The following is a 939681-nucleotide window of genomic DNA, read 5'->3' as shown; positions in this document are numbered from 1 at the left end:
ACATTTGTTTTAATTACATTAAAATAGAAAGCCAAACTGTATTCTATACAAAAATAGCCTTTTAAGCTTTCCATTCCCTTAAGTATCAGAGATCATCCTGTGGACTCCCTTGGTGGGGGCAGTGCTGTTTCCTCAGTTTTCCCATGCCTGGCTCTCTCTCAGCAGTGGTATAAGGGTCTGAACTAATCACTTAATCTCTCTCTGCCTTAAAGTCCCAAATGGCCTGGGACTATTCGCTACAATCTGGCTGGAACATTTCAAATTGCTTGTTAGTCCACAGTGCCTCTTCTATGGCCGCTTCCCATGGGTCGATTTCATATTTCAAGGTGGGAGTGAGCAGTAGGTCCAGGTGGAGTGAGGTTGCTTCCAGGAGGCCGGTGTGCTGGGGGAGCGCATACTGCTGTTGTCCTTCCCCCCAGGGAAGGATGTGCCTGCGTTCACAGGTGCCCTGCCCTCATTCCCCAGCCCCATGAGGGGCACAGAACAGGGCAGCCTCACACCCCTCTTCTTTGCCCGCAACTCCTGCCCTCCGGAGCAGAGGACGTGGCTGCGCGCAACAGAACTACAACACCCAGCAGGCCCCAGGTGCGATCGTTTCCATTGCGCATGCGCCCTGCCCTCCCCCGTGGGTCTGTCAGCTGAGGCTGGGTTGGCCTGGGGCTGAGATGCTGGCGGCGCGAGGAGCCATGGCCAGTGAGTGACTCTCCCTCGTGGGGCAGGGGGGCCGACTGCGCCGCCCGTGAGTGCGCGTGCGCGGGGTGAGGGGTCTCCAAGAGCAGCTCCCACCCCGGAGGCGCAGGGGCGGGGGCGCTTCCTGTGTGTGCCTGTAATATCGGGTTCCCATCCCCCCGCACGGCCCAGGGGGCTTGGCTGCCTCTGGGAGGGAGAATACATGTAAATCTACCTGCTGCCCCCCAGTCTCCTTCCCCCCATGGGGCTCCTGGCTTCCTGCTCCCCCACAGCACCTCCCTCTCTACCCCCTAACCTCTTCCCCCCCATGGGGCTCCTGGCTTTCTGTGCCCCAACAGCACCTCCCCCCTTTCCCTCCCAACCTCTTCCCCCCCATGGGGCTCCTGGCTTTCTGTGCCCCAACAGCACCTCCCCCCTTTCCCTCCCAACCTCTTCCCCCCCATAGGGCTCCTGGCTTTCTGCTCCCCCACAGCACCTCCCTCTCTGCCCCCCAACCTCTTTCCCCTCCATGGGGCTCCTGGCTTTCTGCACCCCAACAGCACCTCCCCCCCTGCCCCCCAACCTCTTCCTCCCCATGGGGATCCTGGCTTTCTGCGCCCTAACAGCACCTTCCCCTCCGCCCCCAAACCTCTTTCTCCTCCATGGGGCTCCTGGCTTTCTGCGCCCCAACAGCATCTGGCTCTCTGCCTGCTTCCCCCACCAACCTCCTTTCCCTCGCCCCCCCATGGGGCTCCTGGTTTCCAGTTCCCACATAGCACCTCCCTCTCTGTCTGCTTCCCCCACCAACCACCTTTCCCTCCTCCCCATGGGGCTACTGGCTTCCGGCTCCAGCTGCCCGATGTGCCCGATCTGTCTCCCAGCCTGCCGTCTTTGGTACTTTTTTCCTCTCCTCTCTTCTCCCCTGGTAGACCACAGTCAGCTATGTGGTGGGAGGGGGAAAGTGGGTCTGAGAGTCTATAATCTACTTGAGTCTCATTGTGTTCTCTTCCTCTCACACCAAGTTCTTATTTTTTACTTTCAGTTGTATGGGATGTTGGATGCTGCCAAAGGCAGGATCCTGAACTAGATCATCTGATAATCTGATCGGGTGTGTTAGATGTTGATAATTTTAAGCCTTCAAACCATTTCACAGACTGTTACACTAAGGTTTGTGAAATATTAAAGGCACACAGGATTAAGCAGGCTTGTGCATTCTGCATTTAGCAACAGAGTGGTAGAAGGTTATTGGGCTATATATTGGTAGTTCTGAACATGAAGTGTTTTCAAAGACTTGGTCTCCAATTTGTTTAGCTTCTGATATTTCATAAAGCTGAAGGATGCTTTGTAGGGATGCAAAGATGAAGCAGGGTTGGCTTGTGCCGGCAGCTGAGCAGTCTGCATACCTGGAGACCTGAATCCATCCCTTATGATTTCTTTTGGTGTATTTTCTGTAGATGCCAAGACATAGAAAATTAATATAATTGTCTGTACTTCTATTAGTCTTCCATCTAAAGATCTTAATATGCTTAAGAACATTAATTTAATTTATGAAGTCTCATAACTCATAGTGAGGTAGGTAAGCTTTATTATCTCCATTTCACAAACTGAGAAACTGAGGGCACAGAAAGGTTAACTCAAGTGACTTGCCCAATGTTTCACAGTTTGGCACTTAAACACCATGCCAGGCTATTCAATTTCTGCACTGTGTACACTCTTGCTCTCTCTGTTATTCTGTCTGAATAACTGAGATTTTGTTGAGGTATAAAGTCTGTTTTTATTTCAGTGAGCAAATTTTCTAAAATTGTTTTCTGAACTTTCAGAGGAAGGGAGAGGAGTTGAGAACACCACAAATTCTTGCCATTGTTAAACAGACTCTGAGGTCGGATGCATTCCTGTGTGTTTAAAAATTCATTGAAGTTTTATTTACTCAGTAAAACAAATATTAAAACAGCCTCCAGTGTGAACTGTGACATAGTGAGGATTTTATCATTTGCTTGACCTTTAGCACTCATGAGCTTGGCTAGTAATGGGTGACTGAAGGTGAAAGAAGGTCTTTGACTGAAGATATGTTACATTTTACAAGCAGCACAGCTGCAGGTACGCCATGGTAGCATAGACACTTGCTGCAGTGACAGGGTTTTTCTCTTGCTATAGTAAATCCACCCCCTAAGAATTCTTCTGTTGACCTAAGTGTGGGTATGTCTATACTACAAGCATTTCAGTAGCAGCACTGCCTGAGCTCTGCCACTGTAGTGTAGATACTTACTATAGCAACAAAAGAGGTTTTTCCATCACTGTAACAAATCCACCTCTCTAAGAGACACCACCTAGGTCAATGGAAAAATTCTTTGGTCAGCCTAACTGCATCTACAGTGGGGGTTAGTTCAACCTAAGTAAGGCCATGTCTATGCTTACAAGCTTACAGCAGTACCAATATAGCTGTGCCTATGTAAGCGCGCATGTGTAGCCATGTTATGCCGATGAGAGCTCTTCCATCGACATAACGCCAGTTCAACGAGAGTGCCTCCCGCCAACATAGCACTGTGCACACGAGCGCTTATTCTGGCAAAATTTATGTCACTCACGGGCGTGTTTTTCACCCCCCTGAGCGACAAAAGTTTTGCCAACATAAGCGCTCGTGTAGACATGGCCTATGTGGCACAGGGGGCCTGAGTGTTGTAGCTAGGTCAACCTAAGTTTTAGGTGTAGACCAGGCCAGTATCTATACCACGGCTTAGGTCAGCTTAACTATGTCTTTCAGGGGTGTCAGTTTTTCACATCTCTGAGCAATGTAGCTAAGATGACCTAAGTTTTAGGTGTAGACCAGGCCTGACTCTTCTTGGCCCAGTCCTCTATTCTCTGGGACCGGTTTTTGCTCTCTCTCACCTTTTTGAAGTGAGGTTTATCATTGCTCTTTCCTGACCCTGTACTTATCTTCCACAATGGGGATGGAAGGGGTGGGAGGCAGTTCTTTGAGGTATTTTTCTTCTCCCGGTTCTGGTCTATTTCCTTTCAATGTCTATGGGCATTTTTATTGTCAGTAGGCTGGACAAACGTTTTTCTGAAGCCTGAGTTGTTTTTTGCGAATACAGACTAACACGGCTGTTACTCTGAAACCTGAGTTGTTCTGAGACTCAAGCTAATGGTGGAAGGAATTCTAAAGAAAGCTAATGAACTCTGCATAACACTTGATTAAGGACTGGCTTTGTGGAGTGTCTGCTGGACTAGAAAAAAGCACAGTAAATAAAAGTCTGCTAACCCACATCATTCAGAGGACCCTGTTAAGGTGTCATCTAGTAGAAGTTCAAACAAGCACAGTTTTGCTTGCCAACTACACAAACTAACATTGCTGTGTAACTCCTGGGTCAATCTTCTGTCTTGATAGGGGTATAACTGAATTGAAAATGTGTTATCTTTACTGTTAGATATGTTTTTGCATTAATTTTGCCAAGGATGAGAGGGGGAAAGAAAGCCATTAATTTTGTATAAGACTTTGTGCTTAGCCCAAAATATGAGTTCACTATCTCTGTATACAATGCCAGTTCAGTTGACATGTTCCGAAAAGGTAGTTCTTAAGCAGAGGAGGTAGGCTGGGAGGGAAGAAGCAGACTCAGAAGAGACCAATTGTTGTGAAATGGATAGAAAAGACAAGAAAAACACCATTAGGACTGGCATCTGACCACTGCTAAACTGAAAGAGACAAGACAGGTGAGGTAATATCTTTTATTGGACCAACTTCTATTGGTGAGAGGGGCAAGCTTTCAGGCTCCACTGAGCTTTTCTTCAGGTCTGGGAAAGGTACTCTGAGTGTCAGAGCTAAATACAAGGTGGAACAGATTGGTAAGCATAAGAAGTTAACACATGTTGCAAGAAACAATTGCCCACTTCATTTTGAATGATTTCTTGCAATATGTGTAACTTTCCTGTACCTGAAGAAGAGCTCTGTGGCGCTTGAAAGCTTGTCTCTTTCACCAGCAGAAGTTGGTCCAATAAAAGATATTTCCTCACCCACCTTGTATCTCTCATCCTGGGACTGATATGGCTATAGCAACACTGCAAACACTATTAAACTCTCATTTTTGGACTCGTGCACTTAAAAGCTCCCCATTCCTTATACAGGATTTTCCCTGAGAACTTGGACAGAGCGTGGTCCGGTGTTTAGTGGGTTTCCTTCCTACGGGTCTGTCCAGTTTGAATTGTTAAACTGACGGAAGTCTTGGTGCTGTGCAGCTCCTACCTATTGGAAGAGCTGGTTGCCGCTCACATGCATGACTCCTCTTGGTACAGTGGTATCTCCAGAGGCAGCTGCAGGATCCTCCCCACACTTATTTGGAAGTGGTCTGTGTAGTAATTAAGTACATCAGGATAGGTGCAAATTTTATTATTTGTTCAACTCCTTTTTAAAAGCTCTAATTTATAAGTGTTTTAGCAAAGCTGCATTGGCTAATTATTTGTCTTCTCTGTCTTTAGACTTCCGTCTGGCGCTAATCCAACTTCATGTATCTACTGTCAAATCAGATAATCTGAACAAAGCTTGTGACTTGATAAGAAAAGCAACAGCACAAGGAGCAAAAGTTGTCGCTCTGCCTGTGAGTATTGACCAAATCTCAAACTATTATGCCACACCCCCCCCCCAGACACCTGTTTTTCTTGGGCCAACTGTGCACTAAAAAGTTAGGTCAACTCAACTATGTTGCTATGGGGTGTGAAAAATCCACCCCCTTGAGCAATGTAGTTAAAGTGACCTAATCCCCAGTGTAGACAGAAGAATTCTCCCGTCGTTGTAGCTACAGCCTCTCTGGGAGATGGGTTAACTTCAGCAATAGGAGAACCCCTCCTATCACTGTAGTGTCCACACTTAAGCACTACAGTGGTGCAGCTGCAGCGGTTTCAGTGTAAACATAGTCTTGAATTGGTCAAGTACTAATTTCTGTCTCATTCCTGGTATGCTAAGGTTCTCTGAAGTAATAGAGTTAAATAATAATGAGCCTTGTTAGGTGTTAATGTCACATGTAAGAAACTTAAGCGTACAACGAGAGTTGGCTGGAACTAGCAGGTCTTCTTTACATGGGGCCAGATTCTGATCTCCATTAAACTAATTTAAATCCAGAGTAACTCCATTAACTTAAATCAATTTACTATGGATTGATAATGGTGTAGTCAAGATGCGAACCTGGACCTTTTTGTTCGTTTCCTTTTCTGTTTTTCTTTTTGTCACTCTGCTGGTGCAGACGTATTATGTACTGCAGCAGCAGAGAGAGAAGGTGGTTCTCCAAAAGAAGAATATTTCTACACAGGTGGGAGAACATGAGATTCCCATGATTCTGTGCCACATTCCCTTTTGCTTCTCTCTCCAAATGCACGCTCAGAATGAAGAAGTGAAACCAAATGGATTCAGATCTTTCTTGTGGCTCTTTAGTTGCAGAATTTCCTGGCCCTAACATTCATACAAAAAATGCCTTTTAAAACATGAGAGCTGTGTTTGCTCCCAGGAAGAATACACAGTTAAAAATAGGTTTTGAGACTTGCATCCAGCTAGGGAAATGTGTTCTGATCCAGATATTTCACCATCCTATGCTTGAACTCTTTTTTTGTGGTTGATCTCCATGGGCGGGGTCATGATTTCCTTAAAACCTACTAATGGCTCCTGATCTTTCTAATTTGTATCCTCTTACCCGTCCTTTTGCCTTCTTTTGTTCCTCATCTAAGGCCATGTCTATATGTACAGCGCTGCAGCGGCTGTTGCCGATGGGAGAGAGCTCTCCCGTCAGCATAAAAAACCCCATCTCTTTGAGTGGCAGAAGCTATGTCAGTAGGAGAAGCTCTCCCATTGTGCACACAAGCGTTTATGTCAGTGTAACTTACGTCGCTTGGGGGGTAGTTTATTCACACCCCTGATCGACATAAATTATGCCGACATAGGCTGAGTGTGGATATAGCCTAAGGGACAGCACTTGCAGCAGTGACTTTTCTAATGCATCTATGAGCTTTTTTCTCTTACAAGGCCTATGTGTTAATCCTCTGCTGGGCAATGAATGCAGGACTCAACAGTACAAAGTTCTTGGCAGAGTGGACTCTAAATCTAACTTTTTGATTGGAAACGTTTAGCTCTCCTATTATTCGGAGAGTAAGTGTTACAGGCAAACTTCCCTGCTCAGTTGTGCCAATGCAGCTCTCACATAACAAATATGACTTTTGATTTTGCTGTACTTGGCCTCCTACACTGAGTTTACCAAATGTTGGCTAGTTTTGCATGTGTGCAAATGCTAAGACCACCAGATTAATTTCTTTAAAGTGAAGGTGTAAGAGAGCATAGCTCACTGTGGGCTTGTCTTCCCGTACGGTGCTATAGCAGTGTAGCTGGACTGGTGCATCTGCACTGCCATAGCAGTACGTGAAGATGCTACTACATCAGGAGAGCATCTCCTGTTGACAGAGTTAATCCACCTCCCCAAAAGGCAGTAGCTATGTCGATGGGAGAAGCTCTCCTGTTGACATACCACTGTCTATATTGGGGGGGGGGGGGTTAGGTCAGTATAACTACGTCGCTCAAGGGCGTGGATTTTTCACACTCCTGAGCAACGTAGTTCTACCGGTATAGATTTGTTGTGTAGACCTGGCCTTGAATTGCTCATCAGTTGTGTCTGACAATTCCAAAGCACTGTACAAATGTAATTGAATTAAGCCTCATGGTACCACTGGAACGTAGGCAAAACATATTATTCCCTCACCATTTTTTTTTTTTTTTTTTTCATTTTAAACAGATGGGGAAACTGGTACACAGAGAGCTGAAGGGACTGTCTCAGGTTCACATAGTAATTCTGTGCAGAGCTGGGCCCGGCACTGATGGCTGACTCCCGGTCTCGTGCTTACACAGCAAGACCACTTTCATCAGTCCTACACCCCTTCTAGTGGACTTTAGAGCTGCATTGGGCTGTTTGCCACGTGGCATAAAACATTTGACTTTGTGGGGAGAGGGCCACTGTTCTCATTACACATTGACTGCTTGTTAACTTTTTTCCCTTTCAGTCCTGAACAGAGAAATGTCAAGGCCAAAATCAAGTAATAATATTTATAAATAAATATTAAAAATTTAAATACAGCTGCAGCTGTTGCAATTTTGTTACAGCATTGAGTTATTGTATAACCCTATAACTTATCCCATTCTCACCGGTATGTAGCTCCTGTGTTACTCAGCTCCTCATTCTGGTGCTTTGATTCTTGTTGCCCTAGCAGCACTAGTTGGGTTGATAATATCAATATAATAGTAAAGATCTGCTATCCAAGGAGGAATCAGCAATGAGGGAAAAAAGGGTTGGGTTGTACAACAATTAGTCCAGTGTTGGCTCATGGGTTATAAGGCTGGAAGTGACCACTGTGATAATCTAGTCCAGCGTTTTCCAAATTGGGTATCGGGAGTGGGGCATGGACAGACATTTGAATTGCTCTCCACAGTCTCAGCTTTTTTTTTTTTTTAAAAAGTTAGTCTCTTGAGTCACAGATTGTTAAGGCCAGAAGAGACCACGATGTTCATCTAGTCTGACCACCTACATAGACATAGAACTTCACACAGTGATTCCTGCGTGAAGCTACATAATGTGTGAATTTTCTAGATTGGTGACTTCAGCATTCATATATATGTCACAAAATTTTAGAAGGATATTCCAGTCTTGACTTCAAGACCTCAAGTGCTGGAGAATCTAGCACAATCCTTGGGCAGCTTTCCCAGTGATTAATTTACCCTGAGTGTTAAGAATTTGTACCTTGTTTCCAATTTGAATTTTTCTAGTTTCAACTTCCAGTCATTGGAGGTCAAAGGAGAGCAGAAACTTGGTCCAACTAACCAAAGGGTACATAACTCTCTCTCTGGCTGACAGTAAATCTTAGCGATGGACTAAGGACACAGCTTGCTGGGCAAATAGTATTTAACAGATTGCTTTGGAAGGCCTAGAGGAAGGAAAAACACCTTAGAAAATAACTTGTGTTTGTAAAAGCACTCTTTAGAACGTGGGCTATGTACAGCCACAAATTCCACAATGCTGATGGGGTCTTCAACCATAACTTTTCAAACTAGCCACTGGGGGGACCAGATAGCTTAGAGTAACAGTAACAGGAGATGTTTCAGAGTAACAGCCGTGTTAGTCTGTATTCGCAAAAAGAAAAGGAGTACTTGTGGCACCTTAGATACTAACCAATTTATTTGAGGATAAGCTTTCATGAGCTACAGCTCACTTCATCGGATGCATACTGTGGAAAGTTTAGAAGATCTTATATACACACAAAGCATGAAAAAATACCTCCTCCCACCCCACTCTCCTGCTGGTAATAGCTTATCTAAAGTGATCACTCTCCTTACAATGTGTATGATAATCAAGTTGGGCCATTTCCAGAACAAATCCAGGTTTTCTCACACACACACACCCCCCCCCCCCCACACACACACAAACTCACTCTTCTGCTGGAATAGCTTATCTAAAGTGACCACTCTCCTTACAATGTGTATGATAATCAAGGTGGGCCATTTCCAGCACAAATCCAGGGTTTAACAAGAACGTCTTGGGGGGGGGGGGGTTAGGAAAAAACAAGGGGAAATAGGCTGCCTTGCATAATGACTAAGCCACTCCCAGTCTCTATTCAAGCCTAAGTTAATTGTATCCAATTTGCAAATGAATTCCAATTCAGCAGTTTCTCGCTGGAGTCTGGATTTGAAGTTTTTTTGTTTTAAGATAGCGACTTTCATGTCTGTAATCGCGTGACCAGAGAGATTGAAGTGTTCTCTGAGTGGTTTATGAATGTTATAATTCTTGACATCTGATTTGTGTCCATTTACTCTTTTACGTAGACTGTCCAGTTTGACCAATGTACATGGCAGAGGGGCATTGCTGGCACATGATGGCATATATCACATTGGTGGATGTGCAGGTGAACGAGCCTCTGATAGTGTGGCTGATGTTATTAGGCCCTGTGATGGTGTCCCCTGAATAGATATGTGGGCACAATTGGCAACGGGCTTTGTTGCAAGGATAGGTTCCTGGGTTAGTGGCTCTGTTGTGTGGTATGTGGTTGCTGGTTAGTATTTGCTTCAGGTTGGGGGGCTGTTTGTAGGCAAGGACTGGCCTGTCTCCCAAGATTTGTGAGAGTGTTGGGTCATCTTTCAGGATAGGTTGTAGATCCTTAATAATGCGTTGGAGGGGTTTTAGTTGGGGGCTGAAGGTGACAGCTAGTGGCGTTCTGTTATTTTCATTGTTAGGCCTGTCGTGTAGTAGGTGACTTCTGGGAACTCTTCTGGCTCTATCAATCTGTTTCTTCACTTCCACAGGTGCGTATTGTAGTTGTAAGAATGTTTGATAGAGATCTTGTAGGTGTTTGTCTCTGTCTGAGGGGTTGGAGCAAATGCGGTTGTATCGCAGAGCTTGGCTGTAGACGATGGATCGTGTGGTGTGGTCAGGGTGAAAGCTGGAGGCATGTAGGTAGGAATAGCGGTCAGTAGGTTTTCGGTATAGGGTGGTGTTTATGTGACCATCGTTTATTAGCACTGTAGTGTCCAGGAAGTGGATCTCTTGTGTGGACTGGACCAGGCTGAGGTTGATGGTGGGATGGAAATTGTTGAAATCATGGTGGAATTCCTCAAGGGCTTCTTTTCCATGGGTCCAGATGATGAAGATGTCATTGATATAACACAAGTAGAGTAGGGGCGTTAGGGGATGAGAGCTGAGGAAGCGTTGTTCTAAATCAGCCATAAAAATGTTGGCATATTGTGGGGCCATGCGCGTACCCATAGCAGTGCCGCTGATCTGAAGGTATACATTGTCCCTGTCACGGTTCCTCCCCCACTCTGAACTCTAGGGTACAGATGTGGGGACCTGCATGAAAAACCTCCTAAGCTTATCTTTACCAGCTTAGGTCAAAACTTCCCCAAGGTACAAAATATTACATCCGTTATCCTTGGACTGGCCGCTACCACCACCAAACTAATACTGGTTACTGGGGAAGAGCTGTTTGGACGCGTCCTTCCCCCCAAAATACTTCCCAAAACCTTGCACCCCACTTCCTGGACAAGGTTTGGTAAAAAGCCTCACCAATTTGCTTAGGTGACTACAGATCCAGACCCTTGGATCTTAAGAACAATGAACAAGCCTCCCAACCCTTGCACCCCCCCTTTCCTGGGAAATGTTGGATAAAAAGCCTCACCAATTTGCATAGGTGACCACAGACCCAAACCCTTGGATCTGAGAACAATGAAAAAGCATTCAGTGTTTTACAAGAAGACTTTTAATAAAAAATAGAAGTAAATAGAAATAAAGAAATCCCCCCTGTAAAATCAGGATGGTAGATATCTTACAGGGTAATTAGATTCAAAAACATAGAGAACCCCTCTAGGCAAAACCTTAAGTTACAAAAAAGATACACAGACAGAAATAGTTATTCTATTCAGCACAATTCTTTTCTCAGCCATTTAAAGAAATCATAATCTAACACATACCTAGCTAGATTACTTACTAAAAGTTCTAAGACTCCATTCCTGTTCTGTCCCCGGCCAAGAGGACTACAGACAGACACAGACCCTTTGTTTCTCTCCCTCCTCCCAGCTTTTGAAAGTATCTTGTCTCCTCATTGGTCATTTTGGTCAGGTGCCAGCGAGGTTACCTTTAGCTTCTTAACCCTTTACAGGTGAGAGGAGCTTTCCCCTGGCCAGGAGGGATTTCAAAGGGGTTTACCCTTCCTTTTATATTTATGACACGCCCCCCAAATCTCAGCTAGCGTGAAACACTGGCTGGGATTTCTTCCTGGAGCTCTAGGAAAACAGAGTTAATAAGACACATGCATCTCTAAATATACTACCAAGTACATAAAGACTAACAATATTTTCCACATCTCAAGGACGATTTTAACCAGTTGATTCTGGGAAACTTTCACGGGAGAGTGCATCAGCCACTTTGTTAGAAGTTCCTGAGATGTGTTGGATGTCGAAATCAAAATCTTGGAGAGCTAAACTCCACCGAAGAAGTTTTTTGTTAGTTTCTTTGATGGTGTGAAGCCAATTTAGTGCAGCATGGTCGGTTTGCAGGTGGAAACGCCGTCCCCAAACATATGGGCGTAGCTTTTCCAGAGCGTAGACAATGGCATAACATTCTTTTTCAGTGACTGACCAGTTGCTTTCCCTCTCAGACAGTTTTTTGCTGAGAAACACTACAGGGTGGAATTCTTGATCAGGTCCTTTCTGCATTAAAACTGCTCCCACACCACGCTCGGATGCATCTGTGGTTACTAGGAACGGTTTGTCAAAGTCTGGGGCCCTTAGTTCAGGGTCAGACATGAGTGTCGCTTTAAGCTTGTTAAAGGCCTTCTGACACTTTCCGGTCCACTGAACAGCATTTGGCTGTTTCTTTTTGGTTAGGTCTGTCAGTGGGGCAGCAATTTGGCTGTAGTGCGGTACAAATCGTCTGTAATAACTGGCCAAGCCTAAGAAGGATTGAACCTGTTTCTTTGACTTTGGGACAGGCCACTTTTGGATAGCATCCACTTTGGCCTGTAGGGGGCTGATAGTTCCTTGACCCACCTGGTGTCCAAGGTAAGTCACTCTGTTTAGGCCTATTTGACACTTCTTAGCCTTAACAGTTAGTCCTGCCTCCCTTATGCGCTCAAGGACTTTTTGTAGATGTTCCAGGTGGTCTGCCCAGGAATCCGAAAATATGGCCACATCGTCAAGGTAGGCGACTGCATATTCTCCTAATCCCGCTAGGAGACCATCTACAAGTCTTTGGAAAGTGGCGGGTGCATTTCGCAGCCCGAAAGGGAGTACATTAAATTCATACAGCCCGAGATGTGTGATGAAGGCTGACCTTTCCTTGGCAGATTCATCTAGCGGTACCTGCCAGTACCCCTTGGTTAAGTCCAAGGTAGAGATGAACTGGGCCCGTCCCAGTTTCTCTAATAGTTCATCAGTGCATGGCATTGGATAGTTGTCTGGGCGAGTTACAGCATTTAGCTTACGGTAGTCCACGCAAAAACGTATTTCCCCATCTGGTTTGGGAACTAGAACCACTGGAGATGCCCATGGACTTTCAGAGGGGCGGATTACACCCATCTGTAACATATCCTGGATCTCCCGTTCTATAGCAGTTTTAGCTTGAGGAGACACCCGGTAAGGGTGGACCCTAATTGGGTGAGCATTACCTGTGTCAATGGAGTGGTATGCCCGTTCAGTCAGTCCTGGGGTGGCTGAGAACGTTGGCGCGTAGCTAGTGCACAGCTCCTGGATCTGCTGTCGCTGCATACGCCCAAGGGTCATGGAGAGGTTCACCTCTTCCACACCACCAGCACATTTCCCTTCGTAATAGACACCTTCAGGCCACTCAGCGTCGTCTCCTCCCTGGGCTGTAAACTGACAAACCTTTAATTCTCTGGAATAAAAGGGCTTTAGAGAACTAATATGATACACCTTAGGCTTTCGGTTGGAGGTGGGGAATGCTATGAGATAATTAACAGCTCCCAGGCGCTCCTGGACCACGAATGGCCCTTCCCACGATGCTTCCATTTTATGGGCCTGGAGCACCTTTAAGACCATGACCTGGTCTCCTACTTTGAAGGAACGCTCTCTGGCATGTTTATCATACCAGGCTTTTTGCTCTTTTTGAGCATCCTGTAAGTTTTCTCTAGCAAGGGCTAAAGAGGTTCGGAGGGTGTTTTGTAGGTTGGTTACAAAGTCCAGAATGTTAGTTCCTGGAGAAGGTGTAAATCCCTCCCATTGCTGCTTCACGAACTGCAATGGCCCCTTAACCTCACGGCCATATACAAGTTCAAATGGGGAAAACCCTAAACTGGGATGTGGTACAGCTCTGTAGGCAAAGAGCAACTGCTGCAATACTAGGTCCCAATCCTTGGAGTGCTCATTTACGAATTTACGTATCATGGCCCCCAAAGTTCCATTAAACTTCTCCACCATGCCATTTGTTTGATGATGGTAAGGAGTGGCAACCAAGTGATTTACCCCATGAGCTTCCCAAAGGTTTTTCATAGTTCCTGCCAGGAAATTAGTCCCTGCATCTGTGAGGATGTCGGAGGGCCAACCTACCCTGGCAAAAATGTCTGCTAGTGCCTCGCACACACTTTTAGCCCTGGTGTTGCTTAGAGCTACTGCTTCCGGCCATCGGGTGGCAAAATCCATGAAAGTCAGTATGTACTGCTTTCCTCTGGGTGTCTTTTTCGGAAAAGGACCCAGAATATCCACAGCTACTCGCTGAAATGGAACTTCAATGATGGGGAGTGGCTGGAGAGGGGCTTTGACCTGGTCTTGGGGTTTTCCCACTCTTTGGCACACCTCACAAGACTGGACATAGGTAGAAACATCCTTGCCCATTCCCTCCCAGTGGAATGACCCCCCCAAACGGTCTTTGGTCCTGTTCACCCCAGCATGGCCACTAGGGTGATCATGGGCTAAGCTCAAGAGCTTGGCCCGGTATTTAGTTGGAACTACCAACTGTCTCTGAGGATGCCAGTCTTCCTGGTGTCCCCCAGAAAGAGTTTCCTTGTATAAAAGTCCTCTTTCTACAACAAACCTGGATCGATTAGAAGAGCTGAGAGGCAGTGGGTTGCTCCGTGCCGCCGTCCACGCTCTCTGGAGGCTTTCATCTGCTTCCTGTTCGGTCTGGAACTGTTCCCTTGATGCTGGAGACATCAGTTCCTCATTGGATTGGGGACATAGGCTTGGTCCCTCTGGAAGCGATATAGGGGATGGAGCTGTTTCTGTTGACTGTGAACCGCTCTCCGCTGGTGCACTATGTTGGGATTCAGGCTCCGGCTGAGCCTCTTGTGTAGGGTTATCGGCTGCTGCCAGTTCAGGTTCGGTGGGGCCCTCTGGTGTTGAGGTTGCAAGTACTGGATTCAGTGCTGGCACGGGGTCTGGTGTTGGTTGTTTGGCTGGTTCCGGTTCTGGGACTGGTTCCGTCTGGGTCTCTGGGACTGGATCCACTACTGCTGTTGCAGACATTGGCCTGGGGTCCGGGTCCATCACCTCTGACCGGGCCCTGATAGAAGTTTCCGGAACAGAGCTAGGCCCCACGGCTTGTTTAGCCTGGCTGCGGGTGACCGTTCCCACCCTCTTGGCCTGCTTCACATGATTGGCCAAGTCTTCCCCCAACAGCATGGGGATGGGATAATCATCATAGACTGCAAAAGTCCACATTCCTGACCAGCCCTTGTACTGGACAGGCAACTTGGCTGTAGGCAAATTGAAAGAGTTGGACTTGAAGGGTTGAATCGTCACTTGGATCTCTGGGTTGATTAAATTGGGGTCCACTAAGGAAGCATGGATAGCTGACACTTGTGCTCCGGTGTCCCTCCACGCGGTGACCTTCTTCCCGCCCACACTCACAGTTTCCCTCCGCTCCAAGGGTATCTGGGAGGTATCTGGGCCTGTGGACCTCTGGTGTGATTCCGGTGCAATGAACTGTAATCTGTTGGGGTTCTTGGGGCAGTTGGCCTTTACATGCCCCAGCTCGTTACATTTAAAACATCGTCCAGCTGACGGGTCACCGGGGCGAGGTGGTTTGCTGGGGAACGGGGTGGTGGGACGATAAGGGGTCTGGAGGGTTCTTTGGGAGGTAGGTGGGGCTTTGGGCGGCCCCCGGTAATAGGGTGTGGTCTGGGGTGGTCCCTTCTGGTCTCCGCTCCAACTGCGACCAGTTTTCTTCTTCTCTGCCACCTCCACCCATCTGGCTCCAATCTCTCCTGCCTCGATTACAGTTTTGGGTTTCCCATCTAGGATGTATCTTTCTATTTCCTCAGGAACACCCTCTAAGAATTGTTCCATTTGCATTAGGAAGGGCAAATTTACTGGAGATTCAACACTTGCTCCTGATATCCAGGCATCCCAATGTTTCACAATGTGGTAGGCATGTCGGGTAAATGACATGTCTGGTTTCCACCTTAGGGCTCGGAACCTCCGACGAGACTGCTCGGGTGTTATCCCCATTCTGACTCTCGCCTTGGATTTAAACAGTTCATACTTGTTCATATGTTCTTTAGGCATTTCAGCTGCCACCTCAGCTAAGGGTCCACTGAGCTGCGGCCTCAGCTCTACCATGTATTGGTCAGTAGAGATGTTGTACCCAAGGCAGGCCCTTTCGAAGTTTTCTAAGAAGGCCTCAGTATCATCACCTGCCTTGTAGGTGGGGAACTTTCTGGGATGGGAAGTGGTACCTGGAGAAGGATTGCTAGGGTTTGTTGGTATATTCTGCTGGGCCTTTATCCTCTCCATCTCCTCCACATGCTTCCTTGCCTCCATTTCCCTCTTGTGGGCAGCCTCCTGTACCTCCTTCTCCAGCCGCATGACTTCTATCGGTCTTTCATGTTCCCTTTGTTCTTCCTCAGCCTGAAATTTGGCTAATTCCAGCTGTAGTCGAGCCGAGGATTTGGCCATTCTAACCTCTCTGTTTTTAACTAACTTTACACCCGAGGTTTAGAAATAAACAAACAAAACTTGGCTGTAAAATTTTGCTGTGCTGGAATAGAATACCTATTCTCTGATAGTGATTGTCAGCCTACAGAAAAAGACAATTCCCTTGTCTCTGCTCTGGGCCCAAATTAAAGCAAAAAACCTCCAACTACTTGGAAACCTGCTTACCCAGCCCAAAGAAAAAAAAATTTCTTTTCAAACCTGTGCTCCTTGTAAAACAAAAAAAAATCAAAATCCTAAAAAAAAACCCTGCCACTTTTGTCTCCAGGCAAATGGGTAGAGCACACACCCCCTATTTACTTTTAGGAAGAAAAGAAAAAAAAAACCTCTGGGTTGGAAGACTGTGAATTTCCCTGCAGGAGTTAAGTACCCTGCCTCCAGGCAAAGAAAACCTGCAATTCACAAGATAATCCCCTTTTGTCTCTGCTTGGCCACAAAGCAGAGAGAAACCAAGCTGCTTTCAGTTTCAAAGCTGCTTTCTGGACTTCCTAAAAATTCCTTTTTAAAATCTGTATTTCTAGTTCAAAAAATCTCAACTGGATCTCAAAATGATTTCAGGTTAATCCCACCGCTGCCACCATGTCACGGTTCCTCCCCCACTCTGAACTCTAGGGTACAGATGTGGGGACCTGCATGAAAAACCTCCTAAGCTTATCTTTACCAGCTTAGGTCAAAACTTCCCCAAGGTACAAAATATTACATCCGTTATCCTTGGACTGGCCGCTACCACCACCAAACTAATACTGGTTACTGGGGAAGAGCTGTTTGGACGCGTCCTTCCCCCCAAAATACTTCCCAAAACCTTGCACCCCACTTCCTGGACAAGGTTTGGTAAAAAGCCTCACCAATTTGCTTAGGTGACTACAGATCCAGACCCTTGGATCTTAAGAACAATGAACAAGCCTCCCAACCCTTGCACCCCCCCTTTCCTGGGAAATGTTGGATAAAAAGCCTCACCAATTTGCATAGGTGACCACAGACCCAAACCCTTGGATCTGAGAACAATGAAAAAGCATTCAGTGTTTTACAAGAAGACTTTTAATAAAAAATAGAAGTAAATAGAAATAAAGAAATCCCCCCTGTAAAATCAGGATGGTAGATATCTTACAGGGTAATTAGATTCAAAAACATAGAGAACCCCTCTAGGCAAAACCTTAAGTTACAAAAAAGATACACAGACAGAAATAGTTATTCTATTCAGCACAATTCTTTTCTCAGCCATTTAAAGAAATCATAATCTAACACATACCTAGCTAGATTACTTACTAAAAGTTCTAAGACTCCATTCCTGTTCTGTCCCCGGCCAAGAGGACTACAGACAGACACAGACCCTTTGTTTCTCTCCCTCCTCCCAGCTTTTGAAAGTATCTTGTCTCCTCATTGGTCATTTTGGTCAGGTGCCAGCGAGGTTACCTTTAGCTTCTTAACCCTTTACAGGTGAGAGGAGCTTTCCCCTGGCCAGGAGGGATTTCAAAGGGGTTTACCCTTCCCTTTATATTTATGACAGTCCCCAAATGTAAAATAGTTATGGGTAAGGACAAAGTCACAAAGTTCAGCCACCAGGTTAGCCGTGACATTATCGGGGATAGTGTTCCTGACGGCTTGTAGTCCATCTTTGTGTGGAATGTTGGTGTAGAGGGCTTCTACATCCATAGTGGCCAGGATGGTGTTATCAGGAAGATCACCGATGGATTGTAGTTTCCTCAGGAAGTCAGTGGTGCCTCGAAGGTAGCTGGGAGTGCTGGTAGCGTAGGGCATTTCAACTCAAGGTTGCTGATTCAAATTGTTACCAGATTGGGAAATATGCAGAAATTGTTACCATCTGTTTGGCCTTTGTTAAATGAGCTAGTGGTATCTCTTCAGTTTCCAGTGCAAAATTGTTCACATTAAACGACTATCAGGGTTGGTGCCAATTATTAATCTTCCTCTGGCCTGTATATTAGCTTATGAGTAACCTCATAGGCCCTCAGATATTATGTTGATGAGGGCCATTTAAGTACCTAGATAGAGAGGTTTCAAAGGCCACACCTTCCAGTAGTGCTTTCAGATTTTAATTTTGTTTCTTTGTTTTCCACTTCTAGGAATGTTTTAACTCTCCCTATAGTACTAAATATTTTCCTGAATATGCAGAGAAAATCCCTGGCGAATCCACGCAGAAGCTCTCAGAAGTTGCAAAAGAGTGTGGCATCTATCTCATTGGAGGTAGCTTTTTTTCTTAGTGTTTGTCTTCTGAGTTTAAATTCAGGTCTTAGTTTGGGAGCAGCACAAGCATTGCTTGTTTATTTGTGTAGCTGGATTGTCACTATATGTAATTGTTGGAAATCTGTCTTCTCTTCCTAATAAAGGATCCATTCCAGAGGAGGATGCTGGGAAGTTGTATAACACCTGTACTGTTTTTGGACCTGATGGTGCTATGTTGGCTAAGCACAGAAAGGTAAGAGAAGGTAGAAGCGTTTTGTTATCAGTGGGTTTTTCTTGATTTGGCTGTGGCTGATATTTGGCTGTGTTGTGTAGTAGTGATAGCTGCTTTGTTTTTAAGTCTACATCTAGGTTTTTAAAAGGAAGCCAACATCCACAGACTTCACAAATGAATATGAAGAACAAAAGAGGTAGTAGTTATGAGAATACATTGTGCTGTCATTTCATTATTATATATATGTAGTTTTCATCTGAGGATCTAAAAGAACTTTAAAAGGGGGGGTTAATATATTTGTTTTACAGATGAGGTAGGTGAGGGGCAGAAAGGTTAATTAGCTTGCCCAGTGTGACATGGCAAATCAGTGTTAGAACTAGAGTTCACACTGAAGTCAATGGCAAACTTTCCATTGATTTCAATGGGGGTCAGGATTTTACTCTGCCTCTCATTCCATTGCTCTGTCTATCTACAAACCCATGCTGTCACTATTTTTGCTATTACTATAACTGTTTGTTGTAAATAGATTTTTGGATTAATTTAGCCTTTTTTGTGTTCATAGAAGTTTGGATTTTTATGTTCTTATTCACTATTTGGTGAACAATTACAAAGAGTTTGTCAACAAATTTAATCTGCTGGGTTGTTCGCAAGCTGTTCACTTCCGCTCTCTGCTGTCTATGGTGAGCAATAGGTCACCCAAGTCATACTTGTGTATTGTCTGCTCCCTGATTGGATGTTAGAAACTTTCTATACAGGACAATAGCAAATAACAGATCCCCTTGTTTGCACACAGATACCCTGGCTCCCATGAGAATACAAGTGTTTGTCTGAAGAACACCCATTGACCAAACACTTGTGTGAAGAATATCGTTTTCTTATGAATAGTGAATAACAAGAGGCGCACAAACATTGTCACATTGAACAGTAATTCAGAACTTGATTGAATTAGGCACTGTTCAGCTAGGTCTAGTATTCAGCCACTCACCTATTCTGTTGCCCAATACAACATAACTGCTGCACTTGGGCTACCCTGTTAGATGATGTCACTTTAAAGTTATTTTCTTTTCTTCATTATTTTTTTTTTGTAGGTGTTGGGAATGTTTGTGTAGTTGGGTTTGTACTGGGAGTTGAAGCTTGTACTGGGCCATTATTTTTTTATTGTTTAATACCTGTGTAGCATAGCACCAAGAGGCCCCCCTTTTGCTAGGTAGAGGCAGAGCTGGTCTAAGATTTTTGGGGCAAAAGCCCCAGTCCTGCAATCACTTGTGCATGTGACTAGTCAGAATGAGTTTGATGGAACTTCTTGACTGTGGAAAGTTACTTGCCTGGGTAAGTTTTGCAGGATCGGGGTTAAGACCATGTTATCATAATTATCCTTCTCTTTGAACCAAGGTCTCAGATTTTACTTACAACTTCAATGTCAGGGTAATTTAAGTGTCTTTTAATATGTACATATCCCTTTGGAAGGTAGCTCATCTAATCTAATCTAGTATAAATGAGTGAGGACAGAAACTAATAAGTATAATTAAATAGAGGAACAGGTTGCCTATGGAGGTTATGGAATCCCCATCTTTGAAGATTTTTAAGAATAAGTTAGACAAACACTTGTTGGGGATGGCTAGGTCAGCAGTTCTCAAACTGGGCTGGGACCCCAAAGTGGGTCATGACCCCCTTTGAATGGGGTCGCCAGGACTGGCTTGGACTTGCTGAGGCCCGGGGCTGAAGCCGGAGCCCCACTGCCCAGGGCCGAAGCCAAAGCCTGAGGACCTCAGCCCTGGGTGGCGGGGCTAAGGTTGCAGGCCCCCTGCCTGGAGCTGAAGCCCTTGAGCTTCAGCTTTGGCCCCCCTGCCTGGAGCAGTGAGGCTCAGGCTTTGCTCCCCTCTCAGAGCAATGGGGCTCGGGTGGACTCGGGCTTCAGTCCCCCCTCCGGGGTTCGTGTAGTAATTTTGTTGTCAGAAAGGGGTCACGGTGCAATGAAGTTTGAGAACCCCTGGCCTAGGTATACTTAATCTGGCCTCAGCATGGAGGGATGGACTAGTCGTCCCTTCTAGCCCTACATTTCTATGATGAACAGAGTAGATAAAATCCTACTGCTATTTCTGAATGACTCTTTTCATGAAGAAATTAGAGAGCCCCAACAGGAGTTCTTTATTATTTGTTATGTCTTTAGCTAGTTTTACATAGTTTCTATTACTGCATCACACCAAAGACTTCATTTTATCTAGTAAGCAGTATTAAAAACTGGCATATGGATTAACTGGTGCACATTGTTTAAAAGGCATAGACGTTTTTTCAAATAGTTTAGGAAATGTATACACAAATCCAGGACAGGCTTTTGCGCTAAAAAATCTTGCCACAGTCCCAAAATACTAATTCAGTCTAAAAGAATATTTGATTGTGATTCTGATAAGGCACTGGTCTAGGATAATAAAATAGGCTAGAGCCGTGGTTCTCAACAAGGGGTATGTGTATCCTTGGGGTTATGCAAAGGTCTTTCGGGGGTACACTCATCTAGATATTTGCCTAGTTTTACAACAGGCTACATAAAAAGAATTAGCAAAGTCAGTACAAACTACAGTTTCATACAATGACTTGTTTGTACCGCTCTATATACCGTACACTGAAATGTAAGTACAATATTTACATTCCAATTGGTTTATTTTATAATTATATGGTAAAATGAGAAAGTAAGCAATTTTTTTTGTAGTAGTGTGCTGTGACACTTGTATTTTTATGTCTGATTTTGTAAGCAAGTAGATTTTAAGGGAGGTGAAGCTTGGGGGTACACAAGACAAATCAGACTCCTGAAAGGGGTACAGTCTGGAAAGGTTGAGAGCCACTGGGCTAGAGGATCCATAAGTTTAACATAGGCTCATACACAGTAGGGAGAAATCCTTGTTAATATCATTGTGCTGAATAATTTGTAAGGAGTGTCTTGGGTTATTTTTGAAACAGATTCATTTATTTGACATTAACGTTCCTGGGAAAATCCGGTTCCAGGAGTCAGAAACTCTGAGCCCAGGGGACAGTTTCTCTGTGTTTGATACTCGTGAGTATAAGAGAATCAGTTATCTTTCTAATGGGCCCTAATAAAATGACTGCAACCACCATCTTGACATTGTTTTACCGTAGCAGTAGTATTTATGTCAAAGTGTGCTACGCATTTGACAAACAGAGGAAGATAGAGAGTGCATTTTTCAAAAGCATCAAAGTCCTGTTATCAAATTAAGGAGCCTATCTCATTGGGAGTCAATGGGACTTAGGCTCCTAAATCTCCCAGATACTTATTGAAAAGTTTACCCATAGTCAAATCTATGATTTAAAAAGACAAAGACAGAGGGTGGTGGAAAGAGCTGCAACATCCAAACAAAATGATCTGAGCAGCGATAGACATGTATCATGTTGGTTCCATTCATTAAAGAAGATGGTTGTAATATTGTGTAACTAGAAGTCTTATACTTTAGTTGAACAAAAGGGTGAATTCTGTTTTTGTAGGGCCTCGTTTGGAGTGTTACACATGCCATGATCTGTATTTATAAATACAGTGGTATCTCACAGGAGTGATGTTGGTTTGTGGAGCCCTGGCTTTGCTCTTGTGGTTTGGAGTTCTGGTTCCATAATTCCCAGTTGCCTGTTCACAGATGGTGCCTAGACTACTGTAAGATTTCCTCTCCAATTGGAATGGAAAGAATGAGAAAAGTAATTACTGAAGCAGCTTTTCTGTGAGTGCTCAGTATTTCCATAGCACATACTGTCAGTTTACAAAATTAGTTTGAACAATGGAATCATTTTATTTAGGTCGTTTATATGGGCCTCATTACGCCCAAAAGTTGTCTTTGAAAAAAATAAACAAAGTGTTGGACTAGAGCTGACAAATTATATCCTGTGAGGATGGCATGGTAGTGGAGATTTCAAATTTTCAGCTAACATAGCAGAAAGTCCCATGTGATTTGTTTTATATCCACTCCCAAGATGACTTGCTGCCTTAGGTGATGCTTGCACTTGCTATAATCCCCACCAAAATTACCCTGTCCCATTAACTGAGCTCTCTCCAAATTATCAAATATCCCTTGGGCTGTGGTCATCTTCTTGCAACACAATGGGTTGTGTATGGGAGAAATCTCTTAGCAACAACTTTGTTGTTGTTTCAGTGCATGTAGTTTGTGTTTTTTCTTTCCCATCTGTGTGCGTCATTGAGAAGTTGATCAATAATTTTTGAGAAGATACCTATAAAACCAGACAGAGACATAACATGACAAGCTTTTAGTGGATATAGCTGCTTGATAAGGCAGATGTGACAGGGACTTCTTTCTATTCCCTAAAATAACTAACAATATCCACATTTTAAAAAAGAAAATTCTCAGACTGGTGCACTTTCTTGGGTAACACTTGCAGAAATTCACTGCAGGTACAGTGGTTGCAGATAAGAAAACACATGTCTAAAATCAGTGCACGTTTTTTGTGGTGGAAAGTATTGTACAAGAGCTTTCGTGATTGATGGATGAAGACCTGAGATTCCCTTCCTGCATTCAGCATGACAGTGACTTCTGTTTTGTGTCTCTTCTGTTTTGGGAACAGCATACTGTAAAGTGGGACTGGGGATCTGCTATGACATCCGATTTGCTGAGCTTGCTCAGATCTACGCACAGAAAGGTGAGGAAGTGTTGCTGAGTAAACTTGCCCAGATTTTGTACAGCAGGGGCTTGCCATTAATTGAGAGGTGACCCATCCATACAGAACTGTTTCAGAAAAAGTGTTTCTTGCTGTTCAATACACAGCTGCATACATAGGGTCAGACCCCATGATTATCCACAAACTGCATAGATAGCATCAGGAATAGCGCTCATGAGGTTCTGGTCCAAAAATACAGCTATCTGCTTGGCTAGTCAAAGGAGCAGTGTCTCTCATTGAGACAGTAGGGAGGCTCTGGTCCTACATGAATACATCAGAATATCAAAGATTGATGCATGCACCTATTCCTGTGAGCCAGTGCACAAAAGTATTCCCTGTGGTTTACTTGGTATAAGTGCATATACATACCCCTTTGTGGAGGTTCTGCATATTCTAACCTGTTAGGGATACTGATGTCTTTAAGTAAATACATTCAAAGGAACTTCCTCTCCTTTCCTCTTCTCTCCCAGCCCAGCCACACTGTTCCCCCCCCCCCCCCCCCGGCTATGTGCCAGGGTTGATTCCCAGGCACTCAGCTACTGGGGAGGATGGAAAGTTCCTGACTTAAGGGAAGCAGGACAAATCAGGACTCTTAGGAGGAACTGGTCCTGCTTTACCTCCCCGCATGCTGCAAACTACCCTCCAAAAGCCAGATTTGGGGGAGGGGAGTGAAAGGACTGCATGGCTCATGACATAAAAGGGATGATGCACATCTTCATATAATGGTCTCTCTCCCCTTTCTTGCATGCTTTGATGAGCAGTGAAATAGTTAATAATGTTGCCATTTTAAAATGTTAGTACTGGGTTTCAGAATCATTGACCCATTGAGATAAATCAGGCTGTTCATGTCTCTGGGCTGTCACTTTAGGCTGTCTGCAGAGTCCAAGCATCTGATATTTGCTGCACAATATGAAGGTTTTCTTCACAACCATAAGGAGAAGAGACTTTCTCCTCTTTAAGGGAGAACTTAGATTCTGGAGAACAAGATGGCAGCTGCAACAGAAAGATACCAGTTCACTGAGTCACAGTGAACTGGACCAATTCCTCCCTGGCCTGGCTTTTGAAAGGGATGTGGAGGAAACAGGTCACATGAAGAGGTGAGGCTAAAGAGGAATAGTCCTGGATCTTGAGGTTGCCAGGGTGGGGAGGCACTGAGTTTAGCTGAGAGGATCCTGTACAGGAAATCTGAAGAGGACAATATTCTATCCTTGGAGGAAAGCACATCTGTTATAATATCTGGGGAGTGCTCCCAGAGGATGATAGGCAGCAAGCCTGCTGCCAGGCTGCTGTGAAGAGTCAATACCCCCTACACTTCCCAACTGTGTCATGGCTTTTAGCTGACTTGTCCTGTCCTTAATTACATTCATGCAACTTACAAACTTTAGACAATGTAGAAGTTAAAGGCCAGTGACCTACAAAGCATTTTAAAAATGAGAAAATATATCACTCCACGGTGACTGCAGCTGATGGAAGAACGTTGGGCCTTGTGCTACATACAGGAGAGAACTGGGTTTGTTAACAAGTCATGACAGCTGGGATCAGCCCTAGTAGTCCACATTTCTCTAGTGCCTTCCCTCTGAGGGTCTCAAAATACTTTCAAAATATTGATTTGATTTAGCCTCACAGCACACCTGAGAAGATGTATTGCCTACAGATGGGTTAACCAAGGCACGCAGACATTAACTTACTTGCCCAAGACCACACGGGAAGCCTTTAGCTAAGCGAGGACTAAAGCCCTGATTGCCTGTTGCTCAGACCATCCATCCCTGCCTATTACTTGGCAATAAATATAGCACTGAGCAGCATTGGTTTTGAGTGTCTAAACACCAGCTGCCCTCTTTTATTAGAAGGTGGGCCAAGTTTTAATAGCTAAGTACAAGTCAGATTCGTGGTGATCGAAGTGGTCAGGTAGCCTGTGCTGGCTGACTCCTAAAGCCACTACGCTCTTTGACACAACTTACCTGATTGACTGTGCATATTTCAGTGGTGCAGGGAAACTGCAGCTCTGAACTGCGATAACCATGCTTCCCCCATGACCATTCTTTTGTTATCTTATAATACCGAGGCATTCTTTTTTAACCAAGGTTGCCAGCTGCTAGTGTATCCGGGGGCTTTTAATATGACAACTGGACCAGCCCACTGGGAACTGCTGCAAAGAGGACGGTAAGAACTAAATAAAAGCCTTTCCCTCCTCTTCCTGAAAGGGATTGTTGAACTGACTCAGAATTTTGTTTTTAAACTGTATTATTTAATAAACAACTGGGCTTTGGTGTCACATGATTCTTTCTATCCTAACTCCCTTATGTCTGATAGGCCATACACAGCACCAAATCATTCCCACCATCAGTAGGAAAACTCTAATACTTCAGTCGTGATATAAACACCTTTGGGCCAATCTCTCAGATACCAAGCTCTGAGAAAGCACTTTTCATCTGTACACCTCCGAGTGCTTTACACAGAGAGGTAACCCAGATGGGGAAGCTTGAGGCACTGAGAGGGAGAAAGGGGTTAATTCTAAGAGTTGCTTGCTGTGATTTTTCCCAAGATCAAGCTGAGTCAGTGAAAGTCAGGAACAGAACCCATATCTCCTGAATCCCAGCACCGCTTAGTCACTTAGTTGGCATGTTGGCTCCTGTGTTACTGTCTAGATCCTGAAATGTAGGCAGTGGTTGGGATTCAGACTGAGTGTGATTCAACCAGCCATCCCTATTGAGCAAAGGACTTAAACTGGCATTAATGGGAGTTTAAATGCTTTGTGCCATTCAATCTGGTCCACTTGGCGTATAGAGATTTCTCCCATCCTGAGTCTCTGGATTTTTGCCTTGCTGACCTTCATGTTATTTATGGTTTTGGCTATTTTGTATTTCCTAAAATGCAGCAAGATGGAAAATCCACATCACCTCTTTGGCATAATTTTTCCTTCCCTTCTGTTTGTTTTTTTCAAATGCAGCGAATCTGTGGTGTACAAAGATGTGGACAGTAATTTTTTCTTGTCCTTCTTTGAATGCAGAGCGGTTGATAACCAAGTCTACGTGGCTACTGCATCTCCTGCTAGGGATGAGAAAGCATCTTACGTTGCCTGGGGACACAGCACTGTAGTAAACCCATGGTAAATGGAGAAGAATAACTGAATTTTTCTGCTAACCAAACTTTAAGGGATACTGTCAAACTTCTGTCTGAAAATGTTTCTACCTACTCTTAAAAGTATCATCTAAGATTCCTTTAACTGAAAATGACACACAGTTCTCTACTCTATTTTTACCATTAACTTTATGCATCTGACAGCACCTTATGTATAGCCACTTTGCTCTTTGTGGGGGTTTTTCACATAGCAAAAAGGAACGGAGAAACTTAGATAAAATGTGGTTGTAAAAAGACAGAAATTGTCTGGAGAATTCAGAGGTAGGGATTAGGCACCTGGGATTACTTCACCGATAAAAAAACATAGGCTGGATTTCAAGTTGTTCTTGTGTCCATCTAAGGAAATCTGTCATTAGTTTAGTTCCTTAAGCTAATACCCAGCGGAATTGTGAAATAGCCATTAAAAGCAGGATAGTAAGAATATTTAACTTCCTGTGAGCTTGTGCAGCCTTTTTCTAACTAACTGACAGCCAAGTTATATTTTTCCTTTAAGTGTAACAAAAAGACTACAAAAATAAAATTACTGCTCAGTAGAAATATTTTAAAGCTAAAGGGAAGCAAACCTTTTACCGCAATGTGATCATGGCTGCTTAGACCAAACAAACTGGGTTTGGGTGAGTGATCAATATCCAATAACAAATAGGTTTAAAGTTTTCCTCTGAATATAACTGGAGCTGCAGTTGGCCCTTTGAAAGCTTTTTACCTGGATTAAAAACTAATCTCAGTGTATCAAACTCTGCATCATCCACTCTCTAACTAGCTTGATATTTTTAATTTTATTTACAGAGAAGAGAGAAAGATCCAGTTAAAAAACAATTGAGTATATACCATAGTCTTGGGAAGGATAAAACAATATATTCAAGTTGATTATCTCATCACATTCCACAAGAAATCTACTCATTTACGTGACACTTACGATAATTATCTGTATAAGAGTATTAAAAACCAAACCACCATTCAGAAAAGTCGGACTGTGTGCAGAGTATTATGTGGTTAATTCCAAAGCTGAATCACCTTGGGAGCTGTCTACTAGAGACTCCTTAACTAGAGCTTTACAAGGCTTTGGCATCATAATCAAAGAATAAAATGAACTTGATCTTTGAGACAGAATTAGCAGGGTGTAGACCAGATAGCTCAGAGTGTATTCCATAAGCAGCAGTTATTTTCATCGATGAGCCTGAGTAGCTTTGGGTAAAATCAGGAAAAATATGTAACCAAGAATCTTTCTAGGCAATAGTTACCATTTTTCTTCCAAATAATTAACTCCATTCATGTTACTCATCAGCTAGAAAACTGCATTCTAAGTTTTCGTGTAAAGCTGAAACCTGTTTATCTGATTGTTGGTGCCTCAGCCCTTTCACTCAGCACATAGTAATGCCTTTGCAGCTAACAGCAGAGATGGTGAAAAAGAAGTGTCTAGGATCAGTAATGTTTGTTTGTTAATCCGGACTTTAAAATATGCCTGCCTGGCTCCTTGCAATAACACACTAGCAGAATCTGAGATGGGAAGGACTTTTAGCTAGTCAACCCCCAGCATGAGCAGTAGTGCTGGAGTATCAGGGGGCAGCCGTGTTAGTCTGTAGCCACAAAAACAACGAGGAGTCCGGTGGCACCTTAAAGACTAACAAATTTATTTGAGCATAAGCTTTCATGGGTAAAAACCTCACTTCTTCAGATGCCAGTATTGCTGGAGAATATCTGATGCTAAACTGATCCTACAGATAAACTTTGCCTGTGTAGCAAAGACCATTTTTTTCTCCATATAAAGTACTTTTAGATATATAGATTCAATGCTGGTTTGTCTACAGAGGATCCCTTCTTAACAAGAGCTATGTACAGCCTTATTCTACTAGAGAACTTGAACCTTTGAAATGTGAACTCTTTTTTACTTCAGATTGAAGTGGTGCAATGCATTCATGCTAGCCATCCTGTTTTGGTGCTCGCACACATCCATCCACTTGACTCTGTTGCAATGGTATGTTCTTCTAAGTACCTATCCTGCAGCTCCTTAAAGTGGTGGATTGTGGGAGATTGCTTAAGGTCTTGTGCCGTGTCCAGGAGGCTTCTGGGAGTGGGAGATCAAAAACCTGCTGTCTGCTCTGACACTGTAGTGGTGCAGAATGACATAGTGAGGAATACAGGAGTGCTGAGACCTACTCAGAGTGTTAATCATCAAAGTGCGGATACAATTATGGAGGGGAATCTAATGAGGGGCAGTCTTCATAAAGCACTGCAACTCCCGAATGACTTGCAATGTGTGCATTATGCTTGCTGATTTTTTAAAAAAAATCTTCTGATCCAATTTCTCAGTCTTATTACTTAGATTCATTTTACATGTTTCTCAGTTAAAACCAAGTGCCCGTGGTATGCTCGAATCTGAAAGTGCTGTACAGTAGGGGGAACATTCTACTTTTCAGGCTCCCTCAGTCCCAAGAGAACTTGTGGGTGTGACCATGACCATGTGCTTAGATTAACTCTTAGATTGTATAGTGGGGGGACAGGGACCATCTTTTTGTTCTGTGTTTGTACAACACTCAGCACAATGGGGCCCGGGGGCCCGACAGGCTCCTAGGTGTTCCTGCAGTACAAATACTAAATAAATATTGTTTAATTTTGCAGGGGGGAAGTCATAGCCAAAGCTGGCACTGAGGAAACTGTTATCTACACAGATATAGGTAAGCCACTGGGTTTTTTTTTGTTCTTTCTTCCCCACCAAAAAAAGAGGAAAAGAGAAACTGGAGTCAGTGAGGCTAAACCACAGGTCCCCAAACTGTGGGGTGCGCCCCCCTAGGGGGCACTGAGGGGGCCCAGGCCAGCCACCATGGGGGGCAGGAAGTGCCACCCAGCTCAGCTCCTGGCTCCAGCTGCTGACCCTGCACCCAGGATCCCAGCTGCCAGCCCCAGCCTCAGCCCCCTTACCCCTGTCTGCGTCCCCCTCTCCAAGAGCTGTGGCCCCACAGAATGTGGGGCGGGGAGGGTGAACATGGGGGGACAGGAAGTAAGAAGTTTGGGGACAACTGGGCTAAGCAGACCAAAACCCTCTGTAAGCTGGGCATCCTTGGGCTCATCTGACCCTATGCATTTAGATGTGGTATGTTCAAGTTTTATTTTCCTGTTTCTAAAGCCTTTCTGGTGAAAGGTGAGAGCCTCGTGGCTGGCCCTCAGCTTCAGAAACTGAAGGCTTCTAGTCATTCACAGAAACTGGTATAACACGGGTAGCAGCAATGCCAGACCCTGCCAATCTGCCTCAACACCGACCTGGAAGGCTCTCCTCTAGGGGCAGAGGGAGCTCAGTCTCCATGAGCCATTCAGTCCTTAGCCTCTCTGCCAAGACCACTATATATGGTGCCTAGCCTTATCTGTGCCTTCTGGGGAACAGCTCCGCAACTCGACAGGCAATACAAGCGCTCCCCACTAGGCCTAAGTAGGCCCAGCTATCTCTCTACGAGTTTGGGATAGGCACCCTCCGACTGGCACCCTAGAGTGTCCAGCCCTATCCCCCTGGACACTCGCAGTATTCAGCTTCGCTACTTCCAAAGAAGCAGTGCACCCCAACTTATCAGTTACGCCTCCGATCACTGCTCTGCTTAACACACAGCACTTACGTTTGTAGTGAAAACAAGTAAAAGTTTATTTAATGAAGTATAGTGTGCGAGCACAGCAATTGAAGTGGCAGCAGGTTAGAAGTATTGGAAACAAATGGCTACATAGAAAATCATAACACAGATTCTAGAACCTAGACTTACTTAACTGGAGACTTTCCTGTCTTCGAGAGAGCAAAGCTCACGCAAAGTCCTTCCAACATTTTACAGCCTGGGTTGGTTGTGATCTTCCATTCGTGATACAAATCACGCTGCCCGTTTGCTGCCTCGGTGAAGGATCCAGCATGTCTGTTTGCACCCCAGACATATCAGAACAAGCCTTACTGGTAAACCGGATCTCCCCTTTTCCCCCAACTTATTTTGTAAATTTCCTCCCTTGAAGATTTCACAATCTCTTGATCAGCATTTGGCTCAGTATGCAAATAGGCATCCAGTGTGAGACATATGGTGCTCAATACATACGTGACCAGCGAGAGGGACAAGCATATTACCCCCTGCTTTAAAGAAACCTGTCCTAGACGTGTCACCACCTGGGTACCTGCCTTCCAAACATAATTTTTAATATAGACACAACTCCTTAAGTATTATCTGTCCATGCCTTTTGCAGTGATTATGATGGCTACTGGCTCTGAATGGAAACCCCACAGGCCATCCTTTAGTGAATTATTATGCATATATCTGACCCCAGGGATCCCTGTGAAACTCTCTGCACCATGCCCTCTGCCAGTTGGCACCAAGAGATTTTTGGGTCACAGCGTCAGTTGTGATGATGGTTTTTGTGATCTAGCCATTGACCATCCACAAAATGCACAGGCCCAGATTGGTCAAACCCATTCAGACAAGTTCCTGTTTACCTGACTTGTACAAGTCAGATAATGTACATATCTCCTGCCTTGCATAAGCATCAGGCTCTGTGTTTGTGCACGCAAGTCAGGTGTACACAAATGCGTGCAGGTTTGAAAATCTCACTAATCCTTTTTCAGTTCCTCCAGCTCTGGACAGTCCCTTTCTCATGGATGTTTGTGTACAATGTGGTGCACGTGCTTTTTTCCAAGTATCAGTTGGAGTTTGTCTGAACAATTTAACTTTTCACTTTTTACAGACCTGAAGAAGCTTGCAGAAATCCGCCAGCAAATCCCCCTTCATACTCAAAAGCGCTCAGATCTTTACAGCGTAGAGGCAAAGAGAGAGTGAGGCTTCATGCATACAGCTCCATGCTCTTCAAAACTCAGCTTGAGAGCAGCTCCTTTGACATTTGCTTGTATCTTCAGACGGAACAAGACCGTAAAATAATCATTTTCGCAAACTACGACTGACCTTGCATCCAATACCATACTGTTAAGCAAAAAAGCACATGCTGGTCTAATTCTGAAATGAACCCTAAGTGAAGCTGAATAGAGGTGGCTTGTGAGCTGGCTTTTCTCTCCTTTCATACTTTAGCTATTTCCTGGTACTTTACAAAGCCATGAGTTACTGCTGGGGCAGAGACTTGTGACAGACTAGGCTCCCAACTCAGCGATAGCTTTGCATGCAGCTTTTGAACACTGAACCTTGTCTAGCTGAGGAGGAATGCTGGCCAGGACCCTGCACTTTCTGAAAGTGCCATGACGCTTTTAGTTTCTACCCAAACGATTATTGAAGGTTTAGTATCTCAACTGTATTGGATAGGAGTGAGTCCTGCAATGAGGCTTGAACCCACTGTTTTGTGGTCCAGAGGTATGGCTAACACCGCCCCACTGACACATACCGAAGTTATATTTTCTGTATGCAATGATGTAAAATCAAAGGTGTTTCTTCTGTGCCTGTCACTGTCGTATCTAGGCATCAGATTAATAACTGACTTTTCTTCTCCTTCCTTTCTGCCCTGTGCATCCCAGCCCATGCATAGAGGATCCCTTCCTACTACCATTTGCTGCTCCTTGGAAGTTCTCTAGCACTTGCCTCTGTCTTCCTGCCTCAGGTTCTCTCTGGAGCCTATTGCTGTCGGCCCTTAGCTGGCTGCAGAGTGGGAGGGAGCTGCCATTTTATGCAGGATCCTTGCAACTGTGTTCAGCATCAGTATTTACCAAGTTAATTTTTGCACTGTTCTTTATATTAAACACACTATTATTCTAGGCTGGTGCTTGTGTTTAATGCAACAAGAGGAGCTGGCGTGGATTCTTCTGCAACCTGGTGGTGGTGGTACAGCATCCTTTTGACAGGCTATAATAAACTCCAGTTAAACAAGATTGTGACTTTAGATGGCTCCTGGAATATCTTACCACCTTGCAATGTACAATAAAGCACTGATCAGTAGCCCTAATAGAGGGTGTGATCCTGCACCCCTCTGGGTGTGGAATTCCCTCTCATGGGGGAAGGGATTGCATGATTGGGCTTGTTTTAAATTGCAGATAATTAAAGCAAAACTAGTATGTAAACAAGTGTCAGGGTAGCAATTTTGGTAAATAGGGTTAGTGGAAAATCTGTAATAACTCCCCTCAAGAATGTGGGACACCCAGGATGAGAGAGGAGGTCATCACGCCACCTCCTCTCCCCCCCTCATCATATTTGCTTTGGTCTCCCTGACTTCTGGAGTTCTCTGGACAATCTAGACCCATTCCCTTGTCACTTTAATAGCTACTTCTCAAGAGCTTGTAAGCAAGTGCCCAAACTCTCTTATGTAAACGTTTTTTAAAATGTAGTAGATCAGTAGTTTGTCACCATTAGCTCATCTAATAACAAGCTACTCCTCCTCTTTACTGCTGTAAGCAATTGACTCACTCTTAGCCTTTACACAAGTCATTCAATTTAATTTCTAATTGAGTCTGAGTTAGTTTTCGCAAAAAGAAAAGGAGGACTTGTGGCACCTTAGAGACTAACCAATTTATTAGAGCATAAGCTTTCGTGAGCTACAGCTCACAAGCTGTAGCTCACGAAAGCTTATGCTCTAATAAATTGGTTAGTCTCTAAGGTGCCACAAGTCCTCCTTTTCTTTTTGCGAATACAGACTAACACGGCTGCTACTCTGAAACCTGAGTTAGTTTTGTAACTAAAGCCAGACTCCAGTAATGTAAACATACTAAAAATGAGGGGCCAAATTCTGCCCTGTGACACCAAGGAACAGCTAGAATATCTGCAATGGATTAATTCCAGATTTAGAGTAGTGCAACAAAGGTTTTAGGCCATTATGTCTTGTATAACTTCCACTTAGCAGGTAAGTAATTTTCCACCAAAACATGCTAATGATGGTGCAATTCCTGGCTTTGGCAGCTGGTGGTGCAAGTTTAGTGATGTGGAATTCCTTTTCTTTGTGTGGCAGGACTCAATGTGCACAGACTTTGACATACAGTACTACCTAAAGTGGCTTTTTTCTAATGGTTAATTATGGCTCCTGCTATTTTGAACTGAATAATTTGCAAGCAGAAGAGGTGGTTAGAAAGGTACCTTCTGCTGAGGAGCTTTTGGAAACAGGCCTATTGCTGGAATTTGATTTCTAAAGCAGAAAAAACAATTACTATTCTCCAGCAACATGTGCCTATGCCAGAGAGACACTGAGCAACTGAAAACAACTGAACAGGTGTTTGCTGTACTAGCCAGCTGGGAAGAGATGCGGCCTGTCAGCTGCAGAGGATCCTTCATTTCTTCACTGTTCCTCTCACTGAAATGAGTGACAAATTTCAGTAACATGCTTCATCATGACAAACTGGCAGTTTAAGGAGCTAAAATACCTTTGCAACAAAACAATGTCTTTTGTGCTACCAACTCTGAGCATAAGAGACATTATTTGCCGATTTCCAGGGTTTACAGTAGCCACTCTCTCGCTCTCTCAAAAAAAGCACCATAACAGTGGCTGCACGTCACAAGGCCTTTCTAATAGCAATGACAGCAGCTTGCTTCTCAAATACAAAAATAGTTTCAGCACCTTGTTTTCATTAAGTATACACACTACATAAGAATTCCCCAAAACAGACTCTAAGATGAAATGAAGATTTATTAGTTGAAAAATATAAGATTTAGCAAACAATGTACCATTTTGAGTCTAGTTTAATATACATTTCTGCAAGGAGTGACGCCCTGAGCCTTTCCTGTCTTAGAGTGCTGTCTGCCACCCTCAGCATGATGATAACCCAGGTCAGCATATAGGACTTATAAACACACCAGCTATTTGTTTCATTTTTAAACTACAGTGTCTGACAGTAAGAAGGATAAGGTTTTGGGGGGTTTTTTTGCTTCCCATGCAGCAGAATGTAAACTCAAGTTTATTTTTCACCTTTAGAGGATTAAAAGAAGCAGGATTCTACATCGCCTAATTCTTAGTTTTGCAAATGTAAAGTGCAATCTACATCTGGTGGTAGGATAAAGAGAAAATTCACAGAGAGGCAGGGACAATTTTCCTAGAGAGCCAAACTGGAATAACAGTTCTCAGTTTGATAGAGGTCACAAAATGATCATAGCTGAGGCTCAAATATAGCAGTTTTGAGCAGGTGGCAACCTTCTTCCAGCAGCTCTTGCTGTGGCTTATTGCAGCCACTTCAAAAGGATATCAGTGTGATTGGGGGGGGGGGGGTTGGATATTTCTGGTTTTTCACACAATCAAAAAAAAAAAAAGCCTTCCCATACCAGTCTTATGTTATTTAAGAGTTAAAGCAGTCACTAATACTTTCTGTGCTGATGAAAGACACACTTTATTAAGGCGCTGTATTATATACATATGCATCAGAATTCTATAAATATAGAAAACCACCAGCACTGCACCAGGATCAGCATATTCCCCCAAGTTCAGCTGCCAGGGAAAAAGTAGTTTTAGGAATGACAAAAAACAGGGCAATATCTTGCATTTAGACAGAAGGCAGGAAAGCTGGTATGAGCACTGTTGGGAGGTCTGGGCAGAGCTATCCCTAGCAATTCAGCTGCTCTCACGCACCAGTCCAATAGAATATGTAGGCCAGTTGTTGAATAGTAACAATTTAGTTTTGGAAGCCTGCCTTAGTTCTTCACCTTTGAAACCTGGGTTCAAATCCTGCTCATTTAAGTCACAAATGAAGCATGATCTCTTGCTAACCTCCATTTATGCACCTTGTGAACTATTTATTTGGCATGCTTCTCTAAGACTCTTTGCACAAGAACTAGAATAGCAGGGATTTTACAAGATCAGGATTAAGCTATATGGCAGAAACATGTGGGGAAGCTGCTTCTCACAGTACCAGGTGCACCAAGCCTGCATTAAGGTCTGCAGTATCTGTGGCTCACTTTCCCTAATTATGTATTTAAATCAACTATGGAAAACATAGGAATTTTTAAAAGCTGGTTTACATTCCTGGCTTTAAGGCAATCGGTCACCCCTACAGCATGCTATTACTGGGATTTTGAGCAGAAACTGCAGACTGGGGGGTGTGACTGTAAGTGGAACGCAGACTGCTCAATTTCCTCACTAGCAATTGGATGGCCTTTCCTCATGTTAAGTTCTTAACATTGTGCCCAAGGATGTCACAGGTTGGGTTGTTTATTCATCCCACTCATTTTTGGAGGAGAAATGGGGAGAAGACAAAAGGAAGTTTTGAATATTCATTAGTTAGAATCCGTTCCTCCTAGATTCACAGAAACGTTGTTTACACAAAACAAGCTTCCCGATTGGTATATCTTCCCCTTAGCAGGTAAGTAATTTTCCACCAAAACCTGGCCTTATTATGTGAGAGAGAGAGAGATCTGAATGTAATATTTATTTGGTGACTTTACAGGTGATAAGTCATTTACAAAAACAAATTACAGACAAATGCAGCTTCAGCTACCTGAAGAACAGGCAACAGTCCGTGAGGTGGAATGCTGGTAATAGGCACCACATGCTTTTTTCTCTTTAATCTTTTGGAGGAAGAGGAGGAGAAGGAGGAGGAATACCTGGCTCTAGTAGATAAGGCCATGCAAATAGAAACCCTGCTGGAGAACAGGATACAGTCAACCTCAGGAGTCGTTTCTGAGAATTGGGCAGGTTTTTGTTTTCAATTAACAGAAACCCGGATTGAAAGTTTCATAAGCAGCCCAGTGCTGCTCTTTAATGCAGCGTCCTTTGAGACTGCTTGCGTCTTCAACCACCTTTCATTCCAAACCACTACCACTGGTTCAGGAGCAAATGACTTCCTGAATCATGTGTAAATGGGAGGATTAAGCCACTATGTCTCCAGGCCCTCCTCTGTCCCATCATTCAGAGCAATTGCTGGGAGAGAAGAGGAAAGACAGGGAGGCTGAGGTAAAAAAATACAGCTTGCCCATTAGATGCCAGAGCTAGCGGTTAGTGCCTGATAGTTTTGCACTTGGTTAGCTCATTCCTTTAAATGACATAACAGATTAGAAAGTCAGCACAGATTTGCATATATTTTGGGGGTGGAAATAAGACCCAAAATTAAGGGTATGAAATTTGATGAGATGCAAGATATTAAGAGTGCCCTACATCCCATGAAGGTAGTGGGAGGCAATCATGGACTGACTTTGGTTCCAAAGAGTAATGAACAGCATCTACAGTCCCCTTTACAATTCCTAACCAGAGGAAGACTTCGTTTATACTAGTGTTCTAAGAAAAAGTCAATCAGAACGAACGTGCTGTTCACTGAACAATGGTGTTATTTGTATAGAATATTTGTAGTTTTAGCAAATACGGTTTTCTAAGTAACAAAAAAAATTAAATCCAAATCCATTATTGGGCAGTTCAGACTAAGCTTTGTTCATTTTCTCATCCAATCCTGTAATAGGTACTTACAAACACTTGGCGAGAACAAGGATGTATGCATTTCTTGAGTTGAAATTTAAACAGCATCTTATCTGTAACATCTAGGCCAAAAGTCTGAACAGGCCCAAGTTTGAACTCAGACACGACTGTACCTTGGCAGTTGCAGTCTCAGCAGTACGTTCAGTTTCTTGAAAAATTCGCAGCAGCACTGGGAAACTTTTTAACAATTTCCACTGGCATTAGAGTGAGGACAACTGTAGAAGGAAAGGGCGTTTTCCTTTTCAGCATAATCTATGCTTTACGTGGAAAGCTTTTTTAAATAGCTCTCAAATATAGTACACAAGTGCTTTTTGGGGAGAAGGAAAGGACTACCAAAGTAACCTCTTAATAGCTGCCACAGGACCCTTTCTAAGTAGTTATGCAGAGGGTGGAAGAGGTTGTAAGGGAAGATTGTGCATGCTTGGATGTATTTACAGGGTTTGTCTTCACATCTATTGGCTTTTTAAAAATCCCTACAATTAAATAGTTTTGTAAATTAAGTTTTGTTTTTGCAAAACTAAAGTCAAGCCATAGAAATTAATTGCATATAAAAGAAACCTATTTTACAGCACTATTATTAACTATAAAATCAACAGGAAAACATGCTGTAAAATTCTATTTTGATAAAACAAAAATCGCCCACAACATCACCACCCAAAAATTAAAGTCTTTATTTGCATGGCCAAAATATCCTTTATTCCCTTGCAACTTTGTTTTATTTCCCTTAACAGCTGGTAAGGTTTCCACTGCATAGGGAACAAGTCGCAGCACAGCATACTTCCTTGAACAGCCACTCCCACAACACCTAAACATTTAACAGATGTAACAAATGACAACACCACGAACGGGAAAAAACTAAGTTCCACCATTCAACATCGTTTGCAACAGTGTCTTCAAGGCTAGGTTGAAGTGGGCAACTTTACGTTTAAAAGGTCATTCTCTCCCTTCCCCCCCATTGTTTCTTTACAATGTTGGCGGTTTCAGTCCATACTTCTTTGCAACTTCTGTCTGGGCATAGGCAGCATCACAGAGTGAGTAGAGGTGGGCCATCTCCATTTCAGATTTGGCCAGGTTAATAGCTTTGTTGAACATTTCAATGGCTTTATCCAGATTGCCTCTGAAATAAACCAGATCATCATCAAATTAAGACACTAAATAACATCTTACATTTCTATAGAACCTTTATTTCCAGAGAGTTTACCAATCCACAGGTATTGCACGAGTGAAACGCAGCAGCAAGTTTGGCAACCAAAGACAACACAGGGGAGGGAAACACTTGTCTTACGGGTCATGTTTTGAAGTTTTCAGACTAGAACTTTCCATGATTGATGCAGGACAGCACAGATTTAACTAGCTTTGTTATTACTCAGCTACATCATCTAGAGGGACATCTTTCAGTGGACTCTATGACATGCCAAAAAGGGGGAAGTTTAGGGGGATGCCACGGAGAAGTTTTCAATCCATGTCCTTGAGGAAATGGGCTCTGTCGCCCCATAAAAGCAAATGTATTGATCTTGTACTGAAGTAGCTTAGTAGTGGCCTTCTAATCAAGATGGTGGCTCAAGTAACGCAGATTAATTATTCTAAACAAAACTGCTTGCAAATTATTCCCGGCAAAAAATACAACTGTCTGCTTTTCTGATGCCCATGTATCTCATGGACTTTGTCAGAATCTACACTGCCCAAAACACTTACTCCAACATGCTATTCTTTTGTCTTTACCAAGTCAGTTTGTATCCCCTTTGCAATTCTTCCAAGTTCAAAAACTCAAATAACTGGAGGAAGGGGTAACAGGTAAAATACTGTAAGAGGTCCTAGCCAGTTGCCAGCTAACTGTCCTTGTCCATACTAAGAGCAAAATTGTTTCACATTTTCCCAGCATAATGAATTTTCACAGTTGTAATACTAGTTGTTATGTAGCACTTTCTATCAGTAGATCTCAAAGTACTACAAAGGAGGTCAGTATCATTATCCCCCTTTACAGATGGGGAAACTGAGGCACAGCCAGCCAGTGTGACTTGCCATGGTCACCCAGCAGGCCAATAGATCAGCTGGGACTAGAACACAGATCTCCTGACTCTCAATACAGTGCCCTTACCATTAAGACACACTGATTCTTAGACACGGCTTAGAAGGGAAGACAGAAAGAAAGAGGGCAGAGGATGAGACTGATAGGCTTGGTCAGAGGGGAGACAAGAACTCTTTACTGAAACTCAACCAAAGGGGTCCCATGAGTATCTGGCTTAGCTGCCAAGTTTATGACTAGATATTCTGCAAGTAGTTTCAATTTGATTGCTCAGTTTTTAGTTAGACTATTTTGGAATTTCAGGCAAATAGTCCCAGAGAGGTGAAACAACCCTCAACCTCTAAGAAGAGTTAGTCAGGGCCAGGGAGCCTAGTCTGCTCGAGCTTCTTGGGGAAAAGGGCATGGATTAAGGAGTCCTCTCCCATCAAGAGATATTACTTGCAGAACTGTGGTTTAACAGAAACACAGAGAATGCCCATTAGTCTTGGATGTGAAATGAGTTTGAAGAGCAAGAAGGGACATGTAGATGGGAATTTAAGTTCACTAATCAGAGCAGTCTTTTTTGCTTTTCATAGGCGTAGGTATGGATATTTTGAAGGTCATGCCAAGGGATGTGGAGAGGTTATTTTTAAGAAACAACTTTCATCACCGCATTACTACACCCTAATTGACAAAATCCTATCACCTGAACCTTAGCTGATCTATCTGCCCACCAAAAACTGTATAAAAGATGGCCCTTGTATTTAACTTGCTCCTCCCACACTCGGCATGTAAATGTTAAAGGCTGAATTATGACTGGAAAGCAATTCCTTGAATGCAGTGTGTGAAACCTGCACTATATCAATTACAGAAAAAGGGTTACTCCAGACACCATTCTTATCTCAATAGCACAAACTTCTGGGGGAGTTTATGGGGTCACTAGATGGTGAAATGCCAGGGAGAGGGAGGATTTTTCCCAAACTTTACACCAGGTAACTCTTGGGTCCTGCCCCACAGCTTCCTATTGTTCAGAGCTCCTCTCCAATACAAAGAGGTTTTCAAGAGTGATGGAGAAACCTACTGGATTACTATAATTCCAAAGGTAACTTGACAGCTTTAGTCTCTGCAAATGAAAGTGTTATATTTTAAAAAGTTACCTTTGCACTTCAATCGTTCCCATAGTTTCATATGCAAAATCACATTTGTTATCAATTTCGATGGCCTTGCTTATGAGCTCCAAGCCTTTGTCTAGATCCTGCTTCCATTGAAGTTGAAGTAAACTGCAAAAAGACATACCAATTACAGACCAGACTTATTTCTATATATCCCATAGATAGTCCTGTCTATCTTAGGGGAAGTGAATATCCCATATAAAAAAAAACATAGTTGAGTTCCTTATGTAGGGTGGACAATAATTTTCACTTCATATATGAAATGACACTTTCAAAAGTCATTTAAATAACAGACTGTCAGCAGTTTAAGGACAACAAAGAGAAATTATCTCCTCTTCATGTGTATAGAACTCTTTCCATTAGGAGGATCAACCACAAATTGTTTTTGTCAACATGAATATCTGGAGCATTAAGCTCCAATTTAGAGTGATTATCTACTGCATAAAGAAGTTTTAAGATTTGTAAACTAACATTCTTACATTGATATCAAGTGGATATGCCTTTTGGAATTCATGCTAATGAAAACACTGACATTTCAGTTCGATTTACATTTTAGTTGGAAAAAAAAGTCAATTATAATACTTTTTTTCTAACTTTGAAATTACTCAAGTACTTTCAGGGGAGGAGCTAGCTAAAAATGCAGACAGTCCCTTAATTGTAACGGACTCAATAATACATACCCTTTATGAACATACGTAGTAGCATTGTCTGGCTCCAGGTCAATACATTTATCATACATTTCATCAGCCTTACCAAATTGCTGCTGATCTGTTAATGCCTGCACGAGAAGAGAGACTTTTAAAAAAATGAATAAACCAACACACTGAGCAAATCTAGAACTATTTAAAACTGTGTGGGTGCCATTCCCTCCCCACTTGGATGTCTCATGACAGGTATGGGCAGGTGCACACACAAGTTAATCACCATTCTTAATTTCCAGACATCACTATTTTTGGCCTTTTGGTTCATCAGCCCTTTCAGAAACAAGCTGTAGAGCTCTAACTACACAGATTAGTGATCACAATGTGCCTAACTGCAGGTCCACAGTGACCTGTTCTAATTATACTGCATGTGAGGAACAATAAACCAGTGAGCACAAGTCTCAGGTTGTGAGCTATACCCCAGCCTTAAGAATTCTTGTCTTAAGTAACTTCTGCTGCTGAAAACACACAAACGTCATAGGAACTCTATACACCTCCCCACCTGCATTACCTATCTGAAGTCAGAGTACCAGTGAATGCATTCAGATAACTTAAAGCCAGCTGACTATTCATTCCAGTCATACTTTCTTACAATGCAAACCACATAAACAAGTGTACTTAATACAGCGATGCCAAATTCTAGTTGCTTAGGGTACTTTTTATCATCTGAGTAAAACAGAATTAGTTTATAACAGAGATAAGATCAAACATACCTGAGCATAGAGCGCATAACCCTCAGCACACCTTGGAAATATTTTAATGACATCCTCAAAGCCTTTCATGGCTGCCTGAACTTGTAAAGGATTATTTCCAGTATATGCTTGGCGATACTATTAAAGAACAGAGTAAAAACATAAGAAAACAAAATAAGTAGCCAGGACAGGAAATCAGCCTCCTGAGAGAGTTTTAAATGAAATCTAATACCATTACAAACAAATTACACAAAGTGGTATGCGTGCCTACATTCTGCTAAGTCAGTGTCTGTAGGAGTTGGCCACACTTCCAACCATTCAGGGGCATGGACCTTGGGGAAGATGGGGAAGCCTGGGAGCCACCAGCAGCCTCCCTCCTTCCAGAAGGTTTGGATCCCTTCCTACTCCCATTATGCCAGCTCTCCCCTGCAAAGTTTCTCATATGGGTGGAGTATCCGCTTGCTTGAAATAGATACTTTCCCCTTCTAGAAGACTGTCTTGTTTTTTCCAGTTGCATTAATAAAGAACAGCTGCATCTGATGTGATTAATGAGAAAAAATTTCTATTGCTTTATTACAGGATGTTAATAAATGGCTACTTTTAAAAATATTGATATGACAAGATATGAGGTACTTGCCCAAATACAAAAAAATTGGCCAAATGAACAATACTCCCACGCTGAATAAAAAGTTTTCTGTATCACTTCTTGAATTTGATATCAAAGGATTGCAAGATGTATTGATACATGACTTTTCAATTCATTTAAAATGAAAATGGGAAACCAAATAAAAAAAAATAAACCCAGACAAGTTCAGTGAAAACAGCAAAAACACAGACACAAAAATTACAGGACAACACTTACCAATGCAAAACATTTCTGTGCTTGTGCCAAGGCAGAATCCGGCCGTAATCGAATACATTCATCAAAGTCTTCCACAGCCTCTTCAACTTGGTCAAGTAGGATTTTCAGCTAAGGAGAGAGAATAAATCCTAACTCCGCATTTAATCTGTGTTTTATATGCTTAAACAAGATTTCTATAGTTGTTCTAGTTAGTGATATGAAGAGGTTGTTTGTTCAGTCTTACAACTGTAGCTAAACCCTACATGATCTTCAGGAAAGTTCCTGGCACTGAATGTACCAAACAGCTGTCAAAGAACTGAACTTTGGCTTCATTCACAACTGTTCAAATGTAAGCATACAGCCTATAGGTCTGCACATCTTTTTTCTTATTTCTGATGTTGGTTGTCTGCATTAATCCTCTGGCACAGATTTTGTGGGTTTTCATGTTGAACATGCTCTCTGCTTGGTTTTCCAAAGCCACTTAACTTCACTTCATTTGATGCTAATGGATTATCTGGAGGTTAACAATATAATCTTAGTTCTCTAAAGATGTGTTTTAAAACACATCTTCTAACACATAATTAACCAAGTTCAAATTCTTCCTTTTCATTCGCCAGGCATTTATTTTGTTTCCGAAGTCAAGTTGCACAGAAATTTCATTCCTCTCATAAGTAATAAAAGAACTGGGTTTCTTGTTTAGCATGATCAAGGTAGGCAATGCTAAATTATTTCAACAGTTCAGATCCACATTCTGTATTAAACAAACAAAATGTGATCTAACTTGTGAACAGAACCATTTAGTCTTAGTGAGTTCTACCTATGTATTTAACTATTACCATATGCATATTCACTTACTCCCTTTTATTTCTAGTGGATTTAATGTTATGGTTGCAAGCTTATTATTGTTAGAATTCAGTTTTTGCCATGCACTATATCAAGTGTGTATAACAATGTATTAATTTTTGTTCTGTATTTTTCCTTTAGTTCAAGCTAATCAAATATCTAAACTCAAAGAATTAGGTAGAACTCTGTGCAGTACAGCTCTTACCTGTCCTCTGTGGTGGTAAACATCTGCATTCTGAGGATCAATATCAGCAGCCATGTTGAAATCTTGAGTGGACAGCATAGGCTGTTGCTGCTGCATATACATGCTACCTCGTTTGATCAGGGCATTAGCACGGAGCTATAAAAAAGTTCAAACATTTTTATTTTTAATTATTAGATGTTGCTACTTTTCTTGTTGGTCTGAAGATTTTTAGTTGCAATAATGTTAACAACTTTTCATTTTGTTGGTTCCTTCCATGACAAAACAGAAATGTGTTTTTCATTCATTCTAAGCAGTAGTAAATTGTGCTACATAAAGTTTAAAAAAGCATTAATACAATTACATGCAAGGGTCATTTCATACCAGCACAAATGGAAATGGCCCAACTTGATGATCACTTTAGATAAGCTATTACCAGCAGGAGAGTGGGGTGGGCGGAGGTATTGTTTCATGGTCTCTGTGTATATAATGTCTTCTGCAGTTTCCACAGTCTGCATCCTATGAAGTGAGCTGTAGCTCACGAAAGCTCATGCTCAAATAAACTGGTTAGTCTCTAAGGTGCCACAAGTACTCCTTTTCTTTTTCCAAACTACTGTAAAGCTAATTGATACTTAACTTTCTTGGGTAACGTCTACACTCCACACCACTGGCAGTGACAAGTAGCGTACCGGGAGCTACACGCTGCATCCACACGGCGGTGTGTAACTACACGTCAGTGAAAGTTCTGGCAGAGGGGAGGCAATGGGGAAAGGGTTCAGCAGCTTTCCACTCCCAGAGCCTTTCACTGCGGTAGGGAAGGGCTCCAGCAGCGGGGAGCATGCAGAGCCTTTCTCCACTGCCAGAGTCTTTACCTGCACTGGGGAAGGGATTAAGCAGCAGGACAATACACTGCTAAAAATAGCAATGTAGATGGGGAGGCCTGGCTTGAGCGAGTAGAGAGCTGTGTAAGAGCATGTACTCTGGTATATCCCCGCACCCTTCAGCCGGGTCTTTACTCTACTTGCCTAAGCCAGGCGCCACCTTGAACGCTGCTGTTTATACCTGTGCTTGGAAGGCTACTTGAATATGTACTCTATAAACTGCCGAAAAAAACACGCAGTGTAGACATACCCTTAAGCATGCCAATCACATTGTAATGAAAATATCCACCCACTGATAATAAACACACTATGAATAATTAGGCAAAGTGAAAATGTAGGGCTGTCAAGCAAATAAAAAAATTAATCGTGATTAATCGTACTGTTAAACAATAATAAAGCACCTTTTATTTAAATATTTTTGGATGTTTTCCACATTTTAAAATGTATTGATTTTTATTTCAACACATAATACGAAGTGCACAGTGCTCACTTTATATTTATTTTTTATTATAAATATTTGCACTGTAAAACAAATGAAATTGTATTTTTCAATTCACCTTATGCAAGTATTGTAGTGCAAACTCTATCATGAAAGTTGAACTTAACAAACATAATTATTCACAAAAAATAACTGTATTCAAAAATAAAACAACGTCAAACTTTAGAGCCTACCAGTCCATTCAGTCCTACTTCTTGTTCAGCCAATCGCTCAAACATGTTTGTTTACATTTGCAGGAGATAATGCCGCCCACTTCTTGTTTACAATGTCACCTGAAAGTGAGACTAGGCGTTCATGTGGCACTGTTGTAGCCAGCATTGCAAGATATTTACTTGCTAGATGCGCTAAAGATTCATATGTCCCTTCGTGCTTCAACCACCATTCCAGAGGACATGCTTCCATGATGATGACGGGTTCTGCTCGATAACTATCCAAAGCAGTGCAGACTGACGCATGTTCATTTTCATCTTCTCAGTCAGATGCCACCAGCAGAAGGCTGATTTTCTTTTTTGGTGGTTCAGGTTCTGTAGTTTCCGCATCGGAGTGTTGTTCTTTTAAGACTTCTGGAAGCATGCTCCACATCTCGTCCCTCTCAGACTTTGGGCAGCACTTCAGATTCTTAAACCTTGGGTCGAGTGCTGTAGCTATTTTTAGAAGTCTCACATTAGTACCTTCTTTGCATTTTGTCAAATCTGCAGTGAAAGTGTTCTTAAGACGAACAACATGTGCTAGGTCATCATCATCATGAGATTGCTATAACATGAAATATTTGGCAGAATGCGGGTAAAACAAAGAGCAGGAGACATACAACTCTCCCCCAAGGAGTTCAGTCTCAAATTTAAATTAACACATTATTTTTTAATGAGCATCATCAGCATGGAAGCATGTCCTTTGGAATGGTGGCCGAAGTATGAAGAGGCATACGAATGTGTAGCGTATCTGGCATGCGAGTACCTTGCAATACCGGAGACAAAAGAGCCATGCGAACGCCTGTTCTCACTTTCAGGTGACACTGTAAATAAGAAGAGGGCAGCATTATCTCCCGTAAATGTAAACAAACTTGTTTGTCTTAGCGATTGGCTGAACAAGAAGTACGACTGAGTGGACTTGTAGGCTCTAAAGGTTTACATTGTTTTGTTTTTGAATGAATTATGTAACAAAAAAATCTACATTTATAAGTTGCACTTTCACAATAACGAGATTGCATTACAGTATTTCTATGAGGTGAATTGCAAAATACCATTTCTTTTGTTTATCATTTTTACAGTGCAAATATTTGTAATCAAAATAATAGAGTGAGCACTACACACTTCGTACTGTGTTGTAATTGATATCAATATATTTGAAAATGTAGAAAAACATCCAAAATATTTAATAAAGTTCAATTTATATTATATTGTTTAACAGTGTGATTAAAACTGCAATCAATCACGATTAATTTTTTTAATTGTGATTAATTTTTTTGGAGTTAATCACATGAGTTAACTGCGATTAATCGACAGCCCTAGAAAAAAGCTTAACATCTTCCATTAAATATCCAGGGAATTTGAAAATACTGAACTGGTTTGCAAGCATTCACACTTTTTCAGCAGAACCCATGCAAAGTAAAATCTGTCCGTTTTAAGATTTCTTACCTTGACATTAGCATCTTCCATACTGATGACCTGATCTAGATCAGGTTTGGCAGCATTTGCATTGCCAATAAGCAGATAGAAAGTGGCTCGCAGCAGCAAAGCTTCTGCCATATATTTGCCTTGAACATCAATTTCTTTTGTGCTCTCGCTGATGATTTTATCATAGTTTTCTTCTTCCATATACTGCTTTGCCTTTAAATATCCAGAGCTGCAAATTAGGTGTAGAACAGTTAAAATACGTAAAAAAAAATTTCAATGTGAACGTTTCACTAGGAATTCAGATTTCTTGATCACAATACATAGCAAGCTTGCTACACTATAATTTCCAACAATTAGAGATACTGGCACCATGAGTAAAGTTACAAACATGCATAAAATGTTTCCTGGATCAGGGCCATTGTAAACAAATTAGTTTGGAGGAAAATACACAAGTTACATCTGTAGGGGAAGAGAATCCACTCCAGCCCTCAAAATCCACTTCTTTAGAAATGATAAGTTTGGCAGGGGATGACCTTTGGTCAAGGAACAACTATCCTTACACTAGGACTCTGTTTGGCCCTGGTGCTATTCTGAAGTCTTCTGCTTATGTCATCAGGGCAATCATAACCTCTGCCTGAAACCTGGGAGAGTAGGCAGGGGATATAGATCAGGGAATAAAATATTAACAGTAGTGATTTTTAACAAATAATTTTAAAACTTCAGCTAAATTAACACATCAATTTTTATATTTTGAAGAGGATTTGGTGGAAAAAAATCATACTTTAAACAGTGGTGTCTGCTCAACTGTGAGCCTTTGAATCAAAACATTTTCACAGAAGTAAAAAATCCATTAGTTTGCCCCAGCTTGCTCTAAGAAGCTCATAATGCTGCTTGCAAGTTTCCTTATTGAGGGTGAAGACATGATCCAACAATAACTCTAACGCAAAACAATAAAGTACACAAGCACCCCTCATTACATTCAATATGAAAAATATGAGTACTCAGTATTTGTTTTTCTTGGAAAACAAGCATTTAATTTAGGTACATTGTAGATATTACCATTCTGAACAATATCAGATGGTGTTTATTAACTTGTTAAAAACTATAGGTTTTTCGGCCTCCACTGTTTTAGTTCAAAGCTGCTGCTATAAAAGGTGCTAGTTTATACAGCACACTCTTCCCCATCTCCTCCCTCCAGCATTATTACAGACAGCACCAAAGGAAGGAAGGGAAACGCTCCTCCAATCCAGCACTGTTGCAGCTATCCACTTCCTCCCATCCACCAAACCTTACTGCAGCACTGTTGCTGTTCAGTGTCCCTTCTCACTGAGCCAGCTACCCACACCATTACTGCTGTTCTCTACAGAAATAAAATGCTAAGAGAGCTAGTATTTAGGGTGGAGTCAAAGCTAACCAAACTAATATGTCAGATCTAATTAAAATTTTATTTTTCTTTTAAAAAGTTCCTATTTTGTAGGTACATTTACTATTATAAAATTTCCTACCCTAACACTACATTATATAATATACATATAAAATAAAACAGTGCAGAGTATGAGGCTGCGACAAGTTTTACCAACAATTCACATACTCACTTTTCTTTAATGTCTGATGCCTCCCCCTCCTTGTCCTTATCTTCATCAGATTTCTCACCCTTATGCAGAGGTTGGGAGATGATGTCATCTGTGAAAGAGCTGAAGTAAGATTTGATGAACTGTGGAGAGGGCATCAAAGGTTCACGGTTCTGAAATGGGACAGAAAATGTAACATTCACGTGTTAAATACTTGAGATCAGGTGATAAATGAAGAGGTGGATGGCTTTTACTAGTGAAAAAAATCCATTCTTGACTATTCCATTCCTTTTGGATATATTTTTGCACTGACTATTTCTTGTAAGCCTGTTAATAGGCAGAAGGGTTGGGATCAGTATGCACGTACTATAACGCTCTGCCTTAAAAAGGCAGATGCATTTCCCCATCAAAAGGGAAAATGAAAGCAAAGACTAAATGAAGGAAGAAACAGGATATTTTCTCATAGGGTAGGAAATGGGGAATCCCTTTAATCCTGCTTGCTCTTAACACATCTGGGTAGACATACATCTCCTCCTTGTCCCTCCCACAAGAGAAGTTTGTTGATCCCTATGATGGAGGCTCTCTCTTGCTAGGGAACATACTCACTCTGCCTAGCGCTCTGCTCAGACATAGCTCATTTCACCTTTGATCTGACAATTACCAGGGGTGAGCTCCTTTGTATGGCAATACACAGTATCTTGTTCAAAGTGAGGGTAATACATAAGGGTTACAATTCACTCCTTCCTGATATAACAATTCAAATGCACTCGCCTTAATTTAACAAGTCCTAATTAACTTCCAAGAAACGTTTTGTCCATTTCAAACAGCTCTGAACGAAGACTGATAACCCTGTTCAAGATTATTCGCTTACACATTATTTATTATCTTGGCTTCCCAGTCACAGGAACTCTTGGAAAATCGGAACCTTTAACCAAAATAAATCATAGACAGGTGTCTTTCATCCAGTGTTCAACACTGAAACACACCACAAAATATGCAATCTGACTTAGATGTGCCTTTACTCCTCTACCTAGGCCCTCTACCCCATCTCTCAGACTCCCTGGCTCCAGGCCTGGTTCTACAATCAGTTTGTATCTAAACATCTCACAACCTTTACTAGAATAATGAATACGGTGATACTCACAACTCCCCTCTGAGATATTACCACCCCCAATTTACAGATGGGGAAGAGAAGCCAAGAATAAGCAACTGACCAGCCCAAGATCATGCAGGTAATCTGTGATAGAGCTGAGAACCAATCCCAGATCTCCTGACCCAGAGTCCAGAACCTTAATAAGAAAGCCACACTTCCTACTGCATGCCTTTTCCTCATGCAACTCCTTCTCAGTTTTAAATAAGCTCTCAGTTCTTTATACTTTAAAAACAAAACATCTTCCTTGACCCATCTCTTTCTGCTTATTTTGCCCTGGCAGTAGGGAAAGATTTCAGTTTCTAACTTTCTATGTTGATTAAAAAAAAAAAAATCAAGAACGTGTATGAAACACCTTGCCAATGCCCTTTTACATTTTAAATCCATTATTACATCGGGAACAGAACAATTGATCACAACTACTCTTCATCTTTCCAATTCCTGTTGACTGCCTTGCCTAACTTAACAAGCACCATAATTAAACTGATGGCCTGCCATCTAACGGCACATTTAGTTGATAGAACAGCAGCAGAGAAATAGCCTTTGGTGACACTTACTAACAGCCCCTAAAGTAGTTCCCGTCATACTTTAATTCTATTAAAGCCCTGATTCAGGCTACACACCAGCTTAGTCAGGGGTGTTGCCTGTGCATAATAATAAATTAGGCCGAATCGTACAGGTTACTCTCTGAGATGAAACCACCAAACTGTTTTGCTCAAATCTAGAATACATCTTTTTACACATTATGGAAGTTAAAAGGCATCCTTTCCACCTTTCTCACAGGTTGTTTTTTTGTTTTGTTTTTTAATAAAAGCCTATAACAGAGCTCAGTGGAGAACAGCAACAGTAAAACAGCAGCTCAGGATGACAGAGTGCTTATCTCAATTTTAGTATTTTAGCTGGTTAAAATAGTAGCTAATTAATAATCATTGACATAGAATCTGAGCTACCATCAGTGCTTTTGTAATCCAAGCAATGTATCAGATAGAAGCAGAATCTTTAAGTTTGTATTACAGTCATACCTTATATTTCTCTTTGGCCTTTTCTTTTCCAAGGAGTTTAAGAACTTTATCAGCTAATAACATGCTTTGCTGGTTTTGGAAACCTTCTAAAATACAGACCGCAGTGACATCTGGGAAAAACAACACAAAGACAGGATTGTTAGTAATTACCAGTGCAGTGGTCTTTAAAGTGCTACACAAACAGCTATCGTAATGAGCCACTACCGAGGAAACAAAATCACGCATTTGCAGGCTGAAAGTCTTCACATGAAGTTTGCTACATTCTCCAGAATATCAAGTTGTTTATAAAAAGAAATAAGGCTATGTCTCCTTGTTGCAAAGAACCTTAATGAAGACGGATGTAAGCAATTTTGTTGTATCTACAGCCAAACAGTCTCAAACCAATTATCTAGAGGTCTGAACTTCCATTGTTGGTATGAACAATTTGAAGCTCATCTGTGATAATAATCCGCTATGTTCACGGAAACAAGCACTAACGTGGAATTCCTGTTTGGTGACTAGGTCTCTTGTCGCTCTCTAAGATCTCTAATTTTCTACCTTTCCAAGTTCCTATCCTTTCCAGCCCTGTATCCTGCACCTTACCATCTGATCAGTGTTCTTTTTAAGCTCCAACTCAAACTGCACAGCCTTCATCTATGCCTGGGGAAGAGGGCAAGCTTAACAGGAAATCCCACCACTGTGCTACCTCCTTGCCAGTGTTAAGTCCACACTGTATCCACTTCCACCCATGCATGATGCTTCCTCAACACTAATAGCAGCGTGACAGGAGAATCATTGTTCTAATGCTGCCCTGCAGACAGGTTAATATACCTGTATGGACCCATACAGTCACAAGGACTAATTGGACATAAAATAATCTTTTCCCACAGTTCCTCAAGAGATGGGAGACAGATTGAGGGGACAATTTTTTTAAAAAATACTCAATATATGCATGCAATATTGACACAGGTTTTCCCATATTACTATACTTCTGCTCAAGTTTCTCGCTCATTCAAATGAATATATTGGGGGAGAAGGAGGGGAGGGAGACAGTGAAATATTGGAAAGATGCGTACCACAAACGAGCACAAGCCTGGAATATCATTCCCATCAACTCAGCACGCAAGGTTATTAATTTGCAATGAACAGGATTTCTATTTCAAATGTAGGGGTCAATTTGACTTCTGTAGTAAAAACCAAGTTTTCCATCCTTGCCTTTCTCAAGGTTTGTCTATACTACTGTGTAAATCGACCTAAATTATGCTACTCCAGTTAAATGTCTACACTGTGCTGCACTCACCCGTCAACTTCCCTTACTCTTCTCAAAGTGGTACATTACCAGAGTCGACTGGAGAGTGCTCTGCAATCGATTTAGCAGGGAAGACCTGCTAAATCAACACCTGCTGCATTGACTGCCACAGTGCCAATCTACTGGTAAGTGTAGACTACGACTCACTGTAGTTTCTATAATCCTGCATGGTTACAAGGAAAGTGTCCTCCACTAACCCATTATTTTTATAGTTATTCCTATGTAATAGAAAGGCATCTCGCTCAGTGAAGAAAGCGACAAACAACTAATGGTCCTTTTTAACTCAGCTTAAGAAGCCTCTAACGAAACCAACTGATGATTTCTTTACTACACCCACCAAGTAATTTATACCATTGTTTTTTCATCACCTCTTTGGGGATGAGCATCAGTATGATTGAGACCAATTTCATTTTTCATGAACACACATCAGTAGGAATGAAGTGCAGACGTAACCTAAGCAATGGTATTAAAGAGACAGCTTGAAATATTGTCAATTAGTGAAAAAATACTTTCAGGAAATACATTTCAACAGACTTGCCAACTTATATTGTGTTTTGATTAAATGGCATGGAGGAAAACAATTAACACTGTATTCTCACTTATAAGATGATAGCAGACTTGCCCCTCATTTGAAACTGAAGGCAATTTGAAACTCTGCTTAGAGTGAGGTGGGAGTTCTGGAAAATGCTCATAATACCATCCAGTTTGGAAGGGCGACTCCACTTGCCAAATAAACGTATACAAAGGGCACTTGCTGAAATTCCTTATACAACTTTATATACACGAACATATTTTCAGCAGTATACCAAAGAGGTGGGTGCAAATATAGCCCTTTCAGAGGGATGCAGGGTTAAGCAAAGACACAAAATCAACAGAAGTATGTAATAGAATGTCTGCTAGATTAAGGGTGAATGTGTACAGTTAACCTTCTCCTCCTCCAAAGTCTTAAACATTCCCCCAGTACGAAGGGTTGGGGTTCTCAATAGGGTTTTGAGGCAGAGACCTTGAATGAAAAACAAACTTTTCCTATCTTCCTTTTCTTGTAATCTTAGTTGTTATAGGTAATGGTAGACAAAGAGTTTTGTAAGAGTTTTGTTTTTTAAATTGGTGTCCCTTTGAACACCAGACCACAGGATTTAAGGGAATTTAATCGCTATTTTTGGGATGTTTTCCCCACCATTATAATGCACTTCTCTCACATCCCCAAAAAAGAATGTAGGTTTCTAGACTAATTCTGTTCCTCCAGAATGGACAGAAAGGAACATTTTTTTGTTAGGGCATGAAACTAGAAGGACTAACATCTTAATTAACAGTGTATATTCCCTTATTTAACTGAATCTTGCTTTAAAGCATAGGGTGTTTACTGAAACATGAGCATAACGAACAGCTACAGTAAGAACTACTAATTTCTCAGATCTAAACCAATTAATTGCTCATAGATTGAAAGATGCACCTAAGGTTAGAGAAATTTAACTGAAGAAAAAAATTGACATGTAGTAGCTTTGAATTAATAGTTTTAAAGGAGTTACTGTGTATTCCACCACATTTACAGAAATAGAACCAAGAGTTCTATCATGTGCTCCAAAGTTCACGCTCTTAAATATTAACTTAACAACTTCATTTCAAGTACGTACACAGAAAAGTACCCACCTTCTAAACATTCCTTCTTATTATCTAGTTTCTCATACGCCTTTGCACGTCTGAAGAGAGCTTTCACATATTTAGGATTAAGCTCAACTGCCTTTGTGCAATCTTGTGCCACTTCTTTCCATTTTTGCTGCAGGTATAAGAACAGCCTAGTTAAAAAGGTACTGCTCATTCAAAGGGCATTATAATAATAGCTAATTTCTCTCAATTTCAGAGCCCCAGCCAAGTAATTATAGCTGTAAGTCTTATGATGCTGGTGCCTCCTCCTGGTTTCCAGCTACTTCTGCATGTTTTTCTATTAGTCACCTAGGACCACAAGCTGTGGGAGCCACTCACAGAAGAGGACAAAGGATACGGGAAAGGAATTTCCAGGGAAGAAGGGAACCAAGCAGTTAGGCAGCATATGTGGGAGAAGACAATGAAATGGCAGGAAAGCATGTGCAAAGGAGCAGAAGACTAGAACACAGGGACACAACAGATGGAAAGGAAAGATGAAATCAGGAGCAAAAGCATACCATGAGATTAACTTCTTGAAGGAGTTACTTCACAGGGATGTTATGCAATAGCACACAGGAGTAGAGGTGGTCCTCAAGAATCTCTACTAAGGTGTGGTCTACATTACAAAAAATAAGAACCCCCAAATGAGGTCTCATTCTTTATCACCTGTAAAATCAATATTAGACCAACACTGGTGCTTTAAAATAATCAGAAAAGAGGAAACTCATCCGTAACCTGTCACTGGGATAGAACTGTTTATAAAAATGTTTCTCATATAAAACTGTTTTATAATTACAGAGTCAAACAAGTGGTGTTAAGAAAAAAAACAACAACCATATTTATTCCTTCTCTAACTTTCACACCAAATTCACTCAGTTTTCAAGGCGAGACTTTTGTAACTGCCAGAGCCCAAGTCTCTACCTGGTACTTTAAAATACAAAGCTGACATCCACATACAGAAGGCCAGTTCTTAAGCAGCAGGACTCGTGTTTGTCTTCCTCTCCCAAGGCCTATAAGACAGACTAGGGGAAGTCAACAGAAATAACTTTTAATTATATCTTGAATATTTGGGGTTGGGAAGGAATTTCCCTGCAGATCAGATTGGCTAAGACCCTGGATTTGTTGTTTTTTGGTAGGTTTTGTGTGCGTTTTCCTGTGCAGCATGGGTCACTTGCTGGTTTAAACTAAAGTAAATGGTGGATTCTCTTTAACTTGAAGTCTTTAAATCATGATTTCAGAACTTCAGTATCTCAGTCAGAGGTTATGGGTCTATTACAGGAGGGGGTGGGTGACCTGTCCAAGTTCTGTGGCCTGCAATATGCAGGAGGTCAGATTAGATGATCACAGTGGACCCTTCTGGCCTTAACGTCTATGAGTTGGGGGCTAGTGAATATTGAGGGTACAGGTGATAAGATTCTGCTTTCTACATGCAAGAAGGAAGGCAGCACTATTCTGGCACGTGCTGGAGTTGGGGAGGCCAACGGAAGAAGACATAGCACTTTTCGGAGTACAAACGCACTTTAAAGTTCAAGCTTCATACCAGTTGTTCATATGCAGCAGCTCTGTTCTGGTAGAAAGTAGAAAGGTCCATGTTTTTCTCAGGGGGGCATAAACTGATGGCCTCTGTGTAGCACTGAATGGCTTGCTCATATTTTCCTGCTTTAAAATACTTGTTGCCTTTGTTCTTTGCTGCTTGGGCTCTATCAAGAGGGCTCTGAAAAAGAAAAAACAAAGTGACTGGTCAGCCACACTTAGCCCTCAGAGTACAAATAAGAAGAGCTACAGAGTGAGTAATAAATAAATGTGGGGGGCTGAGTCCCAATTATGTCTCTGAACATCCTCCTTTGTGGTTTTCAGGCAGGGCATAATGCAGCCATCTTTTGCAAGAACATAAGATGGCAGAACCACTTCTAAACGGACTTCGAGACACACCATCAACAAACAACATGTTTGTTCTTTATAAAGCTAGGCAGGGTTTTGCGGGGGGTGGGGGTGTGTGTTTAGGCCACATGACTGATGAGCTACAAAAAAACAAGGAGACTGGTTTGTAAAACCTATTTCTGTAGTTTAAATGATAGCATCAATGTGAAAAAAATAGAACAGCCTCAAAACAGCTGAAGAAGGAAATCTGTTCCTTACTAAAGTGCAGACACTTCATTCACCTGTGCTAAATCAATGGTACGTCAAAAGCATGTTGACAAAGAATGTGCTGTGAAAAGTCCTATTAATCAGGAGAAGCAAAACCTGTTTAGGAAAGCAAAGTTTAATCACTTTCTGCACATTGGACAAGCTATTAACCTCTTGAGAGCTTCAAGTGACCTGTTCATTCAACCTCAAGCTGAAAATGAGAACTGGCCTAACACCCTCTGTTGTTTATGGCAGAAGAAAGAGAGATGGCCTTCCCAAGATGGCCTGCTTCCTTACTATATTCCCCCTCTGGCTCTGCTCTGCCTGTTGCATCACACACACTTTGGAAGAACGCCACATGGCCAATTAGGTGTGTCATCTCTCCAAAATACAGAATAAGGTGCCCCTGCCATTCCATGTTCACAAGGAGCCTCAGGTGGAGGCCAGTATTGGCTTTTCAGTCTCATATCATGTATGCCAGATAGAAACCAGCCCAGAATTTGTTACAGTTAAAAGAACAGCATCAACAACCCATACTGTTGATGTTCCCCTCCTACTACTGTTGTTACAATTAACACTTAGATCTGGTCTACACTTAAATATAGGCTGACACAGTTACAGCATTCAGGAGTGTGAAAAATTGACAACCCTGAGCACCTAGCTAGGCCAACCTAACCCCTGGAGTAGACATAGCTAGTTTGATAGAAGAATGCTTCTGTCAGCCTTACTACTGGAGCATGTGGAGGTGGAGTTCCTACAACAGCAGAAAAACCCCTTCCATTGCTATAGTCTGTGTCAACCCTATAGGGTTACAGCAGCATAGCTATGCCGCTGTAGCAGCCAGAGTATAGACATGGCCTTAGACAACTTTAATAGGCTAAAATGAAAAACTTTTCATTTTAATGCATGGGCAACAGTCTAAGCTAGTCAGTTCCCCTTGTTGTTTGTGTGCATCTTTCACCACAATATGACAATATTTTCAGTAATGGAAAAAATATTTGTAAAACTGCAAAAAATGGGCATTGAGGCCTCAGGGCAACTGTAGCACCTGATGCTACTCTAAACTTTTTTTAAATTGACTAGATCTCAAACTGATAGGGCACAATGATTAATAAAACCATAACCAAAACCATAGGTTAAGACACAAAGACTATCACAACTTATTTATTTAAAACCTATCCTTTTGGCTAGATATATGAGGTTTGAGATCCTTTGACAAGTCACCTTAATTTACCTTCATACTGCAAGGAAGGGAACTTTGAATTTCCTGATTTTGTTTTTAAAAGGAGGATTTACGTCCAAGCATAACCCTCTTTTGATGTACCTTTGTGACTATTTAATTATAGGCACATGCATTCACGGAAGCATATGTTTCTGCTAGAGTAAAAAAAAACAGTTTTATCTAATCATATCAAAACGATTACATTTGGTTAGTTTGAAAGTTAAACTGAACCTCAGCCTAATCTGTTACTCATATAAGTGTGAACTTCCTTTCAGATGCAACTCCCAATAACTGTTTTTAGGTTTTACCATTGTTCAAACTGACAGGCATAGAAAAATATTACTGTAAGTACACAGAAAACGTAAGTAACAAAAACAGAACAATGTCATTCACTAGTCTCTGTAGAGATCATCATTTATCTCTTAAACCCATTAACAGCATGCAGGACACTTCTGTATTGATTTCTGATTAAGTCTCTCCAATTGCCATGATATATTTGATAGCGTATAAAGAAAAAGAGTGCAGTTCCACAGAAGATCCCCCCCAGTGAGTTATTCCCAGTAAAACAGGCAACATTGCACAATCACTCTGACAGCCTTCCCACTCTGCACGGCTTATATTTTATTAAAATTACATTCAAAAGATAATACCAACCTATTTTTACACTTGAAAATAAAGAGTAGACCACTGTCTTCAAACTCTTTGGTGATAGTAGACATATAATACATTGGACTAAACAGTCATTTGGCCTGCACTCTGTAAAATGCCAGTGTTAAATGTCTTGATCCCAAATAATGACTTGTCTGATGTTTTACTTTGGCAGGGATTCCTAAATAAGTGTTTGAAAAAGCAGGACCCCAGTTTCTTCATAATTATAGAAGTAACATTTGAGGTAATACAGAATTGTGACAGCACCTGTTACAAAGTATTTTTTCCCATGGGGTTTATAACTCCCATAAAAATGGACTGGGCCAAACTCTGCCATGAGGATAATTTCTCCTGGACAGAGAGATGGATTTACAATACAAATAGTAGAAGGGTCCAAAATACCCCTTTGTACTACTATTGCAAATTGTGATAGGAATTGTTTTGTAAATTTTAACCATCAAATCTATCGTACACTTTTGGAAAGTGCTTTTGGGAAACTAAAGAGAAAAGAGAAATTTAGAACATTAAAAATTGCACTTTATTCTGCATGCAGTCCTCCCTGACACTCCCCCCCCACCCCAAAAAAAAAAGAAAAACTCAAAAGGTTATAGAGATTTAGTCTATAAAAATGGGTAAACAGAACTAACAGGACAAAAGCCTACTTTAAAAGCACCTTTACATTTGTCTACTGAGTTTACTACTTTATAACAAAGTAAACAGAAGTTAGACTGTTACAAGTTAACATTTGCCAAGAAGTATATTCTTTTGAGTGCATATTTTAATGAGTTATATGCACATACTACCAGAAGGATAGTTTACACATTAATAGTATCTCATCCCAAAATCCTTCATATGCTATGTGAGACTGGGAACTAAAGGGGGATGGGGAGGCTGAAACTGGTTGAACAAGGAGACTAGGATGAGGAGCTGTGGGGAAGAAAGAGACTTGGATTGGCTGTACAAAGAGACTGAGATGGGAAGCCTGAGGAGTGGAGAATGGGACTGGGTAGGCAAGAAGAATAGGACCAGGAATTCAGAAGTAAAATCAATAGTGCCAGAAGAAACAATTTTGCTTCTCAGAAATGTGAACTGGCCCACATGGGTGTTAACTCTGAAACTTAAAGAAGGCAATTAAAATGATTGGCAAAATAGTTAATGCTGACATTTAAGTACATCCAGCAAATATACGGTAATAAACAGACATGACAACAAACAAGCACATATGCACTTAAAGCTGGGATAAAATCGGTCAGGAATGTATTCCATATAGGAAGTAAAAACAGGGTCGATTTAAACAAAAAATTGCTCTGAGAACCCGTTTTAAAATTTTAACAACTCAAACTGTATGACAAATTTACTTGAAAATTAATTCTTTACTCATAAACTAAGTGCAGTAAGTTGGAGGATACATTGTTATTTACATATGGCAAAGATTTTTATTCTATGCTTTATGTGAAAATCTTAACACAACCTTAACCATGGAGCAGCTAGGCAGCCTTTACAACAAGACTAAATGAAGTTCATAATCCATGTACTACCAATATATGTTATAGAAAGATCCAGTGTTTGAACCATGCCATAAACTTTTCTGCAGTAATTTGTAGGAGAAGGGAGGGAAACACATGTAAAATCCCAAAATTCAAAACTTAAAGTACATTCACAGCTTCTCTAAACATCTTTAAAGGGTGTTCTTTCATTTTGGTAAATAACCCCTTTCCTTGCATGAAGAACTAGATATTTCAAAGATCTGATTTTTGCAGAGTGTAATTTAGGGGTTTGTTGTTTAAACAGTTTATCTAGTTCTTTTTATTTTTAGTTTTCATTTGATTTAGTTGTCCATGGATAGATTTAGCAGAGCACATGTAAACTGCCAGAGAACCACCAGTGATCTGTGCTATTACACTCCCACTAATGAATAACTTTGTGGAACACAATAATTTACTTCTCTACATTTAAACACAAACTGGTTTTGGCTGCTGTCCCACCAGAAAGATTAGTTTTACAGTTGCTTCTTACTACTAAGCCTTCCTCTCTCCTTCCCAAACCCAGCTAGCATTATGATCAGCTTTTCTAGAGGTCTCTACAAACCTAAAGCAAAAAATAGTTACACTGTCTGAATATGAAAAGGCAGTACTTAGGTAAAATACTTACTGAGTACTAATAGTAATACAAAGGAAAGATTCTTGAGCCAATCACTGGCATCACAGCGTAGCACCACCTTCACAACAAAAATTCATGAGGGTTGTTTGAATTATAGGATTATTTTCAACACACTGACAGAGTGCAGACTAGGGATGTAAAAGGTTAATCGGTTAGCATTAGGCTTACAGTTAACCAGACCTTAACTGTTAACCCCGGTGGCCAGCCTGCCGGATCAGTCCCAGCTTCATCGACCAGCCAGCCAGAGGGACCCCAGCCCCGGCTGAGCAAGCAGGAACCCAGCCACGGTGGGCCAGACAGACCGGAGTTACTTTTGGCTCAACAGAAGGACTGAATCTAGAATGAAGCTGTTCTGATGCAACAAAATAATTTAACTATTTCAACATGTTATGGTCCAAATATGCACCAAATTAAAGCAATCTTGAACTTTGTGACCAATTATGTTATGATTAATCCGCACCTCGATTTACCACAGATTCTAAAAGAGGAACAATGACAACTGCAATAGTACACAGAGCTCCTTATGTCTGAGCCTTAACTAGCTTCAGAGTGGAAGCAGTGTTAGTCTGTATCAGCAAAAACAACAAGGAGTCCTTGTGGCACCTTAGAGACTAACAAATTTATTTGGGTATAAACTTTCGTGGGCTAGAACCCACTTCATTGGATGCATGGAGTGAAAATACAGGAGCAGGTATAAATACATGAACGGATTGGGGGTTGCTTTACCAAGCATGAGGTCAGTCTAACGAGTTAAATCAATTAACAGCAGGATACCAAGGGAGGAAAAATAATTTCTGAAGTGGTAAGAGAGTGGCCCATTACAGACAGTTGACAAGAAGGTGTGAGTAACAGTAGGGAGAAATTAGTATTGGGGAAATTAAGTTTAGGTTTTGTAATGACCCAACCACTCCTAGTCTCTGTTCAGGCCTAATCTGATGGTATCTTCAAAGTAACCTGTCTGAGGAGAAATGGGAACTGCTAAGCAGCAGGGCAGACTAAGCCTGGTCTATGCTAGGAAATTAAGTTGGTATAACTACGTCGCTCAGGGGTGCAAGAAATCCTCCGTTAACCTAGCTACCACCTCTCAGAGAGGTGGATTACTTATGCCGACGGGAGAACCCATCCTGTCTGCATAGGTAGCATCTTCACTGAAGCACTACTATGATGCAGCTGCAGTTTTAAGTGTAGACAAGCCCTAAAAAGGCTTGTCCTGTAGTCAAAGGAATATTAAGCTTAAATAAGGGTATGTTAACACTTAAACCGATGCAGCTGCACTGTTGTAGCACTTTAATGTAGACTCTACCTATTCTGACGAGAAGGATTCTCTTGTCGGCGTAGGTACTCCACCTCCCTGAGAGGTGGTAGCTAGGTTAACTGAAGAATTCTTCCATGGACCTAGCACTGTCTATGCCAGAGGTCACCATAGCTATGTCTCTCAGGGGTGTGGATTTTTCACACCCCTGAGAGCTGTACCTAGGCCAATTTAAGTTCCTAGTATAGATCAAGCCTAAAACAGGGCAGACACCAAACCTTTGTAAAGGGGTTTACAAGTAAATGAGATGGCACTTCAGAAAATAACTGGGTTTTCAAGTGAACAAAAAAGGAATATAAAAGAATGCAACATGCAAGAATGTATGAGATCTAGATCAGTGGTTCTCAAGACACATGGTACATGAACTCATCTAGATATTTGCCTAGTTTTACATCAGGCTACTGAAAAAGCACTAGCGAAGACGGTATAAACTAAAATTTCATACACACAATGACTTTATACTACTCTATTCACTGAAATGAGAGCACAATTTTTTATTCCAATTGATTTATTTTATAATTATATGATAAAAATGAGAAAATAAGTAATTTCTCAGTAAAAGTGTGATGACACTTTTCTATTTTTATGACTGATTTTGTAAGCAAGTAGTTTTTAAGTAAGATGAAATTTAGGGTATGCAAGACAAACCAGACTCTTGAAAGGGGTACAGTAGTCTGGAATGGTTGAGAACCACTGATCTAGATTACACCACAATCTTCTGCCACCCATAAGCATACATTGCCCATTTCGACTGTATAAATATACTACAGATTCTAATTTGTACATTTGGGATTAAACCTGGACTGATTTCAAAGACAAATCCATGATACAAGAACAAAGCATTACAGTAATTCCAATAATCATTAATTTTTCAGTGAAATTAAAGGCTTGTACATTTAAAGCTTTTTAAAAGATTATGCTACCTCACATGGGTGATAGTCAACAATTCAATGCTGCAAGAAGCTAGTGAGTACAATACTGTGGTGGCTGCAGGTAAAAGTGAAATTGTTAATTTTATGACAAAAACATGTATAGCTGTCAAGCTAAGTGTAGCAAAATCTTATGCTTCATAAGCTATTTTTCCACCAGGATCTCAGAAGAAATTCCAGAAAAGCAGCAGTACGGCCAGTCTACTGCTGGCACCACACTGTTTGTTGATGGACTATGCTCATACCTGAGTAGGGAAAATATGATTAACTTTACTCTACCTCTTCTGCAAATTTACCAAATGGTTTCAGTTTCAGGATCTTTTCCCATTACTTTGCGACACCTTTCAAGGAACTATGGATCATGTAGTCGATCAAAACATACGTTTAAAAAACGTGTACAGCTCCAGCAGTAAGATTTCTGTAGCAGAAATCTGAAAAAGTTTGACATTCTAAAGAGAATCTAATGCTTGCAAATTAGGAGATGCTCGGTATTTTCATAGAATCATCATAGGGTTAGAAGGGACCGCAAGGGTCATCTAGTCTAACCCCATAATCCCCACATTTTCCATATATAAAAGATTTAACTCCTACTTCAAGTAAAAGAGTCAACACAACAATAGCTGCAGAGCCATTTTAGGCCCTCCATATTTAGAGGACAAGTGGATTTGAAAACAGTTTTTAGACATCAACACTTGGATTCATGTTATCTGTGTTCATCATCAAGTGGGTTTGCCATTTAAAGTTTTGACATCTAAGACTTTAAATGACTAAATATATTTGTCAATTATATAATCAGATCAGTAAACAAAAGAATCTATGACAAACACTGCACCAAATGCATTTGTCAATTAGACTGACATTTCTGCTAAAGTGGTCAGCAGTGAAATAGTTGTCATTTAGTTGTCATTTATAAACATAACATTTATAAACATGACAACATAAATAGTTGTCATTTAACTAAAATCTAAGAATGGGTTTGACAACCCACTGAGATAATGGGGCAATTCACAACTCAAAAGTATTTTTCCACTGTCTGCACACTTAGGAGAGCAATAGTGTCTTGGTTTGAACTTCTATATTTTAAATTTTTTTTCATAACAAAGAGAGCTAGAAATAGGGTTTTTTCTAAATGAAGGCTTAAGATCTACACTAGGGGAACTTTTATACTGATATAACTGCATCTACACTGGTGCTTTTACCAGCATAACTATGTTAGAGAAAACCCCACACTATCAACCAACATAGCTATCATGGCAAAGCTTTCTAATGCAGACCTGCCTTCAGCTGCTGCAGAGTCCTTTTGATGATGAAAATATTGTATAATAATCACAATGTAAACAAAAACAGTTATGGCTAATGTAAATAAATCAAAATTTAACACTAAGAAACTTACAAACTAGTCCACATCTTACATTTTGCTATAATTTAGAAGTCAATTTTCAAATGTGAAAATTCAGGAATTTGCTAGAGAAATAAAAAAAAGTGCAATTTAAAAAAAGATCACAACCAACCAACTCACTGATTTACTTGAAAATTCTGAAGTTTGGACATCCTACCCACTCATGCATATAGATTTAATCTCTGCTTTGAATGCAAATCTCAATAACTGACTATGGATCAGATATGCTGGCTTCATATTTAAAGAAAATAAGATTTTGCTCCTGATCCTGCGCTCATTTCTACTCTGTTCTACCCAGCACTTCAGAATAAGATGAGTCCCCAAACCAGAGTCAACAGCTATAATTTCCCTTTGCATCTTAGTCTCAGAAGCAATTTGGATGTACATATTTATGGAGCAATAATATATTTCCAGATCCAATTACTTGTAGATAATGCATACTGCATGATGAGATTCTCCAAATCACACTCATAGTCCTTCTCAAAACTGAGTTATCAGCACTGGGAAGCAGCCAAATTAGTGTTTCATAACAAGCCACTCAAAAGACCAAATAAGTAAAGGAAACATGAATAACTAAACAAGCAAAGGGGTCCTGAAAACTAAAAGCTGACCATTTAAGTTAATAAACTAAACATGAAAGCTAGCTGTACACTGATACTAGGTAACAGTGCCAAGTTAAGGCAGGATGATGCAGACTAGTTATGCCCGTCTCAGAACCACTCAACGCCCCCTTGCCCCAGGCAAGAACATAAAGACCGCCACACCAGACTGGACACAGTGGTCCAACCCTAAAATAAAGGGCCAAGTCTCTTCTCGCACCCGTGTAAACCCACTGCTTTCAGCGTGTTACTCCGCATTGACACCAGCGGGAAAAATGCTAAGTCCACACTACAAATTACTTCAGTATAAATTACATCACTCGGGGTTGTGAATAATCCACACCCCTGAGCAATGTGAGTTGTAACAACCTAAGCACCAGTGTGGACAGTGCTGCGTCAGTGAAAGAGCTTCTCCCACCGACAAAGCTACCGCCTCTCGAAGAGGCAGGAGTTACTGTGGCTACAGCTGTGACACTGTAGCACTTGTGGTGGAGATGCTCTAAGAGATGATGGGAGATGGTTTAATAACTCCTGCCTCTGCGATAGCTAAAATGCTGACTATACCAGCACTTAGGTCTTGTAACTTAGGTCTTGTCTACACTATGAGGGGAGATCGATCTAAGTTATGCAACTTCAGGTATGTGAATAATGTAGCTGAAGACGTCATACTTAGATCTACTTACGGCGGGGTCCACACTACACGATGTCAACTGGAAACTCTCTCCCGTCGACTCCCCCTCCACTTCAAGTGGAAAACAGGAGTTGCCGGGAGAGCGATTGGCAATCGGTTTAGTGGGTCTATCGACCGCAGATGTATCGGTGAGTGCAGACAAGGCCTCACATCACTCAGGCGTACGGATTATTCACATCCCTGAACCATGTAAATTATACCGAAGTAACCTCTGGTGAAGACAAGGTCTAAACCGATGGGAGAGCTCCCTACCCTGCGCTCAGTGTCTTTACCAGACGCTACTGCAGAGCAAAGTCGCTTCCTCACCCCAGCCCGGGGGGGGCAGACGTCAGGCTGGTGCCGACAGACAGGCGGACTCGCCCATTCGCCCCCTCAGGCCACGCGCTTTGCTCTGCCAAAAAAACACGACCGTAAAAACCGGTCCCAGGAGCGAGGCCAACTCCCAGGGCGGCTCCTCACCCCGCCCGGGCTGCTCGGCGGAGAGCGGGCCTGGGCGCCGCGGAACCCGCGGGGGGGGGAACCGGGACTGCGACTCCGGCCAGGCCCCGCTGACCCGAGACACGCCCCCGCCCCCTGCAGCCGGGGCCCCGCGCCCCGCCCCCCTCACCATCTCCTCGTGCCCGGGCCCGTCGGGCTGGCTGCTGCCCCCGGGGGCGGCGGGGCCCGGGCTGGCTCTTCCCTCCGGCGTCTTCCTCTCGCTCGGGCCCTTCCCGCGCGCCGGGCGCCGCCGCCGCCCCCACAGGTAGAGGGCGCCGGCCCCGAGCAGCAGCGGCGCCCCCAGCGCCAGCGCCACCTGCCAGCGCGGCAGCCCCGAGCCGCCGCCGCCGCCGCCGCCTCCCCCCGCTGCTGCAGCGGCCTCCACGGGCTTCGAGGCGGCCATGATCCCCGCTCCGCTCGCAGCGCCAGCCGGGGGGGGATGGAGGGAGCAGAGCGAAGGGTCACCGGAAACCCGCGGCATGCCGGGACAGGGTCAGGGGGAAGCACTTCCATGCGCCGCGCGGCCGGGCTCGCCCGCAGACAAGGAGCGGCGGCGCCACCTGCCGGCGGAGAGGGGTAAGCGCAGTGCCCGCCCCCTCCCCTGGGCTCAGACACGGAAGCGGCGGCGCCACCTGCCGGCGGAGAGGGGTAAGTGCAGTGGTTCCCTCTTAGGATCTCAGCGGGGAGAGCAGGGAGCCCGCAGGCTCCTGCTAGCATGAGTGCATCCTACAGGGGAAGTCGGATCCTCCCATCCCAGTTAATGCACCAAGGCAGGGTGAGAACACAAGCTGCTGGGCGTGGATGCTAACACAGTGTGGCTAGCTCCAACCGTCCAAAAATTAGAGTCTGGCCCCCAAACTCAGGAGGTTTTCTTAAAAACAGTGAGTGCTGGGTCCTGTTTATTTGCCTTCTGTCTTTTGAGCCTTTAGGGTTCACGTTTCTCTGTGCAGCCCTGAGCGCTAGAAGCTGACTGGATTGTTGTTGTTGTTTTTCAATGAAAGCAGAGGTTCTTCTGAAATCACATGACTCCAGGACCTGGGACTTTCAGGCAAATCCCAAATATCACAAGATGTGTGATAAAATCACAAGAATTGCCAACCTTGTGCAGTGAGACTTCAGTTGTATTGGGATAGATCCTGAAAGGTGCTGAGCGATTCCCACGCCTATTGAAGTCAAAGGGGCCATTTTTCACATACTTAATTTTAACTCATATGGGGTCAATGGGGCTCTTTAATGATAAAAGTTAAGCATATGAGGTAACCCCAAATATCAAAACAAATCATGATTCAGTTATCAAAATTCATAGGATTGTCTTAAATAACAATAAATTGTGCTGGTGGGGGGATATTATTTGCCTTCTAACTTCTGAGCCTTTACGATACACTCTGATCCCATTTTCAAACTATTCTCTACAACCGTAGAGGATGGAAACTCACTTTTTCCTTAAATAAAAGCTGTGTTGCTCCTGTATTTATATAACGTTATATAACTCAGAGGTTCAGCCCTAATTCATGTCACTGGTGTGAGGTCCATCAGGGACCAGACACCATTGAAGGATCAGAGGTCTGAGAGTCTACTCTGCCATGCCCTCTCCCCAACCCCAATTACAACCAGCCCTGCCGCACCTCTCCTTCTTCTTACGGCTGGACCATGGCTGGCATAGGAGACAGTTCTGGCATCTCCACCAGCTTTACACTAGCAGAGAGTTCCCTAGCTCATGAGGGAATTCTCCACTGGCCTTACCAGGCATTTTATGGCAACTTTGCACTGCTTACCTAGCACAAAGATGTTTTAGCAAACTGGAGAAGCTGGCCCTCCAATCTGTGCTCAGAGAAATCACATACAAAAATTGTTCCGAGCTTTTCAGCATCCTCTTCCCCAACTAGTTCCTATCTCCAAACAACAGAAAGAGAAGGAAAATTAATCACTGCAGCTATTTTTTTTGCCTGGCACCTTCTGTGACATACTGTACCCCCTGTACCCACCTATTCAACACTGTTATATGATTATGATATGTTTTGTACAGAGTATGCCTTGTGAGGTATCATTTGGAAAGTTATAATCTGTTGCACATTACTATCCTGTTGAAATGCATATATCCTCATTATATATGAAGTTATGAGATTTTGCTATATGTTGGTTACTGAAATAGGTTGAGAATCTGGGAAATGCCCACAGATTAGCTCCTCAGAGATAACAGAAGAGTGACCAACATGCAGCCAGGTGTTAAGCGACCATCACCAGCTATTCTCAAGTAGCAGAGTTGTAAACAAAGACAGTTGCTTGAGTATGTACACTATCGGGGCAGCCTAATCCCATGACACAGCATAGATTTTTCTAGCACCGGGAGAAAAGTATAAATGAGGGACAGTGATATCGCTTTCTCCTCCCCATCTCTATACCTGGAAGCAAGATTGTTTGGAAGATAAAGAGACGTCTCCTTGAACTGGGGGAAAGGGATGGACCTAACTAGAAAGCTGTCTAGTTAATATGAACTGTGAACTGAAAACTGCCTGCAACATCCAGTAAGGTGAGAAAAACTGTTTGATTGAAATCTTGCTTAGCCTGATAAAGTTTAGGATTTAGAATGCATGTTTATTTTTTATGTCTTATGTAACCAAGTCTGACCTTTATGCCTACCACTTCTAATCACTTAAACTCTATCTTTCTTTAGTTAATAAACTTATTTTGATGTTTAGTCTAAACTAGTGAGTTTGTTTTAAGTGCTTGAGGGATCTGCCCAGATTACAGAGGCTGGGGCATGCCCAGTACCCTTTGAAGAAGTGGCAAGCTAATAAATGGGCTTACATTGATCTGGGGTGTAAGGCTGGGGTTGTGGGAATTTGCTGGTGTCTCCCTATATACAGTTCATGAGTGGCTTGGGAGAGCCTTTATGCAACTTTGCTGGGTATGCCTGTGCACACCGATGACTGAGTGAACAGAGCCTGGAGGGGTTTGCAGTTCACTGCCATAGCAGTGTAAGAGACAGTCTGGGCAGGAGAGTTAAAGCTGACACAGGGGTTCTACAGTCTGGATTGCACTCCAGGGTATGTCACACCTTCCCCTGAGAAAGGTGCTATTGGGGCTGCCATTGACGTAAAAGGAGCACTCACCTGAAAAGAAAAGTTTGTTGCTGATGCTGTTGATTCTGCATGTTCGATGAAAGAACTCAATGGAGGGAGAAAAGGGGGTTTGATTGTTACTGCTTCTTTCTTGTCTAAAGCATTCAATGGAGGAAGAAAAACCTTTGTGGTCGAGGAGGAGGAGAAAAAGGAGGAAGAAGCTTCCTTGTCTGGAGCTCTTAATGGAGGGAGGGGAGCAGATGCCATAGACGATGATGATGCTGGTGATTGCTTGCTTGACACTCTCAGAGGTGGGAGAGGACCATTGGTCATGGATGATGATGGTACTTCCCTGCTTGGAGGTCTGACTGGAAAAAGTAGAAAGTTTGCCGTTGCTGCCTCCACTTGCTTACATGGAGCACTCACCTAAGGGTAAATAGAAAAGTTCGCTGTGTTATTATTTTTTGCTCAGCTGTACTAAGCATTTTGCACCCTGCAGGTAACTTGTTGGCTTTCTTTATAGGTGGGAGAGAAATGAGCTATTTGAAGAACTTTGATCATTATTCCAAACAAAAGTGCCAACGATTACAAAGATCAAAGTATCAAGTATCAGAGGGGTAGCCGTGTTAGTCTGGATCTGTAAAAGCTTATAGACTAACAGTCGTATTGGAGCATAAGCTTTTCTGGGTGAATACCCACTTCTTCAGATGCATGTAGTGGAAATTTCCAGAAGCAGGTATAAATATGCAAGCAAGAATCAGGCTAGGGATAACGAGGTTAGTTCAATCAGGGAAGATGAGGCCCTCTTCTAGCAGTTGAGGTGTGAACACCGAGGGAGGAGAAACTGCTTTTGTAGTTGGCTAGCCATTCACAGTCTTTGTTTAATCCTGAGCGGATGGTGTCAAATTTGCAAATGAACTGAAGCTCAGCAGTTTCTCTTTGAAGTCTGGTCCTGAAGTTTTTTTGCTGCAGGATGGCTACCTTTAAATCTGCTATTGTGTGTCCAAAAAAATCAAAGTATATTAAGGTTGCAAAGTGAAACACCTGAAAGTCAGGTGACACTAAAATGAAGGTTGCACATGCAACCGTTATTCTGCCCCTTTGTGCTGATGTGTTATGACACTTATTGACATGATCACCATGACAGGGTATTTATTACTCCTCTCTGTTTTTTCCCTGACCAGATTGCATTAACCACTGTTTCTTTTCTTCTCCATTCTTTTCTTTCCTACCAAAACATTGGTCAACATACTCCTGCTTTGTCTTTCCCTTAGTGATTCTGTAGACAAGAAAACTGACTGGACTCTCACTGAAAAGGAGTCAGTTCCCCTTTAGAAGCTGGCACTAAACACCTTGAACCAAGTATGCACTGGCATATAGCCATAAAACAATATTAGTTGCCAACTCATGGTGCGGTTGAGCAGCACAGAATTCGCCCCTTACCTCCCCGCTCCCCAGTACATGCAGAGAGATCCCTGTGGTAGGCAGAGAAGGATTTAGACTGATTTCTCCCTTCTCATAATGAGAAAAGCAGATGCCTGAGACTGAGATGCCAAGGGTTGGCTGTGCTTAAGAGAGAGATTTACAGACCCAAAGAGTGAGACTTTCCAGGTGGTGTGTTAGGTCATTGCTTAAGACAGGGGCTCTCATCTTTGGTCCTTGGCGACATCCAATAGTCCGGGTTTGTAATTCAACCAGCACTTAATACTTTGTTTTAAAATGTACACAGCTTAATATTGCATATGAAACACTTAAATGTCCTGGTTCATATTAGTCTAGAGCACGTGGGAAGTCTATATGCAATGCAAACCAGTGGATTTTAATAAAAACAATTATTCGCTGGTTGGAGCAAAAACCTGGAGGATTGGAGATCTGTGAGGACCAGAACTAATAACTCCTGGTTTAGGCACAAAGTCAGTGGACAGAACAAGAGATATATTAAAAAATAAACTGTTTTTATATAAACTTAACAAAAAAGAAAACATTATTTTGCATATCACCTTGTCTTAGTATCTTTACAGTACAAATATTATTTGGTTTATATATTATTGCTCATATTATATTTACAGGAAACTAAAATAATCAGATTCCAAAATAAATTAATTAAAATAAAACACAACCAATTAATTAATTGAATTGAATTAATTTGAAGCTAAAAACCATAGAAAAAGGACTCAGATTCCATATTTCTTTTAATATCTAATTTGGTGTCACATTTTATTCATGTGCTTTGTTATATTGTATGTGGCTCCCTTTGTTATTTTTATAACTTCTTTTGGTAGCTCAAACTTGAAACGTGGCTCAGGATTTGCCAGCTTTACTTAGATAATAGAGGACAGTGTCCAGTCTAGTCCAAGATTTGGTCTAAATGGTGTCTTATTCTTTTGAACAAGACTGAACCCATTCCCCACTCCCGCATTTGAGTGGGGTAAAATTAAAATGTCTAGCAACCCTGGACAGTAATGGGAAATTGAGAAGACCACTAGTGCTTTTGACATTTCTAAGATATGCCCATACAGTGTCCATCCTGCATTGCACAGTAGCGTTATCTGGGTCAGTCTGTAGTGTTGCCTCATCCCAGACACCAGCGGTCTCCAACCTTTTTACACACAAGATCACTTTTTTAATTTAAGATGAACCCAGGATCTACCATGCCCCTTCCCTGAGGCCCCGCCCACTACATTCCCCCCTCCCTCCATCGCTCGCTTTCCCCCACCCTCACTCACTTTCACCAGGCAAGGGCACGGAGTTGGGGTGGGGGAGGGGGTGCAGGCTCTTGGCTGGGGCCGAGAGGTTCAGAGTGTGGAAAGGGGCTCCGAGCTGAGCCTGGGGCAGGGGTGTGGGGTCTGGGAGTGAGTTTGGGTGCAGGAGGGGGCTCTGGGCTGGGGCAGGGGATTGAAGTGCGGGAGGGGGTGAGGGGTGTGGGCTCTGGGAGGGAGTTTGGGTGCAGGAGGGGGTGTGAGGTGTTGGCTCCAGCCGGGAGGCGTTTACCACAGGGAGCTCCTGGTCAGCTGTGCAGTGGGGATATGGCAGGCTCCCTGCCTGCCCTGGCCCCGCCCCACTCCCGGAAGTGTCTGGCATGTCTCTGCGGCCCCTGGGAGGGCAGAGGCAGCCACACACGCTGCTACTGCCCCCGCTCCCCAGCACCGACTCTGTAGCTCCCATTGGCTGGGAACTGCAGCCAATGGGAGCTGATGGGACGGTGTTTGTGGGTGCAGGCAGCGCGCGGAGACCTTCCCCCAGGGCCGCTAACACGGAGACCTCCCCCGGGGACCACAAGCGCAGCCCCCGCATTGGCCACAGTTCCCGGCGAATGGGAGTTTCAGAGTCGGCGCTGAGGGGGGCGGGGGCAGCAGCAGGGCATGCAGCTGTCTCCCCCCCTTTCCCCTGGGGCCGCAGAGACGTGCCAACCGCTTCCAGGAGTGGCATGGGGCCAGGGCAGGCAGGGAGTCTGCCATAGCCCCACTGCACCACCGGACTTTTAGCACCAGAAATCGCGATCAACTGGCAGAGGCTCCAGGATCAACCAGTCGATCGCGATCTACCAGTTGCTGACCACTGCCATTCACGCTGAGGGATTTCTGCAGCAACTGGTAATCAACAAACTCCTGTTACAACTTCTCTATCTCAGGTGGAGAGAGACTGAACATGAGCTGCTTTCTGCCAACAAAGTGTTCAACATATTTAGAAGTGCAGTTTTCCTTCATATCAAAGTTCAGAAATGCTTCCATCTTTAACATTTCATCATTCAAAGATAGTTTCTCCCGTGCATACTTGGCACGGGCGTAGAATGCTCTGGCTGCACAAAAATAATTTCTGTTTTGCAATTCGGGGCGCCATTTCAGATTTTGGCATGGGGGCACAACTTTAACCATGATTTGTGGGCCTACTTAGACACTTAAACTATTTTTTTTGGCAGATAACTTAGCAATTAGCTGACAGGAGCACTGTATCTAATTTGTATATACAAGAAAGAAAATTAAATAAATATTAGACCCACTCAGCTCTAATACTAACGTGTTCTGACATCTTGTGGTAAGTCACTTAAGGGACACTAGTTAGTTTTAAAATTTTAATGTATATTCTTACTTTGTTACTAATTCTGCAGAGAGAGAGACCCTGTCAGGACTCCTGGATTCTATCCCAGCTCTGGGAGGGGAGTGGGGTCTAGTGGGGCACAGCGCGGGGGAAGATATATCCCGGTTCTATATAAGAACATCAGAATGGCCATACTGGGTAAAACCAGTGGTGCATCTAGCCCAGTATCCTTTCTTCCAACAGTGGCCAATACCAGGTGCTTCACAGGGAATGGACAGAACAGGGCAATCATCAAGTGATTCATCCCCTGTCACACACTCCCAGCTTCTGGCAAACAGAGGCTAGCGACATGCAGAACATGGTGTTGGATCCTTGCTCACCCTAGCTAACAGTCATTGATGGACCTATCCTCCATGCACATATCTAGTTCTTATTGGAATCCTGTTATAGTTTTGGCTTTGACAACATCCCCTGGCAAAGAGTCGCACAGGTTGACTGTGAAGAAATGCTTTCTTTTGTTTGTTTTAAATCTGCTGCCTATTAATTTCATTGGGTGACCCCTAGCTCTTGTGTTATGTGAAGGAGTACAAAACACTTCCTTATTTACTTTCTCCACACCAGTCAAGATTTTATAGACCTCAACCATATCCCCCCGTAGTCGTCTCTTTTCCAAAGTCCCAGTCTTTTTAATCTCTCCTCATACGGAAGCTGTTCCATACCCTTAATCATTTCTGTTTCCCTTCTCTGTACCTTTTCCAATTCCAATATGTCTTTTTTGAACAGGGGCGACCAGATCTGCACATAGTATTCAAGATGTGGGCGTACCATGGATTTATATAGAGGCAATATGATATTTTCTTATTATCTAACCCTTTCCTAATGATTCCCAACAGTCTGTTAGCTTTTTTGACTGCCGCAAAAAACAGATGTTTTCGGAGAACTATCCACACTTATTCCAAGATCTCTTTCTTGATGTGTAACAGCTAATTTAGACCCCCATCATTTTATATGTATATTTGGGATTATGTTTTGCCATGTGCATTATTTTGTATTTATCAGCATTGAATTTCATCTGCCATTTTTTGGCCAGTCACGCAGTTTTGTGAGATACCTTGTAGCTCTTCACAGTCTGCTTTGGACTTAACTATCCTGAGTAATTTTGTATCATCTGCAAATTTTGCAACCTCACTGTTTACCAGATCATTTATGAATATGTTGGACAGCGTTGGGCCCAGTACAGACCCTTGGGGGACACCACTATTTACCTCTCTCCATTCTCATTATTTATTCCTACCCTTTGTTTCCTATCTTTTAACTGGAGTGCCTGGCAATGCTTTCAGGATCATCTAAGGATCCTTAACTTAATTTAGTGACAAGCCTTTTGTTATCTTAATCACCTGGCTGTTTATAACAAACTCCCAAAGGCAGAAGCTGGGAGCAGCACAGAACTCATCACATATCACACTCAAGCTGTGTTGCAGTTAAGAGTGCTGTCTGGGGCTAGACTGTGCGCTGTGAGCGGATCTCAGGTACGAAACTTGGGGGGAAGGGGGGGCTAGAGCCTCCCCTGCCCCCCAATGGCGCCCCTGTTTGCAAGAGGACTACTATCTTCCAACTTCTGTTTTGTGACCAAACCTACAAACAGACATGTGTCTCAAAGGGGATTGTCAGAATTAGCAAAGTCTGCATCTGTAAACAAGACAGCATTTTTGATCACTTGTGCCTGAATAAACTTTTCAAGAAGTTTTCTCACAAAAGTAGAAAGCACCCCATCTACCATGTATATATAAGGATCTTCCCTCTGCAGAAACCTGTTAGTGGTGCTAAACACTGGGAGGATGGTAGGACCCTGGTAAAAGAACAAATAAACCTCTGTCATAGATCCCTGAAAGCAGGGGCGGCAGGTTTGTATGATTTTTGGTGGTGCCCAGAATGGGTCCAAGTCCCGCTCCCCCACACACACCTGCCTATGGCTCTGGGAGGGAGTTTGGGTGCTGGAGAGGGTTTGGGGTGCAGGCTCTGGGTGGAAGTTTGCGTGCGGGAGGGGTGCTGACTCTGGGAGGGAGTTTGGGTGCTGGGTACGGGCTCTGGGCTGGGACAGGGGGTTGGGTGTCAGAGGGGATGTGGGAGGGGGTTTGGGGTGCTGGGTGTGGGAGGGGGTTTGGGTTTTCAACATCACAGACGTGACAGAACTCCTCCAAGAATGACTGTCATTTTGTTCTTTTGTCAAAGTAATGGTAGCAATCAATACATACATCTTTAACATCAAATTCTGACACTTTAGAAAACTGTGTAGCACCAGCACAGCGGTATTGTGGATGAGGTGGCATGGACATCCCATGAAATACACACATGCATTCTTATTTCGAAGCAGTGTCTTAACTGAATTATTCGTACCCATGTTTACACTGGCATTGTCCAAGAAAATCCAACACCGTTATCCCATGGTATCTCATGTGATGTCATTCTCCCATCAATTTTGGAAAAGATTTATTTTGCAGTGGCTGTATGAATGCCAGTAGTGAGGCATAAGTCAAGTAACTGTGTTGTCACAAGATGTTTCTGGATATCAAAAATCCTCACTGTCAGTGGATTCATTTTTTCTAAGTTTTTGTCATATTAGAGCCATCAACAAAAAGAGAAAAGGCTTCAGTCTTTATTTGTCTCACAAGAAACTCTTGGAAATAGGCAGTAATGGCACCATTCAACATACATGTTGACTTGGTTCTTACAGATGCATAATACTGGGCAATCTGGCTGTCAGAAAAGATATCTTTAAACAGGGGGCTCAGGTTGTCTGCGGTTGCAAAAGGAATAGTGTGCTGTGCAAGCAGAGTTGTAACTTTCATTTTTCATTTTTGCATGTGTCACCTAGGGAAAAAACATTTATATTTTGTACATAAAAAAGGTGTAATCTATAAAAAATTGAATATTTTATCAAAGTTAATATCAAAATGGGAAATTAATAGACAAAATACATGCAAACAGTATAACCAAATGTTCACAAGCATATATGTTAATGATATGATACACAAAGTGAGTGGATTTTTTATGTGATATAAGGATTGCAAATTTGTGTCTGGGTAACTTTGTCTGTGTAACGTATGGTATTTTAATAATCCTGTTGCCATGGATAAAGGCATCAGCTCAATAAATTAATGAATATTTAACCCTCATCAGGACACATGGAAAACCAAAAATCTTGGATCCAATAAAAATTAATTCATAAAAACAATCAAAATTTTCTGAAAGAACATTGCAAACAGAGTTTCTGACAAAGTACTAGGAATAAATTACTGTACTACCAAAAAACCCCAAGTCAGCAAGCAAATTATTTCTGGGGAACTCAAGTGCCCCGAAGAGAATTATTAGTATTATTACTATTATTAACAACAACAATAATAATTGATAATAACAACAAATCATAATTATTAAACATATTTGACTTACTTTATCAATGAGGCAATTCGCCACAGGTACAAAAAGAATTTGTAGTTGTGAACACACTGCTCTGCTATTTACAGGTATTTCATTTTCCAGATGACGAGTTACATCTTTTTCTCCTTGATGGCCACAGGACAGCTCTGGGGTGACCCAGCGCACAGTTAAAAAGAGAAGTCTTGCCTGCTACTGGGACAGTGAAGGGCCATGAATTTGTCCAGTGTGGTTTAAATTTTGAACTGTATTTTGCAGAACCTGAAAACTTTTGTTCAAGTGCTGCTTGTTTTTTGGGTGAACTCATATTTTTTTGACCGTCAAGTATTCACACACATGAGCCTGCCACCGCCCTGGATAGCCTCCTGTCCTGTATAGAACAAGGGCCAGCAGTCTCCATGGCTATCACAGTACACAAGCTTGGAAAGCGGCTTTCCAAGCACGAAACCCTGTGCCTGAGGCCCCGGCTGTACTGTTGTCTCTTTCAGTGCCTGAGTAAAAATATTTTAAATCTTTATATATTTACTCAGAATGAGTGAGATAAGCTTAGGGAAGTATGTGAGATTGAGACAGCATGTTAATGAATGAGACTTGACATGTCTCCTGAGAGATCTAAGTATGCAAATAAATACGCTGATGGTATATAGTTCTTAGTGTGAGTTATTCAAACTCAAAAGTCCAATTCAGGAGGTTTGAGGTAGTTTGATATTTTTTTCCCAGTAACCCATAGGCCCCATCAATACTAGGCCAAAAGGCACCGCAGCCAACTCTTGGTTGCCATCACTCACACTTGTGATGCCTTTGGAAGGCTTTGCATCCATACAATGAACCAGTGTAGTCTATAACCCACATGTAGATGGAAAGGCACAGATGTTGCAAATACATTCATTCCTCTGGTCCTTCAAATTCTATCTCAAAATACAGCACCTTGCCTTTCTATCTAAGGCCCCCCATCACCAAAGTATCTGAGCACCTCTTTAATTTATTTATCCTCACAACACTCCCGTGAGGTAGGGAAGTGCAGTTATCCCCCTTATACAGACAGGGAAATGAGACACAGACAGGAGTAACTTGCCCAAGGTCACCCAAGATGTCTGTGGTGGAACAGTGAATCAAATCCAGGTCTCCCAAGTCCTAGACTAATGCCCTAAGCAGTGGACCATGTAACCACTCTGACTCAGAGTCCCACAGCAGTCTCTGCCCCTAGTTTCCCACTGGACAATTCCACAGGGAGTCTCTAGGGCCTGATTCTCCATTGTCCTGCATCTTGTGCAGCCCTTTATACCAGTGCAAAGGGAATATAAAATGCTACCAAATCAGAATGGCAGCTTGTGTTTTAAACCCACCTTGTGCTCAGTTTGAACTGCTGTAAATGACTACACAAGGCCCAGGGCAACACAGAATCAGGCCCACAGGGCCCAGCAATTGTTCTGCCCCATCTGGGGAGGCAGCTTTGGCCTTCAAACAGCTCTGTCACCGCAGAGATCCTTTTACTAGCACTTGCAATTCCTTTGTCAGACTTCATTCCTATACACGCCTCTAGCACAAGGGCATCCCATGGCAGATTTGTCTACAGCTAACATGTGCGCCAGCAACTGGTACTCAGTACAGTATTTGAAGACAGCATGCTACACTCCCAGGTAGAGCGAGACTGTGGTTTTGGGCCGATCTCTCTGTAGAAGCTGAAACTCACCCCAGAGCAGAAGGACCACACATGGTCCTTGCACCATTTGAGCCCTTGAGTAGTAGCCATTTAGAATGGATGGATGCAGTGCTATTGTTTGTGCTCTGTAGGCTCAGTCCCCGCTTGCCAGGAGCGCAGTGAACACGGGGACTGTGCTTGGCCCAGGGCTCAAGTGGGCAGGTTAATGCTCTTTGCACCCTTGCCCTTCATTTCTTTGTGCACTGGAGCAGTGCTAAGCCCATTCTAGCCCTGATTGTGGGAGATGAATTGACCTTGGTGAAAGGTGAGTGATCTGGCCTTAGACTCTAAGATTCTGTGAACCAATGTCACTTCATGTTGTCTGACATTGCTCCCCCACAATAGATCATAAAAAAGATTTATCGGAAGAGCCCTGCTTCCTGCCAGGCAGGGAATATTTTTTAATACCAGCTGGAAGAACACAGCCAAAAGTTATTTCATAAAGTCAGTTAAGCCTCAATAAACAGCTGTGCCAGTTTCTGACCACTGTCAATATATCCATTCTCCTTCTCCAAATTACAAGCCTGTTTCAAATCAGAGCGTGCACCTTCCAGGCATGTTTTTGTGGGCAACTCTCCATTGTTATTGACAGTTGATGCACTCAGCAGCAATGAATATGAATTAGCACACACATTTTCCTTGCCACTCTCCAGGCTGTGTGACATTGGGCATCTCTGTAATGGAAAGATTAAAAGAAACCTCGTTTAAAATAGATTACTAAGGATTGGCTTATATATAAGCAGTGCCTAGGGCTGGATTGTTTTTTTTGTTAATTTGGCAGGGAGTGTTTGAAACTACAGCCCCTTTGCCTCTTTTTGACAGATCATTGTGGGACTATCTGCTTTGCAGTCTGCTCTAACGTACATCTGTCCTGTCTGGTTGGGCGCTCCCCCCAGTTTGGAGTGTCTGTACATGGAATATGAAGAGGATGATGACATTTCCTTTGCAAAATGGATGAGCAGTTTCTGGGGTCACAGCTTGATTGATGAGAATGAGAAAGAGGGTAGAGGCTACAGGAAACGACAGACGCGAGCCTTTAGTGAAAGGAGAGCCTCCCTTCCAGTAAGAAGTGTGTGTGTGTGTGTTGTGGGGAGGGCAGAGATAAGTGCCTCATCAAGGGTATGATCTTGAGATACTGTGGTGATGAGTGTGCTACACATTACTGAGTAAATGTAATTCCTGTTGGCTACATTGGGAGGTGTGGGTGCTCAGCATCTCTCAGCATCAGGCTCCTGGTACCTTTATAACGAAAGAAAGAAAGTTAGGTCCGTGCCAGAAAAACAATTAAGGTATTTCAACTGGATGAGCAAAATGTTTTCACTCCTTAAAAGTTTAAGCCATAGGGGAAGTTAGGAGGTATATATGGGCTGTGCTCACAGCATAAGGGAATGGATGTGCTTTAATTATTTATTGAATGAGGATGAGTTCTGTGAAAGAGGATGAAGGGAAAGTGAGGGGGTTTAGGGTTATTTCCTGATGGGTTTGGTCCTGGAAGATAGGATTAGGTTATCTCAGGTTTCAGAGGGGTAGCCGTGTTAGTCTGTATCAGCAAAAACAACGAGGAATCCTTGTGGCACCTTAGAGGCTAACAAATTTATTTGGGCATAAGCTTTTGTGGGCTAAAACCCACTTCATCAGATGCATGGAGTGAAAAATACAGTAGGCAGGTATATATATTACAGCACATGAAAAGATGGGAGATGCCTTACCAAGTGCGGGGTCAGTGCTAACGAGGCCAATTCAATCAGGGTGGATTGTCGCCCATTCCCAACAGTTGACAAGAAGGTGTGAGTATCAACAGAGGGAAAATTACTTTTTGTAGTGACCCAGCCACCCCAGTCTTTATTCAGGCCTAATTTGATGGTGTCAAGTTTGCAAATTAATTCCAGTTTTGCAGTTTCTTGTTGAAGTCTCTAAGGTGCCACAAGGACTCCTCGTTGTTTTTAGATTATCTCAGATTCTGCTCAAGCTTCGGTGGGTGAGCTATTGTATAGATCCTTTGTTGTTTAAGATTTATTTTTAATGTAACTTTTTACATAGAAATAAAATGACTAATTGTTCGAAAATGCATGACAGGAATGCAGCCAAGGATTAAGCCCATGTGGAAGGAGTATTCCAGAAAGATTTCTGTCCAGGACCCCCTACTTCACTGCTTTTGCTTAGCCATCTCACGTTCTTCTTCTTGTAGGGAACAAACCTGCTCTCCTTTTTTGGGCAAAACTCCCACTGACTTCAATGGAAGACTTTCCTGAGTAAGGAGTGTAAAATTGCACTTACAAAAAAAAAGACAGTAATCTCCTAAAACGCTGCAGTATGGCTAGTGTGGGCTGACGCACCTTTTTATAAGGGTGAGCCAGCACAGAAATCTGTAGTATAATTATGTAAAATATGTTATCAATTTAAGACCCTGATCCTGCAAAGCCTTAAGCACCTGAGTAACTTTGCACACATGAGCAGTCCCACTGACTTCAAAGAGACTACTCTAATATGTAAAGTGATGTAGGTGCCTATATCTTTGTAGGATCAGGGTCTAATTCTGTAACTATTCTGAATCAGACAAATCTGACCCTCTTATCCTTGGCACCACCTGTCTGCGTGTATAACTTCTCCTTGAGGTCAGACTAGATGATCATAATGGTACCTTCTGGTCTTAAAATATATGAATCATTTAAATGAAAGATGCTAAAATATAATAAAGCTTACTATTGTATTGTGGAGATCCAGCTATTTTTGCAAGCAATTTTCTGCATTTACCCCTTATGGAGACTATATTACCTTGCTGAATTTCATCCACCCAAGCTGAATCCTTGGTTCCTTTTCTCTGACGTATATTATGCTGTGGGGGTTTTCATTGTTAGAATAGGTTTTCTTTTTTAAAAACACTCTACTTTGGTACTTTAGTCAAGTTCAGGAGACAGGTTAAAGCTGCAACACAGATTTACCAGTTTTGAACTGTCCAGTCAAGTTCATTCTTGGGCAAGATCCTGGGATGGAGCTATGCTGAGAGAATTCTCCACCTTAGGGTATGACCCGGAATGTATTTATATAACCATAGGTTTAACACAACCTTTCCTAGTACATTAAAAATTTGTCAATTTTGCTGCCTGTGGGTTTTGTCTCTCTCAGAACAGTATACATAGGAGTCACACATCATACTTAAAGTTAAACATGTGCTTAAGTACTTTGCTGAATAGAGATGGTTTCCTGAATCAGAGGTGCCTGGAGTATTTTCTAGATCCCTGTGCTTTTGCAGTAAAGAGAGAGAGGACTGGGATTTTTCCCAGAGGCCACAATAACCAATCAATGAGAATTGTGCTGTTAACTTCAATGGGACTTGGAGTTGCCACTTCTAGTAGTGTCCTTGGATAAATTAATCTCAATTCAGTGGAGTTAGGATACATTTCACCTGTTTTGTTTCTCAGTATCAGAACAATATATATTATTTGAGAATAGAAATTTCTGACCTAGAAACCTGACCAATTTGCAGTGAACAGGATTGAAAAATGAAGCCTGTGATCTATTTCTAAAAATGATCCAAACAGTGGCACTTGTAGTTTCTTAGAATCTTCTCCTTTAGTCATTTCATGCATTCACTGTGTGCCATAATCTCCTATGGCAGACCTGCCATTGCATGCACATGGTCATTTATGCAATGGGCAATACAAGATATCTATGTCTAGCCATGTATGGACCAAGATTTGTAAAACAACTCCCACTGCTAACTGCTATAAGAAAATAAATAATAATTTTCACTTTTCATGTCAGGATCCTAGTATACTTCATAGACATTAATGAGATGAACCTCACAACATGTCTCTATGTATTATTATCATTCCCATTTTGCAGAGAGCAAGCTGAGTCATGGGATAAGAGGGAAGGTCCTCCCATGGATTGGTAACTGGTTAAAAGATAGGAAACAAAGGGTAGGAATAAATGGTCAGTTTTCAGAAAGGAGAGAGGTAAATAGTGGTGTCCCGCAGGGGTCTATACCGGGACCAGTCCTATTTAACATATTAATGAATGATCTGGAAAAGGGGGTAAACAGTGAGATGGCAAAGTTTGCAGATGATACAAAACTACTCAAGATAGTTAAGTCCCAGGCAGACTGCGAAGAGCCTCAAAAGGATCTCTCAAAACTGGGTGACTGGGCAACAAAATGGCAGATGAAATTCAGTGTTGATAAATGCAAAGTAATGCACATTGGAAAACATAATCCCAACTGTATATATAAAATGATGGGGTCTAAATTAGCTGCTACCTCTCAGGAAAGAGATCTTGGAGTCATTGTGGATAGTTTTATGAAAACATCCGTTCAATGTGCAGCGGCAGTCAAAAAAGCTAACAGAATGTTAGGCACTATTAAGAAAGGGATAGATAATAAGATAGAAAATACCACGGTATGCCCACATCTTGAATACTGCGTGCAGATGTGATCACCACATCTCAAAAAAGATATATTGGAATTGGAAAAGGTTCAGAAAAGGGCCACAAAAATTATTAGGGGTATGGAGCGGTTTCTGTATGAGGAGAGATTAATAAGACTGGGACTTTTCAGCTTGGAAAAGAGACAAATAAGGGGGGGATATGATAGAATTCTATAAAATCATGACTGGTGTGGAGAAAGTAAATAAGGAGGTGTTATTTATTCCTCATAGCACAAGAACTAGGGGTCACCAAATGAAATTAATAGGCAGCAGATTTGAAATAAACAAATGGAAGTATTTTTTCACACAACGCACAGTCAACCTGTGGAACTCCTTGTGAAGACCAAGACTATAGTAGAGTTCAAAAAAGATCTAGATAAGTTCATGGAGGATAGCTCTATCAATGGCTATTAGCCAGGATAGTCAGGGATTGTGTCCCTAGCCTCTGTTTGCCAGAAGCTGGGAATGGGCAACAGGGGATGGATCACTTGATAAGTACCTGTGCTGTTCATTTCCTCTGGGGCACCTGGCATTGGCCACTGTTGGAAGACAGAATACTGGGCTAGATGGACCTTGGGTCTGACCCAGTACGGCCATTCTTATGGGGCACATAGAGCTTAAGTGTTCAGTGTCACTCAGTGGGTCATTAGCAGATTTGGGAACAGAACTCAGGAATCCTGGCTCCCACGCCCTGCTCTAACTATTAGGCCTTACCACCTGACTAAAATCTATGCTGCCACTCCTTCCCAAAAAATCTTAGTTGGATACCATGGCATACGCTTGCCTGTACACATGAGTCAGTGCTACACATGAGAACTGCCATCAGAAATTCTAGAGATCTGTTTCAAATCCTTTGATTAACTCAGTGACCACTGCAAACTTTAAATACAGTGGGTTATGATGCCTTGCTGAAGGTCCTGAAATCAGCAGCTGTGATCTTTTTTTACACATTTTACCACCATTTATCATCCATCATTAAATATAATCCAGCTCAGGCCAAATTCCTTTTGCTGAAGCATTTTATGCATGTGTCACACATGCAAAGACAATTAATCTCCTCAGTGCCAGACACAAATGAGACATGTGCCCTGTTCTGGGCATTTGCAAATTTATCTCCTCAGGTTTTCTGAGTGGAAAACTGAGTTATGTGGAAGGCAGAAAAGGAAAGAGGGTTTATTTCTATATAAACATGTTCACTTTCCAGAAGACATTGCTACTCACAGAGATGAATCTGATAAGCAAGCAACATAAGTGCAAGGGTAGAAATCATAGAAATGTAGGGCTAGAAAGGACTTCAAGAGGTCATCTACTCCACCCCCCTGCACCAAGGCAAGACCAAGTAAATCTAGACCATCCCTGACCATACCCTATTCTTAAAATCCTCCAATGGTGAACAGTTTACAACCTCCCTTAGAAGCTTATTCCAGTACTTAACTATTATTATAACGACATTTTTTTCTAATATCTAACAAAAACTGCCTTGCTGCAGATTAAGCCACTTATTTTTTGTCCTATCTTTAGTGGACACAGAAAACAATTGATCATGGTCTTCTTTATAACAGCCCTTAACATATTTGAAGATGTTATCAGGTGGGTCTTCTTTTCTCAAGACTAACCATGCCCAGTTTTTTTAACATTTCCTTACAGGTCAGGTTTGCTGGGTTGCTGCTGTTGAAATTACTGACACTTTATCTATGGCAGATGGTTCTCAGCCTGCAGGCTGTGGGCCGCTTGCACCCCAATCAGCACACAGTTGCGGCCCATGTGACATCATCAGGGCCGCACAGGTAGTATATATAGTGTGTGGACGTGACCCACATAGCACATGGAGAGCTGCATATGCGGCCCACAATGGAAAATAGGCTGAGAACCACTGATCTATGGAGAAGCAAAACCAAGTCAGACTGAAGGTTTGCCTATCACCACCCTATTAAAGAAGACAAACCTGATTCTAGGCTCAAACCATTTTCAGGCACAGAATGCTTGGTTATGAGGTTCTTCAAGGGAAAGAAAGGAATGGACAGATAGTTCTAGATTCTGAATGTCTGATGTGCTGGGGCCTACATGCTCCAAATCTACTGTGATTCTTGAGTAGGCCTCAACAAACAATCAACAGTAACATTGGTACAGTGAAGAGCAACTCTGTCTATGGGAGCTGAGGGAGCTTAGTGCCTCAGAGCATGAATAGTTTTCTTCAACAAAAATCTGTGGCTTATAAAAGGAAAAACATTTTATATTCTGGGCTATCCAGTCAGCATAAATCGTGCTTGTGATGACTGGTGTTCACTGGAGGCATCACCTAGTGGATAGGCAGTCAGACCTTTAGTTGCCACGTCTCTACTCTTTCCCCCAGACCACCTCCATGCCTGGTGTCAGTCTGTCTTCTCTTTGTTTGGGGTGGAGTTGACCCTGGAGTCACAACAATATGATTATATAGATTGGTATTTAATATGGCCCTGACTCAGTGATCTGCACCAAGGCCTACTCAGTGATCTTTAGTGCGGCCTATTCAATGATCTGCTCTGAGGCAGATACACATTTCTGAGGAAGACCTGTTCCTTAGCTGGAGCAATTGTCATGTCTAATATGTGCTTTTCAGTCTGTCTCTTGCTTTAGACCTTATTCTATAATTCCACATTGTGAATACAAATTTTAAAAATGTGTTAATCAAAAAATAGAATATTTTCAAATACTATACAGAAAGAATGATAGAATATAATCCTGGATCTCAAAAGTCCTCCTGTTTTTGCCCAAATCTCCCAAGAATAGTAATTGATGCACGCATTGACCCAGGAAATAGACTCAAAAGCTATAGTTTTGTTTAGCTTAACATAGTATGTTTACTTTCCCCCCAAACTTAATTGATTGCTTTGATGTACTTTTAAACCATAATACAATATGACTTAACAATAAATACAGCCATATCGACCTGTTTGAAACAGCTATGCTTCAAAGTAAAAATAGTTTGACCAGAATCATTACAGCTTTTCTCAAAAGTGATTGTACTGGTGCTTACTGAAGGAAGTTATGTTTGGAAATGAGAACTGAGAGGATACAGTACAAGATGAATAGCCCTGAGAGCAAGGTGGTTCCATCTGTAGTAAAAATGTGGGGAAAAGGTAAAGATTTGCAGAATTCTACTGCAGAAGTGGGATGTACAAGTTAACAATTAGCAGGCCAGTAAGTCACAAGAAACATCTATATAACAAGATTCCAAGAATGTCACTCTATGTGTCGGTCTGAAACCTGTTACATCTATCAAGTCAGTGTGAAATGACTGAAGCAGCTACAAGCATGGATGAGAGCTCTTTTTGTTCACAATATCACCAGGTTCAATCATCACCAGGTTTCATGGTCTGTTAGCATCAAATTTTCAAGTTTTCAGCCATTTTGATTTAACAAATTACGCCCTTGTGGTGTACAGCTACAGTGAGGCATGAATCTATGACATGCCAAGAGTCTTAGACCATTGTAATATTAGAGGTAACTCAACCAATCACCACCCTTCCTCTACAGTTAATTTGCATGCAACAGTTTCATTGGGTGTATAAGGGAGACTGCACAGATGGTGGATTACATGGTCCAAAAGCCCACCTGTGTGTCCAACTGCCACGCGCACAATCCAACACAAATTTCCCTACACAAGCTTAAGCCAGACACAAATCAATGCAATCACCCACACAACACAACCAGCGTACACAATAAACCCAAACACACATAGCGCCTCACTGCAGCACATACCCCTCATTTGCCACGTGCACAAATTTACACATCTTTCTCTGCACAACAACACAATCAGCACACACAATAACCCCAAACATCACTCTGAAGCCTAAAATGTGTTTTGGGTTAGTGTGAAGCTATGGAAAGAACTACGCATGGTTGAGAATATCACCATGTTCAATCGTCACTGGGATTCACAGTCTGTTACTGTCCAATTTTTAAGTTCTCAACCCTTTTGAGTTTGACACACTGACTTTACTAATTACACATGGGCTTCAGCTTGGGATTTTAATTACTGCCAGTGTGTGTAAATCGAAACAACCAATTAAAAAGTTAAAATCCATGTATACGGGACTGTCATATCTTGATGAAAAATGCATAGCTCTGTCTTGCTTCAAATATGGCAGTATCTGGGCCTGCACAAATGTAAATGTCAGTGAGATTATTTAATTATTTATTTATTTTAAGTCCCTTGGAGTCTGAGTGAAATCCACCCATTCCCTGCATTGTTAAAAATCCACTGAAACTGGTTCATGCCACGCTGGTACACCGATTTCTGCAGGCAACCAGTTATTGCTCCCAAGAACAGCCATAATGTGCGAGGTGCTTTCTGTAGTAAGGTCCGTTATTTGTCTAGGATACAGGCGGTTGTAGTTTGGCTTTTCACTGACTCTTCCTGTGTTCAGATAGACCACACCAACATTTGTGGGTTTTATGGATATTTTCTGGGTCTCATGTTTGGGACCATTTTTGTATTGTATGTCAGTATGGATGCTCCCAGTAGGTTTAGCTTTGCGCTACTATTGCTAATAAGAGAGACCGGAAGATCTTTGCAAATAACAGTACCATTATTAGTGCATCAGACCCAGAATGCACAATTCATAAATTCAGTGGGTGTAAGAAATCAGAGAGGTGAGGCTCATAGGTTCTATCATGACTCCAAGAGCTAGAGTCATATTTCGGAGAGGAGAAGGAGGTAAATCACTGGAGTAGGATTAGCCAGAGGCAGCAGATATCAGATTAGGGCCTAATTTTAAGAGGCACAGAACACCAGATGTAGTCAATGGGAGCTGCAGGTGCTCAGCGTATAAGAAAATCAGGCTCCCAATGCCTGTGTGTATATGGGGAATAGGGGAGAGTGAGCTCCACAGTGGCCGTTGCTAGACCATTGCTCTGCAACTGCTTACGAGCACACAGAGGAGTGGGAAAATCAGGTTATGGCCAAGGCCTCAGCCATGCCTGCTCTGGAGCAGAAAGTGCTTCCAGCCTGACTGTGTACCCTCCTGGCTGGGTGCTGCGTGGGATCACTGTGTGGAAAAGGAAGACTATGCATTAAGCCTGTGGATAATGCACAAGCCCCATTCAGAAAATAGACCTCATATTTAATGCTCTTTCTCATCTTTTCTTAGAATATATTTCTAGACTGTGAGACAGATCCTCAGCTAGCATAAATAAGTGCAGCTTCCTTGAAGTCAATGGAGCTACTCTGATTTACAGCAGCCAAGGATCTGGCTCCAACTTCAGAAAGACACTGTTGACGATTTTGAAGGCTACATAATACTTAGTACTTAGATGTCACTTCAATCTCCTTTACAAACATTGAATTAATCTTCACAACATCCTTGTGAGGCAGGTCAGTAAATGTTATCTTCTTTGGACAGCTGAGGAAACTGAGCTACAGAGAGTCCAAATTTTTCAAACTTGGGTGTCTAAACGTAAGGCACCTAAACTAAGGCTACATCTATGCTATGAGCTAGCAGTTTGACTCCCAGTTCACATAGACATACTCGCACAAGCTCTCATCAAGCCGGCAAACTAAAAATACTAGTGTAGCCTCAGTAACACAGGTTCAGGCAGGTTTGTGCACAAGGCGGCCAGCCCATGCTACCCTCGTTGCCCATGCTACCATGGCTATGTTATTGTTTTTAGTGTGCTAACTCAATGGGAGCTAGCACGAGTATGTCTACACAAGCTGGGAATCACTCCCTGAGCTCACAGATAGATGTAGCCACAGTGCCCTGATTTTTAGAGGTGCTGAGCAGCCCCAATTGCAGCTGGAGTCAATGGAAGCAGAGAGTGCTCAGCACCTCTATTAATTAGGATATTTATTTGAATACCTAAGTTTAGGTGTTCACAATTGAAAAATTGGAATAAAGGGCAAATTCTGCTCCAGTCTCTGTGGAGGGTCCCTTGGCAGGGTGGTTCACGGCACAGGGCAGTCGGGCTACAAGAGGCTGTACAGCGTCCTTCATTCGTTCTGTAGCAGAGTTTGATGTACATAAAGGCCGCTCTGCTTTTATATGTAGTACTGAACATTGACGTCTTCTATTGCAGGCCAAGCTTTCGTCCATCCATATGACAAGACTTCATGCATCTACCAAAACCCCATCTTCAAGCCACTTGAGGGGCTGCAAGGAATTTCAAGAGGGCCAAGATGTTAAATGCCATTGTCACATGAAGGCATGCAAAATATCCTCACCAGATGGCTCAGGTTCAACAAGTAGATCAGACTCGATCCAGGAATTTTCAGAATCCTTTGAGAAGCAACTGCATTTCAAAATCAAGCGCTCAGTTTCTTTGGTAGGTAACCACCGTTACAGGGTGCTTAGTCCACATAAGAAACAATGAGCCAAATTCATCCCATTGACTTCAATGGGGATATACCAAAGATGCATTTGGATTAGTCTCTGAAATAAGGCAGTTTGTACTGTAGCACAAATAGGATTTTAGTTTGATAATATATTATTAGCTTGAACACCTTTAATGTAGTGCAGTTCTCTATAGCAGTTGCTGGTGGGATTCCAAAATAAGGCAACTAGCTGGCCTGGACTGACCATGGCAGTAAGATGTTTTAAATGGATTCTCCAGCTGTGGGAATGAAGTGTTACAATATTAAAATGTTCCTGCTTTTTACAGCTGGCCAGGTAGCTGCTCACCTTAGGTGTGAAACTCTGCCCTCTTTCCCATTGCTACTGACCTGTTTAACCATATGGAGTGTTGCTCATAACACTCTCAACCTGAAGCACAGGCATTTTATTATATTTTCTGCTTTTCTTGTCTTGATGACACAACTAGTTTCTGACTTTGCTGTCTTATAGTTCCGTTTCCCAGGATTTAACACATATTCTCCTGCTTTAACTATTCATAAACATGGAGAGAGAATAATACATTTTAGCATTTTTTATTTTTAAGGCCTTTCATTAGAGGAACACAGTCAACTGGGAGAATAACATGAGGGGGAAAGGAGAGCTGGTTGTATTTTAAAGAATCCTTATTGAGGTTACAGGAACAAACCATCCCGATGTGTAGAAAGAATAGTAAATATGGCAGGCACAGGGCAGTCAAGCTTAACAGTGAAATCCTTGCTGACCTTAAACACAAAAAATAAGCTTACAAGAAGTGGAGGATTGGACAAATGACCAGGGAGGAGTATAAAAATATTGCACAGGCATGCAGGAGTGAAATCAGGAAGGCCAAATCACACTTGGAGTTGCAGCTAGCAAGGGCTGTTATGAGTAACAAGAAGGGTTTCTTCAGGTATGTTAGCAACAAAAAGAAAATCAAGGAAAGTGGGGGCCCCTTACTGAATGAGGGAGGCAACCTAGTGACAGAGGATGTGGAAAAAGCTAATGTACTCAATGCTTTTTTTGCCTCTGTCTTCACAAAAAAGATCAGCTCCCAGACTGCTGCACGGGGCAGCACAGCATGGGGAGGAGGTGACCAGCCCACTGTGGAGAAAGAAGTGGTTCGGGACTATTTAGAAAAGCTGGACGAGCACAAGTCCATGGGGCCAGATGCACTGCATCTGAGAGTGCTAAAGGAGTTGGCGGATGTGATTGCAGAGCCATTGGCCATTATCTTTGAAAACTCATGGTGATCGGGGGAGGTCCCGGACGACTGGAAAAAGGCTAATGTAGTGCCCATCTTTAAAAAAGGGAAGAAGGAGAATCCGGGGAACTACAGGCCAGTCAGCTTCACCCCAGGCCCTAGAAAAATCATGGAGCAGGTCCTCAAGGAATCAATTCTGAAGCACTTAGAGGAGAGGAAAGTGATCAGGAACAGTCAGCATGGATTCACCAAGGGCAAATCATGCCTGACTAATCTAATTGCCTTCTATGATGAGATAACTGGTTCTGTGGATGAGGGGAAAGCAGTGGACATGTTATTCCTTGACTTTAGCAAAGCTTTTGATACGGTCTCCCACAGTATTCTTGCCAGCAAGTTAAAGAAGTATGGGCTAGATGAATGGACTATAAGGTGGATAGAAAACTGGCTAGATTGTCGGGCTCAATGGGTAGTGATCAATGGCTCCATGTCTAGTTGGCAGCCGGTATCAAGCAGAGTGCCCCAAGGGTCGGTCCTGGGGCCGGTTTTGTTCAATATCTTCATTAATGATCTGAAGGATGGCATGGACTGCACCCTGAGCAAGTTTGCAGATGACACTAAACTGGGAGGAGTGGTAGATACGCTGGAGGGCAGGGATAGGATACAGAGGGACCTAGACAAATTAGAGGCTTGGGCCAAAAGAAATCTGATGAGGTTCAACAAGGACAAGTGCAGAGTCCTGCACTTTGGACGGAAGAATCCCATGCACTGCTACAGACTAGGGACCGAATGGCTAGGCAGCAGTTCTCCAGAAAAAGACCTAGGGGTTACAGTGGACGAGAAGCTGGACATGAGTCAACAGTGTGCCCTTGTTGCCAAGAAGGCTAATGGCATTTTGGGCTGTATAAGTAGGGGCATTGCCAGCAGATCGAGGGACGTGATCGTTCCCCTCTATTCGACATTGGTGAGGCCTCATTTGGAGTACTGTGTCCAGTTTTGGGCCCCACACTACAAGAAGGATGTGGAAAAATTGGAAAGCGTCCAGCAGAGGGTAACAAAAATGATTAGGGGGCTGGAACACATGACTTATGAGGAGAGGCTGAGGGAACTTGGATTATTTAGTCTGCAGAAGAGAAGAATGAAGGGGGATTTGATAGCTGCTTTCAACTACCTGAAAGGGGGTTCCAAAGAGGATGGATCTAGACTGTTCTCAGTGATAGCAGATGACAGAACAAGGAGTAATGGTCTCAAGTTGCAGTGGGGAGGTTTAGGTTGGATATTAGGAAAAACTTTTTCACTAGAAGGGTGGTGAAGCACTGGAATGCGTTACCTAGGGAGGTGGTTGAATCTCCTTCCTTTGAGGTTTTTAAGGTCAGGCTTGACAAAGCCCTGGCTGGGATGATTTAGTTGGGGATTGGTCCTGCTTTGAGCAGGGGGTTGGACTACATGACCTCCTGAGGTCCCTTCCAACCCTGATATTCTATGATTCTATGAACTTGAATCACACTGCCTGAAAAGGTTTTACTTATTGTTGCAAGTGAAACTTAAGATTACTAGAACTGAATAAACAGAAGGGAAAATATTTCTCTCTTATTTTCCAATTTGTTTACTTTGCATTTAACAATACTTTGTGTATAGTCATTTTCAGCTGTCTGTGTGAGTCTTTCATACAGCAGTATGGGAGAGAAAATCTTCTTTACAAGGAGATGTGATTGTAAAACCACAAAAAATTGGTAGATGGACTCTGGAGCAGATCCAAAACCTGAAATGACTTTTAACTCTTTGTTATTTTTTGTTTTGCTAGATTTCAGGTTGATTCTGTTTCAGCAAGGCATTTAAGCGGGTGTCTTAAGCATGAGACTTCAATAGGACTACTCCCATTCATTACATGCATTGGGCCCACTCACATGCTTCAGGATTAGGCACCTGCTTATATAAGTTACTGAATTCAGCCCCAAAGAGACGAGATTGGCTACCCTATTTCTTTCATAGACAAAAGCGATTTTAAAAGCACTGATTCAATTTCCAAGTTGTGAATTCTTAGGGTCAGATCCTCTTCTGGCATTAATTTGCAAAGCTCCATTAAAGTAAATTTGGCCACACTGGTTTACACCAGCTGATCTGTAGTTTTAAAAAAGTTGTAAAATATCCTTTATTCTGATGACTTAATATAAAGTGGAGTATGGTACATGGAGAAGAAAGGGCTGGCAGTGGGGAACAATATGGGCCAGATTCTGACTGGCTTTGAGTGGTGGGACAGAAAGGAGATATGTCATAAATGTCCTTCGCTTTGCTTGTGCTCCCAGGCAGGAACCAGACACAAAATCACAGTCCTTTGACTCCCTGAACACAAGGACTGCTCCAGGCTCATGAAGATGACAGTTATCATGAGGATGATAATTACAGTGTATAAGACTATTCTTATAACTTTATGTGCACCTCTGTAACCTTTTTTTTCCCTGTAACCTCTTTTTTCCCCTCAGAATTTATTTAATTTAGGACTTTGCACTGTTCCTTTCACTTTTATCCACATAACTATTCTGATTTCTTTATTGTTTATAAGAGTTGCCTGTGACTAGATAGTCTGTACGTGCGTGATACGGTTTGGATAAATGTACTGCATATAATACACAAAGCTCTCACTTCTGACTGTACTTTAGAAGGAAACCAGAATGTGTGTAGATAACAATAGTGTTTCTATGGGGTGTAACTGGGGTATACTTTGGTTCATCTTTCAGGCAGCCCGATCCTTCAAGGTGCTGTTTACGTTCAAAGCCCCTTGAAGCCAGTGGGAGTTGAAGGTGTTCAGCACCTTGCAGTATTGGACGTTAGGTATCCAAAATATGAGAAAAAGAAAAGGAGTACTTGTGGCACCTTAGAGACTAACACATTTATTTGAGCATAAGCTTTCATGAGCTACAGCTCCCTTCATCGGATGCATGCATTGGAAAATACAATGGGGAGATTTTATATACACAGAGAACATGAAACAATGGTTGTTACCATACACACTGTAAGGAGAGTGATCAGGTAAGGTGAGCTATTACCAGCAGGAGAGAAAAAAAATCTTTTGTAGTGATAATCAAGGTGGGCCATTTCCAGCAGTTGATAAGAACATGTGAAGAACAGTAGGGGGTGGAAATAAACATGGGGAAATAGTTTTACTTTGTGTAATGACCCATCCACTCCCAGTCTTTATTCAAGCCTAATATAATGGTGTCCAGTTTGCAAATTAATTCCAATTCAGCAGTGTCTCATTTGAGTCTGTTTTTGAAGTTCTTTTGTTGAAGAATTGTGACTTTTAGGTCTGTAATCGAGTGACCAGAGACATTGAAGTGTTCTCCAACTGGTTTTTGAATGTTATAATTCTTGACGTCTAATTTGTGTCCATTTATTCTTTTACGTAGAGACTGTCCGGTTTGGTCAATGTATATGGCAGAGGGGCATTGCTGGCACATGATGGCATATATCACATTGGTAGATGTGCAGGTGAACGAGCCTCTGATAGTGTGGCTGATGTGATTAGGCCCTATGATAGTGTCCCCTGAATACATACGTGGACACAGTTGGCAATGGGGTATGTTGCAAGGATAGGTTCCTGCTTCAGGTTGGGGGGCCGTCTGTAAGCAAGGACAGGCCAGTCCTTGCTTACAGACAGCCCCCCAACCTGAAGCAAATACTCTCAGGTCACCACACAGCAAAAACACTAACCCAGGAACCTATCCTTGCAACAAAGCCCGTTGCCAACTGTGTCCACATATCTATTCAGGGGACACCATCATAGGGCCTAATCACATCAGCCACACTATCAGAGGCTCGTTCACCTGCACATCTATCAATGTGATATATGCCATCATGTGCCAGCAATGGCCCTCTACCATGTACATTGGCCAAACTGGACAGTCTCTACGTAGAAGAATAAATGGACACAAATCAGACGTCAAGAATTATAACGTTCAAAAACCAGTTGGAGAACACTTCAATCTCCCTGGTCACTCGATTACTGACCTAAAAGTCACAATTCTTCAACAAAAGAACTTCAAAAACAGACTCAAATGAGACACTGCTGAATTGGAATTAATTTGCAAACTGGACACCATTATATTAGGCTTGAATAAAAACTGGGAGTGGATGGGTCATTACACAAAGTAAAACTATTTCCCCATGCTTATTCCCTCCCCCCCGCCCCGCCCCCATTACTCTCACCTTCTTGTCAACTGCTAGAAATGGCCCACCTTGATTATCACTACAAAAGGTTTTTTTTCTCTCCTGCTGGTAATAGCTCACCTTACCTGATCACTCTCCTTACAGTGTGTATGGTAACACCCATTGTTTCATGTTCTCTGTGTATATAAAATCTCCCCACTGTATTTTCCATTGCATGCATCCGATGAAGTGAGCTGTAGGTCACGAAAGCTCATGCTCAAATAAATTGGTTAGTCTCTAAGGTGCCACAAGTACTCCTTTTCTTTTTGCGGATACAGACTAACACGGCTGCTACTCTGAAACCTGTCAAAATATGAGAGAGAATTTGAGAGTGCACTTGAACTTGGATTTCAGGTTTAGCCATGAGAATTCCTATTTCTCTGAACACTATAAAAGTCCTTGAGGTGGCATTCAATCCATCCTTTACAGTGCAACACAGGAAAGATACATGGGAAAGAGGTAATCCTATTCAACCTCATTCTTAATGTATCGCTTCCCTCTTGAAAGTTGCATTGATGACAGCTTATTAACACCTTCAACACCTGTGTCTGGGGAGGTCTTCAGAACCAACAGAGAACATCATCAAGGAATGTGGAGGCTTCATTACAACCTGGATCAAGTGAGAGAGTAGCAAGACAGAGGCTGGTGTGAAATCCCAGGGCTCCTCCTCCCTCATGGCCCTTCAGATGGGTGATCCCAGCCTGTAAGTGTGCAGCATACCAAAGTTATAGGGGAACACATGTTGCACCCTGCTGGGTTTTAGGGTGACTACTCTGGGGCCATGAGTTTGAGACAGTCATTTTAATGCTGATTTGTCACAGGTAGGTGACCAGAATTTTTATAATATCTTTTTGATTAAATAAATTATGAGTTTTTGTCACTCTTTCAGGGATTTGTTTCTAATTTTCTCCATTCTATTTTCCTTTCAGCAACCTGAGGGCATGCAGGAGAGGAGAGCAAGGCTGTGCATGTCCAAGAGCAGATCTCACAAGAGAGAGGGAGGGAAGAGGGAGCCAAAGAAAGAGCAGAAGGAAGAAGAAAGACCAGAGATTCCTGCTGGAAAACAAAGCAAATAGCTTCCATCCTAAGCAGAAATTAAAAAGAGAGATTTCTGCATAAAAGGTTACAGTGTTTTGGAGCCATTTACTGAAAGAGTAAAGTGAGTTTTGTCATTTTGTGTTGACTAGAAGGAAGAGGCCAGTTAGCTGAAGTAAAGTAAACCCTAATTTTTAAAATAAAATGATTACAGTGATACCTTTGAAGCTGTGTTTCTATTGTCCTCTTTTTACTTTCTCCGTTAGAAGCATGACACTTTAAGGAGAGTGGGTGCCTAGCTGGATCAAGGTTTAAGTGAGCCCTGCATCATTTTAATCTGGATTTCAGTCAGATTTAGATTTAGCACAGCAGTGGACATGCTCATTTAAAGGAGAATGCACACAGGTTGCAGAGCCTTGCAAAATCACGTGTAACCCACTTCGTTTCAATTTTTGTTAAAAATTGGAAACTGAGCCCAGCCTTATCAAGAGGTTTGAGAAAGAAAAATGTCACACAAACTGCCAAGCGTCGCATAGCTCTGACAGTTGGTTTGGTTTGTCTTGTAAATGAAACATTTATTTCTTTAACCACCCCCAAAACATTTATTGAAGAATATATCACTGGCTCTGTTTAAATCCAGGCTTGCTGCCACCCCTTCCCTCCCTGTTATACTTCATTGCTTCATCCCACCACATTTCCTTACCCTTTACTATCCCTCCGTGTTACCCTCCACCTCATCTCTCCCCACCATTCCCCCAATGTCAATTTCCGCACCCGTGAACTAATGTGCCCTCCCACTTCTACCTCCCATGCCTCACCCCCTATCTACCTCAATCTCTCTTGTGCTGGTCCCCCCCGCCCCATTTACTATCTCACTTACCCACTCCACACTTCCTGTGAACCCTTGTTGTCTCATTTCTGACTTTACCTCTCTTATACCCCTGTAATCCAAAGAATTCCCCAATAAAACCAGACAGATGGCCTTCCCAACTATCCCTCACCAGTCTGTGTTCTTCAGGGAGGTTGCCAAGAGAGAACACTGCTCCCACAGTCCAACAAAGCAGGAATGTTCAGCAGAAGGGTAGCAGCACTTTACCCTTACCACTTGTTCCCCTTCCACGATTAGTGTCTTTGCCAAATGAAGGGAGCTGGGCTTCTGGTCTGCCTTTTGTAAGCAGGGCCTAGAGAAGCCCCATCTCCCAAGGTGTGAAGTTTCCCTGTACTCAGGGGAAAGTCCCACCAAATATGGACAAGATTTCCTTCTGGGCGTAGGAAAAATCTGCCCAGGTGATGGGACTTCCCTCAGCAGAGGAAAAAAAAAGAACTAGATAAGTTCATGGAGGATAGGTCCATCAATGGCTATTAGCCAGGATGGTCAGGGATGGTGTCCCTATTCTCTGTTTGCCAGAAGCTGGGAATGGGCAATGGGTTGGATCACTTGATGATTACCTGTTCTGTTCATTCCCTCTGGGGCACCTGGCATTGACCACTGTCACAAGACAGGATACAAGGTTAGATGGACCTTTGGTCTGACCCAGTATGGCCATTCTTATGTTCTTATGTAACGCTCCCCATTATGGGAAAGGCTTCCCTAGGTCTTGCCTATAGAAAACAGGGACTGGGTAATACTATTAGGGAAGATGAAAGATAATGACACTACAGGGAAGAGTAAAAAAAATGTTGGTTGTCCTAACTGATTTTTCCATGATTAGCAAAAATCTTGTCACTTTAAAGCAAAGTAGAGCCTTAATTTTGAATTTCCAAACTTTAAAAGTTTAGGTTGTCTGTAAAGCTTTTCAAAAACTTAGCTCCATCTTAATTCCCTTTTTGTTTGGGAGTATAAAAAAGGTTATTGACCTGTAGTTAGTGTCTGTTAAATGTTTTTCCTTTGTATCAAATGTTATAAAATTAATAAACACAAATGAAAGAACTAAAGATGTGCTCATTTATAGTTGTCATTAGTGGGTTCCTTTCAGGTTCAAACTGGAATTTCACACAGTCCTTCTGTCATACAAAACCGCCATGCTGATGCAATTTTCTTTAACTAAAATTTAAAAATTATATTACACAAGAATTTAGGATAGACACTGTCACAGCTACTGGGTGAGCTATGATTTGGACCCCTTTGCAGTCCCTGTTGAGTGTACCCCTCAGGTGGCAGGCTTTACCTCTCTCAGGGGTAGAAACCTGCAGTTCAGCCGCTCTTAGACTGGCTCTCTGGGTTGCAGGCCCCCCTGTTTCCCAACCATGTTAATGTGACAGGGCCAGCTCTATTTGGCACCTGCAAGAAACTTCCCTCCAGGAGCATGAGACCAGTGGCTGATTAAAATTATTCAAAACAGCTTTTTCTTCCAAACCAATGTCTTGCCATTTGTCTTTGACTAAACAAACAATCAGAAAAAAAGGTTAAAGGCCTGTAGGCCGGGGTCTTACCCAAAGCTTAATTATGAATTGCAAATTGAAGTAGATGTTGGAAGCTGATCTGGAAAAAAACAAGTCGTGTTCCCTCAAAATACTCATAACCAACTGACATCGATGAACTGAGCTAATTTTAAAGCAAAGGCCTCTATTACTGAAGCTAATGAAGAACTAGCTAGCTGCAGGAGTAGGTGTTTTAGCTTCTCTGTGGGGCAGTGACTGAAGGGTGACATCACACATTTGTCTATGCACATTTTAAAGCCAGTACACTACACCTCCCCTGGCTCACTGGGGATAGGTTATGTCTATTAAAATAATTTCCTCTGCTGTGTTTCCTGACACCTGAGACTGACTTGTATACTCTCCTCTGGGAAGTGAATCCAGGGGTACACAGATAAATTCTTCTGTAATAGGCATCTCAATAGCAGGATCCATCCGTAACAAGATGATTATCAAGAGAACTATCAAAGATGATTTTCCATCCGTAACAAGAAGACTATCAAACCAGTTTACAGTGTCACTACCCACGCTTTTAGGTTTGTGAATGTTCAGCGTCACAGCACAGTAAAAATACCCTGATGCTTCTGATGTATTGTTTAATCAAAGCATGATTTTGAGGATGGATCAAAGTTCAGCTACATATGTCTATAATTAAATGTAACAGCTGACAAGGACAGCATGAAACCATTGATGCATTTATTTATATACTAGCAACACATTCTAAGAAAAAGGGGGAAATTGGTAACAGAAAATCAAAACCAAACAACTCAGAGCCACTATATACGTAAAAATAGAATATGAAATAAACAGAGTAAAAGAAAAAGTTAATATTAAATATGCAAACATACAAATGAATACATTTTGCATTTGTTCTCAGATGTATGAAATGATACTGATGGACGCCCATGCCAGGCCTGGGTGCTCTCAATGCCCACACATTGCATACAGTCTCTAGATATATTCATATAGACTGTCTAAAATTATCCACTAAGAAAACCAGTCATAATCACAGGATATGCAATTATCCCATCATCCACCAAAGCCCTGGAAAACAGAGAGTTCTTGTAGCATGTCCAGAAGAATAACACATCCAGGGTTGGGTGGACTAAGCTGAGAAGTGAATTCCAAGAATCAGGGAACCTTCACAGAGAATCAGTTCCCTTTCTTTAATATTGTGGCCTTGTGTATACTACGGGGGGAGATTGATCTAAGGGTATGTCTACACTACGAAATTAGGTCGAATTTATAGAAGTCGGTTTTTTTGAAATCGGTTTTATATATTCGAGTGTGTGTGTCCCCACAGAAAATGCTCTAAGTGCATTAAGTGCATTAACTCGGCGGAGCGCTTCCACAGTACCGAGGCAAGCGTCGACTTCCGGAGCGTTGCACTGTGGGTAGCTATCCCACAGTTCCCGCAGTCTCCGCGGCCCATTGGAATTCTGGGTTGATATCCCAATGCCTGATGGGGCTAAAACATTGTCGCGGGTGGTTCTGGGTACATATCGTCAGGACCCCGTTCCCACCCTCCCTCCCCCCGTGAAAGCAAGGGCAGACAATCATTTCGCGCCTTTTTTCCTGAGTTACCTGTGCAGACGCCATACCACGGCAAGCATGGAGCCCGCTCAGGTAACCGTCACCCTATGTCTCCTGGGTGCTGGCAGACGCGGTACGGCTTTGCTGCACAGTAGCAGCAACCCATTGCCTTCTGGCAGCAGACGGTGCAATACGACTGGTAGTCGTCCTCGTCATGTCCGAGGTGCTCCTGGCCACGTCGGCTGGGAGCGCCTGGGCAGACATGGGCGCAGGGACTAAATTTGGAGTGACTTGACCCGGTCATTCTCTTTAGTCCTGCAGTCCTATTGAACCGTCTTATGGTGAGCGGGCAGGCGATACGGACTGCTAGCAGTCGTACTGTACCATCTTCTGCCAGGCAGGCAAGAGATGAGGATTGCTAGCAGTCGTATTGTACCATCTTATGCCAGGCAGGCAAGAGATGAAGATGGCTAGCAGTCGTACTGTACCATCTTCTGCCAAGCAGCCATGAGATGTGGATGGCATGCAGTCCTTCTGCACCGTCTGCTGCCAGCCAAAGATGTAAAGGATAGATGGAGTGGGTCAGAACAAGAAATAGACCAGATTTGTTTTGTACTCATTTTCCTCCTCCCCTGTCTAGATCACACTGCAGTCAGTCACAGAGAAGGCGCAGCGAGGTTAATCTAGCCATGTATCAATCAGAGGCCAGGCTAACCTCCTTGTTCCAATAACAACGATAACTTTGGTGCACCATTTCTTATTGGAACCCTCCATGCAGTCCTGCCTGAAATACTCCTTGATGTACAGGCACACCCTTTGTTGATTTTAGCTCCCTGAAGCCAACCCTGTAAGCCGTGTCGTCAGTCGCCCCTCCCTCCGTCAGAGCAACGGCAGACAATCGTTCCGCGCCTTTTTTCTGTGCGGACGCCATACCAAGGCAAGCATGGAGGCCGCTCAGCTCATTTTGGCAATTAGGAGCACATCAACCACCACACGCATTATCCAGCAGTATATGCAGCACCAGAACATGGCAACGCAATACCAGGCGAGGAGGCAACGTCAGCGCGGTCCCGTGAGTGATCAGGACATGGACACAGATTTCTCTGAAAGCATGGGCCCTGCCAATGCATGCATCATGGTGCTAATGGGGCAGGTTCATGCTGTGGAACGCCGATTCTGGGCTCGGGAAACAAGCACAGACTGGTGGGACCGCATAGTGTTGCAGGTCTGGGACGATTCCCAGTGGCTGCAAAACTTTCGCATGCGTAAGGGCACTTTCATGGAACTTTGTGACTTGCTTTCCCCTGCCCTGAAGCGCATGAATACCAGGATGAGAGCAGCCCTCACAGTTGAGAAGCGAGTGGCGATAGCCCTGTGGAAGCTTGCAACGCCAGACAGCTACCGGTCAGTTGGGAATCAATTTGGAGTGGGCAAATCTACTGTGGGGGCTGCTGTGATGCAAGTAGCTCACGCAATCAAAGATCTGCTGATATCAAGGGTAGTGACCCTGGGAAATGTGCAGGTCATAGTGGATGGCTTTGCTGCAATGGGATTCCCTAACTGTGGTGGGGCTATAGACGGAACCCATATCCCTATCTTGGCACCAGAGCACCAAGCCGGCGAGTACATAAACCGCAAGGGGTACTTTTCGATAGTGCTGCAAGCTCTGGTGGATCACAAGGGACGTTTCACCAACATCAATTTGGGATGGCCGGGAAAGGTGCATGACGCTCGCATCTTCAGGAACTCTGGTCTGTTTCAAAAGCTGCAGGAAGGGACTTTATTCCCAGACCAGAAAATAACTGTTGGGGACGTTGAAATGCCTATATGTATCCTTGGGGACCCAGCCTACCCCTTAATGCCATGGCTCATGAAGCCGTACACAGGCAGCCTGGACAGTGGTCAGGAGCTGTTCAACTACAGGCTGAGCAAGTGCAGAATGGTGGGAGAATGTGCATTTGGACGTTTAAAGGCACGCTGGCGCAGTTTACTGACTCGCTTAGACCTCAGCGAAACCAATATTCCCACTGTTATTACTGCTTGCTGTGTGCTCCACAATATCTGTGAGAGTAAGGGGGAGACGTTTATGGCGGGGTGGGAGGCTGAGGCAAATCGCCTAGCTGCTGGTTACGCGCAGCCAGACACCAGGGCGGTTAGAAGAGCACAGGAGGGCGCGGTACGCATCAGAGAAGCTTTGAAAACCAGTTTCATGACTGGCCAGGCTACGGTGTGAAAGTTCTGTTTGTTTCTCCTTGATGAAACCCCCCGCCCCTTGGTTCACTCTACTTTCCTGTAAGCTAACCACCCTCCCCTCCTCCCTTTAATCACCGCTTGCAGAGGCAATAAAGTCATTGCTGCTTCACAGTCATGCATTCGTTATTCATTCATCACACAAATAGGGAGATGACTACCAAGGTATCCCAGGAGGGGTGGTGGAGGAGGGAAGGAAAATGCCACACAGCACTTTAAGCACAGCACTTTAAAAGTTTACAACTTTAAAATTTATTGAATGCCAGCCTTCTTTTTTTTGGGCAATCCTCTGTGGTGGAGTGGCTGGTTGGCCGGAGGCCCCCCCACCGCGTTCTTGGGCGTCTGGGTGTGGAGGCTATGGAACTTGGGGAGGAGGGCGGTTGGTTACAGAGGGGCAGCAGTGGCAGTCTGTGCTCCAGCTGCCTTTGCTGCAGCTCAACCATACACTGGAGCATTCTGGTTTGGTCCTGCAGCAGCCTCAGCATTGAATCCTGCCTCCTCTCATCACGCTGCCGCCACATTTGAGCTTCAGCCCTGTCTTCAGCCCGCCACTTACTCTCTTCAGCCCGCCACTTACTCTCTTCAGCCCTCCACCTCTCCTCCCGGTCATTTTGTGCTTTCCTGCACTCTGACATTATTTGCCTCCACGCATTCGTCTGTGCTCTGTCAGTGTGGGAGGACAGCATGAGCTCGGAGAACATTTCATCGCGAGTGCGTTTTTTTTTCTTTCTAAGCTTCACTAGCCTCTGGGAAGGAGAAGATCCTGTGATCATTGAAACACATGCAGCTGGTGGAGAAAAAAAAAGGGACAGCGGTATTTAAAAAGACACATTTTATAAAACAGTGGCTACACTCTTTCAGGGTAAACCTTGCTGTTAACATTACATACATAGCACATGTGCTTTCGTTACAAGGTCGCATTTTGCCTCCTCCCACCGCGTGACTACCCCCTCAACCTTCCCCCCTCCCTGTGGCTAACAGCGGCGAACATTTCTGTTCAGCCACAGGCAAACAGCCCAGCAGGAATGGGCTATACTGAGTGTCCCTGAAGAAAAGCACTCTATTTCAACCAGGTGACCATGAATTATATCTCACTCTCCTGAGGATAACACAGAGAGATAAAGAACGGATTTTGGTTGAATGCCAGCAAACATACACTGCAATGCTTTGTTCTACAGTGATTCCCGAGTATGTGTTACTGGCCTGGAGTGATAAAGTGTCCTACCATGAAGGACGAAATAAGGCTGCCCTCCCCAGAAACCTTTTGCAAAGGCTTTAGGACTACATCTAGGAGAACCGCAAATGCCAGGGCAAAGTAATCCTTTCACATGCTTGCTTTTAAACCATGTATAGCATTTTAAAAGGTACACTCACCAGAGGTCCCTTCTCCGCCTGCTGGGTCCAGGAGGCAGCCTTGGGTGGGTTCGGGGGGTACTGGCTCCAGGTCTAGGGTGAGAAACAGTTCCTGGCTGTCGGGAAAACCGGTTTCTCCGCTTGCTTGCTGTGAGCTATCTACAACCTCCTCCTCATCATCATCTTCTTCGTCCCAAAACCTGCTTCCGTATTGCCTCCGTCTCCATTGAAGGAGTCAAACAACACGGCTGGGGTAGTGGTGGCTGAACCCCCTAAAATGGCATGCAGCTCATCATAGAAGCGGCATGTTTGGGGCTCTGACCCAGAGCGGCTGTTCGCCTCTCTGGTTTTCTGGTAGGCTTGCCTCAGCTCCTTCAGTTTCACGCGGCACTGCTTCGGGTCCCTGTTATGGCCTCTGTCCTTCATGCCCTGGGAGATTTTCACAAAGGTTTTGGCATTTCGAAAACTGGAACGGAGTTCTGATAGCACGGATTCCTCTCCCCAAACAGCGATCAGATCCCGTACCTCCCGTTCGGTCCATGCTGGAGCTCTTTTGCGATTCTGGGACTCCATCATGGTCACCTGTGCTGCTGAGCTCTGCATGGTCACCTGCAGCTTGCCACGCTGGCCAAACAGGAAATGAGATTCAAAAGTTTGCGGTTCTTTTCCTGTCTACCTGGCCAGTGCATCTGAGTTGAGAGTGCTGTCCAGAGCGGTCAGAATGGAGCACTCTGGGATAGCTCCCGGAGGCCAATACCATCGAATTGTGTCCACAGTACCCCAAATTCGAGCTGGGAACGTCGATTTAAGCGCTAATCCACTTGTCAGGGGTGGAGTAAGGAAATCGATTTTAAGAGCCCTTTAAGTCGAAATAAAGGGCTTCACTGTGTGGACGGGTGCAGGTTTAAATCGATTTAACGTTGCTAAATTCGACCTAAAGTCCTAGTGTAGACCAGGGCTAGGTTACACAAATTCAGCTAATAACGTAGGTGAATAACGTAGCTGAAGTCGACGTACTTAGATCGACTTACCACAGGGTAAGCTATGTGGAGGGAGTTGCTCTCCTGTTGTCTCCCCTTGCGCTTCTTGTTCAGGTGGAGTACAGGAGTCAACGGGAGAGCAATCTGCGCTTGATTTAGCAGGTCTTTTCACTAGATCCACTAAATTGACCACCAATGTATCGATCGCCGTGTGTCAATCCCCCGGTAAGTGTAGACAAGCCCTGAGGCAGCTCCAGCTTACCCTCTATTTAAATGAATGAGGGAGTAAACTCACTCATCGCAGCACACATCACCAAGGATCTGATTTTCATTTATGGTAAGGCTGCTTTACACTGCTTTGGTTATTTACACCCACTTTAAGGCCTTTTAACACTTCCCAGTGCTTAATTTGTAACAAAAGAGGTGCCAGTGCTCAAGCAATTAGGCGCTGGGGCTAAGGCAATTTTTTTACTTTCATAACTGACGCCACAAGCCCAGAGGTGCCGGGGCTGTGAACTGCCCAAGAGGTGCTGAGGCTCAGCCCTGGCAAGCCCTGGCACAAATTAAACACTGACACTGCCGGAGTGGTATATAGTGACTTTAGGCAAACAAGAACCAGACCAAAAGTGTGACCTAGCATAACACAGTCCATCTGGCTCTTTTCCTTCTCACAGACCTTCCTTTGCTAGTCTATAGGAGGATGTACCCACTCTGTGGAACTGATGGGCCAGACTCCACTCTTCCTGCAAGGAAGATCTCTCTGAATCCAGGTCACCAATCATAAGCCCAGTATGACCCCTCCTGAGCGGTAGGCAAATACAGCTTCCCTCAGCAGTGTCTTGTCTCCACCGCCGTGCAGCAAATAGCCAGGAAGAAGTTGTAAAGGGTGGACCATAGCTTTATCCACAACCAGCTAATATGTTTTCAAACATGACTGTCCTTGTCCATGCTAATGGCACGATTGTGCTTAACATCATGATGTTTAAATTTGGTTAGTTAACGTATTTTCTAACAAGAAAAGGAGTACTTCTGGCACCTTAGAGACTAACCAATTTAATTGAGCATAAGCTTTCGTGAGCTACAGCTCACTTCATCAGATGCATTCAGTGGAAAATACAGCGGGGAGATTTATATACATAGAGAACATGAAACAATAGCTCATGAAAGCTTATGCTCAAATAAATTGGTTAGTCTATAAGGTGCCAAAAGTACTCCTGTTCTTTTTGCGAATACAGACTAACACGGCTGCTACTCTGAAACCCATATTTTCTAACATGATGCATTTTCCCAGTGTAGACAAGAACTTGGAGAAAAGACACAGGTGAGGGATGTATGACAGTTGTACTCAGCAGCAAGGCTATGGAGACCCTCCAGTCCTTCCCACATAGCATGGGGGATCCTAAGCTAACTGAGTTTATTCTACTCATGGTGCTGAAGGTATGAATCAAAGAGAAGCTCTGCTTCTGCTCTGCAGCCCCCAGGGAAGGATTCCTGGATGTCCTTCACTCATACACTTCACCAATGCCTCGCCAAGTTATTCAGGCTGGGTCCTAAGCACAGAATTTGGTCCTTAGGAGATAAATCTGCTCACAGATCTATACAGCAAATCTCAGCTGATATTCTGGGCTCCCTGGATGCGCAGAATGCCAGTAAAAGGGCTGCCATGATGGCCTTAAACCTGATAGATCTGCTCCCTGGAGGCTCTCTCATATGGAGATCCTGGGATAGCAGAGAGCAGCCCTTAATGGTTTCTACAATGGGCAGGAGGGAACCAGCCCAATTAAGGGCAGCCGCAGGATTGGGGTGGTGTGCAAAGGGGATCTTTGTGTCCCTCTCCCCAGCTGTGACAAGTGCTACTCATCTGTAGTTGAGGACCTGGCCATTTAAATTAATAGATTTCTTTATGCATGGGATCAATTAAATCCCAGGTCAATAGAACTCAGATCTCAGCTGTAAGGTAAGTAAACATCATATGTAAAGCCACTCTTTGGTCTGCTAACTTATCCAATACAGTCCAGTTACTCAACCACAAGTAGTTCTGGGTTGGAGTCATCCTATGACTGACAGTAATTTATGTTCCTTTGAAGGATGAAGATTCGGATCCGTGTGTTATTTGTCATGATGATCTCGAGACTGGCAGTATAGTGGAACTTCACTGCATGCACAGCTTTCACAAAGAGGTACTGCAAGAAACTCAAGGGGCCCTATTCCCTGTCAGTGATAGTTACTTGGAAGAGGAAGGATTCCATATATGACCTTCCACAACAGCAACTAGACTTTGACTGAGCCCCTTTTACTGGTGATTGAGATGGTGGGTGGGGGTGTAGAAGCTGCTGCACTACTTGATGCTCCTCCTACACTGGATGAATTCCTCAGTGCCCAGCTAAGCTGCCTCCATGACAGCTTTGTACTAGAGGAATGAGACAAAAATTGCCCTAATGCAGGACCAGATCAGAACCTCTGTATCCAGTGTGTATTTGTTCCTGATATCAATTGGTTGAAAAATAATTATAGCAAAAGAATGGAATCCGGAGGTCTCAGCGGAATTGGTACTGGGATAGGGATAAGAGGGTTTAACTTCTAGGCTCTAGTTCAAATCTCTCCCAGGACAGAAGTGGCCAAGCATTGCTATAAATGTTGGATGCTTGGTGTGAAAGAGTTTGGTGGGTTTGGTACAATCTTCAGTGGACAGCTGATCACATGGCAACAACCAGTAGCATAAATGGCACCCTTATTAGCACTCTCAGCAAAGTGACCAAGGATCAAATTAGCCATAGAAAATGTATCATGTCCCTAGAAATGATCTCCCAAGGTGATGTTTTAGGCATAATGGCTGGGAAGCTTGATACTGCTGCTTATATTATACCTCTTCTGTGGATAAACATAGGACCTTAGTCTCAAGAACTGTCAATCTAACACTAAATTAACTAACTAACTAACTAACTAAAGAGCGAGAGAGAGCTAGAGATCTTATACTCCTGAAAAATTAAAATTGGGTCTGATCCTGATCTTATTGAAGTCATTTAAATGAAAGCAGAATTGAGTCCAATAACTGCATTCATGGAGGAACTCATGGAGGATGGGTGAGATCATGGAGGACCAGAGAAGGGGACCTGGGGAATTACAGACCAGTCAATATAACTTCGATACCTGGGAAGATACTGGAAAAAAATATTAAACAAACCATTTGTAAATACCTAGAGGATAACATAATCATGCCAAACAAACCTAATTTCTTTCTTTGATAGGGTTACTGGCCTAGTGGATGGGGGGAAGCAGTAGCCAAAATATATCTTGATTTTCATAATGCTTTTGACACAATCCCACTTGACATTCTCATAACCAAACTGTGGAAATGTGGTCTAGATTAAATTACTATAAGGTGGGTGAACAACTGGTTGTAATAACAAAGGGTAGTTATTGATGGTTCACTGTCAAGCAGGGAGGGTGTATCTAGTAGGGTCCCACAGGGGTGAGTCCTTGGTCCAATACTATTCAATATTTTCGTGAATGACTTGGATAATGGAGTGGATAATATGCTTATAAAATTTGCGAAATGACATCAGGTTGGGAGGAGTTGCATACACTTTGGAGGACAGGATTAGAATTCAAAATGATCTTGAGAAATTGGAGAATTGGTCTGAAATCAAGGAGACAAAATTCAACAAAATTAAGTGTAAAGTACTACACTTAGGAAGGAAAAATCAAACGCACAACTACAAAATGGGGAATAACTGGATAGGTGATAGTACTGTTGGGGGTTATAGCAGATATAAAATTGAACATGGGTCAACAATGTGATGCAGTTGCAAAAGAGGCTAATATCATTCTGGGGTGTACTGACAGGCGTCATATGTAAGATATGGAAAATAATTGTCTCATTCTACTAGGCACTGGTGAGGCCTCAGCTGGAGTATTGTGTCCAAGTCTCTCTGTCACACTTTAGGAAAGATGTGCATAAACTGAAGAGAATCCAGAGGAAAACCAGAAAAATGTTAAAAGATTTCAAAAACCTCACTTCTGCGGGAAGGTTAAAAAAACTGGGCATGTTTAGTTTTGAGAAAAGAAAACAGAGGGGGGATCCTGACAGCAGTCTTCAAATATGTTAAGGGTTGTTGTAAAGAGGACAGTGATAAATTGTTCTCCATGTCCACTAAAGGTAGGACTTAATCTGCCACAAAAGAGATAGATATTAGATATTAGGAAAAACTTTCTAACTATAAGGATAGTTAAGCCCTGGAATAGGCTTCCAAAAGAGATTGTGGAATCCCCATCACTGGAGGTTTTTAAGAACAGGTTGGACAAACACCTGTCAGGGATGGTCTAGGTTTAGTTGGTCCTGCGTCATTGCAGGGGGCTGGACTTGATAAACTCTTGAGGTCCCTTCCAGCTTTATTTTCTGTGATTCACTGAATACATGGGTTTTTATGCTGCATTTTAAAAAAACGGTTAGATCAAAGCTTTGGTCATGTATGGGAATTTACCAATCATCCCTCTCAAAAATCCTGGTAGTTGAGCGTCAGTGCAACAAGTTTCGATTGCTAACTTTCTCTTTCCCATATTCTTTTCCTCCAACAGTGTATTGAAAAGTGGCTGCTAAAGAAACCAACCTGCCCAACTTGTCGCATCCATGTGCTCATGTCAAACTCTATTTTAGACCTTCATCAACCAGGATGAAAAGGGAGCTCAGAAGGACTCCACAGAGGACTCATTCAAAGCTCCATTTCACTTAGAGAAGAAAAAACAAAAAAGAATTGTCATGCCTTAGATCACAGGGTACAAGGTAGTTATAACAAGTATAGCTTTTTTTAATGTTAGAAATCAACTTTAAAGATCAAAAATGACTTAAATGAAAACCAACTAACACATTCTGCCTGTGCATGCCACTGCAACATGAGAATGTTTGTGGGAAAAGAGTGAAAAAAAATATTTGTTTTTATAATTGTACAGACAACTGTAAATAAAAATCACACATTTGCTACAAAAAGAAATAAATTTAATGGTGAATTTAACTCATTTTTGTTAAATGGCTGGATGATATGATTATTATACAATGGGGGAACTCTTTAATCCATATTGAGAGAATTAAGTGACACACTGGGATGAAGTTAAACATTTATTACAGTGCCACTGAGAGACTCTGGATTGACAGATATTACAATGAAAGCAGGAGCAGTGATGCTGTAATCTTCCATTTTTCTCTAAACTTTCCCCACATTATTCTTTTCAATATCAGTATATTAATCCTATTCATTTTTGGGGTTCTAGGTTCCCATGGCTATTATGAAAATCAGTTGACTAGTTGGTCGATCAGATCATAGTGCTCTGGGCCAGTTGAAGGACCGATTTAAAAAAAACTTGCTTATGCAGAAGACACTTCAAGAAGATATATCAACAGAATATAATTCCACTAGCAGTGTTTAAATTATGGCAGATGTAGTGATACAAAATGAGAAAGGGCAGGAAATTATTGTAACTATAATCATATGCAATACAAATCTAAGGCTGACTCTCATCTCATGTATCCCATAAAGTCAAATTATGCCCTTGAATGTGCATGCAGGAGTCTCACTGGTGTGGATGTGAGCAGCACAGGTTGCGGGGCAGAATTTGGCCTGTTGCTTAGGGATTGCAGCATATACTGAGTTGGTCAGTATGGGATATTGCTGGTATGTCTAGAACTGCCCTCCATCTATATTCTCTAGTCACTAAATCATTATGGAAAGGAATTCCCAAGCCATACATCAAATCCCATAGGCCAAATTCTTCCATATCATCACTGATAGATTTGAAATATTGCATTCCCCAAGAATCAGCCCTATTTTCCATGTTGTTTAATGTACTCTCTATGTGAGGCCTTCTGGGAAGATTGTTCCTTGACACAGGGCAGAACATCATGAGGAGACTGATAGTATACATCTTGTCCCAGGGTCATTGCACATTTGGTCTCTACTCTGAAAGAATCTTTCAAAGGGTGCAGAAATGGTGTCTGATCCTAGAGGTATCTTACTGAGAATAGGGAATATTTATTTTTCAAATAGCAAGTTTTCTTCAACAAATACAGAAGAACCTCAATTTTATGAACACCAATCATTTGAACAGTCAGTTATATGAACAATTTTTCCAGAAAGAAAAAAACCCCACAAAACAAAAGTTATGTTAATGAAGAATAAGTCAACATTCCTTCAAATTCCCATGCCCTCAGTGCATTAGACATCACTTTGCCATGGTTTGAAGGACAAGAAGAAAGCAAGGCATGCACCACACTGCAACTTATGCACCATACTTTTTGTAATCTTGAGATGTTCAGTTTTATAAACATTTTGATTTTATGAACTCTTCAGTCCCCAATTTGTTGATAAAATAGGGGTTCTATTGTACATCTTCAGAAGCAGTTGTTTCTTAAAGCCATCTGCCTTAGCAACACCTTTAAAAAAGAAGAACATTTTCCTACCTGACGATCTAAGTTGAGTATCTGTTGCTTAGTAGATCTATCCATGATTTGTGTGAGAGGGTCACAGTTCTTCTTCTCTTATCAGTCAGGTAGATGGACATTTAGAACTCTGATTTCACTCCACCATCATTCACAGAAAAATTTCATTGCTCATGTTTTCTGGTCACAATATCCTCTCTTAAGAACTAAACACAACAGGCTATTTTTTGTTGTTGTTCTCTAAAAATATAATAGTTGAAAATCAGAAAAGCTCTTCATACTTTCAAAACAACTCCATTAATGAGAATATGAGAGTGAACTTCCCCTCCCTTGCTTAGTCTGTCACCGTTAATATATTTCAGAGAAAATCTCGGAAAATTAAGTTACACTGCACATTAGAACCTTGATTCTGCAAACTCTTGCACACATGCTTAACTTTACTACCTTGAGTAGTTCCAGTGAGTAATTGTTTGCAGGATTGGGGTCTATGCTAAGATTTTTTTCTGTCAGATAAAGTACCAAATCTCTTAAGCAATAAATAGAAGCAAATGGATATATAATACAGTTAACTTTCTTAAAAGACATAATTTTAAAAAGAAATTAGCAAAGTGGAAATCAAAATAAAACAAAAATGATGGAATAAATTTGATAGTGCATCTTTACTTATTTCAGATAGTTTACAGAAGAAGTGTTACCCGGGAGTTGGAGCGGGGACTGAGCATCAGGAGTCATGGCTTTTATTCCTAGCTCTGCCACTTACCAGCTGAATGACTTTGGTCTGGCCATTTCACCTCTCTGGGCCTATTTAGACAATCTGTAAAATGAGCACTAGTCATACCTGTTATTCCAGGGCATTGCAAGGCTTAAAATTCCATCACCAAACTTTGTTAACCAGAAGACATGCTGAAAAACCTAGGCTGTTATAGCACCAGTGATAAAGGTCATAGGGTGTTGCATCAGCTGCACTGTTTTATCATTGGTGATGTCATAAGGCAATGAAGTTCATTCTTCTCTGTAGTATGGCGATATAAATTTTTCTCCCAGTAAAGAAATATCTTTCTTTTATATTGTTAGATGTAGAAAACCCAATTTTGTCCTTAGATGCAGAAATGCAACTTCAGAAGCAGTAGTTCCCAAAAAGTTGGTCTGTCCCCTTTCCTTTAAGAAAGAAATTATCTCCATTTTTTACCCAAGTTGTGTCACTGAGCAGGTGCATCCATCTATAGTAGCGGGTCACAGTGTGAGTGGACTGTAGACAAAGTGAATAACTACACTGCTTATTTCCTTTTTACAGTGAGCATTGGTGGGATATGCAACCTAGCCACATTAACTTATAGTTAATTAATGTTTTTTGCTTCGTTTTTTTTGGGGGGAGGGAGCAGGGATTTCTCGATTTTCTTAATAAGTATCTACATTGACAACTATTCATATGGAACAGGTGTCAACAATGAAATAGATAGATAAGATACCTCAGACATCTCTCAGGCCCCTTCTCTGCTTTGCCTGCTGGGACCCCACACACTTGCACTACTAGTCCAATTGCCTCCATATTTCCCTGAACAGTCCTGTTTCCCCTATTCCCCTAATTTTCTCACTTCAAAACATGGTCCCACCATAGTTCCTACCATTCCTCCTATTTTCCTATCGCGCTGTGTTCTTAAACTGCTGCTTATACCCCTGTATTTGACAGGTTTCAGAGTAGCAGCTGTGTTAGTCTGTATTCGCAAAAAGAAAAGGAGTACATCGGATGAAGTGAGCTGTAGCTCACAAAAGCTTATGCTCAAATAAATTGGTTAGTCTCTAAGGTGCCACAAGTCCTCCTTTTCTTTTTCCCTGTATTTGAGTTACCTAATACAGTATTTTTCTATGTATCCCTGTGTACATGTATACCTGTGTACATGAATCAGTGTTGATACATACTAACACAGAGACAGAGGGAAATGCTAAAACAACTAAATTTGCAAAGGGGGGTATATAGTAGAGAGAAGGAACTGTGTGGAGAGGTGGACAGTAATATGCTGGCAGTGTGCCTAACATACCGACCCTGTGAGCAGTGACTTTAATTCTGGAAAAGAAAGAGTGAAGTGAGTTAGCACTGACTCACTGTTGCAGAATAAACTGAGACTTGGATAGACTGGCCTGCTTTCAGGAGATAATCTGTTGCAAACACCAGCCCTGTTTTGGTTGGGAGGAAGTTGAAGTGGGACTGAGCCTGGAGTCTTGTTTGAAGTGTGATGGGAAACAGGGCCCTGCTTTCAGGGACCATATTATGGAGTAAGATGGGAGAGTACAGGAGCCTCCGAGAGGAAGAGGCTTGCCTGGAATCATAGAATCATAGACTTGGAAGGGACCTCGACAGGTCATCTAGTCCAGTGCCCTGTACTTGTAGCAGGACTAATTATCTAGACCATCCCTGACAGGTGTTTTTCTAACCTGTTCTTAAAAGTCTCCAATGATGGGGATTCCGCAACCTCCCTAGGCAATTTATTCCAATGCTTAACCAGTGCTTAACCACCCTGACAGTTAAGAATTTTTTCCTAATGTCCAACCTAAATCTCCCTGGCTGCAATTTAAGCCCATTGCTTCTTGTCCTATCCTCAGAGGTTAAGAAAAACAATTTTTCTTCCTCCTCCTTGTAACAACCTTTTACATACTTGAAAACTGTTATCATGTCCCCTCTCAGTTCTTTTTCTTTTCCAGACTAAACAATATTCCCTCATAAGTCAGGTTTTCTAGACCTTTAATAATTTTTGTTGCTCTTCTCTGGACTCTTTCCAATTTGCCCACATCTTTCCTGAAATGCGGTGCCCAGAACTGGACACAATACTCCAGCTGAGGTCTAATCAGTGTAGAGTACAGTGGAAGAATTACTTCTTGTGTTTTGCTTACAACATTCCTGCTAATACATCCCAGAATGGTGTTTGCTTTTTCTTCCAACAGCGTTACACTGTTGACTCATATTTAGCTTGTGGTTCACTGTGACCCCCAGATCCCTTTCTGCAGTACTACTTCCTAGGCAGTCATTTCCCATTTTGTATGTGTGCAACTGATTGGTCCTTCCTAAGTGGAGTACTTTGCATTTTTCCTTATTGAATTTCATCCTATTTACTTCAGACCATTTCTCCAGTTTGTCCAGATCATTTTGAATTTTAATCCTATCCTCCAAAGCACTTGCAACCCCTTCCAGCTTGGTATCGTCTGCAGACTTTATAAGTGTACTCAGTATGCCATTATCTAAACCATTGATGAAGAACAGAACCGGACCCAGAAATGATCCCTGCGAGGTTAACCTTCCAGCATGACTGTGAACCACTGATAACTACTCTCTTGGAATGGTTTTCCAACCAGTTTTGCACCCACCTTATAGTAGCTGCATCTAGGTTGCATTTCCCTAGTTTGTGTATGACACAGTCATTCGAGACAGTATCAAAAGCATTTCTAAAGTCAAGATATACCACGTCTACCACTTCTCCCCTATCCACAAGGCTTGTTACCCTGTCAAAGAAAAATATCAGGTTGGTTTGACATGATTTGTTTTTGATAAATCCATGCTGACTGTTACTTATCACTTTATTATCTTCTAGATGTTTGCAAATTGATTGCTTAATTATTTGCTCCATTATCTTTCTGGGTACAGAAGTTAAGCTGACTGGTCTGTAATTCCCTGGGTTGTCCTTATTTCCCTTTTTATAGATGGGCACTATATTCGCCCTTTTCTAGTCTTCTGGAATCTCTCCCGTCTTCCATGACTTTTCAAAAATAATTGCTAATGACACAGATATCTCCTCTAGTATTCTAGGATGCATTTCATCAGGGCCTGCTGACTTGAAGACATCTGATTTGTCCAAGTAATTCTTAACTTGTTCTTTCCCTATTTTAGCCTCTTCTGATCCTACCTCATTTTTACTGGCATTCACTATGTTAGATGTCCAATCACTACTAACCTTCTTGGTGAAAACCGAAACAGAGAAGTCGTTAAGCACCTCTGCCATTTCCACATTTTCTATTATTATTCTCTCCCTCCCTGCCTCTCCCCCCGCCAACCCATTGAGTAATGGGCCCACCCTGTTCTTGGTCTTCCTCTTGCTTCTAATGTATTTGTAGAATGTTTCTTTTTTTTGGTTACCCTTTATGTCTCTAGCTAGTTTGATCTCGTTTTGTGCCTTGGCCTTTCTAATTTTGTCTCTACATACTTGTGTTATTTGTTTATATTCATCCTTTGTAATTTGGCCTAGTTTCCACTTTTTCTAGGACTCTTTTTTGATTTTTAGATCATTGAAGATCTCCTGGTTAAGATAGGGTGGTCTCTTGCCATACTTCCTATCTTTCCTATGCAGTGGGATAGTTTCCTCTTGTGCCCTTAATAATGTCTCTTTGAAAAACTGCCAACTGTCTTTTATTGTTTTTCCCCTTAGACTTGCCTCCCATGGGATCTTACCTACCAGCACCCTGAGTTTGCTAAGGTCTGCCTTCTTGAAATCCATTGTCTTTATTTTGCTATTCTCCCTACTACCATTCCTTAGAATCATGAACTCTTTCATTTCATGATCACTTTCACTCAAGCTGCCTTCTAATTTCAAATTCTCAGCCAGTTCCTCTCTATTTGTCAAAATCAAGTCTAGAACAGCCTCTCCCCTAGTAGCCGTCTCCACCTTCTGAAAAAAAAATTGTCTCCAATACCTTCCAAGAAGTTGTTGGATAATCTGTGCCCTGCTGTGTTATTTTCCCAACAGATGTCTGGGTAGTTGAAGTCCCCCATCACCACCAAGTCCTGTGCTCTGGGTGATTTTGTTAGCTGTTTTTAAAAAAGCCTCATCCACCTCTTCTTTCTGGTTAGGTGGTCTGTAGTAGACTCCTACCAGGATATCACCCTTGTTTTTTACCCCTTTTATCCTTACCCAGAGACTTTCAACAAGTCTGTCTCCTATTTCTATCTCAACCTCAGTCCAATTATATATTTTTAATATATAAGGCAACACCTCCTCCCTTTTTCTGTCTGCCCTTCCTGAGCAAGCTGTACCTGTCTATACCAATATTCCAGTCATGTATTATCCCACCATGTCTCTGTGATGCCAACTATGTCATGGTTTTGTTTATTTACTAGCATTTTGGGTTCTTCCTGCTTATTCCCCAGACTTCTTGCATTAGTATACAGACATCTAAGATACTGATTTGATTCTACTGCCCCCCCACCCAGTTCTGTCTTGTCTCTCCTTTATCCCTGCTAGAACAGCCCATGCTCCCTGCAAATTTCAAACCTCCCAGGTCTCCACGTTCTTGACTTACGTGTGGGCTTTGGTCACCTGCCCCCTGTGAACCTAGTTTAAAGCCCTCCTCACTAGGTTAGCCAGTCTGTATCCAAATATGCTCTTCCCCTTCCTCGATAGGTGGACCCCATCTCTGCTTAGTAGTCCTTCTTCCTGGAACAGCATCCCATGGTCAAGGAAGCCAAAACCCTTCTGGTGATACTATCTTCGCAGCCAGGCATTCACCTCCAGGATGCATCTGTCTCTGCCAGGGCCCCTACCCTTGACCGGAAAGATCGAAGAGATGACCACCTGTGTGCCCAACTCCTTCACCCATACTCCCAGAGCTCTGTAGTCACCTCTAATCTGCTGAGGGTCATATTTCACAGTATCATTATTGCTGACATGGAGGAGTAGCATGGAGTAGTAGTCAGAGGGCCGGATGATCCTCGACTATCCCGCCATAATGTCTCGGATATTGGCCCCTGGCAGGCAGCATACCTCCCAGAATGCCATGTGAGGGTGACAGATGAGTGCCTCTGTCCCTCTCAGAAGAGAGTCACCAACCACAACTACCCTACGTTTCCTCCTGGGAATGGTGGCTACGATCCTTCCAGACTTGGGGGTACATGGCTTCTCCTCCTCCTCTGGGGGTAATTCCTCATCCCTCATTGCCAGGGCAGCATATCGGTTTCCATCACCCATGGTGGGTGGGTTGGGAGTTGGGGTGGAACGCTGCCTGCTGCCAGAAGTAACCAGCTGCCAGTGTCCTTCCTATGACATAGCCACATCCTCCTTCCCCGGTGGTATGCTAGCAATCCTCTGTAGCTGAATAGCTTCCTCAGCCTTTGATGTCTCCATGTAAATTCTCTGGATGCTCCTCAGCCTAGCCACCTCTTCCTGTAGCTCTCCCACCTGCTTCCTGAGAGATTCCACCAGGAGGCACCTTTCGCACTGGATGGTCCCCCCAACTTGGCTTTCTGTGAGTGGGAAATGCAGGCTGCAGTCTCTGCAAATCTACACCAGGATCTGGGTAGAGGCATCCATGGTTAGGTTCTTTGTCTGGATACAGGCGCAGGTGGAGGAGACAGGCACAGCGTTGGCACTGACAATGCGGCCCTTCCTATCAATAGTGACTATATGACAACTACAACTCCCTCTCAAACTCTCCTGTTGGCTAGCTCCCCTTGGTCACTTTGCCTCTGGCTTTTAAGGCATTCTCTCCTAGCTCAGCCCTACCCCCTCGTTAATCACACAGGGAGAGGGTGATCACAAGGCTGACTGAGGCTGATCAAAGATGATCAAGGATGATCCAGGGAACAAAGGCTCAAACAGTCCCCAGACACACAATCCCAACTGACCCAGTAACTGAAATAACCTGAAAGAGAAAGAAAAACACAAACAGCCAAACAAACTCACTCACCCCAAAGTTAGTACTCACACCTTGTTCGTTCAGCAGGGGGATGCCCTGTGCCTCAGTTTTGAGGATGTCATAAATATAAAGGGATGGCTAACCACCTTTAAATCCCTCCTGGCCAGAGGAAAAACCCTTTCATCTGTAAAGGGTTAAGAAGCTAAAGATAACCTTGCTGGCACCTGACCAAAATGACCAATGAGGAGACAAGATTCTTTCAAAGCTGGAGGGCGGGGAAACAAAGGGTTCTCTCTGTCTGTGTGTGGCTTTTGCTGGGACCAGAGCAGGAATGCAGGTCAGAACTCCTGTAAAGGGTTAATAAGCTGTCTAGTTAGATATGTGTTAGATTCTGTTTTGTTTAAATGGCTGAGAAAATAAGTTGTGCTGAATGGAATGTATATTCCTGTTTTTGTGCCTTTTTGTAACTTAAGATTTTGCCTAGAGGGATTCTCTATGTTTTGAATCTGATTACCCTGTAAGTATTTACCATCCTGATTTTACAGAGGTGATTCTTTTACTTTTTCTTCAATTAAAATTTTTCTTTTAAGAACCTGATTGCTTTTTCCTTGTTCTTAAGATCCAAGAGTTTGGGTCTGTGTTCACCAATGCAAATTGGTGAGGATTTTTATCAAGCCTTCCCCAGGAAAGGGGGTGTAGGGCTTGGGGGGATTTTGCAGGTAAAGATGTTTCCAAGCGGGCTCTTTCCCGGTTATATTTTGTTAGACGCTTGGTGGTGGCAGCAATAAAGTCTAGGGACAAAAGGTAAAATAGTTTGTACCTTGGGGAAGTTTTAACCTAAGCTGGTCAAAATAAGCTTAGGGGGTTTTTCATGCAGGTCCCCACATCTGTATCCTAGAGATCAGAGTGGGGAAGGAACCTTGACAGAGGGATAGGCCTTTTTAAGGGATTCTTCAACACCACCACCTCTGTTCCCCTATGCACTTACCCCTTCAGCAGTAGGGGAATCTCTCTAATGCACCTATGCAGAAACCTGGCTCCTTTGGCATTGTTGCCTAGTGCTTGGGGGCGAGGGGGCAGGGAAGACAAGTGCAGCACCAGCCTCTGCTCTGAGGCATTAGCACTAAAGGGCTGTCAATGGCATTGCTGCACTGGTATGCTGGGGAGCTGAGGTGGCAGCTAGAGCTGGGTTACTTTTTTTATGTTACCACTTTTTAGTGAAAAAAAAGGCAGGTTCGGTGACAAGCGTTCTGTGAATTCATCTTGGCTTTGCCAAACTGTCATCATCAAACAAACACAACGTTCACTAACATTGTGATACTTCAGAAATGTTTTGATTTTGCAGCTCAAAATAACTTTTAATCTAAACACTTTGCAATTTTTCATTTTGTCAAAACCAAAAAAAAATGACCCCAAACATTTTTTTTTCCTTTTTGATTCACCAAAATGTTTGAAAAATTGTTTTAATGTGGACCTCACCACGTTTTATTTAAATCGCCAGTGAATGGAACCATCCATTATTTGCCCAGCTCTAGTGGCAGTACCATGAGAAGCCTTTGCTCTGCCTATGTACAGACATAGCACTCTGTCCATCCCTGGCTGCCTGCACAGTTACAGTACTACTCTGGCCCTCCCCAAAAAGTATTTTTACTCTGCTACGCACACACAGATGGAACCTCCCTGATGTTCTCCAAATCACTACTCAACCTCGTATAACCTTCAGGTTCTGCTTTCTCTGTCTGGGTCCCTGCTCACACACATCTCATATCGTCTCAATATCCCTTCTGGCCAGCCTGCTTTCCTGACTCACCAAAAGTACGTGCTGAGGACAGCTAGTGAGTCAGAGGTAAAGCTGGCTGGAGAAAACACTGATGAAAAGGAAACTGCATCATAAAAATACGGTTAAAATAACATTAAGGTTGCAAAGTGAGGAAATGCCTAAACTGAAATCGCCTTGCCAACCATAACATGGTCCCTTTGTATGTATGTACTGTATTATAATACCATCTTTAATTACATGATCAAATCCTATTTTCTCTCCCATAGCACCCTCTCTCCAGTGCTTAGAGAACAAATTGGGTCTCTTGATTCAGTGTGTGGCTTCAGGCCTTATTTGCCATACGCCATCCACATCCCAGTCTGAATACAGAAATATTAATTTTTCCATGGGCATTTGTATGGTATTCTCAGCTGTAGTATATGAGGACTTCATAAACATTAATTAACCTTCACAACACCGTTGGAGTAAGGTGGTATCTCCATTTTTCTGAGGGGGAACTGAGTCACAGAAATTCAGATCAAAATTACCCATAATTTTTGGAATATACCTCAGGCCAGACTCTTCTAAGAGTATTTTGCACTTTATAAGGTTGAAAGCACAGCTCCAAATAATTTCAGTTGGAGTCATGCATACATAGCACTTCTGCAAATCTGACCCCAGATGTCTTTTATTGGGCACTCAAAACAAGAACACACAATTAGTGACCACCTGTGAACATTTTGGTTTAAGGGACTTGCCTACCATCACATAGGAACTTTGTGGCTGAGAGAGGGATAGAATCTAATTCTTCTGTGTGGCATTCTACTTCCTTAGCCAAGAGGCTATCCTTTCTCTTGCTACAATCCTCTGCTTCGCTCACCACACACTTTCCAGTGTTCGCAATAAATAAGCGAGGGGGGCAACAGACAACAGCTCCTTTCACTACACAACCCTGATTCTTCATCAGAGCAGGTTCATCCTGTGCACTGAATAAGGCAGAGGTTCCATGGGCAGAGGGTGGAGTATATTATTTATGAAACTAAAGATTGTATCATAACACACACACAAGGGGGCTGAGTTAAGGTTGCACAGGCAACTGTATATCTGGTATTTCCTAACTTTTAAGTGCTGGTCTTTGCAACCTTAACTTTCTCTTCATGTAGCTATTTTGGGAAGTGATTCCTAAGTCTTTAAAAAAGCAAACTAGGAAGAAAAAAAATTCCAACATATGGAAACTTCAGGAGGATTGGAACCTTTAGATCCACAGCACAACCACTGCCACCTGAGTTAATAGAATATAAATTATAACAGTAATAGGCTATTATTGTGAATGTGGACCAACCACTATGCAAGTGGCCACAGGTATTGGCTGATATCAGAGGGCTTTTGAGATTCATGACTCCACGGTTCAATTCCAGGTTCTGTCTTCCAGTGTTTATTTGCCCTTGTTCTTTTCTCTCTGCTCCTGACCCCTATTCCTCTTCTCCCTCCAGCTCTTGCTCATGCTCCTCACCCTTATGTATTTGAACCAGTGTGCTTCATTGGTCTCCTCCATGCTGCCTGGGTGCCAGCAGGAGGGGGTTTGATGGTACTGGAGAGACAGTCTCCCTGCTCCCAGTTCTGGTGCCCACCATCAGAGCAGCAGCTGGGAAGAGAAAATGCAGAGAAAGTCCTCATTCTGGATTATATCAATTTAGGTTGTGTTACTGTAGCAAAAAATCCAGTGAAGTAAAGGCTGTGTGACTAGGCTGTGATGCTGGTAAACTGTCATGGGGGGCTAGGTTGTGTGGAGATCACTAAACTTTTTAATTTTGATCTAAATCAAATCTCAAGCATGAGAGAGAGAGAGAGAGAACACACCATTTTCACAATGTTGTACAATTTTTCTACTTCTAATAATTTGTATGCTTCTGACCCATGTGTAATACAAGCTACAGCCAACAGAAATGAAGTTCAATTTGCCTTCATTAATTTTCAGTGTTTATATTGGCATTTCACTGAGAAAAATCTGCTTCCTTTTTATGTTCTTGTACACTGTCCAGGTAAGACTCCTTTAAGCTGAAGTCTCATCGGTACCAAACTGGACACTTTCATAGTGGGAAGTGAAGCTCCATATGGCTGAGTAGCTTGCTCTTCCATTTTATAATCCACACTTTTTATTTTAAGGGCATTTGAGAAAGGGAAATCTGATAGTTGAAATCACATGGAATTAATAGGATTTACCATACTGGAGAAGGTACATAGTCTGATTGCATAGTCATCCAATGAGGGAACGGAAACAGTATAATATGCTATCATAATCAGATCTAGCCCATGCAGTTCACATTCTGAATACTCGCACAGAACTCTTCATACCATGAAGTTAAAAATCAGAAAAAAGCCAAACCAAAACAAAAGTCAGACAAGTTTGAATAACCAGTTCACTGGAGGGATTCAATATCATGTTGTCGACTTTCTGCAAGCAGAAAAAAGGTGAAATTCATCCACTAAATTATTCCCTACAAATTAGTCACATAGCCTTAATAACCGATCACATTATTTTACACTTTTTATTGTATTGTAGAGGATAATCTTGAACAAGTTAGGTTGTCTAGTCCACTCCTACAAGTATTTTCTACCTATATAGTAGATTTTACATGCTTAAACTGTCTTGAAAGAATTTGTCCGTCTTTGTAATTATTTAACAGAATACGTCTTATGTTACCCTGGATTCTTCTTTTAAGTGAGAAAAATTTTAAATAATTGTTGTTGCTTCATTTAACCAAATATGATCATGATGAGTATATAACCCATTCAGAGGTTGGCAGAAATGAGCTTACCTATCCCTCTAGCTAGAGAAAGAAACACGGTTGCCTTCTGTGAGTACAGGATTTTTGGGTGGTCGGAGGTGTAGCAAGGTTGGATCAACTGTGTGGAATTAATTCCCTGCCATCACACTGTATAAGAGGAAGGTGTGCACCCTGTGTTCTGGGGTTAGTTGTAACTGAGAGGAGAGCTAAGAAGCATTGGGCCTCCCGTACCTGGCTGAAATTAGTTGTGCTTTTGACCTTTCTTTGGACTTAGCTAAAACAATCATATTCCTACTTTGGCTAAGGGAAGCCCTGTTGTCTCCTAGTCCTTAGACCTTAAAGCAGGGGTAGTCAATAGGCAGACCATGGGCCAAATCCAGACTGCCAGATGCTTTTGAATGGACCCCCAAACCTTTTAATTTACATATTATTATCATTATTTATTTTTTTTAATTTTTCCTGGTGTCTGGACCTTGACCATACCTTGACCAAGAAATCTGGACCTTGACAAAAAATAATGGACTACCCCTGCACTAAAGACGCTACAGGATATTCTTGTTTACTTTTTGGTTTTTACAGTAACACATACCACAAGAGCATTCAGACTCCCCTAGGGGTGCAGAATCCTTTGCTGCCCGGCTGGTTAGAGTATTCTCACAGGGGGAAACACTTTGCTTAAAAGGAAAAGAAAAGAGGTGAGTGTAAAGATGAAGATGGTGAATCCCAGAAGGGCAGAGATCACTGCTGCCAACACAGACTCATCAGACAACTGGTAAACAGATGAGGTAAATGCACTCAGATTGAAGCAGCTTAGCCTGCCTGAAAACTCCCCAGCAGCAGAAGGATATCCATTAGGCAGAGACAGTATCATTACATGAGAAGCACTCTGCTGTCAGTTTTAAAATAAACTGCTAAAGAAGTACCTTGTGACTAGAAAACAGGTCTGGATGCCATACAGGTTGGATCCAGCTGTCGAGTACTCTCAACAGATTTGCCAACTTATAGTGTGGTTTGATTAGATGACCTGGGGGAAGACAATTAACATTGTATTCTCACTTATAGGTTGATACCTTTTATTAAATTCTGACTGCACATGGCAGACTTGCCCCTCATTTGAAACTGTGGACAACTTGAAACTCTGCTTAGAGTGAGGTGGGAGTTCTGGTAAATGCTCATATCACTATGCAGTTTGGAAGGGCAACTCCACTTGCCAAATAAAATTATATAAAAGGCACCTGCAGCAACTACTTATACAATGTTATATGCAAGCAAGCATATTCATAGTAGTATACTAGAGAGGTGGGTATGGATTTAGCCCTCTCAAAAGGATCCAGGGACAACCATAGGCACAAAATCAAACAGAAGCATGTAATAGAATGTCTGCTAGATCCAGGATGAATCTGTATAGCATTAACCTTCTCCCCAAATATCTTAAACCCACCCACAAATAGGAAGGGTTGGGGTTCTTAATAAGGTTTAGAGGCAGAGAACTTGAATGAGGGCAGTTTTAGGGGTGCAAGGATTTAGTCTGGAAAGCCCCATAAAACAGATAATTTAGTAGGCAGAAGAGGTGAGATTAGCATCATAGGCTATTCCGGGAACCTTGGAGGAGAGGGATGGCCACTCCAGCTTGTGTGTTGCTGGCTCTAAGCAGGGACTTTTTAAAATACCTGTTTACCAGAATTTCCTGGTCAACACTTGCAAAGAGAAACTCTCTCTGTTTAAGGCTTTTGAACTGTGTTGATAGTCTCTGCCAGCTGATATTGTGCAAATAGTGTAAGGTATCCTTTATAGTATAATGTATTATTATGCTGTTAACAGACTTTTCAGTTTATAATAATTCCTGGGTTCTATTCCTGGCTCTGCCATATATTTTCTGTGTGACCATGGATAAATCATCTAATTTTTCTGTGCCTCAGTTTCCTCCTCTGTAAAACGGGCACAATAACACTTGCCTACTTTTGTAAAGATCTTTATGATCTAGAAAAGGCACTTCTATTATAAACAAAGTCACTTTTCTAGCTAATTAACCAGAGAGAATGGGGGGATAGGAACAAAAGAACGGCGATACTGGGTCAGATCAATGGTCCATCTAGCCCAGTATCCTGTCTGGTGACAATGGCCAATGCCAGGTGCTTCAGAGGGAATGAACAGAACAGGTAATCATCAAGTGATCCATCCCGTTGTCCACTCGCTGTTTAGGCATATCCACAGCTTGGGGTTGCATCCCTGACCATCTTGGCTAATAGCCATTGATGGATTGAGCCTCCATGAACTTATCTAATTATTTTTTGAGCCCCATTATAGTTTTGGCCTTCACAACGTACCCTGGCAATGAGTTCCACAGGTTGACAGGAGAGGTGACAGTTGCAAGAAAGTGTCATTTTTGTGCTATATTCCATTTTACTTTGGAAAAAAGCCAGCTGTGAAAAGAAAGCATCTCTTAGGGAATGTCTACACTACAAAATTATGTCAACCTAAGTTACATTGACATACAGCCACCGCCGTAATTAAATCACTTTTGTATGTCCACACTGTGCTTCTAGTGTTGTTGGAGCGCATCCTCACCAGGAGCACTTGCACCAATCTAAGGGCTTGTCTACACTACCCGCCAGATCAGCGGGCAGCGATCGATCCAGCGAGGGTTGATTTATCGCGTCTAGTATAGACATGATAAATCGACGGCTGAGCGCTCTCCCATCGACTCCGGTACTCTACCAGAACAAGAAGCGCAAGCGGAGTCGACGGGACAGCGTCAGCTGTCGACTTACCACAGTGAAGACACCGTGGAAAGTAGATCTACGTATGTTGACTTCAGCTATGCTATTCACGCAGCTGAAGTTGCGTCTCTTAGATAGACCCTGCCTGGTAGTGTAGACAAGCCCTAACTGTCTGTCGTACAGGCATTGTGGGATGGTTTCTAAAAGGCAGCAACAGTTGATGTAATCAACACAGTGTCTACACTGATACTGCATCAACATAACTACGTCAAACTAAGCGCTACACCTCTCATGGAGGTGGAGTTATTAGGTCAGCATAGCAAGCAAGTTACGTCAGTGGGAGCGACATTTTAGCGTAGACGCTTACAGAGTTAGGCTGATGTAAGTTGCCTTGCATTGACCTAACTTGGTAGTGTAGACCAGGACTAGTAACTGAGCTGACCCCAAAACAGAGGTGCCTGAGGCACTTAAACTGTGCTAGGCGCTGCCAACCTGTGACTATTCAAACGAGCGCAAAGGGGCAACCAGCAGTGAGAATTCCTAAATCCTGCGGGTTTCAGAGTAACAGCCGTGTTAGTCTGTATTCGCAAAAAGGAGTACTAGTGGCACCTTAGAGACTAACCAATTTATTTGAGCATGAGCTTGCGTGTAGCTCACGAAAGCTTATGCTCAAATAAATTGGTTAGTCTCTAAGGTGCCACAAATACTCTAAATCCTGCAGTGGTTTGAAAGGAGGGCACCAACAGGCTGGTAGGTCTTGGAGGTTGGGCTAGGCTGGGCCCCCTTATTGGGCCCCCTGTGGCCATACCTGTGAGTAAAATACAAATGAAAGAGATACAGGACTAGTGTCCGATTGAAACGCCCTGCAAAATCCATCACCCCCTTCCCAACTGCAAAGGAGTGAGCCTGCCAGTTTACATGTCTGAGCCCGGGGGGCAGAGACCGTGCCGTGAGCCCGCAGTCCGGGATTGGCTCTCTGCACACATTCAAGAGCCCAGAGAAGCGCCCCTGCCCAGACGCTCCCCCCGCCCCGCCGCTCAGTGCCACATCACTCCAGCCTCCGCCGTCCCCGCCCTCCCCCTGCAGAGGGCGGCTGGCCTGAGTGCTGCACGCCGGCCCGGGAGCCCAGAGACTGACGGCGCCGGGAGCCCATGGGAAGGCGCCGAGAAGGCAGCGCTCCCAATGAAAGGCAATCGGGGGGCGGTGCAGACAGGCGGCGCTGGACTTTAGCGCCCAGCGGTGCAGCCAGCTGAGGGACAGCTGGGCAGCTGCGGCGGGGCCCGCATCCTCTGCAGACGACAATTTGAGGCGTTCTCTACGGGCTGCGAAGAGGACGCGGGGCAAGGGGGTGTTAATGTTTCACTCCCACTCGGAGATGGGAGGCGGCGGGGACTCGGCGCACAGCTGGACGGTAAAGGTGGCTGAAGAGCAAGGCACCAGCCGCAGATTGGTCTCAGTTCAAGTTTAAACGGGCAAGAAAGCGGGAGGAAGAGATTGCAAAGAAACAGACCAAGATAGGTAAGGGGTTGCTTAATATATGTTAAAACTTTGTACCGGCTGTGGGGAGGGAAGAAATCGGTCCGTGCCTCAAAGCAGATGCCGCCGGCCCCTGCACGAGAGCTCCGATTTAAAAGCATTTGAGCGGCGGTAAAGGTGTTCCCTTCCTGCATCCCCCAAATTATTTGCTTTTAAATCCTGGTGTGCTGTCTGCTGGGTGGGCAGCATTTCCTTCGAGGAGGAGGGTTGCATCCAGCAACGTGTGCTCTCAAACACTGCCTTCCTTACTCTAGACTAGTGTCTTGCATTCTCTCGCTTGTACAAACACTTTCAAACAAGCCACCCCTGATTAATCAGACTAGTGTGGACTAGTGGTTAGAGCAAAGGACTAGGAGTTTTGTTTCCTAGATTCTTGGGTACTATTCCTGGCTCTGGGTAGTTGCTCTGAGGACTAATCGACATCCTTAACTTTTGTTGAGATCCTCTGCTGAAAAATGAGAAGTGCATAGCCGGAGAATCATAGAATCATAGAATATCAGGGTTGGAAGGGACCCCAGAAGGTCATCTAGTCCAACCCCCTGCTCAAAGCAGGACCAATTCCCAGTTAAATCATCCCAGCCAGGGCTTTGTCAAGCCTGACCTTAAAAACCTCTAAGGAAGGAGATTCTACCACCTCCCTAGGTAACGCATTCCAGTGTTTCACCACCCTCTTAGTGAAAAAGTTTTTCCTAATATCCAATCTAAACCTCCCCCACTTGCAACTTGAGACCATTACTCCTCGTTCTGTCATCTGCTACCATTGAGAACAGTCTAGAGCCATCCTCTTTGGAACCCCCTTTCAGGTAGTTGAAAGCAGCTATCAAATCCCCCCTCATTCTTCTCTTCTGCAGGCTAAACAATCCCAGCTCCCTCAGCCTCTCCTCATAAGTCATGTGTTCTAGACCCCCAATCATTTTTGTTGCCCTTCGCTGGACTCTCTCCAATTTCTCCACATCCTTCTTGAAGTGTGGGGCCCAAAACTGGACACAGTACTCCAGATGAGGCCTCACCAATGTCGAATAGAGGGGAACGATCACGTCCCTCGATCTGCTCGCTATGCCCCTACTTATACATCCCAAAATGCCATTGGCCTTCTTGGCAACAAGGGCACACTGCTGACTCATATCCAGCTTCTCGTCCACTGTCACCCCTAGGTCCTTTTCCGCAGAACTGCTGCCTAGCCATTCGGTCCCTAGTCTGTAGCGGTGCATTGGGTTCTTCCGTCCTAAGTGCAGGACCCTGCACTTATCCTTATTGAACCTCATCAGATTTCTTTTGGCCCAATCCTCCAATTTGTCTAGGTCCTTCTGTATCCTATCCCTCCCCTCCAGCGTATCTACCACTCCTCCCAGTTTAGTATCATCCGCAAATTTGCTGAGAGTGCAATCCACACCATCCTCCAGATCATTTATGAAAATATTGAACAAAACCGGCCCCAGGACCGACCCTTGGGGCACTCCACTTGATACCGGCTGCCAACTAGACATGGAGCCATTGATCACTACCCATTGAGCCCGACAATCTAGCCAGCTTTCTACCCACCTTATAGTGCACTCATCCAGCCCATACTTCCTTAACTTGCTGACAAGAATACTGTGGGAGACCGTGTCAAAAGCTTTGCTAAAGTCAAGAAACAATACATCCACTGCTTTCCCTTCATCCACAGAACCAGTAATCTCATCATAGAAGGCGATTAGATTAGTCAGGCATGACCTTCCCTTGGTGAATCCATGCTGGCTGTTCCTGATCACTTTCCTCTCATGCAAGTGCTTCAGGATTGATTCTTTGAGGACCTGCTCCATGATTTTTCCAGGGACTGAGGAGAGGCTGACTGGCCTGTAGTTCCCAGGATCCTCCTTCTTCCCTTTTTTCAAGATTGGCACTACATTAGCCTTTTTCCAGTCATCCGGGACCTCCCCCGATCACCATGAGTTTTCAAAGATAATGGCCAATGGCTCTGCAATCACAGCCGCCAATTCCTTCAGCACTCTCGGATGCAACCCGTCCGGCCCCATGGACTTGTGCACGTCCAGCTTTTCTAAATAGTCCCTAACCACCTCTATCTCCACAGAGGGCTGGCCATCTCTTCCCCATTTTGTGATGCCCAGCGCAGCAGTCTGGGAGCTGACCTTGTTAGTGAAAACAGAGGCAAAAAAAGCATTGAGTACATTAGCTTTTTCCACATCCTCTGTCACTAGGTTGCCTCCCTCATTCAGTAAGGGGCCCACACATTCCTTGGCTTTCTTCTTGTTGCCAACATACCTGAAGAAACCCTTTTTGTTACTCTTAACATCTCTGGCTAGCTGCAGTTCCAGGTGCGATTTGGCCCTCCTGATATCATTCCTACATGCCCGAGCAATATTTTTATACTCTTCCCTGGTCATAAGTCCCACCTTCCACTTCTTGTAAGCTTCTTTTTTATGTTTAAGATCCGCTAGGATTTCACCATTAAGCCAAGCTGGTCGCCTGCCATATTTACTATTCTTTCGACTCATCGGGATGGTTTGTCCCTGTAACCTCAACAGGGATTCCTTGAAATACAGCCAGCTCTCCTGGACTCCTTTCCCCTTCAAGTTAGTCCCCCAGGGGATCCTGGCCATCCGTTCCCTGAGGGAGTCGAAGTCTGCTTTCCTGAAGTCCAGGGTCCGTATCCTGCTGCTTACCTTTCTTCCCTGCGTCAGGATCCTGAACTCAACCAACTCATGGTCACTGCCTCCCAGATTCCCATCCACTTTTGCTTCCCCCACTAATTCTACCCGGTTTGTGAGCAGCAGGTCAAGAAAAGTGCCCCCCCTAGTTGGCTCCTCTAGGACTTGCGCCAGGAAATTGTCCCCTACGCTTTCCAAAAACTTCCTGGATTGTCTATGCACCGCTGTATTGCTCTCCCAGCAGATATTAGGAAAATTAAAGTCACCCATGAGAATCAGGGCATGCGATCTAGTAGCTTCCGTGAGCTGCCGGAAGAAAGCCTCATCTACCTCATCCCCCTGGTCCGGTGGTCCGGTGGAGAACTGAGGGATAGCAGAGTACCCTCATTTATGACCTGTGCAATGTGTCTGTTATAGGCAAGCGGTACTGACACTCAGTCTAGAGTACTTTCAGATACTACATATCTCTTACTTTGTTATGGGATTCTATAATAATGCGCTTCATTTTAAACCCATAAATATTCTGAACTATTCCATTCAAAGCATGGGTCACTTCTTACTTCAGTTACTATAAATCATTTACTTCAGCAATTCTGAATCATGAAATGGAGGCTGCTGAAAATATTATGGATGTGAGTGAAACAAATCCTACTTAGTTTTAAGTGGCTGGCACTGTTTACCTTTCTCCCTCATTCTTGGGTCTTTCAGGTTGAGAGAAATCTGTGTTTCGTCTTCAGTTTCTAGCTGAAAGAATTGAATTGGAATTTAATAACCATCACTTATTAAATGTTAGAAACTCTCAAACTACCAGGCTCCCTATTTTACTTTATTTTGTTTAAAATCTCTGAGTGCTCCGTGTTATTCCAGTTTTCAGAAATCACTCATTCTCCTCCTCTGATAGTTCTATAACTGTATACATTCAGGTTTCAGAGTAGCAGCCCTGTTAGTCTGTATCCGCAAAAAGAAAAGGAGGACTTGTGGCACCTTAGAGACTAACATTTAAAATTATAAATTTGTTAGTCTCTAAGGTGCCACAAGTCCTCCTTTTCTTTTTGTATATGTTCACTGAATTGCATATTTCAAATATTTTTTTACCTGTTTAGTAGGCAGTTTTTAGAATTTTCAGCAGTTGGCAACTGAAATGTGCAAGAAGTTAAAGTTTTAAAGCATTTTATACCTCTGCATTTTTAAATCAGAGTTTGAGTGATCATTTTGTATTTGCACACCTGCTACTTGTGTTTTGTCCGGTGTTATAACTTTATTCTGATAGTATTATGATCTTATGTAACTGTTTTTGTTCATCTGTTGAATAATGGCACACACTGTAGTTTGAAAGTTACCATAAGTAGGTCACGATTGTAAACAGAAATGTGTTGGTGTTGCTTTTGAGGACAGATTGATCATTCACACTAAAATCACCTTTTCTAATTCAAATTAGAGCTGGATGAAATTTTGTCAGTGAATAGTTTATTTGCTGAAAAACATAGTTTTGGTTGACCTGAAACTAGTCAATGTGTCGAGTTCACTGAATGAATAGTTTTGACCGGACTGAAAAATCAAAATGTTTCAGTAACGTCAAAATGAAAATTTGATTCTGAGCCAACTCAGTTTTTGTTTTACTTCATAATTTGCTGAAAATATTAAAAAGAAGTTGTTTTCAGTTTGACCCAAATGAAACTTTTTTCAATTCTTTGGAATTGCCAGCGAACTGAAAAATCCATTTTTCGCCCTGCTCTAATTCAAATGTCTTACAACATTCAGCATTACTTAGGTAGGCTTTCCCCATATTTATCCTCTGTGGGTGGAGTAGGTTAATATTAGAGATATTTTTGGTCTGTGGAGAATATGGGTGGAAACAAGGAGAATTACTGTAGGGATAGAATAGTAAAATGGAGTGAATGATTGAAGCTATCTTTGGATAAACTTTATTTTTGACTTACTGTTGGCTGTTTTCTATCTTCTCTTGAATATTGTACCTTTCTGTGACTATCCCTTTTTTCATTTACAGCAGCAAGTGGCCAGAGCAGTAGCATCAAAAGATTTAAAGGCTTTCTCCAGTTCATTAGTCTTAAGACACTGTTGAACCAGGATTTGTCAATGGCAAAACTCCTATTGATGCCAGTGGGAACAGGATAGGATGGCCTATCTTCTGCTCCTTAGTCACCACAGAGCCATACCGTATTTAGTTATAGCAGAGAGCAATAGAGATTATTATCCTCCTCCCTTCCTAGATGCTCACTGGACTGGGCAAAACTCTTGTGGCCTTGGTAATTTGCTTGGCAGACTTTCCACACATAAGTAAGCAGTTTCCATTAAAAGCTCTTAGTTTGTACTGTGCAAAGAAATGAGTGGTATGCCCATTCTTTACTACAGGGCAGGGTACAGTACAGGCCATGCTTAAGAGTCCAGCTCCACCTTTCTTCCCAATGGAAAAGAAAAAAAAGCTGTAGGTATGATCATAACAATATGTTCACTTGTTAATCGGAGTGCCAGGCTGATTCTTGGTCACTCTTTTCTCCAGTTCAGGAAGTGGGTTAACACTTCATTCACATTGCTGAGCCTTTGTAATTCTTTTCACCTCACTTCTTCAGCACTAACTTTTTAACTAGGCTAAGCCTGGACTAGGACATCTTATAACTTTGTATTTCCCCATATTGTTGTGCCTGTTGCTTTCTCTACAGGGGCTCAGAGTCAAGACACGTCTAAAATTGGGGTCTGTTGAAGTCAGTGATGATGCTTGGCTGTATCTTGGAGGAACATTTGGCCTATTACTTGTAGCCATTGATTTAGTTAATCTATTAAGACCTTATCCTGTGGCTACTCTGTGGGTAGCATTCTTACTGTCTTCAGTAGGGTTTCTGCCTGAAGAAGGGCTGCAGCATTGAGTCCTCTTATGCTCTAGCCATCATTTTGGAGGATTTTTCATTTCCTACTAATGTTACTATCATTACCAAATGCCCATGTAGTCACTACAATGTCCAAGGTGCTCTGTTAAACAGGGAATATCCCTGCTTCTGGGGTTCATATGCCTGGGGTGCATTGGGCTTACTTACAGGTCAGGTTTTCAGACTTAACAATACTGTTTGTGTGGTGTGCCCAGGCCTTCTTCCTCCAGCTCTCTTCCCTGCCCCATATGGCTTTTTGCATCTCCTCACAGTAGTGCCTGCCAGGGGCAGTATGCTTATTCAGCTACATGAGGGTCAGCACGCTGAGCACACTGTCTCTCACAGGCCTTATCTTGAGGAGAAGACTTCCAACAGCAGAAAAACACGAGTCTCATGGAAGAGGGAGGGGAACAGGCTATGCCACTGGGCCTAGCCTCAGCTCACATGAGTGCTCCTGCTCTCCTCAGCCCAAGTGTTTTGCTGGATGCAGCTGGCCTGATGGCAATTAGCCATATGGCAGTCTCCTGCTCTCCCATTACACTGTGTTGGTTCAGTACCTAGCATAATGGGGTCCTGGTCCATGGCAGGAACTCACAGGAGCTACCATAATACAAATAAATAATAACAGGGCAGTATCACCAGCCTCAAGCATTCAAAACTCATGGGTCAGGCCCCTCAAAATTATGAGACTCAAACATACATTTTTGGTCTTTTTATTTGTCTTCTGTTTTCTGAGCTGTTAGCGTTCATGTTTTTCAGCTTTTCTCCACAGCCATGAAAGTTAGAAATGTTTTCTAAATGAAAGCTGAGATTCTCACATGAGTTTGGAAGCTGGGGCTTTAAGAAAAACACTAAGTATTGTGAGACTTGTTCTGTAATCACAAGAGTTAGCAACACTGCAGTGCAGTCTTCCATGAGGAGTCTAGAATGCATTTGGGGTGGCTTAGGTGTCTCCCTTCTCTCCTGTTCCTAACCTCATTTGCTTTTAGCAGCAGAAGGTGACAGTAATCAAATGGCATGAGCATCACCTGCTGCTCACTCTGCTTTTAGCCTGGTTCACGGCCAGCTGATATAGCCTGTGGTGCGGCAGGGCCATCTTTGAGAATGTTGACAAGAACAGTCAAACAGGCTATGGCCCTGTCTATCTCTGAGGTTAGTCCTGATTCAGCAGTAGCAGCCAGCAACCAGTATAGCTGCTGCCCAGGGAAACCTGAAATGTAGATGAGGAAAGCTGCCAATTGTACAGGATGAGTTAATTTTGCTTGAAACAGGAATAAGAAGAAATGGTGTAAATCATAGCTTTCTTTGTCTTCTCCAGATGCTGGACACAGATTGCTAAATCCCAAGTATTGACAAAGTAATGACATCTCATGCTCTATGTGTTATTGACTGTAGTGTGGTTCAGGAAGGAATTTCTTTTTTCCACTTCTGCTCATAAGTTTCCCATGTTGACTTTTCATCTTTCCCTGCAGCATCATGTGTTGGCCAATCCTGGAGCAAGCATACTGGAGCTGATGGTAAAAAGTTTGTAAAATACTAAGTGTGCAAGTATAAATTGGAATGAATCATCTGGTGAACCTGGAGATAAGAACAGTCATTATATTGTTTATTATAGCCCATAAATGTACTAAGTGCTTCAAAAATGGCTCCTGCTTCATAACACAATCTAAATTGTAGATAGACCACAACCTCTAGGATGACAGACCGAAGCGAGGGATGTGGTGAGGAAGCCAAGGTTTATTGTAATGAGGTTACATGGGTACTCAGTTTATACAAGCCCATATCAGGGATTTGGAGCAATCAAATTTCTGAATTGCTCCACTCCAGCTCCGCTCCAGCACCAATAGTGACTGCTCCAGCTCCGCTCCGACTCCGCTCTGGTGCTCCGACTCAAATTAGTTTTTAACTAAATAAAAAAGTGCATACTGTAATTTTGAAAAAACATTATTTTTATTAAGACTTTTAAAACAATTTAAATTTCATCAACAATGATGCAAACTAGAATCATTCATAATTTATTCTCTAAAAAATTATTGAAGCAATCAAGTCGTCTTTCATAGTCTGCTGCAAATCATTTAAAATTAACTTTAAAGCAAAAAGCAGTCACTCTACACAAGCTTGAGTTGTTGGCATGCTCGAAGGAATTCTACAGGCAGCCTGAATGCGGTGTGGGTAGCTGTGAATGACCTCAAAAACAGACTTAACTTTTAGCCTACCAATAGACTCCATCGCCTCACAATCTTGAATAATGCTTCATTACAATTATGAATCGCAGAAACTCGCCGGCGTCTTTCTTATTTATCCAATTCCTTGTCGAAGGCATCATCTTCTGAAGAATTGGTGCTTGAATTATCTCCATTTCCCAGTGATGGTTGAAGACGTCTCAGGGATGGACGCTCGAACAAGTTCAGAGTGGAGACAGAAATTTGAGAACAGCCTGCTATTTCTGAAGGATGTGAACTTTCTGAAACCGCAAATTCGATTGTTGATGACTCCTTTTGTTGTGTTTCATTTTCTTCAACCGAGTTCAAATGTAGCAATGGATTTTGTTTTTTGAATCATTGAGCAATATCAAGGAGCCCTTCCTTTGCCTTTGGTATTTCCCTTGAGGTAAGAAGAATCCGATACTGTGGGTCAACATAAACTCCATCAAGGAAATGAATATTGTTAAAAAAGCTTCTCTTCGCGTTTCTGCATGGAGGATAGAGTTCCTTCTGCAATTTGTCCACCATTTTCTTGCAAGAATTTGGACAGTTTTCGCCATTCCTTCATTAAAACTCCTGGGGTTACATTGGCAGCTTGAAGATTCACAGTTGTTTGGTTTGGCTTTGCCAAGAGGTCTCGCAGGTTCTTCACTTCGTCCCATTCAGCTTTTGTTAACTTGTGTTCTCTTGTTCCCGCAGCAGACACTTGTTCACAGTAAGATTGAAAAATGAGAAGCCGATCAGTCATTGCAAATGTTGAACCCCAGCGAGTCACAGTATCCAATGATTGAGTTAGCCCATGTGGATCAAGCAGAACTCTTCGAATACTTGGGGTTCGTAGTTTGACAACGACTTGTCTAATTTTTGCCAGAAATTTCTTCGCATGTTCTTTGTTCAGTCCATCCCAGATTGCCAACTGAAGAGTGTGAATACCACACCTCATCAGTTGGACTTTTGAGTCGTCCTCATGAAGCCATGTTGGAAGTATGAGGCTACGGTCATTAACCCATTGCGCAGCAGCATCCATGTTGAGTTCAATTTTATCCATTCCTTTAGTTCCTTCATCAGGCAAAATAGCTTCAGTTCTGTCCACATCGCTGTGCTCAGAGGTAGAAATGGTTTCATTGTCCTAGCTGAAATTTTTGATGGCACACGTCATGTTTGCTGCATTGTCAACGCAGATGTTCAGCACTTGCATTTCATTGATCCCAAATTTTCCTAAAATAGCTTTTACTTGACTTTTCATGTATGAAGAATTGTGACTCCCTTCAGTGTTGATTATGTCCAAGGTTTTTACCACAGCTTTGTCTTTTCCTTCTTCATAGTACTGAGCATTGATTACAAGGAAACTTCTGTTTCCACGCGTTGCCGCATCCATTTTCAGGTAGCACAATTTTTGCTCCAAAGCTTCCTTGAGCTCTTCGCGACCAGACTCAGCTGTGCTGACAACTAAATGACGAACCGCATCGTGCCCCATCGAAATGCCAAGCTGCCGACCCATTTCACCTGCAGTTTTTTGGAATCCTTTGTTCTTTAGCCGGAAGGTAGTGAGCGGTGTTGAACTCAAGCAAACCATTTCCATCAGCCCAGCACGGAAAGTATTGGCATCCATGGTGACTGTAATCTTTGAGGACTTCAGGTCAAGTTTTGTTTGCTCAATTTTGGGTTTCTTTTCAGATGAAGCTCCACAACCTATCTTTTCTCCAGGAGTTTTCAAAGAGCCAGATGAACCTCATTTAGCTGTGTCAGCTTTCTGTTTTTCCTAATCTTCCGGGTCCTTTTTTGTAACCAGAGCTGCATAGTTTTCAGGATGGTTACGTTTTACCTGCCGCCAAAGGTTGAAACTTTTCATGGCACTTGCTTCACTTAACTTGAAGCTACATGGTTTGAGCTTGCCATTCACTTCCTTTTCCACCTTGCACATTGCCAATTTCCTCTTTGCTTTTCCCAAAAGCCAAAATTTGGGCTTTTCAAATTCAAAAGTAAAGACTTTGTTGAGATCCTTTTCCGTAAATCAGCTATCAATCATGGGGGCAGATTTGATTTTTTTGTTGAAGCCATGGCCAAATCTTCTTGTGCTGTTACCGCATCCAAATGTTTCTTGTTATCATCTTCAAAAAGCAATGAACAAAAGCATTACATTTTTTTATAACGTACCTGCTTGTGATATCTTAACCACTTAAGGTACTTTGAATTTATTTTGGATTTTCTGGACAAAAATGATCGCATTTTCTTTTTACACAAAATTATTATTAAAGTATATTTTAATATTTTAACATTTCTTGCCATTTTAATGAAGTAAGAAGTATTTTAATATACATAATATAAATTTTTATTTATAAATTGCAAGTTAGTTTTTCTTATGAAATTTTGTGGTAAAAATATTCGAAATATTTTCCAAGTTTTTAATTAATATCTCAAAAATGCTTTAATATACATATATCAATGAAATTTGGTATGTGCCCTAGCGTTAGTCCGTGCTATCGCTATTCTGCAACATTAATTGTTGGGAAGTAACGAGGCTACATGTTACAAGAAAATAAACTTTAACAGGAAAGCAGATTCAAATTGCAAGCACAGTCCTTTTAGTAAAGAGAGGAAATTTTTGGAAATATGTTTTTGCTTCATCAGCCTGAATAGATTATACAAGATAGAGCAAATAACAGGTTCTATCTTGTATAATGTTTCCAGACTGTTGAAGGAAAAACATATTTCCAAAAATTTGCTGTCTTTACTAAAAGGACTGTGCTTGCAATTTGAATCCGCTTTCCTGTTAAAGTTTATTTCCAACGTTCTATCATACAACAGCATTCAAATAAAATTATTTAAACTACAGGCGCTATGAACTGGGGGGACTAGGCCAAGTTTATTTAACATTTTTTAAATCTTCGACTGTTTAACAGATACGACCCTGGAATATGATTTAATGCTAAAACATGCATTAAAATGGTACTCTTAATTTATTTTGTATAATTAACCGTTTCTGAGAAAACTGTTTAAAAATTTTAATCTGCTTAGATGCTTAGAATGATACAAACAATTTTACTTATTACTTATTTTTCAACTTTGGAACCATAAATTTTAAACGTAATAATAAATAATAAAAAATTATTAACTTATTATGGAACATAATAGTACTGCTCGTAGCCAGGGGCAGTCGACGACAAGCCTTTCTTGAAATATGAAATAAAAATGACCAACCACCAGATCGGGATGCCTATGGTTTTAATAATTTTGGATAATGTAATATGGTAGCACATACTAACGCTAAGACACAGGCATAATTTCATTACTTTATTGAAGTGTTTTTGAGATATTAATCAGAAATTAACTTTTCATCACCTTAGGAAGAAACGTTTTTTCTTAAAATGACCTAAGGATTCACCCCCAAAGTTGTGCTGGACATTTTCCAATCACTCTGGATATATCACAAAAATCACTCCTAATTTATGTAAAAATGTTTACTGTATATTTATATACCTGCTGCACACAACTTTTTCAGTAAATTTAAAATGACAAACAACGCTACCAAAAGACCATTGAACAGATGACATATAAAATAAGTCCACCAGAGTGATATGGGAGCATGTACAAATGAACAATTGTACCGGTAACGGGATCCTGTGTGAGAAATGAGCTTAAGTGGTTAATATCTTTTGTGATACCTTAATATATCAATAAAGAAAAACATTTTTTTGCAATATACCTGTTTGTGATATCTTAAATGTTGCATCTTGCGTCACACTTTTCTGTAATCGCAGTACTCAGCGCGTCTCGTTGATCAACCCTTCAGAAAGAAGTATCTAACTATCTAACTAATCTACACGAGTACGTTCTCGCCTAACCTTGACACAAGGGTGGGAGCAGTCTGCAGCGTTGCTGGGTGTCTCATAATTATCTGATTCTTTAATAAAACATATCTCCAAAAAACTTTGTAATTTTGTATCTGTACATCAAATCTTGATTTCAGCCGAAGTGAGAATAACTGTGATATATTACGTAAAGTGCTAAAGTAGATGTTGATATCAGTTTTTATACCATCTGAAACTTTTTGGCATCTTCAGGACTTTCTTGCTAAATATCATTCATTTTGGATTGAAAATGGGGAAAAAAAAAAAAAAAAACCGGAACAGTGGAGCAGCCAAGATTTTCTGTGCTCCAGCTCTGTTCCAGCTCCGGGCACAAACCTGCAGCTCCACTGCTCTGCGCTCCAGCTCCGGGCTCCGCTCCAAAGCCCTGCTCCACGTAGTGTGTGTTTGTATTGCTTATCACAGAATTAAGTTTTCAGAGATTTAAATGGGGAGAGTAGCAGCTTTGCAGGCCAATGTCAGGCGAGTGTTCTATGAAAAGAGGTTATCATGGGGGTGGGTTGGGAAGAGCAGATGCTTGTGGGAGAAGTGGCTGGAGGGGACACCAAGGCTGGCACCACTGGAGTATCTACATGCAAACTTCATTCAACTTGAACAATGAATATACAGATCAGTTTTACATTCTCGTTCTCATGTACTGTATGATGCTGTAATGTTTAGGTTTCACAGGCTGCAGGGGAATCTTTAAATCCAAACACAGGTTTTTAAACCTTTCTACTTATCTCAGATTTGAAAAAATCTTAATTTTGCAACCTGACATAATATCTTTTTGTTTTAAGATGCTATATTTGCCCTGATAAAACTGATTTAAGAGCTACCGATACCTCCTAGGAAAAATAACAACTAGTTAGAGGCACCTTTGCCTGTCATATCATGAATGTGTCTGATCAGAGATAGTTGCATGAAAATTGGGTCTTCATTCTGAAGAGTGTATGTGTTCCGGCTGCTTATTCTAAGGTGCGTGTACCCTGCAAAATTAAGTATTCCGCACTTGACATCTTAATGCTCTCGCTGGTGTCAGACTCTACAGTAATTAGTTGTGATACTGCAAATAGAGAATTATGATTTCTGGTTAGAAATAAGATGGAATCACCTCTCAATAGATGGAGGTACTTCCTCCTCCAAAAACAGTGCTTCCTAAAGTCTCCCCTTAGACCCTAAAAAATAGCCTGGACTGAAAGTTCAGAACATGTCAAGATTAGTCAGTTTCCTAATGGTTCGTGTTGTATATGCTCATATTTTTTTAAATGGTTGCAGTTCCGTTGTTTTTGTCTTTCCTTTCAGAAAGAACCTGAAAGTGGACATATAAAATGTAATGCCTTTGCTTCAGAGCACTTTACAGACTAACTGTTAAAGTGGCACATGCAGTGTTAACTATACAGGAGGTCTTTGGTGTATTACAGCTACTTGTCACATTTTATTTTTTAAATGAGCTCTCTTGACAGCTGCACTGTCTTATTAGATCCATGCCTCTGAAACACTCATAATATTGTAAATTGGCTGCAAGGGAATTCTGTGGTTCATAAAACTGATTCTAATACTGTCCAAATTATCTGTTCTGTCATATTACTTCTCCCAAGGTGGGCTTTGACTTCAAAGTCATCAGCTGAGATAACAAAGCCTTCTCTTCTCTTGGCATCTTGCTAGCATGTGCACCAGCAATGCTTGGTGTGTGAGCATGCATGGAATTCTAAGGAGTCAGAGGATTATAGTGGCCAACATGGCTTAGTATATTGTTTGTCCTTTTCGTGGCCTGTGTGATTTATGGTTGAGCAAGAGGTATTTATAATGCCACAGAGACTGTTCAGTGAAGTGACTTTCGTTGGATTAGAGGCAAGTAGGAAGACTTATTTCTTCAGGGAGGGAATAGGGAACTGAAATTGCTAGCCCGAGACCCAAACCAGTGTGCCTAATGCAGGTATTGTGAAGAACTCCAAGTTAGCATTTTGTGGCACTTGGAAATAAGTTATTCTGTGAAGGTCCAAGTGATCATCAAATTGTAGAACTGATCAGATTGTAGAGCCATGCTCCTTCTAAATAAAATAAAATATATATAAAAAACCAATAATATTCCGTGAAATCACAAAGTTGAACTTGCTCTTTACATTTTTGTTTCCTATGATAATTTAGTGCTTAATGAAAGGTTCCAAACTGGCAAATTGATTGACATCCTATATCTGCAGAGCAGCAGCTGCTCTGACAATGAGAGCTAATGGAAGAGAAGAAGCTTGTAGTGGAATAAGTCTGTGTTGTCCCTGGATTTCTTCCAGAGATGATGTGGCTATATGGGAACAGGAGCAGATGCGGCAGGGTTGGGTGAAGGTGGACTGAAGAGTTGAGGAGACTTGGAGTGAGGGGCCATCACTGAAGGATGAGGAGTTGATGGATTGGAGGCACTAAAAGGGTTAGGTGATAGATACAGCTATGTGATCTGAGCAGGGAATGAATTATTTTCTTCTGCACAAAGGTGGTGCTGCTGGATTGCAGATCTTTCTTGTACCTAAATTGTAATTGGGGGAGAGAATTTTTTTAATGCAAAGTACATGTTTTGAAAAAAGAGAAAAGGAAGACAACAAACTTCCCCACCCCCTTCAACTGGAAACTTACATGCTGGGACATGGGTATGGACTCACAGAAGTAACTGACTCATGGAGAGGAGCAGTCTGAGCCCAGGACTGGGAGATGAGTGCTTGAGTTCTAATTCTGACACTGATGCTCTCATGGTCGCCTTGGGTAAGTCAGTTAGGCCAAACATTTCAGGAATGTCTAGTGCTTTTCCCTGTCCAACTTGAGGCACCTTGGGCCTCAATTTCATAAGCATATAGCATCTCTCATTCCAACTGAATTTAAAAGGGAGCTACAGATACTCAGCACCTCTGAAAATGTGGCTCAAGGTCTAATAGGCACCCAAAACCTGTGATCCTGTCTAAAAATATGGGCTTCCACCTCTGTGCCACAGTTATCCTTGACCTAGGATCAGTATTACAGGTATTGCCACACTTGTTATCAACTCCAAAGTAGCCCCATGGGAGCACATTTTCAGAACTGTGTGTAGGTGATCAGCAGCATGATGCTCATTGACTTTGAAAGCTTCATCTCTGCTTAATGTATCAGAAACATGGGGTAAAACACACTTTTACTGCTAAGGCATCTTCATCTCCAGTTCATCCGACAGTACTTCATGAACTAGCTGAAGCAATCTTGGAACCATTAGCAATTATATTTGAGAACTCCTGGAAGACAGGTGAGGTCCCAGAAGACCAGAAGAATAATAGGGTTATAAGGAATAGCCAGCATGGATTTGTCAAGAACAAATCATGCCAAACCAACCTAATTTCCTTCTTTGGCAGGTTTATTGGCCTAGTGGATGGGGGAAAGCAGTAGCCATCATATATCTTGATTTTCCTAAGGCTTTTGACACAGTCCTACATGACATTCTCCATAAGTAGGGCTCTGTGTCTGTCACGGAGGTCGTGAAAGTCACTTATTCCATGACTTTCTGCAACCTCCATGACTTCTGCAGTGTGCCTGACCCCAGGGCCGCCCAATCAGCTGGCCGCTGCTGGAGTGAACCCGCAGCCTGCTGCACTGACTGCTGCTCTGGTGGCCTCGGGGCGAGCTGCACCAGCTGCTGCTGGAGCAAATCTGCAGCCAGCCGCCAGGATGTCCCCACAGCTAGCCGTGTCGGCGGCTGCTGCTGGAGCAGCCCCAGAGGCAGCCGCATCGGCTGCTGCTCAGGCGGCCCTGGACAGCTGGCTCTAGGGGCCGTCCCAGCAGCAGCTTCCCTGGGGCGCCTTTTCCCCCCCTGCAGCAGCACCCCCCCACCGCCCCAAGATTTAGTCAGGAGTATTTATAGTATATGTCATGGATAGGTCACAGGCCCTGAATTTTTGGTTATTGCCTGTGACCTGTCTATGACTTACTAAAAATACCCATGACTAAATTAAATCGTAGCCTTATCCATAAGCAAACTCGGGAAATGTGGTCTGGATGAAATTACTATAAGGTGGGTGCACAACTGGTTGAAAGACCATACTCAAAGAGTAGTTATTGATGGTTCATTGTCTAACTGGAGGGATGTATCTGGTGGGGTTCCGCAGGGGTGAGTCCTGGGTCCAATACTATTCAATATTTTCATGAATGACTTGGATAATAGAGTGGAGAGTGTGCTTATAAAATTTGTGGGGTGACATCAGGTTGGGAGGAGTTGCACACTGTGATGGGGTGTACAAACCCCACACTGAGCAACAAGGACTTAAGGGCTCATTTTGGGCTTAGCCAGCCCCGCCCCGCCACACCTGTAGCAAATGCTCCATCTGGTGGAGGAATGAAAAGGCAGCGAATTAGCTCAGTTGGTGAGCAGTGCTGAAGGTGAGCAGATCTGTCGCTCACAGCTCCCGCAGAGCAGAGTGAAACCTAAAGGCTCTGATGGAGCTGCCCAAAGGGGCCCTCTGTGAGGAAAGGGAGGACCCTCGGTAGAGACAAGCAGAGAGGGAAGTATTCTGTGGCCTTGGACAGTGGCGACTCCCTCTTGCTTCCCTGGGATTTGGATTTTCCCATCAGGCGAAGGCCTGGACTGAGGTGACCCCAGCAGGGGAGATGAGAGGAAGAGGCCCAGGGAGGACATCCTTAAGTAGTCTTGGTTGCCAGGTTACTGGTAGCTAAAAGGGCCCTGGGTCAGAGCCCGGTAGATGGGGAGGGCCCAGTCCGGCTCCCCTCCCCACAACTCCCTTGGCAGTCTGCGGTTGTGGCCGTGACCACTAGGCCAGGCTTCCCAACCAGACCCTGAGTAGAGACCATTACAACTGGTGGAGAACACGGATATTTGATCCCACCCCTGAGAGAAGGGGAGATCGACTGACCTAGGCATCCAAGCAGCCTGATTTAGAACAATGTGGGCTGGTCGGCCAGCAACGATGGAGTTGGAACGATTGCTGAAATGGATGCCCGAGAACCAGTAGCAGCACAGCACGTGGCCCAGCAACAGCAGCAACAACAACTCCTGCAGCAAATGACCGCCCAGCAGCAGCAACTGGTTCGGGACTTAGGGGCCCAACAACAGGAACAACAGCAAAGGTTAGTTCAACAAGTTGTGGCGTTGATGCAGTCCCAGGAGTGTCCCCATTAGGGGACCTGGGCCCAAGCCTAGGAGCCTCGCCGGTACCCGTGGAGCTCACAAAGATGGGCCCTGAGAAAGACCCCGAGGCTTTTCTGACAACATTTGAGTGGGTGGCTATGGCTGCGCAATGGCCATCTGACCAGTGGGCCATCCTGCTGGCACCCTACCTAATGGGAACGGCGCAGGCCGCATATTTGGGACTGGATGCAGAGAGCACCCAAGACTACCCCCAGGTCAGAACGGCCGTCTTGGACTACCTCGACATTACTGAGGAGACCTTCACCAGAGGTTCTGGGGGGAAAGGTACCGTCCAGGTGCCCAGCCCCGGGTTGTCACTCAGAAACTGAGATCTGTGTTGGAGATGGCTAAAGCCTGAAGGGCGGACCGGAGTAGTGGTGGCTGAACTCATCCTGGTGGAGCAGTTTGCCCAAATCCTCCTGAAAGGGGGTAGGGACTGGGTACTCAGACATCGACCAGAGTCACTTACTGATACTGTGAGATTGATGGAAAACTATCTGGCAGCTGAGATGGCTCTAACTCCCACTTCCGAGCCATTGCTTGACTCCAGAGGGGCTCCTCGACAAAAGGGGGAAGCCAGCCAGGGAGACAGAAACTAGACAGGGTGCTTCCCAAAGCCCCCACTTATCAGGGGCCCAGCCAGCCTTTGAGCCCAGGGCTAGGAGCCTGGGAGAAGCCCCGGGCCCTCCAGCCCCAGCCTGAACATAAAGTCTGGGGTCCTCAAGCGACTACCCTGCCCAGAGGCCAGGAAGGGTGAGGGGGCCAAGCACCTTGGGGAAGACAGTCCCTGAGACCTGGTCTGGACCAGCAGTCTCAGGGCTAACCAAGGGGGCCTGTTTCTCCTGTGGGTGTCTGGGCCACCATTATCAGGAATGACCCGATATGGAGTGCAGCTATGGGCAAGTATGGACGGCAGAGAGCCGTGCCCAGAAGTGCACCCCAGCAAAATTAACAGTTCCTGTACAAATAAATGGAACTGAGGTAATAGGGCTAGTAGACGTGGGGTGTGGGCAAATCCTGGTCCCCAACTCTGAAGCCCCCAGAGATACCATCTTCCTGCAGAGCATTCACGGGGCTATTAAACCCTATCCCAGTGCCTGGGTAGAGGACACCATAGGGGATAGCACAAGACCGCTCGTAGTAGGGCTAGCCCCAACCCTAGCTACCCTGTTATATTGGGTTGGGATTGGGAGCACTTTTCTGACCTATTGAGGGGATGTAGGCCTGTTCCCTGGAGCCTGAAGGAAGCACCCAGGGGAAGCAGGGCAGACGGGGAACTCCGGCCTGTGACCCTGGCGAGAGTAGGGGAGGAGCAGGACCCCGGAGAGGGGGGTTCCTGCCAAGAGGGATTGCTGCCGGAAGATGCGCCCAATCAGGAGACATTACAAATCCTGCTCCTGGAAGGGGAGTTACTGACCCAAGAGATGGATTTTGTGAAGGACCAGAGGGAGGATGAGACCTTGACCCATGCATATGAACAACTCCGAGTGATTAATGGCGAGGTCATAGATCCCCACTGGGCTGCACAGTACCCCCACTTGAGCTCAAAAAGAAACAATTATATCAGCTGGAAAAGGACCATTGGATGGGCGAAATCCATTCACAATTCCTTGTCCCGCAGCTACATCGGTGAGAAGTCATGTGATTGGCCCATGCCGTCCCTTCCGCAGGCCACCTTGGACAGGAGAAAACTCTGGCTCAGATCTTAGACTGCTTCTTCTGGCTTGGGTACATCAAGAAGTTAAAAACTTCTGTGACTCCTGCCTGGAATGCCAGCTAGTCAGGCCAAAATGGGGGATGAAAGCCCCCCTCGTCCCTCTCCCGGTCATCGATGTCCCCTTCGAACGAATTGGGATGGACCTTGTCGATCCCTGGAAAAACATGCCACTGGATACAAACACCGATTGGTGATAGATGATTTTGCAACTTGCTATCCGGAGGCAATCCCACTCTGTAACACCAATTCAAAGACTATTGCCACGGAACTTTTGAAAATCTTTGCTCGAGTAAGAGTTCCCCAGGAGATTCTCACTGACCAAGGCACCAATTTCCCAGCCCACTTGATGAAACAGGTCTGTGAGCTTTTGAGAATAAGAGCCTCCGTACGTCCGTTTATCACCCGCAAATGGATGGCCTGGTTGAACGCTTCAACCTAACCTTAAAGCAGATGGTGAAAAGGTTTATGTCAGAAGACCTCCCACATTGGGATCAGCTGATCCCCCCCCCCCTCCTGTTTGCCATTCAGGAAGTCCCACAATCCTCTACAGGCTTCTCCCCATTGGAGCTCCTGTATGGGAGACGGCCACGGGGAATCCTCAACCTGGTCCGGGAGATGTGGGAAGGACAATCTCTGAGAACTCAGAATGTCCTACAGTACATGTTGAGACTCAGGGGGAGACTTGAGACTGTGGGAGCTGTGGCTAAAGAAAACCTCCTCACCTCTCAACAAACCCAGGAATGCTCCTATAACAAGGGAGTGCGGGTACACACTTTCAGGCCAGGCGATCGGGTCCTCCTTCTACTCCTGAGCACTGAGTCTAAACTACTGGCCAAGTGACAGGGACCCTATGAAATTGTGCATCAAGTCGGACCAGTCAGTTATGAGGTTAGCCAACCTGACAAATGGAAGCCCACCCAGGTCTATCACATCAACCTGCTCAAGGCGTGGAAAGAACGAGAAAGTCTGTTCATCACCCTGTGCTCCCCAGAGCCAGAACCGGGGCCCCAAGAACGTTACACCCTGTCCCCAGGGGCTATACAGGTGGGGGAACAACTTTGCCCTGAACAAAGAGCCCAGGTGCAGAGCCTAGTGAAGGCCTCCCCAATGGTGTTGTCCTCCCTACCAGGAAGGACCCACCTCACGCACCATCACATCCAGACTGAACCTGGGCAGATTGTCTGGGAGAACCCCTGGCCACTTCCCCAGAAAGTGCATGAAGCAGTAAAACAGGAAGTCCAGACCATGTTGGAGCTTGGGGTCATTGAGGAATCCCACAGCGAGTGGCGAAGCCCTGTCTTATTAGTCCCAAAGCCAGATGGCACTGTCCAGTTTTGCATTGACTTCAGGAAGGTTAATGCGATCTCCAAATTTGATGCCTACCCCATGCCCCGGGTGGATGAATTACTAGACCGGCTGGGTGAAACTCAGTACATCACTACCTTAGTCTTAACAAAGGGGTATTGGCAATTCCTGCCCACACCAGAATCGCACGAAAAAAATGCTTTTGCCATTCCATTTGGTCTGTACCAGTTTTGAACAATGCCCTTTGGACTCCATAGGGCACCCACGACATTCCAGTGCCAGGTGTTGCAGCCCCATAACTCCTACGTGGCAGCCTATTTAGATGATGTAGTCACCTACAGCCGAACCTGGGAAAAATATCTGGTCCAAGTGGCGGCGTTGCTCCATTCCCTGCGACAGGCTGGACTAACAACAAATCCTGCAAAATGTAAAATTGGGAAAGAGGAAACCATCTATCTGGGATACATTTTTGGGAAAGGCCAGATCCGGCCCCTTATAGATAAACTCCAGGCGCTCAAGGACATCCCCATGACCTACCACCAAGAAACAGGTCAGGAGTTTTTTTGGGGCTTGCTGTTTACTACCGCCGGTTTGTACCAAGATTCTCGATGATTGCAGCCCCTCTCACAGACCTCGTCACGAACGACAGCCCCAAGAAAGCACACTGGTCCGAGGTTGTGAAAAGGCCTTTCAAGAATTGAAAGAACGCCTCTGTACAGAACCAGTCCTATTCAGTCCAGACTTCTCCAAAGAATTCATTTTGCAGACAGTTTCTTCCGATGTGGGACTCGGCGCTGATTTATCTCAGGAAATAAAGGGGGAGGAAAACCCAGTGCTCTATTTGAGCCGCAAGCTGTTCCCATGAGAACGAGCCTACTGTGTCATAGAGAAGGAAGGCCTGACAGTGAAATGGGCCGTAGACTCACTCTGATACTATCTCCTGGGAAACCCATTCAAACTCATCACTGACCATGCTGCATTAAGATGGTTAAACACCATGAAGGACACAAACCCCCGACTGGTGTGCTGGTACCTGTCTCTCCAACCCTACGCATTCCAAATTCAGCATTGAATTGGGAAAGCCCACCAGAACGCTGACTTCTTTTCCAGGGAAGAGGGGGCGCAATTGGATGGACAATTGACAAATGCAGACTTTCTAATGGGGACTTCGGTACTGGATGTGCTTCTCTCATAAAGCTGCCTGGATGGATAGAAAAGGAGGGAGGCCTTAGAATTTCACTACTCTACATCATTTTTAAAAGTGTTTTTGGTTGACTGTCCTCTTTAGTGTAACATGCTCCAGGGTTTGATAAACACAGGAAATTACAAGGCATATGATGTAGCAAAGGAATCTGCTGGGAAGGAGAGCTACACGCATATATTGTATCCTCCAACTTGACAGTAGTTTGTATCCTGATCCAGTATAGGATATGTTGTCTCATTTTCCCATTATTAAAAAAAGGTATTAATATAGTACTTCTAAAAACTACTAACAAAGCTTTGTGAATAACCAGGCAGTGTGTTAGCTTCCCTGTTCAGTATGCCTCTGTGCTGTCTGGGGAAGCATGGATCAGCATTCATGTCACACTCCCCATCAATACCTGACCCGAGCTGGGGAAGCTAATGATCCAACCAGCAGACCAAATTTGGTGATGAATCCTGGTCACATGCCACTTGAGGCAAATTGCTCATACACTAAAAAGAAGTGCTGTCTGGCAAACCTAGCCCTGGGACTTGTAACCAGTCCTGTGTACCATATTAGTGCGGTGTGAACAAATAGTCACTAGGGCAGTGATCCCCAAACTTTTAGACTTGTGCCCCACCTTACCCCTGGCTGCCCCCTCCCCCAGAGCTGGGGCCGGGAGTGGGGCCATGGCTCCGGGGGGGGTGGGGGGGGCAAGGGGGCCGAGACTGGGGCCACAGCTTGGGGCAGGGCTGGTAGCCAGGGCCCTGGGCGCAGGGCCGGCAGCCTGGACCCCAAGTACTGTAGCCAGACAGCCAGCCCCCCCCCCCCCCCTCAGACCAGCATTGCTGGAAACACAGGAGGAAGCCCGAACAGGGCACTTAACATATATTCCAGCACAGCCTTTGAAGCTGTGAAAAGCACAGGTGTGCTGCTACAATGTGCCTCTGGGAACAGATACAACGATTAAGCTCACAGCAGGCAGAGGCCCTGTGACAGACATGGCTCTTAGCCTCTACTAAATAGCGTGATGCACACACACCAACATCCTAGGTGGGAAAATATTTACCCTGATAAAAGAAATGTCCAGTAGTCGACACTTATTGTTTCTCTCCCTTGCAAGTGTAAACTACTCTTGCGAAAGCTGGCGTCACCCAGACAGACCAGCCTCAATTTGGCATAAGAAAGGAGAAAGAGAATAAAGGAGTACAGAGGTATAAGTAGGGGACCTACAGCACCATGATTTTTGAGTGCTTTTCACTATCTATCTGCTGGTCAGATAAGTGACAGCCTCCCAAAGCTTCTGCAGCTAAGAGGGTCCCTAAGCCTTGTCCCTTATTCGTCTTTCCGTGGAATTGAGTGACCGATCCTGGCTTGGCACCGCTGGAATCGAGAGATGCAAGGAGGGTAAGAAGCACCCACACCTGATCTCCTATCTTTAGTGTACACATATTTTGAAATAGAGCTCTATACTTTGTTTTCTTTCTTTGGGATTGTGGCTTCAGTTTTGTAACTTGTTTGTGTGTGTAACATCTCTACATTTAAATAAGTAGGCACTAGCAATTTTGTAACCACATGATTAGAATCTAGCTTAATAAATTTTGGTAACCATTTGTGCATAAGCCTGACTTGTTTTCTCTGGTTTACTGTAAAGCAGCCGACACAATTAAAGAACCTCAGCGGTTTTGGCTCTAAAGCCTGGCCATTAGGTGAGAGTACTAAGAGCCTAGCGTTGAGTTGTGCCGCCTCCACGGGGCAAACTCTTGGGGCACCTGTCAGTCAATCCTGGCTTCCCGCTGCGAAGGAGCTCTGAGCTCTAGCAGTTAAAGTCACGGGTGTGGAGAGGCTCTTAGTGCTGCCATTGGGGCACCTGTCAGTCAGTATTGACTGCCCGCTGCGAAGGAGCTCTGAGCTCTAGCAGTTAAAGTCACGGGTGGTTAGGACCTTGGGGCATCCGTCAGCCTAGCCCGGGCTGCCCGCCGCGAAGGGACAGTGCGTTCTAGCGGTTAAAGTCACGGATGGTATAAACGGGCATAGCTGGCACCTCACCAAACATCCTTGGCCGTCGGCTAACAAGTACATGGCCGGGAGCGGAGCCTTGCGTGCGGAGCCTTGGGTGCGGGGCCAGGAGCAGAGCCAGCAGCTGGGGCTGGTGACACGAGTGGAGCTGGGTGGGGCTCCTTCCCTGCCTCCTGTTGGGGCTGGCCCAGTCCCCAGCCACTTCTTCCCGAATGTTCCTCTCTGCCCCCCGAGGGGGGTGCGCCTCATAATTTGGGGACCTCTGCACTAGAGAATAGTCTGAGTGATGTTTTAACTCTGACTGGAGTTTAATTTAGGTCTTCAAAGGCACAAATGAATGCATGAAACCATAATGTTCCACTTACTGCATGGCTTGTTTCATATCCAGAGGATTTTGAATAACAACTGACTCTTTCAAATCTGCTTAAGAGTATTAAAGCATAATTTACCTGACTGCTCCCTAAGTCTACGAGCCGACATCCTTCCTTCCATTGTGTGCTGTGACACCCAGCTGGGAGGGGTATGACATAACAAGGAGCATGTATGCTGTAGCTGATGAATATGGATTTTTGTGGGACCTGGAAGATACAGATTTATAGGGGGTACATCAATTTAAAGCATAATTCTGTTTGATTTTTTTTTTACAAGTGACACCTGACTGTATAACTCAAAGATCAGAGATCATCTATCTTTATGTGTGCTTACTTTGTTTACTTTGTGCATTTGACAGCACTTATGTGTACTCATTTTCTGTTTCCCCTATTTGGAAAAGTGTGATTTCCCCCCTTCTTACTTTGAAAGAGAAATATGAATTGTAAATGGGCTATCTGGACATGTTTTAGGGCAGGAAATAACTTCTGCAATGTCAGTCTTCTTATTACCTTGCTTAATAGCTTATTCTTGTAGTCTCAGGTGTTATTGACTATGTACTAAATATGGCAGTAACATGCTGATCTGCTTTTGAACCAGACATATTGTAATTGTAACCTTTCTTTAATTGAGGGCTTCTTATGGATTTAATTGCATCTCTAATCCGGTATTTTGCTTTGATGTATGGTGTAGAGTAAGGCTTTGCACCTGCAGTGAATGATGAATAAGACTGAATAAAACATTTCTAATGAATGGCATTCAGTGAGATCAAAACACAGAGAGGGATCTCCTGTCCCCAGAATTTCAGATCGTGTTGGTGCTGCAAAGAGTGTAAAACCAAACTAGCAAGGTGCTGCTGAATAGTGGAAAAGATGCATGCACGAGTGAGGAGCTCTTGAATCAGAATCGCTTAAAATTACATAAAAAGAAAAGGAAGACTTGTGGCACCTTAGAGACTAACAATGCATCCGATGAAGTGAGCTGTAGCTCACGAAAGCTTACGCTCAAATAAATTTGTTAGTCTCTAAAGTGCCACAAGTACTCCTTTTCTTTTTGCGGATACAGACTAACACAGCTGCTACTCTGAAACTTAAAATTACATCTCACTCCCAAACTTGAATGGTTAGGCATTGATGCTTGTGGTGATCTCTGCTGGGCAGATCAAGAAATGGACTTGCTTTGGCAGACAATGCCACATCTCCCTGTTCTGATAGTTTGGTAATAACTATCTCACAGATCTTTCCTCTATGTTAGACACATTTTTTTACTTCCTTTGTACACACTCCAGTGTGATTTCTGTGTGGGTCGGGACTCCTTTGTTCTAGCCCAGGGGTTCTCTGTTGCTCTCACAGGGCAGAACAAATGCTAGTAGGCTGCCTCAAGGATCTCTTCCCTTCCTGTTTGTGACTATGTGGGTCTCCTCCCCTCCACATGCAACTGGGCAACATCCTTGTGACCTCTTCAGCCACTGGTTCCATGAAAAGGTAATATTGGGAAGGTATCTGATGTATTTTTAGCGTGTAATGGAGTTTAGCAGTTGGAAACAAGTAGAGCTGACACTACGTGACCAGCCAACATTACGTGTGCAGTCAATGTGTACTTTGTGGATCACAGACCACAGCTGGAAAATGGCTGTATAAGGTGTTATTTAAGAAGGAGAAGGGAAAGATTCTAGAGCCTTCGTTTTCTATTTATATATGATTGACTGCATACGATGGGAATTCTATGATCATTATTGCGAAAGTGAAAAATCTAATCCCTATTTGCTCCAAAATCTGCTGACCTGAATGGCATTGTTGTTTTAGCATTCACTAGTGGGTGGCAGGGGGCAGAAATGGGCTCTAAGTATTTATACTATCTTTCACTGATCTCTTTGCCAGTATAATCTCAACACCTGGAATGTTGTGTGTAACTTTTTTTGTCTTAGAGCTACCAGTTCTGGAAATTTTATAATCCTTCTCATTTTGCAAAATTATGTAAACTTGTAAGACTCGGGCTAGGATTTTTAAAGCAGCCTAAGGGAATTAGGCACCCAAATACCACTGAAATTCAGTGGTATTTGGACAACTAACTCCTTTAGGATCCTTTGAAAATTGAAGCCTGCATATATCAAATTATAACTGATAGTCTTCCTAGAAATACCTTACTCAGCAATCTGTGTTTCTCTTCAGGTTTTTGCATTATAGAGAGACATGGGCAATTTCAAAGGTCATGCTCTGCCTGGAAGTTTTTTCCTCCTCTTTGGCTTGTGGTGGTCAGTGAAGTACCCGCTAAAGTATGTCTGTCGAAAGAACAAGAATGCTTGTTACCTTGGTTCCAGGGCAGGATTTCAGCGCTTGGAATTTATTGAGGGGATCGTCAAAGCAGTATTTGCCCTGATTGGTAAGTCAGACTCTGATTTTAAAGAGAGAATAAAAAGATGAGGGCTATGCTAGTTAATATTTTTATCTTTTAAAATTATCTATTTACTGTCAGTTTTATTATAGAGCTGGTCGTTGTTTTAAAAAAAGAAACTAAAGCCTATGAATTAATGTCATAATAACAGTGAGGGTGATTAACCATTAGAACAAACTACCAAGGGAAGTGGTGGATTCTCCACCTCTTGATGTCTTCAGATCAAGACTGGAGGCCTTTCTAGAAAATATGCTTTAGCCAAACACAAATTATTGGGCTCATACAGGGGTAACTTGGTGAAATTTCATGGCCTGTGGAAGACATATATACAGAGGTCTGACTAGATGATCTAATGGTCCCTTCTGGCCTTATAGTCTATAAATAACTGGAGTCACATTCAGTCATTCCATACTTAAGGTTGTAACATGTTTCCTGTCTAAAGCTGAATTTTGAAGCCCCTTTAAGATCCGCACACTCTCTACACATATCAGTTTGCCAATTCAGGGGTTGGGATAGAGGTTGTGGTACAAATGTGTGGTCATTGACCTGGGGCTCTCATATGCAAACTGGCAACCGCAGGCAGGGTGGGCAGTGCTTGCCCTTTTTGAATGTACTTCATTATGATTTCTGCCCATTGCTGTGAGCACCTACCAGCTTTCAGATGTCACTGGCTTCCACTGAATTATTAATATAACATGTGAATATAGAATGCTGTCTACCAATGCATCCGATGAAGTGAGCTGTAGCTCACGAAAGCTTATGCTCAAATAAATTGGTTAGTCTCTAAGGTGCCACAAGTCCTCCTTTTCTTTTTGTGTCTACCTGGTGAAACTCAGAAGTGAAAATATCTACCCTTTTTTAAAAGAACCAAACCTTCTGAGCAGCAGAATCACTACCTGAGATTGCCACTTAGCATTCTGTTATGAGATGGCTTAGAAACAAAGCAAAATAAAAGCCAGACCGATGGCTTAGTGGACTAAGCAGCTGATTTGAAACCTTTGCCTCGTTCAAATCACAGTACAGTCTAATTTAGCAGTTTTCCCTTAGGAAGCAGGTAACTTGAGTATTTGAGAGCTCACTGTGTGTGGTCTCAAGACTTAGATATTGAAATGGGGCCACAATGTTACTTTTAGCTATTTGCTTTGTAGGGATAATAAAGATTCCATGGTATTTCTAATAAGACATGGGCTTTGTCCTCTTCTGCTCTGTCACAGTCTCCTTCCTGCTTGTCCCCACACTCCACATCTCCAGTTGGCTACTGCCTTCCATCCCAGAGATGGCTGCACTTCAGTGATGCTGTATGTACAGTACATAATTTGAGATACTCTGAGAGCAAATATGTACAATTATATATTATCCCCTGACAGAAAAATTCTCTTCAGATCCACCGTGAGATCTGTAGAGCTGATATTATGTTGGAATGCAAAATACTAAATCAGTGCTTTCTTTTTTGCTGCAGCAATGTATTGTTTTACTGTATTGTAACTTAGCTCTCAGTCCAAAGAATGGAGAGGAAAGACTGAGGGAGAAGGAATGAAAGCACCAGTGTTGGAGTACGTGGATGTGTATGGCACTGAAACAAATTTGGAAAAAATGTGCATTTGCCCCTTAATATAACAACTTGTATCCTGTAGGGGGATAGTGGGATCCATTATGCTGCATATAATCTTCAGTTTAAAATATATATTTACATGTATAGAGTGTCTCAACACAAAGTGCTTCACAAACTACCATGTACACTCAAAATATCACTCAAATGCAGCCTTCACTGGGATGGAGGGTTGTAGCTACACAACTGTGTTCGGGCGGGAGGGGCTGTCCAAAAAAAGCAGTGTAAATCCCTACGTTTAGCAAAAAGTCCCCTTGGAGCTTTAATGCTCATACACAGCAGAGACGGACCCTTGCCTTTAAGGCATCATAGGAAAGGTCCCCTGGAAGTCAACTAATTGTCATACCACTGTATGTACTGCAGAGGGGTGAAAGGCTAAAGTGTCCCTGCTGGGACTTGAACTTGTGGTTCTAATCTAAGGAATTAAGAGATGAGAAACCCATTCTTAAACCACTGTGTATCCAGAGAAAAAGATTGTTAAAGATTTAGTCAGATGATCACCGACTATAGCAAATGTTTGATTAGAAAGCAACATAAAGTGGTGATCTGCACTGTTAATGGCTGCATGATACCAGGACAATAGCAGGACTGGCCTGCTGCTGCTGCTGAGTAAAGTACTGTCTTTACTGAATGGCTAAAGACTTAAAATCCGTCTGTGCCCTAATTAAGCTCCAGGATAGCCACCAATGCTTCCCCTGTTATTTCATATGCAGGTATGCTAGCTGAGCAGTTTGTTCCTGATGGGCCTCATCTGAAGTTGTATAATTATGAGGAAAAACACTGGGATCACTTGATGAACTGGCAGCATGCCACCATGTATCTCTTCTACAGCATCTCAGGGCTGGTTGACATTGTGGCTCATGGCACCAGTGCATTGCCAGTGGCCTTGGATAGGATGATGCTTTCATTAGCAGTTTTCATTGAAGGTGAGTTTACTTGTGTGTTCAGAACCTGGAGGAAAATAAGGAGCCAATCAACCAAATATATTATTATGTATTATTATTAAAGAAGCAATTATTTGGACTGAAACTGAAGCCTAAGGGAGTTAAGTTCCCAAATTTTAATAGGAGTTGGGCACTTAACTCCCTTAAGCTCCTTTGAAAAATCTCAGCCTTGATCTGTCTAGATTTTAACTAAGTGTACGGAAAACAAAATGAGTGTATTATAGCATCACCTTTGTTACGCTTTAGAGACAGTTTAGTAACATTTTATGTTAATCCCGTTTTTAATTAAGGATTATAGGGCAAATCCCCTCCCTGTTTCCCAATCAGAGTAGTGGGCTGGGCTTTGGGGAGAGTCACAGAGGAAATGTGGTGAGGAATCAACACCCTTTTCCTGCTGTCCTCCAAACTGGCTGCACCCAGCCTCAGTGTTATATGGTGTTCTGACTATGTAACTGTAACCTGATTATAAAAGCATGTATGTATGTACAATTACATGTCTCCCCCTCTCCCTCCTTTTGTGTCTGCTTCCGTCTTATAGTACAAAGGAGCCTAATCCCGATTGGGGCCTCTGGGTACTACCATAATATAAATATTACCTTTGTGCATTTCTAAGCTTAACTCACTTTGGAATAAACATTTTAAAGGGAGCTTGGTACAGAAGGAACAGTTCACAGTTTCTAGTGGGAGATTAGGGGAACTGTTGGGCATCATTAAAACAAATGCCTGGTGTTGTACTCTTCTCTCTTAAAAGATTGATCAGTTCCTATGTTGTCACAGGTTTTCTCTTTTATTACCACATACATGGGCGAGCCATGCTGGATTTTCACGTTCATCAGTTACTTTTAGTGGCTATCTTTGGAGCAGCCTTTTGCATATTTCTGGAAGTCTTCTTCCGTGGCAGCATTGTCCTTGAGATGCTCCGGACGAGTCTCTGCATTCTGCAAGGTAGCTGGCTCTGGCAGGTGAGTCAATGTTTCCAGCTATTAGGATTCCCTCCTTTGACTGTAATACTTGCTTTATCCCTTTGCTGCTTCTCCATTGGCATGCTGGTACTTCAGATATGACCTACTATGCATTTACACAGTGCCTTTTATGCACAGATCTCAAACCACTCATAAATAACGACTAATCCTGAATTTCCCTGCAAGGATATAGAAGTGCTTAGTACACATTTTACAGATGGGGAAGCCATTTTACCAGTACATCTCTTTTCCCAAAGCCAGACATTGACTCAATGAGTGAACTAAGAATAGAACCCAGGAGTTCAGCTTCAGTCCTTCGCTGTAATGACTAGATAGTCCCAACCCTAGAAAATACTGTATGAACTATGTAAACCAACAGTTACTTAGTGGTGCTACATGAATGCAATGTTTTTTACAGATAAAGTTAGTCCACAATTCAGAAAATCTGCAGGAAAATTAATAAGTAAATGTTCATCAAAGCACAGTCAAGGTACAAGATGGAGGAAAGGCCATGTGAACAATTCATTGGCATTGCTGTAAAGAGGAAGGAAAGGGAGAAGTATTTTGAATGTGTTGGATTGGTCCCATCTCTCTGTTTCCTAAAAAACATCTCAAGTGATCACTCTAAATCCTGATTCATCACTCCAAGCACAGCTTGCCAGTTTCAAAACTTTGGCAGTGGAACAGGTAAAACAAGTGCCCCAAACTTTAATACTTCAGCAATATGGGCACTAGCATCAGTCACTAGCATTACCTCTTAAAAGTCTAATAAACATTCCTGTCACCATTCTGTCATTCCATATACTTAGTTGGTGTTTAGTAGCCATACACCAGTTACAGTGTACTCAGGACAGTGTACTCGTGTGAGAAATGGTAAATACTCATTGCATAAATCACTGCTGTCTAATAACAGAAGTAGGAATATCAGCAGTCTTATGCTGGAGAACTGTGGTTGCTACAGTAACTTTTCTTTCCACTATGTCTAGACTGGCTTCCTTTTTTTTTTTTTTTTAAACACGTTGGCCGGACATGGTGAATGAAAATGTGTGGGGCTTCTTTAGAAGAACTAGACATTTAGCACCAAATCAAATATTTAAACACTTGCACTAGCAAAAAAAAAAAAACCTCTTCAGTTGCAAACTTTTCCATAATTGAGCTCAAGAAAAATGTCCAGTGTCTCAGAACTTACTGCTGTGTTTTGTTGCTCCATGAGTTTTCTCTCTTGACTAAAAAGTTTCACGACGGAATAGTTAGATGTAGTCATTTAGATTTCCTTGCCTATCTTGTCCTAGACAAGGCAACACAAGGAATTAAATAGAAAAACAGAAGAGTTCTCAGATACAAGGGTGGCTTTTTTCACACTTTTCTGACACTTGCATGACAGACGTGAATTCTTTGTGTGGATCAAATGCCACATACTGACTGCTGAGTAGCAAATTTGTACAAGATGAGCGAGCTTTCCTTTTGTATCGCCAATGCCTTGATTCATCAGATTCTCTGCAGGTGAAGCAAAATAGTCAATCCACCTCAGATGTTCTCAGCCAGACTGTTGAGAGCTGATGCTAGAGGGACTAGATAGCCTAAGGAACCAGTACTGTTTAAGTGAAACCCTGCTCAACAGTAGCAATAGCTAGCATCTGATGTCTGTTGCTCCTAATAGACTGGCGTCCATGCCTCAAAAAAAGGTCACCATCATAAGGGGCACTAGCTTGGATAAGTGTGTTAAATTTTTGTAATATTTTGGAAAGAAATCTCACTCGCTGTCTATAGAACACATACAGTTCTTATTAGTTTTTACTGATTTAATAAAAAGTGACACTGAAACGATGAAAATATGTAAGTTAAAGTCCCCTCTCTTGAAATGAATAAATAATTAAAATCCAACCATTATTGTTTGCAATGTAACCTGATTATTGTCCCCATCCCGCAACAGAAGCTTATTAATAACCAGGCTTTTGAAGAAGGGGAAGTGCAATAAGGGCTAGTATTTGTGCAGTTTTAGAAATAATCTAATTTAAGTATGATGCTGTAAAATTGTTTTGTTATAATGTTCTTAGATGTAATCTTCAATACACTTAAAAACAATCCTCAAACATTTGCCATATGACCTATGCCTGACATATAATGCATGGTATGGCTCAGAACAAATGTCAAATGAATGTTATTAAATAAATTTAATTTAATTACAGATTGGTTTTGTACTTTATCCTCCAAATGGGAGACTGGAATGGAACCAAATGGATCACAATAATATGATGTTCTTGACAATGTGCTATTGCTGGCATTATGCCTTTGCTTTTCTTATACTTGCAGTGAATTACAGTATTGTCAGCTGGTAAGTTAACTATAGAACTAAAATTTTGGAGAACCATGTGTCAGTTGCAGCATGAGTGTAAGACTTTAGGCTCATGGGATAAAATCCGTCCCGGCCCCCCGGCCCCGCCCCGATAAAATAAAGATAGGCTTTGCTCATTCACGGCCATTACATAACTGATCATTCCAGTGAAAGGGAAAATAAGTACTTTGTGAACAGAATGGTATTTCACCACTGTTAACTGGCATCTCATGTAAATTGAGCTACTTTTGACATTGTTTAGAATTGCATTACAAAAATGAGAGCTGGAAAATACCTTCTAAATCAGTGGTTCTTAACCTTTCAAGACTACTGTACCCCTTTCAGGAGTCTGATTTGTCTTTGGTACCCCAAGTTTCACCTCCACTTAAAAACTATTTGCTTACAAAATCATAAAAATACAAAATGTGTCAGAGCACACTATTTCTGAAAAATTGCTTACTTTCTCATTCTGTCTGTATGAAATTTTAGTTTGTATTGACTTTGCTGGTGCTTTTTATGTAGCCTGTCGTAAAACTAGGCAAATATCTAGATGAGTTGATGTACCCCGGAAGACCTCTGCGTACCCCCAGGGATACGCGTACCCCTAGTTGAGAACCACAGTTCCAGATCTCTGAGAGTAAAGATAGGGGCAGTCCCTACAGTGTGGTGACAAATAGTACTTGTCTGTGCCAGTTTTAAATGGCTCAAGACAGATGGCTATTACCACTTCATTTGGAGACTATTGCACAGACCAAACAGACTTCGTTGTTAATATTTTCTCCTGACTAAATTTTCTTTTGGCCAGTTGTATCCCATTATTCCTAACTATAGCCATGTGCCTGGTCTCACAGTGTTTAATCTGACAAAACCCCCACTTAAGTCCTGATTTTCTGTGGAATGGTATATTGGAGGAATCCGGCTTGATCACTGTGACAGCAATGTCTAGCCCATTTACCTGTTGTATCATCTTCCTTGATGTTTATACCCTTTTCCATTCTTGCAGGCAATTATATCCCTGCTTGGTCATCCTTTGGCCATATTTAGTTCTTCCAGTTTTTCCTCATAAATCAGTCGTTTTGGCTCCTTGATGATAAAAATGATTAACTTTGTGTCCCCTGTAACAATAACCAGATCAGCATTTGACTCATTGTTTAGGTTAGAATGTAAAATTATGTGGCAAACCTCTTCTTTTCTGTCCCCCCACTGTCTCCAGGGTAGTTCGTTCAAAGATTAAACAGGCCCAGTCCGTGGAGATGGGATTACTGAAAACATCTGAACGAGATCAGGAATCAGAAGACGAAATCTAGTTTTGTATAAATTCTGTTTTACCACTTTGCCTTCTTTACCATTAAGATAATTTTTACCTCATTTCTAGACTAGTTTACCATTTTGTTTGTTCTTCATATAACTCGCTATGCAAGTATCATCCATAAAGTACTGTATACTTACTTCTACATAATTAGATTCTTATTTGCAGAGTGTAGGCCTGATATTAATTTGTGGTGTTTCCATTAGTACATTATTCATCACACGCTTTAGTGGAAAAATATTTTCCTATTAGCTGAATTTAGATTGGATGGGGTGACATTGTCAAGTAAAAATCAATTCAGCCCATTAATAGCTGAGCAACATGTTCTCCTCCTGCTGTTGGAGAAACTGGTAAATTTCCAAATATAAATATGTCAAAAAAGCTAAATTTGCTGAATTGCCAGCCATGTACATAAAATAACTGTACAGAACTTTAAAACAATGGAATAAGCACATTATTGATGGAGACCTACATCTGCATTGTCAAGTATATTGAAGGATATCTTTGCTTATAGTTTCAAATGAAATTGCAAAAAACTGCAAATTGCAAACCCATGTAGCATTTATCTACACAGTCTATCCTTTGTTCGTTACAACATGTGCTCTACCAAATTTCTGCAAGGAGATCAAATAAGTGTAGAAATGACCACTGGGATTGCTCATCATGAGGGGAAGTTACTCATTGCAGTGATTTGACACTCCTATCACCCCTGTGCTTTGACAAGCAGTACATTGACCCTACTTTACAGCCAGGGGCATTGGAACAATTTTTATAGTGGGGGTGCTGAAAGCCTTTGAACAAAACTGTAAACCCTGTATATGATGGAAACCTTACATCAAGCCGGGGGGGGGGGTGCTGCAGCACTCCCAGCACCCTTAGTTCCACATCGCTGTTCACAGCAAGTATAGCAACCTTTTATAGAAAGGCTTCTGTGTGTCAAACAGAGCAACATCAGGCGTCCAAGTTAACTCTGTACCCTAAATTCAGCTCCTTTCCCATACTGCAATCTGGTGGGATTTCAGTAAGGCACTGGGGCAGTCACATGACTGGATGCAGTGCACAAATCCACATGCTGTGCTCAGCAATGGCAGCATATGTGCTTGGATGCAGTCTGCAGCTGAGGGACCTGATCTGATCTCTGTGCACTCTCTTGGAGGATGTTGATCATTGTAGAACAGAGTGCGGTATGGACACATGCACACAGTGATCATTTTAAAATCAACTCCGCAGGCTTCTTTGGGCATTTCTGAATGTATAGTAATTTGTATTGTACAAATGATTCTGTGAGGTGCCAGGTTTCTTCCACTCCTGCTGCAGTAAGGATACATTCCAATATGAATTGTAGGATTAGGAAATGACTAATACATGGCAAAGAACATTAGTGAGCCTTATTGCATGGAAGCATACTGCCCCCAGGGGGTTCAATACTTGAAGTACATCTGTAACACAACTCATTCTTCAAAAAGCCTATAGTAGTAATTGGTCATGACTGGACATCTGCCATTCAGCAACAATTACTCCTGGGAGAATTCGGCAACAAAAAATTAAAAACTCTGTTCACAATATTTTAAAATTCTGCATATTTTATTTGTCAAAATAATGCAATATAATCACTCTGGTTCCAATTATTTTGGTAATTTATTTAAACTGCAATATAATGGATAGAGAATGGGAGTGGGGAACAGATCGCCTTGCCTAATAGTAATGTAGCTAGGTTTGACCCTTTATTTCAAGTCAACAAATATATGCAGCCATATGCTCAGTGTTACAACATAGGCAAATGAAGACCAAGTAAGGGCAGGGGAATCAAACTCACAATTTATGTTGGCTACTAACCATCTCTGAAAGGTCACTAGCCAACAGTTCATGGAGCACATTGTGATAGGAAATTTTTTCAGTCCAAAAATTTAGAGCAGTTCTAATTACTAAAGCACCATCAGCATTTATAAGGCCATACTGTCTTTTATCCTGGGCACTCTGGCAATGTAAAGAAGCCTTAACACTTTTACACCTGTTTTATACTCCTGGGGAAATTCACAAAGACAATGGGAACACTAAGCAGGCAGGCTGCTACATTCTGCTCTGCCTGAGGGGACAGAGCCTGCCCCATGCTTACCTCCTCAGAAACACCCCGAAGCCTGCCCCTCCATGCTGAGCATGCTGCAACAGCAAGTGAGAGGGACAGAGTGTCTCTCTCTCTCTCTCTCTCACGTGCATCCCCCTCCCGGCAGTGATTTACGTTTCTACCGGCTGCCCAAACTGACCTGCCTGCACTGCTGGGAAGGGGCACATGACCGCTCTTGTGGCTTCCCTGCCAGAAGTCATTTTTCTGTGGAGAAGCAAAGAAATCTGCGGGGGACATGAATTCTGTGCACTCACAGTGACGCAAAATTCTCCCAGGAGTAAACAGTTGCTGTTATTGTAGGTTCCACTGCCAGATAAGTGAGTACAATAGGAATTCTGAAGGCAGTGATACACAGCAGCCATCAACTGTAGGGCAGTTACTCTGCAAAAGGAGCCTCTTGCTTTCAGAATACATCCTTTTAAAATATTAATATTTATATATTATACACATTGCATTTAAAAACAGGATGTTGCACAGTAATGTAATGTAAAAATTCCAGTTGAACAGTAATGTAATGTAAAAATTCCAGCCCACTGAGTCTGAAACTAGAGACATACTTTTTTTTCTCTTAGTGCTCTCATGTTTTCATCAGACACTCCAAGGCAAGATCCCAGTTCTGCAGTCCTTATGTAAGCAGTCATACTCACTGATGGAGGTGAGTAAGGGCGGCAGGATCTGGACCTAAATTTGTGGGCTTCATCTGAATTTATCCTTGTCCCTTCGATATAAAGCAGAAAAAAAGTATAGCTTAAATAAAGCTAATTACAGTAAGCCTATATAAAACTATTATTTAAAGTAGTTTATAGCTGTAAGGAAACCCAAGGATAAGGAGAAAAGCTCAAGACCCTTTGCCTATAGCTACTTTATCTTTAAATGCACACAAATACACTATAGACTAAATTTTTCAGGGAATCTTCCCTTCAGCTGCCAGTTCTTTAAAGGTTGGAGCTGGTCACTTTAGAATTTCCGGCTTTTCAGAGCTTTTCTAATATAAGCTACATTTTAAAATCTTTAACTCTGACCTAAATTTAAAAATGGTGCACATGTTAAATTGACCGTTAAACACTTTGCTCAGGTACAGCACAGGCAGCAGCAATGCAAGCGTTCTCATTGCCCTGCCAATAACCATACTTAGTACTGTAAAACTGTTAATGTGCCTCAAGCCCTGATCTGAAGGGACCATGTAAGCAGGAGAAGAGGGCAGTAACTCACTGAGCACTGGAAACGTTAAAGGATGCAGTTTGCTTGGAGTATTTTTTTCAATATAAAAGATTTTAGATGGTCACTTTGAATTACTTCTGGTCCCCACCAAGTATCTTGCTACTTGTCTCTAGATCTGAGAATAATTATTGATTACTAATAAATATGAACCTGAATCAAAACCTTGGAACAGAACACTCCCAAACTTTCCATCTAAATTCTTATACTACCCATCACTGTGAGATGGGAAAGTTTAGATCCAGATCCAAACTTTACAGTTGGTATCCATTGCTAAATAATCATTTGTTCTTCTGTAGTGCCTTTCACTGGAGGCTTTTGCAACTCTTTGCAAACCTTAATGAAGTCTGCTTCACAATACTCCTGTGAGTTAGGTGTCATTGCTCCCATTTTATATATGGGCATTTCCATATCAGCAGGGCTTAGTCATACTGCAGTCCATGACATTACCTTCATAGTGCAGTTGAAACTCAGGAGGAAGTGATACCTACCCCACTTTGCAAATCTAGGATTTTTGTGGCACTCGAAGGGCCATATTCTCCCATTAATTACACTAGTGGAGCCTCATGAAAATAAAATTTTCTGCGGGCATAAATGAAGGCAGCTCCATTGAGTTCAAAAGAATTTTGTCTGTTTACACCAGCAGAAGATTTGGCTCAGTGTGGTTGTCATTGAACCAGAGACAATGACCATAATAAAAAAAAATGTCCATAGGGCAGCCTGGGGTTGAACTCAAGGTGCTAACCAGAGTTAAAAGCAGCATTGCTGTGTCTTAATTGCTGTTCTAACCTGAGTTATCCAATGTGGATTAGCTAACCAAATGAAGAATACACTTTTCTGGAGGGGCAATGTAGACATACCCTAAAAGTGGATGCCTCTTTGCTCCTCCTTTCCCTGTCTCAGCCCTAGAATTCTGACACTGAACTCTTGGAATTACCAGAGTTCAGGTAATTAAACCCTGGCATAATTCCATCAGTGGTGATAATGCCATAGGCTGTTGTGAGGGAAAAATCAGATATGATTCACAATCTGCTGAGAAGGGACATGTACAGCTCCCTGTGCTAGATTTAGTGAGTGATCCATTCAGGTGTCTGAGAATTGGATGACCAAGTTTGCTGGGTACATTTTGTCTGTTTTAGGCAGATAGAAATCTCCAGAAATGACACTTCCAGAATTCCAGTTTAGAAGTTAGAAGTCAACACTTTTTGTAACTAATCCTATCATTCATTTTATGCACAAAATACCTCCTTTTACTAAAGATGGCATTACAAAGAGGCAAAATAAAAACAGATTTTAAAGTGTTCAGGATGTTCAATAATTTTCCCTCCAAGTTTTTCCTCCCCTAGCTCATGCTGTCTTTACCAAATCTGTCTTGTAGACAAGCTTCTTACTCTACTGTAAAGATGGAACTGAATTTATACCCTACCTCTCAACAAATACAAGCATTGGCATATGTTGGAATCTGAACCTTAATATCAAGGCTGACACGAACTCTGTAATGGACCAAATCAAAACCGCAGAGCTGAATACACCTGCACCCCAAACCTTAAAATGTTCAAAATCCAGATCTGAATCTTTCAGCTCAGGCCCATCTCTACTCTAAAGCTAGTAACTTACTGGCTTCTCATGGTTCATTGTGAGTAGTTGTTAACACATAAGGCTTGATCCTACTAAGTGGTGAGACCTCAACATCCACTGACTTAAGGTGAGAATGATAAATATTATTTCAGTGATGCTTTTGTCTCTTTACCCCACAAATACTGCAGTATAACGCCTACTTTCAAATGATAAGAAAAATAAGAAACTAACTTCAATACATGCACAATTATTTGATGATTTAAATGTCTCAAATTTGGAGACACATGGGAAAAACAGATGCTAAAGCCTCAAATTTTAAGACTTCTTGAATTTCTATACAAATGTCTGGTATTAAAATGATCAAATACAAGTAAAAGCGAAGGGAAAACTCTAATATATTTACAGTATCGATAATATAAAAAGGTGCAGTCACTTTCTCAAACTGTCTAGTATTGTTGTAATAACGAAAGAAACCAAGCAGTATATTTTTAGGAAGAATTTTTTTTTTAAAGCAGAAAGATTCATCGGGTGTCTTCAAAGGCTGTTCCTGATTGGTTATGTTTTGAACACTACTCTCTGTTAACACTAAAGAAATATGACCTTTGCATTCCTTTATCAATAGTTTCAGTTTGAATGCAGGGAAGGGATGGAAGTATGCTGGGTTTACACACATACCATTTGAAAAATACAGTGCTTTACTGAAACCTTAAGTTATTAAATATTGGTGCCTTTAAAAAAAAAAACACAATAGTTCATAACAAACAAGACGTGCCTGTAATTTTATTTAAATAAAACTGATTTATGCATTGCTGAAGTCTGTCATCTCTTTAGTGGAAAGGCTTGACTGCATAGAGGAGTGTGTGTTTTTACAAGTCTGATGCCCTCTGAGGACAGAGTTGATTGACTGGCAACTTCCTGAATGCCAGTTCTGCCTTGATGTCCAGTTCACCTTCCTTGCCGTTCACAGGGATGAAAGAAGGCATTTTGGAGGCAGTGCCACTGGGTTTGTACAAAGCACAAATCCACAAGAGCCAAATACCATGTTAGAGGGGAATGGCAGGCTATGTGTTCTCCTTTCCTGCTCATACCATGCAGCCAGCCAGCAAGGCCACCCAAGCTGAAGACCTTCCGTCACGTGTTGGAACTGAGGATTCCTTTGCTACTGTGCTTCCAAGTACACACTTTGGCATTTCTCCTATTATCAACGTCAAATACTAAAAATCATAGAATCATAGAACTGGAAGGGACCTCGAGAGGTCATATAGTACCGTGCCCTGCACTCATGGCAGGACTAAGTATTATCTAGTATTATCCCTGACGGGTGATTGTCTAACCTGCTCTTAAAAATCTCCAACGATGGAGATTCCACAACCTTTCCCTAGGCAATTTATTCCAGTGCTTAGCCACCCTGACAGGAAGTTTTTCCTAATGTCCAACCTAAACCTCCCTTGCTGCAATTTAAGCCCATAGCTTCTTGTCCTATCCTCAAAGGTTAAGAAAAACAATTTTTATCCCTCCTCATTGTAACAACCTTTTATGTATTTGAAAACTGTTATCCTGTCCCCTCTCAGTCTTCTCTTTTCCAGACTAAACAAACCCAATTTTTACGATCTTCCCTCAATAGATCATGTTTTCTAGACCTTTAATCATTTATGTTGCTCTTCTCTGGACCCTCTCCAATTTGTCCCCTTCCTTCCTGAAATGTGGCTCCCAGAACTGGACACAATACTCCAGTTGAGGCCTAATCAGCGCAGAATAGAGCAGAAGAATTACTTCTCGTGTTTTGCTTACAACATTCCTGCTAATACATCCCAGAATGGTGTTTGCTTTTTTTCCCCAACAGCGTTACACTGTTGACTCATATTTAGCTTGTGGTCCACTGTGACCCCCAGATCCCTTTCTGCAGTACTACTTCCTAGGCAGTCATTTCCCATTTTGTATGTGTGCAACTGATTGGTCCTTCCTAAGTGGAGTACGTTGCATTTTTCCTTATTGAATTTCATCCTATTTACTTCAGACCGTTTCTCCAGTTTGTCCAGATTATTTTGAATTTTAATCCTATCCTCCAAAGCACTTGCAACCCCTTCCAGCTTGGTATCGTCCGCAGACTTTATAAGTATACTCAGTATGCCATTATCTAAACCATTGATGAAGAACAGAACCGGACCCAGAAATGATCCCTGCGAGGTTAACCTTCCAGCATGACTGTGAACCACTGATAACTACTCTCTTGGAATGGTTTTCCAACCAGTTTTGCACCCACCTTATAGTAGCTCCATCTAGGTTGCATTTCCCTAGTTTGTGTATGACACAGTCATACGAGACAGTATCAAAAGCATTCCTAAAGTCAAGATATACCACGTCTACCACTTCCCCCCATCCACAAGGCTTGTTACCCTGTCAAAGAAAAATATCAGGTTGGTTTGACATGATTTGTTTTTGATAAATCCATGCTGACTGTTACTTATCACCTTATTTTCTAGATGTTTGCAAATCGATTGCTTAATTATTTGCTCCATTATCTTTCTGGGTACAGAAGTTAAGCTGACTGGTCTGTAATTCCCTGGGTTGTCCTTTTTTCCCTTTTTATAGATGGGCACTATATTTGCCCTTTTTTTTAATCACGATTAATTTTTTGAGTTGATCACGTGAGTTAACTGCAATTAATTGACAGCCCTAGTTAAAAGGGATAAAGTCAGCACTCAGACCTCTATCTGCCCACATCATACATTGTGAATTCATGAGTCTGAAATAATTGCATATGAGATTTCTAAAAAATACCAGCAGGAATTCCTGAAGCTCTAGAAACAGCCTTCAGTGAATGAGGAGAGTCTGGTACCATACCTGTTGTCTAGTAAAAAAGGGAATGTAGTGCCCATCTTCAAGAAAGGGATAACTGGGAAATTGACAGCCAATTGACCTTAGTGTCTTCAACATACCTGCCAGGTTCCATGGAAGAGTATCAGGGTGGACCTCTTCTGTGCAGCTTTTGGCTCTAGTTGTAAAATTTTTTCACTTACAAATCAACTTCTTTGAGATAAGCAGTGGGGAGTACTAGAGGTTAGGGATAAGTACAGTGTGTAAGGATAGCATTCTGCACCCTCTAAAAGTTACAGATTCTGCTGAAGAGAAATGGAAACTTTTCTAGATGTTAGCAGGCCAAGTAATTGTAGTGACTGTGAGAAAATATTTCTCTAAAGCTGTGCATTGTGTTTGTTCACAATACAGCAGAGGTGGGACAGCAGTGTCTTGAGGCCCCAGAATCTTATCTAATACATCTTTCACCTCAGCATGCAAAGTTTGGGGCTCCTTTAGAGCCCAGAGACTTGGTATTGGACCATTTAACCTTTACATAGTTCTTACTGGATGCTCTAATCTGGTAGAGCTGTCCACTCTAGGGGTTTCCCCCACACCATGTGGGTTCTCAGACCCTGTAACAGGAAGGAGGGTAGTACTTGGGGGAGAAGAGGGAGGGGTGCCACAAGAGGCCAAAAAAAAAATAAAAATTAAAAATGGAGCAAGGTGGCAAGGTCTGAAATTAAAATACTATTACTGAAGCTGCTTCATCCAGATTATGATGGACCAACCACTTTTTGAGACCATTTATAGCCATGGGGAAGGGGGAACCCATCAGTTCCTGGGAAAATCCCCTCGGATGAGCTGCCTTTCCCCACTCCCTGGCCTCCTGGGTTAAGACAATGGGAGCTGCTCCACATACTGAGGGGCTTCTTCCTCCCCCAGTGCATAGAGCAGGGAGAGTTCCCTCTGCAGATGCTCCTCACCTGGCTCTGCAGCTCCTTTGCTCCAACTCGTCCAGGTAGGTCAGGGACCTGGGGGAGAGAGAGAGAGTATGTGTATGTGTGTGCATGTGCATGTGAGAGACAGCGAGCTGAAACTCCTTCCTGCCATCCATGTGCTTGGGGGAGAGGTCAGAGACTTCCTGCTGCACCCCACCCAACCCCACTCAACCTCACACTGGGAACTGAGAGAGCAGCCAAGGAAGAAGCAGGAGCCCAGTGCTGACGGAGCTGCATCAGCATCTGGGGAGAGGTGTGTGTTTGGGGTGTCTGCGAGGGAGTCTATGATGACAGCGTTTGTGGGGGGTGGGAGAAGGGCAAGATGAAATCAGTGTGTATGTGGATGGGAAACAGCAATTAATTGGGGGCAAAATTATTTGATGTGTATGGAATGAATGATTTCAATTTGAGGGTGGAAAAATTAATTGGTGGTGTTTGGGAAGACATTGATTGATTGGGTGGGGAAGGACGAGGGCTTGTCTACACCATGCAGCTTTTAGCGACAAGGCTGTGTGCTCTTTGTTGGTACTTTGTCAGTTCTTTTGTCGACAAAATACTTCCAGGAGAGCGCTCTTGCCGACAAAGCCGCATTCACACTGCCACTTGCATCGGCAAAAATTTTGTCAACAACTTCGCAGCGTAGACATACCCAGAGAATGGAGAAGAGGAGAGAAAGGAAATCTCTTTTCTTCCCTCATCCCCTCCCACCTAATATCTACTTGCCACTCTCCCCCAGTCCACTTCTTGCCTCCATTTCCAGACTCTAACCATTTTTTCTACCCAGGTCATTTTCCTTCCTTTCTTCTCCCCATTTTGTTATATGATAGAGGAGATGTAAAAGGGGCAGGGGGAGGAGAGAGCACTCCCTATCTTCATCCGAGGGAGAGGAACCTGGACTCCTCACAGCACCTACTATACTTACCCAAATCTTAAGTTGCGATACTTGTTGATGGTGTGATGCAACCTACCCGGATCAAGTGAGAATACCATGATGGGTCCTATTGGACTGGTTAAGGACTGAGCCCAGGGAGGGCTGCAGAGAAGGATGCACCAACCGAGGGTACCACAACAGGCCCTGTTGGACTGTTAGAAGACTGAGCCCAGGAAGGGCTGCAGGACACTGAGGACATTTTGGATTTATAGCCCGGAAGGGGTTTGTTTGTTTTGCACACAGACTTGTGACTTGGCTGGAGGGCTGAATGACCAAAAACACACTTGATGAGGGCAGCGGCCAACCGGGGGCACCATGAGCAGAGGAAATTGAGAAAACTGCAGGCATGCACTCACTTGACTAGGGGGAGCTCGTGAGAGGTGAATTCACCCCATTACAGTATCAGACTTGGAACCACATTTATTTTTGTATGAATTTTAAGTTATTTTACAGATACAATTAAAAATACAATTTGAAAATAAGCAACCTTTATCTGCATGGTGTGTAAATTATGTGTTCAGTTAACTTTTTTTTTAAATTGTCATGGCTAAGGTGAGTACAAGCTAAATTTATATTGTAGAAGGATACTATTATTTGATTGTACCACTTTAAATAATGAATGACAAAGCACAATATGGTAATAAAAGTAATAATGATAATGGCTGGCCAGAGCTGGTTAGGCATTTTAGAACTCACTACTCAAATAATTAAATTTAAGCATAAGAGAAATAAAATTATGAAATGCACAGACCAGTCAAAAAATTAAAATAATAGTACTGTAATCCTTTACGAACTTTGAAAGAATAAAATTACAGAGAATATATGTGCACTGTCCATTTCGACAGGAAGTACCAAGAAGTAACGACAACAATAAGAATATAAGTGTGTGTGTGAGAGAGAGAGTATGTGTGTGGGAGACTGCATGTGTGTGGGAGAGAGTGAGTGTGTATGTGTGGGAGATTGTGTGTGCGCCTGAGTGTGTCAGCATGCTGTCTCTTTAAGCAAACAGGAGCCTGAAAGCTTGTTCAGTACAGCAGTAACTGCAGCTCCCACTCCTGAGCCAGAGGCAGCAGCCCAGACAGACTCCTTGTCCCCCCACCCTAACTCAGCAGGGACCAGGTACACCCCGACATCAGCGCCCTCCCAGCTGTGCTCAGCAGATCCAGAGGCTGACTCCCGGCCCACAAGCAGTGTGGCCAGCAGGCTCCATGGTGGGGGGAGAACAGAAGCAGCTAGGCTTCAGAGAGCTGGGGAGCAAGGTGGAGGAGGAGAAGGAGGAGGAGCAGTATCTTCCCTCCTGCTGCAAACTTCACCCCTCTTTCCTTGTCCTTTTCTGTTTATCCAGCCCCCCCCTTCCTTTCCTCTGCCAGTAACACATGGAGCCCATAAGACTTAATGCCAGGAAAACAGCAGAAAAGTGAGCTGTCACATCAGATGGAGAATGCTAGAAAGGTTTGCTTATATGACCTGGTTTTGTCTGCAGGGGTGTTGTAGCCATGTAGGTCCCAGGATATTAGAGAGACAAGGTGGCTGAGGTAACATCTTTTATTGGACCGACTTCTGTTGGTGAGAGAGATAAACTTTTGAGCTTTTCAAAGAGCTCTGTAAGCTCCAAAGCTTGTCTCTCTCACTAACAGAAGTTGTTCCAATAAATGATATTACCTCACCCACCTTGTCTCTGGTTTTGCATGTCAAAAACTTCCTTAAAATGGAACTGAGAGGGTTAAATTTTTACCCTTGAAGGTGAGAAAATAGTTAATAGTTTATCCATCACAAGGAAGTGAATTGATAGTATTATTTTATAGCAGGGCATGCTTAGTGCATACACAAGATGCCTTCGTTCCGCTGGGACAGGAGAGCGTTGATTGTGATTATTTTTGGGATAGTGACTGCAGTGCTTTGGATATTATGCATTTGGCAGCTTGTCCTCAGGTTTAAACCAGGTAATAATAATATCTTTCTGCTTTATCCAGTTTACAAAAGGATATCATTAATACTGACTGAGTTCTTAGTGCCATCAGCTTCCTGAGCAGGAATGTCTCTTCTCATCATTGTTACTATCCTGTGTTGGTCCCAGGATATTAGAGACACAAGGTGAGATAATACTTTTTATTGCTAGGATGACCATATGGCCTGTTTTGGCCAGGACAGTCCCTTTTTTAAGCCCTGCCCTGGTCACCCCAGCTTTTTTGGCAAAAGTGGGCATTTGTCCTGTTTGCTCTTTCCAACTGATTAAATGCCAACTTTTGTCAAAAAAGTGGGGTGCGGTACAGAGGAATGTGTGGGCGGTGATCAGCGATGCCAGCCCCTTGTAGAAGGGGAGGCAGGACTCATGAGGTGAGGGGGCAGGCAGGGTTCCAGCAACCCCAGCCTTGCGGGGGTGGGGCCCTTGGGTGAGTGACTTGGGCGAGCTCGGGCGGAGAGGTGGAAGAGCTCAGACCAGCCCTGGGCTGTGTTCCATTTTCCCATTGGGAAATATGGTCACCCTATTTATTCAAGCAGTTTTCAACCAGGGGTGCGAGACCTCTTAGGGGTCCACAAGCAGGTTTCAGGGGCTCTGCCTAGCAGGGTAGGCATAAGACTCATTGAGGCTCAGAAAGCCAAAGCACCACCACTCCAAGCCCTGCCACCCAGGCCTGAAGCTGAAGCCTGAGCAGCTTAGCTTCGCAGGGCCCCCTGTGGCATGGAGCTCTGGGCAACTGCCCTGCTTGCTACACCCTAATGCTGGCCCTGGCTTTTATATGCAGAAAAACAGTTGTGGCACAGATGGGTCATGGAGTTTTTATAGCATGTTAGGAAGGTCTCAGAAAGAAAAAGACTGAGAACCTCTGTTTTATTGGACCAACTTCTGTTGGTGAGAGAGACAAGCTTACACAGAGCTCTTCTTTAGGTCTGGGAAATTTACTCAAAGTGTCATAGCTAAACACATGGTGGAACAGATTGTTTAGTGTTAGTAGTTAACACATATTTAAGGGACCATTCAAAGGGAAGAGGCCTGTTAACACCTCTCCAGTCATGGGTGCAGTGGTGAGGGGAGGGGAAAAAAAGCTGGGGGGGGTGTGTGTTAAGTGGGTTATAGATTGTTCTATAAGGCCATAAATCCAGTGTCTCTATTCAGTCCATGATTTTATGAATTATGAATTTAAGCTCCAAGCCTCATCTTTTGAAGGTGTGGTGCAGATTTCCTCTGAGGATGAGGATGGCAGAGTCAGATACAGAGTGATCACTTTGTGAAGTGTTCATCCCCTGGTGATACTGTGGTTTTGTCTTTTATCATTTTTTCTGTGTTAGTTCATCTGAGAGCAGAGTAATTGTCTGGTTTCACCCACATAGTAGTTACTGGGGCATTTAGTGCACTGGACGAAGACCACCACATGTTGTGATAGGCATGTGTAGGACCATGGATCTTGAAAGGTGTGCTGTTGGGGGTGTTGATCATTGCAGCAGTGGAGATGTGCCTATAACTTTTGCATCTGTTGTTCTAGCAGGGTCTGAGTTGGTGTGTCTTGGTGTGGGGAACTTGCTTCTCTGATGAGTAGAGCCCTGTGTGGATACAAAATATATATCCATGGGTGCGGATATCCACGGATATAAAGCAGATATCCGTGGAGCTGCAGAACTGTACCAGGAATCACAGCAGTGAAAGCAGCCATAGACCATAAGAATAGGCGCCAACTTTCCCCGGTGCCGGTGGGTGCTCGTGCCCCCCGTCCCTGGCCCTGCCCTGACTCCACCCTTTCCCCGCCCATGGCCTGCCCCCATTCCAACCCCTTCCCCAAAGTCCTTGCCCCAACTCCGCCCCCTCCCTGCTTCTATTGGACCCCTTCCCCAAATCCCTGCCCTGGCCCCACCTCTTCCCTGAGCGCGCCGCATTCCCCCTCCTGCCCCGTGAAACAGCTGTTCTGCGGCGCAAGTGCTGCGAGCTAGGGGGAAAAAGCGGGCACACAGCGTGCTCATGGAGGAGGTGGAGGCGAAGCGGAGGTGAGCTGGAGTGGGGGGGAGGCGGGGGAGGGTGCTGCCGGTGATGCAGAGCACCCACTAATTTTTCTACGGGGGTGCTCCAGACCCAGAGCACCCACGGAGTCAGCACCTATGGCAGCATCATGTTGGGCCACCCCTTGCAGGTGCCAGCACCTAGCCCAGGCAGCTCCTCCAGTGTGGCTGTACTGCTCCCATCCCTGCCCACTGGGGTGTGCACCAGGCTCCCTGGCAGCTGTCCCTGGTCGTGCTAGTGTGTGCAAGTGGCTCCCACTCTCCTGGATGGGAGTCCCTTCCACACAGCAGTCTGTGTTTCCTGTATCTGCACAGGGCTCTAGCGATGAGCTTGGCAAGGTTGGGGGGTTGCTTGAAGACCAGGAAAGTTCAGGAAAGATTTCTTTCAGGATATGGTCCCCATCAAGTCATTGTTTAGTGATATCCCCTATGGGTTCTAGTGGTAGGTGACAACCAGAGGTGTCTGGTCAAAGGGGGTGTTACTTCCATATTGAAGCAGTTTTTCTTGGGGTATTTGGATGGCCCTTCCATGATGCGATCTGCCCCTCCCAGTTTTGAAAGCCAACGGGCTTGGCCCATCCACTTTTCGCCCCTGGCCGTGCTCACTGCCCCTCTTCTTGCCCCTGTGGCCCTACCCCTGGCCAGGCCGGAATCTGGAGCCTACATGGGTAAGAGTGGCCTGGGGAGCTTGGGCAGCTGGGGGGAGCCGCAGACCCTCCACCTGCCCAGGGTGAGGTGCCCAAGAGCAGTCCCCGGCCCATGTCCCCACCCTCTGGGCCCTGTGCCCTGGGCAAATGGAGGGTCCGTGGCTCCCCACAGCTGCTTGGATGGCTCTTACCCTGGCCCGGCTGGGCTCTTCGGCCCCCACCCCCAGGCCAGGCTGGAAGCCAGAGCTGGGTTTAGTTAAGACCTATGCAGGCAGATGTGAGGAGCCACAGACCCTCCACCTGCCGTGGGTGGCAGGCCTGGGAAGCAGGGACATAGGCTGGGGGCTGCTCTTGGGCCCCCCTCCTCCCCCCACCCAGGGCATGTGGAGAGGCCCAGGCTCCCCAGCCCAGCTCCAGCTTCCGACTTGGCCAGGGGGAAGAGGAGGGGAAGGGGCGGGGGCACTGTGTGTGCGGGGCCTTGTGCCCTGCCACTTTTAGGAAGAATTCGTCACCCCTGCATCTACTTCTCTGGTGGGCTGCCCTTGTCTGGTAAAGGTGGTTTTAAGTGTGTTAAGGTGTATATCCCGGACTTTCTCCTCAGAGCGAATACTGTGGATCTGAGTGCCTGGCTGTAGCATTTTAAGTGTAGGTATACCTTCTCTCATCAACAGAAGTGGTCCACTAAAAGATATTACCTCATCCACCTTGTGTTGTTGTCATAACATTTAAAGAGGTACTTTAAACTTTCTTTTAACTTTATTCGTATGCAATGTTCATATACAGAGTATTTTATTTGCAGTGCATTTACGCTATATTTAATTCCTATAAAATAGTCTTGCAGAATTATTAGGAAAGTTTCCAAGCCCTGAATGATATTTAACTTGACTGTACTTTCTGTCCTCTAAAAACAGATTAAAACAACCCCCCACCGTCAACAACCCAAAAAAAACACACATGCCTTGGGCTAGTGGGCAAATAAAGTTTCATAAGGCTGCAGTAACATATAGTATAGATAATACATACCACATTTAAATAAAATATATGCTTTGTAATAGCTATTTGTTACACTATTGTTTTTCTATAAACTCTTTCATGACATTTTCAGATCTTGTTGAATATATAAGAATGACTATATGTATGTAAACACACACACAGGGGCATATGTGGCCAAGAAAATCAGGCCCATATGTGTATGTGTACTTACATACTTTGGCACAAGCATGTTGTCTTAATTCCTTTCTGTGGAGTGCCCTGTACACTGACATTATGCAAAAAATAATGTGTGAACATCTATTCAAAAGTTGATACAAATAGAAAGAATCAGACATTGCTTGGTGCTTTAATAGAAATGTGTTTAAAAGAAATGTGCTTTTAATAGAAATTTAATCACAAATGTGATCTGCAGATACTAGCCTTCTAGGAAACCTATGAAAATGTCCAATAAGGAAATTTTCATGAGAATTACCCACTGGAGTGTCAATGGGAAGGGGAAATGCCTAAGAACAAGAGTTGGCATGTAATTATATACCAGTTGATTAACCTTTGTCAAGTATTATCAGCCTCTGTGAATTTAACTATTCTGTATTTCTTGGATGTCACATCAGAAGCTGAAAGTACACCATAATAATTTACCTATATATGGCCTTCATTCATCAGGGTAAGGAACCCCTTTGTGTGTTTGTGGCTTTGTCTTATTTGGACTTGAGTTCCGCTATCTGTGGCCAGCAACTGGTGTAGCTGCACTAGTGCAAACCCAAGTGTAGATAAGAAAAGCTGCAATTTGCATTGGTACACCTAACTCCTGCTTGAAATTGGAGTAACTAATGCAAATCATGGCTTCTTTTTCTTCTCCCTACACTTAGGGTTTGCACCAGTACGGCAACACTAGCTGCTGGAAACAAAGGGCTGAAATGGAGTGGGGCTAATCTCAAGCATAGACAAGGCCTTAATTCCTATATGCTATGGGATTTGGGCATGCTACATAGAGTTGAGATCAGTGGTTCTCAACCAGGGATTTGGAGCAGGTTTCAGGGGGCCCGCCAAGCAGGGCTGGCATTAGACTTGCTGGGGCCCAAGACAGAGGGCCGAACACCCATCGCCTGCGGCTGATGCTCAGGGCTCCAAGCCCTGCCACCCTGGGTTGAAGCCGAAGCCTGAGCAACTTTAGCTTCACAGGGCCCCAGGCAACTGCCCTGCTTGCTACCCACTAACGCTGGCCCTGGCTTTTATATGCAGAAAAACAGTTGTTGTGGCCCAGACAGGCTGTGGAAATTTTATAGCATGTTGTTGAGGCTTCAGAAAGAAAAAGGTTAAGAACCCCTGGTTTAGATGGTCACTTTTAAAACCTTTTCTGGGAGTTTCAGTATTGCCAACTCTCATGGAAGTTGATGTTTTTCTGAGAACTGCAGCTCATGAAATCGTGATTATATGAGAATCTCAGCTTTCATTAAAAAGGAAAATAAAGATTCTAGGCATCATCAGTTAGGAGAAAAGGTTGAAAAGGTGAACCCTAAAGGCTCAAAAGGCAAACAAAAAGAACCCCCAATTTTTTTTTAATTTCTTGATTTTTAAGCCAATGTCATGATTTTGGAGGCCTGTTTTATGATTTTTGAACACTCGGGCTTGGCAATACTGGAGTATTTTATGTCTGTAGAAGATACAGGTTCCTTTCCCTCAAATAAGGGAGTTTAAAAAGAGGAATCCATGCAAAATAGTTAATGTGGAGACTGAACATTCTAATCATATGAACACAGCAGCGAGGCAGGGGAGAGACTAGACAGCAACAAATACAGCTATAGTCCCCATCTTGGATTTGGCAGAATTTGTGGGATTAAGATTTTGATGCAGAATTAAATATGTTTGAAAATTCTAAAGTAAGCAGACACTCTTTGGTAACTTCTGCTTTTGGATGCCTGGGTGCTATGTTTGTGCAGAAGCTGATCTTTTGTCATCATGGCCTTGTGATTTTCTTGTTTTATTTTAAAATGGTATGATTTCAGGCTGGAATGTCAGCCTTATCTTTTTTCATTCCTTTATACAATTTTTGACTAACACAGCCTCAGCTAGGCCTGCACTATGCACCCTAGATCTGTGTGCAGATCTACTCCCTGTTCCTGCCCCTTCTGTGAATCTATGGAACCTCCCCCTACCACTGCACCTCAGAGAGACCTGGATAAACCAGGAATGGCTGAGTGGGGCTGGGATGAACAGGGATCCTTCACCAGCACTGAGGGGAATCTATTCACAACTTCAATACAGCCTGAGGCTGCACTGGCTTCTGAAAAGAGCCTGTCTGGGTTCTTTGTCTACTAGAGCCTTGCTGCTTGGGAGCCAGGGAGAGCAAAAGGAGAAAATGAATGGAAAGGCAGAGGTCCATGGCCTCCAGCAGGTGCCCTAAAATGTACCAATTCTGAAGGCTAACCCCACTGCTCATTGCATGCCATGTTGTGGGGAATCAAGCTCCTCAGTGCCAATGAAATTATTCAGTTTCTGGACAAGTTTTCCTTCCCTTCTGCAGGTTTTTCCATGGGAGAGGCAATCTGGATTTAATGGTTAACATGATGGCCAGTAGACGCACTACACAGATGCATTGAGTTGTACTAAAAATAAATAAGACAGCGTTCCATATTCTTCATGGACATCTGGGTGTGACACATCTGAGGGCTTGCCTACACAAACATTTTGTTCTCGGCAAGCTGGGTGTAAATCTACCCCACACTAACCTGCCTCAGAGAAACCATCCAATGGACACTGCTGATGTGCATTAACAGTTTGTTATGTGTTAATGCATGTCAACATGCACACTTACTCTGAGGCAGGTTAGTGCAGGGTAGATTCACACCCAGCTTGCAGGGAACGAACTGTTTGTGTACGCAAGCCCTGAGTAAAACCCAAAATAGTAATATTAAATAACAACACATTAGTGTAACACAGATAAGATCACAACAACAAAAATCAAGCAACACCTGTCACTATTCCAAAAATAGAATTAACTCAAGCCATTTTGCACATCCCTTATATTTTATATTGTACTTTCAATGACAAATGGTATTATTTGGTAACGGTAGTATATTAAGTTACTGATTTACTGTAACAAGAAAATCAGAAATAGAAAATAGTGTGTGTGTACATGCTGGCCAAGTTTGCATTGTTGATGGAATTCTTAATTTTTGAATTTTCAGACTTTGCAATTTTTAGCTTGTGCGATATTAACATTGTGTTAACAAGTTTTGCACTTTAGCTTCTTTAGTATTTTTAAATAAAAGAGAGAGACTTGTCCATGCTCAGTTATGTTAGTTGTAATTAGGCTTTGACCATGAGGGCCCATTTAAACGAATGGGTTATAGGCAGGGGTAAACCCCGAATTTTGTTGTAGTTATTGTGTAGCCTAAGATAGTTTTCTATTAGTTGACAGTGTGACAGCTTTGTCTTTATAAAGAAAAAAAGGACAGACATTTATTTTTAAAGAAACCTTAAAGTTTTCAGAACTTCACAGAACGCAGCAAATACTGTGGAGCGTCCTGAAATTTCTGTGATCTGTGATTTTTCTTCCATTCCTGATGTTGTCTCTCTCTCTCTCTCTCTCTCTTTTTTTTGGTAGGATTTTAATGAATAATTTGCATTCTCCTTCCTGCACACTGTTTCATCAAGATTGTGAGAATAACAGTAGGCTCTTTTGCCTGTCAGGCCAGGCACTCGGAGAATATACATTCATGTTATAAATGGGACATGGTTTTATTAGGTTTTGCTAAACATGCTAGCATGATCAGAAGTGATGCACTTGGCAATTCATTGAACATGTTCTGAAGTGATGCATTCAATAGTCTACTGAGTATAATATACTGACTTAGTATGTGTATGTGTCCATGTATATCACCAGTGGCTAGCCTCTTATGTCTACACAGTAATAAAAAAAATGTTCCACCAAGCCTCAGAGCCCAGGCCAATTGACTCAGGCTTGTGCAGCTCAGGCTGGGAGGCTAAAAATAGCAGCGTAACTGATCGGCTTTGGGCTGGAGCCTGGTTCTGAGAGTCACCCCAACTCATGGGGTTCAGAGCCCGGGCTCTAGCCCAAGCCTGAAGGTCTACACAGCAATTTTTAGCCCTGCAGTCAGATGACCCAGGCCAGCTGTGGCCATGGTGCCGTTCTTTTACTGACATGCAGATGTATCAAGGGTATGTCTACATTTGAACTGCGAAGCATGATTCACAACATGTGTCAATGTACCTGTGCCAGCTTGGCTTGACCTAGCACCTAAAAATGCAGTGTGTCCACAGCAGTGCAGGCTGCAGCTCGAGTTAGCTGCCCATGCAGGGACCCAGGAGGTTGAGCAGAATTGTACTTGGGGTGGCTAGCCTGAAGAGCCACCTGGGCGGCTGCAGGCACACTGCTATTTTGAGGCACTACCTTCAGCAGAGCTAGTGCAGGTATATCTTCACAAGTTGGGAAGCACACCTCCCAGCTGAAATGTTGACGTATCCAAAGACTTGCCACAGCTTGCTACTTACTATTTAATTTTATAACTGTACTATTTAGTTCTGCAAAGTATATTAGAATTAATTCATGGAGGTTAAGTTCATTAATGGCTATTAGCCAAGATGGGTCAGGAATGGTGTCCCTAGCCTCTGTTTGTCAGAGGGTGGAGATGGATGGCAGGAGAGAGAGAGAGAGAGAGAGATCGCTTAAGTTACTCAGACCTGAAGGAGTTAGTCCTCTAGCTTAATGGTAGGTGTTGGTGCTGCTACAGGTCCTCAGTTTGATTCCAGTTGATGCTCAAGGTAGTTTACACATGTGGCCACTGTTTGTTTGTTACATGAGCATGCATCAAAGTGATTTTTCAGTTGCTTTATCATGCTTATTAAGCAGCAAAGCCTATTCCTCAGTGAGGGCTCTGTTCATGCCAGGTGTTGTGCTCTCCATTTTTCTTGTGTTGCTGTTCAAAATGTATGTCTAGAATTGTTTTCATTGAAAAAACTGGATTTTTCTTTTCCCAGTCTCCCATGACTCAGAAATAACTGCAGGGATTGTACTCAAATGCCTGAATAAAAAAATCTCTCTTCCGCCAGAGATGAGGTGTGGGAATTTACAGCTCCAAAACTGAATGTGAAAATAAAGCGTATTCATGAAAAGTTTTACAGCCTCCATTATAGTAGGTACTACCAGGTGTCTGTGATAAAAAAAACAACAGCTGATTCCCTATCTGTGCCCTATACTTCCCTTTCTGTACTCTGATGGACCTGATTACATTGTCCTGACCTGGAAGGTACAAATTAAAAAACAGGTGCAGCCATGCTAATTCTTGTTATATGACTTTGGTGGTAGAGTGCCCTGAGCTGCTCCTTTGGATTGCTCTTCCAGTTGCAGGTTAAAAGAAAACAGCGGGTTTAGTTCTGCTGTCAGTTAAAACACTGTAAATCTAGAGTGACGCCACTGAAGTTAGGGGAGTTAACTTGAGATCTGGGACCCAATCTAAAGTCTTTCAATTGATTTGAATGGGAGAGGGATCAGGTCTTTAGAGTGGTGCAATGGAGAGCAAATTTTGGCTCAGTGGGTTTAACCATTTGAAGAAACCGGAACTGATCAAATATTCTACACAAACTGGCTTATAAAAATCTTTCAGCCAAATTCTGCTTTCAATTACACTTGTGTAAATCAGGAGTATCTCCATTGCCTTAATTGGAATTACTACAGATTTAAAGCAGAGTTTGACCCTGTATTGTTTAAATGCCATAATAATACCTAATTCTTATATAACATTTTTAATCTATAGATCTTAAAGTGCTTTACAAAGAAGGTCAGTATTGTTATCCCCATTTTTCAGATGGGGAAACTGAGGCCCGGGGAGGTAAATGAATTGTCCAGCATCACTCAGCAGGCCACTGGCAGGGCCAGGAATAGAACTCCTGAGTCCCTGCAGCCAAGAGCTAGATATTATTACTTATCAATACGCTGGGACATTTGCTATTCCTTCCTGCAATAGTTTTGCAAGTGGAATTCCTGTGACTTTGCGGGAATACTTATTTCCACTAAACTCCATTTTGCTTTATTAAATGGAATTAATTTTTATTTTGAGCTTACAATGTATGATGACATTGTAACCAATATGTGGAAGAGTTTTTTCATATTTTTAGATGTACATGTTTTTCCAGAGTGCAGTTTATGTAAGTCTTGGGTCTTCATTGCAGATCCCAGAGGTTTCGTATACAGTTTCACATTAGGTTTTTGTACGTGTAATAGTGCTAATACTGGAAGGATACAGTAGTGTAGACACAACGACACAGTGACGATACAACATGTAAAGGATTAACATATGGCCACTTTCTTCAAATAAAATAACCTGTTCTGGTTAAGATATCTGGTTTAAATGCAGGGAATAAGGACAAGTGCTGGAACTGGAGTCACCCAAAACAGGCACACTCACAATGCAAAATTAGCACGACTATGTAGTTCTATTTGGGCTGCAGCCTCGATGATGCTGGGTTTGCGGGCATACGAGCATTTTATAAATTACACACTGCATCCACAGCTCAACCTAGAACTCTTCTTAGTGATTCTGGTCTGTGTGATTGTCCCCGTCAGGGTTCCTTCCCCACTCTGAACTCTGGGGTACAGATGAAAGACCCCCTAAGTTTATATTCCACCAGCTTAGGTTAAAAACTTCCCCAAGGCACAAATTCCTCTCTTTGTCTTTGGACGGTATTGCTGCCACTACCAAGTGTTTTAAACAAACATTCAGGGAGGGGCCACTTGGAGTCCTTTTGCTCCCAAAATATCCCCCCAAGTCCCTTCACCTCTTGGGGGGGCTTGAGAATAATATACCAACCAATAGATTAACAAAGTGAGCACAGACCAAATCCCTGGTTTTTAGAACACTGAAAATCAATCAGGTTCTTAAAAGAAGAATTTTATTAAAAAAAAAAGTAAAAGAATCACACCTGCAAAATCAGGATGGACGATAACTTTACAGGGTAAATAAAAAGATTTAAAACCCAGAGGTTTTCCCTCTGATTCTGCTTCCCAGTTACAAAACAGGAATAAAATTACCTCTAGCATAGGGAAAATTCACAAGCTAAAACAAAATATAATCTAACGCATTTCCTTGCTATTACTTACAATTTCTGTAATTTTAGATGTATCATTTCAGGATCTTTTTAGGAGATTTTTTTCCTGCCGTGGTCCCGCTCTCTGTTCGAGAGGGCACACACAAAGAGAGCACAAACAAAACCTCCCCCCAGATTTGAAGGTATCTTCTTTCCCCATGGTCCTTCTGGTCAGGTGCCAACTAGGTTAATTGAACTGATTAACCCCTTACAGTAGTGATTCTGTATTTGTGGCCAAGAGGGATTTTATATTACTGCATACATAAAGGTTGTTACCCTTCCCTTTATATTTATGACAGTCCCCTTGTCTGTAGTATTTCTAGGGCCCTTTACCACCATAGAATCAATGGCTCTCATCTTGCACGGAGCTCCATGTGGAATCTTATTGAAATCATCCAGGCTCTACATGGGTGCAGGAGTTCACTGATGCGGAGTGCCTTGAAGGATTGGGGCCTAAGCAGGTATGCATACACTGCAGCTGGGAGGGGTGATTCCCAGCCCAGGTAGGCAGACTTGCACTAGCTCAGCTCAAGCTAGCATGCTAAAAATAAGTGTGGAGGTTGCAGCATAGGTGGTGGCTCGAGCTACACACCTGAGTCCAAACTCACCCGACTTCCTGGGTCTGAGCATGGGTGGCTAGCTTAAGCCTCCGCCAGTGTTATCGCAACAGCCACACTGCTATTTTTAGCATGCCAGCTCAAATTTGCTACACAAATCTGTCTAGCTGCACTGGGAATCACACCTCCCAGCTGCAGTGTAGATGTATCCTAAATGCCTAAGCCATAGAATCTTAGCTCCTCCTGTTGTGGAGGCTCTACAGAACAGCCTTTTGCCTAAGTTTTTACGAGAGCCCAAAAGCAGAGATGGGACGCTCCTGCACCATCCTCTGATGGCAATATTTTGGTGGGTTGATGGAGATGGGACATCTGTGTCGTATCTACTGGAATCAGAGTAACAGCCGTGTTAGTCTGTATTCGCAAAAAGAAAAGGAGTACTTGTGGCACCTTAGAGACTCACCAATTTATTTGAGCATGAGCTTTCGTGAGCTACAGCTCACTTCATCGGATGCATACCGTGGAAACTGCAGCAGACATTATAAACACACAGAGATCATGAAACAATACCTCCTCCCACCCCACTGTCCTGCTATTAATAGCTTATCTAAAGTGATCATCAAGTTGGGCCATTTCCAGCACAAATCCAGGTTTTCTCACCCTCCGCCCTCTCCCCCCCCAAACTCACTCTCCTGCTGGTAATAGCCCATCCAAAGTGACAACTCTCTTCACAATGTGTATGATAATCAAGGTGGGCCATTTCCTGCATAAATCCAGGTTCTTTCACCCTGCACATTGTAGGGAGAGTGGTCACTTTGGATGAGCTATTACCAGCAGGAGAGTGAGTTTGTGTGTGTGGTTTTTGGAGGGGGGTGAGGGGGTGAGAGAACCTGGATTTGTGCAGGAAATGGCCCACCTTGATTATCATACACATTGTGAAGAGAGTTGTCACTTTGGATGGGCTATTACCAGCAGGAGAGTGAGTTTGTGTGTGTGTGTGTGGGGGGGGGGCGGAGAGTGAGAAAACCTGATTTGTGCTGGAAATGGCCCAACTTGATGATCACTTTAGATAAGCTATTAACAGCAGGACAGTGGGGTGGGAGGAGGTATTGTTTCATGGTCTCTGTGTGTATATAATGTCTTCTGCAGTTTCCACGGTATGCATCCGATGAAGTGAGCTGTAGCTCACGAAAGCTCATGCTCAAATAAATTGGTTAGTCTCTAAGGTGCCACAAGTCCTCCTTTTCTATCTACTGGAATGTGACTCATAGAATATAATGAAAGCATTGTGATGGGTCTTTCATTTGTCAGCTTTTTTCTGTTTTACACAGAAACCTCATCCCCTCTACCCTGTGAAAACAAAGGACACTATGAAAATGGATTCTGCCTTTGCACAGAAGAATGGACAGGACCACGTTGTGAGATAAGTGAGTATGAGCAATGTTATCTTTATGAATCAGTCAGAGAAGCTGGGGGTGCTCAGCCTGTCATGGGATTGGATTCTTGGGCAATAATATTATTCATGTACTAGCTAGGACTGTTTTATTTCAGCCATTTCTGCTGTGTTTTTAAAAGACAAGTATCAGAGGGAAGCATTTAATTTCATCCGACTATGGCCTGTTTCCCAGAAAACTTAGGCTGACTCAGTTCTTGGAATTCTTCTGTTTGAACCACTGAACATCACAATGTTCCATGTAAAACTCTGAATCAGCTGGAGGTGCTGATACCGCTTCATGAAAGAGAGAGCCAATTCCATGGCAAAAGTAATTGGCCAAGATGGGAGCCTATCCCTGGCTTGTGTGCTGAAGGAGGCCAGCCTCTACCCTTGCATCTCTCTCCCCCCGTCACCTGCACCCAGGGAATGGACTGATGGCTCACTCTCAGCTTTCCAGCATGCAAGGAATGTTTAGGTTAAAGTTTTGGGAGCTTTTGGCCTATAACTCAGGTCTAAATATCATCAGATTCACCAGCCCCTATTTTGTTGCTATTCATACATTTGTAGAAGGAGAGAGTAAATAAGGGGTCTTGTTCCCTTCCCCTTCTCCATGTGGAGTCAGAGCATCCCTGAAACATACACTGCCACAGAGTCTAGTAAACAAGAGTCTGAAGAATGCTCACAGCTCTGGACATCCTGCAGCATGATCTGTCTTAGGTATTTGGAATAGGGTACACACTACGCCCCTCTGGATTCGGCCCCTTGGCCCCTCTCCTCCATGAATCAGGGACACTTCAGTCTGGTGCAACACCTGTGTTCTTTATTCGTGATCACTTTCCCACCACCAGTTTCCCACTATATACAGGCTTTGCTACTGCTTGGCCTACCGCAGGCCTGGCCAGCGGCAGACGTGGACATGGAGATGGAGGCTGAGGCTGAGGCTCCGGCTCCCTCTGAGCCTGACCTCCACTCTTAGTCCCCCTCCCTTCCAGCCTTATAGCTCCTGCTAATGAGGCTGGCAGGTGTGGTCAGTAACCAGGTGTGGTTCACCCAGCCCCAATCCATTCTCCCTGATTAAAATTCTCCCTGTTAAAATAAAACAGTGGACCAGATTGTAATTCAGTTCCCACTTCAGTCATTTGTTGGTGGCCTCTCACTTATATCAAGCCTCTTCTGAAGCTACCCATGAACAGCTCCCTTAAAGCAACCCACCCTGCCACAGTATTATACAGTCTCTCTTCCCTTGTCATCTGTGCACCTCCCAAACATCAATGAAACAAAACATCTGTATTATTTCCATATTACAGATGGGAAACTGAGGCACATAGAGATTAAGTGTCTTGCCCAAGGTCATGCAGGAAGTCTGTGGCACAACTGGGAGTTGAACTCAGGTCTTCTGAGTCCCAGTCTAATCCCTTACCCATAAACATACAAATAAAAATAAAATAAAACAGTGGACCAGATTGTAATTCAGTTCCCACTTCAGTCATTTGTTGGTGGCCTCTCACTTATATCAAGCCTCTTCTGAAGCTACCCATGAACAGCTCCCTTAAAGCAACCCAGCCCTGGGCTCCCACCCAGACAGCCAAGTCAACTATGATGAGGATTATTGAAAATCTTTTTCATCATACATAAAGTTCTACCAGTCCCAAGGGATCAGACACATTACCCAACTGGTCAGTGAATATTTCAGATCTTATCCAAATACATGCTTACAGCCAAAACTAAGATTTATAAAAAAAGAAGAAAGAGTATTGTGGTTAAAAGATCATTATACGTACAGATATGAATAGAGTTCTTATGTCAGTTTCATAGTAGAGATGGTGAGCTGCTGAGTTGCAAAAAGTTCTTTTCAGAATCATTTTTTCAGGTTATAGTCCAAATAGGCAGTCCATATATAGAGTTTGTTCAAATTCTTCCATGAGAATTAGCAGGCTAATCCAGACTGGAGCTGGAGACTTCAGCATTCCAACTCAGGTTTCCCCTGACCAAGTTTAAGAAGATCTCAAGTACAGGATCGGGGCCCTAGAGTTCTTTTATAGATCTCTGGCAGGCTCTGATAGCCTTTTGACAGTATAATAACACAGCAGGCGTTCCTTGAATGAAGAGTAGGTAATGCACATCAATTGCTTTGAACTAAAAATCCCTATTTCCTATGTATACACAAGTAAACTAGTAGTATTAATTAACATTTTCTGCGGAAAAGGACCTAGGGGTGACAGTGGACGAGAAGCTGGATATGAGTCAGCAGTGTGCCCTTGTTGCCAAGGCCAATGGCATTTTGGGATGTATAAGTAGGGGCATAGCGAGCAGATCGAGGGACGTGATCGTTCCCCTCTATTCGACATTGGTGAGGCCTCATCTGGAGTACTGTGTCCAGTTTTGGGCCCCACACTACAAGAAGGATGTGGATAAATTGGAGAGAGTCCAGCGAAGGGCAACAAAAATGATTAGGGGTCTAGAACACATGACTTATGAGGAGAGGCTGAGGGAGCTGGGATTGTTTAGCCTGCAGAAGAGAAGAATGAGGGGGGATTTGATAGCTGCTTTCAACTACCTGAAAGGGGGTTCCAAAGAGGATGGCTCTAGACTGTTCTCAATGGTAGCAGATGACAGAACGAGGAGTAATGGTCTCAAGTTGCAGTGGGGGAGGTTTAGATTGGATATTAGGAAAAACTTTTTCACTAAGAGGGTGGTGAAACACTGGAATGCGTTACCTAGGGAGGTGGTAGAATCTCCTTCCTTAGAGGTTTTTAAGGTCAGGCTTGACAAAGCCCTGGCTGGGATGATTTAACTGGGAATTGGTCCTGCTTCGAACAGGGGGTTGGACTAGATGACCTTCTGGGGTCCCTTCCAACCCTGATATTCTATGATTCTATGATTCTATGAACATAAGGCAATTATCCATTCAAACTATCAAGGCATTCCATTATGGCACAGACAATTTAAACTGAAGACAATGTGAGTAATATTATTTCCTGCAATATCTTACATCTTCGATCTTAAGGTTAACTGAACCATCCATAAGCATAATATAATTAAAACACAAAAGGGAGTTAGCATCCACAAGCTAATCTGGTTACATGGTTAACATCTAACGAGAGATAGGTAAACACATACAGTTAGTATTTACCTCTTATTCTCTACAATACAGGTTTGCATTTCAAAGTTCTAGTTTATCTAACATGGCTTTGTTAGCTATTTGTAAGGAATGGTCCTAATGACTATTTTATATATTTTTCTAATAAAGGTTGAATTTGGGTCATTTAGCCTGCTAGTTGCTCAACCCTTTCTGGCTGAGTGTCACAAAAAGACATTGCCTCACCCACTTTGTCTCTGTAATTGTCCCTTTAAGGCAGTGGTTTTCAACCTTTTGTCATTTGTGGACCCCTACAAATTTTGAATGGAGGTGCAGACCCCTTTGAAAATCTTAAACAGTTTGCAGACCCCCAGGAATCCATGGAGCACAGGTTGAAAACCACTGCTTTAAGTCACAAGTCTAAAGTTATAATCACCTCCTTTATAGCTTTATATTTTGTGTTCTTGAAAATTGCTCTACATAATGAGAGTATTTAATCTGAATGTATTTTGTTCCCTATACAGCTAATTTCTGTGCAGATAGTACTTACAAAGTCAAGGAAGAAATATTTACTTTTACAAGAATTGTAGTAGACAGATATGGCTATTCTGCAGAAAAATGTGAAAACTTCACTGCAAACGGTAGGTGTTTCTTTCCTCTCTCCACCCCCCTCTCCCTCCCCCCAAAGGTGAATTTATGGCTGGTGAAAGATGTCAGCTTATCAGACCAGGAAATGGAAGTCCTCTCTTTAAACCCTGAACAGATACAGCCCTCCCCACACTGCATTGCCACTATGTTTTGATGCTGATCCCTATGAAGGTGAAGAGGTAATTTAGTCTCCATATGTCAGTGCAAATAAATATAATTTACTCTTTATGTCTTTGGTCTCCAAGATGGCCAGCAAAAATGCTAGTCCTGAATGGTGAGTTTTGTGCGTGGGATACCTGGCCACTTGGAACTGGACTGAGATCACTAACTCATATCACATAAGCCACTGAACAGTTATTAGGTGGTAATTAAGTCAGCTACTACTGTGCAGAGAATTAATTTAATTGCACCATATGACATAGAAAAAGGTTTCAGGAAAAGTTATTTAAATATCATCCATTTATTCTGATTGGATTGTGGGTATTTTGTAAGTAGAAAACAGGAGTAGGAAAGAGGTTTTTAATGGGGCCAGTTGAATATTATATAACACAGTAAGTTTACACTACTTACAATGTCTGATGATGTGTAGGACATCTTTTTGTTCAGTAATATTTATATTGTTACAGCCTCCGCTATATTTCTTCTGGTAACCTGTGATAAATTTTCAAACCTATTGTGGGGGAAAAAATTACCTACTTAAGGGGTATGATTCTACAATCCTTACTTATGTGACTAATCTTTCCCTTATTTACATGAATAAACCCAATGACATCCATAGCACTACTTGTCCGAATAAGCTTTACTTATATGAGTGAGAGTTACTGGAAACAATTTTAAAAATCTTCAGGGTTAATGGGGACCTGCAAAGAATGCTGACATCATATGACTGTGAAGGGACTTTTTTTTTTTTTTTTTTTTAAATTAAAGGTGGTACTCCAAAAGCAAGCCGGAAGTGCTCCAAAATAAAAGGAAAACCTGAACTAGGCAATGTGAAGTTTGTGAATTGCAGTATGACCCTGAATACCCTAATGGATCAGGTAATCCTATTGTTTAATATGCCGTTTAATATGCCATTGCTACAACTACAGTGAAGGGGGGCTATAATGACCTTCATGGTATAGTTTGGGATATGGATTCCAAATGCAGAGTTGGTTGAAACGAGAAACAGTGGGCTAAAATCACCAGTACATTCTGGCTGCTTTGCTCTTCCCTAGCCCAGTGAGTATTTGCCCACTTTTTAAGAACTAAACTTTTCATTACTGTAAAATGGTATGTCACAGATTTATAAAGATAGGTTCATTAGAAAATAGAATAAATAACAGATTTGTCTTCATCAATAAAACTGATATAAAATATAATGAAGCTTTCAACCTGTTTCAAGACATCAGATATGATTCCATATTACAGTACAGCTGCATATACAGAAACTAAATAAAGGTGGGATTTTCAAAAGCACTCACTTTTGGCCTGCGACTTCCCATTTGAATTGAGTGGGAGCAGAGTTCAATGCTGAACACTCTTGAAAACTCCACCCTAAAATAATTTGGGAGAAAAGAGAGGAGACTTAAGTTTACACATTGTCCCCTAGGTTCTCTCTGAAGTGGATATTCCAAAGTATAGGGTTTTTTTGCTAATTATTTTAAAACCCATGAGCCTGCAAACTTTTATGCCTTCTTAGAGTATAGCTGTGCAGATTTATGAAGTTGCAAGGTTCTAGAACCCATTCCAATATGGAAAGAAAGTCAGTTTTCCTGTCTCCTACTAGGGTTTTGTTCTTGTTGTTGTTTTTAACTTTCTGATTTGCTCGGATGAAGTTTGGCACTTCCAAACCAAAATGTACACCACCTCCTTCCCCTAACTTTCACACTTTCTACCATGTGACTTGCTTTTTAGGAGTATTAGTGATTACTCGACAAATTGTAAAATAATTAGTCTGATAATTGTTCTGATTCAGATCAGCAGAAGCATTGACTCAGATATGACAATTTGATGCTCATCGTAATTTATAGTTAGGTATACACAGAGGTGGGATTTTCAAATGTGCGTAAGGGTTTTGAGCACCCAAATTTCACTGAAAGACAATGGGCGTTGGGTGGCTAACTCCATTAAGCACCTTTGAAAATCCCATTCAGGGTGACTACTTTTTAAAAAAATCCATGAATATTTGTTCATTTAAAATTTAATGTTTTACTTTGGCTCTTCATGCCCTTATGTTTATTTTCTGGGAATATTTGCAAATTTACTGATAGGAACGTTCATGGAAACTATTGTAAGTATACCAGTATATTAGAGAATATTCCTGTAAAATAACTATTGAACTTGCAAACATGAGTATTCAAACAGGAAATCTGATTGTGAGAATTATTCCAGTCCAATGAGGGTACAGAAACATGTATGATCTATGTGTCCAATAAGAATTAAGCATCATAGATGAAATTTTAAATTTTGAATCTTTGCAACAAACTTGTCGCAAACAAGCTAGAGACTAAAAACTTTTCCAAAAGATTTGATTAACAGTTTTGATTAGTGAATAATTATGATTTGTTTCTGGACAATATGAAAAGGGAAATAGAGGCAACATTTGTTGACCAAATGATTTGCAGCAATTTTTTCATCCAGCTCTCATCAGACAATTTGGATTGTAATTAACAACCACACCTGGAATAGTACATTCAGTTTTGGTCTCTACATTGTTCTAAAGATACTGTACTGACATATGGGAAGGATTGTGGAGAAGTCAATAAAAATGGTCAAGGGGATGGATTAAGACTTTAGAAAGGATTAAGACATAAAAGACACATAAGCAATGGAATTCAGCATAGTTGCACCTTTGCACATCTCTGCAGAATCAGGACCAAAATGTTTGTGGTTCAGCTAAGTGATGACTAAGCATAGCAGCATACATGTCTTTGAAGGGCTGGCATAAACATCAAGGATGGAATAGTCTCTCAAAGGAAGTGGTGGAAACTCTGTCACTTGAGATTTTAAACTACACTGGACCAAAACTAGAAAGTGTATTGTAGGAAACAGTTATGCATTGGCTACCAGGTTCCTTTTATGATTCTATGAAAACCCCTGATAATTTTATTTCTAGTAAATGCAGTTGAAAACTATACTTCTGTATTCACCATTAATGTGCACATGAAGAGCTTTTCAAGGAACTATGTAAGTGGGCTATCCTGCTGTGCTTAAATATATTAAAAATTACAGTTACATTTAAGTGGGAAATAGTAGTTTTCACCCTATGAACAAGTGGAATTTTGTGTCCAGGGAGTAAGATTAGTGTTGTCTTTGTTAATCAGCTTGCAGCTATGAAACTTGCTGAGATTGTTACTGGACTACCAATAATGACTCTTACATCTTTGCTGTGTGGAAATCCCTATGCCCTTGAAACTACTGCAGATATATGCAAACCAGGAAAGGAGATACACAGAGAAACCACATCTAGAATATTGTGTTCAGTTCCTGGGCAGCTCAGGGTATGTCTACACTACGGAATAAGGTCGAATTTATAGAAGTCGGTTTTTTAGAAATCAGTTTTATATATTCGAGTGTGTGTGTCCCCACAGAAAATGCTCTAAGTGCATTAAGTGCATTAACTCGGCGGAGTGCTTTCACAGTACCGAGGCTAGAGTCGACTTCCGGAGCATTGCACTGTGGATAGCTATCCCACAATTCCCGCAGTCTCCACTGCCCATTGGAATTCTGGGTTGAGATCCCAATGTCTGATGGGGCTAAAACATTTTCGCGGGTGGTTCTGGGTACATATCGTCAGGCCCCCCTTCCCTCCCTCCTTCCGTGAAAGCAAGGGCAGACAATCGTTTCGCGCCTTTTTTCCTGAGTTACCTGTGCAGATGCCATACCACGGCAAGCATGGAGCCCGCTCAGGTAACCGTCACTGTATGTCTCCTGGGTGCTGGCAGACGCGGTACGGCTTTGCTACACAGTAGCAGCAACCCATTGCCTTCTGGCAGCAGACAGTGCAGTACGACTGGTAGCCGTTCTCGTTGTGTCCGAGGTGTTCCTGGCCACGTCGGCTGGGAGCGCCTGGGCAGACATGGGCGCAGGGACTAAATTTGGAGTGACTTGACCCGGTCATTCTCTTTAGTCCTGCAATCAGTCCTATTGAACAGTCTTATGGTGAGCAGGCAGGTGATATGGATTGCTAGCAGTCGTACTGTACCATCTTCTGCCGGGCAGGCAAGAGATGAGGATGGCTAGCAGTCGTATTGCACCATCTTCTGCCGGGCAGACAAGAGATGAGGATGGCTAGCAGTCGTATTGCACCGTCTGCTGCCAGCCAAAGATGTAAAAGATAGATGGAGTGGATCAAAACAAGAAATAGACCAGATTTGTTTTGTACTCATTTGCCTCCTCCCCTGTCTAGGGGACTCATTCCTCTAGGTCACACGGCAGTCGCTTACAGAGAAGGTGCAGTGAGGTAAATCTAGCCATGTATCAATCAGAGGCCAGGCTATCCTCCTTGTTCCAATAAGAACAATAACTTAGGTGCACCATTTCTTATTGGAACCCTCCGTGAAGTCCTGCCTGAAATACTCCTTGATGGAAAGCCACCCCCTTTGTTGATTTTAGCTCCCTGAAGCCAACCCTGTAAGCCGTGTCCTCAGTCGCCCCTCCCTCCGTCAGAGCAACTGCAGACAATCGTTCCGCGCCTTTTTTCTGTGCGGACGCCATACCAAGGCAAGCATGGAGGCCGCTCAGGTCACTTTGGCAATTAGGAGCACATTAAACACCACACGCATTATCCAGCAGTATATGCAGCACCGGAACCTGGCAAAGCGATACCGGGCGAGGAGGCGACGTCAGCGCGGTCACGTGAGTGATCAGGACATGGACACAGATTTCTCTGAAAGCATGGGCCCTGCCAATGCATGCATCATGGTGCTAATGGGGCAGGTTCATGCTGTGGAACGCCGATTCTGGGCTCGGGAAACAAGCACAGACTGGTGGGACCGCATAGTGTTGCAGGTCTGGGACGATTCCCAGTGACTGCGAAACTTTCGCATGCATAAGGGCACTTTCATAGAACTTTGTGACTTGCTTTCCCCTGCCCTGAGGTGCATGAATACCAAGATGAGAGCAGCCCTCACAGTTGAGAAGCGAGTGGCGATAGCCCTGTGGAAGCTTGCAACGCCAGACAGCTACCGGTCAGTTGGGAATCAATTTGGAGTGGGCAAATCTACTGTGGGGGCTGCTGTGATGCAAGTAGCCCACGCAATCAAAGATGTGCTGATATCAAGGGTAGTGACCCTAGGAAATGTGCAGGTCATAGTGGATGGCTTTGCTGCAATGGGATTCCCTAACTGTGGTGGGACCATAGACGGAACCCATATCCCTATCTTGGCACCGGAGCACCAAGCCGCCGAGTACATAAACCGCAAGGGGTACTTTTCAATAGTGCTGCAAGCTCTGGTGGATCACAAGGGACGTTTCACCAACATCAACGTGGGATGGCCGGGAAAGGTACATGACGCTCGCATCTTCAGGAACTCTGGTCTGTTTCAAAAGCTGCAGGAAGGGACTTTATTCCCAGACCAGAAAATAACTGTTGGGGATGTTGAAATGACTATATGTATCCTTGGGGACCCAGCCTACCCCTTAATGCCATGGCTCATGAAGCCGTACACAGGCAGCCTGGACAGTAGTCAGGAGCTGTTCAACTACAGCCTGAGCAAGTGCAGAATGGTGGTAGAATGTGCATTTGGACGTTTAAAGGCACGCTGGCGCAGTTTACTGACTTGCTTAGACCTCAGCAAAACCAGTATTCCCACTGTTATTACTGCTTGCTGTGTGCTCCACAATATCTGTGAGAGTAAGGGGGAGAAATTTATGGCGGGGTGGGAGGTTGAGGCAAATCGCCTGGCTGCTGGTTACGTGCAGCCAAACACCAGGGCGGTTAGAAGAGCACAGGAGGGCACGGTACGCATCAGAGAAGCTTTGAAAACCAGTTTCATGACTGGCCAGGCTACGGTGTGAAAGTTCTGTTTGTTTCTCCTTGATGAAACCCCCCGCCCCTTGGTTCACTCTACTTCCCTGTAAGCTAACTACCCTCCCCTCCTCCCTTCAATCACCGCTTGCAGAGGCAATAAAGTCATTGTTGCTTCACATTCATGCATTCTTTATTCATTCATCACACAAATAGGGGGATGACTACCAAGGTAGCCCAGGAGGGGTGGTGGAGGAGGGAAGGAAAATGCCACACAGCACTTTAAAAGTTTACAACTTTAAAATTTATTGAATGACAGCCTTCTTTTTTTGGGCAATCCTCTGTGGCGGAGTGGCTGGTTGGCCGGTAGCCCCCCCACCGCATTCTTGGGCATCTGGGTGTGGAGGCTATGGAACTTGGGGAGGAGGGTGGTTGGTTAGACAGGGGCTATAGTGGCAGTCTGTGCTCCAGCTGCCTTTGCTGCAGCTCAACCATACACTGGAGCATACTGGTTTGGTCCTCCAGCAGCCTCAGCATTGAATCCTGCCTCCTCTCATCACGCTGCCGCCACATTTGAGCTTCAGCCCTCTCTTCAGCTCGCCACTTACTCTCTTCAGCCCGCCACTTACCCTCTTCAGCCCGCCACCTCTCCTCCCAGTCATTTTGTGCTTTCCTGCACTCTGACATTATTTGCCTCCACGCATTCGTCTGTGCTCTGTCAGTGTGGGAGGACAGCATGAGCTCGGAGAACATTTCATCTCGAGTGCGTTTTTTTTTCTTTCTAAGCTTCACTAGCCTCTGGGAAGGAGAAGATCCTGTGATCATTGAAACACATGCAGCTGGTGGAGAAAAAAAAAGGGACAGTGGTATTTAAAAAGACACATCTTATAAAACAGTGGCTACACTCTTTCAGGGTAACCCTTGCTGTTAACATTACATACATAGCACATGTGCTTTCATTACAAGGTCGCATTTTGCCTCCCCCCACCGCGTGGCTACCCCCTCAACCTTCCCCCCTCCCTGTGGCTAACAGCGGGGAACATTTCTGTTTAGCCACAGGCAAACAGCCCAGCAGGAATGGGCTCCTCTGAGTGTCCCCTTAAGAAAAGCACTCTATTTCAACCAGGTGACCATGAATTATATCTCATTCTCCTGAGGATAACACAGAGAGATAAAGAACAGATGTTGTTTGAACGCCAGCAAACATACACTGCAATGCTTTGTTCTACAATGATTCCCGAGTACGTGTTACTGGCCTGGAGTGGTAAAGTGTCCTACCATGAAGGACGCAATAAGGCTGCCCTCCCCAGAAACCTTTTGCAAAGGCTTTGGGAGTACATCCAGGAGAGCCGCGAATGCCAGGGCAAAGTAATCCTTTCACATGCTTGCTTTTAAACCATGTATAGTATTTTAAAAGGTACACTCACCGGAGGTCCCTTCTCCGCCTGCTGGGTCCAGGAGGCAGCCTTGGGTGGGTTCGGGGGGTACTGGCTCCAGGTCCAGGGTGAGAAACAGTTCCTGGCTGTCGGGAAAACCGGTTTCTCCGTTTGCTTGCTGTGAGCTATCTACAACCTCATCATCATCATCATCTTCTTCTTCGTCCCCAAAACCTGCTTCCATATTGCCTCCATCTCCATTGAAGGAGTCAAACAACACGGCTGGGGTAGTGGTGGCTGAACCCCCTAAAATGGCATGCAGCTCATCATAGAAGCGGCATGTTTGGGGCTCTGACCCGGAGCGGCTGTTCGCCTCTCTGGTTTTCTGGTAGGCTTGCCTCAGCTCCTTCAGTTTCACGCGGCACTGCTTCGGGTCCCTGTTATGGTCTCTGTCCTTCATGCCCTGGGAGATTTTGACAAAGGTTTTGGCATTTCGAAAACTGGAACGGAGTTCTGATAGCACGGATTCCTCTCCCCATACAGTGATCAGATCCCGTACCTCCCGTTCGGTCCATGCTGGAGCTCTTTTGTGATTCTGGGACTCCATCATGGTCACCTCTGCTGCTGAGCTCTGCACGATCACCTGCAGCTTGCCACGCTGGCCAAACAGGAAATGAGATTCAAAAGTTCGCGGTTCTTTTCCTGTCTACCTGGCCAGTGCATCTGAGTTGAGAGTGCTGTCCAGAGCGGTCACAATGGAGCACTCTGGGATAGCTCCTGGAGGCCAATACCGTTGAATTGTGTCCACAGTACCCCAAATTCGAGCCGGCAAGGCCGATTTAAGCGCTAATCCACTTGTCAGGGGTGGAGTAAGGAAATCGATTTTAAGAGCCCTTTAAGTCGAAATAAAGGGCTTCATCGTGTGGACGGGTACAGGTTTACATCGATTTAATGCTGCTAAATTCGACCTAAAGTTCTAGTGTAGACCAGGGCTCAGTAGCAGGTGGTAGAGAACAAACTGGAGGGGATTTAAAGAACAGAAACAGAACATATCAAGGGGCTGGAAGAACCAATTTATGTTGAAAAATTAAAATCTAATACTAATGTACAGCACAGCCAAATCTGATGTAGAATGGATATTATAAATGCTTACATGTATTTGAAGGGTGTAAACATCAAGGAAGAAAATGACTTGTTCAGGCTGGTCACATCAGGAGTAATGGGATGAATATAGGCAGAATATCAGGATAGTTACCAAATGGTAAGGTCAGATTGTACAATATTTTTCCAAAGGAAGTAGTGAAAGTCACTTGAGCCTCTGAAAGCTAGTGGATATAGCACTGGGGAACATAACGTAAGGAGCAAACACCCACTGGCCTAGGGATGGACTACATTCCCTATTAGGACTCTTTCACATCTTACTCCTTGTTTCAGTTTAGGTTATAGTTTCTTCTGTAAAAGTTCTTGTTTAAAAACATACATTTTTAGGTTTTTTGACTGAAATGTGTTTGGTTTTCAGCTTTTCAGTTTTTTGATGGAAAAGTTAAAAAAAGTCTGTGGAAAGCTGATACTTTCTGTGAAAAATTTCTGTTTTCTCAACCCAATTTTCCATCAAACCTAAATTTTGACGGTAAATTTTTGATCAGCCCTTATATAAGTTACATTAAAAAAAATGATGTTAAAAGAACATTAAGCTTGCAAAATCAAGCACACATAAATTAGGAAATGCCAGGATTAATCACAGTTGCATGTGAAAACCTAATTCAGTCCCATTGTTGTATGTGCATTATGATACAGTCTTTAATTATATGATCACATACTATTTTTCCACATGACCCCTGCATCATTCATTGCACAGGATGGACCTGCTCTGGGGATGAATCAGGGTTATACAGTGAAGGAGACTGTTGTCAATGGGTACATCTACACTTCAAAAACAAACAAACAAACATGGCAGCACATGTCACAGCCTTGGTCAATTGACTTGGGATTAGTCTAGGGGCTAAAAATAGCAGTGTAGACATTTGGGCTAGGGTTGCAACCCTGGCTTTCAGACTCTCCTGTCTGAGCCCAAATGTCTACAGGGCTATGTTTAGCCCTGTAGTGCGAGCTCTGCAAGCATGAGTCAGTTGACCCAAGTTCTGAGATTTGCTGCCATGGGATTTTTTTTGCTGTGTAGATGTACCCTATAAGATCTCTGCCTCAATTATGGTAGAAGTTGGAAAGTGTGTAGTGTGACAAAGTTCCTCCTCTACTTTGGTGGGTCTTGCGCTTATTGGTGGATTTGCTCTCCTTGGAGCTTCACGGCAGCCCTCAGTCTGGCTGTTTTTGTGAACCCACAGTCCAGGTCAACTCCTCCTGTGTCTGACTTGGAGTCAGGAGGTTTGGGGGGAACCCGGGCCTGCCCTCTACTCCGGGTTCCAGCCCTGGGCCCTGTGGAATGCAGCTGTCTAGAGTGCCTCCTGGAACAGCTGTGTGACAGCTACATCTCCCTGGGCTACTTCCCCATGGCCTCCTCCCAACACCTTCTTTATCCTCACCATAGGACCTTCCTCCTGGTGTCTGATAATGCTTGTACTTCTCAGTCCTCCAACAGTCCACGTTCTCACTCTCAGCTCCTAGTGCCTCTTGCTTCCAGCTCCTTACATGCGCACCACAAACTGAAGTGAGCTCCTTTTTAAAACCCAGGTGCCCTGATTAGCCTGCCTTAATTGATTCTAGCTGCTTCTTGATTGGCTGCAGGTGTTCTAATCAGCCTGTCTGTCTTAATTGTCTCCAGAGGTTCCTGATTGTTCCGGAACCTTTCCTGTTACCTTACCCAGGGAAAAGGGACCTACTTAACTGGGGGCTAATATATCTGCCTTCTATTAGTCTCCTGGAGCCATCTGGCCTGACCCTGTCACAGTAGTGAATGAGGGTGTGGATTGCAGGAACAGAAATGATGTTCTCATAGGTAAATACTGTCTTAAAGAATTGGATTCTATCCTTGCCTCTGCCACAGAGTTCCTATGTGATGCTGGGCAAGTCACTGAAACCAGACTTTTCACAGGAGATCCCGAGTTGTGTGTTCCTCTTTTTCTGTTGCCCAGCTTGAGACCGTGGGGTCTGATTTGCAGAAGTGCTGAGCACCCAGAGCTGCAAATTAAAGTCAATGGGATCTGTGCTTTGAACATATAAAGAAACAGCCCTTCTTTTAGAGGTGTTGTACTCTTTTTGCTTTATAGTGTTTTCCCCTTTTTTCTTTTCCTACTCACTACTTCCCTATCTCAACTCCAGTTTAAAACAAAATAAAACAAAACAAAAAAGCTACAATCCATGTAACTAGCAAAGATGTGCCAATTCTTCATCATGTTTATTTGCTCCCAGGTACTATCACCAACGCTATCCTTGTTCTGTTTGCATCTTTAGATCGTGAGCCTATCAGGGCAGGGTTTGTCTCTCTTCTTCTGAACAGTGTCAGACTGGGGCCTCAGGGAGCTACCATAATATAAATTTTTACGACTAGTAATAATAGTAATATCAAAGGCTCTGTACTTGTGTTTTCAGTTTAAATTGTTGCCCACAATATTTTTTTTAATTTTTGAAGTTATACTGCCACATAGTGAATTTTAAAGAAAACTCAGCATTTTTCAGTTACAAATGATGATGGAAAATTCGGGAAATCTATATCTGCAATGATCAGGAATTACCACCTTTTAAAGGCACATAACCCAGACTGTTTCTCCTGTACTCTCAATGGTAAGTACTCTGAAAAAATCAGGTCATAGGAGTCTCAAGTTGGGAACCCCAAATTGGTGGATATTTCTGACCGTAATCTTTGTGTTTCAGTACCCCATCTGTAACATAGGGATAATCTGAAAATAAACTAAGGATTTGGAAGCACACAGATATAATAGTGATAAGTGCCATGAGAAATTAATACTATATCCAGGGCAGGGTTTAAATAGTGTGCAGTAAATAAGGCATACGGGCACATGAATCCAATTATCTAGGTCAGCATTCAGCTGTCATAACCATGAGATCATCCTCTTTTCCGTCAGTCTCCTGCCTCCTTCACTACACCCTTTCCAACTTCTGCAACAAATGAAGCAGGGGTCCTGCAGACAACAACCTCCTTTACTACATAAGCCTGACTCACCCCGCAGAGAAGGTCCAGCCCCTGAATGAGGCAGGGGTCCTGTGCCAAAAATAGTATGTGATCATGTAATTAAAGATTGTATCACAATGGTATCTATCACAAACAGTACATGGGGGTGGGGGGGAAATTAAGTTTGCATGGGCAATGTTAATTCTGACATTTCCTATTTGAGTGCTTAATTTTGCAACCTCAATAATGTTCATGTTTGTATGTAACATGCACATAATGCATTTTATATCTCAGAGCTTCACTCAAGTGTTATCATTTAAAGATTTATCAGTCATACTAGAACTACTTAGAGAAGGACTAAGCTACTCTAGTATGGTGTTTCCTTTGTTCTTCTGGTGGCTTCCTAAAGTCGTTTCAAATCTAATTCTGTTTATGTAGCACACATTGTGAGTGGAAGGGGCTACAGAAGTCCATGGATTCAGAAGCTCAGGGTAGGTCTACAATGATAAAAGACCCGCAAGTTCTCAGAACCTGGGCTCCAGCCCAGCCCAAGCCCAAACACCTACTGTGTAATTTTACAGCTCCACAGCCCAAGGTCCCCTCCCCTCCCCCGCAAGCCCAAGTCAGCTGACCCAGGCCAGCCTTGGGTCTTTTATTGCAGTGTAAACATACCTTTAGTCATCTAGACAAGATCTTATTGTGTTTCTATGAGTGGGAGAAGTGACTGTGTACAGTGGGCCAAATTCTCTGCTTGCTGATGTAAGCTGGCACAGAGCTATTGAGTTAATAGGAGCTGTGTCAGTTTATAGAGCAAATAATTTGGCTGTGAACCTGCTATTCTTTTATTTCATTAGAGAATGGGTATAAAAATGGCCACTGTTTTCCCTCATATTTTCTTTGTGTGATGTACCATTTTTCTAACAGTTACGCAGTCACGTCGACTTAGAGACCATTGCCAGTAATACCCAGATCCTTACTTCTGTGCCGGAGAAACTGACCACCGAGAACATCTCTCGTGCTGCTAATATTGCAGAGCAGATTCTGAAAAATGATTCTAAGGTGAGAATCACCAAGACTAAAAAAGTATTTTGTTTTATGGCTTAATAGGATATAGTAGGATGTTTGGGACACTTTTCCTAGCCCCATGGAAAATCAGTCTTTTTGGTTTCACTTAATAAAAAACAACAACAAAACCCAAGTATCTAATCTAGTTGCGATACATTGAGCTATTAAACAGTGCATCTGAGTTCAGATCTCAAGCATCTTAGTGGAATGTCCCTATCTCAGTTTCTGGGATAACATGGTGGATTCATCTCTATCAATCACTTTAAATTTTGTGCATTTGAAATTCAAATATTGGCATCAACTGAACCTGATGTCCTACATTAACCTTTTTTTTTTTGCCTATCTACATTCGAATAATGTGAGGGGCCTATGCATCCGTTGGCTCAAAGCCTTTTTTCCCTAGTAATAGCTCATTTTTATTTAACATTTTTATTTAACAGGTTTATTACGGTAGTCCCTAAAGGCCAACCAAGAGTGGGGCCCCATTGTGCTAGGCACTTCATAAACAGAGTAGTAAATGGTCCCTGTCCTGAAGAGATTACACTCTAAATAGACAGGATAGACACAACACACAAGGTGGGGGAAAGGGTATAACACATAAGCAAAATGCCTCTAAATGTTATAAGAACAAGGAGAACTTGTGGCACCTTAGAGACTAACAAATTTATTTGGGCATAAGCTTTCGTGGGTTAAAACCCACTTCATAGATGCATGCAGAGGAAAATACAGTAGGAAGATATATATACAGAGAACATGAAAAAATGGGGGTTATTGTACCAACTCTAACGAGACTAATCAATTAAGGTGGGCTATTATCAGCAGGAGGAAAAAAAACTTTTGTAGTGATAATCAGGATGGCCCATTTCAAACAGTTGACAAGAAGGTGTGAGTAACAGTAATGCCCCTCTGCCATGTACATTGGCCAAACCGGACAGTCTCTACGCAAAAGAATGAATGGACACAAATCAGACGTCAAGAATTATAACATTCAAAAACCAGTCAGAGAACACTTCAACCTCCCTGGACACTCAGTTACAGACCTAAAAGTCGCAATTCTTCAACAAAAAAACTTCAAAAACAGACTCCAACGAGAAACTGCGGACCTGGAATTAATTTGCAAACTGGACACCATTAAATTAGGCTTGAATAACAACTGGGAGTGGATGGGTCACTACACAAACTAAAAACTATTTCCCCATGCTAATTTTTCCCCTACTGTTACTCACACCTTCTTGTCAACTGTTTGAAATGGGCCATCCTGATTATCACTACAAAAGATTTTTTTCTCCTGCTGATAATAGCCCACCTTAATTGATTAGTCTCGTTAGAGTTGGTACGACAACCCCCATTTTTTCATGTTCTCTGTATTTTTATCTTCCTACTGTATTTTCCACTGCATGCATCTGATGAAGTGGGTATTAGCCCATGAAAGCTTATGCCCAAATAAATTTGTTAGTCTCTAAGGTGCCACAAGTCCTCCTCGTTCTTTTTGCTGTTACAGACTAACACGGCTACCACTCTGAAACCTGCCGTCACTAAATATTATGTTAGTTCCACATTAGGAGTTTGTTTGTCTTGTTTGTTTGTTCATTTGTTTATTTTGGTGGAATTTATTTAGGAGGGGATCAGCTAAATGGAAAGAAAAAGGAAGGGATGGAAGGCGAGGCAGACAGGGCTGGGGAGAAGAGGGTTACTTATTCTATTTCATTTTGATTAAGGCAAGTGTTAACAAAATATTCTATCACAATACAGCGTATTAAAAGAAGTGAGTTCGTATACCATTCCTACTGAATATTTCCCTCTTTTCTGTTTGTCAGAATGCTATAGAGGCTGCAGTGGCTACAGTTAGCCAACTTTTGGATGCCAGAGTGAGTGAATTCAACTCTGCAAACGAGACCCTTACTAATATTACAGCAGGGTAATTACAATTTCTGTTTCTATTAAATTTGGTAAAACTAAACATGTCCATCCATTTAAGATTAAAAATGGAACATAGTGGGACAAATTAATCTCCAGGGTAACTCCACCAACTCAGAAGAGTTACCCCAGGGATGAATGAAGTTGGCCCAGTTTTCCTAATCTGGAGACAGTGAGGTCTAGAGTTGGGGATGACAAGTCAGGTTACCTGCATTCAGTTCCCAGCTTTGCCAGTGATTTGCTGTGTCACCTTGCGCCAGTCAATTAACCAGTGCCTCGCTTTCCCTGTCTGTACAATGGGAATAGGTGTTCTTACCCTACCTGCTGGGATGATGTGGACCTTAATGAATATTAATAAACACTTAGAGGTTCTTGTATGAAAGGAATCATAGAAGTGGGAAGCATTATTATTACTAGTAGGATATCCAGAGAATGGAAAAGGAGAGTTACTAGCATGCTAGTAAGTTGTCTCCTTGAAGGAGCAGGTTCCTGAACACATCAACACACTTGGAAAAAAATATCCAAGTTATCTAACCAACTATTAACTTGTAGCAATATTCTAGATTTTCCTCCTTGATGCATAAAAGGCCAAATCCTAATTCCACTGAAGTCAAAGGCAAATCTCCCATTGACTTCAACAGTAATGGGATTTGGCCCATTAGAATAAGAGATTTTTGGCCAAATTCTACCCTGTCCTATACTCTATGGAACAAATTTGAAGTCACTGAGGGAGGGCAGACAGGCTCTATATTCTGATATACTTTACAGTGGTAAAGACATTTACACCATTCCTTACTTCAATGCAGCCTCACAAAGACACTGGAAAATTTCTCTTTGAATGACTTTGCTGTTCAGCCCAACATTGCAGTTCAGAACATTTCATTGAATCCAGATTCAACTATAGCTTTTTTCTCTGCACAGACAGGTAAGCTTATTTGCTTTGTGGGAATTATAAGGACAATGAGCACATTTTTACAAATTCTAACAATTCGTACAAATTCTTTGGTGACTCTTGCCTACACAGCATCAGGAAGTTTACAGTCTGAAAATATTAATGTAGCTGAAAATGACTCTAACAATGCCAACAATATAGAAGTTCAAATACTGATCAACCTTACAAAGAACAGTAAGTACACTCTTCTCTTCCCCAAAACCTAGTGCTGGGCAAATTCTGCACAAAAGTGTTCTCACACTCCTTTGACTAAAATCTATGAAAAGATGTCTTTTTATGTACATATATTAGGGCACATATCATAGAACAAGAAGTGTACATGGCAAAGCTAACTGTGTGACCTTATTTGTGAATCACTGCTGACTTACCTGTAACATGGCCTGAGTTTTTATAACTGTAATGAATGTGTGGTTACAGAGCTACAGTCTCCAAAGTGAACCACTAAATTACACATCTCCATTAGAGGTTGGACTAAAAATTTCTGCTCCAAAACTACAGACTACTACCATGTAAGCTTAAAAAGAAAATTCTTTCTTAAAAAGAAAGGCCATTTTGATTGGTAGATATAGATAAGTAATTATTTTCTGCTACAGATAAGTAATTAATTTCTGACATGAGGGAGTCTCTAACTTCAGTTTGTCACTAGTCTGATTCTTTATTAAATTATAAGAAAACTTATTAAATGTAGTGTATATATAGAAAGCAAAAAGGTCATTTTGTTTTTGGTGTACTGCATCTTTAAATATTGAGTAGTCTGTTTGTCTGCTGCAGGGACAGTGGCCACTTTATGTTTCATTAAACTGGGAGTGACCCCTATATTTAGGTTGCCTAAGGTTTTCCTTCATAACATTCCTTAAGACCTTTTTAAAAAACAAGTTCTAACACCTCAATTGTTTGCAGCAGGCTTCTGAAATATGGCAGTGGGAAATGCCTGGGGCTAGAGAGAAATGTCTTTTCTTATTCCTGTGAACATCTGTTCAGGTTTTGCTGAGGTACACATATTTGACAATTGACGCTGCCCTTATGTTCCTCAGGGAAATGATGACAACTTGCCACAATAATGGTGACATGAACATTCCAAAGTGCTAGGCCTCTGCTGCTACCAAAGCATCAGCATCAGCATTACCTCACACACACACGCAGTTCAGCACTGGGAACACCTGGGCGGTGCTGGAGCAGCTGTAAGGATGGTATGGGAGAGAGAGAGAGCTAGGGCAGCCCAGTCCCTCCCCTGAGGATTACAGAGGTAATAGCAGTAAAAGGCTGTTTTAGTCTGGTAGCTCCAGTGGTGTAGAAGTCTGTGCTGTGGTACAGGACAGTCTAGTTTCAAATGATGCACAATAGGGGGATTGTCACAGTTGCACGTAAAAGCGTGGCGTTTTATTTCAAAGTCAAGCACTCAAAAGTTAGGAAATGCCAGATAGACAATTTCCTGTGTAACCGTAATTCTTAATTCTGTGTATATTTATTATGGTATGGACTTTAATTTCATGATTACAATTTGATTAGTTCATGATGAATTTCATAATTACAAACCATTTTTTTCCACAGGACGCCTGCCTCATTCAGTAAACAGGAGGGATGCACAAAAGGACAATATTAAAGTTGTCTTATCAAACATAGATCTGGCATTTCCTAATTTTCAAGTGCTTGACTTTGTAACCTAAATAATAACATTCTTTTAACCATTTTTAATGTAATTTCAGTTGCAGAATGTTACCAATTGAGCTATTGTGTTCTCCTTCAAATACAGACTTTATATCTGTTCTCTCTTTTCTTGTTGTTTTCCTTTATCTGAATAAAATCATCTAGGCTAAAAAAAAAAGTACGTCTTCTGCTCTTTGTGCGGTGGAAGACTTAACAATGAACCCTGGAGAACTGGTTAAAACAGTGTCAAAGTCAGATTCAAGACTCACAGAATTTGTCAGACCACTCTGTTTATTAGCAAAGCGCTTTGGCAATGCACCCAGATATGTGAGCCTCCTGCAAAAGCTCAAGCTAACTTATTTAAACAGATAAGCCAAAGCCAATTTAACATAAGAGACAAAAAGAAGCAGAAACTGACAAATATACATACATATCTTATTAGCATACTAACGTTTACCAATCTCCTAGCTCAGTAGAAGCTCTAAGTTAATTAGTTTGAGGACCCATTGTCTCACACTCCTTGATGTTTCTCTTCCTGACAACTATATTTCAACAAACCCTTCAAGCAGCATTTCTCTAATGAATTATAATTTCAATATAATTCATTCTACTTTCACAACAGCTACTGTCTTTCCTCATCATCATTACAAGTATACAGTTTTTAAAAAATAATTCCACTTTTAGAAGTTCTTTTCACAGATGTCCATCTGTCTCTTAACTTCTATAATGTCACATCTGCTTATTTGCTTATTTGTTGATTTGATACTAGTAAAAGGTGCTATACAAATAATTAAATACACTGGAAGACTCTAAACCAGTGTGATCTAATTGCTCTGTAGCTCTTATTATTTTCACAGTCTTGTTCACCCTAAGAGAGACAATTCTGCAGCACTGCTCTACCTTCCCCATCCTAAAGGAGATGCAGTCTGCAGACTGATATATTAGCATTTTTCTCTGTTTGCAATATTTTTCTCTATTTTTGTTAATATTATGACTTTAATTTGTTGTTTAAGTTAATACATTGTAAAAAGCCTTTTTAAAGTAGTTTTTGTATGTAATTTCCTAGGTTTTCTTAAATTGAAAAGGTAAATACAAATTCTACTATGTGCAACTGTAAAAAACCCCACCCTGAGCCTTCTGCACTGCAGCATAGACTGCAGCAGGAGTTCTTGAGATACAGGTTTAACTATATTAGTTGGCAGAAAGAGAAGGCTTTTATCCCAGAGGGGCAGGATGGACCCCTGGGTGAATGTGCTGTATTGGGAGCAGAAGGATGGAGCTCAGCCTTGCTTAGCTCTTGGGTGAGAACTTGCTCCATGAGGTGTCTCCAGAAAATGGGAATAAACTGCTGGGGCCAGATGCTGTGCAGAGAAGGTGTATATTGGGGGCAGAGCCATCTATCCCCGTTCCTTTCACATATAGTGCATGAGCCACTGAGGCCATGTGCTGGGTCTGAGGGGAAGAGACCAGGACCTCTTCTCCCCCATCCCTATAGCTGCTCTGGCAGTTTTCACGTATTCCCAGCACCATGTCTGATTCTATTGCTGTGGCTTTGTAATCGTTGTGAACCTGGCAATTGGGAATGTTCATGCATATAGTTATTATTTCTTGCAGACTGCCAAAATTGCTCCAGGGCATGCAACTCTGAGAAAGGAAACGGTGATTTTATTTAACAGTTAATGTCTCAGCAAAAGCTGACTAGAATCTCATGGGGTAGAGAAAAGGTACTTCCTTAGCTCAAAGGGTTTCCCTTACAAATATTAAGGCTTGCTGTGTATAATGGAGGCGTAAGAGCTTCTCAAAGGATCTTTTACAATGGAAGTGTTAGGCAAGCTAAATATAGGAGTTGCTATCATCTACTTCTATAATAATCTGTTCCATGAGGTATCTGTGACCCTACATCTCTTTTCTCTTTGCCCAATGTAGGTTCATCTGGAAATAGACGTATTGGCTTTGTCTTGTATCAAAATGACAAATTTTTCCAATCAAAAAATTACAAGACTCATTTTAATCATACTAAACAAGTTATCTCTGGCAATGTTGCTAATGCAACAGTCAACGATGTTAAAATAGTCTTCAAGCCAAAGGTGAGTCCTCTTACAAATAGAACTGAGAGAGAGCGTATTCTAGAGAATGTTGCAGCCCCAATTATTTACCATTTCAATTGCCATAGCACCTACTGCCCACAACCAGACTAGGCAGGCACTAGAGAAACATATAGTAAATGACCATCTCTATCCCCTCAGTGTTGTCGCTGCATTCATAGAAGGTATGAAGTTTACAGTTTTTAAAAGGCTCTAGGGCTCCTTTACCTTTATTCTTTTTTAGTCTTCAAAAGAACAACATAATTCTATCATTGTTCCGTTATTGGCATGGGAGGGATGCCACCCAGACAGAAGAGGACTTGTCTACACTTAAAAGTTCAGCTGCTTTAACTACGCTGGTATAGTTAAAAAGGCAAAGCTGCGTAATGTACACTGGTATAACTGTGCTGATACTGGCATAGCTTTTTCCAGTTAGGTAAAGTGAAATAAACTATACTTGTAGTAAGTGCCTTACACTGGTGATGTTGGTAGTCCATCGGTAACAATGATGATGATATCACGAATCTCATCTGTGGCTACGCATATGACTCTGAAGTCCGAACGCTGATGCAGAGAATCAGCCGCACTGAGGGTTTGGGAAGTCTGTATCCATGATGTTTGATGGTGCAGCTCTATGGCGCCTTTCACATGCAGCCTGGAGACAACTGTGTCAATACTGCTCGAAATTGTTGCAGGCTGATCTTGTCAGAGACTGCCAGTGAGTCCTGTTCTGAGTCATTTGCTCAAGTTCTTTGGGGCTAATGCCAGCCCTCTGGAGACTGCTCTTCAGGCTGTCTTTGAAGGACTTGAACAGATGACCCTTCTTTCTTTTGCCCTGCCTCAGCTCCTCACACAAGATATGTTTTTGGGGAGTGGGTCTTCCATTCTGATGAGATGTCCAGTCCACCTAAGTTGCACTCTCAACAACTTTTCCTCATTGCTGGTTATGTTTGCTCTCTCAAGGACCTTATTGTTGGTCACTCTGTCGTGCCAGCAAATGCTCATTATTGAGTGGAGGGAGCGGATGTGAAATTGCTCAAGGTGTTTAATATGCTGTCTATAAAGAGTCCATGTCTCAGGACTGTACAGGAGAGATGTTAGGACCACCTCACTATAGATCTTCAGTTTGGTGGAGAGGTGGATGTTGTGTTATTGAAGACTTTTGTTTGAAGTCGGCCAAGGGCCTGGCTAGCTTTACTATTCTAAAGGCAATTTCCTTGTCAAGGGAACCATCACTGAAGATGGTACTGCCCAGATACTTGAACTGATCCACATTTTTCAACTTTGTGCCTTGGATGGAGATGGCTGGCACCGGAGCATTGGAATGAAGTGCAGGTTGGAACAAAACCTCTGTCTTACCGAGACTAATGGTGAGGCCAAAGAGCTGGGATGCTTCAGAAAATCTGTCAGCGATTACCTGAAGGCCATTATGTCTGTGGGCCATCAGGGCACAGTCATCTGCAAAGAGTGCTTCAATGAGAAGTCGCTCCGATATCTTGGTTTTAATGTTTAATCTTCAAAGACCAAAGAGGGAGCCATTGAGTCGGTAGCGGATGTATGTTCCCTGAGCCAAGTCCCTTGTGGCATGGCTGAGGATGCAAGTAAAGTACAAGGTGAACGCAGCCTTGCTTTACTCCATTCGAGATTTTGAATGCGTCAGAAGAGTCATCATTGGAGAGCACTTGTCCTGTCATGTGATCATGGAACTGGCCCTTCTTGGGCAGCCCAGTTTATGTAGAATAGCCCGTAGACCCTCTCTGTTGACCATATCAAAGGCTTTGGTCAAGTCGATGAAGACTGAATAAAGGTCCGTGTTTTGCTCTGAACATTTTTCCTGGACCTGCCTTACAACAAAAATAAGTCCATAGAGCTATGACCTGGTCTAAAACCACACTGCACTTTTGACAAATTCTCCTCAGATATATTTGCAAAGAGTCTCTTCAGGAGAATGCGAGCAAGTATTTTCCTTGCTGTACAGAAGAGAGTAATGCCTTTGTAGTTTCCACAGTCAGCTTTGCTGCCTTTGTTTTTGAACAGTGATACAATGGTAGCATCCTTGAAGTCTTGTGGCATTTCTTCTTCCTCCTAGATACTGCTCAAGATGTTGTGGAGCACCTTGATAACCTTTGGGCTTGCTGCTTTGTACAGTTCTGTTGGGATTCCATCCTTTTTGGATGCCTTGCCAGAGTTCAATTGTTTGATGGCTTTTGTGACTTATTCAACTGACAGAGAGAGGTCTAGGTCCTCTTAGATATGTTTCTCAGGTAGTTGATCAAGGGCACGTTGATCAGCTGTGTATACTAACATAACTGCTTCGGCACTCAGCTTTTACTGGCATGTCTACGATAGCAAAAAAATCACATCCCTAAGTGACATAGTTCTGCTGGTAAAACTTCTTAAGTACAGACCAGAGCCTAAATCAGAAATTTGAGAGGGACAAAAATAGTAATTTCTCTACAGAAAATATAATATAATAAATTCTGGGAACACGAAAAGGATAACATACCAAATACAGTCCAACATACCTATTCATTTTTGGGTGTTACCTGAATTCTACTTGCTTTTTTTTTTTTTTTTACCATATCCCTTACACTCTACCTTCTTCAGAGATAACTCCAGGTGCCTCTTGAAATAGCTGCAAGTTTTGCCTCAATTGTCTTCTCCCCAAACTTGTTCTATATGTTTATTACCTTTTGCATGCAGTGATCTGTGTGAATTTCCTATTTGATCGTGATTTCTGAATTTTTAGATTGCATTATCACACGGTCTGGAGTGGCTCAGGACCATAAGTGCCTACCTCAGGGCAGACTGTCAAAAGCAGGGCAGACACCCGAAATTGGTGGTGTGTTCTGTAATTAGACTTCATCAACCCAGTACCAAATGTGAACTCCAAAAGTACTACAATAGTCTTCTCGTGGAGTCACAAAAAGTCCCTACAGACACTCCAGTCTATCTTGCCACCCAGGCAAGCTGGACTGTATGATAAATGGTCACTTACACTGAAAATCACAAAACACCAGGTTACACTCAGTCCCCAGAGACCAGTCTCTCACCCAGGTCGATTTGCATCCTAGATCTCATACCAAAGACAAGACTGGTAGCCAATTCTATAGCAAATTAAGTAAAGTCCTATTAGCTAGGAAAAACAAATAAGAGTTATTGAGAAGTTAAAGCAGGTAAAATATATGTACCGGTGAGTCACAGTCTATAATTCCAAATACTAGCAGAGATGTAGAAATCTGCCAGTTTCCCAAAAGTCTCTCAGGGCTACCCAGAGTAACTCTGGGGATCTCCATCTTCTTGTTCAGTTATTCTGCCCTGTTAGAATCCAAATAGTCCAGAGATCAAGAATTCTTCCTTCTGTCCATACTTATATCTTCCTCTCACAGAAAACAAGCTGACAGGGTCCCTACCCACGTGGGCTCTTTCTTTGACTGGCAGAAAGAGAGGAATGCATTTAGAGTCTTTGATCTCTGGTCATCATACACAATGACCACTTGCCTACAAATGCACAGGAATTAGTGCTTTCCAGTTAAAGTTCTTTATTTGCATTATACAAGACTTCTTCAATGTAAATGTTTGGTATTACATTATAATAGAATACAAAACAGTGAAAAAATGCATGCAGCATGCCATTAGTTTTGATAAAGTTTAAACACCAAATGCATTCTTATAGATTTAACAATCACTTTGATTTACACTAAAACACAAGTGAATTGGCCTGGCATCCAGCTATTCATTTTAAGTGTTCAGTAAGGCCTGGGATGTTGGCATGAGCTGGCACCTCATCTGCCAATGTCACATGCATTTTTTTCTGGAAGGTAACATTTGGCCTCTTCCTACAAGCCTTTCTTATGTGGCTAAGATTTGGAGGATCAAACCCATTAATGTGATGGAGCAAGATTCACTATGATAGATCATAAACTGGGTGGATTGGAAAATAAGTATCACTCATATTGATTCATGTGAGCATTTCAAAGTCCTTTGTATATGTTTGAAGTCCATCTATCATACACAAATAATGCAAAGGGCTGTTTTAATTGCAAATTTCCACAGATGTTATGAAAATGCAAAATTGCAAGCTTTATTTATTAAAAGTATTAAACAGCCATTTGGTATATAGGAGTAGGATTCCCAGTGGAATGCATAAGTTTCTACCTCTTGGTTGTAGTGCAAACCCAATTCACTTTGGCAGCATTTGAGTGTTACTGTTATCTGATGATTGCTGTTTGGCATATGTGAAATTCTGTCCAATTCTGTCCAATTCTCACTGGACATGTGTTTCTGTCATAATTACCAAAACAATTTCAGCAAATTGGCAGTTTGTTGGCAGTCTCAACAATGATGTAAATGGAGACTGAACTATCCTCTTACCCCTCAAATGGAAAGTTGAGGTGTATTGTCAGTTCATGAGGCTTAATTGTCTTCAACATAAGATCTCCCATAAAGTTGACTGGAAACTCCGCAAGCGTCTCAGTATATGTGTTACCTCTCCCTTCAGAAAGAACAGTCTTTACCAAACACAGTTTCATTGGTGTATCTTTGCAAAGTGTTTGTTGCCAGTTTTTCTTCTTGTATTCCCGATCCACAGTACAATGCGTTGGAAATTCTGCTGCATGATTATGCATGTGTCTTTTGGGATTACGGTGCAAATGACTGGAACACAACAGGCTGCACAAAAGAAGGAAACAAACAGGAATTGAGCTGCAGGTGTAATCACACTACTAATTTTGCTGTATTAATGGTAAGACGTTTTGTAACAGCAAATCATTTGTCTTTTCTTCTCTGTTGTTGGTGGCTTTATAATAGCAGAACGTAAGTATAAGGCCTGTTCCAAACATACAGGACGATGCAGTCCCTGCCCCCAAAGAACTAATTATCTAAGAGGAGCAACAGAAGAGCAGGGGAGGGAGAAAGAAAACCATACAATCAAGATTTTTAAAAGATCAGCTATCCCCAACTTCTCCTTTATGCAGACATTGCTAGTTGCCCAATTTCTTATAGGTATCATGGGAGAAGTGACGCTTGAGAGAGCATAGGGACCGACGTTATCAGACTAGTGTTTCACCTAGTCCAGTATCTTGTGCCTGACAGTGGCCAATACCAGATGAAAGGGAGGTGCAAGAAAATTTTTAGTTGACAATTGCAGAATAACCTGCCATAAGGGAAATTTCTTCCTAACCACTTTTAGTTAGAGGCTGGATTATGTCCTGAGGCACGAAGGTTTATATCCCTTCTAAAAAAAATTAAAAAAAAAATCCGATCTTATATAACTGAATTTTCTCATTATCCATATAAACGTCTAACCCTTTGGAGAAGTCTACTAAGCTCTTAGCCTTGGTTATATCTAGTATCAAGGAGTTCAATAGATTGATTTTTTTGGGGGTAAAAATATCTATTTTATTCATTTTAAATTTGTTGCCTCTTAGTTTCATTGAATGTCCCTTTGTTTTAATAACCAGAGAGTAATTAGGAATTAATGGCTTCTCTGTGTCATTCATTATTGTGTATATCTCTGTCATATCATCTCTAAACAAAACAGTTCCAGGGTGAAATCCTGGCCTCGTGGAAGTCAATAATGGGAGTTTTGCAATCAACTTTCAATAGGTCCAGGATTTTACCCCTAATCTTTTAAATCTTTCTTCACAGGCAAGTCTTTCCATGTTTCTAATAATTTTCATCACCCATCTCTCAATTGCCTTTATGTACTATATCCTTTCCTAGATAAGGTGACCAGAAATTAAAACAGTTTTGCACCTAAGGGTGTAACTTTGAATTATGTAATGGCATTATAATATTTTCAGTGTTATCTGTACCCAGGCCCGCCCAGTGTTATCTGTACCTGGGGGAGGAGGGAGGAAGAGGAAGGGGGCAATTGCCCAGGGTCCCGGGCGATTTAAAAGGACCGGGGGCCCCCGGCTGCCACCTGCTCTGCAGCGGGGCTAACGCAGGCTTCCTGTCCGCCCTTGCTCCATGCCGCGGCTGCTCCCGGAAGCGGCCAGCACATCCCTGAGGCCCCTGGGGAGGGGGTCTCCGTGCGCTGCTCCCGCCCCGAGCACCAACGCCGCAGCTCCCATTGCTGCAGGGGCAGTGTCTGTAGGCAGCGGCATGTGGAGACCACGTTGGCCCCCCACCTAGGAGCTGCTGCCAGAGGGATGAGCTGGTATCTTTTGGGAGCCGCCCGAGGTAAGTGCCGACCCCCTGACCCTCTTCTGCACCCCAACCCTCTGCCCCAGCCTTGAGCACACACCATGCACCCCTCCTGCACCCAAACTCCCTCCCAGAGCCCATCCCCACAGCTTCTCCCTCACCCAAACTCCCTCCCAGAGCCTGTGTCCCTCACCCCCTCCCTCACCCAAACTCCCTCCCAGAGCCTGACCCCTCACCCCCTCGCACACCCAAACTCCTTCCCAGAGCCTGGACCCCACACCCTCTCCTGCACCCCAGCCCCCTGCCCCAGCCTGGTGAAAGTGAGTGCGGGTGGGGGACAGCAAGCGAGGGAGGGAGGGGGGATGGAGTTAGCAGGGGGCAGGGCCTCACAGAAGGGGCAGGATGGGGCGTGGTCTCAGGGAAGGGGTGGGACAAGGGTGGAGCAAAGGTGTTTGGGTTTGCGCAATTAGACTATTGGCAACCCTACCGGGTGGGCACGTGGAAGCCCTGGCTGTGCCAGAAGAGCGCGCCCAGCAGTGCAGCCGGTAGCTTGCTGGGCACCAGTCAGTGCGGGCACAGCACCACCCAAATGTCAGGCGGACCGCGTGCACGCGGGCACAGCTTGTGTGTGAGTGGGGCCCATTGACTGTTCTGTCCTGGGGCCCGGAATTTCTGTCGGCAGGCCTGTCTGCACCAGACATAATATATGCTAACATTTTGTTTGCTGCTTTTACTGTAACTATAGAGAGGACAGGTTCTGATTTGCTGTCCATAATATTGCCCAGATATTTTTCCCCAGAGGTCACAATTAATTTAGAATCCAGAATTGTATATGAGTAGGTCAAATTATTTCTTGCAAGGTATATTACATTTCTTAACAATGAATTTCATCTGCCATTGCATTATACATTCACTTAGCTTTGTTAGGTCCCTCTGAAGTTCCTGAAAAACTTCTCTGGTTTTGACTAATTTTGTGTGACCTGCAAATTTTGGCAGTGGCTAGTAGTAGCCATAACATTAAAAAAACACGATTATTCCCATGTCAATCATCCACATAAATTTTAGAGAGAAAACTATCTCCCCCACATCATGCACACCCAACTAGCTGAATATCTTATTTATAATCTATAACAATTATTTTCTAGAGCTTCAAGATCAATTACAAATATGCAAAACCTCTAGAGATTGTCTCAAACATTGGTAGTGGATTCTCCATTGCTGGTCTGGTTATTACCATTCTGTTTCAAATTCTCACCAGGTAAGAGAAAAGACGTAAACTAGACATTATCTGCAAAAATATTTTTATGCTAATTTAACATTATGCTGCTCTGAATATGGCCTGAAAAAAGTGAGTGAAGTCACTTTATAATATAGATAGATACTCTTAATATATTACTATTGCACAGTATCAACAATATGTTAAAATATGTTGTCAGCCTAAGGAGCAGTATTGTCTAGCAGTTAGAGCAAAGGACTGGAAGTCAGGAGACTTGGGTTGTCCTCTGTGCCACTCTCTTGCTGTGTGACCTTGAGCAAATCATGTAACCTTTCTCTGCTGTGGTTTCCTTGTTTTAAAATATGAGGATAACAATGCAGTAAAATTAATTACTAAAAGTCATTAGGACAACTTATATTTGAAAATACTTTAGATTCAAAGAGAAGTGGCACCGCAGAGTTCTGAAGAGTATCTCACAGCCCAATTTGTGAGGTACTGAGCCCTTCCTATGAGATACTGAGTACTACCTACCCGCTCTGACTCACAAAATTTTGCCCTAAGATCCCAATCCTTCAAAGGGATCCACAGAAGCAGGCTTTGGTGACTGTGCAGATCCCATTGAAGGATCATATCCTTGTGTCAGTATGAGTCCATTTGGATTCTGTATAGTTTTGGCTAATTTTACTTAATTATTTTTAAGACAATCAAAAGTAACAAATGACATTTCATTGTATAGACAATAGTATGATAGATACAGAGACTGATGCAGGATAGAAATTTATTTTAGAAAAGATGGTTCTACGGCAGAGGTGGGCAAACTACGGCCTGCGGGACCCTCCTGACCGGCTTCTGAGCTCCTGGCCCGGGAGGCTAGCCTCTGGTCCCTTCCCCGCTGCCCCCCTTCCCCCACAGCCTCACCTCACCACCTCACCACCTCCAGCGCAATGCTCGGGGTGGTGAGCTCCTGGGGCAGCGCAGCTGCAGAGCCTGGCCTGACCCAGTGCTCTGTGCTGTGCAGTGGCATGGCTGGCTCCAGCCGGGCTCCAGCCACCAGTGCTCCAGGCAGCGCAGTAAGGGGGCAGGGAGTGGGGGAGTTGGATAGAGGACAGGGGAGTTCGGGGGGGGGGGGCGTGGACAGGGGTCGGGGCGATCAGAGGGCGGGGAACAGGGGGGTTGAATGGGGGTAGGGGTTCCTGGGGGGAAGTCAGGAAGGAGTGGGGGTTGGATGGGGCAGCGGGGGGCAGTCAGGGGCTGGGGTTCTGGGAGCAGTCAGGGGACACAGGGCAGGAGTCCCGGGGATGGGGCAGTCAGGAAGGAGAGGAGGGGTTGGATGGGGTGGCAGGGGGCAGTCAGGGGACAGGGAGAAGGGGTGGTTGGATGTGGCAGGGGTCCCGGGGGGGCAGTCAGGAAGGAGAGGGGGGGTTGGATGGGGTTCTGGGGGCGGTCAGGGAGAAGGGGTGGTTGGATGGGGCAGGGGTCCTGGGGGGGGCAATCAGGAAGGAGGGGAGGGGTTGGATGGGGTGGCAGGGGGCAGTCAGGGGTGGGGGTTCCGAGGGCGGTCAGAGGACAGGGAGTGGGGGGTGGTGGATGGTGCAGGGGTTCCGGGGGGGCCATCAGGGAACAGGGGGTTGGATGGGGCAGGAGTCCTGGGGGGGGGTGCGTCAGGAGGCAAGAAGTGGGGCGGGGGCTGGGCCACGCCTGGCTGTTTGGTGAGGCACAGCCTCCCCTAACCAGCCCTCCATACAATTTCCGAAACCCAACGCGGCCCTCAGGCCAAAAAGTTTGCCCGCCCCTGTTCTACGGGATTAAAAAGACTGAGAGAGAATGCTAGAAGCTGCTGGTTTTAAGGTATCACTGCATTCAGGAGATAATATTTTCAAACCTTTAGTCTTAACACTCCAGTCCATATGGGCCAAATTCTGAAGTCCTTATTCAATGCAAAACTCTCATTGACTTCCCTAGAACTTTTGCCTGATTAAAGACTAAGTAAAGACCTCAGGTTTTGACCGAGTGTGTTTTGATACATGGTGGAATGCTGTATTTTAACCTAAATGTGCAGTGGCTTCTATAAAGCTCCCGAGACATCAATGTATTAGTTAATATCATGTGATCTTTTCTCAGACAATAGCCAAACTCCAACTCACATAATTGCAGCTATCCTGGGTTAATGACAAAGTCTGTTTCTAGGAGTTGTTCTGATCTTGCTTACATTAGGGTAGTTCAGGTGTAATTCCACCAAAGTCAATGGAGTTATACCAATGCCAGGAAGGAGAGAGTTTTTCATGTGCATTTATAAAATATGTTGATGTGCCCAGCTTGTTGGGCCCCTAAGAGTGTTTAGAAATATTTCTGTTACACTGTTTTCTCCCTCTTACACGGAGACTAACCAGCTTGAAAAGCAGCAGAAAAGTATGGAAATGTGTCCCAAATATTGTACTAAGGGCCCAGTCCTGCAAGGTGTTGAGTGCCCTCAGTTCTCACTGAAGTCAAGGTGAAATTGATAGATAGGTGTGAAAATAAAAGTAATGTAGAACTCTTTGCCAAATGTTTATTGCTGGTTTCTGGCTTTGTAAATCTCAGTTAATACAAAGTTTGTATTAAAAAAAGGTTGCACACCCCCAGGTGACTTCTAGCATGTTAAGAGATTCAGGAAAGGGGGAAATGTATCGTAATTTCTTTTCTTGCTTTGCTACTTTTTTCTCAAATATGTATGGTGCTTACCAACCAATAGGCAAACACGAAAATTCTCAGTTACCTGGGTGCTGGTGAGTCTCTGCACATCAATGCTGATTTTCAACATCATCTTCATCTTTGGAATTGGCAACCCAAATGCCAAGAATAGCGGAGATGTTTCCCCCGAAAACACCGCACTGGCCTCGGACCTTGCAGATGTTCCTGAAAATGCCTCGTGTACTGCTGTAGCCGTCTTGTTGCACTATTTCTTGTTGGCAACATTTATGTGGACAGCGCTCAATTCTGCACATTTGTACTTACTGCTGCTTAAAACCCTGAGGCCCATTCCTGAACACTTCACTTTAATCATGTCAATAATTGGATGGGGTAAGAATTAGAGTCTCATATGCAGAGGGCTTTTCAAAATGTAAGTAGTGCATTCAGTGTAAGCTTTAAACATATTAATCCAATAGACAGAAAATGAAATACAGTCAGTTTCTTTGGGTTAGCTATGTGGTTTAACAGGTAGCCTCCAGCTACTTCTTATGTCCTTTTACTGATTCACCTGGAGTTTACCAGCTGAGTCTGCTGTCACTGCATTAATATGGAGATCAGTAGAATTATAGGATATACATGGCATGTTCATTGTCACAGCAACTCCCGTCTGCTGCATGCAGCAAGAATTTTGGCAATAGTTAAGGGCTTCAAGAATATTTTATCACCTGAAACAAAATTGTTTCTGATAAGTGATTGCATACTTGGAGTCAAATTCTGCCCTAGGAAGAGCATGTGAGATTCCCATTGATTTCAATAGGAGCCATTCAGCCATCCAAAACCAAAAATTGGCTTGTATTATTTATTATGTACTACTTTGTAATAAACATTTAGCACATCTTCAGAGCATAGCAATAAGCAGCAATGCTGCAAGGTTAAGGGGAACTACTGGGAGAACTGAGGGAGGCAGGGGGTACCCACTGAATAAGACAGGAGTCTCTGGGATTCAGCTTCATTCGGTACAGTATTCTAATAAAGTGTGCATGAATATCTTAGTTGTCTTCGCCTCACTGACTATACAGCTGATGTGGGATACAGCTTTCTCGTGGAATCTACTAAATAGTTCTAGATTGTGAAAAGGGGCTAGGATTGCACAGTTGCTGTAAGAGAGCCAACTGCAGCACAGCAGAGGAGTTTGCTGTGCTGCCAGGATGTGGGGAGCCTCTAGAAGGCATGCTCAGGAACTGATGCTCCATGGGTAAACTCAGTAAGGTTTGGCCCTGAGCTTCCCATAGATAACTGCCCTACTCAATCCCAAATCCTGCCTTTTCCTCAAGGACACTCTCACCCCTTAACGGAGTGCAGGACAGATAGAAAATGGGCCTTAACAAGCCTTGAGGGTTTTAGCAGGCAAGTTTCCCCCTTATTTGGGTATTTCTGCAGAAGGGGGTGATCTAGACCTAGGTAATTAAACAATACACTAATGATCTCTCTCTCTCTTTGTCCATTAGGAGTGCCTGCTGTAGTGGTTGCTATAACACTTGGAGCTACCTATAGAAAGGGCAAGCCATTAAACTACCGGCAGGAAGAGTTGTAAGTAGATGAATGATGACACCACTTGTTTTATTGTATCTTTAATGCCCAGCAGTATTAATGATACCCTGGATTTACCCTGGTAGTAATTGTAACTAATTAACAAATACAGTCCTGAACCTCTTAGTCCTTACCCAAGAAAAACTTCTGTTAAACTCAGCTGGAGTTTTGCCTCAGTAAGGACTTCAGGCTTTGGTCCTTTGTTAACAAATGCTGATTAAGGCACTGGCCAAAATTTAACTTGAATGCTCATGCACAATTCCTCATTGACTTCCGTGGCAACTGTGCATGCTCTCAGCCTCTTTGAAATTCAGGCCACTTATTTAGGTGCCTGAATAGGGATTTAAGTGCTTAAATTTAGGCATGTAAGTTTTAAAATTTTGGCCTACGTCACTAAAGTCCACAATTAACCTATATTATTTGGTACCTGCTTTCTGTATGACTGCAGCCACACCATAACAGCCACACCATAACTGTCTTTCTTATAAAATATGCTGGGCTGGGCACGGTCTGTGGTTGGTTCTAGTGGACTGTAAGTATGTAATCAGAGGTAGATTCTTTCAAGTGAGATGTAAAAACAAAACCCCTTCCACCTGGATCATTAAATATCCCATGGTGCTTTTCTCAAGATTTAGGGAGTATTAATGTTCTTATCTGAGATTACTGTTTGTTAAACAAAAACATGACAGTTATACTGAAACCTCATCCTCCCTTCCTTGGCCCCATTTATCTGTTTCAGCTGCTGCCCCTTTCATCTTGCCATGAACATAGATTGTAAACTTTCTGGGGCACGGGCTGTCTTTATACTACATGTATGTACAATCCCAAGTGCAATGGGGCTCTCTGATCCTTGATTGAGAGTCCCGAGGCTGTAGTCTAATATAGACAATAATAATAATAATAATAAATTCCCATGTCCTGGTCAGATTCCAGTTTGGATAATTACATTCTATCTCCCCCAAATTCTCCTGTGAAGTTTCAGCTGATAACATATTCTTCACTTCTCCTGGGGAGAAAAAAAATTAAAATAGCTTTATTAGTGCTGAATGCCTACAGCACTCCATTCTAGATATGGCTGCATTTCACTATAAAGTCCTCTGGGATCCTTCAGGATGAAAGGTGGTGTATTATGTTATGGTTATGCATTTATAATATGTCTGCCAAATCTGTTGAAATGGTCTCTCTTTATGTTTAAGTTGCTGGCTTGCAGTCCTGGATGACGAAGGGAAAGTGAGCACAAAAAAGCCCATGATATGGGCATTCCTTTTGGTTGTGGCAGTCATCCTTCTGTTTAACATTATCATCTTTGTCAAGATCACAGTCCTTGTTATGTGGAAGGAGAACACAAATCTGACAAGGTGAGGGGGTGGCAGAGAACTCAGACCATTTAGAATATTAATATATGTTCTCTTAGATTACATCAACTCAAACGTTTGACAGAAGGCTCTTTCATTTAAAAAAAATATTTTCAAAGAAACTAGAATATCACAGAGTGCAACAGTCTTCATTATCTCATTGACTTAACATAGTGGGCCAAATTCTGCTCTGTGTTACACTGGTACAAGCTGAGAGAAGAATTTGGCCCTGTCTTTCTTTCAGCAGCGGTAGACTTTGTCCTCGGAAAATCTGATTCTTGGTCTCAGAATTATAGGGGGGGAATTAAAACAATGATGTAAACACTTGTTGAAGGCAACGCTTCTTCAGGTTACATAAAAGTAACAGTTCCCTTTCAAACTGATATAAATGCATACTTTCATAATTACCTGGTGTCTTTCATAATTTTTCTTGCCCTTTTAAAAAATGTTCACTGATGATTTTGAGCATGACTTTCCTCCTTTACAGCCCCTTTCCTTCTTTGTTCATGAGGTTGAAATGTTCAAACTTGGGTTGCAAAAGTTAGGCACTTTAACATGTTTTGGGCCCAACTCTCCCCAAAGTGCCTGATCCAAAGGGAGCCATTTCATTGACTTCAGTGGGCTTTGGATCATCCTTTAAACTAGTTTTATATGAGTGTTACTCCGCTGATCTCAGTGGATTAATTCCTGATTTACAGCAGTATAAGTGGAAAAAGAATCAAAGCCACTGTCACAGCCCATTGAGAATTATGGGTACTTATCACCCCAGGAGTCTATAATCAGGCCACTTATTTAGAAATCTAAAAATGGACTTAGATGTCTGATTTTACATAGCCAGATTTCAATATGTTGACTGTAATATATAATGCTGAATTTGGATGTCACTGTTATTCTCATGGTAAATGGTGTTATATTGGAAACTCAGATTCACAGTTACTAAAGGAGAATATGCATTTATATCAGTTTGAAAGGGAACTGTTACTTTTATTTAACCTGAAGAAGCGTTGCCTTCAACAAGTCTTTACATCATTGTTTTAATTCCCCCCCCTATAATTTTTAGAGATGGATCCAAACCCAAAACATCTTGATAATGAAATATACTCAGACTTGGGAGAAGTTGGGATTCGGAGCTGAATCCAGACATCATTGGGGGCCTATGTCTATAATAGGTAGAACACTGTGGAAATTTGAATCAAAATAAGAATTCTTCTAATTTAGTCACATTTCTAATAGTTTTAAACAATAATAGTTTATTTTTTATTTTATTTTATTTTATTATTCCTTCCTGCTTTCTGCTGCATTGGCAGCTTTTTCTCTCTCTGTATCTAGTAAGGCAAAGTACCTCCAGCAGTAATTGTTCTGATGCTATTCTTATTAGTCCTTCAGAGCAGCGTAGGGAGATATCCCTTTTGATCTGCTCAGTTGAGTTCTCTCTGTTCTAGACACAGCTTAGATTACCACTGAATAATCCTTAAATGCAGGACGCTAAATAAAATGGTTGAATAAACCAAGACAATGAGTTGTTTTATCTGTACATTTTTTAACACTTGGAAATGTTACTTTTTTCCCCCCTCTAGCAATAAAAAGAAATCATTCACAACGAAGATACTTGGCACTTTATCTGTAGCTGTAGTGCTTGGAATCACCTGGGTCCTGGGCTATATGATGCTAATAAATCAAGAGGCCACAAATGTTGTCTTCAGCATTTTGTTCTGTATTTTCAATGCCACTCAGGTACAGTATGTAGCTGTTTCAATACTGATGAATGAGACATTGAAAAAATGCATCCCCTTTCCCTCCATAATCCTGTATCTTAGTAAACTGTTGGAAAACCATGTCGCTTCATACAAAAATTCAGAATCTTTGTTTAAAAATGGCTGTGAGTTGACATATATTATTCATAAAACTCTTCTGGTATTACTAGCTAATGTGCTATATTATTCCATAGGATGTGTAAGGTCATCACTGAAAAGACTTGTCCATACGTAGTGGCTTCTCTTTGTACCATACCATACAAAAAGGGATTGTGAGAGTGAATATTAGGAAAAACTTCATTAGCTGTGGAAATGTCAGTCAAGGGAAGTTGTGAAATTTCCATTGCTTTAGGATCTTTAAAACTAGACTGGACAAAGCCCTAGAGAAAAGCACATGCATCTCTATTGCTCATGAGGAATGTGGTAATGCTGGACTTTTGGCTTTAAACTTCATAGCATAGCATACTACACCATTGTATAATCTCTAAAATACTGTTTAGCAGACATAGGTGAAACATAGGTATTTTGCATGAGTAATAAGTGTGCTTACTAAGGGCTTGATCCAAAGTAGAGCAGAATATTTATATTCCCATTAATTTCAATGGGAATTGAGAGTGCTCAACATTCAACAGTATTGGATCCCCAAAGTCTTTATTTAAAAAGTACTTTAGATACTGTATATGCATGGGAATAATTTTTTGAAACCTAAAAATCAACCGGGCTTGGAAACAACTGGCATAATGGCACTTCTATTTTTTTCCTCCAAAATCTCTGACTTAGTTAAAAAAAAAAAAAGGGGTGGGGGTGAGGGTTTGTCTTCATAGGAAGTTATACCAGTATAAGTAAGGCTAAGATTTAGTCATGGGTATTTTTAGTAAAAGTCATGGACAGGTCACGGGCAGTAAACAAAAATTCATGGCCCCTGGCCTGTCCATGACTTTTACTATAAATGTCCCTGATTAAATCTTAGCTGCTCCTGGGGTACGGATGCTCTGGGAGGCCATGGGGGCCAGTGGCTGGCTCCTTCTCCGGCAGTGGGGGCTGACTGCCCCTGCCCATCCGCTGCTCTGAAGCCCCTGGGGACCGCTGCTCTGACAGCCTCCAGGACGGCTCCCGGGACTGCTGCTGCTCAGGGGCCGCCCCTGGGACTGCTGCTGCTTCGGCGGCTCTTGGGGCCAGCCACACCAGCTGCTTCCGGTACGGAAGTCACGTAGGTCCCAGAAAATCACGGAACCCGTGACTTCTGTGACCTCCGTGACAGACTCTTACCCTTAAGTATAAGGTACGTATGGTGTGTGAATTCAAAGCATTATATTTATATTGGTATAATTCCTCATGTGGACACACTTATTCCAGTAAATTTCCCAGAGTTGAAAAGCCCTTATTAACTATTTCATTCTTCATGGAAAAAAGGAAAGGAAGTTGTCAGAGATCTGCACAAATTACTATGAATGAAGTCTCATTTTTGGCGCCCCAAGTGAGATAGCATTTGGGAGAAGCTACCATATTTTTTTCCTCAGTCAAGAAGGAACCTATGACAGTCCATATGTATGTAAGCCCCAGTGAGAGGGAGCCAAGCTCAAGGGACCCAGTGGAGCCAAATGGCACACATGATCACAATTTGAACATCTGTACAATCTACTGTGAGCTGTTTCTCATTCTGATGACTCCCATGGGCTAAGCTTACTTTGTGGCCAGAGCTTGGAAGTTCCACCATTTCCCCGCATCCTAATCTGACTCTTGAAAAGCACACAACAGTCTGTAGAAACTGTTAATTAAAATTTCCGTCAGATGTTTAGTTTCTAAGCATGAAAATAATTATTTGTGTTTCAGAATAATTAAAAATAAAACATCACACCCCTTTCCACTGGAGTTGAGTTCGTTTTTAAACCATGCAGTCAGCTGTCTAGCCCATCTGTTTCAATGGTTCTGCTGTCTGTGAGAGCAGTTTCCCTGAAAGCAACTATTGACTGTATGGCAGATAGACATTATATTATTATTATTATTTATTATTATTTGTATTACAGTAGTGGCTAGGGAAGCCAATCATGGATCAGGGGCCCATTGTGATAGACACTGTACAAACACATAACAATGAGAGTATCCTTCCTTGCACTGAAGAACTTACAATCTAAGGCCAGGTCTACACTAGAAATTTTTGCTGGTATGGCAATGTTAGCTAGGAATGTGCGGTTTTCACAACATTCCTATACCAGCAGAAACCCTCTATTATGCCAGCATAAAAGGGCTTTTGCCAGTATAGCTTATTTTGCTCAGGGAAGTAGTATAAGCTATATTGGCAAAAGCCCTTTTTTGCTGATATAAAAGCTGTGTCTATACCAGGAGGGTTTTCCAATACTGCTATACCAGCAAAGTTTTTAAACGTAGAATGGGCCTAAGTAAAAATGATTGAAAGTAAAGTGAATGAGTTGACATAATCCAGAGGGATGCATCCCAAAGATGTGATATGTTTTTGCAATGGCTTAAAATTTTAAAGTCCCGTCTACCTCCAGTTTTAACTAATGACTGATGCAGACCGTCCTATTTGGTGCCATCCCACGTTGTAGTATTGCAAGGAGACTCTCTTTTACCTATAGTATAGGGTCTTATATAACACATGCTTAAGTAGGCCTTATATTCCATCCAGTAGAGGGCAATACTGCCATTCTTATACATACTAGCAAATGCATTCTTGTAATACCACCCTGTATTTCAAGACATTAATGTTATGGTTAATAATTATAATGGTTAGGGGATTAATCTAGGACTTGGGAGATCTAGGTTCAATTCCCTCCTCTGTCACAGACTTCTTATGTGACTATGGGCAAATCACTTAGTCTCTCTTCCCCACCTAAAATAGGGGTAATAGCACTTCCTTACCTTACAGGGATGTTGAGAGGATAAATACACTGAAGATTGTGAAGTGCTTTAAGATCTACTGATGAAAAGTGCTATATAAGAAATAGGTATTATCATCATTGCAATTATCTTCAAGTCACTACGAAAAGACGCTGGTCAGTTTTACTCTGAGCTTTCATTTCATTACTATGATTAACTCTGAGCTTTCATTTAACCCACAGGGACTTCAGATCTGTATTCTATACACTTTCAAATCACCAATCTTCAAGAAAAAGGTTACTGAGATGCTTTCCTTTGTCTCACTGCCGGATATACCAGTTTACCTGCATTCAAAGACTTATTATCTTTCAAAATTCCGTCTAAAAAAAACCAACACATTTGAGACCTTCAGACCATCTGAGACCTTTTCAGAGGAAACCTCCTTTTCCAGCAATGATCAGACACCTACGAATAAAATGTAAAATCGCAGCTTTCTGAGTTTGTTCTAGATAGAGATCATTGGTGACCACCACTCCTACAACAAGCGCTGGGCACAGATCAGAAGACAGTAGGACAGCTACCAAAAATGTAAGGCAGGATAACAGCTGTGCAGAGCCTATATGTGGCACTTTAATTGTACACAACTAAAAGTTCTTACAAGGGAAGTTGAAGATCGTTACAATATTGCACAAAATAGAAGGGCGTCGGTCTGACTTAGTCATGTCTGTCTGTTCTCCCAGTTATATCTATTCCTGGCCTATCTAATATGCTCTGTCCAGAGGTAGTCTCTTTTCCCTTTTATAAGTAATTCCCGTTTAACTAAAAAACATAAGCAAAAAAATAAACAGTAGAATTCTCATTAGCTGTTTCCATATTCTAAATGCCAGTCCCTTCCCTAATGTAATGGCTATTTGACTGTCTTTTAGAAAAAGATCTTAGAGTTGCCTATTGAGCTTTCCAGCTAAAAGCTTTTTAGGATAAACTGCTGCTATAAATGCTATAAAATATGTCTGACTCCATGTGGTAGAATGAACCAATAAAACAGTGTGGTGACGCTATTGGTATTTGTTGTGAGTATGTAATATGGTCAGTTTATAATGGAAGAAGCTTAAAATCCAATGAGAAGAAGCAGATGATGTCAAAAGTCCTGGGGACAAGTGTCTGGATACTGAAGTCAAGAGTGGGGACAGCATGAACAGCAGATTATCCTTTAGGAAAGAAGCACTGTCTAGTCTAGTGACCTGAGCAGAGGATTGGGGGCCAGAAGCTCTAGTGTTCTCATCCTAGCTCTGACACTGACTCACTCTGTAGCCTTGAGAAAAAGTCAGCTGTGCTATAGTAAGTTCCTTATCTGTAAAATGGGGTTGATAACAATATTGACCCTCCAATCCTATACAGTGTGTTGGGGGAAGTCTGTGAGAATTAGATAGTTCCTGGATAAAAAGAAAATATATTTTCCTGATTCAACAGGCCCTGATATAGAATATTGGTATGATTAGCCATTTCTGGTATTAACAAAAGAATGCTTGTGGTAAAGGTTAAATAGAAGTCTGTCCTTAAACAATTTGTACATTTCTCCCCCCTTCCCTCTTTTGGTTTTTAATTGAACTAAAGTGAAACGAACATGATGGCATGCTTTGCAAACTCCCAAGCTGCCTCATATTGGGTAGTGGTCTTGACCCAATATGATGATCTGAACCTTGGTGGGTAACCTTTGGGGATACACAGAACCATGCCTTGACGGAAGTCTTTCAAAAGACCATACACCTATACACATACTGTGACAGATAATTCTGAAATAGAGCTCAGCCAATAACAAAGAGAGGGTCCTTTTGGCCTGAAAACCTCTCTAGCCTCCAGCAAACCACAGTATTGGTGGGAGGGAGAAGGTAGACATCTCCTTTAGATTGGGGACCCTTTAAACAAAAGCAGTTATGTCAGGTATGAAGCTGGAACCCACTATCACTACTAGGAGGAAGGTGGTGAGGAGCACTTAAACTGCAAGGTAGTTGTCCACATTGTACTATCATGCATACACTCTATCACACTCCCTATGGACAAGACACTTTAATTTTCTGTGTATAAGTTTCTCCGACTGTAAAAGGAGGTCCTTAATACCTAGTGTTGTAAATCCCTTTGATATCATTGGAAGAAGGGTGCTCTGTCAGCAAATTATTATTATTATTGAGGAAAACATTTGTTTTTACTGAAAGCCAGGTAAAGCACACTCATACAGTGGTGATTGGTCTTTATGATGAGTGTAATAATACCGCTCAAGCTTTATTCAAATTTATTTAATTTTTTGGACAAAAATGTAGTTATTCTATAGAATGACATCAGATCATTTTTGCACTGTACATTTGAGAGTAGATTATTTAAATCTAGAAATAATTTTCCTCTCTTTATAGACCCCAAAATGAACAACAAAGTCCCTCAAAAGAATTGGCATGATTCCTTCTGTTCGAGGAATTGGCTTTGGTATTGATGCATGCTGGACACATTGTGGCTACAGACCTGCAGTGTTGAATGAAGTATTGCAACAATTTGTATTCAATGGTTTGGATCCTCCTCACAGTAGCACAATAACCATTTTCAACTCCCTTTGAAAGATGGTAGGGAGTCAATGTTTTTGAACCCAAAGTTTATTCTTTTATAAAATCTTTTCTTAGCAGCATGTGTTTAAGAGCAATATGTTCAACGCTTATCTACAAGTGGAACACAGTGATCTTACTAATGGTGCTGAACTTTGATATGCTCTACAATGTAGATGTTAAAGAGGTAAAGTTTCTTGCTGGTAACTAACAGGAAGTGCTGCGTCCATAAAAGCCACAAATTTGGGCGGAAGGGCTGAATTATCTGACCAAAGGTATGATAAATGAGGGAGGGAGAGAGTCTGACTAGAAGAGAGTGAGTGTGTATGTGTGTCTGGTGGCAGTGACCAACAAAAGAGGTGTGACCTATGTTTGGTGTTGGAAATCTATATTTTCTAACATTTTTTCAGGGGAAGCCACCTGGACTATTAATCCTCTCTTATTAAGTAACATTTAGAATTGAAAACCTATAGCAAATTTAGCTTATTTTTAAAACACTTTTTCTACTTCCTCCCCATTTCAATCTGAGTGACCTGCAGTCCCAGTGCCTCTCCACTACTCTGCTACTAGGGTTTTACTGTTAGACCCTGCTGAGAGCTGGTCAGGTCTACACCTAAAACTTTGGTCAAGCTAGTGACATAGCCCAAGGCTGTGAAAAATTTCACACCCTGAGTGCTGTTATTTAAGTCAATCTATCCTCCACTGTAGATGCAGCTACGGTGACAGAAGAATTCTTCTTGCTTCTGCCTCTAGAACTTCTGTTGCTGTTGTTCAACAAGGACAAGTGCAGAGTCCTGCACTTAGGAAGGAAGAATCCCATGCACGGCTAAAGGCTGGGGACTAACTGGCTAAGCAGCAGTTCTGCAGAAAAGAACCTGGGGATTACAGTAGACGAGAAGCTGGATATGAGTCAGCAGTGTGCCCTTGTTGCCAAGAAGGCCAATGGCATATTGGGCTGTATTAGTAGGAGCATTGCCAGCAGATTGAGGGACGTGATTATTCCCTTCTATTCGGCACTGGTGAGGCCACACCTGGAGTATTGCATCCAATTTTGGTCCCCCCACTACAGAAGGGATGTGGAAAAATTGTAGATAGTCCAGCGGCGGGCAACAAAAATGATTAGGAGGCTGGTGCACATGATTTATGAGGAGAGGCTGAGGAAACTGGGGTTATTTAGTCTGCAGAAGAGAAGGGTGAGGGGGGATTTGATAGCAGCCTTCAACTACCTGAAGAGGGATTCCAAAGAGGATGGACCTAGCCTGTTCTCAGTGGTGGCAGATGACAGAACGAAGAGTAATGGTTTCAAGTTGCAGTGGGGGAGGCCTAGGTTGGATATTAGGAAAAATGATTTCACTAGGAGGGTGGTGAAGCACTGAATGCGTTACTTAGGGAGGTGGTGGAATCTCCATCCTTAGAGGTTTTTAAGGCCCGGCTTGACAAAGCCCTGGCTGGGATGATTTAGTTGGGATTGGTCCTGCTTTGAGCAGGGGGTGGGACTAGATGACTTCCTGAGGTCTCTTCCAACCCCGATAGTCTATGATTCTATGTAGCAATTGTCTGAGACTGCTCCAGGGCACTAGAGCAGACACTCACATGGCAGGCGCAGATTGAACTGGGAAGGTGGGAGAGGGTGGTTTAGTCTGGTAGATGCTGGACACCAGAATGGAGAGCACGTGCTGCCCGCTGCTGGCATGACCATGCCATGTAACCTGCCAGTATGTGGCTCTAGTGCCATGGAGCAGACGCAGATACACACTGTGCATGCAAGGTCACACTTGCATGGTGGGTCCCGCGCCATTCTGGGCAGTACTGGGACGTCTGGTATTCGGGGAATGCACGAGTGGCCACCCTAGCTCCTTCCCAGCCTGGGGCTAGCTGCCTCCTCTGCTCCCACCCCCGCCAGGTCTCAGTACCTCGCCCTCTGCCCCCCAAGCTGTCTCTCTGTGACAGGTTTGTACAGCGCCCAGCACAGAGGCCGCGCCTCTCCACATCACTGTGGCACAAACAATGCGACGGGGCACTCCCCTTGCTACACAATCACCGCCGCTATGGCAGCTGGTGCGGCGCATGCGTGGAACCCGGCGTTGCTCGCTCCCCATAAGGGCAGCCGCAGCTTCGACTGGCGACGGCAGGTTCTCTTACTAGGCATGCGCACTGGTGCCCTTGCCGCGCCGGCGCATGCGTAAAGCTCAGGCCGGCTCTGCTGTGAATGGGACCCTGAGATCACTGACCGCGCACGCGCGGCCTCCTTCGTCTGGTCCGGCCTGCTCAGGCGCTTCGCTCCATCACTGCGCGCGCGCCGTCCGGCCGCCATCAGCCTCCGTCGGGGTGAGTGCGCCTGCGCGACGGCCCGGCAGTGGCACCGGCCGAGATCCAGCCCTTCTCCCCTGCCACGTACGTACGGGCGGCGGCGGCGGCGGCGGCATCGGGATCGGGCCCGGGCCCGGGCCGGAGCCGCGGCTACCACGCGCGCGCCACCGCACACGGAGGAGAAGCCGGAGTAAGCGGGCGGGGAGCGGGGCCTCGTCGCCTGCATCGCCGGGGCTGAATGGGGGGCGGGGACGCGCCAGGGGACCTGACGCGGGCCCCGCCCCCCTTTCCTGGCCCGGCCCGGCCTCCCCCGTGGGGTCTGGGACGCGGGCAGGCCCCTGTAAAATATCCCCCCACCCCCAGCTCTCCGGGGATGAACTCGGCCCCTCCCCCGCCAGGGCAGGGGGGGGTTACCGCCCTGTCGTCCCCCCCCCCCAGGCGCCCCCAGGCGCCCCCAACCGCCCCGGGCCAGGGGAGCCTCCCAGCACAGCCCGCAGTAGCGCTCCGGGGCGAATGGCCTTGGCTGCTGCTCCTGGGATCAGGCCCGCTGGCTGGGGGAGGGGAAAGAGGAGCCAGCTGCTGGCGCCCCCCCCCGCCGCCCCCCAAATCTCTGTGAAGCTCACGTGCATCTGGTCAGTTTGACTTTTCCAGAGCCCCGGGAGCCGCTGTGGGCCTGGCCCCGTTCTTAGGGCCTGTCTACACGGGAGTTGCGTGCTGTGTTCATGTCTGGCCTGATTCGCTACTTCACGCTCCTTCAGAATCAGGCCCTCTTCGGCCAGTCTACACTTAAAGATTAGAGCGACCCAGGTGCCTCACTCAGGGTTGCAACACATTGTGCACCCTGCATGGGGTGGTTAGGGTCACCCCCAACCGCTGGTGTAGATGCTGTGTCTCTCATAAAGGTGGAGTCACTATAGCCCCAGAAAAATTCCTTCCGTTGATGTAGGAAGCGTCTATGCTATGGTGTGTTAGGGCTTGGCTACACTTACATTTTATAGCGCTCTAACTTGCTGGCTCAGGGATGTGAAAAATCACCTCCCTGAGCGGAGCAAGTCAGAGCGCTTTAAAGCGCTAGTGTGAACAGCCTCCCAAGTGCTGGGAGCTAATCCCCTTGTGGAGGTGGATTACCAGGAGCGCTGGCAGAGACACACTGCCACATTCGCAATTCAAACCGCTGTTGCGGGAGCACTCCTGTGACAGCGCTTTGAAGTTTCCAGTGTAGCTATGCTCTTAGTGCCACTGTACTGTAGACATACTCTTACTCCATAATATGAATGTCCATACGTGTAGTTAATAGGGAATAACTAATCTGCTCTGCTTTTACCTCTCACCCCTCCTTGTTCTGGTTCAAATTTCACAAACAATGTAGACAATCCCATATTCATTTTGCTCTTCTGTTGCCTCACTTATCTTTTTAGTTCAGTGAGAAAAGTCTCTCTGACAAGGAGTGTTTTGTCTTTTAATGCTTTGTTTAGCAGGGCTTAATGTTTCCCTGCTCCTAGCTCTGCTTCTGCTATATGAACCTGCAGGCAAATCAGAGGATTATGATATCGGTTTGCTATAGAAATGATTGTGAGGTCACAAATTTAGTATGGATTTAATTACCAGATGCAAATGGGAGATGGGCTATGAAGGAGGGAGAATTCTTAGTCATTAACAAATATGGTAAGAAATTATGGAGAAATATCAAGAAATTTTTGGTGAAAAATTACCTTATTCAAATGTGATGATTTTATCATCTTATTTAGAATGTTTGAATTTTTAAGACAAAGTAGAGAGAGTTTATCACTATCTGAAGCATATCAGCATTCCTTAAGGAAATCTGACATTTAGCTATGTCATAGACACACAGAAAGAAAATACAGTGTGAATGCTGTACATATCAACAGTAAAACAGCTTGCATCATTTTCTATAACAATTAAACAGATCCAATCATCAGGATTTTTCTTTTAAATCCTATATAATTACCTCATGCAGGGTGGAGAACAGTTGGACAACCAACTGCAGTTAGAAGCTTCTTCTTGTTCTCTTTTTGTAAAAAGAAAAGGAGTACTTTCAGCACCTGAGAGACTAACAGATTTATTTGAGCATAAGCTTTCGTGAGCTACAGCTCACATCCAGTGAAGCTGTAGCTCACGAAAGCTTATGCTCAAATAAATCTGTTAGTCTTTAAGGTGCCACAAATACTCCTTTTCTTTTTGCGAATACAGACTAACACAGCTGCTACTCTGAAACTTCTCTTTTTGTGTGAGACATATGAAGTGAATTTCCATGAGTAATCTTAGCAAATAAGCTAAAGTGCTTATGTAAGCATGTTACTGTAGTTGATTTTCCCTAAGAATGTATGCAGTAGTACACTCCATGTATCTGGAGGCCACTTTTAGCTCTGGGATTCCAGGCTACAGAGTTGATTCTTATGGTTGCTAGTAAGGTTAAAGTGTGATTCTCATGCCAGAGCACACTACGTACATACACATGCACATATATAACTTAAAAAAAAGTTAATTTGAGATAAAATTTGTAATTTTATAGTCCTTGTCTCCACTTCCTGGTTGGGAACAAGAGCTGTTGGTGCTGCTCTGACATAATGAAGGAACGTTTTCAGAGCAGCGTGAGGGTTAGACAACTGGAGACCCTACTAAAAACTGAGTGCAATGTGTGGAGTGACACTGCCCTGCCCCCACCCCTTTTCTCTGTATACAAAGAAGCCAGCATTGACTGACTAGAGGGGGCTGGGATCTCTAGTCCCTCTGTCTTCTTGTGAGTCTAGATGGAGACAGCCAGAGAGGCGAGAGTTGGGGCTGCTGACAGTTGTCGTCAGCTTCAGTTAGGGGAGTGAACAAAATGTCCTTGAACTGGTTCATGTTTCATTACCCTTTCCTTGTCTCTGTAGCAGGAGTCATTTATCTTTCACCTTTCTTTAGCAGTAGCACCATGGAACTTTCACTAGCTTCATTCTACCCCTGTAACAGTTGCTTGTCTGTAGAAAGGGAGTTGTAAATCTGTCACTTAGGGAAAGAGCCCATGAGCAGGGCTAGCTGCAGTAACCTACCAAAAGGGAATGAAGGTCTCCTGGTAGTGGGGCAGGAAGGCATTCCTCTCTTGCCCACCTTTCCCTTTGTCCCTTATCTCTCTTTTCTAAAGAGCCATCTTTCTTTCAGTGGCTGTGGCTCTCTGGCCACGATTGCCCCTATACTTCCTTTTGTCCAGTTTAGCTCTCTTTCCTGTGGAAAAGTGACATTAGCACTTCTCTGCTCCAAAGAATCCCTGTCCTCATGCTGTCCTGAAGACTTTCATTTAATGTCAGAGCAGCTCCACCCTTTAATCAGGAAGTTGAGGCCTGGGCTATAATATTGCAAATTCAATCTAAAATTTAAACTTAATTTTTTAAAATCTATTTTTGGATGTTGAGAAGATGGAGGTTACTAGAACAGATGTTTAAACAACGTATGTGTATTTTGGGTGATGACCCCTTTTATCATGTCTTTTTTGAAAGTGTTAGACAGAAAAGTCTAGACTGTTAGCAATTGTCAAGCAAAATTATGAAAGCTGGTATATTATGGGTGAAATACAATCTTCACTGTTACTCAGACTTTAAATATCAAATTGTTAAAGTAAATTCTTTCTGTTTCTTCTCTGTAACATGCCAAGTTGGATGATGTGGAAAGCACGTAGCTGCAGTGAAGGCTCACAATAAGTTAACGCTTCTTGGTTTTCTGATGCAGATTCCATGCCCTATCTATAATCTATCACTGATCAGCATCGCTTCTGGTAGTGCATGGCGGGACCTCTGAACACCAGCTGGAAGTGAAGCAGGGAACCTGAAAAACAGTCTAGCAAATCTGTAAGACAAGGTAATTACTGTTAGATATTGGTGGCAAGGAAGTAAAGAAAGATCTAGAGGTGATATGAATATGTCATAAAAACAGTTTTCATAACACTTCTTTCCAATAACTCATCACATCTCACAAGTCCTGGAGTGTAAATTCCCCTGTCCAAAAAGCATGAACAATGCCATAGCCGTGGTACAAGCTTCAGTATGTTGCTCAGCGAATGTGTCTGAAGGGCACTCTGAGTGCAGTGAAGAGGGCTGTATAATACAGTAGCACACTCTCTGTGCCTGTCTAATTCCCATCCCCTTTTCTGAACTACCAGAAAAAGTGACCTTTGTAAGATAGCTGCTTGTTTGCTTTTTTTTTTTTGAAAGCCGCCATATAGTAAGCACATCAGTCAGAACAATATTATTGCCTTTTGTATAGGAAAACCTGTTAGATTCAGATGAAATCACAAAAGAACAGAAGTCCTGAGTTAAGGCCTTAGTACTCCCACTTGTGTTGTAGCATCACAGTATAGTTTGGTTTCTTGTTAGATGTCAAAACACTGGGCTAAATATGTGGAGAAGCATCAAGATTAACGTACTTAAGGCCTTATTAGAAAAACTTTTCTCTTATTATGTAAAGTGAAAGAGACGTTCTTCATGTTGAAAACTTTTAAAATTGATCAACTTCAGCAAGTTTCTAATAAACACGCTTTAAACAGTATGTTCTTAAGAAGAAAAAAAAAGTGTTTATCTAGTCTTCTGCATGTGCCTATAAGGATTTTTTCAAAGGAAATTGGGAAGAATCAAGAATACCCAAGCCATGGCCCCTCCCTTTCTTCAGTACACCTTCCTGTCTGCCTGCCTCTTTGGCAGCAGGGGTTTTGAATTGTAAGACTTCCTAACTTTCTCAGGTCTCCTCTGAAGATATCAGGATAATGAAGAAATCCCTCTTATTTCCTCCCACTCCGGAGCCTGGCGTTCCCTGACATTATGCAAGGATCTGGAGAGAGAAGAACGGTGTTCCCCAGGCTCTTTTCCCAGGCTTCCTTTGCACGCCTATCCTGAGAAACATTTTTCTGCACAGTGGTATAATGAAATATTTTTGGCAAACAAAACCTTTCCTACTCTATACTTCTTTTGCGTTAACATTTCTTGCTGAGGATTTCTGATTGATGTTTTTCTGAAATTTGGTGTTTCAGGCAAAGTAGTAATTTTCAAGCTGTATATTTTTATTGAAATAAAAATTAACTCAAACCTTAAAGTCCAAACTTTCATTGAAGTTACAACTACTGATTTAGACACTGCTCTCCTAATATAGGAATAGTTATAAGCTTCATAACTACATAAGAAAGCTTTCTACCTTCATTTAACTTCTCAACGAATTTGGGAATTTAAAAAAGGCTGAAAACAAAGCTGAAATTTAAAAATAACTTAAATAGGTTATTTTTTGCTTATTTTAAAAAAAAACCATTGTGAAAAATAGGTTTGATGTAGTTTTCTCTCTTTATTGGTTGCATCCTAAAACATGACACATGCATTAGTAATCAGATGTACTGGTTTTGCAGGAAAGCTTAAGTGTGATCTAGCCACTTACAATGAAACCAGTTTTTAGATGGCACATTTCCTCTTTTTCGCTTGCATCCAGAGTGACACACATCCCAATTTGATCCTCCTTCCAAACTCTCCTTCTGCCAAATCTCCTCCACTCTCCAAAACAATAACAAGCATTGTTGCTTTGCATTTTATCTACATTACTTGTGGCTGTGAGATACCATATTTGTGGGTCCCATAGAAATAACTATAGAGATGATCATACATGCCTTTTTTATTTATCAAGGCAAAGTGCTTTTGCAGTGTTCCTAGTCTCCATGAAATGCACGTATCTCTCAAATACAAACCCTGAATTATTTTACATGTAAATATATCTACTTGAAGGCACACATCATAACATGGTAAAAGCTACATTTTGAACAAAAATAATTTTTTCCCCGTAGCTTTGTGGGCAGTAAAAAGCCTATATTTCATCTCAGAACTTCAAAATTTGGCTTAAAACACAGAGCAAAGATTGTTTTTAAATATCTCATTTTGTAAATCTCCATTTTGCACTTGAACAGTTGTGAAATGGCTAATAAATTAACAATTGAGAGAACATAGTTTTGCATAGATGTACCCAAGAAAGCTGCTCTAGAGCATATTTTCACAATAATGTTTCTGAAATCCAGAAAGTTACAGAACTGTGTATTGTATAGGACTGTGGAGGTTGTGAAACAAATAATCTTCTAAAAGATGTTGTGTAAATGTTTTTTGTTAACAGGTCTATAGGAGATCTGGAGTCCACCATGAACGGACAGCTGGATTTAAGTGGGAAGCTGATTATTAAAGCTCAGCTGGGGGAGGATATTAGGAGAATTCCTATTCATAATGAGGACATCACCTATGATGAGCTAGTGCTGATGATGCAGAGAGTTTTCAGAGGAAAACTTCTGAGCAATGATGAAGTCACAATAAAGTATAAAGATGAAGGTATGGTTTTCTTGGTATTGATTAGATACAATTTATGTGAGACTGCAAACTGTCATAAAACTCACCTTTTGAAAATTACTTCTGGATATTTCCGTTCTTGGGATATATAAACTATTTATATTATGAGATTATGCCAGTCTATAAAAGCTGTTTCTGTTGAGACTGTACTACACATCTCCTCATGTATTTGACAGATTAGAGGGAGGTTACAAAAAGATTCATGGCTCCAACCTCCTGTAGTCTCTCCTTTGTCACAGTAAGATGTTGACATTAGCATAGTATCTGTGGTCTGATACTCTTTCCTGTTATCACACAGCTGCGGATAATTAGAGAGGTAATCAACCTTAACTCAGTCTGGTCTTTTGTGTAGGGATCACTTTTGATTTCTCTGTGGCAGCTGCCTTTTGTTGGAAGAAAACCTTATGGCCTTTCAAAAACAGTTTCAACAGTTTTGAAAATGGCATCTTCTACCTTGGTCACCATGCAAACACCTTTTATATATTAGAATTCTGGAGAATTAGCTAAACATGAATTCCCCACAGGAAGAGGGGCCACGTCCTATAAAACACAAGGAAATCCTCTTGACAATTCCAGAGGAAAAACTTAAGAGGAATTCATTTCTTCCTAAGTACTTCCTCATCAGCAGTGATTGAACCATTGAACATGGTGGTTGGATTCCATGGGAAAAGAGGTTACACAATTACAGTATATCTTAATGTATCCACAGAAAAATCTCATAGATTGATGCTCAACAAATATAGCCTCAAAAATGAATCTGACACTTCAATATCGAAGAAATCCTGTGTATTTGGGGGGGAGCGGAGGTAACCAACTGGATAGCACTGTTCTTGAGTGCAGGATTGATTGTAAACTTACTTTTAATATTGTGTTTTGAGATGAACCCTTACTCGCAGGTACCTTTTGCCAGTGAATTAGTTGTGGAGATGTTTATGTTGCTAAATTACTCCTCTGAAGATAATTGCAGTTTCCAATAATGTGATAACAGCACCATGCAATAAAAGAGTTGTTCTTAATTTAGGCTAGAACCATTTGTAAAGGGGTCTAAGTGAAGGTGGGGATATTATATTTAGGGGAAATACTTTAACATGTAAATTCCATTTTGAAAAGTCTTCTGTTTTTTTTTTTTTTTTTTTTCTCCACGGTATACACTTCCTAAATTTTATAATCCCTTTTTGAGATGTTGAACCAACGGGGACAGTAATTGTGCCACCTTGATTTAGTGGGGTGGGGGTCAGAGATCCTTCAGGATTTATACATACTGTCATGGCCACAAACTACAAAAAAAAAAAAGGGGGATGGGAAGGGAACCCAAGTAAAAGTGGATAACAGCACATCCTGCTTTGCTCATGGGAAAAGGCTTTTCTTCTCTCAGCCACTAATAAACTCTTCTCCCACGCTCCCCAATTAATGAATCATAATAGCCCTTCCCACTTCCTGATTAATAAATACTGGGCTGTTGCTCTTAAAGACACCATTTCCTGTTTTAAAATTGATAGGAATTTTTAATAATTTTTCACTTTATTTTTTGTGAATTTAGTGTTTTGTTTTATCCATTTTATCCCTGTGGGTGTGGGAAGGGTTGGGGTCCTGCCACTGTGAGGGAGGCGGGATGCGGGATTGCCGAGCAAGCCCCCTGCGCTCATTCGGCAGAGGTGACTCTTGTCCTGAGGGGCTGGGCCAGGCTTCCTGCTCTGGGCATCACCTTCCACATGGGGTTGCAGCACCATTCCGGTTTGGGCTGGTTGCCCCTCTTCCATGACAGAGGGACAACTGGGCCAAATTTGAGTGAGTAATGCTGTGACCCTGTGTGCTAGGTCATGAAGCCTGGAGCGGGGAGCTATGCCCAACTTGCTGCAGCCAGCTGTGTGGGTGAGGTTTTTCATTTTATTATTTTGTGTTTGCAAAATAACATGGTGTCATAAATATAAAGGGAAGGCTAACCACCTTTAAATCCCTCCTGGCCAGAGGAAAAACCCTTTCACCTGTAAAGGGTTAAGAAGCTAAAGATAACCTCGCTGGCACCTGACCAAAATGACCAATGAGGAGACAAGATACTTTCAAAGCTGGAGAGCGTGGGGGGGAACAAAGGGTTCTCTCTGTCTGTGTGTGTCTTTTGCCGGGACCAGAGCAGGAATGCAGGTCAGAACTCCTGTAAAGGGTTAATAAGCAGTCTAGTTGGATATGCATTAGGTTCTGTTTTGTTTAAATGGCTGATAAAATAAGTTGTGCTGAATGGAATGTAGATTCCTGTTTTTATGTCTTTTTGTAACTTAAGGTTTAGCTTAGAGGGATTCTCTGTTTTGAATCTGATTACCCTGTAAGGTATTTACCATCCTGATTTTACAGAGGTGATTCTTTTACTTTTTCTTCAATTAAAATTTTTCTTTTAAGAACCTGATTGCTTTTTCCTTGTTCTTAAGATCCAAGGGTTTGGGTCTGTGTTCACCAATGCAAATTGGTGATGATTTTTATCAAGCCTTCCCCAGGAAAGGGGGTGTAGGGCGTGGGGGGATTTTGTGGGTAAAGATGTTTCCAAGCGGGCTCTTTCCCGGTTATTTTTTGTTAGACGCTTGGTGGTGGCAGCAATAAAGTCCAGGGACAAAAGGTAAAATAGTTTGTACCTTGGGGAAGTTTTAACCTAGGCTGGTAAAAATAAGCTTAGGGGGTTTTTCATGCAGGTCCCCACATCTGTACCCTAGAGTTCAGAGTGGGGAAGAAACCTTGACACATGGGTTGCTAGTTACTGATAACCCAGAACCATATGATGTTACATTCATATGGATCAGTGTGCTAACAAACAAAGCCCAGGAGGGGATACCAGTGGGGGTCAAGTTACAGATGACTGAGTCAAACCAGAGAACAGAGTGAGTTACTACTCAAGTATCTGCCCTAATGGAGGGAAAGTAAAATTGCGCTGTAATGGGGGGACTTCAGGTTGGGATACTGTAGTACAGTGGTCTCCTTCAGCATGCCCCACATGGCCTGAAGTGGTGCCCTGCCTCAGTTTCCCTCTCAACCTTTTTCATTCAGGGCCCTCTGGGGTTGGTGTGAGTATTCAGGTAGATTTCTTAGCCAGGTAATAACTCTATTAGTTGTTTTCCAGGAACCAGGAGTCTACAGCCCTTCGCCCCGGGTGGTGTACATTTCAGATCCCTGCTGTTAGTATAGTAGCGTATTACCCTCCTCTGGGAGCTGGGTACAACTAAAGTAGCCTCTTCCCCCTTGCCTCAGGAATCCACAGCTCTATCTCAGAGCATGTTTAGGAGAAAAATGCTTTTCCTCCTTGGATCAGGAATCCATTGCACTCCTGGATTGGGTTAGCTAATTAAACAGTTTCTCCTTTCTTTGACAGGGTTAGAGTTCATTCCTTGGATCAGGAGTTTATCTCTCTCTTTTTGGGGCCAGACTAAAGGACTGGGATCTCTCTCATCTGGGATCAGGAGTCCTCAGCCCTCCTTCCCTGTTCATCTCAGTTGGCTGAGAGAGACAGAAGCCCTGCTGCACCCTACACTGTAGGGCTGCTTGTCCCAGGCCCTTAAAGAGAGCCTGGATTTTCCCTACATGTTAATCCCCTTGGGATCGCTTCCTTTTTCTTGCTCTGTGTTTGGCCACTTCTAGGCTTCTTTTTTTTTTTTGTTTCGGCCTTCCTGAAACAGGGTTCTCTGGCCCTCTCTGTGCTTAAATGACCAGTATAGCCTGTAACAGAGGCATATGGTGGAGATCTCATGAAGTCAGCAGTAAAACATGAATTTCTAAAAATTATAGATGGTTGTCTAACACAAAAAGTATTGTACCCAACATCTCCAAAATAGAGTTGCCGCCTCATGATAGATAAGTGGAAGTTGGTGGGTACAGTGATCGTGACCTGATCACATTCAGTATGGGCAGATGACAGTCCCAATCAGTAACAGATAAACTTGGTACCTCAAAAAGGCTAATTTCCCAAAGATGAGGAAAATTATGAGAGAAATTGACTGGGAGGAAAAATTTAGATAGAAAAATGTGAATGAAAACTGGGTGTTTTTAAACAAGAGTTTATTAGATGGGCAAAATTCCACAATTTCACAAGAAAGAGTATAACTTTGGCAAAAATCCCATCTAGATTCAGTGGTGAAGTTAAGGCAGAAATTGGAAATAGCAATCCGTATAAATTAGAATTTATGAAGTGGAGAAGGTTAATAAGGGAAGCTAAAGACATTAAGGGACAAGCCATGCTTGGCAGAACTAAGGACAATAGAGACGTGTTTAAGTATACTAGGACCAAAGAAATTCTGGCTATTGTATAGGTCCGTTACTAGATAGAGGGTAAAATTATTTGCAGAAAAAGAAGTATTGATAAATATTTTTGTTCTGAATTTGGAAAGAAACAGGATGATATACTCATATTAATAAGGATGATATACTTTCCAGTCCAATAGTAATTTAGGAGGATGTTAGATAATATCTACTAGTGATAAACATTGTTAAATCACTAGGCCTGGATAACATGTACCCATGAGAGTACTAAAAGAGTTTGCTGAGATCATCTCTGGCCTGCTGATAATTTTTAATAAATCTTGTAATACTGTAGAAATTGAAGAAGACTGGAAGAGTGCTAATGTTATACCAGTATTAAGAAAGGGCAAGCAGGATGACCCAGGTAACTATAGGGTGGCTAGCCTGAGCTCAGCGTTGGGCAAAATAATGGAAAAACTGATCTGGGATTCAGCTGATAAAGAATCAAAGGATACGATTAATGGTAGTCCGCATGGTTTTATGGAATATAAGTCTGGTCAAAGAAACCTGATTTTATTCTTTGAGATGACCTTTATCAGTGAAACACACAACTGTCACACAACAGTATGATTAAAAATTTACTATATATAATATTAAAGCACATGTCAAATAGATTAAGAACTGGCTGACAGAGATAAAAATGTAATTGTCAATGGGGAAATATCATTGAGTTGGGTTGCTTCTAGTGACGACCTGTTGGGATTGGTGGTAGGCACAACTTGGCATTTTTTTCATAATGATGTGGGAATAAATGTGAAATCATTGCTGATAAAACTTGCATGTTAAAGACTAGAGTGATAAATAATGATGAGAGGGCAGTCATACAGAGCAATCTGGATTGCAGGGTAAACTATCCCATTCAAACAATGCTTTTTTATTGCAGCCAAATACAAAGTTATATATCTAGGAACAAGGAATGCAGGCCATACCTACAGAATGGGATATTGTATCCTGGAAAGCAGTGACTGAAAAAGATTTAGGGTTCATAGAGGACAAGCAACCGAATGTGAGCTCCCAGTGTTTGGCAAAAAGGGCTAATGGATAAATAATCAGGAGAGGTAATGACTAGGAATAGGGAGGTGATTTTACCTCTCTATAGCATTGGTGAGACAGATGTTGGAATCCTACCTACCGTTCTGCTTTCCACATTTTAAAAAGGATTTTGGAAAAGTGGAGATGATACAGAAATGGACCGTTCAGGGATCTTCCTGGGCACATCAGAAGAGAGGGCCACAGAGGGTGGTGCCCTTGGACACCGTGCAAATAATCAGACAATGGGAGTAGAGGAAAATGACCAGTTCTAGGGAGACTTACTGCATATTTTCTAGGACTGCGAACTCATGACCAGCTGTGAATCTTCTCATGACATCAGAAGGTAGCCCCTAGTTCCCTCCGGACATACCCAGTGACACGCTGTGTTTTTGGGTCTGATAGAGCGTCCCTTACATCCTTCCAGAAATAGGTCTGGTGTCTTTGGGGCAGTGGTAGAATATTAAGATCTTCGGTAGCAAGCACTGCTGCCCGATGGTGGCGGTGCCAAACTGATGCTGCTGGAGGAACTGCAATGCGGGGGGGGGAGGGCTGCTCCTGAACTGGGAAATCAGAACAAGAGCCTTTGGAGGCAAAATATAGGGTAACTTTAAAAAGTTAACCATTTGGGGAAAATATCAAAACAAAGCGATCTGATATTCAATCACTTTTTTTTAGAAAGTGGTAACACATCTGAAAGCTAAAAAGGCCATAATCTTATATTTTGTTACATATGGCAAAATAAAATTTCCAATAAATTCTCAGAACGTAGTGGGGATAACTTCTTGTTTAAGAAAGTGGAAGAAGTAACTAAGGAGACAGCCATTGCTATAGGCTTGAATCTGACTAGGAGGGAGGAATTGCGAATCTTAAGGTGGAAGGCAATCTGGCTAGAAGTAATTGTGGAACAATAGATTTTACAGACTTTAAAAAAGCAGACTTCAAAAAAAAGGTGAAGTGTGTCCCTATTCTGCTGCGTGCACTCCTTTCTTTCCTTTGGAAGCAAGAAATCTATCATTTCATAATCACTTCTAACCAGATTGTCTTCCACCTTCAGATTCGCAACCAATTCCTCCCCGTTAGTCAGAATCCATTCTATAATGGCTGTCCAACTGCTTGAAAGACTTATTTAGAGTAATTATCAATGGCTTGCTGTCAAACTGGGTGTGCATATCTAGTGGGGTCCTACGGGATCAGTCGTGGGTCAGGTACTATTTCATGTTTTCATGTTTGACTTGGATAACAGAATGGAGAGTGTGCTTATAAAGTTTGTTGATGACACCAAGCTGGGATGGCTTGCTAGTACTTTGGAGGACAGGATTAGAATTCAAAATGACCTTGACAAATTGAAGAATTGGTCTGAAATCAACAAGATGAAATTCAGTAAAGACAAGTGCAAAGTAGTATGCTTAGGAAAGAAGAAATAAAACGCAGAACTATGAAATGGGGAATATCTGTCTAGGTTGTACTGTTGGAAAGGATCAGGGAGTAAAAGTTGATCGTAAAGTGAATGAGTCATCAATGTGATGAAATGGCTAATATTCTGGGGTGTATTAACAGGAATGTTGTATGTAAGACACGGCACGTAATTGTCCCACTCTACTGTCATTGGTTGAGGCCCCAGCTGGAGTAGTGTGTCCAATTCTGGTCACCACACTTTAGGAAGGATGTGGATAAACTCGGAGAGTCCAGAGGAGAGCAACAAAAATGCTAAAAGGTATAGAAAACCTGACCTATGGGGAAAGATGGACCTAGGGATGTTTAGTCTTGAGAAGAGAAGACTGACGGGGGACCTGATAAATTTTCAAGTATGTTAAGGGCTGTTCTACAGATGACAGTGATCAATTGTTCTCCATATATGCTGTAAGTAGAACACAACTTAATGGGCTTAATCTGCAGCAAAGGAGATTTAGATTAGGTATTCGGAAAATCTTTCTAACTATAATGGTAGGTTCTCTAGTAGGATTCCAAGGGAGGTTGTGGAACCCCATCATTGGAGGGTTTTAAGAACAGATTGGAAAAACATTTATCAGGGATGGCTTTCTTGGTCCTGCCTCAGCATAGGGGGCTGGGTTTGATCACCTGTTGAGGTCCCTTCCTTCCAGCCCTATGTTTTTATGATTCTATGACACTAGTTAATACTTCAGCATGATTTTTTGTAAGAAGATGGCGCAGCTAGAATATTTAAATCGTCAAACTTCCAGTTTTCAAGCTTATCAGCCTGCAATCAATCTTTACTCAGAATATATATCTAAACGTTAATTAAATTTAAGATGGTTATTATTTTCACCCTTAATTGTTGGCCATTCCCAGTATTTGTGCTGAAAGCTATCTGAATTTTTAGCGTGGCCTCCAAATGAGTTCTTTGGGGAGGAAGCATGATTAGGACAGGGGATTTAGGAGTCAGGACTGCATTCTGTTCCCTGCTTTCTCTTACAATATAACCCTGAATACGTCACTTAGTTTCTCAGTACCTCAGTTTCCCCATCTGTAAACAGAGATCGTCTGAGGCTTAAAGTACTTGTAAAGCACTTCCAGATCTTTGGATGAAAAGCAGTTTATAATTACAAGTTATTCCCTTCCTTCCAGAAAGCTGGGAATGCACACTTATCTTGGAAGTTTTACTGTTTTTGTTGAATAATCTGAGGTCTATTTAAAATGTTACTGCTCTTTTTATTTGGTTTCATATATCATACATATATCATTGCTTGCTGTGAGCATTGGATTAGTTATCTGACAGGGAGAAGTATCTCTCATGACTCATCTGTGAGTGGAAGAAGCTACTGATGTGATTGTCTTGGGGCAGATTATAATCATTAAGGGCTTAATCTGAGGTTTTGTGTCCTTGCATCCTTTGGCTATTAGAAGAGTTGAAAGCACTCAGCATTTCATAACGTTGTCCTAAAAGTTTGAGATCTGTTTAGGATTATCCTTGTAGTTGTGAAGGCAAATGAAGAGGTACAAACTCACAACATCTGTCTTTAACAGGAGACATGTTCAGATCCTCCATGTTGAAATAAATAATTGGGAGCTAAGGTTTTACACCAAACTTCTGGGTTTAGAGATGTCAGAAATGTTATTCTAAGTCAGGGATTCTCAAACTTCATTGCACCGTGACCCCCCCCTTTTGACTACAAAAATTACTACATGACCCCAAGTGCGGGGAGCGCTAAAGCCTGAGCCTCACCGCCTTGGGTAGAGCCCAAGCCCCAGCAAATCTAATGCCGGCCTTGGTGATCCCATAAAAACAGGTTTGCGACCCACTTTAGGGTCCTGACCCACATTTTGAGAACCGCTGTTCTAAGTGCCTTGACCCTTTCAAATCTTCCCACTACTTTTGTTGTAGAGATGCCTGGAATGTTAACCATGCATTTCCTCAGGTACTGGATTCTTAGCTTTTTGAAAGTCACTGAAGTGCCTTCTGTTAATGATGCTACTCTGTGTTGATCAGCTTCACACTCTGATACTCAGATTGCAGTTTCTTGGATTATTTACACCTATCTGATTCTGGCTTCTTGACTCATTTTTTCACTTATGACATTTTGTTTTTGCAATAAACAGAATTGGGTTTGGTTTACACAGTCCCTGGTTATTGAGATTAAGGATTTTCTGCTCCAGAAAACAATCATGATAGACCTGTGTCAACTAATGAAGTTCCGGAGCACTGTTCTGAGCCATTTGAAATGGACATGTAGTAATTCTAACTGGTGGGAGTGAATCACTAGAGCCTCTATTGGAATGTCTTCACTAGCAAAGTTAGAGCGGTGCCGCAGCAGTGATTTAATGTGGCTGTGTAGTCGCGGCAGCAGCGCTGGGAGAGAGCTCCCCCAGCACTATAAAAAACCCCCACTTCCACGAGGGGAGCAGCTCCCAGCACTGGGGCACTGTCTACGCTGCCACTTTACAGCGCTGAAACTTGCAGCGCTCAGGGGGATGTTTTTTCACACCCCTGAGCAAGAAAGTTGCAGCACTGTAAAGTGGCAGTGTAGACATGGCCTAACTCATCCACCCTTTGTGCAAACATTTACAGGGGTAGGTTGATTGTGTGTGGAATTTAAAGTCCTTCCAAAAGTATGGTGTCTGAGTTCCATCTAAATGAGTTATTCTGCCAATTTCTCTTCCTTTTCCTTCTTGCATATCTTGTTGAAAACTTCCTTATATGGTTCCTCTAAAACTCCTTTGTTTATGGAATAAACAAAGCACACTTGAATATCCTTGTTTGTGGAATAATCCACTCTAGAAGTTGTCACTATCAAGCATATTAAAGTTAGAGTGGTTAAAAAAAAATACCACCGAACTTACCTTAGTGACTTCTAAAATGCTCTCTCTGATTAATATCTCTCTCATAATTTGGTGGAAGGAATATCTTTCCTAATCTGATTTAAATAGCAAATTATAAATTACCTTTGGTCATGTCATTAAGACTTAAAGGATGGGGTTATTTAAAAAAAAAAAAAAGCGTTCTTAACTCTGTGCATTTTACATTAGCCCATAATTGTATTTGTCATGTACCATTGTATATGTAAATTGTAATGTAACATGTAAAATTTTTTTCTAGTTGCTTTAAAACGAAGTTTAACAAGTTATGATTAGTTTCTAGAAAGCAAACATCTTACTTTAAATGGGCATTTGAATTATAGATGGGCATTGGGACTTTTTGTGTTACTGTTCAATATTAACTATTTTTAAATTCTTTACAGATGGAGATCTTATAACAATTTTTGATAGCTCAGATCTTTCCTTCGCAATTCAGTGCAGTAGGATACTTAAACTGACATTGTTTGGTAAGTACAGATGTTTTGGGGATCTTCTTTATTTCTTTTAATTCAGGCAATAGGCTCTCTGTATGCTGGTGACATTTCCTTCCATGAAGGCTGTTTATAATTAAAAGGATGCCATACATTTAAAAATTACCTTGCTGCCTGAAATAGCTTTCCCTGTTGTTATAAGAGACATCTAAGCTTACAGAAACTACAGATTAGAAGGAGAAATATTTTTGCAGCTTTATTTAATTCATTTGGGAGAGCATTGTGTTTAGGGAATTTCATTGTTTTCCCCATACAGCCATTCACTTTCCTTGGTTTGTGTGGGTCTTCTAGACAGCAATGTAGGAGAGAAGCATTAGAAACAATAAAATGTGGTTATAAAACTACAAAAAGGGGGCTTCAGACAGGTATAAATCAGAAGGTTCTTAGCTCATTTTCTTGTTTAAAAAACTGAATAGATTTCAAGTTGACTGTGTCCTTTTAAGGAGCTGTTTTTCAGCCAATGGCCACTGTTCAAGCAACTAGTAGGCTTGATATATAGTACTCATACAGCAATTAGCATCCTCTGTCAAGAGACGTAATGAGTCCTTGAGCACTACTGTGGCACTGGCTTTGTGCATTCTGTCCTTTTGTTAATTTTATTGTGGAGCAGAAAGAGGGGAAATGTTTTCCATTTTGATTTGTGATAATTGTATTGTACCATGCACACACACTCGGGAAGTACAGTGGGAAATGAATTGAGCACAGAGGGCAGCCACTCTGGTGCTGGCAGTGCATATAGACCTTCTCTTTGCTTCCACTGTTAATAGGCCTTCTCTAGCGATGCCTCAGGCTTAAATTAAGAGGAAAAACTGTGGGACTGCAAGCATATGAAAAGAGTTTGAATCCAGAGGGTATATCGACACAGGGATAAAAGACCTGTGGGACAGCCATGGCTGGCCTGGATTGGCTGACTCGAGCTCATGGAGTTTGGGCTCGGACTGGAGCCTGAGCTCTGGGACCCTTCACCCTCACAGAGTTTTAGGGCTTGGGCTTCAGCCCGAGTCTGAACGTGTATGCAGCAATTGTTCAGCCTCAGAACGTGAGCCCAAGTCAGCTGACCACGGCTTTTTTATCCCTGTGTAGACATACACTAAGTGGACAGAAAAACATGAGAGAGTTGTGGTGGAAAATTTTTTTGTTCAAAAAGTACATTTTAAAGATTGTTTAAGCAAACCATTTCTTACATGTAGGTTCTTATCACAGCCTTTTTTGCACAGACATTAGAATATGTTAGTTTGTATTTTGTAAACTGTTCCTGACTCTCTTAAGGGACACTGTCAACTTAAACATGACTAAACATTTTTTTACCTGCTGTTTACAATTAACACTTAAATTGCTGCAACTGAAAGATCAGAAAAAATTTGATAACTGAAAAAGAATGAATTCTTGGTTGACCTAAGCATATTGCAGGCTGGTGCATGCAAACTTCTCCATGCAGCTCTGGTAATATGCAATAAGGTGCCAAATTGGGTTGTGGTAAATGTGCATTTTGGACCCGTGTGAGATTATAGTCTGTTTTCACTCCTGATCTACAATGACTGTACAAAGAAAAGGAGTACTTGTGGCACCTCAGAGACTAACAAATTTGTTAGTCTCTGAGGTGCCACAAGTACTCCTTTTCTTTTTGCGAATACAGACTAACATGGCTGCTACTCTGAAAAATGACTGTACAAATACCTACAGTGCCTACAATACACTTGATTTTTAAACTCCCTCCACAAAAGAGAGAGAGAGATGTTCTTCTTTATGCTTGACATCTAGGAATACTACTGTGTAAGAAAGTTGTTTAACCTGTGCCTGCACAAATGTTACTATGTTCCCTCAGAGTTCATTTCTTTAATTACTATTTTATAGTTAATGGGCAGCCAAGACCTCTAGAATCCAATCAGGTGAAATATCTCCGTCGAGAGCTGATAGAACTTCGCAACAAAGTGAATTGCTTGTTGGATTGTTTGGAACCACCTGCTGAACCAGGGCTTTCCACCAGCCTGCCTGAAAATGGTAGGTCAGGCATTTCTACTGTTAAAGAATTGTCTGAGTTAAACTGTGTGCTTTTACATCCAGCAAAAAAGGGAGTCTTGCCTACTAATTCTCTCAGTCTGCAGACTGCTCCTCAGTTGCTGATTTAGAAACTTAAATTGCTAGTGCTCTTCAGATAACTTACTTACTGTGCTTGTCTTAAAGTCTTTCAACTAGTAGGGGTATTGTACCAAGTTAAGAAACGTTGACTGACTTTAACTGGTTACTTTGAAGATAATCAAGTATTATCTTTCAGAGTACTCTTAAATATTATTTAGATCATTTAAACTCCCCTGTGAGCTAGGTAAGTAGTAATATGCTTATTTTGCAGATGGGAGGAGAGAGAGGAGTGGATGCTGGAAAGATAATGACTTACCTAATCATTGCTTGGAACCAAGTTTGGAACTCAAGAATCCCTGGCTTAGTCCTTTGCTTAATACTTTAGATAAAACTGCCTTTCTGATGCCTAAAAGATGTGATGTTCCTTAAATATGAAACAAAACAAATATTGATGTTTAAGCAGCAATTGTCAGGGTGCATGGCATTTTATGGGGATTAATAATCAAATGGGAGAAGTTGATTTGAAGCATCAGCTGCTAATCCCTAGAAAAGGATCTGAGCCTGAGTAGTTGCTCCATTTTTCCTTAATCGCAGCAATGTGTCTGACACATGGATTTTCTGGGGGTAGTGCAATTTCATTTTGATAAATACAAAGAATTGTACCTTACCAGTCAGCTTAACTGAATCCTCCTTTGAGGAATATAATAATACCCAATCAGAGACACAATAACACTTAATATATGGAACTCTCCTGACTGTTTTTCCTCTGTTGGGCAGCTTCATTGGGGGTTCTCTAGTTGTTGTCCTATGCTGGGACAATTTAGAAAAGCAGGCACTTACTGCAGGTGGGGGTAGAAGTCTTGGGATCTCAGGTTTTTTTTTATTATTTGTATTACCGTACAGCCTAGGAGCCCCAGTCAGGAACCAGGAACCCATTATGCTCGGTACTGTACAAATAGAACAAAAATGATCCAAAGAGCTTACAGTCTAAATAAGTTAGTGTACTATCACATTCTGCTACAGAAGTGAGTTAAGACTGAACCAATTTCTATTGACCTCCGTAGCGGGTATGTAGATAAGCTTCATTCTCCAGTTATTCTGACGTCAACTTACAAGTTGTATGTGCAGTTTTTAAAATTTACTATGCAAATTATATACATGAGCAGCCATGGAACATTTAACTTCACTGGTTTCTTGTCACAGAATGGTACTTCAAATTGATACACCAATTAAAAATTCTTGAAAAGGCTTATGTAACAGAAACAAATCTATTGCTGTGTTAGTAGATGCTGTTGATGGTAGTGAAGAAAAACCTGCTGCTGCTGACTCTTCTGTCAAGCCATCTACTCAAGTTATAGCAGCAAGTATGTCTGCTTTTGATCCATTAAAAAATCAAGATGAAATCAGCAAAAATGTCATGTCAGCATTTGGGCTGACAGATGATCAGGTGTCGGGTAAGGATATATATTTTATTGAAAATAAAGCGCAAGAGATTTTCATTGTTGGCAGTTAAAACTTCAGTGTTATGAAATAAAGACTTCATAGTATGATTGTGTTAGGTTACTATTTCCAGTCAGTACTTTGTTTTTACAGAGTTCCATGATATGGTAGTTTTAAACTGCCTGGGTTGAATTGGCTTACAAATTCTGATGGAATATATGGAACAGATTTATATTGCATGACTTCTAGTTATGTGGAGAGCAAAAATAGCTTACAGTAATTTAAACTAAAACAATCAGCTTACTTTTAATAGAAAGTTTTGGGGCCTATACAAGTAAGTGGGCACAACTGTATTTAAATCCAAGGATTTGCACCTGCTTATGCAAGTTGAACTAAAGGCCTAAGGGTTTCGGTCTATTGATGTTACTTAAGTGAGGGGTTTAAACAAAAAAAATAAACCTCTTCCCTTTTTTTTCCGGATAAACTTTCCTCTTCCGCTTTCATTTATAGTGAGCTTTGAGTCAATTTCACTTTCAGAGTTTCTCGCGTTTGCACAAAAAGGCAATGTAGAGTGGTAAATACTGGTCAGAATTTAAAAAAAAACAACCAAACCTCCCCATTACTATTTTAAATAAACATTACTAATGATTATCCTTAATTTACAGCAGCACTAAATTTTGTTTAAAGGATTTAACAAAAGAAGCAATCATTTGCCAGTTTATTTGCTAAGCATCATTGTTAATCATAGCATTGTTACTAAATTAAGTCTTATGGTAATGGTACCTTCAGAGCTAGTACAGTATCAGTGCAAAAGTAGGACAGTACAGGTACTAAATACTGACTATACTTGATCATCACCTGCTTCAAACATGTCAGATGTTCTTGACATGAATACATATAATGTCATCTTAAATCCCCTATATGAAAACTAAGGTAACTTCAAGCAACCACACAACAGCATTGAAATCTGCAATTAGGCTGTCAGTCTACAGGTTTGTTTTCTGTATCTAGATTTTACAGCTCTGATGATACGTTATGTGGGATTATCCAAAGTGCTGAAATTGGGAGTAAAAGAGACTGAGAGCCAAGTGGCAACCCTGGTGCCAGATCCTATAAGGGCCACCACCTGCACTGAGTTTCATTGATTTAACTGCAAGTTGTGGGAGCTCAGTTTAGGCTTTTTAATTTGGAAATTCCGTGTTTTGTTGCCTCAGACATTTAATGTGGGTGCTTTAAATTCAAAACAGCTTAATATCTCCCATTTTTATATTTATTAAAGTGGCAATAAAACCTTTATCCATGCTCACTCAATCCTTTCTAAACTGTAATTTGATATGAAGTAAAATTGGAATCTCATTCTTCTTATGCCCCCAAAAATTTGCCAAACTAAGACCCTCATTTCCTGTAAGCTCTCTAAGCTTCCATTTTAGAACTTTATTCATCACTTCATTAATCCTAACAAAAGGATATGTTAAGTCCTTCAGCAAAAGGATTTTTTAAAGACTCCTTCTGAACAAAGAAATAAGAGTGGAAATATTGACCATATTCATGTGCAGACTGCAGAGAACTCTGTTGTTTGTTAGAAACACAAGTGGACAGATACTGTTAAAACCAGACCTTCACATTAAGACCATTAACAGGATTCTATAAATGCTGGCATCCAGTAATTAATCTTTGATTTTAAAATAATAAAAAAAAGGTTAGCGGTGTTTCCATATAGTTGTAGATGCCTTATAGTAATTCATAAATGTCACTGATGCATACTGATTACTAGAAAACATGATCAACTGTTGCTATTTGCTGCCTGATCTTGCTGCAAAGCGTGTGTCCATGGCACGTGTTTTTGGCCAATGGGAATGTCTTGTACAAGCCTATTTTTTTCCTGTCAGGAGCAAGTACCAATCGTGTTCAATGTTAGCATATATGCTGTTTTTTTTTTCTTGTAGTGAGGATCAACTTTAGACGTTTTTAATTCAAGAATTGCATGAAAACATTGGAAAGAGATTTTAATTAGAAATAAAATTAGAGAATTACATTATGGTAAAGGTGGTGAGCCGTTGTACAGCTGCAGTCTTAAAAATGATAGCTTAGACGTATCTCATGAACTGGCTTTGTATGAACAACTGAAACGATTGACTTCTTTCCACTAATATAACTAGCTAAGAACTCTTCAGAGTTGCTTTTCTGTCCTCGGATAAAGGTGATACTATAGCATTACAAAGCCTTAATCTTAACATTACAGTGCAGCTTGCAAACTTCTGCTTGCTTGGCGCACAACTCTTTTTTTGATTGATTAAACATCTTTGCAAGAAAAGAAGCCACTCGTAATTAGGTTTGGAAGGATTAGATTTTTATCGGTAAATATCAGTAAACATAGATTTCACCGTATACACACAAACCGATTTTAAAAAAAAAATTAGGCAAAGTAAGAAAAATGCTGTTTGAGCACTTAGAGTCAAAATCCAGTGACTTAGACTTTTTGAATTAGGCTAGTTACAAATGGACTAGGGAATGAATAGTTAAATATCCTTAAATCAACAAATCATTTTTTTAATTTTGTAGATTTTGACATGGGACAATGACAATTTGTGATTTTAATGGTTTATAAATCTTTAACTTTTTGAAGGTCAGTCATTAAATTGTCTGACCCTCCTGTAATTTCATGCAACTGTGAAAATATAAATAGATAAAAATCTAAAAAAAAAATTTAAAAATAAACATTGATATCAGTTGAAATTATAAAAAAAAAATCTGCCAGGCTTTTTGATAATGTATTATGTTAGAACAATGTACTACATTTTTGATATAGTAGGCAAAAAAATATACTAAAAATGAGCATGCAGTCTTATCTGTAAGTCTGTTGAACTTTGGCTCTCAAAACTGTTGCTAAATTTCTGTATAATGTAAATCACTTTAAAGTTACAAGTTACTTTTTCTCTTGAGCAGCCTTGTGAGCTGGGTAGGTATTCCATGGGATAGGTTCTTACTGTTACTATAAAAATATTCATTATAAAATACTTTGCTAGCCATATTGGAATAAATGTTGAGACATTATATTGAATGGTCTTATCGTGCTTTTTGTCTAGATGGCGGGGAAGCTATCTTCTTAATAAAAATTAGAAAAATTTCCCTGCTCTTGCTGGGGGCAGTGGAAAAAATGAAAGCTTCTGATGTATATAGGGCTGGCAGAGCAAAAGACATTCTCATTACCAAAGCTGTGCTGATACCACTACATAAACAAGGAAGCCAGCAGAAGGGGACACCTTTGTTTCAAATTTTTAAAACTGTGGAATGTGAAAATAAAACTGAAAAATACTTACCACATTTGTGTCAGTGGAAGTGTATTGTAGGAGTGCCTTTAAGACACAGCAAAAAATTTATGGTTTAGGTCCCAGTCCTGCAAACGCTTAGGCATGTGCTTAACGTTAAGCTCCTTAAGGAGTCGCTTTGAAGTTAGTGGCATTACTCATGCTTTGGGTTGGTAGGATTGGGGCATTAGTTTGCAGGCCTCAGATCAACATGTACATAATTATACGTTACGCTTTTTCAGTTGAGTATTCCAGAACGTTTTACAGACTTAAAATATCCAGAAATCACCGAGTCTTTGTGACTTCAGATTGTTCATTAGCATCCAAGTGACCATTTTCCCCACTATATATTTTTCAAAATTGCCATGGCAGGTAATTATTTTCAAACAGAAACCCGCTATATCCTGGCCAAAAGAGTCTTTAGAATACTGTAAACAAATAAACCCCTCCAATCAAACACATATTTACCCTAGGAAATCATGGAAAATCACTCCAGCAGTTATTTTCCAAGTAGACTGGGTTTTGAATTTAGATGGCATATACTGTGCCGTGAAGTAGAGTTTTTAAACTTTTTTAAATGTAAAGCTGTGAAAAACTGGAAAGTATTTGATGCAGAAAAGACATTGTTAAGTTTAAGGTTATCAAATCTTTTTGCTTTTTTTATTTCCCATGCTTACTATATTCTCTTGCTCCCCCAGGACCACCCAGTGCCCCTGTAGAAGAACGTTCAGGAACACCTGATAGCATTGCTTCCTCCTCTTCTGCAGCCCATCCACCTGGGGTTCAGCCACAGCAGCCAGCATATGCAGGAACTCAGCCACCAACTGGTCAGATAGAAGGTGAGCAGTATCTTCTCGTCATGAAAATTGCAGTCAGACTTCAATAATTGAGGACTGTCACGTTTTACATTAAGAGGTTACGTTAGAACTTCAAATTGCACATCTAATACTATATATGACTAGGAATCTTATAAGGAATATCAGATTCTAAAGGCCACGATTCTCCCCATCAGAATAAATTTTATAAAAGATTCAATATTAAAACAGTAGATGGTGCTGTAGCTTTGTCTTAAAAGCCAGATGGTACTGAAAAATAATAAAAATTACTGTAGTACTTTAGTAGTAAAATTAGTGCAGATGTAAATGTCATTGTAAAAATTGACAGGAATGCTAGCCATTCCAGATGTCACATTAGAACTGTTTGAAAGTCTAACATGTACATATTATTTTACGTGCTGTAATGTGTCACTTACTTTAACAGTAAATACGGGGGAATCTGTTAGAAGTGCTGGTCTGCATACTATAAAGTAAGCAATTATACACTACGTGCAAATTATGTCATTTAGTGCATGTTCCTTAGATGACAGACCAATTTACTCTCCTGTTCAAAAATCCAGGCCAGCTCTGCTGTTAATGCTCTAATATACACTGTATAATACTATATGGCTCTGTCACAGATAGAGTATTGTAATGGCCTTCATAATACCTACCAATAATTCTCCCAATCTGGTTCAGAATCATGTAGCCATTGTGACAGTTCGTAGTTGTTGTTTTCTTGCTGACTTTCTTCAAATGCCTTACTTAGATCTTACTTTAAAAATTCCATGTAAGATTCACGCTTTGGCATTCAAAGCCCTTCCTCGTAACATGTGCCCTTCTTTTTGTGATTTGACTTCTTAATATTCACGTGCTTGAAGTCTCCATTATATTCAAGTTCTTTTTGTTGTACGTTGTCACTTGCAAAAACACTGACACGCCAAACATGCATGTCATCCCTTTGGATAACATCCTATTTCAGGAAGGACCCGCTGTGCTACCTCTACTAAATTTTAAGGTGCAGCTGAAAGATCTTTCTCTAGTACACCTCTACTCCAATATAATGCGGTCCTCGGGAACCAAAAAATCTTACCGTCTTATAGGTGAGACCGCATTATATCGGGGTAGGGAGAGGGAGCTGCTCCCCGCCCCAGCCCGCCTCCACTCCGCCCCCCTCCTCGCCTGAGCGCGTCGCTACCACTCTGCTCCTCTCCCCACCCCCCTTTCAAGCTTGCCGTGCCAATCAGCTGTTTGGCGCAGGGAGGTGGGGGGAGAAGCGGAGTGGCGGGGCGCGCTCGTGGGAGGAGGCGGAGGCAAGCTGGAATGGGGCGGGGGGGGCGCAGAGGAACCGCTTGCAGTAACACGAATTCGGCTGTAACGAGGTAAAGCAGCCCCGCTCCCCGGATTGCTGCTTTACCACATCATATCCAAATTTGGGTTATATTGGACTGCATTATATCGGGGTAGAGGTGTATTCTTAATTTGATTTTTTTTTTTTTTAACTTGTGAGGCAGAATTGCATCCCTGTTTTGCTTTCTGTACTGAATATTGCAATCTACAGATCAGTGTTCAGCAGGTGCGTGTATCGAATACTAAAGAAGTTGATGAAGGTAACCCAATATCATGTGGCTAGCAAGGAAGATTTTAGGACTCAAATATGTAAGGTACCTGTAGAACCATTGAGAGACCTCAGTAAACTTGAAATTGGCTGATAAGAGGCAAGTGCTCATAATATAATTACAAAGTGTCAGATTGTAAACAATGTAACAAAATATATTAATATATGCTGTTTATTAATATTAAGCAAATATTAACACTTTGTTGAGCTGCTGACTTGGATTCAGTTTTTTATATATATTCTTTAGAACTTAAGTGGAAGTAAAATAATTCTGTAAGTTGCATTTAATACTTTTAGTGTGTTCCCTATTTAACACTTTTGGCTCCTGGGACTTGTGCTGTAGATGCTTTTGGACACTAGCAATTTTAGGTCTTTGTTGGCAGCCAGAAAATGTCACTGAAAAGTAAGCATTGTAACTTTGAGCTGCTAACAACTTATTTTGTCAGCAGTTCTGTGGGAAAGGAAGTCAAATGGACAAAAACAAGGTGTGGGTTTTTACATGTTGACTGTTAAAAATAGAATTAAGTAACAAGGTAAAGGTTTTAAACTGCTAATACAGGTCTGGAACTGTTGAGTCATTTGCCCGTGTCAAGTGAGTGAAAAATCACTCACTGACATGTTGGAGAGAGGCAGAAAACACAATGAAAACTGCACCACAAATCCTGGGTTTTCCCACGAAAGGTAATTGGTCCACAGTGAGAATAGCTTTTAAAACAATGTAGCATGGTTTAGAAGTATGTGGAACACACGTTCTTGGTATCATTTACCAAAATTAAATGGAGACCAATACAAGGGTTTGTGTTCGTTAAACTACTCATATATATCTTTTACATCTTTTTTACAGACCTATTTATATTTCATTACATATAGAAGAGTTAAAATAAAAAACTGGAGTTTTCTGTAAGTCCTTTCTTGCCTCTCCCAAATTCTCCTATTTCATTGAATGGAGGTGATTTTATTTTCCTCACATAATTTTATTTTCAAAATAGGATTTTAGTTGGTTTGGTCACTGGAAAGAGGTTAGAGATCACAGCTATTGCACTTTTGGTCATCACAAATATTAGTGTGTACTGTTGCTCATTCCTTGATGCATAAAGAAGGAGCCTTGTCCACTTGCAAATAATGGTCACTCGCTTTATTGCTCATATTTATTTTATTTCCAATATAAATGTTAGATTGATGGGAGTGGAAGCTTTGAATATTTTCTACTTTCAAAAACTGAGTTACTTTTATTGGGGGTGGTGTTGTATTATTCAGTTTCTTTCCAACTAAGCATAGTAAGAATTTTTTCCTTTTGTTTATGTTCTTCTTTTCTACAACAGGGCACTAAATGCTTCAGTTGTAGACTAATTGGAAGCATTGTTTCAGTTTAAACCACCATCTCTTGTTGGTTGGTTGGTTGTTATATCTCTGAATTGCTCTATCACATTTAATTGCATCAGTTTCATCAGTCTACATTTGTCATGTCCTCTGTACCTGAAATATTGAAGTAGTTTAGTCATTCTTGTACATCAAATGGACTCTAACATAGGATTCTTTTGGGTGCTGAGACATGAATGATTTATGAGTTACTGATTTCTAGTCATTCCTTATTTTCTTACTGGAAATTTTCATTAAGCATTTTGTTGATTTCAACTAAGATTCATTTAAACTCACTGTTTATGTGGATGTGGCAGCATTTCTGTGGTGAGTAAAGTGAATCCTGCACTAATAGATCGTAAGTCTGTAAAGCACTTCAGGATCTTCCTGGCTGATAGGTGCTATACAATAAAGATATTATTCGTGTGCCAGGTTTAGTCTAAAGTAACATGAAACAGCTGTCTCTGAACTTCAGAAAATCTGTAACAAATGCAGGAACTGTTAAACTGTAGAATGCTTAACTTGTTAGTGTTTTCATTTGTGCTGTGCAACACTTGGCTTTGTATTATTCAGTGCACTTTGCTTTCAGGCTGGTCATAGTAGGACGTTCCTATAGCTTCAGTAATTATATGCCCACACTAGGATCTTTACCTTACTAGTTTCATTTGTGATTTGTAGAAACAAGACACCAGTAGCAAATTTCATAGAGAGATACTTCTTATGCAGCAGTTTTTCTTGAGGTCAAATACTCCTTGCTGATTCCTCTCGAGTCCCATCCCTGTTAATCCAGTACATTTTCTGTTGACAGAACAGGTGATAAGCCTCCTCATACTTCTCACCAAGGTGTCTCAACCTTGGAGGGACCACTTTAGAGGCGAGAACTTATTTTCCATGTCCATTCAATTTGTGGCTTTCCCAGTGGTTGCATTTCTGGTATGGTCACTTGTAACTGTACAGACACAACCAGCTTCCTTCAAGTGGCCTAGCAAACAGCAGTCTGATAGGAAAGGCTTTCAATAATTACATCTAGGGCTTGATCTGAAATGGTGATAGAGGTGAGTCAGTCTCTCTCTCTCTCCAGTGCCTTCATCAAATACCCTAGTTAGTATTCTTATCTTTTTACATGTCTCCTATTGTTCCCAACTAAATTTTTTTTTGAAGTTTCTTGGACTGAGACAAGAAAAAATGCTTTTAAGTTCCTCAGTTGTAACTTCTAATGATTGATGACAGGTTTAACCTATTTTTCCCCATTCCCCATCAACATGACTGGTGTAGGAGCCTTTTTGGAGAATGGGATGGGGGAGAGGCCTCATGAGTGAGAGGGCTCCCAATTAGAAGGTATTTTAAGGGTCTCTAAGAGGGAATGTTGCTCATAGAAGAAGATGGAAGCTTTCTTCCTAGTGGCAACTACCACAACATGACAGAACCACTTCCTCAAGCTTCCCTCCCTAGATGAGCTTTTTACTTTGGCTTATGGCTCAGTGCTCATGTTTCTAAAGGTCTGTCTTTCTACTATCCACTTTTTAAAAGATGACCAGTACATTCTTCTGTCATTTCTCTTATGAGTCTTTTCTCCTGCTATGTGTATTATCTTACTTGATGTAATCCTGAGTGGAGCTGGGAGCAGCTCGGAAGGCACAGAAATTAATAATTTTGCTGCTTTTTCAGTTTCCCTCAGATTTTTGCAGCAGAAATAGTAAATGGCACACTAACACGTGGTGGACATAGTGCTGTCAGCATGTCTGCCAAAGCTAAGCCAAACATGAGGCTTCGCAGCCACGCCTTGGCTTCTTACTTTGCATAGTATTTGTACAGTGGAGGAGAATTGAAAAGTAGACCCCTCAAGCTCAACAGGGCACAGACCAAGGAAAGTCTGATTCAGTGTTCAATAGCAGATTTAAAAAAAAAAGGAAAGCAAACACTAATGTGCAATGTTAGCCTAAGAAAACTGAAATACAGCACTGAACTTAGCAAATAAAAATATTAAAATGGAACTCCGCATCGTATGTGTATAGCTTTCTTTAAAAGCGTATACCCTGGGCCTCTTGGAAAACCTGGCTTATAGCAAGCCGAATATGCTAAAAGATGTCTGGAATATGAGATTAGAGTGAATAATGTACCATTCTCCTTAGAAAACTGCCCGTAGAACATATTTTAGAACTGTGGTATAAACAGGCAGTCATTGGAGATTTAAAGAGGAAAACACCCTTGTTTTTTTTTAAGCCCCGTTTATTAAGATCCTTTAATAAACAATAAAAATATCACTAGCCCTGAGCTAAACCATGGTTAATTAGGGCACATGATACTTGTTGCATCACAGCCCCTCCAAAACCCACAATCTGTTAAGAAAAAGCTTGTGTTTACTGGGCTTTGCAGATTAAATAAAATGTACTACTACTTAGACCAATATTGTGGGACTTGTACAGACAAGTGCCTTCTGGTAGAGGGAACCTTGTAACTAACCCTTATGCGGAAGCATTCTACAATCTCTTGTCGTAATTCCGTGTTTTTAAAAATGTGCTATAGGATGGGCTCTTTGAGACCCAAATTGCTTCTTAACCATTGGCCCCCAGACCATTGTGTATGATGTCAGGTTTTGGCCTCAGGTACTGTGTTCCTTTACTAAAAAACGTGTTTTTAATTCATAGGCCAGATGTATCAACAGTACCAACAGGCCGGTTATCCTGCTCAGCAGCCACAAGTTCAGCCTCAGCAACAATATGGTGTGCAGTATCCAGGTAAGCCGCTGCTGCTCTCAAATTTCTGTGTAGGTACGCAATATGATCACTAAATTTTTCGTAGTGCCAAAGTATTAATTTCACTTTGTACTTGAGTGGCAGTGCAAGGTGCTGAGCATCCGTCACTTCCATTGACGTCAGTGGGATTAGAGGGCAGTCAGCAGCTCCTTAATTTGTCAGTATTTCTGTTCTCCTAGCACTAACTGTAGATATGTAAAGTTTATCCTGATGTTTGATTTCCTAACATTCAATGCTACTCGATTCTGAACTAGAGAGGATTTTTCAGGGTTACCCAACAGAATGCCTTGTTACAAAGGCAGACAAATGGAAAGAGAATCGTAAGGAGTTAAGAAGCTGTCTCAAGGCAGTGTTTTTAGTTCTGTTGAAAAAAAGATGAAGTACTCCACTCTGATGCCATTGAACCCAGTAAATTGTACAAGAAAATGCCTCAACCTCTCAATACCTTGCAAATCAAATACAGCATGCAAAGTAAGGCTTTCCCATTCCTTTACATTTGGTGTGAACCCTGGATTGTAGCAGTTCTTCTGTATTTATCTAAACTGTCACCCAAAAGAAACTAGTTTCCGGGACTGATTTAAAAAAACTGTAGAAGTCAATAGTACTTGAACTTAACGATCACTGTTTTTTGTTTTCTGTCAGCAGAACACTTTAATGCTGTGACCTTGTGCTACATGATTGAGGGCATGAAACTGAAGAAAAAGCTAGGCTTCTACATGGCCTCCAAATGAAAAAATATTAGGGTTACTTTCAGTTCAAAGACATGGAAAAAGGGAACTTTGAATTTCCTTTTAAATGGCACAATATCTAATAATTGATCCTAGTAATAATTCAGTTTATTCAACTATTTAGTTACTGTGACAGTAATCAATAAAGGTATTTATTCATCCTTTTAGATACTGCAGAGTGACACTGCTCTGATCCTGTAACCCTATAAAAAGTTTAATAAAGGCCAATAGACAAATATCAGTATAAACATCTCTGCCAGTTGTTTTTAAACTTACATTGCAGGAAATTGGCACAGTGTAAATTCAGTGTACGTGTCCTTAGTGTTTAATCACATACCAAGTTTTTATCTCACGCAAAAAACGCAAACCTTTGCAGAACGCTTACAAAGGAATAGGAATTGTTTGTTTATGTATAGATGAAGCTAGAAACTTGTGTAGCAAAGTGCACTAATTTGAAGAGTTTCTATTACTTTCAATAATAGACTGTTTATCCTTTGCATAACTGGTAAGCGAGCCTTGAAAACTTCAAACATGGAGGTTTGTTCTCAGTGTGTCATCTTTTTCCACCTCTCAGCACTCTGCTAAGCTGTGGTTGACTGCTCTGTGCAGACCCCTCCTCCCCACTACAAAATGCATGATTTGAAGACAGTGTCAGACCTCCTGAAACCTAATTTCAGCAGAGGTAGGAGGGTCTGTCTGATGCTTTCTAGTCTTGAGATTTGAATGGTTCTTCTAGTTTCCAAGCTAGTTTTACTTATCCTTAATAATAATACAATAGCAGATTCATCTGGTATTCTACTGGAAGAGTTTCTATGAAGGTTTGGCATATTGTGGGAGTTCTACTTTCTCAAACTCCACAACTTTCTAAAAGTGTCAGTGAAACAAAACAAAAAATTGGAAACCTCAAATTGCAATGAGCTATTTTTCTAAAGAGATTTATTTTCAAGCTTGGATTAATCTGTCAAGGTAGGGCTCCTCATAAATAAACTCTTCACAGATAGTAGTCAAGGTAGATCTATACCTTTTCCCTCTGTAGCTTTCATTCCTTGATCCTCATCAAAGGGATTGGACTTGCTTGGACCTCCATCTACCTCCTTTCAAGCACCACTTCCCCTAAGAGTGGGTGTATAGTTCCCACTTGCCTCTTCTGGCAGATGGGCTTGGCACAGTGCTGACTTTTGGTCATGCCAATGAAAATGGAACCTTTAAAAGGTTTGTTTCATGAGTAAATTTTGAGTCCAGTATCAGGGTGAGTTCAAAATTTACTCCAATGCATTCTTCAGTCCTTATTTTCTATCTTCAGGGATGTGCTTTTTTAATGATTCTTATATCTGGTGTTTAATGCTGACAGGATTCCAGTCAATGGAGAGATTTCATTGCAAGTAGCTGCAGGTGTGTTTCATGATAGAGATAAAAGTAGCTATCACTTTATAGCAGGATTTTTGTTGTTTATATCTCCCGTCTGAGAAATTCCCAGGGAAGCTGCTTTTACATAAATCACATTTGGGACATAGTAAACTGATGCCAGCAGCAGTTGCACCTTAAGAAGTGCTTTCACATTTTTTTAGCTTATGAATACTAAAAGCTGTGAACCAAACAAAACACTAGGCAATGAATTTAGGTGTGAATTCAGTGCAAGTATTCTGCACTGACATACGATCTACTTACTGAATGAAACAAAGTTAAAGCACCTGTCCCAAATGAACTGTTGCCTTTCAGTGTACATTTGAGCCCTTTAAATTCCTTCATAATGTGAAAACCCAGAGTCTGTATACTATTCTCCTCTTGTTTCTCAAATAGAAACCTTAGGAATAATTATCACTATAAAACCTATAATCAGGGTTGTGTCTTTCAGCCTAAATGTGAAAGCTTTATTTTGCCCTGAATTAAAAACTCTTTCCTATTACTAGAGAGTGTTCTATTTTAGCACACCACAGACAGACAAGAAAAACTGCTGTTCATTACCATCCAGCTGTGTGCACTGTCCGTTGCATATCTCAACCCTCCAGGTTCTTTATTGTGCTTATTAGCGATCACTCAGATATCTCTGTTTATAAGGAAATAATCACTTTCTCAAAGTAAATATGCTGCTTTATTTTCAACTAAATATATTGCTGTGTTTGTTTTGTCTTTCTAGCAGGCTACAGCCAGCAGCCTGCTCCTCAACAAGGACAGCAGTTCCAAGGATACAGTCAGCAGCCATCACAGGCTCCAGCTCCTGGCTTTCCTGCTCAGCCTCAGCAGCAGTACCAGGCAAGCTCCTACCCACCACAGAACTATACTACACAAGCCTCCCAGCCTGCTAATTATAACGTGGCCCCTGCTTCCCAAGCTGCAATGGCTCCAAGCCAGCCAGGCGCATATCAACCAAGGCCAGGTTTCACACCACCCCCTGGAAGTACTATAACTCCCCCTCCAGGTGGGCCTAACCCGTACGCACGTAACCGTCCTCCCTTTGCTCAGGGCTATACTCAGCCAGGACCTGGTTACCGCTAAGGAAGCTCAGCTGCTGAATGACACAGGTAAATACAAGCAGCTATTTACTACTACATCCCAACAGATTCCAATATTTAAAATTGGTATTAATGTTCCAAAACGATAAGTCAGAGCATTCGTTCAGTGTTGTTGGAACAAAAGACCAAATAAATCTTATTTCCTGCTTTAAACTATATCTGCTTCCTACTTAGATTTTGGGTTTTTGGAAACACTTCCTAAATGTTTGTAAGGTGATTGACATTCTAGCTTGCCTTGTCTGAAGGAAATTAAAATGCTAGTTGGAAATTTAGCCCACTTATCTGGCTTGTTTTTACTAATAACATGATGTACTAAATTAGACCCACTCTGGAATTAAAACTAGGTATTATGTATAAACTGTAACATTCACATTGAAAGCTAATAAAAATATTGAATCCAGTACTTGTTCTTTAATTATTAAGCACATTTCTTTTTACATGCGTACCTGACAGACTACAAACTATTCTTGCCAGGCCTTAAGGGAAAGGATAATCTTTTTTTAAAAACGTAGTTACCTGCGACACAGACCGGGTAAGTGTTACAAATGCAGACCGCTTTTGCACATGTTATATTCAGGACGAACTCTTGTCACAGATTACCAAATCATGTTAGTTTTCACTGCGTTAATACAGTTCACGTTGAGGGACATAACTGTCATTCAGGGGAAACTTTGACTTGATAGAAACGTTTTGGTGTTTATATTCCTTGTTTTGCCTGGAAACATTATTTTTTTTAACCACAAACCTTTTGCCAGCCAGAGCAACTTGGAGAGAGTAATTCTACAAACTTCTGAGTCCAGAAAAAAACAAGTCATGCCTGTAACAAAACCCAATATTCTTCGGTTGACAGGCACAGGCAAGTATGTAGCGCATCAGTTACAAGGAAAAAGAGTTTAAAGAGCTGTGCAGACCTAATGGAAATATTTCAAGAAACCCTGATACTTCACTTTCTTCTTGCTATAGTGATGGTTCATTCAGAAAAGGATTGACAGAGTAGGTGAGAGACGCATGTAATGTATCCTCTTCTGTTGATTGATAGAAGGCTGCCAGTTTGGTGCTACCTTTCACCCACCATTTTGTCTCAATATACAACACTTGAGTAGAAAACCAATCTATATAAAACAACTTTAAATGATTAAAAAACATTTTATTAGAGTACAGTGTACCTGCAATGTACTTTTTAAGGCATTTTCTACACATGACGTATTTCTTTGGTGTTCCTGTTCATACCTTTATTCATTGTATTAGAAACACCCTGCTTAAAAAAAAAAACCCATCTCTTTATTTAGTTCATAAATGTTCAAGCAATACAACATCTAGCATTTTGGGAGGGGAAGAAAGGGTAAGTAGTTTTTAATGGAACTACTGTAAAAGTAATTCTGAAAAAAATAACTCTACTTTTCCCCTTGTCCCACAACAACAATTCTGTGAAACAGCTTTTTTTTATTTAATAAAGCAAACCTGATTATGCTGTAAAGACTGGTATTGTGAGCATATCCTCCTACACCTTATTAAATTCTGTGGTGCTATACATTTGGCCTGCAAAGTAGTTCATCAATACTTCAGAAAACCCACTGCAGTAGAGGCAGATTTGACTTCTGTTCCCCATGCACAGTGCCCACCTGAAAGCTGGATTAAGTAAAAGTACTATTCAGCAACTGTGTTTAGGGACACAGACTATAATTTTAACCACATCAACAGGCATGGTTTCTCATATTGAGTTTCTTGGTGACAGAATCTACACTTCTGTCATAGAGTTGAAACTATGGTTGCATTTTTTAAACATTAAAATTGCTTTCTTGGGGTTAACGCATTTAAAATACAACAAGCTTTCTTCCAATTTTGGCAAGAGCACAAATTGTCTGTTTAGCTGTAAGGGGAAAAGCTCTTTAATCTGAGTATAAAGTACAGAAGTCAGTTTGAGAGCTTTCCCCATATATTTAAATTAGAAATTGCCAGAGACTTTACAGAATTATCTTGACAGGTAGCATAGGACACTATATACTTCAGTAACAGTGAATATCTAAAATTAAATGTATACTGCAGTTTCATGATCAACTTTGCCATAACTCCCTCAAAATATTTGTTACAACACTGTGATAAATAATATACAAACTGTATCTTTTAAAATACCATATAAACTGTACCTTGATACCCAGAATATAGGGAGCCAGCTTCCCCAGACTTTATCCTATGACGTGCTTATCTTGCTTTGTGGTAAAATGGAGTAACTATAGTAAGCAGTCTATGCTATGAAACACACTTAATGCAGTATTGTCATTAGACTTTTATAAACTTTATACATGGGTAAACATGTTTAAATGACAGGAAGACCATAAACATTTCCATCTCTGAACTTGTTCAGGGTAGGGGCAGGGTAGCGATAGACCTTCTTTCATTTTTAAGTTCATGTAGCAGCTACCATTTACCAGGTATTGAAGTTCCACACTCGTACCAATGAACGTAGGTAATATGGGTCTCTCCACCTATTTTTCCAAACTTGACAGGTTCCTGGCGAACTGCTCTGAAAAAGCCTGATAAACAGTGAGGAAAGGCTTAGTACAGGGTGGGGAGAAAAAGACAATACCTTTCAAAGGTGCTCTTGATTCTCATCGGGAGTTTATCTGACTTCAGAAGCTCAGTGGAAAGTTCAGCTCTTACCAACTGCCTGAATACTGCAAGCTGAATTTAGACACATACCGTAGCAAATAAAAGAAAAGGAGTACTTGTGACACCTTAGAGACTAACCAATTTATTTGAGCATGAGCTTTCGTGAGCTACAGCTCACTTCATGGGATGCATCTGATGAAGTGAGCTGTAGCTCACGAAAGCTCATGCTCAAATAAATTGGTTAGTCTCTAAGGTGCCACAAGTACTCCTTTTCTTTTTGCGAATACAGACTAACACGGCTGTTACTCTGAAACCATAGCAAATAAGAGACAATAGTTTGTCCAGCAGCACATAATAATAATCCATTCTGGACAAGTTGCGGGGGAGAAGAGGTCATTCAGAGGTGGTTGGGGTGGCAAGGCTTGTCTTCTCTGGGGCCTCCCTATCCAGAATACGCAGGGAGAGTAGGCAGGAAGTGGAGAATTCTCTGTCTCTATGTTTCAGAGTAACAGCCGTGTTAGTCTGTATTCGCAAAAAGAAAAGGAGGACTTGTGGCACCTTAGAGACTAACCAATTTATTAGAGCATAAGCTTTCGTGAGCTACAGCTCACTTCCTCAGATGCAGTTTCCACGATATGCATCTGAGGAAGTGAGCTGTAGCTCACGAAAGCTTATGCTCTAATAAATTGGTTAGTCTCTAAGGTGCCACAAGTCCTCCTTTTCTTTTTGCTGTCTCTATGTTGCCACTGAAAGTGCTTGTGGGGGGCATGGGTGAGGAGGGAAGAATGTCTCTCATCCCTCCCTTTTGGATATAGGGAAGCCCTCAAGGCATACAGCAGCCATGTGCAGGGGGTGCTGTGCTGCCCTGCCCTATAATAGAGGCATGTCTGAACTGTATTCCAGATGCTGTGGGGTTTGCCAGTATTGGGGATCAGGAAGGAATTTTCCCTGGGGCAAGAATGACAAGGGATACAGTTGGTGGATTTTTTTTCCCCACTTTTCTTGCAGTATCCTGGAAGCCTGGTGTGAGGTTAATGAGGAGTAAGGACAGAGTTTAAAAGTTGAGTGGAATTTCATTGCAGCTAGCATCTAATGCCTGTGAAGGTGCCAGCTCCCAGAGGTAAACACACCCAGGAGATTATTAGGGAACCCTATGAGCCTGGAAGAAGATGGGGGAGGCTTTCATATGTCCCCTCAATTCCTCTTGCAAGGGGATGGCGAGAGGATTCTGATTGGGTTGAACCCTAGTGGGTAGACTGAAAAGGGCCAGCACAGAATAGTGGTTATTTGGCACCACCCTGGAGTCACAGAAATGCCTCCTGTTGGGGAGAGTGGGACAAAGTTAAAAGTTGCAGCCTTCTGCTTTAAAAGTGAGCAGCTGCTGAAATTGGTTTTACTTCTGGAGAAGAACGGCCAGTAATGTTAACACTGGGAAAAATCCAAGTTAGCTTTTAACATAGCAACTTCAAGTGAAATGCATACTGAACTTGTCTTGTGGAAACTTCTCTAAATATGATCTTTCTGAAGATTTAACAGCTGAGGTATAAACTGTTAAGCTCAATACCTGAAGGCAAACATTAATTCTGTTTTTGTAAGCTTACCAGATACTGTACTTGTGTATAAATGCTTTTAAAAACTAAATCTGGCATTTCTGAGCTTTACTGGCTTGACAATGCCAGCTTGAATACAAACAAACTTATTTATGTGCTCTCAGGAAGGCAATTGCAAGAGGTTCAGATTTATTCTTTTTGGACATAACAGTTCAATTCTGGGGATTTTATTAGTGTTTAGGGCTTAATATGTGCTTTTAATGTGGAAAGCACCTAAAACATTAAGGCCTGGTCTATACTCTGATTTTGTGCTGGTATAAATACCTCAGTTTTTTTACAACATAGATGTGCAACCCGTAATGCGGATGCCTTATGCTGATATAGCTTATTCCAGTTCCCTATAGAGGAAGGGTAATAAGGTATACCAGAGGACTACAGACACCCTATGATCCGTTGTAGTGCTTTAATTACACTGGCATACCTGAATCTTTTCTGTGTAAACAAGGCCAGGTCTACACTTAGGAGAGCTTTGCTGGCATAGTATACTGGTATAGCTACTCTGGCAAAGATTTCCAAGTGCATCAAAAGTGCAGTTTGGCCAGTTGAACTGCATCTGCACATGAGGCTTTCGCTGGTACAGACAGCTATGTCAGTGACAAATCACACCTCACCGTAGCTATGCTGGCAAAAGTCTGAGGTATAGAGTCTCAACTCTTTGTGAGGTTGGTATTGGTAACTAAGGCTTAATTATCCCCATTTTACGGATGACAAATCTGGGGAAGAGAGATTAAGTCACTTGTCCAAGGCTATGCCTCAAGTTCAAAGTTGTGATTAGAAAACAGTTCAAGACATCTAGTCCATGCACAGCTGCTTCTCAGGATTCTAGGCATCTGATTTGAATTGCAGTAGGAATTCCCTCCCCACAATTAATTTTTCCTTTCCAGTTTGTCTTTCGTTATTATCACTAAGCAAAGCTATATAATGCACAACTCTGCTGATTTATAGCACTTTAAAACCAACCATGCCAGCGTGACCATAAAGTTACAGACTGGCAGGAAGGCTAAGACAATGGTTTTCTTTAAAGGCTTTTAATGTGCAACACTGATGAAAAAAATGTTAGTAAGAGCTCTCTCATATTTTAAACTTTCCATCTACCACCATACTAGTTACAATTTCCCTCTATCACAATACTGTTCATCATCAAACCACACCATGCTGCCCGAGATGGAAATACACAACATTAGCTCTGTTATGCAAAATTATGGATGAAATTGAGGCAGAGCACAGAATTCAGTGTCAGAGCCACAATTAGAACTCGGAAGCTCCTGATGCTGTCCCACACTCAGATCATGCTTCTGTCCCCACAAGTGAAGAGCACGTCAAAGGGCTTTCCTTTTCAGGATAAAAGGTTGCATCACTCTTACACCGTCTAACTCCCAGGTGGCTGATAACTGTAGGTTGGCTAATCCTTAATGGTTTTGGGGGCATGTGGTGGAATAGCATCATGCCCAGGCACGAAGGATAGTTTTGATCTGGGAAGATAGCTAAATTTGAGACTCTACCCTGTCTAACTCAGACTGGGTATTAGCCTGAAAGCCATCAGCAGGAGAAAAATCAGACCAAGGGGTTGGGGGAGATTTGGAGAGTTTTGTTACAAGTACAGTCTTTAGAACTTACCATCTTTGGTTGGTAACTGGTCTGGAAAAACTTGCTGCCCTGTCCGTCCATCTAAAAATGAGTCCACAAATTGACAATGATCTTCTCCATGTCCCCTCTCGTCTCCTATGTTGTAAAATTGTCCTGAAAATGGAAAGAAAATATGAGGAAAACTCTTTGAAGAACAACAACATCAAAGCTTTTGTTAGTTCCTTTGTAGTTGAGCAGGTGTTGAGTTCCAGTATTCATTTTGTCTCAATATTAGGTCTGATGCTGCCCCCAATTAAGATCTAACTCTGTTTTTACAGCATTGTGTAAACGCCCAAACACAATGCCAATTAATGAAAAAGGCAACACTTTTGTTTGACAAAAGCACAAATTTCCATGTTTTTTCCTCCTGACATTAGTATATTTTATATAACATCAGTGCTGATCTGATCCTGCTTCTGTTTGCCAGAAGCTGGGAATGGGCAACAGGGGATGGATCACTTGAGGATTACGTTTTCTATTCATTCCCTCTGGGGCACCTGGCATTGACCACTGTCAGAAGACAGGACAGTGTGCTAGATGGACCTTTGGTCTGACCCAGTATGGCCATTCTTAAGTTCTATTGAAAAAGCAATCCAATATTACTCCAGAGAAATTCTTATAGGCCACATCTAACACATAGCAGGCCAGATTCTTCAAGCCTGCTCTCCATTTTTGTGCTTACAATGTGTGTATAATTCACATTCTAGAGATGACTAAATAGCTAATATGTATCCACTCATGCATTAGGTGAGAAGCATGAGAAAAAACACCAAGCTAACTCTTACTGGACCTATAGAAAAAATATTTTCAGATAAATGAATCATTGCTTCATTAATGCTCTCCTACATATTATTCTTAAAATGAGCAAAGATTGATAACATAAAACATCCAATCAATGCATCCGATGAAGTGGGCTGTAGCCCATGAAAGCTTATGCTCAAATAAATTGGTTAGTCTCTAAGGTGCCACAAGTCCTCCTTTTCTTTTTGCGAATACAGACTAACACAGCTGCTACTCTGAAACCAATAAAACATCCAAAGAGCTTAAGGGCTAAATCCTGGTTCCCTTAAACTCAATGATTAGGTTCAAGTTTACAGGTAAAATCCTCCCAAACAAGGACCAACAATTTATCAATGTCTTCCCAAATGAAAGATAAACAATCTTGCTGCATCAGAATAGATCTAAATGTTGACTCTGTGCAGAGGCAGGATACAAACAAAAGCTCCCTTTGGAGGAAATGCCTTGCCAAAATGTTCATCTCTGGTTGACTAGTCTTTGTGCATGAAATTTTGCTATTCCTTTTGAAATATACCAAAGAAGTCCACCGCAGTAGCATTTCACTTCAGAAAGGGGAACTACACGACAATGAGGAAGCCAGTTAAACGGAAATTAAAAGATACAGTCACAAAAGTGAAATGCCTGCAAGCTGCACAGAAACTTTTTAAAATCATCATAATAGAGGTTCAAATTAAATGTATACCCCAAATCAAAAAACATAGTAAGAACAAAGTGCCACCCTGGCTAAACAACAGAGTAAAAGGTTAGAAGCAAAAATAAATCCTTTAAAAAGTGGAAGTTAAATCCTATTGAGGAAAATAGAAAGGAGCATAAACTCTGGCAAGTGAAGTAAAATTAGGTAGATCAAAAAAGAATTTGAAGAGCAACTAGCCAAAGATTTAAAAACTAATAGCAAATTTTTTTTTAAGTACCTCAGAAGCAGGAAGCCTGCTAAACAACCAGTGGGGCCACTGGCCACTCGAGGTAGTAAAGGAGCTCTCAAGGAAGATTAGAGCATTGCAGAGAAGCTAAATCAATTCTTTGCACTCACGGCAGAGGATGTGAGAGAGATTACCTTACCTGACCCGACCCATTTTTTTTTACGTGACAAATCTGAGTAACTGTTTCAGATTGAGATGTCAACAGAGGAGGTTTTGGAACAAACTGATAAATTAAACAGCAATAAGTCACCAGGACCAGATGGCATTCACCCAAGAGTTCTGAAGGAATTCGTATATGAAATTGCAGAACTCCTAACTGTGGTTTGTAACCCATCATTTAAATCAGCTTCTGTTCAGATGACTGGAGGATGGCTAATGTGACACCAATTTTAAAAAAAGGCTCCACAGGTGATCTTGGCTATTACAGGCTGGTAAACCTGACTGCAGTACCTGGCACGCTGGTTGAAACTATAGTAAAGAACAGAATGATCAGACACAGATTAACAAGATTTACTGGGGAAGAGTCAACACAGCTTTTGTAAAAGGAAATCATTCCTCGCCAATCTATTATAATTCTTTGAGGGGGTCAACAAACATGTGGACAAGGGTGATCCAGTGGAGATATTGTACTTGGACTTTTGACAGGGTCTCCCACAAAATGCTCTTAAGCAAAGTAAGCAGTCATGGGATAAGAGGGAAGGTTCTCTCATGGATCGGTAACTGCTTAAAAGACAGAAAACAAAGGGAGGAGTAAATGGTCAGTTCTCAGAAAGGACAGAGGTAAATAGTGGGGTCCCCCAGGGGGCCAGTGCTTTTCAACATGTTTATAAGTGATCTGGAAAAAGCAATAAACAGCAAGATGGCAAAATTTGCAGATGACACAAAATTACTCAAGATACACCGTACCCTTGCTACAATGTGCGTCTATATAGTGTGAATTCACGTATAAAGTGCTCGCGGCCATGGATCCCAAATGTAATTACTTTAATTGGAATTCATTTTAAGACGGTCCCCACGTTAACACGGTGCCGCACATGGATCCCAAATCCCGCGTTCTAGCGAGGGTCTGGTGTAGTTAAGTCCAGAGCAGACTCCAAAGAGTTACAAAGGGAACTCACAAAAGTGGGTGACTGGGCAACTAAAATGGCAGATGAAATTCAATGTTGATAAATGCAAAGTACAGCACATTGGAAAACATAATCCTATCTATCCATACAAAATGATGGGGTCTACCTTAGCTGTTACCATTCAAGAAAGAGATCTTGGAGTCATTCTGGATAGTTCTCTGAAAATATCAGCTCAGAATGCAGCAGCAGTCAAAAAAGCGAATAATGTTATCTGAGGAGAAGTTAAAAAGACTGTGACTTTTCAGCCTGGAAAAGACACGAGTAAGAGGGGATATGATAGAGTCTATAAAATCATGACAGGTGTGGAGAAAGTGAATAAGGAGTTGTTACTCCTTCATATAAAACAAGAACCAGGGGGGTCACCCACTGAAATTAATAGACAACAGATTTAAAACAAACAAAAGGAAGTACTTCTTCACATAACATACAGTCAACCTGTGGAACTCTTTGCCAGGGGATGTTGTGAAGGCCAAAACTATAGTGGGGGTCAAAAAAGAATTATGTAAGTCCATGGCAGATAGGTCCATCAATGGCTAGTAGCCAAGATGGTCAGGGATGCATCCCCATGGTCTGGGTGTCCCTAAACCTCTGTTTGCCAGAAGCTAGCAGTGGATGACAGGTTGGATCACTCAATGATTGCCTGTTTTGTTCATTCTCTGAAGCATCTGGCACAGGCCACTGTCAGAAGACAGGATAGTGGGCTAGATGGATCACTGGTCTGACCCAGTATGGCCATTCTTACGAAAGGCACGTATTACGGTTTTCGTTTTCAGCTGTATTTGTGCTTCTTCCATGGGAGAGTTGGTCTCCGGTGCTCATTAGGAGGGAGTTTCTCTTGGATAAATTTATAAACTGAAATGAAGAATATTCAGGCAGCTCAAAATTGCAGCTGCTGAAGGCCACATTTAAAATTTAAATTTTTAATTATTTTAGCTGACATTATTTGCTGGAATGCTTACACTGCAGTGCTAAGGAGAACTGTTAAATTAGATCAGAAGAGGCTGCTGTTTTATAGGAACAGCATTGGCATGTTTAGAATAGAGCAGTTTTCCTCTTTTATTCAGTGTCTGTATTACTAATACGCAGTCGCTTTCAGCTACTGCAACATAAATACACGCTCCAAAAAAGCTTTTTTTTTTTTTTAGCTTATAAAGAAATCTGTCCATGTGGCTTTCAGGAGGCCTCTGCATAGATAGATCTTTTTTGGAGGATCTACGTTAACATTTCACCATGTATATTACTCACCTTTCAGAATTTTCCTCAGCAGGGAATTTCCCTTTCAGGCTGTCACACACTATCATGATGCTACAATATTTGAATCTGAACAAAAACAGTTGTCATTGGAAATTTTGTTTTTTAAATATCTTGGAGAAAGTGTATATTGATGTTTGGTTTTGTAAAACCTACCAGTATCTCTCTAACATATTTCAGAAGGGGAGAAAAGCAGAGGGAAACTAATAAATGAGCAAAATGGCAACAAAGGAAGTGACTAACTATGATAGTTTGAGGTATTATGACCTTTTGAAATGATCTGCATAACTCACTCATGGCTCAGACGGACAAATAATGGGATCATCCCAAATTTCTGCCAAGACTCCCTTAACAGCCCCTCATATCATCAGATATTATTTTTATATATATTCTGTGTGGGTATTATACATAGCATATATATGTATGTTTTTATTTACACCCACAGTACCAATGGGAAATAACTGAAGCTTATTTCTTCAACTACATTAGCATGGGCAATATGATACTATTTATCATAGTATGATGCATGAGATCAGTTCTGATTCAACAAGGCACTGAAAAGCATGTGATTAAGTGCTCTGCTTAATCAGGAACATATGTGATGGATCCTACCAGAGAAATCTTAGATTGACAAAACTCTAAATATAACCAACTATTTACTAGCAGCTACTCTGTAGTTATCTCTAGCATGTTTTTGTACTAGATATTTTTCAGTGTTCCTCGTCATGGATGGTCTTGCACAGTGTAGGTCTGGCTGTGCTCTGCTTCTTGAGGATTTTGTAACACTCAATACCCAATAAAAAGCCCACAACTTACTACCACATGTTTTATATTACACACATGGGTGCACACAGAGCCATGGAGGCAAAAATATCAAAAAAGGAAAGAGATGAAGTTTCCCAGTAATGACTAGCTAATAGGGTGGATTTCCAACACGTAGATCTCACAGTTGTTTACTGTAAAGAAAATGGGCCCAAAATGTTAACATTTCTGCAATTGAGCATCTTATCTCCACAGATAAAGGTTTTTATGTCTTGCTGTGGCTAGCTTATCCTTCCCAGGCTTTAGTGGGTTTGAAAGAGGGTAAATGGGATTTTTGAGGAGAGAAATGTTGCGTTTTCCTCCCTTCAAAATCTTAGGACCTGATCTAGATATCACTGAAGTTAACAGAACAGGATTGAGCCCCCAGGCTTGCTCATAGTTTGCTATCAGGACTTCCTTTACCAAAAAAAAATTGAAGATCACTAATTTCTTAATATAACTAAGCCTAAATAGGTTCTTTTAGAATACACACTTCAAGATGGAAACCAGACCTCAGTGTGGCTCTGTTAGGTACAGTAACACAAGATGGTTCCTCAGTTTGCTGGACATTACAGGTTCAATTTGGCTCTAATACAGGTGGGCATAGTTCCATTGAATTCAATGGAGTTGTACTGACCTACATCAGGGCTGAGTTTTGCCTTAGAACTGGAAATTTTTCCACTACAGTACACTAGCCTTCGCCATGTGAAAGAATGGTGAAAAATGTAACACAATGTTATATGTATTGGATAAACATTCTAGTTCATTCAAATATTGTGGCAACTGATTTGGTGTCGGTTAAACAATACAAGTGAGAGAGCCATACTTTGTAAATGTAATGAATACAGTCTGGCTGCTTTGGTGATTGTCCTGCCAAGTTAAATCACCATTCTTCCAGCAAGAACAACAACAAAATCAAACAGATAAAAGAAAATTGGCCATTGCTACATTAGATATTTGTTCTGAGATTGAAGCAGCGTTAATTAATCTGATTTAGGACTGTGTTACAGTTTAGATTAGCACGGCTATTTCTTCCACAAACTAGTGTTACAGTGTGCTATGTCTGACTGGCAGTTTTGTCATCTCATAGACTTTAAGGTCGGAAAGGACCATTGTGATCATCTAGTCTGACGACCTGCACATTGCGGGCCACAGAACCCCACCCACCCACTCCTGTATTAGATCCCTAACCTCTGGCTGAATTACGGAAGTCCTCAAATCAGGATTTAAAGACTTCAAGTTACAGAGAATCCACCATTTACACTAGTTTAAAACTGCAAGTGGCCTGTGCTGCATGCTGCAGAGGAAGCTGAAGAACCCCAGGGTCTCTGCCAATCTGATCTGGGGGGAAATTCCTTTCTGACTCCAAATAGAGCGGTCAGTTGGTCTCTCTGATTATAGCTAGTACCATAGCAAAGAATGAATGATTTTTGTTTTAAAATGGTCTATCTTGTTTACTAATTTGTCAAGACACTATTTACATAAAAGATATTAACTTAAAATTACCCACAGGGGTTTCCTCCTGTGTGTTTTGGGGCTGAGGGGAAGAGCCAGGCAGCACAGCTGCTTATTATTTTGGAATGGTCTGTCCAGCATCCCTATATGTTCTCTGCTCTCCTTCCTGCTCCCTACTCTCAACTATGGGTCTTATTCCGTGAGGTGCTAGCTCTGGGGTACTGATTTCAGAAAGGGTGGAAGGGAATTAGCTGCTCATGGGAGGTCTACAGCACCTGACAGGATCAGGCCCTAAAATTTGCATCTTTCAGCGACTGTTTCTGGGTTTTGGTACGACTGCACGTAATAGGCACATCAGCCTACTTCTCACCTTTGGGGGGATAATCCCCCCATAGGTTACACAGGGTCTGTGTTACTCTTCGTATTTTGGGCTCTACAGTGGTACCCCTTGTCATTGAAACACCACAGTGGTGGTGACTGAGACTTTGTCTATACTGAAGTTTTTTGCCTTGGGGCAACTATACTGAAGCAAGGAGGAACCCAGGGATGACCAGGACAGGCTAATGGATTTCTAAACACAACTTGCCCTGCCTACATTAGGTACCAGTGTCCACGTTTAGAAATCACCTCACCCACCACGTTTTAAAACACAACCTATTTTCCTAGTCTATACATGCCCCGTGTCACCTACACCTACTTTTAGCAGAGTTACAGAGCAAGGTGGTAAAACCAGTGACATTTGCACTAGTTCTCCTACTAGTTGTAGCACCAAAGGAGCTGCACCAACAAGTGTTTCCTGATGAGAGGTCTCCCAAAAACTGCCCAACAATTTATCAATAAATAAATGGAAAACTGAAACAAAAGCTTTGTATAACTCTCGAGATGAGTGCACATGTGTATCAAGGCACAACAAACATTTGGAAATAAACCAAACCACTGGCAGACAAAGAAACAAAACAGAGGCCAGCACTTACTAGAGGGTTTCAGTAACCTGAGTGTAATGAGCGAGGGGTAAGAAACTATGTCAAGAAGGCTAGTGTTAATAATGAAAGCGTGTATGTTGGGGTTGAGGGGGAACAGGGCTTTAAAAAAAACCCCCAAAACAAACGGGCATGATTTAAAACAAAAAAGTGAAGGTAGGTGAGGAAAAGATTACAGTGAGATACAAAGCCATGTGTAGAAAATACATTAAAACAATCCCCATAAAAGTCATCATTCAGAAAAGAGCCACAAGGTGTTTACAGGCCAAACTGGGTCCCAGCAGGAGAGTATTGTAATCCCTGCTGCATCGCATCTGCTCCTGTCTTCTCTGTTTCTTATGGCATCCCATCTAATATTAGGCCCCAACTATGCATGAAGAACTGTGCAGGCACAGGGTTTTAATGCCAGACTGACACCACAGAATGTAAGCTCTTCAGGACAGGAGAGGGCCGTTATATTTGTAAATGTTCTGTCAAGTGTCCAGCACTGTTTTGGGTACCATAAAACAGGTAGTATTAATAGTAACTTGTGAATCTTGGAACATCCGTATCCACATTTGCAAGGTAAGTAGCATATGCATTCCTGATCATCCTTTAAAACCATTCAGTCCAGGCCCATGGGTATGACGAACCTAGATGACTGTATGTGTATCGTGTAATTTGGGTCACAGCTATAAAAATACATTAACACTGCCTTGGGTTTCCCTTACCTGTAAGTGAATCACTGAGGTAAATCTTATATCTCAGGGAGTTACACAGTTGAACGCCTACAAACTTCTTGTACCAGGTCCTCTTGACGTACTGTTTCCCTTTGCACTCTGAATAGGAGTCGGAATTGAATGGGACTTCAGTCCAGATGGCATCTTTTCCCACTGCAGGAGAAAAAGAAAGAGGCGAATTAATGATACTGCCATACAAAACTAGGCGTGACAAACACATTCAAATGAGTAGAGAAGACCAGAAACCCAAATGCAAAAGGATGCTACTTGGAACATATTAACAGCACCAGTCACCTGCATTTTGAAGGATATTTTATGGAATTTGTAAGCAGCAAAATATAGGAGTCGTGTGTCCCAGTCCCTGGCAGGCTGCACAGCTGTGCCTTCTGAGAGTCGCACTGAGTCACTCCCACACATGTCAGGCCCCTCTCCACATTTCACCCACTCTCAGACCAGGATCTGGATTACAGCCTCCTACGTATCGACCGTGAATAATTCAGCAAGTCCAGCTGGGATTGGTCCCTGCCAGGGTTTCTCTTTTGGGGACCTCTGTCAGCATACTTTTGCAGTGATACACAAAGAGCTTCTTCAAACAAAGTGTCATTTATTTTGCCCAGAAGGTGTACAGTGCTTAGAGAAGTGGATTTTAAAACAACCAAAACCTACAAGCATATCTCCTTACCTAAGCTTAACCTCTCCATCCACTGCTTAGTGTGGTCTGGGTTATTCACCATCTCTGAGTTGGGAGGAACAGCCTACACTGATTGCAGTCCTCTCCCTGAATGTCTCAGACTGTCAGCCTTTTTTGCTGACAATTCTTGGCCAGGCTCTCAGCTCACCCAACTTTTTAGCACATTTAAGGGGTTAGGTCTCCTTTGACCTCAGGCTTAGTCTTGGGAAGAGAACAGCATCCTACCTTGGATGGAGCCAGCTAGGTAACTTCTCCCCACAACTGATGGCCCAGCACTTATTCTCTTAATTCTTTTGAAGCAGTGGATCCAAGAGGCTGTCTTATCTTTACCATTCCTGGGTTCTTTAACAACCTTTTTATGATTTAACTCTACACACTCAGACAGGCAGCAATACAAAAAATGACCAAGGAAACGGAGTCATAAGAAATTTTACAAACACGTTTCCAAGTTTTTCACAGAAGGAACTGACTTTGGGGTTGGTTCTGGCACTGGTGTAAGTCTGGAATAACTCCACTGAGGCAAACAGTTACTCCAGATTTAGGCTGCTGTAACTCAGATCAAAATCTGGCCCTTTTATGTACAGCGTGCATTGCCATGTCAGGGAGACAAATATTTGTATGTGTATTGAGATACAGCTACAACTTATAAAAGTGGGTAATATACAGTAGTAGTGGGGGAATTGTGATTCCACAGCTTTTCTAACAGAGAGGGTACAAATTAGGGCACCGTTAATTTGCAGCAAACTACATGATAAACAAGATGAGATATTCTTCCTTTCCACAGTGTAGGCTATTTGCAAATTTTTAAAGGCAACTTCAGTACTAAGTGCAAAACACAGGCCCTTAGGCTGAAAGGGGTCTCTTCTGCTCTTTTAGAGCCTGCCCCAACTCCCACTGAAGTCAACAGGAACGTTACCACTGACTTCAGAAGGAACTGGGTTAAAGCCTTTCAAAGCTGACTATTTTTCATGGCATACATTTCAGCACAATGACAGACAAATAGCGGACTTCGACTTGCATTCTGTTAAGTCACTTACTAAGTGAGAAATAGCGTATTCTTTTTACAGAACTTTCTATTGATTTAACAACAGGGCTGAGAAAACACAAGCTGTCCATGGCTCATTTGTGTACGTTGGTTCCAAGCCATTTTAGCTGCCACGGGAATACCAAATCACATTGATTGTGCTGTGCTCAGGTAAACATTTAGACTGGCAGGAATTCCTTACAAGTTACATAGATGGAAGAAGTGAAATCATGTGTGAATGCTGTTCCGTTCCATGGCATGTGTAGCTGGGACAGCACAACCACTCCTGTCATAAAGTAGGACGTTATCTTACTTCAGAAAAACGTTCTGATTAGAGTATGCTATGCATAAAGGGCTTACTTGAAATTGGCTCACTCACTCTTGGGTCCGCTGGGGAGAAAAGCAAACACGCAATCAGACACTGTAAAATAACCTCTCCTGATATTTCTACAGAAGCACACTAGAAAGTGATTTTCTATGATTGACATAAACTATAATCTGTAAAACAGCAACAATTTTGGGAAGTTGAGGTCGCTACATTTTTGTGTAAGTTAAAGAAATAAACTGCTCATGTAACTATTTGGAATTACCGCATCACTGAGCTTTTAAAACATTATTAATGGGTCACTACCAGTAAAATTTGGTTTGGTTAAAAAAAAAAAAAGATTACAAAGCTTATCATCAACCAACATATTTCCATGGCATTTTTAAAATTTCAGTGTAGACAACTGATTATTATTTTAAAGAATTCCTCTGTAGTGCCTGCTGCCCAAATGTTGCAGCTTTACATTAGTCCATGAGAATGAGAAATGGAGAACGTGTGGAAAGTGATTAGGGAAAAGTGAAACCGACCAGTTTATTTCCATTGTCCACACAGAGTGAAAGGAAAAAAATAACCATCCGAAATCATGAAATGGCATTAAAATATAAATGGTTCTTTCAAGTTTAATAATCTAAGATACATTAGTAACACAAGAGGGTATCAATTTTTCTTAACATATGTGGGACATATTCTGAATTCCTTACTCATTTTCCATTTACCTGTTACTCTGTTAAAACGCCCATTAATTTCAGTGAGAAAGCACTGAAGGATTTGACTTAAAAATGTTAAACCTGATAGTGTCCCTTTAAAGAGGCATGGTACACAGTAAGTGCTTACTAGTTCAGAGTACTATCAACAATAGGCAGCTGACTCTAAATATAAGAATAGCTCCTGTTCTATTGCAGTCAATAGCTATTTTGTAATTGGCTTCTAGAGAAGCTGGATCTTGGATAGATAGTGCAATGCCATACTGAGTGATTCTTTCTGTTCCCCATAGCCAAGTCAGGTGGGACTTTGCTTAGGGTGACCAGACAGCAAGTGTAAAAAATAGGGACGGGGGTAGGGGGGTAATAGGAGCCTGTATAAGAAAAAGCCCGCAAAATCAGGATTGTCTCTATAAAATCCGGACATCTGGTCACCCTAACTTTGCTTATTGCACCATTTTACACACATGACAAAGCTCCAAATAGCACTCTAGCTTCCAGATGCATTAGATAGATACATATTTTTGAGGGCCCTATACCAATCTGCTAAATGAGTAATCCTTAATTTTAAAGAATATATTTCCTATGCTCACATTGACCCTATTCCACTAAGCGTCAATCCAGTGGGTAAAACACTGGGATTAGGACCCAGGGCACCTAGATTCTATTCTCAGATCCGCCAGTGACCTGCTGGATGATTTGGGGCAAGTCATTTAATCTCTCTGTGCTTCTGTTTCCTATTCCTGCAGCAAGTATTTATGTTTATGTAGAGTGTAACCCACTTAGGGCAAAAAGAAAAGGAGTACTTGTGGCACCTTAGAGACTAACCAATTTATTTGAGCATAAGCTTTCGTGAGCTACGGCTCACTTCATCCAATGATGAAGGTGCCACAAGTCCTCCTTTTCTTTTTGCAAATACAGACTAACACGGCTGTTACTCTGAAACCTGTCACTTTGGGCAGTGACTCTCTCTCTCTCTCTAGACAGCTATCTATTTACACACACATACAGTGCCTACCACAAAGGGACTCTGATCTCGGTTAAGCCCCAAGGCACTATCGTGATATAAACAGTAATACAATTAAAACAATCCTATATTGCAGACAGTGAGAAAAGCATGGGCAACAAAGCAAAATTGCAAAAGTGTGCTGTGTGTGTAAATCCCTTATATATCACTGTGTGCAAAGGCCTGTCTGTTTGCAGAGCGATCTGATAGAGGGATACAAACATAAACATGGATCTACTATAACAAAGCTTTGGATTTAAGATGCCACACTACCCATTTAAAAAAAATCCCTGGATTCAGTGTAAGCCTTTGTACACCCTCCATAGTTAAACCACAACTGTCTCCTGCGTCCATAAAGGAGTATGGGAATTTGTCATTTACATACGGGGAGGCAGAGACACAGAGTGAAGTAAAGTGAAATGCCCAGGGCCACCCAGCAGGTCAGTGGCAGAGCAGGAAGGGACACCAGGTTTCCCGAGTCTGAGTCCAGCGCCCGGTACACTAGGCTACACTGCATCCATAATCAAAAACACATAGGGGTAAAGTTTACATTGTCTTTTTGGCTGAACGCATTGTCATGGTTTTCACTGATAAACTGATACATCTGTTAAGCTCTTACCTGATTCAGTATTAAATGGGACCTTATTGCTGCTTGGACCTTCACCGAGAGGGTTTTTGGGTTTCACCTGGAATTCATAACTGGAGAATAAAATTAGAAACAAACACACACTGTATTCTTGATTGTCATGGTCAAGCAAACCACCCATGCATACACCCTCTCTGATGCTACTGGCTTCCTGGACGAGCATAAAGTATCAAACTTCTTACTCTGAAAACAGTTAGACACACTGTTCCTAATAATGTAAGACCCCTCTGTCTATGCATAGAGAGCTCGCATGCAGGTCCTTACTGTTTGTTTTAATGCTCCCGTGGTACCTTATCCTGTTGTTCATGCTGGCAGGGGAGCAAGTAATGTATGTCTTTCAGGAGGTGGGGCTGGCGAAAGATCCAACTGTCTGAATATACCTCAGTGCGATATATAGTCCTTTAACAACAACGCACCTCACTTGGGGATGTCTCTCTCTTAACCTTCCCCACAGCAATATTTTATGGCGTAGGCCTAAACACCAATATTTCCTGAACACTCTTCCCCTACCTCCCGAGTGGGGTTGCTACCTCTGGGATGCAAAAGCAGGACATATGGGATGATCCTGAGCCCATAGAACTGGACAGCTGGCAGCATGTACTACTGAGCTCTGTTACCGATTTCCTAGGACAGCTACCTCAAAAAAGGGACAATCCTGGGGAAACCTGGACAGATGGCAGCTCTAGTTGGGACCAAGGCAGAATGCAGGAAAAGTAAAACAAAGTAGAAAAGCAAGAATGATCCCAGTCACACTGCGCCGTTGAGGTCCCTCCTCTGGCTTTGTTGCCTATGTGGCTTTGCAGAAAGCAAAGACCTGCTCCCATCCCCACAACTCAAATCCAGGAGGCTGAACAATTGCTGCCAATTCCCTACTGTTACCGCCTGGGGAGAGCCCGGCTTCTCATTCCTCTTCTCCTTAATGGTGCTCAGGGCCCCTGCCATTTGTGGCTTTCCTATTCTGCTGCTGTGCTGTGAGGAGAGGTGGCCAGAGCATTCCCGTTTCCTTATAGCAGTAAGGCCCGGGGCTGCTACCTGGTACCAAGTGGCTCCTGTACACCCCATACATGGCTGAGCCAAACGTGGCCACTCCACTCAAAGCTGTTTCCCAAATCCCCTCCTCTCCTACACTGATGTCTTTTTGTGTGTGATGCACCCACGCTAATGGATGCAGTCTGAGGTACTGAACTAGCAATATGGGTAAGAATATCAATGTCAGTGCACAATGTGTTTTTTCCTCACCACCCACACAGCCAAGCACTGACCTAAAAACCACGCAGAATCGGCATATTATCAGATACCATCACCTGCCTACATTAACAACTATAACATACACCTCCGTGGTGATCTGCCTGCCTTGGAGCAACGGAAAATTGCACATCTTGCTGATGTTACTGTACAAAGGCTCCTGTTCATGTTCTTTTCCCTTCTTTCTGTTCCAGTTTCAGGTAATGTATCAGTTCCTTCCCTTGAACTGACGACTGTCAGCTTGTGCCTGTCATGCAAACGTGAAAGCTACCCCATTCACTGAGGCCTTTGAGACACATACAGCTCCTGTTGTTTTTTGGTTTGTTTTTTAAATTATTGTAAGGAATGTGGTTGAGAAAAAGAGAAGATACAGAGGTAATTTCCCCAAAGTCTCTAACATTCAAAATCCTTTGTGGTTCACTTTCCAACAGCAGCTTTCCAGGAGCTCTAGGCAGTGTGGGGAGTGTACAGAAAAACAATAGTTTATTCTTTTCCTCATTATCATTATTTGTATTACAGTAAAGCCTAGAGGACTTATTCTGCGGTCACAGCAAGGTAGAGCCCCTGCTTTGGAGGATGTGAGAAACCCTGACATAAATAAGTAGTAGGCAACTGAGTACATTTTAAATTAGCAATTAACGCAAAACAACGGACACATTTTCAAAACAATGAGCAGGCATTTAGGTTTTTTTCTATCTTGAATGTTATATTGGACAATTAAATATTCCCGTTGATTCACAAAGAATCACTTATTAATGGAAGTGGGTGCTTGGTGAATTTATCAAAGTGCTATGAACTGGAGCTGCAAGAGCCTGCTTCCCAAGTAGCAAATTTCCAAGAGATCAAATGATCTGAAGAGACAAAATTTAAAAAACATGCCACTATTCTCATGCTTTGGTTGCCAACACTTCATTTAAAAGTTCCCCACAAAGAGGCTGAATAGTTTAATCCAAACCGTGGAATTTCCAACTGTTTCTTCGTCTCTGAAGACCTGAGCAGCATGCTGATTACCCTCGGTAGGTTCTTTATGGCCAAATACCAAAGGACAGTCTCCCACAGCTACTTGGTAGGATAATTTTTATTTCAAAGTTTAACGCATAAAACTAACAATTGCCTCAATTTTTGTAAATCTTCACACAAAACAGAAATACTCGCAAGTGTTCTCATAATGGGCAAATATTTTGTAAATGAGGCGTCTACATTTGTAAGCATAACCATGGGTTCATTATTTTTATTTTAAAAGCCTATCTAATCTAATTTAAATATTTATTGCATGCTCAGCACTGTGGGTATCCAAGCTGCTTTAAGGTCACTTTAAATAAGCCATATGATGTTTAAATGCAGAAAATCTACCTGGGGGGAGGGAATTTTTTCATCTTATAAAAAAAAGTAAAGGTTCCTTCACTATCACAGAATCGCTAGTGTGAAAACTCTGAAGTAGACGCGAGGAGAGCGTAAGTCCAAGTAGAGCATCTGATGGCGAGTGTTTCTCTATGGCATAGTGCTGTGTGAGGCTGATGGAGAACTAGTCCACTTTGTGGTGGAATGCTGCGATTGCTGCAAGGTGCGCTCTAATGGAGCTCATTGAAAGACCCAGTTTCTTGAATTCCAGGATGTAATCCAAGACCATCGGTGAAGGAGAGGTAGTTGCCATTATTTGCCTATTCTGCCACCAGGGACGGAATCTCTTCCATTTGTAGAAGTAGCTATGTATATCGTGTAGTAGGCCTTTTGCTATTTAAAAGAATGTCCCTTACCTCCTCTGAACAGGTCACTTCACTGTCACGGAACCATGGAGTAGCCATGCCTTCAGGTGGAGTCTTGCTAGGTTCGGGTGGTAGACGTGGCCTGTATCCTGAGACAGGAGATGAGGCACAAGTGGACAAACGTGTGGTGGGCACACAACCATCTTCAGGAGGTAAGGAAACCACCTTTGTCTGGGCCACGTGGGGGCTACCTCTGGAGTTGCTCGTCCTTATCTTGTGCATGACCATGACTAGGAGAAGGGTTGGAGGAAAAGTGTACAGTAGATACGTATCCCATTTGAGGAGAAAAGCATTGCTGAGAGATTGGGATCCCAGTCCTGCTCTGGAGCAGTGCTGAGAGATTGGGATTCTGATCCTGCTCTGGAGCAGAAGTATGGGCATTTGGCATTCTGGTTTGTTGCAAAGAGGTCTATAGTTGGGAAGCCCCAGTGTCTGAATAGGTTCTGCAGTACCCTGCTGTTCATTTCCCACTTGTGGTCCCAGGAAAATTTTCTGCTCAGTGCATCTGCTGTGGTGCTTTGGCAGGTAGGAGGCTGAGATGTTGCAGCAGATGCAACAATTCCATAGTCACATAGTTTCTGTGCATAGGGAGTGTGACTTCTGTGGCTTCCAGAGCGTCGAGGTAGGCCCCGATGGACTCTGCACGAGTGGGAACATTGATTTTTGTTTATCTGTAGACCCAGCTGCATGAAAAGAGCTACTGTCTTCTGAGTAGCTTCTAGCGCCCCTTCTCATGTCGAAGCTTTGAGCAGGGGAAACATTACGACCCCCTGTCTGCATAGGTGAGCCACCACCACTGCAAGGACTACCCGTGGAGCCGTAGACAAGCCAAAAGGAAGTACTTTGTATTGGTAATGATCTGTGCTGAGAACAGATCTGAGAAACCTCCTGTGTGAAGGATGTATCGATACGTGGAAATATGTACTCTGGAAGTTAAGGGTGAGAACCAGTCCCTCACTCTAATGCTGGATTTATTGTTGCAAGTGCGACCATCCTGAATCGCTGGATCTTCACAAATTTGTTGAGGCTTCTTAAGTCAAGAATGGGTCTCCATCCTCTGTTTTTTTTCTGGGTTAGAAAATAATGGGAGTAGAAATGCTTTCCCCTGTGTTGTGTTGGTACTGGTTTTACTGTGTCCACACGTATGAGGTGGTTTACCTCTTGTCGTGGTAAGTGTTCATGAGAAGGGTCCCTGAAGAGGGACAGGGAGGGATGGTGGGTAGGAAGGATGGAGTTAAATTGGATGAAATAACCAGTCTCGATAATCTCTAGTACCCATTTGTCTGTCGTGATGTTTCACCACGCTGGATGGAATGGAGTCAGATGGTCTCCGAATGGATGGATGGTGTCGGATGGTTCCAGCAATAGAAGATGTCCTTGACCAAACTCTCAAAACTGTTGTTTAGTGGGAGGTTGTTGGGATGAGGGCTGAGAAGGGAGTGGTCTCTGTCTACTGCAGGGGTGGACAAACTTTTTGGCCCGAGGGCCACATCGGGGTTGCAAAATGGTATGGAGGGCTGGGTAGTGAAGGCTGTGCCTCCCCAAACAGCCTGGCCCCCGTCCCCTATCTGCCCCCTCCCACTTCCCATCAGTGCCTTGTAATTAGCGATCTTGAGCTGTAGGATCGGGATTCTGGTAGGAACGCTGAAGAGGAAAATCTATGCCCAAAAAGATCCAATCTAGTGCCTGTCATATGGCATGGAACTGAAATCGTCTTGTCTGCCCTGCTTATTCATGGCCTTTACCACCGGAGAGTTTGGTGTAGGGTGTGAAAATAGAAATTCCATCCCCTTGGAAGGGACATAGTATTTTTTTTATCCGCTCTTTTGCAGGTGGGTGGAATTGTTGCTGGGATGTACCAGATGGTTTTGGCCGAGTCCACAAGAGCCTCATTTATTGGGAGGGCAATCTTGGAGGAGGCTGAAGTGTGGAGGATGTCCAGCAACTTGTCTTGGGACCCCGCAACTTCTTCCAGCAGTATATATTCAGGGAATCCGCGATACTCTTAAATAGTTCCTGGAACTGTTTAAAGTTATCCCCCATCATGTGTGGTGGGGGCATGATAGCTTCATCTGTGGAGAAGGATGAAAAATTGGCAGCTGGTGTGACTTCCTGATCCGAAGTCTCCTCCAGTTCCTCCACTGCCTCTTCTGGAGGTTCAGAGGGTCCAGGTACAGAGGGTGATGGGGAATACTTCGACCTCTCCCTGTGTGGACTGGGAAACTTAGGGTAGCGTTGGCGCTCTGCAGCCATGGGTCCCAGTGAGGCCACAGTGATGGAAATGACATAGGTGGCGGCATCCAGGGGTGTCTGTACCATCCTTGAGTTTCAGGTCCGGGGTAGTATTCATGGTGCTCTGGTGATCCTGGTCTAGTAGCTGTGCGGATAGGCGAGGAGTGATGGGAGGAGTAGATTTCCCCTTCATCGTCATCATCCTTGTCGCTGGACAAAGGAGGAGCTGATCTGGGTGGTGTGGTAAGTTGGCAGGGTACCGATTGTGCTGGAGTAAGGTCGGTCTCAAGGATTGGAGATTCTGGTGCTGAGAAGACCAGAAGAGCTTTATGGTGGAGAAACTGCTCCGTTATCGAGAGCATCGGTACGAAGGAGGACGCTGTTGGTGGTACCAATACCTTTATTGCAAGTATCAGTGCTGAGAGTCGTGCACTAGGTGCTGTGGAGGCCAGAGACTGCAGCGCTGCCCAGCTGCTCGGTGCCATATGTTTGAGCGGCTGCATCGGTACCAAGGCAGGGATCGTAAGTTTCCCTTTTTTGACTTTTTCTGAGCCAGCCTGCTTAGGTTCATTTGCTCACACGGTACCGGATGGTCCCAGTACCTCAGTGGTGGATGACCTTGGTGCAGTCGGTACCGATGTGTCTGACAGGTCAGCGAATATCTATTTTTGGCAGGTTCCCAACATAGTGAGGTTGGAGCCTATTTCTTTGTCGCCTTTTTGGGGGAGTGCTTCTTCCTCTGAGAGGGTGGTGGGGAACCTCTTTCAGATGCTGCTGTTGGAGACCATGCCCAGGAGGGGCCCGTGATCCAGGATCAGAGACTGGGTGCAGAGACTTCTTCATCATGAGGAGTTTTAGCTGTAGGTCTCTCATCTTCCTGGCACGGGCTTTCAAAATGTGGCAGTGGGAGCACTTCCGTGGAATGTGCATTTCGCCAAGGTAGTGGACACACTGAATGCCAATCCCAGACCGGGATTGATGACTGGCAAGTGACACAAAGTTTAAAACCCGGGGAACTGGGCATGCCCCTTAGATTAGGGCTTCTCCCGTGAGGGAGGGTAACTACACTACGCTAAGGGGTATACTGATAAAAAAAAATTCTTAGGAGTTTGTTTCAGTTAAGAGAAGAAAAATAAATGGGCAAGAGTTAACTGAACTAACTAATTGGGTTATAAACTTTGTGTTCTGTCTCAAGCTGAGAGCGGCAGACAAGGAACTGAGGGGGGTTGGTCACACAGCACTATGTAACACCAGACGCGGCACAAGATGGGGACAACGTATGTGTGACCCAACCAGGTACTGCTACTAAAAATCTCAGATTACATTTGGCACAGATTCACACAAAGAGGAGCACCCAAAGGGACACTCCTCGAAGAAGAACTCTTGGTGTAGAATGACACTTTTGGTGAAATAGAAGGAATTATTCAGAGTGGAGCAATTCCCGCCTTCCCTATGGCACATGATGTCTATTCCTATTTTATTAATTCATTGTGTGTATTGAAGAAAAGTTGAGTTTGTGGTAACAACAGTTCTAAGCTTTTAAATAAATTTTTTCTTCGGTAGATCACAAAGCACTTCTGTGGAAGATGATAAGGATCATTATCCCCATTTTACAGAGGGAGAAATAGAAGCTCAGAGTGGTGAAGTGACTTGCCCAAAGTCATATACAGCAGGTCAGTTGCACAGCTAAGAAAAGAACTCAACTTTCCTGAGTCCCAAATCCCCTGAAGGGCAGGCTCTGTACTGACATCCTGGGATTCACTAGTGAATAAAAAACACATCATGATTCATGCTACGAGTTTGGCATGGAAATTTTTAGTAAATTTCATGGCGGGGTGCAGGGAAAAATAAGTCAGGGAAAGGTCACCAAATAATGTAGTTTTTTCTACATCAACATACCCAAGAATACAGTGAGGGTGCTGAAAGGCGAGGTCTGGAGGGTAGTTGGAGAATGAGCTCACCTTGCATTAACCCTGCAGTGGTAGCTTCTGTCCCACAGGGCTGGGCCCAGCTCCCCATAGCTGGAGGAGCCGGCAGGACAACCCTGGGTGGCACTGTGACCCCATGCGTCAGGTTGCAACGCTGCTCAGTTTGTGGGGCTAATCAAACAGCCATTTCCAACAGTTCACACGCTATTCAAATTCACAATTTCTGTGACCTCTGTAACAAAATCATAGCCCTAATCATGACCAACAGCATCGGTAGAGATCCCTGATCATCAGGAGGAGACCACCTATCAGAGCCACCAGTGTGGTCTCTATGACATTCCCAGGGTATATGCCAAACTGACAAAGGTCAAGGAGACTTGAGGCAGCCAGATACCACAAGAGTTCTCCAACAGCGGCTTTCTCAACAAACAAACAAAGTGAAGAATGGTTTAGTAATGTGCACCATCAATCCAAGTTTATAACTTAAAAGCTGCAAATGTCTTTCCCTTGATTTACAGTGCAGCAGCATGGTACTAACTGAAACCTATCCGTATGTTTCATGAAAGTTTGGATATAAAACCATGTATTTTATTTATATCTGTTTTATTATATGATGGGTCAAGTCCATGAAAATTCCCCATTAGAGCCAAATCACATATTTTTCACTAGTTATACAATACATCCTGGTTTGCTATTTAAGCCAACCATGCTGATCTATATTTTAAGAAGCTATTGCCGCATGAGGTATTTTATTAATGGAATAATCAACCACACTGATCCCAAGTACACCAAAAAGCATTCTATGTGGCCACTTTTAGTGTACGAAATGTAGGTGAAATGTAGGTGATAAACATTTTATTTTATTCATATTGGATTTGTTGAACACTATTTTTGTTACATTTTGCAGACTTCGAGCAGACAAGATAAAAGCATTTAGATTTCAAATGGCAATAGAGCACTAGACACTTTTTTGACTAACAACGAAAGGCAGAAGCAGAAGTTTAACAAGAAGTTTCATGAACATAAATTAATTATTTGGATTACAGTACCTCCTAGAGCCCCCATATGTCTTAGGCATTGTAGAAACAGATATAAACTCACAGCTACAAGGCTTAGAAGGATGGAATGCTCTGGTTCCCTCACAGGAGAAAGTGTAGCTTAGTTAATATAGTGTTGCATTATTTGGAGTTTGTGTTCTGGTTTTCTGAAGGACAATCGTTTGTTACTGTAACTGGAGTTATGAATGGGCACATGAATTGTGCAAGCTATACCCCGTAGAAAGTTAGTCACCTTGAATGGACATAGAGTGGACTCTGGCTGGGCTGGGAGCTGAGGAGCTCAATAAATGCAACTAAGAAGATCTATCTAGGATGCCTGATCCAGAAATTCCAAGCTCTGCACAGAGCTGACTCTGTGGAGTGGGACTAGGTTGGACAGGACAGCAACTGAGTAAGTGGAGAGGTCTTTTTGACCAGCTGCAGGATGGACCAGAACCCGATGGTGTAGGCTTTGTTGAACTAAAGCAGACAGGAGAGCTGCCCCCACACCCAGTTGACTACCAACGAGTCTATCTGGATTCATGATAGGGTTTAGATGGGTACGGGTTGTTTTGTGAATAAGAGTTATGGGTGTCACCCAGCCAGGTAATTAATACTTAGGACTTTGGGGTTGGCCATACACCTGAAATACTGTTTGGGTTTTGTCAGTTTTGATTTTTTTAGGTGAATATATGGTTATTGTGACGCAACAGTTACTACTGCGAATGACACCTGGCAGAATGGTTACACACATAGTAAGGGACCATACCTGCCCTGAAGCACTCAGTTTGAATAATGGGACCCATCATATCTACAAGTTCCATAACTAGAACAGAAACTGAAGACTGTAAACATTTTAGAGGAAATCCAAATGTCTCCATTTCCCAGGTCTTGTGACAGACATTTCAAAGAAGTATCTAGGCTAGAAGCATCTCTGCTTTCTCCCTCGGCTGCTTCCAGTCAGGAGGCAACACCAGTGGCAGACGCACAAGAACCAGCAGCCACCTTTGGGACACAGGATAGTAACTACCTGATTGACAGCATACTGCACACTAGTGGGAGAAGGAAAATGTTTGGCCAAGAATAAACCGTGGGAGAGAGGCATCAAGCCAAACTGTACTCTAAAGCGTTCATATGGCGTTTTAATAAATGTCCACATAGCCACATGTCAAGTTTTTAAGGTTGCAGGCAAAAGATCTCAGAAGTGACTACTCTATGTATATAAATAAAATGGATGTAAAAATGCTCAAGTGCTCTCTGCTACTTTATTGATTTGTACACAAGCCACAGGACAAAAAAAAAAAAAAAAAAGCCAAAGGGATTAAGAGACTACATAGGCCAGTGTTTAGCAAGATAAATAGGAAACCTATATAATGATTATACCATACCTACATCTTAGCCAGTTTTGATGTTCATAAGAAGCTGTAGTCTATATTCCATCTCATATACAGTGCCCAAAACTCCTCAAGTAACCAGTATAAACAGCAGCTTAAAGCAACCTTTGACTCCAGCCTCTGTTGGAATGTCATTCCATAGGCTCTGGAACAAATAGGCCTCAGAAATCCATCCAAACCACAAAGGACAATAAAAGTACTTGTGCAGATTAAGTTTCTATTTATTTAATTACTGTATGGGCTATTTTTTCCATAGGAAATTGCTATGCCACATGAAACTTTGGCAAGCAAAGGAAATTCCATCATTTTCCAAATCATGCAAAAGGAGAAAAATGTAAGATCACAGAACTTGAAAAGGTGAAATTAAACAGAGCTTTTCAGTGTAGTATTAGCACTTGGACTGCCATCCTACCAGTGGCGGATTAGCTACTGGGCCAACAGGGCCCCAGCCCCACTCCCCCACGACAGCAGCACTGGGCAGGTGGGGGAAGTCCCCGCGCCCTGACCCTGCTCCCCAGCAGAAGCACCAGGAGGGACTGCAGGCAGGAGGGGTCGGGAGGGGTCCCCACTCGCTCTGGGCCAGGGCCCCACAAAAACTGTAATCTACCTCTGCATCCTACAGTTTTCAAGCAGAAAAGGAGTCTATGAGGTCCTCTTATCATCTAGTGCTACGTGCCTTCTGTCTTTCACTTACAAGTATGCACACTTAATATGCAAATTCTATTGTCAGCAGAACTAAAATAATATACAATACAAGGCCTCTGCCTGCCTCCCATCTAGACCCACTGAGGCACAAGGCCCTTACGTGCCACTCTTCCTCAGACATATGGGCTGAGACAGAAAGAAAATTTCCTGGGAGCCAGAAGGCACTGCCACAGAGATTTTGCTCTCTCTCTGTTCACACAGACAGGGGGAGAGAAATTGTTCCACAGCCTTCAGAGCTGTGGGATCCTAACATCAAGAGTGATGTAGAGGGGAGGACTTTCTATTCAACATAGAGTCTTCCACTGCCCTCATCACTGTAGTAGCTGAGCACCTTCCAACAATGTATGCTCCCAGGGGGAGAACTGTGTACACAGCATAAGGTTTTGTACTGGTAGGGTTTTTATTTTTGGTTTTGTTTTTTTAAAATTGAAATGTCATGCTGCTCTGTGTTAAGTTAGAGAACGCAGGTTGAAGAAGTGTGCCTTGTACTCTGAGCAGAAGATGATGAGGTTTGTGATTGTCCTCAGCTCCTGTGGGAGTTTGTTCCAGTTTCCCAACCAGATCCTGAGAAAGCTCTGTTTCCAGCGCAGAACAATCTTCACCCTAACAGTAGAAATTTCTATTGTTTCTGAGAAGCGGAGTGGCTGACCATGGTTCCCATCCTGTGGCTTTAGGTGATGTACTCTGTGGGTTGATGACGGTCACAGGACCACTTGTCCAGGGCTGCCACGTGGAGTGAGTAGAGAGGATGTTGAATGGTAATGGAGGACAGGAGAGGGGAGGAAGTTTGGATAGCGAGGTGGTTGGTTGGATAATTAAGGACATGCTGGAAGGGTTGGTAAGGAGCACTTTGCCCTAAAGAAAACCCTGTGGGTTGGGGGAGTTCTGTGCATACTGGGGAATGCATTTTGTAATAAGACTCATGCAAGTCAACTAACCCGTGTCTGCCTATTTTCCCATCTATTATTGTTGCTCTTGCTGGTGGAGTCATGTTGCCATGAGAGTGAGAGATCTGCGAGGCAGGGAATGTATTTTACTATATGTTTGCCTACCACATTTGGGGCACTAGAGTAATGATAGCATAAGCAGGCAACTATGAACAAAAGGCTATAATATCACTGAAAGCTTCTAGCGATGTAATAAATGATGGAGCTGAAGAATCATTTGCTAGGACCTTGAGGTAAAATTATAGCTTTAACTCAACATTTACCTTTTTTGTTTTATAATTGTATGCATATATTGTATGCACATTCCAGCCTAATTTAACTGCTACGCAAATTTCCCCTGAACTGTTTGGCACATCTCTGATTCTAATAGGACAGCAGTGCAATCGTAACATTTTACTTTAACTTTTGCAAAGTATATAACTTTGTATGGATAACTTTAACTTCTGCGAAGTTATATACTTTCTTACTGTTGCAAAGTTTCCTGGCCACTTATTGTGTGCTCTGTGAATTTATATTACTTGCATTTATGGCTTTGCAAATTAAGGAAACAATGTGGGTATTCAAATCTCATTCTTCAGAGATTAAATTCAATCACCTGAGGTAAATGAGAGTAATTTTCCTTCCCAATGACAACATGGCTTAATTGGAGAAGCATATTAATGGTGTTGGTGGGTTTATCTTCCTTTTAGGTGCTGGCTACTTGCAAAGGGCAAGAGACTAGATGGACCAAAGAGCTAATCTGGCATTAAAAAAAAATCCCATATTTCATTGGAGCTGCACTATAGTATATGGGGCAGCAGAGCATATGGTGTACACAAAGCTTCTTCGGTAGCGAACGAAAAGAAGATCTCACAAGAGGTTAAGATAACTACAACATTTTCCAAGTACATTAGACATAAGAGGCCACAAGGGCCTCTATGCGCCAGCAGGGGATGATTTATAGACAGAAGAGGTTGACATTTCTGAAAATAAATGACATCCTTTGCTTCAGTGTTCACAAAGAAAGACTAGGGGGAGGGAGATGGGGGAAAACAGACTGTACATCTGCCCAGAGGAGGAAGGAAATCAGGATGTCACCACAATAGATGACTGAAAAATTAGACTGAAGACTGACATAATCCTAGGGCAGATATGAACCACGTAGAATTTTAAAGGATATAGTAGAAAAGATAAGACAACCATTAGCAGATAAGTACTAAACTTCTTTGTAAGCAATGGACTGGAGACTAACTAATATAACACCTGTAATTAACATGTGGGCTAGGAAAGATCCAGGAAAAGAACAAAGCTGCAAGACTGACTTTAACTATGGGAAAGATGTTGTTGACAAACAACACTACTACTGTAAAGCAAACACAATGAGGGAAAAGACAACTCATACTAAGGAAATTTCAATTTTCGAGCTTCCAAAGTTTATTAAAACAATGACAGTAAGGAAAAACACTAAAAATTGAGAAAAAACTTTGACTGCATTCTTTTAAAGGAAGCCCTAGGAAGAACAGATTCACAAAGAAGAGATCATGCCAGATAGGACTTTTAAGAAGCCATGGGCATATTTTAGTCAATTCAATGACTGTTTGTGACATAGCATCCTACAAAAGACTAAAAGCTTGGTTTTCAGAAGAGCTGAGCAACTAGGATTCTAATGGGAACAACTCTGACAATTACAAATCCAAATTACAAGTTGAACTGTGCGAACCAATTCTCACTAGTAGGAAAGACTGGCTGGAAATCACATTCTAACTGCTTTAATCAAAACCACCATTTTTGTGGTTTTGCTTCAAATACTTGGGTTGTTTCCCAAAAGGAACAAATGTTGATTTTTCAGGTAACAGCAAGAACTGTTTTTGCTATGTAAAAAGGCAACATTTCCATCTGGTGGCAAATGAGTACATTAATGCTATTGCTCATAGTGGTATTTTTCTCTGCTCAAAAGTGTTGGAAACTGTGACACTAGCATGTGTGTAAAATTAATTTCTCAGAGAAGCCACCACAAAAAATTTTAGCTTTCATTTGTGAAAAAGGGCAAAGTGAAGATTTATAAGATATAACTATCCACCAGACTAATCAGCATAGTAGTTATGGGGACTCAAATCCTGAGGAATTTTGCCTGAGTAAGAAAGGAACAGAAATTGAGTAAGACATCAGGATCTGGCCCAGAGTGAGCTCAAGTGGATGAAAGAATGAGTTCAGATATTAAAATATAGAGGACACTTGTGAGTGAAAGCACATTGGGATGGAAAAGGTTAGAGAAGAACTTCTGTGTGTGTGCAGAGGAGGGCTTGATGAAATATGATCTGGATCTGAAACATCCATGTCTGAAAATTCTACAGTTGATTTTGTAGATGCGTGTCTCAGAAAAAGGTGGATTAAGATGAGTATGAAAAGAGAGTTGCTATGAAATCAGAGAGGGGACAGAGAGTCATTATAAAAGATGAGTGCAATACAAAGTGCAGAATAATTAATAATCATCTTTATGTAACTATTACACAGACTACTCTACTGTAGGAGCACGTGGGCAGAAAAGAAACTGATGCCACGAGAGAAAGTCTTCTGAGAAGCCCCAATGGGGTAATCATCTCCAAAATGGGTAGATTTACCTAACTCACAGTGGAGACTTAATTGTTTCTTAGGTGCTTTGAAATCCGTAGATGAAAACAGCTATGGAAAGGCAAAGCATTTATGAGAATAAGCAGAATATTAGATCCGTAGTCAACACATATTGTTCTAAATGAGGGGGTCACGCACCTAGCTAATTACTCCTTAGTGCCAATAACTTGTAGTAGTTTTGAGAAAGCACAACCCACCAAACACTGCCATTATGATTTGTACTTTCAGGTTATTTGCACTTTTACCAGTCTTCTAGTTATTTTTCCCTTATGCTGAAATTCTGCAAACATTATTTTTGACAGTTCTCCAGGTGCAGAGGCCAAGGCACTAATCATCTTGGGAAAAGTTTTTTAAATGACCAGTGATAAGTGCCAATTGTCAGGCATGTGTGATGATTAGAAAATGGAACAGACAAAACACGTCTGTGTCTTGGGCAAACACGTAGCATTTCCAACAAAATGGAATAATATAAGAACATCAGCACATTTCATGCAGGCTGCTGAGCAGCTGACAGTGCCATGCATTCATTTAAAGGGTGTGCCTTTTACGCAGTAAAACTGGTTTCAAACAGAACATTATGCTCTCATTTCATTGAGTCTGGATGCTTTGGAGTAGTCTGAATTCACACCAAACGAAAAAGCTGAGGTACAGATTACAAGGCAAGCAAAAGATGCTGTAGTTTGGACTGAAGTCCTTGCACCAATCATTGGGTGAATTAAGTAACTATAAACTCCTCGGTTATGAACTAAGTTATAGTTGTTTCTGAAGTTTATTTTGCCGGGCATGTCTAGAGGAGAAAATAGCCAGCATTATTCCTATGAGTCAAAGCAAACAGATGCTTTATACCATGATCTTCAAGGCTTCAGTCTCTCAACAAAAGTCCCTGTTTACTTTACAAGAAGAGCGTGCTAGCAACCACTAGGTTTAAACATGGTAGTCTGTAAGGTACCCCAACCAATGAGGACAGATTTTTGTTTCTTTTAAGAACCATCCAAATCAAATCATGCTGTACATTAAGATCCCATCCTACACAAAGCTAAACTGCCCACCTGAAGGAAGTCCATATTATGGCTTTATGGTACAGTTAAAATACAATTCTTCAAAAAACAAACAAAAAAAAAAAAACCGTTCCCAGTGTAAAATGGTCAGGGAAACCATGTTGCAACTGTGTTCAAATATAGTTGTCATAGAGTGGATGGACTATACATATTTTATTTTAGCTCCTTCCAACAGAAAAAGGATGGACGGGATTCCTTTAGCAGTCCATTATCACTATTCCTTAACTGACTAGGTTTTTGGTTCAGTGACGCAAAGCAATTCCTCAGCTTCTGTCCCTCTCTACCCGGACAAACCCTGCTGCAATGGACAGAGTTCTTAGACCTTGGTGACTTGAGGAATGAGAGATTAGGAGTTGACCAGCCCTGCATCTTGACCACCAAGATGGTCCCAAAATATGATTTTATAGGTGACCTAGAGGGGAAATTTCAGTGCAGTGCATGGAGATTGTTACAACACACATTTCTAAGGCACACATTTCACAACAGTACCATGCAACAATACTGCTCCACAAGTATTAATGAAGTCCCAAGGCTACATCCTTGTTCACTACGAGGAAAACATACTCTTTGGTGATCCATGAATTTTAGCAGATGAGCTTAAAAACCTAAAACACGTTCGCAGAGAATTTTAGTGCTCACAAACCGGGTGAATTTGGCATCTCGGGTCAAACTGTTCAGTTTCATCCATAGAATGGAAAAGGCAGAGACAGTGGCAGCACAAGCTTCCACACAGTGCTAGAAAGACTAAAAAAGCACAAGGCAGTCTGTTCATGCAAACAAACTCATTGTCTTCTCACATTCCCATCTCTGTGCATCATTGCCTGACATTCCCTGTGCATGAAATATCCTTCACGTCTCAGTTCACCAGCCCGCTCCTCTCCTTCCTTGCAGATCCCTCTTAAACGCTCACTTCTTCCACAATGCCCACAAGAAGTGAACAGCTCTCCTCAGAAAGAATTATTAGCAGTTACTCTTTCTGTTGGACTTCCTAGTGAATTTATTATTATTTATTTATGTTCATTACAGTAACACTTAAGAGACGCCAACCCAGAATGGGGCCCTGTTGTGCTAGGTGTGCTAACAGGAGGCAGTTTCTGCCCTAAAGAGTGTACACAACCTAAACAGGAAAGATAGAGGAGAGTGGGAGGGGGAAACAGAGGCACAGAGAAATGAAAAGTCACATAACAGATCAATGGCAGAGTTAGTAATAGAACCCAGGGTCACCAAGCTCCCAGCCCAGCGCCTTTTTCTTTTTCTTCAAGACTGTAAGTATTCTGGAGCAAGGGCTTCCTTCATGCTGTATTTTGTACAGCCCCAGGCACTTGACAAATACCAATAATGTTATGCTGTATACTTTGCTAGGGGAAAATATGAATATTAATGGTATGTTTTTCCTGTTCAGTCACAGCAGACGTACTGAAGATCACCATTTGAAGGAACAAGGAAACTGCTTTATTACTAAGGTACTATTTAATAGCCAGTGACATGCAGGACTAAATGGCTGCTGTTGGGTCTGGAATTCTGATCTAATCCTACTACTGACATAAATTATCATGACTAAAATGGTTGTACAGGATCTCAGACAGAAGGAGTTTAGTTACGTGAGCTGCAATAATGATAGAAAAATCTTCACTTAATTTGTTACAGGTGGGAGTCTGAGTTGCCTTATGTATGCTGACAAATATAATACTTTTGTATTAGCATTAACCATGGGAAAAACCTGACTCTCAGCTTCTGGCAGAGATTTATCAGAATTTACTACTTGTATTGTGGCTGCAATGAAAACACATTCTCTCTTTTATCCTTGACATCGCTTCTAAGGCCCGGTCTACACTACCACTGTAAATTAATCTAAGTTATGTTAGTTAAGTTACGTAAGCAAAGTAACTTACGTCAACATACCTTAGATCGACTTACAGCGGTGTCCACACTATGCTATGTCAACGGGACATGCTCTCCCGGCAAAATAGCTTCTGCCTCTCGGTGAGCTGGATTACAGACGTTGATGGGAGAGTGCTCTCCCATCAATTTAGTGTGTCTTCACCAGACCCGCTAAATCGATGCATCGATTGCAGCTGTGCCAATTTAGCCACGTAGTGTAGACATGGCCTAAGTCTATTCACTTTGAAGACAGATACCCTGAGGCACACTGAGCATGATGCGATTATTCCTCAACATTGAAAATATTCATGCTCCATTCAACTTCAAAATATTTGGATGTTAATTCTTGAATTCTCCCCCCAGACATGAATATTGGATCATTAGCTATGTTTTAATATTGGTATAACAAATTCACATCTGTACACATTTATGTAATTATACACGTATCAAAATAATCTGCCACTCAAACTACAATTATTCATTTAAAAAGGAAGTCACATATGCAGTTTTTGGTGAGATACTCCCACTGGAAATTTTAGTCTCACCCTCTAGATCAGGGGTGGGTAAACCAAGGCCCATGGGCCGGGTGCGGCCCATCAGCCGTTTTAATCCGGCACTCAAGCTCCCGGTGGGGAGTGGGGTCTGGGCGTTGCCCCGCTCTGGCCAGGGAGCAGGATTGGGGGCCGCTCCATGCTGCTCCTGGAAGCAGCAGCATGGCCCCCCTCCAGCTCCTATGTGCAGGGGCAGCCAGGTGGCTCCGCTCTGCACGCTGCCCCCACCCCAAGCACAGCCTCTGCAGCTTCCATTGGCCAGGAACCGCGGCCAATGGGAGCTGCAGGGGCAGTGCCTGTGGACGGGGCAGTGTGCAGAGCTGCCTGGCCACACCTCCATGTAGGAGCTGAAGAAGGAACATGCCGCTGCTTCTGGGAGTTGCTTGAGGTAAGTGCCGCCCAGAGCCTGCACCCCGAGCCTCCCCCCACACCCCAACCCCCTGCCCCAGCCCTGATCCCCCTCCTGCTCTCTGAACCCCTTGGTCCCAGCCTGCAGCACCCTCTTACACCCCAAACTCCTCATCCCCAGCCCCACCCCAGAGCCCGCATCCCCTGCTGGAGTCCTCACCCCCCCACAGACCCACCCCAGCCCGGAGCCCCCTCTTGCATCCTGAACTCCTCATTTCTGGCCCCACCCCAGAGTCCACACCCCCAACCAGAGCCCTCACCCCCTCCCACACCTCAACCCCAATTTTGTGACCGTTCATGGCCCACCATACAATTTCTATTCTCAGATGTGGCCCTTGGGCCAAAAAGTTTGCCCACCCCTGCTCTAGATTCTTGAAACCTGAATTCTATAGGATGGTTAAAAATATGGAAATGTTAGCACATTATTAAAGTCCAGTACTCATGTTTCTACAAAATATAATTCATTTTTCCTATTAAATTCTACAGGATTTTTTTTTCCCATAAGAGGCAGTAGACCTTTAAAAATTAAACTGTGGATCTTTTTGCCAGGAAACCGAATATGTCACCTTTGCACTATACTGAGCTCATGGAGTCTGGACCATCTGCAACATCCTTGGCATGAGATTACTTTCTGTGTTAATTACAGTTTAAAAAAAGTCTGCTTCCCATCAGAATTAGAACAAACTCACTTTGTTCTTATATTTGTATCTTCTTCTTAAACTAGGATATGACTGACAGTCTAAATTAGCTGGATGAATTTGAAAAGTTTTCTTACTGCATTACCTTGTGTTAGGTTTTAGATTTTCCACTGTAGAGTGGGTTTGATTTGTAGTTAGAATGGACGTCCCCTTTCCATTAGGTGCTCCATTTTCAGTTGATACAACCTCATACTCTGAAAAGTTAAAAGAAACAGAAATTTTCCCTTTAATAAAAGCTCTAATTCCTCTATATTTTTCATTCCTCTCTTTTTTCTTGTCTGATTTCCTCCTTTGTGTGGATTTTCCATATTATCTTCTTATAGATCATAATGGTATCCCATATGAACTATTCTTTGTTTATAACCTGAGCTGATTAAAAAAGACAGTTACTCACCTTCTTGTAACTGTTGTTCTTCAAGAGGTGTTGTTCACGTCCATTCCAGTTAGGTGTGTGCGCAGTGTGTACGGTCATCATAACCTTTTCTCCTTAGCAGCTCCCGTTGTGTCGGTCAGGGAGTCCCCTGGAGTGGCACTCTCTTGGTGCTCAATATATGACCCTGCCGACCCGACCCCCCTTTGGTTCCTTCTTGCCGGCTACTCTGACAGAAGGGAAGGAGGGTGGTATTGGAATGGACATGAACAACACATCTCGAAGAACAACAGTTACAAAAGGTAAGTAACCATCTTTTCTTCTTTGAGTGATTGTTCACGTCGATTCTAATTAGGTGACTCCCAAGCTCTCCCACGCGGGGTGGGTTCGGAGTTAAGGAATCACTGACTGGAGCACCACTATACTGAGAGTTGCATCGTCTATAACACGCTGTGTGATGGCATAGTGGGTGGCAAAGATATGCACCAAGGACCAGGTCACCATTCTGAAGATCTCTTAGATAGGCATCTGGGCCAGGAAAGCGGTGGAAGAGGCCTGGGCTCTTGTCGAGTGGCCCGTTATAGCCGGGGCTGGGACCTTGGCAAAGTCATAGCAGGTCCGGATACAGTCCGTAATCCAAAAAGAGATGCGCTGTGCGGAGACCGGAAGTCAAACACCTGGTTTGACTTCCTGAGAGGCTTTGTGCACTCAGTGTAGAACACTAGGGCCCTCTGCACATCTAATGAGTGAAACCTCTGCTCCTGTGTGTTGACATGTGGCTTGGGGTATAAAACAGGTAGAAAAACGTCCTGGCTGAGGTGGAATTGGGATACAACCTTGGGAAGGAAAGCTGGGTGTGGTCTGAGCTGTACCTTATCCTTGTGGAAGATTGTGTGTGTGTGTTGGGGGTGGGGGTGGGTTGGAGATTAGTGCTTTTAGCTCCGACACTCTCCTGGCCGATGCGATGGCAACCAGAAAGGCTACCTTCCACAAGAGATACAGAAGGGAACATGTAGTGAGCAGCTCAAATGGGGCTCCCATCAGCCTAGCTAGGACCTGATTGAGGTCCCAAGTCAGTTCTGGTGGGCAAAAGTGTGGGTATAGCCGTTCCATTCCCTTAAAGAAACTGCCCACCATAGGACTGGCAAAGACTGAACACCCTAACTCTCTGGGGTGGAACGCTGAGATGGCCGCGAAGTGCACCCTGACAAATGATCCAGCCAGGCCTAGCTGCTTCAGGTGCAGTAGATAATCCAGGATGAATGGTATAGATGTGGAGAAATTCGACTGTGGTTACACCAGCATGAGAACCGTTTCCATTTGGCCAGGTAGGTGGCCCTGGTGGAAGGTTTCCTGCTACCAAGGAGTACCTCCCTCACCGATTCTGTGCACTGGAGCACCCTTGCGTTTAAACATGAAGTTTCCAGGCCATGAGATGGAGGCACTGGAGGTCTGGATGAAGCAGGCGGCCGTGGTCCTGTGTAATCAGATGGGGAAGGAGCAGCAGCGCGGGGGCCGGGGCGGGGGGGCCTCTCTGACAGCTCCAGAAGTGTTGTGTACCAATGTTGGCGTGGCCACACTGGAGCAAGCGGAATTACCTATGCCATGTCCCTGTGGATATTTAGGAGAACCTTGTGGATGAGTGGTATCAGAGGGAAGGCATACAGTAGATGGTTCCCACAGTGCATTATGAACGCATCCGAGACTGATCCCGGGCTGTGTTCTTGGAAGGAGCAAAATACTGGACACTTCCTGTTGCTCCTGGTGGTGAATAGGTCTACCTGGGGAAACCCCCACCTTTGGAAGATGGAGTGGATGATGTCCATCCGGATAGAACACTCGTTACTGCAGAACAACCTGCTGAGGTGGTCCGCAAGCTTGTTGCGTGCTCCCAGGAGATAGAATGCCACCAGGTGAATGGAGTGGGCTATACAAAACTCCCACAGGTGGAGAGCCTCCTGACAAAGAGGGGAGGAGTGGGCTCCACCCTACTTGTTTATGTAAAACATGGCAGTGGTGTTGTCGGTCAGCCTGCCACGCACTGACCTTGCAATATGGTATGGAAGGTCTGGCAGGCTAGTCTCACCGCTCTAAGTTCCTTCCTACTGATGTAGAGCAGGATCTTGGTTGCAACCACATGCCCTGAGTCTGTCGGTCTCCTAGGTGTACCCATCAACCAAGGACATGTCCGTTACTAAGGTCATGGATGGTTGAGGGGTGGTGAATGGGACTCCTTCGCAGACCATGCAAGGGTCCAACCACCATCCTACCGTGTCTAGGACTCGTGACGGTACTGTTACTACTGAGTCTAGACTGTCTCGACCCAGGTGATAAACTGAAGCGAGCCACACCTGGCATGCCTCATGACATAGCTGCATGCCGCCATGTGTCCCAAGAGGCTGAGGCATGTCCTTGCGGTGGTGGGAGAGTATTGTCTGAGCATCTGAATGATGTGTGACAGTGTTTGGAATCTGGGCTCTGGCAGGATGGCTTTTGCCTGAACCGAATCTAGCACCACCTCAATGAATTCTATTTGTTGGGTGGCTGACAGCGTCCAGTGCCGGGGAACAGTTCCTGTGTTCCAGTGCCAGGCAATAGAGGGCGATCACAACCGGTGCCGAAGACCCCAAGCATTGCATTCCCTGTGTCTTACTATCTTGTACTGGGACCGGTGCTGGGGGTGAAGTAGATTGTGAACGGTGCCGGTCTGCTGAGGAAGAGGGCCTCATCTCTGCCGGTATGCCTCTAGATGGCACTCGTCTAGGCGGTGCTGGGGGCTTGTCTCTAACAGCAAGGGGCTGAGGTGCAGTACTTTCTATGAGCTCCCTTGCCACCTCGAAAGTATCTGGGGTGGAGAGGGGTTCCTCTTTCCCAAACACCAGACTGCAGACTATTTTATACCATTACATGTATTCCTCTTGAAAGAAAGGACTGAATTTGCCTCTAGTTATATAGATCTGTAAAATGGGTATGACTAAGGGTCCACAGTGGACTTGTGAGTACATCAAGGCTAAGGGAGTCCTTCACTTAGCAATAATGACAATATGCAAGATCATCCATTAGACTAATGAAATACATTGTGTTTTTTATGGGAAGATGAACATGAATGCTAAGTTATCCTCACTATTTTTTAAATCTAAAAACCTGACTTGGGTTTCAGATTTCCAAAGGAAAGGTGTAACTATTTTAGGGCCTGATGATCCTACAAGTATCTACTCTGGGGTGTGATGCTTATTACTGCGAGTACAAGCCCATCGACTTTATTGGTTAGTCGTAAGGCTTTGCTGGATCAGGTCCTTAGCATTACAAACTCCACGTCTGTATTATTGCTGTAAAATGCTATGCACACCTACAATACTGTGCTATTCATAAGTGTTAAATAATAATGTTAAATAACTTGCTTTTCCCTTTTATTGTCAAACAGCTGAATCACCAATATTAGATCCTACCAGACTGTAGAGAATCCACTTACCTACAGTGCACCGAGGAGGCAGAAATAAATAATGGGAAGACACATATTGTATAGGCCTGATTCTACATTGTCTTGCATCTTGTGTAGTCACTGACATCAGTACACAGTGAGTGTGCAGAACTCCACATTTCTGATTTGATAGCATTTTACACCCACCTTCTGCAATTGTCAACAGTTACACAAGATGCTAGGCAGTGAAGAGTCAGGCTCCCTTTGTCTAAATGATACTTTCATCTGTGGACATAAAACAACAACAAACATTTAACTAAAGTAAAAATGAGCATACAGTGTTATATATTGAAGTAGTAGATGATAACTGAAATTAAACTGACCGGTAACGGTGTCATTTTCCGGTTTTGTCCAGTTCAGTACGACAAAGCTTGGACAACCCTCGACTGTCACCACAGTGAGGTTGGAAGGAGGATTTTGTGGAGGGCTAGTAACATCTTCCTTGTTGCTGCCTTCCTCTTCTGGGAAGTACTGGAGAGTGGTTGTAATAGAACATGGCTCACTTACATTCTTTGGCACATACTTGACGTGAGGGCCTAGGAGAAAAGCATCACCAGTTAGTGCTTCGTAGGACAGCAGAATGCAGATACACCTAAAACAAGGAAAAACTTATTTAAGTGCATGAAGTAGGAAATCCTGCTTGATAAATCATGTCCAAAGTCTAACACAAATGCCATTCTGTGATGGTCACATCTACACTTGCGCATTGTATTCGTGCGTATATTTTAACTATTATTTTCCCATTTTTTGTAATTTATCTTCTTTAATGCCTACATGTGAGAGACAGAATAATAAATATCCCAACACCAACATGTTGGTGTGATTTTTGTACACCTTGAGCCTATGCTCATTTCACCCATCTCTCATTCGCAGTGGGCACTCAAAACTGCAGGGACAGTGTTACATAGGAGTCAACACAGGTGAAGGACACAGCTAAATATTCTGAGCAAGTGAATTAGTTTCTATCACAAACTGGGACAAGGACTGACTTTGATTTTTACAGTGCCTAGAAGAATGAAGCCCTGCTCCAAAATGGATTTGTCAAGAATAAATCTTGCCACACGCAACTAACTTCCTTCTCTGACAGGGTTACTGCTCTGGTGGATGGTGGGGGAAGAGGGGAAGCTGTAGACATGATACATCTTGATTTTAGTCAGGCTTTTGACGCAATCCCACATGACATTCTCATAAGAAAACTAGGGATATGCGGTCTAGATGAAAAACCTGGTTGAAAAAACATATTCAAAGAGTAGCTAATAATGGTTTGTTATCAAACTGGGAGGTTGTGTCAGGTACTCTGCAGTTATTCTCTGGTGGCTTGTCTACACTTAAGCGGTACAGCTTTGCCGCTGTAGTGTTCTGAGGTTAGACATGACCTATGCTGATGGAAGGGATTCTCCTACCAGATTGGTCATCCACCTACAAATCCTATTGTAGACCTGGCCTGGGATCAGAGAGTGGAAAGAACCAGAAGAGGGCAGAATGGTGTTTAAGTTTCTACTTTTACTTTGGGATTTTGGTTAGGGGGATTCTGGCCCTGAAAGAAGGAGGAGCCCAGAGAGTTGCGGGGATGAAGGTCTGAGAAAGGAATAAGTCCAAGGAAACAACAGCAAAGAGTTGGATGGAGAATTCCTTGCTGCTGGTTACAGAGTCACTGAGCTAGAATATGGTGTAAGTGGGACAGCCCAGGTTCCTTTACCAGCCACTGCTAAGCAAACATTAAGCAAGAGAAGGGGAGAGGGACGATGGAAAGTCCTGAGAAAAGGGAGTGACAACCATGGGACCCGAGTTGGGTCTGAATACCCGATATATTGCTCAACTGTTCTGTTATGGTAGAAGGGGTGGACTTAAATCATCACCCGGCTGAAGAGCCAAATCATGGGAAGAGATGGACCACCAGAGACCAGAGTGGCTATTGGCAAGGAATGCCAGACTGGGAGAGAACTGCTACACCCTTGCTGGTCAGGAGGAGGCACGCTACTGATGAGTCCAACACTTCTACAGATATAGATAGATAGGTAAATATATAATAACGAAGGATTGTAGCCATTACAGTCATACCTGTGTACCGTGGTTTGCCCAGAGAATCAGTCTCTGATGTAGGACTCGAGCTGAAGACAGTTGCATTAACTGGGGAAGACACAGTCACAATAAAATTCTCAGAAAAGCATCAAGTTGCAGTATAAAAATGACAACACCTCATATTTCATCTGCCATTCTAAATGACCTCTCCATGGTGCATGCTTGCTGTCATTTTTGCTTTCTCCTAGTAGTCACCTGAATTTGGCTGTGATGGAAAATAAAAGCCTATCTTCTCGGCCAAAACCAGGATAATCATTACCCAAATGACTGAGCTCTTATTTTAGCTGCCTATTTTCATTTGTTTTTAAACAAACAAAGACTGTCACTTGTTTGTATCTAGTGGCTTATCATTACTGTAAAGAAGCATACCAAGTTAGGAGCAGAAATTACAACTTTCCAATAGGTTTCACAGTAGCAGCCATGTTAGTCAACTTTCCAATAGTGAACTCAGACTGTGATCTTCTAGCCATACGAAGTAACAATCCTGAAAACTCAATATCTGTTTTTGGGAACAGACCTTGATGGACAGCACACAATGTAAATTCACAGAATGCATTCTTATAAATCTAGCATCAAGCCTGCTTTTGCCAGCAGACTGGGTCATAGAGAGTTCACCAACATTGTTAAGAGCCTGGAACTTTTGTGTTACTACGGAGTGAGTGAAATAAGTAAACTGAACATCCTTTATGATAGTGCAGCCATGCCCGCACACACTGGGGTTGTATTTGGCCCAAGGATAGATTCAAAGCCAAACCCCAAAACACACCTGAACTTTGGGGTCATTCAGAATCTGAATCCAGATCCAAATTTTGAAGCTTGCCCCTCATTTTACAATGTGCCAATCACAACTTTCTCAAACTCAGATGAGTTTAAAAAACAGATCTAGTTGCTTGGACCCATCTTATATTACTTCTTATAGGCAAGGGGGCTGGGTTATCAGAGTAACTAGGTGGATATATACAACACCACCACCACCGTGTAGATCACAGCTTGACATGAATGGCTGGGCATTACATACAGTGAAACTCTCAGAAAAGGAGGCTACATCTTGTGGTGCCTCAACACAATTCAAGTGGCCTATTAGTAAGTATCAAAAGTGTGTGAGGCACGTACAGACTTCTAGGAAGAGAAACGGTCTTATTCTGATCTCACAGAGATGCAAATCAGGAGCAAGTCAGTTGAATTCAATGGAGTTATACCCGTGCAGAAGTGGTGTAAGTGAGATCAGAATCAGAACCAGTCCAGGGGACCTTACATTACATAGATAACATAAACACAAGTGCTTGGGGGAAGGGATGCAACAGAAAATAAGTGATTGATACAATCAGGGGGCTGAATTGCATGGAACTTTAATACAGGAGCTCCCTTAACTTCAGATAAAAACAAACAAAGATAAAACAAAACTGCTCCTAACATGCTTACCATAGTCCTCTGGAGAAGCAGAAACTGTTGGCTTCTTTCTTGGCCTTTCCATCTTCAGAGATATGGTTGGTCCAGTAGGTTTAGCTACAGTAGTCGTGGAAGAAGGTGGAACTCGCGACTTCAAGGCAATTCCTATGTAGAAGAAGCGAGCTTGTTTTCTTTTGAACACAACTCAGGTTTTTGACGACTGTTTAGTCAGCAAAAGAGTGGGATCATGTATTCAGGAGGGAAGCACCTATTTCCATTTTCAAGCATAGCTCCCCCCTCAGCACAGGTACACCATTTTCCAGTAGGACTCAAGAAAGACTGGACAAGTCCTGATTGCGGCTAAAACAATACAGTCTACACCATCAATATTAAAAAAAAAATGCTAGGTCACTCAAATTTTGATTTCTGAGGGATTATAGGCAGATAAAAATGGAATACAATTAGTTGAATATACTACAGGAACAATCCAACACCAATTGGTAAAGAACAAAATTACCCAATAAAACTTTGTTTCTCTCATCTACAATTCTCTGCTACTAGGTTAGTGGTGATGGTTTATGCCTATGACAAGGTACATGATGCGAGAGCTAAATTCAGTAACTGAGACTTGGACTCTTCCACTGTAATACTGTTTTTAAGTTCCTTTCACTGGTGGGCACATTACCGAGTCCAGAGTATGAAAAAGGATTATGGATGTAAACAGAGACAGCCAGCAAGGGTTGTCCTAATTACAGCTGAAGTTACACAGCTGAACAATGGAACCCTAAAAAGTTTGTTACAGTATTTCCATAGGGCAGCTCTAAATCCATTCAAGACAAACATGTAAAACAGCATGACTTTCATTAGTTCTGTCCAACACTTTGTACAACCGATAGCACAATGGTCCCAGAAATCGGGCAGGATGGTTTTATTCTGGGCTGGACAGACCCTTTTTTATAGTAAGCAATATCCATCTTGAGAAGGCGTTGATGAGTAGTGCTATTATTCTCCATTGAAAATAAATGATTAAATTATTTGCCATTTTAAATCATATGATATTGTTTTTATTCTCTCCTGGTATCAACTAAATGATGAAGACAAGTATTTGAAGAGGTGGATGGTTTGCGGCAAAATATTTCTACAGTAGAACATCAGAGTTATGAACACCAGAATTATGAACTGACCAGTCAACCACACACCTCATTTGGAATCGGAAATACTCAATCATGCAGCAGCAGAGACCCGCCCACCCCCAAAAGCCAATACAGTACTGTGCTAAATGTAAACTACTAAAAGAAAAAAAAGGGACAACAACATTTTTCTTCTGCACAGTAAAGTTTCAAATCTGGATTAAGTCAATGTTCAGTTGTAAACTTTTGAAAGAGCCACCATAACGTTTTGTTCAGAGTTCCGAACATTTCAGAGTTCCGAACAACCTCCATTTCCAAGGTGTTTGTAACTCTGAGGTTCTATTGTAGTTTGTTTTCAAAAAGTAAGTGGAAGTCCAAAACTACATTTGAAAAAGGTCAGATATTTTCTAACAAATATTGCATGGTGAATCTCAAAGAGTTCAAATACTATATAATTCAGGCCTGCTCCCTGCTCGTCATGACACTAGAGATAGTCAATATTTTTCACACAAAACATTTTTTTGTTGATAAATGCAGATTTGCCAACATAGAAACATTTTGCAAATTCATTTCAATTTTGCCAAATTTACAATAAAAATAAACAAATCCCCGAAAAAGAAACATTTCACTTTTTTTGGTTCAAAATTATTTCATTTCAAAACTTCCTATAATTTTATAAACACACTGTGACATTCTATACCTTGGGGGAGCAGCCTGGAGCCCCCATATTTCTCATTTTTATATAATCGTGATCTTACATATAAAGCATGCCTTGTAAGGTATAAGGGGAAAGGTTATGACCTACTGAAAGTCATTTCTCTCTCCATATACGTATATTATTAATGTATATGAAGTTATGAGAATTGTGTTGAATGGCTGTCACTAAAACATGCTGTAAGTTGGGGAATCAGCCAGATATTAGCTCCCCAGGGGCAACAGCAAGGAAAGTAACCAACACCTGGGTTGGGTATCAATCAACCCATCAACAACTATTGTCCAGCAAGAGAGCTACAATACAATGACTCACCTGCATGAGGCCACACGGGGGAATTGTTCAACTTTGCCTGGAGACTAGGCAGTGCACCCAGACATGCTTGGACTTGTGCTCCCCAATCACATGGGACTGAGGTTATAAAACAGACACAGTGGCCACATGGTTTGCCTTTTCTCCTGCCCGTACCTATGCTGCAAGCAACAAAGACACTGAGAAGAAGACTGAAGACTCCAATTGAGGGGACTGGCCCAGATTTTAAGGGTGAAATCTGTATACTATGGACTGCAATATCCAGTGGGGTGAGGAAAAACTGCTTAGTCTAGTTGTTGCCCAGTCTAATAGGGTTGAGAGTTTACACTGCGCGCTTATATTTTATTTCTTTTGGTAACTAACTGACTTTTTGCCTATCACTTAATATCACTTAAACAAATGTATTGACTATAAAAGGTAGATTTTAACTGTTTATCTTTACCAGTGAGTTTGTATGAAGTGTGTGGCAAATCTGCTCAGGTTTTGCAAAGGCTGGTGTATATCCACTTTCCACTGATGAAGTGGTGAGCCAATTAGCAAATTTGCACTGCCCATCTTGAGCAGTGTAAGACGGTATATTCCCGAGGTACAGTGCTGGGAGCTGGAGGGATTTGGCTCTGATGCCTTTCTCTGTGGGATTCATGAGTAGCTCTGGGAGCATTCATGCAATCTAGCTGGGTGTAGGGTCTCCACATGCGGTTGTGCTGAGTGATAACAGCACCTGGAGGAGTTTGCTGCTGGTCACTAGCAAGGCTTTGTGAGAGACAGCCCAGGCTGGAGAGAGTTAAGGGGGCAAAGCAGTCCCACAGTCCCAGGCTGCCCCCCAGGGATCCCATCACACGCACATTAAAAAATGCTCTAAATAGAAACCTAACTCTTCATTCAACTCAAAACAAAATGTACTTTGACTTTTCGATTTTCCAAAAATGAAATAAAAAAATTTCAATTTGATCTGAAACACAATTCATTTTTTATTTTTCTGAATTGTAAAATATGTTATTTGCCCAGCTCTGTGTGATACACAAGAACATCGCTTCCAAACGGACAGTGGCTTTGGTCAGACGTAAGGACAGAAATGGAAATTCCCTTAAGGCTTTCATTCTTGCCATCAAATTTCAGGATGTTTATAGAAATCTCTTACTTCCTTTTTGGATATTTTGAATGGCTGAGCAATAACTTCTCCCATAATACTCAGCTTGTATATAAAATGTTACTAATAAGAATTTCCAATGGTGGTACAAGAAAGAACTATGGGACAAACTTATGAAAGGGAAAATCAATGCACATTATATCAGGAGGCAAAAGTTTCCGGATCGTGAGATTAATTAAGGCTGTGGAATAGTCTCTCAAGAGAATTGGTGGAAGCTTCATGATTTGGAACATTTAAAACTAAACTGGACAAAACATTAGGAAATGTATGATAGAAGAAAATCCTGGCCCTGAGAGATGGACTGGATGAGCTAATTGGTTTATTCTATCTTTAACGTCCAGGATTCTATGATAGTTACTAGCTAACATGTAAATTGGCCTTTAAGTTGTGGGAAAAGAGGATGAAAATATGAAACGCTGGTAGATGTATCAGAGATTTAATGAATTAGAGATTTAACAAAGAAAAGTGCAAATGTGGAGTAACTCTTGGACATCAAAGAAGTCTCTCCAGATTTACACTAGTGCATTGGTGCCCAAACTTTTCCTGTCATGCCCCCCCCTTTCCAGCAATGGAATCTATCTGCACTCTCCTCCATTACTGCACGATCAAGGCTTCCTCGACAGAGGAGCTTGGGCTGAAGGCAGACCTGGTTTGGGGGCAGAGAGGGAATGAGGGCAGAGCTGGGCTGGGAGTGGAGCATGGGGTGGACTGGAGCTGCGTATGGGGATGGAGCTGGGTTCGGGACAGAGTGGGGCTGGGTGGCACTCCCTCCCTGCGCCCCTTGTGGGGGCTGACCAGGGCCCCACCGTGCTGTCCATAAACGTTCCTTTGTGCCGCCCCAGGAAGGCGCACCCGACAGTTTGGGGACCACTGCACTAGTGTAACAATGAGCAGAACCTGGACCCAATTCATCCCTGTTCTGAGTCCATTAAATCAACAGAATCGCACCAAGGATGAAACTGCTCCAACATGTTCCAATTACAACATACATTTAAAATATAGATTAATCAACTAACAGCATTAACTCACACCTGGAACTACTACCGTGTCAAGGGGGAAAATAGGCCCACAGCATTTCTTGTGCATTTGTTCTTCTGTGCGGTAAGAGGAGAAACAGGTAATGCAATAGTTTGACGCAATACCAACATTTCAATACTGGAGACCTGGGGCAAATTGGTTAATGTCTCAACAAAGTGAGTTCCTCTACTGAATATAGTGCCCATTGCACACTAGCTTGCACAATTGGCAATCTCTACCTCAGAACTAACATCAGAAGCCAAAATTGAGGTGAATTAGAAGATCTGACTGAGATACATTTGCATCACATTTGCCTGCCTCTAGTCAGACCTAGCAGCAGCCTTTCACACTCATGAATAGTTACATCCACCTAAAAAGTAATATGCATGTATCAATACATCAGACCCTGGAAATAACAATGAAGGCAATATAGTTTGAGCCATTCTTAATTTATTTCTTTTATTTGTAAACCAGTGACCTCTTACAATCATAACCCAGGTTTTCATTTAACACAATTTGGAGTAAGTCACAAAATCATAGAACTAAATCTAATGTTGTCTGTAGTAATGGATTTTATTTCAATAAATATCACACTTTTAGAAAATGCAAATATTTGTGGTATATGCTACAGTTTAACATAAGTATTTCTGCAGTTTGGTCTAAACAGAATTAGAGAATTTGCAATACAGTTATTGGATGCAGGCTCAAGATTGTCTAATAATGTATAGTATTAGTATTCTTTCAGAATAATAAATCACGAAGTATAGTTTTGTTTGGAAGTAGTTATATACAGTTAAGTAACTATCTTCATATTTTGTCTGACTTTTATATTTTATTGTGTGTATGGGAAAATACTATATAGACATAGGAATACTGGACTCACAAAAGTATTAATCATACTAGAACAGATAATCAGTCTTATGGGTCTGATTTCCTGCCTCCAGTAGTAGTAGTAAATAACTGAGCTGCAATTTTCAAAGCAGAGTAGAGGATTTAGCCACACACTTGCCATTAATTTTCAATAGAAGATGTGTGGTCAAATCCACTGAACTGCTTTGCAAATCTCAACCCTGATTATTTATGGGTTGAATTCCTCTGAAAATTCTGTAATGCTGCATATGTTGGACACCATTTTTCCCTTTCTGATTCTCACAGATTCTTACAGATAATCAGTTACAGATATATCCTGAGGCATGATATTTGATTACTTCTATCTGAGGCATGCATGTGATAACTGTAAATGCTATGACTGGTCATAAAATTATCTACTGTAACTCTTTTAAAAGGAAATATTGACTTAACTTGCATCACTCCATTATGCTTTCAGCTGCACCAGTAGGACTGATTATACTGAAATCAGGTTAGAGAAGGACCTGGACTTATGTGTGAAGGCAAAAGAGCATTAGACATATTCATCTTAGGAGGGCAACTTAGGTGCAAGTCATACTCAGCCTGTGCTTCATCAGATCCATTCTTTGTGTGCACAAAACAGATATCCAAGCAAATTCAAGTAGGAACCTTGCAGAACTTGCGTTAGCTAACAAAAAAGGACCTGATCCTGTGAAGTTCTGACTGCGCTCAACTCCCATGGATATCAACAGGGGTTAAGGCTATTCAGCACATCACAGCAACCAAAAGCATTGAAACTGAAAATGAAAAGGCTGAAATACCTGCACTCCCCGGTTTACCAGTCACTGTGCTTGGAGGCAATGGTTTTCTTCGCACCTGTGTGGGCTTAACAGGAGCTAAGGGAGGACGCCGACGGTCAGGTACTGTAGCTACTGTATAAATGTTACAAGACACTACTGTTAGCTGTTTAACCACAAACCATGTAATCAGAAAGAGAAACAGGGCTTTCAGCTTTATTTTGACTTCTCAAACAAAATTTTATGGTATGTGCTTCAGCACACAGAACAGCAGAAACACAGAAAGGGGGATCCTGAAAGAAGTTATGTATTGACCTTAAATTCTCTGCAGGAAAAGTGCATGCCTGCAGGATTAAACCAAGCCTTCATCAAAGCAAGGCGGCCAAGACAGACCATTTGAACCTCTCTTTTCTTTGACAGGTTACACATATGCTTCAGAGATTCATTTAGTGTACACAGTTACTTTTGTCAAGAAGAACATTCCTGCAGGCACACCTGGATATTTTTTCTTCCAAAGGATAACCACCACCTGAGAACATTTGGAATTCTGCAAATTAAGTGTCCTATTCCCAAATCTCATCAATGTTGTATTGTTTTACTACTTTGCATCTCTGCTCATTACAAAGCTGGCATCACCCAAAATACTAAAAGATTATTTTATTTTTAACAAATTTTAAGGAAGATTTACATAGTTTAGCTATGGAACAGGTACAGCCTGGGCAGTGCAAACTTCCCTAAACTGAATGGCCAATATGGCTCAATTTTGATCTTGACAGACCACCTACAGGGGTTAACAGGTTGGACAGTCTGCCTGTCTCATTCTGCCCTTGGCTCTTCCCCTACGGCTACTGACAAGAGTGTCAATTGCGGGGGTAGTTTGTACAGTAGAACCTCTGGTTTATGAACAATTTGGGAAGGGAGGTTGTTTGTAACTCTGAAATGTTCATAACTCTGAACAAAACATTATGGTTGTTCTTTCAAAAGTTTACAACTGAACATTGACTTAATACAGATTTGAAACTTTACTATGCAGAAGAAAAATGCTGCTTTCCCTTTATTTATTTTTAGTAGTTTACTTTCAACACGGTACTGTACTATATTTGCGGAGGTATTTTTTTGTCTCTGCTGCTGCCTGATTGCATACTTCCAACCAAATAAGGTATGTGCAGAATTTATGTCCCCCGCAGATTTCTTTGCTTTCCTGCAGAAAAATGACTTTCTGACAGGGAAGCAAAGGGAAGCCACAAGAGTGGTCATACGATTCTCCCCAGCAGTATGTTTCAGGTGCCCAGGGCAGCCGGCAGAGAGGTAAGTTACTGTGGGGCAGGGGACGGGACTGGGGAAGACCCGGCTGGTGGCTCCTACCCTATGCCAGGCTCAACTGCTAGTTCCTGATGAGGTTGGGGGGGATGGGATTGCCTCTTCCCCGGCACGGCATCTAAGGACATGTCAGACCTACCCCCAGATTTCTCCCCCGGCTCTAGGAAGTTCTGCAAACTCTCTCCTCCCTCCTGCACTTCCTGCCCCCCATGCTCCTCAGCTGCAGGGGGAGAGATCACTGCACAGGGAGCTGCTCCCCCATCTACCCAACCCTTGTGCATCCAGACCTCCTCATACCCAGGCCCTCCCACCGAGCCTCACCCCTCTGCCTGCACCCAGAATGCCCCCCCAACAAGCCCCACTCCCCCTGCACCTGGACCACCCCAACAAGCCACCTGCACCCGGATCCCCGTCCTATCGAGCCCCAACCAGCTGCACATGGTCCCCACCCCACTGAGTCCCACTCCCCCAGCATCTGGAACCCCACACCCAGACCCCCCTGCCGAGCTCTGTTCCCCCCCCCCGACCTCCCTTGCTGAGCCCCAGCCACCCCAGACCTCCCTGCAGAATCCCATTACCATTGTACCCAGAACCCCCAACAAACCCCTGTGCATCCAGATCCCACACTGAACTGCCCACACCCAGATTGCCCCCCACACTAAGCCCCTCCGCACTTGGATCCTGCATTGTTGAGCCTGCCTGTTCACACCTGGTGCACCTGGCATGAAAAGGCAGGGCCCTGGGGTGTTTCTGGGTCAGACCCAGTCCTTGCGCTGTGTCAGGGTTGGGTGCAGCCTCACCGAGTCCATATCCTGAGTGGGAGCTGCACAGTGATCTCCCACCTCTGTGCAGCCAGTGGCCTGTGCTCCCCCATGCCATGCTGGAATCTCCACATTTATTTGACAAATAAAATTTGCAGAATTTTAAAATTGTGCCAGAATTTTTAATTTTTTTGGTGCAGAATGCCCTCAGGGGTAAAATGTATAGCCCCAGGCATAGTCTTAAAAAATATGCAATCCTAAGGGGGAGGAAATTGTTATGTGTGTAAACTACTGTTTAAATTTGCAGTGACATATCAATTGTTTTAAAATAATAAAATAACCAATAGCTGATTCAGTTTCTTCAACTACAGCTGGTGACAATTTCATACAAAATACTGTCTGGTTTTACTTATCAGAATGGCAAAACTGCTTCAACAGAGAGCCCACTTATGCTGATCAACCAGATGTTACCACCTCTGAACTGATAATACGAATACACATCATTACTACAGGAAAAGCTATCTCAATACCCAGTGAGAAGAATGCATTTTTCAGACATTTATAGTACACTGTATGAGTTTTGAAGAGGTGTCTTAGAAAAAGATAATGTACGTATGAATCACAACTGACCAAAACCTTGGAAAACAGGAGAAATCAAATCTAAGTAGAGAGACTTTTCTTCTATTATCCATGTTTAAACTAAGGTTGTCGATTCATTGCAGTTAACTCACGCATTTAACTCAAAAAAATGAATCATGGTTAAAAAAATTAATCACAATTAATCAGTTTTAAGTGCACTGTTAAACAATAGAATACCAATTGAAATTGATTAAATATTTTGGATGATTTTCTACATTTTCATATACAGTTGTATTCTGCGTTGTAATCAAAATCAAAGTGTATATTTTTTATTACAAATATTTGCACTGTAAAAAAACAAAAGAAATAGTATTTTTCCATTCACCTCATACAAGTACTGTAGTGCAATCTCTGTCATGAAAGTGCAACTTACAAATGTAGATTTTTTTTGTTACATAACAGCACGCAAAAACGAAACAATGCAAAACTTCAGAGCCTACAACTTCACTCAGTCCTACTTCTTGTTCAGCCAATCGCAAAGACAAACGAGTCTGTTTACATTTATGGGAGATATTGCTGCCTGCTTCTTATTTACAGTGTCACCAGAAAGTGAGAACAGGAATTCACATGGCACTTTTGTAGCTGGCACTGCAAGGTATTTACGTGTCAAATATGCTAAACAATCATATGGCCCTTCATGCTTTGGCCACCATTCCAGAGGACATGCTTCCATGCTGATGATGCTCGTTAAAAAAATAATGCGTTAATTAAATTAGTGACTGAACTCCTTGGGGGGGAATTGTATGTCCCCTGCTCTGTTTTACCTGCATTCTTACATATATTTCATGTTACAGCAGTCTTGGATGATGATCCAGCACATGTTCATTTTAAGAACGCTTTTACTGTAGATTTCACAAAACGCAAAGAAGGTACCAATGTGAGATTTCTAACCGACCCAAGGTTTAAGAATCTGAAGTATGGTCCAAAATCTGAGAGGGACGAGGTGTGGAGCATGCTTCCAGATGTCTTAAAAGAGCAACACTCCGATGCAGAAACTACAGAACCTGAACCACCAAAAAAGAAAATCACCCTTCTGATGGTGGCATCTGACTCTGATAACGAAAATGAACATGTGTCAGCCCGCTCTGCTTTGGATGGTTATCGAGCAGAACCCGTCATCGGCATGGAGACATGTCCCCTGGAATGGTGGTTGAAGCATGAAGGGACATATGACTCTGTAGCATATCTGCAGGGGTGAAAGTAAAACGTGTCTCTTACTAGTACGGGCCCTGGCAGAAGGGACGGGGCTGGGGGGGTGTCAGGGTCCCCCAGCCAGTCCGCTTGTGCCACCCAGGGCTCCAACCCGGGCCCTTTAAAATCACAGGCCCTGGGGTAGCTGCTCCTTTTGCCCCCCCACCCCCGTTGGTGGCCCGGGAGGGGGTGGGCAAAAAGGAGTAGGGATGTTAAAGCGGCAGCACTTTAACGTCGCTGCAGCCCTGGCGGTAGGGACCTGGCAAGGCCGCCGACAGGGGGTAGCAAAAGGAGCAGCGATGTTCAAGCGCTGCCATTGCAGCACTTTAAAGTCAGTGGTAGGGGCCGGTACAGGAGGCCATTTTTCCCCGGTATGCCGTACTGGCCCGTACCGCCTTACTTATTTATGTGCCTGCATATCTGGCACATACTATCTTGCGATGCCGGCTATAACAGTGCCAGGCGAACATCTGTTCTCACTTTCAGGTGACATTGTAAACAAGAAGCGGGCAGCATTATCTGCAGCAAATGTAAACAAACTTGTTTGTTTTAGCGATTGGCTGAATAAGTAGGACTGAGTGGACTTGCAGGCTCTAAAATTTTACATTGTTTTATTTTTGAATGCAGTTTTTTTGTACGAAATTTTACATTTGTAAGTCCAACTTTTATGATAAAGAGATTGCACTACAGTACTTGTATGAGGTGAACTGAAAAATACTACTACTTTTGTTTTTTTACAGTGCAAATACTTGTAATCAAAAATAAATATAAAGTGAGAACTGTAACTTTGTATTCTGTGTTGTAATTGTAATCAATATATTTAAAAATATAGAAAACATCCAAAAATATTTAAATAAATGGTATTGTGTTATTGTTTAACAGTGCGATTAATCACGATTATTTTTTTTAAATTGTTTGATGGCCCTAGTTTAAACATGTCTGTTTTTTAAAAGAGAGAGTCCATAAGGTTAGAGGAGATATGCATGATTTACGTTAAAAAGAAGACTGCTTGTGTCTAACAGGAGAAACTATTCAAGGGTAAGATAACACTCATAATGTTGCCAGTGTCAATGACACTGTTGGCTGTTGATGTAATATTGGTTGCATGCTGTATTTCATACCGTAAGAAGCATACACAGATTTATAAATGTAGTAAGAGGGATAGGACATGGATTCCACATTAATTTGGGGTAACATTTAGAAATGCCTAAGCTAGACAGACAGCTCCTCCACTTTTTCTTTATTCTTCTTTCATTTTGGACTTGAGCACCAACTCACAAATCATAATGGAAATGTCCCCCAAACCATGTGAAAAAGCAAGACTGGAGACAATCTTGTGCCCAAGTGATTTTAAATTAGGTTATATTTGGAGTCCTTAGCATTTTAAGAATGGCTATTTGAATTTTTTATTTTCGTTTTTAAATCCCAGATGGGAGGAAATGAATACACCCTTTCAAAAAAAAACAATTTTGTGTATAAAGAGGTTATCATCTCCCAACAGCTACTACACAGTGGTATCTGAGATTAATGGAATTTTTCCCTATGCTTAGAATGGGTAATACCTGAGGCAACTGTGTGACGAAAGTTGGCAAATGTTGACTTTTCAGTGGTATCTACTGTACCTTCTAAACACTGTAAAAACCTTTGCTAGTGCCCAGCAGCTACGTACAGGCACAAGCCATTATTACTCAATAGAATTTGTGCATACACTTGAGCCTACTGCAGTGTACTCTGGAAAAACAGCACAAACTACAAAGACACACACTCACCCTGTGATGTTCTTGCACAGTTTGTGGAATTCCCATAACACCACCAAATCTACATCATTTTATTTACCATTTGTAATCAGTTACAAAGAATATCGTTTTAGGGAATATCTCATACATTTTTAATGGACTCAGTTCCATGCAAACTATTAGGGGCTCATTTCTTCTTAATGACATGAATTTTCAAGGTACTCTGTCCCCTCAACTCCCACTGACTTCAATGAAAACTGAGGATGTTCAACTGCTCAAAAAATTTCTGCACAGTGTAACAAGCTCAAAATAACCTGCATATTCCAACTTATTTTGCCTATACTTTATTTAAAAGGCACTAGTGGCAGGGCTTCTGGATTTTTGGAAATGCACCATTTTGTTTCAGAAACCTAAATGATTAAATAAAGTGTATTAAAAGTGAAGCCATGTTTATGCTAACTTATTCCGAGTTCTGATTTACCTTTGAATTTTTATGTAGGTAGGCTTCATGAATAGTACTGAACTAAAAAATTAAATGACAGTCCACTCTTATTTAAGAAAATGAGAAAACAGCGTATATCCAATAGTCTATTTTGACTGCAGTTCAAAGTATTGACGTACTTCAAAGCTCTAAAGGCTTACCATTAAATATATAATGTATCAAAATGAATAACAGCAGATGTAGATATTCTTCAAAAATCATATGTATAATATGTCCTTTCAAACTCTTCAAATCCCAGAAGGGATCTACTTAAATACATACTACTTACCTAAGTTCAGAAAAAGTGGACTAGTCAATTAAAACTGATAGCCATCCTTGGCTTTACCTTACTGCTTGGATGAAGCTACTACTACTAACAGTTTATCATATTGACTTAATCCTTGCTAAGTACAATTTTTAGACTGAATAAACTTTAAGGGACTGAAATGCCAAATCTCAACCGTAAGCCCTGTTTCTCTTTTTTTACCCAAGTAAATTAAGTGCCAGTGTTCTATCTAGGGATTACGAACACACCACAGTTTATAATTAATTTAGGAGGCTTTTCTTTGCATGCATTCTTTGAAGTTTTAACATCAGACAGGATTCAAAAGGAAAAGGCTTTCAAAAACATCAGTAAGAGCATAAAAGTCAATTCATGCACAGCTTCAGAGAGATGCTAATTTTTTTCAGATTAAATGCTAGTGAACAGAAACGCCAAAGTAGCAGTTAGTGTGGATTCTTATAATGAAGGCAGAATGATACCATGTATATATTCGTTTTCATTAAAAGCATGCAATTCCTAATAAGCTTATTGGAATACAGTTAGCTAGATAAAAAGTAATTTGCTGGGTGGGCCACAAAAAACTCCATTAAAGCATGAACAGAGTGATTGTTTTATTATTTTGACAATATGAATGCTTTAAAAAAAACTTAGAATGTTCATGGGAATTTAATTCTTGTGAAAATTGCCAAATTGAGAGCCCTGGACACAGATACAGCACATACAGAGGAATTGCAAGCTTCCTTGTACTGCCTTGCTAATTGTCCTCAATCTTAGCCTGCAGAGTGTATCCTTATCGGTTAGATGGTAATTTAGTTTCATTTAGACCCATTCCATCCTTGGGTCTCTCCTGAGACATCCAACAAGAGTGCCAATCAGTACCAACTGTGATGGTGTTTTTGTAACGTTTCAGAGTAACAGCCGTGTTAGTCTGTATTGGCACCTTAGAGACTAACCAATTTATTTGAGCATAAGCTTTCGTGAGCTACAGCTCACTGCATCGGATGCAAGTGAGCTGTAGCTCACGAAAGCTTATGCTCAAATAAATTGGTTAGTCTCTAAGGTGCCACAAGTCCTCCTTTTCTTTTTGTTTTTGTAATGTGGCTTCTTGACCACTAGGAATTGGTCACCACATGGTTGTTTGACAACAATCAGATGGTAACAACATTTGGTCCCCAGCAACCTGGGCTGGATATGAACTGATGATCTAGAAGTGTAAATTTCTTTATTCTGTCACCAATCTCCCGAGCCATGAGGACATATTTTTCTGATGAGAAATGAGAGATCCTATTTTATCTACTTCAGTAGACATAATGTGTTTTGTTTTGTTTTTTGTCATCTAAAAGGGCAATTTTATCACTAACATCATTTATGAGGAACTGTGACAGGGTCTTCATAATTAATCTTACCGGAATCTGTCTTTTTCTTTGTCATATTGGATTCCAGTGATATGTTTGAGCCCATAAGAAATTTGGTAAAATCCTGAACTGTTTCTTTGTCACCTGTGAAATAAAAGAAAAGAAAGTAAAGGTATACATGACAAAACACATACATAAAACTCATTTTCAAACCCTAGCTAAAACAAACATGAGCCTCATAACATACACCTATCGTTCATTGTTATCATATTTGTTGAACCTCAAAGTGTGCTAGTTGCCTTCTAGTGCAAGCAAGCAGATATTGGCTCTGGCCCTAAAGAGATGGAAATCTAATTTTAGACAGAGCACAATAATGGGGGCAAAGGGGTAGTGAGAGCAAGGGCTGGGTAACAGCAGTGAGATTCCATGGTTACTCAAGAAAAGCTAGGGCTCAACATGATAGAGAAAAAGCTTGTTTCCTTTTTCAATACATAAATTAAATGTACTGACTCTTGTAGAGGGCCAGCTCTTTTTTCCTCCTAGAAAAAGACTGTCTGTTCATCCCCAGTATGAAACCACTGGAGATACACTGAACCAAACAGACCATATTTGGACTACTGAAGGCAAAATGTGGGTAAAATTCAGTTTGTATATAAAGGACTGTCCTACTTACAAGTAATGTAAACAGATTTTAAAAAACCCAAAGTTGAGTGGCACTATAAAGATCTACATAACTATTCTCGGTACATAACTATTTTTGGTACAACCGTTTTACATACTGACAATTAAGACACATGTAGACTAATCTTAAAATGCATTCCCCTAACAAAATGAAGGTACAGTTACAAATCCCATTGGCTGCACAATGGCTAATGTTGGTAAAATGAGGAGATTCACTGCAATTTTGTCACATTTGTGGAAAAACCATCTGTAGAATTCTCCTTACTGTGCTCAGTATGTTACATTAAAAACAATCACAACGAAGTTTTATCACAATTTACTTTCCAAATGACTCAGAACATTGTTTACTTAAACTTAATTTGGATAACATTTCAAAGAAATCAACTAAATTAATATAGCACACTATCTGAAAATGAAAACCAGAGTCGAATAACTATCAATTTAAATTCCAATCAATTCAATTTCCCCATGCTGGCCAGTGATGAGGTTAGCTGAGTGAATGGCAGGTTTGAGCCACTGGCAAAAGTGGCTAAACTGAGGGCTGCTGTGAATCTCTGAGACGAGCAAATCCGCCAATAAGAGCAGGACCCACCAAGGTAGAGGAGGAACTTTGTCACAATATAAATAAAAAGACAGAGAATGTAACACATTTTATTGGATAAATAAAATTCTATGCTTTCAGGCTAAAAAGACCCTTCTTCAGAACACTTGTTCTCAAGAACTAATATGATTATAAACATCTTCTGCTAATGTATATGGTGTTTGGTAACAACGCATGCAACAACAACAAATCTAGTCTCTGCAAAAAACACGGCAATTTTCTCCACTGTCTAATCTTTACTTAGCCACTACTTTAGGGTGAAATTCATCCCTATGCAGAGGGGCAACACAAGGGCTATGTACCATTTTAGCACTTTTTTGAAGGAGCAGAGGGAACTGGCGTGGAGGAAGCAGTGGCACTGGAACGGGGGTGGGGCGGGGCCAGAGGTTATGAGGAACTGTAAGAGGAGCCTCTTTCTTCTGAGGAGAGAGAAGAGCAGCTGCCAGGAGAGTTAGGAAAAGAACAATATACTCATCTTCAGTTCTTCAGTGTATTTCATTAAGAATGACCCCACCTGACTTCAGTCCTCCACACTGAGTCACACTGCCACTCAGCCACATACAGATCCAAAAACTGGAAATGGCTCAAACCAAAAAACGCTGAATCCAATTAACTCTGAACTTCAGGAAGTTTAAAATCCAGATCTGGGTTTTGTGTTCTCAGGCCTGTTTCCCCTGCAAGTATAGAGCATGGTGACATCTGAGAGCGAATGAGTCAAATAGAATTCTTCTGGGTACTCCCACTGCTGCATGCCTCCATCTTTACCTCCCAAAAAGGATTTAGTGACTAAAAAAATACAATTTGACCCTCAGTGTTGGTTAGTCATACCTAATTTTCAATAAAAACTTCCAAGGCACAACTGGATGTGATCTATTCAGCCAATATCCATACTTTCCACTGGTTGGCTTTCCTGTTTAGTTCTTGAAAAATCCTGTCTCCATCCTCAAGTTCTCACCTGCTTTCTCATCTTTTGCCAGTGGGTTCCTGCATAGTTTGGGTAGTTTGAACTAAAAAAGCAACTTCACAATCTCAGAATTTCAATATTTGAAATTAATAAAACTAAAATTTACTGACAATATCCCCAAAGAAAACTCTGTGTCTATGTTCGTTGCCCAAACAGGAGGTAGATCTGTTACTCACTTGACATTCTGCTGGCTCTCATAGTGCTCAATACTTTCTGATTATATTATATATCTAAAGTTATACTCACACACAGCATAATTTTACTCTTAGACAATTAACAAATGATGCATTTCATTTTCCAATTAACTGATTATATATAATATATATAATACTGATACATATACATTTAAATACTGGGGAACGTGTGTGTGTGTGTGTATACATATACATATATACACACACACACACACACGTTCCCCAGTATTTAAATTTCTTGCTGACCTACTGAACCTCCTGTAAATTATCATTATTTAGGGAATCAGACATCCAGTAATCCTCACACTTAGGAAGGTATGATTTCTCTCAAATTCTAATTTAGTTATAAAAGGAGATGGGTTTGGACAATGCATATTCTTTAGATTTCAAAGCACTCTACAAAGGTGGCTCAGAATGATTACTCCCATTTTACAGATAGGGAAACTGGAGCTCCGAAGTGTCAAGTGACTCACCCAAGGTCACACAATTAATCAGTTTCAGAGCTGGGATTAGAACCCGGGTCTCCTAATTCTTAGTCTGGTATCCTGTCACAGAACTGCATTGCCTCTCAAAGCCACCCCATATAACTGATGTGACTGCAGTCTACTTTCAGATTATTGATAGCACTGAAATAACTCTTTATATGATCAAAGCAATGGATATATGTTAACTAACTCTCACACAGTAGAGGACTCAGAATGGCTCTACAGCTCAGGCACGAGATCCATTGGTGGGTCTGTGTGCAGGGCTGTCCCTCGAGGGTGCGGGGCCCGGGACAAATCGGCCCTCGCAGGCTTGGAGGCTCCCCTCTGCATCGGTGGCTGGGCAGAGTCCCGGTTGCGTGGGACGGCAGCTGGGAGCCCGCAGGGGCTGCAGCATCCTCCGCACGCCTAGTTCCCTCGCCTATGTCTCCCAGAACCAACTGCGCCAGGCAATCGCACCAGCCCACGGGGCCTGGAGCGGTTGCCCCGATTTGCCCTACCCAAGGGATGGCTCTGTCTGTGTGAGTAAAGATCACACAGTTCAATATCTGTCTCAAACAGAAAAATATGCTGCACGCCATGAGACACAGGGGAAGTATGTTCTAGTTTACTATGCTATCCCAGAGCTAAATAATCAATACAATGAATGTGTAGGCACATTGACAAAACCATTGAACTGCCCACTATGCCAAACACAGCTAAATTAGGCCAACTTGAAGAAAACAAAGCTAATCTTATATGACAACTTAAATGGTATTTAATTAGGCAGCATGGAAAAACAAATCCAGGGTTTCCAGGAGAAAGGCTGACAGAGCCACAACACTGGCATGGTTGCTGTTTTCCCTGTTGCCTGATTAAATGGAGTTCAAAGTTGCAAGTCAGTGTGGTTTTGTTCGTTACTTCAAGGATTTAGTGGTATCTGGACTACCCAACAGCATGCTGTTTGTCATGGTATCTGTCAGTCTAGTGTAATGGTTTATCAGGAGAATTTCTTCTCAGCACATTCACCCAAACTTTTGAATAGGGATGTGTGTGGTGGACAGTATTTGCTTGTGTATTTATATTTTTCTCTGACTTTAATCATGCCTCCTAGAAACACTCATGCAGCCTGGAATAACACAATATCTAGCATCCCCTACCCCAATAGCAGAAATACCACAAGATGACCAAATCTCACTTTATTGCCATAACATAAATGGCTTTTGCCAGAGGATGGGGTGAGGTGAGTTTATGAAACAACTAACGAAACTACCTAAACACTTGAGACCTGTAGAGCCTGAGCACACAGCTCTAACTTTAAAGGTGGGGAAAAAAGGGCAGCACATACAGTGGGTGGCTACTATGAGAGAAGCAGCCCGTTCAGTTCCGCACAAGGAGAATGCTACTTTGTAGGAGAGTTGTTGAAAACAACAAATATACCATGCTAGTACATTGTGCAGTGCTTTAAATTGTCAGGATCAAATAAATCTAAATGAGGCATTAAAAAAACCACTTTTTCCATTATGGCACAAGCTTTGTAGGTTAAGACAAATAAGCAGGGAATCAAATTCAAAGAAAATTATAGAAAGTGTTGCCTCACATTAGGAAGAGAATTAAAAACAAGTTATTCAAAAGGATGCCATCTGTGTCTCATTCCCATAGTCAGTTTAACACCTGGCACCAGAGCCAAGAATGCAACCAGCCAAAAGTCCGAAAAAAGCCAGCCAGGAAGCCAGCACAGTCTCATATGCTGCTGCTGGAAAAACACATTCCACAGGTTAGCATCTAGATCCTCCAGCTGCCAACCACACTCTGCATGGGGCAGCATATCTTGGCACTGATGCCACAAGTCAATGACGAAGAAGAACTGGAGCACAGTCCAAGAACACTACCAGCAAGAAAGGAGAAAGAAGAAGAGTCCACCTAGTATTCGAATGACAGACTAGCCAAGGTTCTTCAGTAACTGCACTCTTGTTCAGGGGAGAAAAATTATGCAATGTCTAAAGGCTTTATAAAGTACTATTTAAGAACTGTATAAGCACTGCATTTAAACATGCAACATTTAGGCCCCGACTGGCACTACCAGAATAACTATCGTGGCCTAAATGTTGCATATTTAAATGCAGTGAGTTATAGAATACCTAAATAGTACTTTGAAAAGAGAGTTAATATAGAAAACTATATTAAATACATAAAACTACTATATTTATATTACTGATTTAATTAGCTTTTGTCCATATTTGTCTGAAGGACACAAAAGGTGACCTCAACAAAGGGCTAGATATTAGAGGGGAAATGGAAAATTACAATAGGGTCAAAGAATCAATAAGAGGGAATTTAATGGGGGCATCTGCTCAACATCTTAGACGTTTATACACAAATGCAAACAGTATAGGGAGTAAATATGAAGAACTGGAAATCTTGGTACACAAGGTAAACTATGACTTAACTGGCATCACTGAGACTTGGTGGGGTAAATCTCATGACTGAAATATTGGTAGAGGGGTATAGTTTGTTCAGGAAGGACAGGCAGCAGGGAGGTGCTTGCATTATACATCAAGAATATATTGTTGTTCTGAGGTCCACAAAAAACTGAGAAGCAGGCTTGTTGAAAGTCTCCATGTAAAGATAAAAGGGGGGAAGAAAACACAGGATGATATCATGGTAGAGGTCTACTACAGACAACCAAATCAAGAGGAGGAGGTGGATGACGCATTAATCTAGAACAATATAAATGTCCAAAACATAAGACCTGGTAGTAATGGGAGACTTTAACTACCCAGACATCTGTTGGAAAAGTAATATGGCGAAACATAATTGCTGTTAAGTTCTTAGATTGTACTGGGGACAACTTCTTGTTTCAGAAGGTGGAGGAAGTAACCAGGGGGTAGCATTTTAGATTTAATTTAACAAGGAGGAATTGGTACAAATCTGAAGTTAGAAAGCAATTTGGCTGAAAGTAATTAGGAAATGATAGGTTTCATGTTTTTAAGGAAAGGAAAGAGTAAGAACAGCATAATAAGAATAATGGACTTTAAAAAAGCAGACTTTAACAAACTCAGAGAACTGGTAGATAAGGTCCGATGGGAAGAAAATCTAAGGGAAAAAGGCATTCAGGAGAGCTGCAGTTTCTAAAAGAGACAATATTAAGGGCCAAATTGCAAATTATCCCAATGCGAAGGAAAAACAGGAATAATAGTTAGGGGCCAAAATGGCTCCATCAGCGGCAATTTAATGACCTAAAATAAAAAAGGAATCCTAAAAAATGTGGAAACATGGACAAATTGCTACTGATGAATATAAAAGAACAGCACAAGAATTTTGGGACAAAATCAAAAAGGCTAAGGCAGGAAATGAGTCACACCTAACAAGAAACATAAAGCGCAATAAGAAGAGGTTCTATACATATGTCAGCAGCAAGAAAAAGATGAAGAAAAGAGCAGGTCCATCACTTAGTTGGGAAGGAGCACTAATAACTGATGACAGCAAGCAGGCTCTAAGGTGTTTAATGCTTAATTTGCTTCAATGTTCACTAAAGAGGTTAATTATGACCAGATGCGTAACATAATTTATAACAACAAGCAAGGAAGGAATACCAACCAGATTAGGAAAAGAACAGGTTGAAGAATATTTAGATGAGTTTCATCAGGTAGGGCCTGATGAAATTCAACCCAGGGTACTTAAGGAACTAGCTGAACCAATCTAGGAACTGTTAGGAATTATCTTTGAGAACTCCTGGAGGTCAGGTGAGGTCCCAGAAGACTACAGAAGGGCAAACATAGTACCTATCTTTATAAAAGGGAGCAAAGAGGACCCAGGGAATTATAGACCAGTCAGCTGAACTTCAATACCTGGAAGTTCTGCACTGCATCTGAGGGTGCTAAAGGAGTTGGCAGATGTGATTGCAGAGCCATTGGACATCATCTTTGAAAACTCATGGCGATCGGGGGAGGTCCCGGATGACTGGAAAAAGGCTAACGTAGTGCCCATCTTTAAAAAAAGGAAGGAGGAGGATCCGGGGAACTACAAGCCAGTCAGCCTCACCTCAGTCCCTGGAAAAATCATGGAGCAGGTCTTCAATGAATCAATTCTGAAGCACTTAGAGGAGAAGAAAGTGATCAGGAACAGTCAGCCTGGATTCACCAAGGGCAAGTCATGCCTGACTAACCCAATTGCCTTCTATGACAAGATAACTGGCTCGTGGATGAGGAGAAAGTGTTATTCCTTGACTTTAGCAAAGCTTTTGATACAGTCTCCCACAGTATTCCTGCCAGCAAGTTAAAAAGGTATGGGTTGGATGAATGGACTATAAGGTGGATAGAAAGCTGGCTAGATCATCAGGCTCAAAGGGTAGTGATCAATGGCTCCATGTCTAGTTGGCAGCCGGTATCAAGCAGAGTGCCCCAAGGGTCGGTCCTGGGGCCAGTTTTGTTCAATATCTTCATTAATGATTTGGAGGATGGCGTGGATTGCACCCTCCGCAAGTTTGCAGATGACACTAAACTGGGAGGAGTGATAGATACGCTGGAGAGTAGGGATAGGATACAGAGGGACCTAGACAAATTAGAGGATTGGGCCGAAAGAAATCTGATAAGGTTCAACAAGGACAAGTGCAGAGTCCTGCACGTAGGATGGAAGAATCCCATGCACTGCTACAGATTAGGGACTGAATGGCTAGGAAGCAGTTCTGCAGAAAAGGACCAAGGGGTTACAGCGGACGAGAAGCTGGACATGAGTCAACAGTGTGCCATTGTTGCCAAGAAGGCTAACAGCATTTTGGGCTGTATAAGTAGGAGCGTTGCCAGCAGATCGATGGAAGTGATCATTCCCCTCTATTCGGCATTGGTGAGGCCTCATCTGGAGTACTGTGTCCAGTTTTGGGCCCCACACTACAAGGAGGATGTGGATAAATTGGAAAGAGTCCAGCGGACAGCAACAAAAATGATTAGGGGGCTGGAGCACATGACTTATGAAGAGAGGCTGAGGGAACTTGGATTATTTAGTCTGCAGAAGAGAAGAATGAGGGGGGATTTGATAGCTGCTTTCAACTACATGAAAGGGGGTTCCAATGCAAATGGTTCTAGACTGTTCTCAGTAGTAGCAGATCACAGAACAAGGAGTAATGGTCTCAAGTTGCAGTGTGGGAGGTTTAGGTTGGATATTAGGAAAAACTTTTGCACTAGGAGGGTGGTGAAGCACTGGAATGGGTTACCTAGGGAGGTGGTTGAATCTCCTTCCTTAGAGATTTTTAAGGTCAGGCTTGACAAAGACCTGACTGGGATAATTTAGTTGGGGATTGGTTCTGCTTTGAGCAGGGGGTTGGACTAGATGACCTCCTGAGGTCCCTTCCAACCCTGATATTCTATGATTCTATGATACTGGAACAAATGATTAAATAATCAATTTGTTAAAACCCTTAGGTTAATAGGGTGATAAGTAACAGATTTGTCAAGACCTATCATGGCAAATCAACCTAATTTCCTTTTGGCCTAGTGGATGGGGGGAAGCAGTAGACATGATATATATTGATTTTCGTAAGGCTTTTGTCACAGTTCCACATGACATTTTCATACGGAAACTAGGGAAATGTGGTCTAAATGAAATTACTATAAGGTAGGTGCACAACTGATTGAAAAACTGTATTCAAATAGTAGTTATCAGTGGTTCACTGTCAAACTTGGAGGATGTATCTAGTAAGGTCCAGTGTCCGATACTATTAAACATTTTAATTAATAATTTGGATAATGACTTGATGAGTTTGTTTAAAATACGTGCAGATGACACCAAGCTGGGAGGGGGTCACAAGCACTTTGGAGGACAGGATTAAAATACAAAACTATTGTGACAAATTGGAGAAATAGTCTGAAATCAGCAAGATGAAATTCAATGAAGACAAATGAAAAGTACTATACTTAGGAAGGAAAAATCAATTGCACAACTACAAAACGGGGAATAACTGGCTTGGCAATAATACTGCTGAAAAGGATCTGGGAGATTATAGTGGATCACAAATAGAATACGAGCCAACAATGTGATGCAGTTGCGAAAAAGACTAATTTTGGTGTTCATATCTAAGATGTGGGAGATAACCATGCTGTTCTACTTGGCAATGGTGAGGCCTTGGCTGCAGTATTGTGTCCAGCTTTGGGCATCACACTAAGAAAGATACAAAGAAATTGGGCATGTTTAGCCTTGACAAAAGAAGACTGACTGACTACCTGACAACAGTCTTCAAATATATTAAGGACTCTTATAAAGAAGATGGTGATCAATTGTTCTCCATGTCCACTGGAAGGAGGACAAGTAGTAATGGGCTTAAACTGCAGCAAGGGAAGTTTAGATTAGATATTAGGAAAAACTTTCTAATAATAAGGATAGTTAAGTTCTGGAATAGGTTTCAAAGGGAGGTCGTGGAATCCTCATCATTGGAGGTTTTTAACAACAGGTTGGACAAATACCTGTCAGGGATGGCCTAAGTATACTTGGAAGTGCCTCAGTGTGGGAGGGGCTTGACTAGATGACCTCTCAAGGTCCCTTTTAACTCTACATTTCTATGACTCTCTCAGCTGGTATTTGGAATTTCAACAGCTCCAGTAAGAATGGTGACAGGTTTCAGAGTGGTAGCCGTGTTAGTCTGTATCAGCAAAAACAATGAAGTGTCCTTGTGGCACCGTAGAGACTAACAAACTTATTTGGGCATAAGCTTTCGTGGGGTAAAACCCACTTCATCAGATGCATGGAGGGGAAAATACAGTAGAGAGGTACAAATACACAGCATATGAAAAGATGGGAGTTGCCTTACCAAGTTGGGGGAGGGGTCAGTGCTAACGAGCCAATTCAATTAAGGCGGAAGTGGGCTATTCTCAACAGTTGACAAGAAGGGAGGAATAATCACTTCTGTAGTGCTAATGAGTTCAATGTAATCTAGGTGGCCCATTTCAAACAGTTGACAAGAAGGTGTGAGTAACAGCAGGGTGGAAAGTTAGCTATTGTACTGTTGCCATATGCATATTGTGAAGCTTAAAGAGCAGCCCAAGACTACAGTCCAGACCAGTCTCGGATGTTAATGCTGATCTTAAGAAGGTTCTACCAGTTTTCATAATTAGAAATAAAAATCTCCAAACGAATTATAAAAGTTATAGACAGATCACGGCAACTATAGTTTTGAAAGTCTCTGGTCCTGATTTCCCTTTCGAAGAATCAGACACAGTTTCTTTCTCTCTCTCTGTTGATACTTCCATCCACATTCTTCACATGACTGAGATAGGAATGAATCCTTTATGAACCACATTGATTGGAAACAGGGTAGCCAGAGGCTCCTAAGCATTCTTTTTGAAACACCTGGGTCCCTGGATTCTCTGACACACAACCATTTATACAATTAAATAAATTCTAGCAAGCAAGCCACTTAACATTTTCCTAGGGCTTGGCAACTCAAAGTCCCTCAACATTTTTTAGGTTTGGAAACGTAGAAGGAAACATCTTGGTTAACATTCACCATCACAGTCAGATCCCTAACCAAATAGCGCACAGACGTGTTCATTCTAAAAGATGAAGAGTTTATTCTGCAGCACAGCCACTTAGTGACAAGTTAATATTCAGTCTCTTTCTAGTGAGGGTCCATTACAGCCATTCTATTGAATGATGCTTCAGCAAATGGACAACTCCCTGCACAACCCCATTAGCTACTTCAAGCTGTTTAGATGGGGTCTCTCTCTCTCTCTCTCTTTAGTGGCAATGAAGTGTGTTGTTTCACTACAACACGAGAATTTGTCAGTACTTCTCTGGTATAAACCCTAATTTCCGATCTTCAATTTGAATGCTGTTCTAACACTTCTTTACCCTCCAAAATTTCATCCTGCTGCAAACTGATGGATTGACAGTACTGGAGACTGAAGGCCTCTATCAGTTCTTAGAATTGGGACAGCACAGGCAATCATGGTGCAAGTGTCCTCCCAGTGTATGGCCAATGTGTCTCTCAGCCTTGACCTGAAAGGATCATCCTTAAAGGCGACAGGATAGTTCTGTCTCCTTGTCCCAGTTATCACTTGCCACTGGGTCTGGCAAACAATGGTTTCTGTAATGCAGACAACCTGTTTGCTGGGAAATGGACCAATATGTTCAGCTCATTTCACATCAAAGCCAATGAACAAACATTAGATCATGAAAACTTTGGATTACTAACTACTCAAGCAGAAGTGAAACCACAGATTCAGAAGTAAGACTTAATTTCTGTTATCCCTATGTATAGTTTATTTTACAAACAGTTTGATGCTGTATCATCTCTTGTGATTGAATTATAGCATACTTAGTTTAAACAACTCCATTTGAAATTTATCTGCAAAAATGTCTGTGATCTTCTGGGGTTACCATGCAAGCATATAAGACCTTTTTTATTACTTTATGCATTTTACCATTGCTTACCATTATCATCATCATCACTGACATTTCCTCTTGAGTTACAAAAGGACATTCCAAGTACCAATTAAGATTGAACAACTACAGTAATATGATTAAATGGCTGAGGGCAGTGGTTGTTCATGAAACTGTTTTCTCATCATACCCTTAGAGTGATAGGGAACTTGATCCCAGCTTGGAACCCCACGACCGTAATTATACTGTGGTTCTTGTTAACATCCAATTAGCTCAATTTGAAGCTATAAATGGACCATATATAAAACAGTAGGAAATAAATATATGCTTTTTATAGTGATGTTCAGTCATGTTAGGCATAAACTAAGCACCATAACATGATCAGAAAACAGTAAATGAATTACAGTATTCCAGTTAGAGAATTCACTCCCATAATTAAGTAAAACTTGCTCAAACATGAATTCAGAGAAAGCTAGATGGATTGAACAGGTATACTCCTGGCTTTTTACTGATACACTCAAGAAGATTGCAGAGAAAGCATATCTGTAAGCATTACCTGTTGGTGTCCCACCCCATTTCATCACTCCAGCAGTTTTTGTTCTACCAGGTCCTGGTGTTGTCTTGTTTAGCACTGCAGAGACAATAATACTAAATTGCTCAAATCTTTTTTAAATTAAAAAAAGAAAACACTGATAGCCAGGCCACTGCAAACTGAATTCCCTATTGGTTAGAGAGGAAATGACATAATAATGGTATTGTGGCTCATGCATTTGATTAAAAAAAACAAACAACCATGCTATTTTAGTCCACAAATTGCGTCTTCAAAAACCACTTTATCTGAAAGTATGCAAACCTTTTTTAAAAATGGAAACTACGAACAGGGTATGGTTTTATATTCTTTTATTCCACGTTCACAGAATGGCCGCAGAATCCACCAGTTGCAAAATTTGATGGCACAATACAAGCCCTCATTGAGCAAATAATAAAAATTTATGTGAACAAAGTCCCAACTGCTCTCACAAAACTGTGTAGCATGTTGAAAATTGAAATTCTAGGGTAATTAAAAAAATTAAAACTGGTATTTGTATTAAATTTAACATCAACAAGGACCACAGAAGAAATAATGTACTGTTTCTATTACTCATTTACATATTTAATTAAATAAAAATCTTGGTCTTTGAATTTACTTGAAGATGCTGCAGAAATTTCAGTGGACCATACTGTGCCACTAATTCTTAAGCAAAACTCCGCATTTATTTCAACAGGGAATTCTGCTTCAAAACCAGTGTTGTGAAATGGCTCAATGTGTCACAGAAGTTACCACAATGCACTGCAGAAATTGGGAGTCTGACATGAAATATAAACTGAATTTATCAGAGAATATGGGAGCCCTGGTTACTACTGTTGGTTAAGCAGTGTTATAAGGTACTTTCTAGATTATGCTATGTATTATCTGTGTCAACAGCTTCTAGACAAGTTGGAAATAATGAAACATCTTTTTCAAATGGAAAAAAATTAGAAACCAGCTCTTTGAAAGTTTATCTGATTCAAAAAAATTCTCAATAAAATAGATAAAATCAGCAATGGAAAGACTACATCAACAGACCTACTCAACAGAAAAGAAAATACTAACTACTTCACAGCAACACTTAAAAGATACAGCTAAAAGTAAGTGAAGCTGATTAAATAAGGACATTTTAAAAGAATACGTCATTACCAGGTCTGGTCTGTGGCTTATCATATATCTTGGGTCTTGCAGAAGTGAGACGCACTTTATGTGGTGCTGAAAGAGACAAACTGAATTTAAGTGCCAAGGTTGTGAGGAATAGCAATGATCAAGGGAGACAGGCCCTGTCAGTGCATAGAAGCAAAATAAGCATGTGCCAATTCTGTAATTTTCAACATATTAATTTAGCTGCACATCGAAAGCCTGTGCTAGTTTGTTTAGGAGTCAGAAGTTAACTGCAGCCAGTCTGTAGAGTCTAGCTGGCTACATTCATGCTTAGTTTTAAGAGGAGAAGACATGAATTATTTTACACTCAGTTACACAATTGCGTATGGATACAGAGTCAGTTCTGCAGGATGTTTGTGGCCTCAAGAAATTTAATTAGAGTCTGTAAAAAAACCAAAGAGTCAAGTATTCCAGATAAAGGTGTGAAAGTTTTCAGCATCACTCAAGAGATGACGTCTGCAAACAAAATGAAGAAATCCAAAGCAATGAGAGCATGGGCTGGTGAAATGCAGTGACAGCATCAAGTTTAAAAATGTGAAGTGCTGGCCATTACCCAGGGTTGCCTCTGTTTTGCCAAATGGTTTTGATATTTTAGGTTTAATGGTTTCTGTATGAATCACATAGGAAGCTGTAAATGTAAAACAGAAGTCAGTAACAGCTGAGTTAGTCACTATCATCTTACACCCAAAATACAGTCTAATAGGCTCTACAATTCTTTGCACCACAAGCAGAGTTTGTCATTTGGCTGCTGAACCTAGTAGCCATCCTACGCTAGCAACACTGTATAATAGGTTTTTAAGAGTCTAAATAAAGAATAATATCTTTTTCATATGAAACTACAGAGGAAACATTTAAGCAGACAGAATGTCATCGCTCAACTTGGAAAAAGTGTTATAGGCCTAGATCAAATATCTCATCTGAAAGATGGCTGAATATATTAATACTTTGCACTTCTGTAACACTATCCATCTGAGAAACAAAACACAAAGTAAAAAGAAAAGGAGGACTTGTGGCACCTTAGAGACTAACCAATTTATTAGAGCATAAGCTTTCGTGAGCCACAGCTCACTTCCTCAGATGCATATCGTGGAAACTGCAGCAGGCTTTATATATACACAGAGAATATGAAACAATACCTATTCCCACCCCACTGTCCTGCTGGTAATAGCTTATCTAAAGTGATTTCCAGCACAAATCCAGGTTTTCTCACCCTCCACCCCCCCACACAAATTCACTCTCCTGCTGGTGATAGCCCATCCAAAGTGACAACTCTTTACACAATGTGCATGACAATCAAGCTGGGCTATTTCCTGCATAAATCCAGGTTCTCACATCCCCCCCACCCCCATACACACACAAACTCACTCTCCTGCTGGTAATAGCTCATCCAAACTGACCACTCTTCAAGTTAAAATCCAAGTTAAACCAGAACATCTGGGGGGGAGGTAGGAAAAAACAAGAGGAAACAGGCTACCTTGCATAATGACTTAGCCACTCCTTCTCTGTGTATATATAAAGCCTGCTGCAGTTTCCACGATATGCATCTGAGGAAGTGAGCTGTGGCTCACGAAAGCTTATGCTCTAATAAATTGGTTAGTCTCTAAGGTGCCACAAGTCCTTTTCTTTTTGCGAATACAGACTAACACGGCTGTTACTCTAAAACACAAAGTAGTAACATAAATGCATTAAACTTCATATGATCACTGTGAGGCAGATTGTAGATTTTGATTGTACAGAAATAAAGTATACTTAAAGCAAATGCTCCATGGGGGGAAATATCAACTTTCATGTTATGAATATTCCCCCACAAGATTTGGGGAAAATAGACACTTTTTCTTAAATATTTTTTTTAAGAACAGCAACATTCCCTGCAAGTTTCATTTACTTGACTAAAAACATGGAATGAGATAAAATTCTGAAAATTGGTTTCTGAAAGTCCCTGTATTCATTGTCTGAAATACGCACTCAGCTATCTTTTTGTGCCTTCTCCTCAAACAATAAGGTGGTGCTTATGCACCCGTAACTCCCACTGCGGTTCACAGAAGCTGTGTGTATGCAGGGCTACACAGTCAGGAAAAAGGGGGAAGTCATGATTAATCAGGCTAATTTTAATTATTTAAACTCTATCCCACAGAATTCCAATGAAAAGTATCACATGGTAAGTAATGTCTTTCTCAGTCTTGTACAATAACTTCTTCAAGATGTGTTGTCCCTCTTTGCACTCCTCTGTGGGGCATGCATGCACTCCACGTGTCTGAGACCAGAAGATTTTCTGCCTGTGCCATTCTCCTCCTCATGCTCTGAACTGCGAACGTAAGAGGCGGTGCAGACTGACTGCATCTCCAGTTCCTTCTCCACCATGAATCATGTGCAAAGGAACCAAAGCAGAGGGGAAGGAGGGCAGGTAGTGGAATACCTGTAAGGACAACATATCTTGAAGCATTCCAGTTCCTAATTCCCAGTAATTTCTCGTTCTTATTAGAGTGATAGTCCCTCTGTGTATTCCACTGTGGGTGACTGACAAGCAGTATTCATTGTGGAGGACCTCTGTGGTACCAATGACTGGAAGACTGCTGTGCTGGAAGATGCATTAGCTGTTGAAACTTGTATCAGGACGTGTCTCATGAAGGTATGGACAGAACGGCATGTTGCTGCTTTACATATTTCAGTGAGAGGACCATCACAAAATGAGGGTATCCAAGCAGCCTTGGCCCCAGTTGAGTGGGTTCTCACATCTGGGGGGAGGATGGCTGTTAACTTGCAACACAGCACAAGGCAGCCTCATATCCGCTTTGAAAGTCTTTGTGAAAAGATCACTTCCCCTCTCAACCATTCTGCAAAGGACAAAGAGTCTAGACAATATCTTCTTTGTAGGTAGAATGCCAGAGCCTGGTGGATATCTAGAGAATAAAGTATCATGTCCTCACTGGTGACATGTGCTTTTGGGAAGAAAACAGGTGAGTGAATTGTTTGATTCAGATGGAAATCCAAGATTATTTTAGGAATAAATTTAGGGTGAAGTCTTAAAGAAACGTTGCCCTTTTGGAAGATTATGTACAGCAGATCAGCCATAAGGACCCCCAGCTCACCTCATCTTCTAGCTGAGTTGATGGCAACCAGAAAGGCAACCTTTATAGATAGGTGGGTCAAAGAGCATGAGGCCAGGGGATTAAATGGAAGCCTTGTTAATGCTGAGAGGACTGAGGTTTCATCACAGGAGGGAAGGTTCTGAACTGACCAGAAGGTTCTGAAGCTAGGGTGACCATCCTGAATTTCAATCTGCAGATAAAGACACTGAGCTGTTTGAGATCTGAGTCTTCATCCTCCTTTTTGGAGGGGGGATTAGAAAGTATTTTGACTAAATACCCCCTCAACACTGGGCAAAGAGTAGCAGCTTTATGGTTCCTGATGAAGATGGGATTCCACTTCTTGAATGAACAACCTCTTGTGAGAGTGGTTCCTGAAGAAGGGTGGAGAAGGGGTTTTGATGGGGGAGAGGAGATTAACTCTATAGCGTAGCCAGTCTGAATGATGTGAAGAATGCATGTGTCAGTCATTATCATCTACCAAGCGTGGGAGAAACAAGCTACATGGCCACCAAATTGTGTACAAGAAATCTGGGAGGACAGACGTGGCGTCTGGAATGATTTGGTCCCCATCAAAAGTGTTTCTTAGCAGCAGGTTGGGGTTGGATGGAGAGGGGCGGGAATGTTTGCTTGCTCTGCTGCACCTTCTGTCATTCCCATGGTGGTTCATAGCCCCTCTGAACATAAAAGTGGTGAGGTGCCAGTCACTGCTTATACCACTGTGGCTGTGGAATTTCCTCCACGGTACTGGAGTATAGATCCCCACAGAGCAGAGGGCTGCCTTTGAGTCCTTCAATGAGTGTAATGAACTACCGGCCTTCTCACAGAACAGACCGTTGTCTTCAAAGGGAAAATCCTCCACTGTAGGTTGGACTTCCCTGAGGACTGAAGCCATGACACTCTACACCAGACAATAGCCAACACCATCAATTGGAAGGCGTGTACACTGCATCAACTGACGTTTGGAGGAATGATCTGGTAATCAATTTACCTTCCTCAATGAGTACTTGGAGCTACACTCTATCCTACAGCAGCTGGTTAGTAAATTCTGTTAACTTAGAGTAATTCACAAAATTGTATTTAGACATTAATGCCTGGCAGGCTGGTTGAAGTAAAATCTTTTCTCCCATATAGGTTCAGAGAAAAGTTTCTTTATCAGAAGGGGTGGATCTTGGTTGATGTTGCCTGTATCTTTCAGTGACTGCTTGGACTATGAAGGAGTTTGGAGCAAGGTGTGTAAGTAAAAATTCTGCTCCCTAGATTGATACAAAGTACTTCTTTTCTGTCCTCTTTGGAGCGGGGGAATATATGGCTGGGGTATGCCAGACTACCTTAGCAGGTTCTAAGATGGAGTCATTAATGGGGATTGCCACCAACTTGGTAGGCCCCATGCTCTGCAGAACGTTGAGGGGTTTATGAGGGGGGATCTGGGGCATCAGCAACCCTCCTTCATAGGTCTTGGAATTCCAGAGCACAAGAAGGAGAAGGGAGCAGGTGCAGACCAATGGAAACTGCTAGCAAACATTTTTCAGCTTCAGGCAGATGTGCACCCCACAGTAGAATACACGTAGGGACCATCACTTGAAGAAGAGCCCTTGAGTTCCAAGTACAGAACTAAATGAGATTAGCACATTTTGTGCATTTACCAAGCCAAATCTTGCTCATGGATGTGCATGCACAATTTTTTTTTCCAATGGGAGCAGCACATGTCCATTCGAGGGCAGAATTTGGCTCAGACTCTGAGCCCCCTCCTCCCCCTCCAAAAACACAAAGTATGGTATTTGGGCTTCTGAGAAAAACTAAAATGTACCTGGAATATAGTGTTCTAAGTAAAAATGTATACACCATTTGACCTTAAAGTGCAAAGTGCACTCATCCACTCAAAACACTGAATTAAGAAAAACAAATCAGTTACCAGTTTTCAAGTGTGGATTTTCAGTTGTTAGAGCAGTTTGGGGCTTGGCTGAAATCTGGTATGTTTCATTTGGAACTGAAAGTGAAAACGTCAGAACTTATTAAATGTACATCATGTCTTCTTAAAATCAGATGCTACAAATTAAATGCAAGAAGGAGGAGGATTAAAACTCTGTTTGTGTAATCCAGAAGTGAAAAGGTTCAGTACTGGAAACCTGGCTCAAAATCAGGCTTTAATTGAAAATATAATCTTTGAGACTAGGAGGATACAAAGCATTAATAAGACAGGCAACAGAAGATTAGGGGGTCAGGGCAGCGCATTGCAGATGACAGTCCAGCCTTGTGCATCAGATGTGTGTTCCTAGAAAGAACAGCAAACAAACTTACTGGAAAATCAGAAGCAGTATTATGCATGAGCCCTGGAGCATGACCAACAAGTAAACAAAAGGGAGAGAAACAAGAAAAGTTTAGCTATTGATAAAAGAATAATTTCAGTCATCTTCCAAAAGCAGAGGGGAAAGGTAATGACAAAAGCTGGCAAAAAAATTCTCATTGCCCAAAGTCACTTTAGACCCATCAACAACATGAAATGTTACAAGGTTAACTGATCTCAGACGCACTGTTTTTGGAGTAGCAGGAAATAAAATATCAGCGACATTTGGGATAGAAGCAAAGGTCAACTTAGTAGTATGCGGGGTTGGGATCAAAGACCAGGTTTTTCTTTTACAAGATAAAATAGCACTCTAATTAAACAATTGCCAACTACAGAAAGTTCATTTTTCAAATACTTAATTAAAGTATTCACATGTATAGCAATAATGCTTTTCCTATTTGTTGTATATTTTAAATTTCCTTACCATCCTCTTCTCAGATGCACACTTCTTCGCAGTTGTGTTAACACTAATGTCCACTGATGTGACCACTGATAGATCTAGTCAACTGATTCCTCCCGTAAGAGTGACTTGGTTACTTATAAGGATGTCTCTCAAAATCATCCTTTAAAAACTTAACCTTCTCTTTTATTAACTATCTGTTTCAATTTTTATTTGTGAGGTACAACAAAAAATGTACAATTTTCTAAAGAACAGAGTTATTGATAATATTCTCTCACAGTGCTAGAGGATTGAGAAAAAGGAAACGATTAAAAATATCATCATCAATTATATTGTCTGCCTCAAGAGCAAATATAATTGACAATTCAAAGACGAGGGTTGGGGCCACCACTTTGGAAAAATTAAGAACTCCTTTTCCTCCTGTCATTACTCACCCTAAAAGTTTTCCTTATTTAATAATCCAACTAAAACTGAATATTTGGAAGATTCCAAAAGGATTTGGATATCTTTCCCTCATTCTTGTGCACAAATACACTTCAGGATTGTGGCCCAGGGCTAAAGAACCAGGAGTCTCCTCCCTTATAACAGTGCATCTGTATTATCTAATGCACCTATCACAATAGTATCTGAGTCACCACTAGTTTTCCCATCTCTCCTATTATTACTGATTAGAAGAGTCTCTTTTCTTAGGGAAAATGCAGATCTAAAAACTGAACCTTTTGCCTAGAACAAAGTGATCTAGAAAGTACCGTCCCTGACCAGATTCTTCCCTCAGTTAGATGGTGTAAATCTGAAGACATCTTACTGAAGTCCATGGCATTATTCTAGGTTTGCACCTGTTCAACAGAGCAGAAAGTCTCTACTCTTTGCAAGTTCCAGAGAGGAACAGTTGTGTAAAGTCTTACGAGCTTCAGAATAAAATGCAAGGCTCATCTTTTTTTGGCTAAGCCTGAGCTTGGCTAGTGTCACCGGACTCTTTTGGAGTCTGATTCTGAGACCTGAATTCAGAGGATAGTTGAAAAGGTGAGGAAAGCCTTATCAGTTCATGGTTCCCTTTCATACAATAATTTCCATAAGAAGAGTGATGGCCGCTATAGAAATGCATATATATCAAAGATGCATCAAGGGGTTCTATGGGTTAAAAACAATCCACGGATATTACTTAAATTCAACATGAAACGACTGTGAACAAATGGCTGACTTGTCACCTGTTTTCCAGAAGGAGAGATTCAAATCACGCTAGCCTGTTCAATGTCCTCTTCTTTTACAATTCACTATTGTGTGCTCAATTAAATAAAAAGACCTTAACATCTTTCAATATGCCATGTTCGTCAATTCATCAAGGCACTAACCAATGTCAACATGTGTAGCTAAGCTAGTGCCACAATAACATTTTTAAAGATTGTAAGCCTCTATATCGAATTACAGAAATAATGCAATTACCAGGTTTAGTCTGTGGTACTTCTGGCCTGACAGATGTTTTGGGTTTGGATGGAATGAGTCGTGTTTCTTTTGGAGCTGAAAGAAAGGAGAGGGATTATTATTGTATTCTTCAGGAATCATAGTCCAATGCCATGTTTGGCCCACAGAAAATACAAGCCTGCAATAAAGACAATAACAATTACATGATTTTCTGGAAGCTGAAATAAAATGACTGCTCAAAAGGAAGAAAATTAACAGTGCTGCGCTGTGGGATGACTTGATATAGTGATCAAAGTGGCCAAAATTTGATACTCTGAGAAAGCGGGACCACTCAGTTTTGACAGATAAGAAATAATAGGTTAATGGGTGCTTCTGAGCAGGTTTGATAGTGGCAGAGAGATAATTTCTAAGACAGAGCTGTGAGTCTTCCACGGCAAAGGATGTGCATACATGTAGAAGGAGAATGAAAGAGAATGAAATGTTGCAGTACCAAATAACTTTCTAGAAGAGTTTTCTTTGGTGAAAAGGGAAAAATACCAATATAACAATTTCAGTAAGGAAACTTCTTTACCCATTGTTGCCTTTGTCTGTTTAGAGGTGACAGAAGGTTTTGTTATGAGTGGCTGTTGGGACGTTCGATGTATTGCTGTTGGGGAAAAATGCAAAGAATCTTAAAATAAAAAAAGAATTGATGAACTTCAGTTTTGCACACAAGATAAAACAAAAACTGCAATGGAAATAGTTAGCGTTTGGGTTATTCAAAGCAATTGCCTTACCCCCGCCCCAAAAGGGTCAATTTACAAATCACAGAATAACACAATATCAATTATACTGACTGTTGACAGAAACAAATTGACTAAGATCTTCCTTGTAGCTTCTTGCTTTATATTTGTAATACAATATACAAGCAGTGGTGAGATAGATAGAAAAGTATCCATTTTAAAATTGCTTTTTGTTCTAATATAATACTACTACTTAGTTCTTATATAGCACTTCTAATTGGTACATCTCAAAGCACTTTACAAAGGAGGTCATTATAACGATCCCCATAGGGGAAGTGTAAGACACAGATAAGAGAAATGACTAGAAAGTAATTAGAAAGGATTTCATGTATGTAGCCACCCAAACGTTTTTTTAAAAAACAAAACAAAACAGTGAATCTTCCAGTACTGAAACAATGACGGTTCATCACGTGCCATTCCTTGAAAATCCTTTGGAAACGAGAAATAGTGGCATGGGGTTCAGCCTCTCCTTTTTGGGATTATAAATCTGTCAGCTTTAAAGTATTTTTGGTTTTCATATGCAGAGGTGTACATTTTGCCATCACTTACCTCAGCGCAACACAGCTGAATAGAGCTACACAGGAATAACTAAGGAGAAATTGGCTGAATGCTTCTGAAAAGCACAACAACTGAGGTCTGGCTAAATGAATGATTAAACCTTAATATACAGAATTACAAAAATGACTCAATTACCAGGTTTGGTCTGTGGCATTCCTGGCTTGATGGATGTTTTTGGTTTAGTAGGCATGAACTGTTTTTCACTTGAAGCTGAAATAAAAAAAACAAACACCCCTGGACTATAATTGCAAATTTCTATAAGGAAATACACTGTGATTGCGGCCTTCAAGGAAATGTGTGTCCAATAACCTGTGAGGCAAATTATGCAAGCGCAATGCTGAAAATCACTTAGTATGAATGCCCAAAAAAGAAGAAAAAATTATGCTGCATTTTGTTTCAATAATAATTGCTATGTATGAAGTGGGTGGCATTCCCAGTGTTATGAGAACGTCCACCTCTTGATGAAACAGGAGAAAGTTGTTGACAAAAAGAGACACAGAACACGATACAATGAAGGAGCTGCTCAAGCTAACCTGACAAAAGATAACTTATTCGGACACTACTGGCCACATTCTCCTGTATGTGAATGTCTGAGGACAGAATTGGACACTGTTATTTTTCTGTTAGAACTCCCCTCCACCTAACTGGATCTATGGATCAGCCCCCCTGATTCCAGCTACAAAGTTACTCAATTCTAAGTTGTTCTACATATCTTTCAGCCAAGAACTCTTGCCATGCAGCATATCCTCAACTGAAAAAATATTATTAGGAATATGCTTAGTATTTATGGCAATTTTTTTTTTTAGTGATAGTGGTGGGGTCTGTGATCCATATTGGTGTGAAAAAGTAATGGACAGGGACTATCATATCCTCACAATAGGCAAATTTACCACAATGTGGATATTTGGGTGTTAAAGGCAATTCAAATAAAAACATTATAAACCCACACACTGAAGAAATGTTTCACCCCATGTGTGGGATCTCAAGTAACCTAACGAATATACAATAATATCTGGTGAAGATGTAGATAGCTCATAAGTGACTGCTAATGCATACATCAAGTACTGATTCTTTTGCTCTTTCAGAGCAAAAACAGGACATTGTTTTAGTAAAATATTCATATAATAGAAAATTTTAATTTCTGGAGCTACCGAGAAACAGTATAAACCAGCAATTACAATATAGATATTAGTATCTACTTAGATGGAGAAAAGTTGCACCAATTTAATTTTCAAAACATTGGCCAACATCCCTGCCCATCCTGACTAATAGCCATTGATGGATCTATCTTACATGAACTTCTCTAGTTCTTTTTTGAGCCCTATTATATAGTCTTGGCCTTCACAACATCCTCTGGCAAAGAGTTCCTCACGTTGACTGTGCGTGGTCTGAAAAATACTTCCCTTTGTTTCTTTTAAACCTGGGGTGCCTATTAATTTCATTTGGTGGCCCCTAGTTCTTGTATTATGAGAAAGAGTAAATAACAATTCCTTATTTTCTTTCTCCACACCAGTCATGATTTTATAGATCTCTATCATATCCCCCCTTCGTTGTCTCTTTTCCAAGCTGAAAAGTCCCAGTCTTATTAATCTCTCCTCATATGGAAGTCGTTCCAGACCCCTAATAATTTTTTTTACCCGTTTCTGAACCTTTTCCAATTCCAATATATCTTTTTTGAGATGGGGTGACCACATCTGCATGCAGTATTCAAAATGTGCGTGTACCATAGATTTATATAGAGGCAATATGATATTTTCGGTCTTATTATCTAACCCTTTTTTTATGATTCCCAGCATTCTATTAGGTTTTTTGACTGCCGCTGCACATTGAATGGATGTTTTCAGAGAACTATCCACAATGACTCCAAGATCTCTTTCTTGAGTAGTAACAGCCATTTTAGACCCCATCATATAGCATGCTACATTTATGAAATGAGATGTTACAGCTGTTAAACCAGTCTGGTCAGTTCTGGCTTGAAGCATGCTTAGTGTGTTGTGGACAAAGTGTAAAATGAATGTGTTCTGAAAGAAAAAATAACTCTTATTTCTCATAGCTCACAGTAAAAATGAACTGGAATCCACAGAAGCTAGCATAGCACCTACGCCCGAATTACCATTGAACACTCTGGGTAAATACTATGTTTAGGCTACTTTCTTTGCAGAGTGAGGGCTACCATAGACTGCTTTAGTGAAATCTCTCTCCCCTGACTGTGCTTTGTGTGAAGAAATCCTTCCTTTTGTTTGTTTCAAACCTGCTGCCTATTAATTTAATTTGGTGATCCCTAGTTCTTGTGTTAGAAGAAGGAGTGAATAACATGTCCTTATTTACTTTCCCACACCAGTCATGATTTTATAGACCTCTATCATATCCTGCCCCTGCCATCATCTCTTTTCCAAGCTGAAACAGTCTTATTAATCTCTCCTCATATGGAAGCTGTTCCATACCGCTAATCATTTTTGTTGCCCTTTTCTGAACCTTTTCCAATTCCAATATATCTTTTTTGAGATGCGGCGACCACAGCTGCACACAGTATTCAAGTTGTGGGCACCACAGATTTATACAGAGGCATTATGATATCTTCTGTCTTATTCTCTATCCCTTTCCAAATGAGACCCAACATTCTCAACATTTTTGACTCCTGCTGCACACTGAGTGGATGTTTTCAGAGAACTATCCACAATGACTCCAGAATCTCTTTCTTGAGAGGTCACAGTTAATTTAGACCCCATCATTGTAAATGTACAGTTGGGATTATGTTTTCCAATACGCGTTGCTTTGCATTTATGAATACTGAATTTCATCTGACATTTTGTTGCCCAGTCACCCAGTTTTGTGAGGTCCCTTTGTAACTCTTTGCAGTCTGCTTTGGACGTAACTATCTTGATGAGTTGATGTACAGAGTGCTATCCTGCCAGACACTAAGTCACCAAGTAGACCCTACGCACTTAGAAGTTCTGTAGTGTGTGCACCACAGAACTTTTACAGCCTGGTAGCAGAGTCTACATGGCCAGTTCGTGAGTGGCAAGCTAGTGCATTGTGGATTTACATCCCAACTTGTTGCACACTAAGTCTCTGTGTGGACAAGCCCAAAGATTGAGAAGTATCTGTATTCTGGGAAGAAGTCTGAGAGGCAAGTCACCTATCTGAAAAGCTCATAAAGATCCTAAAAAGTACACCACAGCCAGCTAGATCATATTGTACAGTTATCAAAGAGCAATTCTAGTATGTGGTCTTTCCCGAAGTAAGGTAGCAGAACATATGACTGCTATTTTTCCAAAATCAAATGAAACTGAAGCATTTTCTCCATCTGTTATGAATTCAAAAATTCAGATTGGACTGACGGGTCCTGCTGCTGTAAAAAAAGATCTGTTCATGTGAGGAACAGCAAACAACATTGCGTGCTCAGCGTCAAAGGACAAGCATGCATCTAGAAGCAGAGGAAAGTTTGATGATTATATTTAATGGCATAAAATGAGCTTCTCCTGGGAACTTCTTCTCTGATGGGGATGAAAACAAACAAATCAAACCGACTACCTATTGAATAAGTATTATTACCCATTGTTGTTTTTGCTCGTTCAAGAGAATGAGGAGTTGTAGCAGTGACTGGCTCTTGGACGGATGGAATGACTCCTGCTGGAAAAAATGTAGATAAATCCTGAGAGAGATGAAGGGACTCAATGAAGCTACACAATTTATATTAGATGAAGATCTGGCCCAGGAGGTTTTAAAATAGCAAGCATTTGCAATCAGAGACTTACAAGATATAAGTAGCTACTATTAGGCTTTATTTAAAAGGAGTTTTGAGGGGGTTTTTTGTTTTGTTTTTCTAAAGAGAAAAACATTTAAACATGAACAAGAGTACCTGTGGCACCTTAGAGACTAACAAATTTATTAGAGCATAAGCTTTCATGGGCTACAGCCCACTTCATCGGATGCACAGAATGGAACATATAGTAAGAAGATTATCTTCTTACTATATGTTCCATATATATACAGAGAAGGTGGAAGCTGCCATACAAACTGTAAGTGGCTAATTAACTAAACATGGTGGCACATACTCTACATTCATGACAGGTTTCAGAGTAGCAGCTGTGTTAGTCTGTATCCGCAAAAAAGAAAAGGAGTACTTGTGGCATCTTAGAGACTAACAACTTTATTTGAGCTACAGCTCACTTCATCAGATGCATTCAGCTTATGCTCAAATAAATTTGTTAGTCTCTAAGGTGCCACAAGTACTCCTTTTCTTTCTACATTCATGCTGTTCCTTGTTTATATGAAAATTCTCTGTAGTAGGCTCTCTTTACTTTATACACACACAGATGTATCTATAAAAATAGACAGGTATAGGTAGCAAAATTCAGATAGAGATCCAGATTTCCCTGAAGACTGAAAAGCAATTCGATCCAGTGTTTTGGTTCAGGGCTCTGTTAGTACAAAGTAATCATACTGTGCACAAAGATGAAATAGGAGAACTTTTAACACTGCCTGAACATGTGTATTAATTTTCCGATGGTATCATTAATAATATACTTAGCTTTGCAATGGTTGTTACAACAGTTTCTGACTAGGTATGGTTAAAACCAGAGGTGGACAAAATTTTTCACAAGGAAGGTTTTCCCACCAAAAATTATGGATTTTGTCAAAACTGAAATTTTTCACAGTAAAATGTCGATTCCGATTAAAAATTTTGGTTTTCTGCAGGGAATTTCCAAACAAACAATTTTAATTTTGACTTAAAATGTTGTTTTGGTTTGGTTTTGTGGTTTAAAAAAACAAAACAAAATGGAACATTTTAAGTCAGTTTGTCAATTTGAAATGAAAAATTTCATTTAATTTAATTTGACATAATATTTTGTTTTTATATTTTTATACAAAAAAAATTGCCATTTTAAGTCAAACAAAACATTTTTTTTTCTTTCTGAAATGTTCATTAAAAATTCATTTCAAATTGTTCAGACTTCTCATGGGAAAACTGAAATATTTTAATAGACAAATTCTGAAAAAGAAAAAAGATTTTTCATTTGAAATTTGTCACAGGAAAAAATTTGCTTTTTCAATTAGCTCTGGTTAAAACCCATGTGGACCATACAGAGAGGTCTAATGAGAGGTAAGGATCAATGATGATAGTGGAAAGTTTGTGTTATACGACAAAGGATCAGAGTAAGATATATGTGTCAGCACAGTCTTAGTGTTCTCATATTGATTACATTTCTATACTCTGAGAAATTGGGCCACCCTTAAAACCTTATCAATATGATTTCTCATGCTTTATCTATCTTAGACGTTTATAAAATAGCTCCTATCTGTAGTACTTTTAATAAATCTTTTTTTCTTTTAAATTTTACTCTTCAGCCTTTTGTACATTGACTAGAATATTCTGGGTCTTACTGTAATATAAATAATAAATTAGATACACAAAACAATGTAAGGAGAATGTTATGTAAGTGGTAAAGTTACGAAATGCCAGATTCATGTGAACTTAATTGCTGCACGTTTGTTTGTCCTTCCTGTGCTCTAAATCAGGCAGGGGTCATATGGAACAAATAGTGACGATATAATTAAAGAGAGTATATAACAAATGCACATAAGGGGACTTTGCGAGTTAAATAACATTCTTTGAATGTATTTTTGTATGTAATTGCCTAGTTTTTTTTTTCTAGAGGAAAAAGGTAAAAACAAATTCTATTATGTGCAACTGACAGCCTACCATCATGCCATCAGCAGCAGGATCTGAACCCTGAATCTTCAGCCCAGATTTCTACCGTTTGAACTATAGCACTAACTATATTAGCTGGCATCCAGAGAAGGCTGTTATCTCAGAGAGGGTGGAATGGGTCACAGGCACTATATGCTGGTTCCAGGGTGGCTGAAGGGAGCCTGGCCTGGCCCAGCTCTCCTTGTTTCCTGCCCTCCCCACCTCCTGTCCAGGAGTTGGGGCAGCTCTTGCCTTATGTGGTGCCCCAAAGTGGGGGGATATAAAGGACATTGAGTTCCTGTGTTGGGCCTAAAGTGGGGAGCCCGGCTCAGCTCTCTCTCTACACTGACATATCCCGCTGCTACAGCTGTTCTGGCAGGCTCCAGATGTTCCCAAAGCAGTGTGCTCTACTGCTGGTGCTTTGGGGGTGGTGTGAACTGGACACTTTGAATTGTTTGTCTGTTCAGTTATTGTTTTGGCATGCTGCTAGAATTGTCCTGAGGAATGCAACTGACCAGAGAGAAATGATGATTTTTAACCTCAGCTGAACCTGAAAGGACCTTGATGAGACAAGGGAACCACCACTTCCCGAGTCTGAGGCCTTTTTCTCTGCCAAATTCCCAAGGCATCCTGAAAACAATGGAAGTGTGAAAGTTTCTTAAATATAAATTACAAGCATCTTTTATAATGGAAGGTGTTAGGCAACTGAAATAAAGGGGTTGCTACCAGCTCCCCCTGTAGGATATCAAGGCCCCTTTATTACACTGAAAACAACTGATTGTTTTCATCAGACTCACTACTCAACTGCAGTAAAATGGAGACTACTTTAGCTATAATGATAAAATGTTAGTTGCATTTCTGCTGTTACCATTTTCCCCCCCAACAGTCCATTGTAGAAGAGTTGCTAAAAATGTGAACTTAAGCACAATGAAATGCAAAATAATTTACCAGGTTTAATGTGAGGCACATCTGGACTAGGTGATGTTTTACGTTTGGAAGGAACCCGCTGAGTTTCTTTTGGAACTGAAAGAAAGAACCTCTTATCAATGTTTACGGTCTCCAGGAATAAAAGTCTAACCGCAGGTGTAAAGCCACAGACATTGCAAGATTTCTGCCTGCAACAAGGAAACAAAATTTTTATGGGGACAGTGAAGAAGGCTGAAAGTCATATGTGCACAGGCCTTTAAAAGAGAAACGATGGCCTGGCATGTGAAAGCATTTGAAAAATGATCAAGCAAGCAAGGGACAGACGTCCTTGTCCTGTTTGGAGCCAAGCTGACAAGGATTAAGACAAGAATTTATTAACACAGACAGACATGGCTGCAGGATGACTGAGATCTTTCCATTTGTGTTTCAGAGCAGATAGCTGCTGTACCCAGGCACTTCTCGTCATGATATGCATGCTTAACTCCTGTAGATATCAGTGAAATGAGAAAGTACAAGAGAATGGAAGTGAGATTTTCCTGTGAAGAAAACAGAGTGGATAGAAATCCCCAGTTCCAAACAACAGAGGTATCTAAGAACACAAAAAGAATAAAGTTTAATGAATCATTGAAGGATAGAATAATTCTCTTTAGACTGATCTATGCCTTTTCAATGTTAATACACAATAAGTTCTCTTTTAGTGATCAGTAGATATTTAATTAACATATCTTAACTCTAAAAAGTGGGCCAAATGATGGATTGAGCCTAGGTAGGAGCTGCCAGGAGTCAATAGTTGATCAGTACCTCTCAGGACTGGGATAAATCTTTATAGTAGGCATTTTAAGAGTCAAATTCTGCCCTCAGATGCATGCTTGAACACAGGTCTGAGTCTTCCATATAGACATTCAGCATCAATGAGAGTTGTGCTCACATATGAAGGCATAAATTGCTCCTTAAAGCTTTTCCTATCTTTCCCTAGATAACTTTTGAGAGGCGTTAAAGAGAAAAAGTGACTCCAAATTTCCCTCAGAACACTCTTGTATAAAAAAAGCTTTTAGTATAAAATTAACACTGCTGATTTTTGTTCAGTAACAGTTGAAAAATATCAGTCAAATGTGAACAGTGAAACAAAAATAGCTGTGATGGAAAACACACACTGCAAATTTATTTAGGTCACTAAGTTAGTGTGAAGTGTTTTTATTTGGATTTTGCTTCTGGCAATGGCAGTGAGACTGGTAAACTTTCCACATAAAACTACGACCACCAAAAATACCAATCACATGGCAGAAGTACAGCCTTATGAAGGATTTGCAGTCGTTTGGGCTTTGAGCAGCAGTGCTAGGTAGCTTCTGTGAAAGCCAAAATAATTGGCTGAGAGTCAGCTGATGGAAGTATCTTGAATGGTGGCATTCTATAAGCTCTGAATCCAGTTACAGTAAGCATTAATTGTTAGCTGTGTGCTTGGTATTGTACTAGTTCTTGAAGGAGCCATAAAGGAAAATGCAAAGATAAACAATAATTCACAAAGAAGCCTTAAATCTGGTGCATCAGCCATCTAGGCGTTCACCTTGTGTAAGGGGAATTTCTGGGTACCATTGAGATACCATAGCAGCTATATGGCACCCCTTCCTTGGGACCAGGAGCAGCTAGGCATAAGTAAGAGAAGCCTGAACACTGTGGCTATAGGCTAAAACCATCTTTGCCACTCCCTCACTCTCCACAAATCCTCAGCTGGAATACAGAATCTCTATTTCTGGAACAGCTGGAGTACTGCTTTTCATTTACCACTGCACTTATTTAGTTTTCTGCAATAGCTTGGATAAGTACTTTTATGAATAATATTGCTTTTAAAAAGTGCATTGATTTAACGTGAGACTTTCTAAAACTCTAAGTTATCTAATTATACAAAATAATGGAATTATTCACCAAGAAAATATATGAGTTAGACAAGGTGAGTGAGGTCTTATCTTTTATTGGACCAACATCTACTGGTGAGAGATAGAAGCTTTGGAGCTTACGCAAAGCTCGTCTTCAGATCTGGGAAAGGTATTCAGAGTGTCACAGCTAAATACAAGGTGGAACAGAGAGTGTAGCATACGTAGTTACATATTCTAAGCGACTGTTCAAGGTAAAATGGCCTGTTATCACCTCTCCAGTCATAGGACAAAAAAGGGGGTTAGTGTGTTACAGATTGTTGTAGGGTCTTTATTTAGAATATGATTTTTAGTGTCTATCCAATTATGAATTTAAGCTCCAAAGCTCATCTTTTGAAGGTGTCGTGCAAGTTTCTTTTGAAAATGAGGTCTAATAGGTCAAATATGGAGTGATTGTTTTGTGAAAAGTTTTTGTGCATGAGCATAATGGTGTTTTTGTCTTTCATCATTTTTCTGTGAAAGTTCATTCGAGAGCAGAGTGATTGTCTGGTTTCACCCACATAGTTGTTACTGTGGCATTTAGTGCACTGGACGAGGTACACCAAATGCTGTGATAGGCATGTGTAGGACCCATGGATCTTGAAGTACTGTTGTTGGAAGCACAGATCAGCCTGATACCTGATACCAGATACCTGAGATACATCGATAATATTTTCATCCTGTGGACAGACGACCTAAACTCCCTCATGGATTTCCATCACAACTTCAACAGCCACCAGCCATCCATCAAATTCTCTCTCAAACACTCCTGCATCAGCATCATATTCCTGGACACCATGATCAGTTTCAACAATGGAATGCTACAGTCAGCTATACACAAAAAAAACATGGATCACCACTCCTACCTTCACACATCCAGATACACCAAGAAATCTTATTATCTAGAGCCAGGTACTCACCTATCACAGAATATGATCCAAGGAGAAAGTCCAGGATACACACCTAAACACACTTAAAACCACCTTTGCCAAACAAGAGCACTCCACCAGAGATGTAGATTGCATAATAGAACAGGCCACCCAAATACCTGGAGAAAACCTGCTTCAATATGCCCCCTCACACCCCCTGACAGCAAACTCCTGGCTGTCACCTGTCACCTACACTGGAACCCATACAGGGTATCATTAAACAATTACAATCCATACTCGACAGGGACCACATCCTGAAAGAAATCTTTTCTGAACCCCCTCTTCTGGTGCTCAAATGACTCCCAACCTCTCCAGGCTCATCATCAGAAGCAAGCTCCCCACGGGCTAGGACACACCAATTAAAAGCATCATAAGACCCTGCCATAAAAGCAGATGCAAAACCTGCAGACATATCTCTACTGCTACAACGATCAGTACTTTCCACAGCACACCTTTCAAGATCCAGAAGTCCTACACATGCCTATCACAACATGTGGTGTACCCCATCCAGAGCACTAAATGCCCCAGTAACAACTATGTGTATGAAACCAGAAAATCACTCCACTCTCAAATGAACTCTCACAGAAAAATGATAAAAGACAAAAACATGATATCACCCGTGGCTGAACACTTTTCATAAAGCAATCACTGTATATCTGACCTCTCAGTGAAGTGGTGTTAAGGGGCCACTTCCCTTTGAATGGTCCCTTGGAATATGTGTTAACTTTTTATGCTAAACAATTCCATCTTGTATTTAACTGTGACACTCTGAGTACACTTCTCAGACCTGAAGCAGAGCTCTGGTGTGAGCGCCAAAGCTTGTCTCTTTCACCAACAGAAGTTGCTCCAATAAAAGTTGGTCTCACCCACCTTGTCTCTCTAATATCCTGGGACCAACAGGGCTACGCCACCAGTGAGGAAAAAAAAATCTAATTTTCCTCTGAGTTCAGTTTTGTTTCAAGAAGTTTGTCAGTTTTATTTACATCTGAAGTGAATCAGTGGAAATCTAACTTTAGGGGTGACCATCTGGGCTCCAACTTTCCAGGTAGGAAATGTAACTTTTATTTTGATTTCCATGAATAGGTAGTTACTCAAAAAAGTGGAGTTTCTTACCTCTTTGAAAAGATAAGTCTCATAATTTAATTGATAGGTTCCCTAAAGTACATTAACAAGTGTATGTAAACATTTTCATAACATTACTGATAAAAATGAAAATGGTCATTAAATCTCTGTAGTTTTCATCTGTAGGTGTTAAATGTGAGATCGCAGATGCTCACAAGCTGATGGCTGAGAAGTAGAGACTTGCTATGCTACGATGCTAACGTGTTAGTTTAAAAAAAATTCAGTCCCTTGAAGTACAATTGCGAAAAATAAAACCTTGACATTTAAGAATACAAAACAATGATATAATTACCAGATTTTGTTTGTGGTATATCTGGGCTGGGTGATGTTTTTGGTTTAGATGGGACACGTCGATTCTCTTTCGCGGCTGAAAGGATTCACAGAGTTATACATTAAAACAGGTGTGCTGCCAGGGAGCTTTAATTTAGATTTTTCCAATGGAAAATTAAATTTCTTTCAGAAAATAATTCCAACAGAAAATTCCTGAGCAGAGCTAATAATGGCCGATAGCCTGTCATTACAACACAGCATAGATTAGAGAAGAGGTCAGAGGTTGAAGTGACCCCTGCCTGCTCTGCAGATTGTGGCAGTGGAAGAATGGGTTACACCTTTGCTCCTCCCACTCTCAGTTGTGCCAACAGAACTCTTGTGTAGCTGAAGATTCAGTTTGTGTCTAACTGGGATAATGCACGCTACAGAAGGAAGGGGATTTCTAAAGCACTCTAATGCGTTATGCATTAAGTGGTCTATGTAGACCCTGCTGGTATCACTCAAGGTTCTCTAGTGTGCTTTAATATATATTAAAGCATAACACCTATTGATGTGCACCAGCAGGGTCTACATGGACCAGTTAATGTGCAACACATTACTGCGCTTTAGAAATCACACCACCCGCGGTGCGTGCGCATTGCCATACCCCGTACACACGATCTCAGTCTCTACCTTTTCCTGTTGGTGCTGCCCTTGTATGTTGTATTTTCTGAGAATCTTGCCCTCTTCACCCAGCGTTGCATAAAAATATCGCCAGACAAGCAACAGAAACAGCAAAGATGCGGATCTTCACCATTCACCTTCAGATGGAAGGTGATGTACAAGAACAAACTGGAGGGCTTTTTGGTACCTTTGTCTTTTGACACTAGATAAACAAATCCCTTGAAACTATAGATGCCAGTCAGTAGATAAACAATCTCTCTCCCAAACTATGGAAATTAAGACTAAAGTCTTCTGTTGCATAAGGGCACAACCCCCCCCTCCCCACTGAGTAAAATACTGTAAAACAATGACTGTATATTTCATTAACATGTGTACATATTAGGTAGGGCATGACAGCTGTGGAGCAGAGCATTGTTATAGTAATAGACTTCTGCCATTGCCATAAATATGTGTGTGTGTGTATGCATGCGCGTGCACGCATGCACCAACAATTCTTGGTAGAAAAGTTGCAAAATCGTAAGTGTCACTGCACTGAAATATAGAATTAAGATGCACTTACCAGCTTTAGTTGGTGGCACACCTGGGATGGGTGATGTTTTAGGTTTGGAAGGCAGACGCCGCGTCTCTTTTGGAGCTGAAAGGAAACAACTGGTTTATATATTGTTACAGCTTTCCCAAGTACCACAGTCTGACACCAGCCACAACACAAGACTGTATACATAGTCCTGGAGTACCTCAGTATGAGATACAAAACACTGATATATTTACCAGGTTTGGTTTGTGGCACATCTGGGCTTGGTGATGTTTTAGGTTTGGAAGGAACATGCCGTGCCTCTTTTGGAGCTGAAATAAAGAACTCGAGCATGAAAATAATTATCCAGGAATCTGAACCTGACACCATGTACACCTGAACATGAATGAAAGTCAGGTGTGCAAAGGAATTTCAAAGAAAACATTGTGTTGTTGGATGGTATCTGTATCGAGATCAACTAAGCATGGGGTAGGATTACTCGCTGAGTTTGAGCCCAGGAAAAAAACAAGGGACATTAGAGAAACTGCAAACACAAACAAATATGGCTTCAGAAAGATGGAGTATTTCTGGATGCTCTAGAGAGCAAACAACTTAAATGAAACTACATTCCTGTAAAGGAAAATATGCAAAGGTGGATATGAAAATGAAAAAGGTACCTAGAAAAAAAGACTGTTTAATCATGAAAAGTGATGACAGATGACCCCATTGAGCAAGAACCTACCATGCCTACATCTCTAATGAGAAGGAAAAAGAAATATGACCATACCCATAATTACCATGATTACCTAATGGTGTCTTCGGTTGCTCAGTTCTAAAGGTAGCTGCTTCAGGGGCTGTATCAAAAACAAATAAAACATAAAAATAACAATGAAAATCAAAATAGAAGAGAATAATTCTATTTAAAGTCAACTTTATTTATGTCTAAATAACAACTATGCTTTCATCGGTCTGCCAGTAATTAGTAAATATTCAAGAACCTTTATGCTCTAACAACTCTAAACAGCTGAGGAGAGAACCTACCCCTTAAATATGGGCTAATGTTTCCATCTTTTTTTATGGTCTTTAAAAAGAAAGATGATTGAAATTTATCTCAGTCATATACCCAGAAATTGGAGCCTGTGGTACGAAGCTCTTCCCTGACAAGTGCCTTTCATATGGAACTTGTATATAAAATTGGTTTTGGAGAGCCTCCTGCTTGTGGGTACCATCTTATTAAAAGATGTGATTATTTGTGCACGGTGCAATACAAACATCAAAGGCCACTCTTAAGTTATACACTGTTCCATTATTATTTAAATGTAAAACAGATTTTTTACTGTTTTACTCCACAGCCATGCAAACAATAGTATTCCACTCCACAGCCATGCAAACAATAGTATTCCACTCCACAGCCATGCAACGGCATAAAAAAAGTGGCTTCCCCTCCTCACCATAACCACTCGGGTATGCGTGGTATTCAAAAAGGTTAAATATGAAACATTTTCTTGAGATCTTTGCACACAAAGCCAAGAAAATCAGGACACAATGCTGAAACTGACGGAGGTCAGTTAAGAAATAAACTTTCAGTATATTATTGATATTTGTAGAAATTATGATAAATTAATAACTGAAAATGCATACACAGGATAATACAGACATCTCAGTTTTGTGATGGTAGTTCGTACACCATTTTGCAGTATCAGACGGACATAAGAATAATGGAAAAATGACCACAAGGGGAAAATATACAATTAAAACTTATGTATCTAATTTATCAGGAGTTTTGTTTTAACTAGGAGATAGCAGCCAGCCTTTTGCAAACAGCTGCAATGATTTTAAAAATCACTTAGTAGCAAGAGTTAGATTTTTCATACCAGGAGACCATATCTACTTGGTGACTATTGTTTTTGAGAGTGGTAACATAGCACAAAGAATCCATCCAAACATTTAGGTGGGCACTTTGATTAAAGTGATCATCAGTAAGTCATCCACGTTTACCAACAGTTAGCACAGAATGGCGTCAACAGAAAATTACTAGTGTAACAAAACAGAGTGGTATTTCGGACACCACAGTATAGTAATTATTGACTTTTTTTTTTTTTACACTACTCCCACTGAAATCAAGTTAATTGATTGTCTGTATAATTCCTGAATACAGTGTCTTGGAATACTGAATGATAACGTATTGGTATGGTGAATCCAGTTAAACAAGTATTAGTTATATGTTTGGTAATTTACTAATTCTTAAGGAAAAGAGTAATAAGAAGACATACAATAATGGTAAATATAAGAAAAGCTGTGCAGCATCTTTTCTGAAAGTGCAAAGCAAAGTTTGAAGAAATATACAAATACAGTATATCTCTCATAGAACACTAAAGCATTTTTAATATTTGATTTTATTTAATACTGAGTCAAATTTTCCTCTTAATTACACTACTATAACTCAGGAATAACACTAATTCTCATCCATGTGTCTAAACATGAGGTATTATTATGCTACTGCATGATGATAAAGAGCTAGTCAATTTCTGCTATTGCTGTAAATGGCTAACAAACAAAACACCCAACACATTGCAGCAGGGTTGTACCTTGTCACTATGATGCTGAGTGTATTTCAAATTGCTTAGATAATTAAACAGCTGCTTAGTGATAAACTTCAATAGGACACAGAAAATCATTTACCAGGTTTTGTCTGTGGCACATGAGTTTTGGGCGAAGTTTTAGGCTTCAAAGGAACACGTCGTGTCTCTTTTGGTGCTGAAAGAGAGAACCTGGGTTACAGATTATTAAATTTTCCAGGAATCAGAGTCTAATGCCAGGTGTAACACACAGACATGGCACGTTTCAAGCCTGCAATGGAGAAACAAAATCCTTTTACGGGTAACAGAGAAGACAAAGTCAGGTGTACAAAGGAGTTTAAAGAAAATACGGCATTATGAATGTATCTAGATTTGTTTAAGCAGGAAAATGGAATTCCTGATCATTTTGAAGCTCAGTTTAAAAAAAAGTTGGAAAATAAGTTGCAAGCACAGACAGTCATGACTATGATAAAGATGTTTCAGAACTGACAGCCTAATTTGCCTTAAAAAGGAGATAATACATCTGTGTAGAAAACAAAATTCCTAAAAAGCCTTTTGTGCCAAATGACAGACGTATCTAGGAAAAAAAGAGGAATTTTAAGGAAAGAAACTGGTGACATGAGATGACAACTACAATGTGGTTTTCTGTGAAGACAAGAAAAACAAACATGACTGGTCACTAAACAAATTTCTTTACCTATTGTTGACCTTGGTGGTTCAATTCTAAATGTAATATGTTCCAGGACTGCATCAGAAACAAAACAGAAAAAGCATGAGAATCTAAACATGGAACACCCTTTCAAATGATCAAAGCTATTTCCTAGGTAAGCAATAAGTAAAAGATTATGCTAATCTGATCCGTACTAATTCCGTGGATTATCAATTTACCCTTGGATATCTTATTCTGACTTTTAGAAATTGTGGTCAGTTACTTTGAAGACACCATTACCATAAATAAATTGCATGACCTGGATGAAACAAACTCTCAATTTTGAGATAGTAAAAATCAAAGAACCATAGAAGTTAGAGATAGAAGAGATCTAAGAGGTCATCCATTTCATCTTGTAGTTAACACAATACTCTATAGTGCATTATCCAGTCTAATTTTAAAAGACCCAAGCAATTGTGCTTCCAACACTTTCTTTAGTAGACTATTCTACTATTTAATACACCTCATTCTCAGCAAGCTTTTCTGATATTTACGCTAAATTTCCCCCCCCTTTTTTTTTAATCTGCAGCTGGAAGAATACAGCAATAAGATAAAATAAAATAAAAAACTTTAGCAATGCTTATACCTCTTTTGTATTTGCTTTCTGCAAACATTCAAGCTACTGTATCTCACTGCATGGAATTTCACACAAACAAGTGTTCAGTTTGCAAATTCATGGGAAGTGGTATAATCCAGGATGAGGTAGTACACTGTGTGACTCAACAAGATGACACGGTTCCCATGCCCCTACACCCCCAAAGTTTAGAGTAGAAGCAATTAAACAATCAAATCAGACCCAAAAGGAAATTATTTGCAACTACCAAACATCCATGTATGTATACACAAATATATTACGTGACTGAAATGAGATAAAATTAGATTTAAACTCTCCACATAACTAATGTGCCTTACACTAGACTAATTTTATTTTATTTATTTATTTGGGAATGAAGTCTTTGGCAAAGTTGTGTGATTCAGAAAGGCAAAGATTGTAAAATTTCCAAATTCTGCTAATCTACTACCTACTAATCTAGATTCAATATTCCACCAGTGGCTAGTCACGTGCTTGAAATTAAGCATGTATTTATAAAGCTTTACTGAATCAGGGACTACAAGAATTACAGTCATCCAATCAGAAACACCAGGAGATTTGTGACCAATCACCATTAATCAAACCATCTCAAATTCCAAACACTGAGTATCAAGTATTCCTAGCAAACTGATCATAATCAATCCACAGAATAAGAAAAAAATACTGCAAAAAGGGAACTAATTTTGAACAAATAAATTAAAAAACAAACAATTTACTATAGAACATTTGCTATGAATTATTCAGTTGACTCTAGTTATATCCTATTAATCCTACTTATATCACAGGAGCAATAAATAATTCCTCTCAACCTTTAGCAAATTTTACCAACCTTCAAGTATCAGATGACAGAGTCTATAACAAACTCCTGACAGCAAAGTAAAGGAAGCACATTAAATCAATGGGGTTTTGTTAGAACCAGTTGCAAGAACAGGTAATTACCAGGTTTAGAATGGGGTAGTTCTGGCTCTGGGGACGCATTAGGTTTGGAAGGAATGAACTGTGTTTCAGTTGGAGCTGAAAAAAACAAAGAAAAAAACCCTACATTTCTAAACGTCTTAAGGAGTCACAGCCTGACTCTGGCACTATGTTTAAGCCATAAGAAGTGATACCTGCAATGTTGTCAAAAACAAAAATTCAATTAAGTTGGTTTTTATTGTATTCACAATGACTGTGACTCTGAAAGGGGTAAGAAATACTCTTGTGTAGTAGTGCAATTTGGGGGCTTCTGACAATGGGGAAAACCCCTGCAAATGCTTAATTATAGGAGTTGACTTGAATGGCTATATTTGTGAGCCTAAGGACTACTCCCATAAGTGCGAGCGTGTTGAATCGAGCCATGAGGTGACAGGAACAGTAAGTTAGCGGCTAAATTCTGCCCTCAGATAAGTTTGTGGTCTTCCCAGTGACTGCAATAAGAGAGGGACGCATGTTTTGAAGGCAGAATTTGGCACTTAATCTTAAAAGAAAGTTGTACCAATTTTCCTCACATGGTCTTCTAAAAGTTCATGTGGTGAAAAGAATTCCTTGTCATAGATATAACCATTATCTATATTTGAAATGCTTTTGATTAAAAAAATTGGCATTTCTGAGTCTTCTGTTGGTGGTGGTAATCATGCTGAGAACAAAACAACAACACTATTGGAACTAAAACCTTAGAGATCGTTATTTTTTCATATCAACAAATGGCCAGACACTAAATCCAACAATTATTCACAATTCTTTCCAATTTGCTTGCTATATACTCTAGGCTGTGGTGACTTCGCTGTTCAAACTCCCCAGAAGCTTAAAGGTTAACTGAAAAACGGACCTGCACAAATACAGGGACATTTTGGTTTGGAGATCACCTCTGAAGGAGTAATTTTTTTTTAACTAAGAAAATATGAACATATAAAATTCAAGTGTGTTTGAAAAGTCTAACATGAGAATAAAATTAATTAATCCCTATTCTTGGTGCAAAATATTTCCAAGATGGATCTAAGTTTCTTTCTCCTCTCTCAGAACAAGATTGACATAAAAATGTAGTCCTTCTGACATAGATCCTATACAGTAAAACTGGCATCTTTATCTACAATTTCTGTACGAGGTGCACGGTAAGAAGAAAAGTACAGTCTCCTGAGCCACTACAGCTGATATTTTGCCTTTAACTAGGGTAATAGTGAGCCTCAATGTACCAAATTGAAAAAATAAAGGTATTTACCAGGTTTAGATTGAGGCATTTTAGGTTCAGTAGATGATTCGGGCTTCAAAGGTGTGAAATGTATTTCACTGGATTCTGAAACAAAAATTTGGTTTATAACTATCAGCATTTAAACATAAGGATGTAAAAGTGCGTGTATCCCGAAAACACCATATGCCTGCAGTGAAGAAACAGCACTACAATGCAGAACTGGAAAAGTGACTATAATTAATATCAATGACCCACTAAGTAGAAAATTGCGACTGCAGTTTAACAACAGAAAAAAAGTAGCAGATAAGCTCTTTGCTCACAGAAACTATCGAAGAGTTGGGATAAAATGATCTTCTGGAGCAAAATTATAGTTTCTAAATTGGAAGGCAAAAGCAAGGTAGCTATCATAAAACGTAAAGAAAAAACTGTTACCCAATGTTGCCTTGGCCCACTCTAGGTCATAGGAAGAAATTTTACATTTAGCTTCTGGAGTAGCTGGACTTTTTGTTGTTAGAATAAAAATGAATTTAAGTGAAGACTATTAGACCCTGAGTCAGCAAAGTACTTAAGCAGGTATGTAAGTGCTTTGTTGAATAATGCTGGACTTAAATTCGTGCCTAAGCACTTTGCTGAGAGTGGTTTAGAGAGTAGAGGTTTCTCTTAAAAATAGATCACTGTGCTTCCTTGAACATAATCTGCACAGTTAAAGACAGGCAATGTTTTAAAAGAAGAATACTTCCAATGAGATTTGACATTGCAAAGATGAAGTACAACAGATACCACTCTCTTAGTCTGGGTGTGAGAATTTGTGTTTATTTTAAAGACACACACACACACACACACAAATTCATACTAAGAATTCCATTAAGTGCATATTCCCTGGTGCTATACATTCAATAAAATCTCAGTTACATCTCCGGCTAACTACATTCAAGCTTTCCACATCACTAGAATCATTATTTGTTTTTTTTTAAACAGAAGCTTAGTTTCTGTAGCAAATTTTGCAACATCCAGAAAACTAGCTGGAACCCTAAATTTGAAAATGGAGTAATGCTCTGTATATGGAGTGTAGAATTCTTATTACAGAAATTGTGTTTCAATGCTTGCTGTCTTTTAAATATGATTTTAAATGTGCATATTCTTAATAAAAGTAGGCTTTCTGAAATCTTTATAAGAGCAATTATTTCTTGTTCAAAATAATCTGGTTTTTAACATAACATATATGTTATAAAATATATATATAATAATATATAAGTTTTAAAGATGGGCAACCACTAAATGACTCAAACCAAACTCATTTATATAGTCTGCATTTCACTTGTGCCCTAAAACCAGGTTAACTTCTTTGCAGCAATGCCACTGAGTTTTGCTAAAATGATACTCCAAGTTCAAGTAGTGAATTACAGAAGAATAGTTACTGTACCAGGTTTACTATGTGGCATTTCTGGCATGGCACTGGCAGATGCTTTAGGTTTGGAAGAAATGTGTTGTGGTTCATATGAAACTGAAAAAAAAAAAAGCCCAGTTCATAATTGAATTACTGCATGCATCATTATTCAGACCACAGAAAGCATAGACTTGAAGCCTACCCTGGAACAAAAATAACTTAAAAGACTCGAAAAATCAGACTGTAGTTAACATGCATGTTTAAAAAATAAATAAATAAGGTGCGAGGAAAGTATTGCAGTTAAATGTTTAGAGTAGCTAGACAAAAAGAGCAGGAGTGCTTAGCCCTCTGCCAAAACAAGGAGTTCTCTATTATAAACTTATCTTGCCACCAACCAGTCAGCACTCTCTTCATCAAAGTCCTGTACTCTTGTGGCAAGCTGGACCTAAATTTTGTGGCAAAGTTCCCGGATTCTGCGGCACTCTGGTGTTGCAGACAGGAAATTTTTGCAGGAACTTCTTTTAAATTACAGGATTTAGGGGTTTAATGATTCAATATGAAAAAGACTAATACAGTCGGTACAGAAGTTGCCGAGTTATTTATTTTGAGATTAAATTCAAATTTTAGGCAGTCCACACTTTTTCAGTTTTGATACACCAAAGACATTGCTACTGACAATGCCAGGTAAGAAGCTGGAAATTTTGGCAACTGGGTAGGTGGCAATTAGGGCTTCTGGCAGCAGTGGAGGCATGGGAGGCAGTTTGTGATTGTGGGATGAGCACATTAGTCAGATGTATTTACTAAATGAACATCAGTGAAAGAGTTACAGTAGCCATTTAAGTTATCATATTCAAGTTCCATTCATTGCGTAGCGTGGCAAACTGGATAATCTGCACCTCTCAGAGTTGTTGTTTTAAGGTGTCTGCAGACTCAGTACCTGTCTACATGGGGAATATCTGCAGCAGTACAAATACCCTGAAGTAACTATGCTGTGTCAATGTAAAATGCATCTTGCAACATGTAACACTTCTACACGGGCAGTTTGCACCATTGTAGCTACCAGTTTGCACCATTGCAGCTACACCTTAAATATTTCCAATATAAGCAGGACCTCAGGAAGACAACACAGCATTGGTTTTATGTTCTCATAATTTTTCCAAGATTTTCTTCAAAACCATAAAGGCTAGAAACAAATTTCATGAATGTAATGAAAGGTTAGTTTCTACAGCATCTACTGCCTGGGGTAGATTCTGCAGCTAACACCATGGCTGAGAAACCACAGGATACACAGGGAACACATCTTAGTTAATGTTTGTAAAATGCCTTAAAAATGTAAAGCACTAGTATTATCTATCCCAAAACTAACTAGTCACTGTTACATTGCTGCAATTGTTGTCACAAGTGGCACTTGGGATATTTTAATGTGTAGAGACTTGAAATGATGGCAGCATTATTACTTGGGAAATAAAACCCCAATATCACCTCTGTTTAATTCCTGCAAGATGTTTAATTTGTTAAACTGAAATTAAAATAGATAGAATAGAATAGAAATAGGCCTGAACTGAAATTCTGAATCCAAATCCAGATCCCAAGCCAAATATCATAGCTGAACTCTCTCTCTATAAACATTTGAATGTCCTCAGAGTCTTGGGAGGTTTTGAATCCAAACCCAGAATTGGATTGAAATTTCACAACTAGACCTCAAGAGAATAATTTAAAATACAAGCCCGGACAACCTGCAAACTTTCTGGTCTTTGAAATCTGGATCTGAATTGGTTCAAATACATTTGTATCTTGTTGTAAGTTTTATTTCAGACCTGCACACAAATGAAACAAATGATCTATAATGCACTAGGACTGGGGTCTCAAACATGAGGCCCGCAGAGCTATTTGCTGTGGCCCGCCAAGCTCCCCGCATCCCCCCGAGTTATTTCCTGCGTCCGCCAAGCTCCCCTCCCCTGCCGCCTCCCCCACGCCCCAGCACGCCACGTCCCTGCTCCTCTGCCTACCTCCAGGTGCTTCCCACCGCCAAACAGCTGTTTGGCAGCACTTAGTGCTTTCCAGGGTGGAGGAGCAGGGAGCCACGTGCTCAGGGGAGGAGGCGGGGCGGGGGGGGATTTGGGGAAGGTGTTGGAATAGGGGCAGGGAGGGGGTGGAGTTGGGGTGGGGACTTAGGGGAAGGGGTTGGAATAGGGGCAGGGAAGAGGTGGGAAGAGGCAGGGCATCATGGAAGGGGTGGAGTGCGGGCAGTAGCCGCGGGGGAGGGGGGGCGGTGTCAGTGATGCGGCCCTTGGGCCAATGTACTCGTCCTCGTGTGGCCTTTGTGGTAATTTTGAGTTTGAGATCCCTGCACTAGGATATGACTTTGCTTCCACTGGGAAAATACACTCCTGTCCAGAGGGCCTGTACCAAGTCTATATATAATTCAAGTAGCACTTAAACTCTAGTACAAGGATTTTAATGGAACCTGAGAGGTATGTAAGGCCTTGTGTGGGTCTTTTGCACAACAGTGAATTTCATCTTTAATGCTTAACTGTCATGAATGGAGGTCTCCAGCCAACTAAAGGAAAATCGACTCCCTCTTGGGTCAAAGTATCAGAATTGCTCAGCTTGGTTTCATGACTCTTGCACTTAATTTGTTCATTACTCATGATGAGATGTCACTGTTGCCTGATCTGAGGTATTGAGGACTATTTTTATTAATCATTTAAGACTCAATATTACTGTCAGTGTAGTCAATGGGATTTCTGCCACTGATTTCGATGGGAATAAGATTTCACCCTTAACAAGTACAAGAAAAAGCTCTTGGACCCATCCTGGGCAGATATGAACACAGGATGGGATTTCCTCATGATCATTTCCCAAGTCACAGCTTAAGTACAAATTCCTACAAAGAAAAGCAAAAGGAAAGATGAACAGCAGAGAAGGAGACGGCAGCACCAAACCAACTCACAACTAAAATCAGAGTGAAATTCAGTGATTAGTTATGAATAAGGAAACATGAAATGCCCCTTTAGAAGATGAAAAAATCCTCCTTGATGAAAAGGAAAAGAAAAGAGCTGACAATTCACTAAGGAAGAATATTATCATCATTACCCATTGTAGATTTCGGATGTTCAAGAGTCTTAGTAGTAGCAGTAATAGAAGAAATCTTAATAGTGATTGGCACTGGAACAGGTTCCCTGGTTGCTGCTGGAGTAAAGGACATTATCTTGAGAGAGACGAAGGCAGATCTACACCTTTTAAACTGCTGCCCGGTGTCTGGTATGGGTACTTGGACATCAAGATTTTGGGACGGATACTCTACAGGATGACTCAAACCCTATCTTAACAGTGATGCTTTTGGGGAGCTTTTTGTCTACTGCTGATTCCCACATTGTTCAAATGTGAGGGACCCCCTCTATCCCCCCGCCCAATGTATCTTGTGCCTCAGTAGATGTGCAGTCTGGAATGCTCAAGTGCATTGTGGGCTAAAACACAGCTGATCTCTTTACAATAGGCCAAAATATTTGGGAACCAATGCTTTAATGTAACAGGGTTCTATCTTTCTTCAAATGGAGCAGGATGGCAAGCTCTGCAGGACACTGATGGGGCAAGCAAAACCAAACTTTTCTTTTTCAGGCCCTTTTTAGTACATATTTTACAACTAACACATTTGTTTTGCTTCCCTTCAATTAGTTTAGTTCTGAATATTTGAAGCCAGCCAAAAGGAATATGTCTGTGGCAAACTAAATTAAAACACTGTAGGATGAAATCCTCCTTCTACCTCACCAAGTCTGAGTAGCCAGACTTGACGTGAGGACCTGGGTGGAGAGTAATCCTTCAGCTGAGGAGTCTGAGCCTAAGTTACATCATTCTGCATCAGCCACCCTTCCTTTACATACACCGGCTGTGGCAGAGCTCCTTCTCCACCTTGGAGGGTTTCGAGCTTCCCCTTAGCAGCGAGCTGGGCAATTCCTCTCTCCCTGGGAATTTTCCCCACTTTGTCTGAGCAGGGGAGCCTCTTAGTCTCCGGTAGCTCCTTTGGACGTAGTGGTGGCAGGCCAGATACCCAGTTCAATCACTCCACTCTGGTGGGGTCTCTTTCCCCCCAAACCTCTGGGGGCCCAAAAGGGCTGTATGCCCTGTTGGACAGGGTTTCCCCTGTTCTTCACCTCTGTACCTGTGAGGTCTCCCTCCTGGCATTTGCCAGTGTCTGCATTGTCCGGCCCTCCAGTAGCATACCTTCTCCCCATAGCTCCTATTGCGCGCGCCTATCTGACTGGAGGGGAGGCTTTCAACAGGTTCTGGCAGGCCCTTGATTGGCTCCAGGTGACCTAATTAACCTGGAGTAACCCCTGTTCAATTACCAGGGGAAAAGGGACCTGCTTATCCTGGGGCTAATATACCTGCCTTCTACCACTCTCCTATACCTGTCTGGCCTCACACTGCACAGTACAGGAGTCACTGGCCCAATCCCCGCTTCTCATCCATCTTACCACTGTTCCACCCCACACACTCACTAGCATGGGGATACACAGTAAGCCAATGTGGAGCCTGGCTCTGCAGCGTGGAGAGAGCTCCCCAAATCCTGGCCCACTTGCTCACAGCACGTGATCACATTTAACATCCATTTAAGGGGAATGTGTCTTGTTACTTTTTGTGAGTCTTTCTCAGACCATCTTCTCAGTCTTACTGAAACTTTAAACCCTGTCCCATTCTTGAAAAAACTAACTATTTAGGGAATTTAAAATATGAAAGTGACAAGTTATACTGTAGCAGACACAAAATGCAAAATTTGGATCCAAACCTTATGATTCATTTTTATAAGAGAAAGGAGAATTTTCTACCAAAATAATAATGATGTCAAGATAAAGCTAACTCATGTAAACACCTCAAAATAGAAAGTATTACTTAATATATTGCAAAACAATAATCAGGTTAAACCTAGTAAACGAGAAGAATGGCATACTGATCCTGAACCCACTGAAGGCAATGGCAGGGCTGTTGAAAGAGGAAGGGACTTAAAGATAGAGTTGGAGGATTTATTTATGAATAATGCTCTTTAAAAATGTAGCCCCTCTTTTGATTCACAAGGTATTATCTTTAACCCATCTTCATTTTCTTCAACTGTATTCACTATTTCTAAGTATTCATTGAATACTTTTATTTATCCAAATTATCACACTTCATTTTCTGACTCTCTATTTTGATTCTATGCAGCATTTGGTTTATCACCTATGTCCCATGGCACAGCTTCTCCTTCCTGAATAGATGAAAAACCTTTTAAAACAGGAAGGAATAATGCACTCCAACTATGAATTTTTGGACAAGTGATCTTTCCTGTTGAAATTGATGAAGCTTTCAAGACTTGCAAGCATACTCATGAAGATGAGGAAATAATCTACAAACTTATGAATAATAATAGTTAAAGTTTGGCATACTTGATACTTTTCTACCTGAAACTATTCATAAGTCTTTATCTTAAACACTGTTTACCAACTTGTAGTTTAATGGGTCAGTGTTCAGAGTTTTTTCTCCTATCTCATTTATTAATTCGCTACTTTATTTGGTCAGAGTCTGATCCATGTAATAACACTGTAGTTACTCTAACAAAGCAAAATAAAGGCTGGGAGAATAAAGGATTTAGTTTGCAAGACTGCTTATGATGCTAACAGATTTCTACCGTTTCCACAGACACATGTCCAAAAAAAAAAAAGTCAGGAGTCCGCATGTTTGAAACAATATGGAACAAAATGATAATAGCAGAGCATACTGTAATTACCCGGTTTTGTCTTGGGTTCTTCTGGATGGAGAGAGACTTTAGGTTTGGAAGGAATTAGTTTTGTTTTACTGGGTGCTGAAAGGAAGAAAGAGGGAAGATTGTAATCCCAAAGTTTTGAGGAAAGGAGAGAGTACTTACCAGTAACTGTTGCTCTTCGGGAGTCACATTTGTACATTCACAATCGTGGGATGCGGCACCCCTGGCACTGAGCTGGAGAACTGCCTTGGAAAACCATGTCCACTGTGGTGTATATTCATGTGACAGCTCAAGTGAGGGTGATGGCATCACCCTACTCTATATAAGGAAGTGCATCCATCCAGCCAGACGCCTCAATTCCTTTTCCCAAACCGGAGACCTAATGTTATACTGAACTCTGAGGTAGAAGGGAAGGTGGTTGGGTAGTGTGAATACACAGAGGTAATTCTCAAAGAACAAAAATTACTGCAGAGTAACCTCTCTTTTCTCCTTTGAGGGCCTCTGCATATGCCCTATTGTGGCAGATTAGCAAACTTGATGATGATGGGCAAGTTCTTAGATAAATGTTGTCTGTAATCTGCTCTCCCAAACTGGCATCAGAGTACAATGCTAAATCCAACGAGTACCATCTGGTGGAAGTGTGCACCGAACTCCAAGTTGCTGCTTTTGTAAATCTCCACCAGGGGAACCTATCTAAGGCACATCATGGATGCCATGGTGGCTATTGTAAGTCTTTAAACAAGGGGTACTCGGTTGCAATAATGCTCTATACAGCTCCTAATCTCAGGGTGAAACACTCTGTTTGGCAACAGGTTCTCCCTGACATCTCTCCCCTAGGCTAAAAACAACCTAGTTGAACTTCTAAACAGCTCAGTCTTTTCCAGAATTCCAGGTAGAACCAGAATGTCCTTTTTATATTTTGAATATGGAGATGCGATCCCTGTGGGGTCTGGGGAAGAACACAGGGAGGAAAATATATTGAGATAGGTGGTAATCTGAGGCTATCTTTGGCATGAAGCTGTGATGGGACGTCATGGTGACTTTGTCCTTGTGACCAAAGGTAGTGCTGAGGCTGGAGAGACAAAGTGTATCTTGAGTCCCGTGTAAGAGGATCTCAGCAGAGGTTGGTACTGGTACTCTCGATGGGCCCAATTTAGTATCAGCAGTGGGATCCCTGCTATGACCAGTGGGAAAGAGGTGCTGTACCTGAAGCCCTTTCAGGGCCCTTTGTGGTCCCAGTGAGACTCCCAGAATAAAGGCAAGCTGTTAAGGTTAAGGTATCCTACACTACTCTACACTAATTACAAGAAAATAATAAGGTAGACTAAGGAAAGATCTAGCCTGAAGACACAAAGGTGAGTTCCCTTTCCTCTCTGCTGTTGGGGGGAAAGGAACTGAGGTGGTTGAGGGACTGCATTCCCTTCTACAGGGTAGGGTGATGATGTAACCCTTGACTGTGATCTTTAGTACAGCCTCCCAATCAACACAGCTCTTCAAGGCACTTCCACAGCTCAATGCCAGGGCTGCCAAATCCCACAAGTGGTAATGCAGAAAGGTCTTGGGAGAACACAGGATTTATGCCAGAAAGACAAAAGAGAGTTTGTGCATGCTTAAGTCTACATGGGGCAATAGTGGCACAATGTGGGTGCTCAAAATTGAAAGGCACTGTATAAAATGACTATTCAGATGGCAAAACAAACTTGTTATGCAGTTGGATGCAAGGGAGAATGTGTCTCCTAAACACAGCTCTCTTCAACTTCCTGCTCTTTTGTGAAACTGGAGAACGTTCTAGCATTAGCAAGAAGGAAAGCTATTAACACAGGTGAGCACAACGGCTGATTATGGTGGGATTAGCAGAAAGCATATTCTTCATGTAGGCTACATCTTTATTGCCCCAAACACCATAAAAGACTGTTTCCACAAAGAAGAATGAAGATGCACATCTTCAGTGGCTTGTAGAGCTGGTTGGAAAATAGAAAGTCATTGTTGCAGAAATTTTTGGTTTCCATTGAAATTTGGCTTTTTATTACATTTTCAAATTGGCTCCAGGGCAGCAGACAAACACCTTACCAGAAATAGGACAGAGCTTCAGGATTAGCAATGATAGCTTGAAATGGCTGTCAGCCACTTATGCAGTAACCTGACCTGGCTCTTTGGGAAGTCAGCGCCATAATACACGGATCTCAGAGTAGCAGCCCTGTTAGTCTGTATCCGCAAAAAGAAAAGGAGTACTTGTGGCACCTTAGAGCATTGCCCAAATAAATCTGTTAGTCTCTAAGGTGCCACAAGTACTCCTTTTCTTTTTTCATAGTACACGGAATCTACATTAATTTGAGGCATCTTGATTAGAAGCATTTGAACTTCAAGGAAGAAGACAACCATTGCTATTGCACAAGCCCTAATTTTTGGTCAATTTCTAGTGATACTGGGATATTAATGGGAGCTTGATCCATGGGCATCATGCCTCCTGGCTAAAGGCCAGATTGTGATCCTCTTACATTGAATAGTACCTTATCCCCGAAGTAGAGTCACATCTGAATAAGAGTATCCCTATGGAATAAATGCAGAATTCATAATACTTTATATAGAGAAGGGAAGACGCGGCAAATCATTCCAAGTTCAGTGATGAATACATAGTTATTCTCAGGATCCCATCTGGACTGATCAGTGAGACTAGTAATAGAGAGATGATAGACTAGATACACTTGCACAAACATGCAATCATACCGATTTCTCTGTAGTTAAAATGAAAAACAAAGCGACCATACACTGTGGAAACATCATTACCTAGTGTTGTCCTTGGCAGTTCAAGGGGGTTAGAAAATTTAGGTGTATTGCTTTCCAAATGAATTGCTTTTTCTGCTGTTGAAAGAGAAAGAATTTAGAGATACATATATGGAAGGTAGCAGCATCTCTAGAAGAGATAGACAAAATTGTCTTAATAATACAAGAGTTAATTTTGAACAGAGCAAAAAACCTTTCTAAGGAGTTGTCGTTATAGCGAAAATGTTTTAAAAGTTGGCTCATAATAACTGATGCAATTCCAAGACTTAAATACGACTATGTTAACAAGCTTCAGTGGTAACTATTTGCCTTGAAGTGGATAATATTTTTAACCAGCAAGATTTTAACAGAATACTTTGCAGGGAGTCTGGAAAGAATTATAATAATGTTGCTTGGTCTCTTACAATACTGTTTAAATAATATCTTATTACACTATAAAATTATGTATCTTTTTAGCTTTATGACTTCATTATAAACCATGCATTTTTTAAATGTTTTCATGGCTTTATCTTTGTTTATGCAACTCCAGACAAGTCTGGATGTGTGTGATATTTTCTTTCCTTTGATCTACATCACAGGTTAAATTCAACCATGGTGTAAAAACATGGTGCAATTCGACTGCCTTCATTTTGTATCCACCTGCTTATCTCCAGGCCTGAGTTTCACCCCTCAGAGTTCTACAATTTTAGATAAGCCTCAACAGATGCTATCTATCACTGCATCTGTACTCATCCTATAGCAACAGATGAAATGGTAGAGATTGGTAACCTATCCTCAAAAGCAAAGCAAGAGACTTTTGATTAAGAGACTTTTAAATTTATGGGCCAACCAGGGTCCTGTTGAGCAAGCATGGGCCAATTCATGATTTCAGGCGGAAACAATGTAAAAACTTGATTCCAACCCCAAGCCCTGTGCAACTTGGTAATTCAAGCTAAGTTTTGCTTCACGTTTTTTTTTATTTTTCCAAATTAACATTCCAAGTCTAACTCAAGGGACGCAAACCCACACTTTGCATAATCCTCCTGAGAACTCAATCTGCTCAATTTCACTTAGGATGCTTTTAAAACAAAATACATTAAATTACAAAAGTAATAAATTATTATAATACTTGGCATGGAATGCAATTACCAGGTTTAGTTCTTGGCATTTTGGGTTTGGCAGATGGTTTAGGTGTAGAAGGAACAAACTTTGTTTCCCAGGGAGCTGAAAGAAACAGACTAGATTATACAATTTTTCTTCTAATTCTTTTCCTTCTAAAAGGATCACTTTGGTGAAGCAGTGATACTTCAAAATGGCTTCTGGAAATAAAATCAGTTTTAAAAAAGGCCTCGCAAAACTGTCATGAAAACTTACTTGTCCAGGTACAAAAATGATTAGTTTGCCCTTTACTACAATGACTGATACATAATTAAAAATTCTAATTGTGTTTTACTTGTCCATTAAAAAAAATATTCTGGGCAAGCTAGGAAGTTGAATTTTGCAAGAGAAGTCTAAAATATATAATATATATTATATTGTATATATTCTTGAGTTGCCGATCAATTTTATGCAACTGACAGACTTAACTGGATGAGGTTTGAAAAGGTAACATGAATTCTTAGAACTCTCAGCTATTCAAGAAGAGAAAGATTCTGGCAGAGGTAGAAAGCCACGAAATGAATAACATGCAAAAGTGGAATTATCTCACAACTGCAGCCCCTGGATTCTATTTATAAAAAAGCAGCACTGTTTGGAGGAATGGGGGAAATATTAGTACGTCTAAGCAGTTCTGCAAACCTGAAGCTGTCGTCCCATAATTGCAGGGGTTGAAACTGTAGTTAGCCAGTCTGAATGCTAGCCTAAGGCCTTATTCTGGGAGGCGAAGTCTGTGAAAGTTGAAGGTGACCAATCAGCACCTCAGAAGACAGGGCCATTAATTTTGCCTATTTTATAAAACAGGGTAATGAGATTGCTTCCAAGATAGATTCAGGAGGAAGAGCTTCACTGCCATAAACAGAGTGGCAATGCACTCCTATGAATAAGTATATGTGAATTCACTGAGAAGAGGTTTTCAAGCCTAAAGGACTATATGACAAGATACCTAGAAGCAGGATAAAGACTAATGTTTCTAGTGCCACAATAGATCTCCTTAGAGAATATTAGGTTTTTTTAATGTAAAGAAAAACCCAAAACTTTCCTTTGAGAAAGTCTCCTTACCCAGCTTTGCACTTAGTCTTTCAATAGTTATTTTTGACATACGAGTGGACGGTTGTCTTTTTGTGTATGATCTCAACAATTCTCAAATAATGAGAGGCAAATTCTGTTTACAGAGATGCACATATGCCTCCTATTGAGTTTATTCAAGGGCAGATATTTTATCCTTACAATAACATTGATAAAAACCACTATTCTGTGGACAAATTCAACTTAGAAAAGAAACTAAACTCATGAATGTGAGTTTGGGTCTGTTCTTACAGTATTTCTCTCCTAACAATTCTCCTGTATAAAAGAAATAGATCCAGAAACAGAATGAAGTTGGCATGATTAGCAGTGATGGTATGAAATGGTCTTCAGTGATGGAATTCTAATGATGGCTTGAACAGAAATACAGATTGACACACAGCTACTGAAACATTTGTTACCTAGTGTCGCCTTTGGCCTTTCAATAGTCTTTGAAGCTTTAGGTGTACTATGCTCCAAAAGTGGTGGTTTTTGTGCTATAAAATAAAAAGAATCCAAGCATAATTGAATAGTACAATAAAGAACATCAGTAACAAGTTTAAGATGTGGGAGGTTTAAAAGAGCTCATCTAGTATTTCCTACATTCCTTTTTTAATATAAAATTAAGTATACAAAATAATAGAACATAGACTGGATTGTTGAACATCTGGTAACCTATGATCACCAGTACTTGGATCGTGAAGGGGGCTCTCTCCTCTTTTGACCTTGAATAGAACTGTGACAGGGATCCAACTGTTTCTGATCAAAGGAGCAGAAAAGCAAAAAAAGCACCACAAGACACCGGTTATGTCATCATGATCAAACGGCAAGATCCAGCACACAACTATGGACCCTGTAAGGGGCTTCCCCTTCTGTCAATCACAGCTATTTTCACTGAAAGAAAGCTCCCCTGTCATGACATCCTGGAAGCAAATGAGTAGAATGTACAAGGCACCAACATTGTGCTGGGACTAACGATGTGTTGTACGTACCTCATAATTGTACACAGCAAGGCAGAAGTTAATAATATAGTTAAAAACACATGCAAAAAGTATTCCCTGATTTTTTAAGTAATTTTCGAAATTGTGAAAATTCTTTGCATTGTATCACCATACTCATGCTCGCTCAATTGTCTGATGATCTTGAGTCTTGCTCGATATGGATCAGATGCCTTTATTCTGTTTGCTTCCTTTGTAGCAACACCGTAGGATATTTTTTTAAAGTATCTTCCTGATATATTGAATTGAATAAATGGACTACTTAATTACCAGGTTTCACATGCTGCACTTCTGGAAGAGGAGATGGTTTCAGTTTAGAAGGAATAAGTGGTGATTCATTTGGAGCTGAAAGAAAGAGCTTGGTTTATAACTAACTACTTCAGGAATCATTCAAGAAACTGCACATGCCACAAGTTTGCAATGAAGAAGAAACAATTCAGTATGGAATGTGAAAGTCAGCTGAGGACATCAGCATTCAACAGGGGGTCAGGGATGGAGTACTAAATTGTTGTGCATTAATCAGAAATAAAGTCAATGTTCCAAAGATGGATACAATTAAAATCATAGACATGAGGGAGATAGATGATAAAAGGATGATGGAGCTCTCCATGCAAGTTTCATTAGCTGATAGTTTTACTGCTTTAAGAACAGTTTCACTAGCATCAACTACATTCCTACAGAGAAGTGAATCAAAAGGTGTTAGAGTCTTTGGTGACACAGGAAAAACAAGAATCTACAAGTAGGATAAAGGTTAATGATTCAATGCATGAAATGATTTTATGGAAGAAATGCATTCCTGTGGGGATGGGATGTTCTCTGATTAAACAGACACAGTGTGACCATTCGCTGTGACAAACAACAACATTACCCAATGTTTCTCTTGGCCATTCAAGAGGACTAGAAGTTTGAGGTGAGAAAGATTCCAGAGTGGGTTCACTTGTTGCTGCTGGGAGAAATGTTGACAGTTACAAGAGAGCAAAGAGCTTATGGAAGAAAGAAGTTGCTTCATGGGTAAAACAATTTCGTTCTACAAGAAAAACTGAAGTATGCCACTGATTCTTGAACATTATTTTCAGTTTACCAGTTTAGTATATGTTAGAGATGAGCTCAGCTTTTTGAATTGCCTTGTTATGGTAACCATAAATCATGGTATCTGTGAATGTGCAGAGATTTTGGATGTTTGTTTAATTCCTTCCTGCCTTCACAAAAATAAATGTGGACTAAATTCTCATGATCAGATTTTAGGTCCTCACATGGCTTACCTCGTTATTTTGAGTTATGTTGCCGCACTTATTAAGATGACATGGAGTAACACGAAGGAAGAGAATAAAAAGGACATGTTGTGCTGCCAATTACTCAAATACTGACAACAGATGATATTTGGTCCAGAAAGCTGACAACTGATCCAACTATTGTCACAGTTCTGGAGAATCAGGTGTTCAATGAGTTAAATAACTTAATGTGCCTAGGATATTCTTTTCCTTCATATAAAAACTGTAGTAGTTTTACAGTACTTGTCTACAACTTTACCATCTACAACATGATGTTAATAGAATGTTTTGGATAATTATTACAGAATACTATAGTACTTTTTAGTATTTGTTTCATAGTGTTATCTATGCAGCATATCTTTCCAGTTACTGACAGGAAAACTGACTGGTATGTGTTGCCACACACAACATAGCTGTGAGACAACACAAGTTAATGCCAGTTTCTCAACAGCAATACGGTTTGGATGCTTGCTAAAAATTCAGCTGTAAGGGCCTTATCCAAAGTCCACTGAAATCAATTATAAGACTTCCATTTATTTCAATGGGGTTTATATCTGACCGTGAGCCATTGAATGGTAAAGACTCTGTAATAATTATTGTACCTGGTTTGAGATCTGTTATATCAGGCTCATCGGATGTTGCGGGGTTTGAAAAAACAGGATGAGTATCATCGAAAGCTAAAAAAAGAAATGGGTAATAATGTTTATTATTTTTTTAAATTTAGATTTTTATCTTCTGAGGTACTCAGTTAAAAGTCAGTGGTCCAGCCAATCTAATGAGTGAGCATCTCTTACTCTAGCAATGGAGCAGTGCTGATAAGGAATGAGATCTAAAGGCCAGCAATTGAAATTACAGTTCAAATGGAAACACACACAATGCAGTGAAGGCTAATGTTTACTCAGGTGGTTCATTTCATAGGTCTTTAAGCACCCTGAAAAGTACAAAGACAAAAAGCTTCTGACACAATCTGCTAGGATTCTATAAGCATCGAGTATTCAAGGAAGAATGGCAATAACATGTCTTTAGAGCTGGGCAAATATTGCAAAAAATATTCCTGCAAATATCTGATTCAATTCGCACCCCGTTAGTGCTTTGCTTTCTATGGACAGTCTGTGATGGAGTTTTACTAACACAAATGTTCACGGAAAGGAAGCAATATCATGTTAATTATGGAACAAATTATATAACTAAAACACAGCGAAATGTTTGTGACCAATCCATAAAGTTAAAAAATAATGGCCAACAAATTTTTGAACAATTTTCAATTAAGTGTGACCTGCTCATGGATACTCTACCAGCAGAAAAAGAAATGATTAATTCATCAGATAGATAATTCACTACAAATTATGTACTCAGCTCTATGCATGATTCACCAGGCTTCATCAGTTACATGAGAGTTAATAAACAAACAAGAACACCCCAGTAACTGCTCTTGACATTGACAAACAAAAATGCCCCAACCGGTGACAACCTTAGCAGTGAAACACAGACTGGATGTTGGTTCCTTTAAAAAAAAAAAAAAAGCAGTGAGTATAGCTGTGAGATTTACTGATGACAATCAGCATGATTTATTGGTATGGCAGATGACTAAAACAAGGAAAGACTCCCAGAATTAGCTGTGATGACAAAACCAAAGAGTTTAATTAAAGAAAGAAACTGAATGTGTCATTATTACCCATTGTTGTTCCTAGCAAATGAGATATTCTGGAAATTAGAGGCACAGATGTTTCCAGGTCAGCACTATATGTAGCTGCAGGAAAAAAAAAGGAAACAAATCTGAGATGTGGCCGCATACAGTGTAGTGAGGGGTGTATGTGTGTGTGGGGAAAATAAGAGAGAGATTACATTACATTCCTTTGCAAGGGCCTAACAATGCTGTTGATGTTACATAAACAGATTAAAGGGCCTTTTGGCACCCAGGTAAGAAACTCATTTAATAAAGTTTTGCAAAAATGTCATTATCTTAGTATTTGCTAAAAAGAAAAGGAGGACTTGTGGCACCTTAGAGACTAACCAATTTATTTGAGCATAAGCTTTCGTGAGCTACAGCTCACTTCATCGGATGCATTCAGTGGAAAAACATACATAGTATATGCTGTAATTCTTTATAAATAGGTTCAGCAAAGTAGTGTGCAACTGCGTAGACACATTTGCCTTCAACTATATCTAAAGCAACAGACTGGTTCCTTATGCTACACCTTTGCATAAAGGATTAGAATAAGGTTTAGAATGTCTACAGTAAACACTGCATTTTCCAGTTATAGATGCCCCAATATAGCTCTTCATGAAATTACTTAACACTTAGTTTTCAATGTTCAGGTGTTTTTTTCTTTCATGCTGGACTTGTGTCCCTGGTATGAATTAATTAAGTTTAAAATCAATCACTACAAGCAGTACATTTTATATTATAATCTAACAAAAACGTACACATATAAGATCCCAAGGGATGCTGCAGAGCCCAGAGGCAACACAGCAAGGAAGTTCATAATAAACCACAGCTTAATAGTTCATGGGAAGGCTATGACCAGTGTTTCTCCCTCAAACCTTTATTCTGTTCTATTCTATTCAGGCTTTTATACCGTGCTCATCACTGTAGTATCGGAGTACTTTCCTATAGCGCATTAAGCACCGTGACCACACATCTGTCATTTGTTGTTTATTTTCCAAAGGGAGAAATGTGCGGAGTGGAGGGTCTAGCTTTGCATGTGCAAGTTCTGTCTAAGAAAACTAATTGCTAAATAAAGACAAAGTCGTCCCAGGGTAAACAATAATATACCCCCAACAACAAAAGTTAATTTAGTGCTGCTGAAAGGCCTTTACTATATTTACAGGCCTTCACCATATTTTTAGACAGACAGATAGTTAGGGAAACAGTTAGAATAGAAGGTGCTCAGGACAACCTACAAATCCCTCAAATGGTGTAGGGAAAAGATATATATAATACTTCAACAGGAATCCCCTTGTATTGCATCCTCTTTTCAAATGACATTGTCTCAGTCAGTATTTACAAACTGTATTGTGATCACTTAGTCTTGTTTGTAGGGTGTGAACCTCAGTCAAGGCACAGATATCTTTATGGCAAAAGATGTCTTTTCTACTGTACATTGTGTTGAGATCATCCCTTGCTTTTTGGTATCTCCACACAGTATTTCTAGCTATCCTCCTTTCAGTGGAGGAGTGGTCTCAGATTGCTATTTCGCTATCAGCTCTGATACAAAGCTAACCTCCAAAGCCTCTGAAAGGTCTGGATAAACCCTCAGACAGTCAATCTTTCTCTGAACTTTTGATTGTTTATTCTACCTTTGCAGTACTGCAGTGGCCTAAGACTTTTCCCCTCTATATGTAAGTCTCACTTCCCAACAGCTGACAACATACTAATCCACATCTTTTCACCAATAATTTTGTATACCTGATATCTTTTCTTGGGTAAAAGGTCACAATCCCAACTGATCCTAACTCCACCCTGCTTTCCTTTCCTTCTAGCCCTGTAGGTCCTTTCCTGATCCCTCCCTTTGGTAAATACCACACTACACAGGCACAATGCCTTGCCAGGGTTTCTGTCTGAAACCTGCATTGTCTCCAGTACAGAAATAGCCAGGATGCATTTGCTGGACTTGGGGGAACAACATGGAATGTGAAATCACACTGAAATCAGACAGAGCTGAGTAAACCAGTTGAAACCTTCAAAACAGAGACAGTAATAAATAACCTTTTTGGTACAAAATATTAAGCTTCAGAAATAATGCAACTATCATTACCAGATTCTAGCTCAAATATTTCTGGAATTTCAGATGTTTGGGGAGTGGAAGAAACATGTAGAAAGTCATATGAAGCTGGAAAACAAAACAAAAAACTGCGCTTTATTAATTGAAAACACCGAGAACCATCATGGAACAACAGCAGCTTCACTTAAAAATTTAAGTCTGTTTCCAGCCTATACAGAAGTATTAGGAACTGAAGATCAGCAGCAGCTGAAACCTACATTGCTATACAAGAACGATCTAATAAAGAACCATATTTATTTTCCCAGACATGCATGAACACACACTATGTACGTGACAGTGACTGCTGAAATCATAGTAAAAATACCACGAAAGATGTAAGAAAATATTATTGACAACCAGAAAGACAAAAATATAGATGAAAGATGACAAGGTAGATGAAAGGAGATTAAACTTTGTAGACAAGCTGAGTAACAGGCTGAGAAATGACTTGCTGTCTAGTGAGCCACGCACAGGACTGGAAGTCCTGATTCTGAAACAGACTCACTCTAAAAAATGTATGCCTAGAAAATTGCTGAAGAGAACAATCATTCACTGGCACATGGGAGGATGATTTACAATAGGTCCAATCCTTCAGTAATGTATTTGATCATATGATTCTTTGTGGGCTTGGGAAATAAGAAGCCACTCTGCCTTAGTTTTCTCATCTCTAAAATGGAAATGATAACTACCTGACAGAGGTTCAGTGAGGATTAACTAGCTAATGCTTGTAGCTTTATTGGCACAGTATTGTAGTACTATGAAATATGTTATTAAAAGCTGTTAGACTTAGAGCGGAGCCGCTAATGGGCATGTATGCAAGAGATGAAGGAAATTAATACTTCCAAATGATATAATATTCTCCAGTGTCCATGTTTGTAAGAGAAAGGGATATTGTTCAGCACAAGCGGATAACACAAAGTTAATATGTTCTTTGACACAGTTTTAAATGTGATCTACAAAGAAAAATAATCAACATGGTCTGTTCCCTTTGTTTCTTTACGATGTAAAAAGCCTGAAACGCTCCCTCCCCCAACATAATGAGCAAACAATCGTTCTACTTGTTTTTTACCTTACAAATATCAGGAATATCAAGTCTTGCCTTCCCTGTTTTTGCCTAAGGAGTCCTCAGGGGACCATAACTGCATGTGAGCTTTCTCATTACTTTCCTGAATAGCAAGGGGTGTTAAATCTTTAACAAAATGTGTTTTCTTCCTCAGTGTTTGCCAGGAGTTTAAGTTAAATAGGTTTTTAACAAAAACAAACAAAAACATTTTAAACTGAGAAAATAGTATTTCCTCTAAATTGTTCAGGGTTCATTTCCAGGGTGCTAGTGGTATCATAACTAGAATAATTCTCCTGCCATCCATACAACAGTTTTCCAGGGGGGGAAAAAGTTTAAAAGACCTTAATTTCTAATGCTAAAATAAGCGGGGCAGGGGGTGGGGTGGGGGTGATGAGGCCTTCTTCATATATTTTACACATACCAGAAAAACCAAAACTTCTTTTGCAGCTAGCCTTTAATGAACAGACATAGAATCAAGGATGTAACTCTCTCGTGTAAAGGCAGATATCACCATGTGAATGGAATGGGACCTGAAAGCTCAAAACTATAACAAGACACACTACTTTCAGAAAAATCTTCCCCTCAGAACCCAGTTGGCTGGCTGTTTTCTCTATCTAGGCAAGTTTCTAGTGTACTGTAATCCATGTAACCTTTAAATACAGTGCCAGGACTATCGCCAGGGGAAGCTAATGACTAGAATACTCAAGAGAACCCAGAGCTCAGATCTTACCAAAGGAAAAGAAAGATGAAAGTAAACTTGTCTGCTAGAGTATCGGCAGAGAGAAAGCTAGGGACTATCTGGGTAAGTCTACACTGCAAAGTAAAACCGCAACACTGTCTCTGAGACCAGGTCAATAAAAATAGCACTGCAGACATTCCTGCTCAGCCTGGAGCCTGGGCTGAGACCCTCTCCTTTGCCAGGTGCCAGACAGCGCAGATGTACCCTCTGATGCTGCAAAATAGCTGATAAAAGTCATTGTGGTCCCAGACTTGGGCTGAAACTTAAGGTTTACAAGTGGCCATTGTAACAAGTACTGTAAAGTTTATCATTGGTTGGTTAGCTCAGTTAATTAGAGCAAGGTATTAATAATGCCAGCAACCAGGCAGCAATCCTCACAATGTCTGCAGCTTTAAAAAAGAGACTGATCTTGTGGTTAAGGCATAAAGAAAACACAGAAGGGGCTAAGAAGATCTGGGTTCAACTCCTCCCTTTACCGTAGACTTTCTGGGTGACCACAGGAAAAAAAATCACTTAATCGCTCAGTGCCTCAGTTTCCCATCTATAAAATGGGGAATAATATTTCCATTCTCCCACCTCTGGTCTGTCTTGGATGTTTAGATTGTAAACTCTTTGGGAATCAAACTGTGTTTTATTTTATATATATATATACACACATACACACACATGTGCACACACACACACCAGCTACCATAATGTGGACCCAATGTCAGCAGGGTCCTCTATGTATTACAATAATACAAAAAACATCCACAAGTCTGAGGAGGGTCAGGGAGATGCCAATAGATCAGACTTCATCACTTCTATGCCATGAAACTGCACAAAAATCCCCCCCCCCCAAACTAAAGAACAAAAATCCCACAATGTATCACTACTGCTTTTAACAGTTTTGCCAGCAGTATGTTTTTCTGGGTTTGTGAAACAGCAACACGTTTTTCTTTTTTACATTAGGTAAAATGTAGTTTCTGTATGTGGACAACTATCATTTTTCACAGTTGAATCCTCAGCAGGCAAGTAATTAGTAGTTTAGCACAATTTCAACACAAATCTTTTAACTACCTATACTTTTTACATGAAGAAAGAACTATGTGTAGCTCAGATGCTTGTCTCTTTCATCAACAGAAGTTGGTCCAATAAAATATATTATCTCACCCACCTTGTCTCTCTAATGTCCCAGGACCAACACGGCTACAAGAATAGTACAGACTACATTTTTTACACTCATCTTCAAACCCTGCAAGATCAACACTCATTCCTACAATCCTGCAAGATCAACACTCATTCCTACTTTTCATCTATGCAGAGAATTTTTGTAACTGGGTGGGCTGGACTAGTTGAAACAAACACTTAATGCAAACCACATGCAGGCTATATGTGTAAAACTTGACATCTTTAAACTATTTAATTTAATAGTCAACAAATGTTTCTTATCCACAAAAGCCTCTCTATACCACAAAGACAAAAACATGATTGGGGAAGGAAACGCTCTTGAAAGTTATAAATAAGTTTCCATTCCATTCACACAAGGTCAACTGCAAATTAACAGTGTTGGTTATCAAAGTTCATAAGAAGCAAGTATGCTAACGAGTGGCTAACTACACCATAGTTAAATTTCTGTGTAAAAGTGCATTTTCAAAGTGCTGTAATATATTTAGGGCCTGATTAACCATCGCTTTACTACGGTTTTACACTGATGTAACTCCATGGAGTTACAATGGCATAAAACTGGAGTAACATAGTAGTGAAGAAAAGAAAAGGAGTAGTTGTGGCACCTTAGAGACTAACCAATTTATTTGAGCATAAACTTTCGTGAGCTACAGCTCACTTCATCGGACGATGAAGTTGCAGTGGGGGAGGTTTAGGTTGGATATTAGGAAAAACTTTTTCACTAGGAGGGTGGTGAAACACTGGAATGCGTTGCCTAGGGAGGTGGTGGAATCTCCTTCCTTAGAAGTTTTTAAGGTCAGGCTTGACAAAGCCCTGGCTGGGATGATTTAATTGGGGATTGGTCCTGCTTTTGAGCAGGGGGTTGGACTAGATGACCTCCTGAGGTCCCTTCCAACCCCGATATTCTATGATTCTATGATTCTAAAACAAACAAACAAACAAACAAACAAACAAACAAACAAACAAACAAACAAACACCTAGATAAAAGTAATTAAAGACACTGTCATACATTTGGCGCATTAAGGTAAAGAGAAGTGGTGGGTGGCACAAGATTGCTTAATAAAAGATTATGAGCCTTTAGAGAACAACGGGCTGTAATTACCAGATATGGTTAGTGCCTTTTCTGAAGTTTTGGGTCTTGAAGGAAAAAACTGCATTTCTCACAGGGCTGAGAGAAAAACTAGATTGTCGTTTCCGAGATCATAACAGAATGCTTTGTTGAGCACAGAAAACATATGCCATCAACTTAGTGACAAAGCAGTTGGTCAGCTGCTAAGTCTCCTTTTAAATTAAAAGTCAGTACATTCCACAGTGCAGTCTAATGACAGCAACTTGAAATTGCCTCAAAAGTTGGATGGAATTCTCAGCTTTAAAAGGAAACAGAATATTCTGTTCACACAAAGACAACAGCCGTGCACAGTCAGAACCATAAGCATGGGTACAGCTGCATGCTACACGTGTTCAGTGTGTTCTGGAACAGATGACTGATTAAGCAGTTTCATAATGTGCTTGAAAAAGGGAAATAAAAGAAGTGTAAAGAATAAGCTTTGACAGTATGAATGGGAACTGAACTGAATTCTATGATATGGAAATCTAAAAGGTATGATATTATACACCGAGAAAACATCATCCTCATTTACCAACTTCTGCTTTACTAGCTTCAGGTGTAACAGGTTTCAGAGTTGTTTGAATAATTACTGTAAGAAAAAAAAAATCCATTTGAGATGGTCAGATTCTATTGTACACCTCACAAATAATTTCTTTACGTGGTTGCCATTTCGTGTTGCTATGTAGTTTAACAAAATTGCATTTAAGCGTTCTGTACAGTAATGAATGGGACAGAATTGCAGATTATACTTTTTTTCAAATGCAAACGGCCTCGGAACTAAGGAAGCCAGAATTAGTGACATTATAGCCAACCTTACAGGTTATGTGACATCAACTGTGATAGATCTATTTTCCAATAAAGGCTTTAGATCTGATTCTCCACTACTTTGCACTCTGTGCAGTCATTTATCCCTGTGCAAAGTATATGTAACATACCAATATGCACATTTGTTAGCTTTCTCACCCCCTTTGCACTAATTTTTCACAGGGGAAGAGGGCTACACAAGGTAATTTAGTGGAGAATTAGGCCCTTACTCTATTCTACATTTTATTGATTTACATACCATTTTTACTTTCAAATCATTTTCACAGCAGAAACAAGGCATGAGTTATCTGTGAGAAATAGCAGCTTGCTACTGGAGTGAGGTAACTGGTCACTCTGAGCAAAGTTTTCAAACCTGGGTGCTTAAAATTAACTTGCAAATCTATATTGAGACTCCTAAAAAAAATGGCCTGATTTTCATAGGTGCAGAGTGAATGTAGCTACCATGGATTTCAGTGGTGTTTGTCAATGCTTAGCATTTCTTCAGATCACGACACTTAAATGTAGGTGTTGAAACATGTATTTAGATGTTAACTTTAGGTATCCACTGTAAGCCAGGTAAAATTTTAAGGCACTAGGATTGTATACAATAATACTTTGTTATATCCATTTGTATATAATAGGTCAACTGCTACTGTACTTAAAATATGGATGATCTTACAAATCTAATAAACGTATATGGAAATTTAATCATAATGATCCAGGATTCTAAAGGTGTCAAGCAAAATGTTGTAAATAAATATGCTACTTCATACAGCACATACATGTCAACAGTATTCTTGTTCCCAAAGTAAGTTATACAGAGTAAATTAAGCTAACCACTTTGACTAAAAATACAGAGATGTCTTCTAAATTTACCTGCCAAAAAATTAATTTGACAAGAAATATAGTTACCAGATTTGGTTGGTAGCTTTTCTGGGATGCCAGATGGTTTGGATCTTGAAGAAACAAGCTGTGTTTCATCAAAAACTGAAAAGAGAATCTGAGTTTAAAATGTTGAGGGACTTCAGAGGTGATGGGACAGCATGACACTCAGCTACAGCCAAGTTGCACATTTCAAGATGATGCTGACACAGGGGAAAGCAAGATGGTGGATGGGCAGAAAGTGAGCTGTGAGATGATTGTGTAACATGAAGAGTGAGGTTGGTGACAATATGTCCTTTTAGCAGCAAGCCATTAAATCAGTTCAGAAAATGCTTTTCAGGTGATGATTATGAGGAAATGGTTGATACAGCAGGATCAAACGAAAAGTTTTGCATGTGAGGTTTTGAAGCCGAAGTGTTTGAGCAAACCTTAAGACTATCTTTAGCAGATAGAAGATATGCCAAGATGATGGAAAAATAACTGAATCATATACGATTTACCCATCACTGTCCCTGGAGTTTCCATGGAAGGAAAAGATGTAGATTTCAGGGCTGGTTTCTTGGCAGCTAAGAGCAAATATGAAAACAATCCTGAGATATTGGGGTAGGCATTCTTTGCACAAGTGGTACCAACTCATAACTTTAAAACAGAAAAAACATGTTCGTATTTGGTGTTTGTGTTTTTTTAATCATTTGAGTTTTGGAGAAGATCTGAACTCCCTTGATCTATTGCGGTTTATGAAAAAAATCCAAATATTGTGGTTTGGGCTCATTTTTAATGAGGATGACATAAATATATGTTAAAATCAGAACTAATAAACTAAATTGTTTTCTGTTTCATACAGTAGCTGTCTGCTTTCACATCTATTTTCAATCAGATTCTGAATGACTCATTTTATCAACGGATATGATCCCATGTTACCACCTATCAGCAGAAAGGGGAATAGTGATCTTGGACATTATGCAAACAAATACCACATTATTCACAGCTATTGGCAGCAGGACTTTAACTGTATTTACACCCAGTAAGAACTATATGATATTTCCCAAAAGTATCACACTAAACTGCAGGTGTATAAAAAAAGCTGTCTTTTTTAAAAAGTTAAAATTCAAAGTAAATTGGCCATCCACAAAGTTTCTAAATTAAAAAGATGCCTCTCTGTGGTATAATCAGATACAAAAATAAATAAGAAAAACATTCTGGGGGAAAGCAGGGAAAAATTTATGTAAAACACAACTAAAGATATATTCACAGAAACTAAATTTTACTCTATTTGCTGATCTTATGAGAGATCTGACACTTTCTTGATGCAGTTAATATAAAACCCACTTACTAAAATGTAACTTTTAAAAAAATGTAACATTTTAAAAAGCAATTCAGAAGATAGTCACTTGAAACAATAAGTCAGATACTGTGCAGAAAAGCAAGGTGGTATCATAGGCCTTGTAAGTGTCCTGGCCTCTCTAAGAGTATGGGACTTTTCCCATTTATTTCAGTGGAGGCAGGATGAAGCCAAAATAATACTCTTTAAAAAGAGATTCACAAGAATCATGCTCAAGGTTTGGAAAATCCAGGCTAAAGGACCATGGTATTCAAATTCTATAGGCTGGAACACAGTGTCGAGAGCGATAACAAAAGCATCCAAGCCCCAATCCTGCAAAGTTGTTCAGGTGAAAAGCCCTTACCAACCACATGGAATGGCACTGACTTCACCTGGTATGTCTACACTCAGGCGCGCTGGAACAATTTGTATCGTGGGGGTGCTGAGAACCACTGAACGAAGCTGTAAGCCTTGCCTATGATGGAAACCAATTCGAGCCAGGGAGTGCGGTAGCACCTCCAATTCCAGCACCTATGTCTAATCTGTAATGAAAAATCCCGTGGCACCAAGTCTCAGAGCCTGGATCAGATGACTTGGGCTCCCAGGGCTCAGGCTGTGGAGATGAGAATTGCAGTGTAAACATTTGGGCTTGAGCTGAAGCCCAGCCTCTGAGACCTTCCCCCGTCTCAGAGTCTCAGAGCCCAGGGTTCCAGTTCAAGCTTGAATGTCTACACTGAAATTTTATTGCCCTGCAACTTGAGCCCAAGTCAGCTGACCTGGGCCAGCCTTAGCCATGCCACGGGTCTTTTATTGCTTTGTAGATGCGCTCAGTGAGATTCTGACTGTGTAGATCTCCCTCCCAAAATCAGGGTCCAAACCAGAACAATTAAATCACACTTCATGCTATGTGGTCTCAATGGAAGACCTCAAACGTACAATTTAGAGCTAACCCGAAACAAATTATGTGAATGAAATGCTAGCTTTGCCAGGTGTATCACTATTCTATTTTTTTACCTTTAATTTTGGAAAGCACATGTGGGATTAGATTATTAGTAGTATTATCCCTAATAATTTTGAAGTCAGTAGCTATATTTCAACAAACCATGTTCTTAAAAATTACTGAACATCCTCTCTCTTTAATACTCACTTTAATGGCTTTTCAAGACGTACAATTAGTTCACGGGAAGATGGGGTGTAAATCTACCTCATGCTAGCCTGCCGTTCACTAATTGTTCACGTGGACCCTGAAATTGCTCACTAAGATTTCCCTATGCACTTTGATCTAACCCACTTTGAAATGGGAGTAGATCTAAGTGTACTAGGGAACTTTTAGGGCATGACAGCATGGTCCACACATGGTGCGCAGCATGCCAGTGTGAAGTAGATTTACACCCCAGCTTGCTGTGCACTAACTGCTCATCGGGATGAGCCCTAACTGTATCTTACTGGATCTCTTTCACAACAATAGAAATAGATGGCTGTGTTCATTCCATAGGGGAGAGAGCTGCTGGCCTCAAAGCAAATCCAGAAATGCTGTGAGAAATTATAATAAATCAGAAACAAATTCTAAAATCTTTACCAAATTTCTACTCAGCCCTAACTCACGCTGAAGTCTACAGGAGTTTGCTTAAGCATTTCCATGTTAGGGACTTCTTTTGCATGAAGTACATGAACTGAAAAGTACATGCTCTAAATAAACTGCCACTATCACATGATAGGCTGCAGTAGCGTTTAGTGCAAGAATTAACTGAATCAGTACTGTCTCAGGGGAAAGAATACCACTTACCTCACCTGAGTGTTAACTAAGCCTGAGCATACTTAAGCAATGAAATTCATGTTCGCAGCATTACAATGGGGTCTTTTGAGTTCATCTTATCTATAAACTTGCGAGTTAGAATTTAGTTGTGAAATCAGGTAAGAAAAAATGTGCTCTGACACAAATTCAAAATAAAAGATTAAAATAACGTAAGTCAAAAAATCAATCAATCAATAAATATGCTCTAGCTCTTGTTAGTAATCATTAGACTTTTTCACTAAAATAGTAGTGAGGTTCACTAGCTTACTACTCTAACACCTTAGCATGGGCAAGGATAGTTTCCACTGGACTCTATGGGAACCACACAAATGCATCCTGGGACAAAATTATGCCCTACGGCAATTGTGGAAGGGTTGTCAGGTTCTCAAGCACAACAGAAGTGCTATGGTCTAAGGTTAAAAAAAATCAGCTGCCGCTTCTGGGTACCCAGCTGGAGACTTATTAAAGGGGACTGATTATCAAAGGGCAAGCCCTCAACACTTTATGAAAATCAGGCCCTTTTAAAATGTGCCAACAGTTGAAGCAACACAAATAACTATTCACATTTGAAAATTTAGGCCATAGGTACATCTCTAACAAGAAGAAGCTAATAACTTCACTAGACAAATCAACTATTTAACAAAGTCATTACACAGTCCACAACTTTGCTGTTGGATGGAATGACAGTTCAGCTGAGAGATACAAGCCATCTCTGAAACTGAAGGGGCATTTACAAGGAAAATGCTAAACCCATGGAACAGATCTTTCGCAAAAAGAAGTTTTTATAGCTCTACTAACTTAATTGGAGCTGTGACAATTTACATGAGCTGAGGATAGTCTCCATATCTTCACAAGTCTTCTAACAAGATTTGTAAGTAAATCATTTTGAGCATCATGTCACTAAAATCAAAACAAGACTTATGTGGAGCCATAATTTTGCAGTAGAAAAATCTCATGGCTGTAGCATTATAAATCATACAACCACATTATTGTATCTGAGTCATTAAAACCACAAAACCCACCTGGTCATACTACCAACAAATATAACTCAAATAATATTTGTCTCGAAACTCTCAACTTTAGAAATAAGGCAATTACCAGGTTTTGTCTGTAGTATTTTTGGAGTATCAGATATTTTGGATCCAGAAGGAATCAGCTGCATTTCATTAGAAGCTATGGTAAAAGAAATAATGAGGTCTTTATTTGCTATGGGTCATTGGGAAAACATGGCACAGAAATTATTCCAGCACACACAAAGTGCATGCCTGAAGCCAGCAATATAAGAATAGGCTGACCACTGAGATACAATTTCATAAATAATGGAAAGAAACATTGTGGAAAGACAAAAAGGAGACTGGAACATGAATATCCTCGGCTCTGTCCTGAACCATCATATGAAGAATCACCTGTCTAAGGAAGACAGAAATAAATATCCAACAATGAAAGTTTATCTGCTTTGCAGTTAAGCAGAGACAACCATGATTTAGTTCTCTTAAAAGCATCCTCTAAAGCAGTGCAGCCAAACAAAGTTAACCTTGCCAAAGAAACTGCAAAGGAAAAAATTGGATTAAAATAAGCTGCAAACAAAACAAAACAAAAAATCACCATTACACAATATTCCCCTGGGCTTCTGAAATGCAGGAGGTATTTTAGTGTTAGGAAATTCTGGAAGCCTGTTTGGAACTGCGAGGGGGGTGAGGGAAAAAGAGGAAGTACAAAATTGATGGGAGTCAGTAGAAATCTGAAAAAAAAAAGTGTTTGTTAACACTTGCGGTTCTCTTTGTATAGTATAGCAAAAACACCCTTGTCCCTACATTCCAGTGCTAGTGAATTCAATACAATCTTTTCTTTTATTACTCACCCATATACCTACTAAGTACAGAGTTGCATACATCATTCCATGACTATTCATGCCTGCGCCCCTCTTTGGAAAATCAAGTAACTAGGGGCCAAATTTTCAAAAACTATCTCTGGATTTTTGCTGACAATTTTGCATAGATTTGTGTGTATAATACAGGTAGTGAATTTAACATTTTGACATTTCTTAACGCAGAATTGTGACTGCAAGAAGACTGTGGATGCTGCTCCTAACAACAAAACAAAAATGAGTAACTGTTCATGGAGAAAACACAATTTGCAATACAAAGTTTGTGACCAGGATTTTGTATAGGACATTTTTTTCTCCAGGAAGAAAATAAAGATTTCATGCCACGTTAAGCCTTAGTGAGTCATAAGAGTCATACAAATGACATTTATATTTTAATTGATATTTGATGCCATCAGACAATCTTCCTTGAGTTTTTGATGTTTTGAGCATTTATACATTTAAATAATCAGTTTTGTAATATAACACAAACTGTGTAACCTGTCACAACAGGAGGCTAAAGATAATTTCTAACTTCACCTATGTAGATTTGCATTGCTTTTACCTTGAAAATATACAAGTGTTTTTGTGATTTTTTTTTCACACATTAAAAATGGAGCACATGCCATTCTGCAGAGATGTCAGTAGCATAGCATCTCTTATTCTAGAGATACACCTGTTACTGAAGGAATCCAGTCAGGTGAATTTATTATTTTAATGGCACCTACTGTGCATAATAATGTTACAGTACCTGTGGTTTATAGTGAAAATTGTTTCCATGTTATAAGTAATGTATTACCAAGGAGGATTTCCTTGAAGAAGGATCTTGAGAGAAAACCGAGGAGCTGGATGTTTCTCTTGTATCTTTAGAGCATTACTACTAGTGCTACACCTGGTTACAGACAACCCAGAATTTAGTAAAGGGCAGGACAGAATATTAGTTTGAAAATGAGAATACTTGGTATACCTATCAAGAAAACTTTACCAGAGACTATCATCTCACAACGACAGCCTTCTGTACTACATTTCATCTGAGATATATAAATTAGTAGCTGTAAATGTAAAATAACCCAGTAAAATTTAATTAAGATTTTCTTTGGAACAGCTCGCTTCTAAAGTGTTGTAGTAAAAGGTAGGAGAATTCTGGAGCGGAAAAAAGAAGCAAATACTATATATAGAAGCTAAGTAGTCGTCAAATTAGTTACCCAGTATGTTCTGAGTTTGTGCCAGGTCAGGTTTAGGAGTTGATTTTGTTTCTTCAAGTCCACTCTCAGTTTCACTGTGAGCTGGAAAAAAGAATCTAGACTTAATTTTGAATCAAGAACATAAGAACAGCCATATTGGGCCAGACCAATGATCCATCTAGCCTAATTTCCTGTCTTCTGACTGTGGCCAATGCCAGATGCTTCAGAGGGAATGAACAAAACAGGCAATCATCAAGTGATCCATCTCCTTTAGTCCACTCCCAGCTCCTGGCAAGCACATGCTAGGGACGCTCAGTGGAGGGTGTTGCATCCCTGACTATCCTGGCTAATAACCATTGATGGACCTATCCTCCATGAACTTATCTAATTGTTTTTTGAACCCTGTTATAGTCTTGGCCTTCACAACATCTTCTGGCAAAGAGTTCTACAGTTTGACAGTGTGTTGTGTGAAGAAGTACTTGTTTTGTTTGTTTTAAATCAGCTGCCTATTAATTTCATTGGGTGACCCCTATTTCTTGTGTTATGTGAAGGAGTAAATAAACTTTCCTGATTAATTTTCTTCATACCAGTCAAGATTTTATAGACCTCTATCATATTCCGCCCCTCCCACCCCCCTAGCATCTCTTTTTCAAGCTGAAAAGTCCCAGTCTTATTAATCTCTCCTCATATGGAAGCTGGTTCCATATCCCTAATCGTTTTAGTTGCCCTTCTCTGTACCTTTTCCAATTCCAATATATCTTTTTTGCATTGGGGTGTCCAAATCTGCATACAGTAGTCAAGATGTAGGTGTACCATGGATTTATATAGTGGCATTATGATATTTTCTGTCTTCTTACCTTTCCTAATGGTTCCTGACATTATTTAGCTTTTTTGGCTGCTGCTGCACATTGAGTGGATGTTTTCAGAGAACTATCCACAAGGACTCCAAGATCTCTTTCTTGAGTGGTAACAACTAATTTAGACCCCATCATTTTGTATGTATAGTTGGGATTATGTTTGCCAGTGTGTATAACTTTGCATATATCAACATTGAATTTTATCTGCCTCTTTGTTGCTCAGGCACCCAGTTTTGTGAGATCCTTTTGTAGCTCTTCGCCGTCTGCTTTGGACTTAACTATCTTGAGTAATTTTGTATTGTCTGAAAATTTTGCCACCTCACTGTTTACGCCTTTTCGAGATCATTTATTACTATGTTGAACAGGACTGGTCCCAGTACATACCTCTGGGAGACATCACTATTTACTTCTCTCTACTCTGAAAACTGACCATTTATTCCTACCCCTTGTTTCTATCTTTTAACGAGACACTGATCCATAAGAGGACCTTCCCACTTATCCCATGACTGCTTACTTCTTGTAAGACTGTAAGCTTACAAGTTTCAGAGTAGCAGCCGTGTCAGTCTGTACCCGAAAAAGAACAGGAGTACTTGTGGCACCTTAGAGACTAACAAATTTATTTGAGCATAAGCTTTCATGGGCTACAGCCCAATTCATTGGATGCATAGAATGGAACATATAGTAAGAAGATATATATATATACACACACACACAGAGAACATGGAGTAAGAGGCTAATTAATTAAGATGAGCTATTATCAGCAGGAGAAAAAAAACTTCTGTAGTGATAACCGAGATAGCCCATTTAGACAGTTGACAAGAAGGTGTGAGGATACTTAACATGGGGAAATAGATTGAATATGGGTAATGACCCAGCCACTCCCAGTCTCTATTCAAACCCAAGTTAATGGTATCTAGTTTGCGTATTAATTCAAGCTCAGCAGTTTCTCGTTGGAGTCTGTTTTTGAAGCTTTTCTGTTGCCAAATTGCCTTCTTTAAATCCGTTACTGAATGGCCAGAGAGGCTAAAGTGTTCTCCTACCGTTTTTTGAATGTTATGATTCCTGATGTCAGATTTGTGCCCATTTATTCTTTTGCATAGAGACTGTCCGGTTTGGCCAATGTACATGGCAGAGGGGCACTGCTGGCACATGATGGCATATATCACATTGGTAGATGTGCAGGTGAACAAGCCCCTGATGGCGTGGCTAATGTGATTAGGTACTATGATGGTGTCACTTGAGTAAATATGTGGACAGAGCTGGCATTGGGCTTTGTTGCAAGGATAGGTTCCTGGGTTAGTGTTTTTGTTGTGAGGTGTGTGGTTACTGGAGAGTATTTGCCTCAGGTTTGGGGGCTGTCTGTAAGCGAGGACTGGTCCCAAGATCTGAGAGAGTGATGGATCATTTTTCAGGATAGGTTGTAGATCTTTGATGATGCGCTGGAGAGGTTTTAGTTGGGGGCTGAAGGTGACGGCTATTGGCGTTCTGTTATTTTCTTCGTTGGGCCTCTCCTGTAGTAGGTGACTTCTGGGTACTCTTCTGGCTCTGTCAATCTGTTTTTTCACTTCAGCAGGTGGGTATTGTAGTTTTAAGATTGCTTGATAGAGATAGTCTCTGTCTGAGGGATTGGAGCAAATGCGGTTGTATCTTAGAGCTTGACTGTAGACAATGGATAATGTCCTGGATGGAAGCTGGAGGCATGTAGGTAAGTATAGCGGTCAGTAGGTTTCCGGTATAGGGTGGTGTTTATGTGACCATCACATATTAGCATAGTAGTGTCCAGGAAATGGACCGCTTGTGTGGACTGGTCTAGGCTGAGGTCAATGGCAGAATGAAAATTGTTGAAATCACTGTGGAATTCCTCAAGGGCTTCTTTTCCAAGGGTCCAGATGATGAAGATGTCATCAATGTAGCGCAAGTAGAGTAGGGGAGTTAGGGGATGAGAGCTAAGGAAGCATTGTTCTAAGTCAACTATAAAAATGTTGGCATACTGTGGGGCCATGCGGGTACCCATAGCAGTGCCACTGGCTTGAAGGTATATTGTCCCCAAATGTGAAATAGTTGCTGAACACAATGCCATCAACAGCCTCAGAAACAACTCTGACATCATAATCAAAAAGGCTGACAAAGGAGGTGCTGTCGTCGTCATGAATAGGTTGGAATATGAACAAGAGGCTGCTAGGCAGCTCTCTAACTCCACCTTCTACAGGTCATTATCCTCTAATCCCACTGAGGATTACCAAAAGAAATGACACCATCTGTTCAAGAAAGTCCCTGAAAAAGCACAGGAACAGATCTGTGTAGACACATGCCTAGAACCCCGACCAAGGGTATTCTATTTGCTACTCAAGATCCATAAACCTGGAAATCCTGGATGCCCCATCATCTCAGGCATTGGCACCCTACCAGCAGGGTTGTCTGGCTATGTGGACTCTCTCCTTAGGCCCTACGCTACCAGCACTCCCAGCTATCTTTGAGACACCACTGACTTCCTGAGGAAACTACAATCCATCAGTGATCTTCCAGAAAACACCATCCTGGCCACTATGGATGTAGAAGCCCTCTACACCAACAGTCCACACAAAGATGGACTAAAGCCATGAGGAACAATATCCCCGATAATGTCACGGCAAACCTGGTGGCTGACCTTTGCGACTTTGTCCTCACCCACAACTATTTCACATTTGGGGACAATATATACCTTCAAGTCAGTGGCAATCCTTGTAAGCTTTTGTTTAGCCAATGTCCACAGACTGGTTTTTGGGTTTTTTGGGGTTTTTTTTGTTTTTTTTTGAGGCAGCCAACAAGCTATGCTATAGGATTAGAACAACTTCTGCAATAGCACAGCTCCACCATCATTAAAACTTGTAACTTTGATTTGAGAAGTGAAATCCAACATGGATATGATTTTGGATTTCTTTTGTGGCAGTTTTATACAGACAATAGGAAAATAAACCCCCACAAAGAGTAAAATTGAGATCTGGAGCTCATGAAGTGTCTTTGCAAAAGTTTGCCAAATTCAGTACTTAACCTGCTACAAACAAAATGTATAATACCACAGTGATATACATAAAACACTTTTCCCCACCCATATGGGACTGTTTTATTAGTCTAACACTGAAACTTTACAATGGAAAGATTCACCAAGGTTATCCTAAACTCTTCCCTCTGTCCAGTATTATTATTACATTATACTTGTCAGCTGCTGTTCATTACTATTATGTCTACTGATATAAAGTAAAGCACCTGTAGTGTATGGCGTATTTGTTCATCATAATTAACCTCAATTGCTACCCAAATTTTACTGGGCTAGTGCACAACCACGTGCACCCAGTACTCCTGTGGACCTAAATAACTTTTTTGGGTGTGCAAGGACTACAGGGCCAACTTATTAAAGACCAAATTCTGGCAGTTGTTTTGTCTAGCAATAGATGCCATCCAGAAAACTGATGCACAGCAACGGCAGAAGTTTTCTATTTCATTCTGAATCACTCCATGTAACACGAGCTGCAAAGGGACATTCCAAGATAGAATCGAGATGTGAGTCAACAGTGTTGCCAAATCATATTTGGTGTTTTTCTTAAAGCTTCAGTTCATAGATTTTAAGACCAGAAAGGACCATTAGATCATTAGACTCGTAGACTTTCAAGCTAGAAGGGACCATCACAATCATCTAATCTGACCTGCACATTGCAGGCCACAGAACCTCACCCATCCACTCCTGTAATAGATCCACAACCCTAACCTCTGGCTGAGTTACTGAAGTCCTCAAATCTTGATTTAAAGATTTGATTTAAAGTTAAAGAAAATCAAGCACTGACTGTAGTTCAAACCAGCAAGTGAGCCGGGCCCCCTGCTGCAGAGGAAGGCAAACCCCTCCCGCACAGGGTCTCTACAAAACTGACCTGGGGAAAATTCCTTCCCAACCTCAAATACAGTGACCAGTTAGACCCTGAGCATGTGGGCAAGACCCAGAAGCCAGACACCAGGAAAAGAATTCTCTGTAGAAACTCAGTGACCTCCAAATCTCCTCCATCACTGGCCACTGGAGGAATTTACTAACAGCAGTCATGGATAGGATATATGCCATTGTACTGTAGGCAACCTCATCACATCAGCCCCTCCATAAATTTATCAGACTCAGTCTTGAAACAAGTTAGGCTTTTTGCCCCACTTCTCCCCTTGGAAGGCTGTTCCTGAACTTCACTCCTCGGATGGTTAGAAACCTTCATTTAATTTCAAGACTAAACTTCTTAATGGCCAGTTTCTATCTATTGATTCTTGGGTCAATATTGGCGCTTAACTTAAATAACTCCTCCCTTTCCCTGGTATTTATCCCTCTGATATATTTATAGAGAACAATCGTATCTCCCCTCAGCCTTCATTTTGTTAAGCTAAACAAGCCAAGCTCCTTAAGTCTTGTCTCGTAATGCAGGTTCTCCATTCCTCTGATCATCCTACTATCCTTTCTCTGCACTTGTTCCAGTTTGAATTCCTCTTTCTTAAACATGGGAGACCAGAACTGCACATAGTATTCCAGATGAAGTCTCACCAGTACCTTGGGCAATGGTAACAACTCTTCCTTATCTCTACTGGAAATACCTTGGCACAAAATCAGAAAGGCTAAAGCACATAATTAGTTACATCTAACATAAAAGGGACATAAAAGGCAATAAGAAGAAGTTTCTTTAAATACATTAGGAGCAAAAGAAAGAATAAGGAAAGTGTAGATCCTCTGCTTAGTGGGGAAGGAGAGCTAATAATTGATGATGTCAAGAAAGCAGAGGTGTTGAATGCTTATTTTCACTTAAAAGGGTGACCAGATGCTCAATACAATTAATATTAACAATAAGGGAGAAGGAATGCAAACCAAAATAGGAAAAGAACAGGTTAACGAATATTTATATAAGTCAGATGTATTCAAGTCTGCAGGGTCTAAAAAAATTCAACCTACGGTACTTAAGGAGCTAGCTGAAGCTATGTTGGAATCATTGGAAGTTATCTTTGAGAACTCATGGAGGATGGGTGAGGTCCTAGGGGACTGGAGTAGAGCAAACATAGTACCTATCTTTAAAAAGGGGAACAAAGTGAACATGGGGAATTACAGACCAGTCAGCCAATCTTTGATACCTGAAAAGATACTGGAACGAATTATTAAACAATCTATTTGTTAGCTCCTAGATGATAATAAAGAATAGCCACCATGGATTTGTCAAGAACAAATCATGCCAAACCAACCTAATTTCCTTCTGTGACACGGTTACTGGACTAGCTGATAGTGGGGGAAGCAGTCACTGTGATAGATCTTGATCTAATGAGGCTTTTGGCACAGTCCCACATGATGTTCTCATAAACAAAGTAGGGAAATGCACTCTAGATGCAATTTTTATACGGTGGGAGCACAACTGTTGAAAGACCATAAAAAAGTAGTTATCAATAGTTTTCTGTTAAACTAGGAAGGCGTACCTAGTGGGGTCACCCAGGGGCCTGTCCTGGGTCTGGTACTATTCAATATATTCATTAATGACTTGGGTAATGGAGTAGATAGTATGCTTATGAAATGTGCGGATGACAACAAGCTGGGAGGTGTCACAAGCACAGGATTAGAATTCAAAATGACCTTGACAAATTGGAGAATTGGTTTGAAATCAACAAGATGAAATTCAATAAAGACAAGTGCAAAATATTTCATTTAAGAAGGAAAAATCAAGATGGGGAATAACTGGCTAGTGGTAGGTTACAGTGGATGACAAACTGAGTATGAATTAACAATGTAATGCAGTGACAAAAAAGGCCAGTATCATTCTGGGATGTATTAACAGGAGTGTTGTAAGACATGGGAGGAAATAGCCCTGATCTACTCGACACTGGTGAGGCCTCAGCTGGAGTACTGTGTCCAATTCCAGGTGCCACAATTCAGGAGAGATGTGGGCAAACTGGAGAGAGTTTAGAGGACAGCAACAACGATTAAAGGTTCAGAAAACCTGACCTCTGAGGAAAGGTTAAAAAACCTGGGCATGTTCAGTCATCAAATATGTTAAGGGCTGTTATAAAGAGGAGGGATCAATTGTTCTCCATCTCTACTGGAGGTAGGGCAAGAAGTAACGGGCTTAATCTGCAGGAAGGAAGATTTATGTTAAATAGTAGGAAAAACTTTCTAACTAGAAAGGTAGTTAAACTCTTTGGAATAGGTTTCCAAAGGAGGTTGTGGAATCCCTGTTTTAAGAACAGGCTGGACAAACAGTTGTCAAAGGGGTTCTAGGTTTACTCAGTGCAGGGAGCTAGACTTGATAACCTCTCAAGGTCCCTTTAAGCCCCACATTTCTATGATTCTGTGAAATAATCAATGTGTGGCTTATTTCTAATTTGAATTTGTCTGGCTTCAGCTTCTAGACATTGGTTTTTGTTAATACTTTCTTTGCTAGATTAAAGAGTGCTTTAATTTCCAGTATTTTCTCGCCATAAAGGTACTTATATAAAGTAATCAAGTCATCTATCAAACTTCTTTTTGATAAATTAAAGAGTTCCTAGTGTTCTGTGCCACTGTCCATTTAAAAGAAAACGTGAAGGCTCCACACAGAGCAGCTGCTCAGACGCCACAAGGGCCTCCAAAGCAGCAGCAGCTGGAGGACTCCACTGAACAGCCTGGTACCCACAGTAGAGCGCTGAGGGCTAGTTTCAAAATGCCCTAATAAGCTGCCACAGGTAGAGCTAAGGCATATTGCAGTGGTCCACCTACTATTTTTAAAATCTGAAGTAGCCACTGTACAGAGCTGTTTCCAGCCAGAACACAGACTCACAATAACGCTCCATTTTACAATGTAATGTGCTTCTGTTTTGTGGCCAGTGCTAAAGAACTAGAATTTGTCTCTCTATTACTGTCAGCAGTGAGAGAGCTGGAGAGATTATCTTTATTTACGGCACTTACAAAAGTTAAAACAACTATTTAGCCAAACAGAAACCATCATACTGATCACTAAGATATATCACACATTCTAAAAATAAAAAAAGTATTTATTTCTGGCAATTCAGGCTTTTGATTAGTGAAATACTGGATTTTTTCTCTCTCTCTTTTTGAGGGCCTGATCACCACCAGCACAAGGTGCTGGCAAGTGGCAGTCTCAGCTTCAGAAAATGGGGGTTTAATCTTACTCCTACAGATTTCAATCGGAGCAGGGCTGTGCCCTCAGTCAAATGGCAACCATGTCGGTGCTGAGAAGAGCATTAATTCTCTTCAGGGACAGCATTATACTATACCACCTGTGTAGATTTTCAGGAAATATCTTTATATAATTTTATTTTCACTTGAAATAAATAAATGTAGGCAGCATTATAAGAGATTAATCAGAACAACGGGTAAAAGAGATTGCCATAACAGCAGCAATTTGCATTTCATAATTTGGAGATATTATTTTATCTTTTTATTGAATCATGAATTATTCAAGGCAACTTGAACATTTAAGTTAGGGTTTGTTTGTTTTTTAAAGGCACTGAAAAGTATTATAAGTAAATTGCTAGATTTTCAAGTTATATTTATTAGGCCTATTACACATAATATTATGCAGCCTATTGCAAAAGCTCTTTTTTAATACCACATCCGTGAAAGGGAGAGAGATTTCGCTAAGGCAGTCTTTGGTAGCCCTCACTCTACAAAGAAAGTAGCATAAACATAGTATTTACCCAGAGTGTTCAATGGTAATTCAGACGTAGGTGCTATGCTAGCTTCTGCAGATTCCAGTTCATTTTTACTGTGAGCTATGAGAAATAAGAGAGTTATTTTTTTCTTTCAGTACACATTCGCTTTACATTTACATTTTGTCCACAACACGCTAAGCATGCTTCAAGCCAGAACTGACCTGACTGGTTTAACAGCTGTAACATCTCATTTCATAAAGGTAGCATGCTATATGATGGGGTCTAAAATGGCTGTTACCACTCAAGAAAGAGATCTTTGAGTCATTGTGGATAGTTCTCTGAAAAAGTGCAGCAGCAGTCAAAAAATCTAACAGAATACTGGGAATCATTAAGAAAGGGATAGATAATAAGACAGAAAATATCATATTGCCTCTATATAAATCCATGGTATGCCCACATCTTGAATACTGCGTGCAGATGTGGTTGCCCCATCTCAAAAAAGATATATTGGAATTGGAAAAGGTTCAGAAACGGGCAACAAAAATGATTAGGGGTCTGGAACGACTTCCGTATGAGGAGAGATTAATAAGACTGGGACCTTTCAGCTTGGAAAAAGAAACGACAAAGGGGGGATATGATGGAGGTCTATAAAATCATGTCTGGTGTGTAGAAAGTAAATAAGATAGTGTTATTTACTCCTTCTCATAACACAAGAGCTAGGAGACACCAAATGAAACTGATAGGCACCAGGTTTAAAAGAAACAAAAGGAAGTATTTTTCACACAACGCACAGTCAACCTGTGGAACTCTTTGACAGAGGATGTTGTGAAGGGCAAGTCTATGACAGGGTTAAAAAAAACAACTAGATAAGTTCATGGAGGATAGGTCCATCAATGGCTATTAGCCAGGATGGACAAGGATGGTGTCCCTAGCCTCTGTTTGCCAGAAGCTGGGGGCTAAATCACTTGATGATTACCTATTCTGTTCATTCCCTCTGCGGCACCTGGCATTGGCCACTGTTGGAAGACAGGACACTGGGCTAGATGGACCTTTTGTCTGACACAGTACGGTCGTTCTTATGTTCTTATATTTTACCCCTGAGGCCCAAGCAGTTATACGGCCATTATAAAAACTAAATGTTTGGATGTTTTCTGCTGTGGAATGGAAACCAATGCCCCAAAACCAGATATGACAACACATGCTGCTTCTTTAGGACCCAACTCAACTTCCACTGAAGTCAGCAGAAGTGTTGCAACTGACACAAGTGGAAGATGGGTTGGGTCCCTACAGAGAAACAGATGAAGCAAGTTAGCTTTCTGAAAGCTTGTGACAAAAAGTCATTGACAAGAGGGATAGAAAGACAATTTTAAAAAAAGAACCACTGTACTTTTCTGTAGTACTTCAAAAGGTTAGCTTGTTGTATGGTTCAAAAGTAATATAAAAAAGGATAAAACACACTCAGAATTCATCAAGGTGTTTTTTGTTTTTTTTTACAGGCGTCAGCTGTTTTGCCTTTTCATATGATATCTGAAGCTGGCTGCCAAGTTAGCTGAACAATGTATAGAATAAGCTAAGGCATTTCAGGTTTGTCCACAAATAGAATAAAATAAAACAGGCTATTTGATATTTTTTTATTGCACACAGCAGAGACTCAGGCCATTTTTGTAATAAAAGGAGTTCAGGGAGCAGCAAGCTTAAGGGTTAAAATTAACATACAGATGCTTTTACCTGCAGATGCCTCTGATTTTTCTGGGGCAGCAGACATGGTAGGTTTAATGCTTTCCTGAACTGATTCAATGGTAGCTACAAAGCAAAAGGTTAACACAATTGAGTGAGATAAGGCTGCTTAATGTCATGGCATGCAATTACAGTGGTGGTTCTAACGAAACTCATTACATACTTTACCCAATTTTGCACCAAGATTTTAATGTATTTTCTATTATAAGTACAAGCAAGTGCAGAGGACTACTGCAGACTGAAATAACCTACCTATTTATCTTTGAAATAATAACAAATATAGTTTCTTTTGAATAAACGTACATAATGAATTCTTAGATGCAGAGTTTGTTTGTGGTTTTTTTGTATAACCCCTTTGCTAGAATTCCTCTTTGTGGCAGAAGGCATTCAGCAATAAGGGAATGTGTTTAGTGGTCAGAGCAGGGGAGATTTATGTCCAGAAGCTTTTGTGATAACTCTCTGTGAAACATGGGCAAGTTGCTAAACTGTTCTATGCCTCAGTTTTACAATCTGTAAAATAGTGATAAAAATATTTACCCACCTCAAGATGTTGCAAGTTTTAGTTAGCACTTTACAAACTTCACAAACAAATACTTTGTTTGAAAAATGCCATCTAAGAGCAACATGTTATTATTATTCTCACTATGCTGAAGGTGTTCTGTTGGGTAATTAGACCAAGAACATTTACTAGGAAAGAGCCTTAAGGAGATTTATTCATATCAAACAGCATATCCACTTTGATACATAACTTGTGATATCATTCGAAGACAATTCTCCCAAGTCCTAGAACAAATGCAAAGATTCTGCTAACTATTGGCCTGATCCACCTCCCATGGAAGTCCATGAAAAGATTCTCACTGACTTCAAGTGGAGTTCAATTGGGACTTATGAAAGAGAAAAATGTGCTAATTGTTTGAAAAATGCAATTGAAAGGGTGAGGAGACAAGACAGCATTAAGAAATATGGGTTGCAGTGTTAAGAGAAAAAAAATTCCAAAGTGGAAAATACTGAGAAATGAGGCATGGAAGAGATCCGATCATAGAACAATCTCTCTATGGCATCTCAGGCCAAAGGGGACGAGAGATGCAAATGAGAAAATGGTGGGATGCCTGGCTGCCAAAAACACCGAAAAACCCTAACCCTTTTGGTAGAATAGCATTTTCAGTTTTGATGACTAAAATCTGAACCAAAAATACAAACAAAAATCAAGGAGCTAACAAAACGGGCACTCAACTACACAACTCAGTTATCTTGCTTATTGTTATATCCCATCCCTCATGCTTCATTTGTTTGTTGTCTATTTAGATTACAAGATGTTTGGTGCAAGGATCTTATCTTCATTGTACGTGTTTCCATAGCTTGTTGGCAAGACACAATTAAAAGTCCATAAAAGAAAAAAATAAATATAACCACCTCTGAGATGGCCAGCAGTAGTTAATACATGGCACACTGTACAATGTTGGGAAAAGGCAGCATTTTATATTTGGTACACATAGACAAACAGACGTAGTCTATATATAAAGCATCAATGTGAGAGTATAGCACTGAAGGTGAAAAGATGGATTTCTTGAACTGTGTTCTTATGACTTTTTTTTTTTGACACTCACCATTTTCATGGTCAAGGAACTATACAAAGGATTACTTAACATTTTAACTTTGATCTACCCCATTCAACAAGTTAGATTCCTACGTGTATACTGTGCTTCAGAGAGCACTATAACTTTGTCCTATAACACAACAGCTTTTAATCATTGATGAAAGTTGGCATTTATCACGGTCAATTTCAGCTTCACAAGAGAATACACAAAAGAAATTAGACAAATATTTAGGTATTTTTAAAAATGTTGAACACAAGGGAATCAGAACTGAAATTCTTGCTTGAATGCACAATAATTCAAGTAAATATTAACTGTGCTAGACAGAAATGCCACACAAGGAACATTGGCATATCACTTCAAAGTTGTTTTTTTTTAAACTATAATGCTGGCAACATAGAGAAGTGTACATTGTTGAACAGAAACAATGACACAAACAGAAGGTCGAACTACTTGACCCTTTGTGATGCTAGTGTTCTGAACTCGAAAAATATCTGAAAGAAATGATCACTGCATAAAGAAAAAATATGGAAGCAGCTCTCAAGGTGAGCTATGAAAACATGAAAATACATAAAATATTTTAGTAAATAAATGTAGAGAATTTAATGATAATAATAGAAAAGTTTAACAATGTCTTTATTTGGAGCAAATGAACATACAGTCAAACATACAGTCAGCATTTGCCAACAGTTAATATATAATTGTATTTGAAATACTACATTATCCCTCTATTCTTAAATTAGGAAATAACAAATACCACAGAATTATCAGTTAACAGAGGATGATTTTTTTTTGAGTGGCATTGCTGTACATAAGTATACACAACTGCTGGATGTAAAAAGGAAAAAATGAACAGAGGAAATGAAGGACTGGCATATATATGAGCTGCATGCCTATCTGCTTATGCAAGACAACATGCATGAAAGCCATGCATAGGATTTGATTTAAAAGACAAAGGAATTTAAGTGAATGCAGCTGAGGTTGTTTGAGAGAGCAAGCGAGTGAGCTATTCTTTGAGTCACTAGGAAAGGTTGAATAAGAAATAGTGCAATATATTTACCATGATATAATAGTTAGCAAAGATACATATCATCTGAAACCTCAGGAGCTGCACATAAGATGCATGACTTTGCATACACTGACTCAAAAACTGAGTATCTACAAAACTGTGATATTTTTGGAACCCCTCCCCCACCACTGAATTATAAAACTGGAGGTATGACATCATTGTAAAAAGGGCTCTTCATGTGATAGGAAGTTGTTGTAGATCTCATGATTTTTAAAGGACACAAATGGAAGTGGTCTATCATTCAGCCTGTTAGATAGTGAGATGTGCATCTAATAAGCACATAAAAAAGACGTCGATAAGGATTTTATCCTATGATGCTCAAAATTGTCAGCACAAAATATACACCATGGAAAGCTTAACTGTTTAAAAATTACCTGTTGAACTGATTATTTCAAAGTTAAATGACTGCTGAAGTATTCCAGTATTAAGAATGACAACAACACTAAATGAGGTTAAAAAAATATCTGCTGTCACTTGGTTAAAAATAGAAATGGGCAAGTATTTTGTGACAAATAATTTGAAAATCTGTCACTTCTTTTCTGTTCATGGGTCATTTTTCATACAGCTCAATTATTCCTGAATGCATTTATTATTCAAAATTATTTAACAAATAATTTCTATGAATAATTCTGAGACTAGCTTGTTCACAAAAGTGTAGTCAGTTTTCAGTTCCCTACGTCTGAGATGTCTTGAGAGGCCACACAAGGCCACTTCCCCCCCAACCCGTTCCCTGATTGGATGCATATAAATCTTAGGACCAAGTCTCCAGATCCAATAAATACATATAGATTTGAGAAAATAAATTTTCTCTAAATATTTGCAATATGCATTTATAGTTATTTCTGCAATAACTCTGGCTATTGAACTCATTTACTAAAATATCTGTGAAAAATGAGTACAAAAAGGGATGAAACAGTAAAAACTAATTATTTTAAAAAGAACAGTCACTGAATAATTTTTGTGCATCCAACTCTAGTTAAAATCAAGTGTTCCGCATCCGTACCCTGAACGGCTCTGGTTAATGACTATGTGCAGAAGTGTCCTACTTTTTCTTCCAGCATTTTAGGATGAATATAAAGAACAACTGAAAAGCAGACTTCTTTGTCTCAGTACACACTGGAATTTGGCAATAGACTTACCTGGAGGTTGTAGAATAAGAAATCTGCAAACACTTTAAGAGACTAAAAGGTAATAGTTTCATCCAGAAGACAGTTGGCAATCCTTACACATTTTTTCTGCATTACTACAACCTAAATTTCTTTTGTTCCCTACATACTCTCCAGGAGTACAAAAGTCTGGTGAACCACTCAATTTTGAATCTCCATACTGGACTGACTTGAGTTGTAGCTAGTCCAAGGAATTTATTGTCCATAATATTCAACATACTGTTATAGAAATTATTTGTTAAAAGTCCCACAAAATAAATTTAATTTTTAACTTCAATAAATGAGTCTGTTCTACTCTCAAGTCATTTACTGGATCAGAAATTTTAAGTGGAGAATAGAAACTATGTCTTCATGAGAATAAAGTTAGAGGTCTTCAAAAAATAATGAAAATTGACCTAGTCTGATCAGTTGTAAAATGGTGCCTCTTTGATGTACTCTTGTATACAACAAGCACAATGAGATTTAAGGGCCGAATTCTGTGCCTCTTACTCATGCAAGTACTTCCATTCATTTGAAGTCAATCAGCAAGACAAGCAGGATTTGGCCATATATTCTGCTTGGTCAATAATGACATATATTATGAACAAAGTGGAATAGTGACAACAAGACTATACACTAACTACATTAAACCTAAGCAAAATCTTCTTCAAACAATTACTTTTCTAAACTTCTCATTCATTTCAATGCTTCTGTCTTGCCTCTTTTGTAGCTCAGGTCCACACTAATGAAGTCAATGGGAGTTTTGCAACTGACTTTAATGGGAGAATAATCAGGCCCCTCTTCAGTTATAAAAATAGACCAGAAAACGTCAAAGAGGTACAATTTTATTGTAATGCTGTGGGATTCTTAGAGTCAAATCCATACACAATAAAATGAAATTATATTCCCCATTATTTAACACTAGAGACACAATCCTGCCAAAGCTCTATCCTGTGGGAGTGTACATACAAATGCTAAATTTCAGAGTAGCAGCCGTGTTAGTCTGTATTCGCAAAAAGAAAAGGAATACTTGTGGTACCTTAGAGACTAACCAATTTATTTGAGCATACGTTTTTGTGAGCTACAGCTCACATCATCGGATGCATTCAGTGGAAGATACAGCGAGGAGATTTATATACATACAGAACATGAAAAAATGGGTGTTATCATACACACTGTAAGGAGAGTGATCACTTAAGATGAGCTATTACCAGCAGGAGAGTGGTGGTGGGGGGGGAGAAAACCTTTTGTAGTGATAATCACGGTGGGCCATTTCCCGCAGGTAACAAGAACGTCTGAGGAACAGTGGGGGGAGGGAGGGAAATAAACATGGGGAAATAGTTTTACTTTGTGTAATGACCCATCCACTCCCAGTCTCTATTCAAGCCAAAGTTAATTGTATCCAGTTTGCAAATTAATTCCAATTCAGCAGTCTCTCGTTGGAGTCTGTTTTTGACATTTTTTTGTTGTAATATTGCGACTTTTAGGTCTGTAATCGAGTGACCAGAGAGATTGAAGTGTTCTCCGATACTAGGTGAGAGCATTAATGTAGTGCACAGTACCCTCTTTGGAAATATCAGCTCTGACATGCTCTCAACTAGTGTCACCCTTGAGCAGCACAAATCGTAAAACTGCTAATGAGTTCATATATACTGTCTCAGACATGTAGGAAGAAAGACATGATTTAATTAAGCTGCAAATTTATTAACTTCTCATCTGGGAACTATCTGGCAATAACCCATACAGTGCAGGTCAGGATTCCTTCCTTAATCATTTCCAACTGGTGGAGGATAGCCAGTAACCTTTCTCTACCTCATAGCTGGTCCCCAGCCCTTTACTGGGACCCCAGAACCCTCCCTTCATATGAGAGTTAGGGAGCAGGGGAACCCAGGGAAAGCAGATTCTCTCCTCACTGTACCAGACATTAGGAGCCCCAATCCACTCCCAGTTTTTAGGGGAAGCCTTCCCCTAAATCCACTTCCAATTCTGGTTTATCGGTGAACTGGACCCCCTCTGGAACAAGTATATGTACTGGATACCTGCCACCTGTTAAACTGCAACACTGAACTGTATCTCCTCACCAATCCACCAGGTCCCCACTGTGGGGAAGACAAAAAAAACCCCAATCCACCGAAACTGGCAGTGAGGAAAAGGTGTAACACATCATTTATAAAAACCTAAAACAGATCTATAATTACCTGGGAAGGACCGTGGGGAGATTTCTTGCACTTCTGGTGTTTTGGATTCCTCAGGCCATGTTTGGGTTTCATTTGTAACTAAAAAGGCAGAAGTTAGACTGTAAATACCAGAGATACATCTGCCTTGCCTCTGTTTACATTTATCTCTATTCCTGCTGTAGTTTGCCCAAGCAATCCAAAATGAACAAACACGTGAAATCAAATACCTTAGGGAACTGCTGAACTTGCCTTCACCACACACCCAATAACACATGACTAGTTCTCTGAAACCTGCATTGTTTTTAAAATGTCTTTTCTTAGTATTTGGTGTTCAGAACCTTGCAAGATTGGACACCTACTTACCCACTTGACTGAACAAATGCTCCGAACAAAATAAAAAAGGAGGCTTAGCTTGAATGTACATTCTCACACCAAAATACATTTCTTCTGATGATGCTCACCAACTTCATTAACTTAATATAGGAGATGTGTACTTACCCAGTTTTTTCTTTGGTGTTTCAGATATGCCCAGTGTCTCAGGTTTAGGGAGTTTCTGTTGTGGTGTTTCATTGAGACCTGGAATGATAAGGTGCACTACACATAAAGATAAGTGAGCCATTCATTCAAAACATGGTGAGCTGTAATCTGCCCTCAGAGATGTCCATGCAATACCCTCTGAGCCACTGAGAACTAAGCATTAGTAGTATTACACTGGGGATAAATTTGTCTCCAGATATTTTAAGCAGAGTGGTTCCCAATCTTTTCAGACAAGAGTACCCATTTATTATAGTAAGTTGGTACCATCTAGTGCCTGCTACCTGTGTGCTCTAACCTGATACACAATTACCCAAGCTCTACATCAGGCCAGACAACTGACAGGAATGAAGGAAGCTGTGATGCACTGGGGCTTAGTACAGGTCTCAGTAATACAGTGGAGTGGGGAAACTTAGTATACCATTCACAAAAGCCTGAAGTATCAGTACAGGTATATGTGCCAGTGGTTGGAAACCTGTGACCTAATGCACACCTGGAGGGAGCCGAACATATGTTCACTTAACACCTCAAGATTCTCTCTGCAAAATCACTTCTCTCCCATCTCCTGCAATATGAAAGAACTGTTTTTGATAAAACAGTGGCAATAAGTCCTTTAAAATATTCTGACCACGGCATAGTCAATTTTATACTTCAGGTGCATCCTTCCCTTTTCCGCAATTATTGTTAAGATATAATAAAAAAAAATAAGAATGAGCCTCAAGAAAGTAAGAACTAGAAAGGACAGGAAATGTAAAAAGGATTTACACAGATCTTTATCTATTGGCCAGAGAAGTAAGGAATGTCTTAGTCACCTAGTATTGCTCCTGCCAGGGAAGGCCTGTCCGTGGTTCTAGGCAGCATCCGACGTGTGACATTTTGAATTACTGTGGAAACAGCAACAGTGCATTATCAGAGAAATTTACAAAACTTTTAAGCCAGGAAACGAAAAACACACACACAAGAGGACTTTAAACATTCTGAAAGCCTCTTTATTCAGTTTTAGTAGCTCTGAGATATCAGCTTCATATTTTCTTACATTATCTCAAACCTATCTAAGGGTTTGCAAGTTGTCTCTTTTCTAAACCACCCCGAACTGCAAATCTTTCCCATACACTCAGTGTCAATTGTCATGCCATCAACATTAGATTGATTTTCTTTGGGAAAATTATGCTCTATACCAGGGGTTCTCAACCTTTTTCTTTCTGAGCCATGCCCCGCCAACAGGCTATAAAAAAAATCCATGGCCAGCATTAGGGGTAGCAAGCAGAGCAATTGCTCGGGGCTCCATGCCACAGGGGGCCCTGTGATGCTAAGCTGCTCAGGCTTCAGCTTCAGCCCCGCACAGTGGGGCTTTGGCTTTCTGCCTTGGGCTCCAGTGAGTCTAACACTGGTTTTGCTTGACAGACCTCCTGAAAACTGTTCACGCCCCTCCCCCCAGGGGCTCCAGACCCCAGGTAGAGAACCACTGCAGTATACTCAAGATATCACAGGACCAGTTTCAAGAACTGCAGAACTCAGGGCTAATGAGATTTAGGGGAGCTTAAAAAATCCCTAGAAAATGTCTGCTATTTAATGAGACACTACAATATTAAACGATATGTCTGGCCAGGAGACCACTACTATTTGTGTGCTCCCACTCACCTCCTATCACCCCTACCATTCATGTGACCCTGAAGATACACTGGAACATGTCTAGTAAATGTTAGGAGTGGCAGTATTTTTAACAGGTAGAGCTGGGTGAATAATTCATAATTAATAATTTGAGACATTTCACTGTTTTTACTAGTTTTTTCTGTGAATAGTTCTTAATCTGTATCTCATTTGCTAGCAGTTTCTTGCAAGTATTCAATTTTCTAAGTTCTAGTTGCTTTAATTAGACAATGCAGGTTTCATTGTATGTTTCTTTCACATGGCTGGATAAGGATAATTCTAAGAATCAGGTTTTTGGTTCAAATACTCAATTACAAATTCAAAATTTGCTTGCTGCAATATTTGCTTAACATTTATTGTTACCACAAATATTCTTTGCAGTATCCCCATGCACTAGAATATTAATGGAAAAGGGATTTGAACACAGCCAAAGTGAATTTAAACAAAACATTCAAATTAATATTTAGGGGTTTGTAGAATTTGATTAGCAATGGTAATAGATATTTTTAACTCAGCATGAAAACAAGCATTTATAGGAACAAAATAAAAAATGCCACACGGGAATAATGTTCTTTGTAATCCTATATCCTGTTTGACAGTAGCCAGTATCACATGCTTCAGAGGAAGGTATAAATTCACGCAATAGATATTCATACCATAGCATGTTTATGTGGGAAACTTTGTTCTTTACCTTGGATTCATTGATTGGTTTATACCCTGAAGAACTAGGTCTGATATCCCTATTTTATCTTGACTGTTGTAACGGAATATTATGCTTTTACTATACAAACATCTAATCCTTTTTAATCCCTCTTCTTATGCTTCATGTTGGGTGCATCATAAATACTAATTAATATGGAACTTTCCATATGAATTATTTACTTTAAAGGTTAAAAGTGGCATAACAGCATACAAGCATCTTCTACGAAAAGCATATGAAATATCTGCAGTTAAAATAGCCTAAATAAACTGTGTAAGTAAAGACTGATCTTGTGCTTCAGGACATAAACCTCTGTTTGCACTGGCCAGCAGTTGAGGAGCATGCATGCTGCACACACCTCGTTATGAGAGTGTCAGCAGGTGTGGTTCATCTGTATGCTTGGGAGAACTTTAAAAAGGTACACCATGCACCATCATTATTATTTATTATTTGGAGTACCATAGTGCCTAGGAGCCTAAGTTATGGACCAGGACCCCAGTGTACTAGGGGCTGTACAAACACAAAACAAACAGACCCAAAGAGCTTACAATCTAAGAGTATGTCTACACTGATGGTGGCATGTGGAGTACAGACATTGAATGCACAGCTAGTTCGGGTATAAACAGCACAGTCGATGGTGAGGCATGGCTTAGACAAGTGCCCTAAATGCCTGAATCACCAGGGTACGTACCCTACATAGGCTCTCTACAGGCCCAAGCAGTGCCTCCCACTACAGTGTCTGCTGCCAGAGCCTTTCCACTCTGCTGGAGCCTTTCCCTGCTGCAGCAAAAGGCTCCAGCAAAGAGGAAAAACTCTGGCAATGGGGAGGCAGGGGGAAAAGGCTCTGGCAGTGTACAGCTGCCAGAGCCATTTCACGCTCCCTCCCTGCTGCTGAAGCCTTTCACTGAGGCTTGTAGCTACACACATTAGCGACAAGTGGGAATGAAGCCTGCCTTTTACTGTGGGTGTGGTGGCTACATGCGTAGTGCTTGTACTCCAAACGCCACCGTATGTTTAGACATAGGCTATGTAACAATGCATCCTGGAGCATGCTTGCTTACAAACCACATAAGAATGTGTTACTGAGCTTCCACTAGGGCAGTACAATTCCACAGCATCCCAAACCCGAGCCAGTGTCTCACCGACAAGTTTGAACCCAGAGCAAGGACTTCACGTAATAAGTAAAATAAAGGGCTAAATCCTGACCACATGACATGCGTATGTATTCTAGTAATCTGAATGCAGGAATGGGAGCCAAAAACTACTATGCTCTAAACTTGGTTCTGGTACTGACTTGCATCTGTGGCCTTGGGCTTAAATTTCTCTCTCTGCTTAAATTTCACCCATCTGTAAAATGAGGACAATACTACTAATTTATCTCTTAAAATGACTGATGAGGATTCATCAGTTAATGGGCCCAATCCAGCATTCCTATCACACTCAAAACTTCCACTGAGCTTAAATATGATAGGAACATAGGATGAGGCTCTATGTTTATGAAGTGTTCTGAAAATGAAAAGGGCCAAATGTCTTATGGCTAGTATGTCAAAATAAACCTGAGATTTTTACTTAGTTCATGTGTTGCCCTCTTTATATATTGGTGTGTTTAACATTTCTCTGACTTGGGGAGCTCCTGGCTTAAATGCAAAGACAATCATTTTCAGAACATATTAAATAAGCTCCTGTATTTCTGTTTCTATGGAAATTTGCATTTTCAAATTTTGAAGAGCTGGTCCCTTAAAGATGTTTTTCACATGCTTCAAATCCCAATGTATGGCGAGCATGTTGGTTTAAGTCTATTCACATATGGTACTAATTAAATAAATCACACCCGCTCCACAGTCTACTCTATTTTATGGACATGTGGAATTTGTATTTCTCTGAAATAAAAAAGTGACATTTTTTAAACATCTGGAAAACAAGTGCAAGAAGCCATCTCTGAAAACAACTTCTTCTCCAGGAATACATAGTGGAATTATAAAATATTTGGAAGAAGTCATTTGGAACATATTTATTTTTCTAAATCCTTCTCAACTTAGAAATCATACAGGTAAAGTTAAATATTTGTACTTATAAAAAACTGAATTTAACAAGAAATATTATTTCACATTTGTCATAGGCACACCCTATAGGGGGTTTACTAATCTATAAAAGCTTCCCAGAGGAGCGGAGACACACTGACATAGTGATGAAGACTCATCACGTTGGAACATTTCAAAATCCCTGCAGGTGACACCACTGAAAAGATAGCACAAAACTTTCTATGTAAATGCTCCATGTTAGGATTTCTCACAAGTCAGCTCCAGACCCACAAACTTCCCAGGACATCAAGTTATATGAGATTTTTAATCACAGAAAGCCTTATATAACCTAGGACCACTGCACAACAAAAACGTGGTTTCCAATTTTAAACACCACTATTTCAAGGTTACAGAAATAAAATCAACTATGCAATGATCATGTTTTGTAAAAATACAACTAAGGAGGGGGAAAAATCTCTTCCTCGTTTTTTCTCGAAATGCAGCTGTGCAACCTTAACATTTTCTTGGTAAATACATTTCCAGAGGCCAATATTTCCTCTCTTCCACTTGGACTGTAGCTGGCTGTTGTTTATCAGTTTCTGCTGAGACTCTTCACTGAAGTCCAGATGGAAGATAGCACTACCCATACCCAGATATGCTTTCATTTGCTACTTTCATTTCTTTCCTAAAAGCCTTCCCTCTACCTTTATTTTGGTCTAAAGCACACTGAAAACATATGTGTTTTTTAAAAAAGTTTCTAAACATCCTCTGCCCTGCAGCTGGATGTTAAAAATATTTGTTGAGTTTTCCCCAAGTCGTTCTTAAATTTTAGGGAATGTCTTTACTCATCTAAAACTACTAAAGAAGAACTCTGCCTGTTTCCCCACACACACTGCTCAGAAAAAGCTAACATCTGGGCTAATAACTTTTGTGTTTAGTGAATTGCTTGTTGAAGAAATATTCTGAAAATTGTGATAATTTGCGCTTGTATGTGAATACTAAGCTAGGGCTGGATAAAGTCAAGCTTCTTCATAACAGTAGAAACATACTATCAACATTGACTCAACCTTGGTTATTTCTTCTATGGCTCTATATCTGTAACATTGCCCTTCTAAGCCTCCAGCAGTGTACAGGGCAGAGAATATGGATGAGTGTGTATGACACACTGATTGTGGATTTTACTACAGGACTATGCAAGAAAACAGAATACAAGAGGCATGCAAATTTTTCTGTGATCCACACTGACAACACATTAGGGGCCTCAAGGCTGCATCTAACTTGTAGAGTGTTGCCTACAATGTGCAGAGACTACAGGCTCTAGCATGCAATGCTCATATTTAACTAACTAAAGGCTATTTAGATGAAAATGGGGCGTTGATTGCTGGAACCTGCTGTCTCCAAGGGCTAGAACTCTAGATTCTGTATGAGGGAGGCTGCAGATCACATTTTAGAACATCATGGTCTGCAGTTCGATTCATGTTATCTGCCTGAGTACACTATATACACAGTAGCAAAGAGTAGTCACATTGGCATGGATGCCAGGAGGGAACGGGCTTTGCAATTTGAGCAGAGCACACAGATTATATCTAGCTCAACAAATTCTGCACCGTAAGATTTAAAGTAACATTCAGAAAAGTAAAGCCCTAGCAATATCTAATTTTCAAAACACACAGAAGATGCCTATATAAAGGAAGGAAAGAAAGCCCTGAAGGAGGGCAGCAAATGGAGAAAACCAAAGACTAGGTACTGAGGGATGGAACACAATTTGAAGCTTATGCAGAACTGATCAGTGCATGATTCTGTATTGTAAATATCTCACTGTGTAGTACAAATTTAACTCAAGTCACAGATTGCTTCTTTTCATACCTGGCAGCTAGGGGATGCAAGGCAGAGAGAATGACAAATCTGGATACTTTTATAAATATGGCTCACATGGTAACCTGATAGACAGACACTAGCAGAAACTAGAATTGGTAGCCATTCAGCAAATGATTCAATGAAGTAGTTGTGTATGATGCAACAAAATAACACAGTTCAAAAATGAAGAGGGAACCCAGTTTAACTACTTTAACTATAATTTTGATTGTGAAATTCCATTGATTTTCATTAGAAGGAAAGTTTCACTAGACCCTGCATATATTAATTACAGTAAATGTATTGTTTTTCCATTCATTTTCTACTTTTTTTGTGAGATATCTGTGTCCAAGGGGGAACAAAACATGAAAAAACCACATGTTACCTTGTTTGATTCTTGTAATAGGGACAAGTTTTGTAGCATCTCGTAGTATGAGCTATAAAGAGAAAAAATAAATAAGCATTAGGATCTGTGCCATAATAGTAATTGAATTTTTCTTTGTAATGAAAATATAAGGCTTCAATCCAGTGCCTCATTTGTCCCAAGTTAACAATGGATATGGCTCCAGCCCCAATCACTGAAGGTTACACTTCATTTTTGTTGGCGAGAACTGTTATAAAGCATTTTGATCCCTTTCATTTGGCTACAGCCAGTTGTTTTGCTCCATTAGTACAGAAAACCTTACTACTAAGGAATCCTCTAACCTTGGTTCTCTTTGAGAACAATCTCTCCAGCTTGTACTGTGGACCACTAAAGAACCGGAGAAACCTTGACAATAAAACTGTGCAAAGTAATAACAATGAAACCTCCAAAACAACAACAATCACCCAGTTGTGTATTTTGTTACTAACTTTCAACTCAGATCAAGGTTATTGAAAATGTCACAAACGATTCTCATAAACCAGGACTATTTTATGTTTTTTAAATCCAGATCAGATGCTCACTTCTCATCTAAAGTAAAGTATGGATGTAAAAGGCATTTGATGTGGGTTAGCATCTGTGGGATTTATCAGTGGCATCACCTTAATTTCAACAACTGATTTCTCAGGGTGATAACAGGCCAGTAACAAGGGGGCTCCAAATTGAAAGGAATTTATATGCTTTTTATATTTGTATTGCAAATATTTTTGCCTTACACTGGTCTTTGATCCAGAAAGGTTTCCATCCACATACTAATCCTTTACAGACTTTTGAGCAGCATGGAAATAAGCATCTTGAGCACGTGAATTGGCCCTGCATTTCTCAGAATGGAGAAAATAGCAGATCTCTATGACATAAGTAAGCCCTGACCGTCCTTTGGCTCATGCAGGTACAGGAGCCAACATTTCAATAGTACAATGACTGGAAAGGGACCAGGCAGAAGTACTGCCAAATATATACGTATACTAACTGTAGCTATAAAATATAATCCTCTTTCAGCGAAGTCTGAGTTTAAAGGAGGAATAGAACTCAATATACAAATACCTCTTTTGGCTAAGCATATAGCATATAAAGTCCTGCTTCTAGATGAGTGGGGATCAGTCAATGCTACTGGTTTATTCTGTATTTTATAATGTCACTCATTTAACTATTTCATGCAAAAGCATATTTAGGTAAAAAATAATAAAATACTATGCATTTTTTAAATTGTTTCATCTGAGTCAAATTTTTATGAGACCATTTGAGATCTCCTTGTGGATCACATTTTTCTTCTCTGGATTTTTGATCAACCTTTGCTGTCAAGTTCAGGCCATCAAAACATTATTTAAAAATAAACTGTACTGCACTGTACAGAAAACAAATCTAATTAAATAGATTGCAGTTTTATCTGCTGATTTTAATTACAGAAATATATCGTACGTTCTTTCCCTTTAAAAACGCAAAACAGTTTTTTTAAAAACCACAACTGAGCAGCTTCCTGACTGAACAATATCACAAAAAATACTGCTAGTAGGGGTAGTAGTAAATTTGTATAGTTTAGTATATACAGTATGGTATAGCATCTTACCTACTGCAAATGTTTTCAAGTATTTTTCTTTGGCACAAATCATGTTTGGGAATAGTTCAGTTTGTGCAGTGGATACAGGGCCAGACTCACCTAGCATTTATGCATTTTTTTCCTGTTTAAGCTGATGGAAACCTCAGTTTGTGGATAAATCCATGCGGGGACAAGGCTGCAGCGGAGCAGTGTGGCTGCAACTTCGCCTATATGCCAGGGAAGAAAGAATCCCCCAAAATGAGCTGGTTGGAAATGGGCTGTGGCCACAGCTACTGATGCCCTGGATCTTAAGATGCAGGAGGTAGTCCAGAATAAGCTGCAGAGAAGCCCACTTGGGGGATGAACATCTTTGCTGCAATCCAGCAGGTGACCCGTTTCCACTTAACCAGGTAGGTCACTCTGGTGGAGGGCTTCCTACTTCCCAACAGGATGCGCTGAACCTCAGCCGAGCACTGCTTCTCCTGCGCGTTTAGCCACACAGCAGCCAGGCTGTCAGATGAAACACTGCCAGGTTGGGATGCAGAAGACTGCCGTGGCACTCGGCCAACAGGTCCGACCTGAGCGGTAGCTGGAACAGGCTTGCCGCCAAGAGATCCAGCAGAGTGCTGAACCAGTGTTGGTGCGGCCACGCCAGCGCTATGAGGATGACTCTCGCCCTGTTCTGTTTGATTTTCGTGAGAACCCGGGGTAGCAACGGCACTGGAGGGAAGGCGTAGATCAAAGCTTCCGACCACGGGAGCAGAAAGGCATTTGACAGGGATCCTCTGTCCATGCCCCTGATTGAGCAGAAGACGTGGCATTTCCTGTTCTGCCGAGATGCGAACAGGTCCACACGGGGAGTTCCCCACTTGTGGAAGATGGAACTGACCACCTCCGGATGAAGGGACCACTTGTGGAGAGATGAGAATGTCCTGCTGAGGTGATCCACCAAAGTCTTCTTGGTCCCTGGAAGGTGAGCAGCTACGAGATGGATGTTGTGCTGCAGACCGAAGTCCCAAAGCCAGAGGGCTTCCTGGCAGAGGGCAGACGACCTGGCTCTGCCCTGCCTCTTGATATAGAAGACCATAGCCGTGGTGTCTGTCAGGACCTGAACCATCCTGTCTTGAATATGAGGCAGAAATGCTTGGCAGGCTAGTCGAACCGCCCTGAGTTCCCTGACATTGATATGCAGCGAGTGATCATGACTGGACCAAAGAGTCTGAGTGCAGAGAGTGCCCAGGTGGGATTGCCTGCCCAGGTCTGAGGTGTTGGAGACAAGGGTCACTGACGAAGTCAGAGCCACAAAGGGAACTCCTTCCAACACCGACTTGGGATCCTGACCACCTGGTCCATGTTGTGCCAGTTGGGGACATAGACCAAAGCCAGTCACGCCTGAAGGGGTCTGAGGCACAGTCGTGCGCACCGGACCACGTAAATACATGCTGCCATGTGGCCCAACAGTCACAGGCACGTGTGGGTGGTGGTCAGCGAGTGGGCCCCTGTGATGAATTTTGCCATGGCCTGGAATCAAGACTCAGGGAGGAAGGCCCTGGCCTGAGGGGAGTTGAGGATTGCTCCAATTAATGCTATGCATCGTATTGGGATTAAGGTTGACTTTTTCTCGTTTATTATCAATCCTAGGTCTCGACAGGTGGAACATACCAGGTCAAGATGCCTCCACACCTGATCCGGGGACTGGCCCTTATCATCCTGTCATTGAGGTACGTGTATATTTGGACTCCCCGACGCCCCAGTTAAGCGGGCACTGGCACTGTACGCTTTGTGAACATTCTGGGGCCAACAAGAGACCAAAGGGCATCGCCATGAACTGGAAATGGCATCGGCCCAACATGAAGCGAAGGAAGTGCTGGTGCCCTGGCAAGATGGAAATATGGAAGTATGTGTCCTTTAAATTGAGGGCAGCGTACCAGTCTCCCGGATCCAGGGAGGGAATGATGGAGGCTAGGGAGACCATGCGAAACTTCAACTGAAGTCAGAGGTGGGATATTTCCCAGGGAATGCCTTACCGCTAAATGATGAACGATCAATCAGTTGAGCCCTCAAGGGTTAACCCATTGTTGTTAATGTAGCCTCACACTCTACAAGGCAGCACGAATGGAGGGAGGGGAGACAGCATGGCAGACAGAGAGAGAGAGAGAGAGAGAGATGAGCATTGCCCCTTTAAGTATGCTGACCCCACTCTAAGTACACTGCCTTTTTAAGTAGATCAGCAAGCTGAGACAGAAGCTGAGGCCAGGAAGCTCCCTACATCCTGAGCCCTGTCGTGTCCCCCTCCTGCTCTATGGAAATGGGGTAAGCGGGGTGCAGGAGCAGGAAGACACCCTGATGTTAGACCCCCTCTTCCCCCCTTCTACCTCCGCACAGCAAGCAGGAGGCTCCGGGGAGCAGCTCCAAGGCAGAGGGCAGGAGCAGCATATAGCAGTGGGGGGGAGGAACAGCTGAAGTGCCGGCAATTGATAGCCTGCTGGGCGGCTGCCGTACAGGGAACTTAGGGGAACTGATGGGGGGCTGCCGGTCCACCCTGGTTCCATGCCCCCACCAGCTAGCTCCAACGGGCTGCTCTTTTTGCAAGCAGTGGACAAAGCAGGCGGCTGCCAAACGACATTAAAAGGGAGCGTTGTGCAACTTTAAACGAGCATGTTCTCTAATTGATCAGCAATGAAACAACGTTAATCGGGACGACTTTAAGTGAGGAGTTACTGTACTAAAAAGTGGCCTGGGACCACCATTCTCATTTTAGACTGGCCACCAAACAGCTATCACACGGTAACAACTATGATTCAATACCAACCTGGGGTGGATTCAAGGAGAAGTCTACATCATGGTCTTTACTGAGGAACTCAAAAGATTTGTTTTGCTTAATGCTCAATATTTTCCCATCACTAGTGAGCAAGGTTTACCACCAGCACCATTGCTATCAACGTCTGGTCTTTCAGATGCTCACTTGCTAAAGTATCTCTAAAGCTGCTAGTTGCATAACTTTGGGCTCCATCTGACAATGCCTGCCATAATGAATTCTCTCCCTCTTTCTCTCTGAACCTAGGATAGCAAACCTTTATTTTGAGTTGACAAATATTGATGTACCTTTTCCCTCAGGCATTTTAAAGGCATTTTTTCACCACAGTATTTAAGTGCCAAAGTGATACCTACTATTTGTATAGAGCTTTACATTATCAAACCACTTTATAAACATTAACTAAATGATGCTCACACCTGTGAGTAAGGCAAATATTATTCTCATTTTCTAGACTGAGAAAATAAAGAGCTTAGGCACTCAGATACTACAGTGATGGAAGCATTTAAAATAATGTTGATAGATAAGAAATAAATAGAAGTGACTAGCTCAAGGTGATACAAAAAGTTCGTGATGCAGCCACTGTCAAAAGAGAGGTCTCTTGATTTGTAGTCATATACCTAATGCACCTCTCATCTATTTTTGTCCCAGGTATAAAAGAGTTTATATAGCAGTAAAGCTTTTAGCAGCTGCTGTTTACTTATTTCTGATGCTCCTACCTCCCAAAGCCACATAAAGTTAACATATATTTTAAAATGGGAGATATTAGGACATCATTGTTTTCCCTATGGCAGCACTGGATTCAATCCGACTGGACAAGCCTTAAGAAAACAGTCATGTTTTTCTTTGGAGATAAATAAGTGATTGACGCTAAAAGCCTTTCCCTGTTGGACAGAGAATCTAGAGGGAACTCCACCTTGCAGCCTGACATTATATAACTGTTGGATTTTAATCAGCTAAAAGAGGAAGTTATTCTTCTACAGTGTTTCTCCTCTCTCCTCTAGCCCCCACCACATTCCCTGCCCCTTGTTTATGAAGGGGACTGTCCCTAGGATAGTTATTTACTTTCTTCCTTATAACTGCTCCTCATCACCCAGCCCCAAAATTTAGCCAAACTTGCTGGGTCAACCTGCCAAAAGAAACAAAAACTGTTTTGTTGCAATGTTGTTGAAAAGGCAGAAGAATAACTATACATAATGAAAAGGTGGCTATACATGAAATGCAGCAATAAAGACTTTCAAAGGCACTCATTACAGAGAAAAATCAGAACCACTCCAAAAATGAGACTATTGCCTCCAAACAAAATACAAACAACTTTTGGCCTAACTCATTACCAATCTGGCTTTGTAGAAATTGTGTGGTTGCATCATTAAAACATACCCCACCTAACGATTTGTGTGACTGGTTCTCTGCTGTGGAAACTGAAGTAACAATGTAAATGTGGGAGTGATGTAATTGATAGCTGATCACCATCCTTGTTTTGTTTTGTACCACTGGGCTGGGAGTGATGGTGTGTGCACATCAGTACTGAATATTTTCATTACAAATCAGTAGCATGTCTCACAGCAGAGTGACCAATATCTAAGCCCCAGGAAGCTGACAAAAAGAAGACTCACTGGCTCCATTTCTCCCCTATGCTCAGGAAGCACAAAACATCTGGAAAGCCAGCTTAATCAGCTATCTCAGTATTCCCCTTGCATAAGGTGAATCCCTAGGTGGCCCAGAGCCAACATGATGTGCCCAAGATCTAAGAGTAGAGGGCTTGGTCAGAGTTTACTTTCACTCTGTTTATCCCCAGAAGCTGGAATGACTCAACTGGGCCATGGGCTGCCAGGTATTACTTTAGAATAGTCTTGAGACTAGGGGACTCACCATGCCCAGCTTGGGTAATGTTGAGGTGGTCCGTCCTGCAACACACCACCCTGAGCTGCACCAGGGGCAGCTCTGACACATTCAAAGATCTGGCCTATTAGCTTTAAATTAGTGTCCCAAAACTTATACTCCAGTGATTCCAGGCATCCTCATAATGCAAGCTGTTATAGTCAGAATACCTGCTTTCCTAAATGCATGGCCTAACTCTTCCTCCAAGGAGGAAAGGGAATGATTATGTAAGGAGATAACTCCTGAAGGATTTACTGGTCACACGGTAAATGGACAACATGTACTTGCAAACTACCCACTAGCTACCACCGTATGGTTTTATATCAGAGAGTGACAACACAAGGTATCTGAACTTACATACAAAGAAACAATTTAGGACCTATAACCTCTTCTGATAAAAACATAGATTACAGAGACAGAAGAGACATGTGAGGTTAAGCCCTACGGATTATTCTCTACCGTATTCAATCAGGTGTTCTATACAGTGTTTTGTTAAACGAGTGAAGTAATGGGATCTTCTGCCATTTTTTTTGGGGGGGGGGGGCTATTATTGTATTGTCTAATATGTTTTCATTGATAGGATACTTTTTTGGTCCATAGAATAACGATTGCTAAGTGTGACATTCCCTGCAGAGTTATAAAGAAAAACTCCATTAACAGTATTTGTAAAATAGAGGTACCACAGAATGTCATAGAAGACAGGGTATTGTTCATCAGTCTTGAGATGCAATGCTTACTTGACACTGTTTTAAAGATACTAAAGCAGATTTAACTACAAATTTCCCTCTTTCTGTTTTGTGCCTCCTTTGCATTTGTGTCTCAGACACGTCATTTTTTAAAAAAAAATCTGTTTATATGCATATCTATGAACATGTGACATCCACATTTGCGGGCTGCTTTCACGAAGGCCAAATAAAAGATATATGGAAAAATACTAAATATTGATTTTGATTCACATGAAAATTCTGCAAACACACGAGCAGAACAATTTTAACTCCCCTATCTAGCCATCTGTAAAGATATTAGGGATTTCCTAATTATCTAAATGAGAAAGCTATGAGTCCTTCCCTGCCACTCTGATCCTGTAACTATTACACACAAGCAACTTCCCACGTGAGAAGTCATATTGAATTATATGGGACAACTTACATGAATATATGCTTGGAAGATCAGGCTATAAAACTCTAAGCCCCTTACAATATTTATAGAACGCACAGAGGGACAGATAGGCTCAATATCATATCAAAGGATACTCAAAAGAAGGCCCTGCACAACCCATCACAAAACAAATCCTTCCATACGTGCCTCAATTACACCTCCATCACCACATGCGAAGTGCAAGAAAATGTAGATAGGCCTTGCAGCTCAGCAAACTCAAGCACTGTTGGACCAAGGGGGAAGCAAATTCCAAAGTCGAGAACTCACATACTGAAACTATCAGTTCTGTCCCTTTTAAATCAGGGGGCTGTAAACCTTTGCAGTCAATGCACACATAAAAACATGTATTTAAATACAGTATTTGAATTTTAGATATCAAATTTTGATTAAGAGGCTTTAATGATTTTCCAATATTACAATCCTGCTGCCACATTCTCCTCATCCCATATACAGCACCTAAGGGAGAAGAAAAATCTGACATTACAAAACATAAGGCTACATTGAGAATACTATATTCTTTTTGCATACCTGTGTTTGGATATTAGGTTTGACCTTGTAGGTATTCTGGAGCTGACCATTTTCTTTGTTTTTATCTGATTTAACAGGAAAGAAATAAACACACAGAACTATTATTCACATTCTTCAAGACAACGCAAAATAATAATCTAAGTTTTTTCCAGAATATTTTTCAATGGCTATGAAGGCAGCGAGAATTGTGCCTTCTGTCAACCTGCCATAGCTTATTTCACTCTTTCCGCAACTGTTTTAAAATTCATCTTGAACTCCTCTTCTTCTCATATTATTAATGAGGAAAACAAGGTATTCTTGTAATTATACCTGACTGGGTGTATGTACAGGAAGAGTGGAAGGACGGAAAAGGTCTGGGTGAGCTGTTGGAATTTGCTATCATTAAGTATTTTAAATATTATTTATTGGTTGCTGGCTGACACTGTTCTGCTACCGTATATACAGAGAAGAAACAATCCCTTTTCCTTAGGATCTCAGGGCCAGATTTTTAATGGTATTTAGGCACCTACTGGGATTTTCAAAAGCATCTAGATGATTAAATCCCATTGAAATCAGTGAGTGTTAGGCACGTAGATACTTTTAATAATCTCAGTAGGCAGGTATATTCCTTTAAAAATTTGGCGTTAGGATCCAGGTCCCCATTCCTCCAGACAGTAACTACTGCCCAAACCTTCAGTCCCATGTATAGTCCCTTTGATGCTAATGAGCCTACACTGAGAATAAAGTTACATGGGATAATGTGTGTGATCAGTATTGGACCCCAAAGAAACAAACAATAGAAAACAATTTCAAACATGCAAAGCAATATAAATTAGGCCTGATCCTCAGAGAGATGCTGAGTTGAACAGTGTAACACTGTTGCAAAAAACCCATCATTCTGGGATGTATTAGCAGGAGTGTTGTAAGCAAGACACGAGAATTCATTCTTCTGCTCTACTCTGAGCTGATTAGGTCTCAGCTGGCATATTGTGTCCAGTTCTGGGTGCTACATTTCAGAAAAGATGCGGACAAATTGGAGAAAGTCCAAAAGAGAACAACAAAAATGATTAAAGGTCTAGAAAACATGACCTATGAGGGAAGATTGAAAAAACTAGGTTTGTTTAGTCTGGCAAAGAGAAGACAGAGGGGACATGATAACAGATTTAAAGTATATAAAGGGTTTTACAAGGAAAAGGGAGAAGAATTGTTCTCCTTAACCTCTGAGGATAAGACAAGAATCAATGGGTTTAAATTGCAGCAAGGGTGGTTTTGATTGGACATTAGGAAAAGCTTCCTGTCAGGGTGGTCAAGCAGTGGAATAAATTGCCAAGGGAGGCTGTGGAATCTCAGTCATTGGAGATTTTTAAGAGCAGGTTAGACAAACACGAGCGTCAGGGATGATCTAGATCAGTGGTTTTCAAACTTTTTGTATTGGTGACCCCTTTCACACAGTAAGACTCTGAATGTGACACCCCTTATAAATTAAAAATGGGGTGGGGGTAATTTAATGGGAGTTCAGGGTTGTCAGCCCCATGGAGCTCACAACTCATGACCCCCATATACCCACCATGTGACCCACTGAGGGAGTCACAACCCCCAGTTTGAGAACCCCTGGTCTAGATAATACTTAGTCCTGCTTTGAGTGCAGGGGACTAGACTAGATGACCTGCCAAGGTCCATTCTAGTCCTATGTTTCTTTAACTCAAGGTCAATCTAAGTGCTCAGCACCTCTCAGGGTAAGGCCCATTTTTGCCTCGGGCTTTGATTCTGCATTACTGAAGTCAATGGAAGTTTTGCCATTGACGGCAATGGACACAGAACATGGCTGTAATAATTTGAATTCACATCTGTTTATGTATTCTCCAGTAAGGACAGAAAGAATTTATACAAAAGATCCAGTGTACTACTTAGTTTGAGGTTTACTGCAATGTTTTCCTGTGCATACGCAGGCCAGTAGAGGCCACAGGGCAGTTGGTGTGAAGAAGAGGTTACTCATCTTGAGCAGTCACGAGAGTTCTTCAAGGTGAGGGCTCCTATGGGTGTTCTACTTCAGCTGCACAGGAGCACCATGCGCCTTCCATCACAAATGTGCCAGTAGCATTGCCCCACCGGCTTACACACGCACGCTATGCAATCTCTTGCTCCACATTGTGGCTATATAGAGCTGTATGAGCAAGCTTCCCTCAGCGCCTTCTCTACCACAAAGTCCCGCAAAGGAAACTCAGAAGCATAGGCGCTGACTTTTGGTTTTGCTGTGGGTGCCCCACAGTGGTTCCACCCCCTTCCCTGAGGCCCTGCCCCCACTCCACCCCCAGAGCCCACCCAGCTCCACCCCCTCCCCAATACTCCCTCCCCTGAGCGCCTCCCACCTGCTGCTCATTCCTTTCTGTCCCCTCCTGCCTTAAGGGCAATAAGGGGGGAGGTGGCAGAGAGGAGCGAGTGGTGGGGCAGCCCTGCTCAACAGTGAATGTGGGGGGCAGCCCTTCTCAACAGCTGATGGAGCTGCAGGGCCAGCTGCTAAATAGCTGATTGGCAGCCAGCCCCAGGGCTGCTAAGCACCCCCAACTTTTTCTCTATGGGTCTTTGAACCTCTGAGCACCCATGGAGTTAGCACCTATGCTCAGAAGCAGAGGGGAAGGAGAGCTCTTCAAATTTGAGAGACTGGGACATCCTTGAGTAACGTCATAGAAGTAGACTGAAATCTTGCAGAATGGTCTAACAGTGTATAGCGAGGCTGAATGTTGACAGACTCATAACACTAGATAATACACTCAGAAATCCACCCCAAGCATCTTTTGGGAGAGACTGTGGATCCTTTGGATCTGTCTGTAAATTGAAACAAACAGTTGGGGAGACTTGCTGAATCGTTTGGTTGTGTTCAAATAGAAGATTAATGCCCTTCTGACACTGAAGGCATCGAAGACCGCTTCCTGCCTAGTCTGATGTGGTTTCAGGGGGAAAAAATGGAAGATGACTGGTCTGATTAATATGAAATTCAGAAGACACTTAAGGCTGAAATTTAGGATGTGGTCATAACAAGACTTTTTCCTTGAAAAACATTGTAAAGGAGTTGATCTGCCATTAAAACCCCCAGTTCTCCTACCCTTTGGGGCAAAGTGATGGCTATCAAGAAAGCTGTTTTCATGGATAGGTGTAGTAACAAACATGTAGCTGAAGGCAATTAAGGATGAAGTTCAAGAACCATATAGGGGTAGGTTCCCTAATCTGTGGGGAAAGATTCATTTGTCCTTTGAGGAACCTTGACATTTTGGGTGAGCAAAAATTGAAAAAACCTTCCATAGATGAGTAAAAGGCTGCTATTGCAGCCAAAGGAATCTTGAAGGAATTCATAACAAGACCTGATCTTTTAAATTCAATCAGGTATTCCAGGACAGTGGAAACAGGAGAGAGAACAGGAGAAACTTGTTGACAGGTACACCAATGGTGAAACCTCTTCCCCTTCTGAAGGTAAGTACGTTGTGTACATGCTTTCCTGCTATAGAACAATACCTGTTGAACAGGAAATCTCTATTCCTGAGAACCATCTAAGAACCACCTGGAATCACAGAATTTCTAGTTTGAGATGACTGGCATCGGGGCAACAGACAGCACCTGATAAGAAGAATCAGTGGTGGACGGGAAGTGAGTTGAATCTGGTAAGGATACTAAATCTGTTTCAAGCAAGCTTGTGCAAATAAAATGACCTTGTCCTTGTCCTGCGTGATCTTGTTCAGTACCTTCAAGAACAATGGTGTTGGGCCCTTGACCCATGAAATAAGGAAGGCCTCTCCTAGTAATTGAGGCTAGAATTCCCCTCTTAAACAATATTTTTCACCTTTTTGTTGATAGCAGTGGCAAAGAGATCCATTTCTGGAACCCCGCCCCAGGTTAGAAATATGCTGTTGAAGACTCGCGAGGCCAACTCCCATTCGTAATTCTGGGAGAAGTGCCCACTGACGTCATCATCTGTGGCTTTCTGTTTACCCAGGAGGTAAGAAGATGAGATGACTATTTGGTTGGCTCTGCTCCAATTCCAGAGTTTGAATGTTTCAGCACAAGCAACGGAGAGTGCGCTCTGCCCTGACAATTAATGTAGAACATGCAGGCTGTATTGTCACGGTCATGACCGTGACAGATTTGGCTCTGATCAGTGGAAGGAAATGAGTGCAAGCATTCCTGACTGCTCTCAATTCTAGAAGGTTGATGTGAAGAAGATGCTCTTGGGAAGACATTTGTTCTAGATGGTGTTTGACCCTAGATGTGCTCCCCATCCAAAGAAGGATGCATCTGATGTTACAACAATGGTAGGAGGAGATTGAATGAAAGGGACTCCCTCACAGACTTTGGAGGGGTCCTTCCACCAATAATCCAGAACCTGATAGAGAACAGACAACTGCTTGTCTAGACTGTGTGTTCAGTATATAAACTGTCCTAGGCCATCCCTAGAAGCACACAAGATGTAACCTTGCACATTGGGTTACAAAGGTACAAGATGATGTATGTCCTAATAGTTGGAGACAATTTCTCGCTGAGATTTGAGGACTTACCTGAACTATTGAAACCTGTTTTTTTAGGTTCGCAAATCTGTCTATAGGCAAGTAAGCCCTGGCTATCACACCATTGAGAAAAGCTCCTATGAAATCTATCCATTGTCCTGGGGTCAAAGTGGACTTTTCAAGATGGAGACAACGGTCTAAACTGTCAAACAGAGATCTTGTTATTGACAATAAAACATCTTGGTAAGGTTGGTCCTGAGTAACCAAACATTGAGGTAAGGGAAGACAATAATCCCCAGTCAATGTAAGTGGGCAGCTATGACCACTATAACCTTTAAGAATACCCTTGGGCAGAGGAGAAGCTGAATGGGAGCACATGGTACTGTGATCATGGCTGACTGTAAAAAGAAGAAACCTGTTGTCAAAAGGTGAACTGAGACATGAAAATACATGCCCTAAAGGTTAAGGGTTAGATACTGAAAAATTGTTTGCAAGGAAGGAATTATACATGCAACTGTTACCATCCTGAATTTCTGTGGTTTCACATAGTTGTTTAGATACCTGAGATCTAATATTGGTTTCCATCCCCAATTCTTATTGAGGACCACAAAGTATTTTGAATAGAAATCCTTTCCCCTGTGCTGGACTGGAACTTATTATATGGCCCCTCAGCACAGAAGAGAGGTGACTTCCTGTCTCAGCAACTGATTACAAGATGGATCCTCGAAAAAGGGGATAGAAGGAGGGAAGGGATGATATAGATGTTATGACCTCCAAAACCAAATTTGTCAGATGTTATTTTCTCCCATGCACGTTGGAAATGGGAAAGACAGTATCAAAAGTGGGGGGAGGAGAGCAGGATAGTGTAGCTGTAGATTCCTGTAGAGTAGATGATCAAACCATCAAAACTAATGTTTGGAAGAAACGGATGGCTGGGATGAGGTAACTATTGCAGTTGATAGCCTCTTCTTCTAGTACCTACGACTCCTAGGAGGTTGGTTCAGAGGGTCCAAGGAAATTAGAGAAATGAAGATCTTTGAGGTGTCTGAGACCTACTAAATTTTCTTTTATTTCCACATATATAAATCCCAAGGGATCTAAGTGTGGCCCTCAAAGTGCTTAAAGACTGGGGATCCTGGCATACCCAAGAAGAGTCAAGATCCAGAATAACCCCTTAGGCAGGAAAATAAAAATGGGTGGGGGGGAACTAATAACATTCCCCTAAATTAAATACTACAACTAAACTAAGCTAAGAAAAACTAGGAAAAAACCCCTACATTTAATTATGTGTAAGTGAACCAGGCACACTTGATGCTCTTTCTCAGCCTGAAAGCAGCTGAGAAGGAACTGAGGGCATTTTGCCCACACCGCCCTATGCATCCCATGGGGTACAAGAATGTGTAAAGTGCATGTGAGGGACAAACAGGTACTGCTACTGAAAATCTCTGATCAAAGGCTCATGGGCACCTGAAGTGGAGCACCCATAGGGACACTACTCAAAGTACACTTATGCTAATTACTAAACTGATTTGAAACTCGCACTTGAAATTTCTACACAAACTGACCAATCCACTGACTAGAGGTTCCCCACACACACCAGCATACCAGGGCCTGATCCTGCAAGATGCTGTGGGCCTCCTAATTAGTGCTGAGCACTCAACTCCCACTGATATCAAGCTTTTCAAGTTTGCAGGCAGCATGGTCTAGCATATAGGGCACTTGACCAGGAGTCAGAAGACCTAGTTTCTAGTCTCAGCTAGACCTCCTGACCTCCTGGATGGCCCTGAAAAAGTCACTTCCTATTTCTATGCCTCTGTTTCCCCTACCACTTTTTCTCAGGTTTGTCTATTTAGAATGGAAGGCATTTGTGACAGGGACATTCTGTATTTGTATAGAATCTTGAACAATGGGGACCCAATCTCAACTGGAGCCTCAAGGGGTTACTGTAATACATATACAAATAATGTACATTCTAGTACTAGGGGTCACTGAGATATCTATTCACAAAAGACCTGATAAAGAACCAAAATGTTCATTCAGTGCCTCATAAAATGTGTTATCTCCAGGAATTAAAAAAAAATGTACATGCAATTTTGTTTCTCTTTACTGAGGTTGTATTCCCAGGTGACACATGCCCCATTTTCATTAATAACTCCATGACCAGTCTCATGGTCCAAATGTTTCTTCAGAGATTGTACTTCTGTTGGACACTATATGCATAGTATTTGTTTTTTGTCCCTCCACCCCCAAGCAACATGGAATTTCAAATTCCAGATATTTTCTGTAGGAAACTAGATCCACAATAGCTCCTTCTGTTTTTGATAGTTTTTGCTTTGTTTAAGTGTACAGGAAATCTCTCTGTATATGAATGGAACGAGTGGTATTTTTTTGTAGTTTACTTTCTTCCTTTTGTTCCCGTTTTCTTCCTTGGACTGCATTTTATTAGGTCTTTTCTAATATACTATGCTATTAATAATCTTCAACGCAATGTATTTTTATTAGAACTTTCTTCTTCCAAAAACATCATCTCACATGTATGAAATGTTCACTCAACTTACACTTGGACCATTAACTATTTAAACTGCTTCATGGTAATCTGAGTCATGATTTCAAATGTATTGACAAAAATAACCTACACTCATCATTTTTAATAAACTATACTTGAAAAAAAATTGGTCAGCTGCCATTCCTTTCCCACCATCCTGATGAACTATGAATTGAAAACTGGATTTGGCTGGTTAACTTTTCTCTGTCCCCACAGGGTTATCTAGTCCCCAGAGTTTTGTTTTGATAGTTAACTCAGCACATCACTGAAAAGGCTCCTAAATGACTCAGGTTTCTTGCTATTATGGGGTTCTAGACTGCAGAGAGCAACGGCAATGACAACTCCCCAACGTTTAGCTGCTACAGTGGAGTCCACGGAAAAGACGTTAGGATTTCTTTCCCTAAACTCAAATCAAATACAACTTTTGATAAGAAAACATCCCTCACCTCCGCACAAAATCAGTCTCTGAAACCAAGTGCAAACACCCGTCTCTCCCTGCATACAGGAAATGGTCAGTGGATATAAAAGGAAGCTGCCCAAACATCATTGGTGGGCAAATATCAACACTCCAGACATTATAATCTGCAGTCGTTAGAGATACTGGGGACAGATACTGATCATGCTGAACTTCTACTGGCTTGAAGGTGCTCAAGCATCTCTCAGTATTTGTCCCATAGTTCCTTTCTTTCATTAATAAAGATCCCGAAGTGTTTGGGGATCCTTAGAAGTTCAGTAAAAGCAGGCATCTGGGAATTCCCCTGACATAGGGGGTTCCCCTGGGTGATGCAGAGACAGAAGAAAGGCCCTCCAGTGCTTCCCCTGACAGCCCATGCTGTAGAGATGGGACTACTATAGGCTGCTGCAGTGACCTATAAGGATTGTGATAGCCTGCTGTAAATTAGAAGAGTTTCTGGGGCTGCTTTAAGTTATGCTGAGAGTCAGTATGGTCCCCATCCAGAATCTTGGGGACTTTTAGGTGGTGGAAAGTCACCCCACAGTTCCCCCCTCCTTGTCCTGAGCCATGCCAAGCTTCAACTTGGCCACAGTTTGAAATTGGAGCCCAATGTTTTTCTGAATCTCATCCAAAAATTGGACTGAAAATCTTACATAAATAAACTCTCTTATAAGTCTTTCTATTCTTCCTGTTTCCAGTTGAAATAGAAATACTGAATACATATTTCCACGAGTGTTCACGACACTTTCTCTTTACACAAACAGTACTTCAACCAGATATTCACTTTTATAAATGTTTGTGGAAAGTGAATTAAAAGGGGCTGTGAATGAGTGCAAATCAAATCTGTGATTTATTTAAACAAATGTTTGCAAAAAAAATTGTGTGTGTGTGCAGAGTTGGACTTGCTTTCTTTTCCAGTATAAAATTAAAGCTATTGTGCAACAGATGTTCCTATAATCAGCTGTGCAATTACTCATCAACTGGGATTTATTCAAATAAAGAGAAAATCTATTTGAAAATTTACAAGACAATCAACTTCCCTCAGATTTGCTTTTTGTTGGGAACTTGCATAATCCAGTGAAATAAGATTTGGGATAAGTGTCCTAGGTTGGTGGCTCAAATCCTGCCCAGGTAAACAGAGTCTCGTTACTATTTGACAGTTGTTCACTATAAAACAGACATAACACCAACTCCCTACTTTACAGTGGTATTGCAAAGATAAATTAGTTAATGTTTGTGAGGCTTAAACATTAAAGTGATGAGAGCCATTGAAAAGCCACGAAGAAATGACTGGGGATTATTATCTCTGTGTTCAGGGTTTGAATGGTGTGCAGTAAGTCATATTGCAACCCATCAAATGAAGGAGAGCAAAAGAAATATTGAATTGCTGCCCCCATTTACTAAGTGCTATCCATCCTGTGCACTGAATTTGGCAGGGATCCTACAGAGAAAGCAGTAGGCCAGATTCCACAGAATGCTCCACGCTCCTTTTACACTGGTTCAGAGTCATAAGAGATTCAAAAGGGGCAGATTTAACCCTGGGGGAATACTCCCAGATCAGTGTGGTACAGAACTGCTTCAGTGGTAGAGCTGTTTGGGAATTTTTTGACTTAGTGTTTTTTTCATCAGAAAATTTGCTGTCTCTATGAAAATCTGACTAAAGACACATTTGGGAGATACAGAGAAAGCACTTGAGTGCATATACATAAGTGCACTTTGCAAAGTCTCTTCATTTGGCCAAATCAGAGTAAGTTTTCACCAGAGCACTGAAAGGATGTTTCAGTGAAGGGAGAACTATTTGAGAGCCAGAATTCAACTTTATTATTACTACTACTATGTATACTGTGATAGTGCCTAACAGACCAGGACCCCATGGTACTAGGTACTGTACAAACACAGAACAAAAACACAGTCCCTGCCCAACCTACTACCAATTTGAAATAAATAGTGAAATTCCCATTAATAGCACACGGAGCAAGGCTGGCTCCAGCCAACAGCGCAGCGGTACGTGGGCAACACTTCAAATTGCCCCAGTCCCATCACTGTTCCAATTATGCTGACTGGCAACATGTTCTTCTGTTGTTCGTAACTTGAATGGAAAATGTTTCAATTAGGCAGATAACAGCATTTTAAGCAGTATTTCAAGTTTTACAGATTCCTATAAAATATGCTATAGACAGAGCTGAAATTTATTCACATGACTGACTACCCAACATGCCAAAGAACTGGTCTATAATAGATTACTTTAAAAGAATAAAAGAAAGTTTGCTGACAAATTAGATTCATAGATACTAAGGTCAGAAGGGACCATTATGATCATCTAGTCCGACCTCCTGCACAATGCAGGCCACAGAATCTCACCCACCCACTCCTGCGAAAAACCTCACCTATGTCTGAGCTATTGAAGTCCTCAAATCATGGTTTAAAGCCTTCAAGGAGCACAGAATCCTTCAGCAAGTGACCCATGCCCCATGCTACAGAGGAAGGCGAAAAACCTCCAGGGCCTCTTCCAATCTGCCCTGGAGGAAAATTCCTTCCTTACCCCAAATATGGCGATCAGCTAAATCCTGAGCATATGGGCAAGATTCACCAGCCAGATACTACAGAAAATTCTTTCCTGGGTAACTCAGATCCCACCCCATCTAACATCTCATCACAGGCCATTAGGACTATTTACCATGAATATTTAAAGATCAATTAATTACCAAAATCATGTTATCCCATCATACCATCTCCATAAACTTATCGAGTTTATTGTTAATGCCAGATAGATCTTTTGCCCCCACTGCTTCCCTTGGAAGGCTATTCCAAAACTTCACTCCTCTGATGGTTAGAAACCTTTGTCTAATTTCAAGTCTAAACTTCCCAATGACCAGTTTATATCCATTTGTTCTTGTGTCCACATTGGTACTAAGCTTAAATAATTCCGCTCCTCTAAGTTCAAGGAAATACTGCTAAGTACTTACTAGATAGGATGGTTTTGTGATTGAAAATCTTGCTCCAAATCCCATCTTCTGTGTTGTCTTTCACTCCAAATTCATAAGGCGTGTTGGGCTTCAGATTCTCCACCACTGTCTCCGTAATTGGACAAAGCTGAAAACCCCATTTCTTGTTTTTATCCTTTTCCCTGTAGCGAACTGTATAAAATCTGTTCAACAGAAATGAAAGAACTATTCTTCACAAAGAGGAAACCAATTCAAATGAATATTTTCTTAAAAGAAGGTTTTCCACTCTTTCATATATCTATATAATTTGGGATGAGAGATGGTTTTCCTTGTGGGTTTCTAGAGAAAGTGGTATGAAATTTCTTGAACATCCTGAAAGATTTTCTATACAAAAGGCCAGTTCTCTTGTTTTTCCAGCCCCTTTGAGTCACCAGAGCAGCACAAAGATGCTGGGAAAGCCACTGTATCTCCCAAGCTGGGGTAAAGCCAGCTTAGCCAGTTTCTATCTAAGCACGTTCCCCACCCTGCAACTCTCAGCAGAGGGGATGCATTGGGAGTAGGAGTGAGTGTAGCGAGAGTGTTAATGTGTGTAACTAATCTCCTCTTTCGGACAAGACCCTTTGTTGACCATAGCCAGCAGGCTTACTTTATACAGCCCCTGTGGTGCTCTCTAACATACGCCAGAACCAGGGCCAATGCGCTACTGGCCTCTGGAATCAGGGAGGCACAAGCAACTCCTAGCAATCTCTCTCCCCGACAAGAAAATCCTGAATACAGCAGAGAGTCTGGCCCTACATATTTTTAAGAAAGTATAGTAAATAAATAGTATTTTAGGCTTATATATGTTTCATCCAAGGATCTCAGAGAGCTTTAATGTGAAGTTCAATATTATTGCACACACTTTACAAATGGGGAAACTGAGGCATTACCTTCTGCAGTCTAAAATGTAGTATGTAGGGAGGAAGACAGGAGGAACTTTGAAATTAAAAACATATTCCAATAGGATTTGCCAGATTCCTTTCCTACCCAATCCACCATCCTGAAAAATGATGACTGTGATGTTAATGAGTATGAATCACCGTAATATAAACTTTGGAACTAAACTCACATAGCTTGCCATAGCTTCTCATATTTAATATACACACTACTTTACTGCCAAGGTTTGTGGGGGAATGCAAAGATATTTGGCAGCATTTTAACTGAAGTACTGCTGAAACTTGTTAGACATAGCATGAATAAATAAGTTTAATTTCCTCAACAGTCTAACATTTTCATCAACAGGAAAGGCATACATTCTGTCCAGTGGTATTTTTCCTCATTTGAAAAATGACATCAGAAAGAACTTAAGGACATATTAAAAATATTTTCCTACATGACAACGAATCACTCAGAAATCACTAAAAGCAAAAAAAAAAAAAGAGAGATCTGATTTTTGATTTGATTAAGGAGGTTTGATCCATATTATGTACGAAGAAAGGTGGGAGTGAGATCACAGGAAGAAAAGAACCTTAGGAAAACAATACAAATTTCTCTTTAATCTACTGCAAAGGTCTAGTGGTCTCTCTCTCTCTCTCCTGACATCCATCTCCACCCTCTGACAAACAGAGGCTAGGAACACCATTCCTTACCCTTCCTGGCTAATAGCTATTAATGGACATAACCTCCATGAATTTATCCAGTTCTCTTTTAAACCCTGTTATAGTCCTAGCCTTCACAACCTCCTCAGGCAAGGAGCTCCACAGGTTGACTGTACGCTGTGTGAAGAACTTCCTTTTATTTGTTTTAAAACCTGCTACCCATTAATTTCATTTGGTGGCCCCTAGTTTTTATATTATGGAAACAAGTAAATAACTTTTCCTTATTCACTTTCTTTACACCACTCATGATTTTATATACCTCTATCATATCCCCCCTTAGTCTCCTCTTTTCCAAGCTGAAAAGTCCTAGCCTCTTTAATCTCTCCTCATATAGGACCCATTCCAAACTCCTAATCATTTTAGTTGCCCTTTTCTGAACCTTTTCTAATGCCAGTATATCTTTTTTGAGATGAGGGGACCACATCTGTATGCAGTATTCAAGAAGTGGGCATACCATGGATTTATATAAGGGCAATAAGATATTCTCCCTCTTATTCTCTATCCCTTTTTAAATGATTCCTAACGTCCAGTTTGCTTTTTTGATTGCCGCTGCACACTGTGTGGACATCTTCAGAGAACTATCCACGATGACTCCAAGATCTTTCTCCTGATTAGTTGTAATTAAATTAGCCCTCCTCATATTATATGTATAGATGGGGTGATTTTTTCCAATGTGCATTACTTTACATTTATCCACATTACATTTCCTTTGCCATTTTGTTGCCCAGTCACTTAGTTTTGTGAGATCTTTTTGAAGTTCTTCACAGTCTGCTTTGGTCTTAACTATCTTGAGCAGTTTAGTATTGTCTGCAAACTTTGCCACCTCACCGTTTACCCCTTTCTCCAGATCATTTATGAATAAGTTGAATAGGATTGGTCCTAGGACTGACCCTTGGGGAACACCAGTAGTTACCCCTCTCCATTCTGAAGTTTAAAGTCATTGTATCCTAGTTAACTTTATTTCATGGGCCTAAAATAACATCGCCAAGGCATGAACCCTCCCACGCCAATTTTACAGCAGAGTGGCTGTAGAGAGGGTTATTGTGAAAGGTGGCTGCTGAATCTAGGGAACATTTTACTTCATTACTAAAATACACCCAAAGGCAAGCTGCAGTTCACAGCAGTTTCCTTCACAACTTTAAGGAGCTGGGTTGACTTTTTCTGTGTGTTTAACCTGCACACTGTTAATATTTTTTCAACAGATTTAAATGGGATTGGGAATTTAGGTCTACTGATGGCATGTCATATTGCAATCCTTTGCGAACAGCTGACTAGTTTCCTGTCTACAGGATGGCAAATTATGGGCAGGATTCATGATAGGGGTGAGAGTTAGATACACTTCACTGACAAGTTTAGCAACTAAAATGTATTCCTATTTGTTGTACAAACAAGTTCATGACTGCTTGTGGTTATTAGATACCATGAAATTTTTCGTTAGACAAGATCCTCATCAAATTCAAATTCTTAAATTCGCCTAAATTTCTACTGCACTCTCATCTGGGTACAGTATTATTCACATCCACCCTGAAGAGGAGTGGACGTGCCTAATCTGATTGGTGCCAGGTCACAATGCCTGCAGTGCGGACCTGGGCCCACCGTCACGGGACGAGACATGCAGCTGTGGGGTGAGTGCTGGATGCGCTTGGTCTCCAAACCACTTTCAAGATTTCACAGACTTTATTTAAATCCATGCTTTCTGTTCCCATCTGTGACCATCATATCAAAATCGTAGCCTTCTCTATAACAAGTCATCATGGGCTGTTGAGACATTTAATTTATGTTTGTGCAGCACTTTGAAATCCCTGAATGAAAAATACTAAGAACAAAGTATAATTGTTTATGTATTTTCAAATTTTAGAAAGACCTAGTGATATTTATTTTCTATTCCCTGCAACTCATTTGCTGTCTTTTACTCCCACAACAGTTTATAGAACCAATGCTATTTTCATCTTTAAAACATTTAAAACACTAGTAGCTATCTACGGTACTCATACAATCCCCATCACCACAGTATCTGAACACCTCACAATCTTTAACATATTTATCCTCACAACACCCCTGCGAAGTAGGGAAGTGCTACTATCCTCATTTTACAGATGGGCCACAGAGAAACTAAGTGACCTGCCCAAGGTCACACAGGAAGTCAGCAGAAGAACAGGGAATTGAACCCAGTCTTATGGTAGCACCCCAACCACTGGACCAGTCTTTCTCCTTTTAATAATACAGACACAACACACAGCAAGTTAACTTATGAGAGGGGAGGAGATTACTAATTGGTACACTGACCTGACTGTCCCACTCGCATTTTGGCCCAATGTATTTAAAAGCAAAGGGAGGGGTGTCGCTGCCAGAGAGGGTTGGAATAACTGTCCCTCACCAGTCCCTAGTGTTTGACTTAAGAAATTGGTTGACAAAGAAGACCACCACTGCCATCTGCTGTTCTTGTGGCCTGGGGGCTTTCTTTTCACATATGCTGTTAATTAAATCAGCCATCGGAATTGGAGAGAGCGTAGCAGACAGACTAATAGGATGGCTTCAAAGGAACTACTGGGCACAATCCTTGCAGCAGCAGAAACTTTCTTAGAATGGGGGAAAGAATTTCCCACTTTTCTCCATCTCTGTTGGTCCTCTGCCCTTCACCCAGGGACCCTTGCTGCTTAAATTAGCCCTTGATCCCTACAGGACAGAGATGGCAGCCCCAGTGTCAAAGAAGATTTAATTGTCATTTTCATTTCTTTCCTTCATCTTTTTACCCCTCCCTCAATAATTTTTTTGTTTTAGCTAAAATCAGGCAATCAGCAACCACAATTAAAAGGCCTGTATGCAATAAAATTAGACTTATATGAATTTCCTTGTACCACTGATATACACACATGCATAAAGAAAACCTACAGGTTTTGCACTGGAATTTCCAACAGAAGTTGACAACCCAGATTTTGTCTTTTTGGAAAGATATTGGGAGACCACACTGCAGATCCGCATGCTGAATTTGTAATGAAAGAAGTGCTGGGGCTCAAGCAATTAGGTGCCAGGGCTCAAACAATTTTTTTTACATTCATAACTGATACAGCAAGCACAGAGGTGCCAGAGCTATAAACTGCCAAGCCTAGAGGTGCCGGGGCTCAGCCCTGGTAAGCCCTGGCACAAATTAAGCACTGGGTCCAGAAGGATTGATAGGATGAGGGGGTAAAATGGAGGTGTTTCCACAGGAAAGTGTGTGTGGAGTGCACACACGCATACACATACACCTTTGCAGCCACACAGATGAAGCATTGCTCCCTATACACAGCCCCAACACCCCACAAGTTATTCCTACCCCTTAAGCGGGAACAATGGGCCAAAGAGTAGGTAATACATTATATAGAGAGAAAATATATTACTGAATCTTTTGCAGCGTTCCATTCCCCCTCCCCCGCCGCCGCCCACACACATATACTTCCCCTCACCCTCAATAGTTGGAATTTTGGGTTTGTATTTTAAATACATCCCTATTGAAATTCCCTCCTCCCTTCAAAATAAAAGACTTGGAGAGGAATTGGGGTGGAGGGAAGGCAGATTAGTAAATCATTTTAAAAAAAGAAAAAAGTAGAAAGTTATCAGTATTTAACAGCTAAGTATGTGCACATCCCTGTATTTCTCAGGGTAAAGCCTGACATCAGCCCTTGGTGGTACTGCTGTCCCCAATACAACGCAAACAGCAACGGATAATTCAAATAAAACATTACTGTAGCTGTCACAAATCCCTGGCTCTTCCCTGTGTGAACCTGTAATATTTGAAGATAATACTTCAACCACTGTTGCAAAGTCTGGTTTTATTTGTAATCAGCAAGAAGACATACCTCCCTCCCCTTTATCAGGGCTTTCAAAAAGAGACATACTAGGTGGGAGTTTATTTAAGAGCAGGTTTGTTACTGTTTAAAAATCTGTCTATATCTGCCTGCCCACAATTGTTAGATTCACAACTCTGGCATAAGTTTTTCGTTTTTGGAGGGTGCACTTTAATCAGAAAATACTGTATCTTGTGTCCAGAAAATCTATTTCTGTTTCAGTCAACATTGCTTAAAACATCTCAGAGTTCACTCAGTGTTGTATTCCAACTGAATACATTATGATACTTCTGATGCCCCATAATAATGAATCTCTCATAGACAGTATTTTCCCAGGTCTCGGGTTGCACCTAAATAGAGTACTTCAACAGATCTCTTGGAGTGCAGGGGGCAAGGAAGAGGCACTTCACCCTCCACCTACACAGATATTCCATTCCATCAGAAAACAACTAAACCAGGCACCTAAAAAGCCCAGCCACTGCGACAGTACAAAATACAGAAGCTGTAAACAGAAGAGAAGTATTGTCACAGTCAGTTGACAGCTTGATGATGCACACAGCTCCCCAGGAAAATGAGCAGGGTAAAGAAACATACAGCCTAAGAGCATGCAGCAGCATGTTAGTCAGGTTAATGGTCTCCAAGGCCAAGAAGGACCACTGTGATCATCTAGTCCGACCTCCAGTATAACACAAGCCACAGAACCTCAAAAGAAAAATAATTTCTTTTGAACTAGAACGTATCTTTGGAAAAAACATCCAATCTTGATTTAATAACTGGGGTTACTCAAAGTGGCCCTCCTATACATAGGAGGAGTTTTTAAAAATCCAGGAAGTGATCATTCTTGAAATTCCCATCAGCAAGGTGATATTCTGACCTGGGAAAAAGGCACACAGCTCCCATTGAAGGCAATAGTATAAGAGAAAAAGAAAGAAAAGAGGGCAAAAACCACCTCCTCATTCAAAGAAAATCTCTTGGGCCTGATTGTCCTCTGCCTTGCAAACTGTAGAGTCATTTACACCTGTGAAAAGAGAGTGTAAAACATTTCCATTGTGATTAAAAGGCTTTTTACGCTTCTTTAGTATTCAGTGAACACAGAATGTGAATAACTCCACAAGATGCAAAGCACCGGAGATTGAGGCCTCTATTATGTAATACTGAGCTTAGTCCCAGTCTTTATATACCTAATACATAAAATGACTGAATAGCGAGCATTTCAAAAGAGTGCATGCAATACATCCAAGTGATTTGAAATATGTTCCTTTTATCTAGAGACTTACTTTTGCTTCTACCAACACAAGCTCTGCGACTGTTTTGGGGAGCTGAAGTAGGCCCTACATTCTGAAACATGCATACAAACCATTTCGATTCAGCCAGAAAGGCATCGTCTTTCCAATGCGCCAATAATCAATGACTTCACTGCCATGAGCCCAATTAGAGGGACAAGGTGGGCCAGGCAATTTATTGCACCAACTTCTGTTGGTGAGAGAAACAAGCTTGTGAACTTACACAGACCTCTTCTTCAGGTCTGGGCCATAAAATAGTGTAATATTAAACAAATGGAGGTCATTTCAGTGCGATTAAATTTCTGTTCAAAGAAACGTAGTCACATTTTGAAAATATACCACTGAATTATAACACATTTGTGCCTGATTTCTCTTAAACTAGCTGTTGTTACTTGCAATACCTACAATTTATATAACAAAGATTAGAGAAATTATTTACTCTACTTTTATCTGATAAGCGTTTACATATAGTCTCCCCTGCATACATATGTTTCCCCTGTATAGTTGTTCTGTTACAGTAGTCAGTTTTCTGACAGAGTTAGAGCCACATGGTCTGTATATAAGAGACAAAAACTATCAAAGCAGTTCCCAGTGTAACTCCCTATTTTATGTGGCCATTCTAAAACATTCACCTCTTTGGCTAAAATTTTTAGCAAAATGACTTCAATTGTTTATAGTATGAGAGAACTGCAAAAAGCACATTTTCCCCTGCTTAAAAAAACGCTCAACATATTTTCTCCCAAAGCAACATCATAAAAGTCACTGAACATTGAAACTTCAAACTCAGTGTGTTAATAGTCTCCACTGAGGAACTCTGCTTGAGTATGAAAATACAGCAACGGACTAAGTATCTTCAGTAGAAAATTATGTTGTTAGCTGTGCACTTAAAAACACTGTTAGATATTTACAGCTGGATACGTTCAGCTAGCTATTTGGATTTAAAGAGTTTTATAAGTGTTGCTGGTAATGCTGGCAGAATCATTATGCTCCATGAGGCAACAAAATGCTCTGGATCTTTTTTCATTCCTCTCCTTGCCCCCTCCCCCCCCATCCCCTCCTTCTTTAAATATCTACAGGAGGAAATTAAATGAGAGGAAAAAAATCTCTTGCAGATGCAATATTAAGACAGTTAATAGCACAAACAAAAATTTAAGCAACGCAAATTTGTCACAGAGTGTTTTACTCAGCCTTGGTGCATATAATACTCTCTATTCCTATTTTTCTGATCGAAGATCAAACTGTGTCTGTTGGGGACAGGTCTGTGTTGGGCACGGTGTGGAGCTGATCTGACACACTGGGGGATGTTCAGGAAGGGTTGCACCACAGTAGAGACTCTTTCACAGACCTCCAGGGAGAATAAATATATTGCTCACACAATGTGCTCCCCCTCCTTGAACAGCAAGCTCCACCACAGCCCATCCACACCCTTAAATCTTGAGGATGGCTTGTGTCCCCAGAGGCACTAGACAGGAGCTGGGCCTTGCGCTGCCCAGTGTACAAAGACTAGTTGTGCTTAGCACTTTGCCTGGGGAGCACAAAAGGAAGACAGAGGAAGGCACCTTTGACCTCCCCTTCTACTCCACAGAGTGACCTCTTGTATACCATAAAAAATAGGGGATGTGACATGTGGCTGAGTTAACACTACTGGTGGAACCTTAACATGAGCACTTCCTGACTTTGGGTAATGTTTAACTGGGTAACCATAAAACCGCGTTAACAGTTTTTTTTCATTTAAGACATTAAATTAATACTATTGTCTATGTACATCCCTACAGTTTTAAGGCAGTGACCAAAATTTTTCAATCACTTCTGGTAGATCACAGCCTTAGAGATTGACCCTGCAAAGAGCTGAGCGCTACCTAAATGCATCTTCTATCGCTTCTCTGGGCATTGAGGGCACTGATAGCCTTGCAAGAGGCATTCAGCTCCCTGATGGAGCAAGTCCTTAATCTGGTAAATTGTGAAAAAGGTTGGAGGAATATGCAGCAATATGAAAACAATACTAAGAACTGGCACAGATAATGTTCCTGTCAATATGGATACAGAGTGTACAAATATGTATTCATTTGGCTTGTGATTAACATCATGTATCTGCAGAACATGAATGCAAATTTCACTGGAATAAATAAAACAATGCCAATAAAGTCAACGATGTCCCTGGGAATAAAGCACCTATTCATTCAATACTCCAGCATGCCAGCTACTCACAGGGCCAAATTCATCAAATGTGTAATTCCACTGAAGTTGACAGAGTTACGCAATGGATGAACTTGGCCAATGAACTCATGCTTTACCATATGTTTTCCATCTCCAAAGTCAGTGTCCAGTAGCCGGTTCCAAAGCAACTAGCCTATATTATGCACCATTTGTATAACAGCTTAATGTCCATTCGGACATCTGTCAGATGGTAAAATTTGAGACTGAGAACACTGACTCTGTTTCAGATCATTCAAAGGTAGAAATTAAAACCCCTTATGTGGACACTAATGCACATCTCTTGCTAAGAAATCACATTTACCACACAATGCACGTAACCAACCGGCACAGAGGTTAACCACTGCACAGAAACCTTAACACTTCACAGATGATTAGATTTATGTGTTTCAAAATCTGATATTAGCTAGAATTGGCCACAGTGAAACATCTCAAAAATGTATTTTGTAAAGTAAGTCACCCTACACCTGAAATAAAAGCTGATGCCGGTGCGTCACTTGAACAATATTTACTTTGATACTTCTTAAAATGGTATCAACGAGTTATTTATTGGATAACTTTGTGAACAGAGTTGGCAGAAAAAAGTGAACCCCTTTCTGCAAAAAAACTGGTATTTCTGGGGGAAAAATCACCTCAAACCGGTCAAAATGTCAGAAACACAAAGTTTTTCATAGAAGGGGTTCAAAAGAAAAATTCTATTTCAGACGAACTACAATGAACTTTTTCAGCCTGCTGGGAAGAGACTTACAGCTTGGCTGCTGGAGAGGCCAAGAGTATGGGCACTCAACCTCCCTATCTCCCCACTTCCCTCCCACCTGCAAGCTCTGGGTCCTGACAGGCAGAGTGTCTGGGTATTCAGCCTCACCATCAACATCTCTCCAGCTCCAGGAGCCATATAGGTAGAGAGCTATGACTCTGGGGCTTTTTGCCTCACCATCTCCCAGAGCTGGAGGGATGAAGGGAAGCAGCCCTCCGGGAAAGCTTCTGTTAATTTCACTGTGAGAAAGTGAAATTGAGAAAACCCTTCCAGGTGGACATAGCCATGGAGCCATTGTTTGGATTTTTCTTGACAGAATATTGAATTATTTTCCAGTAAAATTCAGGTTTTCTCGTGGGAAATTTCAGTTTAGCAAAAAGGGCATTTTTAGTTGGAAAATCGTTCCAGTGAAGAGTTTTCCAAAAGCTCTACTTCTAAATGCTTTTTTCTAAAAGAGATTATTGGCTTTACTAGCCCTGCACCTGGGAAATGTCTGTGAATCACCCTTATATCTATCGCAATTGTTCTATATGAATGTGACATCTTAACACTTTGTTTTAACATTTTATAGCTGTGAGATCGTAAACCTTGTAAGTTATCTCACAGGACAGCAATTTTAGTTTATTTACTGGAGACTACTACACTATATACAGTTGAATTTGACCTCTGCTTGAAACTATAGAAACATATACTGTATATTAAATCTTCTTCTTTGGCTATCCCTCAATGCAAGGATGATGTCTGCCAAGGGGGTTCATTGGTGGGTTTTTAAGTGGCTGAGGAGCCCAATTCGTGCCCTGCAGATTTTCCCACAGAAGTGACAGGTGTAATCTTGGAGGAGACATAGCTGTTGGCTGGACTGTTGTGCCCTTTCTTTCCTCCTTTGTTGCTTCTCTGTCTCATGAGCACGTCTGTTCTCCTCAAAGTGAACTGTGGCTTGGTGTATGGGGTGATTGCCACTGTGTTCTGTTCCGTGCCGAGTGCTCCCAGTTTGTTGGGTTGATGCCTCCGAGTATGTCTTTGAAGCACTTCCACTGCCCTCCATGACTTAACTGAGAGAAGAGTACTTGTTTCGGGAGGCGAGTGTCAGGCATACATACACAGTGGCCAATCCAGTGGAGTTTGTGTTTTTAATGACCTGCGCTGCTATACTGCTGATGTTGGCTGAAGAGAGAACGCTGTTAGTGCGTCAGCCTTCCCAGCTGATCTTGAGAATCCTTCTGAGGCAGCGCTGTTGGAACCACTCCAGCCACTTGAAATGTCATCTGTGGGTTATCCAGGTCTCACACCCATAAGAGAAAGGTGGAGATGACAACTGCCTTGTAAACCACTATCTTGGTGCCGGTTTGCAGATCCCTATCATTGAAGACTCATTTGAGTAGTCTTCCAAAGGATGTGCTGGCACAATGGATCCTGTATTCAATTTCTGTGTCAATTCTGGCTGTTTGGGATCTGCCAAGGTATGGAAAATGGTCCACATTTTCCAGGGGTTCTCCGTTGATGGTGATTTGTGGAGTACAAAGAGTAGTTTGACGGCTGGTAGAGTACCTTGGTTTTCCCGATGTTGAGAGAGAGAACCAGGCTGTGACAGACATCGGCAAAAAGATTTAGGATACTTTGCAGGTGGGCCTGTGTGTGTGTGTGTGTGTGTGTGTGTAAGAATGACACAGTCATCTGCATTCTCGTAATCTTAGATATTTTTTTGGAGATGTTAGAGATTGAGGTGTATCGTTCATACGATACTCAACCCCGATTCCATCAGGGAGGGATTCATGGATGAGAATCAGGATCACGGCAAGGTAAATGGGGAAGAGTGGAGTCCCTCGGCAAGGGAGAGAAAGTGGTTTAGTAGGATCCGGGCAAAGATCCTACTAGGAGGGAAATACTTCTATAGTTCTCACACAAAAGGTTTGTCCCCTTTCTTGAATATTGTAACAATGTTGGCAGTCTTAAAGTTGGGTGGAATTTCTTCATAGGTCCAGATTTTGTCGAGGAGTTGGTAAAATTTGTGCTTGATAATTGTTCCACCAGCTTTAAAAACCTCAGCTGAGATGCTGTCTGGACCTGGTGCCTTGTGATTTTTTGTCTGGGTGATGGCACAATGGACTTCCCCAGAAGATGGGGGATCAGCAAGGTGTTCAGTTGCTTAGCATTGTGGAATAGACTTGATGGTGTCTTCAGAGACCATGGATTTGCAGTTTACTAGGCTCTCAAAGTGCTCCTTCCAGAGTTGTTTAATGGCTACATTCTCCTTGAGGAGGGTGGATCCATGCTGAGAATGTAAGGGGGTTGGGCCTTTGGAGCTTGGCCAAAATACAGCTTTTGTTGCTTGAAAGAAGCTTCTCATGTCATCCTGCTCTACGAAACCCGGAATCTCAGAGGCCTTCTCTTGCCTCCACTAATTTTTGATGTCACATAGACTCCTTTGGACTTCGGCTTTGAGCAGGTGACAAGCCTCATGTTTTCATTGGTTGGAGGAATCGTTTTGCCAGTTACAGAATGCAGTTCTTTTCTGTTGAATTAATGCTAGGATTTCCTAATTGTTTTCGTCAAACCAGTCTTGGTGCTGATGAGTGGAATACCCTATAGTTTCAGCACATGCCCTGTGAATGGCATTTTTAAGTCGATCCCAGTGCTCTCGAATGTCAATGATGTTATTGACAAGTTTGGGATGTTCGAGAGTTTCTCAGACAGGCTTTGCTGGAACGTCTCGCAGCTGGCTTGGTCTTGAAGTGCTTTGACATACTGCTTTTGATTAGTCTTTGGGTGTTTGCAGTGTGGTGGAGTGAGCAGCAGGTACATGACTGATCTTACTAATGGACAGACTGTTCAACAGTGATCTGCACCTCTCATGGCTCATGTTAAACGGACATCGACATAATGGGCTATGACTATAACATAGTCAAGGAGAAAAGGAGTACTTGTGGCACCTTAAAGACTAAACAATTTATTTGAGCATAAGCTTTCGTGAGCTACAGCTCGCTTCATTGGATGCATAAAGTGGAAAATACAGTGAGGAGATTTATATACGCACAGACCATGAAAAAAAGGGTGTTTATCATGCACATTGTAAGGACAGTGATCACTTAAGATGAGCTATTACCAGCAGGAGAGTGGGGTGGGGGGAGAGAAAATCTTTTGCAGTGATAATCAAGGTGGGCCATTTCCAGGAGTTAACAAGAACATCTGAGGAACGGGGGCGGGGGGGGGGAGGAATAAACAAGGGGAAATAGTTTTACTTTGTATAATGACTCAACCACTCCCAGTCTCTATTCAAGCCTAAGTTAATTGTATCCAATTTGCAAATTAATTCCAATTCAGCAGTCTCTCGTTAGAGTCTGTTTTTGAAGTTTTTTTGTTGAAGAATAGTCACTTTTAGGTCAGAAATTGAGTGACCAGAGAGACTGATGTGTTCTCCGACTGGTTTATGAATGTTATAATTCTTGACATCTGATTTGTGTCCATTTATTCTTTTACGTAGAGACTGTCCAGTTTGACCAATGTACATGGCAGATAGTCAAGGAGGTGCCAGTGTTTGGACAGAGGATGTTTCCAGATGGTCTTAAATTTATTACTCTACCTAAAGATGCTATTTGTGATAAGATGCTCCACACATTCGCTGAGAAGGAGAATACCACTGGCATTTACATTTCCCACCCCTTCTTTGCCTATTGTGCCACTCCAGAGTTGGGAATCCTGGTTGACTCTGGCACTGAAATCTCCCAAGGAGGATGAGTTTGTCTGCCTTAGGTGTGGCTGTGAGGACTGCATTCAAAGCTCTGTAAAATTGCTCCTTGTTGTCTTCCTCATCATCAAGTGTTGAGGCATATGCACTGATGACTGTGGCATATTGGTTGTTGCTGAGCTTGAGCCGAAGAGTCATGAGATGCTTACTGATCCCCATGGGAAGCTCCAAAAGCTGACTAGCGATCTTATTTTTGATGGCAAAGCCAATCCCATGAATGTGTCCCTCTTTAGGTGGCTTTCCTTTCCAAAAGAGGGCATAGCCACCTCCATCCCAGCCCGGGGCACCCACGCTTTCCCCATTCCCTCCCCATGATCCATCCCACACTACCTGTGGGGAGTGGGTGGGCTCTGTCCTCCTCCCGCTGCGCTGGAGACTTCTGAACACAGGGCTCTCCAGAACTGCAGTGGCAAAAGACCCCACACCAGCAGCTCCTCTGGCATGGCTGTACTGCCTCCAACCCCACTCCCCAACCACCCTTGTCCTCCAGCAGGGCTACTGTACAGACCCCAGACAACAGACACAGGCACACCGCTGCATGGAAGGACTCGGGCCGGCAACCCCACATTCTGTTCCTCCTGTGTCTTTCCAGTATGGAGTACTGGCTATAAATATCTTACTGGTATGGTGTACTGTACCTCCCTACTTGCACCACTGTATATTAGAAAGGTACAACATTCACCCACTGCCAGGCATGCCAGCTGCCATTACCACACCAAAACAACAACAACAGAACCTTTCAGAGGAAAAAAAGCAACCAAAAGGTGCATGAACAAGTGCATACAAGTCAGCCATGTGCAAGACAGAAATTCCCTACCATGGTATGTTCCCTGTTCTCCTTTCCCAGTTTGCTGTACAATTGGCAAGGGGGGAGGGTAATGGAGACATCCACAGAGGAGGGAGGAAATACAGAGGATTGCATGGAGTTAAGCTGCCCTGGCTAGCCACTCATGCGACCTGACTACGTGGGCCACAGAGCCATGGAGCTTTCTAAGCTGTTTCTGGACTGAATCCCAGGGTCCCGCACAGGGGACACAGACCGTGGTATAGGCAATTCCGCAGGGGCTGGTACTCTTGTGACCATTAGTGATATCAGCTGCTCAAACAATTCTCTCTGTTGAGCTCTGTCCTCCTCCTTTAGCTGCCATTCCTGTTCCAGGAAATGCAAAGCAAGTGCCTGCTCTCATGCTGAAACCCTGTCCTCAAGCTGTGCAGCCAGCTTCTGCCTTTCCTCCTGCCTCTAGCCTAGGGTGACCAGATGTCCCGATTTTATAGGAACAGTCCCGATTTTGGGGGCTCTCTCTTATACAGGTACCTATTACCCCCAAACCCTGTCCCGATTTTTTACACTTGCTGTCCAGTCACCCTACTCTAGCCACAAGTCTGTCTTTGGTGCTGGATCTGCTTGTTGACTTTGTCCAGAACTTCAATCATAAGTTCACAGAAACACCTCCTCTTGTATTACTATAGAAATTCTCCAGTCTCCACTTTTTTGTTTATTCAGAGTAAAAATCAGAAAAATAGTCACTCAACCCTGATATGGACCCTGAGCACACTCAGTTGAAAACACAGGATTTCTAAAATGGTGCCCTGGCAAAGAGCCAAGTATATATGTGTGTGTGGATCAGCAGAATCACAGCTCTGACGTAAAGGACAACAGTGAACATGTGCAAGACTGGAGGCTAGTGAGCATGTGCAATAAGGGTTGACAGAGAGGTCAGTTAACTGCACAGCTAGCTGGTCATAGCCCACTCATACCAGTCAGAACTCGTTTAGAAGGTCAGAGCTGTTAATCAGAACTCTGAAGTAATGGTTGCTACTGGGCATTTGTAAGTGAGGTAATTGCTTCTAAGAATAGAATTAGGTATATTAGGAAAGAGCCACAATGTAGCATAAAAGGCCAGCTGCCGGCAGACAGTTTCAGAGTTGAAGTTTGAGTCGCGGGGGGGGGGGGTTTGGATTCAATCAGGAGCAGATGGAAGAGCGGGAAACCAGTGAGGAAAGCTAAAGGAAAGAAGTCAGAAAAGTTGTTGCTGAGAGAGAGAGAGAGAGAGAAGAAAACCAGAGCAGAACAAAGCTGGCTGATCAGGAGCTGAACAGCAACAGAGATTAAAGAAAAATACTAAAGAATTTATAAAGCAGCAACAGTGATTTTAAACGGATACCAATTAATTTATAAAGTAAGCTTGCCAATTTTTAGTGTAGTATAGTTTAGCATACATATTTAATATGTATATGCTTTAAGTGTGCATCTGTTTTAATTGTAACTTATGTAAAACTTCAACTCAAATTTAAGATCTGCTGTCAATGATTTGTTACAAACTGGCCACTTGAAACCAATCGCTTTGCTTAGAATCATATGCCATTGTAGTTTGAATGCTCTTTAGCTAGCAATAAAGGATTTGTGTCCGGAACTGTGCATTTTGTTTAGGGTTTTAAAATACGCTGTGTTAGGGATTAATAGTTACAGTAATAAAAAGATTTTGTTTTGGAAAAGAATACTGCCAGTGTCAATTACTTTACTCGTTTATTGGAAGGTTATATCCGTGTTCTTTAATGTTTCCTTAACAACTCCGGAAACGTATACCTCCGCAAGAATAGACTTGGGGAGAGTAGGCAGGTTATTATATCAACATTACAAAATCCTTTTTTCAGGGTAACACTTAGAATGGTCCATGAAAGTATGTTGGGCCAGGCTTGTACTGCAGCGTGGGTGGGCTGTGGAGGTACTGGGTTTGGACTAGGACAAGACACAGAGGGTTATTGTCTCACATACCTCAGTGTATAAGCACAGAAAAAATCCTCATGGAATTTCAAGGACATAAAATGTTACTTTTCCAAATTAAACTTCACTAAGTTGTGAGACGGATACTTCCAACCACAGAAGCTCTCTGGACACAGCCTGGATAATCACAATAAAAAAAAAAATGCAGAGTCCACATTTTGGAGCACATAACTGATCTTGTAGTGCCCAATTGGCAAAGGGAGATGTTATCCAAACTGCCTATGGGAAATCTGCAGTGTATGCAACCAAAATAATCAAACATACAATGACTGAACAGCACATCTATGAGTGGCGTGGGCTGGGCAGCTCTCAAGATGGCCATGGAGAATATGCCCTTCACCGAAATTTGAGTATTTATCTGGAGTTCTTGCTTCTGGAAAAGTTTGCATCTATCAGCACCCAGGATTGGGTCAGAATTCATCGGAGAATCATCAGGATGCTGCATTAGCTTCCATACGGCTTAGACAGTTATGACTGCATGCCAACACATAGAGTTCCATAGGCATCCCCCTTACATCCCCTCCCCTAACCCTGGCACATTTCTGGATATTTTCAATCCCCAGTCAAATCTGGCACAAATTATTTTGTTACCTATGGACTGCATAGGCTACCTTTACCTGAAATGGACCACATTTGCACCTCCCCCCACACTCATCCAGTTCAGTTTTCAGGCGGCTCATTACACCGCTGAGTAGTTATGGATCAGCATACTTACAGGTATGGCAGTGTAACGTTATTATTTTTAAGAAGCAGGAATACCCAACAGGTATTTCCAGGAAAAAAATCACTTTCAAGGAATTTTTACTGCTTGCACTTCCCGGTTGCCATTTTAAATTCCCTGTGGTGGAAGGTGGGGAGGGAGTAGGGAGCCACGCCGCTGGGACACAATCCACCATTAGCAGATCCATGTTGCTAGCTGGGGCTTCTAATAACTTTTGCATTGGTTCATACAATGGAAATTACTCCCATTCCTATATTAACAAACATCATAATGGGAGCCACAAACTTACCAGGCTCTACAGCAGCTTCTGTCCTGTCTGTGTCTGCTGCAGGCTCTGCAGCAGGCTGTTCCTTGGGGGTGGGGGGCATCAAAGAGCTCCTCTGAATATGGGTGCAGAATGTGCTTTTGCTGCTCCTGTGGCAGAGCCTCCTGTGCAACTGGTTTCAGCAATAGTCACTTCGCTGGCTCTGTCTGCACCTGTCGCTGGCTCCCATCAGTCCCCAACCTGTATTCTGGGGCCAGCAGGGCACCATTCCAGCTGACAGGGTCATCATGCACTACCGCTGGCTCCAGGCTGGGAGCAGAGCCCAGCACCTAGTCAAATTCCTCATAAAACGGACATGATGTCAGCAAGTTGCCTGAGGTGCAGTTCTGTCCCTTATTTTCCTGTATTCAGTCTTGAGACACTTAATCTACTCCCTGCACTGGTCACCAGTCCAGTATATTTGCAATGCTGCCAGCTTCTATGCCATTTCCTGATATGGGCGGCTATTCCTGGTACTCTTACCAAAATCCACTATTTTGCTGACCTCACTCCAGAAATTTACCAAAATCTGGTTGTGCTCCCGTGACCATGAAGCAGAGCGCTTTGTAAAAGGCTGCTTCTGGTCAGTGTCAATTGAAAACACAAACGGCTCTCTGATAGCGTGTTTGCACCTTGGCAGTCAGAAGATAATGGAAGGATTAAATGCTGACTCACCAAATTGCTGCACTACACCAATGGGAGTTGCTTCTGTTTCCCCTGCAGTCGATTGGAGATTCTTGGGATAGAGAAGACAAAGAAAGTTGGCCCATATGATGGAGAGATACTTTTAGAGGACTCTCAGGATCTAAGTTTGGGGGAGTGAGGGGGGAGCTGCATCTGCAAAGCAACAGGGTTTGAACCCTGAGTCCTGGCTTGACTTAGGTCTGGTCTACAGAATGCAATTATATCGAAATTAGCCGCGTTATATCGAATTAAAACTAAATTCGTCCACACAACCAAACCTATTTGGTCGACTTTAAGGTCTCTTAAAACCTGTTTCTGTACTCCACCTCAGCAAGGGGAGTAGCGCTAAAATCGACATCGCTGTTCCGGATTTGAGGTACTGTGGACGCAATTCGACAGTATTGGCCTCTGGGAGCTATCCCAGAATGCTCCATTGTGCCCGCTCTGTACAACACTTTCAATTCAGATGCACTAGCCAGGTAGTCAGGAAAAGCCCCGAGAACTTTTGAATTTCATTTCCTGTTTGGCCAGCGTGGCAACCTGATTAGCACAGGTGACCATGCAGAGTCCACCAGCACAGGAGACCATGCAGTTCCAGAAGCGCAAACGAGCTCCAGCATGGACCGAGCGGGAGGTACTGGATCTCATCGCTGTTTGGGGAGAATAATCTGTTCAGGCAGAACTCCGTTCCAAAAAAAAAGGAAAGCAAACTTCTTTGAGAAAATCTCCCGGGGCACGACAGACAGAGGCTACTCCAGGGACACACAGCAATGCCGTGTAAAAATGAAGGAGCTCAGGCAACCTACCAAAAGACTAGAGAGGCAAATGCGCGCTCTGGGTCACAGCCCCATACACGCTGCTTCTACGATGAGCTGCATGCAATTCGGGGGGTGGGGGTGGGGGTGTGACGCCACCACTACCCCACCACTGTCCATGGACACCTGCAAGGGGGCGGGACTCTCATGGAGCGGGGAGGATGATTTTTTTGGGGGAGGAAGAGCAGGAGGAGGAGGAGGAAGGACAGTGGACAGGCAGCAAGCGGTGAATCTGTTCTCCCTGGCAGCCAGGAACTGTTCATCACCCTGGAGCCAATACCCTCCACCCACTCCCAAGGCGGGCTCCGGGACCTTGATGCCGGAGAAGGCACTTCTGGTGAGTGTACTTTTGTAAATATGATACAGGGTTTAAAAGAAAGTGTGTTTCCTGATTCATTTGCCCTGAAGACTTGGGATGCATTCAGGGCCTGTACAACTACAGGAAAAGTCTGTTCACATTTGGCTTAAAGGGTCAGAGCCGTGCGGTGCGGGTGGGGGGAACCCGTCCACGCTGGCCTGTTGGCATTTGGCCTAAATGGTGCGGGGTGGGGTGCATGTGTGTGTGTGTAGCGATCATCCCTGAGAGACCACAGGCCCTCCTTTTAAATGGCCAGCCCACCAGGCATTGCTTGGTATGGGAAAGGAGGGCGCCGCAGTTTGAAAGCATTGAAATGAATGCAGAAGAAGCAGAACCCCGTGTGCCCCTAGGGCTTACCATGGCTGCCTGCAAGCTGAATGCTGTTGCCCAGCCACGTGTGATGCAGTCACACCAATCTGGCAGGCACTCAGTATAAAAGGCAAAATGTGACCTTGTACAGAAATAACATGTGCTGTGTACTTTGAATTGCTTGTTTCCCTGAGAAACAATCTCCCCTTTGTTCTCTAACATGTATCTTTTAAACTTATACCCTCCCCTTTTTCCTCCTGCAGGTGCAAATGTTTCAACGCGCCCCCTATCAACTCTGTCCCAGAGGCTGGCCCAGATTAGAAGGCGGAAAAAACGCACTTGGGACAACATGTTTGCAGAGCTTATGCAGTCCTCCTGCACTGATAGGGCCCAGCTGAATCTGTGGAGGGAAACAATGGCAGAGTCCCGGAAAGCGTTCAATGACTGCGACGAGAGCAGGCAGGATGCCATGCTCAAGCTGATGGGGGAGCAAACTGACATGCTCTGCTGTCTGGTGGATCTTATGAGTGAAAGGCAGCAAGAGCACAGACAGCCGCTGCAGCCCCTGTATAACTGCCCTCCCTCCTCCCCAACTTCCATGTCCTCCTCACCCAGACACCCAAGAACACAGGGTGGGGGGAGGCTCCGGGGACCCACCTACTCCATCCCAGAGGATTGCCTAAGCAGCAGAGGGCTGGCATATCCTAAATTTTGATTTGTAGCGTGGCCTTGTCCTTCTCTCCTTCCCCCCACCCCACCCCACCCGGGCAACCTTGTGATTTATGTCCCTGTGTTTTTAATCAACTAATAAAGAATGCATGGTTTTGAAATAATAGTGACTTTATTTCCTCTGCAAGCTGTGATCGAAGGGGAGGAGGGCGGTTGGCTTACAGGCAATTAGAGTCAAGAAAGGGGGTGGGTAACATCAAAGAGAAACAAACACAACTGTCACACCGTAGCCTGGCCAGTCATGAAATTGGTTTTCAAAGCTTCTCTGATGCACAGCGCGCCCTGCTGTGCTCTTCTAATCGCCCCGTTGTCTGGCTGTGTAAAATTGGCCGGCAGGCGAGTTGCCTCAACCTCCCACTGCTGAATAATGCACGAGGTATTTACAATGGTCACAGCTGCAGTGGTAAGCTGAACGGGCTCCACGCTTGCTGTGTTATGGCACCTGCAAGGGTAATCCAGGAAAAAAGGGGCGAAACGAAGGAGAGCAGAGTTGCAGCGGAAGCGGCGGTGTACGGTTGACAATGGCATACTGCACGAGTTGCAGGAGAGCAGAGTTTTGCAGACCTACTGCACCATCTGCTGCAGGAAAGCAGGAGAGCAGAGTGCCAGCGGAAGCGGCTGTGTACGGTTGACAATAGCAGAAAAAAGGCACGAAACGATTGTCTGCCATACGGACAGGAGGGAGGGAGGGGCGACTGACGACATGCACCCAGAAACACCCGTGAGACTGTTTTTGCCCCATCATGCACTGGGAGCTTAACCCAGAATTTCAATGGGCGGCAGAGACTGTGGGAACTGTGGGATAGCTTCCCGCAGTGCACCGCTCTGAGAGTCGATGCTAGCCTCGGTACTGTGGACGCACTCTGCCAACTTCACGCACTTAGTGGGGACACACACGATCCACTGTATAAAATCTCTTCCGAAAAATCGACTTATATAAATTTGATATAATTTCATACTGTAGACTTACCCTAAGGCTCAGACCCTCCAACCCTACAGGGTCCTAGGACGCCAGGTCTGAGACAGAGTCTGAGCTTGGGTCTCCACTGCAGTGTCGACACATCCGTGGTGACTTGAGAAATGGATATGTTACAAGTGAGCTTATTGCACCATAGAATGGAAGCAGCGAGACATCTTACACTGAATAAAAATACAGGTAGTCCTTGACTTTACAACGTTCAACTTACGACGAATAGTACTAATGATGTTACTGAACTGACACCCTGATTCAACTTACGACATTGGTTTCAATTTTACGATGCTTAGTCCCGCAATGGAGTGGATTGTGGTTCCGAGTTATGACATTTCAACTTACAACACAATTTTCAGGAACCAATTGTGTTGTAAGTCCGAGGGCTGCCTGTAGATGTAAATATGGTTTGACTCCAGTAAATGGTGAGGGGATAGAAATAATTGACTACCTCTAAGACCTAGGAAAGGACTGCTAGGAAGCATGAATTTTAATGTCTGGGTCTAGGAGGCTCCAAGAAAAATACTCTCAGTCACTGGGGAGGAAGTAAGTGTGGACTGAAGGGTGCAAGGAACCATGTGTCATGCTTTTCCTAGTTGCAGGGCCGGCCCTCAATATTTTGGCACCTGAAGCGGGGAGCTCAAATGACATCCCCATGCTCCTTGCTTGGGCCAAAACTTTGAAAGGTCTCAATTCTGCCTTCTTCCTGTTCTACTTCTCTCATGGTACTGCTCTGCTATCTACCCCAAAAAAGGAGAACTAACAACTTAAAATGCCTTGTTCAAAAATTTTAAGTAACACTTAACTTTCAAATGCCTGAACAGCAAATGTAACTTTTCTTGTCTGCATAGTAAACACTGGCATTTTTATCTGTTTGAATAATCAAGGTGGTGCTTTCCATGCCTTCTTGGTTGCAAAGATTTGAACTGCTTCCTGAAGGTCCACAGTCTGGGCCAGCTCATGCTTTATTGAGATGGTTGCAAGGCCGACCAGCTTCTCCTGTGTCATTGTGGAGCGTAAATGTGTTTTTATTAACTTCAGCTTGGAGAAGCTGCATTCTCCTCTGGCAACTGTTACAGGAAGTGTTAGAAGTATGCGCAGAACAACAAAAGCATTTGGAAAGAGGGTGGTCATCTTATTTGTGCACATATATTCCAGAACAGCCTTTGGAGTTGATCCTGCTGAAATGTATCTTGAAAGGGCTTTCAGTTCATCACCTAAATCACTCGCATCAATATCGCACATGTCATCATGTGTCAACACTGTCTCTAGTGCCCTGCATTGCTGGTGTCGGTCTTCTTCAGGTACAGTGAGGAGTTTTGGAATATCCTACAACATCCCAAATATACTGCTGTGTTTGATTTTTGGGCATCTATAGCAGATGCCAGTTGTCATTATTACTCAGTGATTAAGGCATAAAATACAGCCTGGGGATCAAATGTCAATTGGAAAGAGCAGATAATTCTCAGCTGCAACCCTGGCCACTTATCCCATGCTGTCCTGTAATCTTGAGCAAGTGACTTAACCACTCTACTTCAGTTTCCCCATACGTAATGTAAGATAATGACACGTGTACTGAGAAGTTTAAAGAGATGCTGTTAATTTATTACACACCATTGTTATAACATTGCAGACAAAAGGGTGATTTTTTTTAAGTTAACACCTATGATTAGTGTAACAAAGTCTATAGAAAATATTTTTGTTTGTATATTTCAGATTTTGTGTATGGTTAGTGTCACTCTTTTCCTTGTAGTGTTGGTTGTTTTGCTGGGGTCATTCATTCAGCAAGAGGAGAGACAAACACTTGGGCCCAGATCCACAAACATACTTAAGTGCCTAAGTCTTGTGTTTAGGAACCTACATCCCAGTTTTGATTCTGCAATCCACAAAACTCCTGCCAAACCCTGTAGGTGCCTAAACTCACTCGGCACATAGGTTTTCAAGGGTAAAATTTTCTTTGGCACCTACATTTCTGCCTCTCGGCACGTGCACTGCTGCCTCCCTCTTGGTGTGGATAAATAATGAGTGGCTGGTGCAGGGGGCCTTGACTGGGGTTTCCCATCTCTCAGGTTTCAGAGTCATATTTTTTTCTCTCTCATGCTAATTAGAAATAGCTTTCTCTAAATTCCTAAATCACTCGCATCGATATCGCACGTCATCATGTGTCAACACTGTCTCTAATGCCCTGCACTGCTGGTGTAGGCCTTCTTCAGGTATAGTGAGGAGTTTTGGAATATCCTACAACATCCCAAATATACTGCTGTGTTCCTTGAGCTGCATGAAACTTTCTTCAACTGACTGTATTGCACAATCTAGCATCTGGTTAAAGAATTCAACTTTGAATTGTTGTTTGGGGTCTCTTATGGGATTATCCCGTGCCTCATAATCAAAATGTCTTCTTCTTCAGTGACTCTTGTATTCTTGAATGGATGGGAAAATAGGTGTTTGATAGGCTTTATCGCCTCCACTCGACTTTCCCATTGTATGGCACTCAGTAGTTTCAGTGTCAGAGAGGATGTTCCCAGATGTTGCTTCAAAATTTGCCATCGATGAGTTGATACAGAGAAAAATACAAAGATGCTTTGAATTACATTAAAAAATTCAGCAGCCTCACTAGAAGCTGATGCTGCATCACTGACCACCAAGTTCAATGAATGAGAACTGCAAGGGACAAAAAAAGCTCAAGGGTTTAACTCTCGGATCCGTGTCTGCACTCCTCTGTTCTTTCCTCTCATGTTGGCACCATTATCGTAGCCCTGACCTCTCACATCAGCTATCGCAATTCCTGTATCTTTCAGCTTTTTAAGAAGCACATTTGTCATACCAGCTCCTGTATAATCATCAAATGTCAATAAATTCTAGAAAATGCTTTCTGACAGTCACCATTGCAGGGACATTTTCACTAGGTTCTGTTGTTGTTACAAAATGTACCATTAAAGTCATTTGTTCCATATGGCTGATGTCAGGTGTGCAGTCCAGAACAACAGAGTAATATCTTGCTGACTTCAGATCTGCCACAATCTTCTGTTTGCCTTTTTTTTGCCAGTTAACTGTATGATCTCATTTTGAATTGTTTTTCCAAGGTACTGGTGTGTGTACATTCCTTTGGTGGTGACTCTTCTTAGATGTTCCTGGAGTACAGCATCAAACTCAGCCATCAGCTCCACAATTGTAAGGAAGTTTCCATTGTTTGGCACATACAGCTGATCTGAAGTGCCACACAGTGCTAGGTTTTGGGTAGCAAGCAATGAGTCTTTTCAGAACATTTTGTCAGAAAAGAGACTCTGATGCAATCTTCTCTTGATTCTGATCATCTATGGTGGCCCTTAACCTTAGTCTCATCTCAAGCTCTTTCCACCTATGGAATGCTCTCTGATGATTTGCTGCCTTCTCATGGCATGCCAGATTTCTAGCCAGATTTTTCCAGTCCTTTTTTCCTGTAGAACCCAATGTGGCTGGAACTTTAGACTGGAAGAGTTTGCAACAAAAACAGTTTGCAGCATTCTGGGTTTTTGAGTACATAAGGTATGGCCTCTCCACTTTGTCACCATTGGGGATTTCACGCCAGTAATGTGCTGGATGGAAACTTCTATTTTCATTATCTTTGGAGAACATGAAGTTTTTCACTTGCTGTGGCCCATGCAGTACAAGGAAGTCCTCAGGCTACTGCTCAAGTGGGTTCACAGTCCTGGACCATCAAGACTTAAGGAACTAAACTCAGCAGCAGCTGTATCTTGCGCCTCCACCACACTCTTCTCCGATCTACACTTTTCTTCAGGAATGTGCATGGTTACATCCATTTGAGATGGACATATGGATGCTGCAGTAGCTGCCAGGTCACCTGCACTCTGACTAACTGGAAGATCAGGCATCTCCTCTCCACTCACATCCTCATTGGGGCCAGAAGACTCACCGTGAACATTTGTGTCTATGTATCTCAGGAGAGGTCCTTTCTGCGTAGATAGAAAAGCTTCCTTTGCTTTCTTTTTCTGAATGTTGTCACAGAGGGACGTTTTCTTCTTTCACTCATGACTGCTGTTCTGTGCCAGCTATAGTGGCTCTCAACACTCAGTTGAAGGGGACAAATAAGCAGGCTGGTAGCAGGGCCTGAGTGAGGGAAGATATCAGCATCTTAAGGGCCTAACTGGATCCTACTACTTCAGTTGACTGCCCGTTCCCCTCAAGTGGGTTCAGGGAAGCAGCAGGAAACAGGAAGCTCCCTGAGAAGCTGGTGTTAATAAGTCCAGGCTCCTGGGTGTGCTAGAGAGGTACATAAGAGGCTCCTCCTCCTCTCTCTCCTGCAGCTCCTGCTGCTTTCTGTCATTCCCTCTCATCTTTTCTCCTGCCTGCCTGTTATGTGTCTTGTGCCCTCCTTCCTCCAGTACAGCACTCCACCATCTCTGTGCATCTAGAGCAGAGAGAATACACATGCACCAGCAGCAGACACAATTTTCTACACTCTGGGTCCTAGCGGCGCCCCCCCGCCACAGTCTGGCACCTGAGGCATGCCTCAATTCACCTCATGATAAGGCCAGCCCTGCCTAGTTGCTTGTAACTACAGCATCTTTCTCTCCTTCCAGTTGCAGAGTTTGTGCTATGGCTATGGTTGCTGCCCAGGGATGTTGCAAGGGTGTAATCCCTGGTGAAAAAGGTGTCACAAAATTAAAACATGGAAGAAAGACTTAGAATCTTTTGTTAAATCAGCCGGTATTAGAGGTCACTAACTATGTGAAAGGATTTGCTCCTCCAGGGATTAAAAAGGCAACATTAAACCCACAATGAGGTGCCATCCTTTTTTTTTAAACTGTGGGCTGAGTTGCATGAAGTTGAGCTGAGTTGCATCATGAAGCACGATTCCATTAAAAATAAATACAAACAATCTGTTTATATTTAATAGGATTATTTCTTATATTCCATTATAATTGCATATTTTATACCATAAGTATGCATGACACTTTAAAAATATGTAGAAAGATAAGATTCCCTTCCCCCCAAAATTTCCTATTCCATGGTCCTGATCCAAAGCCTACTGGAATTAACTGGAAGATCCCATTGGCTCTAATGGTCTTGGTTCATGCCCTAAAGGCTGGTCCAGTGGGTTAATATCAGTAAGAGTTTTTGTATTTGCTTCACTGGGAGACTGACTGGGTTCTAAGTTAGAAAGATACAACAAAGGATCACCTGCAAGAGTAGGAGCAGATGGTGTCACAGTTATGAGTATTGGGGAGCTAAGCAAAAGAAGAGGGTTATAAGGAGGGATTTCAAGGAGGTTATCAATAGGGAAACTGTTCCAAGCACAAGAAGTGGCAATGAAGTTATATGACGTATAAAAGATGGCAGAATTTGTCCCTCTGTCACACGTAGGAGGATACAAAGGGAGCACCAAGGAGAGAGATCTGGAAGAAACATACATCTTCATACCTACAAGAAAATATTAATTTTATTCATTTGCTGAGCACAGCATACAACTTTATGGCCTGCTCAGTTGACAAACTTACTGACTCTCTGACCTCTCTAGAAATTCCACCCTGTGAATATGCCAGGCCTTTCTGGAGTGCTGACCCTCTCACATAAGTAGTTGGAACGGAACACAGAATTTCATAAAGCAAAAGACTTTTTTTTTGTTAAATAGGTATAATGCTAATCATTCATAGCTTCTATATGTACTGCAATATAAATAAAAATAAAATTCAGAAGATCAAATACAGGAAACAAAAATCCAGTATATTACAAAAGGATTGATTTGTTCTTTCTTCCATCAGCACTTCAATGAAGGCTAATTTTACTCACTTGACCAGTTTTACAGTAGCATATTTCCATTGACTTCAGTAGAGTTACTCCTGATTTATACCAGTGTAACTGAGATAAGACTCAGGCACTGTGGCTCTACAACATAAACGACCCACAGTGAAATCACAAGATCAGCACTTTGGCATGTAAACACTTGCTTAAATCAGAACTTTAGGCAAGAAAGTGCTTGCTAATTGCTGATTTACACATACAGAAGAGAACCTTTGCTTCAATGATGTCACACTATTTGGTAGAATTTGGTCAGCCACTCATCTTCATGCCCTTTTCTTTTAAATGTTAACAAAACATTACATTATTTTCACTTAGCCTGTTTTTTGGTATATTACCTGTCACTAGCACAGCTACTCATTGCAGTCCAGTCATGCTGTGGATTGACTAGGATGCCCCAGGACAGGAAGACAGAGGTTGGGGTCAAAGTGCCAATCACCATCTGGAGAGGCTTTTTAGTCTTGGTCTTACCTGAATAAGAAACATAATTCTATTTACTCTTAGGTTTTCTCTATTCGGGGAGGAGATATCTGTGGCTGGATAAGAGAATGTAAGAATTATGATTTAATTTCTCCTCTAAATTCAAAGGCAAGGTATAATGCAAGTGAATTCAATCGTGACTTGAAGGGATCACCTCCCCACCACCCGCACGTGCCTCTCTTTAGTTATGAGAAAGAATATTCAATTTCCAAGTGAATATAGTTCTCCATATATCCCTAGCAAGGATCATCAATAATAATGAGTTATGGACAGGTCTGAAATAAAACAAAACCTTACAAACTTATTTCACTTAAGATTGATGACAAGCCTTGAGTGGTGCCTCTGTCTGGCGAGGACTGTCCCTCAATAATCAGGTAACTTAACTCCTCATCTCTTACACAATACTTGCAATTTAGCTTTATTCTGAACACAGTGGTGCAAACATCCCTCCAGATCAGAGGTTCCCAACAAGCATGCCCCTCTGGTGGGCACAATGTGGTTATCAGGGGTGTGTGGGGCTGCAGCTGGCCAGGTGTCCAGGCCTGGACAGGACAGCAGCAGGAAAAGCATACAGGGAATCCCCAGTGGTCTGGGAGAGGTGAGGGAGTGCAGCCCAGCTCCAACCCAGCAGCAGCATGCTGCTCTTCCCCTCCTCTCCTCCCTGACTGCTGGGGACTACCTTCGTGCTATTCCCGCTGCTGCCTGCTCTAGCCCAGACACCTGGCCAGTCGCTGTCATATATTTTAAAAAACTCTGGAGCCTGCGGGAGTCAGAGGTTCTGGCCAGGCAGGTGGGGGGGGGGAGAGGGAGGGGTGGTAAGAAGGCAAGGGACTCTATTCTGTACCCCCATGGACTCCTCAGGGAATTGAGCCAGCCATGATTCTGTTGCCCTGAACAGGAGCTGCCTGCTCTGTTCCCCTCAGTGAATCACTTTCTGCCCTGGACAGGAGGTGGCGGGGGCTGTTATGCGACTCCCATGGAGAAGAAGGATACAGCAAAAGAAAGATGACGAACTTTTAAATAAAATTTTAAAAGCTAATACCTGAGGCTAGTGCAGTGATCTGAGGGTAGTGCTCTGCATTACCTGGCAAAAATCTTGGTTCAGTTCTCCGTTCATGCCTCTTGATCCTTAAATTGGAAGTGCTATTCAGCCATTGGTAGGAGTTGCTCACCTCTTTATCAATGATACCTCCAAGGGTTAAGAAGTGTTTTTGCGCTCTAGCGGGATTTCCCAGCAAGTCCACAAGGAAGCGAGATTTGCTTTTCCAAGCAGTTTGCAGGTAGTAGGAAAATCTTGTAGTATGTGTGTTTTACAGTACACCGATTAGGCGCATATTCACAGAAAACAAGTGGGATATTTTTTTCCATTTAGATGAAGTGTGCTGTGATGTAATGTACTGTGGAATGTACAACATTTAAAAAAGAAAAGCAAAACTCCAAACATTTGTCTGATGTGCAGGCTAGCTTCCCCAGTCTCCCTGTTTTCTTAAAGGGTTTTTTGGGGGGGGGCTGTTTTCATAGTTCATTTATTTGTCAAACTTTTTGGCATATATCCTCTTTACAGTGAAATCACTTTCTAAATTTGCTTTCTGGGGAACCAAGGGTCACATGAACATGGAAATACAAGAAGAGAAAGGCCCATTTTTCATCGGCAACTATTGTGTTTTATATAATTTTTAAATATTGATTTATTATATACTAAAGAACAGCCTTGCTATATCTTGAAACAGACATTTTCATTAATAGGAAAGCAATTTTAGGTCATTCTTAGAGGTTTTTAAATCTTTGAAACTCAACCTTTGAACCTTCTGAAGTAATTATAATTCCTCTTTGAGCTCTGTAAAGTTGGGCTCCAGCTTTACAAGTGTTCAGACTAGCCTCAGCCAATCCTGCAAGCATTGGAGATGAACTCTGGTATGTAGTGTCACAGAAGTACAAGAGATCATGTGACCATCATAAAGACTCATTTCTTCCCTGAGGCCCACAAAAGCACATCACATCAGTCCAATGCCTTCTTCAACTTAACACTTGAAGAGAGGAGAGAAAGGGCTGCGGTGGGGGGAATGTCTAAATTAACTCCACTTTTCCTCATTGTCTCCCAGTACATTTTGTCCTTTCTACGTCTGTCTTTCAAGAGCAGGGAATGTCTTTAACTACTGTTTGTCAAATAAACAAAGCTTTTACAACAAGACAACAAGCAGTAATGCTTGAAATTCAAGGATGTTATTTTATCTAAATTAGGTCTTGCAACCATAGTTAAAAAACATTTCATTCTGACATTGCAGAGTGTGGCAATGTTAATTTAAGTTATGTAGTGATGATGTTAAGAATGAGAGAATGCAAGTTTCAGAACTAAGTTTCCCCAGAGATCAAGACTGTTTGCATCTGGAGTTGTGGCTGAGCCCATTACTGCAAAGTTTGGATTAGAATCCAAAGTTATGCATTCTGAGCAGTGTTTGATCAAGGAGCTTGGTTCAGGTCCATCTCTAGTGGGAATGACCCAATTAAAATTCCCCCTGACTGAAGCAGCTATTAAAATTAATACTCCTAAACTGTGGCTTTAGGCAGTTAATATTTTTAAATACTGTACCTGAATAGCTGTTAAATAGCAATCTGTTATCAAATATTTTCTATATACATATAATGGAGAAAAATATTGCTTCATGACTACAAGGGCCCTGGCAAATATATTCGGCCCCAAAAAAATACAGATCATTAAACAAGTTCCATCTGAAAATCTCAAGTACTTTAAAAACATTAATCAATTATTCTTCACCACACCCACGTGAAGCAGAGAGTTATCTCCATTTTAAGATTAGGACCTAAAGTACTGAATGTTGAAATGACTTGCTAAAGGTCATACAGGAAGTCTGTAGCAGAGTCCAGAAACAGAATTCAGATTTTCTTATTATCAGACTTGCAGCTTAGCCAGAAGACCATCCTTTCCCTTAAGCACCGTGTACTGGTGAAGTTGGTGTCTCTAATAATATATATTGTGACAAAGTTCCTCCTCTGCCTTGGTGGGTCCTGCGCTTATTGGCGGATTTTCTCGCCTCAGAGGTATACAGCAGCCCTCAGTTTGGCGTCGCTCAAATCTGCCGTTCACTCAGTTAGCCTCATCACTGGCCAGCATGGGGAAAGGAAGAACAATCCCCGCAGTCTCTGCTAATCCACCTAGTGGATCGGGGAACAGGCCAGAGTCCTTCCCCTCTGGTGGAACCCACAGTCCAGTTCAACTCCTCTGGTATCAAGTAAGAAGTTGGGGGGATAGAGGGATGGGGGGAACCTGAACCTGCCCTCTACTCTGGATTCCAGCCCCAGGCCCTGTGGATTGCAGCTGTCTACAGTGGCTCCTGTAACAGCTGCGTGACAGCTACAACTCCCTGGGCAACTTCCCCATAGCCTCCTCCCAACACCTTTATTCTCACCACAGGACCTTCCTCGTGGTGTCTAATAATGCTTGTACTTCTCAGTCTTCCAGTAGTACGCCTTCTCACTCTCAGCTTCTTGCGCCTCTTGCTCCCAGCTCCTCGCACGCACCACAAACTGAAGTGAGCTCCTTTTTTAACTCCATGTGCCCTGATTAGCCTGCCATAATTGATTCTAGCAGCTTCTTGATTGGCTGCAGGTGTTCTAATCAGCCTGTCTGCCTTAATTGTTTCCAGAAAGTTCCTGATTGTTCTGGGACCTTCCCTGTTACCTTACTCAGGGAAAAGGGACCTACTTAACTTGGAGCTAATATATCTGCCTTCTATCACTCTCCTGGAGCCATCTGGCCCGACCCTGTCACATATTCTCCCCCTCCCCCCCCAACACCACAGGGTTGGGCAACTTGGGACGTCAGGCAGTATACCCGTTACAAGCCATCTGCATTGCCATGGTGGCTTCCAGCCCGGTGTTGTATGGTGAATCAGAAAGGTTGTAGGGACAGGAACCATCTGGTCACCCTTGCGTTCTTCTCTTTATTTCACTGCATCCACTGGAGCGGTGCATGGTCGGTCACAAGGGTAAACCATCGTCCCAGAAGGTAATAACGTAGTGTTTCCATGGCTCATTTCACAGCTAGACACTCTCTTTCAACCATGGCATACTTCTGCTCTCTCGGGAGGAGTTTCCTGCTGAGGCAGAGGATTAGGTGTTCTTCATCTCCGACCATCTGCGATAGGACAGCTCCCAATCCTACTTCAGATGCATCAGTCTGTAAAATGAATTCTTTGTTGAAGTCTAGGGCTATAAGCACGGGGTTATTGCAGAGGGCTGTCCATAGATCCATGAATGCTTTCTCTGCGGCATCTGTCCACTTCATGTCCGGACCCCGGGCTTTTATCAGGTCTGTCAGGGGACTCGCTCTGGTAGCAAAATGGGGAATAAATCGTCGGTAGTGCCCCACCACACCCAGGAATGCCCGGACTTGCTTTTTCCGATTCGGCTGGGGCCAATTTTGGATAGCCTCTAGTTTCTTTAGTTGGGGCTTGACCATGCCCCTTCCTCCAATGTAGTGAAGGTATTTAGCCTCGGCCTAGCCCTTTAGCACACTTGGTTGGGTTGGCTGTGAGGCCAGCCCGTCTTAGCATGTCCAGAACCGCTATCACCTTTTCCAAGTGGTTTTCTCAGTTGGGGGTGTGAATAATCACATCATCTAGGTATGCCGCTGCATAACTGGTATGGGGCCGTAGGAGCTTGTCCATAAGATGCTGGAAGGTAGCAGGTGCCCATGCAGTCCAAAAGGAAGAACAGTATATTGAAACAGACCTTCTGGTGAAGAGAATGCCATCTTTTCTTTCACATCTTTGGCAAGGGGAATCTGCCAGTATCCCTTTGTTACATCAAGGGTGGTCAAAAATTGGGCATTACCCAGGTGGTCAACTAACTCATCAATACGGGGTATGGAGTATGCATCGAATTTGGATATCTCATTCAGCCGGCGAAAGTTATTACAAAACCTAGTGGTGCCATCGGGTTTCGGCACCAACACAGTCGGGCTTGACCACTGACTGTGGCACTCTTTGATGACTCCCAACTCCAACATCCTTTTTACCTCTGCCTTGATCTCCTCCCTTTATGGTGCTGGGACCCGATAGGGCCTTAAAGTTACCTTTGCCCCAGGGTCTGTGATAATGTGGTGATATGCTTTGGTGGTCCGACCTGGTTTAGTTGAAAACACGTCCTGGTATCGTTTGATCATCTCAGTTACCTCCTTCTTCTGGTTTGGTGTCAGATCAGTGGATATCCTAATCTGCTCCTGCATATTATTTCCCTGGATCGGGGTCTCTTGGGCCACCACACATGCCTCTCGTTGGTGCCAAGGCTTTCAGAGGTTAATATGATAAATTTGTTCCTGTTTCCGGCGTCCTGGCTGCCCCACCTTGTAGGTTACGGGTTCAACCACCTCATAGGGCCCCTGCCATTGGGCCAAAAGCTTGCTTTCTGCCGTGGGTACCAATACCAATACCCGATCCCTTGGTTGGAACTGTCGGACTTTTGCCTGTCGATTGTAATTGGTTCACTGGGCCTCCTGCACCTTTTCCAAATGTTCCCATACAATAGGGGTGACCTGGGCTATCTGTTCTTGCATCTGCAACACAGGGTCAATTATATTTCTCCCCTCATTGGGTTCCTCTTCCCAGATTTCTTTTGTGATATCTAGTATGCCACGGGGGAGGAGTCCGTACAATAACTCAAAGAGGGAAAACCCAGTTTAGGCCTGAGGTACCTCCCGGATTGCGAACATAAGGTAGGGTAGTCGGGTGTCCCAATCCTTCCCGTCCCGACTTACCACTTTTCTTATCATTGCCGTGAGGGTTTGGTTAAACCTTTCTACCAGCCCATCGGTCTGCAGATGATAGGCTGAAGTTCTCAGGATATGGATATGGAGCAGTGTACAGATGTCCTTCATTAGCTTCAACATAAATGGGGTACCTTGGTCTGTTAATATCTCCTTTGGTAGCCCCACTTGGGCAAAGATCCCCACCAACTCTTTAGCTATCCTTTTAGAGGCCACGTTCCCCAGGGGGATGGCTTCTAGGTAACGAGTAGCAGGTCCCGGGCTGTCTTCCCCAGGGGTCCCACTAGAGCCATGGCTATTCGCTCTAAAGGGACCTCTATGATGGGAAGGGGTCCTAAAGGTGCCCTCAAGTGGGGACGGGGACTGTGCAGCTGGCACTCCAGGCAGGACACACAGTACCTCCTCACTTCTTCATGTACTCCGGGCCAGAAGAATCGTCGCAGGACCTGTGCCAGGGTCTTCTCTACCCCCAAATGCCCCCCAAAAAGATGACTATGGGCAAGACTTAATACAGCATTCTGGTGTTTTTGAGGTACTAGGATCTGCTGTACCTTCTGCATCTATACTGGTGCTACCCGGTGTAAGAGATTCTTCTTCATTATGAAGTAGGGTCCTGGTCCCTGGGTTTTCCCTTCCACGGGGACCCCATCTATTTCGGTCACCTCCTTCCTAATGTTGTCGTATCTTGGGTCTTCAGCCTGGTCCTGTCCAAAATTTCCTCTCCCGGGGCTAATCTGCCCGAGATGTAGGGGGCCAGTCTCTGTTGCCTCTATTGGTTCAGAGGCGTTAGGGTGTGGGTCAGAGTTGGGTGCTTCTCCCTCCTAGGTGGCCTCCTTTTCAGCTGCTCGGGTCCGCCTACCTACGAGAGCAGCCCTCTGGCTTTGGGTCAGTATTCGGGTTCCCAAGGCCTTAGCTGCCCTCCTTTCCCTTTTCGACTTTCTACCCTGTCTGGAAGTGGAGAACAAATCTGGGCATATTTCAGAGAAGATTGGGGGTTGACAGTCTACTGTGGATGCCTCACTGACTTCAGGGTTTCCCCCTTTCTCCAATTCCCCTATCGGGAGTAAGTCTCCAAACCCTGGGAAGTCCCTCCCTATGAACACCGGGTATGGGAGTTTAGGGACTACACCTGCTGCTACCTCAGTAATGTTCCCCTGAAACTCGATTTTTTCTGGGATGGTGGGGTAATAACCAACTGTCCCATGAACGCATGTTATCCCCGTACACTTAGCCCACAGCAGCTGACTACGCTTCACGAGCTTCCCTGAGACAAGCACGATAGCACTCCCCGAATCAACCAGTGCTGTGGTCTCGACCACATTTAGCTTCATTGGTCTGATGTACGTATGTGGGGTTAGTGAGACCCCCACAAGGTGGATTAGGGAGCATGGGTCTGCCCAGTTCCCCAGGTTACACTGCATAGGCTCCTCAGCATTGGGACACTGTGCACCTATGTGTCCCCACTCCCCACAGGCGTAACATCTGTATGGAGCCCTAGGCGTTCCCTGGTCTCTTGGTTTGGGCAGTCTAACATCACGAATCCTCTTTCCCCTCAGTGCTCCTACTCTTTGTAGCTTCTGGTGGGCCTTCAGCCCCTCTCTTTTTCCACCTAGGCTCTCCTGGTGGCCCAGTCACCCGAGCTCTAAGGCTTGGTGCTGCTAGTTTAACCCAGGGTGCTTCTTCCTTAACTGGTCGGGTCAGCTCCCTCGCCGTCCTTCGCCTCTCTACCAGTGCGACAACCTTGTCATAGGTGGAGGGTTCGTTCTGGCTTACCCAGGTGTGAAGGTCTGATGGTAGTCCTCTCATGTACCGGTCGATGACCAGAACCTCTAGTATCTCCTCCGGACTCCGGGACTCAGTTCGCAACCACTTTCATGTGAGATGGAAGAGGTCAAACAATTGGGACTGCGGGGTTTTGTTTTCCTGGTACCTCCACTCGTGATACCGCTGGGCCCGCACTGCGGTCGTACCCCAGATCTGGCCAGGATCTCTGCCTTCAGCTGGGGGTAGTCTGCCGCAGCTTCTTCAGGCAGATCATAGTAGGCCTTCTGGGCCTCCCACACAGGAATGGGGTGAGGATGCCAGACCACTGATCTCGAGGCCGGGCCTCCCGTAGGGCTGTCTTCTCAAAGGCCAGGAGGTACGCCTCTACATCATACTCCCTCGTCATTTTCTGCAGGCAGCTGCTGGCCCACATGACCCACGTGCCATCATGGCCGCGATTCAGCTCTGTAAGGGCCTTTACCTGGTTTACCAGTTCCCGCAAAATAGCATGGTCTTGGGCAGCCTGGTCCATCAGCAGGCGATTAGTCTCTTGTTGCAGCCGCACTGCCTCCTGTTGGGCGGCTGCCTGGACACGGGTAGCCTCCTGCCTGGCACCCATGGCTTGTATCAGTGCCTCCACTACCTCCTCCATTGTGGTAAAAAAACCAATAAACCCTCTCCTTTTTTTTTTTTTTTTTTTTTTTAAAAAAACACCACCACCACCCTCCTTCTTCTGTCGCACTGTGCACACCAAATCCCACTTCTCACACCAGTTGTGACAAAGTTCCTCCTCTGCCTTGGTGGTGTGACCCTGTCACAATATGTAAAGACCCTTTACTTTATCAATGGAGTGCATTCAAATTTCTTCGGGAGAAAGATTCCTAACTGGCATTTTGGGGAGATTATAAAACATTAATCTCCTATCCAATCCAAACCCAAGAATTCCAAAGATTATACATCAGTATATTTCAAGACAGAATCCATTGTTTATAATTGTGTATCAACATTCCACTAGCTATGGCAACTAGTCATATGTATTTTTGATCCCCATATTCTAGAAAAAAGAAATATGTTAAATCTCAGTTTTCATAATGAGAACTTCTTATAAAGAAGGAGCTCCAAAAACTGCATCTAAGTTTCTTAATCAGAAAATTCCTGAGTGAATACTGTGTAGATGTACATGCCTACATTTTTATTTTAATCACGCAAATGTGGAATTTGGTCATCCACATCAGAAAATTTGGTTCTTTCAGACAAACTAAATAAAAACAATATTCTGTCTTCATTTGACTGTATATAAAAAATGTGGTAATATTACAGTACCTGAGCAGGTTTTCTTGTGATTTGGAATGGGTGCAGGTCGCACTGTAATCAAGTATCTTGGCTCGGCATCTGGAAATAACAATTTGGTAATTAGTTTAATTCACAATTTGTTATTTAAAATGATCAATTAATTATTCCTGGTGAATAGTGGAATATTCAAACAGCATTTAACAATGTCTGTAATTTTTTTCCAGTCTATGGCACAGATTTACCTTATGATTTATTCACCGACAATTCAGAAACATTCTAGGCACTATTAGAGAGATTTAAGAAAACAAAAAAGACATATCCCTACATGAAAAAAATTACCATCTAAACAGGCATTCCAAAAGAGAGCTGAAGCAGGGTACTAGGTGATGGGACACAACGTTTTTAGCTACTCTACTAGGGCTACATGTTATTTGCTTACAGACGGAACAAGTGAGCAAAGTTAGTAGCAAGAGGAAGAGATGATGACAGAAAGGGAAGCAGCGGGATGGGGCACAGGGAGTGGAGCAGAGGATGGAATCCAAAGGATTCTGACCCCCATAGGCACCGACTCTGTGGGTGCTCCAAGGCTCAAGCACCCATGGGGAAAAAAATAGGGGGTGCTCAGCAGCCACTAACCACATCTGTATGGCGGGGCCGCCCGTCAGCTGTTTGGCAGCTGGAGAGAGGTTCTCAAGGGTAGGAAGAGGGGGAGTGAGGGCGGGGTCTCAGGGAAGAAGAGCGGGGGTGGAGCACCCACCGGGAAAATTAAAAGTCAGTGCCTGTGATACTGAGGCTTGGTCTACACTGCAGAGTTAGGTCAACATAAGACAACTTATGTCAGCCTAACTATGTCAGTGTCTACACGACAGCCTTGCTCCCGCCGATGTAAGTGCCCTAGTACACCAACATCATAACTCTGGGCAAGTCTACAGTACAGTGCTACGTTGGTGTAGTTGCATCAATGCAGCTGTGCCGCTGTAGCATGTCTGGTGAAGACGCACTATGCCCACAGGAGAATGCTTTCCCGTCAGCATAATTACTCCAGCATGGCAAGAAACGTAAGTGATGTCGGCTGGAGACAAGCTATGCTGGCAGAAGAGCATCCCCCACCGACGTAGTGTTGGTGTGCACAGTGCGAAAATTGCGACGTTCGGGGAGTGGAGAGGGCTTTTTCACATCTCTAACTGACATAAGTTAGATCAACTTAAGTGGTAGTGTAGATGTGCCCTCCACCTCCACAAGAGGTGTAGAGCTTATGATGGTGTAGTGGGGGCAACAAAGTGTATAAGCACATAGACTGATATTTAATCATTTAATACTTGCATAATCTAGTGGCCACTGCAAAGCAGTGGGAGTCAGATGTGCTCACTTCTATTCTTCACTCCACCACTGACTGAATTTGAAATCTGAGCAAGTCATTTGGCATGTGCCTCAGTTTCCCCCTCTGTAAAATTAAATGTGTTACTTACCCCTCTCAAAGAGATACTATGAGGTTTAATTAAATTGTTAAATGCTTTGATAATTTTGAATAAAGGCACTAGATAAATGCAAGTAGTGTTATTATGAGCTCCTTTGGGCCAGGACTATGTCTTATGCATATCACGACAGGCACTCCTCTTTATTAGGATCTCTGGCTACTATTAGAATACAAATAATATTTTTAATGTGATAGCTGAGCTATTGTTAGCAATTTTCTTGCCAGACAAATATGCATTTTCCATAGTTTCAAATGTTTACATTTATTTAAATTTTTTCTCAACACTCAGTATCCTGGTTTTCTATTTTCATTTATTAAACTACAAAGTTCTCATAAAAAGTTTATCCTTTTTATGGATAAAGATGTGGCGTTAAGGTTGAGGCTACATTTTATTTTTTTTAATATACAATGCAATTTGTTACAATAGCTAAAGATGCAACATTTAAATAACAAAAACAAATCTCATAGCCATTAGCCCCACAAAATAAAATCAAAGGGTTTCAAACAGATGAGAATTTTGTTTTTAAACTGAGCCTTGCTAAAGTAGCATTAAGTTTTCATAAAGCTAGAGTTGCAAATCAGAACTACAGCTGTTTTCAAGTGTCAGTCATTTGCTGGCTAGCTGGATTGATTGACTGAGAGCCAGCTTGTAAATTCTTTGGAAATATTGCTCTTCATAGGAAACAATGAAATGAAGCAAATAAAGCAAAATCAAACCTTGCTGTTATTTTTATACCCAGACTAACAAATTCTCAGTATGTTTGATAGAACCTTCAAGAGCACAAATGCACGTTGTGAGAGGCTGCAGTTCAAGTGATGTTCCAGCAGTGAAAGCCAGATAACTTCACCCCACAGCCTAGAATAATAAACTGTTTGATTAAAACAATGTTCAGAGGGGAGGAGTGTTTATAGTTTTGGGAAACTTATCTTCAGAAAAAGGAAGGAAATCCTTCTTCCTGAGACATCAGAGATCAGATAAACCAATCTTTCTACTCCTTTAAAACATTCAGTTCCCCTTTCTGCTCTCAGATATGGCTGCACAACTCTAACAGAAATCACAGGAGTTGGGGAGGCATATTTGAGGGCAGAATTTGGCCCACAGTAAATTGATCTGGACTGTTTTTCCTATAATTTTAAATATGGGTGTCAACATAAAATTAACTGGGCTACTATAAGATACAATGGGCCAAATTTGTCCTTAGTGAGGGATCCTGCAGCCCAATTGCCCTAAGACCCCAAAATCATTATGCAATACAAAGCAGTACTGCAATTAAAAGAAACCCATAGAGAAGAACTCTCATTGGTGTTCTACATAAATACATAAAGAAAGGGCCAGGGAAAAGCTGTGTTTTTTTTAAAAGTGTGCGGGGAGGTGCAGGAAGAATCTTAGAATACCACACCCGATGCCTTCTCTTGTATTGGAAAAGTTGCTTGGATTTTTAGTTGATTTAATTAAATCAACACAATTAAATAGGCAGAAACCCATAACACAGATGTACTTAAACTAGTTTAATACTTGCTTTTAAATGGGTTTAGACTGTATCTGAATAAAAAGAATCTGAATGCAGTAAAGTTAATCTGGTTTAACACCATCTGCATTAGGAATTTGAACTGAGTTAACAAAATTGATTTTAAACCAATTTTAGTTAACTGATGCAAATTTTCAGTGTACACAAAACCTCAATCAGGAACAAGAAACGTAGTGCAAATTAAACAGGAACTGACCCAAAACTTCATTCATCCCACAGTTTGAAACAAAACATTTTTGGTGTTTGAAAATTATTATTACTGAGAAAAAGTTATGGCACTGCCTTTATCTAACAATCTCAAAACTCTTTAAACCATTAGTTCATTAAACTCTACAACAGCCCTGTGAGGTAAGTATTATTAATACGAAATTTTACAGATGGGTAAACTGAGAGAGAAGAGATTAAGACCTTACATTTTCAAAAGACTTCATTTTTGGTGCCCAATTCAAGATATTAAGTGCCTGGATTTTTCCACCTACAGCTCCCACTGAAATCAACTGGAATTGGGAGGTTCTTAACACCTATTAAGAACAGTCCATCAGTTTCTCAAGTTGGGACAGCCAAAACAGGGGTGTCCAAAATTAGTGGGCACTTGACAATTTAAGCCTAAATGACTTGCCCAAGATCATGCAGTGGCGTTGTAGCCATGTTGATCCCAGGTTATCCGACAGACAAGGGGCTGAGGCGGTATCTTGTATTGGACCAACTTCTGTTGGTGAGAGAGACAAGCTTTCGAGCTACTCAGCGCTCTTCTTCAGGTCAGGGAATGTACTAAGCCAGAGGTGGGCCACTTCCGGCCGCGGGACTGTCCTACCCGGCCCTTGAGCTCCCCACCGGGGAGGCTAGCCCCTGGCCCCTCCCCCACTGTCCTCCCTCCCCCGCAGTTATGCCGCATTGCTCTGGGCGGCGGGGCTGCACGCTCCTGCTGGGCAGCGTGTCTGGCTCTGGCTGGGCGGCGAAGCTCCAGGCATGCTGCTCTGAACTGCTTGGTCAAGGGGCCAGGGCCGGCAGGCAGTCAGGGGGCAGTTGAATAGGTATGGGAGTCCTGGGGGCAGCTGGATGGGGCAGAGGTTCTGGGGGGGCAATCAGAGGACAGGGAACAGGGGGAAATGGATAGGTGTGGGAGTCCCGGGGGGCCTGTCAGGGGGTGGGGGTGTGAATAGGGGTTGGGGCAGTCAGGGAGCGGGGGGGTTGGATAGGGGGTGGGGGGCTGTTAAGAGGCAGGAGGTCCCAGGATGGGACGGTCAAGGGACAATGAGCAGGGAGGGTTGGATGGGTGGGGGGCTTTGAGGGGGGCAGTCAGGGGGCGGGAAGTGGGAGAGGGTGGATAGGGGGCAGGGGCCAGGCAGTTTGGGGAGGCACAGCCTTCCCTACCTGGCCCACCATACAGTTTTGCAACCCCAATGTGGCCCTCGGGCCAAAAAGTTTGCCCACCCCTGTACTAAGAGTTCCTTTTCCCAGACCTGATGAAGAGCTCTGTGTAGCTCGAAAGTTCATCTCTCACCAACAGAGGTTGGCCCAATACAAGAAACAACCTCACTGACTTTGCCTAAGATCACACAGTTAGTGGCTGAGCAAGACAAAGAACAGTAGTGGGCTAATTTTAAACAACCAAAACCTTGAAAATACTGACTTGGTTTTCCTGTTCTCCCAACTCAATCCTCTACTGGATATTCAAGTTAAGTGAGAGATCACATTGCCCTCTATTCTTGTACAAAGTGCCATGGAATCTTTAATACCCACAAACGTGGTTTTAAGTCTTGCCTTACTTTGCACTGGCTCATGAAGAGCAAATGTTGCTCCTTGGAATGCACCACGTAAGCATTTTTATTAATAAAAGGCCTATTGGCTGCCTGAAATCTGTTATCCAGGGATGTTTAGATCTGCCAGTTCCCCCCTGCTACTTCCTGAAGCAACCTTCATTAATCCTGGGGTGGGGGTGGGGGGTCCTCTCATCCAAATACTGAGCAGAAAAAACACTCAATTTGTGAGATATGATTAGAGAAGAGTCTGGAACAGTATGTGCAGCAACACATAATGAAGGGTTTAATCCAGAAAGCATAAACTTCTTCCACCCACCCTTCCCCCACACACCAAAGATCACAAAATCTAATGTTTATATACAGTTGTTAGTTTTATAATTTCTTCTTGTTCTATATTTGAAATCTGTTCTCAGAAAAAATGTGTTACGTTGGGCGTTGTTCACTCACCCTTCATGGAGGTTGGCAAGTACACTCCATGTGAAGAACAGAACATATCCACATTTTCCAATGAACTCATCATTTCCCTGATAACACTATTTAAAAAGGAAGCACTTTGAAAAATAAAGGGATTTTTTTTGTTATAATGGATAGGGCTAGGAACCAGTTGTCTGATATTAGAGACAAAATTACTAAACTAAATTTAAGTCAACACTGTATTGTATTATGTTCATCCTCATCGAAGTCAATGATTATGAAACTGGAACAATTTAAATCAGACACTAAAGTTCATGTTGCAGTCCAGACAAGATTAAAATCCAGGTCTAAACTGAGCTAACAGAACATATTACAATATAGAAATATGCTTGGGAGAGGTTATGGAGCAGACCCAAACATTTTACTGCATATGTAAGGGTACAAGGATCATCGTTTATTTTAATTTGTATGTATTTGTACAGTGCCAATCAACATAGTACACAAGCACTGTTGTTGGCAATCCCTTGGAGTTCAAGGATGACTGTCGTCCAATAAAATGATGGCCAGTTATCGCTGGTGGATCTGCAGGTGGCTAATGAGACCAATCTGGGATCCACAGATCTTGTCATAGTTGGCACAGACAGTTCCCAGTGGAAGGGGCAGATCTGGATTGTTAAATTGGGCTGCAGCATGTTCTTTCCTCCTTTCCCATTTCCTGTTGTCTCCATTGGATCTCAAAATGCTAGCATCCTTGCCATAAAGTCCTTTTCCATTTTGATCAATCGAGGGATTGGGTTTTCCATAAGGATGTGCAATATTGACACATTCATGTTGGCTTTGAGGGTGTCTTTGAAGCATTTTTTTTACCCACCCCAGACTGTTGACCATGGCTCAGTTGCGAGAGCATTATCTGCTTCGGGAGTTGATTTTCTGGCATTCAAAGAACATGACGAGCCCAACAAAGTTGGTGGCGGATGATCATAGCTTCAATGCTGCAGATTCTGGCTTGGGACAGAACACTGACATTGGTGCGTCAGTCATCCCACTTGTTCGGAAGATCTTTCGGAAGCACCATTGATGGCGTCATTCAAGAACCTTGAGGTATCTACTGTACGTGACCCAGGTTTCAGCACCGTACAAGAGAGCAGGAACAACAGCAGCCTGGTACACAAGAAGCTTGGTTTGATTCTTGATGCCACAATCTTCGAAGACACGTTTTCTCAAGCATCTGAAAACTGCACTGGTATATTGAAGGCAGTGTTGAATTTTCTCATAATTGTCAACTTTCTGTGACAGATAGCTGCCAAGGTAAAGGAGGTCCTCAATGTTCTCCAGCGTCTCTTTATTCAGCTGAATTACAAGAGCAGGATCCTGGTGATTCGGAGTCTGTTGGTGTAGTTTAGTTTTCTGGATGTTAAGCATGAGGCTGAGTTAGCCTCTGAAAAAATGTTGACTGTTTTTTGAAGATCTTCTGAGTGGGTGCACTGGGCACAGTTATCCACATATTAGAGTTCAGCAACTGAGTTAGGGTATGTCTACACTGGAAACTTCAAAGTGCTGCCACGGGAACACTCCCATGGCAGCGCTTTGAAGTGCGAGTGTGGTTCCGTGCGAGCGATGGGAGAGAGCTTCCAGTGCTCGGAGCCTGTCTAAACGAGCGCTTTAAAGTCCTCAGACTTGCTGTGCTCAGGGGGGTGATTTTTCACACCCCCGAGCCAGCAAGTCAGAGCACTATAAAATGTAAGTGTAGACATACCTTTAGTGAGAGACTGTGTCTTGGATCGAAAGTGATTGATGTTGAAAAGCTTGCCATCCATTCTGTATTGGATGTCAAGCCTGGAGCTTGTCAGCAATGAAACGGAGGATGACAGCAAGGAAGATGGAGAAAAGGCTTGGAGTGATGACACAGCCTTGCTTGACTCCTATCCTGACTAGGAAGGGGTCCGTTTCAGATCCATTGCTGATGACTATCATAGCCATGTTGCTGTGGAGGATTGGAAGTTGGCAACAAATTTTGGTGGGCATCCAAATTTAAGGAGAATTCTCCAAAGAGCCTCACAATGGATGGAGTTGAATGCTTTCATGAGGTGAATGAAGACTATGTACAGAGGTCGATGTTGCTTGTGGCACTTTTCCTGAAGTTGGTGGGCAGTGAAGATCATGTTGATGGTACCTTGAGATGGTCTGAATCCACACTGTGAATCTGTGAGGATTTCCTTGGCCAAGGGAAGCAGCAGGTGAGGAGGATTCTGGCAAGAATCTTTCCAGAAATGGACAACAGGACAATTCCTTGATACTTTCCACAATCCGCTTTGTGTCCTTCTTTGAAGACAGTGACGATGATGGCATCCCTAAAATCAGCTGGGATTTCTTCTTAATTCCAAATGTTGACGATTCAAATGTAAACTGATGAGCCAGTTCTTTCCCCCCCTTCTTTGAAGATTTCAACAGGGATTCCATCAGGTCCAAATACCTTATTGTTCTTCAGCTGTTTGATGAAAACCATCAAAACAAGCACCACACATAAATTGATTAACTTAGCCTTAAAATACTCCTGTACGGTAGAGAAGTATTCTCCCATTTTGCAGATGGGGAAGCAGAACTGTAGAAAGGCAGAGTGACTTGCTCAGTTTCACACAGCGAGTCCACCACAGAGCCAGGATTAGAAATTAGCGTTCTTGACTCCCAGTCCTGTGCTGTACTTTAACGTTTCTCCCATTTAAGTGAGAAGGTTATTGAGTCTTCATGCTGACTGAATCATTGGCTCCTGTGTTGCTGAAAAGCACTGTCACTGACCTGTTTATGCTCCCCTTGATGGACACTCACCAGACTGATTTGTTTAGATCTAAACACTAGGACCTGCATGCTGTTAATCCCACTGAGCCTGAGCAGCATCCGGGCACTGTCTCTGGCCCTGGCCTCTCAGGGTATGTCTACGCAGCAATTGGAGACATGTGGCTGGCCTGTGTCAGCTGACTTGGGCTCGCAGGGCTCAGACTGCAGGGCTGTTTCATTGCTATGTAGACTTCCGGGCTCTGGCTGGAATCTAGATTCTGGAACCCTCCCACCTCGCAGGAAGTCTACATAACAATGAAACAACCCTGCAGCCCAAGCCCTGTGAGCCTGAGTTTGCTGGCACAGGCCAGTCACAGGTGTTCTGTTGCTGTGTAGACATACGCTCAAGCTCTGTCCTGGGGTACAGATGCCCAGGTTAGTACCCCTTCCTGGAAGTGGGACTCTGCAGTTCAGCTGTCATAGGCCCCAAGATCAGTGCTGAATCCTCCAAATCTCCCCAGTAGTTTAGTCACCCCAGTTACATATTAACCCTTCAGGGACATGCAACAGTTTCAGCAATGAACTCGGAAGCTTTGCAAAGTAACTTATTAAACACATGAACACTTTATTCCTAGAAGAAAGCCTAGAGACTTACAAATCCAACTGCACACAAAACACTCCCTCCTGTGTCCTCACCATTCTGAAAGCCCTTGGGGTTGTTGGTCAGTCCCTTCAGGATGCCAGGACCTTCCTCTCCTCTTGTTCAGACTTCATATTCTCTCTCTGAGCCTCTGCAACAAGTTCTCTAGCTCATTCAGGTTCAGGAGCCAAATGATTTCCCTAGCTCAGAGAGCATGTGTCTTCACAGCAGCTTCTAACAACCTCCTCCTTTGTTCTCCTTTTCCACTGAGGAATTTCCATTACTCCAACATCCCTTCCCCCACCCCAAACCCAAGGCAACCTGGGATAACCACTTTCCTTCAGTTTAGCCAATCTCTTTAGCAAATCCATTGGGTATCAGGGCAAAGGCACTCCATGTTAACAATTACTTCTTCCCGTAGCTACTTCCAGACGGGGTGCGATATGTGACATGGTCCCTATCAGCAAATGACTGATTCAATATACACTTAGGGTTAGTTATACATAGAGGTCCTAGAATCAGAATTAATAAATTTTATATAGATTTCCCAAACCATCACACATGCATATTGATGGCAATTGTTATGATGATTTTTTGTGACATGGAAACCAATTGTTGGACTGACACAACCAATACACTTTAAGAGGCCAGTGAATAATTGTCTAAGGGCTATACTGAACATTAACATACGGCAACACCCCCCTACCAACATAGTAATACATCCCTTTATGAGGCCTGCAGTTAAATAATCCATCTTTACATATATACAGTAGAAGAATTGCTCAAAAATAAGCTGAAGAGCAAGGACCCAAAAGGCTGCTCTCTTCTTCAAGGCCTACTTAACCCCAAATTCTCACAGGGAGGTATAAAGGATACCTATACATTTGCAAGAAAATGATTCATAATACATGTACAGTCTGTTCAATTACTTTGAGGATCTTCACCATAGTTAAGCCAAATTTTAAAAGGAACTGTGTTGGACCATATTAAAGAAGTTCTGTATTAAAATCACAAATGAGTTTGATTCCCCAGAGTTTAAATTCCAGGGTATTACTAATTAAGAGGTCTCTTGGTTTTTGGTACTGTTTCTCTCCCTCTCTGTGTGAAACTTGCAAGCTGCTAATTGCGTTAGTACATTCTAAGACAGAGTCTGTTCTCAAAGCAATTCACACAGAGCCCTGGTCTACACTAGGACTTTAGGTCGAATTTAGCAGCGTTAAATCAATGTAAACCTGCACCCGTCCACACAATGAAGCCCTTTATTTCGACTTAAAGGGCTCTTAAAATCAATTTCCTTACTCCACCCCTGACAAGTGGATTAGTGCTTAAATCGGCCTTGCCGGCTCAAATTTCGGGTACTGTGGACACAATTCGACGGTATTGGCCTCTGGGAACTATCCCAGAGTGCTCCATTGTGACCGCTCTGGACAGCACTCTCAACTCAGATGCACTGGCCAGGTAGACAGGAAAAGAACCGCGAACTTTTGAATCTCATTTCCTGTTTGGCCAGCGTGGCAAGCTGCAGGTGACCATGCAGAGCTCATCAGTGCCGCGTGAAACTGAAGGAGCTGAGGCAAGCCTACCAGAAAACCAGAGAGGCGAATGGCCGCTCCGGGTCAGAGCCCCAAACATGCCGCTTCTATGATGAGCTGCATGCCATTTTAGGGGGTTCAGCCACCACTACCCCAGCCGTGTTGTTTGACTCCTTCAATGGAGATGGAGGCAACACGGAAGCAGGTTTTGGGGATGAAGAAGAAGATGATGATGATGAGGTTGTAGATAGCTCACAGCAAGCAAGCGGAGAAACTGGTTTTCCCGACAGCCAGGAACTGTTTCTCACCCTGGACCTGGAGCCAGTACCCCCTGAACCCACCCAAGGCTGCTTCCTGGACCCGGCAGGCGGAGAAGTGTACCTTTTAAAATACTATACATGGTTTAAAAGCAAGCATGTGAAAGGATTACTTTGCCCTGGCATTCGCGGCTCTCCTGGATGTACTCCCAAAGCCTTTGCAAAAGGTTTCTGGGGGGGGCAGCCTTATTGCGTCCTTCATGGTAGGACACTTTACCACTCCAGGCCAGTAACACGTACTCGGGAATCATTGTAGAACAAAGCATTGCAGTGTATGTTTGCTAGCATTCAAACAACATCCGTTCTTTATCTCTCTGTGTTATCCTCAGGAGAGTGATATCATTCATGGTCACCTGTTTGAAATAGAGTGCTTTTCTTCAGGGGACACTCAGAGGAGCCCATTCCTGCTGGGCTGTTTGCCTGTGGCTAAACAGAAATGTTCCCCGCTGTTAGCCACAGGGAGGGGAGAAGGTTGAGTGAGTAGCCACGCGGTGGGGAGAGGCAAAATGAGACCTTGTAACGAAAGCACATGTGCTATGTATGTAATGTTAACAGCAAGGGTTACCCTGGAAGAGTGTAGCCACTGTTTTATAAAATGTGTCTTTTTAAATACCGCTGTCCCTTTTTTTTTCTCCACCAGCTGCATGTGTTTCAATGATCACAGGATCTTCTCCTTCCCAGAGGCTAGTGAAGCTTAGAAAGAAAAAAAAACGCACTCGCGATGAAATGTTCTCCAAGCTCATGCTGTCCTCCCACACTGACAGAGCACAGACGAATGCGTGGAGGCAAATAATGTCAGAGTGCAGGAAAGCACAAAATGACCGGGAGGAGAGGTGGCGGGCTGAAGAGAGTAAGTGGCGGGCTGAAGACAGGGCTGAAGCTCAAATGTGGTGGCAGCATGATGAGAGGAGGCAGGATTCAATGCTGAGGCTGCTGGAGGACCAAACCAGTATGCTCCAGTGTATGGCTGAGCTGCAGCAAAGGCAGCTGGAGCACAGACTGCCACTACAGCCCCTGTGTAACCAACCGCCCTCCTCCCCAAGTTCCATAGCCTCCACACCCAGATGCCCAAGAACGCGGTGGGGGGGGGAGGGAGGCCACCGGCCAACCAGCCACTCTGCCACAGAGGATTGCCCAAAAAAAAGAAGGCTGGCATTCAATAAATTTTAAAGTTGTAAACTTTTAAAGTGCTGTGTGGCATTTTCCTTCCCTCCTCCACCACTCCTCCTGGGCTACCTTGGTAGTCATCCCCCTATTTGTGTGATGAATGAATAAAGAATGCATGAATGTGAAGCAACAACGACTTTATTGCCTCTGCAAGCGGTGATTGAAGGGAGGAGAGGAGGGTGGTTAGCTTACAGGGAAGTAGAGTGAACCAAGGGGCGGGGGGTTTCATCAAGGAGAAACAAAAAGAACTTTCACACCGTAGCCTGGCCAGTCATGAAACTGGTTTTCAAAGCTTCTCTGATGCGTACCGCGCCCTCCTGTGCTCTTCTCCTGTGTTCGTAACCAGCAGCCAGGCGATTTGCCTCAACCTCCCACATTGCCATAAACATCTCCCCCTTACTCTCACAGATATTGTGGAGCACACAGCAAGCAGTAATAACAGTGGGAATATTGGTTTCGCTGAGGTCTAAGCGAGTCAGTAAACTGCGCCAGCGCGCCTTTAAACGTCCAAATGCACATTCTACCACCATTCTGCACTTGCTCAGCCTGTAGTTGAACAGTTCCTGACTACTGTCCAGGCTGCCTGTGTACGGCTTCATGAGCCATGGCATTAAGGGGTAGGCTGGGTCCCGAAGGATACATATAGGCATTTCAACATCCCCAACAGTTATTTTCTGGTCTGGGAATAAAGTCCCTTCCTGCCTCTTTTGAAACAGACCAGAGTTCCTGAAGGTGCAAGCATCACGTACCTTTCCCGGCCATCCCACGTTGATGTTGGTGAAACGTCCCTTGTGATCCACTAGAGCTTGCAGCACTATTGAAAAGTACCCCTTGCGGTTTATGTACTCGCCGGCTTGGTGCTCCGGTGCCAAGATAGGGATATGAGTTCCGTCTATGGCCCCACTACAGTTAGGGAATCCCATTGCAGCAAAGCCATCCACTATGACCTGCACATTTCCCAGGGTCACTACCCTTGATATCAGCAGATCTTTGATTGCGTGGGCTACTTGCATCACAGCAGCCCCAACAGTAGATTTGCCCACTCCAAATTGACTCCCAACTGACCGGTAGCTGTCTGGCATTGCAAGCTTCCACAGGGCTATCGCCACTCGCTTCTCAACTGTGAGGGCTGCTCTCATCTTGGTATTCATGTGCTTCAGGGCAGGGGAAAGCAAGTCACAAAGTTCCATGAAAGTGCCCTTATGCATGCGAAAGTTTCGCAGCCACTGGGAATCGTCCCAGACCTGCAACACTATGCGGTCCCACCAGTCTGTGCTTGTTTCCCGAGCCCAGAATCGGCGTTCCACAGCATGAACCTGCCCCATTAACACCATGATGCATGCATTGGCAGGGCCCATGCTTTCAGAGGAATCTGTGTCCATGTCCTGATCACTCATGTGACCGCGCTGACGTCACCTCCTCGCCCGGTATCGCTTTGCCAGGTTCTGGTGCTGCATATACTGCTGGATAATGCGTGTGGTGTTTAATGTGCTCCTAATTGCCAAAGTGAGCTGAGCGGCCTTCATGCTTGCCTTGGTATGGCGTCCGCACAGAAAAAAGGCGCGGAATGATTGTCTGCCATTGCTCTGACAGAGGGAGGGGCGACTGACGACACGGCTTACAGAGTTGGCTTCAGGGAGCTAAAATCAACAAACGGGGTGGCTTTACATCAAGGAGTATTTCAGGCAAGACTTCACAGAGGGTTTCAATAAGAAATGGTGCACCTAAGTTATTGTTCTTATTGGAACAAGGAGGTTAGTCTGGCATCTGATTGATACATGGCTAGATTTACCTCGCTGAACCTTCTCTGTGAGTGACTGCAGTGTGACCTAGAGGAATGCGTCCCCTAGACGGGGGAAGATGCAAATGAGTACAAAACAAATCTGGTCTATTTCTTGTTTTGATCCACTCCATCTATCTTTTACATCTTTGGCTGGCAGCAGACGGTGCAGAAGGACTGCATGCCATCCACATCTCATGGCTGCTCGGCAGAAGATGGTACAGTACGACTGCTAGCCATCCTCATCTCTTGCCTGCCCGGCAGAAGATGGTACAGTACGACTGCTAGCAATCCGTATCGCCTGCCTGCTCACCATAAGACGGTTCAATAGGACTGACTGCAGGACTAAAGAGAATGACCTGGTCGAGTCACTCCAAATTTAGTCCCTGCACCCATGTCTGCCCAGGCGCTCCCAGCCGACGTAGCCAGGAGCACCTCAGATACGACGATGATGGCTATCATTTGTAGTGCACCGTCTGCTGCCAGTAGGCATTGGGTTGCTGCTACTGTGTAGCAATGCCGTACCACGTCTGGCAGCACCCAGGAGACATACGGTGACTGTTACCTGAGCGGGCTCCATGCTTGCCGTGGTATGGCGTCTGCACAGGTAACTCACGAAAAAAGGCGTGAAACGATTGTCTGCCCTTGCTTTCACGGAGGGAGGGAGGGAAGGGGGGCCTGACGATATATACCCAGAACCACCCGCGACAATGTTTTAGCCCCATCAGGCATTGGGATCTCAACCCAGAATTCCAATGGGCAGCGGAGACTGCGGGAACTGTGGGATAGCTACCCACAGTGCAACGCTCCGGAAGTCGACTCTAGCCTCGGTACTGTGGAAGCGCTCCGCCAAGTTAATGCACTTAATGCACTTAGAGCATTTTCTGTGGGGACACACACACTTGAATATATAAAACCGATTTCTAAAAAATCGACTTCTATAAATTCGACCTTATTCCGTAGTGTAGACATACCCAGAGAGAGACTCAAAGCAATACTCTGTAACAACAGAAACAGCACTCAGAGACTCCCCGCCCTTTTTTTGTATTAACAATTGTGATTAAAATAGAGATAGAGGATGTATGTGGATGGATGCTTGGTGTGGATAATAACTGAATGATCAGGGAGGTGCCAGCCTAAGAATCCAGTGTCCATCGGCTGAAGAAGGCGTCAAGTGGAAATAACCAGAGGACCCCCAGAGGGCAGACTGGAATCCACCCAACAGCCTCAAGAATGGGAGAACCAAAGAACAAGATAACATCTAGCAGCACGGAGCCATCAGGAATGTGCCATCTGCTGATTGATTCAGCAACAGCATGATGAAGCAATTCCCATAGACTGCCATAGGAAGAAATTCCTATAAAAATGGACTCTAGAAAGTGAGAACTTTGGGGTCTGATTCTGCAAACCAACTTCCAGGAGCATCAGAGGAGCATCTGACAAGGCCCTGCTCCCTCCTCATGTCCAGGCCACCTGGCCAGTGGCTTGGCATGAGCAACTCTAAGGCTGGTAACTATGATAACAACCGTGCAGAACCTGTGTGTGTGTGTGTTTGTATGAATGAATGTGTGAATAAATATGAGATTGAATGGAATGTTATAGCTATAACTAACTGCTTACTATGATTCTTTCTCTATTCACAATAAATGTGGTATTTTGCCTTTTCCTCTTTAATAAGATCCTGCTGGTTTTTAATTTATTGGTATAACAACTGAACACCTGTAATTCCCAAGTCAACTTCAATGGAGCTATGCCATATTATGGCAGCTGAGAATCGGGCCACTGGACTTGAGACACAACTCTTGACAGTACAACATTCCTTCCATATTAAGTTTAGGATCCAGCTTCAGCTGGATTAGGTGGTTGGGGTTTTTTTGTTGTTGTTTGTTTTTTGTTTTTAAACCATCCTGGCAGCTACATCCAAGAATGGTAGATTTCTAGGAAGGGGAATGAATGAGAGAGGGTTTAATCTTCCAGTCATCCACCAGAATATCGTACTCCAACACCTAAGAGCTGAATATGACATTTTAAAGCAGAGCTGGCTTGAAATCAACAATTGTTAGACCCAAACAAGCCTTTATATTGGCAATTGAGCTTGAAATGCTGTGTATCCCTCTGCTCTTGTTTAACAGATAACTGATCAGAAAAACTACTTCCTTTCTAGAATGCTAGAAAATGCAACCTTAACTTGCATTAAGTGGTCCTGTTTCAGATGCAGAAATCCTGTTTTCAAAAGCCAATGGCTTTTGTCTGATTCTATTTAAACTTCTCAAGTTTTAAGTATGTTGGCCTATGTGAAATTGAAGATTCAACAAATCATTGAAAATATGTTAAATTCCGGTAAAATTGTCTAAAGAGTTTTAAAATGTCATTCATTTTAGGGTGTACCCGAGTTATATTTTGTGGATACTAAAATTTTTTTACTGACTTTAGTAAGTTTTGCCATCTGCCCAAATGAAGACTAATTTGGAAACAGCCACTCTACGAGCTGATACACGAAAAATTGCTTGGTGAAACAGATAGAACAAAACCTACAATCTTTAGAAAGATATTATTTTAAATAAAGGTTTGTCCATGTGTTACTGGACAGCTCCTTGTCTCATGAATTCATGATAAGTTTCTATTGATTGAACAGGACAGAGAAAGTTGCTCAACTATTCTTCATTCTGGGACAATATAATCTTTTTTATATAACTTTAAAGTGTTTTATGGCCTTGAGAAAAAAAACCCAAACATTTCTGGAACCTAGGTCCCTTGAAACATTAACATTTTGCACATGGGTCTTATATTTGTTAAATGATCCAGTTCTTTCCATCCGTTAAAAACCAAACACACACGAGTTAGGACATGACCTGAGTGCAGGATACTTTTATGTTCAAATTAATAGACGAAAATTAGGAAGCCACCATATGTACTAAAACATTAAAATAGGAGTTAAGGTAGCACCAATCAAACACAGTCCAGGTGAACTGGAGGTTTGAAACAGCAAAGAAAGAGGAGACCCAGGTCTTTGGCTTTGTGACAAATGTTAAGTTTTGTTCACTGCCAAGTTAAGTTTTCTATCCTTCCTACTGTTTTGTTTCTTGGAACAACTTTGGAAAAAATACTAAGTTTCAGCTTGTGTTTTGTCCCACATCCATGTTAATTATAATCTTTCTATTTAAGATGCCATATGAACTCTCACTTAACTTTAACAAAGTTCAGACTTCGCAGATGATAACTCAGATTGGGATGAAGATACAGGTTTTCAAAGGGTTTCAAATTGTGCCTGCAGTCCTCACCCATCACTTCGTAAGTCACTGTCAGCTATGGCCCAGATTCAGCACCACTGACACCAAAGGACTTTTGTCACTGACTCAACAGGAGCAGGACTGAGTTCTGTTTTAGAAAATTCAGTATATATGTCTACCGTACTTGTTCTATTGTCCTGTAAATTACAATTAGGCAGTGTCTGTCTTGCCAGTGAAGGTATGTTTACATTACAATGAAAACCCATGGCACAGCCATAGCTGGCCTGGGTCAGTTGTCTCAGGCTTGCAGGGCTCATCCTGCAGGACTAAAAATTGCAGTGTAGATGTTTGGGCTCGGGCTGGAGGGAGGTGAGATCTCAGAGCCTTGGCTCCAGCCTGAGCCCAAACATCTACAGTGCAATTTTATAGTCCCACATGCCCAAGTCACCTCACTTAGGCTCTTGCTCTTGGTGCCATGGGTTTTTTATGGCAGTATAGATATACCCTGAGATACAAAACCAAAGACCTGTTCACTCATGATTGTTGAGCATCCTGTGGCACTTTTCACAGAACTAGAGGTGGATTAATTCCAACTTGGGTACTTGCATTCTGCCTCCCTACATTTCTCCAACACTCCTAATCACCTGCTACATAGGGCTGGTGTGGAATGGCTATTGTATTTCACCCACAATCTTTCAGTGGTATTTGAGCAATCCCCATACAGGCAGTTAATAAAGCACTGGAGGATAATTCTGTATGAAAAGCTTCATATAAATATATGGCACGATTCTTAAAAGTAAGTTAAAGTATAGCCTAAATGTTTAAAACACATTTCGTTCTTGAGATTCAGTGGCAGTTGTTCTCCTTGCTAAAATACAAACGATTCTCTTATTGCCAAATGGGCAGTAAAATGGTTTTACCTTTCAGTGGTACCTTTCATGGGCTGGTAGTACTGAACTATATTGTCCTCTGCTCTATCCACAGTGGAAAATGGAACCAGTGGACAATGCAAATAGCACTTGTAAAGCTATAACACTTCAGGGAAAAACAAAATCCTAATGTAGCAGTGCAGTTGCCAACCACAGTATGTTTAGGAGAGAGAATGCCAGTGCACCAGTTGACATTACAACCCATTTTGCCACCCTCACTTTTCAATGATGTTCATACACTAGATAGCGTTTATGCTGAAGCAACCACATGCCATGTCCATTTGGTATGACAATCCCGAGACCTATTAAGCAGAACATGATATAGTGCTCATAAGGGATTGATGTGACTATGGAGTAATTCCCCTGGAGTCAATTTACATCAGTGTAACAGAGTCTGGAATCCAGCCACGGTCTTTAAAAATCAAATGTAACATTAACATATACATCATCTGGAAAACAAAAATATATATATGAACAACATACAGCAGTCCTACAAGACCTTCTAGTAATTTTATAGAGAACATTAGGAATGTGATCGAAGAGTTCCAAATTTTGTAATTTTTCCCCAACATCCACTTCAGTCCCTCTGTCTCCCAGCAAACCAACATCAAACTCATTAAGATTCAGTAGTGTTAATTTCAACCACACACTAACTACTACTACTCAGAGATTCTCTCTTTACCACGTGCACTTGCCAGACATTACTAAAACTTGTAACATACAGCCTCTGAAAATATTTGGAAAATCCCCTAAATACTCCAGTATTAAAAGAACTAAATCAAAAACAAATAAAAAACAATGAGTGAAAAGGTTTCTTTATAGGAACTGGGTGTATAGTGAGAGACGATGATATGAACATTTTTATAACAGTGAAAGAGGAGTTCATACACATTCATCTGGTTTTGCACAATGTCCTGTCAAGCTGCCAACGTTGTTTTTCATTATTTTCAATCACTTTCTCAAAGAATGCTTAAAATGAATTCAGAATTAGAATATTTTAACCATCTTTCTAGCAACAATGCCAAAGATTCACAGCTATGTCATATCATAAATAGCATGTTTTGTGGCCCTTAATAGAGTTTGAACTGCAAGGTAATTAAGTGTGCAGAGTTCATGTGAAAGTTCTAGTGTAGAATATTATCTGTTCTGAATGTTGGTCCCTGCTACCTGATTTTTCTGACTTTTTAAAAGATATAACTCTTAAGTTTCCAGTGCTTACAGAATTGATAATTAACTGCTTATAGATACGCTTTTACGTTACTATTACATTAGCCAACATCTTCAAACTTCATTGCATATTTTCTTTCTTGTAAGAAAGGAGGAGAATAAAATCACCTATCCAAATCTCTAGGCACTTTTGAGAATTCTTAAAACAAAGTAAAAGCTTCCCTTCCCCCCAAACCAGAACTTAAACCTTCAGCTAACAGTTTGGACCAACAACAATCCACAATACCTTAGGGCACTTTAGCCTATCTCTCTGCCCCCCGGAATATTGGAAAACTGCTACATGGACTTTGGAGCATGCCCGAAAAGACAACAGACTTGTGCTAGTTTGGACCAACAATTCCAGTCAATATCCCCTCACAGCAAGCTGAAACAAGAACTTTCTGTTAGCACATAAGAATCAGAAAGTACAACTAATTAATTATCTACTGTCAGGCTCTAATTTTCAAAGCAATGTCTGCCTAACTGCAAGCATGATTTTATATAACATCTCACTTGGATACAGAAATCCTTTCCTGAGGCGCACAGGCAAACTGGGTTTGTGAGTACTGTGACAGGGTCGAGCCAGATGGCTACAGGAGAGTGATAGAAGGCTGATATATTAGCCCCAGGATAAGCAGGTCCCTGTACAGGTAAGGTAACAGGGGCAGTTCCAGAACGATCAGGAACTTGCTGGAACCAATTAAGACAGACTAATTAGGACACCTGGAGCCAATTAAGAAGCTGCTAGAATCAATTAAGACAGGCAGGCTAATCAGGGCACCTGGTTTAAAAAGGACCTCACTTCAGTCAGTGAGGGGCGCAAAAGGAGCTGAGAGGGCGTGCTGCTGGAGGATTGAGGAGTACAAACGCTATCTGGCATCAGGAGGAAGGTCCTGGGGTGAGGATACAGAAAGTGTTGGGAGGAGGCCATGGGGAAGTACCCCAGGGAGTTGTATCTGTCACACAGCTGTTACACAAGACCAGTCCACACAAGAGATCCACTTCCTGGACACTACAGTGCTAATAAGCGATGGTCACATAAACACCACCCTATACCGGAAACTACTGACCACTATTCCTACGTACATGCCTCCAGCTTTCACCCAGACCACACCACACGATCCATCATCTACAGCCAAGCTCTACGATACAACCGCATTTGCTCCAACCCCTCAGACAGAGACAAACATCTACAAGATCTCTATCAAGCATTCTTACAACTACAATACCCACCTGCTGAAGTGAAGAAACAGATTGACAGAGCCAGAAGAGTACCCAGAAGTTACCTACTACAGGACAGGCCCAACAAAGAAAATAACACAATGCCACTAGCCATCACCTTCAGCCCCCAACTAAAACCTCTCCAACGCATCATCAAGGATCTACAACTTATCCTGAAGGATGACCCATCACTCTCACAGATCTTGGGAGACAGGCCAGTCCTTGCTTACAGACAGCCCCCCAACCTGAAGCAAATACTCACCAGCAACCATACAACAGAACTACTAACCCAGGAACCTATCCTTGCAACAAAGCCCGTTGCCAACTGTGTCCACATATCTATTCAGGGGACACCATCATAGGGCCTAATCACATCAGCCACACTATCAGAGGCTCGTTCACCTGCACATCTACCAATGTGACATATGCCATCATGTGCCAGCAATGCCCCTCTGCCATATACATTGGCCAAACCAGACAGTCTCTACGTAAAAGAATAAATGGACACAAATCAGATGTCAAGAATTATAACATTCATAAACCAGTTGGAAAACACTTCAATCTCTCTGGTCACTCGATCTCTGACCTAAAAGTCGCAATATTACAATAAAAAGACTCCAAAAACAGACTCCAACGAGAGACTGCTGAATTGGAATTAATTTGCAACCTGGATACAATTAACTCAGGCTTGAATAGAGACTGGGAGTGGATGAGTCATTACACAAAGTAAAACTGTTTCCCCATGTTTATTCACCCTCCCCCCCCCACCCTGTTCCTCAGACATTCTTGTTAACTGCTGGAAATGGCCCACCTTGATTATCACTACAAAAGGTTTTCTTCCCTCCCCTGCCCCCTCACTCTCCTGCTGGTAATAGCTCATCTTAAGTGATCACTCTCCTTACAGTGTGTATGATAACACCCATTTTTTCATGTTCTGTGTGTATCTAAATCTTCTCACTGTATTTTCCACTGAACGCATCCGATGAAGTGAGCTGTAGCTCACGAAAGCTTATGCTCAAATAAATTGGTTAGTCTCTAAAGTGCCACAAGTACTCCTTTTCTTTTTGCAAATACAGGCTAACACGGCTGCTACTCTGAAAAGTGTAGACAGCTGTGATCCACAGGGCCCTGGGCTGGAACCCAGAGTAGAGGGCGGGCCCAGGTTCCCCCCATTCCCCCAACTCCCTACTTGATACAGGAGGAGGTGACCTGGACTGTGGGTCCCACCAGAGGGGAACATCCCTGGCCTGTCCCGCGACCCACCAGGTGGGCCAGCAGAGACTGCAGGGATTGTTCTCCTTCCTTTTTCCCATGCTGGCCAGTGATGAGGTTAGCTGAGTGAACGGCAGGTTTGAGTCACTAGCAAAAGTGGCCAAACTGAGGACTGCCGTGAATCTCTGAGGCAAGCAAATCCGCCAATAAGCGCAAGACCCACCAATGCAGAGGAGGAACTTTGTCACAGTACATATATCTAAATGTCAGTGGCATGTATGCAACAGTGAAAGAACTCGGATGCTTCTGTAAGGAGACGGTTTAAGGGAAAAAATTCACATGACAGGAGGAATCGGTATCGGCACGCTATAGAAATCTGCCACAAGATTGCAAATCCCTATAATGTAACTTCTGCTATTCCATCTTCATCCTCAAGAGAACACAGCAAAAGACAGCTACTGAGAGGCACCAAGTAGCATATATGGCAATCAAACCTGAAAATCATGTTTATGTATTCCTGTGTGTGTTATTGCCATTTACCGACTGCATCAATAATTTACCCTGAATTCTATTTTGCTGTACAAGTGATTAGTGTATTTTCTAAAGAAAGAAAGAAAGACCATGTTCACACAAGTGTAAATAAAACAATGGACTGTTTTAGACAATATAGTCCACAGTATCATGTTCCTTAATTCTCATAAACTGTTTTCAGCTAGAAGAGACCACACTTGACCAACTAATTAATGAACAATCAGAAATTAAGTTCAAGCATTTGGGCACATATCCATAAATCCAGCAGCCACTCCATAAAACATTTAACCTACCAGTTGTTTGGATGGTAAATTAGCAGAGCTACAAAAATGATTAAAGGTCTAGAAAACATGACCTCTGAGTGAAGATCGAAAAAAAATTGGTTTTGTTTAGTCTGGAGAAGAGAAGGGGACATGATAACAGTTTTCAAGTACATAAAAGGTTGCTACAAAAAGGAGGGAGAAAAACTGTTCTCTTTAACCTCTGAGGATAGGACAAGAAGCAACGGGCTTAAATTGCAGCAAGGACAGCTTAGGTTGGACATTAGGAAAAACTTCCTGTCAGGGTGGTTAAGCACTGGAATAAATTGCCTAGGGAGAATCTCCATCACTGGAGATTTTTAAGAGCAAGTTAGACAAACACTTTTCAGAGATGGTCTAGATAATACAAGTGCCTTCCTTGAGTACAGGTGACTGGACTAGATGACCTCTCGAGGTCCCTTCCAGTCTTACGATTCTACGAATGTTATCCCTTTTAAGGATGCAAAATGTCATAAACGAAAGAACTTTGTAGAGTTGTGCAGACCCTTCCAAATTCAGATGGAAGTTGGTCTGCAAATCTGTAAGATGAGCAGGGCTAAACACATATGAAAGTGAAGTTCAAAAAGCTGTCAGAACACATTCTAGAACACTCATTTTTCTCATAGTAAAATTCTTCTAGGAACTCATGGATCAGGTTTAGGTTCATGCCTGTTCACCAGAACCAGAGGTGGGACTACAGCGTTGGCTCTGATGAAACAAGCAAACTCTGCTATCAGAATAACAAATTTCCCCTTCTAAAACTGGGCTATAATTTGTGAGCCATACTATAAAGTGAAACCATTGCCAATAACTGGGAAATTATAGAATTAGACATATGACCTTTTCCAGAAATATATAAAGATTGGAACTCAGCTTGGATGTTACAACAGATCTCTTATCTCAGGAAAACATTTCCCTTGCAAAATGGAATATCTTTATTACATAGCCAAAATACTAAACAATAATGAGACAGTTATATAATTCTTCCTGGTTTTTTTTTTAAGACATTAATGTACCAGCTACTGCCTGCCAGAATCAGACAGATTCAGACTCAGAGAAAATGGGTTACATCTAAGGGCTTGTCTACATGGGAAGTTACTGTGCGGCAAGCCAGGGTATGAATCTACAATGCACCAACTTGCCACGGAGTAACATCCCTTAAGGCTGGGTTCTGGCACCACTACTGAAGGAGCAGAGCACTCCTATATGGTAATCTTATTTAGCATAAGTGATCATCCAGACTCTGTATTTTGAAAACCCAGTTCGATGACTAAAGCTGATGAAGAATTGGGTTTCCAAAGGGGTCCTTTTTATTTTATTTTATTTTATTTTATTAATTTTTAAACAATCCCTTGACAACTAGGGGGATCATCCTCAAAGGGACCTTTTCTCTCCAGGAATCTCAGAAGTGCTGACAGTGTAGAACCATAAGGGGGGAAAGTTGGATACCTTCCCCTCCAGTGACATACTTGGAGGGGAAACCAAGTAGAGCCATCTGTGCCCTTCCTCACTCCTGGTCCCTTCCTTTACAACTACCTCTTCCTCCGCCAACAATTCCTTCTCACCAGGCCAAGAATAGAGGCTCATGGGCTCCCCTTCCCTCCACTGCTCCCTGACCAGAAGAAGGAACCCAGAACTCTCCTCCTTCCCTGTGCTGCCTCCAGGCTCACCCTTCCCCTTTGTACTGCCACAGCCAGTGGAAAAAGGGGAGGACGGAGACAGGCAGGAGAGTTTGGGGACAAAAGGAGGGTCAGAGCTGAGTGGCTGTAGGCAGGCTTCAACTCTGCCCTTTCAAATGCTACAGAAAATTCTGAGATCAGAGAACTCAAGCACTGTAGGACAAAGTTTAATGCCTTCCCTATGCTAAGGCAAAACTTGAGTTTAAGTCCAGCATCATAAACAAGAGCTGCCTACTCTCAAATAGATCATGCAGATAGATGCTGGAATTCAAATCTGTGGAATGCAAGACAAACAATATCACTCTCTTGGTCATACTTCAGTATCATTTTCTTAGTTATTCTTCACATCCACATATGGCATTTTCTATGGTAACGACAATCTTTCATGGACCCCTTAGACATAGTCTTCAGACCCACATGGGTCCACAGACCACAGGTTGAAAACCACTGGTTTAAACAAATCCTGCATCTTGGCAACCCTTATGGTTCCTTCTAGCCTTATGGTTCTATTATTCTGTTCAATAACTCATTCCCATTGGCTATTATTTGTTCCAAGGGACAGAGAAAAGGTTGCATTTCGGGTAACATTACCTTAACTCTTCATTGTCTGGTTTTCTGAGGTTTGACTGTATCTGAACTCAATATTCTGGTAGGTCATGAAGAGCCACTAGGCAACCTCACCTCTGCAGTAATTAAATTTTGGGTAGTTATTAATGAATTTATCTTCAAAATGCTCCTGAGAGGCATGTGTCTATTATTATCCCCATTTTATACAAGGGGAAATGAGGCATAGATATTAAAGACAAATTTGTTGAAAGTGTAAACTTATTTTCGGTGCCCAATCTGAGGAATCCATTTCAGAAAACTTGGCTTTTTATAGTGCTTTGTTTGTTCAGACAAGAGCTCCCATTGATTTCAGTTGCAGATGGGAGTGCTTAGCACTTCAGCATATCAGAGCCCAGCATGTCTCAAGTTGAGTACCCAGAAAATTAGGAACATACAGTTACCACCTGTGAAAATACAGGTTTATATGACTTGCCCAGCATCACACAGCAGCTCTGTGGCAGAGGCAGGGATAGAATACAATTCTCCATGGTTGTATTCAAATGCCTTAACCATGAGACCACCTGTTCTCTTCTTGCAATCCTTTGTCTCATTCATCATCCACCTCCAATTTCTGCAAGAAAAATGAGGCAGGCATCCTACATTCAATATCTTCATTCCCAGACCACAGTCCATTACATGCACTAAAATGAGTGATGGGACCTGGAAAAAGAAGTATGCGATCATGTAATTAAAGACTCTATCATAATGCATATGCACTTGAGAATGAAATTAAGATTGCTAACTATAGGCGTCACTACTTGCACAACCTACAGTTGCAATATACTCTGTTCCTGGGTTCCATTTCACAGACAAATGAGCCACCAAACTCTCAGGAAAACCAACAAGGGGTCCTTGTGGCACCTTAGAGACTAACAAATGTATTTGATCATAAGCTTTCGTGGGCTAAAACCCACTTCATCAGATGCATGGAGTGAAAAATACAGTAAGCAGTATATATGCACAGCACATGAAAAGATGGGAGTTGCCTTACCAAGTGCGGGGGTCAGTGCTAACAAGGCCAATGCAATCAAGGTGAATATCGCCCATTTCCAACAGTTGACAAGAAGGTGTGAGTATTACTTTTTGTAGTGACCTATCCACTCCCAGTCTTTATTCAGGCCTAATTTGATGATGTTCAGTTTGCAAATTAATTCCATTTCTGCAGTTTCTCATTGAAATCTGTTTTAGAAGCTTTTTTTGTTGAAGAATTGCCACTTTTAAGACTGTTATTGAGTGTCCAGGGAGACTGAAGTGCTCTCCTTCTGCTTTTTGAATGTTACAATTGTTGATGTCTGATTTGTGTCCATTTATTCTTTTTGCGTAGAGACTGTCTGGTTTGGCCAATGTACATGTAATATATGGTGGCATATGATGGCATATATTACATGGGTAGATGTGCAGGTGAACGAGCCCGATGTTGTGGTTGATATAGTTAGATCCTATGATGGTGTCCCCTGAATAGATATGTGGACACAGTTGGCGATGGGGTTTGTTGCAGAGATTGGTTCCTGGGTTAGTGTTTTTGTTGTGTGGTGTGTAGCTGCTGGGGAGTATTTGCTTCATGTTGGGGGGCTGTCTGTAAGCGAGGACTGGCCTGGCTCCCAAGGTCTGTGAGAGTGAGGGATCATCCTTCAGGATAGATTGTAGATCCTTGATGATGCGCTGGAGAAGTTTTAGTTGGCGGCTGTAGGTGACGGCTAGTGGCGTTCTGTTACTTTCTTTGTTGGGCCTGTCCTGTAGTAGGTGACTTCTAGATACCCTTCTGGCTCTATCAAGCTGTTTCTTCTCTTCAGCAGGTGGGTATTGTAGTTGTAAGAATGCTTGATGGAGATCTTGTAGGTGTTTGTCTCTGTCTGAGGGGTTGGAGCAAATGCGGTTGTATCGTAGAGCTTGGCTGTAGATGATGGATTGTGTGGTGTGGTCTGGATGAAAGCTGGAGGCATGTAGGTAAGTATAGTGGTCAGTAGGTTTCCGGTATACGGTGGTGTTTATGTGACTGTTAGGGTACATCTACACTGCAACTAAACACCCCCAGCTGGCCCATGTCAGCTGACTTGGGCTTGTGGGGCTCTAGCTAAGGGGCTGTTTAATTATGATATAAACATTCAGCCTGGGCTAGAGCCCAAGTTGTGGGACCCTCCCAGAGTCCCAACCTGAGCCCAAATGTCCATATCACAATTAAATAGCCCCATAGCCCAAGCCCTGTGAACCTGAGTCAGCAGACATGGGCTGGCAGAGAGTGTTTAGTTGCAGTGTAGACAAACCCTTAGTGAACTAAAGCCAGAATCAAATATTAAACACAAATACTCAGTTTTCACTAGAAACGCTGAATATATAACATGCTACTATAAAGATCTGAGGAAATAATTCATAATAAGTAATATGATTATTTTAGCCACTTTTAGCCATGGAATATCTGTAGTAAGATCAAAAACTGACCGCAAATATTCAAAATTCACACTGTGTTGCTTTCAATATTAAGTGGTTTGATCAGTTAAGTTACTACTCTGCTACTCAATTAGATGAGCTTACAAGTCCTCCAACACTTCTCAATGTTAATTTAAAATTTAAACTTCCACAAATATCATGCATGTGACAGAAATTTGCCTTCTGTGATTTTTTCCAGTAAAATTTTCTCTCTCAAATGTTCACATAAAATAAGCACAAAAGAGGCATTAACACAGCCAAAATGAATTAATTTTAAAAATTCAAACAAATATTCACTTTTTAAAAACATTATTTGCCCAGGTCTGCTAGTACATGAATACTGGCATAAAGAGCTTGGCAGGATTATGGCTAGTCCTTCAGCCCGAACAGAATAAAACTGGGATAATGAGGTGGCTTGTCCAAATTAAGAACATTCTGTACAAATGTAAGCATTTAATATATTAAATTAGAGCTGTGAGCTCAGGGCTGGTATATACAATGCTGCCAAGTCTCCAGTCAGCAGGTGCTTGTAACGTCTCTCCATTTATCATAACTTTGGTGGAAGCACCCTTCCTCTATTTAACAGGAAACCTACATTCCATTAGCTCCCTCCATAATACCTCCCACACAGACGTCTGAGACATTACCAATGGGCCTCCTTCATTCTCTCAACTGACATGGTAAAGAAATTTGGGGAAGTGTGGAATGCAGTTAGATTGTAGATGGACTCTTAAAACCAAACTTTTTGCTTCTGATGCTTCTCAAAGCTTTAGCTGACCCCCCCCCCCCAACACACACACACACAGTTGAATTTATGTGAACAGTCATGAAATCTGAACTTGTGAATCTGGATTCATAATGACTTGATAAATCCCACTGTCCTCTTGAGAAATATCCTTTTTTGCCACTGAACTCAGAGTTCTATGCTTGCAACTAGAGCTAGATAAAAAGGAAAAGGGGGAGGAGGGGGACATTTCTTTGCATTTTCACTGTTGACATTTGAAAACAACATTTGTCATTGAATTTGGAAATTTTAAAAATTTTGAGCCCTTATGGAGCTGTTGAAAGAAAAGAAGTACTTGTGGCACCTTAGAGACTAACAGATTTATTTGAGCATAAGCTTTCGTGAGCTACAGCTCACTTCATCGGATACCTATGGAGCTGTTGGAAATTTCTGAAATTAGGTTTTTGACAAAATAACAACTTTTTTTGTTTTCTCCAATCAGCTCTATTTGCATCTAAACATAAATGCAGTGTTCATTTCCAAAACCACAAAAACCAGAAAATGCAAAAACAACTAAAGGTGAGCACACTAAGTTGTTAAGATTGTGAAAAGAGCAACAATATGATTTTCACTGGTTTCTCCAACAGTAAGAATTTTTTCACATGGCTTTGTTACTTACACATATCTGCACTGGAGATTTTGTGTGTAAATAGATTTAGCTGTTCGGGTATCTTTCAGACAACGTTTAAAGCTAGATTCAGCCCTAGTTCAAAGCTAGCTTCAAAGGGTATGTCTACACTAGAAAAGCTATACTGGCAAACACTCCTAGTGAAGATGAAGGTTGTATCAGAAAAAGAGTGCTTTTGTTGCTTTAAGAACGGGAGTATTGTGGAACCTTAGAGACAAACAAATTTATTAGGGCATAAGCTTTCGTGGGCTATAGCCCACTTCATCGGATGCATAGAATGGAACATATAGTAAGATTGTGTATACACACGCACACACACGCACACACACACACACAGATAAGTTGGAAGTTACCATACAAACTGTGAGAGGCTAATTAGTTAAGATGAGCTATTATCAGGAGGAGAAAAAAAGCTTTTGTAGTGATAATCAAGATGGACCATTTAGACAGTTGACAAGAAGGTGTGAGGATACTTAACATAGGGAAATAGATTCAACATGTGTAATGACGCAGCCACTCCCATTCTCTATTCACACCTAAGTTAACAGTATCTAGTTTGCATATTAATTCAAGCTCAGCAGCCATCAACAGCCTCAGGAACAACTCTGACATCATAATCAAAAAGGCTGACAAAGGAGGCGCTGTCGTCATCATGAATAAGTTGGAATATGAACAAGAGGCTGCTCGGCAGCTCTCTAACTTCACATTCTACAGGCCATTATCCTCTGATCCCACTGAGGATTACCAAAAGAAACAACACCATCTGCTCAAGAAACTCCCTGAAAAAGCACAGGAGCAGATCTGTGCAGACACATGCCTAGAACCCCAACCAGGGGTATTCTATTTGCTACTCAAGATCCATAAACCTGGAAATCCTGGATGCCCCATCATCTCAGGCACTGGCACCCTGACAGCAGGATTGTCTGCCTATGTGGACTCTCTCCTCAGGCCCTACGCTACCAGTACTCCCAGCTATCTTCGAGACACCACTGACTTCCTGAGGAAACTACAATCCCTCGGTGATCTTCCTGAAAACACCCTCCTGGCCACTATGGATGTTGAAGCCCTCTACACCAACATTCCACACAAAGATGGACTACAAGCTATCAGGAACACTATCCCCGATAATGTCATGGCAAACCTGGTGGCTGACCTTTGTGAATTTGTCCTCACCTACAACGATTTCACATTTGGGGACAATATATACCTTCAAGTCAGAGGCACTGCTATGGGTACCCGTATGGCCCCACAGTATGCTAACATTTTTATGGCTGACTTAGAACAACGCTTCCTCAGCTCTCATCTCCTAAAGCCTCTACTCTACTTGCGCTATATTGATGACATCTTCATCGTCTGGACCCATGGAAAAGAAGCCCTTGAGGAATTCCACCATGATTTCCACAATTTCCATCCCACCATCAACCTCAGCCTAGACCAATCATAGAATATCACGGTTGGAAGAGACCTCAGGAGGTCATCTAGTCCAACCCCCTGCTCAAAGCGGGACCAATCCCCAACTACATCATCCCAGCCAGGACTTTGTCAAGCCTGCTCTTAAACACTTCAAAGGAAGGAGATTCCACCACCTCCCTAGGTAAGGCATTCCAGTGCTTCACCACCCTTCTAGTGAAAATATTTTCCTAGTATCCAACCTAAACCTCCCCCACTGCAACATGAGACCATTACTCCTTGTTCTGTGATCTGCTACCACTGAGAACAGTCTAGATCCATCCTCTTTGGAACCCCCTTTCAGGTAGTTGAAAGCAGCTATCAAACCCCCCCTCAGTCTTCTTTTCCACAGACTAAACAAACCCAGTTCCCTCAGCCTCTCCTCATAAGTCATGTGTTCCAGTCCCCTAATCATTTTTGCTGTCCTCCGCTGGTCGCTTTCCAATTTTCTCACATTCTTCTTGTAGTGTGGGGCCCATAACTGGACACTACTCCAGATGAGGCCTCACCAATGTCAAAAACAGGGGAATGATCACATCCCTCAATCTGCTGGCAATGCCCCTACTTATACATCCCAAAATGCCATTGGCCTTCTTGGCAACAAGGGCACACTGTTGACTCATGTCCAACTTCTCGTCCGCTGTAACCCCTAGGTCCTTTTCTGCAGAACTGCTGCCTCGCCATTCGGTCCCCGGTCTGTAGCAGTGCATCGGATTCTTCCATCCTAAGTGCAGGACTCTGCACTTGTCCTTTTTGAACCTCATCAGATTTCTTTCGGTCCAATCCTCTAATTTATCTAGGTCCCTCTGTATCTTACCCCTACCCTCCAGCGTATCTACCTCTCCTCCCAGTGAATCCTTGCAGTGTCATCTGCAAACTTGCTGATTAGTCAGGCATGACTTGCCCTTGGTGAATCCATGCTGACTGTTCCTGAGCACTTTCCTCTCCTCTAAGTGCTTCAGAATTGATTCCTTGAGGACCTGCTCCATGATTTTTCCAGGGACTGAGGTGAGGCTGACTGGCGTGTAGTTCCCCGGATCCTCCTCCTTCCTTTTTTTAAAGATGGGCACTACATTAGCCTTTCTCCAGTCATCCGGGACCTCCCCCGATCACCATGAGTTTTCAAAGATAACGGCCAATGGCTCCGCAATCACATCCGCCAACTCCTTTAGCACTCTCGGATGCAACACATCCGGCCCCATGGACTTGTGCTCGACAATCCACACAAGCGATCCATTTCTTGGACACTACTGTGCTAATAAGCGATTGTCACATAAAAACCACCCTATACCGGAAACCTACTGACCGCTACACTTTCCTGCATGCCTCCAGCTTCCATCCAGGACACACCACATGATCCATTGTCCACAGCCAAGCTCTAAGATACAACAGCATTTGCTCCAAACCCTCAGACAGAGACAAACACCTACAAGATCTCTATCAAGCATTCTTACAACTACAATACCCACCTGCTGAAGTGAAGAAACAGATTGACAGAGCCAGAAGAGTACCCAGAAGTTACCTACTACAGGACAGGCCCAACAAAGAAAATAACAGAATGCCACTAGCTGTCACTTTCAGCCCCCAACTAAAACCTCTCCAGCGCATCATCAAGGATCTACAACCTAGTCTGAAGGACGACCCATCACTCTCACAGATCTTGGGAGACAGGCCAGTCCTTGCTTACAGACAGCCCCCCAACCTGAAGCAAATACTCACCAGCAACCACACACCACACCACAGAACCACTAACCCAGGAACCTATCCTTGCAACAAAGCCCAGTGCCAACTCTGTCCACATATTTATTCAAGGGACACCATCATAGGACCAAATCATATCAGCCACTCCATCAGGGGCTCGTTCACCTGCACATCTACCAATGTGATATATGCCATCATCTGCCATGTACATTGGCCAAACCAGACAGTCTCTATGCAAAAGAATAAATGGACACAAATCTGATATCAGGAATCATAACATTCAAAAAATGGTAGGAGAACACTTCAACCTCTGTGGCCACCTCTGTGGCATCTGTAAAAGATTTAAGGGTGAAAATTTTGCAACAGAAAAGCTTCAAAAACAGACTCCAATGAGAAACTGCTGAGCTTGAATTAATATGCAAACTAGATACCATTAACTTGGGTTTGAAAAGAGACTGGGAGTGGCTGGGTCATTACTGGGAGTGGCTGGGTCATTGAACATATTGAATCTATTTCCCTATGTTAAGTATCCTCACAACTTGTCAACTGTCTAAATGGGCCATCTTGATTGATTATCACTACAAAAGTGTTTTTCTTCTGCTGATAATAGCTCATCTTAATTAATTAGCCTTTTACAGTTTGTATGGCAACTTCCACCTTCTGTGTGTGTGTGTGTGTGTATATATATATATATATATATCTTTTTACTATATATTCCATTCCATGCATCCGATGAAGTGAGCTGTAGCTCACGAAAGCTTATGCTCTAGTAAATTTGTTAGTCTCTAAGGTGCCACAAGTACTCCTGTTCTTTTTGCGAATACAGACTAACATGGCTGCTACTCTGAAACCTTTATAGTTTATAGCGAGCACAATACCAGCAAAAGCACTTTTATGCCAATATAACTACATCAATATGGTGGCTTCTGGTAGTATCCAAGTGTCATAAGATATCAAGTCCCTAATTGATAGTGCTATATCGGCAAAAGTTTCTGTTGTAGACATGGCCTATGATCAATAATGAAGTATTTTCAAACAAATGAGGACTTCACTACCTTTATGTTTGGGAACAGCAAACAAGACAAAATTCTAGTTTTATAACCTCTCTTTTCATATTCTCTTTCATATCAACAACTCACTGCAGTTTTCCTACAATCTCCATGAAGCATCAGAATTTATCTAAGTTCAGTTTGTGGATCTGTTACAGATCTAGGCTCAATTCCAGCTCTGAACAGGCTTCCTGTGTGGCTTTTAGCAAGCCACTCAATTTTTTGTGTGCCTTAGTTTCCCAGCTGTAAAATTGGGATAGTAATACTTCTTCTCTGCGAAGCTTTGTGTCTCTCATCTGTTTAGACTGTAAGCTCCTTAGGAGAGGCATTGTCCAGTGCCAACCATAATGGAGCCTTGATCTCTCCTTGTGCTTCTATGCACTATTAAAAGAGACACTGATAGCAACCCCCATTATTAAGGCTGTTTACCACTTACCATTATAGCCGCCATGTTCAGTTGCTTAAGCATAAACAGTAGTCAGAACACAGTGCATTCCTGGCAAATTTTGCTGCCACATGGCATAGTCTATTCATGAGTGAATCCTATTCCATGAGCTGGTGATCTGGAAGGCTGTAGAAGTGATGCTTGGCACTGACTGACCTGCTCTGGATTTCTCAACTTACTTAATTTATAAGATGCCACAGGAGCCACAAGAGTCCTGAAGGATTGGAACGACTTTGTCCCATATAGATCAATCTGGAGTTAAGAGATAAGAATGAAAGTCCAAATAGTCCCATGCCTGATTCTCTGTTCGCACAGTGGATCTTATACCTTTCAACAATTGCTCCAGTTTAGTAAATTACAGAAAAACCTCAGCTATGCAAACCAACGCTCACCACTTCTCATGCCATTGTGGATGCAAGTCTTACCTGATGGTGGGGCAGTCCACTCAGGTTAGAAAGCCCACAGCTGAAAATGAAGCAGCCAGAAAGGTAAAGCACAAAGGTCACACGTGGAGATACCATTGTTGACACAAGGGAGAAGAAGTCGAGTGTTCCAGTAACAAATGGGCAAAGCACTAGATTTTGTGAAACAGTGTGTTAGTACACTGCATTCGATACTATTCTCCCTCACTCTGTTTAACAGCAAGCACATACACCTATCTTGGTATAGTCACTAACCACCAGAACATTACAGTGCATTATCAGAACTCAATCTGTTTCCCATAGTTCATTTAATTCAGACATTTCTGACATCTAAATACTATGTGTTCTGCTAGATATCTCTAGAACATATCATAGCCTAAACCTTGGAAAGACTACAAGGCAGCATGTAAGTGAGCAAACATTTCAGTGTCACTATAAACTAATCACATTCCTGGCACTGGATATATCATTGACACATCCTAATAACACAGGCCAACACTTATTTTCTTCATTACCTTATCTGCTATGCCATGACTTTTGTTATACATGTCAATGTCACTAAGAGACTAATATGCAGTGCAAAACTCTAGCAAGTGTCTTAAAACTCAAAGTGGGGGAGGGAGGTTAAATATCTATTTTAATGAAACTTATGTTTAGTTAAGCAAATACAGTTGAGGTCACTGGAGTGGAGAATATGAAATCTACAATAAAATGACAGAATATATAATCAGCTAGTTCATGGAACTGGCAATGGGAAACCAAAACGAAAGCTCACGAGGCCATGGATATTAACAAACAGAGCAGTGTTGACAACTGATCATAGAGAACGCTGCGGAATTCCAGCCATATTTTTTTGAAAGGACTGTCACAAGTTTTAGCTAATGATACTTTATGAACTGGCGCTAAAAAATATATTAGTTTCCAAAAACTATTGTTCTTTTCAGAATGGAAAATGCAAAAGATATTTCCTCTCTCTTTCTTTAAACACTATTAAAAGGATAAAAAACAAAAAAGGTTGTCCACGCCACTTTCCCTCTACCTTCTTCAAGCAATGTCTCAGCAGTGGTGCTGGAACAATTTTTATAGGGGGGGTGCTGAAGGTAGAAACCATATATTTGGGTGGAGAGTAAAAGTATATGTATTAATGAGGCATATTGGGGCAGTGACGAAAGAGGTCAGAGTGAAAGTTGCATGAACAACATAATTGAGCATTTCCTAGTTTTCAGTTTGCTCAACTCAATTTAAGTTGGAAGTAGGCAATTCTCAACAGTTGATGAGAAGGAGTGGAAGTCACTTTTGTTAATGAGGCCAGTGTAAACAAGGTGGCCCATTTCAAACAGTTGACATAAAGGTGTGAATATTTAGCAAGGGGAATTGAATTGAACTGAATGGCTCCTTAGCACTGACCCCCCACTTGGTAAGGCAACTCCCATCTTTTCATATGCTGTGTATTTATACCTCCTTACTGTATGTTCCACTCCATGCATCTGATGAAGTGGGTTTTAGCCCATGAAAGCTTATGCCCAAATACATTTGTTAGTCTCTGAAGTGCCACAAGGACTCCTCGTTGTTTTTGCTAATACAGACTAACATGGCTACCACTCTAAAGTTATGAGGAAACTCCCCAGGCATCCCTTGGTCTTTTATTAGGGGATGTGGTCTGGTTTGGATAAAACAAAAAGCCAATTCAGAGCTTTCCCCAAAATTTAAATTGAACTCAATCTGCACTGGTTTTGGTGTTTTAAAATAAAATTTATTTTTCTCTTTCTAAAATTTCAGTCCTATTTTCTCATGTCTCTGCATTTGCTTGGTTCCATCTAGCAGAACCAAAAGAAAGTGAGAAAGGGTGTCTTGTAATATTTCTAACCTGACTAGGAAGAAATAGCAGAAATTTCACAGAAAGGCTTTTCTTCCGCTACCCATTTTGCAGGCTCAATAGATTCAGATGAAATTCAAATAAAGTGGAGACTTTTGTATAAACATCTGTAAATTGAATAATTCTTTCTAGGATCTTATACTGATGCTCCTTCCCATAGGATCTGAGCACCTTCCAGGATGCTATTGTTTCTAATCTCACCCACTTTGTCTCTCTAATATCTCTTATCTATTATTTAAATTCAGAAAGTATGTTCAGCACTATATAGACCACACAGGAAAACACTGCCCGTACCCCAAGAAGTTTACAAATTTAAATAGTTTAAGGTGTTTTTTTTTAACCAAACCACTATCATTCACCCTTCTCCCTGAGCTGACTCTGGGTATGCAGAGAGGCATGGTACTACAGAGGTTACAGCCAGCGTATGCACATTACAAGTTCAGGAAATCAATAAAACCCTTTTCTTTTGCCTATGTCCTCTCTATGGTCCTGTCTGCTGGATTACTTTACACAATGGCTGGTTCAGTTATTTGTTATTTTAACTGAAAAAGAAAGAAAAGGGAAAGAAAAATTGTTGATGTAAAGGATCACTGTTGAGAGCTACTGACTATTCAGTGCTGGTGTTATAGGTCCTATAAGCACACATTAATCCAAGTCATGCATCTTGGCTGAAAATACTAGGAAAGGTCAACTTAAAATTCACGGGCTTTTTTTTTTTTTGGCTGCAAATAAACATATGTAATTTCACATGCCATAGGCCAAAGTTTGGCCTGTCTGGCCCCACTGACTGCAATGTCAACTGTGTTATGAAGGATACGTGGATCAGCAGAGAATCAGGACCTTTAGTCGTACCAAAACTCAATAGTGATAGGGTGGGTACTGTGGAAAGTATATGCCTATGTGTTGGGGGAGTGCAGGTTTGTTATCTTATTATGAACTCATGGAAGTTATGGCTTATTTATACACTGAGTTTGCATATTTTCCTTCATTAGCACTTTTGTTTAATTAGGGAAGTCATTCCTTTTCTATGGCCTTGCCTTACTAAGTAAGGCCAGGAGGTGATTCTATTCCATACACATATTTTTTAGTTTCCAAAAATTCTTTAAAATGCACAATGTTGGCATTGCCAAGGACAGAGCAAATATTACCTAGACATACAGGTCTGACTGACTGATAACTCACCCAATTATAATTTTCAGAGGCTCATGCCAAGGTGGTACTGTTCTGTTTGTGGCAATCACCTAGTTTATCTTTATTCCAAACTCTCTCTACTCTCACTTTTTCTTCCATATATAAACCAGTGTTGTGTTACTGTCATCCACACCTTTATCACTTCAGGATCAAACTAGGGAAACATAACCTAAATGGAGCTACTATAAGGTGGATGCCTAACTGGTTGGAAAACCGTTCCCAGAGAGTAGTTGTCAGTGGTTCATGGTCAAGCTGGAGGGCATATCCAGTGGGGTCCCACAGGGATCGATCGTGGGTCCAGTTCTGTTCAATATCTTCATCAACGATTTAGATAACAGCATAGAGAGTTTTTGGCTAATACCAAACTGGGAGAGGTTGCAAGTGCTTTGGAAGATAGGATTAAAATTCAAAATGATTGTACAAACAGGAGAAATGATCTGAAATAAATAGGATGAAACTCAATACGGACAAACGCAACATACTCCACTTAGGAAGGATCAATTTGCACACATACAAAATGGGAAATAACTGCCCAGGAAGGAGAACCGTGGAAAGGGATGAGAGTGATATAGTGGATCACAAGCTAAATATGAATCTGCCAAAAAGCAAATATCTTTCTGGAATGCATTAGCAGAAGCGTTGTAAGCAAAACATTAGAAGTCATTCTTCAGCTCTACTCTGTGATAAGGCCTCATCTGGAGAATTGTGTCCAGATCTGGGAGCCACATTTCAGGAAAGAAGTGGACAAACTGAAGAAAGTCCAGAGGAGAGCAACAAAAATGATTAAAGGTCTAGAAAACATGACCTATGAGGAAAGGAAAAAATTGGGTTTGTTTAGTCTGGAGAAGAGAAGACTGAGAGGGGACATGATAACAGTTTTCAAGTGTGTAAAAGGTTGTTACAAAGAGGAGGAAGAAAAATTGTTTTTCTTAACCTCTGAGCATAGAACAAGAAGCAAGGGGCTCAAATTGCAGCAAGGGCAGTTTAGGTTGGACACTGGAAAAAACTTCCTAGCTGTGAGGGTAGTTAAACACTAGAATAAATTGCTTATGGAAGCTGTAGAATCTCTGTCATAGGAGGTTTTTAACAACAGTTTAAACAAACTCCTGTCAGGAATGGTCTAATTATTATGGAGTCCTGCCTTGAGTGCAGGGGACTGGACTTGATGATCTCTCAAGGTCCGTTCTTGTCCTACACTTCTACGATTCCCTTGCAATGTATTCTACACAGGACTATCCCTTAACATTATTAGTCATATTCTGCACCAGTTCAAGCTTACTATCTTATTGGTGAGTGGAGCAGCTTGTCAGGATGAAAATACAATGATGCTGTACAATCCACATTGCCTGCTATTGGCTTCTGGGAGCAATTTATGGTCTTGATCATTGCAGATTTAAAGCAACGAGTGGCCTGTGACCTGCCTCCTTGAGAGACCACTTCTTTCCCGATGCAACTGTCATAACCATATAGCTAAGGGTAGCCTAGAATTCCTTCCTTACCTGTAAGGGGTTAAGAAGCTCAAATAACCTGGTTGGCACCTGACCAAAAGGACCAATGGGGAAAGAAGATACTTTAAAATCTTGGGGGGAGGGAGGGAGGCTTTGTTTTGTGTGTTCTCTTGGGAAGCAGAGAAGCATCAGGTCAGAAAACTCCTTTTCCTATAAATCATCCTAAAAGTCTCTCATATTACAAAAATTGTACGTAAAAGCCAGGCAAGGCATGTTAGATTATCTTTTGTTCTGCTTGTGAATTTTTCCTTTGCTGGAGGGAGGCTTATTCCTGTTTCTTATAACTCTGAAACTAAGCCTAGAGGAAGTTCTTCTGTGTTTTTGAATCTTTTGTTACCCTGTAAAGTTATTTTCCATCCTGATTTTACAAAGGTCTTTTTTTTTTTTAAATAAAATCCTTCTTTTAAGAACCTGACTGATTTCTCTATTGTCCTAAGACCCAGGGGTTTGGGTCTGTGATCACTTTGTAACCAATTGGTTAGGATATTATTCTCAAGCCTCCCCAGGAAAGGGGGTGTAAGGGCTTGAGGGGATATTTTTGGGGAATAGGAACTCCAAGTGGTCCTTTCCCTGTTTCTTTGTTAAATCATTTGGTGGTGGCAGCATATCCTCCAAGGGCAAAGAATTTGTGCCTGGGGGAAGTTTTAACCTAAGCTGGTAGAATAAAGCTTAGGGGGTCTTTCACGTGGGTCCCCACATCTGTACCCTAGAGTTTAGAGTGGGGAGGGAACCCTGACAGCAACACTGCCATGGCTGCATCTAGCAGAAGACTTAAATTGGACCTGGTTGGTTTATATGAGCTATGACTGCACTTTGACTTTGGGATTCATTCTCTCAACTCTGTTCCAAAGCAGCCTGAATCAGCTGACCTTCAGGGCAATCAGCAAGGCTCATTTGTTTTTCCAGCCCTGTGGGGAGGGGTGGAACATCGAGATAATGAGACAAGATCTCAGGCAGAATGAGATATTGGTCTGTTTAGTTAGTTAGATTGTAAGTGACTTTGTTAAAGAGTTAGGGTGATTATCCTGGCTTTTGTTTTGTACAGTGTTGCAGGTAGTTTTAATTGACAGAATGTCTTAAGCTATGGATTGGCATATCTTTTTGTTTTTAGAACTTAAAATGAACAAATATTAGTTTTAATATTAAAGGGTTAGATCCCAACCCAAGGTTAAGTCACCTATGAGCACCCGAGGGGCACAAAGGGACTGAAAGCTGCCCTCAAAGGGTTAATTGGGGATTCCCTAATCACAGGGAAATCAGCTGGCAGAACAGTCTCCACAGGACCCTTCCAGCCAGCATAATAGCAGCTCTGTGGCTGCTCTAACTTATGACAGCAGCTAGCCAAAGAATCAAGGGGCTGTTTGCAACCACCTTTCCCTCCCACCTCCCACTCAAGCTGCACTGAGCATGAGATAAATACCACTTAGGATCTACCTTTAAGATAATGCTATATACTTAGGTGGAAATGTGCAACCTGGAGTTCCATTTTAATGCAGTACAGAAGACTTTTTTCATTCAAATGAACAGCTCCATAGGGCACATAAAATAACTCAAATCTCTTTAACCTGAAATGCCCCTGAGTTAACACAATTACCATAAATCTGTTATCTTTAAATGCAATCAATAAACACTGTAGACCTGAGGAGTACACCAATACCCTCTAGCAAATTCTGCAGCTGGTTTCTTTCTTGCTCTGTGCAAGAAAGATGTTTGCCTAAAGTCACAGATGCTAGTGTTTAAAACTGCAGCATATTGTACTTTACATTTCAGTTACATTACACAAGTATACTTATATTTATTTCCCTTAACTTTTAAGTGATGCATTGCCATTAAGAAGTTGTCTCAATGGATTTTATTACGATGTAGACAGCTTGAATCTGTCAATGAAACATGTGGGGAGGAGGGGTGTGAAACGAAAGGTCCTCCCCAGTACTTCGGCATAACGAAACACACTGAGAAGGTCATTGACTTGGTGCTTTGTTGTGTCTAAATATATGAGACCATATAGCACATTTCATTCCATGCTATAAATGTCAAGGGTTTTATCTTTTTTTTTTAATCTTCACTGGAGCAGAATCTTGCTTGTGTAACAGCAACAGCTTCTATGGAATTCTAGGATACAGCTGGATACTCGGACGTACTGCACCACTCAGGTAATAGGTGCTCTGAGAGCTTTGTTTCTCTATAAGCTACTAACCTTACACATAAAAGCTACAGAAAATACAACTACTAAATGCAATCTGTCCCAGATGAAGTCCGCCTCTGACAGAGTCCATGGCTTCATATGATTATACACAGCACCAGGTAGCATCATTCCTATTAAATGGAAAAAATTTAGGAGAACTACAGAAGACTGCATTGCTATTTTCACCCAAGGACGGCAGTACTTTACAAACATCAATTAAGCCTCAGCACTCCTGAAAATTAATTACAGAAGGCATTATACCCATTCGCAGAAATTATACGAAGAGACTAATTCAGACTTGTTAAACTCTGACTTCACTGGAGCTGTGTAAGGGACTTTCCTGAACTCAAACTCTAAATCAGTGATGGAATTAGAAAGATCTCAGGAGTTTGATTCCCAGCTATACAACAATCATGTCTTTGCTGCCGTGGCCCAGAGAGGAAGGAATTCACACCCTCAAAATCCCGTTGGCCCCCCAATCTCCTTACTTAAAAAAAAAATCTATAGCATTCCCCTCCCTGCCATGCACATCCCCACCCCAAGGGGTTACTGTTATCACTGAAACGCCCTCTGTTCTTTTTTTTAATTCTGCTGTTTTATTATGAAATCGCTGTAAGAACCCAGAACCACATTAGCAGGGGCACTTTAAGAATTTCAGTACGGTGATACCTTTTCCCCCATAAACATACACCACCAAGTATTCTGATACTACGGTGGCAGGGCAGACTTCAAAGACAGAGAGGACTAATTATGATCACCTAGTCCAGTGGTGTCCAAATTTTTCAACCAGAGGGTTGATCATCATTCAGAAAGGTCAAATGGCCATAAGCCAATATTTTAATTGTTTTCTGAGTCAAGGCAGCATCAGTCAGCATGCTCTCCTAGGCCTCCCAAAGCCTCACCACAACGCTGATATTAGAGTGGTCAGTGCCAGGTTGGACATACTTGATCTTATCTGATCTGCATAAACACAAGCCATAGAACTTCATCCAGTAATTCCTGCTGTAGTCCAACAATTTGCAGATGAACTAGAACAAATCTTTCGGAAAGCCATCCAATCTTGCTTTAAATACTCCAAGCAACTGAGAATTTGCCACATGCCTAGCTAAGCTGTTGCAATGGTTAACTACCCTCACGGTTAAAAACTGGCATTTTATTTCCTGTTTAAATTTGCCTAACATCAATGACAATTATCACCCCCATTGCAGTGCACTGAGGCCATGGAACAGAAGACAATGTTTTTAGGTCTTTGGGTACACCAAAATTTTATGGTTCAGTCTCATCTTTAGTTAAGAATGAACAAAATTTGCTAATAACAATGTTGTATATTTAACTTTTGAGGACTCTGTTAATGACTAGACTCCCATTCTTACCACATCTCTCACACACACATGGCTTATTGTCCAAACTCATCCCCTCTTCTTGGGGTTTGGACTTTATTTACAATTTAAGTAATCAAGTGCTGTATTTACAAATATAAACCTTAATTTTGCAGTTCACTCCCAAGCTGTTCTTAGGGTTTCTCTTTGCAGTACCTCTTCAGATGGTAGCTTTAGAGGAAATAGCTTTTATACTCCTGAGTTAGAATTCAAATGGCCCACTTTAGTTGCTATTGTGAGTCTCTGAACCCTATAACAGGGGCCTAAAGCCTGACAGCCACCTGACTCCCTGGTACCTTAGCTGTCTCTGGTGACTACAATTGTATCCAAAATCACCCTATCTAATCCATGCATACAGCCAATGTCAGAAAAGAAATTTCAGCAGTTAAAAAAACATGTAAACCAAATAGCCAACCAACATCAAATTTTCCAGAACCAGAAATACAGTCCCTGTCTTCCTTAAATGATCTCCCAATTCCTCTGCCATCTGAAAACTTTTCAAAAATCCCTGAACAAACAACAACACACACAACTCACCCCACCCTCCCTAAAAAAGCAAACAGATTCCCATTCTTTTAATTCCAATCCCCCGTCCATTGACCAAAAGTAGCACTCAAAACCATAATGCCTTACCAACTTCTGTTACATAGGATTTTCCTTCTGAAGGCAGAGGGATATACTGGTTAGAGAAGAAGCTGCTTCCATATCCCAGAATGAAACCTTGGAGTTTGGTGTCTGGACTTAGCCGAAGGTATTTCATGCAAATGGTATCATCAGTTGTGTTAATCTGGACTTTCAGGTTTTGTCTTTTAACTGGGGGAGAAAGAAAAAGAAGAGGTGAGGAGTTATCTTCTCATTCACTAAGAGAATATCAGAATACAAAGGAGATCAACACCCTAGTGATAGACAACAAATGTTTAAAGGAGCAGTCTCCTTGAAATCTAGCTCATTTCAAAAAGCGAACTAAACGTCATTTCAGGGACTGCACTTGCCTTTGAGCCCTCTGCCAACTTGTGAGTTTTACACTCACATTTTTCTTTTAAATGCTCTCTCTCCTTCATGCAAGTCTTTCAAACAGCAACAAACAACAATGGGATTTTGTCTTCACAGCACCTGGGCATGTGCCTCCCAGCCTGGGTAGATAGACATGTGCTAACGCTTCTTGAACTAGCTATATGAAAAATAGCAGTATGGCTGTGGTGACATTGGCTAGCTGTCAGAGTATAAGCCCACCAGACTCCCAGCGTCCGTATTTGGGTGGTTATCCTGTGCTGCCACCCATGCCGCAATGACCACACTGCTATTTTTGGCACGCTAGTTCAACCAGACCTAGCGCAATTCTGTCTACCCAGGCTGAAAGGCATGCTCCCGTCTTCAGCGTAGACATGCCCTAAAACTCATTACATGCTAACTGCTGTGAAATGCATGAAGTAAACTAAAAAAAAAACCCTTTATTTTCAATAATTCTAGGTATCACCTGTAACAACCATAGCTGAAAAATTTCCAACGGAAGTACATAAGTGTGGTTTTTAAGTTCACTGTATTTCTTTAACAATGCATGGGAATATGATACAACCGTGTGGGGAAAATAATAACTACACCCCGTTGAAATTACAGTAAGCTGTTGTTGTTGGGGTTTTTTGTTTGTTTGTGGTTTTATGTTAATGTAAACAAAATGTAATTTTCTAGTCAGGCCTACACATCAGAACTAACGTGCTTATATTGGCCAAAATACCAGGAGATTTTTTTAAAACTTTTATTTTTATTCTTTCCTGGGAAACAGAACAGAAAATGAGAAACATCTTGAATATCCATACAATATAACAATTTATAGCAGCACAGAACATCATGTTATTGTCATAATATTATGACCTTCATAACAGAACGATCAATTTTACAGACAATCAGTATGTTTCTGTCATGGTGTGAGATAGCGGGGGTAGTGTTTCAATTCTCAGTACATACCATTTCAGCTCACACTTCATTGTTATGCTTGTTATATTTCCATTAATTCCAATCCCCATGTTCAGAAATGGGTTAGGCCCCTCTCCCAAAATTATGAGACTGGCTTAAAAATACATGTTGGATTTTTATTTACCTTTTCTGAGCCCCTGGGCTGTACTCAAGGCACATTTTCAATGATTATCTGCAATCATGGGGGATAAAAAACTTACTTAAAAAAAACAAAAGCAGAGATTCTCATGAAATCACTTCCTTCCAGGGGCTAGAGAGTCAAGGAAAAAAAACCCCAAACACAAATATTGCCAGACTTGCACTAATAGTGTAAGAGTTTGCAACACTGTATGTCTCCTTCCACTAAAAGGACAACCATGTGCTTTCAGCTGACATATTTTAGATTCTGGAAAAAGCACAGACACAAACAAAACCTCCTTGAGAAGGCACAGTGTGTATTTTCTCTGAACAGGTGTCAGCTTCTCTGAAAACAAAATGATCACAGTCTCTGAAATCAGGCAGATTTCTTAGAAATTTAAAAGGTGCAGTACACAGAAAATGAAGGCACCGCCCAAAGGCCTTTCGGGTCAATAAGCCATCTAAGGTAGACGGTTTGCCCCCCTTCCAGTACTGAGGCAAAACCTGTCATAGTTTTGTCCAGTATCAGACAAGGAATGCCATTTTGAAGAGCACACCAGCCTACCCCTGCCAGCATTATCACACACACTGTATCCAAAGTCATGCTTGTGGAAGAATGCACTCTTCAATATGGCTTCCCCCATGCAGTGTGACCCTGCACACACCATGTCATGCTGGCAAGGGGAGGCTCATGCCATCCCTGGAAGTCCTGGAATGTCCAGTATTCTGGGGATGTGGCAGTGGAAGAGTGACATTCCAGACCAGAATCTCCAAGACTGATTATCTTAAGGAAAGGAGATCACCGTATCAACAATCAAGCCTCTCCATTTTCCAGTCTCTCCTGCACCCCAAAGCTCCATTAAAGGAAGTGTGAGGCTGCAGTAGAACATCCCAGTCTGGATCTTTGCCTGAATTTCCACCTCCTACTCTGCAAAAGTCAAGAAGACTGCAAGAGCTGATCATCTTAAGTATCATACTTTTCACATACACGCCCTTTTTTTTTTCTTTTCCAGTCTTATCTTTAGTAGCTTGGAGATGTCCAGGCCTTTTCTAGGTATTTATTTAAGTTGTGAAACTGTGGCTGTGTATTTGCATGTATGTTTGAGCACCAAAAGACCCCATGTGCAAGATGCTAGAAAGAGACGGTCCCCAGGCTTAAACAACTGTAATTATTGTTTCATAAAAGAAATTTAATAAAGTGTGTTCTGTGTCTTGAGACTCAGATTGTCACCTGTAATTTTTGGTAAATAAGAATTCTTAAAATTATTCTTATGAAGAGTATTCTATTAAAGTCTGTGTGATAACATCTCTGTTGGGGGTTTGGTGAGGGGTAAAGGATTAACCTTCAGACCAGAATTGAAGTCTAAGAGGGAACCTTTATCATTGGCTCTGATGTTATGGTTCAGACATTAGATAATAACCTGATTTCAGTATTAAGCTTCTTAAGCAGACACAAATGATAAATTCACTTGATTTTGGTGAAATTTTGTGGTTGAGATTTATACCCAAATGGACAACTTCTTAGACTCGTCTTTAGAATTTATATAAGGATTGATTATATTTTGGTATTCATTTGATAATTGAAGTCCAAGGCAATATTGAGATTAATTTGCTTGATTTGATTCTGATTTGACAGAATATTTTATTCTTAGTAATTCCTTAGCCCTGATGATAAACTAAATTAAATCAAGAAAATATAAAAGAGTTTTAGTCAAATTTATGAAAGAGAAACTCTACGGAGTTGAGGGCCAGGGGTGGATACCAACTGGTAAACCTAGAAGCCTGACCAGTTTCTCTTAATAAATCCATGGTTTTCTTATTGGGATGGCTGGAGATTGGAGCATCACAAACGTTCTGAGATAAAAGATACTGGCATAGCAGGGCCCTCTAGAAGGAATGGACAAGAATAATTCTGCTTTTGCTTTAGATTTAGTGCTTTGCTACATATCATGATCTACTGCATTAAATTGATAACGTCATTACTATTGGAACAGAGGTTTTCTAGGGTCAACCCCTGGACTGAGTAATTAGCTCCATCCACACTAAATCGGTCTCACACCGTTAGAACTATTTGTCATTCAAGTACAAACATAGTCAGAGCCAACTTTCCCATTCTTCGTAATATCACCCTATGTGGCTAGCACTCATATAAACATTCATGTAGCCAATTAAACAGTGCTGAACGAATAGCGTAAGTCACAGAAGCCTGCCTGCTGTTACCACATGACAGGTATGTGTTTTACTCTCCTAGAAAATTCCCCTATCATGTAACAATTACAATGAAATCAATCCCTTGATCTCACTGTGGCAGGAACAAAGCCTTAAAATAGACTAGCACAATCAATTGGGCTTTCTTCAGTTTTAAATCCGAGCCAAAATATACTGTACTCAATTACTGCAATCTTTCTGCTTCCAGTACCACACACCATCAAGTGAGAAGAGTAAAATGAACAATGCACAGATTAAGTTGATAATATTGTGCTAAGTATTTATTTATTGATTGATTAATAACAAAGTACCTCAATTTCATCTTACAGTCTTTTTTTCTATCCAAATCTGATTTTTTTCTGGTATTTAATTTGTATTAACCACTAGGTAACCAATATGTGATCCTGCTGAATAGAGCAAAAAGATCACAGCACTCAAACACCTTGGTTTTTTTTTTCTGTTTAAAATGTACAGAAATGAGTACATTTGAATAGTGCTACATACAACTGAATACTCAAGAGCACACTTCAAACTCAGAGAATAATGATCCCAAACCAGCTAGGAGTATTCATTTGCACCAGCCTTCCTTTGCCTGGTGCCTAGCAGAGAAACCTACCTAATTAACCAGGAAATATTTGTACCATCACTTGTAGGGACTGAAATCCAGTTTCAGAAGTGATGTCTATTTCATGTCTCTACATGAATGGTAGGAATTCTGTCAGAGGCTAAGGGAATTTCAGTTTACGTGGTAAAGGGGCTTGAAAAGGATATCAACTGAAGTTTACATGTGTGGGACCCTGAAGTATTCTGAATATGAACTGAGGCTGAAAGCTGGGCAAGTGGAAGTTTACTGAGTTTCATGCTCCATAACTAACTGATTTTTCTGATTCACCTCCCTATTTATCAGCAACTACTTCCAAAGCAAGAATGCAGAATTACTGTGAGATTATTTTATCACATGCACTTATTCCACCTGTAGCATTTCCACTGCATCTAGATTCAGGAAAACCTATTAACATTTCACCAGATGTTAGTTATGAGAAGAATAACGATCAAAGAGTCAGCTTATTGTTATACTCCCATTTCACCTCTGCCACAACAAAAGGTCAGCTTTTCTTCATGAACACTGAATAATTTGTCTCAACATGGCTTAACTTCCACTTAATGCCATCATCATCATCATCATCTTCACTTTTCTTCATACACATTATAAAAAATAAACCACAAGTGAAGCTAGTTCACATAATGAAATATTAAACATTATATTTAATAACATTCTTGTAAATAGTACACTGGCATTTTTCATAGTGAATTTGAGTATACATTATATAAGCCAGAGAGAACAAACTACAGTGTTTTCAGCCCACACAAGAATACCAATAGACTGGGAATCAGTGAACTAAGCAGAGATACTGAATAATTACCACACAGAAACTGCTTCCAATAGAGGGAGAGAGGCAGAGTGAGTGACGGACAGCCACAGAAGAATCACCTAAGATAAATGTTGCCCAGCTGGCAGTGTTGGAGTGGTTCTCCAAGTGTCGCCTGCTGCTTTCCAGTAAGACCTAGCAGGGAGCCCTTGACCTGGCTGCATGTGTGGGACCAGCATAGTATGCTGAGGAACAAAATGGCCATGCCAATTGCTGAGTAAAAGTCAGCATTTTTGCATTCCGCACCCTCTCCAGCTACTGGCAAATTTAGTCTAGAATCCCAGTGAAACCTTGGGTTTTGGTGGAGTACTCTTGCCTTTTCCTCACTTGCATTAGCTTTTGGCATGTATTAGTAAAAATCTGACCCTCCGTCCACAGACACAAATGCTATGTCTTTTACATTGAGGTAATCACTAAAGGGAAGGTTCTCAGACCCATAGCTACCTGTGAAATATAATCCTTCTGTCCTCGCTTGCCAAAAAAATTCAAATATTCACTGCAGTGGAAGATCATCAGTGGCTAAAAACAACATGACATACAGTGGAAAGAATATCTTAACTATAATCATAAATCATAAAAGAAAATTTCTCCACATGTGATATTTTAAAACATTTTGGGGAGAGAATTCCCCATCCACAAGGTTAGGACCTTTGAAAGGACAGTCCAATAAAAACAACTGTATGTTAAAGGAACAGCTTAGTGGAAAGAGTGTACAGCCCAAAAGAGTCCGAGGATGCCACCTGGAAGCACCATTTGTTTGGCTAGTTGACAGAAATAAGCAGTCAGGAACAGGCAGCAGGAGCCAAGAGCAAGCAAGGAATATAACTCTTCAAATGCTTATCTGTAAATGTTTCTAAATGGTGCACACATCTTTAAACTTTGAAAATTACTATTACAATCAAACATGTAATGTGCACTTGGACACACAGATGCCACAAACTTTGGGGTGACTGTAGCAAGTTCTAGGAGGGCAGGGGACTATCTGACACATGGGATTCCTCCCTCTTGTTAATCCATGGAGTAGGTAGTTCCTTGAAGGCAGAGAGGATCCTGAAGCACACTCCTTGTTCCCTCTCTACCCCTGCCTTCTCCCATTCTTAAAGCTCTCTCTACTAGTTGATAATTCAGCTGTTAGAAAAAGGGTATGTCTACACTACGGAATAAGGTCGAATTTATAGAAGTCGGTTTTTTAGAAATCGGTTTTATATATTAGAGTGTGTGTGTCCCCACAGAAAATGCTCTAAGTGCATTAAGTGCATTAACTCGGCGGAGCGCTTCCACAGTACCGAGGCTAGAGTCGACTTCCGGAGCGTTGCACTGTGGGTAGCTATCCCACAGTTCCCGCAGTCTCCGCTGCCCATTGGAATTCTGGGTTGAGATCCCAATGCCTGATGGGGCTAAAACATTGTCGCGGGTGGTTCTGGATACATATCGTCAGGCCCCCGTTCCCTCCCTCCCTCCCTCCGTGAAAGCAAGGGCAGACAATCGTTTCGCGCCTTTTTTCCTGAGTTACCTGTGCAGACACCATACCACGGCAAACATGGAGCCCGCTCAGGTAACCGTCACCCTATGTCTCCTGGGTGCTGGCAGACGCGGTACGGCATTGCTACACAGTAGCAGCAACCCCTTGCCTTGTGGCAGCAGACGGTACAGTACGACTGGTAGCCGTCATCGTCATGTCCGAGGTGCTCCTGGCCACGTCGGCTGGGAGCGCCTGAGCAGACATGGGCGCAGGGACTAAATTTGGAGTGACTTGACCAGGTCATTCTCTTTAGTCCTGCAGTCAGTCCTATTAAACCGTCTTATGGTGAGCAGGCAGGCGATACGGACTGCTAGCAGTCGTACTGTACCATCTTCTGCCGAGCAGCCATGAGATGTGGATGGCATGCAGTCCTTCTGCACCGTCTGCTGCCAGCCAAAAATGTAAAAGATAGATGGAGTGGGTCAAAACAAGAAATAGACCAGATTTGTTTTGTACTCATTTGCCTCATCCCCTGTCTAGGGGACTCATTCCTCTAGGTCACACTGCAGTCACTCACAGAGAAGGTGCAGCGAGGTAAATCTAGCCATGTATCAATCAGAGGCCAGGCTAACCTCCTTGTTCCAATAAGAATGATAACTTAGGTGCACCATTTCTTATTGGAACCCTCCGTGAAGTCCTGCCTGAAATACTCCTTGATGTAAAGACACCCACTTTGTTGATTTTAGCTCCCTGAAGCCAACCCTGTAAGCCGTGTCGTCGGTCGCCCCTCCCTCTCTCAGAGCAACGGCAGACAATCGTTCCGCGCCTTTTTTCTGTGCGGACGCCATACCAAGGCAAGCATGGAGGCCGCTCAGCTCACTTTGGCAATTAGGAGCACATTAAACACCACACGCATTATCCAGCAGTATATGCAGCACCAGAACCTGGCAAAGTGATACCGGGCGAGGAGGCGACGTCAGCGCGGTCACGTGAGTGATCAGGACATGGACACAGATTTCTCTGAAAGCATGGGCCCTGCCAATGCATGCATCATGGTGCTAATGGGGCAGGTTCATGCTGTGGAACGCCGATTCTGGGCTCGGGAAACAAGCACAGACTGGTGGGACCGCATAGTGTTGCAGGTCTGGGACGATTCCCAGTGGCTGCGAAACTTTCGCATGCGTAAGGGCACTTTCATGGAACTTTGTGACTTGCTTTCCCCTGCCCTGAGGCGCATGAATACCAAGATGAGAGCAGCCCTCACAGTTGAGAAGCGAGTGGCGATAGCCCTGTGGAAGCTTGCAACGCCAGACAGCTACCGGTCAGTTGGGAATCAATTTGGAGTGGGCAAATCTACTGTGGGGGCTGCTGTGATGCAAGTAGCCCATGCAATCAAAGATCTGCTGATATCAAGGGTAGTGACCCTGGGAAATGTGCAGGTCATAGTGGATGGCTTTGCTGCAATGGGATTCCCTAACTGTGGTGGGGCTATAGACGGAACCCATATCCCTCTCTTGGCACCGGAGCACCAAGCCGCCGAGTACATAAACCGCAAGGGGTACTTTTCGATAGTGCTGCAAGCTCTGGTGGATCACAAGGGACGTTTCACCAACATCAACGTGGGATGGCCGGGAAAGGTGCATGACGCTCGCATCTTCAGGAACTCTGGTCTGTTTCAAAAGCTGCAGGAAGGGACTTTATTCCCAGACCAGAAAATAACTGTTGGGGATGTTGAAATGCCTATATGTATCCTTGGGGACCCAGCCTACCCCTTAATGCCATGTCTCATGAAGCCGTACACAGGCAGCCTGGACAGTAGTCAGGAGCTGTTCAACTACAGGCTGAGCAAGTGCAGAATGGTGGTAGAATGTGCATTTGGACGTTTAAAGGCACGCTGGCGCAGTTTACTGACTCGCTTAGACCTCAGCGAAACCAATATTCCCACTGTTATTACTGCTTGCTGTGTGCTCCACAATATCTGTGAGAGTAAGGGGGAGACGTTTATGGCGGGGTGGGAGGTTGAGGCAAATCGCCTGGCTGCTGGTTACGCGCAGCCAGACACCAGGGCGGTTAGAAGAGCACAGGAGGGCGCGGTACGCATCAGAGAAGCTTTGAAAACCAGTTTCATGACTGGCCAGGCTACGGTGTGAAAGTTCTCTTTGTTTCTCCTTGATGAAACCCCCCGCCCCTTGGTTCACTCTACTTCCCTGTAAGCTAACCACCCGCCCCTCCTCCCTTCAATCACCGCTTGCAGAGGCAATAAAGTCATTGTTGCTTCACATTCATGCATTCTTTATTCATTCATCACACAAATAGGGGGATGACTACCAAGGTAGCCCAGGAGGGGTGGTGGAGGAGGGAAGGAAAATGCCACACAGCACTTTAAAAGTTTACAACTTTAAAATTTATTGAATGACAGCCTTCTTTTTTTTGGGCAATCCTCTGTGGTGGAGTGGCTGGTTGGCCGGAGGCCCCCCCACCGCGTTCTTGGGCGTCTGGGTGTGGAGACTATGGAACTTGGGGAGGAGGGCGGTTGGTTACAGAGGGGCAGCAGTGGCAGTCTGTGCTCCAGCTGCCTTTGCTGCAGCTCAACCATACACTGGAGCATACTGGTTTGGTCCTGCAGCAGCTTCAGCATTGAATCCTGCCTCCTCTCATCACGCTGCCACCACATTTGAGCTTCAGCCCTGTCTTCAGCCCGCCACTTACTCTCTTCAGCCCGCCACTTACTCTCTTCAGCCCGCCACCTCTCCTCCTGGTCATTTTGTGCTTTCCTGCACTCTGACATTATTTGCCTCCACGCATTCGTCTGTGCTCTGTCAGTGTGGGAGGACAGCATGAGCTCGGAGAACATTTCATCGCGAGTGCGTTTTTTTTTCTTTCTAAGCTTCACTAGCCTCTGGGAAGGAGAAGATCCTGTGATCATTGAAACACATGCAGCTGGTGGAAAAAAAAAAGGGACAGCGGTATTTAAAAAGACACATTTTATAAAACAGTGGCTACACTCTTTCAGGGGAAACCTTGCTGTTAACATTACATACATAGCACATGTGCTTTCGTTACAAGGTCGCATTTTGCCTCCTCCCACCGCGTGACTACCCCCTCAACCTTCCCCCCTCCCTGTGGCTAACAGCGGGGAACATTTCTGTTTAGCCACAGGCAAACAGCCCAGCAGGAATGGGCTCCTCTGAGTGTCCCCTGAAGAAAAGCACTCTATTTCAACCAGGTGACCATGAATTATATCTCACTCTCCTGAGGATAACACAGAGAGATAAAGAACGGATGTTGTTTGAATGCCAGCAAACATACACTGCAATGCTTTGTTCTACAATGATTCCCGAGTACGTGTTACTGGCCTGGAGTGGTAAAGTGTCCTACCATGAAGGACGCAATAAGGCTGCCCTCCCCAGAAACCTTTTGCAAAGGCTTTAGGACTACATCTAGGATAACCGCAAATGCCAGGGCAAAGTAATCCTTTCACATGCTTGCTTTTAAACCATGTATAGTATTTTAAAAGGTACACTCACCAGAGGTCCCTTCTCCGCCTGCTGGGTCCAGGAGGCAGCCTTGGGTGGGTTCAGGGGGTACTGGCTCCAGGTCTAGGGTGAGAAACAGTTCCTGGCTGTTGGGAAAACCGGTTTCTCCACTTGCTTGCTGTGAGCTATCTACAACCTCCTCCTCCTCATCATCATCTTCTTCGTCCCCAAAACCTGCTTCCGTATTGCCTCCATCTCCATTAAAGGAGTCAAACAACACGGCTGGGGTAGTGGTGGCTGAACCCCCTAAAATGGCATGCAGCTCATCATAGAAGCGGCATGTTTGGGGCTCTGACCCAGAGCGGCTGTTCGCCTCTCTGGTTTTCTGGTAGGCTTGCCTCAGCTCCTTCAGTTTCACGCGGCACTGCTTCGGGTCCCTGTTATGGCCTCTAACCTTCATGCCCTGGGAGATTTTCACAAAGGTTTTGGCATTTCGAAAACTGGAACGGAGTTCTGATAGCACGGATTCCTCTCCCCAAACAGCGATCAGATCCCGTACCTCCCGTTCGGTCCATGCTGGAGCTCTTTTGCAATTCTGGGACTCCATCATGGTCACCTGTGCTGATGAGCTCTGCATGGTCACCTGCAGCTTGCCACGCTGGCCAAACAGGAAATGAGATTCAAAAGTTCGCGGTTCTTTTCCTGTCTACCTGGACAGCACTCTCAACTCAGATGCACTGGCCAATACTTGGATAGCTCCCGGAGGCCAATACCATCGAATTGTGTCCACAGTACCCCAAATTCGAGCCGGCAACGTCGATTTAAGCGCTAATCCACTTGTCAGGGGTGGAGTAAGGAAATCGATTTTAAGAGCCCTTTAAGTCGAAATAAAGGGCTTCATTGTGTGGACGGGTGCAGGTTTACATCGATTTAACGCTGCTAAATTCGACCTAAAGTCCTAGTGTAGACCAGGGCTAAGAGAGGCCCAATTTTCCATTTCAATGTCCCTGATGAGTGTTTTACCAGGTTCTTTGTTTTAATCTGAAAGCCTAGTAGAAGAGAACCACAGAAAGGTAATATAAAATTACAAGGTATAATTAACAACTACTCTGGCAGCTTTTGTATTATTCTAGCACTAGTTCATATCTGTAACGAGATAAGGAGCAAATATAGAACTGAGCCATTTGACTAGTTTCAGAAATGGAGCACTTTCTTTAAAAGGCACTGATTCCCTGGTTGGGCGTAATGTAATTTCTATGTTAAAAGCAAACTGGAGGCCTCTTTAAGAGCCTGCTTCCTAAAGAAGGAACCGGCATAGCAGCGCCTTTTGAGTGAGTTAGCAACTTAAATTAACTCTATATGTATCTCGTTATGGCATGGATTTATCAACCAAAAATGGGAGCTAGCATATTAGAGAAGAGGGGAAAAAATGTTATTCAAGGTCATTTTAAAAAGTATTTTCTTCCTGTCTGGATTTCATACTCACAACAGCAGTATACTACCTTAAATGGGAAGGTACTTTTATTAGACCTGTTGTTGATTCCTTGCACCTTTTATGATCAGATATTAAAAAGCTTGATAAATATTAACTAATAAGCAATTCAACACTCCCATGAGTAAGAGCTATATAGAAACCAAACTGAGCTCTACTGAAGGGCAGCTATCTCTGGGGTGGGGTGGAACCGAGGAGCACAGCACACTAATCTGATCAGGACAGAAATTGAAAGTACTAAACTCTGTCTTCTTCTGGTCACACATCTATTTCATTACACTGATACAGATACCTTTCAACATACTTGCCTAGCTTTTTCTTTTGTATGTGTCTAACAGCAAAGTGTTGAAAGGTGTGAAGATGAAGATTTAAATAAATTATAGAAAATATGAGATGATTTCTTTCAAAATGCCATTATATACTAGAAAGCCACATTTTGTGGTACTTGCTATTTTAGTTCTGGACTAGGGACAAACTAAACCAAACACTTTTAGACTCACTGGCTTTGACAGTTTTACCTCAAATACAGTAAATACAGAGCTTGGCATTAAAAAGTCAGCATTTGCCAATAATTACTACTCACTGGTATCTGAGATTACACAGTTTTTCTTCATACTTAGACTAGGAAATACCTGTGGTAACTATGTGTAGCAATGGTTGGCACATGTTGACTTTTCACGACTTCCACTACACACAGTATTGAGAACCATAGGTCTACAAACACATACCCCATTACATTAGAAAGCTGGAATTTACATTTGTCTCTGGTCCTAGCAGCTTGTGGACTTTAAATCATATTCAGTTTAGTATCTTGCTTTTCTCCCCAATCTCTGCTTCAATCTAATATGGTTATAATGTTCTCAAGAAGTACATGAGATACAAACCAATGCTTAGTTAATGCATCTGTGTGAAATTCTCCTCATGCAAAAGGCCTGTCTAATGCCTATCCACCACTTGAGTCCCATTTAAAGACCTAGCTTGCAGTCCTAAGTGGATTTAAGTGGTGCACAGGCCTTAGGCAGGCCTTCTGCATGAAGGTGAATTTCACCCTCTTGGAATATCTATAAATTTCAGTTTTCAATGCAATGAAGCATTAAACTCTAAGCAGCCATTTAAGACACACTGAATAATATATCAGAATTGAACTAAGTTACCGGGGGGGAGACACTAAGATCCCAATGGGATGAACTTGAGAAATGATAACTTGAGATCTGTTGTTACGGAAAACTAAGTACAAACACTTTTGGGACCAGTGAATTTTTCCAAGCACTAGCCCAGGAAAATAATTATCTCTGGTAACTGAATGAAGATTTATCACTCTTAAAAGCTTGCCAATTTTGTGTTAGATAAATATATAAAGGTTAGCTTAATATTTCCTATATTTTACTCTACTTCTCAGAGTTGGTAATTAAAAAATTACATCTGCAGAATTGTAGGTATCCAAGAAATTATCTAAGGCACCTAGGAAACGTTTAAGGGTGATCACAGTAGGCTGAAACAATTAAATAAATCCACAGAAGTCAAATTAGAGGTGAATGCAAGTGAATATAAACTATTAACTATCCTGTGATGTTGCCTGCTCTTGTTTGAACCTGTCCAGACACTACAGACACACTTGTTGCTGCTGCCACTTATAATGAGATTTCAAACCTCTTGATACTAGACCCAGTAGTGGATGAATGTCAAACCATTTGGAATTTGGGTTCATCTCAGGCAAGCATTCAAAAGTTAAGATATTGATCCTAATCTCTAGAACTTGAGAAGACACCCTCCTGATACTTAGACTCCACGAAATTTTGAATTCTTTCTGCTTCTGATCTGCCTAGAAACACAGCAAGAATGGTTTCTTACAGTATTTCAGCTTTTTCACTTTCCCAAGGATCTGGAAACAAAGAAACACTGATGAAAAGAAAAATACTGAAAAAAACTAACAATTCTGAACCTTCCAAAAAAGGTTTAGTTTGGGTCTCGCAAATGGAAAAGAATGAATGTGGGTGGTGGGGTTAATGGAATTTGAATTAACTATCTTGCTTGTGTCTACTCAGATCCAACCTGATATGTTCGCTCTTTTGACCAAAACTGCCTCAACATAATTCTCCTTCCCTCAAGTGAATGCTGCAAGGTGTGGCTGACCATTCATTCATTGGTAACTATACCTCGGCACTGACAGCAGCAAACTTCCGGAGTCTGTGCCAGACACACACCAGGAATCATCTGCAAACTCAAACTTATAAATCTTATTTTTAAAAATATATGCAACTTTGCAAGCTAACCTTTTGTAAGTTTTCTCTGGTCCCTTGCTTCACTAAAGAATCAGAGAAACCATTATGGTTGCAAGAATGTTAGTGACTAGGGATGTGTGGAAAACAAGAATTCTGTTTTGCAAAAAATTTTGAGGTTTCAAAATTTGTTTTTGTTCTGCATCAGAAAACAAGACCTTTCTAAATTTGGAGGAGGAGGAGGAGGAGAAGAAAGAGAAGGAGAACAAGATAGATACCAACCCACCCCATAATAGCCAATAGTATGGTTAAAGGATTCACCTAGGATGTGGGTGGCCCAGGTTCAAGCTCCTCCCTGCCCGATTTAGAGCACAGACTTGAACCTGGGTCTCCCACATCCCAGTTAAGTGCCCCAACTACTGAGCTAGTTGATATTCTGGAGTCTCTCTCTCTCTCTCTCTCTCATTTTGACCTGTATTTCCATCTTTGATCTGAGAAACTTCCCGATAAAAGTTTAGCTGAAACAGACTTCTTTCTGTGGAAAGTTTCAGTTTCAATAAATCAGCATTTTTGGACCAAAAAATGGTTAGTTCAAAAAATCCCGAGCAGCTCTGTACTGACTAGCTTTTCCTCTTGTTCTAGTATGGTGGTTGCAAATTTGTGTAGATGTTATGCTATATGAAAAGGACGATGACCATTTATATCATTGCTGCTACCACTATTATACAATTGCCACAAATCTTATACAAAGTATGTCATGTAAGGTATTGTTTGGAAAATTATACTCTGCTAAGTATATCATCTTTGTTCTGTTCCTCGGTAACTTCCACCAAAATTACATTCAGACTAGCCATCACTGGTTGATGGCCACCCATGTGGTGATGGGCATAGGTGCTGAGTTTTTCTTTTCCCCGGAGGTGCTCCACCCCCTGCTCTGCCCCAAGGCCCTGACTCCACTCCACCCTGTCCCGAGGCCCCACAACTTCCTCCCTGCCCCCTCCCCAAGGCCCCGCCCTCGCTTCGCCTCCTCCCTCAAGGCCCTGCCCTCACTCCGCCTCTTCCCACCCCGACTCCACTCCTCTCGCTGCTCTTCACCCTCCCCCACGCCTCTCCCCCAGCTGCCAAACAGCTGATTGGGGGTACTGCCAAACAGCTGTGGCTGCCAAACAGTCCTGGGTGCTCTGGGGCTGCCGATGGTGATGGGCCATCGAGAAGAATCAAATGTTCAGCGAGCCCTTCCTGAGGACGCTACAGACAGTGTGGAGCCAATGGCTACCCCCACCCACCTGCATGATACAACAAAGCATACAAGGACATGTGATCTGAGGGCTTGTCTTCACTACCACTTTTAATCAGCACCAATTTTGCGCATCTGGTGAAGATGCATTACGTTGATGGGCAAGCACTCTCCTGTCTATGTAATACTCCACCTAAATCAATGAGAAGTGGAAGCTATGTTAGTGGGACAGCATCGCCTGCCAACGTAGGACAGTGTACATACCGCTTTAAGTCGATGTAAGTTATGTTGCTCAGGGCGGTGGTTTTTTCACACCTCTGAGCAACGTAATTTATGTCTACTTAAGCAGTAGTGCAGACAAGGCCTCAGACTCCATCTTTTACAAGTGGCTTTCCATGCTCATATGGCCCAAGACCTCATATTGACCAGTAACTTTCCATGTACATGAGCTGAGCTATAAATTGCAAACTGTGACATCATTGCTTTGTCTTCATCCCTGATTCTCTTCTCTGGACTGTGATTTCTAACAAGGAAGCTCTGAACAAGGGACTGATGACCCCTAGTCTGTTTGGGTGATCCAGAGAGACTTTTTGCAAGCTAGCAGACTCACCTTCACTGCTATGATCCTGATCTACAGACTCTGAAATCAAATTGTAACATACAGGATTCATTTTAACCATTTAATAACTCTTTTCTTTTTTCTATATTAATAAAGTTTAGTTACTAAAGGAGTTGGATGCAGTGTGATATTTGATGAAAGCATAATTGGACCTGGGTGTGTGTCTGATCCTTCAGGATTAGAAGAACTTTATTAGAAGTCCAGTTGTCTGGGTGGTGAGCCAGGGGCTGGAATGACTAAGGGGACTGTGTTTTAGCTTCTTATTAACCAGTGTGTTGATACAAGAGCTCTCTTTTGTTACTGGCTTGGTAAACTCTAATTATAGAATAACCACCAGTTTGGGGTATATCTGCCCCTGTTTCTCATCAGTCTGTCCTGAGTTGGCATTCTCAGCTGTGTCCGTCTCTCGGCACTGTGACAGTAGACACTTAGGGACAACTACACACCTGTTTTTCTTTTTTCCACCCAGAGAATAAAAAACCTTGAATTACAAAACTGAAGGTGAAGACAGCTGTGCTTTATTACAACAAAGTCGGCCACATCACCAGAATTCCTCTTGCCTTAGGACTGAAGTTTTGCTTATTTTACACAATTGCATAGGTTTTTGGTGGCACTGCCTCCTAGAACGCTGAACAAATGGAACATGCCATTAAAAAAAACCCCACACTCATCAGGAGAGTCTATTTTTGTGCACGGTTGCACTTATATTCAAATAGTTTGCACCAGAGCGTGCATTTTCCAAATCTCATGCCATATGTCCCATCAGCCAGGATTTCAATAATATCACCTAACAAAGTGCATTATTTTTATTTAGCTGTGCTGTCTCCTGTACCCAGCCCAAGCTGCCTCCTAAACAAGAAGGAATGTTGGTTGGATTAAAGAACCACAATTTAAAATGACAAATATTTAAAAATAGGTTTGTTTCTATGCAGAAAGATAAACAAGCCACATTAAAGGGGAGCTGTAATTGTCTCACTCAACATTAATACAGTTATACATGTCTCCTTATATAACACTTGCCAACACACCCAGACACAAAATACACACAATTGGTTTATCAGTTGACAGTTAGCAAATTAAACGCTTTGAGTGATGAAATTAGGTGCCAGAAAGAACACATCCTGCACTACCACAACGAAAACATACCGTTTCTTAAAAACATCATGATAAACAACGTGCTAAAGCTGATGAACTGGAGGCACTGATTTCATTCACTCATTTCTCATTCACAATGAAGTCCCCTGAGGCACCAGTGTCTTGAAAATGAAATTAATGAAGAAAAAAGTCAGTGTGTAAGCAAATGTGAGCTGTCATCACGCAGCATGCTAATTATTCAATTCACGTTTACACAGGTATATCTTGCAAAAAGATCTAGTCTAATCCTGCTCAATCATTTGGTTCTAACATGCTGTTAGCCGTGCCAGGAGCAAAAATTAACTTTCACTTTGGCTTTGAAAGGTTTCAAAATATTTTGATCTCTTCTATAAAAAGGCAATTTTCTTTCCTTCGCAGTCCTTTATATATTTACTTTACCCAGTTGGGGATGCCTAATGTCTACAGTCCCCTTAACACTAATACATTTTCCTTACTACTCTCTGAATGGAATCTCTGTAGAAGTCATGGCTTTCCACCTCCAGAGGCTCACTTGAGTTGCAGAGGAAAGGGTCATCTTTTCCATACACACCACTTGCCATCCAACCTCATCATGCAGTCTCTATTCAGACAAAACTCCCATTGAGATCAGTTTCTACAACTATCTAGAACATTTGTTACCCTAGGGTCGCCAGTTCTGGTTGAGTGTATTCCTGGAGGTTTCATCAAATGACATAATCTTGAATTAAAGATTAATCTTTAATTCCTGGAGACTCCAGGACAATCTTGGAAGGTTGTTTAGCTGCCACTGTGCCTCATGAGCCAAGCACACAAACAGTATGACTAACATCAGATTTCTTGTCTGATTTATGTTTCAAGAGCTTTTATTTCCCCATGATATTTGAAGCTCTTTCCATCAGTAGAAAATGCAGGTTTTTGCATTGGCCTTTCTTTGCTGCTTGCTTTGTCTTGTGTCAACGCATTACATAATATTTTAAGTGAAACTTATTTCTCTCATACATTATCAGTGGTACATGACACATGGGAAAAAATAAGGTCTGGTATTTCAAGAGTTGATAGAAACATTGCACAAGTGACCAATTATTCACATGACCCCTTACTAAAACATTAGGTTTTCAAGCTAATTTGAACTCTCTCATATACTAGGAAAGTCTGTGAATTTCAGTTTTGAGAAAGATATAGAAGGATAGGGTTTATTTCCCAGGGAAATACACCAGACCTCTCCCCTCACCATCAAATCTGAACAAAAGACAACAAAGTTGGTTTCTCACCAGGGTGAGGAGGAGCGTGAGAAGTCACCATTCCTCCAGGTACAGTACTTAGTCTGCTGTAGGCTGGCACACACGTTGTCACCTTGGATTATTTTGTATAAAAACAAACTGAGGGATAGAACACAGTCAAGTCTAAGTAGAAGGTTCCTCTCATAAAGTCAGAGTAACTTTGATAAAAAATTCAACTAATTCGGTGTTAGTAAGATAATTTCAAGGGCTAACAACCATTGGCATCATTTGCTATGAGTCAAAAGGTCAGCTGCCTCCCACCCATCTCTCCCCCACTTTTCACTGCTGAGATGAACCTAAGGGAATTTTGAACCTGATGTAAAAGCCTAGAATAAAATCTCTTCCCCTAATTCAACATTTCAGACTAGCTTTCTTATGTTTGTTTTGATGGCAAGAATCTATTTCAGACAACATAATAATTCAACCCCCTATGCTCTGAAAATACCAATAGAATACGCTTAGCTGATTCTGATGGTAACATGTAACAAGCTGGAGCTATCAGGGTGGACATTCTAACACAGTTTGACAAGTGATATTAGCATTGTTAATGTTGTACTGACTTCACTGTATAACACCAAACAGCTAAAGAAGCAAGGGGGGAAAAAAAAAGTTTGCAGATTACTTTTCACACAAATACAATTAAATAAATGTATCCTTCCATTCTGGCTTAATCAACATCTCTTAAAATTACTATTTTTTCTTTTGAAATTGGAAAGTTTTACACCAATTAGGAATCTCTAACTTCCTTCTTCTGAGGGACTGCACACAAGTGAAAGTGTTATCCATTACAAAGCCCTCATTTTTGGAATGTTATGCTTCAGTTTTGGATGTTGAGTGTTACAGATCAAGCATACTAGAAGTAAGCAGGGACTTGAAAAAAAATGGTATCCCAGAAGATTGGTTTATACTTTACATCCAATACTCTCAAAAATTAGCCAGAAAAGGACTGTGAGGCTGACACAGTTAATACTGACAGGTTTCAGAGTCGCAGCCGTGTTAGTCTGTATCCGCAAAAAGAAAAGGAGTACTTGTGGCACCTTAGAGACTAACCAATTTATTTGAGCATAAGCTTTCGTGAGCTACAGCTCACTTCATCAGATGCATGCAGTGGAAAATACAGTGGGGAGATTTATATACACAGAGAACATGAAACAATGGGTGTTACCATACACACTGTAACAAGAGAGATCACTTAAGGTGAGCTATTACCAGCAGGAGAGCGGGCGGGGGTTGGGGGGGACCTTTTGTAGTGATAATCAAGGTGGGCCATTTCCAGTAGTTGACAAGAGCGTCTGAAGAACAGCCGCGGGCGGGGATGGGGGGAGATAAACATGGGGAAATAGTTTTACTTTGTATAATGATACATCCACTCCCAGTCTCTATTCAAGCCGAAGTTAATTGTATCCAGTTTGCAAATTAATTCCAATTCAGCAGTCTCTCGTTGGGTCTGCTTTTGAAGTCTTTTTGTTGAAGAATTGCCACTTTTAGGTCTGTAATCGAGTGACCAGAGAGATTGAAGTGTTCTCCAACTGGTTTTTGAATGTTATAATTCTTGACGTCCGATTTGTGTCCATTTATTCTTTTACGTAGAGACTGTCCAGTTTGGCCAATGCACATGGCAGAGGGGCATTCCTGGCACATGATGGCATATATCACATTGGTAGATGTGCAGGTGAACGAGCCTCTGATAGTGTGGCTGATGTGATCAAGCTCTATGATGGTGTTCCCTGAATAGATATGTAGGCACAGTTGGCAACAGGCTTTGTTGCAAGGATAGGTTCCTGGGTTAGTGGTTCTGTTGTATGGTTGCTGGTGAGTATTTGCTTCAGGTTGGGGGGCTGTCTGTAAGCAAGGACTGGCCTGTCTCCCAAGAGCTGTGAGAGTGATGGGTCGTTCTTCAGGATAGGTTGTAGATCCTTGATGATGCGCTGGAGAAGTTTTAGTTGGGGGCTGAAGGTGATGGCTAGTGGCGTTCTGTTATTTTCTTTGTTGGGCCTGTCCTGTAATAGGTGACTTCTGGGTATTCTTCTGGCTCTATCAAGCTGTTTCTTCTCTTCAGCAGGTGGGTATTGTAGTTGTAAGAATGCTTGATGGAGATCTTGTAGGTGTTTGTCTCTGTCTGAGGGGTTGGAGCAAATGCGGTTGTATCGTAGAGCTTGGCTGTAGATGATGGATTGTGTGGTGTGGTCTGGATGAAAGCTGGAGGCATAGCGGTCAGTTGGTTTCCGGTATAGGGTGATGGTTATGTGACCATCGCTTATTAGCACCATAGTGTCCAGGAAGTGGATCTCTTGTGTGGACTAGACCAGGCTGAGGTTGATGGTGGGATGGAAATTGTTGAAATTGAGGTGGAATTCCTCAAGGGCTTCTTTTCCATGGGTCCAGATGATGAAGATGTCATCAATGTAGTGCAAGTAGAGTAGGGGCGTTAGGGGACAAGAGCTGAGGAAGCGTTGTTCTAAGTCAGCCATAAAAATGTCGGCATACTTTGGGGCCATGCAGGTACCCATAGCAGTCAATTCAAGGCACTGCTACTAAGTTACAGCAGTTCCATGGATTTTAAGTAGGATTTTAAGGTCTCAATTAAGTCGAGTTGACTGTCTTCAGTTTTAAATGGAGTGACACTATTTTGGTATCTTTCCACCTGCCTGTGACAGCAAGGAGCTGATCTCTCACTGGAAAAAAGTTATTGTCACCACCTAACGAACATGGAAACTATTTTACTGAGCAATAATTATGGGTTGCTTTTTTTAACCTTCCCCATTTCCAAAAATAGGCCATGATGGGCTTATTAACATATACAGGACATACTGGTAAAAAAAAAAAAAAAAGGACAGCTGCTCTGTCTTTAGAATTCCCAGGACTACTGCTGAAATACGGATGCTTGGCTTCGGGTGGGACCCCCTCGAGAAAGATAAAGTTCATATCATAGCTAAGGAGATTTCTCTACTTTCTATCCCTTCATTACTGTCCTCGAATCTCATCTGTATTATTCTATACTGTCTTTACAGCACTGAGGCTGAAAGCTAAATTAAATGAAACCTAATTCTAACCTACCAGGAAGTCCTTTTCTTTTAATGCACTTAGGAATCAAACAGCTAACCAATGATCTTTTGGGTACTAAAAGGGTTAAAGTTAACCAACTACCCACAGATAATTTTTACATACCCTAACTGATTGTGTATTTTAATCCTTGTTCACCTTTTACTTACAAATATAGGCTTAAATGTCTAAACTCCGGTGTCTAAGGTCAATCTAATAATAATAACACCACCACCACCTGTTTCATGTATAGCTTATACAATGGCTGCAAACTTCATGTCAGCTCCACATTTTTTTCTTTTTTTAAATACTTTCAGTGGGTTTTCAACAGAAGAAGATCTCAGAACATCTTACAAGGGAGTTAAGTATCATTATCCCAATTTTACAGATGGGGAAACAGAGTGAGCTGAAATAACTGACCAAGGTCACCCAGCAGGCCAATGGCAGAGGTCTTGAGAGTCCCAATCCTGTGCTCTCACCACTACAAAGATGGAATTCAAGTTTACAAATTTGGTCCTAAGATATACCTAAAGATCAAGCAGAATCATTTAAGATTACTCTCACTGTATATTTGGATGTTGAAACAAGCAGGAAGAGGAAAAACCCCTAAACTGAAATATTTCTTTCACCCTTCGGGATTCAGTGCACAAAACTCAGACCTGGTGTAAGGAGGTGCATCTTCATTGACGTCGATATACTTTGAAGGCTAAAAAGATCTGATACACATTTTTCAACCAATTAGGGTAAAACAGTATTGACAAGAAGTCTTTGCCCCTGGAATTTCTGAAGTAGAAGCCTTGTATTTTAAAACATTAAGAAACTATTAAAGTTATGTCTAATCCCCTAAAGAACACGAACAGCCCACAACAGAGTGATGACAGCGTGGTTTTCTTAAATGAAAAAAATTGTATGACTTAACACACATTAACTCTTAATACTCAACTTTGAACATAATTCTCCAGTTGAGATATTCTGACTCTGGATTTAAATAGAAATCTGCAGCTGCTGCAAACTTATTGATCGTAATTAGAGGATCAGAGCTGCTGACTAAAACATAAAATACAAATAGTGGACTAATTATGAATGTCAACAGCCTGGTTTACAGTCTTTTGGCTTGTTTTCATATTTGGTATATATCAGAAGTCATTTTACAAATTTGAATTAACTTTTATAAGCTATGGTGAAGTTCAGTATATATTATACTACATCTCATATATGCAGGTTTAAAAACATATCGCATGTAGCCACTTTTTTTTTTTTAAACAAGGATAAATCTCTTGTTTCTAACTATGGCAGTTTTCAAGTTTAAGCAATTTAAAATGACATTATTTTGAAAACTTCATCTACACTAATGAAATGCCGTCAACGCTTAGGTGCAACACTGAATTAGCTCTTTAAAAAGAAAAGAAGTCTCAGAGTATACAGTCAATGGGCTCTTCATTCTGTTCTAATTTACAACTGCACAATGCCAGCACGGTCAATTCTGCCATCAGCACGCAAACAGAATAAAGTTAATGGGATCACTTAAGTGTATCTGAGGGCAGATTTTGGCCCATTTTAAAACTTAAAACCATAACACCAATATAACAATCCATAGCTAATATTCATCAGCTGTCAAATCTTATGACAAAATATTTAACTAAAATGTACAATCATTAAAACACCAGTGATTAGACAGATAAGAAATATTAATCTGATCTCACATAGGATCCTAAACTGTGCAACTCTCTCAACTGTTTAAATGTTAACAGCTGCACTGCACAATAGTTTATAATATGAAGACTACAACAGGGTGGAGAGAGGTACAGTAGGGAGATTGGGATTGCCGAGACTGAAATTCAGCCAGGGCTTTGAGGTTAACACCTTTACTTTTACAAAAACAGCTGTGGGATTTTACAACACTCACATTATCTGTTTTAGGCTTCATCTGAAAGGTGGATTAAATAATAATCAGCCTTGTCTTTAATTACTATATTTGCAATAAAAAAAAGAGAGGGTGGTGGGAAAATAAAAGCAGAAGGAAGAGAAACCTGCTCACAATTTTCTGAAATGATGTTTTTCTAACTGCTGCACTTGTTTATAACCCTCACTTCAGTTGCTTTTTCCAAACCCGGTGTGGAAGAAAAAATAATCTAATAAGGCCTTTTGTTTTGTGATCCCGCTATTGCAGGGTAATTCTATGTGCTTAGAAAGGATGAGAATTGTCAGAATAACTGTACGTGCTGAAGAAGGATGAGTAAAGGTCATCTTAGTCGGCGGCTGATAGACAACATGGCAGCAAGAGGGTTTCTGATAGCCCCTGACTATCCAGCCAGTTCTGCTTTTTAATGCCCCTGAATCGCAACATTACAATGTACAATCCATGGCCTACCGTTAACCGCACTTGGCCTATGAATCAACCTCAAAGCTTGCTTAAACTGGAAAATTGCTTATTGCTGCAATATGTATGATTTTATCCTTATAAGGCATTACTGGAAGAGTCTGTGGAAAAGTACCCATGCGGAAGTGTATTGTTTGAGAATGCCACTGAAAACCCTATATAAATTTGTTGAAGTGTATGGAAAACAGAGCAGCTTGCCACTCTGCATGGGGCTATGCTGTCTCTCCTTGCATATATGCTCGCATAAAATAAAAAGCCTCAGGCGATTCCAATTCCTAAAACAATGAGTGATTAATTTTCCAGTAATTCATTTAATAGGTTTACCATAATCTGCATCTTGAAAACTGTCTTTCCACCCACTCAAAACAAAATTAATTATCATGTTTATTATTGTAGTACTCTGGAGACAACCAATAAGAGGGTCCCATTGTGTTAGGTACTGTACAAACATATAATCAGAGACCGTTCCTGACCCAAAGAGTTTACAATCCAAATAGACAAAACAAAGAGGGATATAAATACAAGCAGAATGAACAATACTGATGGCTGCAAATGTCATGCTAGTCCCATATTTTTTCTTTCTTTCTTTTTTTTTTTTAAATCCTTTCAGTGGGGTTACATTAGGAGGGGATTAGCTAGATGGAAAGAAAAGGGAGGGAGGGGCAGGAAGGGTTAGAGACAGTGAAGGAGGGGCAGGAGGAATTAGAGCAAACAGCCAGTCTGCACACAGGAGAGCATGTTCCGAGTGACAGGGACAGCATGTTCCGAGTGACAACTGCAGAGAACAGAAGTGTGTGTTAGTATGCTTGAATTGTTTTCTGAAGCTGTTGTGCCAGCTTCAACCTCTGGCTGGCTGCCACCAGGCACTTATTTTCCACGTGGCTGGGGGCAGAGGAAACGTCACATGGATTCTAGTGCCTCCAGAGAGTGGGGTCTCCCCTTGCACAGCTTGGGGTTTAGGGAATTCTTGTGAGGGACAAGTAGGTGGCACTGGCTGTGCCCCATTTTACCCCTCCCTTAACCAATGCAATACCTTAACAGTGTCCTCAGCAGAGTTAAGGCAGAAAAACTTCCCAAAAGCGTGGAATGCATGAACAGTGTGATGTGACAATCTGTTGATATAATTGATATAAAAGCTTATTAGGTCACTTAAGGTTTTGTGGTACAGTGCAAGTTTAATGAAGTTGTGGTACATACTGCTTTTAGGTGTCTGTTGGAGCCTTGTGGACTTCTGAAGTGTGTTCTCTGTAGCGCTGTACACAACAGGAAGGTGAAAAGGACTGCGTGTTTCCCTTCTAATTTCCACGATTTTAAGGGTTTGGGTGGATGCGGTGTGTCCTGCCGCAACCTTAACAATCACTAAACTTAGTTTCTGTTTGCCAGTATGGTTGCTCTGTGTATCTGGACAAAACACAATACACCACTGCAGTTTTCTCACACCTGTAATAACCTCCTCCTTGCCACAATTTCCTGTTCCATGGCCATCAGCCATCTGCACGGGTTCTATTGCCTCTCTCTCTCTCAAGACACATTTACACAGCAGTATAACTGCAGCTTGGGTAGGCATACACATGCTAGCTTTAATCTAGAGAGGACGGCTAACAGCAGTGAAGATGCAGCTGCTCAGGTGGTACAAGCCTGCCTGTGCCCATGGGTACACACTGACAGCCTGTGCTGACGTCTGTGGCTTGCAGCTCAAATCCAAGCCCACCCGACCCCCCTTGGCCATCACTGGTGCCACGACATCCATGTTGCTATTTTTAGTGTGCTAGCTCAAGTGGAGTCTGTCTACACAGGCTGGGAAGCATGACCCCCGCTGCAGTGCAGATGTACCCTAAGGTTCAAAATAGGAAAATTGACAGAGTGGCAGGCACGTACAGCCTCCAAACTAGTTTATAATAAATCAGTTTGCTATTCATTTAGATTTAAAAACTAAAATCTCACATAAACCTTATTTTAGGTGACTAGAGATGCTCTTTCTATTAATTTTAGCTCCTGGTATGAAGCATCAAATCCAAGCACACAATAGAACAATGTTTCGCATAGGTTTCCTTGAAAAGTGAATAATAGTGTTGCGGTTCTAACAGCTATATATAATTATTACATAAAAAAAGAACATTAAGGTTGTAAAGTCAGGCATTCAAAGTTTGGAAAATGCCAGAATTAAGGCTACATGTGTAGAAGCAACCTTAATTCTGGCATCTCCAAATTTTTGAGTGGTTGAGCCTGCAGTTCTTTATGTGGAGCCAAAATGGCCTCCGCACATAGGTCATCGGGATGATTGGTACCTTTTGGTCCACAGTAGAGACATCTATCACTTGAGCTAACTGAATAACTGGTAACAACAGCACACTGTTATCTCTATGTGGACCAGCCACTACAGAGGAAGAGACATTTTGCCAATGCATTTCAAAGATATTTGTTCACTGTTGAAACTCAGAAATAATGGGATCATTTTGAGATTCTGAAGGAAAGTGTGTTCTAGTGGTTATAAGCCAATCTTCCCTTCCCCGCCTCTACCCACAGCTTGTCTCCTGTTCCCCCTTCTTGTTTCTTTGAAATCCTATGTCCACCCCCACTCCTGTTCCCCATCTGCTCCTATTTCCCCCTTTGCACCTATCATTCAATGCTTATCTCTGCGTTTTCCCACGCCAATCCTCAAACCTTTGCATTCATCTTTCATTGAGAACAGAGGAGAGACAGTCTCCCTGACGTCAGGTCAGTAGCCAGGAGGAGCAATTGTAAGGAAAATCCTGCTCAGCCGCAAAGCCCAGGATGCATGCAGAGTGTTCTTGATAGGGAGGAGCTGTGAGGTGGGTGGATCATGCTCATTACAGAAGGAATCTTGTAGAATTTAGCTACCAAAGTCTAATATGCCTTTCCAGAGGACATACCGACTGCAACTTTTAGATGCTTGTAACTTGGCCAAATTTGGAGGGATTTTATAAGTATGGCAGAAAGGAATATGCCTGAAACCAGAGCACACCACTCCCAGATACAAGTCTTTGCTCCAAAGCATGGAGGCACTAGAGTTTCCCAACGAAACAGGTGTACAAATTTTTTTTAATGTGGGCATAATGTATTTTCCCCTAATCTCATTCTTGAAATGACTGAACTGTTTTTGTTGAAATTATACAAAAATTCAACCTGAGGCAGTCACCAAGATTGGAAAAGTTCAGCATGAATGGTTAAAGTTTGATAAAGTTATGAGCAACTGAAAACAGGCAACCTTAGGCTACCAGCACCACCTGTAAAGCTTGCATGCAATCTTCAATTTAAGTTTGTAACTAAACTTAACCTCGGTCACTTTTTCCCACCTACATCAGTTCATTTTCTCTACTTTCCCAGGATTCTTGGGGCAGCTTTCTTCCAGTGGATGAGATTCTCCTTAATTACACTGCTGTAATTCTGAAGTAAGCTCACTGATTTCAATGAGCATGCAGTGTAAAAGAGGCAAATCTGCCATCTGTTTTCTTGGTATGCACTCCTTCATTACACATTTCATTAAAACCTTAAATGCACTTACACTTAGCCATAAAATGTTGGGTATCTGCTTTTCATTCCTTCCTCTCCAGATTCCTCCCCAATGGCCTATACACAGCTGAAAGTTGTCCTATTAAACTGCAGCATCCTGTACTTCTGGGCTCCTTAAAAACAATGAGGGAGTGAAGGGCTGTGCATTCAGTTTGCAGTAATTCCACCTGCTATAAATCTGTATGAAGTCCTTATGAAACAGAATTTGTTGTGCGTATACAGTCATCTCTTTCGCCCACTCTTGGGGTCACCAAAGCTGTTTCAGAAGCCAAGTTTTCCCTCCTCCTACCACTTTCATTTACAAGTCTCTTTTTAAATACTGCCCTATTTAGCCTTACTGGATTTATCTGAAGGAGCATTGTAACTAACATGCATATTTTATAGGCAGAGAAACTGAGGCAGAGAGATGAAGAGAACCAGGATTCCAACCCAGGAGTTTCTGGATTCCACTTTTGTGCTCTGACCACTAGACCTAGCTTCCATTCCACAACCACTCATTTGTTACATAGCACAACAAGCAAAATCAAAAACAAGCAGGAAGGATTATTTGTTGGCAAAAAGCTACATCTGTGGCTTTGGTGAAAAGGACAAATGGGAATCATCAACTTGTGGAAAGCTCTTTGGACAGAATTCTGACAACAACTTGTCTCTGACTTGCAGGCATTACATGATACATATATCTTACTAAATCATCTGAAGGTATTTCACTTAATTCTTTTTCCAGAGTAGGAACATTTATCCATGCTTACCCAAAATTTCCTTTCTTTGAGTAATAAGGTCCACAGATCCATTTCAATGTGCACTTTAGCCCACTAGCAGCTGACAGGTAGAATCAGATCGGTCAGTCACTGGCAGCAGGGAAATGCACTGCCCCCTGAAGTCCCCTCCAGATGAGACAAATGTTCACAACCAGATTAATTCAGTTTTAACTTTCGTAAGTCATAGATTGTGTTAAATACATTTTGAGGGAAAAGCACAACAATTTCCCCTACTGCAGAGCACAGGAAAATTTCCCCAAATTAAATAAACCAAAATCCCTGATTGTCAATTTCCACCTCTATTCTGATCATCCATTTGTTTCCATGAATGGCCAGATTTGTGCACTCTATTACTTGAAGAAAGGAAATTTTCAGATAAGTGCAGATAAATGTTTCTATTCATTGCGCTAAGGTCCACAGATTTGCTACAATAGGATATTCACAGCAGTGTGCTTCCAAACATGGGAAGCAGGATCATCCTTTAAATATGAACATCCACAACAAGGTATATTGTATCTCCTCCATCTTTCCTTGGGCACTAAGCATTGAGAAGACTTTGGTCAAACAGTTGTGCTGACTGAAGTTTGGGTGACCAATATGTAGAATGTTGTGATTGTATATATTGATGGCCATATGACTGCCAATCTGATCTCGGCCAGGAGACATGAGTTCTCTACCCTGAGACTGTCAGTACTCCTGAGGACTAGACTTTAATAGCATGAAGAATATTTCTTGCATTTATTTGGGGTATTAGTGTTATGACAGTTGTGATGACTACCTGTCTGAATTAAAAGCACAACAGTTCGATCTCAGCTGAGAAAACTCAACTTCAAAAACTCATCTGACTGGAGTTTGTAGCCATTGGGAGTTCTACCTTAATGGATAGTAAATATGACGATACCTCAGGCAAGGGCTCAAAATGGACAGTGCTGTAAGCAGAATGAGGTTCTACGGTCATGGTCTATAACTCTGTGGGAATCGAATGAGGGTTGCTGTGGCATCTAGGAAATGACAGCGAGCTAATTGGGGCTTGGCAATCTGCAGTGGGTGCTGGTGACAACAGTCTGATACTTTCCCAGTTTTTATATGTGGCAGAAGATTCTCACACCTCTACTACATTTTCCCAAGGAGCACAGGAGGAATATAAAGCTTTCCATGGTCCCTTTCTGGGTCTCTAAAGGAAAGTACTGGCTTGGGGGTAGAGGATGGGCTCCCCAGAAGCTCAATGGTTCTCCGGTGCTTGGGTTCCACATGGGCCAGATAAGTGTGTTTTTCTCCAGGAGGACTCAACCAATGATATGACTAGGGATCCCCTGGGGCAGAGCAGGGGCTGTTATAGAGGTGACAGCGGTGGAAGAGCTACTTACCACACTCTCCGGCATTGGCAGGGTCATCCATAAATCGTGGGGAACTGGAAGAGGAGGGGCAGGTGGTGGCTGAGCTCCACAGTCAGAGCTGTGGCTGCTGGTGTGGGCTATAGGAGCGATAGCTCAGTGGTTTGAGCATTGGTCTGCTAAACCCAGGGTTGTGAGTTCAATCCTTGAGGGGGCCATTTAAGGATCTGGGGGGAAAATTGGGGATTGACCCTGCTTTAAGCAGGGGGTTGGACTAGATGATCTCCTGAGGTCCCTTCCAACCCTGAGATTCTATGATCTAACTAAGTCGGGAGTAATCTGGCAACTGGTGCACTGCCCTTCTGACTCCACTCCCCACAAAGAGACAGGGAGGGGGCCCTGCTTGCCCTAGAGTCAGTCTTTTTCCAAACATTTCTGTCTCCTTTCCTTCCAGGGAAGGGCAATGTGATCCCACCCAGCCTGGGTTGCATCTTACCCAGTAGAGCTGGTCTCTCGAAACCTGCCAGGCTCCTTTCCAGCTGTGGGAGGGGACCAAAGAAACCCTGCTAGCCTAAGCTGTGACCCTCTGCCCTCAGAGCCTACTGAGCTCACCATCAAGATACTTGTTGCGGGTTGCGGGGAGCAGAAGACTTTGCCTCAGGCTTTTCTCAGCCTAGCTCATTCTCTGAAGCTTGCAGGTCACCAGCTGCTGCAAACATCTCAAAAGGGGAAGCAGAGCTGTGGGGACAATCTCCTCATCAGGCAAACACAGCCCTGGGACACAGCTGGGAATTGTAACCCCTTGATGAGTCTTCTCCATCAGAGAATTAGTACAACTTTGCACTGGTCTGTAGATGCAACCATATGGTAGAAAGTGATCACTTTTCCTCCTGAAGCTTATGTGTTTTTCTCCAATACTTCCACTATGCACTATTGCCCATAGTGGAGGAGTTACAATCCACATAAGTGTCATAAAACTGGATCTCCTAACTGTTGTCTGACATTTCAACATGCTGGACTCCCACAAAACCATTATGATACTTCCATCAGATTAACTCACATAAGAAAGTTCTTGGAACCCCAATATTCTATCTATTCAATAACCGTAGGCACTCCATGAAAATCTAATTGTGAAATGAGATAAAAGCAAATATAATGGCCCAAAACATATCAGTAAAATTACTGTAATCTGTAATGTGTGGGACCATTAGTTGAGAATGCTAATTAACATTACTATTATGTTAATGTTTGGTTACCAGCAAACTGCTGATGCCTCCTGGACAAGTTTAAGAATACTCTGCATACAGCAGTGCGACAAAATGGCTGGTGTTGATTTGGTGGGTCCCACACTTCTCTTGGCAGGAGGCTAAGACGCCACCCATTGCCCCTGCTCTTGGGGTGCCGAGGGCCCCGCTAGTGGCCCAGGAAGGTGGTAGAGGAGGGAAGCGGGGGAGGGGTGGTGGTCTGGGTTTGCTCCTCACTCTGAGCCCCAGCCCCTCTCAACCCCCATGGGTTTCTTACTCTCTTCCTCCTTGGGTAGGGTTACCCTCGTCCTTGATGCTGGGGCAGAGTCTCCCTTCCTCCGGTTCTCTGGTCTCTTAAGTCTCAGCAACACATCTCCAAACTCCAGTCCTCTTTCCTTCCTTGCACGCCCTGATTGCCTTAAGCAGGGGGTTTTATTAGGTTCCTGACAGGGCCTTAATTGACTATAGGTGTTCCAATTAACCTGTAGCAACCCTCCCTTGTCTACAGGGAACCACTCCTTAATTGCCCTAGGGCTTATACATCTCCCCTTGACTACTCTCCCACTGCTCCCTGGCCCTCCTGTATGACAAGTAGGTACCTCTGAGAAACGTGAGGATGCTCTTTAATTGTTATTAATACTGAGTCTTAGCCTGTCAGTGGCATAGTGTCTTCTTTAATAATCATTTTACTTAAATGCCTCTGAACAGGAGACCACTGGGATGCTCCCGGCAGGAAGTAAAAGGTCATTTCTAACAGTCCAGTCACTTAAGAGCTTCCACTTAGAGTTTGTTAAGATACAATGATAGCGCTAGCAGCCTTAAAGGCTTTAGCCCAGTCTCCTGGATAGCCCCCTAACTGGTTTGAATAGGGGTAGTGGGAGAGAATGTGTCCAGGACCTGTCTACACTTGGGAAAGAACCCAGGAAGACAAAGAGGTGTAGTTGATATATGAACATAGACTCTTTTAAGAGGGGCAGTTAGAGAGAGCCAGACGTGGAGACACACTTTAACAAAGGAACCCACCGAGGTGTCCTATGAAGCTAAGTCTGCCTGGATTGCAAGTACAGGATGTCAGTACATTAGTAAATCAGACATGTACAAGTTGTTTGTAATTTAAAATAATTTCTCGCTAATGCTTTCTTCCAAATGCTAAATAAAAATATTCTTAAGAAAGCTATTCATCAGTCTCAGTAGTCAGATTCCCAAAGGGAAGTCCAAGCAGGTACCCAAACCAAGATGGGGTGATAAGCGTTAGGAACCCATACATTAGTGTACCCAAGTTCTGATCTAAGAGTGGAAGAATTGTGAGATTCTACCTTAAAACAGATAAAGGCAAGAGGCCTATCACAGAGACCAGAAGGCGGACAAAAGGTGCAGCTAGCCTTATAGCAGTTTCAATACCATATATTTTTTATATTTCTTTTCCTTCATTATTTATTACCTAAGTACATATGTATGCAGAGAGGTTGAATCCTAATTGCATACAAATTCTCCATATCCTAGATATTAATGTCATAGGCACTTCAGAAATAATATAGATAAAATGAGATTAGACAAATATGATTATTCCTTATCTGATGTCATGATGATCTCTCTCCCTAACAATGAAACAACCATATGTCAAACCACACTAAATATCTGAATTTTCCATACAGACTCTCTTCATTACATCTGAAACACAATACAGGACTTTAAACAGTGCAAAGATTAATAGGTTTAGAAATATACCTGGCTCTGATGTTTGTAATATTCTGTATTGTAGCTTTAGAATGGAGTCTCTATTTTTAAGTATCTAGCCATCTGATAAAGCAATTACATCCCAGGAACGTATGTAAAAGTGCTTAGGTCTTACTGTATATCACATGCTGGTTGAACTCAATAAGAATAATTCCAGGCAAACAGTAATTTAATTTTACTTTGTTAATTATCAGTAATATTTCAATATTCCACAACTGAAATTATATGATACCCTAACTGAGGACCATCGTAAACCTTTCAACTGTGCATTCCCCTCCAATTTAGAAAGTTATAAAACACTGGCAAAAATTAGCCCCAAAATATGATCCCAGGATTCCCTGATGAGCTTGAGGACTAATCACTTACAAAGACATATTTTCCTTTCCTCAACATTTCCAACACAGCATCCATAATAAAGAGGTTTTGCTTAAGCTTTAACTCTCTAGCAAGCTGAACACGCTCACACATGTGCATTGTGCAAGTTGGCTCCAGCTAAGCCCTTTCAATGCTGGCTCCAACTGCATCTGATTTTCACAGCTGGAAATATTTACCCCATCTTGCATCATTAGAGAATATGAATCCCAGGACTCTTATGACCTGGCCTCTTACAAAATCAGTGAGTCTAAAACAATGATGGGTGACTCCTTTGTCCTTTTCTGTGCTGCTTTACGCACTCTCTGACCTTGCAGAGCCCATACTACAATATCATAAGCTATAGTCCTAGGAAATGACTGAAGAAAGTATGCATCCGATGAAGTGAGCTGTGGCTCACGAAAGCTTATGCTCAAATAAATTGGTTAGTCTCTAAGGTGCCACAAGTACTCCTTTTCTTTTTAAGAAAGACTCGATGGACTTTCAATAAGCATTAGCCTGTGATTAAAGGACAAAAGAATGTATTGCTCACGATAGAATTCAGTTGATGATTTTAGAGGTAATGTCCACTTCCAGATTTTGACAGGAATTTTAATTTCCTGCTCTATGGACACTTTGCAGCTATGATAATATAAGTATAGATGTAAAAAGAAATCCAAAACATGCAATGATGTACATGGTTAAAAAGCAGTGTTGTATGCATTACAAAAAAGAAGTTTCCTAAAACAAATTATACATATATAATAAGTTTTATATATATAAAAAAGTGTGTAAATCAAGACGTATAAAATTAAGAGGACATTGTCCAGATAACAACATGCACTTGTATGTCGCCTTAGCCTGGCTACTAAATAAGTGTCCCTTGTCTGAGGGGTATTTTAGGAGTGACACTCTGGTGGTGCTTCCTTTTCATCTATTTCTCCCTGAACTTCCTTTCCTAACTAGAAAGTGGCAAGCAAGACTGAGAGTTTACTTTAACTTGTAATTTCTGCTTTCATTACAGCACCAGCTCTTTCTTCACCTATTACAGACAGGGATGGAAACATTGAGGCAAAACCTCCATTTTGGGAAAGAAATTCCCTATTTCTATCCCATTTTCTTAAGTTAAAGTTTACCTTCTGTGACAAAGTTCCTGTTCTACCTTGGTGGGTCTTGCACTTATTGGCGGATTTACTCATCTTGGAGCTTCACGGCAGCCCTCAGTTTGGCCGTTTTTCTGAATTCACAGTCCAGGTCGACTCCTCCTGTGTCTGACCAGGAGTTGGGAGGATTTGGGGGGAACCCGGGCCTGCCCTCTACTCCGGGTTCCAACCCAGGGCCCTGTGGAATGCAGCTGTCTAGAGTGCCTCTTGGAACAGCTGTGTGACAGCTACAACTCCCTGGGCTACTTCCCCATGGCCTCCTCCCAACACCTTCTTTATCCTCACCATAGGACCTTCCTCCTGGTGTCTGATAATGCTTGTACACCTCAGTCCTCCAACAGTCCGCGTTCTCACTCTCAGCTCCTAGTACCTCTTGCTCCCAGCTCCTCACATGCCCACCACAAACTGAAGTGAGCTCCTTTTTAAAACCCAGGTGCCCTGATTAGCCTGCCTTAATTGATTCTAGAAGCTTCTTGATTGGCTGCAGGTGTTCTAATCAGCCTGTCTTAATTGTCTCCAGAAGGTTCCTGATTGTTCTGGAACCTTCCCTGTTACCTTACCCAGGGAAAAGGGACCTACTGAGCCTGGGGCTAATATATCTGCCTTCTATTACTCTCCTATAGCCATCTTACCCGACCCTGTCACACTTCTTTTGGCTCATTCTCTCTCAGAAGCTTTGTTCTCTTAAAAGAAAAATATTCAATGTAGAGAAGTAGGTATTGAAAACTTCACCATAGTGGGGAAATATTATATATACACACACATATCCAGACACACACACACACACACACACAAAATCTGAATTGGCTCTGGAGGAAAGAAAAGGTGGAGAAATCCTTTGCATTCCGGAGTATGAAGCCATTTTTCTTGTTTATTTAGCGCACAGTGCTGGGATTTTAATGTTCAACCAGAAAGCAACCGTTCTTCAGCAAGAACTGAATGTTATGTAAGAGAAATCAAGTGTAACATTAAGGTTTCCAATTGTGTGTATAAATTAGTAATTATTTATTCTATTGATTTGTTTGTAAATTGAATCTCCAATGAATGTGTCCACACAATTCTGTAATTTGCCCGCAATCCTTGAATCTCATTTATTCCTCACTGACTCTGTACCTAGCATAGTAAATATCATTAAAGTAGCTAACCTTTTAATATTTCTGTGGCTTGTCTGCAATGAATGATATGCAAAATGAAAGTAGGCTGGTCAATGTCATTTTCTGGTTCTCATACACTAGCACCATTTGAATCAAAAATAATTCTCACTGAAATTTGTGAAGTCATGAAACCACCTCCATTCTTATTTGATTTTGTATAACTTCTCTGATGTCTTTTTTCTTCTTTCATGATAAAATGTAAATGTTAAGATTTATTAACTTAAGTGTCCCTTTAATAAATCATACCAGATCCACTGAAGAGGACAATAACTCTGTGAACCAAGCATACTTTGAACAGTTTCATGTCTGCTGTTCTAGCTCGTCATAGTGCTAATTATGTATTTTCTTGTTTAATGCACATCTACAATACATGCATCCCCTTAAACATAACATGGATTTACCATACTGTGTATGGATAACTTTGCATTTCACCTGCACTTTATAATTATTCAGAGTTGAATTTCTGGTACTATGCAAAACATATCTGACTCCATGCAGAGTACTAATGGTATGTGAAAACTCATGCGTACGTCATCACTAATCTTGTAATCCATGGGTCAGTACAGTACATTAATTCCCATTAATGTTGTTCCATAGTTTACAAGTATGTTATATACATATCATTTCATGTTGATAAACTTGCAGCTCTCTCCTTCTATAATCTGAGATGCATTTTTTCTGTATAATTTTAATTATTTGACAATATGTCTGAAATGCTAAACTTCATACAGGTGAGCAAATACGACAGATCATGGACAAACTTTGGACAGAGGGAAACAAACTCACAATGTCTGAGCTCCCTTTGATTGAAAATCAGTGCAGCCAAATGCATACATTTACTTTTGGTTTAACTGAGCTTCCATAATGTGTCTCAACATTAATGCTGTAAATGCCCCCCAATATACACACACAAACACCCATCCCCAATTAAGATTCTATCTACAGTATTCATCATCCAGTATTGGCGGTTTTGTGAGCACTTCAGAACTTCTGCAAAAAACGACAGTTGATAGTTCTGATTCTCCAGAGCTCATTGTGTAAGGCCAACAGTGTAGTTGCTTTTATCAACCATTAACTGATCACATCACTACAATAATTTCTTAGAGAAAAATTGGGAAGAAACACTTATTAAAAAAAGCATACATTACATTTACAAACAGAAAACTTGATTGTAGAATCATTATTGATATCAAAGTAGTTAATATTAATGCAAATCAGCCCCCTGACTTCAATGAAACCACTAGTGTAAGTAACAACCATTCACATGAATAAGGGTTGCAAAACCTGGCACAGATTAAGACATGTCCCCTGCCCCAAACAGTTTACAAAATGTAATGGCCTGAACCCGCAAACTCTTAGTCATGCTAATTATCAGGAATCTTCACATAAGGGTTCACAAAAATCAGACCTATGAATACAAAATAAAAATATTTTTGCACAATTTTCACCTCTATGATATTACAATGTTCCAATTTCTGTGGAACTTTCTACACTAATATAAAGCTATTCAGAGCTTTTGCTCTTATGTGGGATTTCACTGAAGACTCAATCCAGTTCCACTGAAGTCAATGGCAAAATTAACTGTTTAGGACACCTCCTTTGAACTGCAAACTTAGCTGACCAATGGTGAAAGAGCCCTCTTCGTCACTGGGACAATATTATCTCTGCCAGATTATCCAGACAATACCCCTAAACTACCATCACCCTCTCTTTCTTTTCTGGACTGAGCTTTTTGCCTGCTCGGCTTCTGTGATAGACACAGCAATTTCCTGCAATATCCTGGAAAAACCTTACTGTATTAAGTTAAACCTTATTAAAAGTTTAAGTATTTTAGAGTTCATTGTATTAAAATGCAAATGTTTATGTATTATTGTGGGTTTGTGTGTAACATTTCAGGGGCAGGGGAGACATGACTAATATAAACTCTGGTAACTGCTATAAGCTTTAAAGGACTATTTGAAACAATGTGTCAGACAAGAATTAACTTTTAAAATGAAGTTGGTTTCCTGGGGACTCTCCAGGGGAAGGTGTATGTAAATGTACCCCCTCTGGTTATGCAGGAATTCAGCCTTTTGAAACTTCACCCTAGGGAGGGGACCTTTGTCTGCTGATGACCTCTTATGTGAGGACAAGATCAGAGGCCCACACTGTATAAAGGGGTGCATCTTAGATTCATGGGTGTGCTTGTTCTGAGCCACCAGATGTTATGAACTTTTGAGCACAGGAAAATAACTTCCTTGGTAGGGTCTGAAGGACTGATCACCTGGAAGAGCCCTTGTGGGATTTTGGCGGAGTGTGATCTCTGGTAAGCTTATTAGAATGTGTGCAGGTTCTTATTAGCATGCGTGTTAAGTTCCACAGCTATCTGTCCTGGGTCTGGTTCTCCTCAATATCTTCATAAATGATTTGGATAACAGCACAAAGAGTACACTTACAAAATTTGTGGACAATATCAACCTGGGAGGGGTTACAAGCGGTTTGGAGGACAGGATTAGAATTCAAAATGATCTTGACAAAATGGAGAAATGGTCTGAAATAAAGAGGATGAAATTCAGGAAGGACAAATGCAAAGTACTACACTTAGGAAGGAATAATCATTTGCACAAATGCAAAATGGAAAATAACTGCGCAGGAAGGACTCCTGTGGGAAAGATCTGGGGTCACAGTGTATCACAGTCCACATATGAGTCAACAATGTAAGACTATTGCAAAAGAAGCAAACACTATTCTGGGATGTATTAGCAGAAGCATTGTAAGCAAAACAAGAAATAATTGCTCCACTCTAATAAGCACTGATCAGGCCTAACTTGAGCACTGTGTCCAGTTCTGGGCACCACACTACAGGAAAGATGTGGACAAAGCAGAGAAAGTCCATAGGAGAACATCAAAAATGATTAATGACTACAAAAAAGACATAGGAGGGAAGATTGAAAAATTGGTTTATTTTAGTCTGGAGAAGATAAGATTGATGGAGTGGGAACAAGATAACAGTATTCAAGCACAGAAAAGGCTGTTATAAAAGGGAGGGTGATAAATTGTTCTTCTTATCCACTGAGGACAGGACAAGAAGTAATGGGCCTAAATTGCAGCAAGGGAGATGTAGTTTAAGACATTAGGGAAAACTTCCTTACTGTAAGGATAGTTAAACACTGGATCAATTTACTTGGGGAAGCTGTGGAATCTCTGTCATGGGAGGCTTTTAAGAACAGGTTAGACAAACACCTGTCAAAGATGGTTGCTAGATAATACTTAGGGCTTGGCTACACTTACATTTTATAGCACTCTAACTTGCTGGCTCAGGGGAGTGAAAAATCACCCCCTGAGAGCAGCAAGTCAGAGCGCATTAAAGCATTAGTGTAAACAGGCTCCGAGCGCTGGGAGCAGCGCTCCCAGAGCTCAGAGCTAATCCCCTCATGGAGGTGGATTACCAGAAGCGCTGGGAGAGCTCTCACACTCACACTTCAAAGCGCTGCCGCAGGAGCGCTTTGAAGTTTCCAGCGTAGCCATGCCCTTTGTCCTGGTGAGTGTATCAAGGTCCCTTCCAGTCTTACACTTCTATGATTGCTTTAATACCTTTTCTCTGTAATGCTTTCACCTTCAGAACAGTTGTGTTTGCTTAGAAAAAGCTGTGTCGTAACTTATACCTATGGGCAACTAAGCTACTTACAGCCTCTCAGGAGACAGCAAAGTCACACAAGTTACACTTGCTTTGCAGCTTGGAATCCCTAAGTTTTCATACACAGGCTAAAAATTTCTTTAGCCTCGGTCCAGCACTTCCCCCCACTTCAGTCTTTGTTCCTCAGGTGTTTCCAGGAGTCTTCTTGTATGAAGAGTGAAGAACAACAGATGATGTAACTCCCTGCCTTATATAGCTTTAACATATGGCGGGAACCCTTTGTCCCAAACTCAGTTTGTGGAAAAACACTGACATCCCAAGATGGAGTCCAGAGTCATGTGGCCTGGTCACATGCCCTTGCATACCTTGCTGAGTCATAGCAGCCATTACTTACTGGCTATCTGGAATGTTCACAGGAAGGTTAAGTTCTTCCAGGGTCCATTGTCTTTTCTGATGGGCCATCAGCACTGTCTGGCTTCTTCACTGTTGTACCAGAAAGGCTAGTGCCTTTGCCAGAAGCTGGGAATGGGTGACAGGGGATGGATCACTTGATTACCTGTTCTGTTCATTCCCTCTGGGGCACCTGACATTGGCCACTGTCGGAAGACAGGATACTGGGCTAGATGGACCTTTGGTCTGACCCAGTATGGACGTTCTTATGAGTCTCTTCCACAGGTTGTTCCTCTGGTTCTAGGACCTTATGCTTGGTACTGGGCCCAGTACCACATGCTGGAAACAAAGCAACACTAGACTCCCCCCGGCCCCCGGTCTACATGAGGGCACTAAGTAGGCACAGTGAGGGGAAAATCTGGAAGCTGGGGGAAAACACCTTGGGTTCCAGAAAGGCCACTGATATGGGGCTAGACCCCAGTGATGTGGCCACCTGCCCATGGCAGCTCCCATTGTGGGGTTACGATAGTAAGCGGGACAGAAGATCTATAGGGGGATCAGCAGGTCCTGCTTCAGGCTTGTGAGACACAAGATCCCACCACCAAGTCCGAAGATGAAGATTCCCCTTCCTCTGACCATGGAGGGGCTGATCCAGTCAGTGCCAGGTGTTGGGGCCAAGCACCTGGTGATGGGCAGACCACCACCATAATCGCTGACTTCCCCACAGTACTGACAGCGGACTGCCTGGGAAGCAGGCCACTGTGGTATCATAGGATATACTGCTGGAGCTGGTGCCAGACAAGGCAATGGTACTGAGGGATCAGGCTCCTGCACTGACAGAGAGACTGGCACCGAGAGGCACGGCAAATTTCTTGCTGCTGCAAACTCCTCTGGGGTAGTTGGCACTGAGATCATATTTTATTGCGGTGCTGATTAAGTTGATGGTGCGACTTCGGGCACTAGGCTCGATGGTGCCCATTTTCGTGCCAGAGCCAACTGAAGCACGGATTTGGAGGAGGAGGGCTTAGATTTCAGGTGCACTCAACTTATCTCCTTCTCTCCCCTCTTACTAGACTTGGAGGACTGAGATCTTCCCATGGCCAGAGCCTATGCAGATATCTTACATTGCTTCCTCAGCACCGGTGAGGGAGACTGGTGCCAGGACTTGGATAATGCTGGAGGCATGTTTCTCATGAAGCTGCAGCACGCAACACCGAGTCAAACCAGGATGGCTCTGATGGTGACCTGAGTGCCGCCTCCATTGGCAGGAATTTCAGCCTAGCTTCCCTATCTTTCTTTGTTCTAGGCCTGAATTTCCAGAAAATCTGGCACTGGTCCTTCATGTATGCTTCATCCAGGCACTTCGGACAACTACTGTGCAGGTGACTTTCTGACACAGGCCTTCAGCAAGAAGCACACAGCTTGATGTCTCAGTGCCAGCAGCAGAACCCCAAAACAGGGGAAAAGCAACAAATTCAAAAAGCTTTTTTTAAAAACACAACTTAAAATTACAATAGTGATACTAACTACTAGACGAAGGGCTTGGCTACACTTGCGAGTTAGAGTGCAATAAAGCAGCCCCGGGCACCGTAGCTCAATACCCGTTCAAACTGGCAAGGCACGTAGAGCGTTCCGACTCCGCGTCTAGAGCGCTCCTGGTACTCTACCTTGGCGAGAAGATTAACGCTTGTTGTGCCTTGGCTGAAACGCCCAGGCATCAGTGTGAACGAGGTGTTGCATTACTGTCAGCCTCTGGAAACGTCCCATAATCCCCTTAAGTCAAGTGGCCACTCTTGTCATTGTTTTGAACTCGCTGCAGGAATGCGGATATGCCCTTTGAAAGCTCCATTTCTGACAGCCGGCATGCTTATCTGCTCCGAGACAAAGCAACCATTACTGTGGAATGCTGTGTGTGAGAGAAAGAGGTGGGAGGGGAGAGGGGTCTGCTGCTCTCTGAACTTACAAGACAGCATGCTGACATGCTCTCATCCCCCACCAAAACCCACTCTCTCCCCCCCCCACATATGCACAACACACTCTGTCACACTCCACCCCACCCCCACCATTTGCAGCCACTTGCACGCTGAGATAGCTACCACAATGCACTGCTCTCTGTGGCCATTGCAAGAGCTGCTAATACGGCCACGCCAGTGCGCTTGTAGCTGTCAGTGTGGACAGACTGCAGCGCTTTCGCTACTGCAATCTACGAAGGCTGGTTTAACTCAAAGCGTTCTACATCTGCAAGTGTAGCCATGTCCTCAGTATATCATATACAAAGCTGAGAGAAAACTGTTCTGGTATTGAACAGGGATTCCAATAACCATCATGAGCAATAAGAATAGCAATAAAAAGAGAGGGGTTAGGGGTGGCTCTATCCTTTATACCTGAATGCAGTGGCGAGCAGCACCAGAGGGTGCTTGAGCCACCCAATGGGTACCACGGACTGGGGAAAAGTTTCCAATGGCCATGCACTGGGCACACAGACATCAAGAGTGGAATATACAAGTGCAATCACTCAAAGAAGAACTAAACTGATTAATAAAAGCAAAGATTTGATGTCAAATATTTTTCTGCACGTTCACCTCTTGTTTATTTGTACAGTATCTTAATTTATCCCTTCTTCATGTTTAGACTTGAACTGCAGCAAGGAGTGAATCAATCCTGCCGGAACACATTCAATTGCTTCAAGTGAGAATAACTTCCTGGAAGTTTTGTTTACTTATTTGTATTTTTGAACTAACCACAATTTTCTGTTATCCAAAGAATTTCTATACTAAATATCACAGAAGAGAAAATCTGTATGAACAATAAATATGATACACTGGCAAGAACTGGACAAAAGAGAGGATTTTTCCCTAAGCAAGTTCAAAAACAACAACAAAAATGCTGTATTTCCCCAGATCCACTGCCAAACCTCTACACTTGGAGTAGTTCCCAAAGTATTAATTGTGTGAACTCAAACAGAGCATGCTCTTCTAAACTGTTGCCCTTTATAGACCCACAAGGCAATAACTGCTGAAATGGGGTGGTGATGGGAGAAAGTTACAACTTTTTGCTGTTTTTTCTGAAGCATGTTTTTCTTGAATAGGCTTAGGGATATTGCAGAAACCTGAAAAATACATAAAGTACAGAAATATATCTAGTTTCAGAGTAGCAGCCGTGATAGTCTGTATTCGCAAAAAGAAAAGGAGGACTTGTGGCACCTTAGACACTAACCAATTTATTTGAGCATAAGCTTTCATGAGCTACAGCTCACTTCATCGGATGCATAAAGTGGAAAATGCAGTGAGGATGTTTTATACACACAGACCATACAGTTCCATGCCATTTTAAGAATATATTTTGCGTAACGTATGCTGAATTACATCTTTTAATTTGAAGGCCAGAAGACGGGGATCAGGAATGATTTCTTTCAGGATGTGGTCCCCATCAAGTATGAGTTGTCATTGTTTAATGGTACCCCCATAAGGGTTCCGACCACACATCACTAGTTGTCACCTACCATTAAACAATTAAAACCCATACTTGATGGGGAGCGCATCTTGACAGAAATCTTTCCTGAACGCCCTCTTCTGGCCTTCGAACCACCCCCAACCTATCCAAGCTCATCATCAGTGGCACACTCCTCACATATCAGAGCACACCCCAACTCAACGTTGTACCAGGCCCTTCCAGAACAACAGATGCAAAACCTGTAGATATAGCTCCACTGCTATGATGATCAACACCCCACACAATTCATCTTTCAAGATCCATGGGTCCTTCACATGCCTTTCACAACATATGGAGTACCTTATTCAGTGCACTAAATGCCCCAACATCACCTATGTGGGTGAAACCAGACAATCACTCTGCTCACACAAAGAAAAGGAGTACTTGTGGCACCTTAGAGACTAACAAGTCCTCCTTTTCTTTTTTCGAATACAGACTAACACAGCTGCTACTCCAAAATCTGCTCACACAGAAAACTGATAAAAGACAAAAACACCATATAACCTGCAGGTGAACACTTTTCACAAAAAGAAAAGGAGTACGTGTGGCACCTTAGAGACTAACAAATTTATCTGAGCATAAGCTTTCGTGAGCTACAGCTCACTTCATCGGATGCATTCAGTAGAAAATACAGTGGGGATATTTTTATACATAGAGAACATGAAACAATGGGTGTTACCATACACACTGTAACAAGAGAGTGATCACTTAAGGTGAGACATTACCAGCGGGGGGGTGGGGGGCTGAGGGGAATGACCTTTTGTAGTGATAATCAAGGTGAGCCATTTCCAGCAGTTGACAAGAACGTCTGAGGAACAGCGGGGGAGGGGTGGAGGTGGGGGGGGGGAACAAACATGGGGAAATAGTTTTACTTTGTGTAAGACCCATCCACTTCCAGTCTCTATTCAAGCCGAAGTTAATTGTATCCAGTTTGCAAATTAATTCCAATTCAGCAGTCTCTCGTTGGAGTCTGTTTTTGAAGTTTTTTTGTTGAAGAATTGCAACTTTTAGGTCTGTAATCAAGTGACCAGAGAGATTGAAGTGTTCTCCAACTGGTTTTTGAATGTTATAATTCTTAACATATGAGTTGTGTCCATTTATTCTTTTATGTAGAGACTGTCCAGTTTGGCCAATGTACATGGCAGAGGGGCATTGCTGGCACATGATGGCATATATCACATTGGTAGATGTGCAGGTGAACGAGCCTCTGATAGTGTGGCTGATGTGATCAGGCCCTATGATGGTGTCCCCTGAATAGATATGTGGAATTAATTTGCAAACTGGATACAATTAACTTAGGCTTGAATAGAGACTGGGAGTGGATGGGCCATTACACAAAGTAAAACTATTTCCCCATGTTTATTCCCCCACCCCCACCGTTCCCCTCAGATGTTCTTGTCAACTGCTGGAAATGGCCCACCTTGATCATCACTACAAAAGGTCCCCCCTCCTCCCCGCTCTCCTGCTGGTAACAGCTAACCTTAAGTGATCTCTCTTGTTACAGTGTGTATGGTAACATCCATTGTTTCATGTTCTCTATGTATAAAAATCTCCCCACTGTATTTTCCACTTTATGCATCCGATGAAGTGAGCTGTAGCTCACGAAAGCTTATGCTCAGATAAATTTGTTAGTCTCTAAGGTGCCACAAGTACTCCTTTTCTTTTTGCGAATACAGACTAACACGGCTGCTACTCTGAAACTTTTCAGAAAACAATCAGTCAATATCTGACCTCTCAGTCCTCATCCTCAAAGAAAACCTGCACAAAACCTTCAAAAGATGAGCCTGAGAGCTTAAATTAATAACTTTGCTAAACACTAAAAATCATGGACTGAAACACTGGATTATGGCTTACCAGGACACTTGACAACACACTAATCACCCCTTTGGGATTTTTTTTTCCCCTCACGTCCCCATTTCCCTCCCCCATGACTGGAGCGGTGTTAATGGGCCACTTCACCTTGAATATACCCTTGAAATATGTGTTAACTACTTATGCTAAACAGGCTGTTCCACTTCGTATTTGGTGGTGACATTCTGAGTACATTTCCCAGATCTGAAGAAGAACTCTGTGTAAGCTGGAAAACCTCTCTCTGTTACCAACAGAAATTGGTCCAATAAAAGATATTACCTCACCCACCTTGCCTCTCTAATATCCTGAAACAAATATGGATACAACAACATGCCATCGATTTTAATTATAGAATTCAACAAACATAGTAGTATCCCAAACCGATAATTACACTGGAACAGCATCCCTCCATTGTCGTGTTCCTTGGACACAGCAGCACCTTAGCTGGGGCTTTTTGCTTTGCTATGTATAGACCTGCTGTTTTGACATCTTTGTTCAAGGTAAACAGCACTTGTGCACATACTGTGGGTACAAGTAGACTAGGGAAATACTTGGAGCCTCTGTGTCACTTATTTCCCTTCCAAAAAAGTTAAGTTATACTAAAGCCTTATGAAATGCTACAGCTCAGCAAAAAGGCAACAATATTGAACAAACTAGAAGCCAGGGTCTTGGTTTTAAGATATTGCCACTACATTGTGGTGCAGGGAGAGGAGTAGGAAGGTGTAGGGTCAGTGAGGAGCAATGATTCTGTATGAACCTGAGGCATTCTGACTAGACCAGAAATCCTCTATGGGCAGGAGCTCCACCTCCCTTTGTACATGTACAACCAATACTCCCCTCCACTCTTGGGCAGACATGCTGTTTTTTCTGGAAGAAAGCAGCCCCCCTTCAGCGCTCCCCCACCCCATCTCCTTTAGTAAAAAACAGTATACCTCCACCAGCTTCAACCAGGCAGAGTGCCTCAACATCTCACTGGTATTTTACCCACAGCCTGGGAAGGGCATGGGTGAAGGCTACTTGAATGTTCTCTGTCTACTATATGCATCCCTGCTGGGCCAGACACAATCTAGCCCTGGATGTTTGAAAATTTTTATCACTCATCCAGTGTGGTGGGTCAGGGCAAGTGAATGGTTCTTTAACTCTTTGGGTATGTCTACACTATGGAATAAGGTCGAATTTATAGAAGTCGGTTTTTTAGAAATCGGTTTTATATATTCGAGCGTGTGTGTGTCCCCACAGAAAATGCTCTAAGTGCATTAAGTGCATTAACTCGGCGGAGCGCTTCCACAGTACCGAGGCTAGAGTCGACTTCCGGAGCATTGCACTGTGGGTAGCTATCCCACAGTTCCTGCAGTCTCCGCTGCCCATTGGAATTCTGGGTTGAGATCCCAATGCCTGATGGGGCTAAAACATTGTCGCGGGTGGTTCTGGGTACATATCGTCAGGCCCCCGTTCCCTCCCTCCCTCCGTGAAAGCAAGGGCAGACAATCATTTCGCGCCTTTTTTCCTGAGTTACCTGTGCAGACGCCATACCACTGCAAGCATGGAGCCCGCTCAGGTAACCGTCACCCTATGTCTCCTGGGTGCTGGCAGATGCAGTACGGCACTGCTACACAGTAGCAGCAACCCCTTGCCTTGTGGCAGCAGACGGTACAGTACGACTGGTAGCCGTCATCGTCATGTCCGAGGTGCTCCTGGTCGCCTCTGTGAGGTCGATCAGGAGCGCCTGGGCAGACATGGGCGCAGGGACTAAATTTGGAGTGACTTGACCAGGTCATTCTCTTTAGTCCTGCAGTCAGTCCTATTGAACCGTCTTATGGTGAGCGGGCAGGCGATACGGACTGCTAGCAGTCGTACTGTACCATCTTCTGCCAGGCAGGCAAGAGATGAGGATTGCTAGTAGTCGTATTGTACCATCTTCTGCCGGGCAGGCAAGAGATGAGGATGGCTAGCAGTCGTACTGTACCATCTTCTGCCGAGCAGCCATGAGATGTGGATGGCATGCAGTCCTTCTGCACCGTCTGCTGCCAGCCAAAGATGTAAAAGATAGATGGAGTGGGTCAAAACAAGAAATAGACCAGATTTGTTTTGTACTCATTTGCCTCCTCCCCTGTCTAGGGGACTCATTCCTCTAGGTCACACTGCAGTCACTCACAGAGAAGGTGCAGCGAGGTTAATCTAGCCATGTATCAATCAGAGGCCAGGCTAACCTCCTTGTTCCAATAAGAACGATAACTTAGGTGCACCATTTCTTATTGGAACCCTCCGTGAAGTCCTGCCTGAAATACTCCTTGATGTAAAGACACCCACTTTGTTGATTTTAGCTCCCTGAAACCAACCCTGTAAGCCGTGTCGTCGGTCGCCCCTCCCTCCGTCAGAGCAACGGCAGACAATCGTTCCGCGCCTTTTTTCTGTGCGGACGCCATACCAAGGCAGGCATGGAGGCCGCTCAGCTCACTTTGGCAGTTAGGAGCACATTAAACACCACACGCATTATCCAGCAGTATATGCAGCACCAGAACCTGGCAAAGCCATACCGGACGAAGAGGCGACGTCAGCGCGGTCACATGAGTGATCAGGACATGGACACAGATTTCTCTGAAAGCATGGGCCCTGCCAATGCATGCATCATGGTGCTAATAGGGCAGGTTCATGCTGTGGAACGCCGATTCTGGGCTCGGGAAACAAGCACAGACTGGTGGGACCGCATAGTGTTGCAGGTCTGGGACGATTCCCAGTGGCTGTGAAACTTTCGCATGCGTAAGGGCACTTTCATGGAACTTTGTGACTTGCTTTCCCCTGCCCTGAGGCGCATGAATACCAAGATGAGAGCAGCCCTCACAGTTGAGAAGCGAGTGGCGATAGCCCTGTGGAAGCTTGCAACGCCAGACAGCTACCGGTCAGTTGGGAATCAATTTGGAGTGGGCAAATCTACTGTTGAGGCTGCTGTGATGCAAGTAGCCCATGCAATCAAAGATCTGCTGATATCAAGGGTAGTGACCCTGGGAAATGTGCAGGTCATAGTGGATGGCTTTGCTGCAATGGGATTCCCTAACTGTGGTGGGGCCATAGACGGAACCCATATCCCTATCTTGGCACCGGAGCACCAAGCCGCCGAGTACATAAACCGCAAGGGGTACTTTTCGATAGTGCTGCAAGCTCTGGTGGTTCACAAGGGACGTTTCACCAACATCAACGTGGGATGGCCGGGAAAGGTGCATGATGCTCGCATCTTCAGGAACTCTGGTCTGTTTCAAAAGCTGCAGGAAGGGACTTTATTCCCAGACCAGAAAACAACTGTTGGGGATGTTGAAATGTCTATATGTATCCTTGGGGACCCAGCCTACCCCTTAATGGCATGGCTCATGAAGCCGTACACAGGCAGCCTGGACAGTAGTCAGGAGCTGTTCAACTACAGGCTGAGCAAGTGCAGAATGGTGGTAGAATGTGCATTTGGACGTTTAAAGGCGCGCTGGCGCAGTTTACTGACTCGCTTAGACCTCAGCGAAACCAATATTCCCACTGTTATTACTGCTTGCTGTGTGCTCCACAATATCTGTGAGAGTAAGGGGGAGACGTTTATGGCGGGGTGGGAGGTTGAGGCAAATCACCTGGCTGCTGGTTACGCGCAGCCAGACACCAGGGCAGTTAGAAGAGCACAGGAGGGCGCGGTACGCATCAGAGAAGCTTTGAAAACCAGTTTCATGACTGGCCAGGCTACGGTGTGAAAGTTCTCTTTGTTTCTCCTTGATGAAACCCCCCGCCCCTTGGTTCACTCTACTTCCCTGTAAGCTAACCACCCGCCCCTCCTCCCTTCAATCACCGCTTGCAGAGGCAATAAAGTCATTGTTGCTTCACATTCATGCATTCTTTATTCATTCATCACACAAATAGGGGGATGACTACCAAGGTAGCCCAGGAGGGGTGGTGGAGGAGGGAAGGAAAATGCCACACAGCACTTTAAAAGTTTACAACTTTAAAATTTATTGAATGACAGCCTTCTTTTTTTTGGGCAATCCTCTGTGGTGGAGTGGCTGGTTGGCCGGAGGCCCCCACACCGCGTTCTTGGGCGTCTGGGTGTGGAGGCTATGGAACTTGGGGAGGAGGGCGGTTGGTTACAGAGGGGCAGCAGTGGCAGTCTGTGCTCCAGCTGCCTTTGCTGCAGCTCAACCATACACTGGAGCATACTGGTTTGGTCCTGCAGCAGCCTCAGCATTGAATCCTGCCTCCTCTCATCACGCTGCCGCCACATTTGAGCTTCAGCCCTGTCTTCAGCCCGCCACTTACTCTCTTCAGCCCGCCACCTCTCCTCCCGGTCATTTTGTGCTTTCCTGCACTCTGACATTATTTGCCTCCACGCATTCGTCTGTGCTCTGTCAGTGTGGGAGGACAGCATGAGCTCGGAGAACATTTCATCGCGAGTGCGTTTTTTTTTCTTTCTAAGCTTCACTAGCCTCTGGGAAGGAGAAGATCCTGTGATCATTGAAACACATGCAGCTGGTGGAGAAAAAAAAGGGACAGCGGTATTTAAAAAGACACATTTTATAAAACAGTGGCTACACTCTTTCAGGGGAAACCTTGCTGTTAACATTACATACATAGCACATGTGCTTTCGTTACAAGGTCGCATTTTGCCTCCTCCCACCGCGTGACTACCCCCTCAACCTCTCCCCCTCCCTGTGGCTAACAGCGGGGAACATTTCTGTTTAGCCACAGGCAAACAGCCCAGCAGGAATGGGCTCCTCTGAGTGTTCCCTGAAGAAAAGCACTCTATTTCAACCAGGTGACCATGAATTATATCTCACTCTCCTGAGGATAACACAGAGAGATAAACACAGTGGTCCCTTCTCCGCCTGCTGGGTCCAGGAGGCAGCCTTGGGTGGGTTCGGGGGGTACTGGCTCCAGGTCTAGGGTGAGTTCCTGGCTGTCGGGAAAACCGGTTTCTCCGCTTGCTTGCTGTGAGCTATCTACAACCTCCTCCTCATCATCATCTTCTTCGTCCCCAAAACCTGCTTCCGTATTGCCTCCATCTCCATTGAAGGAGTCAAACAACACGGCTGGGGTAGTGGTGGCTGAACCCCCTAAAATGGCATGCAGCTCATCATAGAAGTGGCATGTTTGGGGCTCTGACCCAGAGCGGCTGTTTGCCTCTCTGGTTTTCTGGTAGGCTTGCCTCAGCTCCTTCAGTTTCACGCGGCACTGCTTCGGGTCCCTGTTATGGCCTCTGTCCTTCATGCCCTGGGAGATTTTCACAAAGGTTTTGGCATTTCGAAAACTGGAACGGAGTTCTGATAGCACGGATTCCTCTCCCCAAACAGCGATCAGATCCCGTACCTCCCGTTCGGTCCATGCTGGAGCTCTTTTGCGATTCTGGGACTCCATCATGGTCACCTGTGCTGATGAGCTCTGCATGGTCACCTGCAGCTTGCCACGCTGGCCAAACAGGAAATGAGATTCAAAAGTTCGCGGTTCTTTTCCTGTCTACCTGGCCAGTGCATCTGAGTTGAGAGTGCTGTCCAGAGCGGTCATAATGGAGCACTCTGGGATAGCTCCCGGAGGCCAATACCATCGAATTGTGTCCACAGTACCCCAAATTCGAGCCAGCAACGTCGATTTAAGCACTAATCCACTTGTCAGGGGTGGAGTAAGGAAATCGATTTTAAGAGCCCTTTAAGTCGAAATAAAGGGCTTCATTGTGTGGACGGGTGCAGGTTTACATCGATTTAACGCTGCTAAATTCGACCTAACGTCCTAGTGTAGACCAGGGCTTAGTGACCAAACTTAAAATTGTGACTTAGCGCATCAGCAGTGAAAATGTGTTTGGTGGTTCAAACTTTGCACATCATAAACTCATTCCACATTTCTGCCTGAGTAACGATGTTGCTCAGTTGGTAAGGCACAGGGCTGATTTAGCATAAGTACCACCAGTCCAGATTTGTGCGGTTTAGGACATCTGTGAAGGGAAAGCTGGTCCATCCCCTGGTCACATAAAGCTTCAATCATGCCAGTGCTCTTAGTCATTTTCACCAACACTATATTCACAACAATGTAAAACAAACATATTTCACTAAACACACACTGTAATAGGTACACTGTAAAGATGTGATTTCAATTTCTATATTGTACAAAGCCCCAAAGAAAATATATTTTAGAGACACAAAAAAGATAGGTGGCTATAGATTAAAGAATAATGTACAGAAAGATATTTATTGCTAATCTGAAAATTAAACAAGACAGATAATATCTCAAGGTTATACAATATTCAGATCATTTTACAGATATTTAATTATTATGCTATTGATCCAGAAATTTGAACTGTATGGACAGATCTTTAATGGATCTACCCATGTGCATCAGATTGAAGGAGTATAGCCGATGTTATGTAAAAATGGGATTTGGGAATACCAGATTACCCTTGACCTGGGAAGCCTGGTGTTCAATATTGGGTTTTTTATGCTATGATTTTATGCCATACTTGACTAGCTGATTAAGTAAGTTTTGGTAAAATAAGCTGTAAAATTGCCTGAGTTGTTGGGGCAGAGAAGGTTCTTTAAAGACAATACAGGAGGCAGTGAATGTGACTTGACACATTTGTTGACTGAAAATTCCTAGCAATTTGGTTATACTTTCTTTGGAATAAAGGATTTTAAGGGGATTTCTTATAGAATCATAGTGCCATTTCTGTAGCATTAACATAGGGGAATTATTTCACACAAGTTTATTTTCCATAACATTTTTCCTTGCAGATATTTAAAAAAAAAAAAAGGAACCAACCTAGTCTGAATTGCCTCTTCTTTATTATAAAGGGTGTTAAAGCTTAAATAATCTGTCTATTTTTAAAAACAATCTTTTGAAAGTACTTCTGTAAAATATGGAAAATTAACCTGTAACCCATTTGGTAATTTCCTCTTTTTGGGGGGAGGAGGCGCTACTTTGAAATGGCATTTTCATTATTTGTTCAAATAAATAACGTCCAGGAGGATATTTTTTCTCCTTCATGACAGTTTCTGACCTTTTATCCTGTAGCTATCAAAGGAATGCTGTTGGGGCCCCACAAATGTTTTGGGACTAACAGTTGGCTATTCTGTTTTGACAATCACAGAATACACCATAATAAATCTCCATTGTTCTAATTGTTTGACACAAAAACTTAAACACATGCTGAGGTTTAACCTGTGGTTAGGAACAAGTATTACAAAACGTAACACAGCCAACAAATTTAGAATGGGGAAAACTAACCTCGTGCTCTTTTAAAAAGCAGAATGTAAGAAGTGGGGAAGAATACTGTAAATACAGTGATCACTCTCCAAAAGCTGCCTTGTAAAAATAAATAAGATTACTTCAGTATGTGCACTATTCCCTTATAGTACTCTTTTCTTACAACTGCAACTATTTCCAACACTGCAAATACTGAGGCGACGGTCATGCTTTTAAGGGTGACATCTGCATACCCTCTTCCATTGCAGTACAACTATACTTCTCCTATCAGCTCCCTCTGTTGACAGTAACATGCATAGAAAATTATTGAACCAGGTGTCCTCGACAAGCCTGTCAACCTACCGCATAAGGGAGTATTAAGTCTATATCTTACCCTGTTCCTGTGTAGGTAGCACTAGCAAGGAGAATAAAACAGGCTGTCTTGTGCCCTCCCCGCAAAGTAAGGACAGGCCAGCATTTTGTCAGAAGTGATTACCATTCAAGCACCAAGAATGCAGGTGTATACCCTTCAGTCAGAAACTCAGTAACCCAAAGCAAATTTTGTCCTGCTCTGGTTTAAACGCAACCATAAGGTCATTCTAGTTTATAAAACTGAGTAACTTCAGATTCCTTTCAGCTCCAATAAAAGAAAACATAGGAGGATACATGGAAACAGCCAGAGAAAGTGAGATTATAGGAAAGAGTAGAAGGAGGAAGAATAAGTATGATGGTCATCTGATGCCAGGTTTGTATTTACTGTCTGGTTACAGTCATCTGGGAAAGTAAAAGGATAAGGAAAAGCTGACCTGAATTTCCCTGACTATGGGGTTCCAACTTCTAACCAGACTGCCTTCCGCTGCACTCTGCAGGCAACATCTTGGCAGTGTCTGTTAAACACAGCGCCCGTGGTGCTCAAGAGAATTGATTTCTATGCACATCTGTGCTGTCCACCGAAAGTCCATCCAGAAAAGTAAAACAATAAAATGCTTTTTACCAACACTATGGGCCTGCTGCAAAGCCCATTAACTTCAAAAGCATTTGGATCACTTCCTAAGAGAATAGGGAGCCAGAGAAATGTGGTTTTCAAGGAGATACAATCTTGTGGATTGTGCCCTGAAACTTTGTCTCCTGTCTCTTAACTTGTTTAGTCCTGATCCATTAGGATAGATTTTTTATTTTGCTCAGATTCACTCTGCTCTGTTTATTAAACTATTCTTTTGTGCCATGTCTTCTTTTTCATTCTGTCACTATCCACAGAACAGAAAATGTTTCTGTTATATACAGCCACATACGTTGTACGCTTTCCTTAATTTAACTCAGGTAGCCCTCATGTGAAGCCATTCCTCTTTTCTCATCTATTTAGCTGGATTTCCCCAAACCACACTTCCACACCCATTAGGTCAGATATGATGGCATTGCACAGAAGTGTAAGAGTGATGGGAGGTCTCCACATCAGAATATTTGTGTGAGGGGGAAAATGTGAGGTCACAGAGAACTTCTGAATTTGGCTCAACTGTACAGCAGAAAAATCAACAAAACAACAACAACGAGGAGTCCTTGTGGCACCTTAGAGACTAACTAATTCATTTGGGCATAAGCTTTTGTGGGCTAGAACCCACTTCATCAGATACATGGAGTGGAAAATACAGAAGCAGGTATAAATATATGAAAAGATGGGAGTTGCCTTACCAAGTGGGAGGTCAGTCTAACGAGACAATTCAATTAACAGTAGGATACCAAGGGAGGAAAAATAACTTTTGTAGTGGTAATGAGAGTGGCCCATTTCAAACAGTTGACGAGAGGGTGTGAGTAAAAGTAGGGGGAAATTAGGTTTAGGTTTTGTAATGACCCAACCACTTGCAGTTTTTATTCAGGCCTAATGTGATGGTGTCCAGTTTGCAAATTAATTCCAGTTCTGCAGTTTCATGTTGGAGTCTGTTTTTGAACAAAAAAACTTCAAAAACTCCTACGGGATGCTGGGCAAGACTGTATTATAATACAGTGGTTCTCAACTAGTTGTACATGTACCCCTGCGGATACTCAGAGGTCTTCCAGGGGGCACATCAACTCCTCTGGTTTTACAACAGGCTACATAAAAAGCACTAGTAAAGTCAGTACAAACTCAAATTTCATTCAATGACTTGCTTATACTGCTCTGTATACTATACCCTGAAATGTAAGTGCAATATTTATATTCCACTTGATGTATAAGTATATGGTAAAAATGAGAACGTAAGCAATTTGTCAGTAACAGTGTGCTGTGACACTTTTTTGTATTTTTATGTCTGATGTTGTAAGCAACTAGTATTTAAGTGAGATGAAACTTTGGGGGTAGGCAAGACAAGTCAGACTCCTGAAAGGGGCACAGCCGCCTGGAAAGGTTGAGAGCCACTGTTATAGTGTGTGTGCACACAGGGGCAGAATTAACAACCTCACCTCTGGCTTTTTCTTATTTTGAGCTCTTGACTCTGCAACCTTGAAGTTCTTTTAATGTCATATTCTGTATATAATTATTTAGGTTTCCAATGCATTCCTCCAGCATTGCACTATCTTTCAGAGATGAAATGCTTCAAGCAAGTGTTTGCTAGTCGGACAACTCAGGAATGGCACAGAAAAAGAAAACATTCACAGACATTTCTCATCATTTGAGTCAGATACGTGCCTGTGGTGGTGGCAGCACACAAACATCCTGGAAGAGGGAGCCAGGTGTGTTCCAGCCTCACGAAAGGCATACTTGAATATGACAGTCTTTCCAAAGAGAGGCTCCGCAAATCACTGACATCCAAAGGGTTTATTGGCCGCCTTCCCTACTGCGGCAAAATTGTCTTTCCTCCTTGGACCATTGAAAGGAAATCCCATTGCATGAGGCCAGGGATCAGTACATCCATTTCACCTCCTGGAGAGGAGATTCAAGAACTGGGGTTCCACAGCAGCAGTAAGAATTAAAAGGTTTATACAGTGAATCTATTACAGACTACTCCACTCCGAGAAAATGAATTTGTCTGGAGCCTCTCTCAGGTAATACAGAACTGACTCTACTGTACTCTGTACAGTAGGAGTGACTCTGGAGAGTCACTTAAGTGTGCTGTGTGTGACTGAGACTGAACAACATAGAAAAAAGTTTACATTTGTACTTCATGGAGTGATTTTACAAGACAGAGTAGACCACCCTAATAATGAGACAGAACGCCCCCACACCTCTGTTACTTTAGAAGTGCTTAAAAGCTAAACATCAAACTGCTCATTTATGGAAACATACATAGTTCTAGTCAAACAGGAATGCTCTAACAAAGACATCTTTGAGTATTCCTCAATAAACAACCTGGGAACCAATGTACAGTGTATCCAACCCAATAAAAATAATCATCTGAAATTATATCTGCAAGGGTCAGAAACTGTTTATGTTCATACATTTGCAAAGGGAGAGTCCTTTCAAAAGTCAATTAAACAACATGAACCTGGCATTTCCACCTTCAGCTTTAGTGCAAATGACAAGTGGAACTCTGTTTTTTACTTTACTACATTAGCAAAGCAAGAATGTGTCCAGAGATCACCTCCTGTGATTGCAGCATGAAAAGTGAAGCTCTAAGTTTTCCCAGAACTTGACAGTTAAACATAATCATGGTTATCATCCCATCAAAGTGAGCAGAAAGTTAAATAATACTATCTGCATAATGTGGGCATTGGAAAAGCTCCATCCTCCAAAAGCAGACAGTACATACTTGGAAGTACTGTATAATCTTGGCATACTAATACCCTATGTCTGCGGATAGTAATTACTTCTTATTGTTGTAAGGACACAAAAGTTCTAGTGTAAACTTACCCAGAAGAGGTGGAGAGAGAGAGAGACAGACAGTGTGTGTGTGTGTGTGTGTGTGTGTGTGTGAGAGAGAGAGAACACAGTTTATGTGTTGCTTCACTATTATTATTCTGCAGAAACACACTTGCAACAAACACTCTTCAATTCCTGTGGGCTTGGGGGATCCAAAAAGCAAGGCATTTTCACAGCGAACATCTAGACAAAAAATTCCTGAGATGTTTTTATCTTGGGATAACAGTTGCATCTTCCTCTCCTCAGCACCCCTTTAATCCCCCACTTAAGGTATGTCATACTGCAGGATGTCCTCAAGGACCCTGCTTTGTGGCATAACATGGCTCTAAGCAACTAAATAATAATAAAAAAAAAAGGTTACAGCTTCTCCTGTAAACTTTGCTGACTGCAGCAGTCTGCAGATATAAAATGCATCTACAAAGCACAGACTGGACTTATATAGGCATTTCTACAAAGGGGACAGCAGTTTATGCAGCACACGAACAGTTGTGAAGTGAAGTGCTACTCTAGTTCCAAGGTGCTACGAAGTACTTCATAATCCAGATTTAGAAATGAGTTTAATTTTACACTACATCTGTTGTTCTTGCAGCAATAAAATACTCACAAAATGCCAATGTCACACAGATCAAATTAACAAGGAAAAGGGGAGTGTCTCTTCCAATTTTGCAAAACTACTTCCAAACTCCAGCAGAGGGGAATATTTAAACAAATATTCACATGACATGGGTTTTTTTCATGTGGAGTGCAGAGTTTTGAAATGCAGTCTCTTAATAAATCCCATTTTTCTCTTGAAAGAATACATATGGACTTGCAGAGGTGAACTGCAATACTAATAAGGATGGATATAATTGAAAAGCATAGAACATTTGTTCCAAAACAGGATTGAAATCCCCTGACAACAACTTGGGGTGCACTCAACCCCATTTCCTTGAAGATCTTACTACCAACAAACTTACACAATATTGTCTAAACCATCATAAAAGCACTAGAATTAGTTCTCTTTGTTGCATGGCAATTCATACTGGATTCACAAGCTACAATGAAAATGTTTATGTCTTTGCTTAAGTTAAGCTTAAGAGTTTTAAACAACTATCTCTTGTACCTGGATTTTGCCCTGCAGGCTGCCCTTCTGTTACATTTCTCTTTCAGAGAGTATTTAATACTTCCTTACATACTGAAAGCAAATTTGTATTGCAAAAACACAGACATTTTCCAAAAAAAAACACAAAGTTGTCATAGCTACTTGCCTCTTGGCAATTTCTGAGCATTTCCCAGGTTTAGTGCAATATGTCCACAGAAAAGTAGAAAGACCAGTCTTGATATCATGGTTACAAACCCAAATTCGCACAGTGAATGATGCTGATGGGTATCACAGAACAAGGTACTGCAGCTGCAGTTAAGTGAACTGTTCTCTCAGTGGCAGAGGCAGCAAACTTTGACAGCAGCTTAGTTTACAGTGGGAGGAGACAGAATGACATCATACCCTCCCACTGGAAAAGTAAGGAAAATTAGCTTTAAAATAATGATATCCGACTCCGACTGCAATAGACTTCTGTTTTTTGTTATAGGGTCTTTCAGTCTCTCAGGCTTACAAAATATCAACCTGTGATCACTTACACTTCATGCAAAGAAATCACACAGATGTCAAAATTCCATTAAAACTGCCCTGGAAAACCAGACAGTGAGACATACTATTACACAGCTTTGTCCGAAGAAGGTGAACTGCAAATGTAAAATTAAATTTTTACATTACCCAGAACATTATTTTACCTTATTGATCTCAACATTTTTCTGACTCTAAGATCTTGTCCAACTTAGCATGATTTTGGGCCAGATTCTGCTGTCATTTGTCATTTGGCATGTAGGTAGGAATAGCGGTCAGTAGGTTTCCAGTATAGGGTGGTGTTTATGTGACCATCGTTTATTAGCACTGTAGTGTCCAGGAAGTGGATCTCTTGTGTGGACTGGACCAGGCTGAGGTTGATGGTGGGTTGGAAATTGTTGAAATCAGGGTGGAGTTCCTCAAGGGCTTCTTTTCCATGGGTCCAGATGATGAAGATGTCATCAATATAGCGCAAGTGGAGTAGGGGCGTTAGGGGACAGAGCTGAGGAAGCATTGTTCTAAGTCAGCCATAAAAATGTTGGCATACTGTGGGGCCATGCAGGTACCCATAGCAGTGCCGCTGATTTGAAGGTATACATTGTCCCCAAATGTAAAATAGTTACGGGTAAGGACAAAGTCACAAAGTTCAGCCACCGTTATTATCGGGGATACTGTTCCTGACACCACCCTATACCGGAAACCTACTGACCGCTATTCCTACCTACATGCCTCCAGCTTTCACCCTGACCACACCACACGATCCATTGTCTACAGCCAAGCTCTGCGATACAACCACATTTGCTCCAACCCCTCAGACAGAGACAAACACCTACAAGATCTCTATCAAGCATTCTTACAACTACAATACCCACCTGCGGAAGTGAAGAAACAGATTGATAGAGCCGGAAGAGTTCCCAGAAGTCACCTACTACGGGACAGGCCTAACAAAGAAAATAACAGAACGCCACTAGCCGTCACCTTCAGCCCCCAACTAAAACCCCTCCAACGCATTATTAAGGATCTACAACCTATCCTGAAGGATGACTCAACACTCTCACAAATCTTGGGAGACAGGCCAGTCCTTGCCTACAGACAGCCCCCCAACCTGAAGCAAATACTCACCAGCAACCACATACCACACAACAGAACCGTTAACCCAGGAACCTATCCTTGCAACAAAGCCCGTTGCCAACTGTGCACACATATCTATTCAGGGGACACCATCACAGGGCCTAATAACATCAGCCACACTATCAGAGGCTCGTTCACCTGCACATCTACCAATGTGATATATGCCATCATGTGCCAGCAATGCCCCTCTGCCATGTACATTGGTCAAACTGGACAGTCTCTATGTAAAAGAATAAATGGACATAAATCAGATGTCAAGAATGATAACATTCATAAACCAGTCGGAGAACACTTCAATCTCTCTGGTCACGCGATTACAGACATGAAAGTTGCGATATTACAACAGAAAAACTTCAAAACCAGACTCCAGCGAGAGACTGTTGAATTGGAATTCATTTGCAAATTGGATACAATTAACTTAGGCTTGAATAGAGACTGGGAGTGACTGAGTCATTATGCAAGGTAACCTATTTCCCCTTGTTTTCTCCTCTTCTCCCCCCCCCCCCCGACGTTCTTGTTAAACCCTGGATTTGTGCTGGAAATGGCCCACCTTGATTATCATACACATTGTAAGGAGAGTGATCACTTTAGATAAGCTATTACCAGCAGGAGAGCGGGGTGGGGGGAGAGAACACCTTTTGTCGTGATAAACACCCATTTTTTCATGGTTTGTGTGTATTAAAAGATCTTCTGTACTTTCCACAGTATGCATCCGATGAAGTGAGCTGTAGCTCACGAAAGCTTATGCTCAAATAAATTGGTTAGTCTCTAAGGTGCCACAAGTACTCCTTTTCTTTATGCAGCTCTATGTTCTGCAAACAACATGTACCCTATATGGTTATGTACTTCAGGAAAATCAGCATATGATTCAATTCACAGAAACAGAAGAACTGGACTTTTTAACCATTCAGGTGCAACATTATCCAAACCAAAGTGCCTTAGATTTTCCCTCATCTCCACAAACTTCATGTTATCCATCTGTAAACTCCTACTACTGTATCAGAAGCAAGAAGTTAACCTTGGAAGGTTTAGATAATAATAGTTTTGCACTGTGATGGCATTAAACGAAGGTCTAGAAAGTGCATTACCAAGGCAGAATAAGTATTTCAGATGAGGAAAGTCACAGACAGGTCAAAGTCATGCAGTGAGTCAAATTAAGATCTCCTGACCCCCACTCCTCTGTCCTAACCCTGAGACCATGTTACCTGAATAATAGCTAAGTACTTAAAAATTCACCTGCTTACCTCATTAGTGCCTAATTTGGGTGCAGAACAAAGTATCTCTAGTAAAGACTCATTCTCTCTCTCATGCTGACATTTTTCAAACCAGTAAGTGCTGTGAAAATGGGGGTTCTGGGGAGGAATTACACTTTTTTCAAATATAAACTGAGATTTGGGCTAAAGTTCAAGATAGTTCTCATATTATCTAAACTAATTCATCCATCATCTCTCGATAGTCCAGCAAACCAAATTCTAGGAGCTGCCTCAGCTCTTCATTGTTCTGAGTTAGATAAAGGGAATAGTTCTGTATGTTCCATAATGTTTGAGGCAGGAAGGGGGATTGTAAATGGATGCATAAAAACTGAGATCCTTTCTTCTCTGTGTGAATGTTGACAATTTCTTGACACTTTCTTTCTTCCCATTTCTTTGCCTCAAATTTTCTTCCCTTCACTGTTATTAAGAATGCTGTGTGTCCCCCAACCTCCGAGATGGCTGCACTTCAGTGATGCTGTGTCTATTGTTTGTTCAGAGCCTTGGGAACTTTTGAGACAAAATGCACTACATAAATGTTAATTATAATCATGGTTCTTTTGTGGGTGACTCAGTTATTGGACTCCTTATCTTTCTTGTAAATCTGTCACAGGATCTTCTGAAAGCCTTCAGGAAAAGAGAGATGCCAAAAATATTGACTCAGATGTACTGCTTTAAAAAAAAACAACCCACTTAATTCACTCCTTCTGTGAGCACTTCCTTATTCTCATCTTCCCCTCACTTCCACTTATTTCTGTGTGTGTATATCTGCCCTATTATAATATGAAGGATGTAAGGGTCTGCTTTTAACAATGTTGTAGGATAATCAGCTCTGTCAGGGTTCCTTCCCCACTCTGAACTCTAGGGTACAGATGTGGGGACCTGCATGAAAGATCCCCTACGCTTATTCTTACCAGCTTAGGTTAAAAACTTCCCCCAGGTACAAACTTTGCCTTGTCCTTGAACAGTATGCTGCCACCACCAAGCGTTTTAAACAAAGAACAAGGAAAGAGACCACGTAGAGAAGACTTCCCCAAAAAATATCCCCCCATGCCTTACACACCTCCTTTCCTGGGGAGGCTTGAGAATAATATCCTAACCAATTTGTTACAAAATCATCAAAGACCCAAACCCCTGGATCTTGGAACAATGGAAAAAATCAGTCAGGTTCTTAAAAGAAGGATTTTATTTAAAAAAAAAAAAAGAAAGGTAAAAATCATCTCTGTAAAATCAGGATGGAAAATATTTTACAGAGTATTCAGATTCAAAACACAGAGGATCCCCCTCTGGGCAAAACCTTAAAGTTACAGAAAACAGGAATAAACCTCCCTCTTAACACAGGGAAAATTCACATAAAACAAAAGATAAACTAATCTGCCTTGCCTGGCTTACCTATACTGGTTGCAATATTGGAGACTTGGATCAGGATGGGTTAGAGAAGATGGATTTCTGTCTGGCCTCTCTCAGTCCCAAGAGAGAACCACCACGTAAAACAAAGAGCACAAAGAGCACACCTTCGGGCCCCCACCCCCCAAGATTTGAAAGTATCTTGTCCCCTTATTGGTCCTTTGGGTCAAGTCCCAGCCAGGTTAGCTGAGCTTCTTACTGGTAACAGGATGTTGCCTCTGGCCAGGAGAGATTTTATAGCACTGTATACAGAAAGGTGGTTACCCTTCCCTTTATATTTATGACAGGCTCTTTGGACACACATAGGGTAGGATGTGCCTACTGTGTCATACAAATAGTGGACAATGGCAATTCCATTGTCTTGCTCCCAAACTGAATTCCAGACCCTCAAGGTCAGTGGTGGGAGTCAGAAACAGAATGAAATGGAGAAAGAGTGGATAAGAAAAAGTGAAAAAGTGAAAAATACAGAAGAGTTGGCATACTAGAAGGGAAGTGTAATTGGGGAATGGCCAAAACAAAGGAAAGGAGGAAAAGAAGTCCCATTATTACTGCTGGCATCCAAAATCTATCAGCATTTCATTTTTTGCCTTGAGAGCAAAGATAGACTTTCTGGTCTGTAATTTCTAGGATCAACCCTAGCACCTTTTTAAAAGGTAAGTCAAACCAGTATTATCCTCTGATTTGAATGATAGCGTGCATACTTTTGTTAGCACATTAGCCAGTGTGGTTAGAATTTCCCAAATATCTAAATGACTTACAAGCCTAAGTTCCAGGATGCTGTGCCAAGGAATGGAGACACCAAAAGTCAATGGGACTGAGTGCTTTTGAAAATTCTACTCTTTATTTTTAAGAGCCTTGAGAATTCTTGGATTAATTCCAAGGGGACCCTCCTCCCCCCCACAGGATCCCAAAGCCTGGGCTCCAGCCTGAGCCCAAACATCTAGACCACAATTAAATAGCCCCTTCACCCGAGCCTGGTGCGCCAGAGTCAGCTGGCACAGGCCAGCCCTGGGCATGTAACTGCCATGTAGACATACCTTCAAGAGTTCTAAAACCTCCTTAATTGTTCCTAGACTCTACTGTATCCAGTAGACCAACTAAGTCTCTCACAGGCTTCCTGTTTCTGATAGAACTGATTATTTGCTTTTGCATCTTTGGCTATTTGCTCTTCAAATTCCTTCTTAGCACTCCTAATTTCCACCTTACATGTAACCTGCCATAGTTTATGCTCCTTTCTATTGGCCTCAGAGGGCTGGATTTCCATTTTCTGAAGGATGTTCGTTTGGCCCTGTTTTTTAGACATACTATGTGGTTTGTTTGGTTTTTTTGGCTTAAGAGATATGCATACCCTTTGTAATTCTGTTATGCCATGCTTAAGTGGTATCCATAGTACACACGGACAATATTTTGCTGTGGGGCAGATAGATGGCAGCGTTTCGTATGTACTCCTTGGTCCCTGTGGTCATCATCTTATGTTCTGAAACTTTAGACATGATTGCCCCTATCTTGGCATACATACCTAACAATCTTGTTATTGCTCTAAAGTTATTCATCCGCATCCAGCACTGTATTCCATGACCTCCTGCTGCAGTGAATCCCACAGGCTGACTACATGCTGAGTGAAACGTTTCCTTTAGTTCCATCTAAATGCACCAATTAGCAGTATGCTCATGCCAATTCCTGGTACAGCAGCATTGGATTGCACTGGTGTGAGTTCAGAGATGATTTCTGAGGTTCCCAGAACACTGTATATTTAGTTGGAGGGTTCAGTCTCTGCAGGCTCCTCCTTGCTGAATCATGGCAGTAACAGGCAAACCACATTTCATTCAATTCTTAAGGGTCAACCTAGTAAGGGATTTTTCCCCCTTGAACCTGTGTAGCACTGTGCAAGTCCTGAATATTGTTATTGAAGAGATCAGAGCCTAGGATGAAGGCTGGTTTCCTCCCTCTTAACAGCCTGGACTGTCAGTATTTCAGATAATTAGTTGGAGGAGAATGATAGGAGTGACTCCTGCTCTGTTCCCCCAAGGTCTGCACTGCAGCACTCCTTCCAAACATACACCCTCTACAAAACGATTTCCATCAAAATGCTTACTGACTTCTTGCAAATTTGGCTCAGTGAGTGCCTATATTGTGTTGAGGAATGGGTAGGAGCAAGGCACATAGGGTGGAAAGTGTGGATGCTACAGATGTAACTTCAGATCTGAAGTCTGGAGTTTATTACCACACACAAAGACAGGATAAAAAACTTCTGCTTTATGTTTGGTGGTAGGATGCAACACAGCAGGTAATGATGGTGGGGTTTTATGTTGCAAAGGAAAAGGGATGTCTGTCTTTAGTTTACAGCAGCAGCAACACATAGCTGCGGAGAGACATCAATGATGGACCACTAATGACTGATAATTCTGATATTTATCAAGTGATAGATTTCTGTGCAACTTTCTGTCACACATATCATGTCATACCATATAACCAACATCAAAGCAATATAGTCAAACTTTCCTTCAATTATATTCAAAAGATCTACTTATTATGCAGGGAATGGCCCCCTTTGCTTCTCTTTCTCACCACTTCCCAATCACTGGTTTCTACCACAGTCCCAAATAGTTCTTAGCCAAAAATTGTGTACAGCTTAATCCCTCTGACCCATCTCATTCAATATCACAACTTTTACTTTCTTATTCTTTTATCAACAGTGATCTATAATAAAATTTTCTGTGCCTTTTTTGTCACTCTATTGTCATTTGACTTTTGATTATATTTCCTAATTACCATCAGAAAGCCAAGTTTTCCCTAATTAAATTTAGCTTTCTACACTAGATTGACACTAGAGAGCATCCTCAAGATATTTTTTTAGTCATTGGGGATTCTTCTGTCACCTAGAGAATCTTCCAAAAAATTGTGCGTGATCAAGATTATATAGCACTGTTAGCCAGATAAAATCTGTTAACCTTCCTAGAATTGCAGAAAGGAAAATTGTTAATGCCATTGACTGCGGTTTCACTAGCTATTGCACAAGCGTATACACACACACACACATATACACCAAATAACCAAATTCCCCCCTCCCCGCCCCCAATTTTACATACGCATTTGGTTTCCATTTTGTTTTGAGCATTCTGCAATTCAGAAAAATTAAATTTTTTCCAAAACGTCCACTTTGGCCACTCTCAGATTAAAAATACGTGATGTGTAACATCGAATTTAATGCAAAAACACAACCCACACTTAGGTGTTCAATGTTGCAACAATATACAAGGGTTTTATAGATATTTTAACACCTGTTGAGCCTCATATACCCACCCTTATCAATATAGTATAGCTCTTTCAGGAAAGGTTTAGGAGACAAATGGGAAGGGCAAAAAACCAGTTGAGTCAGACGTCTAGTAATGGAATGGAACTGTTCACTTCAAGGTCACCAAGTAGGACTGCAACTCAAGTCAGTAGTGACCAAAGACTGTTACCCTCTGATGACTGTTCAGCGACCTATATGGAAAGCATCTGAAGTCCCATTTCCAGTGGGCAAACATCCACACAATAAAAACCAAACACAACTACCATTAACTGCAACTTTTGTTTGTTTTGTTTCAATATACAGTCTCCAGCACAGTCATCAAGGACAGGACCTAAGAAGAGGATGGAGGTTGAACTCCTCTCTCCTTCATAGATGGGAGCCTGTGTGTCAGAATGAGGTATGTTGCTGGGGCAACATACAGAAATTTGCATAGCTGCTGGCCTGTGCTGTGCGTATTCTCTGGATAAACAGAAAAGCTGAGTCTCCAGAGATGTAAGTGCAGCATCTTTCAATGAAGAAACCTTACAGTAAAATTCAAAGCTGACACATTTCATGATGCCTCATTGAAGTCAGTGGTACTGCATGAAATATAAGTGAGCACTAAATCTGGCACACTCTATGGATAGCAGGTGCAGAGTTAAGCCACATACATTCTCTCCCCCCTCCCCCCACTCAAAGGTTCTGACATTCAGCTGGGGCAGCACTGAGAGAGAGGCTGGAGTAAAACTAAAAATAAAACATAGTTAACATTTATCAAGTGCAGTGAGGAGCTCTCACAGTCAGATGGGGAAAGACAACCAGGTTTTTTTGGTTTTATTAAGGGTGCTTATTCTTTGTGAAGATGTGACTCTTGGCCTAACTAACATTCTTCCGTAAAGAAATTTATTTCCTTGGCCATGATGCAGAGATATGATGAATGTGTGCAGGGACAAGAGAGAAATAAATCATTCACATTGTCCTCCCATTATGAGTCACCTTGGCCTATAAAATATCTTCCACAGACTTTTCAGCTTAACAGGCTGCACTGGGGTAGAATCAAGATCAGTGGGCTTTATGTGATTCAAAATGCTATAAATAATTTTGAAGCAGGGACACCAGTCACTACTGCATACAGAATGTAAGCAATTGGAACACAATATAAAGTGCCCCCTTCGCTTGAATGGGAATAAGTTTTTGCCCCAAACCCAAAAGTTACACTATCTCCAAAGTATGTAGCAGATGGAATAAAAATGTTTTTGATTGTAACCGTTCAGGTCTTTCAGTTTTCATTACCATCCTCTCATTACTCAAGAGACAACACAAAATGTGTTACACTATACATATGCTTAAAGTTACAGTTCATACATAGTTTGCCTGAAGCAAAACAAAACAGGGATTACACAAAAATTACACAAGTGCAAAAGTAACTTTTTAAAATAAAATATCCCAATACCCCAATTTTTGCACTAAAACTGGCCTTTTCAAATAGTTTTGCACAAAAGCTCCAGAATCTGTACACTCAGGGCAAAACGTGATGTTATCTGCAGGGCAAAGGGATCTTGTTTAATATTAGATGTACAGTGAATCTAGATCATCTAGTAATTAAATAATAATAAATAATACATACCTTGTACTTTGAAGCACTTTTCATCCAAGAATCTTGAAATATTTGGTGCGATTTCTTTGAAGGTCATGTCTACTGTAAAAAAGATAAAATTTATATTTGGGAAAGGCAATGCTTCTCATAATTTTTGAAGTGAATTTAATATTCATAAATCATGTGAGACTAACAGGTCTACAGACTCCATTCTTCCAAAGGAGTGGAACAGCGTGACAAAGACTAAAGCAAGCTTCTCCATGCTATCTGCCATTGTATTTCACTCACAAGCTGGAGGGCATTATCTCTAGAAAGCAGTGCCTAGTTCAGTGTTCAAGGCTGTTCAATCCTTGGTTTATCTAGTAAACTAGCCAGTGATGACAGCTTCCAGTTTTACATATAAAACTGGCTCCTGCTTTGTGAAATAGGGTGAATAGTATAGAGTCAGCCCTGGCTATCTTGAACCTGTTTAGAATCTGAGTGTCTTGAAAGCAATACAAAGTAATACAGATATGACCCAAAGTGCGAATTTGCAAGGGCGTGTAGCATTTGTAAAAGCTGGGGACTGCTACAGTGGGATGGACCTGGAATGCAGTCTGGAGTATGGCCAGATGTACAAGTATATTTTGGAAGTTCCTATGTGTGTATAACTTTTTTTTATATAAATGAAGTGATAGAATGTTTATCATAAATGCTGACCCTGTAAGTAGTTCTTCATGCAGTACATCAGTAGGACAAACATGCACAAAAAGGTCTGGTCCTCATCTTGAAAATAAATATTACCAAATCCTTATAACTAGGCCAAATTTTGAAGCCTTTACTTAATTTTTAAATTAGTCCTTACTCAGGCAAAACTTCCACTGAAATCAAGGGAACCATTCTTTCTGGTGGGAGGCCCTGGAGGTGGAACCAAAAACTCTTGGAAGGACCCAGCTATGCTGATGGTAGAGATTTGGTAGGAAAGCAACAGCATCTTCTGCTCTCGTCTCCTTTCCATTTCTGCTGGAATCATTCTGCCAGTCAAATTGCCACTGGCTGGTTCTCACTGTGGCTGCTCAGTGGCAGCTGTGGAAGGAAACCAATTGGGAGGGATACAACTCCACAATGTGTTATCCTCCGATCCACATTTTGCATAGTATTCCTCTCCCACGCACACCGCGTCTAAGGCTGTGAGTCAGAGTGAAAACTGTTTGCTGGCAGTGTGGCTTAATTAAACTTTCAAAAGGGGGAAAAAAAAACCAAACAGTCTCACACAAGATGCATAAAAGTAGTGCAAGTCATTTTCCTGCTTTAATTCCACAAACAAATAACTCATCCATGTACCTCAAGACACATTTTCATCTCAAATTAAGAAAATTCATAGTTGCCAAGATTGGCAATATTTTTCCAGGGATAATTCTCCAAATAATCTGAGTATTTGTCCCCGATCCACAGGCCAGCAGCACCAGAGGAATGAGCACACACATTCTGATGATTTAATAGTGGTGACTACATTAATATCTCAGTTGTCAGTGCTTCAGAACACATAAAACTTGCACACCCATCTGCTCGCCGTTAGAGAGAGGGATGAAGGTCTAAAGTTTCAGATGGCCTATACGAACAGCAGATTTAATCATGGTTTTAATTGTAAAATCCAATGTTTATGAAAGCTGTGGCAATTAACAACAAAATCTTACATTTACAGGCCTTTCATCTCTAGATTCCAAAATGATTTACTAACAACAAATTTATTACTCCAATGACATGCAACCACTTCTGGGGAGGAGGGCAACAGGCAGGCAAGCATTGCAGAGTACACTTCACAACATAGGAGGAAGAAAAACTTTGCCAAAGCCACTTGGACAAAGTTTATTAGCTCACAATGATTAGACAAGTATTTGATTTTCCAGTTCTCATCTGAGAGTTTACAACAAGAGTCAATGTGAAACCCATTTCAAGATTTTGATTCACTAAGTCACTAGCTTTGTCCATCTTCCCAGACTATGAACAACCTGCTACCACCTCTCTAATATGTTGGAAATATGTTATCCCTTGCCGAAGTAATAACTTCGAGAGAGCTGCACAGATTTGGAAGATTTCACACCAGTTCTGATGTCTGAGCCCTGGGAACAAACTAGGGTTCAGCCAAACTCTTGGACATACTGAGTTATTCTCTGCTGTGCACTATGTAAGCCTGGATTTTCCCAAGTTTAGCTTCCAAACCATAGCTCTATTACATTTGGGTTGTACTACACAGCCAACTCCACCAGGCCAGAATGCTCTACTATCTTGGAGAACCTTAAAATATTTTTATGAATAGACTCTTCAACTGATTAAACTCTACTTCAGTTTTAAAGCTAATTGGAGGAGTGCTGAATATAGAACTTCTGAAGCACAGCAAAATGCCTGATTCGCTCCCTCATTCTCTGTTTCTCCTCATCTTCCCCCTTCCATTCACATGACAGAAACTACCTTCAGTTTCTTTGCTGTCACGTTTCTTCAAGAGTTCTTGTCTGTTCATATCCAGATACCGCTCCCAAAGGATGCAGTTCGCGTCGCGATCTGTGCTGGTATCAATGCCGAAGGTGGTGCAGCAACCGTTGCCAGTGGCATGAGTGGTGCTGTGATCATCGACTCTGCTGTCGGAGCTGAGACCGTTGACGTCAGCGGGTGGGTCCCCATAGGGGTGCCCAGTGTGGAGGGCGTATGCAGCTGCCCAAAAGAAGCTGAGGCCACCGATGCTGCTGTGGAGCCCTGGCTCTGGTGATAGGCTCAGATAGGTGTCCAGACGGGCCGCTGAGGAGCCTACCATTGGTCTGGCCAGGGTGCTGGGTAGGGTTGTTGGTCGTGGCAGGAACGGGATCTTCTGCTCCTACTAGAGGGCAACGACTCTGCTTCCGACTCTGAGGTCTCAGACTGTGATGACCATGGAGGAGCGGAGCCGCTTGGTGCTTGAGAGCGGTGCCAACTGGGGGACCAAAGCAGTTCACCCACACAGGCCACCAGTGCTGCAGACCAATGCGACGGGGGTAGTGGTCTTATGGCCAATATCATTGCAGGTTTGCCCAAGGAATGCACCAGGCCTGGAACCGGTGCTGGCGATCTCTCTCACCGAGGAGGTGAGGATGGCGCTGTAAGCTCCAAAAGGTCCACAACCACCTAGAATGCCTCTGGCATGGAGGGGAGCTGTAGGTCTTCATAGCGGTGAGCAGTGCGGGTCCAGACTCAACTGGATTTGTCTCAGAGCAGGTGTCGACGGAAACCCCACTGAATGGGTGCCCGACTGGGACTTATCGGCCTACTGGTCTTTAGACCTGGCCGGGGAGCGCTCTCTGTCAGCCTTTTTCATTTGTGGCACAGTGGGAATACGACTGGTACCTAATCGATGTCTGGGGCCTGTAGGCAGAGCCGAGGGTCTCTAGCAGAGTCCTTCCTCAGCACCGGCTCACGCATGGACAATCGAAGCCAGATCTATCGCATCCAGCTCTAAAAGAGGTCAAAGTGCTGCCTCCATAAGCAACACTCGGAGGCGCTACTCCCTGTCTTTAAGAGTCCTGGGGCGAAAACTTATACAGATTTTGCACCCATCTCTAAGATGCCCCCCGCTGAGACACTTCAAGCACGAAGTATGCGGGTTACTTTTCGGCAACAACCTGCCACAGTCCGAGCACAGTTTAAAGCCCAGAGACCGAGGCATGACCTGGTGCTGGGGGAAAACATTGGGGGGGGACCCCCTGAAGGAAAAAAAACTACTAACACACTCTTGTCGAGGCAAGAGCAATGGGGAGTTCCAACTAGCTGTCACAGGTGGTAAGAAGGAACTGAGGGGGGCTTGGTTCAGCAGAGCCCTATATTGGGAGCCATGAAGGCATGACTCCAGGGGGCACCCAGGCCGACCCTACGGATACTGCTAGGGGGAAAATCTTCCGGCTGTCATGCATGCGATGCACGCACACCTGATTGGAATTGATATGAACAAGCACTCAAAGAAGAATAGCAGGCGAACACCTTGGCTTATCAGAGAAATCTTCGGTGAGCTTAAACACAAAAAGTTTTGGTGAGTTTACAAGAAGCGGAAACTCGGACAGATGACTAGGGAGGAGTATAAAAATATTGCTCAAGCATGCAGGGGTGTAATCAGGAAGGCCAAAGCACAACTGGAGTTGCAGCTAGTAAGGGATGTGAAGGGTAACAAGAAGGGTTTGTACAGGTATGTTAGTAACGAAGAGAAGGTCAGGGAAAGTGTGAGACCCTTATTGAATGGGGAGGCAACCTAGTGACAGAGGATGTGGAAAAAGCTGAAGTATTCCATGCTTTTTTTGCCTCAGTCTTCACAGACAAGGTCAGCTCCCAGACTGCTGCACTGGGCAGCACAGTATGTGGGAGGAGGTGAGCAGCCCTCAGTGGTGAAAGAACAGAACAGGTTAAGGACTGTTTAGAAAAACTGGATATACATAAGTGCCTGAGGCTCGATGCAATGCATCCGAGGGTGCTGAGGGAGTTGACTGATGTGACTGCAGAGCCATTGGCCATTATCTTTGAAAATTTGTGGCGATCAGTGGAGGTCCCAGATGATTGGAAAAAGGCAAATATAGTGCCCAGCTTTTAAAAAGGGAAGAAGGAAAATCCAGGGAATTACAGACCAGTCAGCCTCACCTCAGTCTCTGGAAAAATCATGGCGCAGGTCCTCAAGGAATCCATTTTGAAGCACTTGGAGGAGAGGAAGGTGATCAGGAACAGTCAACATGGATTCACCAAGGAAAAGTTATGCCTGACCAACTGATTGCCTTCTATGATGAGATAATTGGCTCTGTGAATATGGAACATTGTGGACATGATATACCTTGACTTTAGCAAAGCTTTTGATACAGTCTCCCACAGTATTCTTGCCAGCAATTAAAGTAGTATGGATTGGATGAATGGACTATAATGTGGACAGAAAGCTGGCTAGATTGTCGGGCTCAATGGACAGTAATCAACGGCTCGATGTCTAGTTGGCAGCTGGTATCAAGCGGAGTGCCCCAGCGGTCAGTTCTGAGGCCAGTTTTGTTCAACATCTTCATTAATGGTCTGGATGATGAGATGGATTGCACTTTCAGCAAGTTTGTGGATGACACTAAGCTTGGGGGAGAGGTAGATACACTGGAGGACAGGGATAAAGGTCCAGAGTGACCTAGACAAATTAGAGGATTGGGCCAAAAGAAATCTGATGAGGTTCAACAAGGACAAGTGCAGAGTCCTGCACTTAGGACATCCCATGCACCGCTACAGGCTGTGGACCGACTGGTTAAGTGGCAGTTCTGCAGAAAAGGACCTGGGGATTACAGTGGACGAGAAGAAGGATATGAGTCAACAGTGTGCCCTTGTTGCCTTGCTTACTATGGACTTCATTCTATGCAGTGCTGAGCATCTTTTGTTTTACAAGGTTAGCAGGAGCTGAGACTGCTCAACACATCACAGGAGGTGCTCAGAAGCCTGCAGGATCAGGCCCCCATAGATATTAAGCAGCAACAAAAGAAGCTGAATGAACATTTGAGTTAACCTTTATGGTCTTAAAGATACAGTATTTCATTTTATTTCCAGATCACAACATGGGTGAGGCAAATACCAAGGACTGGCCAAGGGTGATCAATATTTTCTTACCACAGTCCCACATTTGTATACCATGACGTTATTCTTGGGCAAACTGGTCTCTTCAGAGGCATCACAATCTAGTCCTCTTGGTGCTTCAAAGGAAGATCTTTCCAATGTTTAAAAGAGCATCTCACAGGGAGATCCAAATAGAAATGGTTGACCAAATCCATTTCAGCAGATGGGACACAAACTTGCTTGTCTCAGACAAATTCTAATGGAGGACAGATCTATGCTTTTCGGAGGAGCAACAGCAGAATGACTCTTGCTGATGTCAGTACATGGAAGAGGGCCACTTCCACCTCAGTTCACCTTAGAACCAGCTCTCCTTCAGCAAATCCTTGAAAATGTTATTTATGATTGCAGACCACAATTGGGGGTTGCTGAAGAGACAGATAATATATAATGTCTGCTTATTATCTCTCTCTGAAAAAAGCTTCGGGTTAGCTCCCTAACAGGCTAGTCTGAAGGCATGGCATTTACAAAGTGACTCTTCTTGTTGACTATTTTTCTGTTGCTGTAATACATGCTTGCCTACCCAACTCACACATATGGATGACAGGTCAGGAACAGACTGAGACCTCCAAATCTCTACATGGGATGTTCCTGGTCTCTGGGGCAGACAGAGTCAGAGTATGGTGGGTAAAAACATTTTAAACGGACCCATCAGATCAGGCAAGGGATTTCACCTCTGAGACTTAATTCCAGAAGTGGTTCTCTCTGATATTAAAAGGACATGGAATTTGCTCAATGCCTGCAACCAGCACTATGGAGGCCTCAGGAGTTACAGAGCAGATCCTTGAAGCTGACAATATGACAATTTTAAAAGACACTAACAATCCCGAAAACACAATTATCTTAATCATTTTAGGAGATAAGAACAAACTTCTGTACATGCTGTGACAAAGTTCCTCCTCTACCTTGGTGGGTCTTACGCTTATTGGAGGATTTGCTCGCCTTGGAGCTTCACGGCAGCCCTCAGTTTGGCCGTTTTTGTGAACCCACAGTCCAGGTCAACTCCTCCTGTGTCTGACTTGGAGTTAGGAGGTTTGAGGGGAACCCGGGCCTGCCCTCTACTCCGTGTTCCAGCCCAGGGCCCTGTGGAATGCAGCTGTCTAGAGTGCCTCCTGGAACAGCTGTGTGACAGCTACAACTCCCTGGGCTACTTCCCCATGGCCTCCTCCCAAAACCTTCTTTATCCTCACCGTAGGACCTTCCTCCTGGCGTCTGATAATGCTTGTACTCCTCAGCCCTCCAACAGTATGCGTTCTCACTCTCAGCTCCTAGCGCCTCTTACTCCCAGCTCCTTACAGGTGCACCACAAACTGAAGTGAACTCCTTTTTAAATCCAGGTGCCCTGATTAGACTGCCTTAATTGATTCTAGCAGCTTCTTGATTGGCTGCAGGTGTTCTAATCAGCCTGTCTGTCTTAACTGTCCCCAGAAGGTTTCTGATTGTTCTGGAACCTTCCCTGTTACCTTACCCAGGGAAAAGGGACCTACTTAACCTGGGGCTCATATATCAGCCTTCTATTACTCTCCTGTAGCCATCTGGCCCGACCCTGTCACAATGCACAATAGCCAAAAGCAAAGCTCCATTGACTACCTTTTGCAGGTCAGTCACTTCAGTCATTTCAGGTTGGTGTTAAAGTCAGAGGCGATAGCAGCAAAAGACAATATGAGAGAGAAGGAAAGTGTTTAAAAGAAATATGAACAATAAAGATAGAAGGGAATTAAACCTATTAAGGTATTTTACCCTCAACTCAGTATCCTCAGTCAAGTGTCTGGACCATCTACATTGACGTAGGCTTGGTCTATACTAGCACTTTAGTTAGTAAAACTTTTGTCAGGAGTGTGAAAAACCCCCCACCACTGACCAACAAAAATGCTGATGTGGACGGTGCTATGTCGGCAAGAGAGGCTCTCCTGCCAACATAGCTAATGTCTCTCGTTGGAGGTAGTTTAATTATGCTGTCAGGAGAGCTCTCTACAGCCAACAAAAAGCAACTACACGGGAAAATTTACAGCAGCACAGCTGTAGCGGTAGAGCTGTGCCGCTGTAAAGTCCGTAGCGTAGACATAGCCTAAGTGTCAGGAGAAAGAGAACATGTGCTGAAGATATGGACTGGTGGCCAAAAATCAGAGAAAAAAGTAAGTGTCTGACAGAAAGGGAGAAGGTAGCTGCTGATATTCCACAGCCAATATTTGCAGAAACTTAAAAATACAGCTAATTTTTTTTCACAAAACAATTGACAAATGAAACACGACATGGAACTTCCTCATGCTTCGGTTATGCTCTCTCCACAGATGTTAGCTGCTTTTGACTGGAAACAGCAGTGTAAGGCATAAATTTCCTAGAAAAACAGTTTTAAAATCTTTTGATCAGAAGAGATTCATCTCAGCTTCACATGAGTCAGGGTGGACAATTTTTGGATAGCTCTTTGGGAGCGGTATCTGGATGGGAACAGACAAGAACTCTTGAAGCAACGTGACAGCAAAGAAACTGAAGGTAGTTTTTGTCATGTGAATGGAAGGGAGAAGCTGAGGAGAAACGGAGAATGAGGGCTAAAGGGATTCTCAAGAAGACCTTGCAGAGAAACCAGCCAACAAACTGACACAGAATCAAATAGTATTTAGTCTCTATGGTCCAAAATGGTTTTTCTAGCTTTCAAAACAAATGAAGCTGCCAGCTCTTACTCAATCTATCATCATAAAAAAAAATCATGTTTTGCAGCATCAGCAGAAAAGGTGAAGCAGCAGCAAACTTCAGTCATTCAGCAGAACTGCCTTCCAGAAGAGCTCCGGCTAGCTGCAGAGGAACTAACAGACTGGAAGACAAAATGTAGATAAGATGTGAATGCCACAAGCTTGGTAGCACAATCAGCCACTATAAATAATCATAACTGGTTATTTTGGGGGGTTTAAACATTCATAACAATTGGACGAGTTAACTAGGGTAGTTGGCTGTGTGACAGCATATCCCACTGTGCAATCCAGAATAATTACACAGTGCCCTGAGAGCTGTTAAATGCGTAGGAGAGCCCTTAATAGGTAAATTTTCATGCATCAATAATATTATCCCTTAATGTTCATTATGAACATTTAAATGTTTATTTTTGCCTAGGACACTGATTATAATAAGTAGGTTTTCCATGTTTACCCAAGATGTTTTTTCTGTGTAGTCTACCTTAAAGAGAACTTAACATTTATAGCAGCTAGTCACTAAAATCTATTGCTAATAATTATGTAGAAATATGTATTTCCATTTATAAAACATAAAAATTTGCCTGAGGCTTTAGGTGCCTACATTAAAAATGTAATCACAGAAAAAAAAATGAACTGGCAGCTGCTCCAATCCCTTAACACATAAAATAATTAACCAAAGATTAAATCAAAAGCCAAATCAATACTCCTTTTCTCCCATACATCAACCCCAAATAGTTAATAGATGAGCCTGGCACTGTGGCCTGAGGGTCAAGAATTAGAGGCTATTTCAGACCAAGAATGGGGAGCACTCAAATGGGACATCCCAAATAAGACATACATCACACCAAAATGTTGCCTTTGAATTATCGTCTTATTAATTATTATTATTATTATTAAATATTTGTATTCTAGTATTGCCTAAAGGCTCCAATGAGATTGGACCCAATTATACCAGATGATGTTCTAACATACTAAATAATGGTCTATGTTCCAAACAGTTCATAACTTAAAATCTTACAATCTTTCAGCGTGTGAGGTGGTCCCCTCCAAGTCAAATTAAACACACTTTGGTGAAGCAACATGACAGAAGCTTTTACTGTTGCTGCCAAGTGTTGTACCTGACATGTAGAAGAGAAGAGTTCATTTTAGTACTCTCCACCAGTAGTGAGTCATTCACACACACAAAATGCACTCACTAACCTATTTAGGTGAGCAATATTTTAATATTTGTTTTGGCCATACCAAAATAGCATGATGGGAGTTGCATTAGGGAACCTGGATTGTTCCCCACCCATGCAACATTATGTTGACCTTTGCTCTACTCAGTACTGAATCATGTGCCCTCTCTTCCTTCATATGTACTAGGATGGAGAAGTAATCATATGGGGGGCGGGGGGCTGGTCCCTCTGTAAAACAGTACTTGAGGTCATTAAATTCACTGCATTAGTGTCAGTCTGACTTGTGAGTTGCCAAAAGCCAGCGTGCTCCAACAAATTACAATAAAAATCTTGCCTGATGTTTCTTCTCCCCTGCCAAATATGACCAAGATATGTGCAGTTCTTACTGTGAGACTATTAAGGCCCTTTCATATGAGTCTCTTCTTCCTTTTTCCTTAACCAATTTAATACCTTGGCTCCCAGGAGACTGCAATTCTACATACTAGGCCATTGCACCAGTAACAACAATTTTAAAGGGCTGAAGCTTATGTGACAAAAACCCATCTTTCAACAATCTATTGCTGTTGGTCTCATATATTGTGTTCCACTGCACACACCAAAGTAGTTAAATGTCACCATCTGAGGCCACATCTACACTACTGGCTAAATCGACACTGCTGCAATGGATACAGTAGTGTCGATTTAGTGGTTCTGGTGAAGATATGCTAAGGCAATGGGAGAGCACTCCACCTCCCCAAGAGGCGGAAGCTATGTTGATGGGAGAGCATCTCCCATCGACATATTGCGGTGTAGACACCACTGTAAGTCTACCTAAGTTACAGCAACTTCAGTTACATAATTTACATAACTGAAGTAGCGTAATATAGATCGACTTACTGTATTAGTGTAGACCAGCCCTGAGTGACACTTCATCAACTGCAGTTCATGCTGGTCCTGAGGCTCTGAAGTGGCAACACACAAAGGGTCTCCCAGTATTACACAGGCCATGGGGCTTCCATGACGGATCCTAAATAATGCATCTAGTGAGGCTTATAGCTCTTACATCTACTGATTTTTTTTCATTTCATAAGTCCTGTTTCTATAACCTAGCATTGCAACAATCTCTAAGTTCACCAGTGTGTCTTTGTGGGGGGGGGAAAAAGTATTACAATGTCTGAACTGCAAGTTATCACTGCAAAATTAAAGAACTACTCTAGTGTTGTTCAAAAATGTCAGAATCATTTAATTTTATTTTAAGAAATAATTAAGCAGTTTGAGTGATTAACAAAATAAAGCAAACAAAAGCACACATAAGGAATTTTAAGGCTTCCAGTTTTATACAGAGGAAGTTTCCTTTCATCCCACTTTGTATCACTTCCTGCCTTCCAATAAATAGGCAAAAGGAAATTTTTTAAGGACATCCACTGTGCTCCTGCTTAATATGGTCTAGTTCCAGGCATTTATACTATGCTCCTTACCCTAGTATTTGAATGTTCATGGGCATGGGCAGGTTGAGTAACACTTCCAGGAAAATCCAGACTCCTAGCCCTATGCTCCTCTTACAGAAAAATCCTACAGTAAACAATATAGTAAACAATTTATTAAAATATTTTTACCTAATTTTTGAACCATCCAATAAAATAATAGATAATTATAATCTTTCTACAAATAATTATACAAAAGGACTCAAAATCTACAGACAGGCTTCATTAAATTCTAAAAGGTTTTAGAGTAACTACTATAGAACATCATTATTTTCTATTACATTTTCTAGCATTTTTTCATGAGGAAGCATACAGTGAAGCTAACAGAGCATGGGTTAACATGTCTCCTGTCCTGGGCCCTTAGAATTCCACCAAATCTGCAGGGAGGAAGTTTACACTTGTTATTTAAAAGAAAACAAGACTCAAATGTTACACAATATAATAAAGTCTACAGCCAACAACAGGACCATGGGAAAGAAGTCACCACGACTATGAACGAGGGGGCAGGATTCACTCCTAAGATAGACAGAAACTGCCTTGCTCTCAATGGAGTGTTACCTCTGATAATTCTTAGTGTTACATTTCTGTTTGGCATTCTCAGGAGACTTTAGTCACTTCAATACTAAAATTCTGTGCACTTCAAGTTGTGAGAGCAAGTAGGATAAATCTGTCTAGTGATTTGTCTATAGATAGTATAAATCATACATCAGATCCCAGAACAAAGGGAAAAGAGGAAGACCATTTGGATTCAAATGATGCTTAGATGGTTCCCCCTTGACTCAAGTGCCTTCAAAAAATAAAAATTTAAATTTAAAAATAATTAGTAGTCCACGATAGTGTGTCCCAAAAGGAAGGCTACCTGGAAACACTGCAGCAATCACTTTTTTGTGTGTTCTTATTACAAGGATTTTCCACAGCAGACCTGTGCAAACAGTACCAGAGAGTAAACTTTTCAATGACTGAACAGCCCACCAACTGAACTGAGCTGATTTTAAACGCTACACTAGAATATTAACTTCTACACTAACATACATGTATTTGTGCAGGTATACACATGCATATCATCCAGGCTGCTTGTGAACCTAATGGAGGAGATATACAAAGAGGTAGCTACAGAAATATTTATAAATCCTCATTGTGAAGACAAGAAAACATTACTAGAACATTAGCCAATAAACAAGCATTTTGTTTATACGCACCCACTATTATATTAGCCACTGGTGTTGCACTTTATTATAAATAAGTTAAAAAAGCAGTGATTGTATTATTGAGTGAGATGATTCCAAACTTTTTTTCCCCATGGCTTATAAAGCCCAGAAGGGAGTCTGGACCATCCAGTCTGACCTCCTGCATACCACAGGCCGTAAAACTTCCCTGAATTAATTCCTGTTTGAAATAGAGCATATCTTTTAGAAAAATATCTAATCTTGATTTTTAAATGCCAATTTACCACAAACCTTGATAAACTGTTCTAGTACTTAATTACTCTCTCTGTTGAAAATGTGCATTATATTTCCAGTTTGAATTTGTCTAGCTTCAATTTCCAGTCACTGGATCTTGTTATACTCTTCTGCTAGACTGAAGAGCCCATTCTCAATTTTTTTTCCTCATATAGGTATTCAAACTTACTGAGTTTCCCCTTAACTTTCTCTTTGTGAAACTATCACTATAAGGCATGTTTTCCAATCTTTGGATAGCTTTTGTGGCTCTTCTTTGAACCCTCTCCAATTTATCAACACCTTTCTTAAACTATGGACACCAAAACTGGACAAACTATTACAGTAGAGGTCACACCGGCACCAAATACAAAGGTAATGCAATCTTTCTGCTCCTACTTGATATTCCTTTGTTTACACAACCAAGGACTACATTAGCCCTTTTGGCCACAGCATTACACTGGGAGTTCACGTTCAGCTGATTATCCAACACATCCCCAAGTCTTTCTCAGTCACTGCTTCCCAGGATAGAGTTCCCCATCCTGTAAGTATGGCCTACATTCTTTTTTTCTAGCGGACTAACTTTATATCTGGCCATACTAAAGCACATATTGTTGTCTGCACCCAGCTTAGCAAGAGATCCAGATCACACTGTATAGGTAACCTGCCCTTTTCATTATTTACCATTTCCCCCAATCTTTGTGTCATTTACAAACTTATCAGTGATAATTTTATATTCTCTTCCAGATCATTGATAAAAATGTTAAATAGAGTAGGGCCAAATCCTGTAGGACCTCACTAGAAATACACCCGCTCAGTGATGATTTCTCATTCACAATTACATTTTGAGGCCCGTCGGCCACCTTTTAATGTGTGCTATGTTCGTTCTGTAATGTTCTAATTTTTTTAACATTACTATGATTTTAAATTTTATTTTAAAATTTGGGTTTATTGGCTCTCAAGTAAACGTGAAAGAAAAATAGTATCAAATATTAAATATTAAATAAATAAATAAATAAAAATAGTATCAAATATTAAATACTAATATTTTTGAAAAATCAGAGCTAAAACTTTGGTACAACTTCAGGACCTTTAGGAAGGAATTCAATAATGTATCAATCACAGTTTAAAGCCAGAGAGTTCATCATTAGAAAATAGGTCAGAAGCATGGTACTGTGCATAGAAAGAGTCTGTAGTACAGATGGGTCCAAGCAGCAAAATTCTTAGCAAATCTAGGTCTGGATCCAAATTGCCTTAAAGAGTTCAGGGGCTTTTGGCTCAAGAATTATGTTCAGTCCATTGTGCTAAAACGCCCCCAACAAAAATAAAGAGTCGCTCACAATCCCATTAATCATTACTTGTCTGATGGAGCCATTACAGTAACGAACAATCATGGTCAAGACTCAAAAGTTCTAAATTCACTGGTGATCAAAGATCATTAAAATTATTTGATTCATGACATGCGAGGTGTTTTTGCACTATGCAGCTTTGGAAGCAGACCAATCCTGTCAATCAGAAACAGTGGAGTTGGCTCCGCCTGTGAGAAACTGCCAGCTGCAACACTTCCATAGCCTACGAAAACTAACCACTGTATCAATAAGCATAAATAGAACAATCCTCCTGCAGAACAAGGAATTCAATGGCGGCTCTAGCCACACCACTACAAATTTCCCTCCCCAGGAAAAAAGGCATACCTATCTTCAGTAGTGATACCAGGATAAATTTTGACTGTGTACACTGAGCATTCCTCTAGCCTTATAGAATGGAGATATGGGCAGAGGGGTAGGAAATGAGTAGAAAGAAAGAAATGATGCGCCAGGAGGCCCCTTGCTATTGGCCAGTTCTTCCACATCTGGGCTGCTATCCCTCTTATCTTTTCATAGTCATCTGTTGGTGTAATGAAATGCTAAACTGTATTATACTCTTCAGCCCTGGCTCTGTGTGGAAATGGAATATGGCTCTGTGTGCAAAATACCTGATGTCCAAGAACCTCAGCCATACCTGGCATTTAAGAACCTTATGATGAATATATCTGGTGTGCATCTTACTCAGATGCAAGCTTTGTAGCCAGTCCATATCTGGTACAAGGACCATGATATCGTGTCCAGAACAGGATTAGATCAGAGGAGAGCCAAAACTGAAGGGAAACAGTAACGAAGTTTGCAAACAAAAGGAACAAAACAACAAAAGTTGCAGGTTCTCGTCAACATGCCACTATGCCCAGAGAACTTCAGCTTTGACAAACCTTCACAATGGACAGACTGGAAGCAGTATTTTGCAAGATTTTGAATCGCAAACAAGCTTCACAAAGAAACTGGAGATATACAGGTATCTTCATTAATTTATGCTGTGGGGAAGCAGGTACAGCATATCTTTAAATCCTTTGATTTTACTAAAGTTCATCACACAGATGACTATGCATCAAACATAGCCAGACCCTTTCATATTTTATACCTCAAATAAATGTGGTTTATGAAAGAGCATGTTTCCATCAGAGAATTCAAAAACCAGGAGAAAATGTTGAATGTTTTATAAGAGCTCTGCATACATTGGCTGAAAACTCTGATTTTGGGAATGCAAAACATGAAAATATCTGAGACGATCTGTTAACCCAATAACCAGTCTATCTTTCACAGCAGCTACAGCTGAAGACAGATTTAACTCTAGCCACAAGTTATACAGAAAGCAAAGCAGTCTGAACTAGTAAAACAAACAGAACAAAAGGCAGGAGCAACCTGAAAAACCTTAAACTAGCTTAGAAACTATAAACAGACACTTGAGTGTTAAAAGTCATCTTCATCAAACCCTTGAGGCAAGGAGAGAGAACTCCCAGGCTAGAAGGGACAAATTCCAGCCTACATGCACAAGCCATGAAAAAAGTCATATCCCAAGAGATGGTGCATGTCCAGCCAGAGTTTCTTCTCTCCAGGAGCAGAATGAGTTGTGGGGAAGAAAACAGGTAAGTTGATGGACTGCTGCAAATGAAATTCCGAAATCACTTTAGGGATAAACTTAGGATGAGGTCTTACCACATCATATCTCTGTAGAAGGTTGTCAAACAGGGATCATCCATAAGAGCTTGGATTTCACTAACTTTCCTGGCTGATGCGATGGTGACAAAGACGAAAGTCCTGAGTGGGGGGTGGTGTGAGGCAGCAGTTCTCAACCAGGGGTCTAAGGCCCCCTGGGGGCCGCAAGCAGGTTTCAGGGGGTCCACCAACCAGGGCTGGCATTACACTCACTGAGATCAAGGGCAGAAAGCCAAAGTCCCACCACCTGGGGCTGAAGCCAAAGCCTGAGCAATTTAGCTTCATGGGGAGCTCTGTGGTGTGGGGCCCTAGGCAACTACCCTGCTTGCTATCCCTAATGCCAGCCTTGGCTGTTATATGCAGAAAAACAGTTGATGGCACAGGTGGGCCATGGAGGTTTTATAGCACGTTGGGGATGGGGGGCTCAGAAAGAAAGAAGTTCAGAACCCCTGGTGTAAGGTACACTCTGAATGAGGTTCCAAAGGGGACTCCATGAGGTTTTCAAAGACAATATTAAGGTCCCATACAGGATGGGGGTTTCTCTGATTGGTGGGTAGGTACGCAGTAAGCCCTTAAGAAATCTAGATACAATGGGATGTGAGCAAAATTAACATTACTCAATCGATGGATGACACGTAGATCGATGCAGGGTGGTTCTTGATGGAACTGAATGAAAGGCCAGAGTGTTTCAAAGGCAGGATATAGTGAAGGATCTTTAATATGCGAGCCTTCAAAGGATCAAGATTATGCTAAAAGTCTGTGCAGGAGGTTATCTTGTACCTATAGGGAGCAGTATCTGTCAGTGGCACTCAGCCAGCCAACATCCAGACTGTCAGATGCAGTGACTTCATGTCTAGATGCAGTATCTGACCTTGGTTCTGCAATTTTATGTCCAGACAAGTAGAATGGGAGGCTGAATAGACATCTGGAGAAGGTCTGTTAGCCAGAATTGTTTTGGCAACTATGGAGATATCAGAATTAATGTGGCTTTGTCCCATCTGATCTATCACCCCTCCCACAAGATGCAAGACAGGAGCTCAGAGACATCATTAAGTAAGGCCAGCTGGTAGCCAAAGACATCCCTTCAAATAGCCATGGATGCCTGAAACACAGCTGCAAGGTCCATAACCCCCACTGTGACCATGTCCTGATGGGAAGGGCAACCCTGGCAGGAGAAGCTAAATGTAACATCTCAAAAAGCTTGTGAACTTTTTCCTTTACCATCGATGTTTCAACATCCAGTGTCTCAGTGACTCAGGAAAGCAGCTCCATGAATGTTTTTAAATGTCCCACCCCAGTATTGGAGCTGAAACCATGGTTTTATCCAGGGAAAAGGACGACAGGACTCTGGGAGGGGAAGGAGGAAGCTCCTGAGGGTCTGGTGGTAATCCTTCCTCAAGGATTTGCTCCTGCTCCACTTATTTATTTTGCCAGAGGTGCAGATGAGGAGCCCAATTTTCTTCTCTTCCTGGAACGACATGAAGGGGATCAATTCCTTAAAGCCTGGGATGGAGGTCCCGAATAAGCCTAGTATAGCTATGGTGGTACATTATACTGGTATGGCTGGCTCAACTGGGATTAGCCAGGTCATTGGCATGACTGTGGCATACATGAGAACTCTGAAGAAGCCTCTTGGCTGCAAAGAGGGGTCCTCTTCTGATCTGAATACAGAAAGCTCCCTACTGGAGTTAGCTTATAATATACATCTCAGTGACAAGTAGTAAACATCATTGCAGGGCAGTAAGGACTCCGAAGAGACCTCAGCACTGCGAAGTCAGGAGTACGTTTCAATGCCAAATGTGACTGTCTGGGTACCCAGAACGTTACCATGGGCAATACAGATCCCTACAGTGAGGAAATGGCAGGTAGCGTCAGTGATTCCATAGACAGCACCACTGTTGATACTTGTGCTGATGTATAGGCTGCCCCTGGGTAGTATTTCTTCAGTACTGAGCTGGAGCCAGCATCACTAGTCTCTGATAAGGGAGAAGGTTTAATGGTTTGTTCCCTAGATGACTGATGCTTAGGCCTCAATGTGGGTGTTCAGTCCTGCCTTGTCTTTCGGTACCAGTGCTAGATGCTGGGGGTCATCAATGCTCTGGTAGATTTCAATAAAAAGTCCTTGTCTGAAGCAATGATTTCTTGTTGGTACCCATCCTGGGATTTACATGCCAGCTGGTAGGGACACTGACAGAGGAGGATTTAACAGGGGTGCCAACCCATCCATCTTTAAAGCAGAACTTCTCCCTTCAGGGACGGAAGTTACCCATGTGGATTTCTCTTCAAAGTAGCATTTGAGACATGTATCCCTGGATTGCCATATCCTCGTCAAGAAGGATCTGCACATGCAGCATTGTTTTGGGATTTGACTGTCACCAAGGCAGAATAAGCTATGGCTATTGTGACATTGCACTCCATATGCTTTATGGAAATATGCTTATGAATAGGACATAACTGGAATATGCTTTATGCTAAATACCCCTTGTATGGTGTCGTTAGAAAGCTTGTAATCTACAAAGTGTGTTCATCCTATTTGTTTGCATGTATGATTTCTATATCTGGAGTTCGGAAAATAAGATATAAGCTTGTATCACTGATGTAAACATTAAGTGGAGTCCATAAAGGGTGCTCCAGAAACAATCAGTTGTAAATGGCCTTAGTTGAAAGCCTTCCTGTGTACATGTGAGCCAGCCCATGGGGAATGGAGACGAAGGGTTTTACAGTGACATGTGACCATGTCACCTGATCATGAAATCCATCTTAAATCTGGTACTTTTCCATTTAGAGGAGGGGTGGGGACCCAGAGAGACAGAAGAGTCCCGTCTTGTGCCAAAGCTATAAAAGGGGGTGGAGCAGGACAAAAGGGGCTGCCAGTCATGAGAAAACCCCTGTTTACCACTTGAAATGTCTGCTGGAACTAATAAAGACTGTACCGGTGAAAGGACTGGGCTCAGACTAGGAAGGAGTCTAGTCTGTGAAAGAAGCGTATTGGAACATCTTTGAGGGCGAGATATTACCTGTAATCAGTTTCTTAATGTATTAGGCTTAGACTTGCATGTTTTTGCTTTATTTTGCTTGGTGACTTACTTTGTTCTGGGCATATGTTGTTTAATTAGCTCGAAGTGCCAGAGTGGGGAATCAGCCTTGATATGGTGGCAAAGCAGTGGGATCATTTTGAACATATGCACAAACCTTTTAGGACACCACAAATCCAATCCTGTCTTAGAAAAGGTAAATTTTATTAAAAACAAAAAGAAAGAAAATACATCTGGAACTCAGGCTTTAGCTGGATTTTAAAAAGAGCAATTCCAAAAATTAAGCACCCAATATAGCTTTCCTGGGGGTTCAGCTTAAAGGTTACAAGCAAACAAAAGTATCTGGGGTTAGCACAGAGGAGTCCACTAGCCATAAGAAATAAACAGAAATAAACCTAATCGCGTCTTTCTAAACATTTCTGATCCACTTTTACATCTGAGGGTTCCAAATAAGTAGTTCTAGGTATGATCTGATGATCTATCATAATACCTGGCTTAAAGCTTCTCATAGCGTAACTTCTCCCTGTTCCCTTCTTTTCTGGAGAGAAAAAAACAGACACAAAGGGAAGGGTTTTTTTCCCCCCCCCCATTTCAAAAAGTTCTAGCCTTCCCATTGGCTCTTTTGGTCAGGTGCCCACTCCCTTTCCTTTACCTGGGGGCCTTTGTTAACCTTTTACAGGTAAAGCAAGCAGAGAACAGCCACCAAGAAGGACTTTATAGCTAACTGGCTGGCTGGGTGTCCATAAAAGGGAGCTACCCTCCCCCTCTTCATTTATCACAATTGTGTTTGGTCTCCATCTAATTATTCTTTAGAAAAAAAAAACAAACAAACAAAAAAAACAACCTGAAGCAACCAAAGTGGGGACAAAGGTAAAATGAGTTCCTATGGGGCCACCCCTCTCCCCAGCATCCAGATCTGCCTTAGGGAGACCATCACACACCCTGGAGCACTAGGGCTCTAGTGGTGCTTCCTTCCCACCTCCCTCCCACCATCTGGTCCTGGGGGAAAACTGCAGAGAGGAGCCAGGAAGAGACTCTTGTTGGTAGGTGCAGAAGCAGCCAATGCAGGGACCTTTGGACCTCTGAACATTTAGAGAACCTGCTACCGTTTTGACTGGACATTCTCTACCTCATACCGATCAGCTGTTTGCTCCAACTGTTTCCCTCTCTCTTCCCTGTCCCCATCGCCTCATTCTCTTTTCTTTCCATTTAGCTTATCCCCTCCTAACTAATCCCCTCCCTCCACCAAAAATATTGTGGAACTAGCATGACGTTTGCTGTTCTCACATTGCTTGTTCGGTTTGTCTTATACTCCTTCCTCCATCCTGTGTCTGTTTTGCCTATTCAGGTTGTAAGCTCTTCAGGATAGAGACCATCTACTACTCTGGTTGTACAGTGTCTACCACAATGGGGCCTCATTCTTGGTTGCCCCTTACACACTACCCTAATAAACCTGAGCAATAATATATTAGCTTAAATTCTTCCCAACATTTTAGACTTATTTGAGCATGGGTGTGGGAAAAACACTTTTCCTCATTAAAAAATTCTAACTGGGCTTTTTAGAAGAGGAAAACATCAAAAGGTTTAAGATTTATACTTGAAAAGTTCGTATAAATATACCTCTTAATGAGGACTAGTGCCTTTACAAAGCTCAGAGAGAAAGGTTAAAAATAAAATTTAAGCAGTAAATCTCAGGGGAGGCGACTGCATTTACTGTGCTGTACAAAGCCAGGCATATTGTGAATATAGCTGCTTGAAATGCTGTTGAAATTTCAAAATTCAACACCCCCCCCCCAAAAAAAAGGGGGCTGTGGGGGTGGGAAGAAATATTGGTAAACATTTTTTGCAAAAAAAAAACAAACAAAAAAAACCACACCAAACTCAGAAGTCATCCTATTTTGCTTCCAGGTTTGCAACTGGTTGACATTTTCCAAATTTGAAGAAACAAATTAAATTTCAAATTTCTGTGAAAAGAAGGGACATATTTTTTCATGAAAACTTTTATGAAAAACATTCCCATTTTCTGACCACCTCTAATTCTAAACTCCAAAGAGTCATTTTAAAAAAATTAAGTCTCTTCTGAGCATGCTCACTCTGTATTTTTAGCTTACCTATTTCTAACATTCATGCCATTTTCTCTGCTCATCCTCACAAGCACTTATGTACTACATATCAAAGACCCCGCAATTTTAGCTGCATCTAAAACAGTACAAAGATTGTAAGCTTTCATTACAAACAGTATGTTGCTCTTTCTTTATTGCAAAGAAATATCTGTCAACGTAGTGCTGCCATCTAAAAAAAAAAAAAAAGCCCTGAAGAAAACAAACAGTCTCTATCCAAAACAACAGCAGTAATGGAAACAATTCATCCCTCTTATCCCCCTATTTACCTGAGAGAGAGAGAGAAACTTGACAATTTAATTGGGACAGCTAACATGCTAACATTAAACAGTGTGGCAGAGCTCAGACCTTGTCTTCGTGGGTCCCGTGCTTCTAGGCGATTTATGCTAGCCTCAGTGGCTCACTGCGACCCTCCACATAGCCCTTCTCTCTCCAGGGCCAGGGTTACAGTTTACTGAGTCCTTTTCATCATAAGCCAGCAAGGAGGTAGGTGAGAGAACTCCAAGTCTCTGTTGTCCCAAGGGGCTTATTTCAGAACAGTTTAGCCTCCCGTCCTGACAGGGGCCTGTCTTCCCCTCCCAGGAGATGTTTCTGTAGTGGCAGGTTGGGGGGAACCTGGGCCCACCCTCTACCCCAGGGACCCTAATGGTAGCAGCTGTTGGCAGCTGACCTTTCACTGCCAGAGTTGCTACATTTTCCTGGGTCACTTCCCCACAGCTCTCCCGTTTCTCTCTTCTTCACCCTTACCTTAGGGCTCCTTTACCGATGGCTTAAGGGTGTCTTTATTAACCAGCCCTTCAGACGCACTTCCTTTCCTCTCCTCTGGCTCTCCTCAGCCTGACTGGAGTGAGCCCTTTTATAGTATCAGAAGGGCCTTAATTAGAGTCCGGTGTTCACATTACCTTAATGGCCTCACCTAACTCTTTGCAGGTTAATTGGAGTCAGGTGTTCTCATTAGCCTGGAGCAGCCCCTGCTCCGGGCAGTCAGGGAACTGAAAACTGCTAATCCAGGTGCCAGTATATCTGTCTTCTACTACTTTATTGTACCCAACTGGCCTGGGTCTATCACAGAAGGCATTCTTTCCTTAAAACACCCTATAAAATTGAATGAAAACAAACAAAAAACCCCACACATCCTGCTAATGAAGCATTAGTTCCATAGTTCAAAATCAGAAGTGCAAACATTAAGTTTCCAAAAGTAACGTTAACTTGATCACACTGCCTGTTATATTTTCTATTCCTGTTTTACTGGATGTATGTGCTACAATATTTTACCTGTTTATGTCATAAAATGTTTAGTGTGTGGAACATGGCTGAATTGCACATCATGTTCTAAGTTAATGTTTGTGTTTAAACCTTATCTTCTACCTTTCCTTCCTAATTGTGATTTTACCTGTGGTACTATGTTGAATTAACACACTTTTGGGAAACATGATGTATGCTTTATTCATTCACAAACTTTCCCAAGTTTCAGAGTAGCAGCCATGTTAGTCTGTATCTGCAAAAAGAAAAGGAGTACTTGAGGCACCTTAGAGACTAAAATTTATTTGAGCAGAAGCTTTTGAGAGCTACAGCTCACTTCATCAGATGCATTCAGTGGAAAATACAGTGGGGATATTTTATATACACAGAGAACATGAAACAATGGGTGTTACCATACACACTGTAACGAGAGTGATCAGGTACGGTAAGCTATTACCAGCAGGAGAGAAAAAAACCTTTTGTAGTGATAATCAAGGTGGGCCATTTCCAGCAGTTGACAAGAACATATGAGGAACAGTGGGGGGGGGGGGAAATAAACACTGAGAAATAGTGTTACTTTGTGTAATGACACATCCACTGCCAGTCTTTATTCAAGCCTAATGTAATGGTGTCCAGTTTGCAAATTAATTCCAATTCAGCAGTCTCTCATTGGAGTCTGTTTTTGAAGTTTTTTTGTTGAAGAATTGCAACTTTTAGGTCTGTAATTGAGTGACCAGAGAGATTGAAATGTTCTTCGACAGGTTTAGGAATGTTATAATTCTTGATATCTGATTTGTGTTCATTTATTCTTTTACGTAGAGACTGTCCAGTTTGGCCAATGCACATGGCAGAGGGGCACTGCTGGCACATGATGGCATATATCACATTAGTAAATGTGCAGGTGAACGAGCCTCTGATAGTGTGGCTGATGCGATCAGTCCCTATGATGGTGTCCCCTGAATAGATATGTGGACACAGTTGGCAACGGGCTTTGTTGCAAGGATAGGTTCCTGGGTTAGTAGTTCTATTGCATGGTGTGTGGTTGCTGGTGAGTATTTGCTTCAGGTTGGGGGGCTGTCTGTGAGCAAGGACTGGCCTGTCTCCCAAGATCTGTGAGAGTAATGGGTCGTCCTTCAGGATAGGTTGTAGATCCTTGATGATGCGTCGGAGAGGTTTTAGATGGGAGCTGAAGGTGATGGCTAGTGGCGTTCTGTTATTTTCTTTGTTGGGCCTGTCCTGTAGTAGGTGACTTCTGGGTACTCTTCTGGCTCTATCAAGCTGTTTCTTCACTTCAGCAGGTGGGTATTGTAGTTGTAAGAATGCTTGATGGAGATCTTGTAGGTGTTTGTCTCTGTCTGAGGGGTTGAAGAAAATGTGGTTGTATCGTAAAGCTTGGCTGTAGACACTGGATCGTGTGGTTTGGTCTGGATGAAACCTGGAGGCATGTAGGTAGGCATAGCGGTCAGTAGGTTTCCAGTATAGGGTGGTGTTTATGTGACCATCGTTTATTAGCACTGTAGTGTCCAGGAAGTTGATCTCTTGTGTGGATTGGTCCATGCTGAGGTTGATGGTGGGATACAAATTGTTGAAATCATGGTGGAATTCCTCAAGGGCTTCTGTTCCATGGGTCCAGATGATGTAGATGTCATCAATGTAGCGCAAGTAGAGTAGGGGCATTAAGGGGCGAGAGCTGAGAAAGCGTTGTTCTAAGTCAGTCATAAAAATGTTGGCATACTGTGGGGCCATGCAGGTACCCATAGCAGTGCCGCTGTTTTGAAAGTATACATTGTCTCCAAATGTGAAATAGTTATGGGTTGTGATGACAATCAGATATGTGGCAACTATCACAAGTTGTGGTGTGTGTTACAAGTTTCTGTAACAAAATAATGGCTGTGATTTTCTTACAGCCTTACTTATTCTGCATATTTGTTGTATGATTAACATTCACACCCGGTTATTTTTTTCATTAGAAAGATTTTGAATAAGGCCAGCCAAAAAAGACAACATGACTCATTTAGTCTTACACACTATATTTTACAAGACTACAGTATTAACTATATCATTCCTAGTAATGCTTTATGTGACATGTACATGCTCTGATTAAAGTGCAAGTACCATTTCCAAACTATTTCCAAAAGACGTTTCTTTGTTTCAGATGTACATAGCATGTTTCCAGCTGTAAACGTTACAGGAAGGTAGAAAATGCTCTTTTATCACAGAACTATAGGTATATCATTTAATATAATTCATTAACAAACTACTACACTATAACAGAAATAAGGGTTCTAACCAACCTGTATCCTCACCTACAAACATGACAACAAGAAAATTAAAGTTCAAGACATTAGAAAACCATATCTAATCTGTAAATCTGAAAACAACACATGCTCCTCCATACAAATTTTAAACATTAAAAACAGCTTCTAAATCCACCGATACCAATACAGATTGCACCCTTAACTCTGACCACTGGTGGGTGGTATGAGGAGGAAAAAATTGTCTTTTTGTTGTATGTATTGGGCTGTATAGTATGTGTTGATGTATGTATGTGCTGTGCAGTATACTTTTGTCCATTTACACATGGATGCAAGAAAACAAATTTCTTAGATTCATTCATTACCCACAGGTGATGTGATTGTTGATGTTTAACAAAAGGCTACACTAAAGATGGTTAAAGTTGCAAAGTCAGTAACTCAAAAGTTAAGAAATGCCAGAAGTAAGGTTGCCCATGCAGCCTTAATTTGACACCTGTGCATGTTGTTTTATGTTACAATCTTTAATTAGATGAGCATGGACTGTTTTTTCCTACAGAACTCCAGCATCATTCAGGAGCACAGAATGGACTGGGCTCACTGAATGGGACCTCACACAGAATTAGGAGGACAAAACTAAATATTGTATAGTTGTGGAGTTAAGTATGTATCGTCCTTACTTAACTAATTGAATATTTGAGGCATTGTAAGGTTAAGTGATTTGCTAGGATCCCAGAGTTAGTGGGAGAGCCAGGAAAATAATTCAGGAGTCCTGAATCCCAATATTGTGCTCTAACGACTAGACCATGTTGCCTTTAATATTACTCTGAATACACTCAAATAGAATGAATTTCAGTATGTATCAGAGAACTGTAGATAAACTATTTGAGTCTATTGATATGAAGCATATTCCATAACCTTTCAATATAAACCCTGAACTGGCTGACTTATGTTAGCTGGAGCTGAGCCTCCAAGACTACGAAAGGGGAGGTCTCAGCTGTATGGCCTTGCACTTTTTCCCATTTACTAAACACAGCACTCTCAGCCCAGCCATGCCACGAGCTTAATCATCATTTTAAAGACACCATTTAGATACAATTAATTTCAATAAAACTATTTAAATACCATTTGTAGGATGCATAATGCTTACCACAGCACTGACCGAGGGACTGGCCACTTGTTAGGAGGAACACTCCAGCTTTTGTCTCCCCCTAATTAAATGAAAAAAATCAAATACTTTTCAACTGAGCTAAATGACAAAAATATGGTAGTATAGTCTTACATGTAAGTGAGTTTTCATAAATGTGAAACAAAATTCTAGCACACAAAACTACTGCGAAAACAGCTAATGGGATAATTTTATTACTACAACTCCTTCCAAGAGAATTCCTGCTTTGTTCATGCTATATGGTTTTCCTGAGAAAATGGACCAGGGACTTAAGTAAAATTTTTGGCATGTGTCCTCCCTCAAGAATGAAATATTATCAAGTAGCATAACCTTCCCCCCTACATGGGGTTATGTCTTGGGAGCAGCTTGGCAGTTTGTTTTTTATAGCCTCTGCCTTCTCTCTCTCTCTCTCTACACTACAGACCTATATCAGTATAACTATATCGCTCAGGGTGTGAAAAATCCAAACCTAACTCACCTCCATGTAGACAGTTCTATGTCAATGGGAGAGCTTCTCCCGTCGACATATCTACCGCCTCTTGGGGAGGTGGGTTAACTAAGCTGATGGGAGCAGCTCTCTCACGGGCATCGTAGAATCCTCGCAGTTGTGCTGCTGTAGCACTTTAGCGCCACTGTAGCGCTGTACATGAAGGTGAGCCCTACGAGTGGAAAGGTACTTCGTTCCCCTTAGGATGGGGTAGACTTGTTCTCTTAGTAAATCCGTTCAGTATGTTTGACAGGGCAGGAAAAAACTGAAGGAAAACTACTCCCACACCTCTTTCTATAGCAACAGGACCAGAAACATTCCTCCCACACACTCCCAGGCCATTCACAGAAACATCAAGTGAGTGGCTCTACGCACTGGCAGGTGTACTGAACTAACAAAGGCCTTCACGACAGGAGTGAAGGACAAACAAATTGGGTAATAAGATCCCAGAGGATTTATGCAGGCAGACTGTGAAGTTATAGATCTACTCCAAGTTACTAAGGCTAAGTCAACTTTAGTTATGTCGGCATTCATTCACTGCTGTAATTAAACCACTTTTGCACATCCACACAATACTCCTTGTGACAGCGGAGCACATTCCCAGTTGGTGCTCTAGCATCAACGAGAAGCAGTGCACCATGGGTAGCTATCCCCACTGTACAACTCGCAACCATCTGCCACTCGGTTTGTGGGAAGAGATCACAGTGCTTCATGGGGGCAGTATCAGCATCCCATGATGCAGTTTTCTCCGTCCCTTCATTCCATGGGCTTCCAGCTATATTTCATGTCGATTTCAACACCCCCTGTAAACTGCGCACCTGCATGGATCCTACACTGCTCTCCAGTACTGTGATGAGTGTTATGAACACAACATGGCTGATTCTGCAATATTCCATAAGCTGCAAATCTGATGACACCATAGCGTCTGCCCTGCTGTGCGCCATAGACAGAAACAATTCAAGACTGCTGTTGGCATTCATGGAGCAGCTGCACATGGTGGACTGTCGGTTCTTGGTGCAGGAAACAAGCACTGAGTGGTGGGATTGCATCATTCTGCAGGTATGGGATCACGAGCAGTGGCTGCAGAACTTTCAGATGTGCAAAGTCACCTTGCTGGAAGGTGTGCAGAGCTCGCCCATGCCCTCCAGCACGACACCAAAATGAGAGCTGCCTAACGGTGGAGAAGCGAGAGGCCATTGTTGTGTGGAAGCTGACTATTCCTGACTGCTACCCATCAGTCACAAAACAGTTTGGAGTGGGGAAGTCCACCGGGGGGGGGGGGGGGGGAATGCAGTGATGCAAGTGTGCAGGGCCATTAATTGCATCCTGCTACAAAGGACTGTGACACTGGGTAATATGCGTGAAATAATGGATGGCTTTGCAGCAATGGGGTAACCTAATTTTGCCGAGGTGATAGATGGCATGTATATCCCGGTTTTGGCCCCAGACTACCTTACGACAGAGTACATCAACAGAAAGGGCTACTCTTCTATGGTATTGCAAGCTCTAGTTGATCACCAGAATCGTTTCACTGACATCAGCGTGGAGTGGTCTGGGAAGGTGCATGATGCACATATGTTCAGGAACACTGGCCTGTACAGAAAGTTGCAAGTAGGGACTTCCTTTCCAGACCAGAAGATTCCAACTGGGGATGTGGAAATGCCAACAGTGATCTTTGGAGATCCAACCTACCCCTTGCTCCTGTGGCTTATGAAGCCTTACATTGGCAACCTTGACTGCAGCAAGGAACACTTCAACAACAGGCTCAGCAGGTGCAGAATAATTGTTGAAACACGACTAAATGGCCAAAGTGTCATCTCTTCTTCTGTCTACCTCTTCTTCTCTTCCCCCATACTGTCCCTTGGAGGATGATCTTGGATAGGCCAGATGATCTTGCTACATAACCATACCACTTCAGGTTGCACTTCTTCACAGTCATCAGAAAGTCTTCATATGACCCAGCGCATTGGGTGATGATGTTGCGGACCCCTTAATTAGTGACGTGGTCAAAGTAGGAGATGCCCAGGATTTAACAGAAGCATCTCATCTCTACTACCTGTATTTTCCGGTCAAGTTCTGCCGTATGGGTCCATGTCTCACACGCATATAGAGAAACTGAGATGTCTGATATGTGCAGCAGTTTCTGTTTGGATTCTAGGGAGATGTTCTTATTCTGATATGACGGAGTAGGGAGTGTGGAGTATTGACCTGGGAATGTTGTGTGGGAGTTTTACTGGTACTGTCTGCATTGGTGCTGGATGGTGGTGGGATATCAGGATGGGACTTCACTTGAGGGATGATACATGAGCACGTAACCTGAGCCCAGGAGGGGGTTGGGGCCAGATGACACCTTTTGCCTGGGAAACTGGACAAAGGCTGGAGGAGGAGTTGGGATGTGTGGCTGGGTGAGACTGCTGGAGGGGGTTTCAGTTTGGAGCTGGCTGGGAAAATGGAGGGAGGCCCAGCACCAGGGTCTGGGATCCCTAACCCCAAGATGGATCTGAGTGAGGAGTCCTGTTTTCTGTACCTACAAGCTCCGTTTTGGACTGTGTTCCTGTCATCTAATAAACCTTCTGTTTTACTGGCTGGCTGAGAGTCACGGTGAATTGCAGGAAGTGTGGGTGCAGGGCCCTGACTCCTCCACACTCCGTGACATCCTCCAAATTGGCTTTAGCTTTGTCATTGCTGCTGTTTGTACAGTTCTTGCCCAAATTTCTGCCTTGGATCCTTCATCAGTGATGATTGCCCCCAAATACTTGAACTATTTCACTGGCTCCAGCTCTTGTCCACTGACAGTGATATTTGAGCCCATCCCATTTGTTTGTCATCAGCTTGGTTTTCTCTGCACTGATTTCCATGCCATATTTTGCGGAGGTTTCATCTAATAGTTTCACAAGATTGGCAAGTTCATCTTTGCTGTCTTTGCCAGGCCATCAATGTCATCAGCGAACTGAAGATTTGACATTGTTCACCCCTCAATGCTGACTGTGCATATGTGATCTTCTAGGGCATCAGTCATTATGTGCTCCAAGTAGATGCTGAATAGTGTGGGTGAAAGAAGGCAGCCTTGCCGGACTCCAACAGTGGTGCAAAACCACTCTCCTATTGTGCCGTTGACAAGAACTTGCTTGCTGGCCTTGGCATATAGTTCTTTAATGGTAAGAATAAGCTTATGACCAACATTGTACTGCTTCATGATTTCCCAGAGAGCTTCGTGCCATACTCTGTCAAACACCTTCTTGAAGTCAAAAAGTGGTGATAGATGTCCTGCTCGTGTTGTAAGTACTTCTCACATAGAATACAAAGGTTGAAAATGTGTTCTGTGGTACTTCTTCCAGCACGAAAGTCAGCCTGTTCTTCAGCAATGATATTGTCTGCTTGTGGCTTCAAATCTGTTCAATATTACTTTCAAGATCACTTTGCTGGGATGGCTAATTAAGCTTATGGTCTGGTAATTTTCACACAATTGCAGGTTGCCTTTCTTTGGCAGAGAAATGTTTAGTGACTGTGTCCACATGGAGGGCCACTCACCGGTCTGCCAGATTTTGCTGCAGATCTTGGTGAGTACATCTATTACTATTTCTCCTCCAAATTACATCAGTTCGGCTGGGATGTTGTCAATACCTGTAGTCTTTCCATTCTTGAGTGATTTCACAGCTCTCTCCACTTCTTCACGTAGCATTGGAAAGTCACTCTCCTCTGTTGAATCTGGGCTGTCTAAGATACTAGGAGCTCCATTTGTCTGGTGGTTGTATAGCTCAGAGCAGTAGTTTGTCCACCTATTGATGGTGTTGTTTTCTTCTGTAAGACTATTCCCTTCTTTGTCTTGAATTGCGTTAGCTTTGGTCCACCCCAGGTAAGACACAAAACAAAGATTCCTTCTCTTTCTATAAGAAAATTTTTATTCAACACCAATGCAAACATCTATGTTCTGCAAGGAACATGAAAATTAAGAGCAGATTTTCAAATGAGGCTCTCACAGCTAGGTGTATGTCCAGCTGTCATTATGAAACACGTCCCTTGGGGTAGAATGCATGGGGTATTGCAATACCCAGGAACATAGAAGGAATGGAGGAGGAGCACGGAAGGCAGTTCGGTATGGACTGAAAGGGGAGGAGAGCATGGATGTATTCTGCCTGCTGTTCAGAGACCTCAGCATGTCTCTTTGGCCCTCGAGCAGCTGTATCATCTGCAACTGCCTGTTGCCTATCTTGGCTATCCAGTCGCAGTTTCTGATTGACAGCCTCTCTCCATGCTCTCTGCTCACAATCTGAAGCATCAGAGGATTGAAGTACTTCCTGGGTCATGTCTTCCTTACTCCTCCTGTTTTGTCTCCCTATCAGAAAGGGCCACTTAGCAGGTGTGCAGGAAGAGATCCTCAAAGCACATCTGCAGAAGCTAAAGAAACTATAGACAGAGGGCACTATTAGGAGTCCACTCAGGGTATGTCTACACTACGGAATAAGGTCGAATTTATAGAAGTCGGTTTTTTAGAAATCGGTTTTATATATTCGAGTGTGTGTGTCCCCACAGAAAATGCTCTAAGTGCATTAAGTGCATTAACTCGGCGGAGCGCTGCCACAGTACCGAGGCTAGAGTCGACTTCCAGAGCGTTGCACTGTGGATAGCTATCCCACAGTTCCCGCAGTCTCCGCTGCCCATTGGAATTCTGGGTTGAGATCCCAATGCCTGATGGGGCTAAAACATTGTCGCGGGTGGTTCTGGGTACATATCGTCAGGCCCCCGTTCCCTCCCTCCCTCCGTGAAAACAAGGGCAGACAATCATTTCGCGCCTTTTTTCCTGAGTTACCTGTGCAGACGCCATACCACTGCAAGCATGGAGCCCGCTCAGGTAACCGTCACCCTATGTCTCCTGGGTGCTGGCAGACGCGGTACGGCTTTGCTACACAGTAGCAGCAACCCCTTGTCTTGTGGCAGCAGACGGTACAGTACGACTGGTAGCCGTCATCGTCATGTCCGAGGTGCTCCTGGTCGCCTCTGTGAGGTCGATCAGGAGCGCCTGGGCAGACATGGGCGCAGGGACTAAATTTGGAGTGACTTGACCAGGTCATTCTCTTTAGTCCTGCAGTCAGTCCTATTGAACCGTCTTATGGTGAGCGGGCAGGCGATACGGACTGCTAGCAGTCGTACTGTACCATCTTCTGCCGAGCAGCCATGAGATGTGGATGGCATGCAGTCCTTCTGCACCGTCTGCTGCCAGCCAAAGATGTAAAAGATAGATGGAGTGGATCAAAACAAGAAATAGACCAGATTTGTTTTGTACTCATTTGCTTCCCCGCCTCCCCTGTCTAGGGGACTCATTCTTCTAGATCACACTGCAGTCACTTACAGAGAAGGTGCAGCGAGGTAAATCTAGCCATGAATCAATCAGAGGCCAGGCTAACCTCCTTGTTCCAATAAGAACGATAGCTTAGGTGCACCATTTCTTATTGGAACCCTCCGTGAAGTCCTGCCTGAAATACTCCTTGATGTAAAGACACCCACTTTGTTGATTTTAGCTCCCTGAAGCCAACCCTGAAAGCCGTGTCGTCAGTCGCCCCTCCCTCTCTCAGAGCAACGGCAGACAATCATTCCGCGCCTTTTTTCTGTGCGGACGCCATACCAAGGCAAGCATGGAGGCCACTCAGCTCACTTTGGCAGTTAGGAGCACATTAAACACCACACGCATTATCCAGCAGTATATGCAGCACCAGAACCTGGCAAAGCGATACCGGGCGAGGAGGCGACGTCAGCGCGGTCACGTGAGTGATCAGGACATGGACACAGATTTCTCTGAAAGCATGGGCCCTGCCAATGCATGCATCATGGTGCTAATGGCGCAGGTTCATGCTGTGGAACGCCGATTCTGGGCTCGGGAAACAAGCACAGACTGGTGGGACCGCATAGTGTTGCAGGTCTGGGACGATTCCCAGTGGCTGCGAAACTTTCGCATGCGTAAGGGCACTTTCATGGAACTTTGTGACTTGCTTTCCCCTGCCCTGAGGCGCATGAATACCAAGATGAGAGCAGCCCTCACAGTTGAGAAGCGAGTGGCGATAGCCCTGTGGAAGCTTGCAACGCCAGACAGCTACCGGTCAGTTGGGAATCAATTTGGAGTGGGCAAATCTACTGTGGGGGCTGCTGTGATGCAAGTAGCCCATGCAATCAAAGATCTGCTGATATCAAGGGTAGTGACCCTGGGAAATGTGCAGGTCATAGTGGATGGCTTTGCTGCAATGGGATTCCCTAACTGTGGTGGGGCTATAGACGGAACCCATATCCCTATCTTGGCACCGGAGCACCAAGCCGCCAAGTACATAAACCGCAAGGGGTACTTTTCAATAGTGCTGCAAGCTCTGGTGGATCACAAGGGACGTTTCACCAACATCAACGTGGGATGGCCGGGAAAGGTGCATGACACTCGCATCTTCAGGAACTCTGGTCTGTTTCAAAAGCTGCAGGAAGGGACTTTATTCACAGACCAGAAAATAACTGTTGGGGATGTTGAAATGCCTATATGTATCCTTGGGGACCCAGCCTACCCCTTAATGCCATGGCTCATGAAGCCGTACACAGGCAGCCTGGACAGTAGTCAGGAGCTGTTCAACTACAGGCTGAGCAAGTGCAGAATGGTGGTAGATGTGCATTTGGACGTTTAAAGGCGCGCTGGCGCAGTTTACTGACTCGCTTAGACCTCAGCGAAACCAATATTCCCACTGTTATAACTGCTTGCTGTGTGCTCCACAATATCTGTGAGAGTAAGGGGGAGACGTTTATGGCGGGGTGGGAGGTTGAGGCAAATCGCCTGGCTGCTGGTTATGCGCAGCCAGACACCAGGGCGGTTAGAAGAGCACAGGAGGGCGCGGTACGCATCAGAGAAGCTTTGAAAACCAGTTTCATGACTGGCCAGGCTACGGTGTGAAAGTTCTCTTTGTTTCTCCTTGATGAAACCCCCCGCCCCTTGGTTCACTCTACTTCCCTGTAAGCTAACCACCGCCCCTCCTCCCTTCAATCACCGCTTGCAGAGGCAATAAAGTCATTGTTGCTTCACATTCATGCATTCTTTATTCATTCATCACACAAATAGGGGGATGACTACCAAGGTAGCCCAGGAGGGGTGGTGGAGGAGGGAAGGAAAATGCCACACAGCACTTTAAGCACAGCACTTTAAAAGTTTACAACTTTAAAATTTATTGAATGACAGCCTTCTTTTTTTTGGCAATCCTCTGTGGTGGAGTGGCTGGTTGGCCGGAGGCCCCCCCACCGCGTTCTTGGGCGTCTGGGTGTGGAGGCTATGGAACTTGGGGAGGAGGGCGGTTGGTTACAGAGGGGCAGCAGTGGCAGTCTGTGTTCCAGCTGCCTTTGCTGCAGCTCAACCATACACTGGAGCATACTGGTTTGGTCCTCCAGCAGCCTCAGCATTCAATCCTGCCTCCTCTCATCACGCTGCCACCACATTTGAGCTTCAGCCCTGTCTTCAGCCCGCCACTTACCCTCTTCAGCCCGCCACTTACTCTCTTCAGCCCGCCACCTCTCCTCCCGGTCATTTTGTGCTTTCCTGCACTCTGACATCATTTGCCTCCACGCATTCGTCTGTGCTCTGTCAGTGTGGGAGGACAGCATGAGCTTGGAGAACATTTCATCGCGAGTGCGTTTTTTTTTCTTTCTAAGCTTCACTAGCCTCTGGGAAGGAGAAGATCCTGTGATCATTGAAACACATGCAGCTGGTGGAGAAAAAAAAAGGGACAGCGGTATTTAAAAAGACACATTTTATAAAACAGTGGCTACACTCTTCCAGGGTAACCCTTGCTGTTAATATTACATACATAGCACATGTACTTTCGTTACAAGGTCTCATTTTGCCTCTCCCCACCGCGTGGCTACTCACTCAACCTTCTCCCCTCCCTGTGGCTAACAGCGGGGAACATTTCTGTTTAGCCACAGGCAAACAGCCCAGCAGGAATGGGCTCCTCTGAGTGTCCCCTGAAGAAAAACACTCTATTTCAACCAGGTGACCATGAATTATATCTCACTCTCCTGAGGATAACACGGAGAGATAAAGAACGGATGTTGTTTGAATGCCAGCAAACATACACTGCAATGCTTTGTTGTACAATGATTCCTGAGTACGTGTTACTGGCCTGGAGTGGTAAAGTGTCCTACCATGAAGGACGCAATAAGGCTGCCCTCCCCAGAAACCTTTTGCAAAGGCTTTAGGACTACATCTAGGAGAACCGCAAATGCCAGGGCAAAGTAATCCTTTCACATGCTTGCTTTTAAACCATGTATAGTATTTTAAAAGGTACACTCACCAGAGGTCCCTTCTCCGCCTGCTGGGTCCAGGAGGCAGCCTTGCGTGGGTTCGGGGGGTACTGGCTCCAGGTCTAGGGTGAGAAACAGTTCCTGGCTGTCGGGAAAACCGGTTTCTCCGCTTGCTTGCTGTGAGCTATCTACAACCTCCTCCTCCTCATCATCTTCTTTGTCCCCAAAACCTGCTTCCGTATTGCCTCCATCTCCATTGAAGGAGTCAAACAACACGGCTGGGGTAGTGGTGGCTGAACCCCCTAAAATGGCATGCAGCTCATCATAGAAGCGGCATGTTTGGGGCTCTGACCCAGAGCGGCTGTTCGCCTCTCTGGTTTTCTGGTAGGCTTGCCTCAGCTCCTTCAGTTTCACGCGGCACTGCTTCGGGTCCCTGTTATGGCCTCTGTCCTTCATGCCCTGGGAGATTTTCACAAAGGTTTTGGCATTTCAAAAACTGGAACGGAGTTCTGATAGCACGGATTCCTCTCCCCAAACAGCGATCAGATCCTGTACCTCCCGTTCGGTCCATGCTGGAGCTCTTTTGCGATTCTGGGACTCCATCATGGTCACCTTTGCCGATGAGCTCTGCATGGTCACCTGCAGCTTGCCACGCTGGCCAAACAGGAAATGAGATTCAAAAGTTCGAGGTTCTTTTCCTGTCTACCTGGCCAGTGCATCTGAGTTGAGAGTGCTGTCCAGAGCGGTCATAATGGAGCACTCTGGGATAGCTCCCGGAGGCCAATACCATCGAATTGTGTCCACAGTACCGCAAATTCGAGCCGGCAATGTCGATTTAAGCGCTAATCCACTTGTCAGGGGTGGAGTAAGGAAATCGATTTTAAGAGCCCTTTAAATCGAAATAAAGGGCTTCATTGTGTGGACGGGTGCAGGTTTACATCGATTTAACGCTGCTAAATTTGACCTAACGTCCTAGTGTAGACCAGGGCTCACTGCCTTGATCCAAACAAGTGGAAACACCACTCTCTCATTTTCACTTGGCAGGCACACAGCACAGTGGGAGCCTCAGGCATGGTGAATTTGGTCCTGGGGGGGGAAGGGGGAATAGGGCAAGATGGGACAAAGGGAGGGGGGGTGTGGTTTCAGAGGGGTTTCACTACAAGTGCCTATGGCCACTGTTCTGAATACTGGCACCATCTTCCACAGGCGGGGGTAACAGAACCTGATATCTTTCTCCTGAGGGTAACAAGGGATGCAGCTCCTGCATGTGCTTGGCTGCAGAGCGGGTCTATATACTGCTCGCCTGAGTGCTGCTTTGGTGACTGCAGATATAATTGCCAATTGGCATGGCAAAATTTCCTACCATGAGGGAAGAAACAAAGCAGCCCTCCCAAGAAACCTTCAGCAGAGGATTGCAGAGTACCTCCACGAAAGTTTCCTAGAGATCTCTATGGAGGATTCCTGAGACATTCGAGTTTCCATAAACAAATTTTTCCACAGGGCCCCTTCAGCCTAGATGCACAGGGGAATGAGAAGCAGATACAAACTTTGGCTCTGTAGGTTATTTCAATCTCTCTTCTACCCTGACTGAAAAAAAGCAGATCCCTAGCTCATGTCTCCCTACAGTATCAAAGCAAATGAGTACAGTACAGACTCGTTTACGCGTGGATGTCGGGAGTCAAGCTGACCGCGGATTAAGAGGGTCATGCTGAAAAAAGCATCTATGACTCACTTAGAAAAAAACACCTTTATTTTCTGCTCTTTCTGGCTCGCATTTTTTCTCTCTTATGAAGTCTGTCATTTGCCGCAGATGAATGATTTCGATATTTTCTGCATTTTGCTCCTCCATAAATCTTACAACAGTTTCTACAGCACTAAGGGCTTCTGTGGGCAAAATTTTGACCTTTTCAACTACATCCTCGCCATCACTTTTGCAGTCTGATGTAGCCTCGCAGCCCGTTAATATTTCTTCCTCGGAGAGAAATTTTGAAGGCGGGCAGTCTTCATCCATCTCCAGCCACTCGGTAATGATTTCCAGTGATGTATCCAAACTAAAATCTTTTATCATTTGAAAGAGAAGTTTACCTTTATCCTCTTTTGTCTGCATGTGTGTTTGTAGGACGTCTTCTTCCGAAAATCCTTCAAAGTCTGGCTCTGAATCAGTGCCACTGCTGGAGTTTTCCAAGTTTGAGCCATCTTTGACAGAAAAGGCATCACCGAGAGACTTCATCCAGCAGTTTTCAATGGACTTTTGTTTTACTCCATCCCAAGCTTTTTTAACTAAATAAATAATTTCCTTCATGTTTAACTGTTTCAGGAATTCGGAAATGCCTGAAGACATGCATGACACAATCACCAAAATCAACTCCCACTGATAATTGTTTTTAAAATTCTGAATAATGCCCTGGTCTAAAGGCTGAATTTTTGATGTTGTGTTGAATGGTAGGTATAGCACTCAAATTTTTCCATTGCTCGATACCAGTGATTCAGCTGGAAGATGGGCTGGACCATTGTCAAGTAGCAAAAGTGCTTTGGCTTCGAGTTTCTTCGACCGCAGATGCTTATGAACAGCTGGAACAAAGCTGTTGTGGAACCAGTCATCGAAAACGTGTCTTGTCATCCAAGCATTTTTGCTGTTAGTGTATATTACTGGCAGTTTGGCTCTATTGAGGTGATTAAAGCAGCGAGGGTTATGAAAGTGGCCAACGAGAAGAGGGGCAAGCTTATGGCTGCTCATCTTATTACTACAAAAAAGAAGACGAGTCACACGATCTTTTATCTTTTTAAATCCAGCTGTTTTCTGTGTCTTGTAATTAAAGGCTAAAGTCTTATCAGGTAGCAGTTTTGCAAATAAAGCTGTTTCATCACAATTATAAAGTTGTTCTTTGTGGTAGTCTTCATTTTGTAAAATAGATTTTAACTCGGCGAGAAATGCGTTCACGGCCGATTCATCGGCTGATCAGCTTTCTCCAGAAATCGATACCTGCGCTATGCCATGACGCTTTTTAAAATGACTTATAAACCCCTTGCTGGCTTGGAATGATTCATCCCCCATTAAACTCCCAAATTTTGTCACTTGGGCTTGAAGAATTGGCCCACTTAGTGGCATTCCTTTCAGCCTTTCCTGAGCAAACCACGTGCACATGACTTTGTCTATTGTGGGTTTTGCTGAATAGTGCACATGTTTTCGCTTAAGCAGAATCAATATTTTGTACAAAACCATTCAGTTTAGATTCGTTTTTTAGCCATCCTCTCAAAGTAGATTCGGCAATCCCAATATCTTTTGAAACTTTGGCCTGGGTTTCTCCACTATTTACTTGATCTATTGCAGCTCGCTTTTCTTCTACAGTGCAGGAACACTGACGCCTGCCCTCTGCCATTATATTAGGCCTACGGTTAAAATTTTCTAATGTAGTATATATATTACTATATATTATATATCTCTTTAGTGTGACTATGACTAAGCGTGCGTGATACGTCTTTACCAATATCAGTAAAGACGTACAACACTTTTCCGCTCTGCACTTCCTGTCGATTTCTAGGTCAGTGAGTTGGTGAGCAAATCTGTAGTGCTACATAGCAAGTTCCTGTACCACATGTTAACGTGTCTCGCATATTAAATAGTAGCACTGGGAGGCACGGCGCTACCACACGTTAAGGGGATTTGTTCGTAAACGGGTCTGTACTGTACTTACCAAAGGTTCCCTCTCCTGCATTAAGCATGCCAGAGCTGGCTAGACCCCTTTGGTGTAAAAAGATGTCCTGGCTCGCCACACTACCGGACGTCCCTGTTGCATGTCCCCCATCCTCCCAAACTCCACTTTCTCGTCCACCATGTCGTCCTCAGCGTTCACTCCATTGGCCGCTGTCCCCCCGAAGTATCCACGGGCTCTTGGCGATGGAGGTGGGGTTGCCATAGAGGATGGTGAGCAGCTCCTTGTAAAATAGCATGTCTTTGGCAATGCACCAGACTGACGATTGGCCTGCCTTGCCTTCTGATATGCCCACCTCAGCTCCTTGATCTTTGCACGCCGCACTGCTGCATGCCCCTTCCCCTCCATGCCATGAACAATCTGCTCATAGGTATCGAAGTTCCTGCAGCTGGAGCGGAGCTGTGACTGCACAGCCTCCTCTCCCCACAGACTTAGCAGATCCATCAACTCCGACATATTCTAGGCAGGAGTGCATTTGCTGCAGGGAGCTGGCCTGGTCAGCTGGGTAGATGCTATGTGAGCTGTCCACACCGAGCAAACAGGAAGTGGAATTTCAAAAATTCCCAGGGCTTTAAAGGGGGAGGGGCGTATGCCTGTGTACCTGGCTGCCGGGCAGTGGAGTTCCAACAGTCGCAATGGGCATTGTGGGACACCTTCTGGAGGCACTTAGGGCAATGTAAGCAACACCATATCTACTTTGACACTGCGTCGCTCTAATTTCATCACCCTAAGTGCTACGCCTCTCATCAAGGTGGTTTTATTACGTTGGCGTAGCAGGAGAGTTAAATCGGTGTACACCTCCACAGCTAGGTTGATGTAAACTCCTTATGTCAAAAAAACAGTGTAGTGTAGACATGGCCTAACACTACCATCATGTTTACTGTCTCAATTATTTCCCAATCCAGGTGTGCAGTTGAAATATAAAAGGATTTTTTCTTCACTGATAGCCCTGAAAACTCAATTTGAGCTCTGAGAGTCAAGCTGGGTTCTTTCGGTCTTAGGAATTGTCATCAGTAATAAAGGGTTCTGCCACCAAAATTACGCCCTCTGACACCTGTGCAATCCCCTTAGCCGTCATATAATTCCATCATTGATACCTATGAAATCCCATTGCCTTCAACAAGGCTTTATATAAATGTAATTGATTGGCATTTAGTAAACAATTCTGCTTGTCCACAAAATGCAACAGATTCCAGCTCACTCTTAGCTGTGAAACTAAACAGTCTAAAATTAAAAAAAAAAGACTATACTTTTCCCCATATGAATTATTCCCACAGAAAGGAGAAGTAACTAGAGAGTTTCCTTTGAGTTTTTCAGTTGTCCATGGTTACGTGAAGGAGAAATAATATTTGTACCAATGAAAGATAACAGAAATTTCATCCAGAGATCCTTTGCAATACGATGGAAGCGAACAGCCTTATTTCTCTACAGTGCTGCCTGTCCACAGCTCCTGACACCCCTGGATAGAACAGCCTCCATAGCAGTTTTTCCCAAACATTTTAAAATGAAAACTGATGCCGTGGAGAACAATTAAGAGGTTGCCTGTGCACTCCGGGATACCCTTTACTCCTCTCCCACCCAGGGAAAGGGTTGGCAGAGCAATAAGCATCATATTTTGGGAAAACACTGTCCTGTAAAATGCTGCCAGGATCACCATTGTTCCCTTAAGGGGTACTACACAACCTAAGGTGGAGGCGGAGCCATCCCTCCCCAGGTTGCATCTACAGAACAATTCTCCTCTGTTCACACTACACAGTGATAGCACGTGTTCCGAAAGGACTAAAAAAGAAAAATATGATCAGCAGAGAGAGCTTATACTTTAAATAACTGAATTGCTATATGGTTTTAAAAAAAGGAAAGTGATGCTGGTCAAACACCATAAATGCCTAATGGGAAATTAAATTATTTCAATGTCATTTCAAACTGAGTTTTATTTCCTGTTGAAAATTTATCTAATTTTTCATAATTACTGGAGAACGTGGTAATGGGACACTGGCAGGTTAAAAAAAAATCACATTATTAAACTAAATTCCCTCACTTGTGTCTGTTGATTATTATAAACAAAAGATTTATTTAAATTCTATTATTTTCCACTATTCATGCTTTTTTTCATATTTCTTAGTTTGGACTAGGGTTGGTTGCATTATATTTGCTTAATACAAACAACAAATTTTAGCTAACTGAAGGATATGTGAACTAGCCCTATCTTTCGGGTATGTATTCAGTATTCAAAAATATTGGAAGATTAGCACAAGCAAATAAATGGCGGTCTGTAACTTATTAAATGAAAATTTTCACGTTGTGTTTTGAAAGACAATATTAATCACCCATATACTCAAGTGAATGAAAGACATTCAATCAAATCACACAGATCAGTTGTGGAGCTTCACACAGAGTGTGAATATTAAAGGCATTGAATATGGTTCAATTGACCCAAAGCCCTAACATTCATTAAGTATTCCTGATTCCTTCCTTCCCCTCTGGTATATGATCAGCTCTAGTTCTGACAATGAAATTACGCTAGTCAGTTTCACTTGTAATAGTTTCTAATTAGTTTCACTTTCAGGTTCTCTGGAAATTTTTGGATTGCAGACCCTGTTGTGATGTAAATTAAATAACTTTCTACTGCAATTTAAAAAAAATATATTTACAAAAACATTTTTGCCCTGTACCTTTAATCTCATTATCTTGTTATTTATACAGGGGAACTGTAAGGATATTTTCAAATTAATCATGAAAACCACTCTATGCACGGAAAAAAAACTTTTAAAAGGTTGACATTAGGATCAAGGGTCAATTATAAACCTCACCCTTTTTTGATGAGCTGGCCAGGAAAAAGTAGCCCTCTAATCTCTTTGGAGACATTTAAATTGCCCATGACTGCTTTTGTAACAGCTTGTAGCTCTCTTCACCAGCAAAGTCCACACAGCTGTACACATTGTGTATGGCTTCAAAAGAAATATAAAGCTGGCCAAAAGCAATGGGGGAGGAAAGGTATGGCAGTTTGTGAAGTCTTTTTTGTTTCTTTTCAGGACCAAGATGGGAGAAAGGCACACCAACAGAACTCAACATGTTGAATTTTTTTTTTTAAAGGGAAAAGTTTCCAGGTCATATACAGCTTGGTATTTAGCACTGCTGAAGGGCGGGGGGAAGAAGAGAACACATCTGGGGAATTGTAATTTGCTTATGGAGACATGCCAGTTGGATTAAACTGTGGAGGCCTGACGAAAATCACACATACTCAATCACTAAACAGCGAGGGTGTGACAACATGAGTCGAACCAATCAGTACCAATGAGGGAAAACTTGACTAGTGGGGTTATAAATACTTCATCTTAATAAAAAGAATGTTTAATGCTCACTGAGGTTACATAGCTAGCAAGGGCCTGATCCCACAAAGGGGCTGAGAGCTCTCTACTTCTATTGACTTTGGGGGAATTGAGCATGCTCAGCATCTTGCAGGATTATCTCTAAAAATGCAGTAAAATGAAATTGCCAGCTATACCTGAAGACCTCTAATTTAGAGTAAGCCTATGAACACTGTGCGATGGCCAATGTCCTAATGAATATTTACAGGAAGTCTATTTCCACAACTGATTCTGCCATATGTGGGCAATGTATTATACTATGGTGTGTAATTAACTCAAAAAATGTTTAGACCATTTTAGTTATTTTATTGTACCAAACTTTACAAAAAACATAAGTTTTATGAGTTTTTGCATGAGTTTAGCTCTTGTAGCAAACAGTGATAACTGTACACATCAGTATCATTTTAGTTATCCAACATGGATAGTCCTAAAACAAGTGTTTAGTAGAGCTGAGCTAATTTATAATAAATAATCAAATGATGCAGAGCTTATGGAATTCAAGAATTTTGTATCTGAAGTTATTAACTAAATTCTTCATGATCCCCAGCCCAATATTAATAGCTTGCAAAGTATTTGTTATGAATAAGGCTACATTTTAGTCACGGGTATTTTTAGTAAAAGTCATGGACAGCTCACAGGCTGTGAATTTTTGTTTGTGTCCATGACTTTTACTAAAAATACCTGTGACTAAAACTTGGGCAGGGGGCCACGGGTGCTCTGGGGGGGTGTGACCAGGGGCTCCATGGGTGCTCTGGAGGGGGTTGTCCGGGAGTGGTGCAGGTGCTGAGAGAGGTGGCCGGGACCCTGCTGGTGATTGGTGGGGGGAGGGGGGAGGCGGACAGGGCTCCCTACCTGACCCCAAGTCCCTGCAGCTTCGAGGCAGCAGAGGGGCACAAACACCAGCTGCTGCAGCTCCCATTGGCCAGGAACCACAGCCAATGGGAGCTGCGGGGGTGGGAGCTGCAGGCCCAGGCAGTGCACAGCACGGAGCCCCCTGGGCCCCTCCGCCACCTAGAAGCTGCAGGACCATGCCAGTGAGAACCCCCAACCCTGAGGTAAGTGCCCTCTGCACCTCCGAACCCCCTGCCCCTAGCCCTGAGCCCCCTCCCACACACGCAAACTGCTGTTGCTGACCCAGGGGCTTCCCAACTCGGGCAGCCCCTGAGCCAACACCAGCTGCTGCAGAAGTCACGGAGGTCACAGAAGGTCACGGAATCCGTGACCTCCGTGACAGACTCATAGCCTTAGTTATGAATATCAGTGTCTGAATTTCAGTATCAGGGTGCATGAATCAGTTGCTTAAGTCACAAAGAATCATTCCTGTTTGGGTTTTGGATGACTTTTGGTTAGTTTAATCACAAATGTCAATTTCAAAATAGTACACTCTAAAATACAACCCAAAGTTTCCTCTCAGCAGAAAACTTGAATGGTCAGAATTAAAATTTTCTTTTCACAATGCAGTACTGATCTTATGTGGAAAAATCGTAATGATGTATGGATGACTAGAAATTGGCCAGAGGACAGGACAAAACGAATTCTTCTGCCCTTACCAAAGAAAGGAGACATAACCGAGTGCAGTAACACAACAAGCTGGTTTCAGAAAGGACTGGGACACAGGTGACAAAATAGCAAATATCCCTCACATCACTGAAAAAGGTAGAGTAAAAGCATCCATTGATCACGAGCTTCACCGACAATTCAAATGCATTTCAAACTGTCCAACATGACTGTCTTTGGAGAATACTGGCAGACATGGGGATTCCAAAGCATCTCATTGAACTCATCCCAAGTCTCTACCAACAAAGACCATGGTGCGAATGCCAGTAGGTGACAGTGAGCAGTTCTCCACTGAGCAGGATGTAAGACAAGGGTATATTTTGTTCCCAAGCCTCTAAAGCAGTGGTTCTCAACCAGGGGTCCGTGGGCCCCTGGGGATCCCCAGTGCTCCCCTCTGGTGCCCCTTGCGGGGCTGAAGCCCTGATCCCTGGCACTCCCCGCAGGGCTGAAGCCGGGAGGCACTGGGCTGAATCTTGGAGCCTCAAGCCCTGATGCTCCCTGTGGGACAGAAGCCCTGAGCCCATTTGGCACAGCTGGGGACATGGATGGCATTGCCTCCCGCAAACTGCGGCGCAAGAGCATGGCAGTTGCAGGGGCAGCTTCACACCCCCCGCCCATCTCCTCTCCGCACCCCCTGGCCAGGTTGGAGGCGGGAAGCCAGAGCCAAGCAGTGCGGGACAGCTGCTGCTCTGGCTGGTGCCATGGAGCAGGCAGTGGCAGTGTTCCCTCCATTCCTGCTGGTGCCTCAGGTTGAAGCTGCTCCTCAGCTCCCAGCCCCCTTTGCTCCCACAGAGGCAGCCGGTAAGAGACCCCCAGGTGGGGAGAACCAGCTCAGGGGTTGGCAGACCGCTCCGGGAACAAGGACCAGAGGAGAGCCCTCCCAGCACACAGCCCCTAGTACTCCTCTCCCTGCACCCTTAGGGACCCCGTGCCTGCACACAGCCCCAGCTACCCCTCTCCCTGCACCCTAAGCTATTTTCAAAATTTTTGAGCTAAGCCCCTCACCTTTGAGTTATGCTTTTTGGTTGTGCACCCCTGCCCCCACCACCACAACCCAGACAGGCTGGGTAGCCTGCTGAGGTGAGTCAGGGAGTGGAGGTGGCACACCCACCCTGGACTCTGCCATGCGGAGCTGACTTGAGCCCCGCTGGCTCTAGCCCCCCCAGAATAGAAGTCAAACTACGCCTATGCCCAGGGCCTCTGCGTGAAAGCCTCCCTTCTCCCTGGCTGGGCCCTGGAGCTTTTATAGCATGTCGGGAGGGGGAGGGGGGCCTCAGAGAGAAGAAGGTTGAGAACCCCTGCTCTAATGTATCCATAAAATGTATTGAGACAAGCCTCGCAAGGGTTTTGATAAAGTGGAAGGCACGGGGATCTCCATTGGTGGACACTAAAATGATAGTAGGAACTCTGGAGTAGGAACCAAATTTACCCGTAGTGCTGTATGAGGGGGAAATCATTTCACAGTGAGCCGTATCGGCAGAAGCATGTTGCTACAGCACTTAGAGCTAGGCAGGCAAGCCAGCAACACCTATCTGTACAGTTCTCAGCAACAAGTGTTTACTGTTACTTAAAAAAAGTCTCCAGTATCTTTTCTTATGTTACAATAGCAAGCTGGAAACAGCTAGAGAGACACCTCTTTACCAACCTCAGATATGCTGATGACATGATGCTCTTTACTACAACCACCAATACAATGCAACAAATGTTGGAGCCTGCAAAAACAGTTAATGAGGACTACGGAGTATTCCTAAATGCAATGAAAATAAAATGCACGTACACTGACACTACTACCAAAACCAGGATGCAGGTAGACATCAAAATTAATGGACAAGCTGTGGAAGCAATCAGTGAATTTAACTATCTGGGATAATATATATCCAACCAGAAGGCTGTTTCAAAGAAATTGGAAAAAGACTAGGCTATTGCCTCCCTTAAAAAGGCATGAAAAAACCATGGCACCCTGAAATGTATGAAGGTGCAACTGATGAAAAGCCTAATTTTTCCCATGGCAATTTACGGATTATTACTGTAGAAAGTTAATGCTGCTGAAGTTTCTGAAATGTGGTTCTGCGAAAGACTTTTGTGTATCTCCTAGATGGGGCGGGGAAAAAAGACTACTTGCTGTGTTAGAAATATTACTGGAGAGAAGCAGACCCTGATGCTGAAAATCACCCGAGGCAAACTTTGTGTACTTTGGTCACATTAGGCGTAGAGGTGGAAATAAGCTTGAGAAAGTTATTGTAGAAGGAATGATAGAGCGTTATCGTAGTAGGGGACAACCACCGAGGAGATGGATGGATGGTGTGTTGCAAATCACTGAGAGATCAGCTGGCGAGGTCTCAAAGTTAGCAATGGATTGGGGAGGCTTTAGAAATTTTTGCTACAATGTCACTGCTATTCTGACATGAATAATCGGATTTACTTTACTTTCCCAGTTATTTATGCTAATAAAGTTGGACAACTAATGTCCTGAGAAAATGGGTATGAAAGGTAGCAAAAATGGTTTAATTTATATTTGTTTAGCAGTGAATCACTATTAGAGGAATTTTTATTTGACTATTCGTTCAGCTCCAGGATCAAATTTTCAAAAGCACTTAAAGTGACTTAGGAGCCTAAATTCCAGTGACTTTCAATGGGACTCAGTTTTTCTTTGTTTCTTCATTATTAGTATTGTGTGTAAAATAATGAACCTCAAAAATAAACCATATAAAACATGACCTTGACATTGAATTTGGGGGGTTTTCGCCTTCCTCTGCAGTGTGTGGTTACAGGTCACTTGCAAACACTATCTGGGTACATCTCACTTACTCATTTACCTGCCATTGCAGGTACCTCAGACACTGATGCAGTCTAGTCCCCCATATTCTCTGCCTGTGGCACACAGTAATCTAGTCTCTTGTGGGCTGTAATCATCCATATGTGCTTTATGAGGCTCCTGACCTTGTTAAAAACACATGCCATCTACACCACACAAAGCTAAGATGGTCCACTTTACCAATACTTGAGAAATGTGATACATGTTCAAAACATTTGGACATGTCCCAGATCCAGATGTCTTCCTGGACAATGCTCTGCTAGCACGACAAACTGCGGTGTAAATCTACAGCACTCTAGCCTGCCAAGCACCAATCGGCTATGTGGGCCTTTGACTTACTGCATGGCAGCATAAAGCAGTGGTTCTCAACCAGGGGTACACGAACCCATAGGGTTATGCAAAGGTTTTCTAGGGGGTACATCAACTCATCTAGATATTTGCCTAGTTTTACAACAGGCTACATAAAAAGCATGATCGAAGTCAGTACAAACTAAAATTTCATACAACTTGTTTATACTGCTCTATATACACTATACACTGAAACCTAAGTACAATATTTATATTCCAATTGATTTATTTTAGAATTATATGATAAAAATCAGAACATAAGCAATTTTTCCGTAATAGTGTGCTGAGACTTTTTTTGTATTTTTAGGTCTGATTTTGTAAGCAAGTAGTTTTTAAGTGAGGTGAAACTTTGAGATACACAAGACAAATCAGACTCTTGAAAGGGGTACAGTAGTCTGGAAAGGTTGAGAGCCACTGGGCTAAAGAACTGTAGAGTTACACCCCTGCTTAACACTCACTAACTGTGCAGACAAGCCCTTATTCTACCACTGACATGCTTCATGACTTTAGGCTAGTCAATTAATCTTTGCCTCAGTTTCTTCATCTGACAAATAAGAACAATATAGCTCTTACCTCTCTCTCAGAGTTGTGGAAGTCTTCATGTTTGTAAAGGGCTTTGGCATTCTCATAGTACAAATATAGTTCTACCAGTTTTTCCATTTTCTATAATATAGGGAGTCACCAAATGACTATTACAACTAGCCTTACAACATGAATGTGTATAAGTTGCCAGATCTTGTGAAACGCTGTGTTAACTGTGGTACACTTTATTTGGAACTAAAAATGTATTTACTGGCCGAATCTCCCCGACTTGACTAATTTCTTAGGTACAGAGCCAGTGCCCACAGGATGCATTTACAAAGACACAAACACATCCCTAATATACAAAAATTACAAGACAGACACTTTTTCTACATTTCAAAGCCTGAATGAAAGGATGCATCATGAATATCAGTAAACATGCCTTGTAAACAGATGTTTATAATCAAATGCATCTGCTTTTAATATAGTTTGACAATCATTTCAGAGGCATGCAGAAAAGGAAAATTTTTACAAACCTGGAAAAAAGGTTTTGGGTTGATTTAGGTTAGTTCTTGTTTTAATCTATACTGATTCACCAATCTGTGATGAAAATATATTGTTCACAGCCTGCACACTCTTCCCAGCAAAATGAGCTCTCAAAGAAATTAAAGAAAAGTCAGGATTTAAACAACAGTTGTGCAACTCAGAAGCTGTCACTGTATTTGCTGTCACATTCCATAGCAGTACTGAGCATAAAAAGAAAAGGAAAAAAACAAACACTCTTCTGAAGTGTCCTATACATAATAAATGGGTTAATTCTTTTTTCACCCAGCTGAGCATTAACTAGCATCTCCTACAGTGATTTTACAGTGTGTCCTATGCTCTTCCTACTGACACTCCAACTCTTTAGATTTTATTTTGAAGTCTGTCATCTTAAAGTCAATTTTCACACTCACACTCTGAATAGAACTTAGTGAAAACCAAATCACAATATTTGAAATGCCACTTACCATAACTTTATGGGGGCAAATTTTCAGGAAAGAAAAGGCATGATGAAAGAACATGGGAGATATCTGTATTATGACAACTATCATGAGACTCACTGTTTGATTATGATTGAGTGGCTGCTTCATGGAGTACTAAGGGTTAACTCAGTCCCTAGGTGGCTCAGCAGGTCTGTAGGAAAGCAGATAACAGGTTGAGCTAATTCAGTCACCAGTGCTTATCTGCCAATATGTTGACCCCAACTCCTGGAAGTCTACCTCTCGTTGCCCCGGAGCATGCATAAATCAGTTTGACCAGGTTCAAAGGTCCCAAGGCAGACAAAGGAACTTTGAAATACATACAAAACAAAAAAGACTGCTGAGAGAGACATAGGGAAGAGGCAGCATCTGCAGAAAACCCAAATGTGGGAGCATACCAGGGATAGGTCGGGCCTACCTAATTCTAAGGCAAAATGCTAAACTTTAGGTAACATGAATGTGTGTGTAGGGCTTTTTGTTGTTTTAACCTCTTTTCTCTCTGATTGCTATGTTCCTTTGGATCAGTAAATAAATAAATACTCAGTGTTACTGAATTTTCATACTCATCAGATTCCTAAAGGGAAGTCTATAGCAGGGGCCAAACCAGTTGGACTTGCTGAGAAAATAAGGTGAACTGGAGCGCTGTCACCTGGAAATCCAGTCTAAAAATGGGGTGAACTGAGGGATTTTCCTCTAAGTGCAGATGGTGAGATGGTCATCTGAAAGTGGTCCCCACGAAGAGATACTGAGCGAGGGGTCAAAGGTACAACCAACCCCAGAACTGTGACAGCACCCAAGAAGTATTTTGATACCATGTTTAAGCTATTTTGAAATCTAAAAATCTCAAGAATTGGTTCACTCCCTTTTCCAGATATTGTTTTAAACATAAATTCCAAAATGGTCTATTCCCAAAGCGATATCCCCACATGGTATGAAGCATACATAAAATTAATTCCACATAGACATGTTTGATACATTCCTTAGACATGTTTGATACATGTTGGCCCACACCCTGCACTGCAGTACATGGCTATCACCTCATAACAGTTCCCTGATTCTAGCAGCTTCTCTAAATTACAGCAGGTGGTAAGAGACCACAAAGTTGTCTGTTAGCTAGGACTTGCACTCAACCTGCACTGATTCCTGCCCCGGATCATGGCCCAGCCAAAAAAGAGTGGTATAGTAGCCAGCTAATGCTAGATCTATAACAGCAGAGGACTATCTTTCTTTCCACACAGTAGAAGAATTCTCAGCTAGCAAGTTAAAACACAAAGGGGTCGCATAAGCCAGGAGCATGTGACCCTTCCTTTTTATATACACGCATTTTTAGATGTTTATCCAGAAAATTGCATTATGCACCCAGCCCAAGCAGATGGGTATTTACAAATCCATTACTAATTCAACAGTTCTGTGCATTCATGCATGAATATATCAGTTGGCAAAATGGGATTTCCCATCAAATTTAATCTTACATAAACCATGCTTTTTTCATTCCAACCAGGCTCAGGTTTTTACTGTTCTTAAACGCCATGATCCATATATAACTACATAATATATTGTACAGATATACTATAATGTTTGAGGATCCATAATTAATTTGTCTTATTTCCCCATATTTAGCAAAGCTCAACTGTTGGTGTTTTATGGAACCAGTTAAAATTGCTATCCTCTTGATAAATGCAGATAACAATATGAACTGCTTTCCTCTACTACCTCAGCATGTTTACGGCACAACTTGGGTGTGCAGCTTGACTGTAATCTTTTCACCAAGATTGCCAGTAAAGAGCTACATTTCTCAATTACAGTTTCCTGGTTGTACTCGTGGGTTGAGTTTCTTTGCTGGAAAGGGCTTTGAGGCTGGGAAATCCCAACTCCCCCATCCAGAGATTAAGCACTGACAGCATAATTGTGTTGCTGTACTACATCCAGGTGGGGAAGGGAAGAACTTTTTGGCAGAGATTGTGGACTTTCCAAAGATGAAGTTTCACAATTTCCTTTTTCCCCTTAAAATTCAATGCAGACTTACCAAGGCTGTTGTGCTTGGAGGCTTTCCCACTGGCTTACTCAGCCTGAGGCAAGTGGGGCTAGTTCCAAGCTCATCCAGATCCAGTTCTGATAGTTTACTTCTACATAAAACACAATGACTTATTTCCTCAAATTCCTTTTTCTGAGGTTTTTATGCCTTCTGAACCCTTTCCCTCCATATCAGACCTTCCCCAGGCAGCCTTACAGAAATACGTATGGAGAAAAAAACCCTCAGAAATCCTTGCTTCTGTTATGGGGGAGACTGAGCCTCTGAGGAAGGTGATGACAGTATGTTGGGAGAAATGTGTTCAAGGTGCCGTTATGGTTCAGTGTCATTTTACAGTGGATTATGGAGAGAGATTCCACTTCTGTAGATGTAAAGACCTGGTTTCCAACAGATGAAACAAAATAACCACTGCTGCTGACTTCTGGCTTATGGTATGAACAGAACCCTCTATTGGGATGGGAAAGCAGGGAGAGATCCTATCATCAGTGACCTTGAGAGGAGTTTGGTGTAATGGTTACATTAGGAGGCCTAGTTTCTTTTTGAGCTCTGCTGGTGACTCAGTCTGACTTTGGACAAGTCATTAAACTTGTGGGACTTGGTTTCCCCTTCAGTAAAAGGGATATTAATTACCTCTCTCACTGAGGTATTGCAGCGCTTAAAGAAGTACTTCACTTAAAGAAGTGAAGTACAGACACTATAGAAAAGTAATGTATAGTGTTCTAACCTTTCGGCTGCACAACAAATCATCAGGTAAAGCTTAACTAAGGTGTTATGCTTTTATGCTATTACTATGCTCTGAAGACGCCCAAATGCAGTTTCTGATAAATAACTGCTTTGAAGTTGTAATGGCTAGCTACAATTTCACTCTTGGACTCTCCATATGTACCTTAGCCTTGCCTGAAATATTAAATTTACTCCTCTCCTCCAGGGAAAGGAGTGCATTGTCTAGGAACTCAGGGTCATTAAATGGAATACTCCTTGCAGGCCAAGTGAAGCTTTAAATAAAAATAAATAAATAAAAAAAACACCCCACAACTCTAGAACGGGCTTTTTAAAAGACAAGAGGATATATTTGCCATTGTTTCATAATTAATCTCTCCCTTTGCTGCATTAGTTAATGGCAGAAACTTATTTATATTTGTTATTTATATTTTCTCAATAGTTTAACCAGCCCAATACATCTTCCACTTCAGTTGCACTCTCACTGCAGATGTGCTGCAGAAACAAAGTTAATACAGACCGGTAAGTATCAAGAGAATAGTTTACATCACTTAAGAATGTAGCTCTCTTTTTTAGGGATGACAGGACAGGCCAGCTCCTCACTTGATAGGAAATGTCCATGTTTATAGTCCTGTTCCCAGGCTGCATATTGGGATATTTATTTTATCTAATGAGATGCTTTATAATCTTCTTTTTCTATAGAATAAACATTTCCATGGTGGAAGGTTTCTGAACTTCACATTTGAATCTGAACATTTTCAGGGCATTACTGCCTAAGACCTACTCACTGTTTGCACAGAAAGTCAGGAGTATAAACCTATGATATCACAGTTGTCAATTTAGGGGCAAACTGATTGTGAAATGGCCTATATTTTTGTCTGGCTGGAGTTAAATCCATATAGTATATAAAAAACAAGACACTTCATTTAAAAGATAAAGTTTCTCCTGCAGAGTGGGGGATGGAGAAAGACTTGAGCTTTACTCCTGTGTTTTATGATGTATGGAGGACCCACTGAAGGAGTTATAGCATCATAACTCAGTTGTATGTGTCTGGTGTATGCAGTAATATATATGTATACACAATGCTGGAAAAGCTTGCGAGTGGGTAGCAACAAAGGGTTAGAGACCAGGCTCTAAGGTGACTGACGAAATAACCATGTGATTGGAAAATTTGGGAAAGATAAACAAAGCTTCTGAAACTATATTATCTGCTGGAAACCTTGAAAGAATAAAATAAGCTTGGAAAAATCTTTCATCTATTCTGAATGAATGTGCTGACTTGTTAGGGTACTGAATAAATAGGACAGTCAACCTATAAAATCCAGATGTACATGAAATTAAGAGATCACATGTAGGCTATTCAGAGAAGTAACTGCTATTGTAAGCACCAAAGAATGTACCACAGTGTAATTCACTGTATAGAAATATAGTAAGTTTAGGCATGAGAAAATTGCTGCTCAATAAAAAGCTGAAGCTAGATGGAGAGAAGCAACTTAGAAGTTACCAAGAAAGACTGTGTTAGTTTAATCACCAGTAGAAGCTGGTGATAACTGAAAGAGGGATGGAAGGGTTCGCATTAACCTAAGTGAAATGTTTTGAGTTTTAAGTATGGAACATCAGAGTTTCTGAAAACTACTGCCTGATTTTCTGTGGTAAAAAAAAGAGAGACAACAAAACGTTAGATCCACTCAGCCATTTACGCTGACTATAATGTTTTCCTTTATTATGATTATGGGGCAATCTACAATACTAAAGCTCAGCTAATCTATCTATCTATCTATCTATCTCTAAACATGTGTTTAAGGTAATTTTAGTAACTAGTGAAAAGTACTGGATGGACAATGCACTGAAACTGAATTCCTCTAGTAACAGAGCAGGTACAGCAGAATCAGCACCAGCGCAGAGTTCCCTATCTTTGAGGATGAGAAGGCATTTCAGTCTTTAAGAATATTTAAATCCATGGCCTCTCTGCTGAAATTGACACTGAGGTTGCCATTAATCAGTTTTAACTAGGGTTTTGTGAAGTAGACAGTTGTCTCAGGTGTGGGCAGGAAATAAGTAAGACAATCAACCAATGTCTGGATACAGACTGGCTAATGTAGTGAAGAGGGCTTTAAACTGGTTTGAAGGAGGCAGGTGACCAAAGCCCACAGGTAAGTCAAGAACATGGAGTCCTGGGAGAAGGGTCGGAATTTGGGGGGAGCTTGAGCTGTTATAGCAGGGATAAAGGAGAGACAAGACAGAACAGGGGGAGGAGGGAGGAAATCAAATAGTGTCTTAGCTGTCTGTATACTAATGTGAGAAGTATGGCGAATAAGCAGAAAGAATCCAAAATGCTAGTAAATATACACAGCTATGACATAGTTGGCATCACAGAGACATGGTGGGATAATACGTAGGACTGGAATATCAGTATAGAAGGGTACAGCTTGCTCAGGAAGGACAGGCAGGGAAAAAAGGGAGGAGATGTTGCCTTGTATATTAAAAATGTATACACTAGGACTGAGGTTGAGATGGAAATAGGAGATAGACTTCTTGAAAGTCTCTGGGTAAGGATAAAAAATAAGGGTGGAGGTCATGGTAGGGGTCTACTGAAGACAACCTAACCAGGAAGAAGAGGTGGATGAGGCTTTTTTTAAACAACTAACAAAATCATCCAGAGCACAGGACTTGGTGATGATAGGGGACTTCAACTACCCAGACATCTGTTGGGAAAAAACACAGCAGGGCACAGATTATCCAACAAGTTCTTGGAATGTATTGGAGACTTTTTTTAATTTCAGAAGGTGGAGAAAGCTACCAGGGGAGAGCTTGTTCTAGATTTGATTTTGACAAATAGGGGGGAACTGGTTGAGAATTTGAAAGTGGAAGGCAGCTTGGTTGAAAGTCATCATGAAATGACAGAGTTCAAGATACTAAGGAATGGTCGGAGGGAGAACAGCAAAATAAAGACAATGGATTTCGAGAAGGCAGACTTTAGCAAACTCAGGGAGTTTATAGGTAAGATCCCATGGGAAGCAAGTCTAAGGGGAAAAACAATAGAAGACAGTTGGCAGTTTTTCAGAGACATTATTAAGGTCACAAGAGCAAACTATCCCCCTGCGAAGGAAAGATAGGAAGTATGACAAGAGACCACCCTGGCTTAACCAGGAGATCTTCAATAATCTAAAAATCAAAAAAGAAAGAGTCCTAGAAAAAGTGGAAACTAGGTCAAATTACAAAGGATGAATATAAACAAATAACACAAGTATGTAGAGACAAAATTAGAAAGGCCAAGGCACAAAAAGAGATCAAACTAGCTAGAGACATAAAGGGTAACAAAAAAACATTCTACAAATACATTAGAAGCAAGAGGAAGACCAAGGACAAGGTTAGGCCCATTACTCAATGCGGGGGGCAGGGAAATAAGAACAGAAAAGGTGGAAATGACAGAGGTGTTTAATGACTTCTTTATTTCAGTTTTCACCCAGAAGGTTGGTGGTGATTGGACATCTAACAGTGAATGTCAATGAAAATGAGGTAGGATCAGAGGCTAAAATAGGAATAGAACAAGTTAAAAATTACTTAGACAAATTAGACGTCTTCAAGTCACCAGGACCTGATGAAATGTATCCTAGTACTCAAGGAGCTGACAGAGGAGATATCTGAGCCTTTAGCAATTATCTTTGAAATGTCATGGAAGATAGGAGAGATTCCAGAAGACTGGAAATGGGCAAATATAGTGCACATCTATAAAAAGGGAAATAAGGACAACCCAGGGAATTACAGACCGGTCAGCTTAACTTCTGTACCCGGAAAGATAATAAGATGCTAAGTAACAGTCAGCATGGATTTGTTGAGAACAAATCATGTCAAACCAACCTGATAGCTTTCTTTGACAGGGTAACAAGCCTTGTAGATAGAAGGGCGGGGAAGTGGTAGACGTGGTATATCTTGACTTTAGTAATGCTTTTGATACTGTCTCAGTATGAGATGACCTTCTCATAAGCAAACTAAGGAAATACAACCTAGATGGAGCTACTATAAGGTGGGTGCAAAACTGGTTGAAAACTACCAAAGAATTATCACTGATTCGCAGTTGTGCTGGAAGGACATAAGGGTAGGGTCCCACAGGGATCAGTTCTGGGTCCAGTTCTGTTCAATATCTTCATCAATGATTTAGATAATGGCATACAGAGTACACTTATAAAATCTGCGGATGGTACCAAGCTGGGAGGGGTTGCAAGTGCTTTGGAGGATAGGATTAAACTTCAAAATGATCTGGACAAACTGGAGAAATGGTCTGAAGTAAATTGGATGAAATTCAATAAGAACAAATGCAAAGTACTCCACTTACGAAGGAACAATCAGTTGCACACATACAAAATGGGAAATGACTGCCTAGGAAGGAGTATTGTGGAAAGGGATCAGGGGGTCATAGTGGACCACAAGCTAAATATGAGTCAACAGTGTAACGCTGTTGCAAAAAAAGTGATCATCATTCTGGGATGTATTAGCAGGAGTGTTGTAAGCAAGACATGAGAAGTAGTTCTTCCACTCTACTCCACACTGATTAGGCCTCAGCTGGAGTATTGTGTCCAGTTCTGGGCGCCACATTTCAGGAAAGATGTGGACAAATTGGAGAAAGTCCAGAGAGAAGCAACAAAAATGATTAAAGGTCTAGAAAACATGACCTATGAGGGAAGAAATTGAGTTTTGTTTAGTCTGGAAAAGATTAGCCTGAGAGAGGACATAACAGTTTTCAAGTACATAAAAGGTTGTTACAGGGAGGAGGAGGAAGAATTGCTCTTCTTAACCTCTGAGCATAGGACAAAAAGCCATGGGCTTAAAGTGCAGCAAGGGAGGTTTAGGTTGGACGTTAGAAAAAACTTCCTAACTGTCAGGGTGATTAAGCACTGTAATAAATTGCCTTGGGAGGTTGTGAAATCTCCATCATTGGAGATTTTTAAGAGCAGGTTAGACAAACACCTCTCAGGAATGGTCTAGATAATATTTAGTCTTGTCACAAGTGCAGGGTACTGGACTAGGTGACCTCTTGAGGTCCCTTCCAGTCCTATGATTCTAGTAGGACACTGAGTTGGACAAATGGTAATGAAGTTTTGACTTGTTGTCACTACAAACCCAAGCTACATTCATGCTAACTTGGAAGTACAAAGCTCAACATCCCTTACCAAAATTAACCAAAAAGCATTTTAAAGTAACATTGTCACACTGTTCTTTAGCGTTAAAGTATATACACCTCACTGAACACTATATCTGAAGCAACCTCTGTGATGTATGTTGAACAGGCATCTAACTCTTTCACCTTAATTGCTCCTATGCTAGCACCATGTTGGTTTAAGTGCAGAAGCAACACCATGGCCCAAGAGGACAGCCAACTCTTAAAAGTCCACACACTCCCAACTGCAAGTGCAATGCCTGCCTCATGATCAACACTCTTAAGTGAGTACATGATGTTCCAGGGCTCATAACTTCCTTAAAATAAAACCTTTTCCCCTCCAATCCAAGTCAAAACTCTAGTCTCAATGGGGACTCCACCCATGCTATTTTTCAAATCTTGTTGCATGCTTAGTATTAATTCCTCCCTCACTTACCCTCCACCCTCACCGAACTCAAATGATTGAAAGGATTTTGATCTTTTTTTTTAAATTCACTTTGGGATATGTGAAAAGTTGCATCCCAAAGTGCAAATATTTGAGTATGTGAAAGCAGAGTCATTGTAACTGGCCTACAAACTGAAATACAGCAGATAAAACTGAGTAACCATTATGAAGAAAATTAATGTCAGCTGGAAATCCAAGAAATTAAACTACTGTATGCATGCCATCCTAAAATTGCATTAGCTATTATCTTTGAAAAGTTATGGAAGACAGGAGAGATTCCAGAGGACTGGGAAAGGGCTAATACAGTGCCAATCAATCAAATTTTAAAATTAATGGAAGATGTACCTAAACACTCTTAGACTGCTTTGAAAATCTCAACTCTTCTTCTTAAAGGCTGTATATATTAGTGTAACTTAGTAATGAAAAGGTTAAATAGACTGCTTTATAAAGAGAGTCAGGTACTTCGCTCCCATTAGAAGTAGCAATGTGATGGGATGTGATGAACAAGACACAAGCTCTGCTTCCAGCATTACATTGGACAGTCAGAGACCGTAATGCAACTTGATCAACTGGACCAACCCTAAATATTTTAAATTTCCCTATGACATACTCAGACAAAAGCTACTTAGAAAAGGGGGAGAGGAGGTAAGAGAAGTGAAGAGGTAAAATGTCAGGCTTGGATTGAAAATGTTACAAATACAGTAAGAAGTTGCAAAGAGGATTAGAGATGACCAGAAAAAAGAACAGGAGGACTTGTGGCCCCTTAGAGACTAACAAATTTATTAGAGCATAAGCTTTCGTGAGCTACAGGTTCCTGTAGCTCATGAAAGCTTATGCTCTAATAAATTTGTAAGTCTTTAATGTGCCACAAGTACTCCTTTTTTTTTTACGGATACAGACTAACATGGCTGCTACTCTGTAATCAGAGATGACCAGGGAACTCAAATATCTGCAGCATACCAAGCCAGGTGCACAAATGAGCAGACTTCTCAAAGAGAAGTCAACTTCAGCCCTAGTCTATAACACCAAAAGATAATGATTAGTGGGATTGGGATACAGAAAAGAACCCTTTTGTAGTACCTCTACTTCACAAAAAAGTCTAGGGGATAGGGACGGGGTGGAGTAGAAATCACGGGGAAACAGTCATTGTTCAATTGGGTCACAGAGAACATGGGATAGGAGAGGTAAAGCAGACTGTTCCTTCCATACAGACACACAGCCAACATTTTCACTGCTTCAAGAAGTGTGTGTAAGTTTACACGTTCAATAGGATTGTCTCCAAGAACTTTTTTTTTTAAATCATGAATTATCAGTTTTGTTTTTAAAATCAGATTTTTTTGCATATAGCTCTAAATTTGATATATGATAACAAAGTTTGTGTTGTTCTATATTCAAATCTACTATCTTGTACCCAAGAATCAATAAATGCAAATACACAGAATTTTAGGGGATTTGTGTACCAATTCTCAAAATAATCAGGCAATTATCACAATCACTATAGGACTGAGAGATCCAACAGCATGTGCTATCTACCAGTCTTCTCTTATTCAAAAATCTGTTTCTCTTTGCCATAGGAACATGTAATCCTTCCTTTCCATTACTGACACTGATTTTAATTCAAAAATGTTCTGTTTTGTTAGAATCTTGCTATTGGTACTACCACAAAACTGTTCATTCATGGATTGCAAAATCATCCTTTAAACTTTCATTAAGATGACTGACTCCTCTTGATCACTCCTTGTTTCATGTATACTTGATCAGTTTTGGTTTCAAATACCATTGATCGTGCTGATGTGTCTGAGGTGACCTAAATATGCTTCCACATATGAGATAAATTCATCAATCCATCGCATGAAAACAAACAACAGATGGAAAAAGAAGAAGGTGGGAGAGGACAGATAGATCAAGCACATAATGTCAAATTCTGTCTAACAATCTAATTGGCTCCAATATGGCTGCACAGGATGTAAATTGAAGAAAATGTGAATATAATATGTGCTAAAAAAGGATGTTTCACAATTTAAAAAATAATTATTTTTGAGTCAAGTAATTAGTTTAAGCTGATATTATCCTGTAAACAGTTTCAGTTTTGATGTTTCATCATTTTGCTGGAAAAACATCTAATTGAAAAATTCCCAACCAGCTCTAGATTCAAGGATGCAGCATAATGTACCTAAGAATGGGTACCTGAACACAGGTTTAATAAAGATGACATGTTTTACAGAAGCTTCACGCTGCTATGTCTTTGGTAGAATAATAAGATCCTGAAGAACAAAATAATCCATTACAAAAGGCACAAAAAGTTTTTTGATTAGGAAAAGTGTATTGTTTCCATAGACAAACAGCACAGCATATACTTTTAGCCCAAAATGAAAGAAGAAACCTTTTTGTTTTGATAACAACAATGACAACAGACTAACAAACAAAAACAACAAAGAGGGCTCCTTGAGACAGCAAGCTCTCTCTATTGCTGGTTACTTCACACAGCAAAAGTGTTTACAGGTGTAAACTGCTGTCCTGGTCAAAGAAAAAAAAAAGATATCACAATTTCTTAGGTGTGTACACCACAGTAAGTAACTGGAAACTCATTACAGCATGGCCTGCCAAAAATGAGTCACAAATGGAAACAATTTTGAACCAGACTGAGATTATGAGTTTATTAAAAATATTTCACTATATAATTGTATTTTAACCCATTAATGAATCAAGCAACTTTTGGAGTCCTGTTCTATATATAGGTCAATAATTTTAGCCCTCCCCCAGATTTTGAAATTATAGTCAGTTGATATACTATTCTGCTTTTAAGTATACAAGGTATAGAGTCCACGGGGTGCAATTTTATTTGTTTTATATGATTCTGCATCTATTTTACACTGACATGGAAAGTAACATCTGATGTGTGCAAAATACATGGGGTCATGCTAGCATTACAGAAATTTAATATCACATATATGTTTAAAGAGAATTGAGTTAGGGTTGCTGCAAGATGAACCAACTTGAATTTCCCAATTTTTAGGCATTTATATTCCCAGGCATAGCGTTGACAGGGTGGGAGTGTAGTAGAATGAGAAGGGGCCAAAAACTTCTACAAATTATCTAACATAATAATCTTGCAATTTGAGGTCCACTCTCTTGATTTTACTAGTGATGTAGATATAAGGCGTACCACATTGATAAAGGAGGATTCCCAGGTTTCAAATGGGTTAAAACACCCATTTCTTGCCCTGGCTGATTTATTAGATAGCTTATCACTTGTCCAGGCCTGAAAACTGCCCACCCTGGGAGTAAGGGCATTGAAATATTGGCAAAGAAATTCCACATTTAAAGGGGAAAATATTTTTATAGCCTTTTATTTTTTGTAAAGGGAGCTGTTTGAATAGGCTTAGTACCTTGGTGTGGTCGAAATAGGCCTGGCAAGTATGGATCAACAATAGTATAGGAGACAAGGTCAAAGAAGCATAATAATACCTGACTCTACAATATATATCATCTCCCAGTTCTGCAATTTTTCATAAGAATATCACCACCTTATTTGCATGGGAAGAACCTGTCTTCAAAGAGACACATACAAACAGAATGACCACATGATGGTGTGATATCAAAGGTTTTGTTGGCATAAATTTGGAAAGACCAAGTTACTGAATGTATCATCACCCCAAATGAATTCCTATAAGACTATTACTGCTCCAGCATGTTTTCTTGTGCATGCTGCATGTTTTATAGATAAACTATTTTAAGAATGTGTAGGCGTGATGAGAACCCACCACATAGTTGTCCATGGAATTATTTTTTAAATCAAAGATTTTTCTGAACACAGGTATGAATTCTGATATTTAAATGAATTATTTTGTTCCTTTTCATTGGATTGCCTTTCATCTGGAAAACATGTTTAATGAGAAACAGAGAGGCTTTTCGTTTGCCTTGGCTTGCCACTAGCAGTAGCCAGCCCCCCAAATCCCCAAACCATATACCAGGGGTGACCAAACTTACTGACCCTATGAGCTGCATACCACAAACTTTAGAAGTTCGAGAGCCAGGGCGTGACTGCAGCGGTTTGGGTCTTCAGCCCTTCGGCAAGGTGGTGAGGCTTGGGGCTTCTGCCTGTGAAGTTGTGGGGGTCTTGAGGCTTCAGAACCACGGGGCACACCTGATCGGGCTCGGTGGTAAAGTTCCACTCCGACTGAAGCCTCGAGCCCCAGCATGCACCTCCCATGGGGCTGAAGTCCCAAGACACCCCTCCCTGCAGGCAGAAGCTTCTAGCCCCACCACCCCCTGCAGGGCAGAAGACCTGAGCCGCCCCAAACAGGCTGGTAGGCAGAGAATGGGGTGGGGAGGGTGGAGGGCTCTGAGAGCTGCACTCTAACTGTAAAAGAGCCACATGCGGCTCATGAGCCGCGGTTTGGCCACCCTTGCCATATACAATCAATGCAAATGCTAACATTCCCATGATTTGAGATGTTTATCTCCTGCCCTCCTCCCATTTTAAAAACATAAAAGACTGAAAGAAGCTCAGCATCTCCTGAGAAACTGATAATATACTGTAATAGTATATTTTGCTGTGTGAAAAATCCCAGTGGACTGTCATACTTAATGGAATGCATTTATTATCTAAAAGATGAAAAAGCTGGAAAGGAGGAAAACCCCATTTCTTTATTCAGGCCCCCCTCTTATAACTCTTCAACACTGAGGCCTTGTCTACAGTACCAAGTTTTGTCACCAAAACTGCCGTTTATTGACCCAAACAATGAGTGCGTATGCACTGAAAGGCAACTTTTGTTGGGGAGAATGCCCCGTTTTGGCAACAAAATACATCCACACTCACAAGAGATTTAAGTCTTTTTCCTCTACATTTTTGTCAACTACATGCAAGTGTAGACACCACGCTTCATTTCATCAGTTTAATTGGCCTCCAGGAGGTGTCCCATAATGCCCATCCTGACCGCTCTGTTCAGCAGTTTGAACTCCACTGCCCTTCAGCCAGGCAAACAACCATCCGTCCCTCCCCTTTAGCAGCCCTGGAAATTTTTGAAATTCCATTTCCTGTTTGCTCGGCATAGAGAGGTCTCATCGCATCTTCCCAAGTGACCATGGCAGGTTATCGCAGCAAACACTCTACCACTTGGACCACTGCAGAGCTGCTGGATCTGCTCAGTATATGGGGAGAAGAGGCTGTGCAGTCCCAACTGCACTTGAGCCACAGGCATTGGAATACCTACAGGCAGATTTCTTGAGGCTTTTGCGAAAAGAGTTATGATCAGGACACTCTGAAATGCAGAGCTAATATAAAGGAGCCGGGGCAGGCGTACCATAAGATGAGGAAGGCAAACCGTCACTCAGGTGCTTCACTGAAGACCTGTTGGTTCTATAAGGAGCTGGACGCTATCCTTGGCGGCAACCCCACCTCCATTGCCAGGAGCCCTGTGGATACTTCGGAGGGCATACACCTTTTGCAACATTGCCATCGCTTTCTCACTGATCCTAGCCAGGCACACATCTCTGCGAACACCCACTCCTGCCCCACGCCAACACTGACCAGGCTTTGGGTGTTCGCAGAGATGTGTGCCTGGCTAGGATCAGTGAGAAAGTGATGGCAATGTTGCAAAAGGTGTATTTTAACAGAAACGTTTCAATGTTGTGCATGAATTTAACTATCCTGCTTCTGTGCATTGTCCCCTGTGCTTCACCAGATGTGGCCTTCAGGAACACCCCAAGCACCCCGGCCGAGCATCTCCGCCAGATTAGAAAGCGCTGAAGATGCAGCAAAGACGACATGTTTCGGGAGGTCCTGCAGAGCTCCAATGCAGAAAAAAGGGAATGAAATGAGTGCTGGGAAGCCAAACAGCAGGACAGAAAAGAGAATCACACGTTTGTTAAGGACACTACTGAGTGGATGCTTAAAGTAACTGAGGAGCAAACGCAGCTGCTGAAGTCCTTAATAATGCTGCAGACTGCAGCACATTCAGAACTCTTTTTGATGCCTGCCCCCCCCCACCCCCACCCCCAGGACTCTGCCCACACAGTCCTTTCCACCTTCTGGGGCTTCTCAGTTCCCCCTCCACTCCACCCCCTTGGACAACTTTCACAATGATAGCCGGACCTACACCGAGCTGTGAAAGTCTGCCCTTCCCTGGTTCCTCCTTTCCCGCCAAGCACCTGTGTGTTTGTGTGTGCTGTTTCTTGTGCAATAAAAGCAAACGTTTATAATGGTAAATCATCTTTATTTTTTTTGTGCAAGGCGAGATTGCAGGCACTGCCAATACATACATAGGCATTTTAATCACTTTATTACAATGTCACCATTACCCCCTAGGAAAACTACATGTCATGTAATATTGAAGCGACTCAGAGTCGTATGTTACTGTTGGTCATTGTCAAAGTGCTGCCGCAAAGCCTTCCTGATTTGAATAGCCCCCCTTTTTGTTTTCCAGTCCCTTAACTGTGCTCTATGCGACCTACATTTTGTGTTAAAAGCAAAAGGGTTAACATACAGTTCTTTACCAGATGTCCTACCAATACCACATAGTCTGTTAGTGATGACTCTACTCCTGAAATGGGATGATCTTCAAGTGTATCTGCAATGCAAAACTTGCCAAACACAAACTTCTGCACCCAGAAACTGTATTTTGTAGGGATATAGTTGTCAAATACTAGCCTTCGAGAAAGAGCTTTGATTTATTAATTCCTCTTGACAAATGTAATAAAATTATATAAAACTGAAATCAGACTGGAAAGAACTAAAGTTAACAGGCACACAAGATGGGTAGACAAGACCATTTCAAAACAGAGAACCCTCTTGTAGTCTGCCCTGTTACATGCTAAAGCACAAACAATGTCATCAAAATGGCATCCGAATACGGCTCCACAAAATCCCAGATTGAACAGCAATGGAAATCGTTAGTCTGCAAAAAGCAACTCCTGCCAGAGCCACTTTAAGAGGCCTAGCTCTACAAAATTTGCCAAGTGAACACTGAACGTATATTCCAATCTAAAAGTGAATACCAAGTTCACATAATGCAAGACAACATGATCAATGTCATTGCCCTGTGAGAAACCCTTCTCAAAGATATCGTCCAAGAATCACACTGCAGTGTTGCTAGCTATGATCTTGTTGTCTCCCTCCACCACTCAAAACACAGCCTTGCCATGTACATCAAGCAAGGCATCAAGGATTATGACATGATAGATGCCAAGAGCAACACCAGAACCTTCACCATATCAATAAGAATCCCCAAGATAATGGTGGTTAATGTGTATAAACCTCTGAATATAGACTGGCCTTCTCTCCCATTACCCATAGACTATCACCAAGCTATATATGTTGGTGATTTCAACAGCCAACACATGATGTGGGACTATAACAGTAATGATACTTGCAGAATGGTCATCAGATGAACACACATACCTTCTTTACGATGTAGAACACAGAGGCACTTTTCATTCTGCCTGCTGGAACAGTCTACAATCCAGATCTCCGTTTCCTCACCAAAGACCAGTTCAGAATTCCTCAGAACACTTTAGGGTTGCCAGACATACGGTTTTCGACTGTACTGTGTCTGGTCACATATACTGACTGGACACCAAGAGTCCAGTTACTGTGGGCAGGTTGGTCTAAGGGAAGAGGCACTGGGTCATCAACCCATGCCAGCGTCGGCTCAGCTGGGGTTTCCTCCTACCTGCATCCCATGGGCATTCAGGCTCCCATCCTAGCCCCGGTGCAGAGGGATCCCTTGGGCAGGGGGGAAAAGGGGGTAAGGTAAACAGGATTGAGCAATGAGGAAAATGGAGGAGGGAGAGCAGTGAGCAATGGGGGCAGGGCTTGAGGAAAAGCTGGGGGGGTGGGATTCTAGCTTTCCTGCTTTAGTGTCCTGTTTTCAGAAGTTAGAAAGTTGACAACCCTAGAACACCTCCAGATATTTTCTTGCCAACTTTCCACGCAGATAGCACCAACCTGTGATAATCCACGCTGGGACTGAACTCCCAGTAATGAAGGAAATTCTGAGACAATATTCTGCAGTCATTCAGCAGAAATAGGAAGAAGATGATCACCGTTTCTGTGTGTGTGTATATTAAAGGCCTTTAAAAAGTAAAGAAATCTATAACGAAATAGATCTCTAAGATTAGTAATGAAAAAGAATATTATGCTCAAGACTGCAGATGGGATTTTTATATATACTGACTTAACTCTCTGCCCACAGAGATTGATAAAACTCACATTGACTTTAATTGGAGAAAGTTACGCCATTGAGTATTTTAGAAAATCCCACCCTAGAGTTCTAGTTTTTTGAATTCCATAAACTGCACAAATGTTTGGATCAGAAATACTGATTCAAGACAATCTCTCCAAAACACTGTAAAGATAATTCGAGATCATGGGTGGGCAAACCACGGCCCGCCGGCAACATCTGGTCCATCAGACCATTTAATCTGGCCCTCAGCTCCTATCAGAGAGTCTGGTCGGTGGTTTGCCCCACTCTGATGCTCCAGATGGGGAGAGGGGTTGGAGGCTTGCCACGCTCCACACGGCTCCCAAGAAGCAGCCGGCATGACCCCCTCTGGCTCCTACATAGCGCATGGAGGCGTGGCCAGGTGGCTCTGCGCACCACCCCTGCAGCTCCCATTGGCTGCGGTTCCTGGCCAATGGGAGCTTCAGGGATGGCACCAGTGGACGGGGCAGCGCGCAGAGCCGCCTGGCTGCGCCTCAGAGCCCGGGGCGGGGCGGGCGCACTCGCTTCTGGGAGCTACTTGCAGTAAGCACTGCCTGGAGCCTGCACCCCTTAGCTGCTTCCCGCCCACACACCCCAACCAACCCCCTGCCACAGCTCTGATCCCCTTCCCACCCGCCGAACCCCTCGATCCGAGCCCAGATCCCTCTGAACCCATTGGTCCCAGCCCAGAGCACCTTCCTGCATCCCAAACCCCTCATCCCCGCACCCCCAGAGCCCTCACACCCCTCCCCCATACCCCAACCCCCTGCCCCAGCCCTGATCCCCCTCCTGCCATCTGAACCCCTCAGTCCCAGCCTGGAGCCCCCTCCCGCACCACAAACCTCACATCCCCAGCCCACCCCAGAGCCCTCACCCCCACCACACACACACCCCAACACTGATTCCCCTCCAGCACCCTGAACTCCTCATTTCTGGCCCCACCTCGAGCCCACACCCTCAGGCAGAGCCCTCACCCCCTCCCGCAACTCTACCCCCTATTTTGCGAGCATTCATGGCCCGCCATACAATTTCCATACCCCAATGTGGCCCTCAGGCCAAAAAGTTTGCTCACCCCTGTTCCAGATCAACAATATAAGAATGGATTTGTCATCTAACACCAAGAGATGCATATGAGAAAATCAGGAAACAAAACTTAGACTTTCCAAGGCTCTGGAAGCCATTCACAAACCAGATAAGACCCAAACTCAAACCACAAAGTCTATAAAAATGAGACAGAGAAAGTAGGCAGTAATATTGGGCAGTTTCTCTCAGCGTAGACTCTCTGTAGACTAGCACTGGTCCCTGAGATCTCCCTGACACACTTTAGGAAGGCAGCAAGCCAGACCCTGGTATCAAAAAGGCTGAGAAACACTGATATATGGTATTATCATACTTAGAGATCTTCATTTGATAAGAAAAGCAATTTCTATTACTTTTTGTTTGAGCAATAGTGATTTTCAATAACTTTTTAAAATACTTCCTTTTTTCTTCCCACCCACCGTGTCAGCAAAACCATACTGCCTGAAATGATTCTCAGAAACTGATCTTAAAAATAATTTAGTATCCAGCAAAACCTGCCATATGGACAAGACATTAAATCATGACCCTATGTGGCACTAAAGACAAATTGAAGGACAAGGCAAAGGCAATATATACACCAGAGCATATTCAGAGGTAAATGGAGTGTTTTATTCAATTTGTCAGCAAATTTTATGAGCTAGAGTGATAGTTTACATGCAAAGGCAGCTGAGAAAACGAAGTCATCACTAACAGGCTACTTGGTACTACTATGACATCTGGTGAAGAACTGTACATCAACCCTTTTGCTTTGAACACAAAATACAGGTCATACAGAGCAAAATTAAGGGACTGGAAAAGAAAAAGGTGAACTGTAATTTCTGATTGTTTCTTAACATTTGGCATCCAGATGCTCCAGTGCACAGAAATAAAGATAGACAAGAAGCCAGCATAAATCATTCATTCAGTAAGACAGACCTAGCTTAATAAGCATAGAACACCCATTATTGAGAAGTCTCCTGAGATTTTTTCAATCTGATGTAAAGGAGCAAAGGCCCAAAAGAAAAGCATTTGAAGGGTAGTAATGCTGTAAAACTAAGAAAGCTGCATCATGTGGAGTAAGTCCACAACATTTTAAAGACAACAAGGGATATTAAGGACCTCTTTACAGAAAAATAAATAAGAAGAGCACTTCTAACTTCTTGTAAAATATTGCTGAGGCCATGGGGTTCTTGTCATTACAGCTGAAAACAATCTAACTTCTGCAGAGAATATTTAGCCAACCTAAAAAATGGTGCTGGAAGTACAAATTGTGTTTCCAGACCACACACACGAATATACATAGCTGGTTCAACAAAACTAAGGAATTTCAACTTTAATTTTAGCGTGTTTACAAGAAAAAGCTTAGAAACCAAATAAAGACCTAAATTGTAAATGGGTGTTATTAATATTAAATAAACAAATAGTAATTATAAATACAGGCACACGTTTCAGTGAAGTGGAAAGAGCCACACAGACGGAGGAAAACATGGAATGAAAATGTGGGATATTGGAAACCCAGAATATAGCGAAATACTCTCCCCAAATGCACAAAAAACCGATCAGCCATAAAACCAAGGGAATAGGATTTAGGGGGAAAATTAAGATATTGAGAACATCAGAAGACTGACCATGCCAAAAGATGTCTTGACCACTGCAGAATGAAAACTTAGAAGGGTCAAAAAGCAGAAGCCAGCGGTCGCACAGATCAAATGACATAGACTAGGACCAGAGAGTTCAGTGGCACAGTGCAGAGAAGCCACTGGTACTAACTAAAGACTGATAATGAATGAGTGCTGCATGCTCATGACTGCATGCAATACTTTGTAACAATATCACATCCTGGAAGTAGAATAGGCAATCCAAATTTGTTGAGCCCCAGATGAAGTCAGACATCTTACAATACAGAGATATCAAGATGATATCTGAAACGGAGATTCACATGACTAAACTAAAACAGTTCTACAGGCCAAAGGGTCAACAGAAGAAAAAAAAAGTGATCAGCGATATCTCTTACGAATGTTATGGCACCTGCCTCCCTCACTGCATATGTATAGCTAGGTTTTGGATCCACTGTTGTAGTAATTTAGGCCTAGCAAATCTATCCTAACTGTAAGGTCAACAGTTGGAGCACAGAATGCTCCAATAGCCTGCTATAATTTAAATGCTTATTAGAAGCAGAACATCAGTATGGAAAGGAGACAGAAAGGCTGGATTACTCCAGACAAAAAGGGCTACTGAAGCAACTCAAGGTCTGTGATAGGACTGTGAGCAATAAAATAAAATAAATAAATGGGAGAATAGTATCAGATATCAATGGACCAAAATTGGTATGTCGGAAAATAGGCCTACTTAGTGAACAAAATAATGAGGGGGTAGCCTATTCCACCCATCGCTTCCCCCCAGCCCGGAGTTTTTAAGAAGAGATACTTTAAGGACCATAATGGTGAAACGGACTCTTGGAGGATTCCTTGGGGAAAGGCCAACCGGCCTCTGCTTCGCTCCAGAGACTCTGTCCTTCGTTGGTGAGCCTTGACCATTGCAAAATCCAGATCAACTTACGGGTGAGAACACTTGACTCACCATTAGATGAGAGAAACACCAGCCTGACACACATGAGTTCGTGCTCTGTCTTCCCTTCCCTCGTGCGTTCTTTTCCTTCCTCCTGTCCTCATCTTCCTCCTGTCCTCCCTCTCTCAGATTTTCACGTGATCCTGAGACCAACTGCACCACACAACACTAGCATGACAGAATGAGATGGGGTGCAATCCCAACCAGTGAGAGGCTGTGTCACTACCTGCCCTTGTAACCCTGGGTGCCACGAATGCTCTGCTGTTGTGGTTCACAGCCTAGACACCAACAGCCAGCAAACAAGTAGCTCTGAGTGTATATGTGATAAGCAACTGGGAACCAGGCTACTGGCATCAGAGCTGCTGGTTATCACACAGATGCTGTGTGCATACTTGAAACTTGATCAATAGACCATTGCTTTACTTTGCCTTTTTTCCCCCCCTAAAACATTTGTGTGAATGTAACACTTGTGAGAGATTACATGATTGACAACCCTGGAGATAGGCTGTAGAAACCTCCTTTAGTGATGAGGCAAGTTCAAATTCCAATTCTATTCAATTCTTGACTTCTTGGCAAAAGTGGCCTGTTGGGTGTCAACATTAGTGCCATTAGTGGTGGTTATTTATGCAGTATAGAAACCTGACCACTGGGAGTTGGACTGATATCATCAAATTTCACATAGGTTATAAAACAGCCATCAGTTAGTAACTGTCAGACACTAGCTAACTAATGTTTGTATAACACTACATAAATGTTAAGTATTATTGCTGACGTGAGCTGGATTTCAACATCTCAAGACACTGTAAATCAGGTGTTAAGGGTTGGGGAGCCACTAATGTATGGAATCAGAAGGTTTCCTTCTAATTCCCAGGCATTAACTACATACAAATTGCTGTGTTCTCAGGATATTGGATTCATAGAACATGCTCACATCTCAACAGCTCCCATTAAAATGAAACAAGATTTAATTAACAATATATGAATGAAAGGAAGTAAGTGTTCTTAACAGTTCTCCTTTCAGAGCTACACCCACCATGCTAACAATCACCAGTGCACAGTCCAGTGTAAACAAAGCAAGAAAAATAAGGTGGGGAGGAGGAGAGATTTCCTCCATTTCAGCCTGTAAAAAACACTGACTAGACCCAAAAATTTAATTGATTAAGCACTCAAAGATTCAAGATGTGTGTTTTAACCAGTTAGTAAATGGTTGCTAGAAGACATTAACAGCAGAGCTCTATCCAGAAAGTAGACTGGCTGTTGAGCAAGACAAACTACAGACCTGAAGAAGAGCTCTGGAAAGCTCAAAAGCTTGTCTCTTTAATCTACGGAAGCTGATCCAGTAAGAGATGCTACCTCACCCCCTTGTCTCTACAAAGAAATAAATCACAATAAAAAGGAAATGGAAAGAAAGTTTGTCGTTAGTTGATGAGCCAGTGTCCCTTTGGAGTCAGACTTTGTTTTCTTTGATCTCCCTCCTTTCCGAGAGGCTGTAACTTATACATTCAGGATTTTCCTCTATTAGTTATTTTTTTCAAGAGAACATAAGAAACTTTAGCAACAGGAAAATGCAATCCAGCCTGACAAGCCCATCTCCCATCTGCAAGAGTAACAAGAAAGCTCAGTTGTTTTAGCACTGCTTTTTCTGAGTATATGAAAAGCCTATTACAACATTCTGTGCTTTTAAAGCAAGACTTAAAAGACAGGACACACAGTTACATGAATAAAAAACAAAACAAACAATGGAATAGTCTCTACTTCAGTTTATAGTCATATCTCAACGGTAGTGGAAGTGCAGGAGACAGCATTGTCCCAAGGATAGAGAAGGGTACTGGGTATGTGTACCCTTACATTTTATTCCTGACTCACTCTGTAGCTCTGTCCAAAAACACGTGGGCCTGAAAATCACCTCACCATGATACTATGCAAAAAGCAAGCTATGGATCTCTTTGTAAGATTAATTATTTAAGGTCAGTAAATGGCTTTGGAGACAGTTGAATGAAGGATGCTACATAGATAAAGTATTCTTCTTCTCTAGTCCTCATTTCTTAGTGGGTCTGGTACTGTATAATCCTTACAGCAACTTCTTAAAAGCCCCGAACTACAGTAGCATGGAGAGTAATGGGGTAACTGTTTAGGACTTAATTTCCACTAGTATTTCAAAGAGACATCTATTTATCAAGACACCTAAGAACATGAATACAGTTGTTCCTATGGTTACTCTGTGTGATCAACAGCTGCCATTTCCTTTGGGACTGCCTCTCTATGGCCCCAATTCTATTTTATTATACATTAGGACACTGGAGTTCTTATGTTCAGGATTCAAGGTGGAGTTACTATATAGTTCAGCAGTAATGGCTTCTTGAGATACCAGTAGATCATTCTAGAATTCAGTGGAGATTTTCCAAGGAAGCAGTGAAACCACACTGACAAAATCCTAGCAAAAGCTAACCTACCTTACATTCCAGCCCAGGCAATGGCACCAACCACGTAGGAGAGCAGGGGAAACCAGAAAGGTACATGAGAAAGAAGATCTCAAGATAATACAGTGTTCTCCTTTCTTTCTTTTGCTTCTATCCATTTCTCTTCTCAACCCTGTTGTTCTTTGTGTTTCTAAACCTTGGTCAATAAATCTTTAACAAAATTAATCAGGCCTTGTGTTCCTGAGAAGTCACGAATGGCTTGTTCACAGAACTCAGATGACAAAAGTATGAGGACAGGTTTCAGAGTAGCAACCGTGTTAGTCTGTATCCGCAAAAAGAAAAGGAGTAGTTGTGGCACCTTAGTGACTAACCAATTTATTTGAGCATAAGCTTTCATGAGCTACAGCTCACTTCATCAAATGCATGCATCCGATGAAGTGAGCTGTAGCTCACAAAAGCTTATGCTCAAATAAATTTGTTAGTCTGCATTCAATGAAGTGATCTGTAGCCCACGAAAGCTTATGCTCAAATAAATTTGTTAGTCTCTATGGTGCCACAAATACTCCTTTTCTTTTTAATAGTATGATGGTCATACTATTGTAGGGCTGGTCTTCACTACAACAGTTAAAATCAAGTTAGTACACCCAAGTTACTGCACTGCAGCTAGGCTAGTTCAAATGAGGCACCCACATTTCAAAAGGACACTGGAATTACAGAGTGATTGGATTAGCGGAGCAATTGGATTAGCTGCTGCTGAATTCTTGTAACTGAAACTGTTGCATTCCACTGCAATACTAGCTAGAGCGTCAACAGCACTCCAGTTAGAGATTTTTGCGTCTGGACATGCGCCTAGTTAGGGGCAACACTCAAGTTACAACTCGAGCTTGCTATGCTGTGAAGAGACACTGTGAAGACATTCATAGACAATGCTTTGTTACACCAATTAGGAAAATGTATGTATGCCTTACCTGAAAATGTCCTTGCTCGGAGTAATAAAGTCCATGGATCCATGATATTGGGTACTGTGCTGTATGCAATCTTTGACAGTTTTTGATTAGTCTGCCTCCGCCAGAGACAGGGAAGGTTTGGCTCCATTTCTGAGAAACAGTCAGATTTTGTCTGCCTCAAGGCAGGCAGACCATCTTCTCCCTGCCGCAGAGCACATTTGAAGAAAAATAAAAGGGAGAAAAAAAGGCTTGAAATATCCAGGCTGTCAGAGTCTGCCTTTACTGGCAGGGAGGAGTCTCTTTCTCCTCAGTCGCTGCTCACCCATGCAGGTGCTGCATAGCAGAGAAGGCTAAGAAGAGAGGGAAAGCTAGACACTGTCTTTCTGCACCTCCCTCACAGATTAAGTGCCTGCATGGAGGTGTGGGCCCGTTCTGTGGAGACTCATGCCTCTCTCAAGTGCTCAGGCAATGGCAGGGTTTCCAGAAGCATCCCTCCCTGACCAGAAGAGCTCCCATGAAGCAGTGGCAGCCTCTCAGCAGAAAACTGTCCTGGGCTTGGCATAGGCCGTGGCCTTGGCACCAGTAAGCGATGGCTTTGTCTTCTCCCTCCTTCCCCCATGTGGGAGTGTAGGGTGAAGCACAGTATCAGAGGGCCGGGTAAGCCTTCCGCCCAGCCACTGAAACCCATGCTCACAGCCACATCCGTTGACCACAGAGCAGCCGCCTCTCCCCTCCCACTCACTGCTACACTGGCAGGGTGCTAGTGACAGAGATCAATAGATGTTGAAGAGAATTGCAGACATGACGCACCCCTGACATACTCCTGTTTTCACTTTAAAACTGAGCTCACTGTGATCAACACTGCATGTAAAGTTGAAATAGAAGCTTCTGATCATGTTGATTATACAGAAAGGAATTCCATATGCCCACAGAATGTGCCATAGGCTGGTCCTCTGAATGCTATCAAAAGCCTTCTCAAAGTCTATGAAATTTATGTAGAGTTGCCATTGCCATTCTAAGCACTGTTTGATTATGTTTCGTAGAGTCTGGTCTGTGCATCCACACCCTTTCCAAAAACCAGCTTGCTCTTTTCTGAGAACACTATCAACTGCCTCTGATATATGCTGGACTATGATCTTACACAGTACTTTGCTTGGCACAGATAAAAGTGTGATACCATGCCAGTGTGATACCAGCATGCCCCCACCCGCTCCTAAATAAAACTGAACAGGAGTCAGGGTCCCACCCATATTTAATGTAGGAACACATGAAGTCACATAGGTGCACAAAATCATCACACAACACTATTATGGCTGCCTGTTTGTGACATTCTGTACCTCGGGGGAATACCATGCACTCCCATGTTGATCCTTATAATATGGTTGTGCGGTATCCAATGCAAAGTTTGTCATGTCGGGTGTCTTCAGAAGGCTCATGATGCACTGAGCATTGTTGTTCTAGTAATGTTATAGGTTATAATTTCATGTATATAGTTATGAGGCTGAAAATGTGTCCTCATAGCTTAAAGCAAGCCCAGACAAAAACTTGCCAGGGGTAGTTCATACCTCATCAGGGCATGTATGAGACAAACCCAGCCCAGCCTCACAGGAACAAAGGACCCTGGCCTAGGCAGCAACAAAGGCTCTGTTGGACTCGCAAGTGAGTCACCCCCTTCCTTTGGTCAGTTTGGGATTGTGATGAGGTAATGCTCACCTGACCCTGAGAGTGGGAGGCAAAGCCAAGAGGGAAGAAAGAACATGATAAAAGGGAGAGATGTTTGTTGTGCTCTTCCTCTCTCTTCCACCTCCATCTACAGACATCACCACCAAGAGACTGATGCACTGATCAAAGGGGAGAGCCTGGCTGAAGGGCAACCAGCCAATCTGTGGTGAGAAGCATCTAAGTTTGTAAGGGTATGGAAAGCATTAAGATCAGCTTAGAATGCGTTTTGCTTTTAGTTCATTTGACCAAATCTGACTTGTTATGCTTTGACTTATAATCACTTAAAATCTAACTTTGTAGTTAATAAATTTGTTTTTTTATTCTACCGGAAGCACTGCGTTTGGTTTGAAGTGTGTCAGAGAGACACTCCTTGGGATAACAAGCCTGGTACATATCAATTTCTTTGTTAAATTGACAAACTCATATAAGCTTGCAGTGTCCAGCAGGCATAACTGGACACTGCAAGATGGGTTGTGTCTGGGACCAGAGATATTCGCTAGTGTCATTCAGTGTACAAGCAGCTTACATGCCAGAGGCTGTGCATGAACAGCCCAGGAGTGGGGGTTCTCACAGCAGAGCAGGGTAAGGCTGGCTCCCAGAGTCAAGGATCGGAGTGACGTAGCAGATCACTGGTCCAGATAGCACCAGGGGAACATCACACTGTTAAATTGATCTTTGAAAGCCTCCCTCAGCTGTATAGCTCCATGGTCGACTGTTCTAATAGCCCTTCTGTCTACCTATTCAAAATCAGACAGACAGCCGCTCCACCTCACCCTGTTACCCTAAAAATGTAGACACCAATTATGTTAGCCTAGAATAGCACTTTTAATTTAACAGAAGGGTAACAAAGTTGTGGCCTGCCCTAAAGAAATTGCCAAGGTTTTGCCAGGGGGCTTGTCTACGAACCGCAGAGGGCTCCCCAGAGCAAGCTAGTCTCACTAACCCCTGAAAGGACACGGATACAGCCTTCCGCTCAAAGACTGACACACACAAGAAGCAATTCTTTGAAAACAAAAGACTTATTTATTTAATAGAAATAATAAATACAGGAAATACAGAGAGATTAATAAAGCAAGAAAAGCTACATGGGATTTAAATAGAACACAATAGAATTATATTTAAGAATTTATACAATAAAGTGGTGCGGCAAAATAAAAGCCACACATTATATGGAATATTCCTATATCACATCTGGAGGATACAATAATTACAATGTAATTACTTTTAATTGATGTTACATTTTAATATTACCGTTCTGTGAGTGGTGATCAGCCGGTCGTAGAATGCGGTGGGGTAGATCTCACTCAAACACAGGCATCCAGCTTTTTTGACAGAAAGACTCAATCATTCCTTAGCATTAGACAGGAAAATCAGACTTACACTCTTTCTTCCTAAAATTCCCTCTGTTATGTCTGATGGGCCCTCTGTTCTGTCAATAAGATGTTACACAACAAGCTGAAGATAAAGGCGGCGCGCGGCACAGCAGCTGCTGCTGCTGCTACCTCAGAAGCTGTGGTAGTGGCGCTTGCCGCCTGCAGGTAGTTGCGTGGTTGTTACGGAAGCTGCAGTGAGGGTTGTCTCAGAAGTCTCGGTTTCTGCTGCCTGGAGGCTTCTGTAGCTACCAGGTTCTAAAGCTGCTGCCCTCTGGAAGGTGCTGCCGCTGCTGCAGGCAGCTGTTCCGAGGGCCGTTGCCCAGGCAACCTCAGAGCTCTGCTGCTGCTTTTCCAGAATCTTCATAGGATGCTGCTGCTGAAGTTGTCCCAGCTGCTGTTCTTGCTGCTTGTTGAGGCTTTTGATCTTCACAAACCCCCAAAATCCCACACATAAGCTGCTGACTTGCATACTGGTTGCTCTCTCAAGCTCTGCTCATTAACATAATGTATTAACCTGGCTCAGCCAATCAGCTTCCAGAAATTAGTATAACTCCTCTTCCTGTCTAGATCCTCCCCTTTTTATTAGCATATTTGTATTTCCTGTCTAGCTTCTCCCCCTGACATCATACCTATTTTTAGATAAGAAAAGCTCCTCCCTGATGCCATTTTGGATTCTAGACCCAAGCTCCTCCTCCAACACCATCTTGTTTGCTAGAACTTTCCACTCTCATCCCCACCTCCACCATTTTGATCCTCCATGTTGGATTTTCTAATTTTGAACTATCATTATTTCTACTTAATTGAAGCCTTAATCTTAAAACTAACTACTGTTTATGCAAGTCCAAGTGTTCTGATACTGTCATCAGCCTAATTATGTCAACCGGGAAAGGGAAGGGGTTTAAATATCAAACATTTTATTAGGTTTTTCTGCAAGGCTCTATTTAAGGTGCTGCAAGGTATCTCAAAACATTCAGAGTGAAATCTCTCGTTACAACCCCTCCATGCAGCTTTCCCCTTCACTTTATGAATATTATGTAATACACAAACACAACAATAATTATAAGAATGTTTGCCCCGCTGAGATCCAATCTAGTCATTAAGCATTGCCAGCGAGGTTTGGGTTTACCAAATACACATTCAACGGTCACCCTGCACCTGCTCAGCCGGTAGTTGAATCTTTCCTTGGTTCTGTCAAGGTGGTCAGTGTATGGTTCCATGACACAGAAGGTGTAGGCTGGGTCCCCCAGAATCACTTTTGGCATTTCATCACCACCAACATGAATGTGCCAATCAGGGAAGAATGTCCCTATTTGCAACCTTTGGAAAAGTCCTGTATGCTTGAAGACGTGACCATAATGAAACTACACTGACCAGCCCACAATTAATAACAGTAAGCATACCTGGTGATCTACTACTGCTTGCATAACCGTGGAAAAGTACCTTTTTCATTTTATGTATTCATGGCAAGGAGAGAGAGTGCCAGAACAGTGATATGCATCCAGTCTATTGCTCCACCACAGATTGCGAAGCCCATTGCTTCAAATCCATCTACTATTTCCTGCACATTGCCAAGAGTCACAGTCTTGTGCAGCAGAAGATGTTTAATGGCCTTGTGCACTTGATGACAAAAGCTCCTACTGTGGATTTCCCACTCGAAACTGGATAGCCCACTGACTGATTGCAATCTGAAACAGCAAGCTTCCAGAGCACAATTACCTCTTGCTTTTCCACTGTCAATGCATCATTCTGGTGTCCCTGAACTGGAGGACTAGGGTGAGCTCAGCACACAGATCCAGAAACATGGCCTTTCATATCTGAAAGTTCTGCTCATCGTCCCAAATCTACTTTTTGATGCGATTCCACCACTTAACGCTCATTTCTTAGCGCCAGAAGCACTGATACACCACGTGGAGAAGCTCCATGAATGCCAGCAACAACCTGATTTGTCTATGTACTGTGTCCCTCACGCATTCCTCGGCATTTCATCTTCATCTCCACACCAGTCATTGTAGCAGTAGTCACCGAATCTCTTTAGGTTTCAGAGTAGCAGCTGTGTTAGTCTGTATTTGTAAAAAAGAAAAGGAGTACTTGTGGCACCTTAGAGACTAATACATTTATTTGAGCAAGTGAGCTGTAGCTCACGAAAGCTTATGCTCAAATAAATTGGTTAGTCTCCAAGGTGCCACTAGTACTCCTTTTCTTTTTGTGAATCTCTTTAGACACAGGAAAATCACGTGTCCTGTATTAGCAACATCATCAGAACTGTAGTGAGCTGTGCAGGGATCCTGCTTCTTTTGGAGAGATGGCAGAGACCAAAAAGTGGCATAAGGAAATATTGGAACTTAAAAAAAGTCATGAAAATTATGGGATGGAATAAGCTCTATGAAACAGAGAAAGTGATGTTGTGGGAACTTGAATCCTAGTTCTCAGAAATCCCTGGATAAATTACTGGTATCCCACAAAGCACGGCAAAAATGTCCTGGAAAAGAATGTGCCAGATAGCGGCTCAAGGCACACCGGGATACCTACCCATGGAACGCTGCATTTGCTAGTGATGAGGACGTACAGCTCAGATGCAAGCAGCCAAGTGTGCACATGCCTGAGCAACACACACAAGTTGGCAGTTGTAAGTCGACATAAGTTGAGTCAACCGATTGTGATGTATACACACAGCCTTAGTGGAAGTGCTCTAAAACAGCGGTTCTCAAACTGGGGGTCCCAACCCATTTTGGGGTCCTGACCCAATTTTAATGGGGTCACCAGGGCTGGTGTTAGACTTGGTGAGGTCCAGGGCCAAAGCCAAAGCCAGAGGGCGTCAGCTCTGGGTCACAGGACTCAGGTTACAGGCCCCCAGCCTGGGGCTGAAGTCTTTGGGCTTCTGCTTTGCCCCACACCCCAGCCCGGGGCGGCAGGACTCGGGCTTTGTTCCCCCTCCTGGGGCAGTGGGGCTTATGTGAGCTCAGGCTTTGGTCCTTCCTCCTGGGGTCGTGTAGTAATTTTTGTGGTCAGACAGGGTCATGGTGCAATTATGTTTGAGAACCCCTGCTCTAAAAGGATCAATTTTTTTGGCTGACTTTTGTCTGTAGATCCTCACCCAACACATGACGGGGTGTGACTGCATAACAAAGTTAAATCGCTAATTAGAATTCCTGTGGGTCACACCTTTATTACAAGAGTGCTCCTAAAAGGCCTATGTTCATCAATTAAGGGCACTTTTGAAAGCGCCCTGTGTCTGACAAGCTGTTCAAAGAAGGGAGAGGCATACTACATACTACACCATCTAAAGTGCTGGAATGGCTGAAAAGATTGTTCCATCTGGCACACTGAAACATTAAGGCTCTTTAGTTATTAGAGCATAGGATGACAGAAAAATAAAACAAGTTCAAATTTACCATGTGCGCCAATGGTACAATCACTACTGCTGGCTCTGCCTGGGAGCAGAGTGCCAAATGTAGACAGCAGAGTAGGGAGTACTCATCTTAAGCCCAACAGGCCCATGTAAAAAGAGCCTCAGGGCACAGCAGGGTCAGTAGCTGCCTGGAGATCGAGGAGACTGTGTCTGGAATAGGCTGCAACCTTATAGCACCTTGGACAGAGCAGGAACCTGGGGAGAAGAGGAGCTCTGTGCAGGCTGCTGAGACTGAGGAAGGGGCTGTGGCTGCAGGGAAGTGGCCCAGGAACATGCAGCAATAGGAGAGCCAAAGAAACACAGTAAGTGACTGCGGTTTGGAGGGTCCCTCGGCTGGGAAAGCAGCAGGACTAGGAGCTAAACTCCCTTGGAAAGGGGGAATACAGACAGTGACAAGGCCGGAGGTCCAAGCCACAAAGGATGCTATGGTTCCTGAGGTGGCGAGAGGGGCTGCAGGCAGACAATGGAAATTGAATGACAGCGTGCAAATGTTGGACACGGGCGTCGGCCTCAAGATAACCCCCAAGCCGGCGAGCAGGAGGCGACAGTCTGGTGGTGAGTGACGTGCACTGAGACAGACCATTTCTCAAAAGCCACCAAGAGGCAAAATTCACGAGTTCACTTCACTGCATGTACAATTCTGTAATCACTGACACTAATGCACTTCTACATTTTTATTGTTTTTAAGGTACCCAAGAGGCCATCAAAGCCAGAGCTTATTTACTTTATCTTTTATAGACGTTTAACAGCTTAAACAGTCGATGTTTAACAGTTCCCAGCAAGAAAGGTTAAGGGACTGCAGGAGAACCCAGATAATGTGTACGGAAAATTTTTATAAAACATTTTATTGGAAGCCCTACATTTCTTCTTGAAGACCAAGTACAGTTCTGAGCCTGTAAAAATAGCCACAGTTAAATAGGAACACCCTGGGGAGAAAGAAAAGTGACAAAAAATAAAGGATAGGATATATGTGAAATAGCAACACACTGTGAAACTGGCATAGTTCAATTCTAGAAAGCAAAATGCTTATTTGGGGTGGGGGATTGGGGAAGGGGACACACAACTGAGACACCATAACATGACTAAATTGTAAATCAAAGAGAATGTGTAGGATAAAGACGCATTCTTAAAATAATGGAATCCATTTAACTGGCAGAGACCTCAGATGGAAACAAAAACACATCAGTTAAACAATCTTCCTTATGATCCTTCGAAAACGCCATTTACCACTGAGCATACTAAGTGGTTTACTTCTATCTCAGAAATATTCACTGACGCAAACAACTTAAAGAGTTATATAATGATCTAAATGGATATATAATGCCAGGTTTGATGTATTTAGCAGTCATAATAGCATAGGAAAGCAGATGGTCACCCCTACTATATTTAAACCTGTATAACAGAATCTGTCCTCAAGTCTGTTCACACACAATTGACTCGAAACTTTTTGAGCTCTGCCAAGCGTAATTTTTTTTTAAACAAAGTTTGAGCCCAGTTCTTTCAAACTGTGTTGCACTGAGAAGGACACACCTGTTTGTTCTTTAGGGAAACTGGTGGGTTTGCTGCCCAGGTTACTCTAGGCACCAAGTAACCAGAGGAGAAAGAAAGATGTCTTAGAGTATGTCTAAACTGTAATTAGACACCCATGGCTGGCCCGTGCCAGCTGACTCAGACTCGAGCTAAGGGGCTGTTTAATGGTTGTGTAGATGTTCGGGCTCAGGCTTCAGCCTGAGCTCTGGGATCCTCCCTCCTTGCAGGGTCCTACAACCTGCACCCCAGGCCAAGCTCAAACTCTACACCACCATTAAACAGCCCCTTAGTCATCTGTGAACCTGAATCAGCTGGCACGGGCTAGCCCTGGGTGTCTAATTGCAGCATAAACCTACCCTCGGAAGCCATGTGCATGATGCACAATGGGGGCTGGGATGTGTATTTCCAAGGCCAACCCTTTATAAAATCCTACCACTACACCTTGGACCACTGTTTCTAACTGGGCCAAGCATTCCTGAGCTTCAGCTGAGACCAAGAGCACAACTGGAAGTGCCAGAATACCATATGAAAGGTTCTTCCTCTATAATATATCTGACCTGGCCAGATGCAGGAAACACTGGAAATCTCACAAGATATCCTGTTCTCCTGAGAATTCCCACCTGATTCTGCAGGCAAAAAATGTTTCAGTACTTTGGAGCATTACCCAACTTTTCTGTGGCCTTATCCAAACCAAACCTCTGAATCAAGGTTGACCTATCACTAATCATTATACCAGATAAATACTATTATTTCCATTCACACGGCTGAACTTTAAATTATTGTTACAACTGAGCAAGTAAACTGCAATTAAGAGTTTATTTAGCCTCATTTCTCTGCTAATGGAATATTTAACCCTATATCTGTGATTTCTATGAATGTATTCGTTTCTCATATTTGTTCTATAGATATCTTTATTTGTCAGCGTGTGTGTGTGTGTGTATATAAAAATAAAGTGTCTTTCACCCTATGAGGTGAGCAAATGCTTGAAAGCACTGTGACTGAACCAGTAAGTCACATGGTATTGTTTCTGCTCCCTAGCTGGATGAACATGCACAAGACGTTTCAAGGATGAAGACTTACAACACAAGAAGTTGGTTTCTGCAAGAAAATACTTGTACATGCAAATCTGTAATATATTTTCCATGAATGTTTTTGCTAGTAAGACTCAGTCCAAATGTTTGCAGAAAGTGAACACAAAAGGCTAAAATTAAATTAGATTATAAATTTGGATGAACTTCAAACAAAACGTTTTTCTTTAAATTCCCCAGCTTTAGGTAGGATCTATCCATCTCACTTTCATCCTTAGAGGTACTAAGCAGTATTCATATTAAAATTATGCTAGTACCCTTTGATACCAATCAAGATCAGGGGCTCTGGTGTCCTAAATCCATACACAAACACAGGAAAACACTCCTTGCTCCAATGGACTTATGTAGATATATGGCCGGGCCTTAATACTAGTTCTTCTTACTATACAGCTGTATTCTCAAACCTGCTGGAAGGCTTAGCCTAGGCAGATATTGCCTTAGAGATTAGAAGAAAAGCTTTAAAGTGCCTGAGCAGAAACAGAATTCCATTATTCATTAATACCACAGCTTTTGACTTACAGTGTTTATTGTAAACTTAAAAGAGACATAAATAATTTAAAAAAAGTGTTCATGAAAACTCAGTTACACAAACATCAGAGCCCTGCACTGCCAATTCCTACAGCTTCAGCTAGCTCTCACAAGAGTGTGCCAGTGGAATGGTTTATGCATACATTCAGACAGACACTAACCAGACACTGTATGGATTCAAGTTGATGACAAAGATTAATTACACCAACCTGCTTGCTGCTTAGAATCATAAATATCCACTTAAATTTCACTTGAAAAAAAAAATGAAATGGGCCATCAGTGTATTGTATTATATTAACAGTTGGGGTAGAACCTAAAGCCAACTTGGAAGAGCACAATCATTACTAGCTATGTGGGAAGAAAAATATAATAGGGGCATATGAAGTATTGCCCAAACAATACCAAGCAGCAGAACCACACGGTGTTTCTGGTTTTCCACAAAGCTAGTGACCCTCATACAGAAAATTAAATTATAAAAATGATTTTCATTCTTTAAGTGTCCTATTTGTGGGAAAATTCATAGCTGAGTAAGGAGGGACTTTTTTAATTACTATTGTTGTACAGCCTCAATGTACAGTGTTTTAGACAAGCAAGAAGAAAATAATCTCTGTCCCAAAGACTTTACAATCTAAGTAGACAATATGCAAATGAAGAAAGGAAAATGAGATGGAAAAAATAGTAGTGAGATTGATCTGTGAAGTTTAGTGCAAGTCTTGTTAATTCCACGACCGCATATGCACACAGCGTATACAATTCATGAATTACAGCTCCTAGAATTAATATTTTGGGAGCAAAGCACAATCAATTCTGATTTTAGAGTACTGTACTGGCTCGTACAGCATGTTGCATCGCTACACTTTCCTGGATGGAACATTCAAGTGTGTGCACCCATAGTAAAGTGCCACCCTCTGTTGGCAGCAGGCTACAATACATTAAGCTATATTGTTAGTACATAGGGCGGTTTAGGTTGGACATTAGAAAAAAAAAATCCTAACTGTCAGGGTGGTTAAGCACTGGAATAAATTGCTTAGGGAGGTTGTGGAATCGCCATGATTAGAGATTTTTAAAAGCAGTTTAGACAAACTCTTGTCAGGGATGGTCTAGATCAGTAGTTCTCAACCAGGGGTACATAGAGGTCTTCCAAGGGGTACATCAAATAATCTAGATATTTGTCTAGTTTTACAACAGGCTGCATAAAATCACTAGTGAAGTCAGTACAAACTACAGTTTCATACAATGATTTTTTTATCCTGCTCTATATACTGTACACTGAAATGTAAGTACAATATGTATATTCCAATTGATTTATTTTATAATTATATGGTAAAAATGAGGAAAAAAATTAGTGATAGTGTGCTGTGACACACTTGTATTTTTATGTCTGATTTTGTAAGTAATAAATTTTAAGTGAGGTGAAAGTTGGGGGTATGTAAGAGAAATCAGACTCCTGAAAGGAGTACGGTAGTCTAGAAAGGTTGAGAGCCACTGGTCTAGATAATACTTAATCCTGCCATGAGTGCAGGGCACTGGACTAGAAGACCTCTGGAGGTCTTTCCAGTCCTATGATTCTGTAATTGTCTGTTTTTCTTCCTGTGATGTGTTGATTAATATCAATAATATGGCATCAGTTTTTGTTTTACGATCACTGTAGTTAACTGGACTACTTAATATTATAAGTAGCCTTGAAAACTAGAGTAGTCAAACAATATTAAAGTTCTTAATATGGTTCTACAGATGCACCTTTCGTCTTCTTTTTTTCTATAAAGCACAGGTTAAAATTATGCTGCTAGGCAGACAAGCAATTTTAATTTTAACTTTAAAAAAGATTGAGTGATATCTTATTTTGAAAGGCTGTAGATAACAGTAACACACTTGGAAAGTAACTACAATTTTGGAACAGTTCATAATGCATATTTTGTGGATTTTAGGCAATTATAAACAACTAAATCAATACAGCATAGGTTTGAGCCAATTTGGTTTAACGCAACAGAAAATAAATACAGATACTTGATCAAAGTAGCTAAGCTGCCAATGCACAAAAAAGGAGCGTGAAAGACAGCTACTCGAGTGGAGAAAGGGAAAACAGAAGAGACTCAAAAATAGATTAAATACAGAATACAGTTAACTAGGAGAGACAACATTTCACCTTCTATGGAAGATTGATCAAAATGCTAAACATCTGGCTATTGTACGTAAAAATGAAGTCTCTGTCTCCTTTTACACAATAGGGAAATGCCAATTCCACAATTCCAGCATTAGTCTATGTCCTGGCTATTAGCACAGCTATTAATTATGATGAAATCATGCTGCACAATCTCTCTGGTTCCTGTCTCGTCCCATTTAATACTAAGACTTGCCTGGCAGACAATGAAAACTATCTTCACATAAAATTGTTTTCTTGGAAGAGCCACCAACTGTTCAGATAAACTCTCTCAAGCCTACAGATGTTAAGTGATACATAACTGTGTAATTTTATGAACAATAAACCTCCCTTTCCATTATAGAGACACACACACAGAAACACATCCACCTCCATCCTATTATGCTGTAAATGACAACTCCCTTCCTCTACTGAGAGTGTCATGGGTGCACCTGAGATCAGATGAGTTTTGCTTGGCTTCAGACTAAGGGCACACATTCAATATCCCCAAATTTTAAACTAGGCACCAACTGGGAACAATCATATTCTAACTGGTTCCCCGACTCTGCTGCTTCATAGTATAGACAGGGACCTTAATTTTGCTTTAATGACCTTAAAGATTATAAGGAGGCAGACCTGTTGAAAGTCTCTAGGAAAGGATAAAAGAAAAAAACAACAAGGGTGATGTCATGGCAGGTGTCCACTATAGAGAACCTAACCAGGAAGAAGAGGTGGATAAGCCTTTTTTTAAACAACTTTAACACAATCATCCAAAACACATGACTTGGTAGTGGTGGGGGATTTCAACTACTCAGACATCTGTTGGGAAAATAATGCAGCAGGGAACAGGTTATCCAAAAAGTTCTTGGAATGCACTAGAGACCAATTTTCTATTACAGAAGGTGGGGAAAGCAATTAGGGGAGAGGCAATTCTAGAGTGGATTCTGATAAATAGGGAGTAACTAGCTGAGAATTTAAAGGAAGGAGGCAGTTTGGGGTGAAAGTGATCATGAAAGGACAGAGTTCATGATTCTAAGGAACGGGAAGAGAGAAAAGAGCAGAATAAAATGGACTTCAAGTAGGCAGACTTTAGTGAACTCAGAGATTTGGCAGGTAAGATCCCATGGGAAGCAAGTCTAAGGGAAAAAAGAGTTTAGGAGAGTTGACCATTAAAAAAAAAAATTAAGAGCACAAGAGCAAACTATCCCAATGAGAGAGAGAAAGGCCTAACCAGGAGATTGCTTGAAGCTCAAAAGAGAAGTGGAAACAAAGTCAAATTATGAAGGATGAATATTAAAAAACACACCAGGAACATGAAGGGACAAAATTAGGAAGCTCCAGGCAAAAAATTATATTTAACTAGCTAGGTACATAAAACATAACAAGAAAACATTTTACAAATACACGAGAAGCCAGAGGAAGACCAAGAACAGGGAAGACCCACTACTCAATGAGGCAGGAAAGACAATAACCGAAAATGCAGCAATGGCTAAAGTATTAAATGCCTTTTTTGTTTCAGTTTTCACCAAAAAGTTAGCAGTGATTGGACAACTAACACAGAGAACAGCAGCGTAAATGGGATAGGATCTGAGGCTAAAATAGGGAAAGAACAAGTTAACATCTAAGTTGCCTAAGTAATTCTTACAAGTTGGCAGGGCCTGATGAAATACATCCTAGAATACTTAAGGAACTGACTGAAGAGATCTCTGAGCCATTTTGAGAACTCTTAGAGGACAGGAGAAATACCCAAAGACTGGAAAAGAGCAAATACCGTAATTATCTATGAAAAGGGAAATAAGGATAACCCATGGAATTATAGGTTAGCCAGCTCAACTTCAGTGCTCAGAAAGATAACAGAGAAAGTAATCAAACAATTTGTAAGCACCTAGAAGAAAGAAAGGTCATAAGTAACAGTCAACGTGGATTTGTCAAGAACAAATCATGTCAAACCAACCTAATATTCTTCTTTGACAGGGTAACAAGCCTTGTGAATAGAGGAGAAAGTGGTAAATGTGGTATCTTGACTTTAATAAGACTTTTGATACAGTCTCACATGATCATCTCATAAGCAAACTAGAGAAATATAGCCAGGAAGAACCTACTATAAGGTAGGTACGTAACTGGTCGGAAAACCATATCCAGAGAGTAGTTATCAGAGGTTCACAATTGAGCTTGAAAGGCATAACAAGTGGGGTTCCACAAGGACAGGTTCTGTTTTATTCAATATCTTCATAAGTGATTTGGATAATGGTATAGAGAGTACACATATAAACTTTGTGGATGATACCAAGCTGGGAGGGATTGCAAGTGGTTTGGAGGACAGGATTAGAATTCAAAGTGGTTGTTCTCTCTAACCACTGGGGACAGGACAAGAAGCAATGGGCTTAAATTGCAGCAAAGGAGATTTAGATTAGACGTGGGGAATAAACTAATTATAAGGGTAATTAAACACTGGAACAAATTGTCTAGGGAGGTTGTGGCATCTCTGTCATTGGAGGTTTTTAAAAACAGGTTAGTCAAACACCTGTTAGGGATAGTCTAGATAATTTAGCCCTGCCTCAGTGCAGGGGACCGGACTAGATGATCTTACATTTCTATAAAGGCCTCATCCCACAAGATGCTGAGGGTCCATATCTTTCAGGATTGGGCCCTTAATGTATTAATTTTAAGTACTGCTTAGCAAACACAACATGCAGCAATTGTATATTTTTGTAAATAATTTTTAAGAAATTAATAATTTTGTAATGTGAAAGTTGAAGCAAATGGAGGAATAATGACAAGGTTCTAAATACTCCATCGAAGAAAGAGGATTTCTCCCTCCATCCTTCTCCAGTAGGGAAGGAAATTAACTTGGGAAATGTTTGGGGTCCTTCATCTTTCCCCTTATAAGACTATGTAATTTAAAATTAATTATAGAAATGAACTAAGGTCCTCAGAGTCAGTCAGTCATTTAGCATGTTGTGTTCACTAAGAATCACCATGTCCCTAATATATCATGGCAATATCTTGAATATCTTGAATATCTTGGTGTGAATGGAACCTCCTATATACTATACAACCCCCTATATTCTGCCAATATATGCACAACAAAATCACCCAAAAACTGCCTTGATATTACTGGATATTATTTATTTCAGTTTAAATTTTTTTAATGGATTTGGTTTCTTCTTAGCAATGAATAAATCATACAACTGTTCTGTAAAAGAAATTAAGACAACAGGAAAACATCATTGATATTGGACCTAACTTTGTTTTTTAGTGCTGTCTGCTGGTGTTTGAAACAGACATATTCTCCACTTCAAATCACAGTACGTAAATTCAAAAAATTTTCCCTCTTGCAGGGTCATTATTGGTTAGAATTTAGGTAGTACATTAAAGCTGCTCCAGTAATATTTCCTGGGCCTGGCTTCTATATTAACCCTCTGGTTATATATAACCCACAGGTTATTATAACCTGTGTTGTGGGGACTTTTCCCACTCAGTAGTTTTTCCTTCAACCAAATCTAGCCAGAAAGATGATTAGCTGGAACCTAGCGGAGTGGGCAGTTCACTTACCAATCTCCTGAGAGACTTAAGAACAGACAGAGGTTTTCAGACTGCCTGGGAACCATAAATTGATTGACAGCCCCACCACACTGAGAAAACTCAGGTGCAACACTCCTCATGGCTAGAGGGGGCCCCATTTCACCAACACACCAGCCCACAAGGCCCTCAGTTTAAAAACGAAGAATAATATTCGTAATAAATACACTGCTAAAGTATGAGCCAGGCTACTGCAGAGGCACAGCCATCAATATTTCAAACATATATTCATATTTAATGACAAAAGTTTCCACTGACTATAGTACAAAAGCCCCAAAATATCTACATATAAAAACACCTTAAGAGAACCTTAAGAGAAAAATGTTTCCTACATACTGAGGGAAAAAATACCATACACCATATAATAATCAGGAACAGGGGGAAAAATAGCTATTTAATTATTTTATTACGTGTGCTGAGATAGATCCCAAGGGCTACAATTACAAGACCATTGAAAGGCTCTGTGCAAACATACAGGAAGACAGTCCCAACCTCAAAGAACTTTTAATCTAAACAGACATATGAAGGACAGGAAAAAGGCAAAACATCAGAGCACAGTGGTCAGGATGGAAAAAAGCACACACCTTTCTAGCGCACACTATGGCAGGTCAATGATTATTTCCATTCTCTCAAATTCCATATTAGAATAATTTATCCTACTACTTCTCTCCCATCTTCCTGTTTTTCATGTTCCTTTTCAGATAAATTCCCTCTAAAAGGGTACCATCTCAGCATATGCCAGTATTAATCTTCTAATAAATATTTAACTTAGTCATCAATTTCCATCTAACAAAGAGCTTTGTATCTTAAACAATTTGGACTTGAAACTATTCTACTTCAATTTCACTTCCTTGGACCAGTTATGGTAGCCCTCTCTTCCCTCAAGCACCAAAAGATTAGTACCCAACAGTCACAAAAAGCCCATATAGCTACAGAAGCCCACCTTGTTTTAGTAGTGAGTGAGGTCAGAAAACTTCTCCACATGCTGGAGTCACTCTGCATCTAAGACACTGGGTCACATTTTCAAGCAGTCTTTTGTACCCATGAGGACTAGAAACCTTTTTTTTTTTTAAGAAAGCTGAGTATCATTTGAGCCTGGGGAGCAGACACATGAATACAGTGTCCATGCCTTCAACCTGGCCTTGCACTTTTCTGCTCTTCAAACTGTGCTGTATTGTGGGATTGTGAGGTCTGCATCTGCTATTTGGTAAACTGGGAGCAGCGGAGTCTGGATAATTGGTTCAAGAGTATGGAGTGAGGGGTGGAAAAGGCAGCCCACTGATTTAGTCATGAGTGTTAGGACAATTGTTAGACAGATATTAGGACAATTCTCAGCAAGAGACTGGGGAAAGGAAAATCAACCCTGATTTTCATGCTTTCTATTGGGGAGGTAAGGTTGGAGCAGGAAAAGGAGCCTTTCAAAATCTCCTTAACCAATACATGGATTTCATCCACTCTACTGTGGAATCAGACTGAGCCAATGTGTACATAGCCCTCAGGGCCCGTTTCAGTAATGTCCGAAGCCTGGTTCTCACAGCTTACAAGGCATCATGAGCAAAAGCAGCCCCTGGACATAAATATAACAGCCCAGGCTGGATGGGAACCAATTACGGAGGAGGGTCATGGAGTGATCACATAGGTGTCATAAAAATCAGAAAAGAAAGGAGACTGACCATAAAATGGTGGACCAGACCCTGGGATGGTTGCTGGGACAGACAGTGGGATGGGATGTGGCAGAAGCTGGGACAGGACCTACATGCCAGCACCTCCCTCACCAAAAATGGGAAAGAAAAAATAAAAAGCTCCACAAAATCCAGATTCAGTGATAGCAAAGGGAAAGAAAACAGGAGACACAAAGCATAGGAAAAAACAGAAATGAACAACTGTGCAGCTAACATGAGAGAGGGAAACTCAGACTTTTTCTGCTCCACTGTTCCAGCCAACCAGGAGTGAAGAAAGAGACTGTGCAGTGTCAGTTACCAAAATACTTTCCATCCAAACATGAGGAAGTAAGACTCCTGCCCAAATCTGGGACAATGAAAGAGATGGCAGAGACAGCATCACAACTCTCCATGGCAATATCACCCTACCAGCACAAAGCCCAATCCTGTGAGGTCAGCACAACACCTGAGTGAAAGATGAAGGTTGGCCTCCCTTCTCAGAAGGGACTGGAGACTTCAGCACAGCAGGAGCAGAGTGTCTGGGTGCACCACCTCATGGCTTATGAACAAATAAATTCTTTTAGTGCAGAATGAGGTGGTGATACGTATAAAGGTCTGTGTGTAAAGAAGACTGGGTGAAAAGAGAGGAACAAATTCAGAGAAATCCCTACGTCAGTGTAGCTATGAAGATGTATTCCATTTCTCAGAGCTCAGAACATGGTGCCAGGTTACAGTTATACCCTGGGGCTCGGATTGTGTATTTTCCAATTAAATTGGGAGATCAGAAAAAGTGATTCCAGAAGCGATGGGAATTTGCTTCCTGAAGCTTGGGTCATGGGTCAGCTTTCGCTCTCTTTCCCACTGAGGAAGGGCTTTCAACCTTACTAATAATTTCCTTGACTTGGCCAAGTCTGATATTTTTCTGCCAGCCCTTTGCATCTCACAGAGGACTGGACAGTACTCCTTATCCCTTGGAAACAGACATGAAAGGAAATCATCTTCCATCTGAAGAAACCTGAATTCTGTCCTTCCTAAGCCCTCAGATGGAGAGAATTGGGGATGGAGGGATTGACCCTGTAAAGTCCAAGCCCACAGGTGCATTTAACAGAACAATCCTTATTCTCTCAAACCTAAAACAAGAGATTGCATATTAGATGAGTGGGGTAAGGGCTGATCTCTGTGGGATAAAACCCTCCTCGTCCCCAGGTATAACAAGTGGGGACTTCTCTCTGGGATTAGTTGCTGACATTTGACCCTCTGGTGGCTGTCCAATCTGTACCAACAGGTCAACTGTAAGCGGGAAACAAGACATACCCCTTTAGGGAGCATAAACACTCAGAGCAAGCAGCCATGGAGTGGCCACGCTGTGCCCTACAAAGGATCTTTTCCTGTGATGTCCAGGTCACAGTAGGGGGACAAATGCTAGCTCTTTGTCTCAAAGGGCACCTTGACTTAATGCACTGAGTTGAAGAGGAGCGAAAGGGGAAGAGAGTCAGGGAAGCAAATCCACATTCAAGGTGGCAGTCAGTGTTTCCAGGCTCAATCCTCCTCTGGGGACCTTTGTCCAACTGCTCTGTGATGACAAAAAAATACAGCTCCCACTGAGTTTGCCAACCATCTCAATTAATCCCCTCATTTGGAGAGACATAGCTGCAAGATGCAGAGAGTCACACGCTGAAGCTGTGAAAATCTTCCCCTTGCTGAGTATGTGTGGGATGCTGGAACCCATGAGGTGAAAGGTCCTCATCCAGTTGGTAAAGCATTAGAACTTAATTATTGAGAAATAATGTAAGATCTTTCTATATAGGAATCATTCTAATTTGAAGGAACAACCATGAGAGGGCAGAGACAAAGTTGATTTTTCAACCCTATCTTGGCATTCACTGACTCCCGACTTCTTTTTGTTAACTGACAGACAATTCTCCAAATGATGGCATTTGAATGTTTCAAAGTCCCAGGAGGGACTATTTCAAATTCTACACTGACCTCATAGTCCATGGGTAGGAACAGCCACTGGAATCAGGTAAGGAGGAGAAGGAAGGGGTTTCCCAGGTGAGTGCTGACCATTCCATCTTTGGAGTGCTTCAGGGCAAGTGCAGGTGGGAACTGTTTTCTGTCATTTTCTGGGCATCCCAGGTATCTAGGCACCATTACATCATCTCCAGAGCACCATGGTGTGTAGATAGGCCAGGACTCCTATCTGCTATTCTTGGGCTGAGGATGCATGAAGGGCATATGCCCTCATAGTGCTGGCATATGTGTAATGGATCCATTACATCACCACAAAGGGCTCCACAGGGCATGTTGTGACCAGGACTGGAGAACCCAGTTTTAAGTGCATAAACATCAAGGCAACTGTGCACATCCAGGAGGTCATTACATTTACCAGTCCCAACAAGGCAATTTTAAGTTTAATGTCAACCTCCTGGTGTCTTAAGTTGAGTTTGGTAAACCCTCCTGGTAACATTTCCTCTGTTGCTGCTGGGCTAGGGAAGGTTGGCTTGCGAAAGCTATCTCATTCCCCAAGATTTGTTACTTGTCTCTCTCTTTTGACAGCGGCCGAAGAACAGCCAATTAGAAAGAGAAGCCCCTGACATCTGCACAGCGCCTCACATATCTGATGTCAAGAAAAAGGAAGACCAAGGAGGTTCTGTTTAACTCATTGATGGGGGAGAGTCAGAGGGGCACAAAGAGACCCTGTAATATGTGGCAGGAGCAGCATTGGCCACAAAGATGGCAAGTGAGGAGGCACAGTAGGAGAGAGTGGGATAGAAAGGGAGATGCATGTTCTTTACAGCCTAATCAAAAAACAGAGTAGAACAAGTAAATGCCAAAGAATCTGCTCTCTTAATACAGAGGCAGCTCTGGCAAACCATGCCCACCTCCTGTCTAGTGTCCTATACTAGAAAACACATCCCTCCCTGTGCAAGACAATGGACTCCTACTCCCCAGGACAAGGAGAGCTTTGCCAAGCAGGATTCAAACCTCAAATGTGTGTTTAAGGCTTTCAGGATTAAATTATACCCTGTTATTTGTTGCCTTTGATGCATGCTTGTTGAAGTTCATTTTAACTGGCTATGTTTGGTACAGTATGGTGAGGGGGATTCTTGGTTTTAAAACAAGGTTTTTTGAACAGCAATAAGCAAATCAAAGTAAAACCTGGCTCATAAGACAGTCTGCGATTCTCAACTCTACTCATACAGGTAAAGCACCAAATGGAAGAGCCCAAAGCACAAAAACATCACTCCAACTGTACAAGAAAAACATCCAACAACAGTACAATCAGTGAACAGATGAGGTAGCATTCATTTCCAAAAAAGCACGTATCTTCCTAAAATACCAGAAAGTACTTTGCACTCAGGAACAGACAAAAGCACAGTATCTCTCTGGGTCTGGTTCATTCTGATTGACATTAGTTCTTAGTTAAGGCTAACATTAAGTAAGTTATGGGTTGGAGCATAGCGAATTATGGGAGTTTGACCCCTCTTCCCACAAGTCCCTTGTTCTTCAGGAGGTATCCCACAATCCATTGTGGAAATTGTCCAGAATGCAGCAGGTCTGGATCACTAACAGGAATTCTATTCATCTTCCAGTGACATCTGTGGGAAATCACTATGTATTGTGGAGAGTGTGGAGTCTTAAATTTATACACCAGGCCACAGCTTGTAATTTAACATGGAATTTGTCTGTCTGCACCAGATGAGTTTGGCAACCCTGATAAAGACTATTGTAGTGTACAAGACTGATTGGATAACACAACTCTATCACCACGTAAAACTCGGGTTTGCTTAAAAAAAATGATTTGAGAATCTGAACTTATGCAGTTAAAATAAATTTTCCTTGCTGTCCTTCTGCCCTGTGTACAGAGATGCAGCATTCTTATTCAGTGCTTTCCTAGCCATCCAAAGACCAAGCAACTGCAAATTAAAGTATGTGGGAGGATATGAAGAAACCAGCTCCCTAATAAAATGGCTCCCTTTATATTCCATTGCTTTCAAACAAGACTTATACCAGGCTGTTAATGTCCAGAGAAGTCACATAAATGTTAATCTGTTTATAACATGGTAATGCTTGCATAAATAGGTTAATTAAAACATTTAAGTTTCTGTTCTAAGATATTTTAAGAGAATAATAAATTATAGTAACATAAATCTGGTTCTCTGTGGAAATTTGGGGACTACAGCAAGTGAAGTGAAAACACATCTATGAAACACCAGGGTTTTCAATAGAAAAAGATCTGAACAATGACAATAACGTCACAAATAAGTTTGTAATTAAAAATATTGTTTAATTCTGAGCCAAACCTTCCACTTACCCATTGGATTAGAGTTAGAGGCTGGCAGAGGTCTTGGATGAAAAAGAAAATATGGAAGTGGTTTGTTTTTGGCTTTGCTGCTGAGATTGACAAACAATATCAGTTGTGCTGGTTTTAGGTACAAGTCTGAGTACACCTACTAGTTTAATACATTCTATTTAATAGCCATTAGAAGCTGTGTAGCATTAACCAAACAGAGCATTTGTTTTAGTTTAAACCTCAAATTTGAACTGATTTAAATTTTGGTGTGTGTGAAAAAAAGTTGAGGGATGTTCAGGGAATCCCAAAGTGATTTGACTTCAATTGAACTGGCAAAAAATATTATTTTTATATTTGCCAGCCATGAGAAACAGTCACGCTGCTCTGCAAGACAGACGGGAGGCATCTGATACAGATTTAACTTGAGTTTACTTGAACAGCTGATCTTGTATTAACAGTAATGCTGCCACTTTCATTTTAACACATGGGATTGTACCACTTTCTAGTTTAGAATCACTGCTGCCCCAAACCCTTCAGCCTACAATGATACAAACAGCTGCTTCTTCAGTGCCACAGGAATATTCTGAAATGTTGCCAATGGCAGTTTCGAGATAATCCTGGAGCTCTGGTAGTAAGGGGCAAAGAAAGTAGTTTCTTTAGAAGGGCTCATTTGAATATCTTTCCACATTTTACATTTACATTACATTTACAAGTTTTTTTGTTTAAATCTTTGTTTAATGTATGTGTATGTGTGAGTGGGAGAGAGAGAGAAGGCAGATTGCGAGCCCTGGAGACTCAAGTGCTTTATACTCAGGCCAGCATTTCCAGCGAAGGAACAGTCTAGGCCCCAGACCACTGCCCAGCATTAGCCTTCTATTATTTTGACATTTTTATGGGAATAATTCGATAGTCCCATTTAGTGGCTGATGACACGTGGCACACAAGCATAAGGATCATAAGGAAAAGAGAGGAATGGGGCTGTATGCCGACATAAGCACTAGAAGCACATGCTCAGGTACCTGCTCTTGGAGTCACATGGTGATAACAGAATATCAAGTTTTTTAAAAAACAAGAAAAAGTTTAATGGTTGCAAGGAGAAGCTTGAAAATGTGGCCCCCAAATATCATCAATGTTGATGTCTACCTGGGTTGGCAGACTGCCTCCAGGGGAGGGAGAAAGCTGCCCACCCCTGCTGCACCCTCACTACAGCAAACTAACACCCCACTGTCCTAAGGGGCTCCAGCCCCTACCAGGCCTCTGGAAGGGCACCCTACAGTTGCTTGGGTGTGAGTGCTAGCTATTGCCACTAATTAAGGTAACAGGGTAAGGACTTCCTGGCTCTGCCAGGGCAGGAGGTCCCCTCCCCAAGCAGCTTGGGGGTTATGCTGCTTTTCACTTTCAGCATTGAGTTTAGGAAGTTAAGCATTTTCCAGTAAGGTGGGGAGCCCTAGCCTCTGCAGTGTCTGGTTTGCTATGGGAAGTTGTGGGGAGAGGCTCCTCTTTCTCAAGCTGATCTGAGGTAGCAGGGTCACAGCAGCCTGCTATGATGACTAAGGCACCACCATTTCCAGGGGGGCAGCCTGACTTCAGCCCCATTACAAATAATAAGACACAGCAGTTATCTTTGCTGGGGGCTCCCTCACTGTTACCTCCAATGTCTGCAGGGATGCAGCAGACATGTTGCTTAAGGCTGTGTGGTGCTTCAGTCCCATTGACAGCAATGGGAGACCACAGCCATTTTGGACAAGGGCAAGACAGAAGGCAGAAAGTTACTAAAAACTATCAGACAAAATAACTAAACAAAAGCAAAAGCCTCAACACTCACAAGTGGGTGCGACTAGAAAGGACAGCCAAGGAAAAAAAGCATCATTTCTCCACAAGAACATCAACAGAAGCAGGCTCCCTCAAGGGGAAGCAGCTGTGTCGCTACAGATGGCCTTTCCACAGCAGAGGGTTCGTACCCTCCCTCAGCTTTTACCCCCAGCCCCAACCTCTCTTCATGCTCTTCTCCCCTCCCTTACTTAAATGAGAGCTCTCCCTGCTTTATGGCAAGGAGCCACTGCTGGAGTCCACACTAGGAAGCCTCCTCTCCCAACTGCAGCCAACTCCCTACCCCTATCACTTCCCCGCATGAAACAGGGGCCAGGGCTTTACAGCAACACTTCAGGACTGCCTCTGCTTGGAGCCCCAAATCAGTCCCTCTTCCCAATGTCCGGAGTCTCCCTCCCTGGTGCCCCTCATTCTCTAGAAGCTTCCTCTTTAGTCCTTAGGTCTCTACCAAATCCCCAAAATGTTGCACCACTTTAGAAACTTTTTTTTTTTAAAGTGACACACATATCTGACACAGAGGAGCTGTGGCAAAGTGGAGAAACTACTGCTGTATTTCCAGAAACTAAACTTACTGAAATAAAATACATAGCCCTGCATCCTCTGGGCACCACTTCAGCAGCACCTCCTTTGCCAAACAGTGGGTTACATTAGCACCCTGGCAATTCCCAGCTACCAGAATAAACCCTTGTGCATCTTTATTACTGAGCATTCAGCTGAAAAACTGCTTTGGGCTTAACAACAACCCCCCAAATTAGAAACGCATCTTTGAAATAAACTACAGTAATCAGCATTTGCACCCCTTGCTTTGTGAGCTACTCAATACACACACATTAAAGGTGAAAATATGTCATTCCCTTCAAGAACAAGAAAAGAAGAACTAGTAGCAAACCCCAGAGTGTGGACTACTCACCAGCTAGAACAGAGCAAGCTACACTAAGTACTTACAACATGGCTGCTGTACGATGGAAGCTGCCGGTCGGCTCTACCAGAGTTAAGGGGCCAGCTGCTGAAGGGCATGCTGGGGGAACAAAATTATCTGAAGAAACAGTAGCACCCATACAGTAGAGAGAGTTGGTAGCTTTCAAGGGGAAGGTGTTGCTGTTGTTTGTGATAACTCAGTAAGTAACTTTTATTGTTCTATTTGTCCTGAAAGATGCCAAAGTATTTTGGAATCTGCATGTGCCTTATGTAATCGTGGACTGAAGTGAAATTCACCTATTGGGGGAAGCTAGGGGTGGTAATCTACTTTTGTACCTTATCTGGCAAAATAGGGGTATAAGGAAAGTAATTTTTTTCCCTCTCCATGAATACTGGGGATGGGGAAACTGTTAAGGGAAATGGCACAGAGTATTTTAAGTCTATGTAGGAAAAATAAGGAAGATTTTAGCTATGTTGCCAACTCTTGTGGTGTTTTGCTTCTTATGGTTTCTTGATTCATGTATTCAAATTTTTGAATTTTCTCTTATGCTAAATGGCTGCCATTTCCCAGGGCTAAATGGTTGCTATTTTCTGGGGTCTTTGCCTACCTCTACTAAAGATAACCACAAACTCCCATTATTTTCATTGTGATTGAAGCCAGGTGGTGGTTGAGATGGTGTTTATTGCTTGGTGTCTAAGGGGCTGGACAGGAGCCTGTGGAGTGTGGGGGAAACTGAAGAATGTGGAAAGGAAGTGGTAGAAGGAGGTGAGTGCATGGAGCAAATGGAAGCTATAGGGTACTGGAAAAGGAATAGATTGTGAATATTTTTAGGGAATGGGTTGTAGGAAGAGTATAGAGGGAGAATGTGAGTGTAATAGGAGACTAGGCAAAGTAGTGGGGGATAGCGATAAATAGATGGGGAGCTCTCGGACCCCAGATGATAAAAGTTGTGTCTTTCTGAGTATCTAGTGTTTGTGTCTTTCTAGTATCTAGTATCTATGTTTTTGCATGTGCATTTCAGGTTGCATTTTGAGCAATACACTTCAGGGTTTTTCAGCTTCTAACCCTAAAAAGCTAATACACCCAGCTCAAACATGTTTTTATGATATTAAAATGGAAATGCAGTAAATAACTCCTAGGGGACTCACTGAAAATAACTATCCCTATGTAAATAGTACCGACTATTTATTCAATAGATTGTAACAGCTCCTACTAGAAAGGAAACAAGTCCCTTAAACACATAAAAGTGGACTCTTTTAAAAAAAAATTAAATGTACAACACAAAGATTTTTATTTTATGCCCTGTAATAAGTTAATAGAATGACCACAAGTTCAGTATTTTTACATATTGATTTATTGTTGATGTAAGGAGTTCTAGGATGCTTAAGACTTTTTGAATCAATATTTTGTTTGAAAATTCTCTAAAGGTAGAGACCATTTTAAATCTGGACAGTATCACAGAATTTGGTTTTTATTCTGATTAGTGGGGATAATACATATACTGTGGCAAAGGTAAATGCCACAACACAGTAAATTCTTTCAGTTGTTATGCATTGTATATGTAATGATATTATAGAAATTATTTTGATATCATTTCCTTTGAGGGGAAACATATCATCTTCTTTTCAACTGAATTATTGTTACTAGACAAAAGATCAAAAATCAGAAGGAAACTAAAATATTGCTGTAACCAGTCTTATGGTCCTGTCAAGGTTTTACTTGGCTGCTCGGGAGGGAAGATAGAAATCTTATATTACTCTGTAGCGGTTGTTGTTTGCAATTTATAAACACCACTGACAGCCTGTGAAGATAATCCAATCCTGTTGTTAAGTTAAAGTTGCAAGCTACAGTACAAAGCAAGGGCCTCTTAAGTTAAAGCTATAAATAGTTGTGATGGTGAAGGTTGGCAGGCCCACTGGTGATCCTCCTCAGAACCTCATCGGGAATTATTTTTGTCAGAATACATGCAGACGCAAATCGGGGACCCTCTTCTCTGATGCCAGGTTATTTCAAAGGCCTCGGATCAGTGGGTTCGGTGTTTGTACAGAAAGTTTTGTAATAGCCAGTATAAAATTGAAGCTCTGAATTTCCTGACTTTCCTCACAACCTTATTGTACTGTAATCTTCAAAAAGGAATGTGAAAGTTGCCATGCTGAAGAGATTAATGCTGGAGTTGGGAAGAATTCCAACCAGAATTCTTGAAAACTGTCCATTCTCTTCAAGAAGTTTAAATAAAAGATAACTCTCTTTCTCCCTTAAAAGTTGTGGTTCGAATTTTAAGCATAGTGCTTGTATTTTCTCAACTGTATCTCAGTTAATTCTTAAAACATTTTAATTCTTCTGTCTGCTCCTCTTTCACTCTCCCTAGATGTGGTCTATTTTTCAAGCACAGCACCACCATTACATTTGGCTTTATACAAACCAAAATGTGAACTACATGAATAAGTTACCTTCTTCCCATTTGGAAGAGTGGAACTCAGTTTCATAGACTGTCTTCAGGGTAGCATAAAGCTATTTATTTGAGCAGGACTCTGTTTGGTTTGCCTACCAAGCATTTTAATTTTAGACATGGTTACACATAGCAGCAGTAAAGTGCTGCTTTTTCTAAAACTGTTTTTATCATGTTGTCATAGCAAAGAGGCTGTTGCTATCTGAGGAGATCTGTATAGCGTAGCCTTTTTTTAAACCAATCCTGATGGTGATACCTTGAAAAAGTTTTAGTGGAGGCTTCAAAGTTGTCTTCAGTCTGCCAATTCTCATTACAGAATTTAAGAAGTGGCAATGCTAAAAACACATATAAATCTACAGACTGCAAACAGTTTATTCATCATTCATGAGTGGAATGACTTATTGAATGCTACAGCTAGTAAAATCAATATTGTGGTTTTGTGCATAAATGAACTAGGATCAGTTGCAGAGTTGGACATACTGGGTCTGTTACATTTTTGATTCACAGTTTTAAAAAAAGCTATGTGCAATTATGTCCTTTACTTGCAAACACACACATAGCAAATTCATATGCAAACAGATAAATTATATGCACAAATAGCCAGCTTTGCATCTGTTCATTTGGATCTACTACTACCTGCACAGAGCAAACTGAATGCCCAAATGTGTGCACATTGTTCTAAAAACCATGCCAAAACATAATAAGGTAGATTTAAGACTTCTAGGAACACAGCAAGACACCAAATGAACTCTGCTAAAACCTCATTTTTGATCAAGCTAGCAGATTCAGAACAGTTTTTGTGTGGCTGAATGGTAGACAGATGGCACACCTACCTTGCATAAATGGCATAGGCTTTCAGACACAAGATATCTAAATACAATTCAGGTAATGGAATTTGGTCAATTATTTTTTCATCTTGTGGACAAAGCACCCGAGAGGGCAGTGGGAGACCTGGATTCTTGTCTCTCCTTGCTGTGGCTTCTGGCATGTCACTTAACCTTGCTGTTCCTCAGTTCTTCCATCTGTGTGTAAAATGGGAATATTAATACTATATACTTTGTAAAAGTGATTTCATAGTTTACTGCTAAATAAATGTTACGCTTCTTCCCCTGTTTCATTATGGAAGCGACAGTATTTGACTTCATCTCAGTTTCTGAAATGTTTGTTTCATGAAATATTTAAAGTTTTACATGGAATAAAGCTTATACCTCCCAATACAATACATTTTAAGATGGCCCCAATAGCTCAGGTGATTGCTTAAATCTGCGCAATTTAGTTTTCATTCAGGGTTGTACTAATAAACAGTAAAATATTGCAGTTGATTTGAAAGATACTGAAATGTTGGATTCTTCTTTGGATAGTGAAGTAATTATAGGATTTGGCCACCTTTCCATATACTGAAGCCATCAAGGATTCCCTTCAAAATGTCTTAGGAAAGATCTGCAGCTCTCATAACATTTTACAACTATTTTTCTATAATCCTGTGGGGCTGAAGTAAAAAACACATGCATATATAAGTTTGATTTATATTTCGAGATGTTCTATTGTATTACAAGAAGGGATCTAAGAGACAGGCTCAGGTGTACTAACCAGAGATGGGAATTCCTGTTACTCGGCTCGTTGCTCTAGGACAGCGGTTCTCAAACTGTGGGTTGGGACCCATTTTAATGGGGTCACTGAGGCTGGTTTAGACTTGCTGGGGCCCAGGGCCAAAGCCCAAGGACTTCAGCCCTGGGCAGCGAGGCTCAGGCTGGGCTTCGGCTTTGGTCCCCCCGCCTGAGGCAGCAGGACTTGGGCAGGTTCAGGCTTCGGTCCCAACTTCCAGGGGTCTTGGTGCAATGAAGTTTGAGAGCCCCTGCTCTAGGATATTTGTTGACTGTAAACATACCATATGTCATGTGAAATCACGTTTACCTTTAAAAAGGAAGATGTGTTGGTGGTCTCAATCCATTTACCGGTGGATAGGTGTCTTTGGTGCTTTCTTGGGGCGTACAGAACTGTGTGTCACCTTGTTACCGCTCTGCTTTGGAAAAGAGATTTGTCTGTGTTAAACTGAATGACAGATCCCTGTCATCCCAGTTTGTTAGCTATCCAAACAAACTCTTCAGAACTCTGCCAGCCCTTTGCCTTGCAGTTAACACTCGGTGCCCCCAGTTCCCAACCCCCACCTACAACAGCGTTCCTCTGTGTCCAGCCCATCATTGGATGCTCACAAAAATAACCAAGTCAGCTGTCTCCAAAGAGACACTATACATACCAGCCTACTGTCTCAGTTGAGGATACACACTTTAATATTATATCACTTAGATGAATTTATAGTAAAAACCAAGAATAAGTTTTTATTAACAAAGAACAGACATGTAGTTTGTGACGTTATTGACATAAGTTGGGACCGTATAGATCATTGTTGCAACCAAAGTCCTGTAGTGGCACCAAATCTTGTATAAAGGGAGTCAAATAGGGTGTCTAAGACAAGGTCATGGTTTGATGGTTATGATTATGCTGTCTATATGTGTTAAAGTTATGAATATTGGTTCTATACGGTCTGTATTTCAAACTTATGCTATGCTTCTCAGTGACACTCCAGACAAGTTGGTGTCAGCTCTGCCTAGCCTGCTGGATGGCCCATTAAGGACCATCAGCTATACAACTGACCCATTGAGAGAAGGCAGACATGCCTTGTGACTCAGCAAGGTATGCAGGGACCTGCCTATGGATAGAACTCTGAGGTTTTTCCAGGCCATGTGATGGACAGCTTGTCTTTGGGACAAAGAAAGAAAGACCACATGGCAAGAGACTATAAAAAGCTGCTGCAGCTCCTCCATCTTGTCTTCAGTCCTGCTTCTTATCTTTGGAGGAACTTTGCTACACTGAAGCTTTGAACGAAGGACTGAATGACCCATCCCAGCTGTGGATGTACTCCAGAGACTTGATTTGAACCTGCAGTTTATTCTATCACTGCTGCAAGCCTGAACCAAGAGCTTTGCCATTACTGTATGTAATTGATTCCATTTAACCAGTTCTAGCTCTCATCTATATCTTTTTCCTTTTATGAATAAACCTTTAGATTTTAGATTCTAAAGGATTGGAAGCAGCATGATTTGTGGGAAAGATCTGATTTGTATATTGACCTGGGTCTGGGGCTTGGTCCTTTTGGGATCGAGAGAACCTTTTTTCTTTTACTGGGGTCTTGGTTTTCATAACCATTTGTCCCCATAACGAGTGGCACAGGTGGGGATACTGGGAAACTGGAGTGTCTAAGGGAATTGCTTGTGTGACTTGTGGTTAGCCAGTGGGGTAAAACCAAAGTCTTCTCTGTTTGGCTGGTTTGGTTTGCCTTGGTGTGCATAGAAATCCCAGCCTTGGGCTGTAACTGCCCTGCTTTAAGCAATTTGTCCTGAATTGGCACTCTCATTTGGGTCCTGCCAGAACCAGCCTCATTACAAAGTGATACTAAGCAAGGATATTAGAAATAGAATGGTTACAAATTAAAACAAAACAGAAGTAGAACACCTTCCTAAGAGACTAAACTTAACTTTAGCAAGCTACAATCCTTTGGCTAAAGCAATTTTCTCACCCTCAAGCCCTTTTGCAGGGTTTGCTTATTTTCAGTTATTTCATTTTTCATTAATCACTCACCTCCATCAGGAGTGTTCCTCAGTGAAATAGATAACTCAGGGATTCTCTTACCCCTTCTTCTTTGAAATGTATTCTTGTAAAGTGTACCTCCAAAGTTCTTCTCTACCAGGTTGTCCGTGCTGTTCTTTCCCATCATTTTGCTAACTTGCTTTTCCTGTTGACTTAAAATGCAAATTGCATTCCCATTGTGCTTTGTCTTCATCGTGCTCAATTTACAGTAGAGACAGGGAGATAACCTGTTTTTCCCTTTGTTTGGTCACAGACTTTAAAGCTTAATATCAGAAAGTATCCACAATTCCTCATACGGTGTTAATACATAACTTTAACAATGGTGTTAATGACTAATGCATTACCAACTTTAATTTGATACCTTACAAGACACTCTTTATAGATAAATACTATGACAGCAATATGTTAGGTGCAATGAGTTTGTTGGGTCTGATAGGAGTTGCTGTTACATGACAGTGAACCCTTTGCCAGTAGGCTCTTAGGGTCACAATGTCCGCAGCACAAAACTACTCACTGCCACAACTGGCATCTTTGTTGGCAATGTCAGCAAAGAGGTCAAAGAATAAGTGGCCATGGAGACTGAACTACTTTCTGATTCTAGAAGAAGTACCTCTGCATCATGGTTAAGGCATGGGTGCAAGGTGGATAAATATCAATTTAAAAATGGGATTTTTTTAATTTACATTATATACATGGTGTTTTTAAAAATAAAGCTATGTTAAGGCCTAAACTTTAATCTACTAAAATAATTTAATTAAATTAAAAATTAATGATGATTTTTGTACCAACATGGGATTCTTAAAATATAGACTTTTTCATTTCCCATCAACTTTGTATCCCAATGGAATTATGGGACTACCATAATTACCATGTGGCATAACTACCATGTGGCAGTTGAACCAGGCAATTCTAAATTTTAGAATCTAGACATGTTACTTATCAGAGATTGTCAGTTCAGTTCAAAATTACCTTGCCCAGGTGATACTCAGAGCCAAGCATTGCCACTTATACGGTCTCAAGACTATCACAAATTAAGCTCCAGATAGAATATGCTGGTAATGATTTTGAAATATCTATAATTTCTCTTTTCACCACCACTATAGGTTCTTATGCCATTTTAACCAAAGGTTCAAATAGTGGTAGCTTACAAGCCAATTCAAAGCTACTTCCTCTTTTTGTCTGAGAAACTGTTGGTTTTCTTGACCACATAATCCGTGTGATTTCTAGGCTGAACTCTTGTTGAAATACTGTGGATTACTATTAGTCAATTTATGCTGTTGGTAAGAACCATTTTTCCTTTTACCAACAGTACTAGGCTTACCGTCAATAGTTTTTACAGCCTCAGTGCTCTCAACTCCTTGCTGACTTAACAATAGTTTCTGGACAACAAAGATGAAACTTGTTCGTGAAATTCAAGTATGCATTTCTCTTCTTGGTGAAACTGATGTCAATGAGTCAGAAAGTAGCCCATTCCTCTGGCAAAGATTTGAAATATCAATCAGAACACAAGTTATCCCTTCTCATCACACAGTTGGGGGAAACAGGGTGTTTACTTTGTGACTTCTTTCACCTTTGTCATTGGAAAATTCTAGTTCCTTTGTGCAAAATACCTTGTGCCTTACCAGTTTATACAAAACAACTTAGGACATACATAAACACTTGCTGATTTAGCTCCGGTCAACAATCTACTTTTACTTTTTATGGTGCCCATCTGCAGTGTGGTCCTTTGGACAAGTTTTGTACAATTCCGTGCTCTTTCTGTCATCACTTTTAGCTGTCTACAGAAACATCCATTATGAAGTTAGAACAGTTTTTTATAAAGTCTCTTCATGTTCCTTGGTGGCTCTATGTGGCTACAAGATGTACTATTAAACAAATACAAAGTCTTTTGACTCATTTACTTGGTCCTTCACCAATCATATAAAATAAAAATGGTTTTATACAGCTCTGTATCACTAGTAGTTGATTATTCCCTATTTTCAGTGAAAAAGCGAGTATGATTGCTTCATACCTTAAACTCTGTGCAAATGCTAATACTACAGTTAATCAACCCTTATGGTGGAGCAAGTTTTGTAACATTTTAGTTGGTTTCATCTTCAAGATTTTCATCTCACATTGGCCTCTCAACATATATGAATGTAACATTTAACTCTTCTTAAAGATTAGTTGGATGTATTTCTTTTTTATCACAGTTCTATATAAAAATAACACTTGCTCCAAACTATTTACAGCACTCTTTGTGGTCAGTTTGGTTTGACTGAAGTTTTCTGTCAGGACAACTTGAAGGGATTTGTTACAAAATGTTCTAGATGGCTTTAATTTTTTATATAGTTTCTTAAATCTCACTTGCAAGTTTTTAGATATCTAATAATATTACAAGGCATAACCTTTTAGATAAGGTGTGTTATAACTGAAGAAGAGCTCTGTGTAAGCTTGAAAGCTTGTCTCTCTCACCAATAGAAGTTGGTCCAATAAAAGATAGTACCTCACCCACTTTGTCTCTTTTAATAACTTGATCAACTCTATTATGAATTTATAGGCAGTTTGTGGTTAAGCCTAACCAATTAGCTGTTCTTGTTACTCAACATATGTCACTTTTTTTATGTGAAACTCAAAAGCAGGATCTGCTATTTGATGTGTTTTAAAGGCTTAGGCCTAAATTATGCCAAGGATTCTGGCCTGTGTGTGGATATATATAACCTTATTATTTCCATATTTTCTGTGTCCTCTCCTCACATGAGATATTATAGCATCATATAATCATAGAAATGTAGGGCTGATAGGGACCTCAAGAGGTCATGTAGTCCATCTGGCCGAGACAGGGCCAAGTATACCTAGACCACCTCTGACAGGTGTTTGTCTAACCTATTCTTAACAACCTCCAATATTGGGGATTTCAAGCTTTATCATGCCTACTGCTGCCCCATACCCCCATCCACTACAGCAGTAACTCTATCAATTTTTTTCCACGGCACGCATGCATCCGATGAAGCGAGCTGTAGCTCATGAAAGCTTATGCTCAGATAAATTTGTTAGTCTCTAAGGTGCCACAAGTACTCCTTTTCTTCTATCAAAGAAGGGAATTAGGTTGATTTGGCATGATTTGTTCTTGACAGATCCATGTTGGCTCTTACTTATCGCCCTGTTACCTCTTGATGCTCACAAATTGATTGTTTAATAATAGGTTCCAGTATCTTCCTAGGTATTGAAGTTAGGGTGCCTGGTTTACAATTTTCCATGTCCTCTTTGTTCCCTTTTTTAAAAATAGGTACTATTTTTGTTCTCTTCTCTGGGACCTCGCTCACCTTCCATGAGTTCTCAAAGTTAATTGCTAATGGTTCTGACATTGCTTCAGCTTGTTCCTTAAGTACCCTCGGGTGAATGCTATTGGATGCATTCAAGTAGGTGCAGCCTAACTTACCTAAATATTCTTTAACCTTGTTCTTTCCCTATTTTGGCTTGCATTCCTTCCCCCTTGTTGTTAACATTTAATTGTGTTAAGCATCTGATCACAATTAACTTGTTTACCAATGACTGAAGCACAATAGGCTGCTCCAAGCTGGGAAGATGTTGTGATTCCAAAAAGAGGCTGGTCTCCAGTTTCTGAGCTATCTGAAAGCTGGTAGTATTGGATCTCTCAGAAAAATCTGTTATCTACCTTCCAGCCCAGCCTTAGAGACTCAGGAGACTTGACTAATTCAGATAAGGTTCAAGAAAGCATCTCTACTCTTGGATGTTTATCCAAAATTGGACTTTTCATTTGACCTTAGAGTGAGACCTTAATACAAGGAAAAAAGAACAACACTGACTCCAGTCTTCATTAGACATATTATGTTTTCCTTAGCTGCTCTCAGAGAGTCATTTGGAGTGTTGCTGGGTGTATCAAGAGTGTATTGTTTTTAACTTCCAGAATACCAAGGTGAAACAAAAGCAGTGGTTATGAGAAAAACATGTCATGAAAATTGTATTTCATTAATTTTTTAATGAAATAGGGTGCCAGGACTGTACACATGAGCCAATATGTTATATTGCTTTGTATGTCACTAGAATTGTAAATGCTTAGATGGTAACAAAAAAACAAATCAGACAGTTTTTAAAAACATTCTTAACGCTTGTCAGAGCCCCAGTAGATTTCAGTCAGAAACTCAAGTGAGTTGAAAGCATGTAATCTTCAAAACAACTCGCTGCAAATTCAAGCAAACAAGCTAGTGCATCTTGAAACATTTATGTAAAAATCATGCCAGTGCATTAATTAATCTCTTGATTTAATCATTGTTCCACGGTACCTATTGCATTCAACATATGCCTTTTCTAAGGAGGTCAGGCACCGAAATTGGAAACGGCAGAACAGCCTGTGAAGATAACTTAATCCTGCCCACAAGCAGCCTTCTTTGTAGTTGCCAAATACTACTGGAAAATCCTGATATACCCCACTCAAATCAAGTGTTGTCATCTTTATATATGGAATGTATATTTATGGACTAGGAATTGTCTTCTAGGAAGGAGACTAATGGCAGGTAGGTGGGAAGGGAAAGAACTGGCAGGAAAAGGATTCACAGCTGGGAAGTAGAGAACAGGGAACTCTGTAGCACGTAAAGTTTTATTAAGAGACTATCCAATGTGTGGCTTCCACACAAAGCAGTGGGCTCTTGGTGGTTGTAGTAGTGTAAATAATTTAAACATAATATTTTGAGGGCCTGGTTATGACAGCTTCAACTGGGGTGTGGAGGTGACACACTCAGGTAGCAGTGCCTAGATGCATTGCCCCTGCATAGGGGAGCGATGGACAGAATGCCTCCTGGGGACACTGTGTGTCGCTCTGGTAACATTGAAAGGTGCATTATGTGTTCTCCCAAATACAGGCCTCAAGGTAAGAGCAGGTGCACAAGAGTGACAGGTTCCAGCCTCTGAAGTATCAGGTCCAGTCCTTCAGTGAAGTAAACAAAAATGGTAGGAAATGTAATCTGCAGACACAGAGCTGTGAGGCAGAAGAATACAAGGAAGGCTGTTGCAGATGGCAGGCACTATTAAGGAATGGAAAGATTGTAGAGGGTTGCAAACAAGGTCTGAGGTAGACAAGAATAAAGCCACGAAGGGTTTTAACAAGGCAATTTGGAATGGGATCTGAAAGGATTGGGGAGCCAGTGCAGTTACCAGAGTTCATGTGGTGTGGTTCAACTCTCTTACCTGTGAGCAGTAAGGTAGCAGATGCATTCTGCACCTCAAAGTTTGGAATGTGGAGGATAAAGAATTGCAGTTACCTAGATGAAAGGAAATTAAGGCATGAATTACAGCAAACATTGAGTCAAGGAAGTGGCATGTACAGGCCCTGTTGCAGAAATGATAATGCAAAAGGTAAATGTGAGGAGGAGAGACTGCATTAATGATACTAGGAATAGAGTGGAGACAAATGGTCAGCACAAGTCGAGAAGGGAGATGGAGAGGATCATGTCTGAGGATGGTCTAATTGCCCAAGGAGGATGGTTGTTCCCTATAGAACTGGTCACATTATTAACAATAGTAATAACTGATTGCCACTGAAACTTGTTGAAGCACTTCTAAGTCGCTCAAGATATTTGATTGTATGCAGTTAGTGGTTTCTCAGTTTGTATGTTTCCAACCAAAAAGGAAATATCGAAGTTATCTAGTGATCTGAGCTGAAAGTTCAAGAAAAGGAGTGTTTTAATTGTCTACTCTGTTTATAATTAAAATTTTTATTTTGCGTGAGTTGTGATTCTGTTGGATTCTATTGTAGCGGCTCTGATGTTCACTGTTGTCTTTTTTTTTATCCTTGTGTTTATACATACCACAGCCCTCTACAAGACTGAATTAGATTTGCTCAAAAGTTTAGCTCTCCCACTAGTGGCTGACACACAGATTTATAACTAATAAATATTGTACTTTAGCTCCAGTAGCAGAAGTCTGGTCATGGAGCTGAAGGATTTTAGTACTATTCTGCTTATGTGAAACTTAACAGACACTATTGGTATATGCATGTATGGAGGTCACAGATCAATTACGGGATGCCAATCTGATGCCCTCTGACTAAACCCCCAAATGTTCTTTCGGTAAATACTAGACTTAAGTACAAAAATGAACCAAAGCTATTATGAGACGAGTGCACCGAACCCTGGCAAAGGATTGCATGTATTTTGCAAATAGTTGAGGAAAAGACATGAAAAATATTTTGGGTCTACCAAGCATGGAATCCTCACCCTAAGTAAATGTTTAACAGAATAATTGTAATATGTCTCATGGATAATTGCACATTGGTCGTGTGGTGAACTCTATAGTACCTAGGTTTGTAATTCTCCACAATGACACATAATTAGTTTATAAGGAAACGAAAGCTGAACTAAATGCCTTGCAGTCAGTTGACAAATTCCCCATGTCTGTATCCCAAAATTGTTTAGCAATCAACAGCTTATATAAAATTGGACTAAAAGACTTTTAGAAAGAAGAAGAGAGGAAAAAATTGGCATCACAATACTATTTGGAAAACTGTCTTACAGTAAATGTCATTATCATGGACAAAATCAGTAAATGAGCATCCCAGCTGGTATCATACTAAACAAAAGCAGTGCGCTGTGGTGGGATTTTTTTCCCCCTGCTCAGTTGTACTACTTAATACTAAATGTCAGGCAAAACAAAAACAAGTGCAAGCTAGTGAAGGTTTGCAGTTATGGCAATATTTTTGGGGTACAAAATATGTTGGATTTATTTTAACTATCGGGGATATCTTCGTAGATTCTGGAATTTATACAGCTATGTTGCTGTTCCTCCATTTTTCTCCTCCCATTAAATTATGTTCTGTATCAGAGACTTCTGTACCTGGGTACTATGCAAATAGGAACATGGTAATTCCAACTCTTTTTCCTCTGTGGCTGTGAATGACTAAACCAGTAAAGCGTACACAATGGTAAAACTTTACAGCTTTCTTTGAAAGCCATTCTGGTGGTGATGATGATAATAGCAGATAAGATCATTCTTGAAGACTAAACATTCACTGCATATAATGCCTGTATAATATTCTCAACAATTTGTAGAGGCCAAATCCTGCATACGCAAACATTCAAGTCTTTATTTGAAACCTGTGACAGTTTTGAGTATGTATGGAATGCAGTATCAAGTGCAGGTGTAATTTTCTAAATGAATAATACGTCCCTGTTCGGGCTTAAGAGCCTATGCTTGCCTGTGCTGTTAAAAGGTGACCTTATATGGTAATGGAAAAAAGTCAGCAAATGATTAAGTTGAATTACACACAAACGTACATCTGCAAGGGAGTAGACTTATTACAACGGCCTTCAATTACATGGTCAAATATTTCTCAAATAATATTGTCGTCTTGTAACTTTTGTGTGCATGGGAGTACAGTCTGCTTTATCAGCCATCATGTTTTGAGCTTGAAGTACGTTTTTTTTTTCTAGAGTGCAGTTGAGGGGATGAGGCAGTTAACTATATGCCTAATTTATGGTAGCTGCAAATACATGCCATAAGCGTTCACCATTACTTTTGTATGCAGTGGTGGTATAGCTGTGTCGGTCCCAGGATATTAGAGAGAGAAGGTGGGTGAGGTAATATCTTTTTGTTGGACCAAATTCTGTTAGTAAGAAAATTGCTAGACACTAAAAATCATCTGTAGGCCTCTAACAACCCCCCACAGATGCTTTTTCCTCTCCTTCCTTTCCTCCCTATGACTGGAGAAGTGTTAACAGGCCACTTCACCTGGAATGGTCCCTTGAAATATGTTAGCTACTTATGCTAAACAATCTGTTCAAATCTTGTATTTAGCAGTGATACTTTGAGTTAGTTTCCCAGATCTGAAGAAAAGCTCTGACGCTTGTCTCTTTCACCAACAGAAGTTGGTCCAAGAAAAGGTATTATCTCCTCATTATTTTTGTCATGGTTGCAGAGCTAGCTGCACCTTTGACCCCTTCTCTCTGAGTGCACCCCCTCACGTGTTTGACCTCATGCTTTCACCTTTCTCAGAGTGGAATCTTATGATTCCCCCACTCTTAGCCAGTCCCAGGATACTGTGGATCAACCATGCTTACCCCCAACAGGTCCAACTGGGTTCAAGTACCTACCGTTCGTTCTTTTGGGATCTAGCAACCAGAAATTAATATAGTGACCCAGGAGCACCAGAACCTGTGTAGAAGTGGGGATACTGGCGCCGGGACCTTGGGCCTGCCCCCTGCTCCTACTCTTCCCCTCCACCCCCCTGGCCAAGCCGGAAGACTGAGCCAGGCAGTGGTCAGATCCACCCAGGGAGCCCGGGCTGCTGTGGGGAGACCTGAAGCCTCCACCTGTCCTGGGTGGGGGGCCAGGGTGCCCAAGAACAGCCCCCGGCCCATGTCCCCGCCCCCTGGAGGTGCACCACCAAGAGCAGGGGGCAGGTCCAGGGCTCCCCACAAAGGCCTGTGCTCCCTGCGTGGCTCTTACCACAGCCCGGCTCTAGCTTCTGTCCTGGACAGGGGGAAAGAGAGGGGAGGAGGGCGGGGCAGGGTCCCATGGTGAGCAGGGGCTAAGGCCCACCTCAGCCACCCACCGGGAAGAAGCTGGCACTGCTACAGGGGCTGTGCTTCACAGCAGGAAAGCTGATTTTTAAAATTGTCTGCACTCTTCTTTAACCTAAAGCCTTCTACAGGGTGAGGGTGCGGGGGTGGGAAGGCCTCCTAGCTTCTTCAGACACTCCAGAGGGTGTCTGTAAATGTCAAAACCCTCCTTCCCCTGAATAGTTCCCCAACATCTGCCCACCTCTGAGGGCGAGTGCATTTTAAATCTAATCAAACATGATTACTCTACAACTTCTTATACATACACAGTTCTGCTTATGCTGTTAAACATTATCAGACCACACTCTTAAAATTCACAGCAGGCTTCTGTCAGGTCTAAATATGCCTTTGCTCCCAACAATATCCAAGACAGAATTCCTTACTTACACATTACAATCTTTATGAGAAAACTAATAAAAATAAAGCCCTATTACTTATGCATTGCATGGTGCTCAAAAGGATTACTCAGTCCTATTGAGACTTAAGTGTTCTGGGAAAGGACTGTATCGTCTTTGAATATTTTCCTGCCACAATTCAAATATTTACCCCAGAAGTGGAACTGTTTGATGAAAGAAAGTTGTCAGTAGACGACCCCCTCACACATACTCTAAAATGTGGCTCTACTTTGCAGTTTGAACAAATGCAGAAACTCAAAGTAGATCTTATTTAAAACTCACATTTCAACTGATTTTTACATAAAAACCAAACAATACAAATTTGGCAAGATTTCAATTCAAAACTGTAAAAGTAGTATAAGGGCCCTACCATCAATCAAACCCTAACCCCGCCCCTTGAACCCTTAGTCCCGCCCCTTGGCCTCATAGCCCCACCCACCGGAAGTCCCGCCCCCATGAATTATTGCTTCCAGGGTCAAGGCTGCCACATGACCGGAAGAAAGGTGTGTCATGTGACACCCACCCCACCCCTTGACCTCTGCCCCCCACCGGAAGTCCCGCCCCATGGGGTATTACTTCCAGGGTCAAGGCTGCCACGTGGCCGGAAGCAGGGTATGTCATGTGACCCCCTCTAACAACTCCTCCCACTGCCCTCTACCAATCAGGATGGGTTTCGCCCCTGTAGGACTTCCCCCAAGAGGAGCTTTGACCAATCAGGGTGAGTTCTGGGGTGGGGTGTCCTCTCCAGAAGTGGGTCTTGTGACCCCTCTAACAACTCCTCCCCCCCACCACCCTCTACCAATCAGGATGGGTTTCGCCCCTGTAGGACCGCCCAGAGAGGAGCTTTGACCAATCAGGGCGAGTTCTGGGGTGGGGGTGTCCTCTCTGGAAGTGGGTCTTGTGACTCCTCTAACAACTCCTCCCCCCACCCCGCTACCAATCAGGAGGGGGTTTGTTCCAATAGGACCAAGAGGAGAGTTAACCAATTAGGATGAGTTCCGGGGGCGGGGTGACCCGTCCGGAAATGATTCGTGTGACCCCTCTAACAACTCCTCCCACCAACCTCTACCAATCAGGCCGGCCAAAATAGGGCAGGTTCTGGGATGGGGTGAACTGCCCAGAAGAGGGGCGTATGACCCCTCTGCCAATCAGAGCACAGCACCATCACCCCATAAGGCCCAGTGTCGGGCAGAAGAGGCTCTCTTTTACCAAGAGCGCGTGTTTTAGAAATCGTGGAAACATGGACTCCTTCACCACCCCCCGTGAGAACTTCAGACTTTGTTTTAGCCCCGAGGGCCTTCGACAAACCACGGAGAAAGCGCTACATCAGCGACAGTTCCGAGGAGGACCCTTTGGCCCAGCCGTTGATGGACACACCGGAAACCGACTCCAAAACCCGGCTGCTTGTGAGGCACCGCGATGAGCGTGATGGCCTCTTGTTGTCCACCCCCCCGAGAGGTGGAAGGTGATCATGGCTTGGGGGAGTTACGGGTAGACAAGATGAATGAAAAAGACGTGGCTCAGGTAAATGAATGTTTAAGAAGTGATGGTCGGGGTGGGGGTGTGTAATGGGGGAGGGGAGGGCTAGGAACCAGGGATTGTGTAAATAAAAAACCAGGCAGTGGGGTGCTTACGCTGTTTCTTTTTTGAAAAAAATCTCTCAACAGCTCGATGATGCCTTTCTGAAGGCCTTTGAGAACTTACATATCGGTAGCCCTGTGGGAGTAAATGTATCATGCATCAGCTGTTTTTGCTCATGTCTGAGACACAGATCTCAAGAGGAAAAGGACAAAATGGAAGAATGAACCAGCACAGACACCCTCATATTAGGAGTCATGGCGTCCATTTTTACAGGCGGTTGTAAAAGGTTGTGTTAAACCAGGCGATTAATAAAACTTATTTAAAAGTGTTAATATGAATGTTGTCCCCCACCCACACTTGTGTTAGTAAAAGATGGTACCAGTAACAGTCATGTCTCTACAGGCGGCTCTGTTAAAGAAAATATATTACACCCCCGGGGAAGTTGGGATCTTTGGCGGGGTGAACCCTCTTTTTCAAGTGGCTAAAAAGCATAGTAAAACTTTGAATAGAAGACAAGTAACAGCTTGGCTTTCAGACCAGGATGCTTAAACTTTACACAAACCGGCTCGAATATGTTTTAAAAGAAACAAGACCATTGTTTCAGATGTGGATGCGCAATTGCAGGCAGATTTGGTGGATATGCACCAGTTCTCCAAACAGAACAGCAATTTTAAGTACATCTTGACAGTGGTAGACATTCTATCCAAATATGCCTGGGCCTTAGGCCTAAGAGACAAGACGAGTGGTGAGGTATCCAAGGCCTTTAAAGCTATTTTTAGCGAAGGGCGTGTGCCTCAAAAATTACAAGCCAATCGAGGGAAAGAATTTTTAAACAAACCCTTAAGCAGATTGTTAAAACGGCATGGCATTCACCATTTTGTTACTAATAATGAAGTCAAAGCAGGGGTTGTGGAGCGGTTTAACAGAACTTTAAAAACTAGGATGTGGAGATATTTTACAGCCCATAACACCTTTCGCTACATCGATGTGTTACCTGACTTTATAAAGAGTTACAACCAGAGCTTTCACAGAACTATACATACCAGACCCGCTGATGTTAACCCTTCAAATTCTCTGAAGGTATGGAAAATGGTTTATGGAGATGATTTTTAAATAAAACCGGTTGTTGCCCCTTTTCGGAAAGGCGACCACGTGAGACTATCTAAAACCAAAGGAGCTTTTGAAAAAGGTTATGAACATACATTTACCGATGAGATATTCATAGTGGATGAAGCCTTAACCAGGGGTCAGAGACCTGTATACCGATTAAAAGACTACAAGGGTGAGACAGTTAGTGGATCTTTTTACCCTGAAGAATTACAAAAAGTAAACCCCAAACGAGACAGGATTTACAGGGTTGAAAAAGTTCTAGCGGAGAAAGGAAAAGGGAGAAAAAAGCAACTACTGGTAAAATGGTTGGGGTGGCCGGATAAGTTTAACAGCTGGGTGAAAGCTTCTCAACTCTGTGATATTTAGACGCAAACAACAAACAAACAAAAGTTATTCCTCCCCGCAAAGTCGGAGAAGATGAGCGACGGCGGGTTTTACATTACTTTGCCCAGCAACGCCAGCTCTGCAGTTTTTCCCCAAAACACCAGCTCGAACTTTACAATACGGCTAATTAAGCCCTTGGGGAGCTAGCTAACATTCTGGGCTTGGGCCCCAAACACAGCGTCCAAAATTTCCCTTTCTCAGCAGACATTACAGGGGGTTTTAATTCATTGTATCTGTACACGGATATCATAGAACATCAGTTTGTGGGGGACTTTTCTGTTCCCCTGTTACGTTGTGTCCCTGTCCAAGGAAGGAACAATGAGTTTGTCACCATCACCTACGATAAACCTCATTACGTCCCGATCAGTAAACACCACATCGATACTATTACCATTGAAATAAAGACAGATCAGAACAAAAGCGTCTCATTTCGCTTTGGCAAGGTGATCATCAAGCTACACCTGCACCCCCGGAGAGAGTGTGTTTTCTAAAAAAGCAAAACAGTATTATGGCGATCCTAAAAAATTACGGCGACCCCAATGTCTACAGAAGCTATTACAAAGCCCAGGTAGGATACGCCCTTCCCGGATATCATGGGGCCCCCGTGATGTATGGGGCAGGCGTGGGTGGAATATTCCGTAGCCTCTTTCGAAAAGCCGTACCGCTTTTGAGGAGGGGGCTAGAGATTATTAAACCCCACGTAAAAACCGCCGCTCAAAACATAGCTAAAGATGTGGTAGGTCACGTCTCCCACGCTGTTCTGGAGAAGATGGGGAACACAGCTTCACAGGAAGGATCGGGGCTGATGTACGTTAAAAGGAGGAAGAAGAGAAAGAGAAATGCGTCATACCCACGATGCGCAGGTCCCCCGAAACCCTTTAAAAGAAGGGCTTTGACCCGCAGGGTCGGCCATAAGCGAAAGTCCAAGAGGAAGCCTGGGCGAAAGAGGAAACACTCGCCGGCTGATACGAGAGATATATTTTAATCAACATGGCTTTCGTTCACTGCGGGTCTGAAGAATGCACCAAATCCGAACTGGACTTGTTCCAAATAGCCCCTATGCAGACCAGCATTGAGAAAAGCATCTACATCGAGGTGCCACCTCCGTCAGCCATTACGGAGTCTGCCCCCATTGACTTTTTTATAGCGGGGAATGGCATAGATTATATGGATTTAAACAACACACTGCTGTACCTGTGTTGCAAGATTGTAAAAGGAGATGGAACTGAACTCGAAGCGGACACCCGAGGTGGGCCTGGTGAATTACCCAGTGGCCTCTATTTTTAGTCAGCTGGATGTCACGCTCGGAGACCGTCTTGTAAGCCAAAGCAACAACTGTTACCCTTACAGGGCCTTTATAGAATCGGTGCTCAATTACAGCAACGACACCCTCGCCACACAATTTTCCGCTGGCCTCTTTTACAAAGACACTGCCGGACCACAGGAAGACACAGACTTGGATGGCGAGAATCTAGGGTTTGTGAGGCGTGCAAAGCTGACCGCTCAAAGCAGAACAGTAGAGCTTCTGGGTCATCTACACAGCGACCTGTTTTTTCAAGAAAAACTATTGTTGAACGGAGTGGATGTGAAAATTAAACTGACGCGCAGTAAAGATCCTTTCTGTTTAATGGGCAGCGGAACCGAAGGCTTTAAACTGCGCATTCTATCAGCATCCCTTTTTGTGAAGAAAGTACGGGTGGCCCCGAGCGTTCGTCTGGGGCACGCCGAGGCCCTGCTTACCGCTAATGCCAAATACCCCGTGGACCATGTGGGAATGAAAGTGTTTAGCATCCCTGCGGGCAGCAGGGTCAGTAACCAGGAGAACCTGTTCTTGGGACAGTTGCCCAAAATGCTTGTCCTGGGGTTCATGGATGCCTTTAGCGGAAGTTACGCTAAAAATCCCTTTCATTTTAAGCATTACGATATTAATTTTGTGGCCTTGTATGTGGATGGTGAGCAGATACCAACCAAGCCTCTGCAACCAGACTTCGAGGCAGGACGCTGCGTGAGAGAATACATGAATCTGGTACAGACAGCCGGTAAACACATGAAAGATCATTCTCTGTTAATCGACCGTGAGGAGTTTGCACAGGGTTACACCATGTTTGCCTTTGACCTGTCCCCCGACCAGGAATGCGCCGATCACTATTCCCTGATTAAAACTGGGAACCTGAGAGCAGAAATTCGTTTTGGGAAGGCTTTAACCATTACCGTCAATATGATTGTGTATGGGGTTTTTGACAACGTCATAGAGATAAATCAGAGGAGAAATGTTCTGTTTGACTACATGTGAACATGGACACCGTGCAGCTCTCACGTGTCATATCAACGGACCCTTACACGAAAAAGAATTTCTTAGACGTGTTTCCCTGCGATTGGCTCCCTGGCGGCAAGCTGTCTCAGAGACCCCTAGGTTTGGTGGTCAACACGCATCCACACAGCCAACCGGGTGAACACTGGCTTGCCGTGTATCTGGTGGAGCGTAACCTTGGAGAGTTTTTTGACTCATATGGGCATCCCCCGAACAGTGTGTTCTTTCCTAAAAGCATTATGAAATTTTTAAACAAAAATGCCACAGACATTGTGTTTCACAACAGACAATTACAAGACCCCAGCTCCGTTGCCTGTGGCTATCACTTCGTGTTTTTCTTACACCATCGTAGCAAGAGTTTATCTTTTGACCGGATTTTAAAATTGTATTCTAATGACTTAGTGCAAAACGACCGGATGGTGATGAATTTTGTAAAAAATAAATTTAAATACTTGGCCATGCCTAGCCTTGCTCAAAGCATGTTTCAACAAGCCCAGACATGCATATCTTGCAACAATTTTCATAGTCATGTTACCCAATAAAGCACCCCAGGTGAGGGGTTTAAAGACAATCGATGTTTGGCGTGGCTTTTAAAAAAACAAAACAAAACACAATGACCCAATTCAGAAATGTTTTATTTAAAGCAAAACATTACCAGTTTTAAAAAAAATAGAATGTGAAAAAGATCACAAACTGAGCCATTCGGCTCTTTTAGCCAATTTTCTTTTTTTAGATGGCAAAAAAGGGGTCACTGTTTCTTGGTCCACACCGGTGTCGGCAATCGAGGCCTTGAGGCCTTCCAAAAGATCTCTTTTAGATCTGACCACCCCAGTTTCTCGTGCAACTTTCTCGACTCTGCTAACAATTCTGCATCCGTAGGTTTATGACCGGCCGCAAAACATAGATTGGTACCGGTGTAAGTCAGGTCTACTAAACATTGTCTCTTTTTATGAATAATATGAGTACTAAGGATAGAATTTAAAACTCTTCGAGCACCCCCACCCCTATTTTTTACGACTGTCACAACAAGGCGCAAAGTCCCATCGAGATGCAATTCTCTATTGCTCTGAAGCAGCTTTGAGGCCTGGTTTAAGAAATCCTCAGCGGACAGCTCATCCCTAGTTATTCTGACTGAAAACAAAGGGTTAGTTAAACGACGGCTCTCTAAACGTAACTGTACGTAATCATCAGGGCCTACCCTACCATTAACGTCATCAAGAACTAGCTATATCCCTCTGTGTATGGCTTCAACAGCCTGTTGAGCTGAATTTATTTGCTCAAGATGGACAAAACGAAACTCCTCACAATACACCGACCCCCCAAATCTGGGTAATTCACGTTGCCAATTTCTCACTCTCTCCATATACACCTCTGCATTTTCAGGGTTACTTGGGGGTTCCTCTACAGAACCATCAGTGGCAAGAACTTTTTAAAGTTCTGTTAAACCGCTCCACAACCCCTGCTTTGACTTCAGAGTGCTTTGTCCACTCTGGACCCACTTCCAGAGAGGACACCCCCACCCCGGAACTCGCCCTGATTGGTCAAAGCTCCTCTCTGGGCGGTACTACAGGGGCGAAACCCATCCTGATTGGTAGAGGGTGGTGGTGGGGAGGAGTTGTTAGAGGGGTCACAAGACCCACTTCCGGAGAGGACACCCCGCCCCGGAACTCACCCTGATTGGTCAAAGCTCCTCTTGGGGGAAGTCCTACAGGGGCGAAACCCATCCTGATTGGTAGAGGGCAGTGGGAGGAGTTGTTAGAGGGGGTCAGATGACATACCTTGCTTCTGGCCACATGGCAGCCTTGACCCTGGAAGTAATACCCCATGGGGCGGGACTCCCGGTGGGGGGGCAGAGGTCAAGGGGTGGGGTGGGTGTCACATGACACACCTTTCTTCCGGTCATGTGGCAGCCTTGACCCTGGAAGCAATAATTCATGGGGGCGGGACTTCTGGTGGGCGGGGCTAAGGGGTCAAGGGGCGGGGTTAGGGTTTGATTAATGGTAGGGCCTTTATACTACTTGTAAATCTTCCCAGTTCCACTTGAGAGGTTGCACCTGACAGACCTTTTATTTAATTTGGGAGTTAATTTACCAATATCTAACATATGATAACTGCTATGTATATGGGTTGGGGATTCAATGGAAGCTTTCAAGTTTGGAGTAGCCTGTAAGTTATACAGTCTTGAAGCTTTCCAAACAAGTTCTTGGTAGCTGTTGGATTAGAAATGAGCAGACATGGGTAGGCTTAGGCTTTGCAAGAGCAAGATGGATATATATGCAGGTTGCATTTTGTCCAACCTACCAGAATTCATAGGATCAAAAGCTTTTGGTAGATAAGAGTTCTAGGTTTTGTCACATTTCTAATGGGAAGGTGATGCACGATAAAGGAATCAGCTGCTGCTCAGGTTGAGAAAACACAATCTTTTTAAATGGGTATTATAAACTGCTACTAGCATGGGTGTGATTCATGAAGTTGTGTGTGTTTTAAAGCCAAAAATGGTGGAGAAGTTCAAAAGACTATGAATCCCAGAGATTTATTCAACCTGGTGATATTCTAAACAAAAAGAGCCCTCAACCATGCTTGCAGCTGTTTCTATTTCTTTATGTTGATCCAACAGACATTCTAGGCTTCAGAGTGAAAGAGAGTGAAAGTCCTGGAATCTGATTATATAGATGAAAAATATTGAGGTTTGTTCTCAATAAACTTGTTGGAATCTTTATTTTACATGTGCACAGATGTACATTGTAGAAAGTAAAATTGTAATAACTGTCTTATGGCTAAAATTTTGGATCTTTGCTTTTTTCAGATGCAGACTTCTAATGACCAATGTTACCAAGTTCAAACAAAAAAGAATAAGTGGTCCCTGACAAGCTATCTGAAAAGGTAACTCTTGCATGTTTGTTATCAATGTTCTTTATGAGCTGATAAGGACTAGACCTTTAAAAAACTACAAAGTGTGTAGGAAATATTCTATTACTAAATGTAAAAAGCAAGTAGTGAGTTTCTGAGTCTCAGACCTCTTCAGGAATGACCTGTTTGTCTCACACACACTCTCAACACTCTCTGTCTCACACACATTCTCACACACCCCTTTCTCTTTATAGCAGGAGGGGCACCATTTGCTTCGGCACTTCAAAGGATCCTGTCTCCCTCTAACTTGGAAGGAGAGCTGGGGTCTCAGGCATACTTTCTTTGTAAGTGCTGTTCTGTATAAATGTATTGAAGAACATGAACATTTGAAATTTTGGGAGGCTCTTCATTTTGCTGGTTTAACGTGTTCTTGGAATCACTCTGTTTAAGTGGCTTTGGTCTGACCTTTGTATTTGCACCTACCCTTTGGGATGCACAAGTCCTTGTTTGTGCAAACTGCGTAGATATTAAACCAGGCTGTGTGTATAAATGCTATCAACATATACAATGCTGAGCTGCTTTTTTTTAGATGCCAAAGAAACTTTATGGAAACTTACTGATATAAAAGAATAACTCTTCCAACCATGTTGATAGCTTAGAATTGAACCTTGATGGATCAGTTCACTTTCTAAATACCAAGTTTTTATTGTAGTTCATATATTAGCAGTTTTAAAACTATCTCTCGTAGCAGAGGAAATCTTGATATCCGTGTCATCTTGCGCTCCCAATATGGTTTCAGTAAGATTCTTTAGTAAGCAAGCAGGCAGTCAAACTGAGAGAGGAAATTTATTTTTAATTTCCTGAGACATAATCTTACTCTTCTGGATAACTATACAATTAATTCAACTCCGATATTACTTTTCAATGGAATTAGATAAAGCCTGAAAGCAGATAAGCAAGTTACAAGTACATGATACTGCACCTGAATGTACTAAGCTAATACCGTTGTCAGAACAATAGAATACTTCAGATTCTCTTCCCATGTTGGTTCATCATCTTGGCCTGATTTTTGAGGACAACAGCTCCATTACTGATTGAATCCTTATTAAAATTTTCAGATCAAGTACTGGCAAAAATGTTGGAGTGACAGCTCTGAAAACTGAATTCCATTAGCTACAAAATAGAGCAGTGTCAATGCAAACGTACTTACATTGCCCAGCTAATGACTACAGTCTTAACAACTATTTTTTCACTTCTAAAACTACCACCTCTGTTTCCATGACCATACTTTCCTTAGCCACTCTGAAAGAGTTTCAGAACGTGCAATTAGTGTTGGCAGTTTCTTAAGTGGATCACTTTCTGCTTTGGTCCGAATTACGTGGTCTCAGTCCAGGGACTAAACAGCCAGTCTGGTAACCTGGTTGCTATTAATCTGGGTTGGTGGTGCTCCATATTGCAACCCCAAGCCCCTGTACTCTGCAGTTTCTGCTTCTGAAAGTTTATAGAGTAGTGTATTTCCTGACTGATTATGGTCTCAGGAGTAAATGGATACAGTGAAATGGCAACAGAATGAAACAGTCCATTTCTTGTGGTGGTGATCCTGTGCGTGAGGGAAATACAAGTGCCTGACTTGTTAGTCAGAGCTGGCACGTTCTGTGAATCTTTGGAAAACATTCTGCTATTTCTCTCTTCTTTTATCATTAAGTTGTTTTATGAAATGTGAGGGATTTTTGTTAAAATACTTAGCGACGCCCTGGAATTGATTGCATTCCCCTTCCTAATGGCTTTTATTATAAACTAGATCAGTTTACAAGGGTTTTTTTTAAAAGCCAACCTCTAAATACTACAGCCTAGAACCTTAAAAATCAAGCTGTGTTCTTTCTGACTCATGTGCAGTGACTTGTTAACAATTCAGCAACTGAAACTTATTTCACAGGGTTTTAATATTAATCAAATGCTAGAATAAAATCAATCTCCAGTAACTGTATTCTGATTCTGAATCCATCCTGTGCTGACAGATGTCACATAGGAAACAAACAAGGCTTTGCCATGCTGGCCTATCATGCTGTTTGCCAGAATGGCTACCTTATTGTGTTTATGTAACTCTGTTACAAGGGTCAGAGTAGCAGCCGTGTTAGTCTGTATCTGCAAAAAGAAAAGGAGTACTTGTGGCACCTTAGAGACTAACAAATTTATTTGAGCATAAGCTTTCGTGAGCTTATGCTCAAATAAATTTGTTAGTCTCTAAGGTGCCACAACTACTCCTTTTCTTTCTGTTACAAGGATAGGTTGTTGGCCTAGCACTCAACCTCCAACCTGGAGAATCAGTAGACTGCTTTTTGTCTGGTCCCTTTCATTTAATCTGTTCAGCTTGGGTGGCCCTACCAGAAGTTTAGTCTCCCACTGACATAACTCACAGGGTCACTGGAGCACACAAGCCTTTCTATCGAATCAAGGAGCAGTCTCCAGGGAAGGAGTAACTGTATTGGCAAAGAGTAATAGGAAATTTTATTTTTTGTCAGCTTAGTAAACATAAGACCTCGGCACACAGGTTTTTGAAGGTAATGTACATAGCTTTGTGGAAACTTGTGCATAATGGATTATGTTAGCTGAGTATGGGCATGTAGCCAGTTCAGTCACAATTAGCATTAATTAATAAGTTTTTTGCACATGCAAATTTGTGCAGTTATGTAACTCACTGTCAAGTATGTTTATAAATCTCCTTCTGTGCCTAGTTAAGTGAAGAATACGAGTCTGTTACAGCCCCAGCTATGCAGCCTTGGCTCTAGCTTAGGTTATAGCAAATCACATTAGTAGCTCTGGAGGTTTCCAGTTCATTCCACAACTATGTAGGCCAAGATGGTGGCCATCACAGTTACATGCACTCACTTGCTTTTGTGAACTAGACTTTTGGTTACATGGATTGTTTAAGGTGCCTTTGTAATCCATAAAAATATGGATACCGGTGGCTTGATTTTTTGGACTACAGCTGCACTTAAGGGGCAGTCCTGCTCTTGCATATATACATGCAGTTCCCCTTTATATCCGCCAAAAGCAAAATATCAAAACTGCTAGGGCATCCAGTATCAGAACAGAATTTTGTCCTTGAGCTACTATTCCTGAATCCTTACTTTGTGTTTTTCAGGAAATCCTAATCATTTCTAGAAAGCCAAGTTGCGAGATCACAGACAGATGGGGGTGAAGTAGCAAGAGCAGCTCAGATCTTAAATAATAAAGATGCTTTTTCCATGCAAATGTTATGAGCAGTAAAAAAAGGAAAGGGATCTACAGGAGTTGTAGAATAAATAGTGTTTAACTTTCATTGCTATAAAATGAGACAAACTGTCATGAATAAAATTAACAACAATTGTTTCTTTTAAATCCCTTCAAACTGTCAGTGTGCTAACACATCCCTTAGGTAGGAAAGGAAGTGACCATGTGGATGGGAAATAAAACCCTCTCTATGCATAAGACTTCCAAAGAAGCAATTCCCCAGGTTCCAGAGTGTGAGGGGGTAAAAATAAGAAGCCAAAAACTAAACCTCTTTGCAAAATCCATGCATCATTAATCTGTTAGCTGCCTTTGCAGTTGAACCTGAAATATCTGAAGGTAGATAAATAGTTGTATCCATTTACCCAGCAATAGGGGGGGAAGTGTCATTCCCTGCCCTCCATGGATTCAAGTTTTGTTCCTATGCCAGCTGAAAACAGTTTGGGTTCAAAACTGACACAGAACAGAACCTTTCTACCAGTCCTAAGAGGGTGTGTGCAAGCAGTACAGTGAATGGCTAATAGCAACTGATCCAATTAAACTTGCATATTTCTCTGCAGGCACTCACTATAGAAGCCAGACATTTTGTTCAAATCCTGCCTTCAATCTAAAAATCGCTAACCTTCTAATATTATTGTCACAGCCCTTGTGGAGCTCCCCTTCTGGACACTCACAAGGCTGTTGTGTTTGGTTCTCGCCATGCTGGAGTTGTGTATTCTTAAGCTTCCCTTACTATGGATAGGCTCCACCACTGGGTGTCTTGGGCACACTTTTTGGGGATAGATTCTGTTTGTCACCACTTCATGGAACTGGGACACCCCACCCTACCCTAGCTCCTTAAGCACATCCCTTCCCAAAACTCGAACCTTGTGGGGACTCTGGGTTATCATTTACCTCTCCAGGGACATGTGGAAGATGAAGCAATCGGACACCAGCTTTGGAAGTTTCCTAACAAAACATCTCTTTATCTTCAGCAGCACAAGGGATATACAAATTTAGACAGAAACAATAAAACACCTATACACCATTCCCTGCAATCAGCTTCCTCTCCTCACTTGAGTGTTCTTTGGGATCTGTCCAGAGAACTCTAGGGAGTCCAGGATTCCCCTCCCATCTCATTGCTTCTCCTCCTAATCATAGCATAGTGTGTGTGTCCTGCAGCCAGTTTCTTTCTGTCATGGTCATTGTCCTCATACCTCTCCACCCCACAAATGGCCAGTGAGAGACCTTTTCTTTTGTATCTTCAAGCCTCCTTTGCCCCCACTCACTCTATAATCAACCTTGTCAGATAACTAAAGTCCCCCACCAGGTGGTCTCTTGCTTAGTTACCAGCCCACATAAGCAGAACCAGTTTTCTTGGCTTGACCACCTTCTTTAGCGTATCCAGACAGATGTATTCAAATGTCTTGATAGAATGTCTTGAGTCTTGATAGAATGTTTACACAACCCAGACATGCAGATCTGTCCTTAACACAAGGGATACAAAGCAAGAACACAGTACAGATAGTCACACTGGGTTAAGCATACAAACAGTTATCATAGAAGATTAGGGTTGGAAGAGACCTCAGGAGGTCGTCTAGTCCAATCCCCTGCTCAAACAGGACCAACACCAACTAAATCATCCCAACCAGGGCTTTGTCAAGCCAGGCCTTAAAAACCTCTAAGGATGGAGATTCCATCACCTCCCTAGGTAACCGATTCCAGTGCTTCACCACCTTCCTAGTGAAATAATGTTTCCTAATATCCAACCTAGACCTCCCCCACTTCAACTTGAGACCATAGCTCCTTGTTCTGTCATCTGCCACCACTGAGAACAGCCAAGCTCCAACCTCTTTGGACGCCCCCTTCAGGTATTTGAAGGCTGCTATCATATCCCGCCTGACTCTTCTTTTCTGCAGACTAAACAAGCCGAGTTTCCTCAGCCTCTCCTCGTAAGTCATGTGCTTCAGCTCCCTGATCATTTTCGTTGCTGGACTCTCTCCAATTTGTCCACATCCTTTCTGTAGTGGGGGGCCCAAAACTGGACACAATGCTCCAGATGTCACCTCACCAGTGCCGAATAGAGGGGAATAATCACTTCTCTCGATCTGCTGGCAATGCTTCTACTAATGCAGCCCAATATATCGTTAGCCTTCTTGCAACAAGGGCACACTGCTGACTCATATCCAGCTTCTCATCCACTGTAATCCCGAGGTCCTTTTCTGCAGAAATGCTGCTTAGCTATATGAGTTCATAATCTCAAACAGAATTCATAAATTGTGACAATTTTGTGGAATCTCTCTGTGCACACTTGTAGAAAAGGAAGAGAAGCTTGGTGGCCTACCTTCAGTCACTTGTCTAATATATATTTTAAATATGCTACTATACCCAGCTTCCCATCTCCAATACAATTTGAATCTCTTCCTGTTTTAGGAGTTTGTAGGTCACCTATAATCTTGAAGGTGCAGGTTTGATAAACAAACACAAATATTTAGAGAAGATGTGATACCAAATCATAGTGGATCCACTTCCACATCCTTGAGCTTCAGGGTAAATTCACTGACCTTTGCACTTTGGGGGCATTTCTGCATGTCGAAAGTAAAATGAGTATGGTTGGTTTAAGACCTAGGCACGTCTAGGTACAGGCCTTGGGCCCTGGCTTTCGGAGTCTCCCATGATGGCATCAGAATCTAGGATTGATTTTTTTTTTTAAAGTTTTTACGTGCCATAGCTACAAAGTAAAGATTGAAAACATGATGCAAGCATAACTAATTCAAATTTGTGCATCTGAGTCTGCAGATTGTTTTAGGCTATCACCCTGAGAGGGGTGAATTGTCTCATGTTAGTGGGTTAATGCTGAAATGAGATGCTCAGGAGGGTGTTGCTAACACGGTCCAAAGAGTGAGAGGGGAGGCCATCAGCTCAGCAGGTGACTATTTTGTAGGTGGCTCCCGTCACTGCCTCCTCAGGAGCGTTAGGACCTTGATGTGAGAGGGTTATGGAGAGGGCCAAGAAGGGATCCTCATGTGGAGGTATGTCTACGAAGCTGGGTTTCTGAAATCCTTTGAGTATAAAGACACCAATGAATTAAAATATGTCTATTTCCAAGGGTTAATAACTGTACTGCAGGAAGGCAAGTGTGGAATCCACTCTGGTTACAGAATCCAACCTTTTATCCTTGTTTCAGTACGTCAGTACATATACACACAAGATTGCTCGAGACTTTTCCTTCCTAATCTCATGTCTCCCTTAATTTAATTTATGTGACTGAATTAAAAATGGCGTCATTCCTGAAGCTGCTCCTCTAGAACATACATATTGAGGTTACATGGGAGTGGTGGTCTATTGAGTTGCTGTTGACGCTTGTTTGGAATTGTCTTCATAATTCATTTCATTCACTGCCACTTGTTCAAAAACAGAACAAAACTTGTTTACATTTTGTACCAGCATGTATTTTTCTCATGGTATCAAACCTAACATGAGAATACAAAAAATAAAAATAAAAAATTACAATATAGGGCTGGTAAATTCATGAGTAATGATATTATCGATAATCAATGTCTGCATCTTTCAGTAAACTTAGTATAATATCATTAAATCCATATTTGTATTTCTATATAGGCCAATGTTGATATTGTCCCTTTTTTATATATATATAAAAAGGGCACTAAGTAGAATATAGAATTGCATATCACTCAGTCACGTCCCTCAAGTATTGGCCTTTCTTTGCCGTTCCCATGCTCTTATTAACCCGTTCTCATGACTTGCTGCCCATTCGTTGTCATGATGTCTCTGCATTTGTTACATCTTTTCCCCCACTCTCTATCCATCTGTTCTAGTTACACTCTGCTCTCAAGTGTTTATGGTCTTCCCCCTTACTATTTTTGTGCAGTGCCTACTGCAGTGGGACCTGGGATCTCATTTGGAACTTTAGGCAATATAAGTATAATTTTATTTAAAGAATACAGAACAATGCAGCTATAAAATTTTATTGTCCATAGGTATGTATATGGCTTAAAGCAGAGGTTCTCAAACTGGGGTCCACGAGCTCCATTCAGGTGGTCCACGGATAGTTCCCTCTAATGTGCGCGCCTGGGTGGTCACACACGAGAGACTGAAGGGCCACCCACCTGATTAGTGGAGCCATGCAGGCGTGGCTCCACTAATTAGGTGCTTGGACCCTGGTGAAGGCACACATGTAAGGTGAGGTGGTGGCCTTGGGGGGTGGAAATAGGAAGTAGGTGGGAGGGGGCAGTGGGGTAAGAAGAGGGGATGGGGAGAATTTGGGACATGCAGGACCTCAGTGGCCAGAGAAAGAGGTGACTTTCCCAAGCTCCAGGGCTGCGGCTGCTGGGGAGAGATGGCCCTCCTTCCCAGCCCCAGCTCGGGGGCTGCTGTGGCAGGGGAGAAAGGGAGAGACTCCCTTCCTTCCCAGCCCCAGCTTAGGGGCTGCTGCAGCGGGGGAGAGAGGGTACATCCATCGCATTAGAAAGATAAGACTACTGATATTAAAATATGAGATGTGTGCTTTTATTTGTAGAACAAAAAACATTTTTTTTAAATATAGCATTTTTATCCAATGCATTTTACAATAGTTAGTTAACGGTACAAACAACATTTGGAAAGATCATTAAGTGGTCTGCTGAGACCCTCAGCAATTTTTAAGTGGTCCGCGAAACAAAAAGTTTGAGAACCACTGGCTTAAAGGACATATTCTGAATCTGATTATCAAAGTGGCATTTAATGCATTAAGCAGCTAAGAGTACTTAAATCCTATTCAGGGAGATTTGGGACTAGCTTAAATTTTTCTTCACAATACTTATTCAGCAGTTTCAATTTTTTTCTTTTCTGTTTTTTTCCTGAAGATTTTCTTTGTTCCAATGGAAGCCCAATATTCCCTTAAATCTTACCACAAAGGCATTAACATCTTCTGTTATCTGCCAGTGTTACCTTGTGTTTTTAATTTTTAGATTCCCAATTGGTTTGTGCACCATAATGCCTTAACCTTATAAGTGACACTTGGGAATCATTACAGAAAGTTATAACATTTTCCTTGTGCACTTCTTGGCCCATTACAGTGTGAACAGAATATGGAAGTACACCAATTTTTTGATGCAGAAATTTCCTATCATCTCATTCCTCTCCTAAACATCTCTGTCCTGAATTATTACATAGGAACAGACCGATTTCTGTCTTCCATACTTTTTCCTTCCTTACCACCATTTGTTTTCCTGAGCTCACCTTCTAGTACTTCAATTCTTTGGTTTAAATGCCTATGCTGAAACCACATAGTTAACCAGATTTGGCTGAATTAAGGAAAAACCTAAAGATGTTAGGGAGCTTTATGCTGCTTTTTTTGCTTAAGAATAAGTGGCCTATCTAGGTTCCTGTTAGCATCGGTGCCAACTACTGGAGCACCCGCGAGGGGAAAAAAATAGTGGGTGCTCAGCACCCACTGGCAGGCCCCTCCTAGTGTGTAGACCAGGCTTATACCAGCAAAACCCTCTTGCATGGATGCACTTATACTGGTATAAACGTTCTTATATTGGTACAAGCAACCGGCATAAGCCATATCCGAACAAGCATAGTTCTACTGCTATACCTTCTATATGCTAGCGCTTTTAATGGCATAGCTACATCAGTAAAAATCACGCCCCTTACTGAGATAGCTATGCTAGTAAAACTTTTCAATGTAGATCAGGCTCAGGACAGGAGACAACATGCAGGTCTGGGCTGACAGGGAGCACAAGGAAACCATTAGACAATATTGGTCAGCATGATATGCGGTGATCTCAGCATGCTAGCTGCCTGCCTTACGGTGTGTAGTATGGGTTTAGGTTTTTTGTTGGCATCATAGCAAAGAACTTCAGAAGGCATTTGGATTTGTTAGCAACCTTGAATACCTGTCACATCAAAAGTGTTTGTTTAGGCGTTGTTAGGTACTGATGCACAGGTGATACCTCTTTTTTAAAAGAAACCTTCCTAGATGTTAGCTTTATTTTCACAGTATTGAAAACTGGCTTGATAACTCCAGCAAGCTTATATAAAAGACATGAGCTGGATCTGAAATTGCTTTTATACATCTAAACTGGATTGGACAAGTCTCTTCTTGGAACAGCAACACTAGCAGATGTTTTGCCTTGTGCAGTTTCCAAAGACAACCACATTGGTTGACACTTGCAAATAACGTAAACAAAACCAATGATGCGGAGACACTGGCCATGTGATAATCTTAAACAAGCATGTTCCTGGCGTCCTTTTTAAAAAAATGCAACACTTGTAGTAATTTTACTGATTTACCATTCGTGATAAGCCACTTTGGTACAACAGTGTTTATTTTTCAGACATACTGTCTGACCTAAGTAGAAGTTTTTTCTGGTTAGTCATTTCTACTTTATTTTCCTGAGAAATAAAGCAGTAGAGTTTTATTGTACTGAGCAGCTTACCTCACTCTTACAGAGCTGTGAATTGAATGAAGGTAAACCTTTTCCTTATCATTTATTCTCAGAGTGGTGATGGTGCCCCAGAGGCAGAGTTACTAGTGATCTAAATGTTTTTCCTCCTTACTTTGTTTGTTTTTTGTTTTAAACCAAGAGCCAAATTCTTTTTACATGTGCTGTGAGTAGATGACCCCACATCTGCCTAATCGGGGTTTCTTGCATCTTTCTCTGAAGCATCTGGTGCTGGTTGCTGTCAAACAAGATAGATGGACCATGGGTCTGAGGGTTTGATCATTCCTGTCTTTCTTTGACTTCAGTGGTAGTGTGTGTGGATCAGAGGGCGGTTTGGCTTCGGTAGCATTGTTCTGGTTTAGAAGAGAAGTTGCTCCAATTGAGAGCAGACAGGATTTTTTAAATAACACCCAGACAAAATTTGATCCAATTTTTCTCTTTTTGTTGGCAACATTATTCTTTAAGATACAGCAGCTCTCTACCAAAGTCACCACCTCAAGAACTTTCACGTGAATTAAATTCCAGATTGTGCCATTCTACATTTACAAAAGTGACTTCATACCTAGAGGGGGGAAAAAAACTAGGCCATTAAATATTGATGCCAGAGATTTCAATCTTATCTCAGTTCTCGGCAGGGCTGCTGGACCAGTTTGTATAGTGCGGGTCCAGAGAGCCACTGAACCAAATTGTAAATCCTGTATATGATGGAAACCGCCTCAAGCCAGAGGGGGCTGCTGCACCCCCAGCGTCCCAAGTTCCAGCACCTATGGTTCTTGGGACAGACGCTTGCAGTTATTTGTATATCAGGGGTCTCCTCACTATGACTATGACCACTTAATTTGGGGCCCAGGACAGAGAATGAGATTTTGCAGGGAACCTGGTATGTACCTCACAAGGCATCAGAATTACTCTGGATTTTGGCATGTTCAGAGTGAGATTAAGAAAATCTCGCTGCAATAGCTTTCTGTGTCTGTGGGGGCGGATGGGTAAGGAAGCAGTGTATCCAAACGGCACATGCAAGGGAGGAATGTAGATCAGCCTTTCTGCTTCTTTGCTTTTAAAGCTTGTCTCCTAAATAGCATTCAGATACCACTGTGATGTGTGCAATATAAATAACCAGACTATTCTTTTTAATAAGTTTAGATAAAATATACAATGTCCTGATTTGCCCTTTCCAAATATATACAAACACTACTATTGCACAAGAGCAACAATCAAACTCACTAAATAGGGACTTGGCAAATTCATGAGTGTCGCAAATTCTAATCATAATAGAAAAGGGTGGCCTAAAATATTTACAGAGGTTTCATGACAGTGGGGGATGTGTGGGAAGACAAAAAAAACTAATTCAAATTAAGGACCTGGCTGCTGCCATATGGCGGACAGTGAATTTCAGTTTTGTACTGTGTACCTGCTGTCTCAATTTTTCCAGGCTAAGAAGGATGGATGGATGGATGAAAAAAAGCTTCTCATGGTGGCCAATATCAGAACACTTTATCCACAACAGTATTGATGCAGGCATTGTGAACTCTTCCTAGTTTGTGTAGCTACATGAGGCTTATCATTTTGAGTTGCTAATGATACTTCTGAGATTACCAAGAAACAGTTGCTGTTTGACCTTTGCTAAATCACTTCACCTTTATTCCCATTTGCCTATGTGTAAAATGGAGATCTTAGAGCACTTACAAAAATGGTAAGTAATAAATATTATGGTAACAAAGGTCTGTTGTCCAGGATATGCCACTGAGAGAAATGTATAAATAGGCAACCTCATGCCCAGTCACTCTGGCTCTCAAGCAGAAATGAGAAGGATTGAAGATTACTTGGTGGTCCTTCTGTGTGTCATTTGGGGTATGCAAGAAAACTCTTACTACCGCCTTCTGTTCACTTTCACATGAATTGGTATTGTTTCATGCATGTGGTTTTTAGTGTTCTGGATGGTATACAGTATATTCCTGCAGTGAAGGCATTTAGTACTTGATATTGAGTATTTATTCCTCCCCTGACTGACCTAGGCCTTGTCTAAACACAAAAGTTGTGCCACTTTAATTATATTGGTATAATTTAAATTGGTACACACACCAGCCCTACCAAACCCACGTGTGGATGCAATTATACTGTTATAAGGGTACCTTATACCAGGAGTTCGCAACCTTTTTTCTTTCTGAGGCCCCTCCCAACATGCTATGAAAACTCCATGGCCCCATGCTGCCGCAGCTGTTTTTCTGCATATAAAAACCAGGGCCAGCATTAAGGGGTAGCAAGCCGGGCAATTGCCCTGGACCCCACACCTAAGTTGCTCAGGCTTTGGCTTCAGCCCCGCGTGGTAAGGCTCGGGGCCCCTGGCTGAAGTTCTGCGCAGCGGGGCTTTGGCTTTCTGTCCTGGGTACTAGCAAGTCTAACACCAGCCATGCTTGGCAGAACCCCGGAAACCTGTCCGCAGCCCCCTGCCCCAGTTGAGAACCACTGCCTTATACCACTATAGCTTATTTCTGTACAGGAAGGGGAATAAGCTATAACAGTAGAAGGCACCTGTCGGACAGTGACTGGCCCAGCCCCACCTGTGACTGATCAGTTGCCTCTCAGCTGAGGGTATGAGGTGAAGGGTCAGGCGATAGTCTGAAGAGCACTTGATCTGAATAGAGGCCAACAAGAGTTCAGTTTAAACTGGAGAAGTGCAGGATGGCCCCTGCAGGAGTCCCTGGGTTAGGGCAAGGCCCAGGAGAGGCTGAGAGGAGAGAGGCTTCGGGGACTGCAACCCACTTTGATCAGGAGAATAACTTAGTTTTTAATTATTTCATGAGTTTTTGCAGTAAATTGTGCCGTGAAACAGTCTTTGGTGTGGCATTGCTCTCTCCTGGGCCGGTGAGACAACTCAGCAGCTTTGCAGCACCCTCCTGCTGGTATAAATGTGTCCATGCTCGGGATAATACCAATATATTTATATTAGGGGTGTGGGTTTTTTGTTTTTAAACTAATATAGCTAAGCCAGAACAAAACCTCTGTGTTGGCCAAGTCTTAGGGCACATAGGGAGAAGAAAGAGTTGAGGGATAAGAAAGAGAGAACCATCTGAGAAAAGTACAATATAGAAGATTCAGCCTGAACCTTCACTGGTTCCTCAAATCAACCCAAAAATGCTGTCCAGTCTGGATAAAACTGCTTCCCTCTCCTACCTTTTGTTATTGCTTTCATCCTCTATAAAAAGAATTTGAAGACCTGCATTCAATTTCCAGTTCTGTTACAGGCTTGCTGTGTAACATTAAGGAAATGGAGACACTGAGGTTAAATGAGTTGCCTGACTTAAATGGGGTGCTCTTGCCAAGTATTGCAAGGCCTTAGCTGAAAGGAGTTATGAAGTATATAATCTGTCTTCAGTGCAGTTCAGGTTAACATCGTGTGCACCAATTAGAAACTTTAGGGGTTAGTAATATATAGATTAGTGAAATGCAGTATGTTAAACTGAATTCTACAGCAATTGAGTTTTATCTCCTACTCTTAGATGGTATGCAACCAATGAAATGAGTGTTTACATCTGAAGCTTAGCTAGATGCACAGTGGTGAAATTGAGATGTTCCATAGTGTATAATATGCCAGCCAAATTCCAGACATCTGCCAGGTTGTTACACAAATACATTGCTTTAATTAGCTCTCAAACACCATTATTCATTGCTTAAACATCCAAACTTGTAAAAGTTGGTCAGCCACCGCTGCCCCTGGGTAGTTTGTGTAAAGGTTATGCATCACTTTAATAGGAGTTTGGTGCTGAGTTTTTATAAATCTTCCTTAAAATCACCCAAGATCTAGTAATAAACCATGTACTCTTATCTGTGATCCCTTCAAGTCTGTCAGCATTTGAGTCCAATTCAACTTAAGTGTCGTGTCTGGCAATCTTTTGTAAGCTTAATATATGTTCGTAATAAAAAAAATCGGTATGGTTTGTTACATAACTATTCTGTCGTAGTGCGCAGTGCTTTTTGTACTGTGCAGTGCTTTTCATCCCAGGATTGCAATGTATAACGTGCGGGTTAGTGCGTGCATACAGTTGCCTTCTGCTGGATTTACTAGCAAACATTCAAGTGGTGCTGCCTTCTAAGGTCAGAATTTTCAAAAATGCTCAGCACTCGCAGCTGGCGCAAGACCTTCAAAACAGCTCAGCCCCTTGGGTGTGGAGAGCACTTGCAAATCTAACCCCACAGTGTTGTATGCTCCACTACCCTACTGGAGAATCTGCCTGTTCAAGTGGCAGAAACCTCTGGCTTGGAAGCTGAAGATCTTGAAGTTTTTCTGCAACGCCAGGGAGGCATGGGTTCAGTGGCCAGCATGAAACCCTGTATTTTTTTTTACGTGGATTAATGTGTTTCCACCTGCTCCTCCTTAAATTTACAAAAGGCCTATAAATCCTCCCTTTAACCTTAGCTAATAAATGAATGATCATCTTAAACATTAAACTCAGATTGGAGAGAACTAACTATGGCAATTAACCAAATGCAACCTTCACTTCATTCCTATTGCTGCCCATACCTTGTTTTGGATGGCAAGCTGTTTCAAACATCTGTCTGAAATGCTTCACTACTGGTGCTGTACAAAACATTTTACTAACTGCACAATATCATATGAGGCAGACAAGTATTCTCTCCATATTACAGAGAAGAAAACTGAAGACACGGGAGTTGTAAATTGTTGAGTGCCACATCACAGCTCAGTGGTGGAGAATAGAACTCAGATGTTCCAATTCTAAGTTACCTTAAAAGATTTTCTCTTCCCATAGCTTGGAGACAGAAGAGAGGTTAGTTTCTTTGTTATCCTATTTCTATGTAGTGGGATTTAGCGCTGCAAAGCAGTTATTTCCCTAAATTTGCCCCAGCTTGAAATTTCATCTGGTTAAATGGCTTGACATTAAATATGTTTTTCTCAACTTCATTATCACAAAGGGAAAAATAAGCCTCAGCATGCACAAGACTGCAGTACACTTGCTTTGCTACTGCAGAAGCAACATCTGTTGCCTGATCTATTGGTTATGAATTAATTAGATTTCCCAGTTAACATTTTATGATCCGGCAGGGTTCTACCTCAAGATCAGACCCAGACTTTATTAGAGTTTTCACTGGTGTGCGAGGGACAGAGACGCACTTAGGAAAGGCCTTCTGACCTTGTAATATTTTTATCAGCACAATTAGCAAAATCACAAACATTCCAACCTAGCAAAGTAGAAAGAGATTAAATAGAATGGTCAAAATGTCCAGACAAGTGGTCCACAAGTAGTCCTATTGCTGGCATGCCAAAAAGATCCCAATGGCTTAAACTGTGGTCAACCTTTTTATAGGGTTAGAGGGCCACCACAAATATTCATAAGGATGTTTGGCTTCTTCTGTCCTAAACTTCCTCCAGTGCTTCTCCTCTTATAGGTTATTAAGCCATTTACCGCAAACTTATTAGCGTGTGTGTATGTATATATATTATAAAATCAAGAATGCTATGCTAACCAATTGTACATACATCATTAGATATATTTATATCTTAAAATATCCAAAGCTAGCGTCGACTGGTATTCTGTATGACTAAACAGCTGATAGGTAAACCACTTCTTACAATATTCTGTCTTCTATGATCTAAGGTTACTTGTGTTTACCTAGTAATATTAAGGCTGGCTAGGCCTTATGCTTTAATTTCGCTAAACAGTTGTCTTACAAGCTAGAGGTCTGTAGGCTCACTGTGTTACTACCTTCAGTTATACGTATGCTTCCCTAGCAAATACCTATAGTGACAGGCTACACATCTGACGTAAAGTGACCTAAAACGCTACTGCAAAGCTCTGACTGGGATGGTATGATAAAGACTCAAAGTGCTTTTGCTGGCCTTTCTCAAATCTTGGGAGCTACAATGTGTGACTAGAACTTGCAGTGGGCTAGCTCAATAGGAGCCTACCAACTCTGCTGCAGATATGGGCTGGATTGGATTAACAGCCTGTTTGGCTCTCTGGTGGCAAATGTAAGCGGATTTGGTGGTATGTCGATTTTCCCAGCAAACATGTCATGTGACAATAATAAATCATTAACTCTTTGTTCAATGTTAGAAGCGAGTTGAGTAAGGAAAATAGCATCCTTAAGTCATTCTATCTCTTCTGGACTACAGTGACTCTGCCTATAGCTTTCCTTGTCCACCTCCTGCTTTTTCTGCTATAGTTTGAAACAGGCAGTATACATTCTTGTCAAGTATCTGTGTGGCAAATACAGTCATAACTGCCACTCTTCTTGATTACCTTCTTGAAGGATGAAGATTGATTTTTCTCCTTACTCCTAGAACCATTGCCTCAGCCCTAAGGAGAAGAGCCAGAGTGGCAAGACAGAAGGAGAGTAAGGAAGGGGGAATGCCAATCAATCCATATAGTGGACTACTCAAGAAAAACCTCTATTCAGCATACAGCGGTGGGCACAACCAGAGTTAGGATGTCTAGAGCAGAGTTTGCCAAACTTCTGAAAGCTGAGTACCCTCCGCCTCCCCTTCAGGAAAATTAGAACTGGTTGCAAGCTTACCATGTGTTTTAAAGGCTTACCTATTTTAATTTATCTCCCTTCTGTGCTCTGCCCCTACCTTACCTCTTTGCATTTCTGCAGTGTTTAAGAGGAATGAAAAATGATTGGAAGCATGAAAAATTTCCATATGAAGAATGAGGGAAATTAAGCCTGTTTTGAGAGGAGACAAATAAGAAGGGATAGGATAGATGGACACACCATTAATGAAGAGTAAGGAGTGGGCTTGCCTGCCCCTGTATGTGCAAACAAAAGCCCTTTCAATCCAACAAAGGTAGCAATTTTTTATACTGTTTGTGTTTTTGCCCACCCCAGCTAACCTGTGGAACTCACTGCTAACATTTAAGGCCAAAAGCTTTATGGAATTCCTAGAAGATCTGAACGCTTGAATGCATGGGAACTTCCAATTAACTGGAAAGAAAAGATCAAACCCCAGCCTCTAACTGGGGTTAGGACGAAATAGTATTGTTCGCTTTAGGGTTTCTTGAATCCTCCTCTCAAAGAGATGGCACTGGCCACTGTCATATGGGATACAGAACTCGATGGATCACTGGTCTGATATGGACAGTGGCAGCACAAACTTTGATAGGAATTGCCATACCTACCCTGGTCTGTGGATAGATAAGTGTTTCTGACTCTTCAACTGTCAAGGCATGATGCACAAATCCACTTTAAAATTCTTTAAAATGCAAAGAGGTATTAATGCTAAGCACGTAGATAATAGCCTAAGTGTGCAGGTGGGGGATTCAGAGTAAAACAGTGGTGTTAGTTGCTGGGCAAGTGCTCCAGTTGATCTATTTCATTCCTTCACTTTAAATTGATGATCACAGTATTTAATCCTTTTACTGACTGTCTGTTAATTTGAGGAGGTTCTACAACATGCCTAGCAGTTGTGAACCTCTGCTGCTCTCTGGTGGTATGAAGCAAAGTAGATTATACAAAGTGAGGATTCTCAGAAGGGAGTACCTTTACTGAATAGGTGCTCAGGACAAAGTTTGGATCTGTGTTTCAAACATGCCAATATTCAATTGTCTTTCTGAGTATATGATGTTTCTGTTGGAAGGTCAGTGAGATTAGGTGTATTTATAATCTCTCCAGCACACAATATATTTATTCATACTACAAATCAAATATTTTTCTCCCTTTTATAGCAGTGTCAGAATGAGCAATATAACAAACCTAACTAGAGCAAAACTGAATTAGTGTCAGTTTTGGATAAATATTCAGCATGATATATAAATGGATGTACAGAATGTTACAGTCAAATTACAAAGCAGACCGTTTCACACAGGTGTACATGTAATCTAACCAACAAAAGCCTTTGTCCATTAGCCCTAGGCATGCATGTATGTCCATCGATATAGGACATCATATGAAGTGTACAATTCTACAAATTAAAAGCTAGTCCAGCTGTGCTGACCCAATAGAAAAGAATCAAGCCACCAGAGCAATGGGGCAAACTAATCCTAGTTTTCCCCAAAGTTCCATTCTCCACAAATGCTATGGGGGATAAGCAGAACTTTGAGGCAAGCAGCAATTCCAGGCTATTTTACCTCAAGATATGGAAGACTATCCAAAATCTTGGGATCCTCACAGAAGACATCAAGCCAGCAGGAGCTTCCCATTTAACTCAAGGGGTTCCTGCTCTAGTTTCTATGGTGCTCTCAACTGTGGTAGTATTTGTCGTCAGATGTTTGGCCACGTGCCGCACTGGCTCAGCCAGATAGCCCACACAGCAGGCTTCGATTGAACGGCCCAATGACCACAAGACTTGGTTTAGTAGCGAAGGCGTCCAGCCAGGTTTATTGCTGATGAATCATGGTCCTCGCTCCCCAGATCAATGTCTATAGTTACACTAGCACATGTATGCCCCTGACAATAGACGCAGCTCAGGCAGTGGAGGGACTTTCTGCTGCCCCCTAGGCTGGGCGAAGGGTTAAGGTGAGGTATTCCAACATTTATAGACTGAGACAAACAATCTAGGATAAACAGCTTATGTATCACCTTACACATTTCATAATATGTTTGTTACATTTCTTTGTACTTTCACTCAAGGTTTCAGACAAAATATCACTATTTATCACTTGTGTCAAACCATTTTATTGTGTGCTAGGTTGGGGTGTTCTTGTGCTGGCCTGCTGGAATGTGTTTACATATTCAGTGTGTTTTAGCAATGCTAGCAGTACTGATGCTGAGTTCATGTACCGAACAGTGAACTTGCAGGCGAGCATCTGCTTTTGCCAGGGCCTGACTGTGGCTCATAGCATAACTTTTGCTGACTTTGATTCAGGCCTTGCACCAGGCCCATGCTTCAGGCTCTTTTGTTCTACTACAGTATCGCAGGGTGAGAGGTGGTCTCGCAGGGAGAGAGGTCAGGTAGTCACAGACTATATAAGACTTATTCTTCTTCTAGTGCTTTCTTCATGTTGATTTCATTTTGGGTGTGTGCGCGCCCACATGCAGTTGTTGGAGATTTCTGCCTTAGTGGTGTCTGTAGGGCCGGCTGTGGCGCCCTCTGGAATGGTGCTCCAATACGGCAGTGTATCAGGTGCCGCCAGCCCTTAGCTCTCTCAGTTCCTTCTTGCTGCCCGTGACGGTTGGTTGGAGCGCCTTGTTTTGCATCACAAGAGCAGTAGTGGTTTTCCTCATAGACTTTGTTCTGTTGGTTGATGTATATAGTTCATAGCAGTTAGTTATAGTGTTTAGTTAGAGTCCCAGGGCTTCAAGTATATGTATGCTCATCCCCCTGCAGTTTCACTGGTCGTGTCCACAGTGAACGAGAGGGACAGACATGGCTACCCCAGGGAAAAATAAAGAGGCCAAAAGACTAGACTTGTTTGGCTGGAAAGTTTATTCCATGGCCAGCTTACAGTTTAAAGTCTCTAACCACCAGGCCCTGCTGGGATGTTATAACTTTAACCCGTGGAGCTCCTTAATAAGTTCATGGAGGATCCCTCCCATGGGACCATGCCCAAGAGTTCACTGCATTGGTGAGTGAAGGCATGGCTGTGTCCCGGGGAGCCCTCCAGATAGCCTGGAATGCAACAGACTCGGCTGTGAGGGTGGTTGCATCAGCAGTAGCCATGAGACGCAGCTCCTGGTTGCAGGCTTCTGGGCCATCCCAGGAGGTGCAGGCCTGATACAGGACCTCCCATTTGAGGGTTCGGGGCTCTTTTCTGAGCTGACTGACTCTAGGCTCCATGGGCTCAAGGATTCCCGAGCCAGCCTCCACTCCCTGGGTTTGCACATCCCTCAGCAGTCGAGGAAGGCATTCTGGCCTTTGCCATCATCACCTCTTCCATCACAGTCTAGGTCTTGGGGGGCTCCCAGGTCTGGTTCCTACAAGAGGAAGGTAAAGGGGCCTAAGAGATGTTACCCCTCCTCTTCCTGCTTGACTGCCCAACCTGACCCTCCTATAGGTCAAGGAGACCAGAAGCAGTCGTTTTGAGGGTGCACTCAAGGACGGCGTACCAATCAAAATATTGGATCCAACCCGCCCTTTCCTCAACCACTTCCGGTCAGCTTGGTCCCTGAGTCACCTGGGTGCTCAGTTCAGTTTTGTTGGGCTACACTCTGCATTTTATAGATGACCATCCCTCTTCCCCGTCGCTCTTCAGGGACCCTTCTCACGAGCAACTCCTCGTTCAGGAGGTCGAAAACCTCCTACACATGGGGGCAGTGGAAAAGGTTCCTCGGAACATGGAAGTAAGAGGATTTTACTCCTGCTAATTCCTAATCCCAAAGGCAAAGGGGGGGGTCTCAGACCCATCCTGAACCTGCGTCGCCTCAACAGTTCCCTCCAGAAGTTGAAGTTGCGCGTGGTCTCCCTGGCCTCCATCATCCCCTTCCTGCATCTGGGAGACTGGTACACCGCCCTCGATTTTGAAGAATGCATACTTCCATCTTTCCATTTTCCCAGGGCACCGGCACTTCCTCTGTTGGGCCAGTGCCATGTCCAGTTCACGGCGATGCTGTTTGGTTTCTCATCAGCCCTGAGAAGGTTCACAAAGTGTAGCACCAGTGGCTGCTTACCTGCAACATCGGGGAGTCCAAATATACCTGTACCTCAACAACTGGTTGATAAGGGGCCATTCCACGGATCAGGTGTGGAGGCATATTGACCTGGAATGTTCCATCTGTCGAGACCTGTGGTTGATGATAATTGAGAAAAAGTTAACCTTAATCCAGTACAATGCATAGAATTCATTGGAGTGATCCTCGACTCAGCTCAGGCCAGGGCCTTCCTTCCCGAGACTCAGTTCCCAGCCATGGCAGACCTCATCACGGGCCCACTTGCTCACCATCGCCCACAGATGCCTGAGGCTGCTGAGCCACATGGCAGCATGTATTTCGTGGTCCAGCACACGCAACTCTGCCTCAAACCCCTTCAGGTGTGGCTGGTGTTGTTCTATGTCCCCAACCATCACAGCATGGACTGGGTGGTCAGGATCCCAGACCGCGTACTGTCATCCCTCCTCTGGTGGCAGGATCCCACATTTGTGGTGGAAAGAGTTCCCTTCGTCGCCCTGGTCTTGTTCGTGACCCTTGTCTCTGATGCCTCTGACCTGGGATGGGGAGCCCACCTGGGTGCTCTTAGCACTCAAGGTTGTTGGTCCAGCAGCATCCACTCCCTGCATATCAATGTCGGGGAACTCAGAGCAATTTGACTAGCCTGCCAAGCCTTTCTACTTCAGATTCAAGACAGGGTGGTTCAGGTCCTGACAGACAACACAGCTACAGTCTTCTGTATCAATAGGCAGAGCGGAGCCAGGTCATTTGCCCTCTCCCAGGAAGCCCTCTGGCTCTGGGACTTCTGTCTGCAGCACAATATCCATCTCATAGCCGCTCACCTTCCAGGGACCAAGAACGCTTTAGCAGATCACCTCAGCAGGGTGTCTCACCACAAATGGTCCCTTCATCCGGAGGTGGTCAGTTCCATCTTCCGCAACTGGAGATCTACCTAGGCGGACCTGTTCACATCCCGGCAGAACAGGAAATGCCATGTTTTCTGCTTGATTGGAGACATGGACAGAGGATCCCTGTCAGATGCCTTTCTGCTCCCGTGGTCGGGAGCTTTGATGTACACCTTTCCTCCGGTGCCGTTGCTACCCAGGGTCCTCACGAAAATCAAACAGAACAGGGCGAGAGTCATCCTCATAGTGCTGGCGTGGCCGCACCAACCCTGGTTCAGCACTCTGCTGGACCTTTCTCAGTGGCAACCCCATTCCAGCTACCACTCAGGTCGGACCCGTTGTCTCAGTATCACAGCAGTCTTTTTCATCTCAACCTGTCAGTATTAAATCTGACGGCCTGGCTGCTGCATGGCTAAACGCGCAGGAGCAGCAGTGTTCGGCTGAGGTTCAGTGCATCCTGTTGAGAATTAGGAAGCCTTCCACCAGAGTGACCTACCTGGACAAGTAGAAATGGTTCACCTGCTGGATTGCGGACAAAGGTGTTCGTCCCAAGTGGACTTTGCTGCAGCTTATTCTGGACTATCTCCTGCATCTTAAGATCCAGGGCTTTTCCCTCTCATCGATCAAGATATATCTAGTGACTATCTCAGTTCGAGGGCAGGTCAGTGTTTGCTCAGGATATAACGGCCAGATTCCGTAAGGGCCTAGAGCGCTTCTACACGCAAGTCAGGGACCGACCCCATCCCACCATGGGATTTGAATCTGGTGCTGTCGCAACTCATGGGTTCTCCCTTTGAGCCTTTTGGCTTCCTGCTCTCTCCTTCTCCTTTCCTCTAAGGTCACGTTCCTGGTTGCAGTGATGTTGGCCATCTGATTTGGATGCTCACCTCGGAGCCGCTGTACATGGTCTTCTACAAGGACAAGGTCCAACTAAGACTGCATCTGGCTTTTCTTCCCAAGGTAGTCTCTTGGTTTCATTCAAGCCAGGACATTTACGTACCAGTCTTCTTTCTGAAGCCACGTAAGTCGGAGGAGCACAGGCTACGTACTCTGGACGAGACATCAGGCGGGCTCTGGCCTTCTACATTGACAGGACCAAACCGTTCTAGAAGTCGATGCAATTATTCGTCGCTGTGGCTGACAGGATGAAAGGTTGTCCTGTATCGACTCCAAGAATTTCTTCTTGGATCACTGCCTGCATTCACTTCTCCTATGACCAAGCAAAGGTGCCATGCCCAGTGATCATCGCCGCACACTCTGTACTCTACAGGGTACAGGCCTCTTTGGAAGCCTTTCTGTCCCATGTGCCTATCCAGGACATCTGTAAAGCGGCCACCTGGTTGCCTGTCCATACCTTTACGTCCCACTGTGCACCGAGTCAGCAGGCCCGGGACGATGCTGGCTTCGGTAGAGCAGTACTGCAAGCCGCTAAGCTGTGAACTCTGAGCCCATCTCTGTGGATACTGCTTGTGAGTCACCTAAAATGGAATCAACATGAGCAAGCTCTCGAAGAAAAAACGGTTACCTACCTTTTTGTAACTGTTGTTCTTTGAGATGTGTTGCTCATGTCCATTCCATTAGCCACCTTCCTGCCCCTCTGTCAGAGTTGCTGGCAAGAAGGAACCAAGAGGGCGCAGGGCCAGTGGTGCCTGATATACCAATGCATGATATACTGACGCAGGGCCAGGGGGCGCCACAGGCAGCCCTATGGATACCTCTAAGGCAGAAATCTCCAACAACTGTGCATAAAATGGAATGGACATGAGCAACACATCTCAAAGAACAACAGTTACGAAAAGGTAGGTAACTGTTTTTTCAGTCAAAAGCAATAGGCAGCAAGTGCAGATCATAACTCACTCGTGTGATATGCCCCTGTCAAGATGTATTGCATTAAAGCAGGCAGCTGCAGAAAGCTTCAGCAAACTGCAACTCTGCACTGTGTGCGTGTGTGTGTGCGCACGCACACGCTCGTGTGTGACCTGACCCCAAGGAATATTTCTGCACTCCACGTAGAGTAGCTCATATTCCTTTTTCTCAGATGTGTAGCTCAAGTTTTAATGAAATATTTGTAGTAAAACACACAAGATATGCAGAGTTTGGGGGAAGAGAGGAGTGAGTAAGTAAACTTTTGGGGGGGACGTTTTATGGTATGTCTGGTGGCAAAATGTTGCATAGCCTGTCAAAAAGGTTAAGGCAGGCCAGCAGTGAATGTATTGCTAAAAGCTAAGGGAGCACACGAGATCATGCTACAGGGCATGAGAAAAATTGTCTAAAACAGTGGAGAGATCAAGGAGAATGAGGATTGAGTGAAGACTATGAGATAGATGCAGAAAGATGATGATAGACTAGGGTGATAGCGGGTTGAGTGGAGAGGGCAGAAGGTTTGACCTGCTCACCCAGTGAACTCGCAAGTTAAGAGAAGAAAAGTGGGGTCAAGGATGGCTTTTGAGGATGTGGAGACATGGTTGTGTTGTAATGTGAGGAGAGCGATATTGTGGGTGGGGCTGCAGAGGGCAACGGAGAAAATAAGATCACTGGAGCAGGTGGAAGGATTGAGAATGAGTTTCCTTACCTGTTGTGCAAGCCTTCTCCATACAAAAGCATAGATCTTTCAAAAGCATTTGCTCTGAATTCCTTATGTTACCTAGTAAAATAGCTGGAAATACATCAATGTTCAATTGGGCTCCATCTTTAAAGAGAGAGAATGCAGAGATTACCAGACTGGATTAGCTCTGTGGTTCATCTAGTCCAGTGTCCTGTCTCTGATACCAGAACCAGATGCTTCAGAGGAAGATGCAAGAAATCCACAGTGAGCAGAAGTGGGGGGGTAATCTGCCCTTCCTCCAAAGGCTGCATTCTAATCCCTAATAGTTGGGGGTTGGGTTAAAACCTGAAACATGAGGCTTTTATCCTATCCAGTGCTTCCACCCCGCCCCCAATAACCTGTTTGAATATGAATGAAGACATTCAGAGTTAACTCCAGACCCTCTTTGAATCTTACCAAATTTCTGGCCTTAGTGATAATTGTATGGCATGGAGTTCCACAGTCTAATTACTCATTTATCAATTTTTTAATTTGCTGCCTTTTAAATTTCATCAAATGTCCCGTTTTGTGTTGCAAGATGAGAACAAAAGCGGTTGCTGTACCTTCTCTAAACCATTCATTATTTTATATGCTTTTATCATGTCTTCTCTTAATCATTTCCTTTCTAAAATAAACAATCCCGTTCTTCATGTGAGGTTTTTCCATACCCTAATCATTCTCTGAATCCTCTCTAAGTCTGCAATGTCCTTTTTGAAATGGGGTGACCGATACTGCACACACTATTCTAGATGAGGGTATATTATTGATTTATATAACATCCTTTATAACTTGCAGTTTAGATACAATAAATATACAAGTTCTGGTATAGTTATATAGCTGTTCTACAATCCTGAAAACTGGATAGTAAGCTTAAAATATTAACCTAACTTAACTCCATCCACTGTTGCTACTGTGAGGCTATGATATGTTTAAAGTGGGTTATACTTCAAACAGACTAACGATGGTATTTTGGTATCCTGTATTTGTTGCTGTCAGTTTTGCTGACCAATAGGTTTTAAATCTAACTGAAAACCCTCCCTTCTGATTCTCGCATCAATAAGTGCAGGAATCTGGTCTGCAGAATGTTTAGTGAGGTAGCATAGGTGTAACTGAGCTCAGAATCTGGTGTTGCAGTTGGAGCTTTGTTATCAATACCTGTTGCATGAGAGAGGGTGAACTAGATTCTAATCCTATCACTGTGTTGGTTCTGCACTCACATATAATAAAAACTTCTTTGCAACTAAAACAAACTGGTAAGCTTGCAGATACTGTCAGAGAGCAGATCTGTGGATGTAATAGGGTATCATCTTTACAGTGTAGGTTTTTAGACTAGAACTGCACCAAGTCACCTCCTGGGTAGTTTCTGGTAACCAATTATGTTTAATGTCAGAATGAGTTAGAGAGCCTTCTCCCCAAAGACAGACTGACACACACTTTAAGATTAATGAAGGTGGGTTGTAACGCCAACATGGCCAGTTGGCTAGAATCTAGCAAACGTGTTTGAGGTTTATATAGTGCCTCTAAACTCTCACATTAAAGAAATATAGTAAACTAAAGTGACAGCCACAACCCCACGAAAGAACTCCCTCCACAGAGGACATCCCTCCCCACATTCAACCCACGTGTGTGTGTGTGTGTGTGTGTAGAGAAGGAAAAAATAGAACAGCTCCTTCCCCTTACATAAACTGATCATACTTGAAACACACCCTGAAACTCAACACACTGACCTAGGTCTTTAGGTATGGCTGAGCTCTGCAGGACCCAAGGTGATCCTGGGGATAGCTGGGACTCTGTTTGGCTCCTGGTGCTACTTCTAGTATCCTGAGACTGCTCTAATTAGTACCCACATGCAACAGCCCTGGGGGCGATTTGGCATCTGAGCACTGATGGAGAACAGTATACTCCAGCCATGTCCCAACTGACCCTTGAGCTGGGGATTATAAAGAGGGCTGGCTATGCAGGCTCTATATATCCCTGGAGAATTACCTTAGGCAAGGGGAATCTTCAGCTGGCCACTTAGGCCAGTTAAGACTGCTTTACATTGCTGATGCAGCAAAGACTTGACCAGTTGTCCGATAATCAGCTCTGCTATGTTGGACCAAGGAGGTGGGAGTTGGAGGTGTGGTGAGAAAATGCCACAGTAGAGGCATTCAATTAAAATGCCCTGCCCTAGACTACTCTAGAGACTCATCTCAAGTGCCCATCTAAGCTCAGTTGCTTCTTTAGAACACTGCAAGATGGCCTACCCCATGTACCTATGAGGCAGAGTTACTACCAGTAGAATGACTTCAAGACCATGAGTGGTAGGTGAGCATTTAGTTAAATAAGCCAGTCATGAACTGGTTTAGAAGTGAACGTGTTCACTAGCATTGATGCTTTGCTTGTCTTAGGGTATGTCTACACTACGGAATTAGGTCGAATTTATAGAAGTCGGTTTTTTAGAAATCGGTTTTATATATTCGAGTGTGTGTGTCCCCACAGAAAATGTTCTAAGAGCATTAAGTGCATTAACTCGGTGGAGTGCTTCCATAGTACCGAGGCAAGCATCGACTTCCAGAGTGTTGCACTGTGGGTAGCTATCCCACAGTTCCCGCAGTCTCTGCTGCCCATTGGAATTCTGGGTTGAGATCCCAATGCCTGATGGGGCTAAAACATTGTCGCTGGTGGTTCTAGGTACATATCATCAGGCCCCTGTTCCCTCCCTCCCTCTGTGAAAGCAAGGGCAGACAATTGTTTCGTGCCTTTTTTCCTGAGTTACCTGTGCAGACGCCATACCACGGCAAGCATGGAGCCCGCTCAGGTAACCGTCACCCTATGTCTCTTGGGTGCTGGCAGACGCGGTACTGCATTGCTACACAGTACAGCAACCCATTGCCTTCTGGCAGCAGACGGTGCAATACGACTGGTAGCCGTCATCGTCATGTCTGAGGTGCTCCTGGCCACGTCAGCCAGGAGCTCCTGGGCAGACATGGGCGCAGGGACTAAATTTGGAGTGACTTGACCAGGTCATTCTCTTTAGTCCTGTAGTCAGTCCTATTGAACTGTCTTATGGTGAGCAGGCAGGCGATACAGATTGCTAGCAGTCGTACTGTACCATCTTCTGCCGGGCAGGCAAGAGATGAGGATGGCTAGCAGTCGTATTGCACCGTCTGCTGCCAGCCAAAGATGTAAAAGATAGATGGAGTGGATCAAAACAAGAAATAGACCAGATTTGTTTTGTACTCATTTGCTTCCCCCCGTCCCCTGTCTAGGGGACTCATTCCTCTAGGTCACACTGCAGTCACTCACAGAGAAGGTGCAACGAGGTAAATCTAGCCATGTATCAATCAGAGGCCAGACTAACCTCCTTGTTCCAATAAGAACAGTAACTTAGGTGCACCATTTCTTATTGGAACCCTCTGTGAAGTCCTGCCTGAAATACTCCTTGATGTAAAGCCACCCCGTTTGTTGATTTTAGCTCCCTGAAGCCAACCCTGTAAGCCATGTCGTCAGTCGCCCCTCCCTCCATCAGAGCAACAGCAGACAATCATTCCGCGCCTTTTTTCTGTGAGGACGCCATACCAAGGCAAGCATGGAGGCCGCTCAGCTCACTTTGGCAATTAGGAGCACATTAAACACCACACACATTATCCAGCAGTATATGCAGCACCAGAACCTGGCAGAGCGATACCGGGCGAGGAGGCAACGTCAGCGCGGTCACGTGAGTGATCAGGACATGGACACAGATTTCTCTGAAAGCATGGACCCTGCCAATGCATGCATCATGGTGCTAATGGGGCAGGTTCATGCTGTGGAACGCAGATTCTGGGCTCGGGAAACAAGCACAAACTTGTGGGACCGCATAGTGTTCCAGGTCTGGGACAATTCCCAGTGGCTGCGAAACTTTCACATGCGTAAGGGCACTTTCATGGAACTTTGTGACTTGCTTTCCCCTGCCCTGAAGCACATGAATACCAAGATGAGAGCAGCCCTCACAGTTGAGAAGCGAGTGGCGATAGCCCTGTGGAAGCTTGCAACGCCAGACAGCTACCGGTCAGTTGGGAATCAATTTGGAGTGGGCAAATCTACTGTGGGGGCTGCTGTGATGCAAGTAGCCCATGCAATCAAAGATCTGCTGATATCAAGGGTAGTGACCCTTGATAATGTGCAGGTCATAGTGGATGGCTTTGCTGCAATGGGATTCCCTAACTGTGGTGGGGCCATAGACGGAACCCATATCCCTATCTTGGCACCGGAGCACCGAGCCACCGAGTACATAAACCGCAAGGGGTACTTTTCAATAGTGCTGCAAGCTCTGGTGGATCACAAGGGACGTTTCACCAACATCAATGTGGGATGGCCGGGAAAGGTACATGACGCTCGCATCTTCAGGAACTCTGGTCTGTTTCAAAAGCTGCAGGAAGGGACTTTATTCCCAGACCAGAAAATAACTGTTGGGGATGTTGAAATGCCTATATGTATCCTTGGGGACCCAGCCTACCCCTTAATGCCATGGCTCATGAAGCCGTACACAGGCAGCCTGGACAGTAGTCAGGAGCTGTTCAACTACAGGCTGAGCAAGTGCAGAATGGTGGTAGAATGTGCATTTGGACGTTTAAAGGCGCGCTGGCGCAGTTTACTGACTCGCTTAGACCTCAGCGAAACCAATATTTCCACTGTTATTACTGCTTGCTGTGTGCGCCACAATATCTGTGAGAGTAAGGGGGAGATATTTATGGCGGGGTGGGAGGTTGAGGCAAATCGCCTGGCTGCTGGTTACGCACAGCCGGACACCAGGGCGGTTAGAAGAGCACAGGAGGGTGCGGTACGCATCAGAGAAGCTTTGAAAACCAGTTTCATGACTGGCCAGGCTACAGTGTGAAAGTTCTCTTTGTTTCTCCTTGATGAAACCCCCCGCCCCTTGGTTCACTCTACTTCCCTGCAAGCTAACCACCCTGCCGTCCTCCCTTTAATCATTGCTTGCAGAGGCAATAAAGTCATTGTTGCTTCACATTCATGCATTCTTTATTCATTCATCACACAAATAGGGGGACGACTACCAAGGTAGCCCAGGAGGGGTGGTGGAGGAGGGAAGGAAAATGCCACACAGCACTTTAAAAGTTTACAACTTTAAAATTTATTTATCTTTTTTTTGGGGCAATCCTCTGTGGCGGAGTGGCTGGTGGCCCCCCCACCGCGTTCTTGGGCGTCTGGGTGTGGAGGCTATGGGACTTGGGGAGGAGGAAGGTTGGTTACACAGGGGCTGTAGTGGCAGTCTGTGCTCCAGCTGCCTTTGCTGCAGCTCAACCATACACTGGAGCATACTGGTTTGGTCCTCCAGCAGCCTCAGCATTGAATCCTGCCTCCTCTCATCACGCTGCCACCACATTTGAGCTTCAGCCCTGTCTTCAGCCCGCCACTTACTCTCTTCAGCCTGCCACCTCTCCTCCCGGTCATTTTGTGCTTTCCTGCACTCTGACATTATTTGCCTCCACGCATTCGTCTGTGCTCTGTCAGTGTGGGAGGACAGCATGAGCTCGGAAAACATTTCATCGCGAGTGCGTTTTTTTTTCTTTCTAAGCTTCACTAGCCTCTGGGAAGGAGAAGATCCTGTGATCATTGAAACACATGCAGCTGGTGGAGGAAAAAAAAAGGGACAGCGGTATTTAAAAAGACACATTTTATAAAACAGTGGCTACAGTCTTTCAGGGTAAACCTTGCTGTTAACATTACATACATAGCACATGTGCTTTCGTTACAAGGTCGCATTTTGCCTCCCCCCACCACATGGCTAGCCCCTCAACCCTCCCCGTGGCTAACAGCGGGGACCATTTCTGTTCAGCCGCAGGCAAACAGCTCCACAGGAATGGGCTCCTCTGAATGTCCCCTGAAGAAAAGCACCCTATTTCAACCAGGAGACCATGAATGATATCTCACTCTCCTGAGGATAACACAGAGAGATAAAGAACGGATGTTGTTTGAACGCCAGCAAACATACACTGCAATGCTTTGTTGTACAATGATTCCCGAGTACGTGTTACTGGCCTGGAGTGGTAAAGTGTCCTACCATGAAGGACACAATAAGTCTGCCCTCCCCAGAAACCTTTTGCAAAGGCTTTGGGAGTACATCCAGGAGAGTCGCGAATGCCAGAGCAAATTAATCCTTTCACATGCTTGCTTTTAAACCATGTATAGTATTTTAAAAGGTACACTCACCGGAGGTCCCTTCTCCGCCTGCTGGGTCCAGGAGGCAGCCTTGGGTGGGTTCGGGGGGTACTGGCTCCAGGTCCAGGGTGAGAAACAGTTCCTGGCTGTCAGGAAAACCGGTTTATCCGCTTGCTTGCTGTGAGTTATCTACAACCTCCTCCTCCTCATCATCTTCTTTGTCCCCAAAACCTGTTTCCGTGTTGCCTCCATCTCCATTGAAGGAGTCAAACAACACGGCTGGGGTAGTGGTGGCTGAACCCCCTAAAATGGCATGCAGCTCATCATAGAAGCGGCATGTTTGGGGCTCTGACCCGGAGCGGCCGTTCGCCCCTCTGGTTTTCTGTTACGCTTGCCTCAGCTCCTTAAGTTTGACGCGGCACTGCTTTGGATCCCTGTTATGGCCTCTGTCCTTCATGCCCTGGGAGATTTTGACAAAGGTTTTGGCATTTCGAAAACTGGAACGGAGTTCTGATAGCACGGATTCCTCTCCCCATACAGTGATCAGATCCCGTACCTCCCGTTCAGTCCATGCTGGAGCTCTTTTGCGATTCTGGGACTCCATCATGGTCACCTCTGCTGATGAGCTCTGCATGGTCACCTGCAGCTTGCCACGCTGCCCAAACAGGAAATGAGATTCAAAAGTTCGCAGTTCTTTTCCTGTCTACCTGGCCAGTGCATCTGAGTTGAGAGTGCGGTCCAGAGCGGTCACAATGGAGCACTCTGGGATAGCTCCCGGAGGCCAATACCGTCAAATTGTGTCCACAGTACCCCAAATTCGAGCCGGGAAGGCCGATTTAAGCGCTAATCCACTTGTCAGGGGTGGAGTAAGGAAATTGATTTTAAGATCCCTTTAAGTCAAAATAAGGGGCTTCATCGTGTGGACGGGTGCAGGTTTACATAGATTTAACACTGCTAAATTCGACCTAAAGTCCTAGTGTAGACCAGGGCTTAAACAATTACCCTTGGATTATGGTTAAAATTCTTAGCTTTGTCCCAAATAATAGAGATAAGATAGGTGAGGTAATATCTTTTATTGGGTCAACTTATATTGGTGGAAGTGACAAGATTCTGTGAAGCTCAAAAACTTGTCCCTTTCACCAGCATAAGTTGATCCAATAAATGACATTACCTCACCTCCCTTGTGTGTCTCATATCCTGGGACCAACAGGGCTACAACAATGTTCCAAATAATTAGGACAAGTCTTTTTGCAAAAACTGTTATCTTGTCCCCATCATTGAGATGGAAGCATTGGAAACTGATTTTAGAGCAAAATGGAAAAAATGAAAATCTCAACCCATAATTGTAATACAATCATAAGGGTGCTGGGGATTTAGACACACCTTCAGTTAATTTTAATGGTGCAGGAGATTTAGACACACCTTCAGTTAATTTTAACGAACCACACTGCCCTGCCAGCAAAACACTTGAAGTAATAGTAAGTTTTGGGATTTTTTTTAACCTAGCCACATCATTTAAATGAAAAGTTGTGTTTCATATAGTGTTTGTATAGTGCCTAGAATAATGGGGCCATTATCTCATCATTGTTGGGCATTTTTATCCAAATTAATGATCTAGATGACTTCAGTTCCTTGCCCAGAACCTCCACTGTCAAAACTACTATCGTCCATCACTAATCACAAAATGAATATGGAAGTTGGGATACAAAAGTCTCGTTGTCAATCAGAGGCCTTCCCTACATTAGGAATTGTTGGAAAATCTCCAAGTAGTGTTCTAGCATTAGTGTGGCTACACTGGTTCTAAGAACAATGGTTTAAATAGCATGATGGCAACAGTGTCAGTGGTCAGTCTAGACTAGGGGTCTACCTTTGCTAGAACCATTGGGAGGCTTCTCCAAAGTGTTCAGTGTAGGCAAGGTCAGATAAAACGCTCTCATTTGTCACCACTTGGTAGTGTAGACTGATTAAGTGCTCCCCCCCACACACACACACACACGCACACGGGTCTGAATATGATTGCCCCAAAGCCCAGTAATGCCGCTCCAATAGTTGGTCAGAAGGTAGAGTGAGGTTACTCAAAAACAATGTGAGATGCTCTTCCCCTTGCTGCTTGGGACAGGGCAGTGTCTTAGCAGCTGATCCGCCCCACTCCTAGCCCAGGATGATAGGACTTCTGATCCCAGCATTACATTGCCACATTGGGCTATCCCTGTGGAGCTCATATAACCAGCAGCAATATCAGTGGCATTTGAGATGCGTAGCAGGGTCTGTATGTCAGCTTTACTTTTTCTCCTCTACCTTAAAGGCTCTTGTGTTCTACAATTGTCTGGCCATGATTAGGCTACATGTTCATTTGAGCCTCATCAGCACAGATATAGTAATCTAGTTTGATTGCACGCAGCTCCGCAAATAGGATCAGCAGATCCTCATTGCACTTAATAGAAGGAACAGCATATGGACAAACAGCAGGTCTCAGACTAGCGGAAAGTATGTACTACCCATGCCCTAAACTGTTCTTGTTCCTAACGTGTGTGAATTATATCATCAGACCAGGAAGCAGGCAGCTCCTGTTTTCACTTGATCATCTTTCAGCTACAGATCTGTTTTTTACTTGTTCACATTTGTCATTAAAAATCTCCCAGAAGCAGTAAAATTTATATTTTAGGAGGAAAATGATTTTAAAAAAAGGAGACCCCTAAATATTGTTGAAGATCCCAGTTAGCAAAATACATGTTTGGACAATGCACTGCTTAGCAATTTTAAAAGTAAAGTATGTTTCTCCTTCACCTAGCTGCCAAAACCTGGGTTTTGGGTTTTATATTTCTCTGTTGCATAAAGCAGGACAGGGAATGCACTGTCATAAATTGTGCATCTGCAGCTTTCTGCAAGGGGGTCATTGCCACATCAGGGATTTAATCAATTCCATAGGCCAACAGACAACTGGGAGGATAATCTGGTTAATTAACAAAACAAGTACCTTTCTACATGGTAGCAAAGAGGAAATATAAAGCAGTGCAGCTCCTCTCCAGGGCATAATGGAAGAACATCCAGTTTCCCCTCCATAAGCAGCTGAAAACTCACCTGGTGTGTCTCTGTTCTCCACTCCTAGGTCCTCTTACCTGGTATTTTGGTGAAAAAGCAACTTGGCAAAAACTCTCAGCAGTTATTCCTTTCAGCAGCCATTGTCACCTGTAGTCTACCATCCCTTCAGAGACTGTAGTAAAGGATTGAGGCAGACACCTGGGGACTTTCCTTTGCCTCTGAAGAGGGTGGGGTCTAAAGACTTTGTTGCACTCTCGCAGACTGGCTGCATAGTCTATACTTTGACAGCAGAGAATACTCTGTTCAGAGTACTAGGGCCAGATTCTCCTCCCATGTGTCTTCTGCTTGTGAAATGCCATTAGCTTCCGTGGAGTTACTCCCAATTTACACTCATATGAGATGAAAATCTGGCCCTTAATGTATCCGAGTTGGTAAATTACTGATGGGAGAGAGAGAGAGAGAGAGAATAAATTCCAAGTAATTTTGAATTGTTCAGGACATCCAGAGGACCCAAGGATGTAACTTGCTTTGATGATTCTGCTTTATATCTCAGCATGCACTGGACTTAGTGTAAAACTAGGGTGGATTCTCTGGGGTCAGTTATTTCCCTGATAGCTCCAAAATTCTGATGACCTCAAAAGGTTCCTGAACAGGATAGTATAATAGTAAGCGGGTGCTATGATGTCTTTGGTAAAGGCTGGGACCTTAACTATCCACAGGAATACTTTCTCAAAGCCACTGGGGCATTAAGTGGTGTAAATGAACTAAACAGGCACCGTTTCTCAGGCTCACTCTGGGAAGACTGGCTTTTTCCTCTGGGAAGTTATAACGCGCATTCAAATCCCTCTTGAAAATTCTTTCCTTGATGAAGTTTTTCCATGATAATCTGGACACCGCAATCCAGACAGTTAATGGGGTGGAGAAACAGAGATACCTACAGCTCCCTGAACTTATACCCTCAGCTTGTGCAAGATGTGTCCAAACCATACTGTCCATATTTAATTAAATTACAGGTTCTTTGAAGGCACTGCATTCCCGTTTGGGAGGCGATTCTGTCACACTTTCAGCACTTAGCAGTAAAAGCAACACTAATAAAACCTTGTGTCCATTAAAAAGGTAGAGTGAACTTCTTTGAGAATCAAGGGCATTAGATAATTGAGAAGTGTAACATAGATGCTCAAAGCATAAGTTATAGTAGAGACTTCCATATACTGTAGGTTACCTGCCTATGTAAATATGACCAAGGGTTGAGGTCTGTTTCTATGGGCCAAATCCTGTGGTCCTTAAACAGATCCTACTCAGGGTATGTGAACACTGCAATTGAAAACCTATGGCTGGTTTGTGACCGCTGGGACTCTCCAACCTTGTAGAGTCCTACAACCTGGGCTGCTGTCCAAGCCCAAACATCTACACTCCAATTACACAGTCCCTTAGACCAAGCCCTGCAAGCAGATTCAGCTGGCACAGGCTAGCCGCAGGTTTTTAATGGCAGGGTAGACATACCTGCAGACAAAACTGTAGGAGTAGGCCCGGTTCCTGTCTGTATATACACTAAAACTTTCACAGAGATTATGCTTTAAAAACACTGAAACAGGTCTGTGAACACTCATGTTTTATATAAAACTGTTTCAGAAAGGTTGAATGCAGCCTAGAGTGAGCAGACTGGATTCCAACTTCTGAGACTGTGGAATTGCAGCCATTTAAACTACTTCTCACAAATCTGGCCAATTCAAAGATGACAAAAGGGTAATACCTGTACGTTGGTCAGAGAACTTGGACGTACTCAGTTAATAGCTATCCTTACTAAATCTTCCCTTCTGCCCCTTTGGCATAAAGTCGCTCATTTGGCACGTCCACTGAATGCCAGATAAGTGCAAACTAAGCTATGTTGCTTCCATTTTGTGACTGCTGTTTACGCTGCTGTTCTCCATGCTCAGTCTGTTCCTCAGAATTGGGTCCATAAACTGGCCTAGTTGCACTCATGCATTACAGTAGAGCATATGTTTTAACTTAACTTACTTTATAGATGCGCTACGTGACCTGCATTATGATTGGTGCGGCAATTCTGAATTTGCTGACTTCGAGTCTATATATTCATGCAACCATAATGTGACACCTTTATAACTTTCTGTTCTGAATTTCCTTTTGCTCCTTCAGTGAAAACAGACCTAACCTAACTTTCATCTCTGGTCCCCCACATATGCCTGACTGAAGAGTTATCTACCCTTCTTACAATGGAGGGAAGTGTGGAGCTGTGCTGAACCTAATATTGACTTGAACCCCTAAATCAGGGGTCTCAAACTCAATTTACCTTAGGGTCAGTGCCAGTCCTCAAATCTTTCCAGTGGGCCATAATGTCACTGAAGATGGTGTTCAGAAAAGAAAATGTTTATATTGTATTTTTTATTTTGAATTTCATAGACCTGGGGGGCAACGGGGAGAAAGCGATCTAAGTTATACAACTTCAGCTACGTACTTAGATCTACTCACCGTGGTGTCTTCGCTACGGTGAGTTGACCGCTGCCGCTCCCTCATCGATTCTGCCTGCGCCTCTCGTGGCAGTGGAGTACAGGAGTCGACGGGAGAGCGCTCGGGGATCGATTTATCGCGTCTATTCTAGACGCGATAAATTGACCCCCGCTGGATCGATCGCTGCCCACCGATCCGGCGGGTAGTGTAGACATACTGTTAGAAATAATAAAACTGTCATTCAACTTTATACAATTCTTTGCCTGCCAGAGAGTTTTTAGTGTTTGCCAGACACCTGGCAACACTTCAGTTCTGTCAGTTTGTTGATGTTTGGCCTCAGTGTCTGAGCAGTTGAAACCTTCAGGATTGAAGCAAGGTGCGCAACAGATAGTTGTGTTCCATATTTTGACTTGTTTATATTAATTGTGGGGAAAAGTGATGCTGCCTCCATGGCTGACTCTGCCCGGCGACTAGTGATGGTATCTCTAGCCCTCTCCCCCAGCCAATGGGAGCTGCGGGGGGCAGCGCCTGCAGCAGACAGAGCCAGCAGTGTGGCTGCATGCATCTCTCCTCCGCGGACCACAGTGGGGAGGTTCTCGGGCCGCAGATGGCCCGCGGGCGTGTGACTTTGAGACCCCTGCCCTAAATTGTCCAAAGTGGGGATAAGGTGGTAGAAAGGTCACCCTGACCCATAAGTATATTATGTAAAATAGCTGAAAGAAAACACAGGGCAAAGCCAAAGGAATGATGTAAACTGAGCTCTTTCTGAACTAAAAACTGTTTACTAGGGGTTTTCAAGGGTCTTGCTGAGACTACAGAATTGTGAGTACCAGACCAAAAGCAGCTGTGGAATTGACTTTGCTCAGATGAGTAAGAATATGTGTACGGTTCACCAGATGCTTCCTTTGATGGGACAAGGTGTCTACCCTTTTTGGACACTGCAATGATAGTTATATGGCTAGGCACTTTGCCAAACATAAGCAGTTGCCAAGTGCCACCTATTTATTTTTATATTTTAAAAAAAAAGTCAACTGCCCATGTTAGAACTCAGGGATTTGCATTTGTGCCATTGGGCCTTCCCTTTTCTCATCCTCAAAGATCACCAGACAAGGGGAAACCAAATGGCAAGAATGAAATGTGAAGCTCTTGCTACATCTCCACCACTTGTCATTCCCATTCACTTTCTTCTCCATTCCTTACTTCTTCTCTTTGCCTAACAAGAGCCCAGCTTAACCAGCCAGGAGAGGAAATAAAGAAAACTAATATTACAAACATTTTACACTTTTTTTTTTAATTTTTTTAACCAGGTTTGTGTGTTTAATAAATGTTCGCGTGCTAAGGCAAGGAGTTGTTTTAAACAAGCAAACCAAGACCTGGCAACAAATCCCCAAACCAAAAATATTATCCATTTTCTGCTGTGGCAAAAAAACTTCTCCAGTCCTTGTAACAGTGCCTGTGTGACACTCCCTGAGTACCTGACTACAAGCTTTTTACCTGTCCCTCAGGTCAGTTACCAAGTTACACAAGGTGCCTAGTGCCCACTCAGTCTGAGTTGTATCTGCTGATTTGCCAGCTTCCCTCTGCTATGAGTAACGTGTTCCTGATGTTAAACTGGTGACCCTCTCTAGGAAAGGAACTTGCCTTCAGTGATAAAAAATATCTGCTTTGGTACCTTTGTGATAACTGGCGAAGACCCATCTGTCAAATATAGGGTGGCAGGGTGGGTGTTGCTTATGTCAATGTCTTGGTGGTCAAAAAAGAGAGAGAGAGAGAAATTTTAAATTTTTCGGAAAGTCAGAAGCATGTGAAAAGGGGTGGGGGGTTAAAATATTTCCTTGACAGAAGGGATGCTTGTAATATAAGTGGGATGGGTTGTTTGTTTTTTCTTTTTAAAGAAGCTGGGGGTAAAGACAAATCTCCAATTTATTTTCTATGCTGTTTGAAAGTATACTCCTGTCTCTTCCTCTTGTCCTGCTGAAAAGTCATCCGCTGATTAACTAGAATTGAGATCAGTTCTTTCTGACACGTCTTTCAGTCTCACACTTGCTTTGTCAGATGGCAGTCTGAAGGGAGGCAGTCTATATTTAACGAAGGCTTGTATGCCAAATGGGATAAAGAGGCTCATCTGATGGGAAAGCTTAAACTTTTCCAGCGCTCTTGGGGAAGTGTTCCTGTAAGAAGGGGAAACCTTGCAATAGACTGTTTGCCAATCACAAGGCAGAGACGAGGAGGAGAAATAAGGCTCTTAGATTAATGGATTATTTTGTTTACTCAGCAGTTATATGGGAATGTCACATCATACCATCTGTTCTCCTGTCTACCTTTAAAAGTACATAAAAATTGAAGTGAAGTTTTGCCAATTTTCTCCTGTATTCCATCTAGTCCCACTCATGTGCCTACTCTCCAGTGCTAGCAGATGTGTAAGTGGAGCTTCAGGTTGCAGGTTTAAACCAAAGATCTTTATTCACCCCACTCTCCAGGACACTAGGTGCTGAGAGCACAGCTAAAAAGGTAGAATTACAAGGTTAAATGTCTGGGCAGAAAGGAGAACAGCAAAGGTGAAAAGCATGAACTGTAGTATTTTTTTAGGTAATGTTACATAAGAGTAAAGATCATGCATGTTCTAGGACTGACAAGATCTTTCATATATTCCCTGCCTCTCCACGTTTTAAGCCTTTTATGACTAAATGTATTTTATTTTATAGGCATTTTAAAGCACTTGTATAAGCATTTCTCAAATTTTAATTGTTTTTCAACCATCATTATTATCCCCATATTATAGATGGAGAAACTGAAGGACACACATGGTAAGTCTGATTTTGTTTTTTTAGGAATGGTGGGTTCCCAGTGATTTCATTTGGAGTTGCACGTGCTCAGAATTCCTGAAAATCAGAAACTGACTAACTTGTCCAAGATAACACAAGAAACCTGTGGCAGAACTGGGAATAGGCCCAGATCTTTTGATCTTAACAGCAAAAATGTCCTGTATTCCCTTTTTGAAATACAAGGATTTACACTGGGTTGCAAAACAAATTGTTGAACACCAAGAACAACTTCAGAATATGCTAAAAATTAGGAATAGTTGTATTTCTCAGTACTTTCACGGGAAACTTTTTAAATTGATTTCCATTTTCCCTCTTGTATTTTTCAGGAGCTAGCAATGCTCAATCAAAAATCAGAATGTTTCAGGAAAGCTGGATTCTTAAGTGAATAGCCACAAATTTTCTCCGTTCTTATTTGTGGAAAGTTCCCATGTTGCCCACCATAACGCCTTAGCCATTATCAGTTGACCTTGTAGAAGAAATGCATCTTGACAACTGATTTGAAGGAGTACACGGTAGCCTCTTCACAGATTGCCTCAACTAAGGGCATTCTTTGCATGGGAGTGGTACAAAGGTGAATCAGACAACTGAGCAGTGGAGACTGGCATTTCTAATGGACTACAGGGGGCTGGGGTGATGAAGTAAGATGCAGAAGCAGATGAGCGTATTCTCAGGGGAGTGGGGTGTGCTAACTTTAGCCTTGATGGAACTCTGAGTGATGTGGTCAAAGCTACAGGCCAGAAAAATTGTCTTAGTAGAACTTAGTAGAACTTACCTGAGGGGGTAAGATGAGTGTCAGGAGGCCAATGATGAGCAGCTTGGAGCGGTCAAGATGAGCATTAAGGGCCTCGATGAGTTTTTGGCTAGGAGGATAGGGAAGGCTGGGTCTTGGAAATATTGTGGAATAAGTAAATGCAAGATTTATGCAAGGTCTAGTAAAGAGAGTCCGATGTCACCATGGTTACAAGCCTGAGCGTCTGGGAGGATGGTGTTAGTACTAATGGAGAAGAGGAGATAAAAGAATAAGAGCTGAATTTTGGCCATATTGAATTTACTCCATGGCAGGACATAAATGAGGAGATGGCAAAGCAAAGCCAGTTTACAGGATTGGATGGAGGGAGACGGAGCAGAAGTACATAAGTAAATTTGTGAGTCAAGGGCATAAAGGTATTTAAAACTATGGAAGTGGACAAAGGTGGTGGGGAGGATGGAGGTGAGGAGGGAGCTCTGTAAGACTCCTATTAAGGCCACGTCTACACTACCCGCCAGATCGGTGGGTAGTGATAGATCTATCGGAGATCCATTTATCGCGTCTAGTGTAGACGCGATAAATCAATCCCCGATCACTCTGCCGTCGACTCCGGAACTCCACCATGGCTAGAGGTGAAAGTGGAGTCAACAGGGGAGTGGCAGCCGTCGATCCCACACCGCGAAGATGCAAAGTAAGTGATTCTAAGTTGATCTAAGATAAGTCGACTTCAGCTACGCTATTCTCGTAGCTGAAGTTGCGTATCTTAAATCGATTTCACACACACACACACACACCCTCCCAGTGTAGACCAGGCCTAAAAGGGAGAGAGGATGACTTTTGAGCTGCTGAAGGAACTTGCAGTATATGTATGGGCTAATATTCCTTTTTTAATTGTTTGTGAGCCCTCTGGAGACCCCTGACTTCCTTCTGTGTTTAAGAAGTCACCAGAACTCCATCAGAGCAGCTGTGTGTATGTGTGGGTAAGCCGTGCATGTTGTCTACAGTTAGTAAACATGGTTATTTGAATACCTCTGTGCCTGTGGTTCAGTTGCTGTGTAAAGAGCAAAGTTACAATAAAACTGTCTGAGGTTGGAGAGGACAAATTTGTGAAAGCCAAGGGAGGACCAGAAGCTGGTCAGCTGCATCAAAAGTAGCCAAGAAGCTTGAGGATGGAGAACAGGCCCTGGAATTTAGCCAAGAAAAGGTCATTAGACTTTAGTGAGAGCAAGTTGTGTTGAGGAGAGGATCTAGGGTGGTGGTAGAGGAGAGGAACTCAAGACAGCAGGTGTGCATGTGGCCTCCAATTAACTTCAAAGCAGAAGGGAGACTGGGCTGTATTGGCAGGTGACATCAAGTTCCATTTTTATGAAGGGAAAATGAGAGCATGCTTGCCCCTGTGAGGGAGAGAAACCCTGAGGAGAGTGGTAGTTTGAGAAAGGTAAAGGAGGGGTGGTTGGGGGGAAGGGCAAAGGGGATCAAAAGGTGGGGTGGGGTCACTGGGGCAGGCAAAGTGAGTGCTGTGGAAAAAGAGGTCCCATTGTCCTTCTGTCAAACTTTATTTGAAAAAGTCATTAAGATCCTGTATGAAAAGGAATGGAGAGAATAGGAAGCAGTGAGGGTTATAGGAAAGAGTTAAATGTAGTGGATAATCAGGCGAGGACGGAGGGTGTGGGATTCAGTTTGGATGTAGAAGAAGTGCAGATTGGTTTGGAAGACAGCAAAACTGAGAGGATAGTGCAAACTTGCAGTGAAGGAAGCGTGTGTAGTCACTGACTTTTTTTTTCTCCTTGGGCACTCCAACAGTGTGAGAGCATAAACAGAGGAAGTGAGTGCTGAGGTGAGGGAGGATTGGAGGTTGGCTGAACCTTGAGGTAGAAGAGGGGCAGAAGTTTTAGAGAGCACAGAGTGAAGAGTCATCAGCTGAGTGGGCAGAAGAGTTGAGGGGTTTGTGGGCCTGCATGGCCGAAGAGTGTTGACTATTAATGAATTGGCAGTCATTGGAGGACTTTGTGGTGGGGTGAGAATGTGGGCATGTGGGCAACACTGAAAAAGAAGATAGTGGTCAGAGAGGGGGAGATCTGAAATTGAGGTACCAGAGGGGAGTTCAGCGTAGATGAGGATGAGTGAGTGACCATCATGGTAAGTGGGAAATGTGCAATCTGGAGCTTAATAAGGTCAAACAAAGATACCAGGGAAAGGACAGAAAGTGTGTGAAGGTCACTGACATGGAAGGTGATGTCTCTAAAGAAGAGGATGAGGGATTGTGATGAGGGGAGGGAGTCAGAGGAAGATGGAACAGGAGGAATCAAACCCATACATTTTCTGTAGTCCTCACTCAATTAGTCCCATTGACTTCACTGGGAAATATATGTGTGTGTTTCCTAATATAAACTGTACAGCTGTAAAGCCACCAAATTTTCTTCCTCTAAACAAAGTTTCCAGCCAATTAAGCAATGTTTGTCTTTAGATAAAGATTTGTTTCTGTGTCTTATTTACCATCCCAATCACTGCCAAACTAGACTCTTGCTTATTTAAGGACTGACTTTTTGGTGCTCTTTATCATATATGAATTGTTCTTTTGCACACATAAGATAATAAGGAAAACTTGAAATATAAAACTTAGTTTGTCTCCAATGTGTTTTTATCGTGATATGTCAGCAAAGCGGATGGAGGAAAGGCTATGACCTCTTTAATTTTATAACTGAGGGAACAGTTACTTAAACTGATGATCCAAAATGATGTTAAGGTTGGCTTGACTTACTTGATCGTCCTCTATCACCATAAACAAAGAATGCTAGACGTATTTTTTTTTAAACAACCTGAATTCCCAACACCTGGTATCCAGCTGCTTTTAGTCTTGGAAATCAGCTTTTGAGTATAACCCAAACATCTTTCCAGTAAGGCTCAGATCCTTGTTAGTGTTAATTATCTTACCGATTTATGTTCAACCGTCTGTTTAAGAACGGATTAACAATTGCAACCAGAAGTAATTAGTAGCAAGTTTTCAGAAATTCTCACTCCAAGCAGTGTGCGAAGAAGGTTTTTTTCTAATGAGTAATTTCTTGGCACAGGATAGAGATGAAGTGGGATGGGGGGGGGTGCTGTCTGGAATGCTTTTTCGTGAGCATAACTATTCCAACACAGGGCATGGATGCTCTGAGGTCACACAAAATTGTCAAGCCAAAATAGCTCCCAAGTGTTTTGTAAGACTGCCTTCGTAAATTCAGCAGCTCAGAAACTCAAGCATAGTAATTGCTAGCTAGTGCATACAGTAATGCACTTCACAACTGTGCATGTTTATATGAAACTAGCTCAAGTTACCTGCCGCCACTCTTTCCCTGACTGCAGTGTTGGAGCAATTAATGCCTGATCTTGTAATTCTTATTCATGCAAGTAGTCAATCTATTCCAGTGGGGAAGGGGAGAAGGTGGAATACAGTGGGGGAAAACCTCATGTTGTACGTTGGGGGGGGGGGGGGAGGGACTAAGCATCAGCCTTGCGCAGTCCACCCTATCCCTTTTGATCGGTCACAATGAGTGGTGTGGTAAACTACTACATAAATGTTCATAAGTGCAGGTCAGAGGCCAGCACTGTGGCCTTTTCAACTGCTAGGCCCTCTTTGTGTATGCATCTTGTGGGGGCTCAATAAGCTCTTGGCCCTACAGGGGGTGTCCAGTAGGCTGGCAGAAGGGGTTTAAACACCTGATGTACAAAGTCTTAGTTATCTGTATAAGTTAATTTGTCTTTTCATACTTGGCATTCTCTTTTTTGGGGAGGATTGGGATAGCTATTTATGTCAAATCTGGAAGTTCTTATTCAGCTACTCTGGAGTCACTAGTGAGCAAAACTATTAGTGAGCAAAACTATATATTCTTTTGACTTAAAATTACTTTCATTATCCCGTAACTAAATAACTGAGTGCATTGTCCTCGGAACTGTGCGAGTACTTCCAAGTCTGAGACATAGCATAGCAGACAGATTCCTCCTTCTCCCCTCCCCCTAAAAAGTGAGGAGTGGAGCTGGGAGACTGCTTTCCTTGAAGATTCTAGCAAATGTATTTGCTGTCAGGAATCTTTACCAAAGCCAGATGGTTTTAAGTGACTGTGACAAAATATGACTGCAAACCTGTAAAGTTAAGTGTTCATACCAGAAACCTGATTCTTAGTTTATCTTTGAGGAACAAAGATACCATAATATGTAATGTCCACAACACTTGGGATTACAAACATTGGACACTTGCAGTGAACTGCTTGCGGAAGGCCAGACTCTGCCACCCTTACTCGTGCTGAGGTGTATTTTAGTCCATTATTAGTCCCATAAAAATCAATATAACTGGGGAGTACCTGAGTCCAAAAATAATGTGAATCAGGGTGGCAAAATTTCTTATAGGGAAGCCACAGACTAAGAACTTTTTACAGAAATTATTTTACACACACACACCCCACCTTCAACATCTGAACACTTTGAACAGTAAGCAAGTATGATGACAACAAAAAGTGAAATTAAATAACAGATTATTCACCCAGCTTTTATATACATAACTTTTTATTTGCCTCCTAATTATGAGTATTTTATAAGGGGGTTCTAATGGAAGTCTGAGTGTAACCTTAATTAAAGCTTTCACTAAAGGAAAAGCTATTGTCATGCTTTTATAAAATACGATTTGTTTTTCTGTTTGTTCTATGTTATGAAGTACATAGGGCCAATTTCTCTTAGGGGATATCTACACTCCAGAGGTAACTTGGGTGATTGGAGCCTGGGTGTGAGCAGCCACACAACTCTGGTAGAATTTTGCCATGTGTCCTCACTGGGTATGTCTACAGTGCAGCTGGGAGCGAGCCTCCCTGCCTGGGTGGGTAGATTCACACTAGCTGGGCTCATGCTAGTGCTCTAAAAATAGCAGTGGGGATGTTGCCGCTTGGGTGACCCCATGGGCTCTTGAGGGGCCAACGGGTCTGAGCTCAGAAGGTTAGCCCAAGTCTCCAACAGAGCCGCAATGTCCACACTGTTATTTTTAGGGTGTTAGCTGGAGCCCAGCCAATGTGAATCTGCCAGTGCAGGCTGGGAGGTGTGCTTCCGGCTGCAGTGTAGACAGAGTTGCACTCCCCCATGTGTTATGGCTTTATGAGACGTATCCCATTGTTCTTTGTGCTGCAGTAAACGGAGCCACTCTGATTCGTTCCCAGTGACTTTTGAGAGCATTTCTGTCCTCCTTGGCACACATGGGAGTTGTGGGAAGACTTTGAACTGCTATCAGCAGTTGAGTTGTTTAGCTGTGCCCTCATTGCACAGTGGGTCACCAACCCAATAGAGGCCTCATTTGGGCTTTAGTCTACAGTTCTAGACAAATCAACTAGTCTGTATTGAAAGCGCCGATGAATTGTACGTGCATTGGAGAGGGGTTAAGAGTACTCGAATAAGAGCCCAGATTAGCTCTGCAGTGAAGACATACTCTTGGTTACACCAGTGCAACCCCATAGTGTAACCATGAAAGGAGAATCTGGCCCTTAGTAGCTGGTTTCAGGAGTTCATTATTGCTTCAGCCAGCTCAGCTTTTTTTTTTTATTTTATTTTTAATCCTCTCTGATGATTAAGAACTTGTTTTTCCTTTTCACTAGGAATGTGATAAAAGTAGAGCCGTGTAATAAGCAAACCAATGAATGGAGAGGAGCCATTCCTTTCAACAGGAGACTGGACATGCATTACAAATTGGGAATCTCAAAGTGAAGGAGGGGGTCTTGCTGTTTGTAAAGCAAATGCACAGTAGCCTCTCAAGGACGAAGATTGGAGATTAAGACCTTAAAGATGGATAAGTGCCAAGCAAACCTTAAAATGTGTTAATCGTTTCTAACAGACAGACATGATGGCATCTGAACCTTTGTGCTGCTGTCCATTAGGAAACACTTGAGTGGTATTGGTTCTGCATTGTACTTTCTATGGTGCGTAACTCCTTTTGAAATGATAGATGAGAAATCACTGAATACTTGCTTTGTAGTTCAAATGCTGTAATATCAGGAGCGTACTGGAATTAGAAGCAAGCGGAGGAATTGGTGTTCAGATCTGGATGCATATTAAGTTTAGTCCAAATCTTGGGGTTCAAGGTTGAGGCCAAATCAAAGCAATGGTTAAAAGTCAGTTTTGATCATGCTGAAATTTCACGAGCTGTTCTTTGCTGAAATTAATGGAATTACACCAGGGATGAAAATGACCCAGGGTGTTTAACGACTATTAACTGCAGCAATGCTGCACCTGATGTATGTTTGGTGCTGGATGACTTTTCAGCAGGAGCTGCAAAAGTCCAGGACATGAACGCAAAGGAACATGAAAGATATCTACTGGGATTACATTAGACACTGTTTGTAGGAAACCAAAGTGGTTAGTCTGGGGAACTAGTGTGGCTGGTCTATGACAACAAGAAATGGGATCCATAACATATTATTTCTGGAAAGTTTTTACTTTAACAAAATCTATCTTGGTGTTATCTAGCATCTCCTTATTCATACCCATGTTAGTGACACTGACCAAGGAGCCAATGGAAGTGCAAATGGACAGTGAGACTTTTTAGACTCTGGATTACATTGTCAAACTTTTATAAGTCTCTCTCCGAAGTGTGGGTGGGTGTGGTGAAACAAGAACACCTACAGCTTGCACCTACACCTACACCAATAGGCTTGCAAAAGACACATATATAATTTTAAAGAGACCAAACAAGTTATCTAGCAAGGGAGTGATCCGGAATCTCTTCTTACTCAATATGCCAACCTAACCGAGGGGAAGACACAAGTACCCACACCATGGTACGTATAAGCTGGAATTCTATTGTCAGGCCAGCTAGATTTGGAGAGAAAATGAAGGGAGAGAACCTAGGATATTTATACATCAGCCACAAATTTTTCTTCAACAGTTTGGTTTTTTTTAAACTAGCGATTAGCGGGCAGCTGTAGCAACTTGTGAGATGAGCTGCACACATTTTTTGGCTGAAACTTTGTTGGGCAAGAAATGCACATTTGGCAATATCAGAATGTTTTGCCTATTCATGTCAGTTTCACCAACCAGTTAGTGTCCAAAAAACCCCAAAACTCTGAAAAGTCTAAACATTTTGTTCAAACATTTAAAAAACATTTTGATTTGAAATGACTTTTCATTTTAAAATTTTCTTCAATTTTATTTTTAACAGAAGTTTAAAAGAGCTCAGACTCTAAATGAGACTTTTCATTTTGGGTTGAATGAAACTTTGATCAAAAACAATTTTTTTAAAAAATTCTGACCTACCAGTAAACCCAGAAAATCAGTTATTCACACAGCTGTACTTAAACTAAAACCTAAAAATATTACATTTTTTGTAATAAATTAGTTTGTTATGCCCCTGGAAGAGTAAGTTTTAAAATGAACCACTGAAACCAAACTTGAACAGTACTGTTGCATGTAAAACATTTAACTGATACGTGAAGTGAAATTCGGTGGCATTTGGGCACTTAACCACTCTAGGGTTTCTTGACAACCACAGTCTAAAGGATGACAATTGTGAAATCTTCTAGGTTAGAAGAACTTTAAGGTAAAATCTTGTCATTAATGAAAAGATACTGAGGCTATATAAAGGTCTTCCTGTAGTTTTCAGTGTTCAGGGGTTACAGCATGGTTAGTACTATGCTAAGTTCAATTTTTCTCATTTCTGACTGAGAATTTGGGGGTGGGAGGAGTCAGCAGGATTTCAGCCTCTGGGGCCCATTTGGTCCTTGAACTCTCTGCTGAGAGTACCAGCAAGATTTCCAATTATGATGATTTTGGGTGTTTTTTGTGATGTGAACAGGTGTTCACAGTAAACTGGGCTTGGACCACTGGTTCATTTCGTATAAACTAGTAAATCACCAGATGGCAAAGACTTTCAGTCATGCTGCTCTAGCTGGATTTGAGCCAGTAATCAGGAGGTGAAAGGCACCATATGCTATTGTTAATCCCCTGAAACATTCAGTACCCCTAAAATAATTATTTTTCAAAAAGCCTTTAATGCCACCATCTTTCTATTACTAATACCTATGTTTCTTTATTCATATAGACAATGTTCAAATCAAGCGAGGCTCTATGAGAACACTGCTTTTCATCTCTGGGGCACCTGTTTAAAACCTGGTCACCACTGCCTAATATTAGAAGTCCTTACCATCTAATGGTGGATTGGCAGCCTATGGAAATGAACTGGTGGCCTCAGGCCAGTTTCCAGTGGATAGGTGTCCACCGCCACAACTGGTACCCTGAGTGGCAATCTCAACACAGAGAAAAATGTTTGGGTAGGCATACCAGTCCAGAAGTGGTGCTTCCAAGACCAATCTATTTTACATAGGCCATAAATAGGACTGAGTCATGTTAGTGTGACAGTGTGAGGGAATGTTACATTGAAGCTGCCTGTACTGTATTTGTTCTTGCATGACTCTTAGTACTGAATTCAGTGCTGCTGGCTGAAGTCTTCCATTGATCCGTAGAAATAATTTTTTTAAAGAAACCCATCAGTCAACAAAAGACTGTTTTGAAAGAAAAGCAAAATAGATGTATTTGTATCTCCAAAAACATTTTTGTGACTATCCTTCTCATGGAAAGACGCCAGTATTCTAATTAGCAGCATGGTCCTTTAAATTGGTAGGCTGAGAAATCTAAGTTTAAGATTTTCAAATTAGCAGTCAAAGAAAAGAATTTAGAGTAAAAGCAAGAAAAATGTAAGCGATGGAAAAACCTCCCAAGCCTTACTGATGAACAGGAGGCATTTATAATCATGACCATAGGTGGTGGTGGTTTTTGTTTTAAATCTCTCTTTTATGAGGAAAAGATTATACGAGCGGTTAACATCTTGTGAAGCTGGCTCAGGCCCTGAAACTGTTGTCTATAGAAAACATTTAAGGAAAGCTATCTTCAGACTTCTAAAATGAAAGAGACATTTAACAGAGCATTCGTTTGTCTTTATCACTGAGTTTGTGTTTTATGGTGCTGTCCGCATAAGGGACACTCTGGGTACATTTCACAGCATTCCAAGCACTGGTTCAGCTCCACTAGTACTGTCAACCTGGGGAGCCCTACAGCATGCCGCACACCGGTGGCAGCCACCACTGTTCTAAGCATCATCATCACCACTTTGCTCCGAGCAGGTGTTCAAAACAGCAGCCCATCTACACTAGGGCACCTAAGCCAAACACTGGTGGAGCTAAACCCAGGTTAACAAAGGTGGGAAATACAGCACAGAGCCCCTTTGAACTCCAGTCTTAGCAGTCACTTACCTATTTAACAGGCACCTTTATCAGGAGTTTGTCATTTATTGCAATGTGGAAGCTAAAACACCTTACAACAGAAGGAACATAAGGCAGATGCTCACCCATGCATTAGAAAATTCTGCATGAGCTAGATAAGGAATTGTAATAGTTCTTCATATTTAGACTAAGATGCATTGCCCCTAAACCTAAAGTCCCTGCACAGTTCTTACCAGACAAAACTCCAAGGGAGTTATACCAGAATAAGGACTCAATCTCTTGGGTCATGTTCAGAATTCCAGTGTGTGGAGCCTGGGAAGAGCTTCAGATATGTTTGTATTGGTGATAATTGGATGGGTCAGGGGATTTTTATAATACCTCTAGACCAAATGGCATGAATTCAGCCTACGTTGATAGCGACTGGCGTTTATTTTTGGTCTTGCTCCACTCTAAACTGGAATATCTACTCCACAGGCTGCCATCATAGTTGGCTCCTTGTTGGTGCTCAGGAGAACCAATGAGTGACTCAGCCTAGAAATTGAGCTATTCTTTCACCCACAGAGAGGGGTCCCTTCAAAAAATAGTTGAACCTAGGGTTGCCACCTGTCTGGATTTTACCCAGACAGTCCAGTTTTTGGTGTCTGTGTCCATGTGCCATTTAGAGTTGCCAGGTGCCCAGTTTTCAACTGAAAAGTCTGGTCGAAAAGGGGACCTAGCATCCATAAATGGCACCTGACCCAAAAGTCCAGTCACCATGGATGGGAGGAGGCACCAGGTCATTATCCTGCACCAATCCCTGCTCAGCCAGGGCTGCCTCCTACCTGCAGGCAGGCTCGTTGACACAATCCAGTGAGCTTACGGGGGCAGGGCCTTGGGGGAAGAAGGGGAGCAGGGGCGGGACCTCAGGTCCAGTTACCAGCAATTAGGAATGTGGCAACCCTAATTGAACTATGTAAGGGGGAGAAACTTGAAGTATCACTGTCCTGTGCTGCATCTGGAGATAAACATCAATAAACTCTAAGACTGTCAGCCTAGAAGAACAGAAGTTAGTTCTGTTTAGTTAGAATATATTCATTGCTCCCGCTCCCCCAAAAGCCTTCCCCCAGTGCACGTCCATTTGTCTTAGATTGCCATAAAAATCATCAAGAAAGCAATCTTGTATTGTAGAGGTCCTTAGCTGTGTTTCTGATACAGTGCAACTTTGAACAAAACTCTCAAGCAAGCTCTCATGACATTTTATGAAAGGAAAAATAGATAAGATGTGATTGGACAGATGACAGAGAGACACCCACACAAAGAGCTGTTTTCTCAGTCTTCGAGTAAAGAAAGCATAGAAACAGCAGTAGCTGGAAAGTTTCTCATGACCAAGGATTTGTCAGAGTGACTTGATTTTGTGTTTATATTTCAAGAGGCAGGATTTTACATGTTAATGCAATGCTCTGTATAGTCTTGTTCGTCAGTGGTGCGATTATATATAAAAATGCTTAATTATTAGAGGGGGTTAAGAAGGTAGACACCTAAGATTATTAAAACTGAAGGAATTTATGCTCTTTCTTTATTTTTTGGTAGCAGTGAGCCCAAGTGGTGAAAAAACAGATTTTCCAAAGTTTTGAATTTTGAAACCAATCTGAACCTGATCTCCTCCTTTTCTCTTTCCCACACATCCCCAAGATCTGACTCTACTCTGGTTCAGCTCTTTACAGAGATGTTTGGTTTTAACTTCTATTTTCCTCCATGCATAATTCATTGTAACAGAATAGATGTTTTTAAAGCACATGTTTGCTAATCTAGATCTGAAACTGCTCTTCCTCAGAACCAGATTGGCACATTCTAGAGAGCAGCTCCAGTCATGCAATTTAGATATGGATCTGAACTTCCCCCAAAGTTCAGAGGCATTTTGGGTCTGGTATTTCTGTTTTAGGAATACATTTCCTTTTTGCCCTTCACACAGCAAGGACTGGGAAAGTAGGGTTGGATTTAGGTCAGCAAACTAATCTAGGCTCCATCTGTTCTGAAATGGGCAACTCAATTTCTGAGAACAGTGACTTCTGGCCAATCTAACGCAATACTAAGTTTCTGGTTGCTATCACTGACCAAAACTCCAGCCAAGTTTCTGGCTGTTGTCAGTTTCCCTCTCTAACAAAGTTCCCCCACCTCCATATAGAGATTTTTACCAAAGTGGGACAGATCCTAGCAGACAAGTTAGCCCCGTCCTCTCTCTCCTTGTATGACTGCCAGCAGAGAGGGATGAGCCTTTTTTAAATTGAATTGTTCTACATTAGGAGCTTTAAAGTTAAACCCCTCTTAATATGGTTTCCCTAATAAGAAGGAAGAAAGTTCACAGTGGTGGGGTTATGAGATAAGAACTGATGCTATGTGTCTCCTAAGTGACCCTAGTAAGGTGAGAAAGTCTAAGAACTGAAGCAATCCTTTAGAAAAGTAAAAGTAAGCATTGCTTGCACACTAACTGTATTTCTTTAGAAGGAGTTACATATTTTCCATGGAGGCAACAGTACGGTCTAGTATTGAAAATTGGACAGGTAAGCAGGACTCCTGAATTCTATCCCTGCCTGTGTCGCTTACTTGCTGTGTGACTTTGGACAAGTCTTCTGTGCCTTTGTTTACCCATCTGCACCATGGGTAGTCTACATGCATACCTGACCAGTGTAGTGAGGCTTAGTTAATTGGTTAATTTATCGTTTATCAGAAGCTCTGAAAACTCAATGTGAAAGAGGATGTGTAAATGCAAATTATTTTATTATGGGAATTTTCTTTGACTTAGCATTCATCTGGCTGGTGAATCTTGCCCATATGCTCAGGGTCTAGCTGATCGCCATATTTGGGGTCGGGAAGGAATTTTCCTCCAGGGCAGATTGGAAGAGGCCCTGGAGGTTTTTCGCCTTCCTCTGTAGCATGGGGCACGGGTCACTTGCTGGAGGATTCTCTGCTCCTTGAAGTCTTTAAACCACGATTTGAGGACTTCAGTAGCTCAGACATAGGTGAGAGATTTTTCGCAGGAGTGGTGGGTGAAATTCTGTGGCCTGCGTTGTGCAGGAGGTCAGACTAGATGATCATAATGGTCCCTTCTGACCTAAATATCTATGAATTACAGTGTTAAATATTGCTTTAGTTTTTCACATTGAGTGCCATTGAACTCTAGCTTTTCGCGTTATTAAATTATCCATGTTGGGAGTTCCGTCAGCCCAGAGAGGGATTTTGCTGCCCATTCCTGGACCATGTCATCCAGCACAGCTGAGCAGTTTGTGTTTCATGGCAAAAGCTGCATGGAACATTGCTTTCCTCCATTAGGGAACTTTTTGTGTAATTCAGTGCTGTTCCTAGAGTGGGCTATGTAATTACAAATTGGTCCCTAGTATTTCAAGACCCAGTCAGACTGATTGCTTAATAATACAGGAAATAAGATAAAGGACGTTAGTTGACCACATGTTGGTTGTAGCCTCAGTGGAGACATCTGGAACGATTTAGTAGGTCATCAGATTCTTGTATCCAGTTCTCGGTCTGAGGCATTGGGCTTAAGTGGTCAGACACCTCTAAGCAGGTCCTCCTCAGATGCCAAGAATGGCCCGTTAAACATTGCGTTCAGGAGGAGGAGCTGCAGGAATATTCGCAGTGGGCATAGACATAAGTTATTCCTGTGAGGTTTTTGAGGATTAATTGGGAGTGGTTAATGGTCAACACGTGAAATAAATTGAGAACCCTTGACATAGGCTATTCATCAATTTACTGAGCAACAAGTGCTAACTGGAGAAGCTGCAAAACCCAGGCAGGATTCAAGTCTAGCATGTTCCTTATCACTAATATCAAAGGAGTCAGAATTTGACCTAACCACCTTCTTAATATTCACCTGAACTAGACCCTCAAGTCATGCCTTCCCTTTTGCAATATGCAGGTGTGCAATGTGGTCACTAAGGGCCTGCCTTGAGAGGTACTTTGAATTGAGCAGGGCATTGGGCTTAAATACACATAGAACTAGCAGACTTGTAAAGAATTGTCTGGAGTGCTCCCTTTCTCATCCTGTGAGGCAGAGTAAAGGGGAATGACTGACCAGTGAATACTGTGCACTTCATAAATCTTGTCTTCCTTCATTTAAGTTTACTCTTCCCCTTTCCAAGCTAAATAATCCCTCTTTAGAAAGTGGATTATTCTGCCTTCAAACTGTGGACCGGTTCTCTACTCTGACAGCCATATCAGCAGCTACTGTTTCTGTTCTTTGGAAGCATGCAAAGATGTTATGCAGTTCACCCTTCAAAGTCAGTAGGATCCTGGGGAAGCTCTGGGAGTAGGCCTGAACACTTAGACTCCTCCTGGTGGAACTGAAATTATCTGTTGAGTCTGCTCTCATTTAGTTGTGTGTATCGAATATTAAACCTAGTGTCTGTCCATTAACTACCTCTATCCATGATGTAAGGACATGAGGCCAGACTCTCCAAAGGCCAAATTCTGCCCTTGGATGTACAGATGAGGTTCGCTGATGTCATTGCGAACATGATGAGCATGTTATGGGGGCAGAAAATGTGGATGGTAAGCAGGAGATTGTACTTCCTAGCAATATTCATAAGGTGAAGAGAAAATCATAGGAACCCTGTAGGAACACCATAATCCACTGTTCTGCAGCAGGTGCTTATGGCAAATTACTTAAAGGAACACATGGAAGATGAAGTCAAAAACAAGTAATCTGCAGCTAAGTTTTACTGGGAGTTTTATGGAACCTTAACCAACCCCCAAACAGGCCTTTGGTTTTTAAAGCTGCTGTAGAGAGACAGAGGGCTGAATTTTTTTTTAAACTATAGAAAACATTCCCGTTAATAATAAACCTCTTATATTTATATCCATCTTCCCTTCTGACAGGAATAGAAGGGAATAATGGAGCTGCTCACTTATTGAACAAACTATTAGAAATGTAAAAAATACATCACAGCAAATGGTTACCTGCCAGTCACGCTAGGGAACTCATCCATTAGCCCTTTATAGGGCTCAAGCCCCCTCCTTCTCTGTGAGAGGCCATTAATCATCTGCAATATGCTTTTCTGTAATCCTCTTTAAGCAAAGTCGAGTGAGTTTCCTTGTAGCTGTTTCTCTAAGACTGCACTGAGAGATGTATGTCCCTTTTACTGGATGGGATGTATGATCATTCCTGGATGACTCCCTCTTCCCTTATCCTCTTTCACCAATCCTTGTCCTCGCTTTTCTACTTGATCTTTTCATCACTGTTTAAAATGTTGGACCTGATTCTAAATCCATTTAATACTCCTGCTGCTGCTGCCTCAGTTCAGAACTGACAAGCTTGCCAGAGGGACGGTGTTTCCCCTTCTGTGCTTGGGGTGACTAGTTGCTGATGATTAAAGATCGAATTTAAAGTCAGTTCATTTAATTGAAGCAGAGGTGACCCTGTTTTAAATATCAACTGTCTATTGTGTCCTGCAGACATCAAAAGCATAACCTGCTGCTGAAAGATTCACCTATCCTAATTACTAGCACTGTGTGGATCATTGCCGTTATTCCAGAGATGGGCTGGCCCTAGACCATACAGAAAGCGTACTAGCCTGTGTGGTTAACAGCCTGAGCTCCAAAGGGACTTCGCAAAACTGGGTGACCGGACAACAAAATGGCAGATAAAATTCAGTGTTGATAAATGCAAAGTAATGCACATTGGAAAACATAATCCCAACTATACACATAACATGATGGGGTTCTAAATTAGCTGTTACCACTCGGGAAAGACATCTTGGAGTAACTATGGATACTTCTCTGAAAACATCCACTGTACGTGCAGCAGCAGTCAAAAAAGCTAACAATGTTGAGAATCATTAAGAAAGGGATAGATAATAAGACATACAGAGGCGATATGACATTTTCTAAATCCATGGTACGCCCATATCTTGAATACTGCGTGCAATTGTTGTTGCCCTATCTCAAAAAAGATATATTGGAATTAGAAAAGTTTCAGAAAAGGGCAACAAAAATTATTAGGGGTATGGAACAGCTTCTGTATGAGGAGATATTAATAAGACTGGGAAAAGAGGCCACTAAAGGGGGGTATGATAGAGGTCTACAAAATCATAACTGGTGTGGAGAAAGTAAATAGGGAAGTTTATTTACTCTTTTTCATAATACAAGAAGGTAGGGGTCACCAAATGAAATTTATAGGCAGCAGGTTTAAAACAAACACAAGGAAGTAGTTCTTCACACAACACACAGTCAGTCTTTGAAACTCGGCCAGAGAATGTTGTGAAGGCCAAGATTATAACAGGTTTAAAAAAATAACTAGATAAATTCAGGCAGGATACGGCCCTCAATGGCTATTAGCCAGGATGGACAGAGATGGTGTCCCTAGCCTCTGTTTGCCAGAAGCTGGGAATGGGCGACAGGAAATGGATCACTTGATGATGACCTGTTCTGTTCATTCCCTCTGGGGCACCTGGCATTGGCCACTGTCAGAAGACAGGATACTGGGCTAGGTGGACGTTTGGTCTGACCCAGTGTGGCCATTCTTATGCACTGTTGTGGTTGGGCGCGGTTTGGGTTCCGCAAAAGGCAGCTGTTTTTTTTTTTTAGAATGTTCATTTTCCCCTTGACCTTAGCAGAAGGTGAGGTCTCTCTGCCTTAGAGGCTGAGAGCATGTTGGGGGAGGTATCTCTTAACTAGGAAGGGCAGGTGGTTGAAGAAGAATCCTGGAGTGAGTGTGGGAGGTCAATTTTTGACTGAGGGTGGGAAGCAGGGGAATCTGGTTTGGATTCTTTGGGGTTGAGGAGAATGAACTAGTGCAGAGGACATACATACTTTGTGGCTTGGCTGAGAAGTGCTTTTTCAGGTGGCCACCTTTGGTGGCCATAATAGCAATGTAGCTATGTTAGGGTTGCCAAGAGTGTAAAAAAATGGAGGCTTGTGCTGGAGCTGTAAAAGCTGAGGTGGGTGTTAGTTGTGAGAGATTGAGGTCCTTGACTCCTGTGGCTATGGGCAATGGAAAACAGGTAGGAAAACCAATGTCAAATGGAAACCTAGTGAAAGATGTCACCTTGGCTTGTATCTAATATCTCAGGAGGATTGTATTCACTGAGAGCAACAGTCTTTGGTTCATGTTTAATGCAAGGTATCTGGATAAAAAACTTCATCCGTCCATCCATTCATGATCTGATAAAACCTCTGACTTCGCTTGTATAAATAAGACCCAGATAAATACCACAGCAGGACAGGTTTTCCTGCAGATTGCCCTGTGAATCCAGTGCAGGATGAGACATAGGAGCATTGTCCACAGTCTGTTATGCCAGTGTTTTTTCACAATGGAGTTGGTCAAACATCAGGAAATTGGAATATCTCAGTTTGTCGTTGTCTCAAATCACAACACAAAGATGAAATACCAATTTTTTTGCTGAAAGAAAAATCTAGAAAAAATTCAATTTGGATACATGGAAATTTTGTTTTGGCTCAGTCTAAAATTAAACTGTGTCTACTTGAGCTACCACAGTGCCTCATGGGAGCTTATGAACGTGGTGATGACTGGCACTCTTGTTGCATGTTTGCTGGGTTTTTGATTGGATGAGTGGACAAAGTTCCTCCATACTGTGGCAAGGGGGCACAGAACCTGTGTAGATGGTGAGCCACTTCAGCCTACTTATGACTTCTTGGTTATAATGATCATGGCATTGGCAGGGGAGCTGCTTACTGAAGCTGCATTTTGGCCCATACCAGACAACAAATTTATAAAAAGAAAAGGAGTACTTGTGGCACCTTAGAGACTAACGCATTTATTTGAGCATAAGCTTTCGTGAGCTTATGCTCAAATAAATTTGTTAGTCTCTAAGGTGCCACAAATACTCCTTTTCTTTTTGCGAATGCAGACTAACACGGCTGCTACTCTGAAACCTGTCATTATGCAAGAAATTTATAGTTGACCTGAAAAGGAATACAAGTTGAAGAACGATCTTGAGCTTACGCGTGTTGTCCTTTCTGTTCATCCTTTGGTATTTTTTCCCAGTTGCTTTTTTTACAATTAATTTAGCAATTGATTTATAAACTGATTACTACAGCCCAGGCTTTACCTACGTTTCCTAAAGTTGGGAGATGAAACATTGTTTTTCATCAGCCTCCGCTAGGATGCTTGAGGACTCTTGAGGTCAAGAGGGTGGTTTGTTTAGATTCTTTGTGTTCTGATCTTAGTATAAATAGAAGGAGTCAGGAAGTTCTACTCTGACCAGCATGTTGACAGCACTGAATTGGGCCCCTACTGACTGGAAAACATGGGATGCATCATTGCCCAATAAGGAGAATCTTAGAATCAAAAGACTGGGATGAAGAAGCCCTTCCTTCTGAAGTTTGCCACAGAGAGCTTTTAGACATTCTCTACAGTCCCAAGATGTAGATGAATGAGTTTTCTGCAGTCCGATTTGTTAGGCAAAGATTCTGCCATCAGTGAGTGGGCCGAAGTATATAGCTTGATGCAATTCCTGCAATCCCAGGTCTATCTCTGAAATTTTAAGTGTGGGGGCAGGGAGAGACGGGCCCATTTGAGTGTGCATCCACGACTGATTGTAGAGATCCTATGAACGCTGTCAGCCTGAGACGTAATAGTGGGGATCGGCTGAGGCCTTTGGTGACCCCAAACTAAGGTCTCGGTCAGCTTAGTCCACACCCTTCGGTTTGTTGGGTTTGTAGCTATGTTACAGGATTCTTTGGGTATATCTACGGTGCTAACGCAAGTGGCAGTAAAGCTGTGGCTGCATGAGCTAGCTGTGCCTACCTAGGACCCTGGGTCCCTACTCGAGCTAGCTTTGATCCATTGAGCTCAGGCGTGTTTACATGGCTGCAGCCACACCGCGTGATTGCAGCATAGCCATACAACTTGTCTGAAAATTTCTATTAGTCTGATGTTTGCAGGAGACGTTGACATTTTGTAAGGCAGCATTATACGATTTAGCACACACTGATGGTTCATAGACTGCCTGATTCTGATTTGACTTTTGCTAGTGTATGTCCACAAAAGTGTCTGGAATTACCAGTATAAACAGCTACTCTTGATTTACGCCACTGTGAGACCGAATGAGCCAGCTGCTTTTTTGGTTATTAAAATGGTCATTCAGACTGGAAAAAATAAGCTAGTTGTGTGTGACAATATTCATATTGTCACAATATTCAATATATGTGATCCATAATATACCAGTGAGGTTTCTAAAACTTTACTTAGGCCAGGGATTTGAGGCTTTAGTATGTAAACTACATATTTTGCTCCTAAATTTCTATATTCTTGCAAATTTAAACTCAGTTGCATACTCCTCTGAGTGTTTACCATTATGAGAAGGTTTTTATTTATTTTTCTGTTTACTGGATTTCAGAGTCACAGCCTCCTAACCCTTTCTTTTGTGACTGCTAATTAAACGGTTGCGTTAAAAAAGGAACAAACCACTTGTGTTATGTGAACTTCCTGCTGATGGCAGAAGCCCTGGAGACTTGGGCCTAGATAAGCTGGATGGAAATTTTCCAATGCAACAGTTTTGTCAGCAAACAGGTTTTCAAAGCTGAATTGTCTGTGAAAATGGGTCTGGTTCTGATGTGATTTAATTAAATCCCAAAGCATTCAGATGGAAACCTGGCTGCTAGGGCCTGTAGTAGTCTTGCCAAGCTCAGGTTTTCAGGCTCTCAGCTCTACAGAAATGTAGAATCTCCAGTTTGAGCCAGGGCTCTTAGGGATACAGGCTCCCTGGTGCTGAGCCAGTAAACAGAAGGGCTGTCAGCTGGGAGCATGGATGTCCTGGGATGTGCTTCTAGGGTGCATGGCTTGGGGGCAGGCTCCTCATACATACTACCCTGGCTAGGAGACTCCAGGGCTTCCAGGCTCCTGAACCAATTAGCCATTCGTATTGCCTGACTTCTAAACAAGGGAACCCAGAAGTCCCTAGACACAGTGCATGGAAGAGCTGCCCCAGAGTTGCAGACCTTAAGAGCTCCAGCAGCTGCTGACTGAAATAGACATTCCTGTTACTGTCATTGCTGCTATTGAATACTACTGAATAGCTATATGAAATCTACAAGAATGTCAATTGCAGACAGCCCCAGCTTGTCCTGGGGAGCATATTTTCTTGCAGAAACACCATGTGTTGGTATTACTGAAACAAAACCTTTTGGGGAGTTTCAAAAAAAATGTTTCATTCTGACTAACTTTTAAATTTCCCATAAATTGGAAATCACAAGTCCCTCAGCTCTACTTGTGTTTTTGTTTTCTCTCTCCCCCCCTACTCCCTATTAAGGTGCTTACGGCCCACAGCTGCAGGAGCAACAGGGACACTGGCAGCTTTCTTCTGGTGGATTGCTTTGAAGTTCTTGGTCTCTACCCTCTCCTCTTGTTTGGACATAGCAGCAGGAGGCTGAAGAGCAGGCTCTGGCTTCCCTGTGGACTGAAATCTGTGAGTTTTTATTTAATAATACCTCAGTACTATAGCGGCTGACTGTTTAAATGATAGGACAGACAAAAGCTAGTCAAACTGTTCATTATGCCTTTTTACAGGATAACAAATGCATGAACTCATCCTGACCTATTTTAATGACTCACTTGTCAAACTGAATGAATAATTATCAGACTATTTGTTTGTCTGTGGTCACCTAAGAAACACTTTTGCTCTGATTTCTCACAAACCAGAAATCCCCAAAAGTTTTTGTTTAAAACAGAAGAATAGCAAAGAAGTTGTGCGCTACCCAGTATAAATCTTCAGGCTAATATGGTGCCACAAATCATTGAGAACTTTACTTGGCATTTTTATTAACAAATGAGTTTAACAGTTCTACCAGATTTATTAAAAACTTGTTCCAAGTAGTGCAAATGTTCACTTACAACTTTATAAAATAAATGCCTTTGCCATTCCATTATGTTTTCATAGTCTCCACATCAATTTTAAAAACTGGTCAAGATTTTAAGGGGGGGGGAGGAGGAGAATACAGACACCTTCTTGAAACAAAAACATTTATTGCAGTGAAAATAAGACATTATATACAAAAAGAAAAACATTCCCTGTATGTACAATGAAATACCACATGTTCAGTGTGAGCAGGACCTCTTCTAGGCTACTGCTTATGGATGGGACCACTGGACTAGGGTTTAGCTTTAACTAGAGATGGGCCCAAGATGCATTTTCTAATCTCAACCCTCACCAATGCAATTTTGTTTCAGATCATTAAAGGGAAGGGATTAACAACCATGAAATTTAGATCCAGTTTTAGGTTCAAATTTCAACCCCCCAATCCTAAATTTCAGTACTGTTCAGATCCAGGATTCAGGTATGTCGCTCATTTAACCTGAACATGCATCTGGATTGTGAAGTAAATTGTCAGTACAGCACACCAGAAGGCATGAAGCGTCAAGGTTGAGGGGAGTGGTTTGTTCCCTGGGCACCATATTGAAAATGCACCTTTTTATATCACAATAAGTTTTAGCGTCTCATTCTTAGTTATAACCCAACCGCAAAGAAACATACCTTTGCATAGCACTCCTGCAATTATCTTAAAGTTTAATTTTGCATCCACGCTGATTCTGCTATTCTTCTCAACTAGACTAGATTACGGGGGCCCAAAACAGAAGGGGAGGATTGGTGTAACAGAGCAATATCCCAGCTATGCCCCCTTTCCCTGCTCCAGCAGGGAGGGAAAGTGGTGCAACTTTACAGTGCCTGAGGGCCACCAAAGTCATCTTTAAAGACAGATTGTGCAGCATCCAGTGATCACACTACTCCACAAGATCTGGCTCATTGACTATGGCATTACGAAGCACCCACCAACTGTTCATGGGCTGTTAAAAGTTGATTTCCAGCTTGACATTTAAGCCATGAGTCCTTACCCCTGGCATTGAAATTGAGGATAACCCAACAATCTGGTGAAATGTTCTTCCACAGCAGCTGTGGAGCGCTAAAAACATTTGGAAGAAGTGTTTTTCTTCACAGGAGTCTCACCCAGCTGTCTAAGTTAGGAAGGTAAGTAGCTCTCACCATGACTAAACTGTAATATGCATTGGAAAAGTGGCGAGGAGGGGTCTGTTGGCACTTGTGGGCCTCTGGACTACCACCTTGATTAAAAAAACTAACTTCATTGTTCAGTGGGTATTAAATCAGGTGGGAAGATGTTACTGTTTAGTATTAAATACTAAAGATGTGAACATCCCTGAGCTTGGAGTTCAAACCTGGGTCCAGATCCAAATTTCATGCTGGTACCTTCTTTAATAAGCTATACAAAACCCATAGGAACTTTTGAGGGTTCAAAATACAGGTCCAAATTTTTATTGGAAGCACATCTTTATATAATATCTGCCCTGAAAAACAACTTTTTTTAAGTAACTAAACTACTTTCCAGATTTAAAGACTTAACATTAGGTTTCCCCTAAGCCAGAAGTGAGGTCACTGACATCTGAGGAGGCAAAACTATAAAATAGATTGACTAGTAAATACTACACTATCTGACTCAGAGCTAGTGGTTGACTAATGTATTATTCAAATATGTCAGCTGAATTTTATCTGGTATTCAGTTGGCTTTAGTTTGAATGATGGATGCATACAATTCTAAGATGAGAAATTCAGTGCCAAAGGAATAAAAAACAAGAATGGTGTCATAAGTAGTCTCGTAGCACAATTAAGCCATTATGAAAATAACCAATCATAGGGAACAAAATAACTAAACTATAGAAGCAAAAATAAAAATTCTCTACATTTAAAATAATTTAGGATGATAGAGTTAGTAATGTAATATTGTAGAAATGTTCTGTAAAGGCAGGGAGGGGGTCTAGCAGGGAGAGAAGCAGAACACATACGCATTCTAGTATTTCTTTTGGTGGCAACCACTAAGTAGTGCACCATCTCCCCAAGCTGACATGTGGCAGTTGAAAGCCAACAACATTGAATTCTTTTGTTTTAAAAGCAATTAAAGTGTCATGAGAGCGGCAAGCTGAATCTTATTAAGTACATGACTATTTATTTTTGTTGGTGAGCAACAAACAAGGGTAAATCAGCCAGCCGTACAAAACATAAATTCTCTAGCAAGATAAAATACATTTTGTCTGGGATTATTATTGGGCCATATCAAAATAATGCTAGTATCACTTGAGCAGAACCAGTATCCTCCAAATAAACCTCTCACCTGCAACCCAAATATTTCCCCCCACTAATACTTTACCTTTGAAACAGGAAAACACCAAAGTAACATGAAAAACTTGTATTTCATTTTAATTTTTTCTTTGCACACCAAGCTAAAAATCTTCGAGATGAGAAAATACATGTACAAACTTTCACTGTCCAGTTCAGGAAATGCTTTTTCCCCAATTAAAATGAGTAAAAAAGTGAATTTTCATGACCTCTGGTTACCATCATAACTGTACTCAGAAAAGCCACAAACATTCTTATAGTTAATCATTCATTTAGAAAACATCTGCATCCAACCAGCAGTGTTTAATATCCATACAACATAAAGACTATATGTAACTTTGCAGTTTTGTGTGTGCCCTGTTACTAGGGCAACAAGGTCATCTTCCACTTCTACTGGCTTCAATTTTTTTTTAAAGCAGCTTCCTGAAATGAAAAAAAACAGACAAATAGTGATTACGTTTTTCTCTAGACTTTGTTTCAAAGCTCAAAATAGGGCAACCCTTCTTACTTTCCAGCTGTGGAAAATTTAAAAGATGTTCATTTTAAATACAGGCCATAGTTATTACAAATTAAAGGAATTTCAGCGTTTGAAATGCCTGACTTGTTGGTCCCACAACATTTTGCTTCTGGAGCTGACAGATTTTTACTTTTAATCTATTCCCCTGAAATATTTTACTCCCAATATTCTTGAATTACAGCTGTTTTAAACATTCAGATAGCTAAAATAGCACTAATGTAACTGGTAGAAATTCATTATCTATTAACTGCTTGCATCAGTTCTCAATCATTGTAAGCCCTCTTATTTGTTTAACTATACTGATTAGAAATCTATTGTACCTTTATGAAGATTAAAAACTCCTGCAGTAATAAGTTGAATTGCAAGTTTTAGGGTAGTAGTAGATTATCAGTGTAGTACTTGCTTTCCTGGAATTTCCATAGTTGTAGCAGCTTTTGTGGGTCTGTTATCTACTAGTTTTTGTTGTGGACCAGAAAGTACTATTTAGAACACATTTATAGAAACCCTAAAATATGATTATTAAAATAAATTTAGCGTGAGTTACAGATAGGAATCAGTAGGTCGCTCTCTACTAGAAGCGGCTGAAAGTAATCTAATAGAATTTTGAGTAGCAGGCCTTGAGTCCTCGAAGCTGTGGAGACTGAGTTCATAGGTTAACATGACAGGTTTATAATTTTATGGCACCCATGATTCCAGATAATACTCTCTACCAGTGACTACAAGTGTTGAGGAGTAACAGCCGTGTTAGTCTGTATTCGCAAAAAGAAAAGGAGGACTTGTGGCACCTTAGAGACTAACCAATTTATTTGAGCATGAGCTTTCGTGAGCTACAGCTCACTTCATTGGATGCATGCCGTGGAAACTGCAGAAGACATTATATACACAGAGACCATGAAACAATACCTCCTCCCACCCCACTCTCCTGCTGGTAATAGCTTATCAAAACTTCCCCAAGGTACAAAATATTCCACCCTTTGTCCTTGGATTGGCCGCTACTACCACCACCAAACTAATACTGGTTACTGGGGAAGAACTGTTTGGACACGTCTTTCCCCCCAAAATACTTCCCAAAACCTTGCACCCCACTTCCTGGACAAGGTTTGGTAAAAAGCCTCACCAATTTGCCTAGGTGACTACAGACCCAGACCCTTGGATCTTAAGAACAATGAAAAATCCTCCCAACACTTGCACCCCCCCTTTCCTGGGAAATGTTGGATAAAAAGCCTCACCAATTTGCATAGGTGACCACAGACCCAAACCCTTGGATATGAGAACAATGAAAAAGCATTGAGTTTTCTTACAAGAAGACTTTTAATAAAAATAGAAGTAAATAGAAATAAAGAAATCCCCCCTGTAAAATCAGGATGGTAGATACCTTACAGGGTAATTAGATTCAAAACATAGAGAACCCCTCTAGGCAAAACCTTAAGTTACAAAAAAGATACACAGACAGAAATAGTTATTCTATTCAGCACAGTTCTTTTCTCAGCCATTTAAAGAAATCATAATCTAACACATACCTAGCTAGATTACTTACTAAAAGTTCTAAGACTCCATTCCTGGTCTATTCCCAGCAAAGACAGCAGGAGAGTGGGGCGGGAAGAGGTATTGTTTCATGGTCTCTGTGTATATAATGTCTTCTGCAGTTTCCACGGTATGCATCCGATGAAGTGAGCTGTAGCTCATGAAAGCTCATGCTCAAATAAATTGGTTAGTCTCTAAGATGCCACAAGTACTCCTTTTCTTTTTACAAGTGTTGAGTTCTTCAGATTCAACACTGTAATGAACTAGAGGAGGACAAACTGGTAACATTTGCTTGTCTGACAGTTTTCCAACTCCAGTTTTGAAGAGAAACTACTGACTATTAAACAGAGATACTGGAAAGGCTCTGTTTGCCTGTGTTTTATGAAATAGACTATTATTTCATGTCAAATGTGTCTCTGGTACCCATGTGCTGCTGTTGCCTGATCTACTTTTTTCAGAAATGACTAATGTTTTTGGATGCGCAACTTGACACCTCGGAGAGACTTAAATCTTGGATGCTGCGCTCCCAAAATCACTAGCCAGTCCTGAAAATTTAGGCTTTTGTGCAGATACAGGCAAGAGGCCTGGCTTCACCATTCCCTTTCCATGAAGGATCTCTGCCTCTAACAGTTGTTTTTCTGGGAGCCTCATTCTTTGAGTCATCTCAGGAAATTGCAATGGTCAGAGTAAACAGCTGAACTAGAGGGAAATTCTTCCTCTGATCCATATATGCAGATTAAATGTACATTTGCAACAAACCAGTTCAATGGGCATTATGCACAATATGTTCTGCAGTGTGGTTCGATAACTAGTATTTTACACTGGGACAGCAAGTATATTATTGATTTAATCATTTCTTCTTAGGAATAAAAACAAACTTTTAAAGCTGTTTGTGTTTGTCAAGGACTATTCCCCCATTAGTACATTGTTTTACTCACCTTAGATATAAGCAAAAAGAAAAGGAGGACTTGTGGCACCTTAGAGACTAACCAATTTATTCTCACGAAAGCTCATGCTCAAATAAATTGGTTAGTCTCTAAGGTGCCACAAGTCCTCCTTTTCTTTTTGCGAATGCAGACTAACACGGCTGCTACTCTGAAACCTTAGATATAAGGTCTCACATACCCATGGCTACTTGCAGGGGGGAAGAGGCCAATGTTTATCTGTTTTCAGCATATTGTTAGTTCAAGGGCCAAGTAATAAAGCAAGCTCTATTTACAGTAATACAATTAATAGATTGCTGGTTACTGAAAGGTATTTAGGTGAAACATTATGAACGGCCAGAATGTTATTCAGAGAACACATTTCACTTACATTTGATGTTGTTTAACAAACTCTGCAAACTGCCGATCTTTGGCATAAAGCTCTATAATCCGTATTCTGTCCTGGATTTCCTGTAGTACAAGACACACAATATTATTACAAGAACCAAAATAAAGTGCACAGCTCTAAATACTAAAAAATAACACTGAAAAGTTGGACCAGTTTTACTTCGCATTACAGCTGACTAGTATACTTTCCTAGTCAAGGAACAAACACTGGAATGGGGCACAGTTTATAAATTATTGAGCATGTAAAGCTTTCATCATAAATCATTTGCAGAACACTTTAAAAGGGGATTCTAGTCATTCTTTTCTCATTAAAATGGGAGCAACTCTTCAAAATTAGTGTACGTCTGCTACTATAGATAGAAGCTATTAATACAATTTAGTAAAAGTCAAGAGATTATTAATGGAGAAAATGACACCGCAAAATCTGTTACCCTCAAAAGAGGGTACCGTTGTGTGTGTACACAAACAGAATGTCCAATAATGCGGGTCTGACTCATCTTTATCAGTAACTATGTAGACTTCAGTGTAATTATTCATAATTCACAGCAGTGAAAGTGAGAGAATATTATGCCCTACGTTGATAGAGACTATAGGAATGACAGCTGTAGTTTATACAATACTTATGACTGACCTACAAACCACTTATACTACTGAAAAATACAGCTTTAAAAAAACCCCTCACCGCCGTGGGTCACTGAAAGTGTATTCCATTCGGTATGTTCTTTTAGACATGACAAAAACAGCTCTTTCTATGGTGTGTATATATATGCTTAAATTGGTCAACACTATTGGTAATCCAAGATGATGTTAAAAATGGCTGTAGCTTTATAATTTTAGACTTCTGAACGTTCCATACAGATTTAAAAACGGGGGGAAATTAAAGTAAAATTAATTTTACTCAAACAAACATAGAAAAGTAAGTATTTCAGCTCAAGGCCTCAACAATAAAATCAGCCTCCATCCTGGGACCTGCTCTCTCCCACATTTAATTATAACTATTACTGTTACAGAGCACCTTTTGAGATCTACAGATGAATACTGTACAGAGGGACATTAGTAGCATTTCCATCATAGACCCCATTTCCCCATCTGTACAATACCAATAATGTAACTTGCTCAAGGCTTCAGGGCCAGATTGCTGGCACAACTGAGACTAGAACCCTCATCTGCAGACTCCCAGAGCAGCATCCTAGCTGCTAGCTCCACTTTGTCTGTCTACATATAAATGTGGAAATGGGCCAACACTCCCAAACTTTGCAGAAGATTCTATTAAGAACTGAACACTTAAAAGCATGTGCGCATCCTTGGAAGAGAGATTCTAGCTATTTGACAGCTCTGAAAGAAGGCACTGCTTCCTCCAGGGATGGAGCTGGCAGCCAAGACAAGTGGCTTTTTGAGAGGACACCAACTTAAAAAAAATTGTCAAGTTGGGTGCCTCTGCTAGGACAGGAATAGCTTTAACTGAAGCTCCATAAGAATATCAAACTATTTAAAAGTGCAGCTGTTCAACCATGGGGAAACTCTTTACAGGCCAGAATCTAGCTCTACCTGTGTGTACACAAAGGAGGCAAGAAGCCATCTCCCTCTCAAACATCTGCACAGGGTGCAGCCACAAGTCTAGTACTTGTATTCTGAGCACAAGGGCTGGGGGGAGTTACCAGCAGTTTTAAAATACCTCACAAGGCTCGGTCATAATTCCACCACCTGGCACTGCGGGAAGCAAAGCTACAAAGTCACCCACCTCCTTTGTGAGCTCACTATGCTCATAAATGTGCCTTATCTCTTCACTGCTGTAGTCTGTGGACGTCTCTGCACTGGTAGAGCTGTATGAGGTGAGCTGTGGGTATCTCCGATAGTAGTGGCTGTACCCAGTGGTATCACTCTCATACATAGGGTTGTACTTCACTGCATTCTCAATGGAGGAGAGGCTATCACCCTGCCTGTGAGAGAGAAAAACAAAATACAGAGGTCAAGTATTGAGGTCTTTCAGAGTGCTCTTCAAAACATAGATCAATAGATCTTCAGGGTATTCTAGGCAACAGCTGTGGAGTTCAACTCATGTCCTTCTGGATTAGTGAGGCCATGGGAGAAGTGGGCTTGCTGTCTGTGTAGACTGCCACTGACTCCTTTTGGGGGTAGGCTGCTAGCATCCTTAACAAAGCTATTGTAAGGCCTCTGCTCAAAAAAAACATTGTTTTGACAAACTTGTCAGCTAATGACCTGCATCCAATTTCCCTTTGTGAAGGGAGCTTCAGAAGTCTGTGGTGAGGTAACTTGGAAGTCCAATGATTTCTTTGACCTCAGTCAATCTAGTTTCAGGCCTGAAAGTCAAAGGAGGACTTTGACTTACGCAGGAGATGATGATGGTTTATCTCATCCTAGGAATGGATGAAGATCAGCTTTTCATGCTGTCTTTGATGTTGTTGACACATCTGCAGTCCCTATCAGGAGCAGATGGGGTGGATGGCCCTGCGTGGTTACATTTTCTTCTCTACAAGAAATCCCACAAAGTGGTTTTTGGACAGTTGCTCACAGGATCTTTGGGTTTGCTCATACAAGTTCAGGGCAAACCCATCCCTCTTGTGCAGATGAAGCAGTTAGAAGGGTAAGTGAGGCATAGAGGCTTTGGGTTCTGCAATAAACTGATGACATCAGCTCCATATCTTCTGCCTCATCTTACCTCATTGGTGCTTAGGACACACTTACCCAGTGTTTGTATGCAAATTGGGCTTGGAGGAAAGCTAGCAGGCTAAAGTTAAATCCTCACTTGTAGCAATGTTGGCAGGTTAGAAAATCTGGGGGAGATTATACCTGCAACCCTTGAGTGCATCCACCTTTTGTTACTCAGGTTTGTAATTTGGGGTTCGTGTTAGACCTGTAGCTTCTGGTCAATAGTGCTCTAGAACTTTAGATGCTCTACATACCCTAATGAGTCCTCAGTGTCACTTTTTGAGTACTGGTCTCGAAGGGTCCTGGCCAGGAAGAAAATTACAGCAGATGCCACAAGAAGGAAGCCAGCCACTGAAGCAATTGCGATACCCACAACCAATGGCTCTGAGACATACTCTTCACAGTGCTCTCCTCTGTACCACCAGTTCTCACCTACACGACATCTGTAATCCCCCACACCAGCAAAAAAACAAGGAAACAAGAAAGTTAACTACTGATACTAAGAGATCAATGGAAAAAATCAGACACTTTACTACTATAGCCTTCTTCAATATTTCCTAAGCATTAAACTTCCAGTTGCTGACATGCCAGTTAAGGTTGTTTAAGAATTTTACGGGAGCGCCATTTAGCAATTATAGTGGGATATCTTTTGTAGGGAATTTTAAATGTTAATTATTAGTTGACAAAAGTGTGGTATGTGTGTATATTACAGATGATCTCATTAAATCTATAACACACATTATGGTTAAAAGATAGTTTTTTAAAATGTGTATTTAATTTCTCTGATGTTGGTTGTAACTCTTATGTAAGTAAAGTATGGATCCTAATTGCTGAGACCTTAATACTTATTGCAAGTGATTTTTTTTCTAGTCAAATAATAATTAGTATGTTAATTTCCTTTTTATTGCATCAGCTCTTCCTACCCAACCCCCTGCTTTGAAATTCGTGTTTTGTTTTTTTTAAATATTGTCATGGTTTCCTAGAAGAAAATAACATATTTTTAATATGTAGCAAGAACACTGGAATTTGGTTGAGGAGCAAAAATTATGATGGGCCTAGTTCTCCTCATACAGTTTGAATAAATCAGAGTAATTCCACTAAAGTACTTAGACTTACACCAGAATCACCCCTCAAAAGCCTCTGGTACCAAAAATGTACTAAATATCTAGCCTTCATCGTCCTATTGTTCATTTTTCTAGTCACTCTCAATTGCCTGGATAATGGTGTAGGTTATCATACCAGCATAGACTGCCTGTCAGAGGAGGCCAGTGTCTTTCAAAAACTGAAAATAAATGCTTGAACCACAAACGGCTCTGTTTGTTCTGGTCTTTGATAACTTGTACAGGGTGTTTCCCCCCATTTTGATATTTGTTCATATTGGTTTCTCCTCTATTGGGAGTACCATTTTTAACTCAGGTATATTGGATTTGCCTTACAAATTTGAATTTTATAAAACCATCAACAAAGTGACGTTTTATGATGATTTGTAGCATTTTACCACATGAAAATATCAAACAGTGGATTGAGTGTTAATCATTAGGGTCCTCTGTCATTACACTCAACATTATGCCTTGTTGTGTTTTGTTGTTTTGGCTTTTTGGGGGGACAGGGATATAGAATAGGGAAACAAGGTTGGTACTTCCTGTTTCTGGAAGCCACTAAGACAAAGGATAACATACCTACATATGGCCCCTTGTCCTGGGATTATGTCGCACTTCCCATCATTTTGGCAAAAGTCTGGTTGTAGGTCACAGATGCTATTACAGGGCAATCCTTCAATGCTTAGATAGCCAGGATAACAAACACACTCTGCCTCACCACTCCAGCGATTTACTAAGCATTCGGAGAACTCATTGCAAGCCTGGAACTTGCAAGGATCAGCTTGATCTCCTGAGGACAGAGAATGTAGACAACAGATTGGATAGTTTTTAGCTACCTGGTCTGCTCTGTGTCAATGAGCATTGTAACCTACCACACTGAAATCAACCAAGGAGATAATTCAAGACTCCTGGTCATTCTTAGTATAAATATAGCATTGATCTGAAAGAGCTTTGCCAAAGAGCATATGTAGTGTTAACCTCTTTGTACCCCACTTTCCCATCTATAATATAGGGATAAGTGACTTGCCCAAGGCTAGACAGTGAGTCAGTGGAAGAGCTGAGCATACAACTTAGGTCTCCTGCCCCCCATTTTAGTTCCCTAGCCACTGGACTATGCTGCCTCTTTCATGCTTTCCATCATTGGCACTTTTGCCATTTCTCAAAGTTACTCTCTGCTTAAAATACAGCTGAACTCCAGCACTATCCATTATAGAAGAGCTGTATTACAGCCCTGAGGAGAGCGTACTGAGGTTTGTATGTATCCTTGCAGTACGCACAGTGTACTAGAAGAGCCTGCACTTTCTTTGATGCCTCATCTATCACCACATCCCACTGAAATCTGACCCATACAATGAAACTAATTGTTAAGGACAATTTAAAAATCAATACTGAAGATTTTCTAACCAAATTAGATCTCTCCCCTTCTCTGTTGGGAGACCAGCTACTTCAACGCAGTAGTCACCATTTGCCAATACATATCGCAGTTATTTCCTGTTTTTAGTATAGGGGAAAATATTTCTCTGTTACTAATCTATGCTAACTGTTGGCAAATGCTGACTCTTTAATTGCAAGCATTGTAAGGTATCTCCTGGAGATCTTGTTTTTGTACAAATATCTCTGGAAATAGAGGAAGAGAAATATAGAAAACAGACTTTTTCCCCCCCTTAACCAGAGGAATTGATTAACAGAGGGTCTTTTTCACTGTTACTGAGATCAGACCCAGAATTCCAGAGTAAAGATTCACCCTCTTTTGGGAATTAGATTAAAGACTCAAGAATGGCCAGAAGATAGAAGTCCAACTTGGAGTCAGTCTACAGTGTAAGTTATGTAATATTAGAAAGTGACCTGAGGAGTCATGATCATTAATGTTTGTTATAGTGAACCAGGAGCAGCTGCCAGGACATTAACCCCGTCTACACAGTGTGTTGATGCCATGACTCAATGTTGTGTTCCAACAGGAAGCAATTTCCCAGTATATATACACCCTTGAATGAGTTATTTCTGGGGGGAAGGATCTTTCTGCCTACGAAGAGCTGCATGGAAGAGTCCAGCCAAATGGGGGAGCCAGGAACACCAGCATGCTAGAGGGAGGGAGGGGAGACTGGGAAAAACAGGGACCAAATTCTATCTTCTAACTTTCCCTCTGCCTGCAACCACAGTGAAGTTGGTGGAGTCGCATAGGATGTAAGTCAGCACCAAACACGGCCCCAAATTTCTCTAGGAGGCCGTAAAGTTTTGGTGGATGTTGGTCCCATTTTACCTTAATCTGTCCTGCTAAACAGATTGGTTTTCAAAGTTTTAAAAACTCTGCTGACACCAAGACTGAGAAGAGTGATGGTGCTCTTCTCTAAGGCTCTGAGACACTGAGAAAGTCTGCTCAGGTTTTGAGCCCCAAGCATATTTGACTCGGCAGACGCTACTCACTGCATTGGCAGCACTCCCACACTGTCATTACCTGATTCCACGTCCAAGGAGTACTTGTCAATGGCCAGGTTCATGGTCTGGTAAGCAGTGTTGCAGAAGTCTTCCAGAATTACGTAGACCGCATTCGTGACATTACGAGGCACAGGTTTTTCAAACTTCATGCGGCTGTTCACCACAATACTGCCATTCCTGAAGTTCAGGATTTCGAGATTCTGGAAACCTGTTAGATTGGACTGCAGGTAGGGAACCAGCTGCAATGTAGGAAACACAATATCTGTACTGCTGTATAAATGCGATAGAAGATCTATTTCTGAATCTAATTCCAGGCCAATTGTAATGCTATTACATCACACACAGAGACTAGATATTTTGTCCCAATCACATTCAAAAAAAGGTATCAAAACTGTACCCAGCTGAGGCCCTACTGGCAGCTTATCAGGAGCCTGAGAGATTCACAGAATTTCCATAATATAGAGCAAATCACTGCAGGCTCCCTGTTCCATAATAGAAATGCATCCCACTGGATGCAGTGCTCCATCTTGATCCAAGCAAGCTCATACTGCATAACAGGACTTAACGCGTTGGGTATCACCCTTCATACATTTGGCTACTCCAGCCAAACTATTGATTTTCAGCTTAAAAACTGATAATTACTCCTGTGGCATTCTGCCACCCATTGGCTATTTAAGAGATCAGTAGATCCACAGGCAGTTTAACTCACTGAGCTACAGATTTAATAAAATAGTTGCTTTAAATAAAAAGCATCTTAAAACAGGTGAGAGCATCCAGTAACATATCACTCTGCACTCCCAATTATTTTTCTTTTCACCCATTGATAGAGCAAATGAAGACACTGTTTGGAAATGTGTGAACACAAAGGGCCAGTAGAGCCAATTAAAATACATGATTTACAGCAGCCAAGCGTCTGTCTCAGTGTTACTAAGTATTTAAGAGACTTATTTTTGCCTTGGTAAATCTGTCCCACACAAGTGAAACGTCAAAATTTGAGACACAAATATTCAAATAAAAGCGTTACATTTTCCAGACAAATTCTCCCACTATCATAAATATGAGTTACTCACAACTTGTGGGATGTACTAGGCTGCTGTAATTTTGTTGCAAACAATTTCTCTCTCTCTCTCTCTATCTCTCCCCCCCTTTTGCTCACATGCATGGTAAGAAAAGGTTTTAACTTAGGGCTTATAGTAGCTGCTAGTAACATATTCATTATAAAGTGAATCTTACCAGTTCTAAGAATCGTTGCTCCAGTGCCTTATATTCTGGGGAATTTTTATTGAATAGGTCCTCTGAAAACATCATGTTGGTAACACGGAGGCTAAAGAATACCACTAAAGCTCGTGAGGACGTGGTAGTGTTGCGATTTGCATGCGTGGGCCAAGCTATGCTGGCCATCTCTGTGGAGTGAACATTGGTAGATACCTCCATGCGACTATCAGTCATACTTCTTTCTTCCAGGTTCATCTCATGAGGATACAACATTGTGCCCACATGATCCAGCACTCTTGTAGTCATGTCCTCCCCCAGTTTTATTGAGCTAACTGTATATTGTGTAGTAGGGAAACTGGACAGGGAACCAATAGGATTCTTTGTTATAGTCACTGTTGCAAAAGAACCCACTGCCATATTTAAGCTACTAGGGGAACTAGTTTCATGGTCTGTACTAGACTGTCCAGTGAAATCCTCTGAACCAGTCGGCAGCTCCAGTAAATAAGGAGCTATCGTTGAAACTTCAACCTTACTCGGTGCTTCAGATTGCATATCTTGTTCTGCAGGTTTCTCAGATGCCCTTTCAGTGTTGTGAGTAGGCCAAATATTTATTGGTTTCACAGCAAGCGATCCAGAAGCTTCTTGAGTTGTCAAGTGCAAATCTGGAATTTGCTGCTCCTCCATGAAAATGTCAGTGACTATATTTTCCATCACAGGAGTTGCTGTCAGGACTGTTTCTGGCTTGAGGAGCCCAGTCCATGAGGAATCCATGTCTTGGTGTCCTATTGTAACAGCTACACCTGATTGGACTATTGTGGATAGTTCTTCTGGCTTTGTCCCTTCCTTGTTTTGGTTTCCTACTGCTTCATAAATGATTTGATGATCCTCACTGGACTCTTCAGCTTGTTTAACATTGAATGTCTCTGTAGATGTAAGGAGATGACCTTCTATAGAGATATCTTTTTCATGTGGTGAGATGGAGGTCTGTTCATCTGCCATATCTAAAGAAGAATAGTCCACTGAGGGCTCATATGTAAAGGATGAAGAATAATCAGACATGCCTGATGCCTCTAATGTTTGCATGGACAGTTCCACATTCAAGGTTTCTTGTGTCCATAACATAGGCACCTGCTGAGTTGCAGTTTCTGAAAGTCCAGGTACATTTGATTCAGAGTCATCAGTGAAATCCCCTCTTGCATTGGTCATGCCTCCATCCTCAGGATTACCATTTAATTTCTCTATAGAATCAATTATATAATCCAGGGTCTGTCCCTCAGGAGTATCCTGTGCTCTGATTAACAGAGAATCATTTTTATCTTTCAGCCAGCTTTCAGGAAGACTGTAGAAAACTGGCTCTAATGTTGCTATGCCCCATGGCCATGCCTCTTGACCTGAAGCATCAAATGCTGATCCAGATCCATCCTCATAAATAATTTCTCCTCCTGGATACAGATCGGGTTGCAGAGGGTTCACCTCTAGATAAACTTCTCCGTCCTCCAGGCTGTCACGGGATATAGAGTCTATGTCAATGGGCATGGCTTCTCTTGCCTTCTCTGCAGAGATCACTCCCTCATTATTAGGCTCTGTTTCTGATGTAGAGGCCATTGTTGGTATAGAAGTCGGAGGAACCACAGAAATGACTGTGGATGGCATTTCTTTTGGTGCAAGATGAGGGTATAGACTGGAAGGCAGAAGAAAGCCTTCCGACACTCCAGCATCTTCAAACACAAAGTCAACAATTTTCATTTAGTTGTGTTGTGACTTATGTAATTTTAGCTTGCCAGACTCTATTTCTCTTATATCCCCAAGGATCAGTAACTCTGTTTTTCCCCATTAAATACCTTGATCTGCTTACATGCCAAAGTTAGAAGTATCTATTGCAGATTTATCTACTGCTGTATCCAGCTAAAACTACTTGGCAGTGTTTCTGTGAAATGGAATAACAGGGATCATGCATATACCATTAATCTCTTTAGGGACAAATAGGCCTTATTAGTTGCTATAAACATTTAAACTTAGAAGTTGGTTCTTTTTAGTCACACCTGACTGAATACACAGGAGTTTCTAGGAAGTTGTTTTGGAGGGCTCTGGCTCCTGAGCACAAGGTAACATTGTTACCTAGACTTAAACTTTAGTTAATGAAGTGAAGTAACTTACCATCTTTGAAAGAAGCAGGGATAGACAGCCATTCCTGAGAGTCCACAGGAGAGCCATTTTCTAATATTGATGGGGTGACAGAAGGAAGAGTCTGGCTCCCTTCCTCTAGACTCATCCCACCAGGAGAAGAAGTGAGGACAGCCTTTGGTGTTGAATTCATGTTGTTCTCAAAGTCCAGGTTTTCTGATCTTAACCACATTTCATTGCTATTGGACTGTTCACTATCAAAGGTGAAACCTGATTTGGTGAAATCAAGTGGCAAGATATTGCTTGCAGTTGTTGCTTCTGCAGAGGGCCACTCAGCTAAAAGGGCATTATCCTGAAAGACAAATCCATAATAACCTATTATTGTGTGACTTGTGTCTGCATATGGACTGCACACAATATGCTAAGTAGTACAGTAATTGTTAACTAGTAGCAGCTTCTGCCTGGTGGGCTTCTGTTTCTCTGATTAGAGGATAACATGCACTATCAAGAGGTTCCAAACTGTAAGGATGACCTACATTTTAAGTCAGCCCACGTTCATTCCAAAGGATAGGATCATATACAGATTCTTTAGAGGAGAACAGCAGCATTCCTTTAAAAATGATATTCAATAGCAGTGGGATACTATGGATTAGAATGTGCACCACTTATGCCCATCTGTTTTCCTTTTACCAACTGAAAGAATTTACTGATGTGTTATAAATAAGGTTACAATTTTGTCACAGTAATTTTTAGTAAAAGTCAGGGACAGGTCATGGGCAATAAACAAAAATTCACGGAAGCCCAGGACCGCTCCCTGACTTTTACTAAAAATTACTGTGACAAAATGGGCCAGACAGGGGATAAGAGCCCAAGCTCTGCTGCGTGAGGGGTGCCGGGCTCCCTGCCACTTGTGGCAGATGGGACCTATAGGAGCCCCGTGGCAGATGGGAGCTCCAATCCCGCTGCCCCGAGGCTGAAGTGGAAAATGTCACAGAAGTCTCTGAATTAATGAATTCCATGACATAATCTAATCCTTAGTTATAAACCAGTAATATTCAATTAAAATTTTTCACAGGTCAGATAAAGCAACTTCCGTATCTTGGTAAGCTAAAAGGCTCTCTCTAGGGTCACAGGGCTCTCCAGGCGTTTGCTCTCTAGGGAGCCTGCCAAGGATTGCAGTCGTTCAAAAGTGGTGTGCCGGATTGTATTTATTAATCTCATAACAACAGGCTAAGCATGCCAGTAGACAATATTCCAGTGAAAACTTGCAAAGAAATAATTATACAAATACATTGCAATGCTATTAAAACAGCATGCTATTCATATTAATTCTATTAAAACTATTAATTTAAAACTGGAAATTAAACTCACAAGATATTCAGTGAATGGACATCTTATTTCCCTTCCTTATAGCCTGATATTTTGATAGCTGCTCTGTGGGGTTTTATTTTTTTTTGTTTTTTTTCCTGAAAAACTACTGTGCAGGACGCAATCAAGTTAACTGATGAAAGCACATCAATTACTGATTGCTTTACGTTACGTAGGCACCTGCTTAAAAGTGTACCCCTGTAAATCAAAATGGAGCACCAAAATCTAGCTTCAGTGTGTTTAAATATAAATTAAAAGTTTATAAATTAAATACACGGCGTGATAATAGAGGGAAAATAAATGGAGGTGCATCTGCCCAGCCCCCATCAGTTCTGCCCTCTAGCTCTTCCATCTGCCCAGCACCCTAATCCCCCCATTAAGTTCTTGCCTCTAGCCCTCCCCCCCCCCAATTATCTGTGGCCTTCCCAGCCTCATCTCTGCTCTTACTGGGATTCTTCACCAACCGTCACAGCCCAGGCTGGGGGGAGGCTGCAGCAGGGTACCCCTCCCCCTTCTGAGGTGTGAGGGGAAGGCTCCACTGCTTCTTCACCTCCTTCCCTCCCCTTTCTCACATTGGGTATTACAGGGAGGGAACAGGGAGTGGAGCCGCCCTGAGCTGCAAGGCTCTTTCTGCTCCCTCCTTCCCCTGCCCCTCTTGTGCGCTGGGAAGGCTCCCCTCCTATTCCCCCAACCCTTCCTACAAGAATAGGCTCGGCTCCTGAGAGGTGGGGAAGGAAGCTCGGCTGCTGCTTCCCAGCAGCCACGAAGGATCAGCTGACGCTCAGTGGCGGGTGGGCGGGCGGGCCCCATGGGTTGGATGTGGGCCACGGGCCACCAATTAAAGAACAATGTTATAAGCTACCCATCAGCTGCCTCAAGCACCCGACTCTAGTACAGAAACCCATCCGTCCCCTTGGAGTTCATAGGCATATCTGGGTAACACCACAAACTTTTTTAAAAAGCCTGTTAAACCAGTGGAATCTATAATAAGAGGAAGAATGCTTAGAACTTACATAGTCCTTTTCATCTGCAAGCTGAGTGAAATGCAGAAAGTAAACAAAGAACATACACATGAAAAGCAAATTTGATTTCAAAGCTTCTCTCTTTCTTTCCTACATTCTACTAGTGTGTGGGCATCATAACCATCATAGTCCTTAGCACTTTTCATCCTCAAACGTTAATCTATCCACACAGTACCTCCTGAGAGATAGGGTAGGTATTGTCTCCATTTTGCACATAGAGAAACCAATGCAGAGAGATTAACTTCACCAAGACCATAGAGGGGGGTCAGCATGTCATAACTATGACTAGAACTGAGGAGCCTGGCTTCCAGTCCTTGGCACAGAAAAATAAACCAAGTGGGCAATGGGCACACCAGTGCTCATTCCCCTAGCATGAATACTCATCAAAGACTCATTTAAGCTCAAATTGTCAAATTCAAATTGCATCTTTGGTTGTAAAACTTGCAGTTTGCAAAGTGTGAGCCTCTATCCTGCACTGTGATTCACTAGTGCAGGCCCTTGGACTCCACCAAGGAGAGGGGTCCATGCTTGCAAATTACACTGCAGGACACGTTAGTTACAGAATTCGTCCAATAAGGAAATAGAAACAATACCGTATGATTTATGTAATGAACCTATAGGAGTGTGAATTGTGAACACTCACAATGGACTCTTCACAGTCTACACCAAAGAATTATTCTGAAGTAATTTGCAAATGATGAATAAATCTGAGAATTTAATTACCTGTGTTTGAACAATTTGTGAACAAGGCAAAAAAAATGCGAATCTCACAGAATAAGCTCTTTTCTTGTGGATTATTTGCGGTGCTCTTTTATGACTAGCCGTTATTCCACTCCTGATATCTTTGTAGGCGGTTTTCATTTTAGCAATTACAAGCGACCAATGAATTGAAATTAATATATATGAGTTATGTGCTTCAGGAGCAAAAATCACCAATGCGTGTAAAACTATCAGGGTTTGTTTTGTTTTTTTGCAAGATTAGCGAAATAAGTATTAAAAAGAACAAACATAAGAACTGGTGTCAATAACTTTTCAATGCAAAATTTTTAAATGTTAGCGCACCAGTGCCAGGAATTGCACTTCATCATTTATGTAATGTGGAGAGGTGTTCCTATGACAACTAATGCATTTCAAAGATTCTTGTTATGGTGCAATGTTTTATTAACAAGTTTAATATTAGAGTGGCAAGTTCTGTTTTTGCCAATATCATTTGAATGGCTTACTAATATGACAGATCACTGCAAAAAGAAAAAAATCCCAATTTCCCATTTCTCTCTGCCAGAAAGACATTACCTTCAATAATCCAGCCTGTTACAACAACAACAAAGTCTGGTTTAAATCCTATCTGCAGGATTTGAGAGAGATACAGCGACGAGGATTTGTAAAATTTAAAGAGGTGGATCTAGAGTTAATTGATATCTGCTACTGATCAGTTTGTGAAGTCAGGATAGTCCCACACAAATATGATGAATTAAAATACAGTCCTTAAAATTTTAACCATTTCTACAGAAGGGCTAATACAAAATATAGCAGGACTCATTTTATCACTGGCACTTAATTTCTCCCATATTGCTTTAGCTGTGAAGAACAGATATTGCAACTGAGCCATTAAAAAAAATTCAGCCTTGTTTTCTGTTTGTAATCTGTCCATAAGCAGTTTGATTTGTTATTGAAATGGTTTCCTAAATAATTTCTGTATTGTTGATTGCACATAGCAGCTCGCTGCAAGTATTCAACATCTAAAATTGAAGCTCTTGACTGGAAATGTAGGTCACATGCTATTGTTTCTATTCCTTGAAAGGATAAACAAAGCTATTGGAATCAGGTTTCTGGGTGCAAATACTTGCTTTTACAAGTTCATAATTGACTTCCAGAAAATATTCTCAAAAATCCAGTTAAAGTGAATTGCCACAAACTTTCCTATCAATAAATTCATTTGCTAGAATATCTGCAGAAAGTGAACATAGAAGGGATGTAAGCATAGCTAAAGTTATTTCTTTTATTAATGTAGTATGGAACATTTTTAAGCTACTCACTCATCTCTAGTAAATATACAATATAGAAAACCAGTCTATATAAATTAATCAATATATTCATGCTGTTCACCATAATCAATCTGTTATGGCAATTCCCATGTAAATGTCTAGGTTACATAGGGATATTTTTGAAGTTTTTATTCAGCCAAAGATTCCCACTAACAAGGATACTACACATGTTAATATACTGTATATTAATATAATGTACATCATAAGATACACTCATATGAAGCCAATGGGAGTTCTACTTGAGTGAGGACTTCAGGGACTTGGCCTGAAATTTAAGTGTGTCCAGGCTCACAAAACTATCTGCATAATGGGCCAGATAAAAACCTAGATTGTATCACCACCAAATTCAGGGATGTTCAGAAGCTGGGTCTGAATTTTGTAGCTTAATTTCAGCTTCTCTCAATATGTATATAGTCAGGTGTTGCCTTAAACGCCTTCAACTTTGGAGCAAGCTTGGATGTATAAAAATGAAACTATTGGCCAATATTTGTCTAGATTTCCTTTGCTGTTACTGAGATGTAGGTTTGTTTTTATAAAGAACTGAGCACTGCACTTCTCAGTGATAGCAGTACAGCTGCAAAGGAGGAACAGGAGTTCTATTTTAATCTAATCTCTTCCATGGGCAAAATTTCCCCTCACATCTACCTCTTTTGTTCCAAGAAAAGGCCCAAATGATTCTCTTCAGTTGTGAGGGCCATCATTTCCCTATGAAGCCACACAATCAAAACATTACAAGAAACCAAAAGGGAATCCTAAAATGAAGAAGTGGTTAGACAGGCTATAACAAGAACACAGTACTGGCTTGTACGGAAAAGAACAGATCAGGTTCCATTGCAGGAGGCGTGTCACTCTCCTAAGACCAAATATTTCCCAAAAGGAAGACTTGCAAAACAGAGCTCTCTCATCAGACTGTATAGCTCCATATTGTGTGTATTTCTGAGCATTCATTCTATATTTCAAACATGGCAGGGAACTGTGTTTTTGGATTCTGACCATACTTCCACCGTGTAGAGTTAAACTATTTGGTTGTGTTTGTAAGTAGGCAGCTGGAGGACAAATTAGTCTCACTAGAATGAGAATGCAGTGCAGAAATGTACTTACGTCATCAACTTCTGGAGACTCAAGAACAACTGGATTTTCAGTAATCCTGGATGTGTCTTCAGGTGCAGGGGAGAGAACTTCTTTCACTGTGAAAATAAAAAATGAGTTGTAAAATCACAGTTCATATGGAATGTTTATTGTAGTTTATATGATGCCAACTGTGTTTTATTGTCTCTTTTTTCCCCAAATGCTGTCACAGCTGCGGGTGCCTGAAAATAATTAAAAGCAGAGGATAGGAAAACATTCAGAATTTGAAGGTGTACACTGTCCAATTTATCATCCCAATTTGCCCTTAGAGAATTACTGTGAAAAGCTGCACTAGCACTGGAAGGAAGTTGTTTGTAGAAGCAACAGGGTACTCTGGACTAAAACCCTCACTCATTTGTCCTCTTTCCATCTCATATTTGCTTCCAGGATCTTCTCAAAGTGCTCACCAGAATGATTGAGCATCTGGAATGCCTTTTATCAGTCACACCTGAAGCAAAGATAGAGGAAGGATAACGACTGGAGATAGATAATTTCCACTGGCAACAGGGAGGACATCGAGAAGACAGCACTTACCAGGCGCTGGTCTGTGCTGCCAGGGTCCAACTCAGCACTACTAGGCTGAAATTCATCCTAGTACAGAGGGCCCTATGCATCATTTGAGCCCCATTTAAGTGGCACATAGGGCCTTCTGCAGGCCTTCTGCACTGAGCTGAATTTCACTCTTACAGAATGTCATCAGCATCATCCTGCTGTAAGAGGATATACAATAATATACAAAGTATATATTTTGGGTGGAATTTGTATTTCATTTTAGTTACTGACATATGATTGAACCCATCAATACATACCTTAAAAATTATACATCGCAATGTTAAATTAATTTGAGAGGGGCTAATCTGGTGGGTTAGGGATAGGATGCTACCACTGCTGATCTGCTTTGATTTTGATAAAATCAGGAGAAAAGGAGGAGCCCTGAGGACCATACCACTGCATATAACTTCCTCCTTTTGAGAGAGGAGCTCCTAATCCCCCACACCACATCCTTCATCTTTTTTAAACATAAATTCTGATTAACAGACCACAGCATTTCTTAAGTAATACACACCATTAATGAGCTGGAGAGAGTCAGGGTCCAAGGTCAAAGAGACATTTTCAAGGAAAGAGTTCTTTTGAAGGATTTCAGCAATATAAGTTCTGAAGTCACTGATTGTGTAAACAACAGTTGGGTTATCCTCAAGTTCTACGAGGGAGTTGTCCTCCACTTTGTTGGACTGAAGGTTAATAAGGTCCCAGGTGGCATTGCTGATGGCTTCCCCAACAAACGTGACAGCGTAGTGAACCTCCACACCACTGTGGTTTTATAAAGAAAAAAGAAAATATAGATCAGAGCTAAACAGTTAGCCAGCTATATCATGCATTCTGGTTGTTTGAGGAGCCAGGTCTCACACTTAGAAAAGATACAACAGTTTAAAGGGGGTCTTTAGTAAAAATATATTTAATTGTTTTTATGTTTGTCTATCTCTGTAAAATGTATCACAGATGGAGCAAAATCTTCAGAGAGTGCACCACCCAAATTCAAAATCTCATATTTCCAACATCATGACAAGCCCAAATATTTGGCTTTATATCATAGTCATTAATAGGGCCAACCAATATCCAGAAGTGGAAATACCATGTGTGAAGAGACCAGGTTTTTACAAGACCTTGTCAACCCCATGAATGGTTTTGAGACATGGAATCAGCCTGGGAAAATGTAAACAAGCACAAAATATAAAAATTTGAGTGTCCTTGATCATCCCTAGTGGACAAGTTTTGCAATTTAAACCTGTTTTAAATGGTGCTCTTGATAGATCTAAAGATGTGTTTATATTATATGCCCAGAAGAGTGCCTATTTATAAGAATGTAGTTGCTCTCATTTATTTTTATTAAGAAGTTTTTGTTTTGTAAATTTGTACAGCTGAATTATTTGTACCAGTCCTACCCTATTTTCTGAATTTTCTTCTCATGAGCACACTTGGATTTACCTCCCCACAAGACAGTGCAGTAATCAGAGTTACCATACACAGAGCGTAAGCACTAGGGAGCTTTAGTTAGTGTTTCACACTTTGACTGTACAAAGTGCATAATCAGAAAATGAGGTGGTCTATGAAGCACCAGGAAACCCTGCTCCAAAGATAGGTTTTCCTCCTGCCGTAGAGCTGGAATGCATCCCTAATCAATGGCTGGGCTTAGTGAGGCCTACAGAGCTAAGCTCAGTTCAGATGTAAGCAGCAAATGCGGCTGCACTAAAACCACAACTCTGCTGGAGTTTTGCTGTTGCCACCTTGGCTGAATTTCACCCACTGTAGGCACATTCTGGGCATAAGTATCACTCTGGGGAATGGAAACAGAGCACAACAATGAAAAGACAGGGCAAAAATCAGAACCCAATATGCTGGACAACAATAATATCTGGATTTAATAAAGCCATGCTGTCAGTTGCAGCTATTAAATGCAATTAATAACTACGGTCATCCACCTGAAACGGGCCCCAACATCTGTTCCTTGGAGCAGAGTGTCTCTGAATAGATTCTTGTGCATCCTTTCTTGCAGAAGTGCATGGAAGTAAGGGGATGGCTTTAATACTCTGCTGTTTCGACAGAGTTTTTTCTTTTCAATCCCTTCTTCTAAAATCAAATACTGCTTCTCTATAAGATTGTTTATGGAAACCAGCTTTTATGTTAAGATGTGTATTAGAGGGAATTTATATTTGACCTTTAATGGATTAGGAGCCCACAGTTCATTGACTTTTTGTCAGGTAAGTTCCCAAAAAGGTATCAAAGAGAGCGTTATTTGAAGTCCGTATTAATTGGCAATTACTTCAAAATTCTTCAAATAAATAAGGGCTTCAAAGAGTGCTCTCTCTTTGATTGCATTTTAGGAAATCTCTAACAAAAGGTCAATAAACTGTGGGCTCCTAATCCATCAAAGGTCAAGTATTAATTCCCTCTAAAATGTGTGTGTGTGTATATACACACAGACACACACACAGCACCTCAACAGATTTTGAGGTACTTAATACGGGCTTCAAAGAGCGCTCTTTGATACCTTGACACACAAACACACACTAAATACACAGAAACATTCCCCAAACAGCCCCAGTCTGATCTCTCCTTCCAGCTGAAGAAGGTTGATTACAACTTCCACTGAGGTTCACATCCACATTGGCCTTCAAACACTTAAATGGGGTTTGCTTGAGATGTACCATTGTCTTAATTTATTTGGCTTTATACGGTCATAAAAAAGAGATACCTATCAATGGCTCTAGGTGCCCTACCACAAATTGCAATGAAAAACCAGTAAACAGCAGTTAAGCAATTTTATTTGCTTTAAACTAGAGATTCCTACAAAAAAATTTTAACTCACAAACTGATTCATGTTTAGGCAGAGTTTGCTATGTAACTCTTTCTGATTACTAGTTAAATAAGAAAATTGGATTAGACTATCTGTAGCCTAAAACAGGTCAGCTACTTGTAGTTTTAAGTAAATCTACAGCAAGGGATAATATTTTTACTGGATGTATCCTTAATTCATAACCACACTGCCATAATAACTGGTAGTCTCATGCAATTAGCAAGCCTGTCTAAATTTACACTACGACAATTTACATATGTTGCCTTTACCTGTCATCGTCAGGAGAGCTAAACATTAAAAAAAGAAATAAATATGTTAAATGAGAAACAGTTTTGTCATTCCATTTAAGTCTTCTAGTTCAGCGGTTCTCAAACTGTGGGTTGTGACCCCGTTTTAATGGGGTCACCAAGGCTAGAGTTAGACATGCTTATGTCTGGGGCTGAAGCCCAAGCCTCACCGCCCAGGGCCAAAGCCAAAGCGCAAGGGCTTCAGCCCTGGGTGGGGGGGGGCTCAGGTTACAGGCCCTCAGCCTGGGGCTGAAGCCCCTGGGTTTTGGTTTTGGCCCCCACACCTGGGGCAGCGGTGCCCGGGCAGGCGTAGGTTTCGGTCCCCCCTCTTGGGGCCATGTAGTAATTTTTGTTGTCAGAAGGGGATCGCGGTGCAAGGAAGTTTCAGAACCTATGTTCTAGTTTATTCCTTATAGTGACAGCTCTGACATGCTATAGAACAGACAAATTTGAAAATAAATCAAATTAAATAGCTTACAAGTAAAAAATGTTATTCTGCTATACAAGGGACCAAATTCTGGTTTCACTCAACTCAATGGGAGATTCACTACTGGCTTCAATGGGACTAAAAGTTGTTCTAAGTCAGTGCAGTTGTGCTAGCATATATCAGGGGGGAAAACAGGCACAATAACGTTACTTACGGCTAGTTTACAAACATATTTACTTATCAGAAAGTAGTAGGATATCCTTGCCAGAACAAGCAGCCTTTTCGGCCTTCTCCACAGGTGCAGCAGCATGTAGTGCTACACGTCGCCGTGAAAGGCAAACTGTGTCTACGGTGCGGCATTAGCTACATGCAGCAGTGAAAGTCTGGCAGCTCCCCGAGCCTTTCCCTGCTGCCTCCCCAGTGCCAGAGTCTTTTGCTGTGATGGGGAAAGGCTCCAGCAGCAGGGAGGCAGTGTAGACAGGGGAAGCGCTGCTTGGGCATGTAAAGAGACAGCTGTGTAGGCAGGGCGTATACTCTAGGCTTCTGGCATGTTTTTACTCTACATGCCTAAGCAGTGCACACACGGCTGCTTATACCCGTGCTAGGGGTGTGTGCAGTGTACGTACTCTGCACGCTGCTGGGACTGATAGGAGGTATTGGAATGGCATTAATGGAGATGGAAGCCATTTCTCTACGGAACTGGTGTTACATATGCTGAGACCGTGCAGGCTTTTCTACGCTGCCACACCTGTGTGTTTTGATTCTGACTTCTGCTAAAAGTGAGAACTGAAAGGGCTGTTTCCATGCTCCTGCAAAGCTTAAGTTTCCCTTGCAGAGACTGCGAACAAGGATAAATATTAGGGAGAATATGATGTGGCCATTTATGAACTACGAACCATTTTATGAGACCACCACTTCATTTTGCACACCTAAAGATCAACTAATAGTTGCCAATTATTAACAAACCACTGCACACTGGGCTAGATTGGAATTTGTCACTACACAAACAGGCAAATCCTACCAAAACCAGGCCCACAGATAACCTTTTAAATGTTTTATTATTTCATTCTGTATCAGCTTTTCTGTGGCACTCATAACCACAGCATTTGAACACCATCACAAACCCCCTCCCGCTAAGGTAAAGAAGTGTTATCCTTGCACACGGGGAACTGAGGCACAGAGAGGGTGCGTGACTTGGCTCAAGATAATCACAACAAATCTGTGCAGAGCTGAGAACTGAATCCAGATTTCCTGATTCCCAGTCTGGTGCTCCAACCACAAAAGTATCCTTTGTCCCTTGCCATTTTTGCTTCCGGTGAGTATTGTAGCAGCTGAGTTTATTGGCAGGAATATTCAGAGAAATACTGACTTATAAATCAACTAGTGCAAAATGTTAAGGCAGATAAATTTCAGATTCATACTCCTGTGTATTCACATCAGAAACCTAATCCTAAAAGTTATACTCAAGCCAATCAGGAAACAGAAACATGTCACGTGACCTGTGCATCCAATCAAACCAGCTCAAATCTCAATTTCAAGTACTTGCTACAAATCTCTTGGAAACAATATTTACAAAACAAATGGACTCGAATCATTCTGAAAAACAAATAAATTGGAGAAACTCAGTCTTTTCACAGAATATTCATGAACAGAAAGACATGCAAAATACGTCAAATAAACAATTTGTTACAAATTATTCATCTATGCCTCTTTGTGACTTAGAAGTGAAATGTTATATATTTCATCATTAACCTTCTGAGCCATCCAGTCTTCCCTAACAGACTGGATAAAAAGTTAAGTACACTCAAAGTTTTCCCAAGAGTGTTTGGATTCCTCTGCATTTAATACTAACCTGTATCAAATTATGAACATTTGAGAATCTTGGAGAATTATCAAATGGCAAAAGACATGTTTATTGTATTTAAATCCTAGGACAAAGAAACAGGGGCAGACATCATGAGAGAGGCTTTGACTGACTTCATGGGCAGAAGAAAGAAACAGCTGATCAAATTTGTCCTCTGCAGCAGTGATCAATAAAAGTTGTGTAGGTCAGTTATGAGAACACTGATGTTAGGTTTGTATGCCTTTATAAATCTATTTACCTGAATTCCAGCACATGGATATTATTGTATCCAGGTAATCCTTCAAATGCATTTTTTACCTATTTGAAAAAAAAGCCAGAGAGATAAATGTGTTTTATGAAATATTTGCAGCATTGTATAAAATGATGAGTTATCTATTTATAATAGAAAAGGGCATAGGATATCATCGAACTTTTTATCTGTATATAAAATGAGCTGAGATGGCATCTCTTTCTTGTTACAAAAACAGAAGGAAATTGTGAGTATACCCAGCACCTATAGGAAATCTACAGACATATGACTGTACACAGAGAGAAGGGAACTACAAATCTGAATGATCACAATAGAGCTCTCTGGCATCTTAATTCTGTAGTGGCCTTTCAACAGATATGCATGAGGTTAAAACACAATCAGATTTTATATGAGCCCATTTAACTGACGGTCTCCACAGCTCCTGACAGCAATGCACCCATACACTACTATCCTGCTTAGCCAACTCAAATCTTTCCCCCCAACCAAAGGTTATGACTGCCTCTAAAATTCTTCGGATTAAATGTAGGACGGATTAAGACAAAAGTCTTAGGATCTAGGACACATTATAGCAGATCCCAAGACACAGCAATGAGTCAGCGAACCAGGTGCTAGTGCAGAACACAACCAATTGCTACTGGGCTAGCTAGGCTGCTTTAACTGGGTGGAATTATCTAGGGTTCGGGAGGGGAAGAAAGATAACAATCCACCGGGTGAGGGTGAAGCTAGGAGGGGAAACATGCGGGTGGTAAAGTGCTGGTGTGTCCAGGCCTAATTAAAGAGGGAACTGTCCTGCAATAGTGGGCCACAAATAGGAGAAACCACCAGTAATTGGGTTCATGTTGGAACAGAAAATCCCTGTGATCTGTCATCACAAGATTTTTTACTCCCCAGATTCCACCCCCCAGACCTGTTTTTAAACAGTCTCTGGTGAGACTTAAACTATCCCAAGTGCTGCTGATTTTCAAAGGCTTCTGTGTCCAAGCACAGAGAGAAATAGGCAGGGGATCAAAGGAACGGAACATCCAGATGCCAGGTGGCCCCTATTCCATCTGACATTTCTTCCACATACACTAGGGCACTACTATTTGGCCACACAGCTAGGAAAATTAAGACGTCTGACCTAAACTGGCCATACATGACAGTTGTGGTGACACCCTTTGGCTTAAGGACAGAGTCCATCTATTTCCCACCTAACTCAGAATCTGGCATAGAGTTAGCCCCAGTATAATGGATTCAACAGACTTTGCCAAGAAGAGCTCCAACTAATAAGACTGAAAAGGGAATAAAGCTAGAGAAAAGAATGCCATTATTGTTGGTTATTTTATAGCACACAAAGTTGTGCTGGGTGTCTTACCTAATACAAAAGACAGACAAGGTCCCTGCTCCAAAGGGCTTATGGTCAAAATGTGGACATGTCAATGAGTATGGGTGAGAAACAGGGAGATGGGGCGAGGAAGGTCCAGAGTTACAGTGATATGATCACACAGACGCTCAGTTTTGGTGCACACACATATATCAGTGGCCCAATAACGATTTTTTATTTTTTTTAAAAAAACAGCTCTAGGACAGCAAATATTATGGACCCACGAGTTGTGGGAATTGCAGAAGAGGTGCATTTTCAGAAGGATTTAAGACCCTGATTCAGCAGCCCTTCCTTATTCAGCAAAACACTTTTGAGCTTAATTTCCATTTACTTCAATGGGATTTAAACATGTGCTCGAGTACTTTGATGAAGAGGAATAGATTTAGACAGGTTCTTAAACGCTCTGCTGAGTGAGGGCCTAAGTGAGCAGTGAGTATGGGCTTGGTGGCTCAGGTTACAAATGGTGTATTACATGTAAGGGGTGTCCACCCATTCAGGAAATGTTGCTGCTCCCAGACAGTACTGAGTAGTGCTCTGTTGTTTTGTGACCATCATTCACTCTCTTTAAAAGAATTCACTGCTGTGAAGGTAGTTGCTTTTACCGTCATCTGAAGGTTCACTCCACTTGTTAAGATTATTGAAATTAAGCTGGGAAGCCTTTCTGCTTTAGCAGTTGGGACTCAATATTCTCACGTATTCTGGATCTTAAAACTGGCCAAAAATTTAGAGAGCTCTGGGGTGAATTTAGGTAGGCCATTCAGTAACAAGGAAGCATTAAAATTTTAAACAGCCTTTCCAAGCCCTGAAGTTTTATTAAGATCAGATGGAATCCCATCATGAGACAATGAGAATCTTGACACTTCTTGAAGCCCTGTCTCACAACCCTATTGGTGAGTCACTGAAATATTCAGAAAGAATAGGGCCAAACTTAGTCCTGGATAAGCAGCTGTGTAAACTGGCAGAGTGATGCAACAGAACAAAAGGCAGTTGCTATCAGCCAAGCCTTTTCCACCAAGCAATAATGTTTTTATAATAATAAAGCAAAATGCATTAGTAAAAGCAGAAAAGGAAACCGAGAACTTCCCAACTCAGGCTTCAACTGAGTCCCTCTGCCCCACTGTATGGAGCCCATCCTTCACAAAAGCACCTTCCCATCTCTACCTGCAAAAAAGCCAAATTATAGTCCTGTACGAAGAGATGGAGAAGCTCAACTAGATTAATCCCTAGTCAACAAGAACCAGGCTGTGCCCCTGTACACTGTCCATAGGACACAACTCCACGACTGCAGGAGCTGTTGGGCTGGCACTCTCTCAGGCATTTCATAAAGCATAATTTTGGGGAGTTCTAGCATAAAGGGAAAATCCCACAGTGCTGTGCTGACAACATATGGTGAGTGTATGCCCCAGCATTCTCACTGAGTTAGAGTCTGGATCTCAGAGCAGCAGCACTGGTTTACCATTCAAAGCAGAGCAGGCTGTCGTAGATCAGGACAGCAAGGATATTTGAGGCATCACATTTTTAATGACTGGAGAGTGAGGTGATAGGCATTTCCCAGCATGCCTCAGGCAGCAAAATCCCTAGCTAGCTCAGGAGAACCACGTAAGGAAAAGCTGTCCCTAACACGGCTGCCACATAGAATCATAGAATATCAGGGTTGGAAGGGACCTCAGGAGGTCATCTAGTCCAACCCCCTGCTCAAAGCAGGACCAATCCCCAATTAAATCATCCCAGCCAGGGCTTTGTCAACCCTGACCTTAAAAACTTCTAAGGAAGGAGATTCTACCACCTCCCTAGGTAATGCATTCCAGTGTTTCACCACCCTCCTAGTGAAGTTTTTCCTAATATCCAACCTAAACCTCCCGCACTGCAACTTGAGACCATTACTCCTTGTCCTGTCCTCTTCTACCACTGAGAATAATCTAGAACCATCCTCTCTGGAACCACCTCTCAGGTAGTTGAAAGCAGCTATCAAATCCCCTCTCACTCTTCTCTTCTGCAGACTAAACAATCCCAGTTCCCTCAGCCTCTCCTCATAAGTCATGTGTTCCAGACCCCTAATCATTTTTGTTGCCCTTCGCTGGACTCTCTCCAATTTATCCACATCCTTCTTGTAGTGCGGGGCCCAAAACTGGACACAGTACTCCAGATGAGGCCTCACCAATGTTGAATAGAGGGGAACGATCACGTCCCTCGATCTGCTCGCTATGCCCCTACTTATACATCCCAAAATGCCATTGGCCTTTTTGGCAACAAGGGCACACTGCTGACTCATATCCAGCTTTTCGTCCACTGTCACCCCTAGGTCCTTTTCCGCAGAACTGCTGCCTAGCCATTCGGTCCCTAGTCTGTAGCTGTGCATTGGGTTCTTTCGTCCTAAGTGCAGGACCCTGCACTTATCCTTATTGAACCTCATCAGATTTCTTTTGGCCCAATCCTCCAATTTGTCTAGGTCCCTCTGTATCCTATCCCTGCCCTCCAGCGTATCAACCACTCCTCCCAGTTTAGTATCATCCGCAAATTTGCGGAGAGTGCAATCCACACCATTCTCCAGATCATTTATGAAGATATTGAACAAAACCGGCCCCAGGACCGACCCCTGGGGCACTCCACTTGACACCGGCTGCCAACTAGACATTCTATCATTGCTACCGGGAGCTTGTGGGAAAAAGATCAGAGAAGGTAAATTACCTGGGAAATAAATTGTTCTGAGAGTAGCTGATGCTGCATGGTGGATGGGTCACTCAATTCCTCAGTGTATTTCTCTCCCAAAATAAGGATTCTGAACTCAACCATCTGGTCAGGAACAGGTTTCATCAGCTTCCCATCCTCCTTCTTGATCTCATTGTTGATCTAGGACAAAAGAAAACAATGGGATTTAGTGACCTGTATGATTTGCTCTTGGTTATTTTTTATATGAAGCTCAATCCTTGGGCCATTCTACGCTTTGTGGGTTTTATCCATGCAGAGGGCAGGACACACACAAGTTACCTATTTGTTTATGGCGTCATTTTGCGGGCAAGTATCCCCCCTTTTCCCTCAGTGAAATAGGATGGGATTCAGCTTCTGTAACCAAAGGATCTCATGAGATATGCGTGGATATTGGGTGATCTGCAGATACCCAATTGTATCCCATTTGATCTGGAGAGCTGCACTGTAATTTTTGAAGCAACCCTGGTGCCAATGGCTGATGCCTCAGAAGGCTGTGCTGCCAGGGAATTTGCGGGCATTACTGCTGATTCAGGAAGCAAGCAATATCCAATCAAACTTCACCTAAAATATGCAGGGTTAGCAGGGCAGTGTGCCGTGAAGAACAGTTGCTTCTTAGTTCTGCTTCACTGTGACCCTACCTATCAGCCCCAGCCCGCAATTTTTTGTTATTGTAAGGTCAGGCTTCCCACAGGGCCCCAGGGGGAACATGCCACAGAATCAGTCCCTCCTCCCTTCATGTGCCCCAGCCAAGGTCAACTTAGACTGTAAGGCCAGAAGGGACCATCATGATCACCTAGACTGACCTGCCCACTGTAGGCTACAAGACTTCACCCACCCACTCCTGTAACAAACCCCTAACCTCTGGCTCAGTTATTGACGTCCTCAAATCATGGTTTAAGATATCAAGTTACAGAGAATGCACAGGTTATTCTAATTTAAACCTGCAAGTGACCCATGTCCCAGGCTGCAGAAGATGAAACTCCCCTCTCACCCCCCAGGGTCTTTGCCAATTTGACTCAGGGAAAATTCCTTACCAGCCCCAAATATGGGGATCAGTTAGACCTGGGCATGTGGGCAAGACCCAGCCAGCCAGACACCTGGGAAAGAATTCTCTATAGTAACTCAGAGCCCTCCCCAGCAGGTGTCCCATTACCAGCCATTGGGGATCTTTGCTGCTAGCAGTCGCAGATCAGTGACATACCATTGTAGGCAGTCTCATCATACCATCCCCTCCATAAGCTTATTAAGCTCAGTCTTGAATCCAGTTAGGTTTTTTGCCCCTAGTGCTCCCCTTGAAAGGCTGTTCCAGAACTTCACTCCTCAGATAGTTAGAAACCTTCCTCTAATTTCAAGCCTAAACTTGCTGATGACCAGTTGCTATCCATTTGTTCTTGTGTCCACGTTGGTGCTTAACTTAAATAACTCCTCTCCCTCCCTGGTAGTTATCCCTCTGATGTATTTATAGAGAGCAGGCATATCTCCCCTCAGCCTTCATTTGGTTAGGCTAAACCAGTCAAGCTCTTTGAGTCTCCTCTCCTACAGAAGGTTTTCCATTCCTCTGATCATCCTCATAGCCCTTCTCTGCACCTGTTACAGCTTCAATTCATCCTTCTTACTCCCAGGAGAACAGAACTGCACCCAGATGAGGTCTCACCAATGTCGTGAATAATGGTACTAACACTTCCCTGTCTCTACTGGAAATACCTTGCCTGATGCATTCTAAGATTGCATTAGCCTGCTGTGGCTCCCCTCTGCTGACGGAAACAGAATGGAGAATATTGCCCTATACTAAGTGTTAATGATGGGGGGGCGGAAACCAGTTGATTTGGAGGCATTTTTGTTTTTTATTTACAAACCTCTAGGATTACTTTTTTTACGTTTGTATAACTTGAAGATCTTTTTCCTTTTATTTAAATTAATTTTTCCCGCAAGGCAGATTAAAATAATAAAAAAAAACAAAATAAAAGAGAGAGATTTTGTTTAAACTAAAGAGCAGCCTTTGCTGTATCTGACATGAGGGACGGAAACCTTCCCCGTCACACCTCCTTCTCCAAAAGATTCACTGCCATCAGCAAGTGCCTTCTATACTGTTTAGAGCTTGTAATGATTTTTAAATGTAATTCTCTCCCTCCAAACCCCATTCACAGGCTGCTGATGGTTAAAGGAAAAAAAAAAAAAAAGAGAGATCTTGTAAACTGTCTTGGGGCTTGTGGTTCCTTAGTGCTCTACAGTGTCCTCCCCCCGTCTCAATTTTGCAGATATCAGTGTTTACACCTTTAGGAGAGGATTTCCATTCCCCTGAGGCTCAGAGTTCTGAAGTCTGATCTTGGACTTCTCCTGGTAAGAAGGGTTCGTGTGTCACTGGGTAACCATCAGTGGTCAGGCTCATTGGTAATAAACCTAAAACTAGCTGGCATCCGACGGCAAATTTACATGTAGTGGACAGCTATTACTACCTGATTGTTTGTGTTTCTGTGTGGTGTGAACCGCTGGCCAGTCACCCAAAAATAAAGGTAAAGGCAGCGTGTAAATATATAAGATGAGAAATGCTGGCTTTTGTTCTTGTAATTTACAATACAGTTTGGGTGCACTGAGTAGTGTTACTTTATAAAAAGAGAAAGCACTGTAGCAGCAGTAATCTAATTTTACATTGCCCTCTGAATTACTGAGTAGTCCCCATCTCTGCTCAGCTACACTTCTAACACAATCCATGCAATTCTTTTATAAAAAGAACAATGGTGTAGGTGGGACCAAACCAGAGGCACTGTCAGTCAGTGATTTAGAACCAGAGCCATGATAAACTCAGGAACCACGTTACAAGGGGTCACGTAAACTTCATATTCAGTGTTTGTTCTTGGTAGTTCAGAGAGTTTCATATTCGAACAGACCTGAAAACTCCAAGAGAAGCTATAGAGTTTGGCTTGGTTTGGATCACAATCATGCTAAACTACTGAGCTTTGCATGATTTTAGCCCAGTACCATAAATTAGCCCAGTTTCAGGAACCTTTCAGTTAATCTAATGAGAGTTTGAAGCTTATAACAAAACCCAAAACAGGCAATTTCACCTCACAGATTTGCACAATTTTCTTCTCTAGTCATGCAAGCCAACAATTTCAGAAGTAGGTGCCTAAAGTTTGGCCCTAATCCATTTTTAGGCACCTAATTAACCAGTGGTCTGTTTTCCAGAAGATCTGAGGCAACCACAGCTCCCAATGACTTCATTGGGAGTTGTAGGTGTTCAGCATCTCTGAAAGCCAGTTCACTTTTACATTGGGTGCTTAAAAAGGAATTTGGGTATCTAACTTTAGGTATTCAAGTTTGGAGAGTTTTGCCTTAGATAGATACCAAGGTGACGGATGCTTATAAATACTACCATCTCAGTGAAATCCTTCTATTAGATAGGATTTTCAAAAGTACCAGAATGACTCTGGAGCACAAGTCACGTTGTCTTCCAATAGGAATTGTGCTCCTAAGTCACACAGGTACTTTTGAAAACCTCACCCAGTGTCCAGTCCTGCAGTACTAGCAAAACATACATTGACTTCTGGGTGGAGTCCATGTTTAGCAATGTGTGGAAGCTTCACTATGAACCCTGTGTGACTGGGAGAATCTCTTTCTGCAGTGAACTAACTTTACGTAATTCATCCCATTGGTTCAGACATTACCTCATCAAGGCATTGCTTTATCAAGTCTCGCCAGTAAATTTCTTAAATCCTGCCGACCCTCAGTAATTACTATCTTTTGTTTGAAACTATTAGAAATCCTGTGGCAGGATCAGAAAAAAGAGGTGAAAGAGAGACAAGCTGGATTAAGAAGCAATGCAAACCCAAGTAATAGCAGTTACGAAGGGCAAATGAAGAACTACTTACGCTAGCATCTGAATCTTCATTCTTGTTGAAGGTATAATCTGATGGACTCTCAATGGAGACCTCATGAGGGTGTGGGACATTGGCAGCTGCATCTGAGAACGAGAAGAAACTTTTTAAAAAAAATATAATACAAAACACCTGTGCACACTTCCTGCTAGACAGTTCAACACACTAAAATATGTTTGCAATTATTCCTGCTCCCACCATCCTGAGAAGAACAAAGCAGATGAATCATTTGATAGGGTATAGAAAAAAATAAATCAAAGATATTATTCAGGACTACACAAAAATCTGATCTGCCTAACAAGGATGTGATACTTTTGAAAGTGTAAAATCACAGATATTAAAAAGCATCCCAAGCCAATTTTAAAATTAGGATCTTTCAAGGTGCATGCAATTGCACGTTAGGCATTGACAGCATCATTATTTGTATTACAGTAGCATCTACAGGACCCTATCAGGATCAGCAGTGACCTCAAGGTTAAAGGATCCATGTCTAATTACCAATCCCAAGCCATCAAGCTCCCCAAGGTGAATGTTGCAATACATTTAAAACATCAGTTTATACAAGCACCTAGATGGATAGAGATAAATATAAGCAGATGAGAACAAGACCTCTTAATGTGGTAGCATCAGCAGCTGGAGAAGGTGTTGGAATTCCAGAGCTGAAAAACAAAAACAGAAACTGGAATAAAAATATGAAATTAAGGGTAAGAATGTGAGAGGGTTTTTTTTTTAAAAATCTAGTTAAGGTTCTATCACCCAGTTTTACCTGAGTATCTATTACCAAATCAAAAGGCACATTTTCAGAATAAATTCTCCAAACATTACTTTGCTGACAACCTCATAAAAAGCAGATTTTACATTTTAACGATCAGCAGCAATTTGGTAATGAGTCACTTGCATCTGCACAACAGTTATCACACATTTTAGAAAGCTTAGCAACACAAAGCTTGCTTTATATTATGGGCCAGTCCTCCTTGCCTTACTCAGTCTCCTTGGGTATGTTTACTCAGCTGGGAGGGGTGAGTCCCAGCACTCCAGCTAGCATGCTGAAGACAGCAGTGAAAATATTGTGGCATAGGTGGTAGCTTAGACTAGCCACCCAAACTGGGGGTCAGGAAGGCTTGGAATTAGGCAGCTAGTCTGAGCTGCCACCCACATGGCTATTTTTAACGTGCTAGCTCAAGCAGAGCTAGTTCAAGTCTGTCTACCTGCACTGGGAATCACACCTCCCAACTGCACTGCAGATGTACCCATTGACTTTAACGCTGAATTTAGCCAGAGATGAGTGAATAAATATATCAGAAATCAAATTCTGGCCTCAGTTGCACCCGCGCAACCTCACTACAGTCAGTTTTGGTTGCAGGAGTCAAACTGTGCTCATACAGTGATGATGTTGAGTTGCAGCCTCAGCAATGACCAGAATACAACTGTTCTAACTTTCAAAAGAGCAGAACACCCAAAGTTTCCATTGATTTGAAATGGAGCTATGGGTCCTTAGGAGTCCTGAAAATCAAGTCTTATGTTATTCAGACTTTGAACCTGATCCTGCAAGATGCAAAGTGCCTCCGGAGAGAAGCTAAATTCCCTTACTTCCAACTGACCTGATTTACAAAATTAATTGCATCTAGCCTTTTAATGTCTTTGCAGGAGAAACAAATGAGAACAGCACACAGAGACAACGTGAAGACACCAGCGACAGCCTGTGAGGATCTGCAGATTTAAAAAAATGCCTCTCACAAGGAAGCTAACATAGTGAGACTCGGGAAAAGGTGTCAGTCTTCTCTTTTCTACCACAGCTGAGGAAATAAATAGATAATTGAAATAACATTGCACGTTTACTGTATGTTGAGTGCTGTAAAGTACAAAAATGAAGATGTAATCCATGCCCACAGATCTTAAAATCTAAGGTCTCAGCTTGCAAGGTGAAGAATGCACCATAGATGTCAGGGGGATTTGAGGGTACTCAAAAATTTTCTGGTATAGACGTTAGAGCCCAAAGAGAGGCCAAAACCCAAGAGGTGCTGAGCACTAGCCACTCCCACTAAAGTCAATGGGAACAAGTACAAGTACAAGGCACTCAGCACCTCTCCAGTTTTGCTCCATTTCATACATCCGTTCTACCTAAGACTGGCAAAAGAGCAAACTTTAGGTAATCCATTGCAGTAAGGGACCTGGGAGGGGCGGGGGGGGATGAGGGTTTGGTTTATTTAATGAACAGATAACTTATACAAATCAGCCAAAAACAAAGCAATTCTGAGGGAAAGACCATTTAAAACACACTGAAGTTTATAACAAAGATCAGAACTGGATTAAAGTCATGGAACGAAAAGGAAGTTGCTCATACGTCTTCCATCCCAGTGGTTTGCGGTCAAAATTATGTAAAATTCAGCAGCTTCAGCTGAGTTTCATATTCAAATTACTAGGGGGGTTCAAACCCAAAACTTTGGCCAAACATGAAAAACAAAACCACCCCAAACAAAATGAGATGAAAATTTCTCAATGTGAAAGGGAACCAGCAAGTTTTGCTTGGCTCTGGTTGTAAGCCTGAGCGATTTTGGGTCCAACCCTGCAAGCTGCTGAATCTGTACTGAAACTAATGAGAGTTTAGGGTATGCTTAGCATCTCACAGGACCAGCCCCTTAGTGAATACGACAATACTTGATTTGCAGGAAGGTACTTTTTTGGATAAATTCAGCAAATCTTTAAGATTGGGCTTTAAGCTCTGAAGAGACCTAATTCAGTGATCAGTTTAGGAAAATGAGTGTTTATTGGATTGAAATATTTCTTTCAATTGAAGGGAAAAATCTTATTTCATCGGTTGTAATATCTCTACCATAAAATGAACATTGCAGCAGGAAGAGTTCATCCTGATATGCTTCTAAGACATAAGATGGTACCAGAGACATTTTTTCTTTATTGTCTTGCTGTTTACAATTTTCAATCAAGAAAATTCCCTTCAACAAGAACATGCTAAAGTTCAAAATTGTGAATTTTAATGCATTTTAATGTTTATTTTGAGAACATCCTTTTTCCCCCCCATATTGCTTTTAATCCCAAAGATTCTATGACTTACTTGGGGCTTTATCCTGCAGTCTTTACTCCAAAATTCCCCCTGAAGTTAGTGGGTGTTTTTCCCAAATAAAACAAAAAATTGGACCTTAGATCACCCCTCAAAGAATGGCAGAACTCTACACTAAGTCATTATTCCATATAGGCCCTTATTCAGCAAGGTTCTTAAGAACATGAGTAGTCCCAGTGAAGTCATTAAGATTCCTCACATCCTTTAAGTTTATGTTAAATATGTATATTGAAGTATTTTGCTAACTTGAGATCATAATGGACAATTGTAAAACCTGTGGTTTTTCTCTGTGCCAACCCTCTTCATTGTTCATCCATCTTTCAAACATTTGACAAGAAAAACATTGAGTTCCGATAAGGTTTTTTTAAAAATCAGAACTATAATATACTCTCTAAATTTAGGGGAATCAGAACAATAGTGGGGTTCAAGTACTTGAAAAAGAATTGGTCTTCTTTGCAGCAGCCTGCCTGGAACACCATTTCCCATTTGTTCTATTTAATACCATTTCCGTGGCTGGGCCATCTGCTGCCACTGAACTGGGAATCGTCCTGTGACTTTGGAGACAATGCTGAAAATCCTCCTACACACACACACACACAAAATGGAGCCTGACTAAATGCTTCAAATTATGCAGCTATACCCTAAGTTGAACTTTAGCAAGATCAAACATGTCTTTGTTCCAACACCGCTGACCTTTGAGTCCTGAGAAGCCCCTGGGTCCACTCACACTAATAATGGAGGAACTAGAAAGTGAAAAATCCTTGGCTTTCTTCCTTTAATTTTTAATGTGTCTAATCCTTTTCCTGGAGAAGATAACCTTAAAAACATAAAACTGATGTGAACAGGTTGCTAATGTTAAAAAAATACAAGCAGCTGGGCTTCACCTCTGCAGCAGGAGACTGGAATTACCTAAAGATACATGCGCACGCACACAAAAACACACACGCAATGATGTAAAATGAGTATGTTGAGTTTGCTGTTTATCCCAAGGACTTATCTCGCTAAAGCTTCCCAGTATCCTTAGGCCAGCTCTGTACAGTTGTTGTGACAGTGTTAGCCCAGAAAACATTAAGTTTGGGGAGTGGCAAAAGAATGGTTTCTCATGCCTGTTCAGTAACATCCAGGCTGTCTTTGGATGGCACTTCTTAAAAAATCCTGCTTAGAAAAGCAGAAAATATTGATTAAACAAGACTTCAAAATATTTTCGTGAGCAGTAAGCCAATGCGTCTCAGAAAAACCCTCAAAAGTGCAGGTTACAGACATGAGATACAGCTGTTTATATTTGCTTCCAAGTCCTGGTATCTGTCACCTGTTTTCAGCAGCAGGACCATCCCCACTAGCTACAAATATAGTAGACGTTATCACTGAAATGATCATCAATCATATTACAGAAATATTGTGAAATGTTTAAAAGGATCAAATCAATGCACAGCCCAGAGCTGTGGACACCAGCCCACAAAGTGATCTAACAAAGAGATGAAGTTTGTTGAAAGTAGTATAGTCTGGTGATGAGAGCAGTAAGTACAGTGATTTGTGTATCTGTTGATTTTGACTGGTCTTTACAAAAGGAAGAGTTGGACAGATGCCCAGACTAGAGAACATTTCCTGGTAGTGTAGAAGAGGTGTTACTAAAAATACCCTGCCGGTAACACAGGCAATGATTAAAGACCAAATGCTCTTGTTCTTAACGTGGACAACAGTCCAGGTCTACATAATCTATGGATTTTAAAGGACTTCAGGTCAGATAATTTGCAACTTCTTTTTGGTACATTTAGAATCTCAAGAAAATAAGTGGCAAGATTCCTGACATCTGGAAAGATGCACCTTGTTAGCATACCAAAACTATTCAAACAAAGGCTATAAGTGATGATTAGAGCTGAAAGAATAATATATAACGTAAGTTAGTCAACAAAGTTTGCTTCTTTTTCTGTTCATGCAATGTCAATGAACAATTTGTGACTTTCTTAATTGTAATTAATAAATTTGAATCAATTTTGTTTATTTAGTTGCTTCCTATTCTAAATCTGAAGTCAGAGCTATCTTGTTTCCTGATCAAATACTTCCAATCTATTCAGGTTCTGACTCCCAATGACTTCAAAGGGCATTAGATCAAGTCCACAATCAGGTTTCTTTCTAAGGTACCTGTCACTATAGCATCTAAATGTCATATTTCTGATGCAATGTTCACAGAAAGCAAATTTGAAATTAACTTTCCCAAAGTATTGGATGGAATGTGCAAACCAAAAATTCACTTCCCACAAGTGTTCAAGATAGTGAAACTCATACACAAAAATTCATAGAAAGCAAAGACAAAAGATGTACATTTCCCACTGAAGCACAATCATGCCAGCATAGATTTAAAATAATACTCTGCTCATCTATAATGCTTTCCACTCAAGATGCTCTAAGCCAGCAGTTCTCAAACTGTGGGTCAGGATCCCAAAGTGGGTCACCACCCCATTTTAATGGGGTCGCCAGGGCTGGCTTAGACTTGTACTCTTGAGGGCATTCTGCACCCAAAAAAATAAAAATTCTGCTCACAAAATTTTAAAATTCTGAAAATTTTATTTGTCAAATAAATTTGGAGGCTCCAGTATGGCATTGGGGAGCACAGGCCACTGGCTGCACAGAGATGGTAGATCACTGTGCAGCTTTCCCCCAGGACACGGACTCAGCAGTGAGGCTATACCCAATCCTGACACAGCGCAAGGACCAGGCTTGCCCCAGAACACCCCAGGGTCCTGCCCCTCAGTGCCAGGTGCACGAGGTGTGGGCAGGCAGGTTCAGCAAGGCAGGATCCAAGTGCGGAGGACTTAGTGTGGGGGGGATCCAGGTGTGGGTTGAGAGGGTTCTGTGTGGGGCAATCTGGGTGCGAGTGGCTCAGTGGGGGATCTGGATACATAGGGGCTTGTTGTGGGGTTTTGGGTGCAATGGTAATGGGACTCTGCAGGGGAGTCCAGGTGAAGGTGGCTGGGGCTCAGCGGAGGGAGAGGGTCTGTGTGTGTGGGGATAGAACCTGGCAGGGGAGTCTGGGTGTGTGTGTGTGTGTGGAGGGGCTCACTGGGGAGTCCAGATGCTGGGGGAGTGGGGCGTGGATCCAGGTGCAGCTGGTTGGGGCTAGGTGGGGTGGTCCAGGTGCAGGGGAAGTTGAGCTTATCAGGTGGGGTTTCTGAGTACGGGGGAGGGGGTCGAGGCTCAGCAGGAGGGTCTGGGTTTGAGGGAGTCTGGATGCACGGGGGTTGGGCAGATACGGGAGCAGCTCCCTGTAGCTCCCTCCCCCTGCAGCTGAGGAGTGATGGGTGCAGGAAGTGGGTGGGGAACAGAGTTTGCAGAGCTTCCTGCAACTGAGGGAGAAATCTGGGGGTGGGTCTGACCCAGCTCCAAATGCCGTGCAGGGGAAGAGGAAGTCCTGTCCTCCCCAGCCCAGCCAGGACTAGCAGCTGTGCCTAGTGCAGGGTCGGAGCCACCAGCTGGGTCTTCCCCAGTCCCACCCTCTGCTCCACAGGGATTTACCTCTCTGCCAGCTGCCCTGGGCACCCGAAACATACTGCTGGTGAGGGTTGCATGGCTGCTCTTGTGACTTCCCTTTGGTTCCCCATCAGAAAGTCATTTTTCTGCGGGGAAGCAATGAAATCTGTGGGAGACAAACTCTGTGCATGTGCAGTGGCACAGAATTCCCCCAAGAGTAGACTTGCTGGGGCCCGAGGCTGAAGCCCAAGCCCCACTGCCTGGGCTCAGGTTACAGGCCCCCTGCCTGGGGCTGAAGACCTTGGGCTTCAGCTTTGCCACCCCACCCGCGGCAGCGGGGCTCAGGCAGGCTAGGCTTCAGGGCCCCCCTTGTAGGATCATGTAGTAATTTTTGTTGTCAGAAGTGGGTCACAGTGCAATGAAGTTTGAGAAGCCCTGCTCTAAGCCCTTTACGAATTAAGCCTCACATGAACCTCCTTTTACATAAAGGAAACAGGAGCACAAAAAGGAAAAGTGACTTGCATATCGTGACAAGGCAAGTCAGTGGCAGAGCGAGGAAAGAAGACTATTTTATTACTTTAATCCCCCTGATTTACTGGAAGATCATTTTTAGCTAATTTGCTGGAGTTTTTGAAGACTTTTTTCCTCAAGGGAGACCAAAAACACGCAGATAATGCTACAGTATAAACTCTACTTTTATTTTTCCCTGGCCAACATTTCCAAAATTCCAATTGCCTAAAATTAGGCTTCTAAATGCTTACACAGGGACCTCAATAAAAGTGGCCTGTTCTTCCTCTCAGCAGCAGCTTGTTCCAGCTCTTGCTGCCACCTCCTCTCAACTCCAAGGAGTGTGGGGGCAGATGGAGCCAGCTGCTGCTGAGAGAAAAAAGCAGTTGGCAGGGAGTGGAAGAGGGAACGACACGGTCAGAGGGGGAAGTCCCTGGTTTGCAGGCACAGGGAAGCAACCATGAGGGGAGAAAACAGGAAGAATGTTGGAAGCAGCCATGATGATGGCAGGAGATGGGGAGGATGGCCGTAGCTCTCATCTATAAAATGGTCGCTGGCAGAAATTTTCTAATGACATCTAGGTACAGAGCCTGCTATTTTCAACTAGAGAAGTTCCCCCAATTGTAACTCTGACCTTTGTCCCCTTGGTTAGGAATCAGGTTGGTGCAAGCCATGGTTTATAATGGAGCAGCACATCTACACAAGGTGCATGCGCTCAGGCAGCTCCACCAGTGCAGAAAAGGCCTTTCTCTGTTAAAATATAGCCAATTAAATCTCATTAAACACTAACTGAACAACTCTTTCCAAGACTGGACAACTGATAAAATGAGGACCAAACAGCCTCTGTAATGTCAAGAGCAACTTCTACAGCAACAACAACCTAGTTTATGCTAAATTTTTGAATTCAAGTGCCCATGCATGCATCCAGACATGCATATTGACAAGCAGAGAGATTTGATTATTATAATAAGAAATAAATGGTATTGTTACACACACAATTTTCACTCACAACTGGCTGAAAACACAAGTCAGGGTCCAACTATATCTCAGGTTTGACCCTACTGAAATCAATGAAGTAACACTAGGGATAGATTTTGCCCAGTTAACTAAAGTGGTTTTCCACATCAGAGGCCTACAACACTGGTTTTAGGAACAATGTTAACCAACCACATTGCATGTGCAAATCTGTGTTTCCTGATTGATTTGCCAGTACTCAATACTTATTTCTGGACTCCTAGCTTAAAATGTTAATTTAATAAAAATAGGTACTTGAGAAACTCCTGGCTACAGTGGAGATATTTCCAGATGCTTCTGATGAAGACATTCAGAATGTACATAATACATATATTGACTCAATGTTTTAGTGACCATCAAATATATATTGCCCTTCACGGTAAATACAGATGCAAATTCTCCTTTATCCTTTTTCAATCATTGGATCAATACATGTTGAAGTTCACCCAAACATGAAATCACTGGGACAAATTCTACCCTTTGTTATATTCATGCAACCCTGTGACTTCAGTGAGAAGAATTTAGGCATTTGTTGGGCCACTGTGAACTTGAGAAAAGAATACTCGACAAAAATGTAATTTCTCTTGTCCTACCTGCACAAGTGAAGACCTGGACCAGCGTGGCTGAGCATTCAGCAAAATATACAAATATATCATGTATGTTTGCAGAGGCAGGAAGGAGCACACAAAAGAAAGAAGGATGAGCAATGCTGCACTATGGTGCCTTGGCAGAAATAATTGGTTTCAGACCATCTAGTTCTGTTAACTACTTGATCCTAGGCAGCAATAGTAAGGTCCAAAGGCACAGCCCTAGGGGGCACCCACAAGCTGAACTGGGACGAAAGAAAGCCCTTTTAAGCAAGCAGTTCTCATGAAGAGTGTACCCCAAGATAGGCTCTTTATCTTTTCTTTATGATACATCAGTCATGCCACAGATTTTCCCCTGCCTTCTGAGAGGATCTGAAGCGGTCTTCTGTGTATTTATAGGTCCCAAACCAGCAAAGCACTTAAACATGAATAGACCCACTGAAGTCATAAGATGCACATACTTAAGTGCTTTGCTGGATCAAGGCCTCCAGTTAACAGCAAAGCAACACTTTAGATCTATCATATGATGGTGCATCTGTGATACCATTGATGTCTTTTAGGTCATTTTAAAAATAAATTAGTAGTTAAGATTTTTCTCTGGATTTTTTTTGGCTTGTTTAATTTAAGAATAATTATGTGTCCCATGTCCCCAGCTCTCTAATATGAAAGAAAATGATCCCAATAGTAATAGTCTCCACTCAGGGTCTGGTTGGGAAGCGTGGCCTAGCGGGTCACAGCCACAACCCCTGCTCCTCCCAACCAAGCTCTGACCCGGGGCCCTTTTAGCTACCAGTAACCTGGCCACCAAGACCACTTAAGGTTGTCCTCCCTGGGCCTCTTCCTCTCTTCCCCCCCGCAGGGTCACCACAGTCCAAGGCCTTCACCTGATGGGAAAATCCAAATCCCAGGGAAGCAAGAGGGAGTCGCCACTGTCCAGGGCCACAGAATACTTCCCTCTCTGCTTGTCTCTGCAGAAGGTCCCCCCTTTCCTCATCTTCCTTCTCTGTACCTTGGAGTCTTTAAACTGTGATTTGAGGACTTGAGTAACTCAGCCAGAGATTAGGGGTCTATTACAGGAGTGGGTGGGTGAGGTTCTGTGACCTGCTATATGCAGGAGGTCAGACTAGATGATCATGATGGTCCCTTCTGGCCTTAAAGTCTATGAGGCTATGAGATCCTGGAGTAAAATAGAGCCAAGCACGCTGAACTGTTTACTAAAATACAGGATACTTGTTACACCACAGACCTTCAACCTAGACTACCCAGGTTGATAAAGGAAGTGCACAGCCTATTCCTGTACCAAAGATGATGTACATAGGGGGGGACACAGTCATACAGGTTACGGAGGATGTCAGCCTGTCTGCTTCCCTTCTCCCCCCAGCCAAGAACAAAGTCCTGTAAAAAGTCAATAGAGATAATACCACCACTTATTTTTCCCAAAGCTTCACACAAAACGAGGTGCTTCTTATGTCATAATATATACAAGTGTATCTTTGGCAGGAAGCTGCATCCAAAAGTCAGCACAGACTATTTAAATCTGAAATTTCATGGTATTGTTACGGTAAGAGTCCTGACCCAAAAAGGTCCTCTGTATGTGTGGGGTCGGGAGGGGCGGGCGGGGGTTGCAAGTTATTGCAGGGGAGGTTGCGGTGCTGTTACCCTTACCTCTGCCTTGCCGCTGGTGGCGGCACTGCCTTCGGAGCTGGGCAGCTGGAGAGCGGCGGCTGCTGGCCGGGAGCCGAGCGCTGAAGGCAGAGCCACCGCCACCAGCAGCGCAGAAGTAAGGATGGCACGGTATGGTGTGGCCACCCTTACTTCTGCACCGCTGCCTGCAAAGCTGGGCCCTCAGTCAGCAGCCGCCACTCTCTGGCTGCCCAGCTCTGAAGGCAGCAGCACAGAAGTAAGGGCGGCCTGGTATGGTATTGCCACCCTTACTTCTGCGCTGCTGCTGGTGGGGAGCCGCCTTCAGAGCTGGGTGCCTGGCCAAGAGCCACCACTCTCCAGCCACCCAGCTCTGAAGGCAGTGCAGAAGTAAGGGTGGCAACACTGTGACCCCTCCTAAAATAAACTTGTGACATCCCCCCGCAACTCTCTTTTGGCTCAGGACTCCCAATTTGAGAAACGCTGGTCTCCCCTGTGAAATCTGAAAGCAACAAAAGACCAGATTTCACAGTCCATGACACATTTTTCATGGCCGTGAATTTGGTAGGACCCTAGTTATGCACCAAAGTCCTCATGTGCATAAAGGACTTGAGCATAGAACAACAGTTCCCCTCAGCAGGCAAGATTGAGTCTGCCTGCTGACTCCTTCCGAAGGCTGGAGAGGGTTGGGGCATCTGCTCTTCCTAAAGGACCACTCAGGATGCCCAAGATAACCACTTAGCTCCTTATGTGCAAAAGTCAAGAGGAGAGCCAGCCAGCTTGTGCCTTCAGTAGGAGACATCAGTGGAGGCATCCCATTTGTCTCCGCAGTGCGAGGTGATCAGCTCTTCTTGTTAGATGCTTATGGGAGCTGGATACCATGCTATCCTGCCTCTTCATCGGCGTGTCCACATCCAATGTCAGTGAGTGTCCAGGCTAAATCATGGCCCACTTCAGAGGTCAACAGCAAAAGCCATTTTTTGTCTTGTGACCAACTGAAAGCCAACCAACATTGGTTGAAAATATCTACATGATTAATACAATACAATAAAATAAACATATGGAGAAAGTGTGTGTTTGAGATGGGATTGAACCACAAACCCCATTCCTAATTTAGGGGTATTTAGAATTGGTCTTCTGGTTCTGGCCCTTACAAAAGTAAGGCCACATCAAAGTTCTGATCCAAAGTTCAATGAAGGCTTCAGGTGCCACATTCTGGACTTGGTTCTCTAATGCTTAATAAAGACTTTGTGTATTTTGAATATACTGACGTACATGATAGTGAATCTCTTCCTGCTGACACCTGGTCCACAGCAAATCTGTCTAAGACAAATTCCAAATGCAAATTCAAATGTATATGTTCCCCTTTACGTTATCACCTAGTAGTTAGTTGACTTAATTCTTACATCATATTTTTGTTCCGCCAGACTACGTTTCAATACATTGCCTCATCTCCAAATGCAAAGTAAACTATCAATTTGAGGGAGGTGTGGGATGTTATAGAGTTAAAATGTTAAAAAAAAGTTAAATGAAAAAAGCAAAAGTGCAAAAGGAGAACACTCCATTGATTCAATAAGAAACATGAGAAAGCCAACTCTAATTTTCTGCTGTGAACAGCCTCAGAGTAATTTACACTGGGTTGACTACAACATGTTTAGTACACCTACTTTAAATGAGAGACAGTAAATCCATCTGATGCATTCAATTGTATTAGCTAGCCAGCTGGTTATCAGTCTCCTTTACAATGCCTGTGTCAAAGAATACTACTTAAGGCAGCTATTAATGTAAAGTTCACATTAAACAAAACATTATGCACCCCTTTCTGTCCTCAGAAACATGCAGTGTGAGGCAGAAGTCATCACTGTGCATGGATCCATGCATCCCAGTGCAGCATTTAACCCTATTTCATTAGTAAGTTATTTCTAGTCCTGTCACATTTCTCTGCATTTAGTACAGTTTTGTAAAGCAATTATTATGAAGAGATATTTAATTTCTTTTAAATCAAACCTTCCCATGCAGATTTTATTTTTCCCCTAAAACTTCCAACCTTCAAATTGAGACAAATCCCATTACCTGATTCTGAACTCTTTCACCCAAGTGTAAATCAGAAGCAACTCCATTAATGTAAGAGCTACACTGGGATAAAACTGATGTCAGTGAGAGAAGAATCAGGCCCACAAAGTTTAAGATGCGTAGAATGAATTAAATTGGCCAGAATATTTGTTTTACAGAAATGAAATCCTCAATGGCATGGGGGAAGCAGGATGGCAAACAAATTCTGAACAGATTTACAGCTCCTGAAACATCACTGAAGTCAGTCGGCTTTTGTGGGGTGTATGTCATAGCAGCCAAGTGTGGGGCGGGGGATAGGGAGAACTTTTCTTTGAATGTAGAGACTTTTGTTTTTAGTTTAAGTCCTGCCATTTTCTTCACCTCTGTGTTATTACGTTTTTATATGTGATACTGTGGTTATATGCTGTCGTTATGAGAACAATTACCTTTGTTTTTTAAAAAGTCTTTTCAGTGACTCATTTCCCCAGCAGGTGCACTATTTATATTTACCATAAAAATTTCATTAGCATTACACAGAGTTTTAAGTGAGAGATCTCCCTATTAAAATCAACAGGAGCTGTGCAGCTAATTTCCCTGTGATAACATGTTTAGAGTACACCTCTTATGGCATTTTAAACATATATAAAAATATTAACAAACAGAACATTAATGGGTCCAATTTTCAAGGGTGCCCAGAGCCATCTCTAGAGTTTCAAGTCTCCAGGCATGAAGGGCTCACCAAGTACAAACTTGCTGGGTCACAGCCCAGAGTACTCCGCTACAAACACAGGCCACAGTGACATGGCTCTTTCCCCAGTTCAGATCCTGCACTAATCTCTTCACCGCTCCGGTAAAGATTGTGTATTTGCCTGGCTGGACACAACTAAGTACAGTATTGTGCTCAGTGAGGCAAAAATACAGGTGCTTTACTAGGCAGGCTGAGATGCTCTGAACATGCCAACCATGCTGGGACACTCTGCCTGTTGCTTGCACAAGCGATCTCCACACTACTTAAGTCCTGAGTCCTCTGCACCAGGGTGAATTTCATCATTTATCACTTAAGACTAAAAACAAAATCTGCAATGTGTAAACTAAATTAAGCAGGGTCTGGCCACAAGCTTTAAAAAGTAAAAATGACTTACCCACAGGACCAATCACTGCAGGCGCTGGCGAGAAACCAGAACGAGAGAAAGATTTACAAAATGTCACGACTCAGCTTTATAGCTGTTACCTTACAGTATAAAGTATAGGGCAGTGTAAATACTCACCCATCCATTTCTTCTTTCATATAGGAGAGTTTCTGAAAAGATAAGAATATTCCAAGTAAGTTGAGGGGAGAATTAAAATGGAATTTAATTAATATCCAAAATTTTTCTCCCAGAAATATTTTAACATTGATAACATAGGCAGAAAGTAGTATATTTATTATTAAAGCAACTGATGAAAATAAACTGGCCAAAATTTTCGAGAGTGAATAGTGATTTTGGATGCTCAACTTGAATCACCTTGAAGGGCATGGATTTTCAGATAGATGCTCAGCGTTTTCTGAAAATCAGGACCTTTTAAGGGGTCTCAAGGACCCCAAATTACTAGGCACTTTTGACTGGTATCTTTTCAACAATCTTTGAGATTTATTATGTACATACATATACACACACACACACACACAGAGAATACGACAAAAGTGAATCCAAAAAACACACATTAGATTCAATCTCCACTATCCTACAGAGTCCATGCTAGAGATCAGATGCGGGTTCTAATTAACCTTTTCCTTTTCACTCTCACATCTCAGGAAATAAGCGTTAACTCTGCTGAGTTTGTGAATTCAAAAATGCATGTGTCTTTTAAACACAACTAAAGGTTAAATTCACTTGGTACTGATTAGATTGAAATTCTTAGCTGGTTCGTATGAGTGACCGATGGGGCGGGGGGAGGAATCTTCTACTTATATCATATTGGAAGCAAGGGAGTATCTGCACCCCACAAGCAGCTCCCCTGAGTATTCTTCAGATTTTTGAGTGGAAAACAACATGGCATTAGCAACATTCACTTCTATGATATAGTCACAGGAGTCTCCTCGCTCAACTCTGCAGGTTTGTAGAAATGGAGAGCAAACCATGCTGCTAGCATGGAGGGACCCTCACATAGCAGCGTGGTAGGACAAGCTGTCCATGTAGAAGTCCACACAAGCACCACCAGACAGCAGTTTTGGAGCAATGCTGTATCCCAGTGGACCGTCTTGCTATGGTATTTAGCTGGGCAGATAATAATGTAATTATCTACATGAGAGCATCACCTAGAAATGTGGAGATTCCTCTTTCATTATCAGTGTAAATATGAACAATTACACTTTTCAGTTAAAAAACTATGATATTCTTTACTGTGCAGTCTTAGGATAGCATGAAACCTGTCTTAAGCAACCATCCAAGAGACCAACAAAAATAGGTAGCCTAGTACAAGCCGATCTAACTTCAGGTTAAAAAAAAAAAAAAAAAACATACTAGAAACCTTAGGGACTCTAAGATGGTTCCTTAGGAGAAAGGGCTGGCCTAGAGGAGATGGTACTCAGTGCAGGTTACACTGTACAATGTACTAGGATGTGCAAGGGTTTTCTAGTTTGATAATAGGTAGGTTGTGAGTACTTGGAGATTTTATATGATAAAAAATAGCTCATTTTATTATTCATATGTATTACCGAACATGGCCAACTACCACCATGGCCATTTTACTTAGTGTGGGGTCATTTTTTGATTTGTCTTTTAGGAGGGGGACTGTGTCTTATTTCGTGTTTAGAAATGTCTAGCAAATTGTATTTGGTTTCAGCCATGCTCACATCAATAATGATGATGTTCTATTGATTCTAATGGAATATTAATGAATGGCAGCATCACTGCAGGGGCAATGGAAGTATTAAAATATGAAATACAATAAAGTACATTTATTACAAATAAAAATGATATAGCATCCAAACAAAATACTGTGCACCTTCCACACAAAGGACTGAGGTTTCCCAGCAATGGACTTAATATGGCTTCACCAATGCTACAGCATGACTATCCAGAACAGATCCAATCCCAACTCTAAGCAATCCAGTCCTAGCTCTATCCCGAATAAGCAGAGCTTAACATGGTACCGAGTAACATGTTGCATACCAGAAATACCATTTTCTAGGTGTTAGCTTTACATTTGTAGGATCTTTTTACTAAATTACTTATTTAAAAAAATAGTAGGGCAGACCAAATCTTTTCTGGTCTTTGTCAGTTTGTTTCACAGCCTGAGCCATTTTTTGTATTTAAATTATGTTTATGGCATCTTTTAAAGTATCTTTGCCACCTTCTGCCATGCAAACATGAACATTAGTAGTATTTTAAAGGTACAGAGAACATTTTAAAGATGCAGAACTTGCCATTCTGCTGGTGGTGCAGCACATTAGGAACCTTGTGCAAAGAAAATTGCGTTTTTACTAATGTCACTATGTATTGATCCAGTACATTTCATGTGTTTAAAAAGAGCCAGGTTTTGAAAAAGAAGAACTATAGTTCGGCCACAAAGAAGTGACATCTCTAGAAACAGCTAAGTTAGAGAAGGGTTAGCTAGCTGTTTAAAAAGTCAAGCTGCACTAGGCCATTGCAGCTATTTTGCTCTCCTCCTCCACTTCTTCCTAGGGTTCAGAAGCCCTCGAATGGGACCATTCCTTTAATTCTTTGAGCTAGTGCCAAGGGAGAAGCAGGGTCACAGCTCCCACCTTCACTTCCTGTACCTTTGGTAGCACCCTGGAATGGCAGGTGTACAGTCAGGAAGTAGTACACAGAAGAAGCACAGCAGCTGCTAGCAAGGACAGCTTATACTCTGCACACATGCCTCCCCATCACACCTACATAACTAATGCTAACTTCCCATTCCTACAGGGACCATTTGCGCACACTGTGATGTGGGGAGATGGTCTCAGATCAGATAAGAAGACTCTGAACATTAATATTTCATAAATTCACAGAACAAATCATTTTCAGTAGCCTATTAATAATCCCTCTCCCCATTCTCTGATTTAATCGGTTATTATAACGTGACACATGAATGCTGTATTGCAAAAATGTATTTTACCAAAATGCTTCTCTCTTTAGATCACTTGAACAGCTGGCCTGGTCAAGGCCAGCAGGCTTAAAATAACACCTACCAGCTGTATTTTGATTTGATGGCACATGCACTATATGCTGTCACTCTGGATAGGGCAGATTATGCACGCACACACACACACACTTTCTAATACAGGACTGTGAGCAGGTGGCTTTCCCAAACTGCTCTAAAACATATTGCATAGAGTCAAAAACTCAACCCTTTCCTGTGATATGGCTTTATGAACAAAAAATTTAGGAATAAGATAATGAAGTTTAGTGCAAGCCCAAAACTTAGCTGCTTAGAGCAGTGTTTTTCAACCGCGGTCTATAGTCTAAGGGGTCCACGAAAGATTGTCATTACCATAGAACAGTGGTTTTCAACCTGTGGTCTGCAGACCTCTGAGGGTCCACAGCTTAGGTCTAAGATTTCCAAAGGGGTCCACACTTCCACTTGAAAATTTTTAGGGGTCTGCAAATGAAAAGGTTGAAAACCACTGGCATAGAGAGACTGCCCAGCCCCATCCTATATCCTTGCTCCTTTTCTCTAGAAATTTCTCTAGAAAGCCACTCACACTCCCCTTATATCCAGGTGGGAAAACAAGCCCCATCTCAGTGAGTCAGCAGAACCCACTTAACTCTTTCCCAGCAGGATCAACACATGCTAACAAGGCAAAGCATTTCAGAAAACCACTGCCAGCATGGTCAACACCCAACCCAATTATGCAGCTAACATGCTGTTTAAGTCACTATGTATGTTTTCTAAATTTAGAACAGTAAATAACTGCAGCATACCAGACACCACTGTGTAGTAACTACTGGCAAATGATGACTTTTTAATAGTAATCTCTCAGTAGTTTTCCTGGGCTAGCCATTTCAAAAATCTTTGCTTCCTTACAAAATATAATCATCACTCACGGCTCATTAATGTCAAAATCTAAAATTAGAAGCATACACTGCCATAGCCTATCTTCATGTTTACATTTTAAAATGCAATTTAAAACCATCAACCTCTCATTCAATTTTGTAGCAAACTTGTGGAGCCTAATACTGCATGATTGGCTTTAAACTGGAGTCTCAATATGGAGCAGCTAGATTATCCCTTGATCCACCCTTGGTTAGGAGACCCACAGTAATACATATGAGACTATCATCATGTCATTACAAAGACATCTGCATATCCACATTTTTTATTATGGAATACAGGCATTAAATAATTATTTAGGATTAGATCTTGCAGTCCTTATTCGGGCAAACCCTCCATTAGCTTTAGTGAGAGGTTTGCCTGAGTTAGGATTGTAGATTGATGGCCTTAAATTAGGCTGCAATATGCTGTGGATGGTTACTGTAAAAATAATAGATTAACCCAGTCAATGAATGAGTATATTCACTATACATAAATTTCAAAATAAGTTCTACTCATGGAGTTTATTACTACATTTCTAGCACATCTACCAAAAAAAAAAAAAAGAGCCTATATATTGCCTGAGTGGAGATCATTGATACCGTGCGACATTAAGGAGATAGATAAAATCTGAGATTTGATTGTAAATCCTAAGAAGAAATGACCCTCTAAATGATACATGGCCCATCCTTCAGCTCCTAAAGACCCATGAAAAGTTCAAGTGCATTACTTTACAGAGTCACTTTGGAGGTCCACACATTATGTCCAGAAAGTAAAGCGTCACAAAGGGCCTAGAAAAGTTGGTTGTTTAACAGAGATTATTGTCGACTTAAGGGCAAGCAGAACACTTAGGATGTAGAGAATACTTTGGGGAGGGGTAGTCTTTTAAAACAGAGATTGACAAAGAAGAGTGATCTCTTCATACAGGTTTTACAGTATATAACAGGGGTGGGCAAACTATGGCTTGTGGGCCGGATCCGGCTCACCAGCCATTTTCAGCCAGCCCTCGACCTCCCACTGAGGAGCGGGGTCTGGGGCTTGCCCCGCTCCAGCCGGGGAGCAGGGTCGGGGGCCGCCCCACATGGCTCCTGGAAGCAGTGGCATGCCCCTCCCCGGCTCCTGCGCGCTCCAATGGCCCCCTCCGGTGGTGTTGCCTGTGGACGGGTTAGCACGCAGAAGGGACATGCTGCTGCTTCCAGGAGCCATTTGAGGTAAGTGCCACCGGGAGCCTACAACCCTGAGCCTCTCCCCATTCCTCATTTACCACAGCCCTGATCCCCCTTCTGCTCCCCAAATCCATCAATCCCAGCCCAGAGCACCGTCCTGCACCCCAAACCCTCATCCCCAGCCCCACCCCAGAGCCCACACCCCCAGCTGGAGCCTGCACCCCTTCACGCACCCCAACCCCCTGCCCCAGCCCTGATCCCTCTCCCGCCCTCTGAACCCCTTGGTCCCAGCCTGGAGCATGCTTCTAGACCCCAAACTCCTCATCCCCAGCCTCATCCCAGAGCCCGCACCCCCAGCTGGAGCTGTCACTCCCCCCCCCAACACACACCTCACTCCCCCACCCCAGCCTGGAGCCCCCTCTCACACCCTGAACTCCTCATTTTTGGCCCCACCCCAGAAACTGCACCCACAACCAGAGCCCTCAACCCCTCCTGCACCTCAATCCCAATTTTGTGAGCATTCATGGCCAGCCATACAATTTCTATTCCCAGATGTGGCCCTCGGGCCAAAAAGTTTGCCCACCCTGGTGTATAAAATAATGAGCATCTTACAATTCTAAGGACCAGTTCTGCAGCATTTACCTGATTTGACTTCAAGAGTTTTGCCTCAATGAAGACTGCAGTACTGGGCTCCCAGTCAATTAAAAAGGCATGCCCATTATCAGAAGAAAACCTAATAAAGCCCAATTTTAATGAGGAACAAGCACAGAGTTGGGCGTAGAGCTAGTTGGGAATTTTCTGTCAGAATGATTTGTTGATAAAAACGCATTTTTCCACAAAATTGAAATCCACTCCTTTCCCTCCCCCCCCCCCCGGGAAAGTTTCAATTTTACCCCCAAATTTTGATTTTCTGTCACGAAAAAATTTAAAAAAATATTTTGCTTTGGGTCAGTTCAGCCCAAATCAGAGTATTTCATTTTGTTGAACTAACCTAAGCATTTCGAGTCAGTTCAATATTCAACTGCATTTCCTATTGTACACATTGCCTCATGGCAGTTTTAATTCTGGCTCCCATTCTCTCCTGTGGACTGGGCTCCCGGTAGGACTACATCTCCCATCGTGTGATGCAGACTCCCTTCTGACCAAGCTACCTATTTCAGAATGTCAATGGTTTCTTTCAGCTGAATACATTGAAACAAAATATTGCAACATTTCTGAATCAAATTTTTTAGACTATTTAGCTCTGCAAAGAACATATATCTCCAATTTTCAGCTCTATTTGGGATGAAAACAAATATTGAAATATCAGACTCTCCTGCAGGACAAAAATTCCAAATTTCACTCGGCTTTAGGGGTTCTCGGGCTCTAATTTTGGCCTTTCTCTTGGCTGGCTGTGTAGCCTTTGGCAAGTCACTTCACCTCTCTGCCTAGATGTCTCCATTTCCAAAATGGAGATAACACCATATATCTACCTACTTCACTGGGATGTTGTGAGGATTAAGTAGTTAATGTCCATACAGCCCTTTGAATACCTAAAGCGTTACCCAAGTGGTGCAGTACTACACAAGTAGTAATAGTAACATCAGGGTAACAGAGGGTGACTTTCACCCAGTGGGATTATTTTTGGCAAATGTAATTTATATTTTCTAGGTTAACCTGATGAAAAGATGCTCACATCATGTTATTACACCATTCCTTTTGAAGCATGGACTGGATTTTAGCTCCCTTGCTCCAACACCTTCCTCTCTTACCAACTGCAATTAATCTTATACAATGTAATATAATGCAAGTAAAAGAAACCCGTAGTTTAAGATGAACACAAAGATTACAGCAATAATAAAGTATAAATCACATACACAGAAGCACAAAAGACATTGACCACATGGACCAAGTTCCACCAATTTCTGCAGCAAATCAGTTATGTGGGATAGACCTGCCTGATCCTAACAGATGATCCCTATGCAATGCTACAGAGAGGAGCGGTGGAAAAAACATGCTCCCTGCCAATAAACACTGAGGGGCTTGAGGAATTCCTTCCTGATCCCACATTAATCTAATTCTGTCCAGATAAGACTGACTGAATGTGTTTAGTTTAGTCAACCCACATATCCAGTTTAGTATGGGGGTACTGGGTGGTATCGGGGGCCTGTGATATACAGAAGGTCAGACTAGATGATCTGGAGGGTCCCTTCTGGCCTTAAACCCTATGATTCAACATTTTTTATAATTTAGAAGCTATAGTTAACACAACTGCTATATATTTATTTTAATGTATATTATCAGTACCAAGGACTTTAGAGAATCTATACCTCTAATTTCAAAGGGTTTGGATGCACATACCTCACTTGGATATATTACTTATCCACTCAGAGAATAACCAAAAATACAGAAGATGACATAGAAGCTACATTTGATCTGAAATCTGATATAATTTAATTTGTACATAAATTAGTTAATTATAGTGTGTCAGTCAGATGTTTGTTTTGCCTAAGGCTGTGGTGAGTGGGTGTGCTGGCAATGAGATCTGACACTGTCCTGAACCTGTCCTGCGGTAGAAATGCCCTGGCTCGGGTAGAGTCGAGTCCCGCTCTGATAAACTCAATTCTTTGGACCAGGATTAACGCTGATTTTTGCTCGTTTATCAACAGGCCCAGAGCATGGCATGTGACTTGTAGCACATTGATACTGCGCTGGACTTGGGTCCTGGAGCCGCCTTTGATGAGCCAGTCATCGAGGTATGGGTAAATTTGGATACCGTGATGTCTGAGGTAAGCCGCCACTACCGACATGCACTTGGTAAGCACCCTCGGGGCTGTTACCAGGCCAAAAGGGAGCACTGGAAATTGGTAGTGGGTGGTCCCCACCATGAAGCGCAGGAAACGTCCGTGTCCGTGGATATCGATACATGGAAGTATTTGTCCTTCAAATCAAGGGTGGCGTACCAGTCTCTCCGGATCCAAGGGATGACGGAGACCAGGGAGATCATGCAAAATTTCAGCTTCTTGAGATATTTGTTGAGGTCTTGCAGGTCCAGGGTGGGTCTTAGACCCCCCTTGGCCTGTGGGATTAAAAAAAACAACAGGAGTAAAACCCTTGCACCTGAAATTTTGGGGGACTTCCTCCACAGCTCCCACCTGCAGAAGGCCCTGCACCTCCTGAGTGAGTAGGCTCTCGTGAGAGGGGTCCCTGAAGAGGGATGGGGAGGAGGGTAGGAAAGGGGGGACAGAAATAAATTGAAGGGTATACCAAGCCACAGTGCTGAGGACCCATCGGTCCGACGTTATGGAGGCCCAGGCAGGGAGGAAAGGGGCCAGGCAGTTGGAGAAAAGCCGTGAAGCAGGATCCAGGACACAGGCTGGAAGGTCACCCTCAAGCATTCCCTCAAAACGCCTGCTTACCACCCTGTTGGCTACATGTGTAGCTCGACTGAGTGGAGGATGCTGGCTGGTGGCCTTGCCGGCACTTTTAGGTCTTGCCCTTCTTATGGTAGGGCTGCAACCAAGGATGACTTCCAAACCTCTGGCTCTGTTGCAGCTTGAACCGCTTCCTAGCCAGCCCTGGGGTGTACAGGCCAAGGGTGCGCAGGGTTGCCTTGGGTCTTTCAGACCATGTAGTTTTGTGTCTGTTTGCTCAGAGAACAATGCCAGGACATCAAACGGAAGGTCCTGGATGGACTGCTGAACCTCCATTGAAAGGGCCGATGACTGTAACCAGGATGCCTGCCTCATGGAGATGGCTGAGGCCATGGTTCAGGCTGCAGAGTCTGCTGCATCTGAGGATGCTTGAAGGGCTGTCCTTGTCACCACTTTGCCCTCCTCGAGAATAGCCAGGAATTCCTTCCTGGGTTCCTCTGGCAGCAAGTCCGAGAACTTGGCCAAAGACTTCCAGATGTTAAAATCATAGCAGCCAAGTAAGGCCTGGAGATTGGCCACTCGCAGTTGGAGGCTGGAAGTCGAATAAACTTTTCTTCCAAAGAGATCGAGCCTCTTTGTATTTATGTGTTTTGGGGTTGGCCCTGTCTGTCACATTCATTGACTGTGGGCACAACTGGAGAGCTTGGGGCAGGATGAACATACAAATATTTGTACCCCTTTACCAGGACATAGTATTTGCCCTCTGGAAATGGGGGGCAGTGATGAAGGCTTCTGCCACAGAGTCTTTTTACCACTCCCTCGTGCATGGGCAATGCCACCCTGGCAGGGGCTGCCAAACTCAGCACGTCGAAGAGGGAGTCTTGGGGTTCCACCAACTCCTCGGCTTCAAGCCCCAGGTTGAGGCAACACTTTTTAAGAGCTCTTGATGAGCCTGGGTGTCATCCTGAGGCACTGGGTGAGAGGGCCCCATAATCCACTCATCAGGCGAGCATGAAGAGGAGGCGGGTGCCGGTGGTTCTGCCACCTATGTCGTCTCCTGCATGGGTAACTCCACTGCAGCCGGGTACCCAGTGGAGTCCTCTCTAGGGTTACATCTGTGTCGGGGGGGGGGGGGGGGAGGCAGGCAGGAGACCATCGCCAACCCGCTTGTCTGATTCCCCTGAGACCGACCCATGCCCCTGTGAAGGCTGTAGAAACCCCAGGGCATTTAACAGAGGAGCTGGGGGCAGGCCACAGGCCCTGAGGCCACACTGCACCAGGAGGTGCTGCGGGGAAAAACGGTGACTCTGACGGGTGGCCCTGACCCACTGGTAGGGACTCTTCCTCGCTATTGGAGGAAGGTCCATGTTCAGGACCAGGACAATGCTGTCGGTGCTGACCCTGGAGCTCCGCTGAAGATTTCCATGAGAGCAGTGACGCTCGGCACCGCAATCCCAGTGACTGATAGTGGTGTTTGGCGGATCAGCAACAGTAATCCAGTGCTCTATGCCTGACACTTAGCGAGCTGTCTGTCACGTTGGAACAGGAGCAAATAGTCTGCCACACTGGGGATCGTCAGCACGCCCGTGGTGAACCGTACCGGCGACCAGTAACAGGGCTCTCTGGACCGGCAGGTTGAACCGCCAGAGCAGCGCCAGACATCAGGAGAGTGCCTTGGGTGTTCCTGGCACCAAGGCGGGGGGACAGGTTCCACACCTCTGCGGGTCTGTGCCATTCCACTGGCAATCATCTCCCCCCAGCCTGCGGAGTGCTGCCCAGAGTCCGGGGACTGACGCCAAAGACTCTGACAGGTGGGCCGAGCCCTGTCCAGGGTGTGGTGGCTCTGTGCAGGCGAGCGCTGGTGGGACACTCCCTGCAGTGAAGAGTGGTGCTGCACTGATGGGGACCATTGGAAGGGTCCCAAAGCAGGTTTTCCCCTGGAGCTGGGCACCTCCGTGGCCAGCATGGACAAAACGTAGGGACAAAATGTTCTTTGCAGCCTGAAAGGCCTCTGGTGTGGACCGTATTGCCAGGTGCCGAATGCCTCTGCTGCTTCCCATGGTGGGTCCTGGAGTGGGCTAGCCCGCTCAGCGGGAGATTGGGCCCGACCTCCATCCAGAGGTGAAGCGCTGCCCCTTGTGGGTCTTTGCTCTCCTCCGGCCCTCTCCTTCCCTTTACGGGACGCAGGAGAACGTCCCCTCCCAGTCTTTCTTTGCTTTCTAGACAGTACCGGGGAGGGGGATCAGTGCCAGTCCACAGTCGGCGCCGGTGGCGCGCTCTACACCGAGGCCACAGTGCTAGGAGCGGACTCCATAAGGAACGCTTGGAGGCGAATATCCTGCTCCTTTTCGGTCTGAGGTTTAAAACTTGTACAAATGTGACACTTGTCGCTGAGGTGGATTTCCCCCGAGCACCTCAAACAGCTACTGTGGGGGTCATTGACTGGCATAGGTTTTCTGCAACAGTCACAGGGTTTGAAGCCCAGGGACTAGGGCATGCCTAGGCTAAGTCCCACCCGGGACTACAACTAACATTAAACTACACTAAAAGGGAACTAAAACTATTAACTTTTCAATGACTATATACAACAAAGTTCCCAACAAGCAATTGAGAGGAGAAAGCTTGCTGAGGCAAGGAGATGTTACAGCATCATCACTGGCGGTAAGAAGGAACTGTGGGTGGGGGGGGCCCAGCAGCACCCCTCATACTGCGCCATACGGGTGCCACTCCAGAGGGTGGCAGAGTCGGTCCCCTATGAATATCACTAAGGGAAAAACTTCTGGCACTGGTGCATGTGGCGAGCACACACACCTTGTCAAGGTTCCTTCCCCACTCTGAACTCTAGGGTACAGATGTGGGGACCTGCATGAAAAACCCCCTAAGCTTATTTTGACCAGTTTAGGTTAAAACTTCCCCAAGGTACAAACTATTTTATCTTTTGTCCCTGCACTTTATTGCTGCCACCACCAAGCGTCTAACAAGTATAACAGGGAAAGATCCCACTTGGAAACGTCTTTCCCCCCAAAATTCCCCCAACCCCTACACCCCCTTTCCTGGGGAAGGCTTGATAAAAATCCTCACCAATTTGCATAGGTGAACACAGACCCAAACCCTTGGATCTTAAGAACAAGGAAAAAGCAATCAGGTTCTTAAAAGAAGAATTTTAATTGAAGAAAAAGTAAAAGAATCACCTCTGTAAAATCAGGATGGTAAATACCTTACAGGGTAATCAGATTCATAACAGAGAATCCCTCTAGGCAAAACCTTAAGTTACAAAAAGACACAAAAACAGGAATCTACATTCCATTCAACACAACTTATTTTATCAGCCATTTAAACAAAACAGAATCTAACACATATCTAGCTAGATTACTTACTGACTTTTTACAGGAGTTCTGACCTGCATTCCTGCTCTGGTCCCGGCAAAAGCAACACACAGACAGAGAGAACCCTTTGTTTCCCCCTCCTCCAGCTTTGAAAGTATCTTGTCTCCTCATTGGTCATTTTGGTCAGGTGCCAGCGAGGTTATCTTTAGCTTCTTAACCCTTTACAGGTGAAAGGGTTTTTCCTCTGACCAGGAGGGATTTAAACATGTTTACCCCTCCCTTTATCTTTATGACACACCTACAATAGAATGGACATGAGCAAGCACTTGAAGAAAAACCCATGGTGCTATATGCTGTATAAACAGAATAAAAACACAGTTCCTGCCCCAAGGAGCTTGCAATCTAAGAATAAGACAAGAGACAGACAGAGATACTGAGCTGAACCAGACAGCAAGAGGAAACATTCAGCATAATAGGGAGTGGTATCAGCACACTATCAGTCTTACCACTGTCAATGTTGTTGTAGGCAACCTGACAAAGGAGAGTTGTAAAGATAGATTTGCAGGAAAGTAGCTTTTCAGATGTTTATGGGGTGCTCCTTCTAACCAGGAAGGGCAGCCTGGGAGAAAGCACAAAGGTGCTTGTTTTAAAATTTTAACAAGTGGGCAATGGAGGCTGACATCACTGGCCAATTGGAGGCATGAGTTGACATTTTGAGAGTCAATGAGAGATGATAGCTAGGGTGGAGATAGGCTGTAAAGGGCCTTGAAAATGAAGACAGCTTAAATGAAGAAGCTTATATTTCATGCATTAGCGAAGGGGGAGCCAGTGAAGGGATGCAGCAAGAGGGGTGACATGGTCAAAGCGATCGGCTAGGGAAATGATCTTTGCAGCAGCACTGTGAATGGATAGAAGCAGGGCAAGATGGCATTTGTCAAGGCCAGAGAGAAGGAATTTGCAGTAACCAAGATGTGAGATGATAGAGCCAGGAAAGGCCATATCTTAGAGATGTTATGCACAAAGAATCGGCAAGATTTAGACAGTCTGGATGCTGGAACCTAGAAAGAGGTCCGAGTTGAAGATGACGCCCAGGACCTGAGTGACAGGTAGGATGGTGGTAGTGTCCACAAGTGATCTAGAGAAGAGGTGGGTGGGGGCAGGGCTTGGGAGACGGATTAGGAACACTGTTTTAGCCATGTTGAGCTTGAGCTCATGGCTAGACATCCACAAGGAGATGCTAGAGATATAGGCCAAGATTGTAGTTTGGGCAGAAGGAGACAGATATGGAGTACGAAGGTAGATCTGTGAGTCATCAGCATAGAGATGGTAGTTGAATTTGTGCTTGCAGATGAGATTGCCCAGAGATAAGGGGTAGAGGCAGAAGAGAAGGGGACCAAGGACAGAGCCCTGTGGAACCCCCACAGAAAGTTGCAGGGCAGATGAGGAGGATCCTCTAGAGGACACGCTGAAGGAGCAATTAGAGAAGTGGGAGGGAAACGTGGAGAGGACAGAGTCATGGAAGCTAACAGAGGACAAGATTTCAAGAAAAAGAGTATGGTTAACTGTGTCAAATGCAGCTGACTGGTCAAGGAGAACGAGGATGGAGTATGCATCCCAGCCCAAGCTCAGAAGAGGTCATTAGATACCTTAGCAAGAGCTGTTTCAGTGGAGTGCCAGGGATGGAAGCCAGATTGGAAAGGGTCTAAGAATGGAAATGGAGAAGAGGAATTTCAGGCAGCAATCCCAGATTGCATGTTCAATGACCTTAAAGACAAAAGGGAGGAGGGATGGGGGTGGTAGTTGGAAAGGCAAGTGAGGTCAAGGGTGGGTTTTTTAAGATGGGAAAGATTAAAGCATGCTTATATTGTGATGGGAAAGAGCCAGAGGAGAGACGTTTAATAAGGGAGGGGATACGAATGAGTAAAGGAGTAAGGGAGACCAGAAGAGGGGATGGGAGAGGGTAACTGGAGCAAGCAGAGGAGTTAGTGAAGGAGCGCAGACAAGAATCTGTGACAGTGGAGAAGGAGAGAATTGTAGGAGGGGAATGGAAGGTCACTTTTTTGTTTTGTTTTTTTTAAATAAAGAAATCACCAAGATCCTGTGCAGAGAGAGATATGGAGGCAGGAGAAGGGGAGGGTTTGAGGAGTAAGTGAAAGGTGGCTGGGATTGCTGGCAAGAGATTCAATTGAGTTGGAGTTGAGTTGTTTATCTAGGAAGATGGCAGCACTGAAGGAGAGAGAATAGTACTTCCCTGACTCTCGCCAGGGTTGTGAAAATAAATTCATTAATGTTTGGGAGAGGGTCAGAAAAGAAAAGCTGTTAGATATCACCTTCATGGGATACTAAATCCTACGTTTGAACACTCAGTTCAGAATTTAGGCAACATAAATGTACATTTAACATGTCTAAGTGTCTATTTTAGCATGCTAATGGGGACTCGGTCACCCTATTAAAGCATCCTTTGGCATGTTGCTTACTTCACCAACTGCCTCCTCAGTTTCCCTCATTGTCAGGGTAGTTTAACCCTCTGACCAAACCAACAAAGCTGTCACTTCTGGGGGTAAGGGAAGCCAAAAACCAACAAAATGAACAGCCCTTTCAACAAGTTTAAGCCTTCACCTTGTGGTCCAGAGGCTCACAGAAGGAGTCCTTTACCAGATAAACAACTCTTCCCAGTCTGGGATTCCTTGTTTTCCTTACTGCCTCTTGGGTCTGTTCACATGTCTCCCTCAAACTTATACAGTCCTGCCTCCTTTCCTGGCATGCCTTCCTACAGTTACCTGACTCCCTGAAACTACAAATCCCAGAATGCCATCTTCCGGGAACGAAATCTGTAGGAAGATTGTGCCAGGCCTGTTGCCTGTTTTACGAGGCTAGCACACCATGTTACACACATCTACATTTGAAAACTGTGCCCACAAATAAATATTAAGATGGAGCTATTGCAATGCCAGTTACATTTGCATTATATTCTGAACTCAAAGTGGGACTTAAACCTCTGTTTTACATAAAAAACAGAGTTTATCTATCCAAAATGTTCATCACAATCTCTGGATAAAGCTTGAATTTTTAAGAATATGCTTATAAAAGTTGCAGATGAGACCAAGTTGAGTGGGATTGCAAGCACTTTGGAGGGCAGGATTGGAATTTAAAATGACCTTGATAAACTGGAGAATTGGTCTGAAATCAACAAGATGAAATTCAGTAAGTTAGATGCTTTCAAGTTGTCATGGCCTGATGGAAACTGCCCTCAGATACTTAAGGAACTAACTAAAGCAATCTCAGAACCATTAGTGATTATCTTTGAGAACTCATGGAAGACAAGTGCGGTACCAGAGAACTGGAGAAGAGCAGTCATAGTACCTATCTTTAAAAAGGGGAACAAAGGGGGCCAGGGAATTATAGACCAGTCAGCCTAACTTCGATTCCTGGAAAGACACTGGAAAAAAATTTAAACAATCAACCTGTAAGTACCTAAAGGAGAAACAGGTGATAAGTAATAGATAGCATGGATTTGTCAAAAACAACCTAATTTCCTTCTTTGACAAGGTTGTAGGCCCTGTAGATCGAGAGGAAGCAGCAGACATGTTATATCTTGATTTTAGAAAGGATTTTGACAATCCCCAATGACAGTCTCATAAGTAAACTAGGAAAATGTAAACTACATGAAACTACTATGGGTGCACAACTGGTTGAAAAAATGTACTCAAAGAGTAGTTATTAATGGTTTGCTATCAGACTGGAAGGACATGTCTAGTGGGGTCCCATAGGGATCTTTCTTGGTTTCAATACTGTTCAATATTTTCATTAACAACTTGGATAATGGAGTGAAAAATATGCTTGAATTTTCTGAGGAGTTTTAAAAAAAAAATCCATTGGTTAGTTTCAGTTTAAATTTAAACTGGCCACAACTAAATTCACATTCTGAGTCCCATGATATTTTGGCCCCCTCTAGCCCCAAAACTACAAACTGAAGAAAGACCGTAACTTGTTTTGTTTGTAAAAGAATACAAAAATGGTCAGCACTGACTGTTCGTCATATCTGAATCATATGTGCTGGGAGAGCAGGAGGTTTACAACAACCAGGATCTTCTATGAAGTAGCTGTTAGCTTTTGACAGAGACCAGGAACTGCATGAATCTTCCCAAACCTGCATCACTTGACAAAACTGTGACGTGAAGGGACAACAGAGGGGGCCGTTTTGGTCTGTTTGTGATGGAGGTGGATGGGTGGAATTTGGGGAAGGGGATGCTGGAAGGCTGGTGTCCTTACTGGGGCATAGTTAAGGTTGTGGTGCATTTTTTTGTGGTGGATGGTGGTTGTACTAGTTGTGAGATGTTCATCTCTGGGGGTGGGGGGTAATAAAGGGTGTATACTGTGGTAGATTTAATTTTTCATTGCCTTCCTTTTTCAGGTACATTCCACAGAGATCACCGATACACAGTACAGTGTTTTTGTGTACTGATATTATATACACTTGCAGTGGGCCTGATCAAAAGCCCAGTGGAGGGTTCTAAACAAGAGATGCCGACAGCCCAGATGACAGTCCCAAAAATTAGGACTCTCTCAGTCAAGATTTAACATTAACAAGTCTTAAGTACTAACAGAACTTAATACTTAGCCCTGCCTCAGTGCAGGGGACTGGACTAGATGACCTGGCAAGGTCCCTTCCAGTCCTACATTTCTATGATTCCCATGGCTGCTGATTAGTAACAAATGTTCTGAAATGTACATAATGCAATTTTCCTGGCCCTTACAAGTCTGTGGGGCCACCACTCACACATGCCATGACAGCCCATGCCATACTATTTTAAAATTCCTGTCAGCTACCTATATTGTGGTAACTAACAGAGTGTACTATTTATTTATTTGTAATTGGATATTAAAATTGTCCACATTCCTAAATTGTTGTGCTTCACCATGAGTGTGAGTAGAGGCTCCACACAGACACAAGGTACAGTTAAGTGCCAGGCTCCGCACTGCATGGAAATCCGACTCACGCCTCCTGTCCCTCCAGGTTTCTTATTCTGAGAAGATCAGGGCCAGGCATAGACAGTTAATGATCATGTCTGAGAAGTCAAGGGCTTAAGAGAGTCTCAATCTGCTAATGAGGCATACCCTATCCAGCTACTCTACCCCATCCCGTCTCCCTTGCAAATCTCTTCTTGCAAATACCCTTTTTGGCCTGCTTCCTGCCACTGGGCAGCAGTAACCTGGCAGCTGCACAGAAGTGCTCTCATTAATGCAGGATCAGTCTCCTCTGTGCCCTGCTCATCAATCTGCTCTATCCTAGGTTTATACATGCAACACTCCACATCTGTGCCTTGCAGGATCAAGCCTATTGTGTGTAATCGCAGGTCTGGCTTGGGGGTGGGACGATGAGTGAATTACAGATGAGAGGGGCAGGAGAAAGACAGATTGGTTAACTGCCCAAAGTGTACAGGCAACAAAATCTGCACCGCACTATCCAAATGCCACTTCCAATTTCAGATAAGTGAACATCGTCTGGATGTTACAGCAACATAACCGCAACAAGTCTGGTGCCCATTTTGTTACTCCTGCATTTCTCCACAGCAGTCACACATCTACGCCTTTCCACACTTGCCATGACACAATGTTGGACCAATGGAAAAAAAAAATGAAGAAGGTTACTTACTGGTAGCTGGAGTTCTTTGAGATGCGCTCTGCATATTCACACTCCCAATACACTTCCCTTCCTTTTACAGAATAGTAAATGACAAACACACTAGACCCTGCATTAGCGGTGGAAGGATCTGAGGTGGCAACCAACACCATGCTCTTTTATAGACACACCCTCAGCACAAGCTCAAACACTAAGGAAGGGGAAGAAGGGGTATGTGAATGCTTTAACAGGCACTGCTACCAGAAGGTTTCACTGTCCAAGCTACACCAGTTGGTATATCCCACGAGTGGGAATATGCAGAGGACACTCGAAGAACTGAAGGTCACAAAATGTTTTAGATACATTATTTAAAACAAATGATTTCTTCTTCTGGAAGGCCAATTTTTTTTTAATCTAGCCACCATATATGGATAATCTGTATTCTTATGACCAGAGCCAGTCATGTTATTTATGATATGATCACGGATGTAATATACCACTATTCATTCAATGTCTGAGTCTGGAATATGCAATCCTAAAGTGCCACCAAATATTAGACTTAGGTGATGGTTTGAAAAACTGATACTATACTGGAGTCATGACACTAGAATTTTTGCACAGATTTCTAGTGTTTATTCCATAGTTTTTACATGGTCTTGTCTTGTTGTTGTCAAAGCATTGTAAAGTAAAACTGTGGATATAATTGACTCTACGTCTATTTTGAATCTCATCTGGAAATGTTTTTTTCCCTTGCCTGTATTTTATTACATTTCTCTCCCTCTGTTCTTTTAACTCTGTAACTATATACTTAACACTTCTGCAAAACATCTTAGGATACAATTTGTACGAAAAACCCCATGACACAATATTGTATAAGGTTAGGGTTATTGTATATGCTAGAGATGGGGGAGTCGCAAAATGTATGGATTTCAGTTCAGAAAAGCATCACAAAAGCCTATTCATATTGCTTATCTGAACCCTCCACATCTCTTAAATATGTGAACTTTGGTTGGATATCTGACCACTGTTGCAGAATTTCCAGTTCCAGTCCTAGCTGGAACCTGGAAAAACCGAGGTCCATGAACCTGAAAAATAGTAGGATAACAGATCAAAGGAAATTTCAGAGCCTGGGCTAAGTGGTCAAAATACAAACTGATAGACCGCAGAATTACCAACAGAGTGTATGCTGCTTTGCTGTTTACTACAGTGCAAAACAGAAGAGATTCTTTCTGTTAAGCAACTGAGTATGTGGACCATTCACACACTTCATCCTGCGAGCTGCTGAGCTCCTGTGAGATGCTGACCACCATCAGAAGAAGTCAAGGGTGGGTATTAAGGTGCTCAGCATCTTGCATGAACAAGCTGTGACAGTCTGTACCCCTGTGTTCATCCCTTTCACAGGATTATGATAACTTTTGTACCAAGTATGCCTGGTGAGATATCATTTCAAAACTCATGACTGACTGATCATTATTGTCCTCGTAAAATATGTGTGGTAACATTGTATGTAAAGTCATAAGATTTCTCTGTATGGTATTAGGAGGACATATTCCAAGTCTGGGAAGCAGCCATAAACCAGTTCCCCAGAGACAAAAGGCTAGCTGATGCCTCAGCCAGGTGTCAACGAAATCAAATGGACCATCACCTGGTTAAACGTCAGCAAGAAAGAAGGTGTGACCAAAAAAATCTACATTTTGACAAAGAAACAACTTGTGGTTCCCATCCACACAGATTGTCTGTCACCTGAAGCCCAGCTGGAGAGACTTCTCAAAGAAGAGAAAGAACTATAAGAAGGGAGAGCAAAAGCTCCAAATTATTCCTCCCTTTCTCTTTGCCCACGGCATCCACAACAGCTAAAGAACAAAGGAAGTGGCATTGGACTGGGAGAAGGATCCTGACTGAAAGACGTTCAGCCAGTAAGACTGCTGAAGCATGTGGTGAGAGAGACCTTTGCTTTGAATTCACTCTAGGTTGTTAAGTTAGACATTAGTTCCATTTTACTTTTGTTTTTCTTGTAACCAATTCTGACTTTCATGCCTCATTACTTGTAGTCAATTAAAATCTATCCTTTTGTAGTTAATAAGCTTGTTTTATTGTTTTATCTAAACCAGAGTATTTGGATTGAAGTGTTTGGGAAACTCCATTTGGGATAACAGGATTTGTGCATATCATTTTCTTAATAAAATGATGGACTTTTTATGAGGTTATATTGTCCAGGAGAGAGCTGGGCAGTACAAGACACACATTTCTGTGGGAAAGTCTTGGACTGGGAGTTTGCTGGTGTCGCTCTGTAGTGTAATTCAAGAGTAACTGGCTACAGCACTCATACAGTGGAACTGGGAGTAATCTACATGCTGGACGCTGTGTGAGAGCAGATCAGGAGTGGCTGTTCTCACAACAAGGCAGTGTAAAAGGCACCCCAGGTTAGAGAACTCGAGGGATACAGCTGTTTATCAGTCCAGATTGTAGCCTAGCTTTGTCACACAAGCCCTATGAACATAACAGATGAAAGACAAAGGAGAGCAAATAATGGACAAGCGCAGCAAAAGAAAGCAGATTTACACAAATATCCTAAGGGTTTCATACACAACCTCCAACATCATCTCAGCTGGAGAAAAGGACAAGAGAAACAGGACACAACCCAGAGCTGTAGAAAGTCATCTAGGAGTCACGTAGACTTAGTTGGCCAATGACTCATGAAAGCCACACTATCCATTCAGGGATGAAGCAGCAACAATTAGGAGGGAAAATGTTCTTGAAAGTAAAGAGAATTATAAGGCGTATGTCTATGCAGACTAAAGTCCTCAGAGCCACCTTAAAACACATGCATTCTCTGAAAACTGATTGAAAATGGTAGGGTAGGGTTCCATGTTTATTTTATCACAATGATTTCTAGATCAAATGCTCAGGGGGAGCCATTTGGATGTACTGGGAAGGTAGGAGGCAGTGGGGAGCCATGTGGAAATTTCAGGGTGGAGCAAAGTAGTCCAAGAGCTTAGAAGTAAGTGGTAGATGGCAGCAATGGAAACAGAAACACTATGTGAGTGAGTGCATGTATGAGAGAGAGAGAATCACCCTTGTGTAGGAGAATGGACAACAAACAATTCAACCTAAATTAATTGCTGGACTTAAAGCAATTCATTCTTTAATGATTTCATATGTAATATTAAATACTCTATCCAAAACATTGAAGCAACAGTGGGGACTAAGATGCATCAGAATGTGCCTCCCTTTATGAGCTCACGAAAGCTTATGCTCAAATAAATTGGTTTGTCTCTAAGGTGCCACAAGTACTCCTTTTCTTTTTGCGAATACAGACTAACACGGCTGCTACTCTGAAACCTTCAACTCTATACCACCCATACCACTATAATACTTCAGGTAGTTCAACAATACACTCAAAATGTAAATAAAAAACTAACTCCCTTAAAATTTTCCATTAGAACTTCATTCATTATCTAGCTGCAAACTTTTCCAAGGATAACTGCAACACTACCAAATTTCTTACATGTTTATGAAGGTTAACAACAGGACTCTGCCAGCATCCATCTACAAAAACCAACACATGAGCACAGACAGAGGCACCATTAGCTGTAGTGCTGTTCAGGTTTATATCCCCTGTGGGTCAGTCACTAGCAAGTGACCATGACAAATACTTGAGCCGGTCTCATATTCTGACCAGCAGCGGAACACATACACACTAACCAACACGTTACGCATCTTATAGGCTTGTGTTCCTAAGAGTCCTCAAAGCCTACCCAAGCGTTAACTTACTCATTAGCACACACAAATCTCCAATCTTCAAAAGCAATGGAGATTTTTGGCTTTAAAAAGATCATAGAATCCACCATACATCTTAGAACAGCCTTCATCCTTAATGAACAACTGCTCTGTATGAAAGAAAAATGGCCTCTTATATTCCACCATCAACTCCCTTCAAAGAAGAAATATATGCCTGGACTGCAAAAACCATTTTAAGCAAACACTGTTATAGAGCCAGACATTGTACACATACAAACTTGCACGGGTTTAGTTAAACCCGTGCAAACCCTTGGGATGACATGCCGATTTGGTTTAAGAGTGGCTTGTTTCAGGTTAGTTTAAAGCAGTGCCAAACTGATTTAAGATAAAATTAAGCCTGGTTTAAACCAAAATAATCAGTGTTCACACAGGGGTTTGCACCAGTTTGGCTACAGTGGTTTATAGTCCCACCCTTAGTTAAATCTGTGCAAACTCTCCATGTAGACAAGGCCACAGACTCTCTAGGCAGGATATCGAGTCTAATGTCTACAAACACACACATTTGCAAATCATGTGCACGTGCATGTCTGAGTAGCAAATACGTGGTGACCGGAATGGCAGTATTGTCATTGTGCTGTTCAGCTTAGTAAGAGCAAGAATGCAACTGAGGCTCCTGCTCTGAAGTCCCAGGTGCCTACCACTTGAGCTGAAAGAAAACCTCTATTAGCTGTAGACAGCCGATGACAGGGGCGGGCAAACTACAGCCCGCGGGCCTGAGGGCTTTGGATCCAGCCTGCAGGATTGCCACCCCCATGGCTCCGCGAACCCTGCGCCGCTCCCAGAAGTGGCCGGCACCATGTCCCTGCAGCCCCTGGGGAGGCAGGGGGCAGAGGGCTCCACTCACTGCCCTCGCCTGCAGGCACCCGTGGCCAATGGGAGCTGCGGGGGGCCGCAGGGACGTGGTGCCGGAATGGCATGGGGCTAGGGCAGGCAGGGATCCTGCCTTAGTCCTGCTGTGCATTGCTGCCACCCCAGAGCCGCTCAAGGTAAGCGGTGCTGGGCTGGAGCCCACACCCCAAATCCCTCCTGCACCCCAACCCCTTGCCCTGAGCCCCTTCCTGCACACTGCACCCCCTCCCACACCCCAACCCCCTGCCCCAGCCCTACATTCATGGCCGTACATACAATTTCCCCACCCAGATGTGGCCCTCAGGCCTATGATAATCAGCTGAACAAGTCTGATTCCATCCAGTAGAAGGCAATGGTCCCACATACGCACTAGACAGGTCATTGCAGTGAATGGCACTGAGGTACTCATTAAAGCAAAATCCTCTGCATCATAATGTTTTGCTCTCCCTCAAATGAGCACAGTGCCTTATTTTCATAACACAGTACCTCTAAATTAATAATCCAGGCACCACAAAACTCAGACATGTACTTTTTTTTCATTGTCATTTGAAGTCGCACATTGGAGCATAACAATGCATGCTGGTTTCCTGAAAAAGATTTGGTAACCAGACCCCATCCTACTGCACTTACCTTCTTAATCAGGCTCTGGTGCTCTTCGGACTGACTGAAGTTTGTGCCCATTTCAAATATGCTCATAGTTCCTTCCTCACACAAACTCATCCAGTACTGATATTCTTCACGTGCTGGAAGTCTATCCCAGAATGTCTTGAAGACCTCCCAGACTGCTTCCTGGCACACTAGAAAAGCAGAAATACACAATATAAATACAAGGTGAAGGGTCTCTGTGGGTGTGGATAGCTATAGTTCTATTTTCTGAGTACTACACACTTTAATATGTATGAATTCTGCCTGCCTGTATGTGAGTGAGCAGGGTTTTGAGGGGGATTCAGAATGGAAGATCTTATGTATTAAAAGACACACATTGTTGCATCCCTAATAGAGACTTTATATTTGTTCTTACTTTGCTTGCTGTTCTCCTTAATCTAAAATAAAAGTCACATTGACATGCTGTGTTCTGGAAAATATAAACATCTCCAGTATTGCCAACTCCAAGTATTCAAAAATTAAGAGTAAGACCGTAGAAACCATGAAATTGGCTTAAAAAATAATTGATTTGCCTTCTGGTTTTTGAAACACTAAGGTTCACATTTGCAAGCTTTCACTGCAACCAAGAGAGCTAGAGACTTAAATTAAAGCTGAGGTTTGCATGTATTCACATGACTTCAGAGGCAGGCGCTTTAAGAAAAACACCAAGTTTCTCAAGAATAGGCAACACTGCATCTCTCACACTTCAGGGCCTCTTTAGTAAAGTGAAGTGAAGCAAATTGTCATATTCCCAAAACAGGCAGTCACTCCCATGATATATTTTCCATTCCAAAGTTCCAGAAAGAATTATACCTTTTCAGAAAAGCTGGAGGACATTTTCCATTGAAAACAAGCCCTATCAAAAATGAATATTTGCACATTTTGTAAAAAAAAAATAATTCAGTGCAAATTATTGATGAAAAAGTTAGCTTGGTTAATTATTTTGCATTTTTGCCTTTCAGTTTTTGCATCACCAATTTTGATTGACAGTTTAGTGTCATGGCAGAATTCCCCCCCTCACACCCTCAAAATTGAGATTTCAATAACAATTGAAGGTTTCAAAATGGAAAAAACTTTCAATAGAAAAAATTCTGCAGAAAATTAAAATTTGGTCCATTTCTAACAGAATCATAGAATATCAGGGTTGGAAGGGACCTCAGGAGGTCATCTAGTCCAACCCCCTGCTCAAAGCAGGACCAATCCCCAATTAAATCATCCCAGCCAGGGCTTTGTCAACCCTGACCTTAAAAACTTCTAAGGAAGGAGATTCTACCACCTCCCTAGGTAATGCATTCCAGTGTTTCACCACCCTCCTAGTGAAAAAGTTTTTCCTAATATCCAACCTAAACCTCCCCCACTGCAACTTGAGACCATTACTCCTTGTCCTGTCCTCTTCTACCACTGAGAATAGTCTAGAACCATCCTCTTTGGAACCACCTCTCAGGTAGTTGAAAGCAGCTATCAAATCCCCCCTCATTCTTCTCTTCTGCAGACTAAACAATCCCAGTTCCCTCAGCCTCTCCTCATAAATCATGTGTTCCAGACCCCTAATCATTTTTGTTGCCCTTCGCTGGACTCTCTCCAATTTATCCACATCCTTCTTGAAGTGCGGGGCCCAAAACTGGACACAGTACTCACCAATGTTGAACAGAGGGGAACGATCACGTCCCTCGATCTGCTCGCTATGCCCCTACTTATACATCCCAAAATGCCATTGGCCTTCTTGGCAACAAGGGCACACTGTTGACTCATATCCAGCTTCTCGTCCACTGTCACCCCTAGGTCCTTTTCCGCAGAACTGCTGCCTAGCCATTCGGTCCCTAGTCTGTAGCGGTGCACTGGGTTCTTCCGTCCTAAGTGCAGGACCCTGCACTTATCCTTGTTGAACCTCAGATTTCTTTTGGCCCAATCCTCCAATTTGTCTAGGTCCCTCTGTATCCTATCCCTGCCCTCCAGCGTATCTACCATTCCTCCTAGTTTAGTATCATCCGCAAATTTGCTGAGAGTGCAATCCACACCATCCTCCAGATCATTTATGAAGATATTGAACAAAACCGGCCCCAGGACTGACCCTTGGGGCACTCCACTTGATACCGGCTGCCAACTAGACATGGAGCAATTGATCACTACCCATTGAGCCCGACAGTCTAGCCAACTTTCTATCCACCTTATAGTGCATTCATCCAGCCCATACTTCTTTAACTTGCTGACAAGAATACTGTGGGAGACCGTGTCAAAAGCTTTGCTAAAGTCAAGAAACAATACATCCACTGCTTTCCCTTCATCCACAGAACCAGTAATCTCATCATAGAAGGCGATTAGATTAGTCAGACATGACCTTCCCTTGGTGAATCCATGCTGACTGTTCCTGATCACTTTCCTTTCGTGTAAGTGCTTCAGGATTGATTCCTTGAGGACCTGCTCCATGATTTTTCCGGGGACTGAGGTGAGGCTGACTGGCCTGTAGTTCCCAGGATCCTCCTTCTTCCCTTTTTTAAAGATGGGCACTACATTAGCCTTTTTCCAGTCATCCGGGACTTCCCCTGTTCGCCACGAGTTTTCAAAGATAATGGCCAATGGCTCTGCAATCACAGCTGCCAATTCCTTTAGCGCTCTCGGATGCAACGCATCCAGCCCCATGCTTTTCTAAATAGTCCCTAACCACTTCTTTCTCCACAGAGGGCTGGCCACCTACTCCCCATGCTGTGATGCCCAGCGCAGCAGTCTGGGAGCTGACCTTGTTCGTGAAGACAGAGGCAAAAAAAGCATTGAGTACATTAGCTTTTTCCACATCCTCTGTCACAAGGTTGCCTCCCTCATTCAGTAAGGGGCCCACACTTTCCTTGGCTTTCTTCTTGGTGCCAACATACCTGAAGAAACCCTTCCTGTTACTCTTAACATCTCTTGCTAGCTGCAGCTCCAGGTGCAGCAGGCATAGTGTTAGTGGGTGGCACTTTGTTGCTGGAGGCAGTGCGTACTGGACAAGAGAGGGAAGGAAGGATGAGCCAGTGGTTTGGGCACTAATTTGGGACTCAGGGGACCCAGACTCATTTTCCTGATCTCCAGTGTCTTCCTGTGCGACTTGAGCAACTTACTTAGTCTCTCTAGTCCTCAGTTCCCCATCTGTGAAATGGACATGATGGCACTTCCCTACTTCACAGGTGTATTGTGAGTATCATACATAGAGGTTGTGAGAAACTCACATACTTTGGTAATGTAAGTCATTTAAGTACTAGTTCAACAGAGGTTCAGGTCACTTGAAGTTGTGAAAGACTCATGTCTCTTCTCATTGTGAAGTTGTGAAAGACTCACGTCAATTGTGTGACTGACTTAAAATAAATATCGGAAGTTATCATTGTGTTAATGGCTACTGAAAAGCAGGGCTAGAATCATGAGATGAAAATGTGATGTGCTTAAAAAAGTAAAGAGCTATTTTAACATTACTGTATGTATGTACTGCCAAAGGGCTGACTCTGAGCTGTAAGCTGAGAAGGTTTGTGACCACAAGGGTAAAGTCTCTTCCAGTACTGTACGTGCTCTAATCTCTCTCTGTTTTCCAGTCAGAGCAGTTGGTCACATAATGCTCATGCAAGGACCCCTCTTTGACCCAGGATAAATGGAGGAGAGAGATTTATGGGATTTTCCTCCACTAGCTATATACAGTAGTTTGGCAGAGAAATGCTTCGCTTTCAGGGAAAGTCTGACATACTCAGCCAGGACCTATAGGGAACTGACCTTGAATCTTTCTTAAGTCATTTTCTTCAAGCAGCTTAAAAAAAACCTCTCTGTGCTGCCAAGCTCCAAAACTTGATGACGATTACCTCCGGGTGTCAGATGCTCTTTGGGTTAAACACATTGCACTTGTTTAACTAAGAATTTATAAGGTATGTCGTCTTTCAGAGATATTGCTGGTAAATTTTTATATGTATGTTATGTCTTCTAGTGAAGACTGCCTCATATCTGTTGTCATGCCTATGCAAAAATCAGTCAATTTTTGCTTAGGTTGAAGGGCAAATTGAGAGAAGTGGCACTTAATTTTATCTATTCATAAGTAAAAATGGCAAATGTACATATATATTTTGAAAATTGTATATATTTGATTTTGCATGTCACTTGTCTTCTTAGATAGCAAACTCTTTGGTGGGCAGAGACCACCATAGGGCCAGGATCCTGACTGGGACCTCTGGGCACTATCACAGTTCAAACCATCACCACTAACCTCTGCAATGTTTCCTCCCACTCTCCTCTAGATGTGAGGGTTTAGGAAAGGCCTGAGATCAGCCTCAAATCCAGAACACTATTTTAATACCACAGGATAGAAGTAACTCTACTTGATTTCACTGGGAGTTATTCGTATCTTATGGAGGTGCATAGGGCCCTCCTAGGTATCCAGTGCAGTGTAGTACCTAGCCTACTCCGATTCCAAATAACTGGGATGAGTTTTCAAACAGGCTGTAATTGTGACATGAAACAGATGCAAGCTGAAGTGCAACAACACATCTCTTGCAAATCTTTGCAGAGACTCTGTCTGACCCCACAAGGTTTTCAAACAGCAACAGACCAAGTACTGGCTGCCCAGATGCAAGTAATAACTAGCAGTAATAATCCCAGGCAGTTTTTTTTTACAGTCTTAAATATGTCTAATCTCATTTTTAAAATTAATTTGATCAACAGCATTTCCCCTGATTACAAGCTGCTGCAGCATGCACATTTGCTCCCAATCAGCTCCTGTTAGATTAGGGATTTGTTGTGTGTCCTTTCAATTAGAATTAGTCACTCCCCCACCAACCCTGAATCCCAATCTCACAGGTGCTGTGCCATCTGTGGGTTCTGATGCCATTAACCAAATTTAGCCGGAAAATATGGTCACATTTTTTTGTGGAGGAGGGAAAGGGATGGGGAGTCAAATTCTCCCCTCATTTATACCAAGTCACCTCCAACGAAATCAATGATATATGGGGGTAACTGGGCAGGAGAGGGAATTTGGCCTGTTGTTGAAAAAACACTATTGCATATCTTGATTTGTTATACATTAACTAATACTTATCTAACAAAGCAGAGAAGACCCTCACTTTGCTGACACTACTGACACTATTTAGAATCCATAGGTCTGTTGACAAGAAATTATTTCTGGCTCCTAAATAGTCTGATGAGAATTCACTCATGTGACCCTGTGGATTTGGGGAGGGATAAAAATCTTGGACAAACTTATACTGCGATTTCCATTGGTGTTCATTCCAACACTACAGCTGTATGTGCTGACCGCCAACCTAAACAAACTAGTCATTCTGCCACGCATGTTCCCACTGAGTAGTAATTTATTCTGCAAATTACCCTATTTACTTAAATGGGTCAAATTGCAAAGTAAGGGGCTACTTTCTAATTCCGGATAACTGGACCCCTGAGGCGCCGCCCCGTCTCACCCCTCCCCAAAGGCCATGCCCCTTGCCCCTCCCCCCAAGACTCCCCAAAAAGTACAGAAGCATTTTTATGTATAAGAATCCCTCCTGTCTGCCTTTCCCTCGCCCTAAGTATTCTGTACACTGCACAACTTAATGAAAAAAAATTAAAATATAATAAAACCTAAAAAACTACCCTTTTCAAATTCAAAGGAGATAAAAGCAAATGAGGTAGGAGACCAAAAATGGAAAATAGGAGTTTAGGAAAAGATAAAGACATGGCCAACAGTCTTCATAATTAAAAACCCACCTTTAAAGCAAAAGACTTGAGCCCTGTCTACATTGGCAAGTTTCTGCACAGTAAAGCGGCTTCCTGCGGTGTAACTCCCGAGGTGCACACGCTGCCACGCCACTTAGTGCGCAGAAACTGTGCAGTTGCAGTGCTATAAAAAAACCACCCCGACGAGAGGCGTACAGCTTTCTACGCTGGGGCTACAGCGCTGCAGTGCCAATGTAGACACCCAGGTAGATTACAGCGCTGTGACTGGCCTCCGGGAGGTGTCCCACAATGCCTGTTCTCACCTCTCTGGTCATCGGTTGGAACACTCTTGCCCTGCCCTCAGGTGACCGTCAGCCCCACCCCGTAAATTCCTTGCAAATTTTGAAAGCCCCCTTCCTGTTTGCTCGGTGACGTGTGCAGTGGTCTCAGCGCATCTTTCCAGGTGACCAAGCCTGCTGCACGCACCGGGCGATCCCCCACTTGGAGCAATGCCGAGCTGCTGGACCTCATCAGCACTTGGGGAGAGGAGGCTGTCCAGTCCCAGCTGCGCTCCAGCCATAGGAATTACGATACCTAAGGACAGATTTCACGATGCATGACAGAAAGGGGCCATGACCGGGACACATTGCAGCGCAGGATCAAAGTGAAGGAGCTGTGTAAGGCCTACCACAGGGCACAGAAGGCAAACTGCTGCTCCGGTGCTGCACCCACAAGCTGCCGGTTCTACAAAGAGCTGGATGCAATACCCAGTGGTGACCCCACCTCCACTGCGAAGACTTCTGTGGATACTTCGGGGGCTCACATGCCAGTCGAGAGTGGACTGAGACAGGAGGAGGAAATCTTGGACGAGAATGTGGAGGGGGACCCAGAGGCAGAGGATGACTCGGTCAGAGATGCATGCAGACAGGAGCTCTTCTCTACCCCAGAGAAGCCTAGCCAGTCACGGCTGCCGGATGTCGGTGAAGCGCAAACAGGAGAGGAGGCCCCTGGTAAGTGGATTTGATTTTGGAAATCGCTGAAGCAAGTTGTTGGGGGCAGGAGGGTTGCAGAAAGCAGACTTGTCTCGCACCGCATGCCTAGTCTGAGTGGCAAAACAGGCTATTGATTGACTCCCTCACTTCACAGGAATCTCCCACAGAGATCTCCAGGAAACTCTCGTGGAGATACTGGGCAATCCGCTTCCACAGATTCCTCGGTAGAGCTGCTTTGTTTCTTGCCCCATTAACAGTAACTTTCCCACATCACTGTGCCATCACGAGGCGGGGGGGGGGGTGGGACGGGACACACCATTGCTGCACACAGGCGAGCCGCATAAGGTCCAGGGCGGAAGCCGTAGTCTTGGAGAAGACCCTCCATTGATTCCCTGCTCACACTCAACAGCGAGATATCTTCTATAATGATCACATCCTGTGGAAAGTGTGGGGACAGGATTGATTACAGTGCTGGCTCTCCCCAAGAGCCATGTGCCCAGTGTACAGCAGGGTCCGGGAAGAGCTATTTACCCTGCCCCTGCAGCTACTCACCATTTTGGGGGTCTTGTGCGAGTACTGGCTGTGTTTTAAAGCACTGAATCTGTGGTGTTTGTGTTGCAAACAATACTGCTTCTGTAAAATGTTGCATTTAAACTTCACAGAGATGACCTTGGGAGCCCAACCTCCCTCTTTGTTATCAGAGGTTGAATGGCTGTGCAGAATGAGAAAGCAGCCAAGAACTAAGGTGGACTTTATGTGTGAGGTTATGATGCACTCCACCACCGAGAAACAGGAATTGAAGGAGTGGCGGGATAGCGAGAAGAGGGACCAAAAGGAGAACGCAGCATGCCAGAATGAAGCCACGGAGTGGCTCTTAAACATTATGGAGCACCAAGCAGACATGCTCCAGGCGATACTAACTCTTCAAACTGAGCAGCTCCGTGCCCACCGTCCCTTGCGGCCGCTGTCACAAAACTCTTCCCCATGCTCCCCCCAGACACCAACACCACACGGATATCAACATTCTGGCTCCAGTCTATACCTGCGGCATTCCACTCCTCCCCTCTCACAGTGCAGCTCTGCACTACCCACTGCACTCCACACCCGTCCCTCTGCAGTTTGGCCCTGCTGAAGTACAGTACCCGCTGCACTGTACTCCAAAGGAAAAGGTTGGGTATGATCCCTGGACATATGTAAATCTTTAGCCGTTCCGGGACCCCACCTCCTCCTGGGACCTTCCCTTCCTCCATCTCCCTCACTGCTGATGCTATTTTTTTTTATTTGACTCTCTCCTCCGGTTGTTGTCTTTTAATAAAAATTGTGTTGGTTTGAAAGCAATCTTTATTCTATGAATTGAAAGCAAAAAGAGCCCTGCAAAGCAACATACAATTCTGTTAAACCAACATACTGCATCGTCTGCACCAGTCACCTCCTAGCATTACAAGCACTGCACTGCCGAGCATAGCAACAAATATTTGTGGCTTTCAGCTTCAAATTGCTGCCTCAAAGCATCCCTGATCGTTATGGCCCCGCGCTGTGCCCCTCTAATAGCCCTGGTCTCTGGCTGTTCAAACTCAGCCTCCACTGCTGAGCCTTTTGACATAGCCTTACCAAAGGTTTTGTCTCACTTATTGCTCTTTACCGAGGGCCACATTCTGCCCTCACATGTGCAAGCCCAACTCCAGATGGCTTCAGTGGGAGTTGCCCATGCATATTGTAGGGAAAAAATAGGCACAAAGCAAACAAGGGCAGTGATCAAGCAATTGAATTAATTCAGGACTTCAACAGGGAGATGTTAACTGCCACTCAAACACCACTGATTAAACTGTAAACTGAATGGAGGAACACAATGAAAGAAGGCAACAGCAGTCAGTGCTTCTTAATCTTTTTGATACCAGGGACCAGCTTGCTGCCTTCCTAAACTGTGTCAGGGAGATCTCAGGAACATGCGCTACTCCACGGTCCAGTCATTGAGAAATACTGCTCTAAGTTAAAAGATTCCAAGCAGAAATTCGCTTACTCAATCAGAGGACCATAACGAATGGAAGCTTTCCTCATTAAGTGTTTAAACTGACACTTAATGAGGAAGCCTTCCCTTCTTGTTCACTTGGGGCCAAACAGAGACAAGATCTGAGGTGGGGTGAACCCAAATGGTTAGAAAAGGTATCAATCTAGTACCCATTAGCAGAGCATTCTGTTTTCATTTTTTTAAGTTTACAAAAGGATTCCCTCCCCCTCCCACCCGCTCTGGACACTGCTTACCCTGTACAAATCTTGAACCAAATCCTAAGAGGTGCCAAGCATCTGCAAATTCCCAGTGAAATCAATGGAAGCTGCATACGCTGAGCATCTCTCCGAATTTAATCCTTTATGAAAAGCAGCCACCACTCATGCATTGCAATCACTCTGCAAAATGCAGCATCACAACCATTTGATATTGTCCTCTTCCTGTATGTTGCATCTAATACTATGAATGAGAATTCGAGTATCTGAGTACCTCAAACATTAATGTATTTATCCTCACAACACCACTGTGAGCTAGGGAAGTGCTATCATCCCCATTTTACAGAAGGGAAATTGAGGCTCACAGAGATTCAGTGACTTGCCCCAGGTCCCACCAGAAGTCTGTGGCAGGGCCAGGTACTGAACATACTGCAAATCCCAGTCCTGTGCCTTAACCTCAAGCTTCCTCCTTTCCATCCACATTTTCAAGACTTTCTGGGACAATATTATGCCAACATTCATATCAAAGTTCATTGTTGAAATCAAAGCCATTTAGAGATTTGAATGCAAAAAGCAGCTCAGATGGCTGAACTTCTTAGTTGTTGCCAACACCAGTTGCCAAGCCACCTTTTAAAATGTGAAGTAAAATAAAGAAAGAGAAGTCTGCTCATACACCAAGGCCGTGAATGAAAAGCTTAGTCAGGAATGAAGTTCTACAAATGAGTTGTGAATCCCTGAAAAACCAGGTGTCATAAATATAAAGGGAAGGGTAAACACCTTTAAATCCCTCCTGGCTAGAGGAAAAACCCTTTCACCTGTAAAGGGTTAAGAAGCTAGGATAACCTTGCTGGCACCTGACCAAAATGACCAATGAGGAGACAAGATACTTTCAAAGCTGGAGGTGGGGGGGGGAGAAACAAAGGCTCTCTCTTTGGTGTTGCCTTTGGCAGGACCAGAGCAGGAATGCAGGTCAGAACTCCTGTAAAAAGTCAGTAAGTAATCTAGCTAGATATGCATTAGATTCTGTTTTGTTTAAATGGCTGAGAAAACAAGCTGTGCTGAATGGAATGGATATTCCTGTTTTTGTGTCTTTTTGTAACTTAAGGTTTTGCCTAGAGGGATTTTCTATGTTTTGAATCTGATTACCCTGTAAGGTATCTACCATCCTGATTTTTCAGAGGTGATTCTTTTACTTTTTCTTCAATTAAAATTCTTCTTTTAAGAACCTGCTTTTTCATTGTTCTTAAGATCCAAGGGTTTGGGTCTGTGTTCACCTAAGCAAATTGGTGAGGATTTTTATCAAGCCTTCCCTAGGAAAGGGGGTGTAGGGTTTGGGAGGATTTTGGAGGGAAAGACGTTTCCAAGCGGGTTATATATTTGTTAGATGCTTGGTGGTGGCAGCAATAAAGTCCAGGGGCAAAAGGTAAAATAGTTTGTACCTTGGGGAAGTTTTAACTTAAGCTGGTAAAAATAGGCTTAGGGGTTTTTTCATGCAGGTCCCCACATCTGTACCCTAGAGTTCAGAGTGGGGAAGGAACCTTGACACCAGGGTATCAACAGAAATGCTGACACCACTTCAGATGTAGTGACACTGCCAGAAAGCATTCGAGTACAAATGCTACCCCTCAGCACAAATGGAAATAGCTCACCCATCTGGCTAGTTCCTGCAGTCTTCATTAGTCCTTGCCCTGGAAAAACATTCACTAGACTTGTGTGGGACAAGTCACAGTAGTTAGCTCCATGCCTGGTGGTGTTTGCAGGATCAGCTCCGGGAGGAGACAGGATTTCTGATCCACCCCCCTTAATCCCTAGCAGATGATACTGATTAAAACCATCACTAAATCAAGACTAGTCTTTCAAGGCAGTTAAAAAAAGAGGCTAGAAGTTGTATGTGGGTGGAAAGGGAAGCTTCTACGGGAAATGGCTTCCATCCATACCTGGTGATGGTAATTCAGAACTCTTGAAAGAGAGAGAAAATATTAAAATAATAATACTTTGCCCTTCTATAGCTCCCTTCATCCAAAGAACTCAAAGCACTTTACAAACCTTAATGACTAAAGCCTTATACAGCATTTCTGCTAAGGAAGTATTACTCTCCCTATTTTACAGGGAGGCAATGAGAAGGGAAACTGAGGCAATGAGCGGCTGTGTGACTCTAGTAAATCACACAGCAAATCAGTGGCAGAGCCAGGAATGGCAATCAGATAGCCTGTCCTAGCCTCTCTCTCAAAATGGAGGTCTTACATTTATATAGCATCTTTTATCCACAAGGAGTGCTTCAAAAATCATTTAATGCACCACTGAACTACAGCCCAGCTAGAAGGGGAACAACCAGTTCACTGTACTGAGGGAAAAAGCAGGAATTTTTGCTCAGGACACTGGTGCAAACTCGCACGCCAATGAATAAAAGTTCCAGGGGCTCTTAATGTCCACACAGAGCCGACAGGGCCTTGGTTTTAAAGGCTGCATCAGAAAACCACGTGAAACTCAACAGATCTAGTGTGGAAGGAGGAAGCTCAAACTGCCAGGATTCTAACCTGGGGTGAAGAAGTCCAGATGTTTCAAACCTGATGCTTACACCAGTGTGCGTACGTAAATACTTAGCATTTTTACGATACATTTCACCTGTAGAACTCAAAGCCCCTAACAAAGGCAGTTAAATGTTACTATCTCCATTTCACAGGGAAAACCGAGGCATAGAGGTGACACAGTACGTCAATGGTAGAACCAGAAACCCTGGCTTTCAGCCACTGCCCTATTCATTGAGACATATCGCATGTCAATACATCAGGCTGCATTGCTGCCTATCAGTAGTCACAAGAAAAAATAAATTTACAACTAACAAAGATCAAGCGACTTCCTAATCTTCCTCCCCTCAATTTCTCTGATGGAAAATATTTCTCCTGAGAAGTTTTACATCCAGTTTAAGAGGGCATGGACACAGCCAAATCTTTTGGAGGGGGAAAAAAGTCTTTGTTTAAAATTCCCTTCCCGGCAAGCTGCACTGTTCTTTTGAAAATAACCATTTAAGACTTCCATGTGACCCTCTGTATGAAATCCTGTGTTGAAACTTTGCCCGTAACATGCCCCTCGCCCATCCGTATGGGACGCACTAATTCCCAAGGAACTGTGTCTTTGGCTCTGCTTTTAGCATTTATCTTTCAGAAGAGAAAGAGTCACTTAGCCTATTACATCTCACTTGATATGCAGGGATTTGTTAGGTTAACAGGAGGAACAACATATGACAGTATTGAACACCTAGTTGGGGGTGGGGTAGCTTGCTGGTCATTTGTGTAAGTGGGCAGTGCTGGAGTTTTATCCCCATTTAATCCCATTAGTGCCTCTTAAGAGTCGAATCGTGTACGGTTGGCTAGGAATTCTGAATCAGGCAGGATAGTCTATTCTGAAGCAGCAGGATGCCAATATCTTCTCTTTTTGCTTCTGCGGAACTGCATGGCTCCTGCTGTGATGATGTGAGACCAGGGCCGGCTCCAGGCACCAGCTTTCCAAGCAGGTGCTTGGGGAAGCATTTAGAAGGGGGCGGCAATCCGAGTCCCGCAGCGGCAATTCGGCGGCAGCAGCTCTGCCGCTCTTCCCGCCATGGCGGCTTTCGGTGGCAGCTGCTTGGGGCAGCAAAATTGGTAGAGCAGCCCCTGTGTGAGACTGAGGGTCATAGTAATAAAAAGAATGACTGACACTTCTAAGGTACGTCTCATCCAAAGGTTTCATTAACACTTGCCAAACAGATTATAATATGTATATATGCATACACACACAGATCCCTTCCTCTGCTGTTGAAATGTGTACGGGGTTGGACATGGCAACCTTTAAACAGCACACAGCAACAATTAAAGATAGAATTCACAATAATAGCAGCACTAAGTCTTTAAAGAGCACACACCCCACCTCCATACAGCATTTCAGTGCAAAGAGAAAAATCTCTCTGGAGAAAAAGGAGCTTTTTAGCTGCACTTGCTAATACCTAAGATCTCAGATGAAGGAGAGGCTGAACCAGTGCTTCCATCACAAACCCCAGAATATGTTCTCTTAAATCAGCCATGAAAATTTGCTTGGCTGGAAACAATGCAGAAAAGGGCTAAGCAGGGAATGAATGATGCACTGATGTACTAAATTAGCCCCTTTGTTTAATTAAAATGCCTTTTATCATCTTTGGCCACTCAGTAAGGTTCATTAGTTTTGTATTTAAAGCTACTTCTGTTCACCTTTAGTTAAGGTTTGAGTAACAAGTTGAAACTTCAGCCTCTCTGTTAGGGTATTTCAATCAAACAGACTCTTAGTTTTATTTTTGTAGTTCAATACTAATAATTATTACTGAAATCATTTAATCATTAAAATCCTTTTATTTTAATAAGAGATAGTCCTGAATCAAAACTTGACCATCCCGAACTTTGAGGGGGGAAGGTTTTTCAAAATCCAAACCATGATCCAAATTTATAGCACCAATCCCAAATAACTTTGGATCTGAACCTACTCAAACTTGGGAAGAAGAGGGTCATAATCTCGATCCACATCTAAATGTTGATGGTTCAGTCCTACCTCTGGAATAACCAAAGCCACTGGCCATAAATATGGATAAAATCCCTAGGATTCATTCCTCTAAGGAACACTTTTCTTTCTCAAGTACAGCATTGAAAATCACCTCCAACTCCTTCATTAACAACTGTTATGCCCAATATATTGACTAATTCCTTCTTCTGTGATCAGTACTTTTAGATAATGTATCTTAAGCACAGGCTGGCAAGCACAGACCTGATAGGAAGACCGTATACCACTCTGGCCATCTGAAAGTTCACATTAGGAGAAGTGCTTTTGTCCTAAGGAATAAACTCTGAAATGTATATGAGCATACAGAACCAGATTGCGTATGGCCCTCCGTGGGAGAAGAATACACAAGGAACTTTGGAGCCTGCACAGGAAAGGCAGCCACCACCACAGTGCTTAAGCTCAGACATCCCAAAGAGAGAGAAAGAATTTGGTACTGGTGAATGGTGCCAGGCTGACAGTGCTGGCAACCAGAATCTTATATTTACCCACTGTGCAGGTACAGCACAGGGCATAGCAGTGAAAGCTTCCCCGTGCTGCCTTAACCCTAATTCCATTTACACCACCAGTTCAATTGGCTGATCCAATGCTTGGCCTCTCTACTGAGACTGGCAAACAACGCTGCCCATTTGTGCTGGTTGTGGTGAGTTTTGTGAGGAAGTGGAGAGAGACCATGCAACATCCAACAGATGGCAACAATTTTCAGTTAACACTACACCTGGGCTATATCTCATTACCAATCCCCTGACCTATAAGCACTAACATTATTTTCATTATGTTTCATGGTACATTCATGATTTGAACTTTACACTCTTAGGCTTCCACCAAGTCAGTCTTGTCAATGTGCATCCCAGTGCTGCCCAGTGGACACTGATCTTCTGTTCCTTTAAACATTAATTTGATTGCAAACTACTGCCAGATCACATGAACCTTCCAGCAGCAAAGAAATTAATCTTAAAAGAGCACGAGTTAATAATCCCACCCATATACTCATAGAGGGCCTGATTCTGTGATATGTCAAGTGCCTTTAACTCCCATGTCAGCACCTGTTGCATTTTGATTTCACAAACACCCCTTTATCCATGTCTAGAAGCTCAGCAGTTGGCAGGATCAAACCCAAACTGTGTATCCATATCAACTCTCCAAGTATTCATAAGTATCTACTAGACCTTGAACTTAACTCTTCTGTTACATGTTCAGATATCACAGTGATAAACATGATAGAAATCTCTAGATAGACTTGCTTCCATCTGGAAATACTCTTTTTTTAAAAAGGCTCTTTATGACTATCACTACAAAGAGCACAGAGGGGTATAAAGCACTAAGGGGTGTAGAGGCAGTAAGAACCCTAGATTGGTCAGGCGGTGCGGCTAATGAAAGTAAAAAAAATGCTAACTGCTAAATGCTGCTAAATGCTAATGCTAAATGCTATTGCAAGTAGTGGGTTGTTTTGAGATTTAGGTGTGAGATTAGAGTGACTACAGCACTGGACTGAAACACAGAAGACCTGGCATGTATTTCTGGCTCTGTCACTAACCTGCTTTGATGACCTTGAACAAGTCACTTCCTCCCTGAACCTAGCTTGCTTCTCCCACGCTGTGCATCCTTCCCTTTTAGACTGTCAGCTCCTCAGACACTCTTACTATGGAGAAGTACAGCACAGTACAATGATGCCTGTAATCTTAGATGGACCGCTTGGTATTCCTAGACTGCTAATAATAATGGATTTGAAAATGCAGACATAATTAAGTTTAGAGAATACTGATTTTCTATATGCCCCATTCAGTTTCACTGTGAATTTTTCATGTTTCATGCTATATTTTTAGCACCTTGTGTTGTTCTCTATGTGAACTACAGGAGGTCTAACACCAGGTGTCACATCATGCATTTGATCTGAAAGTAGAATTTTCCCATAAAAAGTAACGGGGAAGTTCTATTTAAAAATCTCCATGGAGTGATCTAGTCACAAGAAATGATCATTCAGCTTGTAGCCTATAACAAAAACACCTAAGAGGCAGTCTCTACTTCAAGCATAGGCAACCTCAGCAGCCCTCACAAATTTACAGAAGCCAGTAAAACTGGAAGCCTTAAGACTGCATTAGGCAAACAAATAAGGAATCCTGGTTGGAAGATGCCTTTATAAAATTAAAAGAAATAGCTAAATATATTCCTAAGTATGTTCCCTTCTAAAGTAGATACAGATAGAATGAGTACGACCTGGAAAACAGTCACATCAGCACTAATTCTTTGAGTATGGTTTAAAAAAAAAAATTGATGTTAAAGTGACAATTGACTTCTTCCTCCATTGTAGCAGTATTGACTTTTATGGTGGTCCATGTGCAACTAAAGAATTACCTTTATTGGAATACCCCTTTAGATAAAAAAAAATATAGGAGGAAAGAATATCTTGATGACTATGGTCACGCCCAATACTCAGGGGACTGATATGTTGAGAAAGAAGGCACTTTACAGGACTGACAAAATAACAATGGTTAAAACATAAAGATATGAATCAGAGGGGTAGCCATGTTAGTCTGTATCCACAAAAACAACGAGGAGTCTGGTGGCACCTTAAAGACTAAGATTTATTTGGGCATAAGCTTTCGTGGGTAAAAAAACAAAACCCCACTTCTTCAGATCCATGCATCTGAAGAAGTGGGTTTTTTTATCCACGAAAGCTTATGTACAAATTAATCTGTTAGTCTTTAAGGTGTCACCGAACTCCACGTTGTTTTTACAGATATGAATATTTTTCAGAAAACCAGTAAAATGCTTCTAGAGGGATGTAAATGGAAAGTTCATGAAGTTTGGCACACTGCTACATGATCTTTAAAATTCCTCTTTCACACTAGGTTACAGTTTAACATTAAAATAAGGCTCTGGCTCTACAGAGCATAAATGATTTCATTGTGTTCTCTGAATTTACTCTTTCAACATACCTTCCAATAGAAAGGCCTGTTGACAAGTGAAATCAATAGGAGCTTTAACATTGACTTGAAGGAAGCAAGAGCATGCCTGTTGTGCACAATGGGCCTGATCCAAACCCATTTGAAGTCAGAGGAGATACTCTCATACTCTCTTGATGGGCTTTAGATCAGGATCCAGGTCTCTTTAAAAATCAGGGTCCTGTCTTTAGTTGACTTGTGAGCCTTGTGTTGGGTTCAGATGAGCTTAGCTATAAAAGAAAACAGGAAGTATTCCATGGCTATGACCTCTGACCTGGTCTCTGTGAATTGATAACAAATTAGTAAATTTCCCAGTTGTATACAAAGCAACTGGAGAGAGAGTGCTGTGCAGAAACAGAGAAAGTCAATGGATCAGATGGCAGCAATGCAAGAGGAGAGGGAGCTAAGAATGAAGAGAGATAGCTTCTCAGAGAGCTTCCACATACCTCTCGACGAACCCTTCTGAAAGGGGAACAACTGTCATTTTAGACCCAGATTTAAATAACACGCACCTGACATGATCCAGCCTAATTTGCTTATGTTGGCAATGTTGTATCATGAATCTGAATGGATAGAGTATTTCATTTATGCTGTCAAAGTCATCTCATCATTGTTCGGTGCTTCCAGTGCTGGTTTTTTCGTGCTGGAAGTTTGGCACACATTTAGGCCTCAGGAATTTTATTGAGAGAGAGTTTACATTACAGACTAGCACCACTCATGACTCTGTGTGAAAGGGATTCTGATTCCAATAGAAACACTACAGGAAGTCCCTCATCTGGCTACTACTTCAAAAATTGAGAGGGGGTGGGGATGTGAGCCTGTTGAGCATAGAAAAAAGAATGGTCCAGTGGTTAGAGAACTAGCCTGGGATTTGGGAGACCCAGGATCCAACGCCTCTTCTGCCACAGACTGTGTATGACTTAGGCAAGTCACTCAGACATTTCTGGAAATTCTGTCCTAAGGCCTTGTCTACAGTGAAGTGCTGCAGCTGCACCACTGTAGCATTTTAAGTCAAGACACTATTTACACAGACAGGAGGGATTCTCCCGTCAGCTTGAGTTTTTCACTTCCTGAGAAGCAGGAGCTAGGTCGCTGGGGGAGTTTGCTGGGGGTTAGCTCGGTTTAACTGCGTCACTCAAGGGAATGGATTTTTCACACCCTGAGTGATATATAGATATACTAACCTCATTTCCCAGAGTGTAGACCAGGCCTACGTAACTTAGGAGCCTAACTTTCCCTACCTACATGGGTAAGTTATACCAGTTATACTGTTATAACTTCTCATATAGACCCTATCCAGAAAAAAAGTGTCTGTTTTCTTCCAGTTAAGTTTAAACCCCTTTCAAAGCAACATTAATTCACTTGGAAAAGCCCCTCCTATTCTGGAATAAGAATGTTCATATAGGAAGTCATACTGGTATAGTTGTATTGGTTATTATGGAGGAGCTTTGATTGCGGGGACTGAGATATCTCCAACACAAATGTGGCTAGCCGGGGTTGTTAGCTCATACATAATAACTATGAATTATCAAGGAACAAAAGCAAAATTTCTCAGGTAATGTACTTAACCTAGGGCCTCTTTGTATGATAAGTATTATTTATAACAAATACAACTTTTTATAAATAAATTTTTAAAATCAATTATCTATTAAGCATGCAATGGTTGCATCCTTACTTACCTAACACTGCTACAGAGCAGTGTGTCAGCTTCCCTGCACTCACTTACCTCGGAGTTTGAAGTATTTCAGATGGTTGGCAATGGCCTGCTCACCAGTCTCATCTGGACAAATTTTAACTCCACTAGGAAACAGGATGGACCTCTTCCTTCGAAACAACACATGCCTGTTGAGTTGTTCCTTTCCCATGAATTCAGTATGGTGTCTTGACTCAGGAGACAGCGAAGGGTTTACTAATTGCCCGCCATTGGGTTGAGTTGTTGGTGTAGCATCCTTACCCTCAATTTCCTCTGCAGCTGAGTAAGTTTCTGCTGTAAAATTAAACCATATGCAAGACTCAGCTGACAGACTTACACCATTCTATATATCACAACACCACTGCCCTGGATTTCTGGGCAGTACAGTTATAGTTGATATCCTGCAGTCCTTAACTTGGGCAAACCTCTAGTTGACTTCCGTGGGAGTTTTGACTAACCACCATAAAATTTGGCGAACAGGGATTTGTTTTTTCATTAGTCATTTTAAATGGGCCCAATTCTCCCCTCAGATGTACTGGTGCAAGAGGGCAGGGTAGCAGAGAAGGAGCTGCATTTATCATAGGAGAGGTGTTTGTGACTTCCCTGGCTCCTCTGAATTTACCATGTTATCAAGGAAATGTATGCCTTCCAGCTGAATTTTCATTTGTCTGGTTCATCGAGCAATTAAGTTTCACACGCTCACTTGGCAAAAGTTTAAATCAAGATAAGCCCAGGGTTTTACCTCCTGAGTGGTCTCAACAGAAAAACTGCTTACGAATTTGTATTTAAATGTGAATTTAGTGCTGGCATGGTGGAAAGTGCTGTATTGACCACCATGGAGACTCAAGTGCTCCATTTACATGCAACACAGGCAACAGCATAGGCCATGGCAGCAAAAGCCTCCCCCCACATTGCTGCTCCAACATACTTCACTCCTCACCAGGTGTGGCGAGTTCTGCCTTTATGGCCCATTCAGTCCTTGGCCTCTCTCATGTTGCCAATAAAGGTCTAAATCGAGTTTCAAATGGGTAGGTGTCCTCAACAAAGCTACCACTAGAGCTGGCAACTTTTTACGCCCAGTGGTTTTCTGACGCACTACAAGTAATCTACCCCAAGTATTCTGTCCTGACGATGGCTGGCTGGCCCTGTCTTTATTTTAAATCATTTTAACTTCTTTGCAGCATCTTGATAATGAACTATCAGCACTATCTCCTTGATCCTGCAAACACCAATGCACATGTTTAACCTTATATTTACACATATACCAGTTGGCCCATTGAAGTCAGGGGAACTACCCCTCTGAGAAAACTGACGTGTGCTTAAGGGCTTGCTGACTGAGAGTCTAAATAAGGAAAGAGAACAATTAAGCTAAGGGGTGGAAATGAGCTCTCTATTGCACGCTCCCTTTCTACACAAATCTTGTTTGATCTTCATATCTCTGGATTGAATTGTGAAGCCTGTCAACAATCAGCGATTATATCTCCTTCCCCCATGTAATTCATCACATGGCACAGTAACGAAAGAAAAAGGAGTACCTGTGGCACCTTAGAGACTAACAGATTTATTTGAGCGTAAGCTTTCATGAGCTACAGCTCACTTCATCGGATGCATACTGTCGAAAATACAGAAGATGTTTCCACGGTATGCATCCAATGAAGTGAGCTGTAGCTCACAAAAGCTTATGCTCAAATAAATTTATTAGTCTCTAAGGTGCCACAAGTACTCTTTTTCCTTTTGCGAATACAGACTAACATGGCTGCTACTCTGAAAGAAAAAGATTATCCTAAAGGCTTTAACTTGTTTTACCTTTATCTTTAATTAGCCCCCAAACACAAAAAGCCCACAACTTCACAGTGGGTGTGGGGGTGGAAAAGACCTGTCTAGTGGTAACCATAGTCAGCAAAATTCTCTATTATTTCATCAGATGACCCAAAACTATCCAATTCTACACGTCCAGGGGAATATTGTTAGCAGACAAAGTGAGGTAGAGGAAGAATAATAAGGTATCAGAAACATTCACTACAGGAACAGTGATGATAGATTGATATTGTACTTTCAATCCAAAGTGCTGTTAAAACCATAGCCCTAACTTTGCACCATTAAAATTAACAGGAACTTTGCTTTTTATTTCAATGAATGTAGATGTAAGCCCCATATGCTCTACATACCCACCACCAAAATTCAGCCTCCTCTGGGGTGGAAAGCCACAGCCAGATTGTGCATAACCATCAGAAAGAAAAGAAAATGTTGGCTAGGTTCACTGTGGTAAACCCTTATTCTTTTAAGCTACAACAACATCTTAAACACCTATGCAAAGCTGCAGGATCTCTGATATTAAGACCTTTCTTTGTAAGTTATTAAGAAAAAGCAACAAATAAAAAACACTTTCATTGGTATTTCATGCAAGTGAAAACCTGGAAAAGGTCACATATCAAAATTTAACAGCCTATAGCTACATCTACTCAGTTACCACAATGTAAATCTAGAGTAACTCCATGGAAGACAATGAAATTACTTCCAATTTACACTGGTATTACAGAGCAGAACCTGGTGACGTAGTTCTCCATATTATCATACTTTAGTTAAACTAAAGAGCTGTTTTCATGTTCATATAGTGCTATCATTAAACCATTGAAAACAGGACATGAGAATGAAGATAAGAGTTGTGTTACCTGTAAATACTTGAAGATCCCCTTCAATCAACACAAAAATCAAGACACCCAGATGGATTTTCCAAGGAAAGTTCAGCATATTTATTTTGGCTAAAAAACAAATATAAGGGGGAAAAGAAATCCCTTTTTAACACAGTCAGTTGCCTTCCCTTCTCGAAAATTTACTGACGTCACATGTAATTGTCTTTGACAAAAGGATTATTATTATTAAACCACAACAAAAGCCAGCCAAAATGCTTCAGAGATTATTTTCTTCGCAAAGGAAGTACAGTATTCCACTTCATTTCAGAAATAACAAAAGGTGCTGAAAGCAAGCTCCTTGGAGTTAGCAGATGGATTGAGGAGACAATTTTTTAGTTTTAATCTGGCCAGCTAAGCTCTTTACCGGATCTTGTCATGTCGTTAACAAGGACAGTACCTTTCACACTTAATTAAGCATGTTTTTCATTGGCTCTTCAACTTCCTTCTATTTTACACACACTAGCCAAACAACATCAATCCATGTTAAGATCTGGTCCACAGTGGAAGGTCTTTGTCATTAACATCTTTGCTCCTCCTCCACTTGTATTAGTTACATATATTTGTGAAGCTTTAAAATAATGTGCTGATTGACTTAGATCCTCACCCCCCACATAGGTAGCAATGAGTCTCTATTCACATCTTTCTTCAGGTGACAGAGCTAGCAAAGTATTGCTACATCAGATTATAGCAATGCACAGACCTTACTCTGTAATACCCCTGTCCTTAGCATGGCAGAATGGCAGCTCACTCCCAGATTCTCTCATCTCTTTTTAAACATTAACTAACCTATGAATATTATAAACAAGTCATCTGTATAGACATCAAGTCTAAACAGCTGTTTGGTTAACAAGTGAGCAACTTTAAATGTAATAAGGAAATAGAGGAGAGCAAATTGGGATGCTGCCGTAGCATGGTACAATGAGAGAGACCCAGCAACAGAAGCCGTCTCAGATTGCTTTCCAGGAGAAATTTGTCATGGAGTGGCAAGGTTCACTGTGAGGACTTACAAAATGGGCAAGACATCACCACCAATCCAAGTATCCTGATCACAATATCAATTGCTCCTAACACAGAAGCTCCCAAACTGTGGTCTGTGAGAGCTGGCTGGTCCCACTGTGCTGGTTCTCCTTGTTTACAGCTTCTACACTGCATGAAAGCCGCTAAAAAGATATTACATAGGTTCCAAATGTTATTTTTTAATATAAGGAAATTTCTGTGATCATCACAAGGATGTCATACAATCCTGAATGGAACATCATCTGCATAATCGCAAATTGGAAGGGAGTTGCCCATAAAACAATCTCATTGTTACAACATCATCCACATTATGAACAAATTTAAGAAACCCTGTCCTAAGAACATATTATACAGGCAGAAAGGGACCAAGAACAGCATGTGGGGAGGGGAACAGATGGCTCCTACTAGGAATATGTGGCCGACACACACCAAATGACACCAGAAAACAAAAAAGTAGGTTGGTTAACCCTTCAATCCTTATTTTTATCAGGGCAGATTGATTTTTGACCCAAATCAATGTTAGGATATTGTAGTAAGTTTTTACAGGTCAAATAAGTCACTTTTGCTTTTGTCTGCTCCATGGGCTAAGTAACAGAAGTCATGATATTACAAAGCAGTGAGATTTTCCTCACATCTTTCTTTAAAAGTGCACTGATTTAAAATTTTCAAACTAGACATGAAAATGTTGTTCCCATTATCCACCACTGTGCAGTTGGTCCTAGACTATCAATGCTACAAACGCTAATGCAGACAACGGCTCAGGTACTACCGCCACTATGACTACTCAACAAAACCTAGTCTGAGCACATTTTTATGACACAGTGGTAAAAATGCGTGAGCCCTGTCTACGTCTTAGAGCTTGCACAAAGGTACAAAGTTTTCTTGCATAGATACAACGGCAGAGGGGCAAATTCTGAGTGGTGTTGAGGAGCACCAGGTACTCAGCCCCATTCAGAATTTGGATAGTATGAAGCTTGACTACCTTTCAACACAGCCTGCCTTAGCATTTCTGATGGCCATTTAAGATTTTCTGAGAAAGACAAAGGCCTTTCAAACATTTAAATGTGGTTGTAGTAACAGTAGCTGTTAAAGTTCCTCCCCCACTCTGAACTCTCGGGTACAGATGTGGGGACCTGCAGGAAAACCTCCTAAGCTTACTTTTACCAGCTTAGGTTAAAACTTCCCCAAAGTACAAATTAATTTTATCCTTTGTCCTTGGAATATCCACTGCCACCACCAAACTCTAACTGGGTTTACTGGGAAACGTAGTTTGGACACGTCTTTCCCCCAAAAATCCTCCCAACCCTTGCACCCCACTTCCTAGGAAAGGTTTGGTAAAAATCCTCACCAATTTGCATAGGTGACCACAGACTCAAATCCTTGGATCTGAGAACAATGAAAAAGCATTCAGTTTTCTTACAAGAAAGTTTTCTTAATAGAAATAGAAGTAAATAAGAGTAAAGGAATCACCCCTGTAAAATCAGGATGGTAGGTACCTTACAGGGTAATTAGATTCAAAACATAGAGAACCCCTCTAGGCAAAACCTTAAGTTACAAAAAAGACACACAGACAGGAATAGTCATTCTATTCCGCACAGTTCTTTTATCAGCCATTTAAAGAAATCATAATCTAACGCATACCTAGCTAGTTTACTTACTAAAAGTTCTAAGACTCCATTCCTGTTCTATCCCCGGCAAAAGCAGCGTACCGACAGACACAGGCCCTTTGTTTCTCTCCCTCCTCCCAGCTTTTGAAAGTATCTTTTCTCCTCATTGGTCATTTTGGTCAGGTGCCAGCGAGGTTACCTTTAGCTTCTTAACCCTTTACAGGTGAGAGGATTTTTCCTCTGGCCAGGAGGGATTTTAAAGGGGTTTACCCTTCCCTTTATATTTATGACACTAGCTCATGCCAGTAACTTTATATTTGAAGGGTCAGATCTTCATCCGGCATAAGTCAATGTAGCAATACTGACTTCAATATTGCAATGCTACCAGCTGAGGATCTGCCCCTAAAAGGTTATGATAGCAAAATGCATTACTTAGAATGTACCATTTATTGTTTTAACATTTAAATATCTTAAAACACGCAAAGCAACTGAGTTGCCAAAAAAACCTCCTCTGTGATAATAAAACTTGCAGACGCTTGAGTCAAATGAATGCATGCCTCCAATATCTAAAACCTCTCAAGCAGCATTCCATATTTTAAAACAAGCAACTTTAGAACTCCAACAGCTAATAGCTGAAACACACATGCCAAATTTCAGCCCAAAAGGAATTAGAGGCGAAGATTCAAATGGCATTTCCAATTTTAAAAAAATCTTTCTTTTCATTAAATTTTAACTTTCTGATGTGTATCAGAACTCTGTATGAAGCATTATACACGCGAATGTATCACCTTGACCTTAGCTCTAACACGATTTTTATTTTCCTTTTAACTATCTTTGTGTCACTGCTAAGAAGCAAGTATATTACTTGTGTTACAACTTTTCTGGAGGGCAACAGAAACCTGTTGAATGCATAATTTTATTGTGCAAACACAGTGTTAAAATAATTTCTTTATTGGTATTTGTTGTGCATACAGAAAAACAAATATATTTTCCAAATTAAACAGACCATAGAAACATAGAAAAGTTTCAACCACAATTTCTTATGAGCGTAAAAGGGAAGATAATTTATCAGAAAACAATGCAAAATAAAGATATGTCCAAGGCAACGTCACCAATTAACAGTTCTAAGAAAGACATAGGTGTCTGTAGAATCCTCCTGTCTTTTCCCCTCTTCCATGGTTCAAATATCAAGCTTCTAAATTGTCTCTTGTGATTGGATTGCTAAGAGCGCGATTACACTTTAAGCAACATCTTAATCATACGACAATCTCCTCAGCAACATATTATTGTGCATTATTTGAGTAAGCAGCAGCAACTTGGAAATGAAATAGTCAACTAAATTAATCTAACACTTCTAAATTTAATCTGCTCACAAGCTCTCCAGTGTAGTAGTCTTAGTCTTCCTCCTCTTTGGAGCTGTTGATCTGGAGTACACATTTTACCTTGCTCAGCAATTTGAGTGAAATCATGACGACAGGATGCCTGCAGTTATCCTTTCACAATATTTTCAGCATCAGCATGATTGTATAGTTGCTTTAAGAACATCCCCGTGAGGCCTTTCTTCTGACTCTAGGTTGCTGAGCTTAAATCTGGAAACAGGAGGATTTGGATCCCTGGTTACCTAATGAAGCATCCTCTGCCTCTGCCATTATCAAGGTAGGAGTGCTGTGTCTGATTTCCCCCCATCTTTTTCACTTGTGGGGTGTAGCATGTGTCTACTAAAATGAATTAATTTCAGGTTCAAGACTCAGAAGTTTAGTCTCAGATAAGATAGGTGAATTACAAGAGGTCTATGCCTTCCATTCCAATGGACAAATCCAGCAGCCCACAAACACTTTTTAAAATATACACTTGATGTATGACTACCACAATCCTTTGATGCCTGCTGATGACTTGTTATTTACACATTTTAATCAAGGATTTACTTCCTACAGCCTTTCATATCTTCATCTTTGTTTCTGCTGGGTTGCTCTTGCAGTGAGTTTCTCGAATTGATCTTTCTGTGTCTTGGTACCAAAGCATTCTCTGTATGGACCAATCTTCTGAAACCTGCTTTCACTGCTGGCCTGGCACTGCCAAAGTCTGGCAACCTTCATTTTAAATAGACCAATATTTTGTAAACTATAGGTTTTTAAATAGAGTAAAGCACCCTGATGCCAAAGTTATGCTTGCAGAGTATAAATCTTTGCTATGAACTGTAGCTTTTGAACTAGTGTTAAACTCTATGCCCTCAATCCCCTAGTCCACTATACTGTGCTTGACCTGGAGAGGTCGGGAACATGTGGGCAAAGTTGTTTGTACTGGTTTGGCCCCTGATGCAAGTCAGAGCAGTCTCAGGGTGGCCTTATGTTGCCTTCAATGGCCCCCAAAGTGCCACTGCAGAAAGCAGGGATCTCCAGAGCTCAATGCTTTCTGGCCACACCCCCTCTCACTCACAGCACATCCATCACGCAGGGAAGACTGAAAGGGGAAGGCAATATGGTTGGTTGAGCCAGGCAGAAAATAGCCTTGTTGGCGGTCAACAATCTGGTTCAAAAAGAATTGAATGCTTTTCACTCAAGGAGTTGTGAACTATTAAAATGTCTTTTTAAGGGCTGAATAGCAACAACTAGAATAGCCGTGTTCAAAATTAATTAGATAAGTTACAGTATTCAAAAAAACAAAAACAAACAACCCCACTTGGGTTAACAACAGATATAGTAGGTAAGTGACAAGTTGATAAAATACTCCGATTTATATTTAACTCATTGGTTATAAAGAACTGGAACAATCAAGTCCAACAACTTCTAAAGATTTTTAATATCAAACACTGGCATTCTCAAAACACATTTCCATCATCAATTTGTAAGAAAGGTCTCAATGTCATAAAAGTGATTTTAAAAGATTGCCCCTTCTTTTATTGTTTAAAATGTACAAACAAGCCCATCTAAAAGAGTTGTAAAAAAAAATTTATAATACAACCTTAACAGGCTCACGAGAAAAAATACCCATCAACTGAAAAAGCTTAGTGTGACCATACACATTTATTTACTTATTCTTTTATCCATGTCTACAATAAATACAAAAACTTACGTCTATAATAATTCTGATGGTGTGGTTAAGGTAAGGAAAGCAACACATGTTCATGGAGGCTGAGACTGATGCTCTTAACCCATGCAAATATGAAATGAAGTTGCTACAGTTTAAGCCTGAAAAGGTCAACTGAAAAAGGAAAAAGGAAATGATGTTAAGCCCAGAAATGCATGACGACTGCCCCCAGTAAGCTGGCCGAAGAGAGGCAGAAGGTAATGGCACTCAGCAAAGAAACTTGGTTTAAAAATATTTTTCCTCGCCCCGTAAAATCATCCAGCACTTCCTGGTTTGAGACAGAATGCATTTCTGTGCTGAGTGCGCTCCTACAGTGAAGGCCAGATCCTCCCAATGACATAAATTAAGTCAACGGAGTTGCACTGGTTTACACCAGCGGAGGATCTGGCCCAGAGCCTCAGTTCTAGGGGCATGCAACACATTTCTGGCCTTCCCTCCATTTTCATTTTAGTTCTGCAATCCGCTTTCAGCTTTGAAGGCTCCAACTTTTTCTGGTTGTCAGCAGCAATGCTGCTCTAAAACATCGGCCCGGGGGAGGGAGTGCTGTTGATTAACTGAAATACAATTATTTCAAAGGCAGCTCTGAAACATGCACTGACTTACCACAGAGAACAGAAGAAAGCTCCTTTTCAACACAGCCACCTAACTCCCATTAGTGACCTTGGGAGAAATACACATATATTGAAAGGTCATTAAACCTTTCTGTGACTAACATCTCTGAAAAACTGGCTAAATATATATACACTCATTTGTTCTAGCTTATCAAATAAAGGCCCAGTCCAAACACAAACATCCGAGTATCTTTACTCAATAGGACTAACTCCCATCAGTAAAGTTATGTACAGACCTAATTGTTTGCAGGAATGGACACTGAATATGTATGCAGTCTCTTAAGACATATTACATATATGCATATAATGGGCTTTTTTTGAGTGAAGGCAGGTGCATATATTTCACATTAGAGCCCCTAAAACGAACATACTGGGTCAAACCTTGCTTGTCTTATACACATACAAGTTATCCTATCAGAGTGAATAGGACAACCCACAAGAGTAAGATGAGTAGGATTTAATTTACTGTCTTTGCAACAAGCATGTATTTATATTTTAAAATCAAGACCATTTTCTAAAAATTTGGTTAAGGAAAAAAGGATCTAAAAATATAGAAAAAAGTCCACTTTTCACCTTGCAAGGCTCCAAGCTTCACCCTGGAGCAAATGTTTTCAGCTCCTTCAAAAATAAGTTTTATGATGGAAACACTTAAACAGCAATTTCTACTCTCAGCAGGCTGATCTCCTGTTGGGTGCAAGTTACTCCTGATTCAGTTTATTACAAAATATACCACAAAAGGCATCTCTAAAGAGATTCAGTACTATATTCTCAAACTAAAAAATACATAGTATTCATACTATACACGAGAATTGCAAAATGGGGAAACTTACAACATGAGGTCTGAGATCATATTATCAGTTGCCAAGTTAAACAAGGAGGCATCACATATGACACCTATACGCTTACTCAGCTCCCAGAGTTACATGAATGTAACAAATGGTGAGGAACACACTCCTTAGAATTAAAATATTTTCACATCTTTGCGGCACATACCTGTATGCTGCTTCCAGATTCCAAGTGAAAATTCAGTTAGCCAACAAATATTAGCTTTAAATTACATATTTATACTTTATCTATACCCTACCCACACCCTCATCCCTCCCTGCATCCTCTAAACATACAATTCAAATATAAAGCCTCAGAATAAATTTACAACAAACCAACAATAATACTATGTAGCATTTTTTCTTTCTCATAAGGGAAAGTCTAAATGGTCCTAAGCAGCTTTCCAGCAATTTTATTCAGTAAATGTTTGTGCCAGGTTTGGCTGAACAGATTCATTAGCTGCTGCTGCCGCTTTGCTGTTGCAAGTGCAGTTGCAAGATCAGGTCTCGAATTTCTTCCCGTTTGCTCCTCACCACCCGACGAGGGAACCACCGCTCCAAGTGCATTGGCAGCTCAAAGTTAACAACAGGATCCTGGTGGCAAAAAAAAGGTCGCTTTTAAAAGATATCTTTGCACTTGTAGTTTTTTCACTAGACTTCCATGCACACTATTGCTGACACTGGACAGCACTATCTGAGTTTACACTCCATACAGTGTTAAAGATTGGAAATGTACAATAAGGCATAAGCTACACAACATAGCAGTTTGCCTCAGGAAACTGGATAAGACCCTTTTAAAGGGTCAGTTTTGAGAGATACATTCTGACATCTCCTGTGCCCAGCACTCACATAGGCAGAGAAAGGGAGGAAGTCCCATCTGAAAGGACAGCATCTGTAGAACCATGGCCCTTTGGGAATGTATCTTAATTCATGGTGAGGGAGGAAACAACATTCTGCAATTAGCAAGGAGAGGGAAGACAGCAGGATAGGAGGGAAAAAAGGGTGACACTGAGGGGCAAGAGAGCGCACACCTGTGCACATTATGCCCGCTAGCGAATTAGTCTCACATGGCACTGAAAATTGTATGTTGCAGGATGAAGTTTTCTAACAGCACAACAGTCCCACCTGTCTCTCCTGCCAGATTGTCTGCTGATGAAGAAATGACAAGCGTGAAGAATGCCTCTATGGGGTTCAGCAGGACACCAGAGGGGGAGATTGCAGGTTAAGCCAGGACCTCTTGCCCTGTGGCTGGGACAGAATGCTTGCTCTGGCACTGGGACCTCTATACCACATTATGCTGGTGAAGGAGGAGAATAGGGGCAGAGAATGTGCTTGTCCTAACTAAACCAGATGCTTGGATGCCACAAATCAGCTTCCACAAGCCCAGCCTGTGGGCAGATATGACGAGATTTTTTTTAAACCAACTTACTTATTACTTATTTAAACGATCACACATTTAATCATTCAGAGGAAGAAAAATGTGAAATCTAAACATTAAAGTTATAATGAAGAGAAAAAGGTAACAATCAGAGTATAGAAAAGCACTGCACCAGGTGACTAGAAAGTGAGCTGTTCAAAAAGATCAGCGCTGAACTCTGGCTCACACCTACATAGGAGCGTATCATGCTCTTCTGCACAGAGAAATTTGCTCATGGGCTGAGGACCCAAACAGAACTCTCCATGCAGAGGACTTTGGTTCAGGGATGTAGGAAAGGGGCAGTACAAACATGCAGGGGTTCCCTCTTCCCCCGCCCCACATGCTCTCCACAGACTTCAAATACACCAGCAGGGTTGGGAGTCTGAGGGTAGAAGCCACCCTGGATCAAGCGGCCAGAAAACTACACACAAGTTGCCTATACTCCAGCTGCAAAAGAAAACAGAGGGGCAGCCCTGCCTCCAGGTCGAGGGTAGATCTTCTCTCCCCTTCTTCAAGTGGAACAATACATTATGCCTCACCATTAGGCGTTCAGAGAGATTTGAGGATTTCACCCAGAAGAAGGTTATAGGCAGACATTTGTAATATTTCTATATTGTACCTGGAAGAAGGTTTCCACATACTGCAGTAAATATACCCCACAATCACTGCTGTTATCCTGTTTCGGGACTCTGGGACAGAAATCCAGCATCGTTGATTTGCTGAATTCCCGGTGTGTTTTTCGTTTAGTTTCCCACTCTATTTCCAGGTACCTGAAATAAAACAGAGTAAGTTAAATACGCAAGATGGGCCTGCTAAACTCTGACCTTTTTTGGGTATTACTCAGTACTGTCCTAGAACAGGCAAACACCACAATTTTCTAATCAACTTGCTTCTACAACCCCTCACAAAAACTCACTTGAACAGTTACAGATAATTCCATGGTTCAGTTTTGGGGCCGTACCAAATAATTTATATCATGCATGAGATAGCCAAGGTAGAGTTTAAATGGGAAGGTAATTCTGACCAGCCATCTGTGCAGGGTTTCCTTAAGCCATCAGAAAGACACAATGGTACTTCTTAAACACTTGAAGGAGCTATAGTTATCCTGCATGATTATTATGCAGAGTGTAAAATTTGTGAATTAGGTTCATGTTGTCAAACATTTCACACACACAAAAATTAATAAAAAGCATGTTGTTCATGTTAAGCAAACCAAAAATATAACATCAGAATTTAAATTAGGAACAAACTGAACTACTTGCAGTTAGATTACAGCAATTTCAATTTGACAGTATACCCTATCTATGGTAAAGATTAAATGACAGCCTTTAGGAACCATTTTTGTAACATGATGCTGGCAACAGCTACACATTGAACCAAATGTTCAAAAGTGCCCACTAATCCCTATATAAAAGGATAAATGGACACAAATCAGATATTAGGAATGGCAATATACAAAAACCTGTAGAAGAACACTTCAACCTCCCTGGACACACAATAGCAGATTTAAAGGTAGCCATCCTACAGCAAAAAAACTTCAGGACCAGACTTCAAAAAGAAACTGCTGAGCTTCAGTTCATTTGCAACTTTGACACCATCAGCTCAGGATTAAACAAAGACTGTGAATGGCTAGGCAACTACAAAAGCAGTTTCTCCTCCCTCGGTGTTCACACCTCAACTGCTAGAAGAGGGCCTCATCTTCCCTGATTGAACTAACCTCGTTATCCCTAGCCTGATTCTTGCTTGCATATTTATACCTGCTTCTGGAAATTTCTACTACATGCATCTGAAGAAGTGGGTATTCACCCAGAAAAGCTTATGCTCCAGTACGACTGTTAGTCTATAAGGTGCTACAGGACTCGTTGCCGCTTTTACAGATCCAGACTAACATGGCTACCCCTCTGATACTTGATATTAATTTTGGATTCCTTGAGACATGCTGGGTCTGATTTTCAACCACCCACAGCTTTTGCTGGACTTCAGCTAGAGCTGCAAGCATTCAGTGCTTCTGAGGCCTCTCAGAAACGAGCACCCAAAACCCACACCACTCCTGAAAAGGTAGACAGGCCACTGAAAAGTGGAAGGTACACACCCAATTGAATGTAAGAGCTTCAGAGTTCAAATGAAGCCCACTCCCTAGTTAATACAAAGATCTGTGCGCTCATATTTTCATCCAGTTGAGAGCTAATTTACCATTGGCATGACTGCCCTCTCCTATGAGAAAACCCACAGAAAAGGCAGGGCCTAAAACTACCCCAAAATAATGCCTAAAGCAGATTTTAGAAAACATCCAATCTTGATTTATAAAGGGTCAGTGATGGAGAATCCACCACAACCCTTCGTAAATTGTTGCAACAGTTAATTACTGTTTTTAACCACCCAACAATTTACCAAGGGTCCTGGTGGAGTCTCCATCACTGACCATTTTTATTAGGTCTGCTGCATTTTACTCTTTTCATTAAACACAATAAAGAACAAGAACAACATCCCAGTTCGGCCCCAAATACTTTATGTTGTCAGTAGGGCACCGATTCAAAAATGATTTTGTGTATGCTATGTTAAAGTCATTTGCTCTGTGCAACACCACTCAAAGAATGATGTTGTAACGCTTGGTGTTGAAAGGGTGACACCAAGGATTCGTCATCGAGTTGTCTTCCATCCATATACTTACAGTAGTGCTTTTGTTCTCATTTAGCTCAAGTTACTACTCCAACTCATGATAACAACTTGAGAATATGATCATTTAAAAATTATATACGTTTATATTTCCCCTAAGTACTTTTCTGTAAGGGCACTGAGTTTGCACACAACATTTCAGGGCAGTTCTTATTCTTGCCTTCTAAGACAGCTACTAATATTTTAATCTGACTAAATCAGTAATACCAAATATTTAGCCACCCTCAACCAGGCATCATATTTCATCTGTGTGCAAAAATGCAGTAACTGCATTCTACTGAAATGTTGTAATTGTACACTCACAAAACTGAAGGATACTCTTTGAAAAATTGGCCATTTTAAAAGAACACTTTCAGGTTTAAAAGAATTACACAACAACATTCCTGACCTGCATTATCACAACACCTTAGATAATCGAAATGAAGATTTTTTTTTTTTTTTCAAAAAGTCTAGCATACCTGTCACTTTTTTTTCTTTTTTTGCACTATATTTAGTTTGGATATTGAAGCAGGCCTGTAATCGTGTCAATCCTGTAGGGAGATGTTTACAACTGAACAACAGAAGTTTGCGTTGCAGGCTGCTGTTTTGTTTTTAAATAAATCATGGAAACTTTTCTACTGCTCTTAGGTTTTGTACAATTTTTTGAAAGAATGTAAATCAGATATTTTGGGTCTAAAATCTGCTTTGACAATGTCCCTGTCTAACACAAGAATAAAACTGTTACTTACTCTCTCAAGATCTGAACTGTGTTCTGCAGAGAACCTGCTTTCAAAGAATCCAGGATGAGTATACAAGGCCTGTTGATAGCAAAAACAAAAATCAGCTTAATCTTTCATTAGGCATATTAGTTGAGTGGCAAAAAGAGGTTTTTATTTTGTGACTTAATTTCAGTGGTAATATGAGTAGAAAGGTCAAGGAATCAGTGGGGAAACCTGAACAATGCACCCCTTAAAGGTAACCCTTATTATGTGTAAAGTTGAATCAAGTGCTCAATGTTGCTGCCAAATTGTTGAATATGGACACTTACGTGTTGTTACATTATTATGAAAGCATAAACCTACCTTTTACAAACCTTCTTTAATTTGGAATTATTTGAAGAGCTCTGAAAAACATAAAATAAATTTTACAAGTTGTAACCAGAAAAAGCACAAAATGACTCCATATTTTTATGAGGTGACACCTGATAAGTTAATATGTAACAAAGTGATCAAGAAACTGAAATACCTATGATATATTCAAAACAATCAAATATGAATGTATTTCATTGAGAGGTAAACAAAAAAGGGACTTCAACATGAACTCTGAAATGATAAAATTCTAACAGAGGACTCATTAAATAATATTTCTTGTTTTTAAAAAATCCTTTAAAAATAGTTTTTGCTGCTCCCCGTTTGATGTTTATTGCGATCATTTCATAAAGGGAGAAAATTGACTAGCTAAGTAGCATAGCGGGGAATCAATGAAACCCCAAAAAATGCTGTCAAATGCACAAAGTAAACACTGAAAAAATAGGGAAACTTTATAGAAACTTGTTTTCCACTAACTTCTTTTCTGCTAATCTTAGGTACTATAATAGGGAAATCTTGTTAAAATAAGTGAGATTTTCAAGGTAACTACATCCCTTTTAAATATTCTCTATTCTAACTGCCACCAACAAGAAATGGAGGTTACTTACCTGTAACTGGAGGTTCTTCGAGATACGTGGTCCCTATCTGTATTCTACATATGGTTACACATGCGCACCATGGGCCTGACTCTGGACATTTTTAGTAAGCAGTGTCCTTTTATCTGCACCTATGTAGTGGAACTCATGTTCTGAACCGAGGGCACAAAGGGCAGTGTGGACCGAAGCATCTCCAGCTCCTTTTCTTACCATGAATCTAGAGGTGATCTGCAACAGTGGGGATGAAGGGCAGTAGTGGAATACAAATACACATCTCAAAGAACCTTCAGCTACAGGTAAGTACCTCTGCAGATGGCAAATTCATTCGTCCCGAGTTCAGGGAGGGGCAGAGAGGCAGATGCTGCACTTGATGGTGATATGAGGCAGAGCTGGTGGCTGTGGGTAGGAGACACAGTTCTTGAACCCAGAAACTCTTGGCATAGTCCCTCTTTGGAGGAAGAAGCTCACCGGGGTGGGGAGTAACTAAACTAACTATAAAAACACTAAAATATTACGCCATTAAACAATTTACAAATCGTATTCATAGGTTTACAGAACAGGAAGGTTGAAGCAAACATGGGATTCTGACTCAAGCCATGTAGCAGTAAGAAGGAACTGGAGAGGCACCAGTCCTCGCTGCCCTTTACGCCCTTGATTCAAAGCACAAGGAATTCCACTGGATGTGTGCAGACCAACGGACACTGCTTACTAAAATTTTCCGGACTCAGATTCATGGTGCACATGTACATCCCATGTGTGGAATACACACACGGACCATCACTCGAAGCAGCACTAAGGACGAGATGGAGAGTTTACTCTCAAAGAGGGAGTGAATGGCCCAGAAGAAGCTGCAGAAAGGAACTGTGACTCAGATGCACCTCTCTGGGTCAATGTCTCCTGAGCTCCTGTTTCAGGTTTGGGGGAATATACTGCATCAGCTCATTACTAGCCATACATCATATTCCTGTCCCTTGCATCCAACCAACTTTATTAGCTGGTGCCTGGGGGAGGTGCACAGACATGACTCCTACTCCCTTCCCCTTTCTCATCCACTTACTTTCAAAGAGGGAGTACCAGATGCTCAGCCTCTGCTTTCCATCTTGTGCCCAGAATCTGACCAAGTCCTATGCAGTCACATGGGGCGGATGGGAGGAGTTCACACCCTTTCAGTTCTTTCTGCAGCTGCATTAGACTGAGCCACAATCTAGCCCATACCCTTTCTTAAAATCAACAAACATCTGCCTGCCTGCATTTTTTTCCCCTTAGAGTTTGCTCTCCCTGCCAGTCCCAGAGGTGAGAGTTCTGTAGAATCCAACCATCCTAAAGACACTTGAGCTTCTTTATGAATCAGATCTTCCATTACGCCTCTCTCAGTCTTTAAAAGAACAAGCAGAGCCCATCAGCTCAAGATTGGGCTCAGAAGATGCAGAATCAAGAAGCTATAGGGAAACATGTTTCAGATACTATGAAAGCAATAACCCAGCCTAAAAACAATACTGGTTTGGATGCAGATAGTAAAGCAGTGACATTCAAGTAGTCTAGTTATGCCAAGCAAAAATAAAACCCAAGCATGTCCTTGTCCAATACATCCAAATATACACTACTACTTGTTATTGTTTACCTAAAAGGACATTAGCAGATATTTTTGTCCTAAATTTTATTTTTAAATGTAATTTTTAATCTGACAGTGTCAGATTGCCACTAAAGACTTCACTGTTTCTCCCTTGTCAGTACAGAAAAGTACTTACTTCATAATGATTTGACTCCAAATTTGGAGATGAAGCATGATGATCTTTACCTAGTGTGAGACAGTAAATTTAAAATAAGAACAATTATTTTCTATTTTTTGGCTGAAATATTTGCATTTCTTGATCAATGGCTCTATCCGCATTGTAAAGAAGATGGCATGAACATAAGCTAGCTTTAGTTCCCTTTGGTACAAGCATGTCTGAATGGCTGAATATTGCTGAAGAACCTCACTAGGGTCCTGATCCAACTCGCACTGAAATCAATGAGATTTTTTTCATTGACTTTGATGCGAGTTCGGCCAGGATCCTAGTATGGAAACCTCACTTAGGACTAAATCATGCGCTGTATCTGCACATGCCGCTTCCATTCATGTCTAAGAAAGTTGCACACAGGCATCAAGAACATAATACAGCCCCTAATATATCAGGGAATTTTATTACCTATGGTAACCTAAAAAATCCACTAAATCAGTCTTGCAAAGAATTAAGTTTTCTTTGATAAGTGCCTCATTAAAGCATGAAGCTAACAGTTTTTCATCATTTTCTTTTTAAAAAATCACTACCGTCTGAGTGCAGATTGCTCTTTACATCCAGGTCTTCTTTATTCTTCCAGTTATCACTGAAGACCAGCACTGTGTTGGTTCTACCTGTTTCTCTCTTCTTTTCTGACTGAAGTGGAGATTGCTGAGTCTGGGACTGCAGTGACCCCTGATTTGGACAGTCCTCATATACCGCTTCTTCTAACCAAGGAAAGCAAATAACTGCAATGTACCAGTGAGATCTACCATGGGGATGAGAGGAAAAATAAAAAAAATAAAATGTCAGCAATTCAGTATTCAAGAGTCCTTTAAATGCTGTGGAAAGCCTCTGGTACTAGTGAGCTAATGGAACTAATGCATTGTTGCTCCACTGTATGTCTATCAGTTCTGACCTTTACGATGTTCATTTAGAAGAACACAATGATACACATATACTCCTACTCATTTCACTTCTGCAGCAGGACACTGTTGTAAAGACAATTCTCACTTTCCTGGTTCTCAAGTACTTCTCCTATCTGGTTCTCAACACACACTCCCTGCAAACAAACAAAACAAAAACCTCAGGATACCCTAATCGAATGATCAGTGCCAGGTATGAGAACATGGATATAGTCCACAATATATTCCGCCAACCTGAACACATTTACATGACCTCACTCTACAGCTGCTCTTTTGTATACACAACTTCCACTGACATCACTTATCAACCTCAACGGGACTTCCACGTGTGGGGCAGTGTAGAATCAGGCCCATATATTGGTACTAGTACTGCAGTACTATGGCTTGTTCTACAGGGAGCTGCTTACAGGAAAGTACCCAAGTTCATAGGGTATATGATGACAACTAAACAAAAACACCCTAAAAATACAACCAAGCCTTTCTGGAATAAAGACCCACAAAGAAAAGGTTACTGGAGGCAAGGAAATAGCTTTCTTCAAACCAGACGCATATGAAATGCTAACATTTGGAGGAACTTTATTTTAAACTAATTATATTTTCCGCACAACGAACAGGATTGCTCTTTATTTTACTTTTAAACTCAGAGTCTATGTAATTATTTTCTTGCTGACCAACGAGAGAGTATCCACACTCGGAAAAGCTTAACAGTCCTGGGAGTGTTTGTACTGATCAACCAAAGCATTTCTAACCCTGGTACATAATGAGAGCACACCCTAAAACTATTTAGATTACTCCCCCACTTCAATTCTGACATTTTAGCCAATCTCCTAAATTGCTAAAGTTAGAGACTAATCTGTTACACCACTGGAAATGCGGGCTCTTCATCTAGGTTAGGGGTGGGAAAACTACGGCCTGTGGGCCGGAGCCGTTTTAAGCTGGCCCACGAGCTCCAGCTGGGGAGTGGGATCTGGGACTTGCCCTGCTCTGGCGCTCCAGCTGGGATGCCGGGTCGGGGGCTGCACCACGCGGCTCAGCCCCGTTCCAGTGCTCTAGCTGGAACCCAGGGTCAGGGGCCACTCCACACGGCTCCTGGAAGCCGCAGCATGGCCTCCTTCAGCTCCTACACGCTCCAATGGCTCCCTCTGGCACTCCAGTGGGAGCTGCAGGGGCGGTGCCTGTGGATGTGACAGTGTGCAAAGCCGCCTGGCCGCACCCCTTGCGTAGGAGCAGGAGAAGGGACATGCTGCTGCTTCCGGGAGCCGCTTGAGGGAAGCGCTGCTCAGAGCCTGCACCCCTGAGCCTCTCCCTACACCCTAACCCTCTGCCCCAGCCCTAGCTCTGATTCCCCCTCCAGCTCTCCAAACCCCTCATTCCAGCCCGGAGCACCCTCCCGCACCCCAAACCTCTCATCCCCAGCTCCACCCCAGAGCCCACACCTCCAGCCGGAAACTGCATCCCTTCCTGCATCCCTGCCCCAGCCCTGATCCCCCCCAACCTCTGAACCCCTCGGTCCCAGCCCAGAGCACCCTCCTACACTCCAAACCCCTCATCCCCAGCCCCACCTCAGAGCCCGTATCCCCTCCCACACTCCAACCCCAATTTTGTGGGCATTCACGTTCCACCATAAAATTTCTATTCCCCGATGTGGCCCTCAGGCCAAAAAGTTTGACCACCCCTGATCTAGACAGACAGCATGGTGTTTAGTGCTTTAAAATCTATCAGGAATCCCGAGCTTTCTAGTGGCATTTATTTCGATTGCTGGTGGATCATAAAATATTGGACCCTGGAAATTTCTCTGCTCCCTTTGAGAGTAAATTTAAAATGTTTGAAATTTTAAGATTCAGAAAATGGCCCCACAAAAAACTGTTTCAAAAGTATGTGTGTCATACTTACTCCTCATTAACAGGCACAAAGATATAATCTTTATTAAAGATGTTTATATGTCGAGTCCATGTTCTTACTCTTTTATGTCTTCTTTGTGCCACTCTGTGAATACAAAAACAACAATTACCATTGGTTTGTTTCTTTGGGTTTTTCTGCTGAAGAACTTCAGTGTTGCCAACGTTCATTAACTTACTGCAAGTCTTGCAATATGTGGTGTTCCTCTTAAAGTCGCAGGTACCAGAGTCATGCAATTATGTGAGACTCTCAGCTGACATTGAAAAAAGGTTCCCAGACTTCCCAGTTGCAGAGAAAATTTTGTACCATGTGACTCCCCACCCTCACTGTATGCTCAAGGCCAAAAACCAGAACGTAAGTAAAATGAACTCTGAATATCTTTTTAAGTGTCATGATTTTGGGACCAAACTCATGATTTCTGAATGCTTAGGGCTGGCAATACAGCTGTGTTAACTTAAAATCAAAGCAAATATTTGGGAATAATTTCTTCTTCTGTGTCCGAAAAGAAGGGCTCTGCCAATTTAAACATCTTTAAAGGGAATGTATTTTAAATGTACTTAACATTCATGTGCTCACAAAAGTGTCAGGCTGGAAATTAGCTCCCCGATAAACTCTACTGCTTCCCACCCTAAACAAGTCCTTTTTTAAAAAATCTCAAGAGCACTTCGAGAGGGGAGATGCAGAGGCTGGCAAAACACCTCATCAAGAATCTATGAGAAGTCACTTACAGAACAGGTGGACTGATCTGTATACTGAGTAATTTTCTGAGTCTTTTCAGTTAAACTTATTTGAGCTAGCTTATCCATAGATTTTAAGGCCAGAAAGGACCATTATGATCTTCTAATCTGACATCCTGCATAACACAGGCAATAGACCCATATCCACTAACTCCTGCACCAAGCAACTGGCCATGGAAGATGGTGATATTAGGCTTCTGTAACGATTTCTAACCAAGGGTCTTCAATGATTTACAAACAAACATTCATGAACTAAACCTCACAACACCCCTTTTGAAGACCAGTATTATTGACTAATCCTATCTTACAGAGACAAAAATCTAAGGAACCGAATTTAAGGGCTTTGCACAAGATCACACATTGTGAAAGAGCTAGGAATAGAATGCAGATCTCTCCTGGTTCTGTGTTTGAACTACTAGACCATATTTCCTCTCCAATTTACAGTGAAAAAATATAGTTCCATTTTTAAGGGAGACTGTCAAAAAATCTTCAGGAAATCAAAACTTAGTTTTCACATTTTCTAATTTAGCATAGGATGATGTGAAAACTACTGAGTGATTTGTAAAGTGCTACACATTAGTCAACTTTGAGTGAAATACACCCTGTTCCAGAAGCCATCTGTATTATTACAACCTGAACTGTGGCAGTGTCTGGGCAAAGGTACGGACAAAGTGCTGAGGAAGAGGATGGAACAACTCTGCACCCCCTGCATGTTTCTGTGCTGGCTCTGCATAGACCAACATAAAGAGAAGGTTTGGGGGCAGGTTAGGGGAGGGGCTATAGGATCCACTACTGTGCAGCTCAAAACGAGCACAGGAAACATGCAGTGGGAAGGGGTCCTATTAAAATCCATAGGCAGGAACAGTACCTGTGAAGAGACTACACTGCAGCCTTCCAGTCAGCCTAGGATCTGGGGAGGAAGGAAGTTACACCTACACACAAAATAGTCAAGTTGCTGTGTGTTAGGAGAGATTAATTTCATCCTCAACGAAAAAGGTACAGCAAATTTCAGAGACCTTGACTTCTCAGGAAAGAATCTGACTCCATATCAGAGAACTGCCCTTACACAATATGAAATCTTCTCTCGCAAAAAAACATGTGATTACCACGTGAACTTAATAAATAAAGGGAGCAGCTATATGTGCTATGCTTAAAAAGAACAGTAAAAAAAAACGGAGGTCCTTCTTGCAAAATTGCATGAATCTTCAACAGAGAGGTAATCAAACTAAGTGAAGACATATTAAATTCTAGACCCAGAAAAAGAATCTGGAGGAAAGCGAAAGCATTGTTTGTATTTACAATCAAATGTCCATCACAGACAAACTTTAATAAAATCCACCATTACCATTCTATGACTGCAAACCTAAACTGTGACTTGAGGCATATCTGGAAGATCTGAGAACACTAAGAATACTACATGCCAAAGGACACTTTACTGAAGATTATGCGTGATCCATGGAGAACATTCATTACTGGAGAACAATGTATATTACTAATTTGTTTCTTCCCCCTTCTAATTAAAACCATGACTGTCAGTACTTGTCTGTTAATGTAACAAATCCTTTACTTGTAAACAGTGACATTATGGCATCTGGAAGTGAACTTACGACAGTTTGGGATCTTCTTCAGAGTTTTTTCCTGTCCTGGTCAGGCACTTATAGAAGAAGCTGCTAAAAATATGCGAACGCTCAGCAAGCTGCTTTGGTGCTTTCTCCAACAAGAGATATCTACCGAAAAAACAACAATTGCAGCTTTTTACTCTTTATGTGGAAATTACCTTCCCCCCTCGACAACATAATCTTCACAAAAATATTAAAATACATCAGGGTTATCTTACATTTTGTAATCAGTTATCTTTATAGCTGCTAGCCAAGTCAAAATTTTCTATCTAACTTATTTTAATTGTGTATGGATGGTTATCACTTTAGTATCTAAGTGCCAAACACAGTTATTAAGAGCACAGCCCCACTGAATCCACCCTCTGTCTGAGATCTGTACACCAGAATCAATCCTTTCATATTTAAATAATTAAGTTTCTACTAAAATGAGCTTGAAAACATGAACCAACTGTCAAACAAGCCTGCAAAGACTATGAAACAACAGGTTACAGGTGTGTATTGTCATTACAATTGTATTATTTAATTTCATAGTTAATTCATTAAGTAAAACCCTTCAATTTTTAAAATTGCAGAATCCAGGTACCCTGCTGCAGAATTTATTTTTAGTTTATCAGAGAATACTATTCTTCAGCAAAGCCCTGTGTATCAAAAGATTCACATGGTGCTATGCTTTGCTTCCCCACGGGTTAGAAATTTTTGATTGCAATGCTCTCGCTTACAGTTACTGCGGCAAAACTTTCGTAAAACAAACAAAGGTGAGCCTTGAACATGCTCTGCAGATGACCAGGATTCTGCTCAGGTTTGAGTCAGCACTTCAGGATACTCCAGAAAAAAATGGCAGAAGGCAATGTGGGCTTTGTAAAGCATTGCTCCATTTCAGATAGCTCCTGAAAGGTGGCAGGATGCATAAAAGCCCACACTCCCACTAAAATTCCTGGAAGCTGGAACCTCCGGCTGGGGGGTGCAGACTCTGGGGTGGGGCTGGGGATGAAGTGTATGGGGTGCAGGAGGGTGCTCCGGGCTGGGGCCGAAGGTTTGGAGGGTGAGAGAGAGATCAGGGCTGGGGTGAGGCGCAGTTCCCAGCCAATGAGAGCTGCAGAGCTGACGCTTGGGGCGGCTGCAGCATGTGGAGACCCCTGGCTGCCCGTATGTCTAGGAGCCGAAGCGGGGGGACATGCCGCTGCTTCCAAGAGTCACGAGGAGCCAAGGCAGGCAGGGAGCCTGCCTTAGCCCTGCTGCGCCGCTGACTGGACTTTTAATGGCCTGGTCAGCAGTGCGGACCGGAGTCGCCAGGTCCCCTTTTCGACCAGACTTTCTGGTAGCAAATCATGCACCTGACAACCCTACTTCACTCACAATGAAAGTGCATTCATTTCTGGAGTGGAAACACTGCAGCTATTCTGCTCTATCTAGAGTATACAACAGTATCTTTTGGGAGAAGTGAAGAATAAAATCCAGCCAACTTTAACTGCAGGGGAATATAGATAGGCTAAAAATAACAGCCAAAATTGGAACTAGGCCAAGTCTTTGCTCTATTGTAATCACCACAGACTGTTTAGAGATCACCATTTTAGGTTTCAGTCAAAAATAAATTAACATCAAAATGATTCTTATTCGTCCCTTTTATTACTTACTTAAGATAGAAGTCAATGATGACATCATTGAGGAATTCTCCATACTCTAGACACTCTAGATCCTCTCTTGTGACACCCAGTCCTCCTTTTGTGGGTGGGGCAGGATAAACAATCAAACTAGAAAGCAAAAGTGATATTATAACAAGATGAGCTATAGTTTAACAAGTCACTTACAAAATATTCCTAATGCCCATGAAATTATGCTTCAGAAGGTGGTGAAACAATACTACGGAGATTCATAGATGTACATTATCTAAGCAAAAATCTTTATGGACTGTGTTTTATGCTAGTTCAAGCAGATGTATTGACGGGCTACTAAGATATAAATGATTCTACTTGTCTAGTTATCCTCGCTCCCATCTCTTCACACAGCTTCTATGAAGTTCCCACTTCATGAAAACCTGACAAACCTCCACCTTTTCTTCATTGTTTGAGCCTGACACATTAACCATTGCTATGGATTCCAATATATGCATCCAAGATCTTTGTGATCAACTCAAAGTGTGCAGCATTTGGCAGAAAATTATCAAGAACTTAAACTAATACATGTTTTGAAAGGGAATGATGAAATAATAGGAAATTAGAATGACCACATTCATGGAAGAATGAGAGCACTTTTGCTCAACCTATGTACTTTCACAGTGACTCTAATTAAACACTTGGAATTATATTGGTACTCTATTCCTAACACTATCATACATGTGCAAAATTGAGTATTTGCATTACTACAGTAATATTGCACATAATGTAACACTGCAAAACCTGAGTCAATAATACACAGAAATGACTGAAACTGACCGTTTCAAAAAAATCAGGGGAAAAGAAGTATCGGTATTCTGGTTTTGTATGTAACTAAAGCCATCTATAAAATCTTGTCCCTTATATAAAAAGCATATGGCAGGCGTGTCTCAGATTTCAGCAGCTTTCTATAAAAGCTGTTAAAACAGTGGCTTTCTAAACTCGCCATTAACCCAGATGTACAGTGTACGATCAAAAAGAACAGGAGCACTTGTGGCACCTTAGAGACTAACAAATTTATTAGGGCATAAGCTTTCGTGGGCTACAGCTCACTTCATCGGATGCATAGAATGGAACATATAGTAAGAAGATATATATGAAGATATATATACACATACAGAGAAGGTGAAGTTGCCATACAAACTGTAAGAGGCTAATTAATTAAGATGAGCTATCATCAGCAGGAGAAAAAAACTTTTGTAGTGATAATCAAGATGGCCCATTTGGACAGCTGACAAGAAGGTGTGAGGATCCTTAACTTAAGGAAATAGATTCAATATGTGTAATGACCCAGCCACTCCCAGTCTCTATTCAAACCCAAGTTAATGATATCTAGTTTGCATATTAATTCAAGCTCAGCAGTTTCTCATTGGTCAGTAACTCAGCACAGTTCTGAACTTGAAACATTTCGCCATTACTCTCTCAAATAATAATAAGAGGATCTACATGTCTTCCACCTACGGACATGGTACACTGATAATCTAAGGACGTTATTTTTAAATAAATATTTGTTAAATATTTGATAATATTTGACTGTGTTAAGTGGGGAAAGATACAAGACAGATTCTCAGGTGATTTAAATCAGCACTGACGTCATTTACATCATTATTTACACGAGCTGAAGGTTCAGCTCTGCAGTTAACATTTACAATGTAAAAACTCGTTTCCAGGCCAATACTCATGCTACCTGATTTGAACGGTGTACTGAGTATTTCCACTTTTAATCTCTCATACAAAAACAAAACAGTGTAAAATTTTCAGCTAAAATTAAGTGTGTGTAGGAATACCGGCCCACGTTAGATGTTGGTGAACTATGGTTTTAAATTGAGTTGGGATATTAGCATGAGTCACAGGCTGAAAGCCTGTGAAGAAAAAGGATGAAATTGTGAAAAAGAAGAGATGTTGTATTAAGACTTACAGTTTGAAATATCTTATTTAAAGTTTGGACTAAATAAATCAAAATAAAATACTGTTAATTGGGTACCACATGCACCTTTCACCCAAAAATCTCAAAAGTGATTTACAAATATTAATTAAGTCATTAATTTATTCCAGCTATTTACTTATGTAATTTGCAATCATGGGCTTTTTTCTTAACTGCTCATATAAATAAAGCATACATACTTCTTAACTGGTCCAGTTTCCCTTATTTCTTTCCACTCATCATCTGACTTAGATGACATAGAAATGGAATAACAACCACCATTTTGCTTCTGCAACAGAGCATAACTTGGCTTGGTGACATTTGCTTTTGGTTCCTGCTGGTGAAAAGAAAAAAAAAAAAACCTAAACAAAAAAATCATCTTTATACACAAGTGAAAACACAGCTAGAAGTAAAACAAGGCTAGAAGTAAAACAAGGCTAGAAGTAAAACAAACCTAAGTACATCTTGCTATCTACAATAAATCTTCATTTATTATTCAATTCATTCATTATTCATTAAATCTTCATATTTTGTCCCCTTTCTCCTCCTGCCAAAACCTACCTGCTGGCTAGCAAAAACAGAACTTAACATTTACATGCAACATTAAGCAGTTCAATGGTAAATGTACCTGTGAGCCCAAGCACATATATAAACAACGACAGGTAACACCTACACAGCATTTTTCTCTTCAAAATGGTTTACAAACATTAGTCAGCCATGTGAATTGGGGAGTATTATCCTCACCTTTTTGAAAAGGAAAGAGAAGCAGAAAAGATAAGGCTGGAATGTCAGAGGCGCCGAGTACCCCATTGGTTTCAATGGGAGCTGCAGTTATTGGGCACATCAAGCCTTTAGTGACTTGGCAAAGACTACAGAGCTATCACAAAGCAGGGAGCAAAACAGATGAATTCTTGGCTTCTAGTTTTGTACTCAGACCAACCCACCTTTCCTATACCAATACTGTTACTGAATAGAACAAATGTGTCTGATTTTTGACATTTGGGGAATTGGTCAGTTTCATACTTTCAGCTTCCAATTTTCCCCTCAAAGGGACGCATATCAGGACCAGACTGTGCAATACATCCAGTGCCCTACAATGGCTTGCACACCTAGAAGCAGAAGGCGGGAATGGGATCCTTGTGCTTCTCTGAATGCAAGAACCATGGTTCTGGCTGGCTCTTGCACAGGTTTTGTACAATGGCAGAGGGCCCCTTGAACCCTCCTCCTGTGCACCCTTACAGGGGACAATCCAGCATTTAATGCAGAATGTAACTATTGCCTCATTATGAAGGATACACTAACAAACGTTATCGATTCTTAACTATGGATACAGATACTTTTATTTTCTGTGAGTAATTGAAAATGGCTTGATTTCTCTACTGGCAGTAAGTGACTTGACTCCAATGAATCATTTGAGAGTCATTTATTAACCTGAGGTAGGGGGTTCACAAGAACTGGAGTGCTGCTCTTCTGCATCTGCTGCTGAAATGAAGCCTGGCAATAATTCATAAAGGAGCTTTCCTCAGGTGACAAGTCCTTAAACAAAGGTAATGCCTGCTTCCAAGACAAGTAGTCAGAGAGATCTGGGGACCTGTTTTTCTTCCTCACTTCCGCAATCACCTCATTCAGCTTAATCTGTTCTCTTTCCGTGAGTGGTTGGAAGAGTTCGAGGAAAACAAATTCGCTAGATTTGGCTGTCAGAAGAAAAAAGGCAGAGCATTAACTGAGACTGACGAGACATGGCAGAACTTCAGCAACAGTTGCATAGACTATAATTGTCAGATCACAGCAATGATTTGTTGAAAGAAGTTACAATTTACATTTCAAAAGTTTTAAATTAAATTTAACAGGCACAAAACAGACAAGCATAAAAAACCTAATAGTGCCTCCTTAAGGTTTACTATTAAACAATAATGCCTCAAAATAATTTGGGCTGATATTCACAACTGCCTACTGGATTAGGCTCATATTTACCACTAATTTCAATGCATCTGAATTCCCTGAGGATTTAGCCTTAATTTCTAGAGCTGGTCATCATGAATGCATAACTCATTTACAACCTGTACTCGATGGGGACTACATCCTGAAAGAAATCTTTCCTGAATCCCCTCTTCTGGCCTTCAAACAACCCCCAACCCTCCTCATCAGAAACAAGCTACCCACAAACCAGGACACACCAACTCAAAGCAGCACCAGACCTTGCCAGAACAAATGCAAAACCTGCAGACATATCTCCACTGTTATGATGATCAACTCTCCACATAACACATCCTTCAAGATCCATGAGTCCTACCCATGCCTATCACAAGATGTGGTTTATACCTCATCCAGTGCACTAAATGCCCCAACAACACTTATGTGGGTGAAACCAGACAATCACTATGCTCTCAAATGAACTCACACAGCAAAAGGATGAGACAAGAACACCATTTCACCTACAGGTGAACACTTTTCACAAGTGTATTTTCACAGGAGTATTTTCCACTGAATGCATCCGATGAAGTGAGCTGTAGCTCATGAAAGCTTACGCTCAAATAAATTGGTTAGTCTCTAAGGTGCCACAAGTCCTCCTTTTCTTTTTGCGAATACAGACTAACATGGCTGCTACTCTGAAACTTTTCACAAAGCAATCACTCTCTATCTGACCTCTCAGTCCTCATTCTCAAAGGAAAGCTGCACAACACCTTCAAAAGATGAGCCTGGGAGCTTAAATTAGTAACTTTACTGGACACTAAAAATCATGAACTGAAGGGAGAAACTAGATTTATGGCTTATTACAACTATCTATCCCACTAACAACCTTCCCCCCCATGGTGCTTCCCTCCCCCCTCCTTCCTTCCCCCAGGACTGGAGGGATGTTATCGGGCCACTTCACCTTGAATGGCCCCTTGAAATATGTGTTAATGACTTATGCTAAATAATCTGTTACACCTTCTATTAGCTGTGACATTATGTTTCCGAGAAGAGCTCTGTGTAGCTCGAAAGCTTGTCTCTCACCAAGACACTGGTCCAGTAAAAGACATTACCTCACCCAACTTGTCTCTGTAAGAGTATGTCTACACTGCAATTAAAAATCCGTGGCTGGCCTGTGCCAACTGACTCGGGCTCGGGGGACTTGGACCGCAGAGCTGTTTAACTGCAGTGTAGGCTTCTGGGCTTGGGCTGGAGCCTGAACTCTGGGACCCTCCCACCTTGCAGGGTCCCAGAGCCCTCTGGGTACCTCTACACATAAAACACTACAGCGACACAGTGGCACCGCTGCAGCTGCGCCGCTTTAGCACTTCAGTGAACTCCTCAAGTCAGCACAGGTAATCCACCTCCCTAAGGGAGGGTAGTTAGGTCGACGGGAGAATTCTACTGCTGTCTATGGCAGTGATTAGGTCAGTTTAAAAAATGCATCACTCAGGAGTATGGATTTTTCACACCCCCAGGCAACATAGTTAAACCAACCTAAGTCCCTAAAGTAGACTAGGCCTCACTCAATCGCTCACTTTACAAAACTCCTATTCCATGCGTAAAAGCTAATGCTTACCCTAAATTCTCTCTTTAAATAGAAAGAAGCACATTTATGGGTTAGAAGTACTACTGAATCTCAAGGAATACTGACACTACAGTTTTTAATAATGGTCATGCGGTTGCTCATTTATGAGTCAAAATACTGTGGGCTCAGACCAGTCGTGAGAGATTCTCTCTGTCACTTCAATTATTGATTTTCATCCTGTTTCCTATTTTCTCTCTTTTAGCAACAGTAATGTGGTTCATCATCTCCAAGTCAGAGTTGGTACATCAGACAAATTATTACCTCATTCCTGCCTAATTTATAAGGTCTCTGAATGTATGAAGGAGAATTATATCCCCACATTATTTCTTACATGGCATTACAGATGTGTTCAGTGCTTTACAAAACAAAGAATCTCTGCCCAAAAGACTGTATAAACAAGTTAAATAATCTATCTGCATTTGACCTCATGGGATTTTTCTATTTTAATCCAACAAGACTGCACCACAGTGTTACAGCATCATTTTTGAAGATTCAATACATCTCCTGCTGTCTTCCAAGATATTCTTCTTGCACATTCACCATCAGAAGATAGAATCCCTGGAGAACACCATACGTGCTCTTAAAGAGATACTTATTATAGTCAGCCTGATTTTGAAAGCCATCTGTGATAGAGCAGAGAAACCTCCCACCAGCAGAAAATGGGTTAAAGAGAGTGTATAGGTCCAGCTAGCCCCCACATACCTACAGCCAATGACAGGCCTAGAGGGGGAAGGAGAGAGAGAACCTGGCTCATTTCAGGGTTGACCAGCAAAGAGAGACAAGGGGTAGCTCTGCCTCTTCATGAGGGGAGCTTCAATACAAGCCTGACAGCCACTGGGGGAGAAGCACTGTGTCCCTGACCAAGAGATACTGTTGAGGAGACTAGGGAGCATCTAGCAGTGAGTGAATGGTTATGATTTGAATGTAAAAGACACTGTGTGACTAGGACACTCCAGCCTTACATATGCCCCCACTCAGAGGGATCTGATGCCACAAAAGGTCCACAAGGCGGTGTTACTCCAGGTGAGCCACTAGAAATTGTTTGGATTATAGGGCCCTTGCCCCAAACTGAAGAGACATAAGTAGGAAGTAGCTCAAGGCAGCAGACTTGGACTCTGCCAGGAGGACCCTGTTGATGTTGCTTCACACGTGGCCCAGGACCCCCTACCATACTCCCTTACAGGCTGAGACACAGAGGCAAGTGGAGGCCAGAAGTTTTCCAGTCTAAGGTGACACCTCTACCACCTGGTCAGAGAATAAAGGGGCCAAAAGTCAGGTTGCTAACCAGTTGGCTGCCTCGCCTTCTGAGCACACTATCACACCAGCCATTTGCAGAATAGAATGTTGCACAGTTCAAAGGGGCACATTTATTTCTGTACTTTTCACACAATTTCCCATCAACTTCACTGAGCTTTAGACTGCCATTAATTTGTTGAATTTTTGCATTACATTAGGTTAACTTTAATTCCCCTTTTAAGGAAAGCCAACTAAACAGATGAATTTTGAGAAAGCAAAACTGACCACTTTTTAAATAATTAATGGTCTCCTGTTTCTCAAATTTAAAATCTGAAATAGCCACCTGATTGCATGCTTATATATAGCAATCACATTTTTTTCATAACGTCTTAAAGGGGCCAGTGAATAGCCCTATCATATACTCACATGGCTTGCTTAAAACAGACTTTTCTAATTGGGTTTCGATCTTTTCTACATAGTCTGCAGACAGCCAAAGGAAAATGAAAGTGCTAGTCCTTGAAGAGTGACAATCTTCGTTATTCCTCCACAGGCCAAACTTTCTTAGGTGCATGGTATCCACTGACAACTCTATGTTCTTATTAGGAGCCACTGTAGAAAACCGGGTTTAAAATAAGCAGAACTTACCACCGAGATACACAAACAAATATATTGCATATTAAGACACACAAAATAAAAGTCAAATGCCATTGTATTCAACTTGTGCAGCATGAGTAGTACATGAAGACAACTACTCTTCTAAGACTTGCACTCTAAACAGAAAGTTACAAAATTGTAATACAAAAGCACAACTGCACAAAAATGGGGTTGTTTATAGAAGTTCTAACTCATTTTCCCTAAGAATAATTGTAGTTATATTAATTCTCTAGCTATTAAGTTTAAATTTAATTGTGTCAGAAACCTACTCCCCTTCTTTCAGTCAATTCATCTGTCATCAATTAAGAATGGCAGAGTAACACTTCCCAATGAGTAGTGGTTATACGCTCATTAAGTTATAATACTCTGAACAGTTGACTTAACATTAAAATATTGGTTTATACTTCCTTATCTTTAGTTGATTAAGGAATTTCCTTCAACTCTAACATGTAACACTTCACTTGGACTGCAAAAATTTATGCGTATGCTTAACTTCAAGTACATGTCCAGTCCCTTTTACTTCAATGAAACTACTTGCTTTTAAAATTAAGCACATGCTTAATTAAGTAGCTGCTTAAGTCTTTGCAAGATCAAGGCCCAAGATATAACAGTGATGGACTCATTATAAACATCACAGATGCTACTGAACTAGTTAAAAGTTACTAAGCTATTAATTACTGTAACATAAGAACTCCCTCACTTTGGTCTAAATGCCATATTGAAAACAATTAAAAAGGGAAAGTGCTTGCAGAACAGTAAGTTATACAAAATGTTTTCATAGAAAACGTGTTAGTGTTTTGCGCATGGTTTTGTTAATAGGTGGACATGATGCAATATAGTATCTTACCTTGAAATGGGATCTTAATATACCTTGTAGTAAACTTAAAGGAAAAATTAAAACAGTAAAAATTAGTTTATTTTTCAACATTATTGCTCAAAACAATTAAATAGCACATATTTATTTTCTGTACATTCCTCTTTCTGCTCAGCTGAATAAGCTGAGAGAAAAAATATTGGATTTAAGAACATAGCCTAAATTTTTTTGACCAGGGTGCCTAATGTTAGGCTCCTAAATCCATACTAAGGCATCTAAATAACTCCGATCTGATTTTCAGAGATGCTTCAGCATCTCAAATCTCCCTGGAGTCAACGGTAGCTAGCGAGAGGGCCAGCTCCCCTAAAAACCTGGTCACTTTTAAGTAGGTCCGTAAATATGAATACAGGAGCCTAATGAAACAACCATTTTGGCAGTTGTCTTATACAAATAATTTAAGAACTTTTGTATTAGCAATCACATGGTGGTACAGTTCTGCATCTTACATACATCTTAGGGCAGGAAGTCAAATTTACTGACAGAATATGTGGAAACTATACATAAAAAAATCTAGTTGAAGAAATACTCCTCCTGTGGTCATTTTAAATTAAGATTATCCTCTATACTTAGTCTTCACTTTTCCCTCTCCTTACCAATCTAAAGGCTAAGAATTAAACTGTTAAGATAAAAATTTTAAATTCTGGCTATTGATACTGATTCTATGGAAGTCACAAATTATGGTTCAAATGATTTTGGCAAGTCTTTATTTCATTAGACTTTAATGATACATTTTATTACTGTATGCGAATCTGTTTCACAGGGAACACTAGCAATGGGTACAGATGAAATTATTACAAAGAAATACCCTGAAGCGTGAAGCTATAAACCAGAACTGAAAAGTGTGTCCAAACAAAAACTGATTTTTTTTAATTGCACTATGTACACTGAGTCCGGTCTGGGAGTTGCGCAAATCCCAACACTTCGTAACATACCTGGGCTATGGTTTAATCTGTTTCTTGGTTTATACTTTTCATAACATGATATGTATGCTGCCCCCTCTGTCCATATTAAGATTTTGGTGCTGTTTTAATGCTCTTTGTTTTAAAACTATGATATAGAGCGCATATCTTTAAATGAGAAGTTTGGAGCACACTGTCCATCTGGAATACAAACATTAAGGGTTACTTTGTTGTAAGATCTGCAGTATTCCAGTAAAACATCAATGCTCTTGGTTTCAAGAGATGGTACGTCTGACCAGGCCAGTTTTTGCTTTCCCGTTGTGATTTTAAAAAATTGTCCCAGTTTGAGTTATGATTGAGAATGTAAGTACCCTGCCTACTCATATAAATCTTGCTTTCTGAAAACTTCAGAGCATGGATTTCTTGGAAAACATCAACAGCCTTGCAGCTCACTGAATGGAACATATCAGTACAACAGATAGGAGGTGATGACTTACATGGACACCTCTTGATCAAAACAACTGGTAGGAAGGGGGCAGGTTTAATTTCAGAGTTATCCGTCTTCTTTCATCCTTTGAAGTCTATTCATAATATGTGGAACTTGGCTTTACAAATAAAACTCTTTGTAAATGTGGAACTATTTGGCTTTACAAATAAAAATAAAAGTCCCATCACAGTAATAATAAGTCAACTTACCAAAACACAACCTGTTGACGTTCCTTTTATGTTTCCTATATACAGCGTAGTAATCTTAATATCCAGTGCTGGCTCCATCTGTTTATTGGATGTGTTACAGGAAGGTAAGTCTGTGGAAGAGTTATCTTCAAGTGGTTCAGTTGAAACCTATATAATTAGAAATATTTTAATACAGTGCTTGGAGTGAGCGTTTTAGCCCTAACCTCAAGGTAATTTCCCCCTAGGAGTTATTTTTCAAACAGGTTTTCCATATTACAAGATGCATACGTTATTATTACTAAGGAACTAGTTCTGGAGTTTATCCTCTCAAGGGGTTAGAGGCAACTCTCTCTTCCTAGTTTGTGTCACTTCACCAAAATATAACAGTGCTCTTTCAGCTCCATCTCTTTGCAAACTGATCCAACACAAAAGCAGACCCATACAGTATAGCAGCAGCAAATATCCCTTTTCCCACATCAAACCTACACAATCCAACTTAAAACCAACATTCAAGGCATGTTGCAATACTTCATCTATAGGAAAAGACAAGCAATGTGTCTTCTAACTCGATACAAAACTACATGCAGGGATGCTCCACAGTTAGACTGAGTACAGCAACACAAAACCCAGTAGTATATGATTGGACAGTGAGTTACTGAACTTCCTTTTATCATGAGTTTTAGATTCAAATCCCATTTTTTAGGCCAAAGGGAAATGAGCAGGTTTAGCATATGTTATTGTAGCTGTGTCAGTCCCTGGACATTAGAGAAACAAGGTGGGTGCGTAATATTTTTTTGGATCATCTTGTGTTGGTGAGAGAGAAGCTTTTGAGCTTACACAGAGCTGCTCTTCATCTTCAGTTACATCTTGCAATAGCTCTTCTGCCAAAGGTAACTCAGGCTCTTGCTCTGTTTCTTTGTTGTCAGTTGTGTCATCATGCACAGGCTGCAGATCCATCTTTTCTGGGTCTTTTGGTTCAGAAGATCCTTCATCGTCGCTGGAAAGAACAACTAAAGAGGAAAATCCATTTTTATAAGACTCAGATTTAAGAATAAATTGTAACTCCTATCAAATCACAGATTTTTGGTAAGAAAAAAAAAAGCCTGTCTGCAATTGACACTGGGGGTTTAATTAAACCCCCATTAAACAGGAAGTTACGCTGACTTGGTAGACCTGGGGTTGAACTATGCACTACCATGTAAGCAATCCGCGTGACATACATTCATACATACACTTATGTTTGTGTGTGTATGTCTCTCTCATTGGCTTGGAAGGGGCAGAGAAGACTGCAGAGAAACTTCTATAATGCAGACTGACCTCCATTGCTCTGCACAACCCCTACTGGCTAATTTAAGAGTGGTATTTACAAGCTCCTAAGAGTTCCACCCAGTCTTCAGCTAAAAATATGTTAATGTACAGCTGCAGGGATACGAGGGAGGGCAGGAGAATGAAACACCAAAAAGGACACTGAATAAAATAAGCTTAGATTTAATGCAACACTATGGTTCTGACTTAAATGATCACAAAATCAAGGAGATTCAAAATTAAGGTTGACACTGTATCCTTTACTCACTCCAATATGATTTTTATACACACGCACACGCTTACTTTCAACAAGATTACTGGTCTAGTAGATGGGGCGAAGCTGTAGATGCGATATATCTTGATTTTAGTAAGGTTTCTGACACAGTCCCATGTGACATTCTCATAAGCAAACTAGCAAAATGCGGTCTAGATGAAAAGTACTATAAGGTGGGTGCATAACTGGCTGAAAAACCACACTCAGAGAGTAGTTATCAATGGTTCGCTGTCAAACTGGGAGGATTTATTTAGTGGGGCCTCACAAGGGGCTGTTCTGCATCTGGTACTATTCAATATTTTCATTAATGATTTGGCTAATGGAGTGGAGAGTACGCTTATAAAGTTTGTGGATAATACCAAGCTGGGAAGCATTGCAAGCTCTCTGGAGGAAAGAATTATTATTCAAAATGACCTTGACAAATTGGAGAATTGGTGTGAAATTAACAAGATGAAATTAAATAAAGACAAGTGCAAAATACTACTGTTAGGAAGGAAAAATCAAATGAGGAATAACTGGTAAGGCAGTAGTACTGTTGGAAAGGATCTGGGTATAGGGAATCACAAACTTAGTATGAGCCAACAATGTGATGTAGTTTAGAAAAAATCTAATACAATTCTGAGGTGTATTAACAGAAATGTCAAAGCTAAGATACAGGAAGTAACTGTCTAGCTCTACATAGCGCTCGTTATGACATAGCTGAAGTACTGTGTCCAATGCTGGGCACCACACTTCAGGAAAGATGTGGATAAACTGGAGAGAGTCCAGAGGAGAGCTACAAAAATGATAAGAGCTTTAGAAAACCTGACCTACGAGGAAGGTTAAAAAACTAGGCATGCTTAATCTTGAGAAAGGAAGACTGATGGGGGACCTGATTACAATCTTCAAATATGTTAATGGCTGTAGTAAAAAGGAAGGTGATCAGTTGTTCTCCATGTCCACTGAAGGTAGGACAAGAAGCAATGGGCGTAATCTGCATTAAGTGAGATTTAGGTAAAATAAAAATATTACGAAGCTAAGATATTAAGGTTAATATATTAAGAAAATCTTTGAAACTATAAGGATAGTTAAACATTGGAAGAAGCACTGAGAAATACCCAACATTGGAGGTTTTTATTAACAGGTTAGACAAACACCTCTCAGGGATGGTCCAGATATATTTGGTCTTGCCTCTGTGCAGGAAGCTAGATTAGGTGACCTCTCAAGGTCCCTGCCAGTCTTTTACATTTATATTATTTTATATTTGTATAGAACCTTTTACCAAAAGATCTCAAAGCAATTTTCAGGCATTCACGAATTAAGCCACAACACACCTCCTTAAGGTAGCTAAATATTTCTCTCATTTTAAAGCTCAGAAACAAGCAGAGTAACTTGCCCAATGTCACACGAGTCAGTTGTAGAATAAGGAACAGAACCCAGAAATTCCGTCTCCCTAATGCTGTTCCATAACTACAAGACCATCCATTGCAATAATACACATCATGCACTGTTCTGAGATTTGTGCAATGCTTTAGTGATACTGTGATCTCTGATCCATATATTCTACTTCAAGTATTTACATTAGTAAGTCATGCCTGCCTCTTCTAAGTTTCTAAAAAGATCAATAAATATCACTAACAGATATATTACATACTTGGCTCAGCTGAAACAAATGTCTGATTGGCCTTGCAGATTCTGTTGCGCAACTTGCTCAGATACTCTGACATGTCCACCTTTGGTTTACCAGAAGTGCCAACTAGTGGGGAAATCCTCACATCCTCACTGGTGGTAGAATACTGCTTCTGTAATGAACTCCTGGGAGGACGCTCTGAGCAGTGTTCCTTTGCACAGCTGAAAGCTGGTTCCAAATGGTCATGGATGGACGTTTCTTTACATTCTGCCTCTACAACCAGGGAAACATTTTCCTGAATCAGGCCAGATCTGTGGCCCTGGGTTGAAATTATCCTTCGTTCTTTCTAGAAAACAAAAATCAAAGATTTAATCTTTTCTGGGGTCCAAAACATACATTTGTTTCCTGACCTTGCTGAGATGACTGAGCTCTGTGACCACTGACTTACACACCTAGCAAGGTAAAAGAGATGTTGCTGAACATTTCAGACAGAGCTAAGTGTAGGACTCAGACTGGGGTTAATTCTTCTTCCCCCATCTTATGACAATGCAGAACGTTTACGTAAGATATCGTAAGCAGAGAACAACCTTTCTGACCATGATTATTTTCAAACTGAACAAGAAACCAGTGTCTAACCTTTTGGCAGCTGCCCCATGGGCTGCCACAGATGGGAGTTAGAAGTGCTCGTTGCCTATCAAAAGCAGAGTTGGGGGTATTGAACAACTCTCAGATTCAGCCCATTGGGAGTTCAGGGCCTGATCCAAAGCCCACTGACGTCAATGACAGTCTATTCACTGACTGCAAGGGGCTTTGGAGTAAGTGCTTACAGAGCACCTATCATTGGAGCATGCAGGTGCTTGAACACAGATGACTTGTATTGGACTCTGCTCTTACCTTCTGCAAGTTCAGTTTCTCAAACTTGAATTCCTTTACCCCTTTTTTCCCTGGCTTAACAACTGATCAGAATAAACTATTTATCATCTCCAGGACTCCAATAACCGACTTGCAGTTCATAATTTTAATATATTTAAAGGTTATGGTTTATTCTCTTCTATCAGTGAAGGAAGCTATGTTACTGAATTTATGCTTTAATTAGCTTAGTGCTTTGCAGTGTAACAATAATTAATGGTTCCAAAGCACACTTTAAGCCATGGTATAGCATTTTAGATTACAATAAAAAGGGTTAAAACTGAAGTGAGGGGGAAAAAAAAAGTAATTTTGGAAATGAAAAAAACAGTGAAAGAAGAAAATTAGCACACCAATACATTCTGCTACTTAGGCACCAATGCTGGAGTACACAAGTAACTCTACATACCTGAGTAGTCACACAAATTCAAATTGGACAATAAGGAGGTGATATTTAAAGTATATCAGAAACATAAAAAATCCTAAGAGTATTGGCCCATTATGAGACAAAAATGGGGGAATTAATAATAATGCACAAAAGGCAAAAGTGTTCAATATATCTGCTCTGTATTTGGGGAAAAACAAATGCTGTAATCATATAACACTCTTTCCACTCCACTAATATCGAGTTAAATATCAGCTACTAAAAGTAAGACATTTTTAAAATCAAAAGCAGGTCTGAATAACTTGCATCTAAGAGTTTTGAAAGAGCTGGCTGAAGAGCTCACTGGACCATTAATGCTCATTTTCAATTAGTCTTGAACACGGGGGCAGTCCCAATGGACTGGAAAAAAAACTAAGGTTGAGCCAATGTTTAAAAAAAAGTAAACAGGACCACTTAGATAATTACAGTCCTGTCACTCTGGCATCGATCCCAGGCAAGGTTATGGAGTGGCTGATATGGGACTCAATTAATAAAGAATTCAGGGTAATATAATTAATACCAATCACCATCGGTTTACAGAAAATAGATCCTGTCAAACTAACCTGATAGCTTTTCTGATGAGATTACATTTGATTGATAAAGATAGTAATATTGACATAATATAGTTAGACTTTTGTAAGGCACTTGACTTGGTAACACATGATGGATTAAAAAACTAGAATGATATAAAATCAGCTTGGCACTATGATGGGGTACTCACCCCACACCAGCCCTGAAGGGGTTCAGGTGGCCCAGAAAGGGCTAATTAACCTACACAGTTGCATCTCTTGGGAGGTTCAGGGATTTATAAAGAGTAATTGCTGATGGAAGCCCAGCTGGGGGAGAAGCTGGGAAACAATTATAAAGACAGGAAGTTTGTAGTAGCAGGAAGGCTGCAGGAAGAAAGTCTGTAGTCATTCTCTAGGAGCACAGAGGTAAGAAGGAGGAAACCAGGGTAGAGAATAAGTAGAGCCTTGTGCGGATAGAAAATATATACCCACAGATGCGGACATCCAAGGATACAAATTGCTATCCGCGGAGCTGTAGGAATTGCATGGTGAAAGCAGCAGCATATTGAGCTGTCTCTCCCAGGAGATAGCACCCCATGCTGGCAGCTCCTCTGGCTTGGCTGTTCTGCCCCCAGCCCTGCCCAGCGGAGGGTGGGGTGGGGGATGGAGAAAACAACCAGGCTCACTGGCAGCTGTCCCTGGTGCTGCTAGTGTGTGCAAGCAGCTCACACGCCTCCGGGCAGGAGACACAGAACGTTGTGTGAAAGGGATTCATATCTGAAAGCATGTGAACCACTTGCATACACTAGCGCAACCAGGGACAGCTGTTGATGAGCCTGGTGCCTGACCCAGTGGGCAGGGGTGGGGGTGGTACACCCATGCTCAATCAGTGGATATTGATTTATACCCAGGGATATAAATTTTGTATCCGCACAGGGCTCTAAGTCCTGGGATCCTAGCCCCGGAAGCAGGGTCAGTCCCAGAGAAGTTGTGGTGAAAAATAGCTTGAGAAGTCCAGGTAGGAAGAAGCCCAGTGAAAGCAGCAGCAAGGATGGGGACTGTGTAGACCTTGACTGCTGTTCATAGGGTTCCAGGACTGGAACGCAGTGTAGAGGGAGGGCCTGGGTTCCTCTACCAGCCACAGGAAAGTGGCAGAGGACTGTTGGAGGTACCATCCACACAGCTGGTCTGGTGGAACTTTAATACCCTGGAAAGGGGCATTATATAGTGACTAGCTGGAGTGGTGGGTCATGAAGAGACAGCATTGTGAATTACGAGAAGAGGAATGAGTACACCGATGGAGTGACCATCAGCAGGGGGTGCCTAAAAGGAAGAAAACCGGTATACCACGCCTGGTCACAAGGAGGCACTCTTGTGGTGAGTGAACCCCATTACAGGCACACATTAGATGGACTAATATCTGGCGAACTGATAGGTCTCAAAATGAGACTGTAAACAAGCAATCATCACTGAGCACATGTATGTCTAATGTGGTCCCACAGGGATTAGTTCTTGGCCCTACCCTACAAAATTTTTTTATCAGTGAGGTGGAAGAAAACAAAAATTCATCACTGATAAAAATTGCAGACAACACAAAAATTGGGGGGAGTGGCAAATAATGAACAGGACAGGTCACTGACAGAGTGATCTGAATCGCTTGGTAAGCTGGGTGCAAGCAAACAATATGCATTTTAATAAGTCTAAGTGTCAATTATACATGGTGGGAACAAAGAATATAGGCCGTACAAACAGGATGAGTGACTATCCTGGAAAGTAGTGAGTAAGATTTAAGTGTGGTGGATAATCAACTGAACATGAGCTCCCAGCAGTCTGATGCTATGGCGAAAAGGGCTAATAAAATCCTCGTATGCATAAACAGGGGAATCTCAAGTAGGAGCACAGACATTATTTTACCTATATGCCTCCAGCTTTCATCCAGACCACATTGCACGATCCATTGTCTACAGCCAAGACCTAAGATACAACTGCATTTGCTCCAATCCCTCAGACAGAGACAAACACCTACAGGATCTCAATCAAGCATTCTTACAACTACAATACCCACCTGCTGAAGTGAAGAAACAGATTGACAGAGACAGAAGGGTATCCAGAAGTCACCTACTACAAGACAGGCCCAACAAAGAAAGTAACAGAACGCCACTAGCCGTCACCTACAGCCCCCAACTAAAACCTCTCCAACGCATCATCAAGGATCTGCAACCTATCCTGAAGGACAATCCCTCACTCTCACAGACCTTGGGAGACAGACCAGTCCTCGCTTACAGACAGCCCCCCAACCTGAAGCAAATACTCACCAGCAACTACAAACCACACAACAAAAACACTAACCCAGGAACCAAACCCTACAACAAAACTTGGTGCCAACAATGTCCGCATATCTAATGACCTAACCACATCAGCCACACTATCAGGCTGATAGTTCACCTGCACATCTACCAATGTGATATATGCCATCATGTGCCAGCAATGCCCCTCTGCCATGTACATTGGCCAAACTGGACAGTCTCTACGCAAAAGAATAAATGGACATAAACCTGACATCAGGAATTATAACATTCAAAACCCAGTCGGAGAACACTTCAATCTCCCTGGTCGCTCAATAACAGACTTAAAAGTGGCAATTCTTCAACAAAAAAAACTTCAAAAACAAACTCCAATGAGAAACTGCAGAACTGGAATTAATTTGCAAACTGGAAACCATCAAATTAGGCCTGAATAGAGACTGGGAGTGGATGGGTCACTACAGAAACTAAATCAATTTGTTCATCTCTAAGGTGCCACAAGTACTCCTCATTGTTATTATAAAAACTAATTTCCCCTTGCTAAATACTCACACCTTCGTGTCAACTGTTTGAAATGGGCCACCTTGTTTACACTGACCTCATTAACACGACAAAAGTGACTTCCACTCCTTCTTGTCAACTGTTGAGAAATGCCTGCTTCCAACTTAAATTGAATTGGCTCGTTAGCACTGATCCCCCACTTGGTAAGACAACTCCTATCTTTTCATATGCTGTGTATTTATACCTCCCTACTGTATGTTCCACTCCATGCATCTGATGAAGTGGGTTTTAGCCCAGAAAACCTATGCCCAGATAAATTTATTAGTCTCCAAAGTACCACAAGGACTCCTTGCTGTTTTCACATATGTAGAGTTACTCAGGTAAATGTTGCGGAGTCAAGGTCTTTGTGTGTTGCTATAAGGGAATGGAAGAAAAGATATCAAGATTTGATACAGCACTACTTAGCCAACAGGTGGTACATAATGTCTTTTAAAGACAATTTACTAGCTGCTGGTATAATCTTTGGATTTAGTTGCTGCTATTAAAGCGAAAAAACACTAACACAACAAAATTGTTACTTACATATGACGATGGTACTTTTCCACGGGAACATGCATTACACTGATCAGGAAAATGGCCACTAAATCTTCTTTTCCTCTTCTCAGAATTCAGACAACTTGCTTCCCTCAAACCAAGAGAGTTCAAGATTTTGCTTTCTTTATCTTGTTGATCACCTTTCTTGTTTTCTATACCAAATATTTTAATAAAAAACAACAACAAAAAAGAGTAACTTAATAGGGCACAATACCATAACATTTCTATTAAAATTGCTGGTAGTCATCCTTAAACATCTTCACCATTTTCAAATTGTGGTCACAGTGGCAAAAAATAAAAAAAGTGCATCAATTACCATATTTGCATCCACACAAGATTTTTCTCTCTCTTTCTTGCATGTGTTTACTAGATAATTCCATCCCCTCTCTGCCGTGAAAATGGCGATACGCAGTGAAAAATTATTTTAAATTCATAAGCAATCTGAAATCTGAACAAATCTGCAATCTACAGGAGCAAGAAAAGGATGTAACTGAACTCATAACCCACCTCAGAGTAGGAATGTTAACCTCAGTACCTAAGCCAATTCTAGCTTTAGTAATTAACATTCTGCCCTCCTAAATCCCTCCTGCAGTTTCAGCTGGATACAGTATTCTGCCCCCATGTAAATATTGCTATGAAATGTTAAAAAACTTGTGTAATCCACACACCTCCTGGGTGTGGTGCTCTATCCCCTCTAGTGACACCTAGACCACTTATAGATTAATGAGTCTGCTACAACCTTAGCTAAAGTCCATGTGGCTTTTAGCTCATGCAGTACAGGCTCATGCTTTTAGCTTCAGAGATCCAAAGTTCCATCCCGCCTGCCAACAACTGAAGTCTGTCGTTGCACGTTACATCACCCACTTGCCTGTCTTGCAGTACTGAACGAAATCATTGTGCAGCATTTGTACATCAGTTAAGTTCATGTAACATTTTAACAACCTTTGAAACAAAAGGCTTTGTATAAAGGTGTGATATTATTATTAGGGTTGTCAATTAATCGCAGTTAACGCATGCGATTAACACAAAACAAATTAACTAGATTAAAAAAATAGTTGCCATTAATCGCAGTTTTAATCGTACTGTTAAACAACAGAATACCAATTTACATTATAAATATTTTTGAGGTTTTTCTACATTTTAAAACATATTGATTTCAGTTGCAAAGTTACAGAATATGAAGTGTACTGTGCTCACTTTATATTATTTTTGATTACAAATATTTGCACTGTAAAAAAGATAAAATAAATATTTCTTTTCAATTCAACTCATATAAGTCCACTTAGTCCTACTTCTTGTTCAGCCAATCACTAAGACAAACAAGTTTATTTACATTTACAGGAGATAATGCTGCCTGCTTCTTATTTACAATGTCACCTGAAAGTGAGAACAGGCTTTCACATGGCACTGTTGTAACCAGCATTGCAATGTATTTACATGTCAGATATGCTAACCATTCATATGCCCCTTCATGCTTCGACCTGTAGGGTCTAAATTTTTACATTCTTTTGGTTTTGAGTGCAGTTATGTAACAAAAAATTCTACATTTGTAAATTGCACTTTCACGATAAGGAGATTGCACTTCAGTACTTGTATGAGGTGAACTGAAAAATACTATTTCTTTTATCTTTTTTATGGTGCAAATATTTGTAATAAAAATAATAATATAAAGTGAGCACTGTACACTTTGTATTCTCTGTTGTAACTGAAATCAATATATCTGACAATGTAGAAAATCATCCAAAATATTTATAATAAACTTAAATTGGTATTCTATCATTAACAGTGCAATTAAAACGGTAATTAATCATGACTTTTTAAAATCTCACAATTAATTACAATTATTTTTTTTTGACAGGTTTCAGAGTAGCAGCCATGTTAGTATGTATCCGCAAAAAGAAAAGGAGTACTTGTGGCACCTTAGAGACTAACCAATTTATTTGAGCATAAGCTTTTGTGAGCTACAGCTCACTTCATCGGATGCATTCAGTGGAAAATACAGTGCGGAGATTTATATACACAGAGAACATGAAACAATGGGTGTTACCATACACACTGTAATGAGAGTGATCAGGTATGGTGAGCTATTACCAGCAGGAGAGTGGGGGTGGAAAAAAACCTTTTGTAGTGATTATTTTTTTAATCGTTTGACAGCCCTACTTCTTATAACTGAAGGTAGAGCCTTAAGCTCCTCTCTTGTTTTCCTTCTGTTTGTGTATTTAAGCTATTGCCTTAACATTATTTAAAATTTAGCTTTAGATATTTGATAGCGTATGGATATTTTACCCCACACACTTTTGACAAAATGTTCACAAACCAAAACCTTTGTATTACCCTTTTTTTGTACACTCTCCTTGTAAATATAAGGCAAATATCTAGTTCTTCAACTGTAATATCCAAATATTTAAATGCAAAACAGAACTGTTCTTCATCACTAACCTTTCTTCTGCTGGTCATATCTTCTTACAGTAAACAGAGCATTATTGCTTTCTGCTTCTTTAGACGGTTCAGACAATTTCAGAAGACTGTTATCTGTCTTCTTCTGATGCCATTCATTCCTGTAAAAACAACAGCTATGAATTCTCCTTAATCCTGCAAGAGTACTGACTAACCCTCTCTATGGATATCAGAGTAGGATCAGATTACAGAATCCTGCTTCACCAATAAGCGTTGTGAAGCATAGCAAAATACAATGCAGACAAATTTAGTTTCCTCCATGGAAGTACACTACTAGACGTACTGACATTAGCAGTGTTGATCACCAGTGAAAAGGATGCTTCTAAGAAGGTGCACAACATGAGAATCTGATTCACTGGTAAAGGTTAGTCATTTAAATATTGTTCTGCCAGTGCTGCCTGTGAAGCACTGTTGAGACAATGATCAGAAGCACTGACTGCAAAGAGGAAAGCCATAGTCACTTACATATCTCTTTCCCTTTGTCATTAACATCGGGCATAGGGGGCAATATAGCACATTTCATATTATTTGAGACTTTAAATGGGCACAAGATTCCAAAGTATGAGTTGTTCCCCGGAGAAAAGGTTTCAAACAGAGAATTCCAGCTAAAAGGGTCCTGAAAAGGATGTGCTTTGCACATAGAGGGCTGAGGGAAGATAGGGACGATTACTGGAAACTGATGAAAGGAAAACTACGGGTCTTAGTCTGTGCTTATTTCTCAAGCTGTTGGTTTTATTTTAAAAATGGAAGCAACAATAGCAGAACCAAGACTTTTACTATCCTCTACAACTCTTTTTTCCTGTACAAAATGTACTGATAACAAATTGATGTCACACTTCAGTTTTGAGGGTCTGATCTTGTGAGCTGCTGATGGCCCTCAACTCCTACTGAAGTTAATGGGAGTTGACAAAACTTAGTACTGTGCCAGACAAGGAGACACCACCTAGCAGGATTGGGACCTGCCAGATGTGGGTGCTTAAATGTATTTCCGACACCAGCAAAAAGAATGGTCACTTTGGACAATAAGCAATATTAATCTATTTTATATTTTCCATACCAGTTGTCTGCTTCAACCTGAATTTTCTGGGAAAATTTCAGACAAAATAGTTTAGCCATTTCAGAAAATGAAGTGAGGGGAAAATATGTTCATTTGTCCATGTTAAAAAATTCTGGAGACCTTTTCTTTAAAAAGCACTCCCTTGCTTTAGAGTGGTGGCTTGAAATTTGGCACAAGAGTTGCCTTTGGGTCAGGTAAGTGCCCTTTTGTGAAAATCCACCCAAGCTGTAAGACCACGAAAAATTATAGTTTGCACATGCTCAGTAGAGACTTCTTAGATTCTAATATCTAAATACCTCAAATTCCCACTGCACTGAGCATGCTGGATCCGGTTCAGGGCTGAGCAGGATTGTCCCCGCAATTGCAGTTCTGGACTGCTGCAAGCTGCACCAGGTCAGGGTCCAGGTACCTGAACTGAGACCAGGGAGAACCTCTGGCTACGTCTACACTGCACACCACTGGCGGCAGCATGTAGGGTATGTGTAGCTATATGCCAGGCTGTGTTCACGGCAATGTGTAGCTACAAGTATCAGTGAAAGGCTCTGGCAAAGGGGAAGCAACAGGGAAAGAGATCTGGCAGGGGAGCTGCCAGTTACTTTTTCTGCTGCCTCCTAGCTACTGGAGTTTTTCCTCTGTGGCAAGAAAAGGGTCAAGCAGCAAAGAGCCGCTGGAGCGTTTCCTCACTGCCTCCCCTCTGCCGGAGCCTTTCCCTACATCGGGACTTTACACTGCTAAAAACAGCATTGGAGATGGAGGAGGCATTGTTTGGGTGTGCAGAGAGCTGTGTAGGATATATACTCACTGGATTCAGGCATGTCTTTACTTTAATCGCCTAAGCAGTGCCTCACTATCAACACTTCTATTTATACCTGGGCCAGGGGGCAAGAAGTGTATGTACTCTACATGCTGCTGTAAGAAGTGAGCAGTGTAGATGTACCCTCCCTGCTCTCAATGACCTTCCTCCTGGAAGACAGCATTGAGGAGGAAGCTCTGATTCAAATGCAGATAGCATACTATGTGGACACAGTAGGTATAGGGCAACACATTGGATGAGGAGCTGCGGGGTAGGGGAAAATTGGGATTTGCTCAAGAGATTGGGACAAGAAGTCAGAGGAGATACAAACTGGATGAGAGCCCAGAGAAGGTGACTGGGCCTAGGAGCCAGTGGGAATAGGAAACATCGGGGTTGCAGAGGTCATGACTAGAGGAAGGGGGAGAGAAACATGGGATGAGGAGCCATGAAGTGGAGAGAACTGGGATGGGGAATCCAGATAAGCAAGACGTACTTGCTGGGCAAGGAGACTGGATCTGGTAAAGTGAGGAGAATGGGCCTGTGTCAAGGTGTAAAGGTGAGGAACAGACAGGACTGGAACAGGGACAGGTTGGAGGAAAGGGGGCAAAAGAGGTCACTTGTGTGGAATGGGTAGACGAATCTGTGCCCACTGAAGAACACTGGCTCTCAAAGCCTAGAATGGAGCCCAAGATTCCTGAACTTCCCCAGTCCTCTGCTGACAGCAAATATCTGTGATACCCACAGGCAAAGTGTATGTCTCATCCCCTCTAGTGCTGTGCCACAAAGAGGATAACTTACTACTGCTATCAGTTGTTCCATCACCTCAACTGGCAGAGGTCTGCATGGTGGATCTAAAGGTTCTACCCCTGCTGATGAACCATACAGGTGTCAATATGATGTCATGATAGAACTTTTTTAAAAGCCAATGAAATTATGCCCAAGTGCTATGTTAAAAGGACACTGATGTTACAATGTCAAACTCTCAAAAGTTAGGGCTAATCTACGCTAGAAGTGCTACAGCGGCACAGCTGAACCAATGCAGCTGCGTCTCTGTAGCGTGCCTGGTTAAGACGCTTTATGTTGACAGGAAAGAGCTTTCCCATCAGCATAATAAAACCACCTGCCTGAGAGGCGATAGCTATGTCAGTGGGAGAAGCTCTCCCACTGATATACCACTGTCCACACTGGCACTTAGATTGGTGTAGCATATGTTGCTCAGGCAGGTGGTTTATTTGCACCCGAGCGACATAAATTATACCAACATACCTTAAGGCTTGTTTACACCACAGGTTAATACCAGAGTTAAGGCTGCCTGTGCAATCTTAATTCGCTCCCTTGTGCACATGCATTATGATAGCCTTTCATTACATGATCACCATGTTTTTTCCACAGTATTCCTGCCTCCTTTAGTGCACAGGATGGACCTGCTCTGGCAATGAATCAGGGTTGTGTAGTGAAGACGATTGTAATCTGGAGGATCATTGTTTTATTTGCTGTAGATGTTGGAAGGTGTGGAGTGAACGATGCAGTGCATATCCAGAAAAGAGAGGAGGGTCTCATGGTTAAGGCAGTTGAATGCTGCCCTAGGGAACTGGATTCTATCCTTGGCTCTGCCACAGTTTCTCTATGTAATTCTAGTCAAGTCACTTAAACAGGTGGTCATAAGTTGCACATTCCTCATTTTCTGGGTGCCTGACTAGAGATCTTGGGGTCTGATCTGCAGAACTGCTGAGCACTCACAGCTGCATCTGAAGTAAATGGGAGCTGTGCTTTGAACATATAAATTACTTTATAATGCTAAATACGCTAAAAACTTCTGATCCTAGTTGTCTCAAATACGGCACACAGAGAGTTAGTGGATACTTTTAACCTTAATCTTGCTGTCTCTCTTCTTCATATCTGTAAAATGGGGATACCACTCCCTCATCTCACAGGTGTGTTGTGAAGATAAACTAATGTTTGTAAAGCACTTTCATACTGTATCAATGACTACCATAAAAAATCCCATGGAGAAAATAATTCTGTCTTCAGAGTAGAATTGGAATAGCATGCAGTAAGTAAGGCATGCAAGGGCTACACATTGAACTATCAGGATAAAACAAAATATTGAATAGCTGCTTATTGAATAAGTACTGTACACTGAATGAAGCAGGGGGCCTGTGGAGGGGGGGGGGGAAAAGAGTATATGATCATATAATTGAAGACTATCATAACGCACACACACCAAGGAGCCAAATTAAGGTTGCACAGGCAACTTTAGTTCTGGCATTTCCTAGCTTTTGAGTGCTTGACTTTCTCATCTTAAATAATGTTATTTTAACGTGTGTGTGTATCAATCATACAGAGTTTCCCATTTTAAGAGACCCCACAGAAGTCATCAGGAGTTTCTGGCATTTAGTTTAGTACCACTAATCAATCTTCCCCAGACATTTGACACATACTCTAAAAATCAAACATTTCTTCAGGAATGTTTCAGCAAATATATATCCAAACACAAACATTTCCCCTTATCATAAATACATATAAACTCAGCTCATCTTATTTTCACCCTCTAGTACAGAGAGTGAATATTACTTTAAAAGGTGACCTGCACGGATATATGAATAATCAAACAGCTGTGAAAATGTGCTGAATCCTTTAAATAGCCAAGAGGGCTGGTCCAACACACACACACAACTTACTTTCCTCAGGTCTCTATACAGCTATGATCTGCACAGGATCACCATGGTGATGGGTCACCTCTGGAGATGGTCTCAAGGTGTAAGGTAACTCGAAGGGGAGGACTCATGGGTTTGTTTTTGAACACACTGCAAAGCTATCTCAAGGAATATTTTTTTAAATATTCTTATACCCTGTGGAAAATAAATGAGATTCCTAATATAGTGTTAGAATTACAAATAAAACACGGTTACTTTCAAGGCAAATTGGTGGGCATTTATGGGGCTGGAGTTTCTCACTTCTTTTTCCTGTTTATTAATCGTAAAATCTGATTAGCTATTAGTTAGTAATAATTTTCCAAGTATGAAATGCACTTACAAATGAGATTTTCACATTGCTGGATGGGGATTAATACATGGAAAAACAAATAAATTAGCAATTACCTTATCTATCTTTTATGGGAGTTCCAGAGACTTCATAATATGTTTGCAAATTTCCCAACCCTTCTGTCCCTCTTCCCAAATTATTTTGTGTAACAAATGCTACAATGAGGGAACAGGTAATTGTTCAGCTCCGGGCTATCAGATGATCTGGGAATATTGCAAGTGGTTCACAAAAGGAACTCTGTGATTTGATGAATTCTGGGTGCCTCTGCAGCATCCATCAGGTCTCCAAGGGAATGTTTACACTGCACTCAGAGATGTGATTGAAGCCCATATAGACACATTCAACCTAGCTTTGATCTAGCTAGCTTGAGTACTAATACCAGTCATTGACTTCAGTGCAGGCTAGCTGCTCCAGTAAGTACTCAGGGTCCTGGGTAGGCTTGTACAGCCCACGCTGAAGCATGATACTTCCGTGCTATTTGTGCTCGCACTGACTAAATTAAAGATAGCTTGGGTATGTATTCAGAAACTTCAGTCACAACTCTGACTGCAGTGTAGACATACTCTGAAGCAATTAAAAGGGCTCTACATCTAGCACTATTTACTAATGTTTTCATCTTCTAAGTCTAAATTTACTATGTTTAAAATCCCAACCAGTTTTGTTTGGTGGCTGAAATGAGAATAAGACAAGACAGACGGCTGTGATCAGACTATGATCAAGTATCTCCTTGTCATAGTGGATAGATTCAGCGGATGGCCAGAAGCCTTTCCATGTCACAATTGCACTGCCAAGACAGTGGCTCTCAAGTTTGTTAAAAAAATTATTCCTCGTTTTAGACTTCCCCAGTGGATGGAATCTAGCAGGAGTCTTAAAACTCCCAGAGATGTCTCCCCATCACCCCCCAATCACTACTCTACCCATAGGGGTGTCACCCCATCTGCTCTCATTGCTGCCCCGAAGTGTGTCAGTCCTCCCATTCTCCATTCATTGCTGCTGGCTAGGGGTGCTCCCCCCTGCTGACCCTAAGGGATGTCTCCTTGCCCATATGTTTTTGTGGAGTGCTGGGTATGTCTATGTAATACTATTATAGATTAGTTATTAATTCAGGTATAGTAGAACAGGAGGTTTGAGTTATTTCCCTTTAATTCTTATCTGTATCTTCTTGTTAAGGTTACCTGCACATTAACAAACATCTTATTTGGTTATTGTAAATATTCTGTGAATAGATTTCCCATTCTTCATTCCAGAGTTTCAAATCTGTTTTTAGAATGAATGATGGGGGGGGGGGGGGGGTGTGTGTGTGTGTGTGTGTGTGTGTGTGTGTGTGTGTGTCAACACCTGAAGTAATGCTACTTACAACATTGACAGAGGTCTGATAAAAAGGTACCTCATAAAAATTCTGAGATGCATGTTACTGCAAAAGCATCTTACTGATATGAAAGATTCAAGATGACAACCTTAAACAGACAGGAAGACCATCCATTCTGGCGGGCAGATAGACCAAGTCAGAAAAATCAAATTAAAAATACAGTATCATGAATGCAAACAGACATGCAGGAAAGAATGAGGGGCATTCTGTATTCAAATTTACACCGAAATTTTCCTTGTTAAATTCACACATGGTCACAACACATCAAAAATAGGAAACAGGACTCTGAATAAGGCTTTACACACACACAGATGCATTCTGATTACGTAATAAGCACTCTGGGTTTGCTCATCACCATGTGATACTTCTCCACATGGGGATGGGCCACTGCAGCCATGTGGTGGGCCTAGGCATAGGGGTTGTTGTGAGGAGCTCAGTCTAACTCTCTCCTCCCCCTTCACAGAGAGACTGTCCACTCATAGGGTTCCCAGAGCAGAGTGAACTGCTGCAGCTCTGTCTCAAAAATGGGTTGCAAGAATATTTTATAGTTGATAGTATTATGAAACTAACATAAGGGTTGCTCCCAGCTCCCCCTATAATACACACACACGTTCAGCTACTTATGTAGTATCTTGTATATACAATTGACAAGAAGTTGCCGTTTAAATTACATGTCGGAACTGGAGGGAAAAGCAGCACTAATCTGAGCACCAGAACCACTAAACTACAAGGCTACTATATACACTAGGCTTAATCCTCCATTGCCTTGCACCTTAAAGCATTCAACCTGGACAGGTATCAAGACAAAATAAGTTATTTATACAGTATCAGTGTGGGAAAAGCTGTGTATTCAGAGGCAAGAAGTGATTTAATACAAGTACCTTGGTTTCTGCTTTTTTTCCCTGAGTGCTACAAGCAATTTTCTAATACCAATTATTTGAAAAGTACTGATGAATTTTTCATAAATGGGGTCTGATCCTGCATCACCTACTCACATGAGAAATCCCATGAACTTCTCATGGGGTGCCGGATCAGGCTCTATCACCACTTGCAATGGACATCTCTGGCCTTTCTACCCACAGTGGATTAAAATTTTTCCTGCCACTAAAAAATTATGCTTCCCTACTGCAGACATTGGGGGGGCAGATTTTCAGAAGATGGTATAAATTTCTGCACCCACAATTCTAAGTCACTTGGACAAGTATATACAAATCAGTTATTTACATGTTTGAGTTAAATAGCAGGCATAATTAACTGACTGCCCTGTAGAGGCGCAAGAATGGAAAAGCCCAGCTAAGGCCTCCAACATTATTATATAAATATTATAAATTAAAATACATATTTATTGGCCCTTTATATCCACAGTACAAAACTGGATACTTTTTCTACACCAAAGGTGTGATTCTCATATATATTGAGGCCCTTATTCACTGCTCTGGTTATGTCAAGGGACCTTAATGGGGATGTACATGTATTTGAATCCACTATACAGGCTTTATTACTCTGCCAGAGCTGTGTAAAGGGGCCTCTGTGTTAGTGAAAATCAGGTCCCAAAGGTATCCTGGACAAAACTACCAGGCAGTGTTTGAAGAGCTTGTCTAGAACCGTCACTTCCCTAACACGGCTGCTACTCTGAAACCTGTCTTTTCACTAGTAAGATGTTTCAGCATTACTACTTTTACACCACATATTTTAGACAGACTTCTCAGGTTTGTAAGCAGTCTTATCAGCATTTACTCACCACCATTAAAAGTAACATTTGATTCCTGAAAATTGGTTTCTCCTATTAACATACCTTATTAAACAGGTCCAACATTTTTACTTAATGCCTGGGGTCAGAGAAGATTATTACAAAACAAATATGAGAAATGAATCCCTCAAGCAACAAAGAAACCCTGCTACAAAGTAAGCTGAGAGAACCAATTTCTGAAACACTTCGTTTCAGTGAATGTAACTGGAGAAGATATTGAAAAAACATGTTAACACTTGGCTTGAATAAACTAATTTTTAACATAGAGCCACCTCCATTCCAATCTAAAAACTTCAGCAGAGGTAGGCTAAAGATCTTTCATCTCAGTTTAAACACACTTCACCTGTCACTCTGCATTGCCTTCACAAAGCATGCACTTGCTCATGCTTATTGAGACAGATATGGCAAATTCCTGCAATACCCTAGGCAAACCTTACTGAATTAAGTTTAAGTACCTTAAGAGTTCATTCTATTAAAAATGAAAATTTGATGAATTATTGTGGGATTGTATGTAATGTCTCTAGGGAGGAGACATGGTTAAGTAAATTCTGGGAAGTGTTAGGAGAGCTTCAGAGGGCTATTTGAAACAAAATGACTTTTTAAATTAAGTGGGTTTCCCAGGAAATCTCTAGGGAGAGGTGTATGCCAATGTAACTCCATTAGTTATGAAAGTACCTACCTAAACTTATGAAGGAGAAACACATTGTCTACAAATTACTTATTTCCAGATCAAAGACCCCGTCTCTATAAAGGATGGACAAATCTTTTCATGGGTGTGCTTGTTCTGATCTAACAGCTATTATGAACTTATGAACACAGAAAATCCCCTTGGTGGATTCTTAAAAACTGTACACCTGCCAGAGCCCTTGGTAAAGTTGGGGTGATCTCTGGTATTCTTATTAGCATGCGTATAGGTTTTTATTATTTTAATGTGTTTTCTCTGTAATCATTCACCTTAAGAATAAACATGTATGTTTAGGAAAAGCTGTATGGTAACGTATATGTATGGGCAACTACACTGTTTATAATCTTTGAAGAGAAGGCAAAGCAGCCCCTGCTTAGTCAGACTGATTTGCTGGGGAATTCACAGTGTAGACAGGGAACTGTGCAGCCTGGAAAACACTTGGTCAGGAGGTAGAGAGACATGTCTTTGCCCAAGAGATTTGACAGTTGGGGAGCTGGAACCTTGCTGGACCACGATGGGGGAAATACAGGTGCAGTTGCTCTGCCTACACTGTGAACTGTAAAACTTATCAGAATGGGTTACACAGTGCAAAGATGCAATTAGCAGTTTCAAAACTAAAATGTCTGTACTGCCTTTTCTAATATACTGCTTAAAGTGAAACCTATACAGCAGCTGCCCCTTAGATATTTATCAGTGGGTAGAGCGAGTCCATGCTCACTATTCCAGATGTATAACTTACCTATCGTCTCTCAGTTATAAATACAATGAACTATCTACCCAATTTCACATATAGTCTGCTCTCTATGAATACACGTAACTGTCATTCCAAAATTATATCCAGTTACAGCAGAATACAAATCCCACCATTTCCATTCAGTGTCACACTCCCTACAGATGCTGTTGTAAAATATGCATGAGCTGATTTATACGGCCAAGTATGTCACCTTCAACTATGTGGTTAATATCCAACACACCCAGAGTTTTCTTAAGTCTCATTGTGGGGTAAGTAGCAGCAGAGTGGATTCAGAGCCTAATACTAGCTTGTCAAGCCTCATCTGAGTCAGCACTTCACATTGTTTCTTGGAATGATCCTGGCTATAAAGAGACAGTGAAGACTAAAAAAAGAAGTGCCTTGATCAAGGAATAATGGGATACATCTGCCTAATACATCTACCCTGTAAGCTCAAATCAAGTGTTTGTACTGCATGCTAACTTGCAAAACGCTCATGTCTGCATCAGGATTTTAAGGATGGGGAGGAGAGTCATTAGTCTAACTGCAGTGGCACTGGTGGCTTGACTTGAGCTAGCCACCCAAGTACATACTCAGGGGGTCACGTAAGAATGTATGCTGGTGGCTAGCCTGAGCTGCCGTCGCCACGCTGCTATTTTCAGACGCTAACTTTTGTGGAGCTAGTGCATCTATGTCTATCTAATCGCACCTCCCAGCGGCTATGTAGTCATCACCTTTATTTCATTATTTCCTCCTCCTCTTTTATTTTCCTTTGTTCTTGATGCTGTTTTTCTTTTAAGCAGAGAGACGAGCATAGGAGGAGGAGAGATGGAATAGTTCACTTTGCAAATTCAGAATGAAACTTACATTCTGTAATCCTAGTCAGCTTCATTTCTACAGCTAATTCCACACACAAAGCATTTCTGTTGTACTGACGTATATGTAAACATGGAAATAGGAAAAACAGAGAGCTAAACCAATGAGAGAGGCAGTCCTTGCTGCACACTGATGATGGGGTTGAGACCAGTTATGGATTTAGGAGGAGGAACAGGACTAGCATATACAAGTGCTTTGAGCATATGTCAAAGAAAACCTAGAACCAAGCTAGCAAATATCACAGCAACAGGCAAGTGACATAATTATTAGTTTTGGACATAATTTCAAACCAACATAGTCATATTAGAACCTTGTAATCATATCTACACATAAAACATTGATCTAGTCCAAATCTAAGTTCTTTTAGCAACAAAAGGTGACCAAGTAATGTCAGATGTAGCAAGAATGAGAATAATGTAATGTTAAAATGATGGGTTGTTGAAAATACTGTATGTTAGTTTGCACTCAGGAAATTCAACTATTGCTTCAAGTCAGATTCTCGTAAACACAGTTTAACAGAAGTTATCTTTTTCATGACAAGTTACGTTGTTTCAGACAGCATACGGCTAGCAAAAGCAATAATGAAGGACATACCTTTTAGATATAAAAGGGCTTTGGTGAGGAGGACTTAATATGTGACATGTCTGCAAGTTGGCAACAGATGATGAGCGTGGTTGACCTGATAGCAACTTGTCGGGATCAGATAAATTAGCATCTGTTATAAGCTGTCTCTTTATGTATTTTCTTCCAATTTTCATCCTCAGGACATTCTTCAAAATAACTTTGGGTTGCCTGCCATACATATAATAATAAATGATAAATGCTGCACTGAAATCTAGATAAAGAAACTTTTGGTTGAATTCATGTAACTTAGTGGCTTGGTAACACCAAATATCATTACTACTAACAAAGTACCATTTTGTTCATGGTCCTTGACAGACATAAGACAAGATCTCTCCACTAAGAAGCTTACAATCTATGTCAGGCAGCTAACACATAGAGCAATGACCACAGACCATGGGTTGGAAGTTGGGTAGTCAAGAGGAGACAAGGGGGAAACCGACGTAACTTTAGCTCAGCTACAGTATGTTAGCATATTGTTGCATTTAGACTGCCTTTGACATCTCAGCTGAGGATTTATCATTCTCTGTTCACATAAAGTTTATCTCAGAATAACTTTTCCATGCAAAATCTCAACACTGATAGAATTACAGAGTGATCTTAAAAATTCTCCTAGGAACAGGAAGTCTCCAATAAAGCAAATCTTATTGTCAATCAGTCTGATTCACTCATGGCTCTAGCCATCAGCTGGTGAACAGTATATATGTAAAGCATGTAACGAACTCTGTAATTAATTCTGGTCCTTTGTCACAAATCCCAGGTGTCACTCTGACATATATCAGATGAGATTGTGAGGCTGAGAAGAATATCTGCATGTGTCAGAAGAGATGAGCACCAAAATTAGGTCAATCAAAAACCATCAAGAGATGACAAAATGCATTTTATCAGCGGTTCAAATGTCAAATACTTTGATTATCTTGTACATGTGTGATCACAGTCAATTTGCTGTTTTGCCTGGCTAATGGCTCTCTTCCCTCAAACTCTGGTGCTTATGCTCTGCAGTTCCCATCGTGATTTCTTTCAGATGATGATGATGTACAGCCACAGCCTTTTCTGAATTTGGATGAATGATGCGGTCTCCTAGCTATGCCCTGGAAACACCTCCCTCTGTCTTCTCTCTCTGTGAACTGATCCACCTGGGTCACTTTCCAGCATAGCATGTTGTGGTGTCTGATGTCTTTCTTTCCACTCCTGTTCTGCTGAGAGGTACAAAGTCCTTTTCAAGGGAGCCTTGGTGTTTGCAGAGCTGGCGCACAGGTGGTCTGTGATGAGAAGTATGACTTGGAAGAGAGTCAAAATCAGATCCAGAAGAACAATCAGAAGAGGAAAGAACTGTAGATTTCTTCTTCTAGGGGGACAGTTAGATGTTAATGTGTTTTCTTTTCACCGGAGTGATGAAAAACACCCATCTCAGAGAGTCCAATAAACTGGACCAGAATTAATCAAGTTCTAGACACCAACTCATCAGAAATTCCACAAAACTGTGGTTGGTACAGGCATACTCAAATTATATGATCCAAAGCGACACTCACAAGAGTAAGGCTTGGGATCAAGACAACAGGTAACATCTACAGTGTAATAAGGAATACTTTTCCGTAAAAAACAATTGCAAGCAAATTATTATGATTTTTAGTTAAATGAAGCAAAGGTCCAGACGTTAAGACTTAATCAGTATTGAACAACATACCTTTTGGATATAAAAAGGCTTTGGAGAGGAGGATTTAATATTTGCAATATCTCTAGGCTGGCAACGGATGATGAGGGTGGTTGATCTGATTGCAACTTGTCAACATCAGATAAATTAGCATCAGTAATAAGATGGCTCTGTGTGTATTTTCTTCCTATTTCTGTCCTCAGGACATTCGTCAACATTACTTTGGGTTGCCTGCCATACAGACAATAAGACATAATAAATATAGTGCTGAAGTCTAGAGAAGGTACATGAATTCAACAAAGTTTCTTTAAGGACTTTGTAATCCCGGCAATAACAGTTTTCATCTCGGCTAGAGGTTTATTTGCTCAGCTGATGACTTGTAAAATTACTCTTTGCACAGATGGAGAGTCAAGACTGATTCTCTTGCGTGACAGCATCCCTTTCAGGAATTTGCATTCTGGCATCTGTGACTAGCCGAACACACATGGATGTACAGGATAAATTTTTAATGCAGCAAAATCTCCACACATCCTGTACCACCTCTATTAAAGTTCACAGAACTGGTGCTACAAGAACCTCAAACTGCACTTAAACTGTAGATATGAGCATCTTCAAGACAGACGGTACCAAAGGGCGAAAACAGGGGGTCATACTGTGGCAACACTTTAAGGACAATAAAGCATTTAGCAGCTCATGCACAGATTCAAAATGAGGTTTTGCAAGAAAATTATGCTATTACCATAGCCAAATATTTTGTCAGATTATCACCTTGATTTTTATGTCCCAACATTAAAAGTTTCTGGCCACCTATGTTTGAGAAATTGTATGTAATTATAAATTACAAGGTCAGTTCAAGTTACTATTAAAGTTGCTTACATGAGTTGTGCTACATGACAAAGTTTCTTGACACCATAAATGACTGTTTATGGAGCAGCTAGTCCTGGAACCCACAAGAGGGGAGGCAATTCTTGATTTAGTCCCAAGTGGAGCACAGGATCTGAATATGGGTAAATACAGCTGAACCACTTGGTAATAGCAACCATAATATAATTAATTTTAAACATCCTGGGAGGGGGAGGGAGTGCACCACAGCAGCCCACCTCAACAGCATTTAATTTCAGAAAGGGGAACTACACAAAAATGAGGAAGCTAATTAAACAGAAATTAAAAGGTACAGACACAAAAGTGAAATGCCTGCAAGCTGCATGGAAACTTTTAAAAAACACCATAATAGAAGCTCAAATTAAATGTATACCCCCAAAGCAAAAAACATACTGTAGTAAGAAGACCAAAAAAGTGCCACCATGGCTAAACAAATTAAAAGAAGCCATTAGAGGCAAAAAAAAGCATCCTTTAAAAACTGGAAGTTAAATCCTATTGAGGAAAATAGAAAGGAGCATAAACTCTGGCAAAATCAAGTGTAAAAGTATATTAGGCGGCCAAAAAAGAATTTGAAGAGCAACTAGCCAAAGACTTAAGAAGTAACAGCAAAATTTTTTTGAAGTACATCAGAAGCAGGAAGCCTGCTAAACAATCACTGGGGCCACTGGACGATCAAGGTGCTAAAGGAGTGCTCAAGAAAGATAAGGCCATTGTGGAGAAACTAAATGAATTCTTTGTATCAGTCTTCACTGCAGAGGATGTGAGAGAGATTCCCACACCTGAGCCATTCTTTTTAGGTTACAAATCTGAGCAAATGTCCCAGACTGAGGTGCCAGAGGTTTTGGAACAAATTGATAAATTAAACAGTAACAAGTCTCCAGAACCAGTTGATATTCACCCAAGAGTTCTGAAGGAACTCAAATATGAAACTGCAGAACTACTAACTGAGGTATGTAACCTATCACTTAAATCAACCTCTATGCCAGATGACTGGCGGATAGCTAATGTAACACCAATTTTTTTAAAAAAAGACTCCACGCGCAATTACAGGCAAGGAAGCCCAAGTTCAGTATCAGGCAAATTGGTTGAAACTATAGTAAAGAACAGAATTTCCAGACACGTAGATGAACATGGTATTTTGGGGAAGAGTCAACACTGCTTTTGCAAAGGGAAATCATGCCTCACTAATCTACTGGAATCTTTGAGGGGGTCAAACACACACATGGACAAGGGAGATCCAATGAAAACTGCCTACTTGGACTTTCAGAAAGCCTTGGACAACGTCCCTAACCAAAGGCTCTTAAAGCAAAGTAAGCAGTCATGGGGTAAGAGGGAAGGTCATGGATCAGTAACTGTTTAAATGATAGGAAGAAAAGGATAGGAAAGAGTAGGAATAAATGGCCAGTTTCCACAATGAAGAGAGGTAAATAGTGATATCCCCCTGGGTCTGTACTGGGACCAGTACTGTTCAACATAGTCATAAATGATTTGGAAAAAGGGGTAAACAGTGAGGTGGCAAAATTTGCAGATGATACAAAACTACTCAAGATAGTTAAGTACAAAGCAGATGGTGAAGACTTACAAAGGGATCTCACAAAACTGGGTGACTGGGCAACAAAATGGCAGATGAAAATCAATGTTGATAAATGCAAAGTAATGCACATTGGAAAACAATCTCAACTATACATACAAAATGATGGGAGTCTAAATTATCTATTATGACTCAAGAAAGAGATCTTGGAGTCATTGTGGATAGTTCTCTGAAAACATCCACTCAGTGTGCAGCAGCAGTCAAAAAAAGTTTACAGAATGCTAGGAAAGGGATAGATGAGACAGACAATATCATAATGCCTCTATATAAATCCATGGTACACTCACATCTGGAATATTGTGTGCAGAGCCGGTCACCCTATCTCAAAAAAGATATATTGGAATTGGAAAAGGTACAGAGAAGGGCAACAAAAATTATTAGGGGTATGGAACAGCTTCTGTATGAAGAGAGATTAAAAAGACTGGGATTTTTCAGTTTGGAAAGAGGTGACACCGGGGGAAATGGTTGAGGTCTAAAAATCTTGACTGGTGTGGAGAAAGTGAATAAGGAAGTGTTGTTTACTCCTTCACATGACGCAAGAAATAGGAATCACCCAGTTAAATTAATACGCAGCAGGTTAAAGAAAAAAAAAAGGAAGTACTTCTTCACACAACGCACAGTCAACCTGTGGAACTCCTTGTCAAGGGATGTTGTGAAGGCCAAAACTATAACAGGGATCAAAAAAGAACAAGGTAAGTTCACAGAGGATAGGTCCATCAATGGCTATTAGCCAGGGTGGTCAGGGATGCAATGCCATGCTCTAAATGTCCCTAGCCTCTGTTTGCCAGAAGCTGGGAATGGGTGACAGGGGATGGATCACTTGATGATGACCTGTTCTGTTCATTCCCTCTGGAGCACCTGGCATCAGCCACTGTCGGAAGACAGGCTAGTGAGCTAGATGGACCTATGGTCTGACCCAGTATGGCAGTTCTTATGTGCTGCATTTGCTCTGCTAGATGAGACTAAAGTCTCTTTTGCACTGAATTGGTTCTGCAGCAAGGAATGCAAGACAGCAACTTCACGTAAGCCGCTTTAGTGATATATTTGCTATATGATTTGTCATGAATAGATGGAATTATCCTTTTTTTTTAAATGGATAACAATTAAGCTGGGTTGCACAAAGAGGTTGATCTTGAGAACATGGTGAAATACACATCCTGATTTTAATAGCAGAAATTGCTTCCCATGGAGATTTGTATATATAAAGTGAGAAAGATGAAGACTAAAGAATTATACTTACTATGGGAGGAACTGCTTTTATATAAATAGAAACATCTTTGTGCAAGTGAGAGGTATGTGGCAGGCAGATAACCAACACTGCATTCGTTAACTTTAGCAGCAAACAAGCATCCACACTAATCTTGCAGACCGGGAGCAAGGAATCATTTCCCAAGTAAGCTTGTCAGTAACTGATTACAGGAGTTAAGTCTTTGTGATAAAGCAGTCACTACTTCAGCCAATCCTGACATATTTATCAATGAAATGCTTACAATGCCAGGCTAACAGGAAAACATAACACACCTTTTTCAAGAAACTCAGGTATTTCTACAAAAATTTTTCCAAAAGGAGAACTAGGCGGACAAGAATCAAAAGCTTGAACAATAAAAGCGCCCATCCTATGTACTCCAGAGCAAGTGCTGATAAATGGATGCCAGGTCCTGGTTCCAGGTCCTGATACCTGCCTCTGAAAGAGTTGTATCCCTTCTGTAAAAAAACTATTTTAAAAAGCCTCATATATGCTTTAAGGAAAAATTAAGTTAACTGATCTGGTACACAAATAGTAAAGTGAACTTTACAGCACAGACAGTAATAATAAATTGTGCTATTTCATTACAGGATCTGAAAGTGGTTTATGACAATTAATAACGAAAGAGGGGTAAGTGGTTTGAAAATGGGATTAGGAATCAAGAACTCCCTCTGTGGCCTTGGGCAAGTTGCTTGACCATATTCAGTCTTATTTTACCCATAAGTAAAATAGGAATACAATGTATTTGCTTTATTGGGGTACTGTGAAGATTACTTAGTGGTTGTGGTGCATTCTAAGTATTAAACTACAGCACTCTTACTAAATTAGTATTTTCCCCATTTTATAGATGAATAAACTGAGGCATAGGGAGGTTAAGTGAATTAAAGAAGATCACACGTTTGCTGGGAAGAAAAGCTAGGAATCTTTGTTCCATCCTGCTGCTCACACCTCTACACCAGAGTCCCTCCTGAATAACAGCAGAACCCAACAAGATACACACCTGCTTAATGATGAGTCCCCCTGTACAATTACATTTTGAGACCTAACAATTATCCAGTTGTTAATCCATTTAATGTGTGCCATGTTGATTTTTATTGTTCTAGTTCTTAATCAAAATGTCATGTGATACCAAGTCAAATGCCCTACATAAGTCTAATTATATTAGATGAGTCAATCTTGTAAACTCACCAAAAAAAGATATCAAGTTAGTTTGACAGGATCAATTTCCCATAAACCCATGGTAATTGGTATTTATAATTACCCTCCTGAATTCTTTATTAATCAGGTCCCATATCAGCATTCCATTATTTTGCCTTGGATCGATGTCAGGCTGACAAGCTTATAATAACCCAGGTCATCCCGCTTACCCTTTTTAAACGTTGGCACAATATTAGCTTTCTTCTAGTCTTCTGGAATTTCACCAGTGTTCCAAGACTTACTGAAAAATCAACATTAACAGCCTCAAAAGCTCCTTGGTCAGCTTTTAAAAAATTTGGATGCAAGTTATCTGGATTTGCTGATTTTAAAATGTTTAACTTTAGTAGCTACTCTTTAACAGCCTCCTGAGTTACTACTGGAATGTAAAGCATTTCATTATCGTAAGACAGGACTACATTTTCTGGCTTTTTTCCCCCAAATACAATACAGAAATATTTATTGAACACTTCTGCCTTTTCTGCATAATTCTTGACAATTCTGCCATTTCCATATAAGCATGGACCTATACCATTGTTAAGATTCCTTTTGTTCCTAATATACTTCAAAAACTACTTACTATCCTTAACTCTGCTAGCCATAGCTTTCTCCTTGTGTCCTGTTACTTCCCTTATCAAATTTCTACATTTCTAGCTTCTAATTTATATTCATTGCTATCAACTTTCCCTTTCTTCCATTTGTTTTATGTAAAATCTGCTTTCTCTTCCTGTCATGGGTTGTACCTCAAGGGCTCCCCCAATGGGTGAGGGTGGGTATCTCTCTCATCCCAGACATCCCTCTCTGGCTGTAGATGTCACTGTAGCACCGGTTTGGCATGAAGGATGCAGTCTCCCAACTGTAAATCTTGACGAGACAGCTCCCCACCTTCTGGGTATAACCGCACTCCAAAAAAAAGGAAAAGGCAAACAAAATAATCCTGCAACCTACAGAACAGTCTGGGCTTACCCTGCTGTTCCTCACAAAGAAAAAAGCAAATAGTCTATATGAAAGAGGCTGGGTTGCTATCTTCTTGGGTATCTGAGCAGCCCAGGCTGAGCTTCCTGGGCTCGAACGAGAACAAGGGAAAGGGAAAGGGAAAGAAAATAAAAAGTTAAGTCTGTCTCTTTACCCCTCCAGAGGATCCAAGCAGCAGAGGATTTTTAGCAGCTTTCTGAGTAAGCAGCCTCTGTTCTGTGGGGCTAGGGACCTCTGTTCTTTTGCTCCACTTCCTTCTGAGTGCCATACTTGGCTGGGCTTGGTCCTCCCTTTTAAGGAGCCATTTCTCTCCATGTGCAACAGGCCAGGTGCGCCAGGTCAGGGGTAACTGAGCCCATAGGCGCTCTTTACCCCCCCTCCTCCCCGACCAGGGTGGGAAACTGTCCCAAACTTTTCCTTTAAGACAGGTTGTTTTTTTGGTCGTTGTTTTTTGTTTTTTATAGCCTTCTTTCTCAATTAGGCATTTTGGGCATATTAAACAGTTCCCAATTGACATGTACAACTTTCTATCTAAATTCCTTCTTCAGCCGATTTGGCCCATAATTGTTATCAGCTTTATGAAACTGGCCCTTTAAAGAACTAAATATATACTACTACCTTAGACTTTATTCTGTTTGCACACAACAAATGTAATTAAGTCATAAAACACTTGCATCACTAAGCAACCACCAGTTCTACGATCAATGTCTGTCTGTCAGGATGAAGTCTAATACAGAATTCCCATGCGTTGAAGCAATTTGTTGAGTTAGGAAACTGTCCTCTATAATTTTTAAAAAGTCCAAGAACATGTTAGTATTGCCGGCATAATAGAGGTCTGATGTGTCACTCAGGAAATAGATAAAACCATTTTTGACATAGAGTGCTATTCCGCCTCCCCTTTTGCCCACTTCTTCTTTCCTAAATTCCATTTATTTAACATTTCAACTACAAGAATCTTCCCAACAGGTTTATATACCACCAACTAGGTCAAGATTATACTCTTAAATACGCAATTCCTCTCATTTATTACCCAGCCTCCTAGCACTGGTGAATATGTAATTAAAGAATTTCTTATTGTATCCCTTGATTAATTTTGTTCTCAACATCTCAATTTTCTGTACAAACTCTGCCTTAAAAGAAATTCTGGAAAAGCATAAATTAACTTCTGAACATTTGATGCCTCACTATATTACTAATCCACTCTTACATTAGGGTGTCTTTTTGGGAAAGTATTTAACTCTACGACTATGCACCTCTACTTCAAATATCAAGGGAAAGTAATTTGTGTAATGGATTCCAAATGTATCTATTTTCTTTAAGTTTCCCAAAGTCACAATGGCCAGTTCAAGGTCTCCTGCAACATCTCAATAATGTTATCTGGCATCACAGAGAGAAGCAAGTAATCCCCACTGGAATACCAAGTCACAACACAAGGGTTACAATAACTCCAGTTTTTAAGTTGGCTGGGGTGGAATAGAAAAGCTTCAATTGCCTGCCAGTTGCTCCCTTGTATCTAATGTTAAAGAAGGATGCATTCTGGGGCATCAAAGCCAGAGCAGATATTTATGCCTTTGGAGAAGCAGGAAGGTTAAATCAGAATTTCTGTTAAGCATACCTCTTACCTCCAACAGTTTGCAGCATTCAATACTGTAACTCCTCACTTAAAGTCCTCCCGGTTAATGCTGTTTTGTTGCTGATCAATTAGATAACATGCTCGTTTAAAGTTGCGCAATGCTCCTTTATAATGTTATTTGGCAGCCGCCTGATTTGTCCACTGTTTGCAGGAAGAGCAGCCCATTGGAGCTAGTGGGTGGGGGCTTGCCGGGCAGTTCAGCTGTCCCTCTCCCCACTGCCATGTGTTGCTCCTGCCCTCTGCCCTGGAGCTGCTCCCCAGAGCCTCCTGCTTGCTGTGCAAGGGGGGGAGGGAAGGGGGTGCTAATGTCAGGGTGTCCCCCTCCCTCGGCTCCTGACCCCCATCTTCACAGAGCGGGCTGGAATGGAGGGAGGGGGAAAGGGGGACAAGGTTGAGGATGGAGGGAGCTTGCTGGCAGCAGCTGCTGTCTCAACTTGCTGATCTACTTAAAAAGGCAATGTACTTAGAGTAGGGTCACTTAAAGGGCAATGTGCATCTCTCTCTCTCACACAAGGTGTGTGTCTCTGTCTCTCTCTGCCATGCTGTCTCCCCTCCCTCCATTCATGCTGCCTTGTAGAGTGTGAGGCTACATTAACAATGTGTTAACCCTTGAAGGCTCAGCCCAGTGCCAGTTCAACATTTAGCAGTAAGGCACTCCCTGGGAAATATCCTACCCTCTGACTCCACCACCTCAACCAAGCTTCACAATCATCATTGCTGTGTACAGTATTAAATGGTTTATAAGTTTTAAACACTGTGTGGGAGGGGAGGGAGGGAGAGTGTATATATATGAGATGTCTTTTGTCTCGCGAAAAAAGTTTCACTGGAACCTAACCTCCCCCATTTACATAAATTCTCATGGGGAAATTGGATTCGCTTAACATTGTTTCGCTTAAGTAGCATTTTTCAGGAACATAACTACAACATTAAGTGAGGAGTTACTGTACATAAATGCAGGGCTAACTGATCATCAAAGAAACCTTTGTGGTCACTTACACATTGAGTACAAGGTGCAAAATCATCTGACATACTTTACATTAAGCATTTCCTTAAACTGTAGCTTCTCCTTCAAAAGTTTGCTCTTCTAGAATCTTTTCCTTCCAAGAAACCACTTCATAAATGAGTTTATTCTAAATACCAACCATGAGATAGAGAATTATCCTAATTCTGCAATTCACAAACTAGAAACAACTGTAATTATCTAATTGTTTAAATTATGTAGATTTAACTTCACCATGAAATCAAAATACTTAGATTCAGTCCTCGTGACAGAAATTAAGAACTCTTAACATTTAGCTTTGTCAAATACTCTTATTGCTTCCGCATGTGATTTCTCAAACATGTTCTTTAACATACATAACTATCCAGTTGCTACAGAGTAGATGTTTTCTATACAATTCACGACTAACCTCTGACGCAAGCCAAAAGATACCAATGACAAAAAAGGTCATCAGTACAAAGATTCTGTAAATCACACCACCTCACACATTCACTCACTTAAGAGGTCTGAGAACATGCTTGTATCTAACTTCTCAGTATGTACTGCTAATCATGTTGGTTGGCTTTGTTTTCCTTTGACAGCTGACAAAACCAACTTATTTATGATCTTTCAGAGATCCCATAGTGATGTATATATTTGAAAGGTGATCTGGAAACCGATTTGGGAAAAAAAAACCCAGAAGGGCAGCAAGCGCTGAAATAATAATTTGTACTGAAAGAATAACAGTCTTCTTCTAAGGATCTCAAATAATTTAACTGGCACAGATTCACAGATGATAAAGCCAGAAAGAACCAGTTGATCATCTAGTCTAACCTCCTGCATAACACAGGCCATAGATCTTACTTACTTAGGCCATGTATACACTTACCTGGGATCTACGCTGATGCAATCAGTGCAGTAGGGGTTGATTTAGCCGGTCTAGTGAAGACCCGCTAAATCGACTGCAGAGCGCTCTTCAGTTGACTCTGGTAGTCCACCAGAATGAGAAGAGTAAGGTAAGTTGATGGGAGAGTCTCCCCCATTGACACAGCACAGTGGTGACACTGCAGTACGTCAACCTAAGCTACACTGACTCCAGCTACAACTTACCCCCATAGTGTAGACAAGGCCTCAATTACCTGTTAGATTTGTATTCCTAGTTTGATGCTGCCAACCAACCTTGTGAGAAATCTTACAACAAAGTAAAGCTTGTAATTAGGGCTGTTAAGCAATTAAAAAAATGAATTGCAATTAATCGCGCTGTTAAACAATAAGAGAATACCATTTATTTAAATATTTTTGGATGTTTTCTACATTTTCAAATAAATTGATTTAATTACACCACAAAATACCATGTGTACAGTGCTCACTTTATATTTGTTTATTACAAATATTTGCACCGTAAAAAACAAAAGAAATAGCATTTTTCAATTCACGTAATACAAGTACTGTAGTGCAATCTCTTTATCATGAAAGCTGAATTTATAAAAAATGACAGCATTCAAAAAACAAACAACATAAAACTTTAGAGCCTACAAGTCCACTCAATCCTACTTCGGCCAATCGCTCAGACAAACAAGTTTGGTTAAAATATGCAGGAGATAATGCTGCCCACTTCTTGTTCACGTCCCCTGAAAGCGAGAACACGCGTTCGCATGGCACTGTTGTAGCTGCCGTCGCAAGATATTTACGTGCCAGACGCGTTAAAGATTCATATGTCCCTTCATGCTTTAACCACCATTCCAGAGGACATGTGTCCATGCTGATGACGGGGTCTGGTCAATAACGATCCAAAGCAGAGCGGACCGACATGTTCATTATCATCATCATGAGTCAGATGCCACCAGCAGAAGGCTGATTTTCTTTTTTAGTGGTTCAGGTTCTGTAGTTTCCGCATCTGAGTGTTGCTTTTTTAAGACTTCTGAAAGCGTGCTCCACACCTCAGCCCTCTCAGATTTTGGACAGCAGTTCAGATTCTTAAACCTTGGGTCGAGTACTGCAGCTATCTTTAGAAATCTCACATTACTACCTTGCATTTTTTCAAATCTGCTGTGAAAGAGTTCTTAAAACAAACATGTGCTGGGTCATCATCTGAGACTGCTATAACATGAAATATACGGCAGAATGCGGTTAAAACAGAACAGGAGACATACAATTCTCCCCCAAGGAGTTCAGTCACAAATATAATTAATGCATTTTTTTTTTAAACGAGCATCATCAGCATGGAAGCATGTCCTCTGGAATAGTGGCCGAAGCATGAAGGAGCATATAAATGCTTAGCATATCTGGCATGTAAGTATCTTGCAACGCTGGCTACAACAGTGCCATGTGAATGCCTGTTCTTACTTTCAGGTGACATTGTAAATGAGAAGCAGGCAGCAATATCTCCCGTAAATGTAAACAAACTTGTTTGTCCTAGAGATTGGCTGAACAAGAAGTAGGATTTAGTGCAATTGTAGGCTCTAAAGTTTTACACTGTTTTGTTTTTGAGTGCAGTTATGGAACAAAAAAAAAAAAATCTACATTTATAAGTTACACCTTCACAATAAAGAGATTGCACTACAGTACTTGTATGAGGTGAACTGAAAAATACTATTTCTTTTATCATTTTTACATGGCAAATATTTGTAATAAAAAATAATATAAAGTGAGCACTGTACAATTTGTATTCTGTGTTGTAATTGAAATCAATATACTTGAAAATTTAGAAAAACACCAAAAAATATTTAATAAATTTCAGTTGGTATTCTATTGTTTAACAGTGCGATTAATTGAGATTCATTTTTTTAATCGCGATTCATTTTTTTTGAGTTAATTGCGTGAGTTAACTACAATTAATTGACGGCCTTTCTTGTAATACTATACGATTACTATATAAACACATTCTAGCCATTAATCTCAATTTGGGCTTTCTAAACAGCTATGAAAGTAGCATTTGTATGGCCCTAATAATTGTGTGGAAAATAAGGATACCTGTCTTCGAGAAAAGTTTATAACACTCAGAATAGGTAAAACACTATACTGTAAAATGAGCTAGTTTTGATGTGAGACATCTTACCCAATTGTTGATCCTTCGTCAATGAAGCTGGGTCTGTCAAAGTCCCTTTGTTTTTTCCACTTTGGATAAGACTCTTGATTTCTTGTCCTTAATTTCCACTGGAATTTAAAAAAAGGTCTAATAATGAAGACATTTTAAAAATTAAATGACGGTTAACGTATGGGGAAGAGGTAAGGATAGATGGAAGAGTGAGGAGAAGGACAGAGCTTGAAACAACATAACTGCTTACATAGTATAAAAGACCAGCAGCAAAGAAAACTAGACATTCAGTTCAAAGAATATAAAGTATTGAAATCAGTATGATTTCCAGCATTTTTATGAATACCACCAACTAAGTCTCAAATCTGCCCTTTCCCTAAGAAATGTGACTGTTTGTGCAGGACAACCAGATTGTGAACTTTTACTTAAGAAAAGACCACATGTGCTTTTGTACTGGGTTTGTTCAATATTTATCATGATCCAGTAAGACACCTGCCTAGGTTAATTCCCTTAAGAAGTGACTTAATTTGATATATGTCAGTGATACTCAGACTGTGGCCTTCAAGCCGCAAGTGGCTCTTTAATGTGTCTCCTGCTGCTCTTTGCAGCACATGATATTAAAACACTGTGTGATTTAATTATTAACCAATCTAAGTTATTAACCAATCAGGATGCTTTTTACTATGCAATTAACCAATGAAGTTATCAACTTTCACCAAGTTATTAACTTATTTGCTCTGAGAATACTATATTCAAAAACTAAAAATTTCCCTGTCATTCAAACTACTGTGGCTCTTTTCGGTAATGCTGATCACTAAATTGGCTCCTGAACCACTGAAGTCTGAGTATCACTGGTCTCCACTTTAGTATTCATGCTTCTATGCAAGACAGGGATCTGAATGCTCTGTAATGTCAAAAATGAAAACTGTTACACTGCCTCCATGATGGGTGGCATGGCAGAGCCCTGTTTCACAACACAGCAGTGAAACACAATTGTTACTAATGTCCTAAATCATCAGTTCCTTTTTGACCAGTAATTAGTAACGAGAAACCATAGAAACACAATCAGTTCTCCAAAGCCAGAGACAGTCTTTATGTCCTTCCTGTCCCCTCCGTTTTTGGGAGAACTGAAGATATAAAGGAGCATATATCAGCTTTCAGAGAGAGACTGAAACATAAAAATTGATGCCAATGGATCAACACGGTAGAAAGCACACAAGCAAACTGGGCCTTGCTCACTTCTGCAGTAGAAGGCTTGGATGAGGAGACCAAGGGAAATCTGAAGATTTATCTCTCTCTCTCTCTCTCTAATGAATCAACTAAGTTTGGGTTGTGCCCCAAAGAAAGTATCCACCCCCACTCCAAAATCTTGAGGGCTTGCCTTATGCATAGTGGTGTGGATCATGGTGGACTGTCCCAAAACTGTGAAAGGCTGCTGGCAAAAAATTGTTCTGCATGCCCACCCAAAAACAGAAAGGCTGGCTCTGCCAACCAGAGCAGGTAACTCTGTCACTACCACCATCAGGGAGTAATGGGACATTATTTGTCGCCAGTGTAGTACAGATCTGTCTAATGGAATTCCACTGAAAGCTTCAAGGACGATATCTCTTCACGCAATAAGGAAGAAAACTAGCAGGCAACACTATGAAGTACATCTCCAAGATGGATATTGGCTTCTACATGCAGATGAAACATAAACCTGTTTAATCACGAGAGCTGAGTTTAAAAAATAAAAATAAGAAACAAGCAAAAAAAAAAAACCCTGAGAGATCAGAAGGGGCCAAACACAAATAAAGGACTTAAAATATAGGGCCCTCAGTAAATAAGTAGCAGGTAAGAAATGAGGCAGGTGGAAACAGATGCTGTAACAGCAAGAAGCCAAACTTAAATTATTTTAAAGGACACTCAGTCCAAGCAATTTATTTTCTTAAAGTGTAGGGAACTGATCTGCCAATCTCCCTAGCAGGAAGAGAGTTGATGCTGGCTACCACAGCTGACATGCTTCTGACTTAAGTCAGAATGTAACTTAAGGTTCAACTCAGTTGATGACTAACAATGCAAAATATGGTAGTCATACAGCCTCCCAGATACACTCTCAAAAATCCCCTCTCAAGAACAATTAAACCCCAAAACAATATTTCTGAGTTGACAATCATGTGCTTTAGCATGATCCAGTGGATGGGAGCACTGGACCGAAGGTCAAGAGACTTGAGTTCTATTCCCAGCTCCCGCACTGTGACCTGACATATGACCTTGGCCAAGCCATTTTAGAAATGGGTCTCAGTTTCTATCTGTAGAAGGGGGTTGATATTTATTCAGCTTTGTAAAACACTTTGAAGTAATCTTCTGCATTGCACTCCCTTAAGGTTAAACAGTGTTATTATTAAAGGGCACAAACACCCAAGTGACTGCAAGGCCCCAGACGTATAGGCTGAAAGGAGCATGGGGAAGATGCAGAAAGCTAAGAGCTGTCCAGATTAGAAGCTGAGGTGTTTCTTAAATGTGGAGCTAGATGGACATCATGGAGGAGCTAGATGGACATCATGGAGGAGCTAATCCAACACCCAAATTGCAATGAGAGAGCAAGTCCTGCTACAACTACTTCCCACAATAACTGTGAGGGTATTGGGAAGTGGAGCCATGAGAGAGGGAGATAACTGGAGAGAACCACATGCCTTACACTTAGCTTCTGAGCAGTGCTGAAACTCCCCAGGGAAAAGTACTGAATGGTGTTATGCACAGGGTAACAAGGATGTCAAAACCTAGGAGCAACTAAATGCAGAGGTTATGCCTACAGCAACAGAGCTGAAGATAATGGGGATCCAGAAACGGTAAATACATACAAGAACAAGAAGCTGACAGATCAGTGATGTTTAAAAATTAGTCCATAAGTGTATATATACTGCAACTTCAGACTCAGTAGCACTCAAAATTACATGGTAAGTACAGAGCTCAAGGAGCCAAGAACGCTCATAAGAATGTACCACAGAGTGACAAGGCAGTTTACGAGTGGAAAACCTGTTGCTTCCGAGCACTCTGATCCCCGTTATACACAGGAACACAGATCAAAGAGGGAGGAGAAGCTCTTTGAGATTTATTTTTAACTTCTACATAGATAAACATGTAAACAATTAGAAGGAGGTTAGGTTTATTATTCCCCACTTTATACATTCAGCAAGTGGGCTAAAAAACATCCTTCCAGAGCTGGTTCGCAGACCACCACCCTCTTCATAGACAAATCCTTCCTGAACATACTCTTCTGACATGAAGCTTATAAAAAACTAAGCAGCTGATTCTACAAGATTGTAGGTCACTTGAAGAGAATCTGTATTTTTCACCAAACCAAAAAAAAAACAAAAACAAATTTAGAATACTTCGTTAGGAAATAGACAATCACCACCTGACTACCTAAACTGTATGTTCCCCTGTGCCTTCCCCTCCATCTGTGTTGTCTTTAAGAGTGTAAAGGGCAGGTTTTTTACAAGCACCTAAGGGATTCAGGAGCAGTGAATTTCAATGGGACTTGTGCTCAAAAGTCCTTTATGTTCTTCTGAAAGCTTCATCCTAAGCTCTTTGGGGCAGAGCCTGTGCCATCATTTCTGTTTGCACAGCAGCTAGCATACTGTGGGCATGATCAGAAACAAAGTTTCAGTGCTGAGTTGAAATACTACTTAATAGCACCACAACACACTCATGACATGGAGCATCTTTATATCTCATTAAATTAATTTTGAAAGTAAATTACTTGGTATTATGTAAAAAGAAAAGGAGTACTTGTGGCACCTTAGAGACTAACCAATTTATTTGAGCATGAGCTTTCGTGAGCTGCAGCTCACTTCATCGGAGTGAGCTGTAGCTCACGAAAGCTCATGCTCAAATAAATTGGTTAGTCTCTAAGGTGCCACAAGTACTCCTTTTCTTTTTGCGAATACAGACTAACACAGCTGTTACTCTGAAACTTGGTATTATGTGTTTCTACAAATGACTGAGAAGATTAAGACAGTCTTTAATAAGGTATCTTTTCAGCAAAAGAGGACTATCTAGGCATGCATGAGTCTTAACATCAAATTACAATGTTGCCAACTCTCACAATTTTATCTCAAGGCTCCCAATATTTCATGTTTTTCTTTAAGTCCCATCTCAGGGAGTCCAGAATCTCAGTTTTCTATTTTTTTTTTTTTTAAAGTAAGTTTCTAACCCAAATGGTTGCAGAGAAAAGCTTCACAACATGACATCAGTTTAACCTGAAAACTCAGAAACCAGAAGACAAAATTAACCCCAAATGCATATTTTTTAAAAAATTCATTATCTTTAAGATAATCTCACAGGGGAAGGAGGGGTTTCAGGCAAGGCTCATGATTTTTGAACATGTGAGGCTGGCAATATTGCAATCAGGTCCTCATACCGCAACAGTATGTATGGGCATAGACCTGAGCCCCTGTCAAGTCAATGACAGCCCCACCCACACTCCTGCAGTTGTGACCTCGTTTCGATAGATGGAAGAGAGCGCTTAATTTCAGAACAAACAAGAAATGTATAATGTGTTCCTGACATTTCATTTTGAAAAATTTCAAATAAAACAGATTTAAGTAACTTCTATTTACCTCTTGTAAAGGGCAGTCCCATTGGTGGGAGTCTGTGAGCCTTGACAAAGGAGACTGAACATGGACATCCTCTGACTTTGTGTTTGGTTTCTTCTTTGGTATGCGAAACTGGAAGTAGAGAATGTTGCTTTTACATTCATTATCTGTTAAAATTAAATGATTCAGCTCTCCCCTAGCGCTGTGAACTCATGTATTCTCACCCTTCTCACCCCTCAGGCCAAGTTAAGAACATGGAAAAAGAGAAATACCGACTGTAACTTGAATTTGAAGGTTGTATTTATGATTCCCTATTCCTGGTTTGTCTTTCCTATCACATTGGGCACTGGAAAATTAATTTTAAATCTCAAACTGGGGAGTGGAGGTGGAGACAAAAAAAATCCTAAATTAAGTTCATTAACTACTCCATGCATGTGCCTTAAGGATAAAAATAGATCCACCCTCCACTTGTAACTTCCTCCGTACTTTTCTGATTCACTTACATCGAATTCTAATCTTAGCATGCTAGTTTCACGGAAAGATAAAGAGAAAACAGAAAGAACAGAACTTTCAAATAAATCAACCTACATTTTCTCAAAAGAAAAAGTTTTAAAAATCCCCTCTCAAGAACAATTAAACCCCAAAACAATATTTCTGAGTTGACAACCAACATCTACATATCAAAAAGGATGCATGGAACACATGCTAGCATGTGTTACCATTCCCAGCCTTAACATAATGCAAACATTGTGTCAATTTCCTTATCTTATGTTTTAAAAAGATCACTTAGGAAATAACACAGGTCTCAATAGACATCAGAAGTTCAAAACAAAAACTGATCAATTAAATCCTTATGGGCATGTTTTGACAGAAACGAGTATCCTTTTCAATCAGATTATTTTAACCCATCTTTTGTTTGTTTTTAACGGGAAAAGACTTGAAATTTTGGGTCATTAACGAGAAGACATTACAATTACACCGTCTTGCTATGTATAACAATAAGTAGCAACATATTGCCCATATCTTATTATATCATTAAGATTTCCCTTTGATACTTGGGAAAACTCTTGATTAAACTGAATTTTAATCCGTTCCCATTTCTTCTTGGTCATGTGTATTTGGTTTTGGGACTGATTTCAGCAATTTTTGTGCTTCTCCTGGTGTAAAGAAAGTGTGACGTTTGACCCACTTGATATATATTCCGGACTGCTGGGAAAAATCAATGCAAATCCAAGCTTTTTCCTATGGAGCTGTTTGCAGACTTCTGTAAATTCAGTCCTTTGCTCTGTATATCTATAGAATAATCTTAATACGAGGAGGCTCAGCTACTTTCCACTCCTATTTCTTTCTACTTTCTGGCTGTGCAGAGAATCAAAACCTGGTCTCTGAACTTGTGTAGCTGTATTTTGACTAGTCAAATGTCTGTTGTGCACTGTCACACTTCATCAGACTCTGCTTTTGATAACCAAAGGATCTCTCAATAAAGAATATGTTTTCAAAGGTAATACCATCAAATTAAAGATGGCAAACTTAATCCACCTGCAGTAATCCAGTCATTTATGCTCTATGTACTTTCCTTGTTAACCAGTATTAACCAGGGGGTGGGGTGGGGTGGGGGGGGGAAGGACACTACTCTGACTTTTTTGTGCTGAAGTATTATGTGATGTTCATCATTTGAAAATATTTTTTGAGGAAGAGTCCACACTGGTACAGATGCTTTAATAACAGCTGAAAATTCTTTATGTCTGGGTATTAGTGATCTAAAGAGAGATTCAGATTTAAAAATTCAGAGTGATGTTTGACTGAAGGTTTCTATAAGATTGCCCCATAATTTGGTAATCATCTTATTTAAAATTTTAACATCTGTTTGGTGTGATCAAACTTGGGAGCAGTTGGAAAGCGAAAGATGACAAAAAACACTGCAACAGAGAGAAAGGACTTTTTTTAATGACTAACTTCAAAGGAAGGAAAGAAGAAAAGGAAAAAGTGGGGACAGGGATAAAAAAGGGCACAGGATATTAAGATGAACCTCTACCTCACTCTCCCACCCTGCAAGTCTCATAGTAGGACACTTTTCCAATCCTCACACTCATTTAAAAAAAAAAAAAGTGAGCTCCAAATATTCACAATTACACTTATGACAAGATGAACGTGAAAAAGGCAAATGAGAAATCAAAGTTTAAAATCATCACATATTTTATTTAGCAGGAATAGAATTCTAAGTCCCATTTCAGCCTCCCACTGACATAAGCTTATTGGGCCTGGGTATGTGCATATATATGTTAGAGAAGACTCATTTTAGCTTTGTCTAACTAGCCTTATTTCCTTAAAATTTGCCACTTATGGTAGCAAGAGTGGGAAAGCTAATGTGAACAAGAGGTAGCAGCAGCTAAATTTTTAACCACTGTACTACCTAGCCCTGCTCTGACCAGAGCCAGACAAGGTGGTTAAAAAGCTGACTGCTACAGGTTCTTTGCCTTCAGCAGCGTATCCAGTATTGCTGCCACCCGTTGAATTGTGCTAGTGGTAGTAACATGGAAATTTAAGGAGGAATAAAGGCTAACAGGCAGTTTCTGGTGCACCTTTGTGGACCATTCTTCGAAATACGCAGCTGTTCTTTTGCATAACCGTTATAGAACCGAGCCCTAAAAAGAAGCCATGAGTAGTCTAAAGACCTTATACAAAACAGTGTACTGATTAAATACAAAATAAAAATTACTTTCATCTGTACTTAATTATTTTGCCTATGTAGTAACTTCTATATTAGCCTTGAACTTAACACTTGGCTATACATCACCTAACCCTACCCAAATATGCCTCCATTAAGCAAAATATATTTATGCATATGAACATGATCCTATGACTAGACTAAATTGGCTCCCTGGGGATGACAACCCAATAAAGTGAAGCTTGCAGGATTCATGAGTATATTTGCAGTTTCTGGGAATTTTTGCAAGTACATAATGCCAGGCCTGCAGTATTTTCTTATAAACAATACAAAACTTACTTTCAGATTACTTGATGCAGCAGTTTTTCCACTTCCTTCCATAACTGTCACTACTGTAAACAGATACAAAATCAACTTAGTAATTTGTACTTTACTTGTTCAGAGTTTAAAAACATTAACCAATTAATTTTCTCAACACCCTTGAGACAGATGGAGGTAAAAGCGTTCCTACGACTTAAAATAACCCATTTGCCTTTAATGAGTTTAAAGCTTTCCCTGCCCACTAGGTGGAGGGAAAGTCAATGATAATAGCTTCTCCAGAACCTGAGATTTCATTAAATACAAGTTTCTAGTCTTCAGAGTTGCTAATGTAAATTTATTCAGTGCAGTTTTCCTAAGTGCTCACCACTGCCGCAGCTTAGAACCTTCTCAAGTTCCAAGTCTTTTATTTTCATGGTTGCTATTCTGCAGCTCTGAAACTGACCAAAATCAGGTGTATCATTCTGCTGTTGCCTGCAATTGCTTTGAGCAACAGGAGAAACAGGCACTGCACTTAATCATTGCAGACATCTATATGCTGAAAGAAACTCTGGGACCGCTAACAGAGAGAAAGCTCTTTCTCCTTTCTAGACACCTACTAACCAAGGCCGATACGAGAGACAGAGCACCACTCAGGCAGGGTCCAAGGACCATGCCCAAGCAGGAATTCTAGCAGCTCGTTGGGAACTGGAGTTCTCACTAGCATTTGGGCCCAGACAGCAAGGCATTCCCTGTTTTATACCCTCCAGCCAGAGGAGGAGATTTCATAAGCCTTTGAGTCCTGATTATCCCCTTTTTACAGACTGTGAAAATGAGGAACAGAAAGCTACCTAACCAAGACTATGAGGGAGCTGAGTGACAGAACTAAGATTGTAACTCAAGAGTTTCTGGCAGAAAGAACTTCTACAAATCTCTTTCCTCACAGGGCAGAATATAGCGTCAGACCTCACTGAACTTAGTGGGACATTATTCTTTTATACATATTCTGCACATCTCCTATATGACATCTTAATGACACATATCCAGCATGAAGCCTCCCACCCAAAAGATTTTCCTGATCTAACTGACTTTTTTTATGTGAAAGTTTGTCTGGCAAATGGCAGTTCTAATTGATGGGGAAACTACTCTGCTCACTAGAACTGTAGTCTGAATTCCTCTCTATGAGGAGTGAGTTTATTTAAGCCCCAGTTCTACTTAATAAATTAATTGTACCCTAAGTCAATTGAGACCTTTCATATTCCATCTTTCAGAAGAGTATTACAACCTAAGAATCTTCTAATTGATTGTTGTTATTGTTGCTCATGTTTTCCTTGCAAGGACAGTGTGGCCTAGTAGACTAAAAATAAGACTAGTAGCTTCAAAACTCTAATGCCCACTCTGATATCTACGTTTGGCCTTGGGAAAAGTCACTTAACCTGTATACCTCAGTTGCTCCACATACAAAATGGGAGGGACTGCACAGATTAGTGCATCTAATACCCTTAGGGGGATGGAAAGTACTAGAAAGGCAATATGTGAAACAGACTTTTATGTTTTTAAATGGTATTGAGTTCCTCACTTATAAAAGTATTTTTGCTTGTTTTATTGAGCTGGTGCACAAATTGAAGAATTAGACCATGAACATGTTGGCAAAACCCATGCCTAAAGCCCCAGAACAGCAAGATACTTAGATACATGCCGAACTTTAAGAACACGAATACTCCCATTGACTACAATGGGCCTACACATGCTTAAAGTTAAGCACATGCTTATGTACCTTGCTGAAATGAGAACTAATAGGAGCAGCACAGCTTTGTAGTTAAGGCACTGCACTGAAACTCCAATTCTCACACAGACTCACCACAAGACTTTGTCTACACACAAACTTACACTGAGCCATCCGCACCCAGACTGCCCCACACAAAACCCTCTCAAACTCACACCTGGATCCACCCACACTAAGCCTCTCCACACTTGGATCCTACCTTGCTGAGCCTGCCTGCCCACACCTGGTGCACCTGGCATGGAGGAGAAGGGCACTGCAGTGTTTCTGGGGCAGACCCAGTCCTTGCACTGTGTCAGGGTTGTGTGCAGCCTCACTGCTGAGTCCGTGTCCGGGGGGAGGGCGCTCTCCCACCTCTGTGCAGCCAGTGGCCTGTGCTCCCTAATGCCACATTGCAGCCTCCACATTTATTTGACAAATAAAATTTGTGGTATTTTGCAGAATTTTAAAATACTGTGCGCAGAATTTTTAATTTTTTTGGTGCAGAATGCCCTCAAGAGTACTTGTGAAATGCTTGGTTTCAGCGACTTTCCCAGCATCACATTAGAACTCTTAGGCAGAGCCAGGGATAGAATCCAGTTTCCCAGGGGAGCATTCAACTGTCTTAAGCATTAAATCACTGTGACCCAGGGACCTCCTGGTGCCAAATGTCTAAGGGCACAGGGGTACATAAAGGTCTAGTATCTTCCTACTAGTTTGTCAATGTGCATCATGTAAGGTCTCTACTGACAGCCTGTGTCACACTGGTTGTCATAATCCTTGCAAAACGTATGTATGGATAACATGTAAGGAGTTATGTATATATACTGAAAATTATGTTCTTGAGAATTGTGACTTGTGACCAGGTAACAAACAAGTTTCTTTCAGGTAAATTATGTTTATCTGACTGGCTATATGTAAATTGAGTATTGTATGGTTCACAAAGGATGCCTATTTACACTCTGAGCCCAGTGCTAAGAAAGGAACCATAAAATCTTCAAGAGAGGATTTACAGGCAGAAATAAACCTAGGCAATTTCATTCTCCAGTCCTCAAGTTTATAGCCCCAGCGAAAGTCTCTTTGTCCAGCCAAGCTCAGTTCCCTTCCCTATCCGATCTGTCTCTCTCCTTCCCACCTGGCCTTGGTTTATCCCCCTCCCCTCACCCATGCTCTCCCACCCCACTGGCTACCAGTCCCAGTCTCCCTCCTCAGGCTTTTGATCCAGTCTCATTGCTGCCCCTGCCCCAGTCTCTTTGCCCAGCCGCTCCCAAGTTCTTCCCTCATACCCTGGCTCGTCAGATCTCTCTGACCTTCCTTTCCCCGCTACCCCCCACTGGCTCCCCAATCCCATCTGTGAAATGGGAATAATAAAACTTCCCTCTCTCACAGGGGTGTCACAAGGATGAATGTACACATTTGCGAGGCACTCAGACAGGAGGGATGGTCGCTCAGCATCACAGAAAGGCTCAGCAGTTGCCAGCTCTCACCACACACTGAGCTCTTCGTCCCGGATTCAAGAGATTCCATGAGAATCCGAGATCTAGCTCTTACACCAGCATAGCAATGTCCCTTAGAGGTGTGATTTGGTTTTTTAACGAGCACACCTCTATCAGCATCACGCCCCACCCAGGACAGATGCGGTTATCCCGGTATAAAGGCACCTTACACCAGGCCGGCTCATCCCCCTAGCACCTTTATAGCGTGTCACTGCGGCCACACTGGGCGGGCTGTGCCCCGTGCCCGACAGCGCGAGGGTAGTTGATGCATCGCAGCTGGGGCGTGCAGACACGGCTGTCGCTTTGCTGCTGAGAAGCAAGCGCCTAACCCACCCCCCCCCTTCCCCCAGCGGCACAGGAAAGCCCGTGTCCGGCGGGGCGCCTCCAGCCCAGCCCCAGAGACCCCGCCTCCCACGGTGCGCTTTAAACCCCGCCATAGGCAAGACAAACGGGGGTGCGAGGGGGCGGGAGGGGCTCACAGGGCTCTTACCCGCTGCCGCCCCGCCGCCCCCCAGGGACCGCGTCTCTGCCCAAAGCCGGGGGAGCGGCCCTGGAAGGGCGCCAGGGCCCCTGGGGCGCAGGGGGCGGCTGCAGGGCGCAGGGGGCGAATGACCGGGCCTGTGCTGCACCTGCAGAGCCCCTGGCCTGGCCTCGCGCCCCCCACCGGGGTCCGGGGTCCCCCCCGCCGCAGCTCACCCGGGCGGGCCCGCGCCGCCACCCAGCTCCGCTCGCCGCCGCCGCCGCCGGCGCCTGCGCAGCTTCCCCGGCTACTTCCGGGCCGGGGCGCCGGGCACCGCCCCCACCGAGCGGCCCAGGCGTCGCCGCTGCTGCCCTTTCCCGTGTCGGTGCGCGCAGGGTCCTCACAGAGACCCGCTGCCCTCGGTTGTGGGACCCCGCAACATCGCCCCACAAACCCCCATCCTACTGCCCCAACCAGTGCCCCCAACTCCCCCGCCTCACATAACCCCCAAACTCCCCTCCAGCCCCAGCGGATTCTGCTCTCTCACTGCCCCACAGCCCCCCAACCCCTCCTCCCACCTCCCCACCAACCTCCACAATCCCTCAGCCCCACCGGATACCGTCTCCTCCCAGCTCCCCACAACCCTGTAGGCCCCCCCGCATACCATAGCTCCACCAGATTCCACCTCCTCCCATCACCCTATCGCCCCACCAAATACTGCCCTCTCTCAGCCCCCGGGGCCCCCACCAGATCCTGCTCTTTGCCCCAAGTCCTCTCACACCACCCAGGAGCGCCACTGAATACCACCTCCTGACACTGCTTCTGTACCCCATCGTTTCCCCCGGCAAGCTTGGCTTTACTCCTGTCACACTGGTCTTTCTTTCAGTGTCACACCAATGGCCCCACACTCTGTTCCTGTGTCCTTCAATTAACTACCCTATTTCCCTCAGCATCTAACCCTCTTTTCATTTTAATCCCCAATATTACCAAAGCACCAAAGAAATAGAAATCTTGTTTTGACTGGATTTCCAAAAAAAACCCTGAAACAAACACCTCACTTAACCTGAGGAAAGAGAGAAAATTAAAGGGTAACAGTTGGGCCTGCCACTTTCATACATGTTTCCCTATAAAACCAAATAATTCTCATTTAATTTTACTGAAATGTGGGCTGAGGAGGCATATGGTATCAAGAAAAAGTCCTCCAGTATAGGGAATTGAAGCAACAGGGGGAATTGATCAAGAAAACACACACCTAAGTATATAACTGTTATCAAAATTTCTCACATCTTGCCACGCTGAGACTGAATCCCTGATCCTGGTCAAGCTCAAGAGAGGTTGTAATGAGGTTGAGATCAGATCTTAATTGTACTTGAATTCATAAAGTCTTATTTATCTGATCCTCCAGTAGGATGGGTAAGTGCAGATGCCTGCTTCTGAGTGGAGCCCTATTATAGTCACTGGGGCTGTTTGGAGACACAGGTGTTCCCTCTTATGGATCAGTGTGCAGGTTTGGGACCTAATACATTGCATTTCTGGTGATAGCTTTCAGCAATTGCTCCTGCTGTGAACTTTGTAAGTGTTAGTACAGATGAGATAGAAATGTTTTCAGTACTGTTTCAGAAAGAAAAGTCACAAGCACCTTTGATGTGGTATTGAAAATAGTTTTTTCCTCTCTTCAGTAGTACTTAAACCATTTTTGTATCAGGTCAGGGGAAGTATTTGCTGAAAACCAGTGTTGGCAACTCAGCTCAGTATTGTAAAAAGGGCTTTAATCTTGACACTGTCAAGGAGTAGTCAAAGTCTGAGAATGATACTTTAGATCATAACTTGCAGACTTTTGAACCACAGATGTATGATCTGACACAATAGTTTCTGACACCTTTTACAGCCCCCAGAGGAGGTACATAACAAATTAGTAAGTTGAAAGCTTGAAATAACATAGGTTTCTTTTCTTTAAAAGAGTGAAGTTTTCTCCAACCTCTGATTCAAGATTTTGCTTTTTTGATAACGAAATTTACAAGAAGAAGCGGTGAGATAAGTGGGTCTTGTTGAGATGGAGGTAAACTTGGATTTTAAACCTCATGAAATACAATATTTTTTTTTTTTGCAGTAGTGCTCCAAACATGCTAGGTGCTGTACAAACACAAGACGACAAAATCTCAGCCCAGCAGGCCTTACAGTTGAGACTTATGTTATGTACAGCAGGGGGAGAGTTAATTTTTCATTTGAATATATATTTTGATATGAATTTAGAATTTGTAAAAGGTACTAGATTGACAGCTCTGAATACTGCATTGCTAGTTATTTATATCTATGGAACAATGCAACACAGACTGAAGTGCTTCACCATTTTAAAGTTTAATTCTAGCACCCAGGGGTTAATATAGTGAGACTGTACTAATAGCCATCTCAAGTCACTGCTTTTTTAAATCTGGAAATGATACTGCTGCAATAAAATCCCTCTTCCCAACTAATAGGGTTATAATTTATAATTTGCTTTTAATCAAAAAGTCTTAGGTATAAACGATTGTAAATTGCTTCAAAACTTCAGAGTTGTCACCTGCCTGTACTTATTTTTTGGGTAGAGGGCTTGTGGAGATGTGTAGCCACAACAACAAAGAGTAATTTGCTACATTTACATTAATATGTCACTGTTTCATCCATAAAAACAGAATCCCAAGACAGAGCTGAATGAAATCACCAGAAGCCCTTCCCAGTGCCCTAAAGTAAACATGGATGTAAGTATATGTTCTAAGTTACATTTTCAGGATTTAAATTGGTATCGTATATTCTCTTTTTTTGTGGAAATTTAAAGAATAATAATGTAGCCTGGAATAGGTGAGGTGAGGTGCTGTGTACCACTAGGCTATGATCTTGGGGATATTTTGGTTGGATGGCAGTCTGCTTGTGAATAGCTTCTTCCTTTTTCCAGACTGTCATCACCTTACTCTGTGTAAAAACAATGAGGAGTCCTTGTGGCACCTTACAAACTAACAAATTTATTAGGGCATAAGCTTTCATGGACTAGAACCCACTTCATCAGATGCATGGAGTGGAAAATACAGTAGCAGGTATAAATACACAGCACATGAAAAGATGGAAGTTGCTTTACCAAGTCGGAGGTCAGTCTAACGAGACAATTCAATTAACAGTCGGATACCAAGGGAGGAAAAATCACTTTTGTAGTGGTAATGAGAGTGGCCCATTTCAAACAGTTGACAAGAAGGTGTGAATAACAGTAGGGGGAAATTAGTATGGGGGAAATTAGGTTTTGTAATGACCCAACCACTCCCAGTCTTTCTTCAGGCCTAATTTGATGGGGTCCAGTTTGCAAATTAATTCCAGTTCTGCAGTTTCACGTTGCAGTCTGTTTTTGAAGTTTTTTTTGTTGAAGAATTGCAATTTTTAGGTCTGTTATTGAGTGACCAGGGAAATTGAAGTGTTCTCCTACTGGTTTTTGAATGTTATCATTCCTGATGTCAGATTTGTGTCCATTTATTGTTTTGCATAGAGACTGTCCGGTTTGGCCAATGTACATGGCAGAGGGGCACTGCTGGCACATGATGGCATATATCACATTGGTAGATATGCAAGTGACCGAGCCGCTAATGGTGTGGCTGATGTGGTTAGGTCCTCTGGTGGTGTCCCTTGAATAGATATGTGAACAGAGTTGGCACCGGGTTTTGTTGCAGGGTTTGGTTCCTGGGTTGGTGTTTTTGTTGTGTGGTGTGTAGTTGCTGGTGAGTATTTGCTTCAGGTTGGGGGGGGATGTTTGTAAGCGAGGTCTGGCCTGTCTCCCAAGGTCTGTGAGAGTGAGGGATTGTCCTTCAGGATAGGTTGTAGATGCTTGATGATGTGCTGGAGAGGTTTTAGTTGGGGGCTGTAGGTGATGGCTAGTGGCGTTCTGTTACTTTCTTTGTTGGGCCTGTCCTGTAGTAGGTGACTTCTGAATACCCTTCTGGCTCTGTCAATCTGTTTCTTCACTTCACCAGGTGAGTGTTGTAGTTTTAAGAATGCTTGATCGAGATCCTGTAGATGTTTGTCTCTGTCTGAGGGATTGGAGCATATGCAGTTGTATCTTAGAGCTTGGTTGTAGACAATGGATCGTGCAATGTGGTCTGGATGAAAGCTGGAGGCATGTAGGTAAGTATAGCGGTCAGTAGGTTTCTGTTATAGGGTGTTGTTTATGTGACCATCGCTTATTAGCACTGTAGTCTCTAGGAAGTGGACCTCTTGTGAGGACTGGTCCAGGCTGAGGTTGATGGTGGGATTGAAATTGTAGAAATCATGGTGGAATTCCTCAAGGGCCTCCTTCCCATGGGTCCAGATGATGAAGATGTCATCAATGTAGGGCAAGTAGAGTAGGGGCGTAAGGGGACAAGAGCTGAGGAAGCGTTGTTCTAAGTCAGCCATAAAAATGTTGGCATATTGTGGGGCCATGCGGGTACCCATAGCAGTCCCGCTGACTTGAAGGTATAAATTGTCCCCAAATCTGAAATAGTTGTGGGTGAGGACAAAAATTTGTTAGTCTAAGGTGCCACAAGGCCTCTTCGTTGTTTTTGCTGATTCGGGCTAACACAGCTACCACTCTGAAACCTGTTACTCTGTGTAGTCTCTTACTCTGACATTTGCATTCAACCACCTCCCACTGTGTTGCTTTGAGGAAGAGACATCCATATATGCAGCTCTTCTTATATGAAAGATTCTCTCCCCCATATGAATTGTCCTCACTTCAGTGCTACATCCAACATACTGTGGTTCTTGTGTACTTCCCTTCCTGAAATACACATTAATTCTCTTCTCTCCACTGACCTCCCCACAGATTGGGAGAATCATAGGTGACCATCTGTAGCTAATACTTCATTTGTTTAATAAACCAGTTAGTTTTAAATGCAAAACATGTTTTGATAAACTTATTTTTCTCCCCCTTATGTATTCAGCATATTAGGATAGTTTTATTTAATACAAAAAAATTAAAATGCTATTTTTGTGCATTTGTAATTGAATTCCAAGTTTCCTCCAACTGCAGGTTGACACAAATCAAAAGTAAAAAATTAATTATAATCAAGCAAATAAATATAATTTACCATTTTAAAATATAATAAAAATGGAGAAGTTAAGACTCTTAATAAATGTATGTTAAGCTATATAACTGCTTAAATAAATGTGTACAGATATAGTGAATCTATTTGACTAGCAACAAGGAGTACCAAATGTTGTGTAAAGGCTATAATTATGTGCAAATCAATATGTTTTACTGGTCACCAATCAATGAGAATCAACCTTTCTTCAGGAAAATAATTAAAAAATACAAATGCAAACAAAATTAAAATCAATTATTTAAATTAAGGTATTTTGTTTGCTGATTTAAATCATAGTTAAAATTTGTGATTTATAGAATCATAGAAATGAAGTGCTGGAAGAGACCTCAAGAGGTCATCTAGTCCATCCCTCCATGTTGACGCAGGACCAAGTATACTGAGACCAGTGATACTCAGACTTCAGTGGTTCAGAAGCCAAATTAACGGTCAACATTATCCAAAAGAGCCACAGTAGTGTGAATTCATTGTTTTATTTTATTGATATATTTTATATATATATATATACACATACACACACACAAACTCACTCACTCTCAGAAAAATTACTTACCAAGTATTATTATTTTATCAACTACAATTGGTAAATAACATAGTAAAAGCATCCTGATTGGTTAATAATTAAATCATATAGTGTTTTAATATCATGTGCTGCAAAGAGCAGCAGGAGATACATTAAAGAGCCACTTGCAGCTGGCGATCCTCAGTCTGAGTACCACTGATCTAGAGCATCTTGACAGGCGTTTGTCTAACCGGTTCTTAAAAACCTCTCACTTTGATTTAAATCAATCCACCGTGCACAGTTTTATTCAAGTACTGTGGCTTAATTCAAACCATTTATCAAATTTCAAATTAGTGTACAGAGAGACAGACAACACTAAAAGAAATTATCAGTGATCATGGGAGCTCTCTGCCAGCTGCTCTCCCTGCCGCTAGCACCGAACTCCTGTCAAATCAGTACTGCAGCTACATGAAGGGCTAGCTTGCACTCTCCCACCTACGCTAAAGGGTTGGGGAGAGGAAACGGACAGAAAAATGGGAAACAATATCGAGCTTAAAAACATTAAGCTGTACACAAAGCCTAAAAGTATACCAAACTCTTGCTGCTGCAGTTTTGATCAGTTACAATAGAAGGCAATCATAAAAGTACACAGTCTAAAACAGAGGTTTCTCATTTTTTTTTAACCTTAAAAGATTAATCAAATGAATCTTAAAAGACAGATTTTCTTGTGGACCTTCTCCCCTCCCGTTCATGATTGTGTGGATTACTTTGTCTCCCGCTCTTGATCCTATAATCTCCTTTTGGCAACTATAGCAATTGTTTGCGGCAAAATAGAGTTAAGAAAGTACTTACTGTGTTTTTAGCCTCTTTTAATGTGATTTAGCAATTAGAAGGCAGGGAGTAGTCAGTTTGCTGAAGACTAGCAAGTGTTCTGTGTTCCTTGTGTAGTCCATATGCCACAATTTCAGAATCAGTGGCCTGAGAAATGATGTTTAAACAAATAAACCAAGTCCACAGTTGTAAGGGCATCATCTGTTTTATTTGTAGCAGTTGCAAATGGAGCAGGAGTTAAGCTTCAGGAAACTAGTAGAGAGTTCAGAGTGTCCAGAGCAACTGAAATACGACTTCAACAAAAATGGTGAACTGAAGCATCTAGATACCAATGAGCCCTTTGTCTTTAATTATTACAAAAATGCACTTGAGAGGAACCATAAACGCTATCAAGTTCTGGGGCATCTCATTACACAGTATGTTTATGAGCTCCTGGAAAGAGTCTGCAAGCTTCAGAAAGTCCACATCCCAACAGATGCTACAGAAGATGAACCCAGAAGTTTCTTTTTCATCAACGAGAAAGCATTAACTAGTTCCTCAAGCCTAATTGTGCTCCTACAAGACCATGGAGTCTTTCGTGCTGGTCAATGGGGGCTAAAGACCATAATCCATGAGGGCCTGGATCATGGAACTCAAATACCATTCATTAAAACAGCCCTTCAATGCTATGGAGGAGTGATTGTTTTAAATCCCAATGACAATTTAATTGATCTGAAGATGGAAGATGAGTGGTTAAGTTTATCTACCAAGGAAGAATCTTCCACTGTAAATTCCTCCTGGTGGATCCCAAAGAGGTGCAGCAGCAGCCCCGAAGAGCACACCATTTACATTTGGGATAATTTTATTTCAAAGAGCGCAGCCAAGAATGTGGCCTTTATTGCCCATGGCTACGGAGGCTTGGTTTTCATCAATCTGCTCATGCAGAGAACATGGGAAGTGATGAATAAAGTGTATTCTGTGGCCCTTATTGACTCCATGCACCACACGTTACACCAGGCAAAAAATAATCCACAAGTGCAAGAATGGATACAGAAACATTGCCGTGAATGGGTAACAAACAGTAAACCTCTAGACAGACCCACAGGTTCCCTTGTGAAAGTGGATTGTCCTACAGTCTCTGCTGGGACTGAAAAATACAGGTTAGCACCATCCTCCACCTTACAGGCCATTTTCAAGTACCTGAAGAGCACACTGAAAGCTAGGAAGACAGTAGCTTTATCTCGTTCTCCTATTGTAACAAGGAGCAGCAAAAATAAGAAGAGAGGCAATACATAAAAAGAATGCTGAAGTATTTTTCAGGAATCTTCTCCCTCTTTAAAACCACTCCGTGGAAGCTTGAAACTGAAGCTACCATGTTAGCTTCCTTGCATTGCAGAGTGATTTATGGCCATAAAGGTGGTATTGGGTTTCTGATTTTTATTGTTGTTGAAAAACTAATTGGCAGAACAAATAAAGTTATCACCAAACATTAGAAAAGTTTGGTCTTTTCTTTTTGGAAGCTAATTCTTGCAATTTCAAAAAAACAATTCATGTGAGCTTTAAACTTGAGCTCTTCTGTTATTCCTGCACTTTAAAATGGTACATAGTAACAGTGTGAAGGTGTGCCAGAGTTTACCTATGTTGATTCTGGAAGCTTATGTTGTGAAGTTTGTGCATATCTGAGCTAAGTAGATTTTGTCAGCAAAAAATCCGTAAATTTCACTGTAAAGGGCAATTTGGCATATGAAATTAATGTTAAAGACCCTACAAATCTAACATTAGCCTATCCACTCACTTGGCAGTGCCCAGCTGTTCCTTAAATATTCTCCAATATTTTTTCCAGTCTTCTACTGCTTCCCTTTGGACACTAGTCTGTCATCTAAAGATTCTTCACTGAACCATACACTACCACCTTCCGCCAGTCAGAGAAATTAGATAGTCTAAACATATATACAGTGGACCAAATTTATCCTCAGTGTTACTCCAGTGAAACCAGTGAGATTAATCTAGTAATTAATTTGGCCTCATTTAACTCCTTTTCAGACTGAATGATTGCTGTGGAAATATTGCAGTGTAGTAACCTGGACGAATTAAAAATAAAATACAAACTTGGCATAAAAAAGCAACCTGTAATTAAAAAATGACCATATATGAAAAATTATATTACTATTTCTCCCCTTTCCTTGGCTGTCTCATTTCAAATTGGGGTTGGTATTTCTTAAAGAGAAAGAGCTCTCTGCACCTCCATAGTCAGATTGTGCAAACTGATTGTATGTCAGCATGTTGGAAAGTAAAATAACCCTCAGTTATTTGTATAGTAAATGTAAATAAAATGGCTATTCTTGGCTCCCATTCGCATCAGTGGGAGTTAAGGATGCTCAAGTCCTTGCAAGATTGAGCCTTAAAAGATGACAGAACGTTAGTGTTTAGTTTTGGCCTCAGTTTCCATTTTGGCCAGGATCTTTTGAGGATATGATTGTGCCTGAAGAATGAGTAACAGTTTCCCTCTATCCTTTTGCTCAATGGTAGACTTAACCATGCTCTGCTGCTGCTTCTAGGAATTCCCACTCCGCTGCTAGCAATAAGGGACAGAATTATTTACTTACATAGGAAGGCAGTAATTGGTGAAATATGCAAAATGGAAGGGTTATTTTAGAACAAAAATGAAAAACCGGTCAATTGTTTGCATACTGTTCCTATTGAGAACAGTATTAAGTGATCACAAAGCAGTACATGCTCATGCTTTTATGTGATTTGTTCACTCACCAATACCACATTCGAGATAATTTCACTCTCAAAGCACCATATCATAGCCATTAGATAGTGTGCATCTCAGAGAATAATTTGTGTGACTCATACAAGTAAACATGTACCTTTATTTATAAGAAAGTGACAGAATGTCTGTCTTCAAAGGGTGACCAATATGATCTTCAAGATGAATTCACAAGTTTTGCTCATCTCAAATCAATATTTTAAATTCCTTGATAGAGAAGGTCATATTTGGGAACATTTTTTGGATCAATAGGACTCCGTACAATGAGCTTTCCACGCATTGCTCCACGGTAAATCACTTCAATCAAATCTATGAAATCTTGCTTTGTTTTAAAGCTTCCCACAAATTTAGTGTGATCTGGAGACCTATGTAGCAGATAAAGACAGTAGAAATGTAAATGCCTGTTAAAGGGTCTGAAACAAACTTTTTAAAGACAAGAAAACTTATTCAACAGAAAGGAGGATTTTGATTTAGTCACTCTTATGGCTTGAACCACTTTGGTATGGTATACATGAAGTAAAAAGACAAGGCAATATAGGAATTATTGTGACCAGACCTCAAAAACCTAAAAAGATGCTGTGGTATGACCAAGAATTTAACATGGAGAGCAGAGTGAAGTGTGACATTATACTGCACATCATCTGTGAAATGTATCAGAGTTTTTTTCACACAGTACTAAACGAGAGGGTATTTCAAAATGAAAGGCGTAGTTCAGCATCTCTGCCCATTCATTACTTGGCCTGCTCTCTTTCAATATTCATGCAACTACTGACAAAGGAAAGTACAGTTTTCTCAAGCCACCTCATAAGATAACAAAGGCAGAGACTGTGCTAATTATGGTAAACAGAAGAGAACCTCATGCAAACTGACATACCCATAATCCACTTTCATGTGCTGTCCATTGAAGAAAAAGACAGTAGATGGAATATAACTGATGTCAAAATACTGGGTGTACACTGGCACCTTGTTCACATCCACCAAGTAAATGGCTGCCATTTTACTTAAGTCATGAGATGTCTTTGCAAGCTTTAGAAATTGAGAAAGACATGATAAAAACAGTTTCTAACATGAGCAGGCAAAACATGCCAAGTTTAAAAGCACAGCTGTAATTGCTAACCTTGTTTTTTTAAATAAGGGAGAGTCAGAATTAGTGAAAGACTGATCTTTATCTTTAAAAATATATTTTTAAATTAATTCATGATCCGGTTGCTGCTTTGAGCACATGCTTTTTTCCAATATCATGTTTTGGTCACTGTAAAGAATCAGTTGTGCAAGCATAAGGAAGCAAAGACCTCTGTCATGGCAATTCATTCTCGGAGAAATGTTTGTCTTATGAGAAGACATCATGGATATTTGAACATTACTGAATTTTAAATATAAATATTAGTCCATCTTGTTTCAAACATAAGTAGCATGGACTAGTGTTCATATCATGAGACCTGGAAACAAATGCCTGATTTGTAAGACCACTTCTACCACTTGCTGTATGGCCACAGGCAAGTCATTTAACTTCCCTTTGTGTGCATTTACACTGGGGGAAAAAAATCAATCCGGTAATTTTCCATGAGTGCATCTCCACCATTGGCAGCAATGGTGGAAGCTGTATTGTAGAAAGGGTACAGCTGTTTTTATTACTGTGTAGTCTAACTGCTTAGGTGAAGGAATCCGGATGAAATCCTGGCTCCGCTGAAGTCAATGGCAAAACTCCCACTGACTTCAGAAGGGCAAGGATATCACTCTATGTCTTTATTCTCTCTGTGAGGTGCCTTGCACCCCTAATTGTACTATATGCAAATGCTATAAAGTAAAGTTTATATAGCACTTTTCAGTTTCAAAGTGCTTTGCAAACAATGATTAAGGCAATGATTTAGTCACGGGTATTTTTAGTAAGTCATGGACAGGTCACAGGCAATAAACAAAAATTCACAGCCTATGTGTTACCTGTCCATGACTTATACTAAAAATACCTGTGTTTAAATGGGGGAGGAGCGCACTGTGTGGTGGGGGGACAGGGAGAGGGGGTTTGCTGCTGCTGGAGAGGGTGCCTGGGGCCAGCGGCTCCAGCTGCCAGGGGCCAGACTGCAGCTACTCCAGCCGGCTGTCCGGGGACTGCTGCCCGCGATCGTGGACACTCCGGCGAGCTGGCTGGGGACCTCTGCCCAGGACTGCGGCTGCTCTGGCTGGCTGGGAACCACTGCCCAGGGCCGGGGACTGCAGCTGCTCCAGCTGGCCAGCCAAGGACTGCTACCCAGGACCGTGGCTGCTCCAGGTGGCTGGGAACTGCTGCCTGGGGGGCGGAACAGTGGCTGCTGTTGCTGTCCTGCGGCCACTCCAGTAGCTGTCCCCGGGGTCAACTACACTGGCCCCTGCAGAAGTCACGGAGGTTGTGGAAAGTCATGGAATCCATGACCTCTGTGACAGACATGGAGCCCTAACTATGATTAATTTTCACCACACTCTTAGGAAGGGAGTGAAGTATTCTCTAATTACTCCACTTTACATTTCATTCCCAGTGCACTAATAACTTAATTGTAATTTGGCTCCTTCTATATTATTTGATAGTATCATGTCATTTCATTCTATTGCACCAAATGTGTATGTAATGATTGGCATAGCATCAATAAAAGGTTTTTAAAAATTGCTCTTACAGTATCATCCAATTGAAGACAAACAGGATCATCATCTTTCCCAAATCGAAGAACCAAAACTTTCTCCGCTACACTTTTTATTGCCTGATCCACTTCCTTTTTATTGGTCAGTTTGGGCAGCAGGAAACTCATCTTGATTGAAAATGGCTCCAGACATCAAACACTGTATCTAATTATTAAAAGAGAGACTGTCAAAATTGGTAAACCTGCCTCCCTACCACACACAAAAAAGTAGTTGATTAGACAATGACAATGGGCTTTAAGTGTTTGCTTAAAGCAGTCTAATCTATTAGGATTTCTTTTTTTAAGGGGAAAGAGAGAAAATACTGCTCCAAACACTAAAAATTAAATATTACTACACACTGCAGCTTTCTTCAAATGAAAGACCAGCTTACTTACATACCTGTCTATTATATCATGGGCTTCAGAGAGAGTTGCACACAGATTTAAAGAAAATCAGTTTTAAAAACAACATTTAAAAAAGGCTGTGTGAATTATTTAAATATGGGACTATTGGCAAAGAAGGTGATATATGGGATATAAAGATGTGAGAGGAGAAAAAGGATAGTGTTGTGAGCAGCTGGAGAAAAAGCAGGTCCCTAAAGACAAGGGGGAGCTATCAATTTACATTTTGTACAAACACTAGGTTGTCTGGCTACTGCAGTTCTATCTAGTTAGTTCAGTTATATCAAAAAGGTCTGGAAGGATATAACAGAAGACCTGTTGAAGAATATACATTGTTGGCAGTAGATATAAGATACGATGCACTCACAAAACGAAATCCTCTATGCCACAGCATGTCCACTTAGGGTGACCAGATGTCCCGATATTAGGGGCTATGTCTTATACAGACAACTATTACCACCTCCACCCCCAAAAAAGCATCCCAATTTTTCACCCTTGCTATCTGGTCACCCTATGTGAACTTTACATGCATAGCCTAAATCAGTGGTTCCCAATCTTTATGGGAGGCTGTCAACTTTCACCAGATTGAGACCCCTCAGCTGTACCAGCAACCAAATAAAATGTGTTTGAGATTTAAGAGAGACCTATTAGATCACTCAGTACATCTCCCTGCCAAAGAAGGACTGCCTCCTTCAGCACATTTTCTCACACTTTGTCTAGTCTAAAATAATTTATGCAAAGGAGTTGCAATCACTTCCTTTGGGAGACTGTGCTACACCACGGTACAGTTCACTCTCAGGAAGTTATTTCCCCAGATAATCAGCTTGAAGTTTCTTTTTCTTTATTTATCCCATTATTATATCCTCATATACCACACTACGTAATTCCTCTACATCACAGATGTTTACACCGGTCAATATTTCTTTACTGTTATTGCATCTTCTTCAACCTCCTCCCTAGTCTTCATCTGTCGAAGCTCTAATATTTTGCTCCTTTAAACTCTTCCTCATGTCAGGCTTTCCACATAATTTCTGCTACCCTGCTCTGAACTCCTTCCAAGTTGCCAATGTTGTGGTACCGAGCAACAGATGAACTGATATCCCAGCGGCACACACCGCAGAGAAAAGGACTGTGTCCTGTGGAGCATGAAGCCTTTTGAGGAGAGGAGCCTGGGGCTCCTGGGAGCCATAGAAAGCGGATCTGATACTGACACACCCTTCCCCACCTTGGGACATGAGGCCCCTTCATCTGCAGCCTCCCTCAATCACCCTGATTTCTTCTGGCCGCTCTATGCCATCGCAAACTGCTGCCCCTCCCCCGCTACCACTGGGCTCCCCCGTCTCGCCCCAGTATGAGCCCTGGAACCTGCCCCGGCCTCCAGCTGCCCCCTGCCCTGCCGCAGAACCCCGGAGGCAGGAAGCGCAGTAGGACCCTGGGGGAAGGTAGGAACCTAGAGTTCCAGCTGCAGAACCCCGAGGACCAGGACGGGCAGACACCGCGCACCTGAAGAAAAATGGAGACATCGGACCCAATGATCGCACCGCCAGGCCCGTCTATCGGACAGAACCACTCAGCGCGCAAGCGCAGATCCTACCCTATGATTGGCTACAAACCAAAGCCAATCAGAGCAGCTGGAAAGCAGGCCAACCCAGCGGCGTGGCTGCTGGAGCTTTTTTCCCTTCCGAGTGAGGGGGAGGTGGGTCCCACACCCGAGAACCCTCCGGCTGGAAGTGGAAGCGGAAGCGGAAGCGTGGCGCGTCGGAGGGTTCTCGAGGTGGGACTGGATAGGTCGGAGCGAGAGGCACGTGGGGACTGGTGCTCTTGCAGGTGCGTGGCCGGGGGCGGGCACAGGGCGCCGAGTTTCCAGCACAGCCGGAGCCGCCCCGGGGAGAGGCGGGCCCTGGCTCCCCAGGGTCCCGCAGCGGGAGGCCCCGTTCCATTGGGGTCCGCTGGCGCCGCCGGGGTGGAAGCCCCGGGCCATGGTAGTGCGCAGAGGGCAGACGCCGACCAGGCCTCTTGTCTGCTGCGGGGCGGCCTGTAAGGCCGCTGCTCCTGATACCGGGCCCGGTGTCACGCGTGGGGCGGGGGAAGCCCCTGTGTGGATCACTGAGCCCCGTGTGCGTGCACGCCACCCACCCATCTGTGCAGTAGGGATAATATCGTTCGCTAAAGACTGAACGATAATGTGTGAAAAGTGCTTTGAAATGTCAAATGTATTTGTAATGGCTAAGCATTATGGGTTAATTTTAAGATCGTTTCAAAAGCATCCCCTCCTGCAGCTTTCTGTAGAAGGGACAAGTAAGTTCTTTAACTCAAATGATCACCTGCTTACAGCATGAGTTTCTGTACCTCTGTTATGGAAGACATAACAGAATTATTTGTTCAACTAAGACAGTTTAGCTCTGAGAGATCTAGCACTAAGACTGTGTTTAAAAGAGGGGTTGTTTCCTGTGTTTTATAAATATCAAATAACGTGTTTTTCTGTGTTCCATACCCAGGTTCTTCTAAAGGGATTTTTAGAGCTTTCAGCGAAAATGAACCAGTAGCAAATACACTCAGTCTTGGACAAGTCTAGCGGTAACGTGGCTTTATTGGAAAACTTAGGTCAAATCCTTATTTGCTTTAAATAAGCACAGATCCATTTACTTCATTGGAGCTATGCCACATTAGATTACCTGAGGCTGGGCCTCATATGTTTTTCCTTTATGTACATTCTCTCATGTGCATTTTTGATTTTAGTACCTTAATGTCATATTTGAAGTATATAATTTGTTAAAGTCTCAGTGGGTTTTTTTGTCCTGTTCCACAGAATGAATCATTTTTATTTTACTATCCTGTAAATTGTACTGTTTGTTGTTTCAATGTTGATAATTCATATTAACAATTTTATTGCAGTTGTCCATCAACTTTATACAGTCTATCTCTTTCATTATATTAGTCAACTTTCACTGCAGTCATAGCATCTCAAAACAATGGCATATTTACAGAATATTTTGTTTTAATAATCTGTTTTCTGTTTATACTTTAGTTTCTTTAATTTAAAAAAAAAAGATTTAACTTGTCCTTTTTCAAATAAGGACACTTTTTTTAAGTTTCAGGTGGTATAGTAAATTAAGATTATAGCATACAAAGTTTTTTTTAATGTGTAACTTATTTTTGCCTTTAATTTGTTTCATATTTTTAAATTGAACTCTTTTCAGAGTAACAGCCGTGTTAGTCTGTATTCGCAAAAAGAAAAGGAGTACTTGTGGCACCTTAGAGACTAACCAATTTATTTGAGCATGAGCTTTCGTGAGCTACAGCTCACTTCATCGGATGCATACCGTGGAAACTGCAGCAGGCTTTATATACACACAGAGAATATGAAACAATACCTCCTCCCACCCCACTGTCCTGCTGGTAATAGCTTATCTAAAGTGATCATCAGGCCCACCCTGGTGATCACTTTAGATAAGCTATTACCAGCAGGACAGTGGGGTGGGAGGAGGTATTGTTTCATATTCTCTGTGTGTATATAAAGTCTGCTGCAGTTTCCACGGTATGCATCCGATGAAGTGAGCTGTAGCTCACGAAAGCTCATGCTCAAATAAATTGGTTAGTCTCTAAGGTGCCACAAGTACTCCTTTAAATTGAACTCTGTAATTTGTTCATTGGCTCTACTTAGGGTTGGCCATGGAGAGAAAAGGATATGAAAAAACAGCTTAGTTAGTTCTGTTTTAGGCCCAGTTCTGCAAACACTTAATCTTGTTTGCTTAACTTTATTTGTGTGATGAGTCCTGTTGAAATTAATGGGACTACTCATATGAGTAAAGCTATATATGTGCTTTAGTGTTTACAGGATTGGTACTTTAGGCTTAGATTTATTCACATGCATAACTTTACATATTGTGAGTAGTCCCATTAGCTTCAGTGGCAGCATAAAGTTAAACCCATAAGCCTGCAGGAGTTTGCCACGGGCACTTCCCTACTTTACTGTTACATTTCAAAGAGATAAGCATTAGTGATGTGAACATTTTCTGGAAAAACTACTCAAAAAGAAATCCTCACCTACATTGTCACACCACAAGTAGAATGAATTGTGCTTCTGTGGTCTGCACCTATGAAAGCATTCATGGCATCTGTGTGCAGTGGCATGCTTCCATCACAAAGCTTCCTATCTACAAATGACATACAAGAGTGATTGAAGTGGGAGGGTTGAAACATATTTAAGTATTGTTTGACTTGACCTGGAATTATACACAGCTGATTTAAGCAACAATGCTAACTGCTGTTTCCTCTAGTAGCAACATCAACTTTATTTTCTTTTAGAGACAGTAAAAAAGTAAAAGTCTAATTAGAATATTGATATCAAGTGCTAAGAAGTAACTTCCTGTTCATCTGAGGAGTTAAAATTAGAAGCAGATTGAGTTTTTCTCACATCTGTGACTACTAATTTTGTTTTTCTTTTGTCTTGTTACCATTTTTGCAGATAACTGCTTGGATACAACACTCTCCTAAATATGAAGTTTTTTAATATGCTTCTCAGAAGCATTGTGAGACGTTCGGTTTTTCCGTTTGCTATGCAGAATGGGTCAAAAAAAGATTTGTTTTTAACAACTCCCCAGAGGTCATTTCCATGTAGAACACTGATTTTGTCTCCTGCCCTGAAGAAGCAGATTTCATCCAGCCCCACTGAGAAGCTAGATTTGGATGGGTGGAAAAATGTCATGAGATCTGGAATGCAAGAGGAAGTCGGTGAGGCATCTGAGAGTGAGGAAGATTCTACTTTAGCTGCCACAAGGGAACTTGTGGAGATGTGGAGGCTAGCTGGCAAAACTGTTCCAGAAAATATCAGTGAAGAAGAGATAAAGACCCTTATGGAATGTTCCACTAAGTCATCCAAAAAGAAGTATTTAAAATACTTAGCTGTCAAAGAAAAAGTGAAGAAAGCTAATAAGGTAAAGCAGGAAAAGCAAAAGGAAGCAAAGAGGGAAAGGCTGGAAAAGGCTAAAAAAAATGATACTGGTGAGCTGAAGAATACTTTCTTATTACAGTTTTGGTCCAAGTCTATGGATAAGATGTATAACTGGAGGACTGCTCAGGCTATGATCTTTGGCCAGCCTCTAGTATTTGACATGGCTTACGAAAATTACATGTCACGTAGAGAAATGGAGAACACAGTGAATCAGCTAATGGAGACCGAAGGTTGGAATCGAAGAGCTGTGGATCCTTTTCACTTACATTTCTGTAATGTCAAAGTAGATGGCCCATATCATAAAGAATTTGTCAAGCGCTATGGAGAGGCATGGGACAATTTACTTGTGACTGTGACAGAACAGTCTCACACAGATGTCTTTCCAAGCGACAAGCTCATCTACTTAACTGCTGACTCTCCCAATGTAATGAAGAAGTTTGAGCATGATAAAATTTATATAGTTGGATCAATGGTTGACAGGAATATACAGACTGGAATCTCTCTTGCACATGCAAAACGCTTGAAATTAACAACTGAACGTCTTCCACTGGAGAGGTACTTGAAGTGGGAAACTGGTGCCAAAAATCTCACATTGGACCAAATGATTCGTATTTTATTAACTTTAAAAGATACTGGAAATTGGCTGGAGGCGCTGAAATTCGTTCCAAAAAGAAAATATGAAGCTTTTGTAGATACATCCTTCTATTCAAAGCATAAAACTGATACAGGGAGAAGAACAAAGGTGTTTGAATTTAGCAATAGTAAGGAAAAAGTAAAGAAGCCCTTTGTAGAGAATTCCTTCAGGAAGCAAACACAGAAAAAATGGTGGATAGCTGAAGAATCTTAAGGGCAAACTATACTGTTAATAGGCTTAAATTTCCATTGACTTCTGTGGGAATTTGATGGAAAAAACTGAAGGGTAAAAGAGTAACTAGAACTGCTGTCTGATATGGGTTTTTTATAACCTTTGTATTGCAGTTATTTAAACAGAAGCTTAACAGGCTTGTTCCCTCCCCATCCCCCCCCCAAAAAAAATCCATGAGGAAAAGCTGTGATGATCAAATCTACAAATTGCACCATAAGAAAGAATGTAATTAAATTGAATAAAACTGTGGTGGATATAACTTCATTTAAACCCTTACTTGTTTAACACCAAATGCTGTAATGTGGTTGATTAGTTCATGGACTGAAATATGGTAAATATAGACACTGTAAGAGGCTAGCTGGATACTATTAATCTAGTGGATGTACTACAAATGCCTTAGTAAATATTTGCAGACCTTAGCCTTTCTATTCGTTTACAACACTAATAATGTCTTGAATACTGATCTTAGAATGTAGCTGATTTGCCCACTGGCTCTTACCCCCGTGAATAAGTTGTGGTTTTGTTTTCTGAGGGTGTTTTTTGGTTTTTGGTGTTTTTCGGGGGGGCGGGAGGCGAGTAGGGAGTTTGCTCCATGGTGTTTTAGAAAGATCTCATTATGATGATGCATCATTTATTCATTCAAAGTATTTTAGTATCTGATGTGATGCCTTGTGAATGTAAACATAAAACAATCTGACCTGCGGTTCTAAAATTCGCTCACCTTGTGGAAGAAAGCGATGTGGACCTGTGAACGACTTCTTTTTAAGAAATATATGCATTTTTGTCCCTTTTATCATGTAGGGTTTTCCAATCCTCTACAGCTTTTGAAAATAATAAACACGGGTACTAGTAATACCCCTAGGGGCAGAGAGTCTCTTTTCATGTGGCAGTTCTGTACTGAAAATACACAACACTTCTCAGTTATGCATGAAGTTTAAATCACTGATTTAGGTGAAAATGACTGTTCAAGTTGCAGATTAGGGTTTTTTCCTACCTTTGAAAAAGCCTTTACATGTCACAGTTCCAATTACCCTCTGCCCAAGAGCAGTGAAAATGGGACAATTTCCCTGTCTTACCTACAAAAATTTTAAACAGAAATGTTATGACTTTAAGGGAGGCCCGATTAGACTCTTTACAGAGGAACAAGGTGAAAAGTAAATGTCAAGCCTGTTTACCTTCATATTTCAAACAGGATATCTTCCTAGATGTGACTGAAAAAAATATTGCTGATCAAAAGACTCTAACAGTTAATTGGTTCCTGCATCTTTAAAAATACAAATGAGAATCTGTCTTCCTTATGAGAAGCTACTGGGGGTGGAATCTATGAAGGGTTATAAGTGTTGCAATACTGAGCATCATGGTGCCTATCTTAGCCATCTAGAAAATCACAAGAATAATGCTGTAATCCCCAAAGCTAAATTGAGTATCTAGGCCTTATACAATGAAGCGGGAGAGAGAGAGAGAGAGAGGCCTAAAAGTGCACTCAGCAACAGGCTAAGGGAGGTGTTACCTAATCTAGCCAAAAGAAAAGGAGGACTTGTGGCACCTTAGAGACTAACCAATTTATTAGAGCATAAGCTTTCGTGAGCTACAGCTCACTTCCTCACATGCATATCGTGGAAACTGCAGCAGGCTTTATATATACACAGAGAATATGAAACAATACCTATTCCCACCCCACTGTCCTGCTGGTAATAGCTTATCTAAAGTGATTTCCAGCACAAATCCAGGTTTTCTCACCCTCCACCCCCCCACACAAATTCACTCTCCTGCTGGTGATAGCCCATCCAAAGTGACAACTCTTTACACAATGTGCATGACAATCAAGCTGGGCTATTTCCTGCATAAATCCAGGTTCTCACATCCCCCCCACCCCCATACACACACAAACTCACTCTCCTGCTGGTAATAGCTCATCCAAACTGACCACTCTTCAAGTTAAAATCCAAGTTAAACCAGAACATCTGGGGGGGGGGGTAGGAAAAAACAAGAGGAAACAGGCTACCTTGCATAATGACTTAGCCACTCCAAGTCTCTATTTAAGCCTAAATTAATAGTATCCAATTTGCAAATGAATTCCAATTCAGCAGTTTCTCGCTGGAGTCTGGATTTTTAGTTTTTTTGTTTTAAGATAGCGACCTTCATGTCTGTGATCGCGTGACCAGAGAGATTGAAGTGTTCTCCGACTGGTTTATGAATGTTATAATTCTTGACATCTGATTTGTGTCCATTTATTCTTTTACGTAGAGACTGTCCAGTTTGACCAATGTACATGGCAGAGGGGCATTGCTGGCAC

The 939681-nt window shown here is 42.0% G+C and overlaps 12 protein-coding genes across 33 annotated transcripts; 7 read left to right on the top strand and 5 right to left on the bottom strand.

Moving 5' to 3' along the window:
- The first annotated feature begins 587 nt into the window (after positions 1 to 587).
- Positions 588 to 32067, top strand: NIT2 (nitrilase family member 2). Its single transcript, XM_084644911.1, has 10 exons — positions 588 to 693; positions 5140 to 5258; positions 18208 to 18328; positions 18472 to 18560; positions 21495 to 21588; positions 23118 to 23192; positions 25295 to 25373; positions 26221 to 26319; positions 28971 to 29026; positions 31056 to 32067. The coding sequence occupies exons 1-10, from the start codon at positions 666 to 668 to the stop codon at positions 31145 to 31147; spliced, it is 852 nt and encodes a 283-aa protein (XP_084501037.1). The 5' UTR covers positions 588 to 665; the 3' UTR covers positions 31148 to 32067.
- A 1838-nt stretch (positions 32068 to 33905) lies between these two features.
- On the bottom strand, positions 33906 to 64855 carry TOMM70 (translocase of outer mitochondrial membrane 70). Its single transcript, XM_084644880.1, has 12 exons — positions 64490 to 64855; positions 54336 to 54509; positions 52802 to 52928; positions 49864 to 49973; positions 47716 to 47864; positions 46142 to 46349; positions 43152 to 43286; positions 42125 to 42232; positions 41284 to 41400; positions 40550 to 40647; positions 39855 to 39977; positions 33906 to 37809 (listed from the first exon to the last, which is right to left on the bottom strand). The coding sequence occupies exons 1-12, from the start codon at positions 64838 to 64840 to the stop codon at positions 37656 to 37658; spliced, it is 1854 nt and encodes a 617-aa protein (XP_084501006.1). The 5' UTR covers positions 64841 to 64855; the 3' UTR covers positions 33906 to 37655.
- Positions 64856 to 77486: 12631 nt separating this feature from the next.
- Positions 77487 to 107305, top strand: LNP1 (leukemia NUP98 fusion partner 1). 2 transcript variants are annotated; one of them, XM_084644893.1, is made up of 4 exons: positions 77487 to 77658; positions 87078 to 87323; positions 104431 to 104523; positions 106922 to 107305. In XM_084644893.1, the coding sequence occupies exons 1-4, from the start codon at positions 77509 to 77511 to the stop codon at positions 107018 to 107020; spliced, it is 588 nt and encodes a 195-aa protein (XP_084501019.1). In that variant the 5' UTR covers positions 77487 to 77508; the 3' UTR covers positions 107021 to 107305. The 2 variants fall into 2 exon arrangements, with proteins under 2 accessions (XP_084501019.1, XP_084501020.1); XM_084644894.1 differs by lacking the exons at positions 104431 to 104523; positions 106922 to 107305 and adding an exon at positions 93704 to 95548.
- A 16507-nt stretch (positions 107306 to 123812) lies between these two features.
- On the top strand, positions 123813 to 162807 carry TMEM45A (transmembrane protein 45A). The gene is made up of 6 exons (XM_084617172.1): positions 123813 to 124180; positions 149706 to 149916; positions 152251 to 152463; positions 153259 to 153443; positions 155633 to 155778; positions 156992 to 162807. Exons 2-6 carry the CDS (start codon positions 149727 to 149729, stop codon positions 157083 to 157085), a joined length of 828 nt encoding a protein of 275 aa, XP_084473298.1. The 5' UTR covers positions 123813 to 124180; positions 149706 to 149726; the 3' UTR covers positions 157086 to 162807.
- Positions 162808 to 175172: 12365 nt separating this feature from the next.
- On the top strand, positions 175173 to 222935 carry ADGRG7 (adhesion G protein-coupled receptor G7; the record flags this gene model as incomplete). The annotated part of the gene is made up of 16 exons (XM_084626776.1): positions 175173 to 175194; positions 181362 to 181457; positions 185069 to 185185; positions 186120 to 186229; positions 197527 to 197661; positions 199485 to 199585; positions 200391 to 200509; positions 200609 to 200710; positions 204110 to 204270; positions 208859 to 209011; positions 211563 to 211675; positions 214365 to 214693; positions 215812 to 215893; positions 217090 to 217251; positions 218826 to 218982; positions 222083 to 222935. 16 exons carry the CDS (start codon positions 175173 to 175175, stop codon positions 222320 to 222322), a joined length of 2199 nt encoding a protein of 732 aa, XP_084482902.1. The 3' UTR covers positions 222323 to 222935.
- Positions 222936 to 226644: 3709 nt separating this feature from the next.
- TFG (trafficking from ER to golgi regulator) lies at positions 226645 to 260234 on the top strand. Of its 7 annotated transcripts, none has more exons than XM_084635716.1 (9): positions 226645 to 226759; positions 230468 to 230596; positions 232877 to 233085; positions 243111 to 243194; positions 245073 to 245219; positions 246581 to 246751; positions 250744 to 250884; positions 256486 to 256575; positions 259459 to 260234. In XM_084635716.1, the coding sequence occupies exons 3-9, from the start codon at positions 232902 to 232904 to the stop codon at positions 259815 to 259817; spliced, it is 1176 nt and encodes a 391-aa protein (XP_084491842.1). In that variant the 5' UTR covers positions 226645 to 226759; positions 230468 to 230596; positions 232877 to 232901; the 3' UTR covers positions 259818 to 260234. The 7 variants fall into 7 exon arrangements, with proteins under 7 accessions (XP_084491842.1, XP_084491841.1, XP_084491846.1 ...); XM_084635715.1 differs by having other exon boundaries at positions 226672 to 226825; XM_084635720.1 differs by lacking the exon at positions 226645 to 226759 and adding an exon at positions 226790 to 226931 and having other exon boundaries at positions 246584 to 246661.
- Positions 260235 to 260996: 762 nt separating this feature from the next.
- ABI3BP (ABI family member 3 binding protein) lies at positions 260997 to 573073 on the bottom strand. The gene is made up of 56 exons (XM_084636731.1): positions 572887 to 573073; positions 572723 to 572794; positions 507362 to 507541; positions 465408 to 465476; positions 456394 to 456526; positions 429140 to 429321; positions 418700 to 418764; positions 410745 to 410796; positions 404947 to 405018; positions 404099 to 404194; positions 403622 to 403699; positions 397606 to 397680; positions 395923 to 395997; positions 387407 to 387487; positions 385436 to 385510; positions 381722 to 381787; positions 381252 to 381326; positions 375452 to 375526; positions 373369 to 373443; positions 372296 to 372370; positions 371291 to 371368; positions 370693 to 370767; positions 369847 to 369921; positions 368354 to 368428; positions 367229 to 367303; positions 364466 to 364540; positions 361798 to 361893; positions 358738 to 358818; positions 357345 to 357419; positions 356087 to 356161; positions 354544 to 354591; positions 353950 to 354024; positions 352074 to 352121; positions 351525 to 351599; positions 351316 to 351390; positions 350116 to 350190; positions 345884 to 345958; positions 342796 to 342870; positions 339376 to 339450; positions 338472 to 338546; positions 337922 to 337996; positions 335647 to 335721; positions 331199 to 331273; positions 330631 to 330696; positions 329470 to 329544; positions 317691 to 317783; positions 309898 to 310008; positions 303940 to 304071; positions 302497 to 302565; positions 300759 to 300971; positions 296670 to 296778; positions 278098 to 278177; positions 275807 to 275836; positions 273723 to 273884; positions 265672 to 265794; positions 260997 to 262368 (listed from the first exon to the last, which is right to left on the bottom strand). Exons 2-56 carry the CDS (start codon positions 572787 to 572789, stop codon positions 262253 to 262255), a joined length of 4746 nt encoding a protein of 1581 aa, XP_084492857.1. The 5' UTR covers positions 572790 to 572794; positions 572887 to 573073; the 3' UTR covers positions 260997 to 262252.
- A 182540-nt stretch (positions 573074 to 755613) lies between these two features.
- IMPG2 (interphotoreceptor matrix proteoglycan 2) lies at positions 755614 to 841827 on the bottom strand (the record flags this gene model as incomplete). 2 transcript variants are annotated; one of them, XM_084629426.1, is made up of 19 exons in its annotated part: positions 755614 to 755697; positions 757376 to 757574; positions 758559 to 758747; positions 759984 to 760194; positions 761860 to 762079; positions 763074 to 764773; positions 765213 to 765531; positions 770716 to 770801; positions 771809 to 772053; positions 774367 to 774384; positions 776914 to 776972; positions 780977 to 781138; positions 784867 to 784958; positions 785482 to 785531; positions 798363 to 798386; positions 798489 to 798520; positions 820988 to 821154; positions 839110 to 839370; positions 841749 to 841827. In XM_084629426.1, the coding sequence occupies 19 exons, from the start codon at positions 841825 to 841827 to the stop codon at positions 755614 to 755616; spliced, it is 4197 nt and encodes a 1398-aa protein (XP_084485552.1). The 2 variants fall into 2 exon arrangements, with proteins under 2 accessions (XP_084485552.1, XP_084485553.1); XM_084629427.1 differs by lacking the exon at positions 774367 to 774384.
- Positions 841828 to 847397: 5570 nt separating this feature from the next.
- SENP7 (SUMO specific peptidase 7) lies at positions 847398 to 919668 on the bottom strand. Of its 7 annotated transcripts, none has more exons than XM_084616310.1 (24): positions 919566 to 919668; positions 915654 to 915706; positions 912671 to 912778; positions 908088 to 908185; positions 896563 to 896760; positions 894849 to 895046; positions 883932 to 884050; positions 881481 to 881644; positions 876280 to 876601; positions 873905 to 874077; positions 873089 to 873235; positions 871467 to 871500; positions 870392 to 870574; positions 866620 to 866882; positions 865389 to 865525; positions 863247 to 863363; positions 861601 to 861720; positions 859251 to 859343; positions 856983 to 857200; positions 856420 to 856469; positions 854070 to 854110; positions 853737 to 853805; positions 850952 to 851102; positions 847398 to 849509 (listed from the first exon to the last, which is right to left on the bottom strand). In XM_084616310.1, the coding sequence occupies exons 2-24, from the start codon at positions 915693 to 915695 to the stop codon at positions 849372 to 849374; spliced, it is 3183 nt and encodes a 1060-aa protein (XP_084472436.1). In that variant the 5' UTR covers positions 915696 to 915706; positions 919566 to 919668; the 3' UTR covers positions 847398 to 849371. The 7 variants fall into 7 exon arrangements, with proteins under 7 accessions (XP_084472436.1, XP_084472438.1, XP_084472439.1 ...); XM_084616312.1 differs by having other exon boundaries at positions 865389 to 865522; XM_084616313.1 differs by having other exon boundaries at positions 866809 to 866882.
- A 250-nt stretch (positions 919669 to 919918) lies between these two features.
- LOC311533145 (putative protein ARB2BP) lies at positions 919919 to 928508 on the top strand. The gene is made up of 4 exons (XM_084652308.1): positions 919919 to 920417; positions 921290 to 921388; positions 922002 to 922067; positions 925978 to 928508. The coding sequence occupies exons 2-4, from the start codon at positions 921383 to 921385 to the stop codon at positions 927034 to 927036; spliced, it is 1131 nt and encodes a 376-aa protein (XP_084508434.1). The 5' UTR covers positions 919919 to 920417; positions 921290 to 921382; the 3' UTR covers positions 927037 to 928508.
- An 88-nt stretch (positions 928509 to 928596) lies between these two features.
- On the bottom strand, positions 928597 to 933256 carry TXNL4B (thioredoxin like 4B). 4 transcript variants are annotated; one of them, XM_084652320.1, is made up of 4 exons: positions 933161 to 933256; positions 931162 to 931330; positions 929388 to 929539; positions 928597 to 928878 (listed from the first exon to the last, which is right to left on the bottom strand). In XM_084652320.1, exons 2-4 carry the CDS (start codon positions 931291 to 931293, stop codon positions 928713 to 928715), a joined length of 450 nt encoding a protein of 149 aa, XP_084508446.1. In that variant the 5' UTR covers positions 931294 to 931330; positions 933161 to 933256; the 3' UTR covers positions 928597 to 928712. The 4 variants fall into 4 exon arrangements, with proteins under 4 accessions (XP_084508446.1, XP_084508444.1, XP_084508447.1 ...); XM_084652318.1 differs by having other exon boundaries at positions 933070 to 933221; XM_084652321.1 differs by lacking the exon at positions 933161 to 933256 and adding an exon at positions 932936 to 932955.
- Positions 933257 to 933291: 35 nt separating this feature from the next.
- TRMT10C (tRNA methyltransferase 10C, mitochondrial RNase P subunit) lies at positions 933292 to 937649 on the top strand. 5 transcript variants are annotated; one of them, XM_084652258.1, is made up of 3 exons: positions 933292 to 933393; positions 934065 to 934143; positions 936035 to 937649. In XM_084652258.1, the coding sequence occupies exon 3, from the start codon at positions 936066 to 936068 to the stop codon at positions 937365 to 937367; it is 1302 nt and encodes a 433-aa protein (XP_084508384.1). In that variant the 5' UTR covers positions 933292 to 933393; positions 934065 to 934143; positions 936035 to 936065; the 3' UTR covers positions 937368 to 937649. The 5 variants fall into 5 exon arrangements, with proteins under 5 accessions (XP_084508384.1, XP_084508388.1, XP_084508386.1 ...); XM_084652260.1 differs by lacking the exon at positions 933292 to 933393 and adding an exon at positions 933400 to 933548; XM_084652259.1 differs by lacking the exon at positions 933292 to 933393 and adding an exon at positions 933565 to 933864.
- The last annotated feature ends 2032 nt before the right edge of the window (positions 937650 to 939681 follow it).

Source organism: Lepidochelys olivacea (assembly GCF_965140295.1).
Source record: "Lepidochelys olivacea isolate rLepOli2 genome assembly, chromosome: 1".
Classification (NCBI taxonomy): Eukaryota; Metazoa; Chordata; order Testudines; family Cheloniidae; genus Lepidochelys; species Lepidochelys olivacea.
This window is presented reverse-complemented; position numbering and strand designations above follow the sequence as displayed.

Coding starts and splice junctions, on each gene's coding strand:
- ABI3BP (XM_084636731.1), bottom strand. CDS start 572,789: ATGACCTTCAAAGAAATCGCACCAAATATTTCAAGATTCTTGGATGAA. Junction 507,542..572,722: donor AAAGTGCTTCAAAGTACAAG/GTATGTATTATT, acceptor TTTCTCCCCCAG/TTAAAAGACAAAACCTGAAA. Junction 273,885..275,806: donor AGTGAGTGAGCCAATTTCAA/GTAAGCCCTTTA, acceptor TTTCTCCTGCAG/TGGGAAAAGATGCCATCTGG.
- LNP1 (XM_084644893.1), top strand. CDS start 77,509: ATGGAATATGAAGAGGATGATGACATTTCCTTTGCAAAATGGATGAGC. Junction 77,659..87,077: donor AAAGGAGAGCCTCCCTTCCA/GTAAGAAGTGTG, acceptor CTTCTATTGCAG/GCCAAGCTTTCGTCCATCCA. Junction 87,324..104,430: donor TCAAGCGCTCAGTTTCTTTG/GTAGGTAACCAC, acceptor GTTCCTTTGAAG/GATGAAGATTCGGATCCGTG.
- SENP7 (XM_084616310.1), bottom strand. CDS start 915,695: ATGGAAGGAAGTGGAAAAACTGCTGCATCAAGTAATCTGAAA. Junction 912,779..915,653: donor CTGCATCAAGTAATCTGAAA/GTAAGTTTTGTA, acceptor CTCTACTTCCAG/TTTCGCATACCAAAGAAGAA. Junction 861,721..863,246: donor ATCATTGACTTCTATCTTAA/GTAAGTAATAAA, acceptor TTTTTTCGGTAG/ATATCTCTTGTTGGAGAAAG.
- LOC311533145 (XM_084652308.1), top strand. Junction 922,068..925,977: donor GCCCTAAAGTAAACATGGAT/GTAAGTATATGT, acceptor TTTTATTTGTAG/CAGTTGCAAATGGAGCAGGA.
- TFG (XM_084635716.1), top strand. CDS start 232,902: ATGAACGGACAGCTGGATTTAAGTGGGAAGCTGATTATTAAAGCTCAG. Junction 246,752..250,743: donor GACAGATGATCAGGTGTCGG/GTAAGGATATAT, acceptor TTGCTCCCCCAG/GACCACCCAGTGCCCCTGTA. Junction 250,885..256,485: donor ACCAACTGGTCAGATAGAAG/GTGAGCAGTATC, acceptor TTTAATTCATAG/GCCAGATGTATCAACAGTAC.
- TXNL4B (XM_084652320.1), bottom strand. CDS start 931,293: ATGAGTTTCCTGCTGCCCAAACTGACCAATAAAAAGGAAGTGGATCAG. Junction 929,540..931,161: donor GTCTTCAATTGGATGATACT/GTAAGAGCAATT, acceptor CAATTTCTAAAG/CTTGCAAAGACATCTCATGA. Junction 928,879..929,387: donor CACATGAAAGTGGATTATGG/GTATGTCAGTTT, acceptor TCTGCTACATAG/GTCTCCAGATCACACTAAAT.
- TRMT10C (XM_084652258.1), top strand. CDS start 936,066: ATGAAGTTTTTTAATATGCTTCTCAGAAGCATTGTGAGACGTTCGGTT.
- TOMM70 (XM_084644880.1), bottom strand. CDS start 64,840: ATGCCGCGGGTTTCCGGTGACCCTTCGCTCTGCTCCCTCCATCCCCCC. Junction 42,233..43,151: donor TTTACCACCACAGAGGACAG/GTAAGAGCTGTA, acceptor CTCTCTCCTTAG/CTGAAAATCCTACTTGACCA. Junction 41,401..42,124: donor CACAGAAATGTTTTGCATTG/GTAAGTGTTGTC, acceptor GTTCTTTAATAG/TATCGCCAAGCATATACTGG.
- TMEM45A (XM_084617172.1), top strand. CDS start 149,727: ATGGGCAATTTCAAAGGTCATGCTCTGCCTGGAAGTTTTTTCCTCCTC. Junction 152,464..153,258: donor ATTAGCAGTTTTCATTGAAG/GTGAGTTTACTT, acceptor ATGTTGTCACAG/GTTTTCTCTTTTATTACCAC. Junction 155,779..156,991: donor AATTACAGTATTGTCAGCTG/GTAAGTTAACTA, acceptor CACTGTCTCCAG/GGTAGTTCGTTCAAAGATTA.
- NIT2 (XM_084644911.1), top strand. CDS start 666: ATGCTGGCGGCGCGAGGAGCCATGGCCA. Junction 18,561..21,494: donor TGTTGGCTAAGCACAGAAAG/GTAAGAGAAGGT, acceptor TTTTTGAAACAG/ATTCATTTATTTGACATTAA. Junction 23,193..25,294: donor TCAGATCTACGCACAGAAAG/GTGAGGAAGTGT, acceptor TTTTTAACCAAG/GTTGCCAGCTGCTAGTGTAT.